General features: G+C 36.6%; 8 protein-coding genes and 4 long non-coding RNA genes across 34 annotated transcripts; 3 read left to right on the top strand and 9 right to left on the bottom strand.

The window, feature by feature from the left end:
* Positions 12,602-123,383, bottom strand: MANBA (mannosidase beta). The gene is given in 18 exon segments (XM_003129294.6): positions 12,602-13,267; positions 16,449-16,703; positions 17,979-18,121; positions 31,413-31,557; positions 46,600-46,764; positions 49,426-49,644; positions 56,877-57,044; positions 60,405-60,491; positions 61,162-61,279; positions 63,286-63,437; positions 89,579-89,689; positions 90,865-91,040; positions 102,758-102,881; positions 108,696-108,866; positions 109,693-109,798; positions 112,818-112,842; positions 112,845-112,911; positions 123,085-123,383. Coding segments are annotated over 18 exon segments (2,634 nt in total). The 5' UTR covers positions 123,262-123,383; the 3' UTR covers positions 12,602-13,042.
* UBE2D3 (ubiquitin-conjugating enzyme E2D 2) lies at positions 145,503-156,281 on the bottom strand (the record flags this gene model as incomplete). Its single annotated transcript, NM_001078673.1, is given in 6 exon segments — positions 145,503-145,548; positions 147,686-147,779; positions 149,861-149,966; positions 151,329-151,406; positions 156,110-156,141; positions 156,227-156,281. Coding segments are annotated over 6 exon segments (411 nt in total), but the record flags the coding sequence as incomplete, so codon positions are not given.
* LOC102160517 lies at positions 171,279-176,459 on the top strand. The gene is made up of 2 exons (XR_298956.3): positions 171,279-171,874; positions 173,665-176,459. It is a non-coding gene; the product is annotated as an uncharacterized LOC102160517 (long non-coding RNA).
* Positions 175,435-186,135, bottom strand: LOC110261989. The gene is made up of 2 exons (XR_002346469.1): positions 185,175-186,135; positions 175,435-185,037 (listed from the first exon to the last, which is right to left on the bottom strand). It is a non-coding gene; the product is annotated as an uncharacterized LOC110261989 (long non-coding RNA).
* LOC106504757 lies at positions 190,952-209,711 on the bottom strand. Its single transcript, XR_002346468.1, has 2 exons — positions 209,541-209,711; positions 190,952-191,328 (listed from the first exon to the last, which is right to left on the bottom strand). It is a non-coding gene; the product is annotated as an uncharacterized LOC106504757 (long non-coding RNA).
* Positions 209,810-221,925, top strand: CISD2 (CDGSH iron sulfur domain 2). The gene is made up of 3 exons (XM_013989389.2): positions 209,810-210,027; positions 219,092-219,306; positions 220,945-221,925. The coding sequence occupies exons 1-3, from the start codon at positions 209,925-209,927 to the stop codon at positions 221,032-221,034; spliced, it is 408 nt and encodes a 135-aa protein (XP_013844843.1). The 5' UTR covers positions 209,810-209,924; the 3' UTR covers positions 221,035-221,925.
* Positions 239,820-322,414, bottom strand: SLC9B1 (solute carrier family 9 member B1). 2 transcript variants are annotated; one of them, XM_013989374.2, is made up of 13 exons: positions 321,872-322,414; positions 306,273-306,342; positions 295,311-295,427; positions 292,502-292,640; positions 273,145-273,315; positions 271,624-271,766; positions 269,830-269,957; positions 259,904-260,079; positions 255,511-255,617; positions 254,497-254,646; positions 250,058-250,166; positions 249,092-249,228; positions 245,524-246,560 (listed from the first exon to the last, which is right to left on the bottom strand). In XM_013989374.2, exons 3-13 carry the CDS (start codon positions 295,377-295,379, stop codon positions 246,351-246,353), a joined length of 1,539 nt encoding a protein of 512 aa, XP_013844828.2. In that variant the 5' UTR covers positions 295,380-295,427; positions 306,273-306,342; positions 321,872-322,414; the 3' UTR covers positions 245,524-246,350. The 2 variants fall into 2 exon arrangements, with proteins under 2 accessions (XP_020956391.1, XP_013844828.2); XM_021100732.1 differs by lacking the exons at positions 245,524-246,560; positions 306,273-306,342; positions 321,872-322,414 and adding an exon at positions 239,820-240,612.
* SLC9B2 (solute carrier family 9 member B2) lies at positions 325,075-377,728 on the bottom strand. 8 transcript variants are annotated; one of them, XM_013989367.2, is made up of 14 exons: positions 377,225-377,725; positions 374,934-375,058; positions 367,541-367,666; positions 363,679-363,814; positions 362,596-362,776; positions 355,783-355,953; positions 350,645-350,787; positions 349,637-349,764; positions 347,844-348,019; positions 343,272-343,378; positions 340,804-340,953; positions 337,295-337,403; positions 333,749-333,885; positions 325,075-329,822 (listed from the first exon to the last, which is right to left on the bottom strand). In XM_013989367.2, exons 4-14 carry the CDS (start codon positions 363,766-363,768, stop codon positions 329,601-329,603), a joined length of 1,614 nt encoding a protein of 537 aa, XP_013844821.2. In that variant the 5' UTR covers positions 363,769-363,814; positions 367,541-367,666; positions 374,934-375,058; positions 377,225-377,725; the 3' UTR covers positions 325,075-329,600. The 8 variants fall into 8 exon arrangements, with proteins under 8 accessions (XP_013844821.2, XP_020956387.1, XP_020956386.1 ...); XM_021100728.1 differs by lacking the exon at positions 374,934-375,058 and having other exon boundaries at positions 363,679-363,809; positions 377,225-377,726; XM_021100727.1 differs by lacking the exon at positions 374,934-375,058.
* Positions 379,286-404,592, bottom strand: BDH2 (3-hydroxybutyrate dehydrogenase 2). Of its 3 annotated transcripts, XM_003357058.4 has the most exons (11): positions 404,455-404,590; positions 402,753-402,913; positions 401,105-401,184; positions 400,531-400,609; positions 397,856-397,952; positions 395,583-395,691; positions 392,331-392,391; positions 389,791-389,904; positions 384,363-384,421; positions 383,420-383,512; positions 380,788-381,156 (listed from the first exon to the last, which is right to left on the bottom strand). In XM_003357058.4, exons 3-11 carry the CDS (start codon positions 401,174-401,176, stop codon positions 381,103-381,105), a joined length of 738 nt encoding a protein of 245 aa, XP_003357106.1. In that variant the 5' UTR covers positions 401,177-401,184; positions 402,753-402,913; positions 404,455-404,590; the 3' UTR covers positions 380,788-381,102. The 3 variants fall into 3 exon arrangements, with proteins under 3 accessions (XP_003129333.2, XP_003357106.1, XP_013844819.1); XM_003129285.5 differs by lacking the exon at positions 402,753-402,913 and having other exon boundaries at positions 379,286-381,156; positions 404,455-404,592; XM_013989365.2 differs by lacking the exon at positions 402,753-402,913 and having other exon boundaries at positions 404,394-404,499.
* Positions 409,180-485,537, bottom strand: CENPE (centromere protein E). 11 transcript variants are annotated; one of them, XM_021100714.1, is made up of 50 exons: positions 485,379-485,537; positions 483,598-483,689; positions 481,176-481,265; positions 480,943-481,061; positions 479,731-479,850; positions 479,218-479,299; positions 478,991-479,058; positions 478,849-478,914; positions 474,343-474,394; positions 472,056-472,143; positions 471,616-471,745; positions 470,615-470,734; positions 469,577-469,735; positions 465,809-465,953; positions 464,785-464,864; positions 462,321-462,488; positions 457,682-457,756; positions 457,052-457,171; positions 455,047-455,169; positions 454,802-454,967; positions 453,832-453,986; positions 452,625-452,936; positions 452,241-452,513; positions 451,931-452,086; positions 450,982-451,131; positions 449,093-449,251; positions 446,773-447,063; positions 446,498-446,656; positions 444,944-445,234; positions 443,196-443,486; positions 442,882-443,040; positions 442,395-442,682; positions 442,142-442,294; positions 441,409-441,693; positions 440,663-440,821; positions 440,223-440,504; positions 439,198-439,356; positions 438,015-438,305; positions 436,377-436,535; positions 433,175-433,282; positions 430,799-431,017; positions 429,141-429,338; positions 428,258-428,461; positions 426,193-426,411; positions 423,807-423,992; positions 417,416-417,528; positions 415,735-415,832; positions 413,667-413,850; positions 412,005-412,291; positions 409,180-409,734 (listed from the first exon to the last, which is right to left on the bottom strand). In XM_021100714.1, the coding sequence occupies exons 1-50, from the start codon at positions 485,432-485,434 to the stop codon at positions 409,640-409,642; spliced, it is 8,202 nt and encodes a 2,733-aa protein (XP_020956373.1). In that variant the 5' UTR covers positions 485,435-485,537; the 3' UTR covers positions 409,180-409,639. The 11 variants fall into 11 exon arrangements, with proteins under 11 accessions (XP_020956373.1, XP_020956375.1, XP_020956374.1 ...); XM_021100716.1 differs by having other exon boundaries at positions 409,180-409,731; positions 485,379-485,535; XM_021100715.1 differs by having other exon boundaries at positions 433,175-433,279; positions 485,379-485,535.
* LOC106507803 lies at positions 485,575-1,103,212 on the top strand. Of its 3 annotated transcripts, XR_002346466.1 has the most exons (6): positions 485,575-485,731; positions 489,269-489,343; positions 675,979-676,038; positions 967,873-967,950; positions 1,091,786-1,091,890; positions 1,100,511-1,103,212. It is a non-coding gene; the product is annotated as an uncharacterized LOC106507803 (long non-coding RNA). The 3 variants fall into 3 exon arrangements; XR_002346465.1 differs by lacking the exon at positions 1,100,511-1,103,212 and having other exon boundaries at positions 1,091,786-1,095,686; XR_002346467.1 differs by lacking the exons at positions 1,091,786-1,091,890; positions 1,100,511-1,103,212 and adding an exon at positions 1,006,783-1,007,649.
* TACR3 (tachykinin receptor 3) lies at positions 656,188-712,383 on the bottom strand. The gene is given in 6 exon segments (XM_003482466.4): positions 656,188-657,039; positions 658,925-659,121; positions 685,812-685,962; positions 687,891-688,079; positions 711,840-712,266; positions 712,269-712,383. Coding segments are annotated over 6 exon segments (1,392 nt in total). The 3' UTR covers positions 656,188-656,726.

Below are 1,134,654 nucleotides of genomic sequence, written 5' to 3'. Positions count from 1 at the left end.
TTTCTTAGTTATCCGAGGTTGGATTTGTAGCCCAGGATATGATCAATCTTAGAGAATGTTCCATGTGCACTTGAGAAGAAAGTGTATTCTGTTGCTTTTGGATGAAATGTCCTATAAATATCTATTAAGTCCATCTGGTATAATGCATCATTCAAAGCTTGTGTTTCCTTATTGATTTTCTGTCTGGTTGATCTGGCCATTGCTGTAAGTGGGGTGTTGAAGTCCCCCACTATGATTGTGTTACCACTGATTTCTCCTTTTACGGTGTTAGCAGTTGCCTCATATATTGTGGTGAACCTATGTTGGGTGTGTAGATATTTAAAATTGTTATATCATCTTCTTGGATTGATCCTTTGATCATTATGTAGTGACTTTCTTTGTCCCTTAAAATATTCATTTTAAAGTGTATTTTGTCTGTTATGAGTATTGCTACTCCAGCTTTCTTTTGATTCCTGTTCACATGAAATATTTTCTTCCATATTTTCTTCCTCTCACTTTCAATTTGTATGTGTCCCTAGAAGTGAAGTGGGTCTCTTGAAGACAGCATATACATGGATCTTGTTTTTGTATCCACTCAGCCAGTCTATGTCTTTTGGTTGGGGCGTTTAGTCCATTAACATTTAAGGTAATTATTGATATGTATGTTCTTATTGCCATTTTATTAATTGCTTTGGATTTGTTTTTGCTGCTCTTTTTTCTTTCCTTCTTCACTTGTTCTTTTCTGCCTATAGAAGTTCTTTTAGTATTTGTTGTAAGGCTGGTTTAGTGTTGCTGAATTCTCTCAACTTTTGCTTATCTGTGAAGGTTTTGATTTCTCCTTCAAATCTGAATGAGAGCCTTGCTGGGTAGAGTAATCTTGGTTGGAGGTTTTTCCCTTTCATCATGTTAAGTATATCATGACACTCCCTTCTGGCCTGCAGAGTTTCTGTTGAGAAATCTGCCGATAATCTTCTTGGGGTTCCCTTGTATGTTGTTTCTTTTCCCTAGCTGCTTTCAAGATTTTCTCTTTGTCTTTAATTTTGGTCAGTTTGATTAGTATGTGTCTCAGGGTGTTCCTCCTTGGGTTTATTTTATATGGTACTCGTTGTGCTTCCTGGATTTGAGTGAGTGATTCCTTCCCCATGTTAGGGAAGTTTTCAGCTATTATCACTTGGAATATTTTTTCTGTCTCCTTCTCTCACTCTTTTCCTTCTGGCACCCATATAATATGGATGTTGGTGCGTTTAACATTGTTCCAGAGTTCTCTGAGACGCTCTTCATTTGTTTTCAATCTTTTTTCTCTTTTCTGTTCCACATCCGTAATTTCCACTAATCTGTCCTCCACCTCGCTTATTCATTCTTCTGCCTCCTGTATTCTGCCATTGGCTGCTTCTAGTGAATTTTTTATTCCAGTTATTGTATTTTGCATCTCTTCTTGTTCATGTCTCGTATCTCTTTGTCAGTGTTTCCTGTAAGTTATCCATCTTTGCCTCCAGTTTATTTCCAATGTCTTGCATCATCTTCAGCATCAACAATCTAAAGTCTTTTTCCTGGAGGCTAAGAATCTCCTCCTCGCTTAGCTGTTTTTCTGGTTTTTTTTTTTCTCCCTCATCTGAGTTATAGTTCTCTGTCTTTTCATTTTTATAGGTTTTTGGTGTGGTGACCTTCTTACAGATAATAGAGTTGTAGCCTCTCTTACTTCTGATGTCTGCCCCCCTGTGGTGGAAGTCAGTATGGGGGCTTGCTGTAGGCTTCCTGATGGGAGGGGCTGATGCCTGCCCCCTGGTAGGTAGAGCCGATTCTAATCCCTCCAGTGGGTGGGGCTTAGTCTCTGGATGGGATTAGAGGCAGCTGTGTGCCTGAGGGGTCTTTAGGTAGCCTGTTCACTGAGGGGAGGGGCTGTGATCCCACCTGGGTTGTTGTTTGCCCTGGAGCTTCTCAGCAGCTGACTGAAGGGTGGGTCCAGATTTTCCCAAAATAGCCACCTCCAGAGAAAGGAAGGGCTGCTCAATATTCCTGAGAGCTTTGCTTTCAATGTCCTTCCCTCACAACAAGCCACATTCATCCCTGTTTTCCCAGGAGGTCCTCCAAGAACTGCAGTCAGGTTTGACCCAGATTCCCTTGGAGACATTGCTTTGCCCTGGGACCCAGTGCACTTCAATGTCTGTGTGTGCCTTTTAAGAATGGGGTCTCCATTTCCCCCAGTCCCGTGGAGCTCCTGCACACAAGTCCCACTGACCTTCAATGCCAAATGCTCTGGGGCTCTTTCTCCCTGAGCTAGATCCCCACACTTGAGAGTTTGATGTGGTGCTCATGACTCTCACTCCTGTAGGTGAATCTCTGTGAACCAGTTAGTTTCTAGTCTGTGGAGCTTCCCACCCAGGAGGTATAGGGTTGTTTACATCACGAAATCACCCCTCCTACCTCTTGATGTGTCCTCCTCTTTTTCTTCTGGAGTAGGATATCTTTTTTAAGGTTTCCAGTCCATTTGGGTGAAGAGTGCTCAGTCTTTAGTTGTGAATTTTGTTGTTTTTAGGAGAGAAGTTGAGCTCCAGTCCTTCTATTCTGCCGTCTTAATCCCATCTCCTCGTCCCATGCGCTTTAAAAAAAAAATTTTTTTAAGACATTTGCCTGAGGAGCCAGATCAAGATGGCTGAGTATGAGAACATGGAACTCACCTCCCCCTACGGTTACATCTACAGGTGGAACAATTTTCACGGAAAACTAGCTGGGAGCTGGCAGAAGAAGTCCTATACCACCATAGCTGCATCATCTCCACATAACTGGGTAGCACAGGAGAAAAACACATCAGGCCAGGACCTGTGCTCCTGGGAGGGATCTGTAAGGAAAAGAAGGGCCACACAGGCAGACGCACCCTGGGACGTGAGCAGGTCAACTCACAGTCTGGGCACTCAGACTGTGGATGCAATAGAGGAGACATGCCCCTGTGCCTACAGACAGAAGGAATGGAGAACTTAGACTTTACTCACAAGGAGTGTGCACGTGTACAGGCTTACTAACAGTCAGGGCGAAGAGAGCCTTAACCTAGTGGCTGCCACCTCCTGTATTTCCCAACCTGAAAGGTCAAAACAGCCAGGCCCTGTTCACTCCACACACAGCCTGGGCAATGACACAGTCTAGCACCTGAGGTGTGATACAGGTAGAGCCATGGGGACCACTGTCAGCATGCACACTGGGGTGGCCAGTCCAGCCACAGCAGACACGGTGGTGCCACAAGGGTGCACAGTGGCTAAGGTTTGAAGATTGGACAGATATGCCCTGGGCAGGAGTACACAGCAGCTGTTTCCCTGCAAGAGCACCCTGGCTCCACCCACTTAACACTGTAGCTTAACTTTGGATCTGGGGCAGATAGGTCCTGGGAGAAATCTGCCACAAAGGCAGTCCAGACCTCAGGCAGCAGAATGTCCACCTCAATTCCTGCAACTACAATGCCTTGATCCCCAGCCTACTTCACACCACAGCCTAGCACTAGATCTGGGACAAACACAAAAGAGAAAAGGATGTGACTTTGGGCTGCTTTTAAGGGGATCCATGGATGCCTATACAGGCAGCAGTTAGGTCTCCTGTGATGGCATGGGCCTCGCTTTAGCAATCACTTTTGGAGTAGAGAACACACTCAAGGGCAATGCAACCTGATCAAACCTAACCCTCAGGGCTTCTACTCCAACATCTGGAGAGCAGACCCTACCCACAACAGGATGATGACAGCCACAGAGCAAAGAGGAAGCCCCATCTCACATCCAACACAGGCTTTAGACACTACAATACCAACCACATCCCTTAGTAAGGGGATAACACCAACAGCCAGCACACTCTGAGGAAACTCATGGTTGGCATCCATACCAAAACCACTGAACACCCAGTCTACACAGGGATGCTCCCACATAAAAACATTAAAAACACCCCTTTAACAACTAAGTAGATAACTATAGCTCCTAAATTCAGAGACAGAGAAAGTTGAGTAAAATGAAAAGGCAGAGGAATTACTCCCAATTAAAAGAACAGGAGAAATCCCCCGAAAGAACAAAATATGAAACAGACCTCACCAGTCTATTTGACCTTGATAGACCAAAAAGGAGGTTAAAGAAAAAATCTAAAAGAATTCAGAAACATTGATAGAAATGCAGATCACTGTTAACAAGGAAATAGAAACCGCAAGATTAACTAATTAAAAATAAACAATCCGTGGAGTTCCTGTCGTGGCTCAGTGGTTAACAAACCGACTAGTATCTATGAGGATGCAGCTTTGATCCCTGGCCTTGCTCATGGGTTAAGGATCTGGCGTTGCTGTGAGCTGTGGTGTAGGTCACAGACATGGCTCAGATCTGGCATTGCTGTGGCTGTGGTGTTGGCTGGCAGCTATAGCTCCAATGTAACCCCTAGCCCAGGAACCTCCATATGCCGCAGGTGTGGCCCTAAAAAGTCAAAAGACCAAAAAAAAAAAAAAAAAAAAGACAATTCAATTGCAATTGCCAAGATAGAAACCAATCTAGAAGCAATGAATAGCAAACTAAATGACACAGAAGAATGAGTATGTGATCTGGAAGACAGAATAATGGAAACCCCATCAGAAGAGCAGGCAGAAAGACAAATGGGAGGGAAAAGTGAAAGCAAACACATGCAATCTATAGGATAAAATAAAGTGTGCCAACTTAAACATAATAGGGGTTCCAGAAGGAAGAGAGGGAGAAGGGAATCAAAAATGTATTTGAATAAATTATGGCTGAAAACTTCCACAAACCTAAAAAAGGAAACATATCTAGGTACGAGAAAGACAGAGGGCCCCCAAAATATGAACTCAAACAGACCTATACCAAGACATATCATAATTCAAATGGCAAAAGTTAAAGGTGAAGAGAGGATTCTAAAGGCAGCAAGAAAAAAATGAGTCAGTTACAAGGGAATGCCCATAAGGCTACAGCTGATTCCTCTGCAGAAACTTTGTAGGATAGAAAGGATTGGCATGATATGTTCAAAGTCCTGAAAGGGAAAAACCTGCAACCTAGGATACTCTACCCAGCTAGATTTTCATTTAGGATAGAAAGAGAAAGAAAAAATTCCTCAGAAAAGCAAGAACTAAAAGAATATAGCAATGCTAAACCTACACTGAGAGACATATTGAAATATCTTCTCTAAACAGAAAAGAAGCAAGAATCTATAGCAAAGGAAAAATCATAAAAGGAAATGCAGATACATAAAAGGATTGAAGATCACTTAAATAAGCCAGTACATAGATTAAAAAAATTGTAAAACAATTATAACTACAATTAACAGTAAAAACATAAGCATGAAAATGTAAAATAGGACATCAAAATCACAGAATGCAGGGGAAGGGGATATAAAAATGTAATTGTTTTAGAATGCATCTGAACTCATATGACTATCAAATTAAAACAAGTAGATGTAGATATGGGTCAACATACTTGAAGTTCGTGGTAACCATGAGTCAAAAACATACAACAGGAAGCTCCGATCATGGCTTAGGGGCAACAAGCCCAACTAGCATCCATGAAGACACAGGTTCGATCCCTGGCCTTGCTCAGTGGGTTAAGGACCCAGCATCGCCATGAGCTTTAGTGCGTCACAGATGCAGCTCAGATACTACATTGCTGTGGCCGTGGTGTAGGCCAGCAGCTATAGCCCCTACCCCGGGAACTTCCATACACTTCAGGTGCAGCCCTAAAAAGACAGAAAAACACAAAACAAAAAACAAACAAACAAAAGACTCACAAAAAACAGAAAGAAAGTCACTTGAGCATACTATGAAAGATAGTAGTCAAATCACAAAAGGAAAAACAAAAAAATAACTACAAAAACTGGAAAACATGGATTAAAATGGCAATAAGGACATAATTAATTTCTTTAAATTCCAATAGTCTAAATGCTCCAACCAAAAGACACAAGAGTGGCAAATAGGATAAAAAATAAGAACCTACAATATACTGCCTACAAAAAACTCACTTCAGGGTGAAAGACATACATACTCAGATTGAGGAGATTAAAAAAGATATTTCATGCAAGTGGAAATAATAATAAAGTAGGGTAGCAATACTCATATTAGACAAAATAGATTTTAAAAGAAAGACTATCAAGACAGGAGTTCCCGTCATGGTGCAGTGGAAACGAATCCAACTAGGAACCGTGAAGTTGCAGGTTCAATCCCTGGCCTTGCTCAGGGGTTAAGGATCTGGCATTGCCATGAACTGTGGTGTAGGTCAAAGATGAGGCTCGGATCCTGCGTTGCTGTGACAGTGGTGTAGGCCTGCAGCTGTAGCTCCGATTTGACCCCTAGCCTGGGAACCTCCATATGCCACAGGTGCAGCCCTAAAAAAGCAAAAAATAAATAAATAAATAAAAATAAAAAGACAAAGAAGGACATTACATAGTGATAAAGGGGTCAATACAATAAGAAGAGAGTACACTCCTCAACATATATGCACTCAATACAGGAGCACCTAAATACAGGAAGCAAATATTCACAGACATAAAGGGAGAAGTGGACAACAGTACAATACTATTATTTAAAATAACAGAAATAAACTTAAGGAAGTAACAGACCTATACCCCAAAAACTCTAAAACATTTATAGAGAAAACTGTCAGTGATTCAAAGAAATGGAAAGATATCCCACACTCCTGGACTGGGAGAATTATTAACACTGTTAAAATGACCATATTACTCAAAGCAATCTACAAATGTAATACAGTCCCTATCAAAATACCCATGACATATTTCACAGAACTAGAACAAATAACCCTAAAATTTACACGGAATCATGAGAGACCCTGAACTGCCAAAGCAATCCTGAATAAAAAGAACAAAACTGGAGACATAACCTGACCACAGGCTTCAGACTACAAAACTACATTAATCAAAACCTCATGGATTTGACAGAAGCAGATATGTAGATCAATGGAACAGAACAGAGAACCCAGAAATAAACTCACACACCTACAGTCAACCAATACACAACAAAGAGAGCAAGGGTGGACAATGGAGAAAAGACAATCTCTTCAGAAATGGTTTTGCAGAGCTGGACAGCTACATGCAAATCAAGTTAGAACACTCCCTCGCACCAAATACAAAATAAATTCAAAATGATTTAAAGACCTAAATGTAAGACGTAACACCATAAAACTCCTAGAAAAAAATAGGTAAAATATTCTCTGCCATAAATTGTAGCAGTATTTCCTTGGATCAGTTTCCCAAGGCAAAAGAAATAAAAGCAAAAACAAACCAATGGAACCTAATCAAACGTACAAGTTTTTTGCACAGCAAAGGACATTATAAACAAAATGAAAAGGCAACCTACAGAATGGGAGAAATTATTTGCAAATGATATAACCAATAAGCAGTTAATATACAAAAAATATAAACAGCTCATAGAACTTAATATTAAATAAATAAATAAATGAGCAGTAGACCTACACAGACCTTTCTGCAAAAAAGACATACAGAGGCCAATAAGCATATGAAAAGATGGTCCACATCACTAATTATTAGTGAAATGCAAATCAAAACTGCAATGAAGTATCACTTCACATAGGTCAGAATGGCAGTCATTAAAAAGTCTACAAATAGGAGTTCCCCGTGTGGCTCAGCGGAAATGAATCTGACTAGTATCCATGAGGATATATGGGTTTTATCCCTGGCCTTGCTCAGTGGGTTGGGGATCTGAAGTTTCCATGGGCTGTGGAGTAGGTTGCAGATGTGGCTTGGATCCTACGTTGCTATGGCTGTGGTGTACGCTGGCAGCTGTAGCTCTGATTCTATCCCTAGCCCGGGAACTTCCATAAGCCTCTGGTGCAGCCCTAAAAAGAAAAAAAAAAAAGTCTACAAATAATAAATGAGGGAGAATGGAGAAGGTATGGAGAAAAAGAAACCCTCTTACACTATTGGTAGGAAAGTAAACAGGTGCAGACAATATAGAGATCAGCATGGAGCTGTCTTTAAAAACTGAAAATATGGAGTTCCCATTGTAGCCCAGTGGTAATGAGCCCAATTAGTATCCATGAGGATGCAGGTTCCATCTCTGGCCCCACTCAAGGGGTTAAGGATCTGGCATTGCTGTGAACTGTGGTGTAGGTCACAGACGTGGCTTGGATCCCATGTTGCTATGGTTGTGGCACAGGCCAGCAGATGTAGCTCTGATTCAGTTCCTAGCCTGGGAACCTCCATGTGCTGTGCGTGTGGCCCTAAAAACAAAACAAAACAAAACCTGAGACAATATAACTACCATACAATCATGCAATCATCCATCTCTTAGGCATATATATCCAGAGAAAGCTAATTTCAAAAGCTATATGCACACCAATGTTCATAGCAGAACTATTTACAATAGCCAAGACATGGAAGCAACCATGTCTAATGACAGATGAATGGATAAAGATTATATACAAGCACAGATATATATATACACATACATATAGAGAGCATTAAACAGCTACATATGTATACATATATGAATATATATACTATAGTGTTAAACAGCTTTCTATGTGTATAATGGAATATTACTGGGTCAATAAAAAGAATGAAATAATGTCATTTGCAGCAACATGAACAGACAGAGATTATCGTACTAAGTGAAGTCAGAAAAAGACAAATATCATATGATATCACTTATCTGTGGAATCTTAAAAAATGATACAATAAACTCATTTCCGAAACAGAAAGACGCTCACATAGAAAACAAACATGAGGAGTTCCCGTTGTGGCTCAGTGGTTAACGAAACCAACTGGCATCCATGAGGACATGGGTTTAATCCCTGGCTTCATTCAGTGGGTTAAGGATCCAGTGTTGCCATGAGCTGTAGAGTAAGTCACAGACGCAGCTCAGATCCTGAGTTGCTGTTGCTGCAACTGTGACGTAAGCTGGCAGCTACAGCTCTGATTGGACCCTAGCCTGGGAACCTCCATATGCCTTGGGTGCAGCACCAAAAAGACAAAAAAAAAACAACAAACAAACAAACAAACAAATATGATTACCAAAAGGGAAAGGGAGGGATAGGACAAATTAGGAGCATGGGATTAATAGATATATACTACTATACATAAAATAGAGAAACAACAAGGATTTACTGTATAGCACAGGGAATTGTGATCAGTATCTTGTAATAACCTATAATGGAAAATAATCTGGAAAAAAAATCTAACAAATCACCTTGCAGAACACCTGAAACTAAGATAATATTGTATTAACTATACTTCAATTTAAAAGAATGAAAGAAAAAAAAAGACATTTGCTTTTACTTGCTTCATTTTTCTTCTTGCCTCATGTACTAATTGGGTGATTATGATGTTTTAAAAGTACTACTACCATCTACTTGGCATTTATTTTATTCCAGACCCTATTTGTTTAAACTTTACAACTACCTTTGAGGGTTAGAGATTGTTATCTCCGTTTTACAGATAGAAAACTAAAATCTAGATGGTCAAATGGTTGTCCAAGGTCACACAGCCAATGAGCCTCAGAACTTGGATTCCAACTCAGGTCAGTGTGGCTGGGAGCCCGCCCACTCCAGAACGAGAGGATGACACCCTTGGAGGGTGTCTCCATTTACAGAGACTTCACTAACTGCCAGTAATAGGCTGAGCACTTGAGCTAAATTTCTTATTTATTTTTCAAAACATACTTACAAAGTGAGTGTAATTATTCCAATTTAACCACAAGAAAATTGAACATAAAGAAAACCCTAAGGACTCAACCCAAAAACTACTTGAACTGATCAACGAATTCAGCAAAGTAGCAGGATATAAGATTAACATTCAGAAATCAGTCACATTTCTGTATACCAACAATAAAATATTAGAAAAGGAATACGAAAATACAATACCTTTTAAAATTGCACCTCACAAAATCAAATACCTGGGAATACACCTGATGAAGGAGGTCAAAGACTTAACATGCTGAGAACTATAAAACATTAATCAAAGAAATTAAAGAAGATGTAAAGAAATGGAAAGATATTCCATGTTCCTGGATTGGAAAAATTAATACTGTAAAAATGGCCATACTACCCAAAGCAATCTACAGAGTCAATGCAATCCCTATCAAATTACCCATGACATTTTTCACAGAACTGGAACAAACTATCCAAAAATTTATATGGAACCACAAAAGACCCAGAATTGCGAAAGCAATTCTGAGGAACAATAACCAAGCAGGAGGCATAACTCTCACAGACTACAGGCAATATTACAAAGCCATAGTAATCAAGACAGTGTGGTACTGGTACCAAAACAGACATACAGACCAATGGAACAGAATAGAGAACCCAGAAATAAACCCAGACACCTACGGTCAATTAATCTTTGACAAAGGAGGAAAGAATATAAAATGGGAAAGTTAGTCTTTTCAGCAAGTGATTCTGGGAAAACTGGACAGCTTCACGTAAATCAGTGAAACTGGAACACACCCTCACACCATGCACAAAAATAAACTCAAAATGGCTTAAAGACAAGACACCATCAAACTCCTGGAAGAGAACACAGGCAAAACATTCTCTGACATCAACCTTACAAATGTTTTCTCAGCTCAGTCTCCCAAAGCAACAGAAATAAAAGCAAAAATAAACCAACGGGACCTAATCAAACTGACAAACTTTTGCACAGCAAAGGAAACCAAAAAGAAAACAAAAAGACCACTTACAGAATGGGAGAAAATCATTTCAAATGATGCAAATGACAAGGGCTTAATCTCTAAAATATACAAACAACTTATACAACTCAGCAAAAAAGCCAACAACCCAATGGAAAAATGGACAAAAGACATGAATAGACATTTCTCCAAAGAAGATATACAGATGGCCAACAAGCACATGAAAACAATGCTCAACATCACTAATTATTAGAGAAATGCAAATCAAAACTACCACGAGATACCACCTCACACCAGTCAGAATGGCCATCATTATATAAGTCCACAAATAACAAATGCTGGAGGGGGTGTGGAGAAAAGAGAACCCTTCCGCACTGTTGGTTGGAATGTAAGCTGGTACAACCACTATGGAGACATATTTCACAGAACTATAAGTACCTTAGAAAACCACACATAGAACTACCATATGACCCAGCAATCCCACTCTTGGGCATATATCCGGACAAAACTTTCCTTGAAAAAGACACAGGCATCCACATGTTCACTGCAGCACTATTCACAATAGCCAAGACATGGAAACAACCCAAATGTCTATCAACGGATGGTTGGATTTAGGAAGATGTAGTACATGTATGTAATGGAATATGACTCAGCCATAAAAAAGAACAAAATAATGCCATTTGCAGCAACATTGATGGAACTAGAGACTCTCATCCTGAGTGAAGTCAGAAAGAGAAAGACAAATACCATATGATATCACTTATATCTGGAGTCTCATATATGGCACAAATGAACCTTTCTACAGAAAAGAAAATCATGGACTTGGAGGATAGACCTGTGGTCACCCAAGGGGGAGGAGGAGGGAGTGGGATGGATTGGGAACTTGGGATTAATAGATGCAGACTATTGCCCTAGGAATGGATAAGCAATGAGATCCTGCTGTGTAGCACTGGGAACCATGTCTAGTCACTTGTGATGGAGCATGATAATGAGAGAAAAAAGAATGTATCCATGTATGTGTGACTGGATCACCATGCTATATGGTAGACTATTGACAGAACACTGTAAACAAGCCATAATGGAGAAAAATAAAAATCATTATATATTAAAAAAATAAGTTAAATACCTTAAGTTTACATCTCTAGTAAAGGCAGAATGCAACATAAATTAGGGCCCATCAACTTCAAAGCCCACCTCACAGGGCACCTGGCACAGAAAAGGGTCTAGTTTAATGGAGAGGAGTGTTCTCCCTGTCGCCCAGCAACAATATGATAATCGGATGTTCGACAATGACAAGAAAATGACAGAGGAGTTATCAAGAAATGACCTTCTGAGTTACATCCCTAAGACCCAGGCTTTCATAGGCTTTTACACAGATTTTAAAATAACACATAAAATGAGGGAACTCTTAGCTATGGAAGGAGAGACCTGGATTATCTGCGTGTATTTTCTCTTTGGTCTCTGCACCATGGCCAAAATCCTGTTTTAAAACCAAAACTAGGAGTTCCCTTCGTGGCTCAACGGTTAAGGAACCCAGCTAGGATCCATGAGGATGCGGGTTCGATCCCTGCCTCACTCAGGGGTTAAGGATGGGGCGTTGTAGTGAGCTGTGGTGTAGGTCACGGGCACGATTTGGATCCCACATTGTTGTGGCTGTGGCGTAGGTCGGCAGCTGTAGCTCTGATTCAACCCCCTAGCCTGGGAACTTCCATCTGCCTCGGGTGCAGTCCTAAAAAGGAAAAAATAAAAAATAAAACCAAAACTATTACCTAAATAGTCTTGATTCTAAAACCAAACTCTCGTTGCCAGTCCATTCTGTAACCAATTACTTGATTCTTCTTAGAGAAGACCCTTCAATGCCCTGGTTTAGAGTGTTCTAACTCTCCCTGTTTATCAAGTAGACTGAAACCCTGACCACAGCTAAATGGAAATTAATGCCCAGCCTGGTACAGGGTACAACTGAGTGTTCATGGAATGAGGAAATAAGCCACAGAGGAAACATCCAAGTTGTCAATGTCATTTATATAGTTAAACATTTTTATATATATCTTACAGAAAAGTTGCAAAAGCAGTACAAAAAAAAAAATCCTCAACACCTTTACCCAAACTGGCTACTCATTAACATTTTGCCCCCTCTTGCTTTTTTATCATTGTAATTTTATAAACATGATAATGCACAAAAACTGATTTCATCGCAAGTATAATGAATCAGTATTTTAAAAAAATCGTTCAAATTCAAGTTAAAGGGAACCCCACTATGCTGCCATGCACAGCTTTGTTGAGAACAACTCCTGAGTATACAGCCTTCCCTGCAAGAACAGTGTCCCAAGTCTTCACCAAGTGCTTAATCTGACACGTGACCGAACATGTGCAGACACATCTCCTGGCTCCTTCCACTTGTCTCTGGTGCCTTTAGCTCCTGAAAACACAACCTGTATTCCCTCAGTAGATACTGGTCAGCGAAGTCACATGAAAAGATTGCTCCAATTTCCTCTTGCTGGTGGGTTTCCAAGGGTAAAATAACACAGTCCGTGTCTTCTCAGTCATGAGGAAACCATTGTCACTGAATCGCCCTGGGATCCCTCCGACATCCAACCAAACGAAGGGAGCGACTGCTGAGGTTTCCAGCGCAAAAGCAAAAGCGTCCCCTTGCTGAGAGATGATGGCCTGAAAGAAAAAGACAAATGAAGTGGAGGAGGAGGGCAGAGCTCTCCGTTCTCCAGACAACGCCGAAAAGAACACTGACGGCTCACAAGGAGTGCGTTTCCACCAGCTTTGGTTGTGCAACTGCTCAATTCTTTCATTCCCTGCACTGTGTCAGATCCTAAAAAAACACAGGAAATTTATTGAGGGCTGTGGAAAATCACCCAACTGTAATCTCAAACCACGGGCGGAAATATGTGGTCTCCAATGATTAAGGAGAATATTTCACAAGAAGCTCAAAGCCTCTATCTTTTGCTCAGGGTCTCACCGAGCGAGGCACATTTTTGCAGGAGGGCTGGATGGTTTAAATGCCTTTCTCAGGATGTGTCTGGAGCCGGCTGCAGAGCACAGCCATGGAGCTCACCTTCTAGTCCTCTGAGGAGCTCCCACAATCTAGACAGCAGCCAGCCAGGCATCTCCAAAGGCTCTTCAGCTAGAGCATTCCCTCTTTTATCCGTGAATCACATCATGAGCACTTTGAACATGCATGAGTATCAGCGAGGAGAATGTAGTTTAGGTCTTATCGTTCATGGGCACAGGCAGAGAGAGAGAGAAGGAGGGAGAGGGAGGCAGAGCTGAGCCCTGAAGGGTGGGGGTTTGAGAGCCTCGCTCACTGTGAATACACAGTAAAGTGGGACCTGATATTTAAAGCTGTGCCTTTGTCATCAAACATGTCTCTTCAACATACGCACATGTCACACCACAGATTTACTATTATAGGTGATGTGTGACATAGAGAATTTCCAAGGGCAATTTTTCCTACATTTAATTTAGCCTTATACACCATGCGGGTTCTGAGTTATAATCAAGAAAACCTACCTTGATAGAAACAGAAAAAAAAAAAAAAAAACCTAATAAAGTGTATTAGGTAGCTCTCAGAGGGTCAGAGATGCAGGCTCGAAGCTAGACGTCAAATTCCCAAAGCATGCTGCCCACCTATTCCAATGAAGACTCTAAAGCAGTTGCAGGCACACAGCGCACATGGCTGGCCTGCCTGGCCACCAAGGCTTCAGGGAGGCCTCAACTACGCTGTCCCAAGGCCAAGGCCAGAAGGTACATGGGCATCTGCTCTCTCATGTGGTTGTCTTCTTCTGATTAGAAATCTCATCTCTGTATATCTGACTGCAGAGCCCGGGGCTCAACTTTGCACCCTGGCTTCAGGGAAACCAGGAAATAACACAAGTTCCCAGCATCCCCTTGGGAATAGCAGCTCCAAGTGTCTGGCCCATGGTCAGCCTGCAATAATTTGAACTATCATTACTATTTTCATCCCTATCGTTATTACATCCCTTTAGGAAAGGCAAAGTCTCATTGAAATCCAAATGACAAGGAAAGAACTTCCCTCCTACCCACAGGTGGCTCAAGGTAATGGAGGCCTAAATAAGGAAAGAGAAAAAGATTTCAAAATCCTGGCATCCTCCTCGCGGTGTAGGCCGGTGGCTACAGCTCCGATTGGACCCCTAGCCTGGGAACTTCCATATGCCGCAGGAGCGGCCCAAGAAATGGCAAAAAGACAAAAAAAAAAAAAAAAAATTCAAAATCCTAAGTCTAGAGGCCACAAATTTGTCCACTACATCATTTGGTGCTTTTTTTTCTGGAAAGAAGCTATGTAAATGTATGTCATTTCCTTCATATCTGCTCATATCTGAACCCACTGAGCAAGGCCAGGGATCGAACCCACAACCTTATGGTTCCTAGTCGGATTTGTTAACCACTGCGCCACGACGGGAACTCCACCTATGATCATTTCTAAGGCAAATATTAAACAAACCCTCTCACTCAAATTTTTCAACGAAGTCTAAAACAAAATTGATTAAAAATAGCAATTTCTTTGTGGAGCAGCACATTAAGGATATGGCATCACAGCAGAGGTGTGGGTCACTGCTCTGGCACAGGTTTGATCCCTGGCCTAAAAAAAAAAAAATTGATTAAAAATTAAAATAAAACTTTCTGGAGAAATATCTTCAACTACTATGTGGAGGAAGAAAGGGAAGGGAAGTTTTTTGATCAATTAGGCAGATTCCAAGCTCTCCAGCTACACGATTTTTTTTTTTTTTTTAGCACCACACCTGCGGCATATGGAAGTTCCCGGGCTAGGGTGGAATCAGAGCCTCCAGCCTATACCACAGACACAACAACACTGTGATCTGAGCCACAACTATGACCTACGCTGTAGCTTGTGGCAATGCCATATCGTTAACCCACTGAATGAGGCCAGGGATCAAACCCACATCTTCACAAACACTATGGTGAGTTCTTAACCTGCTGAGCCACAATGGGAACTCTTGCACAATTTTTATAACCACACCTTCTATCCTGATCATTCCTTTTTTTTTTTTTTTTTTTTTTGGTGGTCAATGATAAAGAGATCCAGTGATTAAGTTAACTTTGAAGCAATAAATCGGAGAGTAGAGTGAACATTTTTAAAATTAACAGACTCTCTTTAAAAATGCAAAATTAAGAGTGCTTCAGAGTTCCTGTCGTGGCTCAGTGGTTAACAAATCTGACTAGGAACCATGAGGTTGCAGGTTCCATCCCTGGCCTTGCTCGGTGGGTTAAGGATCTGGCGTTGCCGTGAGCTGTGGTGTAGGTCGCAGACGCGGCTCGGATCCCGTGTTGCTGTGGCTCTGGCGTAGGCCGGTGGCTACAGCTCCGATTTGACCCCTAGCCTGGTGACCTTCATATGCCACAGGAGCGGCCCTAGAAAAGGCAAAAAAACAAAAAAAAAAAAAAAATAGAGTGCTTCTACTGGGTTCTGCTGCTTACTGACTATGGACTTTGAACATGTTACTCAGCCCCTCCAAACAGGTTTGCTCACATGTAAACACAGATGATGGTACTTCAGGGTTAATGCAGTAAATCCCCAGGACAGAGCCTGGAACCTAGCCAAGGAGCCATCAGTGGTGACCTGCTGCCTCTCCCTCCACTGCACCAGCCTCACCCGAGAGGAGTGATGGGACAGCAGGCCTGGCAGGAACCTTAAACATTGACACATGTTAAATTAGGAATAAAAATCATTTGGCCTTTGCTTCTAGTGGGAAGGGGCCAATCTTCCCCAGGTCACAGGGAAACTCAGGGCCAAGGGGAAATTTTGCACAAGGCGGATGCAGCATGCATGCCCCAGAAGCAGAACACCAGTACTTACAGTGATATTTGCCTTCTGGAGCCCCTTGGCGTCCTTCAGGGAGGACAGGAAGTGATAGTTGGTTGGGCTCAAGAGTTGGCTGCCAGTTGACAGGTAAAAGGTAATGACACAGCTTTGCCGTGTACATTTTGTACAATTTAGCAATTCAGGCACAGGCTTCTTATAGAGGAGAGCGGATTCCCCTGCTTTCATCACAAAAAGCTTAGTCGTCTCAGAGCACACAGGTTTCAGGGAACTCCACGTGTGGACTCTCACCTGTGGAGAAATAAAACAGGAAAAAACAAAACAAAACAAAAAAAAAACACTTTAGTTACTAATTTTTTTTTTTTTTAGAGAATAATAAAGTCAGAAGAGCAGAATGGGTTAAGAGACTGTGCTGAATGGATAAGCAATGAGGTCCTACTATATAGCACAAGGAACTATATTCAGTCTCTTAGGATAGACCATGACTGGTCACTTTGCTATACAGCAGAAATTGGGACAATATTGTGAATCAACTATACTTTAATAAAAAGAAAAAGAAACTATGACGCCTAGATTTAACCTCAGCCCCAGCAAGTACTAGTTATTTAACTAAGAAGTTAACTTCTCAGGAGTTCCCATCGTGGCTCAGCAGTAACAAACCTGGCTAGTATCTGAGAACACAGGTTCAATCTCTGGCCTCACTCAGTGGGTTAAGGATCCAGCATTGCTGTGACCTGCGGTGTAGGTTGCAGGTGCGGCTCGGATCCCACATTGCTGTAGCTGTGGTGTAGGCTAGGAGCTACAGCTCCAATTCAATTCCTAGCCTGTGAACTTCCATGTGCTGCAAGTGCAACCCTAACAAGACAAAAAAAAAAAAAAAAAGAGGTTAACTTCTCAAAATATCCATTTCTTCATATGTAAAATGAGAATAATAATAGCACTAACTTCACAGGCTGTTTTGAGAATTAAGTAAAATAATCTATGGAAGGCACAGGACCTGGTGCATTGTAATTAATCCATAACCTTGACCTATTCTCAATGTCCTCCCAAATGTAGTCACCCGAGACTTGAGTTTCTATCCTCTGTTTTTACCTAACATTGTTGTATACACAAGTTCATTTTCCCACCTAGGTATTCTAATCATTTTTACTGACTTCCACTTTAACATACTGTTTTAAGTGATTTCTTTTTATAAAGTTTAGGTGATTTCCAGCTTCTCATGATTATAAATAACCTTAGATTTAGGTGGTAGTTTACAGTTTATATTCACAGTCATCTAATTATTTTACTCACTATCCATAGAAATCCTTTAAGGCTGCAGGCTGGTAACATTTTACAAATGAGGAAACTGAACCAGGGTATTCAGGTCATAGAATAAATAGCTGATTCTTGCCTTGAATATAAGTTTTCCAGTTCCAAGGTCAACCCATCTTCTGCTACAGGTAGTAGAAACATTTTGATAAAAATTTTCTTCTTTTCAAAAAAAAAAAAAAAAAGAACTAAGTAACTAAAAAAATCTCAAATCTCCCTCTACCATAGAGAGAAAAAAAAATCCAAGGAACTTACAGTAAGCATCGCCGTACAGTCTGAGTGAAGGTCTGACACACCGTAGATGAAAAACACATCTTCATCCTCAAAACCCACAGGCAACAGTGGAGCGAAGAAATTCCGAGCAAAGTAATGAAGCATTTTCCACTTTCCTCCATACTCTAAAGAGAGTTGGGTTAGGAGATGAGCAAGGTCAAGCAGTCAGGGTCACGGTGTGGCCCAGCTGTAAGACTGGTTATAATTCTGGGCTCTGAGCATAGGAGGGACAGCCTGTGGAGGCAGCCCATGTTGGTTGAGGGCAAGAAGCATTGTGGACATTACTCACAGCCTCAAATCTGAGTGAGGGAGGTGTTTTTCAAATGAGGAAATGGAAGCTCAAGCAGTTAAGTCAAACATGCCACCGGCAATGTTCTGAGCCCAGGACTGCCTCTCAGCTAATACATTCTCATATGCAGTTCTGCTTCCAGGAGTTCAATGCACCAACATTCCTTCTTTCTTTTTTGCTGCATACACATGAAGAAGGGAATCAGGAGCACTGGCAATGAATGTCTGTTACAAATCTTCATTTGTAAGAGTTACTTAGGGAAAAACCCTATTATAAAGCCTGGCCAAGATGGTGGGGTAGGAACACCCTGAACTCACCCTGTGTCATGAGGACACCAGAATTACAACTATTTACAGAGCAACCATTTACAAGAAAGACCAAAACCTAGCAGAAAAGATCTTCTACAACCAAAGGTATAAAGAAGGAACCACAACAAGATGAGTAGGAGGGGCAGAGTCACATATAGTCAAAACCCATACCCCAGGGGTGGGCAACCCACAAACATAAGAATAATTACAACTGCAGAGGTTCTCTTTAAGGGGCAAGGGGTCTAAGCCCTGTACTGGGCTCCTCAGCCCAGGGATTCTGCACAGGGAAGCGAGCCCCCAAAATATTTGGCTTTGAAGGCCTGCCTGGCTTAGCTTCAGGAGTCACAGATGGCAGAGGGAAATAGAGACTTTTTTTTTTTTTTTGGCTTTTTAGGGCCACACCCATGGCACATGGAGGTTCCCAGGCTCAGGGTCAAATCGGAACTACAGCTGACGACCTACACCACAACCACAGCAATATGGGATCTGAGCCATATTTGTGACCTAGAGCTCACGGCAATGCCAGATTCTTAGCCCACTGAGAGAGGCCAAGGATCAAACTGGAATCCTCATGGATACCATGGTTCATAACCTGCTGAGCCGCAATGGGAGCTCCTAGAGACTCCATTCTTAAAGGGCCACACAGAATCTCACACACTCTGGGACTCAGGACAGAAGCAGTAATTTGAAAGGAGCCTAGGTCAGACTCACATGTTGACCTTGAAGAGTCTCCCAAAGAGGCAGGAGCTTATCCTGGGGAAACAGATACTGATGAATGCCATTTTAAAATCCCAGCTCTACCCACCAATAGGTCAGCACTAGCCCAGTTTCACCCACTGGCACTGGGATCCCCTGGGCACCAACCCCACCCACCAATGGGCAGCCCTAGGATCACTGAAGCCTTGAACCCTGCCTTATTATGACACAGCCAATAAACCAGCACACTGGCACCAGCCCCAGAGCTCCCACACCCTGGCCCCAACCACCAGGAGACTAACACCACTCCAAGAAACTGGACACTCAGCCAGCTGCCCTGGGATCAAGTCCCACTCATCAATGGGCCAGCACAGCTTTCAGATACCCTAAGAACCTGCATCTAGCCATATGAGGACTGGCTCCACCCACCAGAATGCAACACCAAACCTGGGAACCCCAACCATGTAACCATCCATCCTAGAACCCATCTCTGCCCACTACTGAGCCAACAGTAGCCCCAGGACCTCCCAAGATTCTGCAGTAAGCAGCATCATGACCCAGCCCCACCAACCAGTAGCCAGCAGGCTCTGCACAAGGCAGAGGCCAGCAACCAATTGAGTCATAGGCCAGCCAGGACTACCAGAACACAAAAAGTAGGCATCCCACCATAAGAAGGACCCATGCAACTCACATACGTGGCATCCCGAGAGCATATAGCTCTGGTGACCAGAAGGCAGTGAGCTATGCAGACAAACAGTATGTCTCATACAAAAGGCTACCTATCCAAGGTCAGCAAACATAACCAACCTACCAGATACATAGAAATAAAAAGAGCAAATCAGGCAAAATGAGGTGACAGAGAAATATCATTCACATTTGGTGGCAAGAGCAAAAGATTCATAGCAAGCAAAAGCTAAAAGATATGGGCACCACCAAACCAGCCTTACAAGAAATGGTCAAGGAACTTCTCTAAAAAAGAGAAAGGCAACAAAAAAAGAAAAGGCTGAAAAATAAAAGGCTACAAACAGAAACATGAAAATTATGAAAGGAAAAAATCATTGGAAAAGGCAAATATAAAGTAGTAAATCAATCATGTAGAAAGCTAGCAAGAAGGTTAAAAGACAAAAGTATTAAAATCATCTATATCCACAATAATCAGTTAAGTGACACAAAATATAATGATGTAAAATACAGTATCAAAAGCAATAATCATGGTAAGGACAGGAGAGTAAAAAGGCAGGGTTGTTAAAATGCATTGAAACTGGCAACTTAAAGAACAAAAAAGACCTAAAGTCAGCAGAAGGAAGGAAATTATAAAGATCAAAGAAGAAATCAATAAAACAGAGATTCAAAAAAAATAGAGAAAATTAATAAAACCAAGAGCTGGTTCTTTGAAAAGGTAAACAAAATTGGCAAACCCCTGGCCAGACTCACTAAAAAGAGGAGAGAAAGAACCCAAATAAACAAAATTATAAATGAAAAAGGAGAAATCACAATGGATACAGCAGAAATACAAAAAACCATAAGAGAATACTATGAACAACTATATGCCAACAAATTTGACAATCTGAAAGAAATGGACAATTTTCTAGAATCTTACAGCCTGCCAAAACTGAATCAAGCAGAAACAGACCAACTGAACAGACCAATCACTAGAAATGAAATTGAAGATGTCATAAAAACACTCCCTACAAATATGAGTCCAGGACCAGATGGCTTCACAGGCGAATTCTATCAAACATATAAAGAGGAATTGGTGCCCATCCTCCTTAAACTCTTTCAAAAGGTTGAAGAAGAAGGAATACTCCCAAGACATTCTATGATGTCACCATCACCCTAATTCCAAAACCAGACAGAGATACCACCAAAAAAGAAAACTATCGCCTAATATCATTGATGAATATAGATGCAAAAATTCTCAACAAAATCTTAGCCAACCGAATCCAACAACATATCAAAAAAATTATACACCATGACCAGGTTGGGTTCATCCCAGGTTCACAAGGATGGTTCAACATACACAAATCAATCAGCATCATACACCACATTAACAAAAAAAAAAAAGTCAAAAATCATATGATCATCTCAATAGATGCAGAAAAGCATTTGACAAAGTCCAACATCCATTCATGATCAAGACCCTCGCCAAAGTGGGTATAGAGGGAACATTCCTGAATATAATCAAAGCCATTTATGATAAACCCACAGCAAATATAATCCTCAATGGGGAAAAACTGAAAGCCTTCTCACTCAAATCTGGAACAAGACAGGGATGCCCACTCTCACCACTGCTCTTCAACATCGTTTTGGAAGTCCTAGCCACAGCAATTAGACAAACAAAAGAAACAAAATGCATCCATATAGGAAGAGAAGAGATCAAACTGTCACTGTATGCAGATGACATGATACTATACATAGAAAACCCTAAGGACTCAACCCCAAAACTGCTTGAACTGATTAATAAATTCAGCAAAGTAGCAGGATATAAGATTAACATTCAGAAGTCAGTCGCACTTCTGTATACCAGCAATGAAATATTAGAAAAGGAATACAAAAATACAATACCTTTTAAAATTGCACCTCACAAAATCAAATACCTCAGAATACACCTGACCAAAGAGGTAAAGGACCTATATGCCGAGAACTATAAAACTTTAATCAAAGAAATCAAAGAAGATTAAAGAAATGGAAAGATATTCCATGTTCCTGGATTGGGAAAATCAATATTGTAAAAATGGCCATACTACACAAAGCAATCTATAGATTCAGTGCAATCCCTATCAAATTACCCAGGACATTTTTCACAGAACTACAACAAACAATCCAAACATTTATATGGAAAAACAAAAGACCCAGAATCGCCAAAGCAATCCTGAGAAACAAAAACCAAGCAGGAGGCATAACTCTCCCAGATTTCAAGAAATACTACAAAGCCACAGTCATCAAACGTGTGGTACTGGTATCAAAACAGACAGACAGACCAATGGAACAGAATAGAGAACCCGGAAATAAACCCTGACACCTATGGTCAATTAATCTTTGACAAGGGAGGCAAGAACATCAAATGGGAAAAAGAAAGTCTATTCAGCAAGCATTGCTGGGAAACCTGTACAGTTGCATGCAAAGCAATGAAACTAGAACACACCCTCACACCATGCACAAAAATAAACTCAAAACGGCTGAAAGACTTAATTATACGACAGGACACCATCAAACTCCTAGAAGAGAACATAGGCAAAACACTCTCTGACGTCAACATCATGAATATTTTCTCAGGTCAGTCTCCCAAAGCAACAGAAACTAGAGCAAAAATAAACCCATGGGACCTCATCAAACTGAAAAGCTTTTGCACAGCAAAGAAAACACAAAAGAAAACAAAAAGACAACTTTCAGAATGGGAGAAAATAGTTTCAAATGATGCAACGGACAAGGGCTTAATCTCTAGAATATATAAGCAACTTATACAACCCAACAGCAAAAAAGCCAATCAATCAATGGAAAATGGGCAAAAGACCTGAATAGACATTTCTCCAAGGAAGATATACAGATGGCCCACAAACACATGAAAAAATGCTCAACATCGTTGATTATAAGAGAAATGCAAATCAAAACTACCATGAGATACCACCTCACACCACTCAGAATGGCCATCATTAATAAGTCCACAAATAACAAGTGCTGGAGGGGCTGTGGAGAAAAGGGAATCCTCCTGCACTGTTGGTGGGACTGTAAACTGGTACAGCCACTATGGAGAACAGTTTGGAGATACCTTAGAAATCTATACATAGAACTTCCATATGACCCCGCAATCCCACACTTGGGCATCTATCCGGACAAAACTCTACTTAAAAGAGACACATGCACCCGCATGTTCATTGCAGCCCTATTCACAATAGCCAGGACATGGAAACAACCCAAATGTCCATCAACAGATGATTGGATTTGGAAGAGGTGGTATATATATACACAATGGAATACTACTCAGCCATAAAAAGAATGACATAATGCCATTTGCAGCAACATGGATGGAACTAGAGAATCTCATCCTGAGTGAAATGAGCCAGAAAGACAAAGACAAATACCATATGACATCACTTATAACTGGAATCTAATATCCAGCACAAATGAACATCTCCTCAGAAAAGAAAATCATGGACTTGGAGAAAAGACTTGTGGATGCCTGATGGGAGGGGGAGGGAGTGGGAGGGATTGGGAGCTTGGGCTTATAAGACACAACTTAGAATAGATTTACAAGGAGATCCTGCTGAATAGCATTGAGAATTTGTCTAGATACTCATGTTGCAACAGAAGAAAGGGTGGGGGAAAAAATGTAATTGTAATGTATACATGTAAGGATAACTTGATCCCCTTGCTGTACAGTGGGAAAATAAAATATAAAAAAAAGAAACTGGCAACTTAATCATTTATATTATATTATATGTAGATTATTATATAATGTTTTATGTAGGTCACTATATATAAACCTTATATTAACCACAAACCAAATATCCGTAATAGATAAACACCAAAAAAAGAGAAAGGAATCTGAACATAACACTAAAGATAGCCATCAAATCAAAATGGAAGTGAACTAAAGAAGAGAGCAACAAAAAAGAACTACAAAAACAATCTAAAGACAATTAACAAAATGGAAGCACATACCTATCAATAATTACTTTAAGTGTAAATGAACTAAATACTGCAATCAAAAGAGTCAGAGTGGTTGAATGGATACAAAAACAAGACCCATAAATATGCTATCTATAAGAGACTCACATCAGATCTAAAGACACACTGAGACTGAAAGTGGAGGTATGGAAAAAGGTATTTCACGCAAATGGACATCAAAAGCTGGGGTAGCAAAATTTACATCAGAAAAAATAGACTTCAAAAAAAGATTCTTATGAAAGGCAAAGAAAGACATTATATAATGACCAAGGGACCAACTCAAGAATGTATAAAAATTGTAGATAGATATACACCCAATATTAGAAGCGCTACATACATAAAGAAATATTTACAGACATAAAGAGAGAAATTGACAGTACCACAATAAGAGTAGGGGCATTTTATACTCCATATACATCAATGCACAGCTTATCCAGACAAAAATCAATAATGAAACACTGGAATTAATATATTAGACCAAATTAACTTAATGATATATAGAACATTCCATCCAAAAGTAGCAGAATACATATGTGTTTCACATATCTATGGAATATTTTCTAGGAAAGATCACATAGTAGGCCACAAAACAAGACTCAATAAATTTTAAAAAATTGAAATACTATCAAGCATCTTTTCCAGCCACAACTCTATGAGACGAGAAATCAATCACAAAAAAAAAAACAACCGCAAAAACCCACAAACACATAGAGTTTAAATAATATGTTACTAAACAATCCATGGGTCTCTGAAGAAATCAAAGAAGAATAAAAAATACTTGGAAACAAAGGAAAACACAATGATCCAAAGTCTATGGATGCAGTAAAGACAGTTCTAAGAGAGAAGATCATAATGATACAAGCTTACCTCAGGAAACAAGAAAAAAATAACAAACAACCTCACCCTACACCTAAAGGAAATAGAAAAATATCAACAAACAAAACCCAAAGTTGTAGAAGGAAGGAAATAACAAAGAGCAAAAATCAATGCAATAGGGTTTTTTTAAATAGATAAGATCGATAAAACCAAGAACTGGTTCTTTAAAAAGATAAAAAAAACTACAGCCAGACTTATCAAGAAAAAGAAAGCCCAAATCAATAAAATCAGAAATGAAAGAGGAGACACTACAACTAATACCAAAGAAGTACAAAGAATTATGTGACTACTATGAACTATATAGCAACAAACTGGACAAATTAGAAGAAGTGAATAAATTCCTATTAACATATAACCTACCAAGACTGAATCATGGAGATATAAAACATACGAAAAGACTGCTGAATTATGAACAGACTGCTGAATTACCACTAAGGAGACTGAATCAGAAATCGGAAATCTCCCACCAAACAAAAGTCCACAGCCAAATGGCTTCACTGGTGAAGTCTCCCAAACATTCAAAGAAAAGTTAATACCAAACTTTATTAAATTTTTCAAAAAATGTAAGAGGAAGGAATGGTTCCAAACTCATTCTATGAGGCCAGAATCAACCCGATAACCAAACCAGACAAGACAAAGACACTATACAAAAAAAGAAAATTATAGGCCAATATCCCTGATGAATATAAATGCAAAAATCCTCAACAAATAAGCAAACCAAATTCAACAATAAATTAAAAGGATCATACATTATGATTAAGTGGAATTTATCCCAGGAATACAAGCATAGTTCAAATATCCACAAATTAATCAGTGTGATATACCACATCAACAAGTTAAGAAAAACTGTATGATTATCCCAATGGATTCTGAAAAAGCTTTTGACAAAATTCAACATCCATTTATGATAAAAAAAAAAAATCTCCACATGGTGGGTATAAAGGGAAAGGGCCTCAACATAGTAAGGGCCACATATTCAATGCTGAAAAGCTGAAAGTATTTCCTCTAAGACCAGGTATAAAACAAGGATGCCCACTCTCTCACTTTTAGTCAACATAGTATTTGAAGTCCTATATACAGCAATCAGAAATAAAAAGAATCCAGATTGGAAAGGAAAAAGTAATACTGTCACTGTTTGAACATGACATGATACAATGCTGAGAAAAATCCTAAAGGCACCACCAAAACCTACTAGAGCTCATCAATGAACCTGATAATGTTGAAGGATACAAAATTAACATACAGAAATTTGTTGCATTTCCATAACTAACAACAAACCATAAGAAAGAAATTAAGGATAAAACCCCATTTACCATCACATCAAAAAGAATAAAATACCTAGGAATAAATCTAACTAAAGAGTTAAAAAACCTGTACATGCAAAACTATAACACACTGATGAAGGAAATTGAAGATGACAAAAACATATGGAAAAAGATACTGTGTTCATAGATGATAATTAATATTGTTAGAATGACTATACCACCAAAGGCCATCTATAGGTTCACTGCAATCCATATCAAAATACTATGGCATGTTTCACAGAACTAAAACAAATCATTCAAAAAATTTTATGGAAACACAAAAGACCCTGAATAGCCAAAACAATCTTGATAGCAGACCATACTACAAAACCACAGTCATCAAAACACTGTGGTACTAGCACAAAAACAGACACATAGATCAATGGAACAGAAGAGAGCCTAGAATAAATTCATGGTCAATTAATCATGAAAAGGAGGCAAGAACACAATGGAGAAAAGATAGTCCCTTCGATTAGCAATACTGGGAAAACTGTACAGCTACATGTAAAAGAATGAAATTAGAACATTTTCTCACATCATTTACAAAAATAAACTCAAATTAAAGACCTAAATGTAAGACCAGAAACCATAAAATTGGAGGAAAACATAGGCAGAACACAGACATAAATTTGTAACAATATTTTTTTGATCTGTCTCCTAAGGCAAAGGAAACAAAAACAAAAATAAACAAATGGGACCTAATTAAACTTAAAAGCTTTTGCACAGCAAAGCAAACCATAAACAAAACGAAAAGACAGTCTATTGAATGTTAGAAAGTATTTGCAAATGATATGACCAGTAAGGTCAAACAAAATGTGTATACAAAATATATAAACAGCCCATACAACTCAATAAAGAAAAAAATTTGATCAAAAATATTGGGCAGGAGACTTGAATAGACATTTTTCCAAAGAAGGCATACAGATGGCCAAAAGGCATATGAAATGATGCTCAACATTCCTAATTCTTAGAGATAACAAATGAAAACCATGATGAGGTATCACTTCACACCTGTCAGAATGGCTATCATCAAAAAGACCACAAATTTATAAATGTTGGCAAGGATGTGGATAAAAAAGGAACCCTTGGATACTTCTGGTGAGAATGTAAATTGATGTAGACATTATGGAAAACTGGAGAGAGATTCCTCAAAAAAACTAAAAATACAACTATCATATGATCCAGCAATTCCACTCCAGAGTATATAGCTAAAGAAAATGAAAACACTAATTCAAAAAGATACATGCACCCCCAATACTCCCAGTAGCATTATTTACAACAGCAAAGCTAAGGAAGTAACCTAAGTGCCAATCAATAGATAAATAGATACATATATATAATGGAATGTTGACCATAAAAAGTATGAAATTTTGCCATTTGCAACAACATGGATGGACCAGGGGGTATTATGCTTAGTGAAACAAGTCATAAAAAGACAAATATTTTATGCTATCACATACATGTGTAGTGTAAAAAATAACAAGACAAAAACAGACTCACAGATATAGAGACTAAACCAGTGGTTATCAGTGGGGAAAGGGAAGGGTTGGGAGGGGCAAGATGGGGTAGGGGATTAAGAGGTACAAACAACTACGTATGTAACAAATAAACTACACAAGGGTATATTGTAGAGAACAGGAAATATAGCCAACATATTAAATAAATTTCAAAGAAGTATAATCTATAAAATATTGAATCACTGTATTGAACAACTGAAACCAATATTCTAAACCAATAAAAAATTGATGAATAAATTAAACGGAATAATTTTTTTTTAAATAAAGTTACTTAGAAAGCAAAGTCTCCTCTCCCATAGGTGCAAAATCCTCTGAGTGAAACAAAACAACCACTACCACAATAACGGCTGTCAAGTTCAGACTGGAAGGGAACAACCAAATCCATCACAATTAATGACAGTTCCTCAAACACATCTAGAAGCTGTCCAGAACCTGCAGAATCCCGTGCTCTGCTTACATGTCCAGTGTGCTAAACCCACAAACTAAAAAATATCACAACATGCCTCTATTTCACAAAGAAGATCCTTCTCCACAAAACACTGCATCATGAAACAACTTGAGGAGGGGATGGAAGGGGGGAGACAGAATGAAGGTGGAGGGTGGGAGGTGCCTCCAGAATTCACCAGTATAAGCTGGTGAATCTGAGGAAGAGGAACGTGGCTTTAACATTCAGCTAGAACAAATTTCTTTAGGTTTTGCAAAATTTCAACTCTCCAGCACTTCAACTCCAACTCTTGGTATTTCCCCTTAGAAATGAGAATGAGAGGGCTTTCCAATTAGATCTGTGAAATAAACCAGAACTTAAATGGAAGGTGGCTCAGACCTGAGGTGACTTACACATTCTCACGTGTGACATCTATTACAGGGAGAAAGACTTCAAATGCATGGTTCCCCAGTGATCAAGGCCACAAACAGAACCCTCAGGAGAACAGCAACTGAAGCAAAACATCTCAGTGATATACACACCTTAGTTCCTTTTTTTTTTTTTTTTTTTTTTTTTTTTTGCTTTTTAGGGCCATACCCACAGCATATGGAAGTTCCCAGGCTAGGGGTCTAATCGGAGCTACAGCTGCCAGCCTACACCACAGCCAGATTCGAGCTGAGTCTTCGATATACACCACAGCCCACGGCACTGCTGGATCCTTAACCCACTGAGCCAGGCCAGGGATTAAACCTGCGTCCTCACGGATCCTAGACGAGTTAGCTCACCACTGGGTCACAAAGTGAACTCTCTAAATTTTTTTTTAGGGCCACACCCATGGCATATGAAGGTTCCCAGGCTAGGGGTCCAATAGGTAGCCATTGTCCTATGCCAGAGCCACAGTAATGTCAGATCTGAGCCATATCTGTGACCTACACCACAGTGCACGGCAACACCGGATCCTTAACCCAGTGAGCGAGGTCAGGGATTGAACCCGAAACCTCGTGGTTCCTAGTCGGATTTGTTTCTGCTGTGCCAGGACAGGAACTCCTTACACCTTAGTTCCTAAAGCGTGACAGTTTGGATGCCAACAAAATAGTCTGCATCACCAGTTAAAAATGCTATGTGATTTCTGGCTTTGCTATTAGCTCTGTATCTGCCCAAGTTTATGGGCCAAGCAAAATGTCCAGGCGAATTTCTGTATTCACAAAATTATAATAATGAATGAGACTCATTTTTTTTTAAGAAATATATAAGAATCTATAGGGAGTTCCCATTGTGGCACAACAGGATGGGCGGTGTCTCTGGAGCACTGGGACACAGGTTTGATCCCCGGCCTGGCACAGTGGGTGAAGGATCCTACATTGCCCCAGCTGTGGTTTAGGTCAAAACTGCAGCTCAGATCTGATCCCTGGCCCAGAAGCTCCGTATGTGAAGGGTGGCCAAAAAAAGGAGGAAAAAAAGAATTCATAGATTCGAAGTAGCTACTGATCCCTTTAAAGTGACACTAATTCTGGTAATAGGAGGTAACACATTACCTACTCCCAGCCCCATCTGCACATACTACAAGCACTGGATTTCTTGAGCCAATTAAGTAGAATTAAACAGGGGCTACGGGGCTTCCCAGAGCAGAAGCAGATAATAGAGCACAACTTGCCACAGCTTTTCCCTGGCACTTGTTTTTCCTAACAGGTCCAGGAGAGGCTGACCCTCCCCTCAAACGCACTGTCCTTTCCGAGTATGCAAAGCAGACTAATTCTTACTGGTCCATCACTTCTTGAATCCCTTCTGGAAAACATGGGGTCATTTAAGGGAAGACTAACAGAGACGGGGCTCTCCCATTCTTGAATTGAACTCAGCTCCAGAAGTGCACCTCTTCCTCCACAGACAGGAAGCAGGGTGAGGCTCTCAGGGTCTCTGAACAGTATCTCCTTGTCCAGCACCCCAAAAAAGCTCTTCCCCCAGAGTCCACCCCTGACTCTCACGTAATACCTTTTTATCTGCTTGCTGAAGAGTTTGATCAGGGAAACCTGAAGACTGCAGTTCCCCGCAGGAGATGAGGAGCGCTCATCAAACAAAGCATGTGGGGAAGGAACTCCACCAACCTGCGTTTACAGCTAAAGAGCCTCACCCAGCAAAAAGGCCTTCTGACTGGACAGCCTTGCCTCACTTTCAACCCAAAACTTTTGTTTATATTATTAATTGAACTTTGCTTAAACTCACCCATAACAAAGGCCAATGATTCACGATTCCTCCTTCATTTTTTTTTTTCTTTCTTTTTTTCTTTTTTTGCCACCCCACAGCATATGGAGTTTCCAAGCCAGGGATCAGATCTGAGCCACAGTTGCATCCTATGCCACAGCTGCAGCAATGCTAGATCCTTTAACCCACAGTGCCAGGCTGGGGATCAAACCTGAGTCCCCACACTGCAGAGACACTGATCCAGTTGTGCCACAGTGGAACTCTTCCTCCTTAATTTTTTTTAAAAAAAGTACCAAAATAGATGGAATAATTCAAACTGCAAGTACCACGCCAGCCATTTCACCTACTGCTTGTTGAACAGGTTCAACTGAATCCCTCTTGGATTCCTGACTCTACTACCTTGCCTCCAAGAGATAAACAGTGTAAAATTAAGATGACTTTATAGAATTGAAGGGGAGTCAGCAAAGGGAATTTTTTTGGCCTTTTTAGGGCTGCACCCACGGCATATGCAAGTTCCTAATCCAGGGGTCAAATCAGAGCTGTAGCTGCCAGCCTATGCCACAGTCACAGCCACACAGGATCCGAGCCACTGTCTGTGACCTACACCACAGTTCATGCCACCGCCATATCCTTAAACCACTGAACGAGGCCGGGGATCAAACTGAATCCTCATGGATACTAGTTGGGTTGGTTACCACGGAGCCAGGACCAAACTCTCCAAGGGGACATTTTAACACTTAACTGAGTCAACTCTTCCCATGGTTTAACTCTCCTAAACAGAAGAAGGGGTGCTTACAGAAATCTCTTTTTGCCCTGGCAAGTCCTCTTAGATTCAAAATTCTAAGCAACAATCAGAGACACATGGCTGAGATCATCATGCATGACTCTAGCCCTTTATTCGCCGGCTTCTGTGACCGCCCAGCACGGAATGCATCGTGAGGCTGCCTCTAAGGCTGCGGGAAACACCGAGAAGGTGGGTGGGTAACAGGCAGAGACCGGCAGCTGGATAGAGCCTCCTCCGGCTGGAAGCCTCCTCCTGCGGTGCATCTGACCCCTCCAGCTCTGAGCCCTCTCCGTGCCTCTCCCCACAGGTCTGGCTGTCTCTCCCTCACACAAAGGATGCTGAAACACTTACCGAGAGAAGACCAGGACGGAGCCTGCCAGATGTCATTCAGTTGCCAATAAAGGGCGCCCATGGTCTGCCCCTTTCCATCCACTATCTCGCTGCGGCTGCGGCGGTAGAATTCCGTCTCTGTTTTGACACACTGGGCCTGCATCACCTGATTCCAGGGAAAATATTAAAACACAAGTGTGTTTCTTTGAGGTAGGCTGTCTAGAGCTGAGCAAATGACAGGCTTGAGTTAAGTTCAGGAATTTCATGAGCGTTCTATATACCGTTATTATACTAGCTCTAGACCGAACCTCTTGGCATGTGAAGCTGTTGTCTCTAACAGCTGGGTTTGTGGGGAGAGGCTCGGTGTTTGGTTTATTATAACAATGGGTAATTGTGGACACAGGATGGTGTAAAAGGCTCTTTGCCAATGATAGTGAAGGCAGGGACAGAAATCAAAGACTATGAGACCAATGTAGTCAGACACTACCTTTTGAGCAGTGATGGGTTTTATTAACACATTCTTTAGGTATCAAGTCAATGATTTATTAGAAAAATTCTGTAGAAAAAAAATTTGTTATGACCGATAGTATCAAATCCCAACCCCTTCTTTCCTAGTCAGGCAATTGTTTTTGTATCATGCCCTTCGATAGTGTCAAACTTTTTCTTTTTATGGCTACACCTGCAGCATATCAAAGTTCCCAGGATAGGGCTCTACCTGGACCTGCAGCTGAGGCCTACGTCTCAGCAACACCAGATCTGAGCCACATCTGTGATCTATGCCACAGTTTGAGGCCATGAGGGATTCTTAACCCACTGAGGGAGGCTAGAGATTAAACCCACATCCTCACAGACACTAGGTCAGGTTCTTAACCCGCTGAGCCACAATGGGAACTCCATGTAAAACTTCTTATTAATGTAATTCCTTCGTTATAGCAGAACAGATGGTAAATTGCAGCAAAGAGACAAGTACATTTAGTTCTTGTTTAAGAAGCAGGAAAACATCATACAGGACCCTTAATTACTGTCATCATTAATGAAAAATCAGTCTGCTTTTTGGCTGCTATTGCTGACAACTCTGAGCGGGTTTCACATGCTCAGAGCTGTAGTTAAGAAAGGGCCATGAATAAGGCCAGTGGGCTCATTAGGAGAGGTTACCAAGGAGAACCTGGCAAGGTAGTCAGAGCCGCAAGGATTCCCAAGTTAGAGAAAAGGATGGCCTTAGAGTAGGGCCTGGATTCTCACATAGGAGGAAAAAGAGGAATGCACATGTGGCTACTTATAGACTAAGCCCCGATGCCTTCCTATGAAGCTAGAAAAGCTCTGCTGAAGATAGAACCTTCAGGCAGAGGAGGGCTGGCTGGTGAGGAAGTCTCAGGTGAAGTTATAACTTACAAAGAGGCAGAGCCCTAAGACTCCAGAAGGGGAAAGCAACAAAAATCACGGCTATTCGATAATATTTAATAAGTACCTACAGCACATGTTGCATGCTGGTAATGGTAAGCCCCTCTCCCTGCAAAAAAGACAGACAGCCCGCTCTCATGATGCTTAATAGCTCGTGTAGAAGACAGGCCTTCACCAAAGAACCACACAAATCCACGTAAACCTTAAATAGTGAGAAATGCTAAGAAGGAAAGGTGCTCAATGTTAGGAGCCTGGATAGAAGAGGAAATGGGTCTAGCTGAGGGGTAGGGACTGGCCTCAAAATAGAGGAAAGAGAAAAAGAGAAGGCAAAACCATGCAGCCAGAGAGGATGGCATATAGTGAGAAGAGGATGCATAGCAAAGAGCTAAAAGAAGGTCAAGGTGGCCTGAGGCCAAAGCTGGGAACAATGGAAGCAAGGCTGGTGAGATGCAGAAGCCAGAACTAGGCAAGTTGGGGATGCATCCTCAAGGCAACTGCAAGTCACAGAGAGCTTTTAAGCTCAAGGATGAAGTGACCAGATTTGTATTTCCAACAGGAAACTCTCACCCCTGAAAGGAATCATGGGTTATAATGGATTTAAGGAGTCCATTTAGAAAGCAGATACAATCTCCCAAACAAGAGATGATTTTAGCTGTGAGTGGATAGTAAATGCCCTTCCCATTCAGGAACCAGACAATTAGAACCACAGCAAGCATAAGAGACAAATAACTCTCTAAAGAAAGTAAGAATCTCACAAACAGAGCAGCAAGGGTGCCAACTCTAAACAATCACAAGCTACTATCTGAATATACAGCCTAACACTAAGTCAGCGAGAATGAAATGAAAAAGTAAGCCTAAGAACCATACTCTATGACAGTCAAGGTAATTTGCAATTATGAGATAGGCTGAGACCTGGGACCATCTACCAGAGAGCTTCCACCTGACCCAAGAGTCTCCTCGAGCAACGAAATACAAAGAAACTATAAGGAACTAAAAATAACTGCACACATGCCAGCTGGGGCAAATTATGAACAAAAAGATGCAAAAAGGGCACAAACCAACTGCCGTTTCTCAGGCGTCAGGAGCAAAAGCAGGGTACCGTGCCTGATGCCTGCACAGGGTACCACCATGATGTGAGCAAACCACCAAAACCACGCCCCATCCCAAGCCACCAATCCCCCTCCACCCTCAGCCCATTTAAGGAGCCAGGGAACCAAGTGGCACCTGTTTCTTGTTTTCACTCCTGCTGCAGCACAAGTCCCAATAAAACCTGTCCTGAAATTCTCTTCTGACCTCTTATCAATCTCTATTGATTAAAAGTCCAAGGACCCAAGTTGATAACAATTAGACTCAGGGTCTCTAATCAAGTTTCTTATAAAAATATTAATCTTGTCTGAACTAAAGAAGAAGTAGATTGATCTACTTCTAGCCTGGATTAATCAAGTTCCTTGATTAAGCGTTCACATGTTTGCAGAGTTATACGAAATCAGTGTTGTGGAGCAAATTCTAGAAAGTTCAGTAAAGATAAAGCAGCCAAATGAAATCTCAGTAGAAGCAGACCTGAGGACAGCACCAATTATCAATTCATGCCCACTGGAGACTTCACCCCTCACCTGCATGGAAAGTAACCTTTACATATGTTTAAAATTTTTGATAATATCTGAACTTAAATCAGTCACCAGAGCCTCCAAAGGATGCTCCCATCAATCAAGTTAAAATCAGTCCGTGAGCACAAAATCAAGCCAGCCACAGTCCCTGCCCTGCAGCAACACACAGCTGAGGCTCTGAATGGGAAGTCTCTGTCCTCGGACCAAGATTCCTGGCAAATCAGCTTTGTGGACTTTGAAGGGATCACAGGAGGAGAAGATGGGGAAGCCCTCGTGACACCCATGAGTAACAACCCGGGAGAGGCATTCTGGCCACCATTCATTCCAGAACTGGCCCCACCCTGACAGGCCAAGCCGGGCATTGAATGGCCACCACCATGGGTTCTCCAGTGTGGGTATCGGTCCACAGTTCTGGAGTTTCGGGACCTAAAGTCTCTCCAAAGTCTGGGCCATTCCTGACACACCAAAGAAGAACATTCTGGAGCATTCTGCTGTGGAACTTGGTCCAGCGTGGACTCATGAGTGGAACGGTGGCGGGGGGGGGGTGGTCACTCCGGAAGGTTAGGGCTAGAACCATTCTCCTTGCATCCAGATTTATAAAGTAGAGCGAATAGGAAGAAAGTAAAAAGCAAGAATTTTGAGGTGAGGACCAAAGTAACCAGAGGAAATTAAGTCATCTCTTCCAGGCAAAAATAAAAACTTCTAAGACAAAGCCATACCCATTGAAACAGTCATGCTCATGCTGAGTTGGAGCTAATCCAAAGGACAACTAGTTGTTTTACCAATGGCCTTGGTAGACGTGACCTGCATTTTCTTCATGGTGAATTTAAACTTTTTTTCAGGGGGTATGATGAGTGGCAAATTTTTTACATCCCTCCAGATTCTTTCCTGATCTGTGTTAACATATATTGTAACTCATACACATTTGTAATTTTGTATTCTACTCTCAATTTTCACCTATGTACATTTCCGGCAGGCACAATGCACTGGTATTTTCTATAGACCTCTACACACGGTGCACTGGTATTTTCTTTTTTTTTTTTTTTTTTTTTTTTTTTTTTTTTTTTTTTTGCTATTTCTTGGGCCGCTCCCACGGCATATGGAGGTTCCCAGGCTAGGGGTCCAATTGGAGCTGTAGCCACTGGCCTATGCCAGAGCCACAGCAACGCGGGATCCGAGCCGTATCTGCAACCTCCACCACAGCTCACGGCAACGCCAGATCGTTAACCCACTGAGCAAGGGCAGGGATCGAACCCGCAACCTCATGGTTCCTAGTCGGATTCGTTAACCACTGCGCCACGATGGGAACTCCTGCACTGGTATTTTCTATGTACCTCTGTGCTTTAGATGATTATATCATTATTTCATGAATCATTCTCCAGTAATTAATAGGCATTTGAATGGTTTCTAGTTTTTTTCTTTAAATACAAGAGCTATAAACATTTTACATTCAAATTAATTTCTTTGCCTCTTGTGTTGTGTCTTTCGGTAATAACATATAACAAAATTTAAAGTCCTTACTTCATGTTGCTACATTATGTTCTAGTCAAGAGGTTGCCATAAACTGGTCCCCAGGCAAAACTCAGTCCCACACAGGTTTCAATGGGCTTACAAAATTTAAAGTCCTTACTTCATGTTGCTACATTATGTTCTAGTCAAGAGGTTGCCATAAACTGGTCCCCAGGCAAAACTCAGTCCCACACAGGTTTCAATGGGCTTACAGTGTTTGTTTCTTGTTGTTGCTGTTGTGGTTGTTTAAAGTCAGGACCTGTATGCTCCATTTTGCCACAATCCCCAATAGTCAAATTCTCAGGCACTTATTATCTGCCTGGCCCCTGCAAATATTTGAGTTTTCAGTCCCTAAACTATTCCAATTCTCAGAACTACCTGCCAAATATATCTATATATCCATTCTAACACTTTCCTTGCTATAATTTACCTTTGCTGGTTTAATAGGTAAACATTAGCAATCCTTCAGAATTTAAAACAAAAATTTTTTTAATACAAGCAGGACTCCTAACCTTTGCCAGGAATGAAAGAAAAAGAGCACTACGCAAGCTATAACTAGTAGCCTATCACACCTGAGCTTAGTGTGATTGAACTAACCAAAGCTCTTCAGTGCTCCTGGCTTCTGGCTTGCTCACCATGCAGTACCCTCCATGGACAGAGGGTGCCATGCCTATAATATGGCTTTGGGTTTACCCAAACCAGTGGGTGCCAGTTAGGGCTAATGAACGACACCCTTGTTCATTAAGGGGAAGAAGGTCATAGCCCACTATCTGTCTTAAAGGGAAAATGTGAAACCCCTGGGAAAAAAATCTCTGAAACAGGTTCTTTCCCTTTTAAAAATTGTACTTATATTTCTACACACATATTCCTAAAGAGGGCAATCTTTACCTATAAGAAGTCTAAATGCTGCGTCATTTCCTAGGTTACTCGGGCCCCACTGTAAGCAGACAAATCTTATTTTAGTTTCAAAAATATGCCTATTTTAGCAGCTTGTTGATTATACTTATGGAATCAGTCTTCCTAGAGAAACAGATGGTAGGGGGAAAAGAAATGAGACAGAACATCAAGACCTAGGTTCCAGCTGCTGCTCTGCCGCTGTGATGAAGGTTGCTAGCTGTAGCAGAAACCCATCCTCCCCTTCCTCCAGAGTGACAGGGTTGCAGCTAGGCTGCAGGCTCAGAACCATATCCTCTACCCTTGGAACTAGGAATAGCCCTGTGATCAGCTCTCCTGATACAATGGTATTTATATACTTTATTGACTTAAAATGATCCTGACAATTAGAATCTTCTGATAAAGCCCCCCCCCTTTTTTTTTTCTTTTTTGGCATGGCATGCAGTAGCTTGATATGGGATCTCAGCTCCCAGACCAGAGATTGAACCTGGGCCATAGCAGTGAAAGCACTAAATCCTAACCACTAGACCACCAGGGAACTCCCTAGAGCCATTTTTTTTCAAACTGGATATAATTCACAGCATCCAATTCACCCTTTTACAGTTTACGAGTCATTGGTTTTTCAGTATAGTCACAGGTTGTGCAACTCTCACCACTACCTAATTCCAGAATATTTTCATCATCCCCCCCAAAACTCTGTGCCAGTTCACAGTCCCTCCTCATTCTCCCCTCTCCTCTGCTTCTAGAAACTACTCATCTACTTTCTGTCTCTATGGATTTGCCTATTCTGGACATTTCATATAGGAGGAATCATACAATATGTGGCCTTCTGTGTTAGCATCAAGTTTGCCATGTTGTAGCGGGCACCACTATTTCAAACCTTTTTATTGTGGAATAATATTTCATTGTATGGATATGCCACATTTTATCTGTTCATTGGCACATACACATTTGGGTTGTTTTCACTTTTTGGCTATTATAAACAGTTGTGCACAAGTTTTTGTGTGGTATGTTTTCAATTTTCTTGGATCTATACCTAAGGGTAGAATTTCTGTGTCCTATGGTAACTCTGTTTAACTTTTTGAGAAACTGACAAACTTTTCCACAGCGGGTGTACCATTTTTGATTTCCACCAGTAATACTTGAGGATTCTGTTCTCTACATCCTGACTGTGAGGGTTAATGTGTGAAACTGACTGGGTTAAGGGATGTCTAAACAGCTAGCGAACACTGTTTCTGGGTGTGTCTGTGAGGATGGTTTTGGTGATGCCATAGACTGAGTACAGAAGGTCCATCCTCACCAGTGGGTACCATTCAATCTGTTGAGGGCCTGAACAGGACAAAAGAGCAGAGAAAGGGAGAATTCTCTCTCCCTTCTTGAGCTGGGACACATCTTTTCCTGCTCTTGGACACTGGAGCTCCTGGTTCTTGGCCTTGGAACTCCAGGACTTTCGGTTCTCAGGTCACAAGACTCAAAATGAATCACACCACCAGCTTTCCTGGTTTTCCTTCTTGCAGATGGTAGACTGTAGGACTTCTCAGCCTCTGTAACCATGAGCCACTTCCTATAATAAATCTCTTTTTTTATATATCTATATCTATCACATTGGTTCTGTTTCTCTGGAGAACCCTAATCAATATACTTACAATACTTGTTATTTTCTTTTTTAATTGTTGGTATCCCAGGGGATATGAATGGTGTCTCATGTTTTGATTTGCATTTATGTGCATCTTTTCTTTTCTTTTTTTTGGGGGGGGTCTTTTAAGGGCCGTACCTATGGCATATAGGGGTCAAATTGGAGGTGTAGCCACTAGTCTACACCACAGCCACAGCAAGGTGGGATCGGAGCCATGTCTGCCACCTACACCACATCTCAAGGCAATGCCAGATCCTTAACCCACTGAGCGAGGCCAGGGATCGAACCTGCATCCTCATGGATGCTAGTTGGGTTTGTTAACCGCTGACCCACAATGAGAACTCCATCTTTTCATATACCAATTGGTCATTTTCTTTGGAAAAATGTCTATTCAAATCTTTTACCCATTTGTAAATTAGGTTGTCTTCTTCATTATTGAGGTGTAAGAGTTTTTAATATATTCTGGATATTAGATCCTTATTAGATATATGTCCTGCAAATTCTTGCTCCCATTCTGTGAATTATCCCTTTTGTGATAGTATCCTTTGACACACCAAAGTTTTTAATTTTGATGAAGTCCAATTTATTTTTTTCTTTGGTTGCTTGTGCTTTGGTCTCATATCTAAGAAACTGTTACCTCATCAAAATTCACAAAGATTTACACCTATATTTTCCTCTAAGAGTTTCAAAGTTTTAGCTCTTACATTTGGATATTTGATCCATTTTAAGTTAATTTTTGTATATGGTGTGAGGTAGAGGTACAGATTCATTCTTTGACATGTGGATATCCAGATATTCTGGAACCATTCATTCAAAACACTATTGTTTCTCCATTTTATTGTCTTGGCACTCTTGTAGAAAATCAACTAGATGTGTGTGCTTATTTCAGGACTCTGGATTCTATTTAATCAATCTGTATGCCTGTCCTTTTGTCAGTACCACACTGCCTTGATTACTGCAGCTTTGCAGTGAGTTTTAAAAGTGAGTCTTCCAAATTTGAATCTTTTTTTCCAAGACTGTTTTGACCATTCTGGGTGCTTTTCCATTTCCATATAAATTTAGGATCATTTTGCACATTTTCTCAAAGATGGTAGTAAGAATTTTGATAGGAATTGTGTTGAATCTGTAGATCAATTTGGGGAAGTCTGCCATCTTAACAATATTAAGTCTTCCAATTTGTGATCACAGAATGTCTTTCCATTTCCTTAATTTCCATCCACAATGTTTTGTAGTTTTCAGTGTGAAATTCATATATCTCTTTAGTTAAATATATTCCAAAGGGGAGTTCCTGTTGTAGCACAGTGGAAATGAATCTGACTAATGCCCATGAGGATACAGGTTCAATCCCTGGCCTCACTCAGTTTGTTAAGGATCTGGCATTATCATGATCTGTGGTGTAGATGGCAGATGCAGCTCGGATCCCATGCTGCTGTGGCTGTAATGTAGGCCAACAGTTGTAGCTCCAATTCTACCCCCAGCTGGAAACTTCCATATGCTGCAAATGTAGCCCTAAAAAGCAAAATATATATATACATATATATATATATATATATGTATATATATATATGTATATATATTCATTCCAAAGTATTTTATTCTTTATGATACTATTATAAATGGTATTATTTTCTTAATTTCATTTTCAAATTGTTTATTGCTTAAAATACAACTGATATTTATATATTGATCTTATATCCTGTAAAGTTGCTAAAATAATTTATTAGTTCTAATAGGTTTTTAGGTGGATTTTTTTAATGGTTTTCTATATATAAGATCATGCATCTGCAGATAAGAAATAGTTTTCTTTCTTTTCTATTTGGATGCCTTTTATTTCATTTTCTTGCCTAATTGTGCTGGCTAGAATCTCCAGAACAATGTTAAGAAGGACTGCTAAGAGCAGGTATGCTTATCTTGCTCCTGATCTTAGGGGAAAAGCTTTTTTCATTATTAAATACATCAGTTATTGGTTGGTTCTTCATAAATGCTCTATAAAGCATTTATAGATTGAGGAGGCTCCTTTTTATTCCTATTTTGTTGAAAGTTTTTATCATGAAAAGGTGTTGGATTTTGTCTAGTGCTTTCTTCATCTATTGAGATGATCATGTGGTTATTTTCACATTATTCTATTAATATAGTGTATTGATTGACCTCTGTATGTTAAACCATACATCCTGAGATAAATCCCACTTGATTATGGTGTATAAACCTTTTATAGCTGCTGGATTTGGATTACTAGTATTTTGTTGATGACTTTTCTGTTTATATTCATAGGGGATATTGGTCTGTCATTTGCTTTTCTTGATACATCTTTGTCCAGTTTTGGTATCAGGATAACAATTATCTTCACAGAACAAATTAGGAGGTAATTTCCCATCCCCTATTCTCTAGATGAGTTTGTGGAGGATTGTGTTCATTTTTTCTTAAATGTTTTTTAGAATTCACTAGTGAAACCACCTTCGTAGAGAGAAGTTTTTGATTACTAATTCAATCTCTTTTGTTGTTAAAGATCCACTCAAACTTTCTATTTCTTCTTGAGTCAGCTTTTATAGTTTGTTTCTAGGAATTTAGCCATTTTATCTAGGATATGTGACTTGCTGCCATACAACTGTTTATAGTATTCCCTTACCACCCTTTTCTCTTTTCTTTCTTCCTTTCTTTCTTTCTTTCTTTCTTTCTTTCTTTCTTTCTTTCTTTCTTTCTTCCTTTCTTCCTTCCTTCCTTCCTTCCTTCCTTCCTTCCTATCCTCCCTCCCTTTCTTTCTTTCTTCTTTCTTTGTCTTTCTTTTTTGTGTTTTTTAGGGCTACATATGTGATATAAGGAGGTTCCCAGGCTAGAAGCTGAATCAAAGCTGTAGCCACTGACCTACGCCACAGCCACAGCAACGTGGGATCTGTGCCCCATCTGCAACCTACACCACAGCAATGCCGGGTCCTCAACCCACTGAGGAAGGCCAGGGATTGAACCCACATCCTCGTGGATACTACTTGGGTTCATTAATTGCTGAGCAATGACAGGAACTCCCCTTATCACCCTTTTTATTTCTGTAAGGTTGATAGTAATGTTCCTTCTTTCATTTCTCTACTGTTCCAATAAGGCCTTTTTTAATGTGACAAATTTCTGATTATCTGCTTTATTTAACTGCTCAAAGTTGATGTTATAATTCAACTGAACATCTCAGTAGTTAGAGAATGTCCCTTATCTCAATTGTGAAGAGATATAATATTTAGAATTTAAGAAGCAGTAACCTGCTCCATTCATTGCCCTGAGAATTTGGGGGAAATACTTAACCTTTCTGAACCTCTATTTCCTCACAAATTAAATAATAATAGGGATGTCTGAGGATGTTGTTCGAATGAGAAAGTACATAAAGCGCCTCGTGCCCCAGAGCCAGATGTTCTAGTAGACACGCAAAGAATGCTGATTGTCTGTTGACTTGACTGTTCAATGACATGATGCATATAAATATAATATACTATGTTAGTAATCTCACCTTTATTCCCTTCTTTTACACACCCAACCCCCCAACTTAAAACCCTAGCATGGCCTGGATCTTCCACCATGTGTCCGTGCTGCTTACCAAGCAAGAAACTGTCCCAATGTAGCAAATGTCATCAACATCTGAGCCTATAGCATAGTCTAGTTTTTTCCTTAGTTCTTGTGATCAAATTACTTGCAACACGGATAGATAAAATGGATCCCTAAAGAATCTGGGTCTCTCAAAGTCATCTTCAAACATCTAGCCCTCATTACATGCTCAATAAATATGTGAAGAACAAAGGAAGGCACTAGAGGGGGCTATAAGCTAAGAGGTTAGTAAAGACTCTCCCCATAGCCGGGCTTCCTCTCTAGTTGGCTACCAAAAGGCCATGCTGGCCAGGAAAATCAGTTCGTTTAGATTTGTTAGTGTAGACAACAGTCATCAAACTAGGCAGTGAGGTCTGTGTGACACAGCTTAAGAGAGTGTACCTAGGGATGTAGGTTATTGGAATACAATATAACAGGATAAAGTAGGAGAATGAAAGGTAGGGCAAGATTATTTTGGAATGTTAGAAGAATTAAAGAAGAGCCTAAGCCACCTTTGTGGACCTAAGATAACAAGAATATAGGGAAGGATTTGAATGTCAAGAAATTTACTATCCAGCTTTCTTGGCCAAGATTTTTCTGAAAGTTGTACACACACACACACAAATGTTTCACAGAATGTCTTAAAAAGCGGTATACAGGCAAGTACCCTGTTCTTCAGAACAGGATGAAAGACTATGAGAAAAAAAAAAAACAGGGGGCGGGAATGGGAACAGAGAAAATGGACCAAAGAAAGGTTTTACTTCTTACATACATGTTAAAGGTGATTGTTCTAATATCAAAGTAGTAAGGGGAAAAAACTTGCTCCTCTAACTTTTCCTGGTTGTACTCAGTCAAGAAAGCCCAACACTGAAAACAAAACAAAAAATCATAATTCTGATTTCTTTCATTTCATATCCCATCTAGTATATCAGAAAGTCCCAAGGGAGAACTAACAGAGACAAAACCAGTTACCAGCCAATGCCTATAAAGGTTACTTGTGTTAAAGTGTCTGACAAAAGCCGTCACCAACAAAATCACCAACAAATAATCCCACTTGTACACCAGCGCCTAACTATGTAAGTCTAATGCTCATGAGTTCAGAAAGAACAATTATTTCTGTTAGGTCTTTGAATGAAGGTTGAGAAAATAGAATAAAGTAACAATAAAAAAAAAAAAAACTGGGAGGAGGAAAGCCAGCATGAAAAACAACAGCTGACAAGGTTCACACACACACAAAGATGCACAAGTAAGGAGCATCCTATTCCACATATCAAAACGGAGACACTCTTATAGAATATTGGCTATGAAACGCTAATACAGATGAACTGCAGCACTTTATATGATACAGAGATCAACAGCATCTTTAAACTTGTGTTCTATAAGTTTATAAATTACACATAACACTGGTAAAACTTCCCAAACTGATGAAATTAGAGTTGAAACATTAAAATTCTCTTCATTAGTTTATCACCTTCCCCCCAAAAAGTATTCTCTCAGCTGCCAGTTTTCTGCTTCAACTTCTACCCAAGGTTTTGTGTTTTCACACAGGAGAAAACTGATGAGCGTGAACATGAGGTTGGATAAAAACTGGTAAATTCTTAGATGCTAAGACACAAAAATTAAAATGTGACGTTTAACAAAAACTTCTGATCTATTTCAGATCAACTCATACAATTAAGATCATTACCTTCTCTTTCAGAATTTGAAACAAGTATAGCAAAAATACCAGATAAGTAAGAAGTGACTTTTAAATAGTCTTACATGTGGAGTCACAGGATCATGAAATAAAACAGGCAAATAAAAATGAAAAATGTAAATATCAAGATGAAAATATTATCCAAAATTCAGGTTGGTATTTTCTTTAAAGGTGAAACAAATTTACCGCATACTCAGCAATTTCACTCATACATTTCTACTCAAAAGAAATTTTGAAAAAGGTACAATGATTTGTACACCTACATTCAGAGTAGTATTAATTATAACAGTCAAAAATTGGAAATAATCCAAATGCCCATCGACTGATGAATGGATAAGCAAAACATGGTCCATCCATACAACAGAAGACCATTTAGCAGAAAAGAGGAATGAAGTACAGGTATATGCTATACCATAGAAGAACTTCGAAAATATCACGCCCGGTAAAAGAAGCTACATACCAAAGATCACATATTGTACGATTCTAGGTATGTATGTTGAGAAGAGTAAAATCTATAGAGACAGAAAGCAAATTAATATTTGCCTGGGGCTGAAGGTGAGAAAGGAGATTGCAGATGGGCAAGCGAGATTTTTTTTTTTTTGGAGCATCAGAAATTCTCTAATATTTGATTATGATGATGGTTGCCTAACTCAATAAATCTACTAAAAATCACTTCGTTGTACTCTTAAAGTGAGGGAAGTTTATGGTATGTCAATTATGTATCAATAGACCTGTTTAAAAACAGTCCAAGGAGTTCTTGTCGTGGCGCAGCGGAAATGAATCCCACTAGGAACCATGAGGTTGTGGGTTCGATCCCTGGCCTCACTCAGCGGGCTGAGGATCTGACATTGTTGTGAGCTATGGTGCAGGCTGCAGATGCAGCTCAGATCTGGCGTTGCTGTGGCTGTGGTGTAGGCTGGCAGCTGTAGCTCTGATTAGACCCCTAGCCTGGGACCCTCCATTTGCAGCCCGTGGGGGCCTAAAAAGACAAAACAAAACAAAACAGTCCAATAAGGTACATAATGTAACATGTACAGATCCTAGGTGCAGAAAAACTCAGTGAAAGATCCTAGGTGCAGAAAAACTCAGTGAAAGATCCTAGGTGCAGAAAAACTCAGTGAATTTTAACATATGTATACACCCATGTAACTAGTATCCAGATCAAGATACAAAATTTTCTAGCGCTCCCGGAAGTTTCCTTGTATGCTTTCCTAATCATAATGCATCCTCTTCCTCCACAAGTGCAATTGTCACTAATTTGCTGTATGTCATCTTGGTTCATTTTGTCTACAGCGGAAACTTCAATGTCTCTTTTGCTCAATCTGTCTGTGAGACTCATCCAAGTGGATGCTAATCCGTAGCTCATTCTTTTTTATTGCTGAGGGGTATTCCATTGTATAAATATTTCACAATTTGTTTGTAAATTCTCCTGTCAAAGAACATTTAGATTGTTTCTAGTTTGGGGCTGTTGTGAATAAAGCTGCAATCACATTATCTCAGATGTCTGTTGGCAGACACATGCACTTATTTTTCTTGGGTACATGGGTCAGGGTAGAAACGATGATTCAAGGAGGAGGCACGCATTTAGCTTGGGTAGAAACTGCCATAAAGTTTTCCAAAGTGTTTAAACAAATTTCCACTCCTGCTAACAATATCTAAAAGTTACAGCTGTTCCACCTCCTCACCAACAGTTGGTATTGCCAGTCTTTCTAATTTTAGCCATGGTGCTAAAATTACATTGTGTACATAGTGTGTAGGTGTATCATGGCATGGCTCTAATTTGCATTTCCTAGATTAAGAACGAAATTAAGCATATTTTCATATACTTCCTGGCCATCTGGTTATCTTCTCGGATGATGTGACTGTTCAAGGTTTTTGTCCATTTTTTTGGCAGGCTGTCTTTTTCTTATTGCTTTATAGAAGTTCTTTACTCTAAATACAAATCTTTTATCAGATATGTGTATTACAAACATTTTCCCCATTCTGTGGCTTGCATGCTCTCTCTCTTAGTGGTGCCCCTGATATACAAAAGTCCATACATTTAATGAAGTCCATTTATTATTATTTTCTCTCACAGTGTTTTTCATGTCCTGGTTAAGAAGTCGTTCGCCTATGCCAAGGTCATGAAGATATTCTCCTGTGTTTTCTCCAAGAAGCTTTATTGTAGTACCTTTCATAGTTGTGTGTTTGATCACTGATCAAATTAATTTTTGTATATGGAGCCACAGTTCATTTATTTCCCATAAAGATACCCACATGATGCATTTCTGTTTATTGATAAGATTATCTTTTCCCACAGGATTGCAGTGGCTCTTGGCCATAAATCAGGTGACCATATTATACATGAGTCTGCTTCTGGGCTCTGCTGTATGCCACTGTCCCATTTTATCCTTGGCAAGTGCTACCAACTTAATTACTGAACCTTGATAGTAATCTTGAGCAAGGGAATATTTTAATGCACAATTTGTAGTAGAACTTTGAGAGCTGTTTTTGTAAGAGAGACAAATGCTAAAAATTAACTAGTTCAAGTCTTACACATCATCATAAATGTATTTTAAAGAAGATAATTTTTTTTTAATTTTATGGCCATACCCATAGCATATGGAAGTTCCCTGGACAGCAAGTGAATCTGAGCTGCAGCCTTGACTTACACTGCAGGTGCAGCAATGCTGGATCCTTTAACCCACCACACAGGGCTAGGGGTTGAACCTGCACCTCTGCTGAAGTCAGATTTTGAACTCACTGTGTCACAGCAGGAACTCCAAAAGGAGATGATTTTTGTAATCAGCAAAATAAAAACCTAAATATTTTTTTTACCACAACAGGCTAACAAAATCTACAGGATCTCTTATGTTAGCTGCAGGTGGCCGTTGAATCACAGAATAAAAATGAAAATCTTACCTGGGTAAGATAAAGTGTGTCTTTGAATGTACGTAATGGATCTGCACTTTGGGGGAGTCTGAAGTGACGCGCAGCTTGCTGAAGCATCTCAAAGTTACCATTTTCATGATGTTGTCGATGAAGTGAAAATTTGCTCTCATAAGACCAGTCCTCTCCAGATGAAACCTTTCGAGTAAAGAATAAGAGGTCCAAATTGGAAGCTATCAGTGAAACTACTTTTCTCCATATTCCCAACAAACTTGAAAAGTACTACCCACTGGAAAAGAACTCAAGGTTTGTTCTGTGACTCTCACTTCACGTATATTTTTGCCATCATACTTGATATTGGTGAAAGACTAGCCTTATTCAAACCTAGAAAGTTACACTTTGGTATTTCTATCAAAAATCTTGTCTCATCATGATGTTTTTCTTGTTTTTATGAACATTCATTATATGCATTTTTAAAATGTCATTTTATCTAAGTAAATGAAACTGTCAAAACTGAATAATGAACCGAGCTCAACATTCTTTTAAAATATTCAATTCTTTAACACGAGCAAAATATCACTAGTAAGATTATAAACACTTTAGCACTTGTTCATTTATTTCTCAGTGATTATTAAATATATTTAACATTATGATTATTTTTGATAAAGTTGAAGATACAAACCAAACAATGATACTCTTTACCCCTAACAATACATCTTTTTTTTAACTTATAGAATCTCTTTTCCTTTCAGAAGCTGTCATTGGATCAAGTAAAAAACAAAAATAAATACCACACATGTTAGTAGTATGCCTTTTATAAAAAAAAAAAAAACATATTTCTGGCTCCTAGGCCTACAATTTAATGCATCATTTGACAAAGGTATAAGACAACTGCTGACTACATCTGAAAAATATCAGTTTTAAATATTTTTGCTTCTTTCATTCCCTCTTTCCCATTCTCAACACTTGTTCCTACCTGAGTCAGGATACTTAACTCCATCCTCTTTCACTTTGAAACAATAGTATTCCCAAAAGATTGGCCCCATAATATGTGTATAATAGAAATAGTATGTTTTTTATAAATTCTTACAAGAAACTCTTACAACTTGATAATAAAAAGACAACCCAATTAAAAAGTAGGCAAAGGATCTGAATAGATGGTTCTCCAGGAAGATATATCAAGAGCCTACAGGCACCTAAAAAGATGTTCAACATGATTAGCCATCAAAGAAATGCAAATTTCCTATAATTTTTCCAGGGAAATGCAAAAAAAAAAATGGCAATGGGAAATAAAAGTGTTGGCGAGGATGTGGAGAAATTGGAACCCTCATAAATTGCTAGTGAGAATGCAAAATGGTGCAGCCACCATGGAAAAGAGTTGGGCAGTTCCTTGGAATATCAGAGTCACTATATGACTCAGCAATTCCACTCCCTGATATGCGCTCAATAGAACTGAAAACATATATTCACACAAAAACATGTACACAAATGTTAATAGCAGCATTATTTATAATAGCCCAAAAGGGGAAATAACACAAATATATAACAACTGAAGAATGGATAAACAAAATGTGCTTTCTCCATACAATGGAATATCATTCAGCAAGCAAAAAGAATGATGTACTAATACATGATACAGCATGATGAACCTTGAAAAATTTATGGCTGAGTGAAGAGAACAAGTCTCGAAAGATCATATATGTTATGATCTCAATTATATAAAATGTACAGAACAAGCAGATATAAAGACACACAAAGCAGATTAGTGGTGCCTACTGCTGGGGTGAGAGGGGCAGAGAGAGAGAGAGAAAAGTGACTGCTAATTCAGAAGGTATAGAGTTTCTTTGAGGTGATGAAAATACCCTAAAATTAGATCATGGTGATGGCTGCACAACTCTGTGACTATACTGAAAACCATTAAACTGCACACATTCGGTGGGGACCTTGTCTGGTTTGTGAATTATGTTCCAACAAAACTGTGAAAAAAAGAACACAAGTCTGAAACAGAATCCATCTACAAAACTGAATCTTTAGGAATAGAGAAATTGAAATGCCCTATTAAAAATCAAATACACCAACATGAAGGGGAACAAAGAGGAGGAGGAAATAGAAGGTGAGGAGGAGGAAGAGGAAAGAAAATAAAATGAATGATATGACAGGATAACATCAAAGGTTCATTTATCACAGTTACTTCTCTTGCTATAAAAAACTACTCAGTTCTGAACACCAGTAAACGATAAAAAGTCATAGGACACGTAGAAAGTAGCAAGTGAGAATAATTTTCCTGTAAATTTCCTCAAGCAGGCTTAAGCAACCACTGGCTTCCATTTAATTTTTGCTTGTTTATTTATTTATTTATTTATTGCCCCCCCCCCTTTTTGTAAGCACCGCACCAGCAGCATATGGAAGTTCCCAGGCTAGGGGCTGAATCAGAGCTATAGCTGCCAACCTATATGTACCAGAGCCACAGCAACACAGGATCCAAGCCACATCTGTGCCCTACACCACAGCTCACAGCAACACTGGATCCTTAACCCAATGAGCAAAGCCAGGGATTGAATCTGCATCCACATGGACTCTAGCTGGGTTCATTGCCACTGAGCTACGACAGAAACTCCCCATTTAATTTTTAAATGCTCTTGAAGGAACATAATTATAAGCAATATAGAAAAGTTATAATCCCCAAAATGATGACTACAAGAGCTCAGCACGCCAAAGGTTAAAGAAAAAGTTCTTTTCTGTTATCTTCTTCCGAAACTTTCATTTCAATGAGAAGTAGATTTCACTTGACTTTCCAAACCACTGTTGAGGAAGTGACATACACCCAAAGGCTACCATTCTGAATCGAGGATGGCTCACCTTTTCTAATGTACTGAAGGAAGGCCAGGATTGATATCCATATTCAGATACAAATCGTGCTTTGGGGAAAATTTTCCAATTCCAGCAATCATTCCAATAGTTATAGAAATGTACGTCTCCAAAATTGGTGTCATATGGGTTTTCAGAGACCCAGCCTTCTGCAATGGATTTGGCCCCATTGGTAGGACTGGATGTGATAAAAGGACGCGTGGGGTCTTCCTGAGTTCAGAAATAAAATGGTTTAAAAGACAATATTTTCATCCAGTAATGAACAGATCACTTACTTCTTTAAAAACATGATCAAGTCCCAGAAATGTCAAGGAGCTGATGGAAAAATAATAGAGCCACTTACCTTCTTCTGCATTTGACAATCACCAGCACCTTTCTGCTATTTGCCAATCCTTAATGTCCTTTCATAATGAACCTTGGCACTAGTGCTATTTGGGGTCACGGGAGGTCCTCCTCTTTCTAAGGTGTTTAGCAGCATACCTGGCCTCTTCACACTAGATCAGGTAATTTCTACCCTCCTTCCCTGCAAAAAATGTCCTCAGATATTGCCAAATGCCCCTTCATACCTTAGGAACAAAACTGCTTCCTCTTGACAAACAAAGGTCTAATGGTTAAGAACTGACTCTAATGGAGTTCCCATTGTGGCTCAGTGATAATGAACCAGACTAGTATTCACGGGGACACGGGTTTGATCCCTGGCCTGGCTCAGTGGGTCAAGGATCCGGCATTGCCGCGAGCTATGGTGTAGGTCACAGACACGGCTCAGATCCCATGTTGCTATGGCTGTGGTGTAGGCCGTGGCTACAGCTCTGATACGACCCCTAGCCTGGGAATGTCCATATGCTGTGGATAAAGCCAAAATAAACAAACAAACAAACAAAAAACAGAGGCTACTGAGTCAGATGGATGTGAATTTAAATCCCCAATTAGAACCTTATTATCTGGGAACAGGTCTAAGTCTGAGTCGTCTTATCCGTTAAATGAGGTAATAATAGTACCTCCTTCGTAAGACTATTGCAAATGCCTTATTAAAAAAAAGTGTGGAAGAGATGGCCAACTATCCACCAGAATGCATGTTCCCATGTCTGTAATATACAGCTGTCCCTAGGAAATGGCTTCCTCACCTTAGTTGCATCTCTGTGGGATCACATTCTCATTCTCTTGCCCTGTTTGCTGGCAAAGGCCTTGGAGATGGTAGAGGTGGAAGTCAGGAGGGGCCTGGGTCTCTCAAAGGAGGTGAGCTGCCTGCCCCTCAGGAGCAGCTATTTTGCAGTGTTACAGAGTAAGAAAGAAATTTTTATATGTAAACCACTGAAACTCTGTGGGTTTTTGTTACAGCAGGCAGCGTGTAACTACTTAATGCAAAGTCTTACACAGGGAGAACTCAAGATGTTTTAATTACCATCCTCTCAATCAATGAACTCACTTCCCAGTTCAATGAAAAGAATCATTCATTTAGCAAGTTATCTGTCACCTGTTTGTTGTATGCCAGACATTTTTCAGCAGCGATGAGAGAGAGAAAAAAAAAAATCTATGGCATTGTCAAATATTAACACATCAGTTCCCTTCTGAGCATTTATTTAGTGCCAAGCATGTAGTTTTTTCTGCAGATGAAGGTTCACTGTGGAACAAGACAGATATGCTGACTGACCTCTTAAAGGAGTGGACTGAAGCCAGTGGTGAAATCAGATGCTGAGCAAGTAATTATAAGCATGATGAATGTTTTGAAGAAAAATCAGGGTTCTTTGGAAATATAAAACATATCATAGAATGCCAGTAAAGCCTCTCTGAGAAGTAGATTTTCAGTAAATAATTTTCTCAACTTTTCTCCATTAGGTCTCACTTTTTCTTGGTATCTCCGACAATTTTTTTCTTTTCTTATTTCCTCCTGTCATGAGGTGGGGGGAGTCTTATTCTTTTTTTTTTTTTTTTCTTTTTTTTTTTTTTGCTATTTCTTTGGGCCGCTCCCACGGCATATGGAGGTTCCCAGGCTAGGGGTCGAATCAGAGCTGTAGCCACCGGCCTACGCCAGAGCCACAGCAACACGGGATCCGAGCCGCGTCTGCAACCTACACCACAGCTCACGGCAACGCCGGATCGTTAACCCACTGAGCAAGGGCAGGGACCGAACCCGCAACCTCATGGTTCCTAGTCGGATTCGTTAACCACTGCGCCACTACAGGAACTCCGGGAGTCTTATTCTTTTCCTTCACTAGCTTCTTTCTTCTGGTCATCTTTTGATTTTACTTTGTAACTAAAGCCAATAAATTATCATTTACTCTTTAAAAAAATCTTTCTACACACTGCCCCTTTCCCTCACCTTAAGGACTCCCCACATCCTAATTTAAAAAAAAAAAATCCCTCAATCTCCTAGAGCCCATCATATTTCTTTGCCACCCATCCCCTCCTCAGCCCCTCACACTTGGTTCCTGAACATTCCACTCTACTTAACTTGTTTTTGTGGTTGGTTTTGGTTTTGGTTTTTCAAAAACTATCCATGGACTTCTACTTCCTAAATAAAGCAAGAATCCCCACAACCCTCCCTCTCTGGGATACAATAAATGACCTATTTACTACCCATTATTTCTGAGGATCTACCCATCCCTGACTGCTTGTTCACCACTCTTTCATATTCTGGTTTCTCCAGCTATTTCTGATTCTTCTTCTCCAGCTCCCATTCCATTCTTAGATGGACATTGCTTTCTTCAGCCTCTCCTGTTCTATAACTTCTCTCAAGACAGCCCCTCTCATCAATGTTCTGATTACTCCCAGACTAGCTCACCCCCACATTTCCATTTCCAATAACCACCTCCACATTTCCACCTGGCTTGTCCTGCCCACATTCCACCTTTCAAAGCAGAATTCCGTGTTTGTTCATCCCAAACTTCCTTTTTTTTTTTTTCCTTTTTTTTTTTTTTGGTTGCACCCACAGAATGCAGAAGGAGAAACTAATGGTAGGAGACTTTAACACCCCACTCACATCAATGGACAGATCCTTGCAAGAGAAAATCAATAAGGCAACAGAGATCCTAAATGACACAATAGAAAATTTAGACTTAATTGACATTTTCAGGACATTACAGCCAAAAACTCAGAATACACATTCTTTTCATGTGCACATGGAATATTCTCCAGGATTGACCACATACTGGGGAACAAAACTAACCTCAACAAATTTAACAGTATAGAAATTCTTTCAAGTATCTTCTCTGACCACAATGGCATGAAACTAGAAATCAACCACAGGAAAAGAAATGAGAAAAAATGAAGACTAAACAACATGCTACTAAAAAGCCAATGGGTCAACAAGGAAATCAAAATGAAATTTAAAAATACCTTGAAACAAAAGATAATGAAAACATAACCATTCAAAATCTATGGGATGCCACAAAAGCAGTTCTTAAAAGGAAGTTCATAGTGATACAGGCCTTTCTCAGAAAATAAGAAAAATCTCAAATCAACAACTTAACCTACCACTTAAAAAAGGATTAGAAAAAGAAGAACAAACAAAACCTAAAGTCAGCAGAAGGAAGGAAATTATAAAGATTAGATAGCAAATCAATAAAATAAAAATTGAAAAAACAATAGGAAAAAAAATCACTAAAACCAAGAGCTGGTTCTTTAAAAGGGTAAAATTGACAAACCTCTGGCCAGACTCACCAAGAATAGGAGAGAAAGAACTCAAATAAGCCAAATAAGACATAAAAAAGGAGACATCACAATGGATACTGCAGAAATACAAAAAACCATAAAATAATACTATGAACAATTATACATCAACAAATTTGACAACCTAGAAGAAATGGACAACTTTCTAGAGACACACAGCCAGCCAAAACTGAATCAAGAAGAAATAGATCAACTGAACAGACCAGTCACTAGAAATGAAACTGAATATGTAATAATGAACACTCCCTATAAACAAAAATCTAGGACCAGATTTGGCTTGGATCTGGCATTGCTGTGGCTCTGTCATAGGCCAGCAGCTGTAGCTCTGACTGGACCCCTAATCTGGGAACCTCCATATGCTACAGGTGCAGCCCTAAAAAGACAAATAAATAAATAAATAAAATAAAATAGCACCCCCCAAAATTAAATACCTAGGAATAAAACTGACCAAGGAGGTGAAAGACTTACATGCTGAGAACTATAAAACATTAATCAAGGAAATTAAAGAGGATTCAAAGAAATGGAAAGATATTCCATGCTTCTGGGTTGGAAAATTAATATCATTAAAATGGCCATACTACCCAAAGCAATTTACAGACTCAATGCAATCCCTATCAAATTACCCATGACATTACCCATCACAGAACTAGAACAAACAATCCAAAAATTTATATGGAACCATAAAAGATCCTGAATTGCCAAAGCCATCCTGAGGAACAAAAACCAAGCAGGAGGCATATCTCTCCAGACTTAAGACAATATTACAAGGCCACAGTAATCAAGACAGTGTGGTACTGGTACCAAAACAGACATACAGACCAATGGAACAGAACAGAGAACCCAGATATAAACCCAGACACCTATGGGCAATTAATCTTTGACAAAGGAGGAAAGAACATAAAATGGGAAAGACAGTCTTCTCAGCAAGTGATTCTAGGAAAACTGGACAGCTGCATGTAAATCAGTGAAACTGGGACACACCTTCACACCATGCACAAAAATAAATGGCTTAAAGACTTAAAAATAAGACAAAACACCATAAAATTCCTAGAAGAGAACACAGGCAAAACATTCTCTGACATCAACCAAACAAATGTTTTCTTAGGTCGGTGTCCTAGGTACTAACTATTGCACTTGGAGTGAATAAACAATGAGATCCTGCTATAGAGCACAGGGAACTATATCTAGTCATTTGTGATGGAACATGATGGAGGATAATGTGAGAAAAAGAAGGTATAAATATATATGTATGACTGGATAACTTTGCTGTAGAGCAGAAATTGATAGAACATTGTAAATCAACTATAATAGAAAAAATAAATTTTTTTAAAAAAATAAAAACAAATATAAACCAATGGCACCTAATCAAACTGATGAGCTTTTACACAGCAAAGGAAACCATTTTTTAAAAAAATGAAAAGACAACCTATGGAATTGGATAAAATAGTTTCAAATGCAACCAACAAGGGTTTAATCTCTAAAATATACAAACAACTTATACAACTCAAGAGCAAAAAAACCAACAACCCAATTGAAAAATGGGCAGAAGACCTAAATAGACATTTCTCCAAAGAAAATACAGAGATAACCAGTAGACACAGGAAAAAATGCTCTATATCACTAATTATTAGAGAAATGCAAATCAAAACTACAACGAGGTACCATCTCATGCTAGTCAGAATAGCCATCATTAAAAAGTCAACAAATAATAAATGCTGGAGAGGATGTGGAGAAAAGAGTACCATCCTTCACTGTTGGTGGGAATGTAAATTGGTACAACCATTATGGAAAACAGTATGGAGGTACCTCAGAAAACTAAATATAGAACTACCATATGACACAGCAATCCTATTCTTGGGCATATATATGGACAAAACTTTCATTGAAAAAGATACATGCATCCGTATGTTCATTGCAGCAATATTCACAATAATCAAGACATGGAAACAACCTAAATGTCCCTCGACAGATGAATAAATTAAGAAGACGTGGTACAATGGAATACTACTTGGTCATGAAAAAGAACAAAATAATGCCATCTGCAGCAACATGGATGGAACTAGAGACTCTCAAATTAAGTGAAGTAAGTCAGAAAGAGATAAATACCATATGATGTCATTTATATCTGATATGGCACAAATGAACCTATTTGCAGAAAAGAAATAAATTCATGGACTTGGAGAATAGACTTATGGTTACCAAGGGGGTGGGGGAGGGAGTGAGATGGACTGGGAGTTTGGGGTTAGTAGATGCAAACTATTGCATTTGGAGTGAATAAGCAATGAGACCTTGATGTATAGCCCAGGGACCTATATCTAGTCACTTGTGATGGAACATGATGGAGGATAATGTGAGAAAAAAATGTATACATATATATACACTTAAATATATATACAAAAATGTGTGTGTGTGTATAACTGGGTCATTTTGCTCTAAAGCAGAAACTGACAGAACATTGCAAATCAACTATAATTTAAAAAAATGTTTTAATTTCCAAAAAAGCACATACAGATGGCCAAAAGGCACATGGAAAGGTGTTCAGCATCACTGATCATCAGAAAAACGCAAATCAAAAGCACAATGAGCTATTACCTCACACCTATTAGGTGGTTATTATCAAAAATACAAGTGATAGATGATGGCAAGGATGTGGAAAAACCCATGTGTGCTATTGATGAGAAAGTAAATTGACGCAACCGCTATGGGCAACTGCATGGAGGATCCTCAAAAAAATTTAGAACTACCGTATGATCCAGCAATTCCACTTCTTGGTATTTATCTCCAGAAGATGAAAACACAAACTCAAAAAGCTAAGTACATCCCATATTCACTGCAGCAGTATTTACAATAGCCAAGATACAGAAAAAAATCTAAATCCAGTGATAGGACAAATGGATAAAGAAAATGGTTGTGTATATATACAATGGAATTTTATTCAGCCATTTAAAAAATCAAATATTGCCATCTGTAACAACCTAAGTGGACTGTGAAGGTATCATGATAAGCAAAAATGTTACAGAGAAAGACAAATACCATATGATCTCACTTACAGGTGGAATTGGTGGTTGCCAGAGGTTGTAGGTGAAGGGTGGGTAAAATGGGGAAAGGAAAAAATGAAAAGAAAGAAAGGAAGGAAGGAAGGAAGGAAGGAAGGAAGGAAGGAAGGAAGGAAGGAAAGGGAAAAGAGGGAGGAAGAGTTTAGAGGATTGACTACAATTTTGAAAGAAGTTCTACTGTGGATAAAACACTATCAAACAGCATAGCATGCTACAGAGAAATGGTTCCTGAAAGGAAGAGTCAATTTTTTTTTTTTTTTTTTTTTTTTTGCCCTTTTTAGGGCCGCTCCTGGGGCATATGGAGGTTCCCAGGCTAGGTGTCTAATCGGAGCTGTAGCCTCCAGCCTACGCCAGAGCCACAGCAACGCCAGATCCCAGCCTTGTCTGTCACCTTCACCACAGCTCACGGCAACGCCGGATCCTTAACCCGCTGAGCAAGGGCAGGGATCAAACCCGTAATCTCATGGTTCCTAGTCAGATTCGTTAACCATTGAGCCATGACAGGAACTCCTAAAGTATTTTTCAATTAAGGTATGTACATTGTTTTTTTAAGACACAATGCTATTATGCACTTAATAGATTACAGTATAGTGTAAACATAATTTTTATATGCACTGGAAAACCAAAAATTCAGGTGACTCGCTTTTTCGTGATAGTTGTTTTATTGTGGTATCTGGAATCAAACACACAGTATCTCCAAAGTATATCTGAACTTACTGCTAAGACGATCTTTCGGATGTTTTTCACATACAGTGTCACGTAATCATTAATGTAGGTAGGCAGGTCGCTGGGCTGTACATTATACCAATTCATCATGAGTGCTGCTTCATTTTCATTATTTCCACTCCACGTGATGATGGAGGGATGTGATTTCAGTCTCCTAATCTAAAATTGAAGAAATCATAAAATAATTTTCAAATACGCAACATAAAAAAGCTCAGAGCTATAATTATTCATAGAATTATAGCCACCGCATTTTTGCACATGTGTTTTTATGTGCCAGAAAACTCATTAGAAAATTAGTAATGTCACATGTGGGAATACATTTTGAGAAATCTCTGAGATTCTTTTTATCTAGATTTTATAAACATTGAGAAAATAGGGCTCCTTTTCTCTACTGTATAAAACTGAGGCAAATATCATCCTTTTTATTAAAAGAGAAAAACAAATCAACCTCAGCATTATCTGACTGGCCACAAAAAGATTCTAAGAAATACAAAAAGGCAGGAGACATTATATTACAGGAATTAGTTTCTCAACAGCAAGTTGGAGTTTTTCGTGAATAAACAAGGCAGAACAAACACAACTGCTGACAAAGAAACTGAAGTTCCCATACAGTCTCCACCAAGATCAGAAAGCCGTCAGGACAGTTAGAGAGGGTTTTACAAAGCAAGTGAGTTCCAGAGACACTATGGAAGTTAAAGACAAATACATGGAATAGTCTAAAGGAAACAAGATTAGGGTATCAAGAGGCTGTTTCCTGAAATAACCATCCATGTCACTCACAGCTTAAGAAATCAACCAAGGTTAAGTACAGAAGAAGAAATTAGTGACTGCGGAAGTCCTGCTGCCTTAAGTGCTCAGGTCTAAGTGAACTGGGCTCACTGCCCGCCAGCTCTACGAAAAGGTGATAGGATCCAGTTCTTCTGACACATTGGAAGATGTATCCCAGCCAAAGAGGGCAATGAAATCTCTTTGAGAACAATAGAGTGAGTCAAGAGGAAGTCTTTTGGTACAGGTTTTAGCAATATGACCTCACTGGTATTTACAGCTTCTCTTAAACTGTAATGGATGATGATGTGATGTGATGGATCCCAGCTGACGTTCTCGCTGTGGGCTCCATCCCAGATGCTAAGAAACTCACACAGGAAAGAGAGCTGCATGAAGGGTATATAAAGGGATACATCTCTTTTAAAAAAATCAAAGTCTTCTGTTTTTCTCAATCAGCCTTATCAACAGTATTGCCTTATTTGCCTCTGATTGTGCCCAGGTTAAGTGAGGGCTGTTTCCAGCTATGACAGGCAAGTTTATGGTACTGATGAAAACACAAATATAAATACTGAAGAGACAAAAAGTTTCAGTGATTCTGCCACACCCACTCTTCAAACTGACCTAGAAGGTTATGGTAACCCTTACTTTAAAATTTTAACAAACTGCATTAAAAATTTTCCCCTCTAATAATACATAAAAGAATCAAAGGCACATAGATATCATATTTTCATCTGTGAAAAAAATTAAAACTGAAATGTTTGCAACCTACATAACTATAATTAATATTTTAAGTTATGCATTTGTCCATCCATCTATACATCTCATGAGTAATACAGCCAGGTCATGGGGCTATACAGAGGTGAACACACGCTGGCCTCAGGGAGATTACAATCTTGCTAGAGTGACAAAACGTTGACCAAGTGTGACGTTTGTCACAAAGGGAAAACAACCTAATCTAGACTTGCAGACACTGGTTTTTCCCAGTCATGCCAAGGTAAAATGGGCCAGAAAAAAAAAAAGAGTGAGTTTGTCCACAGGGGAGAGAGAGTACAGAGGAGATGGTGCTGGATGAGGCTGCAGAGGCAGGCGGACTCAGCCTGGTGCATGGAGAGGATCTTCAACTTTGAGCAAGGGATGATTCAGTGTTCATTTCTAAACTTAAAAGCATAGATAGAGTTCCCATCGTGGACCATCAGAAACAAATCTGAGTAGCATCCATGAGAATGCAGGTTCAATCCCTGGCCTCACTCAGTGTGTTAAGGATCTGGCGTTGCCGTGAGCAGTGGTGTAGGTCACAGACGCAGCTCGGATCAGGCGTTGCTGTGGCTGTGGCACAGGGCAGCAGTTACAGCTCCGATTCAAGCCCTAGCCAGGGAACCACCATGTGCCATGGGTGTGGCCCTCAAAAGACCAAAAGCAAAAACAAACAAAAAACCCACACAGATACAGGAAACAAATTATGACATAGTGAATTATTATAAAGCAAATCACACTTGCTAAGACCATCCAGCCTAAGAAAGAAAACTTAACCAACCACCCTGGAAGCTCTCAGGTGTCCCTTACTAATCATAGTCCCTCCTTCCTTCCAAAAGTAAGCGCTTTAATAACCTTTTTTTCATATCTTTTGGTTTTTCACAGAAATATACACTCAAAGAAACTCTAATTATGAACTCCTGGATTTTAACACACTTGATGGACTTCAATCCACTGACATTCTTACACTTTTTGAATCTCAAAGTATCCCACTTTTGGGCAAAATCTCATCAAAGTCCTTTTAACATGTCTTTGATAGCTTCTTGATTATTTATATGTCAGATGGTTTAAGGATTGTGTGGTACGTTTCCTGTCCCAGACCTAGAATCAGCCGCTTTTCTCTCAGAAGCCCTTCTCTTAACAGGAAAGATTATTTCAATATAAGGATGCTCAATACAACGAGGTTGTTCAGAGTTTCTAGGCCTTTTCAGTGGATAGAGCCAGGGTATAATCATTCCTTTGCATTTATAGATCTATGAACATAGAAGTGTTTATATGTGGAATGTAAAAGAAATCAAGGAATCAAGAATCATTTAAAATTTTTGACCTGAGAAATTCAAAGACTAGCTGCCATTTATTGAGGTGGGAAAAACTACAAGAAAAGCAAGGCTTGGGAAGGTAATTTAAGTTTGGTTTGGACATGTTACATCGGAGATGCCTATTAAACCTCCAAGTGGGAGTTCCCATCGTGGCTCAGTGGTTAACCAACCTGACTAGTATCCATGAGGATGTGGGTTCGATCCCTGGCCTTGCTCAGTGGATTAAGGATCCCACGTTGCTGTAAGCTGTGGTGTAGGTCACAGATGAGACTCGGGTCCCGAGTTACTGTGGCTGTGGCATAGGCCAGCAGCTATAGCTCCCATTTGACCCTTAGCCTGGGAGCCTCCCCACGCTTCGGGTGTGGCCCTAAAAAAAGAAAAAGACAAAAGACACACAAAAAAATAATAACCCTCCAAGTGGAGGTACCAAGTAGGCAGCTGAATAACAGGAACCAGGAATTCAGGAGAGAAGGCAGGGCCAGGAATACACCTGAAAGTCATCAGCCAATAGGTGGCGTTAAGGTCTTGAGACTGGGTAGATTCACCTCAGGAGTCAATTACCTGACTGATATCTTCACGTGATTTAGTAAAGAGAACAACAAAAAGAAACAAGGAGAGGTTTAACGAAAAGGCAAAACTAAAATGTAAGCCCTTCCCTCTTCTTGGAATGGTAATCACGTACCTGGTAAGTAACTTCTGCTCTCACTGAATTCAGGAAGTCCCCATCAGTTGGGTAAAGGGCACAAGCAAACATAAAATCCTGCCATACCTATCACATAAAAAAAATGAAATAAAAAAGCAATATAGTAGTTGCAGGTTTTATTGCACAGAAAGAAATTCTTCATTCTGAACGTGAGGGATTGTCTTCCATGCAAATGAAACATGAACTGGCCTGATGAGAACAGTCATTAGAGGACCACAAGGCATGAGGCACTGGGAAAGGCACTCTGACCCCAGACTCTCCAGAACTGCACAAAACCATAGGGAAACCTGAAGAGAGAAAATGTTAGGCAGGCAGAAAAGAAAAAGAAGAAAGGGGAATTCAAAGGTTACAGGGAATACTAAAATCACTAAGAAGCTTCCCCCAAGCCCCTCCTCACTCCTAATTCACTCTAATTTTCACCAGGAATCGAGTTTGGGATTCGTGGATACACACTACTGTATATAAAATAGATAAACACCAAGATTCTGTGGTATAGCACAGGGAACTACATTCGACATCCTGTAAGACACCGTAATGGAAAAGAATATGTATATATGTACGCATATCTGAATCATTTTGTTCTACACCAGAAACTAGCACAACATTGTAAATTAACGACACTTCAAGGGAAAAAAAGGAAAGGAATGGGCGGTATCTCCCACTCAGAACACTGGAGGTCAAACTGAGGCTACAGTAACATATCAATAAGTACAATGGTGAATGGTCAGCTACTCACCATTATTCCTAGTTCATCACAGAGTTCATAGAATTCATCCTGCTCATAAATTCCTCCTCCCCAAACCCGGAGAGTATTCATGTTAGCATCCACAACAGACCGCAAAAGGAGCCGTAACCTACAGGAGACATTTTTTAAACAAATGCTAACTGAAACTCTGGGGATGTTTTAAAAAGATTTTTTAAAAATATTGTGGTTGATAAACACATTTCAAATCTCTGTTAGAACACGTTTTTAACTTATCATGGTTCAGATACAATGCCAAATGAAGAAAGGGAGACAAAATTATATACGCATTAACTTTAACCCCATATAAGAAACAAACCTAGAAAACTTACGGGTGATAATTTTTCTCCGTCTTCTAAATTTTCAGGCATGCTATGATCCTATTATTAAAACTAAAATTTTGTCTTCAAGTTATTTCTGTAGAAAAATAATGTAAACCTTGGAAAGTATGTGCTTATTTTATATAACCATTTAAAACTATAAGACAAAAATCAAAGTTTGACTATTAGTAAGCTCATCACATTTTTTGCAAGTCCTCCAGTCCAGTGTTCCATTATCTAGTAAATTTCCTTTCTGCTTTTTCCAATTCCTATTCATATCACCCTCAGGTAAATTTCAAATTTACAGCCACCTTGAGAGTATGTGGGCGCCCCCACCTCCAGAATGGCGCCCAGAAAGGAAGGAAAAAGCCCAATAACAGGATGACCAGGGACCCAGAGCCAGCAAAGGCTCCTCTGAGCAGGTTACCAATTTGCCCAGCTGTGCTGTACAGCTGCCGCCGAACCAGCCAGGAGTGGAGCAGAGCATTTGAAAAGAGTAAGAGACAGTAAATTATCTGTGCTCTGCCTGGAGAATAACTTCACTTTCATAGGCAATTCGAAACATCATTCAGATTTTTTTTTTTTGTCTCTTTGTCTTTTTAGGGCTGCACTCAAGGCATATGGAGGTTCCCAGGCTAGGGGTTCAATCAGAGCTGTAGCCACCAGCCTACACCACAGCCACAGCAACACCAGATCCTTAACCCACTGAGCTCGGCCAGGGATCAAACCTTCGTCCTCATGGATGCTAGTCGGGTTTGTTAACCACTGAGCCACAATGGGAACTCCCATACACATTTTGAAGTATAAAGATATTACCACAACTTTTGGCAAAATTAGAGTTTAAGTACCAACCACATCTACCCTTCTACACATAATATCTATCAATGCCTATTTGTACATTTAAATGAGTTAAATGGGTTTATTTTCACTTCACAGAGCTTATCTTCACTATTACAAAGGTAGTAGTTTATATATCCAATCAGGAAATATTTTCTTGTAAAGTTCTATTCTCAAAGCTTCGGAAAAATATTTTGAATTTTGAAATTTATTTCATTCTTCTTATTAAGGTAAAAGTAAAAGAATACGCAAATATTTTAGCATGAAGAGGTAAACAGGTGTTCCCTTTTTTTTTTTTTTTTTTTTTTTTTTTTATCTTTTCTAGGGTAACACCCACGGCATAGACAGGTTCCCAGGCTAGGGGTCTAATCGGAGCTGCAGCTGCCAGCCTATACCACAGCCACAGCAACGCCAGATCCGAGCCTCGTCTTTGACCTACACCACAGCTCATGGCAACGCCAAATCCTCAACCCACTGAGCAAGGCCAGGGATTGAACCCACAACCTCATGGTTCCTAGTCAGATTCATTAGCCACTGTGCTGTGACGGGAACTCCATGTGTTCCCATTTTTTAAAGCATACAGAAAAAATAAAATAAAATAAACAAGGTATTCTTCCAAAAAAAAAAATTAGGACAAATTTAATCTTTTTTTTTCAGAGGCTAATCAGCCAAAATGTATATTAATCATTTTTTTATTTTCTCTATAGAAAATATAAAATAGTTTTATAAATATTGTATGGTTTCAGCAGTCTCGAATAGTATAGCTACAAGACTACCTGTAGCTTCATGAGAATGAAATAAATGATTTTAAAATCCTTTCCAGTCTACAATATCCATCACCCTGGAGTTATTTAATTACCTCTTGGTTCCTTCTACTGGAAATAAAGTAAAAATGAGTAGCTCTTAGACTCTGTGGAAATGTTAATAAGAAGAGGAACAGGAAAAAAAGATCATAACTTACAAGACAGGGGTTACTTGATCCTGGAAAGAATCTGCAGGGATCCAATTTGAGCCTTTCAGAAATATGGGCAATCCATTAATTTTAAAGTAGAAACTCAGACCAGGAGACTTTTCTATGGGCTCTTCAATAAGTTCCACTGTCCTAAAATAAACCTATTATTAACAGAATAATGAATATCAAATGTAAAACATAAGCATATGCCAAAAACAAACAGTACTGTTTACTATAGACAAAAAAATAAGCGAGATTTTTTTTAAAAAAGCAAACTTTTGAGCAATTTACATGAGCATAATTTAGTGTTAGTTTCCTATCTGCTCTAAAAGCACTTAATGTGGAAGTATACATTTTAGAAAATACATATATAGATAAATTACTGCCAGATTCTGTTACTTATCTTGAAAAGAAAAACACAGAAACCATTAATGAATGAAATATATTGTGGTTTCTCCATGTAGTAGACAGAATTTCAAATGTCTACTACATGGAGAAAACCACAATATAATTCTGTCAAAAGGACTGTATTTGAGATAACATTTCAGAATTAAAAAACTGACACTATTTCCCAAAAATGGGGGGGAAATGGTGCCAGTTAAACTGATTGCCTTTGATTGAAAAATGCATTCTTGGAGTTCCCGTCTGGCTCAGTGGTTAATGAATCCCACTAGGAACCATGAGGTTGCGGTTCGATCCCTGGTCTTGCTCAGTGGGTTAAGGATCCAGCGTTGCCGTGAGCTGTAGTATAAGTCGCAGATGTGGCTTGGATCTGGCATTGCTGTTGCTCTGGCGTGGGTCAGCAGCCACAGCTCCGATTAGACCCCTAGCCTGGGAACCTCCATATGCCTAGAGCGACCCTAGAAAAGGCAAAAAGACAAAAAAAAAAAAAAAGAAAGAAAAAAAGAAAAACACATTCTCATTTCAGAGTTGCTAAAATGTGCCGAAATGTGTATCTTGGAATCAAAGCAATACAGCACAAGGCATTTCATAATTTAACAACTTTGCAACCCTAATAGCACATTATTATAAAATCACTTTGTTTAATGGGCAATTTAATCCTAATTAATTGCCATATCAAACTCAGTGTTTGAGAGAACTCTGGTCTGGAGCCCGGAGATATAGGTGGTGTTCCCAGGGGAAGAAGGCAGAGAAGCACACACTCCAGGGTTATCTTTGCTACATGAATGGAAGCTGAGACCTTTGTCCCTGTGACAGCCCAGCCAGGTTCCCCACAGTTAAGCATGAGCAGCAAGAGCCTAGACAGAAAAGGTTGACATTCTTATCCAAATCTTTAATCTTTCCAGCCTTAAACTGGATCAAGGAATGAGGACATAGCTCTATACCAATATAACCTCATCTTGAAACCAAGACTATGTATTTCTTCTCTAATTAAAATTAATTATTCAACTTATTTCAGGAAATAAAAGTACCCACCATTCTTCCACTTTCTTACCTTTGCCCTAATTAATACGACCTGACAAAAGATAGGGTTAACTTTATGAGGACACAGAACAAGATCTGAATGAGGAGAATTACCACACCTGTTTTAGGATGCAGAATGTAAAAGAAAAAAATGGATGAATTCTTTTCAGAGGACTTTTAAAACACCTTGATGGTGGATTCAGACATCTAGAACAGCAGTTAAATGCGGCCAGGGGACCACATGGGATTCCTGGGAACATTTCAAGAGAGTCACTGAGTTGAAAATTATTTTCACAATAAAGCTAAAACATGATTTGCCTTTTTCATTCTCTTTTTTTTTGGGGGGGGGTCTTTTTGCCATTTCTAGGGCTGTTCCTGCGGCATATGGAGGTTCCCAGGCTAGGGGTCTAATCGGAGCTGTAGCCACCGGCCTACACCACAGCCACAGCAATGTGGGATTCGAGCCGTGTCTGCGACCTACACCACAGCTCACGGCAACACCAAATCCTTAACCCACTGAGCAAGGCCAGGGATCAAACCTGCCACCTCATGGTTACTAGTCGGGTTGGTTAACCACTGAGCCAGGACGGGAACTCCTTCATTCTCTCTTTTGAGTGTACAGTGGAATTTCCCAGAAGCTACATGATATGTGATGACATCATCATTCTGACAACTCATGGAATGTGTGCTTGTGTATTCTGGTGTGTTCTGCTTCTATAGTGGAGATTGAGGGCATGAAGAGGTGTGTTTTCAGAGATTAACTCAATTTGTTCTCAGTACTACTGTGCCCTTACTAGCTGCCTCTGGTTAGTCCTGCTGTAATCTCTGTAACCTCATTACTGTTCAATAAATTCTTATTTTGAATCCCAAAGTTTTCCTTGCAACCTACATAGAAACAAAAAAGGATGAGGCTTGTTAACTTCTTTCATGTAATATATACATTTTTTTTTTTTCATTTTTGTCCGCCCCTTGGCATATGAAGCTCCAAGGCCAGGGATCAGATTTGAGGTACAGTTGCAACCGAAGCTGCAGCTGCAGCAATGCTGGATCCTTAACCCCCTGTGCCTGGCCAGGGATCAAACCTGCATCCCAGCACTCCCAAGATGCCACTGATCCCATCACGCCACAGCAGGAGCTCCATCATGTAACATTTTTGAGTTTTCAAATAAAAAGAAGTTTAATTTTAATTGAGACTCCTTTTACAGTTTAACAATATTTTATCTCATCCTAAAAAAAAATTTACTTATAATGTAGTTTTCCTAATTTTTAGTTTAAATCGGCTATCTTAGGTGTTCCCACCGTGGTGCAGCAGAAATGAATCCAACTAAGAACCATGAGGTTTCAGGTTCAATTCCTGGCCTAGCTCAGTGGGTTAAGGATCCAGTATTGCTGTGAGCTGTGGTGTAGATCACAGATGTGACTCGGATTCCAAGTTGCTGTGGCTGTGGTGTAGGCCGGCAGCTATAACTCCAATTCGACCCCTAGCCTGGGAACCTCGATATGCCACAGGTGTAGCTTTGAAAAGACAAAAGACAAATAAATAAATAAATAAATAAATAAATAAATAAATAAATAAAATAAGCTATCTTAAAATGGGATTAAAATACTAAGATTTTGAACCTACAACCTCACTGTCTATATCTAAAAATGCTGAAAAAAATAGAATTGCCACATCAAAGAGTCTTCTGATTCAAGGACGGGAGGAATCAAAAAAAAACTGAGTGCAATTATAAATAAGAAATGAGCTTATGATGAAAGCTGTATTTCCCTCATCTTTAGAGGGTTATAATTTCTCTTACTGTGTCTTACACAATGGAACATTTTTAAAATATTCTTTATGGTGCCAGTTACACTGTAATGTCATTTTGAGACGAATCATTCTAGGTATAACGAAAAAGGAATTGAATATTTTAAACTTAGATGCAATAAGGTCTTTAAAAGGCCAACATTGTTTACTCTGTTGTAATACATGCTTTATATTACATTATAGGGTTTTTCAAACCACAAATGAAAAAGCCACTAGAGTATATCAGAGGACTGGCTGAAGAAGCACACATTAGCTGAGAGGGTTTTACAGTTGACCTTGCCAAATGCCTACTGCACGAAAAGTCAAAAAAAGAAATCACAGCACTTTTCCCTCTGCAATAACACAGTAACTCATCTAATTAAAGATTTAGTTGCGACGAAGTCAATGAGGCTGAACTGATATTTCATTCTGAAGAATCCTACTTTTGCCTTACAAATGGGTAAGTCTCCAGGATGATGCAGCTGCTGTTTTGATTGCTTTTGTCTGTTAATCAGCACAATAAATAATCAACGACCGCTTTTATGTGAATCTTTGGTAACAAAATACAAGAGATGCTAAAATATTCAAAGTATTGAATAACTTTTTTGCATCTCAAGATTACCCTGCCACAACTGTTAACATTTGTGCTGACAAAAGCACAAATTAAATGTGTTAACATTTAATGTGTTAAAATGTGCTAACATTTGTGCTGTACCAAAGCAGTGGTGGGTAACACTGCTGGTGCCTTAGTAGAAATCAAGGCAGTGCCTCCAAACTGTGCCAGTGTCTCTCTATCCTTTGCCTTCACTCTCTAGTTGGGGGGAAAGCCAGTTTCACTTGAGAATGTCCTTGACAGAGCAATAAAAAGTTATTCTATTAAACCCCAACCTTTAGTACACATCATTGTAGTAGTTTGGGTGAAAAAATGATGAAATGGGAACTATGAATAAAGCACCATCCACAATGGATGTCTTGAGGAAAGGCATCTGGGCCATAGTTTGAGTGGTAAACTGAATTAGCCGTCTGGTTCATACAACTTTATTTTAACTTGAAAGAACTGCCAGACAAACGATGATTATTCAGACTTGGCAGCTTGATCGACATTTTCCTGGAAATTTTTTTTTTTTGCATTTATTTATTTATTTTTTTTATTTTTATTTTTTGAGTGAGACTAGTCACTTCAAGGAAAATAAATAACAGCATTGTGGCCAATGATAAAACTCAAGCAAGCTTACAGGTAAAATTTAGGATTTAGGAAAAACATGTACCCACCACCAGGAGCTTGAGGACTTCCCAATCCTTAAAAATGTTTCAGAAGTCATCAACGGTGATATGAACCACTGTGAGTGTAATTTTATATAATGAAATAATTTAACATGTGGAAACATTTAAAAATCTCCAGACACCAACATTTTTCAAATAACCAATGCATGATATTACTATATCATACATGGAGAAAAAAATCATTACAAGTGCAAAATACACCAATAAATTTTAACGTAATAGTTTAAAAAATGGTTTCAGATTTCACATTGCAGCTAACCTCAAAGAAACTACGACTCCTCAAGTTCTGGTGCAGTACCAGAAAATATCCGCAATAACCTGAAAAGGCTGTCAGAATAGTTCTCTATTTTCCAGGGTTCTGGTTGTGGCTCAGTGGGTTAAGAACCCGACATAGTGTCCCTGAGGATTTGGGTCCAATCCCTGACCGCACTCAGTGGGTTAAGGATCCAGCATTGCCACAAGCTGTGGTGGGGGTTGCAGATGCAGCTCGGATTCCACATTGCTGTGGCTGTGGTGTAGGCCGGCAGATGCAGCTCCTATTAGACCCCTAGCCTGGGAACTTCCATATGCCGCAGGTGTGGCCCTAAAAAGAAAAAAAAAAAAGAAAAATACGTCTTTCTTTTCCAACTGTGTATCTGTGTGAAGTCATAATCTCTTCATGCCTTTCAACAAAAACAATACATTGCAAATTGATTGAAAGCAAAAAAAGTGAGAATACAGCTGTCTACTATTAAGAAACACTAGAGATTTGCAAACATGTAAAACAATGTCATTCTCACTTAATTTTTTATTTCATAAATGCACTTATTTTTCATAAAATAATTCATATATTAATCTGTCATTGGTGTGTTGTTGTGACTTGAGTAAATATTTAATCCTCAGTTTTAACATTTACCCATAAAGAAAAAGCACTGTGGGGTCCTCAGTAATTTTCACAACTGTCAAGTTGTAAGTTCACAACTGAACCCAAAAAATTTTGAGTCACTAATCTAGAAAATAGAATACACTTATTTCTTTATATCTATTATTCCTACAAATAGTATTAACAATAAAACACATCTTCTAATATAATTTTTCTTTTCTGTGCAAATTTTTTCATAGAAAAAACAACTATCCCTATGGCTCAACTCCTACAATGACTTTTTTTTTTTTTTTTTTTTTTTTTTGCTTTTTAGGGCCACAGGTGCAGCATATGGAGGTTCCCAGGCTAGGGGTCCGATCAGAGCTACACCTGCCGGCCTAGGCCACAGCCACAGCAATGCCAGATCCTTAACCCACTGAGCGAGGCCAGGGATCGAACCTGCATCCTTGTGGATCCTAGCTGGGTTTGTTACTGTGAGCCACGATGGGAAATCCTACAATGATAGTTTTATGACCCCAATGAAAGTAAACCCTATATCACCTGACAGTGCCTCTGAGGTGAAGTGGTGAATTCCAGGCCCCCTTCCCTCTCTGCACATCCTTTGACTGCCAGGTCTATGATTAGTGCCTTGTCTTCTGGCAGTCTTGACAGATAACATAAAAGCCTTCTTTTTACAGCAGGTATTTTACCTCAGAGAAAAGAATGGGCTCTGAGAAAGGCTTTTTTGACAAAGACCCAAGGAACACATTTACATCCAGAGTGACTATGCTGTCTCGGCGCAAAATCAAAAATATTTTAAACAGCTCAGCAACGTAAATTACCATCTAAAAGCAGAAAAAGGTGTAATTAGCTAAAAACCTAAATGTGTAAGTCAAGCAGTAGGAATTTAAAAATGCTTAATTTCCAAACTTTTTAATCTAATGTTGAAGACGCTAGTTGCAACTCACAGGTGTTTTAATTAGCTTCACGATTTCATTTTTAAAACAGAAAGACCAACTTAACAAGTACAGGATAGCTGAATGCATTTTTTAGAGAAGAGTTAGGAATATCTTAACTAAAGGGCTTAAGAGGTTTGTGACTGATAAGTAAATACCACACTTGTCAAATTTCTTTCTCTGGCAGACCAAATGGAGGATGAGGTGACGAAGCATTGATTCATATACCGAGCATTATTTCTCAGCTGTTTGTAATCAAATACTTTAAAAACTGTCATAGTATCACTAGATTTTTCACAAGAATCATTTTCTCCTTTTCAAAAAAAGAAAAACTTATTTGTAAACATTGCCAAATGTTACCAGCGATATTTTTCAAAGAATTGTCATGCACGTCCAAAACGCACCTTAAATAATTTCACGTCCGCTCTCATGCATTTTTAGAGACACGCAAACCCCCCATGCTTCTGTCTGCTCTGAAAGTGCTCAAACATGCAGAAATATGGAGAAAACAAGTGCTGGATCCCCACAAAGAGCTCTCCTCAAATAGAACTGCACAGGAAGATACAGGAGAGGCTCTCCTTGTTGTGACCTACAAGTGTGCAGACAGCTGCACAACCAGAAGTTAACAGACTAAAGTTTACATCAGCATACTGACCTCATATCTTTGTAGCCAGGTGTACATTTCATGTACTTGACACTAGAGAGGAACACTTTTTTTTTTTTTTTTTTTTTTTTGCTTTTTAGGGCTGCATCCACAGCCTATGGAAGTTCCCAGGCTAGGGGTTGAATCAGAGCTGTAGCCGCAGGCCTATGCCACAGCCACAGCAACACAGGGTCTGAGCCGCATCTTTGACCTATCCCACAGCTCTTGGCAACTCAAGATCTTTAACCCACTGAGCAAGGCCAGGGATCAAACCCATACCCTCATGGCCGCTAGTGGGGTACATTACCGCTGAGCCACTATGGGAACTCCAGGATCACTTTTTGACCTACCTGTCTTCTATATTCTTGAGACATGTTTCTCTTTGCTTCTATGCTGAAAACTCCATCTTGTCCTGCTTTACTTTACCCCATATTCCTGCTTGAAAAACAGTTGCAGTGCTGGTAAATGACTTAAGCTTAAGAACAAAGACCTAAAGGCATAAGTTATTCATAGGGTCAGCTGAATGAGGACATAATGTGTTGGTCTAGGCACGAGGGACCTGTGCAGATTGGCATGCCATTTGCACAAGCATGATATGTCTTCTAAAAAATAAGAGGAAGATGAGCCTCATGGCCCCAAGGGGTTTATGAGGTTAGCAGGATATGCATTAGCAAGGAGAACTGAGGAGCAAACCTAGGTAATTGGGGTTGCTGCAGATAGGCATGCCCTCTGCAGAAGCACAATGGTGATTCTCTAGAATGCTATGCATACATAGCTGAGCTTCCTCAATGCTAACGATTGTTAAAGGTCAGGAAAAAAAGCTTAATCAGCAACCAGCTATGTGACTTTTAAAATAACTTAAAAAAACCTATATCCTGCACCTACAACTCCCTCCTCACTTGAAGTCATCCTCAAGAGCACAATCAAAGCAGTGTGGTTTCTTGAGGCTGTGCTCTTGGTCCCTGAGACCTTGAGTCCCCCGGTTCCCACCTTTACTTAAGATAAATGTCTCTGTATCTTGTTTTATGTTAACTTTCTTCCTTAAGTTAAACAGCACCCGTTCTTCAGCCCCAACCTGCTGAGCTGGTTTCGGCACTATATGACAAAATTATTTTCAGTAATCATAATGAATAAAGATAATGGCCAGAAAAATGCAGACACTGAAAGTTCTCTTTCACTCAACTCCATATGAATAATCATGAAGTGATATTAGAGTAAGAAAAATGAGAATACATGAATTCATGTATTGGATTATATTAATTTTCTAAAAAAGGAACTAATGTACCTACATATTGGTTTGTTACAGTGATAGATAATCATATTTGCTTCTTTGAGCCTTAACTTCTAAGAATGTCAGGAACTTTGCTGAAAGTGATCTTCACATATATATGTTCTATAAAGAATACAGCCAGATTTGTCAATCTATCCCTGCATAGTTGATGGAAAAACATCTTTTATTAATTTCAATTTAGAAATGTTCTTTCAAACAAAGCCAAAGACATACAAATATCTTGGGAAAGTAGTAGACATAAAAGATAAATTTGTCAGAGAGTCATTAAAAAATCCCACTTCACACTAAATTTAAAAAAAATCCAATTGTACCCATGGCTTTGTTTCCTTGAAATCCATTCAAACTGTTCAAAAATGCTCCTGGGTTCAAAAAATATCCAGTTCTTGGAGTTCCCATCGTGGCTCAGCGGAAACGAATCTGACTACCATCTACGAGGACGCAGGTTCAATCCCTGGCCTCACTCAGTGGGTTAAGTATCCGGCGTTGCTGTGAGCTGTGTGTAGGTTGCAGATGAGGCTCAGTTCTGGCATTGCTGTGGCTGTGGTGTAGGCCAGCAGGTGTAGCTCTGATTTGACCCCTAGCCTGTGAACTTCCATATGCTACAGCCCTAAAAAGACAAAAAAAAAAAAAAAAAAAAAATTCAGTTCTCAAGTATTCTCAAGTATTTCTTCTCAAGTATTTCTTCTGCCAAATCAGAGAAAACGGCTGTATGATAGTGAACACAGACATTTGATCCATTACTTTAGAACAAGTGCCCAGTTCTTGGTAAAAATGACTGGCATATTCAACACGGCTGTTTTGATTTCTTCAGGCAATGTAAGATCAACATCTTCTGTAGTTTCTCCTGGCACTCTTCTTTAAATTTTCATTCTTTTTTTCCTATGTAAATGTCCATCTTCTTACATGTTGTTTTTGCAAAATAAATAGCCTTCACCAAAATTTCTGTGCACTTATCCTCAAAGAAGTGTTTCAAAGCTTGGCATTTCACTGTACATGATCCAAAGTATATATGTTTATGCCTGATCAACTGCATCCAAAATTCTATGCCGGGGGCAGGGGGATGTAATTCAGAAGAGAAAAGCTACAGAGAACAAAAGCTAAGCTAGTTCACATGTGTCTACATTTTCTTTGGCTCACACAGGACTTCAAAGTTGAGATTAACTTTTCAAAATTTGCTTTATTGGGCCCTAACTTCATAATGAGCATTCCTGGCCTAGGAAAGTTTTTCTGCAGCTTTTTCCAATGAAAAGGTGAGATTAAAAGGAATGAATAAAATTTTTCCAAATTTCCAGGAAACATCGCACATGAAGAAATGTTCCCAAAGGAGCAAATTCCACAAGGTTCAAAGAACGACTTCCAAGAGGCAGAAATAGAATTTGGGATTAATCTCTTTGATTTCCGTATGAACTCCACTGTGAATGTTGGCCACATACGCAGCACTGTGATAGAGCCGACCACAACAGAGGTTTATGAAGCAATGGTCCAGTTCTTTCAAGCTATCTTGAGTCCAAAAGCAGTCTTTCCAGAAAGAGAAGAAGGACTTCTTTATTTCAACTCTAGTACCTTCTCTATGCACATATCTGATTAACGCACATATTTGATCTGTGCAGGAAGCATCTGGCATGCTATCAAAAAGAATTCCACAGTATTCTGGTTTTTTTAAATATCTGCCACTACTAAAGCATATCACTGATGTCATGTTTTACTTTGATTCTTTAGCTTCAAAACACTTATCACATGACAAAAAGAATAAATTTCCATTCTGAAGGTATTAAAATTAGTAAAATATTTCATATTTGAATTCAACTATGCACTTATCAAATAAAACACTACCTATCCATCACAGTTCACACTTTTAGTTTCTTTTTTCTAAAATAAAGACATATATATATATATATATAATTTTTTTTTTTTTTGTCTTTTTAGGGCTGTAGCATATGGATATTCCCAGGCTAGGGGTCCAATGGGAGCTATAGCTGCCAGCCTACACCACAGCCACAGCAATGCCAGATCTGAGCCTCATCTGCAACCTACACACAGCTCACAGCAACGCCGGATCCTTAACCCACTGAGCAAGGCCAGGGATAGAACCCACCACCTCATGGTTCCTACTCAGATTCATTTCCACTGCACCACGATGGGAACTCCAAGACTCTATTTTTAGAGCCACTTAAAGGTCACAGCAAAACTGAGGTTAAATACAAAGGTTCCCCCAACTCTCACACATATATATCTTCCCCACTGTCAACATCCCCCACCACAGCAGTACATTTGTTACAGTCGATGAACCTATACTGACACCCTAATCACCCAAAGTTCACCTTAGGGTTCATTCATGGTGTTGTACATTCTATGAGTTTGGACAAATGCATGACACGTTGTCATCATTATGATACGATACAGAGTAGTTTCACTGCCCGAAAATCTTCTGTGCTCTGCCTATTCATCCCTCCCTCATCCCCCAAGCCCTGGCAACCACTGATCTTTTCACTGTCTCCCCAGTATTGTCTTTTCCAGAATAACACACACTTGGAATTATTTCCAGATTGGCCCCTTTCACTTGGTAATATGCATTTAAGATTCCTCCATGTCTGTCCATGACTTGATAGCTTACTTCTTTTCAGTGCTGAATAATATTCCACTGTCTGGGTGAAGCCGTTTTTTATTACTTCATCTACTGAAGGACACCTTGGTTGCTTCCAGGTTTTGGCAGTTAGGTAGAAAGTTGATCTAAACATTCACATGTTTTCAACTTCTCTGGGTAAATACCGAGCAGCTCAATGGCTGGATCATGTTTAATTTTGTGAGAAACTGCCGAACTATCTTCCAAAGTGATGGAGGTACCATTGTACATTCCCAGAAGCAATGAATGAGAGTTCCTGTTGGTCCAAGTCCTCACTAGCATTTGGAATTGTCAGGTTGCAAAGTCTGTCCATTCTTACAGATGGTGGTGCTATCTCATTGTTGTGTTATTTTAATTTGTATTTCCCTGGTGACACATAATGTGGAGTGTCTTTTCATATGCTTACCCTCCATCTATATCTCTTCTTGGGTGAGGTTTTTGTTAAATGTTTGGCCCATTTTTTAACTGGATTGTCCATTTTCTTATTGTTGAGTTTTAAGAGTTCTTTGTTTATTTTATTTAACTTGATGGGTCTTTTGCAAAAGTTTTCTCCCATCTGTGACATGTCTTTTCATTCTCTTGACATTGTCTTTGGCAGAGGGTAAGTTTTCCTTTTAATGAAGTCCAGCTTATCAATTTTTTTTTTTTTGGTCTTTTCGCCATTTCTTGGGCCGCTCCTATGGCATATGGAGGTTCCTGGGCTAGGGGTCGAATCGGAGCTGTAGCTGCCAGCCTACACCAGAGCCACAGCAACGCAGGATCAGAGCCTCGTCCACAACCTACACCACAGCTCACGGTAATGCCAGATCGTTAACCCACTGAGCAAGGGCAGGAACCGAACCCGCAACCTCATGGTTCCTAGTCGGATTCGTTAACCACTGCGCCACGACAGGAACGCCATCCATTATTTCTTTATATTAAAATTTTAAACATAGAGACAAAAACTCCAAGAGATTACAATGAAGTAACTCATGTTGAGTTCCTCCTTCTTTATATTTATTGTGCTATCATTTCTAATCTACTTTTAAATGCAAGAATATGTAATAAAACAGGAACTGGGGTCATGAACTATGCCCAAAACAAGTGTAAACAACTTCAAACTGTTATGAGCACATGTTCAAAATGACTGTATGAAGCTGAATCTCCGAGAGCCTGGGGACGACTCCAAATTCACCTCTGTCTAGACTATGACACTTATCAAAGGGTTAATAATAAAAATGTGCTACACTGAAGTCTACACAGATGTTATTAAAACTCAAGTACAATCATACACATAGTTAAAACAAACAAAAGATTTGGGGGTGGGGAGAGGAATATTTTATCACGGACACTGCACAGAATTGCCAGAAATGACTACTAATAAAAAATAAGCCACCTGTAGTGTACACACAATGCATCCACTTACCACCTGAACCCAATGCTAACTGCTCCCACAGTCCACACTGGGTAAGGCACTGCCTATAACCATTTTGGAAATACTTAACTTCAACAGGGATAAGGATAAAAGAAAGTTGTCCTGAATTGAACAGTGTTCCCTCAAAATACATGTCACTCAGAATGTGACCTTATATGGAAATATGGTCTTTGCAGATGTAATTAGTTAAGTTAAAATGAGGTCTTACTATATGATGGGTCCTAACCCAGGGGCTGGGGTCCTTATAAGAAAAGCAGAGACACCCATGGGGAGAAGCCATGTGATGACAGAAGCAGAGAATGGAATGATACAGCCACAAGCCAAGGGTTACCAACAACCACCAGAAGCTGGAGGAGGCAAGGAAGGATGCTTCCCTGAAGCCTTCAGAAGGAACATGGCCCTGCCAAAGCCTTGATTTTGGACTTCCAGCCTTCAAACTGTGAGAAAAATTATTTTTGTTTTAAGCTACTCCATTTGTCATGGCTGGCCTAGGAAACCTAGGAAATAGAGAAGGAGATACACTTCACAGTCTCTGTGAACCCTCAATATTGCTCAAAAGTACAGAAGTGGTCAGAAATACCCCTTGATGGGGAGTTCCCATTGCGGCTCAGCAGGTCAAGAACCCGACTAGTACCCATAATGATGTGGGGTCGATCCCTGGCCTCGCTCACTGAGTTAAGGATCTGGCATTGATGCAAGCTGCAGTGTAGGTCACAGATGCAGCTTGGATCCAGTGTTGCTGTGGTTGTGGCATATGCCTGCAGCTGCAGCTCCAACTCAACCCTTAGCCTGGGAACTTCCATATGCTGTAGGTGCGGCCACAAAAAGAAGAAGAAAAGAAATAGACCTTGATTATTCTGAATTCCATATTTTTTGGCTATGTGCTTTTAAGGTCTTTAGAGAGCCAAGCGTTAGCTCTGGCATTGTGACTTCTTTCTGCTCTGTGGATATTGCAGAGATGAAACTGGGAACTCAAGAAACAAAGAACAAAGTGAAAATTTAAAAAGAAGGAGAAGAAGAAGAAGAAGACGAAGAACAAGGGGAAGAAGAAAGAAAAAGAAGAAGAATAAGAAGAGGAGGAGGAAGAAGAAAAAGAAATCTCCATTATTTTTCTAATTGTAGCTAAGGGCAATCTTTTACCTCCTCTGACTTGGGAACTGTGCAATATAATTTCTAATTGTGGAATACATATGATTACACTATTTTTTCTTCCCCTACTATAGTTTAATTGGAGAATCTTGATGCCAGATCAAATATAAACAGTTACTACCTTCTCTTGCTTTTAGCAAAAAGATTTACCTTATGTAGAGAATACTTGGAAAAGTCTTAGAAAATAAGTTATGCTAAAGATAAACAGCAACTAAATGATCACCTATTTTTCCAGAAAGGTAAACCATGATAATCATTCCAAAATATTTTTCATGCTTTTAACACATATTAGCTAGGCAATTCAATATAATCAATTAGTAGGATAAAAGTATTTAAGTAACCTGGGTGGAAAATGGCAAAAAGAGTCATTGGGAAGTTTTTTCATTCCATGTACCCAGGGCAGCTTCTCCTATTACCATTTATACACAAAGCTTTCTTTTTGTTAGAAAAAAGACTGAAAAGTCAAGATACTCCTCCCTGTTCAGAAGAAATGCAGTCAACACTTTACCTTCCCCACAGCACCTGCATTCTTTTTATGACACGGTACATCTGTGCTGCATAAGCTGCAGCCAAATTTGTAACTTCCCCAACTTCCATCTGAGTCAACTGTATTGCTTCTTGTGACAGATCCAGTAAACAAAAAAAATAAGATGCATATATATATGTCTAATGTCAATGGAAGAGATGCAAGAAAGATATAAACCTAGCATTATGGGTTTCAATGAGATACTTTAGAAATAGAAATATTTTGTGTAAAGTGAGCCCAGGATAACAAGGAAACCATGAGCACTAGAGAGGAGATTTAAAAAAGGCCGGTGATAAGGGGGCAAAAAAGTCTCCTCCAACACAGTACGGAGCATCAGTGAGTAGGTAAGCATGTGAAGTAAAGGTGGAATACAAATGTTTTGGAGAACAGGTAAGCATTCTCCCTGAAAGCTGAGCCCATGCACACCCTATGATCCAGCAACCTCACTCCCAGCAAGAACACTGTTGGGGGCATATAAGCTCTGACTGCCGTATGATTATGTTCATAGCAGCATTACCTAGGAGAGCCCAAACTGGAAACCACCCAGTTTGAAGAGCAGAATGTGTAATGCAATGAACTATTACATAGCAATGTAAGTAAACCAACTACAACTATACACAATATCTCTAAATGTCGCAAACATAACATGAAGCCAAATAACCCGGTCACGAAAGAAGACAAACTATGTGGTTCCATGTACATTAAGTTTAAAAACAGCAAAAGTAGACTAGACTGTTAGCAGCAAGGACAGTGGATCTTTGGGAAGGAGAGAGGGGTAGTGACTGGGGAAGCTCACCGAGGGGGCAGCTTCCAAAGTGCTAGTAATACTCTTGTTTCCTGATCAAGATGATGGTTACATGAGTTCTCATTTTCTGATCATTCATTAAGAGTTTCACTTATGTTCTGTCTTTTTTTTCTTTTACATGTCATACTCTATAATAAATAAAAAAATTTTTAAAAATCCAAGCCTGACACATTTCCACCCAATAAAGGCTGTAAAGGAATCAGACTAAGAGACTTCTGCCAAGGAGATAGATAATGAAGGCAAGTAGTACTCAGAATTTCTTGCTTGCTGAAACACTAGTAGGTCTGAAACATTAAGAAACTTAGGGCTGGCAAGAAACTGAATTCCCCAGAAGAAAAAGGTGGGGAAAAAAAAAGGTGAATGAGGTGTTAGTTCTCTTACCAAATTTGGCAATAATCTACACCTTTTATCTAAATTTCAAAAGCAAACACTGATTCCTAAAACTTGCATAAGAATTCAGATTTTTACTTTATTCAGTTTCCTCTCTACAATCATGGAATTGTAGGGGGGCACAAGAGACCATTCCATCCAACCTCTACCATCCCACTCATGCAAACAAATGGACATACACTCTCTTTATTATTTATTTACTTATTTATTTGCTTTTTAGGGCTGCACCCATGGCATATGGAAGTTCCCAGGCTAGGGGTTGAACTGGAGCTGCAGCTGCTGGCCTACACCACAGCAACAGCAACGCAGGATCTGAGCCACATCTGCAACCTACACCACAGCCCATAGCAACACTGGATCCCTGACCCACCGAGTGAGGCCAGGGATCAAACCCGCATCCTCACCAATACCAGTCAGGTTCATAACCCACCGTGCCACAACAGGAACTCCTAAACCCTCTTTAAAATTCCCACCAAATGAATTCTGAGAGGTTCCTCAGTTACCCAAACTAGTATAAACAGCATAGACTATGGCACCACCTCCCCTGTGAGTAAGCTCAATCTCATATGCTCTACTTCACATCACATCCTCCCCCATTATTCTTACTACATGTGAATAAAAAAATACCCTAAATAATACAAAATTAATACACAGAAATCTGTTGCATTTCTATATAATAACAGCAAAAGATCAGAAAGAGAAATTAAGGAAAAAATCCCACTTATCACTATATCAAAAAGAATAAAATACCTAAGGAGGCAAAAGACCCATACTCTGAAAACTATATAAGGTGCTGATGCAAGAAATAGAATATGACAAACAGATGGAAGAATTGATTGGAAGAATCAATAGTGTCAGGATGACAATCTACAGATTCCTATCAAAATACCAATCTACAGATTCCTATCAAAATACCAATGGCATTTTTCGTAGAACTAGAACAAAAATTTTTTAAATTTGTATGGAAATGCAAAAGACCCTGAATAGCCAAAACAATACTGAGAAAGAAGAACAGAGCTGCAAGAATCAGGCTCCCTAAATTCAGATTATACTACAAAACTATAGTCATTAAAATAGTATGGTACTGGCATAAAAAGACAAAGACACATAGATCAATGGAACAGGACAGAAAGCCCAGAAATAAACCCATGCACCTATGGTCAACTAATCTACAGAAAAGGAGGTGAGAATATACAATGGAGAAAAGGCATTCTCTTCTATAAGCAGTGCTAGGAAAACTGGAAAGCTACATGGAAAAGAATGAAATTAGAACCTTCTCTAATACCACACACAAAATTAAACTCAAAATGGATTAAAAATCTATATGAATGGATACTATAAAACTCCATAAATCACAGCAATATCTTTTTGGGATCCATCTCCTAGTGTAATGGAAATAAAAGCTAAACAAATGGGACCTAATAAAACTTAAAAGCTTTTCCACAGCAAACAACCACTATGGAGGATAGTGTGGAGGTTCCTTAAAAAACTAAACATAGAACTACCGATCTGATCCAGCAATACCACTCCTGGGCATATTCCAGAGAAAACCATAATTCAAAAAGATACATGTGGAATTACCATCATGGCTCAGTGGCAAGGAACCCAACTAGTATCCACCAGGATGTGGGTTTGATCCCTGGCCTTGCTCAGTGGGTTGAAGATCCAGCATTGTCATGAGCTATGGTGTAGGTTGCAGACATGGCTTGGATCTGGTGTTGCTGTAGCTGTGGTATTTTGTGCTGGCAGCTAAAGCTCTGAGTCAAACCCTGGCCTGGGAACTTCCATATGCCACAGGTATGGCCCTAAAAAAGCAAAAAAAAAAAAAAAAAAAAAAAAAAAAAGAGAGAGAGAGAGAAAAAGAGATACATGCACCCCAGTATTCAGTGCAGCACTATTTACAACAGCCAAGACATGGAAGCAACCTAAATGTCCACTGACAGAGGAATAGATAAAGAAGATGTAGTGTGTGTATATATATATATATATATGCAATGGCATATTACTCAGCCATAAAAAAGAATGAAGTAATGCCATGTGCTGAATAGATTTAGAGATTATCAAACTAAATGAAGTAAGTCAGAGAGAGAAAGAAAAATATCATGTGATATAACTTATACGGGGGATCTAAAAAATGATGCAAAGGAAATTATTTCCAAAACTGAAAAATACTCATAGACATAGAAAACAAACTTATGGTAACCAAAGAAGAAAGGGGAGAGGTATAAATTAGGAGTCTGGGATTAACACATACATACTACTAGGTACAAAATAACAAAGATCTACTGAATAGCACAGAGAACTATATTCAATATTTTATAATAGCACATAGGGAAAGAATAACTGAACAGCTATGCTGTACACCTCAAAGTAACACAATATTGGAAATCAGCTATACTTCAATTTTAAAAATATTCATAACTATACCTAAAGAATCCTAAAGACTCTACCAGAAAACTGTTAGAGCTCATCCACGATTTTGGCAAAGTCACAGGATACAAAATCAATACACAGAAATCAACAGCATTTCTATACACTAGCAATGAAAGAGCAGAAAAAGAAATTAGGGGCGCAATCCCATTTACCATCACATCCAGAAGAATAAAATACCTAGGGGTAAACCTACCTAAAGAGACAAAAGACCTGTACTCTGAAAACTATAAGCCACTGATGAAAGAAATCAAAGATGACACAAATAGATGGAAAGATAGACCACGCTCGTGCATTGGAAGAGTCAATATTATCAAAATGACTCTACTACCCAAGGCAATCTACAGATTCAATGCAATCCCTATCAAACTACCAAGGACATTCTTCACAGAACTCAAACAAAATATTTTAAAGTTTGTTTGGAAGCACAAAAGACCCAGAATAGCCAAAGACATCCTGAACAAGAAAAATGGAGCTGGAGGAATCAGGCTCCCGGACTTTAGACTATACTACAAAGCAGCAGTCCTCAAAACCGCATGGTACTGGCACAAAGACAGACATATAGGTCAGGGAAACAGGACAGAAAGCCCAGAATTAAACCCACGCACCTAGAGCCAACTGATCTATGACAAAGGAGGCAAGAATATACAATGGAGAAAGGACAGCTTGTTCAATAAGTGGTGCCGGGAAAACTGGACAGCCACATGGAAAAGAATGAAATGAGAACACTCCCTAACACCATACACAAAAATCAACTCCAAATGGATTCAAGACCTAGATAGAAGACCAGACACTCTAAAACTCTTAGAGGAAAACATAGGCCAAACACCCTCTGACATAAACGACAGCAACATCTTCTCAGATCCACCTCTCAGAGTATTGACAACAAAAACAAAAATAAACAAATGGGACCTACTCAACTTCAAAGTTTCTGCACAGCAAAGGAAACCCTAAACAACACAAAAAGACAACCCACAGAATGGGAGAAAATCTTTGCAAGTCAATCGACTGACAAGGGATTCATCTCCAAAATTTATAAACACCTTCTGAACCTCCATACCAAAAAAACAAACAACCCCATCCAAAAATGGGCAAAGATCTAAACAGACAGTTCTCCAAAGAAGACATACAGATGGCAGAGAAACACATGAAAGGATGTTCGACATCACTCATTATTAGAGAGATGCAAATCAAAACCACTCCGAGGTACCACCTTACACCAGCCAGAATGGCCATCATCCAAAAGTCTACAAACAGTAAGTGCTAGAGAGGGTTTGGAGAAAAAGGAACACTAGTGCACTGTTGGTGGGATTGTAAATTGGTGCAACCACTGTGGAAAGCAGTATGGAGATGCCTCAGAAAAGTAAACATAGAACTACCATTTGATCCAGTAATCCCACTCCTGGGCATCTATCCAGAGAAAACCACCACTCACAAAGACACATGTTCTCCAATGTTCATTGCAGCATTATTTACAATAGCCAAAACATGGAAACAACCTAAATGTCCATGGACAGAGGAGTGGATCAAGAAGATGTAGTACATATACACAATGGAATATTACTCAGCCATTAAAAAGAACGAAATACCAGCATTTTTTGCAACATGGATGGACCTAGAAACTATCATGCTAAGTGAAGTCAGCCCTACAATGAGACACTAACATCCAATGCTTTCATTGACATGTGGAATCTGATAAAAGAACAGACTGAACTTCTTTGCAGAACAGATGCTGACTCACAGACATTGGAAAACTTATGGTCTCCGGAGGAGACAGTTTGGGGGGTGGAGGGAATGTGCTTGGGCTGTGGGATGGAAATCCTGTGAAATCAAATTGTTATGATCATTATACAACTACAGATGTGATAAATTCATTTGAGTAATAAAAAATAAATAAATAAATAAATAAAAATTTCATAAACAAAAAATTTATAAATTTGTTTATAAATGTATGTTGATGAGCATAAATTATCAGCTCTCCTTCAAGCTAAATTATCTTATTCCTCTATCCTTTATTCCTTTAATCACTTTCACAGCTCTCTTCTGAATCTTTTAATTAGAAAATACAAACCGGAAAGGTTACAGTTAAATTTTAGCAGGTTAAATAAAATAGTACATTAAGGCTCCTACATGATATGAAATTATCATTTCCATACCATCTTAGAAATAAAAAGATGATTCCAAAGCCCATAGCAGAGAAAGATACCTATTTCAGACCTAAGCCTCACCTCAAATTTTAAAGTATGTCTCATATATGAGGGATTTAATTAGCATGGCAGAAGCAGGGCAGGCAGAAGGCTCAGAGGACAATTTCAAACCTACCATACATTTACAAAAGCTTGAAGAACACCATCAAACCAGCCAAAAATGTCACAATCAGAAATCAGTAGTTCTTGGAGTTCCCGTGATGGCTCAGTGGTTAACGAATCTGACTAGGAACCATGAGGTTGCAGGTTCAATCCCTGGCCTTGCTCAGTGGGTTAAGGATCCGGCATTGCCATAAGCTGTGGTGTAGGTCGAAGACACGGCTCGGATCCTGAGTTGCTGTGGCTCTTGCATAGGCTGGCGGCTACAGCTCCTATTCGACCCCTAGCCTGGGAACTTCCATATGCCACGGGAGCAGCCCTAGAAAAGACAAAAAAAAAGAAATCAGTAGTTCTTTCAAAGTGAAGGTCTTCTGACTCTCAAATAAAAGATGAACAGTTTTCAAGCTCAGCAGGGCCCTCACTGCTGCCTCAAAGTCCTACCAAGTGGCCACTGCCCTTTCCAGCCCTTTCTCACATTTTCTCATTTTCCTCAAATGTCTAACTTGGCGCCTATCACTCCAAGCAGACAACATTCTATCCTAGTTCCCAGGAGAGAAGAGCTGTCTGACCAGAATTCCCTACACTTCCTTTCTCAGGTTCACTTTTCCTCTTTAAACTCCACTGAAAGAGAGTTTGCCAATTGCCTCAGAAACAAAATATACCCCAAGTGGTCCTAAAAAATCTTGAAAAACTACTTCCATCCCCAAGCTCCATTTTTCCTTCTGCATATGTTTTTTTATCTTTTACCCCTCTGATGACAAAAAAGAGCCCAGTGCCCAAGCGGATCCACCAGGTAGCATGGTGTTGCCTCCCTCCCCTTCCTTATCACACATCTCACTTTCTCAATTATCTTGTTTTGAACTCTTTCCAGTCCTTCCCTGTCTATTGGCCCCTTCCTATCATGATTTTGTTGCTTTTCATTCCCTTAATGGTGAAATGCTGAAACAATTTCAAACTTACAGAAAAATAGCAAAGAACTCCTAAATACCTTCCACCCAGAGACCTCATTCAAGTTTTGCCAATTTCCCCGATGACATTGCTTACAGCAAAAAAAAGATCAGGTATTGCACCCAGATGTTACTTTTCTCTAGTCTCTTTCACTATTGAAGAGGTCTTCAGTCTTTTTGAAGATTGAAGATTTGCAGATTGAAGTAGATTTGAAGATTGGCACTAACAGAGCTCAGTGTGGAGTGTCCAGTGCTTTCTCGTGATTAGATCCTGGTTATCTGCTTTGACAGGACTATCAAGGAAGTGATGCTCTAGTCTTCTTACAGCTTGTTAGGTCGGCACCATCACTTAACCATAAGTGACGTGGCCTCCCATGACTACAATTATCTGTTTCCTCTTGACTTACCCTCCGTATCTTTGACCCACGTCGAATACTTAAGCTCCAGACTCATATACTGAAATGCTCATCAAATATTATTTTCAAGTAACTCTCAATCAGTCTACACAAAACAGCTCTAAAAAGAAATAATTTTCACCCTATCTCATCCCCAGACCTGCTCCCCCTTCTGCATACTTAAAGAACAGAACTGCCAAACGGGCAACTTAAGAAACAGTCACAGCTCACTCTTCTCTCCTGTTCCTACATCATCAAGCCTGGCGGTTTTACCTCCTAAATCCCTCTCAGATCTACCTCCTCAGCAATTTCACAGGCCATGCAATCATCGTCTTGTGCCTGAATGAGCCATAGTCTGTGCCATAGTCTTCTGAAGAGCCTCCCACTCTTGGCATTCTTGCAATCTGATCCATGCAATCTTTGTAAACAAGCATGATCATTGCTCTCTCCTTAAAACCCTTCAAAGCATTCTCACTGTCAGGACAGTTTGATTCCTTCACATGGCTTCCTAGGTCCTGTGGGATCCTCCCTAGCCTACCTTTACATCATCCCTGATCTACTTCAAACTCAAACACAGCCACACTGAAATTTTTTTCACCTCCACAAACACACAAGAGTCCTTCAGTGCCTGGGCCCTGACATACTCTTCTGTCTCTTTGCTACATTGGGTGGTCGAATTCCACTGCTTCCCTTGGACACAGAATTCAGCTTCTCTGGGAATCTCCCCAGGATGCCCTGCTCTGTGATTGCACAGGACTCTGTATTTCTCCAGAGTGCTTACCACACTTTACTGATTGCTTGTTTAATTATTGCTTGTTTAATTATTTAATTATTGTTTTACTAAGATCTCAGAAAGAAATAGAAATGGTATCTTATTCACTGCTCTATCACCAGAGCCTAGCAAAGTGGCTGAAACACAGTGGATGCTCCCTAAGTATTTAGTGAATGAATAAGCCTCAAAAATAACTCTACAGTAGCCACAGGCAAAGGGCACATTTCACAGACATACATTAATACAAGGCATGAGGCAAGACATTCTTCCTTTACTCCTGTTGCTGAGAGTCGCATCTTTATATGTAATAAATAATGATGCAACCATATTAGCCTGAATTGAAAAAGAATTTATTTCCCACAAACAAAATAACACAGAAGCTCCTCTTCTTTCTCTGTGGTAAGCTGGAATGATTCTTTTTTTTCACACTTTCGTGAGGATGACACAGAACAAACTCAACATTGTGACCGAGCACACACCTTACGTCCAGAGAGTTAGAATGAAGGGAAAGTCCAGGCTCTTTAAACAGCTCTAAGACATTCTCCCAGTGGAGACACACACACACACTCACAATGCCTCAGAAAACACAGAGCATAATTAACCAAAGGAAAAGTAAGAAACGCACTCCTGAAGGGTACAGCTCCAAACTGAGTGTGGTGTCTGGCCCACAGGAGAGGTAATTCCAAATGTGAGCGGTGACACCAGAGTACAACCCTAGGCAGGTGCAAACACCAAAGGTTGATGTCAGGGAAGGAGGAAATCTATGAAGATGATTAATATCACTATTGCTTATCGTACACTATTATAAGCCAGAGTCAAGTTACCTCATCTTTACTGTGCCAATACGCATATAAGGAAATGGCATTTGAAGGACTAGATAAGGAGCCTATGGCTAATAAATACCAAAGGCCAGTTCTTTCAGATCTTTAGTGCTCTACGCGAAACTGGACAGGAACTAGCCATTTCTTCAGACTAAAATCAGATTGTGCCCTTTAAGACCCTCTAACTGGGGCTACCTTAAGGCTTATTCATAGATTCATAGGCAAAACAGATGGGTATGTCTTCAGGGGGACACATTTTTATTGTGTTTTATTTTAAATATCAGTTCCTAGTAGATTCAGGGGGGGAGGATTGGTCCTTCTCTAGAGCTATTTTGAAAGCATTCCTTTAAAGGACAGAGGCTGTTTTTCCCCACTGTCATCTCTAGATAGCTCCAGTTCCAATCCTGGCTCCACTTTAGTATGTTTAAAGTAACATGAAGAAGCAGTTTTTTGTGTAGTTTTAATCCCAAAAGCAGAACTTCAGTATGTTGTTTTGGAGAAGGGAACCTGAAGCTCATGAAGCATTATTTTCAGAATCAGAAAGGCTTGAGGATACAAAATCTACTGTGAGGGGGAACAGATGAAACTTCTTGATGGTCAGACCTTTAATTCCTTTCTGCCAATAGACTCCCTGACAAGAGAATGGAGAATGTCATCACTGACAAAGCTAAACACACACACACACACACACACACACACACACACACACACACACACACAAGATTACAGCTACAGAAATAGATCTGAATTAAGGCTCATACAGGGTTTCTCATCTGCATTTTTGCACCTTAATCTTGAGAATGAATTGACACCAAGGATCACTAGACATTCCAGGAACGTTTCCACTGGGAAAGACACAGATAAAATACATAAATAGAATAAAGGAATGCAGAAAACAAAAATAATGCAAAGGAGTTCCCGCAATGCATAAAGGATCCAGTGTTGCCGCAGCTGTGGAGTAGGTCACAGCTATGGCTCAGATTCGATCCCTGGCCAGGAACTTCCGTATGCCTAGGGTGTGGCCAGAAACGGGAAAGAAAAAGCAATGCAAAGAAAACTTCAAAACTACTTATAATAATAATTACAAGTCTAAGAGAAATGAGAAGATATTATAACTATAAAATACAAATAGGATGCAATTTTTAAACAGAAATTTTTTTAACAAAAATATTTTAGAAATGTCTTGGAGTTCCCGTCGTGGTGCAGTGGTTAACGAATCCGACTAGGAACCATGAGGTCGCGGGTTCGGTCCCTGCCCTTGCTCAGTGGGTTAACAATCCGGCGTTGCCGTGAGCTGTGGTGTAGGTTGCAGACGCGGCTCGGATCCCGAGTTGCTGTGGCTCTGGCGTAGGCCGGTGGCTACAGCTCCAATTCAACCCCTAGCCTGGGAACCTCCATATGCCGCGGGAGCGGCCCAAGAGATAGAAACAACAACAACAACAAAAAGACGAAAAAAAAAAAAAAAAGAAATGTCTTAAGCGATAACAAAAATTACTCAGCTAATTGAAAACGTTAAGATAGGAGTTCCCATCATAGCTCAGTGGAGACAAATTCAACTAGTACCCATAAGGATGCAGATTTAATCCCTAGCCTTGCTTAGTGGGTCAGGGATCTGGCATTGCTGTGAGCTGTGGTGTAGGTCACAGTTGCAACTCGGATCCCAAGTTGCTGTGCTGTGGTGTAGGCTGGCAGCTGTAGCTCCAATTCAACCCCTAGCCTAGGAACTTCCATATGCCATGGGTGTGACTCTAAAAAGCAAAAACAAACAAACAAAAAAATGTAAGACAAAATCCAGTAAGTCTCCCAGAACATTGAATAACAAGACAAGATGGGATATGGAAGGGGAAATCTAAGACTATTGCTCAGTCTAGGAGGTCCAATATCTGATTAATAGTAGTACCAGAAAATAGAACAAAGATAATGAACAAAAAAATGATAAAAGATATAATACAAGAAAATTTCCACATTGAGTTTCTAGGTTGAGAGAGCTCACAAAATGACTAGCAAAACAACAGCCACAATGGGGAGTTCCCATCTTGGCACAGTGGAAACGAATCCAACCAGGAACCATGAGGTTGTGGGTTCAAACCTTGGCCTCGCTCAGAGGGTTAAGGATCCAGCGTTGCCATGAGCTACAGTGTAGTTTGCAGATGTGGCTTGGATCCCATGTTGCTGTGGATGTAGCTCAGATTGGACCCCTAGCCTGGGAATCTCCATATGCCGCAGGTGCAGCCCTAAAAAGACCAAAAAAAAAAAAAAGTAAACACAAATAATTCTATACAAGAAAATAGAAATTAGAATGTAATTATATTTTATCTACAATGCATTCGCAGGAATCTACTGGACAAAGTGTTTCACCAAGAGTGAGGAGTCAAAAAAAGAGAGAGAGACATGGCTCCAAACAAAGAGGATTCCTTGTTTAATCTAGGTGAAAGATGAAGGAAATACCTAGAACTCCTAGAAAACAGATGAAGGGAATTCCTAGAATGATAAAAGTGCATTCCAAGCTAACAGTTAAGTAGAAGGTCTGGAGAGTAACCAAGAAAGATCAGGGAGATGAGCAAATTGCTCCAGGAGAGAGAGTTTCATAAAATAACAAAAATTAAAAGAAAAATAATAGTAATAATACACAATGGATAGATTACCTAGTGAGTGTGACTAAACTTAAAAGGTCTGCTAGAGAGTTTGTATATGATTTAGAGAAAGGGAAAGGGGAAGACCAAGGGACCAGACACATGAGACAATTGTTAACTCTAAGGAAAACAGAAAATTGCACAAGAAAGAAAATATACTTTTAGGACACCACGTGGTTCAGCTTTGAATAGTATTTTTGTAATATATCAATATAAACAGTGAATATCAAGTTAACATAAAATGGCCATAAGGCTACATTGGGAGGGCAGAGGGAGGCAAAATGTGTACATAGGGGCCAAGCAGGGGTCCCCAGAGAGAATCACAGAGCAGAGTGACACCCTCATCCTCAGGGTGTGAAGTCTGCAGATAATATTAAACTGAAAAATTAGGAAACACTAGCAGAAGCATGTTACTTGGGCAAATGAAGATAATCAGCAGACTGGAGAGGTAAAGATTAAAAATTATTGACTCTATGGAGTAGGATAGTAATAGAAAGGGTTGGACAAGGGATTCATTCTATTTTTCACACGAACCTTGTATGAACCTTCATATGAACTTTCATAAGAACAAAATAATACCTGAGGTTTAAATTATATATGTGTGTTACTTTGAATAAAGTACAATTAAAAACACAGTAGAAAAATATTTATAAATGAAATACTGTGCAAAGTCCGATCCATTAAAAAAATATAAATACACATATACCAGAAGCTTTGGAATGCATGTAACTGTTACCAGTAATTATCTCTGAATGGTAGGGTTACAGGAGTTTTGCTGGTTTTTTCTTTTCCTACCAAGACCTCTATTGCTATTTTAACAAGAAATACACTTTTGTTCACAAAATATCTTGAAGTATTTGCTTACCTTAGCTGATCTTTCAAAACTTAAGCCTCCATCCAGCTTAAAAAGTACTGTCATGTTGTACCCAGTCTGGTTTCCATGTCCATGAGGCCACCAAGTTTTTACAGTAATATTCTTTAAGAAATAATATGTTATTCTGAGTACTCTGTGGCATATTTTCAGCAAAACAATACAGTAATTCTGAGCATCACATCAATTTCTCATGGTCAAGCACACTGCAATATTAATCTCTCTCACTGTATATTATGCCAAATTATATCAATCCACAGATAATACTTAAAAATCAACATGCTAAGAGTTTAGCATTAATTAAAGCATCAAAAGGGAAAGGAAAGAACAGAATAACATGGGCATTCAGAAAAACAACTGTTTCCATTCCAACACTCACGTGGCATTTATTCTACATTATTAACTCAGAACTGGACTTTGAAGTTGATTCTTCTTTCAAATCCAGAACTCAGAAAATTGTTTTGAGTTCCTACTTTATCTGAAGAGTTACTGAATGCAGTTTTGTTTTGTTTGTCTTTTTCTCTTTTTCTAGGGTCTAGGGCCACACCCAAGGCATGTGGAGGTTCCCAGGCTAGGGGTCTAATGAGAGCTGTAGCTGCCAGCCTACGCCAGGGCCACAGCAATGCCAGATCCGAGCCACGTCTGCAACCTGCACCACAGCTCATGGCAAAATTGGATCCTTAACCCACTGAGGGAGGCCAGGGATCGAACCCGCAACCTCATGGTTCCTAGTAGGATTCGTTAACCACTGAGCCATGAGGGGAACTCCACTGAATGCTGATTTGCTCCATCCTTTTCAGCCAACAATTGTTCATTAGAGAAATTAAATAGGGAAAAAGAAAAGGTAAAATCCAGTCCACTTCTACTCATGAAAAATCATAAGTTTAGAATTAGAATTCTGTATGTAGAATAAGCATCAATAATTAAAATAGTTTACAAGTACTAAAAATAATCACAGCATTTAATATAATGCTTAGAATGTATTTTGGATTTTGGATACTGCAAATACTGCAGAAAAATTAAAATATAACACACCTGACTTTTTGAGAGGAAAGGGTGCCAAATTAATCACATAACCTCCATTTTCTTAATCTTAAAATTTGGGAAAACCATTCCTTACACAAAATACATGACAGGTTAAGAGTAAAAGAAAAAATGGGAAAAGTACATTTTTCTTTAATACTCAGTCCCTTCCTTCTAAGCATTTCTTTCAAAAAGTATTGCTTTTCAAAATACTGTTCAATGCTCTGTAGTGCTTCTGAGGAAGAACTATCATTTACCTTGTTAATTTTCACAAAGAGCTTAACAATTCTCTTCCCATGCTTAAGTTCAATGCTGTATGTCCGCTGTGTTTGCAATTCAGGAATGACTACAATCGCTTGACCAAAAACTGGCTTTGAACTGACAACATGAAAAGAAGAATCTATTTCAAGATTCCACTCCTGGATATTGTTATCTAAGGTATAAAGAGAAAAAGAAAAAGAAAAATGTATATATATATAATACACTGGAAAAAAAGAACAAAGCAACTTCTAAACTATAAGTGCTCCACAAATGCCATCATGATAAAAATTTCAGCAAAAATTCTCTTTTAATGTTAGAGTTTAATCCTTCATTCTGAAGAAGAATAACCAAAATTATATATTCTATATATACCCTTACTCTAAAAATGTTACAATTATAAGTCACAGAAACTTTATAAAAAGGGCACAAATAGAAAATTACAAATAGAAAGATAACATAAAGCTTTCAAGATGGGAGTCCCTACTGCGTCTCAGTGGCTAACGAACCCGACTAGTATCCATGAGGATGCAGGTTTGATCCCTGGCCTCGCTCAGTGGGTTAAGGATCCAGCATTGCTATGAGCTGTGGTGTAGATTGCAGACACGGTTCAGATACCGCATTGCTGTGGCTGTGGTGTAGACCAGCAGCTACAGCTCCAATTCGACCCCTAGCCTAGGAACCTCCATATGCCACCAGTGCCACCCTAAAAAGACAAAAAAGACACACACACACAAAAAATCTTCCAAGAATGGTACACACTTGCTTGTTTCTTTTTACAAAGTAAAAATACTGAGGGTCTTTAAGTCATATAATAAGGCATAAACTTAGATGTAGTAGAATTAATCAAATGTGAAAAAAATAAAAATACATTTTAAATGTAGACTCTTTTATCCAAGAAATATTTACTGAGAACCATCAATGTGCCATGTACTTTGCTAAATGATGAGCTGTCAATAGTGACCCGGGTAAATAAACACAGCCCCTGCCCTCATAGGCTAAGAGTCTAATGGGATATGGCCAAGTACAGAAGTGTGAAAATACTAAGATGGGAGAATTAAAAGATTGTTTTTAAAAGCATAGGAAGGAGCAGAGGGTTAAGGATCTGACATTGTCACTGCAGCAGCTTGGGTCGCTGGGGTGGCCTGGGTTCAATTTCTGGCCCAAGAACTTCCATATGCCAGGAGTGCAGCCAAAAAAAAAAAAAAAAAAAAAAAAAAGGAGAGAAGCATAGGAAGAAAGGACGCCTGCCTTACATAGGGTGAGGGAATGGTTTTATGCAATAGCAGCATCTAGCTAAGCCTAGAAGATGCTGTAGCTAAGTTCAGAGGAGGACAAGTATTCCAGACAAGAGAGAAAGGCAAATGTGAAGAGCCGCAATTGAGAGGGCAATGCCATAACGAGGACTTGAGCAATGATGAAACTGGTGGAGGTCAGCATGACTAAGGAGTAAGCAGGGTCCAGCTCAAGGTCCAGCTCAAGTTGGGTCATGGGAGGAGTTTGGCAATCTCATTCCAGATCAATGAGCAGCCATTCAAGATTTTTTATCCAAAAGAATAGCAAGATCAGATTTGCATTTAAAAAAAAAAAAATCTGGAGTTTCCGTCATGGCACAGTGGATACAAATCTGACTCAGAACCATGAGGTTGCAGGGTCAATCCTTGGCCTCGCTCAGTGGGTTAAGGATCCGGTGTTGCCGTGTGCTATGGTGTAGGTCGAAGACACAGCCTGGGTCTGGCGTTGCTGTGGCTGTGGCGTCGGCCTGCAGCTGTAGCTCTGACTAGACCCCTAGCCTGGGAACCTCCATATGCCGTGGGTGTGGCCCTAAAAAAAAAAAAAAATCACTGAGGAGTTCCCTTGGGGGTGCATCAGGTTAATGATCTGCCATCATCACTGCTGTAGTGTAGGTCACTCCTGTGGCATGGGTTCATCCCTAGTCCCAGGAACTTTTGCATGCCACAGAGGAGGCCAAGAAAAAAAAAAAATCACTGGGGACCTCAGCATAATGATATACCATATTGTAAATGGAAGAAGTACTAAGACATGAAATCTGTGCAAAAAGGGAAAGAAAGTGCCACTTGGAAAATCTAGGGGTGGAGAGGAGGAAAAGAAAAAGAAGAGGGAGGAGTTCCTGTTGTAACTCAGTGGAAACAAATCTGACTGGCATCCATCAGGATGCGGGTTTGATCCCTGGCCTTGCTCAGTGGGCTAAGGATCTGGCGTTGCCGTGAGCTAGGGTGTAGGTCACAGATGCGGCTCGCATCCCAAGTTGCTGTGGTATAGATTGCAGATGTGGCTCAGATCCTGCATTGCTGTGGCTGTGGTGTAGGCCTTTGGCTACAGCTCCAATTCAACCCTTAGCCTGGGAACTTCCATATGCCATGGGTGCAGCACTAAAAAGAAAAAAAAGATTAAATAAAATAAAAAAGAAAAGAAAAAGGAGAGGGAGGGAGGCTAAAGAGGACAGATATGGGAGAAAAGAAAGATGAGACAGATACCTAAGGAAAAGGGGTGGGGAGAAGGTTTCAAGAGGGTTTTGAAGTAGTATTTTATATAATGTGCAATACAGCCCCTTCCTCTATCAACCATTAAATTAACATTGTTTGATATCTCCAGAATTGGGATTGTGTTTTGGTTTTGGTTTTTTAAAAAGACAGTATGTCAAAGTAGGCTTTGGGCAAGAACAGGGTGGAAAAGCAAACCCATATTTTTTAGGTTACACAGGAGAAACCAGGAGTGAAATATCCAAAAAGGCTAGATGGGCAGGTGTCAGAGCTACAACAAGAAGAACAGTGACTGTACAGAGCACTTAAATTTGTATGATTCATGGCAAGAAACTGAAGTTCTTGTTTAGTGGCTTCTGTTTTTCTCTCTGAAGAAGGGACAGGAAAAGGTTAGCAGCTGAGAAATACCTTAGGGACCCTTCTACAAATAAGGAGAGGATTGTTGATCATGGCTTTACCGCAAAAGAAATAAAAGTTTGTATGCTGATCAATGACTGAAGACTTTATAACTGGGATCCCTTATGAATGTAGAACCACACCGGACTTGTTCTCATCACGATCACAACACATCTCATCATTTCCATCTCATATTAGCCAAAACTATAGATGGATTTGATGCACACTGAAGTAAAACTAATCCTGGACTTTCTACTTTTATTTATTGAATGATTTATTCTTTAGAACACTGGTCACTAAGCCTGAAGTAGGTTTGTCCTTATCTGGTCAATTTTGCAATTTACCCACACAGAACCTCCAAGTTTTTCCAAGATGTAGTAAAATATATCAAAACAACCATATTTTTTTAAAGAAAGGCACTTTTCTCCTTCCAAGTATATATTACATCATTCAGTTTTCCTTTTACTACGTTACTGTTGTTTTTAAAAGAAGCACACACTCCAATATAATCCAAAGCTCTTTATTGTCTAAAATACCCCTAGATGTTTGAGAGCTACCTGATCTTAGCTCCCATTCACATTCCCTTGGCTTTTCTTACTATCTCTTATTTCAAGAACTAATAATAGATAACATTTACCAAGACCTTACTGTGAGCTAGGCATTGTCTTATGCCCTCAACATGTATTAACTTATTTAAGCATCACAGGATTGCTCTCAGGTAAATTCCATTACTAACATCATTCTGTAAATGAGAAAACTGAAACAGAGAAGTTAAGTAACTTGCCCAAGGTCACATAGCAAGTAAATGGCAAGACTAAGATGTAAACCAAGACAGTCTGAAACTAGAGACTATATACACTTAACCTCTAAGGTGTGTCAATCTCACCCAAGTAATTTCCCCCAAACTATGTCTTTGTGGTGCTCGGGATCTTTACGGGGGGTGGGGAGCGGGCTTATTATTAGGGGAACATTTGTTTTAATGATGTCAAGCTATGATAGACATCAAATGTGTCTTTTGGCTGAGCCTTTAACCACAACAACACAGAGTCACAAAAATTTTGACCAAGAAATATGCTAATAGATCTCCAAGTCTACTTTCTGATGATTGTTTAATCTCCTCTAAAGTATGAGCTAACAAACCATGGTCCTTGGGCCAAATCTGGACCACCTCCTGTTTTATAAATAAAATTGTATTGGAACACAGCCGCTATGGATGGGATTATATCATTCCCCCCAAATTTATACATTGAAGCCCTAACCCCAATCTTTTAGGAAGTAATTAAATGAGTTCATAAGGGTGGGGTCCTATTCTGATAGGATGGTAGCTGTAAAGGAAGAGGAAGAGACGAATCAATCAATCGATCTCTCTCTCTCTCTGCACCATATGAAAACACAAGTGGAAAGGCGGCCTCTACACACCAGGAAACGGGCCTCACCACAAACCAAATCAGCCAGAACCTTCATCTTGGACTTCCCAGCTTCCAGAACTGTAAGAAGTCAACCTCTGTGGCTGAAGCCACCCAGTCTTTGGTATTTTATCACAGCACCTCAGAGAGCCAGACAGCATCCATGCTCATTGTTTATACATTACCTTTGGTTGCTTTCATACTACAATTGCACAAAGGCCATATGGCCCCAAAAGCTAAAATATTTACTACCTGATCCTTCAGAGAATAAGTACACTGATGTCTATTTCCCACAAAAGCCCATTCTAACCTTTCTTTACTATCTGTAATGACAAAAAAACTCTGCCTCCCTCTTCGCTAACCTTGACCTTCGGAAAGTCCTTCTCTACACTGATTTGAAATTCACTTTAATTTCCACTTGAAGGTTTTCCTTCAGCCTTCTGGGATTCTACTACCAACCAATAACCACCAAGTTCAAGCAAGTACCTATGCTGTTTCCTGCCGCTTCCTCTTCAGCAGAGAATCAGCAGTTTGTAAGGGCCTCCAGCAGGAAGATAAACAGTGTCATTCCTAAAGGTTATTGGCAAAATTCCCCAGTTTCTACTACTTCTAACATGGAAAGTTCTAAAGGAAATTGGCACCCCTCTGGAGCTCATCCTGTGAACTCCCTTGGATGCCACTAAATTTAAAAATTAAGGGTGAGGGATTAAAAACCCCTATGAAGATTTATAAGCTATCATGTCATTACCAAATGCAATATACCAACATATTTAGCCCTCTCTTCTTCTTCCACATGGAGTATTACCCTTCCTTCCAGAAACCATGGAGAATTTCAGTAGTTTCGGTTCACAAAGCACATTTAGATTCTTAAATAATAATTTTCCTGGTATCACCTGGTCACTTCTTTTCACTTGCTAATTTTAAGACACACAATCCTATTTTTAGTTAAGGAGAGCTCCCTCTTCTAAATTAAGACTCATTTCTAGAATATAGCCTTTCCTAAAGAATACCTATCACCCTCAGCTTGCCTAAAGTGGAATGCAAGATCATTTCAAAAATGGACAAAATGGAGTTCCCACTGTGGCTCAGCAGTAAGGAACCGAGGATGAGGGTTTGATCCCTGGCCTCACTCAGCAGATTAAGGATCCAGCGTTATGTGAGCTGTGGTGTAAGTCACAGACGCAGCTCAGATCCTGCACTGCTGTGGCTGTGGTATAGGCCAGCAGTTGCAGCTCCAATTCGACCCCTAACCTGGGAACTTCCATATGCCTCACATGTGGCCCTAAAAAAGCAAAAAAGAAAGGATGGGATAGGAGAGAAGAAAGATTACTAAACGACCCAAAAGTCCCTCCCAGGTCTCCCTCCATATTACATCAAGTTTTGCATCCTTCCTCACCCTGACTAATCAACTCTGGGCTCAAACAGGACAGGAGCTCAGTATCAAAACGGGGTGAGCAGGCAAGGTCAACCGGCTCTCCCTACAACTTGAAGCCTTCCCAGCTTGGAGACTCAGCCATGTCCAGCTGATGTCCTGCTCGCTGCAGAAGACACTACTACAGTCTACAGTTTGGTCCATATAACCTCAACCAGGCAGGCAACCCAGGGGATGGCAAAGGATGTGGTTTGGCCACCAGTTCATCTTCAGATTCTTCCAAAGCCAGTTCAGTGAGGTTTCTTTAAAAACAAACCAACCAGGAGTTCCTGTCGTGGCTCAGTGGAAAACAAATCTGACTAGTATCCATGAGGACGAAGGTTCAATCCCTGGCCTCACTCAGCAGATTAAGGATCCAGCGTTGCCGAGAGTTGAGGTGTAGGTTGCAGACACGGCTCGGATCTGGTGTTGCTTTGGCTGGGTTGTAGGCGGGCACCTGCAGCTCTGATTCAGCCCCTAGCCTGGGAATCTCCATATGCCTCAGGTGTGGCCCTAAAAAGACAAAAAAAAGTTTTGATTAAAAAAAAAAAAAACCAAACCAACCAACCCCATGAGTCTGACTTAGATGGGAATTTGTAAAAAGGATAACCAGCTACACAGCTCAGATGAATGTGTGTTGCTTCTTCATGCAAACAATCTTCAGGTCAACTCCAATATGTATACATTAAATTTTAAAACCCACTAAAATATGCAAGCTCCTTTTATATTCATATTCAGTCCACTTTTTTGCCAAGATGTGGACAGGAAATAAAAGGAAACAGCATTATTCAGTTGTCTAAGAGGGAAAAAAGTATAAGAAGATATGGAAGTAGAAAAATAAGAAGATGGCTGAGTTACATTAATTGAAGCATATCCATCATTACCAGAAAGACTCTCAAACCACACCTTAAGCCTTGCTTTAACCAACTGTAATTACATTTAGTCACATATTGAGCTTCTAGAAAGACTGGGTTCTTCCAAACTTACACCCTCACTAGGTTGCATAATAATGACTGCTATAATTTACAAACACGAGGAAAGAACCACGGAATAATGGAGCCAAGAGAAATTTGTTGATCTTCTACACTTTGTAGATGAGGTTTCTGAGGTTCTGACTGCAGAACCCAGCTCAAAGCTGCCCAGCCAAGTGGGCAGGACAAAGGTCCAGGTTCCCTGACTCCAGGACTCTTGGTCTTCCATGCATGTCTCACAGGGGTGCCTATCAAAAAGAAAGACACTAACAGGCACACATTGATTGAAATTTATATATGAACAATGAGGAAGACCAAAAGCAAAAGTGCTTTTTGCCCTTCCAAGTCCTAAGTCCAAATATAATGTAATGTGAGACAAAGCATTTCAAAGGACTCTAACAATAAAACATTAGCCTCTTATTATGAGGGTCTTTGTAAAAAAAGAAAGAAAAAAAAACCTGAAATCTACAAACCTAAAGAATGTATCTGATTCTCCATTAATTACATAATTACTTGGTGCCACAGTTCCTCCATGTGTCAAAATACCATCTTTGTAACCTAAACAACCTGACAAGGGCATGACAACAGTTATATGAGCATTTCTGCCAAACAGTGGAAATATATTTCTTGAATAATTACTATCTGTGAATCTTGACAGGCCCTATAAATTATACTCCCACCCCAAAGACCAAAGATGTTAAATCTACTTAAAGAAACAAAATACACCCAAAGGTTACAGTTAAAAATACAGGATGGCTGGAGTTCTCCCTGTGGTGCAGCAGGTTAAGGATCCAGCGTTGTCTCTGCATAGGCACAGGTTCAATCCCTGGCCCTGGGAACTTCCATATGCCATGGGGACAGACAGAAAAAAAGAGCACAGCATGGCATTGGGGGGCAGGGGAGAACGAGCAGGGACAGGGAAGATACTCAGGTCAGCGTAGAACAGACATGCACATGTTGGTAGATCACTTATATAAGATGGAAAAGCTGCTCCATCTCACTGGGTGGGGAAGCTATTCCGAGACAGCTGCCTTGATTAGCTTCACCCTGCTGAGCTCCTCCCAAGTCCTCCTTCTGTCTGCCTGCTTCTTCTTGCATCTTTCATAGCAGATGCAAGACTGCAATGAAGAGGTAATCTTGGGTATTCAAAGGAACAGTAAGGACAACAAGCTGAAATGACCAAGCCACAGAAGGTTTACATTTAAACGGAGGATATTTTCCAGGGCTCCTGTGAGAATTAGAGGACAGACTTCAGTAGCTGCTTTTCAAAGAGCTAACAGCTTGCATTAGCCAGGAACAGGCACACAGTTAGTTACAACAGCTGTCTTCTCCTTTACCAAGCGGCAAGATCTCCTTGCCTACTCTGCAGGACAAAAGTCCTCAAAGATGAAATCAAGAAAAGACAGACACAAGGCAAAATCCCCCAAAACAAGGATAAATTGGTAAGTTCTAGAGAAAAAAAATCAATTTATACAACAAGACAGATAGTCAGAGTAGATTATTCAAGCAACCTACCTATCTATAAATATATTTTCAAGGGTGAATACTGCCATTTTACAGTAACATAATTTGAAGATGAATGAAAAAGTGATCAAAAATGAATGCAAAGGGAGTTCCCGTCGTGGTGCAGTGGTTAACGAATCTGACTAGGAACCATGAGGTTGCGGGTTCGGTCCCTGCCCTTGCTCAGTGGGTTAACTATCCGGCGTTGCTGTGAGCTGTGGTGTAGGTTGCAGATGCGGCTCGGATCCCGCGTTGCTGTGGCTCTGGCGTAGGCCGGTGGCTACAGCTCCGATTCAACCCCTAGCCTGGGAACCTCCATATGCCGCGGGAGCGGCCCAAGAAATAGCAACAACAACAACAACAACAAAAGACAAAAAGACAAAAAAAAAAAAGAATGCAAAAAAATGAATAATTGTTTGCATTAAAATATGAATGCACATAGAGAACAGACTTGTGGTTGCTAAGGGGACAGGGCAGGGATGCAGTGGGAGTTTAGGTTAGCAGATGCAAACTATTATATATAGAGTGGGTAAACAATAAGGTCCTACTGAATGGCACAGGGAACTATATTCAGTATCCTGTGATAAAGCATAATGGAAAAGAATATGAAAAAGAATGTATACGTATGTATAGGTGAATCACTTTGCTGTACAGCAGAAATCGTACATTGTAAATCGACTATACTTTAATAAAAAACAAACTAAAACAAACAAAAAAATACTCATCTAACAAGGCTCTAAGCAAGACTGGTGAAGCTTTCTTACATTGGAGTATTATATTCTCTGCATTAAGCTATTAGCAAAGGGCAGCAATGGCCTTCAATACAGGCCTCTGTTGGGCAGGCCAGCTCCTAGATAGACCCCCTCCTCCAACTCAGAAAATGAGGGGGGGGGTGCTTTAGGCTGTGGCAGCAAATAAATTTGGATAAGGGCTGGGAAAGGCAGCATCTCTGAGGATTGGAAGTGGCCCAACAGAGGTCAAAGATCCATAGCTCACCTCAGCTCAAGAGGAAGATTTACAGGTTGAAAAACATCTCTATACTATTTCTTACTAACTGTGGTACCAGAAGATCACACAATGCAGTGTTTCATCACAACAGACTTATTATATATTTGGACCGAATATGTTTACATAGGCATAAAAAAGAATGAAATAATGGCATTTGCGACAACATGGACAGACCTAAAAAGTATCATACTAAGTGAAGTTAGACAGTGAGAGACAAACATTGCACTGCTATGTGGAATCTAAAAAAAAGATACAAATGAACTTAGCTGCAGAACAGAAACAGACTGAAAAACTTATGGTTACCAAAGGGGACAGGTGGGGGGAGGGGAGGGATGGACTGGGGATCTGGGACTGGCCTATGCACACTGAGGTGTATGGAATGACTGGCCAACAGGGACCTGCCGTATAGCACAGAGACCTCTACCCAATATTGCCTGATGATCTATGTGGGAAAAGAATCTGAACGCAAATGGATATGTGCACATGTATAGCTTAATCACTTTGCTGTACAGCAGAAATTATCACAACCCTGTAAATTAACTACACTTTAATAAAACTTTAAAAAAAAATAAAAACTAAATAAATTTTAAGCATCACTTAAATGGATTTAATTGAAATAAAATTCAACTAGTCACTAATGGCTAATAAAATGAACCCTAATGACTCATATCCTGGAAGAAATGTTTAGTTTCATATTCAAAATTTTAAATTAAACTAGGGCAGTGTTATTCAAATTTTGTCAGATAGCAGGATACCTGGGACACATAGCACTTTTTTGCTAACCACCTAAAACACTGATTAAACCTCAAAACTTCAGACCCTTTCTTACAGTAGATTTTACTACATATACCTGAGAAAAACTGCAAATGGGGATGGGAGAGAGTGAGCCATTATTTGATTTTAATAGCAAAGCGCAGCCCGAGTTGAGACTCTGAAGAACAGTTTGAGAGGCACTAAATCAGAAAATTCTAAACAGCCACATTTTTATATGCAATTTACCGTATATCTTCCAATGGCTTTTTAACATTTAAACCTCCGCCTCTGATGTGCTTTTTCACAGCATATGGAGGTTCCCAGGCTAGGGGTCAAATCAGAGCTGTAGCCACCGGCCTACGCCAGAGCCACAGCAACACAGGATTCAAGCCAGTCTGTGACCTACACCACAGCTCACTGCAATGCCAGATCCTTAACCCACTGAGCAAGGCCAGGGATCAGAACCCACACCCTCATGGATACTAGTCGGATTCGTAACTGCTGAGCCACAACAGGAACTCCCTGATTTGCTTTTGTCTTCTGCCTTAGAAAACATAGATTTGGCTCCACCTAACAGCAAGCTAGGGTCACCAAGGCCCTAAAGATAACAGGACTTTTGTGCAGACACACCACATACTTGATTAGAGATTTCCTCTTGTTTGGCTGCAGGTAACTGGACTGAGCTACCATTTAAAATCCCACTTGCCTCCCCTTCACCCTGATTTCCCTAACTGCTCAAACCTTTTGATCTTTGATATTCTGAACTACTGGAGCTCCCACCCCAAAGACTATGACAATCCGGTTTGGTTTGGTAATTTTTTATACCTCCCCTCCCCACCCCAACCCACGTGCAAGGATGAGTAAACGCATTCTATTTCTTTTCTATGCCAAACACACGCAGTGCTGGGCAAAGACCACAACAAACATTTGACCCACTTTTAACTAATCCATTGACATCTGTGAAATGTTGAAGTTTTCTTCCATGCCCCTTTCACCTGAAGAAGTAGTACTCTTTACCTTATGAGAGTTTCTTTAATGCTTTGTTTTGCCTTCCAGTTGATGTTCAACTCTTTTTTTTTTTTTTTTTTTTTTTTTTGGCTGCACCTGCAGTGTGTGGAAGTTCCCAGGCCAGAGGTGGAACCCACAGGGCATCTGAGACCTACACCACAACTGTGCCACCATCAGATCCTTAACCCACTGTGCCGCAAGGAAACGTCTTATTTTCAACTCTTAACAAGGCTGGTGTGTCACAGCCTTCAGAGGAGAAAATGTGCAGTGACAGAGAGTCAGCCCAGTGACTTGAGCAAACCAAGGACTCAGCACCATGAAGTTCTGAAAGTGACTATTACAGAGACAGAAAAAGGAATATAAGCCATCAGCCCCAATTCTTTTAAGAAAGAATACCTAACTTGGGAAAACTCAGAGGTGCTAGTTTCCTTCCTTCCTTCCTTCCTCCCTCATTCCCTCTTTCTTTCTTTCTCTCATTTTTTCACTTTCTAGAATACATTAAAAAGTAGCTACCTACCTACTTACCTGCTTTATATAGTAAATTTTCATGACAAATCAGTGTGTATATATTTTTCACATTTGTCAATTTAATGTGCCATAAACTTCTTTACAATAAATATCTGAAAAGTATAATTAGTATCCACAGGGGATTGGCTTCAGGACCGCTGGGGTTACCAAAATCCACCCACCCTCAGGTCCCATAGTCAGCCCTCCATATCTGCAGTTTCAAATCCTAGGATTCAACAGACCTTGGATCTCATAACGCTGTAGTGTTGATTGAAAAAGTTCTGTGTATAAGTGAACCCATGCAGTTCAAACCATGCTGTTCAGGGGCCAACTATGTATCTATGCATTCAAATGATCAACCCAGGTTTTCTAACACAGAGGAGGCTCAAAAAATGAAAAACAAGCACTCACATCTCTTAGCTTACCATATACAGGGGAAAACGTGAAGTAGTCCAGATGACATATATTGTAGGCTTCAATTCTAACATCTTTCCAGATGCCCTGGGTAGGAAAGGAAGGCCCCCAGTCCCAACTAAAGGAACACTGCTCCTGCAATTTCAAGGGGAAAAAAAAGAAGATAGATTTTGATTAACATGAAGCTAAATATTATGAAAAACCTTTTCTTTTAAAATAATATATATGTGTATATTAGTTTGCTAGGGATGCTATAACAAAATAGCAAAAGCTGGGGGGGCTTAAACAGTACAAATTAATTTTCTCAGTTCTGGAGGCTGTGAAGTCCAAGATCAAGGTGTTGGCAGGTTTGGTTTCCTGAGCTTGCAGATGGCTGCTCTCTCGCTGTGTCCTCCCATAGCACTTTCTGAGCACACACGCGCATCCCTAGCGTCTCCCTCTGTGGTCCAAATACCCTCTTCTTACAAAGACATCGGTCACATTGGATGCAGACCAACCCCAATGGTCTCATTCAACTTCATTACCTCTCTAAAGACCTCATCTCCAAATGGGGTGGCATTTTGACGAAACAGAGGGTCAGGACACATGCGAGGGGTGCATGATGAAGTCTATAAGAGTGGGTGTGTGTGTCCCATACACAGCATCTAAAACGACCCATAATCTCTGCCTGATATTCACGCTCTTGTGTAATCGCCTTCCCTGGAGCATGGATTGGACCCAGTGAAGCACTTCTGGCCAGTAGAATAAGGCAGCATTGAGAGCACTTCCAAAATTAGAAGTGCTGCACCTTCTGCTTGGGGGGCTCTCTCAACTCCCGACTGGCCAAGGGGGAAGCTGTCTTGGCAGATGAGATGCAATGAGGCAGCTCTGTGGAGAGGCCCACATGAGGCCTGCCAATAATCACAGGGGTGAGGCTTCACTCAGCCTTAAGATGACCACAGCCTGGTCCACAGCTTGACAGTAACTTCATGAGTGACCTTGAGCCAGAGGTTCCCAGCTAAGCCACACCTGCATTCCTGATGGACAGAAACTGTAATAATAAATGTTATTTTAAGCTGATAGGTTTGGGCATAATTGTTACACAGCAATAGACAGCTAAGACAATAACTCGTCTACCAACCTAGGCAAGGTCGTCAAATTTGGCATAAGTGCTCTAAGACTATAAAATCTAGTTATATACATTTATTCTTCAAAAGCATATTACACTGAAGCAACACAATATTTACTTTTTAAACTTCGCCAAAATATCTCTGAACCTACCATTAAATTTTAATAACTATGAAGAAAGAGGAAACCTATTGAAAGATAAAGATATTTATAATCAAGTTTAAGACTTGCCAACTCCTATTTCCTCCAGTATGAATTCAGAAGCCCTGGTTTCTGAACTTACAGCCCAAAAACAATCAGTTCAAAATTCAGACACCGACTCAGGTGGCCAGGGCAGACACCCTACCCGATCTTATTCAGCCTGATTACCTGTCTCTCCTTTCAGACACTCAATTTCTATATTAATTTACAAAGGTTCAAATTCAAAAGTAGGAAATGGTTCCCTAAAAATAAATCCCTTTCAAGCAGAATTTTTCTAATTTCTACTTCTTAAAAGAAAAAAAATATTTTCAAAACACAATTAATTTTATAATTAACTTTATACCTTAAAATGTATAAGGCTTATAAGTTTAACTTTTAGAAAAGAACAAACACCAGAGGAAGATCTTCATAGAGTTTCCACTGGGGTTCAGTGAGTTAAGAATCCAACTGCAGTGGCTTGGGTCTCTGCAGAAGCACAGGTTCTATCCCCAGCCCCGACACAGTAGGTTAAAAGGATCCAGCATTGCTGAAACTGCTGTGTAGATTGCAAGGGTGGCTCGGATGCAGTTTCTGGCCCTGGAACTTCCATGTGCCATGGATGTGGCCATTAAAACAAAAACAAAAACAAAAAAAGATCTTTGTGAATAGAGCTTATGTAGAATAGAGCCTGAGGATTTAGCCAAACTGTTCTCATTTATTATTTCCTAGGCTTTCTAAGTGTCTAAAACAGAGATAACTTAGTTTCCACTACAGAGAAAAAGAAAGAATTAAAATCACTTCAGAGTATCCACATCTGTATAAATTCACCACTTAAAAACCAGATTCTCATGTTCAGAATGAAAACCAACGTGGGGGTATTTATGAAGAGTATTTATTTTTTATTTTTATTTTTATTTTTATTTTTTTGGCCACACTTGTAGCATATGGAAGTTCCCAGGCTAGGAGTCGAATCAGAGCTGTGGCTTAGGCCTACACCGCAGCCTCAGCAACACCAAATGTGACCCACATCTGTGACCTACACCACAGCTTTTGGCAACACCGGCTCCTTAACCCACTGAGTGAGGCCAGGGGTCAAACTACATCCTCACAGATGCTATGTCAGGTTCTTAACCCATTGAGCCACAAGGGGAACTCCTGAAGAGTTTAAAATTCAGATATATGGAGTTCCCGTCGTGGCACAGTGGTTAACGAATCCGATTAGGAGCCATGAGGTTGCGGGTTCGGTCCCTGGCCTTGCTTGGTGGTTTAAGGATCCAGCGTTGCCGTGAGCTATGGTGTAGGTAGCGGAGCTGTGGTGTAGGTCGCAGACCCAGCTCAGATCCCGCGTTGCTGTGGCTCTGGTGTAGGCCAGTGGCTACAGCTTGGATTTGACACCTAGACTGGGAACCTCCATATGCCGCGGGAGTGGCTCAAGAAAAGGCAAAAAGACAAAATAAATAAATAAATAAAATAAAATTCAGATAAATAATTCCTTTATTAAGGATAGGGAGAATGAGGAAGGCAAAATAGTCAACATTTTATAAAGCTGATTTTTTTCTCCCCAGCAAGGGCTACAAGTCACTCTCATTTACACAGCCTCTCCAAATAAAAGCTTTTACTTATTTAAAAATATCTGTGAAGTGCTTTCTATTTTTCCTGTTGGGAGTATATCAATGCACAAGACAGAAACAGTTCTTCTGCTTAAAGTGCTCACAGCATGGCAAGAAATTCAGATACTGAAAAAACAGTCACAAATTCAAAGCACACAGACAGGGAACATATAATGGGGGGGAGAAGGGGTGTCAAAACAGGTTTCCCTGAATAACAGTGAGTTATAGGGAGATTTGAAAGGTGAGTAACACTTGTCCAGTGGGGTTAGAGGACAGGGAAGTGAAAGCACCCTGTCAGAAGGTTATGTACAAAGTTATCAAGGTGCAAGAGAATATGATGCATTCCAGGAAATGAAGAGAGAACAATGGGAAAAGATGGGTGGAAAACTGAAGCAGTAGGCATGGGCAGGGCTGAGCTAAGAACTTTGGACTTCACCCTAAAAGCAATGAGAGGGGTTCCTGTCGTGGTGCAGCAGAAACGTATTCGACTAGGAACCATGAGGTTGTGGGTTTGATCCCTAGCCTCACTCAGTGGTTTAAGGATCCAGTGTTGCTGTGACCTGTGGTGTAGGTGGCAGGTGAGGCTCAGATCTGGCATTGCTGTGGCTGTGGCGCAGGCTAGCAGCTGTAGCTCCAATTACACTCCTAGCCTGGGAACCTCCACATGCCTTGGGTGCAGCCCTAAAAAGCAAAAATAAAATAAAATAAAAATAAAGGCAATGAGAAACTATTGAAGAGTTTTAAGGAGGGGGTGCTGTGATGATTTTTTTGTCTAAAAGGAACATTCTGGCTGCTTCTTGGCAAATTAATTGGAGGAAGGCAAATGAGGCCGTAGGGTACCAGTTAGGTGGCCAGGGCAATATCTGATGCAAGAAATGATGATAGAAGTTCTCGTCATGGCTCAGTAGAAATGAACTTGGCTAGTATCCATGAGGATGCAAGTTTAATCCCTGGCCTCGCTCAGTGGGTTAAGGATCTGATGTTGCCATGAGCTGTGGTGTAGGTCGCAGGTGCAGCTTGGATCCCATGTTGCTGTGGCTGTGATGTAGGCCAGGCGCTACAGCTCCAATTCGACTTCTAGTCCGGGAACCTCCATGTGCTGCAGGTGTGGACCTAAAAAGACAAGGAAGGAAGGAAGGAGAGAGAGAGAGAAAGAAAGAAAGAAAGGATGACAGATTGAAGCCAAGAATGGTAGTAGAAAAGGGGCATGAGTAGATTCAGGAACTACTGAAAGGGTAACACCCACATCATCTAAAGGAGTTTAGGATCTTATTAAAAAGAGAGAGAGACCGAGGAATCAAAAATAACTGAGATTTCTGGCTTGAACAACTGTGGTGGATGGTATTCCATTCAGCGAGACATGGAGCTAGGATCAGGGTTAGATCCCAAGTGCAGTACTGGACATACTCAGCTTTAGGGGCCTGTGGTGTGCCCATAAAATGGAATATTATCCAGCCTTACAAAAGAAGGAAATTCTGACGTGTTACAACATGGATGAACCTTGAGTACATTATACTAAGTGAACTAAAAGACAAGTACTGTATGATTCTACTCCTATGAGTATCTAAAGGAGTCAAATTCAAAGAAACAGAAAAAAAATGGCCGTTGCCCGGGGCTGAGAGTCAGGAAATGTGGGGAGTTGCTTTTTAATGGGTATAGAGTTTCAGTTTTGTAAGAAGAAAAAGTTCTGCAGACTGGGTTCACAACAATGTGACTACATTTAATACTACTGACCTGTACGTTTAAAATAGTTAAAAGATGATAAATTGTGTTTTGTGTATTTTACCACAATTAAAATTTTTTAAATTAAAATAAAATAAAAAACTAAGTGTCACATAATATATTAATTCAGCCATGCATTAGAATAAATCCAAGTCATCTAGACTGAGATCAGACTCAAAGAAAAATATCAGTTGTGGGTTTTGCTATCTTTCATCAGATTTTATGAGAACCGGAGGAGGGAGTGGGATGGACTGGGAGTCTGGGGTTAATAGATGCAAACTATTGCATTTGGAGTGAATAAGCAATGAGATCCTGCTGTACAGCACAGGGAACTATATCTAGTGACTTGTGATGGAGCATGATGGAGGCTAATGTGAGAAAAAGAATGTATATATATGTATGTGTGTGTGTGTGTGACTGGGTCACTTTGCTGTAGAGTAGAAAACTGATAGAACACTATAAACCAACTATAATGGAAAAAATAAAAATCATTTTTAAAAATCCTGAAATAAAAATTTTTATGAGAACCTCGCAATAAAATATCACCTATATCAGCAGATATATTAATGGTTGCAGAAGGCTTCCTAATAAAAAGAATTACTCATAAATATGGGAGTTCCCATGGTGGCGCAGCAGAAATGAATCCAACTAGGAACCATGAGGTTGTGGGTTCGATCTCTGGCCTTGCTCAGTGGATTAAGGATCCAGCATTGCCATGAGCTGTGCTGTAGGTCTCAGATGCAGCTCAGATCTGGCGTTGCTGTGACTGTGGTGTAGGCCAGCAACTGTAGCTCTGATTTGACCCCTAGCCTGGGAACTTCCATATGCCACCAGTACAGCCCTAAAAAGAGGGGAAAAAAATTACTCATAAATATGGACTTTACAGTCTGGTGAAAAGTTTGATAAACCTAAGTGCCACTTTAAAAAAAAATGTAAAGGTATATTATCAGTCACCTATTTTTCTTCTTCTTCCAATGTTACCTGAGTTCTGAAGCACGTCTCAAGAAGGAAACCTAGAAGGATAGATTCTCCACAAAAATTCACACAACTTTTGGTTTTCGTTTCCAGTTTTTTTGGCTACACCTGTGTCATGAGCAAGTTCCCAGGCCAGGGATCCAACTCACAAACCAGCTGTAACCGGAGCCACAGCAGTGACAGTGCCACATCCTTAATCTTCTGAGCCACAGGGAACTCCCAATTTTTAAATCCCACTAAGACGTCAGGAAAGAGATGCCCAACTTCTGAAATACAGTTGGAGTCTTCAAACAAGCATTTCACATACCATCATCCCACCCCCAAGGCCAAACCCCTCCACTGTGAGACAGTTTACCTTGCGAATGAAGTTGACATGGCATTCGCCCTTCTGCACAGGTGGAGGGCATTTGGGGGGCACCTCATAGCAAGTGTGAGCTTCACTCCTGTTTCTCGCGTATAACACCGCTGACTGGAAATGCAGCTCAATGAAGTTCACGGCTTTGATCACGTGTGTAATATCAAAGCTCTGAATTAAACGGAAAGAACAAATGTAGACGTCGCCTCATGTGTAAAGGTTTGGATATACGCAGAATGTATGAAAGATGCATAAAACAACTGCAGTCTTTACGTTTAGCCTTTTTGCAGGAAAAAGCACTTCTCCAAAATAGTATAACTTAGTTGCCGATGTTTAGTTATACCTGAGCACAATCTCCTACTGAACCGTAGATTTCTAGGTTTTCTGCTTCTATTTTTACTGACAGATGATGGTCATAGGCAAAAAGAGCAAGCGGAGACTATCTTTAGTCATGGAATGTCTGTTCTGGCTACTTACATATGGCTCTGAGTTGCCAAGGATTTCCTAGACACTTCGTGATAACCTGACCTTCTGGTAGGCATAGCATGTATTTCTAAGTCATAAGTTATTTTTGTTTTCAAAAGTCTACCCTTGAAAGGAAAGAGAGATCAGAATACAGTCTCAAGTTAATAACGGTTCCAGAAAGGAAGGAACATTTTTAAAATGGTTTGTCAACTGTCATTTCCCATGAAACTCTGGATTACCCAATAACAGAGAAAGGAACAGTATCTGCCAAACAGTTCCCACGTGCCAAAAACAATACCAATCATTTTATATAATTAGCTCATTAAATCTTCACAATAACTCCATAGAGTTGGAGTGTCTTCATCATTCTACAAACGTGGCAACTGACAAATAAAGTAACTTACCCAGCATATCAAAAGGCTTCTACCTGCCTACATGGGCAATTATGTAATTACCTTTCTCTACTCATGATAATGATGAACATAAACACATATAAATGATTCTTTTCAACCTAATGTCGCTGTGTACTTACATATCTCCTGAACATGTTGTCCATTTTGCCAACAGAAACATTATTGAGCAGGACATTTGCAACTGTATCAATACCCTCAAAAACCAAATTGACTTGTTGCCATTTGCTAAAAAAAAAAAAAAAAAAAAAAAAAAAAAAGAAGAAAAATTTAAAAGATGCATAAAACATTAACCCAGATAACCAGTCTTTTTTTTTTTTTTTTTTTTTAGTTAAGAATGAAAGAAATAAATATTTCACAGAAAACATAACACTCTTTTTTTTTTTTTTTCCAGTGGCCCCACCTGCAGCATGTAAAAGTTCCCGGGCTAGGGGCTGAATCAGAGCTGCGGCTGCCAGCCTACATCACAGCCACAGCAACACCGGATCTGAGCCACATCTGAGACCTACACCACAGCTTGCAGCAATGCAGGATCCTTAACCCACTGAGTGAGGCCAGGGATCAAACCTGCATCCTCATGAACACTGTCAGGTTCTTACCTCACAGAGCCACAGCAGGAACTCCAAAACATACATTCTTAAAAAAGCAGTTTTCAATGAAATTTTTGAAAGTATTGGCTTAATACATTTTTACGTTGAGTGATCCAATTTATCTTTCTTCACAATATTTCAGTCACTATAAAATCATGAGCATGACTTCTAATTTCCATACATTGACTTTTTTCTAGAACGTCACAAAGTTCTTATAAAAACCACATTAGGAGGTCCCATTGTGGTGCAGTGGTTAACAAACCCAACTAGGAACCATGAGGTTGCGGGTTCGACCCCTGGCCTCGCTCAGTGGGTTAAGGATCTGGCGTTGCCATGAACTGTGGTATAGGTCACAGACATGGCTTGCATCTCACGTTGCTGTGGCTGTGGTGTAGGCCAGTGGCTACAGCTCCGATTAGACCCCTAGCCTGGGAACCTCCACATGCCGTGGGAAGTGGCCCTAGAAAAGGCAAAAAGACAAAAAAAAAAAAAAAAAATTAAATAACAGACACGAAATGCTTTCACAAATTATTACATTTATTTGACACTGAGAAACACATTAACCAACTAACAAGTACCTATGAGTAAATATGTGCCCAGTACTCTTTTCAGCCTTACAGGGAACTAAAATAGTCTCTGAATTTTAGAAATCTGCAATCTGGTTAGCACTCAAACCAAAACCACAGGAAACAAAGAGAAAGCTTTCCATCACTTCTACTTTGTAGTATAGTCTCATCAGACAGACTACAAGTGCTATCAGAATTTAAGTCATAAGGAAAGACTTAAAGAAGGAAAAAAGTTTTAAAAAGAACAAACTAAATAAAATGTGGCATATCCATACAATAAAATGCATTCAGCAACGACAACAACAACAAAAAAGAAGTACTGGTGAACATGACAACACGGACAACCTAAAAACATTACGCTAAGTGAAAGAAGCCAGTCCTTTTTTTTTTTTTAATTCCTTTTTTGGCCACATCTGCAGCATGCAGAAGTTCCAGGCCAGGGATCAAACCCAAGCCACAGCAGTGACCTGAGCTGCTGCAGTGACAACGCCAGATCCTTAACCTGCTGCGCCACAAGAGAACTCCCTAATTCCATTTCTTTGAGATTTCCAGAAGAATCAAATCCACAGAGATACAAAATAAATGAGTGGTTGCCTGGGGCTGGTAGAGCAGTGGGGGGAAAGGGATGCAGGAAGTAGCACATGATTGGCAACAGTAAGCAGCATTTTCACAGGCAAGCAAAGCAGATGAAACTCGATTTGCCAATCAAAAGGAAGACACCATCATTCTTGAATAAGAACATCATGGTAAAATCAAAATTTGGGCAAGATAAATCTAATGTTTCTCTATATGAGAGACCAGAGAATAAAAAGATGAAGCAAGAAATCTAATTAGGCAGCAGAGGCCTATTTCAGATACTCACTAGTAAAGGCCTAGGCAAAGGTAGAAACTTGGAAATGAGGAGAAAGGGGCTGAATCAAGAGAAATGATAGGCAGGAGTTCCCGTCGTGGCTCAGTAATAACGAACCCAACTAGTATCCATGGAGACACAGGTTCAACCCCAACCTCACTCAGTGGGTTAAGGATCTGGCGTTGCTGTGAGCTGTGGTGTAGGTTGCAGAAGCGGCTCAGATCTTGAGTTGCTGTGGCTGTGGCATAGGCAGGCAGCTGCATCCCTGATTCAACCCCTAGCCTGAGAACTTCCATGTGCTGCAGGTGCAGCCCTAAAAAAAGACAAAAAAAAAAAAAAGAGAGAGAGAGAGAGAGAGAGAAAAGATAGGCAAAAATTAACAAGACCCAGAAACAGACTGAATATAGGGAGATGAAGAAAAGATATGATGGGCCAAAAACCCATCAGGCATGGGAGACTGAGAAGATGGCATTACATTAAGAGAAATGATGAGGCTGTTAGACTATAAAGTAGGTTTTAAGTGGGAAAGTCAATTGATTAAATTTAGGATAGGCTGAGTTCAAGGTGAAAGAGGACTCTCCTATTGGAGATATTTTAAGTTACTCTCTGAAAATAAGAGCCTAGAACACAGTAACTCCATGATATTGAGCACTATATTCTGGCTGTATTTCCATTTAAGAAGCTAGTAAATAATTACCCCAAACAAGTCATATTAAAGGGACAGATGGATTTTTTTAATTTAGTATTAATGGTGATAGATATAATTGGATTACATTCTGATACACAGAACATTACTGAAAACTATATGATGTTTTCCTCATGGCCTCATAAAACCAATACCATAGTTTCAGTGGTTGGTTAACATCATACCAAACAAATGACACATCTCTGCTCCTACGTGGTAATGTATTAAATATATACACTCTATGGATTACTGGGAGGGCAGGAGAAGGAAGTGAAGAGAACTGACTAGATCTAGGTGACTCCATTATAATCCATGGAAGTGGAATAATGACTGAATAGGCATAATTTCATGACTGATGATCAGTGGCACCATCTTCATATACAAATCAAAACATAAATCACATATTCACTTTATAGTATGGCTTTAGTCTAACGAGATTCTGATATGCAACCTAAACACAAGATTACTGCAGACAGAAAAAAAAAAAGTTCAAATAATAATAATAAATGAATAGATAGATATAAATAGAAATACAGATATATACACCCATACGCACCTAATGTCAAAAGGTATTTCAAATTTTTGCTATAGGTCCAGTTATCCAAGGTGATCCATCTGTACTTAAGGTCATTAAATCTGTAGTAAGGATCCTGTTGATAAAAAATACAGATGACTAAATATGTCAAAATAAATAAATATGAAATAAATTATTAATGATAGCTATTACCTAAAAATTAATGAAATCTTGGCTTAGGAGTGCAAGCATTTCATATGCCAGCACATCCCAGCCTTAAGGCTAATGCTCCATCTGTTTAAGAGACTGTTATCTTTCAAAGTTAACATGGCATTCACACACTGAAAACACTAAAAATACGTTTAAATGGGAAAAAAAAAAAAAAAAAAAGCCCAACACAACAGCTGAAAGGAAAGTGCCCTGAGAAATAACTATTAGGTGCATTATCAAAGAGCATGTGTGGAAATGAAGATTGGTTTCCCCTGTGAAAACCAAACACAGAATCTGAACGCTATCAGCAGAAAATGGAAGAACTTCTGAGGGCCTACAGCCCTGTCTCACGGCCCTATGGTTCTTGCTTTGTGTTTCCCGCCACTATCCCAACTGGCCTCTGGGGGAAGGCTGCTTCTCTACTGCCCAAAGGTCAGCAAAACTCCCACTCCTTGGACTTCTGAGCATTAATAAGGTCATTTTTCACTCAGCTTTACTAAGTGAGCACAAAAGGGATCTCAGCACAGATACTTTGTCAAACTTAACAACTTCGGGTTTCCTATATTATCCTAGACCAGGTTGGCATAGTACAACCCACAGGCCTAGTGTACTCACTACCTGTTTCTGTATGGCCAGTAAGCTAAGGATGGACATGGGTCAATAAAAAAAGTTTTGTGGGAACACAGCCACGTCCCTTCCTTTACAAATTAAATATGGCAGCCTTCACGTTACAAGAGCAGAGCCGAGTAGACCCGACAGAGAGCAAATGACCATGAAAGCGAAAATAACATCCGGCCCTCTACCAACCTCTGCCTGGATGACTGGCCTGAGGGCTCACTGATCCTGTTCCATCTGAGCGTCCAGACCCAAGTCCTCCCTTCCATAATCCTTACGTCTTTCTTCTCCTGACCTTTTTCTACCCTTTACCTCCCAGATGAGGGCTCCGGGGCAGAAGGCAGAACAGAAATTGGTAAGTGAAGCTTGCAGTTCATCTGTGAACACCACCACAGCTCCAAAGAGGGGCATAGTGCAGGCTCAGAGGGCTTCTTCCCTCCAACTGGGGCGGGGTAAGGCTGATTTCCCCAGGAATCCAGGTGGAGAGGGGAAAGTCAACTTTGTCCAAATCCAAAAAGGTAAGGGCTGACCAAGCTAGGTTGCCCAGAAACAAATCTGTAAGAGGCCTTACAACATGCCTGGGTATGTATCAAGATGGAAAGAAAAGTATCAGCCAGAAACTGCTCCTTACAAAGAAATATTTTGGTAAGATATCAAGGGTGGGGTGGTCGATGATATTCAATAATAACCAATTATCACCAACTGACTTTTAAGGTCTGGTTAATGGTGAGGTTTTATTCTGCTAAATGAGATGCCCCAGGTCCACCTCACTTGCTTCCTTCCCTTCTCTTCCCCCACACACGAGACTCGGCCTCCGCAATGAACTAGCATGGAGTAAATATTTAAGGACACAGCTTTGAAGACGCACCTAATTATTGGCTGCTCATGTGTCCCCACCCAGCCCTATTTATAACTCTACACTATGGACTTACTCCAGTACAGTTAAAAATATCATGAGACGAAAGGTGTGAAGGCGAACACAGTTGCAACATGTCAACCTGGTAAGCCTCAGGGCTGGCAGATGATCTGGCTTGTGGGGCATGAGCCTCCTTCTATCTCCTGGCTCCTTACAGCATGCTGCATATCGAGCTCCAGAGAATAATCTTCTCAGATAAATTTTTTTCTAGACAAATGCAATTTAGAAGTTAAGTATTTCTGGGAGTCCCATCGTGGCTCAGTGGTTAACAAACCCGACTAGGATCCATGAGGACACCTCGGGTTTGATCCCTGGCCCTGCTCAGTGGGTTAAGGATCTGGCGTTGCCGTGAGCTGCGATGTGTGTAGGTCGCAGATGTGGCTCAGATCCCTCGTTGCTGTGGCTGTGGTGTAGGCCAGCAGTTATAGCTCAGATTCAACCCCTAGCCTGGGAACCTCCATAGGCTGTGGGTGCGGCCCTAAAAATAAAGACCAAAAAAAAAAAAAAGTTAAATATTTCTTCTTACTTGAAAAAAGCCAATCTGAAAAGGCTACATACTATATGATTCCAACTATGTCTAGAAAAGGCAAAAATGGAGACGGTAAAAGGATCAGTGGTTGCCAGGGATTAAGGAGGAGAGAAGGGTGAATAGGAAAGGACAGAGGAGTTTAGGGCAGTGAAACTACTCTGAATGGTACTATAATGATGCATATCATTGTATGTTATTTGTCAAAATCCGCAGAATGCACAACACCAAGAGTGAACCGTTACGTATACTATCGACTTTGGGTGATAAAGATGTGTCCTTGCACGGTTCACTAATGGTAACAAATACACTATTCTGGTGTGAGGGGGGTGTTAATAGTGGGGCAGCTGTGTTTGGGTAGGGATGTATGGGAACTGTCTGTTTTGTCTGTTTTTTCTATTTGATTTTTCAGTGAACCTAAACCTGCTCCCCCAAAATAAAGTCTATCTTTTAAAATTGCTCTAAAGGAAAATACCTTACCCTCCCTAAAATAAAAGTTGCAGAGACTCAGCTTACATTTATAATAACTATTGGAAATATTAAGCAACCAACGTAATTTGGCTCCAGAGTGGTCTGATCCCCTTTGCTCATATTAAAATCCGGAGTCCTATTTCAAGCAGCTCAGCATTACATCTGATGACTAAGGACCCAAGTAAGTGACTGAGTTGGTAAAGCAAACCTAGGAGCCTTAAAGACAGTAACAGTATCCCTTTGACTATATATTTTATATCAGCCTCCAGGATAGGCACTCATTCATTCTTATCTTCATAACAAACATGTACAGTCAGTATCATTTTTGAGAGGAAGAAATTAAAACTCCAAAAGGTGAAGTGACTTTCCTGAGGTCAAACAACAAAGCAAAAGCACATCCAGGAATGAAACGAACTCAGTCGGACACCAAAGCCCACATTTTTTCAGCTGTACTGCAGTGCCTCACGCCACATTTATCCACACTTTTATACCAGATGACCCGCCGCAACAATGAAAATAACAACAGCTGACTGTGACCCCCATGGGGTCGGGATCATCATCATTACCATGCCCTATCCAGAATCCAAGGTTCAAAGTCAAATGGCTACTAAGTGGTGGAGTACTGATTCAGACCCAGGAAATCTGACTCCTGAGTCCCTATGCCTACTCAGTACCTAGTACTTCCATCAATGTCATGAATGCCATCAGTCATTAAAACATCAGTGCTACCTGCCCAGTGCAAACCAAGAGATAAACATGCTCCGTGGGCCTGAACTAGTTATTTATAATTGATGCTTATCATACGTACTGTACATCAACAAGCTATGTGTCATCAGACCATGTAAATCACATTTCAGTCTCATTTTCTCTGTAAGTTTCTGAACTTCATCAATTACTTCTACTTATAAATATACAGACTCCTCAACCAGCTATGCTCTTCCATTGCCCCTATTCCTCTTCAGTCCAATGGCTGATTCTATCCCAGATACAATTACTTCGAATGGAGTGGAATGGAGAAAAGGAAGTCTCTGTCCCTCTTTGATTTACAGATCATGTTTTCTTGGACACTTAGACAAAAATAAAGTTTAAGAAAACATTTATTCGGCGTTTCCGTTGTGGCGCAGTGGAAACGAATCCAACTAGGAACCATGAAGTTGTAGGTTCGACCCCTGGCCTCGTTCAGGGAGTTAAGGATCCAGCCTTGCCACAAGCTGTGGTGTAGGTTGTGGATGCGCCTCAGATTTGGCGTTGCTGTGGCTGTGGCGTAGGACGGCAGCTGTAGCTCTGATCAGAGCCCCTAGCCTGGGAACCTCCATATTCTGCAGGTGTGGCCCTATTAAAAAAATTATTCTAAAAGAGGCAAAACTAAATAATACATTAATTAAGATATACAGATATTTGGTAAAAACTTAACTTGCAAAAAGCAAGAGAATGATAGTTCAGGGTAGAGGTTACCTTAGAGGGAGGCTGGCCATGTGATGGGGATAGATGGGCAAGGTAACTTCAGGTTCATAAACTGAACAGCAGGTGCATGGGCATTCTTTTAGTTATTAGACTTTAAAATTCAGAAATGCACACGTGCCCATAACTTTCTATATACTGAGAACTATAAGAAGGAAAAAAATTTTCATGGGAAGCTAAGCTACTCTCCCTGCACAGGAGTATTTATGTATTGCATCCTGAAGACGCTGTGATCTCCAAACCTCAGTCTTTCCACTGTCAGGTATGAGCTTCAGCTCTGATTCTCCTTTCAGAGGGTGCAGAGGTATGGGTGATCCCAAGCTCATGAGTAAGTCAAAACATTCTGGTTGACCTTAAACATCATTTTTTCCCTAATCTTTAAACTAGCAAATCTTGCTTCCCATCTAACACAGCTCTAGGTGAAAAGGGACTGCAGTTTAAGGAAACTCCTTATTTGACCAAAGAGTAAGATTTAAAAGAGGAATATCAGGAGTTCCCTGGTGGTTCAGTGGGTTAAGCTTCCAGCATTGTCACTGATGTGGCTTGGGTTACTGCTGTGGCAAGGGTTTCGACCCCTGGCCTGGGAACTTCCACAGGCTGCAGGCATGGCCCAAAAAGCTAAATTTAATTTAAAAATAAAAAATAGGGAGTTCCTATTGTGGCTCAGTGGAAATGAATCTGATTAGTATCCATGAGGACACAAGTTTGATCCCTGGCTTCGCTCAGTGGGTTAAGGATCTGGCATTGCCGTGAGCTGTGGTGTAGGTCACAGATGCGGCTTGGATCCCGCTGTTGCTGTGGCTCTGGCGTAGGCTGGCAGCTACAGCTCCGATTAGACCCCCTAGCCTGGGAACCTCCATATGTCGTGGGTGCGACCCTAAAACGACAAAATAATTAATGAATTAATATATATATATATAAAGTATTTAATCTCACTATAAAGTAAATTGCTTCTATTTTTGTTTTTTAAGATAAATATACAAATCTAGCACATCAAATAAGCACTGGGACAAAATCGCGATGGGCGTGTAACACTGGTCTGACGTTCATGAAGAACAACTTAGACGTATTTAGCAAAAGACTAAAAACTGCATGCTCTTCCCTTTGTTTAATGAAAATACAGCTGTGCCAATTTCTTCTGTACAGCAAAGTCACCCAGTCACACATATACATGCATTCCTTTTCTTGTATCTATCTATCTTCCATCATAGTCTATTCCCAGAGATTGGGTATAGTTCTCTGTGCTATACTGCACACTCCTTTGAATCAGCAATTCCACTTCTAAAAATTTATCTAAGAAAATAAGGATGTACACTAGCTAAAATTTAGCTAAAAAGAGTTTCATCAAAGGATAGAAAAAAGCAGCATCAGAGAGGGTTTGGGATGGAAATGCTATAAAATTTGGTTGTGATGATCTCTGTACAATTATAAATGTAATAAAATTCACTGAACAATTTTTTAAAAAGTAGAATCAGAAATGATCCAACAATGTGATTGATTATAAAGGATGGCAAATGCATACAATGGAATAAAAAAAGAGCCATTAAACATGGTTTGTAGAAATATATTTACCCACATAAAACTGTCACAAAACACTTAGCCTAAAAAAGTTGTTAAACTGTGTGTAAAATACTTACTGTGAATGTGTATACATAGAAACGTTCTGAATGGAAATGGTATATTTTAAATTTTTAATAGCAGTTACCTCTGGAAGTCAGATTTCCACATTTTTGTCTCACTTACCTCTGTTTTCTAATTTTACCACACAGAGAATATCTTTTTTTAACAAAAGCTCTTCAAACTCACACCCCTGAGGAACTGCACAGGACAGCTGAGAACTTTCCTCACAGTGTCCTCTTATCTAAGCACTTTGGATACTGTATAGTTACTAATTAGGTTTTCTACCTCACTGGAATGTGACTACCCACAAATAGAAACTGAGTGTTACTCCTTTTTTTCTTTTTTTTTTTTTTTTTTTTTTTTTTTTTGTCTTTTGCTTTTTTGAGGCTGTACCTGCAGCACATGGAGGTTCCCAGTCTAGCGGTCGAATCTGAGCTGTAGCTGCCGGCCTACACCACAGTCACAGCAACGCCAGATCTTAGCCACGTCTGTGACCTACAGCACAGCTTATAGCAATGCCAGTTCCTCAACCCACTGAGCAAGGCCAGGGATCGAACCTGCGTCCTCATGGATGCTAGTCAGATTCGTTCCCGCTGAGCCATGAAAGGAACTGCCTTACTCATTTCTTTTTTTTACTGATTTTTTTTCTTTTTTTTTTTTTTTTTTTTTTTTGTCTTTTTGCCATTTCTTGGGCTGCTCCCGTGGCATATGGAGGTTCCCAGGCTAGGGGTCCAATTGGAGCTGTAGCCACCAGCCTATGCCAGGGCCACAGCAATGCAGGATCCGAGCTGAGTCTGCAACCCACACCACTGAGCAAGGCCAGAGATCGAACCCACAACCTCATGGTTCCTAGTTGGATTCGTTAACCACTGCGCCACGAGGGAACTCCTTTTTTTTTTTTTTTTTTTTTTTTTTTACTGAATTTTTTTTTTTTCTCATTTCTTTTTAATTCCTGTTGCCTGTTTCACCGCATGGTATAATACTAGGCTGAATGAATGCATGAATCTTTAGCAGGGAGCCCAAAAGGCTCTCCAGGCACCTAAGGTTTAGATTCTATACAGCAACCAGTTACCCATGAAACACTCAAGGCTGGCCACAGAGCCTCTGAGTTAATATGAATTCTATTTAACCAACTGCTCAGACCAAATAATCCTAAAAGTTTTCCTTAAATCCTCTTTCTCTCACAGCACACACTCGATCCATTAACAAATTCAACTGTACAAATCCCGTTAGTTCTCCATTTCAAATGTGTTCTCAACCTCTCTCACAATGTCACTGTTGCCACCTTGGTCCTGCCACCCTGGTCCAAGTCAGAAATCATCTCTTGCCTGCCAAGATTCCCTACTTGGTCTCGATGCTGCTACTCTGATGCACTGTAGTCTTCACGTGACAGCTAGTATGACCCTCTGAAAAGATACAGCTAATCATGTAACTCCAAGCTCAAAACCCATCATTGCCAAATAAAATCCAAAGTGTTTTGGAGTTCCTGCTGTGGCTCAATGGGATCGATGGCATCTTGGGAGCACTCTGGGATGCAGGTTCGATGCCCGGCCTGACTCCGAGGATAAAGAATCCAGTTAGGTCAAGACTGTGGCTCAGATCTGATCCCTGCTCTGGGAATTCCATATGCTGCAGGGCGACCAAAAAAAAAAAAAAAAATCCAAAGTGTTTCCCTGTGGCCTAAAAACCATGATTGATTTGCCCTAGATGCCTACTTTGAAGTCATCACCAGTCCACAGCCACAGATCACAGGCCACCACCACACTGTCCTGCGCACTATTCCTGGAATTCTAGCTCAAGCCTCTCCCTTACCCTTCCCTCCCCACTGCTTTCTCTTTTTCTTTTTTCTAGAAATGCACTTCTCCTTAAAACTGAACTTACCAAAAGATCTTTATGTAACTGGCTATCTTTGCCCAGCTTTTTAAAAGCAGAATCTTTCCCAAACAGCCTTCACTCTCTCTTGCTTTAACTTGCTTTATTCTTCTTCTGTCACCATGTTGTCTATTAATGTGTTTACTGTCTATTTCTTCCACTAGAATGTCTACGGGGACAAAGACTTTATTTTCTTCACCACTTGATTCCAAGCACCGAGAATAAGACCCACCACATTGGAGGTACTGACTAAATATTTATGAGATAATTAGGTGAATGAATACCTAAATGAATGGCTTTGGCAAGATAGGTTTCAAGTTCTCATGTAAACACGGTATCTGGGCCAGTGTCTGCTCTAAACTGTTGAATTTCCTGAGGTCAACACCAAAAGGAGATGTTATAATAAAGCAGGTAGAATAATAACATCAAATTACTCAATAACGATATGGATGATTATCGTCAAGAGGCCTAGAGTTTCCCAGTCCTCAAAAGCCTCCTCTCTCTCATCCCACTACCTTTTAAGGCTTTTATCTACCTTACTGAAACCGAAACTGTTCCTAGAATTTTGTAACAGATTTAATAGACATTGTAAATTATTCCCATGAGGAAAAGTCAGTTATTTCATACTAGTAACACCTCATTCACTAATTAACTAGTAATCAAAACATTATTTCTTTTGTTTCTTTCTTTTGTTTCTTTCTTTCTTTCTTTCTTTCTTTCTTTCCTTCTTTCTTTCTTTCCTTCTTTCTTTCTCTATCTTTCTATCTTTCTTTCTTTCCTTCTTGGCCATACTCACAGCATAAGGAAGTACCTGGGGCCAGAGATGGAATCCCAGCTGCAGCTGAGACCTACACCACAGCTGCAGCAATGCCAGATCCTTAACACCCTGCACCCAGCCAGGGATCAAACCCACACTACCAGAGAGACAATTCGGGATCCTTAACCTGCTGTGCTACAGTGAGATCTCCCCAACCATGTTTCTTGATATGCAGCCCTATAGCATGAGACAATAATCTGATTTGCTACAGCCACTAATGATTTCCCACTGCTTTAATTCACTCAGGAAAATGAGGGAAGGAGAGACCATGTAAAATAAACACATGCATTTTCAAAGTATGTGTAAGTGAAGTCTTACTAAGGTCTATGTCATCAGTAATTTGTTAATTAAAACCAGTTCAAGTACTTCAGTTTAATAATCACTCAAAAAAAAAAAACTGGGCCATGGGCAGTGTAATTGACATTTGCTTCCTTTCTGACATACATTCCTGGAAAAAAAAAAAAAAAAACTAATGGTACCAGATCAGAAATTTTGTATAACCCTGACTGACTGTCATGGTGTCATTTAAGTAAACCTTGAATTATATTCTTGACAGTCAACAGCAGTGCTTCAAAAACACAGGATTATTCAAACCACCAAGGTTAAGTGTAGTACAGTACAGAAGGTTTCAGAGTCAAACCAGGCTGGCTTAGAATTCCATTTCTGCCACTTAGAACTTTTCTGGGCTCCATAACGCCACATCATCCATAAAATGCAGCTAAGACCTACTCCACAGAGCTGTTATAAGGATTGGGATGATGCATGCAAAATTACTTATCAAGCACACTTTGTCCAGGCAAAGCCGTAACAGATGCGCAACAGATTTAAAAAAAAAAAAGTGCAACATCTGGAACCAAAAAACAGTGGAAGGTGGCAGTCTGTTTGCAAACCTCTGCCCACAGGCAGCCAAACAGGAAAACAACCTCAACAAGAAGAACATAAACTGAAGAATGTTGGGACACACACATCATACCACATGCCCTGAGAGGAAACAGCATCTTTCTCCACATCTCAACCAGCCTTAAAAATTACTTAGCCTTGGGAGTTCCCGTTGGGGTGCAGCGGAAACGAATCCGACTAGGAACCATGAGGTTGCGGGTTCGATCCCTGGCCTTGCTGTTAGATGTGGTGTGGGTCGCAGACGCTGCTCGGATCCTGCGTCGCTGTGGCTGTGGTGTAGGCCTGCAGTTGTGGCTCCGATTGGACCCCTGGCCTGGGAACCTCCACGTGCCGCGGGTGAGGCCCTAACAAGCTAAATAAATAAATTACTTAGCCTTTACTTTAGCACTGACGACCCTAACCTTACACTTGTAGGTCTCATTTTTCCTCAACCTACGTGCCACTGCGTCAATTCCAAATCTGTCTCCCTGGCGTCTAACAGCAAAAGTGAAAAACTGAGACGTTGCTGAATATAGTCCCCTGCAGTGTTCAGGTAGTTGAAACAATAATCCCCCGCCTTAGGCTTTGTCGGTATAGCCTTTCTATCCGCCCTTCAGCAGATAACTATGGCAATAACACCCTGGTTAGAGCTGTTTACCCGGGCTAAACCTCCGCTTTCCTGAGTTACTGCTGTACAGACAGGTTAGTTTCTAATCAGCCCGGACCCCAGCTGTGCTCTTCAACTGTAGATACACTTGCCTCTTCGGCGTTTCCCCCTGCAAACCACACGATGCAAACGGGAAGTTAGTGCCAAACCGAGGAGAAGAGTCCCGTACTCAGGACTGCCAGGCCATTTCTGGGCCCTTCTCAGCACTAAGGGGGACGCGAGCGCAGGCTCCCAACCAGGCGACGCAGATAGTACCTGGATGAGCCTCCGCTGAAACAGGGCGCTATGCACGCAACCGGGAACCTTCCCGGGCAGCTCCAGGGAGCCGTTCCCGCTGCGGATCCTCCAGCTTCCCCGCAAACTGAGGGTGAGCGCTGCGGCAGCGGGGCCCGCACTGCACAGTGCCAGCAGCAGGAGCAGGCGGAGGCACATGCCAGTGGCTGGCACCGCAGACACCCGCAGGGCAAGAACCCCCGCGCGGTCGAGGGCTGCGGAAGCCACGGTGCCTTCAGAAGGGCCCAGCTTCGAGGTCTCCCCGCCCTCGGCCCCGGCCACGCCCCCGGCTCTCGGCCCCGCCTCCAGGTCAGCTGAGCTGTGGGGACCGAAGCTGCTCCCCTGGATCCTCTGGCTAGTGGAGGATGCGGAAATCGCGCAGACTGGCGAGGCCGAGCATCGCGGGGGCCAGAGCCGCTGCCATCGTGCGCAGCTCCGGACTCGGACCGCTGCAGTCTGCGCCCTCAACACTGATTCCACCTGCTCTGGGGTCTGAATGGGAAGCGAGAACCGTACACGGTAATTGAGACACACAAATCTCAGGGCGCAAAGTGGCACACAGCTTTGGGGAGCTCAGAGACAGTGGTGTGCAGAGACTACAGGTAGAGAGGCTCCTCACTGCTTCAGAGGACCCAAAACCAAGACACTCCACCACTTTTCTCTCAAATTTCCCCAGACTCCCATCTGTGCTGCAGGGATCTGCCTGGCAAAGGTAACGCCCAAATCAAATCCTTCAGCTCCACGGGTTGGTCTCAGAGCAGAGGCTGTCCTTCAAAGAGTAAACGACTAGAGTTCTCTTGTGGCGCAGCGGTAAAGGATCCGGCATTGTCATTGCAGCAGCTTGGGCCGCTGCTTGGGTCACTGCTGTGGCCTGGGTTCGATCCCTGGCCCGGGAGCATACACATGCCGCAGGCTTGGCCAAACAAAAACAAAGTGTAAACAATTACTGGAGTTCCCTGGTGGCCTAGTGGTTAAGGGTCCAATGTTGTCATTCTTGCGACCTGATGTTACAGGTTTGATCCCTGGCCCGGGAACTAGCTTCTACATGCCAAAGGTGTAGCAGGAAAAAAAAGTAAGCAATTATTAAAAGTACCTAATTTGCACGGTTTTGGTGAAGGCTGAGAAAATTCATGTATAGCATGCAACATAGGGCCCAGCCCAGAGAAAGCACAGCATGCTTGCCTCATGTTAGTGGACTACAACCTCCTGATTTATAAAGCTCCATAGAAGAGGTTCCTGAGGTTCCAGAAACCTGTACTTAATGCACAGGCAAATTTAAAATCCCACTCTGGCGATATGGGATCCTTGGCCTCCTGGGAGCGCTGGGTCGCAGGTTCCATTTCTGGCCAAGCAGGCACAGGAGACGGTGTTGCCACAGCTGTGGCTTAGGTTGAAACTACGGCTGGGATCTGATACCTGGCCGGGGAACTCCATATGCCCCAGGCCAGCCAAAAATAGGTGGAAGAAAAAAAAATCCTCTGCCAATCACTAACTGTGGGACTTAGGCAAGCCACAAAATCTCTTACACCTCCATTCCCTGAACTCAAAAATAGAGACAGTACTCTTTTTTCTTTTTGTTATAAGCATAAAATTAATTAACACACTTGGGTGTTTCCTAATAATGCCAAGGTACCCAAGAAACACCACACATTTTTTTCAAGTCTCCTAGTGGCACTTGAGTGCCATTTTTGCCTTAAGATGTAACTGTGATTTGGGAAGTTAAGAGGGAATTTCATACTGCATAAAATAGACCTATTTCTTTGTTGATGTTATTTGCCTTATTTCCATGTTTGAATGGAAATCTGTGGAGTAGCTCTCATCTCAACAAATCCAAGCCTTGCTTTGCCTTGTAAATGCCTGAAATTGCCTGAATCTGTAGACACAGGACAATATTTTACCTTCACGGAGTCAGCATTTTTCACAAGCCTAGCATGTTGGTTCTAAATTTAGATTATCCAGCCCAAGCCTCCGGCTTTACACCTGAGGGGTCAGGTGACTTGACTGTCATACAGTAGCAGACAGTACCCAAACTCTCCTTGCCTGGCTCTTAGTCTCCTTGCAGCAGAGCCCACTGATATTAAGGGGGAAAGACTCTGGCTATCTCAGAGGCTTCCTCACTCTATAAGCATTTATTTATGCATTTATTTATTTATTTAAGGGCCGCACCCATGGCATATGGAGGTTCCCAGGCTAGGGGTCGAATTGGAGCTGTTGCCGCAGGCCTACGCCAGAGCCACAGCAACGCCAGATCCTCAACCCACTGAGCAAGGCCAGGGATCGAACCCGAAACCTCATGGTTCTAGTTGGATTCATTTTCACTGTGCCATGATGGGAACTCTGAGCATTTATTCTTTTGATAGGAATGGAGCTCTCGATTCACATAATATTCCCTAATTCATGGCACTAAATGGCCTGCCCTTGTCTGTTCAAAACTGTTAACAAGACTTATAGCGGCAAGAGTGACAAGGAGGTTGCAGGTTCGATCCCTGACCTTGCTCAGTGGGTTAAGGATCCAGCATTGCCGTGAGCTGTGGTGTGGGTTGCAGATGCGGCTCAGATCTGGCATGGCTGTGTTTGTGGCGCAGGCCGGAGGCTACAGCTCTGATTAGACCCCTAGCCTGAGAACCTCCATATGCTGTGAGAGCGGCTCAAGAAAAGGGAAAAAGACAAAAAAAAAAAAAAAAAAAAAAAAAAGAAATATTTTAAGGAACCTTTTTTTTTTTTTTTTTTTCTCTTTTTTGGCCACCCCATAACATATGGAGTTCCCAGGCCAGGGATCAGATCTAAACCACAGTTGTGGCCTGTGCTGCAGCTACAGCAATGCTTTAACCCACCTGGCCAACTGGGATCAAACCTGTGTCCTGATGCATGCAGAGAGGCCACCAGTCCCATTTCGCCACAGTAGGAACTCCTCAGGAATCTGCTTTTTTTAAAAAAAAAAAAATAGACACTTACCATTTCTCCTTATATTCCAGGACACAAGTATGACATCATTTGAATTACTTCACTTTGAAAACATAATTTGTTCAACTTCATAGAACATGCACCACCACGAGTGAACTGTAATGTAAGCTATAGACTTTGAGTGATAATGACCTGTCAAGATAGGTTCATCGATGATAACAAATGTACCATTCTAGTGGGGGCTCTTGATAGGGAGGCTGTGCATGTGTGGGAGCAAGAAGTATATGGGACTTCTGTATTTTCTCTTTAATTTTGTTATTCTAAAATTGCTCTTGGAGTTCCCCTGTGGTGCAGTGGGTTAAGGATCCAGCATTGTCACTGCAGTGGCTGGGGTGGCTCCTGTGGTGCTGGTTCGATCTCTGGCCCGGGAACTTCCACATGCTGTGGGCATGGCCAAAGAAAAACATAAAATACAAAAAATAAAGTTAAATTGCTCCAAAAAATAAAGTGTATATATTAAATACATATATATAACATCTATACATATATAAACATGTGTATGTCTACACATATGTATTGGAATGTGTGTGTGTGTGTGCATGTATAAAAATGTATATCACCAAGGGTCAAAGAAACAAAAGACTTTCAGTTACTGTTTTGTCATGTGAGGAACTTGGAAATCATTACCTCACCCTAAAAACAAGTAAAAAGCTAAACAAACTGAAAGTCAACAGCTTTTGTTAGATTTGTTAGAGAACTGAGGAGAGAGGGCAAAATGCTGCCTCCAAAATTCTAAGGACAGGTGGATACAGAGAATCACACCTTACCAAAGCAGAAACCCATGAGCAGAAAGCTCTGCAGAAACCACTGCCAGGGAAGGAAAATTGAAACTCTAATTGCTAAGTTACTGGAGGCTAGGTTTGGACAAATCTGAGAGCTAAAAACTATACGGGAACTCAGTTTTAATGGGTTACCCACAGTTTTGTGTTCTGTTTCCATGAGATCTACCAGTTCTCACACTGAAAATTGGAGAACCATTCCCTCATACTTCCAGCAGGGGGACAAGAAAAGAACCGTATTGAAATACATGATAGCATTCTGAAGGACTGCATTCAAGAACTTTTTTTTTCCCTTTTTGCCTCCCACCCTCCCCACTCCACAGTCTATGGAATTCCTGAGCCAGAGATTAGATCCGAGCCACAGATGTGTCCTAAGCTGCACATGTGGCAACGCCAGATCTTTAACCCACTGTGCCGTGCCAGGGATAAAACCTGCGTCCCAGTGCTCCCAAGAGGCTGCCAATCCCATTGTGCCACAGTGGGAACTCCAAGAGGAACTTTTTTTTTTTTTTTTTTTTTTTTTGCTTTTTTTAGGGCCTATGGGCATATGGAGTGTCCCAGGCTAGGGGTTAAATCGGAGCTACGGCTGCCAGCCTACATCACAGCCACAGCAACGCCAGACCTGTGCTGCTGTCTGCTACATACATAGCAGCTCACAGCCACCCGGGATCCTTAACCCACTGAGCAAGGCCAGGGATAGAACCTGCAACCTCATGGTTCCTAGTCAGATTTGTTTCTGCTGCACCACAATGGGAACTTCAAGAGGAACTATTTTATCAGAGCCTTACCTCCTGGAGTTTTATCAGAGCCTAACCCGGGAGAAGGGAAATACCCTCTTGTCTTCCTGCCCTACCTAAGAGGGTGAAAAAAATTGGAAGCACTTATGAAATTCACAGTCCCGGGTGCAAGCTCACTAAAAGATTAAGCCCTAATCATAGGTCTCTAGAAAGCTTTCCCTCTCCTCACACACTCCCACTATATCACTAAAGGCCCCCTTGCCACTGTTCTTTCACCCTATATGTCATGTATGACTTTCAACAAAAAATTACAAGGCAAAAATAGATAGAGCAAGCCCTTGAACCAGACTTAGATCTGGCAGAGATCTTGGATTTTCAGGACAAGAATTTAAAATATTAGGCTAGTACTGACCTACTACCACTATCAAACAAAGACATTACAGTAAACTAGAACTGCAGACCAGTATCTCTCCTGAACATAAATGGAAAAATCTCTAACAAAACATTAGCAAATTGAATCCAACAGTATATTAAAAGAATTATGCACCATAACCAAGTGGGATTTATTCCAGGTATGCAAGGCTGGTTCAACATTCAAAAAATCAATTAATGTAATTTATCACAATGGGTTAAAAAATAAAAATCACATTATCACATCAATAGATACAGAAAAAAAATTTGACAAATTCCAACATCCATTCATGAATTAAAAAAAAAAAAACTTTACACACTAGGAATAGAGGGAACTTCCTCACCTTGATAAAAAACATCCACACTGGAGTTCCCATTGTGGCTCAGTGGTTAACAATCCGACTAGGAACCATGAGGTTGCGGGTTCGATCCCTAGCCTTGCTCAGTGGGTTAAGGATCCAGCATTGCTGTGGCTCTGGCGTAGGCCGGCGGCTACAGCTCTGATTCGACCCCTAGCCAGGGAACCTCCATATGCCACAGGAGGGGCCCTCAAAAGGCAAAAAGACCAAAAAAAAAAAAAAATTCCACAAAAAAATCCACACATAACATCGTACTAAATAGTGAGAAATGAGATATTTTTCTCCTAAGATCAGGAATAAGGCAAGGATGTCTCCTCTTACTATTCCTTTTCAACATCATACTGGAAGTCCTAGTAGTAAGAGAAGGAAATAAATAGCATACATATTAGGAAGAAAGATATAAAACTATCTTTGTTTGCAGATGACATGTTTGCTTATGTGGAAAAACCAAAAGAATCAACAAAAAAAATGGGAATAAGCAGTTTATATATAGCAATTTTATAGGCTACTAGGTTAATATACAGACACTATCATTTTCCTATATACCAGCAATGAACAGTTGGAATTTGAAATAAAAAACACAACACCATTTATATTAACACTCCCAAAATAAGTATAAATATAATTTTTTAAATGTTTAAATCTATACGAGGGAAACTACAAAACTCTGGCAAAAGTAATCAAAGAAGAACTAAATAAATGGAGAGACACTCCTTATTCATGAATAGGAAGACTCAATATCATCAAGATGTCAGTTCTTCTCAATTTGACCTATAGATTCAGTGAAATCCCAATCAAAATCCCAGCCAGTTATTTTGTGGATTTTGACAAACTGATTCTAAAGTTTATATGAAAGGAGTCCCATTGTGGCTCAGCAGGTTAAGAACCTGACATAGTGTCTGTGAGAGTGTGGGCTCGAACCCTGAAACCTCACTCAGTGGGTTAAGAATCCAGCATTGCCGCAAGCTGTGGTATAGTTCGCAGATCCAGCTCTGATTTGACCCCCTAGCCTAGGAACTTCCATATGCCATGGGTGCAGCCGTATTAAAAATAAATAAACAAAAAATAAATTTTTAAAAAATAAAGTTTGTATGAGAGGCCAAAGACCCAGAATAACCAATACAATATTGAAGAATTGGATAAAGGACAAAGTTGGAGAATTGATGCTACCTATCGGGAGCTCAGCTAAACTGAAAGAAAGACCTGAGCTGCAAGGCATCAGAGCAGCCAAGTGAAGCAACAAGGCACCAAACCGAAAGTAACAGAAACCAAGCCTTTAAACACTTGCAGTGATGGTATAAAGCCAGAGGCTAAACTGGAGAAGACGCCAACTCCCCCATTTCATTCCCCTGTGAAATGGCACACGACCAGTCAGGGGTCAGGTGGATCAGCACAGATGTGGGGGTTGCCTCACATAGAGGGAAGCCTGAACAAAAGGCTCTGGATATTTCCTTAGGCCCTGAGGTAGGGAGAGAATGAAGAGGAAGGGATAGAAATGGAAAATTGCTGGGTACTGAGGCTGCGTAGGAATAAATATATTCAAGGTTTCCTACATTTCCTCCCCAATAAGGAGATCTCAGCAGAGTCACCTGAAGAAGACCTCTGGCCAAGGCCTCAGAAAAAGAGAACTAGGGATAAAGGCACTAGAACTAGGAATGTAAATATGTGAAGAGCATGAACAGTAGGAGGGCAATAATAATAGGTCCTTTACTCCAACTCCCTTTAGTGATTGTAACACTCAACTATGTACCAAGTCTGGTTGGGGAGGACAGCTTTCCTTCACCAAGCCTGTTGGAAAAAGCCTTTGAAATTGCTATGGTCTGTCCTGAAAAAGTCACGTGATCCAACAGATTTGATGGTGCTGGAGATATTCACGGAGGATATATGGAATTTGGGGCAAGCTCTAAGGGAAGAGTCACAGTGAAGACACTTATATTGTAGAGCAAGGCTTTGCACTACACCATAGAGAGCTACTCTGCTTGAAAAATTGTCATAGTGCACTTACTGTGTCTCAGTAGAGACCAAGCATCTGACCATGATTCACCAAGTGATTCACCTCAGTCTGACCCGAGGATATTCTTTCTTCATTCCTTCCTCCCTCCCTTCCTCCCTCCCTTCCTTTATATTGCCACACCTTCAGCTTATGGATGTTCTCAGGCTAGGGGTAGAATCGGAGCTGCAAGCCCATGCCACAGCTACGACAACACCTGATCCAAGCCACATCTTCAACCTATACTGCCGTTCACAGCAACACTGAATCCTTAATCCACTGAGCAAGGCCAGGGATTGAACCCGCAGCCTCATGAGTACTATGTGGGGTTCTTAACTCACTGAGCACGATGGGAACTTCTGAACTAAGGATTTTCAAATCAACTAAGTCATGAAGTAGGGCAGGGGAAGCAGTATTCCACTGTATGTAGGAGGAGATACATTCAGACTAAAACAGAATTCCAAGAAAATTACATGAATTGCTGGGCTAGCCTTCCATGTCACTCATCTCTGCTGCATTAATGACGAGGACATTGATGACCTCATGAGGAGTTTCTTATGCCTGACTGACAGACAGAGGCCTGACTCATACCTGGGCTGGTGCAATGTGTATTGAAACTGACCATAAAAGGACTTCTGCCACATTACAGCCTTATGCAGGAGTGACCCTGAATGACATTGGTAAAGAGAAATCTTCCCGGTGCACTGACTTGTGAGATTTATGTTTGCTTTTCACTTCATGCAAAAGGAAAGGTGACCTGAGTTACAGTTATATATTGATGCATGGGCAGAGCCACAAGTCTTGTTTGGCTGATTAGGGCCTTAAAAGAAATAAAACTGGAAGACAGGTGACACGAAGGTCTGGGTAGATAATATGTGGATGGACACTAGGCATAGGCATTGCCGTTTCTTTGTATCTCACATTAATGCTCACAAGCAGACATGTCAAGAGGCTCTTGACAACCAAGTACACAGAAAAGCGATCCTATGGAATTTAGCTGGCCCCTCTATGTACCATTCAAGTACTTGATGTTGGGCACGTGAAGAAAGGGGCCATGGTAGCAGGGATGAAGGCCATGCATGGACCCAACACCATGGGCTTTCTCTCACCAAGGATATCTTACTGCCTCTGCTGAGGCCCAACCACTCAGCAGCAGAGACTGATGCTAAGCCCTAGATGAAGGTGCCATTCCTCTGGAAGACCAGCCCATTGGCCCATTGACTACATTGGACCCCTTCCTCCTTGATTAGGAATCAGATTGATTTACTGGAATTAATATAGATTCTGAATATGTTCTGCCTTCCATGACTGCAATGTCTCTACTAGCACCATCTGAGAGTTTACAGGATTCTTTATCTCTTAAGTTGGTATCCCAAACCACATTGCCTTAGAAAACAGACCCACCTGATGTAAAAGGAAATGTGCAAATGGACTCATGACTTTGAAAATCAGGTATTTTACCAAGCACCCTATTACAGGAGCAGCCAGCTTCCACTCCAAACAAACAAGCAAAACCCAGTGGAATGGTCAGTGCATATCTCAGCCTAAGGACAGAGCACTTTCCTTCAGGATGTGGTATACACACTGAACTATGGTCAGTATTTGGTGCTGTGTCTCCCCAAACTAGAATACACAGGTATAAAAACCAGAATATAGAAGCAAGAGTAGCCTCTCTCACAATCCTCAGTGACTCACTAATAGAATTTGTTTTCTGTTCCTGAAACTGTTGACTGTTAGGTCAGAAGTCTTGTTCCAGGGTTAGGGAAGGTACAAGTTTCCACCCTTTTGGAAGTTGTGACTAATACTGTGAAGTCACTTTGGGTTTTTTATTCTAGTGGACAAGCAGGTAAAGAATGATCTAATATACTGACTGGGGCAATGAACTCTAATTACCAAGTTAGGCTGGAGTTGCTACAACTCAGTGAAAGCAGAGAGGATTAAGTTTGGAATACAGGGGAGTCAGTGGAACATCTCTTCTTACTTTCGAGCTCAGTGTTAACTGTCAATGGGGAATGACATAACCTAAGAGAGACAAGAAACCCTCAAGGCAAAATCCTCAGTAGCCCCAGCACTCAGTCTTAAACCACTTGGCCCATGGTGATTCTGGATTCTGTCATCACTTCTAATCTCAGATGAGGCACCATGCCACAGAACACAGCATCATGCTTCCCCAGCAACTGCACAAAGGTGCCTTCTCACTTCCTTTGTCCTACTTCCTTTTTCCTACACTCTCACTATTCTGGGATTTTTACCACACACACACACACACACACACACACACACACACACACGCACTTAGCAATTAAGCTTTGCCTTAGTCACTGTTTGCTAGGGGACTCAGGCAAAGACAGTACTCTCTCTCAATTTCTATGCATTAGGCTACTCAATCATTCTAGGATTGTCCAAAAAAATTAGACACCCAGAGCAGTTCAATAGAAATATAATATAAGACTCATAAGTAATTTTAAAATTTCTAGTAGTCACATTTTAAAAAGCAAAAAGAAACAGGTGAAATTCATTTTAATATATTTTATTTAAACCAATAAATTCAAAATATCATTTTAACATGTATCAATATAATTATTGAGATTTTTACATTCTTTTTTTCATACTAAATCTTCAAAATCTATTGCAAATTTTGTACTTAGTTCAATCTCAATTTGCATGATACCTTTTGATATGTATTCAGTTTCATAAATTTTGCAGTAAAGAAATTCATATACCCAATTTATTCTGAAATATTGGGAGACAATTCTCTGATATTTCTGAACATCTTGTGAGCAAAGGCACTGGATTCTTTTGTTCCAGATTATCTTTTAAAGGATGCTTGTATATCAAACAGCTTTGAAAGAACACCCAAGTTCAAATTTGTGTAATGAGGCAGAGAGCAAATTATTTCTTCCTTTGCATTTTTGTTCTTTTTTAGGCCTTCAATGGATTGGGTGATGCTGCTGACTCACATTAGAGAGGACAATTTGATTCACTTAGTTTACAGATTCAAATGCTGATCTCCTTTGAAAAGACCCTCACCAACACACCCAGAAATAATGTTTCAACAGTTATCTGAGCATCCTTTGGCCCAGTCAAGTTAATACATAAAATCAACCATCAGAGTGCACAGTTCAGTGAGTTTTGGCAAATACATACTTGTGTAATCATACCCCTGTTAAGACAGAGAACATTTCATCCTAGAAACTTCCCTTGTGTGCTTCTCTATAATCAGATTGCTTCCATTCCAGGTAATCACTGTTCTGGTTTCTAGCATCATAGTGTAATTTTGTCTCTTCTTGGATGTCATGCAAATAGAATCATAGAATCACGCACTATGGTTTTTTTTTTACTTCTTTTGTTCAATATCATGTTTTTCAAAGTTGTTCATGTCATTCATCCTTATTCTTGAAAGATATTTTCCTTAGTATAGAATTATAGCTATTTCTTCTCAGTGTATTGAAGTTAATATTCCACTATCTTCTTTCCTCTGTTGTTGAGAAAGTTTTCATTCCTGCTCTTCAGTCAATCGACCTTTTGTTTTTGTGCAGGAAATCTGTCTTATTTGCAGAGGAACTGGCAGTCCTGTGTGGACCTCTGGACTACAGATGAGCTGCACATAGGCTGTTCAGATGTGTAACCCTCCAGGCCACAAGAAGCTGTGTGCAGGCCATGTAGGAAATTTGGTTTCCATGTCAAAGGGGCTGCAAAAAGATTATCGCCTGACCAAGGCTGCAAGGTCACAGATGAATTGTGTTCCAGGCTTGTGGAAATTTATTAGATGTCTTCATAGCCACACCATCCACAAGCCCTAGGCCACACCAGGAACAGCTGGAGAACCTCTTTCTTCCTGCAATATCCCTCCAATGCCCTCTACTGAGAAAGCCTAACATTGCGTTCATTTTAAAGGGAAATCTTAAAGAAATTCAGTTGTTTATCACAGAGAATAGATTAATCGAAAGGTACATTTAGAGCCTAGAGGCAATAAATTGAATTCGTTCCCTTTATATATGTTTTAGACTGACTCACATGGGTATGTGTCTTAGATGCTTTACGTCTCTCTGTACTACATTCAGAACTTCTTCATAGCTTCCACTGCTCTAATTCTTCATTCAGTCGTATTTGCTGGGCTATTAAACCTGGCTGTGATCATATAGTGGTTAGTACTCTACGTTGTGTCTTCCGAGTTTAAAATTCAGTTATTCTTTTTTTTTTTTTAATTTCTGGAAGTACTGTTTTTGATTATATTTCAAATCTTATTTGTCATTTTCAGTTTTTCTTTTTTTGTTTGTGCCCATGACACATGGAAGTTCCTGGGCCAGGGATCAAACCCATGACACAGCAGTGATAATGCCGGATCCTTAACTGCTAGGCCAACTCCCGATTTGTTGTTTTTATAATCTCTTGCTCTTTATTCATATTTGACACTTCTTTTATTTCTGGAATAATGGTTAAGAGGTAAGAATCTGGAATTTCATTACCTGGATTTAAATTCCAACCTCTGCCATTAACTGAATAACTTTGGGCAAGTCATTTGTCCTCTTTGTTCCTCAATTTCCTCATCTGTAAAACAGGGATAATCACATATGTTTGTTAATAAGTATGTGTTTGTTGATAATGTACATATATAAGTAATATGTTTGTTATGAGAATTGAGTTAATATAAGTAAAGAATTTAGAACAGAGCTTGATACCTAAAATTATTGTATAATTGTTGGCTACTGCTTTTTGTGGCTGATGTTTTTTTAAGTAAAATTCATATAACATGAAATTAACCATCTAAGAATATATAATTCAGTGGCATTTAGTATGTTCACAATGTTGTACAACCACCACCTCTATCTAGTTCCAAAGTATTTTTTCACTCACAAGGGAGATATCATACCCATTAAGCAGTCAACCCCTCTTTCTCTTTTCCTCCCTGTTCCTGCCACACCTCAATCTGCTTTAGATTTAAGTATTCTGTATATTTGTATAAATGGAATCATACAATATGTAACGTTTTATTTTGGGCTTCTTTCACTTAGAAAAATGTTTTCAAGATTCATCTACATTGTAGTATATAGAAGCACCACATTCTGGAGTTCCCATCATGGCTTAGCAGAAACAAATCTGAGTACCATCCATGAGGATACAGGTTCGATCCCTGGCCTTGTTCAGTGGGTTAAGGATCCTGCATTGCTGTGAGCTGTGGTGTAGGTTGCAGATGCGGCTTTGTTCCAGCATTGCTGTGGCTGTGGCTGTGGCCAGCAGCTACGGCTCTGATTTGACCCCTAGCCTGGGAACCTCCATATGCTGCAAGAGCAGCCCTAAAAAACAAAAAAAAAAAAAAAAAAAAAGAAAGAAAGAAAGTACCATATTCCTTTTTATGGCTGAATAATATTCCATGATGTAGATATATCACATTTTTTTAATTCATTCACCCATTGTTCACGTACAAATATTTGTTTGAATATCTGTTTTTAATTATTTTGGTATCACACCAAAAAAATTAAATACCCAGGAGTAAACCTAAGGAGGTGAAGGACTTATATGCTGAGAACAATAAAACAATAATCAAGGACATTAGAGAGGATTTAAAGAAACGGAAAGACAACCCATGCTCCTGGATTGAAAGAATTAGTATCATTAAAATGGCCATACTACCCAAAGCAATATAGAGATATAATGCTATCCCTATCAAATTACCTATGAAATTTTTCACAGAACTAGAACAAACAATCTAAAAATTGTATAGAATCATAAATGACTCAGAATTGCCAAAGCAACCCTGAGGGAAGTAAAACAAGCAGGAGGCATAATTCTTCCAGACTTCAGACAATTTTACAAAGTTACAGTCATCAAGATAGTGTGGTAGTGGTACAAAAACAGACATACAGACCAATGGAACAGAATAGAGAGCCCAGAAATAAACCCAGGCACCTATGGTCAGTTAATCTTCAACAAGGAGGCAAGAATATAAAATGGGAAAAAGAGAGTCTCTTCAAGCAAGTATTACTGGCAAAACTGGACTGCTGCATGTAAATCAATGAAAGTAGAACACATCCTCACACCATGCACAAAATTAACTCAAAATGGCTTAAAGACTTAAATGTAAGACAAGACACCATCAAACTCCTAGAACACAGGCAAAACATTCTCTGACATCAACCATAAAAATATTTTCTTAGGTCAGTCTCCCAAGGTAGTAGAAATAAAAACAAAAATAAACCAATGAGACCTAATCAAACCTATGAGCTTTTGCACAGCAAAGGAAACCATAAAAAAAAAAAAAAAAAGACAACCTATGGAATGGGAGAAAATAGTTGCAAATGATGCAATTGAAAATAGTTGCAAATGATGCAAGGGCAAAATATACAAACAACTCATACAACAACAACAAAAAACCCAATTGAAAAATGGGCAGAAGACCTGAATAGACATTTCTCCACAGAAGACATATGGATGGCCAGACGGCACATGAAAGAATGTTCAGCATCACCAATTATTAGAGAAATGTAAATCACAACTACAGTGAGGTACCACCTCACACCAGTCAGAATGGCTATCACTAATAAGTTTACAAATAACAAATGCTGGACAGAGTGTGGAGAAAAGGGAGCCCTCTTTTAGAGGGAATGTAAATTGTTGATGGGAATGTAAATTGGTACAACCACTATGGAAAACAGTATGGAGGTTCCTCAGAAAACTAAACTACCATATGATCCAGCAATCCCACTCCTGGGCATATATTAGGACAAAACTATAATTCAAAAAGACACATGCAGAGTTCCTGTTGTTGCTCAGTGGTAACGAACCTGACTAATATGCATGAGGATGTGGGTTCAATCCCTGGCCTCATTCAGTGGGTTAAGGATCCAGCATTGCCATGAGCTGTGCTATAGATCACAGACATGGCTGGGATTCTGGCCTTGCTATGGCTTGCTATAGGCCAGCAGATGCAGCTCTGATTCAACTCCTAGCCTGGGATCTTCCATTTGCCATGAGTGTGGCCCTATAAAGACAAAACAATGTAAAACAAACAAACAAAAAGGCACATGTGCCCATATGTTTATAGCAGCCCTCTTCACAATAGCAAAGACACTGAAACAACCTAAATGTCCACTGACAGATGAATGGATTAAGATGTGGTACATATACACAATGGAATACTTACTACTCAGACACAAAAAGAACAAAATAATGCCATTTGCAGCAACATGAATATAACTAGAGTCTTATACTAAGTGAAATAAGTCAGAAAGAGAAAGACAAATACCTTATGATGTCACTTATACATGGAAGGGAAGATAGGGCGCAAATGAATCTATCAACAGAACAGAAACAAACTCACAAACATGGAGAACAGATTTGTGGTTGCCAAGGGGGAGGGAGTGAGATGGACAGGGAGTTTGGGGTTGGTAGAATGCAAGCTATTACATTTAGAATGGATAAGGAATAAAGTCCTACTGTATATAACACAGGGAATTATATCAAATGTGATAAAACATGATGGGAGATAATGTAAGAAAAGGAATATATATATATATATATATATGTCACTTTGCTATACTGCAGAAATTGACACATTGTAAATCCACATACATTAATAAAAAACATTTAAAAAATTACCTTGGGTATGTATCTAGGAATGAAATTGCTGGGTCATATGGTAATTTTATGTTTAATTTTGTGAGAATAACCAAAGTGCTTTCCAAAGAAGCTGCATCATTTTACAATCCCACCAGCAATGTACAATGCTCCAGATTCTCCAAATCTTTACAAATACTTAGTTCCCATTTTAAAAAATTATAGCTATCCTAGTGAGAGTGAGGTGGTGTCTTATTGTGGTTTTGATTTGCATTCCTCTAATAAATAATGATGTTGAACATTTTTCATATGCTTGCTGGCATGTGTACATTTTTTTGAGAAATATTTATTCAAATATTTTGCCCATTTTTAAATTGGGTTACTTATCTTTCATTGAGTGTTATGGGTTCTTTATATATGCTGGATACTAGACCCTTACCAGAAATGTGATTTGCAAATATCTTCTCCTATTCTTAAGTTGTTTTTTCACTTTGATAGTGTCCTTTGATATACAGAAGTATACAATTTTTAAGGGAGTCCAATTTATCTTTCATTTCTTGTGCTTTTGGCATCATAAGAATTTATTGCCAAATCCAAAGTCACAAAAATCTACTCCTCTTCTAAGAGTTTTATAGTTTTAGATCTTACATTAAGGGCTTTTATACATTTTGAGTTAATTTTTGTATATAATGTGAGGTAGGGGCCCAAATTCATTTTTTTGCATGTTAATATCCAGTTGTCTCAGCACCATTTGTTGAAGAAACTATTCATGCCCTGTTGAGTGGTCTTGACACCCTGTTGACCACAAGATGTATATGAGTTCATTTCTGGACTCTCAACTACATTCCATTGGTCTATAAGTTTATCTTTAGGCTAGTACCACACTGATTTTTTTTTTCTTTTGCCACACCAGCAGCAAGTGAAAGTTCCCAAGCTGGGGATTGAACAGCAGCAATGTGAACCACTGATCCTTAACCTGCCAATCCAACAGATGACTCCCAGTACTATACTGTTTTGATTACTGCAGTTTTGCAGTAAATTTTGAAATCAGGAAGTAGCAATTCTCTAACTTTGTTTTGCAAGATTGTCTAGCTCTTTGTGCTCCTTTGCAATTCATATGAATTTTTAAATCTTCCATTTCTGCAAAATCACTGGAATTTTGATATGGATTGCACTGAATCTGTAGATTGATTTTATTGCCATTTTAATAAATCTTCGAATCTATGAACACAGAATGTCTTTATTTAAGACTTATTTTCAGTATACAAATTTTACCACTTTTTTATTCTTATTCTAAATGGAATTTCTTAATTTCATTTTTAGGATGGTTAAACACTACTTACAGAAATACAACTGATTTTTGTATCCTGCAACTTCACTAAATTATTAGCTGTAGTAATTACTAAGATTTCCTGTATCATGTCACCTGCAGATAGTTTTACTTCTTTTCGGGTTGGATGAGCTGATGTTTTTAATGTCTGAAGTTTTCATAAATCCATCCCTACTGATGGTACAATGTTCCTTGGCACATTTTTTCTTTTTGGTTTTTAACAATGAGGTATTATTGAGTTCCTGCAGAGTATTTGTTTGCTTCTGCCAGCACCAGGTTGCTCTGATTTGGAACTTTAAAAAATAAATCTTGGAGTTCCCATCGTGGCGCGGTGGTTAACGAATCCGACTAGGAACCATGAGGTTGCGGGTTCGGTCCCTGCCCTTGCTCAGTGGGTTAACGATCCGGCGTTGCCATGAGCTGTGGTGTAGGTTGCAGATGTGGCTCGGATCTCGCGTTGCTGTGGCTCTGGCGTAGGCCGGTGGCTACAGTTCCGACTCGACCCCTAGCCTGGGAACCTCCATATGCCGCGGGAGCGGCCCAAAGAAATAGCAAAAAGACCAAAAAAAAAAAAAAAAAAATCTATTAATCATAAAGTGTATATTTGTTTAAAAGGTTTTTATATTTATCATACTTATTTTCAGTTTTTGTCATTTTGTGTTTTTAACCTGTAATTTATTATTTAAGTTTTAATTAATGTCTGTATTGAAACGTAAAGAGTGTCAGATGCTTTTCTCTTGATGGTCATTGTCTTTCTTTTTTTTCTTCCCACCACTACCACGGCATATGGAAGTTCCCAGGCCTGGGATAAAACTGAACCAGAGCTGCAACCCACACAACAGCTGAAGCAATGCTGGATCCTTAACCCACTGCTTGGGACCAGGGATGGAACTGGTGTCTTCACCCCCTTTTGGGGGTCCTAGTTTCAACTTGGTTTTGGCATAAGAATACTTTCTTTCTTGGCAAATTAACAGTAAGTTTTTAAATGTTTTTTTCCCAGCACTAAACTAAAAGCAGTTTAGTTGCTCTTTTCACAGAATTCGTCAGTATAATTGTCTACAGCAATAGAAACCGGACTGTCTATCCACTCACTGAGGTATTTCAGTCACGAAAGTTCAATTATTTTTCTATACCATTTTTTTTTTTTGCATTTTTGGAGTTAAAAATAAAGCAAAGAATACTTTTGGCAAATCCTACCATTTAGCTTATAGTCATCTAAACATTTTACCACCTAACAATGTGCCAGGCAGTCATCTAGTCATTAAGGAAATGTGCACAAAAATCCTTGTTCTTACAGAGCTTACATTCTGGGGTGAGGTTTGAGATAAAAATACATGTAAGGTAGACATTACTGATTATGTTATGGTACTCTTTTTAGTGCTGTGTTGGTATTTTATATAGAATGGTTTAGAAAAACCACTTTTAACATTTGAAAAGTAGCCATACTCTGAGGTAAGATCTAATTCCAGGGAGGAATAAGGGCAAACATCCTGAGCCTAAAAAAACAAACAAACAAAAGCCATAGCAGAGGCCTATGCGAATGAGCTGAGGTAGCTGGTAGGGGCAAACAAGGGTGATTAGGAATGAGTAGAGGTGGTGGGAAAAAGGCATTCCAGCCTGTAAATTGCTTTTAGAATTCTGGCTTTTGCTCTGAATGAAACAAGAAAAGATTAGGTTTGGAATAAAGAAATGACATGATCTGACACAGTTTAAAAGTAGTATGCTGAGTGTTGTGTGTGGGATAGATTGCTGCAAAGTAAAAAGCAGGGAAACCACTCAGGTTATTGCAGTAATCCAAGAGACAATGGAAATTCAGACCATTGTGGCAGCAGTGAATATGGTGAACAGATAAATTCTGAGGGAAAAAAAATATTAGGTAGGGGTGTATGTCTGTGTGTAGAAACTGGCTGTCATCCTTTAAGTGGCCAGTGAATAATGAATAGGAGGCTACACAAAAAACTCATGAAAGATGGCTGGTAGGTCACAATGCCAATGGCTGTGTTCTTAAGCAACTAGGGCATGAAATGTACTTCATTGCTCCGCCTTACCTGACAATATTCAAAAGTGATAAACAAGGAATTAGGGTTACATAGAGGCTCAGACAATAGTAAGAATGAAAAGTAGTTATTTGATAAAACCATTTTCTACAATACAGAAATAAATCGAGGGCTCAAATTTTTTTAAATACATAATTTCATCCAGAAATTGTACAACTTGGGATGAGATAATTGACAACGGATGTTAACTAAAATAGCATATTCCATGTAAAAACGCAACTATCAGAAACAACACCGTGTACCAGAGTTAGTCATAAAAAAAATTATTCAAAATGAGGAAAGGAACTAGTAGTTAACTGGGTAGAAAAGTAAAGCAGTGGTTATTTACTGGGGACCTCAACAAAACACTCAGCTAAACTTCAGCCTTTCTAGAACTTTTTGACCTTTAACATATTTCCTCCCTGACACTTTGCAGCAGGGGTGCTGTCAAGTTGTAAAATCCTGGTCCAAGTACCTTTACCACTAATTTTTTCATTACATTAGATTTAACATGTTAAATTCAGGGAACATACCCTTAACATGACATCCTGTTTTCAACTCCCCCCACACCCCTAAAAAGTTGCTTAGGCCACAGAATGATACCAGAGCAAAAATCTTTGTTCAGCTATCTAACCAGCACCTAGCAGGAAACCTTTGGACCTCATTACACTTTCTAACTACTACTTGGCCACTGGCTGAATTATATACCCAAAATAAAGTTAGAGCTTAGCTACTATAAATTTGAACATCACTGCGCTAGACTGTTATTCAAATGTTAATTATGTTAATGTATCTTAGGTAAACATACAAATCAATCTAGAGTATAATTCAAAATACTATGAATTTGTTAGATGTTAGCTATGTGATACTTGGGCATATATTCTCTCACAAACAGCAGCAAGAATCAGAGTCAAAGCATTACTGCTGTCATCTATTACAAGGGAGAGCTACAAACAGACTTCAGATTCACCTGGATGGCTGAATTGGTAGGCCTGGAGTGAGGTCTGAGCTTTTCCAATTTAAACAACTTCCCAAATGATACTGATATTGCTTGTCATAGCGTCACATTTTGAATCACTGTTCTAAATTCTTTATAGACCAATTTTTGTTGAAATTGCTATTTTAAGAAGTTCAAAACAGAACTTACACATGGTATTAAACTGTGGATTTATGTTAGCTGGAATTACTGAGTAAGACCAGAGTGTCTTTAAACACAGACTTTTAATGATTACAATTCTTTAAGCTCAATTAACCTTAACTATTACAAGTGTTATGCAGATGTCACTATTAGACAATAGTGACTTGCATTGGGTTCCTCATAAAATAGAAGACAAACTCACTTAAAAGTGAATCAACAATCATTTAACAGTTTTGTTATGCCAACACAAAACACAGCTAACTTGAATCACTTCCAAAATCACTAACACAGCATGATCAGTGTCGGAAGCATGTTAACTACGCCATTTAAAAAAAAAAAAAAAAAAGTGAGTGTTTTCACTACCCCTGAGACCACTAGTTAACTGTGGTTCATACTTTAAAAAATCGTGAGTACACCCACACAAGAAAGCAAACTAGTAAGTTGTTCTTTTAAATCTGATTATCACATTGCAAACCTGCCCCGGAATAAGTCACTTAAAATATAATTTACCATTGACAGGTCAACTTTACTATTAATTCTCGTGAGTTAGAAGAAACTTCAAGTACTTAAAATTTGAGTTATGCATTTAAAGACAGAGGAAACAGAACCAAAATCTGTTTTTAATCTATTATTTACTTCAGTCCTATACATGGCACTAGTAATATATATGGGGGAAAAAGAACAAATTCTTTAATTCTTTAGGTTTCATTGCAGATGGTATCAAGTCCAGTGTCCATACATTCAAAAATGGTGGTTTTCCAGGTACTTTACTGTTGTCTTAAACCTGGAGAAGCCGTTATGGCTTATTCCCTTAGCAGTGATAGAAGAAATATAGAAAGCATCAAGGATACATAAAACTGGACACATCCACTAACCACTATGACAATAGTTTAAGGAAGTCATCTCTTTAAATACTTAAAGGTTGTCTATGGCTAAAAAGTTCAATTTGAAAGCCAAGTTAGGAAACCAGAAGCTCTACAGGTGTTTTTACTTGTGGCTGGCTTTCAAGAAATGAAGTGACTACTAAAGCTGTTGTTTTGAGGGAGTACAGGAATCTCAGAATTATTCTAAAAACAGAGCCAAAAGTTTCTTACCTTGTGGAGAGGTACGCTAATTTCTCATTTGTACTTTGAAACCAACATAGTTTTAATAGTACATCTACTCGAATTATTTTTAAAGCAAAAGATAAAATGAAAAATTCACTCATTGGAAAAGTGTATAACTGGATTGATATTTCTCAATGAAATGCTTATTACAGAATTAACAAAGCCAAAACATCTTCAGAAGGCATGCATTTCACTTTCAGCTTAAGTCAATAAATCATGTCCAAACTACATATTAAAATGTTTATAAAAATCAAGCTTTAACATTTATTTTATATCTAGCTTTCCACATCCGTGTGCAGACAAGGAAAAAGATTGCACATAAGTGTAAGCAGTGCAAAAATGTGGAAGTGGAGAAAAATCACAGATGTACTAGAAACTGAATTATAGGACTGTTTAAGAAAGCAAAGGACAAACCAAAATAAGTAAGAAAACAGTAATAAAACTATACGGTCAGAATTAGAAAGGGTTGAAGAATGATAATGCCCTTGTTACTACAGAAGTTAGTAAGTGGCACAGATAGCACTTGTCAAACAAAAAACAATCCAATAGCATTGACTTTTATTCATTCATGTTAAGTCACCTGAAATGATATCTGTTGCATTTAAATGCTCATTAATGTAAATGGCTGAACAAATCCATTTCAATGGATACTCAATCCATTAAAAAACTCAATATCCCACATAGTTAAGTCACTTCAACACAGCCTCATGACAACTCCCACACCAAAACAGTACTTTATTTTGTAAATTTTGACCCATTATTACTCCCATATTATGGTCTTTTCAACTGTCAAGTGTACAAGGTGAAGAAAAAATTTAGTTAGATGGGGGTTGCACCTGGAAAATAAATTTCTTAAACTCCATATACATGTTTCAAAACTGCTGGGTCCCAAGTCCACCTATGAACTCCCAGGCTGCCAATATCTTGTGCAGCATACTAAAGCTACACTATCTGAATAGCTTATTAATTCTGCATAAATCAGGTCAATCAATGTGTCAACCTGTAACAGACTGTGCACTTTTAACTGAACATGGCAAAATATTCACTCTTTTGAACTTTACATCATCATTTGATGTCAAACAATGAGGCAAATCCCAACAGTATATACAAAAAACAGCTTTGCATTTACAAAAGATTGTTTCCCATACTGATTAATCCAGGCAGCTAACTCATTGGTTTATGCAACTTTATTGAAGAAAAATAAATCAATTACTAGCAGAGCTATTAGTTGATCACTCATCCATTGACAACTTGCATCATTTATTCAGTGCTATATTAAACAGTGTATTGGAAGATAGATTAACTAATAGCTCCAAGCCTCCTAACAATTTAAATGAAAATTACAAAATGTTTTGAGACCCTATTTTGGAATACAAAGGGTGTTTGACTTCCAATTTCCATTCTCTGTAGAACAAGAACAGGTCATTCCTTTATTGACATGCATAAAATACATCACATTTTCTGTTCTGCTGATGCTATAAATTCAATACCAATTCTCCAGCCACATCAGTTATGAGCATAAAGTATATCATGTAACCTCAAATCTCTAACAGTGGAAGGTTTAAACAAGAATGGATGCTGCTAGAATAATGCTGCTTCCTTTGATGTGACAACTGAGCATCCATCTCCCTCCCCCTCAGATGATTCTTCAGCATGTTAGAGCAGTGAGGAATGGTTTTAGTCTCATAACCAAGTTAGAATGAAGACATTGGCCACATAATACACATGCTCCATTTTTTAAAAAATTCTGAATCTTGGGCAACTGTTCTCTTGTAACTACTTTACAGTTTCTAAAAGCAGTTATTGTCCAAAGCTGGAAGAACTTAAGTCTTCTCAGATGAGCATGTGAATGAATGGAGGGAGGTAAACAAAAAATAAAATTAAAAAAGATGAGGTCTGATAGGGGAGCAGCCGGATAAGAAAATCAAAAAAGGAACAGTAATTTAAAGTTTATTCCAGCTATAATGCAGGTTATTCTGACTTTAAGGTAGCATCACATGGCATACTTCTGAGTCCATTCCCGAGATATTCTGTTGTACCTGTAAATAAAAAAAGATGTTATTTAAAAAGTTAAAGCAAGTAATTCCTAATACTTAAAAAGAAAGGAAAGAATCTATTTTACTTCTAGACCTAACATGGAGTCGTCTTTAATGGCTGTGATTAGAATAAAGCCAACAAGGAAGAAAAGGCACTGGTACTCAAAACAATGTAGGAAATGACAACTTTTTAAAGACAATGTTCTACTACAATTTTTATAAACATACGAAGTACTGAGAATGGGGAAGCTAACAAAAATCAAAGACCTTCCTGATGTACAGCGCAGGAAACTCTATCTGATCGCTTGTGATGGAACATGATGGAAGATAATGTGAGGAAAATGTGTATGTATATATAATTGGGTCACTTTGCTGTATAGCAGAAATTGACAGACACTGTAAATCTACTATAATAAAAAAATTAAGACCTTTTTTCTCCCCTGCCACTGAGCTCATGTTCTATTAGAAACTGTGCAATTAGTATCCATTCCATAAAACTTTAACATTTAAAAAATTATCACAATTACTACAATTCATCACAGACCTTTATCAGTACAGCGCACACACTGTATACATTTATAGAAATTTTCATTAAAACCAGTCCAAACAGTGAAATGAACATTTTTATCTGAATCCTAGACTTTGAGATGTTATTTGACCCTGGATACTACCAGAAGAGAAAATGCCTTAGAAACTTTGGCACAGGTAGATTAAGAGGTGGGAGCAGTAGTTTTCAAGTGGGTTTGACTGATGTGTTAATTAAAACCACGTGTTACTTTTAAAGTGTGGTGATTAGCAGTAACAAGCCCCAGTTGAGACCTGATGAATGGAACTCTGTACAACTGGAGGCATCTTTAAAAGAGCAACAGGTAATTCACACACAAGTAAGGTTATTTATTACTGAGGAAAATCATCAATATTGATAAATTCTATCAATTTCTCCATGTATTACAATCGTGCCATAGGATACTTACCCGCAAAAAAAAATACAGTAAATAACCTTAAGAAATGAATATATATCAAAAGGCATAGGGGAACTTTTTGATTTATATTGACAATTTGAGCTCTATAAAATACTAACTTCATTTCAAACTGAAAACTAAACAGTCCAACCACTTTTCTAAACTTTAACATAAAGAAATTCTTCCTACCAATTCATGTTTACCTCATTTAAGTATACATCTCATAAAGCCAGCACTTTAAAACAAAGGTTTCATTTAGCATACAGGGAGCCACAAAGTACAGCTGACACTAATGCATGCTTGTCAGTAATGAACATTTAGTTTAGATGCTTAGGTTTAAAAGTGTTTCTCCTTTACATTATTATCTCTTGGCAAAATCTAAGTCACCACATTCCATATAGTATTGAGGTTTAAAATATACCAATTTTAAAGTTAAAATTTAAATACTACAGTAGTTTGAAAAAGATACTAAAATTTCCATTCTTTCTAGTGCTATATAACTGCTTTGCCATGCAAAAGTACTCTCAAGCAATAATGACTACTGGGTATACTTCACGCTAAACAGACACCAAGCACTACAGTTTTCAAAAAACTGCCACACCTGTTACCTTTTGTTAGTTAATACAGTGTCTTAACGCATGCAGCACTCAAGTGCTGGCAGTACCATGAATAAGCGCACCATAGAGTGCAGATCCTCTTACCCTACAACATAGCGTATTTCTCTGTCCACTCTCTTGCTAACCTATTGTACCTAATTGAACAAGTATACTTAGCATTATTACATACGTAAGTTATAATGGTAAAGTTGTACATAAGAATTCAATATATGAAAATTTTAGACCAAATCTTTACAACATTACCAATTATTTTTTTCTAAAAACATAATTGGGATGAAGAAAAAATAGCCTTCTTCCCCAAAACTTAAAGTGACAAAGTGTTGAACATATTAGAAAAACAAAACATTTTAGAGGGGCTATTTATTTACTGCCACATAAACCAAAAACCTAGTTATTTTTAAAAACATTCACATTTCAATAACCAGCTTTTTGCACATTTCAACAATCTTACCAGAAATAAGCAGTCTTCCTGGCACTGCCACAATTTACAGCAGAGTATAAGCCTAACTTATTAAGAAAAGCCACTTTTTACACTGTTTCTTTAAATGACCACATACTTACTTATCTCTGTCTGTTTTATAGATCCGTGCAATCTCTGGCACTAGGGGGTCATCTGGGTTTGGATCACATAGCAGTGAACAAATGGATAAAAGAACTGGAAGAAAACAAATGTCTGTTACTCATCATAGGGAATCTGGATAAAAAAAGTATTAAAAAACTTGTATTATAAACCTCAATCAAAGATTTCATTAGTTTACATCTTAATCTCCACAGGAAAAAGCTTTACAAGGATTCTGCTTCAAAGGAGACAAGTTCCCGGTAAATAAATACTAAAAATAGTAAACTTTGTTGGCATCAAGTTTACTGTCTATAAAAATCTTCCAAATTCAGTTCTGATAGTCAAATGATGCCATATTATTTTATACCTCCTTTTAAAAGTTAAATGACATAAGAATTTGAGAAAGTAGAGTTTCTCAGTACTGGGGGGGAGGGACAGGCTTGAATAAGAATACCCGAGGAACATCCGCACAATATTATTAGCTGTTTGTCATGATTTAAAAAAAAAAAAAAAAAAAAAAAAAATCTGTTTTCTGTCCTGCTGTTGGAGAGTTTCACAAAAACTTCCAAATGCCCCACTTACTACGTTTTGTCTCCTTGAATTTAATGTAGAGACCATATCCCCAAGAGTACTGGTTAAATTAATGCCAAGATCTATTACCAAGTGAGTCTTCACCTCTAGCTGTTACCCTGATCTGTTCAAAATATCAACTTCAGGATGCCAATCATCATGGAACATTTATCTAATTCATTCTGAATGCCTGTATGTAGCCAGACACTGTGCAAGATTTTATAAAAGTTTAAGATATAAGAGCTTCAAGTGGTTATGACAACCCTTGAAGATAAAAGGCAATACCATAAAAAAGACAACATTAATGTACTATTATTACAGCAAATATAATTTTAAACCCAAGTGTGTGTGTGTGGGGGGGTTGATATAAACCTCAACCCACATTTACAGAAACAGTGTTCAGTATTCCAATGCATTCCCAATGATGGTTAAAAAAAACAAAACAAAAAAACTTGGAACCTAGTATTAAGGCATTCTTAATACCAGGTATCAGGTGTTAAGAGAGCCTGATCTGAAAAGAAACTGGAATACACCCATAAGGGTGAAAAACAGGTCTAAAATCATAGTGTACTTCCAAAGAATTCACTCAAATTATTTTTTTCTCTCACCAAAGTTGTTTCCAATCAAATGAAATTTTGAACATAGATTCAAATGCACTGTACAAGCATATCTTTATGAAGACCTGCCTTAAGAAATGAATCCGTTTCGCTTTGCATTTATCATACTCATAAAAATAAAACTTACTAAAACACTATTTCAAGAAACAATCTGAGGAATGCTGCACCAAGTATTCAGCAGATTGCTTTAAGTTCTCTGCTATCCTCAAATAGCCAAAACATTATCATAATTAGTAGCATTAAAAACTAATTTTGCACACTTAAGGAATGTGAAGCCAAAATACCAAAAACTGAAAATTACTAAAAGGCAGCCTTCTTTCCCATTAAGTTGTTTTGTGGTAGGTGCTTTTACTTGTGGGTTAGAAGTGACCAGAGTCATTCAAGAGAGATGGAGAGATACTCCATCTCCATCTGGGATTTTGACCTGGAGACTGGACAATCTATAGACATGTCCCACAATGGATGTCTGTTAAAGCACAAGAGCAGAAATGATCTAGAGACTTTTAACATGATAAATTTTAGGCAATTACTACTGAGAAACAACCTACCATGTTCATACAACAACTAAGTAAAGGTTTTAAAAGGTTTTTTATCTAAAAAGTAATAAACAGAGGGAAGCAAAATGAGAATTTTCCTGCAAGAAATCTCGTATACCATATTTTAGTTAAAAGGCAGTTAAGTGAGAGATGTGCAACTGGCCTTGCGATTCAAAAATACTTAATATAGAATTCTATTAAAATAAATTGTTATTTGCCAATTATGAATGCCTCCCACACTTAACTGAATGTTAATTTCTTCCCATGAAATTTCTTTTATCAATACTGCTAAAAGAGCAAAACTGATATAACTTCTCACTCCTTTCCCCACCACCTTTATAAAAAAAAAAAGCTGGCATAAAAATACTCAGACAAGTAGGCTCAAAACTGAAACTCCTTTAACTATTGCACAATCAGAGCAGTTCAAAAGACTACTTCTTTACAAGGAATTTACCTTTAGAAATAGTTAAAGCAGGAGACCACTGTGATCTTAGAATATCGAGACAAATGCTGCCATTACTGTTAATATTTGGATGATAAATTCTTGTTGTAAATGCAACCTAAAATAAATTATCAAAAACAACTTTAAGTATTATTCCCAAATAAAAACAAGCATCCTAAGTTTTAGCAGAAGACTTCAGTCACAAACTAAAAAGAATCAAATGGCTAAAATCTAACTTATGCACATAAAATGACCAAATATTACAGAAATATTATATCTGACCAAGATCCCTCAGGGGCTGCCTCTTTTTGGAGCAAAAAATTTATTATCAATGATACAGTAGGAACAACCTATCATGTTCATACAACAACTAAAGAATTTTTTTAAAGGTTTTTTTAATCTAAAAAATAAACACAGGGAAGCAAAATCTTTGCTTCCCTGTGTTTACTTTGGCCCTACCATGCATGAGTATCAAAGAGCAATCTGAAGGGTATTTATTAATCACTAAAAAATAAGGAACTTCCCAACATAAACCAAAATATACAGACCAGCTCATTTAAAGTATTGAGTTACAAAGGCACGTATTTGAGTCTCCATTTCCACTGTACACAAAACACAAATCTGAACATCACAAATCTATCTCATTTAAAGTTAACTCTCATATTGCACCTATAATTGTGAAGATAGTAGTTAAGTGCCAATGTTCTCTCTATAAATTATTTTCATAGTTACTCCCATAGGTTGAGCTTATCTTAATGGCTCTGAAAAGTTAAGGACAACATGGTTTTAATACCTATAAACCAGTCACCCCAGTGCATTTTGATAAATTTCTTTCATTTATGCGTGCAAACTCAAAGCCCCAAGTATTATAGTCTGTCTAAACCCAAATACAAATATGGCATTATTTGCAGCCACATGTGAAAATGCATACTCAAGTTGAATATTTGGAAGCCTAATAATATAAGACACTAGGATTAACAGACCAAACCTATGTAAGCACAACAAAGGAAAAAAAGCTTCACGTGATGTATTTGAGCTTTGCAACATTAAGGATAAGGGAATTCTTATCTCCATTCACAAAGTTCAAATTCAGGCTTGCCTACTCCTTCAATTAAAGGTTAAAAGTCAGCATCCAGCCGTGAGCTGTGGTGTAGGTTGCAGACATGGCTCGGATCCCGAGCTGCTGTGGCTCTGGTGTAGGCCGGTGGCTATGGCTCCGATTCGACCCCTAGCCTGGGAACCTCCATATGCCGCAGGGGCGGCCCAAGAAATAGCAAAAAAAAAAAAAAAAAAAAAAAAAGTCAGCATCCAATTATCAGCAGCTCAATTCAATACATACAATCAGACTTGATTATTCTTACCACCCATGCACAACAATTTAGTCCTAATTTAAGCAGAACTCTAAATCCTAAGCATGTTCTATTTCTCTGAAATAAAACACAAGTTTATATTAACAGATTTTGGGGGAAAACACACTTGCCTTAGGTGGTTTGAAGGGGTAGTCTGTAGGAAAATGAATTGTCAAAAAGAATACACCACCTTGATATGGGCTGTCATTCTGTGGAGAAAAAAAAAAAAGGTTAATTATGCTATTTACAATACTATTGCTAAATAATTCACATGTTTCTGATTTCTAAGCATTTTTCTAATATGAACCAAAATTACCTATTTACACTGCAATAGTCAAAATTATCCCACAATGAAGTTCCCATTAATGAAAAGACACAATATTTACTATAGATAATGAAATAAAGGATTCTATTTAGATCCTATTTCACACAAGTCACCAGTTTTAGAGAAAATGATTCAGAAACCCAAGGTTCCAGATCCTGACTCTTACACAGTATACTTGGCAATAAAGTCTACATATAGTATGGTGTAGCAAACTACAATTTGAAAAAAATCTTACACTTGTAGAATATTTCTCCTACTCATACCAAATATACCCAAATGGCTTTTTACTTCAACAGGCTATTCTGGCCACTGGCGAACCAAAAAGTTACCTCTTACAGGCAACATAACTCCCTTCAAAAGAAGTAGAACAAAAACAAAATATGTTTTTAAAGAAAGTTTAGTTCCCAAATGGCTCCTCCAAATTCTCATTTAAAACCATCAAAGTTTTTTCTTCAAAAGCATACTACCAAATTCTGTACAGCAAATCAACACAGGGGATTACTAGATTTGGAAAAATATGGGATGTTTTGGGGGTTTTTTGGTCCATTTTAACAGAAAATATAGAAATTTCAAGCTCGAGCAGGACAGTACATTTTCTCCTTAACTGTTTTGCTCATAATTTTGAGTATGAAGATCTCCTTAGAAATAAATATAATACAATGTTAGTATGAAGTAACATTTGGGAGCAACTTGCTAGGATTTTACATTTAATTTAACTAGTACCAGGAAAAAGATAATCACTTTTACCAGTGAGTAAAATGGGACTTTAACTTAGTCAAGTATGCAACTGGGATATGACAGAACAAAGATTCAAACCCAGGTCTTAGCAAGACCACTGAAATGACTGACCACAGAATGCTGACAGAAGATGTCAGTGACCTAGTCAAGGATTTTAAGGTCAAAGTTTCCTGTTTTAAAATGGAGTTCCCTTGTGATTCTGTGGGTTAAGGATCCAGCATGGTCACTGCTGTGGCTCTGATGGAGGTCTGACCCCTGGCCTGGAGAACTTTCATAGGCTCTGGGTGCTACCAAAAAAAATATGTGGAGTTGCCCAATTGCCTCTGGATATGCAAAGAGCCAACGTTTAGATGTATCTGAAAATGTGCAGTAATCTGCACCTATTCCTCTCCATTAGAGGGACCGTGTATACAGTGCTAACAGGAGCCTTCACTATGCCCACTGTGGATGTCAGGCAAATAACCACAACCTGACACTTTAATATAGTTCATTTAATCCTTACCCAATTACTATAAATTGATAGCAAAAAAAAAAAATTCATCAAGAAAAAAAATAATACTTAACCAGCAAATTGACCCAAATCTTAGAAATCCAGAATTCGATCTCTTCTTTAGAAACCATCTACCCTGGTTTACCTCCAATCAGTCAAAACTGCTCCTCTCTCAGCGTCTGTACTCTTTTCCTAAGGCAACCATAATATACTGGTATTTCTACAGATCCATCTTCTGCTTCTGTCTCCTGTCCTGCACTTATTTTGGTAACTCTGGAATCTGCCTCTATTAATCATTCCAAGACATATACTCAAATGCCTATTGAATATTTCGACTTAGATGTCTCATGTGAACACAAACCACAAGAGTAAAGCTACAAACCAGGATCTCATCACTGATTCTTACCCAACTCTTCAAAGTAGTTACCAAATCCCAAAGAGCCATTAAGTCTCCTGACTCCTTCTTTATGCCCACTGCCAAAGTTCAAGGATCTTATTATCTTTTGTCCATATTATGGCCATGGCTTACTACTGCTATTCCTGGCATCACTGGCTTTTCCCTCCAATTTATGCCTCCCCCTAATGCTCAAGTGGTCTTCCATTTCTTGGAATATTCTTTTATCTGCAGGACCCTACTTATTCCGTAGGGTCCATCGTATGCTTAAATATCTTACAATTCAGACTTCCCTGTGGTTCAAACTGCTGGCTGCCCCTTTTCACCACCTTATTCTGTACACAATTACTATTGCCCAACATGACTGGAACTTATTTAATTGTATTTCCTTCTTACACTAGACTATAAAGCTCTGTAAAGAGAATGGTACTGAAGAGGAGTTTTTATCTTTGTATGAAAAACACAATATACTTAATATAAACTGAAAAGTTAACCCTTATGGACCAATAAAACAATACCTATATATAGAGCAATTATTTTACTTCAGATGATTTTTGTAGTTGATTCTGCTCAGGCTGTTGAAAGTTATTATTACTCACAGATATACTACTTCTACATTAACACAGATTAGGCAGAACTGAGCGTGGTCCTCAAAATTCTGCCCGTTCCATTCCCATTAAAAAACTCAAGAACGTACATGTATGTACCAGAAACGATAGGTAAGGAAGTTAGTTTCTCCTCACTGCATCAAATCTTCATGGAAATTTCTCTTAAAAAACCAGCCAAAGTTTAAAAAGCACATAACTAGCAACGCACTGCCAATTCTTTCAAAGGTTAATTTTTGCAGTATTTGTGCTTCCGAAGTATCTTACCTTCAGAAATAAGCTAGCACATAGGTTTTAAGAAACAAGCATTTTTGCTCAATGATCAAGAACATACCCTGACCATAACCCACCAAAATCCAATAGTAACCTGACTGAAATCTAAAGTAGATGCTCCACTCCTTAGAAAGCCAGAAATCTTTAGTTCTGTGATATTGTCTTCACTTTGACCTAAGAAATACTCCAAAGCAAAAAAGTATAATTTGGTAACATCTGTGGTCCCAGCTAATCTGCAGTTTATGGATTGTTATGTCACCACCAGCCCTACTGTTTGGGTCACATTTGCATGACACTTAGGGTAAAAGTAGGCATACTAACGAAATTCCATCCAAACTGTGATGGTGTGTCAAAAGTGCAGTCAAAAGCCAAAATAAAATTGCTGTTTCACTGATACATTTCATAGGTAAGGATAGCTGTTAACTATTTATAAGCTGGCATCTAAACTTAGGTGCTTATTTATGAAGAGTACAATTAAAATTTGCATTTTCAATGAGTTTTTATAATGTCTGACTCATTCCTGAAATCCAGTGAGAATTAACCTCCGAGAAAACAAGTGTATTTCAGAGAAAATGTCACTAAAGCAAAACTATGCAGTTATGGTATAAACATATTTTTTGCTTTGTTAATAACAGAATATTTAAAAACCAAAATCAAGATTTTTTTTTAAGGGCCACACCCATGGTATAATGTCACACTACCTTATATTATCCTCTGAATTAAAAATTAAGCTTTACTTGGTAGATATGGTAAGGCATTTTAGTGAATTCTTTTCCTTTGAAACTTGGTGATCTATAATGGGAAAATTCTAGAAATTGCAAATACCAGTGTCTAAGGGGATTTAGTAGCAACTGTGGCAGATACACACCCCATGTGAAAAAGGGAGACAGCTGCTACCACATCCCAAGCCATCACTGCTTGTGGAATGAGGGCCTAAGTCAGAGTTTTATGCAGACTGTCAACTTTTAGAATATTCGTGTTGGCAAACAGGGTAAGTCATGAGTTAAACTATGTGCATGTAAAGGAAAAATAAATAAATAAATAAAATCACAATTTTTTCACAGAATGAGACAAAACCAAGCACTTAAAACATTAAAATTGACCGAGATAACTGGGAACTTACAGGTTTCATTAAGTTGGTCATTAATTGAATTCTGTAGGTTTCATTAAGATAATCAGACATATCTCAAATTATTAAACTAAATTCCCACCCCCCCAAATTTGATTTATAATCAGAACTGCTAAATAATCTTCTCCTGATCCAACCCACCCACTGGTTAACTTTTTTTCCCAAGAGCATTTCCTCTTTTAGAATCCTAAGTACCTACTTACTGATCATTATTCTCACCTAGTACATTACTGATATTTATACTGAGATTAGAATAGCAAAAAAGGGGAAGAAAACAGAAAATTCAGTAACACACAATAACGTAGAATAGAAATCCTTAAGCACCTTCCAAGTCAAAAAAAAAAAAAAAAAAAAAAAAAGTTTAAGTATTGTGCAAGATACAGTCTTACCCCAGGATGTTTTACTGCGCTCTAATTCTGTGAAATTCTTAGATGGTATCCATAATTCTGAATATTCAATTATCCAGCATATACAGTTTCTTATCTACCCAGGATAGAAAGGAATTTTGCTGTATTCAAAATATCACTTTCTACCTAAAAATATTCAAATTTTGTGTGATGCTAAAGCTCTATAAAAATCAAATATCAAATAATACACTTAAGCTAGATTTTTGGTCAGCTACACAAAGCCAAGGTCTTCTAGCAACACCATGGTATAGACAGAAAATTAACAGGCTCTATAAATCAGAAGCTCTGCGACAATGCTTTACATTGCTATGAAAGAATATTAGACAAGAAGAGATATTTAATATGCCATAGAAATGCTGTACTTTAGAACCCAGACATAGGGACAAACACAGTGTATTCAACAAATGACTGATTGTTTCTTTCAAAAGCCATAACTATGTTTAAACCCAAAATATAATTACAATGCAATAAAATAAAACTAAGTAGTAATCTCTAACTAGATCAATGCTGGATTTTTAATTAAAAACAAGAACATAATTTTCAGTACTTACAGGTCCCATAATTGTGGCTTGCCAATGAAACACTAGAAAAAGAAAACACTCGTTATTATCTATAAATGCACAAACTTTTTTGAAACTAGCCACAAAAATCATTTGAAAATTACTTACTATCATCCCCAACTGGACCTGCAGAACATTGTGCTGGAGGGTCACGGGCCAAATCACTAAGTTCCTACACCAAGATAGAAAATGCTGGGTCATGTAACCATAACAGAAAACACTAGCCGAGTTGAGAGTCATTCTTTAAGGGACATATAATCACAATTTACAGTAACAATACATTCTATTAGGAAAGAAAACATAAGTAGCCTACCCCATCCACTTCCTGGGACATACTAAGTATAGCAATTTACGAACATACACTGGGGCTAGGTGGTCATAAAAGCATACACATCAATATGAATTTTTATCACAGGCATACCTTGCTTTATTGTCCTTCACCGACACTGCATGGGGGAGTAGTTTTTATTTATATCTAACAAATTGAGGGTTTGTGGCAACCCTGCTAGACGCTCGTCTATTGATGCCATTTTTCCAACAGCATTTGCTCACTTTGTCTATTTTAATAATTCCTACAGTATTTCAAACCCTCCACCAGCAAAAAATTTAAGCTTGCTGAAGGTTCAGATTAGCCTTTTTTAAGCAATATAGTATTTTTAAAGTATGCAAATTTTTTAGACATGTTATTGCACATCTAATAGATTACAGTATAGTGTAAAATAACTTTTATATGCATTGGGAAACAAAGTGACTACTTGCTCTATGTGGTGGTCTGGAACCAAACTCTCAGTATATTCAAGGTATGCCTGTACATAAACAAAAGCTATTCTCTTACAAAATGGAAAGTTGTAATCAGATACTTTTTAGCTTAAGAATTTTGGGCAGTTCTCAACATTCATGTTACTGCTGAATTTTTGAAACTATCCCAGAGGCCCTTGTTTCTACTGTTTTAAATACTCTTTCTAAACCACACTACCCCATTTTCCACTTAAAAAATCTCTCATTGGGTTAGTTAAGTACTCGTCTTGGTTTGATCTCCTTATTCCCTCAACTCAGTCTTGTCTTTTACTCAGTGTTAAATAAAACTCTGGAAAAATCTACCTCTTTAGGTAGAAAAAAGTTTGCTCTTAGCAGAACATGCCGTTTTCCTCAATTCCATTTGACCTTTGACCATTTCCAACAAGTATGTATTTAGCCTTTCCATAACCTGTGCATAACCCATATGGATAATACAGTAAGAAAACTAAAGTTTCTTCTTACTCAATACAACTCTATCTATAGATACTGATACAGAAACTTTGACAATACAGTGATTCATAGACCCTTAATAGTGGACTTACTAAGAAAAAGGCAGAGAGTACACATTGCAGGAAGGTAACTAGAGCAAATATTTGCTTTTACAACATAGTCAACAAAATGGACTTCAAAAAAATAGCCAATTGTTCAGAAATGATCAGTCTAGACTCTCTGCACAAAGAAAATAAAAAATAAGAAATAAAAAAATCCAGCGTTCCTGCTGTGGTATGGTGGGCTAATTAAGAAGCCAATTGTAGTGGCTCGGGTACCATCTCCAGTCTGGCACAGTACGTTAAAGGATCCCACACTGCCACAGCTGCAGCCAGTCCCTGGCCTGGGAAACTTCCATATGCCATGGGTGCAGCCATAAAATTAAAAATAAAAACCAATACAGAAGAATTGTCCTTGGGGTAATAATTTTGTAATATACACATACCAAATAATTATGTTGTACATCTATTACACCATATATCAGTTGTATCTCAAAAATAAAACTGGGACAAAACACTGCCTTTGCCAATTTGCTTCTGAAACTCAAACTTCAACTGCTTATATGGTTACCAAGGTAGCCAAAGATACCAGGATTCAGTCTTAATTAAGTTGATGGAAATCAGATCAGACTTTTATGGCTGTCTATGTAAATATACCCTCATATGTTCAACATGTATCATTCCAAACACTTTGGATTCTGATCAGTAGGAATCTTAAAAAAAAAAAAAAAAAAAAAACAAAAACCCATAGAAGTATTTCAGAACTGAATCAGTTTTTTTGAGTTGAAAGAAAAAAAAAAGAAATGCAAGTTCCCTCTGTGGCAAAGTGAGTTAAGAATCTGAATGCAGCAGCTGGGGTTCAATCCCCTGCCTGGTGCAGTGAGTTAAAAGGATCCATCTTTGCCATAGGCATAGGTCACAGCTGCAGCTGAGATTCAATCCCTGGCCTGGGGACTTCCATATGCCACAGGTTTGGCCATTATAAAAAAAAAAGAAAAAGAAATACACTGGCACCTCAAACTAATCACTATCCACATGACCTTTTCGTAAAGCACTTATTTACATTCCATGATCAGCCACTTTATAATAGCAAGCTACTTTTAACACCTTCTCAACGTGTATGTACTTTATTGTAGATAAAAATCAAGCAGTCTCTGATGTTAAGTTTTTCCACGTTCAAAGACCATATAAATTTTTGTTCTGTTGTTTAATTGGCCCACCAAAAAAAGATAAACCAGAAGCTAACACACACAGTCTAATTTCCTCTTAAGGAACATAAGAGTCCAAGAAAGGTTATTTTAAGGTTAAAAACTTACCTGTTCCAAACCACCCTCCCCAGCTTTCCTACAAAACAATGAAGATCTGACTTTTCAAGATGGCTATTAAAACCCAACCACAAACTAACACATGCAATTCAAACACTCAAATATGGCATCATGAAATAATTAAGGACACTGAATAGGCACCTCCCTCAATTTAATCAGGTTGGAGTCTCATTTTTAATCCAACTTGGACCTACTATTTCCTAGGCTTCTTTCCTCTCCTCTAAAATAGGAAATCCTATTTTTTACAGAAGTTTTGAAAGGATGAATGAGACAAAATACGCAGGCACACTACCTGGCCTACAATCTATTAGGTACTCAAAGCGAGCAGACTACCCATCTTGAATGCAAGATTTCCTGGATAAGCACTCCTACCATTTGTTTATTAAACAAAAGCAAAACAGCTTTAGAAACAAGCTACATATTTTAGCCTTAGCTCATTTAAATCTTTTGCCTGTGTGATGAAATTTTATGCTTAGTTGTCTATAACATGTTCATTTAAGCAAATGAAAGCCCACACTATATTATACATTAATAACACAAGGTCAGCAACTCATGGAGTATTTATGATGAGGTTTTCAAGAAACCATGTTACTAGGTTGAGTCATATGAAATTACTAACACTTGGCCATTTTTGAACTATAGAAACTGCAATTTCATGTGGTTCTACCTAAAAATGCCTAATACACACCTGAGTTCTAGTATTACTAAAATGAATTTCTTACACTGATCTATCCCAAACTGTGTACTTAAACACACTGTTCTAAATGTGATAATCTGGTAGAACGGCTTAAAAATACCTAGCAGTTATTATTATTATTCTGGCCACAGTATGTAGCAGCTTGACGTGGGATCTCAGTTCCCAGACCAGGGATTGAACCCTGGCCGCAGTGGTAAAAGAGTGCCAAATCCTAACCACTAGACCACTAGGGAACTCCTGCTTGATCAGTTATTTTAAAATAAAAAGCAATTTAATGATGGTTAGTCAGAACAACTTCTTAACAAATAAAAGTTCAGGTATTCATAAAGATCTACAATGCATCAACATCTTAGTTGAAAGTTGCACGTTTTGAGTAAAATCTAAGAAAATACTTTTTAATGAGTTTTCCTGCACACTGGTATCTATGAATCACTAAGCCATCATATGCTGACACTTTTAACTCCTTTAGAGTAAATGCCTAATTTCAGTTACCACTGAATTTCAGCTCTTCACACTCATAGTTCAGGTTTTTAGTCCTTTCATATAATTTCCTAATGCCTTATTTTCCAAGTTTTCCATGACTAACCCATCTCTGAAGTAACACTAAAAGATCTAAATAACTTACATACCAAAACTTACTTTAAAGTCAACATCAAAAAACGGCCTAAAAGTGGAGTTCCTGTTGTGGCTCAGCTGGTTAAACACCAGACTAGTATCCATGAGGATGCAGGTTTGATTGCTGGCCTTGCTCAGTGGGTTAAGAATCCAGTGTTACTGTGAACTGTGGTGTGCCTTGGATCCTGAATTGCTGTAGCTGTGGTGTTGGCTGGCAGCTGTAGCTCTGATTCAACCCCTAACGTGGGAACTCCCAATAAGCTGCAGGTGCAGCCCTTAAAAAAAAAAACCTAAAAAAACTTGAAAAGAAGCATAAGTCACCTCAGATGCTCTTATATACAGCATTTTGTCTGCTTAAACCATCTTCCCTACTTTCTTGGAAATGCTTTCCTCTTACTCCAATGGTAGAATTATAGTGTTGGGTAGTTGTCAGCTACCATTAACCAATTACCCAGAGAGGGCTAATCATAGAATCAGGGAATTTTGTGCTTTCAGCTTCAGTAATTAGCTCTAAAAAGAGTTGAAAAGTGGAGTTCCCATCGTGGCTCAGTGGTTAACCAACCCGACTAGTAACCATGAGGTTGTGGGTTCGATCCCTGGCCTTGCTCTGGTTAAAAATCTCCTGGTTAAAGATCCGGCGTTGCCGTAAGCTGTCGTGTAGGTTGCAGACATGGCTTGGATCCTGCTTGGCTGTGGCATACGCCAGCAGCTACAGTTCTGATTAGACCCTTAGCCTGGGAACCTCCATATGCCACAGGTATTATGGCCCTAAAAAGACAAAAGACAAAAAAAAATAAAAAAAGTTGAAAGGTAACTTAAGCTGGAACCTGACCCTATCGATCTGTTCATCCATCCCTACCCCAAAATTTTCAAATTGAAGCTGGAAGGCATACTTCCGTCTCCAATCAGGAGCTCTTAGGAGGAGACCCAGAGCTGCTGGCAGGCATATTTCCTAAAATTGAATGAAAATGAAATTGGTCAATCTGAAGAAAAAGAGCCCACACTGGGCAGTAGAGATAAAGAACATGGCATACAAACAGTTTTTGAGGTTGTAGCTTCTACAGTTACTGCTTTGATTGTTAACTAATCTAGTTTTCTTCTAATAAATCCGGGGTGGGGTAGGTGGGCAAAAAGTGAGGTGAGATCCATTCTAAACAGAATGCTACCTGGGCCCCGTTACCAATTATACACATTTTACCCCATGAAAACACAATGTATTGCCTGAGTCTTGCTGAAAAACATCTAAGAAATATAAATGAAGCAAAGTCTCAAGATGAAACTAGAGGAAGGAGGGGGAAATCACGCATAAACTATAACAGAAACTAAAGATTAATTTAAATCCTTTTCTGAAATAAAAAGTATAATAATAGCTCAAGTGTCACCACCAAAACATTTATTCATTTATATGAAGACTGCCTTTTTGGTGCTTAGCATGTTAGGTCCAAAAATACCAAAACAGAACATGAAGTGCCTCCCCGAACAGACTGAGCTAATACAAAATAGATACAGTACAAAAACAACAAATTATATTTCAACAACTTAAGTGCTTAGGATAAAGACATTCAAATGCTTCGTGAATCCTGAAAAGGTTATCACTAAGCATGCCTGGGTTTAAAACAGTGACATTTGAGCTGGGTCTTGAAAGATAACCAGTTCTAAGTAGAAAAACTAATCCAAAACTGGGGGAATGAAAGAAAACAGGTTGTAAAAACTCGTTTGTAGTTTGGTATACCAGAGTCACAATCAGATACAGGTAAGGGAGTAGCAGATGTGGCTAGAAAGTTAATCAGGACTGGATCTTTTGAGAACCCTGAATGTTATGTTAAAGACTATGCCACAAGTAATGTGAAGTCACTGATAGTTTTTAAGCATGAACATGACCTATCAGATTTGGATTTTTTTTAATGTACCATCAGTAGTACTAGTGATTACCTTTTGCGGGGCTGTGTCTGCAACGTGCAGAATTTCCTAGGCCAGGGATTGAACCTGAGCCCCAACAGAGACAAGCTGGATCCTTAACAACTAGACCACCAGAGAACTCTGTGATTAACTTTTTAAAGTAAGCAACCAAGTATCTGTGTACCTAGCTTGATAGTTAAGCTTGACATCTTTATGATACCTCCTTCAGATTTTAAGCATTGCAGATGTAACTATCTCTCTTGTACTTCCCAGACGTCCTATCCTTTTCCTGAAGAGGTTAACAGTCTAAATTTGGTTTCAGCATCTCCCCATTTGTTAATACATTACTAGACATGTATACTGCATTGTTTTGAAGGTTTTAAAACTTTTAAATGGTTTAAAATGATACACATCATTCAGAACATTGGTTCTTAGCACTATTTGTGACAAAGACAACAAGGACTTCTAAGAATCTATGAATTACTGACCCTCTATCCCCCAAACACACACACTCACACAAAACTTTACTTCATTTATGGGGTGTCACACAGACCCTCTTCATCCTCCATATTGTACAATCCCTACTAAAAAGGACAGATGAGTAGGTAACCGCATTAATAAGCTAGAGCAATAATTCAAGTGAGAGAAGAATTAATGCAGGTAAGGTGTCAGTAGGGATGAAAAACGATCTTAAACTGATCATTTTACCTTTACAATCACCTTATGGAAATAGGTCTTGGTCTTATCTCCATTTTTACATTAGTGCCCCCTTAAAGGGAGAAAGGAAAGATTGAGCTCAAATATAGGACCTGATGAGCTTTAGGATGGATAGGAGAGCAGTTTATCTACTAGACAACCTGAACAATCAGTCTAGGGATAGGTTTAAGACTGCTTGCTCAAGACTGTCAAAGACGTAATTAAGTTAAACAATTTGATGCAGTATTTGGCAAAATGGAGAAAACAATTTCAATCACACCAACCCAGCTCTCCATTCTATTCAAGGAACCAATGCCACAGATTAAACAAGATATGGAAAACTGACATTTCCTTATTTCTCCGTGACTATTCACTGTTAGTTTCCATCTCATTTCACTCATCTGTAGCACTGCAAGAGGGAACTGTATTTATTGGACTTGAGATCCATTTCCAACATAGCACCTCCTCAAAAGAATTTTCAAAAGCAATTTTGCCTTTGGTTTTCACCTCATGACTTTAAAGGCTGTAAGTTTCATAGACTTTAGAGACAAAAACAACTTATAAAATTATATGAAGAACTGAAATTGTCAGCTCTCTGCTTCTTAGTACAGTAGTTAGAACAGTGGCAAGGATCAGAAAAAACAGTTCACATACGGTACCGCTAATCTTCATACTGTTGACCATACCTCCCCGCCAAGGAGAAAAGCGTAACTCAGGTTCTTTGCCAACTATTAAGCCCACTGAAATAAGCAAATAGTGGGCAGGGGAGGCTGGCAAATGGTGGGAATTCCTAAAGAGTCCACTCATCTTGAAAGGACACTGAGATGGATCAAGGACATAGATCTAGGGTATAAGCTAAAAAACCATAAACCATACGGTCCATTAAAAAAAAAAAAACTCAGACATTTCTTTGCCGTGGAATGCTCTTTTGGGAAATTTTTCTCTTTTAGGATTATCTTCCTCTGAATTGCTTCCCCTGAAACCTATTGCACACCTGGCTAGTGTGTGAATCCAGGCCTTATTCCACTGGGATATGTTTCTCCCTCCCCTTTAAAAACCGAAATAAACTCACAGGAAAAGACGACTAATTTCTCTAGAAGGCAACAATAGGCATAGCTTAAGCCGGTGAGTGTTCTCATCTGGAGGTACATGATTAAACAGTAATGAGTTTCTTTACGTGGGACTCAAAAGAGAAAGCCTAGTTTGAGGGAGATCTTTGCTTCGATCATTATGGGACATAGAATCTTTGACAATTAACTGCTGAAAACATGACAAGGCTGAGACATTGGCCAAGAACAGACATCTAAATATACCGCTAAATATTTGTTCTTGCTTCTCTATTCTAATTTCCTCATTCGATGAAGTGAAATGACTGACCACCCAGTACAAAGAACAGGAAACAAAGGTATTAAACATATTTAAGGCCTGGATGGATGAGTGGGAAGTATAAGAAATGATCCTTGCCTCCAAAGAGCTTATGAACCACAAATAAAACAACTATTTCTGAATAATGAAACTACAGAGCAGCCATATTAGATGAGCCTTTTGTAAGATTTAAGACCTCTGGTCACTACTATTTAAGCATTATGCTAAATTTAACTCAGATGATTATTGTGGTAAAATAAAGCCAAAGTATGATAATTACCACCATGTTCCACAATTATTTGCTATCTCAATCCCTGCCATTCATCTTGCATCATCAGTCATAACACAGTATGTTTTCTATCACGTACTGCGAAAAAAGTTCATTCCATTACCATTATAAATTAATTTCTTACATTTTATTCACGAGTCCATTTCAAAACCTTTACTTGATGACTTCAAAGAATTGTTATGACCATGGAAATCAGTACTATAAAGACAGCCCTTGCCTCTTACACCTATACTGAAAATGCAACTTTGGGATCAGGATGAGATGAGGGCATAAGGTAGGAAGCAAGATTAAGTGCCTTTTAAGAAATTCTGAGTAAGAATCACCTTCAGAAAACCTTTATGACCTGGCAAAACATAATTTTAGGGGTCAAAACATAATTTTAACTGTCCAAGTAGGCAGCCAAAAACTGCTCCAGTTGTTCTTATAACAACCAAATTTACTATGAAGTAAATAAAAAATTTTAGCTTCAATATTATACCGTATGTATATACAAATTTAAAGGAAGGAAACAATTATCTGAGAAATGCATTTTTACCGGAAGTCGTTTCAAAAGAAGGAAGCTCAGCAAAGCTTGGAATCTGAACAACTGTGTATGTGGACTTAAGAATGGGAAGGAATAGTCTAAAAAATCATTTTAGTTTGGAATTTGTCATTTCTTCTAAGTAATCCTCAAAGTTTCTTTTATCCTAAGGATTAAGAGGTAGGTGCTGCACACTGTATCTCATTACATCACTGACAAAATAGTAACTTCCTGTTTAGTAATTATGTGAGAAATGCATGCCTGTTCATTCAGACAAGGTACAAAGAATGGCTTGAATGAATAATCCTGCAATTTTCTTTCTTTAGATCACCATTAAAAATAAGTCACTTAAGATTACTCAAAACTGCTCTTTTGTAAGCACTATCTCTAAATTGGCAAAAACAGAGCCAATTTCATTTCTAAGCTTTGATCCATGAAAGCAAACGAGGTATTTTAGATATGAAAAACAAAGAGCAGTCCCGTGATTGAAAACATTCAATTATACACTACCCATGAAATTATAACTAGGCTACTAGGATTCATCTAAGTATTCCATCCTAAAAATGAAGAAGAAACCAAGAATTGGTGAATTACAATTAAGACCTAAAAGGTTAAATAAAACAAATTCAACAAACAGGCCAAGGGTATGGTTTTGAGACTAGATCTTCTATCTAACAGATTATCTAATAAGATACTAAATTATTCATTCTTACACTATATAATTTTGAAATAAGATCATTGTTATGGTAGCAAAACCAGATCAAAAGCAAATTTCCAGTGAAATAAAAATAATTTAATTTTTGTTTATACTAGTTTTTCTTGGCAAGAGAACTAGAGTGCAGGTATAAAAGAAAACCCAGTTTTAACAGTGACAAAATACAGTGCAGAAAAAAAACTTATCTTTAATAACAATGAATAAATCTGATACATGAATAATATAATTTATTTAAAATATTCCCCTTACTTTACCTCTAATTATTTTGAAAAGTTGTACAGGGTGACAAATACCTATTTATGTGTTTATATGCTTGTTTCCTACGCTCAAAGCAGAAATTCTCATGGGTAATAACAGCCTTCCCTATTCCCTATTTTTTTTTATCCCCTGCGACTAGACTACTGTGCCAAACAGTAAGACTTCCTAAGTATCGACTAAATGATTATCCCTTGTCTGAGGTTCTTAGCCAGAGGGAGGCTTTAGAATCACCTAGGGGACGTTTTAAAATTATGCCTCTTCACAGAGAAATGATTCACTAAGTCTGGTAAGATCCTGTGTACCTATATTCTTTAAAAACTCTATTAAATAAACATTCTTGTATATAAATGTAACCCAAGTCAAAACTCACACACACATTATCTAATAGAATGCAAAAGCTAATCTAGGATTTGAAAATTTAATCTGAAACACTTTTTAATCTCAGTACTAGGAACTTGGTGTCTTTTTTAATAAAGAGATTATAATGAAATGCTTTGAAAAATCCTCAACAGACAATATAGAGATATCAAGTGATAGTTTTTTCTCCAATGTTAACAAGAATATTCAACTTTCCACTTGTACAAACAACTACTAGAATTAACCCTGCAGAGAATTCTGATGAAAGCCAAGTATACAGTGCCTAAGACACCCCTACTCAAATAAATTAAAAACTGAGGTCATTATATGATTGGCATTTCTCAGTCAACAACAATGCTACAAACTAAGTTAGCTAGCTAAAGATAAGCCTTGAGGCTCTTAAAAGAAACGTGTAAGACATAGTGCATACAGCAGAAACAAGCATACTTTAGGATGCCCCTAGTTATTAGCTGGCACACTATAGTTCTCAGTCTTTGAAGACAAACCAAAAAGAAATTCATTCCTACTTTCAAAATTTACTTTAGCTAAAATCTAAACTCACAAACTAACTATAACCTAAGAATAAAGTTAGATCCCGATTACTCAAACGTGAGGTGGGAGAGGAAAGAAAAGCTTATTTTAGGAAGCAAGATTAAATTTAGGAATTGAAATGGTTCGAAATAGCAGTGCAGCATGGAGTTTAAGAGCTTGAGCTCTTCAGGTAGACCAACCGATATGAATCTTAGTCCCTTACTAGCCATCTAACCAAACACAAATAACTTACTCTTTGCCCATTTCCTTATATGTAAAATGGAATAGTGAGAACATACATTTCATACGCTTGTTGTGAAGATTAAACGAGGTGATACAAAGGGCTTAGAAAGTGTTTGGTACACAGTAGAAGTTAAGTCCTATCTATGGTTAGTAAATGATAACATGCAAAAGAAAACTTTTTTTGAATACCAAAACCCTAAAAAGATGACATGACAATGTAGTGGTTAAGAGCACACAATGTGGAGCTCGACTGCCTAGATTTTAATACCAATTCTGCCATATCACAGGTTTTTTAAACCTGTGCCTCAGGTTCCTAATCTCAAGAATGGAGGAGTAATTGGACCTACACTTCCGTGGATTGTTATAAGATTAATTAATACAAGTCTTTCAAACTGTTCTGAAACAATGCAAACACTCAAAGCACGAGCTGTTCTTTTAGGCCTGGTTATATAAAATATAAAGCGAAAGTTCTCTCTAAACTTCCCCAAAAATACATGACCTGTGGCCATTTTGTTTAATCAGAGTAGTAAAATTGCCTATGGCCCCCTAACACCACCAACCAAATTGGGAGTTCCCATTTTTTAATTCTTGTTTAAAAGATGAAAGCTTTTCCAAATAAAAAAACAGAGGGAGAAAAACAAAACAAAACAAACCATAGGGTTGTTTGATAAGGCTGTTTGGTCTAAGAAACATTCAGAAAAAAAAATCATAAGAATATAAGCTTTAGAAAAAAAACAAATTGAAAGGTTTAATAAAATGAACTACTATTGGTTAAAATATTCCAATAATAATAAACATTTCAATAAAATACCCCTGAACAATAGATGTATATCTTAACAGAATGTGGGGGGCTGCAGGTAAGAATTCAAAATAAATACATACACGACACAAGAAATACTATACTAACATCAATACCTACTTGACCTCATATTTGTAGAAGAGAGGTGGCCTAGAATGAAGACCACCCTAATTGCCCATTTGCTAAAATTGCTTGGAGACTTAACCACATGACAATGAAACTTTTCTATAGGTTGAATTAATAATATACCACATAAACTTTTTTTTTTTTAGCAGTTTGGAAAGTGTTCTGTCAAGTTTCTGTATTTACAGATCTTCAACATATTTACAAAAAGAGACAATCTGGTATTAATGAAGAGTACTAAATGAGTAAAGTTCTTTACTCAAAGTTTCAGAAAATTAAAAATAGTAGTATTAAAGTTGCAGAAGTAATTTAAGTGCCATGTGCTAGGGATCCTGTTCAAAGACACGTATTAACTTATTTAATTTTAAAATTTGTTTTGCTCAAGGCTGCATCCCTAGGGTGTAGAATAGTGCCTGATACATAATAAGCACTCAATTATTTACAGCTCATACATAACAAATACTCATTTTATAAAGGCACACAGATAAACTCGCCTAATCCTAGAATTCTAACTGAAGCCTTTTTGCTCCAAAGTTCTCACTCTTAACTATTACACTGCCTCTCTAGAGCTTTTAAATCATTAAAGTGGTGTCACAGCAGCTGGGTACCACCTGTAAAAGAAAAAAAATCAATGAGACCTTCCTTTAAAGTCCAATGGCATAAAAAGCTATGGATTTGAAATTATTCCACACCTAGGGGCCTGAATTAATTTCCACAGATAAAAGGTTTTGATTTGTGCTGAACGTCATGTTCCTTGTATTAACTATCCCTGAAAAACATGTTTCTCCAATGTGCTGCTTGCTTTCAAAGTGGTCACAGAAAGAGATGTTTAATAATCCATTTTACTTTAGTTCCTAAACTCCTCCATCTCCAAACTATAAAGACCTAAGTTTCTATTTTACACAACCCACAAAGACAATACAACAATGGCCTAAAACAAAATTTGCAATTTCAGCACCATTATGAAGATCTATACCTTTAGTTTTTGCTAAGACACCGGTTCTGCCAAATAAATCCCGAAGTCACACTTAATAAAATTAAGGATTTAGAAAAGCCAATTCCTTGCCATTCCTTCCATATGAACTCTTTTTAAAAAGTAACCCACAAAACCAAAGTTTGCAACCCCACCAAACTCTGTCTCCTAGTTTTAGTAAGGCTGAATTTATTCTGTGGCATTTTTTTCAAGTTAGCTGTAAATACTCCACCCTCCTCGATTGTGCAAGAACCAAACACATCACACACACAAGTTACAAAAAAGGGAAATAAGGCCTGAGCGTTTGAATATAGGTTAAGTCTTGAGCAGGAGATCTCAGAGCAGTGTACAACCTGACGTAAAAATGAACACTGAACAAATATTATTATTTCACATAATTATGAAAGGAGATGCCGGAAAGAGCCTGAACCAGTTAAAGCAGGCGCCATCTTAAAATGCGGGACAGAAGTTAGAGCAAGAAAATGAGACTAAACCACCGGAGGTAGAGGTTCCGCTCACCCCCAGAGACTTGAAAAATTCTATTTTTTTCAACCTGGATCCACAGTTTAGCATCAAACCTCATTTTAAATAGCGAAACAATTTTCCCGGAGAGTGTTATTAGATGGAAAAATAGGTACACCTAGCCTTCTCTTGCGGCCACCACACTCCTTATTCCCACCACCAGCCAAAGAAAAAGGGAGCTTCCAGAAGTAAATTACATCAGTTCCCGGTGTGCCTCTGATAAACAGCTTCGGGTGAAAAGCCCCAATTACAAAAACACAGGAAGTGGCAACATTGTGTCAGGCCGTCTCCTCCCAACCCCAAGCTGCCCCGAGTCGATGAACAGTTTCGGCCTAGACTCATTCACTGCTCCTCAGCAGGCAAGCCTTACTTCTAACCCGACCCCTAACAAAGTTCGGGACCCGCTGGACTTCGAAGATCTCCCCTCTTCGTTTCCCCCGTTTCTTCCTCTACAAGGCCCAGAGCCTTGGTCTTGCAACTAAGGGAAGTTTAAGCACCGAGAATAGAAAACGCCATGACATCTGCTGGAGCGTCTCTCAGCAATTCTGACTCCAAATAGGACTAACCCCTCTGATAAAAGCAGAAACGAGGCGCCTGCAATCACTCTCCCCATCCTTAATTTGCACCGATTCCATGGAAACCTCTTTTCCCACAAATGTTCTGTTCCCCATTTTAAACCGCATTTCTTCATAAAGTATACCTGCGTTCTCCATTCCCCAAAAGAAGTCACCCCAAGAAAAAATATTTTCCTAAATACACCACCCCCATCCCAACGCTCTCCGGCGGGCTGAGCCTTCCTTTCGCCTCACGACTCCATTCTCTTCAGCCCCTCGGGTTACCTTATTAATCCGTTTCAGCGCCATAGTCTGTGCTTTTCGTCTGGCTCCTCACTATCTCGGTGTGTGCTCAAAGGTCCGGCCAAAACTCTTGATTATCCGGGCAGCTGGGAAGGATTGTCTCTTCGTCTCACACCGGTTCTGCCAGACACAGGCGCCTTTTGCAAAAACGGAGCAGATCAGCACTCGCACAGGCCCCGCAGAGACCCTGATGAATCCAAGTCCCTCAAAAACGGTCGCGGATCCGGGGTGGGTGGGGTGGCAAAGCCACCGACAGCCTCTATGCCGCGCTTCGGCCCAAACAGGGGACGAGGGTGACGGGAAAAGCGGGGGGTGGGGGTGGGGGTGGCTTCAAGTTTGACTTCCCGGCCTCTCAAAAGGAAGAGACCCGGGTGGGAGAGGAAGAGGCGTAGGAGAAAGGGGTGGGTGCGGGGCAGGGTCCGGGGCCCGGCAGAGGAGGAGCCGGGGCCTAGTCGGCGCTACGCCGGCGTCACTAGGGCAAAGAAAGGCAAGGGGGGAGGGGGAACAGGAGACTCCGGACCGTCGCCGGGCTTCTTTCGCTTTCTGCTCAAAGGTGCGGCCGGGGAGAGGAAGAAAATAAAAGAGAGGCTTGATGTGGGCTGCTGTCCCCGCAGCTACAGCTAGTCTCCGGATCGCCCCTGACGCCACCGTACACACTCCGCCTTCCAGCGCGCTCCCGCGCGCGCCCGCCCAGCCACCGCCACCACGCGCCCGAGCTGCCCCTGAGGCTCCGGCTTAGACGCGAGGACGCGCCCATTCCCCCTCCCCCTAAGCAGAAGAGGCCCCGGCTTCTCCAGCCTTCTCACCCCACCCCACCCAACAGGCTGGTCACTCAAGCCACCCAGAGCCTGTATTCCCCCTCTTACCCGGCCGGCCAGAGGGCCGGCCTCCCTTCCCTTCCCCTAGCCGTTCACACCCACGCGTACAGAGGGGCCGGGGCCTCCCTCAAGCTGCGGCCTCGGCCTCCTCCCCGCGCGGCAGCTGGTGCCTCCCCGGCCCTACGGGGCTCACGCGCACGATACAGCCACAAGATGTCCGCTCTGACGGAACTACTGCCAGCTGCCACGCTCCGCCCCTCCCCCCTCCTCCTGCCTCTTCACCGCCGCGTATCAGTCCGCCAACGCTGCCGTCGCGAGCACGGGACGAATCTAAGGGTAAAAGGAGGCGGTTTGCTCCCCACGTTCAGAGCCGAGCCTATCTGTGCCAACACCCTTTTCCTTCTTTTCGGAACAGCACCTTCTTACTAAACAGATCGGAGGTTGGACTGAGAGGGCGGGGGCCGGAGGCGGGTCATGGGCTGGGGGGAAGGGTAGACGAGCGGCGGAAACCCTTAGACTCAGAGAAGCATCGAGAACCGGAAGGAGACCATGGGAGGAAGGTAATGGAAGCGGCAGCTGCGCGGTCGAGCCCCACGCCCCTCCCGAAAGCGTCCCCCAATTTCCTCACTTGGTATTGAGGAGGCGGATCTCGCGAGAGTCTCGTGGCTGGCCAGCCGGAGCTGTAGCGCTGCAATGACTTAAGGGCAGTTTTGTGCACTCTTCCTGATGGGGGCCCGCCCCCAATCGACAAATTCTCGCGAGATGCAATGGGGCACCGGCTCGAGCTGGGGCGGGACGTCGTCGAGGAAGCACCGCCCCTGAATGCTTCTGCAGGTGGGAGGGAGAGGAAATGGAATTCCCCTGTCTGGTAAGGGCGCGCGCCGACACATCCGTCTTTCACGCGCCAATCAGGAATGTGCGGTGGGAGGTACCATGGGTTAATTACTAGATACCTTTAGTCTAGTTTGACTCCGGCTTTTGAAGTTTCCGGTGGAGCAGGTGAGCGATATTAACTCGCCTGCTGGTCTGGGCTAGTCAACCAGTGGGAGGAGGCGCCTTTCAAAATGGGAACATTCATTTTAAGTAGAACCGGGCGGACCGCTGATCAACGCTCCCACGTGCGGAAACCTAGTGCTGTACGGACCCTGGAGGCCTAGAGGGTCAACCCTAAGAAAAGAGAGCCCATTGACCAGCCCTCAGAGTTAGAGCATCCTAGAGATCTAGCTCGGCTGTGGATTGATTAGGGTGGAGGATAGGGAGATTGGGGCGGGCTGTTTTTCTGCCTCTAATCAACAGTCACCATCCGTCAAGGTTTATGTATAGGAATCGGCTTCATACCTTTTTCTTCCTGTTGAAAGTCCCTAGAGCCAGAAAGTTGCAAAACTGAAGAAATCCAATTTGGGGGTCAGAAAAACTCAGTGTTTACTTAAGTAAATATAAGGATAGGATTGCCTGTTTTAATCTCCTAGGGAAGAGAATGGAGAAGTGATTTTGCTTTCTAGTATATCTTTCACGTAAAGGGTAGTAAGGCATTAATTTTTTAAAGGAATTGAAAGGTAAGCACTGACCTGCTTAAAGTATTCTAATGTTCCTTAATTACCCCCCTTAATTACTCCACTTAAGACAGTGGAGATCTTTAAGAATTAAATGGAAATATAAATGTTCTTTGAAATATACTTAACTTTTAAATAAGGAAAGCAGCAGTTATAAGAAAGTATTACCTAATACATATTTTTTAGGCCTATGAAAAATAGGCGTTGTTCAATTAATGACCATAATGGAATCACTAGAGCGATTAGTGAACTAATGCTTCTTAAACTAGCACCTTCAAATCACCTAGGGATTTGTTCAAAATGCTGATTTTTGATTTACTGGGCCATGGCTGGAGCCTGAGAGTCTATAATTCTGACAAGCTCCCAGGTGATGCAGATTACTGAAAGGACCACTCTCTGGGTACCCCAGCGCGGAAGTGCTCGCCTCGTGGCCTACTGGACACCTCTGCCCACTCCCCCATCCCCCATCCGCTTTCTTTTGTTCTCTTTTAACCAGTCTACTCTAGGAGAAACAGGATTAGGCAGTTGGAGTGGAGGAAGAAATCCAGGTTTGAGTTTTTGCTCCATTTCTTCCCATTTGTGTGGTATTGGTGTGGTTACTTATCTCCTTAGTTTCTTCAAACACTAAAGTAGGTGTAATAATAGCTGACCTTTCTCACAGGATTATTATGTGGTTTAACTGTCATAATGTATGTGAAAGGGCACTGTAGACTATAATGCTGTATAAATGTGAGTTATTAAAGCAACCAAACATTAATTGGCCATAGTGTGAAACAAAGCTATAAGAATAATAATAAATATAAGTGGTATTTATGGAACGTTATAGTGTACCAGATACAGTGCTTATTAACTTCCTTTTACAAATAAAGAAACTGATGCACAGAGAGATTAAGTTACCATCCCAAGGTCACAGAGCTGATAAATAGCAGACGTAGAATTTGAGCCTATACGTGCAGTTGACGTCAGAGTATTTACTGAATGGAATATTTATTGTCTCAATTTAGAAAGTAGGAGAGTAGAATGTTTTATATTTCTACTTTCAATGCTGAAAGTATAAACTATTTTACTTGACTGACTTCTACCTCTATTTGCTTTTCTCTTTCAGAAGCCAAGGTAGCAAACATTTTTACTTACTCAAAGGGAATTCACAATATCCAGGAGGTCCATGAAGAAAAGTCCCAGAGAAGCTGATTTGTACTCCCCTAATCTAAACAAGCTTCAGTATGAAAGTGTAATGGACCATGTTAATGCTCTGAATTAACAGGGCACAGAGGACTGGGACAAATTTGAGGTCAGAGTTCTTAACGTTTTGTGCCACAGACCACATTAGCAGTCTGTTGAAGCCTTGGACTCTTCTCAGAATTATACTTTTAAATGTTTGAAATAAAATTCATAGCATTACAAAAGAAAAAAATTTGAAATAGAATTTCAAAATATTAAAGGCAAATTTTTGATATAGGAATATATGTGCTTTATTAACATAGTAAAATCTAGTATGGGCCTAATAAAGACCAAATTTTTGAAATAGTGATGAATATATAATTTACAGAGTTTGCAACAGTTGTAATGTGATATAAAGTAATCTGTGATTCTCCCAGGAGATACAGATAGAAGTGCAGCTGTTTGTTGCTTTCCATTCAGAACTGAAGGAAATGTTAATTTTCAGGTAGAGATTAGTAAAAATAGAGATGTAATTTATCTCCCATTCAAGTTGACACAACACTCGAATCCTGTCCATGGACTTAATGTTAAAAAATCTTGGGTGAGGAGTTCCCTAGTGGCTTCATGGTTAGGGATCTGACATTGTCACTGCTGTGGTATGGGTTTGATCCCTGGCCCAGGAGCTTCTGCAGGCCATAGGTATAGCCAAATAATTAAGTTAAAAATAAAACCATTAAAAAATTTGGGGTGGAATGAAGTAGGCATATTCCTGTTGGTAAGCCTTGAAGGGATTGTGAAATTTTGACATAGAAATATAATTGGTATTCATAATAATAGTGATGTATTAAAAAGTTTACCACCAATATAGTCTTATTAAGAAGGCATGGAAGTGAGTAATAGGTTTAGAAAATAAATTTATCCCATTTGTTGATTTCTTTCCTTTTTTTGAGGTACCTATGAAGGTACCCTATAGAAAATTTACCTACCCAGAATGATTCATTTCACAAGCATTCTGAATAACTTAGGTTTTATGGTATCACTCTTACTTATTACACAGCTTTACAATGGTGGAAGAGTTGCGAACTGAAAATTATAATAAAAAATGAAAGAAATTAAAATACTGTATATTTTAAATTCTTAATAACAAGTAGTAATTATCATCTGTGTGTGCTGGGCCCTTTAAATTTTTTTTTTTTTTTCTTTTTGGGGTCGCACCCACAGCATATGGAAGTTCTCAGGCTCGAATCGGAGCTATAGGTGCTGGTCACATCCACAGCAGCATGGTATCAAAGCCATATCTCACAGCAACTCTGGATCCCAGACCCACTCACTGAGGGAGACTAGGGATCAAACCCACATCTTCATGGATACTAGTCGGGTTCATAATCTGCTGTGCCACAACGGGAACTCCCGGCCCTTTGATTTCTCTCAACAAATCCCCATTACACAGATTAAACATTCAAGGTCATACAGTCACTGAGTAGGTTGCCAGAATTTAAATCTAGGTAATGTGATCTCAAAGCTGTCTTTTTTTAAAAATTAAGATATAGTTGAAAAGCTCTGACTTTTAACTACTAAGATGTTTTTTTACCCTTCAACTATTAGTCAACATTAATTTGCCCACTAGTATAACAAATACATATTTGCTGACTCAAAATATTCCTACCCAGTATTAAAAAGGAATTTTCTGAATTCTTCCTTTGCTGTGGTATTGTTTATATCCAACACTGCCTTTAAAATAAGTGGGCTACCTGTTGGGAATGGAAAATAGTTTGTTTTACAGAAATTTTTGTTGTAGTAGAGTTTTGCTTAGAAGATGAAGAAATCCACTCATGCCTTTCCTTGCCCTACAAATATATTTTCATATCTGAAATTAAATCTTTGTGTTATAATGGTGCAATTTTTTATATTGGCCACTATCAAAGTCATGTGCAAGAAATTACTGCATGTAAAATCCTAATATATGAAGTTCTGGATTATCCACACTTAATGGAAGCACATTCATTTTTATTTGGCACTGAAGTGAATTTACTGGTTGATACACTTTCTGTTTGTTTGTATTTACACTGACAAACTTACATTTCTACTCAGTTTTCCTAAGATTAAAATTAAAAGGACCATGGCCTGAAGTATTTTGATGTTTTAGATAGCGGTTTAGAATTATCTCAAACTTTAAAACACTATTCACATATCTGGTAGTATAGAGAACCCACTTTACAGTTGCAATTGACCTGTTTGAATTATGATGATAGAAATGTCTCCATCTGAAAAAAAGGTAGGAAAATAATCATTTTAAATATTGAAGTGTGCAATATGTTGAAGTTATGGTTTTATATATTGAAACATTTACATTCAGAAATTAAAGATAACAAAAATGTTGAAGATAGGAGCTAAAACGAATCCATTCCTTATTGAATAGAAGTCTATAATTATCGTAGATCAGTTTTTCTTGCATAAATTGACATAAAACATGAGAAAAATATAAAGAATGAAAAAATTAGCATAAAAGTAACAATGGAATAATTAATCCAAATTATGAAGTCCTAATGTTATATGAATGCATCAGTGAAGCTACATTATTGTAATATTGTGAGTAGAGGGGTTAATTAAAATGTACTTGTGAATAAATGTAGTTAACATACATCAGTACATATATTGTTAATATTGCATCTGTATTTTTAAATCTTTCTAACGTTGTCACAGCATTTTTTTTTCCTTACTAAAGAATAATCGATTTACCATCTTGTGTTCGTTTCTTTTTCCTTTTTAAAATTTTTGGCCACACCTGCAGCACAGGGAATTCCCAGGCCAGGGATCAAATTTGCACCACAGCAGTGACCCAAGCCACTGTCGTGAAAATTCCAGATACTTACTTAACTCGCTGAGCCACATGGGAACTCCACAATGTTGTATTAGTTTCTAGTGATTCACTTATACATATGTATACATATTCTTTTCCATCATGGTTTATTACAGGCTATCGAATATAGTTCCCTGTGCTATCCCAAACTCCTTATTTATCCCTCTCCCAACCCCTCTCTCCTTTGGTAACCATAACACTTACAATTCAAATTAAATCCAGATTTAATATAAAATTATGAGTTCACAGAATGTGTGTTTACAATTTCTGCTTGGAATAGGTAATACGGAGCCCAGCTCAACCAAATGTTATTTCCTATTGTTTACATAAAATCAAATTAGTCTCTGTACCTTATCAGTTTAGAATCTCATTTTTTATGAGAAGTCAGTGTGGTTTAGGAAACTACTTTATTTCATGCTAGGAACATAATTTTGACTTTAAATTACGATGATTTTTGGCACATAATAAACCATGCACAAATGATGAAGCTAAAAATAAATTTGAGCATTTCCCACATAAAAACTTGTATACATGAATGTTCAGTGTAGTATTATTCATAATAGCCAAAAAGTGGAAACGACCCAAATGTCCATCAGCTAATAAATGGCTAAATAAAGTGTGAGGTATCTATGATGGAATGGTATTAGCTAATAAGAACCAAACACTGATATTGCTACAACATGTATCTTGAAGCTTGAAAATATTCTTCTAGGTGAAAAAAGCCAGACACAAAGGCCATGTATTGTATGATTTCATTTGTATGAAATGACTAGTAGATTACTGGTTGGCAGGGGGAATGCATTGTGGACTACTAATGGGTATGGGGTCTTTTGAGGAGGAGGTGATGAAATATTCTAAAGTTAGATAATAGTAATGATTACATAATTCAGTGAATATATTAAAACCCATTTAATTGTATTTAATTAAAAGTGAATATTATGGTATGTGAATTATCTCAATGTAGATTTTTTTTTTTTTTTTTTGGTCTTCTTTTTGCTATTTCTTTGGGCCGCTCCTGCGGCATATGGAAGTTCCCAGGCTAGGGGTCTAATCGGAGCTTGTAGCCACTGGCCTACGCCAGAGCCACAGTAACGCGGGATCCAAGCTGCATCTGCAACCTACACCACAGCTCACGGCAACGCAGGATCCTTAACCCACTGAGCAAGGGCAGGGACCGAACCCGCAACCTCATGGTTCCTAGTCGGATTTGTTAACCACTGCGCCACGATGGGAACTCCTCAATGTAGATTTTTTTTAAAACCAACGAATTAGAACCAGTATGTGAGATCAGTCTGGAACTTTATTGCTAAATATCTTCAAATGTCTCATACTTTCCAGGTTACTGATGATAAATGAGATATGGTATTTACATTATAGAATTAAAAGAAGCCAGCAAGAGGGTTTTCCTTCAATACAAACAACAGTTTAATTTAGATTGTTTTAATATAATGATAAGAATGTGCTGTCAGTGTTAAATTTGGAGGTATTTTCATCAATATTATTTGCTTTATAAAACTGATTAAAAATTAATTTTAATAGCATTGTATTCTATTGAAAATTGAAGTTCATAATTATATCAGAAATAGAAAACATGATTTTGATGTTCTAAATGTAGAATAATTTCTTTAAAATCTCAAAAATTCAAGTAGTTTGAAAATTGGAGGAGTTCCTGCTGCAGCATGGTTGGTTAAGAATCCACTGTGGAGGCGTGGGTTTGATTCAGTCCCTGGCCCAGAAACGAATGCCACAGATGTAGCCATTAAGAAAAAAAGAAAAGAGGAGTTCCTGTTGTGGCTCAGCAGTAACGAACCCAACCAGTATCCATGAGGATGTGGGTTAGAGCCCTGCCCTCACTCAGTGGGTCAGAGATCCAGCATTGCTGTGAGCTGTGGTGTAGGCTGGCAGCTGAGCTCAGATTTGACCCCTAGCCTGGGAACCTCCATATGCCACAGGTGTGGCCTTTAAAAAAAAAAAGAAAGAAAATTGTAGGTAGATCATCTAGGTAAGAAATTTGAGGATTAGGTGCTGTCAAATGACAACACTGAAACCATTTAGTAATGAGTTTGATGTCCATTATTCAAGGGTAAACAATCTATAGATTGAGGGTGTAAAGTGTCTTCATAAGCAGCGGACCTCCCTTTCCCTTCCTGAAGGATTTTGAGAAAGAGTGAGTTTTATAGAGTGCTCTAGAAGCTGTAACGATGTACTAGGGCATGATTGCCTAAGAGGTCAAGGATTTCCTTGCGAGGCAGCAGGTCCTGTTTTCTAGAGGCAGGTGAGCTAGCTAAGCTAACTTAGAAGATTGTGATTGGTATATATTAGGTTCCTTGACAGATGTTTCATATAAGTGTAGGCTGACGTAGATTTAGACTTGTGGGGTGGGCTGGGTCCCAGTAGACAAATTAACTTTAAAAGTACCTAATAAAAGTAAGGAATTCAAATTAAAATTACTTCCCAACAATAATGCTGATCTTTCTTGTTTCAATAATAGTCTAATAAATCTAAAGTAAACAAGAGATACAAAGTGATTTATACCAGAAATGATCAGTTTTACCCATATTGAGTTTGATTACTTAAATATATGTGAGAAATCTTTAGTAAAATAGTGATGATAAATGTAAAATTCTATGAAAGAACATTAAGTTAGTGATTATGGGAATGTTGTACATACAAAGTGATTCTAAAGAGTCAGATCTATATAGTATCTAAGTGGCTTAATGGAGCCGCTCACGTGAGGCTTTTTTTTTTTAATGGCCACATCGGAGGGATATGGAAATTTCCAGGCCAGGATATGAATCTGAGCCTCAGTGACATCACAGCACATTTTTCTCTAAAAGCATGAATGATTTTACCATTAGAAAATGTTTGTACAATTAGAAATTAATATTTTTTCATGTGAATATCCAGTTTACCCAGCACCATTTATTGAATGGACTGTAGTTTCCTAATGTCCTAAATCAGATGAAGCTTTGTGTGTGTGTGTGTGTGTGTGTTTCTCTATTCTCTCCGCCGACCCTTTTTAAAAAAAATTTTATGGCTGCATCCATGGCATACGGAAGTTCCCGGGCCAGGGATTGAATCCAAGCCACCACTGCAACCTCTGCTGCAGCTGCAGCAATGCTGGATCATTTAACCGACTGCACCAGACTGGGGATCAAGCCTGCATCTCTGCAGTGACCTGAGCTCAGTCAGATTCTTAACCCACTGCACCACAGCAGGAGCTCTGGCTTTTTAAAGCTAACTATATGGTACTTGTTGATTTTTTCACATTGCAAGGAAACAGTGATTTAACACATGGCACCATAAAAAAAAAATGAAACTTATTAAGAAACATTCCATTACATCTAAAAAAACCAAAGAACTTGGCTTATTTGGTGTTGAAGAAGTATGGCAGTTTCAGAGATTCCATCATCAAAGTGTGTTAAATCTCAAAGTTAATGATTAAGTGATAATGTGAATGGGCTTTATCATATATACCCAGTAAGAAAAGTATGATACAGATTCCCCAGCTTACAAAAAGATCCATACAGGAGTTCCCATCAAGGCCCAGCAGAAACGAATCTGACTAGCATCCATGAGGACGTGGGTTCAATCCCTGGCCTCGCTCAGTGGTTTAAGGATCTGGCGTTGAGGTGAACTGTTGCGTAAGTTAACGATGTGATTTGGATCTGGTTGCTGTGGCTGTGGTGTAGGCTGGCGGCTACAGCTCCAATTCAACCCCTAGTCTCGGAACCTCCATGTGCCACGGGTGTAGCCCCCCCCCCAAAAAAAGAAAGACCCATACAAAAAAGAATCCTGGGTGCTACAATGCCTACCCCTACCCCTGGCTTGGATAGGGCTCTAATTAGGAAGAAAAGGCACTGGAGACTAGATGGAGACATGTGCAGAGAGAAGCGGGAAGGAACATGTGAAAGGTAGACTGTCCTTGGGGTAACTGGAAGTGAAGAGAAAACGTTTTTTTTTCCTTCCTCTTTACTCGAGGCACTACAAGGTCTTCTACTCTAAAGAAGAGAATTCAGGCCACCACTATTATGGTAGTTGAGTTTTATAGAACTTAATTGCCCTTTTTGTACTTGCTAGCTTGAGATCTAGTCACTGAAACATTGATCATATATAATAGTGCATTTTGCCCTTTGAAAAACTTGTTTACAAACATTTTTTAAAAATACAGACTTATAATATGGGACTGCTTTTGATGTAAGAAGACACCGAGAGAGTGTTATACAGTGTATCAGTCAACAGTATTTAGGTCTCACTAAGCTAAGCGTGGTCTTCAGGTTTAGGCCGAAGAATGTAACATAATAGAGATCTGTTGATAGAATCACTTCCACCTTCCTAAGTGTTCATTTTCTAAAAATACTGAATGCCTGTTACCTGCTAGGCCTTGAGCTAGATGCTGAAGATACATAAATGAAAGCCAAATGTCACCTTTAGGAAAAATTTTTAACTGGGGAGACCATTAAGTATCAGACCATCACCATACGGTGTGTTCAATGACAGAAATGCATGCACAGAGTAATATTAATGTACCCTGTTAAGCTGGGGGCTGTCAGGGAAAGTTTCTCTGCAGAAGAGAAACAAATGAGGGAAAAAAGGCAGCATATGAGGAAAAAAGGAGGAATGCTCTTAGGCATAAGGAACAGTGTACAAAGTCTTTGCGTACTTGACCAGGTAAGTTTTAGAAATTATAAGGTTCCAAACCTTACTTTGGAAAGGAAGTTTCCAAGGTACTTTGGTACTTCAGGAAATACTTTGGCTGCAGTAGTGTGTGTGTGTGTGTGTGTGTGTGTGTGTGTGTGTGTGTGTGTAGTAGAGGGAATGAATGAGAAAAGATGAAAAGAGCCAAGTGTGTGTGTGTGTGTGTGTGTGTGTGTGTGTGTGTGTAGTAGGGGGAATGAATGAGAAAAGATGAAAAGAGCCAAACATTGAAAGTCAAGGCTGGATATCTAAAAGGCCTTAATATACCATGTTAATGAGTTCAGATTTTATTCTGAAGGGTAAGGGATGTGGGAATTGAATTTTAAGCATGAAAAAGTCATCAGATTTTAATCATGAGAGATAGCAATGTGGAAGATGTAACAAAAGTGTATGTTATGGTAAAGATTAGAGGTAAAAAGACCTCTTGAGATACTATTGAAATAATCTAGAGGAGTTGGGATTATGAGAAAGACCTAAAATAGTTGCAGAAATTGCATGAAGGACCCTAAATTGCATGAAATTGCAAGAAATTGCATGTACAGGAGGTAAATTTAGTGTATTTATTGAGTAGAGCTGACCTTAAGAAAAAAATTTTTGAGGTTCCTCCTCCAGTTATTTCTTATTAGAATTTTATAATAAAATCATACACATATACATATTCCCGTATGACATGACAATAAAGTATAACATTGTAATAAAAGTAACTTAAAACAATATTTGGTATTAACTCCTTCTGATTTTAACTCTTGAAGAACTATAAAATGCAAGTTTATATATTAGATGTAGAAAAATATAAATAAAATTAATATCGATGTGCTACTTGATTTTTATTTTTTACAAATTAAATTGCCCCTTAAAACATACAGAACAGACTGCTACAGTTTAGGTTCTTCTAACTCTGGCATGTCTACACTAACTGCTATGTTCCACATATAATGACCAGTTTTCTCTACTAGAACTTTGAGGAGACCTTTGTTCATTCTTTCACTGGTATCATTTGGCTTTCACATGGCCAAAAATGAGCAATTATTATCTATTTCTGTTGTCATTTGCCTAAGACAGGGTTCTGTATTACATGGTGCCAACAAGATCATAAACCTAAACACAGCAGAGGCTTTGGAATCGCATGGCAGTATATAGAATCAGGACTATACTTATATTGATTATATAGATTAATGAAATAAATCACAACATGAGGAAAATACCTGGTGAAGGATTAAAAGATTCTAGTTTGAGAAAGACTGATGTAGAGGTTATAAAAATCCTTTTGTCACATACCTGAAGTTGAATTTGTTGAGCCTGACCTTCTGTTTCCTCCATTGATTCCCACTTTATTCAAACAAAAAAATTTTGACCACCTACTCAAAATATCAGCTGTTAAATGATATAGAAAGTTCAAATATATTAGGGATTAGAAATTTGTCAACTAAGTTTTATCACTGAGTCATCTGTCACTGAGTGAAGTGGTCTTGGCATAGTTTAAATAGGTTTGGGAGTGAATGGAAAGAGAAAAGACAGAGCTTGGCTATGATAAGAAGCTAGAAGATAGGGTATTATCTTAGAAGAACTTGGGTCAAAGGAGGATTTTTTTTTTTTTTCACAATGGGAGATTTGAGAATGTTTATAATCTAACAGAAGGCATGAGAGAAATGAGATACAGAATAGAGGGCTTAATGGATGGAGCCAGTTTCTTCACAAGATGTGACTGTTGGTCAAAAAAGCACTGAATTTTAGGAGTTCCATCGTGGCCTAGCAGGTTAAGGATCTGACGTCACTGCTGTGACTCAGTTCCCTCCTGTGGTGTTGGTTTGATCCCTGGCCTGGGAACCTGTGCATACCATGGGCATGGCCAAAAAAAAAAAAGAAACCAAAAAAGAAAACAAAACCCCAAAACCCAGTATTTGATTTTCTACAAGGGGTAAGCCTACTGGGGATTAGTGGGAAGAAGATTAGAAAGGGTAAAAATGGAGATAAACTTTAGATGGAAGGAAGCAGGAGACTGACCATTAATTCTTAGAGTTCTCAGCTTTCTTAGTAATAGGATGGAAAGCTGTGTGATGACAGTGAGTTGGGCATGAGAAATGGAGGTAAGTGTGGAGTCACTGAAGAGGGAAACTGAAGGAAAAAAAGGCCTTGTTAAGGGCCTAAGGTATAGAAGATCATGAATTTGTAGGGGTATTTTTCCATGTAGTTGTATAATTGTTTTCCCTCAGTCTTTAGAACCTTTACATGTGTGTTTAATAGAGACTTGCATTGCTAACCAATGTGTGAATATGTATGTAAAAATCAGTGCTTTTAAAAAATGGTACACTTCAGGAGTTCTCTTGTGGCACAGTGGGTTAAGGATCCAGCATTATCATTGCAGAGGTTCGAATTGCTGCTGTGGTATGCTTCCATCCCTGGCCCAGGAACTTCCACATGACACAAGTGTGGCAAAAGAAAAGAAAAGAAAAAAGTACACTTTAGTACACTGGTCAATTTTTTTAGTGTAAAATCAATAGCTCTTCTAAAAATTGCATGTTCCCATCTCAAGAAACTCAAATAACAGAATAAAAGTTTTAGTACCAAATGAGAAAGAGAGGGAGTGCAGGAAGAAATGAGAGGCACTTTATATATAATCAGGATTCATTTAGCAGATATTTATTGAGCACCTGCTATGCATCAAGCTCTGAGTTTGGCTTGTAGATAAAATTTACATGGTTTTCATACTTTGTTTTTCCCCCAGGAGTCCCTAAGTCTTTAAAACTAAGAAGCTGCTTGGGTTGGAAGCTGAAGCCTTGCCCATTCAGATTCTTTATCACTTTCCTTCCATCTTCAATCCCTACTTCCACTCAGGATACTCAGATGGTTCTGTGGGTATCCCTAGTGTTCATTAAACAGTCTGAAAAACCAAAGGTCTACTGAGTATTAAGACTGAATCCTCATTATAAGAATACTAGTGAAATAAATAACATGTAAAATAAATAATATGAACTATATTAAGGATAAATGTAAAGACAGGCACTCAGATGAAGAAAATCTGGCTGAAGAGTAGACATGTGATAAAGACAACAGGGTTTCAGTGTCCTGACATCTCAGCCCAAAGAACCTCTACAGTTTTACCCTGAAAGATATAACTGAGTTGTCCACAACAAAGCAGATGCTTTTTACTTTTCTCTGCTGGTCATACCACAGTAGATTTTTTTAACAGCTTGACTGAAATATAATTGACACACAAGCTGCACATGAAGTATACAAATAGACTGTCACCAAAATCAAGATTATGAATGTATCCATCACCACAAGTATCCTTGTTCTCCTTTGTAAACTCTTTCTGGTTCCTCCTATCCCTCTCTCCCCGCATTCATAGGAAACTGATCTGTTTTCTGCTACTACAGATTAGTTTGTATTGTCTAGAATTTTATTTATATAGGATCATACAGTAAGCCCTATTTTCTTGGCTGGCTTTTTGCAGCATAATTGTTTTGAGATTTATATATGTCTCTCAATAGTTCATTTTCTTTTATTTGCTGAGTAGTATTCCATTTTATGGATATGCCACAACTTTTTTTATCCATTCACCTGTCAGTGGACATTTGGATTCTTTCCACTTTTTGTCTTACTACAAATACAGCTGCTGTGAACATTCCTGTACAAGTCCTTATATGGACATATGCCTTCATTTCTCTTGAGTAAATAGCTAGAAGTGGAATTGCTGGATCATAGGCATATGTTTAACTTTTTAAGAAACTGCCAAACTCTTTTCCCATGTAGTTGTACCTTTTTACATTCCTACCAGCTGTATATGAGAACTCCAGTTCCTCCTGATTTGTTATGATTAGTCTTTTCAGTCTTACCTATTCTAATAGATATATGGTAGTATCTCATTGTGCTTACTTGCATTTTCCTGATTGTACCTTTTTACATTCCTACCAGCTGTATATGAGAACTCCAGTTCCTCCTGATTTGTTATGATTAGTCTTTTCAGTCTTACCTATTCTAATAGATATATGGTAGTATCTCATTGTGCTTACTTGCATTTTCCTGATGACTAATGATGTTGAGCATCCTTCCACGTGCTTTGCCATCCATATACCTTCTTTGAAGAAATGTCTATATTTCTTTCCCACATTGCTTGTTGGGTTCCTTTTGTCAGTATTTATTTACAGGCAACATATTAAACATATACAGCAGCCTTAAAAGATTTTAAAAAGTAACAACGTCATAAGAAGGTAACATATACATTGAGGAATATGAAAAAGGCATGAAGGATTTTACTTTATGAGATGGTGGAATTTAAGGGTTGACTATGTAAACCTGAGTATTAAATTTGTTTTTGTTTTTGTTTATCATTAACCACCTCAACTCATATTGGCTAGTCCCTAAGTTACTTCCAAAACCAAAAGAGTAGTCAGTAGTATGCTAGAGCTGGCTTATGCTGCCTTGCAAGTGCCAATTTTAAAATTTTTAGGAATTTTATAGGCTTATTGTTAAACATGGCTATTACTAGAAATTAATTATATAAACAGGTGTAATAAAATCCAATGTGTGACTGCATATTAAATACTCAAAACTCATTTCCTAGTCATCTTACTACATTTTATTATCTCTGTTTTTATGGTTACGTCTATTGTGTCCACATTGTAGAAATATTATAATTTGATAGTATACACCTCTTTCCAATTCTGTTCTGTTCCATCCTCTGGTGGAAGCTTAAAGTGAGTCACAATGGGAGTATTGAACCCAGAGATATTTGCAAACATCACAATCAGTTGTTTTTTCTTTTTTTTGTGTGTGTGTGTCTTTTTACAGCTGCACCCATGGCATATAGGTTCCCAGGCCAGGGGTTGAATTGGAGCTGTAGCCACCAGCCTACACCACAGCCACAGCAATGTGGGATCCAAGCCACATCTGTGACCTACACCACAGGTCACAGCAATGCTGGATCCTTAACCCAGTGAGTGAGGTCAGGGATGGAACCCACGTCCTCATGGATACTAGTTGGGTTCGTTACTGCTGAGCCACAGGAACTCCACAGCCAGTTTTTTTTGGGGTTCCCCCCTCCTTCTGGAGAGCCTAGTTGTTAAACTTACCAGCACACCAGTAAAGACAAACCTCTTCAGGACTTCCTTGGTGGCTCAGAGGGTTGAGGATCTGGCATCATCACTGCTGTGGCTCAGGTCACAGCTATGGCATGGGTTCAACCCCTGGTCCTGGAATTTATGCATGCTGTGGGCATGGCCAAAGAGAGAATTAAAGAAAAAAGAAAGAGCTTTTCAAACTACACCAACTTATTGTCCATAGTGAGTAATTGAAGCTTCAGTTACATGGAGAATTCATCTTTGTGAAACACCTAATTCCTCAAGAACAGATCAATATTTTTTGCTAAAGCTTACAACACATTTTCCTTGCTGCTCAGTTTTTTTTTTTTTTTTTTTCTTGCTTCCAAGTTTCCTAAAGTTGGGACAAACTGGGGGAGACACATTCTTAGTACAAAAGAACTTGTATGCTTTGGTTGCGTGTCCATCAAATTTTATTTTTTTTAAGTACTAGAAGAAACTAAGGATTTCAGAAGGAATAGAAACCATCTTAAGTTTCATGAATTAAAGGGAAGGCATATACATTTAAAACACAAAAGGAACAAACACAGGCCTATAACTTTCAATAAGACTTTTTTTATATCTCATATGGAACTCAAATAGAGGCTGATGGAAATGTCTGGTATATTTATAAGGTACTAGGACATTAAGGTACTAGTGACAACTTTTTAGGATGGTGCTCATAAAGAGTAACAGTTTGGTATTAAATTGGAGGAACCAAATAAATAATCCTTAATCCAGTCAATGCCCTATATAATCACTACCAATAAATCGACAAAATAAGTTAAGCTTTATCAAATTAATTAGTAAGTACAGCTTTTTTTTTTTTTAAGTTAAAAGTGAGGAGGGAATACAATTCCCAAGGAGATAACTTCTTTCTCTCTCTAGGAACTTAAAATTTTATGAAGGAGATTGAATGATCACATGAAAAATACCTAATAATATATGAAACTAATACAGAGAACCACCTGTTTATTCCAAAATTAAAATTAAATAAATCACTACTTTCTCCCTAACTCTTGTCCTGATTTCCAAAATCAGCTCCTCTTCTGACTGACCTGTCTAGGTGAATATATTTTCTTGTCACCAAGATTCAATACTAGAGTAGATTTTTCCTTTCACCTTTGTCAGTCTCAACTTTAGGCCTTCAAATGCATATTTAGATCTTACATTTTATAAATATACATTTTAAAATATTTTCATCATTATGTTTGTGTAACCACTCTGAGTTAAGCAGCAGTTATTAACATTTCATTCTGTTGAAGGCCTACAAGGTGACTGGCATGTAAATAGGAAGCAGAATAAGACAGGTTAAATGACTTGCCCAAGTTGACAGGATGAGTAATTACAATTCTTGTGATTCTAATGTCAACATTCTTTTCTTTACACTATGATGTCTCTAATCAACTCATATTTGGTCCATTACTATAGATTCCTAGTGGGTTTCTCTGCCTTTACTCATACTTTTGTCGTGCATGTCACTATTAGATTAAGCAAGCTTTTATTAAAAGGTTCCTCAAGAATTTTCAGTGGTTTCCTATTATGTAGATAATAAAAATCAGAATTTTACCTCTGCTTTAAAAATAAAATCTCTAATCATACTGGGCTCCTCATGTTCCTTTGAACATACTTTTAACTTTCCTGAGACTGCCTTTGCTAAAGCGTTGTTTCCCTTCTTTGACTTATAGATCGCTGAGTAACAGTTATTGCAGGTGACCTGGACATTTATTATTTATTTATATAATACATAAATATATTATTTACTATATTTATTATTTATAGTTTATTTACAGACTAAACATATGTACAATTACTACCTTATGTGTTTTGATGGAGAAGGGGCAGGGAGCATCCTGTAAAATTTTTGACATTAAAAAAATGTGTCTTCACAACCTACATGTCCATCAACAGATGAACAGATAAAGAAGGTGTGGTATATATACACATTGGAATACTACTCAGCCATAAAAAATGAAATTTTACCATTTGTAACAATAAGGTTGGACTTAGAGGAAGGACATCATGCTAAGTGAAATAAGCCAGATGGACAAAGAAAAATACTGCATGATTTCACTTATATGCGGAATCTAAAAAATAAACTAGTAGTTACCAGTGGAAAGAGGGATGGGAGGAGAGACAAGATAGGAGTAGGGAATTAAGAGGTACCAACTATTATGTATAAAATAAATAAGCTATAAGGACATATTTTTATATGACACTGCAAATGTCAATATTTATAATAACCATAAATTGAATATAACCTTTGGAAATTGTGAATCACTATATTGTATACCTGAAAGTGATGTATTGTACATTAGTTATACCTCAAATTAGAAAACAGAGTCCCCTGCAGTTCTACTTCTGTTAAAAAAATAAAAAAAAGAAAAAATGGTTTTGACCTTGCTTCTGCTGAGAACAACTAGAAAAGCTGAGCCAACAAAAAGTACATCTGTTTAAAGGTATTGGGAAGCTACCAAAACTGAGGATTGCAGGGCCAAGATCTAACAGAGGGAGACAGATTGGAGAGATACTTGCAGCATCTCTGCTGAAGGCATCTGTCTCTTCCAGAAGTATCTAAGAGGGTGAACAGAGCTTTCTCCAAGCTTACAGGCCTAGGTGGGGATAGAAAGGTAGAAAAACTGAAGTTGAGGTTGCCAAGGAAGAGTTAAACACTTCAGTCTTTCAGTTGAGATTCTAATGTGCTGTATCCTAGAAGTCTAAAGTGAAACTGTACCAGAACTGGCAGGGACTGAATCACCTCAGGCCCTAACTGGATAGTAGTGATCTGAATCTGCTAATGGCCCTAACAGAAGTAAAAGAAAGCATCCCTCAAACAAAGTAATGCTATCCAAAGCCTCAAAATACCTCTACAATGATTTTACATACACAAAACAATAATCAGTTTTTGAGGCATATGACCAGACAGAGAAGCAACCACAGAAACAGGACTGCAGGAATTATGACACAAAGCCTTCAACATACTACGATGAACATGTTCAGGAACTTAAAATATAAGAGTAGGAATGTCCGTAATACAACCAAGTGGAATTCTGTTATTGAAAAAGAACAAACTAAAAACCCAGTGGATGGATTTAATACCCAGTTATACAAAGCTAAAGACAAAATTAGGGAATTAGAAGAAAATTCAGAAGAAAATATGCAGACAGATTAACAAAGAGACAAAAGGATGAAAAATGGGAAAACTTTAAAAAGTGGAAGAGATAAAGAGTAAAGACAAAAAGTCTAATATAGGTATAATTAAGACCCAGAAGGAAAAGAGTGAGAGGTCATAACAAAAGTGACACTGGAAGAGATGTCTCAAACAAAAAGCATCATGCCTCAGATTCAAGAAGCACTATAAACTTTCGGGAAAAGGCAAAGGAAGTAACACCTAAGCACATCATATAAAAACTGCTGAAAACCAAAGAGAGGAAAATGTTAAGCTTCCATAATTAAAAAATCACTCTATCGAATGATGGTAAGATAGTTGTTTTGCAGCCAAATGGTGCTGTCCTCAGAGTACTAAAAAATACTTGTCAAATTAGAATTCACATTCAGATAATGTAACTTTCAAAAATTAAGGCAATATGAAGATTATTTTCAAGCTAACAGAAACAGAATCTCTGCCTTAAAGGGAAGAGTAGCCTTTGAGTGGAGAGAAGTGATTTTAGAAGTTCTCAGATTCTGGAAGGGATGAAGAACAATGAAAAAGAAAAATATATGGGCAAATCTCAGTAATATTAATTTTACAAAACAAAGCTACTATATCATGGTCTTAAAAACATACAGATTTAAAACATTAACAACCCATTGTGGCTCAGGGGGTTAAGAACCCGACAGTATCCATGAGAATGTGGGTTCTACCCTTGGCCTTGCTCAGTGGGTTAAGGATCTGGTGTTGCCACAAGGTTCGTCATAGATCACAGATGTGGCTCGGATCTGGTGTTGCTATGGCTGTGGTGTAGGGTGGCAGCTGCAGCTCTTATTCAACCCCTAACCTGGGAACTTCCATATACTGCAGATATGGCCCTAAAGGAAAAAAAAAAACAAAAAAACCAAACATTCACGACGCATAAGAGGGTAAAGTGGTCTAAGGTGTCTGCATTGTCTAGGAAGTACTAATATATACTGGGCTTTTAGATGTCAAGGATACACATTCTAATTTCTAGAGTAATCAATTGAAGAATAGTAAAAGAACATATAACTAAAAAGCCAATCAAAAGAAAAAGATGGAATTTAAAAACCTTATATATCCCAAAGAAAGTCAAGGGGAAAAAGTAAAGAACAGGTGAGACAAGAAAACAGTAGGATGGCAGCTTTAAAGCCGCCTATATCAGTAATTACATTAAATGTAAATTGATTACCCTAACTGAAAGATCAAGCCTGTCACCTTGGATTTAAAAAATACACCTTTAACCTGTTTTCAAGAGACAAATCTTAAATTTTAGAATGCAGAAAAGTTTAAAGTGAAAGATATACAAAAACTAACAGTGTGGCTATGTCAATATCCATGTAGATATTAGCCAAGAAACAATATAAGAAAGAAAAAGCAGTGTGTCAAGGGTCCTTACAGGAAGCGAATGACACACTCAGGATCACTTAAGGAAGGTTTATTTACAGAACTAATTACAAATGTGTGTATAGGGTATTAGAGAATTACAAGGTTAGTTCTGTGACCCAGAGCTAACAAGGGGGGAACTGTACCTCCCTTAAGCTCCAAGAGACAGAAGAAGGTAACCGAGATCTTGAGGGAGAGAGAACTCTTGAGAATTCACCTTGAGCGAGGCAATGACTTCTGAGGTAAGGGTATGTACACTGGTTCACTGTCAAGGCACATGTCCAGTTCAAGGCAATCTCTGATGGAGGGGGCCGGGGAACATAAACTCTTAGCTCACTCTTTTCCACCATACAGTCTCCTTCCGTCAGCTGTAAAGTCCTTCGTGGGGTGGTGTCAACTCAGTCATACTCTCATCTGAAATCAAAAACATAATCCACCCCCGAATTCTTCATATATGGCAGGGGAAGAAAAGAAACACACAACAAAACATAATCATAGTTTTATAAGGCCTGTGTTTTAGCCAGTCATGAGGACGAGGTTCACAAGCGAAGCTGCTTTCTTCCACCATCCATTCTGGGTTTCTCTCTCTTTGCTTGCCACCTAAGCTGAATGGAATTCTTTACCAGGTAGGGTGACCCAAGCATTCATTCTTGTACGATGAATCCCAGTGGAGGTCCTTTTTGGGTTACTCTATTTTATTTACTTTTTTTTTTTTTTTTTTTTTTAACTGGACTACTAGCCAAGAGAATAATAAGAAGCACCATGGTGAATGTCATACAATCCATATATATTCCACATTTCACTTATTCCATTGTGTAGCAGCAATTCAATTTCCCTCTGTTAAAAGGGATCTTTTACCCCTGTCAGTAGCAATCCCCTCTCTCTGTTGGTTAGTGACAGAAAAAGCCCAACATTCCAGCAAGCAGTGTCCACTTCCAATTCATTGAAACCATGTTTTCTAGGAAGCATTCATCCCTCGAATACTAAAACCTCCAAAACCACTAAGTCCAAAGTTTCAAGGAAAAAATTCCTCAAGTGGGTCATTAGGCATAATAAGAACCCAACACAAATGCATACGTATGTACACAGCAACTCTCCTCATAATAGCCAAAAAAAACGGAAACATCTCCAATGTCTATCGACAGTAGAATGGATACATAAATGTGGTCTATTCATAAAGTAGAATAGTATATAGCAATGAGAATGAAATGAACAACTAACTGCTCCAGGTAATAACATGGATGAATTTTGCAATGTTAAAAAAGGAAGCCAGACATGAAAGAATATATTAGGTATTCAATTTATATAAAGCTTAGCCACTGTTGTCTCCTGGTGGTCTAGCAGGTTGAGGATTCGGCATTGTTACTGCTGTGGCGAGGGTATGATCCTTGGCCCAGGATGGAACTTCTGCATGGAGTGGGTGCAGCCAAAAACAGATAGATAGCTAGCTAGATAGACAGATGAGAGATAAATAGGAGTTCCTGTTGTGGTTCAGCAGAAATGAATCCAACCAGTCTCCATGAGGATGTAGGTTCAATCCCTGGCCTTGCTCAGTGGGTCGGGGATCCTGTGTTGCTGTTGTGTGGGTCGGCAGCTGTAGCTCCAATTCAACCCCTAGCCTGGGAATTTCCACATTCCGTGGGTGTGCCCCTAAAAAGCAAAAAAAAAAAAAAAAAAAAAAAAAAAATAAATGTTAACCACTGTCAAACCTAATTTTTTGCTGTTAGAATTCAGGACGGTCAACTTTGGGAAGGAAGAAGAGTAATGACTGAAAAGGGACATAGTTATTGATGTGGATGGAAATTACATAGTTATCTTCACTTATATTTATGTGTTTTTATATATGTATGCTATGCTTCTATTAAAAAGCTTATTTTTGAAAAAACTCATATAATTGCCCTCTTGTGTACAATGTATAATTTTTCTGGATGCTTTTAAGTTGTTTTTCTTAGTTTTATCAGTTTAACAATAATGTGCTTAGCTGTGACTTTTTTTTTTTTTTTTTTTTTTTTAGGGCCGTACCCAAAGCACATGGAAGTTCCCAGGCTAGGAGTCAAATCAGAGCTACAGCTGCTGGCCTACACCACAAGCACAGCAATCTGGATCCAAGCCCCATCTGTGACCTATACCATAGCTCGCAGCAACGCCAGATCCTTAACCCACTGAGCGAGGTCAGGGATTGAACCTTTGTCCTCCTGGATGTTAGTCAGATTTGTTTCTGCTGAGTCATGATGGGAACTCCCTATGTGTGATTCATTGTAATTTCCTGCTTGTGATTTATTGAGCTTTAGGGATTTGTAGTTTTATGCTTTTTACCAAATTTGGAAAAATGCCACTAGTATTTTTTCTTACAAAATTAGTCACATAGAAAATTGAGGGAGTACTTTCACCTCTACTTTGCATAACTTTTGGGGAAGATGGCACTATATATTAAGTACTGATTTTAGGCGTATACTTCATTCTTTACATCAGAATTCCCAATTCGCAGGTTATTGTATCCTGGATGGCCTCATAAATGGAACCAGTGTTCCAATGTGTTCTCTCCAAGTTCTTGTCTAGCCTGTCAACTCATAAGGCTCTGACAATGAACCAGTGTATACCCTTACCTTGGGCCATGTCTCCTAAAGTTCTTCCCCATGGAAGGATTTCCTTTTACTATTACATGTCAAGGCCACTAATGAGTGTTGTTGTGTGGTGACCACTCATATCCAGCTATTGCCAGCTTACTACAGGTCCTTTCATGAATGAAGAGGACACACACTGTTTTCTCTCCCATTAATTGTTCTGAGGAACTCATCACGAAGCCAGTTTATCTGGGTTGGGGGAGAAGTGATGCAGGAGTAGGAGCAAGGACTACAGGGGTCTGAGTCATCTGCTCATTTAGTTTAGTTGTGGCCGTGCTTCCAGTCTCATGGGGAGTGGACTGCTGCTGTGCTCATTCTGATGTATGGTTTGATGAATCTGATAATACCAGCTCATGACGGACAGTTTTACTGTTCACATGGCCAACTGATGTCCTGTGATCAGTGTTCCATCTCTACCATGTAGCAGCAACAAATCAGGAGCTGCTTTTCAAAGAAACAAAACAAAACGTTGTTGGCTGAGGAAGATGCATCCTTACTCCAACTGAAGGGTCTGTGTTGTAATTCTCCTACTGGAACTAACCCAAGGCTTCATGTAACATCGCTACTGTATGACCTATCAATACCATTGGAAGTATGATTGGGCAGCCAATTATAAGGCCCAACCTGCAAGATAGTTTTCTTTGGGTCCCACTCAAAACTATTAGCCTTACAGTTACCCAGAAAACAGGTTTGAGCCGGCCACTCAAATGTACTTTATTTGGTTGTCTCCAGAACTCAATGAGGACTGCTACATGGTTTCCCTTTTTCTTTGTTGTAGTGGTAGAAAACACAACTAGTCATCACTTACTTGAATGGATATCCTAATATGTCTCAGACCACTGCACCCCTAGAAAGTTGTGACAGGTGCTGGAAGTTTTGTAAGATTTATCTGCATCTTCTGGCAAGCATATGTCTTGCCAAAGCGTGTATGCTGCTTGCTACTCCCTGCTCATTAGGTTCATTATTAACATAATTTAATTGCCATAATAGACCAGTGTGATAGCACGTGGCACAGTGATATCATCCGGATCCCTTCACACCATAGAGACAACAGGAAAGTTGACACAGCCCTGAGACAAAACAGTTAGGGTTTACTATTGTCCCTGCCATTTAAATGCAATCTGCTTCTGACTTTCTTTGGAATGGGGTGGGGGCAGGGCGCATTTCCAGCTCAATACCTGTGTATCATGTCAAAGTCTATGTTAATTTCCTCCAATGAAGACATCACATCTGGAACAACTGCAGTTGGTACCCTACATGATTAAGCTTTGCAATAATCCCCCGTCATTCTTCACTACCCATATGGTTTTAAACTGTCATCCATATGACCCATCTGGTGACCACACGGGGAATTAAAAATGGGAATATGGTATGAATCACCATGCTGTCATGGTGGCACTAACTTCTGTACTGCTTTTCTTTTACTGTCTTGAGAAGGTGTGGTAGCAAGTAGTTCTTAACTTCTATGTAGTTCTTTCCAACAATAATAACACTCACGCCATTGGTCAGGAAACCAAAATGAAGACTGCTTCAGTTATTAAAATATACTCTCACTACACATCCAGGACTAGAGAAATAACCATAGCATGGGTCTCTCTGGGCATACTGTTGGCCAGACTCAGGCCAGGTCACTTGACTTTCTTTGGCCCCCTATTCTAACTGATAAATGGCCACTGGAGAAGGATGAGGGCAGATTCCCTAATTTGCTCACTGAAATTAGCTGGGGAGCTTAAAAATTCAAATGTCTGGGTCTCACTCCCATAAATTATCTGTTAACTGGCCTGGGGAATATCCTTGGCTTTAGAATTCTAAGGTGCTCTTATGACAGACAAGTTTGGGGACTACTGGATTAGGGGAAGATTCATGGTTATAACACTGTGGCTGCATTGCTGGGTTCTTCCTCAAAGGGACCAAAGCTCTCCCTATCATCAAGAAGAACCAAGTCTAAACTGGATGAAATACTTCAAATTTAGCTACAATAACACTAGTTAGTTTACGTCTGAGATTTTTTTTCCACCTGTATGTCAAGGAGCACATTAATAAGTTAGTCTATTTCATTTCCAGGGATCTCCTTATCATTTAGCCATCCATTACTACTTTTCCCTGTAGGTCAAAACAGTTTTTTTGCTTATTATAATTCTGCCCACCTTCTCTCCGATAGTTAAATGTCATCATGTGGTTTATACCACTTTGGAATTCTATTATTCCCACTCTCAGGAAACTCATTCTGCCACAGCATTCATCACCAGTGCAGTTCTCAGTGACTTGGTGAAGGCTGAGGATGCCTAGGAGCCTTTGTACCCCTTCCTCGTGGTATGCCAGGGAATTTCTGATATTTTGAAATTGCTATTTCAAATACTTTCTCTAGGCCATTTATTTTTAGGGCCACTTATTACTTGTAGGCAATTACTGAATCAAAGCCTCATCCTAGCTAACTATTGATGGCAGCATATTAAATCTCAGTTCTCAGGTGAGTGCATCTATGCCAATAAATTTGCCTTGATCAAACCTATATCTGTTCTGCCTTGGTGTAACACCCTTAGAACACACTTCCAAATACACTCCCCAGGTTCCTACTGGTCAAAACAGCAAGGTCTTTAACTCCTCTGTAGGTTATCTAGTGCCAGAGCAGGCTGCATACGTCTCTGATGGGAAGGCTCTGTTGACTTTTAACTGGAGGAACTGGGAGGTGGTGAGGGTAAATTCTGAGGACAATAGGAATCAGCTTATGAGAAAGATACAGCCACTGAGAGCCTCTATGCAGAGGAGGTTGGTTTCCTCAGCAAAGGAAGCTCAGGGGAATGTCGGGGTTCAGAGTTCTCAGCCTCAATCTTGTCTGCCCAAATGTCCCCGGTCTAAGTCTTAGGGCCCCACTCCTTCCACACCAATACTAACCTTAGTTCAAGAAAACTGGAAAAACTGAACATTTAATTGAGCTATGAATCAGCCTTACCTGCCCCGTGTTTATAGAAGATGAGATTCCAAAGCTACAGTGGAGGAGTTCTGATCTCCTGCAACATTCTGAATTGTATATTTATAGTTTTATGTTTGTAAGAGAAGCCTGGTGGATTCACGATCTTTCTAATTGCTATGGTTACCATGATGACATTGCCCTCCCCCTTCATTCCATCCCGTGGTAACCCTAACAGTACTGCAAGCCATGGATTACTACCTGTGGTGCCTTTCCCTATGGCAACAAGGTTATCCTTGTAATTGATTTTACATGTGTGTATGTGTATACATAATCCAATCCCAGAATCCCATTTTGAGAGTCCATTTCCTGTGACAACTCCTAGTACCAATTATTCTATCAGTAAAAAGAAATAGAAGGCATACTCGAAATAAGAAAGGAAAAAAATTGGTAAAATACATATATTAAAATTAATGATTTTTTCCAAAAGACACCATTAAGAAAATGAAAAGACAAACCATGTTATGGGTGCACCTCTATTTGAACAAGAACTCATATCCAGAGTAAAGTCCTAAAATTCAATAATAAAAAGATTCATAACTCAACAGAAATGAGTAAGTGACCTGAACAAGCACTTCAAAAAAGAGAACCTCCAAATAGCAAATAACTTAAGAAGGTGCTCCGCCCCAAGAGTCACAGGGAAAATGTAAATGAATGCCAAATGAGACACCACTACACACCCATCAGAATGGCTCAAGTTAAACAGACCACCAAGTGCAGAACAAGACACTTTCATATACTGCTGGTGAGAACATAAATAACAAACCTTGGAAAACTGTCATTCTTTACAAAATTTCAATCTACCTCAATGACAAGGAATTTTAATCCTAAGTATTTTCGCATTTGAAATGTCTGCTCATGTACCCTAAGCAACATATGAAAGAATGCTTGTGGTACTATTATTGGTTAGTAGCCCCAGAGCAGAACAATTCAAATAGCCACAACAGAATGGATAAATATAGTTAGTTTATCCATAGGATGTAATATAGCAATGAATATGAACAGACTACTTCTACAAACAACACAGATGAATCTCACAAATAATAATGGTGAAATACACAATCTTATTCATGTAAGACTCAAACCCAAGCAAAAATAGTCAATGTTTAGAAGTTAGTAGGAGGATCACACTTGAGGAGGAGGGATAGGATAGTTATTGCGAGGTCACATATGAGGTTTCCATATAACTGGTAATATTCTAGTTCCTGGGTGGTGGATATAGTGGTATTTTTACTTTATGACAGATACTTCATTCATTTCTCATATGCTGTATTTCAGTTTTTTAAAAAGATGGTCCTAATAAGACTGGGAACTACTGGATGGGCCTCCTTGCGCCTTTCCATCAATGCAAATACTTATTCCTTCAAGGTCCAGCTCAGATTCACAGCCTACTTGAAGCCCAACCACATGAGCTAGAAATGATTTCTCTCTCTGCTTGGTTTTTATTACATTTCTTGTGAGATAGTAAAATAGTAGAAATGATACAGGCTAAGGGGCTTGGGCTTTAATTTGTAAGGCAAAATAAGCAAGTGAGTGACATGGTCATATTTGTATCTGCTCACTGAGAATCTGTTTAGCTAATTTTACTTATTATATTTATTTGAATATGCAAGAAAATATAAAAATTATATATACACATGTAAATATAGTATGTTAGACTGTTATAATACTTCCTCCCTATGAATCATGCCGCCTTTGCTTATGCCTCTTTGCAATGTGCCTTTGCCACTTTAACTATCAAAAGGCAGTTTATTTCCCAACTCTTAAATCTATACTAGCCTTGTGACTTGTTTTGACCACTGAATGCATTAGATGTGACTCTGTGCAACTTCTTTAGATGAAGTTTAAAGAGGTTTGCAGCTTCCTTTTTCACCTTCTGGAACACTGCCCTGGGCCACTATGCTATGAATAAGTCTGGGATGAGAGGCCATATGAAGGAAGCCATGTGAATAAGTCAACAGAAACACAACAGAAAAACTTTCTGGCCAAAACACAGCATGGTGAGAAATAATACAGCATTATTGTCTTAAGCCATTAGATTCTGTGGTGGATCTGTAGTGCAGGAATAGATCATCTAGTCTGTTGAGGCAGAGACTGCTATTGTCTCTCAATGTCCTTTCTTTGCTTCTTCCTTCCCAGGTTTTGGCCCACTGCTACATGGCAAGGACTATATTTCCTACCATCCCATAGACATGGGGCCATGTGACTACATTTTGGCCCATGGGCTATAAGTGGAAATGATGGCTGCAATTTTGGTGATATGGCCTTAAAAGAAAAAGTATACTGTTTTTCCATTTCCCATTCCCAGATATCATGGCAGGAGCTCGAATAATTATCTTAGGCCATGAAATAGAAGCCACATATTGGGTATAGCAGATCAACAAGCTAGAAGGGGCCTGGGTCCCTAATACCTGAGGTTGCTGTACCAATCTTGAACTGATTATCCCTGGACTGTTACAGAAGAGAAAAAATTAACTTCATTTTTTTTTTTTAATTTTGGTCTTAAAGCAACCAAACCTATATCCCAAGTAATATGTATTTCCCATTATTTTCCCCTTATAGTTATATACAAATACACAGGCATACATATACATCTATGAGTATAAATATTTTGAGTGTAAACATGCACACACAAATATGCAAACACTTATGTGTGCTGCTGCTGATGTTTCAAAGACTGGGATCATGCTATACACACTTCTTCATCTTGTTTTTTGTCATTTAGCAATAATATCTTGTAGAATCACGATTCATTACTTTTCTTTTGATAGGATGCATAAACTAAATCATTCAACCATTTTCCTATTAATGAGTTTTCACTTTGTTACTTGTTTTTTTGCTACTATGGATGATGCTACAATGAATATTCTTATAGGTAGATCCTTATGTATTTTATTTCTACAGGACAGATTCCCAAGAATGATATAGCTAGGACAAAAGATATTTGTAGTTTAAAAAAATTTAACACATGTTGCCAGACTATTTTGAAATAGGTTGAAAAAGCTCACAATTATACCAGCAATGTGTAAAAAGACCCTTTTACTTGGATCCCTGCTGGCAATAGGTGCTACTGGTCATTACACATTTTGCCCAGTCTGAAAAGATGTCTTCCTTCACTCATAAAAGGAGAAATGCACGATTTTAAAAAAGTATATGAAGATTAGACATTTTGACTTATCACTCCCAAATCCAAAAGTTTGATAACATACTTTAATGAGAGTGCTATGGGGACACTCTTACTTGTTTATATAACACTTATAGGGGGAAATTTGGCAAAATCTACCAAAATCACACACACATACATATATACCCTTTGATCCAGCAATCTAATTTCTGTGAAATATGGAACATGTGAGACAAAATTACATACAGCATTATTCATTACCACAGCGTTTTTAAAAGCAAAAGACTGAAATCAATGCAAATGTCCATCATAAGTGCTGGTAAAATAAATTCTGGCATTCTTTGAAATACTAGGCAGCAATAAAGGATAAGGACTCTCACTACGGAGCTACTTAAATAACTTGAGTTGTGAAACATACTGCATTTTATGATAACCTATGTTTTGTTTTGTTTTGTTTGTTTGTCTTTTCTAGGGCCACTTTCCACAGCATATGGAGGTTCCCAGGCTAGGGGTCAAATCGGAGCTATAGCCACCAGGGCTTACACCACAGTCACAGCAACGCCAGACCTGAGCTGCGTCTGTGACCTACACCACAGCTCACGGCAACGTGGGATCCTTAACCCACTGAGCAAGGGCAGGGACCGAACCGCAACCTCATGGTTCCTACTCGGATTCGTTAACCACTGCACCATGACGGGAACTCCAATAACCTTTGTTTTTTTAAAAAAAACAGCCTTAAAAAAATGAGAATAAAATAAACTCATATTTGTATTCAAAAGCTCTGGGAAAATACATGAGAACAAATAAAAGTAGTTTTGAGATGTGTGGCACTGCCATGGGAAATGGGCGGACGGGAAATCTGTGGAGGAAACTTCAACTCAAAACATAAATATCTATCTATCTAGATACACACTGCACACCATTTGAATGAATTACTCCTCAAAAAGAGAAGAAAAAGGAAAAACACTTCCAGCAGAGTGAATTCCACAGTTTCCCTTATTTGATTGCCCTCAAGTGAATTTACCTATCTGATCCACTCTTTCCTCAACTATATAATAGGGATAAGATCTGCTTCCCAATGCTTTGGCAAGCACCAAATTAGAAGTGTGCCCAGCCCAGTGCCTGTTACACAACAGGCACTTAATGTTAGTTGAATAATGATAATAATAAAAGTGGTTTGCCAGTCTGTTAGGTAGGCCTAATTGGCATCTCATTATTTTAATTTGTATTTTTCCTGTTTCTTCAGATTTTGAGCATCTTTTCCGATCTGGATTTACTCTTTGCTGAGTTCATACTCTTTGCGGAGTTCATACTCTTTGCCCACCCATTTTTCTGTAAAATTGCTTGTTTCTTTGATGTAAATTTCTAAGCGCTCTTTTAATATTATAGATGTTAAACTTCATTGTAAATATTTTTCTAAACTTACTGTACATCTGTTAACTATGTGTATATTTTTGCATACAAGTTATTTTTTATACTGAGAAATGTCTTTTTTGAGAATATGTATTCTACTGTTGTTGGATGAAGTATTCTATACATGTCAATTAGGTTCAGTTGACCGATGGTATTGTAGAGTTCAGCTCTGTCCTCACTGACTTTCTGCCTTCAGATGCTGAAAGAGGGGTGATGAAGGGTCCAGCTATAAGAGTGAATTTGTCTATTTCTCCTTGCAGTTCTATCAGTTTTTCCCTTAGTACCTTAATGCTCTGTCATTAGACATACACACATTAAAAGGTTCTTAAATCTTTTTGGAGAATTGACCCCTTCATCATTATGCTCCTTTCTATCTCTGGTAATTCTCCTTGTTCTGAAAAATGTTTTTGTCTGAATATAGCAACTATGGTTTTCTTTTGATCAGTATTAGCATAGCAGATCTTTCTCCATCTTTTTACCATTAACCCAGCTCTGTCTTTATATATAAAGTCGGTTTTTTGGTTTTTTTTTTTTTGTCTTTTGTCTTTTTAGAGCTCTACTTAAGGCATATGGAGGTTCCCAGGCTAGGGGTCTAATTGGAGCTGCAGACGCCGGCCTATGCCACAACCACGCCAGATCTGAGCCTCATCTGTGACCTACACTACAGCTCACGGCAACGCCGGATCCTTAACCCACTGAGCGAGGCCAGGGATTGAACGTGCATCCTCATGATTCCTAGTCGGATTTGTTTCCACTGCACCACGAAGGGAACTCCTAAAGTGGGTTTCTTCTGTATGGCTCCTGAGAACATGGAGATCTAGTAAGGGATGTTGGCTTCCTCTCTCCAGATTAACCCTGGGTAAGTGTGGAAAGGAAGCAAGGGCTTGAGGAGTAAGATCAGAAACTGTGAGGAAACCCTACTTTAGGGTCAAAAGGAAGTTTTTAAGTACGATTCTTGCCGCTATACTCCACTTATCATGCCAATGTAGGAAGATCAGTGCCAAACATCTGATTACTATAGAAATCATCGGTAACAGATCAGGTTTCCCAGGGTACAATGATACAAAGAGCCTGTTAGAGTGTGGGCTGCACAGATATTTTAGAAAAGGGAACATTCACTCCTCCACTCTCTCCCCAAACCTCCAGGGTTTTGATGGATTGTTACAGCCTTCTGCTGCTGGATTATGAGTCTCAAGGCAAATCTTTACCAGAGGTGTTGTCCAGGGAAATAGAAACCAACAGAGATAGAGCATTAAAGCACTTCTATGGTGCCTGGAGTTCTGTGTTCTCTGTTCCTTAAACTTGTGGGAAGGGATAAAGCTAGGGGTCTGTCCTTTTGCTCATCCTCCACATCCATTAATCAGAAAGAGCAGTAGAGAACATGAATTTAAAGACCAAAATATGTAGACACAACAAATTAAATGACATATACCAACAGAAGTAGAATTATAGGAAGAGATACTTAATTTAAAAAAATTTAAATAGAATAATTTTAAAAACAATTCAATTATTCATTCAACAAATTTCCATGAGTACCTATCAAGTGTCAGACACTGAGGATTCATCAGTGAACAAGACAGACAAAAAATTGTGTGTATTTTCTAGTGGTGGGAAATGGTCTAAGGGACAGAGACAAAAACATACAAACAACTAAACAACTAACTAACCAATAAACTATTTTGAAAAGTAATACTTGTTTACAAAAATAAGGCAGTGTAAAGCAGACTGAAACTGCTGATAAGGGTCACAATTTTAAAATGAAACTGATCCTAAAATAGGAGCCAAGAAGATGCTGAGTGGGAGGCTACTAAGTATGAAGAAGGAACAAGAAATCATAAAAGAATCACAGGAGACTATTAGGTATAAAACTGCAAGTTTAAAGATCACAGATGGATAAATAGCAGGGTAGAGCAGAGTTTATGTTGCTTTGGAGGTACAGAATTTTAATGTTTTTATGAAGTTAAAATTTCTAGGAGTTCTGTTGTGGAATATTTTCCTTTGAGGTGGGTTCCTAGTGCTTTGATGTTTGAGAAAACCTTCATTCAGAGATCTTTTAGGTTTATAATTAAAATATTTTAAATTATAATATTGTACATGGTAAGAAATTCAAATAAAAGGAAAGTAAAAGACCTCACCAACTCTTTCCCATTCTCCTTTCCACAGAAGTAATGATTTTTTGGTGTGTCTCTTTCCAGAAATTTCCTATGCATAATCAAATGCATGTGCATAGTTTTAAAAATTAATAAGTACAATATTATATATTTTCTGAAAATTGCTTTTTTCACATATATGGACCTACTCTAGAGATTGAGGTTTTAAAGGACAGAAAACCAGGCCAGACTCAAGGTAAATCTGTGACCTACACTGCAGCTGGCTGGTGATTGAACCTGCATCCTCATGGATCCTTAACCCACAACGGGAACTCCAAGTGTCTATTTACTTTTTAACTATAATCTTTTTTTAGTCAGTGACTGCAAAAGTGGCATCTCTAAGCACACTCATAGAATTATAGGCGTGAAAGGTCTTTTCCAAGTTTACCACGTGCCTACCTGGTATCACGTATCTTTAGGAATTTTCTATTAGGGTCTATATACTTCTTGTTTTCAACACCAGAAAGTATTATGGAAGGTGATTTTTAAACAGTTTTACCGTTTGTTATTAATTTACAGATACCAGTTTTGTTTCGCTTGTTTATTTCCAGTTTGCTGCATTTCCTCTTAATACTGTGGGTAAGGCAGAGTAGTTAAAATGTAGTTCCTCTTAAATAAAGGGGAAGTATGAGAACACCAAACACCAAAATCAAAATCCTATTTTTAGAGAAAGTTTTGTTTATCCCTTTAAAAATGTTTGAATAGATAAGCCAACAGTTAATAAAAATCCTTTCAAAAATTTGTTTAGTTTCCTATGTAATAATCACTAATTTAACACCAAACTTAAATCATTAATTTGAGACCAGGAGAGAAAGTCTCCTCTCAATTTGTTTAAAGATAGTAGATGGTCCATTAATTTCATCTTACAGTTCCAGTCTATCAGTGTACAATTCCTTATACATCTCTCTTACTTTGGATTTCTTATTTCCTTGATAACATGTCCTACTTCTTGGTCTAATCCTGCTTTAGGTGGTGTATATATCTTCCATTAGCTTCTTGAGAAAGGATGCATGAACTCTATATTTGAGACCTTTTAGGTCTGAAAATAACTTTATTCTAGCTTTATACTTGATTGAAAGTTTGGCTTGTACAGAATTCTAAATTAGAAGTAATTTTCCTGGGAGTTTCTGTCGTGGCTCAGTGGTTAACGAACCCGACTAGTATCCATGAGGACGAGGGTTCGATCCCTGGCTTCACTCAGTGGGTTAAGGATCCAGTGTTGTTGTGAGCTTTGGTGTGGGTGGCAGACGGGGCTTGGATCCTGCACTGCTGTGGCTGTGGTGTAGGCCAGCAGCTACAGCTCCAATTAGTCCCCTAGCCTGGGAACCTCCGCAGGTGTAGCTCTAAAAAGACAAAAGACAAAAAAATAAAGAAGTAATTGTCCTTCAGAATTCTCCCTTATCCTTTTGCTCTCAGAGTTATTATCAAAAAACCCAAAACATTCACCTCTGTATGCCTCATATGAAACCTGTTTTTTTCTCTCTATAACTTGTACAATCTCCTCTTTGTCTTTCTACTCATTATCTTTTTATACAAAGAATGGGGAGACAGGAGATACAGAAAAAAGAGCTCCAGAAATCAGCATGGGGTCCCCTTAAGCATTTTATACTTACAGCAATTTTAATTAGGTCCCCAAGAGCCACCTGTGATTAGCGCTGACACATGGCTCTATCATACAGGCTGTGCAGGCCTAGAACAACCATTGTGCAAAACAAAACGAGGTACAGCTATAATAAAAAAAGATGTTGACAGTGATCCAAAAATAATAATTATAACAAAGATAATCGCTGTACATTTTTATCTGCTAGTACTGTTTCAATTACTTCATATGTATTAATTGATTGAATTAGTATATACAATACAGCCTTAAAAAGGTAGGTATTATCTACATTCTTATGGGTTATATAATTTACCCTGGCAGAGCCAGATTTCTAGTCCAAACTACCTAGCTCCAGAGTCTTGTGGTCTTAAGATTATGCTATGTACACTACCTTCCAGTAGGAGGCAGTAATCATTTTTTGTTGTTTTGTTGCTTTTAGGTATCTTTTCTTGACAAAATAAAGAGTTGGCAAACCTATGTTGACTTTCTCCATTAAAAAATTTATTGGTTGGTGAAATGTGAAAGCCTGGAAATCATCAGTTTATAGGGCCAGGAGAGAACAAGGAAATGAAAATTTGAGAGAGGATAACTAATGGAGCAAAGGAGGATGCTCTAATATTTGAAGGATGAGTTCTAAAACACGGAGCAGTTAGACTTTGAAGGACAGGGCAGACGCTAAGTACAGGAGGAATTATAGCCACATTTGGAGATGATGGTGAGGAAAGAGTCTCTGGTACTAAAAATCAAGGTTATGTGAGCCCCAAATAAGCCTGGTAGTATCAGTTAGAAGGCTTAATAAGTAAGTAATATAGAATGGTGAAGATATAGAACCACTTTTGTGAGGAATGGGAAAAATTAAATCTAGGAATAGACTGACAGACCAGAAAACAGAGATGGTGTCAACACTAAGTATCTTGAAGAACTCTAAGAATGGTGGGAGGAAGGCAGTGGTGATATAAACAAATACATGAAGTTGTGGTCAGAAGGTAGGGGTTCTGAATTTAAGATCTCAAAGGCAGAGTAAATATTCATTGATGATGATGAAGATGATACTGATGATAACAACAATTCATTTAGCACACTGAAGAAAATTAGTTATGGAGTCTCTGCTGTGGCACAGTGGGTTAAGAATCCAACTGCAGCATCTCATGTGGGTAAGATCCCCTGCCCAGTGCAGTGGGTTAAAGGATCTGATGTTGCCTCAGCTGTAGTGCAGGTCACAGCTGTGGCTTGGATTCAGTCCCTGACCTGGGAACTTCTATATGCTGAAGGTGCGGCCATAAAAAATTAATTAGATCTAGTTATATCAATCATTACCATCAGCATATTACAGATGAGAAACTGAGGCCCTAAAGAATTTTCAAAAACATGCTTACGTTTTTCCTAGAACTAGTCAAGATGACTCTGAAAATCATCTGGAGTAGGAAAAGGCCTGGCATTTCTCAAGAAACTTTTGAAGCAAATAGTGGATCTTAACTATTGTTAATATCTTGCTGGGTGTTAACAATTGTTATAAAGTTGTAGCGTTATGATAGTGTGGTAATGTCATTGAGGTCGTACAGATTGACCAATGGAAAAGAATAAATGATCCATGGATATGTAGAAATCTGATTTGAGATTGATGACATTACAAACCGTAAGAGTTAAACTGTTCAATAAATGCTGCCAGAACAACTAATTGTTCATATATAAAATAAATAAAATTAGATCTCTGCCTTAGGCACAAAAATAGTAGGTTGATTAAAAAAAATAAAGAAGGAGTTCCTGCTCTGGCACAGTGGGTTAAAGATCCAGCACTGATGCAGCTGTGGTGTAGGTTGCAGCTGCAGCCTGGATTTGATCCCTGGCCCAGAAATTTCCATATGCCATGGGAATGGCCAAAAAAAAAAAAAAAAAGAAAGAAAAAGAAGAATAAAGTATAAAAAATATGAAGAATAAAAGCTTAAAACCTTTAGCAAAAAGATAGATGAATATCTTTGTGATTTTGAGGTAGGAAAGTATTTCTTTTTTTTTTTAGGAAGGATTTCTTAAGCCAGACTCCAAAAGCACAAAATATAAAGGAAAAGATGAATAAATCTGACAACATTCAAACTAAATTTGAGTATAAGAAAAATCACCAAAAACCAAGTCAAATAAAAGACATGGACTGGAAGATGAAAGGCAACCACTACAGGCAATGGTTTACTACTATGCAGAAAACATCAATCAATGAAAAAGATGAGCAAAGCAATAGAAAAATGGGCAAAGATGTCCAGAGATGTCCTGGAGACATTTGGGATTAGAAACATCTGGGTTGGAAAAGAGATTTGGGCTATAACAATTACTGATCATACTTGAATTCATAGGACTAGGTGAGTTGATAGAAGGAAAGAATGTAAAGAAATGAAAGATCTGGGCCTGGCTAGGACATAAGGCAAGCAGAAGATTATCAATCCTCACTCAAGCTCTGAACACTACATAATAACTCCTTTAACCTTATTCACATATTGCTTATTTTGTTTGGCCTTTCTGGTCATAACTTTAGAGATGGAGTCTAAATACAAGAAATAATCACTAATAAAGCCAGATACTGTTGGACACTACATCAGAAAGTGGTCAGATAAGTCCGTGTCAGTTCTATAGAACAATTGTTCCTTTAGTTCACTTCTAGTTTAGGAACCATGTTTCCTTTAGCCTCTCTGTTTCATGTGCAGCCCAAAAAAAAAAAAAAAAAAAAAAAAAAAAAAAAAAAAAAAAAAAAAAAAAAAAAAAAAAAACCTTGTATGAATGCCAAAAAGGCAGGGGTTGTAGAAATGAAATGCAAATTAAAAATACGAATGAAGCATAATTTAAATTTTTAAATAAAGGGAATCTAAGAAAATATTCCTTATAATGCACAATAAGAATTTAACGGCCAGGGTTAGGAACTATATCCCTTTATATGCATGTAACGCATTAGAAATAACTAATGCATGGTGTTCCTCTGTGGCTCAGTGGGTTAAGGACCTGGCGTTGCCACTGCTGCACCTTGGGTCACTGCTGTTGGTGTGGGTTTGATCCCTGGCCCAGGAACATCCACATGCCAAGGGAGTGGCCAAAAAAAAAAAAAAAAGGTGGGGGAGATGGAATATACATTTTAAAATTTTAAGCCCCTCCAAAAAAGTGTTTCATCCTTATAGACTTCCACTCACTACATTTCTTCTACTTGGAAATGGCAAGCCAGCTGTCCACTGCTCAAGGGAAGCCAATCACAGAAAAACTACATAGAGTATAATTCTTTTTATATGATGTTCAAGAACACGCAAAGCAAGACAGAACAGTGGCGGCGGTGATAGTTAGTAGGTACATAAAGAAGTTCTATGGGGTGTTTGATATATTCCGTATATTTGGATTTGGGTGTTGATCACATCGAATTGTACAGCATCTTACTATGTTATATCTCTTAATTGAGGTATACATTTTTTATTCCTTTAAAGAAAAACTTCTTAGAGGACTTAAGAATCTCACTTAACACAGCTTGTTTTGTTCTTGTCAAGACAACAAAGACTCTAGTTAAGAAACAAACTTTTAGTGACCCCCAAGCTTTTCTTACACCTTATGGCCCCTTGACCAACACATGCCTGACTCAGCCATCTCCCCAACAAAACAGGCTCAAAGACTAGGATGTCTGAGATCATTTTCAGGATAAACCCATCAAACCAAAAGTAAGCTCCCAAGAGGAAACTGAAAATAAATCCTAATGTAAACGCCAACCTTTAAATCATTACTTTGTATACCATCTTCTACACTGCTCTAGCTCATGAACATGAACTTGTATCTAAACACCTTCATAGAAATTTTCATTGTCATTTTACTGTGACAGTTTGGATCGAAGTAAAATGATAGAAAATCAGTTTATCTAGGTTTAAACTAACTCTCTTACTGATAATTTTTTTTTAGTGAAGGACGACCACAAATATTAAACAGTCCAAGGAATGAAAAGTTGCTTTAAAAATAATTTCTTCACTTTCACACTTTAGGATGAAAATACTAATGGAAAAATGAAAAATAAAACCTGTATAATCACAACTGGCTGTTACATTAAATCATACAAGATGAAATATTGCACATTGCACAGTTTGTTATTGTATGTTGTTAGTCAAGTGGGGCTGAGCACTGTAAAGTGGCAGTGTATTGAGATACACAACATGCAATCAGCAAGTGCGTTACTTTGGATATTTTACTTCAACAAAAACAAGAAACAAAGGCATGTCAAGGAAGGTGCTTCAAGAGACTGAAGCTGTCTCCTTTCACCCTTTAATTATTTTTTTCAGGTGCTAATAAAAATAAATAAAAATTGAACATCTCCACCGACACTTGCGATTGTAGCAGAAGCCTTGCAACATAAAATGAAGGGAACCATCAACCTTTAATACCCTTTTACACTTTCGTAGTTTTAGCCAACCTAAACAAGAACTGATCTGCAGAAGGAGCTGAAATTATCCAAAGAAAGACTCTCACGGGTCTCGACTGAGAGTGGCAAGGAGCCTCAGAGCAGCGTTGCACTAAACAAACAAGGGGCAGAGCTGGAAGCAGTTCCTAGTTTAGGTAAAGTAATTTTAACTTCTTTCTTAAAGCCCGGCCTGAAGGAATGACAGAGCGAAATAAGGCACCGCGAGTGTAGAGGGGAAAGATGCGCTTAGGTGAATACAATCCTGGGGTCGCGGCTGGGAAGAGGCCGAGATGAGAGGAGTCGAAGTAAAAAAAGATGCCAGGAGAAACTCACTTTTGAAAGGCACCATCCAGTTACAAAGCACTCTCACGTGCTTTATCTCATCGGACACAATATCCTTTCTGCGGGCCTCCAGCGTCCGCAGATGTTAAAGGCCCACTGTGAGGGCCCTCTGCAAAACCGAGACTCCAAGGCCGGCCTCGCTACCCGTCAGTTCCCGCGGCCGCCCGTGCCCCCGCGGCACCCGCCGGGCGCGCACGTCACTCGCCCACTGCCAATCGGCACTCGGCAGGTCACCTCGGCTTGCGGGCCCGGAGCCCCGCCCCAGCAGGGTCCAGGCCGCGAGCGCCGGCGGGCCGCTTCCGCTCTCGGCGCAGGCGCGGCAGGTCGGCCCGAGCGCGGCTGGGGTCGGGGAAAGAGAGGACGCCGCGGGTCAGGATGGTGCTGGAGTGCGTGGCCCGGATCGTGAAGGTGCAGCTCCCCGCGTATCTTAAGCGGCTCCCAATCCCGGAGAGCATTACCGGGTTCGCCCGGCTCACAGGTAATGCCAGCCTTCAGCCAGTCCCCATCCTTGCAAGTTTCCAAGGCGGAGGGTGGGGGCGGGAATCTAAAAATCTACGGGCTGAGGGGCGGGGCGGAGCTTGGCGGCGGGCGCGTGACCCAGTGATCCCGCGCTCCGAGGGAGGTGGGCGCGCGCAGATACAGCTGCCTGGGATCTTGCGTGAGGCCACTTCTCGGTACCTGGCGACATCGGGTGCTAATCCTGGTGGCAGTCTCCTTTGTCTTCTGTGGTGAGAGCCGGCTATTTGCAGAGAAGGTGCTGAGTTGGGAACAGTCCCATCTCTTTCATCTCTCTCGTTCCCTGCTTGTTTATTTTAGAACACGATGAGTCTTCGTTATCCAAGGCGCTGTGTGCCAGGCCGTCCCAGCTCTCATCTGTGGGTTTTACCCACAGCGTGGGGGTGTGAGTGGGAGGGAGAGAAACGTAGACAGACGTGTAATAGGTATTTGGAAGTTTTATTTAGTAACCAAGTTAAAAAAGAAACTCCTTTCCCGTAGGGGAGCGTTAACCTACCTTGGGGGCATTTGAAGTCAACTCTACTGCTATGGGCCTGGAGGCAGTTTAGGTAACTGGAGTTGGAGGAAAGATATCTTGGCTAGTATGATGGACCAGAAATAAAGGTTTTGTTGGCTTCTGAGCACTACAGCTTAAGCGGGGTATTTGTAAACCAGTCTCAGGGACCGACTAGGTTGACGAGGGGACAAAACGTATTGATAAAGCAAACACTGTCCTATCAGGGAATGTAAGCATGAATTAAGACAGTTTTGAGGTAAATAGGGTTGCTTATCGTGGAGCAGTCTGGAGACCTATGATACCTGACTTAAAATATAGTATTTGGGTTTTTTTGTTTTTTTGGCTTTTCAGGATTGCACCAGCGGCATATGGAGGTTCCCAGGCTCGGGGTCCAGTCGTAGCTGTAGCTGCTGGCCTATGCCACAGCCACGCGGGATCCAAGCTGTGTCTGCAACCTCCACCATTAGCGAGGCCAGGGATCGAACCCACCACCTCATGGTTTCTAGTTGGATTCGTTTCTGCTGCACCAGGACGGGAACTCCAAAATATAGTATTTGGAACGCTGATGGAAGAAAAATAAAATTTATTCTGTGCATTCCAAAAGACAGAACTAGAGTCAAATTATTGAAAGTTATTTGAAGAGGGATTTCAGATCCAATACAAGGGATCATTAATTTTTTTAAATTAGAGAATACTTTACCCAAACATAGGTACTTTGAGAGCTATGCCCTCTCAGAGGTTTAAAAAAATAAAGGCAGTGTCTGGTGGTGGGTAGGTTTAGGGGTAAACTAGATGACTCTTCCAAATCTAGAGAATCTTTGAATTATGGTTAGAGACATTTACTCTGTTGACAAATGGATTTTGAGATTTTAACACTTTTACATATTAAGTTTAGTAGAAAGCATGATTTTGAATAAAAAGTGTGGTAACAATAATAAACATTATAAAGAAACATCTAAACATAGGAAGCAACATAAAAGTAACATAAAATGAAAAAACTATTTCAAATCAATTGATTGTAACACCAAAGTCTTCTTTTGATTCTACTAGTTTATTCTGATTGTGGCAATTATGTAAAATTTTTTACCCTATCATTTCTTTTACTGAAGTACTTTATGTATTTTAATGTATTCCTCATCTTGTTCTAACAACTGTATATATACTCTTATTTTAGATTAACCTCATAGTAGGCCTAGCCATTCTCCTGCAGTTGGAAATTTGGAATGTTTTTGTGTATATATTTTATTCATATTGTTTAGTGGTAAGTTGCTCCATACCAATTGTTATTTTTTCTCCTTTGAATTACACCTTTGAATGTATTCGCTAAAGGGTAATACTGAGTCAAAAGGATACAGGATAATTGTGTGACATTTGTTCCCAGTTGCCAACTTAATAATTTGCATAAATTTACTCCTGAGTTTTTAACTGTCAAGAAGAAAAAAGTCCCCTTACTCCCACCCCAATCCAGTTTAACCTGAATTATGTATTTTGATTCTGGTTGTGGCTGGTTTTATATTAGTTTCAGTTTTTTGTACAGTGTAGTTGAAGCAGATTGGAAGTATGATTTAGTGACTAGAAGATATTTGGACCTTTTTTTTCCCTTCAAAGATTCCTTCTGTCAACAAATATTTAATTCTATTAAAGGCATTAAGGAAACTCAACCTAAACCTTTGTCTCTTGAATCAATAATTTATAGTAGCTTCCTCTTTAAAGTGTTAAATATTTAATGTGAAGATGATTCTCAGAAATAATGACATTTTGATATCTAAATAGTACATATATTGGTCCCATTGCAATGTGTATACAATTTAGTTCACATTGTAAATTGCCTTTTTATTTAGGAAACATTAACATTTGTAATAACTACTTTATGGAAAAAAGAAGAGTCTCTTTTGGACAATGATGTAAAAACAGTGCAGGATCTATTTTGGAGCAGCGCTATGGAGGAAAAACTTCAGTGACCAATTTCCATTCCCAAGTCTCCCTTTCTGATTAGACGGTAACAGCTCATGACATTTGCCTGTCTTGAATGAGCCACTTATAGAATCCATCTTAGACTTTTATTGAAACAAAAAACTGGAACATAATTTTTCAACATAATTGTTTAAACTGTCTATCAGACAAAAAGTTATTTTCATTTTCTGTGATAATTAGAGCAAAAAACCATTACAGTTTACATTATTGTTGCCTGTTTTTCCTTCCTTACTTAGATCCAGCGGGGTTTTTTTTTTTTTTTTTTTAAGCAATTGACTCTCTCATGATGACTGTGCATTATCCGTCAACACTTGGAGATCCTTAATTACCGTATCTATTAGAAACAACTTATCTATCTTTGTTTAGGTCGTATTTTTAAGAGTGAGGCTTTTAAGGTAAATTAATTTAATTTAGTATAAATTAGATTAGTTAATATAGTATATTCAAATACTTTGACCTTTAAAAAAGCTTTCCCTCCCATATAAACTTTTAAAATAGAATAAAAAAAATTTCCCCTTGAAAAGTCAGAAAACAGTTTACTTCTAGATTTAAAAGCTAGCTATGAAACTTTGCATAGTTTTTCCCTGCTTGCACTAGTTAGCTTCTTTGAAACTTTGTTTTACTCATAAAGAAAAAGTAGGCAAAGTAATGACTCCTAATGCTATAATGGTATTTTCCACAGACCAGCACAAACATGTCAGACCTGACACTTTCAAGGGCATTAGCTCCAGAAAGGGCCAATTTTGAACAAAGAATTTAGAAGTGGAACAGAGTTGAAAACATGTATCCACAAAAAGACTTACACAGGTACATTCATATAGCCTTATTTTTAATAATCCCAAACAGGAAGCAGCCTAAGTACCTACCAACAGAAGAGTGGATAAACAAATTATGGTATATTCATAGAGTGGAATACCGATTAGTAATAAAAAGAAAAAAATTGATCTTCTGGATGAATTTTGAAAACTTTATAGTAAGTGAAAAAACCTTTGGTTATAGGAATCAGTGGTGGGGGCATAGACTAAAAAGGAGCAGAATATTTTCTGGGTTGATGAAAATATTTTACATATTTTTACACATTTTTAGTGGAGGCCCCAGGGATGTATTTAATTGTCACAACTCAGAGCTAAAACCCTAACATCTGTTTATTTTATTGTATGTAAACTTACCTGTTTTTTTTTTTTTTTGAAGAAATGGAACAAAAGGTGAGTTTTCTAAAAAGTGTAATAAATTATTAAGTTCAAACTAGAGTTACATTTATTAACATGTAAATAATAAATGTTATTTACCATTGAATTATTTTAGAAAACTTTTCAAGAATTTAGGAAAATACTTAGTTACTATAAGTTGTGAAAGTTTTTTCCCCTTTTTCTAGCTAGACCATCATATTTAAAAGTCAGTGTAATTAAAGATTACATTAGCCTTTGTAGAGAACAATTTTTTTTTTTTTTTGTCTTTTCTAGGGTCGAACCCGCAGCATATGGCTAGGGGTCTAATTGAAGCTGTAGCCACCGGCCTACTGCCTACGCCAGAGCCACGGCAACACAGGATCCAAGCCACATCTGCGATCTACACCACAGCTCATGGCAACGCCGGATCCTTAACCCACTGAACAAGGCCAGGGATGGAACCCAAAACCTCATGGTTCCTAGTCGGATTCATTAACCACTGAGCCACGACGGGAACTCCAGGAGAACAATTTTGATGTCATTTAAACGTTTTCTAGAGTTCCCATTGTGGCACAGCAGAAACTAACCTAACTGGTATCTGTGAGGATGGGGGTTCAATCCCTGGCCTTGCTCAGTGGGTCAAGGATCTGCATTGCCTTGAGCTGTGCTGTAGGTCACAGATGAGGCTCAGATTCTGTGTTGCTGTGGCTGTGGCACAGGCCAGCAGCTGCAGCTCTGATTCAACCCCCAGCCTGCGAACTTCCATATGCTGTAGGTGCAGCCCTAAAAAAAAAAAAAAAAAAAAAAAAAAGGGCACAAAAAGCAAAACCAAAAAATACCGTTTTCTTCTGTGTAACTACTTTGAATTCTTCAAGTCATCAAGTATTTATTGAGCACTTACTATAGCCAGGAAGTGTTCTAGATACTGGAACACTGTTCTATTTTTAGCAGTGAGTAGAAAAAAGATTTTAAAATTGATTATTCATTTCATTTTGTTGGCCTTTTGGCCCTGAATAGTCTCTGTTAGGTTTTAAGTGGTAATACTAAAGCCATCCATTGAAAATATTTTATATTCATCTTTCTGTAGTTCAGAAATGAAGTTATTTATGTGTTCTGCCCATAAATGATACCTAAGAAAACGTTGTTAGCAGCAACCAAGTTGCTAGTATTATTTTTACGGTATTATTATATGCAACCTTTTGAAGAGGAAGAAAATACAACAAAGTGGAAACAAAACAAAATGTTACCAACTCCTGACTGGTAGGATTAAAAGTTATTTTATTTTTTATACTTTTCTAAATTTCGTAAAATAAGTGCTATTTCTGATAATCCTAAAACAATTTAAAAATATACTGTAAAAAATTACATTATACCTAACAATTAGTAGGTAGTAGATTTCCCTTCACACTATCTAATATATCTGTAATGGCTCAGCATATATCAAACAGGTTCAAAAGAAATAGCCAGTTTTTAAAGTTTTTTAATTTCTTGATTTTTGTATTTCATATTTCTGAAGAAAATCAGCCTTAATAAATTCTTTAAATTATTTCATTGAGTTTTATAGGCTGTATTGTTTCCTTTATAAATCTTTTCTGTAAATTGAAGTTTGTCATCTTTAAGACATAGATTTTACTAAATAAGATGGTTGTATAAACTTTGTTGTAGGAATAATAGTACCTTCTATCACTATATTACTATAGAGTAATGTGTTACCAAGAAATTAAGAAAAAAACTAGATTGAAGTAGATTTTAAAACAGTATTAACACCATTTAGTCCCTGAGATTTGTGGGTCAAGTTGGAAAATGTTAAATTTAAGAATCTTAAGTTATGGTTTCACCTTGACATTCTCATTCATTTACTTTCTCAATTTGAATTACGTAACCTATTGCGACCTTTTAATTTTACAGTATACAGAGTAACATACTTAATGTTATTCTACATTCAACAGACATTTATTAAATAGCTACTGGATGTTGAGGCCAATAACTGTCTAAGATATTTATTGTCTGATCTAGAAGTGTAAATAATTACAATACAATATGGTGAGTGAGAAAGGGACTGGTATTTGTGTTCTACATTCATTCATTCATTAAGTCACTCATTAAACACTTATGCCGTATCTCCTTTGTGCTAGGAAGAATAGTACACAGCTCTTCTTCCTGTAGGCTTATGGAAGAGTCAACTTTATAAACAGATAACCATAGCATGATAAAAGAAACTGAGGAAAGGGGGCTTGGAAACAAAGGAGGGAGTGATTAATTTTCCTTTGTGAAATCAGAAGAGACTTTTGGAGGAGGCAATGTTTGACCCTTGTTTTAAAGGGTCCACATAAATGAGTCAGTCAGAACAGTTACAAAGGCATGGCGGACAAGGAGTTCCTTACGCAAGCAGCACAGGAAGCCTGCCACTAGGTAATAAGTAGCTTTGGCTGTCTTCAAGTTCAGGAGGGATGGGATATTTGTGGGAGTTGAAGCTGTCAGAGTAGCCTTGCCCTGTCATAGAGATGATACTTTATAGAAACCATGGTATGTAGCAGCACCATCCAGAAACCTTTCTGTAATGATGGAAATGTTCTCAGTGCTGTCAGATATGGTAGCCACTAGCCACATGTGGCTCTTGAGCTGCCAAAATGTGACTAGTGAGTCTAAGGAACTGAATTTTGAATTTTATTTAATTTTAATTTATTTAAATAGCCACATGTGTATTTATTCATCACTTTTTAATTTTCTGTACATTACAGTGCTTGAACATCTTGGGGGCTTTGCTGGCCAAGGAGAACCTGCCTCCTCCCAGGACAGGCTAATGCCTAGAAATCATAAACTTCTTGTCTGTGAGCACACTTGCATATGCAAATCAAACAATCCAAAGCCTACAACGCTACCACCTCCTTTATCTAGCTTCCCCTTACCAAGCCAGTAGTTCCCCTGCCCTAAGTTATCCAGGATGAGATATAAGACAACTAGGAACCACCTGTATAGTCCAGAGCCCACTAAAATTATTCGAGCCGGCCAATCCTAAACTGTTTACTCTGCCCTACCTTTCCTTTTCCATAGAAACCACAATAAAGGCTTGTGCCCTTTTCTCTCACCTTCCTCCTGGCCAACCCTGTACTTCCCCATGTGGTCCTGCGTGGCATGGCATGCCCCCTCCTCTTGGGAATTGTAAGGAAACTTTTCTTTTAAGGCAGTTGTCTCCATGTCTCTCATCATACTGAACCTGATTAAAACAAAATCTTAGGTACAAATCATACTATGTGGACAGTGGCTACTGTATTGGACAGAACACATCTATAGATAGACTGGGTTCCCCAAGAAACAGTTCCTTGTCATTTCTAGAACTTTAATTCAAAGGGTTTATGTGGAGTGTTTCCACTTTGGTTATGAGAATACAATAGCCAGCCTGACAGGCAAGATCTTATCCTTACAGTTTCATTCTATTGACTAAAAGATTATATGCCCAAAGATTTCTACCATTTAGCATAGTCAGGTTGAGTTGGCAAAATGTTTTTTTTTCCAGAGAAGGTACTACCAATCTCCATAATCTCTTAATAAAAGCTACCATTTATTGTCTTCTTCACCTATAACACTTTTATAGGTGTTATACATAGGTAAATTGGTTTTTTTGTTTAGAGCTTGTAACAAACCTTTTGCATGGTGTTGTATCAAAAATAGTTTCAGGGAGTTCCCTTCATGGCTCAGTGGTTAACAAACCAGACTGGAACCATGAGAATGTGGGTTCGATCCCTGGCCTCGATCAGCGGGTTAAGGATCCAGCATTATTGTGGGCTGTGGTGTAGGTCGCAGACTTGGATCCTTTGTTGCTGTGGCTGTGATGTAGTCTGTCAGCTGCAACTCCAATTAGGCCCCTAGCCTGGGAACCTCCATTTGCCACGGGTACGGTCTGAAAAGCAAAAAGAAAAAAAATTTTCATTTTGAAAGAGTAAGTATTAAGCCAGTCTTTTTTCAATAGTTAAATACTAAGAACAGTAATCTCTGGAGAGTAGTTTTACTAAGAGAACAGATAAACTTTTAGATCTGCTGAATTTGATTCATGGTCATTGAAAAGAGATTTGGACTTACTGTCGCGAACTAAACCTGCTCAAGCTACAGTTTACCCATAAGAAAAATAGGATTAATATTGGTGCCTACCAAATACGGTTAAGCTAACACAGTGTTAATGAGGTAATACAGTTGCACTCTTAGCCTAGACAGTTCACTTATCATTAATTAGCATGCCGTAGCACATGACCTTCAGTTTTTCTTTTTCTCCACTAAGCTTTTTCTACACAGTGCTTATTAGCAAGATATTAGGTTGACAGGGAAGAATGTCAAGTGATGGCTTCCTGGTGTGAGTGTCTCCACAGGCATAGGGACCATTTTCATTTCATAAGGATATCACTTATATCCTCTGTCCCCCTACCACAGTGTTAAGTACTACAGAAGGCTTTAATGAACTTGTGAAATAAGATGTAATACTGAGAACATTCAGTATGTGAAAATTTCACTTAGCTCTTTAAAATAGTAGCTATCCTCATGCTGCAACAGAAGAAAGGGTGGGGGAAAAAACTGTAATTGCAATGTATACATCTAAGGATAACCTGACCCCCTTGCTGTACAGTGGGAAAATAAAATAAAATAAAATAGTAGCTATCACTCAGCCTTACAAAAAATGTAAATTAGGAGTTCCTGTCATGGCTCAGTGGAAACGAATCTGATTAGTATCCATAAGGACACAGTTTCGGTCCCTGGCCTTGCTCAGTGGGTTAAGGAAGGATCTGGTGTTGTGAGCTATGGTGTAGGTCGCAGACACGGCTCTGATCTGGCATTGCTGTGGCTATGGTGTAGGCAGCAGCTACAGCTCCTATTTGACCCCTAGCCTGGGAACCTCCGTATGCCACGGGTGTGGCCCTAAAAATAAAAATGTAAACTAAAGCATTGAAGACATGTTCTGTCTGAAATTATAAATTAATGGTGAACTATTTACAGATATTCTATTGTGTGACTTTAGACATGGTAGCAATGTTTTCTAAACCCATAAAATAAATCACACAATGAATTTTGTTCATTAATTATGGTGGTCATAATTCCTGAAATAAAAAAAACACAAATATATTTAGTGAAGATAATGAGATAGGATATTTGAATGAGGACCTAATATGAAAAACTTTGTTTTCCAGTTTCAAAAGTCTCAAGTCCGGCCACAAATTAAATAAGGTAGCCCTAGGTATAGGTGTCTTGATTGTGTTGTTTATTCACAGTATTACAAATAAATTAAATAATTAAGAAATTCAAATGAGAAGTAAAGAATAGATAAAGAATAAGGTGACACATGCTCTTAAGTTCCATTACAAGAGCATGCAGATGCTAACAAATCCGTACATATTTAGTTTCAGAATGGCTTCGGTTATTGCCTTTCCTTGGGGTACTTGCACTACTCGGCTACCTTGCGGTTCGTCCATTCCTCCCGAAGAAAAAGCAACAGAAGGATAGCTTGATTAATCTTAAAATACAAAAGGAAAATCCCAAAGTGGTGAATGAAATAAACATTGAAGATCTGTGTCTTACTAAAGCAGCTTACTGTAGGTGTTGGCGTTCTAAGACGGTAAGATATCCGTTTATATGTACACTAAAATCTTGTGCAGTTAAATGGTTTTGCTTCTTAAATCCCCAGTTTGGAGGTTCTGTGAGGTGAGAGGTTTTTCCATAGTATTCAGTAGTGCAAGTCTATTCCTAAAATAAAGTTCGCCTTTTATGATCAATATACTTCCTACATTAGAGAAGTTAGAGCCACATGGAAGGATAGAAGTCTCTTTTCACCATATTGAGCAGTTAGTTGGAGTAACATGTAATTTAAAGTACACTTATGTTTTGAGAGAACATAAGGTTTAATGGAAGAGAGCTTAAGCTTTGGAGTTAGAATAAACTATTCAAATCTGATGTCTGCCACCTAACAGTATGACTTTAGGCAGGTTGCTTAATCATTTGGGCTTTTTAAAACCTGATAAGTCAGTATCACAGACATTTTTGAGGATTTAGTGAGATGATGTATGTGCCTTATATGTAGTATGAGCTAGTAAATGGCAGCTATAGTTATAGATGATTTTTAATGTGGAAATTAAAAAGGAAGTGTTCGGAGTGATAAGTATTATGAGTAGTTAATGAAATCTGTTTTTTTCCTACTATTTTGATCATAGACTATTTGAGGTTTTAAATACAATAATGTTAATTTACTTTGTAATAACATTTTAGAAACAATCTAGGTATCTTAATACAAATACAAATGGTATAATACAAATGGTGGGATATTAGGAAACCATGAAAAAAATCATGTTTTTTAAAGTATTTAATAACATGGGAGTATGATGTAGTTTAAGCAAAAATAACATAGTACGAATCCAATTTTGCTTTAAAAAGTGAATACACATAGTAAATTCAGAGGAAAAATATAACAAAATGTTAAATTTTGTTACCTATGAGTAACTTTAAAAAAAAAATCTATCTAAAAATTTTTAAATGTTGCATAATACATGAGTTTTATTTTAAAAAACATTATGAAATGATTTTGAATTTAAATTACATCTTTATTTTTACTTTTTTTTTCTTGGCTTTTTAGGGCCACACCCACAGTATATGGAAATTCCCAGGCTAGGGGTCGAATTGGAACCATAGCTGCCCACCTATACCACAGCCATATAGCAATGCAGGACCTGAGCCATGTCTACGACCCATACTACAGCTCACATCAACACTGGATCCCCGACTCAACTGAGCGAGACCATGGATAGAACCTGCATCCTCATGGATACTAGTCAGATTTGTTTCCACTGTGCCACAACGGGAACTCCTTAAATTACATTTTTAAATTTAAAATAAGTAAAGAGGTGAGCTCAAATTTAAAGCTACATAGAGAATAAAAACTTATTTTGATCCCCCTTTAATTCTTTTAGGGAATCATCCAAAACTTTTTATTTAAAATCTTGCAAATAATAAATTAACTAAACTTGTTAGATTTGCTGTAGTACTGGAATGTAGTTAGATGTAGACTATATCTCAGGAAATAATATATATATTCAGGAAAGATGTAGAATATACTCAGGTGTAGAATATACTTAGGAAAGCTATCTGATGGGGGTGGGGTTTGCCCTAAAGTAGTGCACTTTCTTTCTAAGAGCATTTCACAAATATTTCTACTTATTGAATTATTTTTAAAATAACACTTGTAATTTTTTTTCCTTTCTAGTTTCCTGCCTGTGATGGGTCACATAATAAACACAATGAATTGACAGGTGACAATGTGGGTCCACTAATACTGAAGAAGAAAGAAGTATAATAGTAATAAATTAGGATGAATTCAATTGTATGCTGTAAAATCTTATAACTATTTTTTCATTCTTTGTGTATAAAAGATCTTTCAAATGGTGTTTTAATTATTGCTACTGGTTGAATAATTATTTCTGCCAATTTATTTTCTTGCTACACTACTGTTTATATTTGATACTTTGTATATTCAGTCATTTACACAGAAATTAAATTGTGCAACTTTTTCATTCTGACATCAAGGAATTAGTGTATCTCTACAATAAAATCAACACTTGATTTCAATTAATTGAGAAAAATCTAAGTTTTTGGCAGTGAGTCCAAAGCTATTTCTTTGAATATCAGTATTTTCAACAGAATCTATACTTTAAAATTTTCTCCTTACACTATTTTAAATATATAATTTTTTAGTGTTCCACTGTTTTGATCATTTGAAGTGATTTTTCCCCCTTTGACCTTCATATTCCATTCTTTTTAGATCAGTAAGAAAAATAATACTCTTAAGAACTCCTTGAGCTTTCAAAGGAAAACTCTTTTATTTATAAATATTGTTTTCTATAAATACGACTCTCCCACTTTCAGAAAAGATTGGGACTGGATATAAGAACAATTACTTATAAAAGATTTGTTTACTTTTCAAGGCTTATTTGTGTCTGTTTACATGTGTTGTGTGTATGTATCTTGAGCCGTCGAACTCAGTGACAAAGTGGGGTGAGTTGTCAAGAACTCTTAAAGCTAAACTCATGGGCTGCTGCAATTTGAAGTTCATTAGAAATAAAATATATAAAAATTTATATTAAAATGATAGTATTTCAGTGTTTAAAATTGCGTCAATATGAACATTTTTTTCTCCTTATTACAGTGTAAAGCAATAAAACAAAATACAAAAGGTTTGCCAAAAAAACTTGCTGGAGAATCTTTGAAACTGTTGTAATTTTTCGTTCAAGAGTCTCACATTAATAGCAATCCTCAAGCCTGCCTTTTAAAGCTACAATCCAGTCAGTTTACTATGCCTTCTTTATATGTGAGGAAGATTCGAGAGGCATACATATTTGATTCTTCTTCCAATAATCATCAAACGTGATAGTTAACTGTGCACTTATATGTAACAGGCACTGCACTAAGCATGGTACCGGGATTTTTAATTTATTACATGTAATGTCAGTAGCTTCTGTTTTACAATCTTGATTTTTCTCGTAAACAACTGCAGGAATTTTAAAGTTAGGGTGAGAAATATAGCTGTGGTTTTGAGAAGTTTTACAAGATGTGTGTCTAAAATTGTTATTGCTCTTTCCTTCCGACCCGTAAGTAGAGAGAAATATATCATTGCCTTCACTTTGGCTCTGGGTATTTTTCTCCTGAGAAAACTAAAGTGAAGTTATCAATGTTAAAACTTAAGTAAGAACATTTAAAAAACTGAAAACTGTTTCATAAAATGTGATTTTAACACCTCCCAAAATAGTTACACTCTTATAAAAAAGGTTTTCCTCATATTTTCAAATATTAAAATTTGTTAAACTTGTGCCCAAATATTTTCATACCTGTGCAAATTTTTTGGAAGCCTAGGGCTTGTAGCAAGCTGTTAATTTAATAACTCCTTTACATATGCATTATTACCTGTTGGAGTCACTTCCTTTTGTAAATTCACGGATTTCTATCTTTGTCTGCCTTAAAAAACTGACATCTAATAGAAATCTAACTGCATCTGAATTGATACAACAGGAAGTAACTTAGCTCTTGCAATACCTAGAGCTAGAACCTTCAAGAAATAGCCCCATTGTTACTGTGTCACATGACTGTTTTGAGGCCTGCTTCTCCTTATCTAGCATTGTCTTACTCAGCAAATGGGCACCGCCATTGCATAAACAGGTATCCAAACTGTTGAGTAGGCTTGAGGTCTTAGTGATTCATTCCTATGAGCAATTACGTGTATTATGAAAAGCACATTACAACTCAGCTTTGAGTTCAATGCCTCATATGATGACTCATTAAATTGCTTTTGTGTTTTGTAACCTAATTTGTTAATAAGTTTATGGGAAGCTAATTAAGCTAGCTGCTGATCTATATAGTTCTGCCTTCCTTACTGAGTCCTATAGTCTTCCATTAGAAGTGTGGTACTAGACTCTTCCTCTGCTAAGAGAGTTTCAAAATTTTTAACAGCGTTCTTAAATATGGTGGATATTTTATTTACTACTTACCAAAAACATCTAGCTACAGTTTATCTGTTTAGAATTCAGTTGTGACAGCATCACCAGCCTGGAGAAGACCAGGAGAGATGTTACTAATACTCATGTACTTCAGAAGTGAGTATGCTCAGAACCCCATCTTCATCTACCTTATTCTAACAGGTCTGATTATCTGATTTCTGCTCCTAAACAAATCGCAAGTATTCACAGGGTCCTGCTAGAGACAGGTAAACAATAAAATGTGACAGCCAACAGCAGGGGAGAGAACCGAAAAATAAATACAATGTGAACATTAAAAGCACAGCTGCCTGAGACAGTTTAATGTGGGATCCTGCACACCTTAGTGCCTGAGAGTATCACTGTGATCAAAATATACAAGCAGGCTGTTTAATGATGAATTTGAATCAAGATAAGTGGTATATGGTATTTAAGAAGGCAGGACATGTGCTGCATTTGGTGCTACCGATTTCTACTTCACATAGTTAAAAGCTGAGTGCTTGAAGTGGTATATCCAGATGGAAAGTTTATGCAGAAAATCCCTTGATGCATTCTTTGATATTTGGAGGGTTATCATAGGAAGTTTTTCACTCAGTTGAAACATTTTTCAACTTAATGAGTGTGATTCACTACATAATTTAATTTGTTAAAGTATGAGGAAAACTAAATGAACAGTGACTTAAACCACATAAATCAAGTTAGATGACCTCCTCCACATTAAGGAGGATTACAAATCTCGTTTAAAAACCATTCAGCTTGCAGTTCCATGACTGCCTTTCTGCCTTGCGCCAGAGGTGAGATTGTGAAAGACTCTCAGAACTGTTGTTTTGTATTAGCTATGCTGCGTCATCTGAGGTTATGCTTCAGATTGCCATAATAATCTTTTACTGGAAACTCACTTTACCATGTTCAGAGTCAACTATTATCTTTTGCAGAAATCCAGTTTAATAACGTCATGTTGCAAGCAGCATTTTAAAAAGTAAATAGTTCATATTCATTAGCAATTGTATTGTGCAATTTTATATTAGTTACGGTCTTGAAGGACATTGAAAATCTGTTCAGAGAGATATCTGTGTCATTCAGTCAGAAATCTCATCACGTTCTAACTTTAAATGATTTTTGCTTACACAAAGTCTGTGACACCAATCTCTTAGAAAATTGTTGTCAAATAGGTCAGCTACAATACTTACAAATTACTGATGTCCATTATAAGGTTGTAATTTTCTAAAATAATATAGAAAGGGGAAAAGGGTAGTAAATTGCATAATTACAGAGATGAATCCTGTAATAATGAGAAAATAAAAATGTCAACAAACAATTCACTAAATTTTAAGATCTCCCATAATTTTACATTAGTATCCATCACATATTCCTCTGCATTATCATACTAAATAAATGAGTCACTAACATCCATTCAATAAATTTAAGACAGAAGTAGTCTTCAACTATGTTTAAAGCTGCCAAGAAAAGAAATAAGATGAGGATAGATGTTCATTTTAAAATTCTGCATACAGCTGTGTAGCAACACGCTGGACAACCTAGAGGAAATGGATAATTTCCTAAAAAAACAAATGATCAAAAGTGACCCAAGACAAAATTGTTAATAGGTAAGAAAGGAAAACATTTTTCTTTTTACAGCCATACCTGCTGCATTTGGAAGTTTCCTGGCCAGGAATGCTGGCTGCAGCTGGGCCTATGCCACAGCTCACAGCAATGTCCCATCCTTAACCCACTGAGCCGGGCCAGGGATCAAACCCATATCTTCACAGAGACAATGTTGGGTCCTCAACCTGCTGAGCAAAAATGGGAACTCCCTAAGTATTTTTTTAAGAGGAAAAACTCCCACTAATTCCATATAGCTAGTATAACGCTAATATAAAAGCATGATGGGGAGTTCCCTTTGTGGCACAGCAGAAACAAATCCGACTAGTATCCATGAGGATGTAGGTTCAATCCCTGGCCTTGTTTAGTGGGTTAAGGATCCGGCATTGCCACAAGCTGTGGTATAGGTCGAAGATGTGGCTCAGATCTGGCATTACTGTGACTATGGCTGTGGTGTAGGCCAGCAGCTACAGCTGGTATTAGACCCCTAGCCTGGAAACTTCCATATGCCGTGGTGCAGCCCTTAAAAAAAAAAAAGTGATAAATACAAGACACACATACACAAAAACTAACAAAATACCCATAGATCAATCTCAGGTATACATATGACTGAAAGTTCTAAATTAAAAAATATAGCACTGTTTAAAAAAAAAAGGTTAATCACTTACGGTGGCAAAGAGGACTGTTCTCCAGGAATTCAAGAGTGTTTTGATTTCAACAAATCTATTAACACAGTCAATTATACAAATTAATTAAAGAAAACATGATCATATCAATTAGATGCTAAAATGGCTATTGCTGTTTCAGTAGCCATTTCTAATGATTCTTGAGTAAAACAGAAATTGAAGGAAACTAAACACAATGAAGAGTATTTATGGAAAGCCTATCAGTTTTTAAAATCATTAACTGTTTCAGTTAAAATCAGGAAACGGCAGGAATGGCCACTGTCTTTTTTTTTTTTTTTTTTTTTAGGCCGCACCCACGGCATATGGAGATTCCCAGGCTAGTGGTCTAATTGGAACTGTAGCCGCCAGCCTACATCATAGCCACAGCAACGCAGGATCGGGAGCTGCATCTGCAACCACAGCTCATGGCAATGGCAGATCCTTAACCCACTGAGTGACGCCAGGGATCAGGAACCCGAAACCTCTTGTTCCTAGTGGGATTGGCTAACCACTGCGCCAGGATGGGAACTCTGGCTATTGTCATTATTATTAAAGATTATCCTGGAAGATCCAGAGACTGCTGATATGATTATATGCCTAGAGAACCACAGAGACTGGGAAAAACAAGATTAAAGCATTTTAGTAAGGTATTTGGAAACAAGATGAATATACAGGAGTTCCCGTCATGGCACAGTGGTTAACGAAAAGGACTAGGAACCATGAGGTTGTAGGTTTGATCCCTGGCCTCGCTCAGCGGGTTAAGGATCCAGCGTTGCAGACAGAGCTCAATCCCTCATTGCTGTGGCTCTGGTGGAGGCCGGCAGCTACAGCTCCAATTAGACCCCTAGCCTGGGGATCTTCATATTCCACATGGGAGCGGCCCTAGAAAAAGGCAAAGAGACAAAAAAAAAAAAAAAAGAAAGTGAATATACAAAATTTAATAGCACCTTGAAATGCTGGTGTGAGAAATATTTCATTCATAATAGTAAAAAAAAGGTAAAATAAATTTATCAAGAAAGATATAAGACCTATTTTTAAAACCTACTGTTACTAAAAGGAATTGAACAAGATTTAAATATATGAAAACACTATTATAAAAAATAAATCTCCTGGAGTTCCCGTCGTGGCTCAGTGGTTAATGAATCCGACTAGGAACCATGAGGTTTCGGGTTCGATCCCTGGCCTTGCTCAGTGGGTTAAGGATTTGGTGTTGCCGTGAGCTGTGGTGCAGGTTGCAGATGCAGCCCGGATCCCACGTTGCTGTGGCTCTGGCGTAGGCTGGCGGCTACCGCTCCGATTAGACCCCTGGCCTGGGAACCTCCATATGCTGCAAGAGCGGCCCAAGAAATGGCAAAAAGACAAAATAAATAAATAAATAAAAATTAAAATAAATAAATAAATCTCTTAAAGTTAATAAATTCAATAAAATACATTAGAATAAAATTGGATTATCTTAAGATTTATTTAGAAAAGTCAGAAAATTATACAAAAACAAGCATAAATGATAACTTTACTCACCAGATATCAGCACATACTATAGAGCCATTGGAATTAAGTGAATTAGTGTGATTAAAAAACTGCATTAAATAAGAATAAAGAATTGAGATGAAAATTTAATACAGGATGAATGTGATGTTTTAATTCAAAGAGAAAACAATTGAATTTCCAATTTTCACTAAAGGCTTTGATATGACAAAATTATTTTTAAAATTTTAAAAAAAGTATTTTAGAAAGAGTTGGGAGAGGGGGAAAGGAAAAGAAAGTAGACTAAAGACACTGAAAACCTATGATGCAAAAATTAATAATTTTTTGTAACAAAAGTGATAAAGTCTCTATGTAATATGTAATAAATGAGGAAATTGCCATGTGGGTTACAGACAAGAGTTAATATCTATAAAACTATGCACTGTGTATCACAAATGGGCAAGAAAAAGGCAAACAAAAACATGGGGAAAATAATACAAAGACATAACCATAGAAGAGTAAATCCAAAATGAATAAAATTATGCTTAAACTCATTAGTAATCAGGGAAATACAAACAAAGCTCTAGAAGACTGTCACTTTATAACCCATTGTATTGCCACATATTAAGAAGAGCAATACCTATCACTGGTGGGAATTTTGGAGGAGGGAACCAAATAGTCTCATATGTTGGTAGTAATAAATATAGACTATTACAATCTTTTTCTAAAACAATTTGGTAACTTTTGGAGTAAAATATTCTTTATCACAGTAATTCTACAGAAATAAAAATCGATATAATTGTACACAAATATACATATATATATATATACACACACACATTTTTATTGCAACACTGATCTTAATGGAAAATACACATTAGAGCCCTGTTGGTTGATTCAGTGTATTTTTTTTTTTTTTTCTTTTTAGGACCACACCTGCAGCATATGGAAGTTCCTGGGCTAAGGGTTGAATTGGAGCTACAGCTGCTGGCCTGGCCACAGCCACAGCAACACCAGATCTGAGCCACATCTGTGACCTACACCATCACATCATTGAGACAAACCTGGGTCCTTAACCCATTAAGCGAGGCCAGGGATGGAACATGAATCCTCATGGACACAGTCTGGTTCTTAATCTGCTGAGCCACAACAGTAACTCCCTGATTCAGCATTTCTATGCAGTAGGGAAAAAAGCAAGATGCAGTATGGCATGTTTAATCCCCTCTTTTCATATATATATATATATATATATATATAATGCATTCTTATTTTGGGCACTGTGTATATATATATGTATGTACGTATGTATGTATAAATGTCGACTTTATGAACCTGAGAAAAAATGGGATGATACATCATAATGAGAGTGACATCATTTGTCTGGAGAGGGTAAGTAAAGATGGGAATTTGGGTAGGAGGGAGAAGACAGAGTAAAGAGTAAACAAACAAAAAAATACTACATTCCATGTATGATATTCCATTTCAAATTATATAAATTAAACATGTATATACACAATAAGAAAGTTTAAAACATTAATTGGATTTGATATCATGAAGGTCATTGATGACCTTACCCAGAGCAGTTATAGTTAACTGGAAGCAAATAATAAAGTAACATTCTTATTAGAGCAGTTTGAATTACAAATAAATAGTAAGACAGTTGACTACTATAAACTGAAACTTTATACAATAATACTAATAAAAAAGTAAAATATAATAAACAATGATGAGCAAAAGAGGGGATAAAGAAAGTCATTATATGTTATATACATGAGCCTCTGCGTACTGGCTCATGGGTTGCTTATTTCTTCACAGCAGACTGAGAACCATTAGCTCAAAAGCCCACTGGCACCAAACCAAAAGTTTACCCATCCACTTGTTTTAAACATAGTCCAAACAATGGAGGTTCCCTTGTGGCACAGTGGGTTATGGATCCAGCACTGCCACAGCTGCAGCTTGGGTTCAATCCCTGGCCCAAGAACTTCCACATGCTATGGGTGCAGCCAAACAAACAAACAAAAACAAGAAACAATAAGCATAATCCACACAAACAGATTTTTAGCCATTTAGAGCTTGCCTGCTTTACCTACTCTGTGAAACCGTCCAAAATCTGTTTGCCACAGATAAAATAAGCCTTGGGCTATAAAGACTTTAAGCAGCTGTTGTGCTTTGTAATTCTCTAACCCAGAGACTCCTGCCATGCTGCTAAATGACATCATACATAAGCACCCTAGACATAAAACCCCCATCTGATGCCCTCCCCCAGTACCCTTGTCCTCCTCCCTTTTGGGATGGTGGCCCCATGCCTTAAGCTCAAGCTTAAGGTTCGTCTCATGCTGCTAGGTCTTTTCCCAACATACAAACCCGTCAAAGTAACACTAAAATAAAGCTTGTGTGTGCTACTGCCACCTCATGGCCATATCTTTCTTCAATCAGCCCCAAAATGCTCAAACTCACCCCCCTCCCCTCACACTGCATAATAACAAAAGTAAAAATTCACCAGGAAGATATACCAATTCTAAAACTGCAAATCCATAATATATCCTCAAAATAAATAAAGCCAAATTTGATAGAATTACAAAGGGTAAATGACAAATCCACAAATACAGTGTGAGATTTTAACATCATTTTCAGTAACTGACTCAATGGACATAAAATTTGTAAGGCTATATAGATTACATAGAACTATAATCAACAATTAAAGAATCCCTATTTTTTTCTAGCACATTTGAAATATTTATAAAAATTGACCAAATCTTAGGCCTAAAGGTATCAAACCTTTAAAATGATATATAGACTACAAAGCACTACTATTAGAAATCAAAAACAAAAGGTTATCCAAAAGAGATCTTTAAATTTTAGAAGTTAAAAACATACTTCCAAATAATCAATGGAACCAAGAAGTAAATATAATAAAAATTAAAACATTTAAAAATGGATGAAGATGAAAAGATTACAGATCAATAGATATGTAATAGCTGAAGCAGTACTTGGAAATTTACCAGAAGAAATTTGCATTCATGGGAAGGACAACAGCCTACATTTAGAAAAAAAAAGATTTTAGGGGGTCCAGTAGTCTGGGATAGGTTTAAAATAAAGGGCAAATTATTGCATGTCCCATTCCCACCATGAAGGAAATACAATGCCTCACAGGCCTCTATGGGTTTTGGAGGCAGCATATTCTATAGTTGGGAATACTGTTCTGACACATACACTGAGTGACACAGAGGCTGCCAGCTCCTACAGGAGCTTGAAACAGGAAAACACTCTGTAGCAGGTTCAGGCTACAGCACAAGCAGCCCTATCATTTGGGCCATACAGTCCAGCAACTCTCCTATATTGGAAATGTCGGCAGTGAGAAAAATTACCATGTTGAGTTTACGGCAAATCACAATATGAAAATTACAACATAGCCCTATGACATTCTCTAGCAAGGCCATTGCTGTCTGCTGATATTATATACCATATAATCATATGGAATAATTATATACTTTAATATGTTCATGCATGCTACTGGATCCACCTAACAATGGACATTAAGTGACCATGTGGCTAGAACTTCCTATCATGAGCTTGGCTCTCTTAGATCTGCTAAGGCATAAAGACAAGCTGGCCTAGTAGCAATCCATCGTAAGATGGAAGTAGCACATCAAGGATTGGGCACGAAAAGGACTACAGGGCACAAGTATAAGCAAGTGGCCCAGGACCCCACATCATCAACAACTGTTACATATTTTCTATCCATCAACTTGCAATTATGATTGTGTAGGCATTCCCAAGTTGGTTAAGGAGGTCCACTGAAAGGTCATCTCAAGATGTGAATGCAGGCCAAAAATGGTTGGTGGCTTACTTAGCTCTGGAAAAGACAGCAATAAGAAAAAATTCTCCCAGTAGCCATAACTGTGGACTCCTTACCTTGTCATTCATTTTGCATGGAAAGGTAAGTAGCCCAAGGTAAGAATATATTCAGAATCATGGTCAAATGGCTTGGTTGGTAGGTCAGAGGTTGGAAGGAGAAAGTTTGGAAGACTGGAGACAAAGACATCTGGGAAGAAGCAGAGGGAAGGACCTATGGGAACAGACAAAAAATACAAAGATTTTATACCACACGTTAACTCCCACAGAAGTTAATTACCAAAACCAAGTAGATGAAGTGATTCAGCCAGCTGATGTGAGCCAACCTCTTCCATTGGTCGCTTTAGTACTGGCACAATGGATGCATAATAACAGGGATGGAGGCCATGCAGAGGCCCAAAGAGCCGAAATTCCCACTTAACAAAGCTGATCTAGTCATGCTGCTGCTGAATGTTCAACCTGCCAGCAACAAAAAACAACACTGATGCCTCAATATGGCACCATCCTTCAAGGAGACCATATAGTCACACACTGGCAAATTGAATACATCAGATTCCTTCCATACAGGAAGGAGAACAATTAATCTTGACCAGAATCAGTGCTCATTCTGAGTATGGGTTTGTCTTTCCTTCTCACATGATCTCAACTGGCAATTGTTTGCTCCACCGATGTGGAATCCTGCACATCACTGCACTGGATTAAGGAAAACTCTTAATAGCACAGCAGTTGGAGCAGTGAACGTGTAACAATGTGATTCACTGATCCCATCATAAATCATAAAATCAAAACAACCAGAAGCTGATAGTGATGAAAAAGCCTTTAGTAGCCCTTCAAGGATACTAGGGTGAGTCACAAGCATACAGTCTAGATCAGTGATAATACAATCCCCTATCTCCAGCAGAAAAAGAATCAATGGTGGAAGAATCAGTGCACATTTACCATCAGTTCCAGTGATCTTGGGAATTTCTGCTTATCTCTACACTTCAACTCTGTTACAAAATGGAAGCAACGAAGAATGTGTTTGATATTCAAGTGATTCACTGTGGGATCTCTAGCTAGAATCATGTTCCATTTTAATGGCTCAGTTTAAGTATACAAGTGTAGTAGCCATGGCTGAGTATGACATTCTAGATTTGATTGAAGAGAAATGGAGAGACATGGGCTTAGACCACTCAGGGTTTATGATCTAGGTCACCAGCCAGAATTCTAGGAGGAACTTTTCCTAGATGGAGTGAAATTACATAAAGCAATAGATTTAAATGGCATAAGGGGTAGACAGTAATGTGCTCTGTGGTGTGTATCCAATATTTCTCTTTCAGGACTGAGGTACTCAATAAATACCCTACCTGCTCTGAGTGTTTTCAGTTGAGAGTTAATAACCAAAGCACTCTGTAGGGAATGCCCTCAGACAAAAGAAACTACATACCCAAATTATACTCTCTCCCTGAAGGCAGTATTTATCCAATGACTACTTGATTGGAATTCATATTAATTGTTGCCAACACAGTTTTAAATAATATGCTGTTAATGAAAGAAAAGGAAAACTTGAGATGACCTGGTAGAGAGTGGAGGCCATCGCTTAGAGGAAAGGAAATCATGATGATATGGTCAGTGAGGTTCAATGAAGTTCAGAGGGTTATTTGAGCAACAGAGAGAAATGGTTTTGAGGCCCAGACTGGGGCACTGGGCAGTAACAACATATCTGGGGTTCAGTTTTCTCTTCTAGAAGAGGAAGGAGGTTAGATTAAATGATCACAAAGTGTCTTCCAGCTCTTGTAGTCTGTTATTCTAAAGTCCTCTGAAGAACATACAAATGGCACTGAGGCACAATACTTTAAATCTGTGACTGCCTTATTTATGGAAGATTATTCTTTAATACAATGATACATATGGTTATCCATGACCCAGAGATTCCTACATAGTGAATAATTCTTATGTGTAAATTTGAACTGGCAATAACTCATATGAAGAAGCATAGCAGAAATATTCAGTTTTTATTAAAACAGAAGGTAGCATTAACAACAGTGCTCTTACCAATGTAGTATAATGTATCAATTAATGTTCTGGCAACAGTCTTAGATGCAACAGTCATTCCTTCCCTGAGACAAATGAAGGTCACTTAGTGTATTCATTCTTTTATGAAAAACATTTATGTTCCCTGATCCATACAGTCCTTCCATATGTCTTGCCTTGTCCAAGTTGGATTGAATACTTATTGCACACTGCTATATTGTTCTCAAGATGCAAGCAGAATAATATGCCAGAGTTATGTTCTGGATCTAAAGAGTTCATCTTGAAAATAAAAAAATAAAGAAAAAATTTAATCTTCAGTGATGAAAAAAGAAAGAGTTCATCTCAAAGTTCATAAGAAAATAAACAACCAAGTGGAGTCCTAGGGAAAAATAGCACTGGGAGTAGTAACTATCTCCACCCCATATTAAAATGTACTACACAAACCGAACCCAATAATATATTCAAAGGATCATACACTATGATCAAGTGGGATTTATTCCAAGAATGCAAGGATGGTTTAATATTCACAAATCAATCAGTGTGATACACCACATTAACAAATTGAAGAATAAAAGCCATATGTTATCTCAATGGATGTAGAAAAAAGTTTTGACAAAATTCCATATTCATTATGATAGAAACTCTCTGGAAAGTGGGTATACAGCAAATATACCTCAACATAATAAAGGCCATATATGATAAGTCCACAGTTAACATCATATTTACAGTGAAAAGCTGAAAGCATTTTTTCTAAGATCAGGAACAAGAAAAGGATGCCACTCTTGCCACTTTTAGAAGTCCTAGTCACAGAAATCAGAGAAGAAAAAGAAATAAAGGTATCCAAATGTAAAGAGGTAAAACTGTCACTGTTTGCAGATGACATGATACTCTACATAGAAAATCCCAAAAATGCCACCAAAAAACTACTAGAACTCATCAGTAAAATTGGTAAAGTTGCAGGATACAAAATTAATATAAAGAAATCTGTTGCATTTCGATACACTAACAACAAACCATTGGAAAGAGAAACTAAGGGAACAATCCCATTTACAAACACATCAAAAAAGAATAAAATAATAAAATATTAGGAATAAACCTCCTGAAGGAAGTAAAAGACCTGTACTTGGAAAACTGTAAGACACTGATGAAGAAAAGAAGATGATAAATTGAAGATGACATAAACAGATGGAAATATATGACATGTTCATGGGTTAGAAGAATCAATATTGTTAAAATGACCATACTCCTCAAGGTAATCTACAGATTCAATGCAATCCCTGTCAAAATACCGATGGCAGTTTTTACAAAATTTAAACAATTTTAAAATGCGTACAGAAATACAAAAGATCCTGAATAATCAAAACGATCTTCAGAAAGAAGAACAGAGCTGGAGGTATCATGCTCCCTGACTTCAGACTACACTACAAAGCTAAAGGCATCAAAATGATACCATATTGGCACAAAAAGAGACACATGATCAACGGAAGACAATAGAGAGCCCAGAAGTAAACCCATGCAATTATGGCCAATTAATCTATGACAAAGAAGGCAAGACCATTTAATGGAGAAAAGACAGTCTCTTCAAGAAGTGGTGCTGGTTATGGAGAACAGTATGGAAGTTCCTTAAAAGAGTAAAAATAGAGTTACCATATGACCCAGCAATAACATTTCTGGGAACATATACAGAGAAAACTATAATTCAGAAAGATACATGCACCCCAGTATTCACTACAGCACTATTTATAATATTCAAAACACGGAAGCAAACTAAACGTCCATTGACAGGAGAATGGATAAGAAGATGAGGTAATACATACAATAGAATATTACTCAGCCATTAAGAGGAATGAAATAATGCCATTTGTAGCAACACGGACTGACCTAGAGATTATCATATTAAGTGAAGTAAGTCAAAGAAAGAAAAATATGTTATATCACTTACATGGGAGAATCTAAAAAATGGTACAAATGAACCTATTTCCAAAATAGAAAGAGACTCACAAACATAGAAAAAAACCTTAAGGTTACCAAAGGGGAAAGGAGGAAGGAGGAATAAATTAGGAGTTTGTGATTAACACACACATACTACTGTATGTAAAATAGATAAACAACAAAGACCTAATATATAGCACAGGGAACTATACTCAATATTTTGTAATAACCTATAATGGAAAAGAATATGAAAAAGAATTTATATGCATATATGTGTAACAAATCACTTTGTTGTACCCTTGAAATTAACACACCACTATAAATCAACTATACTTGAATCTAAAAAAGTCGGAGTTCCTGTCGTGGCTCAGTGGTTAACAAATCCGACTAGGAACCATGAGATTGCAGGTTCGATCCCTGGCCTCGCTCAGTGGGTTAAGGATCCGGCGTTGCCGTGAGCTGTGGTGTAGGTCTCAGGCGTAGCTCGGATCCCACGTTGCTGTGGCTCTGGCATAGGTCGGCAGCTACAGCATTGATGATTAGACCCCTAGCCTGGGAACCTCCATATGCTGTGGGAAGTGGCCCTAGAAAAGACAAAAAAATAAATAAATAAATAAATAATTAAAAAAAATAAAGTGATGCTTAGGAAAACTAGACAGTTACATGTAAAATAATAAAATTTTAACATTTTCTCATAACACATACAAAAATGATAGATTAAAAACCCAAGTGTAAGACCAGAACCTACAACTCCTGGAAGAAAACACAGGCAGAACACTCTATGACATAAATCATAGCAATATATTTTTGGGATCTGTCTCCTAAGCCAAAGGAAACCAAAGCAAAAATAAATAAATGGGACTTAAATTTAATAGCTTTTGTAAAGAAAAGGAAACCACTGACAAAACGAAAAAACCTATTGAAAGGAAGAAAGTATTTGCAAATGATATGAATGATAAGGGGTTAATGTTCAAAATATATAAACAGCCCATGAAACTCAATTCCACAAAAACAAACAACCCAATTAAAAAATAGGCAGGCGATCTGGATAGATACTTTTCCAAAGAAGATATACAGATGGCCAACAGACACAGGGAAAGATGCTCAGCATCACTAATCATAAGAGAAATGTGAATCAAAACCACTATGAGATACTACCTCACACTGTAAGAATAGCTATCATCAAAAAGATCACAAATAAAGAGTTCCTGCTGTAGTGCAGTGGGTTAATGATCTTGTTGCAATGATCTGTGGTGTAGGTTTGATACCCAGCCCAGGAACTTCCATATACTGTGAGGGCAGCTGAAAAAGAAGAAAAAAAAGGCCACAAATAACAAATGTTGACTAAGATGTGGAGAAAAGGGAATACATGTATACCATTTGTGGGAATGTAAATTGGTGCTGCCACTGTGGAAAATGCAATGGAGGTTCCTCAAAAAACTAACAAGAGAACTACCATATGATCCAGCAATTCCACTCCTAGGTACATATCTGAAGAAAATGAAAACATTAATTTTAAAAGATACACATACCCCAATGTTCATAGCAGCATTATTTACAATTGCCAAGACATGGAAGCCATCTTAAGTGTCCGTCAACAGATGAATGGATAAAGAAGATGTGGTATATATCATAAGTGTGGTGTGTATATATATATGTATGTAAAATCTAAAAAAAAACCCCAAACTAGTGAATATAACAAAAAATAACAGACCCACAGACACAGAGCTCAAATCAGTGGCTACTAGTAGAGAGAGGGAAGGGGATGGGGAGCAAGATAGGAATATAGGATTAAGGGGTACAAACTAAAAATTTTTTTAAAAACTTAAAAAAGAGGTACAAACTATTAATAAAAAATAAGTTACAAAGATATGTTGTACAGCACAGGGACTATAACCAGTATTTTATAATAATTATAATTAGAGTATAATCTATAAAATTTTGACCCAATATGTTGCATACCTGAAACTGATGTAATATGGCAAGTCAACAATACTTCGAAAAAAGTAAGAAATTCTGGAAAACTTATTATTTAAAAAAAAAAACCCCACAAAAATGCCTGCTAAAAACTCAATTTTTGTCCCATTTCTTTAAGACATTAACGCTAACACCCTGTCTAAGGGTTGTGTGTAGGAATTTAGGGCAGCTACCCTTGGCAGAATGGTGGGAGAATATCTTAGACAGCTATCAGGATGTCAGGGGTAGGGGAAAAGCAGCTTTTAGGGTCAAGGAGGAAAGAATGCTTCATGCAAGGTTAGAATTCACTTGGTGTTCTAGGCAGTCCAGGTCGAGAACTGCAGCGACTATGACAAGACACTGCTTTAGCATCTGAGAGCTGTTTGACAAGGAACCATTTCCCCCACAAGCCTGCATATGAGTAGGAACAGCCATTTCTTTTGCCTTAGAGCCTTGCCCAGCAGGTACCCAGCCATTATATTAGTGGGAATCTGCATGGCCAGTGCTCTGAACCTTCACATGTCTGTCTGGCCTCTAGGAAAGATGCTTTCATGTCCCAGGTCCCGGTGTGCCCTAAAGAGATCACCAAACACCAGGGAGATTAGCAGATAGAATACCCCTGCACTGGAACTTTGAGATTTGAGGCTGGACTGGGGCATTCGACAGTATTTTGAACTGGGACAGAGGGAAGCGGACATCCTTGTTACAACAAAGCCATATTGTGATATCCAAGGCCCTCATTACTCCAGGGAAATAGGGTTTAAAAAGTTAGGAAGTGAATTTTTTTTTTTTTTTTTTTTTTTTTTTTTAAGGGCTGCACCTGCAGCATGTGGAATTTCCCAGGCTAGGAGTCAAATCAGAGCTGCAGCTGCCGGCCTACACCACAGCCATAGCAAGGCAGGATCTGAGCTGCATCTGTGACTGACACCACAGCTTGGAGCAATGCTGGATCCTTAATGCACTGAGCAAGGCGGGGATCAAATCCGTATCTTCATGGATACTAGTCAGGTTCTTAACCTGCTGGGCCACAAGAGCAACTCCAGAAAATGAATCCATTTAAAAAGATGGAAAGAAATGAATGTCTGTGACTTTATATTTTAAAATAAATGTCAAATTATGAAAGAGTTTGTTTTCATTTACATTTAGAGTAGGCTGTGAATGTAACTTTTTTTAAAACAAAGAATAAATCTAATGTTGACTTGCAGGCATAATTTTTCTGAATAAATTGTCTGACAGTGTAATACAATATACTTGATTTTACTTTTGTCTTTCATAGCACAATCATAAAAAGGACATTTTTTTTGCAAAAAATACTATAAAGCTACTAAAATTAAAATATTCTGGTATTCATAGATAAACAGATATATCAGTAGAATAGAATAAAACTTCAAGAAATAGACAAAAAAGAATATGTGAAAATTTAATATATGATAGAAAAACACATCAAAGCACAGGGAGAAAAGGCTATTTTAACAAATGTTACTTATTATGGTTGAATTGTTTCTTCTAAAAGATATGTTTACTCCTAACCCTCAGCATCTCAGAATGTGGCCTTATTTGGAAATAGGGTTACTGTAGACGTAATTAGTGAAGGAGAGGCCATACTGCAGTAGGCTGAGCCCCTGATCCAATATGACAGGCATCCTGATAAAAAGAGGAAATTTGGACAGAGACACAGAGGGAGGATGATACAGAGACACACAGGGAGAATGCCATGTGAAGACAGAGGCAGAGACTGGAGTGATGCACCGATAAACCGAGGAACGTCTGGGGCTACAAGCTAGAAGAGCCACGGAAGGATCCTCCCCAGGAGACTTTTGACTCCCTCTGTTGACACCTCAATTTTGGACTTGTAGCCTCCAGAATTGTGAAAGAATGAGTTTCTGTTGTTGCAAATCACCCATTTTTGGCAGCTCTGCCAAGCTAATACAATACCAGATAACTGGATAAATATTTGCAAACATTCAACATTGAATTCATACCTCACTTCATCTATCAGGATAAATTAGAAATGCATCATAGAAATAAAAGCAAAAAATAAAACAGTACAAGTACTAGAGAGCAACATGAGTGAACTTCTTTGAACTTCGAACCAATGAACTATGAATCAATATCTAGACACATGTAGGAAAAATTCATATAGTTAACTACATAAAAAGAAAACTCTTTTGCTTAACAAAAAGAAACACTGCTAGCAAAATAAAAGACAAAAGAAAAACTGGAGAAAATATTTGTAATTTATATCACAGACTACTGGCTATTCTCTCCTATGTAAAGATATTCTTAAAATAGAAAAGAGAAATACTCCACATTAGATGAATAAACATAGGACATGAATAGAAAGTTTACAGAAAAAGGAGAAGCAAACAGCCTTTAAAGCTATGAAAAGATGCCCACTTATAACTAGAGAAACTTAAAATTACACTGAAATTGCATCTCTCATTATCAGATTGGCAAAAGTTTCGAAGTTCAGCAATGAATGCTCTTGGTGTGACCCTAGAAAAGCCTGCTCAAGTGTGTGTGGGCACATATGCAAGGGCATGCATGCACCTACATACACAAACACACACGCATGCACACACACATCCACACACACCCACAAGCACTTGTAGTCATTCATTGTGGGGTTATTTATAATGGCAAGAGACTGGAAGGAACTTTTATCAATAGAGACCTGCTTAAACTAAATACGACAGAGCCACAACAACATACTTTTCAGTGGTAAACAAATGAAGACAATTTCTACCTACTGACAGGAGGGAAAAATCTATATAGTATGTTGCCATCTGTGTAATTAGAGGTGGATACATTTTTAAAAAATACCTTTTTGTTTATATTTGTTGAAGGAAATACTAGAAGAAGAACCCAAAAACTAAATAAAAGAGGTGAGGTGGAATTCTTAAGGGACAGAAAAAGAAGCAAGAGGTCTCCAAAGATACCCTTTTATACAGTTTTGGCTTTTAAACCATATAAATATTTTACATATTTCAAAATTATACACAAATCTTGTTTAAAAGGAAATTTTAGAATTGAAAGCAAATGGAAATAAACAAATCTAACTGCATATAAAGCATATATGTATACATACACACAAATACATATTTTTGTTTTAGTAATTACACAAAGAATTACTTGAAATAATTTCATTTATTTATGTTTTATAGAAGTATAGTAAATGTAAAAGGCTGTGATAATGTCTGCTGCTGAACAACAAAGTGACCCAGTCATAGTGAAATGATTTTAGAATTTGGTACTCTTACTGGATATCTTTGATGAGATATATAGTCTAAGAACAAAATGAACTGCAAAGATCTTAAACTTAATTCAGTTGTTATTTTGAAAATTTTTAATACTGTAAGATAAAGCTAATCAATATTATGTTGATATCATTAGGAATCAAGATATTCAGTGTAAAAGAAAAAAAGATAAAAGAAGTTAGGCAAAAGCCCTATAAGATAGATTCAAATTAGAAATATCAACTTGACCTCATGTCTTTTATGGCTTTATTTTTTTAACTACTAAGGCAACTATTCAACATATCTAGTTATCTTATGGAGTGTAAGGCCAAAAATTGCATTGTTTTTATTTAACATTCACTTTTTCTCCTCATTAATCAGCACTGAAGGCATTTTGACTAAATATAATCAGTGCTGTGAATTATATTCTAAAATTATCAATAATACTAAAAACAACACTGTTTTCATTTCACAGTTCATACTGAAAGTGTATATTCCTTAGCAATGTTTACTGAAGAGGTCTAGATTCCAGTGATACTTCAGTAACAGCAAATATCTTTGGACTCCAGATTTTGGTTTCAACATACCCATTCCTCATAGAAAGGTACCAGTGTCTTTTGGAGACTAGCTGATTCCAGCTCTGGTGTAGGGAAAATGCAATATGAATCTGGAGAGCTTGTTATGCCTGAAAGGAAGAAAGCATTCAAACATTATGGCACCATGTCCAAAGAGTACAGAAACAAGTGTAAAGGGACCCAAGGGCAATATTTGGGACAATTTGAAAACCAAAGATGAATAATGATGGGCTGAATAATATCACATGCTTTTAAAATCATGAGTTAACATGAAAAGAATACAGGGGACTTCTGGCTGTGGTGATGATGATAAGCAGCTAAGTATCAAACAATCACCAGCCACAAACAACCATAAAACCTGAACACACATCCTTCAGTTACTTCATGGCAGCTGACTCAAAACCATATTCTACTAGCTTCAAATTGCTCAACTAAAACCAAGTCTAGACTCTCAGGGTGCCAGAGCCCATCCATTCCAAAATATGCCTGGTTCTAGCTGTCCAGTTGCTCCCAGACAACCATTTAGAATTATGAGTATAGCTTCTTCATAGGTCCCACAAGTCATGTCAACATAGTGCTGCGAACACCTCAACACAGACAATGGGTCCACAACTGCAGCAGCTGCTATTGTAGCTATTCTTGCTATCCATACTCTTCCAAAGTATAAATGCACTGTGAGAGTTTGCAATCCTCAACATCGTAACACACAGCCACAAGTTACTATGCAGCAGCCTGCTGTTCAGGCACAAGGTCAACAGCTTTGACTGCTGCCATGTTGGCATTTGCCTCTCCCCAAATACAAAAGCAAATTTAAGTGAACTCGTCTTTCCTCTCTCTCTTTTCCTTTTTTTTTTTTTTTCCACACTTGCAGCATGTGGGAGTTCTGAAGGCCAGGAATTGAACCTGCGCCACAGCTGCAGCAATACAGGATCTTTAACCTGCTGGGCCACAGGGGAACTTCTCACCTTTCCTCTTAATGAAGACATGCTCCCTAGTATTGCTGGTAAAAATCACTGGGATATTGCTGGAGGTTGATAATTCAGAACTGCTTCATACACTTGAATCTTCAGTCTTTCTCTCTTCTAAGGTTGATGAATCTGTCATTGTACCACAAGCTCGCCAAGTTAAAGAGGCTGTCCAGGAAGCAGTCCAGAACCCACTGGGGTTCCAACTGTTTAAAACTGATCAGGGACCATGAAAAGAAACCTGCGCTTCACCACATAAAAATGTCTAAACATCAAAAAATTAAATAATATAGAAAATTGCAAAATATAAAATAAATTTAAAAAGGGAAGAAAACATTGAACTTCATGTACTGAGCAAATGCCAGGTCTAGCAAACATAATGCTAATCCTAGATTACTTACTAGTTTAAAAATACACACAGGGAGTTCCTGTTGCAGCTCAGTGGGTTAAGAAACCGACTAGTATCCATGAGGATGCAGGTGTGATCCCTGGCCTCGCTCAGAGGGTAAAAGGATCCAGCATTACTGTAAGCTGCAGCATAAGTCACAGATGCAGCTCAGATCTGGTGTTGGCTGTGGCTGTAATGTAGGCCTACAGATGCAGGTGCAGTTCTGATTCAACCCCTAACCCAGGAACTTCCATGTGGCAGGTGCTGCCCAAAAAAAAAAAAAAAAAAGGAAGAAAGAAAAAGAAACGAAAAGAAAAGGAAAAATATGTACACAAAAAAGCAAAGGGAAGTAGCAAAATACAAACCCTGGGGAAAATTTTCAGCAAAGTACAAAATTTAAGCATTCCTTTAACCATAATTCTTACTGTGAAATAACCCAGAATGTCATTTGTGTTTTAAATAACAGAATTGAAAATAGAGCAAGGAAATGTAATTTGGATTATAAAATTCCTCCTTTAATAAAAATTTCTTAAAAAGCAGAGTTCCCATCATGGTGCAGTGGTTAACGAATCCGACTAGGAACCATGAGGTTGCGGGTTCGGTCCCTGCCCTTGCTCAATGGGTTAACGATCCGGCGTTGCTGTGAGCTGTGGTATAGGTTGCAGACACGGCTCGGATCCCGCGTTGCTGTGGCTCTGGCGTAGGCTGGTGGCTACAGCTCCGATTCAACCCCTAGCCTGGGAACCTCCATATGCCGCAGGAGCGGCCCAAGAAATAGCAACAACAACAACAACAAAAGACAAAAGACAAAAGACAAAAGTCAAAAGACAAAAAAAAAAAAAAAAAAAAAATTCTTAAAAAGCAAAAAAATTAATGAATAAACAAAGATACACTTGATAAACTCATAAGGAACAATATTCTTGCATTTATTTGTTTAAATACTATGAACACTTGAATAATGTATTCATAGTTAATTGGTTGCAGTTTTTGAATATTAATAGAGTTAACTTTTATAAATAGTTTTTCTAGCTACAAAATTTTAAAATTCAAATTAAGTATGGACACCTGCAAGACAACCTTAAAAAGTAGAATGCTTTGGTCTAATGAACATATAAAACAAATTTAACACATTAAATTTATAGAAAAATCAGGAGTTCCTGTTGTGGTGCAGTGGAAACAAATCTGACTACTATCCAAGAGGATGTGGGTTTGATCAATGGTCTTGCTCAGTGGGTTGGGGATCTGGTATTGCTGTGAGCTGTGGTGTAGGTTGCAGACGTGGCTTGGATACTACATTGCTTTGGCTGTGGCATAGAGTGGCAGCTGTAGCGCTGATTTGACCCCTAGCCTGGGAACTTCCATATGCTGTGGGTGTGGCCCTTAAAAGCAAAAGCCAAAAAAAAAAAAAAAAAAAAAAGTATATAAAAATCATAAATAACAAAAATGAGTTTTCCCCTTAAAAACATGTGTCCTAACTCTGAAAATGATTTACTGTATCTTTCTTTTATTAAGATTTACTTTCTATTTAAAAATTTTTAAGATTAATTTTCCTGTAAATGTAAAATAGTATTTTCTTTTTTTCTTTTTTCTTTTCTTTCTCTTTTTTTTTTTTTTTTTTTTTTTTTTTGCTTTTTAGGGCACAGATGTGGTATATGGACAGTCCCAGGCTAGAGGTCAAATCAGAGCTATAGCTGCCAGCCTAAACCACGGTCACAGCAATGACAGAACCGAGCTGCATTTGCAAGCTACACCATAGCTCATGGCAACAGTGGATCCTTTAACCCACTGAGTAAGACCAGGGTTTGAACTGGTGTCCTCATGGATACTAGTGAGGTTTGTTACCACTGAACCACAATAGGAAATCCTGTAAAATACTATCTTATGAATGTAAATATATTTTTGTTTTCTTATTAGTAAAAATAATTAGCTCTTATGATTTTGGGGGCGGGGGTGGGGGCCACATCTGCAGTGTGTGGAAGTTCTCTGGCCAGGGATCCAATCCACGCCACAGCAGTGACCTCAGATGCTACAGTGACAAGGTTGGATCCTTAACCCACTGTGCCACAAGAGAACTCCCTTAAACAAAAGTCAAAACACTGGTGCAGTTTAAACTTTTAAAACTTTAGCACTAGAATAGTTGAAAATGAGGCATAGGTGTCATAAATGTGCAAAGTTGTAAATGTACAGACAATACTACTACAATAGCTAATTTATCTCCTTTCAAAATTATCTGGGTGTGTTTCAACTTTTGGCAGTTTTCCTTCTTTCTTTTTTTTCTTTTTATGGCTGCACCTGCATCATATGTAAGTTCCTGAGCAAAGGGTTGAATCAGAGCCACAGCTGCAGGTCTATGCCACAGCCACAGCAACACTGGATCCAAGCAGTGTCTGCAACCTATCCCTCAGCTTGTGGAAATGCTGGGTTCTTAACCCACTGAGTGAGGCCAAGTATCAAGCTTGCATCCTCATGGAGACTATGTCAGGTTCTTAACCCACTGAGCCACAATGGGAACTCCACCTTTTGACAGTTTTAGTGATACATTTTGTGAAAGGTCTCAGTCTTAGTAGGAATAGATACATACTTTTGGTTGCCTTAAATTACATTTATGTGTAAATTTCATATTCTGGAGTTCCCCTTGTGGCTCAGTGGTTAAGAACCTGACTAGTATCCATTAGGATGCAGGTTTGATCCCTGGCCTTGCTCAGTGGGTTAAGGATCCAGCATTGCCATGAGCTGTGTTGTAGGTCACAGACATGGCTTAGCTCCCGCATTGCTGTAGGCTGGCAGCTGCAGCTCCAATTGGATCCCTAGCTGGAACCTCGATATGCCCTGAATGAGGCCCTAAAAAGACAATAAAATAAAATAAATTTAAAAATTCATATTCCGTGTTATTTTAATAGCTTGCTTATATAGAAAAGGGAGGAGAGAAACCAAAGTAATGTTTAGTCCCTATATTTGGCTTTTGCCAAAGAAATCCTAACACTTTCTAAGAGGCCATTCATTAAGACTATTTGAGAATATTTCATATGACCCTTCTAACTTTACTTTTATTTTATTTTATTATTATTATTATTGTCTTTTTGCCTTTTCTAGGGCCGCTCCGTGGCATATGGAGATTCCCAGGTTTAATCCCAGGTTTAATCGGAGCTGTAGCCGCTGGCCTATGCCAGAGCCACAGCAACTAGGGATCCGAGCTGCATCTGGGACCTACACCACAACTCATGGCAACACCAGATCCTTAACTCAGTGAGCAAGGCCAGGGATCGAAGCCGCCACCTCATGGTTCCTAGTCGGATTCATTAACCACTGAGCCACGACGGGAACTCCCCTTCTAACTTTAAAGAAACTTGAAAAACAACTGAAACTTCATTTTGCTTGTGATGGATTTATATACACAGACTTCATCAGCCAGAATTGAACAGTGATTCTATATTACCAAGTAAAAGAAAATCTCATGTGGACAAGAGTCTACCAATCCTTTTTGCAGGCTGACTTGAATTCTTACACTGTTTTATACTAGTTGAAAAAACTCCTGCTGTATAGCACTGGGAACTATATCTGGGCACTTATGATGAGGCATGATAATGTGAGAAAAAAGAATGTATACATTTATGTGTGACTGGGTCACCTTGCTGTACAGCAGAAAACTGACAGAACCCTGTCAATCAGCTATAATGGAAAAAATAAAAATCTTTATAAAAAAAGAAAAATCACAGTTTATCTCCATTTGTGATTTAATTTTATATCTGTAAATAAAAATTACAGGTAATGTTTCATTTAAAAACTATTAAACCAGACTGTCATTTTAAGGGTACTGCAGAAGATGTATGTCTTAACTGTCGTTCTTTTATTTAACATATTATTAATTCAGATAGCCACTAAACCCAGAATTTAAAACGCATTTACTTGACCCATTTAAAGTTGGTATGTTTTATTCTCGTTATTATTTTTAAATTTTTTCTGGTGATTTTTTTTTTTTTTTTTTTTGCCATACCCCATGGAATGCGGAAGTTCCCAGGTCAGGGATTGAACCAGCACCACGGCAACAAACCAAGCTGCTGTAGTGACAACAATGGATCCTTAAACTGATGCCCCACAAGGGAACTCTTTCTGGTAATCTTTTTAACTGAATTACTAACCTATTTAGAGACTTATTCTATCTTATCTCTCTGTCATTAGGTTCATTTAATTTTTTATTATACTTAGTTTGAATTATGACAATAAATCCAACTTGATGGATTTCTTTAAACTTTCCTAGGGTACTTATAAATTTACTTTGTTCTTGAATACACAAATACTAAGAAGGCATTATTTTTATATTATTTTTATTAAATTAACTTTGGGATTAAAAAGCCATAAGAAAGCTCTGTGGTGAAATCATATATTTATTAAATCCTTGGTTCTAGGTACAGGCTCCATATATTTGTACCTTTTAATTTTTCTCTCATGTAAGATAATTCATTAGAAGCAGGCAAGGTGATGGCAAGTCAACATTTTAATGTAATTCTAATCCTGCCAATTCCACTGTTCTGCTTGAAACATGGCGAGTGAGCATTTTAGGTCCCAGAATGCCAATAATTAGAGCACCATTTGGAGCTGTGATCAAGATGGATAGAAAAGCTACTGTCATCACATCCCTCGAATATGGTTCCAAATGGGGTGCGCTGATTCTTGCTTTTTCTAGAGCCAGAGGACCTAATACAGCCTACATTTAGAGGGAAAAAAAGATGAGGCATAGAGAAAAATGTTAAAAGGAGTTAACATATAATAAAAGTAAATAGCTCTGTTAAAACAGATAAAACCTAGTACTAGACCATGAGAAAAGAGACAGAACTTAAAAGTGCTGAGGAATTTTCATAAGTTACTCATCAATTCTATGTTCTTTCTAGTATATCTGGAAGGAAAGTGAAATAGTGACAAACCACTATGCAGACACTGGGGGGCAGATTTTGTGTTGTCATCTCAGCTTTCCCCTGTTTGAATATCTTTTTTTTTTTTTTTTTTTTCATTTTTGGCTGCCCCATGGCATATTTTTTCGAATGCTCAAATTACTTTAAGAACCTTATGAGTTCTAAGTGAAGTTACCAGGTTTTGCTTGCTTGTCTTTACCATGTACCACTAGGTTCCTGGCTGCAAGAAGACAACACATACTGAGGAAGTAAGTCAGAAAGAGAAAGACAAATACCATATGATATCACTCATATCTGGTATCTAATATACAGCACAAATGAACCTTTCCACAGAAAAGAAAATCATGGACTTGGAGAATAGACTTGCGGTTGCCCGGGAGAGGGGGGGGAGTGGGATGGATTGGGAGTTTGGGGTTAATGGATGCAAACTATTGCTTTTGGAATGGATTAACAGTGAGATCCTGCTGTGTAGCACTGAGAACTATGTCTAGATACAAAAGAGCATGACAATGGGAGAAAAAAAGTATGTATACATGTATGTGTAACTGGGTCCCCATGCTATACAGTGGGAAAAAAAATGTGTTGGGGAAATAACAATTAAAAAAAAAAAAAAGAAGAAGACTGCTAAGGTTTCTCATGGTTCCCTAGGATTTTTGTTCATATTCTTCTTGTTCTTCCTACCAAGAGGCAGTGTGATACAATAACTGGCAAAAGGTTTGGAATGTACACACTGGGCTCTGAGAGATTACAAATTTAACTTGCAAGTAACATGGTATTCAAAACAGGCAGTCTTGGCCCACCTTAGGACCTGCTTTTTTAATCATGACATATAAAGATTTTTTGTTGCATTGAAACCTACAAACTTCTGTTTTAGAAAAACAATGGAGAAAAGAATCTAAGGAAATCAAGATATTACATTGCTAGGTTAAACAGTCTGACGATAAGTATCAATACCTTATCACTGAATCAGAGAGGACAATTACAAGGTCTCTTTTTTCTTTCTTCCTTCCTTTTTTCCTTCTTTCCTTCCTCCCTTCCTCCCTTTCATTCATCATTCATTCTTATAGGCACGCAATGCTTATTTACTGTGTACCTCTTGCATGCTAAGCACTGTGTTAAATGCTAGGAGAAAAAAATAACCCAAAAAACAGACACTGCTCCTATCCTTCCTATATAGTCTAGTTGGGAGAGTAAGTCATTAATCAAGTAGTCATACAAATTAAATACATAATAAAAAATAATATATGTGGGAGTTTCCATTGCAGCTCAGCAGATTAAAAACCTGACATAGTGTCCTTGAGGATGTGGGTTCGATTCCTGGCCTCGCTCAGGGGTTTAAGAATCCTGAGTTGCTGCAAGCTGCACTGTAGGTCACAGATGTGGCTTGGATCTAGTGTTGCCATGGCTGTGGGGTAGGACTCAGCTGCAGCTCCAGTTTGATCCCTAGTCCAGGAACTTCCATGTGCTGTAGATGTGGCCATAAAAAGAAATATATATATATATATATATATATATATATATATATATGTATGCATTCATGTATGGTAGAATGGGTGGCAGGGATAGGAAAGATATATTTTAAAAAGAATCAATGAGTCTCTAAAGTCATAACATTTAGCTCTATGATATTCAACAGAATGTAAAAGTTCCACTTTTCAGATATATTCATTTTATATTCATTTCATATTTTGGGAAAACAGAAAATGTTTTCATAAGTTTAAGAAGTATTTGTCATTAAAAGCATACTTTATAATTTCAGAAAAACTTTTAAAACTGAATTTTTAAGATTAATTTTCATGAGTAGTTATGATTTATTTTTGGCCATGCCTATGGAAGTTCTTAGGCCAGAGATTGAACCCATACCATGGCAGTGACCTGAGCCACAGCAGTAAAAATACCAGATCCTTAACCAGTAGGCCACTAGGGAACTCACAATCAAGCATTTTAAAAGTAAGGCTAATAAGCCCACATTTTTTAACCAGAGTAACATTTTTCATTGAGAATTAAAAAAAAAAAAATCAGGAGTTCCCATCATGGCTCAGTGGTTAACAAATCCGAATAGGAACCATGAGGCTGCAGGTTCGAGCCCTGGCCTTGCTCAGTGGGTTAAGGATCCGGCGTTGCTGTGAGCTGTGGTATAGGTTGCAGACGCAGCTTGGATCCCACGTTGCTGTGGCTCTGGCATAGGCCGGTGGCTACAGCTCCAATTACACCCCTAGCCTGGGAACCTCCATATGCTGCGGGAGCGGCCCAAGAAATGGCAAAAAGACCCCCCCCCAAAAAAAATCAACACTAAAATTATTAGAATGATTTAATAGGTTCTTACCTGGACTGTAGCTTTGGGCATCCATGAAAAAGCAATAAATATTTTTTCCTTAAAATTAAAACCAGCGAAAGACATCAACACAAATGTAGAAGAAATTCGAATTAATAATGCCAAACTCATGTTAGTAACACAAATGCCTACAACAGATAAAAGCAAACATAAATAACACAGTATTTGGGAAGAAGTGGTTCTTTATGCCTAGAGATATGATTTGTAAAAGGGATGAAAGCATTTTAAGGCTATTGCCTCTTTACATCTTCATTTTTAAATAAAAATAATAATTGTAAAAATTACAAATGATTGAGGCTTCTATATAAAGTATTAGTGATTGGAGTTCCCATCGTGGCGCAGTGGTTAACGAATCCGACTAGGAACCATGAGGTTGCGGGTTCGATCCCTGCCCTTGCTCAGTGGGTTAAGGATCCCACGTTGCCGTGAGCTGTGGTGTAGGTTGCAGACGCGGCTCGGATCCCACATTGCTGTGGCTCTGGCATAGGCCAGTGGCTACAGCTCCTATTCGACCGACCCCTAGCCTGGGAACCTCCATACGCCACAAGAGCGGCCCAAAGAAATAGCAAAAAAACAAAAAACAAACAAACAAACAAACAAAAAAGTATTAGTGATAATCCAATGGTGGAGGTATGATGAAAAATTAGATAAAAAGATACATTTATTTAATCTGACTTTGAATGTTTACTACAAATGAAAAGTATTCAAAAGGTGCTGATGGTATCTAACATTTTGCCCTCAGAATAAAATTGTCATCTTTATTCCTCAGATCACTCAGGGAAGATTTTCAGGGTTGCTTTGGTTACAAAGAGTATACATGGTAAAGAAAGAATAAATGTATATCATAACATGAACTTCTGAAGAAGGTCCTTGCAGCATTCAAAGACATAAATAAAATTATTCAGTTTTCTTAAATATTTTCCAATCTTGTATTTTTGTGTCTCTAATCATTCTTACCAATAGCATTTGATTTAAGAGATGCAACAGATACTTCTGCTCCAACCAAACCAAAAAGAAGAGGTTGAAAAATATTCCATGTAGCTGCAATAATTTTTTGAACTTTAATCTATAGAAAAGAGTAATACAGTTTCAGTTACCGTGACACATAAAAGTATCTGCATTTTAAGTTTAAAGGCTCTCTTAATACTTAATAAACTTAAGATATTTTACTAGTATAAAAAATGTTAAAGCAATAAAAACTGAGTAGGTTAATTCTTTGTTTTACACAAATACTAAGGTAGAATTTGATTAAAAGAAATCTAAGAAGCAATAAAACAAAACTATTATTTGATAATTTTATCATTGAACAGGTTAGGTCTTTGGAGTTCCATACATGTTCTGATGGAGTAGTAAGAGTCTAGATTTTGGGGTTCTCTGGTGGCTTATTGGGTTAAGGGGCTTTGTCACCAATATGGCGCAGGTTTGCTCCTTGGCCTGGTAACTTCCAAATGTGGCAGAAAAAAGAGAGTTCTGGCTGTTGTTTATAAAGCAACTCAACAGATATAGGAAGATATCACGCCTGATGAGAACATACTCAAGATCATTTAAATATTTCAGAGTTGGGAAGACCTATACTAACTGTTATCCTGGGACCCAAATCCTGATATGTCTCAAACTACCAGGAAAAAAATTCTGGGAGTTCTTATTGTGGTTCAGCAGGTTAAGAACTCAACATAGTGTCCATGAGGATGCAAGTTCGATCTCTGGCCTTGCTCAATGAGTTCAGGATCTGGCATTGCCACAAGCTGCAGCATAGGTTGCAAATGCAGATGCAACTCGTATCCTCCACTGTTGCTGTGGTTGTGGTGTAGGCCTACAGCTGTGGCTCTGATTTGATCTCTAGCCCAGGAACTTCCATATGCTGTAGGTGTGGCTGTAAAAAGAAAGAAAAAAGAATTCTGATAAGCTGTTATACCTGCTTCCAAAGGACCCATATTGAAAACTTCAAAGTTATTTTCTCCTTAAAAATCAAACCAAGCCGTATAATACATTCTCTCTCTCTCTTTTTTTTTTTTTTTTTTTTCTTTTTAGGGCTGCACCCATGATATATGGAAGTTCCCAGGTTAGGGGTAGAATCGGAGCTATAGCTGCTGATCTTTGCCACAGCCACAGCAATGTGGGATCAGAGCCACGTCTGTGACCTATACCACAGCTCAAAGCAACGCCAGATCCTTAACCCAGGGATCAAACCTGCATCCTCATGGGTCCTAGTAGGATTTGTTAACTGCTGAGCCACAAAAGGAACTCCCATATATAATAGATTTGTATTTGGCTTGCCTGTCTGGCTTCCCTTCCTGGGAATGAATCCCTCCCAGTGCTACTTACAAATTATGTGGTTGATGGAAATACCTCTAATGACATAAGAGTATTCTGGCTCTTTTCCAGGCATTTGGATGAAGAGATTTTAATCTCAGTCTGGGTTTATCTTTTTGCATAGGTGGAGATATATAAAACTTTGATATCCTTTTTTTTTTTTTTTTTTTCAGGGTTGCTCTAGCTCCATATGGAGGTTCCCAGACTAGAGGTTGAATTGGAGCTGCAGCTGCTGGGCTACACCACAGCCACAGCAATGCCAGATGCTTAACCTGCTGAGTGAGGCCAGGGATTGAACATGAGTCCTCATGGATACCAGACTTGTTTCCACTGAGCCAGGAAGGGAACACTGACATCCTTTGTTAATGGCATAAACTTTCTTCATAACTATTTCTCTTATGACTGGGTTTTCTGGTTGCTATTTATAAAATACATATTAAAAATAAAAAATATATTTATAAAGTTTAGGAGTTCCCATTGTGTCTCAGTGGATTATGAATCCGAGTAGTAATCATGAGGATCTCTGGCCACGTCTGCGACCTACACCACAGCTCACAGAGGATCCTTAACCCACTGAGCAAAGCCAGGGATCGAACCCGATCCTCATGGATGCTAGTTGGGTTCACTAACCGCTGAGAGGCATCCTCATGGATGCTAGTTGGGTTCACTAACCGCTGAGCCACGATGGCAACTCCCCAAGAAATATTTAAAAATATGTACAATAAGAGGGAATCTTCTATATTAGATTTTGAGACATAAAACTACAGTGACTTAGGAGTTCCCGTCGTGGCGCAGTGGTTAACGAATCCGACTAGGAACCATGAGGTTGCGGGTTTGATCCCTGCCCTTGCTCAGTGGGTCAAGGTTCCGGCGTTGCCGTGAGCTGTGGTGTAGGGCGCAGACGCGGCTCGGATCCTGCGTTGCTGTGGCTCTGGCGTAGGCTGGCGGCTACAGCTCTGATTCGACCCCTAGCCCGGGAACCTCCACATGCCTCAGGAGCGGCCCAAGAAATGGCAAAAAGACAATAAATAAATAAATAAATAAATAAATAAATAAATAATTAAAAAAATCTTAAGAGCATGAAAAAAAAAAAAACTACAGTGACTTAAAGAGTGATAGTAAAAATAAACAAAGAAAATAGAGTGGTATTAGCATAGGAATAGATAAGTTTAAATAGATTCCAAAAGTAAGTTTATATGTATATATACATATATATGACTTAGAACATGTTAAAAGAGGCATTTAAAATCACTTAATAATTAATAGATCAAAAAATAATTTGGCAAAAACTGACATCCAATTCATATGCATATATATATATATATTTTTTTTTTCCTTTGGTCTTTTTAGAGCAGCACCCACAGCATATGGAGGTTCCCAGGCTAGGGGTCAAACTGGAGCTGTAGCTTCCAGCCTAATGCCACAGCCACAGTAACACCACGTCTGAGCTGCATTTGTGACCTACACCACAGCTCATGGCAATGCCAGATTCTTAACCCACTGAACAAGCCTAGGGATTGAACCTGCGTCCTCACGGATGCTAGTCAGATTCGTTTCTGCTGAGTCACAATGCGAACTCCCATATGCATGCATATACATATATATCTATGTCTATGAATACATATATATATACACACACGTACAGTCTTACAACATTCACAAAAATAAACTCCAGAGGGATTAAAGAACTAAATGCAAAACAAACTACCAAAGTATTAAATTATAATATGTAAGATGTTGTAATGTTTATAATGCAATCTTGGGTGAAAAAAATCCTTCTTATACTTAAGATACAGAATTTAAAACCAAAAAGGAAAAACTGACAGGTCTGACTTACTGCCATACAAAAGACATCATAAACAAAGTTGAAGATAAGCAAAAATTATATGCAATATGCAGATAACAAAGGGTGAGTAGCCCTAACATATAAAGAAACTCTATACATTAGGAATAAAAAGGCAAATAAACCAATTAAAAAATGAGCAAAGAATATGAATAGGTAGTTATAAAAGAATATATGGAGAAGCTTACTCCACTACCAATCAGAGAAATATAAAGAATAACAATGTTGTATGGTTTCTTACCCATGAGATTGCAAAAAAAAGAACAATTGATAATATCTAAGATTGTTGATGGGTTTAGGTATTATGGACTCTCCTACACTGTTGGTAGTAAGCAGTGTTAAATAAAATATTTTTAAGGAATAACTTGCAGTACACATCAAAATAGAAATACACCAGTTCTAAATTCAGCTATTCCATTTCTGGAAATCTATCCATATAGAAGTACTCATACATTTGCAAAACCACACATGAACAGGACTGTTTAGGACAGTGCTGTTTGTAATAACAAAAAATGGAAGTGGCTCAGCGGTTAATGAGCCCAACTAGGATCCATGAGGATGCAGGTTTGATCCTGGCCTTACTGGCCTCGCTGAGTGGGTTAAGGATCCAGCATTGCTTTGAGCTGTGGTGTAGGTCACAGATGTGGCTCGGATCCTGTTTTGCTATGGTTGTGGTGTAGCCCAGGAGCTGTAGCTCCCATTCGACCCCTAGCCTGGGAACTTCCATATGCCACAAATGTGGCCCTGAAAAAAAGCAAAAAAAAAAAAAAAAAAAAAAAGGAAGCGATCTAAATGTCTCCAAATAAAGGCGTGATTAGAGGAAATGATCTGGGGAGGGGCTTTGATATTTGGGAATGGTAGGGGAAAGGAGTGTTTTATATTGTATTCCATATGTGGACCTTCTTACTGTCTTAATATTTTATGAGCATATTTTCATGTATTAATTGCATAACTAAAATTTTAATAAATAAAATAATTAAATCAGTAAAAGTTACATAATCATATTACATAAAACTTCAGAAAAAGAAAGAGGCCTGAAGTGACAACTCAACTTCTGATTGCATTTTTGTGTATTTCCAGGTCCTTTCCTGAATATGTCCTTGATTGATTAATTCATTTTTCTTGAAGATAGAAACTTCTGGAACATCTTCCAACTAGAATGAGATTTCCTAAATGCAATTATAGATGTAAAAAAGTGGCTATTTTATCTTTTTTGAAAATGGTGCATAAAAATATTCACCTTTTCTTTGGCCCAACCTGTCCCTGCAACAAAACTTAATGCTAGCGTGCATAATCCTCCAGCTGCATGTGAACCAATGTGATGGCCGCCTAAAACAGCAGTTATACACATACTCAAAATAAGAAATGCTCTCTTCAGTGGAAGTTTTCCCTAGAATTAGACAGATATTTGAAAGTTAATTTACATTAAATATATGATATTTATATTATCTATCATTTATTACTGACGCTTTGATGTCATGTCTTTATATGTTTTATCGAATAATGTCAAAAATTGTGACTTTCTTTCCCACCACATATTTTAACAGACCTGGTATCAACTGACAAAATTTGCAATTATTAAGTTTCATTTTCTGCCACATCTCTGATACTCATGTCAATAAAATGGTTAAAATACTTCAACTTAAGAGAAAAGGGAAAGAAAAGACATGCATAGAACCTGTGGTTCCATATAACATATCCATAAGAAATATTATGTCTGAATATTTCTTTAGCTCAGACAATAGCTATAGGGAAATTAAGACGGAAATTATAGAACTCCAAGAGTCATGGCATATCCTTTAGGGCAGGAAAGGGTTTAGTCTGATAGGGTAGTATTAGTCAAAGAGAGTAGGAGTGAAAATAAGTCAAAAAATATGCACAAATAAATGGGAATATATTTTCCCCAAATCGTTCAATGGAAAGTTTGAGGGAAAAAGATTAGGAAAAGCGGTGTCAATAGGCAATTTAGTGAAGAAAGGGGTGGGACAGAATGAAGAGGGTACTTAGAGTACATATACATACGTTATGTACATTTCCCTGATATTCCTTATTTGCCAAATCAGGAAGCAGGGACTTCAGTTAGGGCCACAATAACAACTGTGCTCAGTTTTAAACAGAGTAGGCAGTGGAGGCTACTTTTGGAGAAAGAGAACTAAATATTAAATTTATTATTTCATGGATCTTCCACAAGTTCAATTTTGGGAAAGAAATGCTGAATATTGTACTTCCAAAAACTAGATTATTTTTTATTTACCTGATCTCTACTTGGAAAATACCGAGCAAATATTCCCAAAACAACTCCTGACACCACACCAATAACGACATCCCGAAACGAGGTCAGGATGTTACTAAGTTCACTACCTGTAAGGGCATACAAAAGAAAACCATTTCATAGAGAAGTATTTTCATATCCTAACACATCAGAAAATCGTAAAGAAAGGTATGTATTTTACTGAATAAATATACAAAAACGGACCTTTATTGTTTAAACACGTGAAAACATATGCAGATCTATTTGATAGATTAAATATGTACTCTCAAATGATTTAATACACACATACAATTCAGAAAGGTTTACTGAATAAATAGGCCAGAAAACAAAGAAGAAATAAGCCACAATGTGCTCCCCTTACACCCCCAACCTAAAAGACCAGGTGAGGTAGAAAAATGCCCAGAGACTGGCAAAGGAGTACCCCTGACACCTAACACATGGCTGGCAATGTTCTTCTCTGATACACCATTATGAAAAACAAATGATTTAAACATAAAAAGAACAATTTGTATGTATGTATGAATGTATGAATTTATTTATTTTTATAGTCATACCTGCAGCATATGGAAGTTCCTGCACTAGGGGGTCTAATTGGAGCTGCAGCTGCCGGCCTATGCAGCCACAGCAATGTGGGATATAGGGCGGCTATAGCCACAGCTGCATCTGTAATCTATGCAGCAGCTTGCTGCAAAGCCAGATCCTTAACCCACCAATAAGTAAAGGCAGGGATTGAAACCACATCCTCACATAGAAAACATGGGGTCCTTAACCTGCTGAGCCACAATGGGAACTCTGAAAGGATAATTTAATAACAACGACATTAAAAAAAAGAAAAAAGATTTATCCCAGGGTCAATCCTAGGAACATTCAAAGGATCAACTACTTTTCCAATATATTTTATGTCTCATGGATACACGTAGTTTATTGTAATACACTTTAAAAAATAATCCTGAGTCACACAAAAAAGTTCAGTTATACTCTGTGTATTCAGCTCAATAAACTATGCAAATATACATATTTTAGAAATATTTCCTCATGAAAAATAATAGAAATGGAGGGTGACAAGAGCAAGTGGTAGAACTGGAATCCCAGAATCCTGATTCCTCACAGAGACACCAATTTAACAAGAATATACAGCCCAAAAGGCTTTATGAAATTCCACAAACCAATTAAAAAATTATAGCAAGAGAAAAGCAACTCATGATGTACATGAGTGCTCCCATAAAATTATCAGAGGATTATATAGCAGAAACCTCACAGGTCAGAAGAAAGTAGAATGATTTATTCAAGGTGTCAAAGTGTTGAAAGAAAAGAAATGCCAACCAAGAATGCCATCCCACAAAACTGTCCTTCAAAGTGCAGGTGAAATTAAGACTTCCCTGGATAAACAAAGGCTGATGGAGTTCATCACCAATGGACCTGCCTAACAAGAAATGTTACAGGGAATCTTTCAAGTGGAAATAAAATAACATTAGCCAGCGACACAAAAGCATGTAAACATAAACCTTCAGCAAAGGTAAATAGATTAATTCAGAATCTTACAATACCTTAATGGTGGTGAGTAAATTACTTTTAATTACGTAATTTAAGATAAAAGCATAAAAATATATATAATTATAAAATTATGCTACCGGATACACAATATAAAAAGTATAATTTGTGATATTGATAACACAAAGTGAGGCGGGTGAGAGGTAAAGGAGCAGAGGAGCAGAGTTTTGCATGCAACTGAAGTTAAGCTGTTATCATTTCTTTTTTTTTTTTTTTCATTTTTGGCTGTCCTGTGGCATATGGAATTCCCAGGCCAGAGATCAGATTTGAGTCACATCTGCGACCCACATCATAGGTTGTGGCGATGCCTGATCCTTAACCCACTGTGCGGGGCAGGGATCCAAACTGCACCCAGTGCCCCGAAGATGCCCCTGATCCCTTTGTGCCACAGCAGGAACTCCAAGTTGTTATCATTTTAAAATAGACTGTTGTCACTTTGAGGATGGGAAAAGATATTTTATGTAAATGGTACCCGAAAGAGAGCTTCAGGGGTGATCATACTTAGATAAAATAGACTTTAAGTCAAATACTGTCACAAGAGATAAAGAAGGCCTACATAATGCTAAAAGGGCCAATTGACCTGGAAGGTAAAGTTAGATCTCAATATCTACCATACTCCAAAATACAGATATTTTGAAGATCTAAAATAAAACTTCAAAAGTCCTTAAAATTTTAAGAGAGTTTACATAGGTAGTAGTAGAAGATTTTTTTAAGGATGTACCCATTTGGTTTTCACTTTTATAGTCCTCCTTAAATAAGGTTTGGTCTCCCATAGCATCTTGTACTCTGTAATACTTACCACATTTGTAATTACTTGTCTAATATAAACTCCTGGAGAACATGGGCCATATGGTCTTCTCTGCCAGCTGTGTTGGAAGGCAGTATAGAATAATACTTAAGAATGTGGATTTGGGGTCAAACTGCCAGATTTGGCTCCCCTATGTACTGGATCTGTAACTTTGAGCAAGCTACTTAACCTCTGTCCTTTAGTTTCCTTATCTGTAAAATGAGTATGGCACTACTGTGACCATTAAATGAGTGGAAACATCTATAAAACTTACAGCAAGTACCAAGCAATTACTCTATAAAAACTAATACTGTTCTTCACTGTTCATCCTCAGTGTTTGACATAGTAGCTGGCACAATGGATGAGGAGCACAAAAATATTTTTTGAAAGAATGATTGATACCAGTCATGAAGGAAAAGACAGCCAGATCTGACAAAAAATTTATGACTTCTGAAGGGTAAAAAAGTGACAAAGTTAAAAGTCAAGTTATAAAAACAATAGAATATAAAGCAAATGCTTATTCTTCATTTTATGCAAAATCTTGACAAATCAAAAGGAACAAAAGATTAACACACTTATAGGACACAGGCAAAATATTTCAAGAAAAGCAATCTATAAAACATTCAACTGTAACTGCAATGTATACATCTAAGGATGACCTGACCCCCTTGCTGTACAGTGGGAAAATAATAAAAAAAAAAAAAAAAAAAAAATTCCAAAAGGCTAATGGCCAATAAACACAAACATTTGTTTAACATCAATAGTATTCAAATTTCTTCATTTAAAGTGGCCTCACTCTTTAGCTATCAAATTAGCAAAGGTAAAAGGATTAGTAATACCTAATTTTGAAGAAGGTGAAGAGAAGGTGGCACGCTTGTGCACCCTGGTAGGACACGACATTGTGGCCATACATTAAAAAATCTTATGTTATATACTTTTTAACTCAATAATTCCTCTTTTAAAATTAAGAAAATATTAAGATTAGATACAACTATTTAGTTGTATAAGATGTTCAATCAAGCATTATTTTAGTAGTAAATACTGGTGCCAACTTCAATTTTTAGCATGTTAAGTAATCATGATATAGCCAATCAAATGCTATCCATCCATTAAAAATGTCTTAGAAATATATTTACTGAAAAGAAACATGTTTGTAATACACAGTTAAGTACAAAACTCAGGTTATAAGAAAGCATGGTTAATGTTCAATAATTTTATAAGAATATTGGGAGGGAGAGAGAAATGGAAAGAGTGCTAGATACTGACAGAGATGGATAGAGAAGGAGAAATCTGGGTGAATATATACCAAAAGATTCAGAATTTTTATTCCTGGGGATAAGACTATGATAGATTTTAAAAAATATTTTCCCTTCTTATTTCTTTATATCTTATGATTTTAAGAGAAACTGTATACACAACATTTCAACTTAAAAATGTTTTGGTGCTTTAATAATATAGAAGATTGAACTTTGAACATTGTCAAATAAAGAATTATTAAATGTGGAATGTTTATTTTCACAATTTCTACAGAGTGACATTCAAGACTATATATCATCTTGGGATTTGGAATTGGTGCAGGATCTTATCCCACCACTACCAAAAAGACACAGTTGTCCAAACTCTATATATTAAGTTGTCTTAACAAAGAACAACTGGTTATTTATAATGATGATAAGAAAGATACCTCTCCAAAATATCTATTAGATATATTAGTAGTACTGATAATACTGTTGCCTACATTTTTTTATGGAAAATTGTGATAAAATTCCAAAGTAACATGAGCAGATAAATGGTAATACTATGGGTTACCAAATTAATTGAAATATTTGGTTGTTAAAAGGAAATAATTTGTGTTAAGTAGTGGTATCTTAACCCACTGAAATTCCTTCTTTGGTCTAAAATGAACTTTCTATGAAGGATAAAAAGATACTAAATTGAAAAGTCTTCATTAATAAATGTAGAAGCAAAGCCAGAAACCTTTTCTAAAGAACAAAAAAATAATGAGTTATACGGTAGCTGTTGTAGATTTTTATTTACCTGAGGAGAAGACTATGCTATAGCATGTGTTGTATCCAGTGATAGCTACAATGTCATCCAAACTGCTGGCAGCTATTAATAAGGTTGGAATGCCTTTCTCAACACCATATCCCTTTTCTTGCAAACGTAACATGGAAGGGACAATAACAGCAGGAGAGACTGCACCTACTACGAAACTGAGAGAAAAATATTTGAAAACCAGTTAAAAACATCCTTTTAACCAAAAGTGTTTTATGGTAAATTGTACAACAAATGTATCAACCCTTATGACAACTTCGAATGTAAAAATACTGCTTTTGAGTGAATGTCATTTAATGCTGGTAAAAACGACATTTAACGGTGGTAAAAATCAGCACATTCTTTAGTGCCGATTAAAATTTTAAAGAAATTTCATTCAAGATGTTGGATCAAGGAGTTCTCTTGTGGCACAGTGGGTTAAGGATTCATGTTGTCACTGCAGTAATTTGGGTGGTTGTGGTAGCACAGATTTGAACCCTAGCTCAGGAACTTCCACATGCCATGGGCATGGCTTAAAAAAAAAAAAATGGTTGGACCACAAATTGCAACCTCTGCCTCCAGCTCTAAATAATGTGAAATGAAGATGTGAAAATAATAGGAAACCGTACTGTATAACACATGGAACTATAACCAATCTCTCGTGATAGAATATGATAGAAGATAACATGAGAAAAAGAATGTATATGTGACTAGGTGACATTGCTGTACAGCAGAAATTGGCACAACGTTGTAAATCAACAATACTTTAATTAAAAAAATAAAGTAAAATTCACAATCTAGCTAGAAAACAAAAGGGGAATCCTCAATGGGCAACAAACTAGGTGCATTCTTGCTAGAAAAGAGGCAGACAGGTTAGGACTAAAAAAGGAAACCATAAGCCAAAATGCATACAAGTAACAATTGCTACAAAAGATATGCTGTACTTGTAAAAATGCCCCAAGCCCAAAAATCGCAGATGCTAGGAGTAGGAGGGACTTCTGAGGAAATTAGTTATTTAGAGTACCACTGTAAGAATGGTCAGTCAGATGTAGTCTCCACACCATTCCTATCTCAGTGAGGAAGAGAGTATATCTGCCCCAAAGAAGGAACAATGAGTGTGAGCATCTAAGCTACAAAGGCACATGAAAAAAACTTCTGGGGTGGTCGATGACACCTATGAGGAATGGGGAAGCTCCTGCTCAGAATACCTTCTTTTGGTATATCCCATTCGGAAACTTGCCTCATCTCTTCCATATTCACCTTTTTCTTTTCTTTTTTGGTACCCCGTGGTATATGGAATTCCGGGTCCAGGGATAAGATTCAAGCTGGAGATTTGACCTCCATCAATGCTAGATCCCCAACCCACTGTGCTGAACCAGGGATCAAACCAAGTCCCAGCATTCCAGAGATGCCACTGTGCTACAGCAGGAACTCCCATATTCACTTTCTAAAAGCTGCACTGTACCATGTGTAGCGGTGCTCTCAGTGCCCCACGAGAACCCATTTGCCAGGCCCAGCTGCTGTTGTTGGCTGTGACACCTGTGACCTGTGGCTTTCTGGGAGCCTTGCCCTGATAACAAGAACTTACCTACAGCAGCTCAGGAGGTTCACCACTTCCCCCTTCCAGACAGCTTGTGCCAATGACTGACTGATGTGAGGGTCTAAGAGGGTCCTCTGTCTCTGGCTGTACAACCTCTGTGGTGCAGTTTATGTTCAAGATTTCCCTAGGAACTCAAGAAGAACCTAGAATCCTCTGAAAACACATATTTGCCTCATTTACTGCACATTGGAACTAATTGATATACTATTTATATGTTGTTGCTTAACAAATCATGCCCAAACTTAGACGTTTAAAACTACAAACATTTGGGAGTTCCCCTATGCTGCAGCGGGTTAAGAATCTGGCACTGTCACTGTAGCAGCTTAGGTTGCTGCCGTGATGTGAGTTTGATCCCTGGCCAGGCAACTTCCATGTGCTATGGGAATGGCCAAACAAAACAAAATATTTATTTTCTCACAACTTCTGTGGGTCAGGAATCTGCGTGTGCCTTAGCTGTAGGCTTCTTCCTATTCAAGTTTTCTCATGAAGTGGGTGGGGAAAGATCTGCTTACAAGTTTACCCACATGGCTAGAAGCAGGTCTTCAGTCTCTTGACATTGGGGCTTTTCCACAGGACTGCTTGGAACATGGTAGCTGACTTCCCCCAAGACAAGTGGTTAAAGAGAGTGCAAGAGAGAACCAGGAAGATAGAAATCATGTTGTTCTTATGACCTAGTCTTAGAAGTGACAGCCTATCACTTCTGCTGTATTCTGTTAGAAGAAAGTCAGTAAGTCCAGCCCACATTAAAGAGGAAGGTATTACACAAAGTTTTAAATATCAGAAAGCAGCTATTACTGAGAGTGATCTTACCACGTACTTGGGGATTTATAAAAAATACTCATGCCTGGATCATATTCTAAGACATTCTGGTCTGATTTAGGATGGAGTTTGATCTGGATACTGGGATACTGTAAATATTTTTTAAATTGTTGTAAAAAAATACACAATACAAAATTAACCTATTTTTAAATATATAGTTCAGTAGTGCTAACTATATCCACATTGTTGTGTAACACAGAATTTTTTAATCTTGCAAAACTGAAACTCTATACTCTCCATGCCCCTGACAACATTCTACTTTATGTTAACATGATTTTTTTTTTTTTTTTTGTCTTTTTGTCCTTTAGGGCCACCCTCACAGCATGCGGAGGTTCCCAGGCTAGGGGTCCAATCAGAGCTGTAGCTGCCAGCCTACGCCAGAGCCACAGCAATGCCAGATCTGAGTCTTATCTGCAACCTACACCACAGGTCATGGCAACACCAGATCCTTAACCCACTGAGCGAGGCCAGGGATCGAACCTGGACCTCATGGTTCCTAGTCAGATTCATCTCTACTGTGCCACGACAAGAACTCCTTAACATGATTTTGACTACTCTAGTTATATCAGTGGAATCATATGGTATTTGTCCTAGCTTATTTTACTCAATATAATGCCCTCAAGGTTTATTGGTGCTGTAGAATATAACAGGATTTCCGTCTTCTTCTTCTTCTTCTTTTTGTCTTTTTAGGGCCGCACCTGTGGCATATGGACCTTCCAAGGCTAGGGCTCAAAACAGTTGGAGCTGCAGATGCAGCCTAACCACAGCCACAGCAACACTGGATCCGAGTTGCATCTGTGACCTACAGTGCAGCCTGCAGCAACGCCAGATCCTTAATCCACTAAGTGAAACCCATCCTTATGGAGACTATGTCGGGTTCTTAACCCACTGAGCCACAATGGCAACTCCAATTTCCTTTTTGTTTTAACGGCTGCATAATATTCCTGTGTGTGTGTGTGTGTGTGTGTGTGTGTGTGTGTGTGTGTGTGGTGTGTGTGTGTGTGTGTGTGTGTGTGTGTGTGCGCACGCGCGCCACATTTCCTTTTATCTATTCATCCGTCCATGGATATCTGGGCTGCCTCTACCTCTTGGCTATTGTGAACAATGTTGCAATGAATTGTGCAGGCAAATATCTCTTTGATATCCAACTTTCAGTTCTTTTGGATATATACCCAGAAATAACATTACTGGATTAAATGGTAATTTTGGTTTTTTGAGGAACCTCTAAACCCTTTTCCATGGCAGCTTTTCATTTTACATTCCCAAAGACAGTTTATTAATGTTCCAATTTCTCCATGTCTGTGTCAACACTTATTTTCTAGTTTTTTAAATAGTAACCTTCTTAGTGAGTATGAGCTGTTATCTCTTTGTGGTTTTGATTTACATTTCTTTAACAATTATAAATGCTGAGCACTTTCATATGCTTGTTGGCCATCTGTGCATCTTCTTTGTAGAAATGTCTCTAAGTTCTTCGGCCATTATTTAGTCAGGTTTTTTGTTGTTGTTGAGTTATCAGAGTTCTTTACATATTCTGAATATTGATCTCTTTTCAGAATTATGGTTTGCAACTATTTTCTCCCATTCTGTGTGTTTTCATTTTGTTGTTTCCTTTGCAGGGGATTTTAAGTTTTATGCAGTCTCATCCATTTTTGCTTTTGTTACCTGTGATTTTAGTGTCATAGCTAAGAAATTATTGTCAAATTCAATGTTATGAGTTTTTACATGTGGTTTGCTAGATAGAGTATTCTCTGATGACTGTTTTTGTTTATTTTTTTCCTTTCAGCATGTTGGATATATCATCCCATTCCCTTCTGGCATGCAAGGTTTTCACTGAGAAATCCAACTATTATCTTATGGGAGCTCTTGTTTTTCTCTTGTTTTTAAGATTCTCCCTTTCTACAACTTTTTTTTTTTTCTGTCTTTTTAGGCCCACACCTGCAGCATATGGAGGTTCCCAGGCTAGGGGTCGAATTGGAGCTGTAGCCACTGGCCTACACCAGAGCCACAGCAACGCGGGATCCGAGCTGAGTCTGCAACCTATACCACAGCTCACGGCAACACTGGATCCTTAACCCACTGAGCGAGGCCAGGGATCGAACCCGCAACCTCATGGTTCCTAGTCGGATTCGTTAACCACTGAGCCACGATGGGAACTCCAAGTTTTTTTTTTGTTTTGTTTTTTGTTTTTTTTTTTTAAGGCTGTACCTGTGGCACATGGAAGTTCCTGGGCTAGGAATCAAATTGGAGCTGCAGCTGCTGGCACACACCATAGCCACAGCAACACCAGACCTGAGCTGCATCTGCAATCTAGAATGCAGTTTGCAGCAATGAGGCCAGGGATCAAACCCCCAATGTCATGGACACTATGTCGGGTTCTTAACCTGCTGAACCTCAACGGGAACCCCTAAGGGGAGTTTTTTTGATCATCTTGAATTTATATGTCAGTTTCCTTTCACAGTTTTGGGCCATTATTTTTTCATATAGGCTTTCTGGCCATTTATTTATCTCTTCTCTTTGTCCAACTCCCATAATGCATAGATTGGTTCGTTAAATGACATCCCACAAGTCCCTTAGGGTAACTCCATTTTCCTTCATATATCTTTTTGCTCCTCTGATCCTGTACTTTCAAATGACCTATCTTCAAGTTCACTGGTTCTTCCAACCTGTCCACTCTGCTGTGGATCCCCTTTAGTCAATTTATCAATGTACTGTATTTCTACAGCTCCAGAATGTATTTTTGGTTCTTTTTTTATACGTTTATGTATCTTTGTTAGAATTCTTACTTTATTCATGCTTCATTTTCTTGGTTCCATTTTCTTGACATCTTTGAGCTCACTGAACATATTTACGGTGGTTATTTTGAATTATTTGTTGAATAATTTATACACTTTTATTTGTATAGGGTTGGTTTCTGTAGTTTTATTTTGTTCCTTTCATTGAGCCCTGATTCCCTGTTTCTTTGTATGCCTTGTTATCTTTTGTTGAATTTTGGATGTATGAAAAAACAGCCACCTCTCCTGGTCTTTTCAGACTTCTTCCTAGGGAAAGACCTTCACCAATCAGCCTAAATAGAGATTCTGGGAGTCTCTCAAACCTCTCTGGAATGTGCCTTCTCTGGACTTTGGTACAGTAGCTCCAGCAGAACTTTAGCCTTTTTCTACTCCAGGGTGCTCCCAAGTGTCTATCAGCAGTCCTGCAATATATTTGGAGTGCAGCAATGCACAGGACTCACCTTTGTTCCTGGTGGACCTCAGGCATCTAAAATGTGTCACTCTCTTTTCCATCAGCGCTCCAAGTTAGATGAGGCAGAAACCAGTCCTTTGAGCAGCCTCTTAAAAATACAGAATATAAGACACATGTTCTAGCTTTTTCTTTTCCTCCTGAAGGAGAAGCCAAAAGTTGGGAGTTTCCTCTTGATTTCCCTTTGCTGTGCAGGAGGATCATGGGGCATGGTGGGTAAGTGCAATGCAATGTTCTAATTATTCCAATGTGCCTCTTTTTGGCCTTGTGCTTGTATGGAATGCTGTAACCTATCAAGTGGTTTCTGGAGTTACCATAAAGGTAATCTGGTCCTTATATTGCTATGTCAGTGCCTCCATAGGGGAAAGTGAGCCTAGAGTTCCTTTTCCACCATCTTGTTGACATCACTCCTCTAATTTCTGGGATTTTTCAAAAGCTCCAGAGTGATTTTAATGGGTGGCAAGTTTTTGGAACCACTGACTTTTACCACAGTCTTATCTTTCTTCACTAAGAGATATCTACTGAGACTTCCCTTAATAAATCATTTACATAAGAATCTTAATCTCAGCCTGAGCATCTAAGGAAACTTGATTGGTAGCATGACTGGCCTATTCCCTGAAAGAAGGCAATAGCAAACAGATAAAATAATCGCAAGTCAAGATGATGTTTCAAATTAAAAAATGAGTACCTACTAAAGCATCAACAAATATCTAGGGAAAGCCAACACTTTGAATTGAGGTACCATGGTCATTAAATGGAAAAATATATAGGAGTTCCCGTCGTGGCTCAGTGGTTAACGAATCCGATTAGGAACCATGAGCTTGCAGGTTTGATCCCTGGCCTTGCTCAGTGGGTTAAGGATCCAGTGTTGCCGTGAGCTGTGGTGTCAGTTGCAGGCGTGGCTCAGATCTGGCATCGCTCTGGCTCTGGCGTAGGCCGGCAGCAATAGCTTTGATTAGACCCCAACCCTGGGAACCCCCATATGCTGCCAGTGCAGCCCTATAAAGACAAAAAGACAAAAAAAAAAAAAGAAAAAAAAGAAAAAAAAATTTATACCTGAGAAAAGAGATATACTAAAAAGAGAACAACAAGAAAATGGCTTCAGAATAACTATAAACAGCCTCAGAATCATGAAAGTACACTGTATCTGTTCAGTATTTAACTACAGTTCTTAGAAAAGAACAATTGCCAAAATTAAAGAAATAAATAGGTGATACGGACATAACTGCAGAGTGAGTTAATGAGCTAGAAAACTGAGCAGAGAAATTTTCTGATGTGTATTGTAAAGGCAAGCAGATGGAAGGTATAAATAAAAACTTAAGGAGATCCTGCTGCAGTGCAGTGGCTTAGGGATCTTGCACTGTCTCTATGGTGATTTGGGTCACTGCTGAGGTGCAGGTACAATACCTGGCCCGGCACAGTGGTTTAAAGGATCCAATGCTGCTGTATCTGCAGTGTAGGTCACAGCTGTGGCTTGGATTCAATCCCTGGTCCAGGAACTTCCATATGCCTCCCCTTCTCCCCCCACCAAAAGCCAAAAAACTTAATAGGTATGGAGGAAGGAGTTACTAAAGGATATAATCAAAGAGAACTGAGGAGAGATAAAAGATATTCTCATGACCTGGGCAAAAAAGATACAAAATCCTTTCATGATTGAAAGATTCCACCAAATATTGAGTAGATCAAAATTTAAAAAGACTCACCCAAGGGTATTAAGAAATTGTTAATTTATTTAGAAAATACTCTTACCTTTTAGAAGTAAGTGCATACTGCAGGATATAGGGGTGAAGTACCATCGTATCTGTAATTTACTTTGAGATTCATCAGGGGCTATTAAGTGTAGGTTAACAGTACTAGGATGTTCAATATATTATCCTCTCTACTCTTCATGTTTGAAAAATTTCATGAAGGAAAAAGACCTAAGACTCTTCTTTTAAACTTTAATATGCGGGAGTTCCATCATGGCACAGTGGAAACAAATCCAACTAGGAACCATGAGATTGTGGGTTTGATCCCTGGCCTCGCTCAGGGGGTTAAGCATCTGGTGTTGCTGTGATCTGTGGTGCAGGCCAGTAGCTGTAGCTCCAATTCAGCCCTTAGCCTAGGAACTTCCATATGCCACGGGTGTGGCCCTAAAATTACAAAAGACAAAAATAAATAAATAAACTTTAATATGCAAACAGATTACATGAGGATTTCATTAAAATGCAGATTCTGTTTCAAAGGATCTGGGGTGGGCCCGAAATTCTGCATTTCTACCAAGATTTTAAGTGATACTAATGTCACTTTCCAAGGAACATATTTAGTGTAGCAATAAGTTTTTTATTGCAAAAATTAAGTAAACCAAGCTTCCAAAAAGAAAAAATAGATTACCTAAAAAAAGAAACTAAAAATAAATTTGATTGTAAATATGCATATGTAAATATATATATCTTAAAAGCAGCCACATTTGCCTCTCTTTCCCTTTTCCTTTTGATTTTTAAGATCAAGTGAATGCTTTTGCGTATTGGCCCTTTTATCTGTTGGAAATAATAAAATACCATTTTTAGATTAATAAAGTCACCATAAGCAAAATTAAACATTTGGTTTTTATTTTTTGTAAGAGCCGTACCCTGTGGCACATGGAAGTTCCGGGGCTAGAGGTCCAATCAGAGCTGCAGTTGCCAGCCTACACCACAACCACAGCAACCTACACCACAGCTAATGGCAATGCCAGATCCTTAACCAACTGAGCAAGGCCAGGGATCAAACCTGCATCCTCATGGATACTGGTCGGTTTGTAATCCACTGAGTCACAATGGGAACTCCTCAAAATTAAACATTTAGTGATGTGTGGTACAAGACATTTGTAATACCTTTAACAGATAAAACACTGATATAATCAATAAGAAAGAGAAAAATAGCTCAATAGAAAAATGGGCAAAGGCTATGAACAGGCTAGTCACAGATAAAGAAATATGATTTATATAAAAATGTACAAAAATATCTACATAGGAAAGAATATTATTTTGTGTATTTTTATATAAATCATACCTATGCATAGTTTGTATAAGTATGATAACTGTATTACTATATATGTTATACATCATGTATATCTTTTTTAGAAGATTAGAATATTATTTTTAAAAGTCTAGAATGATAATATAAAACTAGAGGAATTGTCACTTTTTTTCTTTTTTAAATTTTGTGGCCACGCCCATGGCACATGGAAGTTCCCCAGCCAGGGACTGAATCCAAGCCACAGCTATGGCAATGCCAGATCCTTTAATTCTGCTGTATCAGGCCTGGGATTGAATCCGCACCTCTGCAGAAACCCAGACCAGTGCAGTCAGATTTTTAGCCCACTGTGCCACAGCAGGAACTCTAAGAGTTGTTACTTTTGTATAGGGATATAGGCCCTAGAATTTGAAGGCATGGTCAGATGGCTTTTTACCTTCATCTATAAAATTTTAATTTTTCAAAATAAAAACGCATTTGGGAATTACTTTAATAATAAAAATTAATTTTACGGAGTTCCCTGGTGGCTCACCGCGTTAAAGATCAGACATTGTCACTATTGTGGCGTAGGTTACTGTTGTGGTATGAGTTCAATCCCTGGCCTGAGAACTTTCACACCTTGCAGGTGTAGCCAAAAAAAAAACTAATTTTTAAAATTCTGTGGATTGGCAATAAGTATGTAATGAGTAAACTTTGCTAAAAATTTCATTGGAATAGATAAGTGGAGGCAAAAGTTAAATGGATTGAAAAATGAAAAGAAATTAAGGATATAAAGATAGTGATTATAGACTATTCTGAGGAATTTGGACATGAAGGAATGGATGGTGGATAATAATGGATGGAACATTGGATCTAGGAGAATAGTGTTTGCTTGTTGTTTGTTATAATATCCATATCTATACAAAATATCTTTCATATTACAATACATATATTTACATATAACATATTGTATGTTGTACATATAGTGTATAAAGAAGAGACCATTAGATAGATCAAAAATAGAACTAGATTATAATTTAAGAGAGAAAGAATAAATTGATGTAGTAAATTATCTTGGCATTAAGCATTTAAGGACTATGATATTTGTCAAGGAGATGGCAGATTTAGGACATGGCTCTGTTTCTGACAAACTAATTTCCAAGATTTTCTACCATTGTGAAAAGAACTTTAATGATAAATTTAGACAAACTTATACAAAATTCTGAATGTTTAAATATTTAAACCAAGCATTTCAACTGAATATTTTCATAGAAAAAAAATGAGGAAAAGTTACCCTAATAGAAATGCCCATTGCCAGGGAAATTTCATAAGGTAGTGGGAAATAACAGCAGCTGAACATGCCTCCATGAGGCATGGACCCATAGACAATCTTAAACAAACTCTTTTCAAACGCTTCAAAGCCTGAAATACACAAACATAGTCACATTTGGACAAACTTATACTGGCCAATAAGAAAATTATTTTAAACAAATATTGGAATAGATAGTTTTTTTGAGTACTAAACTTGTACTAAACTAAATCTCCCAGATGTCCCACTGGGCTTGAAATACTAATATAGATCGTTTTATATGTCATTGTATACTGAACTATAAACTTTTCACATTTTATAAAACACTATTGTATTTTAATTATTAAAAGATCTATTTCTCCATTATTAAATAACTATTTCTACCTTTCTTAATCTTCCTAGTAAATGGTATAATAAAAGTATGCTATAGTTTATTTCCATCAGTTAACTTTTAGGGATGAACTGTTTGATTAGCGTAATAATTATAACATGCCAAAAGAGAAAGTCACTTAAAAACTGCATATTAACTCAAAGGGAAAACTTTAAAATTGTCTCACTGGTTTAAATTTTCTACTGGATAATATAATAAACCATCACTGTTTGTAATCATTTATACTCTTGAGATACTTCCCACCAATCGTACATACTTGCCACATTTGTTATATTCTTAACAGCTGTTATGTCATGACTATCCATCTTTAAAAACTCAAATAGACTTAGGAACCCTAGAGTTGTGCATTTAAAATAAAATTGCTGGAGTTCCCGCTGTGGCTCAGCCATAAAGAATCTGACTAGTATCCATGAAGACGTGGATTTGATCCATGGCCTCAATCAGTGGGTTAAGGATCCAGTGTTGCCAGAAGCTGTGGTATAGCTCGCAGACTCAGCTTGGATCCTTCACTGCTGTGCCTGTGGTGTAGGCTGGCAGCTGCAGCTCTGATTCAATCCCTAGCCTGGGAACTTCCATATGCCATGGGTATAGCCCTAAAAAAAGACAAAAAAAAAAAAAAAAAAAAAAAAAAGAAAAAAAAAAAAATATGTTAAAAGATTAACTTTTATGGAGCTCCCTTCGTGGCTCAGCAGTTAACGAACCCAACTAGGATCCATGAGGGTGCAGGTTCAATCCCTGGCCTCACTCAGTGGGTTAAGGATCTGCCATTGCTGAGAGCTGTGGTGTAGGCTGCAGACTTGGCTTAGATCTGGCGTTGCTGTGGCTGTGGTGTAGGCCAGCAGCTGTAGCTTCGATTTGACCCCTAGCCTGGGAACTTCTATATGCCATAGGTGTGGCCCTAAATAAAGCAAAAAAAAAAAAAAAAAAGATTAGCTTTTACAATAATGCAGAGATAATCAGAGGCATAGTTGTGGGAAAAATTCATGAAACAATAATATTATTGAAATACTTAATCACCCTGCCGAAACAAAACAAAAGCAAAAAGCTTTTATGGGATGACCCTATCATTTGTTAACTGAAAAGTAAATAGTTTGCCACAGAAAAGCCACAACTCCCAAATAATACAAATGTTGCATAAGGACATTTATCTCTATGTAAATAATCAAAGACTACCTCTAATAGAGATCTTACGTCACAGTAACTTCTATTTTTAACAGTAATATGACCAGAAGGAGAATTTACGGCACCAATATTTCTGTAAAATCTTTGTTCTTTATCTTAGCTGAGCTCTACCTGGAAAAGCTATAAGAAAAATTCTGCCTCTTTTTCTTTTCCAACGGCTTCTCATATTTAAAATAACCATACTCCAGGTATAATTGGAGATCTACCTGTGGATCAAGTCCAAGCCCAGCTCGCACTAGAACAATGGTAAGGGCAGTACTTCTTAAAGTTGAAGACACAGTGTTACTAATCCAGACACGATCACTGAGGTATGGAACATTCCTAATGGTAAAACCAGCCAGTAACATACCTTAGAATAAAGAAAAATAAGTCATGTTTGATTCAGTTCAGTTTTCCTGGAGAGAAAACTCAAATGTTTAATTTCCCTTCTTCAAATACACTATGTCTCTCACTACTTCAGTGAAGGGCAGGTTATGTACAAGTAAAGGAGACAGAATAAAAAAAGGAATGGAGATGTGAAATAATATATCTCACTGGGGTGCAGCAAGTAAGGCAGTATTGCTGAAACAGAAAGGACTAGGATGGGAGTGGAAGAATGGGCAAGGAGGGACCAGGTCATGGAAAGCTACCCCTACCTCCTACCCTCCCCTCCTTTGTCAGGGTAAGGCACCATGGGAATGTTTTAGGCAGAAATGAGATAGTAAGTCTTGCGTTTTCTATGTGATGGTCTTGGTATATTAGACAGACATAAAACTGAAGGAGAGGCCAGTTAGAAGGTTCAGCCATAGTCCATGGAATAGTTAGTTAGAAACAAACAGCCTGAGCTAGGACATGAGCAGAAATTTTGGAAAGGAGGAAAAAAGATTCAATGAATACTTGGAAGATGATGAAAGGGTGTATGAACACAGAAAAGATGTTAAAGATAAGAGGGAGTGATTACCTCTATTGACAGTGTGCTAAACATTTGAATGTATCGAATATTTAGAAGATATAAGACACTGCTAATAGAAGTTCTTTCACTAATTCTCCTCTGTCTACCTGGAGAGTAATACAATCACGGTGATGAAGAAATGGGATATAATGTTGTTTAAGTAGATGATGCACCCATGAATATAAGACGCTCAAACATGGAGATGCCCCAAAACTATAAAACCTTTTGGTAACTTCATCACTATAGTATTTGAATCTTTTTTTTTTTTTTTAATGGGCACACCCACAGTATATGGAAGTTCCTGGGGCCAGGGACTGAATCTGAGCTGCAGCTGCATCAATGCCAGATCCCACTGTGTTGGGCTGGGGATTGAACTTGTGCCTCCACAGCAACCTGAGCTGCTGTAGTTGTATTCTTAGCCCACTGTGCCACAATGGGAACTCCAAGTATTTGAATCATATTACTGTATTTGAGTTATGTTATCTACAGAAAAACTCAGGCTTTATCAAATTTGTCCTTTTCTATAATACATTTAAAGTTAAGTTAAAAAGTCCCATTAAATGATAAAGCAACAAGAATCATGTATTCAATATATTTAAATTATTTAAAAATACATTTCAGGCAAAGTCTGCGTGTAGGTACAGAGAATAAATATTTCTATAAAGTACACATATAAAAAAGCTACAAAGATCATATTACATTGAAATAGTTCTAAATTGTATCAACTATGACTAGAATAGAGTCATAATTTACATGTAGTCAATGACAAAGAAGTCAGAGCTAATTATTCACTTACCAAGAAGAGGAGGAAGTTGAGGTACTGAAGGTATTCTAATGATTTCCACAAGCTTCCCCCCAATAATGGAACTATAAAAGATAGTTAACACTCCAAATAAACTTCCACCAGGAAAAACTGAAGAGCCTGAGAATGACCAGGTTACACACCATATCATAAAAAGCATAACTCCTGAAATATAAAAAAAGCACATATATATAAGTACCTAGACAAAGATATATACACATAAAAGAGGAATTTGATTTCACCAAAAATATTTGTAGCCAATCCAATATCATGATAAATAATGAAGACTAATATTGCCTGCTAGTATGGATAAAAAAAAATACCTGTTTAATATATATTCCAAAGTCCTTGTCAATTTTTAAAAAGTATTTTTATTAAAAAATATTTTTAAACTATATGTGAATTCTTTAAAGTGTTAAACTTTTCCTTTTCTTTTTTGTCTTTTTAGGGGCACAGCCAGCCACAGCATATGGAGGTTCCTAGGCTAGGGGTAGAATCAGAGCTGTGGCCGCCAGCCTACACCACAGCTATGCCAGATCTCAGCTGTGTCTGCAACCTACACCACAGCTCAGCTCATGGCAATGCTGGGGGCCACCGAGCGAGGCCAGGGATAGAACCTGCGTCCTCATGGATACTTAGATTCGTTTCCACTGAGCCATGATGGGAACTCCTAAACTTTTCTCATAATATATGACATTTTTAAAATGTTACAGCAATATGATGAGATTTACTTTATTTGCTACTTTAAAATAGCTCTTTCACCAGGAATAAGATGATTGGTTGTAATGAGAATTCTTGAATGTGTTGAAGATCACAGGGGCAGTATGCCACATTTTTTTAGTGGCAGCAGACTAAATATTTGTATTGAAGGATAACTCAGTTGATGTTTGGTACAAACTGTTAAAGGGGATAGAGGCTGAAAAAAAAGAAAACCTGGTCTTTGGGAGAATATAAAGTATCTTAGATTATGTATAGGAAGGAGAGGTGGACAGGATGAGTAATGATAAGGTAGTAGACACTCGTTTCTAGCAATTAGGTAATAATTCCTATCACAGGAGGAATTCATAGATTTCTGTAAAGGACAGAAGGTTATATTGAAAATTGCCATCTGCAAATTAAATAGGTACTTTCATTTAGTATAAGTCATAATTTCTAGTGTTTTTTCAGGTCCTTAAAATAGCTTGAGTACATTCCTTAGCTGCGACCTTTTTGGTGGTAATGAACTGCCCAGGGCAAAAGAGGAGGATCTTGACAAACTCAAAGCAGGAAGTTAGAAATGAGATTCCTGTTCCTTTCTGTCTGACTATTACCACTCCACAAAATGGAACACTTAAAGGGCTAAACTCTTACTAAAGAATGGACTAGTAGATGCAGACGATTGCATTTGGAGTGGACAGGCAATAAGGTCCTGCTGTATAGCACAGGGAACTATATCCAATCACTTATGAGAGAACATGGTAGAAGACATTATGAGAAAAACAATGTATATATATATATGGGTCACTTTGTTGTATAGCAGAAATTGACAACATTATAAATCAACTATAATGAAAAATGGACTAGAAATATTATTCTACTGACAAAGGGAGAAGTGAGGGCAGATTGTTTTAGCTGGTCTCTGGTGGCAGAATCACTACTGAGAATTCATATAGGCCTCAACTAACTTATGCTGTGGGCTTAAATGTACATGATTTACATGGTTTAGGAACCTCCAAATCCAAAACTTGGCATTGTAAAGTATCTTTCCATGGAGCTATCCCTAGGGCACTTGGTAGATGCTAATTCAAAATATCCCTAATAGACACTCCTGATTCCAGACCGCATAAGTTCTCAAAGACAAAGCCACTGAATCTGAATTTATAACAAAAACTCACAAAACAAGAAATAATCACCTATGAGCAAAAATTGATAGATACAACACAGAATGAGATTAGACCCAAAAAATTCAGCTAAAAGAACCACTAGATAGATAATATAAAATATGTACTTTCAAAGAAACTCAAGGTAATTAAAAAATACATAAGACATAAGAAAAAATGTCTGGAAGCACTATAAAATGACCAAATAGAACATTTAGAAAGAAACTAGAAATAAGTGCTGAAGTCTAAAAAGAACACTAAATTCCTTAAATAATAGGCTATATACAACTGAAAAGAGAAATACAGTAAATTGGTAGATATAAGGAAATTACCTCGAGTGCAGTATAAAAAGAAAAATGAGATGGAAAATATGAGATATTTAGATTTTTGAAAGGATATAAAATATATCTAACAGTAGTTTCAGAAACATATCAAAAGAGAGAAAAAGACAATATTTGCGAGGATAACTAGCTAACAAATTTAGAGACTTGATTAAAACCATAATCAATTCTGTATTGATCTGGACATAGGATGTAAAATAAATTCTCACCAGGATTAAATAAAAATAAATAGATATTTAGATACAATGTTGAGAAACTATAGACTGCCAAAACCAAAAACAGGCCTTAAAAAATCTAGAGGGAAAAGGACAGATTAATCATAAAAAAATAAAGTTTAGAGCAGATTCTCAATTCTCAACAGCAACAACAGAAGCTGGAAAATAATGAAATAAGGTCTTCAAAGTGCAGAAATAAAAGTATCCAATATTGAATTCTGTAGCAAATTAAACTATCATTCAAGAAAAGGACAAACTGAAGATACCATCAAGCAAATATATCTAAGAATATATTCCATTTTTATTGGGGGGAGGACTATTAGAAGATATGCTTTAGGAGTGAGGACATAAGACTGAAAAAGAAGGAATAATGAACAAAATTTTTAAACATCTAGGTTAGCCTAAACAAGTATTTGATGTATAACAAATAACTAATCAAAACTGCTCCAAAACTGCTAAGTCAAAGGATACAAAAACAAGTTGTATATGGGATTTCTAACAATAACAGGAGCAGTTGGAAATTTATTTCAATAAAGCCTACATATGGAACTGCAAAATAATAAAAATGATTTCAGGACCCTGAAAACTGCCCAAAGGCAGTTATTAAATTGAGAAGCATTTATTCTTGGGAAAAGAAATGCAAGAGTTTTGCGTACAATCAGTGAGAGTGAGACCTTCCTGCCTGGATTTCTACCATTCCTCTGATCCTTCTCCCCTGCTCCAGCTCAGGTGGGAATTCAGTCAATATTAAACTGAAGTTGACCATAAAAAGTTGAAAATGATTACAGTAATCCCCAGAGAAATCATTAACACTAAAATCTCTAAAATGCAGATAAAATATCAACAGAGAAATGGAAATAATACACTAAAAAACTTTGTTAACACAATAGAAGCAGTAGAGTAAGAACAGAAAACAAAAAGACATGATAAATAACAAATGACAAATGGTAGACATAGTCTAATCATATCAGTAATTATATTAAATGTGAATGAACTAAAATCAAAAGGCAAAGATGTCATAGTGGATTAAAAAAGCAGGATCCAACTATGGAGTATAAGAAATACACTTCAGATAAAGTAAATAGGCTAAAAATAAAAGGATGTAAAATATATATCATGCGAATGGTAATCATGAGCCAAAGAAATGAAGAGAAGGGGATTACAATGTCTTAAGTGAATAAGAATGGAAACAGAAGCTATCAATATTAAAGGAATGTGATAATATGTGGAGGGAAATTTATAGGTTTGTAGGTTTAAAAATGCATCCCTGCTGTGGCACAGTGGGTTAAGAATCTGACTGCAGGGACTTGGGTTGCTGTAGAGGTGTGGGTTCATTTCCCAGGCTGATGAGTGGGTTAAAGGATCTGGTGTTGCTGCAGCTGTGGCTCGGGTTGCAGCTGCACCTCAGATTCCGTTCCTGGCCTGGAAACTTTCACGTGGCACAGGTGCAGCCATAAAATGAAACAAATAAACATATTAGGAGCTCCTTGTGGCACAGTGGGTTAAGGATCTGACACTGTCACGGCAGTGGCTCAGGGTTTGATCCCTGGCCCAGGTACTTGCACATGCCACTGGTGCATCCAAAACAAAACAAAACAAACAAACCAAAACAAAAAATGTTAGGAATAAAGAATCTAAAGCTGACAATCAAAATTTCTCTCTTAAGAAGTCAGAAAAAGACAAGTAAGCCAAATCAAAAGGAAGTAGGATGTATGAAATAAAAAAGACTGGAGTAGAAAAGAATACAATAGAAAACAGAACATCATTCAAGAAAATCTGTGAAATAAAAAATTGCTTCAAAAGATCAGCAAAATAGATAAATCTTTAGCTAGAGTGACCAAGAAAAAAAGAGGTAAGATACAAACCACCAAAATCAGAAATAAAAGAAGAAACATCACTATAGACCCTATAGACATTAAAAGGTTGTTAAGGAAATACTACAGACAACTTCAAGCCAAAAAAAATTAGAAAATTTAGATGAAATAGATAAATTCCTAGAAAGACATAAATTACCAAAACTGATTCAAGAAGAAAGGAAAAATAGATCAATAACAAATATTTGCTATTTAAAAAATGAGAGTATATGGAACAAGTTTAGTTACTATGGAATTTGGTTGATTTAAGATCCAAAGATTCTTCAATCTAATGGTTTCTGGATCATATGTAAGGTGATAGAAAAATTGGAGCTCTAAGGTTACTCATAATATTACAGCTCAATTCTTGAAAGAAGAAATAAAGAGGAGGAATGGTAGAGGAATGATGATCTTCTAGGAGAGGGGTCATTTTTTTTCCAGTAAAGAACCAGATACTACATTTTTTTTTGTATTGTGACTCATCTGGCCTCTGTTACAACTACCCAACTTTGCCATTTTAGCACAATAGAACTTTATAAAACAAGTAGGAGACTGGATTTGGTCCATGGGTTGTATTTTCCCAGTTCCCATTTCAGCAGCTGAAATAAAAGGTTATACCTGGATGTAAGTGAAGAGGAGACTGCTTCAGGCAGAAAATTACTGTAAGGGCCCATAGTAAGAGGAGTTCCCTGATGGCTCAGTGGGTTAAGGATCTGGCATTGTCACCCTGTGGCTCAGGTCACTGCAGTGGTGTAGGTTTGATTCCTGGGCCAGGAACTTCTGCATGCTACAGGTAGGGCAAAAAAAAAAAAAAAAACCCACACAAAACTCTGACAATGAGGTAACACCTCACACCTGTATAAAAAAGACAAGAAATAACAAGTGTAGGTGAGGATGTAGAGAAAAAGGAAAGCTTGTGCACTATTTGTGGAAATGTACATTGATGTAGCCATTATGGAAAACAGAATGGAGGTTCCTCAAAAAATTAAAAATAGAACTACCATATAGTAATTCCCTTTTGAGTATTTTCCTAAAGAAAATAAAAGCTCCAATTCAAAAATATGTATGCATCTCCATGTTCATAGCAGTATTATTTACAAAGGCCAAGATACAAAAAAATACTTAAATGTTCAAGAGATGGATTTAAAAAATGGTAGATACATATATACCATTAGTAGTATATATATATAGTTTATAAGCGCATATATATTATTCAGCCACAAAAGAATTTGTCTGAATTCATTGAGCTGTACACTTCAGATCTGCGCACTTCGTGGTAGGTTGATTATAATTCAACAAAATACTATTAACCAAAAAAGTTTATGAGATGATGTAAAGTTTGGAAAAAATAACAGGAGTATGATACTGACAAATAGGGTAAGGGTTAGCACCCTCCAAAAATTTGGCAGTTATGAACAAGGCTGCTATAAACATCAGCATGTAGGGGTTTGTGGGCATACATTTTCAGCTTGTGTCAATGATACCAAGGAGAGTGATTGTTGGATCATATGGTTAAGAGTATATTTAGTTTTGTTGGGAAACTGTCAAACTGTCCTCTGAATTGGCTGTACTAGTTTGTATTCTTAGCAGCATGAATTAGAGTGTCTGCTGCTCCACATCAGCACCAGCATTTGGTGTCAGTGATTTGGATTTTGGCCATTTTAATGGGTGTCTAGCGGTATTTTATTGTTTTAATTTGCAATTCCCTGATGACATATGATGTTGAGAATACTTTGATATGCTTATATGCCATCTGCATATTTTCTTCAGTGAGGTGCCTCTTAAGGTCTTTTGCTCATTTAAAATAAGGTAGTCTGTTTTCTTACTGCTGAATTTTAAAAGTTCTCTGTATATTTTGGATAGTTCTTTATCAGATGTGCCTTTTGTAAACATATTCTCCCAATTAGTGGCTTGTGTGCTCATTCCCTTGACATTGTCTTTTACAGAGTGGAAGTTTTTAATGCTAAAGAAGTTCAGTATGTCAATTATATATTTCATGAACTGTGTCTTTGCTGTTTTATTTAAAAAGTAATCACCATAACCAATGTTATGTAGATTTTCCCCTATGTCACCTTCTGTGAGTTTCACAATTTTGCATTTTACATTTAGGTATATGACCACAAAATAACTTTGTGTTAATTTTTATGAAGGGCATAAGTTCTAGATTGTTTGCATGCATACGTCCAGTAGATTCAGTACCATTTGTTGAAAGACTGTCTACTACCTTTCTTCCACTGGGTTGCCTTTCCTCCTTTGTCAAAGATCAGTTGACTATTTCTGAGCTCTCTATTACTGTTCCACTAATATATCTGCCTCCTGTTCACCAAATTACACTGTCTTGATTACTATAAGTTTACAGTAAGTCTTCCAGTTAAGTAGCGTCAATTCTCCAATTTTTAATTTTTCTCTTTCAATATTCTGTTGCCTGTTCTTGGTCTTTTGCATCTCTATATAAACTTTCAGATGAATTTTCTGCCATCCATAAAACAGCATGTGAGGATTTTAATTGGAGTTGCATTGAATCTATAGATCAAGTTGAGATGAACTAACATCTTGACAATATTGTCTTTCCTGAATTTGGAAAATCAGTACATTTCTTTAGTTCTTTTTTGATTTCTTTTGAGTTTTACAGTTTTCTTCATGTAGATATTGTACATATTTTGTTAGATTTATATGAAGGCATTTAATTTGGGGAGTACTAATGTAAATGATGTATTTTTTTCATTTCAAATTCCATTTGTTGATTGTTGGTAAACAGGACAAAAAATTGGCTTCTGTACATTAACCTTGTATCCTGCAACCTTTTTATACTCACTTTTTAGTTGCTGCAGTTTCTTCCTTGATTCTTTGGATTTTCTATATAGACAATCATGTCGTCTGAGAACAAAGGCAGTTTTATTTCTTCCTTCCCAGTCTGTATGTCTTTTATACCCTTTTCTTGTCCTACTGTATTAGCTAGGACTTCCAGTACAATATTGGGAAGAAGTGGTGAGAGAAGGCATCCTTGTCTTGTTCCTGATCTTACAGGGAAAGCTTCTATTTTATCACCATTAAGTATGATTGCAGATTGCAGCTATTGTTTTTTGTTTTGTTTTGCTTTTTAAAAGGGGGCTGCACCTGTGCATAGGGAAGGTCCCAGGCTAGGGGTCAAATTGGAGCTGCAGCTACCTGCCACGGCCACAGCGATGCAGGATCTGCACCAGGTCTGCGACCTACACGACACCTCATGTCAACACCAGATCCTTAACCCACTGAGTGAGGCCACAGATCAAACCCGCATCCTTGCAGATACTAGTCAGGCTCAGAACCCATTGTGCCACAATGGAAACTCCCAGATTTTTAACTGATGTTCTTTATCAAGTTGAGAAAGTTCCTCTCTATTTATAATTTACTGAAAGTCTTTATTATGAAATAAGTATTGGATTTTTGTCAAGTGATTTTCCTATATCTATTGATAGGATCATGTGGTTTTTCCTCATTAATTTGTTGATATGATGGATTACATTAATTCATTTTCAAATGTCAACCAACTTTTCACACCTAGGATAAATCCCATACAGTTTTTAAGTATAATTCTGTTTATATGTTGTTGAGTTTTATTTACTAATATTCAGAATTACCATAAATTGAGGATTTCCTGCAAACACATTCATCAGAGACATTGATCTAAAGTTTTTTTTCCTTGTGATATGTTTAGTTTTGGTATGAGGGTAACACTAGCCTCACGAAATGAATTGGCAGGGTTCCCTATGCTTCTGTCTTCTAGAAGAGACTGTAGAAAATTAGGATAATTTCTTCCTGAACCGTTTGGTAGAATTCATCAGTGCAATCGCCTGAGTCTGATACTTTCAGTTTGAGGAGTTTATTAATTGTTGATTCAGTTTCTTTAAGCGATATACTCTTATTCAGATTATTTATTTCTTCTTGTATGCATTTTGGTAGATTGTATTTTTCAAAGAACTAGCTCACTTCTAAATTATCAGATTTGTGGGCATAGAGTTGTTTATAGTATCCCTTTATTATCCTTTTAATCACATTAAAAGTGATGAGTTCTCTCTCATTTCTGACATTACTGACCTGTGCCTTTTTTCTTAGCCTAGATAGAGGCAAAGAATTATACTGATCTTTTCAAAGAACAAGCTTTTAGTTTCAAATTTTTCTCTATTTCTTATTTTCAATTTTATTGATTATCTGCTCTAATTGTTATTTTTTTTTCTTTTCCTTCCTTTGGATTTACTTTCCTTTTTTTAAACTTTTAAAAAATTACTTAATGAGTTTTATTACGTTTATAGGTGTACAACAATCATCACAACCAAATTTTATAGCATTTCCATCCCAAACCCTCAGAGCATCCCCCCTCCCCCAATCTGTCTCATTTGGAAACCATAAGTTTTTCAAAGTCTGTGAGTCAGTATCTGTTCTGCAAAGAAGTTCACTGAGTCCTTATTTTAGATTCCACATGTCAGTGATAGCATTTGATGTTGGTGTCTCACTGTCTGACTGACTTCAATTAGCATGATAATTTCTAGGTCCATCCATGTTGCTGCAAATGCTGTTATTTCGTTCCTTTTAATGGCTGAATAATATTCCATTGTGTATATGTACCACACCTTCCTTATTCACTCCTCTGTCGATGAACACTTAGGTTGTTTCCATGTCTTGGTTATTGTATATAGTGTTGCAACGAACATTGGAGTACATGTGTCTTTTCAAGTCATGGTTTTCTCTGGATAGATGCCCAGAATTGGGATTGCTGGATCAAATGATAATTCTATTTTCAGTTTTCTGAGGAATCTCCATACTGTTTTCCACAATGGTTTCACCAGTTTACATTCCCACCAACAGTGTAATAGGGTTCCTTTTTTCTCCACACCCTCTCCAGCATTTATTGTTTGTAGACTTTTTGATGATGGCCATTCTGGCTGGTGTAAGGTGGTACCCAGAGTGGTTTTGATTTGCATTTCTCTAATAATGAGTGATGTTGAACATCTTTGCATGTTTTTTTTTTTTTTTTTTTTTTTTTTGGCCAACCATATGTCTTCTTTGGAGAACTATCTGTTTATATCTTTGGCTCATTTTTTGATGGGGTTGTTTGTTTCTTTGGTATTGAGCTGCAGAAGGTGTTTATAAATTTTGGAGATTAATCCCTTGTCAGTTGATTCATTTGCAGATTTTCTCTCATTCTGTGGGTTGTCTTTTCATTTTGTTTAGGGTTTTCTTTGCTGTGCAGAAACTTTTTAAGTTTAATTAGGTCCCATTTGTTTATTTTTGTTTTTACTGTCATTACTCTAAGAAGTGGATCTGAGAAGATGTTACTGTTGTTTACGTCAGAGAGCACTTGGCCTATGTTTTCCTCTAAGAGTTTTATAGTGTCTGGTCTTATACCTAGGTCTTTAATCCATTTGGAGTTGATTTTTGTGTATGGTGTTAGGAAGCATTCTGATTTCATTCTTTTCCTTGTGTGGCTGTCCAGTTTTCCCAGCACCATTATTGAACAGGCTGTCTTTTCTCCACTGTATATTCTTGCCTCCTTTGTCATAGATCAGTTGGCTATAGGTGCGTGGGTTTAATTCTGGGCTTTCTATCCTGTTCCACTGATCTATATTTGTCTTTGTGCCAGTACCACATGGTTTTGATGACTGTTGCTTTGTAGTATAGTCTAAAGTCCGGGAGCCTGATTCCTGCAGCTCCATTTTCCTTGTTCAGGATGTCTCTGGCTATTCTGGGTCTTTTGTGCTTCCAAACAAACTTTAAAATATTTTGTTTGAGTTCTGTGAAAAATGTCCTTGGTAATTTGATAGGGATTGCATTGAATCTGTAGATTGCCCTGGGTAGTACAGTCATTTTGATAATATTGACTCTTCCAATCCAAGAGCATGGTATGTCTTTCCATCTATTTGTGTCATCTTTCATTTCTTTCATAAGCATCTTATAGTTTTCAGAGTACAGGTCTTTTGTCTCTTTAGGTAGGTTTATTCCTAAGTATTTTATTATTTTTTGATGTGATGGTAAATGGGATAGCTTCCCTAATTTCTTTTTCTGCTCTTTCATTGTTAGTGTATAGAAATGCCATCGATTTCTGTGTACTAATTTTGTATCCTGTGACTTTGCCAAATTCATTGAAGAGCTCTAACAGTTTTTGGTAGAGTCTCTATGATTCTCTAGGTATAGTATCATGTCATCTGCAAATAGTGATAGTTTTACTTCTTCCTTTCCAATTTGGATTCCTTTTATCTCTTTTACTTCTCTGACTGCTGTGGCTAGGACTTCCAAAACTATGTTGATCTCAATGGGAATTCTTTCAGCTTTTCATCACTGAGAATGACGTTAGCTATGGGTTTGTCATATATGGGCTTTTTATGTTGAGGTAGGTTCCCTCTATGCCCACTTTCTGAAGGGTTTTTTTTTTATCAGAAATGGGTGTTGGATTTTGTCAAAGGCTTTTTCTGCATCTATTGAGAGGACCATATGGTTTTTATTCTTCAGTTTGTTAATGTGGTATATCACACTGATTGATTTGTGGATATTGACAAATCCTTGCATCCCTGGGATAAAACCCACTTGATCATGATGTACAATCCTTTTAATGTATTGAAAGTGAGAGGATGGAAGAAAATATTCCATGCAAATGGGAATCAAAAGAAAGCTGGAGGGGCAATACTCATAACAGACAAAACAGAGTTTAAAATGAAGAATATTTTAAGAAACAAGGATGGACACTACATAATGATCAAAGGATCATTCAAAGAGAAGATATAACAATTTTAAGTATCTATGCACCCAACACAGGATCACCACTATATATAAGGCAACTGCTAACAACCTTAAAAGGAGAAATCAATGATAACACAATCATAGTGGGGGACTTTAACACCCCACTTACAGCAATGGACAGATCATCCAGACAGAAAATCAATAAGGAAACACAGGGCTTGAATGAAGCATTATACCAGATGGACTTAATAGACATTTATAGGACATTCCATCCAAAAGAAACAGAATACGCATTCTTCTCAAGTGCACACGGAACATTCTCTAAGATTGATCACATCCTGGGCTACAAATAAAGCCTCGGTAACTTTATGAAGACTGAAATCATACCAAGCATCTTTTCTGACCACAACACTATACGACTGGAAATCAACAACAAGAAAAAAATCTGCAAAAAACACAAACACATGGAGACTAAACAATATCCTATTAAACAACCATTGGATAACTAAAGAAATCAAAGAGGAAATTAAAAAATACCTAGAAGCAAATGAAACAAAGGTACAACACTCCAAATCCTATGGGATGCAGCAAAAGCTGTTCTAAGAGGAAAGTTTATAGCAATACAAGCCTACCTCAGGAAACAAGAAAAAGCTCAAATAAACAATCTGTTTATGTCTAAAGCAGAGCTAGAGAGAGAAGAGACAAGACCTAAAGTTAGTAAAAGGAAAAAAATCATAAAGATCAGAGAAGAAATCAATGAAATAGAAATGAAGAAAACCATAGAAAAGATAAATGAAATGAAAAGCTGGTTCTTTGAAAAGATCAACAAAATTGATAAACCCTTAGCCAGACTTATCAAGAAAAAAAGAGAGAGGACTCAATTCAATAAAATTAGAAATGAAAAAGGAGAAATAACAATGGACATCACAGAAATACAAAGGATCATAAGAGACTACTACATGCCAGTAAAATGGAAAACCTAGAAGAAATGGACAAATTCTTAGAAAAGTACAATCTTCCAAGACTAAACAAAGATGAAATAGAAAAGATGAATGGACCAATCACAAGTACTGAAATTGAAACTGTGATTTAAAAACTTCCAACAAACAAAAGTCCAGGTCCAGATGGCTTCACAGGTAAATTCTATCAAACATTTAAAGAAGAGCTAACACCTATCCTTCTGAAACTATCCCAAAAAATTGCAGAGGAAGGGACACTCCCAAACTCACTCCATGAGGCCACCATCACCCTGACACCAAAACCAGACAAAGATACCACAAAAAAAAAAAAAAAAAAAATCACAGGCCAATTTCACTGATGAGCATGGATGCAAAAACCCTTAACAAAATCCTAGCAAACCACATCCAACAATACATTAAAATGATTGTATATCATGGATTTACTTTTCAAGTTTCCTTCTAGTTGTAGTTTCTTTTCTAGTTTCCTAAGGTGGAAGCTTAGATGACTGATTTTAGATCTTTCTTCTAACATATGCATTCAAATGCTACAATTTTCCCTCTAGGCACTGCTTTCACAGAATCCCACAAATTTTTTAAGGTTTTTTGTTTGTTTATTTATTTATTTGTTTTAGGGCTACACCTGTAGTTGTAAGCATATTTTGCAAACTATAGGGCCAAAAAAAAAAAAGGAAGTATGATTAATATGCTAAGAAAGAAGAGAAAAGGGAAGTATATAAAATGATTAGTTAAAACCAAAACAGGCAAAAATGAATGGAAGGCAAAATTAGAAACAAAGAACAAGGGCAGTGAATATCAAACAGTTAACAAACATGGAAGATATTCCAGATACACCAATAATAACTTTAAATGTCAGTGGTCTAAATAAACTAGTTAAAAGAGATTGTCAGAGTGTACCAAAAAGTTTTAGTATAATACGCCTAAACATAGCTTTTTGTTTTGTTTTGTTTGTTTTTTAGGACCACACCTAGGCATATGGAAGTTCCCAGGCTAGGGGTCGATTGGAGGTGCAGCTACCAGCCTATGCCACAGCCACAACAATGCAGATCCACGCTAAGTCTGTGACCTACACCACAGCTCACGGCAATGCTGTATCCTTAACCCACTGAGCAAGGGCAGGGATCAAACCTTCATCCTCATGGATGCTAGTCGATTTATTTCCACTGAGCCACAATGGAAACTCCTAAACACAGCTTTTTTTTTTTTTTTTTTAAAGTTTATTCTGTTTCACATTCTCTGAGCTTCCTGGATCTGAGGTTTGCTAGTGTGAATTTGGGGGAAATTCTCAGTTATGATTATTTCAAATATTTCTTCTGTTCCTTTCTGTCTTTCTTCTCCCTCTGGTATTCCTATTACATATATGTTACAACTTTTGTAGTTGTGCCACCATTCTTGGCTATTTCTTCCTTTTCTTTTCAATCCTCTTTTTCTTTGCTTATCAGTTTCGGAGGTTTCTATTGACAAATCCCCAAGCTCAGAGACTCTTTACTCAGCTGTGTATAGTCTCCTAATGAACCCATAGAAGCCATTTGTTTGTTATAATGTTCTCACTTTCTAGCATTTCTTTTTGATTCTTAGAATTTCCATCTCTCTGCTTATATTACCCATCTGTTCTTACATGTTGTTTACCTTTCCATTGCAGCCCTTAGTATGTTAGTCATAAGGGTTCTAAATTTATGGTCTGATAATTTCAACATCCTTGCCATATCTGGTTCTAATACTTTCTCTGTCTTTTCAAACTTTTTTTTTAAACCATAACTATATCCTATATATCTTTGTTTAAAGGTGAACACGATGTCCTGGGTAAAAGGACCTGTGGTAATGTGGTGCTAAGTTGTAGGGGAGAAGAAAACTTCTATAGTCCTATGATTGGGCTTCAGTCTTTCAGTGAGCCTGTGACCCCCTGGGCTGGAAACTTCACAAGTGCTTCTCAGGATTTTGTTTTTGTTTTTTTCTTTTTTCACCCTCTTAGGTTGTATGGGATGGCCAGAGAAAGCTGGAGTTGGGTATTTTCTCTTCTTTGGGGTTGATTAGGCTAATAAAAATCCCTACAGGTTATACTCTGATAAAATTGTTTCTCTTGAGGGCAGGTCTTGTTAAGAACAGAATGCTCTGGTGTATTTCATAGTGGTTACTTTTTCTCTCCCCCTGCCAGATGGCCTTGGAGGTAAAGGTCACAAAGGCATGTCCCCCAGCACCCTGACTGGGCTCCCCCTGGAGCCTCCACCTAATTTGTCAATTACAGTTTGGGTTTTCCTACCCTCCATACTGCTTCCCCCTGAGGTTGCTGTTATGATTCTCTGTATCAACCTGTCTCTAATTTGGGGGAGGGGGCAATAATTTGCCCTGTGACCTCACTTCTTTGATGAAATTAAGAAGAGTTGTTGATTTTTCACTTTGTTCAGCTCTTTGTTGTTAGGATGGAGTGATAATGCTGGACCAGAAATTAGAAATGTCTGGGATATTCTTCCAGAAACTGGAAGTGTCTGGGATTTTTGAGTCCTAAATGTCTAAGACTGCTTACTTTATAAAACTAACGATAAGAGATTTTTATGGAGAAATTTGGCCCCAAGATTATTTGAAAATCATAGATGGATGTTTGATAAAGCTATCCTTTCATTTATTTAAAGGAAAAATAATTTCATTGAAATAAGTTAGTTGTTTGTTTGTTTTAGGGCTGCACCTGTGGCATATGGAAATTCCCAGGCTAGGGGTCAAAATGGAGTTACAGCTGCAGGCCTGTGCCACAGCCATGGCAATGTGGTATCCGAGCTGTATCTGGGAACTATGCTACAGCTTGTGGCAACACTGAATCCTTAACCCACCAAGTGAGGACAAGGACCCAACTTTCTTCCTCACAGATTCTAGTCAGGTTCTTAATCTGTTGAGCCACGATGAGAACTCTGAAATAAGTTATGCTTTTATTCAAAGTAAACTAAAAAGAAACAAAAAAGGAGTAATAGCATAAAACTTAAACCTATTGCCCTAGAATATCCATTTCTTTGCAATTAGGCAAGTCACCTTTCAAAGAAGAGATATGAACAATATGATTAAAAGTGATGGAACTAGTGAGTTCCCGTTGTGGCTCAGCGGTAAAGAACCTGACTAGTATCCATGAGGACGTGGGTTTGATCCCTGGCCTCACTCAGTGGGTTAAGGATCCGGCATTGCTGTGAGCTGTGGTGTGGGTTTCAGACGAGGATTGGATCTGCATTGTTGTGGCTTTGGTGTAGGCTGGCAGCTGCAACTCCAATTCAACCCCTAGCCTGGGAACTTCTATATGCCATGGGTGCAGCCCTAAAAAGACAAAAATAAACAAATAAATAAAAATTAAAAAATAAAAGTGATGAAACTGATTTCTCTATGTGGTTGAGAGTTTGGTTTCTTATTTAGATTTCTTATTTAACTTAACTTGTTTACACTGTGGGATTGGTGAATTAAACATGATTTGTAGAGAAACTGCATCTCTATTTCTATTATCCAGAGTAGATGCTTTTTTAAGAGTTTGTTTAGTGTGAACACAGGGTGTGTGAGAGAGACAGAAAAAGCATGCGAGAATAAAGACCTGAAGATAAAAACATTAAGCCCCTTTCCTACGAATTTCTCTAAATTTGCAAAATCAAAAATGAAAGAAAACAAAGGATGAAACCAGTTATAGGTATAAGTATTGAAGTTTGTAATTATTAAACTCCTGAATTAATATTCCTGAGCAAACCACAATCCTCAACCTCTTTGGATAATCTTTGGTGACCAATTCATTTCCTTCTCTTCCACAGACCCACACCGTACTCCTGTCAACTGCCGTACAGAAACTGCCCTCCTAAATAGGGTCATGGGAACATGCATGTGAGACTCATGTACAGGGGTTATATTTACAAAGGAATCCAATCACTTACATTGGCAGATGTTCAAGTTTACTTTAGATTCAGGTCCTTAAAAATACTGATTTTAATTAAAAAGTAACTTTACTAAATCAGTTCATACAGTTTCAAAGTTTAAGGTTAGCACGTAGCAAAGAAAAAAATTTAAACTTCAATTACTAATCGTTCTTCATATTTTAATCTAATTTTGTTCTCTAGAAGATCTATACTTCTAGGTAAAAATCAAATCAATCTCAAGTTTAATCATATAGAAATCTAGAAAAAAATAAAATATTTTATAAATATTTGGTGAGATGCTTTAAAATTTTAATGGGAAATCAAGTTTTATATAACTTTTTTTTTTTTTGTCTTTTTAGGGCTGCACTCACAGCATATGGAAGTTCTCAGACTAGGGGTTAAATTAGAGCTGTGGCTGCTGGCCACAGCCACAGCCAGAACAATGCCAGATCTGAGCTGCATCTGCGATTTAAACCACATCTCACTGTAACGCGGGATCCTTAACCCACTGAGCGAGGTCAGGGATTGAACCCACGTCCTCATGGATACTATTTGGATTCATTACCATGGAGACAAAATGGAAACTCCATAAGGCAGCATCTCCTTTAAAATTTGGGGCTTAAGTTTATTAAGAGCCTTAATATTGCCAGAAGTATAATGTTCCTTCTAGCTAACTTAAAAAAAACTAAATGTGGGTATAGAGGGAACCTATCTTGACACAATAAAAAGAATATATGAAAACCCCACAGCTAACATCATTCTCAATGGTGAAAAACTGAAAACATTTTCACAAGGATGTCTACTTTCACCACTATTATTCAACCTTGGAAGTCCTAGCCACAGCAATCAGAAGAAAAAGAAATAAAAGGAATCCAAATTGGAAAAGAAGTAAAACTATCACCGTTTGCAGATGACATGATACTATACCTAGAAAACCCTAAAGATAACACCAGAAAACTGTTAGAACTCATCAATGAATTTGGCATAGTTGCAGGCTACAAAATTAATCCACAGAAATCAATTGCATTTCTATATACTAAAAATGAAAGATCAGAAAGAGAAATCAGAGAAACCATCCCATTTACCATCAGATCAAAAAGAATAAAATACCTAGGAATAAACCTACCTAAAGAGACAAAAGACCTATACTATGAAAACTATAATATGATGATGAAAGAAATCAAAGAGATGCAGATATACCATGCTCTTGGATTGGAAGAACCAATACTGTCAAAACCACTTTACAACCCAAGTCAATCTACGAATTCAATGCAATCCCTATCAAATCACCAAGGACATTCTTCCAAGAACTAGAACAGAATATTTGAAAATTTGTATGGAAGCACAAGAGATCCCAAATAACCAAACGATACTGAAAAAGAAAAAAAAAAAAAAAAAAAAAAAATGGAGGAATCAGCCTCCTGACTTCAGACAATACTACAAAGCTACAGTTATCAAAAGAATATGGTACTGGCACAAAAACAGAAATATAGATCAGTGGACAGGATAGAAAGCCCAGAAATAAACCCAAGCACCAATGTCAACTAATCTATGAAAAAAGAGGCAAGAACATACAGTGAAAGAAAGATAGTCTCTTCAATAAGCGGTACTAGGAAAACTGGAAAGCTACATGTAAAAGAATGAAAACACATCACTATCTAAAACTCTACACAAAAATAAAATGGATTAAAGACCTAAATATAAGGCCAGATACTATAAAACTCCTAGAGAAAAACATAAGCAGAATGCTCTTTGACATAAATCACAGCAACATCTTGTTTGACCCACCTCCTACAATAAGGACAATAAGGACACAAATAAACCAATGGGACCAGATTAAACTCAAAATCTTTTACACAGCAAAGGAAACTATTAAAAAAATGAACAGACAACTCACAGAATGGGAGAAAATCTTTGCAAATGAAACAACAGACAAGGGCCTAATATCCAAAATATACAAACAAATCAACAACAACAAAAAAACAAACAACCCAACAGAAAAATGGGCAGCAGACCTAAATAGGAAATTCTCCAAAGACATATGGATGGCCAATAGGCACATGAAAAAAATGCTCAACATCACTAATTATTAGAGAAATACAAAGAAAAACTACAATGAGGTACCACCTCATACCAGTCAGAATGGCCATCATTAACAAGTCAACAAATAACAAATACTGGACAGGGTGTGGAGAAAAGGATACCATCCTTCACTATTGGCGGGAATGTAAATTGGTACAACTACTATGGAAAACAGTGTGGAAGTACCTCAGAAAACTAAATATGGAACTACCATATGATCCAGCAATCCCACTCCTGGGCATACATCCAGACAAAACTTTCATTGAAAAAGACACATGCACCCCTATATTCATCGCAGTGCTATTCACAATAGCCAAGACATGGAAACAACCTAAATGTCCACTGACAGAAGAATGAATTAAGAAGATATGGTACATATGTACTTTTGGAATACTACTCAGCCATAAAAAGATAAACTAATGCCATTTGCAGCAACATGGGTAGAACTAGAGATACTCATACTAAGTAAGGTAAGCCAGAAGGAAAATGACAAATAACCATACGATATCACTTATTTGTTGAATCTAAAATATTGCACAGGAGTTCCTGTGGTGGCACAGTGGAAACGAATCCGACCAGGAACCATGAGGTTGCAGATTTGATCCCTGGCCTCGCTCAGAGGGTTAAGGATCCAGCGTTGCCCTGAGCTGTGGTGTAGGTCGCAGACGTGGCTCAGATCCTGTGTTGCTGTGGCTGTGGCTGTGGCTGGCAGCTGTAGCTCCAATTAGACCCCTGGCCTGGGAACCTCTATATGCTGCGAGTGTGGCCCTAAAAAGACAAAAAGACAAAATAAAATAAAATAAAATATGGCAGAGATGATCCTATCTACAAAACAAAACAGATCATGGCCAAGGAGAGCAGAGTTTGGTTCCCAGTGAGGAAGGGAGAGGGGGGAGGGAATGGGAAGGATGGGCAGTATGGAGTTTTTGGGTCCAAACTGTTTTATTTAGAATGGGTGGGCAATGGGGCCCTACTATTCAGCATAGGGAACTGTGTGTGATTGGGTCACTTTGCTGTACAACAGAAATTGAAGAAACATTGTCAATCAACTATAATAAGAAACAGAGATTGTCAAAGTGAATAAAAAAATCAAGAAAATAAAAATTTTAAAAAACATTAATAAGTATAAACAAAAAAACCACTAAATGTCAAAAGTAGATTTAAAACATAAATCTCTATATCAATTCTGTTTGTAATTTCCAAAATTTAGCATAAAAGTCATGAAAAACATTAAAATATAGATCTGCCAAGCAATTACTACTTTTAGCAGATTCAAGGAACTATTTCCTCTTTGTTCACATATTGCTTATAAACAGGGCTGTTAACTGATCTGGAGTATAAAGATTAATCAGTGGCTTTGTTGGCTTATGTTTCAATTTTTGTCAAATAAATTTGTCATTTTCTATCCATTCACATTTCTTATTTCACATACCATTTGTAATTGCTTTATTCAGTGTTCCTTGTGGAGGACAAGAACCCTCCTTTTCCATCTCTGGTTTTGTTTCCTCTGTTTCTGACAAGATAGGTTCCTTATTTTCTTCATGTTCATCAGCATCTCCAGCTTTGAGGATCTGAAGTAAACAAGAAAGTCTTTGAATAAATGTACTTTCATACAATTTTATGAATGTAAGAAACACTAAACATAATTAAATTCATATTATTATTGTTAACATGGAAAATTATACAGGAAAATACTCATACTCCGTATCAACAGGGGAGGCAATGGCAGTTTATTTCGTAGAGCGCCTTGATTTAGTTTTTTGTAGACTTAAGTTCCTGCCATATTCATTTGTGATTTATGTATACTGAGTAAGTATATCTATAGTACGGGCAGAATAATTGGAACTGTCCTGCTTCAGTCTAAATCCCAATGAATACTCAGCAAAACTTTTGTAGAATTAAAATACAACTAAATTGGAAAGGAGGTGAAAGATCATTTTACTTGGATTCATTTCATTTGAAAAATTATATATCTGGAAGAAAAATGAAAAAAAGGGATCAAGCTTTCAGAAATCCAAGGTTCATGCTTCTTCCACTACTATTTATAGATAACATATTTAGATGGTTTAAGGGTATACCTCAGTCTTCCACGATTTAACGGTAGTCAGTCTAATTATCAAACTGCTGATTTAGAGAAAAAAAAGATATCATCGGTTTGTGAGAATACTGAAAGGCTTCTCCCAAGGTAAAAACCAAACCAAAACAAAAAAGAACAGTTAACCTTGGAATAGAGATCTTCAAATTTCCTTGCTGTTATCATGGTGTGTGTGTGCGCGTGCGTGCGTGTGTGTGTGTGTGGTGTGTGTGTGTGTATGGACTCACAGGTCAGTACTTTGAGTGTACTAATATTTTCAGTATAATGGAGAGAGAACTCCACACTGTCACAAGAAATGGTAACAAAGGCTAGAGAGCATGTACAGACTAACGAAGGGGAAAGGAAGCCTTTAATGACTAGGGTGACAGAGGCACCACAGCAGCTGATATAAACAAATTATGCAGCGTGTTAAAATCTAAGTTTTTTAAACGTGGTCATTATTAATCTGTTGGAGTTGGGATGCAGAGCCCTTTTTTTTTGAAGGTCTGTCACTATTCAAAAGGTCCAGGGTAAAAACACAAAAGTGAGTTCTGATTAGGGTAGGTGAAAGATCATATACAATAAAACTATATTATTTTATTATTTCAGAATGTATAATAAATTTACAAAGAACAGGGCAAAATCTTTACAGATTTATTAGAATCAATGGTGAGTATTTTAAATATTTTTTAAAAAGGACTTTTTGGTCTTTAAGAACTACAGACTTCGAAAACAAACTTATGGTTACCGAAGGGAACAAGCGTAGACGGGGAAGGATAGACTTGGGGTTTGGGATTGACATATGCACACCGTGCTACATGGAATGACTCTCCAACAGGGAACTTCCTATAGCACAGGAAACTCTATCCAATATTCTGTGAAGATCTATATGGAAAAGAATCTGAGAAAGAACGGACGTGCGTACATGTGTAACTGAAACACTCTGTTGTACAGCAGAAAAAATCAAAACATTGGAAATCGACCGTGCCTCAATAAAACTTAAAAAATAAAAATAAACAATCTGGAGTTTTCCTCTGGTACAATGGGTTAAGGATCCAGCATTGTCACTGCAGCAGCTTGGGCCACTGCTATGGTGCAGGTTTGATCCCTGGCCTGGGAACTTACATATGCTGTGTGTATGGCCAAAAAATATTGAACAATTTATCATTCTAATTATGAGCAGCTATTACTGAATAAAACTATACCAACAAAGGGTCTAACGATGCACTCTATACACCTGCGAAAATAAAAACCTGGTCTCTTTTAACATATTTTAATTATTTTAGATTTTTCCTCACCTCTTGTACTCTAAATTACTGAACGAATCCTGGACATGGCAAGAAATAAGCCAAGTTTGCATTATTCCTAAAATGCGCCTTTTTAGCTCCAAAATAATTGTCACTTGTTTCCATGTTTTCATGCCTTTTGCCCATTTCTTAGGACTTATTAAAACTAGCTATTTTTAAATGACCACTTCCCACTTTTTTTTTTTTTTTTTTTTTTTTTTTTTTTTGTCTTTTTGCTATTTTTTGGGCCACTCCCATGGCATATAGAGGTTCCCAGGCTAGGGGTCTAATCAGAGCTGTAGCTGCCAAGCCAACACTGGGGCCACAGCAATGCCGGATCCGAGCCGAGTCTGCAATCTACACCACAGCTCACGGCAACGCCAAATCGTCAACCCACTGAGCAAGGGCAGGGACCGAACCGCAACCTCATGGTTTCTAATCGGATTCATTAACCACTGCGCCACGACGGGAACTCCCACTTCTCACTTTTAAAACAAACAGGAAAAAACCCATAAGTAAACTTTAAAAACAAATTTTAAGTTGTTCCCATTGTGGCTCAGCGGTTAACGAACCTGACGAGGATCCATGAGGATGTGGGTTCCATCCCTGGCCTTGCTCAGTGGGTTAAGGATCCGGAATTGTCATGAGCTGTGGTTACACGCCACAGACGCGGCTCAGATCTGGCATTGCTGTGGCTGTGGTGTAGGCTGGCAGCTATAGCTCCAATTCAACCCCTAGTTTGGGAACTTCCATATGCCCTGGTATGGCCCTAAAAAGCGAAAAAAAAAAAAAAAAAAAAAAAAAAACCCAAAAAACAAAAATTATTTTAATATCAGACTAGCTTTTATGTCATATGTTACAACATACTTTGAAGTTTTTACCTGAGGAGCTGTAGATGACTGGACATTTTCATCCTCTAGATGTTCATTTTCTGGTTCTGTGGTGTACATGTTAATTATTAAAAGTAATTTGAAGGAAGAAAAGGACTATAAATCCACCTGAAAAAAAATGTTAAGTGAGATTAATTTTAATTTTTATTTATTTATTTTTTGTCTCTTTGCCTTTTCTAGGCGCTCCGGCGGCATATGGAGGTTCCCAGGCTAGTCAGAGCTGTAGCCACTGGCCTACGTCAGAGCCACAGCAATGCAGGATCCAAGCTGCATCTGTGACCTACACCACAGCTCACAGCAACGCTGGATCCTTAACCCACTGAGCAAGGCCAGGGATCTAACCTGCAACCTCATGGTTCCTTGTAGGATTCATTAACCACTGCGCCACGATGGGAACTCCAAGATTAATTTTTAAATAATTTTATCATAAAATTTACCAGTCATCTTTTATAGTCAAAAGAGTCCAAATATTCATTTTAAAGTTATTAACCAAAGTCGTGTGCTTCAGTTTTAAAAACTATTATCACAAAGAAGTTTATTTAATATTTCTCAGTAGTTCGTAATCCTGGGCCATATCTTAAAAGCATGTATCAGAAAACTTAGTTCTTTATTTCATGCACTGAACTAGTATGTTTGGGAAAATTTTCATAGTTGATTTACGCTATCTTCAGTCAACTCCTGCATAAGAGACTCCCCCCAAAGTTTTAAATGAAATACGATCAACTACATTAAAACCTACATCTATAAGTTACTGACGCATGCTGTCTTTATACATGCTCCATTAGGAAAGTCTACAGGTCCAACATTCAAGCAAAATAAAACGAGTTTTATTTTGCGTAAGAATGAACTAGGAAAACAAAGTGGACTAGAACTACATCAAGAGATGAATTAGTTCTGAAATTTTATTTTAAAATATCTGTTGTTTCTACCTTCTCTCTGATCTTTGTTGCCTTTGTATGTAGGGAGAGTAGCTTTGTCTTAAAAGTATTTTTCAATTCTTGAGTTACTGTTGAGGACACAATCAAAAATTTCAAGTTTTAATTTTTAAGTACTTGATAAGAACATGTTTTACATGTCTATACTTTTTTTTTTTTTTCTTAAAAGCAAGCAATTTTTGGAGTTCTCTTGTGGCACCAGGGGTTAAGGATCTGACATTGTCATTGCAGCGGCTTGGGTTACTGCTGTGGTGTGGGCTGGATCCCTAGCCCAGGAACTTCCACATGCTGGGGCACAGTCAAAAAAATTAACAAATAAATAAGTGAGCAAGCAATCTTAATAACGAAAAATTTTAATGAAAAGGAATATTACCATTCGAGTACCTACCATATGCTGGGTGTATATACACACACACACATATAAATAATATATATATATATATATAGGCTCACTTTAATGAAGTAAAATATTAGTGTATAAAATCCTACAAGGAATCATAACTAAATTTATGACATTAAAACAGAAAATAACATTTATTTTTTAAATTTGATGAAAAAAATTAAATCTTTAAGTCCCTTTAAAGTAAAACTCCATTTCAGTTAAGGGGAATATCAAAATTATTAGAATGGGAGTTCCCGTCGTGGCGCAGTGGTTAACGATCCGACTAGGAACATGAGGTTGCGGTTCGGTCCTGCCTTGCTCAGTGGGTTAACGATCGCATTGCGTGAGCTGTGGTGTAGGTTGCAGACACGGTTCGGATCCTGCGTTGCTGTGGCTCTGGCGTAGGCGGTGGCTATAGCTCGATGACCTAGCCTGGAACTCATATGCGGGAGCGCCCAAGAAATAGCAACAACAACAACAATAACAACAACAACAACAAAAAAGACAAAAAAAAAAAATTATTAGAATGACCACCTGTAATTAGCTATTAGACCAAAAGCTAAGTGTTAGTGAGCTCTATGAACAAGGGATGTGGGTGAATCCCCTAAGCTGTGTCAGGTTCTGAAGGTACAGGCTAAGGGTTAGAACCACTAAAAAAATCTGAGCTACACATGAGTCATTAGGTCAGGGTACAAAGTTTATCCACATAATAATTTCTGAATGCCTACTCTTCCAGACTCTGAAGATAAAAGCAGCAAACAGAACAAGAATATAGGCTTCTGCTCCCATGGAGCTTATATTCTTGTATGGGGGAAGGGAAAGACAATAAACAATATTTCTAGATTGCAATTAAATACTGAAGAAGATGAACCCGCATGATGTTACAGTGATCAAGGGGACATTTCAACAGTGACCTAAATGAGGAGAAACTGTGAGTCTTAACTAGGTAGATGAATTAGAAACACCCAAACACAACATAGAGACTCATACAAGCAGAGATATAAACAAATCAGGCAGCATATTTTAACACCTGCAACTATGTCATGATTAGGATAGCAGGATTTAGGATCCAGGGGAGCAAACTGTGCATTAGAGCTTCAAAACCCAGGGAAGGGGTCTGCATAGTAAATGTACGGGTTAGCAGCTATAAGAGAAGGTTGATACTATGTCAAGCAATATTTGTGCCTGGCAATTACTCATCTCTTTACGTATTTGCCAAAAGTGGAATTGGTAGATGGTATGCATAGTAACTAAAAGCAAGAACTTTGGAGCTAGGATGGAAATGTATTTCACTATCCTCTTTATCTTTAAATAACTATGTTAAGTGACTTATCTCCCTAGGCCTCAATTTCCTTATCTGTAAAATAATGATATAATATTGCCTACTTCATTGGTTACTGTGAGGATTAAATGATATAATAACAGCTGACACAAGTCGTACTATATTAAACACTTAACCTGAATCATCTCATTTGATTCTCACAACTCTGTCAATAATTTACTATTATTATCCTTGTTTTGCAGATGCTGAAACTGAGACCCAGGAAGGTTAAGAGATTTTTCCAAAGTCACACAGTCAGCAACCGGCATAGGTGAAATTTGAAGCAAATACTCTTTAATATTATTTAAGCCCCTGTTACCCTTGGTATCATCTGTCTTTTTCCTTTAGTTATTCTGGTGATACTGCGTTATGGATTCAAGTTGCATTTTTCTTGGTGACTAATATATTTCATATATTTATTGGCCATTTAAATACCTTCAACTGTTTAACTCTCTTGCCCATTTAAAAAAATGTGTTAGCTGACTTTTTCTTACTGATTTGTTGGGAGTTGTTTATGTAGTCTAGAATGGATCTTTTCTTGGATATAATAACAGCCAATATCATCTCCTACTCTGTGGCTTTCATTTTCACTCTAATGATGTCTTTGAATAAACAGAAGTTTTAATTTAGTCCAATTTATTTCCTTCCCTTATGGTTAGAGCTTTTGTTTTAGAAATCTCTGTCAACTCTCAGATCATAAAGGTATTCTCTTACATATTCTTCTGGAAGCATTAGTGTTTTGCCTTTTATTTTTAGGTCTATGAACCATCTGGAACTGATGTTTATGTATAGTGTGAGGAAGAGATAAAAATTTATTTTTTCCCCATGTGATATCTAATTTACTCAGTACCTTTCATTTAAAAAGACCATCCTTTACCCATTACATTGCAGGGCCCACTTTGTAAATCAGGTGATCACATATTTACGAATTTATTTTTGGATTCTATTTTGGTTCACAAACCTATTTCTCTATCCTTATGCCAACATTACATTAGTACTTGTATAACAGGTATTGACAGAGTTGGACTGACTCTTAGGGTCTGTGTACTTCTATATAAATTTTAGAATCAAGTTGTTAATTTACACAGTTACACAGACACACAGACACACAGACACACAGTGTTGGAATTTTGTCTTAAATTGCACTGAATCTACAGATCAGTTTGGGGAGGACTGACATCTTAGCAGAATCTAGTCTTCCAATCCTTGAACACTGCATATCCCTCCATTTATTTAGATTTTCTTTATTTTAATAACATTTTGTGGTTTTTAGTTTAGAGATCCTGCACATCTTTCATTAGGCTTATTTCTAGGTATTGACACTTTTTTGCATGTTACCAAAATAATATTTAAAAAATTAATTATTTGTTTTTGCTGATATACAGAAATACAAGTAATTTTTGTTAATTTATTTTGCATGCAGGCCTTAACAAATTCACTTTATTCTAATAGTCTGCAGATTCTTTTGAATTTCCTAACTATACAAGTATGTGGCAAATATAAGTTTTAATTATGCACTTAATCTTTTTTTCCTTCTTTATAGCATTGGTTATAACTGTCCTAGTTGCTTGATATCCTTGTTGACCTTAGTTTGGTCTATTTTCAGTATTTCTTTTAAAATAGATATTACCCTATCAAATTACCAAGAACATTTTCCATAGAACTCGAACAAAATATTTTAAAGTTTGTTTGGAAGCACAAAAGACCCAGAATAGCCAAAGCCATCCTGAGAAGGAAAAGTAGAGCTGGAGGAATCAGGCTCCCTGACTTCAGACTATGCTACAAAGCAACAATCATCAAAACCATGTGGCACTGGCACAAAGACAGATATAGATCAGTGGAACAGGATAGAAAATCCAGAATTAAAACCACACACCTACAGTCTACAATCGATGACAAAGGAGGTAAGAATATACAATGGAGAAAAGACAGCCCCTTCAATCAATAAGTGGTGCTGAGAAAACTGGACAGCCACATGTAAAATAATGAAATCAGAACACTCCCTAACACCATACACAAAAATAAACTCGAAATGGATTAAAGACCTAAATAAAGATTGGATATTATAAATCTCTTAGAGGAAAACATAGGCCAAACAATCTCTGACAAAACTGCAGTGGTATCTTCTCAGATCCACCTCCTAGGGTAATGACAATAAAAACAAAAATAAACAAATGGGACTTAACTAAATGTAGAAGTTTCTGCACAGCAAAGGAAACCATAAACAAAACAAAAAGACAACCCACAGAATGGGAGAAAATCTTTGCAAATGAATCGACTGACAAGGGATTAATCTCCAAAATTTATAAACACCACCTATAGCTCAATACCAAAAAAAAAAAAAAAAAAAAAAAAAACAACAAACAACCCCATCAAAAAATGGGCAGAAGATCTAAACAGACAATTCTCCAAAGAAGACATAGAGATGCCCAAAAAACACATGAAAAGATGTTCAACATCACTCATTATTAGAGAAATGCAAATGGTGTAAGCCATGGTGTAAGGCTGTCATCAAAAAGTCTACAAACAATAAGTGTTGGAGAGGGTGTGGAGAAAAAAGGAACCCTATTACACTGTTGGTGGGAATGTAAACTGGTGCAACCACTATGGAAAACAGTATGGAGATTCCTCAGAAAACTGAAAATAGAATTATCATTTGATCCAGCAATCCCACTCCTGGGCATCTATCCAGAGAAAACCATGACTTGAAAAGACACATGTACTCCAATGTTCGTGGCAGCACTATATACAATAACCAAGACATGGAAACAACCTATATGTCCATGGACAGAGGAGTGGATCAAGAAGATGAGGTACATATACACAATGGAATATTATTCAGCCATTAAAAGGAAAGAAAGAACAGCATTTGCAACAACATGAGTGGACCTAGAAACTATCATGCTAAGGGAAGTCAGCCATACAATGAGACACCAACATCAAACGCTTTCATTGACATGTGGAATCTAAAAAACGGACTCAATAAACTTCTTTGCAGAACAAATACTGACTTGCAGAACAAATACTGACTCACAGACTTTGAAAAACTTATGGTTTCCAAATGAGATTGGGGGATGGGGATGCTCTGAGGGTTTGGGATGGAAATGCTATAAAATTTAGTTGTGAGGATTGTTGTACAACTATAAATCTAATAAAATTCATTGAGTAATTAAAAAAATAAAAAAATTAAAATAGATCTGTTGGCAATAAGTCCTTTTATTAATTATTTGTCTGAAATGTATTTATTTTACCTTCACTTTTGAAGGGGATTCTCACTGGAGACAGAATTCTAGCCTAGAAGTTATTTTCTGCAAGCATCAAAAAAATGCTCCACTGTATTCTGGCTCCCATAATTTCTGTTGAGAATTTAACTATCATTCTTACCATGGCTCCTTTGAAGATAATATATTTCCCCTCCATCTGATATTAACCATAGTTACTAAAAAAAACTAAAAAAACATGCGATAAAATATACATGACATAAAATTTACCACTTTAAAGTGTTCATTTCAGTGGTATTAAGTACATTAATGTTGTTAAGCAACCATTACTACTCTCTACTTTCAGAACTTTTTTCATCACCCCAGATTGAAACTCGGTATCCACTAGATAAGAACTCCCTATTCTCCCCTCCCCCAAACCCCAGTAACCAACACTCTGCTTTCTGTCTCTATGGATTTGACTAGCTAGGTACCTCATGTAAGCGGAATCAGAATATTTGTCCTTTTGTATCCGGCTTATTTCACTTAATATAATGACTTCAAAATTTATCCATGTATAACATGGATCAGAATCTCCTTCCTTTATAAGCCTGAATAATACTCCATTTTATGTATAAACCACATTGTCTATCCTCTCATTTGTCAATGGGTTGTTTCACCTTTTTGGCTATTGTGAATAATGCACTGTAAACACGGATGTTCACGTCTCCGGTTTCAAGTCTCTTGGGTATGTACACAGGAGAACTGCTGGATCATGTGGCAATGCTGTGTTTAATTTTTGAGGAACTTCCATAGTGACCATACCATTTTATATTCACACCAGAGATGCCCAAGCATTCCAATTTCTCTACATACTTGTTAACATCTGTTTATTTTGGTATTTTTTGATTAATAGCCATAGTAATGACTATGAAATGCTATCTCATTGTGTTTTCTTGATTTTGTTTTGTCAGGTTTGATTTTTGGGGGGTCATGGTGTGCAGCAGCTTGATAAGGAATATCAGTTCCCAGAACAGGGAATGAACCCAGGCCGCAGTAGTGAAAGCGCCAAGTCCTAACCACTAGATTACCAGGGAACTCCATCATGGTGGTTTTGATTTGAATTTCCCTAATGATATTTTTGTGTGTTTATGGCCATTTTTATATATCCTTTGGAGAAATTTCTATTCAAGTCCTCTGCCCATTTAAAAATTAAGTTTTTTGTTGTTGTTGAGTTGTAAGGGTTCTTTAAATATTCTGGATATTAACCATGTATCTGATATCTGGGTTGTAAATATTTTATTCCATTCTGTGGGTTGCCTTTCCATTCTGCTGATAGTGTCCTTCAATGTGCAAAAGTTTTAAATTTTAATCATGTCCAATTTACCTATTCTTTCTTTTGGCCTGTACTTTCTTTTTTTTTTTTTTTTTTTTCCTTTTCTAGGGCCACACCCGAGGCATATTGAGGTTCCCAGGCTAGGGGTTGAATCGGAGCTGTAGCCACCGGGCTACACCAGAGCCACAGCAACTCGGGATTCGAGCCACGTCTGCAACCTACACCACAGCTCACAGCAACGTCGGATCCTTAACCCACTGAGCAAGACCAGGGATCGAATCCACAACCTCATGGTTCCTAGTCGGATTCGTTAACCACTGAGCCATGACAGGAACTCTAGGCCTATACTTTCTAATATTCAAGAAATTACTACAAAATCCATAGTCATGAAGCTTTACCTCTATATTTTCTTCTAAGACTTTTATAGCTTTAGTTCTTATATTTTAACATCTTTGTCTCCTAACTCAAAAATCTGGATCACCTTTGAGTCTATTTCTGTCTTGGTTTGTGGTCATACAGTACCATTTAATAGCTAACTAGCATGGCTAATAATTTTTATTGAAAACTTGATGTTGTGTATGAAAAACTATACAGTTTCCAAATGATATCATCCTCCAGAGAAAAATGTGTGGAGTGGGGAAGTGCTAATAATCACTTTAAGTAAATCAGAGACTGAGCTCAGTTGAGATGGATTTGTAAATACTCAGTTCTACTCAGTTTGTTCTGGTTCCCAGGGAATCATTTACTAGAAACTTTGCCTTAGATGATGCCCCCAACAAATTACAGTAACCTTACTTGTTTTTTCCACTCAGAGATATGTTTCCATTTCCCCTTGGTTCACTCCTATTGTCTATGCTTTCCTGTCCTGGAATAAATGAATTAAATTTTCCAAGTCACACAGTTATAAATAAAGGAGCTACGGCCAAAATCAGGCAGTTTGGCTCCAGAGCCCACACTCTTAAAACTAAAGGGCCTATATCAGACACTGTACCAGACATAGACTAAAGCTCTCACAGGTTTAGATTCTAACATTTAGAAAAGGCCATTATAACTTAATGTTAAAAAAAGAAAAAAATCTGCCATAAACATCTAACTTTTTGGCTTTTCTGTTTTAGAAAAAGTAGTATTAAAAATAAGGGCCTGGAGTTCCCATCGTGGCGCAGTGGTTAGCGAATCCGACTGGGAACCATGAGGTTGCGGGTTCGGTCCCTGCCCTTGCTCAGTGGGTTGACGATCCGGCGTTGCTGTGAGCTGTGGTGTAGGTTGCAGACGTGGCTCGGATCCCGCTTTGATGTGGCTCTGGCATAGGCCGGTGGCTGCAGCTCCGATTCGACCCCTAGCCTGGGAACATCCATATGCTGCGGGAGCGGCCCAAAGAAATAGCAAAAAGACAAAAAAAAAAAAAAAAAAAAAAAAAAAAAGGGCCTTAGGAGTTCCTGCTGTGGCCCAAGGGATCTGCAGCATCTTGGGAGTACTGGGATGCAGGTTCGATCACCAGCCAGGCACAAGGGGTTAAGGATCTGGCATTGTCACAGCTGTACCTTAGGTTGCAACTGTGGCTCAGATCTGATCCCTGCCCCAAGAACTACATATGCCATGGGGTGGCCGAAAAAGAAAAAGAAGAAAAAAAAAAAAAGAACTTATCTAGGAAAAACTTTAGAGTGTAAATAATGAATAAATCATAGAAGGCTAAAGTTATTTAGAAATAGTTCATTGGAAATCAATTATAAAGGTGTTAAGACCCCTGGCCCTCATTTCATTGCCTCTGTGTCATTGTCTCTGAGATCCTGCCCCCTACATTCCCCTTACCTTTAAACCCTTTCACTGAGCATTCTGGAACTTCTGCTAGAAATATCAAACTCTCAACCTTTTATATTCTCAACCTTTTTTCAGAGCATTCTTTCAGATTCTGTGTCATATCTGAAACCGAGCCCTCCCCTTAAGGATACTACTTCCCCTGAAGCCCTCTTCTGTAACAGCTGTTTATTTGTTTACAGTCCTTCTGACACCTACTATTTCTAAACATTAAAAAAAAAAATTTATGGCCACACCTCCGGCATGTGGAAGTTCCTAGGCCAGGAACTGAATCTGAGCCACAGCCGTGACCAATACTGTTGTAGCAATGCCAATCCTTTAACCCACTGCACCAGGCCTAGGATTGAACCCAGACAGAACCGCAGCGACCCAAACCACTGGTCAGATTCTTAACCCAAGTGCCATGTAGGAACTCCTAATCAATATTTTTAAAAACCTTGCCTCTTTGAAGCTTGTTTAGTTTGACAATACAACTTTCTCCCTCTTCCAGTCAGTCATTTACTGACCTTATCTTGGTCCCTTGGTCACCAAAGATGTCAGCAGCTGACCTCCAAATCTGTAATCATTCTGAGACTTAAATATACACTTGGATAATTCACTTACTATCTTGGTTCCTCACTTCTTCACTTTCTTTCCAATAAAGGAAAGGCCCTTCCATCATCTGAAATGTTCTGCTATTAATAATCACTAGTTCAAATACATTACTTCATGAACATTACTTCATCTCCTTTCAGTTTGCTTTTTCAATTACATTCACCACATCTCCTCCACATACTTTTTTTCTGCTTTTTTGGGCCACACTTGCGGGATATGGAAGTTCCCAGGCCACGGGTGGAATCAGAGCTGCAGCTGTCCACCATGGCCACAGCCACAGCAATGCCAGATCCAAGTCGTGTCTGTGACCAACACCACAGCTCATGGCAATGCTGGATCCTTAACCCACTGAGCAAGGCCAGGGATGAAACCCACGTCCTCATGGATACTAGTTGAGTTCATTAGCACTGAGCCACAATGGGAACCCCTCCTCTACATATTCTTAAACCTCATCAGGATATTCAGAATAATGATACCTTGAGCTCAATCCTCAAGCCCTTTCTCTGTTACTTCCTTTCATATCCAATATTTGTGATCCATAACTCCTAAAACATTACCAATATCCTAAACTCTCTTAAAATATGTTTATTGCTGTATCGTTGCACTTTGTGAGAAAAACCTACACCAACCCTATTATCCCAATTCTCCATTCACTTACCTGAGCAACTGAATATGCTCTAGAAAGCTACATTAGAGTAACCTGGCATCACTATAAATTCATAATTACCAGCCTCAGTGGGTCTTTGAAAGGTACTGATCCTAACATGTACATTCTCAATTCACTTTCCCCAACAACCATTCCGAAGCTTGTCTACTGTTCTCAAACCCCTGATGCTCCACATATTCCTTCTCAGTAGATAACCTTACTTCCACTTCCCTTCCACCTATCTCTCTCTCCCTCTTATATTAAAGGAAATGTCCTTCCTCCAATCTAAGGCACTTGTATTTTATATTATAATCCTTCTGCATTCTCAAGAATCATATGCTGTCAATAATTCTTCTCTGTTTTTATCAACTATCCTCGGGTCCCAATTCCTTTCAATTAGATCCTTCCCAATGACTTTTAAACGAGCTCATCTTAATAAAAGTTTCCTAGAAACCCACATCCCCACTCAGTTGCTCCTTCCCTTTCCCAACTCTTCCCTTTGCAGAGTTGACAGTTCTCACCACAGCCTTGTTTTCCTCACAAACTATTCATTCATCAATATCTGCCACTTGAGGTTCTACTCCTTTCACTCCACAAAATAATTCTATCTAATCCCCAAGTGACCATAAGATATGACAAAACCTTCTTTTTGCTCTTACTAAATCACCTTCTTACCACCCCCTCATTTTTCTTATTACCTTCTGTGTCTTCTTTGCACACTCACCTTCTAATCAACTGCTAAAAGTTGGGTATCCTGAAGGTTCTGTCCCTCAATCCTTACTTCAGTTCACTGGCTTTAGGAGAAAGACAAAAATATTAAAACTGACTGTCTTAGTTCAAACTACTATGATAAAGTACCATAGAATAGGTGACTTTTATTCCTCACAATTCTGGAAACTGGCATGGTTGGTGAAGGCCCTCTTTTGGGTTGCAGACTGGTGACTTCTCGGTGTGTACTCATATGGCAAAAAGAACTACACAGCTCTCTGGGGTCTCTTATAAAGGTACTGACCCCTTTATAAGGACTCTACCCTCATAACCTAATTACTCCCAAAGGTCCCAACTCCTAATATTATCATACTGGGGATTAAAATATCAACCTAAGAATTTAGGGTGGACACAAACATCCAGTTCATTGCAATGACCTATATAATTCTGTATAATGTCGTCCACGGGTCCCTCTCAAGCCTAATATCATAACCATTCCCCATGCATTTTTTCCACTCCTAGCCACACTGATGTTCTTGCAGTTCCCTGAAATTCCTTGTGCAGAGCCTTAATACTTGCTTTCCCCTCCAAATGAAACACTCTGCCACAAATCTTCCCTTCACTTAATTTCTTTCTATCCCTCAGCTCAAGGACCATATCCTCAGAGAACTATTTATGATACCACCTCTGCCCTTAGGCTAAGTCAAGTCCAGTTTTTATATGTTCCCATCGAACTTTGATCATTTTTTCAGAGCATTTATCTCAGTTTGTAATTATGTATTCATTAGTGTGTTTGTCTCATTAGGCTGTGAATTCTATAATAGTATCCCACAGGTCCTTGAGGCTCTGTTAACTTTTCAATCTTTTTCTCACTCTTTATATGGAGCAATTTCTAAGTTCACTAATTGTTTCCTCATTCATTTCCATTCTGCTATTGGGTCCATCAAGTGAATGTTTTCAGATAATGTACTTTTTAGTTCAAAAATTTTTACTTACTTTTTTATTGTTTCTATTTTTCTACTGTGAATGAATACCCATTTATTAGAACTATGCTTATCTTTACCACATGAAACATAACTGCTTCAACACCTTTGTCTGATAATTCTTTTTCTTTTTCTTTTTTTTTTACTGGGTCGTACTCGCGGCATATGGAGGTTCCCAAGCTAGAGGTCTAGCAGCCATAGCAACACCGGATCCTTAACCCACTGAGAGAGGCCAGGGATTGAGCCCTCAACCCCATGGTTCCTAGCTGGATTCGTTTCCGCTATGCCACGATGGGAACTCCCTGATAATTCTAATATCTGTGTTAGTTTGGGTTGGCATCTGTTGATTTTCTTTTCCCTTTAAGACAATCCCTTTAAGACAATCCTGGTTCTTTATATTCAGACTCTGGGTCCTACTAAAATCCTCTGAGTAATATTTATTTTTTCTTTACTTCAGTAGGCAATCAACTGGAGTTGGTATAGATTGTAAGGTCTCTTTTACTTTCTGTGGGCAATGGTTCCAATCCCAGTTGTTTCCAAAGGCTCTGCTATGCTGCCTTTGATTTGTCTCATGAAGCCAGTGACTTTTGCAGTGTTGTTTTGTTTTTGTTTTTAAACCATACTTCAGATTTTAAAGCCACTGCTATGTTGCTCTGGACCTGTCTCATGTATATACAGCTGGAGGTGACCCAAGACTCTTGGTTGGGTTCATACATAGAACTAAGGAACTCCATTCCCCGGTTTTCTCCTGAGTCCACACTTCCCCAAAATCTATTTCTCTTAAGGTCTCTTTTCCTGTTTTTTCTGGCCAGAAGATGGGGTTCTTCTCTGTTTTAGCTGTCCATAATTCCATAAATAGTGCCCACCATTGGGGAAAAACTGGAGAAGAAAAACAGCAGCAATAACGATTCCTCATACTCACTCTGGACTACAGGATTCTTTTCCCCAGATCTTCAGATCATAAAAATAGGTTTTCTTTTTTTTCTCTTTTCTTTCTTTCTTTTTTTTTTTTTTTTTTTTTTTTTTGTCTTTTGCCATTTCTAGGGCCGCTCCCACGGCATATGGAGGTTCCCAGGCTAGGGGTTGAATTGGAGCTGTAACCACCGGCCTACGCCACAGCCACAGCAATGCGGGATGTGATCCACATCTGCGACCTACACCACAGCTCACGGCAATGCCGGATCCTTAACCCACTGAGCAAGGCCAGGGATCGAACCCGCAGCCTCATGGTTCCCAGTCAGATTTGTTAACCACTGAGCCACAACAGGAACTCCATAAAAATAGGTTTTCTGTTGTAGTTTGGGCCTCATGTATGGCCCTTACACAGCTGCATGACTGAAGCCTGCCTTTAGGTCAAAGCCTCAAGGACAAGAGAAACTTAGTTTTGACTCTCCTTCAAAATCCACCTGCTTTTCTTTACTGATCTGAGTCCTTGGGTAGTTGCTCTTTGCATTTTATCTAGAGTTTTGGGTTGTGATCAGTGAAAGAGAGGATGTAAGGGGCCTGATCCATCCTGGATGGAATTGAAATCTGTGTACTTCAGGATGGCAGGGACTATACCTGGTTTTTTTAACTTTGATCTACATAGTACCTAGCAAATAGCAGGAACTCAATAAATATTTGTAGAATAAAATAAGAATAAAAAACAAGAGCTACTCAAGATGACAACAAAAACGATCTTCATAGTTAAGAAGAAAGGCATCTTTGATAGAAGAGTAAGTGTCTAACATCCAGAGCAGGTGTTTCAAATACATTTAAAAATGGGAAAAAAATTATAAAATGAGTAAGATCCTTAATGATTATGCTATAAAGACAGATAAGAAATTAAAAGGACAACCCAAGGAAAAGGTTCTGCTCCTATAGAACAAAAACTTAGAATGGAGGTTTTGAAGAACTAGGACTCTGGCTAGGATAGATTTTTGTTGGTGTTACATTTATGGGGGAAATTGAAAAGGAAAAACTAGATACATAAGCAATGTAGGGACCAGGAAGAGATACATAGAATACATGGGCCTCAGCTCTCTCCCCACTGCCTTTCCTCCCTCTTTTTAAATATTGTGCCTGTTTGCTTTATTCTTTGCTCTAAATATATCCCTATCTCTATTTTCCTTTGGACTTTTTTCCCTAGATACCTCTTTCTCTCTTAATCAACCAATTATTAAAATGCCTATTTCCTTAATATAATACAAATTTTATGATTTGAAATGTAGATAATTAAACTAATAAATTTTATCTTTGTCTTAATAATTGTGTTATTTTGGGGGGAGACAATTTCTTGATAGAAAAACATCTTGTTAACAGCTCTGTGCGGTTATTTGAAATAAATTCATTATAAGCAAAAGCCTACCTGTGTAATTCAGAAGTAACTGTGGTAATCCAAGTGTCTAAAGGTGACAGGGAATGTATTCTGTTAGGAGTAAAATGAAGCAGGATGCTACAGTGCCTTCCCAGGGACAGCCCACTCAGTACTAAGTCCCCCACCTCTTCTTTGTAGAAAAGCTGTAGCCGCCTAGGCCTTCCCCAAGTTCCAAAGAACATATTTAATCAGAAAAGTGAGAAAATGCAGAAGCACAGGGAAACAGTCAAGCAAGACAAAATCATAACTGTTTAGCCATAAAAAAAACGTCAAGGACCTGTAGCTCCTCCTCAGAACTATAGGTAATATTCTGAGTCATATCCTTGAGTTGTTTTGATACTACCCCTCTACCCTTGGAAGAAGTTAACTACAGGCTGCCCACTAGAACACAGACCCTGGACCAGGTGGAACCAGAAGGAGGATGATGTTGATTTCTAAAATACCTGTTACCTCACCATCAACCAATCACAAGGATGTATATGAGCTGATTACGTACCCATTGACCCTCTCACTGACCTTGCCTTTAAAAACCCTTCCTGGAGCTTCTGCTGTGGCACAACAGGATCAGCAGGGTCTTGGGAGCAAGGGGACCCAGGTTCGATACCTGGCCTGGCACAATGATTAAGGATCTGACTTCAGCCGCAACTGTGGCTCGGACTTGATCCCTGGCCTGGGAACTCCATATGCTGCAGGGTAGCCAAAAAAGAAAAAAATGGAAAACAAACAAAACAAAACAAACCCTTCCTCAAAAGCCATCAAGGAGTTTGGGTCTCCTGAGCATTAACTGCCTGTTCTCCTTGCTTGATGCCTTGCAATAAACCCTGCATTTTCTTTCACCACAATGCTGTGTCTGGTTGAAGAGACCTAAGTTTAGTTTGGTAATAGGAGTCCTCTCATTTTATGTCTGGATAGCTGGCATAATGGAAAGAATGAGGAATTTGAAATCAGAAATATACTAGTTGTATGATCTTGGGTAAACTGCAATCTCCTGTCATCTTTTAGTGGGCATAGTACTATCTACTTTTTAACTTTGTGCTCACAGCTAGAGAAAGCAGAATTAAATGAGAACAGTCATCAAAATTTGACTTTATTAGACAGACATCGTGTCATGCTTTTTGTATACTAAGATTTCATTGTGATTTTTACTCCAGTAACTTACATTTATGATCATCTCAGTATTTGAAAAAATTTTATGCTCTATTTCAATGAGCTTCTTAAAATCCTTTTTGGAATGAGGCACAGTATAAATACATACATACTACATATTTTGCTATCAGGGGATAAGATTTGTACAGTTCACAGCAAAAGGTATAGTATTCAATTGATAATTTTTATTAGAAGTATGCACTACCACCATATTGCTAAGCTTTGCTTTTTTTTTTTTTTTTTTTTTTTTTTTTTTTTTTTTTTGTCTTTTTGCCTTTTCTAGGGCCGCTCCCGCAGCATATGGAGGTTCCCAGGCTAGGGGTCTAATCAGAACTACAGCTGCTGACCTACACCAGAGCCACAGCAACACGGGATCCGAGCCAAGTCTGCAACCCACACCACAGCTCACAGCAACGCCGGATCCTTAACCCACTGAGCGAGGCCAGGGATCGAACCTGCAACCTCATGGTTCCTAGGCAGATTGGTTAACCACTGTGCCACAACACTAACTCCAGCTTTGCTTTTAAAGTTGTGGAAATTTTGGATTGATTTAGACACTTTATTTTCATCTGTTTTTATTAGGATGTCTATTCAACTGTACCTATTGATAATGGACATAGCTTGGCATTATAAAAGAGTTGGGCAATCTCAGCTCTCTTTTAGTCTGTTACTAACACTGAGTAAATTTATTGACACTTCATCTCCCTGTACCTCAATTCTAAATCTAAAAATGGGGTAGGGAGGGAGGGTATTAGATGATCTAACGCCTTTATCAGTTTTAAGTCTATGCTTCCGTTCCCTTATGGACCCACTGTAAAAAAAAAAAAAAAAAAAAAAAAAAAAAAGACAGGGTGAGAGAACACGAGAATACTGATATATGTTGTTTGAGAACATCACATCTTGTATAAGTGTGTGTGTGTGTGTGTGTGTGTGTGTGTGTGTGTGTGTGTAAAATACATAATATCACTTAGTAGAAACAGCTTCTGGTCTTTTCCCTGTTGTGTGTTCTTGTAGTGTTGTGTATGCTGTACTTTGGGCTTATCCTTTTGGAACAATATTCAACAACAGTGACATCTAGTGACTACATGCTATATATGATTCAGCAAAAACTTAAATGGCCAATTCTTAGTCTTCTAAATGTGAATGACTCACTTTGTGACTTAGCTAAATACTTGAAATCATTATTTATCTCTCCCCCATATAGAATTAAGAAATATCAATTAAATTTGACAGTTGCATTAGTAATTGGATACATAACTTAGATTTTCTTCAAAAAATCATACTGCATACAGAGTTAAATATTAACTATTCTACATGAAACTGCAATTTTTTCCCATCCATTGAGAGTGGCAGAACTGGGAGTTGAGTTCAGGTGTGTTTCAATACATAGTCCATGCCCTTAGCCACTATACATCACTGCCTCATAATAGCTATTTAACATATATTTTTTACGTGAATGTTAGGTAAAGCATATGGGTAAATGTCTGGGTTTGTATATATCGCTTTAGAATCTTTGGAACTATTGCTGCCTTCAGCCTAAAGTCTTTTTGGGTCTACATCAAAGATCATCAAATAGGAAGTTCCTGTGTGGCACAGTGGATTAAGGACTGGTGTTGCTGCAGCTGTAGCTCAGTTCACAACTGAGGCATGGGTTTGATCCCTGGCTCAGGAACTTCCACGTGTCTCAGGTACAGCCAAAAAAAAAAAAAAAAATCATCACATAAAAACAACTATGTATGCATCTACAGTCAGCTAAATCTATGACAAAGGAGGCAAGAATATACAATGGAGAAAAGAGAGTCCCTTCAATAAGTGATGCTGGGGAAACTGGACAGCTACATGTAAAAGAATGAAAGAATGAAATTAGAACATTCTCTAATACCATACACAAAAATAAACTCGAAAAGGATTAAAGCCCTAAATATATGATTGGATACTATAAATCTCTTAGAGGAAAACATATTATAAAACCCTTAGAGGAAAACATAGGCCAAACAATCCCTGACAAAACTGCAGTGGTATCTTCTCAGATCCATCTTCTAGGGTAATGACAATAAAAACAAAAGTAAACAAATGAGACCTAATTAAACTTAAAAAGTTTCTGCACAGCAAAGGAAACCATAAACAAAACAAAGAGACAACCCACAGAATGGGAGAAAATATTTGTGAATGAAGCAACTGACACGGAATTAATCTCCAAAATATATAAACAACTCCTGAAGCTCAATATCAAAAAAAAAACAAACAACCCCATCAAAAAATGGGCAGAAGATCTAAACAGACCATTCCCCGAAGAAGACCTACAGATGGCCGAAAACCACATGAAAAGATGTTCAACATCAATTATTAGAGAAATGCAAATCAAAACTACTATGGTATGGTGTACCACCTTACACCAGCCAGAATGGCCATCATCAAAGTCTACAAACAATAAATGCTGATGAGGCTATGGAGAAAAGGGAACCCTATTACACTGTTGGTGGGAATGTACATTGGTACAACCACTGTGGAAAATTAAAAATAGAATTACCATATGATCCAGCAATCCCACTCCTGGGCATCTATCCAGAGAAAACCATAACTTGTAAAGATACATGTACCCCAGTGTTCACTGAAGCACTATATACAATAGCCAAGACATGGAAGCAACCTAAAAATGTCCATCTAAGAGAAGTGGATAAAGAAGATGTAGTACGTATACACAATGGAATATTAGCTGTAAAAACAAATGAAATAATGGCATGTGCAGCAACATGAATGAACCTAGAAATCATCATGCTAAGTGAAGTTAGACAGTGAGACACAAACATCATATGTTATCACTTATATGTGGAATCTAAATAAAGGATACAATGAACTTCTTTGAGGAACAGATACTGACTCACAGACTTTGAAAAACTTATGGTTTCCAAAGGAGAGAGGTTGAGGGGGGAGGTATGGCTGGGGTATGGGATAAAAATGCTGTAAAATTGGGTTGTGATGATCATTGTACAACTATAAATACAGTAAAATTCATTGAGTTTAAAGCCAAAAATAACAACAACAATAGTGTAAGTCTTTCTGAAAAAGTTGATTTGAGAGCTAAATCCACTAAGAATACTCTTTACAAAGAGTATTCAATCTGTATCATTTTTTTTTTCAAGATAATGACTAGGCGTCATTACTCTTTAATCAGAACAATGTAAATCTGGACAATACTACTCCAATTCAAATGGACTCGCCACTATTAAAATTCCTGTTAATTTAGTGTTTGTTCTAATTAATCAGATATTGTCTTGAATTTTTACCTCTTTTTAGGTGCCTAGATCTTGTTTCCACAGTAAAATGCTAAGGTATTCCAGGGTTCAGAGCATGTTTGATACTCTTGTCTTTTTCTTAGCACCAATCACAATGGCTTTTCTCACCCAAAGAATAAGTTACTTTGAAACTTAAGTTACTTAACAACTTATCCAGGTTTTCCGACAACATGGCATCAAACCATCTTGTCAGCTTTCTCGGTAGGTCTCTTGATGCTACTATTTCAGTCAAATTAAAATGTTAATTGTTCTCCCATGCATTATTTGTTTTCTTTAGCTAACTGGAATAACTTCCTACTCCACCTCTTCTTTGCAAATTCTATGTGTTGCTTAAGGGTTATTCCAGGAAAAGCTTACCGCAAGGTATAACCAAAACTGGAAGTCATCTTCCCTTTTGAATTCTGACATCATTTTATCTCTTGCTCTCCTCCTTATACCTCTCCAGTTGTCTATGCTTGGCCTGCTTTACAAGCTTCCTTTACTCTATGTGTCCCTTAAATGTTGAACTTCCTCAGGTTTCTCTTTTATGCCTTTTATCACTCTGTTTCTTAAGCAATATTATTTTCTTCCCAATGGCTCCAATTATGACCACTAAGGGATAAGCCGGGCCTAGAGAAGCCTTCTTGAGATTCTAACTAGCATATTTACCTAATGCTGAATATCTCGACTTGATCACCTTTACAGGCATCTTAAGCTCAATATATGCCCAACTGATCTCAAGACCTTTCCCCACCAATTTATTCCTTCTTCAGAGAATTTCCTGTTTCTTATAACTAGGCTTCTACCATCTACCTAGTTGCTCAAATTAGAAACCGAGGAGTCATTTCTTCTTCCCCCTTCTTTCTTCCTGCCAACATCCAATGAGTTACTAAGTCATGAAAATACAAGCTCCTAAATACTTAAAGATTTTGTTCCCTTCTCTCCATATAAATTGCCACTATCCTAGTCTAGGCCATAATGGCCTTTCCCTTTCAACACTGTAATGGCCTTTTCAACTGTTTTCCCCACTTCCAGCCTTGGTCCTCCCACTGCAATTTCCATAACGTAGAGCAATCTTCTAAAATGTAGGTGATTATGGCAAGCTCCTGCTTAATATTCTTCAATGGCTTCCCACAGAAGAAAAACGTCCCAACTCCTCAAACCCAGCTTTACAGAGCAGTCTGTTATAAAGGCTAACATCTTTGCATATGTCCTCATTCTTCACTTGTATTCCAAACTTCACCTGTACTAAACTGTAGTTCCTCATACTTGCCATGCCTCCCATATCCAAGACTTTATTTATTATGTATGCTGGCTCCCAACCCCACATCCCTGCATTTTGCCTAGCTAGTTCTACACAGTTTAAGAAGTCATTCTGGTAGAAGCTCCTTTCAGTTTGCAGTCTTATTGTGGCATCCACCTCAGCATTTTAATTGCTCGTTTAACTATCGTCATTCTTTTATTTGAGAATATTCATTGAGACTCCACTATGGAACTGGCACTGTAACCTTCTCCATACAGAATTTAGTGTATAGAATGTTGTGGAAGCGCATATGGTATGTGGGAGAGGGTCCAAGGAATGCATCTCAATGACTCACATTTCTGCTTATTTTTCTGGTAGCAAATCAGTGCTGACTTCATTTATGGGTTCTTTGAATTACCTAACACAATAGATGGTAGATAAATTTCTAATCCCATTAACTGTTGGGTTTTAAACACATACAGAAAGTTTTCATATTATAAAAGGACTCCAGCCAGCCATTACTTTCTCTTTAGAAGAGTTTTTCTTTGCTGTCAAATAAATGGATACAATGGAGTGTTAAAAGGAAAGAGGCAAACTACCACAGTGAAAGATAAGGGACTTTTTGTCAGAACGCTGTGGTTAATAATTCTGCCATGTACTAGATATGTGTCCTTGGTCAAGACCCTTACCCTCTCTGAGGCTCAGTTTTCTCATTTGAAAAGGTAGTTACAAAATCAAATAAGATAAGAGAAAATAAAAGCATAACACAAAATGTAAAGGCGTATCCAAACACTATTATTATTGTTGTTAGACTACAGATCTGATCTCCCTGTTACTGGTCATCTCAGCTCTATAGGCAACAGAATTTCCAAATCTCACCCTGCATTTTTCCTTTACCATAAAAAGTAGACTTCTGTACTTTAATAAACACACATTGGTGGAAATGTTAAAAAACAAAACCAAATAATGTATGATTTCCCTTATATGTGTAATCTAAAAAATAAAAATTAGGGAATATAACAAAAAGAAACAGGCTCACAGACATAGCGAATAAACTAGTGGTTACCAGTGGTGAAAGGGAATGGGATGAAGGGCAAAACAGGTGTGGGAGATTAAGAGGTACAAGCTACCATGCATAAAATAAATAAACTACAAAGATATATTGTACAGCACAGGGAATATAGACAATATTTTATAACAGCTATAAATAGAATATAATCTTTAAAATTTTTAAATCACTATGCCATACACCTGGAACTTACATAGTATTGTACATCAACTACATTTCACTTTATTTTTTTCTTTTTTGGGGGCCCCCCACACATGAGGCATATGGAAGTTCCCAGGCAAGGGGTCGAATTGAAGCTATAGCTGCCAGCCTACCTACCCCACAGCCACAGAAACACCAGCTCCAAGCCTTGTTTGTGATCTACACCACAGCTCACAGCAATGCCAGATCCTTAATCTACTGAGCAAGGCTAGGGATCAAACCCACATCCTCACAGATAACTACTCGGGTTGGTAACCTGCTGAGCCACAACAGGAACTCCTATACCCCACTTAATAGAAAAGTCAGATAACAACAAATGTTGACAAGGATTTAGAGAAATGGGATGCTCATCACTTGGTGATAATGTAAAATGGTACAGCCATTTGGAAAATAGTCTGGCAGTTACTCAAATGATTAAACAGTTACCATATGACCCAGTCATTCTACTTTTAGGTATATGCTAAGAGAGCATATGTCCACACAGAAACTTGTACATGAATATTTATAGAAGCATTATTCACAATAGCCAAGAAGACATAAACAACACAAATATTCATCAATGGATGAATGGATAAGTAAAAGTGGTATATAATCGAGTATTATTCAGCCAGAAAAAGAATAAAGTATGATACACATTATGATGAACCTTGAAAACATAATGCTAAGTGAAAGAAGCCAATCACAAAAAAATCACATAAAATATGATTCCATTTATATTAAAGTACAGAATAGAGAAATGGAGACAGAAAGATTAGTGTTGCTTAGGGTAGGGGTGGGGTTTTAGCTAAAAGATATGCTATTCCATCAGTCTTCTTGGAGTGATGAAATTGTTTTACAACTGTAGTGATGGTTATACATATCTGTGGATATAAAAAAAATTTCAATGTATACATTAAATAGATGAATTTGTTATGCATGGTATGATATGTGAATTGTGGCTTAAAAATGGATTTAAACAAAAACAAAATACACACACACACAAACACACACACATGGATAATCAAGCCAAAAATTTTAACAAATAAATATTAAAGGGACAAGAGAGAGAGAAACATCAACATCAAAAATTTTAACAAATAAATATTAAAGGGACAAGAGAGAGAGAAAGTCCAGAATTTAGATAAGTGAAGCAAAAAAAAATTCAAGCCACAATTTTTTAAAAAAAATGTTAACTGGAAGGGGAGATGGCGTAAAAAAGTAACAATCTGAACCATTTCTCAGTAAAATGGTAACCCACTGAACTGGAAGAGTTAGGATCTCTGAGTTCAAGGACTAGTTTAGCTACTAACTTAAGCACTAATACCCAGGTTGTCTACCTACCCACCATGTCAGTCTTTCACTTCCTTGATTTCCCTGGCTCCTATGATCTTTTTCCCATCCAATCTCAGCCACCCTGTCACAAATATATGGCCACTCACTTCTGGCTAGCTATGCCACTGTGCTTCTCTAGTATAGCAATACTAGAATGTTTGTATCTCCTCAAAATGTATATGTTCAAATCCTAACCTCAATGTGATGGATTAGGAGACGGGCATTTTGTAGGTGATTAGCCCAGGAAGGCAGGGTACTCATGAATGGGAGTGGTGCCCTTATCAAAGAGACCTGGAGGGCTCCCCTGCCTCTTTCAGCCATCTATGAACCAGGATTTCGACTCACAGATGCTGACTCTGCTGACACCTTGATTTTGGACTTCCTAGCCTCAAGAACTGTGAGGAAAAAAAAAAATTCTGTTGTTTACAAAACACCCAAACTATGGTATTTTTTTGTTATAGCAGCCTGAACAAAGACAAATATGACTGCCTATGTTCAAAATGACTATTCTATATCTTCTCTTCACCTCTTAAACCTCTTATCCAAAGATTCTTCTTCTCTTTTATTGATCTTGCCTCATACTATTGTTACACTCATTAAAAAAAAAAAAGAGTATGAGGCAGAAACTCATCTTCTGATCACCAAATCTACCCATGTATCTGCATCTCTATACCTATACTGGCCACCTTTCTTCTCATTCCTATACATTTTATGTTCATGTTTCTAAGCCAACATTTCTACATATTTCCTGGACCTTATCCCCTCATTTTCTCAAAGACAACACTCCTAAAATATACATTTTATCTCAAATACTGTATTTCCTCCCTCTATACTGGATCATTCTCCCATTAGCCTAAAAACATACTTAAGCACCCTCATCTTTAAGAATTGTACTTTGACCTCACATGTTTTTCTATTAAGTCCATTTCTCAGTTGAAGTGAAACATCTTGAGATGTCTGCTGTGCTATATTCACTTCTTCACATCACATTTATTCTTCACTGTGCTTGTCAAGGCACATAATTACCATCTGTTGCTAAAATCTGATGATAAGATTTATTTCACCTCACCTCTCAGTATGTTTCAGTACCAGTGGCCATGCTTTGTGTCTTGGTTTTTGTTTTTTCTTTTTATGGCTGCATCTGCAGCATATGTAAGTTCCCAGGCTCAGGGTCAAATTGGAGCTGCAGCTGCCAACCTATGCCACAGCCACAGTAACACCAGATCCCAGCCACATCTGCGGCCCACACTGCAGCTTGTGACAACACCAGATCCTTAACCCACTGAGTGAGGCCAGGGATCGAACTCATTCTTCACAGTGTGAGGCCCTCAACCCAAAGTTGGATCTTTAACTGGCCAAGCCAAAACAGAAACTCCTGCTGTCTTGGCTTTTTAAGTCACCATACTTTTCCTGTTTTCTTCCTACTTCACTAGCTACTCCTCTGTCTCCTCTGCTTGCTTCTTCACCTCTGATCATTGAAATGTGCTCTATGAACATACTTTCCCCAGGTAGTTTTTTCTACGTGCTGATGCCTCTCAACTTTGAATCTTTGGTCCTGCATACAGAACTAAAGACTCAGAACTTATTTTAGATTTTATTTTATTTTAATTAATTTATTTATTTGGTCTTCTTAGGGCAGCGCCTGCAGCATATGGAGGTTCCCAGGCTTTGGGTCGAATTCCGAGCTGTAGCCACTGGCCTACGCCACAGTCACAGCAACACGGGATCCGAGCAGCGTCTTGAGACCTACACCACAGGTCATGGCAATGACAGATCCTTAACCCTCTGAGCAAGGCCCGGGATCGAACCCGCAACCCTATGGCTCCTAGTCAGATTCGTTAACCACTGAGCCACGATGGGGTACTCCTATTGTAGATTTTAATAAGCATATCAAACTTAAGGTGAACAAAAAAAAAAATACTCCCCCCTCTATACATTTCTTATCTAGTCTTTTCCATTCAGTAAATGGCACAACCATCCACTAAAGCTAAGACAAAAACCTAGGAGCTTCTCTCTTTTTCTCACCCCTATATTTAAAACATCTCCAAGTTGCTAGGGCCTGCCACCAAATATATATCACATCCATCCATGTTTACATCACTGCAGCCAAAATTGTGGTCATTCTTTCCTGGATTCCTCCAAGTGTCTTCTGCTACTAATCTTGCTTTCCACCCCTTTTAACCCATTCACCACATAACACGTGGAATGAACCTTTTTACAATAAATCAAATTATATTACTCCCTTCCAAAACACTTCCTACTGGCTTCTCATCACACTTTAAATAAATTCCAAACTTATCCCATGGGTAGATCTCCACAGTAGATTCAAAGCCCAACATGCTTTGGCCCCTACCTATCTCTCCAAACTCATCTTATACCACTTTCTCTGCATTCCAGTGATGGTGTTTTTGATGGTCTTTTAAAAAATCAAGTTCTTTCCTCTCTTGGGCTTTTACAACAGAAGTTTCCTTTACCTGCAATGCTTTGATCCCAAATATTTCCATGGTTGGCTTTTTTATATCACTGGGGTCTCAGCAGAAATGTCAGCTCTTCGGAGAGGCATTCCCTAATCAATCTAAAGTAACCCCTCCCTCAGTTCCTCTCACTTCATACTGTTTTACGTCTTCACTGCACTCACCACTATCCAAAATCTCCTTGTTCATATATCGTTTACCTGTTTATTTTCTGTCTTTGCTACAACTTAAGCTCCATGAGAACAGGGATTTTGCCCGTCTATTTTAACCACTGCATTCACAATGCCTGGCAAAACAGCAGATTCCCTAAAAATACTTGATGAGTTCCTGTCCCTGACCAAGCCACTCACCGTCTCCAACTCACAGCTGTGGGCTTACTATTGCTCGACTTAGTTCTGAGTATAGACAATACAAAAGCGAATAAGGCATGGCTCCTTAAATTCTCATCCATTTATTCTTTCAATAAATATTTTCTGAACTTATATTGTACTATCTTCCAGCCACTGCTCAATATCAGTGTTTAGTTCCCTCGTCAGTAAAATGGTGTTCTGTTAACCAACTCGATCTTACAGGGTGTATAAACAAGACGATATGAAAATATACAAAATGGGAAGTGCTATAAAAATGTTACTTTATAAATTGCTATTACTGCTCCTGCCTCTTTCCTTTTGTCTGGTACTGGGCAGGAGCTTAAGAGAGTCAACTGACAAAAGTCAACAGTATAATAAATTCTAGTACTCAAGGGAGGTAATAAATAGGAATACCCTTTCTGTAGTCACATGGTGACTAAAAAGTCGGGTGCACGAATTCTTTATCTGTGATAGTAATAGGTGTTAATTTCCCACACCTCCGTTGCACAAATAACAATACCACTGATCCCTATTAACGTTAGGGAGTGGGGTGTGACCTCTTTTGGTGCCACCCAAGCCAATCATCCCCCTCCAATACCCCATCTGATTTTTCATCGACTATAGGACACACACCGAGCGGCGTCAGTGACCAGGTTTGGGCCTGTACAACTCTTATAAGGGCTCCTGAATGATAAGCCTGACACATGGTACCTGTACAACTGTCCTCGACCCTTCGAAAGCACCAATCTAAAGCGCTTGTCCACCGTGATAAAGCTGAAAGAAATAGGCGAGGCGAGAGCCCTGTGAGGAGGCAGGTGAGCCTTCCCAGGATCAATCCTGGAACCCATCTCCAACCACCGGAGCTCACGAAGTTTCATGTGTAGATATTTACCGGTTAATATCGGCACCGGTGAATGTCTGCGGTTAATAAAACTAACTTTTCACTCAGTCTTTTCTGACCTCTTCCTTCTTCCTTGCGAATGCCGGGAAAATGAGAGAAAGAAACGGAGGAGGAAGGGAGAGACTAAAGAAGAGAGATGTGGGGTGAGGGAGGAGAGAACCCAGTCAGGGAGAGGGAGAAAAAGATCTGTGGCTGGTTCCCCAGCGCCGGGTAAAGGGGCAGATGGACGCGCCTCTGAACTAACGGAGGAAAAGGCTGCGGGACTTGGGCCCAAGGTGAGAGTACAGAAAACTGGGCCATACCTACCACTCCTTCGGCATCCTCCACGACCCCGGGCGCGGCCCTTACGCCCAGCAACCGCCGCGAAAATCTCGAGCAGCTCTGGAGCAAACGCCGCCGGACCTCGGAGCGCGCGGTGGGCAGCTCGGACGCCGGCGTCTGGGCGGGGCCGGGAGAGGGGCGTGGCCGGGCGAGGGGCGGGGCTAATAGCAACGGGGCGGAGCTGGAGGGGCGGGGCTGACGCGTTTAATTGGTCGTGGTCCGCCCCCATCTGGGAAGCTAGAGGGCACTATGGTTCACTGGGTCCGCCTGGTGTTGTTTTCAGTCTCTTCAGCCCTTTTCTTTCCGTATCTCTTCTGAATATTGATCAACTGTAGACCAATATTGTTGTAGGAGTCCAGGGATACAGTCGACCCCTGTAACGTCAAAACTCACGTCATGTTGCTCCTTAAATCGTCTTAAATTTAGTGCAGTCTTGGGAATTCCCAGGTGTGGCTCAGCAGGTTACCAACAGGGCTAGTATCCATGGGGATGCTGGTTGGATCCCTGGCCTCCCATAGTGGGTTAACATCTGGTGTTGCTGTGAGCTGTGGTGTAGGTCGCAGACGTGGCTTTCGGGGTCCATGGTGCTGTGGCTGTGGCATAGGCCTGCTGATTCAAGCCCTAGCCTGGGAACTTCCATATGCCACAGGTGTGGCCCTAATAAGCAAAAAGACAAATCAAAACAAAATTAATGCAGTCTTAACAGAGCTTGGCGTTTGGGGTCACGACTGAGTTAAAGTTTAGCACTGCCACTTTATAGCTATGGGACCACATAATCTACCCAAGCTTCGGTTTTCTTATCTGTAAAGGATGTGGTGGTGTTGTGAGACTAAAAGAACTGATGCGTGGCAAGTGTCTGGAACAGGACTTGATACAAAGTAAACACTCAATATCCTGTTATCACTATAAACCTTTTTTTTTTTTTCCCTCGCACGAAATCTTAGGTGGAACCTTTCATATGAAACAAAGGAAAGCAGAGTTGCTCTTTTAAAGATGGTCCCAGAAGCTTTGGGTTCTCATTCCCATAGGTGGTCTTCAAGTTTCCTCTAATGGAATCCCCAAGCTTGCTAAAACAGATGAAAACAACTGTTATTGGAGAAAGTCCAAACTTAGAAAGTCAAACTGACCTTTTCTATTTTTTTCTCCTGATACTCCAAACAACCTCTTCTCCTGCACACACTGTATTCCTCCTTGCCTTCATGTTTTTTCTAAAGTCATTCTATCGGGAGCGGGAGTGCTCCTTTTCTCCTTATTTATCATTTAAGATATGACTCAAATTACAACTCTTTCTTGGGTGACTGAATAAGAGATTCTTTTTTTTAATTTAATTTAATTTAATTTTATTTATTATTATTTTTTTTGGTCTTTTTTTTTTTTGCTATTTCCTTGGGGCGCTCCCGCGGCATATAGAGGTTCCCAGGCTAGGGGTCAAATTGGAGCTGTAGCCACTGGCCTACGCCAGAGCCACAGCAACACAGGATCCGAGCCGCGTCTGCGACCTACACCACAGCTCACAGCAATGCCGGATCGTTAACCCATTGAGCAAGGGCAGGGACCGAACCCGCAACCTCATGGTTCCTAGTCGGATTCATTAACCACTGCGCCACGAAGGGAACTCCAAGAGATTCTTTTTTACTGTAACCTCCTCCTACCTTCAGCATGGTGTAGACAGCTCAGAAAGGACTGAGTCATTTTCTCTCTTGTTTTAGGAAAGCTCACAGTTTTTTGTGATTACAGGGTTAAGGAAATGCTTTGTTCTCATGGTAGGTAAGGAAAAAACAAGTAGATCCCCAAGGATACTGGGAAGAAGGACCTTTGAGAGGAGTCTGACGGCCTCCAGGGCTCTGCTCTGTGCCCCATATGCAATACAGTGCTGGAGGTCAAATCCTTTCCTTTTAAGGAAAATGGAGGGCACATTAACAAACATGAGTTTTGGAATTCTGACCAGGTCAGAGGGCTTGGGCCATATTTAATTTAGAGTAGTCAACTGAAACATGTGCTATTACTTGCTCCCAAAATGGCATGAAGCAATTTCCATTTGTTAAACAGGACTAAATTATTCATATAGAACATTCATACAGAAATATGGTGTTCTGAAACATTTAAAAATAATGTCCACTGATTTAAAGACAATATGGTGCAAATGTAATAATAATCACTTGAAAAACATCTAGAGAAACATCCAAAGCCTCTTTTCTGGTAAAAAAAAAATAAAAAATAAGTTAAAATAATTAAATTGGTAATATTTGTAAATGCCATTAAAAGCAAAAACTTTTGAGGAGCAAAGAGAACCTTTTCATGAGAGCAGTTTTCACCAAGTGATATGAAAGTAGATTCAAAAATATTTTCTTTTTCTTTTTTTTTTTTTTAATCTTTTTTAGCTATTTCTTGGGCCACTCCTACGCCATGTGGAGATTCCCAGGCTAGGGGTCGAATCGGAGCTGTAGCTGCCAGCCTATGCCAGAGCCACAGCAACGCGGGATCCGAGCCGCATCTGCAACCTACACCACAGCTCACGGCAACGCCGGATCCTTAACCCACTGAGCGAGGCCAGGGACCAAACCCGCAACCTCATGGTTCCTAGTCGTATTCGTTAACCACTGTGCCACGACGGGAACTCCCCCCAAAATATTTTCTATATAAATGGTTCTGTACTTCTGAAATAATTTCAATAAAAGTAGAACTTTGGCCAGTGATCTATTTGGTATGATTTAAGTGCCAACTTTAACAGTCCAACCTATCACTAATTCTCTTTATCAACTTTAAATGCCAGGCTTTACTGTACTCCATGCTTCATTTTCAAACTTTGCTAATATGCCAGCCCTCCATCTAGCTGTTCCCTTCTTCACCTCCCTAATATCGACTCAACAATCCAAATCATATCCACTCTTCAAGTCTCACTTCCTTCAAGAAGTTCTCACTGACAACAGTTTTGAATCATGTATTTAGATTACAGATATTTGTACATATTTTATTTCCTTGTAAGGTTCTTGAAAGCAAGTATCATGTCTTATTCATATTTGTATTCCCATCAGTCCCTCTCCCACTAGAATTCAAGTTCCACCAAACAGAATCTCTGAATATCTTTTTCATCACTGTACTTCCCAGCACCCAGCATAACTGGCACATAGTAGGCAAGTTACAAGTATATTTAGAGTGAGTGAATGAATGGATTTTAGAACATAAGCTCCATAAAGGCAGATATTTGTCTGTTTTATTCATTGCAAAATGAATATTTGAGTGTTTACAGAAGAATAAATCATATTTTGGAAGACTAAGCATTCATTATATACAATAAAAATTATTCAATCTATTTATCTTCACAGAAGTCAAATATAAAGTATTTATGTTGCCTTTCACCCAACTAATTCAGTGGATGATATATCTTTCTGAAAATAAGCTGTCTCCCAGAACTGCAAGAGTAAAATTTAAAAGAATCAAATAAAATGGATGTTTACATTAAAAGCAATTTGTTTTCTTTCTTGTACTTTTGTGTTCTAAATTTTCTGCAATGAAAATGTATTTTTTTGTAATCAGACAAAAATAATCAATACTATCTTTAAAGAAACTATGAGATCATTTGCAAACATAACTGAGGACATTTTAGCGATACTCAAATCCAATCAAGTTATATGGAGTTAATACCCGAGAGAAAAACACTGGAATGTGAAACGAAAGAGTTGAAACCTAATCAGTCTGCCTAAAAACAAACTCCTCAGTGGGGAGATGGATGGCACTGACTCTAGGAAAAAAAGGGTATTGAAGAACATGAATTGACACTGTTTAGCCCTGTCCTTGGAAGTATGACACGCTTGCTGTGAACTAAATTGTGTCCTACCTGCGCTCACCGCCAATTTCATAGGTTGAAGCCAAAACTCCCAACGTGATGATATTTGGAAATTTACCTTTGAGAGGTAATTAGATTAGATGAGGTCATGAAGCTACCCTCACGGTGGACTGGTAATTTTTTTTTTTAAGGGCCACACAAGCATATGAAGTTTCCAGGCTAGGGGTTGAGTCGGGAGTTGTTGCCAGCCTACACCACAGCTACAGCAATGCCAGATCCGAGCCAGCTTGTGGCCACGTGGGATCTTTAACCCACTGAGTGAGGCCAGGGATTGAACCTGCATCCTCACGGACACTGTGTTGGCTTCTTAACCTGCTGGGCCACAACGGGAACTCTGGATTGGTAATGTTTTAAGAAAAGACACCAGAGAGCTTGCATATGTTCCTCCATCCCCATTTCCTCCCCCACTTTGTGAGGACAGAGTGCGAAGGAGGCTACCAGCACACTAGAAAGACAGCCCTCATCAGCGCCCAATCATGCTGGCAACCCTCATGCCTGACTTCCAGCCTCCAGAACTATGAGAAGGTGAATATCTGTTGTTTAAGCCACTCAATCTATGGTACATTGTGGTAGGAGCCCGAGGAGACCAAGATAGATTAAACTGACCAAGATCTAAACTGTTGTGGGACAGGTAGTTTTCTGACACTGGAAGAGAATCTCCTCACTGTTTCAGTGGATAAACATTTATTAAGTGTCCACGGTGCTCCATGCCCTGCGCATAGTGCTAAGGATTCAAAGGTAACTAAGATATGGCTCCCACTCCTCAGGGGTTAATTTAATAGGAGACAAACATACAAACAAACTGAAAAAGGCACTGTAAGTATCTGACAGACGTATGTATAAGGTACTACATCCTTCTTTCAGGCACCTGGAGGTTAGGGTAGTGGATTCTATCGCTGGTTGGGGTGGGCTAAGTTTGGTTGGCCTGTCATCCCTCCGCATCGTTAACTCTGAGATTACCAACCAAGACAACAGCTGTGACTTACAATGTGGTGACAAACGTGAGACTTCACAGGGAGCCCTGCAGAGACCACAACTGGACAGAGAGCCATAGAGATTTGGTCGGTGGCTGCCCACCGAGGAGAGGTAGGAAGGAAGTCACCACATGCTCTGAAAAATGGAACAGGCTCTTGGCAGTGGCTTACGGGGCTCCTCGATGATTTCCACGGAATTTCCACTTCTAATTCTTCTTTGGGGCCTTGAATGTTTATAACAACATTCTCATTTCCTTACAAATACTGACTATGTTTTGCATTAGTTAATAAGTATTCAAAGCCTATTACATGGAGAAAATCTACCGGCGAACGTGGGAACCAGCACTAACTGTACCACCCTTCAGCCTCACGTGCCTTTTGCTAATCATCCCCCAAGTCCTGGTCAAGATCTTACTTTCTCTAGAGGCTCTGCCTAAACCGCACCTCCCCTGGATTGATGGGTGCTCCTGCTATGAGCTCCCTGGCAACCCCACACTTCCTGCATCCTAGCACTTATCATACTGTTCTTCAATCTCTTGTTTAATGGTCTCTTTCCTCGATCAGACTGTCAGATCCTTAAAGATGGTAATAATATTAGTCTCCATGATGTGCTGGCTCACTGAAGGCTTTTGGTGATGTTTGTTGAATGAATCTAGTTTCAGAGCCTGGGAAAGTAGAGACCAGAGGAGCATTGTTTATGGTGCTACCATAAGCTAAGGAAGTTCATCCATCTGACTTTGGTAGAAGTTAATCCAGTCCAAACAGAATATAAACAGTAAGGGAATACAGTGAGCCAGAGTCAGGCTGACATAAAAATGAAGATTGTTAACGGTTTCATATAATGATACCTTCATGAAAATTAAGCTAGGTTTGGACAGAGGTGAAAGTCATGGTGGAAGGGACTGGAAAAGCAGTCTAATGACAAGATGTTTATTCCAACATGACATGCTAGTCCAATATCCAAAAGCGTGTTTATACTCTATATTCACTTCTGTCAGAGCACTTATAACCCTTTTCTCAGTTGGTTTACATGTGTGTCTCCTTTTAAATCAGGCCCTTAGGTAGTCTAATGCCCTGCTTACTTAAACATGATTATTCTAACAACTAGGCAGGAATTGGCCTAAAGTAGAGGAACTTATGGGTGATATGTAAAAGCAGAGATGGGCTGCTGATTAAGGGGGATAAAATGTGACCTATGCAGGTAAGCCTTTCTTCTCATCTTCTCTGCTAGCAGGTCACAACGCCTGAAATTCCTGCTACAGAAGTCACTCTTTTGGTTAAAGGTACTTTCTTTATTTTTTTAATTTTAATTTTTTAAATTTTATAAACTTTTACTTTATTCATTTATATACATACATGTATTTGAAATCATATATAAAACAATTAGAATTTTCTTTGAAGTTTATTTAATCGTAATCTTTGATTCTTAATCCTTGGTTCATACAAGGACTAGTTTTACGTATTTAGAAGGTGATTTAATTTTTTATGTGTAATGTAAAAATCATCTGAAAATTTATCCCCAAAACAAAAGCTTTGAGGAATGCTTATTTGCATGGACTTCTTTTTGGAAAAGATTGTAATTCAGCTTCTTCATGAGTATCTGACAATGTCTTCTTGATCTCTGGTCACTTAAAAGATACTGTCTTTAAATAGCCCTGTTAATCCTGTAAGAATATGCTACTAGGTGATGGTAACACCCAACACAATGGTACTCTTGGCTCTCAAATCTGATCTTTCCCTTTCCTAGGAATGTGAATGCTTAGTGAGGGACAGCACCGCTCAGCCTCTTCACACCTGGGCATGGTCATCATCAACAGACTCTAAGAGGAGAGGTGCGTCCAACTTCCAACCACTTCCTTGAAAATAAATCGTTTGCCTTGGGCTTTCTTTCTTCCTTCCTCCTGAGGACTAGAAGGGGGACATGGGAGAAATCCATCTTTGACCTTTGTGGGCATGGCAGAGCCTCAGGACAGAAGGACATGGGTCTCTGAGTAGACCTCAGAGTAACCTTGTCATTATCAACCTGTCAGCTGGTTTTACAGGAGGGAAATACATTAAATACGGTACTTTTTGTTTCTCCATTACAGCAACTTACCTTACCCTAATTAAGATGATATTCATGAGGCTGGCATAGATTTGAAAACTAGCTATCTCTCACCTGGAGAAAAAGATTAGCATCAAGATGTTGGCCACAAGAAACAAATAAGAAAGGGCTGGATCGGGGCACTCCTTAGGTGGAAGCAAACTCAGATGGGCCACTGAAATAGGGGACTCTGTGTACCTGGCTAGGGAATAGGACAAAGTCTCTGACATCTAGACAGGCTTAAGAAGAAAAACCAATGATAACACCACATGTACTTCAAAATTTTGGGGACCAATCAGTTATACTAAGTCACAGAAAGTTGTTCAGAGAGGTAGAAATGGAAAAGAGGCAGATTAGCAGGGAAGCAAAAATTGACCAATGAGTAAAACAAAACAACAAAAAGAAGACGAGCCCCAAACAATTCAAGGCATGAAAGGCTAGGTGACCATGAATCATGAAACTGTGATGGTAAGAGCAAGTCAGAGCAAGCCGTGGGCTAGCAGAACAGGATACTGAAATTGTGGCAGTACAATGAAGTGTACATGTCACTATACAAATTAAGATATATGATGAATGGATGTTTGAAAAAAAAAAAGGAAGGTAGAGTTGAGGTTGGAGATGTAGAACATTACCCTCAAAGCCCCATAGGGAAAGGGCAATGGCTAAAACTGCTGCTTAAAGAAACTGGCACACATTTGGTTCTATTACATTTTAAGCTTAAACACTACATATGTCAATATCCATCTGGATAAGAGTAGCCGCTGCTGGCATCTTTCGAATAATTATATTCAGCATTCTCTCTTTTCACCTTTAAGCTTGTATAGAAGTCTCTCCTTGATCTTCTTCATCTTTATTTTTCTGTTCAGCTTTTTCGAGAAGCCTGGGGCCTAGCAAACCAATAAGTAGACCTCCAATTGGGGCCGTGATGAGGATGGCCAAAAATGCCACTGTCAACACATCCATTCCATATCCTTCTAACTCTTTCTCTCCATGTGACCTTGCTGTGTCCAAAGCCACAGATCCTATGGCAGCCTATAAAAGTTTAAAGGAAAAGTTGGCAGCATGAGAAGACAAGCACACAGAAAAAAGGTGAATTATTTTATCATTTGCAAAAACAAAATTTTTCTTATCTTCAACAGAAAGTTTGATAGTCTCTTTTAAAATGTACTGCAGTTGGTTTTTCTTTCTTTCTTTCTTTTTCTTTCTTTTTTTTTTTTTTTGGCCACACCCCCAGCACACGGAAGTTTGGAGACCAGGGATCAAACCTGAGCCATAGCAGTGGCAATGCTTGATCCTTAACCTACTGAGCCACCAGGGAACTCTTGCAGTTGGTTTTGATGATCTCTGAAAGCTCTCCCTGCTCTTGCATAGGAAAAGAATGATGGTTCACATGTCCCTATTTCCACAAGGTAAACTTACAAAAATATCCGGCAAATATATTTCAAAATACAAGGCAAACACAAACTTAGGATATTAATTAACTATAACATGATTTTATATACTAAATTCCCTTTGAGTAAAGACGAAAGTTACTAGTTATATCAATTTTTTAGTGTTAGGAATTTGGAATTAGGAAAGACCAAGATAAAAAATGCAGTGATACTTACTGTAAGATGGTGAAGGTTTTCTTTCTTTGGGTTTTTTTTTTTTTTTTTTTTTTGGTGAAGTTTTAAATGAAAAGCTTAAGAATATTTACTGCTTTAGAGCCTAAACTGCTTTAGAGCCTAATTATTAAACATCAAGAAACTTGAAAGTGGCAGGCATCTTCGAAATGTGAAGCTAATCTTGTTAGGTATGTGGCTCACTCTCTGCCTTAAGAGTTGGTGAAATGTTTTATTCAGAATCTATCTACTAGGAAGTATTATGAAAACTTATTTTCTTCTAGAGGGAAAATGCAATATATTTTTTTTGTCTTTTTTTTTTTTTTTGCCATTTCTTGGGCCGCTTCCGCGGCATATGGAGGTTCCCAGGCTAGGGGTTGAATCGGAGCTGTAGCTGCCAGCCTATGCCAGAGCCACAGCCACGCGGGATCCGAGCTGAGTCTGCAACCTACACCACAGCTCACGGCAACACCAGATCCTTAACCCACTGAGCAAGGGCAGGGATCGAATCCACAACCTCATGGTTCCTAGTTGGATTCGTTAACCACTGCGCCACGATGGGAACTCTGGAAAATGCAATATTATCAGCACAGATGGGAAAAAAGATATTAGTCAATCCAGTTATCCCCTTATTCTAGAATATAGCAATGCTGATCTCTAGGACAATGAAACAGAAAAGAAAAGATTGGTGTGGATGAGACACAAGAGCAAGATTATTAATTGGCCACAAATATCTGAATGCCCCTTTTGCTTCTATAACAGAATCTCTGAGTTTTAGCTGATCACACTGCTGTTCAAATAGAGATTTCTTTTCCAGTCTTCTTCGCAACTAGTTGAAGCTATATACCAATTGTAGCTTATTCTTTCTCCCCTTCCTATTAGATGAGAAATGGTGAAAAAGTGGACCCATGGACAGAAGGTGCATGCTGAGAACAGCAATCACCCTGCAAGCTCCGGAATGTCCACACTGGACTGTTGGTTACAGAGAAATAAAAATCTATCTCATTTAGCTTCTGTGTTAGAGGGCTCTTTGTGACTGCAGATCACCTTTTCCCATAGCTAATTCAACATTTCTCAGCAAGAACTGCACTCGCTACAATGTATTTTTCTCTTTAAGTTCTCTCTTGAGTGTATAAATGTGTATGTATTTGTATATTTTGGGGTTTGTATGCTTTCTGAGTTTTCATTTAAAATATATTTCTTGAAGTTCCCATTGTGGCATAGTGGAAACGAATCGACTAATAACTATGAGGTTGTGGGTTCGATCCCTGGCCTCACTCAGTGGATTAAGGATCCAGCGTTGCTGTGAGGTGTGGTGTAGGTCACAGAGGTGGTTCAGATTTGGCGTTTCTGTGGCTGTGGTGTAGGCCTTCAGCTGTAGCTCTGATTCAGCTCCTAGCCTGGGAACCTCTATGCCATGGGTGAGGCCCTAAAGAGCAAAACAAACAAACAAATAAACAAAAAAACCCCAAAAAACCCAGCTCTCTATATTTATTTCTTATATATCATAGATAAAAAGTTTGAAAAACACTAATATGGAAAAATATATACAAAAGTCTTATTTCTTGTGCAGTGGCAAAAGAAGAAAAATAAAATTTTATACAATACTTGTTTCATGAATATGCATGATTCAACAAATAATTTCTCCTTACTTTAAAATTTGGAGTTCCCTAGTGGCCTAATGGTTATGAATTCAGTGTTGTCACTTCTGTGGCTGGGGTTTGATCCCTGGCCCATAAACTTCTACATGCTGAGGGCAAGGCCAAGAAAAATTATTTTCATAGTGTGAAAGTTCCATCTTTCAAATTCTAACATTTGGAAACAAATCCTTCATACCAAAGCCACTAGAGTGATTCTTTTATTTATTTATTTATTTATTTGTCATTCTATCTTTTAGGGCCGCAGCAGTGGCATATGTAGGTTCCCAGGCTAGGGGTCAAATCAGAGCTTTAGCTGCCGGTCTATGCCACAGCCACAGTAATGTGGGATCTGAGCCTTTCTGTGACCTACAGCTCATGGCAACGCCAGATCCTTAACCCACTGAGAGAGCCAGGGATTGAACCCGTGTCCTCATGGATGCTAGTCGGGTTCATTAACCACTGAGCCACAACGGGAAGTCCTAGAATGATTATTTTCATATTCACCTACTAAGGTTACCAGAAGTAGTGTGGAAGGTGGAGACACTGAGGGAGAAATTATTCCACTTACTGTCCTATATTAACCTCACAGCATTCTTAGCCAGTTCAGATGCTTTTGAAAGTCTGATGGAAAGAAAAGCTTCTCCTGAATAATGCTCAACTCCATAACCACACCAAACCTGGCATATGGTTACAGAGCATACACATCCTTCAAAGCTTCCTAAATTAAGACATCTGATTTTCACTTCATGAAACAGATTTTTTTCTTTCTTTCTTTTTTTTTTTTTTTTTTTTTTTTGGCCACGCCTGCAGCATGTGGAAGTTCGCAGGCCAGCAATGGAACTCATGCCACAGCAGCGATCCAGGCTGCTGAAGTGACAACACCAGATCCTTAACCCACTGAGCCACAAGAGAACTCCTGAAACAGATATTTAATAACTGCAAAATAACCAAGGATGAAACAGTTAATCTCATTTGCTATAATTAGTCAGAGAATATACAATGCAAACAGGGATATATAACATTTGCAACAAATGATAATCTATACAGTTCTAATTTAATTAACAACTATAGGTAGCTACCAAATACCCGGTCACTCCACCCAAGCATTTACCTGTTAGTGCCTCGTTCAGTAGAGTGCATACATTTTGGGTCATGGGATTGAGACCTTTGGCAGGTGGTTCAATTGGACTGAAAAATTTAATGTCAACTAATAATCTAGGAAATAAAGCATTTCCTGAGTTGTTTCTCATTAATCTTTCTCCATTATACAGAAAGACTGTGGTCGAGCATAACTGATCATCAATTACATTGACACTGAAGTATTTCCAAATACTAAGATGGGCTATGCTATTTCTTTTTCACACTCTTCTTAGAAGATACTGAAATGAAAAGAGTTTAATAACTATCTCTGGGTGATTTAGAGAGCTCTGACTGGTGAAACTCTTTCCAAACTCTTTCTTCCTGCTTCTACTGCTTTCTAGTAGCATGGGTATTTACTGGATATTCAGTTGTACTGTAGCAATCTAAAGAAATTTAAACAGGCAGTCATATTTAAGGAATCACTACACCAAAAATAAAACTGTTAAAGAAGAGATGAGCATAAATTCTTTCCATAAATCAAACTTTAATTACTTATTTTCACCAAATTTGAACAAGGCCTCTTATTCAAAATTTCAAAGTGTCATACAGAAATAGGAGTTAAAGAATCCATCATTACCTGTACTGTGGCCTTTGGAAGCCATGCAAAAGAAATAAATATCTTTTCCTTAATGTTAAAACCAGCAAAGCACACCATCAAATATGTGGTCAAAATCCGTATCAATACTGCAATGCCCAGGGTGGCAACACAAAGGCCTGTAAGACATACTCGATTTTTAGACATAAGGAAATACTGAGGGGAAAAACTAAATCTCATGGTTATTACTTCAAAATTCTCTCAACAGATATTAAAAACATGAAAAAATTTAAAAGACAAAAATGGCTAGGCATAATTTATCAAAACATCAATATTAAGGATCAATAAGACCATTTGTTTAAAAGAAGATATTTCCCCTAGATTTGTCTTATTTTTTAGTAAAAGGCAAAAGATTTATTTGATCTGAAGAGAAACCAGAATACTACTCTAAATTAAAAACAGAAATTAATTAAACATTTGAATTTCTACAAAGGAAATGTGAATGTCTTTTTATGCTTTCTTCCATGTGTTTATTTAAGAAGAATTTATTAATGACAGGTTATGTATGGCAGGATTTGGACTAGACACTAATATAAAGAATGTATAGTGTGCAGATTTGCCTCTTCATAGACAGAGGAAGACAGCAACATAAACAACTAGTTAATATACTATGAGGTAAGTGCAGTATAAAACACTGGTAAGAGACCATAAAAGAGGAAAAAAATTAATATTTTCATCAACATGGTTGAGAATTCATTACAGAGTACAGAATCAGAAGTAATAGCCAAAATATTTATGAGCCAATCAGAACAGAGCTGGCTGCGCACTGACCAATCAAAATAAGACACTGGCACTACACATCTGTTTCATCATACTGATGTGTACACTCACAGCCCCTCAGTCCTGGTTGTCATATACATCAACTTCATTCAGTCAGCATTTAGAATCCTTTGCTGATAAAGGTAAATTTATTTTGATGTACAAAATAAAGGATTGTGGCTTGGCCTCTCCAGGCTACTGGACCTGAAAAAGGCATAGCTAAAGTGACTCGGGATCCGAACCGAATCTGCAGCCTATACCACAGCTCATGGCAATGCTGGATCCTTAACCCACTGAGCAAGGCCAGGGATAGAATCCTCATGGATTCTAGTCAGGTTCCTTACCACTGAGCCACAATAGGAACTCCAGGATACACAGATTTATAGATAAAGATTTTGGAATTATATAGTTTATAATCAAAGTCCCTGAATGTAGATGAGCTCAGGAAAGTGAAGAAGAGCGAGAAGCATAGAAAGCTTTGGAAATAACTGGGAGGAGGAAAAACATTTACGCCATATGTAGCATAAAACTCAAAAGACACTGGAAAATAGGAAGTTTCACACCTCAATGTTTAAGTCATTTTTTTTTTCTTTTTCGGGTCACACCTGTGACATAAGGAAGTTCCCAAGCTAGAGGTTAAATCAGAGGTGCAGCCACAGGCTTACGCCACAGCCATGGCAACACTGGATCCAAGCCTCAAATGTGACCTATACCTCAGCTTGAGGTGACAGCAGATCCTTAACCCACTGAGCAAGGCCAGGGATCCAATGCACATCCTCATAGAGACAATATCAGGTTCTCAACTCTCTGAACCATAGTGGGAACTCCTGAAAGTGTTTTTAAAGAGGCTAATAGCATCAAATGCCACTGGGATAGTAAGGAAAAAAGAAAGACTGATAAGTGTTCAGTGAATTCAGTAATACAACCTTGGTAAGAGCAGGGTTGCTTGTGTGATGGGGCAGAAGCTGAACTGAAATACTGAGGAAGGGAGAGAGCATTGAAACAAAAAAGGGGAATATAGGTACTGTTTTAGAAAAGACTGAAAAGAGGAATAGAGAGACAGAGTAGTAGGCGAGGGGGAAATGAAATAGAAAAAGGATGTGTGTGTGTGTGTGTGTGTGTGTGTGTGTGTGTGTGTGTAAATTTTGATCATGAAAAATACACATAAAATTTTTACCAGTTGATTCATTTTTAAATGTGCAGTGCAGTAAACACACAGTTAAGCATTGATATTTTCTGCAACAAATATCCAGAACATTTTCATCTTGTAAAACTGACACTCTGTACCCATTAGACAACAAATCCCCACATGCCCTTTTCCCAATTCCCTGGCAACCACCATTCTACTTTCTGTTTCTATGAATTTGACTACTCTGGTTACATCATATAAGTACAATCATACAGTATTTTTCTTTTTGTGACTGTTATTTTTTCTTAGTGTAATGTCTTAGGTTCATCCATGAAATAGCATGTATCAGAATGGAAGGATATTATCTTAAGATAGGTGAGATTAAAGTCTGTTTAACTTCCAAGGAGGAGAAAACTGTGACAAGGATGTTTGAAGATGCATGAGAAAAAGGGAAGAATCTATGTGTGTGATCCAGAAGGAGGTAGCAGGGGATGGAGCCCCTAGTAAGGATGGAAGACTACTGTGATGCAAGGAAAGGAGGAAATAATGAGTGTATGTGTGTAAAATAATTTTTAAGTGAAATGCTATGAATTAAGAGAGTTTAAAAAAATTTTTATTATAGTGGATTTATAATGTTCTTTCAATTTCTGCTATACAGCAATGTGACCCAGTGATACACACACACCACACACACACACATTCTTTTCCTCATATTATCTCCCATCATATTCCATCACAAGTGATTAGAAGTAGTTCCCTGTGCTATACAGCAGGACCTTATTGCTTAAAGAGAGTTTTAACATGATGGCTTTCAAATGTTTGAACAAATAAAAGAATGAATGCATAAACATTTCTATTCCATAGGCCCATATTACAAGAGTCACTATTGAAAATTCTGGCCTTTGATTAGGATAAGGCTAGATGGAGTTCCCTTGTGGTTCAGTGGGTTAAGGATCTGGCATTGTCACTGCAGTATCTTGGGTTGATGCTGTGGTATGGGGTTTGATCCCTGGATCTGGAACTTCATATGCTGCAGGTGCAGCCAAGAAAGGATAAGGCTAGATGAATAGTCTAATCCTTGGGAAAAAAAGTTTTAAGGCCTGCATTTTCTTCTTTCATTGCTGCAGTGAAAACACCAGATCCTTAACCTACTGGAACATGAGAGACTCCGTGGGCTTGCATTTTCTTTTATTTTTTTTTTTTTTTTTTTTTTTTTTTTTTTTTTTTTTTTTTTTATTTTTTTTTTTTGTTGTTGTTGCTATTTCTTGGCCGCTCCACGGCATATGAGGTTCCAGGCTAGGGTTGAATCGGAGCTGTAGCACCGCCTACGCAGAGCCACAGCAACGTGGGATCCGAGCCGCGTCTGCACCTACACACAGCTCACGCACGGATCGTTACCCCAGCAGCAACCCCCGACCTCATTCCTATCATCGAACCACTGCCCACGACAACTCCGCTTGCATTTTCTTGATGGTAGTCAGCAGTATTACTTTTCTTTATAAGGAACCGTATTAAAGGTATAAAATTTACTGTCTTAGATTGATAGTTATTATATAATTCTGACAATGGGAACTACTAAATATATTTCAACTGAATTTAAAGAGTTGATTTTAGCAAAAGTGTAACTTTGAAATTCTTACCTACAGTTTCTGGTCTGAGAGATGCAATGGAAACCTCCGCTCCAATCAGTCCAAAAAGAAGGGGCTGAAAAATGCTCCAGGCAACTGCTATAATTTTTTCAACATCTACCTAAAAGAAGTGCACACACACACACACACACACACACACAAAACACACAGATTTTTACTATATGAATTTAGAAGTTCTAAGAGTTTACTAATTTGAAATTTGACCTGAGATAGACTCCATCTCTGTGGCACCTATAAATAAGAATTTAGCTAGCATGGAGCAAAAAATTACACAAAGATATTTCTAACACAGTTAAGGTATGAGGTGTTTATTATTGGTTTGAAAATAAATGTTAATTATAAAGAATCTTACCAAGTAATCTCAGGCGTACTTCAGCTTCTGAATACACAATCTATGCATATATATTATAAATAGTATATTATTTCATAGTTTAAATTTTTGTTAATTTTCATCCAACAATATGATTTAAAGAACTTACGTTAGTGTATATATTTAGATATGCGCCTCATAATTGCTGCACAGTAACCTGTGGAATAATACCAGATGGAAGTACCATACTATGCAATAATTTCTTTATTGATAGGCTTTTGTTTCCAATTTATTTTATCTTTATAAAAATACTGTTTATGGTTATCTCAAATCATGCACAAAAATAAAATCCAGGTATAACAAAGTACTGTGACAGTGGTTCATTTATTGCCTCTTTGCTCAAAATCCTCCTTTCTTTGATGCCCTGCAGAAAATGGAGCTGGGCCCTTTAAATATTTCTCCATTGCCAGCTTGCACTATATTAAATTTTGTCAGCAGAAGAGGCTGAAAGATATTTCAAGAGAAGTCACTCTTCCTGGTTTCTGTGGCTTCTCCCAACAGGGTCCTTCAACATTAGGCTCCTGCAGTCCAGGTGGTTTCACTAGTACCAGGCTCCTACAGTACCCATGGTGGCCAGCAGCTCCCCCCATGCCCTCTCCTGGGGTGATTTCATAACCAATTCCCTTGGGCAGTACACCTCCCTATGTACCCTAGAATGCTAGGGGGTGGATGTCCTACAAGTTCGGAGAGTAGATATCCAGCAAATTCTGTAGACAGGGTGCCACAGTGATTTCTCTGTCACCCAGTGAACCAAGGATCTAACAAGGTCTAAATATTCTCGGTCCAGGGGGACGGGACTAGTGAGGGGGAAGGGAGGTGGAAGGATATGCTTTGTCTCAGCCCTAGGGATTTAGAGCTGCTATTCGTATGTTATTTAGGGGTCTCTTTACATCTTACAAGCCAGTCCCTTGTTGCCTGATCCCCAGGATGGTTAATAATAAATTTCCTACTACAGTTACTATGTTACTATGTGATGTCTATCTCTACAGGGATTCACATAATTGACTATGATTATATACCTAATCTCAAGATTTATAATCTTCACATGCTTCCATATGGCATTATATTAAGCTTAATTATTTTGAGCAGTTGTCTCAATGTTTTCCAGAATGATGTATCTGCATTTAGTTTAGGTCACATGCACTCAGTTTCTTCATTAAACAGAATAGTATATGATTCTGTCAAGTTCAAATCCACAAAAATGTACCTTGAAATTAAAAAAATTAAATGGGAGTTCCCATTGTGGCTCAGAGGATTAAGAATCCGACTAACATCCATGAGGATTCAGGTTTGATCCCTGGCCTTGCTCAGTGGGTTAGGGATCCAGTATTGCCATGAGCTGCGGTGTAGGTTGCACGTGTGTAGGTTGTAGGCGAGGCTTGGATCTGGCTTTGCCATGCCTGTGGTGTTGGCCAGCAGCTGTGGCTCCAATTTGACCCCTGGCCTGGGAGCTTCCATATGCCACAGGTGCAGCGCTAAAAAGAAAAAAATAATAAAATTATTTAATGAAGGAAAATCAGCTAGCTTCCATCATACATTTTAAGAAAATGAGTAATCTTCTTTTTTGGTCGTGCATATGGCATGTGAAAGTTCCTAGGTCAGAAATCAAATCTGAACCATAGCAGCGACCCAAGCCACTACAGTGCAATGCCAGATCCTTAACCTCTGTGCCACAGAGAACTCCAAGAAAATGAATAATCTTAATGATCCTGAAAATTGCTAAGAAAAGCCAAAACAATCTTATAAAAATGGGCACATTGAACAAATTAGCCAGTAAGCATATGAAAAGATGATTAGCTTTATTAAAAAAGAAATGAGATCAGATCATCAATGAGATACATTTTTCACCCATCAGGTCAGCAAAATAGCTAAAGACTGAAAGTGTTAGCTAATTTTCTCCGGAAAAGCAGATCCTGGAGTTCCCGTCATGGCTCAGCAAAACAAATCTGGTCAGCATCCATGAGGATGCAGATTCGATCCCTGGCCTTGCTCAGTAGGTTAAGGATCCGGCATTGCCGTGAGCTGTGGTGTAGGTTGCAGACATGGCTCCGATGGATCCTGAGCTGCTGTGGCTATGGTGTAGGCCAGCAGCTACAGTTCTGATTCGACCTCTAGACTGGGAACTTCCATATGACATGGGTGTGGCCCTAAAAATCCAAAAAAAAGAAAAGCAGATCCTCACACACTGTTGGTGAGAATATTCATTGGTACAGCCTTTTAAAAGGGCAAATTGACATTATCAAAAATATTGTGCACTTTCATAGAGCAATCCTATTTCTAGAAATATATCCTATACATAACCTCAATAATATGCTTTACTTCGTTAACTTTTTTCACATTTTAATGTTTCAGAAATTAAATTATGTCACAGTTTAATTGGCAGCATTCTTTTTCTTTTTTGGTGGCATGTAAAATAATGATGCTTCTTAGACTGGGTAGTATCTTAGAGTTTATGGATTATAGTATAAGAAAGGGCATTTTACTGAAGCATTTTCTGTCTTAGCTGAAAACTAGAAACAATCCAATGTCTGTTAGTAGGAGACTGATTAAACAGAGTAGAGCAACAGCTATACCATGGATGCTCTACAGCCCTTACAAAGAATAAGGAAGGCAGCATGCAAATAGGACCATGATATATTTTAAGATGTTAAGTTATAGATTGGAATGTGGGGGGGAAAGGATGTAGGTGTGTGCACTTGGGCATACATCTACACATGCATAGAAAATCGTTTGTTGTTTTTTGGTTGTTTTTGTTGTTGCTGTTGTTTTTGTCTTTTGTCTTTTTAGGGCCACACCATATGGAAGTTCCCAGGCTAGGGGTCCAATCGGAGCTACAGCTGCCGGCCTGTGCCATAGCCACAGCAACACCAGATCCAAGCCACACCTTCGACCTACACCACATCTCACGGCAACGCTGGATGCTTAACCCACTGAGCAAGGCCAGGGATCAAACCCGCAAGTTTATGGTTCCTAGTCGGATTTGTTTCTGCTGCACCACAATGGGAACTCCAGAAAATCGTTTTTAATGATTCAATAATTTCATTAATTTGATGTTAGGAAATTTCCTGGAAAGAAAACATGAATCTGTTCAGAAAGTAATCACAAGCAGAGGAACGTAAAACGAATTCACCTTTGTGCTGGCCCATCCCTTGCCCGCGAGGAAAGCCATGACCAACGTGCAGAGTCCTCCAGACCCAGGAAAACCAAAATACGTGCTGCTAAACACAGCCAGCACTGCCAGCCCCAGGACCAGGTACGCTCTCTTCCATACGAGCTTGTCCTTGAGGAGAAAAGGGGCTGGTTAGTGCAATTATTTCAGACAACTGATTTCTATTTATTGATTTCTCCATATTCAGGACTTGGTAGGAAATAAAAATGTCCTTTGTCTGTGCACATGAATGCATGATATAACATTTACTTTCTTTTCCTTAGTAAAAATAGAATTAGCCCACGTACAAATGTAGGTTCCTCTCCAGGGATGCCAGTTATTTTTCTCTGTAGTTATCAAAGCAGAATTTTACAGCGCTAAATGGAAGAGCAGGAAGAAGCATATGGGCTTTGGAGTCAGACAGACCAGGGTTAAAATTCTCTCTTTTACACCATGGGCGTATGCAGTTGGCCACATTACTTCCAAGCTTCCGTTCCTTCTTCCTGAAAGCAGTTACATCACAGGGATTCTGTCAAGGCTAAAAATATATCTCTACTATTTTGAGGCGCTTTCTGTTCACTCTTTAATGTGGTGCTCTCCTGGTTTTTCTTTCTAAATCCTTGAGTACCAAGAAGCTTTAATAGCCTCTAGACTGATAGTAGTGTTTTGTTATTGTTGATTTTTGAAGTCTAAGAAATGCGGACTTTTTTATTTTTACTTTTCCCTGTTCAGCCTTTTAAACTTCTTGATCACTTTAGAAGGAAGGCAGGACTTAAGAAATCGTGACTTGGAGGCATGCAGGCTCTGGCCTGGGTTACCTGAGTTCATTCCCAGGTGCACTGCTTTCCAGCTATATGACCTTGTTTAACTCACTTCTGCCCAAGCCTCATTTTCCTCATCAGTAAAAATGGTCATATTAATAGTATGCTCTTCAAGTGCTATGGTGTGGGTTGCACTAGATCAGCACTTTCCAACAGAACATTCCGTGACGACGGGAATTTCTGTATTGGCACTGTCTATGGAAATGTCCTTTATCTGCAACGGCCACAGGCAGCTAGTGGCTGCTATACTGAATGAGAGCACGTTATTGTACTTACAACATACTTTATACACAGTAAACACTAATACGTAAGCTACTATTTTTCTCTTTCTTTTGCTGTTTAATTAGAAAATTTTATAATTTTCTTTTATGCATCTATAAAATCTTCTATAGACAATCTCACGTGGAGCTTTTTGGAGCACATTAAAATTCAAACCAACATACATTCTGATAATGTTAGTTCTACTTTAGTTAATTTCTTTCTGTGTGTGTGTGTGTGTGTGTGTGTGTGTGTGTGTGAGATTTTGCCTTTTCTAGGGCCGTACCTGTGGCATATGGAGGTCCCCAGGCTAGGGGTCTAATCCGAGCTGTAGTTGCTGGCCTATGCCAGAGCCACAGCAACTTGGGATCTGAGCTGCATCTTCGACCTTCCCCATAGCTCATGGCAATGCCAGATCCTTAACCCACTGAGCGAGGCCAGGGATGGAACCTGCAACTTCATGGTTCCTAGTCTGATTCGTTAACCACTGAGCCATGATGGGAAATCCTACTTTAGTTAATTTCTAACTACATTCAAAATGCTCTGAAATCTCAAAATAATGCCAGTTCTCACAGGAAAAAAAGACTTTCATGTGATAATTCTGAGAGACTTAAGTGGGTAAAGGAGAATAAAACCTTTTTTTTTAATTAAGATATCATTGGGTATAGTGAAAAACTTTGATATCTTTGGTGAGAAATATTGGACTATATTACAACGACATGTTAAGGTCTATCTATTTGATAGTATTAGAATCTAAGGTATTTTGATACTGTAGAAGAATTTAAGGTATTTGGATACTTAAAAAGGTGGGGGGCCCAAAAGCCATTTTATATTCTGATTTAGTTGAGTACTACGAATAATAATAAAAACAAATAAAATTTTAAAAGACACGTATTAGTTTAGAATTGATATTATCTGTTTCACAGTGAAATTTGAAGTATACAGAATACAGAGAAAAAAATTCCAGGACTGCATTAAAATCTTATGTATCCAGCCCTTTTCATAAACCCTATGGACAGCACCGATATTGCAATTAGCAGTATTAAATTGGGGGCCCATTCTTCTAAATCACATACTTCACATCAGCTTTCAGGGGTGTTCTAGAATGCTTCCCCAATGACATTTTTTTATTTTTTCATTTTTTGGCCGCCCCACGGCATATAAAGTTCCCAGGCCAGGGACCAGATTCAAGCCATAGTTTCAACCTAAGCCACAGCTGTGGCAAGGCTGGATCCTAAACCCAATGTGCTGGGTTAGGGATTGAACCTGCGACCCAGCACTCCCAAGATGCCTCCTATCCCACTGTGACACAGTGGAAACTCCTCCAATGACATTTTAGAGCATGACTTTTCCACAGATTATTTATTTTACCTGGTCACTGCTTGGAAAATACTGAATAAAAAATCCAAGAAGGAATCCAGCTGCCATCCCAATTACAACCTCCAAAACTCCCTTGAGGACATTAAAAACTGTGGAACCTTAAAAATACATAAGAAGAAAAACTTCAGACAGAATTCTAAATCCATAAATACACAGCCTTTAATCAACAACATAAAGCGTCTGATTTACATAGAAGGAAAAGTTCATAGATATTTCCTGCTCTCCACATTCTTAACTATATGTGAGTTAGAATGTCTCACATATAAAATGGGCTTATATTGAGAAAGATATGTATATTGTATCTGTATATTGGAGATAAATTTCAAAACTAGCATAAGCTATGATTTGTGTATCTTTTCCTTGTTTACTTCAGTATGTATCTACTTTATTACTAAAAAATATGAAAGATTGGCACAACACTGTAAATCAACTATAATAAAAATAAAATTTCATTATTGTAGAAAAAAGAAAATATGAAAGATAAAATTCATGAATCAGAGCTAATATGTTCTAATACATTATATGCATAGGCTAGGTAAATAGATCTAATATTCAAATTACCATTTAAGAGCTTGATTTTTTTTTTTTTTTTTGTCTTTTCTTGTCTTTTTGCCATTTCTTGGGCCGCTCCTGCGGCATATGGAGGTTCCCAGGTTAGGGGTCGAATTGGAGCTGTAGCCACCAGCCTACGCCAGAGCCACAGCAATGAGGGATCTGAGCCGCGTCTGCGACCTACACCACAGCTCACGGCAACGCTGGATCCACAGCTCGAACCTGCAACTTCATGGTTCCTAGTCGAATTTGTTAACCACTGCACCACAACGGGAACTCCGAGAGCTTGATTTTTTAATAATAAATGCACATTGATCTTAGTACCTCTAAAAATGTCTAGAATGTAGTAACTTAAGAATTCGGTAATTAAAGTCAAGACTACAATGAAGGTAGGGGACTTACCCCTTCTCAATGTTATTTCTAAGAGTAAATCTGAAAACAAATTATTTTTTTAATTTCTTTAAAGTATTGTTGATTTACAATATTGTGCCAATTTCTGTAATACAGCAAATTAACTCAGTTACACACACACACACACACATATATATACATTCTTTTTTTTAAATGTTATTTTCCATCATAATCTATCCCAGGAGATTGGATATAGTTCCCTGTGCTATATCCTATAATAATAAGTAGGACTTTATTGTCTATTCATTATAAATGTAATAGTTTGCTTCTATTAATCCCGAACTCCTCGTCTATCTCCCTCCCCTCCCCCCTCCCTGAAAACAAATTATTTTTGAAATTGCTCTTGGAATAATCTTTATTTGTTGCTTAGCTTCTTTGAAATGTAATATAGAGGTAAGTAAACTATTCCCCCATGCTGCCCCATCATAGCAAACAGAATATCAGAAATTTTAATTTCAAAAAATCTTTGTTAGCACTTTGTGCAGAAAATTATACTGAAATTGTCCAACATAAAAAACCTTTGCTCACACACCGGTCTAAGAAAATATTACTAACGACTCATGTTGTTTCTTGTTACTGTAGTTTTAGGTACAGAATTTGCCACAACAAAGTATGCCACTTTGGCATAAGGATTATTTTGAGCTGAAGGCAACTGGGAAAAAAACAGATAAAGATAAGCTCTCTGCCTTCTGCCTATTTGCTTTTAAAAGCAGGACCTGAATATCAGGAAGGACAGAAGTCAACCACAGACGGAGCGGAACCCTAATCAGCCCAGGGACGGCATCAGAGGAATGTACTTATATAACCACCTTCTAAAACCAGCTCTACCTTATCTAACAGTAGTTTGCTCATATATTTGCCTCTCCACAATTTGTTGCCTCTCAAAGCTCAAAGTCCTTTTCCTTTGTCCAGCACTGCTCTGTAAAAGTATCGTTCTTTGCTAAAATGCTATACATAACCCCCAATTCTAACCACCCCTCTGAGTTACTCATCACGAGTACTCCTGTGTATAAATGTGCGCACATGCTAATAAACCTTTTCTCTTGTTAATTTGTCTGCTCAGCCTGATTTACAGGAACCCAGCCAATGAACCTGAGAAGGGTAGAGGGGAAACAGTTTTTTCCTCCCCTACAGTTTCAGTCATCTCTTATTTAAAAAAATAATCACCTCTGCAGTAATTTTGCTTAGCTAGGAGAGCTCTCTGTTAGGTAATGGTGTGAGGGTCAAAAGCATCTAGCTGTGGTAGCGGCCTATGTCTCGAGTAAATAATTTTTATAAATGTGCAGGAGTTCCCGTCGTGGTGCAGGGGAAACGAATCTGACTAGGAACCATGAGGTTGCAGGTTTGATCCCTAGCCTTGCTCAGTGGGTTAAGGATCCAGCGTTGCTGTGGCTGTGGTGTAGGCCTGCAGCTATAGCTCTGATTAGGCCTCTAGCCTGGGAACCTCCATATGCCACAGGTGCGGCCCTAAAAAGACAAGAGACCAACAATAACAACAACAAAATGTGTAGAAAGGAGCTAATTAGTTTCAGTCTCTGACATAGTAAAATTGTTTAGAAAAAAAAAAAAGATTTCTTGGGCCCTACTTCTGAACTTCCTAATTCAATAAATCTAACAGGGCTTGGAATCTATATTTATTTTCTTTATTGGCAACCTGAGCTGCTGCATTGACAATGCCTGATCCTTAACCTGCTGTGCCACACGGGAACTCACTAGGGAATCTACGTTTTAAAGAGACACCTGGGAGTTCCTGGTAACAAACCTGACTAGCATCCAGGTTACTAGCATCAGGACGTGGGTTTGATCACTGGTCTCAGTCTGTGGGTTAAGCATCTGGCGTTGCCTCAAGCTATGGTGTAGGTGGCAGATGTGGCTTGGATCTGGCGTTGCTGTGGCTGTGGTGTTGGCCAGGAGCTACAACTCCGATTAGACCCCTAGCCTGGGAACTTACATGTGCTGTGGGTGCGGCCCTAAAAAGAAAAAAGAAAGATAGATAGATAGATAGACAGACAGACAGACAGATAGATGAAAGAAAGGAAAAAAAGAAAGAAAGAAAGAAAGAAAAAAAGAAAGAAGAAAGAAAGAGAAAGAAAAAGAAAGAAAGAAAGAAAGAAAGAAAGAAAGAAAGAAAGAAAGAAAGAAAGAAAGAAAGAAGAAGGAAGGAAGGAAGGAAGGAAGGAAGGAAGGAAGGAAGGAAGGAAGGAAGGAAGGAAGGAAGGAAGGAAGGATGGAAGGCAGGCAGGCAGGCAGGCAGGCAGGCAGGCAGGCAGGCAGGCAGACAGACAGACTCCAGGTGATTCCCATCCAAAGACCTGAGAGCCACATTTAGTGGGGCAGGGCAGAGGGTATACAGCATTGGTGACAGGGAAGCTTCTCCAAGGGATCCACGGCCCACACCCTCCCCACGCAGACTCTCCCAACTGTGCTGCACTTCTCCATCTTCTGTGATTCTAACACGCAAACGGTTGCTCCAAAGCCATGGTTTCCATTCCCAGAGGTTGTAATTTAATTGGACGAAGGCAGTGCCTACTTGAGTACTTTTAAGTAAAAACTCCCCAGGTAATTCTAGTGTGCAACTGAGGCTTGAAAGCCAGGGTTTTAAAGGTATGTAACAGTAAAACGGTGGGAACGTAAGTTTGGACACGTATAGCCGAGTTAGAAGAGGCAAAAGTGTAGATGTGACTTAATAGGGAATAGGCAATCCTCAATGGTTCTCAAATAAGAAATTAATATTATGACAGCCATGTTTTGATAAGATTGATTTACCAGTGACATATGGCAGGGTCTGAGTGTCAGGCAAGTTGAAGGCAATGGGGAGAGAGAAAGTTCTAGGTGATCAGCAGAAATCACATATAATCCAAAAATGGGAAGACACCTTCAGCAGGGTGAGGAGACTGAAATTCGTGATATTCTGAGAAGGTGCCTTCTCACTAAATTATCTGAGGCTAAACTTAAGCTTCAGTTACATTTTGTCATTAATATGAAACTGCAAATCTCTCTCTCAATCTTGCACGTGGATTAAAAAATGAACTTAAGTTTATGCTGCGCCAAAGGAGAGTAAAGATACTGAATAATAGCGAGAGAAAAAAAAATGCCTTGAGTTCTTTTTTTATGACTACTAAAAACATAATTAATCCATTTCAAACACTTAGTATGTATTAAAAAGATACCCATTAAAATCATTGCTGCCATTACCTGTAAAATGCTGAAACTCTTGCTATTTTAGAAGAGTGCTGCTCCTTCCACTTGGCCTGATGTCTTTGCACTCATTGAAAACCTACTCATCCCTCGTGTGGTGTCTCCAAAATTAAATGTTCCCAGAGGCTTCGGCAGAAGCTATTTTAGCCCTTCTTTAAACTTTGCCTCTTTGAATCTCCGCTTACTGCACTTACCAGACTGAGCAGTGTGTGTCTAGGGGTGAAGCGAGTAAACACAGGAGGCTACGGGTCCCTTCTTAGGTATGGAACTAACTCTGGGGAGGTGCTTTCTCTATTTTAATTTCCCTTAATCAGTTATCAAGCAAATACGCCATGCTTGTAACATTATAATCTCCGTCTCTCAAGTGCAAGGGAACAACACATTGTGAATGGATCAGTGTACCTGTGGAAAAGGCCATGCCCAGGCAGGTGTTGAAGCCAGTGATGGCCAGAATGTCATCGAAGCTGCCAGCAGCCATGAGTAAGGTTGGGACGCCTTTTTCAACACCATAGCCTCCTTCTTGCAAAAGGAGCATGGACGGTACCACGACAGCTGGGGATACAGCGCCTACAACAAAACTAAGCAGGCAGTGCTTTGAGCATTTATGACAGTATCTTACTCATTATCATATTGTTGTAGTTCAAATAATCATAACCTCCACTCTTTCAGAGGTTACACTTTTTTTTCTTTTTATGGCTGCACCCATGGCACATGGAAGTTCCCAGACTTCAGGGTGACTTCGTGCTACAGCTGCCAGGCTACACCACAGCCACAGCAATGCCTGATCAGAGCAACGCCAGATCCTTAACCCAATGAGCAAGGCTAGGGATTGAACCTGCGTCCTCATGGATACTAGTTGGGTTCGTTACCTCTGAGCCACAACGAACCTCCAAGAGGTTATACTTGAGACAACTAGTCTTTCAGATGGCAGCAAAACACCAAACCAGAAACACATACACATAGGCCAGTTCCACAGAATGCTTTTTCAGAGTGTGGCCATGGATGACCTGTGTTAGAACTACTTAGTCGGCCTTAAAGTGTGTATTTATGAGTGGTATAGAAGGCCTAATGGGGCTAGGTCTTGGGAATCTGCCTTTTTTTCAAAAAACAAAATATTCATGGTATGAGGTTTGAAAGGGACTTTGGGGATGGGAACCCAGTGATGTCAGGCCTTCTATCAGGATGTGACATGTAAAATAAAACAACAGGGTAGAACGAGAAGGCCATAATGACACTGGCAGCGATGCTCGTCCTGGCAGCAGCAGTTAACAGCAAGAGAGCATTTCACAGTGCTTACTATGTGAAGCACTTCACATACAGTGACTAATTTAATCCTCACAACAACCCCATGAATTGGCTATCATCATTATCTTCATTCTGCATATGAGTAAACTGAGGCACAGGGAGATTAAATAACTTGCCAAAGACTGCATACCAAAAAGTTACAGAGCTGGACTTGGAATGCAAGCAGTATGTATAGTTTCAGGGTCTTGGCCATGAGAAGTAAGACGTTCTTATTTCTTGCCTACTTATTAGTACTAAACTCTTACTGGGTGTTTTCATATTTACTTACTTCTCCGCCTCTTTAACCATTAGACAGCAGGGCCACCTAATCAAATCTGTCTGGTGATAAAAGGAGGAAAACAGTGCTGGGTGTTGATCACTGTTGATGCATTTATTATCCTTTCAACAGACGCTAGGTGAGATTGGGCGTCTCCCTGGCCAGCACAGAATCACGTACAGGTAGAAGATGATTATGTCTTCAAGAGTTTATTATAATCACTGCAAAAGCTAGACATAAACTATATACTTATACTCTAATTTGAAGTTATAATATTTATTTTATTTTATTTTTTATGGCTGTGCCCATAGCATATGGAAGTTCTTCGGCCAGGGATTGAATTTGAGCCGCAGCTATGATCTGAGCCACAGCTGCTCCAATGCTGGATGCTTTAACCCACTGTGCTGGGCGGGGCCTGAACCTGCACCTCCACTGCAACCTGAGCCTATGCGGTCGGATTCTTAACCCACCGCACCACGGCAGGAACTCCAGAAGTTATAATATTTCGATTATGCTGGAATAACAATACTGTATTTTCTGATGTCCTCGAGAAAATGCTATTATGCTTTCTCTTGCATGGAATCAGCGAAAGCCCTAAATGTGCATGTTGTCACACAACAAAGAAAACCATTACCCCAGCATAAATCCCCACTGCCATGGTAAACCCATGAGGAAATGGGCAAGAAGAGCAGATGAACACGCCTCCACGAGACAAGGACCCATGGATAATCTTACGCAAACACCCTTCAACTTCTTCAGGGCCTGAAATATAAAAACAGACATCCTAAAATAATTCTCTAAGGATATGCAGAGATTGTGATATCAAGTGCTTTCGCTTCAGTCTTCAGACCATGTCTGGATCACCATACATTTTCCAGGTATGTTCCACTTAGAACATCCAGTGTTTTCAGTGTTTTAGAGAGAGCTTGTTTAGTCCTCATAGCAGCCCTATGGTACAGGTAATATTATTATGCCTGTTTCATAGATTGTGCATCTAAAGAGGCACAAGTAAAAGCAATTTGCTTAACGACCATGAAATGAATGACTCGTGGAGCTAGGTTTGCACCCAGGCAGGCTGCTTCCAGAGGCTGTGCTCAAAATACCCACACTGGCTGTTTTAATCCTCGCAGTTTTAGCTTGACTTATCATTTGTGGCCCCCAAATGAGGCTTGGATGAAAACCTCCATCCCCAAGAACATTTGTTCCTACATTCAGAACATACAGGGGAAAAAAGCACTAAAAAACCTTGTACTTGAGATTCATTCTCTATACTAGGCAGGTTCCCGAGCCAGTAATTAGCCCTAAGCTATAGGGCTTTCACACAAAAAAATACAGTGTGTTCTTTCTCATGACCATTATTTGTAACTATGGCCCATACCCCTGTCAGAGAAAGCAGCGGGGGTGGGGGGGGGCAGGGGGAGCCCTGTGTTTGGTGCTGTGCCCACGCAGTAACCCCGCCTTTCTCCAAGAAAGAGCATGGGAACATCTGGGGAGCGTCCTGCATGAAATAGGTTCTCTTCTCTTCTTGAGAAAGTAATGCACAGTGTTCACCTCCATTTCCCAAAGCTCAGTGATTGGAAATACTGGCAATAGTGAAGGAACAAAATTCTTAGTTGACAATGAGAAATGTGTTACTTTGTACATTTGAATCAAGCCCAAGGCCAGCGCGGACTAATATGACAGAGAGGGCAATGCTTCTCAAAGCCGAAGACCACTTGTGCTTGATCTGTATGTTATCACTGATGACAGGGATATTTCTGATGAGAAACCCAGCAAGCAGCATGCCTGGAATGAAGAAGTCAAACAACTCTTTATTAGTTTTCAAATACAGAAAGCAGGTTTTGGCACTTTAGCTGTAAAAGAGATTCCCTATAATCCCAGGAACCACCTCATTTTTTCACTCAGTCCTTAGGTGAAATTAAACTTTCAATTAAAAAATATAAAATACAAATTAATTAAAGTATGATAAATTAGAGAAGCTAATACAAGGCTTTAATATACAGATAAGAACAATAGATTAGGAGCTCCTGTTGTGGGCTCAGTGGGTTAAGAACCCAACTAGTATCCATGAGGATTTGGCTTCGATCCCTGGCCTCACTCAGTGGGTTAAGGATCCGGTGTTGCTGTGAGCTGTGGTGTAGGTCACAGATGAGGCTGGGATCCCACCTTGCTGTGGCCGTGGTGTAGGCCAGCAGCTGCAGCCCTGATTCAACCCCTAGCCTGGGAACTTTCATATGCTGCAGGTGAGGCCCTGACCAAAATAATAATAATAATAATAATAATAATAATAATAATAATAATAATAAATGCTTATGGTAAAATTAAAAATTACTGTAAAAATTAGTGTAAAGTATCAAGTACATGCCCTCTACCGACTGCAACTTTTGACCTTCATTCTTCAAAAGTTCCACTGTTAAGGATTTTCTATGCCCTTCCAGAAAGTTTCTATACCTATTTAAGCATGCCTCTGTGTATGTGCATTTGCGCTCATGCATTCTTCTGTGCTAGACACAAATGGGAGCACATTTATATATTTTTGTGTAATAGTTCCTCATTTATATATCATAAATATATCCTCCATACATCCTAATCTATATCCAATGAAGCACATATATATTTATGTCTTATTTTTTAATAGTTGTGGAGTTCCCACTGTGGTACAGTGAGTTAATGATCCAGCTTGTCTCTCTAGCATTGCCGGTTCAAGCCCCAGCCTGGTACAGTGGGTTAAGGATCCGGCATTGTCACACCTGTGATAGAGGAGATGTGGCTTGGATTTGATCCCTGGCCCAGGGAACTTCCATATCCCATGGGCGTGGCCGAAAAAGGAAAAAAAAAAGTTGCAACGGTATCTGATTGTTTGGAAGCATCATAATTTTGGAACAAATTAATGGACTTTAAGATTTTTTCATTACAGGAGTTCCTGCTGTGGCACAACAGGATTGGTGAGATCTCCGCAGCACCAGGACACAGGGTGATCCCTGGCCTGGCATAGTGGGTCAAAGGATCTGGCGCCGCTCCAGCCGCAGTATTGGCTGTAGCTGTGACTAGGATCTGATCCATGGCCCGGGAACTCCAAAAAGGAAAAAACATTTTTTTCATTACAAACAGTGCTCAAATGAGCATAGTTCATATATCAAGTGTTTACTAAGTGCCTACAATGTGCCAGATCCTTCCGATACCCTGCTAATACAGAGGTGAGCTGGACCAGCATGATATCTATACATATGGAGCTTACCTATTTGTAGGTTTATCCAAGTATACCCACAAGACAATTCTTAAAATGGAAATATTAGGTCATAGGGTATAGGCATATTTCATTTTCATAGATACTGATGAATTACCAAGTTCCAAATGCTGCACTAACCCTATATTTCATTAAGACGTCAACGATTCCTTACTGAAACTTAAAATGTGGATTTAAACTAGTCCTAAATTAATTGTAGCATATACCTACTTGAAATCAAAATATGTTAAGAGTTTCTTTTGGAGTTTTGGGGGGGAAGGGAGCATTTTCCTGTTCCCCGAATGAATGTGAAAACAATTTCCCCAGGACCCAGTTTCCTTTGCCGATGGTCTGGGCTGATGAGGCCGCTTGACATCACTTTGACAGGTGTCCCCTTCTTGCTTCTGTGCCCATGTGCACCTTGCCCGTGGTTGTGAGGGAAAGAGCATCTTTGATAGAGGAGTATTCTTCTTGATTTGTATTATGGAAATTTTTTCAATAATAATCTGCTTCAAAAAAATTTAGGAGTAGACGAAATAAAATTGACCAAGTACTGATAACTTTTGCATATTTAAAAAGGTTTCCACAACACAGACTAAGAAGAAATGGATAATGCTCCTCTATTAAGGACCATGTTCTTTTCCCCATGATCAAGGGAGGCTCTCATGGGCTCAGAAGTAAGAAGGGAACATCCAAATCAAAATCACGTGGCCACATCAGCCCAGATCATTGGCAAAGGAAACTGTTCCTGGGAAATTGTTTTCATGTTCATTTGGGGAATAAAAAACTCTCCTTCATCCTCCACTACCAGCAATTATTTCAATGAACTCTTGAAAATATAGAACAGGCAATCAGCACACACACTCAGCCTTAGCAAGTCTTTATGGATTCGGATGTTTTGGTTTTGGATACTGGTCCTAATATAAGAACTGCTAAACTTTTTCCTCTGTCACAAGTGCGATACTACAAAAAGGGCTGGAAAGATACATCACCATGTGAGCTTTCAGAATAATTTCTGTTACCCCAGGAGAATTCATGTGATCTCAAAGCCCAAGCCTGTACCACTTGGCAGTATGGTATATTTTGTTTGTTGTAATAATAGGCATGGAATGGAAAAAAGGAAGAGATATAAAGGGCATTCTCATGGACTCTAGAATAGCAGTCTCAGCTTAGGTTGCACTTTGGAATCACCTGCGGAGCTCTGAAAAATTCTGATGCCCAGGGTACATCCCACATCAATTCATTCAGAATCTCTGGGCATCAGCTTTTTTAAAACTTTCCAAGGTGCTTCCTATACATGCAGCCATGTTTCAAAACTTAAGATCTTGACATGGAGAGGATGGTCTTTGAGCTTATTAGAAATGAAGAATCTCAGGCTCCACCCCCATATCTCCTTAATTAGAATCGGCATTTTAACAAAGTGGCAAGGTCATTTTTCTGCACGGTGAAGTTTGAGAAGCATTGATTTAGATGCAGGAGTCAGCAACTATTTTCTGTCAAGGGTTATATAAGAGACACTTTAGGGGCCACAGAGTCTCTTTTACAACTTCTCAATGATGGCACTGAGGTGTGAAAGCAGCCAGAGATAACATGTGAATGAGTGAGCAAGGGTGTGTTCCAATAACGTCTTATTTACAAAGAGAGGTAGATGGCCAGCCCTTTATCACAGCATACAGACATATTTAGGAACGACTCATTTTAACAATCATTCAATTTATAACTTTAGAGGACAAAAAGCGCTCGATAAATAATATGAATTAAGCCAAATAACTTTATAGTTTTACCTAAAATTGAAAACTATAATTGAGAAAGAGTGCATGGTAAGATATAAATAACTATTTCTTTTTATATTTAGTTACAACTGATGACCATAAATTTAAAAGCAAGTTAACTGTGGTTGATGTTAGCCAATATCGATGGTCCTCACTAATATGAAATAACAGGAAAAAATTTTTACTCAGGAAATGTGTGTAAATATATATATGCAGGTGTAAAAGATATTTAACTTTTAAATAAAATGTAATGATTTATAAATCTGTGAGAAATGGACAAAGAATGCCTTCTGTGGTATAATGAAAATGGTAATTCTTTGAAGAAACATTAAAGATACAATGCCCAGTTTTAAGACTAATTTTCATGTGTATCATGTTTGGGCAGTTCTCATGGCCTGTGGAAGAAAATTTCTGGCTAAATTTTTTTAAATAAGCATAATAACACAATACATCCAATGGTGTGCTGGTAAATGCTTAACAAGTGGCTTTCCAAAAAAAGTGTGTGTCTATTTATATTTACATATTTATTATAAAATTTACTGATATAAAGGGATGTGTAGAATACAGTTTACAGATATACGACAACCATCACTGTATCCGGCGTTGCTGTGAGCTCTGGTGTAGGTTGCAGATGTGGCTCAGATCCCGTGTTGCTGTGGCTGTGGTGTAGGCCAGTGGCTATAGCTCCAATGTGACCCCTAGCCTGGGAACTTCCATAGGCTACAGGTGCAGCCCTAAAACCCTCAAAAGCAAAAGGCAAAAAAACCCCAAACCCAAAAAACCAACCATCAATGTAAATTCTATACAGCCAACTGATTCTCACAGAAAGCTTTCATGGTTTTTCATTGCTGATCCTGTATCCATAACTATGGTTGAGTTTAACAATGAATTGACAAAATCGGACTACAAATAAATGCTTGACTACTATTTGGTTTAGCAAAGTCACATCACTGACGACTGAGGATAGTGTCACCATGAATGTTGGTTGATATTTTGTTTATATTAATGAATTGCAAGGTGAAAATGAAACAATGAAAATCCGTGATGGAACTTCACTTGTTTGTCAGCAATACGAATGACTAACAACATATTAACTCCTGATTTGTAGCATCTGCTGATTTCTGTCTTATGGATACTTCCGCTGAGAGTTTCCAACACAGTGTCACTGAATGTGGATTTAGGAAGAGAAAGCCAGAGGCATACCATTACATGGTATTTCCACAATCTCAAGAGCACAGATAAGGAGGAAATAAAGTAAAATAATTAGGAAGTGATCGGTTTTGCATGCTTAATGGCTCTTGTTTTTAATGAAAGTTTTTTTTATATTTTAAGTATATATAATTTAATTAAAAAAAACTGCTGTGCATAACAACTGGCTCACTGGACTTAAAATTTTACAATTAGCTTTTAGTTCTAGGACAGCAAATACAGAATTTTTTTTTTTTTTGCCTTTTTTTTTTCTTTTTAGAGCTGCACCCATGGCATATGGAAGTTTCGGGGCTAGGGCTAGGGGTTGAATTGGAGCTGCAGCTGCCCGCCTACACCACAGCCACAGCAATGCCAGATCCGACCTGTGTCTGTGACCTACACCCCAGCTCATGGCAATGCCGGATCCTTACCCCATTGAGTGAGGCCAGGAATGGAACCCGCATCCTCATGGATACTAGTCAGGTTCGTTACCGCTGAGCCATGATGGGAACTCCAGAAATATTTTATACATACTCCCCAAAGCTTTCTAAACTACTATTTTAAAAAAGAAAACAGGAAGTGTTCAGCACTCACCCAGAAGAGGAGGCAGTGGAGGTAATGTAGGCAACTTAATGAGCCCAAAAAGTTTACCTCCAGTGACGGCACAATAGAATAGAATTATAATCCCAAACAGGTTTCCTCCAGGAAGACATTCACTGCCAGTAATTGACCAAACGACAGCCCACAGAAGAACCACCATGGTAACTGAAATAAACCAAGAGAACTAGTTTCGACCAACAAATGTCATATGCAGGTCATAATATAACCTAAACATTAAAAATACACTGAATATTTATGTATGGTAAAAATACAATATTTATAACCATGTGTAAGTTTGAAAGAACATCAATAATATGAACAACTGTGTAGTCACCAACCACCTTAAGAAATAGGATCTCACCTGTACTTTTGAATCTACCAATGTGCCCCCTCCTAATCCCATCACCCACCTCCTTTCATACTGTCAGAAGGAACCAGCACCTTGAATTTCTTTTTACCACTCCCTATTTTTCTTTATAATTTTACCATAGATAAAATTCACTAGTTAAGAAAAAGCATAATAGTCGCCGTCTTTATCCTCCTCAGAGGAACACAAGCATATTGAACAATCACAGTCTAGGATTTTAGTGCTGCATTGAATTAAACCTCATTGTTTAATTTATTGGTTAAGCCTTGTTTCTTTTCTAGAGTTAATGCTTGTTTAAAATTACTCACATACTTACCTTTTTGGGGGATCATCATCCATATGGCATCTCAAACCTTTCATCTGGGAAAATTATGTTGTTGTCTGAAGTATTTCCTTTAGGAGAGGCATTGCTGTCAGAATGTGCAATCTGTTTTTCTGTCTGAAAACCTTGTGTTCTACAAAAATTGTACACTGAAAATAGAAAGGCTCACGGAAGAAACAAGGCAGGCCACACACAACTCAAAACTTGTGACCAAAGCACTAAGAACAGCAACAACAATCCTAATAAATGTACTGGCACAGTTAAGTCTACCACCATTTGTATCTCCCACAGTCAGCCTCGTCTTTGCAGCCTTAAGCTCTGGGACCACTCTTCCTATTTCAAGACAGAGAATCTTAAAAGCATTCCATAAAAATCTGATCCAGCTTGTAGCCTTCTCCATCAAACAAGTAATTTGTTGTTCTTTATTTTTTTTAACTAAGGGAAAAGCATCGGCAGCTTCTTTATCCACCTGTGGTTTCATTAGACAGCTTGATGTTGTGGAAAGTTAGCTTTTGAAGCCTCTGGGAAAACAACTAACCGCCTGAAAAGAAGGCACTTCCACAGAGTGCTCAGTTTTTCAAAAGGTTGTATCTTTCAAATTAGTTAAGTCTTTAATTGTAATAAAGTATAATATTGATCTTCTGGAGTTTTTTGCTTTGTTTTTCAATTTGCTTTGTACTTAACTGCTATTGCTTGATGTTAAATGTTAATGTCCAGGGAAAAATTATGTACAAAAATGCAAACTTCATCTTAGACACAATTCCCTATTTACCATCGCATATGAACAAATTCATGGTATAGAAACACCCTGTAGCAGAGCATGCTATATTTCTCATGAGGATCTGTTAGTAGCAAATTCTTAGTTTTACTTATCTGGAATTATCTTTATTCTTATTCTTAAAAGATAGCTTTTCTAGGAGTTCCCATCGTGGCTCAGCAGAAACGAATCTGATTAGGAACCATGAGGTTGCGGGTTCAATCCCTGGTCTCGCTCAGTGGGTTAAGGATCCATGAGCTGTGGTGTAGGTGGAAGATGTGGCTAGGATCTGGCATTGCTGTGGCTGTGGCTGTTGTGTAGGCCAGCAGCTGTAGCTCCAATTAGACCCCTAGCCTGGGAATCTCCATATGCCACTGGTGTGGCCCTAAAAAGAAAAAAAAAAAAAAAAAAAAAAAAAGCTTTTCTAGGAGTTCTCCTGTGGCTCAGTGAGTTAAGGATTCAGCATTGTCACCACTGCGGCTTTGGTCACTGCTGGAGCATTCATTTGATCCCTGGCCCAGGAACTTCTGCGTGCCTCAGGTGAGGCCAAAAACAAAACAAAACAAACAAACAAAACCAAAACAGATAGCTTTTCTAAGTATACAATTCTAAGTTGAGGGTTACTTCTCTGGAGTTCCTTGAAAATATTATTCCTTGATTTCTGTCTTTCTTATTGTTTTTAGGTCTAATTTCAGCTCTTTGAGGGAACAGTTTTTCTTTGGTTGTTTTTAAGATCTTTCCTTCTCTTCAGTTTTCTGCAATTTCAGTGTATATTCAGGAATGGCTTCCTTTTGTTTTGCTTTAGGTTTTATTTTATTTTTTTATCATCTCTGGAAATTTCTGAATTTTTTCAATTATTTCATTTTCCCCATTCTTCCTATTCTCTTTTTTTCTGGAACTATGATTAAATAGTCACATTCTTGTCTCCTTGCTAACTCTAGCTTCACATTTCCCACCTTTTCTTTGCATACTGCACTGTAGATAATCTCTTCAGATCGATTTGCTAGTTGACCAATTTTCCTTTAACATACTCTGCTGTTTAATTTATCCACTGAGGTTTAAATTTCAATTACTGTCCTTTATTTTTCATTCTAGAATTTCAATTTCTTATTAAACTCTATTCATTTTTATAAAGTTATTAGTTTTGTATTCATATTTGCTATTTTCACTTTAATTTCTTTATAGATACTGAAAATATTTTATATTCTATTTTCTGATAATAAAAAATTTTGAAATGTTTCTTTGTGCATTTCTTTGTGATTTTTTTGGCTTGCTTTCCTGCAAGAGCAGGAAACTTCATCTTTGGGAACTGCTGGAGCTTTAGGTTGAACGTGAGTTTTCCTAGTTAGAGCTGACTTTGCTTCTACCATGTGTTTAGATGCTTACCATCTGGGACCACTTTTAGATATACTTTCTGTTTGAGTCTTTTTCTGCAAATCTGGAGAAATTCAAATCAGAATGGAGTTACCCATTTTTCAACGGAGACTCTCCCTTCTCCCAGCCAGCACCACAGTTTAGACAGAGAGGCTTAGTTACTGGTCCCCAAAGGGCAGGTTTACCTCAAATCCACCATCACACTGGGTCCAACTTTGTGTGGCCGAGGGAGAATCATTTCTCCTATGATACTTCTCCCCAGCAGGACAGGCTCTAACATAGCCTCCTATACGCTCATGGTTCTCAAATCTCAAGTGCATTGGTGTTTTTCAGAAGCTAATGCAGTGAAAGACAGCTTGAGAGTTTATTTATCTCTCCTACTTAACACTTTGTTTTTTGTGTCTGATGACCTCCTATTTTCTTGACAGATAAAAGGTATATTTAAAAAGACTTAAAATACTGTTTTCAGACATTTGCATTGGCCTAAGTGAGAAAACTCTTCCTTGAGTCTCATCTACATATTGCTAGAGATCAAGTCCAATATTCCATTTTTAAAATCCTCACAGAATTGTTTAAGATTTTCTAGGCTTATGGGGCTATTACAATGAAGCAGAAAGGGCTTTCAGTATTTTACAATTGGCTCTAGGGGCTGAAATTTCTAACAGTTCTGTTTGTATAATGGGAAAGCAGAAATTGCCAGCTACTAAATTTTATCACAGCATAAACTTAATTTTATACTAAATTCAGAAAGGCAGAATTAAGAGTTTTCCACTTCAGTACTACTCTAAAAAAAAACAAACAACAACTCTAACTTTTCTTTTCCTTTCTCATATTCAAAATGCAGTTCTAAATACATAGTAAATGTTCATTTATAAGGTTTCTCTAAATCATGTTGAATTCAGTTAATAATTTACTTCTTATCTACAATATTGGAAAATAGTATTTTCACATGTAAGATTTACTTCTTTTTTTGGTGGGGGGGGCCCCACACCCGTAGCATGCAGAAGTTCCCAGGCCAGGGATTGAACCTGGGCCATAGCAATGACAATACGGGATCCTTAATCTTCTGAGCCAGCAGGGAACTTCTAAGACGTATTTTTAAGAAGTATACTTTGTATACTGAATGAGCACAGGAAGGAGTATAGGAAAAAAAAAAAAAAAAAAAAAAGCAATCTTGTAAGCCTTGGGAACAGAAATACAAGAAAACAAGTGAAAGAAATTTATGTATTGTGAGTTCCCATTTCGCAGGTAGCTTTATGGACAATGATTACAGAATTACAAAATTAGTCTCCAAATCACATCACTCATTTACACCCTTTCCTTAGTGCAGTCTATTATCTGCTATACTGTAAATGTTTTAACTAGAAGTGTGCCATAATTTGAATGGTAAAAGTTTAAAAAAATAATGAAAAGAACAGAATAGGTATTACATTTTCTGTTCCCATCTCAACTAGTGTATATTTTGGAACCAGGTTTTCTCTACATGTTTATTAAGGTTTGAGATTTTTTATCATGCAGTTCAGAAACTTACCTAATTTCATTAAAAACATATCTACAGCCTGAAGTATAACATATTATACTTGGCTTCCTTTGTCCCAGTTGAGAATGATAACCATGTTTTTCAGCGCTCATTAGTGAAATAAGAGTATAAAGGTGTGAGTCTGACTTTGCATAAACATAACTTCTAGATTAAATGTATCATATTCTTCAATATATTTACATGGGGAGGCCATATACTTACTATAATGACGCTGTCATTCCTTAACACAAGTTTTGAAATAGGCGTTATAGAAAAGTTTTGACTTTTTTCTCCCTTTTCCTGCTCTATTACACATCCTCCAATATACATACACAGCTCAAAAACAAATATAGATCAAAGGAACAGGATAGAAAGCCTAGAAATAAACCCAAGCACCTATGGTCAATTAATCTATGACGGAGGCAAGAATATACAGTGGATAAAAGACAGTCTCTTCAACGAGTGGTGCTGGGGAAACCGGACAGCTCCATGTAAAAGAATGAAATTAGAATGTTCTCTAACACCACATTCAAAAATAAACTCAAAATGGATTAAAGGGAGTTCCCATCGTGGCGCAGTGGTTAACGAATCCGACTAGGAACCATGAGGTTGCGGGTTCGGTCCCTGCCCTTGCTCAGTGGGTTGGCGTTGCCGTGAGCTGTGGTGTAGGTTGCAGACGTGGCTCGGATCCTGTGTTGCTGTGGCTCTGGCGTAGGCCGGTGGCTACAGCTCCGATTCGACCCCTAGCCTGGGAATCTCCACATGCTGTGGGAGCGGCCCAAAGAAATAGCAAAAAGACAAAAAAAAAAAAAAAAAAAAAAAAAAAGGATTAAAGCCCTAAATGTAAGACTGGATGCTATAAAACTCTTAGAGGAAAAGTAGGCCAAACACTCTCTGACATAAACTGCAGCAATATCTCCTCAGATCCACTTCCTAGAGTAATGAAGATAAAGGCAAAAATAAACAAATGGGACCTAATTAAACTTAAAAGGTTTTGCACAACAAAGGAAACCATAAACAAAAAGACAAGCCACAGAATGGGAGAAAATCTGAGAATGAAGCAACTGACAAGGAATTAATCTCCAAAATATACAAACACCTCCTGTAGCTCAATACCAAAAAAACAAACAACCCCACCAAAAAATGGCCAGAGATTATAAATAGACATTTTTCCAAAGAAGACATATGGATGGCCAAAAACACATGAAAAGATACTCAACGTCACTAATTATCAGAGAAATGCAAATCAAAACTACTATGAGATACCACCTTACACCGGCCAGAATGGCCATCATCAAAATGTCCACCAATAATAAATGCTAGAGAGAGTGTGGAGGAAAGGGAACCTTCTTACACTGCTGGTGGGAATGTACATTGGTGCAACCACTATGGAAAACAGTATGAAGGTTCCTCAAAAAACTAAAAATAGAACTACCATACGATTCAGCAATCCCACTCCTGGGCATCTATCCAGAGAAAACCATAATTCAAACAAAAAGATGCAGGCATCCCAATGTTCATTGCAGCACTATATAAAATAGGCAAGACACGGAGCAACCTAATTGCCCATCAACAGAGGAATGGATAAAGAAGATGTGATACATATATACAATAGAATATTACTAAGCCATAAAAAGAAAGAAATAATACCATTTGCAGCAACATGGATAGACCTAGAAACTATCATACTAAGTGAGGTTAGTCAGTCAGTGAAAGACAAACATCATAGGACATTACCTATGTGTGGAATCAATAAACATACATACACACACTTCCTTTACGAACAAAAATAGCATTATTGAATCTGATCACCTATTTATTCATCAAATTGCTATCAAAATATGTTGGGCTGCCTCCAAAAAACAAATCCATTCCTAAAAGACAACTATATCCCAACCCTAACAACACTCAAAATAGTGCTAAGATAAATTCCCCCTTCCTACTCCTCAAATTTTAAGTATTTGCAGTTCTACAGCAATAAGTGGAACTGAAAATCAGGATCCTGATGGATTCATCTGGAAGTGTAAATTGAGCTGTATTTGCTCAAACATTAGTGGCGTTATCTAATAGTCTTAACAACCAACATTTATGTTAGTGCTTTTCTGCTGACAAGTGATTTCTCAATCATTTTTCTCACTGGAGCCATAACATAACCCTGTGAAATTACTCATATACAGAAAAGGAAAGTGACCTTGGCTCTGCTCTTTCCCTCTTCCTGCTGGCTGCACTGGTGGTGACAACAGCATTCTTGGAAGCCCTATGTTGAAGATGGTGGCACCCTGTTGGCCTGGACCCCGAATGGCTCTAGAGCAGGGCCACCTACCGTTATAAACTGTTCATCTTGCAGTTTTGAAGTGACAGAGAAGTAAACCTTTTTGTCCTTTAAACTATATTATTTTAGAATCTCTTATCATAACAACTTCCTCTTTTATCCTCTTGGTCTGAATTCATCCTTCCCGTGTACATACCATTTGTTACTATGCTGTCCAGTAAGCCATGTGGTGGGCAAGCAAATGTCTGTCTTATTCTTTGCAAATGATTTGGTTCAGGTGTTGCTTCCTGTTGCATTTTTTCACCGCTATTCAGTAGGTTACTTCCTTCTGTTGGTTCATTTCCATCTATACCTTTGGGGTTCATAATTGTTTCCTCCTGTGTGCAAAGCAATTTAAAAAATTCTTAAATTGCTATACATTTTTATGTTTGCAGTTACTGAATCATCACATCACAAATCAAATTTGCATTGCTAGAATCAAGGCTAACACTTTACAGGGAATCCGCACAGCTTTGTTACTAATTAGTGAATGCTCAGAATGAGAACTATGTGAGGTGTATTTATCACTGAGTCACAATTTGTTGCATTATAAATGCTTGAGTCACACAAAATTTCATTATATTGTTCAATACTGGGTTTAAAAATTAGCCTATTTAACATAGGATTCAAGGCACCAGTTGGTAAATGTATCGAAGTGATTCAGAGAGACATAGTTATCTGCGGTGAAAATGAATTCACACTCATTCATCTACCCGAATTTAAGCAATAAAGACAGAGAAGGAAGAAACCAGAATCATTCTAGGGGTTAGGCTGGAAACATAAAGCATCTCACAGGCTCTTTATGTAGGGCCAGCTGGGGACGACCGGGTAGCTGGGAAAGCTGGTGGTTACACGTCTATACCAGTTTGGGGATTAAGAATGGGGAGAGTGGAGTTCCCGTTGTGGCTCAGCAGAAACGAATCTAACTAGTCTCCATGAGGATGCAGGTTCGATCCCTGGCCTCGCTCATGGATTAGGGATGCAGCGTTGCCATGAACTGTGGTATAGGTGGCAGAAGCTGCCTGGATCTGGCATTGCTGTGGCTGTGGCCTAGGCCAGCAGCTACGGCTCTGATTCACCCCCTACCCTGGGAGCCTCCATGTGCCTTGGGTGCAGCCCCCCCACCCCCCAAAAAATGGGGAGAGTTGTTAATTGAGTGATAGGGAATGAAAAAGCAATTCTATCACAGACTAGTTCCCTCCTTAAGGAAACGGTTGGGATATCCTACATCTGATCATACCTGTGCTTCTTGATACGTGGACACTGTGTTTTTCACCCCCGTGGATGGTTCCGAATCTTCGTGTTCAATTGTTTTATCTTTGTTCTCCATGGTTTATAATTAAGAATGAGATGACAGAAAAGGAACTAGATCTGTTCTGAAGGAGAAACAGTATGGATAAAGCAAAGCAATTTGAGATTTAAGTGATTTAAACAGCAACCTGAGCAATTTAAATGAATGAACTGTACTTATTTTTCCCCTTAGAACTCTGAACAACTAAAATATTTTAAATCAGATTACTCTTAACTTTCAATTGCTAATCTTGTCTTTGATTACAATATATTGTCTTAATTCTTGGCTACCTTTTCACCTTTCCTGAAAAAGACCTCGTTGATCATCATATTTTTATGATTGACTTTCCACCCTGTTTTTTGAGTTATATTTCAAATATTCTAGCAATATGACTGTTAAATTGTTCTCCCTAATGGGCCAAATTGAAGCAGGAAAGCTCCAAGTAATTGTCCAATGTTGACGTGGAAATGAGGCATCAAAGAGAAATCTGCAGATTCTATCATGTTCAAGAGAAACTACAGTCACTCATTCCTGCCTAATTCGTATTCCAAGATTAAAGTTAAAAAATAATACAACAACCTTGACTGAGTAACCACAGTGTCTTGAACCCTGTGATATGTTCTATGATAGTCTCTTGGTAGTCACTGTGGGTAAATCAAAGATTACCAAAGCACAACCTTTGTTCTCTACACACTTACAATATACCAAGAAAAAAAAAAAAAAAAAAAAAAAAACTTGGATGAAGTAACTAAAAAACCCATAGGGCAGACATACAGATTGGTTTCATAAACACCCACATCAAGCTCTTCTCCCTTGGCTTCCCATGCTATAGAGACTGAAAAGTCAAATATTCCAATTCCGAGCTATTTCTGCAGTGAGAGGTGGCCATGTGCCACATTCTATGGAGTGAGAAATAGGTGGGAGTCCCTGAGGAGGGCTTTCATTCTCAAACAATGAAGCCAGGCCTTTCAAGGATAAAAGTTTACCTTTGCCCTCTAACATCATCTCCTTCTCCTTCCTAGACTGTAGCTGTACTACCTGGAGAGCCAACAGCCATCTTTCAACCATGAGAATAAAGATCCCTATACCAAGGACAGCAGACAAGAACAGAGGAGATGGCTGAGTTGCTGCATCAGGCGTGGACTGCCCAGCTTTCAAGTAACTGAAAACTATGAGTCGTGTTTTCTTTTCACTAGTAACCAAACATATTCTTAATGTAAGAGTATGATGAAGATTATAATAGATGTACAAACTACAAGCTTTGGCAGAACCAAATTATGTGAGAGAAGGAAAAAATCTAATTCAATACACCTTTGAGTGCCTAATATGTGCCAGGCACTGTACCAGATCATAAAGACAGGGATTACTTAGATAAGAACCCTGCCTGGAGGAATCATTTTCCATTTAACAACATGCCAAGATATTTGCATTTAAAATTTCAAAGGAAATTACATCCTTTCCATCACCATAACCACCATCATTTTTCTTTCTTGCCAAACAAGACGCCACCTCTGCTGGCCAGAGTGGCATCTCAAAAAACCTTCAGTTTGATTTTTATTATCTACAATAAATACATTAAATAAAATGATACATATGTGCACATTTACTTCAAAAGTCAGACTTACAATGAGAAAGAATGGCATTCTGAGAGGAAAATGTTGGGTTCAGAGAATCTTTGTCTTAAAAGCATAGAGACATGAAAGCCAGGGGCTCCAGGGTGTATAGAGGAAAACTCTGTTGGAGCACATGGTGGGAGGCTGTGATTAATGGGAGATGAGGATGGAGAATTAGGACACCGTATCCCAAACCACGGCACTTGGTCTTCGTCATCTGTAGAGAACGACCCTCTAACATAGTAGGTGACAAAGTCTGTTGGGTCTGGATTCAGACAAACCTGGGTCTGAAGTCCAGCTTCATCATAGTCCAAATTTCTTAGCCTCTTTATAAGTAATTCCCTATCTATAAAATGGAGACAAGAGTAGTTCCAGCCATGCACATAGCAGGCATTCAAAGCGTTGGCTATTAGCCACTCACGCTCCTCCTCCCTAATGATCATAAATCTCTAAGATTCCTTTTGCTTTCCCTATTAAAGCAGGACCAGGTCTCTCCAATCTTGAAGAATTTATTGCATAATTCCACTGATTTCTTTGATCATATTTTGTATCTCTTTCTTTCTTGATTGGGGATGTAACACTCACCAGTGCCGTTTCTTCACCTTTCTCATTGGTAGAATTTCATCGCAACTCCTGAGCAGTGTTACGAGAATCACCACCTTTATCAGATTCTCTAAATCAGCCAATTTTCCCACTTCTGAAGAATATTTTTATTTTTAAATTAATTATTTAGCTGCACCAGCAGCATGTGGAAGTTCCTGGGGCAGGGATTGAACCCACAAGGCAGTTGGGGTCTGTGCCACAGCTGGGGCAATGCTGCATTCTTAACCTGCTGCGCCACAAGGGAACTTACTGACAAATATTTTCAAAGAGCCAATAGTACAAGTGCTTGTTTTTAGTAGACATAAACTATTGGTTAAAATGAGTTTGAGAGTTCATTTTTAAAATTCTGGTTGTTTTTTTAACATAAACAAGGAAAAGTGGGCAAGTTGTATAGTGTATGAGATTTTTGAGAATCCATATAGCTTTGTGTTTAAAAAAAAAAAAAAAGCCCCGATTCTCCTATCATCTCCACCATGGATGCCAAAGTACTTATTTGAGATCAGAGAGGTACTGCAGAGAGAAAAGGTAAAATAAAATACCAGTATTTTAATAAATCCTGGTCAGCTCTGTTTATACTCTGCTATGTTTCTATTTTCAAAAGAGCACTTAAACCACCTATCTCATTTCAGAAACTCACTTACAGTTAGGAAAAATCACAAACATTTAACCTTGACTTAAAGCAACTATATTCATGGCATTTATTGTTCATAATCAATAGGTCTTGAAATTACAATAGTATCTCCCCATTAAGAAAGCAGTTTGGACAAAGAAATCAGAAAATATGCAAAAATAACCTTTGACGGGCCATAAGAAATACTGTGAAATCCATTAAAAAGTAGAAAGTTTATACTACTTGCTCATGGAGAGGGTCTCAAGTCCTCACTCAGAGCCTATTAACTCTTACTTAGAAAACAGTTCTAATGATCTTGCTTATCTGGTTTCCAAATCCTCAGATGATGTTATACACTAAAATGCAGGAAGAGATTGTGATAGAAGCAGACTGACAGCAGCGTGACTGACAGCTAACAGTGAAAGAGATGGAAAAAAATAGCAATCTAGAGCTACAAAATGTGGGGATAAATATAATTTCCATAGGGGATATTTATAGTCCTTCCAAGCATTTTTCTCCCCCCTTTTCTGTAACAGCAAATTTATTTTCTTTTGTAGAATCCACACCTCCTCTACTCCCTATCTATTGCAGTTCATGTAAGGCTGTTACTATTCCTCCTTCCCCATCCCTATGCTTGGCCAATACTCCAGAGGTCCTCGCCAATGAGGGAACTTCTTCGTGGTCACCTGGACTGTTTTAGTTACGAGCATGTGACCCATACCTGGCCAATGAGAGTCGGATTTAGGGTGTTTACTGGAAGCATTCAGAAAGAGCTTTTCTTTCTGTTGGGGTTGCTAAACCCAGACTTGCTCTTGACAATCCTTGTACCATACAAGAAAAACCTTCCAAAGAATGAAGTCACTGACCATAGAGCAAAGCGGAGTCTTACCATGGAACGATGGAAAGTTAAAGCTCTAAATTAATAATCACATTGTTGGTACACCTGGAAGCAGCTCCTTTTCAGTTAGTGCAATAAATTTCTTACCAGTTGGAGTTGGTTTCTGCCACTTGCCACCAAGTCAGTCCTTAGTGAGAATTTTCACACCCAAATTGGCCCTGAAGGATTCAGGACCCTGTGCAATAACAGATGTTTAGAAGAGTGATTCTACATCTTCAAGAAAATGAAAAGAAAAAAATTATGTGCAAATATCTTCTATTTTAGAAGGCATTAAAATATACAATACAGTTTAGAGCTTTTCATTACAGAAAATGTAATGAAAAATTTTCTATTCAAAAAAAATTCAAAAATTTTCTAGTCAATAAAATAGGTGTCAGTTACCCAGAAAATTAAGTGAAACACTTTGTTTTTCAACAATGCTAGTTAACTGAAATATACAGTTAGTGGACCCCAATTATAATTATAATTTTTATTGTGCTCATGAAGTCTTTGGGCCCACTGAAGTTTCAACAGAGCTGATGAGAATCACCCTGAGATGCTGGGTGTCTGAAATGGAAAAATTAAAAAGTGAAGAAATATGGAGAAACTAGATGGCTTCTACGTACCTAAAAATCACTCACAGTTTAATGGAATAATAAAAATTAGAAAGACCTTTAGAAAGTGCCTTGTCCAATCTCTTTCATATTTAAACAAGAAAATTAAAACCTAGAAAAGCTAAATAAATTTTCTCAGTGAATACAGCCAATATCAGCCAAGCTCCATGGTAAAACTATAAAAATTTGAGATAGTTCATTAATCTATATTTTAGACTTCATGTCATTTCTACCAAATCGATGATTATATTTTTACAATTTTGTTATATTTTGTTTAAAACTTTACTCATATATACCCACAGCTTATTATTATAAGTTTGAAAACGCGTTCCATAAACAAATATAAATATTAAATTTTCTATCTTATGTTCGGTTTTACTTTTTTTTTTTAGGGCCGCACTCGTGGCATATGGAGGTTCTCAGGCTAGGGGTCCAAATGGAGCTACAGCTACCAGCCACAGCCACAGCCACAGCAATGCCAGATCTGAGCCAAGTCTGTGACCTATACCACAGCTCATGGGAATGCCAGATCCTTAACCCACTGAGTGAGGCCAGGGATTAAACTCGAAACCTCATGGTTCCTAGTCGGATTCGTTTCCACTGTGCCACGATGGGAACTCCCAGCTTTAGTTTTCTCCATTGTTATAAATGTTATAATTACAAACAAAAATTTTCACTAATCCATTTAAGCTGCACAACATTGGTAACAAAATGAATGAAATAACTTTTATTCTATGATTTAAGATTCTAAGAATTAAGGAGGTTTTCATTTAACAAATCCAGTTAAACTGAGATGCTTTGAGAAATTTTTGCATATCTGAAGATTATACCAAGAACTAGGAATGCAAGGCACATTTTAGATAAACATTAAAAGGGCCCATATGCAGAAGCAAGTTTTTTTTTACTGCTTCTCAATCAAGATATTGCTTTATTTAGACTGATACACAACTTGTAAACCATATTAGAAGAATGTATCTTTTGTAAAATGGAGAAATTTTATAGATTTCATAAATTTAATAAAAAATGTGAGTTTAACCAAGGTTCTCTGACTCAAATACAGGTTTCCATAGAAGAATGAGGCTTGACCTAAGCCCAGGGACATGGCTGTTATGACTGTTGTGATTGCCCACTTGCTTATAAGTTAGTAGGTCAAGTATTTTCAAAAATCACATGCAAAGGCTCACGCCTCTCTTTAGCATTCCCAGTATGTGGAATTTCCTACAGGACAGATGCACATGCTTAGAAACTACCTTGGTTTAATTTGGCTTTATTTTCCGGTATTAGGCACATATGTCACCAAAATCATCGAGATGTGGACCTCAAAGAACAGTCTCTTTAGCCTTTCCTTCAAACTTGGGAGAAAATTGCAGATCAAGAATACTAGATGAAGAATATGAGCAGTTCTATATATGTATGTGCGTGTACATATATATATAGTCTGTTAAAAGTAGTTGCCTTTAGGGAAGGAAATGAAATGGAGGTGCTAGAATTTCATTTTTATTCTCCATGTTTCTTTATTGTCAGGATTTTTTGCAATAAGATTTTGAAATACAATTTAAAATACATGAGAACACAACTCAGGCAATTCTTAGGGCTTTAAAGAAAATGATACAGCTTTCCTTGGTAATAATATTTTTCATAGACAGAATCTGGTGATTGGATTTTAGGTAATTTAATTCTACCTGCCACAATTTAAAGTCATTTTTGCTTTTTGTAGTTTTCAAAGAAGATAGGAACTGCCTAGAATCTTCCACAGCAGTTTTCAAATATTTTTTGAAATAAGCCAGAGATCTTTCATCAAATGAAAACTTACCCTGAAATACAACAAATGGGACAGAGAAAGGTGAAGCTGCAGGAGCCCTGTCCCCTCTTTCCCCCACCTGCCTTGCTCCTGACAAGTGAGGCACACTTTGAAAACCACTCTAGAAATATGCTTTCACAAACAGAAAGAGGTGTGTTAAATCAGTCTTCTCTTTTTCAAGTGACCTTATCAATCTAAGTGCTTTCTGCAATATTCCAGAGGAAATAAAGGAACTACCAACCTGCAAATGTCCATAAGCTCTTTGATTAAGTAAAATACACTTAACTGCTCTCAACTGTATTACTGCTAAAAGACCATTACATGGGTAAAGGCTGGTTGTTCTTGTTCTTTTCTGTCTGTGGTATAGACATGCTGACATTTAATAGGGTGATTGTACTGGGAATTTACATGTATTGCTGGAGTACTCTATATGCATTTGAAAAAGCATTTCCTTGACTGTGAAGTACTCCATGATAATAAAAATCTTATATCTTTGGTTTCATTTATTTATGTGTTAAAAGCATAGGGTCTGTTTCATACAGTATTTCTATGTAGAACATACTGAAACTTTCCAATTTCTGGATTCTGCTAATCAACTCTGATCTAATGTTCATTTTCCAAAAGGATCTCTATCATCAGTGAGGAGTTCAGATCAAGTGAAGAGTAGAATTTTTTTGACAACTAATTACTGAAATAACTAGCAATGTCTCCTTGAATGAAAACTACCTTATCTGAACTTATAAGCATGCCAATGAGACCAAGTTACCAAAGGAAAACAACCACTATTCTGTTTGGTTAACTGACACAGTGATTTATTTGGCTGAATCATCACAAAGTAAAATGCTATGTAATGAGATAAGAATAAAAGGAAATCATCCTTAGGCAGAAAGGGACCCACGACTTGCTTCTCCTTAAAAAAAAAAAAAAAAAAAAAAAAAAAAAAAAAAAAAAAACTCTCTCCCTAGCCAAGGGCAAAAGTATTTAACTGAAAGTTTAAAATACTACTTCAGCGGAGTTCCCCTTGTGGCTCAGCGGTAACAAACGCGAGTAGTATCCATGAGGATGTGGGCTCAGCCCTGGCCTTGCTCAGTCAGTTAAGGATCTGGCGTTGCTGTGAGCTGTGGTGTAGGTTATAGGGCTTGGATCTGGTGTTGGTGCTGTGGCTGTGGTGTAGGTTGGCAGCTACAGCTCTGATTTGATCCCCAGCCTGGGAACTTCCATATGCCTCGGATGGGGCCCTAAAAAGACAAAAAAAAAAAAAAATTTAAAAAATACTACTTCTAGGCTTACTAAAATCAGAATCTCCAGAGACTGAATCTCCTCAAGTGTGGAGCATGACTTATTAACTATCTAAGACTCACCAGCAGTGGGGCCCTTCCCAACTCCTAGGAAGAAACCACTACTGGTCTAAACCAATCTCTGTAATACTATCCTTCTTTGCCAGTTGCTGTTTTAAGACTGAACATGGTTCATTTCTTACCAATGAAATCTGTGGGCAAGGCCATTGGGGACCACTGGGTAAGATTTTCCTTCCTAACATAAAGACAAGGAGGCATGAGGAGAATCTTTTTCTCTTTTTGTCTTTTTTTTTTGGCTGTACCTGAGGCCTCAGCCAGGGATCAAGCCTGCACCACAGCAGTACCCAAGCCACTGCAGTGACAACACTAGATCCTTAACCCAGTGAGCTGCACTGGAACTCCTTCTTTGTCTTAAAAAAGAGTTATTGGAATATGGCTGATTTACAATGCTGTGGGGTTTTTCTGTCTTTAAATTGTGTGTGTGTATGTGTGTGTGTGTGTGGTGTGTGCACGCGTGTGTGTGTGTGTGTGTGTGTGTGTGTGTTGGGGAGGAAGGATGAAGCTGTGGATGTGGGTGTTTCTTGGAATTCTAGCAGCAATCATTTACAGGTTGAAGAAAAAGTCAAGATTAGCTCAGAGAAAGCAACCTAGACTCCTATCAATGGGCTACTGAACAAACCCTGGATCTACTTACCTTCAGATATCTTGTTGTATGAAAACGGTAAACTTGTATTTTTGAACGCAGTTTTGGCTGAATATCCATCCTTATTACTTACAGCCAAAATCAGCCTAACCAATGTAACAGGTGATTTTGATGCAGAGCCAGCCCTGAGAAGCTCTGATGATGAGCAAGGATGAGGAACCTTTGGCTTACAGGTATCTCCCTAACTTCTTGACATGGTACAAAAGCTTCATAGAGGAAGAACAAATAGGACACTGCCTTTTTATTGATATATCTCAAAAATGTCCAGAAAATAATATTTCAGCAGCTAAAAGTCAGTGCCAAGGTTTTTAACATCATTCTTTTAGTCAATAGAGATTGCACAGGTTGTAAGGTTATATACTTTTTCTGTGCTATCCCTGAAGTTCAGCTGTAATATTTGAATATTAAACTTTTAAAAGTTGTGCTTACAAATATTTGATTGTTTTGTAAATTTCTACTCATGAAACAAATAAAGCATTAACAAGAAATACCACTACCATCACTGCCTGGGGTTTCATGTTTCACTTTCTCTACTAGGTAAAGTTCTACTACTCATTCAAGATCTAACTCAAATGTCACTTTTTCAGTTAGTATTTTCTAACTCCATGTAGACTAACCCCGTGCCTCTTTTTTTTCTCCCGGTGGACTCATTCATTCATTCATTCATTCATTCAACAAACATCTTACCATGTTCTAGCCCTTGTGTTAGGGATTGGACTGTGAATAGAATGCCATTGTTCCTATACTCAAAGGTTGCAACCTGGTCAGAGAATGTCAGAACATTCCTTAGGCAACCATAATGAAGTGTGTAGTAAGTTTCTATTTTAGGCACATGAGGTAGCAACCCCATCTTTTCACAATCAGTGAAGTGCATCAGACTTTTCCTGGGTTTCTACGGTGTGCAGAGCCCAAAAGACAGAAAGACGACTGAGACGCAGTCTCTACTTTTTAAGAAAGGGACAGAGACAGATAAGTGTTCACCAAACCAGTTTCCTCTGCTGCCCCAGCACACAGGTCATCGACATTTCCCAGCCTCCCTTGCAGGTCAACGCGGCAAGTCCCAGAGTCAGGCAATTGGGCATAGGTGACGGATTGTACCTCCACTGCCTTAAGAAACCCTCCCACATAATTCTCCATATGCTCTCTTTTCCTGTCCATTGACTGGAAACCAGGGACTCCAAGGTCTTACAGGATGCAAAGCCATAATATAAAAAGAGCTTCTTGAATCACTGAGTAGAAGGCCACCAGCTGGAGACCTGACTGGACTTTACATGGGTGAGAAATAAGCTTCCACTGGGTTAAGTTACTTAGAGTTTAGAGATCACGTGTCACAGCAGCTAGTGCCACCATAAGTAAGGTAATTTAACTATAATGTCAAGTGCAGGCACAGAGTTAAACAGGGGAGAGAAGGTATTGTCCTGCTTGGCTTATACTGAATTAAGGCTGCAAAGATGACTTAGTCTTGTAAACAAATTAAAGACCATTAATAGGCAGAGAAACAGCATGATTAATGGATAAGGAGAGAGCATGTGGGGGAATTTTATGCACATCCATGTCAATTAGAGCATAATGAACATAAAATGCAAGATAGGGAGTGGTGGAGTTCCCGTTGCAGTTCAATGGTAACAAACCCAACTAGGATCCATGAGGACATGGGTTTGATCCTTGGCTTTGCTCAGTGGATTAAGGATCCATGAGCTGTGGTGTAGGTTGTATATGCGGCTTGGGCCTGGCTTTGCTATGGCTGTGGCTGTGGCGGGCAGCTGCAGTTCTGATTCAACCCCTAGCCCAGGAACTTCCACATGCCACTTCCGTGTGGCCCTCAAAGACAAAAAGAAAAAGCAAAAAGATGTGGAGTGGTCAGAGGGAAACGAGATGAAAACCCTGAGTGTACATCCTGGTGTCACTGCTTCCTAATTGGGCCATTTGGGGCACATTACTTAGCCAGCCTACATGATTTTCTTTATCTGTAGAATGACGATAATGCCAAGGCACAGCAAACCTTACACCAGTACGTGATACATCATGGAGTCCCAGTAAAGTCCCCCCAGTACTTTATCTTCCTCTTATGTAATTTTCCTTGAGAAAAAAACATATGTGTACTGAAGAGCACAGGTAAGGGAAACTGGTAAAGCAAACCTTTCAGTCCTTACGAACCACAGAAATGTAAACAGAAATAAAAGCAAAGTGCTTTTATTATATTGACAAAATATTACTTAATAGCTTTAGAAGACTGTTAAAAACTCTTTAGAACTTATCACAATTGCACTTTCTTTAACACGTACGACTCATGCCTACAAAGAATGCTCCCTCATTACCCAAGTGCATGGCAGCTCTGTCTCCCCACATACCATGTTCCTGGGCTTTGTATGAACATGGTGTAAATTCTTTTCCCACAGAGGAAAAATGCGTTCTATCATTGGGGTTTGTGCGCCAACCAAGAGTCAGCAGCCTACCAATTATGAATTGGTAGGGAACGGTTAGTCATGAACCAGATTGTCAACAATCGCTTATTATAGAACATAGTCTGAAATTTTAATTTTTTCCATGTTTGGCTGCCCTGCAGCATATGGAGTTCCCAGGGCAGAGATCAGATCCGAGCCACAGTTGCAATCTATGCCACAGCTGTGGCAACGCCAGATCTGCAGGTGTTCACTGTGCCGGGTCAGGGATCAAACCTATGTCCCAGTGCTCCAGAGATGTGGCCGATCCTGTTGTTTCACAGTGTGAACTCCTGAAAACTTTATTTTTTTTTTTTAGGGTCCTACCGGAGGCACATGGAAGTTCCCAGGTTAGGGGTTGAATCAGAACTGCAGCTGCTGGCCTACACCACAGCCACAGCAATGTGGCATCTGAGCCACATCTGCAACCTACACCACAGCTCAGGGCAATGCCAGATCCTTAACCCACGGAGTGAGGCCAGGGATCAAACCTGTGTCCTCAAGGACCCTGGTCGGGTTTGTTAATTGCTGAGCCACGAGGGGGACTCCCTGAAAACGTTTTAAATGAAGAAATTTTTTGTATTATACTTGCAGAACAAGAGATTTCTGAGATGATCTAGTCTATGCATAATAAACTCAAATACCTTCAGGGACCAGCTCAAATGTGGCAGTTTGTAGCAAGCAGAGAGGGCAGAGCCCAACTGAAGACATTCAAATTGCTCCCAGCCCCTGGATTCATCTTATGGTTTTATTTCCCACCTAAAAAAAACTGAAGAGATTAGGTTTAGGTGACTTTTTGGGGGGAGGCTGCACCCCCAGCATGTGGAATTTCCCAGGCCAGGGATGAAACCTATGCCACAGCAGTGGCAATGCCAGATGTTCAACCCACTAGCCACCAGGAAACTCCTAGGTGACTTTCAGAAGCTACATTACAAACATATTATTCAGAGTCTGTGCAGAAAACAGAAACCATGCCAAGTATTTTAAACAGAAAGATGTAATATAGAGAATTAAGTGAATTGTTGACAGGCTAGAGATTGTTGAAAGGCCTACAAGTGTTGCCTCTTGGCTAGGCCTCCAGGAGTGACTTCTAGAACACTAGTAAATGAACCACCATGGAATATACTATTTTTTTTTTTTTTTGTCTTTTTTGTCTTTTGTTGTTGTTGTTGTTGTTGTTGCTATTTCTTGGGCCGCTCCCGTGGCATATGGAGGTTCCCAGGCTAGGGGTTGAATCGGAGCTGTAGCCACCGGCCTACGCCAGAGCCACAGCAACGCGGGATCCGAGCCGCGTCTGCAACCTACACCACAGCTCACGGCAACGCCGGATCGTTAACCCACTGAGCAAGGGCAGGGACCGAACCCGCAACCTCATGGTTCCTACTCGGATTCGTTAACCACTGCGCCACGACGGGAACTCCGGAATATACTATTTTTGCCACAATCAGGAAACTCAGAGGGACTGTGGAGTTCAAGAACACATTGACGCTGTAACCCTGAGAAGCTGGGCTCTGGAAGCTGTCTGGACCGGGAATTCAGAATGTGCTCGTGCCCTCCCTCAACTACTCCTCACAAGCTAGGAAGCTGGTAATTCAACACGGCACGCTGAGTCTGGCTGCTGGACATCCCAGCCAATATCCACAACACTGTAGACTGGACACTGATATCTTGTGTACCTTCTCTGCCAACAGAAAACAGCTGAAAATAGCAAGGAGTGTACTGAAGAGCACGGCTAATGGACGCTGGTAAAGAGACACTTGCCTCACCTCTGCCTTTGAAATCACAGGCAAGTCATCTACTTGCTGGACCCTACCTACACAGCCAGAACTCTGGAAGAGCGTCTGGGAAATATTCTTTGCTTTCCGGTTTCTCCTACACCAGAAGGCACAGGTAGGCAGGAGTGTGAAGTGCCAAACTTCCATATCCAGCTCAGCAACTCTCAGTGTTGACCCCGACTCAGGCCTACGTCACTGACGTTTCCCCCCTTATTCTATCATGCCTTCTATGGACATTCTAAAAAGGCAAAAATCTAGTCAGTAAGATTGTAACTCTAAAGGTTTTAATATGCTAGAAAATATACAAATCAGCCACTCTGCTCACATCATTAGCATAGGGTAAATCACACTACCTCGTTACTTGTTAGGTATATTCTGACCCATTGAATTTTGAGCTCCTGAATGGCAGAAAGTGCATTAAATTCCTATTTGCATCTCCTGTTCCCATGCCTGCTTGGCCCAGAGGAGATGCACAGGTATTTGCAAAATTAAAAACTTTCATTCTTGACTTAGAAGCAGTAAACCAGAACTTCATGAGATACTGTACAGCAGCAGTAAAATCTGGTGGAGGCCGCATGACAGAGGAGTGGGGAAAGGGGGTTTTAGTCTCTCAGAGAAAACAGAGGTAGACCTGGCTAAGGAAGCTACCTGCTCTGTCTCTAGCCATTGGTGTCCTGGATTTCTTGATGGGAGGCTAAAGTCAATGATGCCTTCCTGCTATGAATCTTTTAGGGCAACAAAACATACCGGGATTCTATGGTGAGGTAACAAGGATGTGATAACAAGCTGATGCCTGGTAAGTCACATAAAGCCTCAGACGCAGTGTGCGCTTAAGAGCAGGAGGTTATTTATATTCCCCAATCAGTAGGATCTGATTAGTCGTAGCACATCAGGGGTGCTAACCCTAGGCCACAGTAGCAACAACTTCTAGTGGATTTGAGAACTAAAACAAAAACAAATAATAAGAACCTACTCCAGTAACTACCTACAGTAGACAGACACACAGCCAGCCAGCCAGCCAGCCAGCCACCCCTTTGCGCACAACCAGAAGGCGCTGGGCGCTCGGCTCCCGGTTTCTGGCCCACAAGGCCTACATGTTGCCGCCGCGGGTGCGGGTTTAATTTACCCCCCAGTGCTCTCGGGGGTGAGGGGGTACTCACCTCGCGCTCCGGGGCCCAGGCACCCGGGTCGGCCCCAAGGGTGAGCAAAGTGGCTCACAAGTCCTCTGGGGAGCCGGGTCGAACCTTGCGCGCTAGGTTTCCGGGTCGCGCATCGCCCCAGGCAGCGCCGGAGGCTGCAATTATTGCAAATACCGGGGCGCCGGTTGCCCGCAGCCCCGCCTTCTTCGCTCGGCGTAGGCGGTCCGGTGACGGAGACCCGCCGGGTGGTCCCTGCAGGGAGCCCGGGCGGGTCGGGGCCCAGCAGTAACTGGCCCCACGCGCTTTCCGCAGGTTTGGGGCTGCAGGGCGCGGACTCAGGCTCTGCGTGGGGCTAGGGGACCCGGAGGACAGCTGGCTCACTTCTCGGGACCTACGGGCGGCGCCGCCAGCCCCCGGGGACCGGACGAGCGCGCCTCCCTGGGAAGCTACGAGGATGGTGGCCCAGCGCGCGCCGACCCTGGCGTCGTCTCGCCCGGCGAGGACGAGCTCCTGGGCGAGGACGCGCAGCGCTGGCTCTTGAGCATCCAGGAGTGCGGCCCGGGCAGCGAATTGCTGGCTTTGTCGTCCCCCTCTACATTCTGAGTTTTAACCCCCGTCTTTAGAAGTGTCTTCTCCAGTGGGGCGGGAAGACGAGATTCTCTCTACTAGTGAACGACTAAGTGGGATAAAAGACTTGTTTGTCCTTCTCCCTTTTTTTTTTTTTAATTTTTTTTTTTTTTTGTCTTTTTTAGGGCTCCTCCCGCGGCATATGGAGCTTCCCAGGCTAGGGGTCCAATCGGAGCTGTGGCCTCAGCCTACACCACAGCCACAGCCACAGCCACACGGGTCTGCAACCTACACCACAGCTCAGGGCAACACGGATCCTTAACCCACTGAGCAAGGCCAGGGATCGAACCTGTCACCTCATGGTTCCTAGTCGGACCACTGAGCCACGATGGGAACTCCCTTTTATCGCTTCTTTAGCACTTGCCCTTCTTGCTGTATGGGTTTAGGTTTTCACCTGTTCATCAGCAGTTTGATTCTTTTGCATTTCGTTCTCCTTTCCATTACCTTGTCTTCCGTTCCTTTATAATCCTTCCTCCCCCCTTTAACTAAATGTGTGTATATGCGCGTGCGCCCTTTCGGGGGTAATTTTCATTTCCTTTAAGAAATAAAAATTGTCTTACCTGTTTTTCACCCTTTAACCAAGTGCCAATTTTAATCACCGTTTTTCAGGCAAGACGGACAATGTCACATAAATGTTTCCACTAGACAAAACCCACTCCTTCTCTCTCAGGTCCTCCTTTAGGAGAGAATGGATGAACTTCTTCAGAGCGCCTAAAATGATTATTTTTCTAAACAGAACACTTCCTCTCCTAAAGCTTGTAGAAGTTTCTAGTGACATCCAGCTTCCTCTTCCCGCAGGAATGAACTGTATTTTTCCTTATCTTTCAGTCATATGATCTTCATGATACATCACCCGATTTGATTAACACAACTTTGGAGAACAAGGAACTTTTGGCTAGCTTTACTTTGCTTTTATCATTTATAATGTTTTATAGTTTAGAGTTCTCTCTGAAAGAACTAACTCTGAGGAAACATTTGCTATTGTTAGAATCCATTTTGCAGTATCCATCACATGCTTATTTAGAATTCATTTTTTCATCGTTCACATATGCATGTAAGTACTTCATAAAATACTTAAAAGCTTCAGTGTTGTATTACTTCACTTGATAAGAAGTTATAGCATGTTGATTGATACATCAAAAGAAACCCAATCATTTGGCCCAGTTCCCTAATTTCACAAAGCAAAAAACTAAAATCCAAGACAAAGTGGATGATGTGGAGTCTAGGTAAAAAACCAAACTATAGGTGATCCAGTAGTGGAATATCTGGTCCAGAACCCTAAAGCAAATCATAATCAATGAACTCTTTAGGAATGCTAGTCAAAATGTCCTTTGCTTTCAGTTTTGACTCGTCTTCATCAAATGCATGTTCTTCCTCATACATAAAATGTTAGCCTTTCACTGTCCATTTCAAAATCTTCCTTGTTAATATTAAATACAGTTTGAAAACAAAAGATTGAGGAACTGCTCATTTATTATCTATATGTGCATTAAGTCACTTGGTCTTTTGAGGTAACAACAAAGAAAAAGCAAACATAAAACCCTAAAACAAAAAGAAAAACCTTCTCCCTAGTAATCTGTTATAGATAATTTTCTGATTCTGAGTCTAGAATTATCATCTATGAATTTAAAGTTTTTATTGAAACTCTTGTTTCTTGTTATATAATTCATTTCTGTTTACTTATCCAGAGATTATTTCTAAATTTCATGTTCTCTTGCCTGTTATCTTGGAATTTGATGAAGAAATCTATACTTAGTCTGTAAAGTATCTCTCAAACTGACAATACTGCAGTTTAGTTAACTATGTTTATTATGCCCATGTCAAATATTGCTTATTTTAATACAGATTTTTTAGACTAACAAAATAGTACTTGGTTATAAGTGATGACATACATTAAGTATAAACATCTGATGATTATATTTCTTTTATATAACAGATCAACAATAGTTCTGAATCTAAATTCCTTTTAATGTAAGTTATTGAAACCAAGCACCTTCCTGCCTTGGGTGTTCATTTTTTAAAAAAGTTATTATTATTCGAATGTCTTTTTTAGGGCTGCACCAAAAGCATATGGAAGTTCCCAAGCTAGGGGTCCAATCTCAGCTTCAGCCACCAGCCTATACCACAGCCACAGCAATGTCAGATCTGAGCTGCATCCTTGACCTACATGGCAACACTGGATTCTTAACCCATTGAGCGAGGCCAGGGATTAAATCTGAATTGTCATGGATACTAGTTGAGTTCTTGACCCCCTGAGCCATAATGGGAACTCCTATTTTTATTATTATTATTATTTTTTTTTATGACCACACCCATGACATATGGAAGTTTCTGGGCCAGGGATTGAATCCAAACCACAGCTGTGACCTATGCTGCAGCAAGGTTACATCCTTAACCCACTGGGCCAGGCTGAAGACTGAACCCACACTGTCACAGAGACAATGTGGGATCCTTAACCTGCTGCACAGTGGGAACTCCTGGTGTTCATTTATAGTGGTGTAAAATTTAAAAATTAGTATCCACATACATACCAATGCAAAATTGTACAAAAATATTTGAGTATTGGAAACTAGCTGGAATGTAATATACCGCACAAATGAACCTTCCCACAGAAAAGAAACTCATGGAGTTGGAGAACAGACTTGTGGTTGCTGAGGGGGAGGAGGAGGGAGTGGGATGCACTGAGAGTCTGGGGTTAAAAGATGCAAACTATTGCATTTAGAGTGGATAAGCAATGAGATCCTGCTGTATAGCACAGGGAACTATATCTAGGTACTTATGATGGAACATGATGGAGGATAATGTGAGAAAAAGAATGTATATATATATATATACATATATATGTGTGTGTGTGTGTGTGTGTGTGTGCGACTGGGTCACTTTGCTGTACAGTAGAAAACTGATAGAACACTGTAAACAAACTACAATGGAAAAAATAAAAATCACTAAAAAAAGAATACTTTAAAAAATTCCTTTTTTCTTCATATTCACATCTTAATTGTATATGCTTACAAATTGAAATTTATTTTTAAAATATTCTTTTTGCAGTAAGTTCATTATCCCACCTAGATTGTAGATACAATGATTTCCGAAGAGATTAGAAAGAGAGTAATATATTTAAAGAATCAGAATTCTCTGAGCAACGACATCCTCAAAAAGGTCTTGTTTTCATTAATATGCCATTGATAGCAGAGAGGATGGGTGACTGTTCTTCATAACCGGTTCACTGTGGACAGGAAGTGACTGCCTTCCCAGGCAAGGAGATCCTGAAATCACAAGCTCCAGCCTCCATCAATGACAACAGGATTACCTGTTACGTAGGCAGACTGCAGTGATAAACACAAAAAGAAAGAACGATTAACCAGATGTGTGTTCCTTCAGTCTTCCTGACTGAGATAGCTCATCAATTTATTTTCATAGTACCAGGAAAATGCACTTAACAAAGAGAAATCAGGAAAATATAATTAGATTTCCGATGAGTTAAAAGTGCTGATTTTTCTCGGGATCTGGTGCTAACTGGTCTCTGGCTAGTGGCTGAACACATGTCACATTCTGAGGGTGTTTAGACTCAGAATCAGAAAATTAAGAAATCTTATGATATATTGCCGTTCCCCAAACTTGGATAAAGTATAGGCTAAAATAGTACGTTTTTGTTTTGAAACTCAAAAGTATTGTAAGCTAGTTGAGTTGTGTGCCAGTAATAACTTTTGGCATAATCAAGCGTGCGAAAGTGGTCACAACAATTACCAAACAGAATTAAAAAAAAATGTACATTTAGTTAATCAATAAACATGGGTAATTCCAGGAACTTATTAAGCACATTAAATGTGTTTTTAAAGTTTAAAGGAATAGGAGTTCCCATCGTGGCACAGCAGAAACGAATCCGACTAGGAACCATGAGGTTGCGGGTTCGATTCCTGGCCTCGATCAGTGGGTTAAGGATCCGGTGTTGCCGTGAGTTTAGGTCGCAGACATGGCTTGGATCGGCGTGGCTGTGGCTGTGCTGCAGGCCGGCATTTGTAGCTCCGATTCAACCCCTATCCTGGGAAACTACATATGCCGTGGATGTGGCCCTAAAAAGAAAAAAAAAAAAAGTTTGTATGAATAATAATTATAATAATCTACTAACCAAAAAATATTCTATACTAGTTTCAGACATCCAAATCTGTACAAAACTAAAGGAGTTAAAAAATAAGGTTTTTTTTTTTTTTTCCATAGAAGCTGAAGTGATTCTTGTGGTAGAGAATTAAAAATGTTTTAATTTAAATATGGATAATGAGGACTCAAATTGATGTTCTTAGTTTTAAATTCACCTGATGTCTGAAACAATGGCAGAGGCAGGAAGGAAAGACATCATATAGGAGTAAAGAGTGTTTTAAAGTTCATTATATGACAGCTGATCATCTAAAGTAGGTAAACAAGGTTAGTTACTCTACCAAGCAACCACTCCGAATCCCCCAAGTTTTTTTTAAAAGGCAAGCTTTCTGTTTTACATATGGACTCTTCTGGACCTTTCTAAAAGGACAAAGGTCCTTTTGTTGCATATTCCAAGCTAGAACATGCCCAAATACTTGGCAACCTAAGCTCTGGCAAAACAAGGGCAACTTAGCTTATCAGCAGTACCCACAAAGCAAAAGAGCTCTTCGGAAGATACAGATTCAGAGACATCAAAACGTCAAGGTACTCTCTTCATCATAATCTATCTAGCAATTTTCTCAGCTGTGGACAACTGTTGCTAAGAGTTCTCAGAAGTAACTGTTCTGTTATTAGCATATTGCAACCTCTGTATTTGTCCCCGTCACCAACCACCTGCTGTGCTCCAAGTCACAGTAAAGAGCTGACTGACTGATCAATAATACACCTCCGCACTCACCCCGACTCCCCTTTCCTCTGTCTTTTCTCTCATAGTTCCCTGGTCACGTACTATTCAAAAGCATAAAACAGGGGATGTCCTTGTACTCCATACCTTATAGCTTCTGTTTTCACAGCCCTATGCCATTTAAAAATACACAGCAGCCATTAAACAAAAACTGATTACTAAATAGATGCAAAGTGGAAAGAGAATGAAGAACTTCCATATAGGATGATAAACAGGTAGGAATTTGTAGGAAAAAAAAAAAAGAGGTAGTGGGATTCTTCTAAATAAGTCACCAGTAAAAATGAAAACATCAGATGCTAATTCTGTGTCTCCTGGACACAATTACACCTCTGCCTTCATTTCACAATTAACCCTGCCTTCATTTCACCTGAAGCTCTCATCATTTGGGAAGATCACTTGATTTATATTGCATTATGCTTTCCCAAACTGTAATTTTGGAAAGCAGTTATAAAATCAAGCAATTTAATTTTTTTCCATCCTCTACCACTTCATTTGCTATCAGATTTAGTGACACAGGAAGCTGAATGAGAAAGAGTTGCTGGCTCAGATCAAAGTGGCTTTTCTTTGAGCAAATTAAATCAGAATTTATCCCTGCAGTATAAACACACCATCCCAGCATCCATATGCCCTAAAATCACATTATTTTGATGAGCACATTGTGGTCAAATGTGATTGAGGATAATGAACTCCCTGGGAAGAACAGTGCTTACTTCATCAGAGGCCAAGTACACGCAGAGCAGGGCTACTTCTTCTGCGGTTGCAAATCTTCCTGTTTTCTGTCTCTTTAGAAAATCGCTCAGTGCCTGTAACCAGAAACCATACCAGACATCAGTGATGTGAACTGAGGTATGAACTCACCTGCAACTCCTTCGGGAGGTCAAAGGCAAGAGGAATCTACAAAGGTACCATTGGCTTGCTGCCCTGGTTAATCATAAATGATATAGGACACAGGAGAGTATCGTTAAAAACATTAATTGTGGACCAAGTACGACTCTGGTGACTTCCTAGCTATTCAAACTATTTCTGTTTTTCTAAACATTACAGACACTGTGACAGATCAGAAAGCTAATATTAAAGAAGAGGGCATTTTTCGGAGTTCCTGTTATGGCTCAGCAGAAACAAACCCGACTAGTATCCACGAGGATGCAGATTTGATCCCTGGCCTCGCTCAGTGGGTTAAGGATCTGGCGTTGCTGTGAGCTGTGGTGTAGATTATAGATGTGGATCTGCTGGTGGTGTGGCTGTGGTGTAGGCTGGCAGCTGTAGCTCCAATTCGACGCCTAGCCTGGGAACTTCCATATGCCACAGGTGCAGTCCTAAAAAAAAAAAAAAAAAAAAAAAAAAAAAAAAAAGAGGGAATTTTTATATTTTTTGAAAATGTGATAAATACATACATAACAAAATTTACCATCCTGACTATTTTTAAGTGTCCAGTTCAGTAGTGTTAAGTATATTCACACTATTATGCAACAAATCTCCAGAGCTCTTTCCATCTTGCAAAACAGAAACTCTTTACCCATTAAATAATAACTCCCATCTCCTCTCCCCCAGCCTCTGGCAACCACCCTTCCACTTTCTGTCTCTACCAATCTGTCTACTCTGGGTCAGGAAAGGGCAGGTCTTTAAAGTAGAAGATTAAAATAGTAGACATACCTCTTCAGGATTTGGTCTAGCTTGTATTCTTTCTTGCAGAGAGGGGGTATCAACGGTACCTAAATCAAAGGGAAGCATTCAGCTTGGTAACTTAGACTGAAAAAGAAATGGACTATTACACTTTAAACTTTCAATTCAATACAAGACAATAATCAGTGAAATCCTTCTCCATCACTTAGAAGGACAATTTCATCTCTACCTGTCTGCCCTTTTATTTAATAGGCTTATAACTTCTTTAGTAACATCCATGATTTTTAAAAACACATTCTCCAATTCTTTGTGGCACCAGTCCGGGACTCTGGGCGAAGCAGCCAGCATTTCCAAGAACACAGTTTAGTCACATTACACTGACATGATACTGTATGGATCTTAAGCACTTTTATAGGTATTACCTGTTGATCTTCATAACAACCCCGAGATGTGGCTAAAATCATGGATGTTCTTTACCAGTACAAGCACCCAGACCAGACGGGTTTAAGGCTCTCAAAACCACTCTTCCCTGTCAAGTTCCCTCTGGGGGTCTTCAGGGACAACTCACTGCCTGTCACAGTCCTCAATAATTTAGGTGGCTCTAAATTTTCCTCATTATCTTACCTATTTTCATTGGTTTCAAATTTAATTGTTTCATGTTTCTTATCAAAAGATATAACTTAAAATTATTTTACTTTAGAAAAGGAAAAATAAGAACGACACTAAATTTTTTAAAATCCCACCTAGTTCACCTTCCTATAGAGCAAATGGCCAGACATTTTTGTTCACTTAGGTCATCTGTAAGCTCTCTTTAGAGGGCCCTTCTTCTGGCTGACAGTACTCCAGGAGACCACACGATCTTTTCCAAGGTCATAACAAATGATTTCACAGTCACACCCTCAGCTCCATCCTTAGACCTTGCTCTTGGGTGTGCCATAGATTTGCTGTTTGCTCAGAAACCATTTAATTTTATTTTTAGCCTTTTAAAAAAAAAATTTTTTTAGGGCCACATGTGCAGCATATGAAAGTTCCCAAGCTAGGGGTCCAGTCATAGCTGCAGCTGACGGCCTAGCCCACAGCTGCAGCAACACGGGATCCAAGCCACATCTGCAAACTACACCACAGCCACAGCAACGCTGGATCCTTAACCCACTGATTGAGGCTAGGGATCGAACCCGAATCTTCATGGTTACTAGCTGGGTTTGTTACCACTGAGCCACAATGAGAACTCTCTCTTATTATCATTTGCCATTTCTCTAGAGAGGCTGGGAATCTTCAAAATCTGCAAATCTTGGCCCCTTTTTGTTGAAAAGCCTTTTCCTTAACTTGTGTCTTTGCTCTCATGTTTCACTGTAAGTGGGCGGCACTATCAACACCCTGGTGGCAGTTGCCTTGGCTATGTCCCCAGCTTCATCAGGAACATTTTGTACCCTCCATGGTACTGCAGGCAATAGTCTTGATGAAGTTTCTTTTTCTGTTGTTGTTGATAAAATTTCTTAAACCACATAACAAAAATTCCTTTGTATCTGGTTTCCCATGATATTTTCCTACTTCCCTCATTAGTAGCCTCCTAAAGTCCGCAATTCTACCAAGGGCATGGATGGCCAAAAAACACATGAAAAGATGCTCAATGTCACTAATAACTAGAAAAACACAAACCAAAACTACTACGGAGTATCACCTGACACCAGCCAGAATGGCCATCGTCAAAAAGTCTATAAACAACAAATGCTGGAGAAGGTGAGGAGAAAAGGGAACCTTCTTACACTGCTGGTGGGAAGGTACATTGGTGCAACCACTATGGAAAACAGTATGAAGGTTTCTCAAAAAACTAAAAACAGAACTACCATATGATCCAACAATCCTACTCCTGGGCATGCATCTACCTGGAGAAAACCATAATTCAAAAAGATACACACCCCCCAATGTTCACTGCAGCACTATTTGCAATAGCCAAGACGTGGAAGTAACCTAAAGTCCATCGGCAGCAGAGTGGACAAGGAAGATGTGGTGCATATATACAATGGAACAATCCTCTGCGATAAAAGGAATGAAATGATGCCATTTGCAGCAACATGAATGGACCTAGAAATTGTCATACTAGGTGAAGTTAGACAGTGAAAGACAAACATCAAGTATCATTTATATGTGGAATCTAAAAAAAGGATACAAATGAACTTATTTGGAGTAGAAACAGACACACCGACTCCGCAAAACTTATAGTTACCAAAAGGGACAGGTGGGCATGGATGGATGGACTGGGGGTTTGGGACTGGCAATATGCACACGGAGGTATATGGAATGATTGGCCAACGGGGGCTTACTGTATAGCACAGAAAACTCTACTCAATATTCTGTGATCATCTATGGAACGTGCGTATATGTATAACTGATCACTTTGTTGTATAGCAGAAATTATCACAACCTTGTAAATTAACTATACTTCAATAAACTTAAAAAAAAAAAAAGGGTGTGCTCAAGTCACCTAAGCTTTCACTTTACGTTCTCCTCAAAAATCCTTAAATCTTTGGAGTTTCCTTTGTGGATCAGCGGTAATGAACCTGGCTAACATCCACGAGGACAAGGGTTTGATCCCTGGCCTCGCTCAGTGGGTTAAGGATCTGGTGTAACTGTGAGCTGTGGTGTAGGTTGCGGACGAGGCTCGGATCCCATGTTGCTGCAACTGTGAAGTAGGTTAGCAGCTGCACCTTGGATTCAACCCCTAGCCTGGGAACTTCCATATGCCGCAAATGTGGCCCTAAAAAGCAAAGAAAAAAAAAATCCTTAAATCTTTAACAGATTCCTCCCACTGAGTCAAATGCACAGCACATCTTACCTACAGCCAGTATTACATGAACACTGTAGAGAAAGCCTGTGCCTCCCACTTAATTCCTCTGTCATCTGACTCTGCTGTGACAAGGCATAGACTAACACACCGTGTCACTGTCCATACCAGTCTGGAGTTGAAGGGTTGTGACCATACCATCAGCACCACCCCTGACATACTCATCCCTTGTCACATTTTCTTCTGTGACTAGCTTAGTGAGTCACAGCTGGTTCCTTGTTCCAGAGAGTGTGATTATATACTTTCCAATCTTCTGAAAAGTCCAGTTTTAAAACAACCACATTTTCCAAATCATCGTGCCATTTATTCCACTGGATAAATGGCCCCAAGAATAGCTTTGACTCAGGCATCACTGGTGTGTATGTTAAAACCCGATGCAACTGTCCCTCCTGTATCTCCTTCTTTCTTAGTGTTACCTTTGTTTACCTTTCCAGTCCAAGAAAAATTAAGTGGAACACCTCAATCAAGGAAATTCTGTAGCTTGAAGGTTATTCAGTAGTTCCCCCCTTTTAACCAATAAGTCAGGGTTTTCACCTGAGAAGAGACTATGATGGATTACATCAGAATCTCCAAGCTACACACAGTGTTTGTCCCCCAGCAGCTTCTTCTCCCAATTCTGGGATGCCCCTCAGGTTTGAAAGGGTCCCACGGGTAACGGTGAAATGCTTCCCCTCACCGACCCCCTACCCCCCAATACCAGTTGTGAACTACTAAGAGAAACCATGATTCTGGAGATGCAATACTGAATTTCTTTTAAGAGAGGAAGTTGAAAATTCTTCCTAGGCACCCTGTACAGGCAGACTTTGTTTTACTGTGTTACACAGATCCTGTATATATATATATTTTTTTTACAAATTGAAGGTTTGAAGCAACCCTGTGTTGAGCAAATCTATCAGTACCATTTCTCCAATAGCATTTGCTCCCTTTGTGTCTCTGTGTCACATTTGGTAATTCTTGCAATATTTTGAACTTGTTCATTATATTTGTTATGATGATCTGTGAAAGCGATTTTTGATGTTACTGCTGCAAAAAGATTATGACTTACTGAAGGCTCAGGTGATGGTTGGCATTTTTCAGCAATAAAGTATGTTTAAGTTAAGGTATGCACATTGTTTTTTTTAGACATAATGCTACTGCACACTAATATGTGTTTTTTTAGACATAATGCTACTGCATGCTAATGCTATTGCAACATAATTTTGCATGGGGAAACCAAAAAATTCATGTATGCAACATAGTATGCATGGGGAAACCAAAAAATTCATGTGAGTATAGCTTTATTACAGTATTTGCTTTGCTGTGGTGGTCTGTAACCCAGCTGGAAGTATCTCCAAGGCATGCCTGTGTTCATTTTGGATTGGTTGAAACAGGTGAAAGGGCATATCTATTTAATAGACACCCTACAGGTATTAAGAAAATGAGACATTATTCCTAAGAAATAAGTTATTGAATACTTCTGTTTGGATAAATTGAATGTCCTTTCTACTAATATAAATTCAGCTATTCTCTTTTCCTTTATAAGAGGGGCCAGCATGCTTTTTGGTTGAAAGCAAGAATGGAAATGTTTTCAGCTTTGAGAACCATTTGGACTGCAGCAGGAAAGCAGACTTAGCCAATACAAAAGCAAGCTGCATATGCTCCAGTAAAACTGTGTTTACAAAACAGGAAGTGGGCCAGATCTGGAAGGCAGGCCATAGTTTGTGGACCCCCTTTTATAGCACAAGGGAAGGTGTTAATCTCTCCTTTTTATTTATAGGGGCTCCAGGTGATTTACATGACTCGGTGGCTCCCTATGTTCCAGAGCCCCCTCTTTCTTCCTACTGTCCCGTGAGAACGGTCTCCTTTTCATCTTTCCCCTGACAAGGTCATCCCAGGCCTGCTTCCAAAACACCAAGCCCTGGCCAGTTAGGCCTCTTAACCACAGGGTTTGGAATTGCCCCAAACACCCAAGTAGCATTTAAACCTTTTGCGTCTGTTAAACCAAAATGGCATCATTTGTGCTGAAGCCCATGCTGTCACACCCGGATTTAGTGCCTAACGTAACTGCAGAATCGACCTTCACCAGAAAAGGAATCACCCAGTCTGGAACTTTCTGGTCAGCACCAATGAGGTAATGGGGCCCTTGGCTCCTTCTCTATCCCCCTAGAGGAGGAAGAAGCAGCAATATGTATGGTAAAACTGGCACAGTCCCCTCCCCATAAAAAAGATGTCCTGTCCCAGAATAACCTGTTATTTTCTTTTGCAAACGCCCTCCTTTTGCCTGCCCTGCCCTCCTTTCTCGAAACACCTTCCATTGTGTTACCTCTTCTTGGAGCATCCATGGTGCTAGGTGGGATGCTGCCTGACTCATGAATTGTTGAATAAAGCCAACTAAAGCTTCAGATTTACTCCGTTGGAAAAAAAAATTTTTTTAAAACACATCTGCAAGTTATTCCTCATTTCTTAGGATCTCTTTTCCAACTTACCCTTGGATGGTTATAAGCCAGACTATTTTTCTTTTGAACTTTTCCCCGTGACAATACAGGTGGTAAACAAGCTCATATAGACACCTTTTACAGTGGCAGCTGGGATGTCAGAAAGGACAATTTCACAGCCCGGCAGTGATGAACTCACCTGGACACACACAGTTGCACCGAATGCCTTGCTGGATGAAGTCTGCAGCCACGGACTTTGTGAGGCCAATTACAGCTGCCTTGGTTGCACTGTACACACACCTGTTCACAACTCCTGAGAATGAAGGGAAAGTTCAACAGTTGAAGGAGTAAAAAACATAGTCTCCTTTAGGAAGGCAACACAAATGATTATCCCGTGGAGTTCCCTGGTGGCTCAGTAGGCTAAGGACCTGGCATTGTCACTGCTGTGGCTTGGGTTGCTGCTATGGTACAGGTTTGATCCCTGGCCTGGACACTTCCACATGTCATGGGTGCAGCCAAAAAAAAAAAAGGAAAGGAGGAGTTCCCGTCATGGTGCAGCAGAAATGAATCCGACTAGGAACCAGCAGGTTGTAGGTTCAATCCCTGGCCTCGCTCAGTGGGTCAAGAATCTGGTGTGCCGTGAGCTGTGGTGTAGGTCGAAGATGTGGCTTGGATCCTGTGTTGCTGTGGCGTAGGTTGGTGGCTACAGCTCCCGATTCAAACCCTAGCCTGGGAACCTCCATATGCTGTGGGTGCAGCCCTAAAAAGCAAAAAAAAACCAAAAAACAAAAAAACAAAAAAACAAAAAGCCAACCCCCCCCAAAAAAACCACAAACCAAAAAACAAAAAAAAAAATAAAGGAAAGAAAAAGCATCCTGAGTAACTACTGTCATGCTTCCTCATACTCCATCGTTTTTAAACATTGATTTCAGGATTTCATTGCCCTTAATAAGACTAATTTCTGAACCCGGGAAAATAATGTCATTATTGACACAATTAAGTTGAGACTTCAGGTTTGAGATGCTGCGTTTATTTTTAATTTTTAATTTTTTTTTTTTTTTTTGTCTTTTTGCCTTTTCTAGGGCTGCTCCCAAGGCATATGGAGTTCCCAGGCTAGAAGTCTAATTGGAGCTGTAGCTGCCAGCCTACACCAGAGTCACAGCAATGCGGGATCTGAGCTGCGTCTGCAACCTATACCACAGCTCATGGCAACACCGCATCCTTAGCCCATTGAGCAAGGCCAGAGATCGAACCCGCAACCTCATGGTTCCTAGTTGGATTCATTAACCACTGCACCATGACGGGAACTCCTGAGATGCTGCATTTAAGTGACAGGAGTGAACTTAGTTTTTCATCGCCAGTGGGTAGAACCCTTAGCATATTCCAAAAGAAAATTACGGTAAAGCAGGGCAAAACAAAACACAACCCAAACAAACCCAGAGGCATAGGCATCTCTTTGCATTCTTCTCCAGGGTGGACTTACCACGGGTACCCTTGCTAAGAGAAGGGATGTTATCTCAGCAGTAGCTACTTCATTTCAAACTCAAAAACCCATCTGTTCCAAACTGCCACCATCCACCATCTCCATTTCTGCACTGCCATCTGGCCCTTCAACTTGACTTCTTACATAGGACTGGATCAAATGTATTTGTGAAGCACTCTCCAATTCACAGGCAAACAAACAAAAAAAATCCAAAAAAAGGTGAGTTCCCGTTGTGGCTCACTGGGTTAAGAATCTGACTAATATCCATGAGCGTGTGAGTTCAATCTCTGGCCAGCTTAGTGGGTTAAGAATCTGGCTACTGGGAGTTTCTGTCATGGCGCAGTGGTTAACAAATCCGACTAGGAACCACAGGTTGCAGGTTCGATCCCTGCCTTGCTCAGTGGGTTAACGATCCGGTGTTGCCCTGAGCTGTGGTGTAGTTTGCAGACGCAGCTCCGATCCCGCGTTGCTGTGGCTCTGGCGTAGGCCGGTGGCTACAGCTCTGATTCGACCCCTAGCCTGGGAGCTCCCATATGCCACAGGTAAGGTCCTAAAACAAACAAACAAACAAACAAATCCAATCCACAGGCAGAGTTACAACATTGCAGGTACTGCGGCAGCACTTCGCACGAAGCTGTTCTCATCCTGTCACAGTGTAGGTGTGCATTTGCCTGACCCTCCCTCTTTTGGTCCTCAATTCTTTGGGGTCAGGGACACCTAATGGGTGTTCAATACATCTTTTTTGATTAAGTCAATGGATAAGTGTTTTCTTCTCTACTTTGGTCTTCATTTCTGTATCTATCAGAAGGAATAAAAGCAGGGCAAAGCAAATAACTTCTATTTAACTTTATAACCCTTTTGCTCTAAGGCAAAAGGTTGGTAGTTAAAGAACTTAACGCCAATTTTTATTTTTTTGTCTTTTTTTTACAGGGCTGCATCCGCAGCATATGGAAGTTCCCAGGCTAGGGGTCAAATCAAAGCTGCCGCTGCTGGCCTACACCACAGCCGCAGCAACGTGAGATCTGAGCCGCGTCTGCAACCTCTACCGCAGGGCTCAAACCCGCGACCATCCTCATGGATACTAGTTGGGTTCGTTACTGCTGAGTCATGACGGGAACTCCATTACCAATTTTTAAAAAGCAGTTTTGAAGTTATGAGTGGGTTACATGATGTCGGCTATGCCTGTTTTCCAAACCCCCAGCTCCCGAAGGAGTGTGAGTACGTACAGCATAATTCCCAGAGGAACAGAGACCTACCTTTGATGCTGGAAGCCACAGAGGACATGTTGATAATGTTGCCAGATTTCTGAGCAAGCATCTGTCAAAACAAAACAAACACACACACACGAGGATGTTATTTGGCAGGCTAAAGACACTACCTCTTCAAAAGATGTGCATTTACTTACGGTTTGCAGAAACATTTTATTAGCTATTAACATGAAACACTGTTAAGCAGTCTGAACCGTCTCACCCAGTCACTGCTGGGAATTGATGGCTTGTGCACATCCCTGGGGGTCACCGCCTTTCTGTGGCACAAGAGCATCAGAAAGACCAAAGAAGGAGCTCTGAGCTAAACGAAATGCTAATCAATGTTAACATCACTGATGCTGGAAAATTCTTACTTCAGTCAACACGTATTTGTTGAATGACTCCTGTGGTCAGGTACAGTGCTAGGTTCAGGAGATTCAAAGATAAACAACTCAGTCTCTGACATATAGAGTTGCCAGTCTGATTGGAGTGGCTGATATAACCTGCATCCAGCAACAGCGCAGACTGTTACAGAGAAGCGGGGGGAGAGGCTGGGTTTTCTTGGCCACGCACACAGCATGTGGAGGTGTCTGGGTCAGGGATGGAACCCGCACCACAGCAGTAGCTCAAGCCACAGAAGTGACCTCCAGCTGGACTGACAACTTAGATTCATTTATTCATCCAACAAATGTTTGCTAAGCACCTCTATGTGCAAGAGACTCTTTAAGATAACAGCAAAGGAGGAAAACGCCCCCAAGTAGCCAAGACCTCCCTAAATCCTTGTTGTAACTAATTTCTTCTGGTGGACGTTGGATTCTGCATTTTCCTCTTTTCACAGTACCTTTAAATTTGTTCTTTGCCTTTTGACTGCTTTTCCAGTCTTGGGATGGTTTTCTGTATGCTCATCCATGAAAAAAATTTCCTAAAAGTGTTCCTCAGTTTTGACCACCTGACCTTTCCAATGTGCCTAGTTTCCAAATCCTGGCTTCCCCTGGAAAGTTCTAACCTGGTATATGTGTGTCATGGTTTGTGAACATAGCCAGAGCTGGAAGGGATTGTGTCATCTATCACCCTAATTTTGAATAGAAGCAATGAATGCTGAGAAAGCACAAGTGCCATCTCCCAGGTCATGGGGTGAATAGGGGCAGAGCTGGGGCTGCGCCAAAGGCCCTCTGCTGCCAGATTCCAAAATCCGAGGTCAGGTTGGTTACGGTCACTTTAGCAAGTGTGGCACTGACTCCTTTTGATTCCCTGTTCCAGTCATTAATATCTCTTGGGATTTTTTTTTTTTTTTTTTTTTTTTTTAACAAATGAGTGTCATTGGCTTACATGGATTACTGTTACGGTGCTTTAAATCATAGGCAAACTCACTAATTTGCAAGCTAGTGTTTGATATTTTAAAAGTTAACACTTAACAAGTTTAAATTTCAGCTCCACAATACCCCATAACTACTTCCTTACCTGATCCTTGTCAAGCATTCAGTTTTACATATATCTCATGCACAGGCAACAGTCTTACCCATCTGACCTAAGCTTTCCTCTTTTACTGCTCTTCCTCATATCCCACGCTAAAGGTTAGTCTTAAAAAAATACATTTACGTTCCGAACAACAGATTTCATGAACTCCAAATAGGAAAAAAAAAAGGGGGGGACAATTTATCTTTTTAAAGAATTTGCCAGCTCAACATTCAATAGGCCAATTCAAAAATTCCTTCTAGGTGCTAAACAAGCAGACTGAGAAATGCCTTTGTTACTAAGTCAATTCTCTAATTTTCCTTTCAACATTCATCTGCACCCTCTGACATCAGGCTGAAGGTCCAGAGCAAAGTATCAGCCCTGCTTTGCCATCAAACAGCTCTTCTCCTGCCCCAGGTTGGGCAGCATTCAGTATCATCGGTCGGTCACCTAATCCAGCTGGGAAGGAAGAGTCAGATGGCTCTTCTGCATTTCATTAGAGTGCAGCTTACAACCTTGAACTGACCTGGTTCTCTACAAAAGTCAGTCTTGTTCATTGTCTGCTACGACTGGCTTATAAGCTCATTTGAAGTCAATGCTTTTCATATTTAATTTTTTTTTTTTAATGGCTGCACCTGTGGCATATGGAAATTCCCAGGCTATGGGTTGGATCAAAGCTGCAGCTGCAGTCTACACCAGAGCCATGAGAACACTGGATCCGAGCCACATCTATGACCTATACCAAAGCTTGAGGCAATGCTTGATCCTTTCACTGACTGGTCGAGGCCAGGGATTGAACCCACATTCTCACAGAGACTACATTGGGTCCTTAACCCACGGAGCCACAACGGGCACTCCAATGTTTTTCATACTTATATCCCCCTCCTCCAGAACACGTAGCATGGTGCTTTCTATCAAGAGGCACTTAATACTTATTTGTAAAATGAAATGAAAAATGACAAATTGTGTGAAGGCTGGCAAATTTAAGGGTAGCAGATTCACAAGGAACACTCTTTCCTTAGCATATGATATCTCACCTCTCTGGTACCTCTGTGGCTGAGCTGGAAATAGGAGTGCAAGGAGAATACTCAGGGTACAGAAAAGCAATGGGGTACATTCACCTTGAGAGTGTGTGCCAAGACACTGAAATCAAGAAGGAGCCCAGCTTCCAGGGTTCAAATCCTGGCTCCAGCTAGTTGCTAGCTACACGACCTCAGGCAAGTTACCTAACTTCCTAGTTTCATCCTTCTGCACAGTGGCTGCGATAAAGTAGTACCTTCCTCATTGGATTTCTTTGGTCCCACATGCCTTCTTACTGTCCCAATCCCTGGAACCCTCTTTCCAGATACCTGAATGCTCAGCTCCCTCGCTTCACTGGGATCCCTGTGAAAATTTCACCTGATCAGTGAGGAGTTCCTGGACCTCACTGATATCTGAGCTTCTTTTTAATTCACAATGCCTATAACCATACCACACACTCTGTTTATTTGATTATGTATTATCCTATTCCACCCTCTCAAACATAGGACCTCCCTTATCCCTTATGGAAAGGACATCTGCCCAGTTCTGTGATGTGCCTCCTGCGCCTGGAATGCAGCCTGGCGCATGGTGCTCAACACTCCTGGGATGAATAAAGGGGAAAAGTAAATGAGTTAATTTCTATTAAATGCCTTGGTATAAATGTTCAATACAGGTTCGTCATGTTAGCTCTTATCACCCTTCAGCACACGTGGGGATGCTCCCTAGATGTCTGCCACGCAGACCTACTTCTCCAGTGCTGCATATCCAGCGGGGCGGTCCTCTTACTTTAGGAAGAAATGCCTTGATCATCAGGTACATGCTGCGGACGTTGAGATTCATTGAGAAGTCCCAGTCTTTCTCCTCACAGTCCAGGATGGTTCCGTGATGGACGAAACTGGAAGAATGATTAGACAATGGGGAAAACAATCATTTAAAAACATTTCTACTCTATTCCTTTATCCTTTTTATTATCATTTATTGGCTTAGACTGTAGCCCCTTCCCTTACCAAGATTGTTAATTTAAGCATAATATCACTTAGTACATTAGATGAGGAAGTATCCCAACAACATACTTTAGTTTATTTGAAGACAACATCTTTATTTTATTTTACTTATTTTCTTTACTTAACTTTTTTACTTTATTTTATTCATTTTAATTTTCCTTTTATGGCCATACCTGTGGCTTATGCAAATTCCCAGGCTGGGGAACAAAGTGGCAATGCCACAGAGACAAGTCAGACCATCAACCCATTGCACCACAGTGGGAACTCCAACATCCTTCTTTTTTAATTTTTTTTTTTCTTTTGCCATTTCTCGAGCCGCTCCTGCGGATATGGAGTCCCAGGCTAGGGGTCGAATCAGAGCTGTAGCCACCAGCCTACGCCAGAGCCACAGCAACACGGGATCTGAGACGCGTCTGCAACCTACACCAGAGCTCAAGGCAACACCAGATCCTTAACCCACTGAGCAAGGCCAGGGATTGAACCCGCAACCTCATGGTTCCTAGTCGGATTCATTAACCACTGAGCCATGATGGGAACTCCCAACATACTTCTTTTAAAAGAAGCAGGAGTTTGGAGTCACCAAATATAAGAAAATCTACACCAACTGCATAGGAAACATCAATACCATTAAACATGCACAAATGAGAACAGGAACTGTCTTGACTCCTATTTCAAGAGCAACAGTGCCCTCAGGTGGCACAGATTTAACATTCTCAAGGGAAATGAAAACTGCAAGGAAAACAAGTGTCTCAAAATCTCAGGATAGCAAAGTAATACCCATACTGAACATTTCTAGCATACTGAGTAAACAAAGCAGAACAAAGCAAAACCTTTAAAATAAGCTTCACTCTTTTTTTAAGTCACATTTCCTAAAGCTTTCTAAACATTGGAGTCCTAATTGAGTTCACTGACCCTGGATCAAAGGTTTATAATTTATTATAAAATATTGTTGGTTGCAATAGCAAAATACACCATGCGCCAGTGCATTTCCAGTTCAACTGAATGACAGAAAGAACCACATATTATAACTCTGAATCTCTCATGCTGCTGAAAATATAATAGATGCTCCAAAACTAATTTTGCTAGTTGATTTTTTCACAGCTTTGGGTATATTCCCCTAAAAGGGATGAGCAGGTTACTTATAAAATAGATCAACATAAATTGTTGCTTTAATTTAATTTCCATACTTTGCAATATATGATAAATGATAGACAGACTAAGTTTTTTTTTTTTTTTTTTTTTTGACTCTGAGTCATGATTGGGAAGAATCACAAAAATATTATTAGGAGGCTGGGGATTTTTCTATGCAGCATTGTAAATGGAACACTATATAAGAAAAGTGGAGTTTGAAGGGTATCTGCTGCGTTCCTATGTACTCACAGCAACGGTTGTGCCTGAGAAGGGACATTGGGTACTAGCACTTCCTGTATCTACATGTAATGACTCCAGTTTCAGGCTTTCATCATTTATGCATGATTCAGCAAGCTTGGTACCACCCTAATAAGTTCAATTAAGGCATTTTCTTTGGTGCTGTGTATAAAGGTACAACATGAAACTTCTTTTGCTGGGATTGACTGTCCCAATCGGAAACACTTGAGTTGGGAGGTATAAAGAACTTGATAGAATGTGCCAAAAAATTGGGAACATTTCCATTTCCCTAAGCGGAGTACTTGGCTTCTGGTAAATATACTCTGGTTAAGTGGTATTTTAAAGACACTTACTGGAAAAGTTTGCCACATTATTTTCTAAGTCCTGGTGGAGCATCAATGACCAGGCCATTGGCAGGAGCCTGTTCCCAGCCTTGAGAAGAGCACTAGCTGCTCATTAGTACTGGCTGCCTGAGTGACCTTAACTGCTTCAAGCTTATGTCAATGTCTATGACTGTCCTACTTGCTGAATCTTACTTGTAATAAAAATTCTGTTTAAAATCTAGCTATTTCCCAAGGACTATATAATGGTTCACAATGAGTAATTTTGCCATATTCTCAAATTCTTTTGATAAAAGTTATGGGAAACTTTCTGTAAGGAGAATGAAATTAAAAAGTTATGAATTACCCAGCAACATTAAAGAGAACATCAAGCCTCTCAATGTCATTGGCGAACTCATCAATTTGTTTCTTCTTTGTGACATCAAGGACCCGAGTTTGAATACCTGAAGAATAAAACAAAGAACACAATTTGCCTATACCTATAAAGAATGTTTAACCTTGAAGATTTGGCTGTTTCGAGGTGTGAAGATGGCAATATCCGTCCAGTTAGGCTTTGCAGGATTGCTGATCATTAGCAGGTTTCCAGAATATTAAGACTCTCAGGAAAAATCTTGAAGTCCATCTTATTTTGACCTCCTCATTCTCCCTCCCTTTGTCTCCATTCTTTAAAATGAATGATAAAGGCCTTTTCTGAGTAAGGACTTCATAGTGAGGTATGAATGATCTATACCAGATGCTTCTCAGTAAGCAAGCCGTAATAGCTGAGAGCTGGCTCACTTTAGCCCATTCTTTCCCCCAGAGGTCAAGTCAGTGCTACAGCAATGGTGAACCATCTATGTGAAGGGGAAGGGCAGGAATGGAGAATAAGGGATTGTTTCAATTTGTGAACTTGACCTTAATGTTAATTCTGTAATTTTTTAGGGAGTTCTCATCATGCCTCAGCAGTAACAAATTTGACTGGTATCCATGAGGATGCCGGTTTGATCCCTGGCCTCTCTCAGTGGGTCAAGGATCTGGTGTGCTATGAGCTGTGGTGTAGGTCACAGATGTGGCTCAGAAGTGGCGTTGCTGTGGCTGTGGCTGTGGCTGTGGCCAGCAACTGTAGCTCTGATTCAACCCCTAACCTGGGAACTTCCATATGCTGCAGGTGCAGCCCTAAAAATACAAAAAAAAAAAAAAAAAAAAAGAAAAAAAAAAGAAAAAAAAATTCTATGATTTTTTTTTTTTGAAATGACTCTGTTGGCCAAGGGTATTATCCCTTATTTCTGGACTAAACTGCAAGAAGGAGATATAAAAAGGCAGAAGAAGGGGTGAAACACTTGAAAGCCAGACATGAGAGATCTACCATAGGGTCTGAGAGAGACACACCATGCTAGCTGCTAAAAAACACCTGGACATTCTTTAATGAAACAGCAGTCATTATTTTAATGTTTTTTAAAATATATATATATATATGGTTTATTTTATTATTCTTTTAGATATAGAAAGAAAAGTTCGTGAAAAGATTATAAATAAAGGGAAGACTGAAATTGAATTTCAGAAAGACTCGTTTTCCTTTGTGCTTTTCTAGTCTAACAACTTTATACTGATTTGTTGGAATTAAAATTCAGTATAGCCTAATATAGATAACTAGGTCAGTGAACTAATTTGTGTTTGATCACAGAAACGTCTATTTTGTCGAAACAGTCAACTTCCAGATGAATTCTCTGTTTTGATTTCTTTCAGAGTAAATTGCCTTTGATATTGGATTTAGGTTTAGTGTGGTGTGGTAAGGGGTAATACACACCAAAATAATTTGCGTTGTTTCTTTGGGTTTCTGGTTATGATATAGAATGTTAAGGCTGAGCTGTTTCCAATATGGTAGCCACCAGCCACACGTGGCTATTAAGCACTTGAAATGCAGCTGGTCTGAGTTGAAACAAGTAGTGAAATGTAAAATACACATGGATTTTGAAGATTTAGTATAAAAAGTGTAAAATATCCCATTAATAATTTTATAGGGAGTACATTACACTTATAATAGTTCAAATATATTGAGTTAAATAAAATATATTTTTAGATTTAATTTTCACCTGCTTCTGTTTACTTATTTGTTTATTTTTGGTTGAGCCTGTGGCATGCAGAAATTCCTATACCACGAATCAAACCCATATCATAGCAGTGACAATGCCAGATCTTAACCTGCTGAGCCACCAGGGAACACTCTTGGTTTATTTATTGACTGATTTATTTTGCTACACCTGAGCATGTGGAAGTTCCCTGACTAGGAACTGAACCCTGTCCAAGTTGCGACCTGAGCCGTAGCTGCAGCAATGATGGATCCTTAACCCGCTGTACCACATGGGAACTTTCCTCTGTTCACTTTTTAAATGAAAAATTTAAGTGTAAATTTTACTAGTAAATTTAAAATTATGCCTGTGGCTTACATCATGTTTCTCTTGGACAGGGCTGCCCTGAACGGGGGTGCAAGACACAGAGGTGAAAAGTTGTCATCAAAAGTTAACATAAAGACTGTTAAATAGGAATTCACATTGTGGCTCAGCAGGTTAAGAACACAACTAGTATCCATGAGGGTGCAGGGTACGATCCCTGGCCATGATGGGTTAAGGATGGGTTAAGGATCTGGCATTGCTGCAAGCTGTACCATAGGTCGCAAATTCAACTCGGACATTGCATTGCTGTGGCTATGACTTAGGTCGGCAGCTACAGCTCCAATTCAGCCCCTAGCCTGGGAACGTCCATATACCTCAGGTGTAGCCCTAAAAAAAGACTGAAATATTCACAGAGGATTTTGTAATTAGCTACTGAACCCTTCAACATGTTGGATAAATAAAAATTTTAAGTATATATCTTGAAAATTTTGTTTATACATTGCATTATACAGACTTGTCTGTAGGTTTGTAGAATCGGGCCAGTAGAATTGAACAGCTAAGGAATTTTTTTTCAACATGTCAGTACTACTAACACTTTATAATCCCTTGTAGACTCTGAATCGCAGGTTCAAGCTGTTGAGTTGCTTACCTGGGTAGTTTTCCAGTTCCTGAAGTTTGGACTCATTGATATCTGTGGCTATGACTTTGGCACCTTCTCTTGCAAAAGCCTGGTAGACACAATGCACAAATAAATCCTTTGTTTACTTGGTTAAACCACTCTCATGACTGAAAGTCATTTAGCCTTTCCCTCTTATCTTATTTTCATTGCCGTTTCCTTATAAAATACGTGGAATCTCAAATTTTCAAGTAAATTGATAGTCTCATAACTCTGGAGTTCTATATCTGAATGGACATAATTTCAGAAAGCTGTGCACTCCTGTAGGACCCCTGCAGTAAATGTATTATGGTGCAGAGAAACTGAGGCAGAGAGGTAAGTTTCTCAGAGTCCAAGTTGATTAGTGATGTCGCCTAATAAGCATGTCAAGTATATTCATTCCTTCATCTATGTGGGGTCAGGAGTCGCTACCTTCTTTTTTCAACTTAAGACAACAGACGCACAAAAGAAAAAAAAAAAAAAAAAGAGCGGATTAAATGACCATGGAATCTGTCCACACAATTCAATACCTCAAAAGTTAGCAAGAAAATAACAGGAGATAACTTACCAAGGCAGCTGCCCGGCCGATCCCCTGAGCAGCGGCTGTCAGGATGATGACCTTCCCATCAAGTCGACCCATAATTGAACCTGTGGTTTAACACGAAGGTGTGTTATTAATGGCTTTTACTGTAGGCATGGCCGTGTGCAGTAACATCTAGAAGGACGAGTTCAATGCCCTCCTTTAAGAACCCAAAGACAGTACTGCTGTACAAATATTTCCACCACTTGAGAATATTCCCATCATTCTCCGAGAATGCCTTCTTTCAGTGCTAGCTTTGCTATGAAAAACCCACTGTAGGGCTAACTGGTGACAGACAGACATCAGCCTCTAATCCCCTGTTAGACTCCTTCAGTTCCCCAAGAGGACAGCCTCTGGTGCCGAGAGAGCAGGAGTGGAGTCCTTCCTTCCGCCCTAGAGGGACTCCATTCCTGCACACACTGATACACGGTCGTGCCCCGATGTGTCCTGACTGTCTGGGGCTGCTGCTTCCGTCTTCTCTTGGAAACTTTGTTGGGGTTTGCACTATTAATTGTCTGTGTTTTTTCATAACCCTTGGGAAGATTTCACAGTTGTCCTCAGAAAATCATTAAAAAAAAAAAAAAAGAGTTGGAAAGTCAGACCATGTCCAATGCCCCCATTTTACAGATGAGAGAACTGATGTGAATTGCCCACGGTACAGGACTGGTCAACCAGCCGAGCCAGAAACTAAACTCAGGCCTCCTGACTCTTGCTGTGTGAACATTCCACTCGCCAACACTGTTGATCTTCTTTAAAGTTGAAGCATTCGGTAGGAACACTTCAACAGACACAATCAGTAATTTTTAAAGCGAGGACTGAGAAATTCTGACATGGGGGAAATGTGATGTGCAGGAGATATTTGGCCAGCATTTGGATTGTAGATTCAGGGTGAGAGGAATGGCTAGTGACGAGGAAAAGTGAAGAGTCAAATGATGGTCAAATGAGGCTGTCTGCAAGGAACCAGGTCCCTTCTCTCACCCTTTGGTTCTTAGTGTGTCTCTGACCACACACCAGGCAGAAAATGGCTGCTATGTCCAATCAGATCTGTGTTCCAGGCAAAAAGAAGGAAAGGAGCAAAGGCCAAAAGTCTTGCGGAGGCCTCGCCTTTCTATTGAAGAAGGAAGCCCTTCTTAGAAATTCCAGCCTATGTTCATTGGTCAGCTCTGGCAGCAGAGGCTAAGAGTAGGAGTTTTGTTCATGTACAAAATAACCTCCACAGTCTGCTCAGTTACCTGCCTGATAAAGTACAGGTAGCTAGCAGCCTTGCCTGGATGGCTCTTGTGATTCAGTCACATCTTTTGAACTTATCTCTCTGCTCTCTTTGGCCAAACTTGACTTTGCCCTACCCAGTGTGCTCTGGCTTTCAAGCTCTCCAGGCTGAGAGCTAGTTACTCCTCTGTGCAATGGGCACGAAAGGATTTATGGAAAGAGCATGACACGATCAGGTGTACATTCTAGAAAGCTCACGTGGAGAACAGTCTAGGGACGGAGCCAGCAGGTGTGAGCAGGGAGGTTTCCTTCCAAGCTCTGGGCTTCAGTAGCGCAGAGATTGGTGGAGAAACAGCAAGTATGGAGAGCAGGGGTGGAGGGGGACTGTTTAAGAGATGACACAGGGCTTGGTCACCAGCGCACTAACCTCAAAGAGATAATGTGTTTTGCCCAGAGTTTCACGGCTGTGAATTCATACTGAGGCCTCTTGATTGTGGGTTCGAGCGAGAAGACCTGCGGTCCTGGTGTTCCTCTTGCGGTCCTCGCACACCCAGCGGAACTCTCTAAACCCCACGCGGCACCAGGAGCCTGTAGAACAGGGACCCGGTAACCGACCAGGAGGCCGGCGCTGCGCTCTCAAACCCATCGCTGAGTTTGTGCCGAGGCTACTTCCCCCTGGTCATTTCCAGTTGGTGTCGGAGAGCGGCCTCAATACTAAGCCAGACCTATTTCTGGGACACACCGAGTCCCTCCCGCCGGCCTCATGGACCCTCCCAGAAACTGCAGGACCCCGCAGGATGCGCCCATCAGCCCAGCCCGGCGTCCCACGCTCCTTCCTTTGCCGGCCCACTGCCCTCGTGGTTCATCGGCGCTCCGAGCCTTATCTGGTTCCCTCATTTTCTCTCACCCCACATTTCCCCTAATAAAACCCAGGCGTGTTTAACTCTGTCTTGGAGTCAGCTTCTCAGAGGGCCCCGGACTAACAATGCGTCCCAGAACTGACTCCAGCGACGAGTTTACGACTTCACCGATGTTCTTGTGTTGACGGGGAAGCTGGTCTTTCACAGTGCCTGACCTACTCTGATGAAATGAATTTTTACTTTTTTTTTTTCCCATATACGAGTATATATTTTCACTTAAAACAGGGTAAGCATTGAGAAATGTATTCAATAACTTAGGAAGTAAGAGACCCCCCCCCATTAATCTTCCCTCCCCCAATCTTGAGTATGTTGTATTAAAAAGTTATTTTACGCTACTGTTATTAGTGACTTTTGGCCCATGGCACTGTGGAGGCAAATGCCAAAGGTTTCCCTGGGAATCTTTGACACCCTGAGAAGCACTTACTAAACAACTGCTGAAGCAAAGAGCAGTCCTTTTACTCACTCTGAAAACCTCCCCCTAGCTGTCCTCTCTGTCTTTCTGGGACCAGATTTTGGAGCCAAAGCCTTACTACTAGATAAAACTGCAGAATCACACTAAAATGGATTTACTTGAAAAAACGAGTGCAATCATTTGGTGAGATGAGGAAACTTTCAGTAAATACAATGTGAAAACCAGACAAGATAGACTTCTTACTCTAAATTTTGGAATCAAAGTGTTATTTTTTTATTTTTTTTTTTGCTTTTTTAGGGCCGCACCTGTGACATATGGAGGTTCCAGGCTAGGGGATGAATCAGAGCTACAGCCGCCAGCCTATACCACAGCCACAGCAATCCCAGATCCAAACTGAGTCTGCTACCTACACCACAGCTCATAGCAATGCCGGATCCTTAACCCACTGATTGAGGCCAGGGATCGAACCTGCAACCTCATGGTTCTTAGTCGGATTCGTTTCTGTTGCACCTTGACCGTAACTCCCAAGGTGTTAATTTTTGATTAGCAGAGACACAAACAGAGTTTTCAGAAACTCTATCTTCATTAGCCAGGAAAAAAACCCCCATTTACAGACACTATAAAATCCTCTCTTCTTTGGCAACTCTGAGTTTCAAACCTGTTAAAAACCCATCCCTATCCTGATTCTTACTAAAATTATCTTGAAAAGTAATGCGCAGAACAAAGTAATAGATATCTGACAATTAAACCTCTTCTTTTCCCAGTTCCAAGTTTCACTTAAAACATAAATATCTTACTTTAGAGCGGCAAAGTGATGGCGTCCTCCAAATCACACTGCACTGCGCACAACAAACTTAAGACCTTTGTGCAGAAGGAAGTCATGTACCCAATAATGCATCCTGGGATTTGTAGTTAAGACTGCTCCAGTTTTTAGAAAAGGGCACGCACATGCACATACTTTATATGTTATATGCTGCCATCTAGTGGGGCTAAGGTAGAACTGTTAACTCCAAGTACTTAGTGAAAAGTGGAAAAGCATCTTATTGCTCTCTTAGAATGTGGAAATCATTTTCTTCACCAAATTTACCTAAACCCTTCTCTTTTATTTGCAATGACTATATGCAGCTCTGGGGACATTCACGATTGGACGAGCCAGACATTTCATGTGGAAGTTAGCAACAAAACAGAAAGAATCTGGGTCATCGAAGGTACTGGAGCTTTTCTTCCTGGCCCTTGACCTGGATTGTTTTGAGGGACGGAAACAAAAATCCTCGTGTGTTTTTAAGATATGGTTATTTTGTCATACACAGTCTGACACTAATACATATTTAGTGGCAGAATGCAGGCATCCTGGGTGTACCATGTGGGGTATATCTAGGAAACTTCAAAGTACCTGTTGAGTAAGGGCAAAAAAATCAAGTTTGACTCTAAGAGAACAAGAAATATCAGAATGAAAAGGACGAACTGGATCATGTGAACCTTCTCTATGAGGCTTAGTAACTCATACTTCATCAAGTGTGTAATTGAGCCCAGTGATTGTTCAGGCTCTTTTGTGCATGTGCTATTTAAGTAGGCCCACTCAGCACCCACCCACCTCTCTCTACCCTGCCTTTTATTTTGTAAAGCCTGGGAAAAAAACTCTCAAATTCCTAGCCTTCTTTGCTGCTAGAGCTGGCCAATGAAATGTGGGCTGAAATCTCAGAGGGCTTCTCTCTTGGATAGAAAGGTAAGGCTTCTCTGAAAGGCTTTTGACTTTGACCTTACCTTCTTTTCCTGTGTAAGGCAATACAAGGCCTAGGGACATGGCAGCCGTGTTGTGACTTTGGTGTGAGGTCAGAAGCATACATTAAAGACAACAGGGTGAGAGAAAGCACAGGGTTCCTTGAAGACAGCTCCAAGATAACAGCCTTAGGCTAACTCCTCTGGACTTCTTATATGTGAAAAACAAACTTTAGATCATATTTTTGTTCTTGGAGCTAAGAGTATTTATAATGATCACAGTGGCTCAGAACAAAGACTGTGGAGTCAAAACTGTGCTACTTTCCCTCACTAGCTAAGTAAATCACTTAACTCTACAAACCTCAGTTTTCTCATCTGTAAAATAATTACAGCACCTACCTCAGGGATATTGTGAGGAGGAAGGACTTGGCATGTTAAACCATCAGCACAATGTTACTTGTACTTAGTAAATGTTAATTGTGATTAACAAACATTAAAAATCAATTATAATAGATGGCAAATATCACCCTTAATTTTTTAAAACTCTAACCTAGTTTCTGCATATTTCTTTGGTAATTGAACCTCCTTTTCTCACTGTAGTTTCTAGTGTTGAGTCTAATTATCTGTAACCACATAACCTCCTTGCTTTATTATCAATGCCTTTTCTTTGACTTTTGAGGGTTTTTGGAATAGATATTTTATGAACACAAGAGTTCTCTTATCAAGGCCAACTCTGATTCTTTTTTTTTTTTTTGTCTTTTGTTGTTGTTGTTGCTATTTTTTGGGCCGCTCCCGCGGCATATGGCGGTTCCCAGGCTAGGGGTTGAATCGGAGCTGTAGCCACCGGCCTAGCCAGGGCAGCAACGCGGGATCCGAGCCACGTCTGCAACCTACACAACAGCTCACGGCAACGCCGGATCGTTAACCGACTGAGCAAGGGCAGGGACCGAACCCGCAACCTCATGGTTCCTAGTCGGATTCGTTAACCACTGTGCCATGACGGGAACTCCTGATTCTTTTTTCTTGATGCAACTTTCTCCAGCCTCCCTTCATTCACTGATCTTCTAATGCTTATTCTATAACAGATGCCTAAGTCACAAGGTATTACAAATATTTACTTAACCATCTGTATTGTCAGTGGGCTAAATTTTCTCAAGGCTATGGACTGTTTTCATCCTTATGTTGTGATCAGCTCACATTAAAAGTACATGAGCTATCATTCCTTCACAACCAGGCATCACAATATTGAAACTCAGGTTGTAAGAGTTAGGCAACATCCCCAGGGGGATGTCAATGAGGTGGAGGACTAGGAAGTGCCCTGACAGAGACACTGACTTAACAAGTGTAGGAGTTCCCACTGTGGCACAGTGGGTTAAGAATCTGACTGCAGTGGCTTGGGTCACTAGGGAGGCACGGGTTCGACCCCCTGGCCTGGCACAGTGGGTTAAAGGATCTGGCACTGCTGCAATTACAGCACAAATCACAGCTCCTGGGACTTCCATATGCCAGGGGTGGGCCATAATAAGAACAAACAGAAAAAACAACTAATATATGGACCACAACACTTTTGTGAGTACTTTAGAAGCAAATTAAGAAGTTTCAGCACCCTGGGCAAAGCTGAGAACAGTCATGCCCCTCCCCTGGGCTAGCAGAGCTTTGTCCCTAGCTCAGTTTCCCCATCATGAAGAGTAGGAGGAAAGAGAATGGAAAATTCTCCCAGGTTCCAACTTTTTGAGAGCTGCCCGAGTGACTGGTTCCTCTTTGCCGGATTTGGAGTGCTGATGGAACTGGCATTGGTTTGGCACCCGAGGGTCTGCAGTGCCCCAGACATAGGCTGGTGTGGCTCTGCACAATCAGGGGAAGGTGCCCAACTTGAAGCTTCATCCTTGGGAGGGAGGAAGAAGTGTGTGCATCTGGTGTTCCAGCTTTCTGGATGGCTGCCCAAATGACTGGTTTGTGTCTTGCCTGACTTGGCCTGTTGATGTACTTTGGGTGCCTGGGGGACAATGAGAAAAAAGGACAGTGGGGTGGCTTCCTCCTCTAGCACCAAAGAACCTGCAGTACTGCAGATGGACACCAGAGGGAGAAAGAGATCATGAGTGCCTGAAAAAGAAAATGGCAACCCTCTCTAGCAAATCACACACACAAGCCCAGAGTTGTGTCCCTCCAGAAAAGTTCCAGAGGCCCCCAGAATCTATAAATGGGCTGATCGGTGCAGGTCTTCCCTTGTCAAAGCTAGAGGAGGTGGCTGTTTTTTCAAATGCATAGAACTCAGCCAAAAATCAGAAGGCACACAGAGAAGCATGGCCCATTCAATGGAATGAAATTAATTTCCAGAAACCAACTCCAAGGAAGTGATCTAAGAATAACCCGACAAATAATTCAAAATAATGGTTTCAAAGAAGCTCAATGATCTATAAGAGAATGCAGACAGCTAAATGAAATCAGGAAAATGATGCATGAACAAAATGAGAATATGAACAAAGAGAGAAATTATTAACAACAACAACAACAACAACAAAAAGCCAAATTCTGGCATTGAAGAATACAATAATTGAGCTAAAAAACTCACTCAAGGGATTCAACAGCAGGTTTGATCAAGCAGAAGAATCAACAAAGAGGAAGTTAGGCCATTTGAAATTATCCAGTCAGAGAAGCGAAAGGAAAAGGTGAAGAGAGCCTAAGGTACTTATGGGACTTGAACAAGCAGACCAATATATGCATCATGGAACTTCCAGAAGAGAGATGGGGACAATGTTTGTTTTGAGAAAATAATGGCCCAAACTTCCCAAATCTGAAGAAGGAAACACACATCCAAATTCAAGAGTTAAGCAACATTCTACTAGACTAGAAAACTGATGATTATATTTTTAATGGCCTTTAAAGCAGTTTTATTATTCAGGTGAACTGACCGACTACTTTGAGGGAGAAGCCAACACTGTAAAGAATCAAACCTGTGGTGCTGTTATAATGTCTTATTTGTGTAAGGATGGAAAGGAGAAACAGGTCCAGGGGGAGGATTATAGAAGGGGACACTTTCCTCTCAGCCCTGCCATTTCTATGGGAAAATATCCAATCCACAGACTTTAAAATGAAGTTTATGATGTAATTCATAAGCTCTTCCTTTGAATAAATTTTCTTACCAAAGAACCAAGACTTGAAATCATTCACTCTGTTCTAAACCTTATGCATCTTGCTTATATTTTACGTGGTTTTTAAAAGTCGTATGCTATAAAGTATCACATACTCATCAAAACTGTAGACCCCTCTGGGAATATGATAAAAGAGAGCATGGACCCTAGTATCCTCGAAAAATGCATCCACATACCCAAGTTAACATTAAATTTCAGAGGTTTTATAGACTGCATGAAGTACACCTTGGATGCCTTATGTATCTGTGGGGACCCCAGTTTTAAAAACTTTGCTTTGATGGAGACCCTGGTGCTGTTTCCCCATGTCCAAAGGGAAAGGGCAGAATAAATGATCCATGCAGTTCTTCCAGCTGGGGGTGAAGTACAATCAAGTACAAAGTCTAATACAAACCAACTAATTTAGAGTGCTTGTGTAGGCTGGGAGTAGGGTGGGTGGAAACTGAAAAGAAACCACCTTTGTAGTTATTACAGCTAGAGGAAGATTAGACTAGAAAATGAAAAGGTCATACCACTTGCTATCTCTCAACAACCTAAGTCAGGAATGCATGTGTATATTTTTCAGCAAAATTCTCAAAGTCAACAAAGAGAGGAGAGCCAAATATACCCCGAGTATCCCACCAAGAAACCACCTGCTAATATTACACGGTGCTGTGAATCAGGGCAACTAATCAAACATTTATTAAATGAACAGGGTACTAAAAATAAGGAGTCTGTAATTTCGTTAAGTGATGCTTTATGTTAACTTCTGAATTATGCTTTGGAACTCTCTAGGTCATATGTGGTTAACTTTAATAAAAATGTATACATTTTATGTATACATGGGAAAATTGGAAATTTCCTTCAATAACTTTATTCTTTACAAAAGTTATAAATAAATAAAATGATTTAACTTCTAAAGAATGATTATATTGAAGAAGAAGGCATTGCTATCACCATTCTAAATTATGGGAATGCACCCTATTCCTTCACCTTCCAATTCTAGCGGCAAAGTGAAAACTGAGCTGAAATTAAGCTGAACTATGACATCGCTGCCTGGGATAGACACATATGGTAATAAGCACAGGCATTTCCAAACATGGAACGCTGGGCCCCCGGGGTGAGAGAGAGGGGTCTACTGAATCTTGCACTCGGGCACGTCTTCTTCCGAGGAGGCATGCCAAAGGCCTGGCTGGGGAGCCACAGTCTCTGCTTCCGAGGTTTGTTCTTCTGAGGGGAAAAAAAAAAGAAGCAACAACAAAATAACCTTTGTAAAAGCACACACAAAATCCAGATACAAGTGAAGTGGAAAGGATAGTAGAATTGAGACAGTAGAAATACATGTAGAATGAAACATGACACTTAAACATGGTCATTAAATTCTTCGTTAAAAAGGTTTATGTGGGAGTTACCATCGTGGTTCAGTGGCTAATGAATCTGACTAGCACCTTTGAGGGTGCAGGTCTGATCCGGGGCCTTGCTCAGTTGGGTTAAGGATCCAGTGTTGCCGTGACCTGTGGTGTAGGTCACAGACGTGGCTCAGATCCTGTGTAGCTGTGGCTGTGGTGTAGGCCAGCAGCTACAGCTCCAATTTGACCTCCAGCTTGGGACCCTCCACATGCCTCGGGTGCGGCCCTAAAAAGAAAAGAAAAAAAGGTTTATTTTACTTCATCAGGGCTAGAGAAGTTTATTCCCTATTTTCTCATAAAATGAATCATAAGAAAAACCATATTGCACATAAAGCAAAGAATTAAAAAAGTCATATTAGGAATTCATCAAAGTCAAAATAGGAGATTCAAAGTGAATCAAATACAGATTAACTAAGTTTGATTTTCTTGTGTCTTATTTTTATCTTATTTTTTTTGCTTTTTAGAGCCGCTCCTGCAGCATGTGGAGGTTCTCAGGCTAGGAGTCTAATTGGTACTACAGCTGCCGGGCTATGCCCAGCCATAGCAACGCAGGATCCGAGCCGCGTCTGCCACTTACACCACAGCTCATGGCAATGATGGATCCTGACCCACTGACCGAGGCCAGGGATGGAACCCACAACCTCGTGGTTCCTAGTTGGATTTGTTTCCTCTGTGCCAAGACGGGACTCCTTGCGTCTTATTTTTACAAAAAAATAAAATAAAAAATGGTGTGCTAAACAAATACTATATATTTTAGAGAATCTTTGGCCCTCTTTCGAAACTAAATCTAGCATAACTGATCTTGGCAATTATCTTAAGTGTTGAAATCATGTAAATTTCCTTTTATAATTAAAATTAAAAACTGACATTAAATTTTCTTAGACATATTTCACTAAGTCAAGCTGAGATTATGTTCCTTAATTCTAAATTGGTCAGTTTCTGATTTATGTATCCCTCCAACCTACGCTTTTATTGATTTCACTTAAAAAATTGTACCAGAGATCCATATATTGATAAAAAATTTAATCTTTTTTTGAGGTTGGATTAATCCATATTATGTATGTACCTTTGGCACTTCAGATAAGATCAAAAGGTGATTGTAAGACTTCATCAGTTTCTCAAAAGACTCTTCTAAAATGTGTTTGTGTGTGTTTACAGCAAAAGTTCCATGAAGTGCTAGCTAGTGGAAGGTCCTTAAATGTTTGTTAAATACTGTTCAATGACATGAATAGTTAAATTTTTTGTCCAAATTGCTTTGTTCCTTACTATATCCCTAAGAGCACTGTCAGACTGCTGACTTGATCTGGTTTTGATGTGTAGTTGGTAAGAATGAAGTGATTCCTTCTTGGTCACAAAGCAGTGCTTTCATAAACCCTGGCAATCTTTGCTCAGAGCTTTCAATGATCTGGCAGCTGCCTCTTTTGGTGTAGATTACTGCTTTAGATTTCTACAAATAGGGTATTTCTGAGAGGGAGATAATGCTGTCACAAAGGTCCATGTACACTTGGGCATGTGATAAATGCTGTGTGGCGAGAAAGACTGAGAAAAACCCTATTTCAGAATTTCTCCTGACAAGTTCTCACCTCTGTGTACAGCACCCCCACAGAGTGGGGATGTTCTTGACGCCACCTCACCCATCCAAACAGGCATCTAGCACTGCTGATTTTACCCCCAAGTCTCTCCCATCTGCCCGTGTTCATGCTGTCACACCCTTGCTCTTGCAACTGTCAAACTCTTGGTCTTATGATTTGCTGGTTACCTTATAGCTGAGGTAATGTTTTCAAAATTTACAAGTCATGTTCCTCTGCTATTGTCTAAAGTCTTTCAAAGGCTTCCTAAATATGCTTTCACGATCAAGTTTAAATTCCTTCATACCATCCACAAAGTCTCGCCGCACATCTGGCCCGCCCTTCTCTCTGACTGCATCCACAGAAGCCTACGTTCCTTGTGCTCTGGCTGCATTGTATTTGTTTCACCCTTTCCCCGGCTGTGGTCCCTCCTGCCCTGGGCCCTGGCTGGGACTGCTACTCTTCCATCTGCCCGAAATGCTTTCTCTCCCCTCTTTTTCAAGTAACCTGTATATTTACATACCTGGGCAAAGGCCTAAACCTGAGTTATCAAAATAGCGAACTGGAGGAGGTATTGGCAAAGTCTTGGATCGTCTATCAAAAAACCAAGATTTCGGCGATTCCTTTGGCCCAGGATCTTGTAAATTCTGTTCCTTGCAGTGAGAAGGCATATGCTGTCTCTTTTTAGAGGCTGTTCCAGTCACTATAGGAGACTTTGGAGAATTCTCGCAAGCTACTTCTTTATGAGCCTCTCTTTTAAGAGTTTTCTCCTTCCATGTTTTAACTTCATTGGAAAGATGATGATTATTGCTGAAATGTGGGGGGGAGAAAGGAGACTGTGATTCCTGCAATACATTCACATTTAAATTAAAAAAATTGTTTTAAATTGTAGTAAAATATATATAACATGTAATTTATTGTTTTATCAGATTTATATTTTATTTTAACCTAATGCTTCCTGTTTGGATTGTTTCCAGTTCAGAAAATGAAATGCGGTCAGTATAAATTGTAGTAAATCTTCATAATCATAGAGTTTTGAAAAGAAAACTCAGAGCATGTCATTGGCTTTATACATGAATCAATGATATCATCCAGGGTTTATTTACTGATAATTTGTGGCCATCATTTGATAAATTAGCCTTCTGGGTAGATGACTCTAATGTACCTGCTGTTTTAAAATAAATAATTCATGGTGCTTTTCTGGATTAGCTATGGTCTTGCTTCTATAGGCAATGCCGCCAGCCTTTATTCAGTTTCTCCAGAGGAAAACCTGGCCAACAATCCTAGGGACCTTTCTCTCCTTTATTTTATGTCAGCCAAGTCTGTTGATATAACCTCATACTTATTTCTCCAATTCACCTCCTTATTTTTATCTGCATTGGTGCCATTCTAGTCCATGCCAAAATTGTCTTTTTCTTGGACAACAGATGCCTAAATCAGAGCCTTTTTACACTGAGGTGCTATCTATCTCATCAGGCCATGCCTTAAAATTCTCCACCGGAGGTAACCTTCCCTTACATTTAGGATACCATCCCAACATCCTCAGATTGACCTCTAAGGGCCTGTGGAGTCTGGACTAGTTAACTCTGGCATCTCATCTTGCACTTCACTCTGTCTCTTCTTTATGCCTTGGCCACACTGGATGTCTCTCAGTTCTACCAACTGTTTACTCTTCCTGATTCAAAGCCTGTGCAGATGCTGTTTCCTCAGCCCAGAAGGCTTACCTGCCTCTCCCTTCACCTGGCCTAATTTCTACTCATTTTTCACATCTATTCTTATAGTTTGTTGATCACCACCCTTCTCCATACCTAGATAAGGTTTGAGTTCTTTGTTACATACCCTTTCATAATGTACTATTTTTTTTGTTGTTGTTTGCTTAATAGCACACACTACAAATATTTAGTTATTTGTAATCTTTGCCCCCTCAAAGATCTTTTTTCACTTCCTAGTTCTTGGCTTAGTTATTAAAAATAGGTCAGTTGATAAACAGCAAACACCTGAAATGGTACTACCATATTCTTATTCCTTTAAAAAAAGACGTACCACATTAACTTTAAACATTACTTTCCCTATATGTGTGAAGCACTGCCAACTGCAAAAAAATATTTACTGATGTGTCTATATCATCCTCCTCCACATGTAACAGCCGTGAGTATAATTTTTGTATCATGTAAGCAGCTCTTACCTTAACAGTTCATTCTTTTGCTTTATTAGCTGTTCATTTTGCTGCTTTAACTTAGAAACTTCCTTTTCTAGCCGCACATATTCATTTTTCAGAATAAGAACTTTTGTGCTTTGTACAATACCACTGCCTCCCCCACAGGTTAAGGGTTTATTTGAAGGCTGAGAATCAGTGTGTTCTGATACCACTGTGAGAGGCAAAAACAGAGGTGATACTTTTAATAGTTCCAAAGTTCAAAATAAAGAAAACATCACGAAGGGCAGTAAGTCACTATAAAACCCCAAGTATCTCAACCACCATCTCCCTGACTTCTTCCTTCTCCCTTACTTCACATGCATATTTGGTCATCAGTTCTAAATAGCTCTGGAATCCTCCAGCTACTCTCCATCCACCAGTTCCATGACCATAATCCTGCTGACTGTTCACCATGACTGCAGCAGTGACACTCCTCCCCGAAAGAGCTGTCCTCCACTCTTCTACCTTCCACAGCAGTGGAATCACCTGGACGGCTTCTTCCTACAGTGTGCGTGGGGTTCACCCCCGTCACTCAGTGCATTACAAGTACTTAACACATATTTGTTCACTAAATAATCCTTAGGCTGCTACTGAAGCACATATTAACTATTCTATAGGATGTGTGTAAAGTAATGTAAAGAACTGTTTTGTAAAGTTTAGATAAAATTGCATAAAAATGCGAGGAGCTTATGAAGCAGAATTATCCACTGGGTCACTGACAATTTACAAAGGGGGAAGTAAAGTGTATGGGGAAGATACTCAATGTCCACTTCCTTGTGAATTATTTGAATTCAGGGATAATATATACCTGAAAGTCACTTACGAATCAAGAGTATTTATCCTGATCTTTCTGTAACAACAAGGAATCCTCAGTTCTATTTTTATCAGTTGAAGCTTTCCAGGTAGGAGCTGTGATCATCTTTAACACAATCTCTGATTCTTTTTTTAAATGAGTGAACAATAATACACAAAAATATTATCTTATGCTTGCTTTACCTTTAGAATTTTCAGTGTGTTTGCACACAGAACTTTTAGTTTGATCCTTACAACAATTATATATGTAAGCCAGGATTGTCCAACCAATCTTAGTGTTGTCCCCAGGATTTCAGAGCCGTTAAGGAGGGCAATCACTTCAGAGCCTTATCCCTGACTGCTAGTTTAATGCTTGTTTTACTATACAAAGCTGCCCCAAGTACTGTTGAGCATTTTCTTTCAAATGAAACATAAGAGAGAGAAATATGGAAAAAGGCATATAGTTTGAGGATGCACTGTAGAAATTTGATCATTAGACTTGAAGACTGTACCTGAGATAAATACCAAAGAGTTTGTAAGTGTGCATCAACTCTGTATTTTTAGTATTAAGAACAAGTAGGATAATATTTAGTTCTTTTTACTGTGAAATGATAATATTTTTACTGTGCATGTGGTTATAATCCATTAAGACATGTGCTTGTATTTTTACTGGGAAGTGTACTTCCACCCTGGTAATCAAGTCATTCCTTTATAGGACTGAGGTATTTTCACTAGTAAGATCTGATAATGCAAAAGTAAAATTCATATTTTCTAAGAATCTATAATGGATAGTTAAGATATGGTAAACTAAAGAGATTTCATAGGGTAAATATGAGCACAATGACTTCATTTAAAAAACAGCTCTTTCTTCACAGAGAGAACAGACTTGTGGTTGCCAAGGAGGAAGTGGGATGGACTGGGAGCCTGGAGTTAGTAAATGCAAACTATTACATTCTATCCATTTAGAATGGATGAACAACAAGACCCTACTGTATAGCACAGGGAGATGTATCCAATCTCCGGGGATAGACTATGATGGAAAAGGATATAAAAAAGAGTGTATATAAATTTATAACAGTCATTTTGGTGTACAGTGGAAACTGGCACAACAGTGTAAATCGCCCATACTTTAAAATAGTCCTCCTAAATCAGTGATTAATTAGGTTTATTCTTGACAGTCATATTTATAATAGTAGTCTTCAAAATGTATAAGCACACTGAAGTAAAATGGAAAAATTGGGAAATATCAGCATTTTCTACTTACTTGAGGTATCTTGGGCCTGTTGATTTCTTCTAAGATTTTCTCGCAATAGCCTTATAACTTCTTTTTGATATTCTACAGTAGCTTTTGTAGAAGCAATTCTATTAAGAACAACAATAGGAATATGTAAAAGGCCAGAAACTAATGTTTAATGAAGGAGTAAACAACTGCTATCACGAATATTCTAATAAGATCTATCACATCAACACAACATCCATAGGTAGCAGTAGATAAGACCTCAGGATGCCCTCTTCTCATCATGCACCTCACAGGTGTAACACCATCAAATGGAAATATTCTGTTTGCTTGCAGGGACGATTTTTTCTTTTTTTAACACTGGGAAACCAGTTCTTTTTGAATTTCAGGAAGCCCAACAGCTATTAATTGATACTGAGTAACATTTCATTTGGGGTCACCATAAAACAAATAATTGGTCTGTTACCACGAGGGCCTAGAATACTTTCAAGGTACAACAATCACCAGAGCATGAAAGCAAAAAGCAGCTTCCTTTCTAGATTGTCAGGAAGGCAAACCCTGGCTGCAGCTCTGGTCTAAGGTGATACAGTCAAAGGTCAAATTCTGCTCATTGTTTCCTGGTAGAAAGAGATATTTTATGAATTGTTTGCTTAAGCGTTAATTAATGATGATAAATTATGAGATACTTTGACTTTCTTAGAAATTTACAGCACTTGCTGTAAATAAAATTGTTTTTTATAATGAAGATCTTAATTGGTATAAGTTTCTCCAGGATAAATGAAAATTTAGTGTCACATTTTAGGCAAAATTAGACATCATCATTAAAATATGTGTGTGTGTGTATTTATTTATTTTTGGCGCACCTGCGGCATGTGCAAGTTCCAGGGCCAGGGACTGAACTTGCACCACAGCAGTGACCCAAACCACTGCAGAGACAATGCTGGATCCTTAACACACTGTGCCACAAGAGAACTCCAAGATATCATCTAAACGTTTATTAAAGATTTATAGGAAGAATAAAGAATGTAGGAGCCAGAAGGAATCGAAATCCTTTAATAAAAACCTACCCTTTTATAGATTATGAATGTGAGGCTCAGAGAGATTAAACAGCTTGTGGAAGGTGATGTATTCATTAGTGATAACACACTTATAATTTAGGTTCCTGGCACTATTTAATGTTCTTTTAATTATGCTATACCACAAAGAACTTTAAGCATGCTGTTATATATAGTACTATATAGAAATCAATAAAAAGAAGATATGCTTTTGGGCACTAGGTGCGATTTAAAAGAAAATACAACTTTTACACAAAAACACAATAGGAAGAAAAAATAAAATTAAGAGAATAAACAGAAACCCCAGTTAAACTGCTAAATATACCTACACACACCTGCAGGTTCTTAACATTCACTTTTAAGCATAAAAAAGCTATTTTAAAACCATTTGTATCTGATTGAGCAAGAAGCATCCAAAGACATAATGTGTTAGTAATTAATTAGAGCTGTGCTTATTTTAAAAGCCTTTGCATCTGGAATGAAATTTTAATAAATTTAAAAATCTGTGCATGTTTCAATTATTTTTTGAAAAAAGCAATAACAATATTTTCTAATACTTAAAGTTTTAACTAATGCAAAGAAATTTATATAAATTTCCTTTTAAAAGGAAATTTAAGCTATTAAAGTCATGTTTAATTAAGGCAAAACCATACTCCTTTTCAAACTCCTTGGCATTCTTCATTTTCTCTAGGTCTATTTTCACCAGCTTCATTTTGAGGTCTTCAATTTCTTCTTTATAGGGCTTAGCTCCTAAAGTAACTTGGTCCTAAATTTTTTACAGAAAAGAAAAATAATTTTAGAGCAGTTTCAGAATTGTTAACTGCCTTGAACTGATAGGAACACTTGAAAATAGCATTTTCAGATATATGAAAAGCAGAGAAGATACAAATTTTAACCCTAAAATGAGTAATAAATGGATATTTGATGTAAAGTATATTTGAAGCTATTGGAAGCTAATATGTACCTAGAGAACATGATTTTTGTTTCTGAAAACAAATTTTGTTCCCTACTTAAAAACAATCTACCTAAACAAACGAAACAAAGGTTGAAAACAATGAAACATGTAGAGAAAGGCGAATCAGGAAAATGAAACAAAAAGTGGTCAGAATAGCAATATAAATATCAAACTAGAACTGAATTAAAGGCACAAAGTATTATGCAGCACTTTTTTTTTTTTTTTTTAAATGGCCACGCTGGCAGCCTATGGAAGTTCCTGGGCCAGGGATGGAACCTGCACCTATGCGCTGACCCAAGCCACTGCGGTGGAATTCTTAACCAATTGCACCACAGCAGGAACTCCTATGTAGCATTGTTAAGGATATTTTTTAGCCAAAGATGGTTCAATCCATTAATAAAAATATATCTACCTACTACTCAAAGAAAATACCCATATAGAAATCTTTCTTTAATGCATAGATTTCAATTTTAGAGTATTTAGGCTTACAGAAAAATTGAGCAGAGTACAGAATTCCCAGGAACTGTGCCCTCCCAACCCTAACTTTCCCATTATTAACATTTTACATTAGCGTGGTGTATTTGTTACAAATGATGAGCCAATATTGATACATTATTAACTAAAGTTCATAGTTTACACCAGCATTTATTGTTTGTATTGTATATTTGATGGGTTTTGATAACAGTATAATGATCTATTCATCATTACTGTATCATACGGAATAGTTTCACTGGCCTAAATTTCCCCTGCATTCCACCTATCCATCTTTCCCTCCCTACCACCCCCCTTGAACTGCTGGCAACTATTGATCTTATCATTGTTTCTCTAGTTTTGCTTTTTCCAATCATGTGGTTGGAATCACACAATATGTAGCCTTTTCAGATTGACCTCTTTTATTTATTTTTATTTTTTGTCTTTTTAGGGCCGCACCACGGCATGTGGAAGCTTCCAGGCTAGGGGTCGAATGGGAGCTGTAGCCACTGCCTACACCACAGCCACAGCAACACCGGATCCAAGCCACATCTGTGACCTACACCACAGCTCATGGCAATGCCGGATCCTTAACCCACTGAGTGATGCCAGGGATCGAACCCAGGTCCTCACAGATACTAGTTGGGTTCGTTACCACTGAGCCACGACAGGAACTCCCCTAGATGACTTCTTTTAATTAACAATATGCATTTAAGGTTCCTCCATGTCTTTTTGTGGCTTGATAGCTAACTTTTTATTATTGCTGAATAAAATGCTCTTTTTTATCATTGTATGACAGCCACACAATGAAATACTATTAGGTATTGAATAAAAAAAATAAACCAAACTAAATAGGGCCCTAGAAAGCTCTCTCTACTCCTCTATGCTTTTCTATCTCTATAAAAACATATCATATGCACACACACAATAATTAGCAAAGACTGAAAAGATGCTAAGCTTCTAAAAATGACAGATGCTTGGTGTACAGAGATTGTTGACTGGGTCAGATGAACTCTATTTGCTCAGTCATAGTAATGGTTCAATACAGAGGCATTCTGGACCAGACACTGGTAGCATGGACTCCTTGAGCATGTGATTGACTAAAGTAGTATCAGTTTTGTAAGAAACTGCCATACTATCTTCCAAAGCAGCTGTGTTATATGCAGTCCCACCACAATGAATGAGTGTTCCTGTTGTTCCACATCCTCGCCAGCATTAGTGTTTTAAGTGATTGAATTTCGGCTGTTGTGGTATTTTGAGATACCATATGTATAGCATTATTCTTATCGTTTTGATTTTCAATAGTCTAATAACATGATGTTGAGCATTTTTTCATATGCTTATTTGCCATGTGCCTATCTTCTTTGGTGGTGTGTCTATACAGATCTGTTGCCTATTTTTTAATCCAGTTTTCTGTTTTCTTACTGAGTTTAAGAGTTCTTTGCATATTTTTGGATAATAGTCCTTTATCTGATATGTTTTGCAAAGATTTTTTTTTCCAGTCTCTGGCTTGTCTTTCAGAGAATAAATACTTTTAATTTAAATGAAGTCCAATTTACCAATTTTATCTTTCACGGATTGTGCTCTTGGTGTTGTAACTAAAAAACCACTGCCAAACCCAAGTTCACTTAGCTTTTCTCCAAAAGTTTACAATCAGTTGAGTTCACTGATGTGAAAGGGGTAAGGTCTGTGTTAAGATTTTTTTTTTTGCTTGTGGATGTGCAATTGGTCCAGCACCATTAGTTGAGAAGATTATCCTTTCCATTAAACCAATGAATTGCCTTTGCTCTTTTGTCAAAGATCAGTTGACTGTATTTGTGTGGGTCTATTTCTGAGTCCTGTATTCTATTATTCTATTTGTTTATATACTGTTCTAAATGTTGAAAGAGCTTGAAATGTTCAAAGAGCATTTATGACATAAAAAATTTTAATATATTCTAAAAGTGTAGAAATTACTGTCTCTTTAACACAACATAAGGAGATAAATTTTTTAGTTAATGATCTGTTTATCACCTATATTTTATTTTATTATTTATTACTTTTTAGTTTTAAAAAATTTTATGGCTACACCTGTGTCATATGGAAGGTCCTAGACCAGGGATTGAATCCAAGCCAGAGCTGCGGCAACACTGGATTGTTTAACCCACTGTGCTGGGCTGGGGATCAAGCCCTCACTTCTGCAGTGACCCGAGCCACTGCAGTTGGATTCATTCCTGACTACTGCGCCATGGCAAGGACTCCATCACCTATATTTGAGATGGATTCTGTCAAGAAACTTTCCTTGTTCTACCAGAAAAGAATTCCTTTGAGAGTTTGAACTGAATTACATTAAATTTTGAAATTAATTTGAGAAAAACTGATGGATGTATAGTAAGTTTCTTACTTTAAACCACATAACAGGAAATGGTAAGTTTATTATTTTAAACCACATGTTTTCCTGTGTTTCTTTTTAAAGTTTTGTTGTTCTTTTCATATATGTTGCCCTCATCTTTTGTTTAGTCTTTCAAGTATTTTATTTTAGATTCTGTGGCCATTTTAAGATTTTTTCATAACGTATAGCATGCCATAAAGTTCTAGTGCAGTTTAAATTTTTAATGAATACACTGCTCCTTGACATAAAGAATTTGTAAAGATACAACAGAGGAAAAATACAAAAATACAAAGATTTAAACAAAACTGTTAATGATTCCTTTGTTCAAATTACTTTCTTCTATATTCAATTAATAAACCTATATTGTATGGACAGGTATTTTGAAATAGTGGTAAATGTATTTTTATTGTGCCAAGTCTTGAGTTAAATACAGTCTGTTGCATTTTATAGAATATTTATATTATACACAGAAACAAAACTTTCAAAAGTCAAATGTATGAAGATTTTATGGATACCCTGTATTTTGCTTTCTTTCTCCACTGGTGCTATACAACACCAGACCCCACTGTATTATCTAAATGGTTACTTCTGGTACATAGGAGAGATATTTCTCTCTATAACACAAGTATCAATCTATACTGAATGTGAAGCAGTTCACTGCTCGCTCTCTCTTTTTTGAAGTACTTTCTTCACTTAGGTGAAGAAACTGGAACCACTCCCTCTTGCCCCCGCTTTCTCTTTTACGCAGGCCTGCTCCTTCTCTGTATTTTCCGGCTACTCCACATCTCTTCTCCGCTATGCTCATGCCTCAATGAATCTCATGACTTTTACATGCTGACAATTTCTCAAGCTTATTTCTCAAGTTTAGACCTCTTTTTCTCAGACTAGTATATCCAGCTGCCTAAGTCATATCTCAACTTGGGTGCCTCAACAGGCACTTCAAACTCCACATGTTCAAAACCTAACTCTGAATCTGCTCCCATGGTTTCAAAACCTGCTCTTCTGGCAGTCTTTTCTGTCTCCATAAATGGCAAGTCTGGTCTTCCAGTTGCTCAGGTCATCTCTGACTCCAAGAAATATGAGAGGAAGAGTGGGTGCCACTTCTGGGCCAGAGCCTTTTTTTTTCTTTTTCTTTTTTTGCCATTTCTTGGGCCATTCCTGCATCATGTGGAGGTTCCCAGGCTAGGGGTCTAATCGGAGCTGTAGCCGCCGGACTTGACGCCAGAGCCATGGCAACTCGGGATGTGAGCCACGTCTGCAACCTACACCATAACTCATGGCAACGCCAGATCCTAAACCCACTGAGCAAGGCCAGGGATCGCACCCTCAACCTCATGGTTCCTAATGGATTCGTTAATCACTGAGCCACGATGTGAACTCTGGCCAGAGTAGAGATTTTAAGGTAATTTTTAGTTTGTCCATCTTGTCCCTTTCCTATGAGCCTGAGCATGGACAGCTTACAACTTGTCTCACGGGAAGAGGAAAACAGCGCCCAAGGGCATGGTGGAGAAACAAGACAGGAGAAATGTGGGCCTCTGAATGATCACGTGAGATGAAGCCACCTGCCAACCTGGAACTGAGGCTTTTATGTGAAACAGAGAAATAAGCTTCTGTCTTGCTTGAGCTACTGTCTTTTTGGTTCCCTTTGTCATGGTAGCTGGCTTGTGAAACACTAACAAACAAACTTGGAGTCTATCTTTGAAGGGCATTTTTTAAAAAAATAAGTTAGGCCAGGAAAAAAAAAATCATTAAAAAAAAAAAAGAATGTATATATGTATGTGTGACTGGGTCACCTTGCTGTACAGAAGAAAACTGACAGAACACTGTAAACCAGCTATAATGGGAAAAAACAAAGATCATTAAAAAATAAGTAAGACCATAATATCCTTTAGCCAACATCCTCTGATGATTTCCCATCTCATCCAGAATGAAAACCAAAGTAACCTGCAGGACATTTACGATTTGGCTCCCTGCTACTTCTCACCTTACTTCCTACCTCTGTCCTCTAGCTCACTCTGCTCAGGAGACAATCTTTCTTAAATATGTCTGGACTGTTTCTGCATTGGGGCCTTTGTGTTTGCTATTTCCTTTGTGTAGAAAGCCTTCTCCCATCACTTGGCTCACCCCATCACTTCATGTCACCATGACTCGCCCCATCACTTCATCTTACCTTAAAGGTGTGGCTCTTCTCAGTTCCCCTTTATAAAGTCACATCTCCTACCCTTATACCACCACTTTCATGCAGTATCCATGTACCCCCTTGTCTGCTTAATTTTTTTCCATTTCACTTTTCACCATTTGACACACACCCATACTTTACTTTCTGTCTTCATGAATGAGAACATAAAAACTCCTTGAAGGAAGGGAGAAACTTATTTTTTTTCCCACTGCTATACACATGGCATCTAGAACAATGACCAACACACAGAAGGTACCCAACGATTTTTGTTGCGCGAATAAAAATGTGGTCATTTAATAATTTGAAATACTAAAAAATTACTCTCAGAAATTCTAAAGCTTCACAGTTAATTTTCTTGATTTTTAGTTATACCAAAAATTGTCAAAAAACAAAACATTATTTCCTCTTGCTTCTCTGTTTCATGTCTCACTGACTGGATTAGAATTTTTAGAACAATGTTAAATAACGGAAAGAACAGACATCCTTGATTTGTTCCTAATTTTAACTGGGGATGAAGAGACACTGGAGCAGGAACAGCAACAAATGCCTGTCCAGGTAGGACTCAAGTAGCAAATGTGAGAAGTGGCAGGGCTAAAACAGAAGGGAGTGGTAAGGATGCGATGAACGAGGGTGCAACTTGTGCAACGGCATTCATGGTCAAAACATTTATACTACTGTTCTTTATAGAAATAAGAGGTCAGATTCAGCTGACAGGCTAGCAAGTAGGGTTAAGGAGAAGAAAAGAGAATTTTAAAATGTACTTATCTAATAAAGAAGGTTAAATATTTAGATAGGGAGCTTTTCTGAAAGAAAAAATATATGTTTTAAACTATAAAGAATACTTTTTATATGTCTTTTAAAATAATTTTTCTAGGGAGATAAAAATGAAAATATATTCCTACATTTCATTTCTAAGTTGTTACTTGCTTTTTTAAAGCTTGAATATTGAACCTCGCTATTCATAGAAAATAGGAAGTTAAAGATGGGTCCCAAATTATCTGCCAAATTCAACTGTGAAAAAAACAAAACAAAACACCTTTTATTTATGAAACAAGTTTGTTAAATTACCTGAAGTACTTGGATCATTTCTTTTGTTTTTTCAAGGCATTCATTGGATTCATTAACTTCCCCTTGAAGTTTTGCTACTACATCATTAGTCATCTCAAGTTCTCTCTGCAACTTTATGATTTTGCCCTCCTTACGCACAGCACTTTCTTTAGCTTCATGGAGTGATGTTTCTAGCTCCTGAATTTTCTATTAGAAAAAGCATACGTGTAAAGTCTGCCATGTAGACCAATTCACAGTATATAAGACAAAGATAATAATATATAGATACTAATTTCTACAGATTGCACTAACAAGGGATAGGAAAGAAGAGAAGCCAAATGTCACTCAATTTACACATGCATTATTTTTTCATTTAGAAGCTAACGCTTTTTGGATTAAAAAATGCCTAAGTTTTACATTATAAGGTGAGTGTGGTACTAGTTAGCATGGTGCCAAGCTTATTAAATAGGTACTTACATTTTAGTTTTTAATGTTGAAATTTATTAGTATTTTTTCTCTTTTTTGGCCGCCCCGTGGCATATGGAGTTCCTGGGTCAGGGATCAGATCTGAGCTGCAGTTGTGACCTATGCGACAGCTGTAGCAACACTGGATCCTTCAACCCACTGTGCTGGCTGGGTATGGAACCTGCGTCCTGACGCTGCAGAGACGCTGCAGATCCATTGTGCCACAGCAGGAGCTCTGGCGCTTACATTTTAAATGAACACTAAAGTACATTTGATAATTAGCTCTTTAATATATGTCTTTTCCTTTATTTTTATTACCTAGTTTTTAACATGAATAACAAGTATGTGGAAAAATTCAAAGGCATTTGATGAAGAGTAAGTTTTCTACCTCAGAACCCCAGGTGACCCTGAAGCAATGACTAAACGCTTTCAGGTGTATCCTTCCAGAAATTTTCTATGTGTAAATAAGTATAAATAAATATTCAGTTCATAAACATGACTGGTTATACAAATAGTAGGACTAGCTAAATATATAATTCTGCTTTTTAAATAAAAGTTTGATGATATAGTGTTCAGATCTTTGCTTTATCAATATACATAGATCTCTTACATTTTTGTTTTCAAATATAAAACAATGTGTATTTTAATACACATATATTCTGTTTCATGGAGATCAACTACTATTGAACCTGAGATTATTTCCAGTTTCTCCAAGTATACAAATACCTGAATTTGTTCATATTTATAAGATTATTCACATATACATATATGCACGTTTTCCTAGAAAATGTGTTTTTGTCCTATTCATAATTTATTTTTGTGAATGAGGTAGAAATCCAGATTTTTTTTTCCAGAGAGCTCACTGGTCATTCTGAATCAAATGTTAAGTAACTCATTTTTTCCTGAGTTGACTGTTAGCATTATCATATACTAAATTCTCAGGCTTAGTTGAGTATATTGCCATGTTCTAATGCTCTATTTATATATTTTTGCATCATTACCAAACTATTCTACTTATTTACTCCTGTATCACTACCAAACTCCCAAACTCATAGTACATTATTTCTTAACTGATAAGACACCTCCTGGGTCACTGAAGATAGAATTTCCCTCTGCTTCTTCATCTTATTGCTTTAGTAGATGGGTCTCAAATTTCTGCTATTTTCTCTCTGCCAGATGACTGCGGTCTGTTGTAATCAGCAAATAAACTGTATACTAGTAAACTTCTAATTTCTACTGGTAATTATTAAACTAGTGGTTGATGTTTTATTATAAGTTTTGTTTTGGTAAAAATGATAAATTATACTTTACTCTTGAGTTCCCCACTAAGTCATTTTGTGTGCTAACAAAATAAAATAGCATGTTTGCTTTATAGATCTCCAAGTAAGGATGATAAAGCAATTGGTTATTCAAATAATATACTGATTCTGGCTATAGGTTAATCTGCTTAAGAAATCTGTTATATTTTTTGCTTCTTTCATTTTCATTAAAATCATAACAATAACCACTATTTAAAGACATTGATGATAATTAGAGAGAAGCTAAATTGCTCTTTTCCTCTAAGCTAGTTCTGTAAATAGACACAGATATAGTTCAACAGGAAATCATATGATTTAGGAAACTTACACTGTATGGTAATAGTACTGTAAGTGGTATATGTATCTATTAATCAAATTAAGCTATGAGTTACTTCTGTATTATGATGCAAAGGGAAGCTCTTATATAAGTTAGCTTTAGAATTAGCTGAGTGATAGCTACAATAGAACTATATTTAAAAAATAAGGCCATCACACAAAGATAGTGTGTGTTCCTTAACACATTCAATACTATAATTTTGCTCTGAAATGTTATATGTGCTATATATAAATATTATGTAAGATGTTAAATGCATATTTAACTCTGTGATGAAGCTATAAATTGAAAAACATAAGAAAGTACATACCTCTATGGCTTGATGTGTAGCTCTTGACGTAACATGAAGATTCTTATTGTCTTGTGTGGTAGCATTAACAATGGCACCAGAGGTCAGGGAGATCTTCAAAGTTTGGTAGTCTTTAAATAGTTTTTCATTGTCTTCTTTCATGGATTTCAGATTATGTTCCCATTCTTTGGCTACAGCAGCATTTTTTTCTTCAAACTCTGTTGACTCATTCATTAAAGCCTATTGGATAGTAAAGACCACTACTGCTTTAAAATGAATTACATATTTAAATAAAAACACTATGAAAATACTAGAATTCCAAGACAAAGTATATGCTGAAATTCATAATTCAGAACATTTTGGAGTGGCTTTGAAAGAAAGTGAACATTCTTTGTGATTTGCATCAGTTCCTGAAATTGCAAATGCTATTGCTATTGATAATGAGAATAAAAAACTAAGGACTGGAGAAGATTCATATTGATTTGCAAGATGATAATCTCACTTTATGAGATCAGTACTAACATATGAAGAAGAATCTGAAGAATTGTGCAGGCTAAAGTTATTATGTATGTTATGACATAAATCATGCCATATATAAACATTAACTGACATGTAATAGTTGAACATACCACCCCTAGTAAACTTAAGAGCCATCTATTTTCATTCCAAACCTTGGTGTTTACCAGGAAAATAATTCACTGTCTTCCGGTAATTAATCTGAAAACCTTGTACTTTTGTGCAAGGAATAAGAGTCAACTAATACCTTCTTTACATCAAAGCCCAACTCAAATTACTCATAACTTCTTACTTCCTAATTCCTACAGGATGTACTTTGTTCTCATCACTGATGCCTTATTGGTCTTACCTATAATTTTTTGTGTGTGGCTTTATGGCATTCCATCAGACTTGAATCCTAAATTAGTTGTGTCCTTCCTGGCACCTTGGCCCCTCTGTGGCTCCAGACTACTGACCCCCCACTATACAGAATTATCAGTTCCTTCTCTCATAGCGCTGGAAGAAGCCACATATCCATGCTGATCCACACAGAAGGATCCCCTACTTTCTAATCACAACTGGACCCTCAATATTACAAGAAAAACACTGAATTAAATGGAGATTATCTTATCCAAACATTGGTTATGCTGTTCTCTACTGATTATGGACTATTTTTTTTTTTTTTTTTTTGGAGACAACTCATTTACTATTTTGCTAGCTCGGGGCATTCAACAAATGGGGTGAATTATCTAACCACGGGAAAAAATTAAAAAAAATTATCTATATTTCCATGTGATTTAAGTATAGTTTCTAGATGAAGCTAAAGTTTCTGTCAGTAAAGAACTACCCAAGCGTATGAAATATAAAAGCAATTTTAGAAGCTGTAATATTAATCTAGGTCCCTTTGCTCCAGTTGCAAATATAACAAGCAACTTTCTGATTATTGCATATTTCACCAGGTATATGAAGTAGGGATTAATCAGAAAGCAGAATGAATACTGTGATCGGTGAAAAGAAAAACAAATTAATAAACTATTTGTAAGCAATGCTGGTTCTATGATTCTGTCCATTAAAATTGATCACCTCGGGAACAGCGATTACTAATCTCATTTTTCAACTTCAGAACTAAGGATCATGGCATGTGACAGAGATACCACTGGAATGAAAAGCATACAAGGCTTTACTAAAGCAGGTGGCCAGGCTTGCCTAGGGCTTTCCCATAGTTGCTGCCTGTAGCCCTGACATGGGCTCAGCCTGGAGGAAAGGCTTAATTCCTACATAAGCAGTGAGAAGTGAGAAATGAAAGAGGTGAATGGCAAGAAGATTCCAGATTCCACAAGTGGAAAGTGACAGTTACACACCAAGATTTTTGTTATCCTCTTCACAAGTACAAATATATATTTAATTATCCCAAGGAAACATAATACATTAGAGAAAGTAAATGCTTTGCAGCGTCAATTTTTTTTGCAAAGCATATACAAGTATATTTAAAAAAATACTTAAAATTAAGTTGCTCTGTCTTTTTATAAATGAGCTAGAAAAATTAAAGCAGACAACCAAAAGAATGAGGTGTCACAAGAAAATTACTTACTATTACTTTGTTATTATAGAAGTTGTTTACTTGGCAAATACTATCATTTTCTTTCTGGATGCCATTTTTAAGCTTTTCTATATCAAAATGAGCATTCAACCACTCTTCCAAAAACTGGGTCATTTCTTTCCTATTACTTAGTACTTGTTGGAATTCAGTCTTTATGCTATGGAAATCACTTTCTGAGAAATCTTTGAGAATTTCCTGTGGAAAATAAGCATTAAATTGTCTGAACATTAGAAAAGTTTTTATCTAATATCATACAAATATCATAAAAAGAAGAACACTCTTTCCTGAATTCTCATGCTTATTATTTAGAAGTAAACATAGTTCTAATTCAAAATGTCAGTAATTTGAATCATAAAATTCTGGCAATATAGGCTATGTAACAGAGGCACATTTACAAATTCTGCCTTTAGAATTAAAAACCATCAAAATTATAAATCTGTGACTGATAATCACAATATATGATTTTCTTCTGGATGTAGCTTTCTGTGCATAGAGCAGGCCTTACATTGTATTGGGAGTTGGGGGCCAGCCTCATACTGCTGGGTGAGAGCAGGTCACTTCATGTAGAGCTGACGCTATAAAAAAGTTGCTGACACCCCAGTCACAGATCTGGAAGTTTTAGAAGGCATTAGGAAACTTATGCTAGGGTTCCATGAATTCCCACTTGCTGATACTACATCTATTTTCTGTATCTTTGGGGTTCTGAAAGGAGGCTAGACTATTCCTTGGCATTCTTTACAACTGGCCAACTGTTATGCTGCAACCACTTTTTAATTTCTGGTAAATGAAAATAACTCTAACCATACGAAAAGGTACCTTTCTACTTGATGAAAAGCCTTAAAATCTAATTAAACTCATTTTAAACACATTGTACCTCAATATGTAGATCCAAATTCTGGCTCAATTTGACGTCCCTTAATTCTCTGGGTGGTACCGCATAATCTTGTTGAAGGCGCTGTATTTTAATTAGTAGGTCATTTTGCTTTTCCACTTCATCAATAAAAGCCATTTCAAATTTATTGATGGAGTCATGTTGTTCTTCCTTTGTCTTTGTAATATGGCTTAGCACATACTTGCAGAAAAACATTAATCAAATCACAAAATGAAACTTTTATCACATTAGATGAAGCTGTAAATCCCTAAGACTATGAAGCAGGATGGTATCTCTTGTTATTCACTGGTAAATGACTAAGAAGCAAAGAGCCCTTCTCTCTCCCAATTTTCTTCTCTCAGCAACTTGGGAGAATTTATGGAATGGTGGCCTCTTTCTTAACCACTCAACAAAAACTGCTCTGATAGACGTCATCAGTGAGCTCTATTACCAACAAATTGAGGAGAGCTCTTCATTTCTCATTATGACTGTCTGAAGCATCTGCCACTCTTGACCATTTCATCTTTTAAATACTGTCCACTGACTGGAGTGATAGCACTTCCGCTTGGTTCTCTTCTAACTTTTTTTTTTTTTAACTTTTCCAACCTTGAACTCATGTGTTGCTCTCTTTTCTCTACTAACTCTTTAAGAGTGATCTTTTCTGGAGTTCTTACCTTATCTCCAAATTCTTATTCTTCTATTATGCTTTCTGGGTGACCTCACTCAGACATGTTGTGCAGTCTATCACATATATGAATCCCACATCTTTGCCTTTAGTCCTGACTTTTCTCCTGACAAACCTCAGACTCTCTACTAAATGCCTACTTGGTCTCACTTCTTGGATGTTCATCAGAATTATAGGTATTTCTACCTCAACACATCTCAAACCAAACACCTGATCTCCCTTCTTTATCTCAGTTAATGGTACCACTATCCACAAGTTCAAATCCAGGGACTCAAACTACACGACTCTCTCCCTCCACCACCAATTACATGGACTACAATTTTAAGCTAAATGTTTCTTTATTCTGTCCTCTCCATCCCTATCAATCCTTCCCCAGTAGTACAGTCATCCATAATCTCATCTGGATCATTTTAACCGCCTCTTATCTCTTTTCTCTGCCATGAGGCTTAACCCCTACAAATATATGTCTTCTTTGTCTGTAGGAAATTATCCAAAATGATAATCTAATAATCTAAAAGGTAAAATGATCATGTTAATGTTACTGCCACAACCTTAAAACAGGCATACAATGGCTTTGTCCCATCTACAAAATGAACTCCAAGCTTTATTGCTTGAGTCTGTCTCATCTTCTCTAACTTTTTATCTGGTACGTTATATAATCTGTACCTCCTTCTACTGCTACAATAATTACCTGTTTATACACTGAGATCCTTGAGATGTTATTCGTACCTATCTCCTGAACACCTGGACAGTGTCTAGGCCCATAGGCAAAGTCCATGTTTAGCTGAATACACAGGTTTTACATGCACTGAGGATCTTGTACATACTGTGCTTGGACCCATGTAATCTTTAATTTAGTAGTAAATATGCTAAATAGCAAATACGCCAACTCCCAAAGCAGAATTTAAACATAGTAAAGTCTGTAATAGAAACTTATAGTAATATTTACAATGATGTTACTAAAAAAAGACAATACCTCAAGTTTCTTCACGACCCTATGAAATTCCATGGAGTATCTTTGGTTTGCAGTTAGAAATTTCTGAATTTGTTTGGTTTCTGGATATGGAAGTGAGAGGTTTGCTTTTACTCTAACTGAAAGCTCTTTTTGAGTTTCAATTTCCTTCTTCAAGTCGAGAGACAATCTATTTAAGCACTCATAGTCATTATCCATTTCTGAATATTTCTTAAGAAGCTCCTAAAGAAAATTAGAATTTATTCAATTTAATAATTCATTCTAACTTAATAAATAGTTCTAGCCCTAAAATTATAACAAAGCTTAATGCTTTAATACTTTTTATAGGAAAGAAATAAAAGACCTTTGTACTTAAAACACAAAAAGCAAACTCTTATTGTTGATTTTGGATTATAGAAATATAATTATATAAGTTTTAAAAATTTAAACAAATATAACAAAGAAAACCTAAAACAACAATTGTTATCACTTTGACGCATTTTCTTTTGGTCTTTTAAACTTCTATGATTTGAAGGAGCATTTACAAAGTCTGAATGGAAATTTTAGTAAATTCAATCTAGTAGGTATTGTAGTTCAAGGCTGAATGCTGACATATTTATAGTAGGCAATATGAGTGAGAAGATAAAACAAATGACTAAGATCAAGCCAGTTAGTTATCTGTCAACTTGCTGAAGCCTCTTTATGCATTTCTATCACCTGCCTAAGGTCCAAGCTTTCCAACTTTTTTTTTCTTTTTATGGCTGCACATATGGCAATGGAAGTCTCTGGGCCAGGGGTCAAATGGCAGTTGTATCTAAGGCCTATACCACAGCCATGGCAACACCGTATCCTTAACCCCCTGAGCCAACCAACCAGGGATCAAAGCTGCATCCTCACAGAGACAATGTCATGTCCTTAACCTGCTGACCACAAGGGAACTCCTGACTTTTATCAGTCTGAACTCAGCTTCTAGCTCTGTCACTTGCAGACTGGGGAAATACTGAGTCATTTTCACAACTACAAAATGAAAACTATAATAAATGCTGCAAAGTTTTCTAGGGGATAAATATTAAATACTTTAACAATGTAATCTGTAAAGTATATAGGCATTTCAGTTTAAAGGAAATAAAAATTATATTTGTAAAAATGCTCTATACACCAGTTTAAAACTTTGTCAGACTTGGTTTCAAATCCTTATTTTACCAACTTACTAGCTATGTGACCTTGGGAAACCACTAAATTTCCTCTTTGAGCCTCAGTTTCATTTTATAAATGGAGTAATAAAACCCATCTCATGAGGTAAAGCACCCAGTACAGTGCCTGCAAGTGGTAGATGCTCAGTGAGCCTGGGCCCATAAACTCAAATGACTGCAGATGGGAAGGTGACCCCTTGGTCAGGGTAATAGGTGGAGGAACACAAAAAGCTTAAGTTGCTCCATCATGTAATAAAGAACATATTTAGTTCAGGCTGTTAAATTACAGAAGAAGGGGCTTCTGATAACAATAAGCTCTCTTTTTAATAATTTAAGGAAAAGCTAGATGGATATCCATTAATCTGGGATGCTGGAGAGGGGATTTTACCTTTGGTCTCAGAATGAATCACATTATGGCAGGAGCAGCATTGTATAGTCACTCATTTGTACTTTTAATAAATACATACTTGATTTTTGTCAGGAATTGTGCTGACACAGCCATAAACAATTGAAAAAAGTCTTCAGTGACTTTACATTCTAACAGAGGTGACAGTAAATCCTGTTGCTTTTACCTCCAATATATATCTAGAATCTAAATACTTCTCACTACTTCCACTGCTATCTCTTTAGGCTAAACTACCATCACTGTTGCCTGCAGCACTGAAATTAAGTCTTTCAAATGGTCCTCCTGTTTCCACTCATTTTCAACAAAACAATCAAATACATTCCTTTAAAATTTAAGTCAGACCATGTCTCTATTTTGTCGAAATTCTCCAAGGGATCTCCATCTTACTCAGAGTAAAAACCAAAGTTCTCCTAAGGCCTCTTCCCCATTAATTCCTGATCACATTTCTGAATTAGGTGTCTTCCTTTCTTGATGTTTCTGGAACCCATCAGGCAGGCTTTTGCCTCAAAAGCTTTGTAGTTGCTGTTCCTCCAGCTTATTCTGCTTTTGCTAGACACCTGTGTGGCTTGATCCTTTACCTCTTTCAGGTACTTACTCAAAGATCACCTTTCCAGTGAGGCCTTAACATCACAAACGCCTCTGTTTTGTGTGTGTAGTATATACATGTATATGTGTGTACATATTCATATTTGTACTAGATTATTAAGTTTAGAAAAACACTCAGCTTTTTCTATTCACTCCACATTTGGCCTTTGGAAAGGTACAAATATTCATTTGTAATTTTAATAGGAGAGCACTTACTTTTATCCTAAAGCACTTTTCTCTCAGGCTTTTTATAAGGTGTTGGTTTCCATCACATAGTAACTCTTTTCCGTATTTTACTACCTCCTTATTGTTCTGTTGATCCTGCTTTGATACAAAGAGATAAAAAAGGCTTTAGCTGTAACTATATTCACAAATAATGAATAATCAGATACTTTTTGATTACATCTTTATAGTCTTTTGATAATGGAATTAAACATCACATGTAACTAAAAGCAATGCTAAAAATGCTCAGAAAATGAGTATCAGTACCTCTAAGTCTTGGAGTGAGTAACCTCAAATTGTTGGAAAAAGAAATGGGAAAACTACATATTTTTTAAAGATAAGATTTGTTCCTTTACCATTTATAGTTGCAAACTGGACTAATCTCTGGTTTCTACTCTTCTAAATCTCTGTCTTAGAATCACTGCTGCCAACTCAATACACTAGCAAAGCCCAGCATTCTAACTATGGTGTTACAAGCCCTGTTCATATATTCTTTCCAGCATCTTGGAACAGAAAATTCATATCCTGTTTATATATTGCACTTCTTTCTTTCTCTTTTTTTTTTTTTTTCCCTTGTCTTTTTAGGGCTGAACCCATGGCATATGGAAGTCCTCAGGCTAAGGGTTGAATTGGAGCCGTAACTGCTGGCCTACATTACAGCCACAGCAACACCAGATCCCAGCTGCATCCATGACCTATGCTGCAGCTGGCAACAATGAAGGATCCTTAACCCACTGAGTAGGCCAGGGATCCAATCTGCATCCTCATGGATACTAGTCAGGTTCTTAACCTGCTGAGCCAGAAAGGGAACTCCTACATTTTGTACTTCTGATTAAAACTGCAAAACGAAACATTGTTCAATAAATATTTGTTGAATGAATTAAGTCTCTTTACAAATTTAGTTAGGGCCTATTTAAGATGATTCCTAAGTGTCTGACATTTTCACTAAGATTACAATGATACTGCTTTCCACTCTATTGTTATTTTTTTTTACTATGAGATAATGATGAACATTAGAATGAAATATGAGAATAAAAAAGATTTTAATAGATTTCATATTTCTTATTTGTTTGAATTTTACAGAGGGATTCAATTAGATTTTAAAAGATACATGATTCTGAATATCTATAGTCATAGTGATAGAATTTCTTTCATATTCATCTTGCCTTTTTTCCTTCTAACTTCACTAACAAGAGCTTATGTTTAAAACTTTTTCACGTAGAGGTAGAAAAATGAGATATTTAATCTTTTAAAAATCTAATCTTTCAGATATTTCTCCATTGAGAATAATGCTATTTCTTGGTTTAAAAAACTCTTCTAAAAATTACATTAAAAAAACCAGTCTGCCTTTTTTTTTTTTTTCCCTTTGTCTTTTTAGGGCTGCACCTGTGGCATATGGAGGTTTCTAGGCTAGGGTCAAATTGGAGCTACTGCTGCCAGCCTACACCACAGCCACAGGAATGTGGGACCCGAGCCATGTCTGAAACCTACACCACAGCTCACAGCAATGCCGTATCCTTAACCCACTGAATGAGGCCAGGGATTGAATCCATGTCCTCATGGATACTAATCAGGTTCATTAACCACTGAGCCACGACGGGAACTCCAAAACAGTGCTTTAACAAATCTTTTCTTAAAACTAAAGAATTAAAAGGTACTTTCTAAAAAAAACACAAAATCCTAATTTGAAAAGATACACGCACCCCAATGTTCACAGTAGTATTGTTTACAATTGCCAAGACATAGAAGCAATCTTTTAAATGTCCATCCACAGATAAATTGACAAAGATGTGGTATGTACACATAAACACCATGGACTACTCAGCCATAAAACAATAATGAAATTTTGCCATCTGTAGCAACATGGATGGACTTGGAGGGCATTATGCTTAGTGAAATAAATCAGGGCAGAGAAAGGCAGGTATTGGGTGGTACCACTCATATGCGGCATCTAAAAAATAAAACTAGTCAAAGTAAGAAGAAAAGAAGCAGACTCACAGATGTAGAGAACAAACTAGTGGAATTAAGAAGAAAAGAAGCAGACTCACAGATGTAGAGAACAAACTAGTGGTTACCAGTAGGGAGAGGGAAGGGGAAAGGGACAATATAGGGGTAGAGAATTAAGAGGTAGAAACTATTTTGTATAACATAAGCTACAAGGATATATTGCACAGTATAAGGAATATAGCCAATATTTTAGAGGTGTAGATGGAGTATAACCTTTAAAAATTGCACATCATTATACTGTTCATCTGTAACTTAGATAATACGGTACAACTGTATTTCAATCGAAAAAAAAGTCCTTATCAAAAAAAGCATTTTCTGAAAATATTTTGGCTTTTATAACTGTATTTATATTTTCTTTCTTTTCTTCTTTTTTTTTTTTCTTTTGTGGCTGCACCCCACAGCATACGGAAGTTCCTGGGCCAGGGATTGAAATCTGAGCCACAGCTGTAGCAATGCCGGATCTTTAATTCACTGCACTGGGCCAGGGATCAAACCTGTGCCTCTGCAGTGACCTGAGCTGTTACAGTCAGATTCTTAACTCACTGTGCCACAGCAGAAACTGATAAATACTATATCTTATATTCCTGTGAAAAATTATAATGAATAGTTTTCCCCATTATCCTTTACTATTTGTAGAGATTTATAGGAAACACAAAACATTGTTACTCTTTCCAAAAAAGCTTGATTCTTATAAATAGTTACTGGATAGGGGAAGATTCCAAACTCATTCTAGCTATCATTTCTCTTAAGGTTTCTCTGAATTGGTCACTTCCCATTTTGAAAGACTCTTTCATCCTCCTTAGCTAATTAATCTCTTTCCTTAGCCACAATTTTTATTTCTTCAAGGCTTAGTCATGTGTAAATTATCCATTTCCACACTTTGCACAGATAAATTCTGGGCCTCCAATTACTTCAATTGTTCCATTTCATTCATTTTTTAATAAGCTGTACTGACAGCTTTCATTTTAAGAAACTTAGGCTCTTTTTTCCTGAAGTTCTTGAATCTTGACATAATTATAACACAAGTTAGAATGCAAACAGAATTCCTTCAGTAAAGGAAAATGTTGTCTACAGTATATGTACATGTCTATAACTACATCTATTACTGACATATCTGTATCTATGTCCTTTCTCATTCCTAAGTAATTCTGGGCATAGTTACTCCCCAAAAGAACAAAGCAACACATACCTTTTTTTGTAATCCATCTTTTGATTTCTTTAAATTCTTTGGAGTATTTGAAATCTGAGATATCTTTTCTGAAACTCTCTCTCTGAACTTATCAATAGTGTCTTGGTGTTCTTTCAAATGCATACGAGCAATTTTTAGTTGCTCTTGTGTTTCCAGATCCTTTATTATTAGAAAAAAATTGAGAAATATGATATAAAGGCACATTACCTTTTCTTAACAATGAACTAATTAAACAAAATCTTTTTTTTTTTTGTCTTTTGTCTTTTGTTGTTGTTGCTATTTCTTGGGCCGCTCCCGCGGCATATGGAGGTTCCCAGGCTAGGGGTCTAATCGGAGCTGGAGCCACTGGCCTACGCCAGAGCCACAGCAAAGCGGGATCCGAGCCACGTCTGCAACCTACACCACAGCTCACGGCAACGCCGGATCGTTGACCCACTGAGCAAGGGCAGGGACCGAACCCGCAACCTCATGGTTCCTAGTCGGATTCGTTAACCACTGCGCCACGACGGGAATTCCTAATTAAACAAAATCTTAAAAAAAAATACATGTTCATAGCTAAAAACAACCACCATGCCACCCTCCATGGAACTAGAGACTCTCACAATAAGTACGTCAAAAAGAGAAAGAAAAATACTGTATGATATCACTTATACCTGGAATCTAATATATGGTACAAATAAATCTATCTATAGAAAAGAAACAAACTTGTGGACTTGAAGAGGAGACTTGTGGTTGCTGAGGGGGAGGGGGTCACTTTGACTGTATAGCAGAACTTGGAGAACAGATTTGCGGTTGCCAAGGGCTGGGGGTGGGGGGTGTCTCTTTGCTGTGCAGGAGAAATTGACAGAATTTTGTGTCAACTATAGAAAAAATAAAAATCTTAAAACATTAAAAAAGTCCCTGTCCCTAGCCTCACCCATCCCAGTTCTGTCTCATGTTGAACTCTGCTGCTTATTTTTCCCATTTCATACCATTTGGACATCTTTCTAAATAAGTTATCACCTAAAGAGGTCCCATTCTTTTGTTTTTTTTTTTTTTTTTTTTTTTTTTAAGGGACACACTTGTGGCATATGGAGGTTCCCAGGCTAGCGGTTGAATTGGAGCTGTAGCCGCCGGCCTATACCACAGCCATAGCAACGCTGGGTTTGAGCCATGTCTCTGACCCACACCACAGCTCATGGCAACGCTGGATCCTTAACCCACTGAGCAAGGCCAGGGCTTGAACCCACATCCTCATGGATACTAGTTGGGTTCGTTACCTCTGAGCCAAGACAGGAACTCCAAGAGTGTCACATTCTTCTGCTTAGTACTCCACTATAGAGATGAACCCCACTCAGCCAGGGCCTTATTTATCGGTAGATACCTGGATTAATTCTGATTTTGTTCATTACAAACAATGTTGCAGTGAACGCTGTTATATTTCAGTGCAAATATGTGAATATACCAGTAGGATAAATTCCTACAAGTGGAATTGCTGTTGCAAATGTATATGCCAATAAATTTTTAAAACAATACTGTCAAACCATCTCCCTAAAAGGTTATAACATTCAAAATTTAGCCAATAGTATCACTTGTTTTCAAGCCTCTTGTATTAAAGACATGTTACTTGACAAGAAGAAAGAAAAGAGCACAACTCACTCGAGCTCTGGTTTCTTGCAGGTCTTCCTTGAGGAGGTCTCTCTCCAGTTTGAGAGTTTCCTCTGCTCTCCTCAGGTTATCCCTTTCTTTCACTACAGATTTCATTTCCTCAAGGTTTTCATGAAGTTTCTGAGCCAAATTTAAGTTCTCCATTTCTATTTTATCCAGAGTTAAACTTTGGGCCTTGAATTCTTTTTTCAGTCGTTCCATGTCACACAATTTTTTCTGTGTCACGATGATCTCTTCTTTTAACTTAAAAAGTTGATGTTCATTTGCTTTAAGTTCTTGCATCTTAAGATAATCATAAAATATGTTAGGATATAGATGGTTTCTTAGGGAAGGATAAAGAATAATTTCTAAATTGATTAAGCGATAGTTTTCCCAGACTCCACACAGGATTTACTTTCCTTTGCAGTACAATGTACATAACTACACACTAATCTTACATGTATACAGCTCAACTATTGTTGACATATGCATACAGCTATGTAACTACGACTGATTAAAATACAGAACATTTATTTCCCTTGCCATAAGTTTCCTTCCTGCCCCTTCCTAGAGCAAACCACTATTCTGACCTTCATCTCAGATCAATTTGCCTGCTTTTTTTGTCTTTTTAGTGCTGTACACAGGGTATATAGAAGTTCCCAGGCTAGGGGTCGAATTGGATCTGCAGCTGCCAGCCTACACCACAGCCCTATCAACTAGGGAGCTGAGCTGCATCTGTGACCTACACCACAACTCACGGCAACGTCAGATCCTTAACTCACTGAGCAAGGCCAGGGATCAAAATCATGTCCTCTCCAACACTAAGCAGGTTTGTTAACGCTGAGCCACCATGGGAACTCCTGCCTTTATAAATTTATAAATCACAATATATTTATCCCTTCTCCTGTTGATAAGCATTTGGGTTGTTTTCAGTTTTTGCAATTATGACTGCAGTTGTTATGAACATGTACGCACACCTCTGTGTGGAAGCGAGCACTCTTTTCTCTTAGGTACATATCCCGGGGTGGAAATGCCGGGCCACAGACAGGTGTATAGTTCAGTGCTAATAAAACCCACCAAGCTGTTTTCTAACATGGCTAGACCATTTTACATCCCCAAAGGATTGTAGGCATTGCTATTTATTCTAGGAATAAATCAGGCATCCAAACAAATAACCCCCTGACCCACTCAATACCTTTTCTTGTAATTTAGCATTTGAATCGTCTAAATCCATTTGTATAACTGATATTTCATCTGTTTTCTCAGAAACAAGCCCTCTGAGTTTATCAATAATTTCCTGGTCCTCTTTCAGATGTATGTGAGCAATTCTTAGTTCTTCTTGTTTTTTTAGGTCCTTTGTTATTAGAAAAAATTAAAAAAACAATGACACATCTTAATGTTAACTAGCACTTTCTTTTTAATGAAAGTGATACGTTTTCTTAGTAAAAATAATAAATCTTTTACTTCTTACTCTGCATTTTTGATGTTGTTAGAAAGTTATAGGCTTTTGCTTCCTCTGTCCTTACCTCCCACGACATACTTGTATTTTTCAGAGGCAAACATGTTCTACACACACTGTTCTACAACTTGCTTTTTTCCTCTAAGAGTTACTTTGGGCTTCCAAATTAGGACATTCAAATCTATTTCATTTTCTTAAGGGTTGCACAGTATTGGTATATGGCTCTCATCTATTCAGTTGCCTTGTGATGGACATTTAGGCTATCTCCTATTTTTAATCATAAACTATTACAATGAACAACCTTATGGCTTGTGTATGTTTGCGTTGTGAATATATATATATATATATATACACACACACACATACACATATATCCCCTCCCTTATCTCCCCCCCCCCCTTTTTTTTTGCTGTGCCTGTGGAAGTTCCCGGACCAGGGATCAAATCTATGTCAGAGCTGTAACCTAGGCCGCTGCAGTGACATGAAAATGCTGGCTCCCTACCCTGCTGTGCCACAAGAGAACTCCCATTTTTCCTTTACCTTAAATGAGTAAGTCTACATGAAAGATAAAGTCCATAAAGAAAATGCTGGTTATAGAATTTAAAAATTTAAAAAACAGTAACAAATTTCTTGCCTAAAAGCTTGTATCAGTTAACTCTCACCAATTCCAAAGAAGGGCAGCACTCACTTCAAAGAACAGTTCACTGATTTAAGGAAAACATCACATTTAGTTGCTGGGAAGAGGAGTGAGTATAACTTACTTTAGCTTCCGTTTCTCGGAGGCTTTCCCTGAGCTGGTCTTGCTCCATTTTGAGGGTTCCCTCCATTCTTCTTAGGTCATCTCTTTCCTTAGTAACAGATTTTATTTCTTCAAGGTTTTCATGAAGTTTCTGAGTCAACCTTAACTTCTCTGATTCTATACTTTCCAGGGTTGAATCCTGGGCCTCTAATTGCTTCTTCAATTGTTCTGTTTGATACATATTTTCCCTGAGATCATTTTTTAACTTAAGAAGTTGATGTTCTTTCTCTTGAAGTTCCTGGGCCTTGATATAATCATACAAAAATAACTTAGGATATAGATAGACAGACAGTTAAAAAGTTATAAAAATAGTTTCTAAATTGAGTAGGGTTAATTTATATTGTTTCATTACCCAAAAGACCAGATTCAAACTCTCACTTTCTTAGATATTAGAAGAAATACCTGTGCTTTTAAGGCAGTATTTGTGTTTTCTAAATCCATTTGGGTATTCGATATTTCATCTGTCTTCTCTGAAACAATTCCTCTGAGTTTACAGATAGTTTCTTGGTGCTCTTTCAGGTTCATGTGGGCAATTCTTAGTTCCTCTTGTTTTTCCAGGTCCTTTATTATTAGAGGGAAAAAAAATACATTCAGAATAATACAATTCAATAGAGTGTAGAAAGGTACAAGGTAAGAAGTAAAAATTCCCCTCCCTCCTTAGGGCTCCCAGGTCTCATCCTCCGAGTGACTTTCTAATGTCAGTATATTCTAGATACACTACTCTGTAATGCAATCCTTTTCCCTATCAGGACACTTCCAAATCAGCTTTACATCATTTTTTACCTGTGGGTTGATATTCTGTCATCTGAATGTGCTGTATTTATTCAACCAGTCCCTACTAGAGGACAGTCAGAATTTTTCCTATTTTTGGGGTGTGCTTTACTTTGTTATTGCAACTTGTTGCAATGAATATCTGGCTACAAATATCTTTGCACAACTGTGCTAATGTGTGCAGGATAAACAGCGATAACTGGATTTTTTGGGTCAGTTCATACTCTTATTGAAAAGTTTGGAAGATATTCTCATATACCCACCCCTGCAGCCTTCTTCAAGGTTGGACCAATTTTACATGACCACAAACTCTATCAACCATGGTTCTTTTAGGACACAATGTCATATTTACTAGTCAGAGAAAGATGCTAACTCACTCTAATCATGGTTTCTCTTAGGTTTTCCTTGAGCTGGTCTCTCTCTACTTTGAGAGTCTCCTCCACACTCCTAAGATCATCTCTTTCTTTTGTAACAGATGTTATTTCTTCAAGATTTTCATGGAGTCTCTGAGTTAACCTTATGTTCTCCATTTCTGTGTTTTCCAGAGTTGACTTTTGGGCCTCAAGTTGCTTCTTCAGGTTTTCAATTTCACGTAATTTTTCCTGAGTCTCACTGACATCTTTCATCTTCAGTTGATGTTCTTCTTCCTGAAGTTCTTGAATCTGAGAAAACATAAGACAAGTCAAGATACAGGCAGAAAATTTTAAGAAAAAAACAAACAAACCTGTTTTTAAATTAAGGCAGCCATTTCTCTCTCTCTCTACATATTTATTTCAGGGCTGCACTCGTGGCATGTGGAAGTTCCCAGGCTAGGGCTTGAATTGGAGCTGTAGCTGCAGGCCTACACCACAGCCACAGCAACATTGGATCCGAGCCGCATCTGTGACCTACATCACAGATTACAGCAACGTTGGATCCTTAACCTACTGAATGAGGCCAGGGACTAAATCCATATCCCCATGGATACTAGTTGGGTTTGTTACTGCTGAGCCATGACGGGAACTCCCCATCTTTATATTTTAGTCTAATGTATGTACTGTTTTCTTCCATAAGTGATAAGAGGAGCAAAACAATCAGATGTCATTTTATAACTTAACAAACAAGACCTACCTTTCCCTGTAATTCAGCATCTGAATTTTCTAAATCTCTTTGAATATCTGTTCCTTGATCTATCCTCTCTGAACTATTCCTTGCATTGATGGTTTCCTGGTACTCCTTCAGAAGAATGTTGGTAGTTCTTAGCTCCTCTTTGATTTTCTGTCCCTTAATGTTTGGAGGAAAATTAATACAAGTTAACAGTGAACATTATCACTATCATCTTAACACTATTTTTATTCAAAAACATTACAAGAAGCAAACTTACCTCAGCCACAAGTTCTTTAATATTTTCTCTGAGTTGGTCTCTCTCCTTTTGGAGGGCCTCCTGCGCCCTCTGCAGTTCATTTCTTTCTTTAATTATGGTTTTTACTTCTTCTTGACTTGTCTGAAGTTTCTCAGCCAAACTGAGCCTCTCGCTTTCTGTTCTTTGTAGTGATGCATCTTTGGCTTTGAGATGTTCCTTCAACTCTTCTAGTTCACTCATTTTTTCCTGAGTCTCACTGATTTCTTTAATGCTGATAAGTTGTTCCTGTTTTTCACGAAGCTCTTGGGTCTTAAAATAATAAGAAAATAATTTAATAGCCAAATATATACATAATATGGGTGATTATATATGTGTATGCATAGTTTTTTAAAGGAAAAAAATACAGGATGCTTTCCAAAACAGTTTAGTAGGTAAATAGTAGTCTTTGAAATCCAATTAGCTACCTCCCTTCAAGTTTCCTCCCACTGTTCCTTTACCCTCAGTTTACCTTTTTCTGTAATTCAACATTTGTCATTTCTAATTCCTGCTGAATGCTTGATAGTTCAGTTGCCTTCTCTGAAAGATCCGCTGTCAGTTTACTAATAGTTTCCTCCTTTTCTTTCAGGTGACCACGAACAACTTTAAGCTCTTCTTCGGTTTCTATGTGCTTTATTATTAAAAAAGGAAATTGCAAGAAATTTATGAAAACATTGTAACAGTTACACTATACCTAGCCCCCTTTCCCCAAAGGTTTAGTTTTTACCAAGATACCTGCTTAAGAATATTAACACCCCCCCCATGTGAGCAAAGGAAGAAACCTACTTTAGCTCCCATTTCTCTTATGTTTTCTTGGAGTTGGTTTCTTTCAGATTGAAGAACTTCCTGTAGCCTCTTTAAGTCATCTTTCTCCTTAGTTATAGATTTCACTTCATCATGACTTTCTTGAAGTCTCTCAGACAACTTGAGCTTTTCCATTTCTAGTCTTAGTAGTGCTGAATCTTTGGCTTTGAACTGCTCTTTCAATTGTTCCATCTCACTCATTATTTTCTTAGTCTCATTGTCCTTTTCTTTCATACTGAAGGACTGTTCTTGTTTGTCTTGAGATGCCTGAATCTTAAGAGAATCATAAAACAATACAGTTGATATCCAGAGATAATTTATTTTATTTTAGGAGAAAAGAAATAGGATACGTTCTACAACAATTAAGTCAGGGATTCAATGGTTCATTTACAGAGCAATCTTTGCACTCACCCACTCTTCCATTATTCAGATATTTAACACTTATTGAGCACTCACTGTGCTGTCATTATCAGAGGTTGGAGATGAAACAGTAAATAAGGCTTTACATGATTTGCCTTTTTGAGACTTATACACATTAGGGGGAAAGATAGATATACCAAATCTTATCAAACAGAGGTGCTAGGTTCTTTCAGGACATGACTGGCAAACTTAACCTACTGTGAGTGGTTAGGAAAGGCTTCTTGGGGGTTGAAAGCTTCAGTTGAGATCTGAAGCGTGAAAGTACGAGTAAGGCAAAGAGGGGTATGGAAATACGACAGGAAGGGAGACCAAACCATCTGAAAGTCATGAGATGAGGAAGAGCAATAGACTAGAGTTTTTGGAGACAAATGAGCTGGACAAGTGAGATAAAATAGGGCTAGAAGCCAGCAAGGACGGACTGGGACCCAGGATCTCACAGGCCACATTAAAGAATCTAGCCTTTACTGCAAGAGCAACAATAAGCTATTAAAAGGTTTTAAGAAGAAAAGATTGCTTGGGCTCAGAATGAGGAATGAATTAGAGAAGTATGGAATGAATGGGGAGACCAAGTAGGAGGCTACTGAAGAAAGCTGGGGAAAGGAATAATTGTGGCTTGGATTAGGGTTCGGTGAGTTGGAGAATTTCTCTCTCTCTCTCTCTCCCTCTCACAGACACACCTTAAAATCAACAAGGTTTGGTGCTTGAATAAAAGGGTGAATGGAGAGGAAGGGATAGTAGTAGGGGTGGGTGATTCCAAGATTTCTGACTGGATCAGTGAGAAAGATGGTAATGCCTTGTGGGATGCTAGAGAAATAGTTTTAAAGAAGAAAAGAATAGTATTTTTTTTTCTTTTTTGACTGCCCTGCGGTATATGGAGTTCCCAGTCCAGAGATCAGATCCAAGCCACAGTTGTGACCTACACCCCAGCTGTGGCAATGCTGGATCCTTTAACCCAGTGTGCTGGGTTGGGGACAGAACCTGTGTCCTGACACTGCAGAGATGCCGCTGATCCCACTGCACCACAGCAGGAACTCCAAAAGAGTATTTTTCGCTTTATCTTTTCCTGTAATTTAGCACTGTCTTTTCTAAATCATTTTGAGTATTTATTAGCTGTCTTCCCTGAAACACTTTCTCTCATTTTGAATAGTTTAAAATTTATGAGAAATTTTTAGTTGTTACGTTTCTAATCACTTCACAATTAAGAGGTACTTAAAAAATTGTTAGTAACATTATAATTATAAATGCCCTCTTTCCCAAAGACTGGATATTTATACAACACTTATTAAATGGGAGGAAAGAATGAAACTTACTTTAGCCAAAGTTTCTCTAATTTCTTCTTTCAACTGGTCACACTCAATTTGAAGTGCTTCTTTTGTCACTTTAAGATCATCTCTTTCTTTAGTTATGGTTTTTATTTCTTCGTGACTTTCTTGAAGTTTTTCAGTCAATCTATGCTTTTCCATTTCTATGCTTGCTAGTATTGCTGAATCCTTGGTTTTGGATTGTTTTTCCAATAGCTCCAGTTCATCCATTGTTTCCTGAATATCACTGACTTCTTTCACATTGGGAAGTAACTCCTGTTCCTCATGAAGCACTGGGATCTTGTGATATTCATAAAATACCAAGGTTACTACCTGGTCAGTGTTGTCATAATATTTTTCTTTTTAAAATTTCCTTTTCTTTTCACAGCCACACCTATGGTATATGGAAGTTCCTGGGATAGGGATTGAATCGGAGCTGTAGCTACCGGCTTATGCCACAGCCACAGCAACATGGGATCCAAGCCTCAGCTGTGACTATTCTATAGCTTGTGGCAATGCTGGGTCCTTAACCCACTGAGTGAAGCCAGGGATTGAACCTGCAGCCTCATGGACACTATGTTGGGTTCCTAACCCACTGAGCTACAAAGGGAATGCCCATAATTTTTTAAAAGGGAAAAGATGAACATACTTTTTGTAGTAATGAAAGTGATCTTGAACCCTCATGGTCTATTATGGATCGCATACTCATATTTATTCATTTTCACTTGATTCCTACTAAAGCTATTCATGAGTTTTCTGCTAGCTATATTGCAACATAATTTTCTTTTTCCTCTAGCTTACACCCAAAGTGAACCAATTCTTACATATTATTAATGAGTCTAGTCAGTTGTACATTTCATTTCTATACTAGTTTCCAAATGCAGTAGAAAAATTAGTTGACAAAGAACTAAGAAGAAACATTTCTGAGAAGGCAGCTCAAGTAATAAATATTCATAACTTAGAAAAATCCAGTACTGAGTTACAAGAAAAGGTTTGTCTTCCTTCCTTCCTTGTCCCATCAGTTCTCAATAAATGAACAGCTTCAGGTGAATTCTAATTCTAATTCTAATGCTACTTTACAATCTTTTTATGTGTACAGTTTGATACCCACATCCCATGACCACTGGTGGTATAAGTTTACATATCATATTTCTGCATATATCATGGTGGAATTGAGGAATTTTTTACATGCCTACGCTGGGGAAAAAGAACAATGTCTTATTCATATCCGTAGTCTCAATGCCTGGCATATACTAGGCTTTTAACATAGGTTGATCCAGTTACCCCAATATTTCATTTTCTCCATAGCATTTGCCATTATCTCAAATTACTTTGTTTATTCGATTACTTATTACTTCTTTTCACTACAAAGTTTTCTATGGTCAGAGATTTTGTCCACCTTCTACCATTTTATTTCTATAACCCAGGACTGTACTGTCATATGAGACATTCAACAAATACTACCCAATAAATGAATGAACCATAACTCAGTCATTATTTACTGCTTATCTTTCTCAAAGGAGAAAAGAAGGAAGACAGGGCAAGGAAGGAAGGAAGACAAACCTTTTCTTGTAACTCAATACTGGATTTTTCTAAGTTCTTCTGAATATTTGTTACTTGAGCTGCCTTCTGAGAAATGTTTCTTCTTAGTTCTTCAATAGTTTCTTGGTGCTCTCTTAGATGTATGTGAGCCATTTTTAGTTCTTCTTTTGTTTCTAGACCCTTTATTAGCAAGAGAAATTTTGAATAATTATAACATCATTCCAACACTGTCTCCCCCTTTCCAATTGATTCAGTTTTTAAGAAAAAAATTAAGAGAAGAAAAGCATATGACTTACTGTAGCTTCAATTTCTTTTATGTATCCTTTAAGCTTATTTCTCTCTGTTTCAAATGACTCCTGTAATTCCTTTAGATCATTTCTTTCTTTGATTATGAATTTCATTTCCTCATAATTTTCATGAAGTTTCTGAGCCAACTCTAGCTTCTCAATTTTTAGATGTTCCAGTGTTAATTCTTGGGTCTTTAATTCATTCTTTAAATTTTCCATTTCATTCATCTTTTTCTGCATCGTTCTCATCTCTTCTTGTACACTAAGAAGTTGTTGCTGTTTTTCTTGGAGTTGTTGGCTCTTAAGAAATACAGTTTTTATTATTATCATTTTGTCTATTCTCTCTTAAAATTCTCATGTAACATAACTTTGCAAGACTGAAATAATCATTATCATAGCCCTGACTGCTATCCAATATAAAAAGACAAGTAGCATTAAAAGTAAAGTAACTTTCTAGGCATAATGTTTATAGTGGGTAAATAGTGTCTCACTCGAAATTCAAGTCTACCCTGACCCTCTGAAAGTGATCTTCTTTGAAAATAGGGTTTTTGCAGATGTAATTAGTTAAGGACTGAGAAAAAATCCTCCTGGATTAAGGTAGGCCATAAATCCAATGACAATTTCCTTATAAGAGACAGAAAAGGACACACGGAGGCAACAGAAGGTTATATCAAGATGCGGGGGGTGAGATCGGAAAGATGAGGCTACAAGCCAAGGAACCCCAAGGGTAGCTGCGAGTTAAGGACAGCAAGAGGCAGGAAAAATTCTTCTCTAGAGCCATCAGAAGGAGCCTGGTCCTGCCAACATCTTGATTGTTACCTTCTAGGATCCAGAACTGTGAAAGAATAAATTTCTGTTGTTTAAGCCATTAAGTGTATGGTAATTCAATACAGAAGCCCTAAGAAACTAAGATAGTGCCACTAGGTTAATTCAGGAGGTAAAGTAAACATGAGAAAAAGTAAAAAAGAGACATTAAATATGCATTTATAACTTCTAAATAACTAAATTGCTCTCCTCTCCAAAACTTTGATAATTTACTTTCTTTTTCAATGAAGTCTATATGGGGTTGCCCAAACAAAAAGGCATTAAATTTTTACATAAGCGTACTGATTTCATGTCTTTAGGAGGAATATGAAATAGACATAAGATTTTAATATATTCAGTTAAGTTATAGTAAAAAAGATGAAAATTAAAAGAATACATATTAGGGAAAAAGCTCTCCAGAAGCACAATGGAAGTCACAATATATTATCTACAATGCATATGGCACTGCTTCTGGAATATACAGAAAGATCTCACTGAGTGCACTTCAGAACTAGGCACATTATTGCAAATACTAAGAGATGGTAATACAGTCATCCCTAGGTATCCACATGGGATTGGTTCCAGGATCCCCTGTGGATATCAAATTTGTGGATGTCCAAGTTTCTTATACAAAATGACAATATTTTCATATAATACAAGCACATCCTCCTATATACTTTAACTCCTCTCTAGAGCACTTATAATACCAAATACAATGTGAATGTAATGTAAATAGTTGTCATTATGGGGTGAATTCAAGTTTCACTTTTTTGGAGTTCCCGTCGTGGCGCAGTGCTTAACGAATCCGACTAAGAACCATGAGGTTGCGGGTTCGATCCCTGCCCTTGCTCAGTGGGTTAAGGATCCGGCGTTGCCATGAGCTGTGGTGTAGGTTGCAGACGCGGCTCGGATCCCGCGTTGCTGTGGCTCTGGCGTAGGCTGGCAGCTACAGCTCCGATTGGACCCCTAGCCTGGGAACCTCCATATGCCGCAGGAGCGGCCCAAGAAATAGCAAAAAAAAAAAAAAAAAAAAAGACAAAGAAAAAAGTTTCACTTTTTGGAACTTTCTGGAATTTTTTCCCCTGAATATTTCCGATCCATATTTGATTGAATCCAGGGAGGCAGAACCTGCGGATGTGGAGGGCTGATTGTAGTGATAAATCTTATATTTTAAAGAATGACTAATATAGTTTTATCAGGGCAGAATCTTGTTTTGTTGACTAATACATCTCAAGAGCACAGAATAGTGCCTGGCCTATGGTAGGCTCAATAAATATTTAATGAATGAATATATCAAATGATTAGTTTGGATGAATGAAGGCCCTCTCTCTTATTTTATAATTCTCACAAAGGATGTTAGTTAACTTCTCAGTAGGAGTTGAAATTTCCCCAAATATTAGCATTAAGATCTGTTCATTTGAGATTTATGTGTTATTTCTAGAATTTAGGTCCACTGGAATCAAATTTATTACCAAAAAAAATTTAGTTAGGAAAAATGACCAGGAAGATAACTTTGAAAAGTCACCTTTTCCTTTAGCTTTTCTTCAACTTCTATCAGTTTCTCACAGGTCCTAGAAAGCTCTTCTTCTTTCTTTATGGTATGGTTCTTTTCTTGTGCGACTATCTCTTGTTGCCTTTTAAGTTCATCTCCAAGAACTCTTAATTCTTGTTGGTTTTCAATGGTCTAGAATTTTTAAAAAGTGGAGATTAAAATAATACTAGCTTACCTTTATGAAATCAGGTAAAAACCAGCATTTACCTCGGCCTAGTGAAGGTTCTAAATGGAGAAATCATGGTAAACTATAACTGAAAAGACTAGTGAAAAACAAGCCTTTAATTTAACGCTTCAAATGCCAAGAGTCTGTTTTCAATGCTATTTTTTCATTGCTCACCTTATGATCTATGAGAAGTTTGCTCATTATCTACCCTTAAGCCAAAAGACTTTCTAAGTTTTTGTTGACTATAGTTGAGATATATAACCTCATATATATGGTTTTGGGCTTTTCACATACTAGAATGGCTTTGGTTTTGCACACTGCTTAATGGCAAGCTCAAAATGGCAGCATCCTTTGCTAGCGTGAGGTGAGCTAATCCTAGTTATTACACTTAAACAGTAACATTCTCAGTTATTAAGATCAGAGACTGAAAAAAATATCATTGTTTGTATTCTAATTTGCATTCACCAGTTCATACTGAACAATCTCAAGAAATATGGAAAATTACACAAAAGGTCAGGTTCTACTGTGATCCATAGCAAACTTCTCAAAATATTAATTTCAATCTATGCATATTAAATTGTCCCTAAATTTAGAAACAAAAACTAAAGTAGGTCTGAAAATGTTAGCAAACACAACAAACAATTAAAAATGAAATTTAAAAAATTACAACAGCATAAATCAAACAAAAACATCTAGGAACAAATTTAACAAAATATGGAAAAGACCTGAACACTGAAATCTGTAACAAATCACTAAGAAAACAGATAATTTATGGAAAGATACACAATGGCCAATAAGCCATTTTATGTTAAAAAGCATAAAAAGATGCTCAATATCTTTAGTCATTAGGGAAAGGCAAAGGAAAACAATGACGTATGCATCCAACAGAAAAGCTAAAATTAAAAACACCCATAATATGGAATGTTGGTGGAGATGTGGAGCCATCAGAATTGTCTTAATTTGCTGATGGGAATGTAAAATGGCACAACTACTTTGGAGATTAGCATAGCAATTTCTCATCAAGTTAAATATACTCCCCTAGGATTCAGCTATTCCCTTTAGAAATTTACCCTAAAGGAAAAAAATATGTTCATAAAAAGACTTATATGGAGTTTCCATTGTGGCTCAGCAGGTTATGAACCTGACTAGTATCCATGAGGATGCTGGTTCGATCCCTGGCCTTGATCAGTGGGTTAGGGATCCAGCACTGCCACAAGCTGTGGTGTAGTTTGCAGCTGTGGCTTGGATCCTGCGTTGCTATGGCTGTGGTATAGGCCGGCAGCTGCAGCTCCAATTCTCCCGCTGGCCTGGGAACTTCCATATCCTGTAGGTGTGGCCCTAAAAAGCATAAAACAAAAAACAAAAAACAAAAAACTTAATGTGTACCGCATCCTTATTCAAAACACCCAAATAGTGGAGATAACAAATTTCCATCAATAGCACAAAGTCCAAACAAATTGTTGCCCATTCGTACAATGGAATACTACCCAGCAATAAGCAAGAGAGTAGCAAGCAGACACTAAAGAGTATATGCTGTGTGATTCTATCTGTATAAAGTTTCAGAAAAAACAAAAGTCAAACTGTACACTTGCACCGGATATATTTACTGCACGTAAACTGTACCTCAATAAAACTGTAAAAATCTGACGCTTACAAAGACAAAATGTAATGTTAAGTATACAGTGCTAAATCCTACCATTTCAATGTTTTCCCTTAAGTCAGTCTTCAGTTGTTCCTTTTCTGCTGTAATATTCTCTAACATTTGTTGTAGTTCATTTTTCTCCTGTGTTAAAGAAAGTATCTTTCTCTGTTGCTCCATTAGCTCATTATCTTCAACAGCTGCAACCTATGGAATGGGAGAAAATACTTCCAAATCATACAACTGTTAAAGGGTTAATACCCAGAAATATATAAAGAAATCTTACAAGTCAACAACAACAACAAAAAAACCCCAATTTAAAATAGGCAAAAACCTGAATGGACATTTCTGCAAAGAAGATATACAAACAGCTTACAAGTCTGTGATGTTTCATTATGGCTGCCCTAGCAGACTACTACACCTCTCTTAAAAAAAGAAATCGCCATTAGCATCCTAGCTTTTCTTGTATATAATTAAATAACCAGTCAAGCAGTTATTTTCCTAAAGTTTCAGGACAAAATGAACCATATTATCTAAAATGAATTATTAGGGTAAAATTTAAGCACTTAGTGGTAAAATTATGGCCCAAACCCTGGAAATAGACACAAATACAATAAACACATTGATTTTATAGCAAACTTGTATACAAAATCTGACACAAAACAGATATTTTAGCCATAATCAATAATAAACACTCAAAAATCTTTCCTCTATTCTTAGAATTCAGAGGGGATTTTAGATGTGTAAATCATATCAGGCCTCAGAAAAACATTAGCTCCAAGTCTGAACTAGTATTTTGCCTTTTCCTTTTCAAATTGATTGATTATAAATTGTTATATTTGAAGGTATTTCAAAGACATTAGGGTAAAGCTTGTAAATTATTCTGAGTTATTACCACCATGAATAATAAATAAGACTGAGATTACCGTGATGGATTAAGTGCTTGAGGTTAAGGAGAAAGCTCACATACAAGTATACGAAAACTTCAAACAGAAACTTCCCTTACCTTTTCCTGAAACGCATTCTTAGTGTCTAAGCTTTCCTCTATGTGCAAATTCTTTGAAGTTTCCTCAGAAATTTTCATTTTTAGTGTGTTAATTGTTTCTTGGTGTTGTTTCAAAGACTCAAGAGCATTTCGTAGTTGTTCCTGGGTGTCTATGTTCTTTTTCGGAGAAAGAGAAAATAATTTTCATTAGAATGTGAGACAATGAAAATAATTTTATAATTATTGCTTGATCATAAATAATACATGATGGTTCCTTTAATGTTTTTAAAGAGGCTCTGAGATTTCAAAGTTTCATGAGTCAAAACCTTACCATGTTTATAGTATCCTGAATGTCACTTTTGAGTTGGTCCCTTTCGATTTGCAGGCTCTCTTGGAGTTGTTTTTGGTCATCCTTTTCTTGGGTTAAGGTTTTTACTTCTACTAAGGTTTGTTGAAGTTTCTCAGTAATCAGTGTTTTCTCCTTTTCTACAGTGTGCAGCTTAGATTCCCTATTTTCTAATTGTTCCTTTAGCTCTTCCACTTCTTTTAACCTTTCTTCATTCTCAGCTGTTTTTTGCTGAAGTTCTTGGGTTTTGTGAGAGAGCTTTGAGACAAGAAAAAGTAAATGTGAAAAGCAGAGCATTCTATGTCATATACATGGAAGCCAAACACTGGAAGACTAACAATTACCTCCCTAGAGGGTATTTGTACCAACCTCTGTCTTCAAAGCATCCAAATGTAAACCAAGTTCTTCAGCTTCTTTAGAGAGATTTCCTATTTCCTGATTCAATCTTGTATTCTCCTCAAGGATCGTTTTATACTTTTGCTCAAATTCATCATGATGATTTTGATCTTGGAATTCTTGATCAGCGCTTTCATAATTTGACTGGGAAGTTGCTAGGTCAACTTTAGTTTTCCCAATTTCTTCAAGTAAACCTTGAATTCTACTTTCTTTATGAACCACTTCAGAAAACAATTTGTCTTTTTCTGATGTTATTATATAGAGCTCTTCAGATTTATCATTTACCTATGCAAAAGAAAGAAAACTTATCTATGTTAGCAATATACGATCCACCTAAGCAGTTTAGAAAAAAGCTTTCTTTGCCCCCCCCCCCCCCCACCCTGGAAAAGACATTGAAATTAAGCAAAGATTTGACCGAGGAAAGGCAATTTTTTTTTTTTTTTTTTTTTTTTGGTCTTTTTGCTGTTTCTTGGGCCGCTCCAGCGGCATATGGAGGTTCCCAGGCTAGGGGTCGAATAGGAGCTGTAGCCACCGGCCTACGCCAGAGCCACAGCAACGCAGGATCCAAGCCGCGTCTGCAACCTACACCACAGGTCACGGCAATGCCGGATCCTTAACCCACTGAGCAAGCGCAGGGACCAAACCCGCAACCTCATGGGTCCTAGTCGGATTCGTTAACCACTGCGCCATGACGGGAACTCTGGAAAGGCAATATTTTTATTGTCACATCTCTTTAACAATACACATGCCATAAAAAAGAATGAAATAATGCTATATACAGCAACTAGATGGACTCAGAAATTATTACATGAAGACAGTGATAGACAAACATCCTGTGATATCACTTATATGTGGAATCTAAAAAAAGGATACAAATAAACTTATCTGCAGAACAGAAACAGACTCACAGACTTTGGAAAACTTATTGTTTCCAAAGGGGACAGGTGGGGCTGGGGGAGGGAAAGACTGGGGGTTTGGGACTGGCATACACACACTGTGGTATATGGAATGATTGGCCATAGGGACCTGCTGTATAGCATCGAGAATTCATTATATATGTTTTCTTTTCCATATTCTTTTCCATTATGGTTTATCATAGGATACTGAGTATAGTTCCCTGTGCTATACAGCAGGGGTTTTTACTTCAAAATAAGAGTTGTTTACTTAAAAATGTGTTTACCTCTTTCTTTAGCATTTCTACTTCTGAAGGTAAAGATTTCAATTCTGAGAGCAAATTCACTTCTTTACGCAACGCTTCATTTTCTTCAACTTCTTTACTGAGTTCTTTTTGGAGATAGGTAATTTTTCTCTCCAATTCCAAATTAGAGAGCAAATCTAAGAATGTTAATACTAAGTTAAATAAAACAGCTTGCAGTTATAGAGTCATTCTAATTATAAACAGATTACTTAATCAGATTATAGAAAATGTATTACAGAAAGAAACAGTTGGTAAATAGCTAATCTATCTAATTGTTAATCACCTTGTCCAAGACTGGGTTCAATTTATTTGAAAAATAATTTTTAAACCTTTATGATTTGAGGTTTATGAAAACATTTGTAACTACTGATAAAAAATGAGTAAAAAACTTAACATTAAGCTTTTAAAAACATCAGAGAATCTTTATCTCTTTTTATCTCCCTTTCTTCCTTCTTTCCTACCTCTCTCCCCCCTTCCTCTTTCTCCCCTCATTTTATTTTTGGCTGTGCCTGCATCACAGCAGTGCAATGCCAGATCCTTAACTCACTGAACAACCAGGGAACTCCAATAATAAATTTTTACTTATTTTTTTTAATTTAATTTTTGTTTTTTTAGGGCTGCACCCCGTGGCACATGGAAATTCCCATGTCATGGTCGAATTGGAGCTGAAGCTGATGGCCTACACCACAGCCACAGCAAAGTGGGATCTGAGCCCCATCTGCGACCTGTATCACAGCTCACAGCAATGCCAATTCTTGACCCATTGAGCTAGGCCAGGGATTGAACCTATTACCTCATAGATACTAGTGAGGTACTTTACTGCTGCGCGGTGACGGGAAGGCCCTCCAATAATGAATTTTTAATCACTGGAATACACAGTTGCAAAACTCTTTAGGTCCATTTCTATACAAAGTCAGATTTGCAAAGACATGAATCTGAAATGATAAAATACCTTTTGGAACTTTGCCATCTATAAGAGAGGTGAGTTTTGTTATTTCATTAAAAGAGGACTGTAATTCTTTCTCCAGATCAACTTGCATTTTCTTCTTCACTTCCAAGTGGCTTTGATATAGCTGAATATCATTTTCCATTTGCTTGCACATACTTGTAAGTTCTTTCTATTTAGAGAAACATTAAAAATTCACAGAAATATACTAATCATTAAACTGTTATTACAAATATTACAAAATTACTTACCATTTTCTCTTTCAGGTTTAGATTTTCACTTCTAAGAAAGGCTGATTCTCTCTTGGCATCAAGAGCCACAGTTTCAGCATCAAGCAGAGTCTGTTTCATTTGTTTTAGGTCTTCAGTGTTTTCCTATACACATGACAAAAAGGACTGAGTGAAATCTACTTTTCTTAGAGTTAGAAAATACTTAATATGCACATATGTTATTCCCAACAAATAAAAAATGATTAAAAGATGCTAATTGCCAAATATATTTTTAGCATAGATAATAAAAACAAATGGTGTTTTCCATAATAAAAAATTTTAAAAATTATGGCTGTATTTTTCTAAATTATAAAAGTACCATATGGAAGTATCAGAATTGTTGTTTAAAAAGGTTAACACACAGGAGTTCCCATCATGGCTCGGTGGAAGTGAATCCGACTAGGAACCATGAGGTTGTGGGTTCAAGCCCTGGCCTTGCTCAGAGGGTTTAAGGATCCACATTGTTGTGAGCTGTGGTGTAGGGTGCAGATGCGGCTTGGATCCTGTGTCGCTGTGGCTATGGTGTAGGCCAGCAGCTACAGCTCCAATTGGCCCCTGGGAACCTTCATATGCCACAAATGTGGCCCTGGAAAATTAAAAAAAAAAAAAAAAAAAAAAAAGGTTAACACAATAGTTGTTCACCTAGGCTATTAAACTTTTCTAGGTATTTTTAAGTTATTTTCTTCAACACATGATAAGTGAGTAGTTAATAGTTAAAATTATGGATATTAAATCACAAATTAAAAAGAAAAAGATAAATAATCCAATAGAAAAACAGGGAAAAGATATGAACAGGCAATTCACAGAAGAGAAATGCAAATGAGTGATAAATACATGAAAAAAATCCGGTCTCATTTTTAGAAAGAAGTTGCATTTTCCCCCCTTTTTAGGGCTGCACCTGCGGCATATGGAAGCTTCCGGGCTAGGGGTCGAATAGGAGCTACAGCTGCTGGCCACAGCCACAACAGATCCGAGACGTGTGTGACCTACACCGCAGCTTGCAGCAACACTGGATCCTTAATCCACTGAGCCATAATGGCAACTTCAGAAGTGGCATTTTAATATGACCTGAACTTACATGAATTCAACCGTTATGTCCTTGGTAAAATATTAATGCAAGTATGCATAAATGAATGAGTGAATAAACTGGATGAATAGAAAGAAATAAATATTTTAAAAAATGGGCAATTCTATTTGCCATTCTATCAACAGATTCTCCAGGATTATATGAAAGTGCCTTCCTTCCCAGAGCTTCAGAACAATGAAAACACTTTTAAAAAGAATCATTTGTCGTTAACAGAAGGTAATAAAAGAGTACTAATAGAACGTAGTAAAAAGTACTATGAAAAACTCAAAATGAAAACAAAAGAACAACAGAAAGTAATATTTTAAAAATTCTACCTAGAAACTGTTGCCTTTAAAAAAAAAAGTATTGAAAACTAGAATCCAATGGCTATTTTCCTGAAGTAATCAGGTGGATAGAAAGCAAACAGGAAAAAAAAGTTAATTTCATCATGAGAGTATATGCCAACTAAAACCATTTAGAGCTAGTTTTTGAAAAATACCAAACTCCTAAATGGTTACTTAATTATAATGAGAATGTATTAATATCTGTTAAATAAAATTAAAATTTATGAAGTCATACTCAATTACATGTACACTTTATATTTACTTATCTATACCAATATTAAGTGCTCATCTGGAGATGTTGATTATACATTTCTGCATGCATTTGTATAAAACAATTTGACTTTTTTTTAATGAAAGCTCATTTCTAATTTATTTACATCCAGCCAATGGATAATATCATCAACTCTCTAGCCATAAAATAGCTACTGATAGGATCAAATAAAATGCTACCCATAAAACAACTAGAACAATGCCTGGCATGTAGTTGGCTCACTATAAGCATTTGCTATGATGATGATGATGATAGCATACTGTAAATGTCAAAATGATTACACAATAAAATAAACCTGATTTTTACCAAGGAGTATGACAAGTCCATTTTCACACTTTCTGACTTCTGAGAGTCTATGTATTTCCGTAGCTTCTTAATCTGGTCTTCCTTTTCTTTCAGCAGCTCTACTTTTGAACTTAGTTCATTCTAAAACAAAGGAGAATGAAATAAAATTTAACTGGGCCTGAAATCTGAAGAATTAAAAAGAAATTACATTTAACAGTTTAAACTGGTAGATAATAACATTCAAAAAGTTGATATTTTAAAAAATGTAATTCTGGAGTTCCTGTTGTGGCGCAGCAGAAATGAAGCCAACGAGTATCCATGAGGACCTGGGTTTGATCCCTGGCCTCGCTCACTGGGTCAAGGATCCAGGGTTGCTGTGAGCTGTCACAAAGATCGCAGATGCAGCTCGGACCCTGCGTTGCTGTGACTGTGGGATAGTGGCAGCTGTAGCTCTGACTCAACCCCTAGCCTGGGAACTTCCATATGCTGCTGGTACGGCCCTAAAATATATATGTGTATATATAAATATATGTTTATTTATATACATATATAAAAATTCCTTCTACTTTCTGAAATGATGTTTAATTACATATGATGTATGTTTAATAGCTTTAGTTCCTTATCAGCAGGAATACCAACATAAATGCTCACCTCAAGATCTTGATTATATACTTCTGCATTCTTAACTAAATTCTTTAAGGTGGAAATTTCATGAATTAGTTGCATCTGTAAGAGCATGTGAACAGGCAACAGAGCAAACCAATAGTTAATAAAGCAAAAAAAAAAAAAAAAAAAACAAAAAAAAACCCCAAAAAAATAAAACCAAAACAAAAAAGAGCATTCAAATACTGCATTCATTCACCACTTTAGAATCACCCAAAACAGTAAGGACTGGGAGATCAAGCTACTGCAACAAAGAACCTCACTATTTAAAAATAAATGAATAACTAGATAAATAAAGCCAACCAAACAAAAAAACCCCAATTCCACAAAACAAGCAAATAAGGGAAAAAAACCACAATATGACCCAAGAAACAGTTATGTCATCTGTTAATAAAGCTATAGTAACATCAAAAGCAAATTAGTATGCACCACTTATAGCAGATAAAGTAGTAATCAAACTTTTAAAAAACATATGTTTAATAGATTTTTGTTTTGAGTAAGTTAAGTGCAGAAATGTGTTTATTCTCTAAGATTTTTTTCCTCTTCCATTAAATTATTCACCTAGTTTTGTACTGGCGTACTTTTTAATGAGCTATGACTTGGAATTTAGGTTTGGGTTATGACAGTTTCATGTGGTGCCTTTATAATATTATTACTGTTCACCAAAGCTACAGAGATATATATGGGATTATCAACTATTACCTTGTTGGTTTATTCTATAGCAAATATTGGAAAGATAATGTTATTGCTTTATACTGTGTGTCAAAGTATTAAAAATACTTAAAAATACAAGTATTTCTATTAAAATTTCCTTCTTATTGAAATATTGGTAGCATTAAATATTTAAGTACCAGAAACTTTTGTGTTCAAAATAAACTACAGTTTAACAAAGACAAACATATTTTCCCTTAGAATTATTTAATCTTCATAATCAGATAAATCCTTAAAGCGTAAAAGCAAATTTTAGTCGAATGTAACGGACTTACAAAAAAAGCAGCTTGTTTAAATACTATTTTCTAGATATGAAATTCAGTCCTAACTAGTTTTAGATTTCAGACTATGCTAGTTTGACATTCCTATTTTAGGTCAGCACCAGTAAATTGAAATATAATGTGAGCCAAATTTATAATTAAAATTTTTCCAGTAGCCATCTTTAAAAAAAGAACAGGCAAAGATTCCCATTGTGGCTCAGCAGAAGTGAATCTGGCTACTATCCATGAGGGTGTGGGTTCGATCCTTGGCCTCACTCAGTGGGTTGGGGATCTGGTGTTGCCGTGAGCTGCAGTGCCGGGGATCTGGTGTTCCTGTGGCTGCTGAGTAGGTCAGCAGCTATAGCTCCGATTAGACCCCTGGCCTGGGAACCTCCATATGCCATGGGTGTGGCCCTAAAAAGACAAAAAATAAATAAAAAAAGAACAGACAAAATTAATTTTAATATATGTACTTCATCTAACCTACTACATCCAAAATACCATTTCTTCATGTAATCAATATTAAAAAATTAATGCAATATTTCATATTCCTTTTTTCATACATAAGTCAATTGAGACTGGCCCTATTTCAAGTAACTGAATGCCATATATGATTTAGTGGTTACCTCATTGTTCAGCAAAGTTTAACATCTGAATTGGTTATGAATTAAGTTGGCTCTTTTGCCTTTTCTTCTGTTTCTAACTTTTGTGCAAGGAAAACCAACTTTGTAATTTTTGTACAAGAAAATCACATTTACCAGAAATGAAGAACTAAATAATCAATCTCAATTTTTGAGAACATTAAGAAAGAAAAGTTCTCCTACTTATTTGAAATAGCTCTTCATTTTAAGTACTGGTTCACCTAAATAGAAAGATTGTAAAGATCTGAGTATATTCTCCCAATGATGTAATGTTTAAGATGAAGAACATAAACATACAATATCATCAAAAGTTAATCCATCGTGGAGTTCCCGTCGTGGCTCAGCAGAAATGAATCCGACTAGGAACCATGAGGTTGCGGGTTCGTTCCCTGGCCTTGCTCCGTGCGTTAAGGATCTGGTGTTGCCCGTGAGCTGTGGAGGTCACAGACTCGGCTCAGATCTGGGATTGCTGTGGCTCTGGCAAAGGCTGGCAGCAACAGCTCCGATTAGACCCATAGCCTGGGAACCTCCATATGCCGTGGGTGCAGCCCTAAAAGGACAAAAAGACCAAAAAAAAAAAAAAGAAAAAGTTAATCCATTGTTATGGATTGTAAGTTGCTACAAAAAACATTGTATATTTCAACTGTAATTTTCAGCAGGTGAAGTGAAATATTTAATTAACTTAAGACAAAAATCTCCAAGTTGTGGAATTATAAAATTAAATCAAATTAAAATAGGCAGGAATGAAATTTCTCTTATTCCCTAATAATATTTGACCTTGTCTATTCCTTTCTCTAAAATTACTATTTAGATATCTTATATTATTGTATCCCCACTTGAAAATTATTCACGGCTTTGGTGATTTTTGACAAAACGCTTAGGCAAACCAGGGCAACGGTCACATGTCTTAAGGCCATAATTTGACTTTTACTTCTTTTTTGGTTAAGCCTTTACCCTAAATCTAGGTTTTAGAATATATTTCATGGCATACACATAGACTTGTATTTCTAGTTTAACATGGAATGGATATTGCAAAACTATCTCTGAACGAATTAATTTTTTTTTGCTTTTTAGGGCTGCACCCACAGCACATGAAGTTCCCAGGCTAGGGGTCGAATTGGAGCTACAGCTGCCGGCTTATGCTGTGGCCACAGCAACGTGGGATCCGAGCTGCATCTGCGATCTACACCACAGCTCACAGCAATGCTGGATCCTTAACCCACTGAGCCAGGCCAGGATTGTACGTGCATCCTCACGGATACTAATCAGATTCGTTTCCACTGTGCCACAGTGGGAACTCCCCAGAGTAAGTTTTAATTATTTAATCTTTTAGGTTACTTCACAGAACCCAGAATTTCAATTTGTGCCCAGGTAAAAATAGGATTGTTTCCCCCCTTAACTATAAAAAGGAAAAAAAAATTGAGATGTGAGATTCTAGGCATATATTCTGTGTTATTTCATAAACTTTTTGTGTGTGAGTCAATTCAGTGAGCTACACTGAATATATGTGATGTAAGAAAAATTAGAGAATTATTGCTACACATACACCCGAAGTTAATTTTACGTCACATCATTTGTAAGATATATACAAAAAATCAGATGAAATTTTGGAGTTAGAAGGGGACTTGGCAATCCCCTAATCTTACTCCAAGGGGGAAGAGATGCAGAAAGGAAGCCTTGAGAGATTTGATGACTTGCTCAAGTCCTGCCAATAATTCACGCCAGGCTCCAATCTGCAGTAAGCTGGTAGACAGCAAAACTGGGGCTTCATTCCAGGTAGTTTGCTCCAGAGACAATGCTCTTAATCATAACATTAGCGTACCTCTCTAAATAAAACCAGTTTATTGTGGGTGTATGGCATCCTTTTCATGGCATTTTACATTTTGTGAACACACACATTTTAAAACAAATTAAATCAAACTCTGTGAAGAACTTACAGACTTTTGCTTCCCAAGATACAATATCTATGAAAGGCAGGAGTAAATTTAATTTGTAGGTAAAACAGAAATAATAGTTTTGGTACAGAATTCTTTTTTCTTTTTAAAAAAGAAAAATGGGTGAGAAACTAAACAAGAATACTGAGGTAAAGGATTATGTCTCTTTGGGCTATCCATACAGAAATCTGAGAAGTAGCTGCCAATTAGCTCATACTTTAACTACACCAAAACATTGGCTCTTATTTTTGAGAGGATTCATGGGTCACGACACAAGTCTGATCACAGCTATGGGTTCTTTCTTCCAGAAAATTAAATATGCACTCTAAATTATATGACATATTACAGTGTTTATGAACTCTAGGTTAAAGACTCTCTACACTAAGAAATCTCTTGACTCTTTGGATAGCTTCCAGGTCCCCAAAGTCTGATGATTTCTGAATTAGGTTCTCTTAACATGTAGCCTAACACTATATAGTTAAAAAATATATGTGATCCATTTCATTTCTAAAAATTCCATTAAAACTCTTTAGTATTAGTTATTCTAATTTTCACAGTAACTTTCTTATGTGAAAAAAAATGCAAATTTAACTTCCCCAGCTATTTTAATAATGGTCTGGCTATTTAGGGATTTACTTCCTAAAGAAAATAAAATCCATTAATAGGTAGTATCCATATGTAAAAACATTCATCTAGATATTAAAAATCATGTTGATCTCCATAGGAAATGGCAGTGCACTGGGCAACATTTCTGATATGATCAACAAATTAAATATTGTTAATATACAATTACAGGAAATCATTTCTTCAAGACAAATCCATCAGTAAGCAGATTCACCAAACCTTCCTAAAGATGTTTTTAATTACTTCTTGTGCATAAACACAAGTGAAACAAATATAACTAGTTTTAAAACATTATAAACGAATTAATTATTTCTCAAAGTCTCTAAATTGTGTATATGTACGGAAAATGGTTGGATCCTCAATATCTCAACCTTAGAAGTAAGTATCTTTAGTAGGAGAATGATACGTCTTTTAAACATGTAGTTTCAGTTTAGTTCCACATTTCCACATCTTTTACCTCTTGATCTTTTTCTGCTTTTCTTTCTAGAGCCTCAAATTCATCCAAATCATTCTTTTCTTTTAATTTCAACTCCATTTCTTCATTTTCTCTTCTTAGTTGTTCATAGTCTAATACCAGATTATCGTAGTTAGCACGAAGTGAACTCAACTCACTTTCTAAGTTTTCCTGTTGTAAAGAAAACCAAATTTTCAAGTCAGAAAAAATTCAAATCATGTATTCTTTGTTTCCTTAACTAAAATTTGCATTAGTCAAATAATTAATTTAACCTTGAATCATTTGTCAGTTTAAATAAGCCATTTTCTTCCTCAGTATCTTTTTAATGGTCTAGATTGATCTAGACTAAAATAAAGGGTCTGCATTTTGGTAAACTAACTTAGAAGACTATTTTGAAAGGGGTATAATTTAAAAAAACAATCCTATAACCAAGTGTTCTGCCTATGCCTGATTGGAAAAGCTGAGTCAGAAATAAGAAGTAGGGCTCATAACAGAATACAGACCCTTAAGCTCCCTAGGAATAAAGCTGGTAATTTAATTCTCCACCTGTTTGACTACTATGTTATTTCTCACATAGCTCTGAATTTTAAAAATGAAACTGAAGAATTTTTTACTGACCTTTAAAACTCTAGTGGCTGCTAGGTTTTACTATACTCAAAAGAGGCCTATTTCTGCTTTCTATACTATTATGTGAAACAGTTAAACCATGAGTTAAAAACAGAAACTAATACCAGAGGTTTTCAAAAAAACAACAAACTTCTAGAATATGTTTTAGGGACACAAAAGCACTTTATCTAAATACTTAACTAATCATAACTAATTACAATGGTTAGCTAATGATAATAATTCCTAAGAATCACAATTTTATTCCAAAAAACATAAAGTTTTCTTTAACAAATATATTTGTAAAACTATATTATATTTCTTTGCACATTAACAGCCTAGAAAGTTGCCGGAGGCCAGCTCCGGCGGCCAGGGAGTGTACACTTTCCCGAAGAAGACGGACGGCATCGGTGAATGTACAAATATGGAGACAGCCTCTTTGTCCCTTCTTTCAGGGAGCTGGACTGCTCAAACTTTATTGGCAACAGTGGTTGATTACATAGACAGTTTTTCACTACAGATGACATCACAGTGTTAAAAGTACATTGGTATTACATGGTATAGCAGCTATACACCATGTTTTAAGATCTCTATCTTAACTAAACTTAGTGAGTACTTTGAAGAGGCCATAGACACAAGAATTTGGCATTCACAAACCTTGTTTGTAGACTGGTGCTTATCTTCAAAGCTTAATGGTAGGGAGATAGTGTAAGTAAATATAAACCAACTTAACTAAGCTAGCTATCACTTAAAAGCTTTTAAAATCAAGGACAAAACTCACAGCTAGGTTTCTTAGATAATATATGTCTAACTTCTGTGAACCTCATTAAAATCCTAACTCCGAAATTTACTATATAACTAGTTAGTACATAAACACTATATATTAATTAAGTTTGATTTGAATAGGCGAAAGTCCTTCAGGATGAAATTTTTATTATATTATTGTTGTAACTTTGTTAAATCACAAATCACCACAGGAAAATAAGAATGGAAAATAAGAATAATAAGTAAATAATCAGGAAAGACTGAGGAAAACTGAATAGCAAGTGCAACAGCAGGAAAGACTAGGTCACCAGAGAAACAATCCATGCTCTCCAGCGCAAACATGGAAATTGTTTTCCCAGGAAAGCCCCAATTCTTCCCCATCAACATCAAAATGAGAGCTGTGTAATCTGAGGCCTGCCCTTGGCTAGTACCATGCAGGCAGGCTTTCATCCCGACTAGAGGTCTACCTTCGGCATGCACCATTCAGGCAGGCTTTTTATCCTGACCAGAAGCCCACCTTTGGCTTGTACCCTTCAGGTGAGATTTTATCCTGTCCAGAGGCCCACCTTCGGCATGTACTGTTCAGGTGAGCTCCCTTCCTTGGTTAGGAACTTGCCTTCAGGTTTTTCTGCCATCAGGCAAGGTCCGTTTTTTCAGTCCTTGCATCTCCTCGGCTTCCCGCAGAAAGTAAACATGGGATTTAAACTTACTAATGTACTGACTAATTATTCCTTACTAATGTATTCCTTATTTCTTAAGGTTGTGGTAATATAATATACATTTACTTTTATTTTTCAGAATTATTCGCTAATCTTACCCCTCTCAAATGTGTATCATTCTTCTAATATATGCCTGAGAATTTTGACACTAAAATTAGCCCTTTTTACCCCAGTGGACTGCCCAAGTCAAAACAGAAACTTAAAAAAAACAAAAAACAAAAAAACCCCCTAGATACCAAGATCTGTTGGCAAAGAACTAGAAGACTTAATTAGAGCCAACATTGTTACTGAAATTAAGTCAGACAACAACAATAAATACCAATAACAAACGAACTTAAAAGAGTAAAAGGATAATGTCCTGTAAGATTCATTGAAGTTACCTGACTTAGTAGCTTTGTTGCTGGATTCCACTCTATCTCAGTTAATGTGTTACTGAAAACATCAGACTCTGAACAGAGAGCTACAATTAGAGGGAAAAGAAATTTATCCATAGACATGTTATTAAGTTCATTAAAACTCAAAGGACTAAAAAATTCTGATCAGAGGTAATAAACTCAAATTAGCTAATATGTGGTGACAGTATGAATACCAAGAATATAATAACAGATGTGATCATTTATATTACTGTGTAAATTAAGATCACTGGTTAAAATGAATGATAAAATATAGGTATCCTTAACACAATATAGACAGAAGGGATAAATTCTAAATCTGAGGTTTATGTCATGTAGATTTAAAAATGCCCCTAAAAGAACTTGTAACAATATTGGAGACATAATTTTGAAACAGCTTCCTATGTAAATACCACTCTTTCAAGATTAGCAAAGTTTAAGGCTGATGTTAGATGGAAACTAATTGGATTATGATTAGAACAACAACATACAATAAAATTAACTGTCTCCTATGTTTCAGCTATAGTGCACCATTCTTAAGAGATACGGAAAAATAAAAGTTCCCATCATGGCTCAGCAGAAATGAATCTGACTAGTAACCATGAGGATGCAGGTGTGATCCCTGGCTTTGCTCAGTGGGTTAGGGATCCAGCGTTGCCGTGAGCTGTGGTGTACATAGCAGACGCGGCTCTGATCTGGTGTTGCTGTGGCTATTGTGTGGGCCAGCAGCTACAGCTCCAATTCAACACCTAGCCTGGGAACTCCATATTCCACATTTGCAGCCCTAAAAAGACAAAAAAGAAAAAAAAAAAAAAGAAAAAGAAAAGACATCTGGAAATAATAAAGAACTTCATGAATGTTCACCTTCTTAAAATTATTTATTTTTATCATTTCCATTGTAATTACATCTAAAATACATTTTATTTAAACATGTTTATCACATTAACTAAGTTACAAATAAAATCTCTATAGGGATGCTTTTATAATTAAAAGTAATTGAAAAAGTACTCACATTCATCAATCTCTCCTAAACTTACAGCAGCCTTATGGGCTCTTGTTGTTATATTCATTGGCATATTAAATTCATTCACATATTTTGAGTCCTTCATTTTGTTAATTTTGCCAAGGCACCAAGTGACTCTTCGTTTTTTTTTAGCCTAAAGAGAAAGAAATCAAAATTACCTCACAGAGATCTTGGCTCAAACATTATAAAAACAGGGAACTATTTTCCATTTAAAAACAAAACAAAACACTGACTTGGTAGAATTTTTATTAAGCCTAGTTTAATATCTTATCAGTTTAAGGATATCCTGAGATAAGAAAACCTACTCAAACTTTTCAAATCAGTGTTTAACTCCAAAATAAATTTGACGAAACATTTAAATTTTACATTTTTTTATTTGAAGGTTTACTTATAAAGCTTTTCTGGAATGTAACTGAAAGAAATCAGCTGAGCCACAACCCTTCAAGTAATCTGGTGTGACACAGAAGGGATAGCTGTTGCTGCCATGACCATAACTACCCAAACCATCTTTGGGTACTCAGTTCAGCTCCCTCAGTTATCTGCTCATCTGTCATCTTCCCTAGCTCCTTGCTCCCAGCTCCTCAAGCCTACTTATTTGCTTCCTCTATTACTACACCTATTTTATAGATGAGCTGAGTGTCCAAAGAGTTGGAAGAAGTTGAGAGCGGTGGCTGAGCCTATGTCTGTAACCTCAGAGCCTAAACACCAATCATTCTACCTCAGTGACTCTCAAATTATCTGCTGTCCCCTGAATATACTGCATGCTTTCATGCCTCTACCACATACTACCCTTCTGCTTGAAATGGCCAGCCCTTTCCACAGCCTGCTCTTCAAAAACCCAATTGTATATAAATTCCTGACTCCAATGACCTGAGGCTCAACTCCATGTGCTCCCAAAGCCACTCTGGACCTTTTCATGATCTCGAACTCATAAATCCAGACCTTCTGTTCTTACTAAATTGCTATTCTTCTACTTCCTTGATCCAGTTAATCCCATTACAGCTATTTAGCTTAAGAGGTACCTTATTTTCTTCCTAAGAAAGAAAGATGCTTGTCACATCCCATCATCTTAAATTCCATAGGCTGTCACTTTAGTCATATTTTTGGGTCAAACACCTCAATTATTTGACCGAGTCTCTGTTTCCCATACCTATCTCAACACAGTACACTTGGGTGAATTATACTGCTTTCTGAGGCTTTATCAGCCTCCTGAATACTGCCAGGGCCACAAAGTTGGAGGACAGGCTGCCACCATCACCGAGGTCCTTAATGCTGCCCGGAAGGACTCCTCTCCCCTTTTCTGGCCTTCTTTTCCATTCCCTGTAAAGCTACACTATTTCAAACTCTTAGCATGTCTACAAACTTGTGTCTCCACCATCTTCTGCCATCATAGCAGAAAAATTAAATCTTCATTTTACTAAGAAAATAGTAAGCTTAAACTTACAAAAGTATTACTTGCACTGATGCCTATCTTTTCCTCTGTTCATGTTATAATGAAGAGGTGTTCATCATTCTAAAGCCAGACGCTTCCACTCGTATTCAAGGTCCCATCCCTTCACGCCATCTCAGTCCACTTGCAAAGTGCCTTTCACTACTGATACCAAGTCAAACTGCTTTTGCAAATGAGCTTCTTGGTTCCAACGCCTAAGCATTTTTGTCTATGTGTACCTTATTTAACTTTTCAGCAGAGTATGACACTGCTGACAACTACCTCTCTGAAATACTCTCCCCTGCTTAGTTACCACATTCAAGTGGTTTCCTTCTAAACTCTAGAGCTAAATGTGGGCTCCCTTAGGGATTCTCTTCTTCTGTCTTTACCTAAAAAGTTATTTCTCGGGGTTTTGTGTTTGATCCTCTGATCTTTCCATTCTCAACATGCTGAGAACAAGCTCAACCATTCCTAGACTTCAAACTGGATCTGCCCAAATTGTTATCTCCATCTCAGACCTTTCACATTTTCAACTGCCTGACATCTTAAGATGGAGATGCCCTGAACCAAAAACTGAGCAGCTCCACTGCTCAACTCGGTGAATACGCTACTGTCACCCAGCAAGCCTAGTAATGCAAGTCATTCTGGATACCTCTTTTTCTCTGCTTTCCCTGCCCCCACATCTAACCAACTGTAAAGTCCTGTTGAGTCTACCCCCCAAATAGCTCTCCAATTTAGCCAACCTTTTCCATCTCCAGAGCCACACTGCTTGCAGAGGCCCAATCAATCGATACACACAGCAGCCACACCTTTACAAAATTCAATTCTGATTATGTTCCATATAAGGCTTTTCCTTGTCCTTAGCATAATACAACATTCAAATTCTTCAATGTGGTTTAAAATGCCCCTCCACCCAAAAAGTCCAAGAAACATACTATTTTTCCACAACTTCAAGCTTTGGTACATGTAAATGTCTTCCTGAAACATTATTCCCTATACCTTCCACTGGGCTATTTCCTACTCATCATTCAGTCAACAAACAGATTTTGAGTGTCTTCTATAGACTCAGTGTAGTGATCTGAACACAGTATTTATTAATAATAATCTTAATAGCATATATTTACTGAGGGTTTGCTGAATGGCAAGTATAATGTGAAGCACACACTGTATGTTACTTCACTTAATCCTCACAACAGTCCTATGAGGTGGGGATTAAGCTATATATCACGGATAGGGAAATTGCAGCAGCAAAGTGTACTGAGAAATTGCTCAAGGTCAAGTGTTAGGAACTGGGATTCAAACCCAAACAATTCAACTCTAGACGCTATCCTCTTTAAAAAATATCTGATGGATATATAAATTCATAAAACTAGTAAAAGCAAAAAACCATCAATTATAGGCTGGAATATTGACCACTATGAATTACATTCTAGATCAAACTCCTGATATTAATGTTTTTGTTTTTTAAATAGAAAATATTCCCACATACTCTAGACCTATGATTTCTAACCACCTTAGGATTTCTTAAGAAGCATATTGCAAATAGATGCTTTGATAACACTCTAGACTCTAAACCACAAGATTCCAAATAGCCAAAGCAATCTTGAGAAAGAAGAGCAAGCTGGAGGCATTACATGTCCTGATCTCAAACTACATTACAAAACTATCGTAATCAAAACAATATGTATGGTATTATTATAAAAACAGATATATAGACCAATGGAATAGAATAGAGAGTCCAGAAATAAATCCTACACACATATGATTGATTAATTTACAACAAAGGAACCAGGAATATACATTCGGGAAAGGACAGGATCTCCAGTAAATGATGCTGGGAAAACTGGACAGCCATTTGCAAAAGAACGAAACTGGACCACTCTTTCATACCATACACAAAAATTTACTCAAACTGTATTAAAGACTTTAATACCTGAAACCATAACACTCCTAGGTGGTAAGCTTGAATACTTGAATTAGGATCTCTACATCAGGGATTGGTGTTTTTTTTTTTGGCTGTGCCTGCAGCATGTGGAATGCCAGGCCAGGGATGCAACCTATGCCATAGCAGCGACCCAAGCTGCAACAGTGACAACACTGGATCCTTAACCTGCTGTGCCACAAGAGAACTCCAGGGACTGGAATTTTTAATGAACATCTTCTCTTAGCGGTTTTGTTGCTATACAGACAAACACAAAAAAAAGTTCTGGGTTTCTTGCATATACTGTATCAAACAATAAGAAAGGCAAAACTATATAGTAAACATATAGGACTATCTACTCCATTTTCTGTTTACCAAGTTTAAGTTGTCATCTTTTAAATTTTACCTTTAATTCCTGTTGTGATGTGAGGGAGGAAGAGGTTACCAGCATTCTTGTTAAGTTCTGAATTTTCTCAATCTGCACTTTTTGAAGGAGATCTTTTTCTTCTAAAAGTTGGGCCAATTGGTCTTTTTCCATTGCCTGGGCCCGAGTCTCTAAGGAAACCTAGAGAATGTAATATTCAGTTATGTTACTAATATATGCAGCTAGGTTTTAAAGACCTTGAAAATAGCTTAAAAGAACAGGATAGAAATTTTTATGTGAACTATGAGAATTTTAATTTTATTGAATTAAAACATACCCTACCTATAGAACATCAATAAGCAGTTACCGTAATAAGTAATTTCTTAAACTACAAATAAAATATACATTTCTTCTCATGGCACTATTCTACATGCCACTTATAAGATTATAGCAATCTATTTATAATATGCTAAAGCAATTATATTAATTGCCTAAATTAATATAAGCAGAAGTCATAAAAGCAGAGACTTGAATACCTACGGCAAAGTAAGGGGTGTTCTCATATGACTATCAATTGATATTTTAGTTCATTTAAAAAAAGATCACTAAAATGCAAGATTTATACCAAATGGGGACCGTAACAGTTAAAAAAAAAATTACAATGACAAGTGATTATGCTGTCTTATTAGATTGCTATCTTAGGGTTAGAAGAAAAAGTCAAGGTAACTATAGAAAGTGGTTTTAAGTAACTATACATGCTCTCTCTTTTTAAAACTAACTCCCTAGGTATTTGTGAAAATTAAAAAACAACAACACAAAACCATCTCTATCTGGCCCATTTGAAAATATCAAATTGTGTCCCTTGAAGATGAAAAAAATCTCAATTTCAAGAAATCAGTCTTTCAGTTTATAGTGAATTAAACTAAAATTTTTATGACTGATTTCTTTTTTAGTTGAAACTGTTTTAAACTTATGTTGCCGAACTCAGATATTGATGACTTAAGAATCTCTAGGCATTTAGGCAGATCTCAATTCTAAATCTGTCCCTACTCTTTACTGAAATACATGGTTCACACATACCTCCTCTAATTGCTTTTTAAGATCCATTATTTCTTTTCTGTATCTTTTCAGGAGAGCTTCGTCACTTGATACCTCATTAACATAAGGAGTATTCTTCATATATTTAGCAGTGCTGGCAAACTGAGAAAAAATATGAGTGTTACACGCAAAAATTAATATTTGAGTTTCTTGTAATTAAGTTTTGTAAAGAAATATCAGTACTCTTCCTAGATGGCTTAATACTTTTGAGTACAGAGGACATTCTATGTCCCTGCAACAATGCCTGTGATATTCTAGTCAGAAGTCTCCCTCCTTCCATTGAACCCTATCCTACTCATTAGCAATTTAAGTATTAATCCAAGGCAATCATGTTGGAAGACAGGTCTTATCTTCCCTGTAAGACCATAAATTCTGTGAAGCCAGGGACTCTATTTTCTATCTTTGTTTCTCTAACAGCACTTTGACCCAGTGCCCAACAGCCACTAAGGCAATGTTTGTTAGAGTATAAGAAGTAACTTCAAGTGTCTATATAAAGTTGTTTATTAGTATAACATTGAGCCCTTCATTGAGATAGCTATTCTATTAACAATTCACAATCTCCCATCATGCTCCCTCTTTTTTTTTTAAATAAAATGCAGACCTTAGGCTCAGTGCAAAGGCAGGCACAATTAGCTGGCAGGAATTTAAAAATTATTTTGTTATAAATGCATACAAATATTTTTTGGGTCACTTTGTTGCAAGTGATACTAGTTTTTCCATTTATGAGACTGATATAAAGTTTCCTTTCATAATTAAGTAATAAAAGTGGGTTTTTAAAAAAAAAATCAGGTCAATTTCAGTATAATAGTGAAGGTGGGATATGAATGATCGAATTTTGGGAAAATTATGGAATGCTATTTAGTAGACAACACATCAATTTTAACAAGTATGTTATGTCAATTTAAAAAACTATACCTATTTTTAGTAGGTAATTTTTCCTTCTTAAAGACATCCCCTCATATTAAGATAAAAGTCAAACTCACCTGGAGAGTAGTAAGGGTTTCATCAAATGACACTGGAGTAATTGTGCAGATAATACGTGTTTTTGCATTTCCTCCCAAGGAATTCTGGAGAATTCGTGTTAATTTGCTATCTCGATAATTTATGAAACCACTTAGTGAGAAATGAGTTTGGAAAGAAAAAGAGTAAAACTTTTAATTAACAAAAGTGGTTCTTTTAATGTAGAACCTTAAAATAGTGACACTTATAAAAATTAATCCTTCATGGGTTACATAGACAGATCAAAACTACTAACAAAATTAAAAGAGAAAGTAAATTTAGTAGGGCATAATCATATGTATAAGAAGCCACTTATAGAATCATGAAAGCTTTCAAATATACAAAAGAAATATGTATATTTAATGTCACTAAAATATTATCATTTTCAGCAGTAATAGGTAAATGTACAGTGGGACAAACTTACCCAACTTGTCCATCACTAAGTTTCTTGATCACTTGTCCCAAAATAAATAAGCTTCGATTTATATTACAGCCTTCCTTGAGTCGCAAACCTGCATTTATTAAACAAATATAAAAACTAAAATTGAACCCTCTACTGGATGATGAATGTATCAGTATATTATGACAGAAAGCAGAACGTGAACAGATGTTAAAGTCTATGCTTTGTATTAGATATGAGCCCATCTTTAATATCACTGATTAAGCAGTTCTCTCCCTTAAGCCTCCCATCCATTAGGTGAGTTAGAAAGCTTATCACCTGAAAGAAAAGAAGAGGGAGGAAAAGCCCATTTCCTGAAAGAGCCCCTCTAACTCCTCCTTTCCAATCTCTTTTTTCCAAACCTCTGAATATAGGCAACTGGAGACTTACAACCAAATTAGTTCCCAGAGGCTCACAACCAAAAAGTTCTCACTTAAAAATTGTTAATATGCTCACATGACTCTAACCTTAGAAAAAAAAGTACCCTGAAAAAGCTCTCTCCTACTTTTATGCCCCATTCAACCAGTTCCTGTCCCCTTTATTGGGAAACCGTATTTATTACCTATTCTTTTAGAGATTTTTAAAAATACAAGTTCACATATACTCATTTTTCCTTTGTTTTTTAGACAAATAGTAGCATACTATACACGTGATTTTGCACTTTTTTTTCCCACTTGGCAATATATTACATATAAATTTGTAAACACTGGTCTTTGTCATAGCACAGAATTCCACTGTATAAATGTATTAGAATTTATTTATATATCAACTCTGTTGAGGGATTTTATGTAGTAGGTTTTCAATCTACCATGTATACAAAAAATACTGCAACAAATAACTCTGTATAGCTGGTATTTCACAGGTGCATTATTCAGCTATTGCTACAATACTGCTGCTTAACAAGTCAGCTTAAAACAACAACCACTTATTTCCTGTTCATAGGTCTCAAGATTCACTGGTTTGGTGGATCTAGGCCATACTCAGCTGCACAAAATGCAGCTTATGTCAGGCTGCAGGAAATTAACAGAGAGAGAGGCTTAACTTCTTTATGATTTTGTACCTTCCAATTTAAGTATGCATTTCCATTTAAGTATTTGGTTATGTCCTTCAAGTCTGTTTTAAAGTTTTCTTTATTTTGGCCCCAATTTTTGCTGAGTTTCTTCCTAGGTATTACATCTTTTAAGTCATTATCATAAATTGAGTGTTTTTGTACACTAAATATTCTGTTTTTGTTTTTGTTTTCCAAGGGGATTTGACTTTCTGTATTTTCACACTCTGTGATATGGGAACATTCAATGATACACACACTACAGGGTTCATCATCGGTTGTAGCCTCTTTGTGTATGGAACTACACAGGATCTCACGCAGGACATCACACTAAGTATAATTTACAACTAACTCCAGTGTACAGTTTTGATCATTCCCACAAATGCATACACATGCCTCAAGAGATTACATGCAAGTAGGAAGCTATTTGCAAGATAAAATACCTTCAATATTACTTATATTAAGTTTATAGGAACATTAGACAAAACAGAACCAAAAATATTTTGGATATGGTCAAATGCCACTCAGTTTTCTTTGTTACTATATCTAGAGTATCCTTTTTGTCTTGCATAGGCTGAAGAGTTTTATTTTTTTCAGATTTATTGGATCACTTTTTTTCCCTGTCTCTACTATTTATTTATTTTTATCATTTGTTTATACATACATATTTTTCTACTGTACAGCATGGTGACCCAGTTAAACTTACATGTATACATTCTTTTTTCTCACATTACATGTTCCATCATAAGGGACTAGACAGAGTTCCCAGTGCTACACTGCAGGATCCCATTGCTAATCCATCCCGAAGGCAACATTCTGCATCTATTTACCCCAAGCTCCCAGTCCCTCCCACACCCTTCCCTTTCCCCTTGGCAACTTTTAAATCTAAATTTTCATAAATAGAACTGAACAAATGTAAATTAAAAAAAAATCTAAATTTTCATAATCCGTAAGAAAATTCAGAAAGGTAGTAGCGTATAAAATTGATACACAAACATTAATAATTCTGATAATAAAAAACAGATTTTTATTTTAACCCACTGAGCCAAGACAGGGATCAAACCACATCCTCTTGGATACTAGCTGGGCTTGTTACTGCTGAACCACAATGGGAACTCCTATCACAAAATTATTATCATTACTTTATTAGTTTCTAAAATGCATGAGCACTTTTATTCTGTGAAGTCACTCACTCAGACTAACATATTTCATGGTTGTCATTACCTTCAGCACCTGTTTGAGCAGCTCTTTCACTGCCTGCAAGATCAACCAAATTCTGTAAGACAGATGAAAATAAACCTTTAGAAAGGGTAACTTGAGATAAAATCCAAACTACTAAAAGAACATTTTAAACAGAATTTTCTTGAACATCCCATCTGTATTGTCATCTCTTACTCCAGTGTTTAGGTCTTCCCTTGTCAAACTGATACAGAAATCTTGTTCCTCCTTTGTACTGTATCCTCCAAAATGCTTCTGGAAGAGTGCTCTATATCCTACACAAAGTTCAAAACCTTATCGTGGTAAATGTGATTCTTTGCAATGTGGCACTTGTGTTGTTCCAGCCTTAGGTCTACTCACTACTTACTTCTAACTCTAGCTGAACTATTCACTACATCCTAAACACCTCCTGTACTCCTACACTTCCAAGCACTACCTTCTGCCATTTTTTCTTACTTGTAATGTTCTAGTCCGACCCTACTCTTTATTTAGGTCCAAAGGTGAAGGTTATCTGCTCAATGTAGCTTTGCCGATTTTATCCCTCCTCTTCCCATACCTTGAAAGAACTGCTCTTTCAACTGTATACCCAGAGGTCATTACAGATATGACTCTTACAGCTCCACTCATTGTATGGAGCTAGTCATTTGTCTCTGATTATACTGTAGCATCTTTAAAAGCATGGGCCTCTCTTTCATTTCACAAATATTGTTGAAAAAAAGTGCCTGTTCTGCTTTAGGCAGTAAGTTAGTTTCTGGGGATAAGGCGGTGAACTAGACAAATAAGGCCCCCTGCCCTCACAGACCTTATAGTCTATATGAAGTGGGATGAGGAGAGGAAGAAGTTGTTGAGAAGGCATAAAGAGATAACCAAATAAGAAACATATCATGCTAAGTGTAATATAGATAATTTAAACGAGCCCTAGGAGAGGGAAGAAGAAGGGACAGAGTAGGTCCTCTGGATTGGGTGCTAGGGGAAGGCTTCCCATTAAGCTAAAATCTGGAATGACAGAAGAGAGAGGCAGCCATACAAGACCAAGAGAAGTAGTCCAGATTAAAAGAACAGCCAGTATGGCCAGTCACAAACCAGAAATGAGCTTAATATGTTCAAAAACCAGAAAGAGCAGCATGGTAGAGTTGGTGAAGTGAAGGTGGGACAACACAGTGTGAGAAGAGGAAGTGGGAGTTAGATTATGCAGAGCTTTGTCAGCAAGGGTAAATAAAGGGTAAGAACTCTGGATTTTCTAAATGCAATGGGAAGCTGATGGAGGGCTTTAAGCAAGAGTGACTTTTTTTTTTTTTGGCTTTTAGGGCTGCACTGGTGGCATATGGAGGTTCCCAGGCTAGGGGTTGAATTGGAGCTGTAGCCGCTCGCCTACGCCAGAGCCACAGCAACATGGGATCTGAGTCGCATCTGTGACCTACACCACAGCTCATGGCAACGCCAAATCCTTAACCCACTGAGCAAGACCAGGGATCGAACCCGTGTCCTCATGGATTCTAGTCGGGTTGGTTAACCACAAGAACTCCCAAGAGTGACATATCTGGATTTAACTTTCTGAAGGATCAACTATGGCCCACAAATTGGGAATGAATTGGAGAGAGGCAAGAGTGGCAGCAGGGAGCCCAGTTAGGAGACTAGTGCAGGAATCAAAATGACAGATGATGGTGGCTTGGGCTAGGGAGGTCACAGTGGAGATAGTAAGTAGCAGAGGGATGTCTGCTTTATTTTTTTCAGTCTGAGAGCCAAGTAATTGTTCTCTTTTTAACCCCCCTTTTTAGGGCCTCACCTGCAGCATATGGAAGTTCCCAGACCAGTGGTCAAAGTGGAGCTGAAGCTGAGGCCTATGCCACAGCCATGGCAACACTGGATCTGACCCACATCTGCAACTGGCGGCAATGCCAGATCCATGACCCACTGAGCGAGGCCTGCACCCTCACAGACACTATGTTGGGTTCTTAACCCACTAAGCCACAAAGGGAACTCTCCAGTAATTATTCTTAATGCAATAAAAGTCAGAGATTTAAATCACCTCTCTCTTTGAGGGGTAGGCAGGTAATTATGTACTTCTGCTTTACAGTTTTGTCTCAGATCCTGCTTTCTCTAAAATATTCAAAGAAAAAGAACTCTAGTCTTTGTTATATAGTATCTACTACAAAGGACCTGAATACATAATAAAAGGGGTAAAGTGGTGATGAAAGCAGCATGAATTATGGTGTAAAGATGGGTACAAGCATTAGTATTCAAAGGCCCTAAGATGCTCAACCTGTTTATAAGAGAGGAGCTCATGCAGAACAGAAGGAAGTAAAGTTAGATTGGTTAAATGTGGAGTTCCTGTGGTGGCTCAGCGGAAACGAATTTGACCAGCATCCATAACAACGCAGATTTGATCCCTGGCCTCGCTCAGGTTAAGGATCTGGCATTGCCGTGAGCTGTGGTAGGTCACAGACGTGGCTCGGATCTGGCATTGCTGTTGCTGTGGCATAGGCCAGTGGCTACAGCTCCGATTCGACCCATAGCCTAGAAACCTCCATATGCTGTGGGTGCAGCTCTTAAAAAAAAAAGGAAAGATCGGTTAAGTGCAACCCGATCTTGACCAGGGAAGTGCCACAACAAAAGCAGTGCTTAGCAACTTTAGAAATCTGCAAAACAGACTGAAGAGAGGAAGACCAGAGTCCCAGCGACCAGGTTCAGGAGAATGACAGAATAACTCAAGAGAGATGAGAACCTAAATGACACCCACAGGAATGATGAAAGACGGAATCAGGAAGAAATGGTGATGAATGGACAAAAAAGAAAGCAGGAAAAAATGAGCCAAAATTCACTTGGGTTTCTCGCCTAGGTGACCAGGATAAGATTGATACTATTAGAAAAAGGGATATTGACTATGATAGGAAGAAATTAATTTGGTTTTGGAGCCACTGAAGTTTGAGATAACAGTGGAACACACAATTATAATAATCTCTAGAAAGACATGAATTAGAACTTAGAGACTTTATTTTTTGTCTCTTTAGGGCTGCATGCACAACATTAGACCCCTAGGCTATGGGTCTAATTGGAGCTATAGCCCCCGGCCAACACCAGAGCCACAGCAATGCCAGATCTGAGCTGCTTCTGTGACCTACACCACAGCTCATGGTAATGCTGGATCTTTGACTGGCTGAGCGAGGCCAGGGATCAAACCTGCAACCTCAAGGTTCCTAGTCAGATTCATTTCCACTGCGCCACAATGGGAACTCCAGAACGCAGAGATTTTAGAAACAGCAAATACTTGGCTGTCATCAACACAGAAATGGCAACAATGTCTGACAGCAAACAAGGGAAGAAAGACCACAAAATATTCCTGTGTTTTGATTATGAGGGCAGGAGGAAAGAAGGCACAGAAGGGAAAAGAGAAGGAGTGGAGCTAAGAGCATTTGGATATTAGGTGGGGCCAGGACACACTCAAAAAAAGAAAACCTCCAAAGAGCCAGAATATGACTCTTTGGGGAAGACTTCTTTTCAAGAAGATACTTAGAGTAAATGGGAAGGCTGAAGGGGTGGACCAGATGGCATCTGTGGTCCCTAGATGATAGAGCATCAAAGAATATGATCTGGATCATATCATATGGATTACTGAATATGTCAAGAATATTAAAGCTCAATTATTAAGAGAGAAGCTAAAACTGTAATGCTACATTACAGGCCAGGTCTAGAAGACAGAAGAAAAGTTAGGTTTTATGTTTCTTGTTATTAAAGTAAGAATAATCTACTAAAATAAATTTTAATACTTTTACAGTAAAACTGAGGTGAACTGGAATTAGATGTTTAATTATGACTGATTTTTCAAATTCTGAGAGTAAAAAAATTTATTATAGATTTATTACTTTTCTCCCTAAAGTTTTTCAAGTCAATAGAGTAATCTTAAATCATATCCCACATCAAGCTAAAGAATTTAGGAAGAAAGCATAAAAAAAGGAAAGGATATAGTTCCTATGAGAAGGAACGTTTGCATAATGCTTATATTTACTTATTAACAAACAGGTACTGAAAATAAACTAAGTACAATGGTTGGAGCCACAAAGATGGAGATATCACTCTTCCCTTCAAGGGACTTCCAGTCTAAAACACTCTTGAATAATGTGATATTTTTTAACTATCTTATGCAGGATTTTGTTCATCTCACAGGCTTCAATTCTATTGTCTGAGACCAAAAAAACCCCTCATGACACAAGCACCCAAAAAACCATCCCAAATTCGAAGATTAACTAACTCCTCCTCCATTACTGGTTAGGAAAAGCCTCAATTTCTAGAGTTCTAACATTTAACGTTTAGGAGATGGCAGCTATAATATAATAGGAAGAAATATCCTCTGATCTCTTCCTAGATTTCAGCTAGTAATCTCATGTCACTGACCAATTTATAAGTGCTTTTGCCAATTAGTTAATAGTTCTTATAAAACCAAACATTCAGCGGCTACATTAAATTTTACTTTTTGTCCCATATAGTACATTATCACAATTCATCAACACTCACCAAGTGGGACACCTTGACAGATCCTTCACAATTAGAAGGTTCACCTTTCTCTCTACTTTCCAAAATCTAGAAAGAAAAGGCAACTTGTAGAAAATTAGTGCATTCTTAATTGGAAAGACCAAATATAGAGAGAATTACCTACCATCCTAAAAATGGTATGAGAACGACTACTTCTTTGGTTCATTTTTGTAATTCCATAATGCCTGTTCTCTGTTAAAAAAAAAAAAAAGTCACATTGGGTGTATATTAAAACCCAAAGGAAAATACTTCTATTTTAACTTAAAAGTAAAAAGTGTGGTTTAAAGCCTACATACATTCAATCAAATAGCTTTTACAAGTGTTTTGGAGAAATACAGTATAAAGTCTTACTTTCTCCCTTTGTGATCCATTTCAAAGCCATTTCTGATGTATAAACAACTTCTTCTGTGAGATCAGCCACATACACATTCCTCTGAAACAAATTTAATTATGAGAAAAGTAGGGAAATATAAGTCACTCAGAAGTTTGCATTTCAAAAAGAAGTGCAAACTATTATAGAATTCAATTGTAGAAGTTAAGAGTAGAAAACGGGGACTATTACTCTGTAGGAAAATAACAAGTAAACCTATGATATTTATATTTTATTTCCTGCACCAAAGCACACCAAATTCTAACCTGATACTTCCGTCTTTTTAGGCACTTACACCAAAATATTATAGCTGTCAATATTTTAAAACTATACACATTACTTAAAAGATGACCTCTATAAATGTTTAAGAAAATAAAAAATCATAGTAATAGGAGACACTTTAAATACATAGCAATTAAAGGCAAATGTTCAAGAAAAATATTCCTAATAAGTAAGTCTAATTTTTGAGCAACCCTGTTAACTCTGTTACTCACATTGAAATCTTCCCGAATTACTAAAGGCTTCATTTTTTGAGTGTCGCAGAGCAAGTCTGTAATGGTTTCATTGTATATCTCCATGTAAGACACACGTAAGAGAAACTCCCTATCAGGAAACTAGGAGGCAAAAATATGTGAAAACATCAGAGACCATCCAATTACGAAAAACTAAATACTGAATGCTTATATGCTCAAATTAAATATTAAAATATTCCTTGAGAAATTATTTAAAAATATTTATTTTTTAGTTGCTTTATAGTTACCTATCCCACTATGTTGGTTCCTAGAGCACAACACAGTGATTCAGTATTTCTATATATTTCAAAATGATTACCATTGTAAGTTTAGTTACTGTCACAATACAAACCTTTTACAATATTATTGACTATATTCCCTATGCTGCACATTTCATCCCTGTGACTCACTTATTTTCTAACTGGAAGTTTCTACCCCTTATTCCCCTTTACCTACTTCTCTTATTCCTCCCCATCTCCCCTGTTTGTTCTCTGTATCTATAAGTCCGTTTCTATTTTATGTGTTCATTTGTTTTGTTTTTTATAATTCCACACTTAAGTGAAGTCATGCATTATTTGTCTTTCAAGAAATTATCTTTGAAAAAGAAACGAGAAATAGAACAAAATACCTCTGTGATTCTACGTTGACAATAAACAAGAACAAAAACTAAAAGAATTCTTTCAGAATGAAAAATATAGTATCACAGAATTATAAAAGGAGAGTACCCAGTCCAACTCTAATCTCAAAATAAAACTCATATTTATTTAAGATGATTAAAAATAAATCATTAAAACAGTGATTAAAAAACTAATTTAAAGCCAACTCTTAACTAATTAAGTTGCCTATTCTGGCCTTCTGCTTCCCTTATCTTTTATCTAGTCTACTTTTCATTGCTCCTTAATAATTACTGGTAGCTACACAAAGGCAATGAGGACCTAACCATTCTGATAAGATTTTCCTGTTCCTTACTGCCCCCTTTCTGGTTGGAGTACTGTTACCGGATTCAAGGAAAAGAATGAAAGAAATTTAAGCTTGTAGGTAGGTCAGTCTGTGGGTTTAAAAAAAAAAATCTATGCCTTCCTTCTTTCCCCAAGGATAATCCACTTCCCTTCATTATCAAAAGAGAACACTACGGCTGCAATTCTGTTATCACCACTATGTTTTCCTGCAAGTACTAGAAATTTAATTATTTACCTTCTTAATTTTTTGGAAAATGTCATGAATTGCCCTGGGTATTACTCCCAAATAATCTTGTGAGCCCATCATAGTATATGTTTTTCCTGATGCAGTCTGCCCATAGGCAAATATAGTACCTGTAAAAATAAAACACACCTGCAAAGATTAAAAATGAATCTCTAGTATGTAAAACTATCAATATTTGCTGGACACCCACCCAAGGCTGAAATATTTCTGCAGTGAATACACACCATTATAGCCTTGTATGGCAGAATCAATGATTGGTACTGCTATTTCTTCATACACATTTTTAGTAGTTTCATTACTATGAAAGACACGATCTGAAAAAAACAAAAACAAATATATAAGTTAGACCAAACAAATAAACTGTGTTTTCATTCTGAATTAGTTTCCCAAAGAAATAAAATTGTCAGGATATATATGAAAAAATACTTGACAATGTTTTTTAACTTACTGGTGCTCTGAAAATACTCTTCTCTTTAAGGTAAAATGTGTTGGTTCTCACACAGAAAAAATACAAGTCGGCTATCCTATTTGTTTTCAATAGGCAGGAGGGCATGGTGGCTGAATATGGAGATTTAGACTCAGACTGTCTGTAAATTTTGGTTCTCCTACTTACAAACCGTGTGATTTTGGCCCAAGTGGTTGATGTCTCTGTGCCTCACTTCCCTAATCTATAAAATGGATATATATTATCTTCCTCATAGTTATTGTGAACATATGGTTAATACTTAGGAAATGTGGACATTACTATTCATTGAGAAATTTTTATGTTTCTAATACCTAGCAAGAGGGCCTACCTCAAACTAAACCAAGAAATGCAGATGTTTGGAAGAAAAGCACTGACCAAAGCTGAAGTATTATAGGGAATGACCTGTTAGCTGGCTGCTAAAAGCTGGGTTTAGGGTAGCATTTGCACTGAGGAATTCACTACTTCAAGATGTGGTTTTCTGCTTTTGCTGGCACATTTAAAATAGACCGCTCTTTCAGTGTGGCCTCACATTAAAAAGCTCACAAGAAATGGATTTGCAAGTCAGGAAGGAAAAGCATTCACTTGTGATGAGAAACATAGTGATCACATCTCTTGCACCATGACTACACATCTGCCCTGTAGGCAGAATGATATGGAAAACCAAAGTGCCATCTGAAGGCTACTTATGGTTCATGATTTCAGAGCAAGGACAAATTGCAGGATGATTCAAATCTTAATTTTATCTGTTTCAGATAGATGGATGAGTCTAAATCCTTTACGGGCACAGATGGCTACTGAGAATCTGCTTGTGTTGCTAGGTTTTATAATCTGTGGCACATATTATTCTTTAAAAATTATGTTAATACCATCAAACACTCCTTGACCAGGAATCATTTTCTACACATCCTTGTGGCTTTCTAGTTTAACACTAATTTGACAACCTAATCACTCTGACTCCTGAGGTTGTTGAGAGGATGTCACAGTGGCTCTGTGGTGCCTAAGTGGCAGCACTGTAGTGTGGATGGAACACAGTGGAACACAGATCTGGAGCCTGACTCTTCCATTTGCTGGCTATGTGAGTCCAGGCCTCTCTGTTTCAGTTCCTTGTTAAAATGGGAAGGTACCATAGGCTTGTTAGGAGGATTAAATGAGTTAATATATAAGAAGTGCTTAGAACAGTGCCTGGCACAATATCAGCACTAAGACAATACACAAATCAGCCCAGTTAACCTCTAGGGTCTCCAAGTCTCTTTGTCTTTGTCTCACTCATCCTGCAGTGTAAATGGTACCATTTCAGACACCTAGATAATTTAGATCCCCGCTTTCAACTCCCACAAAACTTATGTCATTGTAAGTCTAACTACTTGTTTAAAGACTTTCTTTCCACCATATGATAAGCTCCACAAAACCACAGGCAGGACCATTCTGTATTCTAGCAGACAAAGAAGGAATGTCTTCACTATTTAAAGAGTTTTCTTGAAATAATTGAAAAAAACATACCAAACTGTAAGATCTTAAAGATGACTTGACATTAAGCAACATATTTTGGGCTTACAGTTTTAGGTCACAAGTATGCTAATGAACAAGTGGAAAAATGTTAGTTTCAGTCATAAGGCACTAATGTATATACATATTTTTTTGTCTTTTCTAGGGCTGTACCCATGGCATATGGAGTTTCCCAGGCTAGGGGTCTAATTGGAGCTGTAGCCGCTGGCCTACACCACAGCCACAGCAACGCAGGATCCGAGCCTCGTTTACGACCCACACCACAGGGCACAGTAACGCTGTATCCTTAACCCACTGAGCTAGGTCAGGGATTGAACCCACAACCTCATGGTTCCTAGTCAGATTGGTTAACCACTGAGCCACGACGGGAACTCCCATAAGGCACTAAGACTCGAAGTGTGTTTTATTTTTTATTTACTTCTTTTTTTTCCAAATGTAGTTTAAGTATCAATTTACTATTTTTCTTATCATACATGATGGATGAACAATTTTTCAAAGTTTCCACTGAAGAAGTTTACTGAAGGCTTGGTCTGATCTTTCACAGCAGTGACCTAAGCCACGGCAGTACCATTGCTGGATCTTTAACCTGCTGCACCACCAGGGAACTCCAAGCCTTTTGTACACTTAATAGAAAAAGGATACCAGGTTAACTTTTTATGCTATTATAAACTTACCAAAATTGAAGGATTTACTCCCATCAACTTGATAAATAGTATTGTTGTCAGTTTTCCAGTAAACTTGAGTATCGTTTCCAAGCGCTTCTTCTCTAAAAGAAAAACTCTGCATTTTAGTAAAACTGGTAATAGAAGTTGTGTTATATGAAAGGTAATTAAAAAGATTTTACCTTCTGATGATATTCTAAAAGATGGTAATGAATTATACAATAAATTACCATGGAAAATCCACCATGGTGGACATTTTAAAATGGAGCTTCAGTGACCTCCTACACTTTCATGGGAGTTTCCTTATGAAGCTCTTCACTTCCACCTTCCTACCCAGTACTGGCAGGTGAAAAGATACACTCAAAACAACTCTGATTATTCTCTTCTTGTGTAAAACCTTTAAAAACCATCTGAAATCCTTGATTTGACAATGAGACCTGTATCACCGTTATTTCTCTCTTCAATCTTCCTCTAAATTCCTGTATACACCCTAGCTTCATACACATCAACTACCTGAAGGTTGCCCCCAAATAACAAATTTAACCTCTCTCTACCTGGAATACCCTAATCTACTTTTCCATAAAGTAATTTAGCTGTTTTTTCGTTCATGAAAAGTGTCAGGAATTTCTTAACACTAGCCCTGTCCTTCCTCTAAACTGTCATCTCATTAAGGACTATTGGCTCCTCTGGCAAATATTCTCCACCTGCCTATTGTAACACCTATCATGATTATTTTAATGGTTACTTTAAAAAAAGCTGTCTTTTTTTCATTTAGGGCCACAAGTGTGGCATATGGAAATTCTCAGGGTAGGGCTGAATCAGAGCTGGCACCACAGCCACAGCAATGCTGCAGCTCACAGCAACGCTGGATCCTTACCCCACTGAGGTGGGGCTAGGGACTGAACCCGCACCCTTATGGATACTAGTTGGGTCTGTCACCTGCTGAACCACAAAGGGAACTCCTATGTAGCTGTCTTCTAACGCATTAATGACCTTCTTAAAAATAGAAAATTCCTCATCTTGATATTCTCATTTATTGAACATCCAGTATTGTTTAATAAATGTTTCTCAAACACATAATGAGTTATCATTCTGGGGTGTGGGCCTGAGACTGGAGAAGCAAACAGACTTAATTTTATTTTAATTTCTTCCTCTTCCTGCTTTTTCTCTTTCTATAGTATTTATTACCCCAGTATCGTCACTTAACATTCTACATTCATTTTTAATTTTCTGTGTACCCCTTGAGAATGTAAGATCCACAGGGTAATGTATGTTTAGTACAGTGCACAGTACTAAAAAAAAAAAAAATCAATATTGATGAGTATTAGTCATTCAACATTCTGAATGTGGAATTCAGACACTGAATTGAGTGCCTAATGAATACAATGCAACCAGACCGTTTAGTTCTTGCTCTCAAGGAGTACACAGGAAGACGGGAGAAACAGTCAGTTGTATGTAAAATGACTGGGGTAAGTGCCAGTAAGGATCTTTGAAACGAATTTCTTAGGGGAGGGGTGGGGCACGCAGATGAAGGTGCTGCAGTGCAACACAGGGATTAAGGTCTTTGTAACTGGCGAACACTAGTTATAAATTTATGTCAATCTCACAGCTGCAAGTATCTTCTAGATTCATCAATCCTAGCTCGGCAACTGACAGATAGGAAAACCGAGGCACAAAGCGGATAAGTGTTGGAGTTTCCAAGCTGCGCAGCCGGAAGGAGCGGCGAGAACGCTCCCGCTTAGGCCCACGCCGGGGGCCGCTCTGCGGACCTGGGCTCGGTCAGGCCCACTTACCTGCTGTTGAGCGGCCGGACTCGCACACAGACCGCGACAGCTCCTTCCTCCGCCATCCTGACCGGCGGGTTAATCAAAAAACCGACCAAGACCCTCCGCGCCCCGCGCTTCTGAGCGCACTGGCAACCCCGCCTTTAAATTTGAAATTTCCGGAACTGCCGTCCGATTGAGTCGCGGTCTCGTGACGTCACGGGCCGTTCCACCCACTTCCTGGCGCGGGGGGCGCTAGGCCGCCGCGCGTCCACGGATTAGGGGTCGAGGGGCAGTTTAAAGGGTCTGGAGGAGAACGAGGTTTGAGGGTCGCAGAGAAGGGGTCCGAGAAGAGCCTGGCAGCCTGGCGAGCGGGTCTCCAGGTAATAGCAGAGATAACTGTTATTTGCTAAACGCCGTTGAAGTGCAGGCAGCCAATTACAAACGCCGTCCTCCACCTTTCTGTGTTTCAGAGTTTGCAATCAGCAGGAAAAACAAAGCCGGGAATTTTTTTCTTCACTGTCAAAGAGAATTAGGACCTTTAAAGTATTACATTAACAGTTGTTGTTCTTGTATTAAATTAAAACAAAAGCAAAACAAAACACTGCAGATGGCAAAAGTTGAAAGTCACTGCCCACTCCACAAAGAGAAGAATCTTTTGCTCCTTGGAAACTCTGAGTTTTTGGTTTTCCCTTTTCCTTCCCCCCCCCCCCCCCCCCCGCCATTGGCTGTGCGTTCCTAAGAGGTTGACTTAGGGCAAAAATTTTGGAGACTGGAAAAATTGTTAATGAGGTGAAACATTAACAGAAATGCGAAGGTGATTATAAATTATTCTTTCTCAGACATAGGGCCTGGTTTCCTTTGCTTTAAATGTATCTTAGTAAAGTATTAGTGTTTTCTGTAGGAGTGATTTTGATCTCAGAGAGACAGCAGTGGGTGATGGCTTGAAGTGAGATCTTAATTCTCTGCTCAGGAATTGAAACTGGGCAGCCCGAGTGAACCTAGCCACTGGACCAGCTAGAAGCAGAATTGCCCTGATTTTTGTCCCCCGTTGCAAGCAGGAATGTTTAAGGAGACAAAAACTGCAAAAACAGGAACGTTTATTGTTAGAGTCACAGTACAACATGTGGGAGAGCCCACAGAGAAGTAGTTAATTTAAGTCAGAAGCAAAGAGGAAGGTGGGTGCGGTTGTTCCCTTCTGAATGAGAAGCCCCGCCATATAGGTGACTTATATCAATTGTGTAGGATAGTTCTTCCAGGTCTTTAAGTTGGCCAGTTATCTTGTTTTATTTCACACCTGACTTGACATGGGGTCCTCCCGCATATGCGTGGGCATTTTTGGTCAAGATGGATTCCAGAGCAGAGGGTTCTGAGACAGTATCAGGACTTATTTTGGCGCCCCCTCCCTTTTTGACTCCTGGGAGTCTTACTACCCATGTGTAACTGGGGAGATCTCCTTGACCCCAGGAGTGACTGATGAAATCATCTTATCCTCCTACTCCAACACAACTCAATTCCTGCAGTTAACTTTCTCCTTGAGGTGTAGAAGAGAAGCAAGACCCAATTTACTCAGCCTAACGAGTCCCAGCTGCTCTCAGCTCAGGGGCCCATCTACCTTCTACCTCGATTTCAGTGCTTTTTTTCAGTTGATTTTAGTAAGATCAAGAATTATCCCCCTTTTCCCTCACCAAACCTGCAGATGCTAATAAATCTTCACTATTTAGAGGAGTAGAAGGCTACTGAGTTAATAAAACTATTTTGGAAGATAACTTAGAAATATCAATAAAAAACTGAGGTACATATGTCCTTTATGCCGACAATTCTGTTTTTAAGAATTACGTTATTACTAATGGATATTGAGGGACTGCACAAGAATGTATATAGCTATTAGTTGCAGCATTGTATACAATAGCAAATGACAGGAAACACATTAAATGCAAATAAATAGGAGACTATTTAAATGGATGGTATTTTAGCGCTGCAATAAAACATTATGTGGCCTGTAAAAAGAATGATATAGTTCTTTCTGTGTACTTTCGAAAGCCGTCCAAGATGTTTCATTAGCTGAAAGAAACCTAAGGTGCATAATTGTGTACACACTATGGTCCTATTTGATATTTTCAAAGTGTATTTATACGTCTGGATTTTCATACATAATTTCTGGAAAGATACACAATATATCTCATTTCCTTGGAGAAGGAGGACTGAGTAAGATAAAATATCTTTCTTTGTATATTGTTTTATAACTATTAATTTTTTAAGCATGCCAATATTAAAGTTTTGTTCAACTTAGAGAAACCAGATGATAGGAAAAAAACAGTAAATAAAAATGAGTTCATTTGAGATTTGTTTTGGTTAACTAATTATGAGGTAGTATAGACTATTCTTTGTGGTAAATGGTAAAAATACTTAACTATATTTAATAAGATACTACATAATTAAGGAAAGTACATTTTAACTGATTTTTAAAAAATGATGGGTGAATATTGTACATTTGTAGCTGGAGGGAAGGAGGCTGTGAAGAGGAGGAAGGGACATAGAATTAATGAAAGAAAATCTCGGACAACAAAAGGGGCTTTGGTTTATGGGCACAGAGGAGGATTAGCCTTTCTTGGTTTGCTTATGATTGATGCCATGGTTGTCTTTGTCATCATCACAACAGTGGACATTTATTGAAGATTTACGTTGTTCCAGGCACTCTGTTATGTGCTCTATATGTATTTTTCATTTAATTTGTTAAATATTAGGTAATTTTCATTGAGCACCGACTATGTGCCAGTCATGGTTCTAGGCCTAGGAAACACAGAGTAAATGGACTAGAAAAGCACCTGCTTTCCTAGAGCTATTATTCCCTCAGGGGAGATGGATAATTCACAAATCTATATCTATATTTATCAAGTGATGATAAAGATGAGAAGAAAAGTGAAGCCAAATCAGGGGAGAGAGCATGATAAGGTGGAGCTGGGATGTCAGTTTCTTATGAAACACATTCTTATGGGAGCAAGCAGACAATGCAGAATAAACATGTAAGTAAAATAACTTTTGAGAAGAGTAGGGGCCTCTGTAGATGGGATACTTAAGAAAGGCCTTTTGTGATGAGAATTAGCCAGACTCTAGAGGGTAAGAGAGAGGGCTTACCAGATGGAGGGCAAGTATATCAAAGGACCCAAAGCTTGTACATATTTGTCATATGTCTGACATAGGAGAGCCCCTGTGGCTGGAGAATTTGGGGCAGTGAAGGGAGGTGCTGTGGGACCTTGCTGTGGTAAAATATTATTCCGATGGTGCATGGAAGCCTATGGAAGGTTTTAAGGAAGGGAGTGAAAAAGAATTCACTGATTCCTTCAAATAAGATTTTCTTTTCCATCTCATTATGAAAGCAGAAGCAGCCAGAAGAAACTGCACTGATTCCTGCCCACCCGTCTAACCACCTAATGCCTGTGACCGTTACCTCTTCTTCCAGATTTTACTAGATGAATAACTGTCCTCTGCTCTGAACATCCCTCCATCTGTGCACTAGATATTTATTATAAGATCAACAGAGGCATGTTAAAGATTTTAAGAATTTATTTAGAAGAAATTGATTGAATCAGGCAGCATCAAATCCAACAGAAAGGCTCTCCAAGGAACTGTATAAAATGAAAGACTTTTATAGGCAGAAGGATGTGGGGACAAGGAAGTTATACTAGGGAAAAAGAGCAGATTGGTAATTGCAAAGGTTGGTAATCTCTAGGGAATGGCAGTGATCTAATCTCATCTAGTTAGGTTATCCAACTAGTGCTACTGATTAGGCGACTCCTGATTGATTAGCTTAAGATTCCATTTCTGGATGGAACTGTAATTAAAATAAATCTTGTTTTTGCTGATATGAGGTTTAGCATAAGTGACTCCATTTTGGGCATGTTTTGTTTTTTTAACAGATTAGAAATGTTGTCTGAAGCTATGGAACTTCAGAGAGAGGCTTAAAATTTGGATGCATGCCATTTTTCTAAAAGGTAATTACATTTTTTGATTAACTTTTTTCTTACCTGAGATTAATACATGCATGTGTTGAAAACTTTAAATAGTATCAGAAGAGTCACAGTGAAAACAAATTTCCCTTTAAATGATCCCCAGGGTACCAGTTTTTCTGCCCTAAGAAAACTGCTATATCCTAAAGTGTTATCCTCAAAGTAATCTGTAGATACACACATTTATATATCTTTTTCCATTTTGCATACTTTTTACACAAATAGGTTTACCTGCTGTACATTCTATAGTCTTTGCTTAAAACGTGATCTTTACATACATATTTTCATTTAATTCAATAAGATAAACTGACTTTCTGAAGCATGTTAATTGCTTACACTTTCATGTTGATATTTAAATTACTGGATTTTTTTTTTTTTGTTTTTTTGTTTTTTGTTTGTTTTCTACTGAAGCTGCAGAGGGCACTGTAATCCTTCTAAAAGCATGGCCTAGCCTTGGATAGTGCTTTGCAGTTCCAGAATGTCACACAAATTTTAGGATTTGGAGAAACTTCTTGGTTTTATAAGTATACATAAATTCAAATTACTTGTGTTCAATTCTTTTATGCATTTCACTGAAATTAATTTCAATGTATTTATATCATGCCATCATCTTCAATAGGTGTAATTTTTGTTTAATAGATACAATCTTTAATTTCCAAAGTGTTGCCAAAATATGGCCTCTGTCCACAGTACATCAGTGCCGAATTAAAGCACAAGTCTTGGGAGTTCCCATCATGGCTTAGTGATAATGAGCCAAATAGTATCCCTGAGGGTGCAAATTCAATCCCTGGCCCGGCTCAGTGGGTTAAGGAACTGGCTGCCTTGAGCTGTTGTGTAGGTCATAGACACTGCTCGGATCTGGCGTTGCTGTGGTGTGGCTGTGGTGTAGATTGGCAGCTGCAGCCCCACTTAAACCTCTAACCTGGGAATTTCCATAAGCTGTAGGTGGGGCCCTAAAAAAAAAGAAAGTACAAGTCTTGCCTTAAAATGTGACAACTGTTTATAATGACTGCAGACATAGTATCCCTTTCCTTTTAATCATTGTTACATAAGATTAGAAGATTTATGAGACATTATGGAAACTGCGCAGACCCAGGTCAGTTCAACTCCACCATTTATAAGCTATGCCATGTTAGAAAATCATTTATTTCTGTGATTCACCATTTTCTTATCCACAAAATGAGGAAATTGGCGTTTCTGAGGCTCCTTTCAGCTTTAATAAGTCTATAATGTCTTCATAAAAAAAGAAACCTGCTATATCCTAAAGTGTTATCCTCAAAGTAAAATTGAGTACGGATAAATGTAAATATGGATGTGTGAGGGTGGGAAACATCATCTAATTTACAGACAAAATCTCAGGTACTCACAGTGACACAGAGATCAATGGCAGTCCACCCAAAACCCATTCTCCTCTTTCTGATCAGAAAGCAAGACTGTACTCCTAATCTCTCTTATCCTTAGGCTGCTACTTTTAGGACTAAATTCCAGATACTTCACAGGTGCACTTTTCCGCCCTTGTCTTTGGTGAATATCCTTCCTCTTTCCTTCATTGACTATTCCAAACCTAGACCACGCTTTTCAACCCTGGGTCCCTCCTTATCCTTACTGAGAAACCGGGGCTATAAGGCAAACCACGTCTTACCAGCCAGCTCTCCCACCCCTACAACCTGCATACCAACTGCAATTTACATCTTCACCAATTCCTGCCTCTTTTCTTGCACATCCTTAGAATGAGGTGCCTGCCATTTCTGGGGTGGATTCCTCCATTTATACCCTCGATTCCTTCCTCTTAGTCTCCTCCAGGGGTCTGCTCCAGCGATTAATTCTCTGTTTCATAAAAATGCTAGAAAACAACAAAGAAAAGAATCATCTATAATTCTACTACTATGACATGATTATCTAGGATCGTCAAGTGAATGTTCCTTTACTACTCACCCATCAAATTTCATCTTCCCTAAAGTGACTTATGTTAAGTGTCTTCCCAATCTTTTCGTGAATAGATGCAAGAAATCTATATGGGGAAGCAACCACACTTACATTTTCAAGAATGGATTTATTCTGTACTTATTGTTGTGCAAATTGCTTTTTACATTAACAAATCAACATGTAGACTTATTTTTAATCATCTGCCTAATAATCAGTTATATGATTACATTGTATTTTAGCCATTCTTTTATGGATTTTAGATTATTGCCAATTTTCAATATAGCTTATAATACAAAAGCCATCTATACATCTCTATACTATCATGCTTTTATTTTCATGAAATAGATTGCTAGAAGTGAAAATGTTGGCTGAAATGATATGCTTGCTTTGAATTCTAATAAGTACTACCAAGGTGCTTCCTAACTGATTTGTACCAATTATTGCTATAACCAAGAGTATGTGAATGGGAGTTCCCGTCGTGGCTCAGTGGTTAATGAATCCGACTAGGAACCATGAGGTTGCGGGTTTGATCCCTGGCCTTGCTCAGTGGGTTAAGGATCTGGCGTTGCCATGAGCTGTGGTGTAGGTTGCAGACGCCGCTCAGATCCTGTGTTGCTGTGGCTCTGGCGTAGGCCTGCTGCTACAGCTCCAATTAGACCCCTAGCCTAGGAACTTCCATATGCCGTAGGAGCGGCCCTAGAAAATGCAAAAAAAAAAAAAAAAAAAAAAAAGAATATGTGAATGTTCATTTCCCCATTCCTTCACCATCACTCTACATTATCAATATTTCTATTTTTTTCTCTTTTATATGGAAAAGGGATATTTTATTGTTTCAATTTGCAGTTTCCTGACTGCAGATAGGATTGACTGTCCTTTCACTGCTTATTAGTAATATTTACATCTTGTTTTTCTCTTGTCCATTTGAATTAAATATTTCTTTGATCCTATGACCATTTTTTCATGTGAATTGTTTATTTGTTCAAATATTTTGGTCCCTTTTAAAAAGTTGGTTGTTTTCTTAGTTTTGAGTCCTAAGAGTTCTTTATATATCCTAGATACAAGTCCTTTACCAGATATTATTTACATATATACGCTCCCAGTTTATGATTGGTTTTAACGATGTCTTTCATGAAGCAAATGTTTGTAATTTTTATGAAGTCCAGTGTATCATTTTTTTTCTGTTGTGGATTGTACTTTTGGTGTCATATCTAAGAATTATTAGCCTAACCCAGGGTCACAAAGTTTTTCTCCTATGCATACTTTTAAAGTTTTGTAGGTTTAGAGTTTAAATTATATCTATGGTCTATTTGAATTAATTTTTATGTACGGTATGAGGTATGAGTTTATGTTCATTTTTGGCATATGCATAGTCGTTTGTGCCAGCACCATTCATTGAAAAAATTATCTTTACTACATTGGAGTGCCTTTGTACCTTTGTAAAAAAGTTATTTGGGAGTTCCCGTCGTGGCACAGTGGTTAACGAATCCGACTAGGAACCATGAGGTTGCGGTTCGGTCCCTGCCCTTGCTCAGTGGGTTAACGATCCGGCGTTGCCGTGAGCTGTGGTGTAGGTTGCAGACGCGGCTCGGATCCCGCGTTGCTGTGGCTCTGGCGTAGGCCGGTGGCTACAGCTCCGATTCAACCCCTAGCCTGGGAACCTCCATATGCCGCGGGAGCGGCCCAAGAAATAGCAACAACAATAACAAAAGACCAAAAAAAAAAAAAAAGTTATTTGATCTTTTTGTTTGTGTGTGTTTCTAAACTCTGTTTCATTTCATTGATGTATGCGTCTAATTACTGTTGTTTTAACCTACAAAATTTTGGGGCAGTTTGTTATACTGCAGTATATAATTGTCAGTCGCTGTTGAGAACTGTGAAAGATCTTAGATTTTATCCTTCTTCTAAGGTAACAAGTTAACATGCCACAATTTCACTGATGCTGGTAGAAGACCTAAGACTTTGGGTCAGGGATGAAAAGTTTATTATTTATAAAAACAAAAGTTTATTACTTATTTCTATAATAACAGTAGCCAGAGTATCAGCATTTTTGCATTGGTCTCCTAAACCCCAGTTCCTTCCTACAAGGCAGGGCAAAGAGGGTCAAGTGATGCCTGTACACCTAGTGGATTAAATTACAAAAGAGGAACCCTGAGCTTAAGAAATCTATATCTTTTATAATAAGCAGTAAGTAAGTGTGCCTTCTCTTTGCTCCACAATGAGACATTATCTTCATTTTCCAAGGCTGTTCCTTCTAGAAATATCCTTGAAAAGATGTGTTGGAATAAAGGGCACTCCGTGCTTTACTTACAGGATCTAGAGAAAAATGAGACCTATGGAGAATTGTCTACCAAGAGTAACGATTACTTCTTTCCTGAAATACTCTATGCCTAATAGAAATAAACCATGATACCTATTACCACTTCCAAAAATAAGTGAAATTAACTTTAATAACTTTTTAGTTAACCAAGTGTGTCCAAAATATTATCATTTCAACATGTAATCAATGTACAAAAACTTTTTTTTTTTTTTTACTTTATCATCATGATTTTTTTTTTATTATTTTCCCACTGTACAGCAAGGGGGTCAGGTTATCCTTACATGTATACATTGCAGTTACAGTTTTTACCCCCACCCTTTCTTCTGTTGCGACATGAGTATCTAGACATAGTTCTCAATGCTATTCAGCAGGATCTCCTTATAAATCTATTCTAGGTTGTGTCTGATAAGCCCAAGCTCCCGATCCCTCCCACTCCCTCCCCCTCCCATCAGGCAACCACAAGTCTCTTCTCCAAGTCCAAATGAACATCTCCTCAGAAATGTACAAAAACTTTAATGAAATATTGTACAGTCTTCTCTTCATACAAAAATCTTCAAAATCAGGGGTGTATTTTGTGTTCACTATATGTCACAATTCTGGTGTTAAATTTTGATTAGAAATACTTGATCTTGTTGATATTTTATGACATTTACATTGAAAAAGTAGATTCATATAACTCAAGTTGTCTTCAACACATTTAAAAGTTTTCCAAAAATGGAATCCATGATCAGTTTTTAAACTAAAATAAAATAGTTAATTCCTCAGGTGCACTATTCAAATCCCCAGTAGCCACATGGGGCTGGTGGATGATGTACTGGATGTATAGCTCTGATCCCTTCCATTCTAATATGCACTCCTTCCCTGACTCCCTTGTTTTTGGCCAGTGCTCTTTGGTCTCCTTACCAAAGCTCCTTATTCTTAGATGTTGTGGTTCCTGGTGAATTCATTCAAAGTCCTCTGCTTTTTTTATTCTCTGTCTCCTATCATTGTTTTAGTTACCATTTGTAGGCTGATAACTCCCAATTCTATATCTCTAAACCAAAGTATTTTCTAAGATTTAGAAATATTAATTTGATTCTTTATTGGACATCACATGAACATACCACAGAAATATCAAAATTTTCCCAACTATCCTTGTATTTTTCATTAATTAGCTCTGTCTCCTTTATTGTAATTTTCAGTTAGTTCAACAACAACCCAATTATCTAAGAGAAAAAAATTGGAAGTTGTTTTTAACTCCTGTTCTTGCTCAGAGCCTACAACCAACAAATCAGCCATCCTTATGTTTTTTCCCCCTAAATATTTTTTGAATACTTTGTCTTCTTGTGCATCACTAATACCATTGATATATTTCAGCCTCTCCTTCCTTTTGTGACTAACTCCTATTTTTTTCCCCCAGAATCAGTTCAAACACCATTTTCTAAGAAGCCTCTGCTTCTTTATCCTCTGTGTTCCTATAAAACCATAGGCAGTGCTTATAACTTGGTGCATCATATGACTTCCCAAGTAGGCAGTAAACTCTTTGAGAACAGGACTCTGTTTCATTTTCCTGATATCCTAGTTATAAATTATTTAAAAATACCTGACCCAGCAATTGCACTTTTGGCATTTATCGCAAGGAAGTGAAAACAGGCTCATAAAAAATCCTGTACGTGAATGTTCTTAGCCCCTTTACTTGCAATAGCCAAAAGCTGGAAATAATTCTAAGGTCCTTCAACAGGTGAGTGGATAAACAAACTATGATACATTCATACCATTCAGTGTGACCTAGTAATAAAAATGAACCAGTGATCCATTCAATCACTTGGATGAATCTCAAAGTAATTATGCTGAGTGAAAAAAAAAAGCTAATCTCGAAAGGTTACATACCTTATAACTACATTTATGTATAATTCCATTTATATTGCAATAAAATTATGGAGACAGAAGACAGATTGGTGGTTGCCAGTTGTTAAGAATGGGAGGTGGGAATAGAGTGGGTGTGCCATACAGAGGCTGGCGAGCCTTGTGGCGATGGAACAGTTCTGCTTCTTGTTGGTGGCAGTCACACAAGTTTACACACGTGATAAAATTGCATAGAACTCCATACATACAAGTACATATAAACCTGGGGAAATCAGTGTGAGCTCTGTAGGTTGTGATATGTAATTTTCCTGGTTTGGGCACTGTACTATGGCAATGAAAGATGTAATCACTGGGAAAAACTCGATGAAGTGAACATGGGACAATACTTTCCCCTCCCCCCAATTTCAGGCGACTCTGTAATTATTTTAAAATTAAAACATTAAAAGGTAAAAAAGCAATGTACTCTATGTTTAGGAGTTTCACAGAGATTATCCTAGTCTTTGTGTTAAAAAATTTGAAAGTAGCCCTGAATCAATATTTAATAAGTTTGTATAAATGTGAAAGGTGGACTTTTCCTGTTCCAGGTAACACAGTCGTAAATGATTTTGTTAGGGAGAGGTATTTTTTTGCTTGTTTAAAGACACGTAACTTTAAGAAAAATAATTTATTTAATTTTTATAGATTGCCAGTTATTTAAGCCTTCAAGGTAGGATTGTATCTTATTCATCCTTGTGTGCTTCCATAGCCTGTAACGAACAAAACACATTAATCATTTTAGACACTCCACACGTTTTCTGCTTCCTAATTTCGCTGCCCTATTCTGTACTATATTCCTCCAAATGTATAATAGCTCCCTTTTCCTTTGATATTCATGAAGAAAACAATTTGATAAATTTGCTAACAAAGGCATTTGTGTGGGCAGCTGATTTTTCAGGGGGGAATAAATGAAGGTGGTTTATATGATACAATGCATGCAACTTAATATTGAATGTTTAGCATTTCTCTTCTTAAGAGTTCTTGGGTGACTTTTCTTATAAAAAGTGCAGAGGCATTTCTTGGTTTCATTGTCTCTCTCCAACCTATACTTCCAGAGTCTCACCTTTCATTCCTAACAAAGTCAATTCCTTCTTAACTGGAGCTTGGGTACTGCCTATTAATACTTCCAACCTGACTATTATAATTTTTAAAATGATCTTTTGTACTTTTTTAGGATATAAGTAAACAGATGAGACAAAGTTATGTTATGTCACATATAAATGCATACATATATGTATCAAAAAAGACATAAAAATGTTCATTGCAGCAGTATTTGCAATGGCCAAAAAAGTGGAAACAAGCAAATGCTTATCAACAGTGGAATGAGTAAATAAATTATGGTATTTTCATATAATGAAATGCAGAGTAAAATAAATGATGTACTGTTACATACAGTGATGTGGGTACATAACACAAATTTGACATTGAACACAAAAATTTGGACACAAAAATGATACATACTGTTTGATCTGTTTTAAATAAAATTCAGAAACAGATGAAACATATCAATTGTGTTAGAAATCAGAATAGTTGTTTCTTTCAGGGAAGAAGAGCATTTGGAGGGGGACTTCCAGGGTGCTGGTAATATTCTTTTTCTTGATATTTGTGAATATTGAAAAAGTGTGTTTACTTTGTGTACAATTGAGTTTATATATTATGTATATTATACAAAATATACATAGTTTATATATTATGTATATTATGATTCAACTACATGGTTTATTTTTTAAAAGGCGAGCAAAATATTCTTACTTCTGTTTAACAGTTGGGCAAAGCTATACTTAAAAGACTGAATTATTTGCCCCTGAACCAGAAGTGGAATGCAGGTCCAGTGCTCCTGTACCATTAGTACTGCTTTCAGAAAGGGTTTACTTAGCATCCATGTACATGACTAAACTTTTTCTGACACTCTTCACCCTTTACTTTTTCTCTAAAAGACCATTTTAGGCTTTTGAGCCACATGATCTCTTAGCAATGATCAACTCTGCCATCATAATGTAACTATAGGCAATTTTTAAATGAATAATGAGGTGGTATTCTAATAAAGCTTTATTTGTAAACAAAGAAACATAAATTTAATTTTTACATATCAAAATATTGCTCCTCTTTTGTTTTTTGTTTTTAACCATTGAAAATGTAAAAACCATTCTTAGTTCTTGGGCTATACAAAAATGGGTTACGTGCTGGATTTGGCCCTTGGGTTTCAGTTTGACAACCCCTGTTTTTGGAGGTCTATTTGCAGTGTTGATAGGAATTGCACTTTATGTTTGTAATTTATGTATTTCCTTATGTACATGGGCATACTACATTGTGAGACTCTTTAAATTGTAAAATTTCCAGCTTATTTAGCACAATCACTAATTTCATGGCTCATAGGTTAAGCTAGAAAGTTTTGTGAAGAACAGTTTTATTCATGATCTTTCTCTTGTGTTTTCTTTCATTTCTTTCCTTTGCATTTATTGAGAATAAACAAATGTTCCGGGATAAGAACAAAAGGATTTATCAAATGTCAACAGCTGTTGAACCATCTGTTATTGAAAAAGTATTTGATTAGCACCCTGGGGCAATCAAGCCATTTTAGCTCTGGATGTACTAGGAGAGAGGGGAAATCAGGAAGGCATAGCTAACCAATGGTGGGTATTACTATTGGCAGCATCTCATTTGGAAAAAGATTTAGATAACAGAAGAAATAGTAACTTGAATACTCCTGATAAATTATTATTCTTATGAATTTTTTTACTCATTTTGGTGAAAATTTGAAAGGGAATCAAGGCATGTGAAAAGAAAGAGCTGAGAAAGTTATTTGTAAATTTGTAAAAACAAAATTTGATGGTCTGTGTGTCATTGATTCACAGTTGGTTTCCTGAGGCTTATGTACCACAAATCTCTTACAAACATGGTCCTAGATTTTGCACATTGAGTTTTATTTACAACTGAGAATAGAAACTATTTTATTAAATGTCTGACAGACTGAACCCATAATTGTGTCATAAGATGTGGTGAGAAGTGGGGCACATCTCCCTGCAAGGAACATATGAGAGGTGGTATGTGTATCATCAAATTGGCAGCAAGGACATGCTTCTGTTGACTGGCACAAATGAGGATTGGCCTGGTGAGTTTATGGGATAGAACTCAAGTCAGTCAACACTTCAATTCAAACAGCAAGATAGTGCTGGACATCATTTAAGGGCATATAGTAATAATAGGTGAGTACAATTGTACTCCTTTGCATATACAGCCAAATATTCTAGTATCCAAAGTTGCTGTGAACACAATCGTGGTTTAAACATGTGTTACTTAACATGGCTGCTATCAGGGACTTAGGGAAGAATAATTTTTTTGCTCTAAAAATAACCTCATGTGCTCTGCAGTATGTTTATTATCTCTAGCCCCACCCCATAAATGACAGCAGGATCCTCTAGTTATTGGGACAACCGCAACACCTTCAAATTCTTCCAAATGTGCTATGGTACCACTTTCCTGACGTGGACCATTTGCTTAAAGGATGTGATTCTTCAGTGTCACCAATTTTACTCACAGTGAATTTTTGCCAGACTATTGGATAGATGGCTTATGCATAACCAGGCTTCGCAACAATAGACATATTGGCAATAACATGTAAAAATATGAAATATTTCTTTCACCCTTCAGATGAACGAAGCAAAAAAAAGACACGTTAAATAAAAGATGTGCTATTACCCTCCCCCAATTAAAGTGCATTGTTCTTTATTCTTTAAATACAAGGCTTGTACAGTAGAAGCCTTTCTTTCTTTTTCTTTCTTTCTCTTTCTTTCTTTCTTTCTTTCTTTCTTTCTTTCTTTCTTTCTTTCTTTCTTTCTCTCTCTCTCTCTCTCTCTTTCTCTCTTTCTCTCTTTCTTTCTTTCTTTTCCTTGCTGCACCTGCAACATGTGGAAGTTCCTGGCTCAGGGATTGAAACTGAGCTGCAGTTGTGACCTGTACCACATCTGTGGCAACACTGGATCCTTAACCCATTGTGCTGCAAAGGAACTTCCTGTGTATGGCTATTTCTAATAAGCACAGCCTTTCACTAATTTCGGTGCATTGATCGTATTCTTCTTTTGTGTGTGATACATATTCTATTTATATTCTTTCACATGTCAGCCCTTGAGACGTGAAATATTCAATTACGGATTCCACAGGTAAAACACTGTAAGTTTTTAGTTCATGTAAACTAATGTCTTATGTAAAGTAGTTTCCGTATACTTCATGTCCTTGTTTTCCTCTTGACACACTGTTATTTGTCAATATTCTTCCTAAGTTCTGGTGCTCAGAATTAAACCAATTAATAGGGCTGGTTACTGTCAGTTTACAGTGAGTATTGAGTACTATGATCTGTATGGTGACTTCCTGTCAGTACAAATGAAGAATTGTGTTTTAGATACCATGACTTATTATTTCTTAATGTTGTATTTTTGGTCGTTTAAAACCTCTTTGGTGGTTTTTACGGGAATTATGGTTACTCTTTTTCATCTTGTGCCTAAGTTATCAAGGATTTATTCTTATGTTTCAGAGTTTCTATTTTACTTTCACCTTTTTTCATGTTGATTTTAGCTTACTTAAACTTATGAGGAATAGTTTGGATCTTCATTATGTCACTACGTTAACAATTGCTCTTATATTTGTGTCAAACACAATTTTGAGAATACTTTTTATGTGTTTATTCAAATCATCAATAAAAATGTTGAAAAGGGTGGAGCCAATAATAGAGTTCTACAGCAAATTACTAGAGGACACTCTCCAGGTTGACACTTAGTAATCAGCAATCTAGTTATTATTCTCAGTAAGCAAAATGTTAACAGTGATTTCCTCTGAAGAGACTAGGCTTGAGGAGGAGCGGAACATTTTAACTGTCTATATTTGTTGGTTTGATGTTTTTGAGTGGATGTTTATTTATTTAGAATAAAAAAAACAAGAAATTAGAAAAGAACCTAGACACTCTTTCCTTTTAACAGCTTATGAGGTAAAATTTATATTCAGTGACATGCGAAAATATTAAGTGCACAATTCCATGAATTTGACAAATGCATGTTGCTGCATAAACACAGATCTGTCAAGACAGAGCATTTCCTTCAGAAAACTGGCCTTCCTAGGTATTCTTTTGCTAACTCCTTTTTCTGACAGGGCTTCTATTCTTTCTTTATGATGCTTATTTTTCTCTTCTGATTCTGTGTTTCCCTAGGCCACATCCACCTAACCTAAAAATAGGAATTCTCAAACATAATAAAACAGTGTTTCTTTAGACTTCTTCCAGCCACTATAAGGGGAAACTAGACCAACTCAGACTCATTTGATATTTAGTAAAATAATAGGTTATCTAATCAATGGGAAAAATCAGTTAGCATTCATATTTATACATAATGAATGTATAATTTGAATCACATTCAAAGAATGTGATTCTTTGAATAATACACCTATTAGAAGGTGTAATAGGAAAGGAGGATCCTGTTTATTATGAAAAATGGAGTGAATTGAAATTGAACATCTAGGCATTAACTTAACAAGAAATATTCAAACTTGTAAGAGGAAAAATATTAGACATCACCAAAATGCACAAAATTACATTTGAACAAATGGAAAGACATATCATATTCTTGTCTAGAAAGACTGAATATCATATATGACAACTTTTCTTAAGTTAATTTATACATTTAATATTATCCAGATGAAAAGTGGAACCATATCATAGATTAAATTTTTTATTTGGAAGATCACCAAGCAAGAATAGCCAGGAAAACCCTAAAAAAGGAGAGAAATGACTGAATGCTGGTCCTGGCATATATCATTGCTGTAAGAATTAGACTAACGTAATAGACAAACTAGTGTAATTAAACAGGGTAATATACAATTTTAAAAATCAAGGAATAGTTCCAGATGCGTATAGAATTTGATGTAGGATAAAATAACATATCTAAACACTGCTGAGAAGATGGATATTATAACAAATGATGTAGATGTATTGGCATAACTGAATAGTTATACGGAAAGTGATGAAATTTGATTCTTCTTTGAATCATACACACCATACGGGATGAATTTCAAATCTGTTAGAAAAACCATGTTAAAATATGGAGGCATTTAAAAAAAAAAAAACAAAAAACAAAAGTTCCCTTCATGGTGCAGTGGAAATTAATCTGACTAGGAACCATGAGGTTGCAGATTTGATCCCTGGCCTCATTCAGGGCTTTAAGGATCTGGCATTGCTGTGAGCTGTGGTATAGGTCACAGACTCGACTTGGATCTGGTGTTGCTGTGGCTGTGGTATAGTCTGGCGGCAATGGCTCCGATTTGACCCCGAGCCTGGGAACCTCCATATGCAATGGGTGTGGCCCTAAAAAGCAAAAAATCAAAAAACAAAACAAACAAACAAAAAAACAGTTCCTAAAAATTGAGAGCAAAATAAAACAAATTGAGTTGGTAGGTTAACTACACAGACAATAAATATTTCAAGTGATGTAAAACATAATGTCTGTAGTGTAGGCACCATAAATAGAAAAAGAACTGCAAAGAAATATTAAAAATTTGTTGGCAATCGATGTTAGCAATAGTATTGATATTATTGTTCAAAAGTAGTTATTAAGTAATTATGTTAATGCTATTAGGAACCAATATTTTTAGCAAAAGAGAAGAGATGTATAAAAGTACAAACAAAAAATTATGTGAAAACATCTTAAATTTAGGTTGGAAAACCAGCTATAATGGAAGAAAAAATCATTATATTAAAATAAACTTAAAAATATTTAGGTAGGAGATACTGACATGAACTCATGATATATTTTCTCTTAAAACAAGTGTTTCCTAACCCTGTCTGTTGAAAAAGTCCTGTGATATTACTTTATAATATCCAAGATGTGGTCTTTAAATAATTCTTTCCCCATGAAAAGAAACCAGATTTCCTGGGGAAATGAGTGTTTCCAGGTCCAGGGCAGAAAAATGTGCAAAAGGAGTCTGAAAGATTTTATCATATCAGAAACCAAGGGAACTATAAAATTCCACTATGACTTATGACAAAAATGACATAGAAGTAAAATTAAAGAGGTTTTCCCAGACAAGGACTAATAACTGTGTTAGATTAGAGCACAACAGATATGTTAAGCTTCATGACTTCATGATACTTAAATAAAAAAGCCTCATTCGTTACTTTTGGAGAATATTAAAGAACCAACTCATTATTCTGAAACTTGGCAAATAAAGGGAGAGTTTCCAACATGTATCTGTCTTTCCTGTAAGAAGAACCCTAGGGTAGCCACACAGGTAATACATAAATAATTTTCTTTATTGAAGCATTCCAGATAATACATAAAGAAAAAGCAAATAATTAGAATATTCTCATTTTCTAATTTCTAATGAGAAATAATAGATCTAGGCAAAACCACCAATTGCTCCTAAAAATGTTTTAATGAAATAATCAGCCCAGCAACACAAAACTCATAAAGGAATTAAAGCCAAATATTATATAGATTGTGCACAACATCAACTATGAAGTTTTCTTGATGACATATCAATCTGAATCTGAACAGACTTCTCTACCCATTTACAGGAAATATAGGAGATAATAATATGATAACTGACAGCATGGAGATACATAAAATCAGCAAAATCTAGAATGTGGAGAACTCTATAGGAATAACAGTCTTGCTTCTTCAAAAAAGAATTGCAAAGAATTAGAGAACCCAGAAATAAACCCTTTCCTTTAAGATCAGGAGCAAGATAAGAAAGCCCGCTTTCCCACTTTTATTCAACATAGTATGGGAAGTCTTAGCCACAGAAAGAAATTAACGTAGTACTGGAAATCCTAGCCAGATAAGGAGAAATTAAGAAAAGTCTTTTTAATGATGGTATCAAAAAATAAAATACCCAGGAATAACTCTAAGGAAGTAAAAGACCTGTACTCAGAAAGCTGTAAGATACTGATTAAAAGAAATTAAACATGAAAAAAATAGATGGCAAGATATACTATTCTCATGGATTGGAAGTGTTAATATATATATATATTTTGTCTTTTTCTTTAGGGCCACACCCACGGCATATGGAGGTTCTTGGACTAGGGGTCAAATTGGAGCTACAGCTGCCGGTCTACACCACAGCTCATGGCAATGCCAGATCCTTAACCCACTGAGTGAGGCCAGGGATCAAACCTGAAACCTCATGGTTCCTAGTTGGATTCATTTCTGCTGCGCCATGACGGGAACTCCGCATTGATATTGTTAAAATGACTATACTACCAAAGGCAATTGACAGATTCAGTGCATTCCCTATCAAAATACTAAAGGCATTTTTCACAGAACTAGAAAAATAATTTTAGAATTGGCCTATAAACACAAAAGACCCTGAATAGCCAGTGCAATCCTGTGAAAAAAGAACAGAGCTTGGAGGTATTATGCTCCCTGATTTCAAACTATACTACAAAGCTACAGTAATCAAAACAGTATGACACCAGCACAAAAACAGACATGTAGATCACTGGAACAGAATACGGAGCCCAGAAATGAACCCATACTTATATAGGCAATTAATCTATGACAAAAGAAGCAAGAATACACAGTGGGGAAAAGGCAGTATCTTCAATAAATGATGTTTGGAAACTGGATAGCCACATGTGAAAGAGTCAAACTGGACTACTTTCTCATGCCACATGTGAAAATAAACTCAAAATGGATTAAAGACTTAGGTATAAGACCTGAAACCATAACAATTCTAGAAGAAAACAGGCAGTTTTTACTTTTACATCAGTTTTAGCAGTAGTTTTTTGGATATGTCTCCTAGGCTAAGGGAAACAAAACCAAAAATAAACAAATGGGACTACATCAAACTAAAGAGCTTTTGCACAGCAAAGGAAATTACCAACAAAGCAAAAAGGTTACCTAGTGAATGAAAGAAGATACTTGCAAACATATGTCCAATAAGGGGTTAAAATCCAAAGAAATCATACAATTCAACATCAAGACCCCCCCCCCAAACAAACAAACAAACAAACCCAAAAAAACCTGATTAAAAAAGGGCAAATGCGCTGAATTGACATTCTTCTAAAGAAGACATACAGGTGGCAACATGGAAAGATGCTCAGTATCACAAGTCATCAGGGAAATGCAAACCATAGCACAATGATACATAACCTCACACCTGTTAGAATGACTGCTATCAAAAAGCCAAAAAAGTAAGTGTTGGCAAAAATGTGCAGAAAAGGTGTAATACTTATAGATTGTTGGTGGGAATGCAAATTGGTCCGGTCACTATGGAATACTGTATGGAAATTCCTCAAAAATTTAAAAATAGAACTACCACATAGTCCAGAAATTTCAGAGAAAGTGAAAATGCTCATTACAAAATAAATGTGCACCCCGATGTTTATATTATTTGTAATAGTAACAATAAACCATTATTTACAATAGCCAAGATATGGGGGCTAAGTATTCATGGATAGATAAATGGATAAAGAAGATGTGAGATACATGGATGAAAGGAATTAAGGAGTATAGTCCTCCAGTTATAAGACAAATAAGCCATGGGACTGTAATGCAATGCAAGTGGAATATGGTTAATAATATTGTAATGGTTTTGTTGGGGATGATGGTTACTAGATTTATAGTGGTGCTTATTTCATAATATATGCCAATGTCATATTAGTATTCAGCACATTATTTTTAATTTTACTACCTTTTATTTTTGTTATTATGATTGATTTACAATGTTCTCTCAATTTCTGTTGTACAGCAAAGTGACCCAGTCGTACATACATATATAGCTCTGTGGTAGAATCTGAAGTCAGGGAGCCTGATTCCTCCAGTTCCATTTTTTCTTTTCAATATTGCTTTGGCTATTTGAGGTTTTTTTGTGTTTCCATACAAATTTTAAAATATATTTTTCTGGTTCTGTAAAGAATGTCGTTGCTAATTTGATAGGGATTGCATTGAATATGTTGATTGCCTTAGGTAGTATTGTCATTTTGACTGTATTGAGTCTTCCAATCCAAGAGCATGGTATATTTTTCCATCTATTTGTGTCTTTGATTTCTTTCATCAGTGTCTTATAGTTTTCAGAGTACAGGTCTTTTGTTTCTTTAGGTAGGTTTATTCCTAGGTATTGTATTCTTTTAATGCAGTGGTAAATGGGATTGTTTCCCCAATTTCTCTTTCTGATCTTTCACTGTTAGTATATAGAGTGCAACTGATTTCTATATATTAATTTTGCATCCTCTGACTTTACCAAATTCATTGATGAGCTCTAATAGTTTTCTGGTAGTGTCTTTAGGATTTTCTGGGTATAGAACCATGTCATCTGCAAACAGTGATAGTTTTACTTCTTCCTGTCCAATTTGGATTCCTTTTATTTCTTTTTCTTCTCTGATTACCATGGTTAGGACTTCCAAGACTATGTTGAATAACACTGATGAAAGAGGACATCCTTGTCTCGTTCCTGATCTTAGTGGAAATGCTTTCAGTTTTTCACCACTGAGAATGATGTTAGCTGTGGGTTCATCATAAATGGCGTTTATTCTATTGAGGTAGTTCCCTTCTATGCCCACTCTCTGGGGAATTTTTATTAGGAATGGGTGTTTAATTTTGTCAAAAGCTTTTTCTGTATCTACTGATATTATCATATGGTTTTTATTTTGCAGTTTGTTGATGTGGTATATCACATAGATTTGTGGATATTGAAGAATACTTGCATTCCTGGTATGAATCCTACTTGATCATTGTGTATGATCTTTTTAATGTATATTTGTATGTGGTTTGCTAATATTTTGTTGAGGATTTTTGCATCTATGTTCATCAGTGATATTGGCCTATAATTTTCTTTTTTGGTGGTATCTTTGGTTTTTGGTACCAGGGTAACGGCTGCTTCATAGAATGAGTTTGGGAGTGTTCCTTCCTTTGCAATTTTCTGGAAAAGTTTCAGAAAAAGAGGTGTTAACTCTTCTCTGAATGTTTCATAGAATCCAGTTGTGAAGCCATCAGGTCCTGGACTTTTGTTTTTTTGGAAGTTTTTAAATCACATTTTCAATTTCAGTACTCGTGATTGGTCTATTCATAGTTTCTCTTTCTTCCTGGTTCAGTCTTGGTAGGTTGTACCTTTGTAAGAATCTGTTTGCTTTTTCTAGGTTGTCCATTTTATTGGCATATGGTTGCTCATAGTAGTCTCTCATGATCCTTTGTATTTTTGCAGTGTCAGTTGTTACTTCTCCTTTTTCATCTCTGATTTTATTGATTTGAACCATCTCCCTTTTTTTCTTGATGAGTCTGGATAATGGTTTATCAATTTTGTTGATCTTTTCAAAGAACCAACTTTTGGTTTCATTGATCTTCTCAAATGTTTTCTTTGTCTCTATGTTATTAATTTCTGCTCTAATCTTTATGATTTCTTTCATTCTACTAATTTTGGGCTTTGTCTGTTCTTCCTTCTCTAGATGTTTAAGGTGGGAGGTTAGGTTGTTTATTTGCATTTTTTATTATTTCCTGAGATAAGATTTTATTGCTTTAAACTTCCCTCTCCGAACTGCTTTTGCTGTGTCCCATAGGTTGTGGATTGTTGTATCTTTATTTTATTTTGTTTTATTATTATTTTTTTACTTAGTATGGTGATTTTTATTTTTTTTCCCATTATAGCTGATTTACAGTGTTCTGTCAGTTTTCTGATATACAGCATGGTGACCCAGTTACTCATACATATATACGTCCTTGTTGTATCTTGTGGTTATTTGTCTCTGTGTATCTTTTAATTTCCTCTTTGATTTCTTCATTGATCCATTGATTGCTTAGTAGCATATTGTTTAGCTTCCAAGAGGTTGTATTTTCTGCTATTTTTTTTCTTATAGTTTATTTCTAGTCCATAGCATTGTAGTTTATTTCTAGTCCATAGCATTGTGATTGGAGAAAAACCAAGCCAAACATAACAGTAAACGTGGTTAGCAAATTGCAGGATAAGACAAAAGAAAGAGGAAGGGAAGAAAAAGGACCCAAAACAGCAATCCAAAAAATTTTTTTAAGTAAATGACAATGAATAGTACTTATCCATAACTACCTTGAATGTGAATGTATTAAATGCTCCAACTAAAAGAAAAAGACTAGCTGAATGGGTTCAAAAGCCAGACCCATATATATGCTGTTTGCAGGAGACCCGCTTTAGATCTAAGGACACATACAGACTTAAAATGAGGGGATGGAATAAAATATTACATGCAAATGGAAATTATAGAAAAGCAGGAATAGCAATACTCATGTCAGACAAAATGGATTTGAGAATGAAAAAGGTCACAAGACACAAAGAAGGACATTACATAACAATCAAAGTATCAATACAAGAAAAAAATAACAATTTTAAATATATATGCACCCAATATAGATGCAGCACAATATCTAAGGCAACTAACAGCCATAAAATGGGAAATTGACAACAACACAATAATAGTGGGAGACTTTAACACCCCACTTAGAGCAATAGACAGATCATCCAGACAGAAAGTCAGCAAGGGAACACAGGCCTTAAATGATACACTAGACCAAATAGACTTAACTGATATGTATAGAACTTTTCACCCCAAAAGCAGTAGAATATACTTTCCTTTCAAGTGCATGCAGAACATTCTCCATGATAGATAACACCTTGGGCCACAGGTCAAGCCTTGATAAATTAAAAATAATTGAAATTATATCAAGTATATTCAGTACATTTAAAACTAGCATAACATTGTATATAAACTATATTTGAATAAAATCCCCAAGCCCAGATATGCTTGAAACCATTGAATAATAGAAAGTCTGGAAAAAAATTTGAAGTTCCTAGCAAAGAAATAGAAGATATAAAGAAGAACCAAATGGAAATTTAGAACTAAAAAGACCAATAAACACAATTAAAAAAGCCTTAAGTGGTAGGTTAAACAGAAGAATGGAGAAGACAGAGGAGAACAAACATAGTGAACTTGAACATAGAACAATAGTAGTTATCCAACTTGAAGAACAAAGAGAAGAATAGATGAAAAAAATAAATAGAGCCACAGGGAAGTATGGGACTGCAACAATTCCAGTCACCGTAATTCCACAAAGAGATAGGAGAGTGATGGCTATTATTTAGAAATACGATTGATTTTTGTATGTTAATCTTGTATCCTGCTGTCTTGCTTAACTCAGTTCTAGTTTTTTTTTTTTTTTTTTTTTTTTAATAGATTCCTTGGAGTTTTCTATGTAGATGTAGGGATAGTTTTATTTCTTTTTTTCTAATCTGTATATCTCTTATTTCCCTTTCTTGCTTATTGCACTGTCTAAAATTTCCCATACTATGTTGAATAGCATTGGAAAGAGTGGACATCCTTGCCCTTCACCCCGCATTAGGGGAGGCGGTTCAGTCTTTCACCATTAAGTCCCATGTTAGCTATGGGTTTTTTTGGTAGTTGCTTTTTAAAGTTGAGGAAATTTCCCACTGTTCCTAGTTTTCTGAGACTTGTTATCATAAATGTTGAGGCTGAAATAAATACAATGCCATTTAAAATCATTCAAAGAAATACTTAGGTATAAATTTAGCAAAATATCTCTAGGACCTTATTCTGAAAACTACACAATTTTGATGAAAGAAATTTAAGAAGGTCTAAATAAATGAGGAAACATGTCAAGTTCATGGATTAGAAGAATCAACATAAAGATGTCAGTTCTTCTGTAATTGATATACAAGTATTCAAAATCCAACAAGTTTTTTTTAGTAGAGATACACAAGATTTTTCTCGAGTTTATGTAGAAAGGTAGAGGAACTAGTACAGTTAAAACAATTTTGAGAAAAAATAAAGTGGGAGAAATCAGTCAACCTGATTATTTATTCTTAATATATTCATTTATTTCATAAATGCATCTTTCCATTAAGTCTGCCTGATTTTAGGACTTATTATCTAGCTATGGTAATACTGACTATGTGGTATTGGCAGAGAGGTAGACACGTAGATCAGTGGAATAGAACAGAGAACCAAGAAATAAACTCACACAAGTTTGACCTGCTGACTTTTGACAAAGGTGCAAAAGCAATTCAATGCAGGAAGGATAATCTTTTGAGCATATACCTCTGCCCCAAAAAAACCCAAACCACACCTCAAAATTTCAAACTAAATCTCACACCTTGTGCAAAAATTAAGCTGAAATGCACCATGAATTTAAATGTGGAACATAAAATATACAACTTTTAGAAGGTAGCATTGAAGTAAACTCTTTGGGATCTAGGGCTTAGTGAAAAGTTCTTAAACATGACCCAAAAAGCACAATCCATGAAAGCCAAAAATCAATAAACTGGACATCATTAAAATTAAACACTTTTTTCTGTGAAGGTTTTTATTAAGATGAAACAATTATCTACAAACTGCGAGAAAATATTTGCAAACCGCATATCTAACAAAGGACTCACTTTTGAATATATAAAGAACTTGAAAACTCATACTAAAACCAAACATTGTGAATAGAAAACAGGCAAAAGACATGAAATGGTATTTCAGTGAAGAGGATATCTGGATGATAAATAAGCACACGAAAAGATGTTCAACATCACTAGCCATTAGGGCAATGCAGATCAAGCCTACAGTTATACATCACTACATACCTATAAGAATAGCTACATTTCAAAATATGACAATAACAAATACTAGCAAGGATGCTAAGATACTAGAGCTCTCATAAAGTGCTTTTGGGAATGTAAAATGATGTAGCCAATTTAGAAAATAGATAGTTTCTTTAAAAAATCTAAGCTTTCCCTTACCCTATGACACAGAAGTTGTACTCTAGGGCTTTTATCACAGAGAAGTGAAAACTACATCTGTACAAGCTACTATGGAAAACCCTATAGAGGTTCCTCAAAAAAATAAAAATAGAACTATATGATCCAGCAGTTGCACTGCTGGGTATATCTGAAAAAAACAAAAACACTAATTTGAAAAGAAACATGCTCTCCAATGTTCATAGCAGCATTATTTATAGTACCGGAGATATGGAAGCAACCTAAATGTTCCTCAACAAGTGAATGGACAGATAATATGTGAAAGGTATATATTAGCCATAAAAATACAATAGAATGTTAGCAATAAAAATGAATAGAATTTTGCCTTTTGCAGCAATGTGGATGGACCTAGAGAGTATTATGCTTAGTGAAATAAGTCAGATAGAGAATGACTAATACTGTACATTATCACTTATATGTGGAATCTAAAAAATAAAACTAGTGAAGAAACAGACTAAAAGATATAGAGAACAAACTAGTGCTTACTGAGGGGAGAGGGAAAGGGGCAGAAGCAAGATGGGGGTATGGACTTAAGAGATACAACCTAACACATATAAAATAAATAAGCAACAAGGATATATTATATAACAGAAATATAGCCATTATTTCATAGTAGCTTTAAATGGAATATAATCTATACATTATTGAATCAATATGTTGTATACTTGAAGCTAACATAATATTGAAATCAATTATACTTCAATAAAAACAAACTAAAACTTTATGTCTGCGCAAAAATTTGTATGTGATTGTTTATAACAGGTTTATTTACAATAGCCAATACTAGAAATAATTCAAATATCCTTCAGGAGGTGAGTGATTAAGCCAACTCAGGTATATCTGTACCATGAAATGTTATCCAGCAAAGAACCAAAACTAAAACAACAATAGTAACAACAAAAATGAATGACTCTTGAAGTTCAGATGAGCATTACTCTAAGTGAAAAAAGTTAATCTTAAAGGATTACATATTGTATGATCCCATTTAATATCATTCTTGAAATGTCAGAATTATAAAGATCAAAACAGATTAGTGGTTGCTAGGGGTTAGAGATGTTGGGGTGAGGGTATAAAGAGGTGGATTTGACACTGGAGGGGGAGCAAGGGAGAGATCTTTGTGGTGATGGAATAGTTTTATATCTTGTGTTGGTAGTTGCACAGATCTACACAGACCATAAAATGACACAGGACTACACTCACATATTGTATCAGTGTCAGATATCTAGTTCTAACATGGAACTATAATTATGTAAGATGCAACCATTGGGGGAAGTTGAGTGAAAAGTGCAGATCTCTCTGTACTATATTTGCAAATATATGTTATGAATCTATAGCTATTCCAGAATAAGATGCTAAAAATTTAACTGTTAGAAGGAGCCATATGTTCATGCAGTTTCTATTCTGGTGGGAGAGATGGAAATCAAGTAAGTACATGTGTATGTACATATGTACATAAATATATAAAGACGTACTCTCACCTTTTCCTTGGAATGGATAACCAAGGTACATGATTCATAAAGCAGTGCTTTTCCTCTAAAAATATCCGTTAAAATAAAAGTACTTTAGGAGTTCCCTTTGTGGCTCAGTGTGTTAAAGATCAGGTGTTGCTGCAAGCTGTGGTGTTGGTTGCAGTTGCAGCTTGGATCCCCCGTTGCTGTGTCTGTATCTGTAGCTGTGGCCAGCAGCTGCAACTCTGATTTGACCCCTAGCCTGGGAACTTCGATATGCTGCAGGTGTGGCCCTAAAAAGCAAAAACAAACAAACAAACAAAAAACAACTAGAGAAACTTTCAAGTCCCTTCCACTTTTAAGGTGATATAAATAAAAGCTAAAATTTACACACTAGTTCCCTTGAGTGAGAAATTTTTTAAATGGCAAGAATTCCTTTTCAAAGAGAAATTATGTTAGCTAAAATCACATAGAGAAGGTGCCATAAATGATTAATATTGTACCCCTTATTAATGAATTCATTTGTTTATTAATTTGGCAGATAATTTTTGAAATCCTACTATGTTCTAGGCATGGGTCTAGGCTCAAGTGTAGAGGATCTAGGCTAAATCAAGTCTCTGTTTTCATGGGGCTAATATTGTAATGGGGGTGGGAAGAAAAATATGTAGACATAGAATAAGGTATGTGGTAATTAGTGCATAGAGAAGCATAAATCAGTATAAAGGGAATGGGAAGTCCTGGGGTGACTTGCAATTATTTATAGAATGCCTGTAAAGGCAGCCTGCTTGATCAGTTGATATTTTAATCTAGACTTAAGGGAAATGAGGGTAAATGAGCCATGGCAGTATCTGGGGAAATTAAATTGTAGGTAGGGACAGCAGCTGCTAAAATGCTCTTACGTAGTGTGATGGTTAGTTTTATGTGTCAACTTGTGTGGACTAACAAGTGCCCAGATAGTTAGTTAAACATTATCTCTGGGTGTGCCTGTGAAGATATTTCTGGAAGATACTGGCATATGAACCAACAGGCTGAGCAAAGAAGTTTGCCCTCACCAATGCCAGTGGGCATCATCCAATTTGTTGAGGTTCTGAATAGGTCAGAGAAACAGAGGAAGGGCAAATTGGTTCTCTTTGGTTGAGGCTGGATGTCTGTCTTTTCCTGCTCTTGGACATCAGTGCTTCTGGTTCTCAGACCTTCAGACTCTGACAGGAATTTACATTATTGACTCCCCTTCTCAGGCCTTTGGACTTGGACTGAACTACACCACCAACTTGCCTGGTTCTCCATGCAGACAGCAAGTCGTGGGACTTCACGACTTTCATGATCACATGAGCCAATTACTATAATAAATCTCCCCTTTTATATATCTCTGTATATCCTATTGGTTCTATTATCTGGAGAGTCCTGACTAATACAGGTAGGAAAGAGTTTGATATGTTGGAGGAAAAGCACGAAAGCCATTGTGGCTGCAGTGGAGTAAGAAAGTAATACAATTTTGGGAAAGTAGTGGTAGAGCAGAAAGTGGAAGAATTATGTAGGACATTGTAGATCATAATAAGTCTTATGGCTTATACTAGAATGGGAAACTGTTAAAGTTATGAGCAGAAAGTGGCATCATCTTTCCTATGTTTAAAAGAATTGTTCTGTTGAGAACAGATTGTAGGGTGTAAGAGTAGAAGCAAAGAGTATTTAGGAAGGAGGTTATTGCAATAATCGAGATGAGATGGGTAATGATTCAGGTAGGAAGTGGATTCGGTATATAATTTGAAAGTAGAGACTAGAGTTTTTTACTAGTGAATTGGATGTGGAGCTGAGAAAAAGAGATAAATTAAAGATAGAGTCCTGAGTAATTGTAAGATCATAACATTATATTTAATAAATTAACATTATCAAATGGTTCAGAGGTGTTGAAGAATGTCTTTGTGTTCATTGAGCCACCGCATATGGCTGTTGCTGCTCTTTGACTCAGATTTGTAGATTTGAGGAAAATATTTACCTTTTCCTTCCTGCCAGTTGTGCCTGGGTTTCCCCATGATTTATGGAGGGTGATTATTAGCCACAGCTTGCACAAGTCATACCAGTGACATGAATTTAAATATTATAAGTGCAATACAAAACACATAGGCAGGATAATTTAGAATGCCTGTCATTTTGTAATTGGGTTTTATATCATTATGCAAAAAATTTTATATGACTGCCTAACTGGGCCCATTATTCTTTGTGTTCCCCATTTTGTCTCTGATTGTCACGTTCCTGCCTACCTCTACCTCCAAGGCTAACCTAGGTTATCAAAGGTTTTTTTTTTTCTTAAAATATATCTTTCAAACCAACAGAAAAAGGTCGAAGGCGTCCTTTTAGAACAGCTAGTATATGTCATCTTTCAACACATCCAATAAAATGTTATTGTCTGTGATGAATGGCAGTATCAATTTTTTACCTAGAAGGACTTTAGCTGTTTTCTCTGAATGATAGTTTCGGGTTTCTCAGGGGCACATTCTGAGTATTCCAGATATTTTTATTTTAATTTGCACAAAAATTTATCAGTTTTTTTTTCATTCTTGTTTATATGGGTTAATTCTACTAGAAAATCTGTGTAAAAAAAAATACTTGCTCCTTAATCTCGTAATAATTGGAGTATAATATGAGACTTTGCTTTAGGACGCACTGAGACAGAATATGAGTATAGGTCCAGGGGAATAAGAGAAAAAAAGAACCCAGAAATATTTAGAAGGAATCAAATTAAACATACAGCTGTATATCAAGACCATAATAATCCATAAATATTGTGTTGGAATATATTTTTAGATTGTCCTCACTGGGAATAGGGTTGAAAGCAGAAATCCAAGATAGAAATATATGTAAAAGTTTCAGTGGATGAATGAAATAAGATCAAAATATGAACTTTGAACAGGCGCTGTCAAGAATCAGGATCCTGAGTAAAATTAGCAGATGCGGTCAAGCAGCAGTGGGAAGAAAGAGCTCATTGTCACAGAATGATGTTGTGTATACTGATGTGCGGGCAGTGAGCAGGGCACTGAGAACTTCCCTGTTATCACACGATAGTAGAGGTGTCTTTCCTTAACTTTGTAATGGCATCACCATAAGCCACCAAGGAAAAATGGGCAGGACAGTCTCTGGGGTATATGGAATGGTAGTGGTGGCCTGAGCACCCTGCTTCGAAGAGCCCAGAGTAGCTCAGTGAATAGTACTTGAGGAAGAGTGAACAATTCAGATCCTTGATCCGAGAGAATGGGAACCTCATTCTTTAAAATTATTCCCTTTCTTTTATATATATCTTTAGGCTTCATATTGCTTATTCATAACTACTTTCTTCACATCCATGCTACTCTTTATTGTTACTTTATCCCAAATTTACCTGGCCTGTGCAGACCTGGCTGTGACCAAAGAGACTCACATTTGAGTTTGCTTTTGAGAAGAGGGTAAAATAGGAGGGAAGAATAGAGACACTTGGGAAAAGATATGGCCTTAGCTGTGTGCTTTAAAGAAGATGTTTGATGCATATTCCTCATGTGACTTGTCTCAGTTTGAACACAATTGCACTCGTCTGTAAAGTACTGTTTGAGATTTGCAGTCCTGATTTTTCAGTTTACTGATAAAGTCTTCCCTGGGCCTCAAAAAACAAACAAACAAACCTCTGTAGGTGGCCTGGATTCTTATGTCCTGAAAACAAAAACAAAACAAAACAAACCCAAGAACAGGGCGAATTAAGCAGAACATCAGAGTGGGCATGTGCTTTGGAATTAGATTTTCTGAGACAGAATTCCAGCTTTATTACTTAATTTTGTGTGTAATCCTGGGCAAATTGCTTCATTTCTCTGTGCTCCAGTTCTCTCATAAATAAAATGAAGTTTCTAGTAGTGTCTACTTTATAGGGTTGTTGTGAAGAATAAATGTGATAATGCACATTATCTGGCCCAATAAATGTTAGCTCATATTACGAGGTCAATTAATTGGCCTGCTAACAAATATCTTCCTCCTTCTAGAAAATAATGAAGAGAAAAACCATCTCTGTGGCATTTAGTAGGCCCTGATAGGTAGTATTTCCAAATTTCCTTTTTAAAACAAAAATAACAGTTCTCTCATTGCTAGTGGTTAAGGATCTGGCATTGTCACTGCTGCGGCTTGGGTTGCTATTGTGAGGTGGGTTTGATCCCTGTCCTGCGAATTTCCACATGCTGCAGGCATGGCCAAAACAAAACAAAACAAAACACCCCTGCTTTTTAATGTGGGAATTTTTGTAGCAGTAAAAACTTAATAATTTTTGGTCTAAAAATATTCAAATCATTATTGGAACTTGGATTTTTATGGGGAAAATTTCATTTTCTTTATGGAGGATATCATCTATTAACAGTTTACAGTGTATGTGCTAAAAACACTCTAGCTATCTTTCAAGATGAAGCTTAAAACTAAAAATGAGCAGTAAATATTTCTTACAAAATAGAAAAAACCAGAAACAACCCGTCTTGTGGCATTAGAGGTCTCTTCTGTCACAGTCATGGATGTGGAAATACAAGCCCTGGCTGATGGCTAGCCAAGGAGCAGGTATAGCTATTTCCTTTCCCTCCTTTCAGATTTGATGCAGGTTTGTTTGTTTTAATTTATTTATTTTCTTTTTTTTTAAGGCCCTACCCATGGCATATGGAAGTTCCTCGGCTAGGGGTAGAATCAGAGTTGGAGTTGAGACCTACACCACAGCCACAGCAACACGGGATCTGAGCTGCATCTGTGTTCGACGCCGCAGCTTGTCATGACGCTGGATCCTTAACCCACTAAGTGAGGCCAGGGATCAGACTTGCATCCTTATGGATACTAGTTGGGTTCTTAACCTGCTGAGCCACAATGGAACCTCCTGATGGAGGTTTTTAGTTACTCTCCTGGCTGAGTGGTGCTGGAAGGCAGCAGGTTTGTTGTCTGTTGGCATCTCCCATAAGCTTAAATTGATTATGTTGCTCTTTCACCTGTGTGGTCATCTGGCTGACAAAGGAAAGGTGCTCGGGGAACTCAGAAATTCATGTACGAAAGGCAGCATTTTTCTTGGAATTACTTTATGAGTTTGTTCTTTTATGACACAGTACACTCCTCAGTTTATTTTGTATCTATCATTACCCTTGCTGGTGAAGTGTAGGTGTTAAAGGGCATATAGTTCAGCTTCCTACTCGGCACCAGAAACTCTTCTCCTACCCCTGTCAACTGATTATCTAGCCCCTGCTCCAATACTTTTGGCCTTGAGTCATCTTACCTCACAACATATCTTTTAGGAGGCAGGTTTCTTCCTTTTTATTCAGCTAATCTACGCTATTGACATAAATCATATAGTATTTTATTTATTTTTATTTTTATTTTTATTTTTTTGTCTTTTTGCCTTTTCTAGGGCTGCTCCCATGGCATATGGAGGTTCCCAGGCTAGGAGTTGAATCGGAGCTGTAGCCACCAGCCTATGCCAGAGCCACAGCAACGCAGGATCTGAGCCGCGTCTGCAACCTACACCACAGCTCACGGCCACGCCGGATCGTTTACCCGCTGAGCAAGGGCAAGGATCGAACCCGCAACCTCATGGTTCCTAGTCGGATTCGTTAACCACTGCGCCACGACGGGAACTCCATAATATTTTAATTAAAAAGAATAATTTTTATTCTAATTCATTTCATTTCTGCATGGATTTTTTCCCTTTTCTTTTTTAGTCTTGATAATAATTATCAAAGTTTTTTTGAGTATTAGAGAAATATTTAAACATTCAATTTGCTCATTAATGTATTCTTTTACTAGTTTTTCACAATTCTTTTACTCTAATTTAGAATCAAGTTTATATTTAAGATTTGTTTCCATGGTCTCTCTTTTCTTTGTGGAGTTTTGTAATGCTATGTAATTAGTCATTTAATTAATGCATCATTTATTATTAAGTGGCAAATGTAATGATAATACCTCTTATGCAAATCACTGGAGATTTGAGTAAATCACTCATAGATCTCCCAGTACTAGTGTAGCAAATTTTTCATGCATATTCTCTGAGGGTACTTGATACTAAGCGCAGGGAAACTTAACTGTGGGTCTGGGATTAAAAGAGTGCATGAATCTCCTGAAATTATATGCAAACATTGCATTTTGCACTTACAAACAGGGAATTCCTGCTGTGGTGCAGTGGAAACGAATCCAACTAGTATCCATGAGAACGTGGGTTCAATTCCTGGCCTTACTCAGTGGGTTAAGGATCCAGCATTGCCGTGAGCTGTGGTTTAGGTTGCAGATGTGGCTTGGATCCCACGTTGTTGTGACATAGGCCTGCAGATACAGCTCCAATTTGACCCCTGGCCTGGGAACTTCCACATGCCATGGGTGCAGCCCTAAAAAAAAAAAAAAAAAAAAAAAAAAATGTACTTATAAACAGCTTTTAGGGAAAGAGATTCCAGAGACTTTTGTCAGGCTTTTAGAGAGGTCTGTAAATTCCCCTTTCCTGAATGATATGAACTTTGTTACTAGAAGGTTATGGGAGTGTGTATGAGTTTTCCAGGGTAGACATAACAAATACCATAGATTTGGTGGCTTATTCAACAAAAATTTATTTTTCAAGGTCTCAGCAGGGTTGACTTTTTTCTCCTTGGCTTGTAGATGACTGTCTTCTCCCTGTGTCCGTCTTCACATGGAGTCCCTCTCTACCTGTCTGTGTCCCAGTCTCTTTTCCTTATAAGGACACCAGTCATATTGGATTAGAGTTCTTGCTAATGACCTCATATTAACTTAATTACCTCTTTAAAGACTCTATCTCCAAATACAATCACATTCTGAAATATTGTGGGTTAGGATTTCTAAATATAAATTTTGATGGGGAGGACACAATTCAGCTCGTAATAGAGCACTCGTTTGAAAATTAAAAATCAAAAAGTGAAAACTGCATTCAGTTTGTTCTACAACAAGTTTTCAGAATCTGCTTGGACAGTTCTTGTTAGCCTGATACTCCAACAATTTCTTCTTAAAACTAGTGGCTTCTTTGTGAGCTCTCTGGAGCACTGGAGCCTGAATCAGTCAGCAGTGTTTATCCAGTACCCACTGTGTGCAGAAAGCTATACCAAGAGCTATAGAGTCTATGGTATTGATTATGCCTGCCAGCCAGGGTCAGGTTATATTGTGAAATAACTCTGGCATTTGCTTTGTGCTGTGAAAGGGAGCAGAAGTATGGAGGTATGAAGGAATGAATTGGGTATTTTAAGAGCTGAAGTCTTTTTTTGTGTTTTTTTTTTTTTTTTTCCCCTTTATAGGGCCACATCTGTTGCCTATGGAGTTCCTGGGCTAGGGGTCACACTGGAGCTACAGCTGAGGACTACGTCACAGTCACTGCAAAGCCTGATTACCAAGATGAGGCCTGCTGGAGGAGAGTGAAATATAGATTGCTAAACTGCTCTGGCTATGAAAGAAAAGAAACTTGTTCAGAGCTGAGTAATCCAGGGAGGAGAGAGCAGTGGAGAAAAATGGGAGGAAAGTGGAGAATCTGCAGAATGATTGGGAGCTTGGAGCCTGGGAAGACACGAACATTGAAAACGCCTCTGAGGTGGAAGTGGCAGAAGGGAGGTCTAATCTTTAATTGTAAATAATTGGCAGTGTGTGCAGTGCTGTGAGCTTGATGTACTTTCTCCAAATTTCTGTGAAGTTTCCTGCAGTTACAACTTTGAGTCTTTGGTTGCCAAGAGACAAAGGGTCAGGCCAGATGGTATGAGAAAAAGGAAAGAAATATAATAAGAAAATAAACACATGAATCTACCTAAACTAAGGAGTAGTATTACCAATAATGTTGAAGTTGCCTTTGCAACATTTTACTAAATCAAGCAGCAGATTCTCCCAAATTGAGAAGCCAACTTTATGTCACTTTTATTACCTGAAGCCTAAACATTTGTTTGGTCTCTGGGGGCTTCCTCTGGGACAACAGAAGGGAGCCAGCAGAGTATGTGGTGGGGGCAGCAGCAATGGCAGGTGTAAAAGGGTCATCCTTAGGCATGGGTGAGTGAGGATTCCTAATTTGTCCTTAGCTTGGCCCAGGAGTGCAAAGTTAGGGGCTGTTTATCTTATTGAGCTGGTCATTTTCATCTATCTTTCTGATGCTGAATATGTATACACGAAGTTATTAATGATATGGGAAAGGACAAGACCTTGTGCTTACTTCTCTGGATTCTCCTAAAAGTCCCTATGTAGGCAGATTGGGGTCTTGGATCTTTAATATCTCATTCTTCATAGGCAGAGACTCATATTTCAAGGTTTGATAAGGTCTTCAGCTTAGCAATATGAATGGCAGCCCAAAGTGGACTGTATGTGCCAGGGTCTTTCTAGAAAAGGGATGACAAACTCATACTGGTTGTCTCACCAGAGTTGAATAAAAGGACAGTTTACAATGGTGTAGCCAGGGCTTAATGAAGACTGTGAGGGGTAGCGTAGCTCCTCAGGGCTAGTATCAGCTGGGAGTTTTTGCTCTTCTGAGCTGAAAGGAAAAAGAGGAAAGAGTGATCCCTGAAACTGGTGAGACAGCTGTGTGGAGATGGCCCCATGACAGGAGCTGGCAGTCATAGGGAGATGGACATAGATAAGTTGGATGGTCAGCAAGGAGGAAGTTGGAGCAAGAAAGACTCTGACTTCTCTTCCTGCCTTCAGTTCTCCTGCTGAGCCTCAGGTTGACTGAACCCAATTGGAAGCTTGCTTCAATCCACACAGGCCAGTCTCCCAGGGAAAAGACCAGGGTGGGGAAGGGTAGGAGAGGATCTGGAGAGAAAATAGAAGACATTAACCCATAGCCACATTATTTTTCTGTGTTTTGAGTGTTCAAGCATTGTTCAAGGAGTAGGTGCTCTCATATCCAAGGAAAGCCTGGGTTTCTAACCTTAGTCCTAAGTGTCATTTTCTCCAAGAAGACTTCCTCTTAGGAGGAGGCTTAGGCCCAGGCAGAAGGAGGCTTGCTGTCTTTTGAACATCTCTAGTACTGTGCATGTCCTAGTCATTAACCACAACAGATACTGCTTTGGATTCAATGTGCACGAAAACCTCTCTATTAAATTTTTAGCTCCTAAGGCAGAGTTGGTATCTTGCTCATATTTGTTTCCTCTAAAATGCCTTGTACAATGTATTGTCTCAACTTTTTCCATTAAAAGTTTGTTTTGTTTTTGAAGAGACCAACCCCACAGCAGCAGGGAAAAAAATTACTCATGCCTCCTTAAATATGACCAGCGTTTGCCTCCTGTTTCCACTGTCCCTAAAAGGCTTCAGCCTTTACTTGGATGGAAATGATAGCATTTTTTTTTAGCATAATTCATGCCACCATCCTTCCATGCAATTTCTAAGATACAGAGTAGCAAGAGGAATCATAAACTTGAAAAGGTATTGGGATGATTGTCTCCTTAAATGGTATTGACATGATTGTTTCCCTTGTTCTGAAGTTTGTGGCTGTTTACCTGCTTCCTGCCTTAGCAGTTACTCCCAGACTGTTCTCATCAGTCCCTTCCTTCAGTCAGACTCCGTTCCTTATTACTCATTACCTCAGGCTTTTTGCTATAGTTTGGCAAAGTTGCTTGCTGGCTTCTCAGCATGAAGGGCATAATTTGCTTCTTGTTCTTCACATGCATCTTGTTAAAAGTCTGGAGCACTTTCTTTTTGCTTTCCTGGGCAGAAGGAAATTGGTGTTGCCCTGAGGTTGTGGGCAAGAATTGCATCAGAATTCGGGAAAACTACTTAATTAAGGCACATTTCCCTAAGTTTGTGCCTGTGTTCTTGAATTCGGAATCTGTAGGTAGTATTTAAGATTTTTCCTCAAAAATTAAAAAAGTCATCCTAACAGATTTATTAGTATAGGCTGTTGAATAATTTGGATCTTGATTGTGCTCTCAAACATATTAATTACTTCTCTAATTTCTATTTGTAAATTTTATAGGAAGATGGTCAAATTTTCCATCCAAATGTTGTGTGTTGGTGAAAGCATCAGATAGACAATTTAATATAGATTAAATTTCATCTATTAACTAACATTCTTTATCATTTTTTTGTCTAGCTACTAATTCACTTACTTTTAATATTATCCATATCCATTTTCCATTGAATTAGGAAGTATATCATTAAAAGTTTCTGGCTATTAGGAAAGCAAATTAGGTTAACTTGCATGAGTTATTCTTCATAAAGCCAGGTTGCCTCTTAGTTGTTAACACTTATAAATGTTCATACACCCTATTAACTATTTGTTCAAGTTTAATTTTGGGGGGCCAGTAGTTGAAATAAACCTTACAAGTCTGCAGCTTCCAGAAACTATATTTGGAAAATGGAATGTTGGCCTTCTAATCTTCAGTCTTTTGCCATTCTCTTTTATCCACTCCAGTGTCTCAAATGATGATGTTTATCTTGCATTGCACTTGCAAATTCTTTTATTATTCAGGGATAAAATTCATCCTGGTTAGATCCACTTGAACTTAAAGTAAGCAAAATAACCAGCACCTGATGGGAGCTCTTCAGTTCTCATGCCACTAATTTTTGATTTCAAAACAATTAATTTAATCATGTAAGCATCTCACTCGCTCTTTGTTAGACTCAACAGTAGTCTGTAAGTTAAGGTGAAAAATTGAATGCTATCTAACATCCACAGTGAGGGAAGAGTAGCTTGGTAATTCAGGCACTATATTTAAGTCTAGCTCTGAGTTTGGAATTCTAATTATTTAAAGACCCTTTTACTTATAAGGATACTGAAAATGTAGAAATGAATTTGTACCTAACAGGGGCTCCTTATTAAAACCCACACTTCTATGAAATGATGCCTTAGATTTATTGAAGTGCTAAAGGAGCTTCGTGACGACCTGCTCTTTCTCTCATCTTAGGAAAGAGGGGAGGTGCCAGTCTAAATCCCATCTGACACATACTCACTGTCTTTGCTACAGTATGCTTGTGACCTTATGTGAGGAATTAATAAGTGGACATAAATAATAGCAAGCTAATTATCACCTATCTACTATACTCCTCAGACAGGTTTGAACTAGAATTTGGAACTTCGGTATTTTTATTATTTAAAAAGTAATTTACTTATTTTACCTTTTGACCCCCCCCCACACATTTTTGCCACCCGTATCTCCCACCTCTGGCATCCACTAATCTGATCCTTCTATGATGGTTTTAAAAATGACTTTATACATAGGATTTTTCTTTCTCTGTATATCTTATTTCACTTACCATAATGCCCTCAAGGTCCCTCTAGATTGTTGCAAATGGCAAGACTTCATTCTTTATTTATGGATGAATAATATATACATATATATATATATATACACACACACACACAAAATATAACACATATTTATCTATTCACCTGTTGAATAGATAAATATTACTAGAACATAGATTACTTCTGTACCTTAGCTATGTGCAGTATTCTGCAAATGAACATAAAGGTGTGTATGTTTTTCAGTTAGTGTTCTTATTTTCTTCATATAAATATCCATAAGTGGAATTGGTAGATCATTTGACAGTTCTATTTGTAATTTTCGGAGGATCCTCCATACTGTTTTCTGCAGTGGCTATAGAAATTTACATTCCTACCAAATATGGAAACTGAAAGTGTTCTCTTTTCTCCACATCTCACCAATACTTGTTATTTTTTGTGTTTTTAATAATTCTAACAAATGTGACTGAACAGTTCATTATGTTTTGATTTACATTTTTCTGATGATTAATGATATTGAGAAATTTTCCATGTACCTGTTGGTCATCTGTATGTCTTCTCTGGAAAAATGTCTATTCAGATCCTGTGCCTATTTTTTAATTGGATTTTGTTTTTGTTTTTGTTTTTGCTATTGAGTTGTGTGAGTTCTTTGTGTATTTTGGATATTAACTCCTTATCAGATATATGATTTTCACCCACTCAGTAGGTTCCTTTCTATTTTGTTAGTAGCTTCCTTTGGTGTGCAGAAGCTTTTTAGTTTGAAGTAGTACCACTTGCTTATTTTTGCTTTTGTTGTCTTTGCTTTTGGTGTGAGAGCCAAAAAAATCTTTATCAAAACTTATTTCAAGGAGGTTACCACCTATATTTTCTTCTAGGGGATTTATTAGTATTAGGTCATACATTCAAGTTTTTTTATCTGTTTTGAGTTAATTTTTGTTACTGATGTAAAGTAATAGTCCAGTTTCATTCTTTTACATGTGGCTGTCCAGTTTTCTCACCACTAATTATTAAAGAGATCATTCTTTCCCTATTTGTATATTCTTGGCTCCTTTGTTATAATTGACCATATTTGTGTGGGTTTATTTCTGGGCTCTCTCTTCCATTCCATTGATCTATATGTCTTTTTCTATGCCAAGAGCATACTGTTTTCATTACTATAGCTTTGTAATAAAGTTCGAAATCAGGGAGTATGATGCTTCTAGCTTCCTTCTGTCTCAAAATTACTTTATCTATTTGGGGACTTTGCATGTTTTCAAAAATTTATTCTCTTCCTTTTTTATTTGAAGATTATTCTCCTTAAAGCAAAGATAAAAGCAAAACAGGAGACCTAATTCTGTTATTTGTTGGTAATATATTGTAGTGTAATAGATGGTCCTAAGTAGTGGGCTTTTGCTTTTTTGTTCTGTTGTGACTATATTGTTTATTACTTCTTCACTCCCAAACAACCTTAAGCCACAAATCCATATAATAAACCAAGTCAAAATAAAAATTAATAAACAAAACCAAATTAAAAACAGTCTCCTTAAACTGGAAGGTCTGGTCCTGGATGGTGAAGGCCCAGGGAGCAAGGCTACTTCTAACCCGACTTCTGGGGTTTCCAAGGCATTCAGCTATTTTTGTTGTGTTTATTCTACTCTTTTTATGTTTGCGCACCTTTAAAATGTATGTAGATGCCTTTTAAGTGTACCAATAATATTCTTCTTCGTGGATTAAGAATAAAGCTGTGGTTCTCCCAAGAGCCTGAACCTGAAGTGATAATAGCAAGCATTAACAGAGAGTTGTTCTCTTGGTTCTGTTTACCCAATATCAGTTTGATTTGATAATCTCACCATAGTATCATTTAGAGGTCATAAAATTAGCTACTTCCTTTTTAATGTTACTTCTCAACGTTTGACTCTGTTGCTTTCCTCTCAGCTCAACACAATAAAATTCCAAGTCTTATTTTTAAAGAGTCTTTCAACTATAACACCTAAGGAATTTAGTGTAAAGAAAAACAATATATGCCCAGAAAAGTTATATTATGCTATGCTCCTTCATTGTTTGTGTGTGTTCTAAGTTTGGATCTTTGAAATGATTAGTTGATTTTTGTAAACAATGTTCTTGATATGGTAAGCCAGCAGGGTTATGCATTCGTTAGAGATACTAAAACACAGCTGCTGAATAGGGGTACTTGGTTTTCCTCAGTGATTCCACCTCATGATATACAATTACCAGAACTACATTTTTTCTTATCACAATGAACACTGAGAACAATTTAATAATCTTTTATCAACTGTAAAAAAATCTTTTAAGCAGATCATGGTGTTTTTTGTTCATTTTCTGCTGAAGAGAGATAAAAATAATTGATATTGATACATAAAGGATTAAAATATGTTTTAAGGACAAATTCTCAACCATGTGTGTTATTAAATACCAAAATGATATTGTAAAGAAACTCTCACTGCTTTTGGGGAAGTTAGGTAAGGAGAGAGAAGGTAGAAGTGGGGTCATTGAGAAATGGTATTTGAGGTGATAAATTTTATCCTGTAATTTTTAGAGGGGCTTTACCAATAGGATATGTTGAAAGAAATTTAGATTCTACTCTTTCTGGGAATTCACGGATGATATTGGAGAAAGACTGGAAAACAAACAGCATTTTAAGATCTGGGTTAATATTATGATTCTATGATTAATCCATTTACGATTTAGTTGCAAGTGTGTTTTATAGACATCTCATTTTCTGTTAGACCAAAGCATAACAGGTATTGAGCACAGTTATGCAGAAAGCTCTTTTGGATTATGCAGAAGGCTGTTTTGGGTTTGTATAGTGCTAAACTCAGACATTGCTATTTAACAAATAAAACTGGTTTGGTTTTGATTTTCCAAGGTCAAAGGTTGATTCAACCTTTTCTTTTGCTTTTCATATTTAGTGTATCTGTTTTCTATGTAAACTCCATAGATGGCTAGTGGTAAAGATGAGTACTCTGGGTAGTCAGAGTAGTTTACATGACTCATGGAACTTCTTCCATCCCACCGAAACTCCCAACTTCCTTCTGCCTCATTTTATGGAAATTAAGATTACTCCATGGGAGCTAGTCTCCACCTCTCTAAGGCAGTCTCACATAAGCAGCTATTATATGTCAATCATGTACTATCTGAAATTATCCAGATTATTTAGTAATCTCTGGTACCACCCTTACACAGGCAAGAGGGGCCCCTTCTTTGGGCATTCTGTGGGCCGAATTGTGTTCCCCCACTCCCAAATTCATGAGTTGAAGTGTTGATCGTTAGGACCACAGAATGTGACTGTATTTGGGCACAGGGCCTTAAAGGAGGTAGATAAGGTAAAATGGGATTAAGGGAGGCCCTAGACTATTTTGACTGATGTTCTCACAAGAAGAGATTAGACACAGAGAATATATATAGAAGATATTGAAAATGTGTCCATCTGCAAGCCAAGGAGAGAGAACTCAAAATAAACCAACCCTGTGACACCTTGATTTTGAATTCCTAGCTTTTAGAATTGTAAAAAAATAAATTTCTGTTATTTAATACCAAGTCTGTGGTATTTTTTTATGGTAGCCTCAGAAAACTAAAATCAGTATGATGATTCAGAGTGCCCCATTCTGGTCCTCCTCCTGTTATTTATCTTGGTCAGGGACTAGAGGTCTCCAGGACCAAGGGGACATTCCTACTTGAATAAGACCATCTGGTACTTATGCCTGCCTTCTAAACTATGCTCTTTGAACCTAGACCCTGAAATTCTGTAACTGAATGGCCTGGGTCCACTTTCAGGGCTTGAGTGGGGCTCCTACCATTGTCTCTCATTGTGAAGGCAGATTTGTCTACCAGAGGTTATCCTCTTAAACCTAGGCTATATCTGTATGCAGTGTGGGAGAATGTGGGGGAGCTTGGACAAATGGTCTGGGAACCCATACAAATGTGTAAGATCCTCTATTCCAAATGTGTAAGAATGGTCTGGGGATGGAAAAACAAGTGGGGTGGGGGAAGCCATGAGTGGGACGGAGGCAGAGAAAATGGAGCTATTCTCTCAGTGCCTCTATGTTCTCATAGAGGACTTTGGGTAATATGAGCGTTACAAATCTGAACCTATATTTCCAGGTTTTTATAAAGGATATTTTTCCAGGTATCAGGGTAAGACATATTTAATTTAGGGGTTTGTAAGCTCCGTGTATAATTTTTAAATATTTTGTGTATGTTTTGTGGATCTCTGTTTGAATGCTTATCCAGGCTTCACAATGTGTTGGGGTGGGTGTGGCATCACCAATTCTTCTATTGCAGTTTTCTTCTGTCCATGTTAAAAACAGTACAAGGAAGCTGGATTTGTGGTTGGCATCAACAGATGAATCAAACAATTTATTCAATCTTAGTTTCTTCCAAATTTGAGGAGAAATGTGAAGACTCTGTTGCTGAAATCAGAGATAGGGGCAGAAGAAATCCAGAGTGTTGGCACCTGGGGAAAAGAGACACTGTTTATATGTCCAGATCTCTGGGTTCAGATTACCTTCGATAAATTTTAACATCAGCATTTTTGAACTGTGCTTGTGCCATCTAAGGTTTTCTAGGAAATGCAGGCTAAAATGAAGTTAGAAGTATAAGATATTTATTGGAGAAATAGCCTGAGGAAGAAAAGGGGCAGAGTAAACAGTAGTGGGTGGGGAAATCTTTCAGAAGATGCTACTGCTCTGAGACCATGAAGGGAGAATGGGAGGAAATCGGTGAGGGTAGAAAGAGCTTCAAATTACAGTGCAGTTCTGAAAAATCTCAGCTAGTCCTATGGGGTACTTCAGTGCAATAGAACTTGAGAAGGAGTCCTGAATTGGGAAGAAAGGGCCAGGCTCTAGTACCCCCATGAGGCTCAGTTATTGGCTGGGGATGGCATTGCTTCAGCTCAAATACTGTAATGATTCCTGAAGGTGTTATAGCTATTATCAGCAGAATGCACTCCTCATGATAGGTCCTTACTTGGAACAGGATCTGAGGGATACATTAGCTGGCTATGACATTTATTATTTTTTTCCGATTGCCCGTATAATTTCATGTTTATCATGAAAACTTTTTAAAACTAAAAGAAAACCCAAAAAACTTCTGAGAAAGTAAAAATGACCCATAATCCCTTCCTTCATGGATAACTATGAACATTTTGGTAAATGTACTAGTCAGTGTTTGTCAGAGAAACAGAAACAACAGTTTACGTGTGTGTGTGTGTGTCTTCATGTGCACATACATGCTATATGCATGTTTATTATGAGGAATTGGCTCATATGATTGTGGGGGCTGAGAAGTCCCATGGACTATCTTCTGCAAGGAAACCTGGGGAAGCTGGTGGTACAGTTCCAGTCCACATCTGAAGGCCTGAGAGCCAGGGGAGCCAATGGTGCAATCTCAGTCCAAAACTGAGAAGAAGAATAATGCTGTATCTCAAGCATTCAGGCAGAGAGAGAATTCCCTTTTCCTCCACTTTTTTTTTGGTTCTCTTTGGGCCTTCAACGGATCAGCACCCACCCATGTTGGAGAGGGGCCAATCTACTTTACTCAGTCCACTGATTAAAATATTAATGGCATCCAAAAACACTCTCACAGATACATCCATATCCCAGTCATATGGCACACCTGGGACATATGGAAGTTCTCAGGCCGGGGATTAACTCTGAGCCACAACTCTGACTTATGCCATAGCAGTGGCAACACCAGATCCTCTATCCCACTGGACTGGGCAGGGGCCCAAACCTCACCTCCATAGCAACCCAAGATACTGCAGTCATATTCTTAACCCACTGAATCATGGCTGGAACTTCTAAATATCTTTAATTATAAAGATGCTTAAACATTTAAATTCATATTGTAAATATTATTTGGAGATCAAAAATTTTCATCTGGGCATTCTGTATTTTACACTTTCCACATGTCATTAAATACTCTTTTCCAGCACAGTTTACTGATAGCACAGTAAGGCATTTTATGACTATGCCATATTTGTTAATCAATTTACTTCTTATTTTTGAACATTTAGTTTTCCTTTTACTATTAATATTTATTATAAATAATATTACTAAATTGTAATAGTATTTCTCATATTGTTCAAAATAACAGGATGAGCATTCTAGTCCATAAGTAATAATCTTAAAATGATTTGTGAAAATAGGATTTCTTGGTCAAAGGCAATTTCATGTTTAAGGACTTCTGCTAAGTGTTGTAGGAATGCCCTCCGGAAAGGATGCAGCCATTCATACTTCTCTCTGAATCATGTGCGAGTACCTGTTGCCACTCATCATATTAGCTCACCTGTGGTATTTTCTAATATTTTAATCCAGAAAACTTAAAAACCCCCATTTGGAAATTCACCAAGGCCTCTTTCTGTGCTGCTTGACACTTCCCATGCCCTTTATATGGTTAAGCCATTTGCCTTCAGAGAGGATAATCATGTTAGTGACTGTTTAACCCCAAACAACAATATTAGGCTGAGAACAAGTAAGTAGACTGGAGCCCAGAGGAATGAAATGATTTGCTCAAGGTCACCCAGCTTCTTGGTGATAGCCTGGGTACCAGACCCAGGTTTTTCAATTCTTTCGTCAGTGTGTTTACTCTGTACTGGAAACTAATGGAAGAGCTTCAAGGAAATTTTTGAACGTAGGTTTTACTTATTGAACACAGTTTTACACAGAGTTTCCTATGTATCAGACCCCACTCTAAGTGCCTTAGAATAATTTGACTCATTCATACCTTATAACGACCCTGTGAGGTGTATTATTAAGGATTCCACTTTGTAGATGAGAAAACAGGCAAATAGGTTCAGTAATTGCCCAGGATCACACAAGTAAATAGTAGATCAGGACTCTGAACCCAGGCAGTGTGGCTTCAGAGATAATGTTCTATTTTTTAAATTATAGCATATAGAAAACAGAGCTAACTTACTAGTATGTTTTATCTTTTATATGAAAATGTATGTTTTAAGACTGTTCCACGTGTAATGTTATACAGAACGATTTCTCTTAGACTTGTTGGAGGGGACTAATGGTATTTACACTCTACTTGAACACTGCCTGGTATTTCTTTGTTTATTGTGGATCTGCCCCATCCTCATCAGAAAGGGAGCTAGTCTGTCTTATTCACTGTTGAGTCCCAGGTACCTGGCCTTAAGTATCTGGAACGGGTCATAACAGATGCCCCAAAACTCTTATGATTGAATGTTCAGGGAAATCTCTCTGATGAGGCTTTGAGGGAGGCCTAAATGTGGAAAGGAACCAGACATACAACTATCTCAGGACAGAGCTAGCTGGAAGAAGAAGGAGCAGGTGTGAATACCCTGGGCAGGAACATACTAGACACACTTGTGTGGTGGACATAAAGAACGGCTGCTGCAGAGGGAGTGGTGTGAGATGAATTCAGAGCAGCAGCGGGGGTGACTTGTGGGCTGGCGCCATTAGAACGTTAGCTGTGTGTTATGAGGAGATTGGGAAACCTCTGAGTGGTTCTGAGCAGGAGGACGGGACCATCTGACTTGGTTATCTGATAATTTCACTGGCTGTCGTGCAGGGAAAGGATTTCCTTCGAGGGTAGCAAAGGGACATTTCTAATTCACTTTAGTTCATTAATGTTAAGTATAAGTCTGCTGTCTAATGGTGTTATGATGTTTTATTTACTTAAAATTGAGTTCAGAATTACCTCTAAACTTATTTTCGAAGTGCTGCAGTTTCCCTAAGAAATTACCCCCAATTCCTCCATCTTCTTAGAAATGCAGTTGTTTATGAAAGCTTTACCGAGATTAGCAAATGATTTTAAGATTCAATTTCAGTCTTTATTTTTTCCAAGTATACTAAAATAAACTGTTTTATTTGCTTCCCCAATACTCTTTTAGTGTTATTTTATTGGAAACATTAGCATTAGTTACTGTGTTTTTGTAAATGTCTAAAGTCTAGTGTGTAGAACTCCCTTAATTTTCTGTAGGTGGCATGTCCATTTAAAATATATTGGGAAATTTGTTAATACAGTTGAATGGTTCTGAATTGAATGTATAGAGTACGAATACATTTAATAAACAGATTTGTTGCTTTAAGTATAAAGATATATGCTAAGGACTTTTTCATTTTGGGAAAGAGATTTACTTAATAAAGAAATATGTGTTCATAATCATCACCTCAGAATTCAATGTTCCTTGTTAAAGTAAGATAAACTAATTTGGTTTGGTCCTGTTTTTTGTCATATTGTTTTACTTTCTTTTTCTATTTTTTCCCTTGGTTTACGAACCACTGTTACATTTTTACCTCCATTTTCCTAAGCAGCACTTTGATATAAAGTGCCAATAGCATTCTTATTTAGCAAGGTATCTCCATATAATTATAGTGTTAATTGTGTGATCGAAAACACAACACAATAAATTGACCTATATCATGTTACACACACACACATACACACACACACCCTCCTTTGTTTTACTTTATGTTTGTAATTATTTTTTGGCCACAACCAGGGCATGTGGAAGTTCCTAGGCCAGGGATCAAACCTGTGCCATAGCAGTAACCAGGCCATAGCAGTGATCTTTAACCTGCTGAGCCACCAGGGGATTCCATATGTTTTACTTTAAATTGGATAATTCCTGGTTTTGGTGTTGAACTTACTTTTAAAGGTCAATACAAGAAATTGTTCTTCCCTGAGTTGCAACTTGAGGGATATTTTTGACACTTTGACAACAATGCTTTTATAGAGGAAGTAATGTAAAAATCAAGATGAAATAACATTTATCAACAAATTACGTGAATTTGTGGCATTGAGAAATCTATTTGGGGATTAGAACATGCTTTGAAAACAAAACAGGCTACCATACATTTAGGTGATACAAGTGAGTGAAATAGAAAAATCAATCTGAGTCTTCCGTTATCAAGTTGATACACTGTGTCTAATTGTTTTTTAATTGATTCGTTTTTTTTCCCCTGAAAGAAATACTGTTCAGATTTTTTGGAAGGATATCTGAGAAAGATTCTCTTTTGTTTTTATTTGCTGTGAGTTTAGAATAGCTGGAAGTGGCAAAATGACCAGAGTGCCTTAGGATTTACACAGAATTTAATAGCTGTTTTACTCATAAGTCCAGGCTGCAATAGATCCATGTCTACTGTAGAATGTAACACTATTTGAGCTTTCTAGTGTACATTACACAGAACTATTTCTTTTCTTATGCTTTCCCTAGCTGGGGGAGTGCACACAGAAAGAATTGTAATTTCCACTTTTCTGGTGGGGGTATCAAGATTTAGAGAGGTGGAAATGATTTGCTAGGGATCACAAATATCATATGCATTTATGCCTGGACTATTACCCATTTCTAACTATACTGAGTATGAAAATGCCTTGTCAAAAAAAATCACTGTAAAATGATTACATGATGTAAGAAGTCAACCTATGTATAAATGTAAAGCATGTCATTAATCTACCTAGCAAATATTTATTGGATGCTTCCTAATTTTAGGCATTGTTCTGGTGTCGTATATACATCAGTGAACACAACTGCCCACAATTCCTATCTTTGTAAGCTTACATTGTAATTGGAGAAGGTAGGTAATAAACCATAAAATAGTTAACAGATAAATTATGTAATATTTTTTGGAATGATAACTGCTTTGGGAAAAATAGAGCAAACTAGGGGGACTGGTAATCAAATGCAGGTTGGTCAGATGTCACCCCACTGATGGAGTGACATGTGAGAAGAGGTGTGAGGATGAGTCATGTGGCTGTCAGGGTGAAGAACAGAGATAACAGCTAGTACAAATCATGTGAGGAGGGAGATGTTGGTGGGAAATGCAAGAGGAGTGAATGAGAAAAGGGAATGGAAGATAAAATAGAGGGGTGACAGCAAAAATGAGAGAGAAGGGTGCTGAACAGCATTGAGGATTCTACAGTGACCAAGACCTTTTACTCTGAGAGAAACATGGAGCCACTGGAGGGTTTGCGCAGATATGTGATGTGTTCTGACTTAAGTGTTAAAATGAGTGTTCTGGTTGCTTACATTGAGAAGAGAGCATAGGAAACACAAGTGGAAGCAGAAAGAGTGTTTGGAATATTACTGCTAAAATCCAGGTGAGAGATGCTTGTGGCGAGAACCAGGGTGATAACAGTGAAGGTGCTGAGTGTCTGGTTTTGGAGTATATCAGCGTTTTGAAGAGATAGCCAGCAGTATTTCTGGATAGGTTAGATGTAAGATGTGAGACAAAGTGAGGTTTCAAACATGACCCTAACATTTTTGGCCTGAACTGCTGGAAGTATGGAGCTGCCATTAACTGCAAAGGGGAAGATGCACGTCAAATCGGTTCTAGGGGGATCAGAAATTTCAGCTTGACATGCTCATGAGGTATCCAGATGGAGACAGTGAATATTGCTTAAATATAGGTGTCCCACACTGGAGAGATAAACTTGCCATTGTATTTAAAGCCGTGACATTTGCTAAGATGACCTGAGGAATAAGTAGATAGGACAAAGAACTGAGCCATGAGCATTCCAGTCTTTGGAAGTGGATTGGAAAAATTGATGAGGAGGAATGAGCAAAGGAGACTGAGAAGGAGTTGGCCAATGAGGGCGAAGAAGACCTAGGGTAGTGTCTTGAAAGTTAAGTGAAAAAGTGTTGCCAGGAGGAGAAAGTGGTCTAAGACAAATGCTCTCGACGGGTCAGGTCACAGGTCAGACTGAACACTGACCACTGTATTTAGTAATGTGGAGGTCATTTGTAACTCCACAAAAACAGTTTTCATGGAGTGGTGTGGGCAACAGCCCGATTGTATTGGATTTAATAGAGTGTAGAAAGAGATTCAATGGAAATGGTAAGTATTGTCAACTTCAAAGAGATTTGCTAAAGGAATATAGAGAAATACATAGTTGCTGAAGGGATAAAAGGCACACAATTTTTTTTAAGCTTTTTTTCTGACTGGGCCTGTGGCATGCAGAAGTTCCTGGGCCAGGGATAGAACCTGTGTCATAGCAGTGACCCAAGCTGCTGCAGTGACAACTCTGAATCCTTAACCCGCTTATGCCATAAGACAACTACCTAATGTTTAAGATAAGAGAAATAACAGCATTTTGTATGTTGATAAGAATGATCCAAGATATAGAAAAACTAGTGATATAAAAGAAGGGAATTTTTATATGTTCTAATGACTGAGAGGGTATGGGATCTGGTGCTCAAGTAGTGGGATTGCTGATGGAAGGAGTTCAGATGGTTCATCTACATTACCAGGAAGAAAGGCAGATTTAAGCATGCAGGTGCTCATAGGATGTAGTGGCAAAAGGAAAAGCCCTCAGAGCCCATGCTCCAAAATCCTACTCCCGCAACGTATTTGGTAGGTATTTTTTTTTTTTCTTTTTAGGATTGTACCTGTGGCATATGGAAGTACCCATGCTAGGAGTCAAATTGGAGTGCAGCTGCCCGCCTGCGCCACAGCCACAGTAATGTGTGGGATCCAAGCCACATCTGTGACTTATACCACAGCTCATGGCAACACCGGATCATTAACCCACTGACTGAGGCCAGGGACCAAACCTGTATCCTTATGGGTACTAGTCACATTCATAACCCACTGAGCCACAATAGGAACTCTCTGGTATGTATTCTTCAAGATTCTTCTGGAAGGGGATTCATATCTTCACACTAGAACTCAGATGTGCAAAAAAATGAAAAGTACTTTGAAATTAATCTTCATGAGCCTCCATCAGGCTGGAAGTGGGAATAATGACACAAGCACAGCCTCTATCTGTGGTTTTGTGTTCCTGTGGTCTACACTAGGTAGTCTTTTTGTATCAACCCCCAATTTTTCTCTTTTCTCCATTCCTGCTTCATTGTCAGTACCACTGCATCCTGACAGTGTTACATGGGAACTTCTGGTTCCCCATATATGCTGGGTGCAGACAACTGAGTTTGTGAAGCTCAGACTTCGGGCACAGTCTGGTGTCCTGATTAGTTTGTGTCATGAGAATGCGCTGCTGAACTGACTTCAGGACTTTTCCTAGCAGGGTGGTTGTGAATGTCCAGTAGAATTGCATAATTTAGAGTGAATTGTCAAGCGATACTGCTCAGATGCTATGGGTAGATCACTGATATTCTAAAAATCTCTTTAGGCATCTAAAGTGTGACCAGAATCAAGGAACACAGTCTTTAAAATCTGCAGAGTCTCTAAGGCTTAGCCCAAAAACAGCTTCTTAATTTCTGCTGCTTTTATGATCATCTACTGCTATATGTTTCTATGCATCCTATTCCAAAGTGTGACCCCAAGGGCGTATGAGAACAGAGGGACAAGCAACTGACCTTGTTTTCTCATTGCCTGGGCTGGGAGGGGCAGAGTTTTCACTTACTCTTTATGGAGAGTATCCTGTTTAGATCATATTTGTGATTTGGACGCACAAAGCTTCAGAGTTCACCTATAATAACAGAAGAACTAACCCTACCACACTGAGGATCTAAGTGTCTTCTGTGTGCATGCACACACACTCAGGCCTTATTCACAAAGAGCCAGAAATCTGGATTTTATGCTTTATTATTTTAAAACTAATTAAAAATAAAATATTACATGGGCCAAACAGAGCAAGTATGTGGGTCGTGTTTGGTGTTTATAATTTCCGTGCAAGGAAATCTTTAGGCTCAGACTTATATTTCATGCCAATTTGAATTCTCCTTATTGTATATAGCAATTCAAATCTCACTACCACTCTTTAAAGATATTGTGTCATACATAGAGACAGCTATATTCCATGTTCTATTAGGAAAGGGACTGGGACATTTGGCTTATTACTGTGTCTGGTCCTATTATAGTCAGCACTCAATGAAAATTTTTTGACTGTATTAATGCCAGGTAGAAAATTGGATTTCTTTTTTTTTTCTTTTTTTTATTTTCCCACTGTACAGCAAGGGGGTCAGGTTATCCTTACATGTATACATTACAATTACATTTTTTCCCCCACCCTTTGTTCTGTTGCAACATGAGTATCTAGACATAGTTCTCAATGCTATTCAGCAGGATCTCCTTGTAAATCTATTCTACGTTGTGTCTGATTTCTAAACTGGGTAAATACTTAGATGGGTAGCAATCATAATGTCTGGTAGCAGTGCATTACAAAATACAAAATCTTCTCCCAAAAGTTGATACTGTTTTTCCATTTTATGCCCTATTTGAATTTCTTCATTTCATCTTATTCCTTAGTATTTTACTTTGCTTGTGTTTATTTCTTTTAGTTTTTGTAGAAGACAAAAAATATTAGATAAAGGTTGCTTAGAACCTTTCAGAACAAGATTTTTTTTTTTTTTTTTGTCTTTTGTCTTTTTAGGGCCACACCTGCGGCATATGCATGTTTCCAGGCTAGGGGTCCAACTGGAGCTGTGGCTGTTGGCCTACGCCACAGCAGCATAGGATCCAAGCCGCGTCTGCAACCTACACCACAGCTCAAGGCAACGCCGGATCCTCAACCCACTGAGCGAGACCAGGGATTGAACCCATATCCTCATGGATACTAGTCGGGTTCGTTAACCACTGAGCCACGATAGGAATTCCAAGAAATTTTTTTAAAAATATTTTTTATGCTCATGAAATATAGATTTCTTAAAAAAAGTCACGTCAGATGTTCTCCATTTATTATAAACTACCTAAATGTCTTGGCAATTTTAATATGTTAGTACCCAGGCTCTTCTTGCTCTCATAAATCATCCAAAAGAAATCTTTAGTCAGAATATCCTCAATCTAAAAAAAAAAAAAAAAAAAAAAAGAATATCCTCAATCTAACAAAAAAAAAAAAAAAAAAAAAGGAGTTCCTGTGGTGGCGCAGTGGTTAACGAATCCGACTAGAAACCATGAGGTTGCGGGTTCGGTCCCTGCCCTTGCTCAGTGGGTTGGCGATCCGGCGTTGTGGTGAGCTGTGGTGTAGGTTGCAGACGCGGCTCGGATCCCGCGTTGCTGTGGCTCTGGCGTAGGCCGGTGGCTGCCGGTGGCTACAGCTCCGACTCGACCCCTAGCCTGGGAACCTCCATATGCCGTGGGAGCGGCCCAAGAAATAGCAACAACAACAACAACAACAACAACAAAAAGAATATCCTCAATCTTGGTTCTGAAAATGTGGCTGCATTTGTTTTCCTGCCAAATCATGCCCTCTTCATGCTGTCTTATTTTCCTTTCTTAAAATCCAATTTAATTTTTTGTTTGAAGGCATTCATTACCATTCATTATTATTACCTTTTCTGGAAAGTGGCTCTCCAAGAGTGGTCTACAGATGCCCAAAAGTTCTTGAGTCCAAATTCAGGAGGTCTGTGAGATTAAATTTTTTCCCATAATAACCGTAGCCTTTTTTATCTTTTTAATTGTGTTAACATTTATACCAAATAGTACAGAAGCAAGAGGAGCTGAAACTGTTGAGGTTTAGCAGGAAATAAGGCACCACACACTCACAGTAGGAATTCAAGACAACACTAAAATAAAAACGAGCACAATTAGAGTGTCCATCTACCGCATATCAAAGTACAAGGGCTGTCTGAAGCAAAACACTTATTTTGTTTCAAGGAAAAACTTTTTTTTTTTTTTTTTTTTTTTTTACTCACAAACTGAGACCTTCCAAAGTGATTTGGAATTGCCTTTTGCTTAGGGCAGGAAAGGGAGTTCACTAGAGAAGCAGTAGAATGGATTACCAAAGATTAGAGTTTAGTGCAAGAAAAATAATGTGCATTTCAATTATTTTTAGTAAATTTATAGAGTTGTGTAGACATCACCACAGTCTATTTTCAGAACATTTCCATTACTTCCCAAATTTCCCTTAATCTTGCTCACAGTTAAGCCCAATTCCAATCCTCTCAGTCATAGGCAGTCACTGATCTTTTCTTTTGCTTCTTTGCATTTTTCTCAGAATATTTCATAAAGATGGAATCATATAACATGCAGTCTTTTGTATCTAACTTCTATTACCTATCATGTTTCTGAAATTTTTCTGTATTGTAGCATGTATTATTATTTGAATCCTTATTGTGAAATAATAGTCCTTTGTATATATCACATTTTGTTAATCCATTCATCCATTTATGGATATTTGGATTAGTTACAGATTTTGGTTCTTATGAGTGAGAGTGCTGTAAATATTCACAAAGTACTATTTTAATTCCTCTGCTGATTTTCAGTTATTATACTTGTATTTCCAGAGTATCCATTTAATTTCCAGTTCTGTATAATTTCTAGGTCTTTGTTGAGATTCTTTATACATTGCAATCCTCAAACTATCCTGAAGTGGGGTCAAGATATAGGGCCTCTTTGAAAGGAAACACCATTGCGTAATAGACAGAAAAAATTAACTGTTACTTTTTAGCTAACTTCTGATCTCCTCATACCCTCTGTCCAAAGATTCTATATGTAGTTGGGAGTGGGGTGTTTTTATAATCTCTGTTCTTTCAAAAATTTGTTACTGTAGCATAAATGTTATGCCCTGAATCCATCACAGTTTTGGATTTGGATTTTGATATCCTAAAGTTTCAGTTTTTGAAGCTTAAAATTCTTTGCCGTCAAAACTGTTTTTTTCTTTGAGTTTCAGAAAGTTATTTCAAAACCCCACAGCTGTGATTCCATTTCTTTTTATTGTTTTCTGCAATGAAATACTTGCCTTGAAGTAACAGGAATTCTGCTTGAGTGAGGAGAAAGAACATAGGGTAACCAGGACAGAAAATACATCAATTAATATAGGAAAACATTATTTCACCATATATACTTTCCAAAACTCCAGAGAGGTCATTGTTGAAAAATATGAGGGTCTTCTGTTTTGTAACATGGAGCATGAATGACAGTAAAAATTATGAAGAACTTAAAATATTTAACTATAAGAGTAGTTGTTCTTTACCCTACGCACTGCCTTATAACTCCTTTTATCCAATTTTGGGTAACAAACCTACTTCTCCCCACTTGTCCAGCACACCAGGTAGACTGACTTGTCTCATACTTATTATTTTCTTTTTTTTAAATTGATGAACCTATACTTATGCATCATAATTACACAAAATTTATGGTTTACATTATAATTCACTCTTAGTGTTGTACATTCTGTGAATTTGGACAACTGTATTATGGTATGTATCCATCATTTTAATATAATACATAGAATTTTCTCTGCTCTAAAAATCCTCTGTGCTCTGCTGTTCATCCATTCTCCCCTCACCCTCCACCCCTGGTAACTATGCATCTTTTCACTGTCTCCATAGTTCTGCCTTTTCCAGAATGTTATATGGTTGGAATCATACACTATATAGCATTTTTAGATTGGCTTCTTTCACTTAGAAATATGCAATTAAAGTTCTTTCGTGTCACTTCATGGCTTGATAGTTCATTTCTTCTTAGTGCTGAATAACATTCCATTGTCTGGATGGATCATAGTCTATTAATACATTGCCTATTTAAGGATATTTCAGTTGGTTCCAAATTTTTGCAATTATGAATAAAACCAGTATAAACCATGTAGACCTAAGTTTTCATCTCATTTGGGTAAATACTGGGGAGTGCAATTGCTGGGATCAGATGAGAAGAGTATACTTAGTTTTATAAGAAACTGCCAGCCTGCCTTCCAAAGTGGCTGTACCATTTTGCATTCCCGCCAGTGTTGAATATGAGGGCCTGTTGTCCACAACCTCACCAGTATTTGGTATTGTCAGTGTTCTGGATTTTTGGCCATTCTATTAGGTGTGTTGTGGTATCTCATTGCTGTTTGGTGAGGTACCTGTTAAGACCTATGGCCCATTTTTATTCTATTTTATATTTAAAATTTTATTGGAGTATAGTTGATTTACAACATTGTGTTAGTATCAGGTATACAGCAAAGTGAATCAGTTATACATATACATATATCCATTCTTTTTCAGATTCTTTTCCTATATAGGCTATTACAGAATATTAAATAGAGTTTCCTGCGCTATACAGTTAAGTCCTTGTTAGTTATCTATTTTATATATAGTAGAGTGTATATGTTAATCCGAAATTCCTAATTTATCTCTCCCTACATGGTTTCCCTTTGGTTAAAAAATGATACAAATGAACTTATTTATAAAGCAGAAACAGACTCACACATCTCAAAATCAAACTTATGGTTACCTATAACTCATTTTAAAAATCAGGTTGTTTCCTTATTGTTGAATTTTAAGTTCTTTGCATACTTTGGATAACAGTCCTTTATCAGATGTGTTTTTTGCAAATATTTTCTTCCAATCTGTGGCTTGCCTTCTCATTGTCTGGACTCTGTCTTTCACAGAACACAAGTTTCTAATTTTAATTAAGTCCAGTCTATGAATTATTTCTTTTATGGATCATACCTATAACATTACAACAAAAAAGTCATACCTAAGATCATCAGTGTATACCCCTATTTTATCTTCCAGGAGTTTTAGCTCTGCATGCTACATTTAAGTCCGCGATTCATTTTTTTGAGTTAATTTTTCTGGAGGGTGTAGTATCTGTGTCTAGATTTATTATTTTGCATGCGGATGTTCAGCTATTCAGCACCATTTGTTAAAAAGACTGTTCCATTGCATTGACTTTCCCCTTTATTGAAGATTGGCTGGCTGTATTTGTTTGAGTCTGTTTCTGGGCCCTCTATTCTGTTTCATTGATCTTTTTGTCTGGTCTTTTGCTGATACCATACTATCGTGATTACTGTAGTTTTACAGTAATTCTTGAAGTTGGGTAGCATAAGTTCTCCAACTTTGTTCTTCTCCTTCAAGAGTGTATTGATTACTCTGGGTCTTTTGCCTATCCACACAAACTTTAGAATCAGTTTGTCAATATGGACAAATTAATTTTATGGGATTTCAATTGGGATTGCTTTGAATCTATAAAGTTGATAAAACTGACATCTTGACAATATTGAGTCTTCCTATCCATGAACATGAAATATTTCATCATTTATTTAATTCTTTGATTTTGTTTATCAGTGTTTTACAGTTTCTCATTTAGATTTTTGCACATTTTGTTAGATTTTTACCTAAGTATTTTTTTTATTTTTGAGTGTGATATAAATAATATTGTTTTTAATTTCAAATTCCACTTGTTTATTGCTTGTATATAGGGAAGTGATTAACTTTTGCATATTATTCTTTCAAACTTTGCTATACTTGCTATTAGTTTCAGGAGTTTTTTGGTCAGTTGCTTTAGATTTTCAATAGAGAAATCATATCTTCTATGAATAAATACAGTTTTATTAATTCTTTTTCAATATGTATACATTTTATTTCCTTTTCTTGCCATATTGCATTAACAAGGGCTAAGATACAGTGAGAGGGGACATCCTTATCTTATACCAGATCTTAGAAAATTTAGTGGAAACATTTTACACCATTGAGTATGATGTTAACTGTAGGGTATTTTTTTTTTTTTTTTTTTTTTGTTTTTTCAAATGAATCAAGCTGAGAAAGTTCTCTCTTCCTAGTTTACTGAGAGTTTTTATCATGAATGGGTGCCGGATTTTGTCAGATGCTTTTTCTGCATCTACTGATATGGTTGTGTGATTTTTTCTTTTTTAGTCTTGATGAGATAGATTACAATTAATTGATGATTAATAGGTGGTGAACCACTCTTGCATACTTAGGATAAATTTCACTTTGTCATGGTATATAATTCCTTTTATATGGATTTCATTTGGTGATTTTTTTGTTGTTGTTGTTGTTGTCGAGAATTTTTACATTTATATTCATTAGAGATACTGAGCTATAGCTTTCTTCTCATGCAGTGTTTTTCTCTGGCTTTAGTATTAGGGTAATGATGGTTTGAGTTAGGAAGTATTCCCTATGCTTCTGTCCTCTCAAAGAGATTGTAGAGAATTGGTACATTATATTTTAAGCCTTCATTTTTCTTCTTTTTGTTTTTAATTTCCAAGGTATCAAAGAGAAGTTCATGCTAGTTAATGAAAGTTGGTAATTAAAAGTGTGCTGTATGTCTATCTCTTCCCAGATAATTTGTACAAATTACAAAAGCTTTTTGTATATATTTCTGACATAAAAATGAGAATTTCATTCCAGACTTGGGGTTAAAAGGGATCAGAAAGAGAGGAGGGAAAATTATGGCAGCCAGCATGAGAAGTTTTGTGTAGGACTTCTTTTGTGATATCACTCACATTCTATCCCACCATATTGCTTGACATATTCTCCTGGTTTGGGGCCTACTTTATGTGTAATTCTGAATACTTTTGCATCTGTTATGTTCTGAATATGCTTTTATTTTATTTAAATTTTTTTATTAAAGTATAGTTGATTTACAGTGTTGTATCAGTTTCTGCTGTATAGCAAATTGACCCAGTCATATATACATATACATTCTCTTTCTCATATTTTCTTCCATCATGTTCTATCACAAGAGATTGGATGTGGTTCCCTGTGCTATACAGTAGGACCTCATTTCTTATCCATTCTAAATGTAATAGTTTGCATCTACTAACCCCAAACTCCCTGTTCATTCCACTTCCTCCCCCATTCCCCTTGACAACCACAAATCTGTTCTCTATGTCTGTAAGTCTGTTTTTGTTTTATAGATAGGTTCACTTGTGCCGTATTTTAGATTCCACATATAATTGATAATATAGGGTATTTGTCTTTTTCTTTCTGACTTTTTCACTTAGTATGAAAATCTCTAGTTGCATCCATGTTGCTGCACATGGCATTATTTCATTCTTTTTTATGTCTGAGTACCATTCCATTGTGTATGTGTACCACATCTTCTTAATCCATTCATCTGTCAGTGGACATTTAGGTTGTTTCCATGTCTTGCTATTGTGAATAGTGCTACAGTGGACATAGGGGTGCATGTATCTTTTTGAATTATAGTTTCATCTGGATAGATATCCAGGAGTGGAATTGCTGGATGATGTGGTAGTTCTATAGTTAGTTTTCTGAGGTACCTCCATACTGTTTGCCGTAGTGGTTGTACCAATTTACATTCCCATCAACAGTGAAGGAGAGTTCACTTTTCTCTACACCCTCTCCAGCATTTGTTATTTGTAGACTTGTTAATGATAGCCATTCTGACGAGTGTAAGGTGGTACCTCATTGTAGTTTTGATTTGCATTTCTCTAGTAATTAGTGATGTTGGGCGTTTTTCTATGTGCCTGTTGGCCATCTGCTTGTCTTCTTTGGAGAATTGTCTGTTTAGGTCTTCTGCCCATTTTTTGATTGGTGTTTCAAAGATATTTATTTATTTTTTTCTTTCTTTACAAACATCATTCAAAATATTGGTGGTATCCTCTTTTGCTGTTTTAGCCTATAATCAAGCCTATCAGTGGGAGAGATGGAAAAGCTCTGTCAACCCAAAAGTCACAATTTTCGTTTATAGAAACAGAGCTAATTTTTGCTCATTCCTTTGTGGAAGTAAATGGAGTTCTCTTTGAAGCTTATTCATACTTTACATCAAAAATGCAAAAAATTAAAACCTCTATTAATCTGAAGGAATGACAGCCAGTAGCAAATACTTACATTTAATACTAGAAAGATAATTAGCCCAATATAGAATAATCTGTATATTATGTATTACTTACAATCTTGTTGTGTATTTCCAGCAGGGCATGGTATTTTTATTTTTCTTTTTGGCAACTCCCATGGCCTATGGAAGTTCCCAGGCCAGAGATCAAACCTGTGTCACAGCAGTGACCTGAGCTGCTGCACTGACAATGCCAGATCCTTAACCTGCTGCACCACATGAGCACTCCAAGGACATGGTGTTTTAGATTCATTAACTGCATCCATTGTTAGAAATTTCCTAGATAAAAATACAAAAATATACCTGAAGTATTTCATTTATTTTTATTAAAATTTTTTTTTTTTTTATTATTTAGGGCTGCACCACAGCATATGGTAGTTCCCAGGCTAGGGGTCAAATTGGAAGGAGCTACAGCTGCCGGCCTGTGCTATGGCCACAGCAATGTGGGATCTAAGCTGCGTCTGTGACCTACACCTCAGCTCACGGTGATGCCGGATCCCTGACCTACTGAGCAAGGCCAGGGATTGAACTCGCATCCTCATGGATACTAGTTGGATTCATTTCTGCTGCACCACAGTGGGAACTCCATATCTGACATATTTTATGAAATACAGTGAATAATACAATTTTTAATTCATATAAATTTAATAACCTAGTTATTTTGTACATGATTTTACAAAGAATCCAATTTGTTTAGATATTATTTCTATAGAAATACCTGCAATTATTTTTTTAGCTTTCAGGGCAAAAAATTTTTCAAAAAATAAAATAAATTATTTTCAATACCCTGTAAAATATAATAGTGACTGCAAGGAAACAGTCTTGTTTCCTCTCTTCTTTGGGGTATTTTTTTTTTATTATTTCTTAATACATTATTTCTTTCAGGATGAATTATATACCATTAGCCTAATTTAGATCTTTTCAAACTTAACTTCTGTATATGCTAGTTGATTGAAATAAAGACTTCCCTTATCACTTTATCAACTTCATCCTATTTTATATGATATAATGTCTCACGTGGAGCAAGTATTCAATAAACATTTGCTGAATTAATGAATGAATACCTATACTTTCCACATGTTTACAGAGTAGAGAGGATAAGTTAATCTGAATGTTGTTACTTTCATTGAATGAAGTCTCTCTTCAGAACCTGTGGTTCAATGTTTTCTTTGATTTAGGAGAGAAATTAAAGAATAACATTTTAGAAGTCTTTGGATTAGAGCCCCCCCCAGTGCAAGATTTAGAAGGTCAGCCCCACATGTATTTTACCTCTTGTGGAGCAGCTCTGTTCTGTGAGGTGGCCCAGGGATGTAAGTACCCCTCTCTTGTTGCCTCACCATCCCTTAGAGCAGTGCTTATTAAACTTCCTGTGTATATTAACCACCAAAAAATCTTATTAAAATGCAAATTCTGTTATTTATTAACTAACTATAGGCCTAGTATTCTTTGTTTTGTCAGGTATGCTTTGTCTTAATGCAGAGTGAGAGCCTGCTGAAGCTTATTTCAATTCATTTACTTAAAATATGAATAATCAATAAAGCATAAATGGTTACATTTATTTCCTTCTGAGGCACAGTTCAATCCTTGGGTTGATAATGAAGCAGTAAATTGTTTTGTTTGGATGCTGTGGGAATAATTGAATGCCATTAATGATTAGTGAAACTCATCTGTGTGCTGTCCTTCAGGGCCTGTTAGCATAGGCTTGTATACTAGTTCAAATCTCTCTTTGTGACTTATTTATTAAGCTGAACTGTATTCTCCCACAGTTCAAGGCCTTGGTATTTTGTGAATATCTTTGCTTCCATAATAATCTTCTTCCATACTCTGAGCTGACTGCTACATTCATTGGTATTTCATTTCCGCTGACTTTAAACTGTTGATGTCTGCCAAATTTTATAACTTCCCACAGAAGAAAGGGAAATTAAACATGAACCATAGTGCACTTGAATAAAATACATGCTACTGTTAGAGGTTGAGTGAATAAATATGTACTGAAGAGCCTCTAGGTATGGTCTCTTATTAAGGGTCTTTGGTTTATTTGATTCCACATATTCTAGTTTTAGCATTTCATATTCTTTGGAAAGGTGGAATTTTTACTATCACAGGCATTTTTACCCAGATGAGTATGTTAGTAGAAAGGGACCACTTGCACAGAAAGTTTAGCAGTTGGCTGTGCAGATAATCGGATGACAAATACTTTTAGTTAAATAATTGACTGTAATGCAGTCAGTTTATGCTTGTATCAACATACTGGGCATATACATATTATACAGACATATGTGAATATATTACATATATATTACATATACAGCATATTCACATATATACATAATACAATATGTTTATGTTATATATTCACATATGTCTGTATAATATGTATATGCCCAGTATATTGATAAAAGCATAACTTAAAGGAGTGGAATCACAATGAAATTTTATTTTTGTTTCCTTCAGCTCCTTTAAAATTGATTTCATGAAGAAAAATTTTCTCCCAAATTTCCCATATCAAGGCCAAGTCTCATGCAACATTGAATCACCTGGCTTTAGCATCAGATCAGTCAGTCTTAGCACCCTCTACATTTCCCCAGGGAAATGTCAGACTCCAGCCCACCACACCCCCACTTTGAGGCCATATATTAAACTCTCCCGCTATTTCTATTGAAGCCAATGTTTCCTTCTTGATCATTGAACTTTAGGTGTGGGATGGGCACTCCTGATGCTTCCCCCTTGGGTGTCAGTGGGACACCCAACATTTCAATAGATCTCTTCCTAAGTCTCTTGAAAGTCTTTTTCTCTCCTGTTTGGGTTTCATTTTTCATCACTGATGTGGTTAAAATTCTAAGAGCCCTAGAATAATCCTCTCCCTTCCACTTTTTAAAAATGATAAATTATACATTTGAATCTGGCCTTTCTCTCTGGTATGCAAGATCAGTCATGTTTTACTCTTGACTGAAATTCCACTTCAGCAAACATAACACAAAAACAGAAGGATACGCCTCGAAATACTAATGTTGGCTGTGAAGGGGTAGTGAGGTTGTGGGTATTTTCCTTTGAATTTGTGTTTTACTTTACCACTTCCCTGTGACATATCCTGTGACATATCACTTTTATAACTTAAAGTATATTATTAAAAAGCATAATATTTTACTTTTTAGCTTTTTAAATCTGGCAGTAAATCCGTTGTTTTCATAACTAGTTTTGTTCTTATTTCTTGATTCAGTCTCAAAATGCTATCCTAGTTTATGCCACAGTTAGGAAAATATGTATAAATGTCATGTTTTTAAAAAACCAGTTTAATATTTGAAGGAGACAGTGAGAAGCTTAGAATATTATACTGCATATGTATAAAAATAACTCTTCTTGTTGAAGGCAAATGTTGCCTGATTTAATGAAATTTCTAAAAACTCTACATAACCCTAGGTTTTCTCTCTGTCTATGGTTACCTTGTCTTTTTGTGTACCGCCTCCTTCAGTTTGTAAAACTGTAAAAGAAATAGTGCTTTTTTCCCCTATTTAATAGCAACATACAACAGTTAGGGGCCATGATGGGGAACAGGACTAGATGGAGTGTTTATACAGAATGAATAAATGAGTGAATGATGTTAACTTAGCTGACAGGTAGAGCATAGTTTGGCAATCTGGAAGTAGGTGACACTTGGAAATACAGGCAAGGAGACATCAATCTTGAAACTCATTTGATACCGTGTATTTGGTAGCATGTTTGAATGCCTGGGTTAGAGGTCAGGATCAGAACTCTAGTCCATGGGTAGGGCCTTAGAAAGATATAGTACTCAGGGTCCTGGCTTTAGAAATGCTGTTGTTCTGGGTATTTTATAGAATCAAGAATTTTAATTCACTTAATATATAGACCTTTGAACAAGGAGAGTCTCTTGAGTATTTAATACTAGTGAAAAGACTGGTGTGAAGCAGTTATAGGGACAAAAATGAGAATAGAAGAACACTCTAGTTATTTGACTTCACATGCAAGATCAGGGCTGGACCAAAAGTGAGGATGATAGATACCAAGTCCTAAAGATTCTATTAGTTTTCTTTAGATTCTACCTGCAGGTTAGATTTAGTTTTAAAATTTTCTGCATGGGGTTAGAATAATGGTAAGAGGTTTGAACTTACAGGAAGGAGGAGGTGTGAAGTTAGATGCTGGGGCTTAATGCCCTTTAGGTTTGTGTTTCTCTGTATAATCTTGAAATTACTTGCATTCGAATCATTTTGAAGGATAACTGAATGTGAATTTTCAGACTCTTTGAACTAGGTATCAGAGTTTATGTCAAGGAAACCTGAATGCCTATGAAGCAAGCCAAGTGTGATTCTTGTGCACTCTGGAGGCCAAGAACTATTAAAACAGGGCATGGCATTCACCTCAAGATGAGTCTTTGGCTTGGAGTATTCTTTTGCTTTCAGCTGTACTGATACTCCCAGCATTCAATATTCAGCACAAATATTATCTTTTATAGATCTAGCCTCAATTTTTAATAGATGAAATAAATTACATACAAAGCCTTGATGCTTTCATGGCCCTTTCCCTTATTGTGTTTGGGTAAATATCTTATAGTTTTTTGGATGTGTATCCACCTCTCTTGGGAAAGGGCAGTATGCATTGTGTCAAGAGTGAGTCAGCTTGGATTTAAGACTCACCTCCACCTCTCAATTTTAGTATTTGTATTTAAAAGTAAGTATTGTATTTAAAAGTAAGTATTTTGCTTACTTTTAAAAATACTTCACTTTCCTTCTTTGTAAAATGGAGGTAGTTGTGAGAATTAAATGAGTTAATGTAAGTAAAGCACTTAATAGTGTGTGACATTCCCTGTATGCTCAAGGAATTTTTGCTGTTATTTGCTGGGGAAGATAGCATGTCATATTAATCTCTGTCAAGCACTCAGTGCAGAAGCAGACTCTCAAGAAAATTGTTGAAATTGAATTGAATTCATCTCACAAAGAAGTTATAAATCCAGACAGGACAACATCCAAGTGAGGAAGACTCACTTGGTTCTCTGGAAAAAATACCTGAAAACATGTAATGCAATATTTATGCCTTTGAATTTGAGAGCATAAAGGGATTTAATTAAAGATACCACAAAGAGAAAGCAGGGCAAAAGAATTGTCAGAATTTTCAAAACTAACTCTGAAGTGTGTTCAGTATGCTTGTAGTGTGTGTGTCTTGCAGAATGCCACTTCTGCTTGCTTAATGATCTTTGCCTTTCCTGATTTTTCAAAAGAGGAATGCTTATTTAGAAATGTACTACATAAATGAATTGAGAACTGTCAAGCAATGCCCTGTTTCCCATTTAACTTCTAGAATAGTTGTGTATAGGATCTCAGTTTTTAAGTAACAGACATTAACTGAATAGTAATAAAAATGCAAAAATTTTATAAGATGTGTAAGCTATGCCTGATAATCAGATCTATGAGTATACAAACACCAAAAGTTTTTTATTTTATTTTCAATTCATTTACTTACTTATATTCCTGCCTTTTTCCACAAAGGATTTGTGATCATTAAATAGGTATTTTGGTAAAAGGCTGTCTTTTCCAAGAGCCTAAAATTCAGCTTCAGAAAAACACTGTTTTTTTTTTTTTTTTTTTTTGTCTTTTTGCTATTTCTTGGGCCACTCCCACGGCATATGGAGGTTCCCAGGCTAGGGGTCCAATCGGAGCTGTAGCCACCAGCCTATGCCATAGCCACAGCAACGCGGGATCCGAGCGGCATCTGCAACCTATACCACAGCTCACGGCAACGCCAGATCCTTAACCCACTGACCCACTGAGTAAGGGCAGGGACCGAACCAGCAACCTCATCGTTCCCAGTTGGATTCGTTAACCACTGTGCCACGACGGGAACTCCCAGAAAAACACTCTTATGTGACTCCATTTATATTTTCTACAACCCAGGTTCTCAAAGCTTAATGTGTAAAATTCTTTGCTTTTCAGGTTTATGTTTATTGTGACCCATTAACAAATTGGATAGGAATTTATTCTCAGGTAATTCTATGTGTAATTATAAAAAATATAAATATATTCTTAAAGATGGAGGCTATTAATTTCAACAATAAAAATACTTACGGCTTTTTCATTCAAGAATCATTGAGTGATCAGACAAGGAGAACAGACTTGTGGTTGCTAAGGGGGAGAAGTTTGGGGAAAGGATGCAGTGGGAGGGTGAGTTTGTATAAGCTATTTTACATGGAGAGAATAAACAACAGGGTCCTACTGTATAGCATGAGAACTGTATTCAGTGTCCTATGGTAAGCCATAATGGAAAAGAATATACATATTAAAAAAGAGTATATATGTGTATAACTGAATCACTTTGGTATACAGCAGAAATTAACAGAACATTGCAAATTAACTATGCTTCAATTAAAAAAAAGAATTATTGAGTGATCAGTTTCAGGGAATCAGTGGCTAATTTTGTTTGTTGATATGTGATTTAGTTGGCAGTAACTGTTCATTTCAAAATTTGTAAAAATTTTATATCAATTAAAATATTTTCTTTGTGCCATGGATAATATACATTGCTTGACAATCATTGTGAGTGAAAGCACTTGAATTCTTACAATAAAATATTCTTTTCAGATTAAATTTTAAGACTTTGGGACACAAATCTAGTAAAATGTACTAGTGAAACAGTATTAAAGTTTTAGCCTGTGCTGCAGTATGTAGGCATATGTGATTCTGGCTTATAGCATAGGATTTACCTTCTGAGGATTGTTCTTTTTTATACAACAATCCCAAAAGATAATTGATTCTCTCCTGAAAGATATTAAAATCATTGCTTCTAGCTTCCAGTCATAATGGAGTAACATGGACCAGATTTACTCTCCTGCTTCAATTTTAAAAAGTGGACAGAAAATATAGAACAACAGTTTTTCACATTGGTCAATAGGCAGAAAGAGATTAATCTTTGAAGGAAGGAAAAAAATTAGGTGAGCCTTTGATTCCCCATATTATTGCCTGGAGATAGTTTATAGAGCAGTAAAGGAAACCTCAAACAGCCTGGAAATGTCATTGAGTTGAGGAAACAGGGTTGAGAAATTGCAGGATATCAACACAGCTAGAATTAACATGATGGAATACCAGGAAAGAGAGATTTACTTTGCTATATATTCTAGAGGTTTATTCTCTAGAGGATTTATTCTTGGTATTCAGCTGAGTACTGAGTATTGCAAATGTGTGAGGAAATTACCAACTATGGAAATGGAGCTAGTAGAATAATCTTTGGAGATCCAGAGATATGGGATAGTTTGTGTTCCCACCTGCCAGAATAGAAAAATATGTGGGCATTAGTTAGAATACTCAGAAGGATAATGCCTCAGTAGTGGGGCAAAATTAGCCTTGGACTGAAGGCTGTATTGTTCCTACTTGATAAAGCCTAAAATCAAGCCTCAAAGAGATAACTTTTTCCAAATAGCTTTTCATAGAATAAAGCATAAGAATATTTAACGAATATCCAGTACTCAACAAGGTAAAAGTCATACTGTCTGGCTTGCATAAGAGGCAGAAAAATATGACACATAATGAAGAGAAATATCAATCAATAGAAACCAACCTGAGTTACTATATGATCCTACAATTCCACTCCTGGGCATATATCCAGAGAAAACTCTAATTCAAAAAGATACATGCAGATGTGTTCATACCAGCATTATTTATAGTTGCCAAGATATGGAAGCAGCCAAACTGTCCATTAGCAGATGAATCAATAAAGAAGATGTGGTAAATATATATTTCTTAGCCATAAAAAAGAATAGAATAATGCCATTTGAGCAATATGGATGGACCTAGAGATTATCCTAGTAAGTGAAGCAAGACAGAAAAAGACAAATATAATATGATAACACTTATTTGAGGAATCTAAAATATTACAGAAACTTATTTACAAAACAGAAACAGACTCAAAGATATAGAAAACAAATTTATGATTACCAAAATGGATAATGGGGGGTTGGTGTTTAGGATTAACATATTTGCACTATGATGTATAAAATAGGTAAGTAACAAAGATCTACTGTATAGCATATGAAACTATACTCAATAATTTGTAATAACCTATAATGAAAAAAATCTGAAAAAGAATACATATGTATATATATTCATATATGTGTATATATAACAATCACTTTGCTGTACACTTGAAACTAACATAACATTGTTAATTAACTATATGTAAATTAAAAATTAAATAAGATAGAAACAGACCTAGAAATGACTCATAAAATTAATAGATAGGAACATGAAAACTATGTTACAACTCCTCTATATGTTCAAGAAAGTAGAAAAGTAGGTGAGAATGAGATGTCAAGAAAATAGAAATTATATGTAAAAAATGCCTCAATAGAACTTCTAGAGATGAAAAATACATGGTTTGATAGGTATACGTTGGGTGGGATTGGTAGTAGAGTAGACACTACAGAAGAAAAAGTGATGAACCTGAAGATATTGCAATAAAAACCATTCCACCCATTCCACATTAAATACATATAGAAATAAGCCATAAAAAGTGGACAGAGTATTAATGAACTGCAAAACAACTTAAGGTGGTCTATTACATGGGAAATTAGGATCCTAAAAAGAAAGAAGAGCAAGAGGCCAGGATAAGAAAAAAAATTGTAGAAATAATTGCTGAAAGTTTTATCAAATTTGACAAAAACTACAGATCCAAGAATTTTAACAAGCCCTAAACATAAGAAACATGAAGGAAACTAGCTTTGATTACATCATAATCAAAATGTTTAAAAGTAGTGATAGAGTTAAAGTCAGAAAAGTAGCCAGAGGGGCTGAGAGAAAACACATGTACAGAGAAATGAAGTAAAGAATGATAGTGACTTTTCGTCAGAAATCATGCCAGGTAGAAGACAGTGGAGTGACATCTTTAAAGTGCTGAAAGAAAAAACCTATCAAACTAGATTTATCTACTCAGCAAAAATATCTTTTAAAAACAAAGGAAAGGGAGTTCCCATTGTGACACAACTGAAACGAATCTCAATGGTATCCATGAGGATGCAGGTTCAATCCCTAGTCTTGTTCAGTGGGTTGAGGAGCCGGCATTGCTGTGAGCTGTGGTGTAGCTCACAGACATGGCTCAGATCCCACATTGCTGTGGCTGTGGTGTAGCTCACAGACATGGCTCAGATCCCGCATTGCTGTGGCTGTGGTATGGGCCAGCAGCTGTAGCTCCAGTTCAACTCCTAGCCTAGGAACTTCCATATGCTGTGGGTGTGGCCCTAAAAAGCCCCAAAATTAAAAAAAAAATGAAAACAAAAGAAAAATAAAGACATCTTCAGATAAAAACCGATAAATTTAACATCGTCAGAATTGCCCTGTAAGAAATGTTAAAATGTTGTGCTTCACAGGCAGAAGGGAAGAGATACCAGAAGGAACTCTGTATCTATCTACACAGAGATATGATGTGTATATTCAAAATGTCAAATATGTGGAGATATATAATAGATGCAAAGGGACTCTCAAATACTTTTGTTAGAAGTTTAGACTTTTATTCACTAATTTGTTGTATTTTTTAGATTCTACACATAAGTGACATCATACAGTATTTGTTTTTCTCTGACTTTTTACCTACTAGCATAGTGCCCTCCAAGTCCATCCATGTTGGTGCGAATGGAAAAATTTCATTCTTTTTACAGCTGAGTAGTATTCCATTATATATATATATATTGCATTCCATATATATACTAGATCTTTATCTGTTCATCTGTTGATGGACACTTAGGTTGCTTCCCTACCTTGGCAACTGTAAATAGTGCTGCTGTGAATGTTGGGGGGATGTAATTTTTTGAATTAGTTTTTTTTTTTTTTTCCCTCATATGTACCTAGGAGTGGAAAAGAAGCAGATTCACAGAAATAGACAATGATCTTGTGGTTACCATTGGGGAAAGGAAGGGGGGAGGGGCATAAATAAGGGTTGGAGGAAGGATTCTTGATGTGGTGCAACAGAACTGGCGGTCTTTGGAGCACTGGGATGCAGGTTTGACCCCTGGCCTGGGACAGTGGGTTGAGGATTCAGCATTGCAGTAGCTGTGGCTTAGGTCACAATTGTGGCCTGGATCTGATCTCTGTTCTGGGAACTCCACACACCCGAGGGTGGCAAAAAAAAGGGGTGGGGGTCGGAAGAAAAAAAGATTATTATGAGGTTACCTGAAATTGTATGTGAAATTTTTGAAAATTATAAAGCACTATAGAATTTAAAGAATCTTTCCATTCAATAACCCCTCAAAAATTTTAAAAAAGAAATATAAATTGATATAGTAACTGTGGTAAACAGCTTGACAGTTCTTTTTTAAAGTTATATGTCACTTATTATTTGAATGAGTCATTCTATTCCTAGGTATTTATCCAAAAAAAAAAAGTATCCTAGGAATTTTTTTTTCAAATAACTGAAACCTGGAAACAACCCATATATATATGAAGTAATAAACAAATTGTGATGTATCCATATAGTAAATTTCAATAATAGTAAAATATTAGCATTAATAATTATAAAATAGTACTATAGTAATAAATAGGAATTAATTATTGATAAATGTAAAAATGTCTCGAATCTTGCAATTTAAAAAATGTGTAATTATTATTATTATTATTATTTTTTTTTTGCTTTTCTAGTGTCACACCTGCAGCATATTGAGTTCCCAGGCTAGGGGTTGAATCAGAGCTACAGTTGCTGCCTACACTAGGGTCCGAGCCACATCTGTAAACTATACCATAGCTCACACCAATGCTGGATCCTTAACCCACTGAGTGAGGCCGGAGATCAAACCCGCATCCTCATGGATACTAGTCAGATTCGTTTCCATTGTGCCACAATGGGAACTCCATGTGCAGTTTTTTAGTAGGAAGTCAGACAACATACTCTCTAAAGTGGGTTTTATTTCAAAACCTATGCAGATAGAATGTAAAAATTACTTATTTATTAAATAGGTATTTATTACAGCAAGGTGATTGTGAGATTAAGATACAGTACCTATTAGAGTAAAACATTTAAATGTTTACCATTTTTTCAACTGTAGAGAAAATACAAATAGAATATTTCAAGCAATAAGTGAAATAGATTCAAATAAATATTTAAAGAAATTCTATGACTCTTCTTTGTAAGAAAATTTTTATTGTAGAGTAATTCATATTTGTTATAAACAAATCCGAACATTACAAATATTAAGAGTATAAGTATAAATCCTCCTATTATTCTAATCTCTAAAGATAGCTTTTTTAATAGAATTTTTTCTATATAAGTAATAAAATGTATCAGTAGAGGAAGCTTTCTGCTGTAATTGAATACCAGACCAGCAGTGATTTATTCATTTAAGATTTTGAATTATTTCACATAATCAACCTGAAGAAAAGTGATTCTAGGATTGGTGGAATAGCTCAAGGATGTAGGCACCTAGCCTCCTTCCTCCTGCTTTTTATTGACTTGATATCTTTTCCACAGAGGCTTCTTGGTTCATGGTTATAAGGTGACTGCTATAAGTGTCTCATCTTCATTCAAGGGCATTACTAGTGGTAGGAAAAGGCTGAGTGGAGAAAGGGGACTTATTTCCATCAGAGAGAAAAATAGTTCTGTAAATTTCTCCTATTCTCATGGTCAGAACTAGATATTTGCCCCATTTGTTATAAAGAAGGCAGAGAAAATGATTTTCTGGCAGAGGGTCATGGAATTGATATGACTATATTTACCCAATTAATGATTTTTCTTGGGTCTAGGAAATTTTTTTCTAGAAGGAAATTATAATTTTTTTTTTTTTAAGAAACAAAGGGAGAAGTGGTACTGAAGAGGTAACTAGCCTCAGCTTCTAAACACATTGTATCAATGTTTGTGTATAGGATTTGGTTTGCCTGTAAGTCGTGCAGGCCCTGAATGACTCTGATTTAAACAAGAGGGAAATTTACTTTTCTCCTATAAAATTTCAGAGCAGGTGGTATAAAGGAGTTAGATTCCTTTCAGATTCTACCTTGCCATCCTAGAGAATGGGCCTCATTCCCATGGTTCAAAACATTGATTATATTCCAAGCAGTGGGATGGAAAGGGGATAAAGTCAAAAGGAGCCGAAAGGGCATACACTGGCTGTCATTAAAGTAAGATTCCTTGAGGCTGTCTGAAACTATTGGCTTCTATTGCATTGTCTTATTCTTCATCATTGGGCCATGCTCAGATGTTAGAGAGCCTGAGAAATGTACCTTTTATGATGGGTGGCTATGTGTTTAGGTAAAATTTTATGCCTATTAAAAGAGAAGCCTTAAAGAAAGAGTGATAAGGATATAGGAGACTACTGGTAGCCTCTGCCATGTATAGGCATAAAAGAGTATTCAATATTATCGTTGTTATAAAAAATAGCTTCATTCTGAACATACTTATTAGTATTTCTTTTTATTTAAAGGAATTGTTTTAGGATAAAGCATGTGAAAGCTATGAAAAATCATACCTTTTATTTGTTTAATTTATGCCTAGTCTTTTTTTGCAATTTAGTATTTTGGTCAGGACTAAAGAAAACAGTTCTGAAAGACAGTGAGTTTTCCTGTTGCAGACATTTAAAGAAAATATTTGGAACTTATATTTTGGGCATGGCTTGAAATCTTGACCATTTGTAAAAAAGTTATGGAGAGAAGGGATGAAAGATTTCTCAAGGTTCTTAACACTATTCACGTGTTTTAATCTATTAAAGCTGTGTGTGAAATCCTGTCAGCACAGTGTAATCTGTTGGATGGAGAAATTCTTTTTTAAACTTTTCTTTCTTTATTCTTTCTGAATGATTACTATACTCCCAAGTATTAAGATTTTATTGAATAGCTTTGTGTGTACTAAGAAAAGCCATGGTAATCTCTCTTATGCATTTTAAAAAAAAATTGCTTCTGGCTAGGTTAAATTTTATATCCAAGCTTAGAGGTAAAAAGCAAGCTAGTCATGTAATTCTTCTTTGTCTAGCCTGGTCACAGCCTAGTGCAAAAAAAAAAAAAAGCTTATTCAAATATGGATATTTTAACATTTCTGGCAAAAAATGAAATCTTTCTCTCTTGTTCACACAAATAATACTATGCAAGCAAATCTTTATTAATCCTGGCTTTCTGAAATGAACTTTTAAAATCTACCAAGTATTCTCTAATTCAAAGAATTGCTTTAAGAGAAAGAGATAACTGTTTTATTACTCATGGTATACACATTGTGTAAAGACCATGTGTCTATATACAGTCTGTTTTCAATCTGTCATTGCTTCACTGGTGGAATGCCTGCTTTCAAAGATAAATGAGTTCAATTTTATAACATCTGTCTACCAGGCATTCCTCTGAATGATGCTGGTGACTAGCTAGCATTCTGAGAATCTATTACTGAGGGTTGGCTTCTGCATGGCACATGAGGGTTGGCTTCTGCATGGCACATGGCATGGCACATGATATCTTCTTCCTAATCTTGTGTAAGTCCATAGTATTCTTTTTGGAGTCCCTTAATCGCTTCATTATAATCGTTACTTCACGTATTTTGCATTACAGTTAAATAGGCCTAGACTTGTGATATCACAGGTGGTGTGGTATAACTAAGAAGGGCCCATGGTTTGTGGTAAAATTTGGACTCTGTTTTCAAATAGGACTTTTGAAGCCCCTCTCAGTGACATTGTTTGATGTGTTTGTTTGCTATTTTTTCCTGAAACTCTGTTATGTATTAAAATATTTACCATTAATGTTCTACTATGTGCAGTACATTGTTCTGGGTACCTTGAGAGATACCACAGAACAATGAGTTAGCATTTTTCTCCCATTCATTCATCCTAATTCATGCAATAATTGTGTGGGATATAGTAGACATTTCCACTTTTTTGCACCAGTGCCACTTCCTCGTGGTACTTGAAGCTTCTCATGAGAAGCTTCTCCCACCAGAGAATCTCCCTTTCCAGCCTCCCTTGCATATGTCCCAGCTCTGACAAGCAGGCACATCCCCAGAAGTAAGAGTAATCACTGAGAAAGAATTCTGGTGAGGTGAGGCAGTGGCCACCAGAGCATCGACTCTCCAAAAGCAACTGACAACAGTGATTGGGGCAGGGGAATAATAGCTAGTACCTGATGGCTAGTACTACTGAGGCTGGTGGAATTACCTAACATGTCTGCATCCATGGATGGTAGCTATGATGTCTTCAATGAGACCAATTTTATGATATAAATTTGGGCATTTCCTTGGTTGGGACCTCTCTATGTGAGTTGCTGGTCTCTTTCATATTCTGTGAGTTTCTCAAAATATTTAATATAGTGAGAATCACTTTCTATTCCTTGTAACTAAGGACATTGATTGATAAAAGAAGCTAAAAATGATCACACTTTTAATGAATAACCAAAGTAGAAAATCCAAAATTCTGGGTTGACGTATTAATGTAATATGATGCAGATGAACAGAGCTGAAAAAAATAGGACAGTTTCACAGAAGAGGTAGATATTGAGTTCTGGAGTCTAAATCCATTCAACAAATACTGGGAGCTGTTGATATATACCAGATGTGGTACCAAGTGCTTGGAATAAAAAAGTAAGTAAACATGACACAGTTCCTGCCTTCAAAAAGCTTGCTGTCCTTTGAAAAAGAAATCATCATTACAACAGCTCTGGCAACAGCTCTATTGGGAGAGTGAGAGGATACAACATGAACTTTTATCAGGAACAGTCAGGTGAGGCTTCCCAAAGGAATGTCTTTGAGATACAACCTAAACAATGTGTAAACTAAACTGAAATGATGGAGGCGCTTTGGGTAATGGGTGTCCATTTAAAGACATCAGCATTTATAAAGATTGATAGTGAGAGACAGTATGGACACTTGAAAAACTGAGAAATTTTCTATGAAGCTGAAATACAGTATATGGGAGATCCCTTGTGGCACAGTAGGTTAAGAATCCTGCATTGTCACTGCAGCGGCTTGGGTTGCTGCTATGGCATGGGTTTGATCCCTAGTTCAGAAACTTCTACATGCTGTGGGCACCTCCCTACCCCCCAAAAAACAGAACTATAGAATATGGAAATGAAAGTGGTGTAGATAATCGGAGAAGAACCAAATATTTTTCTTCTGTATTTAACTGTGATGATTGTAGAGAGTTTACTGAGATTAGTGCTTACAAAAGATAAGACTGAGCCTGAGAATAATATATGATGTTACAATATTAGTATTATTCTTAACAAATAATGATGATTACTCTGTTGGTTCTTCAAAACACCCCATTAAGTCATAATATTCTTTATAAAGTTGAAATATAGCTTTCTATGGGTGAAGTAAGTCAGAGAAAGACAAATATCACATGAAATCACTAATATGTGGAATCTAATAAAAATGATACAAAAGAACTTATATACAAAACAGAAACAGACACAGACTTCAAAACTAAGCTTATTTGAAAACATTGCAGGAAGGGATGGATTGGGAGGTTGGTATTGGCATATACACACTAGTATATACAAAATCAGTCAATACCAATGACCTACCAAATAGCTTGGGGAAACCTATTCAGTACTCTGTGATAGCCTATATGGGGAGAAAGTCTGAAAAAGAATGGATATATATGCATATGTATAGCTGATTCATTCTGCTGTACACCTGAAACTAACACAACATTGTAAGTCACCTATATTCCAATAAAATTCTTAAAAAAAATAGATGGAGGACTGACTAGCAAAGTCTGGGGATGATGATTGTCTTATCTTAAAATAGTTGCGTGTCTGTACAATTTGTGTGATGGTATACTGGACCAGAATTCAGTATACTGCTACCATGGCCAGTAGTAGTATTCTAATGGATGAAGAAAGACAGACATATTTAAGATATATTTAGGAGGATTTGGTCATTAATTATAGTGATAAATAGAGCGAAGAAGGGAATGCAATCAAGATATGGCTCCTTCATTTGAAAGGCATAGATTCCGGTTGCTGAACAATTTTTCTGTCTACCTGTGATTGATTACCCAGTTGGTATTAAATAAATCTCAAAGTGTTTATGTTTAAACATAATATAGTTTAATTTTAAAAGTTCAGCTATCTGTAAAAACATACTATTAATATATCTGAATCTGTTCCTTTTCTGCCTTGTCAAGGAAGACTTTAGGAAAAGAACTAAGAGGTATCTATTTTACTGGAGAGGCTGTGGCAAAAATAGGCATTTGCTTTCGATGATACTGGATATGAATAACATTTTCATATGTATTTGAAGAGTTGTATGTGATTTATTCATGGTTTATAACTATGAAAAAAATAATAATTTGCACTGATATAGCACTTTGTTTTTCTTTTCAAAGATCTTCTCCCTTCATTATTTAACCTTATACTCACCTAAACTATGTGAAAGTCAAAATTATTCCCATTATGCAGATGAGAGCACACTAACTTGTAAAGATTTCATAACTAAGTTCATGCAGGCTACAGGCAGCAGACTTAGACAGAAGCTTAGCTTTTTAGGTCTTCAGAGACAAGAAGAAGAGTTAAGCATTATTTTTACATGGTGATAGCTTTCAAGAAGTCTGGGAGACATACTGCATAAGTGGAGATTCCAGGATTTAGTAAGGACAGAAGCCCTATGAACTGCTAACTAGGTCTCAAATCACTTAGTTATAATTTGTAGGTCTTGCTAATTTTCCTTAATGTATGTTTAAGCTATTGAAGCAAAGTGAAATAGAAGGTTCATCAGTTGTCTCCCAAATGTTATTAGGTAAGGGACCATTAAGGTCATCCAGGCAGTATTCCATGTCTTCTTTTTTGTTCTACTTTTTATTTGAATCCACATTTCTTCTTTGGGCTAGAGTTATTCTCTAAGCTTGAAGGTGAAGACATTGCTTTCAACTATTTTGCATTTGCCTAAAGAGCTTGTATAATACCTAGCTGACTGCACTCAAAATTATGAGAAGCCTAGGAGCTCAAAAATGCAAATGCATGAAAAATGCCTTTCAAAACCCAGCTTAGCTTTAGAATATAACTTGTTGAGAAAATGCTTGTAGCAATGGGATCACATTATTCAACTCTGTGAGGTGCTTGGTGGAAAGCTGCAATGTCATTGCTTGAAGGACTGTGTTTATTTATAGATGGACAATTACAAGTAGCTCTGAGGGCTGAAATTTTATGAAAACATCCACTTATGTAGGACTCCTGGTTGGCCTACTTGTGTATGTACAAACAGAAAGGCCGGAGGACTGGTGAGAAACAAAATTGTGACTGTTAGATAAGATATACAATTACTAATGACCACAGTTGGCTTTTGTCAGGTTTAATCAGCTAGACAAATAAGTTAGTGGTGCTTTGAAAAATCTTATGAAATGTAATTTCTTATACAAAAGCCAACTAGTTTTTATTTTCTAAAGAACAAAGTTAAATGATAGCTAATCAAATACAGAATTTAACTATTATGGTAAAAAAGAAACTAAAAAAAACCAGCCACACACACACACACATAGCATCAATGTGTATATGTTTATTATACAGTATCTAAATGATCTCTAGGAAGCCAGAGCCTGTTCTACATATGTGATCAAGATAAGAACCCTAACTTGACAGGTGGGAATATCTGTAAATTTGAAAATGGAGTTAGAAGAATGTGATGATGGGAAGAAAAATGAAGTGCTAGATCTGGGTGTGGAAGAACATGTTGCTACAGTATTTAATTAGATTAGAATGTTGAAGGCTTTGAGAGACTTTATTTAGGGGAAACAAGTCTTATTTTCCTGAATAGGAAATTTTAGAGACAGCATGTGTTAGGACTGTGTTAATAAAAAGTGTCATATTAAGTACTGTAGACTTTCTTGTGTCACTGAGATTCAAGGAAAAATTCCATAACTAGTGAGTCAGAAAGCTTGGCTTTTACTGAAAAATGATTAAATGAAAGGGAGAAGACTGCCAGCTAATTAGCTGGCTGGACTTACATGGACAGTATCTTGAAAGGCCATGTTAGGAAACCTGAACTACATGGTCAGACCTTAGAACTGCTTTGATCCAAAACTAATTTCCTTGAGTGAATAGTAAGAAATTGCTTTCTTGTAACAATTTCAAAAGGAATGAAGTAGAGGAAAGAAGTGGATTCATCAAATGAAGGGAAAATGGTCTGATTTAAAAAAAAAAAGCCACACACATGAAGACATTATTATTCTTTCCATAGAGGGTAGGAGATTGTGGCAAAAGAATAAGAAAAAAAGCATTAGTGATCTTCATTTTGTCTTTTCAATATTTATTTCTAAATTACCCCAGAAAATATTTCAGTAGAGTAAATTGCCATTTAGTGGTATATGAGCTATTTTAAAAACATTATAGAATAACCACCAACAAAGACATAATTTGGAGACTTCTGTCATTTCTGAGGTGTTTTCTTCCTAATAAAAATTTTTGGTGCTTCTTCGGTTCATTCAAGAAGCTCTGATATGATTGTGCCAGCCATGCTAAGATTTAAAAAATGCTTTTTAAAGGCAATAGAAATGAGATCTTGCTATGTAGCACTGGGAACTATGCCTGGTCACTTATGATGGAGTGTGATAATGTGAGAAAAAAGAATGTATACATGTATGTGTAACTGGGTCACCATGCTGTACAATAGAAAATTGACAGAACACTGTAAACCAGCTGTCATGGAAAAAAGTAAAAATCATTATATATAAAAAATAAATTAAAAAATGCTTTTTAACTGCATATTTATTGAACAACACGATGAAACTAAAAAAGGAATTACAATGCCAAGATTCATTTGCAATGATAACAATTATTGCTACTTAGAGCCTTTGTTGAGAAGAGGAAGCTGTCATCCTTCTTTGAGAGAAAACTAAGTTTAAATGCCCTCCAAATATTCTGTAGAGCCTCTTGTTTCTGTCCTATTTCCTTACTCTATTCCCTCTAGTGATGACAGCTGTATTGAAATTCAGGGCCCAGAATTTCAATTGCTTTATCCAGATTCTTGAATCATCTCTTAATTGCCTTCTCTGCCTGAGTACTCTGCCACAATACAGGAGGGCAACATCAGGCTGGGAGAGGATGTTTTCCTATGGATTTGGCTTTAGCTTATCCAAGTTCATGAGCTCTTAGGCTTGCTTCTTTTGTGACTGCTTTCCTTAGGAGGCTTCCTAGCAGCACAGTCATGAAATTATCAGATCAGAATAAAGATGACATTTCATCATAAAAATGACTTTATGAAAATAGACACTTGTCTATGTGAGATAGTATCTCAAGATCTTATTAAAAGTAAAAGGTGGTGTAAACCCTCTTTCTTTTAATATGTGGTACTTTTCTATTGAATCTGAAACTAAAATTTTCATCTCGGAATATTCTAAATATGGAAGGTAAATATGAAAGATACTAGGTATAGAAGATACTTTTATTATTCTTCCCTTAGACAAAATTTTTTACCTTTAAAAATGTTAATGAAGTAATGTATGAAGATATGGTTAAGTCATCTTTCTAATGTGTGAGTTTGGATGATGACAAGGAAATAATATGATTTCCATTTGCTAAGGAACTCTGGATGCTGCGTATTTACTGTTAGCGAAAGTGAGGTGTATAGAAATTGTTCCTGTAGGCGTTAGAGGCTTGGTGAAAGACCTAAAACAAGAACCCTGATTCTGGTCTTAGGCTCCAAGGAAGCAGAGGACTTAGAGGATTTATTTTCCATCTGGACTGTATTCCATGTTGAGAAAGGTGGTTCCTTCTATAGATAGATTTGAAACCTCTTAGGCTAAAGAAAACAGTTCTACTTCCATTCAGGCCAGACACTCTAATCTGCATCTAAGCAAAAGATGCTCATCTAGTGAGCGTCTGACAAAAGCCTTTATTAGCATAATACATCTGGCTCTGGCTGATACTTCTAAATTTGCTTTGCACGCATTTCATTGAATCTAAGACACCAGTGGTTCTAAGATTATGCTTTATTTAATGTATATGATAGAAAAGACATAATGCTAAGACCCAAGAGCCCTAAGACTCTACATTTTATTTCTATTTCAGAGTTGTACATCTTAGAATAGAAAAAATACAGTATGCAACCCCTTCTGTACCTGAATCCAAGTCTTTCCTAGGTGGAGAGGCATAAAGCTCAATGAAGCATCCATGAGTTATAAACTTGTTATAAATGTAGTCATTCTGGAAAGGTAGAATTTCTGGAATATTTAACAGAAAAAATATTTCAGGAGGCATGGAGGTTATAAGTAGCATAAGCACATGCAGATTTAAGGGAGAAATATTTCGTTGCTTGAATTTTACAAACTGAATTCATCGTCTTGTGCTTTACATTAGATATTGTAGAGATCATATCTCTCCACCCAAGCCTGTAGAAATCAGGTAGTATAGGAGGCTATAATGTAATGGGGACCTCAGCTTCCCGTGTGTGGGCAGATCATGGCATTTTTCCCCCCTTAGATACTTCATCTGATTATAAAATTGTCTTTTTAGTAAGGTATAATTGAGCAGTTCTTTCCTTAGCTCCTCTCTAAGAGTTCGCCATGGGAGAGAGCACCTAGTTTCCTAGGTTTTTGACTTGGCATCTGTATTAGGTTGTAGACTTCCTTGATGGCATCTTTTGTTTATGAACAGTTGATAGAAAACTTCCACCTTGCTTCTGACCAATATCATTCATTCATTTGACAATTGTGTTTCGAGCGCCTTCTATGTTCTAGGCACTATTATATTGTGGAACATAGTATGGAGAACATTAATTACTACTGTATATGAGAAGAATCAATTATATTTGAGCAAAGACTTAAAGTGTCAGAGTGAGCTGTGTGAGTAGTTGATGGAAGAATGTCTCTAGGGCACAGGCCTTGCAACAGGAACAAGCACAGTGTCTTTGAGGAATAAACCAGTGAGGAGCAGCTGGTGTGGCTGGAGTATAGTGAACGGGAAGAGATTAGAATAAAACAAAGAAATTGAGGAGAGGGTATGTCAGAATAAGAGACTTTGGTTTTTTACCATTAGTGAGATAAAAAGCTACTGAAGGAATTTGTACAAGAGTAGCATACACTGTCTTTATTTTGTTTATATTTATTTATTTATTTGCTTTTTAGGGCTGCACCCAAGGCATATGGAGGTTCCCAGGCTAGGGGTCTTAGGAGCTGCAGCTGCTGGCCTATACCACAGCCACAGCAACATCGGATCCCAGCCATGTCTGCAACCTGTATCACAGTTCAGGGCAACATGGGATCCTTAACCCACTAAGCGAGGCCAGGGATTGAACTCTCAACCTCATGGTTCCTAATTGGATTTGTTTCCATAGTGCCGTGATGTGAACTCCCTGGCTTTATTTTAAAGAGATCTCTTAATTCAATGTCCAGAAAAGACTGTCTTTTTCCCATTTTATGTTTTTGCCTCCTTTGTCAAAGATTAATTGACCATGGGTGTCTGGTTTATTTCTGGGTTGTCTATTCTGTTACATTGGTCTATCTGTTTTGGTAACAGTACCACACTGTCTTGTTTTACTTCTTTTCCAATTTTTATTCCTTTTATTTCTTTTGCTTCTGATTGCTGTGGCTAGGACTTTCAAAACTATGCTGATTAATAGTGGTGAAAGTGGACATCCTTGTCTTGTTCCTGATTTTTTTTTATGTTTAAAACATTTATTATTTTCCCCAGTATTTCTTTTTTTATTTTGTAATAATTCTCATTTTTTCCATTATAGCTGGTTTACAGTGTTCTGTCAATTTTCTACTGTATAGCAAGGTGACCCAGTTACACATACATGTGTACATCCCTTTTTCCCACATTATCATGCTCCATCATAAGTGACTGGATATAGCTCCCAGTGCTATACAGCAGGATCTCATTGCTTATCGATTCCAAAGGCAATAGTTTGCATCTATGAACCCCAGATTCCCAATCCATCCCACTCCCTTCCCATCCTCCTTGGCAACCACAAGTCTGTTCTCCATGTCCACGATTTTCTTTTCTGTGAAAAGGTTCATTTGTGCTGTATATTAGAATGCAGATATATGATATCATATGATATTTATATTTCTTTTTCTGACTTACTTCCCTTACTATGAGAGTCTCTAGTTCCATCCATGTCGCTACAAGTGGCATTATTTTGTTCTTTTTCATGGTTGAGTATAGTATTCCATTGTATATATATAAAACACATCTTCCTAATCCAATCATCTGTCAATGGACATTTAAGTTGTTTCCATGTCTTGGCTATTGTGACTAGTGCTGCAGTGAACATGTGGGTGCATGGGTCTTTTTCAAGGAAAGTTTTCTCCGGGTATATGCCCAAGAGTGGGATTGCTGGGTCATGTGATATTTCTATATATACTTTTCTAAGGTACCTCCATACTATTTTCCATAGTGGTCGTACCAACTTACATTCCCACCAACAGTGCAGGAGGGTTCCCTTTCTCCACACCACCTCCAGAATTTGTTATTTGCGGATTTATTAATGATGGCCATTCTGACTGGTGTGAAGTGGTACCTCACGGTAGTTTTGATTTGCATTTCTCTAATAATCAGTGATGTTGAGCATTTTTTTTTCATGTGCTTTTTGGCCGTCTGCATTATCTTCTTTGGAGAAATGTCTGTTCAGGTCTTTTGCCCATTTTTCCATTGGGTTGTTGGCTATTTTGCTGTTGAATTGTATAAGTTACTTGTATATTCTAGAGATTAATTCCTTGTCAGTTGCATCATTTGGAATTATTTTCTCCTATTCTGAAAGTTGTCTTTTTGTTTTCTTTTTGGTTTCCTTTGCTGTGCAAAAGCTTGTCAGTTTGATTAGGTCCCATTGGTTTATTTTTGCTTTTATTTCTGTTACTTTGGGAGACTGACCTGAGAAGACATTTGTAAGCTTGATGTCAGAGAATGTTTTGCTTATGTTCTCTTCCAGGAGTTTGATGGTGTCTTTTCTTATATTTAAATCTTTAAGCCATTTTGAGTTTATTTTTGTGCATGGTGTGAGGGTGTGTTGTAGTTTCATTGATTTGCACGTGGCTGTCCCTGTTTCCCAGCAATGCTTGCTGAAAAGACTGTCTTTTTCCCATTTTATGTTTTTGCCTCCTTTGTCAAAGATTAATTGACCATAGGTGTCTGGGTTTATTTCTGGGTTGTCTATTCTGTTACATTGGCCTGTCTATCTGTTTTGGTACCAGTACCACACTGTCTTGATGACTGTGGCTTTGTAGTATTGTGTGAGGTCTGGGAGAGTTACTCTTCCTGCTTGGCTTTTGTTCCTCAGGATTGCTTTGGTGGGTTAAGTTGATTTGAGATTTTTCTTCTTTTTTGAGGAAGGCCTGAATTGCTATGAATTTCCCTCTGAGCACTGCATTTGTGGCATCCCATAGATTTTGAGTAGTTGTGTGTTCATTATCATTTATCTCAAGGTATTTTTTAATTTCCTTCTTGATTTCCTCATTGAGCCATTGGTTTTCTAGTATCATGTTGTTTAGTCCATGTAGTAAGTTTTTTTTTTTTTCTCATTTCTTTTCCTGTGGTTGATCTAGTTTCATGCCATTGTGGTCAGAGATGATACTTGAAATAGTTTCTATACTCTTAAATTTGTTGAGGTTAGCTTTGTGCTCCAGTATGTGATCAATCCTTGAGAATGTTCCATGTGCACTTGAGAAGAATGTATATTCTGATTTTTTTGGATGTAATGTCCTGAAAATGTCAGTTAAGTCTAATTTTTCTATTGTTTCTTTTAGGCTCTCTGTTGCCTTACTGATTTTCTGTCTAGAGGATCTGTCCTTTAATGTAAGTGGGGTGTTAACGTCTCTTACTATGATTGTATTCCCATCAGTTTCTCCTTTTATGTCTTTTAGTATTTGTTGTAGATATCTGGGTGCTCCTATATTAGGGGCATATATATTGATGATTGAATATCCTCTTCTTGAATGGATCCTATAATCACTAAATCATGTCCTTCTTTGTCTTCCTTTATGGCTTTCATTTTAAAGTCTATTTTGAGTCTGATATGAGTATTGCAACTCCTGCTTTGCTCTCTTATTCTTTGGCTTGAAATATCTTTTCTCATTCCCCTCACTTTCAATCTATATGTGTCCTTTGCCCTAAGGTCAGTCTCTTGTAGACAGCAGATTATAGGTTTTTGCTTTTTTATCCAATCTTCCCTTCTGTGTCTTTTGATTGGAGCATTCAGTCCACTGACATTTAAGGTGATTTTTGATAGATATGTATTGATTGCCATTTTAAACCTTTTTTCCCAGTTGATTATATGTTTCTCTTCCTTTCTTTTTCTTTTTTTTTTTTTTTGATTGGATGGTTTCCATTTATTTTATGCTTGAATACTTTTCTTTTCGGTTTTTGTGAATGTGATGTTTGGTTTTGATTTGTGGTTGCCCTGATTTTTAAGTATGTTAACCCTGCCGATATCTGCTTGCTTTAGCCTGATGGGCATATAGGTTCAAACACATCATTAAAATAAAAAAAAATCTATATTTTCTTATTTTTCTTCCCCACATTGTATGATTTTTATGTCTTTTTTTTTCTTTCTTTTAACATCTTCATGTTTAGATCAGTATGCTGGCTTATTTAAGTGATTGCTTTCCAATTGTGGTTTCCTCCATTCTATTTCTTCTTTCTTCTTTTTTTATTTTTTATTTAGAGAAGCCCTTTCAGTATTTCTTTTAGAATGGGTTTGGTATTGCTATACTCTTTTAACTTTTGTTTGTTGGAGAAATTCTTGTTCCTGATCTTAATGGAAATGTTTACAATTTTTCACCATTGAGAATGATGTTAGCTGTGGGTTTTTCATATATAGTTTTTATTATGTTGAGGTAGGTTCCCTCTGTTCCCACTCTCTAGAGATTTTTTTTTATCTGAAACAGGAAACAGGTGTTGAATTTTGTCAAAAACTAGAACAGAATATTTTAAAATTTGTATGGAAACACAAGAGACCTTGAATAGCTAAAGCAATATTGAAAAAGAAATGAAAATGGAGGACTCAAGCTTCATGACTTCAGACAATACTACAAAGCTGCAGTTATGAAAACAATATGGTACTGGCACAAGAGCAGAAATATCGATCCATGCAACAGGATAGAAAGCACAGAAATAAACTCAAGCATGTATGGTCAACTAACCTGTGACAAAGGAGGAAAGACCCTACAGTGGAAAAAGATAATCTCTTCAAAAATGGTGTGAGAAAACTGGACAGCTACAGATAAAAGAATGAAATTAGAACACTATCTAACACCATACACAAAAATAAACTCAGAATGAATTAAAGACCTAAATGTAAGGCCATATACTGCACAATGCTCTTTGACATAAATCACAGCAACATCTCGTTTGATCCATCTCCTAGAATAATGACAGTAAAAACACACATAAGTCAGTGGCACCTAATTAAACTCAAAAGCTTCTGCACAGCAAAGGAAACCATGGTCAAGGAGAACAGACTTGTGGTTCCCAGGGGGAGGGAGTGGAATGAATGGGCAGTTTGGGGTTTTTGGATGCAAACTGTTACATTTGATTGGATGAGCAGTGGGGTCCTACTGTACAACACAGGGAACTGTGTGTGATTGGGTCACTTTGCTGTACAACAAAAATTGAGGAAACACTGTAAATCAACTACAATTAAGAAAAAACACTATGGTTTGGAAATTCCTGCCTGTGTTGTGCAACGGAGCCACATATTTGATCCATGGCCTGGGAATTTCCACATTGTGTGGGTAGGGCTAGAAAACAACAACAACACAAACCCATTATGGATTCAAAGAATGGTACTCTTCTCCATCCCTTGGTTCTGTTTCTATTGGTGTGTTGGCTTCCTACAATAAACAGGGTTTCTCTATTTGGCATAGCCCCAGAGAATTTCAAAATTATGTCATTCTAGTTTAGTGACTCATGACTGAGAAAAGAGATAGCACCCATATATACACTTTCTCAGAATGATTCTGATTGGTCTGGGTTATGTCACCTGCTAATTTTCAGATCAATTATATGGTCAAGGTGATGGGACACTTTATCAGACGAGGCTTTCAACATGTATTACTATGGTTGGGAATCGTCTTAGTAATTTTGGGCTATTGTAACAAAAGTATCATAGACTGGGTGGCCTATAAACAACAGAAATTTACTTTTCACACTTCTGGAGCCTGAAAATCTAAGATTAGGGTGCCAGTAAGGACAGGTTCTGGTGAGGGCCCTCTTCTGGGTTATAGATTACCAACTTTTCTGCGTACACATGGTAGAGAGCAGAGAGTAAAAGCATGCTCTATGGTGACTCTCATAAAAACATTAATCCCTTTCATGGAGGCTTCACCCTCATGGTCTCATTTAATCCTAACTACCTCTCAAAGTCCCCACCTTTTAATACTATCACATTGAGGGATAGGGTTTCAACATTTGAATTTTGGCAGGATACAAACATTCGGTTCATAAAAGGGTTTAGTGGAATGTCATGGCTGGAAATATGAAGTCACAGAATAATGTAAAATTGAGTCAGCCATATTGAGATTCAACATATAAAAGTGTTAGTTGATAACTTCTCACTAATGATATTAAACATTATGTTGAACTTTGTAGAAATTCTCAAAGTATTGAAAATGAACTTTCCAAATGCATGTTTAAATAACTCTGCTATTTTTTGGTGTGTGACGGGGAGACTCTGAGCTAAAATCATTCTGCTTCCTTTAGCAAGAGATGACTTTTGGAAGTCTTCCTTCCGAAACATTTAAAAACATTGCTGTTACAAGTGGATTAACTATGACATTTGGAAATGTCAGAGGCAGTTTTGGCTATGGCAATACTGGCCAAAGCATCTCACCTATACAAAATATAATTTTGAGGGCCTGGGTGCTCATGACACTGCTGGACATATCTTTGTCTGCCCTGTTTTAGCCAATAGATTTTAGCGCTGAAGCAGTCCACTCCTTACAAATAATTATCATTAGAAAATGTCACTGCATAAATTGTAGGATAGAAGAGGCAGAGAGATCTGATTAGTGGTTGATTTGGAAGAGAAGAACTCATCCTTATAGACCAAAGTTCCGGGAATCAAGAACTCATATCCTGTTTTTCACTTTTGTTGAACTACCCTTGTTAGAGGGGTTGTTGAAAAATGGAGTGGTTGATAGAATTTTCCCAAATTCCAAAGATACTCAATAGGAAGAAAAATACTTATAACATTTGCTTTAAAACAATTATAGTGGGGAGTTCCCATCATGGCTCAGCAGTAGCAAACCCAGCTAGTATCCATGAGGACAAGGGTTTGATCCCTGGCCTTGCTCAGTGGGTTAAGCATCCAGGTTGTCATGAGCTGTGGTATAGGTCGCAGATGTGGCTTGGATCCCGCACTGCTATGGCTGCGGCATAGGCTGGCAACTGCAGCTCCAACTTGACCCCTAGCCTGGGAACTTCCATATGCCACAGGTATGGCCCTAAAAAGCAAAAAACAAAACAAAACCAAAAGCAAAGTTACAACCCCCCCAACAAAAAAGCAATAATAGCTGGTATGATTTGTTTTATGTAATTGATGCATTCCAGAGCAAAGATGTTTATTGAATTAGCTAGTAACTAATATTTATTGACTACTTCTAAAGATCAGACTCTGTGCTAAGTCCTTTATAAAGCTGGTATTATTAAATCCTCATAGAATGGTGATATATTCTCATTGTGCAAATGTGGAATCTGAGGCAAGTTTGTAAGTTTTCCAAACTGACTCCACTAAAGTGGAAATGAGATTCATGTTCAGATCTATTTGACTCTGTTAGGTATTAGGCAAGTTTGCTAAATTTTATATATGCCTACACTGGATTCTTTTGTAAAGAAGTCACATCATTATTCTTGCACAGGTTTGATACTCAATAAAATTGCATTGAAACCAATTGTTGACATAGATCATACCCGTAAATTTTGTCAATATATGTGTTTATGTAGATCAGAATACATCTACTACAAGGGAGCTAACTGTTCTCTACCTATATGAAGAGTCATTTTCTTTTTTCAACAACAAATAAGAATAATTTCAAAGAAAATGGATGGAAAGAAGATATTTTCATTTTAGCTGGTCATTGTGTACTATTGTAAATAAATTAACAGTATCAGTTTAGTAGATTAGTGCTATAATGTAGCAAGTGATGAATGAGGAATTGTGAGTTCTCTCTCTAGGTCTGTTTTAGTTTAACACTCAAAAGATATTTATCATCTCTGGATATTTGTTTCTTCATTTATAGGAATAAGGAGGTTGTTCTCTAATATTTTTGAGATACCGTTTCTATTCTGAATGTGTATCGTCTTATATATTATCACCTCATGCTTTTTTTTTTTTAACCTGAACTGTGGTTCCTGTTGGCTTTTTGAATTATTTTTATACTTAGTTAATTATGAATTGTTACATAAGTATCCAGATGGAAGATGTATAGAGTGAAGGAAGATGCCTAAAGCATTAGTATATTTTGCTTATTAATATCCCCCTTATGTCTTTTTGTGTAAGAATGATGCCATTAACCCTCCAATGTAGGGCATATACTTTGACATATTTAGGGACTGGTTTAAGCTGAGTACTTATTGGGCCCTAGTGAGTTTCTTTTACATGGAATTCAGTGACCATGGACTAGAATGAAAGTACCTTACTGCTTTGCAGAGATTTATTGTAGAAGGACTTCTTGGGTGGGAACAAACTCAATATCCATTCTTCTCTTCTACATTGATGGATCTCTAATTGTATTTGAAGCTGCAGAGAATCCAATTAAAACTCAACATTTCTCAGGCTGTTTGCAGCTAGAAGTGGCCATATGATTGAATTTTAGCTAATGAAATATATTTATAAATGTTATATGAGATTTCTCAGAAGTCTTAACAGGAAGATGCATACTTTTCTTTCCTCTCACCGTCCTGCCTGCTACCTATAATGTGACTGGAGCTTAAGTTATCACCTTGAATAAAAATAGCCAGCTAAGAGTATTATAGGAGCAATAGAAAACCAAACCAAACTCAAACCAAACATGGATCCTTGTGTTAGTTATCTATATGTTTAATTTATGTGAAATAGAAGCAAATCTCTGTATTTTTAAGCCATTTTGGGTTTTTTGCCAAATGTGCCTGAATCTAAATCTTAACCATTACTGTGGGAAATTTAGCACCAGATTCCATCATGTTTTCTTTTTATATTTCTTAACTCTTCCCTTTTTTCTCTCTTCTCTACTTTCATATGCTTCGTCACCATCACTCCTAGCACCATCCTTAGCCTGCCACTTTTATTCATCACCTGGATTGTTTCAGTGGTTTCATAACTAGTCTACACAATCCAAACTGTATCTCTCCAAACTGCTTTCCATACTGTGGCCTAATCAGTATTTTCAGAAAATAAATTGGGTCAGATTACTATTCACCCCTCTTCTAGATAAAATTCTTCAGAGACATTATGGTCTAAATTTTGTCTCCCCACAAATTGCATATGATGAAATTCTGACCCCTAAGGTGAAGGTATTAGGAGGTGGGTCCTTTGGGGGTGATTAGATTATGAGGGGAGAGTGCTGTAGGTCTGTTTTAGTTCAGTACTCAAAAGGCATATATCTTCCCTGGATAAAAATGAGATTAGAGCCATAAAAATGAGATTGCTGTCCTTGTGAACCTGGTACATAGAAGATTGCCATCCAGGAAGTAGGCCCTCACCAGACACTGACTCTGCTGGCACCATGATCTTGAATTTCCCAGTCTCCAGAACTGTGAGAAATAAATGTTTGTTGTTTATAAGCCACCTAGTTTGTGGTGGTTTTATTATATTGTAGCAGCATGAATGGCCTAAGATAAAACACTTTCTAATTACAATTAGTATAGAGACCAAAATCCTTAACATGGTTGTTTTAGGTTTCTAGGGCTGCCACGACAAAGCACCCCAGACTAGGTGGCTTAAACAGTAGAAATATATTTTCTCGCAGTTCTGGAGGCTAGAATTCTGAGATTGAAGTTTAGCAGAGTTCATTTTTCTAAGGCCTCTGTCCTTGGTTTATAGGTGGCTGTCTTCTTCCTGTGTCACCACTTGGTTTTCCTACTGTGTTTGTTTGTATCCAAATCTTCTCTTCATGTAAGGAGAGGAGATTAAGGCCCACCCACATCATGTCATTTTAACTTAACTATCCCTTTGAAGACCCTGTCTTCAAATACTGTTACCTTCTGAGGTAGTAGGGGTTAGGACTTCAACACATGAAGTTTAGAAGACACAATTCAGCCCAACAATGCCCTGTAATGTCTGGATACTGCTTGTATGCTTTTGAGGCCTGCATGCAAAGAACACCAGGAAAACTTTTTTATCCTACAAACTTTCTGGGTAAATTTCTCAAAAGGGAAAAGTTTGAAAAGAGTGCTTTTAACGTGGTCTGGCAAGAGTTGGTTAATAAACTTGTAAACTGGACAAGTAGCTGGAACAAAAAGTGTTTCTTTTTGTTACAACACAGGGGTCCATTGTGAGTTTGTGTCAAAAGTGTTAAAGCATTTGAGCTTATATTGTTATGCTGCACATCATGTAGGTACAGGTTAACTGTTTTGATAGTTATAGTCAAGTTTTTACTATCTGTGGTTTCCATGTTTTTCTGTTTTAATTCTCAGTGCCTGCTTTACTTCTGGTCATTCCTTTGCCTAAACTGAAGAAAAAGTCATTGCTTTCTGGACATGGGATTGATACAGATATATATTGCAATTCAGTGGGTTGTGGGTCATTTGAATATCTTCTAGTGTCAGAATTTCTTGCTCTTTTTGGTGTAGTGATCATCTGGCATGATAGTGTTGGCACTAGCTCATTACAACACACACACACAAAACACCAAGACAAAGAATCCTATTAGAGTTTTCAAAGCTAGGATTATAGACTCACAAATATAGGACATGAAAACATCCCCCATAATTTATTTGGATCTTCCTCATGTAAGCTAATAGCGTTCCCCTTTACTTTAGATGTTGGTTTTTCAACTTTACCAGAGTTTAAAGATTTAGTCCCAAATCTGGTTTTTGCCAAGGATAAAGTTCTTGGGAGTGGCGTGACTAAAGGATGAGGTGGATTACTGGCCTTTTAGAATCTTGAAATAACAGAGAGGGAAGAAACTAGTAAAGGGGATAGGTCTGAGATTTTCAGGAATCTGTAGAATGTTTTGTGAAAATCATTCTATCTCCAAAGCCAGTATTACTGGTATTAGTTAACAAGATGCTGAGTGGAGTCATCTATTCTTAAATTGCTATTCATGCCCAAAGTGAGGATATGCAGCATTAAGTATCCCACATTCCAATAAAAGCTGCCCCTAAGTCACTAAAAATTGGGAACAGGTACCATGTCTCTAGAGTTTATCAGGGAAAATGCCTTATTAGAGTTAGTCACCCTGCACTCATCCTATAGTCAGCCCCAAAACACTTAAGGAAAAGACTGTGGAGGAGAAAGAGACGATGCCAAAATATGCACGCCAGTAGGGAGTGCAGTATTTGTGGCGAGAGGGTGTTCCTTTCCACTTCGGAAGCAAAGAGAATGGGCTAAGGGTCCAAAAGATTACTGATTGTGATTGGGGATGCAAGAAAAAGAAAGAAAAGAAAAAGAATCTGATGGATCATCTCCTCACTGTGATTTATCTGCTTAAGGAGTGTTCTGGTTCATCTGCCTTTATATCTAGCTGCTCAGGAGAAAGGAGTATTGAAAAGAGAAGAGAAGAGGAAGAACTAAATTGGCAAAAATGTGTGCATTTCTCATAAATCTAATGATTGGTACAGATAATAGGCTTAAGGCCTCTTACCAGAAGTTCACCAAAAAGGGCAGGGTACCAGGCTATGATGGATGGACAGCTGGGAGCAGAACTGAGACTTGATAAGGAAGGGGATCCAGAATCAAATCTTATTTCAGAGAATTCTGCACTGGAGAGTCCTTGCAGGGCTCTGTTGAAGTATTGACATGCAACCCATGTGAGTCATAGTATGGACAATTGTCATACAGGGAGGAGAAATAACAAGTGTCAGCACCAGACTAGGACATCAGTGACCTGTAGGCAGAATCATATGATCTCCTCCGGGTAAGTACAGGACTTTGGTGATTTCCCAGGATTCTTCTGCCTGTCTCAGCGATGTCTTCATTCACACTTGGAATCCAAGAGGAGGGTGAGAAATAGATTAGATCATCCCCTCCTTTCTATACAGCTCACGTGACCATAGACCTATCCTTTTGGAGGAATGGGAGTTTGGAATTGCATATGATTTTGGAGTTTTAAAATGGCCTAGACTAAGGCTGGATAACCAAAAGTGCCTGGAGAGAAATGAAATATTTAAAATATAAGTAATGAAAAGGCAAGAGGGGTTTGTCAATGGATTTTTAGTTAGAAATAGGAAAAAAAGTTCCTTCATTTTTATACCTCTAAGAGTTAAGAGTCAACATGCTAGTTGCATAAGCCCCTTCTTGCCTTGGTTTGTGGAAGTCCATATATCCTTCCTTATCTCAGAACTCTGCACTGCAGACCCTCTTCACAGTAAAAGCTGACATTTGAATGATGTGTCTTTTTGCACTTCATGCTGCCAGGTCATGGTACAGATTTTAGCTGTACTATTTCCGATTGAGCTTAGGAATAATATTTTAGCTCTACTTTGTCTGACTTTTTTTTCAGAAACCTATCTTAACACTATCTTTCCCAGAAGAGTAATGAGAAAAAGTAGCAGATATGTTTTATCTAACAACTGTGAAGGATTTATCATTGTATTCTGCATTTCGCTCTATGCTTTGTCTTGCAACCACAATAAATCCTGTTTCTTCTCAGACACGCATAGGAACATTACATGCTAAAGTAAGAGAAAGATTTCCCAAAGTTTTCTCAAAGTCCTGAAACGTAATTTGCCTACAGAAGCCTGGCACTTATTTTAGGGAGCTAAATGCTTTCTTGCACTTTTTCCCTTGGACTTTGATTTCTGAATGCTAGCAGGTTTTATATCCTCAGCTTTGTTATCTTTCTTAATTGCAGAGAAAAAAGGATAAAGCTGAGATGTGTTCAGCTGACACTGTTTGTCCTCAGAGCAGATCTTTTCTTCCCTTGTTCTTTTGCTATTTCTGAGCACTTTAAAAAGCTTTTATTTTTGTAGCCTTGAACTGTCTTCCCAATCAGCTCATTATGGCTTTAGCCTTTCTGTGACAACTTTTATAGAATGATACCATACTTTAATATTTATCCTTTGATATGTACCCTATTTATTTTTATTCTTTGGTGTTTTGAAGGTGTTAGAATGCTTCTAGTATAACTACATTGCTTTTGCTTTTCTCATATGCCTAATAAACCATTTTATAGTTCAGATTTCTCACTTAGATACCTAGTCCTCTTAGCTTGTATTTTTTTTTTTTCCTCCAGTCTCAGATAGTGACCAAATTTGTCTCCTTATCTATCATGAGCCTTAAGATGTTACTATGCTCTCTGGCAAATTAGGACCACTTATTGAAAAAGGCTGATTTAGGGAGTTTCCATCATGGCCCAGTGGTAAGGAACCCGATTAGTATCCATGAGGATGTAGCTTCCATCCCTGGCCTTGCTCAGGGAGTTAAGGATCCGGCATTGTCCTGAGCTGTGTTGAAGGTTGCCAATGCAGGTTGGATACCAAGTTGCTGTGTAGGCTGGCAGCTGCAGCTCTGATTCAACCCATAGACTGGGAACTTCCATATGCTGCGAGTGCGGCCCTAAAAAGCAAAAAAAAAAAAAAAAAAAAAAAAAAAGAAACAGGCTGATTTCGAGTATGGATTTTAACAAATAAGCATAAGTGATGCAGTTTTGCAAAAATAGTTGAAACTCATTAGATTTGTAAAAATGTATCACTGCCTTCTGTTTCTGGGTCTTCTGGTTTTCATCTCATATTCTTTGCTTCTTTTGGCTAAGAAGACACCATACACACCTCTTTGGATAGCATGGCTGATAGAAGCAAATCTATGCAAGAGACAAAGAAAGCTGTTAAAATTCAGGGATAGCGAATGAATAACAGACACATAAGTGGGAAAGTAATTTTTGAGCAAGTTTATGTGAGTGGTTTAGAACATGATGAACTGCAAGTGGGAACTGGAAAGGCAGTAGAGGCAGAATAACCACCTGGGAGAGGCTATGACAGCCAGAGGTGTGTGGTGTGAAGGAGCCGCCTCTGGTGGAGGGGAGGACTGAGGAAAAGGAGAAAGAAGGACAATTCCAGGCAGCGGCAGAGTGGCAGGGAAGGGGCAATTGAATGTAGGAGACACAGAGAAAGAAAAGTAAATGTAATTCCAGAGTCTGGAGAGAGAGAAGGCATGTTTGTTTAAAGTAAATGAAGAGATAAATAGAAATATTTAGTTTCACAGGCAAATAAGACATGTTTCTGATGTATTTGTTAGTATATACGTCACTCAAAGACAAGTAATTTTTATTCCAATCCCTCCTTTTTATTTATCCTGCTTCTGACATTCAGAAACATGATCTGTTAGAGCACTTCATCCATTACGATGTCACATGGAGAAAAGTTTCCTTTGGCATTTTTTTAAATGATGTGAAATGCTTTCCAATCATACATAAATATTTTTATTCTCAATGATAGAACACATATCATGCCACATAAAATAAATGAAAAGGGAAAAGAAAAATTTAAAAAAGGAAGCAAAAGTGAAATTATTTATCCCCCCAAATTCTACCTCTTGGAAGAAGATCAAAGAGGGTTTAAGAAGAATGTGATCAATCCATTGCTGTAATGTCAATTTAATTTCTAGGTAAATGTGAATTTTGAATGACTCATAAAATTTTATGTGAAATAGTCCATATATAAATGAATGCTGAAGAGATATTAATTATTATTTTTATTGAATGATTACAATTAGAGATTTTGCTTTTAATGATTGAATGATTATGATGGAAATTTTCTTTTGATAAGGTCAATTTAATATAACTTACAAAAAATATCAATTACTACAAATATAATAAATATAAAAGAACACATAAAATTTCTAACTTCTGTCAGAACTTGTATTATAGTTGACATCTTTGAATAATACCAGAGTATGATCATAGAAACTCTGTAAAAACATCATTACAGCAAAGAAAAACATATAACCACTTCATACTTTTTACTACTATATTATACTTTCATTTATTCAGAACTGTGTATAGAAATTCTATGTCCCTTTTCATCAGCAAGTCCTATATTAAGTGATTCAGATCCCCCCCTGGACAAAAAGAACAAAAGATGGTCCCTGCCTTTCAGGACAGTTGTTTGAATTCTGTTTCATTGATTCTGACTCCACAGTTTCCTGGAATGCTTATTAAATAAGCAGATGACTGGATGCTACCCACATCCACTGATTTAAAATTTGGAGGTTAAGTCTAGGAATCTGTATCTTTAATAACTGCTTTAGACAGTTCTCATGTTTGAGAACTCTCTTTATGTTTGAGAACCTTTGTTCCAGAAAGCCATAGTATCCAGTGTGAGCAATGATTAACATACATGAAGAGGAGATAAAATAGTCAGTAAAATCATTTCTAGAAATAAATCTTTTTTTATTACATTCATAGCTTAGCCCATTAGTGAACTCATAATAGATACTTAACACTTGTGAGTGATAAATTAGTTTATGTGTTAGAATGCTGAATCACCATGTCAGTCTAAGTATTTGCAGTTTTAAATCAATAGCTTGAACTGTTTTTATTACAATGAAAAGAGCTGCTTTTTACTTTTTAGTTTTGACCTAAACAGTTTTCTTTTTCTGATTTTAAAACAATGAAAAGTAAAGCATTGAAAGGTCTTGTGGGAGAATAAATACATATAGCTCTTAAAATACACTTAAGATTGACTTTTTAAAAAAATTAAGGAAGTCCATCATCTACCCAAAGTTCATTCTATGTTCCCTGACATTATCTGTAATCTTAAAAAGTGCTTTACCCACTGGAAAAGGCAGGGCAGTAGATGTATTAAACAATCCATTAATCATTTAGTTGAAACTCCTAAAATCCAACTGAGGCTGTTTTACTCTGACAAAATGAAATAAAGGTTAATCTAATTTGTTAAGGCCTTCTTTCTATTAGGAATATATTCAGTTATATTAATAAAATATAATTTATTTTTCTCACATAACGATTCTTTAAGTGGGTAAGGGCTGTTATTGTGTCACCCTCTCCACAGCAGTGATATCTTCTCTCTCTCTTGCACCATCTCAGCATCCTTTTTTTAACATCACTAATGTGGCTGCTATAATTCCTGGCTTTATGTCAGTATTCAAGGTAGGAAGAATGGAGGGATGGGTGGTATTATCTATTGTTTTTTTTTTTAAGTCAGAAAATAAAATCTTTCCCAGAAACTCTTAGATTTCTCTTTTTGTTTCATGGCTTTTTGACCAGAACTCTGTCACTTAACAACCTGTTGTGAGTCTGGGATAATAAGTATCTAGCTTTTGGATTCACTAATAGACAGCAATGGAAAGGCAGTTGGGAAATGACTTTTGAGTTGGCCAAAGAACAATATCTGGCATGTTGTCTTCTCATTTCTGGTGTCACTGAGACTGGACACTTTTTAAGAATAAGATTACTAGGAACTTAATTACTGAAAGGGCAGCTTACCTACTGTGTAGGGCTTCCTGAAATTCTTTCAGAATCTTCAGAATCTTGCTTTTGTATCACTTGCTGTCCATTTTTTGGCCCTGCACATGCTGTTTTCTAAACTATTTCTTATTCCATCTCCTTTTTTGACAATGTAGGGTAGTAGTGGGGAGTGCAGCCTCTGGAGGCAGATGGCCTGGATTTAAATCCCAGCTGGGCTACTTTTTAGCTTGTAATCTTGAACTGGTTATTTAACTCTTGTGGGACTTCCTATTTTCATCTCTCTAGTGTGAATAATAATGGTACCTAGGCCACAGAATTGCTGTAAAAATTGAATGACATAATGTCATGCTAAGCATTTGCTAAATGCTTGATAAATGTTAATTTTTATTGTTAATTTGTTATTGTTTTGATTTATCTCCGGATCTTACCAATGTATGTAATCATAATACTTAACATATAGACAAAGTTCAGCTCAGAATTCCCTTCCAGTTTGCTTCTTTGTACATAAATGACACATTTTAAGTGTGATGGTATGTGTGTGTATTATGTTTGTGTGATTCGTGGAGGTGGGGTGCAGCTGGAATCATTTTAGGGAAATGTCCTAGCCCCCAGGATTTCTGCCTCTTTGAAAAAACTTACTTAAACGAACTGTATTTACAAAGAAGAATTTCTTTAAAAAACCCCAAATTTATAAAAATAAATTTCTAACATTTTTAGTGAAAATGTCTGCTTCAGCAGAAAATGATGAAACATCTGCATGCCATCAAGAGGTAGTGGGATAAGCTAACAGAGGGGAACGACACACCTCATCTCAACACTAGAGCAGGGAGGAGCCTAGGCCCTGTGTGGAGCAGCTGCTGATGGCTGCAGGCTGATTTTCATGTTCTCTCTTCTCTACTGGGAAGTTATTTACTGAAAACCTCTTTATGGAAGTGTCTATAAGGAAAAGATTGCCCCATCCTAAATTTTTTTTTTTTTTTTTTTTTTTTACCTGGTGTTTCTTCTTGTGACATATAGTATACAGGGACATTGGAATTGAGAGCAGGTTGTAGCAGACACTGTTATTTGGCCAATTCAAAAGTCATTTCCCAACTATTCTTTCCATTGCTGCCTACTGTAGAATAAAAACACTGGCTACTCTTTTCCCAGATTCACATTATTTTTCCTGACAAATTACATAATACTCTCCATTATTTGTTTTTAGTGCTTTTTTTTAGTTGTTTATTTTTATGGAGTAGATATTGATAGATGATGAAACAGTACCCTAAGAATATTTTTTCAAGAACAAAATACTGAGAGAAGAATAATCTGGCTGAGGAATGGTTGGTAGGGCACTTGAAGGTGAATGTGCCTCAGTGGAGGGGAAGATGCTGATTAGGAATGTGGAGGCAATTCTGAGGCAAACTGTTAACTTCTTTATAATTTTACTCCTGTTCAGCTCTGGTTTCATCTTTTGATTAAGATATACTCACTTTATGATTTATAGAGTATTCTATCTTGCATTTGGTATTTAAGTAATTGAAGTTAATCTCTTTAAAGGAGATCTCAGTTGAATTGATGTAAGATTGAAAAAATCATTAAGAGAAAATTATTGAGAAAACACTTTAGGGTGAGTAACACAGATATTACAGTCTTAGTCCCTGAAATCTGACCCAGTAGACAAAATAAGCTCTAGCAAAGCAGGGAATATGAGCCAAATGTTCAGCTCATCTCATTAAAAAACAGGATTATGCAACAGTATAGATTTTGCAAGGCTATTGTTGTAAGAAGGAATTAAGCAGAGCTTGTTTATCTACCTTATTATCATACCAGAAATCCATTCTGGACGACTCAGCCTCTAGATGTCTTCTGAAGAAAGAAATAGCCCTGTTTGTTATAAAAGCTTAGCCAGAGATTGGAGTCTGAAAGAGGGAGAGAAGAAAAGAAAAAGAGGAGGAATGATTCTGGGAGAAAAGTAAAGCTATGGGGGTTTTTTGCATCTCGGTTTCCCATCTTCAGTTTTTGGTTTAAAAAGGGATGATGCAAGGCTCAGGGACCTTAGATAAGTGAGTGGGAGAGAAAGAGCAGGGCTTTTTACCTGCTCTTCTATTTCTAGGTTGACAATGCAATTTATTGTCCAGAGTGCAACATTTTTTTTAGAGTGAAAGAAGTTATACTGAGACAATTGTCAAAATCCAAGATTTTTTTTTGACAATTGGTATACATAGTTAATCTACTCAGTACCAAGAGGTTATGCTTTACTAATTTACTTTAGAGGACATGGCACAGCATGGTAGAGTGAGTGCCCAGGTGGCCCACCTCTTTGTCATGCATTCTGAAAGGAGAGGCAGCCAGCCTGTCTCCAGGAATCTAACAGTAAGATTAGGTGACCCCACAGCAGAGACGGGTGAAAACTCCAGGCCAGGAGACTGGATGGAGTAAATTGTATTCCCCAAGGGTCAGTGGTCTATAAAGACAGTGTGAGTTAAAGAGCTTACCATGATCCAGGGGTAGCTTGGATTATCAGAGGCCATTAGACTATAGTGACCAGTAGATAAAGGCCATTGCTCCAGGAAACATAGTCTCCATGAAATGAGGGCTGTCCTTTCTTGCTGTGCTACAAGGACACATCAGCCATATTCCTTCCCTCATATCCCTGGAGGTCAATTAAGGGAGGAAAACAGGGCAGGGGTAGCTATATGGGGGGTTAAATATTTTTATTAATAAAAACATTAATAGAGAGATGTGTGGCCTTTTAAGTTATAGGGTTGGAGTAAATTTAAACTAAATACAAATTTACTTGTTTCCATTTTGAAGACAGATTAGTTATAAACAAAATAAGGGAGCTGTATCTCTGCAAATATAAAATCATACTGAATCATGTAACGCTCCTTGCTGTTACTGTTGGAAGCCAGAGATCTCTCTCTGCATTGCTTCTAAAAAACTTTACTAATGTTATCACTGTATTTGAATCGTTGCCTGGGAGCAGTACTTCATATGAACCATCTAATCTATTTAGTCTAAGAAACAGACATTATTATACTATTTTACAGTTAAGTTAGTCAAGGTTAAAAGAAATGGAAGGATTTGATCACCTTTTCTAGTTCATAAGTGATAGGCCTTGGATTTAGACCAAGCGAAAACATTTCCATGGCTTACGTAATTACATTTCGTTCTAAGCTACCTTATTTTATCACAAACATATTACAATCAATGCATTGGACCTTTGACTTCTTTCTTTTTTTTTTCTTTTTTTTCTTTTTGTATTTTTTGTCTTTTTAGGGCTGCACCTGTGGCATATGGAGGTTCCCAGGCTATGGATCTAATCAGAGCTGCAACTGCTGGCCTATGCCAGAGCTACAGCAACGCCAGATCTGAGCCACGTCTGCGACCTACACCACAGCTCATGGCAATGCTGGATCCTTAACCCCCTGAGCGAGGCCAGGGATCGAACCCTCAACCTCATGGTTCCTAGTTGGATTTGTTTCCTCTGTGCCAAGATGGGAACTCCCTGGACCTTTGACTTCTAATCTCTCTTCTGTGTATTTTAAAACTTCTATTTAAATTTGATTAGTTACTGAACTTTTCACAAGCTAATAATACATTTTCTCAGGTAGATTTAAAAATATTTAGTATTTCCTTCTTGATTATCCAATGTCTATTTTTTTGCATAGGTGTCATCTTTAGAATTATCCATTCATTCAGTAAATATTTATTGAAAACATTATATTCCAGGAACTATTTCAAGTTTGGGATATATGACTAAATAAAACTGATAATGACCCTTATCCCTTTGGAACTTTATTTTGTTGGTGGAGACAATGAGTGAGGAAATTTTAAGATATAGGAGAAGGTGATAATTGCAATGCACAATAATGCAAATCTGGTATATGGAATTGGCAATAGACAAGGTTTGCTATTTTAGGGAAGATGATAAGAAAAGGTTCATTGCAAAAATTCCACCTGAGAAAAGCCTGAGGGCCTTGCACATATCCAGAGTAAGAACAGTTTATGTGGAGGGAAATAGGCAGTGCAAGGGCCCCAAGGTTTATGTGGCCAGAGGACAATAAGTAAGATAAAGTCAGAGAGAGAACAGTGGGGATATTGTGTGACCAGCTTCTAGGAACTTGAAACGTCATTGCAAGACATTTGACAAGATTGCAATAAGATTTCTAAATGATTTTATATTCCTTCTTAATATCCAAGAGGGCTATAAGCACATACTTCTCTTTATTGGCAGACAACGACTTTACTCTCTAAAGTTCTGTTGACTAAAAAAAAAAATACAACCTGAAAGTTGAGAGTTAAGCTTTATTTGGGGTGAAATTAGGACTTAAGCCCTGGAGACAGCATCTCAGGTAGCCCTGAGAAACCACTCCAGGAAGGCTAGGAGGGGAACTAGGATATATGCTGTTTTTTTGCAACAAAGGGGAGGTAGTAGGAACAAAAGATTTACGTATAGCCAGATTTACATAAAACCAGTTTCTATGGAAAAACAAGGGTCTGGGCTTACTGGAATCACTCCTTTGATATGCTTTCCTGAGTTTCTTCAGGGCTCACTGGCCCACCCTTGGGGGTGGCTGTTCTCACAGCTGACACCTTTTGTCCGCTAACTGCAGCCCAGGAGACAGTATTTCAGAAGTAGCTAGCTGAAATACTGCCTAGCTAGCTCTGAAATACTGCCCCAAGGAGAGAAGGGGAAATATGTATCATAAAGACATAAAGGTGAAGGGTGAGGTTCGTGCAGCCATGCACACATTTTACAGAAGTTTGCTGCTGGTCTCATGAAGGTGACTACTAGTCACAGACATCAGTCATCACTGATGGATTTTAGTGTTTTTCTAGATATGAGGAGATGTAAGAATTGGGCTCGTGAAAATTTTCTAAAAATTTCTAACTATCTGAAGACCCGTTCTTGCAGTTTTCCCAGAGCACAGAGTGCCTCACTCCTGGTCTCTACCCTGAGCTTCAGTCAGGGGGTGCTGCGGGTCAGCAGCTACTTTACTGCGTGTGGCTCATGTTTTACTCCATGTGGAGGCTGATGGCAAGTGCCAAACTTCAGTTCACAGTTCTTTACTGGCAGGTGGCGAGATCCAGACACATCATGTTTACATTTTTGTTGATGGATAGTAATCTCCCATAGATTTATATTAGAAGGTTGGTAGTTTGTCTAGTGATTTTTAGTTCTTAGACTACTAGATTTGCAGAGTTCTCTCTACTATCTTTGACAAATCTGTGTGCATTAACTATTTTTTTTAACCACCATAAATCTCTAGATCAGGTAACACCATGGACACAGGATTTCAAGAGTCGTTTTTTTCTTGTGTTTCTTTCTACTCTTAAAATTTTGTCTGGTGATTGGGAGGAAGGAGTTAAAGGCAGCTTTACTCTCTTTATCAACTAGATCTCAGAATAAAATGGCTTTGGTAGGAGAAAAAGCCTTATCTTGACAATGCCATCCAAGTGATGTCCAGGCTAAGCATACCTAGCAAATAAAACTAGGATTAGCAGTTTGAAACCCTGGAGGATGTCTCTTAAACTAAGGAATCTCTGGAACATAACATGGAGATGTTTTATGACTGGATGCTCCCACTGTGTGAAGATACTGTGAACTTTTCTTAGAAACCTCATTTATTCTTGGTCAGTAGGATGGGTCTGATCCAGCAAGGAACGATCTGGGGAACCACCCTTGATGCCCAAGATCTTTCTCTCTTGGATCCTTTTAATTAAAATTATTTGCTAGAATGTAAAACTTGTTAAAATCTCTGATTCATGTTAATCTGGTCTGACCACTTAAGCCTGTTAGTTCAGTGATAGGGAATCTTCAAAAATTATTACTTATAAGAAAGGACCAAATTTACCACAGTTTCATTAACTGTTTGTTTTTTAAAATCAGGGGAGGAAGTATCTTCTGAATGACATTATTTTGGGGAAACTGGGCTATAAATATCTTGAGTGGAATCTACAGATAAGTGGAATGTCACTAAGAGGCAAGAAAACAAATTTTAAGCAAACATAGAGTAAAAAGCATACGTGTTCTTTCAGATTTGATAATTGGGAACTCTTAGCTCATTCAAGAAATTCTGCCATTGTTTGATACTTCTAAAATTCCTTTTCTAAGAATTTGTCTTGGGAAATGTATCTTTTAAAATATTTTTGAAAGTGGCACATCTCTATTATTTGGTGGTGTATCTCATTTTTAGAAAAACGTAGAAGCTACTTAGAAATGAGTGCTATGAATAAAGTAGATATTTGAGGATTTAAAAAATGTGTAAATATATGGTAATATGACTTGCTTTCTTGAATGGTTTATAAACTAAATGTTTAGATAATTCCCCAAGTGAAGTACAAAACTATCTGATCAAAACAGCTTCATTGTAATAAATTATATTTTCCCAAGATGACTGCTTTGTAGGAAAAAGGATTGGTTGTTTTTCTCCTGACCTCTTGCTTTGATCATCCTTAAATAGGTATTTATATCAGTCTTTATTCAGTGGATATTTTCCCCTATGCTATTGTTAATAATTGCTATTTATGAGGAACAAAACTGTCTTAATATGTATCTTAGTGTTCTCCTAACAACAATGGGGATGGCTCGGAGCAAAAGAGTGTAATTTTCCCAATATACATCTGTGGGAATAATTTTTTTTAAATTAGCAGCCTAATGAAAATCTATTGTGTTGTGTTTATCTACAAAAATGCCACATTTTACAAATAATGATTACAAGAAATAACACTTTGCAGACTTTCTCCCGTGTAACGAAAAGAATTTGCTTACTATGATCTCTTTATATCTAAACACTATGATTTAGTTTTTGTTGAAAAGACATGATTTCTTTCCTAACAAAAAAGGTAATAAATTTAGGAGTAACTCATATAAAAATTAAGATGAGCTAAATAGTTCCAAAAACTTAAAAGTACTCATTCTGCTTCATACCATGCATGAAATTATTATATATATTTGCATATTTGTCTGTGTATCTGTGTGTATATATGGATATTACACACACATTATTTTTTAACTCAAATATTATAAGATAAAAAATATTGGGTGTGTGTGTGTGTTTGTGAGTTGGAATCCTCTGAAGAGAAGACACTGAGAGAGACAAAGGGAGGAGGAGACAGATTTGACAGCAGCAAAAGAAAGGGGGAATGGAACAGGATTGGGTAGGGAAGCTTAGACTGTGACGCAGATGTGACAGAGCCTTGCCCAAAACACAGGGAGGTCTAAATCAGAGATGCCTAATAGAGGAGTCTGATGTTAGGCAGAAATGACCAGGTCCTAGTATCATATCATGCTCAGTTGTTGGCTGGGGGCTGCTGGGGAAGAGAGTGACGATCGCACAAAAGCTGAGGTAGATACTGAAAGCACAAATTGTTGGGAGCTGTCAGTAACTGTTCTTTGCCATGGAGTGACAAGTTTTTCTTCAAGATGGATTCATGGCTGTCACAGCATGTGTGTATTTGTGTGTGTGTGTGTGTGTTCACACTATTATGGTCAAGTTAAGTAGACACAAGAAAGTCTCTACTGCTTATTTTGTAAGATAGTCTGATGTCACAACCCATATAAACAGGTTTTATAAACTTGCCTGTCTTATAAAAGCAAAAATAAACCAATGGGACCTAATCAAACTGACAAGGGTTGCACAGAAAAGGAAACCATAAAAAACAAAAAACAAAAAGACAACCTATGAAATGGGAGGAAATAGTTTTAAACAATGCAATTGACAAGGGCTTAATCTCTAAAATATATAAACAGCTTACACATCTCAACAACAGAAAAACAAACAACTCAATTGAAAAATGGGCAAAAGGCCTGAATAGATATTTCTCCAAAGAAGATATACAGATGGTCAACAAGCACATGAAAAAATGCTCAATATCACTAATTATTAGAGAAATGCAATTAAAAACTACAATGAGGCACCACCTCACACCTGTCAGAATGGCCATTATTAACAAGTCAACAAATAACAAATGCTGGAGAGGGTGTGGAGAAAAGGGCACCATCCTACACTGTTGGTGGGAATGTAAATTGGTACAACCACTATGGCAAACAGTATAGAGGTAGCTCAGAAAACTAAATGTAGAACTACAATATGATCCGGCATTCTCACTCTTGGGCATATATCCAGACAAAACTTTCTTTGAAAAAATACATGAACCTGTATGTTTATTGCAGTACTATTCACAATAGCCAAGACATGAAAACAACCTAAGCGTCAATTGATAGTGAATGGATTAAGAAGATGTGGTATATATACAAAATGGAATACTACTCAGCCATAGAAATGATAAAATAATGCCATTTGCAGCAATGTGGATGGAACTAGAGACGCTCATGCCAAGTGAAGTAAGTCAGAAAGGGAAGCCAAATACCATATGATATCATATCTGGAATCTAATATGCGGCACAAGTGAACCTTTCCACAGAAAAGAAACTCGTGGATTTGGAGAACAGATTTGTGGTTGCCAATGGGGAGGCAGAGGGAGTGGGATGTACTGGGAGTCTGGAGTTAATAGATGCAAACTATTGCATTTAGAATGGATAAGCAATGAGATCCTGCTGTAGAGCACAGGGAAGTATATCCAGTCACTTGTGATGGGACATGGTGAAGGATAATGTGAGAAAAAGATATATATGATTCAGTCACTTTGCTGTACAGTAGAAATAGAACAATGTAAATCAACTATAAGGGAAAAAATAAAAATCTTAAAAAACATTAAAAATAACTTTAAAAATCAAAATCATAAAATAAAAAACATTTAAAAATAACTTGCTTTCTTTCCATGGATAAACTATATATAGTTGCCTTGATTTGGGCCCTTTTAAAGAAATTTACTTTTTCTTTCTTCCTTCCTTCCTACCTTCCTTCCTTCCTTCCTTCCTTCCTTCCTTCCTTTCTGCACCTGTGCCATATGGAAGTTCCTGGTCTGGGGTTCGAATTGGAGCTACAGCTACCAGCCACAGCAATGCAGGATCTGTATTGTGTCTGCAACCTGCACCACAGCTCATGGCAACGCTGGATCCTTAACACAGTAAACGAGGCTAGGAATCAAACCCACATTCTCATGGATACTAGTCAGGTTCTTAACCCACTGAGCCATGACAGGAACTCTGAAATTTACTTTACTCTAGTATCCTATCCTGCTGATGAGTCACAACAATTCTTACTGTCAGGACTGGGTAGACTTGAAGACTGTAAGAGGCCTGGATATGGGCATCCTGGAATCAGACATACTCTACAGAGCAAGTACAGTCATGCCCACTGCATTCATTGTCTTTTTCGTATTTGGAGTAGAAGACATGAAGAAGGGAAAATGAAAGAGGGTTAGAACCCATACAGTGGGCTCTATGGAGTTGATAGTTTATCCTTGTTCAGAGGTAGGAAAATAAAAAGAAAGCCTCAGAAGGAAGAAGTGGATTGTGATCTTTATTTCTCTGGTCATTAACTTACCCACAACAGGTATGTGTCTCTAACACATTAAATGGAATCAGTTCTAAAAGACACACTCTTTAGCATATATTACAAATTTTATTTTATTAACATTTAAGTTCTTTTTATTTTATCAATATTTTATGAAAGATGTAGCATGTCAAAGACTCTGTAGTACAAGAATAGTGTAAAGTATGGGTCAACATGACAAGAAGGCAGATGTACAGCTTGCAGAAAGTTTTTTAAGTCAAACTATTTTTAGTTGATTTTAACTCTTCTGCTGATTTTTTGTGCCTGTGGAGAAAGTAAAAATCATATATAACACATTTTGGTACAAAATCCAGAAATATGTTGGCTTTGCAAATTTTTTTTCCCTTAAGAAAAAAATTTTATTCTCATCCCAGTGTTGTTCAAGTCATTGTATATGTCATTTTTGAAATGCATAGCCAGTACACAATGAAATAGGTATTTTACATGTTCTAAAGTGGTTTATGAGCCTATGATGTTCAGAACATCTTCTCATTTAATCAGCAGATAGTTATAACTCAGACTTTGGAATAACATTGTATAGCATATACAAGATAAATAAGATATAGCCTTTAACCATTATGAACTTCTATAGTACTTGCAGATATAAGAAAAATATACAAAATACAAGGAGATTCTGACACAAGGTAATATATTTTCAAGGGTGTTACTTCATAGTTTCATCCACAGTGATGGCTTAAAGATGGATGAGTTGGGTGGGGTTGGTTATCGAAAACATATGGAGAGAGTTGAATTTAAGCTGGACATTGGAAAATGGTATGTTTTGAATAGACAAAGGAGAAACAAAAGAAATAGCCTAAACATGATTGGAAGCATCTATTGGCATCCTTGTATTATACAGATATTTAGAGAGACTGATACGATTTGGATGAGTGATTTGTGCCACAACGTGGAAGTAATGTGCAATAATTTGACTCTGGAGCCCAGATTATGAAGACTCTGGGGTTAGATATGGCATAAAAGGCAATAAGGAATTATCGTAATAATAAAATATAATCAGAGTAGGTCTCAGCATTAGCCCAGGCATAATTGATGATGTTTCCCCTTCTAATCCACCACTTCTTTGTGGATTTAACTTCTTGCTTAAAGCTTATGAATGTTCTAGACTGTTGAAAAGGTTACTTCACGAGGGAGAATTTGGATAGGACATCTTTAAATGCACCAGCATTTGCATTATAGGGGTGCCAGAAGGCGAAGAGAAGAGAAAGGGCCAGAGAAAATATTTGAAGAGGTAATAGCTGAAAAATTTCCTAACATGGGAAATGAATCACTCACTCAAATCCAGGAAGCACAACAGACACTATATAAAATAAACCCAAGGAGGAACACCCTGAAACACATATTAATCAAACTGACCAAAATTAAAGACAAAGAGAAAATATCAAAAGCAGCCAGGAAAAAGCAACAGTTAATACACAAGGAACCCCAATTAGGTTATAGGCAGATTTTTCAGCAGAAAGTCTGTAGGCTAGAAGGCAGTGGCATGATATATTTAAAGTGATGAAAGGAAAAAACCTCTGACCAAGATTAATCTGCATAGCTAGACTCTCATTCATGTTTGAAGGAGAAATTAAAAACTTTATAGACAAGCAAAGGCTAAGAGAATTCACCACCACTAAACTAGATTTACAGTAAATACTAAAGGAACGTCTTTAGGTGAAAAAGAAAGGGCCACAACTAGAAAGACGAAAATTACAAATGAGAAGGCTCACCAATAAAAGCAAACTTAGATTAGAGGTAGGAAATCACCCACATACATATATGATACCCAAACCAGCAATCATGAGAAGAGGAGGGGACAAACATGGGATACTGGAGATGCATTTGCAATTAAGAGACCAACAACTTAAAACAATCGTGTGTGTGTGTGTGTGTGTGTGTGTGTGTGTGTGTATATATTCCTATATCAAAACTTCACAGTAACCACAAACCAAGAATCTACAATAGATGCACACACACAAATAAGAAAGAGCAATCCAAACACAATACTAAAGATAGTCATCAAACCACAACAGAAGAGAAAAAGAGAAGAAATGAAGAAAAAAGACCAGCAAAACCAATCGAACACAATGAACAAAATGGCAATAACAACATACATATCGATAATTACCTTAAATGTCAATAGACTAAATGCTCTTACCAAAAGACACAGACTAGTTGAATGGACACAAAATCAAGACCCAAATATATGCTTTCTCCAAGAGATCCACTTCAGTTCTAGGGACATATACAAACTGAAAGAGAGAGGATGGAAGACAATATTCCATGAAAATTGAAATCAAATAAAGCTGGAGTAGTGCTACTCATATCAGACAAAATAGACTTTGAAATAAAGAATGTTACAAGAGACAAAGAAGGAGATTACATAAGGCTCAAAGGATAAATCTAAGAAGATAGAACAATTGTAAATCTGTATGCACCCAACATAAGAGCATATATATATATATATGCTTTTTTAGGGCTACACTCATGGCATATAGAAGTTCCCAGGCTAGGGGTTAAATTGGAGCTACAGCTGCCAGCCTACGCTACAGTCCCAGCAGCAGGTGATCTGAGCCATGTCTGCAACCTGCACCACAGCTCACTGCAACACTAGATTGCTGATCCACTGAGCAAGGCCAGGGATCAAACCCACATCCTCATGGATACTAGTCGGATTCATTTCCAGTACACCACAAGAGGACTCCCTAATAGTGGGGAACTTTAACTCCCTATTTACAGCAATGGACACATCATCCAGACAGAAAATCAACAAGGAAACACAGGCCTTAAATTATGCATTAGAACAGATGCAAAAAAGAGGGAAATTACAGGCCAATATCATTGATGAAGATAGATGCAGAAATCCTCTACAAAATATTAGCAATCTGAATCCAGCAATACACTGAAAGGATTGTACACCATGACCAAGTGGGATTTATCCCAGGGATGCATGGATTTTTCAATATCTGAAAGTCAATCAGTGTGATACACTACATTAACAAATTGAAGAATAAAAACCATACAGTCATTTCAATAGATGCAGAAAAAGCTTTTGACAAAGTCCAATACCCATTTCTGGTGAAACCTTTGAGAAAGTGGTCATGGAGGGAACCTACCCCAACACAGTAAAGGCCATGTATGACACACCCACAGCTAACGTCATTCTCAATGGTGAAAAGTTGAAAGAATACTTGCTAAGATCAGGAATAAGACAAGTATATCTGCTCTCACCACTTTTCTTCAACATAGTATTGGAAGTTCCAGCCATGATAATCAGAGAAGGAAAAGAAATAAAAGGAATCTAAATTGTAAAGGAAGAAGTAAAACTCTAACTGTTTGCAGATAACATGATACTATACCTAGAAAATTCTAAAGATGCTAGCAGAAAACTGTTCGAACTTATCAATAAATTTGGTAAAGTTGAAGTATACAAAATTAATACATATAAATCAAATGCATTTCTATATATTAAGAATGAAATATCAGAAAAAGAAACTAGAGAAACTATGCCATTTACCATCTCGTCAAAAATAATAAAATACCAAGGAATAAACCTACCTAAAGAGACAAAAGACCTGTACTCTTGAAACTATAAGATGCTGATGAAAGAAATCAAAGTTTATACCAACAGTTGGAAAGATATACCATGATCTGGGATTGGAAGAATCAATATTTTCAAAACAACTATACTGCCAAAGGCATTCTACAAATTCAACACAATCCCTATCAAATTACCAATGGAATTTTTCACAAAACTAGAACAAAAAATTTTTAAATTTGTATGGGAGAACAAAAGACCCCTAATAGCCACAACAATCCTGAAAAAGAAAAATGGGGCTAGAGGAATCAGGCTCCCTTACTTCAGATTATACTACAAAGCTATAGTCATCAAAACAGTATGGTATTTCCATAAAAAAAGTAGAAATATGGATCAGTGGAACAGGATGGAAAGCCCAGAATTAAATCCACGTACCTATGATCCACTAACCTGTGATAAAGGAGGCAAGAATGTACAACAGAAAAAGTCTCTTAAATAAGTGGTGCTGGGAAAACTGGACAGCTACATGTAAAAGAATTAAATTAGAATACTCTCTGATACCATGTACAAAAAAAAAACAAACTCAAATTGGTTTAAAGACTTAAATGTAAGACTGGATACTATAAAATTCTTAGAGAAAACATAGGCTGAACATTCTGACATAAACCTGAGCACTATCTTCTTAGATTCACCTCCTAGAGTAATGAAAATAAAAATAAAAATAAATGGGACCTAATTAAACTTAAAAAATTTTTGCACAGCTAAGGAACCCCTGAACAAAATGAGAAGACAACCCACAGAATGGGAGAAAATATTTGCAAATTAAATGACTGTCAGGGAATTAATTTCCAAAATAAACAAACACCTTCTGCAGCTTAATATTTAAAAAAACCAAAAAACAATCCAATCAAAAAATTGGCAGATTTACATTCCAACCAACAGTGTAAGAGGGTTTTCTGTGTGTCCTCTTCGGTATTACCTGTTTGTAGGCTTTTTGATGATGGCCATTCTGGGAGAGTCATTGGACTGGGGGTTTGGAATTGGCTTATGCACACTGAGGTATATGGAGTAATTGGCCAAAGGGGCCCTGCTGTACAGCTTAGAGAACTCTACTTAATATTCTGTGATAACTTATGTGGTAAAAGAATCTGAAAGAGAATGGATATGCATATATGTATGTCTGACTTTGTTGTACAGCAGAAATGCTGACAACCTTGTAAATCAACTACAAAAAAATAAACAAAAAAATTAAATTATTACTTTCTTTTCCATTCCCTATGCCCCTGCTCAGGTCACATTATTGGTTCACATTTTATTATCTTGGACATTTGTCATGCCTCCTAATACATCTGTCTACCTTTATTACTTTTCCTTTCTAAGACCACTTTCATGCCACCAGTGGAGTTATTTATTTAAAACTGATCTATTTTAGCATCATGGAAATGTGTGCTTTGGACTCTGTGATAGGAACCTCTCTTTGGTCCTTCACTGCTTGATATGCAAATCATTTAAGTAAGTTTCCTTACCTTTAAAAAATATATATATATGAGTTCCCATTGTGGCCCAGTATGACCTGACATCTCTGTGAGGATGTGGGTTTGATTCCTGGCCCCACCTCAGTGTGTTAAAGATCTCGTGTTGCTGCAAGCTGAGGCATAGGTTGCAGATGCAGCTTGGATCTGGCATTGTTCTGGCTGTTGCATAGGCCTCAAGCTGCAGCACCAATTTGATCCCTAGCCTGGGAACTTCCATATGCTCTGGGTATGGCCCTAAAAACAAAACAAAACAAAACAAAAACTCAGTACTTTGAGTGCAAGAGAATTTAAAAATAGATAATCCTTTTGTATGTGGTATTACAATCTTGTTTTTCTACTGAACTTTAAATAGGAACATTTTCTCCTCAGCATACATAGTTTGATGCTGTTTAAGACACTAAAGCATAGGCAGTGACCTTAGTTGCCATGCAACTGTATATGTTAATAATGTTAGAAAAGATCTTGAATATTCTTTTAGTATATCCCTTTGTTGAGAGTTGGAGATGGAGGTCATTTGGTTATCTTACTTTATATTGTCACTAAAGGTTTTACATAGTTAACTATAGTAAAATAACTTTGAGCCTTGCCTTTAAACATTACCTGTGCACTTCAATTAGAAACATACTCTATGACTTCATAACCATCGCACCTCCAATCTAAGTCTAAATTGATGTGATTTTTATATCCTTACCTGACATCTTATTTAGAGTACACAGGGAAGATAGGATTGACTCACTGTGCTTCTCATAAAGTTTTCTCTTAGGCTTTTCTCCCCGTATGTAAAGCAGGGAAAAATAAAGTAAACAGAGAATAAGATTCAGCACTTAAAGGTGTAATTGACATACAGCATTGTGTAAGTTTAAGGTTACGGCATAATGATTTTACTTACACACATCATCAGATTATTTTTACAATAAGTTTAGAGAACATCCATCATCTTGTATAGATACACAAAGAAATAAAACATTTTTTCCTCATGATGAGAACTCTGCATACTCTTCTAACAACTTTCATATATAATGAACAGTAGTGTTAATAATATTTATCATGTTGTACATTACTTCCCTAGTACTTTCTTGTCTTAAAACAAGAAGTTTGTATTTTTTTGGAGTTCCCATTGTGGTTCAGTGGTAATGAACCCATGAGGATACAGATTTGATCCCTGGCCTTGCACAGTGGATTAAGGATCCAGTGTTGCCATGAGCTGTGGTATAGGTCACAGACATAGCTTGGATCTGGTGTTGCTGTAGCTGTGGTGTAGGCTGACAGCTGCAGCTCCAGTTCAACCTCTAGCCTGGGAACTTTCATATTTAGCAGGTACAGTGCTAAAAAGAAAAAAAAAAAAGAAAAAAATTTGTGTTTTTTGACTATTTTCTATACCTGTGACTCATTTATTTTGTAACTGAAAGTCTGTACCTCTCAATGTCCCTCACCTATTTCTGTCTTTCCTTGCACTCCTTTCCATTCGGGCAGTGACCTATTATCTATATTTATGACTGTTTTTGTTTAGTTGTATTTGTTCAGTTGTTTTGTTTCTTAGAACTCACTTGTAAGTGAACCTATACAGTAATTATCTGACTTATTTCACTTGGATAGTACCCTTTAGTTCATCCATGTTGTCACAAATTGGCAAGGTTTCACTCTTTTTCATGGCTGAGTAATATCCATTGTAAATATATACCATATCTTCTTTATCCATTCATCGTTGCTGGGCACTTAGATTGCTTCCATATCTTGGCTATTATAAATATGCTACAGTGAACATAGGTGTGCATATATTTTTTTGATTTAGACTTTTGGTTTTCTTTAGATTAATGCCCAGGAGTAGAATTACTAGGTCATATGGGAGTTCTGTTTTATGACTTTTGAGGAGTCCCTATGCTTTTTTCCATTGTGGCTGTATCAGTTTACAGTACACGTTGATACCCTTATATTCAGATCCTTGCCAACACTTTTTATGTCTTGTCTTTTTGATAAGATCCATTCTGACAGGTTTGAGGTGGTATCTCATTGTAGTTTTGATCTGCATTTCCCTGATGATTAGTGATGTTGAGCATCTTTTTGTGTTTATGTTGGCCATTTGTATGTCTTCTTTGGAAAAATATATATTCAAGTCCTCTGCCCATTTTTTAATCAAATTGTTTGCTGTCTTGGTATTGAGTTGTCTCTCTTATGTACCAAATCAGCAAATTAAATATATATAAAATTATTTCATCTATGCTTGACTTTTTTTAATAATGAAAATAGTAGCATACAGTTTAAAACTAACCTTCATCACTTTCCCCTTCCTCTTTCTCACCAGATGACAATTAATTTGAATGTTTTTAAAGCCTTATCCTTTTGTTATGGAAGAAATGAAAACAGCAAAGTATCCATAATCCCATCAAGTTTTCCTTTGGTCATATTATAAGAAAATGCAGACAGTTTTCTTCTTGTCCATCCAACTTAATGGATTCACTCTGCCATCTTAATTTCAAGCCTGCTTCTACCATAAAAGTGGCTTCCTTGCAGTCCTCTAAACATCATTGGCATTGTCTCCACAGTTTTACTCCTAAGATGTGACTGTATGAATGTGTCATCACACAGTGCTAAGAGATTGGATTTGGGTTTAGATAAATCTGTGTTTTCATCCTACTTCAGTTACATTCTCTTTATGAACTTCAGTAATATTACTTCGCCCTTTGGATCTTAGAATCCAGACTATACAATAGGATTAGCATTCTGAAGTCTCGATAAAATGATGTAATGAAATACCCAACATAGTGTTTGACACATGGTATGAGTACAATAAAATATGCCCCTGCATCTATAGATTCAAGCTCTCATTTTTAATTATCTCACTCATATTGTCTTCATCTCAATGTGTTCTCTGTCAGGCCACTCTCTTCGCTCTCTGAACTCCTATAGAATTTATTTTCTCCTTGGTATATTTTCTGTCTTGAACAATTATGATACCAGTTATGCTGATATATTCATATGTTTGCTGATTCTGTCATTTAGGGTATTATAAAATGATCACTGCCTTTGATTTAAAGACTCTGCATACTTTAACACATAAATTATTTTTCAACCTTAAGTTCTTCAGGTTGAAAATTTTTAGCTCACATAATCTTTCACAAGATGCAGAATTTCCAAACCTGTATTATTTTTATAGCTCTCCTATAACTTTCTTTATAACTTTTTCTCATTTTTAGTGTGAAGTTCATTATATTTTAAAGCAGGGTTATTACATTCATTGTATGTTTTAGTTCATTGTTTATAATGATTGTTTTAATTATCTGTACATCTGAGTTTTTAATTTGTAATTATTTTGATTTATTATGACCTTTTGATGGTTGAATTATACTATCTTGCTGAAGAAGTGTTAAGTAAATATTAGGCTGTGTTTTAAAGTGTATTTTCAAAGTGTTGCTGGTATGATGCTTTCTTGATAACTCTGGAATACTGAAGATGCTTTCAGCCAAACATAAATAGATTTATAGAAAGCTAAACTCTGAGCTGTGCAAGAAAACACACTAGATCATTCAGAATAGTGATCCACTTCTTTCAGAAGTAGCTTTTCTTGTCAGGTAAATACTGTCAAGTAAACAATTTATCAGTAGCCTCAAGTATGTATTTCCTGTGTGAAAGACTAAAACTTCGGAAGTCTGAGGACATAGAGTAGATTTGTCAGCCTCTTCCTTTTTGGTGTGATTCCTTTTTATTTTTTCTCTACACTTCCTATTCATAATCCATAGCATTTCATGATAGATATTAAAATACTCAATATTTTTTGAATAAATGAATCAATGAATAAATGCATAATGTCCTCCTGACAGTTTCTTCATTTCTATCTCAATTCTGTCTACTTCCATTTTAGATGTCAAGGTTATTGTATTTTTCTAAGTGAATACATACTGTAATTCTTTAGTCTATTGAGATGATTAAAAAATATGGCTTTTCTGGTCTAGACTTTTGTGAAAAATGTGTATTAGCTGGATCCCTTAAAATATAGCATATTTTGAAGGGTGTACAGAAAGGAAGAAATGCTTCAAATCCCCAAAGCATAATGTGAGTACTGTCCTTAACTTGTAATTTATTGGCAGAGGAAAGCTGAGGGAACAGCAGCATGACATACAGAAATAGAAATGGAGTGGATTGTTTTCATACAGAAAAGAGCAATGGAGTGGACCAGCAAAATCTAGGAAAGTCTGGATATCAAACTGATCAAGTGGATGGATTTAGAGAGTAATTTAAGAGCACCAGATTTGAAATCAGAATGCCTGAATTCGTATTCTCTTTTCCACTTGCAAGCAATATACTAGCTATGTGCAAATGTCTCCTGTTTTAATTTCTTGATTAAAAGTAGGAATAATAGTACTCATCTCGTACAGTTGTTGTAAGAATTAAGAAGGCGCTTTATAAAGTACCTAATAAAGGGAGTTCCCATTGTGGTGCAGCAGAAAGGAATCTGACTAGGAACCATGAGGTTGCCGGTTTGATCCCTGGCCTTGCTCAGTGGGTTAGGGATCCAGCGTTGCTGTGAGCTGTGGTGTAGGTTGCAGATGCAGCTCAGATCCCGCATTGCTGTGGCTCTGGCGTAGGCTGGCAGCAACAGCTCTGATTTGACCCCTAGCCTGGAAACCTCCATATGCCATGGTGTGGCCCTGAAAAGACAAAAGACAAAGAGACAAAAGAAAATACTTAATAGAATACTTAGCACAAACTAAAAATTGTTACTTTTATGGAAGCTATAAAGAGAGCAGAGGATGCTCATGTTTGAGATTTGTAAGTCTTTGGTGAACTCACAAATATGAAACAAGATACTTGAAAGCATCTTTGCATATAATTTTTTGAAATGGATATATTTTTGACTATAGTCTTCAAGATCACATAGCTATTAAGCCTTAACTAATTATTCTTACCTTCTCTCCTTTCTCCACCCTCCATATCTCTCTCCTCCCACCCTCTCCTCCCTTCCTGCCTTCTTTTCTTCTTCCTATCTTTTTTTCCTACCTTCCTCCTTCCTTTTTCCTTATCTTCCTTTCTCTCTCCCTCCCTCCTATCAGCATTTACTAATTAACAAATATGTTCCAGATTATTCTAGGTACTGAGAACACTTGCTTTCTATCATTCATCTATCTTCTACCTATCTCTCATCTATCTAAATGTGTTTATGAAAGATGACCGGCTAATTCTAATTAAGTCATTAAAAGGCTTCATAAAAAATAATGCTTAAATTAAGACTTGATTTTGTGTTCTCCAGGTGGTTGAATAGACTGAGAAGTGGAATAGGTAAAGAAGAAAGGGGTAGAAAGTGCAGACTTATAAGGGATACAGGCATGAAATAACAGTGATATTTAGTGGTATGGTTAGAAAAAAACGACCTCATTGAAGATTTTGGACATTATCGTGATGATCATAGTGTTTTCAGTGTGAGAGTGACCTTATCAGGTTTATCTTCTGGCAGCAATGTAGAAGATACATGAGAAACAGCAGAAATATATAAGGATATTACTGTAATAGTTCCAATGAAATAATTTCTAGGCAGAAGTAGTCAGAATGAAGAGAGTAAATAGATACTAGAAAGGGAGAAAAAGCAGGATTTGATAACCAGTTAAACCTACAATTATATACAACTTCCCAGACTGTGTTTCCCTGTGGGAAACCAAGGGCTGATTCCCAAGTACTTGACTCTTCTTGACTTGGAGGTGACTCAGTTTCTGCCTCAACCTGGTACCATGCATCTTCATTCCCACATTGTTGTTATAATCAGTATCACCAGTGTTGCTGGGGTCTCATTTCTAGCTTTAGTTGCTCTTGCCCCTTCCCTTCATCTCATTTTTTTGGCTCTTTCTCCTGGGTCTAGTCCAACGCTATTATCATTGCTGCTTTTTCTGGCCCCACAGCCACCATGGCCATGGGTAGTCCCAAGATTTTCCAGGACTGCTGCACCATTCAGCTTTGAAGGCTCCAGCTCATCCGCAGTAGCTATTGTAGCTTGCCCTGATCTTGTTTTACTATGAAGATGGAATCTAGAAAAAAATAATGAGCTTTTCAACCAATAAAATTGAGATTTTAATTCTTAACTGTGCCACTTGCTAATTTTGTGACACTTTGGGTAAGTTATTCAAACTCTGAGTCTTAGTTTCTGATCCTTAAAATTAGGTTAATACTACCTATCACCTAGGGTTATTCTGAGACTTCAGTGACTTCTTATAATTGAAATTCCTAACATACTGTTTACATACAGTGTGTCATAGAGTACCTACTTTTTGTTACTGTCTTAATACCTGTCATGGACCTACTTGAGTTCCATTGCCACTTTCACTTTTCTCTGTCTACCAAAGCTGCCTGCAGCTTTGTTTCCCCAGAGCTCTTGCTTCCCCAAAGGTCTTCTTATGGATAACAGTTTAAAGAGATCATTTGCATAACTCCAACTAGAACAATGTCTGCACTATATGGTTGCTTGATACATGTTAATTTCTCTCCCATTCCTATGGTAGCACACTCGCATGGATTTGTTTGCCCTTAGGACCAGTTTTCACAGATTCTGTCCTTCCATGCTGTAGTCCATCTATTTTCTTGTAGAAGTCTGACTCTCAGAGTACAAATTCACCCTGTCATGTAACTCAAATGATCAAGTAGTCATGGATAATAGTTGATTGTAGTTAGTTATAGAAAGGAACAGGCTGGAAGTCATACTGAGTAGAACTATGGTTGGAGAAATTAAATGAGTTTTATTTACCAACAGAACCTTGAGGCAGCTGAAGGTTTTTTCAATACTTTATCCAAAGAGAGTGGCAAAGTTATCTGGGGTCTGGACATTTGTTCTAAGCTAGAAACTTAATGCTAACTCTTTTTCTTTTATTCTTTTTTTTTTTGGCCGCCACATGGGCAGTGGGCTACCATAAGCAGTTGTATTGCTGCTTCTTTGTTTTTAATGCATGCATGATTCGTTATACCTGTAAATACATATAAATTTCTTTTCACATTGTCTTTTCATTTTTGATGTCTGGTGTTAATAATATATTTAACATCTATAGTGCTATGTGTTATATGAGACAATATTGATGTAGGTACTGACAGGAAGATCATTCATCTTGTAAACAGACAATGTAAACTTATGGTATTGGTAAATACAACACAGTACTGTAAATATATTTTCTCCTCATTATTTTCTTAATAATAGTTTCTTTTCTCTAGCTTACTTTATTGTAGAATAAAGTATATAATACATATAACATACAAAATATATGTGAATCAACTGTTTATAAGTAAGGCCAACAGTACAGCTGTTAGTAATAAGTAAGGTCAACAGTGGGCTATTAGTAGTTAAGTTTTGGTGGAGTCAAAACTTAAGGAGTTTAAGGAGTTAAAACTTAAGTTGGTGCTCCAGACCTTCCTGCTGCTCAGTGGTCAATTGTACTCAAGACTGGCTGAGGAGCAGGGTGGATTTGATTGTGCAGATAGAACCCCAGTGATCCCTCCAGGAGAGGCTAGAGGACAGGAGTTTATACTCTGCAACATTCTTGCTACCATACTGCAGACCCTTCCAGTGAACCAAGGAAAACACATGTTCTTTTCCATTATGGTTTATAACAGAATATTGAAAATAGTTCTCTGTGCTACACAGTAGGACCTTGTCAACTATATATTTTATGTATAGTAGTTTGCATCTGCTAATCCCAAACTCCTAGTATATCCATACCTTTTCCCTTTGTAACCATAAATATGTTTTCTGTATCTGCGAGTCTGTTTCTGTTTTGTAAATCAGTTCATTTTTATCTGAGGAAACACTTTTGCATGTCCATCCTGTGACCCTAAATCACACATAATTTTATGCAACCTTCTTTAGTTGTTCTGCAGGGTTAATCTACTCCTTTGGATTATTGTAAGCCTAAATATGACTACTTTAAAAGGAGAGCAAACATTCACTCATATGGATTCATAATATTTTGTTTCTTGGGATATTTTTGTATTTAACAACAACTAAGCTTTATATTTCCCATAAACGGGTAATGCTAAATGGTCTAAATTAGGTAGTGCTAGGTAAACAGCTTTAGTACAGTCTCAATACAGAAATAATATGTAAATTCCAAAAAGGTTTTATTATTGCGAATATATTTGAGATTCTAGTGTTTATGAACCACCATTGATGATATCATTAAGGTACAGTGTTGCTTTCTCAGGTGGTTTGACTATAAAAAGTGTTTAAGGGAGTTCCTGTCCTGGTTCTGCGGAAACAAATCCATGAGTATGCAGGTTTGATCCCTGGGCTCGCTCAGTGGTTTAAGGATCCAGCATTGACGTGAGCTGAGGTGTAGGTCACAGGTGCACCTTGGATCCCTGTGTTGCTGTGGTTGTGGCATAGGCTGGCCTGTGTGCAGCTCTGATTTGACCCCTAGCTAGGAACTTCCATGTGCCGTGGGTGAGGCCCTAAAAAGACAAAAAGGAAAAAAAAAAAGTGTTTAAGTTAGGTTATAACTTGGCAAATGTTATCATACACATTGTTAAAATTTTTTATATTTTCAAATGTCCCAGGAGAACCCGAAACTCTAATATCAAGCATTACATATTTAAGATTTAATTTTATAGTTCTTTGTAACATTTACCTTGCTAATCTTTGAGATTAATCTTTTTTGATTTGATTTTATTCGGGTAAAAATTTTAAAAATCTTCTATTTTGTATAAAAAAATCTAAGTTTGCCTTTGAAACACAGAATTTCTATTTTTCTTTCCCTGTCGTATATGTATATTTTCAAACCAGAACTATTAATTGTGCCCCACTCTTCTTCAAGCAATCTTCCACATCTCAATAAATGATACTGCCATCTACTTAGATATGAAAATCCCAAACTTAGAAGTCATCAATAATTTCTCCATTATTTTCTCAACCCCCCTCAAAGAATCTCTCAGCATGTTCAGTTCCTATCTCTACTACCACTACCTTGGATGAAGCAACGATATATCTTGCCAAGACACTTGCAGTAGTAGTACTGTCTTTGCTTTCTTTCCTGATTCATGCCCACGTAGTTGCCAGATTAATTTTTATTAACATATGCATTAGATCACGCTATCTCCTTGCTTAAAGCCCTTCAGTTTTTTCCTGTGTTATTTGGAATAAAGGCCAGGGTCTTTGCTGCCAAAGCTTTGAATGATTTCACCCTAGGACATCTCTTTGAGATTGTTTTTTTACCTTCTTCCCTCTAGCTTATTCCATTGCAGCCACACCGTCCTCCTTTCTGTTCCTTGAGTTCCTTTTGTGCCTCAGAACATTTTCATTTGATAGTCACAACATTTGGAATATTCTTTCTTCAGCTTTTTGCATCATAGTTTATTTTTCTTGACTTTTAGCTTAAATATCATATCCTCAGAGAAGCCTTTTTTATCCTTTATTCAAAATAGCATGCTAGTCTCATGGGGAGCTGTATGACAAACACTCACTAGGGCCAAATAAAATTAATAATGTCGGTATATTACAGTGCTTTTTTTGAATTTATATGATGCACAGTAGTATATTATAGCTTCATTCATTCATATATTATTTCATTCAGCTAATATTTATTGAGCATCTCTGTGTCAAAGAATTATTCTAAGTGTTTGAGATATATCAAAAAGTAAAACAGATATAACTCCCTAATTTATGATGGGTAAGACAAATAGATAATAAACAATAAACAAAAGTAAATTATATAGTGTAAAGAAGGGCATATGTTCTATAGAAAAAAAGGAGAGCAGTGAAAGGAGTATTGAAAGAGCTGTGAAGGTGGGGTGCTATGAGAATTGTGCTATAAAGAAACCAGAATATCCTCAATTTATTTGACCATAGATCATTGTTAAGAGCTTATGTAAGTAATCTTTCAAGGAATACGCTTTACATACTTTCTGTCTTTTCCATCCTGCCTATAAGGCGCACACATCATTTCATGGAGTGGAAACCCATGTTCTAGAGATGCTGTCTAATTTTTCTTAAGTCATTTTTCTTAGAATTTAAATATATGATCTATGTGTTACAAAGTTGATTATGAGGATTATGATAGTAGAAATAAATTGCTTACCTAGCATATTTGACACTTGGACACAGCTTGTTTATAAGACAAAATTACTTCCAGTAATAATCATGAAAGGAGTTCCCGACGTGGCTCAGTGGTTAACGAATCCGACTAGGGACCATGGGGTTGTGGGTTCGATCCCTGGCCTTGCTCAGTGGGTTGAGGATCCGGCGTTGCCATGAGCTGTGGTGTAGGTTGTAGATGCGGCTTGGATCCCGCGTTGCTGTGGCTCTGGCGTAGGCCAGTGGCTACAGCTCCAATTAGGCCCCTAGCCTGGGAACCTCCATATGCTGTGGGAGCGGCCCAAAAGACAAAAAAAAAAAATAGTCATGAAATAAAACAAAAATAATGGTTAGAAAAAAAGGGACATCACGAAAATTTTTTTCATATTTTCTGCATATGTTAATCATATCAATAAAATACATTAATAAATAAAATCAATATTACAATATAAGAAAAAAGTGGTGTATTAATATTTTTAAATTTCATTAATGTATTTTTTAAAAAAGAAAAATAAATGGTCTCTTATATATGCTGATTGTCATGGATTGAATGTTTGTGTATCCCCAAATTCATATGTTGAAACCCTCACTCCCAGCATGGCTGTATCTGGGGTGTTAAAGTTAAATGAGGCCATAACGGTGGGACTCTGAGGCAGTAAGCCTAGTGACATTATGAGATGAGACTTCAGAGAGCTCACTCTCTCTTTTTCTATGAGCACACACTAAGGAGAGGCCATCTGCAAGCTAGGAGGAGAGTCCGGAAACTGAATCAGCCAGAACCTTGATCTTAGATTTCTACTTTCCAAAACCGTGAGAAAATGAATTTCTGTTACTTAAGGCAGTCAGTCTCTGGTATTTTGTTATGGCAGTCTGAGCAGACTAAAACACCAATACATTGGTCTGTTATAATAATGAATATATAGTATTATAGTTTTGTTATCAAACCTTAACTTTTACATATTTGTTAATACCTTTATGAAAGTTGATTTTCTTTATATAGTCTTATTTAATAGATTATGTAGCCAGAGTTGTCAATCTGTGCTTGCTCATAATCACTCAAGAACATTATTTATTCACTTTAAAAGTTTTGTCATAAAAAGCAACAAATGTTAAAACCAGAAAAACACCCTGTCCAAGATTTTCTTTTTGGTCTAGAGGACTCGGGGCTGATTGTCCAATTCCTTTAAAAACATTAGCTTAGCCACTTGAGTTGAGATCGTATGTGATGGATGGGAAGAACACCAGGGGGTAAAGGGAAGTCTTTTTAGCTTATTACTCTCTATTTATTTAAATCACGAGATTGTGAAGCTCCATTTCACTCTCTTCATAATGGTTTGCCTCAGTGTTGGTTGATAGCATCAAAATATATAATGCTGGTAAAACTAATCATGTTGTTTTTCCATATTCTATAAGTTATTATGGAAGCATGTTCACTGTATACCTTTGTTTCTTTACAGTAATCATTTTGGAGAATTTTTCTACTGTGAATATGATAATAAAATTTATTTTACTTCTTATACAGATACTAGAGATGTATCTAGATTCTAGATATTAGAATTGTTTCCATTTTTCCTTTTCCAACCTTATTTTTGTTATGAAAAGATAGACATTTATACTTTTTTCTTTATTTTATGCCATTTTATTTGTTAAATATATAACCTTGGTAAACAGTTGGTAATTCTGTTGTTTCCCATATCATATTACTCAAAGAAATCCTGCCTGCGTGTATGCAGGAAAACCAGTATCAGCCCATATTTCTCCAGCTGATTAACTTGTCTGCTCTACTCATCCTCCTCTGTCCTACAGGGCCCCATCTGCAGTTTAACAATATTGATGATTAATTCTGCAAAGCATGGTTTAAACTGCAAAGCAGGCCCCGGAACTAAGCCAGAGAGTGGCCATATGCTCTGAGACATCTCTACAGCCTAGAAAAGAATGTTTTCCAAAGAACATTTCTATTATCTTGCTGAAAGATAGTCTAAAAGCTCCTGCTCTAAGTGGTTGGAGAGGGCCATAGTAATAAGTTAGATGATTGTAAACTTGCAATAAAAATGAACCAGTTAGGCCCTCACAGTGACTGCATGTTAGATTTCAGGAAAGTGGAGTATTTCTCACACTCAGAAAAAGATCATTTTGCTTTTCATATAATTCGCTAAAATTTTCATCCGGAATTCCTTTTTCCCCTAACTTTTGCTGTTACTATATCATTGTGCATGGCAATAAAAAACAGCACTAGACTTGAAATTATTATTTCTGCCTATAATGAATCATGTGATCTAGGAAATAGGTTATTTTTAGACATTTTAGTTTCTTCTTTTATAAAATTCTACTTCTCAGGATGGTTTTAGAGGTTCAACAAGAGAATGCATGTGAAAGTATCTGGCACAAAGTATCAGATCAGTGTGGAATTGGAAAGGCAATGTTGGTCCTAAGTCTAGAGAATATCTATATTCATAGATGTCTGATGTATTCTTCTTCTTCTTTTTGCTTCTTAGTGCCACACATGCAGCATATAGAAATTCCCAGGCTATGGGTCGAATCAGAGCAGCAGCTGCTGGCCTACACCACAGCCACAGTAACATGGGATCCAAGCCGCGTCTGTAATGTATAGCTCACAGCAACACTGGATCCCTAACCCACTGAGCGAGGCCAGAGATTGAACCTGCATCCTCATTGCTACTAGTTGGGTTTGTAACCCACTGAGCTACAATGAGAACTCCATGATGTGTTATTCTTGAATTATTTGGAATTTAAAAGTCAAAGGGTAAAAAAATTACATCTTTGATAAAATAAGGAGAAGCATGCATATTTTGACAAATTTAATTAAATTAACTAAAACAAGGTAATTATAATTTAGGTGTGTCTTAACAAGGACATCGTTATTTCTTTAGTGTTAAATTTATTGAAGACATTACAGATAACTTGTCTCAATGACAATTTTCATAGCTAATGAATTACTTATAAAATATAGGAGAAAAGAGAGGCTTGATTTTATTATATAGAATAATTATAAATAGGATATAATATCAGCATTGGTTATTATGTTCTTAATGCTCCCCCAAATAACTCTCTCTTACCTGAAAGCATAGTTATTTTACTCTTGGTTTTATTTATTTTCTTTTGTCATAGATTATGAATTGTGGAAATAAAGAGGATATTACCCACCCCCTCAATACAATAATATGGTTTTTATATTGTTTTAATTAAAGTATTTGTAAAATTATAATAGTTACTGGTGTGTGATTATAAAATAGTTAATAAAATAGTTTTAATTCAATGGGATTAAGAAGTCCTTTTACTAGTTTTACAATGGGAATAAGAGAAAATTTGCCAATATTCCCAAAACACAATCATTAAGCACGCATTTTTGTTTATTGTGCTTTTTAGACATTTCTAAAGTCTAATTCCACTGCCACATCATTATTTGGTCTTCTCATCGGTCCTTTACTTTGACTATATAAATCATAACTTTACTCTTCTGTCTTTCTACAGTCTTTTTCTATCCCAGTTCATATTCCGTAATAATAACCAGTCTTTTAAAAAATGAGATCGTACATTCTTTCTTTATATAGTTTCTAAAATCTAGAAGAAAAAGCCTAAACTTCCTAGCACTGTGTAAAAAAAGCCTTTATAATCCACAATTTTCATTTTTTTTTTTTTTTTTTTTTGCTTTTTAGGTCCACACCTGCAGCATATGGAGGTTCCCAGGATAGCGGTCGCATTGGAGCTACAGCTGCTGGCCTACACCACAGCCACAGCAATGCTGGATTTGAGCTGCATCTGCAATCCACACCACAGCTCACAGCAATGTGGGATCCTTGAACAGGCACCACCTGTGGCCCCTGTCACCTCAGGGGTCATCACAGAGGAGGACACTGCAACTGTCACCTGTGGTTGCCCTCACTCCCCTGGGAATACACATGTCCTGCTATTGCCAAAGGCTCTGTGCACTGCCTACACCTACCTGAGGGTCACTGCCACTTCCCAGGGCCCTGCAACCAGGAGCAGCCTGTTCCACCTCTCCATGGGTCCTTGCTTCTGTAAAGAGCCTGCCAACTAGGTACTGGCTATAGGCCCTGCCCATTGCTTCCATTTCCCTAGAAGCACATTTCCATTTCCCTATACATCAGCCATCACCTATCAAGCGTATAACAGACTGCACACACTGAGGAAGGACACAGCAAGATCCATACCAAAAGCAGCACTCACACACACACACAAATAAAATAGTAAGCCCTCACAAGCTACTCAGCAGCACTCTCACATATAAGTAGCCCTCCAAGACTATGGTAGTTGTTTTCCCTAAACTCACAGAATAAGAAAAATATAAGCAAAATGAAGAAGCTCAGGAACCATTCCCAGTTAAAAGAACAAGAGAATTCTCCTGAAGGAGCAAACAATGAAACAGACCTCTGTAGTCTTAACAGACAACAACAAAACAGGAATAGTGAAAATTCTGAAAGAATTAAGAGTGGATATGAAGGAATTACAAGTGGATATGAACAGCAATGCAGATTACTTTAGAAAGGAACTAGAAAATTTAAGGAGGAGCCAAGAAAACTTTGAAAATTCATATGCAGAGATGCAAGCTGAGTTAAAGGCATTGAAGAGCAGAATGAATAATGCAGAGGAACAAATAAGTGATGTGGAAGATAGAATAATGGAAATCACCCAGAACAGCAGAAAACAAAAGAAAGAACATGAACGTAATGTAAGAGATCTATCTATGGGATAATATAAAGCAGGCCAATCGACCTGTAATAGGGATTCCACAAGGAGAAGAAAAAGAAAAGGGAATTGAAAATATATTTGAAGAAATTATGGCTGAATTCAAATTCTAATGAAAGGAAGCCTCATGATGCTGTGTAAGGACTTAAACATGGAAGTGGACATCAGCACATGCCCAATTTTTGTACAATTATTTTTCTTTAGTATGTTAAGTGTCAAGAGGATGTTGGAGGTTTCAGAACTATTTCAAAGTAATTTTCTTTCTACATATTCCTTTCATTTTTCTTCACACTCCTTTTTGGAAATCGATATTTGTTAAAAGGTACCCAAAGTAGATAGAATTGGCACCTTAATCGGTAGACTAATGATTGGTTCCATTGTTTAAAAAAACATTTATTTGTAGTCAATTTCAATAACACACAGCACACTTCACAGAGAGTTGGATTTTTTTTTTGAGGAATCTGTACTTAATCTATCATTAAAGCTCCAGATTGTTGTAATTCCTCCTGATGTTGAGACAGTAATCTTAACAAATAAATATCACTTTATATCATGATCGATCCCTAACATTATATTTCCAGATAACTACTGTACACATTAGATTGCTCAACTATTACTTTAAGATTTCTACACTAAAATCACAGTTGTAGCCACCCTACATCTTCTTTACCTCAGCCTGACTAGTTCTAGATACAGAAGCTAATTTTTCTGGGTGACTTCAGTCATTTTACAAATGCTTTACAATGCACTCATGATTTGCCTCTCTTCTTATCTATCCTGGCTTGGGTCTTATCAGTCACAAGAATACTATACTCTGATTATTTGATTGCCATTGAGCTTTTATGAAAAACTCAATATAAAATTATTTCTAAAGTTTATGCCTTTTTAGTGTTATTTATTTTTAGATCCTCCTATTACTTTCTGGCACTATATGCTAAAACTTATTTAGAAATTTTTATTAAAAGAGAAAAAAAATCAGAAATTGCATTCTACATTTCCCGTGATAGAATAGATACTTATGAACACAATACGTAAAATCAAATATTTGGGCTTCCCTATATAAAAATTTAATAGTAAAACATTAAATTTGAAGAAATACAAATTGAAGCATTCTATTGTTTACATAATTTAATATGCTATCAAAATTTTCTCTCATGAATAAAAACATTTTTAGTGAGGACAGTGATATATTTAGCAAGAAAGTTTTATGTTAAATATTCACTGACAAGAAAACAAAATATATGGGAATGGACATTGCTTTAGTATATAAACCATTTCCAAGTATAATATTCCATAATATTCAAAGATGAAATAGAATGAATTAAAGTTTTCATTTATTTTTTATTTGCATACAGTTTCTTTATTACAGTACATTTTGAGTTTTCAAAAATATCCCAGACCTCTGGACATTAGAAAGTTAACTAACATTAGATTAATTTACTGTTCATACAGGTAACAAGAGAGCTGTCTATAATTAGTGCTTAATGGTTTAGTAGAAAATGATGGTAGGATATCCTGGAAGAGAGATCTGTTTACAGTTTTCAACTGGCTATGGATTAGTTTTTCACAAAAGCAGTCAAGTTTCAGTTATAAAATATAATGCTCAGTTATAAAACATTATTTCACTTTGACTTATTAACCATGTCTCTTCTGCCAAAGAGAAATAGAAATTGTTTGCAGTTATTTGACAAATTTCTGTTAACACATAAGGTACTGGAGGCATCCGGTAATGAAAACTGATAGAGCACATCTGTGTAACTGTGTTCAGTGACATTGTATTCATAACTAAGGTCAACCATAGTGGGAATATTTATACCACAGAAACTGGAAAATGCTACAAGTCATGTTTTTTTGTTTGTTTGTTTAATTAACTAGAAAGCTGTTCATTAACCATTACCAGTATACCACTGATATTAATCCATATTTCATATCATTTAATGTTCCTAGTAAGCTAACAGCGTAGGCCGCTATTACCATTTTGTACAAGAGGAAATTGGTATTCAGAGATACTAAATAATTTTCTGAGGATTTTTATGCACAGTAGAATTAGAATTCAAACCCAAATCTATCTGATCCCATGGACATTAATTTGTAAACTTTACTTGTTTCCTTTTTGAGATGGATGTTTAGGACATATCTTAATATCACTCAAGTCCTACTTTGAAGTAGTTACTTATTCAATAATATTGTGAGCTGACTTTGTACTGGATATTAAAATTTTTAGGGTAGGCTTGAAGAAAAGAGGATACTAGAAGAGGAATACAGAATAAAGTTTATTTTAATAAATCTATGTAGAGAAAAAGATGAGTGAAGATCTGAACAGGGAAAGCATAGATCACACCTACACTGTGAATACCTGATTGCTTGGAACATCATTCTTGATCCTGTGCATTGTATGAATGACCTAGCAATCCTATATGAAATAAATCAATATTAGTATTAGTCTTGTGCAAAAATCTATCGTAAATACTTACGTAATTATCATTGCTATTACTACTTCTCTCATTTTTTGAGCGCTTCTTATGGCCCAAGCTTTGTGCAAAATATTGTAAAGAACAATGTCGTATTTGAATCAATCATTCAATATTTATTTAACACCTGGTTTGTATAAGGCATTGTTAAAGTCTCAAAACTTTATGAAGATTTGCTATGGATTGAATGTTTATGTCTTCCCCAAATTCTTAAGTCTCGATTCCTGATGTCCAGTGTGATAATGTTAGGAGATAGGGCCTTTGGAAGGTGATTAGATCATGAGGGTGGAGCCACCTGAATGGAACGGGTGACCCTGCAAAAGAGACCACAGAGATCTTTCTCTTCCCTTCCACCATGTGAAGACACAGTCAGAGGATGGCTGTCCATCAATCAGGAAGGGTGCCCTCACCAAACATGGAATCTGCTCGCAACATGATATTGGACTCGCCAGCCTCCAGAACTGTGAGAAACAAATATTTATTGTTTAAGCCACCTAGTTTACAACATTTTGGTTATTGCACCCCAAATGACTAAAATAGCATGCATTATTGTATTATAAAATGGGGATCCATCATAAAAGTGAGAAAAACTAGCTTTAGAGAATCTTCCCAATTTATCTCATATTGAAATGTCTAGACTCTTTTGTAATCTTACCTTGTAAGTGTGCATGAGTGGCTAAACTTCTGAAATTCCCAGGCAGTTTTTGCTAAGAAAATACATCTGTGTGTGACTATTATGAAATATTGACCTGGAATGGCCTTAGTGTGATACTGGGGAGTATCGTCAAACCTACGGTTAACTTTTGAGAGGAGGATTTGAGGACTTGTGAATCCATATGAAGCTGACCGAAGAGTGACCTATAATAATACAAAACCTTCTCCTTTGGCTTTGTGAAGCCAGGATGTAAATAAAAATTCACATTGACAAAATCCACATCTTTTTAATCTCTTTGTTTCTATAGAGAATGAAAGGGACCCCAGACACTTGGAGAGGATGGCAAGGGATCAACACAGGGGAAATGATTAAACAGCTGCTGAATAGTTCTAATTATTCTAAATGCTGTGATGAAAATCAGTAACTTACACATTGAGAGGTCCAGTAGGCATTTTCATTTCTAATTTTTTTTTTTTTTTTTTTTTTTGCTTTTTAGGGCCATACCTGTGGCATATGGATTCCCAGGCTAGGGGTGGAATTAGAGCTGTAGCTGCTGGCCTATGCCACAGCCACAGCAATGCAGGATCTGAGCCGCATCTGCAACCTACACCACAGCTTACAGCAACGCCAGATCCTTAACCCACTGTGCAGGGCCAGGGATGGAACCTGCGTCCTCGTGGATGCTAGTCAAATTTGTTAACTGACAAGTCACAACAGGAACTCCCATTTCTAAATCTGATGGGATTTTGAATTGGAATCTTGACTCCTTAAATTTCCTTTGTCTAACACTATGGAAAAATGCATTTCGTTCAATGAAATTACTTAAGATATTAGATTTTATTATTTTTCATTTGATTACTCATAATAAAAATGCCATGTTTATTTCATTGTTACTTCTACCAATACACACTAAATATAAGGTTTTTGAGCAAAATGATGATGACAAACAAGGCAGTTTAATGGTCTCATGATTCAGACTTGAAGCAGCCCAGAACGAACATTATATAGTACCGCATCCTCAAGCTAAAGAAGACCATAATTAAATTGTCAGTTCCAGGTATATTTTCTTTCTCTAGGTATATATCTCAGAGAATAATTGCAATTTTGACTTTCATAGGAGATTCTATCACTCTATATCTGTTGGAAAGCATGTAATTCTTCAGCTTTTCACAGCTCCATTAGAGATAAAGGGGCGAATGCAAGGCAGTGATTTGAGAACAATATACAAGACTGGGATGGAGCCAGTGGCAAGATGTATTTACAATTTACAGTATAAAAGACATCATAGAGATCACCAAGTCTATCCCCCTTCTTTTGAAGCTCTTCCTAATGCTTCTAACAGAACTGCAGAAGCAAACTACAATAAACTAAAAGAAAAAAAGAAAATGATCATTTAAAATATTCTTTCTTTGTTATTAGCCCAAAATATTAGGGCATGTAAAATCAAAATTATGTCTTGAGTGCTTCTAAGTTTTCAAGTGTTACTTCAATTAATGATTAATGATGATAATTAGCATGTGTTGAGTGATCATTATTTTCAGATACTGTTTTAAATACTCTATGCAGATTTTTTCATTTGAAATTTCTGTTGTTATTCGTAGAAGCTTCCACACATATTTCTGTAAGAATACTGTTATGATCAAATGGGTAACATCTGAATTGCCCCACAAAATAGATATTTTTAATAATGATTTATTATTTATATAGGATATCTTGTTTAAATTCTAGGTAAATAGGAGAGACTATCCTTATGTTCCATATATTCTAGAAGGTAAGGCAAGAAATAAGTAAGTATATAATAATACAGGTAGGAATAATAGTTACTAAAGAGAGTGCAATGGAATGATGGGATAGTGAGTGATGGGAATGTCATTTTAGATAAGTTAGTGAAAAGGTTTTTTTTTTTTTTTTTCTGAGAGGCGCCTTTTGAGTAGAGATTTAGATGTAGGAAAAGATCTTTAAGGTGAGAGTGCTCAGGGAAGAAGGCACAGTGACTTCAGAGACTCAGCAATGGGAATGTACAAGGAGGCCGAGATGGCTGGAGGGGAATGGGCAGGGAGAAAGCGGTAGGAAGTGAGGTCAGAGAGGCAACCCAGGGTTAGTTGATCAGAAGCCTTGTAGGTCAGGATTGCACAAACACATGCACTTTCAACTGTCTTGCCCTTCTTTTGTTTCTTTTTAACGGGTTTGGGAAAATTATATTCTAGTTAAATGCAAAACTCTATTTCAAGCCTGAATTGTTTTAGCTAAAATTTGGAGAAAACCAGAAACATTATTCTGATTAATCTCATTTTAAATCCATGGTCTCCAGCTTTAGGTGAGTGGGATCAAGAATTTTGACATGTTGCTTATTATCATTTAAGGTGGAAGTGTAGAAGTGGATAAAAAGTGAGGAGTATGAGGTGGGGCATGTAAGATGATGGTAGAAATTTGGCAGTTATCTCTGCGCAAGTGAGATGTAAAGAAATTAAACATGGCTAGAAAATAGTCTAAAAACTGAGTCCCTGGGGACACCAAAATTTAGAATGTAAATAGAAGATGCAGCAAAGGAGACTAACAGAGTAATGAGCTGAGTAGGAAGCAAATCAGGGGTTTGTGGCATCCTAGAAGTCAAGCGAAAACTGTGTTTCGAGTAAAATGAATGATCATCTATGTCAAATACTGCAGGGAGAGTTGACTAAGAAGGAATTAATCATTAGATTTGGCAATGTGGACTTTTTTTGAGGGGTAAGTTTAATTGGGACAGGTTTAAAAGGATATGGAAAGTGGAGAGGTGGAGTAACAAAGGGGATCAAAAATAGAGTGGTAGTTAGAACACCACATAGAATCTAGGGGAGGGAATTTTTTTTTTTTTTTTAAAGGATCACTTCTTTTTTTTTTTTTTTGTCTTTTTGCTATTTCTTGGGCCGCTCCCACGGCATATGGAGGTTCCCAGGCTAGGGGTCTAATCGGAGCTGTAGCCACAGGCCTACGCCAGAGCCACAGCAACGCGGGATCCGAGCTGTGTCTGCAACCTACACCACAGCTCACGGATCGTTAACCCACTGAGCAAGGGCAGGGACCGAACCCGCGACCTCATGGTTCCTAGTCGGATTCGCTAACCACTGCGCCACGACGGGAACTCCAAGGGAGGGATGTTTTTAATGGGAAATATTGCATGTTTGAATGATGATTGTAATAAGCCAGTGTAGAGTATGAAAAAGATGATGATGAGAAAGAAGATATAATTTCAGAAGCAGGTTCTTCGGGGAGGTGACAGGGGTTGGGATTCAGAAGTCCAAGTGGAGAAGCTGGCCTTAGACAGGATCCCAGAGAGTCTGCCTTTGCAATTGGAAAGTAGAATACAAATGAATACAGATGAGACCAGACAGTTAGATGAGGCAGTAGAAGTTTGAGGAAGTTCTCCTCTAGTGCTTCTTTTTTCTCTGCTATATAAAAAGGAAGATCAGTAGTAAAGATTAAGGAGAAGGGAGGCTCTGCTGGAAGTTTGAGGAGGAAGAAGGTGGGAGTAATTTCCTGGCTCCTGGCATGGTAGGAAAATGAATAAAAAATAAATATAGTTTGCCAGAATTTTTTGAAGTTATGTTCATAAGTTTAAAATCAAGTTGTGGAAGAATTGTCTATGTGGGGATTTGATATAAGGCTTTTACCAGGAAGAATGGTTCAGATGAAAACAACCAGCCAGGTACTTCATAGTTGGTGTCATTTTAGGGAAGGTAAAAGGTATGGAAGTGGTGATAGGAAACAAGAAGCTTATCTTCATTACCTCCAGTACCAGTATTGTATGGGTGTGGTTTAAGAGATAATACAGCCAATATGTGAAAGGGCTGCAGAAGAAAAAATGAAAGTAATATGTATAGTAAGGATCAAGAAAATCAGTTAGGCTGAACAAATTTAGGAATCTAGTTTAAAGGGTATTCTCTCATCTTCCAGGGTTGGAGTATATTTTGTATAAATATCTAAAAATGTAAACATCTGGCTATCCCAAGTTAGAATATCCCTATTTAAAACAAAGTAAAAATTTTAGATACATATTAAAATTTATACTAACAGCAAATAGCTTGGTTTTAAAATCTTCATCCCGTAATCCCATCACTCTCATTAAGATAATAACTTTCTTTTCTTTTTTAAATTACTTAATGAATTTTATTACATTTATTGTTGTACAACAATCATTACAACCAAATTTTACAGCATGTCCATCCCAAACCCTCAGGGCATCCCCCCACTCCCCCAACCTGTCTCATTTGAAACCATAAGTTTTTCAAAGTCTGAGTCAGTATCTGTTCTGCAAAGAAGTTCATTGTGTTATTTTTTTTAGCTTCCACATGTAAGTGATAGCATTTGATGTTGTTGTCTCATTGTCTGATTGACTTTACTTAGCCTGATAAGTTCTAGGTCCATCCATGTTGCTGCAAATGCCTTTATTCCTTTCTTTTTAATGGCTGAGTAATAGTCCATAGTGTATAGGTACCACATCTTCTTTATACACTCCTCTGTCTATGGATATTTAGGTTGTTTCCATGTCTTGGCTAGTGTATGTAGTGCTGCAATGAACATTGGGGTACATGTGTCTTTTCAAGTCATGGCTTTCTCTGGGTAGATGCCCAGAATTGGGATTGCTGGATCAAATGGTAGTTCTATTTTTAGTTTTCTGAGGAATCTCCATACTGTTTTCCACAGTGGTTGCACCAATTTACATTCCCACCAACAGTGTAATAGGGTTCCTTTTTCTCCATACCCTCTCCAGCACTTATTGTTTGTAGACTTTTTGATGATGGCCATTTTGGCTGGTGTAAGGTAGTACCTCATAGTGGTTTTGATTTGCATTTCTCTAATAATGAGTGATGTTGAACATCTTTTCATGTATTTTTTGGCCATATGTATGTCTTCTTTGGAGAACTGTCTGTTTAGATCTTTTGCCCATTTTTTGATGAGGTTGTTTGTTTTTTTGGTATTGAGCTGTATGTGTTTATAAATTTTGGAGATTAATCCCTTGTCAGTCGATTCATTTGCAAATATTTTCTCCCATTCTGTGGGTTGTCTTTTCGTTTTGTTTAGGGTTTCCTTTGCTGTGCAGAAACTTTGAAGTTTTAGTAGGTCCCATTTGTTTATTTTTGATTTTATTGTCATTACTCTAAGAGGTACATCTGAGAAGATGTTGCTGTTGTTTATGTCGGAGAGTGTTTGGCCTGTGTTTTCCTCTAAGAGTTTTATAGTGTCTGGTCTTATATCTAGGTCTTTAATCCATTTTGAGTTTATTTTTATGTATAGTGTTAGGAAGTGTTCTAATTTCATTCTTTTACATGTGGTTGTCCAGTTTTCCCAGCACCATTTATTGAACAAGCTGTCTTTTCTCCATTGTATATTCTTGCCTCCTTTGTCATAGATTAGTTAACTGTAGGTGTGAGGGTTTAATTCTGGGCTTTCTATCCTATTTCCCTGATCTATATTTCTGTCTTTGTGCCAGTACCATACGGTTTTGATGACTGTAGCTTTGTAGTATAGTCTGATGTCCGGGAGCCTGATTCCTCCAGCTCCATTTCTCTTTCTCAGGATGTCTTTGGCTATTCTGGGTCTTTTGTGCTTCCAAACAAACTTTAAAATATTTTGTTTGAGTTCTGTGAAAAATGTTCTTGGTAATTTGATAGGGATTGCATTGAATCTGTAGATTGCCCTGGGTAGTATAGTCATTTTGATAATATTAACTCTTCCAATCCAAGAGCATGGTATATCTTTCCATCTGTTTATGTCTTCTTTGATTTCTTTCATAAGCATCTTATAGTTTTCAGAGTACAGGTCTTTTGTTTCTTTAGGTAAGTTTATTCCTAAGCATTTTATTCTTTGGGATGTGATTGTAAAGGGATTGCTTTCCTAATTTCTCTTTCTGATCTTTCATTGTTAGGATATAGACATGCTGTCAATTTCTGTGTATTAATTTTGTATCCCACGACTTTGCCAAATTCATGGATGAGCTCTAACAGTTTTCTGGTAGAGTCTTTAGGATTCTCTAGGTATAGTATCATGTCATCTGCAGATAGTGATAGTTTTACTTCTTCCTTTCCAATTTGGATTCCTTTTATTTCTTTTTCTTCTCTGATTGCTGAGGCTGGGACTTCCAAAACTATGTTGAATAGTAGTGCTGAGAGTGAACATCCTTGTCTTGTTCTTGATCTCAGCATAATCCCATCACTCTAAGTTAACAGCTTTATTTTCTCTAGTTGATCTATTTTGCTGTCCAAGAGGAGTATGTGTTTTATATTACTTGATTCTAAGGTTTTATTCATTGAATTTTTCTTTATGTCTCTTGGTGTATAGAAAATTCTATAATAGGATTTTATTGCCTTGTATGCTCTTTGTTTCATTTTTAATGCTCAGTGCAAACTCTATGAGGGCCAGGACCACTTCTGACATGGTCCCTACCTCATTCTTTTTATATGCCATAATATTTGGCTGATTGGAAGCACTACCATTTGTTAAATGAATCAGTGAGGATCAAGCTTTGTATCATTATTATTTCATGTTCTTTCTCTAATAGGATTTTAACTTCTTCAAGGAGAAAGATGGAGATAGATATAGATATAGGTATCTCCCTAATGACTAAATTAAATACACAAATTGAGTTGTTCAGTCATTTTACATCTCAATATTAACATAAAATAAAAACATTATAATACTCCTAATCCATGTATTGTTTTTCTTCATTTTGGCATCACCAATTCCTCTTTTTTATGTAGGAATTAAATATTTGTGGTTGTTGCTAAAGCTTTAAAAATAATTAATAGGAAAATAAACAAAATCTTGCCTTCATATGCTCCTTTCTTTAGCCATCACTGTAGTTCCTCTCTTTACTAACAAACTTGTTGAAAGAGCAAACTGTGGATTGTCTCTTTTATCAACATTGCTTCATTCCTCACTGCCTAGCAGTCCATATCATTCCTTCCTACTCTAATTAAATTCTTCTTTCTGAAAACACTAATATCTTCATACTTAATACATAAATTTGAAGTTTTGTCTTCAATTTTATTAGGTTTTAGTTCTCATCAGTCTACACAGAGACCACTTCCTAAAGACCTCTCTTTTCCTTTGAGATCAGCATATATCCTGGATCTTATTCACCTTTAACAGCTTTTGAGCTCTGGGCATTTCATTGACTCCTTCTCTGTTTGTTTTCAGTCTACTCATCTAATTGTAGGTGGCTTTCTGATTGAATTAATCCACTTTCATATTTTCAGTTGCCACTTTGGGGCCTGAAGATTCACGATTCTGCATTTCTACCTCCATATTTCCAAATGTTGCTATTGAGTGACTTCACTAGGTACACTCTGTGAACCTTCAATTTAGCGTGTTAAAAAGGGAAGTTACTATCATCCCATAAACAACTAATCTCATTTCAAATATCTATCTTGACCATTGGAGTGGCATTTATTCAGTTTACCAATCTAGAAACCTTCCCTCTCTCACATCCCATAAGTAATGTGCTGCCTGGTGATCATGATTTTACCTTGTAAGTATCTGTAACCTCATGCTCCCTTTTTCCACCTTGTAGAGGGTAAGATCATCTTTTGAAATAACCTTTAAAATGATCTTTAGCCCACCAGTGTCTGCCCACTGCAGTTCACCCTTCATCCTGTTACTAGAATTATAATGTCAATAACCAAGGCAGAGTGTGTTGCTTTCTTAGTTAAAACATTGGTTGATCCCCATTATCTATAAAATATCAACAAGATCATTCTGGATTACTAAGCCTTTTAAGAATATGTTTTCAAGATGTTCTTTTAGTCTCATATCTTATTATTTCTGACTGTCTTCCAAATATCTAAGTGCCATCTGCAATAAAAATCTACTGTTCCTCATATTTGTTAGGATTTTTTCAAGATTCTAAAATTTTTCATGCTTCCTCTCCTTCCCCCTCACTCCATGTAGGCATATCCTATTCCTCATTTGTTCATTGTTTGATCCCACAAATATTATTGGATAACACTATGTGATAACCACTGTAAAACATCCTTGGAATATCATGGTAGGAAAAAGTAAGTATGCTTCTTCTTGATTTTAAAACACAGTGGGAGAGGGGAGACAGATATTAAATAATCTAACTAGTGCAGAATTTAAAAACAGGATAAATATTCTGAAGGAAAAGATATAGTTTCAAGAGAATGTCTGAAAAAAGTTTCTGATTTATCTTTAGGAGGAGATAGTAAAGATTGAAATATAGGAAATAAATGGAAATTGCTGGGTAAAAGATAGAGGAGTGGACATTCCTGATAAGGGGAATAGCATGAGCAAAGACTTTTTGTAGTGGGAATGGATGCGATCTGTTTGAGAAATTTAGAAAAGAGCTATGTGTTAGGAACAGAAAGAAAGGGGGGAAATGGTGGCACTGAACTTGGACTGGTATGTGGGGGACAGGCCTTACAGGATCCAGGTGTCTAGGTTGAATATGTTGGCCTTAATCCTAACCTCAGTGGAAGCCATCAAAAGAGATTAACTATGGCAGGAGTATGTTGTGGCATGATCATATTTGGATTTATTCTGGAAAACAGATTGGAAGCAGAGAAGTGAATGAATGAATGAGAAAAGTGGTGTGCTGTTGCACTGGTTTGGGTGAAAGATAATGGTAACCTGAGAGAATGAAGGTGGTGAAAAGTGGAATAATCCCAATATATATAGGAGGTAAAAATCAAGACATTAATGGATTGGATGTAGAAAATGATGGAGAAGAAAGAAAATTCCTTCTTTAGATCAAACTGCTTCTTACTTTTAAAACTTAATTCAGAGGAGTTCTCGTCGTGGCTCAGTGGTTAATGAATCCTGCTAGGAATCATGAAGTTGCGGGTTCGATCCCTGGCCTTACTCAGTGGGTTAAGGATCCGGCATTGCTGTGAACTGTGGTGTAGGTCGCAGATACGGCTCGGATCCCGTGTTGCTGTGGCTCTGGCGTAGGCAGGCAGCTACAGCTCCGATTAGACCCCTAGCCTGGGAACCTCCATATGCCGCAGGTACGGCCCAAGAAATGACAAAAAGACAAAAAAACAAAAACAAAAACAAAAAACAAAAAACTTAATTCAAATATAATCCATTAAGATTAGCATTTTCTAACTATTCCAGTAGCCTTAAAAAGAGGCTCCTGTCTTTCATCTTCTTTTGGTACAACATTCAAATTCTTTTATGGCACTTAATTTTTCTGCTTAAGTAACTGTATCATCAGTTAACATTGGGCTTCCTAAAAAAGCAATGACCACACTTCATTCTTTGTATTCCAACATGTATATCATATCTTTCAAATAGTAAATGATTATTGGGTTTGCTTGTTGACTAACAGAATAAATTAATATATCGGAGATAAAGTGAAAACTTACTAAGCAAGCAGAGAGATAGGCTTGTTCCTCTGAAGGAGTCAGGAGATCGTTAAATCTTAATCTTAGAAAAAAATTTTAGTAGTATGTATCCCCTTTTGATAACTAATGAAGACTCAGCAAACTCACAATTTTCAGTTTTCATTCATTAGCGCATAGTTTTTTCAGTTCTCTTCAAAGAACTTTTTGGTTAAATGCACAAACAAGATATCAGCAAATATACTGAAACAAACTTTGGGGGAGAAATGTATTAATAGTGTTTATTCCACTGAAAAGTGATGTATTTCAGAGTTTTAGTTGAACTGTATCTTAAAATGCTTTCGGGATTCTCTTAAAACAATGAAAATGGAATATATGAATGACCTTGTAATGATGCTTAATTTTTCCAATATTCATATTCTACTTGTTTTTCATATAAATTAATTATATTTTATTTAAGTAGTAATTTTTTATATTTAGAATTTTTGTGAGGAATTCGCATAATTCTATTTCTCCCATGCTAGATATTTTCTTGTTATTTGATATTTGTTATTATGGACATAGATTAATACAGTATGTTGATTGCCTGTTGTGTTTAAGGTGCTATTTTAGTACTAATGTTTCAAAAGCATAGAGTCTTCAGGGGTAGGAAGGAGGGTCTTCCCATTCGAAGGTCAGGTATGAGAGCAAAGCATAAAGAAAGTGCTGTGGGAATATGGAGGAGGGGCTGGCTGACGGACTTTTTCTGGGAAAGTCAGAGCAACTGTCACAAAGAGGTGACTCTTTAAATGTCATGGAGGAACAGAGGGTTGGAGCTGGAAGGCATAAAATGGTCAGAGGCCTGGGTTGTGAACTATGTATGATCAAGTAATTAGGAAATGTTAAGTATGATAAGAGCAAAATGTTCATATGGCTTAATGTCAGAAGGTGAGGCTGTGTATTATTTTGGTCTCTTCAGTAAAATGATCAACATACAAAAGAAAAATACTACTTATTATTTAATGAAATAAGATTAGTCCTTATTATTCAAAAAATTAACAATAAAGGCAGTCTCAACTCCAAACCACTGACCATCAGCAGAACACTACAAAAAGAATTAAGATGTTATTGGTAATATACGCCAACATTCATTAAATATCACTCTTATTTTTGGTCCTAGAGATTGTGGGATGTAAAGAGGAGGGAGCATGTCTCCAACATACCATTTCTACTATCTTTAATGTAGCCTTCCATTGAGGAAGGGTAAGCAGCATCACTAGATTCGTCATGAGGAGACAATGATTTAAGGAGCTTCTCTGAGTTTGATCTCCTAAATTTTGAAAAACAAGGTGAATCATACCCCTAGGAAGAGGGCAAAAGAAGTTTGGTAGTAGGACATTTCTGACAACAAAACTGCAAAAAGAAACGTATTTGGGAAGTTTTCCAGGCAGCTCACTCTTCCTGGACCAATCCCACATTTGTGGAAATAGCCAAACGGATGTCTAGAAGGAGCAAGCCCTATTCAAAGACAGAAAGATGAAAAACAAACAAGAGAGAACCACTTTGGACCTATAAAAACAAAAAGGAAGGTAAAATGAAGAAAGAAACATAAGCAGAGGCATATTGAAATTTAAAGGTGGAAATTTTATTGTCTGGGTTTTAAAAGTGATATACTGCATATAATCAGGTCTCATTAACAGAACTTTGGAGTTGAGATTAGACTTTGGGGTTGGAGCACATTTTTTTGCTAGTTCTCAGATATTAATGAGTAGTCCTTTTTATATATTAAAAAGACAAGTCCTATCTAAATTGGAACCTCAATCTCTCTTCCATCTCAAATCCCCTCTGTGTCCGCACCTCAGCTCATAAAAGAATATTCATTTATGGCAAAGCTATTCTTCTGGGTCCCAAATTCTTCCTTCATTTCTTGAAAAAACGATTTTCTTTGTGCCTAGTGAAAATGAATTGAAGCTCCCTGGGCAGAATTCCACTGCATTCTCCTTTCTTTTCTGATAGTGTTCTTGCAGTCCAGGGGAGAAAGAGGATGTGATTCGTCCTTTTCCTCTTTTCCCTCCTGTTCTTCTCACCTCACTCCTCACCACGCTGCATGCTTTCACCTCTAGCATCAGGGCAGGGAGGGGCCTAAGAGCAAATGGTACTGTTGTTATTGTTTTGTTTAAGCCCTCTGTCTGCCAGATGCATAAAATGTAGCTTTTTTTCATGGGTTCTCACAGAACTCTAACCACACAGCTTGGATCTTTGATACTGTAGTTACTGATGCATTGGCCTCCATCTGCTTCTCATGGCTCTTGCTCAGCAGCTGTTGAAGTGGCATATGCCATGCTGCTTCTTTCTGCAGGTTACTCTCTGCAGCAGGTTATTACTCCTAGAAAGGAGTCCTTAAAAAATGATGGAACATGGCTAAGTTCCAGAGTATCCATTTTGGTTTGTGGAAATTATGCATATCTGTGCTCCTCTATCAAGCTCTAGAAGTTAAAGCCTCTCCCCTATATAAGGGAATATTTGTTGGAGAGGAAATTATTAGGTGTGGGACCTTGAGAATTGCAATGTATTAAAGTTATAATATCTATTATATTTCATAATTGTGCCTCTTTTTATGAATCAAGAATTATTTTCTCTCTGTGAGTCATATGATTAGCCCATTCAAAAGCATCCATTATGGAAAGTAAATAACTTCAAATGAGGGCGATACTAAGGAACAAAGTCCCTTTCTCACACCCAATGGGAGAAGAGAATGCAATTCAGGAACAGATATGTAAGGTTCCAATTCTTATTAAAACTAAATTCTAATATGTACCAAACTGCAGAGAAGAGGATATAAAAAGCAAAATAGGAAAACATTTTCTGTCAGTGTACCCAGCAAAACTAAAGGAGAAAGAATTTGATGAAAAAGAGAAGAAAACATCTTGATCTATAGGAGTGCGTATTGGGTCACATATGTTAATTATCCATCCAACAAATATGCCGATAAGTGGCAGTCCCAATCTATGATCCACTTAGGAACAATTAATGATAAAGAGAGAGAATTAACTGAACTACATGTTTCTATAATTACAGGCTTAATTCTCTGTTATATCTGTGGGGATATGTGCTTGCAGCAGGCTTTGCATTTTTTGGAAGGCAATTAAAGGGTGCCAGAAAGGCGTCTCCAAAGTATCTCTAACACTTAGATTCTATAATGCCGAGAATTTCATTATTGTGTAGTTGCTCTTTTGGGGTTGAAGGCTTGCTCTCCAGGGAGAGGCAACAGAACTCTTTAAGAAAATATTACATTATACTATGTTTGGATGGATTTTAGCATAGTGGAGACTTTTTTCACGGGGACTAGCTATAGCAAAATAAAACTGTGAATTTACAAGGGAAGGACCTCTGCTAGGGGAGATGCTATAAAAAGGAAACCAAGAAATTATTTACAACTTTACCTTCTTTCTTACAAGTGGGGGGCACAGCGCCCTGCTCTCCTATCCTTAGAGCTACAAGTAAAACTCCATGGAGTGTAGAATCTAACAGTCTCCATGTTCTTTACTAAAACTAGAAAAGGACTGGGATATGGGGCATTGTACTGGACTGGAAAATATCTGCAAATACTGGCTGAAACAAGTAGGGAATATGAATAGAGATGGGAAATTTATAGTATGAAGTTCATTTTTCCACCTATTTAAAACATGAATGCATATGGACAAGGATAAGGTCACAATATGGAGAAAAAGAAAGGTATTAAGATAGTGGTCGTAATTTTATTTTACTATTTTAAAAAATTTTACTATAGTTGATTTATAGCGTTCTGTCAATTTCTGCTATAAGGCAAAGTGACCCAGTTATGCATATGTATATACATTCTTTTTCTCACATTATCCTCCATCATGTTCCTTCATAGGACTAGATATAGTTCCCTGTGCTCTACAGCAGATCTCATTGCTTATCCGCTTTCCAAATGCAATAGTTTGCATCTGCTAACCCCAAACTGCCAGTCCATCCCCCTCCCTCCCCCTCCCCCTTGGCAACCATAAGTCTGTTCTCCATGTCCATGAATTTGTTTCTATTCTGTAGATAGATGCATTTGTGTCATATTTTAGATTCCAGATATAAGTGATATCATATGCTATTTGTCTTTCTCTTTCTGACTTACTGAGAATCTCTAGTTGAATCCAGATTGCTGCAAATGGCATTATTTTGTTCTTTTTTTGTGGCTTAGTAGTAATTCATTGTGTATATGTACCACATCTTCTTAATCCATTCATCTGTTAATGGACATTTGGATTGTTTCCATGTCTTCGCTATTGTGAATAGTGCTGTGATGAACATAGGGGTGTATGTATCTTTTTCAATGAAAGTTTTGTCTAGATATATGCCCAAAAGTAGGATTGCTAAATCATGTGGTAGTTCTATATTTAGTTGTTGAGGTACCTCCATTGTGTTTTCCATAGTGGTTGTACCAATTTACATTCCCATCCACAATGAAGGAGGGTTCCCTTTTCTCCACACCCTATCATTTTTTATTTGTAGACTTATTAATGATAGCTATTCTGACCAGTGTGAGATGATACCTCATTGTAGTTTTGATTTGCATTTCTCTAATAATTAGTGATGTTGGGCATTTTTTCATGTGCCTGTTGGGCATCCATATGTCTTCTTTGGAGAAGTGTCTATTTATGCCCATTTTTCTATTGGGTGTTTTGTTTTTGTTTTTGTTTTTGCTGTCGAGTTGTATGAGTTGTTTGTAAATTTGGGGCATTAAGCCATGAAGCCCTTGTCTATTGCATTGTTTGCAACTATTTTCTCCCATTCCCTAGGTTGTCTTTCTGTTTTTATTTTTTTTTTAGTATATTTTCCTTTGCTGTGCAAAAGCTTGTAAATTTGACTAGGTCCCATTGGTTTATTATTGTTTTTATTTCTATTGCTTTGGGAGACTGAGCCAAGGAAACATTTTACAGCTGATGTCAGAGAATGTTTTGCCTGTGTTCTCTTCTAGACGTCTATGGTGTCTTGTCTTATGTTTAATTTTTTAAGCCATTTTGAGTTTATTTTTGTGCATGGTGGAGGGATAGAGGTAATAATTTTACGGTTCAAAATAGTTTACTTTTAATTTTTTTACAATAAGACAGGAAAAATATATGGGAATGCATAAGGAAAACTGAATTTCTCAACAAACTCAGTTTTCAGAGCAAAAACATCATCTATATTAAATTTACTTGTATAGAAGAAAAGGCAAAGGGACAACTAAAAGCTTCTCAATAAAATTTGACTCTTTCCTGGACTATAGGAGCATAATTACGAAAAATCAAAAAGAACAGATCATGATTTCAGAGCAGATCATAATTTCTAATGGAAATCCTTAGAAAAAATACATTTTGGGATATTTGCTTTTTTACGTTGTAGTATTGTTCCAACTCAGATATATTAAAGTATATAAAAATTTAAATTCTGAGGAGTTCCCATTGTGGTGCAGCGGAAACAAATCCAACTAGGAATCATGAGGTTTTGGGTTCAATCCCTGGCCTCGCTCGATGGTTTAAGGATCTGGTGTTGCTGTGAGCTGTGGTGTAGGTCACAGATGTGGCTTGGATCTGGCATTGCTGTGGCTCTGGCAGAGGCCGGTAGCTGTAACTCTGATTTGACCCCTAGCCTGGTACCTACCTATGCTGTGGGTGCAGCCCTGAAAAGACAAAAGTCAAAAAAAAAAAATTTAAATTCTGACTTTAAATATATGAGTTGCTATGGTAAAATGTAAGAAAGTATCTTAACAACAATCTGCATAGGAGAAGTGAATTCAGATTTTCTTCTAAAACATGTAAGCCTTTCCTCGAACAATGAACAAGAGTCTTGTTGCTCTTCATCTTCACCATCAATTGTCAGTTTTGGAGGTCATAGCCATTTTAATAGATGTGCATAGTTGTATTCCATTGTTTTCATTTTGCAGTTCAGTGAACATCGTTTCATGTTTGCTTGTTATATGTATATCTTCTTTGGTGAGGTGTCTGCTTGGATCATTTGCATACTTTAAAATTAGGTTGTTTCTGATTTTTTTTTTTTTGTATTTTGGATACAAGAATTCTTTATAATTTTGGATATAAGTCTTTATCAGATATGCGTTTTGCGAATATTTTCTTCTAGTGTGTGGCTTGTCATCCCATACTCTTTACAGTGTCTTTTGTAGAGCCAACCTTTAAACTTGATAATGGCTAATGTCATTTTTTTTCTTTCATGGATCATGTTTTTGGTGTATGAAGAATTCATTAGCAAACCCAAGGTCCTGTAGATTTTCTCCTATTTTTTTTCTCTAGAGGTTTTATAGCTGTGCATTTAACATTTAAATGTAACTTTGATTTGGGGTAAACTTTTGCATACTGAGTAGACTTGTAAGTTTTTGACTTGAGCAACTAGGGGCATAATGTTAAGATTTACTAAGATGGGGAAGACTGAGAGGAAAATCACTTTGGGGGTTGGGGGTCAGAATCAAGAAGCTCATGTAAGGACAGGTTATTAAAAGTATGGTTATGTCAAGCAGGGAATTGAATAGAGAAGTGTCTATCTAATTCTAAGATTTCCATGTTCCAGTAAGAGCAGGACATTCAGGAATCTGCTTAATACCTTAACCAACACCCTGAACTCCGTTCTTCCTCTCTTCCTTCTTAATGTATATTAGGACAGGATTCCAATTTACTGTTTTCAAAATTTAGTTACTTATATAAGTATGCATAAGTTAGAGTCTCTCCCATCTAATTTAGTGCTTACTATGTGATAGACAAGCATTGGCTGGTTGATGAAATTTGACCTTGGTGAGACCTATTCACACTATGAGATAAGAACAAAGCTTCCAGGTACTGGGATATGTAAAATCTTTGAAGTTTTGCTGTTCTATCTACTCGTGATCGGAGAAAAGTGGGAAGATGCCCAGTCAAACTGGCCAGGTGCTTTTAGATTAAAATTCTTTCAACCCCAGTGAGATTTGCTCTGAGGAATTAAGAGGTAACATGTGTAAAACTCATAGTAAGCACTCGCTAAATGGTTGATTCTTTCTCCTTTCATATATATGCAACAAGGCGTACTCAACATCCAAAGACTAGTTGTTCAAGTGGAAAAGAGTGGCATAATATATTTCAGATTGATTTTATGAGGACAGTGCAAAATATGTTCTGATAGTTTAGCTGCAAATATACAATGAAAAAAGTTTGCTGTTGTCAGCAACTGAATACGTGAGTAAAATATTGTGGTACAATTGTGGGATTCCTGCAGCTCTATTATGAGTTAGAAATAAAGTATAATTTACGTTGCCATTTTTGTTTTTTGTCTTTTGTCCTTTTTAGGGCCACACTTGTGGCATATGGAGGTTCCTAGGCTAGGGGTTGAATCGGAGCTACAGCTACTGGCCTACACCACAGCCATAGCAAGCAGATCCCAGCCATGTCTGTGACCTACACAGCAAATCACGGCAATGCCGGATCCTTAACCCAGTGAGCGAGGCCAGGGATTGAACCTGCAACCCCATGGTTCCAAGTTGGAATCGTTTCCACTGCGCCATGATGGGAACTCCTTGTGTTGCCATTTATATAGTAAAGTAGAAAGGCAGTATGCTGAATAAAATTGTAATACATATTTATGGTCGTAATAATGGCTTAATCACCACTTCTATATATGACCGGTTATTAGAACAATATGGGTACTTTAACTACAACTTATATTGCTCCAAAGAAACCGATTAGTAGAAATGATTTGAGCATGAAAAGATACATTTCTATTCACCACTCAGTGAAACAGCATTTTACTGTAAGATCTCATGTATCCCTGTGCCATTGATTTTCTTCTGTATCTGTAACACTCGAATTTTTATTCAAGCTGAAATCTCTTTTCTGAGCTCCATACCTGTATAGCCATGTACCCACTAAACATCTCCACTTGAAAATTTGCTCCACAGTCTCTCCTATTTTAGCAAATTGCATGACTATTTCCATTCAGTCACTGCAACTGGAAACTTATATCGCTGACGTTTCCTTCTTCTTTACATCTGTCAGCTGCTTTCAATTCTTATTATGGCCTACAAGTCTCTGCATAAAATATCCCTTTCTCTATTTTCCAGTTAGACTAAACCACTATAACATGTAGACCCTTGCCTGCCCCTCCAAGTATGGTTCTAACAGTGGAAATTTATTTCTCAATCATGTAACAGTCCAGGATTTGTATTCTAGGTATATAGGTCTTCTGCTCCACACTGGAACCCAGGCTGATAAACTCAGCAGTCTCTAATACTTGACTTCCAAGTTTGTTTTATTTTTTTCTAAATTATTTATTTATTTAGGCTACGGCATGTGGAAGTTGCCAGGCCAGGGATTGAACCCAAACCACAGCAGCAACCCAAGCCACTGTGGTGACATAACTGGATACTTAACCTGCTGACCCACACAGAAACTCCAGAGAAGCTTTGATTTGTACTCAGATCTATAGGGCTGAGACTTACAAAGCAGGCTGGCAGAGGTGTGACTGTCACAGCAAATTAACAACAGTGCTGTGAGGATGTCCTTGAAGTGATGGTTCCTAGGGTCAGTTTGAACAAAGAAAGTATAAGGTCTCATGGGTGTCTAGTGGGAAGAGAGTGGTAGAAATGTAAATATAGGTTGCAAATTATATTTTCAAATCTCAGATCAGAAAATGAATTGGGGAAAATGACAAGGCCTGAAATATAGACCTTCATAGTGTTCTGTCAAAGGGGAGTAAAAGTAAAGTTTGTTAGATGACTGTCCACATGGACATTGTCTTGAGACCATTTAGACCAGATATGGTGGAATAAAATAATATAATCACTATACCAAAATCCTCATTAAAGTTGGCATAAGAACGTGCAGTCTAGTTGATGGCAGTGATGAAGATGTAAAACACAGGGAATAGTTGAAATTTTAGGGCCTGGAATGAGGAGAGATTTTTGTGTGGATATTAAATATAATAAAATCGTAGTGAATAAACAGGGGACAGATGAACATATCTTCTCACTATTAATATAGGAAGAATTAACAGATTCTTTTAGAACCTGTATATTATTAGAGGAGAGCCAGGTTATAGCTGGCCAAGAGGTGGAGAGAATTATCAAGATTTTGTGTTGTAGAGAAGTTTCTTTGAAATACGATGGGATTCGATGTAGTTCCAGTAAAAAGAACTAGAAGTAGAGTCAGCAAGATAATGGTAACTCTGGGAGGGAGATGATATAAATTAGATGGAGGGGTTTGCAGTGTGGATTGTAGATAAAGGGCACTAGAAAGGCAAGGAATACAGGGGAAGATAGGATATACTTGAAAGTAACAAACTGGCATCAGGGTTCCAAATGGGGCTTTGATGGCAAATTGTTTGTTGTTGCTGCAAATTCGGATCCAAGCATTCTAGGAGAGATAGAGAACAAGAGGAGAATTGCAAAATAATATTAGGGGCTACTAGAGAGAAGAAATTTGGATAAAAAGAGAAATTAAATTTATCTAAGTGGAATACATTTTAAAAGGGTGTTGCAATTAGAGGGAAAATCTAGCAAAAATAACACAACCTCCTTATTTTATAAATTTATCTTTTGTGTTACTCATTGACTTTTTAGTGACAAGACAGTCTTAATATTCTCTTTAGCTTGACTATTTTTAGATAGGTTTCTCTTTTTTTCTTTATTTCTTTTAAAAATTAAAGTATAGTTGACTTAGAATGTTGTGCCAATTTCTGTTGTACAGCAGAGCGACTTAGTCATACACACTCACACACACACACACACACACACACTCTTTTTAAATATTGTTTTCCATCATGATCTATCCCAGGAGATTGGATATAATTCCCTGTTCTATAGAATAGGACCTCATTACTTATTCATTCTAAATGTAATTGTTTGCAGCCACTAATCCCACACTCCTAGTCCATCCCACTCCCTCATGCTTGTAGACAAGAGTCTTTCCATCTCTAGGCCCCTCATCCCAGGCATTTAGCGTATCTTCCTGGAAACAAACCCCAGAGGTCTTCCCCTCTTTCCTTAGAACATTTAGTTTAGAACACTTGTAGTTGTAAATTCTTACTCTGCTCTATTGAGATGTAAATTCTGTTAAATAACTCTTTCCAGTTTTGGCAGTTTCAAGAACTCTCTTTTTCCAACAACGTGAGAACTATCTCTTTCAAATATGATCATGGCAGAGTATAGTGCCCCTATTTTTGGGAGGGTAGGGGCCTAATTTCAGTTGCTCCAAGTTATAGGGCTATATCCTGTCATGAAGATAAAGAGAAAGTTTGCTTTTTCTGTGGGTGAGACCAATTAACAGACACAGATGGCCACTGTTCTCTCTGTCACCCCAGTGATGAAAATGGTCTCATTCTTTATTTCAGGAAATGGAGCACAGATTGACTTCTGTTCTCTCTTCCCTATTGAGATAGGCTTGAATAAAGGCTTCCTTACTGTTTAACCTTACTGCAGTTTTTTTTGTTGTTGTTGTTTTGACAGTAGCTTAGATGTATTTTCTGTCATTTCTTTAAAGACCAAGTTTTCAAAGGTAGACTGTTTTCCTAACCAACGGCAGGGGAATAACAACTTGAAATAGCTTAGGAGATTTGATTATTCAGCGAAAAGTTTTGAAGACTGCTAAAATTTCTGGAGACAGTTTTCACAGAAAAGTCAGGGAAGTGTTCTTTTCCTGGGCGTATAACAATGCCACAGAATACTTACAAAGTCAAGAGGAATAGACGATTGCCTTTGGATTACTACTTTTGACCCATTTTTCAGTGCGTCATCCAATGGGACCCTTAGAACTTTCCCCATGTGGATCTCTTGAGAGCTTCTGTTGTATTTGCCAAAAAGCACTCCTGACCATGCATTATTTCCTCTGTGAATCACCATTTCCTTTGTGCTTTGCCATAAATGGCAAAGCAGGCATTTAACCAATGCCTGATTGTGACAGTCTTTACCTTGTTTATAAAAGCAAATGTTAGGGTAATGTATGTTAGAAAACTTATTAACAGTGTGCCCAGTGAGACTGGAGGTTGTCATTAGGAAGCTTTCGTTTGGAATCCTTCTTTTGAAAGTGTGACTTCCATATTTTATAGACTGTAACTGCTACTAAGATAGTCTTTTTCATCAGACATTAATTCCCTTTCCAACTATTTTCTTCTGTTGAGAGAATGAATATATGCACTAGGTATTAGTTGGAGAAAATTTAGGCATCAAATGTTTATGAACATGTGAGTAGATACTATTATACTGATAGGAGCTCTGTCCTTAAAGGAATAATAACAGCAGCAACAACAACAGTAATACCTATAGAAGAATAACTGTGCATTATCTTTTGCTGTGTTTAATATATTATTTAATTTGTTCAACAACCAGATATTTAAATTATATGTATATTGTAATATATTCATATTTTGCAAATGAGTAAGCTGAAACTTAAAGAAGTCTTAATAATCACCTAAGTTTACCGAAACAGTAAGGGAAGGATGGAAATACCAGTGTGTTTGATGAGAAAGTCTGGGTTCTAATTCATTATATAGTGCTGCCTCCCTGGCAGCACATTTGAGATACAAAGAACATATAGACACATATAAATTATTATGTTTCTAATTCAGAATTGCTTGCTTTGGGTTTTTCAAAGGGTTGGGTCCAGCTTTGGAGCATTAATGCTCTAACACTCAACTGCTACACCATGATTTGCTGGCACTGAGCAGGAGCCTTAGAGGTTAGGGTGCTTGGGCTAAGAGTATCATTCACCCAGTTTCCATGCTTTCACTGGTAAGAATGAAGAGGAGACCTGATAAATCTGCATAATTTTTTTGACATGCTGGTACTTGGTTTATTGGCTCATCCAATGCCAAAGGTCCTTTGGGCACCCTTTTCCATTGCAGGCAATTGCATGAGTTCCAGAGAATTTCAAGAGTTCTCTTTTACCTCCTCCAAAACAGCTTGAGTGGTGAAGACATCCCTTCTACTCTCCCTCAGGAGGGGAATCACCATAATGCTCTCTACTTGTATGGAATTCCTTCATTTTTATCTCATTCTAGTTTGTCAAAGGACCCATTTGGGTAACTCTTATTAAGTTCAATGTGCTTCTCATAATGTATTTCCCATTTCCTCTAGTGTTGAGACATTAGTTAACATTTTGAGATAGCAGGAAAAGATCTATTCTATATTCTTTAATTGCAAATTTGATTATCAATCTTTTCCTCCTTATCTTCTAAATATACAAGCATGCTTAATTTTCATTTAAGTGTAAATAATTCACAAAGGAAAAAATTAGAAAAGATAAAAGAGAGATTAGAAGATAAACTCACATTAAAGCAAAACCAAATTTAAAACAGTCTTTCACTCTGCATGAATAAAATGTCACAGAAACTGGATAAATGACTAAGAATCAAGGATTAGGTTATGTAATCTCTAAAAGTCATTCAGTTATTATTTTAATTATCTTTAAATCCTTTCGACTTTGCTCTACAAGGGTTGAATTTCAAAGAATTTGCCTACAAACTAGAGAGATTAATGTACTCCAAGAGGCTGAAAAATCAAATTCTGGGTATGATCTCCCTAGGAAGCCATTTGGAACAAGCTAATGTCTGTTCTACCCCAAATGAGAGTTTGCTTTGCAGGGTAACACCTCACTAGGGTAAATTTCTAAAGCAAATCTGATTTACAGCCTATTTGAGAACATTATCTGCTTTTTGAGTCTCTTAAGGCTCAAACAACTAGAAACTCTTAAGACTTCACTGCCAATAAGCTTATGATATTTCTATTCTGATCTTTCCAGTGTTCTGCGAGCATGACCATACTGAGCAAAGGACCCCAATCATGAGACTGATATCTTCATCTATCTAGGATGAGATTTTGACGTGTGCGTGTGTATGTGTGTGTGTGTGTGTGTGAGTGTGTGTACATTAGTTTATTTCTTTCAAATAAATAGTCAGGAGTGGGATTTTTGAGTCATATAGGAAATGTGTTTTAACTTTATAAGAAACTGCCAACTATTTTACTGAGTGACCATGTCCCAAGCATATTCTCCTTTACTTGGAATTTTTTCTCTATACCAACCATATGCTGATAAAGAGGACCTCACAAAAGTAAGAGAATTATGATAATGACAACTGTGCTGGCTGTGGGATAGGAATAGAAAGAAAAGCAGCTTTACAGAGGTGGGTTCCTTAAGTTGCAAGCACTATAGCCATGGAAAATATATGCTTCTGATTTCCAGTATAGTTCAGACTTCAAGCATGAACACAGCCACTGATTTTGGCCTCCAAAAGAATGCTGCTAAATTTTGTTTTATAATAATAAGTAGTATAAGAATTATTATCAAGTTTTGTATATTGGATTTTTTGTTGTGGAGAAGTATATTATTTTTTAATTTAATATCTTGAGACCCAGTTTAAGATCCTATAATAACACTTAGCTATAATGAGGGTTTATTCTGGGACTTGTTAACTCAAAATACTAAAAATTCATAATAATGTAAGTATGCTTTATCTATACTACAGTTTCATTGCATGGAGTTCCTGTAACTCGAATTAATGAACATTTGTATAATGCCTAAAAGTTTATCCTTGAAAACAGATATTTTGTTATTATCCTTTCTGTTAAGAAAAGTACAATTTTAGCTCAAGGTAACTTCTGCTTGTGAAGTCTTTAGCTGCAGGGATCAAAGGAAGGCCAAAAGGAGGCTTTGACAATGAGAAATAAGGTTATCAATTGTTCATGTTGTGCTCTCATTTGATCTTTAAGGGAAAAAGGATGATAATGATTTCTGCTAGATGCAATCAAGGTCACCCCATGTAAGACCTCAGTTTAGGGTTTAAGGTACAAAATCAAGACCATCTTTATCCTTAAACCCTTTACTCAGAGAAAACATGCTTTTACTTCAGTTTTTTCCAAATTCTCCTAGTTGAGTGTTCAAATCACCTTGTTCTTGCTGCAGTGCTTCCTTCCCCTCTCTTTCTGGATAATTCCTTTTTCACATGTTTGAGGAGGAGCCCAAATTAAACTTCACAATGAAGCCTTAGCTTCTTTGCAGCCTGACCATGAGCTGATTCATATTGTGATCTAACTTTGATTTCAACTTGCTGAGATTAAGATACTATGTAGTATTGAGTGCATAAGAGCTAGCCATTACATGCATATAGAACTCAAGAAAAAAATACCATTTCCAAGACTGAGATGAGGTGATTGCTAGGGAAAAGAGTTTTTTTTTTTTTTGTCTTTTCTAGGGCCACTTCTGTGGCATATGGAGACTCCCAGGTTAGGGGTCTAATCGGAGCTATAGCCACCAGCCTACGCCAGAGCCACAACAACGTGGGATCTGAGCCATGTCTGCGACCTACACCACAGCTCACGGCAATGCTGGGTCAACCCACTGAGCAAGGCCAGGGACTGAACCACAACCTCATGGTTCCTAGTCAGATTCGTTAACCACTGAGCCACGATGGGAACTCAGAAAAGAGCTTTTTGTCATTTTTAACTTACTATAAATCTATAGAGATTGAGGGGAAGATTTAGTTTACTAACAGTCTTTTGGAGAGAGGAAAAACTAGGCAGCCAAGATGCCACAGTAAACTTGAAGTTGGAATAAAGATTCAAATACGATACCATTTTCAATCCTTCTTCCTTTTCTAAATAGTAGCAACTTTAAGTTGCAAAAAAAAAAAAATGTGGGGACAGGGTCTATGTCAGTCCTACTTTAAAGCTTTGGTGAATGATATGGATATTTAATTTTAATGGCTTTCTATAGTTTGACTCATTATACTTCATAAATATCCCTATTTTGTTCTTTTTATGGCTGAGTAGTATTCCGTTATGTATACATATCACATCTTCATAATCCAATCATCTGTCAGTGGACATTTGGGTTGTTTCCATGTCTTGGTTATTGTGCATGCTGTACAGTAGAAAATTGTCAGAACACTGTGAACAAGCTATAATGTAAAAAAAATAAAAATCATTATATAAGGAAAATAAAAATAGATATCCCTATTGTGTCCGTGAATATCTATGATTAATTTAGAAAAGCTACTGAATAGAAATGAGATCGTGTTTGAATCTTTATTCCAACTTTAGGTTTACTATGGCATCTTGGCTGCCTAGTTTTTCCTCTCTCCGAAAGACTGTTAGTAAACTAAATCTTCCCCTAAGTCTCTTTAGATTTATAGTAAGTTAAAAATGACAAAAAGCTCTTTTCCCTAACAATTATCTCATCTCAAAATTACATCTTTTGCAAGTTAAGTTACCTAGGAAAGCACATGGTAATGCATATCAGCTCAGATCAATGTGTAGGCTTATAAGTAACTTGCCTAAACATTTTAATTTCCTCAATTAAAGTAATGACTTTTAACTATGAAAAAAATAATTATTCAGTGATTTTGATTAAATACAAAAAAGTAATTGTGTGTGTTTGCAGTTACTAAATTTTAAATTTTAAATGTTAATCTCCATGTAGTAAAACTGTAATTGACCAGATCTGCTTAAGAGGCTGTCATATAATTGTTTTAGTAGAAATTGCTTTCGTGTCTATTTAGTATAACACTGATCCTAGTGAAATGCAATAAATTAATTTGCAAAGATCATAAAGTCTTAATTCACTTTCTTCCTTACTTACTGCTTATTTATAGCTTACTTATTTTGCTGTAATTTGAAGAATGGATTTTGACCAGCAGCAAAGAAGTTGTACAGTTTCTATTCCATCTTCCTTAAAAAACTGTCTAGCAATTGAGTAATCTGAGTGAACTGGAATTTTGTAATTCTGGTCTTACTTTCTTCTTCTATGTATTGTCTCAAGATTTATTAGAAGCTAACTGAAGCAGACCATGTATGTTTAACAATGATTTTTATTGTTATGTAGGTACTGCATTTTAGGAATTGTTTAGAAACATAAAACTACTGATATCTAATTTATTTCTCAAGAAACTCCTTTGAAACAGTGATTATTCCCGTACTACAGAAGAAAACTGAGATTCAAAAAGATCACACATCTAGTGGGACTGGAACAATGACCTGTGTTAATCCAAATTTTATGCTTTAACAACTGTATTCCTTTGCTTCATTCACTTGTTCTTTTAACCATTATACATTAATTTCCCATTATGTGTCAGGCATAGCCCTGGATACTGAGATTCTTTTGGTGAATTAGCCCATCACTGTACTTGCTCTAATCAGCTTCCATTCTGGAAGGGAAGACAGATAGCAAGTAAATGATCAAATAAATAAACAATAAAGATATCAGATAGTAGTACAAATTTGAAGAAAATTAAAAGAGGGTGATATGATAGAGACTGAGAGATCAGGGACTATATCTAAGAAGAGATAGTCATTTTACCTGAGATTTGATTGACAATAATTAACCAGCCATGACAAGATCAGAAGGAAGCTCTTTTCAGGTAGAAGGAATGACTAATTAAAAGCCCTAGACAAGGCTTTCTAGGGACAAGAATTTTAGGGACAGAGAAAGAATTTAGTTATGTGGTCGAAACAGTGTAGGTGATGTGAAGCATAAAGGCAAGATGAATCAAGGAGGCCGGCAGAATCAAATCACTTAAGACTTTGTAAGCCAGGAAAATAATTCATATTTTGTTTTAAGTGTGACGGAAAACTACAGGAGTTTTAGAAACTGTCTATCGTGTGAATAATGAATTTTTTGTAGTAAAAGTAAAGGCTGAGAGTCCAGTTAAGTGACCATTGTGCTGGTATAGGCGAGAGATAATGTTAACTGAATATGGGAGGTAATACAGATGGAAATAAATAGTTTTGAGGCAGTGTTGACAGGACTTTCAAACTGATTAGATGTGGGTAAGAGGCACTTAAAAGAGTAAAAGCTTGTTTGCTTGAGCAACTTGTTGGATGGTAGAATTATGTAAGTGTGGATCAGAAAAAGAGCTCGTTTAGGGAGTGTTATGACCATCTCCTATGTATACCATGGATGAAGGAGAGATCCTATGCCATAAATCATAGGAGATGGTCAGACATACAACCTGATACTGTCACATTATATTTGAGATGCTTGTATGAAGATACCATCCAAGTAGAGATGCCGAATTGGATATACACATCTAAAACCATGAGAGGTCAAAGTTGGAGCTAATGATTTATGAGATACAGATTATATAAAGTGATGGGCCTAGATGGAAGTGTATATTGATAGAGAAGAGAAACAGGTCCAGGACTTAGCTTTGTATGCATTTCCATATTGAGAGGAGTGTCAAGTAGAGTAGGAAGAGTAGCTGGTGAGATAGGAAGAAAACCAAGAGGCTGAAGTATCTTGATTGAAGAGAAGCATTCCAAGAAGGAAGTGATCATCTGTGAAAAATCCTCCTGAGTTGTGTTGAAGATAAGTAATCATTGGATTTATAACATGATAACCATGACAAGAGAGTCCTGTGGAGTTGTGGGAAATGGTGAGAGCATTTATCATTCTTTCTTGGTACCCATTTAAAGGTTATTACTAACACTGACCATTAGTGTAATTGTTCTCTAGCCTCTAGTTATTGTTTAATGTTGACAACAACAAAAAATCCCCTGTGGAATCTAAGGCACATAGATACAGTAAATAAGCATGGAGTCTCCTTCCATAGGAAGTTAGACTCATCTCTTTTTCAGAGGTCAATGAAAGAAGTATGGAAAGAATTATTCCTTGGTACTAATTAAATACATATCCATATAATTATTTGAATACTATCTCCTTCCTTGACTATAAGTTCCATGAAGGGTCTCCATTTTGTTCTTAGTATTTCAAGTGATTGGCACACATGCTGGTATAATGTGAGTGAACAATAAACATTTTGATTATTCTCTCTCAATCATAAATGAAAGTGGAAGCAATTCATTCAACAGTAAAGATAGGACAAAACCCATTCCAATTTTTTTTTTTCATTTTAGCTTATGTCTAGGATAGCATATTGGAATAATTTTGTTCAAATTAGCATGTATTGCTGAACTACTTCTGTTGGGCTTCACCTTTAAAAAATCTATTTAGGGTTTGAGGAGTTCCTATTGTGGCTCAGTGGAAATGAATCCAACTAGGTACCATGAGGGTGCGGGATCAATCCCTGGCTTCGCTCGTGCGTTAAGGATCTAGTGTTGCCGTGAGCTATGGTGTAGGTTGCAGATGTGGCTTAGATTCCATGTCGCTGTGGCTGTGGTGTAGGCCTTCAGACAAAGCTTGGATTGGACCCCTAAATAAAAGCAAAAAAAACCCCCAACAACAACAAAAACAAATCTATTTAGGGTTTGAACTGTAATTTTTTGTTGTTGTTGTTGTTGTTGTTGTTGTTGTTGCTGTTGTTGTTGCTATTTCTTGGGCCGCTCCTGCGGCATATGGAGGTTCCCAGGCTAGGGGTTGAATTGGAGCTGTAGCCGCCAGCCTACGCCAGAGCCACAGCAACGCGGGATCCGATCCGCGTCTGCAACCTACACCACAGCTCACGGCAACGCCGGATCGTTAACCCACTGAGCAAGGGCAGGGACTGAACCCGCAACCTCATGGTTCCTAGTCGGATTCGTTAACCACTGTGCCACGACGGGAACTCCTAATTTTTTTTTTAAGGGCCACACCCGTGGTATATGGAGGTTCCCTGGCTAGGAGCCTAATCAGAGCTGTAGCTGCTGCCTACATCACAGCAACACAGGATCCGAGCCACATCTGCAACCTACACCACAGCTCAAGGCAACACGGAATCCTTAACTCATTAAGTGAGACCAGGAATCGAACCCGCAACCTCATGGTTCCTAGTCGGATTTGATTCCACCACACCCTGACGGGAACTCCCAAACTGTAATATTGATTTAAATATAACGATTCCAAGGAGGACAACTCTGGTTAATATACTGTTCTGTATAAAAGTTATTTTTGCTATCAGTCATCTCTCTCTATCTCTGTATGAGCTATCACTTATCTTTGTAGTTATTTTTATACTATATTTATATGCTAAATATTACAAATGACAAATATGGGAAAATTTTATTGGTGATGGAATAGTGCCTCAGAGTTATTTTTCTGTTATTCCATGAACGTGAGTATTAGTAATCTACTCATGAGCAGTAGGGAATCTTCTGAGGCAGGGTATTTTGACATGAGTCCATTATCTTTATTCCATACGTAATCCTCATTCCAACTTTAATGCACGCTGAACTTGATGTCATTCCATTCTTGAGCTCTATACTTTTATTCCCTCCATTCATACTTGATCCTTAGCTTTTCCTTCATTTCATCTCTGACCTTAATAAGTTAGCCTCAAACATGGAGTAAACACATCTGTTTTAAACATTAAATGATAATAAAACAAAGTTGAATATTTTGTATTAAAGTCTTCCTGAAATAAAAATGATTGCATTAATGTTTCTGGGTCAAAATAAAATATTTTGTACCCAGTAGCTCCAACTGCTGGTACAAAGAGTGTAAAATAATTAAAAAATTTTTTCTGTTGATTATTAGTGATTCAGGAAAAACACTGAGTTTGATCTGAAATATTACAGGCAGGAAAGGCCTTGATCATTTGTAGTCAGATTAGTGCCCATTCTTATGACCTTGATGCACGGCTGAAGGAACCTAAGGAGAATGTAAGGAGGGTGTGAGCACTTCTTTGTTTTTGTGAATTTAAATTAATATTATAAATGGTTACTGGCTCTGTCTGGTGGAAGTAATTTATTATTTGGCATTGCCAAACCTCAGAATAATTTTAGTGCTGTGTAATGAGGTACCATTAGCTTTCTTTACTTTTAACTTAGAAAATAATTTAGAAATTAGTGGAAAAAATTATGGATCATTTATTTCTCCTTGGCCTTATACACTCTGTTCTCTATGCTTGATGTTTTCTTCTCTTTGGATAATTCCTATTCATCCTGCAGGATTAAGCTCAAGCATCGTCTCTTCTGGGAAAATTATTCTCTGTTCCTCTCTTCTTTCCTCTTCGTTTTCCCAGGTAGACAGATGTGCTCTCCTCAGTCTGTTCCCAAGACACCTTATACATATATTTTATTGTTTATTATAGTGAAATTACATGTTTAACAAATGCCCCTGGGTCTTAGCATTTCAAGGATTCAATAGGATAGATTCAAAAGATAGGTGCTATATTAATCAACAATGTCTTAGCCATAGGTAAGAATTATCCAAGGGAAACTAGAGAAAATTAGTAGAAGAAATTGACTAATTATAATCTTTGTTCTGATTCTGTGGTCATCAATTTCTTGAATAATTGATTTTCCATGTAGGAAGCTGATAGGCTAGTTAGCCAATAAATATTCTGACATTTTCTCCAGTTTCCTATGAGCTTTGCTACTTAACTATTCTGATTTGGAGTCAATCCTGGGCCCCTTCAGGCTTAAAGAAACAGGATTGACATTTATTCATTAGGATAACTTCATAAAAATGTCTTATCACCTAACTAATCAGGATCTTCTCTGAAAGTACTACATGTTTTGAAATGTTTGGAGATACTTCAAAACTACCAAATGAAATGTGTAATCTCAACACTTTAAAGATTAAAATATCAGACTGTGTCAGGATTGTTTGTTTCCCAAGATGATGATCAGAGTCAGAGGTAGCCTGTCCTTCACCAAGTTCAGGTGGCTGGATCTCACAAACTATTGAATGCATAGGTAGCTTCTGGAGTCAAACTTCCTGGATTCAAACCTTACTTTAACCAGTAGCAAGCTGTGTAATTTGATCACGAGCCTTAAAACATCTGTGTTTTAACTTCTGTATTAAATTAATTTCTCTATGAAATTAATAAATAAATACAGGATAATGTTCTGCTTCATAAGTTTGTATAAAGGTGTACATGACTTTAAAAATATAGACCCTGTGTTTACATTGGTGGTAGGAAGACAGTGGCTGACTGAAGGTGATGATGAGTTTTACTTCCTAAAATAAATGTAACAAAACTTTTCTTACTGAAATAGGCATGGTTTTCTCTTGCCTTCACAGGAATGTTTTCTTTTGAAAATAGACAAAATAAGAGGGATACATTTAGCATTCTCTAAATCTACATGGAAAGGAAATCCTGTGTCCTTGGTATAATATCATGGACTATTGTGAGTGATCTGTGACCTAATATACACACTCAATTTCCTGGGGATGGTGAAACGTTATAGTTGGCTCAACTCCATTCTGAGAAATGAAATTTCATGCAATCACTGAGGAGTATTAGCAAAGCAATTAAATAATTTTTCTCAATGACCACGCCTGTGGCTTATGGAAGTTCCTGGGCCAGGGGTTGAATTGGAACTTCAGCTGTGAACTATACCCCAGCTGTGGCAATGCAGGATCCTTTAACCCACTGCACTGGGCCTGGGGATGGAAACCATACCTCCTTAGTGACCTGAGCTGCTGCAGTTAGATTCTTAACCCACTGCACTGTGGCGGGAACTCCTAAATAATATTTTAATATGTTTTAGCTGCTTTCACCCTTGTCCATAAAGGGCTGTCTTTAATAGTCTACTCTTCCGTTATCATACAAGATAGGTGGACTACATTTTATACTTGACCATATTTTCATGGACTCTGATTGGCATAAAAGGGAAATGGCTGATTCATGCTTGTTGAAGGCACAGTCTGTATTTCTCTTGCTGCCTTGCATTTAAATGGTACCTTGTGTCTAGCTGTTGCCCGTGGAATATAATTAAGAATCAGACATAGCCAAACTTATTTCCCTCATGCTTTGATTCAAGGTAACACACTCATATGGGAATCTGGGTTTTGAAGGTATCAGTGCCACAGAGAGGAGAGAGCTCAGTTCATTGACTCAGCTTGGGAGGAGAACCACATCTTCTAAGGCAGGATTCTATCTTTGAACTTCATGTAAAAAGTTAACTGTTTAAGATATTATACATTTTGTGGATCATACATTTAAGTGATCATTATTTAAACTAATGCAAATATGGGTTTGGTAGTTAAAAGTCACATTCTTAAAAGAAATATATCATTTAACTTTCATTTTTTTGGTGACTGAATTGACTCTGTGTGAAGACTAATTTTAATTTTTGTCTTTAAATGAGTGACATCTGATTTTTAAACTATTGTGTTTATTTTTTTAATCATTTATTTATGTATAGATTACAGCATGGTGATCCACTTACACATACATGTATACATTCTTTTTTCTCACATTAAGTGTTCCGTTGTATTGTTTGTTTTTTAATTGAGGTAGTTATATTGCCAACTTTAGTTATACTGACAAATTCAGTAAATTCATTTCAGACCTATGTTTACCATACTGTCACCTTGTTTTTTAAATTTTAGAGGACTAAGAAACCATTTGCCCTTCATGCTCTTTCTAAAGCTTTTGAGTTTGCAGACAACTGTCTTTTTGCCATTCCTTCTATTAGTATGGCAGACTCCACCTTAGGATAGTGTAAAGGTGGGATAAAATCAGGGCACTGATTTGGCCAGGGGTGATACTGGATGGCTGGGTGGATGAGATGCAACATGAAAGGATGAAGTGGGATGAGATGGAATTCCTCTGTAGCAGCAGGGTCTGCTTTGGTGCATAGGGAGGTAAAGTCCACAAGTTTTCAGAGCACATTAGCCTGAAGGACTGTTCTTAAGAAACAGTATTATTCAGACCTGTACTTGCAAGGCCTTGAAATGAAGGGGGAAAGAGTGTGACTGGGGAATTTATGTCCTTTTTCTCATGCCTTTATTGTGATGCAAAAAAAGGTTCATTTTAGTCAATTTTTTTTCATTCTTTAGTGATTAGCCATATTTTTAAAGATTTGGGTTTTAACATCAATCTTTGAAAATATAAACTATTTTTCTTTTCTGTGGAAAGGTTCATTTTGTGGTTGCCAAGGAGGGGAGGGAGTGGGATGGATAGGGTGCTTGGGGTTAATAGATGCAGACTGTTGCCTTTGGAAAGGATTAGCAATGAGATCCTGCTGTGTAGCACTGGGAACTATGTCTGGTCACTTATGATGGAGCATTATAGTGTGAGAAAAAAGAATTTATACATGTATGTGTAACTGCGTCACCTTGCTGTACAGTAGAAAACTGACAGAACACTATAAAACCAGCTATAATAAAAAAATCATTATATAAAAAAAGAAAATATAAACTATTTTTAATTATGCAAAATTCTTTGGTATGCCTGGATTCTTTCCCTAATACCCAAAATTTTTGAGTCAGTTTCTCTTGCTTAAAATCCTCATACGACTCTTCACTGATCCATAGTCCCCACTGGACCCCCACTAGGTCTGTTGAATTTTATTTCAACTTACCTAATTCACGTTCTCAGTGGCTGCTTGGGTGCTAAGAATTTGTTGCTGTCATCAGTGCATATTTTGAGATAAATTCATTAACTTGTGTGTGATTTCAGACTACAGGTGTACTTCGTATCTAAGTCTTGATGCTCTGCTAAATGAAAGGTCATGTACTTTGGGGAGCTGCCTTTTACGAACACAATACAGAGGCTTTATGGGTTTTCTTTACGCTGGTACATAAACACATGCTCAGAGATGGAAGTCATTTAAAATGCATTTGTTCTTTCAGGCTAACTAGGACTGCCCACACAGATCCACTCTTAGGGTATTTGGAGATGGGAGGAAGTGGGAACCCAACAATTGAGACCTCTGGTACAGATGACAATTCTGATTAAAACATAGAACAGTATTCTGATGCCTTTTGATTCATACACTAGAATCCTTTTCAATACATTTTAGAATGAACAGTGGGCATCTTATTATACCAGAAAAGAACCTTTCATTGGTAATAAAATATAAAGTTAATTAAAAGAAATCTTCACCTTGCCTTCCTGAAATCTCAGACCAGGCAGAGGTTCAAGTTCTTTAGGGGGAGACTGGGCCATTCATCACTACTTGTTTGGCTTGTCAGAGTCACAGGAGTTCCTTTTTAATTTATACAGTGCCTTTATGAATGTGACATTATATCCAGACAGTAATTATGTTAATTTTTCCTAATTGTAATATCTTCTGCCTATCAATAGCTGAACAGTCTAACCTTTAAAAACCCATAGCAACTGTTTTTCAAGTTTGCAAGGCGTGGTAATGGAACTGACAGCATTAACAGCCTGAACCTAGCCAGAACACAGATTGGCACTTGAACCCACAGTGCTGGGATTCGAACCCGGCCTAAACCCAGATTGGGACTTGAACCCACGTGCCTGGACTTGAACCTGACCTAAGCTCAGATTGGGATTTGAACCCACGTGCCGGGACTCAAACCCAGCCTAAACCCAGATTGGGACTTGAGTCCAAGGTTTTAAATTAGAATCACCCACCCTGTGTCTGGACTCACTGAGGTTCAGGCTCTTCATGTCTTCACACAGAAGGAATTCAGCAAGAGACAAGGTGATAGGCCAGAAATAGATTTATTAGGATGGGATGCTTGTTAGAGATGCAAGTGGGCAGGCATGGAAGCTCTGCCCCATGGATCCTGTGGGCTACAGTTTTTATCATCCAAAGGGAGTGGGGGTTGGAAAAGCCCGCCTCTTCCTTTCTGGGAGTAGTAGCTCCTCTGTAGTATCTGGTAAGGTGTATTCAAATCCACAGAAGGGTGGTCCTCAAACTCTTGCCCTTGGTCTGAATATGAATGTAGGCCTCATCCCTTCCCCTACCCAATGACCTGAGGCAATTTTTGAGGCTCCATTAATGAAGCAAACCTGCCTTGTTCTGATGGCTTTTTTGAGCAATTTATTTACTTACAGAGATCTCCCAATGTCCTCTAAGTTTCCCTCTTTAAATATGGTCCTTTATTGGGACTTCTCCATCTACCTGTGTCTACTCCATCCCTATCAGTAACAATAACTGAAACAATGGAGACATTTCCTGTGAATTCAGTTAAAATAGAAAGTTTTGCTCTTTTCCTTGATAAAAATAATACTCTTAAAATTTTTATTACTTATGCAGTACATGCTTATTAAGGCAAATATGGTTAACACAGAAAAATAAAAGGAAAATTGTAAACTGTGCCTTTAGTAACGAAGAACATCTATATCATCATCTAGATATATTTTCCTTGCTCAACACACTTATAACAGACATCTGCTATCCTTATTGAACACCTATCTGTGTTTGGGAATTTCTACTTTATGAAGCAGATCCTATTGCCTATTTTAGAAGTGTTCATTTTCAGCTGGCCTTGGAGCTATGGGCAAGCAAATAGCTTAGGCTATACCGCTCTGATGCCACCACTGCAGGCTTTGGATTGAAAGCTATTGAGGCAAAGCAGCAGAAATAAGGAGTACCTATTTCAATGAGGGTGGTGCCTCAGTGGCACCAGCATCTAATTTCCAGACAACACCAAGAAATTCTCAGACACCAGTAGTGTGACTGATAAATGAACTTAATTCAATGCCATTCAGATGCCATCTCCTCATAGATAACATCAGATTCCACAGGTAAAGGGCTCAGTCCTACAAGACTGATCCTACTTGCCTCCTTGGCCTTGGCACACACACACTTCAGTTGCCAGTTGCAAGCTCAGAATGTTGCCTATGCTTCTGACCCTCTGGCTACAGACTGGAGGTTCCAGCGACCCCCGCCAACTCAGGCTGCCAATCACAAGTCCACATTGCTACCTGTCCTTCTAACTGATTAGCTGTAAATAAGATGTTTCCTTGACCTCCTCCACTGGGTTTGATTAAAATGCTGCAGCAGAACTCAGAGAAACATTTTATTTACTAGGTTCCCAGTTCATTATAAAAGGAGGTAACTCAAGAACAGCTAGATGGAAGAGATGCATAGGGAATGTATGGAGAAAGGGCATGGATCGCCTGTGTTTTCTCCAGGTACCACTCTCACACCCGCTACATGTGTTCACTGACACAGAAGCTCCTTTTAAGTTTTTATGGAGAATTCATTACCTATGCATGATTGATTAAATCATTGGCTTTTGGCAATTGATTCAGGCTCCAGCCCTTTCCACTCCTAGGTCAGAAGGTGACTAAAAGTTCCCACTCTTTAAGTACCTGGTTGATTTCTCTTGGCAACCAACTCCTATCCTTAGATAAAGTCCAAAAGACACGTGGTTAACATAATAAAAGAATTTTTTGTTGCTCTCATCACCTTGGAAATTCCAAGGGTTTTAAGAGTTCTGTGTCAGAAATAGGAATGAAGACCAGATATAAATTTATTGTAAATTACAATATCACAGAGTTATGTCCATAATAAGGCAAACATTTAAAAAAATCAGTTGCATTTGTAAAAGAGGAACTAGTCCTTCCACTGTTTTGTAAGTTCCCTATTAAGATTTGTTTAATCAGCTGTTTTTTTGCTGATTTGATGGGTTTTTTAAAGGACGCTTAGTGATATAGGTTATTGATTTTCCCATTACATTTTTGGTCCATGGGATCTCTATCCTTTAAAAAAACACCATTTTATTCGTGTATAATTTAAACCTATTTAAATTATACAATCCAGTGAGTTTTGGTACATTTACAGAGTTGTGTGGTCAACACAATAATTTAATTTAATTTAATTTAATTTATTTATTTATTTATTTTTGTCTTTTTGCTATTCCTTGGGCCGCTCCCACTGCATATGGAGGTTCCCAGGCTAGGGGTTGAATTGGAGCTGTAGCCACCGGCCTACGCCAGAGCCACAGCAACGCGGGATCCGAGCCGTGTCTGCAACCTACACCACAGCTCACGGCAACGCTGGATCATTAACCCACTGAGCAAGGGCAGGGACCGAACTCGCAACCTCATGGTTCCTAGTCGGATTCGTTAACCACTGCACCGTGACGGGAACTCCCAATAATTTAATTTTAGAACATTCTCATCATTCCCCAAAGAAGCCTTGTACCCATTAGCAATCACTACCCCTTTGTACTCCTTCTTCTCTTATGAAATACTAGGTAACAGACAACAGAAAATCTGTTTTCTTTCTCTATAGGTTTATCTATTTTATTTCCTATAACTGGAATCATATAAATATGTGGTCTTTTGTGACTGGGTTCTTTCACTTAGCCTAATGGTTTTGAGGTTCACCCATGTCTATAACATAAATAAGTTATTTCCTTTCAGTTTATAGATTACCAAATATGACTTGGCTTCATTGAAATACCACATTTTGTTTATTTATTAATCAGTCAAGGGCATCTGAGTTGTTTCTGCTTTTTGACTACTATGAATAATGTTGCTGGGACTATCTTTTTACAGGTTTTGTGGGAACTTATGTTTTCATATCTCTTAGGTAGATACCTTGGTGTGGAATGGCTGTGTAACTCTATAGTTAACATTTTGAAGAATTGTCAAACTGTTTTCCACTGTAGTTGCACTGTTTTACTCTTCAATTTCAATTTAACTACATTAAATTCAATCTGTCCCATGTTGTCTGTCTTTTTTATTGTTTATGTTGATGAAAGAACTTTTCACATATTGAGGTATGGGGGAATCAGTCTGGTTCATACATGACATGGCTTAAACTTTATGCTAACTAGGACAGCCTGACTTAACAGCCTATCAAACATGTATTATACATCTGCTTTAATTATTAAAGAAAAGAATGCATTTAAAAATCACAATGGGAGGTTCTCATTGTGGCTCAGTGGATTAAGAACCCAACCAGTATCGATGAGGATGTGGGTTTGATCCCTGGCCTTGCTCAGCGCATTGGGGATCTGGCATTGCTCTTCAGTGTAGGTTGCAGATGTGGTTCAGATCCCCTGTTGCTGTGTCTGTGGTGTGGCCAGCAGCTGTAGCTCTGTTTTGACCCCTAGCCCAGGAACTCCCATATTTCACAAGTGTGGCCCTAAAAAAATAAAAAATGAAAAAATGGCATAAGACATTTAAATGGTTCAGGCATTCTAAATGGAGTTGGGTGGCCATTGTGCACATGATTTTGACACATTCGTGCATCACTAAGAACTTGAATTTTCTGAACTGTATCAAACTCAGGGACACCATCAGCCATTTTCAAAAAAATATTTGCTAGCAGCTGCCAGCGGCAATATTATGGTCTCAAGCTTTCCCCCTGTAACCATGTAACCATTTGGACTACAACCAATCTCTGCTTAACAACCACCTTTACTTCCTGCCAGTTCCAATCCTTAATTCTTAACAACTTATGTGGAATCTAAAAAATAAAATGATATAAATGAACTTATTTACAAAACAAAAATAGACCCATATGCATAGAAACCAAACTTATGGTTACCAAAAGGGAAAGGTGGGAGGAGGGATAAATTAGGAGGTTGGGATGAATGTGCACATACATGTATAAGATAGATAACCAACAAGGACCTACAATATAGTGCAGGGAAATATACTCATTATTTTGTAATAACCTAGAAGGGAAGAGACTCTGAAGGAGAATATATCTATATCTATCTATCTACAGATACATATATATATGTATATATATATATATCTGAATTGCTGTTCTTACACCTGAAACTAACACGATATTATAAATCAACTATTTTTCAATAAAAATATAGCTTTTTTCAAGTTCTCTATTTCTTTATTGATTATATGTCTAGATAGATTATTATTGAAAGTGGGGCATTGAGGTGTCCAACTATTACTATAGAACTGTTTATTTCTCCCTATATTTCTGATGGTTTTTAATTCATATATTTTTATACTCTGTTGTTAGGTGCCTATATGTTTATAACTGTTATGTCTTCTTGATGAGTTGAGCCTTGTATCAATATATAAAATCCTTTATCTCTTGTAACAGTTTTTACCATAAGGTCCATTTTGGTTATCATATAAAGGAAAGATACTTTTTCATTTTGAGTCATTTCCTGTTGCTTTCGAAACATTTTATCTTTGGCTTTCAATATTTTAATTTTGAGGTATCTGGATGTAGGTTTTCCTTTTTATACTACTTAAGTTCACTGATGTTTAATTTATTTTTCAATAAATTTGGGAGGTTTTAAATGAGTATTTATTAAAAAATATTTTTGTACTGATTGATTTCTTTTCTCTCCTTCTGGTACTCCCATTATGTGTATTTAGGTGTGCTTCATGTTATCTCACCTTTTTCTGAGGCTCTTTTTTTCTTCACTTTTTTGTCTCTATGTTCTTCAAGTTGCTTAATTTCTATTGCTCTCATTAAATTCATTAATTATGTCTTCTGGTAGTTCAAACCTACTGATGACACTTCTAGTTAATTGTTTATTTCATTTATTATACTTTTTTACTGTTGAATTTCTATTTGTTTCATAATTTTTATGTCTTTATTGATTTTATCTATCTGTAATCTTCCTTTCATAATAATCATTACTCACTCAATATATCATAATCTCAGAATACTTGGTATTTTGTCTTTTGTTAGTGCACATTATTTTTAGCAAAAGGCCACAGGTCCTTTGGGGAAAGGCTTGGAGGAATACTTAGTGTATTTTTGTGGTTATCTTGCAAGGTTCTTCCTCAGAGGGAATTGTCTTCCTCTTTAGTCAATGAACTATGAATATAACCTTGTAATTCTGCAACCCACATAGTTAAATTTTTTTAAATATAATGATTTTTATTTTTTTCCATTATAACTGGTTTACAGTGTGCTGTCAATTTTCTACTATACTGCATGGTGACCCAGTTGCACATACATGTATACATTCTTTTTCCTCACATTATCAGGCTCCATCATAAGTGAGTAGACATAGTTCCCAGTGCTACACAGCAGGATCTCAACATAGTTAAATTTTAGGAGAATTTTGAGTCACATATGCTCTATGGTTACCTAAAATAAGACATTATTTTAGGGCCCTCTAATAAGCCTGGGTGTTCTTCCAGATATTACTTGTGTTAAAAGTTTAAAGCCCTAAGCTTGTTATTTTCATTCTGTATGTTTTCTAGTGTAGATATTATTAGAAATACTACTACTTCCCCTCCTCAGTCATTGTAATTAATAATCCCACAATAAGTAAGTGTAGCTGCCATTCAACTACCCAAAGTATTGACTTTAGTAGGCCTTTCATCCCAAGTAACCATAGGTGATAAGTTAACTACTCATGATGACACTACATGCCATTGATTGATTATTAGTGCACAATTTTCCATTGATTGGGTATACAGATGGTATTTGAGATCAAGGACATAATTAAACTAAATGAGAATCCTTTGTGACCATTCCTGGTATTAAGTACTGTATTAGTCAAGAGATTCAGTAAGGAAAATGTATTTTACATGAGGTGTTTTAAGCAGAGATTTTGGTTCCATATATGTTAGAAGTCCGAAAGAGCAAAAAAGCAGGTATTGATGTAATGCAGAAATTAATATTTGCTAAAGAATCCTGGGATGTAAAAAAAAGGAAGAGAAGATTTTGCTAGATCTGAGAACTCAAAAAAAGGACCTCAGTGAGCTGATTCTCAGGATTCTTTGAAGGTATCATAGGCCTTCAGTGAGGGACTGTGGCGTGATTGGTATATTATTGTTAAAGGGGCCCAGCACGGTGCCACTGTCATCTTAGAGAGTGCATGGAAAGCTAGTACCGGGATGTTAAAAGAAGTTAGAGGTAGGTATCATCTGCTGCTGGAAGATCATTGACCGGAATTTCTTTCCTTGTACACTCTGATTGCCTTCTTGTATCTCCCGTTACAGAACCTAACAGAAAATCTGGCAACAAGGGAGTCTGAAGAGTGTTTTTACAAAATCCTAGCCCTGGTATCACAGTGAGAATATACAAAGGGGGCTTGGTTGTGAGAGACAGTTGAAAAATGTCATCTGACGTACTCTGACATTGAGAAATGATGGATATACAGAGAATTTCAACTCCACTATACTGTGCATTAAAAATTCTTATTCATTTATTTAATAAGTATTTAATGATCCCATTCCCTAATAGAGCTTATATACCAATTCAGAGGGATAGATAATAAATATAATAAATGAGTAAATTTTATGGTATTCTGAAAAATTATAAGTGCTATGAAAAAATAAAGAGCAAGATGAAGAATTAGGAGGAAAAGTTTGGTGTAGGGGTGAGAATTAGCTCTTTTAAATGAAGTAATCAGGATTAGCCTCCTTGAGCAAAGATTTAAAGAAAATGATGGGGTTTGTCATGCAGTTATCTTGGCGGACAACACTCTAGACAACAGGAATAGCCAGTTCTAGAATCCTGAGGTTGTAGCATACTTGGCACATGCTAGGAAATAAGTCAATGTAGATGGATCCATGGATCCTTGTTGAGCATGGGAGAGAAAAGCAGAAAAACTAAGAAGGGCCACATCATGAAGGTCTGTCTATGCCATTGTAAGAATTTTGACTTTTATTATGAGTGAAATGGGAAACCATGAGCAGGTTTTAAGCAAAGTTGTTAGATGGTTTGATACAGTTTTAAAAGAACCACTCTGCTTGCTTTATTGAGAGTCACCTTTAAGGAGGGCATGGGGTGGAGGCACAGTAAGTGGTAAGATAGGACCTTTCATAATATATGCTTTGATAGCCAGTGGGAAAATATTAGGGCTGCTTTTACTTTTAATATTATTTTTAATGTTTTTAAAGAAAAAAAAGAAATCAAATCTGTTACATATATCCATGTATACAAATAGTAATGAATGCATTAAACCTACTCGGTATAAATTACCACAACTTGAAAATGCTTTAGTCATTGGCTACAAACTGTATATACATTTATTTCTTATGTACACAGGATTTTTGCAAAGCTGTTTTACAACACACAGTTACTGACCTTGTTCAGATCTATTGGACCTGAGTCTCCATTCCTGGTTGGCCCAAAAGGAAATTGTTACAAGCTGGCTAGTATCATGCTTGAATATTCGTAACTTTTGGCACACCATCAACAAGTGGGAACTCATATTGTTAGTGGTGAAAGTGGGAGAGATTGTTGTAATTCTCCTGCCTTTGTATTTGATGAAATAATTTACTAGATGCTAACTAGAAGTTTTCTGATGAAATTCTGCATTAACAGAAATCAGATTCAAATTCTGAGCTGGCCAGCATCGATTTTTCACATTTATTTTGTGCTTCTGAGGTTTGATACTAAGTTTCTTGGCATTCTTCTGTGTCCTTTGTAAGGGTGGATTTCACTTTGAAGTGAATTGGACTTATGTTTATAAGAAATTTTCAGTATCTGAAAAAGAATATGAATTTGGCTTCTGGGTCAGAAATGTTATCATTGTGAAGTTGGGAGATGGAATTATGCAGCAGCATACTGAAGTTGCTAAAAAAATAAAAGATGTTAGATTGGATTCTATATTTAATTTTTTTCCCATGCAAGTAATTTCAAAACACTCCGTCCAGATGCTAAACAATGAAAATGCAAATTTTACTATTTTTGTCTTTTAAAAACAGTATTTAAACTGATGTAAGGTTTTTTTTTTTTTTTTTAAATCATCTTTCAGAGTTCTCTGAAAAAGAAGATTTTTTTCTGCTGCTGATCTAAGTCCAAAAAAGCCTAAGATGTTTTGACCAGCTGCCTGGTATTTCTAGCCAGTGTTTGCCTGCAAACAATGAGTAAGATTCACAGTGAACTTGAACATCAGAGGGTGGAGTGAATTGTGCAGGCACATTCTTCCAAACCCTGAGAAAAATGAAAATACTGGCATGACTTTATTTAAAAATAACTCCTACTAAACCTGATTTCCATGTGTATTATTCTACAATTCTCAGTGTTAAAATTTAAGACAAAAGGACTAAAATCTTACCTATTTCATTCTGACATATTGTATTCATTAATTTTATTATTATTACTTTTCAAATTTTTGAAGTTAAAATATTCTGTTTTGTAAGGTCTTGGTTTCGGAGTCATGAGATTTGAGAAATAAGAGAAATTGTCCCTCAAATGTATTAAAAGATACTGTCTGGACCTTAAGAATTTCTATCATATCAGAAGGGTACTTGACAAGCAGAGAAACAACCACCACCACAACAAAAAGAAAATAAACAGAACAGCAGATTGGAACAGTATTTTTCCTTAGATGTCCTAGTGAATTGTACTGAATTTCACTAATGTGTTTGAAGGCCAGGAGTTCTGTTTTTCAACTGTATTAGTGTATTTTGGCGATGGCTTACTACTTTGATTTTGAAGCCCAGACTTCACATTTCTATTTTACAGCTGAATATGGTCCCACATATCTAGAACATTCATTAGTGCTAGTCCCACAATCATTTATAAATTTAAGAAGTAATGTTTGCTTCAAAATAGTAGGCTTTTTCTTGACACTTTCACATTCTATGATAAGCATTTACATTTTTTGAAATGAACACTTAAAAACATATTCAACGATTGGATAGTAAATAATGATACATTTGCTTATCTAAAGCATGCATAAAAGCTTCACAGACTTTATAAGCTGTGGCAACTCTAATTGCTGCTGACTATTTCAGCATTCAGTTTTGAATTTAATTCTTTGAAGTTCTTAGATACATTAAACTGATTGTATGTGTCTGCACAGTTATATGTGTATGTATGTATGTGTGTCTGTTTATTGGTGTCATCAGAAGAAATTCAACTTAAACATATATGACGGGGGATTTTTTAGACTCTTAACACTTTGGAACAATTAGATACTTCTGGCTTTAGGTCCAAAATAGGGGGTAGGATTGGAAAATTTAATGTTGTGGCAGCAATAGACCATGATATTTCTCTTGAAATAATTGCTTTTATCTTGATCTTCAAAAAAATAGTCTGTTCTGAATTGGTGGAGGCATTACAATCCGGTATAAAGTGTTACAAGTAATTATTTTAGCTGGATAGCTTAAAAAAACTAACTAAATATTTTAAGGGAGAAGTGTGTACTATTGATCCACATTCTCTAAGGTTTCTGCTTTCTTGCACAGGACTGATGATATCTCTAGTTCAAGAAAAGATGATTTATAACCGCTGAGGTCTGGAAGATAAATTCCGCACTTAATGGTGTACCTTTTTTTGTTGTGGTTCTCCGAAATGTGTTAGTGTATTTCTTTTTATGGTAAAACAGATAGTTTTTTAGGACCCACAGCTCATTTATTTCTGGAGGAACTTTTGAATTAACTAAGCTGACAAAAGGAAAGCTCTTTCTGTGGAAAGGGGTGTATTATATTCTTGTTTTCCTGATATTAGTTTACATGTATCCAAATGTTGTCCAGCTTTCTAGTCTGACAGTTGATTCAGCTTTCCCCATCTTACTTGATTTACACATATGTATATTAGTACATACAGGTAGTACATAGCAATTTTTTTCCTACTGTTTTGCATTTGAATATATTTTTTCATACCTTCCCCATGTCCTTACTTTATTTTTCTTACGGGAAGATAAGAAAATAAGAGTGCTGTACAGTTGCTAATTTGATATCCACCTTAAGCTTTTTACTTGGGTTATGGAGGAGAAACACATTTTCCTTGGAGGTAGTTCCTGCTCTTCTCTGCCATAATAGCTATGAATTACTGTATTTAATTCTTGCCTAAAAATTGGTAGTCAGTTTCAGAGCTAAATGGGATGCTTCTCTTCTTCATTATAGAGCATGTTTAGTGTTTTATAACATACTTATTTTTTAAAAAAAATTAAAAATATTTGTGAAAAATAAAATAAGGAAGATCTATGGATTTGTCTTGTCATTTTATGGTCTTAACATTGACTCTTTCTTAGTTTGGTACTTTAAAATATGTAATGGTCAAAAAGTAAATGATTGTTTTTTTTCCTTTGAAGCCAGAAAAAATAATAAAGAGAATAACATGTACAGCTGCATAATAATTTAACTAGATTTCTTTTCAGTTATATTTCATAGAAGAAACCTTTAAATCTTAAAAACACATTATTCTATAGAATCAGTTCTCTTGAGTAAACATTTTCATTTATTCTTACTCTTGGAGGTTGATTTTCCATCATTCTGGTAGTAAAATTTTACCAGAGTCATCTAACTTTTACCAAAGTCATATAGCTTTTTTCGGTTTTATAGCTATAGATGAAAAAGTTTCCTTTTATACTGGTTTTGTTTTTATTCACTTACATCGTATTTTAAAGCTGTTTTAATCTTTTGGGAAATTCATGTGTTACTTTAGTGTCACAAATATATACTGCAGTTTTTAAATGAGAAAAATGGAACACTTTATGTTTTGCAGATACACTTTTCTGTTACATAATTCAGTTTTCAGTAATAAATTTAAAGCCCATTTCATTTTTGATGGGGCAAATATCTTTGTGTCTTTTTTACACTTATATGCTACCTTGTTCATTTGAAACATAGCTGCCTAAAAATTGCCCTTCTGTTTCCAGAGAATATGTAGTACAGGGCTGATAAATAATCAGGAGTATGGGGGCCTATGGTGGCACCATGATGGCCACACCCTACTCTTTCAGCTCAGGAAATGGATTTAGGAATATTCATCCACAGAGGTGTAGGGTGAGCTTATGAAACTTGATGTGGTGGAGGCAGATTTGGAATTCCTGCGGGAGCAGCCGTTGAAGTTTGGCTCTCTTGGAGGTACTCTCTTCTTCCGACTGGATTTGGCGTTGTCCACATCATTGGGGTCAAACACCACTGTCATGGACTCCATCCTGGTCACAGTGTACAGGCTGCTTTGCCGAGTCGGGTGAAACCTGGTGGTCTTGAGCTCCAGCTCATCATAGCTAGAAACTTCGATGAAAGGACACCAGCGAAATGCTCTTTTGAAGCCAGCTCGAAATCTGGAGAAGGAGGACACAGGAAGAAAAGTCATGTTTTCAAGTGGAAATTTCCTTCAACTGCCACAGAAAGCCCTACTTTATGCAGTTAAACCAACTCAGTTTTTGAATTTCAGTTTCTATTCAAATTCTTAGAAGTTATGCCATAGTACTGGTACTAGTCTTCTCAGTCCCAGTTTGAATTGAATCTTAATTTTCCATCAGTGAGAAGCAAGCCATCCAAGAGTAAAAGCACAGCATTAGTAATCAATATGCCAAAGAGACATTGTACATCTCTTCAATAATTTTATACATTTGCATAAGTGTAATTGAATTAGACTTTCTGGTTAAAGCACTTCAAATGACATATTTCGTAATAGTTTCTTACAGAAATAATTACATACTTATAAATTAGTCTCATTAAATATTGAAATTAATTGTTAATCTAGATGGTTTTTATCTAATCATATATGAAAGCGCAAAATCCTTGGTTTTGTAAACCGTTAAATGAAGTTGATTAAAAACAGATGTACTGCTTATGAGGTGTCTTAAATTGATATATGGCTTATGCATTAATGAAAAAGAGTAAGAATTAAGTCATTTTAAGCAGACTTAAGGAACAGTGTGGTAGAGGCCCAACTGGAAAGAGAACTTAGGGTTTAAGTCATGTAGTTACTTCTGTTTCTACATATGCTAAACCACATTGGTTTATTGAAGAAATTATTAACCCTATGATATTTAACCTGATTCCTTCATGTGCTCATATTACAACTAGAGTGTTTTTTATCTGGAAGCCACAGTTTACCTTTTTTTTTTTTCCAGTCGTAAATTTGTGAATATTTTTTCACAACTTCACTTTAAAGATGGCTTCCCCCTTGCCACCACCTCAAATTCCTCTTAGCCCATTCCCTGGAAGTTGCATCCTCACTTACTAATTGACCTCACTACGGAGGAAGGAGGACTGGGATTCTTCCCCTTACCATTGCTTCTGTTACTCTCACAACACCTTCTGTTTTGAAGTCTGTTCACAAAATATCCTTTTTAATAGAGTCCACTCATATATGCCATCATCTCTCAGTCTGTGCATTTCTACGAAACATCTTCATTTATTTGGGGACTTGAGCACATTTTCAACTTACCTCCTTCAATAATAGGGTATTTCTTTTCTTTGGAAAGTAAAATCCTGAAGGGTTTGGAAGGAGATTTTGGCCTGTATAAAAGTTGTCCAGTTAGAACCTCTAAGAGCATTGTTTTGAGGACAATAATTGTTAAGGTGAGTATTTCATTAACTATGAAGAGTCTACAAAAATATCTAGCTCTGTGCGCCTTTCAGTGAATTTTTCAATTTTCCATTCCTTTGGAATTTTTTTCAAGCATATATCAGGGTGTTTATTTTTTTTTTATTTAAAATTTTTTATTATACCTGATTTAGAATGTTCTGTCAATTTCTGCTGTATAGCAAAGTGACCCAGTTATACGTATATCTACATTCTTTTTATCACATTATCCACCATCATTTTCCATCACAAATGTTTAGATAGAGTTCCCTGTGGTATACAGTGGAATCTCATTGCTTATCCACTCCAAATGCAATAGTTTGCATCTACTAACCCCAAACTCCCAGTCCATTCCACAACCTCCCCTCCCCTTTGGCAATCACAAGTCTATTCTCCATGTCCATGAGAGTTTGTTTCTTTTCTATAGATAGGTTCATTTGTGCTATATATTAGTTTCCAGATATAAGTGATATCATATGGTATTTGTCTTTCTCTTTCTGACTTACTTCACTTAGTATAAGAGTTGATAGTTCCTATGGAATTTTAAATGTGCATCAAGAGGCTGGAACATTGTATGCTTTCAACAAAGCCAGGAGTGACAAGGAAGTTGCATTTGGTAATCTTATTTTTACCTCTTGTTCAGACAGCAGTAGATGATGGGATTGTACATGGTTGAACTCATTGCCAGCCAAAAGCTAGCCAGGTAGACCTGTTGAATATATTTCCATCTATTTAGTTGTTGATAGATCGCAGTGAGGATGAAGTAAATATGATAGGGCAGCCAGCAGACGGCAAATGTCACCACAACAATAATCATCATTTTTACAACCTAGAAAGAGAAAGAAAGAAAGAAAGAAAGAAAGAAAGAAAGACAGACAGACAGACAGACAGACAAGAGGTAATTTTTGGCAAATGTAAAAGTCCTTTTATATATAGTAGTTCTAATAGCTTACTGCAAATCATATTTTTCTGCCAATACATTAAATACATAGCATGCCTAAAGAATAGACAATATGTTAAAAAATGGCTAGGTAATACGGGGGCACTTACCTAAGGTAAATTTCATGAAAGTGTTCTTGTATCACCTAGTGAATGGGTGGCATCAACTCAAACAGAAACAAATATATTTTAAATTGGCTTGAAGAAGGTAAGTGTTTATTAAAAAACCCCAAAGATCCTGAGGGAGAAAGAAGCAAGAGCTAGGATTTTGCTGTGCTAGGCTGGTCTGTAAAATAGTGGACATTATATCTAGAGAAACTGACTATTGAGTCACAGTGGGGGTATATCGGTCCATAAGGGCTGAGCAAGTTCCTCAGTATTTATTATAGTCAGAGTATAGCTTATGACTACTCAGATTCTTTATGCTAATATTATGCTTACTAGGCAATCTTCTGAATATTAACTTGGTTTCTTTTATAAACTGATATTAGGAAAGCTTTCTTTTGGTGATGATTAAGAATGTTTACATGAGTCTGAGGAAATATCACTAACTCAAAATTTGTAAATAGGCAGTCGGCTTATACAACTGGTTTCTATATTAGCTTCTATTAATTTGGTAAACATGGATTATTTCCTCTGTTTCCACACTTTTGAACTATAGTATCCTGGAAAGCCTTAACCAAAGAAGAGTTTCAATTTCTATTTCTCTTCCACAAGCCTTTAAATTTCTAGACGGCATAGAGGATTTCCTAATTATTGTAATACCCCCAGCATCTGCACAGTCTCTAGTACATTGCTGGAGATAGATAATTAGATATAAAATAAATGAATAGTGAATGACAAAGTACAATTTGTAACAAGAGGTTGAATGGGAGAATGTTTTGTATGTCTCTAAATAAGATAAAATCCATTTCCTTGTGTCTATAAGAAAAGTAGACTCAAAGTTTTTGAACATAGCATCTTGATTTTCTTTATGAAAAAATAATCACATTCTAGGATAAGCTCATATGATATTTCTCATAGCAATCTTTTGAGTAAATTTGTTCATACTTCTTTTGAGAATTTGGAAATAGTAAAAACTTTAGAATAAAATATATTAGACAAAATAAACTTGAGGCTTACCCATAGTCTACTATAACACAAATCAGAGAAAATCCTGATATAAATGGCCATGTGGTATCTTAGAATATAAAAATACTTCAAGTACTGGACTCATCATTTGTAAGTTGGGATTCAGATGGAGGTTGACAAGCTTAAAAATCATGAGAGACATGATTCTGGGAATAGACAAAGCATGAAATGGATCAATGTGGAGGGCAAAACTTTCCTGAGGGCCTAATCATGGTACCATCCAGGTATCTAGTATTAGCTGATGGAAAGTGGCCCATCAGAGCTGAAAATTCAGGTCAGTAGCTTACAGGATGTCATCATAAAGTGTTTTGATTTTCTCAGTGTTCTTTCCTTTATACTTTTTTTCTGAAAAACTGTGTTAAGAACCCTGCATTTTATCTCTTCTATTTTTTATTCATATATTTATAGAATACAAGGGGCATATTTTATTATAATTTGCATTTATACAATGTTTCACACATCTGACAACTTATTAATTGGTTTTCAATTGCACTTTAGGAAGCTGAGGCAAAAAGCAGAAGATTTGAACACTGTGATTCATGGAATCTAAGTTAGTGGGGGTTTTTGGTTTTGTTTTTTGTGGCTCCAATCGTGGCACAAGGAAGTTTCTGAGACAGGTATTGAACATGTGCCACAGCAGTGACGGCATCAGATCCTTAACCCACTGAGCCACCAGGGAACTCCAAGTTAAGAATTTTTGAAACTCAGAGTATTAAGTCTGTTTTTCCTGGTTGTAATTAATACTATTTATTGAATGTCTATTGGGTCCAGAAAACATAATAGAGAAAAATAGTGAATAGAGAACCAATTACTTATCCTAAAGAAGATTATAATTATAATGAAAAGGTGAAAAATGTTAATTAAAAATGCATAGAAATGTGATACAAAAGTGTAAATAAGTCTGAAAATAATATTTGTTAGTTGTAAGTTGAACCTAAACTTATAGTTTATTATAAGTAGGAATGACTTAAATGCATGTTAGCTGTAGGCTCAGGGAATATTAGACTGAATGACATGGATTTAGCTGTTTTTTTCATTCATGAATATGTGATGATCATACTATTACTTGAATGTGTATACAAGCTCTCTCCAAGATTATTTTCCCTGGCTCCTCTCTCCCCCTCTTACCCAACCATTCTCACTGGCCAACAGCCTTATCTCCCTAAAGCCTTTTTGCATAATTGTCACCTTTTTCTATGAATCCCCATTTAAAATTATAATCTGTCCTTCCAGCACTCTCCAGACCTCTTAGATATGTTCTTTATTTTCAGTTTATTTATGTTTATACTTTAGTTTGTGTCTCTTTATGCTAGAATTCAAAAAAGCAAGAATTTTATGCTTATTTTGTTTACTTATGTGTTTTAGACAGGTAGACTTGACCTAACATGTAGTTGGTGTTCAAAGTTTTGAAAATAAATAAATGAAAGTGAATATGAAAAGAAAGAAACTAAAAGACATGTAGTCAGTTCATGATTTTACCCTGTCCTTAATTACTAGTATCATTTGTCCTACATCTTTACAATGAGCATGTGTATATATAAAATGAGGTCTTTCCCTTTTCTTGGCAAACAAATTCGGGTAAAAAGTATGACTGCACAAACAGTATAACCAATGTATTATTTTGATTCATGAAGCATTGTAATTCATTCTGCATAAATGTTAAGGGCAAGGGCAATAGATACTTTTCTATATATGACATTGTGAACATGGTAGAGGCTACCATGTTAAATACAATATCAGAAAATGTATATAAAAGCTTATTTAAATGCTTTTCTACAGACTTACCACAACTCCCTTTGCATTAAATTGTTTTTCAACAATAGCTAAAGAGCTATAAAGGCTATCAGAATCTTAAATTGACTTCCAACACTTGGTGTGGAAAAAGTCCAGAATTTGGGGAAATTAAAGTGCATGTGTAGAGACAGAAGTATCAGATAACTTATATTCACATATATATGGCTGTGAGGACCCTGTTGCAAAACATTTAGAAACTTATTTGAAGATTTTTAAGGAAAAAGCTAAAAGAACCTTAAAGAAAGGCTCTTTTACAGTGAAAGCAACAACATTTTAACTATTACCTTGGGTCTATGCTCACAAAAATATTGTGAAGTGATTTCAGATATCAAACTGTCAGGTCCCCAGATTTGATGTAAATGCAAAATCAGGCTCTTGGGTGGACAAAATTGCCTTGCTCTGTGAAATGATGAAATCATGAAATTGTAATTATCTTCCTCATAAAAAGGCAAGGGAAAGAGCACTTTGAAGCACAAACCTTGAGTAATGCTAGCTGTACAACTTCTCAGTTCCTCTGTGTCTCATTGCCAGACAGTGGCACTAGCAGAGACAGGGTATAAATGCCAAGCAGGAATGTTGGTAGACTTCCTGAAACTCCTGACATTTTTTTTTTTTCAGGAAAGATAAGGGACTAGGATAGAGATGATTCAAATCTTTCACCATGTATTAACAAATTTTATTGTAAGTTGATATAAAGATTGATTGATGATGTGTATTTCTTGAAGCTGAAAAACGTATCCAGCTTCTGAGGCAATGGGATTTACTTTCCTTGGCAACATGGACAGTTATGGCCACCCATTGTCCTTGGCACAGAAACCTACTAGCAGGAGGAAGAAGGGAGGTGAGACAAGTGAGGCAGCTCTTACAGCAATGTTGCTCCTTTTGAATGGTTTAGGATCCATTTCATTCAAATAGGCAGGATTGAAAGCATTTCATAAGTTAGTGAGAACAAGCTTGGGCACCTTTTCTTCATGTATCAAAGGGAAAATAATCTTTGATTTTTGTGTCCTATACAGGTTAGATTTGAGTGCCTGCAGCTGTTTTTATCTATCATATTAAGTTAATGCAGGATGGATGATTTTGAGGTTTTAAGTTATAAGAGAAAAAATAATCAGTCTATGAAATTAAATGAAATATTGCTCACCTTAAAGAAATCTAGGAATTATACTCTTCAGGCCATAATTTATTCTTTTTAAGTATCTGAATTGGAAATGCTCAACCCTATGTGAGAAGAAACTTCTTGAAATGCTGAGGATAGTATGTGGCTTCATCCAAGCAAAGTAGGAGGGAAAATACTTTGCAAGTTCCCAGTGAAAATGGAGATTTCCAGATAGCTTTTGATTGCCTGAGAACTGCTTTCAGGGAATAAAGGTTTAGACCAAGATCTCTATTTCATGAGTTGAGCATCTCTTAGGTTATATATGGTCTTCCTCACAAGCCACTGTTTTCCAAGATAATTCCTTTGCAGCAGAAATGACAAGCACGTAGAAAGCTTATTTGCTGGATGAGCTGATAGATTCTTTGTGGTTGTTATACAAGTCAAAAATCCAATTGAATCTGTCACTTGAGTTTAGGCTGAAGAGTGGTTCCTTTGATTAAGGCAAAAGGCTTCTTTGTTACCATACTTGGGTATTATTTCTGAAGGAGAAGAGCTGGCTTGTTAGTATTTATAGAAAGATAATTAAAATAGGAAATAGCCAGAAAAAAACTTTGGTGGCTTATAAAACAGTTTTATCTACCAGTATTTCAGGTATTCAAATAAACAAGACCAATTTCAACAAGAATTAATAAAAAAGAAATTGTCATATATTATGCCTATTGGGACTAAGACATGTTTTGGAGACTTCTGTTATAGAAGAATGGTGAAGAATGTCAAGATATGGTTTTAAAATGTGGTTTACTTTAAAGGTATACATCTAGCAAATAACACAAAAAATGTTATAAAATTACATTATTCACAACATAAGGACAAAATATATAAAAGTACATTCATAATGTACTACCAGATGGTCATTTGGTAATAGGACTGGAATCTGAAATTTTTTGATCAGTATCTTCTCTTACTTTTGGAGGTGGGCTGGGTTGTTATATTGTAACTGAACAGAAATAGGGATCCCATTCCTGATTCTACATTTTCAATTTATCTCTCATAAATTCTAGAAGGCATAGCAGTGTTTTCAAATTTTCATTCTATATTCTGCTTAAAGAATTTCTCATCCTATTGTTTAAAACTTTTATTTCCTCGTATTTCCCTTTACTGCCTTCCTGTGTCAGGTTCTGCGCTACAGAAAGAAATGCTCAGCTTACTGGAGTTATGCACTCAGCCAGGTAATCCTAATGGTCATTTTGAGAATCATCAAAGGAAAATCAAGCTGATAGTTACACTTCCTTTGAGAGAGGCAAGGCCAGGGGGTACATTTGAAGGAAGCAGTGGTAGATGATTCAATGGAGTTGTGCCTATTTTTGATTTTAGTAAAAGGCTTAGTGGGTTTTATATTAATTTTTAAAAACTTTCAAATGTGTGAATTTATTTAGTTTCCATAACAAACCTTTGACCATGTATTTTTTTCATTTTGTGGATGAGAGGCTTAAAACCAATGAGGTAGAGTGATGTCTCAAGATCCCAAACGCAAGTTCAGAGTTAGGATTACTGGGCCTCTTCATTCTTCATTAGCTAGGGATAATTTTGTATACATTCTGCTTCTCAAGACCATGAAAAATAGTCCTTCTTTTCTCATGTAACATGTCAGGGGATGCTTAAGTGGGGGTTAGCCAAAGAATCTTATTCCACCCAGGAATGGCCCATTGAGATTTATGTGAATGAGATATTTCTGAAGCTAGAAGGTGAAAGAGTGAGAAAAGTTAGAATGGTAGAGTGGGCTTGGAGACTTAAAGTTGGAATTTTGCCTACCTAATACCATGTGAGTAAGGACAGATTTATCTGCACTAAAAACTATGAAATAGGGACTCATATGTGCTCATAGGGTGTCATTTACTTCCTCATTATTCATGCCAAACACATTGAAAGAAAAATGGAAAAAGTATAAACCCTTGGCAATCTCATATATTCATTATACCTCAAAACCATAAAGTAGGTCTGCTGAAAGGACTGTTTTAGTCCCAAATAGTTACTGTTAGGGTTTAGGATCTTTTGACACTCACAGAAAGGATGAAAGTCAAAATTTCTGCCTCAATGACCTTTCTGGGGAAGAGGATGTAAAAGAAGAAAGAGTTGCAATAAATTGCAATTCAAGTTTTTCATCCTTCTCTGTTCCAGGAGTTACAAAGAGAGAACTGGTATTTTGAGAGTGTGCTTGGCCAGGTGAGAAGAGCTAAACTGACATCGTTGGCCAGAACAACAGATTTTATGTCTTGCTGTATGTTGGCATAACTGGTCCTTTTGAAAACACAGTATTATTAATATGTTGTGGTCTGAAATGTGATCCAGAATGTCTTTTGCATCTGGCTTTTTATCGTGAAGGTGTACATACTTTGTTTTTTGAAACAGCATAATCTAGAATATTTAAGATTACTCTTTTATCTATTTCTGTAGAAAATAAGGTCAGTCAGTGAAAACTAATATTTTCCTCTATGGTATATGACAAACTAAGAAAGCATTATTTATAAATAATGTCCTTATTTGTGGTTATCGTGAAAGGAATCTGTGTAAATTGCACATGCTTACCCCTGGAATGCCCTGATCCATTTTCTTTCCTTGTAAAATTTTCTATCCATCCTTTGGGAGGCTACCTCAAGTTCGCCTCTCCAAGTAGATTCCCTCATTTCGTCATAAACGTGGTGTTAGGTACTTCCTAATCAGGCTTAGCATATTATACTTATATCCTATAACACAGATACATGTTATAGTCAAGCATGTTTCTGTTTCCTTCTCTTTGGATGTGGGCATATGCATTAGTCATCTTTGTGTCTTCAGAACTTACCATAGTTCTTGTAATATTTGATTTTACCACTCATTTTATGAATACTTTAATTGAAAGAAATATCATTTACCATTGTCTTACCAGTGTTTTGCCATATTATGAACATAATAGGAATTTAAAAATATTACTTAAGTGAATAAAACAAAAATACTTTTAAATATTTTAAACCTAGGAGTTCCCATTGTGGCTCCGCATCTGAATAGTATTCATGAGGGTGCGGGTTCAATCCCTGGCCTTGGTCAGTGGATTAAAGGATCTGGTGTGGCTGCAAGTTGTGGTGTCTGTTGCAGACATAGCTTGGTCCCGCGCCTTGCTGTGGCTGTGGTGTAGGGGGCAGCTGCAGCTCTGATTCGAGCTCTAGCCTGGGAACTTCCACATGCCACAAGTGTGGCCCTAAAAAAAAACAAACACATAAATAAATAAATATTTTAAACTTAATTGAAAATCATTATTATTGCCCTTGGCTCTTGTGTTTAGCCAGATGTTTAGAAAGAATAGCTATTTGAACCATGTTGAAGGTACAGCCTTAATGAAAGAAGTTCAATTATATTTGCTTACTTAATATCTTATACCCTTAGATTTCAGTTGTTTTACAATAATGCATTTTTATAAAGAAACCAAAGTTATAGATTCTAGAGATATAGTGCCACTTTAAAAAAGAAACAAATATTGTCTATTTTCACAGCACTTATGTTCTATTGAAGAGATAGTTATTAAATAATCAATACACAAACACATATGAAATTACAAATTATGATGAATTCTATCAAGAAAAAAAATTAAATCCAGGTTTGTAAAATCCAATAGAAGTTTTATTTGAGGAAGTAATATTTAAGCTGAAAACTAGAAGATGTACAGAGAGAATTAAGGGCACATTGTTCTGTGTCCTGGTATTAGTGCAAGTGAAGACCGAGACGTGGGAAAAAGTCTGATGTGCTCAAACAACTGAGAGCAGTTGCTGCTTCACTCTGGAGAATGAAGTGGCAGATGAGAAGACAGAAGTCAGGTCTCCATCTTCTCCAGATAGGTGATCTATCTGGATCTCAATTCATCTCAAAATTTTATGTATTTAAAAAAGCTCCTTCCGGGGACTTCCCGTCGTGGCTCAGTGGTTAATGAATCCGACTGGGAACCATGAGATTGTGGGTTCGATCCCTGACCTTGATCAGTGGGTTAAGGATCCGGCGTTGCTGTGAGCTGTGGTGTAGGTTGCAGACACAGCTTGGATCTGGTGTTGCTGTGGCTCTGGCGTAGGCCGGCGGCTATAGCTCCCATTAGACCTCTAGCCTTGGAACCTCCATATGCCATAGGTGTGGCCCTAGAAAAAGGCAAAAAAAAAAAGCTCCTTCCATTCTCTATTCCTCCCACCCCCCAGACCCCAAAGCTGTTGTTTCAGTGAACGTCCCTATCCCAGTAAGTGGCACCACAGCACATCTAGTATCTGAAGACAGATGCTTAGAGATCATGCTTGTTTCTTTGCATTCCCTGATTTTCTCTGTCCCATTCAATACCTAGGCAAATCCTGTTGGCCAGGTCACCAAAATATGTCTAATTTTTTTTTGTCGTGTCATCTCTATTGCTATAATTTCTGAGAAAGCATCCTTATATTAATCTTGGACTAAAATAACAACTACCTAGTTGGACTTTGCTGCCAAATAACAGCTAGAGTGACTTTAAAAAAAAAAAAAAAAAGGAAAATAAATTAACTCTTTAAATGGTTTCCTCATTGCATCTAGAATAAAACCCAATTTTACTGTTGCTCAAACTTCCTCTGTAGTTTGCTTCTTCTGCCCTTTCTCCACTCTCACCCATTACATATCCCCTTGGTTCTTTGTAGTCCAGCACGCTTACTTTCTCATCCTTAAACACATCAATTCTTTCCTGTTCCAGGCATTGTTCATGTTGTCTTTCCTGCCTGGACTAGCTCAGCTCTTTGTGTGCCTGACTAGTTCTCACTGATAAGAGCTCAGCGAGTCATCTTCTTCAAAAGGCATTTCCTACCAGCTCACTTAAAGATGACCCTCATTTTGGTTATTTTTCCATATTACTTTGTTTATCTCCTTCAGAATTCCTGGAACCATTTGTCCTTACTTTGTTTATCTAGGGAATCTCTCTGCCCTACTTGAGTACAAATCCTATGAGGGCCTTGGAAATTTGTTTATCCTCACATCTCCAGAGTTTAGAATAATACAGCTCATGATAACCCCCCTTTGAATAAGTGAATACCTTGAATATGCAAATTAGACAGTTACGGCTAATTAAAAATGGAATGATCGGCATTCTTATACGCGGTCTTAGTTGTGATATTCTGGATAAAATACACCTTTAACCTCATAGAGGCTACTGAGAGAGCATTATAAATTTTCTCTTTAGATTCTCTCTATATTCAAAAACTAATTAATAACATATGGATAATTTTGCTCTTTGCAAAAAATGGCCTGTATCATTCAGTCACATTTTTAGTAGTCATAGGTAGTGCTGATGACAGTGAGTCTTCATATAGGCAAGTGTTTATTGTTTAACATCATAACGTAGATGGTGTGATAAAAAAATGGATTTGGAATCTGGAAATGAAATTCTAGTCACAGCTCTGCTAGCCAATTGTTTGTTTGTTTGTTTAGTCTTTTCTAAGCCTTCGTTTTCTCATACATAAAATGAAACTAATCTTGAAGGACTATAATGAAGACTATTTAAAATAATATTTCAAGTATCATTTGGGGAATACTGTTAAAACTTTTTATATTTTAATATCTAATAATAAAATAATAACTGTCTTAATTAGCTTGTGTTGCTATAGCAAAATACCGTAGACTGGGTGGCTTCAATAACAGACATTTATTCTTACACAGTTCTGGACACTGGAAGACTGATCTCAGGGCACCAGCCGAGTTGGTTTCTTGTGCAGTTCTGCTTCCTGGTTTGTAGGCAGCCACCGCGTACAAACCAGACACCAGAGAGCTTACTCTGGTGAACTCTCTGGTGTCTCTTCTTACAAGGACAGTAATCCTGTCGGATCAGGGCCCATCATTATGACCACATTTAACCCATGATTATTTCCTTATAGACCTTATCTTCAAATATAATCTCATTAGAGGTTAGAGCTTAAGAACGAATTTGGGGGAAATCACAATTCAGTTCTTAGAAGTACTAAATGTAAAATATTATAATTTCAAACTCTCATTGTGAATGTGTTTTAAATCTAGTTAGTTTCATTATTTTCTAGACTTTCCTTTTGAGTTGGTAATTACCTATTGATATTTTCCAGAAAGTAATGTTTTTTTTTTGATATTAGTTTTGACGTTTATATTAAATATATGCTATAATTCATTATTTGGTCTGGGAAGAATAATTCCCCAATTTGGAAACACACACACAACTCATTTAGAGACCTGCTGAGAGGAATTCTTTCTCTGACATTTTGCAGTATGGGTTTTTAACTTGATTCTATTTAGTATTGAGGCAAAGAATTTAAATGGTTCATCAAGTGGCTGATTAGTGGTGTATAAGCCACTTGATAAGCCATTTAAATCTTTATGGAATAGGTAGAAGCAAACTTTGAAGTCTTCATTGCACAGTGGTGTACAGCAGGGTCAAGAGCATGAGATCCAAAGACTGATTTAAATGTAGGCCCTGTTTATAAATAGCTATGTAACATTGGATAAGTTACTTAAGTTTTTCTGAACATCAATAGTCTTATTAGTAAAGAAGTGGTAAGAATACTCATCACATAGGGGATTGTGAGGATTAAATGGAAGTGAGAATGCCAGGCTCATTGAATGTTCAGGGCATACTGAGATATTCATTTTTACTTTATTCCCACAATGCGACTAACTTATAAGCATATTTAAAGTAGTGGTACTATGGCCTAGATTGGTTATGAATGTGCTTTTGTAAAGGCAAAGGAAAGGCTACAGTGGTGTGCTGAGGGATAATGGGCAAGATAAAGATTGAGTGCTGGAAAGCCAAGGTCTTCGGCAAATTTTAGAAGGTGTGCAGACAATAGAAGTTTAAAATATCTCTTTAAAAAAAAGAACATCTCTCTTAAAAAGCATAGTCCCTGCTACATATATGTGTTTGTGTATGTGTGATTGTGAATGATAGAAATAGAGATAGAGAGATGGTATGTTTCCCATTATAGCTTAAAAATAACAAGCCTAATCATTTTATAGTCACAATGGCTTTGTCACTTCTCCAGTGTAGCATATTACTATAAAATAACAAGATAATAGGTATTCCTTGAAAAGCTTCCTCATAGAAAAAAATTTTAAGCGGATTACAGGGGAAAAGAGGATAATAAATATTCTGTTCTTATACAACTTTTAGTTTCATAACTGGAAAATTAATAACTTTAACCTTATTTAATAAAATATTAATTGATAATAAAAAGATCATAAGTTTTAAAAAGTTAAAAATACTTATACTCTAATAGCAACTATAATATGTAGAGCATAAAGTTAATCCATGGCATATAATCTCAGTATATTTTTTATTGGTATTTAGGATTTCAGTTGGTTTACAAAATGCATCTGAGAAAAATAAAAATAACCTGTCTATATATTTACTCCTTTAGATGCATGAATAATTTCTAGGAAAGTGAAATATCCTCTACTCTAACAATTCTAGAAATATATTTTAAAACATGAAATATAAGTCTTCCTCATTGTATGTTGGGCAAATCACTGGCATTCCAGAAAATTAAATTTTATGGATTCAGTTCAATCAGTAATGTCAAATATTAGTGACTTGGGCTAGAGGAAACTCCTGAACATGATATTGGTGAAAACTCAATTATAAGTGAAACATTAGTATGTGTTTGTGGGTTACTACACAGTGGGAAAGGTACAATCAGAGAAAAAGGACAGGACTTATTACAAAGATCTTTCTAGTATCAGAAACGTCAACTTATATAATTTGTAGTATATAGAGAGTACATATTATATATAGTATATATATATCCTTCTAAATCCTAGTATATATAGGATATATAGAGTACATATATATAGAGTATATATGGAGTACATATTGTATATAGTGTGTGTGTGTGTGTGTGTGTGTATATATATATATATATATATATATATACTTCTAAATCCTTGGTTGCCCCTGTACCACACATGCTCAAGACAAGTATATTGGAGGTGAACAATGGTTAAAAGCCTATATGAGTGAAGGGATTTTAGCAGATACTAAGGGAGACAGGGCTTAGAGTTGGAATCTCATCAAGCTAGAGTTTCAGTAAACAATTTTGATTTTCACAGAAGGTCTAGGACTCAGGAGTAAGCCCAGGATTAAGATATTAACCTTAAAACTAAGGAGAAAACTAAAATAGAGTCACCCTAATGAAGTGCAAACCAAACCTCTGCAAATTTGAATGATTCATCAGTAATTTAATTACCTGCTAATAAAAATATATAGCATTTTTCATTTGAAGATAATGGCATCTACAGTCCTAACATAATATCTCTCAATATCCAGTACACAATCAAAAACTATCATACATGCAAAATAATATAAAAATGTGATCCATAATCAAGAAAAAATAATGGGTTTTTCAATTAATAGGTGAGGAATTTAAATAACTTTGATAAATAAGAAAGGATATACAGAAACGGATGTAATAAGTTAAAAGGTCTAAAATTTTAGGAGATATTTGGAAAGTGTAAAACCAAAAATTTCCTCTGGAAATCTTAAAACAATCTTGAAATCAGTATAAAGCACTAGATGTTCTGGCTATGTAAACACTTGATATTAAGTACTTGATAATATTTGATACATTTTGTCAGTGTCTCATCGCTTTCCAAAATTACGGACTTCCAATAAGACATTTCTTTTGTTTCTGTTTCTACTAGAAGAGAAAAATATTTTTTTAGAACCATTAAATTTACAAAATTATTGAAGTTTTGAGTTCACATTAATTGCTGCTATTTCTGGCCAGAGTCTATTCTTGCTAGCAACTCATAAAACAAGAATTGGTGTACAATGTCTTATCAGAAATGAAAACCAGATTTGGAGAGCCCAAACGAGTTGTGTCTTTTAATATTTTATTTGAGCGTAAATATTAGAAAATCATGAATCATTTAAATCGTAGTTTAATAAGACATAAGCAAAGAAACAAACTTTTATTCACTTTGAAATAATTTACCTATAAATAAGTGTAAACTTTCATACATAATAATAATTATTTTTAAAGTAAAGGCTCACTTGAATAGAGGAATGAAGAATTTAATTAGCATCTATCCTCACTTTGAAAATAACTGTATTCATCAGGCATCTAGGAGAAATGGCAATTAAGAGAGAATATATATACCTCAAAATGCCATGGGGCTTGTAGGTAGAGAAAAAAAATGAATGAAAAAAAATGAAATATACTGAAAATTCAGTGTCTATGAATTTAGTTAAATCGAATTTACACTGATTTTAAGTCTTCTTTCAAGGGCATTTGGTAACCAGAAAGAAAAATCTAAGAAAACAGATTCATTCCTTCATTTTATAAGCATTATATAGTTCCTGAGTTACACTAGATATTCTGTAAATTATTGAATATTTAAAGATGAATATGACATGAACCCTGCCCTTTAGCTTTGTAAAGTTTGTTGGAAGAGATAGTTAAGCAAAGGGAAATTTCCTCTATAGTGTAAATTGCATGCTAGAGTTTGCCATGCAACATCATGGGAGCACATGGACAAACACTGAAAGTAGACTGGAGGTAGAGGTTTCAAAAAGGTTTTCTAGAGGAAGAAGTGCCTGTCATACTACTTGAGAGACAAATAGGAACTACCCAGGTGAGAGGAACAGAAAGAGGATGGGGGAGTGGGGAGAGAAGTCACAGAGGGAGTGGGGAGAGAAGTCACAGAAATAAAATATGCAAAGTTCACCCCTTATGCTAGTACTACAAATAGTTTGACTGACTTGGATATAGCAGGTAACATATGATATACTGATAAAGAAATTGAGAGAAATAGATGGAGGTGAGATTAGAGAGGGCCAGAGAAGCCAGTGAAGGATTTTTAAGGAGAGTATTAATAAATTCAGATTTTAGAGCGATAACTTTGAAGGCAGTGTAGAATTGATCTGAATCACATTTTATGGAGGCAGGAGGATCTTTAGTTGACAAGTATATTAATCTAGGCAAGAAATTATGTAGGTCTAACAAAAGTAGAGCAGGAGCTTGGGAAAGAAAAATATGTATTTGAGTGTTCTTAGAGTTAATTTGAAGGACTTTGACTGAATTTCAGTTAAGGAAAGAGAGATGTTATAGATCATTTCTAATATCTTTTTGTCTGGCCACTCTATGGATATTAGTAACATTCTATGAAACAGGAAGAAGACTTTCAAAGAATCAACAAAGATGATTATTTCATTTTGATGAGCTTATTTTGAAATGTCTTTTAAACATAGGGCTGGGGCTAGAGATGGTCATAGAATTTTATCTGGAGCTCAGAACAGAAGTCTAAATATTGGAATAATGTTAATGTCAATTTGGAAGTAATTTTCTTTTTTTTTTTTTTGCTATTTCTTGGGCCGCTCCCACGGCATATGGAGGTTCCCAGGCTAGGGGTCGAATCGGAGCTGTACCCACCGGCCTACGCCAGAGCCACAGCAACATGGGATCCAAGCCGTGTCTGTGACCTACACCACAGCTCATGGCAACGCTGGATTGTCAACCCACTGAGCAAGGGCAAGGACTGAACCCGCAACCTCATGGTTCCTAGTCGGATTCGTTAACCACTGCGCCATGAAGGGAACTCCTTGGAAGTAATTTTCAAAGATGTTGATGTCCTGGGAGTGGATGAAATATCCAAAGAAGACTCTATATGAAAGCTATAAAACATGAAGAATGGGCTTCTGAGGTGAAGAGTGGCATTTAAGTGGTTGAGGAAAGAAAGTCAGAAAAGGATACTGAAGAAGGGTGGGTGGCCTGAGGAGAGAAAGAAGGCAAATTTCATACATAGAAGGAGAGACTTCTCAAGTGGGAGTCATCAAAAGGTATCTATTGTGTCAGTCAGGTCAGGGATTGAATATATCCAGTGAATTTAGCAACAAAGAAGGAAAAGGTAACTTTGGCAAGAGTAGTTCCTGCAGAATGGTGTGTTGGAAGCCACCAAACATTAGCCAGAGGAGTAAAAGATTGCTAAGCAAGAGAAGAGACCAGATGTAAAAACACAAGACAGAAGAGATGTGAGTGGTTATATTCTGAGGGAGAATCATAGTGAGTGAAATCATGGCTCAGAAGAGAGATGGTTTAACTCATGGATGACTACTCTAGAGAAGGTAGTGCCCAGGATCTAGAACACAGGTAAGGTGCGGATAAAGAATACGAGAAGCCAGTGACCAAAGGAGGGTGGCGGCAGCTTGATAAGCATGCAGACAGTGAGCCTAGTCAGCAATCTGTGGCCACTTGAACTCCCAGTCCCACACTGAAGTGAATGCAAACGTAATACTGCAGAAGAACTGTGTTGCTGTGAAGATGTGGAGCTCAGTTATAAGGAGCAATCAGAAGAGGCCAATGTCAAGGTGATTAGGGAAGGGTATTCAGCAGCTTTAAGAATCACACTTCCAAAAATAAAGTGCATATAAGCTTTTTAATCAAAATGAATTGTAGGGCAAAATAATCGATGGGAATGTTGTGAGCTCATTTGCTAGATCTATCTGCTCTCAAATTGAAGTATAACTGCAACTCTCTTGGATAAAAGATTCAAAATGAATAGATTCATTCTTTCTCCTGATACTTAAAATTAATATAAATAAAGCTATAAGCTTTTCCCAGCTCTACTATTATAACATGTTACTTTAATTGGATGAAAAAGATGGTTGTGTGCAAAGCAACCCGTTTCAGAGAAATGAGAATCTGATCTGTCTTGTTAAATCACCCAAAGACAGAGATTCTGACTTTTCTCTACAATTTTTAAAAAACCGTGAACAAATTTATGTGCTGGAAAACAGTCCTTTTGGCTTATGACTTTTTTTTTGTTTTTTTTTTAGCATAGAATGCAACAGAGCAGCCATTGATATGCCTTATCTGTATTAAGAAATAAGATCATTATAACAAAATGCTCCTGAACTATGGCTCCCATCTCAGCTATGAGACTTGAGGAAAGTATGGGTGAACACTTTACCTTTGAGTCATTTGCTCAAACTGCCTAAATTCTCAAATGTCTTATAGGAAGAAGCTAAGAAAGCAATAGTAAAGGAATGGTAAGGTATCGGGTCTCCCATTCATTGTATTACAGGTGATCCTTAAGTAAATGTTGACTTATTTATTGCCTCAGGCACTGGAGTTTGTGCTTACTGTTCTGAATTCCTTTTACTCCTCCACGTAGTAAAAATACGTGGCCTGGTAATGAAATATTCCAGGAGATGCTTCATGAAATCTTATGTCTAGAAGATAAACTGTAATGTTCCGGGTATTGTAATGATGGAGACCTGGCTTGTTTTTTCAGTCAAGTGATGAAAAAGTATCTTCTAGTTCTCCATGAAGCCTTATCTAAGCTAAAACACTCTCTGTTGTTCAGGCTGGATTAATTATAGTAAACAAGCCTGTGGTCATCATTCATTAGTTTTCAGTCTCCAGTGAGGTCCTGTGTATGAAGGGAACTATCACCTAGTACTTGATCTTCTGCTTTTTCATCTGCATGAGTAGCATTTGAAGTGCTTGTTGTTTATTGTAATTAATACTGGAGTTTCCCTTTGGTGTGTAACGAGTATTCTCTCCATCGTTTTCAGTTCTTTTAGGATGCTCTTTTCCTTTACAGTTTTAATATGTGAAACATGTTTATGTTCCTTTGAAGTGTCAGTGGAAATCATTCTCATCTGGGCTTAGATGGCTGTGGCAAAATGCTTTAAAATCCCTATTTCAGAGATTTGTATAATTTGTATTTCAGATCATGTTGGAGAAAAAATGAGGAAGGAATTATCTGAAGATAATACCTGAGAATCCAAAGGTAAGAAGTATTCAAAATGTAATTTCACCTGTTCTAAGTATTTCCAAATAAAAGATAGATTTGGGAGAAATACAGATGATTTGAAAAATCCTTGTGTTTGGGAATATGCTGAGTGAAGTACAGAGAATCATACTCTTTTTGGGATCTACTACTTAAACAAAGTAGTAGAGGAAAGTCTCTGAAATCTTTTTAGAAATGAAATAAAAATGAAAACAGTAGCAGAAAGACATCTGAAAAAGATTGGAGCAAGCAATTAGAATCACATGCAGAACGGGTTCACATGCAAGCTGGTGTGGCAGAAATAGAAAACGACATGAGTTTTCTCTTTATAATCTTCTCCTGACTTGAAGGAGGGTGAAGTTGAGTATCTGGGGAGTATTTTGTTTGCTGAGAAGGGTAATGGATATAGATAGGGTTGCAAGTTTGGAATTATTTGAATCATAGGAACTGTGATTCAGTAGTTTGCATTGTAAGAACAGTGCTAAATTTGTCTTGAAAAATTATGGCTGAATGGTCTGAGGCAGAGAAACTGGTTAAGTAGAGTTCGCAAGAAGGAAAGATGCAGGGGAGAAGGAAAGGGAGAAGGGGATGAAGAGGAAGAGACACATGTAATTACCTGGGAGCTGACTTGAGAAGAAATGCTAAGGGGTTTTATGTTCTGAGAGTCAAATTCTCCCTTTGGACTAGTGTACAAAATCCTCAGTAAAGTTTACATTTGTCATTCAGAACACATGAAAAAAAAGGCAATATACATGAAGTTAGTTCAAATATGGGTATATGAAATAAATAATGGTAAAGGAAAAGAGGAGGTTACCAGGAACTAGCTATTATTCCAAAATCAAAGGAGTAAGAATCACTTATGTAGCACTATGTGGAGGTTAGACACAGAGAGGTGTCATTCTAGGCACTTTAAAAGACTGCATGGTTTCTTATTGCAATGATTATGTAAAGATGGAATGGAAAAATAATTTGAAAAGGAACTGTCTCCTCTAAGGAAGGAATGAAGAAAAAATAGTAGAGGAGAAAAAGCAAATAGAAGGGCTGTCAAAAGCAAAATGCCTTAATATGTATATGTATTACTGATTCATTTTGCTGTTCACCTGAAATTAACACAATTTCATAAGTCAACTATATCCTAATAATTTTTTTTAAAAAAGAAAACTGCCAACTGGGGATGAGATAAAGGAATAAATTCTTCAAGTCAAACAAACAGAAAAACGGCTTCATCAATTACTTTCTGCTTAAGGATAAGCTTGCTAGAAATGGAGAAGAGTGCTACTCTAATTCCTCATTAAAGAGAATTCTCTCTTGCCAAGGAAGCGGTATCTTCATAGCACAGCAGAAATCTTCCTTAGTGCCAGAAAGCCCTTGACTATAGCAAACTTCATGTCCTAGCTGCTGTCAACCAAAGGAACACTAAGAAAAAAATGTATTTCATGTATTCTTTGGGTTTCAGAAAGGATTTTTGTTTTTAAGAATAGATTTATAGCTGTTGTTACCAGCTGAGGGCCTGGAGCAGAACAGAAGGCTCATGGAAATAATTGCTAGGCTAGTAAATCTGTTAGGGAGATGTGCATCACGTAAGCCTACGAGTATATCCCCTGCCGTCCACCATTCTATTAACTGAATCTCTGTATTCCAAAGGTCCATGGTAGCTCACTTAACTATGAATTTAAATGAAATTATTTCTTCCTTCAGTTGAATCATTAAAAAAATTACCAGGTGGCTTCTTGAGATCATTGTCTTACACTTTAGGTTAATTGTATTTATTCTGTTTTTTGGAACACAGATTTTCATAAGTTGGTTCTTTTTCCAACAAATTAGGTCTTTTGAAATAGAAACTAGAGAAAATCTGAAAATATGAGTCAGTATCCATCAGTGTATCACTATGCAAATCAAAACCACAGTGAAATTTCACCTCACACACGTCTGAATGGCTATTACCAAAAAGTCAATCAATCTATCACTATGCTGAATAAACAAGTGTAAAGCCATCTCTTGCTAGCAAAGAAGCTAAAAGACTATATATTAATATTAACACAAGCTGTGTGAAGATGATGCAAAATGATGCAAAGATAGAAGACAAGTCGTATTTACTTTCTTTTCTTTTTCTTTTTTTTTTTTCCTACTTTTCAGAGTCACACCTGCTGCATATGTAAGTTCCCAGGCTAGGGGTCGAATCGCAGCTATAGCTGTCGGCTACAGCCATGGCAATGCGGATCCAAGCCATGTCTGTGACCTACACCACAGCTCACAGAAATTCTGGATCCACTGAGCAAGGCAGGGATCGAACCCACATCCTCATGGATACTAGTTGGTTTCATAACCTGCTAGCCACAACAGGAACTCCTACTTTCTTACTTTTGAGAGCACAAAATTACCTGTGGCAACCATCAGTTAGCAACTTGTCTTTTTCAAATGATATTTTATTAATCTGTTATTAACTATTATCTTCTAATAAAGAGGAACAATGTTATCAATGAATTTTTCAGTGTTATTTGAGAATATTTTCTTTTAACTAAATTAGAAATAGTAAAAGGTAGAAATAGTGAAATAAATATAAATAGAAACTGGCACATCTGGCAAAAAGATTTTTCTCTACTCCTTGACTTGTGCTTCAGGAGGTTGAGGGTATGGAGATTGGGAAGAAAAAGCTGGAGAAATGAGGAGGAATTTGTGCTCACCTGTATTCCCAGTATGTGGTGTACCAGTATTCACAATTATTGCATCATTCAGAGGGTGTGAAATAATGTTCTTATGAAAATTTCTAATTAGGGCACAAATACCCTGTGCTCATAGGTTAAAGAATATGAACTTGTGCTCATGGATTACAGAAATATGAAACATTTCCTGCAGTAATAACAACAGTTGTCATCATCATCAGAATAAGTGTTCCGGAGTTCCCGTCGTGGCGCAGTGGTGAACGAGTCCGACTAGGAACCATGAGGTTGCGGGTTCAGTCCCTGCCCTTGCTCAGTGGGTTAAGGATCCGGCATTGCCGTGAGCTGCGGTGTAGGTTGCAGACGCGGCTCGGATCCCGCGTTGCTGTGGCTCTGGTGTTGGCCAGCGGCTACAGCTCGGATTCGACCCCTAGCCTGGGAACCTCCATATGCTGCGGGAGCGGCCCAAAGAAATAGCAAAAAGACAAAAAAAAAAAAAAAAAAGAATAAGTGCTCCCTCTGCTGGAACATACCTCCAGCTGCACACAGAGAGAGTATTCCACCTTGCTGTGTTTTCCTTAAGAGAATTTATCTTTTTCATCCAAAATTGCTGTATTTTCTCACAGACTCCACATTTCTTGTCAATAATGTCCTAATTCCCTCTGCACTTAAGTCTCTTAGATAGAATTTTTCTATTTCCTTTCCCTCAGTCTTTTTTTGTGTGTGTTTATGATTTTTATTTTTTCCATTATAGTTGACTTATTTTTTTATTATTTTATGATTTTTATTTTTTTCAGTTTAGCTGGTTTACAGTGTTCTGTCAGTTTTCTACTGTAGAGCATGGTGGCGACTCCACGTTGCTTCCCTCAGTCTTTGTGTCACCAAACTCTGGTGATTATTTTTAAAAGTTTTCACATTGATCCCTTTCTATTACACCATTACCTTCTCTAGCTTCAACTTTTCCACTTATGTATCTCTAAAGTAAGAAAAAACTGTTCCTATTTATCCCAGACCATTATTGTGAAGTAAAATAAAATAATGTTTAGGCTGTGTGCTATAAAAGTTTATAGAATTGGAGTGCCCATGTGGCTAAGAATCTGACTTCAGTGGCTCATGTTGCTTTAGAGGTGGGGGTTTGATCCCTGGCCTGGCACAGGGGCTTAAAATATCCAGTGTTGCTGCAGCTGTGTTGGTCGCAGCTGTGGCTTAGATTCAATCCCTGGTCCGGGAACTTCCATATATTGTGGGTGTGGCCATTAAATTTAGAAAAAAAGTGGTTATAGAATTGGGAAAAGTTTTCCTTATGGTTTCTGAGCTAGTTTTGGACTCCATTTTTGCACCCTTGCCTTGTCATCTGGTGCACGTATAAAATATATTATGCATATTTACTATGCATATATATAAAAATATTTATATACATAACGGACATGGAAGTATTATGTGAAAACAACATGACATTGCACTGTAAATGGATACTCTATGTATTAATGCTTCCTGTGATTTTCCTTCCTGTTTTCTGGCCCTCTAGTACTCCTTTGAAAAACTTACCTAGGCATAGATGAAAGCATGTATTTTTTCTTTCCTCCAATTAAATAGAGTTAGGGTAGGACAAGAAGGAGATGGATGGGTGGCTGAACCTGGAGAGAAAAATGCTTAGAGACCAAAGTCTTATAAATTAGAAGAAGAATAATTTTATTTTCGAATGGAGGGGGCTCCATGCTGAACTGACCTTAAATTTAAATGTGGGTCTTCCAATTCCAGTCCCTGGACAATAAATTACTTGCAGACAACAGTATAGTACAACCAGTAGGTGACTGGTTACTTGCATGGGGTCAAAGGTATGAGGGTAAACTTTGGCTCTATCAAAATCAGCTGCACAGAACCCATTAGAAAATTTCTTATGAGCTTGGCCCACTAATATTTTTGGCCTGAAATATCCTCGTTCATAGCATTTTAAAAATTTTAAATAAAATCACTTGTGCACAATGCCTGGTCTACATTAGATGTTAAATAAATAATCGATGAATCTTCAGTCTTGGATTTTTACAGTTGGAGGAGAACTCAGAGGTAATCTAGTTCAGTCTTCTCATTTTAAAATAAGATATGAGCCCAGAGAAAAGTGATGATTCAAACAAAATAGTACTGAAATATAACACCAGGTTTGGCAACCAGTTCTCCTTCCATGGAATTACAAAGCCTGGCATTTCTTTTGTTTTGTATCGTATCTATCACTCTCCATCCTAGTTCTCTCACTCTCTCTTCTCTCTCTGGCACACAAAAAAACATTGTGCTCATTTAGCTTTACAAACCTAGATTTTCTCCAAATATAAGAAACAATTACGGGAGTTCCCACTGTGGCTCAGCGGGTTAAGGACCCGATATTGTCTTTGTGAGGATGAGGGTCCGATCCCTGGCCTTGATCAATGGGTTAATGATCCATCATTGCCACAAGCCATGGCACAAGTTGCAGATGTGGCTTGGATCTGGTATTGCTATGGCTGTGGCATAGGCCACAGGTGCAGCTCCAATTCAACCCCATTCCTGAGAACTTCCATATGCTTCAGGTGCAGCCATTGAAAGACAAAAAAAAAAAAAAAAAAAAAAAAGGAAAAACAATTGCATTTGTATCTGTCTACTGATATTTGGTAGTGGCAGTGTAATTACTGTGGAGTTTGTTGTAGTTGCAGCAAGACCATTAATATCAATATTCCTTAGGGTGTTACAGGAGAATTTGTTAAGGGAGATTTAGAGTGTTAAAAACTCATCTGAACTAAAAACAAAAACCACAATATATTGAGCTGAATTATAATTTTTAACAATCAAAAACAGATTTTAGTGTGAATCTTTGCTTATGTAAAAATAGATGCCTCCTCACTTTAGTACTTGCATGCAGTCCCAGTTTACTGTTAAAATGTTTTCTAAGAATTAATTTTTATGTTGACTGGTGGTACTAAAAATAAATTTTAAGTTGACTACTGGTACTGGAAAATAACTTTTCCTTAAAAAAAAATGTTATATATTTTGGTTAGTTTAACCCACATATTCTTTTAACTCGGAATATGTCAACAAATATTGCAATAATATTATTAAATTGTACTACTGGTTATTAAACAAATAGAAAACTAGGGAAAGAATTATTTTATCTTATTTACGACCACTGCACCTTGAGCAAAGCATGGAAATGATCAGTAAAATATAGAAAGTAAGAATATACTCTCTAGAATTAGGTTTTCTGGGTTCAAATCCTGACTATCATTCAATAGACTAGGCAGTTACTTAACCCATCTAATGACTGTTTCTTCATCTGCCAAAGGAAAACTAACAATAGTGCCTTTATCATGTGGTTGTCAGCATTCAAATGGCTAATCTATTTAAAGTACCTAAATCAAGTGCCTGGCATGTAACAAGCACAATAAATGCTAGTTGCTTTTATAGAGCTATTGCAAGTGTTATTCATTTTACCAGTGATCATGATTAGGTTTATTTTTGACTTAAGAATAGAAGAAAGTAAGTGCAGATTAGAATTGCATATTTATGAGCATTAGGTACCAGATACTTTAATACATACATTATCTTTATTTGCCCTTATCAAAAAAATCCGTAAAAAATAATATTTTAATATTTTATAAATGAGAAAATGGGCAGAAGATTGGCTAAGGGTGGCTGACAGTTCTTTTCAGTTCAATGTAATGGAAAGAATGGCCGTTTTGCATTCTACAGGCCTGAATGGACGCCACTTGCCCTATTACCAGAAATATGTGTTTAGACACCTTTCACCTTCTCAGAGCTTCAGTTTCCTGATTTATTAAAATGGAAGAATTAATAGCCCTACCTCCTGGGCATATTCTGAAGGTTCACACAGTCAGTGTATGAGAATGCATATTGTGTAATACAAATAATATTCAGATATAAAGTACCATTCTGAAAGCTGGCCCTTTGAGCTAATTCTCTCAAAGGACTCAACTATAAAAACTTTTGTCCAGGGTTCAAGTCCAAGTTCTGTCACTTAGTAATTTTGTACATTTGAGACTCAGTTTCATTTTTCTGTAAAATGGAAAAATTCTAGAAGTTATTTACAAACTGTGACTCACTATAAAATGTTGGTCCATATTATGTTTAAAAAGAAAAAAGGCCTATTTTATATTCTACCTCTTTACTTTTCTACCACATGGCGCTTTCCGATCTCCACAACACTAGCAAATATATTCACAGTATGGTGCCTAAAGTACCGTTTACTGAGTACCGTTCTATTTGCCAGGTACATTTTAAAGTATTTAGCATGTACTGAAACCAAATGATTTTATGGAATTTTATATATAAAAATAAACAAGTAAGAATAGCTAAGAAAATCCTGGGAAAAAAAGGAATAGGAGTTCCCTGGTGGCTCAATGGGTTAAGTTCTAACATTGTCACTCCTGTTTCTCTGGTTATGGTTATGGCACTGGTTCAGTCCCTGGCCTGGAACTTTGGCATGCCATGGGCTTGGCCAAAAAAAAAAAAAAAAGAAGAAGAAATATGGATGGCAAGCTTCCCTGTCAGATATTAAACTACATTCTAAAGCTTGGTGAATTAACCATTGTGGTGATAATGCATGAACAGCCAGATAGAACAGCATGTAAACTAAGTCTCAAACACATTGGAGAATTTAGAATATGATAATTGTGACATTTTAAGTTAATGTTGAAAAAGAGGAATTACTCATTAAATGGTCATAGGTACAGTAGGAAATCACCAAGAAAATAAAACTGGGATCTCATCCCACAACTTATAAAAATAAACTTCAGGTAGGTCTAAGTTGTAAATAGAAAACACATTATGAAACTACTGGAAGAGCTTGATTCAATCTAATCTATCCACATAAAGAGTGATTTTTAAAATTGACAATTGATACTATTCTCACATGCAAGCCCATGTTCTGAAGTATTGAGAATTGTAAGATAGTGGTCTATTTTCATTCTTTTGCATGTAGTTATCCAGTTTTTCCCAATACTATTTATTGGAGATACTGTCCTTTGTATATTCTTGGCTCTTTTGCTGTAAATTAGTTGGCCATTTATGTGTGGGTTTATTTCTGGGCTCGCTATTCTGTTTCATTGATCAATGTATTTGTTTTTATGCCAATACCATACTATAATTATGTCAATTATATTATAGCTTCATAACAACAATTTAAAATTGAGAAGTGTGGTTCCTTCAGCATTGTTTTACTTTTCTCAAGAGTTCTTTGGCTATTTAGGGTTTTTTGTGATTTCATATAAATTTTGGGATTATTTGCTTATCTCTGTGAAAAATGCTATTAGAATATTGATAGGAATTGCACTGAATCATAGATTGCTTTGGGTAGTAAAAACATTTTAACAATATTAATTCTTCCAGTACATGAGCACAAAACATCTTTCTGTTTGTGTCTTTTTCAGTTTCTTTCATCATGGTATTATAGTTTTCAGTGGAGAGGTCTTTCACCTCCTTGGTTAAGTTTATTCCTAGATATTTAATTCTTTTTGATGCAATTGTAAATGGTATTCTTTCCTAATTTCTCTTTCTAATAGTTAGCTATTAGTGTATAGAAATGGGATAGATTTTGTGTGTTGTGTTGTAATACCTGTTATAGATTTTATATGCAAAGTTTAATTTTCCTTTTAGAAATCCATGATGCATAAACCTGATTGCAGTCTTCCCTGCACCCACAATTACTGAATGAGAAATATTAGTGGATAATCCATCTAGAAATCTTTTCAAGTGATTACCAAGCACTCAAGGGCTGCATATATTTCCTCCTAAAGTGCTATCCTTTCTTATCTTTTTCAAAGGGGGGGAAAAAAAAAACTTCCACTTTTTAAGTACTACTAGCAAAACAGAAAGGAACATACAGAAGCTTTTCTAGTATTTTTGAAATAATTCCTATCCACTGCCACTGATAAAGAGCAGGGAGAAAATTTAATCAAAGCAAATAGGATTTTCAGTCAATGCAAACTCAGGTATAGGAGGTATTCCTGACTGCAGGTTGTATCCCAGGTAGAATAGAAATTAGAGAGTGGGACCAAAGAAATTAGTTGTCTTTACATGTCACTGTTTCAGTTAGAGATATTTTATGGGAGTTCCCATTATGGTCAGAAATTAAGCCTTGCCTTGCTCAGTGGGTTAAGGATCCAGCCTTGCTGTGAGCTGTGGTGTAGGTTGCAGACATGGCTCAGATCCAGTGTTGCTGTGGTGTGGTGTAGGCCTGAAGCTACAGCTCCAATTTGACCCCTAGCCTGGGAATCTCCATATGCCATGGGTGTGGCCCTAAAAAAAATTTCATCTGTATCTGTCATAAATTTTAGGTGTTTTTTTAACTTTGATTTTAGTTCCTTTCCTTTAAGACAACGAGGCTTTAAAATGCCCAACTGGATAGATATTTATCATGTCCTGATGGGTTAAAATATTTATATAATTTCATAATAAAAAAAGCAGATATGTTCTAATGATGTCCATCAGCCAAAATACAAATTTTTCTGAAAATATCTGTACGAAAATACTTTAGGCCATTCTGGAAACTGATTTTATCCTTAATGTAACTTACCTTAAGTATAAATCTTGATAAAATCTTATAGCTATCTTAAATACAGATTCTTGATTAATTAAAATAAGTAAAATGAGAATCAGAATTAAATGATCTGGAAATGAGTTCTACATTGAGTTTTAAACTGCATTTGATTTTAATCAGATTTTTTAAAAGAAAGAATAATATTTATTTGCAATATAAACAAAATCCTGTTTCTGGTTCAGGATGTATATCTATATCTAATCAAATCTATCTGTCTGTCTGTCTGTCTGTCTGCTTATCTATCTATCTATCTATCTATCTATCTATCTATCTACTATCTATCTATCTGATGTAGGGTCACAAATTTTCCTTCATAAGATAATAAAGCAAAAATAAAAAGTCTTTCTGTAAGGAAGTGACTGTGCTTTAAAATTGTTGAAGTGTTTTTTAAGGGAAGTGTCCATGTAGTTGAAAGAACTACTCCAACTATGTAGAACTACTTCCAACTACAGTGGTTGGAAGCTTAGAGAAGATGAAAAACGTGCCATAATTTACACAAGTGCTGAGTAAATTACATGAAACAGTACCTTTCTTTTAGCCTTTAGCTGCTCATGGTACTTGTCACAGGTGTCCCCTGGGATCTCCGCTCCCCACAGAGTGATTCCAACGATGGTGTATGTGATACCCATGACAAGCAATGGGAAACAGTACACCAGTATAATAACAATAATATGGTAACTGTAAGAAGTAAGAAAAACAAATACTGAAGAGCATATTAGAATGAAATAGTAAGACTTTGAATATGTTCTATTTTAAATTATAATTGAATACATGCCAAAGATTATTTCCACATTTTCTCCAAGTCTTCATTTTACAAAGCCATCAAAATATTGTACTATTGTCACCTATAACCATCCAGATGCTACCAGGTGATCTTTGTCAATCTATGTTTCAAATGAAATATATATGAAAATTATAGCTGAACTGCAGTGCTCTTTTAAACTACACATGTTTCCTCTGACCTAGAAGTTGTTCAAGTCAAATGCCTTTCCTCTGCTTGGTAACTGCTGAGCTAACCTAATTAAATATATAATTAAGAGGAAAAGAGATAGGAGAGAATAAACTGATCAACTGACATATTTTCTCCTGTGTAAAACTATTCTGTATTTCTTGCAACATCAGTCATGTTTGAAATAAATTGTTTCTCATATTTGAAATAAGTTATTTTGCATTCATTGAAAAAATGTAAACAGATACTCTGAGTCACATTGGATCAACAAGCTATTTGACTGTGATTTTGGAAATCAGGTAAAGACATTTGCAGGTGTTCTCATGTTGTTCAGTTGGTTAAAGATCCTGCATTGTCCCTACAGTGGCTCAGGTTGCTGCTGTTGCAGAGGTTCAATCCCTGCCCTGGGAAGTTCTATATGAACATTTACATGAATTTTTCGAAAATCATGTGACATTTGATTGCATCATTATTGGTAAATAACATATGGATGTATTAGTCATACCAAAATCATGATACTATAAATTATCAACTTTAATTCTGGAATTTCATAGCTTTCAATCAAAATTATAAGGATGTGATTAGGGAGGAATAAGAAGGGCAACCAATAACATAATAGCCAAATTAGAGTTTGTATTAACTTGTGTGGCTTCCACTGTCTTAGGAACGCTTTAAAGTAATTAAAGAGTTTGCTATGCTGTCTTCTCAATCTCTGTGTTTTTTTGTAAAGTGAATCTTAAAACTCTTTGCTATCTTATACCTGGTAGCTTTTAAAGTATTAATTTAAAGTTAGTGGGAAATTGAGTCAGTGAACAAATAATTTTATTATGATTAATTTTATTTTGTTATTATACAACTAAGATGCATTAATAATATGTAATGGATAGCATGTAGTCCTCAGTTTAATACCTGCTGCCTGCTTTTCCTTCAGTAAATACTTACTAATGTTTTTCCTTAAAAATCTGGACTCTCAGTAGGGCCGTTTCATTAAATGGCTCTTTCAAAGATGACTGTTACAGTATCATAATTTATTATTTTTAAAGGAAAAAACATATCACTAAATATAATCTTATTGAAATAAAATTTAAATAGAATAAAAATTGCAAACAATTGCACAATTACGTTTAATTTTTTTTCATTTGCTTTTCTTAAGGTAGGTCTGAACAGTGAAATACCAAGTTCTATCATATATCATTCCCATTTCCTTTCAAATCTAGTGCTTAAGTTTCTTTAATGCTAAAACAAAGGAACACAACCAAGAACCCACCAAGACTTCCCTCCCTTCAGCTGGACTTCTTAAAAGAGCAGTCCACAGTTTTGGGTTTCAGTTCCTCCCTTCTCATTCATTTCTCAATTGATACAGCTTCACTTTGCTTTGCATTTTCATTTCCGGTGATCTTATCACCTACTCCAGACACTCTCCAGATCCACCCTATATATAGGTCATCACATTTTTCCAATTAAAACCTTTTTAACTTATACAAACTAATTGACCATATCATATTGTGGTATTTTTAATATGTCTCCTCTTCCCAAGTTATGTGTGAGCCCTTGAGAGAAATGTGTATGTCTTATCTGCTTAATTGTTGCTTCCAACTTATAGTTCCTTAAGTGTTCAATACATTTAATTGATAAGTGTAATAGAGAATTAACTTACGTGAAGTGTTGTTTGGGACCTTCTGGCCATTGCACATAGCAAAGAGTACGGCCTGGCATGACTTTGATTTTGGAGTAAAGACACTGAGGGAAGGCAAGTAGAAATGCTAGAATCCAGATACCTCCAATGACAATCTTGGTTGCTGTGGCAGAGAGTCTGGGTTTCAAGGGATCAATAATGGCCATATACCTGTATGAAAACAAACAAAACCGTTTTGTTGGCTCTCTTGTTAGTAGAGTTTAAAATGAATTTCAAAGGAGTTTCAAGGGCCAAGTTTATCACTCTTCTGGTAAGCAAATTGATAAAAATTTTGCTTGTATAGAGGCAGCATTGAATAATTATGGCATAATCTTAGGAATAAGATCAAGATTCAAGTCCTATTCTGTCACTTATTTAGCCTTTTTGAACCTCATCTTCATTATTTTTGAAGTAGAAATAAGAACAGGCCTATCTTAGTGGTGAAGTCAAGATCAATAGGAGTAATATAAGTGAAAGATATTGATTGTTTGATGCTGTGCCTGACATTATGAGAACTCTTAAATATCTGCTGAATGGAATTGGAAAGGTGTGTAGTAAGTGCTTAAAAATATGAATTCTATACCCTAAATCTCTACTTTTCTTCTGTGTGTTTAACTTTTTTAGAAGAAAATTCTAGAGAACTAGTATGGATAATATCTACATGATTGACAAAGATAAGGAGTCCCCAGGAAGGATATTGTCAATATATCCATTCAGAAGAATCCAGAGATAAGTTCAGGATTTAGATAAGGATGAATAAATAGAGTTTGATTGAGGCTATGCTTTCTTAGTACCTCCAAAATTGAATTCATACACATAAATATTCATAGTGTATATCTTATAACTATGTATAATAGAATTGTTATAGTAAAATATATTTAATGTTCTAAAAATATATTTACATATGATTTTAGAGTTCAACTTTTTGAGAAATTAGAAACTCTTGAATATGATAACAGAAGTCAGGCTTTATTCACTTGGGAATTAGAAACAGTATGCCTGGAAGAATCAAGTTCCAGTTTTAAATTGGATAATATGGCTAATTACAAAATTATGGCTAATATTCAGATTAGAAAATAACATTAAATGAATTATTTATATTTTGGCATATCTGTTAATAAAATACATGATTTAAATTATATTATTTTTACTGTTAGCCATTTTGTTTTTCTCAAATATGTTTTTATTTGGAATTTTCAAAGGCAACACTTTCATCAAAGAATGAGTATTGGGAGTTCCCGTCGTAGCGCAGTGGTTAACGAATCCGACTAGGAACCATGAGGTTGCGGGTTCAATCCCTGCCCTTGCTCAGTGGGTTAACGATCCGGCGTTGCCGTGAGCTGTGGTGTAGGCTGCAGACGCGGCTCGGATCCTGCGTTGCTGTGGCTCTGGCGTAGGCGGTGGCTACAGCTCCGATTCAACCCTAGCCTGGAACTCATATGCCGCGGAGCGGCCAAGAAATAGCAAAAAAAACAACAACAACAAAAAAAAAAAAAAAAGACAAAAAAAAAAAAAATGAGTATTATGTAAGCCAAAAACATTTAATCTTATGAATAGGTATTTCAAAATAAGGATAATTCATGAATTTGTTTACTGCTCTTCACTTTTGTAAGTGTTAGGCAGAATTAGATCTTCAGTAGATATATTGGAATTTATATACTATTCATAATATTAACTTTAGTTATAATTTATTTAAAGGAAGCATTATTGTTATTATGTATGACAGCTAATAGGCAAAAGTGAATGCTAGCTATGAAAAAATAATTCTAAAATAGTACCTTGATTTAGGGAAATAAAGTGAAACAAACAAAAAATAAAATGCACATGTGTGAAACTGAAAACTGTTTAAGGTTCACCTTTCATGCTTTTGTTGGTAAAGTTAGTATTAGCAACATATATTGATTGCTAAATATGACCAGACAATTTATTACACACAATACATATATAGATATATATACTTAATATCCAGAAAACTTGAATAACAAATAATAATATTACCTCTAATTTATAGAAAAGAAAACTGAGGCTCAAAGTTTAAGTAAATTGTTTAAAGTGTCCCATATAGTTAGAACTGGAATTCTAAGCCAATTCTTCCAATCCTCAGACTCTTTATAGGTACAGATTATAGCTTTGAATATAACTATTCATGTATGGAATTACTGAAGATAAAGAAAAATATGTATAAAGTAGATGCCTACCAAGGAATCAGAGGTTGCATTTTTGTCTCTAAATCCAAAAGCATTTATGTGCAAAAGCAAAGATGAAAGTCAAACATATAAAGGCAATAATTGTGGTTGGTCATTTCTGTCTACTGATGTGGAATATAAGTCACCATAGCATTTCTCTTATTATATTGAACTGTTGCTTTATGGTATTTCCAGAGTTAGACACAGTACTTAGTACAATAAATTTTGTTGTACTAAACTGTGTATTTCTTCTATCATAATCTTTTGCTTGCCCTGGAAATTTGTAATTGTAATTTCAATGTTTAGATAGTTGACTTTTTTGAGACTAAAGTCAGAAACTGAGTAACATGAGTAAGTTTAGAGTCCTATACAGCTACGACAGCACAGAAAATTGAAAATAAACTGCAAATTTTATATTGATTTTTTTTCTGCTAATTATTTCAATGTTAGAGAAATTATTTCCTGACAGGTAGAATATTGCTTTATTTGAACTGTATGGCAACAATAAATTTATGTTCTCATTGACTAGCACTTTATTGGAAGGGTGGGCCCTAATTAAGTATAAGATATACAGAAGAAATGTAGAAACAGAGAAACATACAGAGCATGGCACTTGGGAATGGATGCCAGAGTCTGCCCCAATCCACCAGAAGCTAAGAAGAGGCAAGGCAGAATTTATTCACCGGTTTCAAATGGTGCATGGCCCTTGCCAACACCTTAAATTCAGACTTTAGCTTCCAGAAAAGTGCGACATACATTTCTGTTAAGCCCCTCAGTTGTGCTACATTTTTACAGTAGCCCTAGGAAACCAATTTGATGCGTAAGGATGGGAGCAACATCGTGCACTTGAGGAACTAAAGGCTAATGTAATTGAAACGTTGGAAATGAAGAGGGAAAGCCAGTTGAGACAAAGTTGTAGTGCAGGTCCTAGAATTCCTCTGGAAAGTAATTGAGGCGATTCAGTCAGGAGAGAGAGTAATTAGATTTTAGTCTGGAAAATGGATTGAAGGAGGGAAAGAAGGGAAGCAGGAACTTAAGTTACCTCATTTTTGTTTTCGTTTTGGTGAGAGATGATTACTGCTTGGAATTGAGCATTACCACTGGGAACTGAATTATGTTAATGATTGAGGAAAATAAATGTTGAAATTGGAGTTTGCTTGTGGTGCAACACGGGTTAAGGATCCAGCATTGTCACTGTAGCAGCTCAGGTTGCTGCTGTGGCATAGCTTTGATCCCTGGCCCAGGAACTTCCATGTGCTTTGGGTGCAGGAAAAAAAAAAAAAAAAATTGACATAGAAAGGGAAACCTAGTAGAATTTCCACACACTGCTGAAGCCCAATTTGAAACTGGTAATTGGGAATTCACTGTTGCATTAATATTTCCTATTCTGTGACTCTCTCCAGGAATAATAATTTGCCCAACAATAAGTATGAAGAAAATGAATCCTCAGGGTAATGCATATAAACACCCTTTGGACTTTGAGAAGAAATGATCCAATCCAAGATATAATCTCACTCCTTTAAAGAAATATATATCTTTGATATGATCACATTAGATTTTCCTAGGTATTTGAGCTTCTCTCTACCATTCTCCACACACCAACAGAATAGATAGTAGATCTGCACTGAAAATGGAAATTATCCAGGTCAGATAATAAGTTCATGTTTTCCACATGCTGGTTTCCTTGCTGGAATGATTTTTCTATTGTCTGTATGCTATTTTATGACTGAAAAACTTCCACCCATCCTTTAATTTTCACTCAGGTTATAGAGCAATCCCTATAGATTCTTTCCCTCTCTCTGTCTAGAATTTTTACATCTTCAGTGCTGCAACAGCATTGTGCTCATATTTTGGTTTTAGCTCACTGTAGCTGTGATTTATTCTCTGTGTTCTGTAGCATCTAACAAGGTATTATAGTAGTCAACATGACTGTTGAATAGTGATTGCAAATGGTTGTTGAATATTTGGACAGATGGATGAGTGAATAATTGTTTACAAATGGAAACTTCAGTGTGTACACAATTTTTAAAAAAGAATAGTTTTTTAACTTTTTAAAATAGAAATAATAAACATAACATAGAGTATGATTATGAGGTAAAAATGACATTAAATAACACACTGTTTATCTAAGGGAGACTTAGATAAAATCAGGCATAGTAGACATTCAACCTTAATCACTTTAAACTATGTTGAATAAAATGAAATTAACATGAGACCAAAAAAACTTTTGTGGTGAGCTTGAGACAAAAACAAATAAAAATAACTATTTAATCTGGTTCTTAGCTAGAGTGGAACGAAAAATAAGTTCATGTCAAAACTCTGATGTAAGTATTAAAAAAAACACTTTGATATTGTCCTAGCTCTTCAACAGAAACTCTTCCATCAAGGTAGTGCAGTATAGGTTATTTCTCTTTCAAATCTCTCCTTTTAGAACAATTTCCTGTATGAAGAGTAGTAAGGTCTTCTGTGCAACACCAGTTGGAGCAATTAGTGGTCTATGCTTCAGTGATTAAACAGAAATGTCCAGTGTTATCCTTGGAGACTCTGTAAGTTCTTTGGGTGCACTAGGAGTTAAATTTCCTTCACTTTCATTTTAATATGAACCTGAACCATATTAAACTTCTTTCTGAGGTGGCCTGTGGCAATTCCACTCTATTGTCCTTAAAGTCAGAGAAATGATGGTGTCCATCAAGCAGAGGCATTCCAAAAGTTTGGCTATTTAAGTTGCGATGATGTAAATGCTTACTTGACTGTTCAAATGGAAGAAATAATGTAATAGATGACCTCCAAAGTAGGACGATAATATACTCTTGAATATATACTTGGATAATAAATATATTCATAGCATCTAGGATAGTGATAGCATATATTTGGCACCCAATACATATTTATTGTATGACTAAATTAGTGAGTGAATGGAGGCACTTTAAAAAATTTGTTTTCCTATCATTTTCTATCACTAAATAATTTGTGCTCAAATTACCTTAATAGGATATCATTAAAATGTAACTAAAGAGAAAAATCAGATATTAAAAAGATGAGCAATAGCAACAATAACAACTATAAAAGAAGAAAGAAAAATACGAAGCATTCAAATTGAACAGAAATACTGTCTTTATTACTTACAGAAGTAATACTGTTTTTATTAGAAGAAGAAATGATTTTCCATGTTGAAAATCCTAAGGTATCTGAAATACCCAAAACCCATTAGAATTCTTAAATAAGTTCAGCAAGGTCACAGGATACAAGTTCAATCAACTCTATTTCTAAATACTAGTTATGAACAAATTTGACAATGAACTTCATTATTTATTTATTTGTGTATTTATTTACTTATTATTGTTATTTTCCCCGACACACTTTTTCCCCCCACTGTACAGCATGGGGACCCAGTTACATATACATGTATACGTACTTTTTCCTCCCATTGTCATGCTCCGTTGTAAGTTTGTAGACATAGTTCTCAGTGCTACACAGCAGAATCTCACTGTTAATCCATTCCTAAAGCAATAGTTTGCATCTGTTAACCCCAAGCTCCCAATCCCTCCCACTCCCTCCCTTCTTTCATAAACTCTATTCAGCAGCATCAAAAAGAATAACATTTGGAGTTCCCATCGTGGCTCAGTGGTTAACGAATCTGACTAGGAACCATGGGGTTGCGGGTTTGATCCCTGGCCTTGCTCAGTGGGTTAAGAATCCGGCGTTGCCATGAGCTGTGGTGTAGGTTGCAGACGCGGCTCAGATCCTGCATTGCTGTGGCGGTGACGTAGGCCGACAGCTACAGCTCTGATTAGACCCCTAGCCTGGGAATCTCCACATGCCGTGGGAGCGGCCCAAGAAATGGCACTAAGACAAAAAAAAAAAATTAATAAAATGTAACAAATATAGGAATAAATTTATAAAAGAATTGAGCGTATACATTTAAAATTACAAAGCATTTTTGAAAGAAATTAAAGAAAACCTCAATAAATAAAGAGAGAGTCTATGTCCATGGATTGGAAGACTCAATATTGTTACGCTGACAGTGCTTTATAAATTGATTGTTAAGATTCAGCACAATCCTTATAAAATTCCTATTCTAATTCCAGAATTTAAAAACGATCCTAAAAATAATTTGGAAGTGCAAATGGTCTAGAATGGTCAAAACTTTTTTAAAATTAAAATAAAGTTGAAGAACTTATACTTCAATATTTCAAAATTTATCACAGTGCTACAGTAATCAAGATAGTGTAATACTGGCATAAAAATAGACATATAGATCAATGAAATAAAAATATCAAGAGTCCAGAAATACTTATATTTATGTTCAATTGATTTATGATGAATGTGCCAAGGCAATTCAGGGGGAGTAAATTGTAGTCTTTTCAATAACAGTGATATGATAATTAGCTATCCACACACAAAAAGATGAATTATACTGTTATCTCACATTACATACAAAGATAACTTCCAAATAGGTCACATATAAATATGAGATCTGAAACTGTAAAAATATCAGAAAAAAATAAGAACTGAATCTTCACACTACAAAGGCACAGACAATAAAGAATAAAATGATATTGTAGTCCTTCAAAATTAAAAATTTTTGCTTTTCAAATATACCATGAAGAAAGTAAAAAGACAAACCACAAAGAGAAAATATTTGCAAATAATATGTCTAATAAATGACTTGCAATAAAAAACCCCACAACTCTCACAATTTAATGTCATATAAGCCAATTAAACAAAGAAAACAATTTGAAATCTCTGCAAAAGACTACATATGATTTAGATGATTCCATTTATATCAATCTCTAGGAAAGTCAAATCTACAGCAGGAGAAAATACCTTAGTGATTATTTAGGGCTATGTGTGGAACAGAGAGTGACTACAAAATTGGAAGTGCTATTTCTTTTTAAGGGAATGGAAATGTTCTAAAATTAAATTATGTTGTTGGTTATATCACCAAAACCTTACTAAGAATCATTAAATTGTATACTTAAAATGAGTATATTTTATGGTAAAAAATTTTTAACAATACGGCTGTTAAAAATAAAATCTTAATAGTAAGAAAACAATCCAATTTAAAAATTGGCAAATGGCTTGCATAGACACTTCATGAAAGAATATATATTAATGACAAATAAGCACATGAAAATTGTCTAACATAAATATCCATCAGTGAAATATGAATTAAAACCACATCAAGATATAGCTATACACATTAAAGTGGCTAAAATTAAAACAAAAATTCTGACAATATCAATTGATAATGAGGATCTGGAACAAGTAGAACTCTCACATACTGCTGGTATGAATACAACATGGTATAGCCACTGCAGAAAACAGTTTCACGATTTCTTACAAAGTTATGCATACATTTGCCATACAACCCAACAATCCCATTCCTACTTATTTACCCTAGAAGAGATGAAAACTTGTGTTCACACAAAAATCTTTCCATGGATGTTTATGATCTATGAATAGAGTAGATCATAACTGTGCAAAATCAGGAACAACCCAAATATCCTGCAAAGAGTAGATGAGCCAACAAACTTTGCTGCCTCCATACAATGGAATACCTTCAGCAATTAAAAAAAAAGTGAAGCAAACTTTTGATACACTCAGCAACTTGGATGTCAGAGATGTTATGCTGAGTGAAAATAACCCATCAAAGTTTTCATATTGTATGATTATATTAATATGACATTTTTACCCCAAAGACTAGACTATAGTGGTAAAAGATCAATCAGTGCTCTCCAAGTTTTAGGGCAAAGAGAGGGTGTGAATTCAAAGGTATAGGATTAGGCAGTTTGTGGTGATGAAATTGTTTTGGGTCCTGATAGTGGTGACTGCCTCATGAATCTATTCATGCATTAAAAATCCTAGATCTTGGAGTTCCCACTGTGGGAATCCAACTGCAGAAGCTCAGAATACTGTGGAGATGTGAGTCTGATCCCCAGCTTGTTGCAGTGGGTTAAAGGATCTGGCATTACCATGGCTGTGGCATAGATCACAGCTGTGGCTCAGATTTAATCCCCGGCTCAGGAACTTCCATATGCCATGTGTACAGCCATTAAAAAAAAAAAAAATCCTAGGTCTGTACATCAATTAAAATTAATTTTACTATATGTTAATTTAAAACTAAGGTAAAAATTGTGTAACTGGAATTTACATCTCCACACATGATGTAATCAAATTTATGATTTCTAATCATATTAGACATTCTTGGTGTTAAAATGTTTGCGTGAAGGGGATTACCATGTAAACACTAAGCAAAAGAAAAGACTATATAAATATCATAAAAATTAAACTTTAAGGCGTAAGATGTTACTAAGTGTAAAGAGGGACATTCCATAATTATAAAAAGGACGAACTCATAGGAAAGTGTAATAGTCTTAGACTAGTATAAGCATTGCTTCAAAATATTCAAAGCAAAATAGAACTAAAACAAGAAATATATTCCCATAGTTGGACTATCACACTTTTTTCAATAACCGATAGAATAAGAAGACAAAACCACAATAACTAGTAAAGATAAAAAGATTTGAACAAACAAATGTGATGTAATTGCAGAGGAGGGTTCATTATGTCAACAATTCTTTATATATGTTGCTTGTAGGATTGTTTTTTTACTGAAACTTTTAGAATGTTTTCCCCTAAAGATTAGCAAATTAAAAATTAACAAATTAAAAATATCCAAATAGAGAAGAACAGAAATTACTATGCAAAGGATTGTTAGGTATCCTCTGTAACTGCAGAACCTCATAGGAATAGGTATATGTAATAAAACCTAGGATATATTCTATGGAACAAGTTATAGCAAAGGCAGAACTACTGTCCAGGTTTCTACAAGTAAATCAACAACAGAATAACAGAGAAATGAGGAAGCATATGAATATTTAGGTCTTTCTACAAAGTAAAATTGTGGAAGAATAATTTTGTCTTGCTCTATATAGAATATTACATTTTCCCTTCATATTATTGATACACATTTTTGAAATATTGTAGGGAGCTCTGACAGTATTGTGAGAGTTACTTCCAGAAACTCGACCATGATCCGATAATGAATATCAGAGAAACACACCCTTAGGCTTCTGGCAGGAAGAAGGGGGAAAAGGAACTATTTTGAAACACACCAAAGACTGTTCTTAATAAGGCCTACACTCAGAGGAAGCTAGTTGGCCATGGTTTAATCTGCTGGAGTATTATCAGAGTCTAGCTGTCCTGGTGGCGAGGGAGGTGGGGGTGGGGGTATACTTGAGCCCAGCCCCATCTAGCCTTCCATGTGGGAGAAGAGAAATAGCCAACTCTAGCCCATTCTAGCCATCCTGTCTCATTTAAAGGGAGAGAAAAAAATAAACACGTGTGAAGTTCACAGAACAGAGGAATAGGCTCACTAAATTAGGTTACTGAGACCTAATCATAGGATTCTAGAATGCTCCCCTTCCCCACACCTCACTACCACATTCCTAAAGGTGTATTTATAGGAGTTCCTTTTACCTAGAACAACATATACAACTATTAAGAAAAATTACAATGAATACCAAAAGGCAAAAAGAAATTTTAAAGAGATGAAGCAAGCATCAGAACCAGGCGTAGAAGGGATGTAGGAATTGTACTAGGAATTTAAAACAACTGGCTTAATACCCTAAGGGCTGTAATGGATAAAGTAGACAGCATGTAATAGATGGACAGTGTAAGCAAAAGGAATGGAAATCCTAAGAAAGAGAGAACCAAAAAGAAATTCTAGAGTTCAAAAACACTCTAACAGAAATAAAGGATGCCTTTGATGGGTCTATTGGTAGACTGAGCATTGCTGAAGAAAGAATTTCTTCGCTAGAGGTATATAAGGAGAATCCATAAAAACTGAAAAGCAAAGAAAACAAAGACTGAAATAAACATAACAGAATATCCAAGGACTGTGAGAAATTATAAAAGATGTAACGTATGTATAGGATTACAGACACCTCACCAAAGAAGATAAACAGATGGCAAATAAGCATACCAATAGATGCCCAATATCATACATTAACAGGTAAATGCAAATTAAAAGAACAATGAGATAAACTATGCACTGATTAGAAGGGTGAAAATATACAATATCAAATGCTGGAAAGGATGTGAAGCAACAGAAGCAACGTTGCTAATAGGGCAAAATGATACAGTCACTTTGGAAGACCACTTTAAGAACTTTGGCCACTTCTTCAAAAACTAAACACACTCTTACTGTAATATCCAGCAGTTTTGCTCCCTGGTATTTACCAAATGGAGCTGAAGACTTTTGTACACACACACACACACACACACACACACACACCAAAAAACAACCCTGAACATGTATGTTTATAGCAGCTTTATTGGCAACTGCCAAAATTTGGAAGCAACCAAGATGTCCTTCACTAGATGAATGAATAAATAAACTATGATATATCACATAATGAAATATTATTCATTGTTAAAAGTAAACCTGGTATCAAGCCATGGAAAAAAATGAAGAAATCTTAAATCCAAATTACTAAGTGAAAGAAGTCATTTTGAAATGGCTACATACTGTTTGATTCCAACTATATGATTGTGGAAGAGGCAAAACTCTGGGCATAAAAAAAAAAAGATCAGTGTTTGCTAAGGGTTGAGGGGAATAAGGTTGAGTAGGCAAAGCACAGAGAATCTTTAGGGCAGTGAGAATACGCTGGAGGAGACCATGATGGTAGAGATGTGTCATTATATAATTGCCCAAATGCATAGAATGTACAACACCAAGAATAAAGCCTAATGTAAACTATGGACTTTGGGTGGTTATGATGAGCCAGTTTAGGTTTGTTAATAGTGACAAATGTACCTCTTTGATGGGAGATGTTGATGATAAGGGGAGGCTATGCATATATAGGGGCAAGGGATATATAGAAATCTCTGTGCCTTTCCCTAAATTTTGCTATTACACAAAAATTGCTCTAAAGATAAACTCTTTCAAAAATATAAAGATACCATGAATAGTTTAAGTAGTGTTTACCTTCTTCTTTCATATAACTTATATAGAGCCAACATTTTTTCTATGCCTTGGAAGAGTGTTATACTCCTTTGTAAGTTGAATCAGCTTCCAACATTTTATCCTTGAACTTTGAAAGTGGTGAAATATCTCTGAGGTTTTTTTTTTTAATATGAAGATTTTTTTTTACCAATTACACTGTCTCTGGGACATCTTCACCATTTGTCACTTTCATTTTCCTCATCGATGTTGAGAAATTCATCTTTACTTATTTCCTCTGGCTGCATATTTAGAATCTTGAAAAATGACTGTTGACATTCCCTTGATCATCTATTCTTTATCTCCACCTATGCTGGATTGAATTTCACTTTCAGTGTTATCACTTTTTGTTTCATCATGACATTTTCATCTTTATTGACAAGTCCATCTTTTGATCAGACAATTTTCTAAGATGTCATTTGAGTTTATCACTGAAAGACAGTGAGGAAGTGCAACTATGTGCTTTGCTGTCTGTGCATGAACTGGTAATGGATTTTGAAAAATAATATTGGTCACTGATTATGAAATACATCTGTTCTTTGTAGAGTGATTCATGGACTAAAGAACTAGTAGCTAAATTTTTTACTTTATTCAAGTACTCACAGTTAATATGACGTGGTAGCAAAAATTTAAGCTGTGCTGTTGAGGGGACTGGTGTTATGTAACTTAATAATCTTGGTAACTGAAACTTGTGCAAAGCAAGAAGTGCATGTGTAAAATTATGCATGTATAGAATTGGTTGTGTGTGTGTGTGTATTCTTTGGCTTATGTGTTCTCTTCTTGAGCTGGTAAAACTTTAAAATGGTGTCCTTTTATATGTTTCTAAGGAGACCTTTTCTTTCCTGTTCCTTAAGATAGTCGCATCAGTGGTTTTGTGACTGGTGAATAGGGATTACCAGTAATTTCTTACATAGGAAAGATTTTTAATCTATTATTTTAAAATATCATTACACTATTTCTTTTTGATTCGGAAACACCATAGCCTTCAATGTAAAATTTAGATTATGTAAATCTTTGTTGAAGGATACTGAAAATATTTTTATTTCAACAATTTATTGGTGTCACTGAATGTTAGCTTCTTGTGACAATGGCTCTGCAGTAGAAGGAAATTAAAGATTGCTCAGCCAACTAAAAGTAATAGAAGTGAGGCAGCCTGAAGTTCTCTGCATTATGGGGTGTGGGGAGGCGGCTTTTGGGAAAGAACCCCCCAGGGTAGACTGTGTGGCAACCACCCGCTTAAAACATTTTAAGCTTGAAAACATTATATAAGTTTAAGAGTTTAGAATTTATTTTACACCATGCAGTTAACTTATTGGGAAAAAAAAATCCTTCATAATTTGAAGCATATAAATCAATACACATGGTATATGACATCTTTTAAATTCATTAAGCCTCTACATCTAGGAATTCTGAATTGTGATTCATAATACTTATTAAACATAAACACTCAATTTGTGAGTATTTTAACTTCTTCTGAATTGTTCCTGTGCTCATTTGAAAATCTTGTAATCTTTTTCTTTACAGATGATTCAGTTTAATATGATAATCACATATTAGGTTGTGTGCTTAAAATGTTTTGTTTTTATTTAAATAGTAACTACTCATAGCCAATTTATTAGGAGATAATTTCTATTCTTTTGTAAAATAAAGAACTTAAAAAATGCTTCTACATTATTATGTAATTCTGCTCTAACACTGTAAATGTGCTTTTCCTGCTATGTGTTCTCATAGTTACCATAGACTACATATTATTCATTTGCTCAGTTGAGACACAGATCTAGCCTTGTCCTAGTGGAACTTACAGTCCAGTAGGGAACACGTAAAAACAGTAAACATTACAGATGAGCTAATGATAGGGTATTTTATAAGGTGATACATGTGATAAAAAATTAAAGCAATTTAAATAGAGTAGTCAGGGTCCACATAGTACAAGTAATGAACAGTGTGGCTATCTGGAGGAACAGTGTTTCACACAGAGTGTAAGATCCTGAGGTGGAAACATGCTCAATATATGGATGTAACAGAAGAGACCAGTGATGATGGAACAGAGTGGTGGACTGATGAGTAGTAGGAGATAAGTTTGGAGAGTAATAAAGGATCAGTTATTATAAATTCTTATAGATCATAGTAAGAACTTTGACTTCTGCTCTAAGTTAACTGGCAAGCCATTGTAGGATTTATAGAGAGGATATATGATCTGACTTATTATAGGATCACTCTGTTGCACTGGAACAAACTAAAGGGGAATAAGATCAGAGGTAGGGGAACCAGTTAGGTGAGATATGATATTAACTTGGACTAGACAGGCAATAATAGACATCTTAAGAAGTGATTAGATTCTATATATATTTTGAAAGTAGAAGTGATTAGATTTGCTGACTGGGTGTAGAGTATGAAAGAAATCATTATGCTGTACACTTTAAACTTACACAGTGCTGTGTATCAATTATATCCTAGTAAAACTGGGAGAAAGACTTTAGAATAAGTAAATGGTAAGCATCAGCTATAAAAATAAATGTGTACCATTAACTGTTTAATGAAAATAAATAAAATTAATGCTTGCATGATAAAAAAAAAAAAAGGAAAGAAGCCAAGAATACTTCCAAAAGTTCTGACTGGAGGAGGTTCAAAGTATTTTGACCTCAGAAGATTATAGGAAGAGTATGTTTTAGAGGAGTATCAGGAACTGTCTGGAACATGTAAATTCTGAGATGCTTATTATGCATTCAAATAGTGAGATCCAATAGGTTATTGATTTAGAACTCTGAAATATAGCTGAGGGGTTCAAATTGAGAATTAAGTACAGTTTCATTAGGGTAAGGGACATGTCTATCTTGTTTATTCCAGAGTGCCCCATATCTGTAAAATGTTTAGAAGATACTAAAGAAATAGCTGATGAATGAGTAATTACAAATATAGTGATTTGTGTGCTGGTAAAGGTGTAGCCGCAAGTACTCTAAGAAGAAAAAAAAAAAAAAACAGAAACAAAACAAAACTGATTTTTTTTTGGCGTTTGCAGATTTCTGTGGTGTAAATACTCCTACCATGATTTCAACTACCAAAGTAACATCACTGAATACAGAGTTGAGAAGAAATATGCACAACTGATTCCCTATAACAGAATAAACCAGCTCCAGAACACAGTTGAGCCTTTTGTTGCTTAGTACTATAATCAGATACATGTTTTCCTTATTGACAGGTGTATGTAAAGAAGAATTTAAATAACCTTGATACTTGGGCAAATTTAAAGGAGAAAAATTTTATAGATGATAATATAAGCTCAAAATAGGGCACTTAAGTGAATATTTAAAAACCTTTGTCATATACCAGACTAAATAATAGAAACACTGAGCTAAGTCTTCTAAATTACCTCACACAGTGTGAATTTTTATATAATCCTGGAAAAAATATTTCTCAGTTTAAAAAATAATCTACTTTAATGTTAACAGCACTCTTTTTGCAAGAGATGTCTTCATAATTTTAATTAGCCTACAAAGTGTGTTAAAAATATTGCTATAAAACATCTATCACAAAAATATCTATACAAAGTTCAATCAGGTCATTCTTTGGGAATCCAAACTCTTTAGCAAATATCTCAGAGTAATTATTAGATATTTGAACAGTTTTATCTAATTAATTAATATTTTATTTTATTTTATTTTTAGGGCCACACATTTATCTAATTAATATTTTATTTTATTTGCTTTTTATTGGCACATGGAAACTCCCAGGCTAGGGGTCAAATCGAGCTATAGCTGCCAGTCACAGCAACCTAGATCCAAACCGCGTATGTGACCTACACCACAACTCACGGCAAAGCCGGATCCTTAACCCAATGAGTGGGGGCCAGGGGATCAACCCACATCTTCATGGACACCAGTTGGGTTCATTTTTGCTAAGCCACAATGGGAACTACTAATTAATTAATATTTTAATTTAAAAACTGTATTGTGGTAAAATATACCAAACATAAAATTTACCCTTGTAACTATTTTAAAGCGTACAGTTTAGTAGTACATTCACATTGTTGTGCAACCATGCAACCATCACCACACCCATCTCCAGAATATTAATTAATTAATAATGTATTTTGTTTCATGTAAAATAAGTGAATTTTTATGGATAATTAGGAAATGAAAATTACCCAGTCTCAACATTCAGAGCAAATCAAATCTATATCTACCTTCTTGCACATATAGAATTACATCAGACTGTTGTCTGTGGTTTAAAAATTCCTCAGATGTTAGATAAACTGCTGAGTCTAAAATGAGATTCAGACTCTGCTTTGTGTAATGAAGTGGTGGGGCTGCAAACCCCAGTTGTCTACTTTGCAGCATTTTTAATGTACCAGTGAGCAAACCTCAATAAAAATGATTTAAGCGATGAGGCATGGGGAAAAAGAACTGGGCCAGTTCCTCATCCTGGAGATATGATTTAGAGGTGAGCCTCAGGGAGAGAGAGTTGCAAGTAGAAAATGAAGGAACACTGGTCATTAAGAAATTGTTAATGGAACAAAGGTTAGGGACAAGATCATTCTTCCAGTCTGTTTGGAACACAAATAGACATCACAGAAACCTCAGGCAGAGGGCAAAGTTTCTACTTTATGACTTGCAAATCTGGATGCAATAGGCCATCAACAGCCATCGGGAGAAGGACATGACTTCTTCCACTGAAACTGTCATGCTTGATACCGAAGTGGTTTGCTTTTTCTTCTCTCTTCTTCCTCAGTCAGTCTCTCTTATCTCTCTCTCTGGCTACAAAAAGGTGGGAAGAAAGGAAGTGCTAAAGAGGACTACTGATGAACTCTTATCAGACCTTCCTAGGAACTCTTTGAAATAATTGAAGACTAGCAAGAAATGGTTTATAAGCAAAGGTTATGCACTAAAAAATTTTGGATATGCATGTTAATGTCAGCACATTTATATACATGGGCCTAGAGACTTGGGAGCATGATGTTATATTCAAATGTGATTTAAAATTTTCCATATAGAATTTTATTTTTAGATGACCTATCATTTATTTGCTCATTTTGTTTTGTTGGAATTTTTAGTTATTTTTCAGTTCTTTGAATTTTGATTTGAAAAATATCCTTGAACATGTTAGCCAATTGCACTCTTGAAAGATTTTTTTGACAGTATATACCCAGCTGTTAGGTTAAACCATATGAAATATTCATTGACATTTTAAACTATAAAAATTGGCAATTTCATGTGGTCAGTCTAGAAGCATGTGTAAAAATGCCATCTACTACATACTTAGCAATCTGCTGATTTTAATAGAAAAAAGTTCTATCTCATCACTTCAAGTTTTATTTATGAATTTTATGATTCATTTATTTAGCAATTCAGATTGTGTGCTTACCATGTGCAAACCAGTATGATAGGCACTCAACTGAACTTGTCTTTATGATGTTTACAAGTTTATTAGAGGAAATTGTTAATCAAATTTAAGTATAAATATGAAATTTAATATATATAAATGCTATGACTAACATGCTAAGAGGAGCTATAGAGACATTTAATTTAAGTTTGGAGGCTTATGGAAGGTTTCCTTGTGAAAGTGACATTTGAGCTATTATCTAAATGAGGAGTACCTTCAACTAATTAGAAATGACAGAAGAGAATTTGAGACAGAAGGAAAATTGGGTTCAAAGGTTTTATGGCAAAAAGACAGCATCATATATTTAGGGACTTTAAAGAGGATCAGAGTGGCTAGAAAAAGATTAGGACAGTTGAGTTTTGGTATGAGTTGACATTGGACAGATCAAGGGATCAGGCTATACAAGGCTTTATTGTCTGGACTAAGAACCTTCTCATAGGAACAATGAGAAAACATTGTAGCATTCTAAGTAGGGGTGCAGAAACATGTCCTTATATATGCTGGGGTGGACTAAGACTGGATGTAAGGGCACCAAGATTTTTTAGTAGGTCAGGAAAGATATAACCATAGCGTGGGCTAGGGAAGTAGGGGTAGAGACAGAAAGAAGGTAATAGATTTGGGAGATATTTCAACAACTGGATGGATGCTTATACTGTTTACTGAAATGGGAACACTGGAAGAGGACAAGGTTTGGAGGTAAGATAATGGGTTTGGTGGAGTTTAAGTAGCTTTTCAGATATCCAAGTAGAAACACCAAGTACATGACCAGAGCTCAGAGAGGTTTAGAGGATTTAAATGTGATCCATTTACTTTTTGAGTTTTAAACCAAGTATGTGTATTATTTTTATCTTATCTTTTAATTTAAACAATTAAAATAAAAATGCTATAGAGCAAGATAAACATCTATAGCTTCATGTAATGCCAAGATTAATAATTTGTCTAATAAATATTTAATAACCCTGTATGAAATTAAACATGACATAATGTGACACTAATTAAGTAATTAAAATATATTGTTTTAAATGCATGTATATATTGTACTGTGCATGAGTTGTGTGTATGTATACATAATACATATATCTCAAAAATGAGGGGAGAGTTGAAATGTAAATGTGAAGATCATAAAGGTGAAGGCTGTATTTTGGGTGTAGAACAATTATGAGTAAATTTAACTTTCTAATATTTATATTTTTAATTTTTTTCACTGTTCATGTACAATCCTTTTAATAAATAAGGGAAAATACATTTAAATAAAAGACTGGTGTAGAGAATGGATCAGGGTCAGAAATTGGGGAATGGAATGAGAATCGTTTTAGAGCTTTTGCCATATGTTACAGGTTTGAATTATCTGCCTCTCAAGCTATATCCAAAGTTCAGGTGAGAAAAATACTTTTGGAGGAAATAAGTTTAATCCTTTCTTGCAGTTTTTTCATTGCAGCAAACCAGACCATCTAGAAACTAGGTTCAGATAGAGGTTTTACCCTGAGAACTTCATTCACTGAGTTTGCTTTGGCATATGCCTTTGGCCTACTCAGAGGAATACTAAACAAACACCTATTAGAAATTTTCTTTTCCATTTATGGCATTGTGGTTGAAGACACAATTAAGTGTCCTCTTAATTGCTTACACAAAGAATTTCTTGAAACTCAAATGTCAGAAATTTCTCAGCTTTAAGGAATGTGTATATATGTTTTTATGGACGGTGCAAACCAGTTTACTAATTGTATTTCCCTTTTCGTGTGTTTATTAAGAGCCTCAGAGACGTATTTGAAGTTTAGCTTTCATAAATGATTAGTACTCTTTGACCTGAATGTGCATGGTACAATGTCACCCTTATTTATTATTTTCTCTATTTTTTTCCAGACAATTTTTCATTCATTTATATTTGTCTGCTTTATTGTATGGATTGTCATGCATCTTCTGTATTTCAGGAAAAAAACAATTAGTTAATGTAAAAAATAGAAACTTAATTCAAAAGTGAAAATGAAGACACAGGTTTGAATGAGATCACTTGGGGAGAAAGAATAAAGTAAGGACAAAACCAGGCCCAGGATTTAGCACCGAGAAACTTATTTAATCACTATGTAGAAGCAGAGAGTCAGAAATACAGCCATGGAAGAGAGGCAGAGGGAGAAAAGGTGATCAGGAAAGTTGGAAACCAAGAGGCAGTGGCCACCTGTGAGGAAAAGTCAAGAAAGTCAAGGATTGAAATGCTCACTGGATTTCTCAGTAAGCCTTGTTGAGAGTGTTGGGGAAAGAGTTTAGATGTGAATAGTTTGAAAATAGCAGAAAATAGTCCCAAATAGCTGGGGAGGAAAGGGAGATTCAAATTATAAGCAACCCATAATATAATGTTTTTTAGACACCTTTATTTTCTTTTGTAAATTCTCTGTTGATTACTTTTGTTCTTTTTATATTAGAGTTCTATATTTTTATTAGTGTGTAAGAATACATTATATATTCAGGGTTTCTTGTTTTATATACTGAGTCTGTTAAATAGGATATAAACTCTTCTCCCCCTGCCCCCTGTCATTAATGTAACTTTGATATCAACTGAAATTTTGCTAGTTATATAGAAGCCACTTCTGATTACATCTTATTTTGTTTCACCAATTAATATGCATTTATTGCTTTTGCTATGTATTCGTTTAATTTTGTAAGAATTTGCACTGTAATTTTATAGAACTTTCGCAGCTCACTATAGCAGTAATTTCAGAGAATGCAAAAGGGATATTTAAAAAACTTAAATAAGAATTATTAAAAAATAGAAAAAGCTAAAGATTCACAATAAATTTCCTAAAGTAATGTTTTCCAAAGCATAGTTTAATTACTATTTTGCAAAGAATGCAAACATAAAGCAGTTTATCCTAAGCTAAAATCATGGAGTTTATTATCTGGGCTGAATAATGAGTTAAGTTTTACTGTAATAAAGAATATTAACTGCATGGGCAGTGGCTCTCCCTAAAGTAGAATGGAATGAGAAATTTGCTTAAGCACTAGAATTAAAGACTGATAAAGGCATTTAAAAAATTTATCAAAATATTTATATCCATAATATTTAAAGCAATGGGAAATTTACCACAGTACATTTAGATAATTTGTTACCAGATTGAAGTTTCATGATTTTTTATGTCTGTTTATTTTTCCATCCATAATGAATTTCAAAAGACAGAGGTTCTGTGAATACTTTGCATAAAATTTAACCTTATGAAAAAGAAATTTAAGAAGTGTGGCATATAAGATAAATTTTTATCTATTTGGCTAAAAATATAATGATTATATTAAATATATTTATTTTAATAATTATTTATGTCAGTGTCCCTGGGTTTGAAGAATATAAAGTATTTTTGCTGTGTTTTTTAATGCTTTTGAACTATTAAATAAAACATATTCAATTACCTTAGGGTGTCTATGTAAAAACAGTGACTGTCAATTTAAAATTCTTGAAATTTTAAAATCAATACTGGAACCTATGTCCTGAAATTGTTCTTTACTATATTTTAATGAACCATTCTAGAGTTTCTAACTTACCCTCAAAAATGTGCTTAGAAAATGGAAAAAAAATTCCAATTTTTTAATATCTCTATATGTCAAGTGATATAGGCCATAAAATTTAAAAGACAGTATTTCTATTATATTAACTGTTCTATTAATATTTTTAACATTTTCATTCTCAAAACATAGGTAATATATATGTAAGATATGTTACATATACATGCACGGTATATAGTAAAAACAAGTGCTAACTTCTAATTTAAAAGAAGGTAATATATATGTAAGATATGTTACATATACATGCACGGTATATAGTAAAAACAAGTGCTAACTTCTAATTTAAATGAAGGTAATAACGTCCAATTGAACCGTGCAGTCATTGAAACTCCTTAGGAACCATAAGAGAGGATAGAGATTAAGGGCAGCACAGGTGCTGGAGTGAGTGGACTGCAGTGGCTTGAATCTTGGTTCTACTTTATGATCTTGGGAAAGCTGAGCTTCTTTCAGATAAATGTTGTGTTAATTGTTACGTATCAAAATGGCATACTTGTGAAGGATGGTGGAGAGAAATTTTGGCAAATAATTCTACCGTGTGTGTGTGTGTGTGTGTGTGTGTGTGTGTGGTGTGCACGCGTGGAGGGACAATGAAGTCTTCCAGGCAAAAAGGAACTTTGAAAAACTTAAAAATGATTTCTGGGCCAATGAAAACAGTTTTGCAAGACTTTATAACAGGATAGGATGTTTGAGGATAAGATCAGAACCTCTGAACTCACATTCACATCTTTGGTAGAGTTACCAACATTGCATTAAAAAATGTGGAATTAGAAATGAAATAAGTAACATTTGGAATAGATGGGCAATGGGTTCCTATTGTACAGCACAGGGAACTGTGTGTGATTGGGTCACTTTGCTGTACAACAGAAATTGAAGAAACGTTGTAAATCAACCATACTTAAAAAAAAATAATCAGACAATTCTTCCAGTGTAGAATAAGTGCAAAACACATCAAGGAAAACTCAAATGCTCTTTACTCAACAAAATGTGTGACTATTGGCTTGAGGTTCTCCACTTATAAAATACAAGTATTCCTTAAGAGAATATCTGCAATCCTTTTCAGGTCTAAGATTTCTGAGGTGATAGGAGGCTGCAAGCATTTTGCCGTGGCAAAAGGAAAGCCATAAGTGCCCGAGTCAAAGCTGAAACAGTTTTAAAGTTCAAAAAATCTTTTGTATTTTAGGCTGAAGGACAGAATAATTCAGTACATTTTCCATTTTAGTTTGGGAGGATACAATTCAGTTTATGTTAAATGGGGATAGAAAACACAATTCAGTAAGCCAAGTGTTAACACTGCAATCTAAATGATATATTCCTTTATCATTTAAGACCTAACTAGGGCTTATATAATTTCACAGGTAGTTCAATAAAGCAGTAATTATAGAAGAAAATATAATTTCTGTGAGCATATGCTGTTAGCTATGTGCTGTATGAGGCAGGGAGTCCAGGCAAACATAACCAAAGGCACCAGTGACTCACCTGAACATTTTGAATCAATAAAATAATGCAGATACCACAGAACTAGTATTTTCAGTTCACATTTGATAAGATACCAATGAAGAAAGTTTCTGTGGACTAGTAACTATTGAAAATTCTAATAACTGTTACATTTGTATAGCCTTTGATTTTAAAATTTATCTCTATTTTTGTGATTCTTTTTTTATCAATTGGCTGCTCAAATAAAAGGGTTTTTCTAAATAACTTTTCATTTTGAATCACAATATAGTTGATTTACAGTGTCATGTCAATTTCTGTTGTACAGCATAGCATAGTGACCCAATCATACACATACATATGTGTATATACATTCTTCCATCATGTTCTATCCTAAGAGACTGGTTACAGTTCCCTGTGCTGTACAATAGGACCTCAGTGCTTATCCATTCTAAATGTAATAGCGTGAATCTACCAAAACAAATAGTGCCATTTGCAGCAACATGGATGCAACTAGAGATTCTCATACTAAGTGAAGTAAGTCAGAAAGAGAAAGACAAGTACCATATGATATCACTTATATGTGGAATCTAAAAGAATAGTTTTAAAAAGATTTTCAATATCTGAACTGAATTTGCTTCAGATTTTGTTTCAGTTCCTATGATACTAAATTTTGAATAATTTTGCTAATTAATAATATTTTCTAGTAAAGAAATTAAGAATAAGTAGTGAAGTATTCATTGACTTCAAGACAGTGATTGTGATGAAATAGCATTACCATTATCAATTTAAAAACTCCAAGACCATTTCAGATTTTGTATAAATATTGGCATAAAGTAATTCTGAAAAAATGACCTTTTTTCCTCTTGTAAACTTGAAATACCTACTTCACACCCTAATTTTTCATTACATTTCACAGTGTACCATTAACATTTCAGGAACATTGTGTGAATTTCATAACATGATATGCTAATGACTCTCCTCCAGATCAGAACAAAGAAAAATAAATCGAACCAAAACAAAAAAGAAAGAAGCTCAAGCCAAAGAAACTTCCTATCTTGGTGGAGCAGGATTAGAGGCAATGTCACTTATTCAAACTGGGGCTGATTTTGTTATTGCTTTCTACTCACTTCTGTCCCTACAAAAATGAAGGGGTGGATACTTGTGGAAAACTAGAGAAAAAGGGGAAAGGATGATTGGCAGTTTCAGAGGTTTAAAAAGTGTGGCTTGTGCTTATTTATCCTAGTTAGTGGCAACTACCTCCTGCTCCTACAATTTAACCCCCTGGGCCTGGTATTTGAAAATTATTTCTAAAACTTTATGTCATCAATACATTTGTGTTCACTGTTTTGAAATAGTAAACAGAGGATGGGCTTAAGAAAAAAAAGTATTTTTTTGTTCTTATTTTCCTCATAATGGTGGCTTAATGTGGTGAGAATTAACAGTAAGCCTCATTTTATTTTGAAACAAGTTTGTTAATGGTAGAAGAGATGAGAACATTGAGACTTGAAGTTAAAGTGACATCAATCTCCTGCCACCAGGATCCCGCCAATCACAAAGTGGGGACTGAATCCACTGGTGTGGTTCATTTAAGCATAATATTGAATTAAAATTAACCATTCAGCAATAGGTAGAGAATTATTTATCTTGACACTGGGATGCACATTTGCTAATGTTCAATATGAGCCAGAAAGTATACACAGAAATTTTAAAAACTTAAAATATGAAAACAAATACTGGAGGTCTATCAATTTCTTGTAATTGCTTAAAAATCTCATAATCCCCATTGTAGAAGGGGGAACAGTTCCAAAAAAATGATCTTAAACAGCTATAAAGTGTGTGTCTCATTTGTTAACCATTTATTATTATTATTTGGGCTTTTTCTTGCCTATCATCTGAAAGATTTGGATGCCATCTTCCAGGCACAGGATTTACTCAGCTCGTGTACTCCACAGACTCCTGGGAAGTGAAATCAGATAAGGAAGGCCAAAAAAGTACATTTTACAGATAATGCAATTTTTGTGGCAATTGTTTGAAGCCATTTGAGAAAATATGCTAGTATTAAGCGTTTCTAGCTGAGTTTGTCCTACTTGGAATGACAGATTTTTTTCCCATCTCTTTGCCTTCTTCAGTCCCTCTACATGCCCTTAGTGGGGATGAGGGCATTAGGGTGGGAGTTGGGGAGGCCATAGAAACAGAAACTGTTTCAGCCATTGGAGAACTACAAATAAGTTAGTGACCCCCTTTCTTCAAGGACTTTTTTCTTAGTCCTTTTCCTTTTATCAGACCCATTTCGTCACCATTTCCTTTGAAATCTTATCCCACTGCCAAGCTCCTCTCTGTGCCTCCCCTCCTTCCCCTCAGTCTTCAACTCACCTGTCCACCGCAATGGCCGTCATAGAGTAGATGCTGGCGAACACCGCTGTGATGGGAAAGAAGTTCTGGAAGCGACAGTAGTTGGCGCCGAAGTACCACTCGCTGTGAAGCGCATAAATGAAGTTGACCAAGGTGTTGAAGGCTGCCATAGAGGCATCGGAGAAAGCCAAGTTCACGAGGAAGTAGTTGGTGACGGTCCTCATGCGCTTGTGGGCCAGGATGATCCAGATGACAATGAGATTCCCAAAGACCGCCACGGCCACCACCACGCCATACGCTAAGGACCAGAGCGCGATGCGCCAGGATGGCTGCACGAACTGGTTGGTGAGGTTGGCCCGGGGCTGCGAAGGCTCCGGGGAAGCCGCGGCCAGTCCCAGCGTGGAGGAAGCAGAGAGATTGCCAGCTTGGACCAGCAGTTGCAGCCACTCAGCTCAGCCGCCCCCGCGGCTGCCCCAGGCTGGAGCGCTACGCTCAGATTCCCAGAGTCCGCACCCGCTGTTCCCGCACTGGTGGTCCAGTTCGTGGCTGCGGGGAGCGAGGCCATCGCGGTAGGTCTGCAGCCCCGGGTCCCCTCACTCACCCACCGCCAGCACGGACCGACTCCTCCTAAGTTCTCTGCCTCCCGGTCCCTTTGCTCCTGAGCAGACCTCAGCCCTGGCGTGGAAGCGAGATAGAGAAGGTACCACAGCCCTGGCTGGTTAAGAGATACTTTGAGCTCGCAGCTGATGGGGAAAAGGGCGGCAGTTTGTCCGAGGAGTTTGCGAATCAAGCAGGCAGGACGAATGAGATAGTCGGAAAAAGAGATGTTCGGTACTGTTGCCAGCGGAGCACTCCCGGGTCCCCTCCTGCGCGGGTTCCCGGGCACCAGCTGGAGCACTGAGGCTCAGGAGCTGCTGCGAGCTTTATAGTTCCTTATAGGCCCCTGCTTCGATGACGTTGTGGGGGGTTCGGAGCTGACGAGCCCTTTCTTGGGCTACGATTGCGCTCCTTTGCTCCACCCCGCCCTTTGGGTTTCATTCATAGGCTACTCGTTGGAGCCTGGAGAACTGATAACACTCAAGGAAGGGTTGCACGTTTTATACATAATTAAAGTCTGTACAAGATTGTTTTTCCTCTTTTAGTTTCAAGATATTTTGCTAAGGTCCCTGCTCTCAGACATTTATTGTGGGCAATTTTTTCCCCCTAAATCAATTAAACCATTCACCCTTCAGGCAAGGGCACGATTCCAGGAGATTTTTCCGCAAGAGAGTGTGTGGATGCAGTCTGGGTTGGGCTCTGGGCAAGGCAAGCTATGCTCTTTGTTATGGTGTCTGACTTTTGGAATTTCACTCAATTTTCCTCTCGTGTGTTTCTGTTCTCCCTTCTCAGAGCCCATTTCCTCTTGCTCCCCCTTTCCAAATTCACTCGTTTCCCTTCTTTCTCTAATCTCTATCACCAGAAATCGCCCCCCTCCAACTTCCCTTCCCTCCAGGCAGAGAGAGTCTGTTTTTTCCTGGAAGATTTTGATCAGGTTGGAATGCCATAACACACTGAGAGTAAATCAGAAATCCCAAAATGTAGATTTTCTTGAGACACAAAGACAAGACTTGAATTCCTCATTTCTCTGGAATGAGCATATCCTGTGAGCAATGTAAATACATACACATGGCTGTACATTTTGGACATATGGCACTTTGGTTTTCGGGACCTGACCACAAGCATTCTGTGAAGTGCACGCTGGAGGAAGTAGTCAGTGCCTACGTGGATCTCACCCGCAGTGTATTAGGTTGGGTTTTTCTACAGCCGGGCCTCTCTTTTATTAGTCTCTTGGGGACAGATGAGAAGAGGTTTAGGGCTACAAATATTTTAGCAATCCCCCCAAACTCTTGAACTCTTTTCTTCCCCACTTGAACTCTTTGAGCCTTGATTTCCTCACCTGAAAAGGAAGATTTTGTAAAAATCTAATTTTCAGAGTTTTTAAGGGGATGAGTAGTTTCAACAGCCTTTCAACAACACCAAGCAAGAGGGAGGTCTCAGTAAATGTTATTGCTCTTTGATCTTGCTACAATGTGCGTTTCATCTAAACATTTTCAGGTAACATGTATTGGAGCAGCACGTTTTATCTGCTTCAAAAGAAGGTAGCTTATGATTTGTGAACACTGTATTCTTTAGTTTCCCACTTAAATACCTTGTCTTCAAAAACCCTGATTATTGCGCAAATGGATTTAAGGTGACTGGTAATGAATAGTATTTTCCTTCATACAGTTTTTGTGACAAAAATGTACTGTACAGAAATAAGTTTGAGACCAACCTGTTAATAATTCTATTGACACAACACCACCTCAAAATAAATGCATGCTGAAAATGATAATTATCAAAGGTATTATTTTCTATTTCTTCTCAGACAGACCTGCAAAAGTGTGTGATAAATCATAGGTGAGGTTAATAGATTCACACTTACAACTCACTAATTCTATATTAAATCATTTTCTTTTGAAAGGCACATTACTTCTTTCTGTCAATTCACCATCTTGAAATTACTTGAGTTACAAATGAAAGCTTCCTTCTTCTCTAATGAAATCATGCAGATTTTGATCATATATTTAAAGCTGTAAAATTACTTCGTTGGGTAGAAATCTATTCAGTTCACACTGTTGTTTTACTTACCCATACAGAGCTTCATAAGTCTGTGATTTTGTCCTCATCGTCTCACACATGAGTAGAGGTGATATGACAAATAAATGAATGATGTTGGAGTTAGAAGTTATGGATGCAAAGAATTTAAAGTGTTTTTTCTTTCAGAGGAAGAGACGGATCCAGGCCATGGCCTTCCTTTTAGATCTGCCTTACTTACATGACAGACTGTCATAGCAGAGTAGTTATTGTTCCTTAATTGCTTTAGTCAGTCGTTCAATGTGTATTGAGTGTACTTCCTTCCAGGAGCTGTACTGGGGATGTAGCAGTGAAACAACCAGATGTGAACCCTGTCCTCATGGAACCTGATGTCTAGTATTATTTTCTGACATTAACGCAAGTATTATGGGTAGAAGAATAGGAAGGTACAGAAAGAAATGAGAGTATTTAAGGAGAAGGATGTGCTCACTGGATTCTGTTAACTTAAAATATTTCTTGGAGTTCCTGTCGTGGCTCAGTGGTTAAAGAACCCGACTAGGAACCATGAGGTTGCGGGTTCGATCCCTGGCCTTGCTCAGTGGGTTAAGATCCGGCGTTGCCATGAGCTGTGGTGTAGGTTGCAGATGCGGCTTGGATCCCGCATTGCTGTGGCTCTGGTGTAGGCCGGCGGCTACAGCTCTGATTCGACCCTTAGCCTGGGAACCTCCATGTGCCATGGGAGCAGCCCAAGAAATGGCAAAAAAAGACAAAAAAAAAAAAATTCTTTATACGGATAAAATGAAGTCCCCAAAAGAAAGATTGACTTAGCTGAAGCTTATGCCTTGAGAAATGGGAAGGTTTAGGAGATAATGGTTAAGGAGGAAATTTCCCAACAAAGAGAATTTGGTGAATAATTTGGCTATTGTAACTCCAGAATCTGAATCTGCTCTTAGCTGAGCCCACTCTGCTGGTTTCCTAATTTTCTCATCCTCTTTCTCTTACCATAAGAACTCCACAAGCCTTAGCTTTGGACCACTTAGGAAAGAAGCAGAGAAGATGAGAAGATGGTAACACACTAGAAGGTGACTTAGAGAATCCCGTTCCCTCACATTTAAAACCTGGAGTCTGTATGAGTGGGCATCTGTGCAGTATGAGGATACTGAGAAATAAGCCAAGGGTGGTATCCTAGGAGACATTAATAGGTTTTAGCTAATGGTATGTAAAACTTGGTTTGACTGAATAAACTTAATACAAATTGTGATCATTTATGTGAGTGCTTGCAGTTTATTCCTAATGGCCAGGAGATGTATGCCAATTTTAGTGTGTATAATAGATTATATTTCTTCCAAATTTATTTAACCTCCATATTTTTGCTTAGAATACATACAGCTGATATACCCCTGTAGTTTTGCTAACAATTTATCTTAATAGAAGGGGTGCTGGTCATTTATTATTTTTTTCCTCTCTTACAACTCAAGGAAACAATATGGCATGTTTCATATTGTATTCTTATTTTAACAGGCCTTCTAAAAATAGACATAATGGGGTAGAATTTCAGGTAGTATTGCTGGCTAGTGGAGGAGTTATTTTTGGAAAGAGAAGTTTGTCAAATTTCCAGATTTTATCTCTGAAAATAACCTTCAGTTTGACAGTTCTCCCTCACTTTTTGTTTCATTATGTTCATTTTTTCCCACTATGTTGAGATTTTCTTTTTCTTTCTTTCTTTCTTTCTTTTTTTTTTTTTTTAATATCGGATCCTGATAGTCCACTCTTTGACTCTTGCTTTTTTCCCCACTTTATTATTTCATTGTATTTGCTTTGCCGTCACACAGGTTATTTCCACCCTCTGAGTTTTGGGCTCCTGCAGTCAGGCTGCCAATTATTGTTGGCAACCAATCAATTAATGAACAATTGATTATCTCCACTTAATTGTGTAGACGGCTACTCTTTGTCAATTCTTGGTGTCTACCACACACCTTTTCATGTGCATCTGTGATAGGTTCTCAACTAGTCCTCAATTCTCTTTCTTCTCCATCTTCCTGTTTAGGCTCATCAGATTATGGTATTTCCAATTTATCTGATGAAATTAAGACCATAAGCCAAGAATTACATTTCTGTGCATTTCATCCATCTTTTAGTTATTTATTATTGTCTCTGTAAAAGTGATATCTCTGCTTTCATCTGTACTACATGTTCTTTCAACAATTCCTTTCCTTTCTCTCTCTCCAACAACTCTTTTTTTTTTCTTTTTCTTTAGGATTGAGATATGTCCAAGAATCAATGTTAGATGGCCCTTTCCTGACCGCATTCTGATTTACCACTTTTATGTATTTCCTTCTATTCAAGACGAGTTTCTTTAACAAAATATCTGTTTACTCCTATTCTACTATTTCTACTTCCTCACTCACATTATCTTTAGATGTTAAAATACTTAATATTATTTTGTCAGTGCTGTGTCTTATTAGTTACCTTCATGTTAAACAAAATTTCACTTTCCATCCTTAATTTTCTTGATCTCTCTGTAGCATTAGCATTTGCATTTGCGTTAGTTTCCTAGGGCTGTTATAACACATTAACACAAACTGAATGGCTTAAGGCAATAAATGTGAATTTATTCTTTCACATTTGGGAAGGTTAGGAATCTGAAATCAGGATGTGACCAAGACTGTTTCTTCTGGAAGCTCTAAAAGAGAATCTATTTCATGCCTCTCTCCCAGTATCTGTTTGTTGCTGACAATCTTCAGTGTTCCTGGGCTTATAGATGCATTACTCCAATCTCTGCCTATCATAATATGATATTTTTCTTGTATGTCTTTACATAACCTCCCTGTGTGTATTTTTCTCTATCAAATTACCCTTTTCTCATAGACATCAGTATTAAGGCTAACTACCAACCAGTATCCCTCATCTTATCTTGCTTACATCTGCAAGACCCCATTTCCAAATAATGTCACATTCACAGGTAGCAGTGGTTAAGACTTGAACATGTTTTTGGGAGGGACACAGTTTCACTTACAACAGTCTGCCCTATGGTACCCAAAAATTTATGTTCATCACCTATATAAAATATGTTCACTTTATCCCAATATGCCCCAACACTTTAACTATTCCAATATCAACTCTAAGCCCAAAAATCTTATTTAAATATTAACTCAAAACCCCTCAAACCTTATTGTCTAAATCAGGTATGCATAAGACTCTGGGTATAATCCATCCTGCAGCAAAATTCCTCTCCATCCCTGGATCTTTGAAACTAGAAAACAAGTTATTTGTTTCCAAAATACAGTGATGGCAGAGACTTAGGATAGGCATTCCCATTCAAAAAGAAGATAATGGGAAAAAAGGAATCAATAGTGTAAAGAAAGTTCACAGTTAAGCAAGATAAAATCCATTAGATGTAAGGTGTGAGAATTATCCTGTGTCCTGATGCTCTGCCATCTGGGTCAGTGGAGGGTCCATCAGTCCCTGCCTCAGGCCACCATAGCCCTATTGGTTCCTACCTCTGGGCTCTTTGTGGTGGTCCTGCCATCTTAGCTTGAGGTGATCCCATCCTGTTGTCCCAAGGAGGTGGTAGCCCTATTCTCTAGAAATGAGGAGATGTCCTTCCTGCTGGCCTCTCATGCATCTTTGGAGTTCTTCCCTTTTCTTGAAAGACAGCACACATCTTCAGCCTAGTATCTCTAGCAGTCCATTTCCTGTTTCCTACCTGCAGAATTCTAGAAGTCTGGCAGCCCTTCATCATTTCCTCCTGTCTCTTTCTGCTTCAGTCCAGGATGGTAGTGCTTTTGCTAAGATGGTTGTTTGGATCCATCACTTGGCTCATCTATCCAGTGAAAGTTTGTCCAGTTACACTTTTTGTGTCATCTCCAGAGCAGAGTATTCTCATCTTTTGCCATATGGACAGGCTGAGAATTTTACAAACCTTTTCAAGTTTTCAAGTTCCTTTTTGGTTAGCAGTGCCTTCCTCAAGTATATCACTCTCCTCTTGGATTTTATTTTATTTTACTTTTTGTCTTTTGTCTTTTCGGGGCCGCTCATGTGGCTTATGGATGTTCCCAAGCTAGGGGTCAAATTGAGCTGTAGCCACTGGCCTACACTACAGCCACAGCAGCTCAGGATCCAAGCTGAGTCTGCAACCCATACCACAGCTCAAATCAACGCTGGATCTTTAACCCACTGAGCAAGGCCAGGGATCAAATCTGCATCCTCATGGTTGCTAGTTGGGTTTGTAAACCACTAAGACACAATGGAACTCCTCTCCTCTTGGATTTTATTATAAGCAGCAAGGAGAAACCAAGCCTTACCTTCCATGCTTCGCTTGGAAGGCTCCTCAGGTAGATATTCAAGTTCATCATCAATTACAAATTCTACTTTCTACCCAGAAGCAAAATGAGAAATTTATGACAAAGGCAACCTTTCTTCCAGTTTCCAATACCCTATTCCTTATTTTCTTCTGAGTCTTCTCCAGAATCCCTTTTAACAAACATATTTCAAACAGTCTCTTCAAGGTAGTTTAGGTTTTACTACCTTATTTTCTTCTGAGATCATAACAACCATATTTCTAACAGTCTATTCAAGGCAATTTAGGTTTTTTACTACCATGTACCTCAAAATTCTTTCAACCTCTACATATTAGCCAATTTCAAAGTCAATTTCACAATTTTAAAGTATGTTTTTTACAGCCACACCCTTCTTCCTAATAGTTTACTCCACATTATTATTCATTTCCTCATTCTTAGTGTCTTTCCCTCCGTGAGGCTGTGGAACAACTATCTGCTGATTTCTCCTTCCTCCCTACATCCAAACAATATATTTTGAGGCTTTACTTCCTATGATTCCCATTTATTTTTGGCATTTCTAAATTTACTGTGTTGTTCCTTTGCTTTTATTACTCTATATGCGCGCCCTGAAATATCTACCTTAGACAGATACAAGTCTTTGATATCGTTAGTCACGCTGTCTACGGAATCTAGCTCTCCATGCTCATGTACTCAACTATTACTGGACATTTCCTTCAGATGTTCAGCAGTCACTTCAGATTCTGTAGTACCCCAACTGAACTCACCTTCAAGGTCTTAAATCTATTCTTTCCATTTTCCCTATGGAAAAGGATAAGGGAATGAATTTGGTTGAATTTAATTCTCCAAACTAGACACTGGGCAATTATTCTAGTTTTCATTGCATTTCTCTTTCTTCACTTATTCCACAAATCCAATCACTTACCAATACCAGTAAAATAGATTCAGCATTCTTAGAGGGTCTTACAGGGTTCTTACAGGGTTCAGCATTCTTAGAGGGTGATAGAGATTTAAAGTAGGAAAGTATTCGCTGGTGGATTCCTACTTTAAATCTCTATTACTTCTGTGGAATCTGTGACAGACTCGTAATAGATCACTCTGATGAATAGATCACTGCTAATTTCAGTCAGCAGTGCTTCTCTCAACTCTTCTTTACAATAGTTTAAAAGAGAGTTCTTTCTAAACATAAATTTTATCAGTCATTTCCCTGCCAAAAGCCTTTCAATGGGAAACACCAAGGCCCTTTATCATTAGGTCCCCACTTACTTCCTTAATTTCATTTTACTTCTCCCTTGCATGACTCTTCTCTTTAACCATCTAAAACTACTAGCAGTTCTTTGAACATATTCTTTAATACATAATGTTTACACAATCTCTTCCTCTTCCTGGAATACCTTTTCCCTTCCTGTAATTTCTTGTCTGTTCTTTAGATTTCATTTTTATTCTTTATTTTTTGGAGAAGCTTCCTCTGATGGGCAGTCAATCAAAGTACCCATTTATGTCATTTGCTTGGATCTCTTCACACTCTAGTGTAATTATTAAGTTACCTATATGTCTTCCCAACTATACTGTAAGACATTTAATTTAAGAGCCAAATATGAACTTTATTCAACTGGCTAGCTTAGAACCTGTAATTACTGGAATTACTAAATGCTTAACAGATTAGTTCTTCTTTCTATGTATAATATGAAATTAACAACCCTAAATTGGATGTATAATATGAAATTAACAACCCTATTTTGGACACAATTATTATTTTTTTAGTCATATAGATAGAATTTTGTAAAGTTTCTGTTGAGTTTCTATTTTGTACTAAGTGCTATTCTAGGCACAGAAATTATACAATACTTCTGCTTTGATGTAGCTTGACTATAGAGTTTTTCTGAATATATTGTACCTTTTTCTTGGGGACAGATACTATGAAAATATATTATCAGCTACCTTTTGAACTTTGATTTTACATTTAATTTAATTAAAATAACTATTATTTATGGAGCATTTATTCTCCAAGGCACTGTGCTGACATAGATCTTAATTCACCCTTAAACCCTAGTACAGTGAGTGAGGTACTTACGTTAGATGAGAAAACATACTTCAAGAGGTTAATTTTTCCAAGACCACAGAGCTAGTAAGTAGAGGGAGAAACTTTACAGTATCAGGAAATGGACTCACTTGCAATGTTTGAGCAAATTCAATGTTGAAGGGAATATTTAAGAAGGGTTTTAAATTGAAGAATGACGACTCATATATTGTATATAGATATTACAAACCAAGCACTGGGAGGAAAGCAATAAAAGAACCCCCACAAATCCCTCTCCCCTTCAAAATAGCAAGCACTCTTAAAATAATAGCTCTCACTGCTGGCATTTAAATTATTAAGGAAATAGAAATTGGTACCCTATAAAACAATATATATCAGGAATCTTAATAATAATCTCACTCTTTGAGTCCAGTAGTTTCGCTCCTAATGATTTGATCTAAGGAAGTAATCAGACATTCAGATAAAAATATGTATAAGAATGTATATTGAAGAGAATGTATTTATGAGATCAGAGTGTAAAAGTTATGCATGTAAAATAATTTTGGCATCTTCAAAAATTAATCCTGGTATCTTCAGGTATGGGCTTTTATCCTGTCATTTGACGGGATGGGTCATATTTTAATGTTCCAAAATTAGATAGAAATGATGGTGGCACAACATTGTAAATGTACCCAGTGCCACTGAACTGTACAGTATAAAATGGTTAAAATGTTGGATTTTATGTTTTGTGAATTTTGCCTAAAAAAGGAAATGGCTCCTAAAAAAAAAAAAAGAAAAGAAGTAAAAAAATTCATCATGTCACAGTCAAAACTCATACAAAGGAATCAATTCAAGCCATATTCAAATGGAGTTACTAGACCACTGGATTTCTAGATAAGGAAATAATACTGTATGTAACAGGTACAAAGATATCTATAAATTTAATAAATCATTCTGGTTTCAAAATTTTATATGATAACAATACCTATTGTAATAGAGCTGAGGAATTCCTAAAAATGCTTAGGGAAGTAAAAGTGTGTTAAAAAATTATCCCATTGATTAAATTATTTTTTCAAAGATGAAAATAACAGAAAGACATTTTCAGAGATGCATGGTCTCAGGTATTATAGCACTGATGAATGTTTTGTAGAAGACAGACAAAACTCCAATAAATCAACAAACAAGCAAACATATAATCTCTTTGGAATTCAAACTGAACCAACAAAGGCAGACTGGAATAACCATGCTTTCAAGACTGGGACTGTGGGCTAGAACCATAGCGATGATTCAGAAGTGATTGATAGCCTCACTACCAATGTTTTTAAACATACTCATGCACAGCATAGTTACAGATTATATAGAAATTATCTACTGCAATCTGGAGAGAAACTCACATTATCAAAGTCAGCCTTGAGAACCTACTTTATCACCTGTAAAATATATGTGCATACCCATATTTTCTAAGGAATGACATAGCTATTCAAACTGGATATATTGCTGCTTCTTTAGTTTAGCACAAGATAAAGTATTAGATTGTGTTCAGAGTTCAGATGGTTTAAAATGCATATTTATATGGTATTTGTCTTTGTCTTTCTGGCTCATTTCACTCAGTATGAGATTCTCTAGTTCCATCCATGTTGCTGCAAATGGCATTATGTCATTCTTTTTTATGGCTGAGTAGTATTCCATTGTGTATATATACTACATCTTCCGAATCCAATCATCTGTCGATGGACATTTGGGTTGTTTCCATGTCCTGGCTATTGTGAATAGTGCTGCAATGAACAAGCGGGTGCATGTGTCTCTTTTAAGTAGAGCTTTGTCCGGATAGATGCCCAAGAGTGGGATTGCAGGGTCATATGGAAGTTCTATGTATAGATTTCTAAGGTATCTCTTAGATATGATATCACTTATAACTGGAATCTAATATCCAGCACAAATGAACATCTCCTCAGAAAAGAAAATCATGGACTTGGAGAAGAGACTTGTGGCTGCCTGATGGGAGGGGGAGGGAGTGGGAGGGATCGGGAGCTTGGGCTTATCAGACACAACTTAGAATAGATTTACAAGGAGATCCTGCTGAATAGCATTGAGAACTTTGTCTAGATACTCATGTTGCAACAGAAGAAAGGGTGGGGGAAAAATGTAATTGTAATGTATACATGTAAGGATAACCTGACCCCCTTGCTGTACAGTGGGAAAATTAAAAAAAAATTATAAAAAAATAAATAAAATGCATATTTAAACATGAGAATCATGCTTATTTATATAAACTCTTTTCAAAGAGAGTTGAGAGTGACCGAATTGAATATTCATACCGTGACCGAATTGAATATTCATGCCTCTCATCTCTTCTTCATGGGATTATGCTAAATGAAGGAAATGAGAAATGTATTACTGAGCAATGTAAATCACTTCTCTCCCTTCTTTTTTTCCCTACCTTTCATTGCCTTTTTTACCTTCTTTATATTCCAAGTATATTTATTGGAATATATGATGTTATTTCATAGAATTATACAGTGATGATAATTTTGCCACTTACATTTTTACCCTCAAGTATTTTGGAAACAATTTCCAAAGAAACAAAAGCCTATTCATACAGGTTAATTAAAAAATAATTCTAGTAGCATTAGGATTTTTTTTCCTTTTTTGTATAATAGAAGGAAGGATTCTATTCAAGTAAATATAGAGTGGAAGGTCAGACATCTGTTGATTATCTGCAGATCCTGGGATTTGCTATATTGATTCAAGAGATATAGGTGACATAATTCAGAGCAAACATTAGTCTTTCAAAACTTATTAAAGTATCTACTACTTTAAATTTAAGAACTGCTAAATTTGAGGCAGGGGTGGGGAAGTTGGATATTTCAGCTTCATTTTAGTCCTCAAAATAAGAACTCCTTGGAGAGCTCCATCTGTTAATTGAATCAGAGTTAATCAGTACAATTATAGGATTGCATGATTGGTATATAATTTCTGTGCCACACAACCTTTAATATAATTTAAAGGAGAATCAGAACTTATTTTGTTCAGGAGGTGCTGATATCTTTATTTACATATGCTTCATTTATGGTTGGCATAATTTTTCATTTGAAATCTGATCTCTGCATAAGCTCTACAAATGTGGAAGTATATTAAAGAGAAAATGGGTCAAGTTTGCTCATAGCAGTGCACAAAATTTTTTAGATACACATTTATTCCCAAATGTTCTTAATGGTCTAAGAAGATTTCTAAGAACATAATCCATAATCAAATCACCATTTGACATGGTTTAATCTGAACATAGTTTAGATTAAAAATTCAAATATAACTAACTCTTTAGGTACAAATTGCATTCTAATCTTTGTATGCTAGTATATGCTGACTAGTGTAGTATTCTACAAGTTTTTGCTCAAGAGCTAAAAAGAAAGCATATACTGTCAGTTATGTATCTTTATTTATTTACAAATAATATATGTATTGCATGATTGCACTAATGTATTATATACATTTAAAATATTCAAACGTAAAAAAGTAAGATGAGGCCATTGACAATAGTTTTAAAAACATACAGGATATTATGATATAAGATGTTATATAATAAGCTGTAGAATCTTATTATGTAATCTCTATTTACAAAGAATAGCTTTTGTTATGAATATTAAAATTCTTACTTCCATAATTAATTAAAAAGTATATTTAATAATGCTGCATAGGCATTTCCCATATGACTTCTACAAACTAGTTTTTTGAAATCTTGCTACTTCCATGGCTGTCTATAGAGTTGGGAGTCAGCAAGTGCATGCAGAAATGGCCGTCCTGACTTTTATAGTATTGATAGACTTTCTTTCTTTTTTTTTCTTTTTACATCTGCACCTGTGACATATGGAAGTTCCTAGATCAGTGGCTGAAGAAGCTGCAGCTGCATGTCTATGCCACAGCTCCAACAACACCAGATCTGAGCCACATCTGCTGCCTCTGCCATAGCTCGTGGCAATGCTGGATCCTTAACCCACTGGACAAAGCCAGGGATTGAACCCTCATCCTCATGAACACTATATTGGGTTCTTAACCTGCTGAGCTGCAACGAGAACTCCTGATAGGCTTTCTGATTGATTGGAACATATTTTCCCTTTTTATTCCCATAAAATCCTGTCTTCTTCCCTGAGAATCTTTGGAATTCCTCAATATTTCAATATATAAAGATATGACACTTGATACTGAAGTATCTGTAGGTGCTAGTTCACATATGATTGGCAAATGAGGGGAATGATAACTCTATATTGGGAAATTGGTACATTTTAAATATTTGCTGAGGCTAACTCCAGTCATGCTGAGTAACCTGTCAGTAGTCCACAGAGTATCTCTGTCAGTACTGATTGTAAATTCAGTGGTTACAATCATGCGGTTTGTAGCTGCGTCTGCGAACTACACCACAGCTCACAGCAATGCTGGATCCTTAATCCACTGAGTGAGGCCAGGGATCAAACCTGTGTCCTCATGGATACCAGTCAGATTTGATTCTGCCGAGCCATGGCAGGGAACTCCTAATAGTTTTTTTAAACTTAGGCAATTATGCTTATCATTTCTTTTCTACCTGGCAGACCTTTCATCCAAGCCTGATGTCTTGCATTCTATTCAGCAAGTATTAATCCTTTATCCAGATATTTAAAATTATTTCTCTAGAAATACTAGACTAACAGACCTACTGAATTTTTTCAGCTTATTCTGTTAGGATAGATTAAGTGTAAATGAAAAGGAAAAATCTGAGTAAATCCCTCTTAAAATGGGAAAATTCTGGTCTTAGCACTCGTTTTTGGGTGCTACAGTTTGGTTATTTGACAATAAAAATATTATCTGCTGAACTGTAAATCTCTGTTTCTGAAACCTTAGGGAGTAAACTTATTAAAAGATATAGTATATTTATAGAATTAACTCTTCAGACAAGAGTTTAAAAATTCAATTGTTTTCCCTAGTCCTAAAAGAAACTGATTGCTTCACCTACATAAACAATTTCCTTGGATGGCTGAAGAAGTAAAATCAAGGGAAAGAAAAATTAACTGAAAGTATTCAGAGGTCTTTTATTTTAGAGGGACTATAGAGATCACTTAATCCAAATCCCTTAGAGAACTCAGTCACCAAGAGTTGAGGAGTCATTTGTGTTTATATAGATGAAATGGCTTGGGGGAGTGAAGAAACTTTATTAGTATTGCTGGACACTGGTGCTCAATTTACTGTCTTAGCTAGTTAGTAATTGGTAACTACTTCTTTGGCTTTAATTAAAACTGCTTCTATTGTTGAATAACGTGCAGTTATTTTAAGATCTGAAATACCTATTGTGACCTGTATTAAAGCAGATCATCCCAACAATGCAGGAAGTGCACAGAGGATTTCCCCGGTAAGCAGAAATGGTATCTTCAGAAACATGCAACAGGGAAAACCACTGAGGATGCCAACCACATAAATTGCTGTTATTCTTTGGATCCTATTTTAAATCTTCCTGAGGAACTGTCTAACAACCCAGCTAAATGGCCCTCTCCCAATAATGAGTTATTTGAAGATGCTAAAAATGCAACATGGTTATCTCAAGAGTGGAGGATTGACAATCTGGAAAGCATCTGTGCAGTGGCTGGTGAATAATAAAATAGTTTAGATTTTTAACGTTTAGAAGGAAACAGCCAATGAACCAGCTATATATCTAGAAATTGAGCCTTAGATAACTGACAGGTAAAAGAATCTCAGTCACGCTGTTATAGAAAATGTGGATTCAGAAGGAGAAAACTTGCTTATTCATGCATCTGTGATCATTATTCCATGACAGTCAAACTGGGCTGATAGATGTGACTCAATCTCTTCCTCTTCACTATCTCCTATTTGCTCCCCTCTTCAACATTGCTCCAACTTCTTTGGTGAGATAGTTTAGTAATTTTTATATTTAATTTTTTTTTTTTTTTTTTGCTTTTTAGGCTGCACCTGTGGCACATGAAGAGTCCAGGCTAGGGGTCAAATCAGAGCTAAACCTGCTGGCCTACACCACAGCTCACAGCAACGCTGGATCCTTAACCCACTGAGGCCAGGGATCGAACCCCCAACCTCATGGTTCCGAGTCGGATTTGTTTCTGCTGAGTCATGACGGGAACTCCTGATAATTAATTTTGTTTCAATATCCCCTAAAGTATGACTCTCTGTTTCAAGAAAACTATTGATTTTAGCACATATTATTTCCCTATCTGAATTTTGTCTAGTTTTATATAAATATATATGTATATATATACACACACACATATATACATACATATATATTTCTATAAATATATATTGCAAAATATATTTCTCATTACTATTTTTTCTTAGCCTTCTTCTATCTTTAGGTTCATGGGTTGCATTTCACTTATTCAGTTACTTTTGTTCTCAGAATCCCTCTACTTCAATAGAGCCATCATAAATTAAATGTAAATATAAATTCAAGAATATTCCAATAATCTTCCTGAGGGCAGAGTATGAACTTTATACCTTTGAAAAATCTTGTTGAGCCCATTTTTCAATTGGGTTGTTGGCTTTTTTGCTGTTGAATTGTATAAGTTACTTGTATATTCTAGAGATTAAGCCTTGTCAGTTGTATCATTTGAAACTATATTCTCCCATTCCATAAATTGTCTTTTTGTTTTCTTTTTGGTTTCCTTTGCTGTGCGAAAGCTTGTCAGTTTGATTAGGTCCCATTGGTTTATTTTTGATTTTATTTCTGTTACTTTGGGAGACTGACCTGAGAAAATATTCATAAGGTTGATGTCCAAGAATGTTTTGCCTATGTTCTCTTCCAGGAGTTTGATGATGTCTTTTCTTATATTTAAATCTTTAAGCCATTTTGAGTTTATTTTTGTGCATGGTATGAGGGTGTGTTGTAGTTTCATTGATTTGCATGCAGCTGTCCACGTTTCCCAGCAATACTTGCTAAAAAGACTGTCTTTTTCCCATTTTATATTCTTGCCTCCTTTGTCAAAGATTACTTGACCATAGGTGTCTGGGTTTATTTCTGGGTTCTCTATTCTGTTCCATTGTTCTGTCTGTATGTTTTGGTACCAGTACCACACTGTCTTGATGACTGTGGCTTTGTAATATTGCCTGAAGTCTGGGAGAGTTATGCCTCCTGCTTGGTTTTTGTTCCTCAGGATTGCTTTGGCAATTCTGGGTCTTTTGAGGTTCCATATAAATTTTTGGATTGTTTGTTCTAGTTCTGTGAAAAATGTCCTGGGTAATTTGATATGAATTGCATTGAATCTGTAGATTGCTTTGGATAGTATGGCCATTTTTACAATATTAATTTTTCCAACCCAGGATTGGGAGCTTGGGTTTAATAGATGCAAACTATTGCCTTTGGAATGGATTAGCAATGAGATCCTGCTGTGTAGCACTGGGAACTATGTCTAGTCACTTATGATGGAACATAATAATATGAGAAAGTTGTACATGTATGTGTAACTGGGTCACCATGCTGTACAGTAGAAAAAAAAATGTATTGGGGAAATAACAATTAAAAAAATCTTCAGGATAGGAGTGTAGAGAGACATAGTGCACAATGTAAGAGCTAAACAAATATTTAATTGATTGCAAAGGCCAGCATTTCAAAGTGGTACACATGAACATTATTCTGTATTTTATAACTTTTAAAGAAATTGTTGTCTTGCTACTTGAACATGAAACAAATTTTTTCCTCATATGAATCCCTTTAACTTTTGCTTTTCTTTTCTGTGAAAGGTTAATAACTTCAAAGAAATCCATATGTTCAAACAACTGTTTATATGTAGAGTTGTTTATTCTGATTTTTACTTCAAAGCACAAGAGAAAAACACATGAAAAAAATTAAATTTTAAATGTATTTTGTATGTTTAAATTCATACCACAATGTGAAAAAGGAAATAGTCCTCCATATTTTTTGAAAAATGTACTGAATGTATTAAAATCTTTTACTAATTTGAATGATTTTTTAGAAATCTGATATTTCTTACAGCTTTTTTGATCCATGGTATTGGAACTAAATAGTATTTTGAATAAAATAACATTTTTCACTCTCTTACTAGATATCTCTGCTGAAGGGAGTCATATAGTGAAGAAAAGAAATAGCAATAAATGCTCTAAAAGCTGAAGTTTATGGTCTCAGAGTACATGTTATCTTTGGCATTAGTTATAGCCAACTTTACCGCTCCACTTTGTACAGTATTTTTAAAAATATTTTTGTGGGATGGCTCCTGTTCTAGTTGGTGCTCACCAAAGAGTCTGAATATAGCTCACTTATAGGAGAGATATTTTCTCAGTTTTCAGAAACACACCACAGAAAAGCAATATATCAAGAACTATACCACAAAAAGCAAGCTAGCAAGTCGAAAGAAACAGTCGTAATGCTGTGTGAACCTGCTCTATTTATATGAATTCTCAGAGTTTCAGTATAAATTTTTGTGGAAACATAACCAAATGATATTTAAGTATAGCTCTACAGATTATACTTACATTTAATTGGTGATGATCTGATTTTAGATAGTATATGTAGTTACAACTGCTATTGGAGTATTTGGAGTAAAGATTTTCTCTTTGTGTATGTGAATTTCTAAGTTTGAAGAGGTAGGAGAGAAAACCCAATTCTGATTTGAGTGTGATTATATTTTAGTTGCTCTAAACTATTTGCTTCCTCACTGTGTTTTTCACTGTCATAGGGATGCCATAGAGAATTTCTCTGAATCCTCGGGGGCGGGGTGGGGGGGATAAGAAAAGGAGATTGAGGTCTTATTTTCTCTTTTCAATAAAATTAGATTTTATCTTTAAATATTTTATTTAAAGAGAAAAAACCCATCATAAAATTTTAAAAATACTGCTCAGGAGGGCCTGGTAATCTCAAATGAGAAAGGTCATGATGACCAATTCCTGTAAGAGACTGTCCAGATTGAGTTGAGTAAGTAACAAAACCCACGGGACCAGGAGTACACATTCATTGCTTTGACTATATTAGAAAGCTAAATGTGACAATGCTATTGTCTTCTGCTGCACTTATTTCTTTAAAAAGGGAGGCTCCTCAAACAGAGCTGTAATTTATACAACAGAGTGAAACTTTAGACATTTTATAGAACAAATGGTTATGTTCACATAAGTAATGTAGTCATTAATCAGTTAGGTTTGAGTCCCTTGTGTACTCTATAAACTCATTAAATTTTTAAATATGTGCACCAGTAAACAAGCTATCAGAGCATAAAGTTATTAAAACATTGAAAGCTATAGTTTGTTCTTTTAATTACTGTTTTAGTGAAAGAAACCCTAGTCCATTTTGATGGACATTACATTTGGCGGATCAACAATTTTAAAAATTATGCAGGTATTTTTATTATATTTATAAATACAAATCATTTATTTTAAAGAGGTGCAATGAGTGAGGAAGGGCTGATTATGGGCCATTATGAGTCAGGATGACCCTGATCTCAAGAAATGGCAGTAGATAGAGAGTCTTGGAGTTAGTGTAGGGAACAGATTGAAAAAATATTGAGAAGACAGAGATAATAAGCAGGAAGTTTTTCCAAATAGTTTAGATGTGGAAAGTCTGATATAACCTTCCTCAGATACATTTTGATATTCTTATTTATTTGTTGTATACTTCTGGGTAAATCACATAATTTCTTTTTGTATTTCTTAATCTCTATAAGAGAGATATTAGTATTACCTGCTCTTTAGAATTGACTTTAGAGGACAAACCACATTTAGATCACATAGGCCTTGTCTTTAACAAGTTTTTATTCTGACCTAATATAGGGTTAAGCTATAAGAAAGTGTCAAGGCAAAAAAAAAAAAAAAAAAAAAAGCAATTTGTTCTAGATTAAATCTTAGGTTTGGGCACATTTCTCTTTCTCTCAGTCATTTTGTTGTACAGCAGAAATTATTGTAACATTATAAATCAACTATACTTCACTAAAACTTTAAAACAAACAAACAAAAAATTGATTTCTATCTTTCCTTCTGTTCCATTTCTCTCTCATGGATTTCTAGCGGTTCTTTTTCACTTTCTTGTTATAATGTAATATTAGCTCATAAGACATGAAAGATAGCAGAATCCAGAAGATTCTACTCTCTTATAGCTTAAAACTCAATGATTTATCTCCATTCTTTCTCTTAAGTGTATAATCAATTCATGATTGTAATCATTTTAAAAATAAGTTTTTCCAGGCAGAATAGATGCAAAAATAATATAGAGATTTCACATGTACCTCATAACCATGCCTAATTGTTAAAATATTTTATTAGATGATACATTTGTTAAAATACCTCAACTATATTAATACATTATTATAAACTAAAGTACATATTTTATTCAGGTTTCCTTAATTTTTACCTAAATGGTCATTTTTCTGTCCAGAATACCATCCAGGCTACCTCAATACATTGATTTTTCATATCCTTACGACTCCTCTTGACTATGAGGGTCTCAGACTTTGCTTTATTTTGATGATCTTAACTGTTTTGAGAACCTTTGGGCAGATATTTCATAAAATGCTTATTATTGTGGGTTTAATAGATGCTCCTTTCATGATTACATGGCTTGGGGAAGAAGACTGCAGAGATAAAGTGCCATTCTCATTTTATGATATCAAGTGTATATGCTATTAATATGACTTATCATTATTGCTCTTGGCCTTGATCTCTTGACTGTGGTAGGTGTCAAGTTTAACTACTTTACATTTCTTCATATTTTTCTCCCTTTCCATATTGTATTCTTAGGTGATAATCACTATGTACATCCCACACTTAAGTGGAGTTACTTTTCCCTCTTTGAGGGAAGAGTAACTGCATAAATAGACACCTAAAGAAATAAAAATTTCAGGAGTTCCCATTGTGGCGCAATGGAAATGAATCCGACTGGTATCCAAGAAGATGCAGGTTTGGTTGGGGATCTGGTGTTGCTGTGAGCTGTGGCTGTGGCATAGGCTGGAAGCTTTAACTCTGATTCAACCCCCAGCCTGAGAACTTCCATATGCCACAGGTGTGGGCCTAAAAAGCAAAAATAAATATAAATATTAATAAATAACAAAAAAATATTTATTTAAAAAAAAAAAAAATAAATATAAATATTTATTAAAAATAAATAACAAAAATAAAATAAAAATAAAAATTTAGGAGTTCTCTTGTACAGTGGGTTAAGGATCTGAAATTGTCATTGCAGCAGCTTGGGTTGCTCCTGTGGCATGGGATTGATCCCTGGCCAAGGAACTTCCATATGCCATGGGCTCTAAGAAAAAGAAAATTTGAAAGTACATATAAAAATGTTTGAAGATAATTTTCAAAATAATTGCATTAATATACTACATTTTCATAATAAAATCCAGAGTGCACAATTATATATTTTTGATAGTGTGATATATTGGCTTTATTTACTTCATTTTAAAGGCTCTATATATGTAAAAGATTTTTAAAAATTCAAAAAAATTAAAAGATATTGTTTTTAAATGCCCACCAGAGATATAATAATGAAGATACTGGTTGTCAACATTTGTGAAGTTTCAACAAGAACATTTGCCTAAGTAACCAATTTTAAATTGTTTTCTCTGCTCCCATTTTATCTAGAACTCATAATAGGCTATTTTTTGGACTTTAAATTCAGGGTAAGGGGTGAGACAGAAATGATTGCTCCCCTTGGTATGCAGGTGAGAATTGTCTTATTTTAATGTGGGAAGCTTTATTCCACCTTGATTGGGAAGTTGGAACAGACAGCTCTTTCCCATCAGCGTTCTCCAAGCTTTTCCCTTCCAACTGCAGCTTTACTGTATTTCCTTAATGCTTTCTAAACTATAACTTTCTTTCCATTAGCATTATTCTTGTGAATTTTCTCTTCTGTTTATTCACTCCACTTGTCCTCATTATGTACAATATTATCTTTTAAAATAACTTATTATAATAAAACGATTCAAGTATTACTTTATAAATACTACTATAAAAGGGGAGAAAATAATTATTCTTTAGTACTGAATATGAAGAAATAGCATGAACATAAACGATTACTATTAATCCTTAGTGATAGATGGTGAGGAAGAAAAAAGAGCTCAGGGCACTGAAAGGATTTTGAGTTGTAAATTGAATTTGGACCTCTGGCATAACACAGTATTGGTCTATTGATAATAGTGAATAAGCAAAATAGTAATTTGGTGTAATTATAATAATAATTTAAAGAACTTAAAAATCTCATGAACTCCAGCTAATGCTTTATTCAGTGCTAGTAAATTAGGAACTTTTTATCCTCTCCAATTAATGTGAAATTATTGGCATAATTACTCTTTTTTTACAGATGCTGGATACAATTTAAATAACTACAATGTTAGTAGTAGCTCTTCAAATAATTTTGAGCTGCCTTTTTGATTGTCAAAACAGAGAGCAAGTTTTTCTTGTTCTAAGAATAGTTAAAATTTTCTAAAGGTAATGATAAATCTACTTAGAAGATTGAAATCAAGAAGTATATGCGGTCAATGTTCTTTAATATAAAAAAAAGATATGCTTTCATTTTTTTCCAGTTTCCTGTGTTAGCTACTTGGAGAGGGCAGTATTGTCTTTGTTAAATCTTTGGTCTAGATTGCTTCTGACTGGGACAATAAGTAGTAGTCAAGATTCTTAGATACAAATAAAAAACCTGGAAAATTGTGTTTTCTAGGTTTTTGAAGTCTTCACAGGTCACATCAACTAACAGAACTCTTTACCTTCAGAAATCTTACTAGATATATTATTTATAATAAATTCTCATTTATTTAACAAAGTTATCAAGGTCATATTAGGTACTGGAAAGAGTTTGTGATGATATTATATGGTCTCATTCCTTGAAGAACTCAGATTGTAATGGATGGAATGAACGCCAAAGACTTTGTTGTGTGAGAGGTGTCATGTTTGGGATGGATATGAAGACAATTCTCCGGAAACATTAAGGAAGGGAATTTCATTCAAGCTTGCAAAAGGAAATTCTTTCTAAAGAATTTGACATTAGGAAGATCAGTAGTACTAACTTGGGAATGAGTTAGTGGGAAAAATATTCAGGGCAAAAAAAATATGAAGTCATGGACCCATGAAATGGGATGGTTTCTCTCCCTTAGAGAGAAGGCTGCTGTGGACAGTCAAAGCCAGAAAATGTAGGAGTAAATGAGATCATCATGTATTTTATGTGCTAGAGTAAGGAAGGTGTTCAGGGTAATAGAGCATCATGGAGGATTTTAAGAAACAAAGCATAATGATTAAAACTCTAGTGGCTGAATGAACAATAATTGGAGAAGAGTGAACCCAAAGACGGGGCCATTTATGCTTAACACACTAATGCAATGTCTCATGTGGGAAGCCTTAATGAACAAAATTGAAGCCCCGAGCTCTTAACTTTTGGGGGTCATGAACTCCTTAGAGAATCCGATGAGTGCTGTGCACTCTGGCATTGCATATTAACATATATTTGCAATAAGATGAAAAATACCATTCTACAGATTGCAGAGGTTGCTCTTATTAAAAAAAAATTAGTAATGGAGACCAAAAAGCACATCTCTGGAGATGTTAGGCTTCTGAGTTATGTGTATAATGCAGTGTGTGGAAAGCTTATTGGTACTAAAAGTATGCGAATGGCATGACCAAAAGGGACTATTTAGAGAATGAAGTTATTTCTATTGAAATATATTCAATAAACTATGCCCTAATAAAAATAAATTTAATTTTGAAAAGATACATTTAAGAATTGAAGTCAATAGAAGATATGTCAGAGGATTTAAAATTTCTAAACTTTATCTTAGAGAATAAAATAAATAAATGGACCAATTACCAGTGACTTTAGAAAAACTTTAAATGTTAGGAAAATTGTCAAATAAGTATCTACTCTTCTCTCATCCCAGAATAAGCATGCCCAGAAAGCTTCACAGGGGGATTTTATAAAACTGAAAAATTGATAACTAAAGTATGAATAAAATACCTATAGAGCATGGAATAAGAAGAAAAAATTTTCACATTGTTTCCACATAGGAAGCATAATATTCATATAAAAAGCTGACAAAGGTAGTTCAAAATAGAAAGTTACAGATGAGTCTCATTATGAATACAGAAATCTTAAAAATATATCTTAGCAACATAATCCAGTGTAAAATAACTTGAACAAATGCTATTTTTAATTTTTTGTTAAAGCATAGTTGATTTACAATGTTGTTCCAGTTTCTGCTGTATATCAAACTGACCAAGCACCCTCCCCACACACATTCTTTTTCTCATATGATCTTCCATCATCATCTCTCCCAAGAGACTGGATGTAGTTCCCTGTGTTGCACAGTAGGACTCATTGCTTATCCATTCTAAGGGGAATAGTTTGCATCTATGAACCACAAACTCCCAATCTACTCCTCCTTTTCTTGGCAACTACAAGTCTTGAACAAATGGCATTTGTTCCAGAAATGGAAAGGCAATTCCACAATTCATAACATAAATATACCTAAAGAGAAAAATCATAATCTCATACGTCATGTCTACATATACCAATAAGGCTTTTGATTGGACATTCATTTTTAATGAATTCTTTCAGTAAAATATTTCCTTTAATATATAAAATACATACACATCTCATCCTAAAGGCCAACATTATGCTTAACGTGAAAAATATACATCATATTAAAGTTAGAAGACAAATGTGTTTTAGATTTTTATTAATCATTTTAGTTTCCAACACTTCTAATATTTTTAACAGCTTGTGATTGATATATAAAGAAAATAAGGCTCAGGAATTAATACTCCCCGAGGAAGGATGCTTATTTACTTATTTATTATTTATTTTATTCTGAGCATATACCTTCCCTAGCTTGTAAAAATTAAAATAGCGAGCATTTACATAGTGCTTAGTGTATCAGGCATTTCCGCAAGCACTTAATATGTATGAACTCATTTAATATTTACAACAATCTTGAGTTAGGCAAAACTCACATATAGAGGAGTGGAGTAAATCGCCACAAATCACATAAGTAGCAAGTTGCAGAAACAGGATTCAGCATGGTCTTTATCACTATACACTGGCTCCCTATAGTAGTAGATTTATTTCCTTCCAATACAATTAGTCACCTGGTCTTGAAATCAAGCTATTAATCCTATTCACTTTTCTCTCCAGTGGATACAACTTCCTCTGGAACTCCCTTCAAAATTACATGTTCATTTGTCTTGATCTCTAAATGTTGGCTTTTAAAAACACTTTCAAGATGAAGTAATCCTTGATATAGCTATATGAGATATTATTTTTCTTTGGAATTGGAAAAAAATAGCTTTCTTCATGGGTTGAATTCCTACCTGAAATTCTTACCTGAGTGCTTAACTTTCTTTCCTAGTGAAAACATACTTTTAAATAGAAATTCAACAAAGACATAATAATCAAAATTATTGTGGTGTTCCTGTCATGGCTCAGTGGTTAAAGAATCCGACTAGGAACCATGAGGTTGCAGGTTCAATCCCTGGCTTGCTCAGTGGATTAAGGGTCTGGCCTTGCTGTGAGCTGTGGTGTAGGTTGCAGACGTGGCTCGGATCCCGCATTGCTGTGGCTGTAGCTTAGGCCTGTGGCTACAGTTCCGTTTAGACCCTTAGCCTGGGAACCTCCACATGCGTGGGTCTGGCCCTAGAAAAGACCAAAAAAAGACAAATCAAAATTATTGTGACTGTTAAATGAGTTAATATACATATCATATATGTGATAGTGTACATATACATACTAGTACATCTGTAATATTTAACATTACATTTTTAATACTATTATATACACATATATAATGTATACATATCTGTATTATTATACATACCAACATTGATATATTGCCGGAGGCCAGCTCCAGCAGCCCGGGAGTGTACACTTTTCCTGAAGGAGATGAATGGCATCGGCGTGAGAAATGGAGACAGCCTCTTTGTTCCTTCTTTCAAGGAGCCAGACTGCTCAAACTTTATTGGCATAAGTGGTTGATTATATAGACAGTTTTTTACTACAGATTACATCATAGTGTTAAAAGTACATTGGTTAACTATTAGGCTTTGTTTTTTGATCACATGGTACAGTGGCAATATGTCATGTTCTAAAATCTTCAGTTTAACTAAATTTAATGAGTACAATTCAAGGACAAACAGGCACAACATATGATGTGGGAAAAGGAGACGCAGCACAAACCATCTCATGGCCAGCCAATTTTTACAAGCTGAAGAAGTTACAGACACAAAATCTTGTCTTCAGACTAGTGTCTATCTTCAAAGTGTCCTTGGCAGGGAAACAGTAGGAGAAAATACAAATCAACTTAGCCAGCTATCACTAAAAGCTTCTAAAATCAAGGACAAAACTCACAGCTAGGTTTCTTTTGATCATGAATAATATATGTCTAATTTCTGTGGACCTCATTAAAATCCTAACTCTATAAAGTTTACTGTATAACTAGTTAGTAGATAAACACTATGTTTTAATTAAGTTGGATTTAAGTAGGCAAAAGTCCTTTAGAATGAAATTCTTATTATATTATTGTTGTAATTTTGTTAAATCACAAATCACCACAGGAAAATAAGAATGGGAAATAAGAATAATAAGCAAATAATCATGAGGAAAAAACTGAATAGCGAGTGAATAACAGAAAAGACTAAGTCATCCATGGAACAATCCCCACTCAGCAATGCAAAATGGAAATTGTCTCCTGGAAAATTCAGTTCCCCACCAAAGTCAGTGGGCAAGCCTTATTGTCTTCTGGGGCCTGTCCTTGGAATTGCGCCGTGCAGGCAGGCATCCCCTTGTTTAGGAACCTGCCCTCGGAATTGTACTGTTCAGACAGGCCCCTTTTCCTGATTAGGAGCTTCCCCTCGGAACTGCACTGTTCAGGCAGGTCCCTTTTTCTGATTAGGAGCCTGCCCTCAGAATTGCACCGTTCAGGCAAGCTCCCTTCCTTGGCTCCTTTTATCTTCTCAGCTCCCTGCAACATATATTATGTATTTAATTTATATATGATATATATAATGTATTTATGTATAAACAGCGCATCATATATATATAATAGCACACTTAAAATTTGTGTTAATTGTACATGTACATAATATATATTACGTATATAATTGTAGTTACTATGATGACATATGTAAGAGTGTATATATATTACTTATACATATATGCAATAGCATAGTATATATTATTGATCCAAAAATCCTAAAAGAAGTGTGTAATAGCATATATATACATATATAAATTTATAAATATGTTTATATACATATATACATATGGGACTGTGGGACTTCAGTTCAGACCTACGGAATCAATATTTCCTGGATGAAGCTCAGGTGTGTATGTTTTTATAAAGACCCAGAGATATTCAGGCCTATAAAGAAGAATGAGTTCATCCAGTGTGGTGGCAAAGAGTATACCCCTCAGAACAACATAGCTCTGGGTCCTGGGACAAGGCTTCTGCACTTCGCCAAGTAAAGGCTCTCTAGTTTTTAATTATAAAGCCATTATGATACCTTTATAATAATCATAGTCTAGTAAGATAAAATTCATGTGTTGATTTAACAAATGCAACTCATTATGTGTAAGGCACTATTCTAGGTACTTTGGGTACAGTGTCTTAAAACAGGCAAACGGAAATGGACAAGTCTCTGTTCCAGTGGGTGAAAAAAATTAAAAATCAAAAAAGGTAAAGTCAGTTTATAAGGTATTCAGTAAAGAAAATGAATGCAGGGTTCGGTGATAGAGGCTTCTCTTTCTGAGAAGATGATGTTTACCTGATGTTTACCAAAAACCAAAGGAAGAGAAATTCAGTGAACCATGGAAATATTTAGAGGAAAAGCATTCTAGTTTGAAGGAATTCCCAAAGGCCCTGAGGCAGGGAAATGTTTAAAGAATCTCATGGTGGCCAGTTTGGCTGAAGTTGAGTGAAATGTTAATGGTGGTAATTGATTTTGGAGATACGGTCAGATGCCAGGTAACAAAGACTGCGTAGGTCTTCTTTTGCTTTTATTTTAAGGCAATTTTAAGTAATTGGATGCATTTCAGCAGTAAGTGATATGTTCTGAATTTAATGTCATTTCCATTTTATTAGGATTATAAGATTCACAGTGAACATAAGTAGACAATAACTATGATGATAGTCTAGGCAGGAATTGTTGATGGCTTGGACTACGGTAGTGGAAGTAAAAATACTGAAAGATACATCAGATTTCAGATATATATATGTGTGTGTGTGTGTGTGTGTGTGTGTTTGTCTTTTTGCCATTTCTTGGGCCGCTCCCATGGCATATGGAGGTTCCCAGGCTAGGGGTCCAATCAGAGCTGTAGCCACCAGCCTACACCAGAGCCACAGCAACATGGGATCTGAGCCGCATCCTCAACCTACACAACAGCTCACGGCAATGCCGGATCGTTAACCCACTGAGCAAGGCCAGGGATCGAACCCGCAACCTCATGGTTCCTAGTCGGATTCGTTAACCACTGTGCCACGATGGGAACTCCCAGATGTATTTTTAAAAATAATGGCAGCAACACAAAATAGGTATGAAAGTTCATTGAAATCTTCCTGTATAGTTTCCTTTTTGCATTTCCTTTCCACTGTTCTTTTAACATTTTATATACTTGATAAAAAAAATCATAGCTTTCCCTGCCAGCCCTACCCTCAAACAGTTTAAGAAATAAAAAACTGTTCAGTATTTAGTAAGCTTTCTGAACTTCAAATTAAATTAAATAACAGAACTTAATAAGACATTTTAAAATTCAGAACATTAAACATCATTAAAATAGAAACATCAGTCTATTTGGCAAAAATATACTATATATTTTTTTGTCACAGTTAAACACCAGAAGTTTTCAAACACTAGACTATGAAACTTAGGAAATCTAGCTTCTTATTTTCTTTATTCACCATGGCAAAACCACTACTTCTGCTAAGTTGTTAACATAAGAGGAAAATTAAAACAATTTTTAAATTATAGTTTATTTACAATGTTCTGCCAATTTCTGCTATATAGCAAAATGACCCAGACATACATATATTCATTCTTTTTCTCATATTATCTTCATTATGGTCTATCCCAAGAGACATGATATAGTTTCCTGTGCTATACATTAGGACCTCATTACTTATTCATACTAAATGGAAATAGTTTGCCTCTACTAACCCCAAATTCCCAGTCCATTCCACTCCCTCCTCCTCTTCTTTGGCAACTACAGTCTATTTTCTAGGTCTGTGAGTCTGTTTCTGTTTTGTAGATAGTTCTTTTGTGCCACATTTTAGATTCCACATATAAGTTGTATTCTATTGTATTTTCTTTCTACTTCTGACTTACTTCACTTAGTATGCTAATCACTAGTTGCATACATGTTGCTGCAAATGGCATTTTTTTTTCCTTTCTATGGCCAAGTAGTATTCCATTGTATACATATACCACATCTTCTTAATACATTCATCAGTTGATATACATTTAGGTTGTTTCCATGTCTTGGCTATTGTGAATAGTGTGCCTGTGAACATATGGGTGCATGTATGTTTTTGAATTGTAGTTTTGTCTGGATATATGTACAGGAGTGTGATTACTGGATCATTTAGTAGTTCTATATTTAGCTTTCTGAGGAGTCTCCATACTGTTTTCCATAGTTCACAGGAAGAAAAATTTAAGGTATTGAGTCTACAATGGATGAGAATAAGGAAACAAAACCAACATCAGTAATTTCACTATAAGCAAAAGAAATTATAATATATTATAAGCTTACAGTTGTCAAGTTTTACTACAAAGAATTTCCTAGAATATTTGTTCTGGTATAATTCTCCACTTTAAGATTTTTTTGGTTGTCTTATTTAAAAATTTTTTTAACATTACAAATTACAATAATATTTTCTTACATGTCCATATACATATACCATAAGTTTGTGTTTAACCTTCTCTAGCTTTGTCCCTTGCATTGTTTTATTCTCTTCATAATTTATTTAGCTCATCAAACAAGTTGAATACTTGTTTTTCAACTATTTAATATTCATATCTTTAAGTATTACATATTATATTAAGATGAACATATTTGTACATGGATCTTAATTATTTTTTCTGTTTTTACCTTAGTCTTATTTATTTTTTACAGAATTGTGAGTCAAAATTTAAACACCTCTAAGGATCCTTATATATATTATTACATTGCTTTTTAGAAAAGTTAAATGAATTTATGTATTTGCCAGCCATGTGTGAGACTGTTTGCTTCACTTCATTCTCAATTATAAAATTCATTAAATGTAAGTCACTCTTCTGTCCCCAGGACCTCATGAGACTGCTAAAATTTTACATAAAATATCAAATGTTTTTTATCAGCTCTGTGCAAATATGCCAGGGACATAGTAGAAAGCAGTAAAAATTCATGTACAAATTCATATTGACAGTCTTATTCTCCCATACTTGATAAATTTGGAGTTAATGTCAATGTGATAGGATAAATCAAACTTATAGTATTCTAATATATAATGAATTAAGCAGGTGTTTACTAGTGAGAATGATTAATTTAAGAATTAATATTTAGGAGAGATCAAGATGGCAGAGTAGGATTACACTGGGCTTACCTCCCTACACTAAAAAATCAAAACTATAACTAGTTTTAGAGAGACTATATATAGAGGACTCTCACTGAAATTGATTGAGGACTAGTAGAACAGCTCTTCTACCTCCAAGGCTGTAAAGAAAGATCAACATGGATACTGGTAGGAAGGGAGGAAAAGCAATCTTGTTTGTACTTACACCTCTAGAGGAGGACACAGAAGAGGAAAGGGATATCAAAAGCTAGAGGATCCTAGAGAGAGCAAGGGGAGAGCAAGGGTTTAGGCACGCTAGCCTGGGGTCTGACTCTGGGAAGATGAGCCCCTTTAGCTGATTTGAAAAATAGTGGGGCCTAAGGGTTGTAAGAAAGAAAGACCTTTCTCTTTAAAAGTGCACATACAAATCTGCTTACTCTCACTCACAGAGCATAGGGAACATATTGAAAAATGTTTAGGACTCTGCTGTCTTGCTAGGACTGCCTCAGTGCAAACCCCCAGCCTGCACTAGTTCCTGCTTGAGTCCCTCTTGCTGTGTTACTACTCTGCACTAAGGCAGAGGCTGTCATTGCTAATGAGAATGTGCACACTTAAAGTGAATGGAGCTAGCTTGGGCCCTAGCCTTACCTCTGAACAAGGTGGAAGTAGCCATGGCCAGCTCACATGACCCTGCACACACTCTCTAGGAGTAAATCTAGTTTCCGGATGTAGATGGCCTTTCCAGAGCCAGCATCCCTGTGCAAAATGAGAAGAGGTGGGGCCAGCTCAGTGGGGTTACACCAACCCCTCAAGCCTGACCCAGCCTCTAATTAAGTCATACACAATAGGGAAAAAGTGAAACAGAGAAATGCAGCCCAAGCCATCAGGCCTTCACCATGCCACAAACCAAAGCAAAGACTTCCTTCACACCTGAAGAAATCCAGCTACCTCTGAACTCCCTGCTCCACCCTTTGAGCTCCCCCTGAGCTCCCAATAGGACAGTGATGGCCATTGAGTTTAGGAGAAACCTGGACTTACAACTGACTCTGTCTCTAGCCCCTCAACCTTTGCCTTGCCTCTTAATATGGCAGTGACTTCCAGCACACCCTGGGGGAAGACAGCCCATGCTCACTTCAGATCCAGCTCTCACCAGAGGCACACAGAGACTGCATATGGACACTCCCTAACAAGGACAAACCTTCAAGACTGGTATAGTTAACTGTTTCACTTAATTTCATAAAAACAGAGAAAATGAAACAAAATAAGAAGACAGACAAATATGTTTCAAATAGAAGAACAAGGAAAAAACCCAGAGGGAAAGCCTCCATGAATCAGAGATAAGTAATTTACTTGATATATAGTTCAAAGCAATAGTAATAAGAACGCTAACTGAACTGGGGAAAAGAATAGGTGGACACAATGTGAAATTTAACAAAAATATACAAAAAAAAATCAGTTACAGCTAAAGAATAAAATAACTGAAAGAAAATAATAAAGGAAATTAATAGCAGATGAGGTGATATAGAAGAATGCATAAGTGATTTGGAAGATACAATAATGGAAATCCCCACATCAGAATAGGGAGGAGAAAATCACATTTTAAAAAATTAGGATAATTTAAGGGACCTCTGAGATAACATTAAGCACACTAACGTTTGCATTATAGGGGTACTAAAAGGAAAAGACTATTAAAATTACTATTTAGGGGGTAAAAATGTATTTGGTGAAATTATGCCTGAAAACTGTCCAGGTACAGGAAGCAAAGAATTTCAATCAAGATGAACCCAAAGATACTACATCGAGACATATTATAACTAAAACAGCAAAAGTTAAAAATAAAGAGAGAATTCTAAAGTCAACAAGAGAAAAAAGAAAAGTCATATACCAGGGGATCCCATAAGACTGATTTTTCAGCATAAATTTTGCAGGCCAGTAGGGAATGGCATAGTATATTTAAAGGCTGAGAAGAAAAAAACCTGCAAACTGGGGTACTTCTCCTGGTATAATTATCATTCAGAATCAAAAGAGAGATAAATAGATTCACAGACAAGCAAAAATTGTTATTACTTTTTTCTTTTTGCCATTTCTTGGGCCACTCCCATGGCATAGGGAGGTTCTCAGGCTAGGGGTCCAATCGGGCTGTAGCCACAGCCTACACCAGAGCCACATCAACTCGGGATCCGAGCTGCGTCTGCGACCCACACCACAGGTCACGGCAACGCCGATCCTTAACACCCTGAGCAAGGGTAGGGATCAAACGCGCAACCTATGGTTCCCAGTTGGATTCGTTAACCTTGCGCCATGACGGGAACTCCACAAAAATTAATATTAAATCAATATTAAACCAACCTTACAAATGTGTTAAAGAGTCTTTAAATGAAAAAGAAAAGGCTACAAGATATAAGAAATTATAGGAAGGGAAAAAATCCCACTGGTAAGGGCAAATATATAGTAACGGTCAAATATATAATGTGGATCAGCTACTTCAATAAGCTAGTATGAAAGTTAAAAATTATAAATTTAACTATAACTACAATAAAATTTAAGAGATAGGCATGAAGTTGTAAATTATGACATCAAAAATGCATAACATGGGGACATTAAAAAATGTAAAGCTTTTAGGTTGTGTTTGAGATTAAATGACCATCAGTTTAAAACAAGTAGATATAGTTTAAGTCAACATGTGAAGTCAATGGTAACGACAGATCAAAAACCTACAATAGATATACAAAAACCAGAGAGAAGGGAACATAACTATAACACTAAAAAAGCCATCTGACCACAAGGGAAGAGACTAAAAGAAGAAAACAGAGAAGAACTACAAAACAACTAGAAAACAAGTAACAAAATGGCAATAAATACACATATATCAATAATCACTTTAAATGTCAATGAATTAAATACTTCAATCAAAAGACATAGGATGGCTGATTGGATTAAAATATAAAACCTATCTATATGCTACCTACAAGAGACTGCAGAACTAAAGACATACATAGACTGAAAGTGAGAGAATGGAAAAAGATATGCCTTGCAGTGGAAATGATAAGAAAGCTGTGTACAATACTCATATTGACAAAGTAGACTGTAAAGCAAAGTCTATATAAAAGACAAAAAGGGCATTATGTAATTGTAAAGGGATCAATACAAGAAGAGGGTTATAACATCTGTAAACATAGATGCACCTAATATAAGAGTACCTAAATATATAAAACAATTATCAACAGACATAAAGGGGGAAACGGACAATAATAAAATAATAGTAGGGGACTTTAATGCCTACTTCATCAATGTACAGATTATCCAGACTGAAAATTATTAGGGCAATAGCAATCTAAATGACATATTAGACCATTTGGACTTAATAGAGGACATTCCATCCAAAAATTACAGAATACCTATTCTTTTCAAGTCCACATGGAACATTCTCCAGGACAGATTACATTCTATGCCACAAAACAAGTCTCAACAAATTTGAGGTGAGAGATTATATCCAGCATCTTTTCCAACCACAACAGTGTGAGGAAATCAATTACAGAAAGAAAAAATGAGGAAAACACAAGTATATGAAGACTAAACAAAGTGCTATTAAAAAACCAATGGGTCAACAAAGAAATCCAAGAGTAAGTCAGGAAGTACCTTGAGACAAAAGAATATAAAAACACAACTTTCCAAAATCTTTGGGATGCAGTAGTAGAAGCTGTTCTAAGAGGAAAGTTTATGGAGCTACAGACCTACCACAAGAAACAAGAAAAATCTCATATAAGCACCCTAAACTACTTTCTAAAGGAATTAGAAAAACCAGCAAAGAAAGCTCAAAGTCAGCAAATGGAAGGAAATAATAAATATGAGAAAGGAAATAGAGACCAAAAAAGAAAAAAAAGTAGAAAAGACCAATAAAATCAAGAACTGTTTCTTTGAAATGATAAAATTAATAAGCCTCTGGCCAGGATCATTAAGAGAAAAAGAGAGAGGACCATATAAACAAAATAAGAAATGAAGAAGAGAAATTACAACTGATGTCACAGAAATACAATCGTAAGATAATAATGTGGACAGTTATATGCCAATAAATTGGATAACCTAGAAGAAATAGATAAATTCCTGGAAATATGCAATTTCTAAGATTGAATCAGGAAGAAATAGATAATCCGAATAGACCGATTACTTGTGTGGAAGTTGAATCAGTAATTTAAAAACTCCCAAAAAACAAAATTTCAGGACTGAACAACTTCACAGGGGAATTCTACCAAATGTATAAAGGAGAGTTAATATTTATCCTTCTCAAACTATCCCCAAAAATTGAAGAGGAGGGAATTCTCAAGTTCATTCTGCAAGTCACCATTTAATAAAAAGATAAAAACACTCAAAAAAAAAAAAAAGAATATCACAGGCTGATATCTCTGATGAATATAGATGCGAAAACCCTCAACAAAATATTAGCAAATTGAATTCAACAGTAAATTAAAAGGATCAGAATTCCTATTGTGGCACAGCAGAAACTAATCTGACTGGTATCCATGAGGATTTGGGTTTGATCCTTGGCCTCACTCAGTGGGTCCGGGATCTGGTATTGCCGTGAGCTGTGGTGTAGGTTGCACACATGACTTTGATCCCATGTTACTGTGGCTGTGGAATAGGCCAGCAGCTGTAGCTCGGATTCAGCCTCTATCCTGGGAGCTTCCATATACCACAAGTGAGGCCCTAAAAAGCAAAAAAAAAAAAAAAAAAAAAAAATACACCATGATCGAGATCAAGTTGGATTTATTCCAGGGATGCAAGGATAGTTAAATATCATCACATCAGTTGGTGTGATACACCACATTAATACAATGAAAAACAAAAATCAATGGTCATCTTAATAGATTCATAAAAATCATTTGATTAAATTCAACACCTACATGACAGAAAACTCTCAACAAAGTTGATATAAAGGGAAGATATCTCAACAAAATAAAGTCCATTTATTTTAAACTCACAAATAATAAATAAAATACTCAGTGGCGAAAAGCTGAAAGCCTTTCCTCTAAAATCAGAAACAAGACAAGGCTGCCCACTCTTGCCACTTCTATTTAATGTAGTATTTGAAGTCCAAGCCACAGTATTCAGACAAAGACATAGAAATAAAGGCACCCAGATTGGAAGGGAAGAAATAAAACTGTCACTCTTTGTAGATGACATGATAGTATACATAGAAAATCCTAAAAAATGCTATCAAAAAATTAGTAGAGCTCACAATTAATTCAGTAAATTTGCAGGATACAAAATTAATACACAGGAATCTTTTGCATTTCTGTATGTTAATAATGAAAGATCAGAAAGAGAAATTAAAGAAACCCATTTACTATGGCAACAAAAAGAATAAAATATCTAGGAATAAATTTACCTACGGAGGCAAAAGACCTGTATTCTGAAAACTATAAGACACTGATGAAAGAAATTGAATGAACCAAACAGATTGAGAGATTTATCATGTTCTTGGATTGGAAGACTCAGTACTGTCAAAATGACTACACTACCCAAGGCAATCTTCAGTGAAATCCCTATCAAAATACCAGTGGCATTTTTTTCGTAGAACTAAAACAAAATTTTAAAAATTAGTATTGTTAAAACATCTGTACTATCCAAAGCAATCTGCTGAATTAATGCAATCTCTATCAAAATACCCATGACATATTTTTTTTTACAAATCATTCTATAATTTGTATCAAACCACACACACACACACAAACCCCCAGATGACCAACACAATCTTGAGAAAGAATAACAGAGCTGGAGGTGTCATACTCACTGTCTTTATACTACAAAGCTACAATAATCAAATAGTATGATACTGGTACAAAAACAGACATAGAGAGTCAATGGTACAGAAAAGAGAGACCAGAAATACACTAATCTATGACAAAGGAAGCAAAAGTATATGATGGGGAAAAGACAGTGTTTTCAATAAGTGATTTGGGGAATACTGGAAAGCTTCATTTAAAGGAATGAAATTAGAACATTCTCTCACATCATATACAAAAATATACTCAAAGTGGGAGTTCCCATTGTGGCTTAGTGGGTTATGAACCTGACTAGTATTCATGAGGATGCAGGTTTGATCCTTGGCCTTGCTCATTGGGTTATGGATCCAGCATTGCTGTGAGTTGTGGTCTGGGTTGCAGACACGGCTCAGATCCCATGTTGCTGTGACTGTGGTGGGGGCCAGAAGCTGTTGCTCCAATTCGACCCTTAGCCTGGGAACTTCCATATGCCACAGATGTGGCCCTAAAATACACACACACACACACACACACACACACACACTCAAAGTTGATTAAAGATTTAAATGTAAGACTAGGAAACAAAACTCCTGAATGAAAACATAGACAGTATACTTTTCCTCATAGTCTTAGTAATATATTTTGGATCTGTATCCTCAAGCAATGAAAACAAAAATAAATAAATGTGACCTAATTAAACATAAAAGCTTTTGCACAGTGAAGGAAACCATCAACAAAACAAAAAGGCAACCAACTGAATGGGAGAAGATATTTGCAAACCACATACTCAATAAATGGTTAATACCCAAAATATAAACCTTACCAACTCAATCATAATAATAAAAAAAACCCTCATTTAAAAATGGGCAGAAGACCTGAACAGACATTTTCCAAAGAAGTCATACAGATGCCCAAATAGGCACAGGAAGAAATGTTCAACATTGCTAATTATTAGAGAAATGCAAATCAAAACCACAATGAGATTTCACTTCACACCTGTTAAAATGGGTATTGTCAAAAGGCCACAAATAGCAAATGTTGATAAAGGTATGGAGAAAAGGGAACTCTTGTACACTGTTGGTGAGAATGTAAATTGGTGAAACCAATGCAAAAACATGGTGCTTCCTCAAAAAACTAAAAATAGAACTACCATATGATCCAGCAATCCCATTCCTGGGTATAAACCCAAAGAAATGAAAACATTAATTCAAAAATATACACATGTACCCCAATGTTCATAGCTGCATTATTTAAAATAGCCAAGATATGGAAGCAATCTGTGTCCATCAATAGATGAACCAATAAAGAACACGTGGTATTGCACACCTATAGACAAGAATGAAAGTTTGTGCTTTGCAACATCGTGATGGACCGGGAAAGTGTTAAGCTTAGTAAAATAAGTCAAAGACAAATACCACATATTTTACTTATATGTGGAATATAAAAAATAAAACAAATGGGTGCATATGGCAAAACAGAAACAGACTCAGAGACACAGATCAAACTAGTAGCAGTGGGGGTAGGGAGAGAGAGAAGGCAAGATAGGGTAAGGAAATTAAAAGGTAAACCTACCAGGCATAAAATAAAGATAGGATGTGATGTACAGACAGGGATTATAAGCAATACTTATAATAAAATATAGTATAATCTAAAAATATTGTATCACTGTTATACACCCCCCAAAATACAATATTATAAATCAACTATACTTCAATTTTAAAAAGAATTAATATTTAGGAAATAGAATTGTCAGTTTATTTTTCTACTGTTACTACTGGGTAAAAATACTGGCAATGATTTCTAATAAACTGAAAAAAAAAGTAAAATGTGGAAAATGTTTAATGAAAAATTAACATATCAGTAAACAGAGAATGATGGCATAAGGAGTTAATGTAGCTTTTGTTTAAATGTCTCATTGTGAGGGTTTTTTTTTGTTTTTTGTTCTCACCCACTGCATGTGGAAGTTCCCAGGCTAGGGACGGAACCCAAGTCACAGCAGCAATCCAAGCCTCTGTAGTAACAAAGCCATATCCTTAATCAGCTGCATCATAGGAGAACTCCTCACTGTGGTTTTATAGTAGAAAATAAACTGGATGGAGCAAAATTGCCAGTGTCCATGATTTATGCCAAAGAGTGTTGTGCCTATGTTTTCTTCTATGAGTTTTATGGTTTCCAGTCTTACATTTATGTCTTTAATCCCATTCTGAGTTTATTTTTGTGTATAGTGTAACAGAATGTTCTAATTTCGTTCTTTTACATGTATCTGTCCAGTTTTCCCTGCACCACTAATGGAAGAGACTTTTTTTCTATGGCGTATTTTTGCCTCCTTTGTTGTAGAATAATTGACCATAGGTGGGTGGGTATGTTTCTGGTTTTCTATACTGTTTGATCTGTATTCATTTTCAAGTTCCATGAGGAGTCCTTTGAGATTTTGTTTAGGATTACTTTTTAAAAAAATTATAGTTGATTTACAGTGTTGTGCCAATTTCTGCTGTACAGCAAAGTGACCCAGTCATACATATGGATCATGTGGTAGTTCTATATTAGTTTTCTGAGGAACCTCCATCCTGTTTTTCATAGTGGTTGTACCAACTTACATTCCCACCAACAATGAAAGAGGGTTCCCTTTTCTCCACGACTTCTCCAGCATTTGTTATTTTTAGATTTGTTAATGATAACCATTCTGACCTGTGTGATGTGCTATGTCATTGTAGCTTTGATTGGCATTTCTCTAATAATTAGTGATGTTCAACATCTTTTCATGTGCCTACTGGCTATCGGTATGTCTTCTTTGGAGAAATGCCTTTTAGGTTTTCTGTCCATTTTTAGATTGTGTTATTTTTGTTTTCCTTTTTGAGCTGTATGAATTCTTTGTATGTTTTGGAGATTAAGCCCTTGTCCATTGCATCATTTGCAACTATTTTCTCCCATCCCATAAATTGTCTTTGTGGGTTTTTTATTGGTTTCCTTTGCAGTGCAAAAGCTTGTAAATTTGATTAGGTACATTTTTTATTTTTGTTTTTATTTTTATTGCCTTGGGAGACTCACCTACAGAAAAGAGTTTTATTATTAATGTTAGAGAATGTTTTGCCTATGTTCTCTTCTAGGAGGTTCATGGTGTCTTGTCTTATGTTTAAGTCTTTAAACCCATTTTGAGTTTATTTTTGTGCATGGTATGAGGATTAGTTCTAGTTTCATTGATTTACATGCAGCTGTCTAGTTTTCCCAACACCACTTGCTGAAGAAACATTTTCCTATTTATATTTTTGCCTCCTTCGTTGAAGATTAATTGACCGTATATGTCTGGGTTTATTTCTGGGCTCTCTATTCTGTTTGTTTGAATTACTTTGAATTCATAGCTTGTTTAGAGGAAATAATGTATTTAGTAATCAAATTTGTCCAAAAAGATACATGAGAAAACTCTATATCTATTTGTGACTTATTTTATATCTTTAAATAAAAATTCATAGTTTGTTTTTTGGGAGATTTTATTTGACCCTAACATGTTTAGTAAGTTTACTACTTGCCTTTCTGTAACATCATTGTGGATGAAGAAAGACAAAAGGAAAACTTTCCTTTTTAGTTAACCAGCTTGAATTAGAAAGTCTATTAGATTTCTTTATCTGTTGAAAAATGGAATAAAAAAATTCACGTTGACGTTTTTTTTTAATGATTAAGTGATATATGAAAACATTTTACCTACATGAAGGATTAGGTAAATGTAAGGTGATTTTACTATGAAAGTTTGAAGGACCAGGACTTGGCCTTAGGAGTATGGAAATGTCATGCACTTGGTAGTATATATAATAATATGTACTCTAGTATATGTGATATATGTTAACTATATATCTCTTTAACTTTGTCTGAATTTCTCTGCATTTGGACAGGTTCTATCTATTAATTATCTCTCTCTTCATTTGCCATATTAAAGATAATAACTAGGAGTCCAAAAATTCTAAATATTATGTTAACCCCAAAAATAAATAATACGTTTTAATTTATGCTATTTGCTTGTCAGGAAAGTGAATTTTACTAGTTAGAAATATGGCCTGGACTAATTGAAAGACACAAACAATAAAAATTCCTGTCTTATTTTTCCCACATGAAAAACATTTAGATGTGGGTGCTTGCTAAGGTTGATCTCTGTGCTAGACAATTGTATGAGAAGACCTAGATCATCTCCATCTTTACATTCCGCCGATCTTACTCGATGATCTCTACTCACTACCATGGGAATTGCTAGATCTACAGACTTGGTGTTCTCATTTAAGGCAAAAAATGCATCACTCCTTACCCTAAATAAATTAAGCAGCATCTATACATATTTATCAGGAAAGTAACAGCTTTCTCACTGGAATCCTTCCTGTCCAAAGCTATGGCACATAGACAACCCTAGGTTTGAAAGAAGACTAAGAAATGAGATTTAGCTTTACTAGCATTATGGTAGACAAAGACAAGGATAAAGATGTTTTAAAGGGTTTCATAATGTGTTTTGGATCAACCACGCTAAATTTACAGCCAAATAGATTTCAGAGGAAATGAGCTATAAAAATAAGATGTTCATTGACTTATGATTTATTATTATAAATGATATTTATTTTCATTATTTTAAATTTACCCTATTTTAAGTAGGTCAAATGACTGCACCCAGAGAGCTTTATGACCTTTTTCCAGAGTCATAGATAAATAAAAATTTTTAAAAATGTAAAGGCAACAATGGTTCATCATGAATCACATATTAGTACACAATTTCCATAATTTGTTCTTCTCTCAGGTATGACTCATCATTGAAGCTGGGAAATATTTTGATCTATTAAGAGTAAACTGAATTATATAAAGGATGAAAGAAAAAGCACACACTTAAATAGTTTTTAATGGATAGTTGCGAGAGTATTCTGAGTAATAACCCAAACAAGGGAAACTGGAACGGATACTGAGTGTTTAGTATTTGACAGGCAGTATCCTAGGCACAGCAGATAAACTCTTTGTCAGTATATATATGATGCCTGCTCTTCTACAGTTTACTATTCAATAGGACAAATAGGAAAGTAGCTGTTTTAGAAATTTACATGCATGATAAATAATCAAGGCCAAATGTAATGAAGACATTATTTTTCCCTCTCTTTTTTTAAGTTAAAAAAATGAGGCTTAGGATTAAAAGTGACTTAGAAAATGACATAGACTTTGGAAAGGATCAAATATTAGTCAAATAAACCTGGACACAAATTTACTTCATTCCTATGTACTACCATCCTGTACTAAGTTTATATTGCACTAAAATTTATTTATGTTTTATCCCCTTTCAAGTGTTTTCATTATTGACTCCACCAATAACAGTAGAACACATATTCTTTTCAAGTGTGTACATAATCTTTTTAAGATAAACTGTATTTGAAGGCATAAAACAAGTTTCAAGGATTTCTCTGGTGGTGTAGCAGGTTAAGGATCCAGTGACGTCATTGCAGGGACTTGGGTCATTGCTCTGATGCAGGTTCAGTCCCTCACATGGGAACTTCCACATGCTGTCAGCAAGAGTGCATGTACACACACGAAAATCTAAGAGCTGTTCTCTGATCAAAATGGGATTAAGATAGAAATGAAAAACTGAAGGATAGCTGAAAAATCCTAAAATATTTAGAAATTAAATGACTTCTAAATAATTTCATGATTCCATGAAGGAAATCAAACAAAAAACTAGAAAATATTTTTAACTAAATAAAAATGAAGATACAGCATATGAAATTATTTGGGATACAGCTAAAATAATAAATATAGAGAAATTTATATCAGAAAATGTCATTACTACAAAATAAGTTCCCAAATACATGAACTCAGCTACCACCACAAAAAAACTTTTAACAGAACAACAATAGCAAAAACCTCAAATTAAGCATAAGAAATATTAGTGAAAAAAATCAGTGAAATTAAAAAAAGCTAGCAGAAAAAATCAAAATAACCAAAATCTCGTTCTTTGGTAATATCAGTGAAACTGCTAAACCTCCAGTCTGACCAATTGGGAAATAAGTGATTAAGACAAAAGTTATCATGTCAGGAATTAGAGAGATATCATTGGTACAATATCTACAGATATTAAAAAAGAAAATAAGTGAATATTATAGACAACCTTATGCCAAAAAATTCTACAACCTAGATGAGGTGGACAAATCCTTGAAAAGCACAAACTGCTAAAGCTCACTCAACATGAAACAGATTATCAGAATTGTAGTATTTAAATAAATTGGATTTCCACAAAGAAAACTCCAGGTCCAAATAGCTTTACTGATGAATTCAACTAAACATTAAGGAATAAATATTACCAATTTTATGCAAATTATTTCTGAGTATTGAAGGAAAATTAATACACTCCAGTTTATTTTATGAGGCCTGCATTACCCTGAAAACATGCAATAACAAGAAAATAAACTATAGTCCAGTAACATTCAAGGAAACAAGAAAAGTATTTTCTAGCAAAATTTGAGCAAATGAAATCCAACAGTATATCAAAAGACTAAAACATTAATGGCCAAATTGGAGTTATGAGAGTTCAAGTTTGGTTTAACATTCAAAAATTGTAATCAATCATGTTAACCAACTAAAGAAGAAAAACCATATGATCATTTTAATAGATGCATAAAAAGCATTTGACCACACCCTATACCCACTTGGAACTTAGCTATTCCTCATATAAAGAAGCATATTAACTACTTCCCCAATTTGATAAAGGGCATAAACCAAAAATATATAGATTATACCATATTTAATGGTGAAAAACCAAACACTGTTCTTTTAAGATCAGAATCAAGGCACATATATCTACTCTTATTGCTTCTATTTGATGTTGTGCTGGATGCTCTGGCCTGTATCCAATGCAAGAAAAAAATACAGTGCATTGAGATTGGAAAGAAAAAGACATGATGGCCTATACAGGAAATACAGTGGAATATATTTTTTAAAAGCTACTAAGATTGAACAAGTTTTGCAAGGAAACAATATACAAGATAAATAAATAAAACAATTACATATTTTTATTATAGTAATAAATCAGAAACCAAAATTAAAAATATTAAAATAGCATCAAGTATAGAAGCACTTCCAGAATATCAAAGTAAGGACTTTTTAAAAAATCTGCTCTTCAAAAAAGCAGTGATAATTGGCAAATTTGTTAAAATCAACTTTTTAAGAGCTCTGAAAATTAACCAAAGCCTTGAAAAAATGCAAGTACCATTTATTCAAGAAAAATGACTGAATTTCATAAAGAACCTTCCTATCTGCTTTGAGAATAGCAGGGAGGGTGAAGGGGATGTTAGAACATTTTATGTTGCTATGGATGCTGGGAATGCAGAATAAGTAATAGGAGCATTGAAAAATGAGTGGAAGAGTGCCTTTTATTACTACACTAAATTATGTATAATAGAAAGCCTTCCTAAAAGATGATTTCAGATTTTAGCTTTATCTTTTATGGGGTATAACTATACAATCTCAAATGTAAGGTATTTTTAGTAAGGCTAAATTATATTTACATAGATGATAAAACAATTGTTTAAAAATTTTAAATTATCAACTAGATCAATAGTTTTGTTTATATAAAGCTATGACTCATATTTGTGATATAATAATTGTTTTAGGTAGCTAAGATATTTAAACATCAGGTTATTATTTCACCTGTAATAACCACATAGATAGCTATTTTGTCCTCCAGCAAGGTAAATATTTGCTAAAGGATAATATATTTTATAGAACAAATAGATATCTGAGATATTGCATTTTTACCATTAAAAATGTTTTTAACCCCAAGCTCTAGATGAAAAAGAAGTCAGTAATAAATTATTCGTTCCTACAAAAAAAATGTTTTTTAAAATTCTATGGTTATTCTAGCTAGATGCTAAAAATTCAGCCAAATTGTTTGATATTGTAAAAAGCAGCCTGATTTAGAGACACTGAACCAACAATTTTTATTATTTTTATTTTAAAATAGCTTCCTACAGTTTTATAATTTAGATCAGTTATTTGAATAACATAAGCAGAATCATCTTAATTGTGTTTGTTCTCTGAAGTTCTTATTACTAAAATCTAAAAATCTGGAGAGGGGTGGTCTCAAGATACTGAATTTGTAACACATTTCATTCTAAAAGTTCTGCACTTGGAATTAAAACTCAACTTGACATTTCTAAACTTTATTAAATTTACTATCAGTCAGAACATTCTTAGAACAGAACATTTTCATTGAGGCAAACTATTTTGGCTTGACATTTAGGACTCAATTATTTTGGAAGGCCACTTGCGCATTAACTGATGCATTCATATTCTGTGGCCAAAGATAACCAAAGCTTTTAAAAAAAAGAACTCCATTCTCACTCCTTATTGTTTGTTAAGTGATCTTTATCATTAAACTTATATTTCTGAAACAAGAACTTCCTTTGAGATTACTTTTACTCTAGAAATACAGCAAATACTAATGTACTTAAGTTAGTGATGTGAGAACTCCGTTTTAAGGCCCACTAAGACTTATGCAGTATTCAAGCATCTTTAGTGAAATAACTAGGTCTTTGGTTCCATGTACTCTATCAATAATTAGATTAGTTATTTTGCGATCTCCATGGCAAGAGTTTGAACTAAGAAAAACAAGGATTGGAAAGGCTGACATAGTAAATGCCTAGGGAATATGTAGTTAAGAATTTGTTTTCTTCACCTCAGATCTTTTGAACAAATTACTGCCCATCTGAGCATTGCAATACTTTACTTCCAATTTTCTTTGAAAGCAGTCCAAAATTTTTATGACTCTTCTTCAGAATAAAATAACACCATCACATAAACCAGTCTTTAGAAGAAATATAATTGATATCTAAACGGACAAGCAAAAATAAATTTTTCTCTTTCCTGTGATGTGCATCCAATCCTATTTTCCACAAAACTCTTAATAGTTCAATCTAACCTGCCACCTGTTGAAATAATCTCTTATCTTTGTCACTGTCATACAAAAATCTCTGCACTGGTTCCTTAGGGCCCTACAAATCAGATATGACTCTCCTCTTTTGGTTTTTACCTCCTTGGTAGCACTTTATATTTTCACTATATTTCACATTATTATTATAGAAGGAAATTTTTAAATGTATTATCAAGAAAATAATCTTTCACCACATTTACTTATTGTATATGAGATTGTTAAACTTTTCTTATAATATAGACCTCTTTAAAAATCTAGAAACCTTGGAGTTCCTGTTGTGGTGCAGTGGAAACGAATCTGACTAGGAACCATGAGGTTGCAGTTTTAATCCCTAGCCTTGATCGGTGGGTTAAGGATCTGGCATTGCCATGAGATGTGATATAGGTTTCAGATGTGGCTCAGATCTGGCATTGCTGTGGCTCTGGCGTAGGCCGGTGGCTACAGCTCCAATTAGACCCCTAGCCTGGAAACCTCCATATGCCCTGGGTGTGGCCCTACAAAAGACAAAGAGACAAAAAAAAAAAAAAAAAAAGAAAAGAAAAAAGAAAATCTGGAAACCTGTATCCTCCCTGAGAATATATACTTTTTGAATTAAGACTTTTTTTTTTTTTTTAAGAGCAGTTTTAGGTTCACAGTAAAATTGAAATTTCCTGTATATTCTCTACCTCCACCATTATCCATAGCCACCACCAGAGTGGTGCATTTTTTACATCTGATGAACCTGCAATGACACATCTAATTACCCAAAGTCTGTAATTTACATTAGGGCATACTCTTGGTGTATATTCCATGGATTTGGACACAGGGACATAAATACATAATGACATGTATCCATAGTGATGGCATCATTCAGAGTAACTTCATTGCTCTAAAAGTCCTCTGTGAAATACCTATTCATTCCTTTTCCACACCCCAGCCCCTGACAACCACTGATCTTTTTACTCTGTCCATATTTGGCTTTTTCCAAATATCATATATTTGGAATCAGATAGGATGTAGTCTTTCCAAATTGGATTATTTCACTTAGTAATACACATTTAAGGTTAGTCCATGTCTTTGGATAGCTCATTTCTTTTTAACACTGAATGATATTCTATTGTCTTGATAAACCATAATTTATTAATCCAGTCACCCACTGAAGGACATCTTGGTTGCTTCTAAGTTTTGGCAATTGATGAATAAATCTTCTATAAACATTTGAGTGTAGTGTAGACATAAGTTTTGAATTCTTTTGGGGAAATACCATGGAGTACAATTTCTGGAACATACGTAGGAGTATGTTTAGTCAAACTGTCTTCCCATGTTCTGTACCGTTTGATTCCCACCAGCAATGTATGAGACTTTTTGTTGCTCCACTTTATCACCAACATTCAGTTCAGTTGTTAGTGTTACAGAGTTTGACCATTCTTATAGTTGTGTAGTATCTCATTGCTGTTTTAATTTGCATTTCCCTGATGACATATGATATGACACATCTTTTAATATGCTTATTTGCAATTTGTACATCTTATTTAGAGAGGTATCTGTTAATATTTTGGACGATTTTTAACTGAGTTTTTTATTATTTTTGATTTTTAATTTTCTCTCTGTATTTTGGATAACAGTTCTTTATCACATCTGACTTTTTCAGACATTTTCTCACAGTCTCTGGTTTGTCTTTTTCTTTCTTTCTTTCTTTCTTTCTTTCTTTCTTTCTTTCTTTCTTTCTTTCTTTCCTTCCTTCCTTCCTTCTTTCCTTCCTTCTTTCCTTCCTTCCTTCCTTCCTTCCTTCCTTCCTTCCTTCCTTCCTTCCTTCCTTTTGCTTTTTAGGGCTGTACCCATGGCATATGGAGATGCCCAGGCTAGGGGTCAAATCAGAGCTGTAGCTGCAGGCCTACGTAACAGCCACAGCAATGCAAGATCCAAGCTGCATCTGTGACCTACATCTGGTTTGTCTTCTAATTCTTTTGATATTATTTCTACGTATTCTGCTATTGTTGAATGAAGTAGGCTATAGATGTCAATTAAGTCCAGTTGATTGATGATGTTATTCAGTTATGTTTTTACTAATTTTATACCTGCTGGATCTATTTCTTAGAGAGAGAAGTGTTGAAGTCTCCAACTATGATAGTGGATATGTCTCTTTCTCTGTATTTTTATTAGTTTTTGCCTCACATGTTTTGATACACTTTTAGGTGTGTAAATGTTAAAACTGTTAGGTTTTTTGGAGAAATGCCCCATTTATCATTTATCATTATGTAATGCCTGTCTCTTTCCTGATATCTTTCCTTATATTGAAGTCTATTCTATTTGAAATTAATATTGCTCCCTCTACTTTTTTTTTTTTTTTTTTTTTTTTTTTTTGCTTTTTAGGGCCACACCTGCAGCACATGGAAGTTCTTGGGCTAGGGGTTGAATTGGAGCTATAGCTGCTGGCCTACACCAAAGCCACAGCAATGCCAGATCCAAGCTGCATCAGTTACCTGCACCACAGCTCATGGCAATGCTGGATTCCCCAACCCACTGAGTGAGACCAGGTATTGAATCTGCATTCTCACAGATCTAGTAGGCTTCGTTTCCTCTGCATCACAATAGGAACTCCATACTTTGTTCTGATTAGTCCTTCACCCATTTACTTGCAATCTATGTGTGTTTATATATTTAAAATGAATTACTTGTAGTTGGTTCTTGATTTTTTTTTCACTTTGACAATCTCTTTTTTATTAAAATATAGTTGATTTACAATATTTTTTTTTTTTTTTTTTTTTTTTTTTTTTTTTTTTTTTTTTAGTCTTTTTGCCATTTCTTGGGCCACTCTGCAGCATATGGATGTCCCCAGGCTAGGGGTCGAATTGGAGCTGTAGCCACCGGCCTAAGCCAGAGCCACAGCAACGCGGGATCCCAGCCGCATCTGCAACCTACACCACAGCTCACGGCAACGCCGGATCCTTAACCTGCTGAGCAAGGCCAGGGATCAAACCCACAACCTCATGGTTCCTAATCGGATTCGTTAACCACTGAGCCACGATGGGAACGCCCTACAATATTTCTTCAATTTCTGTTGTACAGTAAAGTGACCCAATCACACAGTTCCCTGTGCTGTACAGTAGGGCCCCATTGCCCATCCATTCCACATATAACAGTTTACATCCCAAAACCCCAAACTGCCCATCCATCCCACTCCCTCTTCTCCCCCCCACCAGGAAACACAATTCTGCTCTCCTTGGCCATGATCTGTTTCTGTTTTGTAGATAGGATCATCTGCACCATATTTTAGATTCCACAAATAATTGATATCGTATGGTATTTTTTTTTTCTGGCTTATGTCTTTCTGGCTTAATAAACCTAAGAGACAAAAGATCTATGCTCTGAAAACTATAAGATGCTCATGAAAGAAATCAAAGACAACACAAACAGATGGAATGATATACCATGCATTTGGATTGGAAGAATCAATATTGTCAAAATGACTATACTGCCCAAGGCAATCTACAGATTGAATGCAATCCCTATCAAATTACCAAGGACATTCTTCACAGAATTAGAACAGAATATTTTAAAATTTGCTGGGAAATACAAGAAATCCCAAATAGCAAAGCAATATTGGAAAAAAAAAAAAAAAAGAAATGGAGGAATCAAGCTTCCTGACTTCAGACAACACTACGAAAGCTACAATTATAAAAACAATATGGTGCCAGCACAAAAACAGAAATATAAATCAATGGAACAGGATAGAAAGCCTAGAAATTAATCCAAGCACCTATGGTCAATTAACCTATGACAAAATAGGCAGGGCAGGAACATACAGTGGAAGAAAGATAGTCTCTTCAATAAATGGTCCTGGGAAAATGAGAAAGCTACGTGTAAAAGAATGAAAATAGAACATTAACACCATACAGAAAAATGAACTCAAAATGGATTAAAGACCTAAATATAAGGCTGGATATTATAAAACTCCTAGAGGAAAATGTAGGTAGAACACTCTTTGACATAAATTACAACACTTTGTCTTTTAATTGGTATACTTAGATGATTGCTGTTCAGTATAATTATCCATATATTTGGATTAATATCTACTATATTTTTTTCTGCTTTCTATTTGTTGCCCTTATTCTTTGGTATTTTTTTTTTTTTTTTTTGCCTTTTTAGGGCTGCACCTGAGGCATATGGAGGTTCCCAGGCTAGGGATCCAATTGGAGCTACAGCTGCTGGTCACCACCACAGCCACAGCAATGCAGGATCCTTAACCCATGAGCAAGGCCAGGGATCCTACCCGTGTTCTAGTGGATACTAGTCAGGTTTGTTAACCACTGAGCCACGATGGGAACTCCTCTTTGGTACTATTTTTGATATCCACTTTTTTCTGCCTTTTGTGGTTTTAATTAAGCATTCTATGGGAGTGTCTGTTGTGGCACAGTGGAAACAAATCCAACTAGTGTCCGTGAGGATGCAGGTTCAATCCCCGGCCTTGCTGAGTAGGTTAGGGATCCAGCATTGCCATAAGCTGTGGTGTAGGTCGAAGACGTGGCTCAGATCCTGCATTGCTGTGGGTGTGGAATAGGCCAGCATTTACGGCTCTGATTTGACCCCTACCCTGGGAACCTCCATGTGCCCATGTGCCACAGGTGTGGCCCTAAAAAGAAAATCATTTATTATTTTATTTATTTTAATTTAAATTTATAAGTAATTTTTCTCCCTCTAGTTTCCTTTAGGATTATTTTTTGCATTCAATTTTCTGTATTTTAAAAATTATATGCCTAGTTGTAGTTTTGGCATTTATCTGCTTGGTACTATTCTCTGAGCTTCCTGGATCTGTGGTGTCCGACACAAATTTGGGGAAACTTTCAGTCATTATTATTTTAAATAATTATATTACTTTCTTCTCCTTTTAGTGTTCTATACTTTTATATAACACATTTTGTAATTGTTTCACAGCCCCTAGATATTCTGCTCTGGTTTTTTTCAATATTTGTTCTCTTTGCTTTTCAGCTTTTTAGGAGTCTATTGATATATCTTCCAGCTCAGAAATTCTTTCCTTAGCTGTGTGCAGTTTATTAATAAACCCATCAAAGTAATTTCTGTTACAGTATTTTGCATCTCTATCATTTATTTTTGGTTCTTTTTAAGGATTTCTATCTCTCTGTTTACACTGCCCATCTGTTCTTGCATGGTGTCTATTTATCCATCAGAGGCCTTCCATATTAATCATAGTTGTTCTAAATTCTTAATCTTATGTTTTCAACATATCTTCCATGTGTGATTCTTATGTCTCTTCTGCCCCTTCAAAATGTGTTTTTTGCCTTCGGTATGCCTTTGAATTTTTCTTGATAGCCAGGCATGATAAAATGAGTAAACCAAACTGCTGTTTTATGGTAGTAAGGTTTTAAGGAGGGGAAGCTTTCTAATTTCTATGATTAGGTCTCAGTCCTTTACTGAGCCTTGCCTCTGGACTATGAACTTCACAAGAGTTTCTCAAGTTTTTTCTTCTCCCACTTAAGTTGGACAGGCGGGCTAGAATGAGCTGGAGTTGAGTGTGTTCCTTCTCTCATGTGGAAGGCTAAGAGTAGCTAGAGTTGGGTATTTTTCCTCCCCTAGGTTAATTAGGTTAATTAGATTTCACAGTTTTTAAAGCATTTGGGCCAAAGATACAACAGTATTTTAATTTGCTTATGGAATCAAATCAAGGCTTTTTATTTTTATTTTTTTGCTTTTAGGGCCACACCTGCAGCACATGGAAGTTCCCGTGCTAGGGCTTGAATCAGAGCTACAGCTGCTGGTATATGCCACAGCCACAGCAACGCAGGATCTGAGCCAAGCCTGTGACCTACACCACAGCTCGTGGCAACATGGGATCCTTAAAAACCACTCTGGGGGGCCAGGGATTGAATCCGAGTTCTATGGATACTAGTTGGGTTTGTTGCTACTAACCCACAATGGTAACTCCAAGTCAAGTCTTTTTAAAACCTCTTGTCCACAAAGTTAATTTCACATCTACTTCGCCATGACTTAATCCCCTGGTTTACCTGAGAAGACTGACTTTGCCTTACTTGAACTCTTTTTATTTGAGAAGACAGCTAAGTCTTCTCAAAGGTGGATCTTTTAGGTTCTCAAAGATGTCAGTGACTTGGGTTTAGATACTTTAGAGAAATTGCTAATCCTCTAAATTTGTTTCCTTTATATAAAATGAGATTAAAATATATCTTACCTTATAGGATTGGTGTCAGTATTCGTTGAGAAAGGCTTCTGAAGTGCTTGACCCAAATTAGGTACAGAGTACAGTTCTTACTAAATGTTGGATAACAGCACGTTATGTTTTCAGTAATCATAATGATGCAAGGAGTGTGATAACCTCCTTCCAATTCTTTCAACACAACACTTTTAGATTAATTTTCCTGATGTATATATGTTCTTTCACCCATTCAGTGATTCACAAATGTCTTCATCTTACAGGTACTTCATATGAATCAGTGCTCTAGATGCTGGGAACACAGATGTGAATAAGATAGAGTTCTTCTATTGAGTGCCTCACAATCTATCCCTCATTTTAAGAAACATTCACTAAACTCTAATTGCCTTTGGAACTGATTCTAAAGGTCTCATATTTAAGGCTATCCACTTTATGCCTCTTAACACTCAATCTGACCTCATCATCTGCCATTTCTCCTCTGAGACAATCAAATTGAATTACTTATTGTACCTCAAATGATCTTAAAGCTTTCCCATTTTAAAGTACATGATTTTCACGTCCTCTTTCATCTTTACCTTAAGATCTACAACCATTCTTCAAGTATTATTTTATCTTTTGTTGAATCCTATAACTCATTGAAAATTTTGGTTTCTCTGAAACCATCCTCCAGCATCCTTGCACATTTCTGATGGTATTTCAATTATTTAGCCTTCTGACTTAATTATATAAATACTAGTATTTTTTATCTGCCTTCTAGTCCATATCAAGCATTATTATAAATTCTTTGAGAGCTGTAACTCTTATATTTTTGTGATCCTTTTAGTGCCTAGAAAAATGTTTGTACATGTAATAGAGTATACATTTTCATTTGAACAAAAATAAATACATTCAGTTACTTCACTAACATCATATTAAAAGCAAATATTTATTTTTTATATGAGCCTTTTTCTTCTTTTTCTTCCTCTTCTTCTTCTTCTTCTTCTCCTTCTCCTCCTCCTTCTTCATTTTCTTTTTTGGCTGCCCCAAGGCATATGGACTTCTGGGACAGGGATGGAATTTGACTTGCTGCTGCAACCTATACCAAATCTGTGGCAACACTGGATCCCTAACCTACTGTGCCAGGTCAGGGATTGAACCCATGCCTTCAGCAGCCACCTGAGCCTTTAGCAGTGACCCAAGCTGCTGCAGAGATGCCATATCTTTAACCTGTTGTACCACAGCAGGAACTCCTGAAGTGTCCTATTCTTGATGGATGGTAAAGACCACTACTTGCCCACTAATATCCATTTTCTCCTTTTTTCCACAATAGTGTAATTTCCAGCTGTGTATATGACTGCCCAACTAAAGGCTAGGTTTCTCAGTTTCTCTTGGTGCTAGGTGTGCTGATATAACTTCATTCAAGTTAATGAGGTGTGGAAAAAAAGTGATATGTATGACTTCCAGGCTGTGTTTTTAAAGAGAGGGTAGACACACCCTCCCTTTTCCCTGCTCCTTTTTCATTGGCTGAAATGTGGTTGTGGTAAAGCCCCCTGGGAGCATATAGATGAGAGTAATGAAATAGAATTCATATTTTAAGCCAAGACAAGAAAAATTTAACATAAAATTTTCCTCTGCGTGCTTGGGCTTCCTCCCTCCCCTCTAGTGTTCATTGTGTATCTGCATTATATGTTAACCAGACTTCCTCAATGGCAGCAATACATGCTTAACAATAAAGATCACTTTTTTTCTTCCTCTGGTGCCAGCCATGTAACTCCTTAGAAGACAACATTCCTATTTCAATCCTGTAAGGGTCACAGTGACCCACCCGTTGCCTCGTATGTGCAGATAACTTTGGTTAACTTTATGCACAATGCCAATATATCATTTCTCTTAAAGATAGCAAGTGGTACAGAACAGACTGGGCCAGAAAAACAGGGAATATCCTGGGCCACACCTGATGAAAATTCTTAGTTTAAATTCTTTCTTATGAGCTTATTAATGTTACTAGGTGAACTACTTGTACTATGTAAAGATTATTGTTTCTTGTATTACCAAATGTGTGACTGAGCATCCTATAAAAATAATAGTGACTAGGCAACTTGATATGTTGACCAAATATATATATATATATGATCAATGGTTTTAACAATATAAAACTCTAGCTATGGCAAGAAGCAACAAGAGAGAATCAGTTTCTGGGCCATAACAGACTAGTAAAACAGGCAGAACAAAGGCTTTTGGCTACTCCTGTTAACAGGGCCTACTCCATTTATAGCATATTGAGTGGCCTATCAATGAAATCCTTAGCTGAATCGGGAATGACAATACAAATGCCTCCCAAATCTTGGTTAAAAATTAAGACTGAAAGGTAAGGGATTATGGAATAAAGAAGTTGCCTACCATCCAGTTCTACAAGAACTAAGCCATTAGCCACTGCAGTCACTGACCTACAATACCACCCTGAACGGAATTCAGGATGAAGATCAAGATGAGATACTTTGTGCTCTGGGAAAACTGGCAGAACTGATTCATTATTTTCAGGAAAAACATTTATGATTCAGTTTCTTGCATCTTCCCATATTTAGAAAAAACCCTGAAAGCATTAACTAAGATATTTCCCCTTGATAATAGCACAAACCTTCCACCAAAGGTGTGCTTGATTGCAGGTATCCCTTTGCCAAAATCCATACATACTAGCTTCTCCCCCTTATCTCTTCAGAATAGTCCTCAGAACGTTTATGAAAGACTGGATTCTGGGTTATAATTCTTAGGTTGGCTCAATCAAATTTCCTATTTCTTTCTTAGATTGACTACTGATTACTTTTTTCATCAATAGGAGTAATACCGAAGGTTAATGTGAACAAGATAGAAAGAGCCCGAGTGTTTTATCTCAGGCAGTGAGCAAACCAGCCTGGACTTCTTATGGCCAAACTGTTAGGTAAAAGCGAAGTGAGATCCCGCTTTGAAGAATTTTCTGTCATCGTGATTGTTGTTAAAAAGCCTAGCCTTATCATAAATAAAAGGCCTTATTAATAACCTTATTTTTAAATCCTATATTGTTTGAAGAGTAGAGGTAGCTTTAGATAAATATACCAGAATCCTAATATAAAAATTTGAGATTAAATGAGCAAGACGTTTTCACTATGTATTAAAAAAAGAACATGTTGGAGTTCCCCGTGTGCACAGTGGGTTGAGGATCCAGTGTTGCTGCAGCCATATGGCATAGATTGCAGCTGTGGCTCAGATTCAGTCCTTTGCCTGGGCACTTCCATATGCCACAGCTGTGGCCAAAAAGAAATATTTTAATACAGGAAAGTCAGAACAAAAGTAGAAAACATTATGAGAAAAACTTTTCTCTTAACCTTAATGAAAATATGTTAACATGTTCAAGATGTCCAAGGTAGGTATTACATTTCCTAGTATCTGAGGAGGACACTGTGGCACACAAGCCTTTCGTGTCCCCTATTTTTATTTTTAGAGAATAAGCTTCAGCCTCCATGACCTTCTCTGAGTTCAAAGAGCAGGTTCAAACAGTGCTAATCAGGAAAGAGAGGGAAGCAAAGACAAGGAGAACAGTCAGGAAACAGTTAGCCATGGGCCCTGATCCTGTTCCTCTTCAAGGAATATACATAGCAACATCTTTGAGTTCTTCTCAGGACTAAAACCCCCAACAAATGAAAACAAGAGAGAAGGACCACCAGAACAAGTTTGGGGCCACTAAAGACAACTTTGAAAAAAGAAAGAAAGTTTGCATCTACTCTGATCCTTATCTGTGCCCCATTTTCTACTTCCCAACTATGAAACCACTTTCCAGTTTCTCCCACAGGTGGGCACAGTCTTTGGCGCATTAGCCTTCTGTGCCTCCTTTGCCTGGCAAAGCAGTAAAGCTATTTTTTTCTCCTTCACCCAAAACTCTCTCTGTGTGTTTCTATTGGCACTGATGGACAGAAGCCAAGTTTAGCAATAAGACCAAGATTGGATTAGCATAACAAAACTAAACACATTCTTCTTTATTAACAACTTTAGAGTAAAAGTGCTTTGCATTCTACTAGGAAATTTTCAATTCAGTATAAGAGGCTTTACACTTCAGCATGATCTCTCATAGTTCTAACAGTTTTCCTCTGCTTGGAATAATTTGAATTATAAATAGGGCTGGAAGAAATTTCTAAAAATGTTTTGTGGATTACTCAGTGATTTTCTATATGCAAGCAAATGTATATTTACTTAGCACATACTGTTATGGTCATTGCATGTGGGTCAGAAAAGAAGAATTTTCTGGATCAAGCGAAGTGAGAAAAGTTTTATGAGCGGACACTGTAAACAGTGGGCTGCTTCTGATACAAGGAGAGCTGACCCCGAGTGTGTGGCATATCGTTTTATAACCCAGGGAGGGGAGAGGTCCACAAACACTCCTGACCTGCCGATTGGTTGGGAAAAGAGGATCTAATGATACAGATGTATGTTAGGGCATATAATGCCCCTGTGGTGAGGAGTGAGACACATACCTTCCTAGTAGGGGCGGGGAAAGAAGGGCGAGTTTGCTCAAGGTAGGGGAAGGGAGCATTACAATGAGAGGGTGCAGTGATGATAAGTGGTCTGGAATTCTTATCCGGCCAGAGGCTTGAGTTCAATGTCCTTGAAGAGGCCTTGGACCATACTATGGCCAACCAGCTACCTTGCAGCTCTGTTAACACAAATTATTTTGTACGAAAGCACATGTTTAAACCAGGAGTGCACTGGGGCATGCTAAATTCATTTTTGTCATGGGGAGTACACTAATTTCCCTTTTATCCTTCTAGATTCTTAGTTGAACACCTCCCAGTAATAAAAAGACAGATTAACAAGAGAAAAACAATACAATTTTAAAAAATGTGTACTTCCTGTCTCCAGAGAGACCCTAAGAAAACTGAGAAATCCCCAAAATGGCCCAAGCCACCACCTTAAATATTACTCTGGCTAAAGACAAAAAAGATGTGGTAAGAGAAGGAAGCCAGTTAGAGAGGTTATCAGGCAAAGCATGGTAAACAAGTAAGATGATTTACGATTTAAACAGTTGCTGTTCCACTGATAGAATTTCTAGATTTTAGTCATTCCTCTTTTGTACAGAAGGGGCACCTTACAAATGGGTTTCCCTTATAATAAATGTAAATGTCCCTTACAAAATACTTCTCTTCATTTTTCAGAGCTTCTTCTGCGTCTGCTTTTTCTTAGGTTCCTCTGTGTCAGCTCAAGACAGACCTTATGCAAAAGGCATAATTTAGAGGGGGAATTTGTTCACTTCAGTGTCTTGCCTCAAATTAGAGTTTTTTCCTTTCTGCCACTAAAGGCATAGAGATGTTTAAAAGCCACTTACTTCCATCACTAGTCTTACATTAGCAGTGTCTTACTAACAGGTTGAGTTTTTTGTGTTGTTAGAAGTTTTCCCCTCCTTGGGCAGTTTTTCCTTCCTACTATAAAATTAATAAGCAGAAACTCTGATTAAAAGGAGTCGAAAGTAGACTGTAAAGCAAAGTCTATAATAAAAGACAAAAAGGGCATTATATAATTTGTAAAGAATCAATACAAGAAGAGGTTATAACATCTGTAAACATAGATGCCACCTAATATAAGTATACTAAATATATAAAAACAATTATCAACAGACATAAAGGGGAAACGGACAAAAACAAATAATATAGGGACTTAATGCCTCCCATCAATACAGATTATCCAGACTGAAAATTATTAGTTGCAAATTAGCAATCTAAATGAACATATTAGACCATTTGCGATCTTAATAGAGGACATTCCATCCCAAAAATTACAGAATACCTATCTTTTCAAGTCCACATGAACATTCTCCAGACAGATACATTCTATGCCACAAAACAAGTCTCAACAAATTTGACGGTGAGAGATTATATCAGCATCTTTTCCAACCACAACAGTGTGAAACTGGAAAATCAATACAGAAAGAAAAAATGACGAAAAACACAAGTATATGAAGCTAAACAAAGTGCTAATTAAAAACCAATGGTCAACAAAGAAATCCAAGAGTAAGTCAGGAATTACCTTGAGACAAAAAGTAAATTATAAAAACACAAACTTTCCAAAATCTTTGGATGCAGTAGTAGAAAGCTTTCTAAGAGAAAGTTTATGAGCTACAGGCCTACCACAAGAAACAAGAAAATCCTTTTTTTTCCCATATAAGCACCCTAAAACTTACTTTTCTAAAGGAATTAGGAAAAAAAACCAAGCAAAGAAAGAAAGCTTCAATCAGCAAATGGAAGAATTAATAAATATCGAGAAAGGAATAGAGACCAACAAAAGAAAAAAAAGTAGAAAAAAGACCAATAAAATCCGAAGAACTGTTCTTTGAAATGATAAAATTAATAAGCCTCTGCCAGACATAAAGAGAAAAAAGAGAAGAGGGACCATATTTAAAAACAAAATAAAGAAATGAAAAGAAAATTACCAACTGATGTCACAGAAATACCAATCTTAAATAATAATGTGGACATTATATGCCAATAATTGTCAAACCTAGGAAGAAATAGATAAATTCTGGAAAATATGCAATTTCTAAGATTGAATCAGCAGAAATAGAGAATCCAATAGACCGATTACTTGTGTGGAAGTTGAATCAGTAATTTAAAAACTCCCAAAAAAACAAAATTCATGATAACAACTTCACAGGCGGAATTCTACCAAATGTTAACAAGGAGATTAATATTTATCCTTCTCAAACTTATCCCCAAAAAATTGAAGAGAGGAATTCTCAATTCATTCTGCAAGTCCACCATTCTAATAAAAAGATAAAAAAACACTCAAAAAAAAAAAAAAAGAATATCACAGCTTATATCTCTGATTGAATATAGATGCGAGAAAACCCTCAACAAGTAATATGAGCAAAAATTGAATTCAACAGTAAATTAAAAGGATTCAGAATTTCCTATTGTGCACAGCAGAAACAATCCTGAACTTGGATCATGAGGATTTGGTTTTGATCCTTGCCTCACTCAGTGGTCCAGGATCTTGTATTTGCCTGACTTGTGGTGGTTGCACACAACTTTGATCCATGTACTGGCTGATGGAATAGCGCCAGCAGCTGTAGCTCGGATTCAGCCTCTATCCGGGAGCTTCCATATACCACAATGAGGCCCTAAAAAAGCACAAAAAAAAAAAAAAAATACACCGATGATCGAGATCAAGTTGATTTATTCAGGATGCAAGATAGTTTAAATATCATCACATCAGTTTGGTGTGATACACCACAAATTAAATACCAATGAAAAAAACAAAAAATCAATTCATCTAATAGATCATAAAAATCATTTGATTAAATTCATACACCTACATGACAGGAAAAAACCTCTCAACAAAGTTGATATAAAGGGAAGATATCTCAACAAAATAAAGTCCAATTATATTTTAAACTCACAAATAATAAATAAAATACTCAGTGGCGAAAAGCTGAAACCATTTCTCTGAAAGATCAGAAACAAGACAAAGGCTGCCCACTCTTGCCACTTCTATTAATGTAGTATTTGAAAGTCCAAGCCAAGTATTCAGACAAAGAGACATAGAAATAAAGGCACCCAGATTGGAAGGAAGAAATAAACTCACTCTTTGTAGATACATGATAGTATACATAGAAAATTCCTAAAAAATGCTATCAAAAAATTAGTAAGAGCTCACATTAATTCACGAAATTGGCAGGCAGAATACAAAAATTAATAACCAGAAATCTTTTGCATTTCTTATGTGATAATAAAGTATCAGAAGGAAAAAAGGGAAAATTAAAGAAACCCATTTACTATGGCAACAAAAAGAAATAAAATATCTAGGAATAAATTTACCTACGGAGGCCAAAAGACCTGTAACTTCTGAAAACTAGAAACACTGATGAAGAAATTGAATGAACCAAACAGATTGAGAGATTTATCATGTTCTTGGATTGAAGACTCATACCTGTCAAAATGACTACACTAACCCAAGCAATCTCAGTGAAATCCCTATCAAATACCAGTGGCATTTTTCGTAGGAACTAAAACAAAATTTTAAAAAATTAAGTATTGTTAAAACATTCTACTATCCAAAAGCAATCTGCTGAATTAATGCAATCTCTATAAAAAACCCATACATATTTTTTTTACAAAATCATTCTATAATTTATCAACCACGACACACACACACAAACCCCCAGATGACCAACACAAGCTTGAGAAGAAAGAATAACAAGCTGATGTGTCATACTCACTGTCTTTATACTACTAAAGCTACAAAAATCAAATAGTGATGATACTGTAACAAAAACAGACATAGAGAGTCAATGTACAGAAAAGAGAAGACCAGAAATACACTATCTATGACAAAGAAGCACAAGATATGATGGGAACAAGGACAGTGTTCAAATAAGTGATTTGGGAATACTGGAAAACTTCATTTAAAGGAATGAAATTAGAACATCTCTCACATCATATACAAAAAATACTCAAAGTGGAGTTCCCATGTGCTTAGTGTTATGAACCTACTAGTATTCATGAGGATCTAGTTGATCCTTGCGCCCTGCTCATTGGTTATGGATCCAGCATTGCTGTGGAGTTTGGTTGGGTTGCAGACACGCTCAGATCCCATGTTGCTGTGACTGTGTGGGCCAGAAGCTGTTGCTTCCCAATTCGACCCTTAGCCTGAACTCCATATGCCACAATGTGGCCCTAAAATACACAGCCACCACACACCACACACAACAACACAACCAAAGTTGATTAAAGATTTAAAATGTAAACTAGGAAACAAAACTCGCTGAATGAAAACATATAAGTATACTTTTCTCTATTAAGTCTTCATAATATATTTTGATCTGTGACTCAAGCAATAAAACAAAAATAAATAAATTGACCAATTAAACATAAAAGCTTTTGCCACAGTGAAGGAAAACCATCAACAAAAACAAAAAGCGCAACCAACTGAAATGCGAGAAGTATTTGCAAACCACATACTCAATAAAATGGTTAATACCCAGAAATTAAACCTTACCAACTCAATCATAATAATAAAAAAAAAATCCTCAATTTAAAAAGGGCAGAACCCTGAACAGACATTTTCCAAAGAAGTTCATACAGATGCCAAATAGCACAGAAAAATGTTCAACATTGCTAATTTATTAAGAGAATGCAAATCAAAACCACAATGAAGATTTCCACTTCACACCTGTAAAAAATGGTATCTGTCAAAAGCCACAATTAGCAAATGTTGAGAAGGTATGGAGAAAAGGGAAACTCTGTTTACACTGTTGGTGAGAATGTTAAATTGGTGAAACCAATGCAAAACCATGCGTGCTTCCTCAAAAACTAAAAAATAAACTACCATATGATCCAGCAAATCCCATTCCTGGCGTATAAACCCATAAAGAAATGAAAACAATTATTCAAAATAACACAGTTACCCCAATGTTCATAGTGCATTATTTAAAATAGCCAAGATATGAAAGCCATCTTGGCCATCAAATAGATGAAACAATAAAGAACACGTTCGTATTGCACACCTATAGACAAAATGAAAGTTTGTGCCTTGTGCAACATCGTGAGGACCGGAAAGTGTTAAGCTAGTAAAATAAGTCAAAGGACAAATAACCACATATGTTTACTTATATGTGGAATATAAAAAAAAATAAAACCAAATCGTGCATATTGGCAAACAGAAACAGACTCAAAGACACAGATCAAAACTAGTAGCCAGTGGGCGGTAGGGAGAAGATAGGCAAGTAGGGTAAGAAATTAAAAGGTAAACCTACCAGCAAAAAATAAAGATAGGATTGATGTACAGACAGGGATTATAAGCAATACTTATAATAAAATATATATAATCTAAAAATATTGTATCACTGTTATACACCCCCAAAATACAATATTATAATCAACTATACTTCAATTTTAAAAAGAATTTAATATTAGGAAATTAGAATGTAGTTTATTTTCTACTGTTACTTACGTGGGTTAAAAATACTGCATGATTCTAAAATTTAATAAACTGAAAAAAAAGAGTAAAAATGTGGGAAAATGTTTAATGAAAAAATTAAACATATCAGTAAACAGAGAATGATGGCATAAGATTAATGTAGCTTTTTCTTTAAATGTTCATTGTAGGTTTTTTTTTTGTTTTTTGTTTTCACCCCACGCATGTGGAAGTTCCCAGTATGACGGAACCCAGTCAAGCAAGCAAATCCAAGCCCTCTGTAGTAACAAAGCCCATATCCTTAATCAGCTGCATCATTAGGAGAACCCTCCACTGTGTTTTATAAGTTAGAAAATAACTGGATGAAGCAAAATTGCCATGTCCATGATTTATGCCAAAGAGTGTTGCCTATGTTTTCTTCTATATTTTATGTTTCCAGTCTTACATTTATGTCTTTATTCCCATCTGATGTTTATTTTGTTATTGTGTAACAAAATGTTCTAATTTCGTTCTTTACATGTATCTGTCCAGGTTTCCCTTGCACCACTAATGGAAGAGACTTTTTTTTTCATATGCTATTTTTGCCTCCTTTGTTGTAGAATAATGACCATAGGGCGTGGGTATGTTTCTGGTTTCTATACTGTTTGATCGTATTCATTTCAAGTTCCAGAGAGCTTTGAGATTTGTTTAGGAATACTTTTTAAAAAATTATTAGGTGATTTACATGTTTGTGCCAATTTCTGCTGTACAGCAAAGTGACCAGTCATACATATGGGATCATGTGTAGTTCTATTATTAGTTTTCTGAGAACCTCCATCCTGTTTCATAGTGTTGTACCAATACATGTCCCACCAACAATGAAAGAGGTTCCTTCTCCACGATTCTCCAGCATTTGTTATTTTAGATTTTTTAATATAACCATTCTACCTGATGCTATGTCATTTAGCTGTTGATTGCATTTCCTAATAATTAGTGATGTTCAAACATTCTTTTCATTCCTACTGGCTTATCGTATTCTTCTTTGGAAAATGCCTTTTAGTTTTTCTGTCCAATTTTTAGATTGTGTATTTTTGTTTTCCTTTTGACTGTATGAATTCTTGTGAATTTTGGAGATTAAGCCCTTGTCCATTGCCATCAATTTGCAAAACTATTCTTCCCATCCCTAAATTGTCTTTGTTGGGTTTTTTATGGTTTCCTTGCAGTGCCAAAAGCTTGTAAATTTATTAGTATCAATTTTTATTTTTGTTTTTATTTTAGTGCCTTGGGAACTCACCCTACAGAAAGAGTTTTATTATTAATGTTAGAGAATGTTTTGCCTATGTTCTCTTCTTAGAGTTCATGTGTCTTGTCTTTGTTAAGTCTTAAACCCATTTTAGTTTATTTTTGTGCATGGTATGAGATTAGTTCTAGTTCATTGATTTACATGCAGCTGTTCTAGGTTTCCAAACACCACTTGCTGAAGAAACATTTTCCTATTATATTTTTGCCTCCTTCGTTGAAGATTAATTGACGTATATGTGTGGGTTTATTTCTGGCTCTCTATTCTGTTGTTGAATTACTTTGAATCATAGCTTGTTTAATGAAATAATGTATTTATTAATCAAATTTGTCCAAAAAGATACATGAAAAACTCTATATCTATTTGTTGACTTATTTTATATTTTAAAATAAAATCATAGTTTGTTTTTGAGGAAGATTTTATTTGACGCCTAAAATGTTAGTAAGTTTACTACTTTGCCTTTCTGTAACATCATTGTGGATGAAGAAAGACAAAAAGGAAAACTTCCTATTTAGTAACCAGCTTGAATTAGAAAGTCTATTAATTTCTTTATCTGTTGAAAAATGAATAAAAAAAATTTCACGTTACGTTTTTTTTAATTATTAAGTGATAATGAAAAAACATTTTACCTACATGAAGGATTAGGTAAATTAAGTGATTTTTACTATGAAAGTTGAAGGACCCAGGACTTGGCCTAGGAGTATGGAAATGACATGCACTTTGGATAGTATATATAATAATATGTACCTAGTAATATTGATATATTGTTAACTATATATCTCTTTTAACTTTGTCTTGAATTTCTCTGCATTTGGACAGATTCTATCTATTAATTATCTCTCTCTTCATTTCATATTAAAGATAATAACTAGGAGTCCAAAAATTCTAAAATTATTATGTTAACCCCAAAAAAATAAATAATACGTTTTTAAGTTTATGCTATTTGCTTGTCAGGAAAGTGATTTACTAGTTAGAATATGCCGTACTAATTGAAAGACACCAAACAATAAAAATTCCTGTCTATTTTCCCACATGAAAAACATTTAAGTGGGTGCTTGCTAAGGTTGATCTCTTGCTAGACAATTTATGAGGAAGACCGAGATCATCTCCATCTTTACATTTCCGCCGATCTTACTCATGATCTCTACTCACTACCATGGAATTGCTAGATCTACAGACTTGGTTCTCATTTAAGCAAAAAAATGCATCACTCCTTCCCTAAATAAATTAAGCAAGCATCGTATACATATTTTCAGGAAATAACAGCTTTCTCACTGGAATCCTCCTGTCCAAAAGCTATGGCACATAGACAACCCTAGTTGAAAGAGACTAAAGAAATGAAATTTAGCTTTACTAGCATTATGTAGACAAAAACAAGATAAATATGTTTTAAAGGTTTCATAAATGTGTTTTGGAATCACACCACTGCTAACAATTTACAGCCAAATAATTCAGAGAATGAAGCTATAAAATAAGATGTTCATTGACTTATGATTTATTATTATAAGATGATATTTATTTTCATTATTTTAAAAATTTACCCTATTTTAGTAAGGTCAAATGACTGCCCAGCCCAAAGCTTTATGACCTTTTTTCCAGAGTCATTAGATAAATAAAAATTTTTAATGTTTAAAGGCAACCAATGCGTTCATCATTGAATCACATATTTAGCTACACAATTGTCCATATTTGTCTTCTCTCAGGTATGACTCATCATAAGCTGGGAAAATATTTGATTCTATTAAAGAGTAAACTGAATTATATAAAGGATGAAAAGAAAAAGCAACACACTTAAAAGTTTTGAATGGATATTGCGAATATATTCTGAGGTAAATAACCCAAACAAGGAAACTGGAACGGATTACTGAGTGTTTAGTATTGACAGCAGTATCCTAGGCCACAGCAGATAAACTCTTTGTCAGTTAATATATGATGCCTGCTACTTCTACAGTTTACTATCCATAGGGACAAATAGGAAAGTAGCTGTTTAGAATGTTAACAGGCATGATAAATAATCAAAGCCAAATGTAATGAAGACATTATTTTCCCCTCTCTTTTTTTAAGTAAAAAAATGAGGCTTGGATTAAAAAGTGACTTAGAAAATGACATATAGACTTTGTAAAAGGATTCAAATATTATCAAATAAACCTGACAACAAATTTACTTCATTCCTATGTACTACCATCCTGTACTAAGTTATATGCACTAAAATTTATTTATGTTTTATCCCTTTCAAGGTTTTCATTATGACTCCACCAATAACAGTAGAACACTATCTTTCAAGTTTACATATCTTTTTAAATAAACTGTATTTGAAGGCATAAAACAAGTTTCAAGGATTTCTCTTGCGTGTAGCAGGTTAAGATCCTAGTACGTCATTGCAGACTTGGGTCACTTGCTCTTATGCACAGGTCAGTCCCTCACATGGAACTTCCACATGCTTGTCAGCAAGAGTGCATGTATCACACACGAAAATCTAAGAGCTGTTCTCTGATCAAATGGATTAAAGATAGAAAATGAAAAACTGAAGGAATAGCTGAAAAATCCTAAAATATTTAGAAATTAAATGACTTCTAAATAATTTCATGATTCCATGAAGGAAATCAAACAAAAAGTTAGAAAATATTTTTAACTAAATAAAAATGAAGATACAGCATATAAAAATATTTGATACAGCTAAAAAATAAATATAGAGAAATTTATAGTCAGAAAAAATTTCATTACATCAAAATAATGTTCCGCAAATACATAACTCAGCTTACCACCACAAAAAAACTTTTTAACAGAACAACAATAGCAAAAACCTCAAAAGAGATAAAGAAATATTAGTGAAAAAAATCAGGAAAATTAAAAAAACTAGCAGAAAAAAAATCAAATAACCAAAAATTCTCGTAAAAATTGGTAATATCAGTGAAACTCTAAACCTCAAGTCTGACAATGGGAAATAAGTGATTAAACAAAAGTATCATTCAGAATTAGAGCAGATATCATTGGTACAATATTCTACAGATATAAAAAAGAAAAAATGTAATATTATAGAACCTTATGCCAAAAAATTCTACACCTAGATGGAGTGGACAAATCCTTGAAAAGCACAAACGCTAAAGCTCACTCAACATGAAAACAGATTATCAGAATTGTAGTATTTAAATAAAATTGATTTCCACAAAGAATAAACTCCATGTTCCAAATAGCTTACTGATGAATTCAAACTAAACATTAAGAATAAATATTACCAATTTTATGCAAATATTTCTGGTATTGAAGGAAAATAATACACTCCAGTTTATTTTATGATGCCTGCAATTTACCTGAAAACATGCAATAACAAGAAAATTTTAAACTAAGTCATAACATCAAGGAAACAAGAAAAGATTTCTAGCAAAACAATTTGAGGCAAATGAAATCCAACAGTAATATCAAAAAAGACTAAAACATTAATGTCCAAATTGACGTTTGATGAGTTTCAAGTTTGTTTACATTCAGAAAATTGTTAATCAAATGTTAACCAACTAAAGAAGAAAACATATGATCATTTTAAATAGAATGCATAAAAGCAATTGAGCCACACCTATACCCACTTAACTTAGCCTATTCCTCATAAAAGAAGCATTTAATTAACTACTTCCCCAATTGATAAAGCATAAACAAAATATATAGATTATACCATATTTAATGTGAAAAAACCAAACACTGTTCTTTAAGATCAGAATCAAGGGCAAACATATAATCTACTCTTATTCTCTATTTGATGTTGTTGATGCTCTGCCTGTATCCAATGCAAGAAAAAAATACAGCATGAGTTGGATAGAAAAAGACATGATGGCCTAACAGAAATACAGTGAATATATTTTTTAAAAGCTACTAAGATGAACAAGTTTTTTGCAGAAAACAATATAACAAGATAAATAAATAAAACAATTACATATTTTATTATAGTAATAATATCAGAAACCCAAAATAAAATATTAAAATAGCATTCAAGTATAAAGCACTTCCAGAATATCAAATAAGGAACTTTTTTAAAAAATCTGCTCTTCAAAAAAAGCAGTGATTAATTGCAAATTTGTTAAAATCAACTTTTAAAAGCTCTGAAAATTAACCAAAAGCCTTGAAAAATCAAGTACCATTTATTCCAAGAAAGAAATGACTGAATTTCATAAAAGAACCTTCCTATCTGCTTGAGGAATTACAGGAGGGTGCAAGGGATGTTAGACATTTTATGTTCTAATGGATGCTGGAATGGCAGAATAATAATAGGAGCATGAAAAATGAGTGGAAGAGTCCTTTTAATTACTACACTAAATTCAGTATAAATAGAAAAAGCCCTTCCTAAAGATGATTTCAGATTTTAGCTTATCTTTTAATGGGTATAACTATACAATCTCAAAATGTAAGTATTTTTTAGTAAGCTAAATTATATTTACATAGATGATAAAACAATTGTTAAAAATTTTAAATTCAACTAGATCCAATATTTTTGTTTAATAAAGCTATACTCATATTTTATATAATAATTGTTTGGTAGCTAAAATATTTAAAACATCAGGTTATTATTTCACCTGTAATAACCACTAGATAGCTATTTTGTCCTCCAGCAAGGTAAATATTGCGAAAGGATAAATAATATTTATAGAACAATAATATTCTGAAATTGCATTTTACCATTTAAAATGTTTTTAACCCAAGCTCTAGATGAAAAAGAAGTAGTATAATTATTCTTCCTACAAAAAAAATGTTTTTAAAATTCTATGTTATTCTAGCTAGATGCTAAAAATTTCAGCCAAATTGTTTTGATATTGTAAAAAGGCAGCCTGATTTAGAGACACTGAACCAACATTTTTATTATTTTATTTTAAAAATAGCTTCCTTACAGTTTATATTTAATCAGTTATTTAATAACATAAGCAAATCATCTTAATTGTGTTTTGTTCCGAAGTTCTTTATTACTAAAATCTAAAAATCTGGAGAGGGTGTCCAAATACTGAATTTGTAACACATTTCGATTCTAAAAGTTCTGCACTTGGAATTAAAACTCAACTTGACATTTCTAAAACTTTATTAAAATTTACTATCAGTCAGAAACATCTTAGAACAGAACCATTGTCATTTGATGCAAAACTATTTTGGCTGACATTTTAGACTCAATTATTTGGAAAGGCCACTTGCGCATTAACTGATGCATTCATATTCGTTGCCAAAGATAACCAAAGCTTTTAAAAAAAAAGAACTCCATTCCACCCTTATTGTTGTAAGTGATCTTTATCATTAAATTATATGTCTGAAACAAGAACTCCTTTGAGGATTACTTTTACTCTAGAAACAGCAAATTACTAACTGTACTAAGTAGTGAGTGAGGAACTCCGTTTAAGCCCCTAAACTTAATGCAGATTCAAGCATCTTTAGTGAATAACTAGGTGCCTTGGTCCATGTACTCTATCAATAATTAGATTAGTTATTTTCGGATCTCCATGCAAAAGAGTTTGAAACTAAGAAAAAGACAAGGAATTGGAAAGCTACATTAGTAAATGCTAGGGAATATGTAGTTAAGACATTTTTTTCTTCACCTCAGAATCTTTATTTGAACAAAATTACTGCCCATCTGAGCAATTGCAATACTTTTACTTTCCCAAATTTCTTTGAAAGCAGTCCAAAATTTTTAGTGACTCTTCTTCAGAATAAAAAACACCATCACATAAACCAGTCTTTAGAAGAAATAATTGATATTAAACGGACAAGCAAAAATAAATTTTTCTCTTTCCTGTGATTGCATCCAATCCTATTTTCCCACAAAACTCTTAAATAGTCAATCTAACCTGCCACCTGTTGAAATAATTCTTATCTTGTCACTGTCATACAAAAAAATCTCTGCACTGGTGCCTTAGGCCCTACAAATCAGATGATGACTCTCCTCTTTTCGTTTTACCTCTTGGTAAGACTTTATATTTTCACTATATTTCACATTATTATTATAGAAGAAATTTTTAAAATTATTATCAACGAAAATAATCTTTCACCACATTACTTTATTGTATATGAGATGTTAAACTTTTCTTATAATATAGACCTCTTTAAAAATCTAGGAAAACCTTGGAGTTCCTGTGTGTGCAGTGGAACCACGGAATCTACTAGCAAACCATATGATTGCAGTTTTAATCACCTAGCTTGATCGTATTGGTTAAGATCTGCATTCCATGATATGCTGATATAGGTTCAGATGTGGCTCAGATCTGGCCAATTGCTGTCCTGGGTAGCGCCTGCTACAGCTCCAATTAGACCCTAGCCTGGAAAACCTCCATATGCCCTGAGGTGGTTTAGACATTATTTAGTTATTGTGTCTTGATAATTAAGTACAAATCCTACCGTCATTTTGTGTAGTGCCCTACAAAACAAAGAGACAAAAAAAAAAAAAAAAAAAGAAAAAGAAAAAAAGAAAAGCTGGAAACCTGTTCCTCCCTGGAATAGATACTTTTAAATTAAGACTTTTTTTTTTTTTTTTAAGAAAGCAGTTTTTGGTTCACAGTAAATTGAAAATTTCCTGTATATTCTCTACCTCCCACCATTATCCATAGCACCACCAGAGTGTTGCATTTTTTACAATCTGATGAACTGCAATGACACAATCTAATTACCCAAAAGTCTGTAATTTACATCTAGGCATACTCTTGTGTAAATATTCCATGGATTTGACACAGACATAAATACATAATGACATGTCATCCATAGTGATGATCATTCAGAGTAACTTCATTGCTCTAAAATCCCTCTGTGGAATACCTATTCATTCCTTTTCCACACCCCACCCCTGACAACCTATCTTTTTACTCTTGTCCATATTTGGCTTTTTCCAAAATCAATATTTGGAATCAGATAGGATGTAGTCTTTCCAAATTGATTATTTCACTAGTAATACCACATTAAGGTTAGTCCACTGTCTTTTGGTAGCTCATTTCTTTTTAACACGAAATGATATTCTATGTCTTGATAAAACATAAATTTATTAATCCAGTCACCCACTGAAGGACAATCTTGGTGCTTCTAATTTGGCAATTGATGAATAAATCTTCTATAAAACATTTTGATGTATGTAGACATAAGTTTTTAATTCTTTTGGGGAATACCATGAAGTACAATTCGTGAACATACGTAGAGTTATTTTAGTCAAACTGTCTTCCATTTCCTGTACCGTTGATTCCCACCAAGGCAAGTATGAGACTTTTTGTTGCTCCACTTTAATCAACCAACATTCAGTTCAGTTTAGTGTTTACAGAGTTGACCATTCTTATATTGTGTAGTAATCTCATTGCTGATTTTAATTTGATTTCCCTGATGACAGATATAACACATCTTTTTATATGCTTTATTTGCAATTTCGTACATCGTATTAGAGAGGATCTGTTAATATTGACGATTTTTAACTGAGTTTTTTATATTTGATTTTTATTTTTCTCTCTGTATTTGCCGATAAAAAACAGTTCTTTATTCACATCTGACTTTTTCAGACATTTTCTCAACGTCTCTGTTTGTCTTTTTCTTTCTTTCTTCTTTCTTCTTTCTTTCTTTCTTTCTTTCTTTCTTTCTTTCCTTCCTTCCTTCCTCTTCCTCCTTCTTTCCTCCTTCCTTCCTGTCCTTCCTCTCCCTTTCCTTCCTTCCGTCCTTCCTCCTCCTTTTGCTTTTTAGGCGTGTACCCATGGCGCATATGAGATGCCCCAGGGCTAGGTGTCAAATCAGAGCTGTAGCTGCAGCCCTACACGTAACAGCCACCAGCAATGCAAGATCAAAGCTGCATCTGTGACCTACATCTGTTTGTCTCTCTAATTCTTTTGATATTAGTTCTACGTATTCGCTATTGTTGAATGAAGTAGGCTATAGGATGTCAATTAAGTCCAGTAGATTGATGATGTTATTCAGTTATGTTATTTACTATTTTGATATCCTGCTGACTCATTTTCTTAGAGAGAGAAGTTGAAGTCTCAACTATGAATAGCGTTGTAAATTATGCTCTACTTTCTCTGCATATCCTTCATCTAAGTATCTTTTGCCTCACATTTTGATACACTTTTAGTGGTAAAAGTTAAAACTGTTAGTCTTTTGGAGAAATGCCCCATTTATCATTTATCATTATGTAATGCCTGTCTCTTTCCTGATATCTTCCTTATATTGAATCTATTCTATTTGAAAGTTAATATTGCTCCCTCTACTTTTTTTTTTTTTTTTTTTTTTTTTTTTTTCTTTTTAGGGCCACACTGCAGCACATGGAAGTTTCTTGGCTAGGTTTGAATTGGGAGCTATATCTGCTGGCCTTACACCAAAAAGCCACCAAGCAAGCCAGATCCAAGCTGCATCAGTTACCTTGCACCACAGCTCATGGCAATGCTGAGTCCCAACCCACTGAGTGAGACCAGGTATGAATCTGCATTCTCACAGATTCTAGTAGCTGTCAGTTTCCTCTTCATTGCACCACAAAGGAACTCTCGCATTACTTTGTTCTATTAGTCCTTCACCCAATTACTATGCAAATCTCATGTGTGTCATATAGATATATTAATAAATTCGATATCTAACTTCGTAGTCAGTATCTTGATTTTTTTTTCACTTTACAATCTCTTTTTTATAACTAATATAGTGTTTGATTTTACAATATTTTTTTTTTTTTTTTTTTATTTTTTTTTTTTTTTTTTTTGTTTAGTCTTTTTGGCCATTTCTCATGGAGCGCACTCTGCCACCAACTCATGTGTGATGTCCCCGCAGGCCTCAGGGATCGAATTGGTAGCGTAGCCACGGCCTAAGCCAAACCAACAGCAAACGCTGCGACATCCCAGCCGCATCTGCAACCTCCTACAACGCCTACAGCTCACGAGGCTAAACGTCCGGATCCTGTAACTCCCCTGCTCGTAGAAGCCAACAGGGCAAGTGTGATCAAACCCTACAACCTCATCGGTTCCTAACGGATTCGTTAATCCAATCTGACTATACGCGCCCACGCATGGAGAACGCCTATCCTACAATATCATATCTTCACACTTTTCCTGACCATTCGTACAGTGTCTAAAATCGACACACAATCAACAAACAATCCCGCCTGTGCTTACCAGATAGGCCCCCATTGCCCATCCAATGTCCACAATATAACAGCTTTACAATCGCGATACTCTATAAACCGCCAAAACTGACCCAATCCTACTCCCAACTCCCTTCTACTCTCCCCCCCACCCCACCAGGAAACACAATTTCTGCTCTCCTTGGCCATGAATCTGTTTCTGTTTTGTAGATAGATCATCTGCACCATATTTTAGATTCCACAAAATAATTGATATCGCGTGATGGTATTATCATATTTTTCTGCGCTTATGTCTCTATCTGCTTAAATAAACCTAAGAGACAAAAGATCTATGCCCTTCTGTATAAACTATAAAATGCGCCTCAATGTAAACACACATCAAAACAACACAACACAAAATCAGATGGAATTAGAACACCCATCGATATATCATGTCATTGGACATAGTGTCGCACAAGAGACAAATATTCGTTCAACAATGACTAATTAACTGCCCAGCCCCAAGGTCAAATCTACAATGAATGCCAAATCCCTATCAACTAAATGTACCAAGGACATTCTTCACAGAATCCTAGAACCAGAAATACTCTTTTAAATTTAGCTGGCGCAAGATATACAAGAAATCCACAGTTAAATAGCCAAAACGACATCATTGGAAAAAAAAAAAAAAAAGCAAATAGTGAGGAAATCAAAGCTTCCTGACTTCAAACAACACTTATACGAAAGCTACAATTAGAAAAAACAATTATACGATCGGTGCCAGCAACAACAAATCAAAATATAAATCAATGCTAAAGATAGATCAGAAAGCCTAAGAAACTATCCCAAGCACCTATTCCCAATTAACCTTATGACAAAAATAGCACCCGCAGAACACTACAGTGAACGAAAGATAAGTCTCTTCAATAAATGGTCCTGGGAAAATGAGAAAGCATAACCGTGTCTAAAACCGAAATGAATTAATAGCAACTATTAACCAAAACCATACAGAAAAATAACTCAAAATGATTAAAGAACCTAAATATAAGGCTTGGATATTATAAAACTCCTAGAGGAAAATGTAGTAGAACACTCTTTGACATATTACAAACACTTTGTCTTTTAATTGGTATACTTTAAGATTGATTGCTGCTTCAGTATAATTATCCATATATTTTGGATTAATATCTACTATATTTTTTTCTGACTTTCTATTTGTTGCCCTTTATTCTTGTATTTTTTTTTTTGTTTGCCTTTTAGTGGCTGCACCTGAGCATATAGGTTCCCGGCTAGTGATCCAATTGGAGCTACAGCTCTGGTCACCACCACAGCCAACAGCATGCAGGATCCTTTAAAAACCCATGAGCAAGGCCAGGTATTCCTACCGTGTTCTAGTGGAATATAGTCAGTTTGTTAACGCCACTGAGCCACGATGGAACTCTCTTTGGGTACTATTTTTGATATCCACTTTTTCTGCCTTTTGTGCGTTTTAAATTAAGCATTCATATGGAGTGTCTGTTGTGGCACAGTGGAACAAATCCAACTTAGTGTCCGTGAGGATGCAGTTTCAATCCCCGGCCTTGCTGAAGTAGGTTAGGATCCAGCATTGCCATAAGCTGTTGTAGGTCGAAGACGTGGCTCAAATCCGCCATTGCTGGTTGTGAATAGGCAGCTTTACGGCTCCTATTTGACCCCTACCCTGGTAACCTCCATGTGCCCATGTGCCACAGGTGCCCTAAAAGAAAATTCATTATTATTTTATTATTTTAATTTTAAATTTATTAAGTAATTTTCTCCCTCTAGTTTCCTTAGATTATTTTTGATTTCAATTTTCGTATTTTTAAAAAATTATTATGCCTAGTTTGTGTTGGCATTATCTGCTTGTACTATTCTCTGAGCTTCCTGCGATCTGTGTTCCGACCACAAATTTGGGGAAACTTCATCATTATTATTTTAAATAGGATATATTACTTTCTTCTCCTTTTAGTGTTCTATACTTTATATAACACATTTTGTAATTGTTTCACCAGCCCTAGATATCTGTCTAGGTTTTTTTCAATAATTTGTTCTCTTTGCTTTTCAGCTTTTAGGAGTCTATTGATATATCTTCCAGCTCAAGGAAATTCTTTCCTTAGCTGTGTGCAGTTTATTAATAAACCCATCAAAGTAATTTTCTGTTACAGTATTTTGCATCTCTATCATTTATTTTTGGTTCTTTTTAAGGGATTTTCTATCTCTCTGTTTACACTGCCCATCTGTTTCTTGGCATGTGTCTATTTATCCATCAAGAGGAACCTTCATATTAATCATAGTGTTCTAAATTCTAAATCTTATGTTTTCAACAAATCTTCCGATGTGTGATTTTCTTATGTCTCTTCTGCCCCTTCAAAAATGTGTTTTTCCTTCGGTTATGCCTTTGAATTTTTCTTATAGCCAGGCATGATGAAAAATGATAAACCAAAACTTGCTTTTATGTAGAAGGTTTTAAGGAGGGAAGCTTTCTATTTCATATTAAGGTCTCAGTCCTTACTGACCTTGCCTCTGACTATGAACTTCACAAAGAGTTTCTCAAGTTTTTTCTTCTCCCACTTAAGTTGGACAGCGGCTAGAATAGCCTGGAGTTGAGTGTTCCTTCTTCTCTGTGGCGAAGGCTAAGACTAGCTAGAGTTGGGATTTTCCTCCCCTAGGTTATTAGGTTAATTAGATTTCACAGTTTTTAAAGCTTTGGGCAATATATACAACAGTATTTTTAATTTGCTTATGAATCAAATCAAGGCTTTTTATTTCATTTTTGCTTTTTAGCCCACACCTGCAGCACATTGAAGTTTTCCCGTCTAGGGCTTTGAATCAGAGCTACAGCTCTTGGTAATGCCACAGCCACAGCAACGCAGATCGGACCAAGCCTGTGACCTACACCACAGCTCGTGCAACATGGATCCTTAAAAACCACTCTGGGGGCATCCAGGATTGAATCCGAGTTCTATGGATACTAGTATGGTTTGTTGCTACTAAACCCACAATTAACTCCAAGTTCAATCTTTTTTAAACCTGTTGTCCACAAATTAATTCGACATCTACTTCCCATGACTTAATCCCCTGGTTTACCTGAGGTAAGACTGACTTTGCCCTTACTTGAACTCTTTTTATTTGAGAAGACAGCTAATCTGCTTCAAAGGTGGATCTTTAGTTCTCAAAGATGTCATGACTTGGGTTAGATACTTAGAAAATTGCTAATCCTCTAAATTTGTTTCCTTATTATAATGAGATTAAAATATATCTTAACCTTATTAGGATTGTGTCAGTAGTCGTTGAGAAAGGCTTCTGAAGTGCTTGACCCAAATTAGGTACAGAGTACAGATTCTACTAAATGTTGGATAACAGCACGTTATGTTTTCAGTAATCATAATGATCAAGGAGTGTGAAACCTCCTTCCAATTTCTTTCAACACAAACACTTTTAGATTAATTTTCCTGATGTATATATGTTCATTACCCATTCAGTGATTTCACAAATGTCTTCTCTTAACAGGTACTTCATTATGAAATCAGTGCTCTAGATCTGGGAACACGAGATGTGAATAAGATAGAGTTCTTCTATTGAGTTTGCTCACAATCTATCCCGTCATTTAGAAACATTCACTAACCTCTAATGCCTTTGGAAACTGATTCTAAAGGTCTCATATTAAGGCTATCCATATGCCTCTTAAACACTCAAATCTGACCTCATCATCTGCCATTTCTCCTCGAGACAAATCAAATTGAATTACTTATTGCTACCTCAATGATCTTAAAGCTTTCCCATTTTAAAGTACATGATTTTCACTCCTCTTTCATCTTTACCTTAAGATCTACAACCATTCTTCAAGTATTATTTATGCTTTTGTTGAATCTATAACTCATTAAAATTTTTGTTTCTCCTGAAAACCCATCCTCCAGCATCCTTGCACATTTCTGATGTATTTCAATTATTTAGCCTTCTGACTTAATTATATAAATACTAGTATTTTTTATCTGCTTCTAGCCATATCAAGCATTATTATAATTCTTGTGCAGCAGCTGTAAACTCTTATTTTTTGTGATCCTTTATGCCTAGAAAAATGTTATTTTACATGTAATAGAGTATACATTTCAGTTGAACAAAAATAAAATACTATTCAGTACGTCACTAACATCATATTAAAAGCAAATATTTATTTTTTATATGAGCCTTTTTCTTCTTTTTCTTCCTCTTCTTTCTTCTTCCTTCTTCTCCTCTTCCTCCTCCTTCTTCATTTTCTTGTTGCTGCCCCAAGGCATATGACTTCTGGGACAGATGGGAATTTGACTTGCTGCATGAACCTATACAATCTGTGCAACAACTGATCCCTAAACTACTGGTCCAGGTCAGGATTGAACCCATGCCGTCAGCAGCCACCTGACCTTTAGCAGTGACCCAAGTGCTGGCAAGAGATGCCATATAACCTTTACCTTTGTACCACAGCAGAACTTCCTGAAGGTCCTTATTCTTGATGGATGTAAAGACCACTACTTGCCCACTAATATCCATTTTCTCCTTTTTCCACATAGCGTGTAATTTCAAGCTGTGTATATGACTGGCCCAACTAAGGCTAGTTTCTCAGTTTCTTTTGTGCTAGGTTGCTATATAACTTCATTCAAGTTAAATGAAGGTGAAAAAAAGTATATTATGACTTCCAGCTGTTGTTTTTTAAAGAGAGGTAGACACACCCTCCCTTTCCCTGCTCCTTTTTCATTGGCTGAAATGGTGGTTGTGTAAAGCCCCCTGGAGCATATAGATGAGAGTAATGAAATAAATTCATAGTTAGCCAATACAAGGAAAATTTTACATAAAAATTTTCCTCTGCGTGCTTGGGGCTTCCTCCTCCTCTAGTGTTTTCATTGTGTATCTGTCATTATATTTAACAACTTCCTCAATGCAGCAATACATGCCTTAACAATAAAGATCACACTTTTTTCTCCTCTCTGCCAGCCATGTAACCCTTAGAAGACAACATTTCCTATTTCAATCTGTAAGGGGTCACAGTGACCCACCCGTGCCTGTATTGCAGATAACTTTGGTTAACTTATGCACAATCCAAATATATCATGCTCTTAAAAGATAGCAAAGGTGGTACAAAAGGACTGGCCAGAAAAAACAGGGGAATATCCTGGCCACAACCTGATGAAAATTCTTAGTTAAATTCTTTCGTATGAGCTTATTAATGATTACTAGTGTGAACTACTTGTACTATGTAAAGATTATTGTTTCTTGTTATTACCCAAATGTGTGACTGAGCATCCTATAAAAATAATATGACTATGTCAACTTGATATGTTTGACCAAATATATACTTAATATATCATCAATGTTTTAACAATATAAAACTCTAGCTATCAAGAAAGCAAACAGAGAGAATCAGTTCTGGCCATAACAGACTAGTAAAACAGGCAGAACAAAGGCTTTTGCTACTCTGTTAACAGGGCCCTACTCCATTATACATATGAGCCTATCAATGAAAATCCTTTAGCTAACGGGAAGACAATACAAATGCCTCCCAAATCTTGGTAAAATTAGACTGAAAGTAAGGGATATGGAATAAAGAATGTGCCTACCATCCAGTTCTACAAGAACTAAATAGCCATTAGCCACTCAGTCACTACCTACAATACACCCTGAACCGGAATTCAGATGAAGATCAAGATTGAGATACTTTTGCTCTGGGAAAACTGGCAGAACTGATTCATTATTTTCAGAGGAAAAACATTTATGAATTCAGTTTCTTGCATTCTTCCCATATTTAGAAAAACCCTGAAAGCATTAACTAAGATATTTCCCTGATAATAGCACAAACCTTCCACCAAAAAATGGTGCTTATTGCAGGTATTCCCTTTGCCAAAAATCCATACAATACTAGCTGCCCCCCTTATCTCTTCAGAGATAGTTCCTTCATAACATTTAATGAAAGACTGGATTCTGGTTATAATTCTTAGTTGGCTCAATCAAATTCCTTATTTTCTTTCTTAATTGACTACTGAAATTACTTTTTTTCATCAATAGAGTATACGAAGGTAATGTGAACAAGAGTAGAAAGAGCCCGAACAGTGTTTATCTCAGCAGTGAGCAAAAACCAGCCTGGACTTCTTATGCCCAAACTTTAGTAAAACGAAGTAGATTCCCGCTTTGAAGAATTTTCTGTCATCGTGTCCCTCTTGCTGTGTTACTACTCTGCACTAAGGCAGAGGCTGTCATTGCTAATGAGAATGTGCACACTTAAAGTGAATGGAGCTAGCTTGGGCCCTAGCCTTACCTCTGAACAAGGTGGAAGTAGCCATGGCCAGCTCACATGACCCTGCACACACCTCTAGGAGTAAATCTAGTTTCCGGATGTAGATGGCCTTTCCAGAGCCAGCATCCCTGTGCAAAACTTGAGAAGAGGTGGGGCCAGCTCAGTGGGGTTACACCAACACCTCAAGCCTGACCCAGCCTCTAATTAAGTCATACACAATAGGGAAAAAGTGAAACAGAGAAATGCAGCCCAAGCCATCAGGCCTTCACCATGCCACAAACCAAAGCAAAGACTTCCTTCACACCTGAAGAAATCCAGCTACCTCTGAACTCCCTGCTCCACCCTTTGAGCTCCCCCTGAGCTCCCAATAGGACAGTGATGGCCATTGAGTTTAGGAGAAACCTGGACTTACACTGACTCGTCTCAGCCCCTCAACTTTGGCCTTGCCTCTTAATAGGCATAACTTCCGCATCACCCTGGGAGACAGCCCTTGCTCACTTCAGATCCACTCTCACCAGAGGCACACAGAGACTGCATATGGACACTCCCCTACAAGGACCAACCTTCAAGACTGGTATAGTTAATGTTTCACTTAATTCATAAAAACAGAGAAAATGAAACAAAATAGAAGACAGACAAATAGTTTCAAATAGAAGAACAAGGAAAAAACCCAGAGGGGAAAGCCTCCATGAATCAGAGATAAGTAATTTACTTGATATATAGTTCAAAGCAATAGTAATTAAGAATGCTAACTGAACTGGGCAAAAGAATAGGTGGACACAATGTGAAAATTTAACCAAAAATATACAAAAAAAATCCAGTTACAGCTAAAGGAATAAAATAACTGAAAGAAAATAATAAAGGAAATTAAATAGCAGATGAGGTGAATATAGAAGAATGCATAGTGATCTGGAAGATACAATAATGGAATCCCCACATTCAGAATAGGAGGAGAAAATCACATTTTAAAAAAATTAGATAATTTAAGGACCTCTAGATAACATTAAGCACACTAACGTTGCATTATAGGGGTACTAAAAGGAAAAGACTATTAAAATTACTATTTAGGGGGTAAAAATGTATTTGATGAAATTATGCCTGAAACTGTCCAGGTACAGGAAGCAAAGAATTTCAATCAAGATGAACCCAAAGATACTACATCGAGACATATTATAACTAAAACAGCAAAAAGTTAAAAATAAAGAGAGAATTCTAAAGTCAGCAAGAGAAAAAAGAAAAGTCATATACCAGGGGAATCCCATAAGACTGATTTTTCAGCATAAATTTGCAGGCCAGTAGGGAATGGCATAGTATATTTAAAGGCTGAGAAGAAAAAAAACCTGGCAAACTGGGGTACTTCTCCCAGTATAATTATCATTCAGAATCAAAAGAGAGATAAATAGATTCAAGACAAGAAAAATTGTATTACTTTTTCTTTTTCCATTTCTTGGGCCGCTCCGGCATAGGAGTTCTCAGGCTAGGGTCCAATGGGCTTAGCACAGCCTACACCAGACCACACAACTCGGGATCGAGTGCGTCTGCGACCCACACACAGTCACGGCACGCCAGATCCTAACCCCGAGCAAGGTAGGATCAAACCGCAACCTATGGTTCCTAGTTGGATTCGTTAACCTTGCGCCATGACGGAACTCCGCAAAATTATATTAAATCAATATTAAACCAACATTACAAATGTGTTAAAGAGTCTCTTTAAATGAAAAAGAAAAGGCTACAAGATATAAGAAATTATAGGAAGGGAAAAAATCCCACTGTAAGGGCACATATATAGTAACGGTCAAATATATAATGTGGATCAGCTACTTCAATAAGCTAGTATGAAAGTTAAAAATTATAAATTTAACTATAACTACAATAAAATTTAAGAGATAGGCATGAAGTTGTAAATTATGACATCAAAAATGCATAACATGGGGGACATTAAAAAATGTAAAGCTTTTAGGTCGTGTTTGAGATTAAATGACTATCAGTTTAAAACAATAGATATAGTTTAGTCAACATGTGAAGTCAATGGTAACGACAGATCAAAACCTACAATAGATATACAAAAACTAGAGAGAAGGGAACATAACTATAACACTAAAAAAGCCATCTGACCACAAGGGAAGAGACTAAAAGAAGAAAACAGAGAAGAACTACAAAACAACTAGAAAATAAGTAACAAAATGGTAATAAATACATATATATCAATAATCACTTTAAATGTCAATGAATTAAATACTTCAATCAAAAGACCTAGGATGGCTGATTGGATAAAAATATAAAACCTATCTATATGCTACCTACAAGAGACTTCAGAACTAAAGACATACATAGACTGAAAGTGAGAGAATGGAAAAAGATATGCCTTGCAGTGGAAATGATAAGAAGCTAGTGTACAATACTCATATTACAAAGTAGACTGTAAAGCAAAGTCTATGATAAAAGACAAAAAGGGCATTATGTAATTATAAAGGGATCAATACAAGAAGAGGGTTATAACATCTGTAAACATAGATGCACCTAATATAAGAGCACCTAAATATATAAAACAATTATCAACAGACATAAAGGGGGAAACGGACAATAATAAAATAATAGTAGGGGATTTTAATGCCTACTTACATCAATGTACAGATTATCCAGACTGAAAATTATTAGGCAATAGCAATCTAAATGACATATTAGACCATTTGGACTTAATAGAGGACATTCCATCCAAAAATTACAGAATACCTATCTTTTCAAGTCCACATGAACATTCTCCAGACAGATTACATTCTATGCCACAAAACAAGTCTCAACAAATTTGAGGTGAGAGATTATATCCAGCATCTTTTCCAACCACAACAGTGTGAGGAAATCAATTACAGAAAGAAAAAGTGGGGAAAACACAAGTATATGAAGACTAAACAAAGTGCTATTAAAAACCAATGGGTCAACAAAGAAATCCAAGAGTAAGTCAGAAGTACCTTGAGACAAAAGAATATAAAAACACAACTTTCCAAAAATCTTTGGGATGCAGTAGTAGAAGCTGTTCTAAGAGGAAAGTTTATGGAGATACAGACCTACCACAAGAAACAAGAAAATCCTCATATAAGCACCCTAAACTACTTTCTAAAGGAATTAGAAAAACCAGCAAAGGAAAGCTCAAAGTCAACAAATGAAGAAATAATAAATATGAGAAAGGAAATAAATAGAGACCAAAAAAGAAAAAAAAGTAGAAAAGACCAATAAAATCAAGAACTGTTTCTTTGAAATGATAAAATTAATACGCCTCTGGCCAGGATCATTAAGAGAAAAAGAGAGAGGACCATATAAACAAAATAAGAAATGAAGAAGAGAAATTACAACTGATGTCACAGAAATACAATCGTAAGGTAATAATGTGGACAGTTATATGCCAATAAATTGGATAACCTAGAAGAAATAGATAAATTCCTGGAAATATGCAATTTCTAAGATTGAATCAGGAAGAAATAGATAATCCGAATAAACTGATTACTTGTGTGGAAGTTGAATCAGTAATTTAGAAACTCCCCAAAAACAAAATTTCAGGACTGAACAACTTCACAGGGGAATTCTACCAAATATATAAAGGAGAGTTAATATTTATCCTTCTCAAACTATCCCCAAAAATTGAAGAGGAGGGAATTCTCAAGTTCATTCTGCAAGGTCACCATTTTAATAAAAAGATAAAAACACTCAAAAAAAAAAAAAAGAATATCACAGGCTGATATCTCTGATGAATATAGATGCAAAAACTCACAAATATTAGCAAATTGAATTCAACAGTAATTAAAAGGATCAGAATTCCTATTGTGCACAGCAGAAACTATCTGACTGGTATCCATGAGGTTTGGGTTGATGCTTGCCCACTCAGTGGTCCGGAATCTGTATTGCCTGAGCTATGTGTAGGTTGCACACATGACTCGATCCATATTACTGTGGCTGTGGAATAGGCCAGCAGCTGTAGCTCGGATTCAGCTCTATCCTGGGAGCTTCCATATACCACAAGTGAGGCCCTAAAAAGCAAAAAAAAAAAAAAAAAAAAAAAAAAAAAAAAAAATACACCATGATGAAGATCAAGTTGGATTTATTCCAGGGATGCAAGGATAGTTAAATATCATCACATCAGTTGGTGTGATATACCACATTAATACAATGAAAAACAAAAATCAATGGTCTTCTTAATAGATTCATAAAAAGCATTTGATTAAATTCAACACCTACATGACAGAAAACTCTCAGCAAAGTTGATATAAAGGGAAGATATCTCAACAAAATAAAGTCCATTTATTTTAAACTCACAAATAATAAATAAAATACTCAGTGGCGAAAAGCTGAAAGCCTTTCCTCTAAAATCAGAAACAAGACAAGGCTGCCTACTCTTGCCACTTCTATTTAATGTAGTATTTGAAGTCCAAGCCACAGTATTCAGACAAAGACATAGAAATAAAGGCACCCAGATTGGAAGGGAAGAAATAAAACTGTCAGTCTTTGTAGATGACATGATAGTATACATAGAAAATCCTAAAAAATGCTATCAAAAAATTAGTAGAGCTCACTATTAATTCAGTAAATTTGCAGGATGCAAAATTAATACACAGGAATCTTTTGCATTTCTGTATGTTAACAATGAAAGATCAGAAAAAGAAATTAGAGAAACCCATTTACTATGGCAACAAAAAGAATAAAATATCTAGGAATAAATTTACCTACGGAGGCAAAAGACCTGTGTTCTGAAAACTATAAGACATTGATGAAAGAAATTGAATGAACCAAACAGATTGAGAGATTTACCATGTTCTTGGATTGGAAGACTCAGTACTGTCAAAATGACTACACTACCCAAGGCAATCTTCAGTGAAATCCCTATCAAAATACCAGTGGCATTTTTTTCATAGAACTAAAACAAAATTTTAAAAATTAGTATTGTTAAAACATCTGTACTATCCAAAGCAATCTGCTGAATTAATGTGATCTCTATCAAAATACCCATGACATATTTTTTTTTACAAATCATTCTATAATTTGTATCAAACCACACACACACACACACACACACACACACACACACACACACACACACAAACCCCCAAATGACCAACACAATCTTAAGAAAGAATAACAGAGCTGGAGGTGTCATACTCACTGTCTTTATACTACAAAGCTACAATAATCAAATAGTATGATACTGGTACAAAAACAGACATAGAGAGTCAGTCAAATGGTACAGAAAAGAGAGACCAGAAATAAACTAATCTATGACAAAGGAAGCAAAAGTATATGATGGGGAAAGACAGTGTTTTCAATAAGTGATTTGGGGAATACTGGAAAGCTTCATTTAAAGGAATGAAATTAGAACATTCTCTCACATCATATACAAAACTATACTCAAAGTGGGAGTTCCCATTGTGGCTTAGTGGGTTATGAACCTGGCTAGTATTCATGAGGATGCAGGTTTGATCCTTGGCCTTGCTCATTGGGTTACGGATCCAGCATTGCTGTGAGTTGTGGTCTGGGTTGCAGACATGGCTCAGATCCCATGTTGCTGTGACTGGTGGGGGCCAGAAGCTGTTGCTCCAATTCAGCCCTTAGCCTGGGAACTTCCATATGCCACAGATGTGGCCCTAAAACACACACACACACACACACACACACACACACACACACACACTCAAAGTTGATTAAAGATTTAAATGTAAGACTAGGAAACGAAACTCCTGAATGAAAACATAGACAGTATACTTTTCCTCATAGTCTTAGTAATATATTTTGGATCTGTATCCTCAAGCAATGAAAACAAAAATAAAAATAAATAAATGTGACCTAATTAAACATAAAAGCTTTTGCACAGTGAAGGAAACCATCAACAAAACAAAAAGGCAACCTACTGAATGGGAGAAGATATTTGCAAACCACATACTCAATAAATGGTTAATACCCAAAATATAAACCTTACCAACTCAATCATAATAATAAAAAAACCCTCATTTAAAAATGGGCAGAAGACCTGAACAGACATTTTCCAAAGAAGTCATACAGATGCCCAAATAGGCACATGAAGAAATGTTCAATATTGCTAATTATTAGAGAAATGCAAATCAAAACCACAATGAGATTGCACTTCACACCTGTTAAAATGGCTATTGTCAAAAGGCCACAAATAACAAATGTTGATAAAGGTATGGAGAAAAGGGAGCCCTTGTACACTGTTGGTGAGAATGTAAATTGGTGAAACCACTGCAGAAAACATATGGTGCTTCCTCAAAAAACTAAAAATAGAACTACCATATGATCCAGCAATCCCATTCCTGGGTATAAACCCAAAGAAATGAAAACATTAATTCAAAAAGATACACATGTACCCCAATGTTCATAGCTGCATTATTTAAAATAGCCAAGATGTGGAAGCAATCTGTGTCCATCAATAGATGAACCAATAAAGAACACGTGGTATTGCACACCTATAGACAAGAATGCAAGTTTGTGCTTTGCAACATCATGATGGACCGGGAAAGTGTTAAGCTTAGTAAAATATGTCAAAGACAAATACCACATATTTTACTTATATGTGGAATATAAAAAATAAAACAAATGGGTACATATAGCAAAACAGAAACAGACTCAGAGACACGGATCAAACTAGTAGCAGTGGGGGTAGGGACAGAGAGAAGGCAAGATAGGGTAAGGAAATTAAAAGGTAAACCTACCAGGTATAAAATAAAGATAGGATGTGATGTACATACAGGGATTATAAGCAATATTTATAATAAAATATAGTATAATCTAAAAAATATTGTATCACTGTTATACACCCCCCAAAATACAACATTATAAATCAACTATACTTAAATTTTAAAAAGAATTAATATTTAGGAAATAGAATTGTCAGTTTTTTTTCTACTGTTACTACTGGGTAAAAATATTGGCAATGATTTCTAATAAACTGAAAAAAAAGAGTAAAATGTGGAAAATGTTTAATGAAAAATTAACATATCAGTAAACAGAATGATGGCATAAGGAGTTAATGTAGCTTTTGTTTAAATGTCTCATTGTGAGGGTTTTTTTGTTTTTTGTTCTCACCCACTGCATGTGGAATTTCCCAGGCTAGGGACTGAACCCAAGTCACAGCAGCAATCCAAGCCTCTGTAGTAACAAAGCCAGATCCTTAATCAGCTGCATCATAAGAGAACTCCTCACTGTGGTTTTGTAGTAGAAAATAAACTGGATGGACCAAAATTGCCAGTGTCCATGATTTATGCCAAAGAGTGTTGTGCCTATGTTTTCTTCTATGAGTTTTATGGTTTCCAATCTTATATTTAGGTCTTTAATCCCATTCTGAGTTTATTTTTGTGTATAGTGTAACAGAATGTTCTAATTTCGTTCTTTTACATGTATCTGTCCAGTTTTCCCTGCACCACTAATGGAAGAGACTTTTTTTCTATGGTGTATTTTTGCCTCCTTTGTTGTAGATTAATTGACCATAGGTGGGTGGGTATGTTTCTGGTTTTCTATACTGTTTGATCTGTATTCATTTTCAAGTTCCATGAGGAGTCCTTTGAGATTTTGTTTAGGATTACTTTTTAAAAAAATTATAGTTGATTTACAGTGTTGTGCCAATTTCTGCTGTACAGCAAAGTGACCCAGTCATACATATGGATCATGTGGTAGTTGTATATTAGTTTTCTGAGGAACCTCCATCCTGTTTTTCATAGTGGTTGTACCAACCTACATTCCCACCAACAATGAAAGAGGGTTCCCTTTTCTCCACAACTTCTCCAGCATTTGTCATTTTTAGATTTGTTAATGATAACCATTCTGACCTGTGTGATGTGCTACGTCGTTGTAGCTTTGATTTGCATTTCTCTAATAATTAGTGATGTTCAGCATCTTTTCATGTGCCTACTGGCTTTCGGTATGTCTTCTTTGGAGAAATGTCTTTTAGGTTTTCTGTCCATTTTTAGATTGTGTTATTTTTGTTTTCCTTTTTGAGCTGTATGAATTCTTTGTATGTTTTGGAGATTAAGCCCTTGTCCATTGCATCATTTGCAACTATTTTCTCCCATCCCATAAATTGTCTTTGTGGGTTTTTTATTGGTTTCCTTTGCAGTGCAAAAGCTTGTAAATTTGATTAGGTACATTTTTTATTTTTGTTTTTATTTTTATTGCCTTGGGAGACTCACCTACAGAAAAGAGTTTTATTATTAATGTCAGAGAATGTTTTGCCTATGTTCTCTTCTAGGAGGTTCATGGTGTCTTGTCTTATGTTTAAGTCTTTAAACCCATTTTGAGTTTATTTTTGTGCATGGTATGAGGATTAGTTCTAGTTTCATTGATTTACATGAAGCTGTCTAGTTTTCCCAACACCACTTGCTGAAGAAACATTTTCCTATTTATATTTTTGCCTCCTTCGTTGAAGATTAATTGACCGTATATGTCTGGGCTTATTTCTGGGCTCTCTATTCTGTTTGTTTGAATTACTTTGAATTCATAGCTTGTTTAGAGGAAATAATGTATTTAGTAATCAAATTTGTCCAAAAAGATACATGAGAAAACTCTATATCTATTTGTGACTTATTTTATATCTTTAAATAAAAATTCATAGTTTGTTTTTTGGGAGATTTTATTTGACCCTAACATGTTTAGTAAGTTTACTACTTGCCTTTCTGTAACATCATTGTGGATGAAGAAAGACAAAAGGAAAACTTTCCTTTTTAGTTAACCAGCTTGAATTAGAAAGTCTATTAGATTTCTTTATCTGTTGAAAAATGGAATAAAAAAAATTCACCTTGACGTTTTTTTTTAATGATTAAGTGATATATGAAAACATTTTACCTACATGAAGGATTAGGTAAGTGTAAGGTGATTTTACTATGAAAGTTTGAAGGACCAAGACTTGGCCTTAGGAGTATGGAAATGTCATGCACTTGGTAGTATATATAATAATATGTACTCTAGTATATGTGATATATGTTAACTATATATCTCTTTAACTTTGTCTGAATTTCTCTGCATTTGGACAGGTTCTATCTATTAATTATCTCTCTCTTCATTTGCCATATTAAAGATAATAACTAGGAGTCCAAAAATTCTAAATATTATGTTAACCCCAAAAATAAATAATACGTTTTAATTTATGCTATTTGCTTGTCAGGAAAGTGAATTTTACTAGTTAGAAATATGGCCTGGACTAATTGAAAGACACAAACAATAAAAATTCCTGTCTTATTTTTCCCACATGAAAAACATTTAGATGTGGGTGCTTGCTAAGGTTGATCTCTGTGCTAGACAATTGTATGAGAAGACCTAGATCATCTCCATCTTTACACTCCGCCGTTCTTACTCGATGATCTCTACTCACTACCATGGGAATTGCTAGATCTACAGACTTGGTGTTCTCATTTAAGGCAAAAAATGCATCACTCCTCACCCTAAATAAATTAAGCAGCATCTATACATATTTATCAGGAAAGTAACAGCCTTCTCACTGGAATCCTTCCTGTCCAAAGCTATGGCGCATAGACAACCCTAGGTTTGAAAGAAGACTAAGAAATGAGATTTAGCTTTACTAGCATTATGGTAGACAAAGACAAGGATAAAGATGTTTTAAAGGGTTTCATAATGTGTTTTGGATCAACCACGCTAAATTTACAGCCAAATAGATTTCAGAGGAAATGAGCTATAAAAATAAGATGTTCATTGACTTATGATTTATTATTATAAATGATATTTATTTTCATTATTTTAAATTTACCCTATTTTCAGTAGGTCAAATGACTGCACCCAGAGAGCTTTATGACCTTTTTCCAGAGTCATAGATAAATAAAAATTTTTAAAAATGTAAAGGCAACAATGGTTCATCATGAATCACATATTAGTACACAATTTCCATAATTTGTTCTTCTCTCAGGTATGACTCATCATTGAAGCTGGGAAATATTTTGATCTATTAAGAGTAAACTGAATTATATAAAGGATGAAAGAAAAAGCACACACTTAAATAGTTTTTAATGGATAGTTGCGAGAGTATTCTGAGTAATAACCCAAACAAGGGAAACTGGAACGGATACTGAGTGTTTAGTATTTGACAGGCAGTATCCTAGGCACAGCAGATAAACTCTTTGTCAGTATATATATGATGCCTGCTCTTCTACAGTTTACTATTCAATAGGACAAATAGGAAAGTAGCTGTTTTAGAAATTTACATGCATGATAAATAATCAAGGCCAAATGTAATGAAGACATTATTTTTCCCTCTCTTTTTTTAAGTTAAAAAAATGAGGCTTAGGATTAAAAGTGACTTAGAAAATGACATAGACTTTGGAAAGGATCAAATATTAGTCAAATAAACCTGGACACAAATTTACTTCATTCCTATGTACTACCATCCTGTACTAAGTTTATATTGCACTAAAATTTATTTATGTTTTATCCCCTTTCAAGTGTTTTCATTATTGACTCCACCAATAACAGTAGAACACATATTCTTTTCAAGTGTGTACATAATCTTTTTAAGATAAACTGTATTTGAAGGCATAAAACAAGTTTCAAGGATTTCTCTGGTGGTGTAGCAGGTTAAGGATCCAGTGACGTCATTGCAGGGACTTGGGTCATTGCTCTGATGCAGGTTCAGTCCCTCACATGGGAACTTCCACATGCTGTCAGCAAGAGTGCATGTACATACACGAAAATCTAAGAGCTGTTCTCTGATCAAAATGGGATTAAGATAGAAATGAAAAACTGAAGGATAGCTGAAAAATCCTAAAATATTTAGAAATTAAATGACTTCTAAATAATTCATGATTCCATGAAGGAAATCAAACAAAAAACTAGAAAATATTTTTAACTAAATAAAAATGAAGATACAGCATATGAAATTATTTGGGATACAGCTAAAATAATAAATATAGAGAAATTTATATCAGAAAATGTCATTACTACAAAATAAGTTCCCAAATACATGAACTCAGCTACCACCACAAAAAAACTTTTAACAGAACAACAATAGCAAAAACCTCAAATTAAGCATAAGAAATATTAGTGAAAAAAAATCAGTGAAATTAAAAAAAGCTAGCAGAAAAAATCAAAATAACCAAAATCTCGTTCTTTGGTAATATCAGTGAAACTGCTAAACCTCCAGTCTGACCAATTTGGAAATAAGTGATTAAGACAAAAGTTATCATGTCAGGAATTAGAGAGATATCATTGGTACAATATCTACAGATATTAAAAAAGAAAATAAGTGAATATTATAGACAACCTTATGCCAAAAAATTCTACAACCTAGATGAGGTGGACAAATCCTTGAAAAGCACAAACTGCTAAAGCTCACTCAACATGAAACAGATTATCAGAATTGTAGTATTTAAATAAATTGGATTTCCACAAAGAAAACTCCAGGTCCAAATAGCTTTACTGATGAATTCAACTAAACATTAAGGAATAAATATTACCAATTTTATGCAAATTATTTCTGAGTATTGAAGGAAAATTAATACACTCCAGTTTATTTTATGAGGCCTGCATTACCCTGAAAACATGCAATAACAAGAAAATAAACTATAGTCCAGTAACATTCAAGGAAACAAGAAAAGTATTTTCTAGCAAAATTTGAGCAAATGAAATCCAACAGTATATCAAAAGACTAAAACATTAATGGCCAAATTGGAGTTATGAGAGTTCAAGTTTGGTTTAACATTCAAAAATTGTAATCAATCATGTTAACCAACTAAAGAAGAAAAACCATATGATCATTTTAATAGATGCATAAAAAGCATTTGACCACACCCTATACTCACTTGGAACTTAGCTATTCCTCATATAAAGAAGCATATTAACTACTTCCCCAATTTGATAAAGGGCATAAACCAAAAATATATAGATTATACCATATTTAATGGTGAAAAACCAAACACTGTTCTTTTAAGATCAGAATCAAGGCACATACATCTACTCTTATTGCTTCTATTTGATGTTGTGCTGGATGCTCTGGCCTGTATCCAATGCAAGAAAAAAATACAGTGCATTGAGATTGGAAAGAAAAAGACATGATGGCCTATACAGGAAATACAGTGGAATATATTTTTTAAAAGCTACTAAGATTGAACAAGTTTTGCAAGGAAACAATATACAAGATAAATAAATAAAACAATTACATATTTTTATTATAGTAATAAATCAGAAACCAAAATTAAAAATATTAAAATAGCATCAAGTATAGAAGCACTTCCAGAATATCAAAGTAAGGACTTTTTAAAAAATCTGCTCTTCAAAAAAGCAGTGATAATTGGCAAATTTGTTAAAATCAACTTTTTAAGAGCTCTGAAAATTAACCAAAGCCTTGAAAAAATGCAAGTACCATTTATTCAAGAAAAATGACTGAATTTCATAAAGAACCTTCCTATCTGCTTTGAGAATAGCAGGGAGGGTGAAGGGGATGTTAGAACATTTTATGTTGCTATGGATGCTGGGATTGCAGAATAAGTAATAGGAGCATTGAAAAATGAGTGGAAGAGTGCCTTTTATTACTACACTAAATTATGTATAATAGAAAGCCTTCCTAAAAGATGATTTCAGATTTTAGCTTTATCTTTTATGGGGTATAACTATACAATCTCAAATGTAAGGTATTTTTAGTAAGGCTAAATTATATTTACATAGATGATAAAACAATTGTTTAAAAATTTTAAATTATCAACTAGATCAATAGTTTTGTTTATATAAAGCTATGACTCATATTTGTGATATAATAATTGTTTTAGGTAGCTAAGATATTTAAACATCAGGTTATTATTTCACCTGTAATAACCACATAGATAGCTATTTTGTCCTCCAGCAAGGTAAATATTTGCTAAAGGATAATATATTTTATAGAACAAATAGATATCTGAGATATTGCATTTTTACCATTAAAAATGTTTTTAACCCCAAGCTCTAGATGAAAAAGAAGTCAGTAATAAATTATTCGTTCCTACAAAAAAAATGTTTTTTAAAATTCTATGGTTATTCTAGCTAGATGCTAAAAATTCAGCCAAATTGTTTGATATTGTAAAAAGCAGCCTGATTTAGAGACACTGAACCAACAATTTTTATTATTTTTATTTTAAAATAGCTTCCTACAGTTTTGTAATTTAGATCAGTTATTTGGATAACATAAGCAGAATCATCTTAATTTTGTTTGTTCTCTGAAGTTCTTATTACTAAAATCTAAAAATCTGGAGAGGGGTGGTCTCAAGATACTGAATTTGTAACACATTTCATTCTAAAAGTTCTGCACTTGGAATTAAAACTCAACTTGACATTTCTAAACTTTATTAAATTTACTATCAGTCAGAACATTCTTAGAACAGAACATTTTCATTGAGGCAAACTATTTTGGCTTGACATTTAGGACTCAATTATTTTGGAAGGCCACTTGCGCATTAACTGATGCATTCATATTCTGTGGCCAAAGATAACCAAAGCTTTTAAAAAAAAGAACTCCATTCTCACTCCTTATTGTTTGTTAAGTGATCTTTATCATTAAACTTATATTTCTGAAACAAGAACTTCCTTTGAGATTACTTTTACTCTAGAAATACAGCAAATACTAATGTACTTAAGTTAGTGATGTGAGAACTCCGTTTTAAGGCCCACTAAGACTTATGCAGTATTCAAGCATCTTTAGTGAAATAACTAGGTCTTTGGTTCCATGTACTCTATCAATAATTAGATTAGTTATTTTGCGATCTCCATGGCAAGAGTTTGAACTAAGAAAAACAAGGATTGGAAAGGCTGACATAGTAAATGCCTAGGGAATATGTAGTTAAGAATTTGTTTTCTTCACCTCAGATCTTTTGAACAAATTACTGCCCATCTGAGCATTGCAATACTTTACTTCCAATTTTCTTTGAAAGCAGTCCAAAATTTTTATGACTCTTCTTCAGAATAAAATAACACCATCACATAAACCAGTCTTTAGAAGAAATATAATTTATATCTAAACGGACAAGCAAAAATAAATTTTTCTCTTTCCTGTGATGTGCATCCAATCCTATTTTCCACAAAACTCTTAATAGTTCAATCTAACCTGCCACCTGTTGAAATAATCTCTTATCTTTGTCACTGTCATACAAAAATCTCTGCACTGGTTCCTTAGGGCCCTACAAATCAGATATGACTCTCCTCTTTTGGTTTTTACCTCCTTGGTAGCACTTTATATTTTCACTATATTTCACATTATTATTATAGAAGGAAATTTTTAAATGTATTATCAAGAAAATAATCTTTCACCACATTTACTTATTGTATATGAGATTGTTAAACTTTTCTTATAATATAGACCTCTTTAAAAATCTAGAAACCTTGGAGTTCCTGTTGTGGTGCAGTGGAAACGAATCTGACTAGGAACCATGAGGTTGCAGTTTTAATCCCTAGCCTTGATCGGTGGGTTAAGGATCTGGCATTGCCATGAGATGTGATATAGGTTTCAGATGTGGCTCAGATCTGGCATTGCTGTGGCTCTGGTGTAGGCCGGTGGCTACAGCTCCAATTAGACCCCTAGCCTGGGAACCTCCATATGCCCTGGGTGTGGCCCTACAAAAGACAAAGAGACAAAAAAAAAAAAAAAAAAAAGAAAAGAAAAAAGAAAATCTGGAAACCTGTATCCTCCCTGAGAATATATACTTTTTGAATTAAGACTTTTTTTTTTTTTTAAGAGCAGTTTTAGGTTCACAGTAAAATTGAGATTTCCTGTATATTCTCTACCTCCACCATTATCCATAGCCACCACCAGAGTGGTGCATTTTTTACATCTGATGAACCTGCAATGACACATCTAATTACCCAAAGTCTGTAATTTACATTAGGGCATACTCTTGGTGTATATTCCATGGATTTGGACACAGGGACATAAATACATAATGACATGTATCCATAGTGATGGCATCATTCAGAGTAACTTCATTGCTCTAAAAGTCCTCTGTGAAATACCTATTCATTCCTTTTCCACACCCCAGCCCCTGACAACCACTGATCTTTTTACTCTGTCCATATTTGGCTTTTTCCAAATATCATATATTTGGAATCAGATAGGATGTAGTCTTTCCAAATTGGATTATTTCACTTAGTAATACACATTTAAGGTTAGTCCATGTCTTTGGATAGCTCATTTCTTTTTAACACTGAATGATATTCTATTGTCTTGATAAACCATAATTTATTAATCCAGTCACCCACTGAAGGACATCTTGGTTGCTTCTAAGTTTTGGCAATTGATGAATAAATCTTCTATAAACATTTGAGTGTAGTGTAGACATAAGTTTTGAATTCTTTTGGGGAAATACCATGGAGTACAATTTCTGGAACATACGTAGGAGTATGTTTAGTCAAACTGTCTTCCCATGTTCTGTACCGTTTGATTCCCACCAGCAATGTATGAGACTTTTTGTTGCTCCACTTTATCACCAACATTCAGTTCAGTTGTTAGTGTTACAGAGTTTGACCATTCTTATAGTTGTGTAGTATCTCATTGCTGTTTTAATTTGCATTTCCCGGATGACATATGATATGACACATCTTTTAATATGCTTATTTGCCATTTGTACATCTTATTTAGAGAGGTATCTGTTAATATTTTGGACGATTTTTAACTGAGTTTTTTATTATTTTTGATTTTTAATTTTCTCTCTGTATTTTGGATAACAGTTCTTTATCACATCTGACTTTTTCAGACATTTTCTCACAGTCTCTGGTTTGTCTTTTTCTTTCTTTCTTTCTTTCTTTCTTTCTTTCTTTCTTTCTTTCTTTCTTTCTTTCTTTCTTTCTTTCTTTCTTTCTTTCTTTCTTTCCTTCCTTCCTTCCTTCCTTCCTTCCTTCCTTCCTTCCTTCCTTTTGCTTTTTAGGGCTGTACCCATGGCATATGGAGATGCCCAGGCTAGGGGTCAAATCAGAGCTGTAGCTGCAGGCCTACGTAACAGCCACAGCAATGCAAGATCCAAGCTGCATCTGTGACCTACATCTGGTTTGTCTTCTAATTCTTTTGATATTATTTCTACGTATTCTGCTATTGTTGAATGAAGTAGGCTATAGATGTCAATTAAGTCCAGTTGATTGATGATGTTATTCAGTTATGTTTTTACTAATTTTATACCTGCTGGATCTATTTCTTAGAGAGAGAAGTGTTGAAGTCTCCAACTATGATAGTGGATATGTCTCTTTCTCTGTATTTTTATTAGTTTTTGCCTCACATGTTTTGATACACTTTTAGGTGTGTAAATGTTAAAACTGTTAGGTTTTTTGGAGAAATGCCCCATTTATCATTTATCATTATATAATGCCTGTCTCTTTCCTGATATCTTTCCTTATATTGAAGTCTATTCTATTTGAAATTAATATTGCTCCCTCTACTTTTTTTTTTTTTTTTTTTTTTTTTTTGCTTTTTAGGGCCACACCTGCAGCACATGGAAGTTCTTGGGCTAGGGGTTGAATTGGAGCTATAGCTGCTGGCCTACACCAAAGCCACAGCAATGCCAGATCCAAGCTGCATCAGTGACCTGCACCACAGCTCATGGCAATGCTGGATTCCCCAACCCACTGAGTGAGACCAGGTATTGAATCTGCATTCTCACAGATCTAGTAGGATTCGTTTCCTCTGCATCACAATAGGAACTCCATACTTTGTTCTGATTAGTCCTTCACCCATTTACTTGCAATCTATGTGTGTTTATATATTTAAAATGAATTACTTGTAGTTGGTTCTTGATTTTTTTTTCACTTTGACAATCTCTTTTTTATTAAAATATAGTTGATTTACAATATTTCTTTTTTTTTTTTTTTTTTTTTTTTTGGTCTTTTTGCCATTTCTTGGGCCACTCTGCAGCATATGGATGTTCCCAGGCTAGGGGTCGAATCGGAGCTGTAGCCACCGGCCTAAGCCAGAGCCACAGCAATGAGGGATCCGAGCCGCATCTGCAACCTACACCACAGCTCACGGCAACGCCGGATCCTTAACCTGCTGAGCAAGGCCAGGGATCGAACCCACAACATCATGGTTCCTAATCGGATTCGTTAACCACTGAGCCACGATGGGAACGCCCTACAATATTCCTTCAATTTCTGTTATACAGTAAAGTGACCCAATCACACAGTTCCCTGTGCTGTACAGTAGGGCCCCATTGCCCATCCATTCCACATATAACAGTTTACATCCCAAAACCCCAAACTGCCCATCCATCCCACTCCCTCTTCTCCCCCCCACCAGGAAACACAATTCTGCTCTCCTTGGCCATGATCTGTTTCTGTTTTGTAGATAGGATCATCTGCACCATATTTTAGATTCCACAAATAATTGATATCGTATGGTATTTTTTTTTTCTGGCTTATGTCTTTCTGGCTTAATAAACCTAAGAGACAAAAGATCTATGCTCTGAAAACTATAAGATGCTCATGAAAGAAATCAAAGACAACACAAACAGATGGAATGATATACCATGCATTTGGATTGGAAGAATCAATATTGTCAAAATGACTATACTGCCCAAGGCAATCTACAGATTGAATGCAATCCCTATCAAATTACCAAGGACATTCTTCACAGAATTAGAACAGAATATTTTAAAATTTGCTGGGAAATACAAGAAATCCCGAATAGCAAAGCAATATTGGAAAAAAAAAAAAAAAAAGAAAATGGAGGAATCAAGCTTCCTGACTTCAGACAACACTACAAAAGCTACAATTATAAAAACAATATGGTGCCAGCACAAAAACAGAAATATAAATCAATGGAACAGGATAGAAAGCCTAGAAATTAATCCAAGCACCTATGGTCAATTAACCTATGACAAAATAGGCAGGGCAGGAACATACAGTGGAAGAAAGATAGTCTCTTCAATAAATGGTCCTGGGAAAATGAGAAAGCTACGTGTAAAAGAATGAAAATAGAACATTAACACCATACAGAAAAATGAACTCAAAATGGATTAAAGACCTAAATATAAGGCTGGATATTATAAAACTCCTAGAGGAAAATGTAGGTAGAACACTCTTTGACATAAATTACAACACTTTGTCTTTTAATTGGTATACTTAGATGATTGCTGTTCAGTATAATTATCCATATATTTGGATTAATATCTACTATATTTTTTTCTGCTTTCTATTTGTTGCCCTTATTCTTTGGTATTTTTTTTTTTTTTTGCCTTTTTAGGGCTGCACCTGAGGCATATGGAGGTTCCCAGGCTAGGGATCCAATTGGAGCTACAGCTGCTGGTCACCACCACAGCCACAGCAATGCAGGATCCTTAACCCATGAGCAAGGCCAGGGATCATACCCGTGTTCTAGTGGATACTAGTCAGGTTTGTTAACCACTGAGCCACGATGGGAACTCCTCTTTGGTACTATTTTTGATATCCACTTTTTTCTGCCTTTTGTGGTTTTAATTAAGCATTCTATGGGAGTGTCTGTTGTGGCACAGTGGAAACAAATCCAACTAGTGTCCGTGAGGATGCAGGTTCAATCCCCGGCCTTGCTGAGTAGGTTAGGGATCCAGCATTGCCATAAGCTGTGGTGTAGGTCGCAGACGTGGCTCAGATCCTGCATTGCTGTGGGTGTGGAATAGGCCAGCATTTACGGCTCTGATTTGACCCCTACCCTGGGAACCTCCATGTGCCCATGTGCCACAGGTGTGGCCCTAAAAAGAAAATCATTTATTATTTTATTTATTTTAATTTAAATTTATAAGTAATTTTTCTCCCTCTAGTTTCCTTTAGGATTATTTTTTGCATTCAATTTTCTGTATTTTAAAAATTATATGCCTAGTTGTAGTTTTGGCATTTATCTGCTTGGTACTATTCTCTGAGCTTCCTGGATCTGTGGTGTCCGACACAAATTTGGGGAAACTTTCAGTCATTATTATTTTAAATAATTATATTACTTTCTTCTCCTTTTAGTGTTCTATACTTTTATATAACACATTTTGTAATTGTTTCACAGCCCCTAGATATTCTGCTCTGGTTTTTTTCAATATTTGTTCTCTTTGCTTTTCAGCTTTTTAGGAGTCTATTGATATATCTTCCAGCTCAGAAATTCTTTCCTTAGCTGTGTGCAGTTTATTAATAAACCCATCAAAGTAATTTCTGTTACAGTATTTTGCATCTCTATCATTTATTTTTGGTTCTTTTTAAGGATTTCTATCTCTCTGTTTACACTGCCCATCTGTTCTTGCATGGTGTCTATTTATCCATCAGAGGCTTTCCATATTAATCATAGTTGTTCTAAATTCTTAATCTTATGTTTTCAACATATCTTCCATGTGTGATTCTTATGTCTCTTCTGCCCCTTCAAAATGTGTTTTTTGCCTTCGGTATGCCTTTGAATTTTTCTTGATAGCCAGGCATGATAAAATGAGTAAACCAAACTGCTGTTTTATGGTAGTAAGGTTTTAAGGAGGGGAAGCTTTCTAATTTCTATGATTAGGTCTCAGTCCTTTACTGAGCCTTGCCTCTGGACTATGAACTTCACAAGAGTTTCTCAAGTTTTTTCTTCTCCCACTTAAGTTGGACAGGCGGGCTAGAATGAGCTGGAGTTGAGTGTGTTCCTTCTCTCATGTGGAAGGCTAAGAGTAGCTAGAGTTGGGTATTTTTCCTCCCCTAGGTTAATTAGGTTAATTAGATTTCACAGTTTTTAAAGCATTTGGGCCAAAGATAAAACAGTATTTTAATTTGCTTATGGAATCAAATCAAGGCTTTTTATTTTTATTTTTTTGCTTTTTAGGGCCACACCTGCAGCACATGGAAGTTCCCGTGCTAGGGCTTGAATCAGAGCTACAGCTGCTGGTATATGCCACAGCCACAGCAACGCAGGATCTGAGCCAAGCCTGTGACCTACACCACAGCTCGTGGCAACATGGGATCCTTAAAAACCACTCTGGGGGGCCAGGGATTGAATCCGAGTTCTATGGATACTAGTTGGGTTTGTTGCTACTAACCCACAATGGTAACTCCAAGTCAAGTCTTTTTAAAACCTCTTGTCCACAAAGTTAATTTCACATCTACTTCGCCATGACTTAATCCCCTGGTTTACCTGAGAAGACTGACTTTGCCTTACTTGAACTCTTTTTATTTGAGAAGACAGCTAAGTCTTCTCAAAGGTGGATCTTTTAGGTTCTCAAAGATGTCAGTGACTTGGGTTTAGATACTTTAGAGAAATTGCTAATCCTCTAAATTTGTTTCCTTTATATAAAATGAGATTAAAATATATCTTACCTTATAGGATTGGTGTCAGTATTCGTTGAGAAAGGCTTCTGAAGTGCTTGACCCAAATTAGGTACAGAGTACAGTTCTTACTAAATGTTGGATAACAGCACGTTATGTTTTCAGTAATCATAATGATGCAAGGAGTGTGATAACCTCCTTCCAATTCTTTCAACACAACACTTTTAGATTAATTTTCCTGATGTATATATGTTCTTTCACCCATTCAGTGATTCACAAATGTCTTCATCTTACAGGTACTTCATATGAATCAGTGCTCTAGAAGCTGGGAACACAGATGTGAATAAGATAGAGTTCTTCTATTGAGTGCCTCACAATCTATCCCTCATTTTAAGAAACATTCACTAAACTCTAATTGCCTTTGGAACTGATTCTAAAGGTCTCATATTTAAGGCTATCCACTTTATGCCTCTTAACACTCAATCTGACCTCATCATCTGCCATTTCTCCTCTGAGACAATCAAATTGAATTACTTATTGTACCTCAAATGATCTTAAAGCTTTCCCATTTTAAAGTACATGATTTTCATGTCCTCTTTCATCTTTACCTTAAGATCTACAACCATTCTTCAAGTATTATTTTATCTTTTGTTGAATCCTATAACTCATTGAAAATTTTGGTTTCTCTGAAACCATCCTCCAGCATCCCTGCACATTTCTGATGGTATTTCAATTATTTAGCCTTCTGACTTAATTATATAAATACTAGTATTTTTTATCTGCCTTCTAGTCCATATCAAGCATTATTATAAATTCTTTGAGAGCTGTAACTCTTATATTTTTGTGATCCTTTTAGTGCCTAGAAAAATGTTTGTACATGTAATAGAGTATACATTTTCATTTGAACAAAAATAAATACATTCAGTTACTTCACTAACATCATATTAAAAGCAAATATTTATTTTTTATATGAGCCTTTTTCTTCTTTTTCTTCCTCTTCTTCTTCTTCTTCTTCTTCTCCTTCTCCTCCTCCTTCTTCATTTTCTTTTTTGGCTGCCCCAAGGCATATGGACTTCTGGGACAGGGATGGAATTTGACTTGCTGCTGCAACCTATACCAAATCTGTGGCAACACTGGATCCCTAACCTACTGTGCCAGGTCAGGGATTGAACCCATGCCTTCAGCAGCCACCTGAGCCTTTAGCAGTGACCCAAGCTGCTGCAGAGATGCCATATCTTTAACCTGCTGTACCACAGCAGGAACTCCTGAAGTGTCCTATTCTTGATGGATGGTAAAGACCACTACTTGCCCACTAATATCCATTTTCTCCTTTTTTCCACAATAGTGTAATTTCCAGCTGTGTATATGACTGCCCAACTAAAGGCTAGGTTTCTCAGTTTCTCTTGGTGCTAGGTGTGCTGATATAACTTCATTCAAGTTAATGAGGTGTGGAAAAAAAGTGATATGTATGACTTCCAGGCTGTGTTTTTAAAGAGAGGGTAGACACACCCTCCCTTTTCCCTGCTCCTTTTTCATTGGCTGAAATGTGGTTGTGGTAAAGCCCCCTGGGAGCATATAGATGAGAGTAATGAAATAGAATTCATATTTTAAGCCAAGACAAGAAAAATTTTAACATAAAATTTTCCTCTGCGTGCTTGGGCTTCCTCCCTCCCCTCTAGTGTTCATTGTGTATCTGCATTATATGTTAACCAGACTTCCTCAATGGCAGCAATACATGCTTAACAATAAAGATCACTTTTTTCTTCCTCTGGTGCCAGCCATGTAACTCCTTAGAAGACAACATTCCTATTTCAATCCTGTAAGGGGTCACAGTGACCCACCCGTTGCCTCGTATGTGCAGATAACTTTGGTTAACTTTATGCACAATGCCAATATATCATTTCTCTTAAAGATAGCAAGTGGTACAGAACAGACTGGGCCAGAAAAACAGGGAATATCCTGGGCCACACCTGATGAAAATTCTTAGTTTAAATTCTTTCTTATGAGCTTATTAATGTTACTAGGTGAACTACTTGTACTATGTAAAGATTATTGTTTCTTGTATTACCAAATGTGTGACTGAGCATCCTATAAAAATAATAGTGACTAGGCAACTTGATATGTTTGACCAAAATATATATATATATATGATCAATGGTTTTAACAATATAAAACTCTAGCTATGGCAAGAAGCAACAAGAGAGAATCAGTTTCTGGGCCATAACAGACTAGTAAAACAGGCAGAACAAAGGCTTTTGGCTACTCCTGTTAACAGGGCCTACTCCATTTATAGCATATTGAGTGGCCTATCAATGAAATCCTTAGCTGAATCGGGAATGACAATACAAATGCCTCCCAAATCTTGGTTAAAATTAAGACTGAAAGGTAAGGGATTATGGAATAAAGAATGTTGCCTACCATCCAGTTCTACAAGAACTAAGCCATTAGCCACTGCAGTCACTGACCTACAATACACCCTGAACGGAATTCAGGATGAAGATCAAGATGAGATACTTTGTGCTCTGGGAAAACTGGCAGAACTGATTCATTATTTTCAGGAAAAACATTTATGAATTCAGTTTCTTGCATCTTCCCATATTTAGAAAAACCCTGAAAGCATTAACTAAGATATTTTCCCCTTGATAATAGCACAAACCTTCCACCAAAGTGTGTGCTTGATTGCAGGTATCCCTTTGCCAAAATCCATACATACTAGCTTCTCCCCCTTATCTCTTCAGAATAGTCCTCAGAACGTTTATGAAAGACTGGATTCTGGGTTATAATTCTTAGGTTGGCTCAATCAAATTTCCTATTTCTTTCTTAGATTGACTACTGATTACTTTTTTCATCAATAGGAGTAATACCGAAGGTTAATGTGAACAAGATAGAAAGAGCCCGAGTGTTTTATCTCAGGCAGTGAGCAAACCAGCCTGGACTTCTTATGGCCAAACTGTTAGGTAAAAGCGAAGTGAGATCCCGCTTTGAAGAATTTTCTGTCATCGTGATTGTTTGTTAAAAAGCCTAGCCTTTATCATAAATAAAAGGCCTTATTAATAACCTTATTTTTAATCCTATATTGTTTTGAAGAGTAGAGGTAGCTTTAGATAAATATACCAGAATCCTAATATAAAAATTTGAGATTAAATGAGCAAGACGTTTTCACTATGTATTAAAAAAAGAACATGTTGGAGTTCCCCGTGTGGCACAGTGGGTTGAGGATCCAGTGTTGCTGCAGCCATATGGCATAGATTGCAGCTGTGGCTCAGATTCAGTCCTTTGCCTGGGCACTTCCATATGCCACAGCTGTGGCCAAAAAGAAATATTTTTAATACAGGAAAGTCAGAACAAAAGTAGAAAACATTATGAGAAAAACTTTTCTCTTAACCTTAAGTGAAAATATGTTAACATGTTCAAGATGTCCAAGGTAGGTATTACATTTCCTAGTATCTGAGGAGGACACTGTGGCACACAAGCCTTTCTGTGTCCCCTATTTTTTATTTTTAGAGAATAAGCTTCAGCCTCCATGACCTTCTCTGAGTTCCAAAGAGCAGGTTCAAACAGTTGCTAATCAGGAAAGAGAGGGGAAGCAAAGACAAGGAGGAACAGTCAGGAAACAGTATAGCCATGGGCCCTGATCCTGGTTCCTCTTCAAGGAATATGCATAGCAACATCTTTGAGTTCTTCTCAGGACTAAAACCCCCAACAAATGAAAACAAGAGAGAAGGACCACCAGAACAAGTTTTGGGGCCACTAAAGACCAACTTTGAAAAAGAAAGAAAGTTTGCATCTACTCTGATCCTTATCTGTGGCCCCATTTTCTACTTCCCAACTATGAAACCACTTTCCAGTTTCTCCCACAGGTGGGCACAGTCTTTGGCGCATTAGCCTTCTGTGGCCTCCTTTGCCTGGCAAAGCAGTAAAGCTATTTTTTTTCTCCTTCACCCAAAACTCTCTCTGTGTGTTTCTATTTGGCACTGATGGACAGAAGCCAAGTTTTAGCAATAAGACCAAGATTGGATTAGCATAACAAAACTAAACACATTCTTCTTTATTAACAACTTTAGAGTAAAAGTGCTTTGCATTCTACTAGTGAAATTTTCAATTCAGTATAAGAGGCTTTACAACTTCAGCATGATCTCTCATAGTTCTTAACAGTTTTCCTCTGCTTTGGAATAATTTGAATTATAAATAGGGCTTGGAAGAAATTTCTAAAATGTTTTGTGGATTACTCAGTGATTTTCTATATGCAAGCAAATGTATATTTACTTAGCACATACTGTTATGGTCATTGCATGTGGGTCAGAAAGAAGAATTTTCTGGATCCAAAGCGAAGTGAAGAAAAGTCATGTTTATTGAGACAAGGGACACTGTTAACACAGTGGGCTGACTTCCTGATAATCAAGGAGAGCTGACCCCGAGTGTGTGGTCATATCTGTTTTTATAACCCAGGGAGGGGAGAGGTCTCACAATACACTCCTTGACCTGCCGATTGGTTGGGAAAAGAGGAATCTAATGATACACTTGATGGTATGTTAGGGCATATAATGCCCCTGTGGTGAGGAGTGAGACACATACCTTTCCTAGTAGGGGGCGGGGAAGAGAAGGCGAGTTTGCTCAAGGTAGGGGAAGGAGCATTACAATGAGATGGGTGCAGTGATGATAAGTGTCTGGTAATTCTTATCCCGGCCAGAGGCTTTGAGTTCAATGTCCTTGAAGAGGCCTTGAAGCCCAACACATACTATGGCCAACCAGCTACCTGGCAGCGTCAACTTTAACAAATTATTTTGTACTGAAAAGCACATTGTTAAACCAGGAGTGCACTGGGGCATGCTAACATTTCATTTCTTGTCATGGAGGAGTAACACTAATTTTCCCTTTATCCTTCTAGATTCTTAGTTGACACACCTCCCAGTAATAAAAAGACAGATTAACAAGAGAAAAACAAACAATTTTAATAACATGTGTACTTCCTGTCTCCATGAGAGAGCCCTAAGAAAACTGAGTAACTCCCCAAAATGGCCCAAGCCACCACCTTAAATATTATCTCTGGCTAAAGACAAAAAAAGATGTTGGTAAGAGAAGGAAGCCAGTTAGAGGAGGTTATCAGGCAAAGCATGGTAAACAAGGGTAAGATTGATTTACAGATTTAAATCAGTTGCTGTCTCCACTGATATGAATTTCTAGATGTTTAGTCATCCTCTTCTTGTACAGAGAGGAAGGCACCTTACAAATGGAGATTTCCCTTATAAATAAATGTAAATGTCCCTTACAAAAAGTAACTTCTCTTCAGTTTTCAGAGCTTCTTCTGCGTCTGCTTTTTCTTAGGTTCCTCTGTGTCAGCTCAAGACAGACCTTATGCAAAGAGGCATAATTTAGAGGGTGCAATTTTGTTCCACTTCAGTGTCTATAGCCTCAAATTAGGAGTTTTTTTCCTTTCTGCCCCACTAAAGGCATAGGAGATGTTTAAAAAGCCATCTTACTTCCATTTTCACTAGTCTTACTAATTAAGCAGTGTCTTACTAACAGGTTGGTAGTTTTTTGTGGTTGTTGTTAGAAGTTTTCCCCTCCTTGGGCAGTTTTTCCTTCCTACTATAAAAAATTAATAAGCAGAAACTCTGATTAAAAGGAGTCGGGAGACCAGAAGGGGGAGCTGCCATGCCCTGCTGTGATAGTAGAGCCCAAGAGGAAGAAGAAGAACTCTTCTTTCTGGGCAGTGGCCCAGCCAATGAAAAGCCCTGGACTCCATATACTATAGCCTTTATACTTCCTTTTCCTCTCAGTGAATGTTTTCCTTTCCTTGCCATTAGGAGGGACTTGCAGGTGGCTCACCATGATTGCAGACCTTGAATTGCAATTTTCTGCTGATCCCAAATAACTTCATCTTTGCTGGAAAAGTATCTGGCAGTCTGTTTATTTCAGGTTAACACTAGAATGGGGAACAAAGACTAAGAAGAAATTGAAAAAAATTGCTATCTCAAATCTTCTTAGTTTATGTAGCAAGCTATGTTTTATCTATAGACTCAGGGAAATTGCTTGTTTCAAAGCTTATTTAATCCTTAGAGCTGGAAATAGATCAATTTTTGTCCATTTTTTCTCAGAGCCTAGTCATTTGCAAAATGTGTTCCACTTTTTTTTTTTCTGAAGAGGTTCTGACCTTCAACTAGCATTTAAGTCATACATGATTATTACAACTTAAGTTCAAGTAAAGATCAGAAAGCACAGGCCAGCAGAAAAAGATCTAATGCACTAAAGTGTGTCACATGTAAGAGAGGTGGAAAAAAAGAACCTATTAAACAAACACAGGACTTTAACTTGAAGTAAATTATTAGGTAGAGGAGGAGGACAGACTGTCCTTAAAGGCATGGGTTGTATACTTTGTAGTATCATCTGTGCTGACCAAGAAGAAAAGAGCCTGAATCACATATCTGCCAACACTGTACCTGACACTGCAAGTTCAAATAGAGGAAAGTAATTGAATATGGTTGAACTAATGCCAGGAGTCCAAAGAAGAGGCTAGACTTGATAAGTTGAAATGCCACCCCAGAAGGCAGTGAATGGTCTCATTTTCTCAAAGTCCTTCCCTCTGGTTTATACTATTATCATTCATCTTACTAAGTGAGAAATTAAAAAAAACCAGAGCAAAGCAATTGTTTTTCCTGTTGAAAAACAAAATTAAACTGAGTAAAACTAAAGATCTACTTGACTTTATTCAACATTTCCTGGATCAGGCAGCATCCCATCTAGCAAGTAGAAGGGCGTTCCCAGGAGCTGTGCAGAATGGAAGACTTTATAGGTAAGAAGGTGAGACAAGGAAATTAAAAATGTGATTATTTCAGGCAAGGTCACTTTCCTTTAGGGGAGGGCAGTGGGTTTTATAAGGTAAGTTACCTCACTGTTTGTTGATGAAGAAATTCCAAACTGATTGGTCTAAAATTCCACTCCTGGTAAAAAGACTGAAACTATAGTTAGTTTAGATATTAAGTTTTGGTAGGGATTTATACAAGTGACTCCATTTTGGGTTTGCTCCTTTTTAATATTCCTAATGTTTGTTAGGTTAATGGAGATAATCTATTATCATTTATTGCTAAAAATGGACACATTTTATTTTAGAGAAGTAAAATCGAGGATTTCATTATCTCATTTTTTCTTTCTTTTTTTTTTTTTTTTTGGTCTTTCAAGAGCTGCACCGATGGCATATGGAGGTTCCCAGGCTAGGGGTCAAATCATAGCTGTAGCTGCTGGCCTACACCACAGTCATAGCAATGCCAGATCCAAGCCGCACCTGCGACCTACACCACAGCTCACGGCAACACTGGATCCTTAACCCAGTGAGCAAGGCTGGGGATCGAACCCGCAACTTCATGGTTCTTAGTTGGATTCGTTTCCTCTGCACCACAATGGGAACTCTGTATTGTCTGATTTCTTAAGTAGGCTAAAATTCATGCTAAATATATTTTCAAGTAACATTTTAAAAATGGATTTAGGGACTCTGTGTTCCAAGGAATTATTGTTTTTTTTTTTTTTTTTTTGTCCTCCCAAACTTAGGTTTTTAAGGTTTTTAAAACTTAGGTTTTTAATTTACTATAGTATGAATTTACTAATTAATACATTTAATTTTCTAACAAACTAGTACAGAGGAAGTTGATAACACTCAACTTTTATCTGATACCTTGGCTTCAGAAATTTTTAATATTGAAACTGTTAAAGGGAAAATCCCAAGAAACCAAACCTAGATTTAATACCTAACTTAATTGCAGTTTAAACTTTTCCAGAAAAGTAATCTTAACTGGCTACTCTGGAATTTTCTATTCAGTATCAATTAGATAATCTGTCACATGGGCCCTCTCCAGCTCCCAGAAAAAGAAGAGGTAATATCTACTGCAATTCCTTTCCCCCAAAAGAGATGGCCTGGCCTGAAACAATTCTTGTTTTTTTCTGCTAATAACTCATTGCGTCTTCTATAAAAACCCTCCATTTAATCAACTCCTCAGACCATCTTTCTATTATTAGATAGATGCTGCCTAATTCATGAACTGCTGAAGAAAGCCAATTAGATTTTTACTCAGTTGAATTTTTTAAACAAAACAAAATATTAGTATAGAAATTCTGAAGACAAAACTTTAGTTGACTTATAGAAAAGAAGAGGGGAGAGATCAAAAGAGTGGAATAGAAGAAGCTGAGCTCCCCTCCTCACCCATGAACCCATCAAAAATACATCTGCTTGTAGAGCAGTTCTCTTGAAAACAAACTGGAGACTGGCAGAAAAACTCTTCTACAACCAAGGCTGTAAAGAAAGATCCACACAGATCTGTGTAAGAAGGGAAGAGAAGCAATCAGGTTGGGACCCAATACCCCAGCAAGGAACAGTATAGAGGGAGGGGTACATTATGGTCTTGGAGATCCTCCATGGAGAATGAAGCACTACTCAGGCACCCCAGCCCTGGGGTCTGACACTAGGAGATAAAAATCAATGAGTTACAGGAGGGCTATAAGAAAACCAAGACTTTGCTTATGAAAAACATACACGTGCTTGCTTACTCCCTGGAATGAAGTGGAAAAGCAGATTGAAACTACCCGGGGCTCTGGTCAGTTTTCTGTAGTGCTCCAGGCTCTCTTGCTTCAGCACATCTACCTGCTGGTGTGAAGGCTGCCATTACTGAGGAGAGTATGCACTTGGGGGGATGGAAACCACACTGAATCTGAATGAAGAAAAGGTGGGCATTGCTGGTACATGCAGAGGAGGAGGATTAAGAGGTATCTTGAGCTCTGACTGACTTGTGGGGACATCCCAACCTGCTTCAGGCCTGCACCAGGTGCTACCCATTCTGGAATCAGCTCAGACATGAACTTCAGGGCTTCTGATCCAGAACCTTGGTACCAGACCCCTCCCCCGATAGGGCGGTAACAGCCACCAAGCAGAAAGGGAAGCCCTAGCACACACCTGGCTCTGACTCCAGCCCCTCAATCTCTAGCCTCACCTCCCATTAAGGTGATGGCTGCCAGTACACTCTGGGGAAGAAAGACATCAGCCATGCTCATTTCAGATCCAGCTCTTTAAACAAAACACAGGTAAACCACACAGGGAGCTCCCAAATAAGAACATAACTCCAAGATGGGAATAGGTAAGGGGTTCCCTTATGACACAGTGGGTTAAGGATCTGGTGTTGTCATTGCTTCAGCTTAGGTCACTGCTGTGGTACAGGTTTGATCCCTGGTTTTGGAACTTCCACATGCCATGGGGCACTCCCCCCCCCCAAAAAAAGCTGGGATAAAGTCAGAGAAAGTTAAACAGAATAAGACAGAAGAATGTTTGAAATGAAATAACAAAGAAAAATCCCTGAAAAATCAACTAATGAAACAAATAAATAATTTACCAGAGGAAGTATTCAAAACATTAGTAATAGAAATGCTAACTGAACTTGGGAAAAGAATGGATAAACACTGAGAATTTTAACAAAGAACTAGAAAATATAACAAAGAACCAATGAAAGCTGAAGAATACAATAACTGAAATGAAAAGCATATTAGAAGGAATTAACACCAGACCAGGTTATACAGAAGAACACGTAAGTGATCTGGAAGACAGAATAATGGAAATTGCCCAATGAGAACAACAACCAAAAAAAAATTAAAAAAAAAAAAAAACAAGGACAGGAGTTCCTATTGTGGCTCAGTGGGTTAAGAAACAGACTAAGATCCATAAGGATGTGGGTTTGATCCCAGGCTTTGCTCAGTGTGTTAAGGATCCAGCATTGCTTCAAGCTGCAGTGTAGGTTGCAGATGCTGCTTGGATCTGGCATTGCTGTGGATGCAGTATAGGCTCACCGCTGCAGCTTGGATTTAACCTGTAGCCTGGGAACTTCCTTATGCCTCAGGTGTGCCCTATCCCTAAAAAAAAAAAAAAAATGACAATTTAAGGGACCTGTGAGACAACATCAAGTACCTTAATATTCACATTATAGGGGTCCCAGAAGGAGAAGGAAGAGTGAAAAGGTAAAAAGTGAATTTCATAAAATTATGGCTGAAACTTTTCCCAAAGCTAAAGAAAGAAAAAGATTCCCAAGGAACAGGGAGCACAGACTTTGGCAGGCTATACTGTCTAAGCCTCAGTGTTCTTATGTTGCCCACCCAAGGAGATGGTAAAATGATTGAAAGAGAATGCATGTAAAGCTCCAAGAATCATCACATTTTATACAGTAAATAGTGGTTGATATTGTTGTTAGCTGTGATGATGTTTTTAGTGTAGGAATTTACATTTACTCTCAATGTATTCCTTTTTAATCTTTTTTTTTTCTAAAGGGCTGCTAGTATGGTATATGGAGGTTCCCAGGTTAGAGGTTTAATCAGCTGCCAGCCTACATGGCAGCCACAGCAATGCCAGATCCAAACCATGACTGTGACCTACACCAAAGCTCACAGCAACACCAGATCTTTAACCCATTGAGCAAGGCCAGGGAACAAACCTGAATCTTCATGGATACTAGTCGGGTTTGTTTCCACTGAGCCACACTGGGAACTCCTCATTTTTAGTCTTTATAGAGTCCTGAGACAACAATTTCTATGTGTATTATTATTGCGTGTACACACGCACACACACACACACACACACACACACACACCCCACTGTTTTTTGCAGATGGTATTCGAGTATTACAATTAATATTCCTGGGTGAACAATACTAGATATTTTTTTCTCTCTACACACTGTCTTTTTTTGCTCTCCTAATGAGATTTATTTCTCCCTGAATGTGATCTGTATTTAGTCTATACAATGTGTGTGATTTACCAAAAGAAAAAAAAGTTGGCATGTTTCTATTCTTTCACCCTTGTTTTCATTTCTTTGCAATTAAATTTAACAGGTACAGCAGTCAGGTTACATTTTACTTCTTACTTCCACACACCCATATTTTCCTGCTATGCAGTTTTACCTAGAAGAATATAATCAATAATATAGAAGTTATATTGAGGAGAGAGAAGTTGGAGAAAAAAGATCATTTTGATTTAACAACAGAGACAGACCCATCTACTGCGATGGGAAACTTCTCCTGAAAAGAATTTCAATACTTCTTAAAATATTAATCAGAGAAGTTATAATATTATCATAGTAAACTAGATCAAAAATGTTATTCAGTATTCCCCTACACTTGTCTTAAATTATTAAATAAATTATATCTTCAAATAAATGTTATAACCATCAGAAATCATCAATCAGGATTAATGGAGAGGAGAAACTGAGACAAAAATGAAAGTCAGATTAATAGCTATTAAAGCAATTAAGCTTTTAAAGTAGTTTGTTGAGACCTTTCTGTGTTGCTGCAGCTCTTCATGATCTCACTGTATCTTTGTCCCTATGTATGTGTGTATTTGTTTGCACGTAATCTTCAGTACAACACTGTAAATTTTGTACTATTTTACTTTTAAAGAGACAGAAGTACAGAGAGTTTAAGTAGTATACCAGGACCAAACAGTGTCTAAGTGTTACAGGATAAACTTAAAACCAACTCTGACTCCAACACCATAGTCTGAAGCACTGCCTGAATAATTATGTGTTTTGGAACACAATCTATCATGTGAAAATATCTATTATGAAAGAATATTATAAAATTTCACATGAGAGATTAATAAGTGGGAAAGTGCTGATATGAGGACATTAGTGTAAATGAAAAACAGGAACCTTAGTAAAATTTCTTTTTATAATTGCCAACACAACTTGGCCAAATGTACAATACACTAGATTCTCATCCCAGGAATAGCATCATTAGCATCTAAAGCCAGTCAACCATATTTTATGAATAGACACATTAGAGTGATTTAATTGGTATTTTAACCATGAATATTACAGTGTACAGTTGCCAGATAAAAAGTTTTGACCTAATTGACTGACTAGTTAATGAGCTAAACAGTCTATTTAATGACTTCATTAAATTGGTTATCTGTGTGTCAAATCTATTAAAAAAAACTTTATTACATACGTCCTTAAAAACATATCTTATCTTTTATAAATATAAGTGCATGATAGTTTTTATTTCACATGTTTCATGAATTTGTAGACTGTTCTCCCAGTCCTTAATTATCACTTGTATAAAATTGATGTTTAGTCTCACTAATTCTAAAATAATCTGTAGCTTGTATATGTTCCTTCAGTTTGCCCATACTCTCCTTAAAATAAATGCCAGAAAGAGTGATACCTAGGTTAGATGAAATTTAGACTTTATTGTTTAATATTAAATGGATTAAAGAATACTGATTACTTTGGAATGGACTAAAATCAGTATGTGCATCTTTTCTAGCAGTCTTCCCCTTGACAGTGTTTTCAAAAATCAACCAAATCATTATGTGTTTTAGGTAGTTTTCAATTTATATGATTACCCCTCTACCATTTTTAATACCTTCTGAACAATTTTCCATAGTTTTTTCTAGTTTCTCTGAGAAACTGTTATGAATAAACCTAGATCTTTAGACAAAATTAAAACTTAATGGTAGATAGTAGTGATACTGGACATTTTCCAATGCGTTTTCACCTTTCAATAGGCTTTCACAAACCATCCCATTGTTAATCTCCAGAAAGCAGGCCATTTCTTAAGTCTGGGGATAAAAGTGGGCATTTCTGCCATGAAAAGAAAATCCAAGAGCTTTGAAGCCCCCTGATGTCTAGGATAAAAGCACTGAGGCTAAAAATCGAGACAGTGAGGACCACGCTTTCTTTATTTATAAATATATGCAGTTTCTATGTTCCCAGCATGCATTTGATGGCACATAAATTACCTTTTTTATTTCATAATGTTTTCTTCCTTATATATACCTGTTTATGTTGTTTCTGTGTATTTACTGTCAAATGTATTTCATACTTTGTGGCAGGTTGTATTTTCCAAAAATGTGCACCTTATTGTTCTTCCCACATGACCTTCTTGAGTTTTTACTATGACATTTCTTCCATGGAGAGGTTGGGCGTATGCTCCCTCCCCTTGAATCTGGATGGACCAGTGACTATTGTGATGTGTCACACTGTGACTTTGGGTGTTAGGTCAGAAGGGGTGATATAACTTCCAGTGGTTTAGGATGTTTGCTCTGTGGACCCAATCACTATGCTTTGGGGAAATCTAAGTAGCTGCATGGAAAGGCCATGTGCGGAGTCCCTCTGATAGAAAGCCTCGATCACATGTCATACAGGTAGAAAAGGCATTAGCTGTTAGGCCTTCAAGACTTTTCAGCTGAAGCCCCAAGTATGGACCAGAGATAGCCATCCAGACTTAGCTCTTTTCAAAACATGACCCATAGTATCTTTAAGCACTATGAGTGGTTATTTTTATGCCATTAAGATTCAAGCGGCTTATTTCACGGGAGTAGATAACTTGAAAAAAAAAATCTCCAAATTGTGTAGTTTCTTTAAGATGCCTTTATCTGCTTCTTCAAATGTTTAAGAAAAACATCAAGCCAGACTTTGTAACACAGACTGAATCCTCCTCTTTTTCACTAACTATCTTCAAAAACTTGCCTTTTTTGTTTGTTTTTTTGTTTGTTTTTCTTTTGGGTTTTTAGGGCTGTACCTTTGACATATGGAAGTTCCCAGGCTAGGAGTGGAATCAGAGCTACAGCTGCTGGCCTACACCATGGTCGCAGCAATGGAGGATCCAACCCTTGTCTGTGACCTAATGCTGGATCCTTAAGCCACTTATCAAGGCCAGGGATCGAACCCAATCCTCATGGATGCTAATTGGGTTCGTTACCACTGAGCCACGATGGTAACTCCTTTGGGGACTTGTTTTTCATCGGTTTTTCAGGGATAGTCATGGCTGTTTATACTGGAAAGAGAAATTAAAGTTTGCAAGTGACTACATATTTTGACATTATGTTACAAATTTACTTTATATAACCCAAATTGGGCCAAAACTAAGTCAGTATTTTGTATCTACGATATAATAATTTTTTATAATGATTTTTATTTTTTTCTTTATAGCTGGTTTATACTGTTCTGTCAATTTTCTACTGTACAGCATGGTAACCTCTTTACACGTACATGTATAGATTCTTTTTTCTCACATTATCATGCTGCATCATAAGTGACTAGATATAGTTCTAGTCTATACAGCAGGATCTCACTGTTTATCCATTCCAAAGGCAATAGTCTGCATCTATTAACCCCAAGTTCCCAATCCATCCCTCTCCCTCTCCCTCCCCCTTGGCAACCATAAGTCTATTCTTCAAGTTCATGATTTTCTTTTCTGTGGAGAGGTTCAAATGTGCTGTTATATCTAGAATATAATATATGATATAATGATTCTAAAGGTCTGATAAGAGCAACTCTAACTGCTTAGAGTCTTATATATAAGCAGATAAATAGCTGCACATTTTTTTATACCTTGCTAGGTATGCCAAGAAGATTTATCATATTTAAAATGTTCTTTACCATGCTTACGCACTCTTCCAAAGCAAGAGTACATGCCACTTAATACATTTCTGGGCTCACTCACTTTAATTCATGGGTCCTGGGGTAGCTTTCATAATATGACTCTTTTGTTAGGTAGAAATTTTGGTGTTTGCCTTCTGAGATAGAAGTCACCTTCAATTGGGTCTTGTATCTGAAGCTATACGTACTGTTTACCCTAATTGCTTTCATAATTATTAACTGGACTTTGATTTTTGTCTCTGCTTACTCCACTAATCCTGAAATTTCTGACCACTGGCTCCTTCATGATCCCCAACTTATGGCAATTCCAATTCTTAAGCTTTTCAACCCCAGGACCATTATTTGTTTCCTGATTTAGATTGAGTCTCTTGCCATATAGCACTAACATAACTAGACAGGAAGTCTAGTCAGGGACAAAGCAAGAAAATTAAATGCCGTCATTGTAAACATATCACCTTAATCATTTTTTAAAAGACAAGTTAAAAGCGGTAGTTTGTTTGTTTTTTCTCCAGTATCCCAGATTTCTAATTCATGTTGTTTGGAAATAAACACAAAATGAAAATAAAAGACTAACAAGGCAATAAAAATAAATCCAAGTGGCTGCTTTACACAGTCTAGCACATGAAATCTAAATTTGCCATTATTAGAAAATCCCAGATGCCAGACAGCAGTGATTGTGATCCCTGCCCTAGCATCACTGTAGCCTTTCTATCATTACCTTCCTGCTCTCCAGTGGTTGTTTTGTCTTTCTTAAATTGAGAATGGACAACAACCTCCATGCAATAAATCACTGACGTTTAAAAATAGGAATATATTATAATAAAACAGGACTGGAATGTAACTTTGTGATGTTACCACCAAGGCCTCATCTGTGAAATGGACATAATAAAAGTTTCCTACCTCATAAGGTGTTTATAAGGATTCAATCATAAAACTCAAACAAAATGCTCAGAGCTGTCCCTAACATGTTGGTAAATTCTCCATAATTTTGACATCTGTTATTGCTGTGCAGTAAAACAAAGCACTTCAAATATGAACCATTTGATCAGTAGTGTATCATCTCTTTTTCCCACTGTGAGCACAGTGCCACACCAAGGAAGGGCTATTGGCTGTTTCATTGACTCCACTTACTGGAAATGAAAATCAACGTCACTGAAGTCCAAGTGCTCAAGAAAATAAAGGTGCTGGTAAAGTGTTTTGAAACAATTGATCATGAAAGTGCAGTGGAAACAATGTATGGGATGATGCAAAATACACTGTAGAGCTACTAATCTAGCAGCATCCTTCTGCACTGAAAATTCATGTGATGGTATTTGGAGGAAAAGGTGGATTATTATTAATACAAACAAATTTTATTAGAATTTTAGTTATTTTCTGGGTCCATTTCTTTAAATCAGAAGTCATAGTCCTAATAATTCTTCATTCTCTCCATCCTCCTTATTTTTCCATTAGTACCCTGGAAAGCCTTTTTAGTTCTTGGCAGCCAGTGATGGCTGGCTTCTCAAGAAAAGAAGGAGAAGGTGAACATCTTGTTTCACTCAAGTTACAGTCAAGTATAGTGAGGATAGAAGATAAAGAACAAAATCTTTTCAAAGTCATGCTTGCCAATATTGCCTAATACCAAAATTTGAAAAATAAAACTCCTGATCAAATATTCTAAAATACATTATTCTAATACACCTGTAATCTAATGATTATATTTTAAGGACAGCATTATTAAATTATTAAAGTTTAACACAAGATGTGTTTTGCCCTGCTATTCATAACCTAACTCTCACTCTGAGTGTCTTATATTAAAAACAGAAATATTTTGGCGTTCTCTTGTGGAGCAGTGGGTTAAAAATGTGATGTCACTGTAGTGGCTTAGCTGCATGTGGGCACAGCCCAAACAAACAAACAAACAAACAAAAACCTGAAAAATTTTTGGACTATGTTTTTCAAATAAAAATGTCCTCCCTTTCAGTAGTTTGGGCTCACCTCTCCTGTCACAAAATCTCTAACTGTGTAGATACATTTTTATCATGATTACTTATCCTTATTGGCATCTTCCTTGTTCTGAAATCAAAGCACAGATAAAATTTGATTAAACTGGAAAGTTAGATACAGTCACATAAACATTTTTTTCATCTGTAGGTCAGTACTTTTAAATTCATGAATTGGAGTTCCCGTCGTGGCGCAGTGGTTAACGAATCCGACTAGGAACCATGAGGTTGCGGGTTCGGTCCCTGCCCTTGCTCAGTGGGTTAACGATCTGGCGTTGCCGTGAGCTGTGGTGTAGGTTGCAGACGCGGCTCAGATCCCGCGTTGCTGTGGCTCTGGCGTAGGCCGGTGGCTACAGCTCCGATTCAACCCCTAGCCTGGGAACCTCCATATGCCGTGGGAGCGGCCCAAGAAATAGCAACAATAACAACAACAACAACAACAACAACAAAATTCATGAATTGCTGTCAGAAAGAACTTTCCAGAGAAAGGAGGAGAAATAGATGTGGGCATAGGAGGGTGAGGAAAGTGATGGTCACTCAGAGTTACTGCGGTATTAAACTGAAAATCAGCTAAAATTATAATAAACACTTGAAATATTTTGTTTATTCTTGCTAATGTCTGCTTTGACCCACTCACAACCCACTCACATTCCTTGAATGCTAAGTAGATTTTGCTTCATTTTGTAATCTAAATGCATAAACCACTCACTCCTTTTATACCCAGACCGACTACTATTAGAAGGTGAATTTCTATCACATAATTTTCTGTACTCAGCACTGGAAATAGATTCTTTAGTCTCCCCTCCTCCCCAGCATCATAATCGTGATCATCACCATCATCAATTTCACTATGATCATTACACAAGAATTTTATTAATGTCATTTAATTTCTTGCACCCTTCTCTATCTTTACTGGAATGTAACATTCTTTCTGCAAAAGTCAATTTATTGAGGTGGGAATACAGTTTAATTTGAAATTCTGTCAACTTTTCTATTTAAAAAGGATATCTATTTATCTAACATAAACTGGATCAGAGCCACGATCAGCATAATAAATTTGCCTTACATATTTTCTGTGCTTTGTAAGGTGTGTGGAACATTTTTAGATTTGTTATTTTTAACTACAAAGTCTTGTGAGATAATGAACTATGTAATTTTCATTATTTCCTAAAATGAGGAAACTGAATTTATAAAGAAAAACTAACACACAGCTAGTATAGAAACAAAATTTTCATTGAGAGGGTTGAGTGAAAAGCCAGAATTAGGCTGGACCTTTAATAATGCCATTTAGTTGCTGAACCAACCCTGGAACCACCAGCTCCTAAACTTGTTATTTGAGAAAAAAGAAGTAACAAAACAAATAAAAATATCTAGAAAGAGTTTAAAAATTCATTACTATAATAGATTTTGAAATGCATGAATGATCCATTTTAGCAGTTTCATACTCTTGTGTAGCACTTCTGCCCCCTCCCCCATTTTGCCCTTGAGTTTGGCTTTAGGAATACAAATCTTTTTTTATTGAAGTATAGTTGCTATAAAATATTATATAACTTACAGGTGTATAATATTGCTATTCACAAATTTAAAAGTTATATTCCACTTATAGTTATTATAAAATACTGGCTGTGTTCCCCGTGTTGTACAGTATATTTTTGTATCTTATTTTATAGCTAATAGCTTGTACCTCTTAATCCTCTACCCCTATATTGCCTCATTCCCATCCCTTTTCCCGCTTTGTTTGTTCCCTATATCAGTGAGCCTGCGTCTTTATTGTTAAATTCACTAATTTGTTGTATTTATTTAGATTTCCTATATAGAGTCATACAGTATTTGTATTTCTCTCTCTGCATTATTTCACCTAGCATAATGCCCTCTAAGTCCATCCATGTTGCTGTAAATGAAAAAAAAAATATTCTTTTTTATAGCTGAGTGAATTCCATTCTATTTTATATGCCACATCTTTTTTATCCGTTCAGGTGTTGATGGACACTTAGGTTGTTTCCCTGTTTTGGTGATTGCAAATAATGCTGCTATGAATATTGGGGTACATGTTTCTTTTCAAATTAGGTTTTTTTTTCTTCAATATATACCTAGGAGTAGAATTGCTAGGTCATATGGTAGTTCTATTTTAGGTTTTTGAGAAACTTCCATACTATTTTCCATAGTGGCTGAACCAGTTTACATCCTCACCAACAGTGTACAAGGGTTCCCTTTTTTCTACACCCTCTCCAGCATTTGATATTTGTAAACTTTTTAGTGATGGCCATTCTGACTGGTATGAGTTAATATGTCATTGTGTTTTTTATTGGTATTTCTCTAATGATTAGCATATCTAGCATCTTTTCATGTGCCCGATTGCCATTTGTGTCTCTTCTTTGGAAAAATATCTATTCAGTCCTTCTGCCCATTTTTAATCAAGTTCTTTATTTTTTTGATGTTGAATTATATGAGCTCTTTACATAGTTGGGTATTAACCCCTCAACAATCACATCATTTGAAAATATTTTCTTGGAGTTCCCATCGTGGCGCAGTGGTTAACGAATCCAACTAGGACTAGAGGTTGTGGGTTTTGTCCCTGCCCTTGCTCAGTGGGTTAAGGATCTGGCGTTGCCATGAGCTGTGGTGTAGGTTGCAGACGTGGCTCGGATCCTGCATTGCTGTGGCTCTGGCGTAGGCCAGTGGCTACAGCTCTGATTCGACTCCTAGCCTGGGAACCTCCATATGCCGTGGGAGCAGCCCAAAGAAATGGCAAAAAAACAAAAAAACAAACAAACAAAAAAAGAAAATATTTTCTCCCACTCAGTAATTGCTTTTTGTTTGTTGATGGTTTCCTTTGCTGTGCAAAAACTTTTAAATTTAATTAGGCCTCATTTGCTTATTTTTGCTTTTATTTCCTTTGCTTTAGGAGATGGATCCAAAAAATATTGCTGTAATTTATGTCAGGGAGTGTTCTGCTTGTATTTTCCTCTAGGAGTTTCATAGTATCCAGTCTTACATTTAGGTCTTTAATCACTTTGCGTTTATTTTTGGCTATGGTGTTAGGGAATGTTCTAATTTAGTTTTTTTGCATATAACTGTCCAGTTTTCTCAGTACCACATATTGAAGAGACTGTCTTTTCTCTCTTATATATTTTGTCTCCTTTGTCATAGATTAACTGACCATAGGTGCTTGGGTTTATTTCTGGGCTCTCTATTCTGTTCTGTTGATCTGTGTGACTGTTTTTGTGCCAGTACCATACTGTTTTGATTACTGTAGCTTTGTAGTATGGCATGAAGTCAGGGGATGTGATTCCTCTAGCTCTGTTCGGCTTCCTCAAGATTTTTCTGTTGGCTTTTTGGGGTCTTTGTGTTTTCATACAAATTTAAAATTTTTTGTTCTAGTTATGTGAAAAATGCCATTGGTATTTTGATAGGGATTGCACTGAATCTGTATATTGCCTTAGTTGATGTGGTTATTTCAACAATATTAATTCTTCCAATCATGGAAGAGCATGATATATTAGTTATCACTTCATTTAGTCTTCTGTATTTGTATCCAAAATAAGATAGCTCTCTATTGTGCAGAGTTGTGCATAAAGGAATATTGCTAAAGATAAATAGAGGTTATTCTGTCTTCATTGGTGATTGATAATTTTATAAGCACAACTTTAATTTTTAAAGTTTTTCTTACTATAAAGCTTAAAAATATTTATTCAATGAGAACTAGGCAGAAGCATTAGATATTTTTTTCAATGGTGACAGAGATCCAACAAAATAGCTGAAGGGAAAGATAGATTTTTTCATATAAGTAGGAAGCAGCAAAATTGTACCAGCTTCAAATATAGTTGGATATAAGAATTCAGTGTTATTGGCACTTCCACCACCTCTTTCCCCCTTTCTATATTATTGGCTTATGTTGGTTTAATTCTCAGGTTGCCTTTTTACTATATGATAGAAAAGATGCTCAGTGACCTGTCCAAATTTAGTGGACTTTAATTCATAATTTCAGAGAACCCATCTTTCCAAGTGTACATTTTAAAAGTCCCAAGGGAAACTCTGATCAACTTTAAATCATATGCTCACCAATGAACTTAATTGTCTGTCTATAGTAATGGAGAATTCTGATTGACCAAACCTAGGTCACATGTCCCATTAACAAGCAGAAAGTATGTGTATGTGTACGGGGGGAGGCTGAGATGGTATGCTGGGGAGCAGGGGAGCTCATCCAAACCATATTGAATTAGTTCCTTATAGAGAAACTGTAATACAAGAAGAAAGAGAAGGAAGGTTTCTAAGTAGACCAAAAATAAATGTCCCCAAAATCCCACTTCTAGTAATATAAGTAGTGAATGGAAACAATAAGAAAACAGAGTTGTAGCAGAGATCAGATATCTGCTGCTAGCGCACATGAAAGACCTGATTCATTGCTCCAAACTTATCTGGGAGAATTCATCTATCAATGTAAAGACCCAGATGAGCTATTGTTGGTCCCTAAAGGGACTATTCCATTCCATTCCTCACCCTACTCAGAGAATCCCAGTGACCACATTGTAAGTGAATTCTTTGTTGGAACAGTTTGGGGAATGGCAGGTGGTGTGTTCACTGGAAATGTCCTATATTATCAACAATGATGCAGTAAATGTCTAACATATAGATAGCTAGTGCTGGGATAAGCCCACTGTGGGTTGGGGAATTTGGAGAGGAAGTTCCTGCTATTTACTCCTGGGGCAGTTATAGTAACCTGATGGTTATCAGCTCTGTGAGTGAATGCCTAATAGGACATTCTGGAGAAACCTGAAGCTTCAGTCTTGAGGTCAGAGGGAAGTAAGATAACAATTATTTTTAAAAATATAATCTAGCGTTTGATAGAATCTGAATGAAATTGAGGAAGTTCTTGATTTCCTGTAACTTGTTGCTAGTGATGCTCAAGAGGGCCTTTACTGACTCACTGTCAGAACCAACAGCTCAATTCACATCATATCAGGGAAACCCCACACAGGGCCATTCATCCACTGACCTAAGGATTTGCAGAGTAGAAACCTCACTTTAAAAGGATAATCTGTATCTCACCAAATAAAAAAAAAATAGTTTTTTTCTTGGTGGGAGAGAGAAACTATTTTACAGGGTATGTGTAAAAGAAAATTGGAGCACTCAAATACAGTGCTGAACACTACATGGAAATTTAAAAATAAATAAAACATCTCTTTTGAGTTTAAAAGTAATATCCCCTAGATTTATGATTCCAGTTACTCATATGACAATACTGTTTGCCAACGACCACTTGAACTGCAATTCTGACATAATAACATTCAAACTTCTAAGTTAATTTTTTCTCTATGTGGATGCTAACAGGGCTCCAGTTACAGTTTAATTTTAAAGAGTAGGATTTTTAACTTACCTAAATTTTGATATTTCATTTAATAATAATATTAAATTATTTTCAGCATTAAACTAATAATAGAGATTAAGAATAATTAATTGTTCTTCCACCTTTATTGAGGTGTAATTGACAAACAATACTAATATATTTAAAGTATACAATGGGATGATTTGATATCTTTATACATTGTGAAATGATTGCAACAATTAAGTAAATTAACATATTCATCATCTCATATGGTCATAATTTTTCTTTTTGGTGAGTATGCTTAAAATCTATTCTCTTAGTAAATTTCAGGTATACATTGTGGTATCGTTAACTCTAGTCATCCTGTTGTGCATTAGATCCTCAGAGTTTATTCATCTTAGAAAGTTTGTCCTCTTTGACCAACATCTCTCCATTGTCCCCCTCTCGCCTTTTCTTAGAGTTAAAAATATAACATCTTAGGACTGGGTAAAACCCTAAGAACCATCTAATCCAGATAGTCAGTGATATTCCTCAGAACATTTGGTTCTGGGAGTTTTATTATGGGCAAAGATGAATGAATGGGAGCAGTAAGGGAACCTGAGATAATGAGTCATGAAGTGAATCGGGCTCTTGACTTCAGTTATTGTAATATGTGCTTTTTTTTCCTGTTTTATATATTGGTATATTTTTGCCTTTGGTAAAATTATTCTACTATTCAGAAAATTTTGAAAATCATATTTTTTTTCTAACTCTCTCACTAAGGAATCTAGACCCAAGAGAATAAGCACCTTGCCCACAACACACATTTATTTAATAACAAAGATATGGTAAGAATGTTTATTTTCTTGATAAAATTCCAATATATTAGATGAATGCTCTCATTTCAGTTGATGGAAAAGTTGAAGCCTAACTGAACTTTCCTTAAAATACATTTGTTTGGATTACCTTAAGGGAGTCTGATGTGTGCATTTTACTGTTCCCAAATAAATAGTGTTCACTTATCAAAAATGGTGGTGGCTTCTTACTAAGTTATAATCATCACCTTTCTATTGAAATTACACATATTACTTTAGCTGATTTTGTACTGTCTTATATAAAGGATTAAGGACAATTTATAAAAAATAAGCAAATAAAATATGTTATAGAACAAGTACATACAAAGGGACTATCAATATCTGCCTCTAGATAATTTCTCAAGCCCCAATTATTAACACAAAGTTATTCATAAAAGAAATTTATTTCTGAATCCTATTTTGGTAGAAAGCCAAATATTTCTTATGTATTCTCAAACTCAAAGTTGGAGTTTCTAATTTTAGCGAAATGCTGTCTCTGACACGTCACTGATCATTTTATATGTAGTAGGGTGGGATTCAGATGAAGTTTTGTTTTGCGTTCTGTTGTTTACTATGATTAATTTTTTTCTCAATAAAATTAGATATTTATATATGTAAGGAAACATCATTATTCTTGTTACAATTAGTCCAGACCATTAGTGTTGATGGCACAGATATCCATGATTACCATAACCTTCTTAGCAGATATAAATTGCTCTCCCCAGTGCCTCTTTCTTGTCCTGGGAACAAAATCATCCTCTTTTCAAGATTCACTTTTCTCCAGTCCTGTCCACCATTCCTGCTATTTTCTTTTTTTTAATTGAAAAATATTTGATTTATAATATTATATTAATTTGGGGCATACAGCATAATGATTCAGTATTCAAAAATGCAGATTATTGTCCATCAGTGGCTTTTATTATGTTAAGATATGTTCCCTGTATACCCACTTTGGTAAGAGTTTTTATCATAATTGGATGCTGGACTTTGTCAAATGCTTTTTCTGCATCTATTGAGATGATCATGTGGTTTTTGACTTTTCTTTTGTTAATGTGATGTATCACATTGATTGATTTGTGTATGTTGAACCATCCTTGTGAACCTGGGATAAATCCTGCCTGGTTGTGATGTATTCTTCTTTATATGTTTTTGCATTCAGTTGGCTAAAATTTTGTTGATAATTTTTGCATCTATTTTCATCAAAGATATTGGCCTATAGCTTTCTTTTTTTGGTGCTGTCTTTGTCTAGTTTTGGAAATAGGGTTATGGTGGAGTCATAGAATGTCTTTGGGAGTGTTCCTTCTTCAACCTTTTGAAAAAGTTTAAGGAGGATAGGGATAAGTCCCTTTTTGTATGATTGGTGGAATTCACCTGTGAAGCCATTTTGTCCTTTCACACTTTAAATATATCTTTCCACTCCCTTCTGGCCTGTAGTGTTTCTGTAGAGAAATCAGCTGATAGCCTTATGGGGGTTCCTTTATAATTAGCACTTTGCTTTTCTCTGCTGCCTTTAGAATCCTCTCTTTATCTTAACCTTTGCCATTTTTATTATAATATCTCTTGGTGTGGGCCTATTTGGGTTCAACTTGTTTGGGGCCTTCTGTGCTTCTGTATCTTGATATCAGTTTCCTTTAGATTTGGAAAGTTTTCAGCCATATTTTCTTCAAATATATTTTCAATCCCCTTTTATTTTTCTTCTCCTTCTGGAATTCCTATTATGCACAGATTGCCCCACTTTATATTATCCCATGGGTCTCTTATATTGCTTTCATGTGTTTTCATTTGGTTTTCTGTCTGCTGTCCTGATTGGGGGATTTCCATTATTCTATCTTCCAAGTCACTAATTTGTTCCTCTGTATTATTCATTCTGCTCTTTTTTTTTTGCCTTTAGCTCAGTTTGCATCTCTACAAATGAATTTTCTAATTTTTCTATGTTCCTCTTTATATTTTAGGAATCTGCATTATTGTTCACATCCTCTCTTAATTCCTTGATATTCAGCTTTAATTCCTTCAGTATTTTCACTATCTCCCTTTTGAACTCAATGTTTGTCAGACTGCAGAGGTCTGTTTCATTGTTGACTGCTTTAGGTGACTTCTCCTGTTCCTTTAACTGGGAATGGTTTCTGAGTTTCTTAATCTTGCTTATGTTTTTCTTTTTCTGTGAGTTTAGGAGCCAAACTCTAGTCTTGTAAGGTTACTTCTATGCAAGAGCACCCATTTGTATTTTTGTGGGGTTTACTGTTTATTTTTGGTGTGGGAGTTTGAATATTTGCTGTCTCTTTCTTCAGTGTGTGCAGGCTGTTATCCCCAGGATGCTCAGAGTGTTTTCAGGGAGAAGAGGCAATGGGAAGGGCCAGTAGGCAGTGCCTGGTTGTTGGGCTCTCAACAGCAGCAAGGACCTGCAGGAAGGTGGCACAGAATACTCCTAGTTGCAAGGCCCTGGGAAGTGGTAATGAGCTCTAGACATATCTACAATGTGACCAAACCTTTAGCAGTAGCAGCAGCAGGGTGTGTGAGTTCCCAGGGAAGGGAGAGGTAGTGTTTGATTGCAGTGCCCTCCTCTGAGGTGATTGGAACCACAGGTGGTGCCTGTTCAGGGAGCCCTAGTGGTAGTGGGCCATGCCCACCTCTGGAGTCAGTGATAACTGTGGTGGTTTGCCTCCACCAACTGTATACCATGCATGAAGCACACCATCTCATTTAGCCCAAAAGGAGGTGCTGCACAGGCTGCTCCCAGTTGCAGGATCCTGGAAAGTGACAGAGGTCAGGCTTGTGGATACTGCCCGGAGCATTCAGCAGTAGCAACAGCAGGGCCAGTGTGTTTCCAGGGTGCGAGAGTACCAACAGGTGGTGTTCAGTCACAATGCCCTCCCCTGTGGTGCCCTAGAGGTGACTGGGGCTGCAAGTGGTGCCTGTTCACAGACCCCTAGTGGTAGCACTCCCACCTCTGGAGCCAGAGATAACTGCGGTGGTTTGCCCCCATGCAAGAAGCACCTCATTCTGCTTAGCCCCCACAGGAGGTGCTGCACAAGCTGCTCCTAGTTTCAGGTTCCTGGGAATAGGCAGTGATCAAGTGTCTGGGCACTGCCCAGAGTGTTTGGCAGTGGTAACAGCAGGGCAGGTGTGCTCCCAGGGAGCGAAAGCAACAACAGGTGGTGTTCTGTCTTAGTGTCCTTCTCTGTAGTGCCCTCTGAGGTGGTTGGGGCCGCAAGTGATTTTTTTTCAGGTATCCCCAGTGGTACTGGGCCATGCCCACCTCTGGAGTCAGAGAGAACTGCAGTGGTTTGCCCCTGCCACCTACAGACCATGCAATAAGCACCCTGTCCCACTTAGCCCATGCAGAGTTGCTGCACTAGCTGCTCCTAATGGTAGGGTCTTGGGAGGGACAGTGACCAAGTGCCTGGGCATTGCCCAGAATATTTGGCAGTGGCAGCTGCAGGGTGGGTGTGTTCCCTGGGGAGTGAGAGCAATAGCATATGGTGCTTGGTTGCAGTGCCCTCTTTTTTTTTTTTTCCCCAACCCCTGAGGTGGCTGGGGCTGCAGGTGGAGCCCACTCACTGGCCCCCAGCAGTGGCATGCCACACCTCCCTCTGGCCTCTGAGACTCCTGCCACGGTCTGTCTCTGCTGCCTTTAGACCATGCAAGAGGCACCACGCCACATTTAACCCCCTAATGCCCTTAGCCTACACAAGAGGTGCCTGGCTACTGGTAGCCTGCACAAGAAGTGCCCAGTCTCCTGTAAAGGAGCAAGAGGCTTCTTGCTGCCCAGATCCTGCGCCAGAGTCTTCCCCCCCTCTGAAAGCCCACAGGGGCACACACACAAGCTCTGGCACAGGCAGTTTCGTATGGTGCCTGCCCCTCCTTTCACCCTCCCCAACAACAGCACCTTGCCTCTCCTATGGGCCCAGACCTTCTCCTGGGTTCCCTCTGCCATGGCATTCCACTACCCAGCCTGTAGCACACCACTCTCCTGCCTGTGGCACACTTCTCTTTAGCCCCTCAGGCTGTCTGCACACAGCCAGCCACAGTCCTCTCCCGGGGACTGACCTCCTGAGCCTAAGTCTCAGCTCCCAGCCCCCGCCGGAGCGTCTCAGGATGTGGTGTCCAGGCCAGTGGTTCAGATGATCTGTGGCTCTCACTCTGCTTTGCCCTCCTCAGTCCAGCTACTGCGCTTTTCTTGGTGACTTTGAGGTCTTGCCAACTCAGCTGATCTTTCTGTCAGTTAGATTGCTTCCCAGGATGTGTGTTCCTTTTCTCCTTCACAGCTCCCTCTCAGGAATGCTAGTCCCATCCTGATTCCTTTTCTCTCTCTCTCTCTTGTTTTTTCTTTTATCCTCCCAGGTATGTCAAGAGTTTCTTGCCCTTTTTGAAGGTTTAGATTCTTCTGCCAGGATCCAGTTGCTGTTCTGTGTGCGGCGTTTTACATGTAGATGGGTTTTTTGATGGGTTTGTGGGAGAAGGTGAGCGAGATGTCTACTCCTCCGCCATATTGCTCTGCCCCTTAGACAGGTTATTTTTAAAGGCTACATTTCAAAATGTAATTGATGGATCAGTGCCTTTGTGATTTTTTTAATAGGTTAAAATGATTAATCTTGGTAATAACTTTTATAACCCTATTAAATCACAAAGATGAGATACTTGGTTGTACTTAATAAACATTTCAACATCATATGTTATTTGTACCATTCAAGCCTAGTTATATTTGTGAGAAATATGCAAAATATTTATGATATAAAAAATTAAATAAGTATGGTGTAAACTCAAATATCCAAACACATGTCTAGAGAAGGATGATGGTTGGCAAAGCATGTCTAACAACTAAAAATTAAGATATGAATTTTTGTAAAAGATCTCCTCTTTGTAGAAATTTCAAAAAATTTATTCATATATTATTATTCTCATTCATGTTTCTTAAGGGAGAGAAAAAGAGTTGAACTAGAGCTAGCGCAATCAGAAAATGTTCATAAACAACATAATCAAATCCAGAGTCAATGATGACATCTGAATCTAGGAGAATGATATTAAGGATTGGAAACAAGGGCTCTTTGGTTTCTACCATCTGTTTAAATGTCATTAGTCTTCATCTTACTACTCTTCTACAAAATTCTCTGCATGTGACTTATAACTGCAAAAAACACTATTACTTCGCCCTCAGGCTTATATATCCAGCTGTCCAAAAAGAAAATATTGGGACAAAATTTTTCTATTTGGACCATTAGACAGTTGGATATATGCACCCAAACCCAACCTTATTCCAAAACCTTGCACATTATATTCCAGAGGAAATCTGTGCTTTTGTTCCTGATTTTAGTTGATGGTACTTCTATCTATAGTCGTCCAAACCAGAAACATATGGGTGGTCTCCCTCACTTGCTCTACATCCAACAATATACCCCTCCTTGGCTGATACTTTCACCATGGCCTGCCCTAAAGTGACAGGTACATAGTTCTGATTGCCAAAGGAAACTTGAAGGACCCAAAGTGGCAATGCTGACAAATCTCCGGCTTATAGCAGGAAAGAGGTACAGTACAGTTGCAGCATTAACATAAGGATATGCATCACAGCAAAAGGAATCTCACAACAAAGTACCTGGTGAGGCCAGGAGTGAGCCACCAGCTGTCCTTCCTCTGTAAGGGCCATCCTGTGACACTGTTTCTTTCTTGAACCAGAACCCACCAGTGTGTGAATGGAATCCCTCAGAATTATGGGAACCCAAAATTTAGTTTCATTTGGGGCTCCTTATATCCTACCAGTGATGGAGGCATATTCTTGATACATAATGCAGGGGTCTTACCAAGACTAGGGGCATATCATGAATTTCATTGTTCAGAAGTTGGTACAAATTGCCCTGAAACTTCAAAGACCTATGGCTGTTAAGCAACACTGTTAATCAATATGTCATTTGTTGAGTAAGAGTCAGTGCCAGGTACATTTATAATTTTTACTGAAATAAGAATAAATTCAGGCCTGCTGGAATTAATCCTCAGAACAAGAACCCATCTCCTATCAAATAAAGCTTAAGTTTCTTAATAGGTCATCAAGATCCGCTAAGCCTGGTCTCTATCAGTTTCATACATTCAGTCTTATAATCTGTGCTCTGTCAACATTGAATTGCCTGCTGCTCTCTATGTGGCAGTGCTTTAGTATGAGCCCTGACAATTTTTTATTTTTTGTGATACAGTTTCCTAACTTAAGCTTTGAGTGCCTAGGCATCCACTTCAAAAATGGCTGTCTTCAATAAACAGTACTGCCAGCCACACAACTAGATAAAGTACCAGGCCACTCACCCTGCCTCCAACCCCTGGCACCTTTATTTTAGAGATGTAGGTTGGTTTTGATAACTGACCATTCGGATTATTTTTTTTCTTCTCTCTCTTTAGATTCCTGCTTTTATATTTTAAATTCATCAGTGCAGAGTGAGCCCAAGAAATTCCAGGTCCCTACCCTCAACCTTAATAAAAGCAGAACCCCAGGCCCATTTTCTCTCTGGCCCTACTACCCCCACCCCCACCATGTCCTTGCTGTGTGGTCCCAGGTGTACCATGTAATTTCTGGGATTTATAAGTAATGCATTTTCTCCCCAAAGTTTCCTGATTATTGCTGAAGGAGTCTTGCAGTCATAATGAGAACTACAAGGGCCAGTCCAGCCACAATAGTGGAGGTTGACAGGCTAAAACTGGCACTCAACAAATGATATTTCATAAATCCAGTCTCAGAGTCTCTCCTACTATCCAGCAAAAGAAGGAATAATCATCTTGTGCCATTTGTCACTCTGTTTTTTGTATCTCCAAGGCAATGCATGCTACATTTGGCTTTGCTGCTCCAGAGCATTTACTATGTAACTCAGAACTTCCAGCTATGATGTGACTCATCTTTTGGTATATGCTACAAGTTAAGCAGCCTGTTATTTGGATTTAATATCATATCACTTGCTGTGCTATGCCAGGATATTGCAAAAAGTCTGTGGCAAGCCCTGCTTGGAGATAGGAGACACATTATAGATTTTTAGGTTGTGGGGGAAAAATTCTTGTGTACTTTTTTAACATAGTACTTTTCCTTGGAGAAATTGCTTCTGGCTAGATAATAAACTTTGAAAAAGACTGAACCTGATCTTAAAACACCAGGTAGTAGTAAATGTGCAACTCAAACCACCCAATAGCAGTTGGATATGATTTCATCCTCCTAGATAAAATGTTAGGCAAATGGGTCAGCACCTTGTGATGATGTTGTATTCAGACCCGACCTGCACAGGCCGTGGGATCACAGGTAAATTGCATGAGATGCTCGATGACAATCCCTGCTTCGTCCTATTCACTGTTATCCCTCCTTCAACCAACATGTATAACCCCATGGATGATCTCTAAGCTTATCCGAATGTGGAGAAAAATTACAGTCTGATTTTTAGATGGTTCTGTGTGATAAGATGTTTATAGTGAGAAATAAAGCAATTCTCCCAAAAAGAAGACCATTCTCTTTTACACTTTGCATGAGATTTTGGACAAAGGTAAAGCTCTCCCAGACTCATAGGTGCAGGCATTAAAATCAAAACTTGCAATGTTCAAAGAAGGGAATATTTTTTACAAAGTCTGGTAAAGAGGTGTGTGGGAGAAACATTTGGAATAACCCCAGAGCATGAAAATTATTGTGTTCAATGTGAATGCTTATCAACAGGATGATATAGAAGAATGGAAAGAATAACTCTTTTGTTAAATAAATCAGCCTACTGTTTGGATATTGCCCATTGTTAAATGGAATCTCTTCTCATCCCCTTCAATATTTTTTTCTTTATCACAAGAATTAGAAAGACAAAATTTACATTTTTTTTATAATGTGTAAAACTTATGATTATGAATGAAAGTTTGGTTCTTCCAGGGAGAGACAGATCTTTGATATTTGAAAGATGTGAGTTAGAAGCCATTTTCTATTGGCTATGGTGGTTGACAAGAAACTTTTCACAGGCAGGCAATTTTTGGTGGTGAAGCTCCATGTTGTTAGTCAACAACTACAGGAAGGTTTGGAAGTTGTATTGGAAGTACAGAGGTAGAGAGAGTAGCAATTCCAGATTTTAGGCATACAGATGATAATCTTGAATCTAGAAGCCCAGTTAATGCCTCTGACTTCCAGGCCTCTGGTTCTTTCAGTGATTTTATAAGCATCTATTTTCCTGTTTTAGATCCTTTTCTCCTTGAGATATCTAGAGTTGTTTTCTTTTCCAGCATAGATTAGATTACTCACACATGCACATTTTTCCTGCCATGTCAGGACTTGTTTAATATTGCCCTTATGAAGCAGGTAGCCACATTTTCAGGGATAGAGATTAAATATATTCTCGATATTGTGTCTCCTTCCTTTCACTAAGGTTTCTACAGCTCTCTCCACTAATGAGAGCTCTGTGTCAGTGGTAATAGCTTACCTTTAGAACCTGAACAGTCCCCTTATGTAAAGCAGTTAGCCACCTGGCAGCATTATATTCTTTTCTTATGGATGGCCAAAATTCATCTTTACATGGGGACAAAACTAATTCTTAATGTGACTTCCTTTCCTGCCCCTTATGTTCTTCCTGTATCATAATGCCATTTCCTCCCTTACTTTCATCAAACACTAGAAAATCTTCAGAGATTTAATTATTCAAACTATTGTAATTTTTTTGTTGGTATATTACTGTTTACTTGTTCACCAATATTCATTACATTATTCATAGTTTCTAAGTGGATAAGCTTTTTGGATTTGTGTGTGCATGTGTGTTGTGAGTGTATGTGAGACAGAGAGTCAGAAGTACGATGGGGACAAACCATTTAAACAGAGTTAAAAACACACAGAATATGATTCTTTCAAATAATTTATGGACTAATGGAACCGGAAAACATATACACACACTTGTGCACACTATGCCCACCAAAAAGCAATCATTCACTGAATGAGTATTAGTTGTACTGTGAATAAATGAAGAAAGTAAAAAATAAAATGAATAAAGAGTAAAAATTATAATCTAATTTGGGTAATCAATTTTTATAGAGTTTTTTTTTCCCATTTAAAGGAGATAAGGGAAAAATTGACATAGGTGCATATATTCAGGGACATTAACTTCTGAACTCTAAACTCTCTCCTAATATTCAAATTTCCTCACACTTTTAGTATAAAAGAGAACCGCAGATAAAAGACAATTTCAGTCAAAAACTTTGTAATCCCAATTCATTATAATGCTATTTACCTCAATAACAACACAAATGAACCAGAAAATACAACTCATCTGCTTTGGTATTATTTTCTTGTGAGTTAGTTGTTTTAGTAGAGTATAATTATGGTAATCAAAATCCAGAATGAAATTATAGTGATTTAAAATTTCTGCCAAGATAGACATTTATATAATCTTGGCAATCTGGGAATGCATAGCATTGTTTCTAATTAAATGAGCTATAATTAGTGCTATTTTTATAAAAAAAAATGGCTGGTGGGGCCTATAAAATGGCTGATTGAGCCTTTGTACACCCTGATAAATTAATTTGTCATTCTAGCTTCAGCTTTTGCTCTATAATTTTTATTAATTTAACTTGTCTCTATGATAATAAAATTAATCTTTTTTAAAACATCTATAAAATATTTGGTAAGGAATTAAATATACATAATTCTCTTAGAGGAATAAGAACGCTTTTGTGAAAACTTTTTCAGGTATTGTACAAAATCTCCTTCTAGGTAAAATGGCAGAAAGATTATCTTTCAGGTACAGTAAAGATAATACTGCTCTCGTGCACTTTGTTGAGCCAGAGAATGGCTTGAATCATTTTAAGCAATGTCATGTCAAAAAGAGTCTTGTGTTATTTTAATGGAAAAAGATAGCATATTCAGTGGGTAGCTTTGGACAAATTTCTTTAAAAAAATAAAGGGAAAGAAAGAAAGTACAGTTCATTGAATGCTCTGTACATGTCACATTGGATGCCTAGACTTCCCTTTCCTTTGTGTGCTAAAACTATATCCAGAGCTGGACTCCAAAAACATGATCCATCTCCTTTTGTGGAGCAGATATAAGAGTATAATTTGAACCATTAATGAGTAAACTGAATTTGTATTTAGGACATTTTAAATCTGGGAATAGTTGTAACTAACAATTAAAATTTTTTTCAATAAATTTAATAAATTGTTTTGTTGTTGTTGTTGCAAGTTGATCCAAAACTTTTTAGACTAAAGAACTTAAAGTGAATTCAATAAATAAAAAATAAATGAATATCTATGATGCAGTCCAAATTGTGGTTAAGTACAGTAGGGCCTTGTGGAGCAATGCATTTCTTTCTTTAGTTTTCTTTTTTATTTTTTGGTTGCACTCATGGCATATGGAAGTTTCTGGGCCAGGGATCAAATCTGAGCTGCAGCCATGACCTACACCACAGCTGTGACAATACTGAATAATTATTCCACTCTGCTGGGCCAGAGATTGAAACCACAACACCACAGAGACAATGTGAGATCCTTAACTCACTGTGCCTCAGTGGGAGCTGTTCATTTTTTTTAATTGAATAAGTTTAATGTGTAACATTATAAGTTTAAGGTGTACAACATGTTACTTTGATACATTTATATATTGTAATATGATTGCCAATATGGAGAAAATCATCACATTACATAATTATATATTATCTATCATTGTCTATTATTGTGCATTAGATCTCCATGGCTTATTTACTACTAATTACAGTTTTACATCCATAAACGCATCAGTCTTACCCCTTCCACTTCCTTTTTCTACATTCCCATTAAAAACACATTAAGTAAGCCCTTTTTCTGTCTCTCTGGCTTTATTTACTTATCTCTCGTTTGATAATTCAGATGCTCTTTTTCCCAAATCAAGCACAAGTTATCTCTCTGGAGTGGGGATTACCCCAATAACATTAACCCATCAAATTTTCCAAAATCTTAAATTTTTGTTTTGATTTCCCACAAGTTAACAAAATTATGCTACTTATTGTTTTTCTAATTGTTTTATTTTACTTTATTTTTGATATGTTCAACTCACATGATGAAAAGTGATCATTGAATATTTATTTTTATTACACAGTCATGACTTATCTTTACCACAAGGAAGTAGTGGCCTTAAATAAAACATTAAACAGATTGACTTAATAGACAAATGCAGAACATCCATTAAAATGCAGAAGAATAGATAATCTTCTCAACTACATGTGGAACTTTCTCAAGGATAGACCACAGTTTGGGACACAAAACAAATCAACAAATTTACAAAGATTTAAATCATATCAAGTGTTTGTTCTGATCAGAATGATGTGAAACTAGAAATCAAGTACAGGAAGAAAGTTGGAAAAATTGCAAGTACAAGGAGACTAAGCAATATACCTCTGGATAACTATTGGATCAATAAAGAAATCAAAGAAGAAATAAAAATACATGAAGATAAATGAAAATATGACACATCAAAATCTATGGGATATAGCAAAGTGGTGCTGAAATGGAAGTTTATAACAATACAGATCTACCACAAGGAAGAAGAAAAATGACAAATAAGCAATCTAAACTTACACCTAAAGGAACTAGGAAAGACAGAACAAATGAAGATCGAAGTCTGTAGGAAATAATAAAAATCAGAGTGGAAATACATAGAGACTAAAAAGAAAGTTGAAAATATCAGTGAAACTCAGCTAGTTCTTTGAAAAGACACACAAATTTGATAACCTTTACCTAGGTTCACTAAGAAAAGAAAAAAAGTAATAAGAAATGACTCAATATGGAAGGGATACCTCTTGAAGTAGTACCTAGAGTATCAGTACTGAGAATGAATTAATTTTTAAACAATTATATTTAACATGAGGTGCAAAGCCAAATATACATGTTTCTAAGAATAAACACTTGAAGACATAATGTGATTAAAGAGAAAAAATGTCAAATTAATTTCAAATTTAATTTTTTAAACCTAGGAGAAAATTATGCATTCACTTTGCTGAGAACAGGGCTCTTATATTATGGAGAGATATGTTTGTCAAATAAATGTAGGATGACCAGCTGTCCCAATTTTCCTGGGCTTAATCCTAGTTTTAGGCACTGAAAACCCAGAAAGTCCCAGGAAAACTGGGATTGTGTTTAAGTCCCCTGGGAGAGAACTTGAGTATCAGAGCTAATTCAAGTGTCAAGTTTTGCAATCAATAAAGTCATCAAGATGCTGTACATTCTTTAAAAGAAGATCAAATACATAGTAGTAACTAGGCAAATATTATCTTGCATAAAATAGCAATATATTTTGTATGTTTAATTCTATAGCCAGTTCTGTTTTATTTTTCCCATTATAAAGTTATAAAGTATAAGAATGAGAGATTCAAAGAAGGAAAATTTTGTTAATAGTTATGTGATAAAAGTCATGTTGGATAGAGGGAATATCATTTAAATTTATATATCATGTTATTAGCAAGGTAGTTAGGTATAATATCTTTAAAGAATAGCTCAACTCTTTGTGGCTCAATTTCTTCATATGTAAAATTGGAATATAATAGTACCACTCAACATTCTTGTGAGACGAGTTAATAGGCATGCAGTGCTTACAATAGTACCAGCACATAAGAATGTGATGTTAGCTAGAATGCCTTATGCTATGAGACACCTAGTCATTCAACAACATTTACCATGTGTCTGTCTATGGCAGATGGCTACGAATGCTGGCACTAGTGATGCACGGAGAAATCAGAACTGTTTTTCTCTTGATGATCTCACAGCTTAGTGGAGCAGAAAAATTCATGAATTCAAATGTGTGGGACAGTGTGATAAGTGTTAATAACAGATATGTGCAAAGTGCTAAGGAAACAGTGGCAGAATCTTAAGAAGCAGGGGAAGGTTTCATAGCAGCGCTTTTAAATGAGCAAAATATTCATAGATAAGTGTTACAAATAAGCCTAATTCTTGAGAATTAAGAGACAAATTGAAACAGGAAACTTTGGACCAAACAAAGGGAACATTTCTTTATGTAGCTGGTAGAAAATATCAATACACATTAGAAATGATACAGGTAAAAATTCAGTAAAAATTGAAAAACCTAGTAGTAAAATCAGCATTTAAAAGAAATCAGAATATATTGCTCACCACGTGTAGTTTTTAATGAATTTATTTTTCTAGTATAGTTGGTTTATATTGTTCTGTCAGTTTTCTACTGTACAGCAAAGTGACCCAGTCACACATATATGTACATTTTTTCCACATTATCCTCCATCATGTTCCATTACAAGTGCCTAGATATAGTTCCCTGTTCTATACAGCAGGATCTCATTGTTTATCCACTCCAAATGCAATAGTTTACATCTATTAACCCCAAGTTCCCTGTCCATCCCACTCCGTCCCTCTAACCCTTGGCAACCACAAGTCTGTTCTCCAAGTACATGCATTTCTTTTCTGTGGAAAGGTCCATTTGTGCCATATATTAGATTCTAGATACCATAAGTGATATCGTATGGTATTTGTCTTTCTCTTTCTGACTTCATTCAGTATGAGAGTCTCTAGTTCCATCCATGTTGCTGCAGATGGCATTATATTGTTCTTTTTTATGGCTAAATAGCATTCCATTCTGTATATATACCACTTCTTCTTAATCTATTCATCTGTCAATGGACATTTAGGTTGTTTCCATGTCTTGCTATTGTGAATAGTACTGCAGTGGACATACGGGTGCCCGTATCTTTTTCAGTGAAAGTTTTGTCTGGATATATGCCCAAGAGTGGTTTTGTTGGGTCATATGGTAGTTCTATATTTAGTTTTTTGAGGTACCTCCATACTGTTTTCCATAGTGGTTGTTACCAATTTACATTCCCACCAACAGTGTAGGAGGGTTCCCTTTTCTCCACACCCTCTCCAGCATTTGTTATTTGTTGACTTGTTAATGATGGCCATTCTGACAGGTGTGAGGTGGTACCTCTCAGTAGTTTTGATTTGCATTTCTCTAATAATTAGTGATGTTGAGCATTTTTTCATGTGCTTGTTGGCCATCTGTATATCTTTGGAGAAATGTCTATTTAGGTCTTTTGCACATTTTTCATTTGGGTTGTTGCTTTTTTGCTGTTGAGTTGTATAAGTTGTTTGTATATTTTAGAGTTTAAGTCCTTATCAGTTGCATCATTTGAAACTGTTTTCTCCTATTCTGTAAGTTACCTTTTTTTTTTTATAGTTTCCTTTGCTGTGCCAAACTTATCAGTTTGATTAAGTCCCATAAATAGTTTATTCTTGTTTTTATTTCTGTTGCCTTGGGAGACTGACCTAAGAAAACATTTGTTGGTTGATGTCAGAGAATGTTTTGCCTATGTTCTCTTCTAGGAGTTTGATGGTGTTTTGTCTTAGTAGTTTAAGTCTTTAAGCCATTTTGAGGTTATTTTTATGCATGGTGTGAGGGTGTGTTCTAGTTTCATTGATTTACATGTGGCTGTCCAGGTTTCCCAGCAATACTTGCTGAAAAGACTGTATTTTTCCCATTTTATATTCTTGCCTCCTTTGTCGAAGATTAATTGACCGTAAATGTCTAGGTTTATTTCTGGGTTCTCTATTCTGTTCCATTGGTCTAGTACCACACTGTCTTGATGATTGTGGCTTTGTAATTTTGCCTGAAGTCTGGGAGAGTGATGCCTCCTGCTTGGTTTTTGTTCCTCAGAATTGCTTTGGCAATTCTGGGTCTTTTGCGGTTCCATATACATTTTTGGAATGTTTGTTCTAGTTCTGTGATCAGTGTCGTGGGTAATTTGATAGGGATTACACTGAGTCTATAGATTGCTTTGAGTTGTATGGCCATTTTTATGGTATTAATTTTTCCAGCCCAGGAGCCTGAAATATCTTTCCATTTCTTTGAATCCTCTTTAATTTCCTTGATTAATGTTTTATAGTTCTCAGCATGTAAGACTTTCACCTCTTTGGTCAGGTTTATTCCTAGGTATTTGATTTTTTGGGTTACAATTTTAAAAGGTATTATACTTTCTTATTCGTTTTCTAATATTTCATCATTAGCATACAGAAATGCGACTGATTTCTGAATGTTAATCCTATATCCTGCTACTTTGCTGAATTTGTCGGTCAGTTAAAGTAGGTTTTTTTTGTGGAGTCCTTAGGGGTTTCTATATCATATCACATGCATACAGTGACAATTTTATCTCTTCTCTTCCAATCTGGATACCTTTTATTTCTGTTTTTGTCTGATATCTGTGGGTAGGACTTCCAATATTATGTTGAATAAAAGTGGTGAGAGTGGGCATCATTGTCTTGTTCCAGATTTTAGTGGGTAGACTTTCTGCTTTTCTCCACTGGCTATTATGTTTGCTGTGAGTTTGTCATAAATGGCTTTTATTATGGTAAGGTATGTTTCCTCTATACCCACTTTGGTAAGAGTTTTTATCATGACCACATACGTGTATTTTACACATTAAATCATAGGGGTTCATAATTAAGACGCTGGGGAAAAAAGTGCTTGTGAAAAAATATATGTGACTTCTGAAGAAGTACATGTTTTGGTTATATTTCTAAAATATTGAGGATTATGTATTTACTCTAAAATATTGCTTTCAAGAATATAAATGAGGTGAAATAAACCAATTCAAGGAATTAAGGAACACTAATATTAATTTAATCCAGAGAGTTAAGATATCCCAAATAGTATTTTATCAATCATGTTTCTTTAAGGCAGTAGGCAATTGAAATTATTGCAGGTATTGTTTTTGTAAGATTTTCCTATGACTTTATATTTGAAGAAGAAAAAAAAAACTTCCCAAGCTACATTCTTTAATTAATAATTATCGGCACTAATTATTATATATTAAAGTGAAAATAATACTTTCTTTTTGAATCAAGATGTTGAATAAAGGGTAGCTTTTGATTTTTATCATATTGAGGAATTTCCAAAGTTTTTAAAAATCAGAAACAAACTTATCAATAACTTCACAGCCATTTATCTTATCTAGAACTCCAGAAAGTCCATCATAATGAAATGTACACTGAACCAAAGCATACCGTGTGTCACCTTGATGCTCACATTCTTTGAATCCAGAATTATCTACCTGTGAGGTTAGGTTAAGGAAAATATTACATTTAAACTTGGAGAAGAAAGTGATTTCTAAAAAGACGCATGAATACCTCATATGGGAAAAGTAAGTGAGACAAGTGAACATTATTTTCAACATTCATGGACACATACATTGAAAAAAATTTACTGTGCAACTGCTTTATGCTACGAGTTCTAGATAGGAAGATGAATACAGTATCAGCTTCCAGAATCTAAATGAAAATATAATTGCTGAATATTTACTCTTATGGGAAAAAAGACGTAGATTTTATTTACATAAAAACTATTCTAATTAAATGGTATATCAAGATATTTTTTATTAAATTAAAAAAATTGATTTACAGGGTTTAAAGTCTTCTGGGTCATTGCAGTTATTTACCTTTTGTTCCTATGTCCTTATGGCTAACCTTCGCTTTTCCTAAGTGTTTGTTCAAATGGTACCTACTTAATGAGACCCATCCTGATGACTCCACTTAAGAGCATAACCAGCCCCACACCCACCCTTCAACATAATTTATTCTCCCTTACCTTGATACAGTTTTATTTTTTTCATGATATTTGTCATGACATAAAATGCTATTCAATTTACTTACATTTGCATATATTCTCTCTCCTCCATAAGGATATAAGGTTGCAGCTCTTTAAAATTTTATTCAGTTGTTACTATTGTTTCACCAGTATATCCAGGCCACTTGGAATAGCAATCCTTAAAAATTTATTATGTAGATTTTTTTTTGAATGAACAATAAGAATGACAAAAGCAATACTCAAAAGTTAGAATTGTTTGGAGTTCATTACATGTAATCTCATGGCAATGCAATAATTCAAATATGGTTTGTTACCTTGGTAGGGCAATAGATTTAACTTTGAAGCTTTATGAATAGCACATATTTCCAGTATGTACAATGTAGTGGAGGTAGACAACTGACACCACCTTTCAAAAAATACACATGCATAGATGCTGCTTTACTGTATGATGAGTGAAGAGCAATTACTGTGGAAAATATATGGAGAGAAACAAGGACCATATTTTAGAGGTTCTTGTATGCACAAGCTAAGAAAGAGAAAAAAATAGTTGTTCCATAGGTTTTCTGTAATATTTTTCTCAGTTTATTTTTGTGAGTATATTACAGTCTTCATTTAAAAATCAAATTTCTATTTATCATTTAATCATTTGCTTTCTTAATATAACTGTATTACCTGAAAAACATATGACCAAACATCATAGATATTTGGTGCTTGCCATTATAATTAAAGATTAATTATGTATAAATCAGGCTCTCATGTAAAAATGTGTGTTCCAAAGTTTTGGCTGCATTTTCCAATCAAACAAGGTCAGATATTACACCAAACCCTCTAATAAAGTGTTTAGCCATTTAAGATATTGCAAGAGTAGAAATGCAGGTGATGTACTATCCATTTCTCATATTTTGTCAAAAGCAACTCACTGTTCATATATGTGGAATACTCTTATTCCACAGTTCTATATATGGATCATATCTATATTGGAAGAATAGCATTTATGTTATCTAATATTGTCTTTTTCCAATAAAGTAGCCATACTTGTAAAATACTTAGATTGGGACCTGGCATGTCATTAATGTTCAACATGTTACTTAAAAAGAAGAATACTTTCTACCATATCTTAAACAAATTTTGGAAAAGACCGTGAGAAAAAGAGTTAAAGAAATCAATGTATAAGAACCAAGCAAGTATTGGGCTTTTTATTTCAGTCTGTCAAAGAGTTATTTTTAAAGATTATACTTCATTATATGTTATTACAAGGTAATGGTTATGATTCCCCATGCTACTAATATAATATTGTAAATCAACTATACATAAATAAAAACAAAGCATAATAGAAGAGATAAATGAAAATAAAATTAAAAAGTTATATTAGTAGTTTTGCTTTCATATTTTTTAATGGCAAAATTCAAATTAGTATCTCTAAATGTGACAGGCAGCCTTTCTTGTGAGTGAGAGAGATGTATCTTGAAAAGCAAGCCATTTACTACCCCTCTTGTAAACAGGCTGTGGGTCAGTCAGCTGGATGGGGAAACTCTGAGTGTGGTAAATTAGAGTATAACACAGAGTGTTAATAATATAATGTGAATGAGCTCACTTCCTCAGAGGGATGTACAGCCTGTGAAATAAATGGTCGTCTTTCATGAGTAGCCTCTCTCCTAAGCTGTCTAACCCAGTGACAGTTGAATGAATGAGATAACCATTTAAAAAAAAAAAAATTTCGCATGTGGCCAAACATAATTGTCACTAAGAATATTTTAAAGTAAAAGTAATTTACCAAATATTCTAATCTCTTAGGATATGTTATTGGTTGAACTGTGTGCCCTCAAATTGATAAATTGAAGTCCTAATCTCTGATGCCTCAGAATGTAACTATGTTTGGAGATAGGTCGCTAAAGAGGTAACTAAGTTAGAAGGGGGTCATTAGGCAATATGACTGATTTCCCTAGAAGAAGAAGAAATTTGGGCATAGGAAAACACAGAGTAAAAACATGTAAAAACACAGGGAGAAGCTGCCACTTATGAGCCAAAGCGAGGAGCCTCTGAAGAAACCAACCGAGCTAACGCCTTGACCTAGAATTTATATCCTCCAGAACTGTGAGAAAACATAAATTTCTGTTGCTTTAAGCCATCCAGTCTCTAGTATTTTGTTATAGCAGTCCTAGACAACTAATTCAGGAAACTTTTCTTGAACTGGTTTATTTTATATTACCTGTCATAGCATTTCAAATTCTATGTGATGAAATTCAAGTGAGGGAGGCTAATCATTTTTTATGCCTCAAAGGCATGTCTTGTGGTATTAGACATGTAGTTTATTTGTCTGCTTTTCTGAAAATAAACATGGGTATTCTTTGATACTAGGTGTTTAATCAAATTTTATCCAGTGCTGGAAATTCATTTGCTTCAGGTAGTCTGAGGAATCAATACAGTATCCGAGTTGGAATTTCACTAAATTCTGTCTAATAAATAACCTTATCATAAAAATGGTCAATGTCAAATTTATTTATCCAAGGCAGGTACTGTGGTAATTAAATAAAATGACAGTGAAAATAACATTTTAAAGATCATTGCTATCTGTAGTGTTGCTAGCTGGCTCTTTTTTTTATTCACTAAAAGAAATAAACTAGTTGTGACAATAGGAAATTAGCTTATATATCTAATCACTGACCTCTGGACAACTATATCAAAATAAAACAGTCCCCTAAGGTGAGGTAAAATTCTTAGGAGAGGTGGTTGAGTAAACAAAGGCATCTGCTTATAATGAAAAGATAGAAAAGAGTAGAATAGATAACAGAGAAACAGAAAAGAAAAATTGGGGGTCAGAATACTGTTATTCATAGAGTGTAAATGACACTTTGAACCCAAATCTAATTACCTGGCTTCCCTGTGAGAAAAATCATCTAACATCTGAGAAACAGAAATAGTCAGTTCCTAAGAGGTGCTACTAATATCACATCCATTATCATCCAAAGCTACCTCAGTAGTTAATGCCTCATGATAATGAGCATTCTTGGTCCCTTTTTGTCTTGGGACTAAGAATAATAAAATAGAGGTAAAGCTTATATTTATTAATCCTATATTTATCCATTGAGTCTGCATATTAAAACATGCATAATAAGTGTGGTCACTGCTTGAGGATGGATTGGAAAATACTGGAGTGGGTTCTCTCCTTTGCCCTCAGTACTTCTAGATAATTCAGGGGCCAAGTGGAACAGTATCCATTATAGATGACACGGTTTTATAAACAGGCATTTCAAATGCCACAGACATTTGAATTAACATTTTCTTCCATTCCATAATTACTTAATTACTATCAATTAAGAGTGTGGCATGAGCATATGGTGGCTTCCCATCTGCTCATTTCTTCCTCTCAATTTGTTATTACCATTAATTTAGTTGATGGTGACAGTGTTTAACCAAATCAAACTAATTAATAACAGTTCACTAGATCAAGGCCTTTCTCTTTGCATCTCATGCTCATTCATCAGTAGCTGCCTTCTATAATATTGTCAGATTGGAGTAGAATAAAATACTTTGGAGACAAACTTTTTAATGAAAACATTTTGAACATTCCTAAATTTAGGTCACTCCTAATTCCTGCATAAGATTACTAAAGTAATATTTATTTCTAGTCTGCTAAACATTCCAAATAGTCTTTCCCTTGAGGTTTTTCAGATTTTATTTTATGGAAATAAAAAAATATAAGTTCCTAGAGTTCCCATTTTGTTTCAGTGATAACAAACCTGACTAATATCCATGAGGATACGGGTTCGATCCTTGCGCAGTGGGTTAAGGATCTGGTGATGCCACAAGCTGTGGTATAGTTTGCAGACGTGGTTGGGAGCTGGCGTTACTATGGTTGTGGTGTAGGCTGGCAGCTGCAGCTCTGATTCACCCCTAGCCTGGGAACTTCCATATGCCCTGGGTGTAGCAGTCCCCCTACTCCCCCCCAAAAAGGCACATATATATATATTCCTCTGTGTAATATGTATATATGTGTGTATACATACATACATACATACACACACACACACACACACACACATATATTTTTTGGTCTTCAAAAACACATATATGTCCCTTGGGGTGCAGTACAGAATTGGGAAGAAACATCAGCCTTGAGTACTGTCTCCCCACTAGTGAAAATTATTGCTGGATTTTTATCTGATAATGTACTACCTTCCATTCTGGTGAAGACAAGCTATTGCATTACTTGCTATGCATCCATTATCAGATTCAGTGTCAAGAGAGGTAGGTGGGTGCACCTACTGGAAAAAATACATTTTAAAATATTTTAGAAAGGCTCAATAAAAGTAATCATGAAAAGTAAAATGCTAACACTAGTTCTGTCTATACACAAAATCACTATTAAGAACAAAACCTTGAAATCAGAAAACTAAACTCTAATGGGGTGTATGGATTACTGAATCAAGCAGCTCCAAGCATGTCTCTTGAGTTTTCTCTTTTCTCAAGGCTCTCATGCCAAACATTACTGCCAAACTCTTACCACAGACAAGACTTTCAGAACTCTAGCTTTGTCATAAACAACACACTTCCCATGGAACTCATTTACACAGCTAAAGTTTTACCTAGTTTTATAAAGGAGGAAAAATAGCAAAAAAAAAAAATACAAATTACAAGCGTGAAGCAGTTTGGCTTATTGAAGGCAAAACCTAGTTGGGGTTCATGGATCTCATTTCAAGTCTTGGACAGCATACACAGTAGTCCAGTTTTCATATTTTTTGGTTTCTAGAACTTTCATCTTCTTAATCATTATTGAGGGCACCATCAACTTTTGCTTTGTGGACTAAACTATCAATGATTACTGTATTTGAAACTAAACACATAATTTGAAAACAAGGGAGTAGCTGTGTTCCATATGCTGACAGAAATAATATTTTTATGAAAAGTTAGTATATTTTCTAAAATAAAGAAATACAGTGAGAAAAGTGGCAGTTGTTTTACTTTTTATATGCCCTTTAACCTCTGACTTAGTGACATAGAAATGAAGTCTTATAGCCATTTCTGCATTCCAGCTTCTTGCATTGTTTTGGGTTGGTTTGAAATATATAAAGGAAACCCAACCGCATACATTTTTTTAAAATTGAAGTATAATTGATTTACAGTGTTGTGTTAGTTTCAGATATACGGTAGAGTGATTCAGTTTTATATATATTTTTCTCTTACACTCTCCATTATGAATTATTAAATATTTTAAGTATAGTTCTCTATGCTGTATAGCAGGTCCTTATTTATCTGTTTTACATATAGCAGTGTATATCTGTTAATCCCAACCTCCTAATTTATCTTTCCCTCTCCTCCTTTTTCCTTTTGGTAACCATGAGTTTGTTTTCTATGTCTGTAAGTCTATTTTGTAATTCATTTGTATAATTTTTTTAGATTTCACATATAAGTGATATCATACAATATTTGTCTGACTTAATTTAGTTAATATGATAATCTCTAGGTCCACTCATGTTGCTCTAAATGGTATTTAATTTTTTATCTTTATCCATTCATCTGTAGGTTGGCTTCCATGTATTGGCTATTGTAAATAGTACTGCAATGAATATTGGGGTCCATGTATCTTTTTGAATTAGTTTTTGTCTTTTCCAGATATATGCTCAGGAATAGGATTGCTGGATCATATGGTAGTTCTATATTTAGTTTTTTTAAGGAGCCTCTATACTATTTCCCATGGTGGCTATACCAATTTATATTCCCACCAACAGTGTAGGATGGTTCCCTTTTCTCCACACCCTCTCCAGCATTTATTATTTGTAGAATTTGTATTGATTGCCATTCTGACTGGTATGAGGTGGTACCTCACTGTAGTTTTGATTTGCATGTCTCTAATAATTAGTGATGTTGAGCATCTTTTCATGTGCCTGCATTTCCTCTTTGGAAAAAAAAATGTCTATTCAGTTTTTCTACCCATTTTTTTTTTTTTTTTGTCTTTGTCTTTTTAGGGCCGCACTCAGGACATATGGAGATTCCCAGGCTAGGGGTCTAATCAGAGCTACAGCTGCTGGCCACACCACAGCCCACGCAATGCAAAATCCTTAACTGACTGAGCAAAGCCAGGGATCAGACCCGCAACCTCATTGTTCCTAGTAGGATTCATTTCTGCTGTGCCACTATGGGAACTCCAATTTTTCTGCCCATTTTTAAATCCAGTTGTTTGGCTTTTGATAATGATTGTATGAACTGTTTATATATTTTGGATATTAATCCCTTATCAGTCATATCATTTGCAAGTATCTTCTCCCTTTCAGTAGTTTGTCTTTCTGTTTTATCAGTGGTTTCCATCATAGTCCAAATGCCAAGTCCAAAGATAAAAGCTCTCTCATTCTTTCTGATTTTGACTCAAAAAAAATCTTAAGAAGGTTGTGACTTGAGTAGCAGATATAAATACATTTTCTAATCATTAATAAATTTTTTCTGTATTCTACTTTAATATAATGGGCTTTGTAGTTTTAGAACCCTTTACTAATTAGCCTTTTGTTGTACTAACTTTTCATTTTAGTTTTACTATAGACTTTATGCGTGCAATTTATTATTCCAGTTTTCAGGCTTCTAATCCATTCACCTAAGTAACTATTTTATGTAGTTTTGACACACCCTTTATCTAAAAAAAAAATTCTTCAGTAAAAAATCTAAACTTTGTTGAGAAGGAAATGTTGAGAATATTTATATCAACACAACTTAGTAAAAAGCAATTGAAATTCTATTCCAGATTTTGGCAAAGACTGTTGCCCTTATTTTAGTAGGTGTATTTGTTCACTTATAGAAAAGACATCTGATGCTATTGGGATATATACTCTTTGACTTGTAAATATTTATTTTCTTCCTATTTATAAGATTCCAAAATGAATAAATACTAATGCGGCTCCATCTTATTAAAACAGAACGTATTTTAAAAGTTAACTCTGGAGTTCCCGTCGTGGCGCAGTGGTTAACGAATCCAACTAGGAACCATGAGGTTGAGGGATCCGTCCCTGCCCTTGCTCAGTGGGTTAACGATCCGGCGTTGCCGGGAGCTGTGGTGTAGGTTGCAGACGCGGCTCGGATCCCGCGTTGCTGTGGCTCTGGCGTAGGCAGGTGGCTACAGCTCCGATTCGACCCCTAGCCTGGGAGCCTCCATATGCCGCGGAAGCGGCCCAAAGAAATAGCAAAAAAAAGACAAAAAAAAAAAAAGTTAACTCTAACTCAGTAAATTGGATTAATTAAATAAAATTGTTTAATTCTAAGTTTCAGATCCAAATATTTCCACCACCATTTTATATATATATACGCGTATATATATATATATATATATATGTATGCATGCGTGTATATATATATGCATATATATATATATAATAGTGTTTTTGCAGCATGGTTTACTGTGGTTCATGATGCTTTTAATGATATTTTGTAAAAATGCAGAGTTCTTTTCAAATACTCACTGCATTTTCTTCTTGCCATTAATAGTGCCAATAATAATGCAGTCAGACTTTATTTGAGGATACATTTTTACCCTTCATGTGTGAACTCTCTGTTTGGATTCATAGAACTGTCACCCACTTTACCCTGATTTGACAGAACTATGCTGAAATGCCACCAAGTGATTTGGGGCTGCAGCACTTTCCTTCTGAAATCTAATTTGCTCATTATCTTATGAATATAATCAGAAATTTGGATTGAATTAAGGTGTGAACTAGCTTGTAAGCCATTCTGAAGCCTTTAAAATGCCAGAGTAATTGTAAATGATTGAATTTGAAAAATTGCCATATTGCTGTTTCTGAATGCATTCTTGTCTCTTACAGAACACATCTGTGGAATACATTCTTGTTTATTTAAAGATATATTTCTAATGGTAGTAATAAATATCTGAAATATTTTGCATGTGTACTATGTTGACGATGTAGCAAAATGTTGACTTACAATTAATTTTAATTTAGATGATACTTATTCTCTTTCTTAATGTTGTCTGGGGGGCATCTTGCCACTATATTTTGCTTTGTGGTAGTAATATAGTAATTATTTAACAAATTTTATATTGATTGTGTCATTATATGATTATATAGTAATCATTCTGAGTATTTTGTTCCTCAGTGATTTTTTAATAATTCCACAAGGCATTGAGGCATTAAAACAGCTATAAAATCATTGCCCACAAATAGGTATTACCCAAGTCTTTGAAAAAAATAGTTTAAAGTACAATTAACTTTAAGTTGACTTTAATTTCTTTTATAGTTGTATATGAAGTTAGCTTTTTAAAAAGTTGTGTACCTAATATTCAGTCTAGGAATATAAAAACATATCTCAAAGATCAAAAAAAATAAATGAAAGACAATTTGGAATGCATGCTTTCGCAAGAATGAAATATTAATCAGTGTTCCTGGTCTTTTGAAACTGTAACCTAAAATGAAGGCATTTGTAACATAACATAACTAGGCATTTGTAATGTTTAACTCCACCAGTAGCAAATACTGGTTTTGATTTAGAGTAACCATCACTCATTTTCTTTTTTTTTTTTTTTCAGGGTGAAGGTTAATGATTATCTAATGGGAAAATATTAGATTGCTGTATATTACTTCCCTGTGAATTAGTAATTTAGTATGAGTCAGTGAGCCTGACACAATGGTCCACTCTTTTTAAACAGTTTTTGCTTGGGGTTAATAGATGCAAGCTATTGCTCTTGGAATGAATTAACCATGAGAACAATGTCTAGTCATTTATGATGGAGCATGATAATGGGAGAAAAAAGAAGGTAGACATGTATGTGTAACAGGTTCACCATGCTGAACAGTAAAAAAAAAATTGTATTGGGGAAATAACAATAATTTTTTTTTATAGCCACACCTGCGGCATATTGACCCTAGGCTAGGGGTCTAATTGGAGCTACAACTGCTGGCTACACCACAGCCACAGCAATGCCAGATCAGAGCTGCAGCTGTGACCTACACTGCAGCTTCTGGCAATGCTGGATCCTTAATCCTCTGAGCAAGGCCACGGATCAATCCTGCATCCTCATGGACACTGTGTTGGGTTCTTAACCCAGTGAGCCAAAACAGGAACTCCACAATGATACACTCTTAGTAAACTGAATTACCATCATGTGGTTCAACACATTTTTATAAGTCACATATTTTGATCGTTATGCTGATAAAGATTTATAGATTTTCCCGTTATTGTCTTTCCCACTCACCCCACTGTTGCTCCTTATCATCACTGAGAATATAAAGAACTCTTATAACCCATCAAGAGATTTTTTTTTCACCACAGCATTGTTTCTGGTAGCAGAACTCTAGATTCAAGGTCTGAGTCCATCATGCAGGTAATGGATAAATATTATTAAGTGGTCAGTAATAATGAACTAGATATATATACAGTAAGAGGAACAGATATTTTAAAAGATTATTGAGTGGAAATAGAAAGAGATTACTACAAATATACATATAATTTGTCATTAGTATTGCATAAACTCATGAATGACCCCAAAATAATATTATATATTATTTGCCAAAGGTAAATATCTACTTAAAGAAATTTATTAAACCTACTATCATAGATGTGTATATAGGAAAAGGAATGGTGGTTTGAATGAAGAATGAAGAGGTAGAAATACTAAAATAGGAGTTCCCGTCGTGGCGCAGTGGTTAACGAATCCGACTAAGAACCATGAGGTTGAGGGTTCGGTCCCTGCCCTTGCTCAGTGGGTTAACGATCCGGCGTTGCCGGGAGCTGTGGTGTAGGTTGCAGACGCGGCTCGGATCCCGCGTTGCTGTGGCTCTGGCGTAGGCCGGTGGCTACAGCTCTGATTCAACCCCTAGCCTGGGAACCTCCATATGCCGTGGGAGCGGCCCAAGAAATAGCAACAACAACAACAACAACAAAGACAAAAGACAAAAAAAAAAAAAAAAAAAAAAAAAAGAAATACTAAAATAAAATTAATCAATAGTATCATCTAGACATTTTTATAATGATTGATTGTCTGCTGTGAATTAAAGAACAAATGTAATTCAATACTGAAGTCTGAGTTAAAAGACAACATGTAATAACTAGAATATAATGGAATGGATGATCTAAAGGTTGACTCAAGACCCTATCTTCCTTATTATAACCTCTTGGGAAGACTTAACTACTTAATAACCTGGAAAGAATCTCAAGTGAATCGAAAGCCAAGATATTCAGAGAGAAGAGAATATAGAGTGATTATAGGGCAATAGTGTTTTCAAATGGAGAAAGAAAAAGGGAAAGAAAATAAAGGTTCAATGACAGAAGATTGCTTATTATTGGTTTCTATGGAAATACATACACATTCTTTCTTGTCCTAGAAGAACTAGTCAGATCAACCAAATTGAGTCTTTCGGCACAATGAGAATGGCCTGCCTAGAATCCCTTGTTCAGTATGTATCCAAAGGTGGTACCCATCTCTGGAGAAGAGACTGAAATAATGGATTGAAATGATGTCATTCAATGTGTCTAGGAAAGGATTACCTCCTTCTGCTTATATCTAGAGGAAAAATAAGCTTCTTCTACTGAATCACAGGGGGAAGTTCTTTTCATCTTTTGCCACAGACCAACTGAGACATGTTTTATGCCTTGTATTCTTCCACTAAAAAGTTTAATCTATACAGGATATGCCATTATCATGAATGAGTTTCTGAAGAATCATATCCATTGTCATGAAGAGTTCAAGAAAAAATATAATCCATTTTGGAAGACTCAGTAATTTCCTACATCTAAACCAACTAAAATAGTAAGAATAGTTGAAACAGATCAAATAGAAGAACATAGGAAAGAATTATAATTGTAAAAGTAATTAAGCATTTTAAGGAAAAAAGTTTAATATAAAAATACCTTTTTGGAGTTCAGAAGTTTAATACAAAAAGACAAATGAATACAGAAGTTTAACACAAAAATAATTTTTGGAGTTCAGAAGCACAGAAACTACAATTCACAATGGAGAAATTTTGAAATATGTTGCCACTAAAAACCAATGTTCTAATGTATTTATTTGGAAAAAATATAACAACATACAAATACAACAAATATAAAAAATTTAAGCAAAATAAAATATCTGTGCAAAATATGAGCAATAGTAAAAGAAAGAAAAAAGGAGAAAGTTTGAGAAAGAGGGAGAGCTCTCTAAGCTGAGAATAATGTATTTGAAAGATCTCATAGATCTTTTTAAGAAAGTTTCTAGTGAAATTTCTGAACCTCAGTAATAGAAACAGAAGAAATAAGTTACCTACTCTGATAAGAGGATCAAACTGATATTGAACTTGACATCTGGAAACCTGCAAGGTAGAAAATAATGAAAACAGTTTTGCAGTGTTTTAAAATAAAAGGACTGTGATTCAAGAATCTAATACCACCAATAGAGTTCCCTCTGTGGTACAGTGGGTTAAGGATCTGACCTTACCACAGCTGTAGCATAGGTCCCAGTTGCAGCTTGGATTTGATCCCTGGTCTAGGAACTTACATATGCTCAGTAATTTCCTACTGGCCCCCCAGAAAAAAAAGACATAGGAAAGCATGAAGAAAAATATTCTTTCTTGTAGTATTGCTCATATTTAAATTGGTATCATTCAAAAAGAAAATTAGACATTTCAATTCAAAATGAAAATTGAGAAATGAAAGAAAACACAAAAATAAAAATTATTTAGATGGCATGAAAATAAGAATCATAGTTTTATTCAATAAAAAGGAAAGTAACAAAAATGAATTACACACAAAAGCTTTTTCTTTGGAAAGATGGATAAATGATCATGACTGATACTTTTTGGTAATTTAATATTCATTCATCTTTATTAATTTTATCCTAAATGTGCACACAAGGTGTTCAGGATCAAACTAATTATTAATTACTTATAGTAAATAATTTACATTCAATTCCCTTACCTCAAATGTTACCTCTGGGGCACTACAATGAAAGCCAAATGGAAAAATCACCTGCATTCTATGAAGTAGTGACCAGACACTCCATAGGTAAGTGATAGAGAAAAATGGATTGTCTCTATTTATAGTCAGGAGGAGAAACAACTATATCCCCTCTTCGTAAATGAAGAAAAAATCAACTGTAGCTCCTTTGAGACAGGTTGGAGAAGATTTGTCTTCTTATGGTAATATTTTGGGATATGAATGGGCCTGATGATCCTGGGTGTTTCTAATTTTTTTCAACTAAGAGATGACTCCAAGTCTGAGCTTCCTACCTTTTGAAATGTGAATGTACATATGGGGAGATAGGCTTCAGTTCCCCCCACCTGAGCCTTAACCTCAGGACCCCATCTGGGGTGTAACCACTTTGCCCAGAACAGAACAATTAACTAGAAAAGGCTACAGATAATTCTCATGGTAAGTGAAAAATGAAATGCTTCTAGGGAAGTGAAAGCAAACATTCCTTATCATATACAGTCAGACCTCATTTTATTGTGCTTCATTTTATTGTACTTCATAGATACTACTTTTTTTTTTTTTTTTTTACAAATTGAGAATTCAGTGGAGGAAGACTAGATGTGATGGAAATAGCAAGAGAACTAGAATTAGAAGTGGAGACTGAAGGTGTGGCTGAATTGCTGCAATCTCATAATAAAACTTAAATGGATGAGGAGTTACTTCTAATGGATGAACAAAGAAAGTGGTTTCTAGACATGAAATCTACTGCTGGTGAAGATGCCGTGATGATCGTTGAAATGACAATAAATGATTTAGAATATTACACAAACTTAGCTGATAAAGCAGTAGCAGAGTTTAAGATCGACTCCAATTTTGAAAGAAGTTCTGCTGTGAGTTAAATGCTATCAAACAGTATTGCTTGCTAGGTAGACATTTTTCAATTGATATGGCAAACTTTATTGTAGTCTTATTTTAAGAAATTGTCACAGCCACCCAAATCTTCAGCAGCCACCATCCTGATCAGTCAACAGCCATCACCTTTGAGGCAAAAGCCTTCACCAGCAAAAAGATTACAACTTGCTTAAGGCTCAGATGATGGTTAGCATATTTTAGCAATAAAGTATTTTAAAATTAAGATACATACATTGTTTTTTACATGATGCTTTTGCACACTTAATAGACTACAGCATAGTGTCAACATAACTTTTACATATGCACTGAAAAACCAAAAATTCATGTGACTCTTTTTATTGTGATACCCACTTGATTGTGGTGGCCTGAAACTGAATCCACAGTATTTCTGAGGTGTGCCTGTGCAAGTTCTATGTCTCATGAGTCCAAGTCTTATAGGAGCACTGAGAAAATAAGATATTATTTTCCTTCTGCTGAAAATTAAGGAACAATAAAAAGAAATTCTTGACAGCAGCCAGAGGAAAAAGACATTACATACAGAGAAGCAAAGGCAGGAATTACAGAAGTATAAAAACACGTTGTGAAATGTCTAAGTATTGAAAGAAAAATCTCTCATACTATTGTTATACTAAAAAAATAAAGGCAAAATACAATTTAGGGTTAAAAATATGAGAGAATTCATAACTAGTATGTCTGAATCATAAGGAATGTACAAAGAGATTCTTCAAGTTGGAGGAACGTGATCGAGTCAGAAACTTTGGGAAACTAGTAATTTCTTGTAAAGTCAAAAATCTAAATATTGGGAGTTCCTGTTGTGGCACAGCGGAAACAAATCTGACTAGGAACCATAAGGTTGTGGGTTCGATCCCTAGCCTCGCTCAGTGGGTTAAGCATCCGGCTTTGCTGTGAGCTGTGGTGTAGGTCGAAGTTGCGGCTCAGATCCTGCATTGCTGTGGCTGTGGCATAGACCGGCTTCTACAGCTCCAATTAGACCCCTATCCTGGGAACCTCCATATGCCAAAGGTGCGGCCCTAAAAGGACAAAAGACAAAACAAACAAACAAACAAACAAAACTTCTGTATAAGCCATCGGCAGTGGTTTAAATAGCAATTCAGTGCTCCCAGGTTTTGCTCTGCTGGGTTATATTTGTCCAAAGGATATATGGTCAGGGATTAGATTGAAACTGGTTAGTTCAAGTTCCAATTCAGTTCAGAGGCTTTCTTAGGCTTGTCCACACATACATGATGTAGGGATTAGGCTGAGACATGCATGAGTGCAAATACAGACAGACCTCATTTTACTCCACTTTGCTTTGTTGTACTTCCCAAAGACTGTGTTTTTTACAAATTGAGGGTTTAGAGCAACTCTGCATCAAGCAAGTCTGTTGGTGCCATTTTTCCAACAGCATTTGCTCACGTCTCTGTGTCATACTTTAGTACTTCTGACAATATTTCAAACTTTTTCATTATTACTGTATTTGTTAGGGCGATCTGTGCTTAGTAACCTTTGATATTACTGGTACAAACTTACCAAAGGCTCAGATGATGGTTAGAAATTTTTGGCAGTAAAGTATTTTAAAGTATGAGCATTTTATTTTTTTAGACAATGTTATTGTGCACTTCATGAACTACATCCTAGTGTACACATAGTTTTATATGCACTGGGAAAAACAAAAAATTTGTGTGACTCACTTTGTTGCACTTTCAGGGGGAATCTGGAACTGAACTTACTCTATGTCCAGGATATGCCTATGAAAAGAATTAGGGGATCCCCTTTTCTGTCTCTCTCCCCTCTGGCATTTCCTGCTTACAGTCCCAATCTCCTGAGACCCTTTCAATGTTTTCCTTTGATCATAAACAGAGAGGTTAGAATATCACTGTTATGGTTGCTGACACCACTGGGACTGGAGCCCAAGCCAGACGTTAAGCCATGAGAAGGAAAAAACAAAAGCAATAAATATAAAACTCACTCTGTGAGAGTTGCTTCTTAATGTTTGATTCCAAACCAAAATTCACCTGCTGTAATTTTTAGATTCTTCAGATAGCTTGATTTTTTTATTTCTTATCTGCATGTATGTATGTATGTATGTATGTATGTATTTGTCTAATTTTAGTGGTAGTAAGGGGGAGAGATGCATGCTGGAGACCTTACACTGCCTTACTGAAACCAAAACTCCTCTTGTATACCTAGTTTTAAATTTGGGTTACTTTATACTTCTGCTAATGAATTTTTATATTTAGAAATACAAATAGTTTTTAAAATCTTCACGACTTTCCATAATTTTGCCTTTCAAAAGTTTTCAAAATTTTTCTTTTATTGCTATATGTAGTTGTTATAGTTTTATGTTTTCAATGATCTATGTCCATTTGTGCCTGTATGTTTCCACCTATTTGTCTCTCCTGGCTGTCGTTTCTGTTTATTCTCAGGCATTGTTCTTGTTTTCTGCTGCACCTTGTACCTTTGACCTTGTGTTGACCATTTCAAAATCTATTTGTGTCGAGTTTGCCTGACCACTTCGGCCGTGCTCCTAAAGGCCTAAGAGTCTAGGGCTACATTAAAATAATTTGATGGCTTATGCTTCTTTGACCTTCCAGAACTTGCAAACACAAGCTGTGAATTTGCATGGTGGATGACTTAATTCTAGTTCTTTGCTTCCACTGTAGGTGTATTACTTTGGATTATTACTTCATTTTGTGATGAGCTGAATTTCCAGAATGGCCTCTGGGTTTTGACATTTGTTCCTTTTATTTGGGGGAAGTAATCAGAACCAGAATCCCAATTTAGAGAGATTTGATAATAATGCCTCCTAGGGAAAAAAAAAAAAAAAAGTCGTGTTCCATTTCCTGTCCAGTTTTGACCCTAGTATGTTTTGACCTCAGTATGTATTTCGTACATTTTGTGCTAAGATTAAAAAAGAAATTAGCCAGCATATTTATTTTTAGCACTAAGGAGGATCTTAAGACAACTATCAGCAGAAATTAGGAGACTACAATTTTTTTTTTTATTTTTTTTAAAATTTTCCCACTGTACAGCAAGGGGGTCAGGTTATCCTTACATGTATACATTACAATTACATTTTTCCCCCACCCTTTCTTCTGTTGCAACATGAGTATCTAGACAAAGTTCTCAATGCTCTTCAGCAGGATCTCCTTGTAAATCTATTCTAAGTTGTGTCTGATAAGCCCAAGCTCCCGATCCCTCCCACTCCCTCCCCCTCCCATCAGGCAGCCACAAGTCTCTTCTCCAAGTCCATGATTTTCTTTTCTGAGGAGATGTTCATTTGTGCTGGATATTAGATTCCAGTTATAAGTGATATCATATGGTATTTGTCTTTGTCTTTCTGGCTCATTTCACTCAGTATGAGATTCTCTAGCTCCATCCATGTTGCTGCAAATGGCATGATGTCATTCTTTTTTATGGCTGAGTAGTATTCCATTGTGTATATATACCACTTCTTCTGAATCCAATCATCTGTCGATGGACATTTGGGTTGTTTCCATGTCCTGGCTATTGTGAATAGTGCTGCAATGAACATGTGGGTGCATGTGAGAAATTAGGAGACTACAATTTTAACCTTAAAGTTACAACTCTTCTGGGATTTACTTCTGCTGGTATTATAAAGTATGTTTACACTATTTTCCTAAAATGATAGCCAGTTATCTCAACATTACCTCATGTTGAGGTAACAACTGTCCACTATCTTTCTATTATATGACATGTATTACTTATTACATAAAATATATCTATATATGAAATGGTCTTTTTCTAAAATTTCTGTTCTTTTAACTTGCTTTATTTTTAAATTTCTGTATTCTGTTCTCTTTAAATTACTATAATTTTATGGTATTTTAATATATATTAAGTCAAGATCCTCTCATATTCTTGTCATGTACTCATGCACTAATTCTTCCCAATAAATTTTAGAAATAGCTTTTAGAATTTCATCAATATATAATTGAATTTAAATTAAGATTTTTAGATTAATTTTTTTAGAAATACTATCTCTGTAATATTGAGTATTCCAAAATAATTTAGTTTTATTTAGTTGGTTTTTGTGTAGTTGTTGTCTCATGTTTAATATTTTTAAATATCCTAGTTTGGCACTATTAATGATAATACCCACCCACTATGGGCAATTTTGTTATGTCTTTTGGAAAACATGTCTGTGAATTTCCTTGTGTATAAATAGACATAGGCTTGCTGAATTGTTTGATTTATGTAAAATGTTAGTAGATACCACAAAATTATTTTCCAAGGTGGGTAAATAAATGCATACCACATCAGCATTTTATGCATTTCAGGTGTTTTTGATTTCATGAACATTGTCATTGTCTGTCTTTTTCATGGTAGCTGTTCTGGTTGTTGGGTATGTAATGGTTTGTGTTTTAACTTGTATCTCTATGATGAAAAATTAAGTTGAGCACCTTCTTGTATGCTTGTCATTTAAATATCATTTTGTGCGAAGTGACTACTGAAGAATTTATCACTGGGGGACATTTACATCTTCATATGCATAACTTTTTATGCATTTGGAATAAAATTCTTCTGTCAGAGTTATGTATCCCACTATTGGGTTTTTTTTTCACCATGTTGATAGCATCCTTTTTATTATGAGAAGTTATTAATGTATCTTTATGAATATTTTTTATACGATGATTTTAATTTTTTTCCATTATAGCTGGTTTACAGTGTTCTGTCAATTTTCTACTGTACAGCATGGTGACCCAGTTACACATACATGTATAGATTCTTTTTTCTCCCATTATCATGCTCCATCATAAGTGACTAGACATAGTTTCCAGTGCTACACAGGAGGATCTCATTGCTAATCTATTCCAAAGGCAATGTCTGCATCTATTAACCCCAAGAACCCCATCCATCCCAATCCCTCCCCTCCTCCCCTTGGCAACCACAAGTCTATTCTCCAAGTCCATGTTTTTCTTTTCTGTGGAAAGGTTCATTTGTACCATATATTAGATTCCAGATATAAGTGATACCATATGGTATTTGTCTTTCTCTTTATGACTTAAATCACCCAGAATGAGTGTTTCTAGTTCCGTCCGTGTTGCTGTTGCTTTGGGAGGCTGACCTGAGAAAGTATTCATAAGATTGATGTCAGAGAATGTTTTGCTTATATTCTCTTCCAGGAGTTTGATGGTTTCTTTTCTTATATTTAAATCTTTAAGCCATTTTGAATTTATTTTTGTGCATGCTATGAGGGTGTGTTCTAGTTTCACTGATTTGCCTGCAGCTGTCCACGTTTCCCAGCAATACTTGCTAAAAAGACAGTCTTTCCCCCTTTTTATGTTCTTGCTTCCTTTGTCAAAGATTAATTGACCATAGGTGTCTGGGTTTATTTTGGGTTCTCTCTTCTGTTCCATTGGTCTGTCTGTCTGTTTTGGTACCAGTACCACACTGTCTTGATGACTGTGGCTTTGTAATATTGCCTGAAGTCTGGGAGAGTTATGCCTCTGCTTGGTTTTTGTTCCTCAGAATTGCTTTGGCAATTCTGGGTCTTTTGTGGTTGCATTATTAACATTAATGTTTCATTTTTACCTTTATAAATGTTCAAGAAATTTTCTCCTACCTCAATGTCATCGTTACACATTTTTCTCTAAAAGCATTGTTGATTTTACCATTAGAAATAGTATGTACAATTAGAAATTAATATTTTTCTTTGTGAATATCAAATCTATCCAGCACCATTTATTGAATAGAATATAGTTTCCCATTGTTCTAAATCAGATGAAGGTTTGTGTGTGTGTGTGTGTGTGTGTGTTTCTTTACTCTCCATTCTTTTCTGTTGGTCTAATTGTCTAGTACCGTGCCTTATTTTTTCTTGATTATTTGTATTTTATATAAATTCCAAGTTGGGTTTTACACACACACACACACACACACACACACAAGCATGTACACACACACTTATAACATGCCAGAAATTTCTGTGAGAGCAGATTGAATTTACCAACTTGAGAAAATTATCCTCTTTACAATACCGTGTCTTTCTAGCCACTTTAAATTTATTTAGCTCTTTAATTTCACCAAATATTTTATAGATTTTAGTGTAGAAATCTTGCAAAATTTATGTCAGATTTATCCTTAACATTTTTATGTTTAACACAAATGTTCTGTGGCGCAGTTGGTTAAGAATCTGACTACAGTGGCTTTGGTCACTGAGGAGGGGGTGCGTTCTATCCTTGGCCTGGTGCAGTGGGTTAAAGAATCCAGTACTGCCGCAGCTGCAGTGTAGGTCTCAGCTTCGGCTCAGATTCAGCCCCTGGTCTGGGAACTTCCCATGTGTCATGGGTGTAGCCTTAAAAAAAGAGACAAATGCTATTTTATTTCTCTACTTATTGTATTTCTCTAAGAAGAAAGTCTCTTTCTGTTTTGTGCTTATGGATAGAAGCATAATTGATTTTTTCTTTACATCAAGAGAAGTGGATAATTTACTTATTAACTCTCTAATTACCTTACCATATGATTTGTAAATTCTGTTGGACTTTTCTGCAGATATAATAATTCCATCTACAGTAATGACAACTTCATTGCTCCCTTTCAAATACTCTGTCTATCCATTCATTCATTCATTTATTCATTTATACATTCATTCTTCATTTTTGGCTTTCTTGCACTGACTATAATATCTGCTATAATGCAGCACAAAAGTGGGCATTTTTAAGTATTGTTTTCTTATTCTTCATCTCTGAGTAAGTTAATTCAATGTCACTATCAAATTGATGTTGATTAAAGATAGAACAGATGCTTTTTATCATATAGTGTGTTATAGTTATGAGTTTTTATTGTGACTGTATGTTGAATATTAGCAAGTACTTCTTTATCTCTCAAGATGAGAATGGCTTATCTTTTTTCATATATATATGAAATATATATGTGAAATATATATGCAAAACATATGTATGCGAAACATATGTATGCAAAACATATATATGCAAAACACACACACACACACACACACACATATTTGTCTTTTGTCCTTTTTAGGGCCACACCCACAGCATATGGAGGTTCCCAGGCTAGGGGTCTAATTAGAGCTATAGCCACCAGCCTACACCAGAGCCACAGCAGTGCCAGATCTGAGCAGTGTCTGTGCCATCACAGCTCATGGCAACGCCGGATCCTTAACCCACTGAGCGAGGCCAGGGATCGAACCTGCGACTTCATGGTTCCTAGTCAGATTTGTTTCCGCTGCGCCACAATGGGAACACTCTTTTACCATATATATGATAACAGTTCAGTTTTTCTAATTTTAAAATCAACTTACATTTCCATGATAAAAGAATATAATGAAGATGTATTAAAGTTTGACCCAGTTGTAATAAATAAATATATAAAGTATACAAATTTATGTTTTGTCACAATTATCTTCCTGTGAAAACATCAGCACAATCAAACTAAGGAACATAATCATCACCTTCCAAAATTCCTTGTATCCTTTAGTAACTCCTTTTCCCATGCCTCCAGCCACACCCTGCTCCAGACAACCACTAATATACATTTTTGTCACTCTTTACTCTCTATAATTGTATGTAAATGATATTATATGCTATTTAATTTTTGTTCATCAGGCTTTTTGTTTCACTAATGGTATTATTTTAAGTTTCATTTATGCTATTGCAGTATAGAAGAATGAAGTATTCATTCTTCTTGTTACTAAGTAGTATAAATATGTCACAAAATGATTATTGCTTAGGGTTATCAATTCATAGCAAGAAAAATTTCAAGTGAATTTGGTGAATTCATTGTTGCTTATAAATAACTGAAAATTAAATCTAGTAATATTTTCCAAAAACAGTCTTGCTTAGAAATTAATAGCTGATATCCTAGAGCTGGCCATGTAGGCTGGTAGGTTGGCATAATTCCAAATATGAGCCTCTAACTGTGCATTTACTGAGACTCTACTATGCCTCAAAATAGTCTATATTTGAATAATATACTGGTGCTAAGTGTTAAAAGGAAGAATTTATTACATACATAGTATAAAAAAAGTAGGAAATAGTCTGAAATATTTTGGAAGCTGTTGCTGTTTAAAAAGAGTTGTTTTCATGAAAAAATGCTCAACATCGCTGATTATAAGAGAAATGCAAATCAAAACTACCATGAGATACCACCTCACACCAGTCAGAATGGCCATCATTAATAAATCCACAAATAACAAGTGCTGGAGGGGCTGTGGAGAAAACGGAGCCCTCCTGCACTGTTGGTGGGAATGTCAACTGGTACAGCCACTATGGAGAACAGTTTGGAGATACCTTAGAAATCTATACATAGAACTTCCATATGACCCCTCAATCCCACTCTTGGGCATCTATCCGGACAAAACTCTACTTAAAAGAGACATGTGCACCCTCATGTTCATTGCAGCACTATTCACAATAGCCAGGACATGGAAACAACCCAAATGTCCATCGACAGATGATTGGATTCGGAAGAAGTGGGATATATACACAATGGAATACTACTCAGCCATAAAAAAGAATGACATCATGCCATTTGCAGCAACATGGATGGAGCTAGAGAATCTCATACTGAGTGAAATGAGCCAGAAAGACAAAGACAAATACCATATGATATCACTTATAACTGGAATCTAATATCCAGCACAAATGAACATCTCCTCAGAAAAGAAAATCATGGACTTGGAGAAGAGACTTGTGGCTGCCTGATGGGAGGGGGAGGGAGTGGGAGGGATCGGGAGCTTGGGCTTATCAGACACAACTAGAATAGATTTACAAGGAGATCCTGCTGAATAGCATTGAGAACTTTGTCTAGATACTCATGTTGCAACAGAAGAAAGGGTGGGGGAAAAAATGTAATTGTAATGTAATGTATACATGTAAGGATAACCTGACCCCCTTGCTGTACAGTGGGAAAATTAAAAAAATTATAAAAAAAGAGTAAAACATATGTTTTAGCTGTGGTAATTTGTAAGCTATTGGCTAATATTAAATAATAGTGGTGATTTAAAAAAAAAAAGAGTTGTTTTATTTATTTATTTGTGTGTGTGTTGGGAATACTCTAAGGTACTATCTTCCAAAACTAAAAAGTTTGGCTTATGACAAATAAAGGTTATGGAAATTTTATAACTAATTCTTCAATCCCTGTAGCTTTCTTTAGGGTCTTGTGAATGTCAATCAATCAGATTGTATTGTGCCTATGTTTTCATTAATTATCACCTTCATTAGCTATTTAGCAGACGGTGATTGCAACAACTCTGATAGGAACATTATTCAATGTAGTAAGGTAAATGGCATTAAGCATTATATTTTTAAAGACTAAAAATAAACTCAAAAACAATTGGTTTTGAATCTGTTTTCTCCTAAATTCTTGGTTCCCTAGAAATTATTATTGTCCTAGGGAAAACAGCTTGAAAGAAGCAATGAATCAGAGAAAAGCAGGAGGAATATTTAGATATTTTTAAAAATACAGATATACCTTTCAAATTTGTAAATTTAGAGTTATTTTTTCACTGCTTAATTTAAAAAAGATGAGATACTCAGGGAAAAATTTTTAATTTCAAAAATCTAAGATATTCATAAAGTTTATTATTTTTAAGTCCATCTTTAGTGTTTCCACAAACTTTCTGTTTAAATATAGAGCTGTCAGTTATCTATATCTGGCACAATTCTTTCTCCCACTGGTACTGTTATTATGTTGTTTCATATGTAATAAAATCATCTTAATTATATAGGACACCATGTGCAATTTCCAATGCCTCATTTTATATTATTCCTGATTGACTGGTATGCAGTAGATTCAGAAGCCAGAAGTGATATGTACCTTCTGGTGGGCAGGAGATAGCAAAAACCAAAAACTGTTTTTAAAAAGGTGAAGTAATTGATGATTAAGGCTACAAATAATTATATTCTCAAAAAATTTATACTGAGAGATTGGTTTGCCATATTCACATCTTTCCTAGGAGAGATGTTATAAGAATTAAATAGAAGAATTATAATCCAAATTTCCTAGGCCTTTTAGGCTTTAAATATTGTCATGTCAACAGTAGACATTTTCTCTTTTTTAATTACCTTTTGCCTAGTGTTCTCTATAAACTTACTTGCAAGTATTTCTGAGATCCTGAGGGCTATTCATGTCTGATCCTGCTAGGTGTGTCCAGAGTGATTTTCCCATTTCCCAGTGGGATTCACGATTCCTCCCAATAATGTTTTGACCCCACCAGGCAGCATAACTGATGTACAAGACTTCCCAATGCTGTCAGAACTTTAGTAAAAGTGCAAGGAGTGCAAATCTCCATACTGCGTGTCAGACTTTATCACTAAGGAGCTTTAAGGGACTATTTGAACCCTTACCTAACACAACCCTGATGCTTCTGACTACTGGCTTTCTTTCCATTGGGGTCCTTTGACAGGGCTTACTAGAGACCAATATATTATTTCCGTGGCTATCCATCTCTGTTCTCTTCCCCAAACCAGACATGTAGGAATTGAATTTTCTCTTGTATCTCAAAGCAAATGGATCATGAAAATAACTCTCACGGAAGTACTTAATGTTGTAGGTACATTTGAATTGGTTTGGACAAAGAGAAGGATTCCCCTGATAACAACGTGTGTAAAGCATCTACCCCACTGTATAGAAAAGTAGTGCTAGTTCCCTCTGTATTAGTTTCCGATGGCTGTCATAACAAATGCCACAAATATTTATTTATATGAGTATGAGATTATATTGATTATATGAGTATTTATTTATACTTTGGGTTCTAATTCAACACTGTTTTCTTGCTCAAACTGTTCTAGTTTTGGTTATTAGAAACTCTCAGTTGGTTCCTACATTCCTATGACATACCCCCCTTAGTTGTGAATTTTTTTAATATTTAATATCTTGCATTATAAGAGGCTACAGGCTCACCTTGTCTATTTTTTGCTCAGTCCTTGAATTAACCATTTGTCCAAGAATCCCTGGTTCCTTTTATTGGAGAATAGTATGAGCATCCATAGTCTGTGCTGTAGATGGGCTTGATGCTACTGAAGGGTAGTTGACTCTGGACTTGTCTGATTTTTTTCCTGCTAAAGAAATCTCAAATTCTTAGGACAAATCTTAGAAGGAAATGGTGTATTATCCCTTTTATGTATCATTAGATTTGATTTGATAATATTTTATTTGGAATATTTGTGTCTATGTTCATGAGAGAGAGTGATCTGCAGTTTACTTTTTTCCCCAGTTTTATCAGTTTTATTGAGATACAATTAACATGTAGTACCATATAAGTTTAAGGTGTACAGTGTATTAATTTGGCTTGTATATACCATGAAATGATTATCACAAGTTTAATTAACATTCATCATCTTAGACAGATACAAACTTAAAGAAATTAAAAAAATGTTTTCCTTGTGAAGAAAACTCTTTGAATGTATTCTCTTAACAACTTTCATATATAACATATAGCATAGTTAATTATATTATCATGTTGTGCATTGCATCTCTAGTACTTATCTTGTAACAGGAAGTTTGTACCTTTTGACTACCTTCATCCAGTTTCCTCTCCCCTACCCTCCACATCTGGTAATCACAAATTTACCTCTTTTATACAATTTTGTTTGTTTATTTTTGCAATATTATTGGCCTACAACACCATGTTAGTTCCTGTTACACAAGAGTGATTTGATATTTCTATACATTTCATAAACGAACACTACCATAAACATAGTTCACTTTCGGTGTGATGTCTTTCGTTTGCTTCAAGATGTTGCTCATAGAAGTTAGGAAGTATTCCTTTCGCTTAAATTTTTTGGTAAACTTTGCTTGGAATTGGTATTATTTCTTCTGAAAATATTTGGTAGAATTCACCAGTGAAACTTTGGACCTAGGAAGGATTTATCTCTAACTTCAGTGTCCTTAGTGTAGGATGTTGCAAATCAGATTGTCTATTTCTTCTTGCAAGGACTTTGATATTTTGTCATACAAGCAATTTGTCCATTTCATATGAGTTGTCAAATTCTTAGGCAAAGGTCCTTCTTAATATTTCTTCACTTTCTTTTTAATAGCGATGGAATCTGTAGTGATATCTCCTTTCTCAGCCTAATTGTGTCACTCCTCTTTGGAGTTATTTACCTTGGTAGAGGTATTCCAAATTTATTTCAAAGGATTGGTTTTGGCTCTTTAAAATTTCTCTGTCATTTTGTATATTTTTATTTCACTGATTTCTTCTTTGATTTTTATGATTTCTTCTCCTTACTTTATATTTGCTCTTCTGTTTCTAGTTTCTTTCTTTCTTTTCGTCTTTTTAGGGCTGCACCCAGAGCATATGGAAGTTCCCAGGCTAGGCATCAAATCAGAGCTGCAGCTGCTGGCCTACACCAGAGCCACAGTAATGTGGGATTCTTAACCCACTGAGCAATGCCAGGGATCAAACCTGTGTCCTCATGGATGCAGGTCAGGTTTGTTACTGCTGAACCACAATGGGAATTCCATGTTGCTAGTTTCTTAAAGTGAAAGCTGAGTTATGTTATTTGAGTCTCTTAATGATAACAAATTTTTTGAGCTATAAATTTCCTCTGTGTACTCTTTTATATATTCCATGTTTTCTTATTTGTCATGTTTCTATATTCATTCTATTCTACTCAGCCATAAAAAAGGAAATTTTGCCATTTGCAGCAACATCTATGGACTTGGAGGGCATTATGCTAAGTGAAATAAATCAGATGGAGAAAGACAATTATGGTATGATAACACTTAAATGTGGACTCTAAAAAATACAACAAACTAGTAAATATAACAAAAAAGAAGCAGACACACAGATATAGAGAACAAAGTAATGGTTACCACTGGAGAGGGGGCAATATAGAGGTGAGGAAGTGGGAGATACAGAATTTTGTGGGAAGGTATAAGATAGGTTTTTGTGTGAAGGTATAAATGGGAGGTATAAGGTAGACTAAGGAATGTATTGTACAACACGATGAATATAGCCAATATTTTGTCATAACTATAAATGAGACGTAAGCTTTAAAAGTTGTAAGAAAATTTAAAAATTAGAAAATAAAAAGATTTTTAAATTAATCATACTTATTTTATTATCCAAAATATGATCAATCTTGATAATAGTTTATCTGCAAGTGAATAGCAGTGTATTCTCTTTTGGCTGGAGTGTGCTGTAGATACCAACTAGGACAAGTTGGTTGATTGCATTTTCATATCTACTCTCAGGAAAGTTATTTCATAGATCTACACAGCCCTATATGTTTTTCTCCCTTACATGTCTCACCTCAACTCTTTAATTTCTCTTCTTGCCCATTTATCTCAAAGTGCAAGCCACCTTGGCCATTATTCCAAGCACACAAATCTCCTTGTTGTTGTTTGAACAGGCCAAGGAAGTTCCACTCCTAGACCTTAGCATTTGTCATTTCTTCAACTGAGGTGTTCTTGGCCTGCTTCAGGATCTCCTCAGATATAATATTAAAAGAAAACTCTCCTCAGTAAATCTCTATAAATATGAGCCACATCAGTGTTACTTTTTCAGTTTACCCTGATTTATTTTTCTATAGTTTATGTGTTATATTTTTGTTTGTTTATTTTTAGTGTTTGCCTTCAGCCACTGAAATATAACTTCCATTAAAACAGAAAATTTGTTTGTTTCATTGTTCCATTTTTTTATTCCCAGCACCCAAACAGGGCCTAGGGTATGGTATAGAGTTTCACACATCTTAAAATACAGGTGTCCAATTATAAGTTTAAAATCTTCCTGCCCTAAACAGTTTGATTACCTTTTTATAAGTGTTGAATCATACTGTTTTCCTAAACTCTATAAACAGGAGACAGAACACAAAAGTGAAATTAAAATGTTGGAAGAAAACTTGCTACGTGTTTCTAAAGCCAAGTTCCCATTACTTCCCTGCCCCTCCCTCCCTTTTTAATTTCCTTCTAAAAACCTGCCTTGTTTTTGCCTGCACACTTGACCCTAGGATACATTTGTGGTTTTGTCTGAAAGTACACTTTCTTCCTACAATTTTTTTCTCTTCTGTATTTCTAGACAGCTCTTGCTCTTTCCCCATTCACAGGTCTGATCTCATACTATATTTCATGGAAATAGATATGACTCCTCAGGCAATTGCAAACTCCATTTCATGATTACATTTGTTTTAATCATTACATTCTTCAACTTGGGAATCAAAAGAAAGGACAGCACTCACTTTGGAAGCACATATAGCAAAATTGAAGATTAATATGTCCTCTGTGCAGAGATGACATGTAAATTTGTGATACCTTTCATATTTTTTAATAAGCATATGAGAGGATGCTCAACATCATACATCATTAGGGAATTTCAAATTAAAAGATAATGAGATTGTTTCTACTACACATACATTAGAATGACTAAAATCTCAAACATTGGCAACATTGAATGCTGGCAAGCATGTGGAGCAGCAGAGAAAATACAACGTCATGCTGGTAAGAATGAAAATTGTACAACCACCTTGGAAGACTGTTTGGCCATTTCTTATAAAAATAAACATATTCCTACCATAATATCCAGCAATCACATTCCTTAGTATTGACCTAAATGAGCGGAAATCTTATGTCCACACAGAAACCTGCACATGAATATTTATAGTAGGTCTATTTATAATTGTCAAAATTTGGAAGCAATTTCAGTAGGTGAATGGATAAAATGTGGTCCATCTGGACAATGCAGTATTACTCAGGGAGCTATCAAGCTATGACAAAACAAAACAGAGGAATTTTAAATGCATATTACTAAGTGAAAGAAGCCAATGTGAAAAAGCTACATACTGTATGATTGCAGCCATAAGACATTCTAGAAAAGGCAAAATTATGGAGAGAGTAAAAAAAAGATCAGTGGTTGTCAGTGACTAGAGTGAGCCCTAATGTAAACTGTGGGACTTGAGTGACAGGTACTGTTCTATTCATTGGGCCTACAGCAGTGACATAACAGATTGAGTCCTCATGGAGTTTTGATCCTAATGGAAGGAGAGAGTCAATAAGAAACGTATAAAAATTAAGTGAAGTAGCTAATTTATATTTTATTTTCCCTTCTTCCTGCAAATGAACTTTTCTTATTCTCTTTCTGTTTCACTTACACAAATTCATACACAGAAACACACGTGAACACAAACACACACACACCACACCCATACATGTACTCACAGACCTGGTTGTTGGACTTCAGAAAAACAATGATACCTAGGGATACAGTCTCTGCTTCTTTATGCCATGGCTAATTACCTTCTCAGTGACTTATTTTCCCTTGAGATTCTTTGAAATGTATTGAAACATGTTAGAAATTTTGAAAAATAATTGCAAAAATCTCATAATTAGAGCTGGTCTACAAGAAAATGTTTTTTTGGTCTGTGTTGATACTGTGATCTTCCAAGGTGGACTAGTGAGGTATTAAGCCCACCAGCCTCCGAGTGAGCTGAGGGAAGCACTATGAAAGGTGGCAATAAGGGACCAAACGCTCTATTTCTTTCTCTACTTTCCTCTCCACCAAAGATGGTACCCATGAGCTGAGAAATGTCTGCCATTTCCACTCTGGAGGGACCTCGCTGGCTTGAGCAGAATTATCATGAGATGCTCCCTGTTCTTCTACTAGAGAACCAGCTTTACACATGCCAGATTCAATTTCCTTGAGGGTTAGGGCCGAGGCTATTCGACTGGCTACTTCATTTTAAGTAAAGATAAATTGACCTCATAAACAATTTTTTTAAAAGCATAGGTAAGACTGAAAAAGCTTCTTAATTCCAGTTTTCTTTTTTTGTGTGTGTGCATGCCATTTCTTAGGCCACTCCCGCAGCATATGGAGGTTCCCAGGCTAGGGGGCGAATTGGAGCTGTAGCCGCCAGCCTATGCCACAGCCACAGCAACGCAGGATCCGAGCTGCCTCTGCGATCTACACTACAGCTCATGGCAACGCTGGATCCTTAACTCACTGAGCAAGGCTAGGGATCAAACCCACAACCTCATGGTTACTAGTCGGACCTGTTAACCACTGAGCCACGACGGGAACTCCTAATTCCAGTTTTATTTCTACCTTTTCCCCAAACCACCTTTTGATCACCAGTCCTGTGGTCATCCTATTTATATTTTTAAATTATTCTTGGAATACAATGGTAATATACATAAAATCCTATCATTCCTGGTAAAACAAATATTACCATACATTGGCTGTTTCTTTTTTACCCTCCCACAAAAACATGAGAAAATTGCATCGTATAAATAACTATTAAAAAAACACTAAAATGTAGTACCAAAATAAAAGTAATACCAACATTACTAATTTCCCAAGTGAATTAGGTGGAAGCATTACTAGAAAATAAGATGGAGTTAGATTGGATGCTTAATTTTCATCCAGTTCTCAGCTAATTGTCCCTTTTTCTGCTACCACGCTCTTTATAATCAACAGCACTTTCTGCTAGCTGTGGTTCAGAGTGGAGGAGGAAATCAATTTTTCTTTTTAACAAGAAGGGCACTGAAAGATTTAAAATACATTCAACCAGTTTAACAGCTTCTCTTCTACTTGCTGAAAAAGCAGTTGGAGACCACTTGGCTGTTCCTCAAAGCACCAATAAGTCAACGTGTTCCAGGGAGAACAGATTTGAATATCCCGATTTAAACCAAACATCCAAACATTTTCTCACCCAGTAAATGGACCTGAGGATTGATTGTTTCTTTGTTTCCTGGGGTCGTCTTAATACATGTCCACCAACTGGGTGGCATAGAACAATAGCAATGTCTTCCATCCCAGTTCTGGGGGTAGAAGTTTGAAGCTAAGATGCCATCAGGGTGACACTCCTCCTGCAAACTGTAGGGAAGAAAGCTTTTGACCTCTTCCTGGCTCCTGATGGTTGCTGGCAATTGTTGGTGTTCCTTGGCTGTAGCTGCACCACTTAATCTCTGCCTCTGTCTTCACATGGCCTTCTTCCCATGGGACTCTGCGCATTCCTCTGCTCTTCTTACAGAGACACCAGTCATTGGATTTAGGGCTGCACCTATCTAGCATGACCTCACCGTAACTTAAATAACTATATATGTAAAGATGCCATTTGCAAATAAGGTTACATTCTGAGGTTATGAATTGTGGAGGGACACTATTCAACCCACTACAGTTGTCAAGGGAAGTCCAAAATAAGTAAGTCTGGTTGCCAAGGACCTCAGAGTAACAAGCAAATTTTTCATCCCCCACGTGGGAAAAAATCCCCACCAATTGGGAATAATTTGGTAGTAATTTCAACTTCAAAGGGAAAATGAGCCTCACTGTAAAAGCCACAGAAAGTGTTCACTTGTGCCTGAAAGCATAGCAGGATGATTTTATTCCATTAACATTTTATGGCAATTAATATTAAAATATATTGATTTAAATTAATAATATATAAGAAATGGTTGGTATCTACATATACCTCATTCATCTCTGAAAAACATAGTAGTTTGGATGCCCATTATCCTTAGATAGATTTCCTTTAGTCCTACTGTTTGTCTAACTATTTTAGGTGTAACCCTGTTGCTAATAAGATTATGGTCATTCTAGTTTATACAGAGGCATACAAAGGAAAGCACACAGTAAACAGCAACCCTTACTCTTCATAGAATGTAATAATATTCAGCTTAGGATCATCCAAAATAAGAAAGGCAAGGAAATCCTGCCTCCAGAAATTCTATAGCCTTTTGTTAAAGTGATACAGACTTAGATAATGTCAAGAAGCTATGACTCTCGAAATTATATAAATCAAAATCTTCCCTTGTGTGGTATTGCAGCAAGAAAGACGTTGTGACATCTACTGGCAGATGTGAACTTTGCTCCACGTTTCTGGAAGATAACAACTTCCAAAAAATACTAACTTGCTTTATTTTTCTATAATAAAATCACATTCCTAGTTCCTGTCAGTTTGGTATGTATAGAAAAGTACATTTTCCCTCTTCTTATTTTCTTCCCACCCAAAATATGTGCAGTGGATCATAGAGTACAGAAGATACTGAGAAGTTATTTTGAGTTTTGGCACAACCCCTACTTGCTGACATGCTCATGTCCAATCAAGAAGTCCTTTGTTAAATTCCACATATTAGTGACCTCATATGATATTTGTCTTAAGAACTTATTTGCAAAACAGAAACAGATTCAAAGATTTTGAAACCAAACTGACAGTTACTGAAGGGGAAATGTTGGGAGGAGAGGGATAAAAAAGGAGGTTGGATTAACATGTACCCATACTGTATAAAAAATAGATAAGTAGCAAGTACCTACTGTATATACAGGGAACTGTACTCAGTACTCTGTATTAACCTATATGGGAAAAGAATCGGAAAACAAAATGAATGTATGTATATTTATAACTGATTCACTTTGCTGTACACCTGAAACTAACACAATATTGTAAGTCAACTATACTCCAATAAAATAATGATAATGATAATGATAATAACAGAATGATCCTTTGGAAGTTTTTGCTGTTCTTCTCTATTCCCTACTTAGGCTCAGGAATCTTCTCAGAACCTCAGTCCTGTGCCTTTTCCTGAGGTTCCTGATGGGCATCAGGATATCATTCTTTTCTGAGCTCTGGTCTCCCCATTGAAGGAGGGGTGGTCTAGTCTGGAAAGTGCTCTCATCTTTATAACACATCCTCTCCCTAATTTATAATGATTTCGTTCTCTGTTCCATAGGAACTGCCCTGTCCACGACTTTCTCTTCAATTCTGCTTTCATCTTTTCCTTCTCTGAGATGTTCCTTGTTATTTTCTACATAGTGTGAATTTCTCTTGCCCAAGAGAGAGGGTTCTGGAAAGAAATACCCAGACCAGTTAGTTAATTTTTTTATTTGTAAATAATCTTTTAAAAATTTTCAGATACTCGTAGATTTGTATGCATTTCTAAGAAATAATTCAGAGAGAACCTGAGTATCCCTTACCTGGGTTCACCTGGGGGGGGTAACATCTTGCAGAGCTGAGTACAGCATCACAGGACATTTCCATCACCACAGTATATGTTGCCCTTTTATAGTCATATCCACTTTCCTCATCTCCTGGTCCCCTTGTTAGCCCCTGGCAACCAGGAATCTTTCCTCATTTCTATAACTTGTTATTTCAAGAATGTTATATAAATGAAAAATACTGTATTTAACCTTTTGTGAATGGTTTTTTTTCCACAGAGCATATTCCTTGGAGATTCATCCAGGTTGTTGCATGTATTGATATTTTGTTTCTTTTTGTTGCTTAGCAGTATTCTAAAGCCATGAGTTTATTGAAACACCTACTGAAGGACATCTGAATTGTTTCCACTTTTTGGCTATTAGTGATATAGTTGCAATAGACATTTGTGTACAGGTTGTTACATGTATATAAGCATTCAGTCCTCTGTGATAAATGCCCAGGAGTGCAATTACTGGGTCATATATGTGATAGCTGCATTCTTAGTTTCTAAGAAAGCACCAAATTGACTTCCAGAGTAGCTGTACCATCTTGCATTCCCACCAGCAGCATGAGAGAGCCACTTGCTCTACATCCCTGTTAGTAATCGGTGTTGTAACTATATTTTATTTTAGCCATTTAGTAGGTATATAGTGATTTCCCATTGTGTTTTTAATTTGCATTTCTAGCTAGGACTACTTACTGTCTGTCATAAGAAACAAAGGGCTATTTTGTGTGGTCTTTTGATTTCAAACCAGAAAGCAACATGTCTGTGTTCCATACAACTTCTCTCTTCAGATCAGCACTTGTATACAGAAGATAGCTGATGTATCTGTGTTATTCCATTTTATCTCAAGATAAGATTATCATAGAAAAGACAGTCTCCACATTCAGTTTCCATGTGTTAACACTCCTTGAGGAGTTAAGTCAGTCATTTTTGTACCCTCAAATCCCAGCAATATGGTACATATTTGATGAATTAGTTAATTGACCTAGTAAGCATAGGACTATAAAGATAGGGCTTTACATTTAAAAATTAACACACCTAATAGCTGTTTAGCACTTCAGATGTCACCATGTGTTTCAATTTAGATGACTTAAGTTGTGTTTATAGAAAATCTAAGAGGTAGGTATTCCTAGCTCTAGTGTTAGGAAAACTTGTTCTGCTGCTTACAAGCATGGTGATCTCAAATAAGCCGAAGCCTAGTGCCTCATGTTTCTTAACTACCTAAGTGTTTAAAAGTACATCTTTAGCATTAATTTCAGCTGTAAATTGGAAGTAATTGTATGGTTCATATCATAAGATTAAGTTCAAGATCACCTTATACTTGACAGTGCTAGTAATAAGGAAAATGTGTAAATATTAGCTAAATAGAATGGTCAAAAAATACAAATGCTAATATTAAATAAGTATTATTACTAGTAATTATCAAGAATGAATTCCAACATGAAAATGCATTTTAAGAAGTGTCAAATATTACTTTGTTTTTGTTTTAGTCCTCATTGTTAAAATCATTTATAGGCATACCAATTTCCTAGCAGTAAATAAATGATGAACTTAGAAAACATAGGTTTTGGGTGAAAGAAATAGAAAATGATATGATCAAGGCAGGATTTGTGGCACAATCACAGGAGGTCCCAAGTGGTTTGTGAGTAAGTAATATAAAGGCTCACTGTTGCATAAACTCTGGAGAAGGAGGATTGTCCCCATTCATATGTATACAAGAAAACCTCAAAGTATAGGGCTGGTGGTAGGATTCTGAGGCACTGTTTCTTGATTAAACTTAACTGAATGTCAAAGGCAAGGAGTGCTATAACAACAGCTTTTGGGAAGAGAAATAAGCTGCTTAAACAAAATATACCTGCTTAGTGACCTAATAGGAGTGTCATGAGGACCACATCTTTGCACCACTGGATGCTGTGGATGTCGAAAAACTCACACACACACACACACACACACACACACAGAAAATTAAGTAAGTTCAGAGATGAAACTCAAGTTGTTTACTGACAAGACAACTCTATGTTTTCTGTTGGTAAATAACTTTTCCCATCTGCAAGGAATTGTATGGTTACCTTTCTTTGATTCCCTGCCAAATACTGCCCTCTCGTGGCAATACTGCTCTTTAGCGCTGTAAATAAAGCAAACATGGGAGATGACCCATCTCACCTCCCATTTCATCCCCAACCCCTACAAAAATCCCACAAAATTTATTTTAATTTTCTCTTAGGTAGAAAATATATGTAAATTTTGTAGCTATCTATGATTTTCACATTGTATGCATTTGTATCTATTAGGAATGAGATATTTCATTCTATTTCTATAATATTGGGAAGCTATTGAGAATGAAAACTGACAGGTATTAGAAATATAAACAAAGATTTTTACCAATTTTAAAGCAATTTAATACTAAATGTAATTTTCATTTAAAATATTTAATTTTGCTCATCTAAGTGATTTATATAGCTTAGTTATTCTACTTCCTGATAAATACTTAATCAAAACAAGATATAAATATTACTTTTTTCATTTAATCATCATTTAAAAAATCTCACCCTTTAGTATCCAGAGAAGAAAAATGATTCTTAAATTTTCCTGTGAGTTTATTCAGCAAGAGAAAGAAAGAGCTCTTTCCTTCCCAAGAATGTGGGATTTTTTTTTTTTTTTTTTTTTTTTTTTTTTCGCTTTTGGCTGCCCTGAGGTATATCGAGCTCCCTAGCCAGGGGCTAGGAATGAGATCCAAGCTACAGTTGCAACCTAAGCCATAGCCACAGCAACACTGGATCCTTAACCCACTGTGTGGGGCTGGGGGTTGAACCCGTGTCCCTGCTCTCCCAAAAGGTCGAGGATCCCGTTGTACCACAGAGGGTGCTCCAAGAATGTGGGGTCTTTATGCAGCTTCCAAAACAGAGCTTGAGTTGATGTCAAAGTCCAGGTTTCCTAGTGGTAGAACCAGCTGTTGAGAAAACTTAATACTTGTCTCTAATTCTGTCATTAAACAACCTCCAGGAGACTCCCAATATGGCTCAGTGGTAACGAACCTAACTAGTATCCATAAGGCTGTGGGTTCAATCCCTGGTGGATCTGGCATTGCCGTGAGCTGTGGTGTAGGTTGCAGATGTGGCTCAGATCCTGCATTGCTATAGCTGTGGCACAGGCCTGCAGCTGCAGCTCTGATTTAACCCTTAGTCTGGGAGCCTCCATATGCCAGATGTGCAGCCTTAAAAAGCAAAAGCAAAACAAAACAAAGCAACTTCCAGGTACTCATGAGAATGTCATTGTTAACAGCATAATGATCCCGTTATATTTTTCAAAAAATATTTTGATTGTTTAAAGAATTGACACAGGCAAGATAGCACATATGTGTGAGAGTTAAATTGTAGCATATGATGGATCAAGTTAGAGAGAGAGAGAGAGAGATGCAGTATATAAATATATACAGATATATATACATGGAGAGAGAGAAAGCACTGACAAGTAAGGGGAGGATACAAAACTTTACAGAGAAGTTAACATACATTTTAAAAATTCAAAGAAATTTGCTGTTATTATAATATTTGTGCCAATTAGTAAAGAGGCCTTTTTAAATGAAATGAATTAAAACACATACACATACAAAGAATAGAGTTGATGGGGAGTTGGTGTTGATGGTGATGGTGCTATTTTCTCGAGTTCTTTCCTCGTGTTTTCCAAGAGTAAGGATATATTGTAATGTTGACGCAAATATCCACTCTCATTATATACCTAACTATATATTTCTCCAGTGCGTATGGAGGAATCGGACTGTCAGACTTTTTTTTTTTTTTTTTTTTTGGTCTTTTTAAGGTTGCACCCGCAGCATATGGAAGTTCGCAGGCTAGGGGTCAAGTTGGAGCTGCAGCTGTGGGCCTACGCCACAGCCACAGCAAAACCAGATCTGGGATGCATCTATGACCTACACCATAGCTCATGCCAGATGCTAAACCCACTGAGAGAGGCCAGGGATCAAACCCTCATCCTCATGGATACTAGTTGGGTTCATTACTACTGAGCCACGATGGGAACTCCCCAGACTATCAGACTTTAAGGTAACTAAACATTAACATCACATTACTTATTAGGCCAAATCTCTTTGTCTTATCTAATTATCTTGAACAGAGCTTCGGTGAGCATGTGGGTGCATGTGTCTTTTTTAAGGAAAGTTTTGTACGGATATATGCCCAAGGGTTGGATTGTTGAATCATATAATAGTTCTATGAATAGGTTTCTAAGGTACCTCCACACTGTTCTCCATAGTGGTTGTACCTGCTTACATTCCCACCAACGGTGCAGGAGGCTTCCCTTTTCTCCACACCCCCTGGATCGAGAGCTTGGGGTTAATGGATGCAAACTATTGCTTTTGGAATGGATTAACAATGAGCTCCTGCTGTGTAGCACTGAGAACTATGTCTAGATACTTACAGTGGAGCACAACAATGGGAGAAAAAATGATATACATGTATGTGTAACTGGGTCCCCATGCTGTATAGTGGAAAAAAAAATTTTGTGTGGGGGAAATAACAATAAAAAATAAATTTAAAAAAGTAATTTAATTATCTGACTTTTCATAGCTTTTCTTAAATAAGAAGCTCAAAATGGCTCTGCTGATGAAAATCTTACTCACTTGACAGTTGTGTTTCTCCCTGTACCTTAATAAATTCAGATTCTGATAAATATATATAACTCTTTTAGGTTTAACTAGGTTCATTCAACATTCATGAGAGGATCAAGCCAGTGTATCTGTCCTCAAAGATTGAGAGCCCAAACGTAGGCCAAGGAAACTTTATTTATGAAATAAACTCTATGAAGTTAGTTTGTGGGCAGTTAGTAGTCTCTATTGTGGTGACGGCTGGTATTCACTAGGCACCAGTCCCATCATTCCGCCCTCCAAAAATCTATTTAATTACTAAAAGCTTTGTGTGTACAGCTTGTATTTATTTCCACTTGACAATTTAGAGCAAAATTAGGTAAGTGCACTCTGTTTTAGGTAAAGGAAAGTCTACTCAAGGGTTTAAAGAACTAGTTATAACAAAATGATGAATCTGAATACTAAATAAAATAAATCCCCCAGAAAGTAATCAGAAGAAATTTTTTTAATGAACTTGGGTTCTTGCATCTTCTCCTCCTTGGGAAGCTCTAAAATCATTAACTGGGATCTCTGTTCCTCATGACTGTCAGTAACCTTCTACAGAGCTGTCTACTTGAGTGCATGTACTCCTTCCCCAAAATCGTGCACACACTGATTCCTCTCCCCTCTTCGGAGCAGTTCCTCAGAGCCATCTGAGAGGCTGTCTCCTGGGCTAGAGGCCTCAAAGAAACTGAAACTCACAGCTCTTACATTGTGCATTTTTATTATAGTCGACAATGTTTATTCAGGTATCTCTTCTTGAGGACCCCAATTAAGGAAAGGCTGTGATTAGTTTAATTAATATCTCTATGATGTGTTTTCATCATGCTTGAGATATTCTGAAATTTCTAGTGGAATTATTCCCAGAAAAATGTAAAAATGAAAATATACTTAAAATAATGAGTTCAAATAGACTTCATAAGAAAGTGTGAAAACTGAAAGAGGAAAAGGTGGGGCTGACGCTGGGAGGTGGACACAGAAAAATTGTCTCATTATTCGCAAGAATAGTCCAGAGAATCCAGAGGAAAAAAGAAACAAAATAAATGAGGAATTTGGGATTAATGTATGAACGTTATTATATATAAACTGGTAAACAACAAGGACCTACTGTATAGCACAGGGAATTCCACTGAATGTCTTACAATAATTGGTAATGGAAAATAATCTAAAAAAGTTATATACACATTTATATGTATAATTGAATCACTTTGCTCTACCCAAAATGAACCCAACATTGTAAATTAACTGTATGTCAACTAAAACAAAAGGGAATTCAAAGTTTATCTGCAGTTCTGGAGTCAGATGGAACATAAATGTTTTTTAAAAAAGAGAGTCATTCTGAGATGTTTTAGCATCATAAATAGAAACTGTGAAAAAATTGTTGAGGAAAAGAAAAATAATTAAGATTAAAAAAATAATAATTAGTGTGGCTTCTTCACTGAATGAGGATTCCTCAAAAGCACAAGGACAGACTTATTTGAAGATTGGATTAGCTCATTGGAAAGATTTAAAAGCTCAAAATTCTAGAATTGCACCTCAAATGAGTGCAAAGATATACAAAAATGATTGAAGATTAAGAAAAAAGATACAAAGCAAATGGTAATAGGAAGGAAATGAGCCATAAATCCTTCAAATGCCTGTCTGCAAGTACCAGGCGGAGAGAAATGTGGTTGTTGTGATGCCACTGGGAGAAAATGGTGATTTAGGACAATGTTAGAGACAAAATATGGTGTATTACAATTTATTCAGCCAAATGTTAATATTGGTGGGTATACTTGTTATCACTGATAAAATATAAGACCAGGTGGAACTATATATCAGAACTTTAAAGTAAACAATCTAAGACATCTGCATCGCCTGAAGCATCAATAATCATGCTTCTAGGAAGACTATTAGTATAAATTCTATGGCTGCCCTCAAGTCATGGAAATTCTTTTTATTTCAGATGATAGGCAGATTTATAGCTCACTATTCAAAGAGCTTATCAGCACAAGCCTAATTACTATTTCTTTGACTTCTTTGGCACATTAGGACATATGATATAAAAGAATGAGGGTGAAATGGCAGAGGCATTTTTTGAAAGTGACCCTAAAAATCCCTAGTGGTTAAGAGCAAGAAAACATGTAAACATTAAAAAAATATACCTGTAAGATATGTAAAAATTGTTAATATAGAGTAGATGAAAGTTGGAAAACTGACTTCACATTCTGTAATGACTAAGAAGAGCGTCCTTTTGTCCTTAGAGAAATTTAATTACTGAGTATCTCCCGAGGAACAGTCTTTTGTCCTCTCCATGAGCTTTAACACTTAAACTTCTTTTACTTTTTCCGAACATGTGTGTATTAACATATGTTTCTGTATGCGTGCATCCTGCCTTCATATATAAAACCCATTGTTGGCTTTTATATTGAACTTACAGAACTAAGAAATGTGAAGAGCTTTTCTTGAGACTAAATTTGTTTAGGTATTCCCCTAGCCAGTGAAAATAGCAATGAAACTACCTAGATTTTATAGCCCTAGATTTTTGATGGCAACCGAGCTACCTATAATTTTATGGTTCAGATTCATCGTGATGTTCCTATAAAGGAAGTTTATTAAATACATAACCCAGTGGGGTTTAAAATACCTGTACATTCATACATCATTCTAAAGGTTTTCTTGCTGGGATTGCAGGTGGTCAAACCCTGGATGGAGGCTTAGTTCTTTTATAAAGTCTCAGCTCCCAGATGTCTAGAAATATAAGTGGTCTGTCCATGAAGTTGATTTTATAAATTGATCCTCCGAAAAAAATAAAACATTTGATTATTTGTTCAACATCACAGTCATTGCAGACCAAAATAATGTAGATGCCCCTTTGAAAAGATATGTTTAACATTGCTTTGCAAATCGTATCAAGATTAATTTTATATCTAATCGTGAGCCGTGTAATGATTCAGTGAATAGCTTTTAAGTGTTATATATGAGACAGGCCCTCTTCCAGATGTTGTTGGTTCAAATGATGCAGAAGACATCATTCTTACTGTAGGGAGCTCATCATTGAACTGAAATACGTGTATAAACAATCATCGCAGTCCCCTCTGGTGCCTGCTGCAGTGAAGGAATCTGAAGAATGCCAGAGAGCACATGGTTGAATGTATTCTGTGTGGCATGAGGGGTGAGAACATGTGAGAGTGTATCACAGAAAAGGAATACTTCAACTAGATGGATAAAGGAGGGAGCTTAACAGAGAATCAGAGGATGAGGGAGGGCTTCAGGGACCAAATGAGCCACATATTCATTATGGCGCTTGGCTATCACATGGAAGGTGTGAGAGACCCAAATGTATTTTGTGATTCACTGATTTTGCAGGAGTGTGAGATTGCAGATCCATTCAGGGGCTGGATTCCCACGGACCTTCCATACCGTTTTAAAGGATTTGGACCCATTAGATTTGGGGATGAGGGCACAGTGTTTTAGGTACGTGAGTGTTAGGAGGAGATTCAAGGGTTTTAGCACAAGTGTGACCAGTCATAGTTACATTTTTGAAGTAACTTTCCAGCAACAATTTGGAGGACTAACTAGAAGGTTTGAATTGTAGGCAAGAAGACAAATTAGGAGACAGTTAGGATAATCGAAGCAGTTTGAGCCAAGGCTCTGAGAGTGGAAGGTAAATCCAAGAGGATAAAACCAGGACATGTTTAAGGGAGTCTGTGAATCTTGGTCCCTCAATTAAAGTGAAAATCAAGGGCCTTGAGTATTTCCACCCTCTCTTTCTTCTATAAAAACAATTAAGAGGCCCAGGATTTTAACATGTAGACTGAGAAGGTGGAGGTCCACCAGCCAGAACAGAGAAATAGGAGAAAGAACATTTGATGGCATTTTGGGTATTTTGCAGTTGAGATGCCCATGGTATATTTAAAGATCCAGTGGCAGTTTCATTTATAGTCCAGTATTTGAGGAGGATGGCAGAGCAGATAAACACTTGCAGGAACCTTGCACATGCTGCAGCTGGCTGTGCGGAAGTGTGTTATCTTCAACGTGTTTATAGCTCCCTCATCGTACCCTCTTCTTGTGTTTTCTACCGAACACTGTCTAAATTAGTCTTTTTTATTTACCTTCCGAACACTTCTCAAATTAAGCCTTTAGTGTCTGGCTCTACTACCAAAGTCTTTGTTCAGGCTCTTCAACCATCTAGGTTTAAATTTTATGATGATCTAATTATAGTAGTTCAGCAGAAATAAGGTTTTATGCTCCAATTTGTCATCCATGACTATTGACTACATGATAGGGGCAGCAAATAATAAGAGAATTTGACAAAGGTGACTGAGAAGAATAAGTAAGAAATATGTGAGTTACTAAAAACTCGACAAAGTGAGAATAATAATAGCTGTCTTATATACTTCATGAAAGTTAGAAAATTGATGCATTTTACAAGTGCGTAAAATACACTGCATGAATAAATTATTATTGGTACATTTGCAAAATGAATATCATGGTTAATGCTCCTCCTGGGCATGAAAGTTAGGTTGACTTCCTGCCTTCATTCTGAAGCTTTCTTCTGTTGGGATTTCACTTAGCCAGAGGGCTAGTGGCACAGACCTGACACGCAGGGGCTTGATGGTCTATCCTGGAGGAATCTGTGCCCATCCCCAGCCTCTTTGGTACTGCCCAGAGCGTTAATTTCATGAGCTTTAGGCCTTGTGGAACAATGTGATTTTAACTGGGTTAAGATGCCCAACAAAATGCACGTAAATTATATTTTTTATGTTTACATATACACAAGGGCATATTTATTTCATAATCCCAATGTCAGCATTTTATATTACTCCACAGGGCAGCAAAGCCACAATAGTTACGGTCATGGGGGTAAGGATTATACTAGGTCTAAGGTACAAATGAAAATAAAGCATCTTCAAATTAAAAAGGGCAAGTTACAAATTAAGACCATTATGTTTTATTAGGTTAAAACCCTAATTTATAGAGAAAATATTGATATTTTAATCTCGATTTAATACAATTTTCTCAGCTTTATTTTTGTTAGTAAGGTTAAAGAAAAGGTCATTTTACTCTAAAAATTTTAATAGGAGTTCCAGTTGTGGCTCAGTAGGTTATGAACCTGACTAGTATCAATGAGTATGTGGGTTCGGTCCCTGGCCTTGCTCAGTGGGTTAAGGATCTGGTGTTACTGTGAGCTGTGGCGTAGACTGGCAGCTGCAGCTCTGATTCGACCCTTAGCCTGGGAGCTTCCATATGCTGCAGCTGTGGCCCTAAAAAGAAAAAAAAATTAATTAAAAAAGTTTCAATAAAGTTTATGGTTTTAATATTTATAGTGTGATATTCTCCAATAGCATAGGTAGTCATTATCTTGCAAAATGATTTTGAGGTGATGAGATTGTATCTCAACATGAGAAAATTAATCCTGTCTTAGAAAGTATGTTACACTGAATTTTAAGTAAAAATATGGACAGAGTAGTTAGCAATATGTTTATAATTGTAGTTATAATCTTTAAACCAACTGTCCTATTGCTAATGATTTACACTGAGGAAAAAGATCCAATGTCTAAGAATATTTATTATTGTTGATTATTTTCATTATAGTAAAATATGAAAACAATGAAATGTTCATCATTAGGGATAATCATTAAGGTTAATTCACATAATGAAATCCTGCCATTCACACTGAGCCAGGTGTAGGAAATAGGAGTGGCTGCATTTATATTTGTCCTTACAGAAGTACTGCAGATACACATGTATCTCCAGATCTCTAAGCAGGATAAGAATGGTTTCTGTACCTCAGTCCTTTTATGTGTTTATTTTGGGGCAGTCATTCTAGCTAAGATTTTATAGAAATTCAGATATTTGTAGTGTGTGATGAGGGTGGTGAGACCTAAGTCATCTAGTCATTTACTTGCATGAGTGGATTCACCAGGGAACTAGAGCTTGGTGAAGACATACCTGCATTCAGTACCTGGAATTTATAAAAACAAAAAACCGAAAACATACCCCTGAGAGCATGGTACCATTGTCTACCCAGTTCTACTGGCTAGCATGAAGTCCTGCAGAGAAAAAAGCTATGCAGGTTTTCATGATAGGAGATGGAGGCTTCAGGGTGTGGGATATCCCAGAATTTGAGTGACAAGTTTTGCTTTCAGGGTACAAGTGACAGTATGGTACAAAGACGGGGAAGAAAGACGTCTCCCCATTTCTGTGCAATGATGAATGCCATTTAATTTGGCACCTTACACACTAGCAGCTTTGAGAACCACTTGGAAGCAACACCTGGGCAAAAAATCCACACTCTTATTCAGCACATTGTTACCAGATGGCTAAAGCAGAAGAACCGAGATAAGTCATGGTAAAATGACTGAGACACACTGAACTTCCTGAACACATCTGAGAGAGGTCTAGAGATCTGGCAGAACACAAAAGCAGATTGAAATAGAGGGATCTGACATATTCCAGTTACTATGACCCCACTTGCACCATGGATAACAGGATTGGGAAACATCAGCTCATATTTATCTGACTTCCTTGACTTTAATGAAAATTATTTCGTGCACCATTCCCACCATGTAATACCTGTTTCACAAATGTTCACTGAGTTTGATTGTGATCTTTGGCACATTGAAGGTCAAGTTTGTTGTAACTTGGAAACTATATTTGGATCACTGTAGGTGTGGAAGAGTTGGAGCTCATGAGGTGGGGAAAATAACAGGGCCTTTTTTTTTTTTTTATCCAAGGTTATTCCTTGTCCTTTTTATTCTTTCTATTGCCTTTCATTCCCCTCTTCTTCCTTCTTTCTGTTCTTTTTTACTTGCTGAAAAATACTTCCCTTACTTAGCCATTCTACCTATTGCCTATTGTGTCTTTCTTTTGGAAGACATGTCTTTGACTAGGTTATGAGAGCTCTTATAAAGTCAGTTCCTAGGAAGTCAGATGAGAGGTAGAGATTGTGACTTCAAGTGTAAAGGCAAACTCTTGGTTTGTATAATCTTTGCCAAGGCTGGGTCGCCTGTGCCAGTCAGGATGGCACGTAGGTAAAGGCTATTCTAAGACTTTCTTTTAGGACAGCAGGCATTTTTGTTAGGTGTTTCCCAAACTGCAGAATGTTGTTTCAAAGTTTGGTCAAAGGAAATTCCAGTGCTATTGTGAGATATCAGACCACAGATTCCAAATTTTGCTAAAATCTACAGGAGAGAGGAAACTTGTGGCTAGTAAAAATCTTGGAGTCCCTCATACCTAATTCCTTAATGCTTACAATGTTCAGGTTTTCCTTTAACACAGACACAACCAAAGAATCTCTTTGAAATCACCTCAGTGTCAGCTAGGGAAGAAAGGTGCAGTGACACTCAGGTGGAGAGAGATTTTAGGATACTTAGAGCAGGAGGGATGGCACTCTGTAGCTGTAGCTGGCAAACTTCTGAAGAATATTTGCAAAGAGTCTTAATAAAATATATTTGAAAAAGATCAAAGCGTCTGTTGAGTTTAACATCACAAACCTTTTAATGTGCTGCATCTTTTTGTTTCTCAAGTTATGAAATGTGGTTCTGTTTCATTATAGAAGGATTGATTTCTTTGCCAGTACTCAAATAAGTTTTAATTGTTAAACTAGCTTTTTAAATGTAGTGTCCTTAGTATTTTTTTTTTTTTTTTTTTTTTTGTCTTTTTGCCTTTTTCTAGGGCCGCTTCCTGCGGCATATGGAGGCTCCCAGTCTAGGAGTCTAATCGGAGCTGTAGCCACCGGCCTATGCCAGAGCCACAGCAACGCCAGATCTAAGACGCATCTGCAACCTACACCACAGCTTAAGGCAATGCTGGATCGTTAACCCACTGAGCAAGGCCAGGGATCAAACCCGCAACCTCATGGTTCCTAGTTGGATTCGTTAACCACTGCACCACGACGGGAACGCCTGTCCTTAGTATTTTTGCTCCTTAAGAAAGTTGCATTTAGCAATTTTATTAAAACATTGGATACTTTTAAAGGAAATACCTACAAATATATCCTAGGACTATCGTTTTGCAAAATTCTAGGACTAATGGTTAAGGAAATGTAGATTTAGGGAGACTTTAGTTTTAACACTTTACAGTTGACCCTTGAACAGTAGGGGTTTGAACTGGGTCAATTCATGGTTGTTTGAATCCATGTATGTGGAACCACTTACATGGCGAGCCAACTATTTCATATGTGGATTTGCAGATTTTTAACATTGGAACCACACATTGTTCAAGGACCAACTGTAATTTCTTTGAACCTAAGGGAATATGCTGATGGAAGTAATTTTCCAGACTTTTATAAATTGTCTTTATGTGGAATCTGTGTTGCGGGTAGATACCAGTGAGATTTGGCAAAGAAGTTGTGGACTGAGCACAGAACACCATGGTAATAACCCCCAAATGTGACTCGTTTCACGTAGTATTTATTTGTTTCTCCCTTATCAAGCGCATTTCAAGTGAAAAGCCCTGGTCATTATAGCCATTTAGGGACTCAGGCTGGGGGAGCTGCTCTCATCTGAAGCCTCCTTGGTAACTGTTTCAGAAGGAAGTCAGGTAGCTCTTGAAGGTACCAACTTGATAACTAAATACTCAGGCCAGAGGAACCAATATCCCTTCCATTTTCAGTTCATAGGTTAGAATGAGACTTAGAACGCCCCCTAACTGCTAGGAGCCAGGAAGAGCAATCATTTTATTGTGTCCAGGAAATAAATAGGAATATTTGTTATGTTAGAACTAGTAATTGCCACAGTCGGTGATACTTAATTATAATGAAATGTAAAGGATATAAAGGAGCAAAAGCAATCTTGAAAAAGAAGACAAATTTGGAGAAAGCACACTATCAGTATTGGATGTTTAGCATAATGGTATAACAATCAAGCTGATAAAGGATAGGCATAGAGTTCAGTGGAATAAGAAAGAGGGGTCAGAAATAGATTTACATCTAAATGGCAGTTGATTGCTATGGTAGATACCCTAGAAATTCAACAGAGTTTTGAAAGTCTTTTGCAACAAATGTTGCTAAAGTGACTATACAAATAAAGAGAAAATATTAAATACCTGTTTTCCTACTACACACAAAATCAAATCGAGTCCTAAATTTACATGTAAGAGTTAGGACAGTAATACTTCCAAAATAAAAAGTAAGATAATATCTTGATTGCAAGGATTTTTCGATCAATACATAAAAGGTATAAACCATAAAAAGTGATAAAATGGAATTTAGAACTAAAATCAGAACTAAAATATCTACTCATTAAAGACACCGTGTTAAGAAACGTAAAAGGGAGAAAATATTGCAGTTACTGCATATGACAAAGCCCTTGTATTTGGCATAGGTATTGAACTTTCAAAAATCAATAATACAAAGAAAAAAAATTCTGTTAAAAGGGGGGAAAGGCTTGAGCTGACACTTTAATGAGAATAACAAGTGGCTTAGAAAGAATGTGAAAAGATGCTGAACATTATTAATCATAGGGAAATTCAAATTCATACCACAATGGCATGTATTTTCATACTCCTGAGAATGATTAAAATGAAAAATACTGGAGTTCCCGTCGTGGCGCAGTGTTAACGAATCTGACTAGGAACCATGAGGTTGCGGGTTCGATCCCTGGCCTTGATCAGTGGGTTGATGATCCGGTGTTGCCGTGAGCTGTGGTGCAGGTTGCAGATGCGGCTTGGATCCCGCGTTGCTGTGACTCTGGCATAGGCTGGCAGCTACAGCTCTGATTCGACCCCTAGCCTGGGAACCTCCCTATGCCGCGGGAGCAGCCCAAGAAATAGCAAAAAGACAAAAAAAAAAAAAAAAAAGAAAAGAGAAAAAGAAAAATACTGACAAAACCAAATATTGGCAAGGATTTGGAGCACCTAGAACTCATACATTGACAATGGAAGTCTAAAGTGACACCGACCCATTTGGAAAAACTGTTTTGCAGTTTCGTATAAAGTTAGACATCTATTTAGGACACAACAACTCTACTCCCAGGTACTTAATAAAAGAATGGAAGCATCTGTCCACCCAATGACCTGTGCAAGATCATTTGCAGCACCTTATTCATAATCCCCAAATCAGGGAGAACCCAAATGAGTATACACAAGTGACTGGAGAATGTATACAACGTATGAATAGAACACTACTGAGCAATGCAATAAAGGAACTGCTGATGTATATAACATCATGGATGAATCTCAAATCATTATGCCAAGCAAAAAGATATCCAGATCCCAAGAAAAAAAAGAGCATATATTTTATGTCTCTATTTAAATAACATCCTGTAATAAGTAACAGTAATCTATGATGACAGAATATTTTTTATGTGCTGCTTCAGCGGATGCAGATTGTTGGGAAGGAAGTAGGGAGGAACTTTCTGCGGTAATGGATATGTTCTGTATCTTGACTGAAATGATAATTATGCAGGCATGTATGTTTATCAGAACTTGTAGAATTACATACTTAAGAACTGTAAATTTTATATCATTTAAAATACAAATATACATGTGTGTACACACAATGTGATACCACTGCATTCATCTGAGTAGCTAAAATTAAAAAAAAATCAGACAGTATTAAATGTGATGATGAGGTGGCATCGTTGGAGCTCAGTGATGTTTGGGATGTTATTTGCTTCAGTCACATTGGGCACCTTCATACACTGAATCTGAATATTTGCATACTTAATGATCAAAATTATATTTCTATATATAACACAGCTTTCAAACATCCATATTAAAGATATGAGTAAGAAAGTTCCTAGTGGCACTGTTTATGGTAGCTAAAGTTGGGAAAATGTAGATTTTCATTGGAAATGGAATAGATAAATCAATAATCAATTGCAGGTATTTGTGCATAAAAACATTTTATACTGTAATAAAAGAATGAATACACCATAACTATATGAAAATAAATGGATGCACCTTACAGCAAAAGTTGATTGGAAGGAACTAAACCAAAAAGAACCTCTACTATTTCATCCCACTTTTATTAAATTCAAAGACAAGCAAAACTGATTCATGTGGTTTCTATCAAGAAGTCAACTTAGTGGTTATTTCAAATGACATGAACAGACTGAGCTATGATAAAGGCTCCATTGGTCAATATGGTTCCATTGCTTGATCTCTGTGTTAATTTTGTGAAAATTCATTGTTATATTTTTATTTGTATATTATTGTTGAAAAAGTTTACTTAAAAACCCTCGTAAACTATAGTATTTTCAAAGATGTGTCCTTTTTTGACCCTTCCCCTGCTATTTGCAGAACGTGTCCCAAATCTCCTACAGTTGGCTTCAGAAGTCTGTGAGATTATTAACACACAAGATATGAAGGAAATAAAAATGTTGTTTATATGGATTATGGCCCATTCAGTTGAAGCTTTGATAGCCATTTCTTCTATAAGCTTATTGAAATAATGAATACATTCTAAAAAAGAATAAGACAAAACACTGCAGCCAGGCTCAGATAACACACGAACATTTCTGTGAACCAAAACTAAATAGAAACAGAATTGCAGGTGGGTCCTGAACCTACAGGCCTGCTGATATCTGCATTTAGAAGCAAATAATGAGCTGCCACATTTTAGTTGTTGTGTGTTAAAATGAACCAATTTTACCTGTCTGATTTTGGGAAATAGAGCCATATGTACTGTTTTAATTCAAAGGGTAAGGTGCAGCTTTCTCCATACATGCAAAGAATATGAAAGAATAAATTTGACCACTAGCAAGGGCTCTACCTTTATCAAAAGCTGTGAACTCTCCAAAGACACCAGGTTACCAGGAAGAGGGTCAATCACCTACTGGTTCTATAACTGGATCTGCCATATGCCCTGGGACCTTAACACCAGGCATAACTATTAGAGCTGGTTCTAACTCAGGAAACTGGTGTGCTGAAAAGAGATAATCACAAAACATTTGGACAGTTAAAGCTGGCCATTAGGAAGGGAGTGACAAAAAACAAAACAAAACCAAACCTCCCTGACTCATGTTCTCCGCCAGGTGCCATTGTGGTTCCCTCCCTTAAAGAGATAGTGTCCATTTTCACAATTGCTTGATTCTTTGCTTAGCTTTGGTCATTACAATATGATTGGGTTAGCTTGCTGGTTCCAGAAAGAGGAAAATATACATGTCAATCAGATGCTTCATCTAAGCAGAACCTCAGCTGTACATTATATAAATATCTATCAATCTGTTTATCCATTCATTAGTTGATAGACATTTGGGTACAAAATGCCCTATGCCTAACCCCTAGTAATGAAGCACTTTTTCACTCTTTTGACTTAGAGTCCTTGAGCTTTTGTGTATGTGTTTCTGTGTGGATATATTTTCCAAAGTATCTCATTTGGGTTTTAATTATCATTTCCCTGATGGCTTAGCATATTGAGCAGTTTTGTGTATTTTTTGTGAAGTGTGTACAAATATTTTGCTGATTTTTATTGGGTTGCTTGGCTTCTTATTAGATAGTTGCAAACTTTCTTTAAAAAGCTTCTGTAAGATATACAGATTCTGAATATTTTCTTATAGTCTTTCATTTGCTTTTAAGTTGTCTTAATGCTTTCTTTCAAAGAATAACAAATATTAGTTTTCATAAAGTATACAAATTATTTTCTTTTATAGTTTTTGCTTTTTTGTGTACTCCTGAGAAAGTGTGGCTTCTACAAAGCTTGTGATTTTATTGTCTGTTTTCTTCTAAAAAGTTCATAATTTTACCTGCTACAGTTAGGTCTAAACATGTTCTGTTTGGGTTGTCTTTCCCTGTGTCTCCACTCAAGGTTACTTCCAAATAAAGAACTGAAGCTACTGCAGAGCTCATAGTATTTGTTTCACTTTTCTCAGGGATCACAGACCTGTGCTGGTTCTTGTCTGAGGTCCATAAACACATTCATCAAATGTTCTGAATTTTTATTTTATTTTATTTTTTGTCTTTTTAGGGCTGCACATGAAGCATATGGAAGTTCCCAGGCTCGAGGTAGAATCAGAGCTGCAGTTGCCAGCTTACACCACAGCCACAGCCACAGCAATGCTGGATCCTAGCCACATCTGTGACCTACACTGTAGCTCATGGCATCGTCGCATCCTTAACCCACTGAGCGGGGCCAGGGATCAAACCCGTGTCCGCATGGATACTAGTCAGGTTTGTTACCATTGAGCCACAATGGGAACTCCCTGAATTTTTTTGAGAGATGTTAATTCTTAATCTTATTACTCATCATGCTTAGAAGTGGAAATCTCTGCATATTTTTTAAGGTATCTTTCTCACTTGTCTCTGCTTAGTAATTGTCTAATTCTTTTAATACTCTCTTTCCCCACTGTGAAATATCATCATGAGAATGATTTATTCATCTTAATAACACAGAAAGGCCAATAATTTGTTCTCATTGGTTTTTTTTTTTTTTTTTTTTTTTTTTTTGCAGCATTCAGTGATACCTCAAATAGTAAAATCAGTATTTCTTTGGGACACACGTATGCATTTTTAAGAATATATGTTGATACTCCATGGAGCAAAGTTGTTCTGTAAGACCCTCTATAACTTAGTCTCATCTAATTTTTTTCTCTGAGTATACTGTGTGTAACCAGTTGCCACTAGAATTTCTCCTTGATTCTATTCCTCTAATAATAACATTAGCTCAAGTTATTTGTCTTTGGATTGAAGTTGGATAAAATAGCACTTGGCATTTTAACTCAAGTCGAAATCATCCTGGTTTATTAGCAGGTTACACCCCATTTTAACTGTCTACCAATGGCATTTAAATTAAACCTCACACACATAAAAATCCTGTAAGGTACATTATAATGACTACTGTGCAAACGAAGAAAAAGACGTTTAGAAGTTAAGCGACTTGCTCAAGTTCACAAAGTTATTCAATAACTGAGGTAGGATTTATACAAAGGATTCTAAGTCATCACTCATAATAATTAAAGGGTTCTTTTATATCAGAGAGACCTAATTTAAAAAAAAAAAGTCTCCTTTGCCCCTCAGTAGACACGTGACCCTGAACAAAATAGATGACATATTTAAGTCACAGTTTCCACTTCTTCAAAAAAGACCATGCTATTTTTATTTCCCCATACTTTATTTATTTTTTTACTGTACAGCATGGTAACCCAGCTACACATACATGTATAGATTCTTTTTTCTCATATTATCATGCTCCATCATAAGTGGATAGACATTGTTCCCCATGCTACACAGAGTTGTTTTTAAGGATTCAATAAAATAACATTAATGAAAGTGCATATCAATTTTTCTGGCAACTGTAGACACTTGATAAAAACAGTTGTGTGGAAATCTTCTATTTGTCTTTCAAGTCTACTTTCTCCTCTTTTACTCAACTCTGGAAGCCTAATGTCTCTTAAAGAAGCCAAACCAAAACCAAAGCAACCAACCAAACAAAGCAGAAAAAGCCAGTGCTTGAGTTAAGGATGTTATAAATCTCAAGGAAATTGGCGGGAGACAGGCAAGTGAGCCTGGGCATTTATTCCATTCCCTCATTTGTCTTCCTGGAGCTATCAGTGTCCCTCAGAGTAGCTTCTTATGGACTTTCTCCTCTGTTACAGGGACCTCTTAGCAGTTTCTTGGTGTCCAAAATTCCTGCACTGTCCCCATAGGTTTCCATTCAGATTATTCACTCATTTGTAATTAGACCCTTTGTAAATAAACCTTTTTGAGTTGTTCTGATTTGAGAGTTCCACCTGTTTCCTATTGGGCTCATAACTGACATTTTTCTTTTCTGTTTATTATATTTCTTTCATGTTTCGAAGTTTTGAATAACTTTAGGTCATGACAATTAATTTAATATTCAGACTCCTTGTACAATTAGGAGTGTTAAAGTTCTAGTTATAAGAATTTTTGTGAAGACCCAAAGATAATTCATGTGAAATATATGTTTTCATAGCTAAAATATTAAACTAATTTTAATCTTTTTAGTAAGTATAACACATTGTCTTATGATTTATAATTTTGAACATCTATGTATATGTGTGCATGTGTATATACACATGCTTACACATCAGTGTATATATATATACAAACACAGACATATATTTATACACACATATGTCTATATATACCTATCTAATAAGAGAGAAAGATAGAGAGGAAGAAAGCGAATTCCTTGGAGAATGTCCTAAAAACCATCTTTAGTCAAATTGCTTATTGTGGTAGTTAACTTGGAAATTATTCATGGCTTTTCTTTTATTCTTAGTAAGATAAAAACAAACACAAGGAAATCATATAATTTCTATATTTTATTTCAATATGAAACCATGGAGAAAGCTAATGATTTGTTTTAAAAAAATTAGCTTAATGTCTTCACCTGCCACTAAAGTAATACAAATTATTTATACATCTTTTGGTTATTTGATTATTAAATATTATCAGCTCATTATTTATCATTAAAATATGTCAGAGAACTCTATTATTATTATACATCAGAAGTCCCTTGACTCACTTGAATTGATGAAATAGATCAGGAGCCATTTGCTTAAAGTATGCTGTCATTTGTAGGAGAGGAGCGCCCTCTGCCGGTCATTTAATAAAACTGTTGATCAAATTATGCGACCTCCAGATGATATTTTCCCTTTAATTTCTGATTCGTTTCCCTTTGCAGTCACAGATATTTAAGGAAAGGTTGTGCACTTTGCTCTGTTTTATCCTTTGCCACAGAAGCATAATAGATAGCCACTACTTCTAAACAATTTACGCTTCTTTTTTTTTTTGTCTTTTTGCCTTTTCCAGGGCCACTCCTGTGGCATATGGAAGTTCCCAGGCTAGGGGTTGAATCAGAGCTGTAGCCGCCGGCCTATGCCAGAGCCACAGCAACGCGGGATTCGAGCCGCGTCTGCAACCTACACTACAGCTTAAGGCAAGGCCGGATCCTTAACCCACTGAGCAAGGCCAGGGACCGAAGCGCAACTTCATGGTTCCTAGTGGATTCGTTAACCACTGCGCCACGAGGGGAACTCCAATTTCCACTTCTTATTCTTAATCTTATTAATCTTTGTCTAGGGGTGAGTGTAAAAGGTTGTCTCTTTAATGCTTTTATTCCTTGGGTTAGGAGGACATGTTTCAAGTATCAGATTCTGAGCAAGACTCTAACATTTTATTTCAACTAGTTTGAAAGATAAAAAAAAAAAAAAAAAAAAAAAAAAAGGATGGCAAAGGAAGGAATGTTGCTAAATTTAGCAGCTCAGGGTAGTTTTAATTATGTGGATGATATAATAGGAGGATGCTAAGACCATGGCTTCTCTTCATCTCTGTCTCTCTCCCATCTCCCCCCCCCACAACATTCACATACACACCCCAACTCGAGCATAAAAATACTTAATAATTTTTTTTTCCTTTTTTAAAAAATTTATAGTTGATTTACAATGTTGTGTCAATTTCTTCTGTATAGCAAAGTATGACCCAGTCATACACATATATACATTCCCTTTTTTTAAAAAAAATGATTTTTATTTTTTCCATCATAGTTGGTTTGCAGTGTTCTGTCACTTTTCCACTTAATAATTTTTGATCACTGATTTGTTCACCTACTTAACTCTGTATATTCTTGAGTGCACATCCTTTGTTGACACTTAAGGAAAAATGAAAAAAAAAAAAAAACGCAAACAAAGAGCAAAGAAAGAAAAATATAGCTATAGGCTGAGAGAATAATATCTTTGAAAATAAGGAAGTGTTTTACTTCTCTTGTCATTTTTAGAGTAGCCATGGATTCCTCAGTCTTTGTAGGTGATCCACAGTCAGGAATCACTGCCAAATTTGGCATGATTGGAATATTCTGTCAAAACACTGCTAAGTAGAAGTCAAGAATTACAACTTCAGCCAGATATCTTTTGAACACATGCATTCCACATGGGAGACTCATTTATTTTAATGTTTAAGTAGCAGATCAAGCCAGAAAGTAAATGGAATTTCCACCTTTTGCTCTTATAACCTAGAATTTAGATTGTTAAAGCAGTGATGTTTTGTATCTATGCAAGTAAAATAATCTCACAGTTCAGCATAGAAAACATTATCATTACCAATTCTGCCCAACAGAATTATCATCTACAGCAATTAAAAGCATCAGATAGTTTCTCATTTCTCCTTTTCAGGTTGCTTATAAAACAAAATACTAGTGCTAGCAGAATTTGTATAGGCATGATGGGAGTGAGGATTTATCGCAACAAGATGGTAGACAATATTGGATTAAAATTCAATTTTTAATTGAAAAATAAGAAACTACAACGTGGTATTTTTCCCACACCAATATTCTTAGGTACCTGGGTAGAGCCAACATTTGTGAAATCATTAATTCTTCATCATTGATTCTTTCAGATTAGAGAATTGGGATAATCCTCCTGATAACTCAGATCTCAAAGGGGGGCTTTTCAGAAACAAAGTGGAACTGGGATTACTTTGTCTTAGTTCCAATATAAACCAAGATTGCAAATGGGTATTGTTTCCTTCATTTTATTTAGCTGAAAACCATTGCTAAAAGTCCCTTCATATGAAATGAAAATGAAACTTAAGTATTTTAATGAACGTTTTAAGATTAAAAAGTCCTGAATTTCTTAGGCTTTAGTGAGATTGGCTATGAAAGTCAGAAATAAGAGTGGCAATAGATGGCACTAGAAGATCATACGTCTCAGAGGCAAGTCCCGTGATTTTCATTTTCTCCTTCAATCCCCATAGCACGTTTGAGGGAAGGCTGTCGGGGCAGAGCTGGGTGGTGGGGTTCGATGATGGGAGAATCAGGCTTGTTGCGGTGGTTGATACTAATTCCTTTGCTTACTTCTCCTGGAAGGAATCCTGGAATGCGTTGATGGGGAGTGCGGGGAAGCAAATGGCCAGTTACTACAAAGAATCTGCTAAGGCACAACAGGAACTGTCCCATTTAGTTCCAAGCAAAAATAGAGAAAAGAAGTTCCACTCTGACTTTTATCAGGCTTTCCCCTGTTTCCTTTGCGGCTAATTGAGGGCTTGGTGTTTAGACAAAGTCCAGTGAATGTGTTTGTCATTAAAATAGGTATTACCTTTTTCTCATAGATCACCCACAATCACTTCAAATACACATTTTTCTATTTTTTCTCAACAAAGCTGACAGCATCCCCCACTCCCCCTTTAAACCTGAAATGGAGTCTAATCTACAGCTATGGATTTATTGTATTCGTTTTTTAATTTTGTCAGCCCTTCAAGGCTGAGCCCTGCCTGCACAAAATTTGCTTTGCCCCAGCTTGAGGAGCCCCATAGCCATGACTCATCTTTAACAGTTGCAGCTTTTGAGGCACATTCCTGCCCTGCTTTTTCCCACAGCTCTCCTAATCCCCTTCACACGATCATGAGACAGCCTTTAAATCCAACAGAAGATGTTTCTGACCTTTTTTTCAAGGCTATAAAACCACTTCTAGGTCTAGGAGTGGGGAATGAAATGTGGATGTTTGGAGAAATTCAGTGCTTATCATTTCTCCTCCCAAGAAGGCTGTTAACAGCACAAATCTCAACATTCTGCACAAATCTCAACATTCTGAACAAATATATCCAAAGAAGTATTGTGCTTTCAATACTGTATTCTCAATGTAAGAACATTTTAAAAATCATCAATTTCTGAGATAAATTTTTATTAAATCTGGGATCAGAGAATCTGTTTTAAAATGTTTAGTGGCTCAGAGAAATAGTATACAATATTTGAGCTTTATTTTCTAACTAATAAGACTTATCTGTTTTATTTTGTTTTATTTATTTTTTTCTCTTCCTTTATCAATGACCAAGAACAGAACTGACTTAAAGTATTATGTTGGGTCACATCTATGACACATGCGATGTTAAAGAATTTGTGTTACCAGGAATCAGCATGGGTCATTATCACCAAAATCATAGATGTGAACCTGAAGCATCTTTCTCTTTTTCTTTCCTTCCTTCCTTCCTTTCCCTTCTTTTCATTCTCATATACAGGCCATAAGCATTTTGAATTCTTACTCAGTTCTTGAAGATTTTCCTATGCCTTGTTTCTTCTAAATTTTCCTAATTGTATCTATATATAGAGAAAATATTCCACATTTGAGATAAACAAGGAAATTAGACTGTTTTCTGTGTATTTTTCAAGTTGGTCTGTTCAGGAACCAGTGTGTAAAGATAACATTTTATAAGACATCATAACTCAGGTGGTTTCTTCTTAGCACATTGAATGAAATTAATAATGCATCAATCTGTGAAGAAACTGAGCGAAACTAAAAACAGATTTATCATTCCTGTGTTGATTTTAGTAGGCTGGAATTTTACTGTGTACAGCAATATTACCCAAGATTTTCTCCACAGGCAGATGCAGGAGCCAGATTTCCTGTTGGTCATTTTTTTCCAGCTTAATGACTACAGAATTTAAAGTATTAAATCTCAGTTTTTCATGTAATAGCATTATGTGGACAGAAGGTTAGGTAAGGTTTAAACTAGTAGCTGTAGAGAAAGTGAGCTGTCCAAAAGAGATGTAGAGACATTTGGCTACTTTTGAAGGAACAGAGAGAGGATAATATGATAATCCCTTTCCTTGTCTATAATAAAATTCTGACATTTTTTTCCTCCCACGTTACTCCAGGAAAACCATGTTTTTTTAACAGCAGTGGCCAGAGGCTTCTTAGTTTCACTTGGTAAATCCTGAGGACAACTTTTCCTTGTATTCAATTAGATTTTCCCTTAAAATATCTTATGTCTTAGAAGAGATTTTTAAAATATTAACTCATCTATTTAAAGGTATTCGATTCTTAAGAAGATTTACTGGCTCAGATTCAGAAAATTTTATGAATGCTTTAGTAACTGTCTATCCCAGGGTGGAATTACAGGTGTACATCAGTCATTGTCAAGATTTTTACTTTTTATTCGCATACTTTTTTTTAAGGTGGTCCCATGCGCTATATCTTACTTATCCTAGTAAACATATTAAGAAGCAAATGTAATTATTGACAGCTTCCTGTCACTAAGAGAAATTAACTATTAATCAATACAAAGTATCAAACCTCAATTCTAATCCTTCCCTTCTCTATCCATGAAACGCATTCTTTATTGTATCTTACTCTGAAAAACAAAAACAGAGGCAAAAATATTCACCTAGTTTTGAGTATGAATGCTTGTATTGGAAAGGAACGGGCATGGATAATGGACGACGAAGAAGCAATAAGAACCACCACCAGATATCATCACTTACAGATGCAAAAATACAGCAGGTTTTTGTATTACGGCCAGTAGAAAAAATGCAAAGCAACTAATTGGGGGGTATTGATAATTGACATGTGGACGGACTAGAAGGCAAGAGATGGATTATGAAGGTCCTCAGGGAGCATGCTTAGGATTTTTATATTTATGTAAAAACTGCTGAGCCTCTGCTCATCAGTGGATTTTAAGCTTGGCATTGGAATGATGAGGTGGAATTTTAATTTTTAAAATTGGAATATGGAGTAGTAATTGGAAGCAAGCAGGGTAATTTTATGGAGGGCATTTGGAAGGATACCACAGAAATCCAGATGAAAGTTTTTCTCAGCTATTCCCCAAATGGTTAAAAATCCAGGAAAATATAATTTGATGCCATGATAGATATTTTATAACCTATTGTTACAAAAACAATACTTTGTAGTACTTTGTGGACATGCAGAGCTAGTAGTTTGGAAATGACCTTGTCATACTTCATTTTGAAAATGTCACTTAGGTTATTGCACATATTTATATACAGTGAAATATGAGAGGGCATTGTTGGTGCATTTATATATGTTTCTATATTTATACTTTTTATTGGGAGACATTCTTTCCATGGATACCTCACGGTTTCGGACATCTGTGCCTCTATTTTCAAGGCTATTTCTATAAATACAGTATAGGGCAGGGTTTGTTGTCCTTTCAGTATAATAAAAATAACATCTCCCTTTGGACAACTATTGGGCAGATTTCCTTGCTGCCCATTAAAAAGATTGAGGTTTCTTTCATAAATTCAGAATTTCTCAGCTATGACACAAATCTGCTGAGTGCACGAGATCACTTTCAGTTGATTATTGGCAAGATTAAAAGTGCATACACATTTTGGAAGTTATGTCTTCCTGATTTAATGGCCTTTTTATCATTATGAAAGTTCTCTCATGTCTTTGAGGTTCTGTAAGACTGTCCTATAGTACGTAGTTCATCTGGCATTAATGCAGTCACTTCAGTTTAGGGTTAGTGTTTGCACTGCACATCACTTGCCATATTTTGAAGTTAAATACAAGTCTTATAAATAGCAAAGTATTATAATTCCTATCTTAAAAAATAAAAGTTGGGAAATCTCTCTCTATAATTTGGAATGAACTGTTCATTCAATTTTGATATGATTTAACTCTATACCTACCATTTCATGACTTTTTTCTATTTATTTTTATTTTCCCTCCATTTTCCTCTTCTTGTCCTCTTTGATAAAAAATATTGCATTATTATTATATTTATATAGCCAGTTGCATATTTTAAACTACCAAATAAAAGATAAAAACTTTATCCACAAATTTCCATTTTTACTACTCTATTTCCTTTTGGGAAATTCCTGTTTTATTCCTTTTGGTTTTCATAGGATATAATTTTTCTTTAGCCTGAAGAGCATCCTTTAATGTTTCTTGAAGTGCAGATCTTCAGGAATGCATTATATCAGGTTTGTTTATGTGAAAATGTATAAATATTGCATTCCTATGTGAAGGATATTTTCATTGAATGTAGAAATTCTTTACTGACATTTTTCTTTTAGCAGTTTATGTATATATATCTTATTTTATCTCATTTGAATTGTCTCTTAGGAGAAGTCAGTGGTTCTTCTTATCATTTTCTCCTATATATGTGTCATTTTTCTTCATATTCTTTTAATATTATTTCCTCCAGCTTTGGTTTTTAGCAATTTAGCTATATTTGTTTGTATTTAACTTTCTGTCTAGTGAACATTAGTTAACTAGATGTCTGATTTGATGTTTTTCAAACTCTTTGGAAAATTCTCAGCCATTTTCAAATATTATTATTTTATTCCACCTACCTTTGAGACCAAATACACACACACACACACACACACACACACACACACGAAATAGGACACCCCATTTAGAGAAGTTGCCTTTACCACTTACCAGCTACGTACATTTGATCAAGCTATTTGATTATATTTATCTCAGTTTCCTCATCTGCAAGGTGAGTGAAATACCAGAACTTACTTAAAATTACTTTAAATTGAAATTCTATTGAACATACTCGGTCAGGTATATGCATAGTTTAAGGAGTGTTCGAAGTTCATTACAACTATTAACTCATTTACTCTTCATAACAACCCTACAAAGTAAATATTGCTATTATTAATCCCATTTAGTAAATGAGGTAAATTATCCAAGCCCACACTGGTTATCAAGTGGCAGACTTATGATTTGAACTCAGGCATTCTGGCTTTGGAAGTCAGGCTCTTAATTACTATGCTGTACTGCCTGGTGAATGAGGTAAGCATGCTAAACGCTTAGAACACTGCCAGCCACATTGTCAGTATGAAATAATTTTGTCAGCTTTGATTAAAATGTGTGTATTTTTAATTGACTATTGGATTCACTGTATTTATGAGAAGGCTATCTAAAATTTAGAGAGGATTGGAGTGAACAGAATCTGAATGATTTTAGTGAAAGAATCTTTTGTAATCTAGCAAAATATTTCCTCAGTGCCTTGTGGGTCATCAGGCTGTAAGAGGGGCAAGCATGAAGCGCCTCTCAGATTTTTGCCTTGTCCAAGGCCAGCTGGGTATGTGATTTGTCTGATCGATAGCTTTTGAGAGTCAGTGCACTGCTGTATTTAGTAAAAGAAATGTAGTTCTAGAATAGGGTTTCAAGAGATCTGCAGAAAGTCAGGAACTCAGCATTAGGATATTTTAAAGTAAAAACTGATTCTTCCTGAGCCAAGTGCCATAGCAAGACAAAAATATTTCAAAAGTATGTAAAAAATCTTTTAAAAGTATTTCATCAGATAGAAATACATTTGGATTAAATTGAAACAAATAAACAACTTTAGTACAAAGTATTTGTGGAGAAAAGAAAACCATGTTAAGGCGATATATGATTATTGAAAATGATTACAGTGTCCCCAACTCTAAAGATTTCTGTCCTTTTTTTCTTTTTCTTTTGTCTTTTTAGGGCTGCACCTGTGGCATGTGGAGGTTCCCAGGCTAGGGGTCTAATCAGAGCTGTGGCTGCCAGCCTATGCAACAGCCACAGCAATGCCAGATCTGAGCTGTGTCTGCAACCTACACCTTAGCTCATGGCCACGCCAGATCCTTAATCCACTTAGTGAGGCCATGGATAGAACCCACAACTTCAGGGTTCCTAGTCGGATTCATTTCCACTGTGCCATTGTGGGAACTCCCTCTCTCCTTTTTTCTTGTTCTTTTTTTCTTATCTAGAGAGGTGGGGATCTGCATTTTGGGGATTTATAATAAACATGTGAACCTCTTTCAACTTGTTTGCATGATGATCTTTCACTTATGTTGAGCCTCCTCACAATCTATGTGCTTTAGATTTATGCTTTGCTTGTCCCTACAAAGGCTTATGTACTTCAAGGATATTATACTTTTCATAAAGAAGGCTTTGTATTTTGCTTGCAAGCAGAGCAAAGCTCAGAATCACCCAGCCCATCAGTGTGGGTGTGCTGTGGTAAGTGGTCCTCGCATTTATTTGGGATTTTGAAATGTTAATTTCTAAATTTGGCTTCCTGAATGACTCTGGGATAATTACACTTTTACATGTTTGCCTTGGGCTTCTTAGGTGTCATGTGTCTTCATTTACAGAAAACTTTCAGTTCCTTCACTTGTAAAATAAGATAATCATGATTATAATACAATCTTTAGGTTCTCTTTTAGTGAAGTGGTTCTACTTCAGGTCTACCTTGCTTTGCCATCTACATTATTATACTACTGAGGTTAAATATTGTATTTTCTGCATCTTCTTCTTTAATCATCTATATATGAGCCATGACAGATAGTTGTTTGCATCATCAGTAGTTATTTTAGCACATGACCTTGTTTGGAAAACCTTATGGAATAATATGATGAGACCTTTAGATTCTATCATGCTTACTATTCTAGTAAATGGTACCACTCACCTCATTGATATACCACTCACCTTAAAGATACTCAAGTTTAAAGAATTATCAGAGAGATCATAAGCTTAAACCATGATGGTTTGTGCAGGGTGGTGGTGGGGAATTCAGAAGTATTTCTCACACAAAATTTTAATGCTCATCATGTTTCCTTTTTATGTGTTATTTAAAGGAATAAAGAAATTCAAACAATAATCTGAAAAGTAATGTATTAGAAGAAATAAAAGGGCAGTTTTCACACATTCAAGTCAGATTTTATTTTAATTTTTGGCTTTCTGCTAAAATTTCCAAAATTACAAGCCTAAAAATGATATTATCCTTTTTTTAAAAAAAATCTGGAGTTCCCGTCGTGGCACAGTGGTTAATGAATCCGACTAGGAACCATGAGGTTGCGGGTTCGGTCCCTGCCCTTGCTCAGTGGGTCAACAATCCAGCGTTGCCGTGAGCTGTGGTGTAGGTTGCAGACACGGCTCGGATCCCGCGTTGCTGTGGCTGTGGTGTAGGCCGGTGGCTACAGCTCTGATTCAACCCCTAGCCTGGGAACCTCCATATGCCGCGGGAGCGGCCCAAGAAATAACAACAACAAAAAGACAAAAGACAAAAAAATAAATAAATAAAAAAAATCTGCATAGTAATAAAACTCCTTAAGAGGTTTTCATTCAAATAGTTAAACTAGAAAATTTTGAGTTTCTAAACTTCAATGAAGCATTGCTCTCTGCTAATACTCTTTTAACCAACTTTAATTCTTATTTATTTTATTCATTAATTAATCCATTCGTTTTTCAAGATATATCTACCAATTGTAGAACAGTTATTAACAGACCATTTTTGTGTAAAATTTTTGCCCTTTTGAGTCTTTACAAGAGTCTTGAATATGCTGAAAATTGGGGCATGTCCGGTTTACGTCTGCTGAGGGGGTGGAGTTAATACAATTTGCCCATCCGCCCCCCAGTTCTTCCTCTGTAATGGACTTTTTCCTTGACCTCAAAGGAAAGCTATGATTAAGACTAAACCAAGAATATCTCATCTGTCTTTGAATGATTCAAGAATAGTTGCATGATCAAGCCAGTCTTATATGAGTCATTCTTTACATCATTTATAATGAGAATTGGTGGGGAATAGCCTCTTTCTCTTGGTTATGGAGACATGGTATAAACCCAAAGGCTTTTTATGGCCAGGTTCCCTGCTATGTGAAAAACTTGGTACCCAGTAAAAGCCCATAGTCAAATATGAAGTGTGAGTGGACAGAGGCTATATGGCCATTGAGTCTCTGGTTCTCATTTTGGAAGATCATTCTTCTCTCAGTTCTTCATGATTTCAGTCAACAACTCATCAACTGATTTACTTAAATTAAATCAATTTAGGATTCTGTCACTTGCTATCCAAAAGTTATGACTAATTAAAGCAAATACATACATGACTATATTCCAAGAAAAATAAAAACACATCCTGTGTTCTCCAGCACAGCTCTATATGTGTGTTAGGAATAAAAAAACGAAGGTTTCTTTTTTTCTCATTAAAGACATTTTTTAAATTCTCCCTAGTTCAATGACTTATACCTTAACACCTCTGTTGATTTACTAATTCAAACAGGACATAAAGGTAAAATTTAGTATCAATAATTAATATTACATTGTAGTTGATATTTTTGTGCATTTTTCAGAACTTTAGGAATTATACCTTGATGTTTGTATTTTCTTTTACTACATACTTTCTGATTTTCTTTAGCTCTTCACTTATTAATATTTTCCCCAAAGGGTAGGTATGACACTGAAAACTGATTCAAGTCTGCTTTTGTCCCTTTGTCACTTACTGTAAGCTCCAATAAAAGATTTGGAGCCTGAGGGCATTGGACCCAAGGAATGTTTTTGAATAACTGTGTATTTCTCCTCATCATGTATTTGACTACAATGGGAAATTGAAGGAAGGCAGATATTTGGTGTCGTGGGTAATAAAGGGAGATTTTTCTACCCCAAGGTATTCAGTAACATCATAGTAGAATGCACTAATTTGCTGGGACTGCTGTAATAAAATACCATAGACTGGGAGGTTTAACCAGTAGAAATCTATTTACTCACAGTTCTGGAGGCTAGATGTCTGAGAGAAAGGTATCCTTGGGGTTGCTTCTTCGGGAGCCTCTCTCCTTGGCTGGTAGAGGGCTGACTTCTTGCTGTGTCCTCACATGGTCTTTGCTCTGTGCATGCTTGTGTCCTCAGCTCCTCTTATAAGGGCACAAGGCATATTGGATTAGGGCTCCCTAATGATTTCATTTAACCCTAATTACCTCTTTAAAGACCTTATCTCCAGATACAGCCACATTCTGAGGTAATGAGGTTAGGACTTCACTGTCTGAATTTTGGGGAATACAGTTCAGCCCATAGCATAGCACAACACAGATACAGGTCTCAGATCAAATGCCACCTCCTAAGAAAGGCACCTTCATTTGATTTTCTGTTAGAGCACCCTGTTTTAGTTTCCTCACAGCACTGAAATTATCTTGCATATTTATCTGATTGCTTATTTATTCTGTCTCTTTTATAAGAGTACGGAAGACCCATGGGGCTAGTCTTCTGCTGAATGCCCAGGATCTAGATCAATGATGGGATATAGTAGGCATTTAATAAATAGCTCAAAATAAATTCCATTATAATAATACAAGAATTCAAAATAATTTTACTTCAGGAATGATATTTTGACAAAATAATTTCTGTTTCAACCTTCAATAAATTGTGTATATATAATATAAATTAAAAACCAAAAATTTTCAAATGTTTATATGAGTTTATGAAAGTCTTCAAAATGTTCTTTGCAAATTTGGAAATAAAGACAGGAAGAAAACCATGCCTTAAATGTAGTAAAAAAAAGTACTAATTCTGTTATTTTTAAGTATATGTGGATTAGTAAATGACTGCAATAAGAAGTTTGCATTAGGCTTCATAACAGATCATAAGGCTTAACTGAAATTTATGATACATTTTTAGTAATCATACAAAGAAAATTTAATCATTACTCAATCCTTATTTAAAAATTACATTCATAAGTATAGCATGAATTTTACTCACATGAATTTTAGAACCACGTGGAAAAAGATGAACTTTCTGAAAATGGACACCCAAAAAAGAATTGCTGAGGCGTTCTTATCATGGCTCAGCAGAAATAAATCTGACTAGTATCCATGAAGACTCAGGTTCCATCCCTGGCCTTGCTTCTGTGGTGTAGGTCACAGAAGTGTCTTGGATGATCTGGTGTTGCTGTGGCTGTGGTGTAGGCTGGCAGCTGTAGCTCTGATTCGACCCCTAGCCTGGGAAGTTCCATATGCTGCTGGTGTGGCCTAAAAGAAAAAAAAAAAAAAAAAAAAGAATTGCTGAGGAGCTGACAGAAGGTGTGAGTTTCTGAACTATTGTGCCTTTGATTGGTCGCTCTGTTCCTAATATTTTGAATTTGAAAAGTCAAGGAGCGAAAGTTCAAGAGGGTAGCTCACAGTAACCTAAACACCAGGGGTAGCTTTAGAGGTGATACCCAGATTGAAGCTGTAATTACTCAATCCTGTCGTAGCTCACGTACTCCTGTGCCCATGAATATTGAATGCTGCTATGTGGGCAGCACTCTGAACTAAGAGACTAGGAAATAGTATCATGAATGTCACCAAATATTTTGATCAAGGTACTGTTTCTAGAATTCAAATTCTGTGTTGTTTGGGGGCTGGAGATAGAGCGAGTAGCTTCACTTCACTCTTGTCTTTCTTTGTGCTTTTTTCTCTCTGGTTCCATCTACCCCTTAAATACACTTAGGAGGCCTGTTTTTTCCAGGAATCTTTTGGGTGCACGTGGCAGAAACCCAACCCAAAGTGGCTAAAGCAAAAGGGAATATAGTTTGATTACCTACCTGGAAGATTTAAGAATGACTAAAACTAGCTGCTCAAATGATATAATTAGGATCTTCTCTCTCTCTCTCTCAACTCCCCTTCTTTCTTTGTGGTAAACATTCCAAGGCTCTAACTGGTGACTCCCAGAAGTTCCAGATTTCTGTCATCACACTGCTTTTACTTTTAATGAGAAGAAAGAGCCTACAATCCAGAACCACAGAGATACAATTTCACACGTGGTTTGTATCTCCTTGGTTCTGGATTGTAGCCTGACATTCCTGGCACCAATCATTCTCTAACACATGACCCAGCCCTACAAGAATGCATGGACTGAGAGTAGGGCCAGGTAGGTTCCAAGTGGAAAAACATAGTGCTGTCACCATAAATAGCAGAAAAGTAAGTCTAGCAGTTCATACCCACAGGTGTTCATAAAGGTTTTTTTTTTTTTTTTTTTTTTTTTTTTTTTTTTACCATTGAGTGTATAGTGAACCTGATATGAAATTTTAAAATAAGCTGTACTTCAACACAAATCTTTTTGGAACTATGTGGCCCATTAATTTCCATGTTTTGTCTCTATATTATCCATTCCCTTTCATCAGAGATGTTTGTAAACTTTGCTTTCTATATTATGAGCATCTTAAAGGCAGTAACTATACCTTCTTTACCACGACTATCCTTCCAGTGTCTAGCAGGCATCACTAAAATTCAATACATATTTAATAACTGCTAAGCTAATAACTTTTTAAATAAATAATTTATATTATTCTGGAAATAGAGAAAAAATGACATACACTAGAAATGGCAAAAAGACAAAAAAAAATGACATACAGTATTAAGTTCAAGCCAATCAATTCCCACGTTGTTAATAAGCAATGTTGCCTACTATTTGGATCAGCTCCTCCTCTTTGAAAGATTTCTTTAAAATAAATGATGAAAATACATACCTATGGCCCTGCTCTCTCTCCTTGGGATATTCTAAAGAAACATTGTGGGTTATGTAGTGCATATTTTAGGGAAAATAACATATAATAGACAGAAATATCTGAAATTACTTGATCCTTGAATTTAGAGAATGGCCTCTGTATAAAGAATGCAATCCTTCTTTTTTTGAAACTGAATAAATTAATAATATACATCACTTGCTCCTCTTTTTTGTTCTTGCCTCAAAAGACTTCATTAAACCACCCTGATTTAATAAGAAATCTGATAGTTACAAGTTATTTGGGTGAGCTTCTCTTAAAATTTGTCCTGTTATTAATATTAATATCCTGGGCTATCTCAGTTTTTTAAAAAACAATAGGTTACACTTAAGGTTGTTATACTTCAGCTTATGAGTTCTCCCATCATCGTCTACTCTGCAGTTAGAACTGCTTGTTGAGAGTTCGTCTTGTCATTTGACATTGTGCTGAACAAGGAAGAGTACTGAAGAAAACTCTAGTAATATCAAATATGCCTATTACTTAACTTATTTGTTAAAATATTTATTAAGTGCCTACTGTCCATGGCCCTGGAAACACCAGCAGAAATATGATATAGCCACTGTGGTCTAGGACTGTGAGCCTGCGTTAGAGTGAGAGACATGTACAAACATAGTGCTGCATTACAGGTCCTTTTCATAGCATCATTCCAAATCCAGCATACTAACTGATAAAATGTTGTACCAGACATTAGGAGATGGTAAAGCTATCTGGAGACAGAAGTTTCTTTCAAGGCAGAGAAAGGAAGAGAAGAACAAAGAACGTGGCAAAGTCACTGGTTCAGTCATCACTCATTTGCCACTACTGTTGATGAAAAATTGATCCCAACAGGAGAGTTGAAAAGTGCCATGTTCAGCCTTATGTATATAGTTTATCATAACCGGGTCACACCTTTCCTTTGCACTAGCAATATATCAAGGAACCAGTGGCAGAGAAGAACCATTCTAGATCTCAAGGGTTGAGGGACACTTCTGTAGCTTTCACCCTCTCCTGACTCCCTCCTGCTGTAGAAGGTAACACATTTTCTGTCAGTATGTTTCAAGGCGAGAGATTATAGACAATAAAGATGAATTGCTTAACTTCCCATCTTGGCATTGGTTCACATTCCTAAACTATGTGACAAGGGAATTATACAGGATAAAAGAACATTTGAGCTAACTTGGCTTCTCCTTATAGGGAACTGGATGTTTGTGCCTTTTATCCTATCAAGATTACCTATTTTTCCGGATACAGCACATCTAATTTTCTCTGGACATTTTTCCATTCTCCATTGGATGTAGTCCTCATGGAACTTTTCATCAAAGACTTGAATCTTTTCCTTGGTGAAAAGGTGGTGGTCACCTGACCCAATGTAGGCCAGTCATTAACAACTTCTACCATTTTAGACTGTGTTACAAGTTATTCAAGGTCTGAATATAGTCAAAGCTAATACATTTTGATGACAACACTTTGAGAAAAGAAAACTATTTATTATTTCTTGGTATTTATATGTTAGAATATGCTCTGCCCCCTGTACTTTCAGAAGCTTTATGTTTCAACTTCTTTGGGCCATCACATTTCAATCATATAAAAAATTATCCGGAGATAGTTTCTGTTGACTGCAACCTTTTCATCATTCTGCTTATGCCTTTCTTTCCTTACCTCATACTTTAAGGATTTAGTGCAAATGATGGCCTCTATGAAAACTTCTTAACACTGGTTTTTCCCAGAATATATCGGTCCCCAAACCTCCAGCTCTTGCGTCATTTATTGATAGTCCTGTCTTGTAGTTTCCATGCTATATAATTGTGTCTAGTTGAGTATATGAGTATTGCTGAATAGTCAGTTCTTTTGGGGGTAGATTTCTGTAACCTCTGTATATCTTACAGAGCTGTGACTACAGTGAAACACATCAATATTTTATATGTAAAATATATACAAAATGTTATATATGTGTGTGTTATTAAATGAATATGTGAATAGTGTGTCTCTAGTGACAGGTGGCTATTTTCTCATACTGTTCCTTAAGCTGAAATCAGAAACCAATCTGAAGTGAACATATCTTGACTTTCTCACCATTATCAGCAACATTTCATTTTGCATTTGAAAAGCTATGTGGATTACCTGAATATACACAACTATACAGTCTGAAAAATAAGTAAGCATTGGCTCAGGAAAGTGTGGAAGATGTTTAGAATATGTAGTTTCCAGTGTGGGTAGCTCGTATTTTTCAGATGCCAAAGAATAAAGGGTATGAGGCTTCAGCTGGCCTCATTCTATCTTGTGATAGCTTATTTATAATTTATACCCTGCCTACTTCCAGAATATGAATTTTGAGATTCCTTAAAATAAAAATATATCAAATAGAATTGAATAAAGCTAAAAAAAGAAAACCACAAATCATTAAACCTGGGAATGTATTTTTTCTAATAATTTAAGTTTGAACTTCTTACACCAACAAAAATGGAAATGTGATTGTCAAGTTTCATCTTCTTCAAGAAAGTATACAGTTAATTAATTTATGACTATTTGGCCCTAAATTCTTTGTATTTGGTTATATGTGTATACTTATTGAATGAATACATTAAAAGCAAATTATGATTAGGTTAACTACATGGTCGTTAATGTTTACATAGAAATGCTTCTTTAAATTCGATATAGGGAATTCCCATCATAGCAAGCGGAAACGAATCTGATTAGGATCCATGAGGATGCAGGTTCAATCCCTGGCCTTGCTCAGTGATTTAAGGATCCGGTGTTGCCCAGAGCTCTAGTGTAGGTCGCAGATGCAGTTTGGATCCTGCGTTGCTGTGGCTGTGGCATAGTCCAGCAGCTGTAGTTCTGATTCGACCCCTAGGCAGAGAACTTCCATGTGCCATGGGTGCAGCCCTAAACAGTCAAAAATATAAAAAAACAAATAAATTTGATATTGTACATTGGATTTTGGCCGTAGTTGTTTTGGGATGCTTAGCCCAGACTCCTTTCACTGGATACACACACAACCCCCAGGTGCCGTGAGTGTGCTTCAAAGGGCTTCCATCTCCAGAGAAATGCCTTTGGCCTGGATATGCTTGAGAGGGTTCCACCACATCCCCACCCGCCGCAGGACCAGTGTCTGACTGTGTGGGGTGCGATGGATAGAAAAGCTCATCACCTTTTCCTCAAGGAAGGGCAGTTCTGCTGAGTAAACAGTGGTGCATCCTTCAGAGCTCCTGCTCTGCCGCGTGGACCAGGCCAAGTCTAGGCTTTGTGTGAAAGGCGTCCTTGCTCAGCCCTCTCCCTCTCCCTATGTAATCCTTTAAAATGTTATTCCTCCTGAGTATGTCCCCAATGTATTACCTGTGCCTGAGTCCTTGTCTCAGGCTCTGCCTCTAGAGAACCTGATTTAGGACTATTGAGGATAATATGCTACATTATATGTTTTTATGTTGAGTCTCAAAGTACAAATTTTCACAACCAGTGAGGCAGTCACAATACTTTTGCAGTCCAAGTAGGCCAAAAGCAGAAAATTCCATCAGGCTTGGTATCCGGTATGTACTAAGTGCTGTGTTACAGTCTCTTAGAATCAAAGGCACTTTCTGTGAAGTCATAAACATCATATTTAAGGGTATAATTTTTCACCCGCTCTGTATCAAGTGTTTCTTTTTTTAATAAAATGCAAATTGACTCCTTCAATTTGAAAGCCATTTTAAAAAAAAACCCATATACTTTATGAGAAAATGACATATAATATTTGCCAGACTCCTAACTAGCACTCAGTATAACTCACATGCATAGCAAGTTAAGTACTATCTAATTGCAAATAGCTTTTCACCCAGATTTAGTAAAACATTCTAGTCATGGATATTTAGAAACTTAGCCTAGATACTTATTTTTTTCTCTCTCTGTGACACTAATGCCTTCCAGGGGAAATGTGTGTACAAAAATATTTTTCAAGTCCTGATTCCAATGTTTTATATATTCTGACTAAAATATTTTTATAGTAAATATTGATTTTAGTTTTGCAATTTCAGACATTGCTTTGTTGCTGCCATCCCCTGCTCACACATTCTAGAATCTTTATGTTCTGCACTCACCGAACTGCAAGAATTTGTCTGGTCCTACTTGCAGAACCAAACTTTGTCTTAGCCTCCTGTGCTCCCTTCTAGGGCTATGCACAGGGTTTGCTTCTTCGAACTGTCCAATAGCTGGCCACCTGCTTGAAGTATCCCTGTCTCTTAATGGACTTCACCTTAGAAACACAGTCACTGAGTCAAAGATTCTTTCACTCTCATTAGCCTTTGCTGTCTACCCTGTTTACATTGACCACCAGCCTCAAGGTCAGTGTTAACCACCCCAACCATGATGGCTCTTCAGTCTCTCTGTCGCTTAGCCCTCCATAATCCCTCTCTGTATACTGGAAAAGGCTAATGATTCTGCTTTCACAAGAGTACTTTTGGGAAAACTATGTAGCTGCCAGCTATAAGCATCCTTCTTCAAGATCTTCTCTTGTCTTTTTATTCCCACAACTGAACAAAAAGGAGAGAAAGAGTAAAATTGAGGCTCATATTCAAACTTTGAGTGAGTTACTAGAACATGTATTTTTAATATGTATGTAGTTATCAGTTACTATGGTAGAAATAGTAATAGCGCTAAGCCCTAGGGGAGGCACAGGGATATAAGGATATACGTAAAAATATTTTGACCCTTGAAGAGTTTAGTTTAAATGAGAAGGTTTATATTAACTATAAACATTTATAAAATAACACTTAATGTTATTATATGATACATATATAATATTAATATATATGTATTAATATAGATAATATACTATACAGGTAGGAAGGGCTACATAGAAAAGGGCATTCTACTGCTGATTGAGAATCAGAGATAGCTTCACAGAGAAAGTGACAGGAACTGGGTCTTGAAAGACAAGAATTTTTTTTTTAATCAAAGAGATAAACAAATGGGGATAAGAAATTCAAAGCGGGAAATGACATTGTCAAAGGCACATAAGAATAGAACACAGACTTGGTAAAATCTAGGGGACTGTACTAGATGAGCATGTAGTAAGATATGGAGAGAGTGACCTGTTAAGATGAACTAGAGAAACAGGTTAACTTGCAATTATCTTGTATGACCCGCTAATGCATTTGGGCCTGTTTTTATGGATGAGTGGCAGGCAACTTTCGTGCAAGTCAGAAAAACCATCAAAACATTTATGAGCTGTATTTCTTTTTCAATGCAAACTGAAAATAACTTTGAGTCTTATGGGGGGCCTTGTGTGTACGTATTTGTGCATTATATGAATATATATATATATATATATATATATATATATATATCCTTACAAGTGATGTTATTTATTTTGTTGAAGAGAAGAATATCAATACAATAATTAGTATTCTATTTTAGTTACTAAAACAGTCATGTGTGGATACATTAGTAGTACAAAACAGCTTCCCAACATTTGATACTTTACATTTGTGTAATGCTTGAAGAGGCACAAAATATATTCAGAGTTATAACTTCACCTTATTCTCAGAACCACTCCAAGATAGGTATTATCATCACCTCTAGCTAACAGAAAAAGTGAGGCTTACTGAGGTGAAATGTTTTACCCAAACTCACAAGATGGTTTAATGGAAGAATGTATGCATGTCAAGAAGAGTGCAAAGCCTTAGGAAATATGTAAGATACAGAACATTGCTCTCGACCAATCTGGCTCCTCATATTTTAGTCTCAAAGCCAATAAAAGTCACAGTCTAACCATGACAACTCTTCAGTTGGCAACCCAGAACAGCAGCATTGTTACTGGTTCCTGGAACACAGGCACTCCTGGTCCTCTGTGCTCCAAGGCGTTAAACTGGACAGATTCCGGCATTACTGCTGAGAGGCTCTGCGCTAGTTGTTTTGAAGTGGAGTTGTGTTCTTCCCATGAGGCAGCTTCTCTATCATTCCCCGCTATAGCCAGATGCTTTTCCCTTGGAGTGAGATTTTTTTAAAGGCTTCTTTTTGCATCCTGGCTGTTTGCCATGAAGACTTGCTCTACCTATTCCCACACCTGCCCAGTTAGAAGGACAGGCTGGATGTAGGCAGACTTCAGCAGAAGGTTGTAGGCATTCTTATAGACAATGTAGGGACATCGGAAGGCCTGAATTTCTGTTTTAGGAAGATAAGTCTGGTGGCTGTTATCTTTTCTGCCTCAGTAGCTCATTCACTAAAAATAAAAACCCCATAGGTTTAATTTTTTAATTTCAAGGCACCATCCAGGACATACTTGAAGTTGTCTCCTCTTAGGAAACATTTCTCTTTAAATATGTAAATGTCATTAGAGGGACAAATTCTCTTGGGGGATCCTATCTCCTTCTTCCCCTCCTCTCAGTGGGCATGTTGTGGTGGCTACAAAAGCCCAGACAGTCGAGCCCATTGCAATCAAACAATAAAGATTTTCGGTGAGTTTATTGCCTTTTAAATGAATGAATAAAGGAGATTTATTAACTTATATGGCTGAAACGTGAATTGCTTGTGAATGAAATTTATAGAAAAATAGGAGCTAGGGTGTAAAGAACCCCATGAAAAAGATGTTGACAGCAACAAAATAAAACTGTTTCAGAATTGATATTAACTGGGTGATTTGAGTATTAATTAGGCAATTTGGGTATTAATTAGATAATTTGTTTCTGCTGCAGAACCCTATGAACTAGAAATGAACCTATAAGGGCGGTTGTATGTGTGTGCGCCTGTGTGTGTTTGTATGTATGTGAGTGAGAGAGAGAGAGAGTGTGTGTGTGTGTGTGTGTGTGCTTATAATACTGGGAAAGGTGCCAAACTGAAGTCCCCAGACAACTAAAGTCCTCAATTTACCTGGAGATCAGGTTCTGCTGTATTAGAGGATGCTTTAGCAGTAACATCAATGAATTATATTCAGATGACCTAATGCAGACATCCTCATGGAATGTCCTGTCCTGTCCTTCACATTGAAAGGAGAGTTAATCACTACTGCTTCAAGGAAAGTCTACTTAAAATATCTAGTTACAGGGATATATAGTTTCAATGGATTGCTACAAATTCAGAAGATCACTGGAATTTGAATCAGATTTACAAGGGCCAAAAATGCTCAGAAGTGAAATTTAGCATATATTCAATTTGGTTGACATTAGCTGACAGATTAAGTTAGTGTTTTCTGGAACAAAGATTCAAGAATCCTTGTCTTTCTATCTAGAAAACAAATTGAAATCCTGCAGCATCTACTATAAACTATGGAACACTCTAGCTTGATTTATTTGTTCTTTAGGGGAAATAATTTTTATTAAGATTTTACTAGTTAATACCTCCCCATCTGGGAATATTTGTTCTGTGAGAGTAAGCAAGTTGCCATGTACATTGCTGCATTCCCTGATTGTTTAAAACACTTCCTTCTACATGACAGGCCATCAATAAATTTAGTTTAAAACATAAATTATGTAAGCTGTAGAGTTGCATTCCTGTTGTAGCTCCTTACCTCAATTAGAAAGGTTTAAAGTTGTGGAATTCCTCTTGTGGCTCAGCAGGTTAAGAACTCAACATAGTGTCCATGAGGATGTGGGTTCGATTCCTGGCCTCTCTCAGCAGGTTAAGGATCTGGTGTTGCTGCAAGCTAGTGTAGATGGCAGATGCATCTGGCTTTGCTGTGGATGTGGCGTAGGGCTCAGCTGCAGCTCTGATTCGACCACTTGCCAAGGAACTTCCACATGCTGCAGGTGCAGCCCTAAAAAGGAAAAAAGAAAAGAAAAGAAAGGTTTAAAGTTATGAATTTAAATTACTGGGACTGAAAAGATTTAAAATGAAAGATTACCAATTAATGTGGATAAAGAAAAAAGAAGAGCAGGACCCTCAATCAACTCCTTGAGAGCCTGAAGTACTGCTGAGGTGACTAGTAGAGTTGCATGACAAAGGTTGCCTATTTGCCGCTTGCCAGCAGATGGCCTAATTGGTCCATTGTTGAAACTATTGAAACTTCTCTGTAAAGAAAAGCAGTTGATGAGGACTAACTTCTCCCTTGATATTTTTTAAAATAGAAATAATGGTTTAGTGTATTTTTCATTATTTTTTGCTGGATTAAACAGTTGATTAGAGATGCTGATTTTAACACAGCTCAGTCTAATCAATAATGAAAAGTGTATACTATTCTTTACATAGGCCAAATCACCTAGGAAGATCTATAGAGCTGACATACTAATATCATCGCCTCGGGATAAATTGATTCATCAGCATCCATGAGTAAACGAGGCTCTTTATTTTTCTCTAGACAGTCTTTATAAGTCATTTAAAATATGGTGTATTTTGATGACTTTGCAAACTTTTCTGAAAACCATTGTAAAAGAACTGTTGATATTCAAACTCAGTTTACCTGTAAAAAACCTCCTCAGAGTTCTGATATTACTTAAAGATTATATATGTTGTTTCTAGGGAAAAGTGCTATTTCATCTAAAGGTATTAAATTTGAATAAAAAGATACTATGTTTGAACAGAAAGAGAGCAAGAGGTGGAAGGGGGAATTATTAATTAATATAATACTGTTTGATATTTTACTTTATTAACTCCACCAATACAAAAATATATCATTCCATTATTTTAAATCTTATCTATCTCTTCTGTAGTTAAAGTATTCAGTTGCTTTTCCCTCCTTGAACGTAAGCACTGTGAGGATAAGGACTTTACCTGTCTCATTTATTATTGTTTATATACCGACAACCCACAACAGTGTCTGGCATAGGGCAATAATTAATTTTAACATTTATGAACTGAAGAAATTTGATTCTGAGCACGTATTTCAGGGTAAACCTATAGAAAAAAAAAAGAAATTTGGCATAGCAATTAGGAGTCTCAATCTTGGGCCGCTCAGAAATGTAAAATAACCTCACAAATTATTTTTCAAATACTTGCGCCTTCTTATCTGCTTGTATGTCACAACATGTAGCTCATTCTTTTGAGGTATTACTTGTTGGATCAGTTATTCAAGAAAAAAAAAAGAGATTCTTATTGCAGAAAACCAATTATCTGCCCCTAATACTAAGATGTCATTGCAAAAATGAATCAGTCAATCCATAAATAAATAAATCAAAGGAAAGAGAAAGGAATAACACAAATAGCACTGAAATCAGGAATCAAAGTCATGGTGTTTTTTTTTTTGTTATTTTACTTTATGAATATCTTAAATCCATTTAGACATTATATATGAAAAACACTGAAATAAAATCAAAAGGAGATAAAGAGATGAGTTCATCATTTTTATCCATATTTCCCTTCCTTGGTTGGCTTCACCCGGATTTGGGATTTATGCTGGTTGAGCATAAATGAGGTATTTAAAACATAGGATTATGTCATTTTTATCCATATTTTTGAAATAAAAACTCTCTCATGGAAAGAGTATGTCATCACTGAATATATACAAATACTAATCTCACCGATATAAATGTACATTTTAATTAATAATGAGAAATTTAAGAACGATTTAAAAAACTCAGACCTCTCAATAGAAAGTTCGCAAATCCTAGAAGATTTTTTTTTTGCACACGCAGCATGCGGAAATTCCTGGGCCTGCGATCAAACTGAGCCATGAAGCTGCTGCAGTTAACAACGCCAGATCCTTGACCCACTGCACCACAAGGGAACTTCAAAAAATCTCAGAAGATTTTGGAAAGATGTTTGATGTTGTCAAGCTGATTTTTTTTTAACAACATAAAATCTATGATCAACTTTAGGGTTGTATCTCCCTTAATTAGTCCTTTGAGTGTATAATCAAGAAGGTGTCTGCAGTTTTGTTTACTTAAAAAAGTTTTCTTCTTAGTAAGGTTTTCAAATGTGCCCTAGAGGTTTTGGACGTTAGTACCAGTAAACAAAAAAGTTAGCACTTTTATATTTTTAGTATTTGAATGCTTGTTGCTTTTGAGATTTCATATCTATGCTCTATTCACTTACCATAAACAAAGAACAATTGATTTAGGTACTTTACATTAGATCTTATTATTTTATCCAATTTAAAAAATTTTTAAAATAATTTAAAAATAATGACAAAATATTGTTTACATGATGTTTTTATATAAAAAAGGTGTTTAGATTGTGAATCCCATGTTGTACCTCTTTAATTATTCATTGATTATTTATGACTGAGTACATGTAATAGTCTATATATTCTCTGTGTGTGTGTATGTATGTATATGCAGATATGCACACATCAATTAAAATAAGGAAGAAATAAAACATGAGATTATATATATTCTCTATTATATATAGTGAACATATTACATATATAATATAGAATATATATTTGTATATATATTTTATTTGTATATATACACACATATAATAGACCCATCTATCCCTTCCGTCTCTTCATACAAGGAAAAGCACAGGTGTGGCTGGGGTAGTGGCCAGCTTGCCCACAGGAGGCCTCTCTGGTGGCCAGCTGTACCTGACTGGTGGTGGGGTCTCCACAGGATGGTCATCCCATGATGCTTTGCTCTACTGCACAATGACTTCTCTTCTTGCACCAGTCACACTTAACTATACCTTCCTGGAGGGGAGGATTGTGCCTGGCGCTGGCTTTGTCAGGCCTGTGAGACACAGTGAAGTCACAGAAAACAAAGCCATATCCCAGCTGGCCACTGGTGCCCCTTTTTTTTTTTTTTTTCAAAAGTGACTTTTGGAACTTTAGCATATTTGAGGCTGCCTGGTCACCTCTTAATTCATTGTCTTTTTTGAGAGGGTAGGTTAAAGAAAACTAAAATAAACATATTTAAATGTTTTTTATATTATATTTTATATTTATATATAATATTTATATTATATTAAAAACATTTAAATAAGTTTTTTTTAATGTTGAAAACTGTGTTATGTTTATTTGAACTTAGCCCAATACATAAATAATGAACTATAAGACTGGTCAAGCCGTGAAAGGGCTACTGTATATGGAAGGAAAAGTCAAATGTCCAGGAAAGATTCATAGCATGGCATTTGAGGCAGATCTTGAGAGATAGAAAGCACTGGTGTCTTACACTTGGAGCTTACATAATTTACGTACTTATTTTATGAGGCATTTGTGTGTGTGTGTATACATATGTGTGGGAGGCAGACAGACAGACAGAAACAGACAAGTTACTGGAGGCCAAGTATTTGTTCTAGACACAACAGTGAACAGAAGAGATTACATTATATGACCTACATTCTACTGGAGGGGGAGTGCAAATAAAAAAAACATAAATAATGCTACAAAATGCTAAACAAGAAGGTAAAGTAAAAATTATCTGGCTCTATTGTTACTAGCTAGGTGACATTGGTCAAAGAACCTATTCTCTCTAATGCTCATTTTCTGCATTAGAAATGGGCCTAATGCTTGCTACAAATGAATGTCATCAAAATAAAATGAGATGATGACTGTAAAGTGGTTATCTAAGTTCTTGGTGTATAGTCACACTTATATTAAAGTTGCAATAATAATTTTAATTATCAATATCTCAAAAATTCTGTTTAATTGGGGAGGTGGCATATAAGTCTCCAAAACAGTGCTTGATGACTAAACTGCTGAAAGAGAAGAACAAGTAAAGATTGATTTCCTTTAGAGAATTTGTATATGTTGTGGGTTTTAAACTGATGTTAAGTTTTTTGAGAAGGACATTTGAAAAATCATAGGTGAGAGGGCATTATACAAATGAAAAAGAGAAGGACAGGTTGGCAACATCCACTTCTAGGCATTAGACCATCCCTTGATTCTTTTGTTGATTAAAGGAAGGCACATCCACAGGCAAGTGTGTCATCCAAAGAGATGTTAAAATACAAATTGATAACCAAGATTGACTAATTCTGGAGAAAGAAAAATGAAGGACAGATAAAGCCTGAGTCAAAGTAACGACTGTATGTCTGCTCTATCTGTGAAGAGAAAAGAATATGATGATGGCCAGGGAAAGCTAAGTTTGTGAGCCCAGTGCGATGGCAGGTGCTCTGTCAGTGAGAAGCTCTACTCTGGTCAGCAGGCTGTGGGAAGTTACTACTCTCCAATCTCTGTGAGCAGATCCATAAGGCAAATATGAGCTTCTGGCTGTGGAAGGTGACTATGATGTCCAGTAAGTCACCAAATCATGGCCAGTCACGTATTTTTTAAAATGGTAAACATGGTGTACAGAAGCAAAATTTTACGAAGTAATGCATGGTGAGTGGCAGGTGAATAAAGAGAAGGGCAGAATGAGGCAAAGATGGAGATTGAGAAATAAAAGCAAGAATTTATTTTTCTTTATTGAGTTCTTGGTTTGCTTTGGAGTGTCGGAGGATTATTTAGGGGGGAATTTGACCTCTTTTCCTAGAATTATTCTCAGGAGTCTCAGCCATTACCTTGGGAGCCAGTGGTTTTCACTGTGAGGAGGAAGAAAGAAGAGGCAGAGAGCAATAGTGAACAAAAGCTCTCAGATGAAAAGTGAACAAGCAGAGTATGGATCCATTATCAGGCACATTTGATATATGAAGGTAACCACCTCAGACAATACAGTGCTAAAGGCAATGCCTGAGTGAATGAGATGATCTTTATATTTTAATCCCTACTTTATTCTCTACAAATATAAAAGAGAACAATGACCAAACCATAGACCATCTTTGTCATAGGTCTCCTAGAGCCGCAAATGCCTGTCTGCCTCCCATCTTCAGAGGGCTTCCTTTGGGCGGCATGAGAGACACATGGAAAAAAAATATAAATTTGGCCTTAAGACCAACATATATTTTCTTTTTTAAAAATTGATCCTTTTTAAAAAAGGATAGTCGATTTACAATGCTTCTTCAGTTTCTGTTGCATAGCAAGTGATCCAGTCACACACAGTTCCCTGCGCTATACAATAGGGCTCCATGGTCCATCCATTCCAAATATAACAGTTTGCATCCAAACTGCCCATTCATCCCACTCCCTCCTCCCTCCCCCTTGGGAATCCCAAGTCTGCTCTCCTTGGCTGTGATCTGTTTCTGTTTCGTAGATAGGGTCATCTGTGCCGTATTTTAGAGTCCACAAATAAGGGCTATCATATGGTATTTGTCTTTTTGTTGTTGTTGTTGTTGTTGTTGTTTTTAGGACCACACCCGCAGCATATGGAGACTTCCAGGCTGGGGGTCAAATCAGAGCTGCAGCCGCTGGCCTACACCACAGCCTCACCAATGCCAGATCTGAGCCTCATCTGCAACCTACACCACAGCTCACGACAATGTCGGATCTCCAACCCACTGAGAGAGGCCAGGGACTGAACCTGAGGCCTCATGGATGTTAGTCAGGTTCGTTTCCACTGAGCCATAACAAGAACTTCCTTAGTATTTGTCTTTTTCTTTCTGGCTTACTTCACTTAGCATGAGAACCTCTAGTTCCATTCATGTTGCTACAAATTTATCTTTTTTATGGCTGAGTCATAATTCCATTGTGTACTTGTACCACATCATCATAATCCATTCATCTGTTGATGGACATTGAGGTAATTGCATTCTAAAATGCCAAGTTTCTTTAAATATAAGGGAGAGAATATTAAAAGACTAGGTGTTTTAGACAGTATTTTTCTAATGATATCAGTGTTTGGAGGACATTAATATCTGTATTTATGATAACTGAACATTAAGCCAGTTTATTCTTGCCAGAGCCACCATTTTATTCCTTCTCTTTGATGTGTATACTAATACTTGTAACGAGTCAAAGTATAAAGCAATTTAAGCATTCATGCAGTGATCAAATTTGTCTAAATCTAGAAATTTAAAAATACATAGTAAATAAACATAGTTTCAATCAACTATCAAGTATTTGTTGGAAATTACTTTTGACAGCCGCTAGTAAAAAGTGCTAGAAATTAAAATTAAATAAGGTTTGCTCTTTATCCTTGGATATCTTATAGGTTCTCAAGGGAAAAAACGTGTCTTGGACAGATGCGTGCACAGGTACACAAATGTAAATGGAAGACAGTATATTATTTAATGCTGCAGGTGTTTAAAAGAAGTGAATGATGACTCTACACAGGAAAGAAGTAGTTGTTAAACATGAAATATCATATAAACACATATATAAATGCCCTTTGATGCTGATAGTTAACCTCACAATCCTGAAACTAAGAGCAACAGACATGATGGAGTGACTGACATCAGAGGACACAGGAAGAGACGAGCGACGTCCCTGAATTATACAAACAAAAATAGAAAATAGAGAATACCCGCTGCTTAGACATTTAGTGAATGTCTAAGTACTTAGACATTACATGTGCAGTTAAAAGCACCCATACATTACGTTATTGCACTCTGTAAACACAAACACTCACATTGTACATACAGTGCACACATACATGCAATATGTGGTGTAGCTATTCTAGCACTCAAGTTAAACTAGTATCTATTCCATTTGATATTTATGTTTATTAAACTTGAAAATGCTCTGCATAATTTCTAAATTGTACCTATAATGTTATGCAGAACTTAAATTATAAATCTATTAAATTATATACAAAATTTATATAAATTACACATATGCTTATTATGCTACATGGAGCTACGTACAAGCATTTGTCTATGAAAAGTAAAATTCCATTCGTTGCCCAAAGTATTTGGTTAGCGTTCTGAAAGATACCCTCTCCCCCACACACACATTCTCGAAAGTTTTTTTTTTGCTTATTAAACCTCAGCCATTTGCCCTAGTCTCTCACATTCACTAGGCCTCAACAAAGGCATTAAGTGCTTTCCAGAACATAGATTTAAATGAGGCCCCTGCCCAGTGGGCTTACAACCTAATTAGACAGAGACAGTTGACCAACATATGCCCACAGACTCCAGTTGGCCACTTATTTATTCTCTAATTAACATAAAGCAGCAGGGCAACAGCTCCGCCTGTGCTCAGTGAGCAGGAGCGCGGCCCTGTGCTGTAGTACTCTGTGGGAAATGAGACGGCTTCTTTCTGCGGGGGCCTCCAGCATGCTCATTCTCTTGCTTCTCGCTTGTCTCCATAATTAATATTCCTGTGCATAGCTCGCTGGGACTGTATGTCCAAGCAAACATACCCTCACGGCACAGCAGAACCGTTTAGTTCAGCTGTCTTGGTGATCAATACAGGTCACAGGAGGGTCGACTTGACCATTGCACAGGCATCTCTATTGAGAAGGTGGGCCAGGGTAAGCCACGGTGGTTACCCCATGCTCTGATTTAGCCAAACAAGGAAGTTTTTCACCTGAAAGCATTAGATCATCAAGGTCCAGTGGCATTTTTCTGTAATTCCCACTACCCTTTATAAGCCTTACTGCAGGCTCTTTGATTTTTGAAATTTCTCCCTCCCTCTGGGGTGCTCCACGAGATTCTAAAAAAGAAAACATTTGAAATGACATAAAACACATATAGTGCCATCTTATTTTTTAAAAAATATGTATACTACAATTTAATGTGATGAGAGAAGGATAAGCACCAGAACAATAAGATAAAGTTTGAAAATAAGTTGACATCTGGAATGCATGTCAAGCACTCACAAGTGTTTGCTAGATAAAAGCTTTGGGGAAGGTTGTGGATGCTTTTACTATATATTAATTGTTTATCCAGAGAAAAAAATGCAAGCAAAAGAATCATATTTTATTTTCCTAACTCTGAGGATATATTCGATAGCGGAAAAGGCAAGCTACTTTGTTTTTTTAGGTTATAGACAAAAAGTATTGCCAGTTACCATCCCTCTGATGCTCTCTTTAAAATTCTGTGTAATGCTCTTGACCTAATATTCATCCTTATTTATATCTTCTAAGAATAAAAACCTCCACAGCTGCACAGCCGTGAATTTTTCACCCTGTGGTTTTCAATCTGCTATTAGAAAGCTGATATTCTTCTTTTGTGGGGGTGGGGTTGGGGTTGTTTTTTTCCCTATTTTAATTTATTTTGAAAAAATAATATAGACATTGGAGAATGTGATTTCCTATATTATTCTCTCCTTGTTTAACATTCTAATATGTTTAACTTCACACAAGACTGCCACTGGATAGTTAATATCATTGTTTTAAAATGTCTCTCAAATGAACTTGAAAATAATATAGTAGATATTTGAACTAGTAGGAATGTAATACTTATAATAAACACATATTTTCCTATAAATTGTGAATCTGTGGACCTGATGCTATGTTGCTGAAATAAAGAAAATAGGCAATTCCATTCAAAATATATATATTTTTAATTAGTCAATGCATTCAAAATATTTAAAAGAAACTTTCAGACCTAATGACATTACAAAAGGGCTTAATCTTCACAAGTAAAATGAAGAACAGAAGGCCTGAGTCAAAATATAACAAAGATCTAAGTTCTAGATTTTTAAAATTATATAACCATTACTTATAATTGCATCTAAACAGAGTCCCAGAAATACCAATGTTATTATTTTTGCATTTAAATTGAATTGGTACAATCAGACTTGTCACATTTTAGAATTTAGGAATTCTTTTGATAAATGTCCTTGCTTTCGAACATCTTGTTCTTTAGAAGTAAATGGTCATTTTAGTCTCTGAATCAGATTGTGCTTCGATTCTTTCTTTTTTTGTAATGCATGTGTGAACATGCTCTCCATAGTAAAAAAATTCAAATTGAAAGGGATATCTAAAGTTAATGTGTTTTTACTTAGGTCTACTTAAAACTCTACCTCTGGAATTTGAAACTGTGCAATTTTTGTGAGTTTTTTTTAAATTTTATTTTTATTCCTTTTTTCCTCTCTCTTCTTCTATCTTCGTTTTCATCATGGAAATTTCATGCAGCAGAAAAGGAAATTCCATCCAAGTTGATCTAACCTGAGGGCCTCCTCCAAGCATGCTGGAGAATCAGTGCTCTGTCACCTCTGAGAGTAGAATTCATTTTGGATTCTTGTATTACCTGCCTCTGGTACTTGGGCACTTATTTGTTGACTGACTGAGTTATTTTAACTTTGGTATTATGTAAATACTCTTTATTGCACAATTTCCAGTTTAGCATTTTTAAAATCAAGACTAAATTGAAACAGTTAAAGGTGTAGTGCCTTCTCCCATATAATAAGTACTTACGTACAAATGTCCAAGCAAAATGAATAAATCAAAGCTAGGAAGAAGAAATTATAATGTTGTGATTCTTGAAATTCAAGTTATAAAATATTTTCATTCCTCCAAATACATTTCCTTAAGAAAAACAGTTATTTGCAAATGGTTGCAACCATCAGCAGATCAGCACTCAAAAAATGTAATAGTTATGTCAGAATTTGTAAGACTTAGTTGTTTTGATGGTTCTTAATAGGTGGAACTAGCATTTCTGGGCTCTTGCCAGTTGACCATCTGTCTAGGTGGTCCATGGAGAATCAGAACAACTGAACTTTTGGCACATCCAATTATACTGAGCAACTACCATCCCTGTTTTGGGTTACAGAGAGGAGAGCATTACCAAAAGATTAGGTTAATTGATTTAATGCTGAGAATTTTGGGAATCTGGTGATATTCATAGGAGCATCTCAATGAGCCATAGTTAAGTAGAACCCATTAAAATGTAAAATAATTAGATGAAGGTCCTCACTCTTAAAGGTGCTTCATTACACTTTGAGGAATTCTGTCATAACATTATTCTTGCCTTTTGCATACAAAATAATATATGAAATAAGATTTGCACTGTACATATCGCTAAAGGAAGGCAGCTAGTAATTTTTAAAAATTGATATTTTTGTTGTTGGAGTACTGGGAGGGAAAAACTACTTTTAAGTGGAGATCAGGAAGTAGACTATTGCAAGTGTTGTCTCAAATATAGACATGCTTTTGAGAAATGAAATTAGAGTGGAAGGTTTTACCAGGCTGAGGGGCCTTTTAACTAAAAACAGAGGAGTGAGTTAGGGAATTGGAGAAGACTAAAACTAACAGAGTCTTTTTTATTTTATTTTATTTTATTTTATTTTATTTTATTTTAATTTTTTTATTTTCCCACTGTACAGCAAGGGGGTCAGGTTATCCTTCTTACATGTATACATTACAATTACTTTTTTTTTTTTCCCCCACCCTTTGTTCTGTTGCAAATGGAGTCTTTAGTGTCATCTTTAGAAATCTAGATTTGGTCATAGAGAGCCAGTAAGGAATTTTGAGCAATGGAATCATAACACTTTGACAATACATAATATGCAGGGAAAAGTGTAGTTAGAAAAATCTGGGAGGAAACCCCTATAATTATAAAATATAGAAGAAATAGTGCTTTCACTAGGGCAAATGAAGAAGGAAATAAAAGGAGGACTGAGTTAAGAGATGAAGCTAAGATAGATATGAACTAAATCATTTGGGTTTATGTACAGGTAAAAAGAAGAAATCAAGATGATACTAAGATTTTGAAAAGGAATGACTCTTTTTTGTCTTTTTTTGTTGTTGTTGCTATTTCTTGGGCCGCTCCCACAGCATATGGAGGTTCCCAGGCTAGGAGTTGAATCGGAGCTGTAGCCACCGGCCTACGCCAGAGCCACAGCAACGCGGTATCCGAGCCGCGTCTGCAACCTACACCACAGCAACCTACACCACAGTCTGCAACCTACACCACAGCAACCTACACCACAGCTCACGACAACGCCGGATCGTGTAACCCACTGAGCAAAGGCAGGGACCGAACCGGCAACCTCATGGTTCCTAGTCGGATTTGTTAACCACCGCGCCACGACGGGAACTCCTGAAAAGGAATGACTCTTGAGGTGTTATACAGTTAAGTGAGATAAGAGAATTCAGCAAATGGTGCAAGTTTGGAGGTATACATGTGATCATTAAGACCATGTCAGTACCTGGAAGAATGAGTAGAATTTTGGAAAGTGTCACATTGCGGAGAAAGAAGAATGACAGAGAGGAGCCAAGGAAAGATAAAGATGAAAGGGAATTATAGGCAAACAGTGAGATAAAAAATATTCATAAGCCAGTGGTCATCAAGGGGAATCACCTTAGAGAAATTAGAGAGAAGGAGACCGTAAATGATCTCACTGGATTGAGATTACAGGTCATATAGGAAATTCAGGGGAATAATTGTAGTTAGGTAGATGAGTGTGAAAGTCACATTATATTCACTTTATTTCTAAAAGTGGTGGGTTTGCTAGTGAAGAGAGATTGAGATAAAAGAAGCATTAGAGGGATAGACTAGATAGATAGATAATTATGATTTAAGAGTAGCTTTTTTTAAATGGGTAGTCAGTGAAGGCAAGATGAACACTAACATTCTATAAAGTAACATAAAATAAAGGGGCTGTTTACAGAGGTTTAAGTAAGAGTAAAGAAACCAACAAAGAATGTTTACCATCTTCCCAGCCCTAGATCTGAAGAGGAAAGGGAAGGAAATAGAGGACACCAGTGGGCATGGAGGTTACCCAGAAATCAGCCACTGCGAGAAACATGGCCCGCAGCAGAGAGAGAAAGTCGAGGGAAGCTCTGCTTCTCTCCTCAGAGCCTCCTGTCTCCTATTCTTGCCTTTCATTAGCAGAATGAAATATAAACCTGACCAGCATCAAGCCCTGACCTTGGGAGTCTAGTCCTTGGGAATATGTCTCTTGGAGCACAAGTCAAGGCAGAACAGAGTAAGCGAGTAAGAGAAAGACCAGGATGAGCATATTCTAAAAGTGAAAGATGTCCCAGAAGTTAGAGAGGAAATGTGTATGAAAGATGAGATAATAAGTGGAAACAATTCAGGATAAGATGAATGGATACATAGAAAATTTAAAAAGTGTAAAAGAGGAAAAGAGATGCAAAGCACTTTTGAAGTGGAGAAGTAAACATGGGTCTCATGTTAGGAGCGGTTGTCTAGAATGGTTATACAGTTTGCCTTTGCCAGGCTAAATCACACATATTACCAGAATTTAACCTTGATGATTTTTGTAACACCTAACTTACTAATACCTTAAAATTATTACCAAATAGTTACTAAATGTATTTACTATTGAATTTTAAAGTATTTGTAAAAATAAGCTCAGTTGAGAAGTTCTGTGGCAGAGCAGGTTAAGGCTTTGGTGTTGTCATTGCAATGGCTTGGGTCGCTGCTATGGTGAGCGTTTGATCCCTGAATTTCTGCATGCCACAGGCACAGCCAAAAAAAAAAAGTTCACTTAATATCATAGTGTTAAATACATATATGTGCATGTACATATATTTTATATATATGGAAAATAATGTTATAGTGATTACAATGATCAAATGTTCTGTGGAATAGTCTAAGCAAGAATAGTTTGGAGTTCCTATTGTGGCTCAGTGGAAACAAATCTGACTGGTATCCATGAGGATGCAGTTTTGATCCCTGGCCTCACTCAGTGGGTCAAGGATCTGGCATTGCTGTGAGCTGTGGTGTAGGTCACAGACATGGCTCGGCTCTGGTGTTGCCGTGGCTGTGGCATAGGCCGGTGGCTATGGCTCTGATTAGACCCCTAGCTGGGAACCTCCATATGCCACAGATGCAGCCCTAAAAAAAAAAAAAAAAAGTTTTTACAATAGTGTTGGAAGTTCTGAACAATCTTCTTAACTTCTGCATGGGGCTGAGCTCTTCTTTTTAAGCTCTGTGCTCATTTATTAGAGCATACATAGTTTTATGTTGCACTCTTCTCAGGAATCTGTGAAACTGTTATGGGGAAGGCAATAGGAACAGTTCTCTGAAGCTATTATGTAACCCTTGTCCTTATGGTTTGATATGCTTTTGAGCTTCAGGCATCAAATCCATGTTGGCGACAGTGAGATGGGAAAGGGGAACAAAAGGCTGTGCCTCTTCACTTTGAGGAAGGTTTCTTAAAAGCCCCCACCGCACATCTATCTGTATATCCTTGAGGTTCCCTTAGACGCATGGGGATGTCTACTTGACAGAGGATGGGAAATAGAGTATTTTAGCTGAGAGGTGATGTTCCATCAGGAAATTAGTGCTCTGATCATTTGAAGGAAAAGGAAAGCCCAGATTTTGTAGGCATCTACAATTTCTGCCTTTCTTTGTTAAACTGAAAAATGCTCAGGAGCGTGTTGTTGTTGCTTATGAAGAATGAGACCGACATGTGACTATTAGAGAAATGAGGTCCTGCCTTGGAACACCACGCTAGGGGAATAAGCACTTGGACCTCCAAGGGAACCACGTGAAGCAGGGAAAAATGTATATCTGAGATAAAAATATAGGATTCAAGAGTATCAAAAGTGATGTAGGAGAGCATTTTCTTAGAGTTAGCTCTCATTGGAACTGTAAAGTCATTCTGAAAGCCATACACAAGAGAATATATTTTAAATTAAATATCTTGAGATGAGATCCTTTTACTTTTTTAAAAGAATTCTTTTTGGAAAGCATGAAAATAGTACCTTGATTTATAGCAAATTTTGATCGGTAATGCATAGTACCATAATTATCGAAAGTAATGATAAGGATCTAATTCATTAACCAATATATACAATGGTGTTAGACTGTGTACTGAGAAGAGGATTTATAGAATCAACTAGTCAGAAAGGTAGTTCCCTGGAGCCACAGGAAGCTTTTATAGAAAAACGTACAATGGCACACTCAGTCTAACTTGAGTTTCCTAACATGATGCCCTATTTCAAACTTTGGTCTAATTTTAGACACCAGTGGTATTCTTAGAATAGAAATTTTTCAGAGTTTTTCAGTTCCTACTTGAAAATTTCTGTACCAGCCAGGAAGGAGTCGTGAAGTTATCACAGTATTTTGAGGTATGTGCACTGGTTCACATTTCCTTGCTTTACTAAGACAAAAAATTTGCAACTTAGAATATGTATTGAAAAATATTACCATATAGAAAATACTCATGTCATAAACTCTAAATAATATTATAAAAGTGGCAAGAAAAACAAAATTCTAGAATCCACATTATCATATTTCTGCATGTTTTTTAAACATCAATTTATGCAGAAGATATTAATTTATAATGACTTGAATAAGATGTGAGGGCAAAACCATATGTTTCTTGGACAAATATAATCAGTCTTTGTGATTCTATTAAACTATATAATAAGACATATTTCATGGTTTAATTTTTCAGTTCTGCATCATCTTACTGGAAATGTATTACCATATGAATCAAATATGTATCCCCTGCCTAATTTTTAGTCTCAATTATCTCAAAAATTATTTCATGTTTGTATATCTCAAAGTTTCAAGTTATCCTTCAGTAACATTTTTCTTTCATTAGGTATGTATTGTAGGCATCATATTATAATAATCACTGTCCTTTCAGAACACAAATGATTTCTGAGGAGACAGTGGATTGGTGAATAATTTTACCCTAATATTAGGGAAATGGTTTCTTGTAAATAGAGAAACTGCAAGTGATTCAAGTGCAAGCAAATGCTACACAGATATAGAAAAAGTATGGCTAGAGAATTGTAGGAGATTTTCTTAAAAACAGTCATACGTACTTCATAAAAAAAACAAAATTTGAACAGTTAAGACTGTACACCTATATGAGACCAGGAAATTATTAGTGAAGGCAATAACAGGTAAAAATGTAGAATATAATCTTTATACTCTCAATGATACATGGCTTCCAAATGTATCTCATGATACAAGGTTTCAGATAGCAGAGATGCTTTTTAATTGGACTGTTCACCCATTGATACATTAGTTTTGCAGTAAGTGCGTGTAGCACTCAAAGTATTGTTTGGAAAACAAAAGGTATTGATTATGGTTCTGAATTTTATTACATACACATTATTTCATTTGATATTTGCAACAATCATAAATATAGGGATATTAGAATATCAATTTAGGGTGGTGAGTCTTGTCTATTTTTTTAAGATACTGAAAGACAGGAAATTATCAAAGAAATAATAAAAGAACATTTTCCTAACTTAAAATGTGAGTGTTCACATAGAAAGTGAAATGTCCCATATTACAAAAGGTAAACTTCAAGTGTTAAATCACATCGTTGTGAATTTTTTAACTTTAGGGATAAAACGAAAGACTTCTGAATAAGAGCACTACTTGTCTCAGGTAAAGGTTCAAGAATTAAAACCAAGTAAGAATCCTTAACTCCACTAGAAGGCAGAGTGTAGAGCTATACTCGTCTATTCTGCAATAAAAATGTTTTAAAATCTTGAATTCTACACTGAGACAAACTCATTATTAATTGTGAAGTACAACAAAATTAAGTTAAAATATCTTCTTCAAAGTATACTCCATTCAGGCAAAGGAACAGAATCAAAATTAGGAACCGAGAAAACAGATACCCAAGCCATGAAAGTGTTGAAGGGAGTTCCTAGGTTGATGGCTTTGGGACAGCATAGAATTCAGATTGCAAAAGGAATACATGTTCCAGAAAAAAAATGTTTAGTAGGGGAAATGGAACCGATTCATTCAAAAGAATAAAAGTTTCATTAAAAATCTGATATGGATAAGGAAGTTGTAGAACTGATAAATATGAAGCATTTGGAAATATTTCATATTTGAAATCAGATATTTTAAAAATCTAGTGGAGTACCTGGGAAGAGAACAGCAATCACAACATACACAAACAAGTAGATGAAACACAAGCAACTAGTAGCTTCTGGATGTTATGTTCACTGTATGTGTTCACACATGAAACATAACAAAACTACTGGATTTAATGGTGAACGATGTTTGCATTTTATATTACATATTATATTTAAAATCTGAATTAATTAAAAATTGTGAATAGGTGACAGTATAGAGGGAAGGGGAAGGGAGACAATGTTGCAAAAGAGCTTAGTCCTTCTCTGCCTTAACAGGAAGTCAACTGATGCATTAATAAATAGTAGTATAAATGTGCTAGTCTAAAAAGGGCTAAAAATACCAAAGTGAAAACTGAGAGCTGCAAGTGTTGGTCTCTGAAAAGCAGAAATATGGAGAGAAATGGGTGGTACTAAAACTATCAATATCCTCTGTTGCTGCATTTAAATTATGCACTGTGTGACAACTAGAGAATAAGCCAAGGAGTTCATCTTTTATTATGTCTTTGTTCCGAAATTCATTCTAGCAGATGAATTTCAATAATTTTGCCATGACGTGTATATTATGGTCTTAATAAAAGCTAACTAGTTAGATAATATCGAGGGTTTAATCTTTTCTGTGAAATTTCAGTAGCATAAACTGCATCATTTAGTACCATAGAGAGATTTTAGTACCATGGTAACACACACACACACACACAATTTATCGTGTCATTTGCTATCATGCATTTTATGCATCTATAGGATGCTTGATTTCGGAAATAGAATGTCATTTTAACCTACGTGATGCATAAGATATGGTTAAGAATAACTGAAGTAACTTTTTCTAGTCTAAATATTGTATTAAATTGCTTTTAAATTTCCCAGTGAATTTTTCTGTTTCACTTCTAACTCAAGTGAATAGTGTTAATGACCTTTAATGACCTATGTCTGTAATGTACAATATCATGTTTTATAGTTATTAATCTTTGTAATAGATCAAATCATCAATCATTCCTACTACACTTTAATTTGGACAAATTATACTTCGTTTGCAACTTTAGGTGTGTATGGGTGTTGTTGCTATAAGGTTTGTGTGAAAGTCTTGAATATTAAATGTATTCATTTAGTCAGATTGCCATCACTGCTCACACACACACACATATTAACTATATTGACCTCAGTAACTTCTTTGGCTTCCTTTTAATTGTTATAAAGCTTATCCTGCTCACCTGCTGTCAGCATAGAGTTTTTCTAATCTCTCCTTTGCATTAAATCTATAGCATTTTGACTTTTAATGGCAAGGAAACCTTACACATCAGAAATCATTCTTCCATGTGCACTGTGTAAAATCTTATTCATACCAAATTTTATTTGCCCTTCACGAGTCATGTTTTGTGTATATATTGAAAGCTGATGAAACTCAGGGTGATGTACAGATCATTACAGTATCCTACAAAGATACTGGCATGTTTGTCTGTAATTTGATTACGTCCTTCCACCACTACTGCCACCAGCATCCTAGCCAAATCTGCCATCCCTCCTTGGCCCAAGCAATAGCTTTATAATTGTTTTATGGGAACCTACAAACAGTTTCTGTGATTGCTGTTCCCTGTGCTGAGAAATTCTTTTCTTTTCCACCTGGTCAGGTCTGACTCACTCTTCTCATCTCAAGGGTCATTTTCTGGTCTCCTTGATTTGGTAAAATGCCTCTACTACAGAGAGGATTTTTTATTGATTGCCTCTTTTGCAATTTGCTGTCCCAAAAATGTTTTGTCAATTTTAATAAAGGTCTGTAAACTTCATTTGTGCAGGGTTTAGTTTGTGTTTACTCACCACATAAAGTTAATATGTATTTACTGAATCAATGAATGATAATTTTGCTTAATATTCAACTTATAATTAATAATATGTGTCTTGGTTCTTAAATTATGGTGTTGCTTTAAATTTCTTACTATTATAAGCAACTACATTTAGTTGTTTTTATAATATCCACACAAAATAAGCATCTATTACAAACTTGGACCTTATGGATTTCCTTTCTTTTTTGTCATTCCCTTCTCCCCAGTTTCCTACACTGTATGGTATTCATGAAAACCAGCCTTTCTATTTAAAATGTAAGCATCCTGAAAACATAACTGGAATACATCAGTTTTATTTTCAAAGAGGACAAAGCTGTGACCCTGACAACCATTCAAAGCACTAGCTCCTCTAGATCTGAACACACTGTAATCAAGGAGCTAGCTAGGTTTTATATAATGGGTAAGAAATAAATGGCTGATTGAATTATTGCCATTCAGCAATTAGCAACTGAGCACTCCAGTATGTTCTATGGGGATAAAGAAATGTATCCAAATAGATATCTTCTCCTCATGAAAATTACAGCTTTGCAGAAGAAATGAGAGAGATTCATAAAAATTAGAATATACATTAGTAAATGATATACATGTCCTATTATCTGAGAATTAAGTGTTACTCTTTTTACTTCCTATTTCTGGACATTTTCTTTTAGCAAAATTTATTTCTAATTTCTGAAATTTGGGGACTCTTCCAAGCTAAAAATAAGATACTAATATATGCCTCCCCTAAAGCTTGTCCCACCTCCTGCATTCTGGAGTACTGTCAATCTTCTCTGTGTCTGTGAATCCCCTGTATCTTAAATTGAAATTGATTGCTTTTGAGAAATGGTGTCTTCCCACTGTTTTACATTAATAAGTGATTGATCTATTCTTTTAATTGTGTTTGTCGATGTGAATTTTATAAAACACGCTCTCTCCTCCTCTTCATAATCTTTTTTTTTTTTTTTTGGTATGTTTTCAGGGTAAATGCTGGAGGGAATCCAATTTTGAAGTGTTAAATTATCAAGTGAAATCATAAGAGCAATTTATAAAAGAGATAGCTGGAAATTAAAATACAAAAACTGCTCAAGGTAAAATTCGTGGGGGAACTCTCTTGTCATCGCCCTGAGACCCTGTAAAACAGATGGAACTGACTCTCCAGCTTCTGCTGGGTACCTGCTGTTTAATTACACCCTAATTAATTAAAGGAAAGACTCCTGTGTGGATTCACTAGTAGTGAGCAGGAGGGCAGTCAGAAAGAAGCACTTGATTTCAAGACTTCAAAATTAAAACTAATAAGCGCAAGAAAGCAATTATTTACTCTTTGTGGTCATTTTCCAAAAGTAATTATTACAACAAAAAAATTTACTCCCTCACCCCCTTACCCCAAATATATGGTATATCCACTTTTCAGTAACTAAGTATCATGAATATCTTACTGGTGTTTTAAGGATCACTATTAAATACTTAGAAAATATGAGAAGACTTTTAGTACCATAGCAGCATGCATAGTTAAACTTCAATGTGCATTTCTTTCTTTTTTTTTTTTAGATCTTTATTTTTCTATTATAGTTGATTTACATAGTTTAGTCAGTTCCTGCCGTACAGTGAAGTCACCCAGTCATTCTTTTTCTCACATTATCTTCCATCATGTTCCATCACAAGTGACTAGATATAGATCGCTGTGCTACACAGCAGGATCTCATTGCTTATCCACTCCATATGCACTAGTTTGCATCTGTTAACCCCAGACTCCCAGTCCATCCCACTCCCTCTCCCTCCCCCTTGGCAACCACAAGTATGTTCTCCAAGTCCATGAGTTTGTTTATTTTCTGTAGAAAGGTTCATTTGTGCTGTATATTAGATTCCAGATATAAGTGATAAAATGCAGTATTTGTTTCTCTTTCTCACTTAACTTCACTTAGTATAAGAATCTGTCTTTCCATCCAAGTTGCTGCAAATGGCATTACTCTGTTCTTTTTATGTCTGAGTAGTATTTCATTGTGTATATATACCACATCTCCTTAATCTGTTCCTCTGTTGAAGGACATTTAGGTTGTTTCCATGTCTTGGCTATTGTGAATAATGCTGCAATGAACATGGGGGTGCATGTATCTTTTTCAATGAAAGTTTTGTCCAGATAGATACCCAGGAGTGGGATTTCCGGGTCTTATGGTAATTCTGTGTTTTGTTGTTTGAGGTATCTCCATACTGTTTTCCATAGTGGTTGTACCAATTTACATTTCCACCAACAGTGTAGGACGGTTCTGTTTTCTCCACACCCTTTCCAGCATTTGTTATTTGTTGACTTGTTAATGGTGGCCGTTCGGACCAGTGTGAGGTTGTACCTCATTGTAGTTTTGATTTGAATTTCTGTACTAATTAGTGATGTTGACCATTTTTCATGTGCCTGTTGGCCATCTGTTTATCTTCTTTGGAGAAATGTCTGTTCAGGTCTTCTGCCCATTTTCCAATTGGGTTGTTGGTTTTTTTGTTGTTGAGTTGTGTAAGTTGTTTTTATATTTTAGAGATTAAGCCCTTGTCAGTTCCATCATTTGAAACTATTTTCTGCCATTCTGTAAGTTGTATTTTTTTTTTTATAGTTTACTTTGCTGTGCAAAAGCTTGTCAGTTTGATTAGGTCCCATTGGTATATTTTTACTTTTATTTCTGTTGCTTTGGGAGACTGACCTGAGAAAACATTTGTAAGGTTGATATCAGAGAATGTTTTGCCTATATTCTCTTCTAGGAGTTTGATGGTGTCTTGTCTTATGTCTGTCTTTAAGCCATTTTGAGTTTATTTTTGTGCATGGTGTGAGGGTGTGTTCTAGTTTCATTGATTTACATGTGGCTGTCCAGTTTTCCCATCAATTCCTGCTGAAAAGACTGTATTTTTCCCATTTTATATTCTTGCCTCCTTTGTCAAAGAGTCATTGACTGTAGGTGTCTGAGTTTATTTCTGGTTCTCTGTTCTGTTCCATTGGTCTGTATGTCTGTTTTGGTACCAGTGCCACACTATTTTGATTACTGTAGCCTTGTAATGGGTGTTTCTTTAGTGGTTATTTCTTTTTTAAAAAATGGTTACAATCTTTGCTTTGAGAAAGTGTTTCAGAAAAATTCCAATCTCAAGGTTCAGAAAATACTTCCAATCTCGAGACAGTTCTCAGCTAACTGCCACTGAAAAGCGAGTAAATATAAGTGTAACATACCCAGATGAATGGGATGGTATTGCAGCATCATCTTACTAATTAAGTGTTCAGTAAAAATTCCTGGCCTTGTCACTCACATTTCTGTCCCTCTGTGTTTACATATATATGCACACTTGTTTTTCTGGCTCTCTGCTTTTTCTTTCTTTAACACAGTTGTCATTGAAGTGTTGTGAACCTTTTGGCTAGCTGTATGAAGAATAGAACAACAATTGGCAGACAGGTAAAAAGAGCACTTTGTAGTATGCATGAGATAGGGCTGTATAAATTTTTTTGCATCTGTTTTGCATTTGTATGATAGCAATCCATAAGCCTGAGAGACTAACATGAGTCTTGTATCCATCAACTGTCTTTTACAGGTGGCTTTGGAACCTTAAATAATATGTGTATTTATTTTATTGTTTCCTTATTTGTTGAGGAGACTTCATAAAGTAGTAAGAAATCCAGTCCCGCACAGCTTCCAACTCAGCTGTAGGGTCTAAGTCAATATAGGAAGCCAATAGAAACACTTATACCAAATCTGGATCTACAGTAAGATTGCATGCAGTAGATTTGAGTTTTCTCTATTATTTATAGGTTTATATTTAGGCCTTATAAAAGATATAATTATTGAAATTGAAATACAGTTTTCCCCTTGGAAGATCATTTGAAATCACTCATTAACATTAATATGTTATTGGTACTATTAGTGATTTAGGTAGATGGAGCCTCAAGAGTTCTCTTCTGCTGCATATACAAAGCTGGAAGGAAGTTAAGCTTTTACATTAATGTGAATCTGAAATGTTCAATATACAATCTGTCATTATAAGAAATATTAATCAAGAGATACTTTCCCCCATGAATATATTGCACATTGATTATTAAAGTCACAGGATAATATTTCACAATTCAATTATATTCATGTTGGACACAATCTTGGCTGACCACTTATGATACACATATTTACAGAAAGAAATCACCAGGTGAGTTGCTTGACTATTAGCATTTTGATTAATTCTTTAAAAAAATACACCTTTTTGGAATTCCCGTCACGGCTCAGTGGAAACGAATCTGACTAGTATCCATAAGGACGCAGGTTTGATCCCTGGCCTTACTCAGTGGATTAAGGATCCAGCGTTTCTGTGAGCTGTGATGTAGGTAGCAGATGCAGCTCGGATCTGGCATTGCCGTGGCTGTGGCACAGGCCAGCGGCAACAGCTCTGATTTGATCCCTAGCCTGGGAATCTCCATGTGGCATTGGTGCAGCCCTTAAAAAAAAAAAAATACATCTCTTGAAAATAACATTATCCAGATGTAATTGGTATATAAAAACCTGCATGTCTTTAATGTATACAGTGTGCATAATTTAATGTTACAGCTACTGAGTAACAGCTCCTCATTTCTCCTCCTTCCCTTAGTCCCTGGCCACCACCATTCTATCCTCTGCTTCTATATATTTGACTATTTTAGATACTCCATGTAGTTGGAATCATGCAGTATTTGTCCTTCAGTGAGTGGCTTGTTTCTAGTATAATGTCTTCTAGGGTCATCCAGGTTGTCACAAATGGCAGGATTTCCTTCTGTTTTTAAAGCTGAATAATATTACATGGCATAATATTCAGCCCCTAGCCTGGGAACTTCCATATACCACACTTATGGCCCTAAAAAGAAAAAAAAAAAAAGTGAAAATGAGAAACAGCATATGTTGGAGGAAGTCACAAATGACAATCAATAGAAAATAGTATACAATGAAGTGCTAATCTACTTATTAAGGTATTGATATGAATATGTCCAGGTAATTGATCACCTCATTCTTTGTCTCATAGAATGCTATCAGCGATTTTTTTTTTTATTATCTGTTTTGTTCTCATTAATGGAATTCCAAGCAAGAACTGTATTGTGGCCTAGACAGACTTCTGGTTGACATCTATTAGGATAACTACATTGGTAATACAAAAATGATACTTGCGTGGAGAGAAAAAAATTGAACAATTTTATTTTATCCCCTCTTCCAGGCAAGATCCAAAATTATATGTTTTTGAGGACACACGTAATAATAATTTCAACATTAAAATATTTATACATTCTAATTATTTGTTTTAGAGTTCTGATAATTTTAATATCTTACTGAGCTATCTAGATACCGACCCAGTCTCAGGGCCTGAAGGAGATTATTTTGCCTTATTTCTAAATGACAGCTTCGTACCAACTAAAACTGCCAATCATGCTTTTTTAGAGCTAGACTGCTTCGTGCAAAACCTATGATGGCTTTGTAAGGCAAAGATTCCAGAGGAAAAATAGTCAAGATTTTTGTGTAGTTTTCTCCTTGTACAGATACCTCTTTGGCTGGTGGTTCATTTCTCTTTGAAAAAAAGGACTCCTTTTTAGAGGAAGTCCCATAACTCTACGTGCTGAAATATATACAAGGAGGCTTTTTAAGTTATAGAATTTGCAGCTTCAAACTAAACTTGTGTACTAGTTAACCTGATTTCTCTGCAAAATCTGTATAACTACTAACCTCTAGATAATGTTCCCCAAATCAGGTATTCTCCCCTATCTGGAAGACAGTGATTTAAGAACTCTGGTTGTAGGAGAAAGAGAGAAATAGTGGGAGGAAGTGAGGGAAAGAGGAGGGAGAGAAAGAAACAACCCAGAAAACAACAAAGAGAAACAAATAAAGAATAAATTACCTTTACACTTCCCCAAATCCTGTTCCTAATGTCTCTTTTCTTATATCTGCTGCTCTTAACCAAAGTCAGATTATCTTAAATACCTCTCATATCAGCTCAGCTCGGGCTGCTCCTCCATGGTTTGAAATGTCATATGCTTTCTGAGCATAAACTGAGCTCTTCTTTACCTGGGAGTTTGGCTTCACTGCATTTTTCATTTAATTTTTTCTTTAGAAGACCATCCAGAGCTTCCCGTTACAACATAAGGGAGGCCAAATTGGAGACTGGTTGTCAATAGCTTTCTTTCCCAATTCCATTTTAAAAATACATCGTTATAATACTCAAGTCTCTCAGATCCAATCAAGGTGCTTCTTCTTTGTAGTGGTGAGATAAACTATTAATTATCATGAAAACCATGCAAATTTATGTGGGAACTGCTTGGCTATGTGAGAAAAGCTTCAAGATTAAAAGCACTTTTTATTATATCCTAATGCGATGTCCTCTACCCTTTCAAATTTATCTTTTTTTCCACCTCATTTAACTTTCCAGAGGGCTCCCTTTTGAATTGTGTCACCCAGTTGATTTCAGCTAGTGGGAAGTACTGCCAAGAGACTGGAGGGTGGAAGGAGAAAGGTTTGGAGATTTCTTGCACCTTTCAGACTTCAGAGCATCACTTCTGGCCCCACGTGCATGCTTTCATGACCGCAGATCACCTGTTTTCCGAGTCAAGCCCTTGCTGTGTTCCAGGAACACATTTTCTCCCCCTGCCCCATCTAGACTAGAGGCAGCATTTCTCCATGTTTCTAATCTCTGCTTGCTCTAGCAGCTCCTGTTGGCTTCCAGAATCCTGCCCAAATCTCTGTAAACTGGCCTTATGGTTGAATATGTTTTCCACTGGATGCTTGATGGATGATAATACAATAATATTAATACTAATATCTAGAATTTTCAGAATGCTTACCACATGTTGGACATTATGCTGTTTTATACATGGTATTTAATTGAATCATTTCAATATTCTTCTGGGATATGTATTGCTTCTATTTATAAAGATCAAATTGAGATTTAAAAGGGCATTCTTGCCCGAGGTCTCCCCAGCTAGTTAGGGAATGTCAAGACTCTAAACCTAGTCTGTTCAAGTCTGGAGCCCTTTCTTTTCATCATTCTGTGGTGCTGCCTCAAACATGAGACTTTAGAGATTGTGCTCGTGGTTTAGGAACAGTAAATTGATATCTTTGGATGGTGGTCAGTAACCAGGTAAATTAACAAAATAGAAGTAGTATCTAGTTCAATTCCACAAATATTTACTTAAGTCATTACTATATGATCAGCATTATTCTAGGACTTGAGAATGTAGAGAGAAAAATGTTCTTGCAGATATATTTTTTTTTTTTACTTGAGTGGAGCATCAGACCTCATAAACTCATAAATTAAATAATATTTTATTTTTTTATTTTTTTGTCTTTTTGCTATTTCTTGGGCCGCTCCCACGGCATATGGAGGTTCTCAGGCTAGGGGTCGAATTGGAGCTGTAGTCACCGGCCTACGCCAGAGCCACAGCAACGTGGGATCCGAGCCGCATCTGCAACCTACACCACAGCTCACGGCAACACCGGATCCTTAATCCACTGAGCAAGGGCAGGGACCGAACCCGCAACCTCATGGTTCCTAGTCGGATTCGTTAACCACTGCGCCACTACAGGAACTCCTAAATAATATTTTACATGAGAAAATGTAAATATTTACAAGCTATAAAAGAATATTAGAGCAGCACCTTGTGAGTCTATTTGGGATTTCATGTTCATTTAGTGGAAACATATGTCCTGAAGTTGGAGTTTCAATGCTCTGAGCCAAACTGGATTTAACCTTTGCATTCGAGGCGTTTCACATTCTTTTGTTGGAAGCAACATCCAGATAATTACCTTCACCAACAAAAATGTGCATTTCTTCTCTCTTCTGCCAACACCTTTATAAAGTTCTATGAGGACTAGCCCATTAGAATTTATAGAATTACACGATTTCAGTGGCTTACCTCCCAATGATACTCAGAGATAATAGACGAAAGAATATCAGATAAAAGTATATATTTTCTTCTGAATCCTTTATTTTCTTTTGCTGATGTTAAAATACTGAGCTTAGTAGATTACAAGTATCAAATTGTCTAACATAAAACTCATAGATTATAAGGTGCACCAGCATTTTTATTTATCTTTTAAAAAGACTTTGCCATTAATCTGTAACGTAGTGTGTTCTCACTTGAACTTATATTTTATATTTATTGAAATAGTTAATTAATTAAATTAATTATTTCCTATTGGCTGCACCTGTGGCATATGGAAATTCCCAGGCCAGGGGTCATATCGGAGCCACAGCTGAGACCTGTGCCACAGCTGCAGCAAAGCTGGATCTTTAACCCACTGTGGCACAGCGGGAACTCCAAACAAGTTGTTTTATAATTAAATGTTTTGACACAATTAACAGTCCTGGAAATACATAAAATAAAATAATTTGGCTAAGGTTATTTCTAATTTCTTTCCATTAAGAGATCAATTTTTGAATTACTTTTTAACTTAGTTATCACTGTATTTAGCCACACAGATTTTGGAGTTGGGGAATTATTTTTCTATCTCTCAAAAATGACAATAATAGTTCTTCTCTCATGGGGTTATTGCAAGTCTTGAATGAAATAAGACAGCCAAAGTGGTTAGCATGGTGGCTGGTACATAATAAAAACTCAATAAAATCAGTTATTAATTTTGTTATTGTTATATTCCTTTTAAGCCTCATTTGGTACATGGACCAGGAGCAGTGGAAACAAAAATCTGTTAATAGACAGAAAGTCATTTTGTCTCACTATTCCCCACCTGACTCCTCTAGACTGTGAACTATTTTGTGATGACAGCCACAACTAAGGCCAGACTAACTGTTTGACTGGTTTAGCCAATAACTGCCCTCAGTCTAAAATTGCTCCTCTGTAAGGAATGAAGATCATAATCACTCATCCCATATCTACACTGTAGAGCCAAGAGGAAGATGACAAAAGAAATGTGAACACAGTTTATGACCTTTGAACCAGGATACAATTATTATGAATATGAATATGAATATGAATATTATGAATATTAATTTCATAAATACTGGTTGACTGATATGCCTATTTTGAAAGAGAGGAAGACAGAATATTTCATTCATTTTCCAGAAAACTCAGAAATGAAAATAACAGGATTTTTTTCCTTCAGCACCCTCTAGTTAAGTACCAAATCTTGGCATGTTCAAAGTCATTTTTTCTTGTGTAACCTCTGTAATCATGGGGCAGTGCCTGTGGCAGAAAGCACACTCTAAATTAAGATGCAAATCAGAAGGTTCTCAGCAATAGGGAGCAATATTTAGAGCTTCCTTTCCATTGCAGCTCACAGTGCAGAGGATCTGAGGATAGCAGCTGTGTCTCCTGATGCTGTCAGTCACCTTCAGGTGTGAAGGCCATGTTCAGCCCCCATGCACTCTGACCAGTGATGAGTGTGCACGTATCATTTTGTACATCTCACATGTTGAATTTGCCTGAATAAAGGAGGTTGCCGTGTGCATGCTCTGTAAGGATGTTTTTCATGTTTAGGCTATTGAAAATTATCTTTTCAGGAAAAACTGTCTCAATTCCTCCAATTCTCTCTTCAATAATTCATTAGGCTTTTATCTTTTTTCCTATTGTTTTTTCCTCCTTTGATTGCTTTAAGATAGAAGTGGTGAGATGTTACTTAAAAATTACTGCAAAATTAAAGAAGCCAACTCATCCCTCCCCATTTTACCCATCCTATTTCTCCCATTTCTATTATTTTTAGGCAAACAATTAAATGAATACATAAATAAAAATCCTCTACCCAGCTAATATAGTTACTTCACGAATATTTCACCAAGAAAATTTTCATTTTAAAATGAATACATAAATAGATAAGTGATGTGTATATATTCATTTTAGCCTCATCTGATTTGCTAAACTTAGAATATACTAATTCCTTTTAGGCCTCAGGCCATAAAAAATAGTATTTCCTACCATGAATAGTGTATTATCTTGCCTTGGAATGGGCACCTAAAAATACCCCTTTCTCATAATGGATGGTTATTTGCAGAAATAACCCAAGGTATTTAAAGGGTTACTGGCAGAAATGAAGTGAATGCTTGTTGAAACCTCACATAGTAGCACCTAAACATTTGCCTGAATCTCTTCACAGTGAAATAAAAAATTTCAAGGAAATCTCAGGTGATTTCAGAGGTGCTGTAGGAGATTTTTTTTTGGCCTTTTATTCTCTATATATCAATATAAAATTCTCTCCATTGAACTTTTCTGCTTTTGAAGTGAGCAACATCACTGTATTTCCATTGAGGATAAAAAGAACTTTAAAAATTTTAGTGCGTCTTGCTTTGGAGTTTACATTCTACTATAAACTCACAAAAAGAATTATAAAACTTATCTATATTAACTTATGGGGAACTTTTGAGTTAAGAAATGTAACATTAATCTTTTAATATCAGCAATTGCTGCTTGTAAGCATTATTCACAAATAAGTTACATTTTATAAAAGTATTAGGGTTCGTAAAAAGAAGGAACAAAGAAACTGGAAACTAAAATTTTAGGAATAACTGATATTTTCAAATCAATCAGATATAGTTATAAAGCTTTGCGCATAAAATAATGTTTGATATTGAGACTGATTTACAAAAATATTCTACCTCTTGTAAAAGGATATCACTAGCTGAATTATACAAATAAATAACTCACACCTATAATTCTCAGATAAAAACCACTTATCAGATACATACAGCTTATCTACTAAAGTTACTATACATTCTCTGTTCTTCTGTCTTTGATATTTTTTATTCCATAATATCCCCATACTTTTTGTTCTTTTACACTGATATTATATATATATATATATATAATTTTTTGTTTATCTGGTTGCTAGGTTAGTAGTGTCTTTAAACTGGTAATTATATCTAGAAGTTTTATTAAATTTAGGATCAATTTAGGGAAGCGATACTTCTTTAAAAGTGGTTTACTTGGGCTTCCATATAACATGGGTTCATGAGATACATACTCCTGGTTATAAATTCATGAGATACATACTCCTGGTTATAAATTAATTATTATCTTTTCCATTGTAAATTTCCCCATCAGCATTTTACTGTAATATTTTTAGCAAAATAGTTTTTTTTAAAAAAAAATCATTTCATTAGAGTCTACAAATGGTGATTTTTTTTTTTTTTTTTTTTTTTTTGGCTGTACCCACAGCATGCAAAGTTCCTGGGCTAGGGATCTAACTTATGCCACAGCAGTGACCCAAGCCACTGCAGTGACAATGCCAGATCCCTAACCAGATTCGCCACAAGGGAATTCCAAAATGTGATTTTTTCAATTCCCATGTTTCCCCCTCTATTTATTAGCTACAATTCTCTTTCAAAAAACATTTAATCAACTATTTGCTTAGCTTTTATTAGAGTTTATGTAGAAAATAATGATAAATATGTATTCTTTTACTTATTAATCAATTTTAGAATGATATTTTGGTGCCCTAGGAAACTTCATTGCTGACCAGGGAGAGTATTTTTTGTTATTATAAGTCCTTAGACTTTTACATATTTGCTATGGTTCTATCCTTATTACCTTAGTCACTTACTAGAAGGAAACTCAAATACAGTCTGGAGGAAAAAATAACTAAGACTCAAATTATTTTTACATTTTAAGATATTCAATGGAAGATGCCTAATCAAAATAACCAGGCACGTTAAAATTTTAGATAACATAATAACTATTTAAAACAAATAAAACATACAGTAACAACAAATCCATAGGGTATTCAGATAATAAATACAGTTAAAGTCTAAGACTAAAATAAATATACTATATATGTTAAACACAATATGAAATATTGAGAAATTGTGCCGAGAACTAGAAGCATGAAGAATAGCCAATAGAAAATTTTGTCATGTATGTAAATATGATTTTAAAAATCAAATGCAAAATTGAGTAAAGGCTTTACAGAAGGTAAATATGAGTGAAGAAAGGATTACTAAACTACACGTGTAACTTTTCTTTCTGACTTCTGGCCAACCAACCTACAGTGACCTCCAGTCTACCACCGGATGAGAGGCAACAACTTCCCGTAAACTTCTTTACCAAGAACTACAAATGTGGAATATTTATAGTCTTTATAACACATCTTACTCCATTGATTATATTGTGGTTTTGATCCCTGATAAAACCGTGACATTGAAATTGATACTGAAGTAGTTCTAGAGAAATAAAAACTTAAGGATACTTTCTGAGACATCTGGAATTGATTTTCTAATCTAATTAAGTTTAACTGCATTAATAACCTTGTTGTAGGTGGTAAAAGTGACACTGGTTGTTCATGCCATGCAATAGCAAAGCAATTAGTTAAATGATTACGAGGACACCTAAAATCACATCATTATAAAACATAATACTTTAAGTCGAGCAGTGCTGGTTTGAAAATAAAGCAGTGTGAAAATAAAGACCATAAAGGAATTTGTTGGTTACTTGAGAGTACACTGGAGAACTCGAAGAAAGAAAGTGGGGAACTCAGTGGTTTAATTTTCCACCTTAAGTTCTGGATAAGAAAGCAGAATTTTAGGACTTTGCCCTAAATAAAGGCCCTTAGCTCTTCCAGGCATGGGGCCAAAGTTTCTGAAAACCAAACCTCAAAGTCTAAACATGAGAGTGCTGCATTATAATACAAAGTTAATTCATAAAATCACAAGGTTGCATGTGTTAAATGTAGAGCAATGATGGGGGAGATTACCCCCAAATGGGGAGGATGTACCAGTTCTTACTGCTTGTAGACGTATAACCAGGTTCAAGTTCTGGCATGGACAAGAAGGTCCCAGGAGGCAGATGCAAAATATCCTGAGATTTACTATTCCAGATATGGAGGTAGATTCTAAAGCTACCGGGACAGGATGGAAGAAATGTAATTTTGGATCAGATTGAATTTGTTGATAAGCATAGATTCAATAGGTTAGCTCTGGTGACTGGAAATAACAGTTTTCTTGGACTAGCCACTAAACGCTCAATTCACATATGACCTACACTAAATGAAGTTGAAGTGTCGTAATTTCCTTGGTACACTGTAGAGGAAGGCATCCAAAAGCTAAAGAAATTCAGAATTCTAGAATGAATTTATCATGAAAGCATCTCTCAATTTATTAAATTCTTTGTACTGTGCAGAGAAGATTATTTCCTTCACAAAAGCTGTAAAGCAGATATCCAGAAAGGAATTCTAGTTTTCTTCAAGATCTTCGTGTTGTTTATTCTCTATAGGCAAGAATGACAGTGGGAACTGTCTACCACTGAGTTAGGATCCTTCATTCAATATGGATGATGTGTCCCAGCTTGGCAGAGGCCAAGGTGTGCATTTTATTTCCAAAGGCAATCATGGTTATGAGTATTGTTACTATAAATGGTTACTGGACAGAGGCAAAACAGTTGCTAGAATGGCTTGAAGTTCAGAGATTGATGCTCTGGCTAATTGTACATGGTGTTCTCAAAACTAAAATAAACGAGTAGCCTATTAAACTGTCACTTGATAGGCATAAGTGGAAAAGCTCTAGGTCTGGTGAACAGAATCCTTACTTGAATTACCACAGTAAATGGTTGCAACCTCTCAAACAGTTCTCAGACTTGAGCCCTTTCATAAATTCAGAGTATCTTGCATAAAGGAAAGACTGAATCTCTACACTGCATAAGTGTATCTAAAAAGCATTTATGGATATAATTGGACACTGGCTCCAAACTGCCACTATGCTTTGGAGACCCAAACCACCAGTGTAGGTCACCAATCTGGGTAAGAGCATATAGAGGTTAGGTGGTTTGTAAACACCTAGTTAAGGTCCATCTCATAGTGGGCTCAGTGGTTTCCTGAACTAACCCTGTGGCTATTTATTTAGTTCCAAAATCATATTAGGGGCGTTCCCATTGGGGCTCAGTGGTATCAAACCTGACCAGTATCCCTAGGATGGAGGTTTGATCCCTGGCTCTGCTCAGTGGGTTAAGGATCCCACATTGCTATGGCTGTGGCGTAGGCCAACAGCTGCAGCTCCAATTCTATCTCTAGCCTGGGAACTTCCATATGCTGTGGGTGTGGCACTAAAAAGAAAGAAAGAAAAAATAATCACATTGGAATAGACATCCTTAGCAACTGGCAGAATCCCAACATTTACCATTTCTTTTTTTTATCATATATCTTCCTCTTGGAATTATTTTATTTCTTCTCAAAGGAGTTTGGAAGCTATTATGTCAGGAAAGCCTATATAGAAAGCATTAGAATTGCCTCTGCCTACCAAATAGAAGTTGCATCCTGGGAGTTTTGCAGAGATTATTGCCGTTTTCGCAGATCTGAAAGAAGTGTGGTATGATGAATCTTACCATATCCCCATTCAACTCACCTATGTGGCCTACACAGAAAAGAGCTGGTTCTTGCAGAGTGACAGCAAATTATCATAAACAACCAGATGGTGATTTCACTTGTGGCCACCATTTCAGATGTGATTTTGATGCTTGAGCAAATGGATATGATCTCCAGCACCTGGAATGCATAAATTAATGTAACAAATGCTTTACCTTGATTTTTATGTCCTATCTGTTTATTGGGAGCTGCTTGCTCTCACCTGGAAGGGTCAGAAGTACACCTTCACTGTCCTCTACTAAGGCCCTATCAACTTGCTAGTCCAATGTCATTACCTTGTCAATAGATACTTTGATGCCTCTCCATTCCAGAATGTCAAGAAGTCATTCAATTAATGATAGAATTCATTAATGATAGAATGATAGAATTCTTCCTTCTCATGCTGAGAAGGAAGGAATATTTTCTTTAGACACATCGATAGTGTCCATGTGTATCAGAAGGATGGAGATAAATGCCACCAAAATTCAATAGTTTGCTGCTCCAGTGAAATTTTTAGAGTCCAAGTATCTGGAACACATTAAGACATGACTTTTAGGGTGAAGGAAAAGTTGATGTGTCTGGAAATGGTTCATGCTTGTGGAGTTTGTTGATTCCCATGGTCATCATCTCCCTAAAGCAGCTAGCGTGACAAAAGGGTGAAAAAGCTTTTAGGAGATTGATACTGGGCCAGATGGGCACATCAACTTCTGGCGTTAGAATAATGTCTCCCAGAATGTAATCTATGTTGTAAATCTATGACCAACTTAGTTCTGTTTATCCCACAGCATACATTCATAACTCAGGAAACAAGGGATAAAATTTGGGGGTGATTCTTTTACCCTTACCCCTAGTGAGTAAACTACTTGTGAAAGCTTTACTTCCTGCCCTCATGTCTTTGGGCTCTGCTGCTTGATACGTCTTAGTTCCCAAGGAATGAATACTCCCACCAGAGTACACAATTGCCTTATTAAACTAGCAGTATAGACTGCCATTTGGCCACTTTAGAATTCTCATGACAATGAATCTGCTGGCAAAGGAGGGGATTACTATACTTTCTGAAACAATTGATCCTGACTCTTCAGGGAAAATCAGTTTGCTACTATGGGGGAAGAAGACATATGCCTGGAATGAAGTAGATACCTTGGGTACCCTCTTAGTGCCCCATGTTTTATGATAAAGGAAATTGGAAACTACAAGTACTTAATACAGAACGGGCAGGACTGCTAAAGCCCAAAACTTCCATCAATACAGGTTTGCATCATCCTCTTAGGCAAGGAATTGTGATCTATAGAGGAGCTCACTGGGGGCAAAGGAAATAAAGAAATGCCAAATTATAATTATCAGCTACACACTAAAACTTATGAGGATCTCTTCCTTATTTTTATATGAATATCTGTGCATGAACTCATCAATTCCTTTTTTTAAAAATTCCATAACCTCTATAATTTAACATAAGTGTGTTAATACTACTTAACCTTATTTAGCATTTAAAATGTGCCTTAGCTTCTTTAGGTAAAAAAAAAAAAAAAGATAGAAAGTGACATGGAGGCGTTTATCCTTTTTTTGGAGAGATGGTTAGTGGGTTTTGGTTTTGATTTTTTTTTTTTTTTTATTTTGGTTGTATGAACTTCATGTACACCATGTTAGTGGAAGCATGAGGTTTTTTTTGTTTTTGTTTTTTTTTGTTTTTGTTTTTTTCCAATCTTTCTTTGGGGGATAAGTAAGGTTAATACATCCTTACCTGTATCTCAAGTTGAAAAAGGTAAAGTGAGTTGTTTTCCTATTGTGTCAACTTAGCTAAACTAAACATTTTCTAGAATTCCTTTCTATTTATGGTTTCAGGTTAGATTCTATTGAGAGTTTAGCTAAACTACTTGGTAATACTGCTGACATGGTATCCCTTTTGTGTAGCCAAGTGGACTACTGAGGGGGTCGTGGGCGGGGCTTGAGCTTAGCCCCACCCTCAGCCCCCTGGCATATGCCCTAGAAAAAAGCCCAGAGTCATAAGTAAACCAGATATCCTGATATGACTCCATAATGCTCTTGTGATAAGCACTCTTCCCTGCCTCCCAGCGGCTTCCTGTTGTGCCCCCTTAGACAGGATACTACCCAACCCCAGAAGGTTTACCAAAACTTCATCTTTTTTTGATTCGAATTGATCAATCCAGCCTTAGCCTGATAATCCTGAAGCACTCTACTTGCAGACCCTAATAAAAGCATGTATCCCAAGTCCTGCCTCACTCTCTTTCTCTGCCTTCTGCCTTGATGTCCCCACATGACCCCTGCAGGCAACATACTGCCTCCAGGCCCTGTGAGACCTAGGGACATCTCTATTTCTATTACCTGTGGTCTTTTGTTGAACCCTGGCATACTATCAAAACCCAGGGTGCCACTTAACACAATAAAAATTAATTAAAAAATTTGTAACAGGTTGGCCACAAGAGAATATTTGTGAGATTTGTAAAGTAGGAGTAAAAAGCAGTCAATACACTCTGAAGGTTAAAGTTTGGCATCAGGCAGTGGTGGCAGTTTTAACATGTAGTTAGTGATATCTTGTTGGAGGAGAGCCTACAGTCCTTTGAGTTACCAAAAGTCTCCAGCTTCTTTCGGGGGTCAAGTGATTGTGCAGTTTGGTGACAACGGGCATCAACTAAAAGCTTAAATTAAAAATATTTCATAAGCACTGAAAGGCTTATGGTGGCCTTCTTCTCCATATGTCATTCAAAATAAATATCAATAACGATCTGTAAAATAAACATAACGTATACAACTAAATTCTAATTATTTCTAAAATGATTATTTCAATAAATGAAAACAATATATTAAATACCAAATGCTTTCTTATCTCTATCTCCATCCCCCTCTTTTTGATGTTTCTGTTTTTCTAGAACACTAAGTACATGCTTGGTCTAGCTTGGAAATTGTAGCAGATTGACTGCAAAAATAATTCTGTTTTTTTCTCTCCATTTATTTACTACTTTTGCAACGTGACACTGTAGCTCCTTTCACAAAGAAGTGGGGTATTTTTCCCATTCTTTGATTCTGTGCTGGACTGTTAATAAGCTTTGGCCAAGAAACTAGAGTCCAATGGCATGGCACCCATCCTGAACTCTGGCTTCTATTGTTCTTATGCTGCTTCTCTCTCTTAGTGGTCTGTGCAAACCTGAGCTAGCCTGCTTGGAGATGAAGATCACATGGAAGAGAAGCCAGTTGCCTCAGTTGAAGCTTTCTAAACCTCTTTAGCACATGTAAGGGAGCTCAGCCAACATCACCAGAATCTCTGACCTGACTCACAGCTGTCCAAGGATGTCCAAGCCTAGCTGAGACTAGAAAATGATACCACAAATGGACTCATGAGTCATAAAATTGGTTTATGTTTTAACCTACTGGATATTGGAGTGTTTTGTTATACTCCAATGGCTAACTAATAGAGAAATCCAGCTCTGGAAATTGTCAAGCAGGAACATATATAGAGGAGGGTGATTAACCTATGAAGAGGTCTGAAAATCAAGCTGTATGTGAATGGATTAGAAGAAGTAGGATATATAACATAGAGAGGAAGAATTTTAGGAAGGACATAGTGGCTACCTCCAAATAATTGATGAGCTGTTATATAAAAGGGGGTTATGTTTACCCACTATAAATTCAGAAGACAAAATGGTAAACATTGGCAGATATTAGATGATGAGAGACATTGTAATAGATTTTAATAAATTGTAGAATGAGCTCAGATTCATCTGGTGGGGACAATGCCTTACAACGCAGTTAGTTTTTCTCATTAGGTATATTCATACAGAGTAAATGACCTTTTCACAGATTTGTTTCAAAAGGCAATTTCCTCTTTGGCTTGGAGTTTGACTAGGTGCCATATAAGATTAGTTTTAATGTCAAAATTGTATGTATGGTGAGATTTTATGTTTCCTTTAATATACTTTTTATAATGATTAGTATTCAAAAATTCATATTGTTTAAATATAATAATCTACTTTGGTTTTCCATTCACTTTGATTTGAATTGATTATACTGTAGCCACACTCTGAGTAGAGTCAACTAAAAAGCTATCTACCACCTTGCTATAGCTATAGAGCTGTTTGTTAAAAATGTGTTCTGGATTCCAAAGAATTTACTTTAAAAGAAACAGTTGGATAAAAACCAATTTTGAAATCTAAGCTAAAAATTTCTATAGGGATAAGAAAAGAAATTTATTTATATTCCCCTACTGAACAAATACCTATTGATTTCCTATTTGCTTGGCATTGATCTAAGCACTGGGGATATGTTAGCAAATAAGTGAAGCTTTACCCTAAGGAAGCTTATCCTCTAGAAGGGAAGAAAAACAATAAACAAACATGAATTCTGTATAGAGTGAGGTAGTGATAGCACTGAGAAGAAAAATAAGGCAGGGCAAGAGACATAAATTAATGGGGGAGTCAGGAGTTCCCTTTGCGGCTCAGCAGGAGTTCCCTTTGCGACTAACATCCATGAGGATGTGCGTGCTGTCCCTGGCCTCGGCTCAGTGGTGTAAGGATCCAGCGTTGCCGTTAGCTGTGGTGTAGGTCGTAGATGCGGCTCGGATACTGCCTTGCTGTGGCTGTGGCTTAGCCTAGTGGCTGCAGCTCCGATTAGATCCCTAGCCTGGGAACCTCCATATGTTGCAGGTGCAGCCCTAAAAAGGCAAACAAACAAACAAAAAAACAATAATGGGGGAGTCAATCTTGTAAATGAGTGGTTTCTGGGGAAGGGATATTTGAGCACAGTCCCGACCAGACCTAGGAAAAAAACTTAGTAAACAAGGGAAACCATTTACCAAACAGATGGCTAGGCTCTTGGGGAAGAAGATTTGCTAGGCATATTCAAAGAAATGCAAGAAAGGCTATGTGCTAAAATGAGATGAGGAAAAGGAAAGCATTAGGAAGAAATTAGAATGGTAGAGAGTGGCTAGGTTACATGAGGGATTATAGGTCATATTAAGAACTTTGTATTTTATTTAGAGCATGATGTAGCCATTGGAAGTTGGGACACTTGGGTTGATATATATTCTTTTCATGCAGTTCACTCTTGCTTTTGAGGACAATAAGCTGTAAGTAGGGTGGAGAGAGGGGTCAGAGCTGATGGTTCCTTGGCCCAATTGCTTTCATATGCATCCTTTCCTTTCTCATGTTCTGTTCCATGTCATTGGAGGATGGGATGGACCCTTTGTACTGTATTTTCTAGGCCTCCTTATGAAGTAGCTGAGTGAGACACTAGCAGATGGAGGAAACAGAGAAGCCAGATCTTTTTTTAAATCTTCTCTCTCTGCCTCATCACTGATTATGATCTGAGTGAATTACCATGGTTCTACATCAGCAGTGAAGATACTTTTGGGCTCTGGTTATGCCTCCTCTTTTTGAACCTCAGCCTTTGGATGGAAAATTCTCTATTATGATTTGTTTATCTAGTTAGACTTTGATTGAAACAAGGGGCAAAGGGGAAGCAGGAATACTGTCAGACTAATCGAATCATCTAGGCAAGAAAAGAACCAGTTGAACAAGTTTCTATAACAGCCATGGACAAAGTAAAATGGTGAGATTTGGGATCTCCTTTGAACTAACAGGGCATGTGAAAGGATTGATCACTGGGGCAGTAAAAGAAAAGAAATTTTTAAAGTCTTTAAGATTTAGTTTGAAAAACTGAATAAAGACAATATCATTGGTAGATCTGGGGAAGACTGAGGAAGGAAGAGATTAGAAGAGAGGGTATATCAATCAAGAGTTCTGTTTGGTAAAAGTTGACATTGAAATGGCCACTTGATATCTAAATGGGAGTTCAAGTTGCAAGTTAAGAAAATAAATCCAGGGCTCAGGAAAGCACTTGAGTTTAGATATATATTAGGTGGATGGGTTGGATTATTGGTATAATAAAGTCATGAAGAGAGATTCTGGGAATTGGCAAAACAGAGAAAAATCAATAGCTGAGGTCTAGGCCCAATTTTTACAAATTAGAGTAATAAAAAGAAACCTTCACAGGAGAATGAAAAGGCACAAGTAGGGAAGCAAGCAGGAGGAAAAAGGAAAGAGTGATATTCCTGGAAGTCAAGTGGAGAAAGCTTTTGTCGGTGTGATATCCATTTGATAAAATGTTTTTGTGCCATTTATATCCTTCTTCCCTTTCTCTCTCTCGATCTCCATATCAATCTCTCTCTCTCAATCTCTCTCCTTTCTTTTTCTTCCTTATTTCTTTCATTGCTCTATTCAGTTACTTAACCAATGTAAACTGAGAGCTTGCCAGGTACACTATGCTAGTTAATTCAGAACTCAGATATAGGAGGCCTTGACTAAGAATTGTTAACAGCAGTCTCTTGGACAGCAGTCAGTTTTCCCAGACTGTCCTTTTAAATGAAGAATGATACAGTTTATTTTTAGAAAACAAAGCATAGCTTAACCTGGAAAACAAACCCATTATCCTACATTTTAGGAAAACAATGAGATTTAAACCTTGCTTCAAACTTTATTTGCATATACCCATACAAAAATATGCGTATATACATAAATATTTTATACTCAACTCTACCATATTTACTCATAACATCTTGCAATGAAAATTTAAAAAAAGTTTTCTCATTCTATAACTTTGTTTTTCTGCTTGGAAATGGAAAATGCAATAGAATATTCTCTAGAGCTCTTTATTTCTTAGTGACAATCCAAGGGTTAAATTAAAGGAGAAATCAACTCCTTATCCTTGGCTCAGAGAAAAGCTAAATGTAGCCTCCGTTTATTTCCATCACATTCTGTTTTGCTCTTTCCTCTTTTAGGACTGAGCATGTAGCCTTCATTTTTCTTATCCACAGCCAAAATGCACCTCAATAGAGGAGATATCCAGAATATGGATTGGATCTAATTCTTAAAATCAAAGATAGGTAAGCTCCAAGGTTAAAATTGGAAAGCTGTGGAAATCCTAAGTGCAAACACCACCTTTCAATCAACTGCAAATCATTTCCTGCTCCCTTGTCTCTGAAATGCAGGATTGCAGCCTCACTGCAATTTTCCTTTCTAAATTAAGAAGCACATTTCAGGTATCTAAGAAGCAGCTGAGTGAAGCAAGGGATTTTAGAACTGGATTCCATTCAACTTTGCTACTAGTTTATTTTATCATTACATTTTCACAAGTAGGGTTCAGAATTTTAGAATTTAATGAAGGTCATTAAAGGGAGAAAAATGGCAGCAAAATGGAACTTGGTGTTTTAGAGTAAAAAAAATGGGAAAAATTGAGAAAGCATAATATGCTATTAAAATTTTACACTTTTAATTTATTTTCCCCAGCATAGTATGAATTGCATGTGCCAAATAAGGTACATTAAAGAGACTGAGCCTGTAAAATAGTTGTATTTAACTATAGAACTTAACTATACAACTTTTTGTATACCCCTTTATTCAAGCTTGTGTTTAAACATTGACAGTCTTAGAACTGGGATTTAAATGCAGGAGAAAGAACCAGTCCCAGTGTTAACCAACTGTTAGCTTATGGGAACAGCCAAGTCTCCTGAATAAAATGCAAATTACACATTTTAGCCTTTTAATAATAATAGATTCTGTTGTGGCTAAATTTATTTCTGAAGTATGTATACCCAGAGTATGCATAATGAAATTTAGGTTTTAGTGACCTCAGACAAAAATGGCTATATTTAGCTAGGTTAAAAAATCAGACAAAGGAATAATCTTTTCCTCCTTAATTCCTTTCATTAGAAGCTATACCTAGCAGAGGCTAAGACCTTTAGTAACACTTTCCATCTGCCCAGTTTGTCTGTATAGTAATGATGTTTGGGACATGATCCCCAATGAAGATCAAAGAGTAAAGAATCAAAAGTAAGATATAATTGAGGGAAGGCAAAGGGGGAAAAAAAGAAACAAACAAACAAAAAATCTAAACGTTTTTTAGATACCTGGAAAAATTAGATAAAGACGTGAATCTTTTTATTATATACATTAGGGAGTTAATGCCATTCTGAGATCACATGGATAAGCCCCATTTAGTCCACCTTGAGCTTTGAAACCAAACTGTATAGTATTAGAGTTATTTGTTCACTACCCTTGGGTTCCACTGGTTTTCATTCATTCATGGTGCCCAAGCACTGGAGAAGAAAATGGACTGTTTTCGGGTGTCTAAGAGGAAAAGGAAATATGTCTGTTAGCACTGAGGGTCATAAGTAGATACAGGCTCTGGAAGACAGACTCTACAAAGGCCCCAAACGATCCCTGAATCCTCATTCACAAATCCTTATGTAATCCTTTGTTTTAAGTTAGGCTGGGTTTGGTTACTGGCTTCTAATGAATTGAATGTAACAGAAGTGATGGGATGCCAATTCAAAGATGACATTTAAAAAGACTGTAGCTCCTGTCTTGGGATCATTCTCTCAGAATCTGTACTCCAGGAGAAACTAGCTGCCATGATGTAGAGAAGGCCACATGGCAAGAAGCTGATAGTTCCAGACTTTAGCTAGCAAAGACCTGAGACCCATAAACATCCATCTGAGTGGACTTCATTGTAGATTCCCCTTCACTTGAGACTGAGATAACTGCAGCCCCAGGTAACACCTTGATTGTAGACTTCTCAGAGATTAAGCCATAAACACCTATCTAAACCACAGCAAGATTCTTGACTCATAGAAATAATAATTTTTGTTTGAATTTGTTAAGCTTGGGGATAATTTGGGGTAAGTTTGGGGTAAATTTTGGAGTGATCTACAGTCAGCAATAGATAATTTAGGTAGTGTCTTTTGGAGTCTCTGCTTAGTTTTCCATCCTACCTTTATTTGATAAAATATGGGATCTATCTTCATTAATCCAAATTTTAAAGATAATTTTTATAATAAAATAAAGATACAGACATTGGTTACCATATAGAGTAGCTCATTAATTTCTTTGGTAGTAATTTTTCAAAATATCTAAGACCACTGTGAAAATAAGAATTTATTTCTGAATTCTGGGTCCTATTTTCTTCCCTCTACATCCATTTAATCCCGCATAGAGAAGTAACTGAATTTAACATATATTTATTTTTAAAAGGATTTGAAATCTATTCATCAGTTTTCTTTATTAACACTTGGAGTTCATGACAAACATATTTTTCCATTAAACTAAGGCAACAATGTGAAATGGGATAGAATGATCTCAAGTAATGATATTAGGATATCTTTAAATAAAATTAACCTCAGTAAATATAGTTATCCTTTCTTTATTTTTCCTTATCTATGCTATTATTTATTCTTAACTTGTGTTGTATGATTTGTCTTAGAGACATTTTTTTACATACTTAAGATGAATATCCTGGTGACTAAAAATCTTAAAATGATAAGAAATAAGAATAATTTTCTAACTTCTCAACTACGTAGATGTAAAATCTTTCCAATGGAAGAGAAGAATTACTCATTAGAGTGGCAAATAATTTTATGTGAAAACAAAGTATTTTATCAGCAGACAAACTAGCCTTTGGCATAATCCTTTGACCACAGGGCACTCTGAATGGGAGGGGAGGGGCACACTACATCAGAATTTGACATCCAGTTGTATAAAGGCTGGATGTTTCCTTCTTATTATTTTTAACTATATAAAATCTTTAGCTAGATTTTATAAGACAAATCTTTAGCTAGACCAACAAAGAGAGAACACTCAAATAAATAATATAAATGTTGAGAAAAGAAGAAAGAAGAGATATTACAACTAGTGCCACAGAGATAAAAAGAATCATAAGAAGCTACTGTAAACAATTATATGCCAACAAACTGGATAACCTAGAAGAAATGGATACATTCCTTGAAATATACAAGCTACCATGGCTGAATCATAAAAAAAGTAGAAAGTCTGAAGAGACCAATTACAAATAAGGAGACTGATTTAGTAATCAAAAATCTCTTAACAAAGATCACAGGACCAGATGGTTTACTGGTGAATTGTACCAAACATTTAAAGAATAATGTATACCGATATTTCTCAAATGCTTCCAAAAAATCGAAGAGGAGGGAACCCTTCCTTACAACCCATTTATGAGGACAGAATTACCCCGACAGAAAAGACAGACAGAGACACCATAGGAAGTAACCCTGATGAATACAGGCATAAAAATTCTCCACAAAATACTATCAAATCTAATTCGACACTATATTAAAAGTATTGTACACCAATACCAAGTGGGATTTGTCCCTGGGATGCAAAGGTGGTTCAACATATGAAAATCAATTAATATTGTACCCCACATTAATAGAATAAAGAATGAAAATCACATGGTCATCTCAATAAATGCAGAAAAAAGTGTTTGATAAGTTTCACCCCTTCATGATAAAATCTCCAAACAAACTAGAAATAGAAAAGTACATCAACATAGTAAAAACCATGTATGATAAGCCCACAGCTAATATAATTCTAAGCAATAAAAAGATAAAAGCTTTTTCTCTAACATAAGGACAGAGGCAAGGATGCCGACTCTTGACACTTCTTTTCCATGTAATACTGGAAATCCTAGCCAGAGAAATTAGGCAAGGAAAAAAATTTAAATTATGCAAATTAGAAAGGAAGAATTAAAATTGTCCCTTTTAGCAGAAGACATGATCTTATATATAGAAAATCCCAGGAGTTCCCATTGTGGTGCAGCGGAAACGAATCCAACTAGGAACCATGAGGTTTGTGGGTTTGATTCCTGGCCTCCTGGCTCAGTGGGTTAAGGATCTGGCATTGCTGTGAGCTGTGGTTTTGGTCGCACACACGGCTCGGATCTGGCATTACTGTGCCTATGGTGTCGGTCAGCAGCTAAAGCTCCAGTTCGACCCCTAGCCTGGCAACCTCCATATGCTGCAGGTGTGGCCCTAAAAAAAAAAAAAAAAAAAAAAAAAAAAAAAAAAAAAAAAGAAAAAAAAAAAGAAAAAGAAAAAAGAAAATCCTAATGATTCCATTAAAAAACCCATTAGAACTAGGAGTTCCCATTATGGCTCACCAGTAACAAACCGGACTAGTATCCATGAGGATTGTGGGTTCGATCCCTGGCTCTGCACAGTGGGTTAAGGATCTGGCAATGCCATGAGCTGTGGTGTAGGATGCAGACATGACTTGGATCCTGCATTGCTGTGACTGTGGCTTAGGCTGGCAGCTGCAGCTCGGATTTGACCTCTAGCCTGGGAATTTTCATATGCTGAGATGCAGCCCTAAAAAGAGGAAAAAAAAAAAACCCTATTAGAACTAATAAACTAATTTAGTGAAATTGCAGGAAGGAAACAAAATCAACACACTAAATTCGCTTGTATATCTGTATACTAAAGACAAATTATCTGAAAAGGAAGTTACAAAAACAACCTCATTTACAGTAGCATCAAAAATAATAAAATACTTAGAAATAAACTAAACAAAGGAAGTAAAAGATTTGTATACTGAACATTAAAAATGTTGATGAAAAAATATAAGAAGAAACAAATAAATAGAAAGGTATTCATGTTTATGGATTGAAAGATTTAATATTGTTAAAATTTCTAAACCACTCAAAGCAATCCATAGATTCAATGCTATTCCCATCAAAATCCCAGTGGGAATTTTTTTGCAGGGAAAAAAAAAAACTCTGTAATTTTTATGGAACTGCAAAAGACCACAAATAGTCAAATTATTTCTGAGATAGAAGAACAAAGCTGGAGGCATCATGCTTATTGCTTTCAAAATATGCTAAAGCTATAGTAATCAAAACTGTATGGTACTGGTCTTAAGATAGACATAGATGAATGGAATAGATTAGCCAGCCCAGCAGCATATCCACAATATGCAGCCAACTGATCTTCAACAAGGATGCCAAGAATACATAATGGGGGAATGATGGTATTTTCAATAAACAGTATTGGGAACATGGATATCCACATGCAAGGAATAAAATTGGACCCTTATTTTAACACTATATGAAATCAACTCAAAATAGATTAAAGATTTAAACATAAGACCTGAAACTGTAAAACTTCTAGAAGGAAACATAGGGGAAAATCTTCATGACCGTAGGTGGAATACTTTATCAGTTATTCAATGTTGTTGTTACTATCAATGGCATTTGTCATATGTTCTGATGTACTAGCTTAGCCATTAGGTTAGATGTGCCTGGATTTGCATTGTCTTTTCTTCCCGATTGATTGTATGATATTGAATAATATAGTTAACCTTTCTAATCCTCTATTTTCTCACCTGTAAAACATAGGGTTATTGTGAGGATTAAAACCAAATTACTACACCTATTTTCTCCATTTTTTTTCATAGTATTTGCCTAAATCACTGTATACTTTTCTTTTTGAGTATTTATTGTCCTCATTTTTCATAAGAATAGTTATTTGTTATTTGTTCATCACTGTTATTACAGAGTCTATAGTATAGGTATAGGTCTGTGACTAGCCTATAGAAGAAACATAATAAGGGGTTATAAATGAATAGATAAATAAGATATAATTAGTATGGTTTTAATACATAAATGTAGGGTATTATTATTAGCATAGAGATTATTAAAAATCCTCTCTAGACCTTGTAAAGAGGTTAACATTATTATTCCCACATTAATGACAAGGAAACAGGCTCAAAGAGGTCACACAGCAATACTTGGTGGAATCAGGACTCAATCTATTCCTAAGTTCATAACCCACACCATATCTAAGGTTCTTTTTTTAAAATTTCATAAGTAAACATCGTTAAAGAATGCCTTAGATCCACTTCCTGAGAGACACAGCCTGAGTCAAGTAATTTGATGCAAGCACTCCTAGAGTGGACTCATAAGAAGCCCATAAGGATATAAATAGAAGCAGGATATGGCACAGCAAGAAGCTAAGTAAAACTGTGTGTTTTCACTGAAGTCTAGATTAAGCCTATCCCACTGGGCACTCTGGAGTGTGAATAGTACCACAGAGTTGTCATGTCTTGTAGTAAGTGTCTTGGGTGCTGCAACTTTAAACCCCATATCAGCTAGTCTGGTTATTTTATGTCCTTCTCTTTAGGGGGGTGCGGAAGTTCTCAGGCATCTTCTAGTGAGATAGGCTCTGCCAGCTAAAGACAATTCTCTGGAGAAGGCTGCCTTTGTACCTCATAATAGTCCACACTCAGCTGACAGGTGATAAATTCATTGGCCAAGTAAAGGGAATATGGGCAAAGCACCAGCAGCCTCTCTTAAAAGGGAGTTGATAAGCCTGAGTCAAATCTTGATTTTTCTACTGTTGCTTATGCATTCATTTCACTCCAGCAGCTTATATCCACATTTCTAGAGCCTTATCAACCTAAGAGAAACCTATATATTAGATTTTCATTTTGGGTAATGGTTAAAATTACTCAATAATAAAGAAACACTGAGAAATTAAGGAAGCTCTGTATCAGTACCACTTCATCCTCAACAGGAGTATTCTGTGGTTGATCCTACTTTTACTTGATGTCACAGTTGCCAGTCTCTGGGCTTATGCATTTCCACTATTATTTTCTGATATATGGCATCCAGAATTTTACCATGTTCTGTACTTTCTTTGCCTCTAATCCATTTTGCTATGAATGTCCACTCATGTCATGGTTCTTCGCTTAATGTTTACCCTGCCATTTTGGATTCTGCTTAGAACTTACCTATTCGTGCTTACATCTTTTTTGGACTGTTTCCTCTGTTAGGAGTTCATATTTCCCTTGTACAATTAAGTAATACATTTACTCTGAGACATTATTCAGTCCTTTGGAGCCTCTTGAACTCTACGCCTGTATTCCTCAAATCCTACAACTAGTAGCTCCCAGTGATGACAGTATTTTTTGTTTCAGAAGTCCAATTATGGTGTCCTCCTTGTGCATAGCACACTAATTTATCATTGTAAATAGCCATAAAATATTTTGAAATGCAGAGCATTTAATTATGCAGAGAAGGGTGATTCTCCAATTTTAACCCCCTTGAAGACTCTTTAGTTGTCCATTGCAACCCCCATAAACATCAATAAGACCACAATCTGAAAATTAGGAAGTGAGAAACCACCTCTTGAGACAGCTGAGGTCTAGGTGAACCACAAGGAAATGCCTTTACCTGAAAGCCATGGTGAAAGGGCAAGGAACTCTGGTGAGCATGATTCTAGTTCATCACGAGCTAGGAGACTATGGATGTCATAAAAATACATCTTTTACTTCCTAATAGCCTCTGAGTGCATTGGTATCACTTATGTTTTAAAAAATTCATGTGTAAACCTGTATTTGGATTTCCTGGTAGAGAATAGTAGCAATAACAATCACAACAAAATATAATGATAATAATGATGATAAAAAAGAAGAAGAAAAAGAAGTAGCAGCAACAGATGTGAATCTTCTCTTAGAATACTTGACCAAAAAAATAAAGAACAAGTAACAAAAGCAACAACAACAATAAATAGTAAATCAACAAAAGACCTATTGTATAGTACAGGGAGCTATATGCAATATTTTGTAATAACCTACAGGGGAAAGTAGTCTGAAAAAATAATATATGATATATTATTATATAATATTATAAGGTATAATAGTTTGAAAAAAGATATGTATTTATGTGTAACTGAATCACTTTGCCGTTCACCTGAAATGAACACAGTACTGTAATTACAGTACTGTAAATCAACTATACTTCAGTATAGAAGTTCCCTAGTGCCCCAGTGGTTAAATGATCCACCATTGTCGCTGCTGTGGTGTGCGTTTGATCCCTGCCCCTGGAACTTCCGTGTGCCAGGGGTGCAACTTAAAAAAAAAGGAAAAAATAAAGAAACTCCAGCATAAAATAAAATTAAAACAATGAATAGTAATAGTAATTGTAATAATAATAAGAAAAAGTAAAAGGAGAAATAATACTAAACAGTAAATCCCACTAAACAGTTTAGTAAATAATACTAAACAGCATAAAATAAAATTAAAACAATGAATAGTAGTAGTAATTGTAATAAGAAGAAGAAGAAGAAGTAAAAGGAGAAGTAATACTAAGCAGTAAATCCCATCCTGACTTTTCTATTGAAATCTTTTAGCCTGAATTGCTAGTGTAATTCTATATGGGAAGAGCTTATTATATGTCAGACTTGTGCTACAAACTGGAGACACATACAAAAAAATTCATGAGACATTTTTCTTGTAATTATCGGGCATAGAGTTTAGTAAGCGGAGGTGAAATGTAAAAATTGCTTGCTAAAAATTGTTACTTTTGATATACTATTTCCCCACAGAGGAACAAGACAAGAAGTATGAAGACAAGAATTCTACATGTGCTGAGTGAAGAAAGTTTTCAGAGTAGGCAATTCAAGGTAAATCTTAAGAAACTTCTTTCTCCCTGTCTCAGTTTTGAATATGCAAAGTAATTAAGGATCATTACTCTTATCCTTCTCTGTTGACTTGAGGGAGAGGACATAGAAATAAATTCTAGAGATGAAGAAAAAGAAGGTAAGGTATATATAGCACTGGGGCCATATGGAGGTGGTGGTGATGTTTGAGGAGATGAACTCAAATATAGAGGCTTGGAACAAAGAGAGAAAATATCATATATTAGAGAAGGTTCCAGAATGATCTCCTTTACTGAAATGTCAGGATTACTACCTGAAAGCAGATAAGTGATGCCTAAAGTTATTATTCCTGAAAACAGAAGGACAGTTAGCACCAAAAATCACAAAATTGTGAATTATTTTTCCTTTTGAAGTTGTCATAAAAATGTATTATTTTGCCTACTGCATATATGAAACCAACCCATTACTGCTTCAGAATAGTATGGGCTTTTTGTAAAGTTGAATGAACATTTTCATTAGACAGATAAAACCCATCATGGAATTTATTATCTGGTGAGGGAGACAATTCAAAATTATACAATACACACTCACACTGATTCATATGTATATGAGTTGTCTTTTGACATATGACTTATGCTTTAACTCATTCAGAATATCTTACTGGAGATACTGCCTTATGCTGGAACTGCTAGATTCTGTGAGGAGTATAAGAATGAATCAGTAGATTCCACTCTGTGGGAAATGTCAGTCCAATTGGAGCAAATAGGGCATATAACTAATGATAATTCAAAATGTAGAAAAGGTAAGTGTCATAAGAATACAGATTATATTATAGGATTCCCAAGGAGAAAGAGATTACATTTTAGTGGGAGAAAGAAATACATTCTTTTGGAGAAATTGACCAACTATCTAAGTCTTGAATGGAGTTCATAGTTTGAATATGTGCACAGGAGTAGGCAGAGTGGAAAGTATGAATAAGGCTGTGTTAATAGTTTGCTAGCACTTCTGGAGCGAAGTACCACAGACCAAGGGGCTTAAACAATAACAGTTTATTTTCTCATAGTTCTGAAGGCTGGAATTCTGAGATAAAAGTGTCAGCAGGTTTGGTTCCTTCTGAGGACCGTGAAGGAAGATAAGATCTGTTCCAGGGCACTGTCCTTGGTTGTAGATGGTTGTCTTCCCTCTGTATATGTCTATGTCTAAATTTTTTCTTCTGTATAAGCTCACAGTCATATTGGATAAGAGTGCACCCTAATGACCTCACTTGATCTTAATTATCTCTGTAGTAACTCTATCTCTAAATATAGTCTCATTTTTAGGTAATGAGTCTAGGACTTCAACATTTATTTTTTGTGAAAAAACATAATACTGCCCATAACAGGCATTGAAGCAAAGAATTGTGGGATATATATAGTGATGGACTTTAGCTTGATTAAAATATAGTTTCATATTGGAGTTCTCCTTGTGGTGAAGTGGGTTAAGCATCTGCAGTGGTTCAATTTGTTGTGGAGGTGTTGGTTAGATCCCCAGAACAGAGGGTTAAAAGATCTGGCATTGCTGCACCTGTGGCATAGGTTGCAGCTGTGGCTTGGATTCAATCCCTGGCCTGGGAACTTAGATATGCAGGCAGCACAGCCATAAAATGTGTGCATATGTATATATATCTATGCATAAACCAACGTAGAAATTAAGTTTGACAAAAAACTAAAGCCAGATTGAATAGATCTTGAATATCAACATAGAAATTTTTAGCTTGATTCTTCAAGCATTAGGGAACCAGAAATGAATCTGATCAGGGAAGTAATATAATAATTACAAAATTATTGAACATTTACAGTGTCCAGACACCATGCTAAGTGTTTTACCTTATCAACTCTGTTATCATCTTGTTTAAATCTTTGCATCAGTACCTTTAACCTGGTTTTATTAATTTTGTTTTACAGAGTGGTAAACTAAGATTAAATAGGTTATAGTTTATGAATATGAGAGCAGGAAAACTTCAAAATCTGGCAACACATCCAGTGTATTTTTAATCTTAGACATTGTATTTTTCATCTCTAAAATTCCAATTTGTGTGTTTTTTTAATGTATCATCAATTTCTCTGGTTCAATTCTGAACATATGGGATAGAGTTATAAGAATTTTTTAATGTCCTCGTCTTTCAATTCTTATATCTGTCAGTTGTGAGTCTGTTTCAAGTGGTTGATTTACCTCTTTATCATGGCTCATACTTTCCCGCTTCTTTGCATGTCTGGTAATCTTTGATTGGATACTAGACATTATAAATTTTACCTTGTGGTGTTCTGGATATATTTTTACAAATATTCTTGATGTTTGCTCTGAGATGCAGTCAAATTACTCAGAAATGGCTTAATTCTTTTTTTGTGTCTTGCTTTTAAAATTTGTTAAGTGAGAGGGGAGCAAGGCTCAGATAGGTGAACTTATTCCCCATTTCTGAGGCAAGACCCTCTCTCCACTTTACTCTTTGCTCCATATATCTTGATATTTTCCAATCTGACTCATAGCAACCAGCACTCTTCTTGCCTGTTATGAACTGGACACCATTACTCTAATCCTTTCCAATGATTCTTTTCCTGGCCTCAGGTAGTTTTCTCAAATATATGTATTGATCAGTGCACTGCTGACTACTCAGGGTACTATCTGCAGAGTTCTGGGTTTCTCTCTATGTATATATCTCTCCTCTCTAGCATCTGTCCTGACAATTCTAGGGACTTTGATCTACTTTAACTCTCAAGTCCATCTCCTCAACTCTGGTTATGCTCTGGGCTCCACCTCAGTGCCTCCTTCTTATGTCATTGCCTGGAAACTATCCAAGACATTAAGGTGGGACATGTAGATCTTACTTCATTTACTTCTAATTTCTCAGAAATCATCACCCTTTATTTTCTGATGCTCACTGTCTTATAAATTGTTGTTTAAATATTTTGCATGGATTTTGTCTTTTCAGGTAGAAAGGTAAATTTGATCATTTCATTAAATCTTGATCTGAAGCAAATATCAACCTAGGTGTTTTAATTCTAAAATAGTGTTTTCCACATAAATTTTAGGATATAGGGTATAAAAGTAGAGTGGAAAATGGAGTTATAAAATTAAAACGTATGTAAGGAAATTGCCAAGGTAAATATGTGTTAGTGTGACAAAGGGTGGAGCAAATAAGGGAGACAGACTTAAATGGTCTCTTCTAGGAGGAATAGGATGAATAGGGCTGTTTCACTACTATTATTGCTAAATAGCATGACTTCTAGGACATTTGGAGTCCCATACTGATCTAAAATTAGTTTTTCAAGGAGGAACCCTTCTTTCCTTCCTTTTTTCTTCATTTTCCTCCCTACCTAAGCACAGGTTGATCTTGTAGCCATGCCATCCTCATCTTCTTTCTTTTCCTTGTAGTGAAAACACCACTGTAATGGGTAGGGGACCTGATATTATTTCAGTTGCCATTTAATGATAATTTCATATCATCACCTTCCTGTTGCTAATGTGCTGAAATGAAGTTAATTATCCCTTCCATATTTACTAGAAGCTCATTTGTGAATATGGTCCCAATTAAGAGTGATATCATAGAAATTTGGTGAGATTTTGTGGAAGAAAGGACTTCATGGACACAGTCCATTCTTGAGGATTGTGTCCATGAAAGAGAATGGAGACACGTACATGTATGACTGAATCACTTTGTTGTACAGCAGAAATTATCACAGCCTTCCCTAAATCAACTGTATTTCAGTAAAACTTTAAAAAAATTAAATTATATTTTACATATGTCAGGGAATCTTGGTTTTTAAAATACAAATTCAGATCTTTATTTTTTTCATTTTTTAAAGTTTACTGAAATATAGTTGATTTACAAGGTCATGATCATTTCTGCTGTACAACAAAGTGATTCATTTATATGTACACACATCCATTCTTTTTCAGATAATTTCCCATGTATGTTATCACAGAATACAGGGAACTCTACCCAAAGTTTGATTTTAGTCATTCTATCTGAATTATCACTTTGAGGAAATACAGTAGTCTCTTAATATCTGTGGGGGATTGGTTCCAGGACCCCTTGTGAATACAAAATTCTCAGATACTCAAGTCCCTTATATAAAATGGCATAGAGTTTGTGTATAATCTACACACACCCTCTCATGTAATTTAAATTTAAATAATCTTTAGATTACTTATAATACCTAATACAATGTTAGCACTATACAAATAGTTGTAAATGCAATGTAAATGCTATGTGAATAATTGCTAGCCCGGGGCAATTTCAAATTTTGCTTTTTGGAAATATTTGGGAAAATGTTTGGAATATTTTCAATTTGTCGTTGGTTGAATCTGTAGATGTGGAACCTGCAGATACAGAGGGCTTGCTATGTGGTAATTTGTATTCTAGTATTTCTGATCTCAATATAAATCTACCCTCAAATCAGCATGTCTACTATATTTCTTATTAGTAATATTTATGATTAAGGTTAGAGACATCTACACAAACCATGGAATGGATTAGCAATGATATCCTGCTGTATAGCACTGGGAACTATGTCTAGTCAGTTATGATGCAGCATGATAATGTGAGAAAAAAAAATGTATACATGTATGTGTAACTGGGTCACCATGCTGTATAGTAGAAAAATAATGTATTGGGGAAATAAAAAAAAAGAAAATAAACGAACAAAAAAAGAAAATATACAACTCAAATCTTACACAAATGATACCGAGAGCTAAGAAATGATCTCTTTCCTGTAGCTTATATATACTAAAATTTCTGGAGGCTAGGTTAATCATGATATGTTGACAAAATATAAGTATCAATATCTAATTTTTTAATTATCAGATTTTAAATATAATATCACAGATAAAGGGGTGCTGTAAGAAAGTCATCCCATATGTACATTTCTAAACAGAAAATAAAGCAAATATACTCTGCTTATGTTTTTACTCCTCTGCTGGTGTTTTCTGTCCTTCTTGAAAATGAATGATTGAATAGAATGGCCTAGACGTAGGGTCCATTTCTCTTTGTGCCTTGGTTAATGTGAAGATCCTACAGCCTGAAGCAATATCTTCTTTAGAAAATAGGGAATTATTTAGAGAGTGCATTCCTCTTGTGATTGCAAGGGAGGATTCCAGGGTTTTGTAAAGGCAAAAATAATGCTTTCAAATCCACACAGATGTCATTCAAAGCCCAATGCTAAGTAGAAAAAAAATTAAGCAGCCACAATTATTAGATCCTAGGCCAAAAGATGCTCTATAAGCTGAAATTTGCATTTTCATTACCTAGTTAATAGTAATTCAAACTAATAAAACACACCACTTAGAAGGATAAAAAAGATAAAAATGATTTTTAAACTTGCTAAATAATAGCTGAGACAGAAGAAAACTGTTAAAATGTTAATATTTTTGTAAAGTTACAATATTGTTAATTCATACTAATTTTGTGAATTAAAAATATTGATTTTATCAACAAACTTTTCAGCCCACAGTTTCATTTCACTTAATCAGATTTTTGAAATGTTCTAACCAACTTGCAAATTTTGATGTGGCTTTGGTGGTTTATACTGTTTCTTTAAAATAATTGCAAGGTTTCCTAGGACCTAAATGTATTGACAAGAACAACGCCAATTTGGCAGATTTGTTTCAAATGGTGAATGTGCTATGGATTTGGGGATTGGGTGTATGCGAAATACATGTTATAGCATTCAGTTACAGATTTGGTGTAGCTGGTCTGCTCACTTCCTTGGTCCTGAAGAAAACCAGGCCAGGTCAGGCAAGAGCAAGGAGCTTTGGCGAAGAATTAGTGGGCACTCTAGCTAGCTCTCTAAGGGGAAAAAAAAAATTGAAGTGAGAAAAGAGGAGTGCTGGGGGATGGGTAGAAGAGAAAAAATCATGTATGAAGGGGAAAATAACTCTCTTCAAAGAAATCATTCTGAAGATTACTAATTTCTCTAAATATTGATGCTTGTGAAAATGAAAGTGCATAATAAATGATTTAAAGGACGTCTGAACTCTCAGGCGCACATTTTTAATATCAGGTGGGAAAAAAAGGTAGACTCTTGAGTGTGAAAAATATTTTTATTAAAAAAATATGATTTGTCCACGAGGCAGGTCTCTTTAAGCTCTCAGAGTTCACTGCACATCCTCAGCAATTTAGTGGGCTATGCTGCAGAATCATCATAAATCAATGAGAGGATGTCTTGAGCCATGGGGAATTAGCTGGCTCACTTATGCATGAGGCGATCCACAACACTTCCACTCGGAAGTCTGGAAACCTTTTATGAGATCATATGTTTGCTTGTTTGAGACACACCTATGTCTATGCAGGGGTAGCTTTGGCTAGATTATGTTGGTTTTCCCTGTATTTTTTCTGCCTGACTGAAGGAAATTCTTTCTAGCCAAATCCTCTCCTGTTTGGGCAGCAACCTCTAAATTAATTCCTAGTTGCCTGTTCCAGGCCCAGTGCTATAGATTACAATTAATATAATCAGCACCAGAACACGTAAGAATTCAAATTCGAGGAAGAGAAGGGAGTGGAGGCGGTCTATTTTTCAAATAATAATCAGAAATTCTCTGATGGAATCCACCAGGGGGCAGCTCCCTTGTGATTTGCTCACAGTATTTGCCTCAGAGCCTGTCGCAACTGTTCCCAAAGACTACATCTGTCTCTATCACATTTCAGTCTAACCCATCAGAAAATCCTGCCTCCATGTACCAGTGGAGGTTCTAAAAAGAAAGTAGATGGGATCTTAGAAGAATGTTAGTATCAAGAAACTGGAAGAATGTTCTTTAAAACCACAGAAATGCTAAGCTATTGCATAAAAGCATAGAACCTCTTTTGCTGGATAATATTTATTACTTTATTATTATTATTATTATTATTATTGTTATTGTTATTGCTATTGTTATTTCCTTAATGGAGCCAAATCATCCTTAGGTGAAGAGCTTCAAAGGAAAGGAAATTACAATTCAAATAAAGAAAGCTTGGGAAAGGAGACTTCTGAGAGGAAGATTATCAAAAAGAAAGCACTGATTGTTTTAATGGCATGAAATATCATTCAACAGTGCCTAACATTTAACAAAATTTACTGGAATAAATACACTGAAAATGAAAGAGAGCAGTGAAAAGAATTGTAGACCATACCATTATAAGAAATTAGGAATTCAAAGTGGAAGCAAAGTAAAGTACATTAACAATACCTTCTATACACTGTGGTTTACTTTATGGTAATAAAGCACTTTACAATGTTCCATCCCAGTGTTGTGTCCACATCTGAGTAGAACGACAATGGATAAAACTTGCTTTTCCATTAAGAAGCTTATGCATCCTGTTAAGGCCTTTATGGTACTCTATTAGTCAAGCCTATAACACCTGTGCTGTCAAAAGTTCTTCTTTTCTAAATGGATAAATGCATGATAAAAACTCCCAGCAGGCTGTTGAGAGGGATCTAGAGGGGGATGGGGTGGAGGAATACCTTCGATTTTCTTCAAATTAACAAAATTTTACATAGCACTGCCTATTGTAATCAACAGATGGCAAACATGTCTGGACAAGCATAAAAAAATCATTATTGTCACCATGTAGTTTTTATTGTACTAAATAATAATTGCAGTTAGTATATATCTAAATTAACAGAAATGTTGCCTGGAACCAACTATTGGTATTCCTAATTCCGAAATCCTGTTGACTCTTAATTGGCTGTTATGGAGAAACATGCTCAAATGTCTTGGCAACTTTGTAAGAGGTCACATTCTCCATCTAATTAAAACATGTAGAAGTTCTTAATGTTTTCAAGAGCACCTTCCTCAAAAGTTGTATATGGATACAGGCTATGCAATGGTGACAAGGTATTCTAAAGTACTGTGGCTTAAACAAAGTGAACATGAATTTCTCTATGATAGAACTCTTCAGGCAGGTGATATAAGCTTGGAAAGATACTCAGAGGTGTCAGGGACACAAAACTCATTTCTTTGGCTTTCTAGGCTATTACCTCATCAACTTGGTTGGAATTAGTCACAATGCCTACCTGATAATCCATAGGAGTGGTGAAAGAAGGCTTTTATTTTAAGGGTATGATTCAGAGGCTGCACACTTCAATTCTGCTTATATACTATTGGCCAAAATTGGTTATGTGACCATATCTGGAAAGATATAAGACTGAATATGTCATAGTTGGGTGGCCCACATACTCAATCACAATGCCTATTTATATAGATAGAAAAGGGAATAAATATTGGCCAAGGGCAATTGGCAGTCTCTGAAACAATGGTGTTCACCAATTGAAGGTAGAGAAATATGAATCAGATAGACGTAAGTGCCTTTATTTTAAAAATTCAAAATGCCTCATAAGATTTTACACAGGCTCAAGCTTTATATAACTAATAGTTGCTCTTGTGAGAGAAGTGACTATGTTTTCTGGATTCCAAACCAAATGAAGCCTCATTGGAGAGTTTTCAGTCACCCTACTTGATGTATCTATAAAGATTTCTCTTTATCTCTTTGAATCTTTCTAATTTCACTTGTGGATTTATGTTTTTTTATTTTTAATTTGTTTTCCAGCGATTATAGCAACTCAATTTTTTATAATATCGAAAATGTGAAACCACTTTAATGACCAAATACCAGATAATTATCACCAACTCTATTCCCAATTATGATGATACTGAAGTAGATATACATCATCAAATGTATTTCCAAGACCAGACAGTTTTTGAGTTAGTTCCTTAAAATCAATAAGGAAAAAATAATTTTTATGCTCTATAAACTATTACAAAGCAGAGAAAAAGAAGGAAAACTCAAAATGATGCTAGGTTCATTTTAGAACAGAAATTCCTCATACAAGTCCTGTTCCTTTTAGTATAGGAAGACATTGCCTTAACCATGGTGGACACTCAATAAAAGCTTAAAGATCTGAAAGTCATTGACCATGTGATGTTTTTTTTTTCATAAATTTTAAAATAATTTCAAACTCCGAAGGGATGTGGCTTTTGTTTATTAAGGATTATGATGGCCACGAATTTTTAATCGTTAGTCGGGGGGAACACTGTCTATCAGGGCTTGTTCAACGGTTTGTTTAAGCTATGACTTAGGGTGTAACTCTCCTGATAACTGGGAAACCACTCGAACTTAGTGATTTAGAATTAGACAACTACTTACCGTCCAAAAAGTTACCAAACAAGTGTTATATAATCAATTATTTCCAAGAGTATAAAGATGCCTATCATTTATCAATCACAAACTTAGGGTTAATTAATTAAACATACTAAAACCAAAGCACAAAAGAAAACATAGAGTAGAAATAGACTGTTTCTTCTTGTAAGATTTGTGTTTATTTTTTTACACAAAGTACCGCTGAGACCTCCATGTTGAGACCTCCTACTTATTATTCTGCTAAGAGCCATGAGGTCCTGAAAGGCCTGGTTTGTCCTATCCTGATTACCAGAACACCCTTTCCACTTTATCAAAAACCATCTGGTTAGGCCATTCTTCAGAAAAAAACAAACAAACCTTCTTTCCATTATTTTCCTAGTCAATCTGCCTTCTTTCAGCATTTTAGGACAAGATTCTTCTGTTTGGTAACCTTAAGTAACTATCTTCCCATGTAAGTTCAAACAACTCTCCCATTTGTCTTTGACTTTTTGGGGATCCTCTTCTATCTGGAATTGTGTGTCAGCAGTTTACCTTAGCAAATGTTATATCTTTTATAGTTGATTAGAAGTCTCAAAATTCTTTTTTAAATAAATAAAATGAATAAATGATTAACTCACAAAGCAAAAATACTTTATTATTCAAGTTGAGAATCCATTCAAAATTAATGTATATATATTTCATATTTCTTCTAACTTTCAAAAGTGCTTTTCATGATTTATATCATTATTTTCGCAACAGTAGCAACATAAGAAAGCATGCAAAGAAGATATTTATTATCCCTGCTTTGGAGATGAAGCATTCGGGGCACAAAAAATTCAATAATGGGGCCAAGATTACTGAATAAATCAAGGCCATGATGGTACTAGGACTTAGGTCTTCTTATTATGACCTCATAGATCATTCCACTAGACTAATAATCTCCAATTTTTTATGCCTTTATAAGTAAAAATCTAATTCAGTTTTTATCCCCAAATATGCCTACTTATTTATTTATAAGTTACATGCAGGTGCTATTACATTAATTCAGTATGTACATTTTATTTTAAAAACAAAAGAAATGCAAAAAATAAATAAATAAAAATGGAAGAAAATAAAACTTTCAAGATTTCTTTACGTATCCTAGTGGATCATAAACTCTCCCTCTATGTAAACTCCATTAACCTCATTTGAGTCCTATCCACTGTCTCTTGCTGAGTTAAGACTTTCGAGTTCTAAATTACACACATAATATACTGAAATCTGAAAGTACCAGATAAGAAAATGGGTATCTATTATTATGAAAATATGTTCTCTCCTTTGTTTGCATCTCTCTTTTGCATCTCTTCATTTATGCCTGCACTTTTTATCATTATGAAACAGTCATATTTTTCCATAGGCACTGAGCACAAGAAATATTAAAGGATTAGTTGGAAAATGTGTTCTTACGGCCCATTTTCTAAGGTCTTTTCCAAATCACCTTATTCTGAAAGATCTTATTGGTCTTTCTGGTTCTCTGAAATCAAAAAAGCAGTGCTTGTCTTTGACCAGAAGAAACCAAGTGGGAAGTTCATGTAATGATAAGCTAACACCCTTGACACAGCAGAAAGACAACTGAGCATTAGGCAGCTGCTGTTGCTCTGTACAGCCTCCTCACTTTCAAGCAGAAAGTGCTTACATGAACAACTGTCCAAAGTGCTGGATGAGGCCATTAGCGGCTAGCTGTGTAGTGCAAAATGAATGTATTTCACTCCATTTGAGCTAAAAAAGGTTTGGAGCTTCAGTGACGTAAATTGGGCTCCATTATCACTTAGCAGCTCTTCTGGAATTCCATATCCAGTGAGTAGTCTTTTAGTTTGGACTGGAGAGAGAGCATTTCATAATAGCCTGTGCCATTTCAAGAGATAATAAGAGTACTAATGACTATATGTTTACCTTAGGAAAGCCCTACTTTCCACATTTGTTATTTGTTTAGCTAATATAAGAGTTTTAAAGATATGTAATATCCATGTTACATTTAAAACTTATTGTTTAGCTGATATTATCTACAAATCAGTCTTGATGTAATTACAGGCCTAAGCATTTTCCCCCCCAGATTTCTCAGTAATCTTTTCTAAGTCTGTCAATCCTTTGTATCCATGTCTTCAGTGAATAGTGTGTTTCAAATAATATAGAATATATTTTACAAATATTTATTATGTTGCTTCAAATGTTAATATAACATTTCAGTTTTCTAATCATCTCTGTGTATTACAGTACAATAAAAGCCGTATTGTTTGATTTCCTTATATTTATATTCAAGTATAGTTAAACATGAACTTTCTTTCACTTTGATTTGTGTTACTTCAGGACCTCTAGGTACATTTCCAAATATTTTGTCATAAAATTTCTTTAATTATTATGCATATTTATGTTTATTCTTGTTGAGAAATTTTTAAAAAGTTATACATTAGTTTATCTCAGCCAGTCTCTTAAAAATACAGGAAACACGACGTTCTCCTTTTTTCTCATTAATTCAAGTCCTCTTCTGAACACTTTATGAATTTATATATGTTTCAACATTGCTGCTGTCTTAGAGTCTTTGGGGTCAATGCCATTTATTCTTCTTAGGTAGCATTAGATTTAACATTGATTCCTAAATCCTTTCTTTTTATCCTTTCTCAGTGATTGTCAACTCTCTCTAAAAGTCTTTCATTATGGCATAGATTCAAATATGGCTGTATATGCTTTTAACAATATTTTTTCTTAGAAAAATGCTGTCATTACTTTTCAAAACATGTATACTCACTATTACTAGTGGCTTGTTGAGTATAATTTCCCCATCTCATTTTTCGTTGCCCTTTAGTTCCCATTTCCTGTAAAGTCTCAGTGATCTTTATAACACCTTTGTGTTCTAATGCGTAAAATTCTGTTTTTATGAGTATAGACAATCTTCAACATTTTCTTGCACAAAAGTTACCTTGATTCAATTTTTAATCTTTAGCTTTAATCCTTAACTTCTCCCTATTTTTCACAATATTCCTTTCATATATCAATTTGTCTTTTTCCATTTTGTCGTGATTCAACAAAATTCACATTTACACAATATTTTTTATAAGATAGGCATCTAGAATTTAAAGTTCATTTAATGGTTGACATGTTAAACAACAAAAATGCACTATACTGTAAAAATAATTCTATTGCTTTTCACAACTGCTCACCTTCCTCAATTAAAGTGTATTTGGATTAGTTTTTGTTTTTGTTCATTTTGTTGCAAAATGTAGACAAATTTAAAAAGTCAAGACCTCTTACTATAACTCCGGAGAATGGGCAAGTCTTTTCTCAAAAAGCAACCAGATATTGTCACAAATTGACAAAAGCTATTATTTCAGTGCTTTGAGAATTAGCCAGAGGTATAGACATGGTGAAGTGTTTATGCTTGAACAATTACCAAACTTTGGAGAAGAGCTGGAAGAGCGTGCCATTCCCTCAGCTCAGCGTGGCGTTTATGTTAGGACTGAAAAGCTGTGAGGCTCAACAACCTTTCCATTTGGAATGTTGGGTCATATCCACACCCATCGGCATTATTAGTGGAAGTGACTTCCTGAAAGCAAGCAAACAGGTGAGAGCCAATGGCTTGGTTCTACTACCTGAGATTATGGATGTGGCCCAGCCATGCATGTTACTGGCTGAAGCTGTGCATATATCCAGGTGACACTAGAGTAGGCTCAAGCTATTTACATATTCCTGGTCAACCCTCTGATTGCATGCATGTGTATAGAGAAGTCTTGAAAAGGAATACAGAGAAAAGTAAAATTTGGGTAACTTGAAAATCATACACACAGGTCCATTTGCAGAGGACAGAAACCTTACTTGCTCAAACTATTTGAGCACAACCTCTGGCAATCATTGGGTGGTAAGTTACACAGACACAGGAGCATCTACTAGAAAGTCAAGTTTAAAAAAAAAAAAGAATAAAAAGATCTGAGCAGAGATATGAATGGGTGCACACTATGATGGAGACATATAGCACAGATTATGTCCAGGCAAGTTCCAAAAAAAAAAAGAATAAAGAAATACACAACAAAAAACTGACAATTGACATTGGAGAGTTGCTATTATAAAATTATATAACTATAATTTTATATAAAATATAATATATATAATTTATATAATAATTAAATATAATATATATAATTTATATAATAATTATATATAATATATATAATTTATATATATAATTTTATAAATAATATATAGACATTATTTGTGAATAATAATATATATAAGTATATATAAAATACATAGACAATACCTGTGAATAATTGGTATATTATACTAGTTTTTCACAAAATTTATGATAGATGCAAAAAAACCAGGAAATTGTGACATGTTGTGAAAAGTGAACACATTGGCTCTCACCTGTTTGCTTGCTTTCAGGAAATCACTTCCACTAATAATGCCGATGGGTGTGGATTTGACCCAACATTCCAGATGGAAAGGTTGTTGAGCCTCACAGCTTTTCAGTCCTAACATAAACGCCATACCGAGCTGAGGGAATGGCACACTCTTCCCGCTCTTCTCCAAAGAAATGTAAAAAGTCAGTGTGAACTATTACTGAATATCGAACAATAATGTTAGAGTTAGCAGAAGAAGACTTAAAATGTGCTATTTAAAATATGTTCAAAGAAATGAAAGAAACCATGGTAAAAATTAAAAGAAATTATGACAACGAGTTGACAAATAAAAATTTCAACAAGGGTATTGAACTTATGAAAATAGTCAACTAACAATTCTGGAGTGGAAGAGTACAAAAACTGAAAGGAAAAAACAGTGCAAAAACTGAAAAGACAGAATGAAATGAGGCATGTTTCAGATAGTAGAAGAAAGAATCAGTGAAAAAATAATGGCCAAAAATATTTCAAATTTGATGAAAAATATTAATCAGCAAATCTTAATATGACAAGTACAAAATAGCCACACCTAGGTACATTTATAGCATAAAGAGAAAATCTTGAATTCTTGAAAGAAGCAAGAAAAAATGACATATAGGAGAGTGTCAATGCAATCAATGGCTGATTCACTATCAAAATCAAAAAGAATCTAGAAGGAATTGGAATGATATTAAAAGTGCCAAAAGAGAAAACAAAATAAATAATAAAAACAAACTTTTAACAAAGAATTCTATATTCAGTAGATTTGTTCTTCCAATATAATGCAAAATAAAGACATTCCGTGAAATACTTGGGTCAGAGAAATTGACCAGAAATGTTTGAATAGCTTGGGCCTGCTAGTATCAGCTGCATATAAGCACAACATACTGGAGGAAGTCCTTCAGCCTGAAAGAAAATGATCTAGAATCCTTTGAAGAAATGAAAAATCATAAATGGTAACTGTGGGTTATTATATAAAACATGTACAAATGCATTTTTATCATTTTTTTGTAATTGAAAAAAATCAGATAGTATAAAACCATTATAATAGTACTGTGTTGTCATGTTAGAACAAATATAGGCCTAATAAATTACAATAATGGTCCAAAGGAGGAAATGCAGCTATATTGAAGTAAAGTTATTATATTTTATCAAGAATAAGTTAGTATTAGTCTAAAATAGATTGCAGTAAATTAGCAGAATACTATAATCTGTAAAGCAACTAAGGAAAAAACTCAAAAAAAGAAAGAATTAAAATAATACATGAAATATTTATTTAGCACTAAGGAAATTAGAGAGAAACATGGAACAGCACCACAACAAGGAGACATAAAAAATCATAGTAAAGTGGTAAATGAAATGCAACCACATAAAATTGCATTAAATATAAATATTTTAAACACTCTAATCAAAAGGCAGAGATTATAGACTGGATATAAAAGCAAAAATCCAATGATATATTGTTTTAAAAAAGATTTATCAGACAAAAACCATACAAAACTGGAGTGCCTATATTAGTATCAGACAAAATGAACATTCTGACAGTAAATTTTACTAGAGACAAAGAGATATATTACATGTAATAAATAGTACATCAGAAAGATGTATTATACATGTTTTGTTTCTGTTTTATAAATGCCTTTATAATAAACTATGTACTAATTTGAAAAAGCATTTTCCTATTTATAAAAATGTTTATATGTTGTTCAAATATCAATTTTAAATTTTCATATTTTGTCTTAATTTTTAGTTATAGGACTGTGATATATATCTATTCTATTTAAACATAACAACTTTCTGCTTTCTGTTGCATGAAATTTGTCTTAAATATATAAATCTGTCTTTGGGGTTAACAAAACTATAAAAAAAAAGATAATGAAAAATAACAAAAAGTATAAAATTTTTTTCTTGACCTTATATGTACAGTACCCAACTTACACATACTTAGTCAGCAGCTGCATAATACCTAATTTAATTCCTGTATGCCTTACTTAAGTACATTTTCTTTTCATTTTATGTGAAAGAGAAGAGTTTGGGAAGAGTTTTTGTATCACAGAACAACTTTTTATCACCTACCTTTTCCTTACATATTGTCATATGTCCATGGGTGAAACAATTCCTTTTGAAGACTTTTTTCTTTTTAGGGCCACACTGATGGTATGTGGAAGTTCCTGGGCTAGGGATTGAGTCAGAACTGCAGATGCTGGCCGAATGAGGATCCCAGCCCTTGGCAGCTTGTGGCAACGCCAGATACTTAACCCACTGGGCAAGGCCAGGAATAGAATCTACATCCTCATGGATACTAGTTGGGTTCTTAATCTGCTGAACCACAGTAGGAACTACATGAAGACTTTTTAATTTTGCACTTTTCCACCCATTTTTCTTTTATCATTATTATTCATTAAATTAAAATAAAATTAAATTAGTTTTTGCTGTGATTACTGTCAAAAGTGAAAAAAGATATAATTATTATAGATGTAATTCAAGAATGTATACAGCCATCTTAAGAGTATACATATATTTAGGAATTAGAGGAGAAGTGGTTTTCTGTTGTTATTTTTTTAAATTACTTTTGGATTTTTGTTTAGGTACCTGATTTGAAATCAGGAAGATGTGAGTATATCTCAGTTCTACAACTTACTGTCTAAATGTCCAGTTTTTCAATTACTCAACTTTGTCTTTTGTTTTGCTATTTGTAAAATGGAAATAATGACACTGCCAATGTTATTTTGGTTTTATACACAGACATACACAATTTTCTACTATAGTGTCTGGTAATTGGTAGGAGCTTAATAAACTCCCTTCTTTTCTTCCTTTCAAGGGTAATTCATTGTTTTAAAAAGCTGAGTTTTAGCAGTGAGGAGATGAGAGAAATCTATAGCTTTTCTCTTATTGCTCAACAGTTTCAGCTCTGAACACTACATGAATAAGAATATGCAATATGTCTTGAGTTTATTTTTTAATTCAGTATTTTTAAATCCAGAATGTATTTCCTCTAGTGCTAAAGAAAATCCTTCCTAAAAAAGGAAAAGAAAAAAAAATTATAAAAGTACTTTTCTAATCAAATATTCTTTAGGAATTTCATTTTAAAGATCTAAATTTAGATTCTTTGTGAAATTTTCCTGAAAACATAGCAGCTTTTCATATAAACGCATCTTCTTACAGTTAGGATGTGAGTATAAAAAAAAAGTTGAGCTATCTTAAAGATAACTGCTGTTTTAGATTTTTGTATTTATTCATCTGAAAGTTATGTCCTTGTTGATCATTTTTTAAAGGTTGTTTCACTGTTATTTTTTCCTCTATCAGCCAAAAATATAAAGAGAATCTCTAAAAGCTAAACTTAACATTTATTTGAAGCCTAATACATAGTGAGATGATATTTCTTTAAGATCCATCCTCTGAAGATTTTTTTCCCCCTTTACATCCCATTCCCATCTGCAAAAAAAGGTAAGGTTGCTTGGCGAAATAATGCTGTCTAGACAGCATCAAATGGACCATGTGTTTCTTCGCTACTAGTCTAATACAATCACTCAACTTAAGAGAGGCAAATATAGGGTAAGAACTGTACCCTGGGAAAAGTCATTACTTTGGATTTCAAGTGGCAAACAGTAGAGAGAGCAAAAGGCAAATTATACAGTTTGATTAATTTTCAGGGTTATAGGTAGCAAGATGTAGAGGAAGATAATACTACCTCATCCCAAGTTTACTTTCCTCCAATTTCAATTTATAAGGAATAGATGAAATTAATGATAAGGAGAGGTGCAGGAATCTGTACCAAGAAAATGCTCATAGTGAGTCTACTTTCCTAAAAGATCTGAAATTTCTTCCAGTGCAAAAAAATATATAGTTTTGGGAGTTTCCATTGCAGCTCAGAGGGTCGAGTACCCAATGTTGTCCTTTGAGGATGCGGGTTTCATCCCTGGCCTCTCTCAGTGGATTAAGGATCTTGTGCTGTCAAGCTGTGGAATAGGTCACAAATGTGGCTCAGATGCAGTGTTGCTGTGGCTGTGGTGTAGACCTGCACCTGCAGCTTTGATTCGATCCATGGCCTGGGAAATTCCATATGCCACAGGTGCAGCCGTAAAAAGAAAAAATACATTTTTAATTCTTAAAGACCCTGTAATGGACTGCATGGCATATTGAGAGTGACATGGCCAGAGAAATCAACAGAATGAATCCAAATCTCAACCTTACTTCCTCTCTTCATCCCTTCCTTTCTCCTTCCTTCCTTAGTTCTTTCCTTCCTTTGTTCATCCCTTCTTTTTTCTTTACTTCTTGGTCATAAGATAGTTCTTTCTTTCTGTTCACTAATGGATTTTTTACTCCAGCCTCATCTCATTCCAGAATACATTGTAGTACACACACACACACACACACACACACACACACACACACACACACACAGGGGTACTATGTAACAACCAAATACAGCTTAAGAGAAGTTGCTTTTACTAAGAATATCCAAAGGAAATGTGTATTTTAAACATTGATGGCATTAAAAAAGCAATATCTGCCTCAGGACCTTAACATTGGTACGTAAAAAATGATTCTAACACGAATAACACAAAGAGATGGAATAAGATGGTTCAAAATGCCACTAAGCAGAGATGTCTACCGACATGAATAAAGATCCACTGGTTACAGTGATTAAAAGACTTGGTTCTTTCCATGTGAAATTAATAGTGAGAAAAATGTTTTGCTGTTATGGTAGTGGTGTTACTTTATCATTGTTGACTAGGACAATCAGGAACAGATTCTTTTAGAAGTGTCATTAAAAATCAGTTCTTAAAAAAGAGAGAAGACGTTTTAGAGTGTACCAAAAAAATCAGAACCACATATATTAAAGGGACACCATATGTATAAATATGAAAAGTACATAATTATTAGTTATAAGAAATTATATAAGAACTACTATATTTAAGAAGATAATACAGAAGTTCTCATTGTGGCTTGGTGGTAACAAACACAACTAGTATTCATGAGTGGGCAGGTTCAGTCCTGGCCTTGCTCAGTGGGTTAAGGATCCAGCATTGCTGTGGGCTGTGGTGTAGGTCACAGATGCGGCTCGTATCCCATGTTGTGGTTGTGGTGTAGGCCTGTGGCTAAGGCTCTGATTCGACCCCTAGCCTAGGAATCTCCATATGCTGTGAGTGTTGCCCTAAAAAGACAAAAAAAAGAAAAAAAGATAATTTAAAGGTCAGACTGAAATATCCCTTGAGAAAGGATTTTTTTTTTAAAAAAAGCCTATTACATTCCTGAAAAAGAGAAAAAATATTAAAAGGCATAAAATTATACAACTACTGGTCATAATTTTTAATTTTATAGATAAAGAAAAACAGCTAAATATCCAAAGCTGAAAACAAATTACTTCAAAAAAAAGGCTTCTGCTAGTCTTCATCTATAAAAGTGGATTTTATATAAAATCACTTTTATAAAGGCTCAAGGAAGGACTGTGAATGTAAAATTCTATTCCCAGCCAAATTGTGATTCACGACTACACAAAATGTATGGAAAAGTATTTACAAATATTATAAAGAATATGTATTTATGTGTCACTTTATCTGAATAAAAGAGAATATCCTCTAGCCAACCATTGATCAATAAAAATTAAGGGGCCGAGAGAACAAGAGCTCTGTAGACTAAATGCTATTGGAGAGTACTAATACTAATTAACTGTTTAGATATAAATCCAAATAATTGCTGCAAATATGGCTATTAAATTAAATGTCAGAGGCCTGTAGTAAGATTTAAATAAATATTTTAGATTATACATAATCATACTAACATATACTTATATAACATACAATTATAACAATAATTAAATTTACTTTTCTAGAAAGATTAAGAAAACCCAAGAATTTGAAAAAAACAGGGAATACTAATTCTTCCTCTTTCATAGTAGAAAATAAATTATTATTTATTTCTGGATTTTGATCATCTGGAAAATTCAGCTCAATTTTTAAAGAAAGGTTAAAGTCACTTTCTAAAATACAAGACAAAATTAACAAATAAAACATAACAAAATACAAGTGAAAGGCAACATTAAAGAAACATAAGAGTAAAAAAGAATAAAATAGAGGTAGAAGTAATACAACATAATTTTGGTATTTTTGGTAATTAATTATGCTAATATTTATTCAATCACTGTAATGGAGTAAAACATTTTAAGAGTTTTTTTTTTTGAAAAAGAGAAAAAAATGCCCTACTGTCTTGTAGCTTTAATTCGAGAGACTGGAAAGTTGAATATAAATAAGTTATATGATTAATTTTATTAAAGAGAATAGCCTCATATTAGGACCTAAAGCAAAATTATCACCATAATGATTATAAAAAAAAAAATCATTGTATTGACCCAATATATTCCTGCTAACTTTCTACACTAACTCTGTGTTTCACTGGCACTTTTGCTCTTTGGTTAAAACATGCCACACTTATTGTTCTAGATTGGATATTGCCCTTCACTCCAAACATATGTCTACTTGAAACTGGATATTATCTTACTTGGAAATATGAGCCTTTACAGCGGGAATCAAGATAAAATAAGGTCATACAAAGAAGGATGGGCCTTAAATCCAATATTAACTTCATGCCTTTAAAAGGAGAGGGAAATTCGGACATGGACACACATATACACACACCCATACACAGGAGGCTGTGTGAAGTAAAGGCAGACATTGGAGTGATAAAGCTGAAGCCAAGGGACTCGTGGTATTGCTGGAAGTCACCAGAGGCTAAGAGAGGGCAGGGAATACTTTCTTCCCAATAACTTCAGACAGGGCACAGTCCTACCATCACTGTGATTTAAGATTTCTAGCCTCTAGAACTGTGAAAGAATACATTTCTATAGTTTTAAGCTATTCAGGTTGTAATACTTTGTTATAGCAGCCCAATAAAACAAATAACTTATGTAATTTAAAATGAGACAACACTGTAGTGAATAAGAAAATATGTGACTATTCAATGAAATTCTGATTCTTCTCATAAGAACTATTATATGCTTCTAAGAACTATTAGAAGCATTGAATACCTTCCAAGTACTTTTTAAATGCTTTTTTTAAAACTAATTTCCTAAGCTTGTGTTTAGTCTATTAGGTAAACTATAATCCTATATGATAAGTAATTCCTAAGAAGATATAGCTTAATTTCTTCTGCACAAAAAAACCATTTTTGAAATGAGTATCTTATTATACTTTTCCCCCAGTCTTCCTCTCATTGTTTTACCAAGGCATATCCCAGTTTCTTAGAAATTTATTAGTTCAAGATGCCATAGTCACATCATAGAACACCTATCTCAAGAATAACACAAAATAGGTACTCAGTATATATTTTTAAAATAAATATAGATCCAGAAAAAAAATTTGAAGAGATGCTTTGATTTACACATAGTCAAATATACATATTTACTAGCTAGACTAAAACTGTAACTGATGACTCAAACTCCCTATTTTAGTAGTCATTCTGGCATAGCATCTAACTTAAAATTCCAACTAGAAACACTGCCTTGAGTCCAACAAGAAAATTGACTGTCCTTATCTTCTGATGGCCATCACTGACATAGAAGAAGAAAGTTCTGTGAGTCTCCATAAACTTCTGCAGAATCTGTAAGAGTTGTAAGCATAGAGCTGTGCTCTGAAGCAAAGAAAACTGATACTTCAGCAAATTTAGACACGGCAAGGGCCTCTGGCAAAAGTAAGCCCAGAGTGCCAGGTGATGTCACAGGCTCAGCGTACTTAAGAAGAGGCCTGGAGTAGTAGCCACTACAAATGGGCAGGAATTAAAAGAAGGCAATGCAAGGAAGAAGTTGGTATATTCATAGTATTGCCTACAGACAGCTTTAGGTGGATTAGAGAGAGAAATATCCTTTTCATGTTAAAAATAAATAAATACTGCAAGAAAACCTAGAAGGCAAATGATGATTTCTATCCTAAGGAAGGAAATTGTCTAAAACTGTGTTTTCCAAAATATATTCCTGTGAATATTAGTACAATAGACATTTACGTTAAATTAAAGAAGATGATACTGAGATTTTGCTTGGGAATATATGTCATTACATAAACCCCTTGAGATTATCAGAGTGAATTTTAGCACTTTCAAGACTCTGAGAAGTCATTGGTTTTCCTTTCTGTTTCTCAGCCCTCTTGATCGACTAAATTCCTCCTCTGCTTCCTTCTCCCAGCTCCCCACCCCTGCAACACCCCCCCTCCCAAAGTAACTGTTATCCAGGATAAGGAGCACACTTTGGGTAATGCAGTCCAGGAGTATGAACAATTTTAGCTATCAGAGCCCTTTTATCATCAGCAGTCTATGTATTAAAAAAAAAATCTAACAATGCAAGCTGTATGGTTTAGTTACTTAGATAATATCTAGGTAGCAAGGCTGAACTAAGCTATCGAAAAATGTAGTCAAGATCAGTGAGTTAATTTGAATTTTTTAAGTTACTTTGGATGTAAAAAATTTCCAAATGCTACCAAGTGAAAATTACCTTGAAAATATTCATCCTAAAACCCCTGACAATGAAACCTGTTAAAGGGGATGCTTCTCTCTCAAGAATGGCCAAAAATTTATTAAAAGATTAACATAAATAAAATTGCTAGAAATGCTAGAAGCCACAGTAAAGAGCTTTCTTTTCCAAAATATGTGGCTAGAATCATAAAGCTCTACAAAATTGCATAGAGCTTCTCTCACCATATTGACAAAAAAAAAAAAAAAAAAAAAAAAAGAGAGAGAGAGAGAGACAGAGAGGAAAAAAGAAAACCAACAATTGTGGTGCATAGTAATGGCAAGGAGATGGAAAAAAATTAGGATAATTGCAAAAGGCTATCTAGCTCATGATTACAAGGTTTCTGTTGGAAAGGGCTCCGAGTTACAACACCTACAAAATCCAGAATAATCCTAGTAAAACTAGAAAAAATTATACGAAGATAGAACTCAGAAGGGCCATTTCTAACTAAATAGATTCTATAACTTATTCTGTTAATGTTACAGGTATGAGTAGCCCTGCCTTGGTATCAATACCACAGACTTCGTACTCTCTTAATGATATAAATCTTTGTGGTTTCTCTATACCGCAAATGTGATAGTGAGAATTTCAGCGAGCATTCTGGTCATATTTAAAAATTGTTCACAATCATGAGAAGCTGAATTTAATCTCAGAAACATGTGACTTCAGAGTTTGAGAGACTAGAGCAATTGCCTAATTCATTTTTTTGAGAAATGCTGGTAGGAGAAAAGGGCAAATCACATCACGAAAGGGTTGGAGATAGGGCTGAAGATGTGACGATTTACTGGTACATAGACATCCATGTGCAAACATACAAAGTACAATTTCTCATGAAGAAATGACTCTATGTTTTGGATGGTGTACTTCTAAAGGTCATGACCGAGAGCAGGATAGTGTTCGGCTAGTGTGATCTTTAGGGTCTGTGAGTTCTGTTTTAAGATGTACCAGCAGGTTACAAAAAATATTGGCGAGGTCACTTCCTGGAATCTCTCACTAGTGAGCAGCTTTCCTACCTATTTTTTATTGATTTAAATACAATTTTAAAACACACAAAATATTTCCAAGAGGCTTTAGCCTTGAGGAGGGAAAACAGAGTTCCTATTGACAAACTCTAATACTAATTGCTAAAATCTATTTTTAAGACTTCTTAATACGAAATCTTTCTTTTTATATTTCATAAAAGTCAAGAAAGAAACAGGCCAATATAATATATGTGAAAAAGGTGAATTTCCTAGAAGTTAATTACTGCTTTTGTTCTATCAGTTCTGTTGCATGTTTGAAGATGTCCATTAGGAAAAGCCACTTCTTTACCTCCTGGAAAAAAAAAATTAACCCCCATATATTTTATTCTTTGGAGAAAACTTTCCTCTGTGACAGGATGCATGGGTATTCACTGAAGATACCAGGTACCTTCAGTTCTCTCTGGCATTATTACATAGAAAGGCAATATGCAGGTCCATTAGGGTTTTGGTCAGCCTGAATTAAGGTTTTATTTCTACTGGATCATCCATTTAATGAATCTCAAACATTTAAATATCTTTTGGAAATCAGTTCTCAGATCCATGCCATCTGTTGCATTTCAAATCTCTACAGTCAACGTGTGTTCACACATAAATAATACTTTGTCTTAAATTATGATAGTCCATCTTTTTTCAGTCTATATTTTCTTCCTAAGGGCTTTAATTTGGATGGCTTCATCTCAACTCATTTCTCACTGTCACTACCACATAGTACATATGTCCAGTTTTCCAACTTTCAGGATCATCTCTTCCTTTTCAAAAATGTTTCACCCCACTATTTTTTTCTTTCTTGAGAGTTGAAAACCTAGATTACTCCTTACCATCAGTCTCTATCTTTCCAAATGGAATGCAACATTGTTCCTAGATTTGCAATAATGTTTTCATTTTTTTTCCTTTAAGGAAAATTGATTTTAAACAGTCACCTTCCCCAGTAAAAATCATGTCTGTGATAGTTGAGAAGAATGTTTGGTTATTAAGCCAACTCTCACAGTCGTGACATAAACACAGACATTCTAAACACTTCCTTAAAAATCATATTTTTTATGATACCAGTGAGCAAGAAGATGTTTGTGTGTCCATGCCATCTCCAGCTGCTGCAAAGAACTATCACACTTTCTTTGCTATTTCTCTCTTCAAACTGTCAAACATATGACAGAAAAGTATATTGCCCTCATTTCTTTAGACCATATGTCTTAGCATCAGGCTTACCATTTATATGCTGTCACTTACTGCAACTTTTGCAGTTGTATTCCCTCTTGGGCACCTTCAATAGGGGAAATGCTAGGACACCAAGAAAATGTTCTAATTTTCCATTTGCAAAAATTGGTTCTCTTAGTCTTAATCTTTTTTCTATGAAGAAAAATGACGCTTGTTTCTCCTGTGCTTTCAGTGAGTCATAAGGAATTTTGCTTTGATTATTTTTGTCTCTGTTGAATAGTAGAAGGATACTAGAATGGAAATAATGAAACATAAATTCAAAGTTTGATTATTAAAAGCTAACTTTAAAAAAACTTAAAAAATATATCCTTTACTTTTTTTTCCCCAAAATTGAAGGGAGAAGTTGGATTATGCATCTTTCTTGTATATGAATCTATTCTTCATGTTCTCTCTCACAAAGGTACAATTCTGAATATCTTATATTTAATTCATATGATCACAGCTTTTAAAATGTCTCCTCATGTGTCTCAATTCATGAATTCAGATTGTCACAACCCTGTTAAGAAAATATTTTATTCCATTTTGGTCTCTATCTGAGCACCAAGTTAATTAGATTTATCTCAAAAAATTGTTTTGGAATAAAACAGGGTAACAAATTAGTAAATAGAAAAAATGATGAGCTGATTAGCAGGGATATAAACTATACTTTTACAGATGATAACTTTGAACATAAATGTACTCATGTCAAAAAATAGAGTATTGTACGTACTGGGATAGATATGAGAATATACTACACATTTGGTTGTGCATCTCAAATACCCTTCATCTCCTCTGTTGGATATTCATTTCCTAATTGTATAGATAGTTCCTCAAAATTGATAAATTTGAAACGGTCATCTCATAAGAAATTTCATTCTTTTTTCTAGTTAGTAGCATAAGATTTGCCTCTATAATGACATGTGTTCCCTCTTTGTGGCAGCAGACAGAAAAGCCATGGTTGTGATGAGTTTTAGATTAATGCATCCAAAACTCTGAGAGATATTACATATGAAAGAAAAGATTCCAAAGCTCCCTTTCAAAATCAAAGCAAAGTTTCACTTTAATACGCAACAAGACTTCACCAGCTGGCTGCATTGCATGTACTTGGCATTCTGATTGCTAAGTTTATTAGATATTTTATAGCCTGGAAACTAAAGATAATGGAACTGGTTTCCACACGCTGCATCAACAAGAATTGGGAGTCAGTCTAGCCACAGATATAAATGAAGGAGTGAGTAAACCAGGATACTCAGGCAAAAATGAATCATTTTAAAGCTGTTAAAGAGACATTGTCAAGTATTTATAATGTTTAGATTTTAATCCTTGTCTGTTATCCACTGGTGGCAATGCCTTTTTGAATGATTTGCAAAAGAAATGTTTCCCTTTGGATTATTTTCCTTTTCCAACTGGTCAAAACTCTTATTTTCCTCCATCTATCCCCACTCACTTCCACTTTAACACTTAAATGAAAGGACACAGATTTTGCCATTATTTTGTTCCCAAAGATTTTTACTATGTCATCTAAGTCTTAGATTAAACAATATTAACTTATAATTTTTAGGTCAAAAACTATTCAGTGATTTCATAAGGTCCAACTTACTCTTAGGACACCCCAGGAAATAGTGTGTATCTAAAAATCGACTACAATATGTATGATAATTTCCTACAATACATAGCAATCCAAGAGGTTTTTGTAGTATCAAGAATATGTATTTATAAAAAGAGGCACTTTCTTTTCAAGATGGTAATCCATAAGCATGAATATTATCTAGTACATTATCAATATAGCTGCCCCTAAACACTTAGAGCATTTGGACTACCCCCAAATATATAGCAATGTTGACTGACCGAGCCCGGAACCTATCTATGCCTATAACCAGTTTGGCCACTGCATAGAATCGATTTGGGGCAAATTTCTTGTCTTCTCCACATCATATTTCTTTGTCTGTAAGACTGGGTGATTGGAGGACAGATACCTGAGCCCTAATACTTAAAAAAATCTTTTATAGTATAAGCATCATTCAAACTGCAGTATATTAATACCTTGAATATTTGAGGATGCAGAGTTACAAAAGTAATAGAAAGGAAGTTGAAAGCATTAAAACCATCTTAATGTTTTCAGATTGGATTCTTTGGGGCCTGTTTGTACCACTAGGCATGAAAAAATGACTTAGTTTGGCATGTGGGGTGAGGGGAAAAAGCATCCAAGAAGCGAAATTGGATAAATTTAGATGTTTTGTGATTGTAGCTACTGAACATGTTTTATACTGGCAGAATATGCTCTCTGATATTGGAATACCATCAAAATCCATTTAAAATATGCCAGAGAAATGTAAAATGGTGATGAGAGGGCTGGAATTTAAGCTGATAATAGTAGTAAAGACCTACTCACACTGGCAAATTTGATGAGGGAATCTGACCAGCAGATCACTCAAGGAATGGAAACGTCTTCACATGACAGCTTTATCCTGGAATTCACAAGGGGGTGACATTTTGGCAAGAAGCTCTTCCCACTCCCAACCCCAGCTCCTGCTGGAACATTTGAGGTTTTACAGTCAAGTCACATCCAAAGGAAGAACCAATCTAATTTATAATCTGTGAGAAACATGAAGATAATAGTATAAATTTGTATAACTACTAACTGAAATGTCAACTTATGTATGTAAGTGAAGAATTTTTTTCTTTAAAAAAGGTATGAGAAATTAACTTGCCAGAAGTAAATCGTTCTCCCCTACCACCTTTTTTTTTTTTTTTTTTTTGTAAACTTAATGAAGAGAAACAGAAAGAGGAAAGAAGAAAGAAAGAAAAAAGAAGAGGGGAAGAGAGAAAAAGTCATGAACTCGGACATAATAGAAATGGAGGAGAGCAAGCAAGGGCAGAAAGAGGAAAAGAAAACCGAAGGAATCTCCTCTCCCCCCCAAATAAAAGGAAAAGATAGAAGAAAGGAAGTAGCCAATGAAAGTGAAAGACAAGAAGTCAAGGTAGCCAAGTGGGTGGGCCTCATCCCATCAGGTGAAGGACTGAATAGAACAAAAGCCTGACCCTCCCCTAAATGAAGGAAAATTCTCTTGCCTGACAGCCTTGAAACTGGAAGATCAGTGCTTCCTGATTACTACAACGCAACCTACAACAGCGTGCCAGCCCTCAGACTTGAACTGGGATGTCAATTCTACAAATTTGGACTTGCCAGCCTCATAATTATGTGATCCAATTCCTTATTATAAAACTTTTCCATGTTAATAACCTCCTATTGGTATATTTCTATGGAGAACGTTGACTAGTATCAGACCCTTAACACTTTCAATAGATTTAAAACTAAGCCTAATATGGGCAAATGATTTGTGGCTTCATCTTTTGCCAACAAAAGTTGTCCTGACTGCAGAGCATGAATTGTAGTATACAGGGTGTCTAAAGAAGCAGTTAGTGTTTGTGCACACGTGGTTTACAAAAGCAGGGATCCAAGAGCTTTCTGTGAAATATTCTTCATGGCATTTGTCTGGAAATGAAGCCCTGCTGTTTATTCTGTGATCATAAAGGGTGAACTCAAGAACACAGGAAAAATCCTTGTGCTACGGTGTTCACATTAAAGGCTGAAGTGTACCTACTGCTGAGTACTATTAATAAAGACCCTGCATATCAATTAATAACCAAAGCAAGACTTTCCATTTCATGGGCTATTCCTTCAAAGATTTCAAATTAGAACATTTGGGGAGAATCTGCGTTTCTAACAATAACTTCGAGGTGACTTCAATACACACTAAAGTTTAAGAACAATTGACCCAAGGGTGAAAAGCTAAAACCTAGAATAAGGAACTGATCCCAAAGACAAACAAACATGGGGAGAAGGGAAGAAAGGTAGGTAAATATCCCACAGGGTTATAACTAAGTGTGGGTAATTGTTTTGGTGCTACTGTGTATACTGATAGCCTGTAACAGCTGGTGTAGGAATTAATCATTAACTTAAAGCAGGCTAAAATAAGTTAAAAGCTGAGAAGAAGAACCTCGGCATGAACTTGTAGTCAGGAAAAAGGCCGAAGCCTGAAAAGGCACTGCCATATTTTAAAATATTTTTTAAGAATTAAAAATGTGGATGAATAAGCACTAGAATTGCTCCATGGGAAAGTCCATACAATGTAAACCCATAACAAATATGAACAAGATTAATTAATTGCTAGCTTGTTTCCTTTCTTTCACAAAGGAAAAAAAAAAAAAAAAACACCATACTGCAAAATGATAAAAAGTGACTCCATGAAAATGAAGCCCCTGATAGGACAAAAGGTAATTAGAGTTCACATCTTCAAAATCACTGAAGTGCCTGATTCTTTCTCCATAACACACATGCACTTGTGCTGACAGTACTACGCAACTACAAGGCTTAAAGTCTGCCATGTGCCCTCACATTTCCATGACCAGCCAGAAAGCCAAGGCCATCTTCTTATCAAGAACCAGCCCTTTCGTTTGGCCAAATACAGTTTTTCCTTCAAGCATTTTGTCCAAGCATCTCTATCTCCAAGAAATTTTTCATACTATGTTGTTCTAATTCCTGGCAGTTCCTTATATAATTCCGATGTTATGTATAAACCCTTTTGGTAATTTTTGTTTTATTAATATAGTCCTCTCTCAATTCTTACATTCTGAGAAGTTAAGAAATAGTGTTTATTTATTTTTTAACTAATACTGCATTGCAAGGAACAGAACATAGTTAAATATATATAGATACACGCATGTATGTGCACACACACACTGTATTAGTTTCCTAGGGCTACCATAGCAAATGTACCATAGACTGGGTGGCTGAAGCAAGAGAATATTGTTTTATCACAGTTTCTGAGGTAGAAATTTCCAAGATCTGGTTTGGTTTCTTCTGAAACCTGGGTCCTGCACTCACAGATGGCTTTCTTGCTGTGTACTCCATCATCTTTCTTCCTGTGTATGCCCATCCCTGGTGTCTTTGTGTGTTGCAATATCCTCTTATTTTAAAGACATTAGTAAGATTGGATTAAATTCCAACCTAAAGGCTTCATTTTAACCTTTTATTTCTTTGTTTGTTTGTCTTTTGCCTTTTCTAGGGCCACTCCCATGGCACATAGAGGTGCCCAGGCTAGGGGCCAAACAGGAGCTGTAGCCACTGGCCTACACCACAGCCACAGCAACAGGGGATCCGAGGCACGTCTTCAACCCACACCACAGCTCACAGCAATGCTGGATCCCCAACCCATTGAGCAAGGCCAGGGATTGAACCTGCAACCTCATGGTTCCTAGTCGGATTCATTAACCACTGAACCACAATGGGAACTCCAATTTTAACTTAATTGCCCTTTTTGAGTTACTGGGGATTAGAGCTTCGGTATATGAATTTTGGGGACACAATTCAGCCATAGATATATAATAAATGAATAAACAAATGAAAATAAATTAATGGATTATATGGAAATATATTGAATTTGTGACTGTTATCACAAGTCAACCTTTAATACAACTAAAATCAATTGGAATTTGAAAATATGCTTATGACATGGAAATGTGCAAATCTTGCTGGAGTCCTCAAAGGTGGGGCAAGGAAAGTTGGTTGCAACAGTTATAGGTGGAAGAGGTACAGTAGTTTGCATGGTGCTTCATGTTGGGCCGGTTCACAATTCCAGCCTCTTCCTTTCTCCACTTATACTCTCTTCACCCCAGGTACAGTGAACCTACTCATTCTGATAATTGCCCATATTTTCTTTTGCTTCTATTTTTGTAAATGTATTTCCTTTGTGCGAAACACTCTTCCTCAGTGAGGCTAAATTTTATCTATCTTCAATCTTGGCTTAAATACTCAATTTTTACTTTCTATAGAAAATATTCACTAACTGTTCCTCCTTCTCACACACGCAGTCTGAGTTATATGTTATCATACATTTGATCCACAATTGAAATACTACATTGTGGAGTTCCTGTCATGGTTCAGTATAAACAAATCTGACTAGCATCCATGAGGACGCAGGTTCGATCCCTGGCCTCATACAGTGGGTTAAGGATCCAGCAATGCTGTGAGCTGTGGTGTAGGTCACAGATGAGGCTTGGATCTGGTGTGGCTGTGGCTATGGCATAGGCTGCCAGCTACAGCTCCAATTCGACCCCTAACCTAGGAACCTCCATATGCCGCGGGTGAGGCTCTAAAAAGAGACAAAAGACAAAGAAAAAAAAGAGAAATACTACATCGTATTATCTTCTTGCCCATAAACCCTTACTAGACTCACAACTCCAGAACCCATGTTTTTCTTGTCCACACATGTTTTCCCATTGTATCACTTATTAAAATACATAAAATGTAGTGGTTATTCAATGAAGATATGTTAAACAAAGGAATATATATATATATATATTATATATACGTGTGTAATATGTATAGAAACAGAAACATCAACACTAGGAACCAATAAGGGTTCGCTGAGAGCAAGCCATGCAGAAGTAACTTCCTGTTTTGTAGGGATACTTGAATGGAATGTAAAGAATGACTTCAGTGATTTATAAGGCAAAGTATCTAGTTATCTATACTTCTGTAAATGGTACAGAAATACTGGGTAATAGCGCAATTACCTGAATTCATAACAAGTTTTTAAAAATTATTGTGAAGGGAGAAATTAATGGAGTTATAACAATCTAAGATGAGTTCTTGGGTGACAAGTCACAGAGTTTCTTTCATTATTTCTGTCCTATTGAATGTTTTTATCAGTTAAGGAAATCTCATTATAGATTTGCTTATTAGAGTGGTTAATCTATCAGATGGTAGGTTCAGTGTTAATAATGATTTCAGGAGATTTAAAACATTGTAATTTGAGAAATGTAGTTGAATTTAAAAACTGGAATGCTAAGGATTGAATTTGGTTAATAACATTAGTTATATAAACAAAATATGAAAAACATCTATTTTTATTTACCTGGATATTCAACATAAGAAAGCAGTATAATATAGCTACACATTTTAATCAAATCTAGAATTAATTTCCTTTAGAAGCTATTAATAATCATAGTCTATGGTTTTTGAATATGTTTATCTATCAGTACTGTGTTAGATATGTTATATATATTATATGGGTTAATTTGCTCAATAACCCTAAAATGTAAGTTCTATAATTTTTCCTGCTTTAGCATTGAGAGAGCTATGATTTAAACTCTAATTTACTCATTCAGACTCACACAGGTAGTATGTTCTGAAAAGAATGTTGAGCCTATGTCTTTATGTTTCCTAACTCCATAGTTTTAAAGTGCAGTCGAATTTAGTTAAAATTCAGAGCTATAGAGCTTAGTGTACAACTCTGGAATTCAAGGCAACATTCTGCTATAAGAATCATCAACTTTTCTCTTTTGGAATTTGGGGTGCCATCATTTGAAGAAGTATTTTTATATATCTTCCCTCATTTCACAGCTTATTTCTGAAATATTTTAACACATTTGGAAACATCACCTTCATTTTGAAAGGACATTTTTTTTCAAAGACTAGGGTAGAGGTGGGGAGTCACATAAGCACTTCCAAAGTTTGAACACCACAAGTGGCAACTGGTTTGTGTTTTTTAAAGCAGACTAAAAGGCCCTCATCCTGCTGCCTTTTTGCTGTTGTTCACTTTCATTTTGTTTTTATTTTATCTAAAACACTTAACCAGCTGCACCCTCATTGAGCCTGGAAGATACAGTCTCATACATAACACCATTCCTAACATATGTTTTTAAGAATAAATTATTCCAATTTTAAGAATAATGGCTTTACTTGGTTTCGAGGCCCTTACAATTTTATAAAATTTATAATTTTATAAAATATTTTACAAAATATTTAAATAAATATTTTTATATTGCTTTTATATGTTACAGTTCATCGGTTCTTTATAGTTAGATTCTAGTGTTTCACCAAAGCGGGAAATTTCTCTGATCCAATTTCTCAAATCCAGTAAAACTAAAAACAGCATAAAACTCTAAGTAAAAATAGATATCTGAATAAATTCAACTCATAATTAAATTTTCCCTAACCCACTGGAATCCTCTAACTATGCAAACTGGCTACAAACACCAGGGACCGCCTACATTTCTCGTCTTCCTTTTTTCTTTATTCCTTTTTATTTATTTTTATTTTTTTATTTTCTTTGGTGGTTCTAGGTTCAGTCCTGAGGGCTTCTAAGGCCTTCAGAGAGTTAACTGAATTTTTTTAATCTAAGATGGATTCATCAATACTCACCTGGTGTTTCTGAAGTGATTATCATTGACCTAATACATCACCTTAATTGAGTCATTTATTCACTAAACTCACTGCTCCAGAAACAACCAAAAATCTAATAAGTAAATGAAAAAGGTAAAAAAAGTTCAAAGAAGGCAAAAGTAATCGTCCTAATATTTTTTGTAATCTTTGGACTAAAGGCTATATGTTTTTCCAGAGAAATGCAATTTATTCTTTCCTCGAAACCTACTCACTTTTTTTGGATCTTATATTTTGAAATTGATTTTAATAATTATCCATTTAAACTCATTTTTCCTCAATGATATATTTAATCCTGTTCAACCAATTTACTGGCAAGCATCCCACCATGCAGATGCATAGTTCTGTTTGCACACATCAGTCACAACAACAAAAGAGTTTGCATCTTTATTTTATTGATTTAATTAACATTTACACTAGTTGTTGAAATAATTGGCCTTTGGTGTACCAAGGCTTCTAAAATGGGAGTACATCATGCTATATATCTTAAAACAGAATATAGATTTTAGACTTCTAGGTCAATATAAACCTAGTCAGTTTTCACAATAACAGAATTTATTACATTAGCTACTTATGGGGGAAAAGTGTCACTCACATTATTTGCATATATTGAGGGCATGACATTCTGCATTTCCCCTTGCAATGACCCCTCAGTAAAGCCACCGAATCAACCTGGTCCTTTAAATTTTAAACTTTGTTGTGTTATGTCAACACAAAATTTCTGTTAATTTTGTGAATCTCACTTTTCAGATTGCATTGATGTTTTTCTAACCTATTAATTTCAAAGAGGCTTTAGCATAGAAGAAACCTGTAACTAGGCTTTGATATATGCATTTAAAAGCTTTTTCTCTGACTTAATAATGGAATATTGTCTACGTTCAGAATACATCATGGTACAAAAGAGATTTTTTTGGTATAATTTTTTAATTATATAATATAAATTCGGGATTCTATGTATGGGTTTTATTGTTTTTATTTTGTTTTGTTTTGCCCACCCCATGGCATATGGCGTTCCCAGGCCATGGATCAGATCTAAATTGGGGTAATGCTGGATCCTTAACCCATTAAGCCGGGATCAAGCCTGCTCCCCAAAGCTCCAGAGATGCCCTGATTCCATTGTGCCATGGTGGGAACTCTTATGTTTTATATTATGTATTTTCTGATGTGATATGGTGGGACAACCTTCTTGCCTTCAAGAAACTTACAGAAGATATTTTAAAAGACATAATAAAATATATCCATTTTGCTTGAAAACATCTTTAAATTTATTTCTGTCAAGACTTCATACCATTCCAATTGGGATATGAGATTTCTCTCATCTATCTTGTTGCTATAAAGGCTCTCTAGTCTTTGGAGCAAATTGTAGTTATATCTTAATAATGCAATTACGTAATTTAAAATATTTTATTTTATTAAAATTGATACTTTCATTAGCTCAAAAGTGATTTGTCAGCCAATGCTAGAAAAACTCCATGAAAATTAATTAATTAATTTTCAGAGAATTATAAATGTGGTGTATATATAAAGGTAGCAACAATACCTCTAGTCAATAACCAACATTACCTTGCTATGCTCAGGAAATCGCCAGAGTCTCTTGGAGTAAGGCAAGATGTGTTTGTTTACAGTTGGTAGTCATGAATACCTTGCTATGGCTGATTACCACTCCGACTACTAGAAAATGGAACTGTTAGACACAACAGCATCTGCTGCACTGGAATACTGCAGTGCCCAAATTGCCTATTACAGAATTCCAGAGACTATTTGCCAGCAATAGACTTCATTTTGCCAATGGGTAATTTGCAGTTTGCTGTGTCATCAGAATCTGAGCTTGTCACATCTTCTCCTCATCACAGCCAATCCAATGGCAAAGTGCTACTGAAACAGCTGTCAAGAATGCAAAAAAAAAAAAAAAAAAAAAAACTACAGAGAAAGCACAAAGTGACAGCAGATGCTATGCAAATCAGTAGTGGACACAGAATATGCATTCGCAGAAACAATAACGTACAGACCTGTGTAGATCCTGCCATTATTTAATGTGAGGACAATGCTGTTCTGCCTCAGATGAAATATCACAGGTGGTTAAATTGAAGACCCTTTGGAGAATGAGGAAGCGATTGTAAAGAGAAATGGTTAAGTGCTAGATTATCTTCTAAAGTTCTACCTGGATACTGGATAGAAGTCACAAAACACACTCTTGGTAATTATTTCAGGAATATATGAAAATATATATTCCCACATTTAAAATTTATAATTGTTCATCATAAGAAAGTTATATTAATTAGATTTTATCAATGCTATTAAATCTTATTTGAAATATCCTTGTAATTTCTGCATAATTCTAACCTAAAACAAATTCTTTATTTTAAAAATGATACATGAAATATATTTGTACTCTATAAAATTCTGTCTCTGGTTTGCCTTAATTTTTCATACAAATTATCAAAATATTTTATTTTGAATACCACCCAGCATCACTGCTAAATTACAAAATTTTTGTATTGTAAGAAGTTTAAGAATATATATTTCTGCATGAATCAACTCCTCATGGAAAGCCCCTTTATAAATCCTTAGTCATTTATTATGATTTTATTTGTATTATTTATTAGTATATTACATTTGAGTGGTGGAGATCTTACTCCCTCTTAAAGGTACCTGTCACTCTTTTAATGCCACTCATAATTAGCCAACATAATAAATTAAGCCAAAATTTGCTGTCTTGTGACTTATTTTCTGGTCACTGAAATAGAAAATCTCTTCCTTCTTACTTTTCCCCCAGATTTAGTCACCATTCTGTCACTATCAGTCCTATCTCCAGTGATGACCTTTGTATATGTGTTCCCTCCCTAACTGTACACTTCTCAACTCAGTCAAAATTAATGGGATAGATTCCTGAGTGGCTTTCCTACTTTAGCTTACTGGCTCTACTGTTTTCACTAAAATCAGAACCAGCTTACCTCTACAACACTGTTTGAGTTCTCCTAGAAAATTCAGTGAACTATGAGAATAAAGTCAAAATTGCTTTCATTATTAGGTAAGATTGCACTGGCTATTACACACACACACACACACACACACACACACACACACACACACACACATATGCAGGTTTCAATGGTCAATAGGAAGATAAGCGTCTTTCATTTCATCATCATCTTTGGGCACCCTCATCTTCTAGGACTTCAGGTTTCTTCCTTGCCAGGCTAAGAACTGGGAAAGAGATGGCAGAGGAAGCACATCTGTAATTAGCCCTGCTGGACTTGAAAGTGACACATATCACTGCCACTCAGATTCTGTTGTTAAGATTTAGTCATGTGGCCCCATTTAGATGCAATTGGGCAAAAATATAGTCTCTCCCTTGGTAGCAGATTACCCAAATCAACCAGTCTAAATTATATCTGAAATACAGAATGGGACTGCACATCTTTGGTGAACAATGGGTGTATATATATATTTTTTACCACACCTAACAAAATTCCAAGGTAGGACACTCAAAGCAAGGTCTTCTCAATCTCATATTTCAGCTTTGACATCTACATTTGCTATTCATAACCCTTAAACTCTATTCACCACATTACTTTTTTTTTTTCCCAGAAGTACCATTCACTGAGATGTTGCTAAATCTGTAACCCTGTTTTGTTTTGGAAAGCTTCTGTCATTGCCTTCTCTACCACTTACATAAACCATTGAAATTATATTAAAATTTCAAGCATCAGCTCAAATTATGTTCTTCTCTAAAAACTTCCCTAATATTCCCACTGTAATTAACTCCTTCCAGATCATTTCCCGGAACTTCTTTTCTTTTGGCAGTGCTATTTATATGCCTACCTTTCCAATATTTTGTGCATCCTCTTAAAAGTTTTACCTTTAATTTCTTTCTGTTGCTTTACCCAGTTAACAAACAATGACATGTCATAGCAGCTGTCACTTACTGAATCTACTTTCTATCAAACATTATTCTAAGTTTTTATAAAATGTAGATTATCTTACACATTCCCTGTAACAACCCAATGAGTTAGGCACTAAATTTTCTTGATATCATAAGAAATAAACCAAGACACAAAATGGCAGTGCCCTTGTACAGGGTCACACAGTAATAAGTGGTGAGTTGGAATATGAATCCAGCCTGATCACAGAAGACACATTCTCAATTACTATACTATGGTATATTATTGTTCAAATATTGTTAAATGTATTTTGGCAATAGTAATTTATCTTTTCTTCATAATATTAGTTGAATTACCATACATCATTTTTATTTTTTTATGATAGTTTCTATTACAACAGTTAGTAAATATTTGCTATTTACAAAGAGAAGCATTCACTGAAACTGCAATTCCTTTAGCTTTCAGTTATGAAACCAAGTTAAAATAACTGATACTCTTCCATGTTTTATTACATAGACTCTGTGTCCTCAGGGTCAATACAAAATGGCCTTCCAAATTTAAGGAACTAAAAAGTATAAACCAATTGTTAAATTGATTTTCTTGATACTAATTTTTTTATCTTGTGAAATTGTAATTTCTCTAACAATCATTCTATGGATTTGAAAATAAATTGCTTAGTAATTCTGTAATATTTTTATGGTTTATTTTTTCCTATCTTGCTGCCTGCAAGCAAACAATGTAAAAGAGGATAAATTTTGCTTGGTGAATAAGTCTATCTTTAAATGCAGAAAATCCTTAAGATCTCTATATCTGCATGCAAAAATATGTTCCTCCAGGTTGGCATCACTAGTTCTTTTCCATTTAGTCATATTTACTTTTTTTTTTAGCCACACCATGGCATGTGGAAGTTCAGGGATTGAACCTGTGCTACAGCAGTGACAACATTGGATCCTTAACCTGCTGAGCTACATGGGGATTCCACTCACATTACTTTTATCTCTTTTCTGCATCTTTGTCTGGTGACTTGTTTTCACATAAAGAGCAATATAGAATGTCCAAGTGTAAAAGCAAACATCTTGCCTTTGTGTGTGAGAGAGAGGGATATAGAAGGAAAGTGTGTTCACAGTCATGAATTTGTGAGCAAGGTAAATAATCACCAGGATAAAAATTTAAACAGCAATCATAGTAACTTCCTAGCACTTACTCCTCTGTTGTTTCCAGGATTGCAGTTCTTATACACTGTTGTCGGAGGTCAGCAAGAGGAGGTGACCACTGGGGTTGACTCATGAGCTAGGCCTGTTCTTGGACTGTTCGTTCTACCCACAGTTCCCATTGCTGGAGCTGTGTCAAGGAAACAGCCTTGATAGAGCAATGCATTGTGGGAGACCATCTGAACGGTGTATGTGACAGATCTCAGTTAAGGCTGTTATATAAACTTTTAAGATTCCAGCAGGTAGTTGCAGATTCCTACTCATCTTAAGGCCACTAAGGACAAGCCTCATAAGTAACCCTTGTTTACTAAACCTACCACCTACAAATCTGTAGTCACTGCTTCTTTTTGGTCTCTCCTTGCTCTCCATGTATGGGGGTCAATTTGTGACCAACATAAATCTTTTTTTTTTGAATGTGGAAATTATGTGTGTATATATATACACATACACACATACACACACTGTATACGTATATATGCACAATGTTTTTTTATTCAAACAATAAACAATTCAAATCAGAAAACAAACATGTTATGCACTGAATTAACATTTATTTCTATTTTAATCACCGAATATGCAGATCAGCAGATTAGAAAGGGTTTTCTCTGGGGATATGCTTACTGTGTAATGTTTCTTGAAGGCATACTCAAAACTTTTAAGGATAATGTTAGAACTAAATCTGAATATGTATGTAGTCTATGCTGGACACAAGGAGATGGAGCTCTTTATATACATCTTACCCCATAGCAAAAGAAATACGATTGCTTATTTTATTTCACTTTTGAGTTTCAAATTGTGTATTTGTGTGTGTGTGTGTGTGTGTGTGTGTGTGCGTGCACATGCGTGGTAGGGGATTATTTGATATAGTTGAAAAGATGTTACTACTTCCAAAATGCCTTTGTTCTATTCTATTGTATCATGTACACTTTAAACAAAGTGTGTATTTATGAAGGAAAATTTGAGACAGCTATTTATAAAATGTTCCATAGAGAATGCTTACATTTTTATTTTCTACTGTATTTTTATGGCATACAGTTTTTGTGATCAGTTAATTAGCAATTGGTTAGTCAGCAAATATATATTTAACAATTTACTATGTTCCCAAGCACTATGGGATGTAAAAAAAGATCTTAGGCATCTTTTCTCCTCAATATATGATTAATATGGGAAAATAGATGACAAAATAAAACTGAGACTAATTTCCCAGTTTAAAGCATTACCACCTAAAAATTCCGCACCAATTTGTTCTCTAGTAGCATATGTTTTTTCTGTCCTATAGAAACAAGAAACTGATAATCATCAACAAAATCTTGGCAAACAAACTTCCTTCATAATAAGGTAAATATATAAAAATAAAAAAGTTAAAAATTAGAATTATAACCACAGAAGAAATTGTTTTTCTCAAAACCTTGGAAGTAGAATCCTGTATTCTAATTATAGACTTTAGTTTCCAAAGGAGGAATAAATCAAAGATGTTCACTTGGGTTCATTATCAGTTTAACAGTTGCATTTTTAATTGAGATTTTAACTGAAATAATTGTAGGTTCACATATACTCATAAGAACTATTTAGAGATATTCCATGAATGTATACACTTACCCAGCTCTTCCAGTGTTAACATTTTGAAAAACTGTAGTATAACAACCAGGGTATTGACATTGGTACAATCTGATTCAGATTTTCCCAATTTATTTGTTCCTGTGTGTATGTGTGTATGTATAGTTTTGTGCAATTTTATCCCATCTAGGTTTGTGTATCCACTAAGGTAGTCAAGATACTGTACAATTTCATTGTCATAAGGATCCCTTGGATTTCATTTTTCTAACCACATCTACTTCCCAGCCCTTCCTAGCCTCTGGTAACCATTAATCTGTCTTCCATTTTTTTAAATTTAGTCATTTTGAAAATGGTGCATATACTGAATCAGATAGTATGTAACCTTAAATTATTTTTTTAACTCAAAAAATTCCCTGAAGATGTGTCCAAATTGCAACATGTATCAACAGTTCATTTGTTTTTACTGATAGTAAGTATTCCATGCTACGTATGCACGAAAGTTTGTTTAACCTTTATCTGTTGAAGGAAATCTGGGTTGAGTATAGCTTTTGCTGTTACAAATAATGGTGCTGGAGTTCCCGTCGTGGCGCAGTGGTCAACGAATCCGACTAGGAACCATGAGGTTGCGGGTTCGGTCCCTGCCCTTGCTCAGTGGGTTAACGATCCGGCGTTGCCGTGAGCTGTGGTGTAGGTTGCAGACGCGGCTCGGATCCCGCGTTGCTGTGGCTCTGGTGTAGGCTGGTGGCTACAGCTCCGATTCGATCCCTAGCCTGGGAACCTCCATATGCGGCGGGAGCGGCCCAAAGAAATAGCAAAAAAAGACAAAAAAAAAAAATGGTGCTACAAACATTCACATACAGATGTATATAAGTTTTTATTTCTCTGGGATAAATGCTCAAGGGTGTAACTGTTGTAATCATTTGGTAACTGAATGTTTATTTCTTTAAGAAACTGCTAAAAGTTTTCTAGAGTGGAAGTTTTACATTCCTATCAGTGATGTATGAGTGACCCATTTTCTATTCATGCTTGCTTGCATTTAGTGTTATAACATTTTTATGAGCCATTTCAGTAAGTATATAATAATATCATTCTTTTATTAATTTACATTTCCCTGATGCCTAATGATGTTGATTGTCTTTCCATGTGCTTATTTGACACTTTCTCCCCTTCAGTGAAATGTTTCTTCATATGCTTTGACTTTTCTAATTGGGTTATTTTTACTATTGAGTTTTGAGATTTCTTTATATAGTCTACTTACTCTTGCAGGGGGCAGGGGAGGTTCTCAGGTACATGGTGTATTAGCTTCCTATTGCTGCTGTGCCAAATTACCACAAACTTAGTGACTTTAAAACAATACAAATATATCATCCCACATTTTGGAAGGTCAGAAATCCAAAATGAGTCCTATGAGGCTAAATCCAAGATGTCAGAAAGATGGTTCTTTCTGGAGTCTATGGGGAAAAAACCCATTCCTTATCTCCTCATTTAGGCCACCTTCATTTTTGCATTGTGACTGCTTCTCTCCAGTCTCTACTTCCATTATCATGTTGTCTTCCCCCTGTCTGGTCCTCCTATGTCCCTCTTATAACAACTCTTGATTGTAATGCTCCCCAAACCCCCCTCCCCACAATGCAAGATAATCTTTCCTTCACTTCTGCAAAGTCCCTTTTGTCATATAAGGTGGCAGCCACAGGTCAAGGGATTAGGTTGCAGATATCTTTGCAAGGGAGATTATTCATCTATCCCACCTTTTGTGTAAGTATTTTCTTCAAGTCTGAAACTTGTCTTTTCATACTTTTCACAGGGACCTTCAAAGTGCAAAAGTTTGACTTTTGATGAAGTCCAATTTGTCAGTGTTTCATTTTGTGGATAAAGTCTTTAATATTAAATCTAAGACTGCTTTGCCAAGTCCTAGGTAGTGAATATTTTCTTTTATTTTTTAAAATATTTTATAGTTTTACATTTTACATTTAAGTCCATGATTCATTATGAATTAAATTTATGTAAGATATAATGTTGATTTGAGGGTTTTTTTTTATGCCTATGTATGTACAATGATTCCAGTATCACTTGGTGAAAGATTTATCATAAACATTGTACCACTGAATTGCTTTAGTACCTTCATCAAAAATCAGTTAAACATATCTATGTGGTGTTATCTCTGGATATTTTATTCTGCTCCATTGATCCATGGTCTATCCTTCTTCCAATAATACAAAGTCTTTATTTCCATAGCTATACAATACACTTTATTATTGATCAAATGATTCTTCTCACTTTATTCTTCTTTGGCAGATTGTTTTAGCTATTTTAAGGGCTTGTGCCTTTCCACTGTAGAGCAAAGTGGTCTAAGTTTACTAAAAAACAAAACCTTATTGTGATTTAGATTGGAATTGCATTAAACATATACATCAATTTTGGGAGAACTGATATCTTTACTAAGTTGAGTATTCCAATTTGACACAGTATGCTTGTTTATTTAGGTTTTCTTTGATTTCCTTCATCAGGATTTAGTAATTTCCAGAACAAAGTTTCTATACATGATTTGTGAAGTGTATATGCAATCATTTCATCTTCCTTGGAGCAATTGTAAATGGTCAGAATAGTATTTTACATTTTGATTTCCAAATGTTCATTGTTAGATATGCAATTGATTTCACCAGTTGATCTTATATCCTTTCATATTGATGAACTCTCTTGTCAGTTTTAGAAGTTTTGGATATTTTTATGTAGGTTCCTTAGAATTTCTATGTAGACAACCATGTCATCTGCAAATAGCAGTGATTTTATTTTTCATTATCAATCTATGTGCTTTTCTATCTTTTTTCCCTGCGTTATTGCACTGGCAAGTATATCCTGCACTATATTTCATAAGAGTGGTGAAGAGTGGACATCTTTGCCTTGTTCCCAACCCTAGGGAAATGTTTTCAGTCTTTTAACATTTAGTGTGAATTTAGTTTTGGGGTATGTTAAATAAATTAAGCTGATGTTGTTCCCTTCTATTTCTCACTAGTTGAGCATTTTTATCATAAATACATGCTGGATTTTTGTCAAGTACTTGTTGTGCATCATTGGTTATGATCATTTGATTTTTCATCATTAGTTTGTGAATCACATAGATTGGCTTTTGAATGTTGGATAACTAGGAAAAATCTTACTAGATTAGAGTGCATAATTGTTTTAATTTCAAATTCCACTTGTTCATTGCTAGTATATAGGAAAGGAATGGACTTTGTATGTTACTGTATCCTTTAGACTTGCCATATATAATTAGTTATTACTTCCAGGAGGGTTTTTGATGTTTGATCAGTTCTTTCATATTTTCTAAATAGATGATCATGCCATCTGTGAACAAAGACAGTTTTATGTTTGTTTGTTTGTTTTCCATGTCTACTTACCTTTCATTTCTTTTTCTTGCTTTATCGCATTAACTAGAACTTCTGAGATGATGTTGAGAAAAAAGCAGCAAATAGAGACAATCTCTCTGTAGCTGATCTTAGTGAGAAAGTTTCTCACCATTAAGTATGATGTTAGTGGTAGATTTTTTGTAGATATTCCTTAACAAGTTGAGGAAGTTCCCCTCTGAGTTATCTGAGAGTTTTTTTTTTTTTTTTTTTTTTCATGAATGGGTATTGGATTTTGTTTAATGCTTTTTCAGCATTTATTATTAAGATCAAGTGATTTATATTATTTAACCTTTTATGTGATGGATTACATTAACTGATTTTTAAATGTTTAACCAGCGCTCCATGTGTGGGATAAATCTCATTTGGTCATGGTGTATAATTCCTTTTATAAACTGTTGGATTCAATTTGCTAACATTTTACTTGAGATTTTTAAGCCTATGTTCATGAAAGCTATTTGTTTATAGTTTTCTTTTCTTGTAATCTCTTTGTCTAGTTTTGGCATTAGGATAATTCTAGCCTCATAGAATTAGATAGAATGCATTCAATTTGCTTTTACCCTCTAAAAGAAATTGTAGAGAATTGGTATAATTCCTTCCTTAAATATATGGTAGTAGAGCCATCCGAGCCTGGTGCTTTCTGTTTTGGAGGGTTATTAGCTATTTATTCAGACTTGATAGATATGGGCATATTCAGATTGTCTAGTTCTTGAATAAGTTTTAGCAGGTTGTATCTTTTAAGGCATTGGTCCATTTAGGTTATCCAATTCGAGGCATAGATTGTTCAGTGTGACTTTATTATCCTTTTAATATCCAAGGATCTGTAATGATATATACTCTTAATTTCTGAATTTGTGCTCTCCTTCTCCTTGGTTAGCCTGGCTAGAGGCTTATAAATTTTAATGCTCTTTTCAAAGAGCCAGTTTTGGGTTTCATCGATATTATCTATTGATTTCCTCTTTTTTATTTTAATTGATTTCTATTCTAATTCTTATTATTTGATTTTTTCTGCTTCCTTTCAAGTTTAATTTGCTCTTCTTTTTCTTGTGCCCTTAGAAACTTAGATTACTAAGATCTGTCTTTTCTAATATATGTATTCATTCAATGTTACAAATTTTTCTCTAAGCTTTGCTTCTACTGAATCCTGCAAATTTGCATAAATTGTGTTTCATTTTCATTTGGTTCAAAATATTTTAAGTTTTTTCTTGAGACTTACTCTTTATGTCTTATTTGGAAGTGTGTAGCTTAATCTCCATGTATTTAGGACTTCTCCAGTTACCTTTCTGTTAATGATTACTGGTTTAATTCCATTATGGTCTGAGAGTAGTCATTGTATAACCTCTATTTTTTAAATTTAAGTTGTATTTTTTTTAATGTTCTAGAATGTGGTCTCAGTGAATGTTCAATGTGAGCTTGTTAAGAACATACATTCTTCTATTGTTGGATGAAGTAATTAGTATATATCCATTGTATCCAGTTGATTGTATTGCTGAGTTCAACTATGTCATCATGGATTTTCTGCCTTCTGAATCTCTGTTTCTGATAGGATGGTGGTGAAGTCTCCAGTTCTGATAGTGGATTCATCTATTTTTCTTTCAACTCTGTTTTTTTCTCACATAGTTTGACACTTTGTTAGGTGAGTAGGTGTTAATAATTGTGTGTTCTTGGAGAAATGATCCATTTATCATTGTGGGATGCCCTTCTTTATCCCTGATGGCCTTCCTTGCTTTGAATTCTGCTCTGTCTAAAATTAATTTAACTAGTCCTGCTTTCTTTTGATTATTTTAGCATGGTCTATTTTCCTCCATTCCTTTACTTTTCATCTATATTTGTCTCTATATGTAAAGTGGATTTCTTTTAGACAGCATATGTTTGGACGGTGTTTTTTTATCCACTCTGAGAATCTGTCTTTTAAACAGTGCATTTAGATGATTGACATTCAAAGTGATTATTGATGTAGTTGGATTATTATTCTTCCTTCCATCCCTTATATGATAGCTGTAATTTATTTCACCTATATATAAACATATGCACACAGATATATATATACTATACATAATTAAATTCATTGTTCCCATTATTATTTTAAAGAATTTGTTATCTGTTAGATATATTACAAATAAGAAAAATGTTTTTATTTTACCTTCACTTCTTTTAGGCTTTTTATTTATTATGTAGATCCAGTTTTCTGATTTATATTATTTTTATTTTCTCTAAAGGATTTTAAAAAAAATTTGGTAAAGCAGGTCTACTGGCAAGAATTTCCTCAATTTTTGTATGAGAAAGTCTTTATTTCTTCTTTACATTTGAGTGATAATTTCACAGGGTACAAAATTCTAGATTGGTGGGGTTTTTTTTTTCTCTCAACATCTTAAATTTTTCATTCCACTCCCTTCTTGCTTGCATGAAGTTAAATGTAATTCTTATCATTGTTCTATAGGTGGGCACTTTCACCTTCCAGCTCCCCTGACTTCTTTCAGGATTGCCAGTATTGTTTCTTTATTTTTGATTTTCTGTTTTCAAAATGATATGTTGACAATAGTGGTTTTTTGGCTTTTATTCTGCTAAGTGTACTGTGAGCTTCCTGGATCTGTGGAGCAGTGTCTGACATAACTTGAGTAAATTCTCAGTCATTATTGTTTGTCTCTATCTTTCCTCTGGTATTCCTATTATGCATATATTATAACTTCTGTAGTTGTTCCACAATCCTTAGATATTCTGTTCTGTGTTCTTTGTTATCTTTGATATTTGAGGAGTCTATCTATATATCTTCTAGCTCAGAGATTATTTTCTCATCCATGTCCAGCTCACTAATAAAAAGACTACAAGTCTACCAAGAAAACAAAGGCATGTTTGTTTCTGTTATAGTGTTTTTTATTTCTAGCATTTCTTTCGGGCTCTTTCCTAGGATTTCCATCTCTCTGCTTACATTGCCCATCTATTCTTGCATGTCTTCTACTTTATGTGTTATCTGAGCTGTTAGCATATTAATCATAGTTGTTTTACATCACCAGCCTGATAACTCCAACATCCTTGCCATGACACCTTCTGATGCTTGTTCTATCCTTTTGAATTAATGGTTTTTGAATTTTAGTATGCCTAGTGATTTTTCGTTTATATCCAGACAGATTTTATTGGTTAAAAGGAACTACTTCACAGAGAGTTTTAGTAACGTGATGTGAGGTGTGAGGGAAGAAGCATTTAGTCCTATGATTAGGTTAGGTCTTTGTCTTTTTAGTGAACCTATGTGTCCAAACTATGAACTTCACCTGTGTTTCTTTGTTTTTATTCCCATTTAGAGAGGACAGAATGGCTGGAGTGAGTGGAGTTGGGTGTTTCTTTTATCCTGGGTCAGTTTGGCTTTGATAATACCCCAGCATTCTAGGCTATGGTTAACAGTTTCCCCTGAGGGCAGGTCTTGTTAGGAAAAAATTCTCTGGCATATCTTAAAGTGATTTGTTTTCTTCCCTGCTGGAAGCCCAAGAGGATTTTTTTTTTCCAGTATTTACTTTCAAAATCTGGTTGAGCTTCTGGATATAAATCTTACATGTATTATGGGGACCTCATTATGACTAGGTTCCCCTGAAGTTTTTAACTTTGAGACCTTTCCACACATTTCCTTTAGCAATTCATCAATTACAGTTCAGGTTTCCCTGGCTCTGGTTCCCTTGGTGGTTTTCCCTAGTGAGTCTCTGCTCTGGTAAGCTATGACTCTCTGCCTTTCTCTCTAGGGCAGCAGTTTGCCTTGTGTCCTTCCTTTTCTGTGGGATCAAGCAGAGATGGTTTTTCAATCTGTTCATCTTTTCAGTTTTTTAGGATGAAGTGTTGACTTTCAAGCTCCTCACATGTGAAACTGGCCAATTCTTTTTACATATTGTTGCATTAAGTTTACTAATATGTCGAGCATTTTGCATCTAAGTTCATAGAATATAATACTTTGTAGTTTTTTTAAAATTTTACTTTTGTTTTTGTTCTGGTACTGGAGACTTATGAGGATATTACAGAATAAGCAAAAACAGATAAGTCAGCTGAATTGGAATGTATGTTATAATCTCAAATTTCTAAATATATAAGTATATCTAAACATGCACAGAAAGAAGGGAAATATAACACAATTATTAAGACTATTTATTTTTAGATAGAGGATAATGGATAATTTTTATTTTCCTCCTATATTTTTCTAAAACTTCCAAATTTCCTGCAGTGTGTATACTGCACATGATTGTATTCTTATCTGAAAGCAACTAGAAAACAAGATGATGGAAAGAATTTTTTTTGTTGTTAGAGAAGAGGTGGAATATGTATTAGGAAGCATGGCCAGTGCTATTATGAATGCATTATACAAAATCTGTTTTCAGATATTACCTTTCCAAAAGGAGGATCCAGGATAAATGTATTCATATAACTATTCCCTCCCTTGTAGTGGCAGGATAACTTGAAGTAGCTGAAACTATAAAAAAGAGACACACAAAATTTTTAAAAATAAGAAAAGAGAAAAAGAGCACAGCTGGGAAAATATTATGTCATCCCAGGGGAAACTTAGCTTTTGCCCTTGGAAGTTTCTGTCTCAAATGCAAGCATAAGACACCATTGATGAAACAGATATAAAGGCCTTAAGACAATTACCCTTCAGAAAATTTTCTCATGTCCTACATTCTTTTTCTGTCTCCTCCCCTACATCCCATACGTAAAAATGGTTACATCTAAAAAATATAAATAGTTATATACCAATCATAGACTGGTAATAAGTAAGACTAACCCACAATAGTTCAGGACATGGCTATTGCAATCTCAGGATCAATTTATTCAATATCTCATACCTCAATATCATGAGCAGCACCAGAAACAGAAATATGTCTTGTTGTCCTGCGTGTATCAGACGCAGGACAACAATTTGAGTTGGATTAAAAGTGAAGAGCAACTTAATGGAAGTGGAAGAATGCAGGTATAATCACAGAGTTCACAGAACAAGTGAAAAATTAAAGCTTAGTAGGGACTAAAAATAGAGAAATGTTAGTGATATCAACAGAAGGAATAAATAAAATATCTCTAGTCCTCTAACATTCACTTTACTAAAAAAAACTCTTGTTTCTTGTCTCTTAAAATCTTGGGGTGGAAGGAGATGTACAGAGGGGTGGCAGAGAGGGAGAAATTTAATTGTGCCAATTCATGTGAGATATACACTTTTTGTCAAATAAAAACCATGATATATTTTGGAGGGTAAGTTGGACAGTTATGATTACTAACAGTACTTGTCATCTCTTAGTTATTCAGTTTACATACACTTCTCTTATACATCAAAAACTTCCTCTACCTGACATATATCCATTGTCACACATACTACTCTAAATGCACTCGTAATCTCCCAGATGGAGATAATCTGAAGTCACATGCAGCCTCTACATTTAAAGAACATTCCATGCAAAAGCAGAAGAATACACATTTCTCAAAAATATAGGAATATTTTCCAGGATAGATCATATATCAGGCTGCTAAACATTTAAGAATTCCTAGTACATTTAAGAAGGCTGAAATCATATCAAGAATCTCTTTGACCACAATGGTATGAAGCTAGAAATCAATTATAAGAAGAAAATTAGAAATTTTTCAAATGTATAGAGATTAGGCAACATGCTCCTGAGAATCCAGTGGGCCAAAGAAGAAATCAAAAGGGAAATAAGGAAAATATATTGAGATAAACAAAAATAGAGCTACAATATACTAAAATTTATGAATGCAGCAAAAGCAGTTCTAAGAGGAAAACTTACAGTGATAAACTCCTATGTTAGAAAAAAAAAAAAAAACCCGCAAAGATATTTGAAAAACAACTTGAATTTACACTTAGATAAATGAGAAAAATGAAAACAAAATTAGAAGAGGGAAGTTAGCATAAGGAAACAAAATGCCAAATATCAGAGCAGAAATAAAATAGAGACTAAAAAGACAGTAGAATTCATCTGGGCCTGGACTTTTTCCCCCTGGGAGGTTTTTGATTACTGATTCAATCTCCTTACTAATAATCCATCTGTTCAAATTTTTCATTTCTTCATGATTCAGTCATAATATGTTGTATGTTTCTAGGAATTTATCCACTTCTTTTAGGTTGTCCATTTTGTCGTCATGTAGTTGTTCATAATAATTTTGTATGATCCCATATTTCTGTTGTATCTTTCATTTCTGATTTTATTTGTTTGAATTCTACTTTTTTCTTGATGAGTGTGCCTAAAGGCTTGTCAATTTTGTATATCTTTTCAAAAACCAGCTCTTAATTTTGATATTTTTTTACTGTCTTTTTAGTCTCTATTTCATTTAATTCCACCTTGATCTTTATTTCCTTCCTTCTATTTCACTTGATTGTGAATTTTCAAATATGAAACTGCATTCACAGAAAAATAATTTCTCAGCTATAGACTTGAGATAATATATCATTCTTTCTCCCTTATCCTTCCATCCCCCTAGAGCCTAAACAAAGCAGCTCAAGCCTACCTGGCAAATAGTGTGTTAATCAGGCTGCTCAGATCATATCCAGAATATATCAACATAATTAAAATAGTTTTATCATTAAATTAAAGATCATAAATATATGCTCTTAAGAATGAACCCACTGATACTGATATTGAGAAGGCCATATTAATATTACTAGCTCAACGTATTTAAATGTATCCATTTTGATTGGCAATTTCTTTTGCAGTTTGGAGTTTGAGTCTCAGGGCTACAGTTTTGGATATAAAACCCAAAGAAACTTCACCCTGTCTTCTTAAATATTCCCACTGGATCAGGGAAATTACAATTTTTAGGCAACTTGGAAAAAAACAATAATCTATTTTAGGGTTGTCAAATGAACATATCTTTATTGATAGTAAACTAATAAAGCCCAAAATATCTTAATCATATGAACAAGTTATAAGAACTTAAGAAATAAGGCAATAAAGGAGTTCCCATTGTGGCGCAGTGGAAGCGAATCCCTTAGGAAACATGAGGTTGCAAGTTCGATCCCTGGCCTCACTCACTGGGTTAGGGATCCAGAGTTGCTGTGATCTATGGTGTAGGTTGCAGACGCGGCTCAGATCTGGCGTTGCTGTGGCTGTGGTGTAGGCCAGCATCTGCAGCTCTGATTTGTCCCCTAGCCTGGGAACGTCCATATGCTATGGGTATGGCTCTAAAAAGCAAAAAAGAAAAAAGAAAAAAGGAAAGCAAGCAAGCAGGCAGGCAGGCAATAAAAATTAATCCATAGCACATAATCAAAATATCCCATACACATGCCACAAATATCAAGAACATCGCAAAGGAGAAAATGTCACATAGTACCAAAAAAACACAGCCTATCACGTCCTAAATTTACTCAATAGCCTCCTAACTAGTTTCCCTATATCTGCACTTACACTGCTGAAGTATTTCATGCAGTATAATTGAGTGATTTTTTTTTAAAGTATAAACCCGAGCATATCACTTCCTACTTCAGTAAGGTCAGGAAGTGCATTTTCAAATTGAAAGTAAATAATAAACTTAAAAAAAAAAGATTACCTATGAATGTAGAAGGGTAAAGTGGATTATAACAGACTTGAATATACTTTGTATTTTTAACTTTCAGACCATGTAAATACTTCACATATTAATCAGGCAAATTTTACATTTAATATTCCTCCAAATCAAATGGAAAAACAAACTTATAAACCTAACCATATAATTCACAGAATAGCCATACAAGGAAGAATTATTCAAATTGAATAATTGTATTTTAAAGTAGTTATTTGATTTTACGTTACTAACGGGATATATGCTACAGACAAAAGAACTTAGTAAAGGTCTTATACTGTTTTAGCAATTATATTGTTAGTTGTAGTGTTAATATGGTTACTATGAAATTGTTTAGGGTATGTTCTAGAACAAATAAAGAGAGGGACTGTATTGGTATCATTAAGAAATATTTCATCATGGTTGAAAGAAGGTAAGAATGAGAGTCAACATAATTTGTGTAGTGCTGAATTTGCCTTGAAAGAATAAACTCAAGATGTACTTTATCCTAACCCTCCCCTCTAGGACAGTAGCTAAAGAAAGATCTATAAACAATGATCAATCCAGTGGAAATGAGTAACTCTTAAGTGTTGACAGTAGTTTCCTTATAAAAACCATTAGCTCTCTTTGGAAAAATGGTTAGTTTCAGACCTCAGCGTAAACTATATAGGATGAGTCTGAAACATCAGATTATACATGATTTATACTGTTAAATCATGGCAGAAAGACTCAGAAGCCAAACCCCTGGCAAAAGATGGAACTGCCTGAATATCCATAATAATTATAATTACAGTGAACTCATTCATAAAATACATTTAAATCCATGAGTTCCTAAGTATATTCAAAAATACTTTGGCTATTTTTGGAAGATGTCAGGAATCAACTTACCAGCTGAAAACTGTTAAGATAAAGGAAAGAATTAAACATTCATCTTATTGTTTCTGTGCAAACTGTATCTTTTAAGTTAGTATCTTATGATACTTAAAAAGAGAATTTTATCTTTGTGGAAATATTCTATCTCATTAATGAAGAAATGATTGGATTGGATTTATATATTTTACGGCTCTATTAAATTAATGGATGTTAAGTAGTAATTATTATTAGCTGGTAATATTTTTAAAAAGGGATCAGCAACATTATGTGATCCTTGAATAAAGTTCACACAGCACAACTATGAAAGAAAAAGGGAGGGGAGGAAGAGGAAAAGAGGGAGAAGCAAGGAGAGGAGGAGGAGGAGGGGGAAGAGAGGAGAAGGAGGGCCACAGAGGCAGTAGCAGGAGTAGCAGAAGCAGCAGCAGAAGAATCTGATTAAGTTTATGAGTCTAAAGCAATTTATAGGTAGCACAATAAAAATGTAAACATTTAATGTACTTTAATGTATCCCATGGCAATATAATCTGCAAACTCTAGACTGTGGCAAGTTCTATAGGATTATATATTTTATTCAACAACAACAGAAAGAAAGAAATATGAGAAGAAAAGTGAGGAGAGGAGAGGGAGGCCAGGAGAGGGAATATAGATGAAAAGAGTCTTTAAGAGATATGTCAATAAATTATGACCTACTGTTGTCTGAATTCTGTTTTAAGTAAACTATAAAACTTTTAAAAAAACATTGACAATCAGGAAAATATGACTGCAAGGTGGATAGTTAATCACACTAAGAAATAATTATTCATTTTTAAAATAATTGATAATAGTTATTTGGAAAGTGTATTTCTTTTGAATTGACATATGGTAAAGTACATGCAGAAGAAATTATGTGGGATTTGCTTCACAATAATTCAGGCTGGGGAAATGGGTGGGGTATTGATAAAACAGGATTGACTGTGTTATTAATTGTTGAAGCTGGAAATGGATATTAGGGTTTATTCTAGTACTCTCTCCACTTTTGTATACCTCTGAAAATTGTCATAATAAGAAATGTAATGAGTCTTAAAACAACGAAACACACAAACAGAAAATGTAAAAGGTTGGTGTCACTGAAGCTTCTGTAATTAATAGACTATTAATGTGTGGCAAACGTTTGAAACTTTCCAATCTTGTGTGTGTGTGTGTGTCTATATATGTGTGTATATATATATATATATAGATACATATATGTATATATATATTTTAAAATACATATTTGCCATTAACAAATATACATATATTTGTTACATATGTATATTTGTTAATGGTAAAGTGTGTCATTAAAAAATGGGTGTCTGCACTGTAGTTTATGGTAAGGATATTCTACATCAAAATATATCATACAAGAGAGTTGTGGAAAAAATTTTCATCAACATTTAATGACCTAGCATCTTCTACTAGCCATCTCTATGAAAGAATACATCACCTCAGGAAAGGTCCCAGGAGAACAAAGCAAGGAAAGCATCATTAAAAAATAGAGGAGGCAGCAACTTATATTAATTAGGCAACAAACTCATAGGGAGGTTTTGTGACTTTATCTATCTATCTATCTATCTATCTATCTATCTATCTATCATCTATCATCTATCTCTGTAAATGCTTATCTATGTCTGTCTGTTTTAAAATTTACATCAGAATATAGATGGCAGCCAAATGATGCATATTAATTATTTGAATTGGAAACAAAATTAGACTCTGATGGAACATAAATCTCATTGGTAATTGTACTTAAGAATTGACTTTGCTAATCAATTTGTATCCTATAATTTGAGATAGTTCAAGGTTTTGATGGAAATATGTTTAAAGCAAAAGGTAAGATAAATGCAGTTTGTTTAAAACTGCATTGGCAAAGGATAATAAAATTTGTAATTTTTCCAGTGCATTCTGATTGTACTGAGATAAATAAGGTGCCCTAACTGAAAAAGTGGCAAGTATCATCAGTAATTATTGATGAACCTTTTGAAAGGATTTTCAGAAGCTGACAAAGTAAATGAAATGGTGACTAGCAATTCATTTTGCCATTTAGGCAGCTTTTAATTCTTTGCTTTCAATAAACCTGAAGGAACTTTTAGATCAAAGAATGTTTTTTATGATAGACCACTATATGATTTTAAGTATATAAATAAGGGACATAAAAACGATGTATTTAATAAATAAACTCTTCCATTACTGTCTACCATTATAACAAAAAGTTTTTGTAAATCTCATACCCATTAAAAAAAGCAATATAGAACTCATGATGAACACTGCTTTCTTCTAACTAAAGTATTCATTAGTGTGTAAAGAAAATAATTTTTAAGTCCAGCTTACTATACTACCAGATACTTTTCCAATATATTTTATCTTTAATAATTAATTATCAAAACTGATCATGTACTTTAAATCAATTGCTTAAGAAAATCATTATGATTTTAATCCTATAAACCTTTTCACATTTTTTCAAAATTCAGAGACCTAGAAACACATAGACACAGATAACCTATTTAAGTTGCAGAAATGTGTGATCTGTTATTAATGTTTTTCAAGATTAAAAATATATTACATCTGGAGTTCTCTTGTATCACAGTGGGCTAAGGATCTGGTATTATCACTGCAACAGCTTGGGTCACTTCTGAGGTGTAGTTTGATCCCTGGCTTCGGAACTTCCTCATGCCATAGGTGTGGCCAAAAATATATCTGTATATTACATTAAAATAAAATTATGCTGTAAAAATGAAATAGGAATACATAAATATGAAAAATATAATGTAATTTTTGACTATAACATAATCTTTTACTAGAATGTAATTTTAATAGACTGAGGTATAAATCAGATGCTATGATATTTATATTCAGTTGTACACATTTAAAAAGTAGATGTTTAAAGGGAGTGGGGTTTCTCTTTAGGTGGTGATGGTCAAAAATGTGGTAGTTATGTGTATCTGTGATTATTCTAAAAGCCATTGAACTGTACACTTTAACATAGATAAATAAGTAAATAAATAAGAAGTAGCATAGGAGTTCCCATTGTGGCTCAGTGGGTTAAGGACCCGATGTCTCTGTGAGGATGTGAGTTCAACCCCTGGGCTTGGTCCATGGGTTTGGATCCCATGTTGCTATGGTGTAGATTGCACATGTGGCTTAGATCAGTTGTTGCTGTGGCTGTGGGGCAGGCTGCAGCTAAAACTCCAATTCGATCCCTAGTCCAGGAACTTCTATATGCTGCATAAAAAGAATAAACTAGTATAACAGTGTGAATTTAAAGTGTCAATATTCATAATACACATGAATTATATCACTCACTTCAACTGTTATGAAAAACTTTTAGATGTTAAAAATTTGCAAGGTTTATGTAATTTTTCAAATGTTATTATATGGGTCTCAGACTAAAAAAACCTTGAAAACTGCTACTAAATAACCCAAACTCATATGAGTGAGTAGATTAAATAAAGTTCTTCAGTGTTGCCAAATTACAGAGAGATTTCAACTAAGTTCACCAAAGATGGCCCTATCAGGGCCTCCCTCTGTTACATAATTTCTACCCCCTCCTCTGTGGCTTTTTCTTGCAGTAAAGCCTTGTTGCATATATGACTAGTAATTTCCTGCCACTGGAGGGAAACTTCTACTGTACTGATGGTTGCTTCCCTATGCGACAGAGATTTCCCACCTTTCTCTCTCTGCGAATCTCAATTAGGTTTCACGCTATGGTGATAATCAGGCTTGCTCTTACTTACTCACTTGAGGCTATAAAATCTACCATGAGTGAGGATTTCTCTATTTTTTTCTTTGAAAAGTCTAATTTAAACAAATTATTGAAGTGTAGTTGATTTACAATATTGTGTTAATTTATGCTGTACAGCACAGTGATTCCATCATACACACACACATATCCATTCCCATATAGGTTATCACAGAATATTGAGTAGATTTCCCTGTGCTATACAGCAGGTCCCTGTTGACAATATATCTCTTATTTTTTTTTTTTTTGTACGGTTTCCTGAACTACCTTGGTCCCACTCTAATAACTGGATTTAGATTCATCGAGGTCATAGTTAGCCCAATCATCTAAAAGCCCAAATCCCTGAGCTTTGTAGGGTGCCATAGCAAGACCCAGGGAATTCGTAATTAGAGCAAGAAATTTTAATTTTCTCTTGAAAGCCTTTATCTTATATGAATCCACTCGTATTCTCATCAAACTGTACTTACTCTGTCTTTATCTTTATTGCGTTATCTACGATATATTCAAACAATACCTATGTTTTATTATTCAACAAAGGATGGTCCAATCAGAGTCAGATCAGAGACGATGATTTATGGTAGAGAGGAAAGCAAATAAAAGTTTCCTAACGGAAGGATCTGCAAAGTTGCTGGCAACGCAGCCAGGCAGTATGTGAGCAAAATGTTCAAGGATATATTTTATTTTTATTTATGTTGGCTGTGAAATAAATATTGCATAGTTGAATCAGTGGATTTTATGTGTCAGGCACTATTTCCTGCTGCACCCAATCACTGCAGAGCTGTCAAAAGCAAAGTGTGCATTTGAAGAGGGCTACCCTCTCTGAACGGAAGGAGAAGGAAAAAAGCCAGGAGGACTGACAAAATGCATCCTGATGAGTACCTCTCCATCTCTTTTTAAAGCTTTTTGATTTTATTCCAATATTCACAAATGGGAAGTCTGAATGAAAAGTAATTGAAGATAATAGTTTCAAAAGGATGCAGAGAGGGAAGTCTTGCATTTTCTAAGCAGATGACATGACCACAGCTTCATTGCAGATTGGAAAACTCCACCCCCACCCCTACTCAGTAGCAAAATACATAGAATGTGATGAGATGAGCATTTTATTATTTATTTTTTAATTTTTTTGTCTTTTTGCCTTTCCTGGGGCTGCTCCAGAGGCATATGGAGGTTCCCAGGCTAGGGGTCGAATTGGAGCTGTAGCTGCTGGCCTATGCCAGGGCCACGGCAATGCAGCATCCGAGCCGCATCTGCAACCTCCACCACAGCTCACAGCAACACCGGATCCTTAACCCACTGAGTGAGGCCTGGGATTGAACCGGCAACCTCATGGTTCCTAGTCAGATTCGTTAACTACTGAGCCACGATGGGAACTCCGAGATGAGCATTTTATATGGTGGGTGTCTGGTCACCGACCTGAATGTTACAGCCACATCAGTGTAGATGAGCATCAAGAAGAGGCAAACGAGAGTGCCCAGGAAACAGCAAATGTCAAGAGAGTACAGGCACGGAAGCAACAATAATTCAGCACATGCCCCTGCCCAGAATTTGATTGGAATTACACGGCAGAGGATGGCTTATGATAAGGCCAGGGAAGATCCAACACACATATGTGAGATTTAGACTTAAGCTTTTAAAACCGCTTTTCTGGGCAGGCCACTCTGTGTTCTCAGTTTCCTCTGCCTCATTCCTGAGAGACAGAGCTCTAGAGACTTAGACATTGGCTTTCGGCTGTTTATTAATTGCTGTATATGTTTGCTGCTGTTACATGACTCAAGAGCCTTAAGGTATAAATAATTAAAATCTTGGCTCTCCGTGGGCACAAACTATGGTATAATAATACCAGTCCCTTCAGAGTATCCCTTAATACTGTACAGATACTGGAATTACTCCCACCTCCTCACACAGGTATGTACCCACATTCTCACCAAAGGATTCAACTCTGTCAAACTGAATGCTTTAAAAAAGTTATCACTGATTTCTGTGGTCTAAAAAATTCCCCTTTTACAATGTAATGAAATAGCTTGGGATGATATACTAAGTGATTAAACCGGTATTACTTCAGCACCTTTGATAATGTCATAGTAACGGAAATAGTATTTGACCTAAGAGATATCTACTCTAAATGGGCTAACCAAACAATTTTGAGAGCTGAAAGTCTTCACAAGGTGGCAATGATGTTTTCCTTTGTCCAACATTCATTCAGGCACCTCAGAGATTCCCATGTCTGAGCATGCGTCCATGTGTTTGCCTCTGCTGTGCCTCTGCTCACTCTCAGCCTTAGCTGGTTGAAAGGAGTGAATTTCGAATGGTGAAATTATAGGCATTTTGACAGGCCAGTGGAGAAATATTCTGAGGGTGGTAAGCTTCCCAGCATCCCTCAAATTTAAATGACAACAAACAGTAGGGTTTAATTTCTTCAGTCCAGATTTTAGCAGGATTCTTGTCAGTCAAAGACATTCACAGAACACCTGCCCTATATAAAATATTTCTCTTCACATACTAATTCCCTGCCTGACACTTGACAGTTTTTATAAAGAAAGATGGGAAGCTGAGTATTTGCTCTGTAGGATGGAAATTTGATTCATGGCAATTTACTTATTTAGAATGAAATTCCACTGTGATAAAAACCATTCATACCTATGGTATTCATTGCAGAGGAATCTTGCCTGTACCTCAATTTGTGCTGGTTTCTTAATTTTCATAAAGGAGGGTATTTGCTGTTCAGTCTTTTAAGTGTATTTGAGTAGGCTTTTCACATAAGTCCAAGAGTAAAGACTATTGTTGAAAACAGCTTAACTGATTCTTTCCGTCTTTGTATAGAAAAGTGGGGAAGACAAGAAGCTAAAAAACTGTGATTATATCGCTTACATTATATACAGCCTATATCCTAGCAAAATGTAAAGCCCATATGTCTCTTTTATCTCTTGAGTGTACTTTGAGGTGGGAATTTTTTTTCCCAGTTTACATCAGGTATTGTTTTTCTTTCATAAAATGGTTCTTGCTACTGGGAAATCTGTGAATTGGCTACATTCTCCCAAAGTAAGCTCCTTACTACACTTCATATGGATCTTCTGGTTGCCAAATTAGAAACAGCCCAATACAGAAATTGGCGTAAGAACCTTTATGATCCTATTGAGCAACACTTTCACTTATGTGCTGGGTCGTATCTTATTATAAAAAATAAATCTGACCTCATATACTAGAAAGAATAAAAGTAAAATAATACTCTTAATTCTTAGAATAAAAGATCTGAGATAATCTTATGAACATAGTTTTTCTAATTGTGCCTCTATGCTTCAGTTTCTGTCACTTGTAAAGACAGGAATTCAAAATACTTGTTTGAGAGAGAAGACTGCATTGTGTGTAGCATAATAATCGAAAAGAAAAGACATTGTAAAGGTACACAGTCATCCCTTGGGATACACGGGAGGTTGGTTTCAGGACTCCCAAGGATATCAAAATCCTCAGATGCTCAAGTCCCTCAAGCCCCTTAAATAAAATGGTGTAGTATTTGCACATCTTCCTGTATACTTTGAATCATCTCTAGATTACTTGTAATACCTAATACAAAGTAAGTGCTCTGTAAATAGTTGCAAATACAATGTAAATATTATGTAAATAGTTGCCAGCATGTGGAAAATTCAGTTTTGCTTTTTTTAAATTTTCTGAATTAAAAAAATTATTTTTTCTATCCATGGTTGGTCGAATTTGCCGATGTGGAACCTGAGAATATGATAGACCAACTCTAATTGACATACAAAATACTATATATTAAAAGCGTACAATTCGATAGGCTGTGTATATATCTGTGCAAGCATTATTACAGTCAACATACTGAACATGTCCATCACCTCCAAGATTTGTCTGAGAGTCCTACTCCCTGCTCCCACCCCATCCTTCAGACAGCTTATGTGCTTTATGTCACTATATTTTTGTGTACATTTTCTAGATTCCACACCAAATGAAATTATTCAGAATGTAGTTTTTTTGTTTTGTTTTGTTTTGTTTTGTTTTGTTTTTTAGGGGAGGGAAGGTGCCTTGCTTCTTTCACCTAGCATAATTATTTGAATTTTTTATTCATTTTGTATCAATAGTCCATATATTTTTATTGTTGCATAGTATAGATATGTCATGGTTTGTTTATCCATTCACCTATAGATGGAAATTGTATTGTTTCCATTTTAGGCTCTAGCAAATACAGATATTATGAGCATTTGCGTGCTGGTCTTTAAATAGATGTGTGTTTTCTAATACCTTTTTCCTAGGTATTAGTTAAGTACCTAGAATTAGAATAGCTGTATTCTTAATATTTAAACAGAAAAACCTAACTCAATGTTTTCCATAGTGTTGTCATTTTACATTCCCACCAGAAATGAATTCTAGTGGCTCCATGTCCTCACAAACATTTGGTATAAGTCTTTTTAAATTATAGCCATTCCAATAGCTATGTAGTGCCTCTCATTGTGCTTTTAGTCTGCTGATTTAATTTTTCTATGCTTATTTGTCAAGAAGATGAACTTTGGGGTGATGAGTGAAAAGAAGTAAAACCATTTAGTTTCTCAGACCTCCCAGCACCACAGGGAACTCAGAAAACCTGGAAGAATGAATGTTCTTTTTATTCTGTCTACAAGTTAATTGCATTTATTTATTATTCACTATTACAGTGATTATACGATGTTCAGAAAAGTTATATAAAGAGAAAAAAATATTAATGATTTTTTTCACCTTGTCATCTTTACTGCTCACATTTTGGTCTATTTCATTCATTTTCTCAATCATAATAAAATTACTAACATTTATGTAAAACTCATGGTATGGCCCAGGATTAAGATATATAGTCATATATCTTATACAATTCTTTCAACAATCTTGTAAATAGATATTATTTTCCTCATTATATAAATTTTAAAAAACAAACTTGACTTAGAAAAGGCTTGTATCATTGGGCCATTAACTAGCATAGCCCAGATTTAATTCAGTGTATTTCTGACTCCAAAAGGTACATTTTCAACCTCTTTAAAATAGTCTTTTGAGTAGTCAGGTTTCTTAAAATGTCCAATTAAAAAAAGAAAAAGATAACTGAGTTTTAATTGCATTGAAAGAAATTCTTTGTTAGAGGTCAGGAAGCTAAGACTAATTAGACTGATCAGACTGATTAAACTGATCTTTCTAATAAGAGTGATTAGAAAGATGGAATAAACAGACTTGGAATAATAGATACGGCTTAGTGCACTAATATTGTGGAGCTATGGTCCTTGTACCAAGCCTGCTACAGAATAGCTATGAAACTTTGTTCAAATTATGTCATTTCCCTGACTTCATTTAACATTTCTCAGATGAGACTGTGTTAGAAAAACTCTAAGATAAATTACATTTCTGAAATATTTTACTGTGTTTTGGATGGAGAAGTAATGAAGTGACTTCCCAATTCTCAGCTCTCAGGCAGTGTCATTCAAAGCTAACAGAGCTAATCAGAGGAAGTTATAAGAAGATTGCTGACTGGTCAAAATATTGCAGAGGCACATCTACAAGGGTAAAGTAACACATTTAGGAAAAAGAAACAATTCTACTAAAATGACTGACTATGAAGTCTTACTCAATTCAGATGAAGAATTTTCAGTTCATTGAAACTGGTTGTTAAAGATATTAGTTCAAATGCCAAGTTATTAAGAGAAGCAAAATATATATCCATAAATCAAACTAAGGTTCACCACACCTGCAGATTTTCTCTTCATTCATTGTAGCCGTAGACATTGAAATGAAGCTAGATGTCTTAGAAAAAGTTAACCAAGATGTTAGAGATTATGTATTAAAAGATAAAAACTATTAGTGAATGTAAAAAATAAAAACTGAGAGGTTCTATATTTGACATTTAAAATTAAATAAACGTATAATTAAGGGAAATAAAACTTGCTCATGAGATCCATGGACTGTAGAACATAATGCTAGTTTTAAGGACAAATGAAAATAACTTCTTTTTTCTGCTCTAGATTACAATGTAAGAAGCTCATTAAAACCTTATGTGGTACAGAGTAGGTGAAACAGACTAAATTTGATCGAGATGATTCTGGAGAAATAATTGGATATTTGAGTCATAATTGGATATTGAATGAATCTAAGGATTACTTACAAACGTTTCCTTTATTTTGCAGTTGATGTTGAAAAATAGCTTGGGTTTTCTTCAGAATCATTGATGTTAGCAATGGAAAGAACTTTATGGTACTATTAGTTCAATTTTCTTATTTTATACTTGAAGAAATTGAGCCTCAGAAATGTATAAAAAGTTGATCACATCATAAAAGACAGCATTTCAACAGAAGAGTCTTTAGAGTTACTCTCAAGCAGAGAATGATTTGTGGGACCTTAGACATGGTACTTAGACTCTCTAAGACACTTTTTTTTCATATGAAAGCTGAAAGTATCAATGTTATAACTAAATTTTGAGAAATAATTTAAATAAATTACATTTCACTGAATCTAGAACGTTATTCTAATGGTCGCCTTTATTTAGTATCCTTTTATTTAGTATCACTAAACAAGGAAAAGACCTAAAATTCTTTGTTTCATTTATAATTTTCTATTTGCTACATATATAAAGAAATTTTTAAGATTTTTTTGAATATTAAAGTTAAATATAAGAAAAATACATTAGGTATTTCTAAAACTTATTATATTCACAAACTTACTATTTTTCAGTCACCTTGAAACTTAAGTTGGTCAATGTCCATATTGTTGCTCTTTTGTGTTTTCATTTTAAATGATTTTTATTTTTTCCATTATAGCTGGTTTACAGTGTTCTGCAATTTTCTACTGTACAGCAAGATGACCCAGCCACACATACATATATACATTCTTTTTCTCACATCCTCCATTATGTTGCATTGTAAGTGACTAGATATAGTTCCCAGTGCTATACTGCAGGATCTCATTGCTTATCCATTTCATAGGCAATAGTTTGCATCTATTAACCCTAAATTCCCAGTCCATCCCACTCTCTCCCCCTCCCCCTTGGCAACCACTAGTCTGTTCTCCAAGCCCATGATTTTCTTTTCTGTGGAAATATTCATTTGTGCTGTATGTTAGATTCCAGATATAAGTGATAGCATATGGTATTTGTCTTTCTCTTCCTGACTTATTTCACTTAGTATGATAGTCTCTAGTTCCATCCATGTTGCTGCAAATAGCATTATTTTGTTCTTTTTTATGGCTGAGTAGTATTCCATCATGTACATGTTTTTTGTTTAATTAAATCATAGTATGGTTCTCTGTGCCTTCAAAAGTATTGATATTGAGCATTTCTTAAGAAAGTGATACACTGTTATCTTTGGTATTTTCCCCGACATTTTTAACACTCGTTCTGGAACTGTCGATGCTGGCATTTTACTATTTATCTATTTACTATTTTTTAAAGTTTTATTTAACTATAGTTGATTTATAATGTTGTGATAAGTTCTGCTGTACAACAGAGTGATTCAGTTACACATGTACACACATCTATTCTTTTTCAGATTCTTTTCCCACATAAATAATCACAGAATATTGGGTAAAGTTCTCCATGCATGTCCCAATTGGCCAATCATTCCATATACTAGTGTGCATATGCCAGCCCCAACCCCCAATTTATCACTTCCCTGCACCTGTCCCTTTTGGTAACCTAAGTTTGTTTTCAAAGTCTATGAGTCCCTTTCTGCTCTGCAAATAAGTTAACTTGTATCCATTTTTTTTTTTTTTTAGATTCCACATATAAGTGGTATCATATGATGTTTGTCTTTCTCTGACTTTACTCAATATGATAATCTGTAGATCCATCCGTGTTGTTGCAAATGTCATTATCCTATTTATTGTTTGTGGCTGAATAGAATTCATATATATGAATATATATATATATATATATATATGTATATGTATCACCTCTTCTTTATGCAGTCCTCTGTTAATGGACATTTAGGTTGCTTCCATGTCTTGGCAACTATAAATAGTGCTGCAGTGAACACTGGGGTATATGTATCTTTTCAAATTATGGTTTTCTCCAGATAGATGCACAGGAATGGGATTGCTGGATCATACAGTAGTTTATTTATTTATTTATTTATTTACAGATGCATAGTTTTTTCATTTTTAAATTTTTATTGAAGTGTAGTTGATTTACAATGTTGTAATAATTTGCTGTACAACAAAGTGATTGAACTGTACATGTACATACATACATTCTTTCAGGTTCTTTTCCCACATAGATTATATTTCTATTAAACATAAAATTTTCACTTTTCCTTGCATTTTTAATCACAGAATGTTGGAAATGTGAGCAACTTTTGTTCAAAGTTGATAGAAAGATTCTGAAAAACTGATATTTAAAATGGGGTTTATTCCTTGTGGATAACCCAACTATATCTGCCCTTGGTTTCTTTGAAGTTTCTCTCATATGTCTTGAGGGATCTAGCAGTATTCCTACTTTTTAGTTATAACAACTTGTTTATGATAGACAGTCCTTTCTTGCATAGTTGAGAAATAATACATAATAGAGATTATTGCATCTATGTGTATCTTCCTTTTTTAGATCCTGAAAGCATTTTGTTGGGGCTTTTCAAGAAATAATAAATAGTGCTCATTCCTCTGATGAGTTTTCATTCAAAAATATCACCTTTAGAGTTCATTTCCATGTTTATCTGCATACACTATTTCTTATCTATGCTCCTTTGCATGCATGATCCTTTTCAATACCTTTATCTAGTATGATATTTTAAAACCCATTTAAAATAACAATTAAGCTTAACATGTGTGGTAGAACCCAGTGGACTGAAAGAAGAACAACTGGGGCAGCAATGACCAAGTTTGTACATGTGCTGACAATGTCAAGTAGGCAATTGTTGTTTTGCATATGAAGATTTTAGGAAATCACCTATTTTAAGAAAAGTGTATTTCAAATGGTATTAAAATATGAAAAATAGCTGGCACAAAATTAAATATAGTATAGTTAACATTTAAGAACATCTGCTTATAAAAGTTCAGTACATGGTAGCCATTGTTGTTATTATTGTTATAACATTGTCTAATGGGGCATTTTGAGAGTCTTTGTTAGTTTTCAGACAGGACAACACCTTACTCCTAAGACAGTGACTTCCTTGGGAAGTTTAGACATCCAGCCTTTTCCTGCCTTGATAAATCATATTTTGATTATTCTCAGAATTGTAGTTTCACCATAGCTTTTTTTGGGGGGGGGGCTTTTGTCCTTTTGGGGCCACACCTGTGGCATTTGGAGGTTTCCAGACTAGGGGTCTAATCAGAGCTACAGCTGCTGGCCTATGCCAGAGCCACAGCAATGCTAGATCTGCAACCTACACCACAGGTCATGGCAATGCCAGATCCTTAACCTACTGAGCGAGGCCAGGGATCAAACCCACAACCTTATGGTTCCTAGTTGGATTTGTTTCCACTGCACCACAACAGGAACTTCTCACCATTGTTCTTACACAAAACAGTAATTCACTGCTCCCTCAGGATATTTGTAGAACTCAATGTTTATATTATTTGGTCACAGAATCGTTTATAAACACAGTTTTAAAATGAAGAATATATTCATTTTGACCTGGTGGTTAAAGAATTTTTTATCCATTTGTGAGTTTTGAAATATTAACGAGGGTAAAGCTTCTTATTGCTTAATCAATTTTAGATCCTGTGACTTTAATGGTCTTGTATGTTTTCAAAATACTTGGAACAGTAAAGCAGTTTCAATACCCATATCTGATGTAGTTATTTAACATGAACCCCTTTCTGTCTCATATTTCTTCTCTGCTAATTTCCACCTATTTTAGCAGACAAAATATTAATGTGGAGTGCTATATAATAGACAGTTAAAGCACATAAAACTATGAAATATTTACTTATTGTCTATATAGGCAAGAAGTGGAGAAAATGTTATTAAAATGCATAGGCCTCAAAACTCTAATAATAAACTTAGAAAACAATAGGCTCTATAACATCTGAAGACAAAGCCTACCTGTTTTGCTAACAATGATCACATAGGTAGCATTTACTCAGTGAATCTGGGAATTCTTCTTCAAGAATGTGGCCTTGTTAATTTGCTACACAAACCAGGGAGTAGCATTTCTGCAAAAATAAATAAATAGCGGGAGTCCCTGTTGTGGCTCAGTGGTTTATGAACATGACATAGTGACCGCAAGGATGTGGGTTCAATCCCTGGCCTCGCTCAGTGGGTTAAGGATCCAGCATTGTCATTGCTGTGGCATAGGGCACAGCTGCAGCTCTGATTCGACCCCCTAGCCCAGGAACTTCCATATGCTGCAGTTGTGGCTGTAAAAAGAAAAATAAATAAAAAAGTAGATACACTGATAGATCTTTTCTGAAATATTTAGATCTTTAACATACTAAATCTACAGATCAGATGTTTCCATTTTCACCATTACTCTATTTTTTACCTGTTTTGCCCACTGAGAAAGCTATTTTCTATCTTTTTAACAAGACGTAAGATTATATATTATCCCATTATTCTTTGTACTTTGTTAGAGAGTTTTGGGCTTATTTTTTTCCAAAGGAACTCCAGATATTTTTGATCACTTCCAAGCTAGAGGATGAGTAGAATAAGTAGTGATAAGCATAGACTCTGGGGTCAGAGACTTAAAAGAACCACTTTTCCTTGTAAAAAGATATTTAACCTTAAGCATGTCACTATATCTCTAATAGATTTCAATTGTTAGAATGATTAGATAAAGAACATACATGCAAGCATCTAGCACATGGTAAGTGTTCAGTTTGTTTTTCTTCAGTTTTATTTTATGGTTCAATTAGTTTTAATTCTTTAAATATTTATATTTTTACATTAAATCCTATTTTCGTTCAATATGCTATGTGGCTGATTGTATTATTGGCTCCAAGCTTTCACTCTGAACCTAGGCCTTTAAGGCTGTTACTTTTCAGTTTCTCTATTAAAGCAATGGAGTATTCCTACTCCTAACGCTAGGCTCAGTCATGTGAGTTTTTTGAACAATAGAAACTAGGTAAAAATGAATGCGTGCCTTAAAGGTTCTTGCATGTTTTTAATTACTCTGCTATTAAAATTGTCAGGTTTATTTTAAGAATGCATAAGAACATACCACTGCTATTTATGAAATGTATCCATATGGCTTTATTCTTTGCTTTTTTCTGCAATTCAAATTTAACTGTAATCCTGTATTTTATTTGGTAATCTTAATTCTTATGCTCTATCATTTCCATAGGAAGATACCCGATAGCACTTCAGTCCTAGGAAGGAAAATACAGCTGCTCTAGCTGAAGTACAGCATGAAATAGAGATACCAAAACAAGCAAACAAACACAAATGCCTGTCATTATTCAATTACGCATGCATAGATGACATGATTTTATACTAAGAAAATCAAAGAGAATCTAATAACTATTTGAATAAATACATGATTTTAGTAAAGTTTCTAGGTAAAATTAAATGTATGAAAGCAAATATATTTCTATATTTAGAAATGTACAGTTAGAACATAAAAAATAAAACATGGTACCATTTTCAATAAAATTAAAAAACACCAATTACTTTGGAATATATAAAATATTCAGAACTCTATATGGAGAAGCAAAACATTTTTGAGAACTTTAAAAAGACAAATTGAGAGATATACAGTATTTCTGGATTAGAAAGTGTCACATGTTAAAAACGTCAGATCTGGAGTTCCCATCATGGTGCAGCGGAAACGAATCTGACTAGGAACCATGAGGTTGTGGGTTAGATTCCTGGCCTTGCTCGGTGGGTTAAGGATCTGGCATTGCCGTGAGCTGTGGTGTAGATCGCAGACACAGCTTGGCTCTGGTGTTGCTGTGGCTGTGGTGTAGGCCGGCAGCTACAGCTCTGATTCAACCCCTAACCTGGAAACCTCCATATGCTGCGGGTGTGGCCCTAAAAAAGACAAAAATCCAAAAAAAAAAAAAAAGATCTTCCAGAATTAATCTTTAGATACAAAATTATCTTTACAAAAATCCCATAAGTTTTATTTATCTGCAGAACTGGCAAATTAGTTCTAAAATTTATTTAAAAGATGTAGAAGTCTGAAAACAGCAAAGGCAATCTTCAAAAAAGAAAAAAAATCAGAAGACCTCACAATACCAGATAAAAAGATTCGTTATTGGAGTTCCCATCGGGGCGCAGTGGTTATCGAATCCGACTAGGAACCATGAGGTTGCGGGTTCAATCCCTGGCCTTGCTCAGTGGGTTAAGGATCCGGCGTTGCTGTGAGCTGTGGTGTAGGTCACAGACACGGCTGGATCCATCATTGCTGTGGCTCTGGCGTAGGCCGGTGGCTACAGCTCTGATTAGACCCCTAGCCTGGGAATCTCCATATGCAGCGGAAGTGGCCCTTGAAAAGGCAAAAAGACAAAAAAAAAAAAAAAAAAAAAAAAAGACTCGTTATTTGGTTATGTAATTAAGGATGTAAAAACTTATCAATGGACAGAACAGAGACTCCAAAAAAAGACCATCTAAATAGAATCACCTTATATACAAGAAACACAACATGGTAATGCAGTGAGAATAATCTGGTTTCCCTAATAAATGAAGGTAGGTCGATTAGACATTTATTTAGGGAAAAATACATCTTGACTTCTGTTTTACATATCACAAAGATAAAATCATTTAAAATTACAAATGTAAATGTGAAAAGTACAACAATAAAGATTTAAGAAAAAATAGAAACAGTTTTATGATATAGGACAATTAAAGGTTTTAGAAGACCTTTTAAAGATGTCCTTTCTTCTTAAAATGTAAGACATTATATCGCTAACAAGACATTCAACTACCAAGACAAGACTCAGGAATGTATGGGACCCTAAGCAAAGTGAGCACTTAGACTCTTTTGGTAACTTTCCAGGTAAGAGGTTAAAATTCAGAGTCTGGTGGCCCATGAAATATGAATATCCTGGCTAACATACTTGCTTTGTGCTAGGAGCCTGAAGCAGCTCTGGATAGCAACTCTGGGTGGTAGTAATTCAAACGTACCTCTGGGCTCTGCCCTCCCCCTTCCCCTGCCCCAAGCTGGGGCTTGTTATTGTTACTTGATTGTTTATTTTTTAATGACTGGCTGCATTAGTTTAGTGAAGTCTATTTCTCCTTCATAGTGTTAAGCCTCTTATATTGTTCCTCAGAGAAGTGCAGTCTTCAGTTTGTCCACAGTCACCCTGGGATGACAGTGATCTGACAGGGCTCGTTAGCTGTTTCTTTCTTTGACCACGCCCAGCTGGGAAACTTGACCTGTTGCTGACTGACTGCTCTGCCATGTTTTAGCTCTGTCCTGAAGCATAAATTTCTCTACAAATGAATCCAGTCAAATCTGGGCTCCTTAGAAGGAAGAGTCCCTGAGATCAGCGGAAAAAAAACTTAACTAAGCTTTATGTAATTTTCCCAAGGAGCTAATATAACCAAATAGCTGGTTATTTTCAACATATGGTAACTTTAATGGATTGAAGGTTTTCCAGACTGAACTTCTGGCATCCATGTCTTACCTTGGATTTTGTTCATTTATTCAACTACATAAGTGTGTAGGGTATTTGTCTCAGCAAAGACTTTAAAGAGTATTAAAATAATTAAGAGATAAACCAACCATCATTGGGAACAGATTCTAACAGGAGACATATGACAGAACTTGTACATAATTACTACAATATAGAGAATTATTGTGAAGTGTCCTGTGACTAGCAGAAAGAGCCCCGAGGAACCTGGAACAATCAATGCCATGTTAAAGGAAAAGCCAGCATTTGAGCTGGATGCCAAGAGTGGAATGGGATTTCATAGGATGACAGTAAATTATTATTACAGCTAAAATTGCATTGTTTTAATATGTGCCATGCACTAGTCTATGCTCATTACATATATTAAATTATTTAATTTTCACTAACCTTTATTTAATATGCCTAGATGTTACTATTACACTCAATTTATAGATGAGAAAAATGAGGCACAAAACTGTTCTCCCTTTTAAGAGAAGATATAGATATAAACTTCTAGAAGAAAGAAAATATATGATGAGAAGTTTGCAGCATAGTTATATATATTAATCAAGTGAATTGTGATGTGCTGATTTAAATTAATTAAATAATATAGGAAGCAGGGACTTCCCATTGTGGCGCAGCAGAAATGAATCAGACCAGCAACATGAGGTTGCAGGTTCAATCCCTGGCCTTGTTCAGTACATTAAGGATCTGGCGTTGCAGTGAGCTGTAGCATAGGTCACAGACATGGCTCAGATCCCACGTTGCTGTGGCCAGCAGCTGTAGCCCCGATTAGACCCCTAGCCTAGGAGCCTCCATATGCTGTGGGTGTGTCCCTAAAAAGCAAAAAAAAAAAAAGGAAACCACAAATGCAAAATGTTTTTACAAGTTAAAGTTCCACTTTTGGAAAGGTTCGTAGCATTCATTTTCTATTGGTAATATTTAATACTAATTAAATAAATCATAATAAATTGTTCATCTGTTGTATTTAAATATTACCTTCGAAATAATGACATAGGAATAAATAAATCTATCAAATGTGGTAAAAAACTAAATGTGGATTCTGCAAAGATAGAGAAGGCAAGTGGTTCACCACATAGTAGAGACTAACATGGTTAAGACTTAAGAAATTAAGAGAATGGCAAATTCCTTGTATTTATTACCCTAAAAATGTTCATGAACAGTACAGAGCATAGCAAAAGTTATCACTGCTGAGAGATCAACAGTGTCCATTTCCCTATTTCTTACTAGTAAAGAAAACTCTCTCATTACAAGTTTAGGTCCTTGCCCCACATCTCACACCAGAATGGTTATTGTCCTCAAATGAAATGTAAGATTCTTTATTCCCTGCAGCCAGTTCACTAGTGAGATGGTGTTTAGCCCCAGGGATTCAGTCTCTTGCAAATCAGATGAGTATGAAATGCCCACTGAATTCAGAAACAGCTCCACAGCTGGAGCACCATAATGGATCATGAAATATGATGAAAAACCTAGGAGTCCCTCACCCACCAAGGTGATTATTACACTGGCATTTAAAAAGTAATGGGTTATTTTCTCCTTTGTGGCATTGTCTCATTTTTTCTCTCTGATCTTTACACCTTGTTTTACAATATTCTGCGTGACAAAATAAATGAATAATAATCACATATTAAGTACATATTAGTAAAACCATATTATAAAGGATTCCCCTTCAAGGGATGTAAACATAACACTACAATGTCATTTACCTTTAGCATCTGCCCTGTGTTCAAGTGTGTGGCCAGTTACAGTTAGCAGAGTTGCCCAAATATTAAAAATATGTACTTATTCACTTTGCACTTCTCTCAGAATTAATAGAGTTAGAGTCCCCAATGCTAATCTCTGTATTCTCTCTGAAATGAGAGGAGCTTCTGCTCACATAAGGCAAGGTATACAGTACAGTAGGCCTTCTGGTGATGACAAAGTACCTCCTCAAAAAGAAGAGAAGAATCTTTGGGAACACTAAACTGAAGTGACAGAGGAAACTATAGTGAAAAGAAGCTCATGAAAATGGAGAGGAAACCCTGGAAGCTGTATATGGACCAAACATAAAATGAGAATTAACATTTATCAAAGACCTAATGTGTGGCAGGTGCATTACATCTATTATCTTTAAGCTACACCATGTGTGATAGTGGACAGATATGGAAAATGGGCTTCAAAGAAGGTGACTGCGTGAAGGAACTCCCCCCTGCAGTGGTGGTTTCCGAATTCCCTATGGGAAGCCTCATTTTTATAACTCTCTGGATAATATTAAAACATGAGCAAAGGGCAAATGCAATTATCTGAAGGGTGAAGCTAAAGACGCTCTGTGTCGCCTCTTGACGCTGCTGACACAGCTGGGCACAGCAGCGCTGGGATCCATACACACTGTCTGACCATCTGACCAGTACTGTGTTTGTTGTTCACCACTTTGCACTGCCTCCTAAACTATTAGAATCAACATCCCATGAGAGTTTAACACTGGGTAACTTCTAAAAGGTAAAACTAAGTTATAAAAATCCTCTCTCCTAAAAAAGGAAGATGGATATCAAATTGTTTCATTCGTCTGGAAACTCTCTAGTGCTCTCTCCAAAGTTAAAGGTTATCATCTGGCTCCTAGACCTGCCCATAGCTCTGAGATGCTGGGCATACAGAGCCCATAGCACACCAGGAAGTGCACGCGCAGTGTGGCTGCCTCGCCTCCTACTGTGTATCTGACCCAATCTTCCCATCGGTCTCCTCCCACGGAATTCTCAAAGCTGTTCATTCAAGAACTCTTTCATTGTCAGAGTGACAGTAATATGATGTCTTCTGCTCCACTTCATCACAGATGTGATAAGCCGCCTGAATAAACCACAAAAAGGGAAAAAATTCTTTTATGTGCCCTATTGACAGATTTGGGGTCATCCGCTTGTGAGCGTTGTCCAATAAAATACAGAAGGCCTAGTTAAATTTGAATTTCAGATGAGCAATGCATAATTTTTAATGAGTATAAATATATAAATGGTAGTACAAATATGAATATTACTCAAAATATATAATTTGTGTCCATGAAATATTTGATTTAAACTTATATTAAAGGTTAGTATTTATCTGAGCTTCAAATTTAACTGGGCATCTAATATTTGACTTGTTAAATTTGGAGACTCTACCTGTGTGCCAGGCATGAGACCTGGTCCCAGGACTCATGGGGCTTAGTCTGGGGAGTCAGATATGCAAAACTCAATTTTAAAAAAGTGATAGGTTCTTCTTTAACATATTACAAAGTGCTTTGGGAGCCCAGACAAGGAAGAGCCTAACTGAGAATGAAAAGGAAGCAATGACTTCCTGTTTTACAGCTGAAATGAAGTCAGAAGATAAATTCCTGCGTGCAAGGTCTAAGGAACTTGCTATAGAGTTAGAGAAATAGGCCATAAATACAGGCAAAAGGAGCAAACTATGCAAAATAGCAATACTGGAAATACCATTAGGGAACCCATAATGAGCTGCTAAATAGTTTGTATACTAGTGTTCTGTAAGAGGGTCTCACTTGTTGCTTTGTACACTGCTCACTGAAAATGGATTTGATTTCTACAATCAGAGGAAACTTTCTCTGAGCCCTGGATAGAATCAAGTATTCACTAGTGTCCCCCAAAGCATTTTATATGTACTCTTATTACTGTACTTCTCAAATATCTCGTTAATATTTCTGTTCTTCTTTTAGGCTATGAATTCCTCACAGGCAGGGTCTTTTTTAATCATCTTCTTTATATTCTTCTTATATTCTAAGCCCCTAATTAACACGTGATGCAGTGTAGGTGCTCAGCAAATATTGAACTAACTTTGTTGGAATTAATGTGGAAGAAAATGTCCCTTCTAGGAAATAAAAGTGCTGAAAATTGAAGTGAAAACCACACATGCCTGTGTGTGGGAGCTTTTTATGTGTTAACATGCATGCTTTTTGACAGTGTGTGATGACCAACAACATGCCACAGAGGCCGGTAGCTACAGAAGCATTAATATAGCAGTAGTAACAATAATGAGAACAAAGAAAACTTGGGTAATAGGAATGAAAAATATGAGAGCAGAGAAGAGTTTTCACGTGTTACCCTATTTTTTCATAAAATCTGCTTTTATCATTTTTTTTTTGGTCTTTTTTTGCTATTTCTTGGGCCGCTCCCGCGGCATATGGAGGTTCCCAGGCTAGGGGTCCAATCGCAGCTGTAGCCACTGGCCTACACCAGAGCCACAGCAACGCAGGATCCAAGCCGCGTCTGCAACCTACACCACAGCTCACAGCAACGCCGGATCCTTAACCCACTGAGCAAGGGCAGGGACCGAACCCACAACCTCATGGTTCCTAGTCGGATTCGTTAACCACTGCGCCACGACGGGAACTCCTGCTTTTATCATTTTAATCCAAGTTTTATCCCTCCAATCAATCTCATACCTGTTACCTAAACTACTGAATAAATGATCACCTTTCAAACTTGATATTTTAAATTTCTTTTTTTCTTTCTATATTACTCTTTTTTCCAACACAAAATCAAATTATATATATATATAAAACATATATATAAAATATATACAAAATATATATAAAATATATATAATATATATAATATATATATATATAAATAAAAAAAAAAAAATATAAAAATATATAATAATATATATATAAAATATATATATATAAAATATATATATATATATATATCCTAAATGAAAAGCCCCATGAGAGCTAGGAAAATAAATTAATATTAATTGATTATAGTTACTTGAAGAGAAACAGATTTGTTTTCTCTCTCATTACTTTCCAGTTTCAGCAGCTTGCTCTATTGGTTATCCTCAGGTCTAATTACCTTCATTTTTACCATTTTTTTTTGTCATAATCCTTATTAAAGCAAAAATGTGTGCATGTGTGTGTGTGTGTGTGTGTGTGTGTGTGCATTGGGGGTTAAGCATTTAGCATATATATAAGTATATAACATGGGATGATAGTTTTAAAATGTAGACTTTGTATGCATGTACAAATATAAAATGCATATTGTGCATGTATATACATATATATATGTATATATATATATATATGAAGGGCTTAGGCATATAGCATGAATGAGACTTTTAAAAGAGCTCTGTGAGTGCACATAATTTTACTTGAAACTGAAGTTGAATATTAAGAAAGGGTGGATTCATCCATGTTTTATAGAATACCAGGTACACTGTGGGTGCTTAATAAATGTTAAATAATAGTAATCTGCTTCTATCCATTTATCCTCTCTCTGCAATTAAGCACTGGGGTGCCAAATTATGTATCAGGCAGTTTTTATTAGGTTATATTTTTCCAGGCAGCAGGTGGAGGATTTACGACGTGTTATGCATTATAGATCTTCCTCAAAACATCTTACCATGCAGTTTAAATAGATAAAATTCTGACCCACACCCTGCAGTGAGATTGTCAAGGCTAAATGCAGCAGTTAGCCTGTCTGCCTTTGCTTTCTTTCTCTTTCTCTACCTCAGTATTATTTCTTGTGAAAAAATAAGGCTTCTGCTTTTCTGAACAAATTATTCTTACCCTTATATAATTTGTGTTTCTGAGAAAATTTTTCATACACTTATAATGTAAAAATTCCCATGCCAGTTTCAGGTTTTGATACCAGTAACTCTTTTGTGAGTTTCTTTTCTATTTGTATCTCAGCTGTATTTTGCTGATAGTTTGAGAGCTTTTAAAATTTGGACTCAGATATACACTATGTTTTAATGGTCACAAATGAAAGATAGACCATTTCTTTTTTTAAATGATTTTTATATTTTCCATTATAGCTGGTTTAACCATTTCTAATGCAGAGTGATAAAAGGAGAATAGTTATTTTGTTTGAGATGGAAGGAAAATGAGGCATTGATACAAATCAATTATAAAATCTTAGAATGTATCTTAAATGCCATCTAGTCCAACTCTTTATTTGAAAAATCCTTCTCTACTTTATCCCTGTCATGAAGTCTGAGGAATCTGCAGAAATAAATATCATGATGAGAAAGTCACCATCTCAGGAGTCAATTTATTCTATACTGGTGTTTTAAAAGATAAACAAGACAGACAAACCTGTAGCTAGACTCATTCAGCAAAAAAGACTCATCCAATAAATAAAATCAAAAATGAAAGAGAAGACAATTGATACCACAGAAATACAAATGATCATAAGCAAATTTATTTCTAGATAAATTCATCCATTTGGATAAATTTCTGGAAACATAAAACCTACCAAGAATGAATCATAAAGAAATAGAAAATCAGAATAGAGATATAACAAATAAGGAGATTGAATCAACAATTTATAACCTCCTGACAAAACCTGAAGATCAGATAGTTTCACTGATGAGTTCTACCAAATGTTTAAAGAAGAATTAATACCAATTATTCTCAAATTCTTCCAAAATTTTAAGACAAGAGAATACTCCAATTCATTTTTGCAGGCCAGTATTACCTTGATTGCAAAGTCAGGTAAGGGCACTACAAGAAAGAAAACCATAGGTGAATATGCCTGATAAATATAGAGGCAAAAATTCTCACAAAATACTAGTAAGCCAATGCAATGGTACATTAAAAGGGTCATACACCATAATCACATGTGATTTATCCCTGAAAAGCAAGGTTGCCATAACATATGCAAACCAATAAATGTGACACAGTAATGGCATTAATTAGAGGGGAAGAGAATATCATATGATCATTTTGATTGATGCAGAAAAGACATTTGATGTAATTCACCTTCATTCACCAAAATTTCATAGCAACTCACCAAATTAGATATACAAAGTACATATCTCAACATAAGAAAGACCATATATGACAAGTAACAAAATTTTAAAAAATAAAGACCAAATGAAGAAAATAAGATATACAAATGATACACATAAAGATTTTCAACTTCATTAGTCATTAGGGAAATAAAAACTAAAAGCACAATATGATACTACTTCACATTTACTCACTTAAATTTTAAAACTCTAGGTTTTTGAGGGAATACTAAGCCCTTTGAGGCCAGGGACCAGGTCTTATACCTGGTACATAGGTAGAGTCTCCCACAGTAAATAAGGGTTGTAGAAATGAGAGGAATAATTCATTTTAGGGAAACTATAAAATGCTTAACAGAGGATTTAAGTATTTTACAAAGAAACCGAATTAAACTTAGTTTTCTGCTGTCATTTCTGTTTCAAACTGAATATTTAATTAATGTCTATCCACTCAATAATTCAAACATCCATGAAGGGATAACTGTAATCTTTCGTGTTTACTGCTATAACCTCAGGACTCAACCCCCTGGAGTCATCAGAATGCCCCAAACCAAATAGTCCCTCAGTAAATATTCATTAATTGAGTAAATGAATGAATTAATTAATGCTATTGTCACTTGGATTCCAGAAAAGGAGGTATTCATAAAACTCACATTACCAGAACAGCTAGCTACCAGATCCCTTCACAGCAGCACTCATATTGATTTTAGATTGAATAACTGGGGAAGATGTCTATGTGCTGCTCCAAAATGGCAATTGCTTCCTTTGTAGCCCACTCGAACATGAAACATTTGTAGCCTCCCTGACCTGAAAAGGGAATTCTGGGAAGTGTGGTTCAACCCAGGCAAGCTGACACATCACAAATCCAATACATTCGTGCATGATAGATTTATATTCAGGAAATCCAGTAGAAAAGTTCTGGGAACATCACATGGCAACATTCATGCTTTTAACCAATATTCTAACTACTTATTTCCACCCAAATTGTCCTCTACAAACTTGAACAAAATTGGATTATGGGATTATATTTTGTAATCTATGCTAAATTGTTTTCTTCAGGTCAGAATTTCTCAAACTAAAGTTTCTTACTAAGGGGATTTGTACTTTAGCATGTCCAATCCCAAAATTGGTGCTCCTAGCTACTGCTTCTTCTTCTTCTTTTTTTTTTTAGAAGACTAACTAATTATAAAAGCTAATTATATCCTTTGAGCAATCTTATTCAAGTTCCAGGTAGACAGGATCTCACAGGTGGTTCTGGGGCCTTAATTATGACAGCATTATTTTTCTCCTGGGGCTTAGCACCATTACACCAGCAGCTTTTAGTCATTTTCTTTTCACTAATTCCCTTGCTTGCATTTGGACTCAACATTAGATCTAAATCAGATCTATGTTGGATTTATGTTGCTATTTTAGAAAGGGAGGAATATTTTTTGTTTTGGGTTTTTTGTTTTTTTTTTAATAGCCCATAGCTTATTTTATTTATGTGGCCACATTTCTGAGTTGTAAATTTGAGCAGAGGCAACAATAAAGAAAGGAAACAAGCCATTGAATAGACTGGGTGGTAATTCTCAAAAGGGGTCTGCTTCATAGGGGGTTTGTTTGTCATCGTTATTGGAGAGCAGCACTATCGAAGTTGAGTGGACAGAGGCCTGGTGTTGTGGTCGTTCTCCCACGTGTGGGCAGCCTGCACCATGAAGAACTGTGTCCCATTCCTTATGTCCTTTAAATGCCCCCACAGGACATATCTGTGAATGAAATACCTGTTCATAATTATCTGAGCCTAGAAGTAAATTTGAGCCAAGAACTTAAAAGATATTTTACAAATAAACTCAGCATTTCTTTGGCATGAATTTAACATTATGAAATTATCACAGAAGTGATACTGCCTTATAAATCAAAGGAAATCATAATTTTTTGAGGAATATCACTAACAGTTATTTAACATTTTGAAAAAACACAGCGCTATTAAGAAAATTCTTCCTCTTGTCAGTGGTTCTCCTACTGTTAGACTCAACAGTATATCTTCATAACCAGCATTTTGTAACAATTCCACTATGAAATAAAATTAATAGATAATATACTTAACACATACCTAATATATCTAACCCAGCACCACACGTACACACAAAGGCTTTGAATTTAAACAAGTGTGTTTGAAATTTTAAAAAGCTGGTGTTGCTGAACAATAATACAAAAAGATAGAAGTGTGTGTGTGTGTGTGTGTGTGTGGAGAGAGAGAGGGAGAATGATTTTGGAAAAGTAAACAGGTATTAGATCATTTAGAACTTTCTGCAGCGTAATTGGGAGTTTGCTGATTTTATTTTGAAAATAATATAAAGCTATTGGAAGCTTATAAGTAAGAGTCAATATTCATTTACTTGAAAAAAGGTTAAATAACAACCCATATGCCATACTTAGATCTGGCAGGGAAAAAAAGAAAGACCTCTTCATTAAGCTTACATATTCAGATAAAGATAGTCAAAAATCATGCCTTTCTCTGCTAGAATGCAAGCCTCGAGAGGGAAGCCATTTTCTTCTTTTTAAAATAAGGATGTGCATTTGTTAGGCAACTCCTTGTCCTGCTCATCTACTCATGCTCTACATAAAAACCATTTCATTACTGACACTTGAGGTGATGGCTAGTTGAGATCTCCAAGGGAAAAATAGCGCTTGTGACAAGAAGGTCTCTATCACGGCAACCGGTCCTGAGGCCGGATTGATACTCATCACCCCCGCTCCCACCATGTGGTCAAGCCCTCAGCCAGCTCTTCCACTGGTCTAGGTTGCTTCCATGATGGGGTGGTGAGCCAGATTTCACCCCTGAACCTCTGAACTTTGGGATTGCCTTGACCTTACCAGGCCACACTGGCTGTAACAGTCCTTCCTATGATAAGCACACAAGCAAAAAGAGAGGCTCCTGTGAATTCCCACAGGCACAGAGACACCTCCTCTTTGTCATCATTCAATAGCAGCAACCCTAGCTTCACATAACAGTAAGATCACGCGCTTTCCCTGAGTAGTCTCAGTGACCAGGCAATATGTGGAGTCTTCAAGTTCAGCGGAATTCCGTCATGACTCCTGTGATCATTGATTTGGTGAATGCACCCTTTCTATTCCCATTAAAAGAAAAACAGGCCACATTTATGTGGGACAGACAATGGTATATATACATTCAGTATCCCTCTGACCAGTTCTATGTTAGTACCTCATTTCCCTCCAAAAACCAACAGAGCTTTGAGGGAAAATTATCCTAAATACAAAATATGTCTTGATCTTTACCTCTAAGTCTTTTGCGTGAAACAATTTTAATTCTCATAAACAATAAAACTCTATAGGAGTTTACATGGCTTTACGAGTATTTTATTGCATCTGTTAAGTATTGCTTGAATAATATAAGCTGTTGACTACAGCTCTACTAAAAGGATCTCATTATTAGTGTATATTACAGTATTTTTTGTATGTTCTTTATAGATATTAATATAAAGGTCTGTTAATATCCATTTGCAGAGAGTAATTTTGTTGCTTATCAACATTAATCTAAACTTCTAATTAAGTTTTATTCTTATTAGTGTCCTTAAATATGTAAAAAGCAAAAAATTAGTTCATTTTACACTGATTAGAATAATACTATACATATCAAACTCACAAATATTATTCACTCTTTTTTTTCTAACATATGTACATTCATCACACTCTGTATTAGTTGTAAACTAGGTGCTGGTAATATAAACACAAATTAAACATAAAATATGATGAAGATACTCTTCTGTAAATTTCCAATGATAGAATGTATAAAATTTAGAAGATAAGTATTTTTTTAAATCAGAAGACACCACGTTATGTCAGAATAGACATCTTGCAGCATGAAATGAGTAAAGATTGGAGCCACATGAAGTTTTGGTAATGAGTGCTAAAAACTGGCTCATTTCCATTTTATTAGGAACCTGAATCTAGCTTATATTCACTTAGAAGTTCATTACCTTTCCAGGCAAATCTAATCTACATTTTTTAGGTCATTCTCCACCCTCTCCATTCACTCTCACAAAGACCAGCTAATGGATATCAGCTTAGGAAAAGGCCATTTTCCTTTTCTCATGCAATTAACATCCTTGATTGAGCATATAGGTTATGGGCTTAAAGGCTTTAAAAGAGATAGAAGGAAATATTGGGTTCGTAATTTTACTTTCCACTGATGTCTGGGTAGGAGATTTAAAGTTTGAGGAAAATAGGTGTCTGTAATATTTAGAACTTTGTCAAAGAAACAATAAAAAATGAGGAAACAAAAAAATCTAGTTAATTCATCAGTTCAACAGAGATACATAAGAGAAGGTCTTTCTCTTAAGGAGTTTTACAGCCTAGAATTTATAACAAGATATTGTATAATTCCCATTGTTCACACTCTACAGTTTTTGAGAGAAGCTAGTCAGTAACTACAAACATCAAAACCTTTCACATTGCCCCTAACAGCCCATTATGTTCAATATCGTGCCTGGGCCTCCTCCCTGTTTGACTAGTTCCAGGACCTCAGGACCTTACAGAATAAGAATTCATAAAACTCTGTTCCTGACCTATTAACTGTGTGAAAAAAAACTCCTGTTTAATGTATACTTTAAGGCCAATTTCAGTGTTCATCTTTGCCAAGCAAAACAATGTTTTAAATCTTAATATAAGGCAGAATTTCCCTCGAATTACTTTATTTTTTTGAAAGGGGAAATCTGCTACTAAAATCTTTATGAAGACTTGGGTATTATAGGATTTTACTCTCATTTTTATTTAATTTTGAAAATAAAGTCTTATTTATTGAAGACAACTTAACTTGAAAATTGTTCAGTCAGTAACAGTGTTGATGTTCATTGAGTCTCCATGATGGTATTTTGGGTAAAGAAAGGGGCTGAGGGATGAAGAAAGACAGGGAGGAGGAAAAGATGAAGAAGAAGAAGAAGAAGAGGAAGAGGAGCAGGACGGGGAGGAGGAAAGGGAGGAGAGGGAGGAGGAAGAAAGAAAGGAAGGAAATTTAATGTGAATTTAGTTGTTATTCATTTTATTCTTGAGATATGACCTAAAATCATAAGAATTTGATTTTAAAAGGTGAAACAAATGATACAATGAATGGTCAAGTTGCAGGAATCACAAATATATACTTATAGGGCAAACACACAGCCAATTCTAATGAACTATGAGAATGAATACCTGTGGGCTAAAATTTCCAGCAAAGTACAGACAAACCTGAAGAATATACAAGTGAAACAGAGGCGAGGCAAAGTGCTCTGGACTATGTATCACCAAGTGTGCCTTTGGTGATAAAAAAAATATGCTTATATCAACGATAATTTGTGAAGTGGTGAATAAGCTTGTTTCATAAAATACAAATAAGGAAAAAAGTGATATTTGTCTATAAAGATACAATTTTTAATAATTTGTAAATCTTAAAATCTCTATGTAGCCCTTTTTAAAAAGATGATAAACTTAAGTTTTACCTCAAAAAATTGCGTTTGGATTTTCGCAGTGGTGAATTGTGAAGTGAGGGAGGACCCTGGTAAGTGTGCCTACATGATAGCAAACACTGCTGTTTATATGCATGTTAATAATTGACTGATATATATATATGTTTACAATAATTACTATTTGCATACATTATTAACAATATGCAAATATTATTATTTGTGAACATGCTAGCAAATGTTTGAGATTTGTCCTTATTGTCAACAAATGCTATCTGAACAAGGAACTCTATACTGTGTATGATGTCATCTATGCACCAGGGAATTGACTGGAGAGGTAGAGGTTAATCTCCCTCTTGAGGGTCAAAATTCATTGGTTTATTATAAGTCTATAACTCTCTTTACTTCTAATGAGTATTAAGAGAATTATAGTTGACTATATATATTCTCCTATCTTCCCAAGAGTATGAATTTCTATAAAGCAGAGGCCATCTTTGATATATCAGCACATAACATATTGCCTGACACATAGGTGACATAAAAAAGTGTTCCCTGAATGAAACACTAGTAATATTCAAGCTATTTCAAAAAATATATAATTCAAATAAGTAAGGCCCCATTAAAAATGTACCATTAGGAGTTCCTGCTCTGGCACAGTGGGTTGAGAACTGATTGCTGTGGCTTGGGTTGCTGTGGAGGCGCAGGTTTGATCCCCCCTGCGCAGTGGGTTACAGGATCCAGCGTTGCAGCAGGTCACAGCTGCAGCTGTAATTCTATCCCTAGCCCAGGAATTTCCATATGCCATGCGTGGGACCATTTAAAAAAAAAGTATCATTAATAACCTAGAATCTGGGACAATGAATGTTAGACTTTGAAAAAGAAAAGTATTTTATAAGATTTGACCATGGCGAGTAGTTCTAAGTAAACAGTGCCCTAGAACAATATTAGATTAAAATTCAGAACCTGTAGTCCAGTTTTAGATGGCATTCTTAGGATTTCCAGGTCCAGAAAGGAAACTTTTGCTGCTGCCTTCCAGTAACCATCTATCATCTTTTTTCTCAGTGATAATAAAAAGTTCTGGTTAAAGATGATACAATGTTTAACCTGTCAAATTAGAAAAGATTCAAAATCATATTATATAATCCTGGCAAGAGTACTCTTTATGATTGGCATTTTCTTTCCTAAGAGGAGCTGTATAAATTTTCATAGAGTTTTGGAAAGCAATTTGGCAGTATATGCTAACTTTTTAAATCTTTCATCTATTTTGACTCACAAATTTCAATTTTAGGAAAAACATACTAAATTAGTATTTAAAGATAAAGTACAAACTGGCTATACATTTGTATTATTCCTATAATTGCAAGACTTGATTTCATGTCCAAATATAGAAGAATATGTAAACACAGTTTGGTAAATCTATTTGAATATTGTACAGATATTAAAAATATATTTTTAGAGAATATTTAAACATGTAAATTTTTCATTGCATAACCTTAAATGAAAATAACTAGGGTATAAACCTAAGAATGATATGAATGCTGAAAATTTTTACTACAAACACTAGTTCAAAAAAGAGCTTAGGAATAATTTAAGTAGTTTGGTGATGTCATCTTTGCTAGATCTCACTCCAGTTTTCAAAGAAGAGTTCATAATTTTTATTCAACCTGTCCCTTAAATGCGATGGCAACAGGCCACAAATTTAACTCACACAGCTACTCAGATGTTCACAGAAAATGTAACTGTGTTATTTTTTGTCAATAACTAATCTAATCTTCCTTCCAAGCCCCCATATCACTGGTTTGCAGGGAGATAATTAAATTAAATGTCTACTCTCTAGCCAGTGATTTAAACAAGCCTCAGATGGATAGATGTCTTTTGGCCACTTCTGACTCTGAAAGGTATGTAGGTGATTGGAAGGAGAGAAAAACTTATGTGGGTTTGTGGTACAAAGCATATGAATCCTCTTCCCAGAGAAGGGGATCTTCATGCTGTCTCTGGTACAGGTTGGCTGGTGTCTACTCTTCTCAGGGACAATGGCTCCTGCTCAGTGGGATCAGTCTGCCTACTGCCATTTGTGGTTGAACTCTGTGGCTCTACAACCTACGTTTTGGTTTCTCTTGGCTTGAATGATATTTTTGTTCATCCTCCTTAGTTCATTGAACTTTCTGTTGGCTCCGGTAGCGCTATAGTTCCCCTGGGGTCAAGCATCGCTCCCATTTTTCCTTGGCTTTGGCAGTCCTTTCAGTAGCCTTTTGCAAAGATATGCTTTACTCCATTATCCTACATTTGACAAACCAGCCAGACTCTGAGCTATTTCTAGATCCTGTATATGACATATAGTCATATATTGCAGTAGATTAGGAGGGCTAACTTAAGTGCTTTTCCCTCCTTGACCTCATTCAGGTACCAAGTTTATTTAAATATGCTAAATCCCAGGTCAGTATTGCTCCTGGACCATCCAAGTGGTAGATGGGCTTTTCTTTTACTTCTCTCCAGTTTATCTTTTTTATTCCTGACTCAATCTTGCCTTAATGGCCTTTAAATCCATCTTGTTGCTGATATGCTAGTGAGGATGCTAAAAGGAACTGTAAAGCAATTGTGATAAAAATCAGAATAGCAGTTGCTTCTGACTGCGATAGTGTTTGCAAATTTTCAGAAAGGAATTTTTAATAGAAATTTTAATATGAATATGACATAGTTTGGGTGATAGTTACATATGTTTGTCAAAACTGAGCAAACTGCTCATATAAATGTTATACCATAATAAAATATGTATAAAAGAAAAAGAGAATTAAAAATTCTAAGGAAAGCATTACCTCTCCTTATGGTATTTTCTTGCTAAATAATTCTAGCTTGCTTGTTGGAAGCTAAACTCTCTCTCATGGTCTTTTTGAAAATTAAAAAAATTTTCTTGTGGTAAAATGTAAAACACAAAATTTGCTATTTTAACCATTTTAAGTATACAATATGATGGCATTAATTATACCCACAATGTTGTGCAGCCATCCTCATTGCCTATTTTCAAAACTTTTCCATCACTCCCAAGAGAAACTCTGTACGCATTAAACAGTAATTTCCCATTCCCTCTCCTCTGTCCCTGACAAATTCTAATCTACTTTGTGTCACTACAAATTTGCTTATTCTATATATTTCATCTAAGTGGAGTCATATAATATTTGTCCTTTGTGTCTATTTTTATTCCCTTATTATAATGTTTTCAGGGTTCACTCATGTTGCAGCAAATAGTAGAAATTCATTTCTCCTTTTTTTTTTAACAGACCTTATTTTTTAGAGTAGTTTTAGGTTCTCAGCAAAATTGTATGGAAGGTACAGAAATTCATCACGTACCTGCTGCCTGTTCACATGCATAGCCTCCCCCATTAACAACATCCCACACCAAACCGATACATTTGTTTACAATGGATTAACCCATGTTAACACCTCATTATCACCCAAAGCCTGTAGTTTACATTATGGTTCACTCTTGGTGGTATACATTTTTGGGGTTTGGACAAATGTAAAATAACATATATGCACCATTATGATACTGTTGACCTAAAACAAATAGCAAGATGGGTTTATTGGGGATTGGCAAAGGATTTCAATTCAGGGTCTGCAAGCATGGTGCAAGTTCCCTGATGGCAAGTCAAGAATGCTTTATAGAGGGGAAAAGGAAGTCATAAGGGCTATAGTAAACAGAGTCATGGCTTTTCATTGGCAGCCCCTACCAGAGAAGTGTCTTTCTTCTTCCCGTTGGGCTCTCATTCCGGTCTCTTGACTCTATTTAATTGACTTTTCTGTTAATTAAGTTTTTTACAATATCAGACAGAATAGTTTCACTTCAATAAAAATCTTGTGTCCAAATATCCATCACTCCCTCCTCCCTGAACACTTACAATGACTGAACTTTTCACTATCTGTAGTTTTTGCCTTTCCCAGAATGTTGTATAGTTGAAATCATAGTTTGTAGCATTTTCAGATCAACTTCTTTTACCTAGTAGCATGCATTTAATTTTTCTCCATGTGTTTTGGGGGCTTGATAACTTGTTTCTTTTTAGCATTGAATAGTATTCCAATATATGCATGTACAACAGTTATATACCAAAAAAAGTGTACAATAGTTATGTACAATAAATATATCTATTTGATATTACTGGAGGACATATTGTTTGCTTCCAAGATTTGACAATTATGAATAAAACTGCTGTAAACATCCATCTGCTAGTTTTTGTGTGAACATAAGTTTTCAGTTTACTTGGGTAATACTAAGGATAGTGATGGCTGGATTATATAGTAAGAATGTTCAGTTTCATAAGAAATTGTCAAACTATCTTCTAATGTGGTTGTATCATTTTGCATTCCTACTTATAATTAATGATAGTTCCTATTGCTCCACATCCTTACCAAAATTCATCAGTGTCAGTGTTTTGGATTGTGTCCATTCTAATAGATGTGTAGCAGTATCTCATCATTTTAATATGTAATTCTGTAATGACATAAGATGTTCACTACCTTTTCATATTCTTATTTGCCATCTATATATGTTCTTGGTGAGATATATGTTCAGGTCTTTTGTCCACATTTTAATTAGATTGTTTTCTTATTGTTGCGTTTTAAGAGTTCTTTGTATGTTTTGTATAAGAGTCTCAGATTTGCCTTTTGCAAATATTTTCCCCCAGTCTTACTACATGTTTATGGAAAAAGAGGAGGATTAAAATACTAAGAATGGTAAAAATTGGTGATGGGATGGTGATTCTTATTTATTTTTTACTTATCTCATTCCTAAAATTTCTATAGTAAGCCTATAATACTTATATAAATAAGGAAAATAAAACTAATAACATTTAAGTCTGCCAAATGCAATTTCATCTAACTTTCACCTAAAAGGGCAAGGATAGAAAAAAAAGTTTAAAAAACACACCATCTTGGAGACTAGAAATAATAGCCAGCCTTTTGTTAGTCTGGGAGAAATTTCATTTTGCAGTAACTGCAAGACAAATGGGATTAGAATTAAAATTGGCTCTCCCAGTTTATAGGGCCCAAATCAGAGAAAACTATAACTTAAAAAATTTCCTGCCACCTCATGTAGTTATATCATGAGTGATAAATGAAGCAAAGTTTGTTCTGCCTCTGTGTACTCTGTGCTACTCCAGTTCCTTCCACAGTACTTCCAAATTATGAGCTGAATATTCAGAAAGTATCACACATTTCCTCAGGATTAAATCCATGCATACTGGAGAGTAGATACTGCCCCTACTTTCTGTGGCTGCCCTGAATCTGATGTTGTCTCTGGGTAGGTAGTGTCAGAATTGAGTTGAATCTGTAGACACCTAGCTGATGTCTGAAAATTGCTTGAAATTGTGTGGAAAGCTCCATCTACCCCTCCTCCCACACTTCAGAATTGTTTCCAGGAGCTCAAAAGAGATATGATAGTAGCTTTCATTAGAAGGAGAAAGTAGGGATAAAAAGAACTAGAAGGGTTCAGAGAATTCTGAAAAATATTTGGAGAAAGATTGGACAGGATATCGTTGCTGAATATGTGATTAGAAGAGCGGAGAATCAAGAGAAGTGCCACATTTTTGGCTTAGATCTAGCAGAGGGATCAGAAAGCAGAGCTAATGCCATTAACAGATTTCTCAGAATTCCAGAAAAGTTCTTTTCATTTTTATTTTCAGGCTTTACTTTCTTATACTGTAAAAACATTTGATTCAAGAGGCTAGAAAAATTGATTCAAGTAACAGGTATGCTATACTTGAAATATTTTCTCACCTTCTTTTCCTCCTCTCCTGCCCCTTCTGCCCTGAAGAAAAATTTTAATGGGAATTTTGTAAGAAGATATGCCAGGGGTTTTCTTTGTTACACCACCAGTGCCTCAGTTATTCCTAGGAGTGGAAACAGCTTGGATTATTTCCAACATCCTTTTTTGGCTCCCATACAAACAGACTTTCTTTGGTTTCAATACTTTTAAAACAATCATGGATTTACAAAAAAACCTTGGAAGTGAAATTCAAAAGCCTTTTCCCCCAAGCTATTTGAGAATATGTTGCTGATCTGATGCCGTAGCACTCAAAATTTCTTAAGGGTTTATTCTCATAATGATATTTCTTACATAATCAACATAAATCCATCAAAACAAGAACAGTGTCTTAAATTTCTTGCACAATAAAATGCTCTAGACTTATCTTTCACATCTCTGCCCAAAACCTGAAATTAATCATCTCCATGTATTTTTGATTCCTTTTAATGAAGAATGCTATCTCAAAGCCAATCATGTATGCTCCTAAGCCCTTGGAGCAGACAGAAGTTGGGAAACAAATATGAATTGGTAAAAACACGCACATGCACACACATAATCACCTTTGTTCTTTCTATCATCTATCTATCTATCTATCTATCTATCTATCTATCTATCTATCTATCTATCATCTTCTATCTGTCTTCCTAAACCATGAAAATTCCAATACTCCCATTTGCAAGCTAATATCACTGGGCTCACTTTTGTTTTCTCCCTCCAGATATTTGTTCATCTTCCATTGATAGTAAAACAGCTATTCCCATTTATATTTACTTATTCGGTCGATTTTCCTGTAGGTAACTTATCTCCCATGTTGGTCTCTGACTCCTTCCCCATGTGGATGCCTTCCTCACACTGCTTGGGATCTGATGCTGTTCTCTCTTTTTATGGGATGCCTGGAACATAATAAGTAGTCAATATTTATTATTAATATTAAAGTATAGTTGATTTACAATGCTTCTTCAAGTTCTGTTGTACAGAAAAGTAACCCAATCACATACAGTTCCCTTTGCTGTACAGTAGGGCCCCATTGCACATCCATGCCAAATATAACAGTTTACATCCAACTCCCCCCACAAATGCCCACCCATCCCTCTCCCTTCCCTTTCAGCCTGGGAACCTCAAGTCTGCTCTCCTTGGCCATGATCTGTTTCTCTTTTTTTAAGTAAGATCATCTGTTCCATATTTTAGATTCCACAAATAAGTGATATCATACGGTATTTATGTTTTTCTTTCTGGCTTATTTCACTTAGTATGAGAATCTCTAGTTCTATCCATGTTGTTGCAAATGGCATTAGTTCATCTTTTTTATGGCTGAGTAATATTTCATTGTATATATGTACAATATCTTCTTAATCCATTCATTAAGTATTAAGTTTGTTACACTAAGATATGTAGGTGGTTCCCCTGTCTTGGTTATTGTGAATAGTGCTGCAGTGAACATAGGGGTGCCTGTGTCTTTTTCAATGAAAGTTTTGTCCAGATTTATGCCCAGCAGTGGAATTGCTGCATCATATGGTAGTTCTACATTTAGTTTTCTAAGGTACCTCCATACTGATGCTCTTTTCTTGGTTACTGTGCTTCCTCCTTCCCATTCCTACCTCATCTTGTTCTGTCCCCTTTAATGGCTTTAAGACTAAATTGTTTAGAGAGCAAAGGGAATGGAAGAAGAGAAGAAGAATAGACTTGGAGCAAGAGAAAGCTTTCCTGTGAGCCATTCTGGCAAATTAATCAAATCCAAGGAAGAGATTGTGGGAAACTTTGATCTATAGCCCGTAGGTCACAAGTATAGGTAAAACCTCGACTTTGTGACTAGAATCTGAAATCCAAGGTCAGCGTGTGTGTGGGGGTGTAGGGGGGGCATTGTTGGAACCTCCAATCTATAGTCAGTTGGTCAAAAGCACCTGTGATAATCTAGGATGGTGACTGTTGTCTGAAGTGCGGTGAGGGCAGTCTTGCAGGAATGAACCTTTAATCAGTGGAATCTGAAAAAAGGCAAAGGAAGGGGAACAAATATACTTTAGTTAATCTTTTACCATCAGTTTGCTGCTAGACATACACAGCAATGGTGAAAATCAATTGGTGGATAGTATCAATCTGTGGTTCAGAGTGAAATCTCCATTATCTAAATTTTTGGTGTTAAAGCAATTGTAAAAACCTTTAGTTTGTAACTATATGCTCCTAATTCAGAATTCTAACTAGCAAAAGTCATGACCATAGTTCCCTTACTACGTGAGGCCTGAGATATTGAAGAACTAGCAGTGATAATTCTCTCTACTTCCCATTCTCACCCTTAAATTAGAGATATTTTGACATATAATCAGATATTTCCATTCCTAGAAACAAATGAGGAAATAGTAAAGAGATGCTAGTAGGGTGGTGGGGTGGTAGTGTGTGTGTGTGTGTGTGTGTGTGAGAGAGAGAGAGAGAGAAAGAGAGAGAGAAGCAGGGGATGGAGGGAGAGAGAGAAATCTATTGGGCCCATTAGATTCTGAGAAATAGTGTTCTGTATGTAATGTACCAAGAGTAAGTGTATGAGCACTAACCCCTTCCAGTAAAAGCACCTGGTTTCCCTTGGGACCAAAAGTAGTTCATTCTTTTGAGTCTAAGAATTTTGATGTAGCTTACTTTAAGTGCATGTATTTCCAGCCATTTGAAGCACTGCATCTCCTTGCCATAGTAATTGTTTCAGAGATGGTACAAAATCTAAACCAGAGCAATCAGAGCCTGTGCCTTAATTCTTAGACATTTGCTGGAGTTATCAGCGAAGAAGTGTTCTTTTTATTTTACTGAGAACGATGAGAAATAGAATATAAGGATGGAGCTGATGGCAACTATTTTGTCATCATGAAAAAGAGTCTGCTTCAGAATAGAGCCACCACATAAAAAAGCAAAGCCAAGAGACTGTGCTAGTAAAAAGACTTGATGACGTAATTTAAACCTTTGGATCTCTCTCTCTATGTAGGTTTATAGAAACAAATTTCTTTAGTTTTTTTTTTCTTTTTTTTTGCATATGGAAATTGGCTAGGGATTGAATCAGAGCTATAGCCACCGACCTACACTGCTGCTCACAGTAACACGGGATCCTTAATCCACTGAGCAAGGCCACGATTGAACCCGCGTCCTCAGAAATGCTAGTCAGATCCACTACTGCTGAGCCACCACAGGAACTTCTCTTTAGCATATTTAACATGTTCCCTAAATGTTCACTTTTATTTTATAAGCAGAAAAAAATGTGCTTTACTGAAAATAGATCCGCCTGAATTCATATAACAGTGTCAGTGGTAAAACAACGCCTCATCTCAGCTTGACAATGATTAGAAGCTCATTTTATGGAAATTTAACAAAGAAAATGATCCATAGATATATTACTTTACACCATGGCTTTATGCCTCTAAAGAGTCTCCAGAAACCAATATTTTCTACATGTGGCAATCAAAAGATTTTGATTTCAAGAACAATAAAAATAAAACTTTTAATAGTATTTTCCCTAGAACATTGTTATCATTAATGAACTATCTCAATATAGGAGTTTCTGTGTGATTAGAAATAGAAAAATTACAAGTCAGTGAGAAATTACACCAAGCTACCTTGGAGCTACATACAGTAATTCTATTCACTCATTTATTCGCGTGACCCAACCCCTCTTCCTTCATGTCTCCACTCAAATATTAGCTATAAGGTGGTCTTTCCTCACACATTTCCACATCCATCCCTCTACCTCCGTTTTGTTTTGTATCTTAGTCTTTATCATCATCTAGAATAATAAGTAATTATTTTTAATTGTTTGTTTCTTCCCAAGAGAGAGTAAATTTTATAAAATCAGAAGATTTTGTTCTTGTTTTATTTTCTTTATTCCTAGTACTTGGAAAATGCCAGGCATATTGTAGATGAACAATGACTATTTGTTGAGTGAATGAATAAACAAATATTGGGGTTAGTAGAGAGAAAGAAACTTCCCAGACCTCCTCAGCTGCTCCAGGACACTCTAAACTTATCTGTAACTCTGGAGTATTTCCCTCTAGATATCATCTTCATCTGCTCATTGTTTTGTTGACATCCTATGTGATGCATACATACATGACTATGTTGTCCTTTGAGGGCTGTGCCCCCTGGAGACACTATCAGAGAATCAACCATTTGGCTGCCTATAAGAACATGGATTAGATTTGAGTCAAAAATTTTCAGCCATCTCCTATGCCCATATCTGGCTGGCTACACATTTGTGTCCATTGACCCCTTCATTGTTTCTTCAGCCTTAAGAATAAACTATCCAGTTATTAAAGTCCTTATAATATAGCTTATGCCAAATATAAGCTCTTCTCTTTGGTCTAGGAAAGTGGTTCTTAGGTGTCCTCAGCAATATGATAATAAAATATGTGGTCACAAGCATTCATATGCTACTATCTCTTTGAGTCCTAGATGTAACATTTAGATATATCAACCTATAACATCAGGTTATACATTATATACATATAACCTGGGTATAACAGGTCTCTTTACTGTTTTCTCTGCCCTTTGTTTCTAATGTGTTATAGTGGGTGAAAGGAGAATTGTGAGACCAGGCTGATGCTCATTCCAAGGACCATCTTCACCAAAGATGGTTACCATAGCAATCGTAAGTGATTGTCTTGTTTAGAAAAAGGAACTCTTTTTTTTCTTTTTTTTTTTTTTTTGAGTGAGTAGAAGAAACGACAACCTTTTTCCAGATTACATGGACTCTTATACCCAATGAAGATTTAAGGAGGAGACTCAGAATATATTTCAGCAAATACTGTATTTATTAAATAATAAATATATTATATGACAGTTATGGGCTGGGGATAATCAAAACTCAAATGATTCAATAGTAAATAATATCTATATGAGGTTATATTATAGAATGACTCACAAGGTGGTGGTGAGTGTTAAAATGAAAAATAAAGAGGTTAAGAAAAAAACAACTAAAGACAGTAAAGGGACAGAGAGTGATGGGATTGGGGTAGCATTCTTTTTTAGATAGCATGATCCAGGACAATCTCTCTAACAATCTGGTGACAATTTGGTGGAGATATGAAGGTAGTGAGGAGATAACCAAAGAAATATGTAGGGGAAGATTATTTCAGGCAGAAGTTACAGAAAGCATGGAGGAGTGTGTTTGATGAACATAGAGAATGTCAGTGTGGCTGGAAAAATTGAGTGGGGCAGAGTAGAGAAAGACAGGATCAGAGGGTTAGAATGGGACAGTCAATGGAGAGCTTTGTTCATGTTACTAATTTTTAGAGGATTTTTTTAATAAGATAAAACTTGTTAAAGGTTTAAGCAAAGGAGTCCCATGATGTGACTTACACTTTCAAGGATCACATGGATTGCTCTACTGAGAACAGAAGAAAAGGAGTTGATAGTAAAACCACTGAGGCTAATTAAAGCTACTTCAATTGTCTGACCTGAACCAGAATGATGGCAGTGGGTTTAGAAATAAAGACATAATAAAGATATAATTTGAATAAAGATATAATTTGAAAGATGTAATAAAGATATAGTTTTATAATACATAAAGATATAATATATTACTAAAGATATATATTATGTCTTTATTATATCTTTAGTAATAAAGATACAATTTGAAGATAGAATTTGAACTGACCAAATTTGCTGATGGATTAAGCATTGCATCAATGAGAAAAAGAGAAGGTAAGGATTTTTACAAGTGTAAAAGCCTGAACTGCTGGAAGGATGGACTTTCTAATTACTGCGATATGGAAGATTATAGGAGAACTAGTTTTGTTTGAAGGTAGAAATTAAGAGCTCAGGTTTGGACGATAACCATTTAAGATGCTTTTCCAAATGGAATGGTATGAATAAGTTCTCTTAGGCCCTTTTACTTTCTGTCTATGTGACTTTAGTAAAACATTTGAATATTTCCGTGCCTTTATTTTCTCTTCTATGATGCTGATGATAAAGGTACTTCATAGGTTTGCTGTGAGAATTAAATGAGGCAATTCATGTAAGAAAACACTTAAATAAAAGCCTGGCTCACATAGGATTAAAAAAAAATCTGTTATTATTATTTGCAAGGTGATGGTAAATGGTGACAAGAGGTTAAGTTTAGGATACATCTCAGAAATTGTCAATAAGATTGTTTAACAGATGGGAAGAAGGGTGTGAAAAAAGTGGATGAGCCAAAAGTAACTCCAAGCACTTTTTCTTGAGCATCCAAAAATTCGAGTTACAATTTAATGATATGGTTGGAACTAGGACAGAAACAATTTTAAATAAGTAAGGAGAGAATAAAAATTTCAACTATAGACAAATCAAGCTGGAGATACCCATTTGACATCCTTGAGGAGCTGAAAAATTATCATGTGCACACACAAGTCTAGAGTTTTGATCAGAATTCCAAGCTGAAAATATAAATTCAGGAGCCCTCATAACACACAGGGAATTTCAAATCATTGGAGTGGATGAGACCACCAAAACAATGAGTATTATTTGGAAAGGGGAGAGACCATAGATCTGGGGCATTCCAATGTTTAGAGGTCTGATAGATATGAATAAGCAGTGAAAAGAGGCTGAAAAGAGTGGCCAGTAACGTAAGAAGAAAACCAAAAGTGACTTAAGCATAAACCAAATGTAGAAAGTATTTCAAGAAGGTGAAATTAATTGTGTCAAGTTTGGATTATTGTTTACACATAAAGAGGGGTGAAATTTGACCATTAGGCTTGGCATTGTGGAGGTCATCGACTCTGGTAAGAACATTTTTCAGAAGTTATAGAGGTAGAAGCTTGAGTTAGAGTAGGTTCAAGAGAGAATTAAAGAAGAGGAATTGAGGACTGACTACAACTATTAACATTTCTCATAAGAATTTTCTTCGAAGGGGCACCGTAGCTGAAATGACATGTAAGGTTGCGGAGCTTCGTTTTGTTTTGTTTAATATGGTAAATATATATACACACACACACATACATATATACATATGTACTTATATATAATTTTAGGTAAATATACAAATGTATACATATATATAAAACCTGAAAAGACTTATCTGTATAGCACAGGGAACTCTATCCAATATTCTGTGATAATCTGTATGGGAAAAGAATCTGAATAAGAATGGATATGTGTATACACATGACTGAATAACTTTGTTGTAAAGCAGAAATTATCACAACATTGTAAATCAACTATATGTCCATGAAACTTTAAAAAATGAAAAAAAGACATGAGAATAGAAAAAAATGATGATTCAGGATGGAGAGAATCAGGATACATACAGAAGTAAAATCCTTAAATATGTGAAAAGGACTCTAGTGCTCAAAAGAGAATGTGGCCTTACATATAAGCATAGACAGTTCACCTAGAAAAACTGACAGGAATTTAAGTATATGCATTCAGATGAAGATTGGTGTTACACTTGAAAAATGGAGAATATGAAATTTCTCACAATCATTTCAGAGCAATCAGAAGACTAAGATGCAATGTCCTTAACTGAAAAAGAGGAATAGGAAGTGGTGTTGGGAATTTAGGGAAAGAGGAGAGGTTTAAAACACTAGGAGAGTGAGAGACTTTCATTTTCTAGAGAATTATCGTGGGATGGTCCAGAAGTACCTTGGACTCCCTTGAAGTTCCTGGTATTGAATTTAACATGAAACTAGTCAGCGTGGGTGAGTGTTTTTACTAAATCAAATTTAGATATTCAGATGTTTTCTATTGGACACTGCTAATCTCAGCCACGGCTTCTTTACCAGCATGGACTCTAGTCACACTGCACTCATTCTTTTCCCTTCTCCCACTGAAAAAGAAGTATTCACTAGAGGGAAACACTTAACACAGAGGAAAGAAAAATAAATATATTTTAAGAAGCTCTAATTAAAATATCCTGACAACACCAAATGTTGGCAAAGACATGGAGCCACAGGAACTCTCATTCATTGCTGATGGAAGTGTAAAATGGCACAGCCACTTTGAAAGACAGTTTGGCATTTTTTTTGCAAAACTAAACATACTTTTACCATATAATCCAGCAATCATGCTCTGTGGTATTTACCCAAATGAGTTGAAACTTCATGTTCACACGGAGACCTGCACATGGATATTTATAACAGTTTCACTTGTAATTACTAAGACATGGAAGCAATCAAGATGACCCTCCGTAGGTGAATGGATGAATAAACTGGTACATCCGTAGATCGGAATTCTGTGCCAAAATGAAGTAAGTTATCCAACCACAAAAAGACGTGGAGGAACCTTCAATACGTATTACTGAGTAAAAGAAGCTTGTCTGAATGGGTTACTAATTGTATGATTCCAACTATGAGACATTCTGGGGAAAAAAAAAGTGAAACAATGAATATGGTAAAATATTTGCCAGGGGCTAGTGGGAGAGGGAGGGAAGAACAGGCAGAACACAGAGGAGTTTTAAGGCAGTGAAGTTATTCTGCATGATACTATAATAATGATGGATAGATGTCATTATATATTTGTTAGCACACATAGAATGTACACCAAGCGTGAACCATAATGTAACTCTGGGCTATGGGCAATAATGTTGCATTAATGTAGGTTTATCAATTACAACAAATGTCCCACTCTGGTGGGGGTTGTGATAGCGGGGTAGGCTGTGCATGTGTGGCAGTAGAGGTATGTGGGGATTCTCTGTATTTTCCTTCAAATTTGCTGTAAACCTAAAACCGCTCTAAAAATTAACGTCCATTTAAAAAGATACATATCCCTTCCATGAAAGTATCTTCCTACTTGGCCTTCTACATTATTTGCAAATAAATATTATTTATCAAAGTTAAAGCATAGCTATTACAGAACCTCTCCAATGAAAGAAAATAACCATAGCAAGGTAAAAATATATGTAATACAATAATAAGCAGAAAATTTTATGTGGCTAAGATTACATATATTGATAGTCACACAGGAAATGTTTCAACACTCCTCCTTTTTTTAATCTATTTAAGTTGCTTGAATTCTTCAATTCCTCATACCCTACTTAGGTTTTTGTCCACTGTGGCTAGATAATATAATGCCCTTTATCTACCAGCCTCTCCCAGGTTCACATTTTTTTTTAAACACTTTTTTCCTTCTTCCTAAAAGATTGGAAGGGCCCAGAAGGCATTTTGAGTGGGAATCCAAACTTCACACTGTACTAACTTACAAGCAGCTCAAAAAAACCATTTTCCCCCATGGCTTTATTATTTTTTTCATTCACAACAAAATTACCGTTCCCCTGACCACTGCATGAGTATTTCCTATTGATTTTTTTTTAAGTCACAAGGATGGTGCAGGGTACAAAATGAGAAAAGCTTGTCTTACTGACTTGAAAGGCTATGCCTATGAAAGGTAACCTACCCCTTCAAGAAAACCAAATAGATCTACATTTTTTTTTTAACCCAAGAAACAAAGAAGAGAGAAATTTCTCTTTGGAAAATGTCTTATTTTTATCCTTTTTTAGATTTCCTCTGTACTTAAGAAGCAGATAAAAAAAGCAACAGAATAAAAGAAGGAAGGCAGTCCTCTAAAGAGAATAAACGTGAGTTTAAAAAAAATGATGCTCACAGAAAAAAATAATTAGTAAGGGCATCCAGGAGACATATAGAACAGCAAAGCTATAACAGGTTACCATCAGCAAAGGATATAAAGGAAGCATGTCACAGATTAGAGGTGATTACAAAGTCGAAGCATGAGGTGGGAAGGGTGGGCTCACTACTTCTCAGGGATGGAGGAAAAGCAGAATGTGTCAAGGTGAGGGCTGAATTTCTTAATAGCTACTTTACCTCAGTCATTGACAACAGTAACAGGAACAGGATGCTCAGGGCAATAAGAGTTAATGAGAAAAACATGTAACTGGGCAAAATTTGAATCATATTTAGTTTTAAAAATATCTAAGTAACTTGGAATATATTCAAATCTGCAGAGTATATGCTCTCCACTGTAGAATACTAATTTTTAAAGAAGGTAAATCTAGCCATAGAACCATTTCAACACATACTAGAAAACTATGATTTTTTTTTAACTTTTCTTTTTTCCTTTTTAATTAAAAACTGTTACACGAGCCTTGTCAAAGTCTAGTGAAAAGTAAAAACTCTCCTTCCTTATCCAGCTTTTCCAGGTTGTTTCATTCCCTGAACAATTCCACTGTCTCGGCCTCAGGTAACCACTATTGACAATTTAGTCAGCGTATTTCTAGACTTCTTTTGAAGTCTTAGACACAGACCACGAGAACGCACATATATCAGATATAAATCTCCATTCACAAACTCGTGTAAAAAATAAGTTTTATTTTCATGATTGGACTAAAATTGTATAAATTGCCCCATTAGAAACCTAATCTCCATTTGTTTTAAATTCCTTACCCCTCTGTCTGGGGTTGTGTCTTGTGCCTAAGGGACCTGTGTATCAAGATATCAAGAACAGACCTTGGGGAGATTTCCTGCTGTGGCGTCATGGGATCTGCATCTTGGGAGGGCTGGTATGCAGTTTTGATCCCCGGCAGGGCACAGTGGATTAAGGATGGAATCCCACATTACTATGGCTGTGGTGTAGACCACAGCTGCAGCTCCAGTTTGACCTTTAGTGGGGAACTTCCATTTGCCGCAGGTGCAGCCATAAAAATAAAGAGGGGGGAAAAAAACCCAGAAAACAAACAATCAAAAAACAGACCTGAGTACTATCATCTGAATATGTCTGCATCTGCAAAGGAATCCTAATTCCCATCCAATCTTTGACCTTCATTTGCCTTGCCTTCCCTCATTTTCATTTCCAAGCTCTCTCCACTTCTACTTGTTTTCTATGTCATATCCCCCCATGGTGGGGGCACATAGCTCACCTAAATAAAGGCAATGATCTCTTAGCCATTCTCCTGCTAACTTCTTTTCCCTACAGTCTGCTTTAAACATCAGTTAGAATGATTGTTAAAGCAGGAATCAAATCATGGGACTCTCTGCTTAAACCCTTCCGAGGGATTCCTCCTCTCACCCATGGTGCAGCTTACTTTCTTACCGTGATCTCCAAGGCCCTTTGATCTGGTCTCTTTACCCACATGACTCATCCTCTTCTGCACTTGTTCACTTTGCTCCCGACACACTAGCCTCTTCCTGAGTTACATGAACCTGCCGGTATGCTTCCACTTTAAGGCCTTACTTGCATTGTCTCTTTCCTTTTTCTGCACCCAGTGCTCCTCACATAGATATCCTTAAAGCATTCATTCGAAAATCACTTTTTCATTGAAATGCTCCACAGCTTCCCTATCCAAAAATTTGTTCTTTTACAGTTAATACTTCATATATCCCTTAGAAATTTTCACTAATATGTTGTATTTTCTACTGTTTACTCTATGTTTCCAACTCTATAATATAAACTCCATGAAGGCAACTAATCTTATTCATGACTATTCATTACTGGGTCTCTGGTAATAAGTCTGGCATATGGAAGCCCTTCAATAAATATCCTTTAAATGAATGAATAAATGATGACTTACTACTGTTGCTACCCTCTACTGAGGTCTTAGAAAATGTTTCAATTCTGTTTTTCTATTTGTTTCTTTGTTTTTTACTAGATAGGTATTTTTATTTATTTTAATACTCTGTTGAGTAGAAGTCAGTTAAGATCTTGTTTCTTTTGGGAACTTCCCTGGAAGTGACTAAAGATACTTTTTATCCTAAGACTTGTTAAACATGTCTGGTAATTATACCATTTCGAAAAAGATGGAATCATATAGCCCTAATTCAGGAAAATTTTACCATCCAGATTCTCCTAACTTTCAGTCCTTTCCCAATTGCCAAAATATTTTCGTAGAAGGAGGATGATGAAAGCCTGAGTTCTTTTGCTCATGAGGGGGTAGGGACTCTGGCTTTTTAAGTTCAAAAGCCAAGACTCACTCTTCTATTTAGAAAAATGTTATGTTAAACATTTTGAATGAATAAAGAAACAGAGAAGTTCTTAGCCACTATTGAGGAAAGAATCATAGTATAACATAAAATAACAGAAACAACAAAACCTACAATAAGTATATCAAAACATATTTACCTAGTTAGATATGAATATATAATACTTAAACATGACTGGAATTAAGCCAATCCTAACTTCCTTTTTTCCCCATTAAGAATATACCTTGGAAAGTGTTCTTTAATAGAATTAAATGGTTTTTGCTTATTCTTTTGAATAGTTACATGGGTACTTAATATGAGTATATTAAATATTTATTATGGATGCAATATGAAAAAATGACAATAAAATTATGATAATTTGAGAAGGGTTTAATAAAGGGTCTGTTTACAAGATTGTCACTAACGTATAAAGAAACCAGAAAAGACAATACCAAAATCTGAAGGGGAGAGGGAGCAGCTTACTCTCTTTGTAAAACTCAGGGAGCCTAAGATGAGGAAGAAACCAGGAAATACACCTCTTGAATTCACTGTCTTTCATTTCTTGGATCCCTAATCAGGATTCCCTTTGATCAAACTCAATAAGAAGCCAAAGTACAAGGAAGTTCATTGATTTAATTTATTCTGACCAGTCTCCAAGGGCAGAGGGAAGGATGAAAGGAAGAAAAAATAGCAGACTATGATAGACCCTTCCAGGAAAATCATAGTGAAACATTCCATATATGTATATACACACACACACACACACATACATACACACACACACACATATATACACACACACCTATACACATACTTACATATACATACTTCTACATATTTTCATACTTATGTATTTATACATCATGATTTGTTTTATATGTAGCAATCTATCTTTCTTTCTTGCTTTCTTGCTTTCTTTCTTTTTGCTTTTTAGGGCCTCACCCACGGTATATGGAAGTTCCCAAGCTAGGGGTCGAATCAGAGCTACAGCTGCCTTCCTAGGCCACAGCCACAGAAATGTGGGCTCTGAGCTATGTCTGCAACCTACACCACAGCCCATGGCAATGCCAGATCCTTAACCCACTGAGCAAGGCCAGGGATCGAACCTGCATTCTCATGGATCCTAGTCGGGTTTGTTAACTGCTGAGCCACAAAGGGAACTCCCTCTAGCAATCTTTCTATATCAGCACAGATAAGCTTCTTTCTAATATCAACCTTAACATGTCATACCATGAAATATTCAACATAACTCATCTGTAGATATTTTATATTGCCTCCATTATAAACAAAATGCTGCAATATTTGTACATACATTTTCCACTGTCTGCAGGCTAAATTACTAGACGTAATTTATTTCATTCAATGTAAAAATACTTTAGTTTTTAAAAAATATTTTGGTATAAAATATGCACATGTGAAATGTGTATAACAGGTATGTACGATTCTAAATTAACATTCATTTAACTAATATTCACATCAAGAAAGAGGAAATTGCTAGAAATCAAGAAGCATCCCTTTGCCCTTCTTCCATTCCCATAAAAGCTAATTGCTATCTTGATTTTTGTGATAATTATTTACTTACAGTTATTGATAATTACATGCGTTTAACTTCATATAAATGTAACCATAGTATTGTTTTCCTTGTAATCTTCTGTTTTACTCAACTTGTGGGTGAAATTTCTTCCATGTTGTAGCATTTAGTTATGACTCACTTTTGTTGTATAGCATTCTCTATGCTATAGTTGATTTAGTCATCCTACTGTTGGTGGATATGTGGGCTCTTTACAGCTTTCACTTTTCTCTCCTAAAACATGTTAATGTGAATAATCTTGTATATATATCCAGAAGAACAGGGACAGAATTTTTTTTCTGAATCATATCTATGAGAGAATTGCCTAGGCATAGAATCTGCAGAGTTTTAATTAACGACTTCTATAATTTATGTTTTTTCCATCAATATCGAAGTATTTCTGTTGCTCTATTCTCAATGATGCTCCATAATATTAGGCGTTGGCTCATTGAGAGTTTAGCTAATTTACTCCATAACATCGGTGCTTTGGGCATACTATTTGTGTGGAAGTTAGCTTCCTCTGTAAGTGAAAGATGCCCACAGAAATGGCGTTGCAGTGCACCAACATGCCAAAACACTGGTACCATGCTCTCCCAGTCCAGCAACCAGCCTTAACGATCCTGCCATCATTGTACTAGTGGAGGCTGCTTCCAATCCCTGTGGGGTCGATTGGAACATTGCCTACAATTCCATCCACAGGGATGTCCACCCCAGATTTTTCCAGTAACAGTTCTTAAGGTCAAATAAGTGGGGGATTATAGAGACTTAGAAACTGAAATTCAAAACTTTAGATGTCTCCAGAATCAAGATTTTTTAAAGACTTTATGTAACAGAAAAGAAACATGTTGACTGGCTCTTGGGATGTTTAATATTAACTGTGAGCTACTACTCACCACCAGAGAAAGAAGGCAACTTGCTGGCATTTTCAAGGACCCCAAAATGCATAACATTTTAAAATACCCCCAGAGCACTTCCCTAGGTATTCACAGCTTTCTGAAACTGGTCCCACCTCCCGAGGACAAGTGCCGTTTATGATTCTGGTGGTTCGCTGGCTCCAAAGCAATAACCAGAATTCTGCCTCTCTTAAACACAAGAGCCCAAGTCATGGGAATTCCAGGTAACTCTCTCAATTCCCCAAGGGAACCTCATAAAGCCTACATGGCACAACTGATAAAAATTTAAAGAGAATACAAATTCAACTAGATGTGTCTATTGGCACCATGTGTCTAAAGCTTAACTGGGCCAGTAAAATCTGTATAATCATAGTTTCTAAGCTATTTGGCAAGGGTTTGTCCCCTTAGGCACTCAAAAGGGAAGGTCCTGAAAAGGTCCTATAGTACAATCTATTCTTAGTCAAGTTACAAGTATGTGGGACGTGGGATACCTTTCAAAAATTAAAATGGTAAGGGGAGCATTTATCTGGTGAGCAGTTATGAACGATGGCCTCTCTAAGGTCAAAGGAGTGGGGATTCCCTGTAGACTCCAGTACTAACAGGGGGTCTTGTTGGAGAAGATTTCTAGTTGGTGTGTGGGGCTTGGAACTCTGAGGACCAGGAATTAAGAAGTATTACAGACTGGGGTAAAACTTCTGTTCATACGGGAGACCTCCTATTGTTTAGAAGTTGAATAGCATGTCTTTGAGTAGGCCATCATACCTCTCTATAAACTAGACAGCTTGGGGCTAGTAAGCCAGATGGAAATTCCGCATGATTCATGTTCTAGAGCCCAGGATTGAACAGCTTGGGAGGTGAAATAGGTGCCTTGATTTTAATCTATAATGGCTGGTGGGCCAAAAGGGATGAGCACATAGTTAAGAAAAAGATTACATGACAGGAAGCAATGTTTCTGGAGGGATGGACCAGCAGAAGTCCAGGGAAAATATCCATGATGGTGGTTGCATACCTATTAGCTCCAGCAGAGGGCAACAGTGGCTGGATAAAATGAATTTGCCATCCCTAATAAGGTTTCTCTGGGACACATGTCCCTACCTGGGAACCTTCCAGAATTCTGTTTGGGAATAAAGGGGGTAATTATTTACTACCCCAATGACAAAGCTGGGATGAGGGGATACCACATCTCTGTGCCCAGTGACTGAGTGTTGTCTACCCTCTATGGCCTGATGTAAGATGAGTCCACTCTGCTAGTGGGTAAGGCAGATATCCAGATTGCCACTCCTCCCCGCGTCTTACTCATAACCCACATGGTACACCATGACCTGCTTCACTCTCTCTGAGGTCCCTGACTTGGTCCAAGGGGCAATACCTGAGAACGGGATTGCAAAGGGTAGAGTCTAGTCTCTAATGCGATTGAGTACTTACCTTCTCATATGTTTACTAAGTATTTAAAACTCTTTGTCTGCCCAATTTTTCAAGTTGTCTTTTTTCAAAGACTTGTAGATGCTAGTCTTGTATGTGGTTCAACTATTTTCTAGTTGTAACTTGCCTTTTATCTCTCATTATGGTAGGTTTTGAAGAAAATAATCTTAATTTGAAACTTTTTGCATGTTCATATTTTTAATTAAACATTCCAGGGCAGAGGTCATTAAGATATTATCCCTTGTTATTTTCTAAAAGTTAAGAGTTTTTGCTTTCATATTAGGACTGTAATTCACCTGGACTTGCCTTTTATGTATGGTACAATGCAAGATTTCCCTCTCATTATTTTGTATACAGATATCCGATTTTGTCAGCAGTATTTACTGAAAAGTTCCCTCTTTCTGACTGATCTTGCAATAAGGTCTCTGTCATAAATGAAGTTTCCATACACATGTAAGAGGGTTTTACAGTCAATATTTAATTTCATGGACGTAGTTCCAAATACTATACTGTCTTCATAACTATAGCTCACATTATGCCCTGTATTGATACCTGCTAAGATATCTTTCATCTTTTATTTCTTCAACAATAATTTAGCCTTTGAACTTCTACATATACTTTAGAAATCTCAATATGAATTTGAGGAAAGCTGATATCTTTATAATATTGAATGCTTCGATCTGTGATTAAGGAATATATTTTCATTTATTTAGTTTTTCTTAGGTTTCATTCAATAAAAGTTGATTTAATAACAAATCTAAAAATGATGGAGTAACCTAAAGAGTTCAGTGCCCTCATTGAGAACAATTTAAAAAGTAGTTGAAATGAATTTAAAAAACTTTTGGAGACATTGGAGTACTCCTAAGGAAACCAGGGATTAAGGGAACAAATTTTGAAAAGGAAGAACTATGATAGTGAGGTGAGCCAGTGTTTTCTGAGAAATCCAGGAAGACAGTTAATTAAAAAAAAGACAAAGAAATGAGCAGTGGATAGTAAGTCCCATGGGACCAGAAGCAGTGGTGGGGGTGAGCAAACACAAGAGATTAGAAGTTGGAAAACTGATTCCACTTACTGTGCAAGTTTATCTTAATACGTTTATTATTTCCAGATGCTTAGCGTGGAAGGTAGATAAGATGCTAATCCAACCACTTCTGAAACTCATAGTAGTACAGTGGGGTTTTGTTTTTGTTTTTGCACTATTATACAGGTATTGGCTTAAATATTAGAGTTCTTCAGCACTTTACAGATACTATTCCACTGATTTCTGGCCTTTGCAAATCTAATGAGAACCTTTCAGTTATCGGAATCATTGTCTCCCTAAATGCAGTGTGTCATTTTTCTCTGAATGCTTTCAAGTGCATTCTTTATTATTGGTGATCTGTAGTTTGAAATGATGTGCTTAGGCAATATTAAATTTGAGTTTATATTGTTTGGAGTTCACTGAGTCTCTTGAACTCATAAATTTCAGTTGATAACCAAATTTTGGAATTTTTGTTTTGTTTTGTTTTGCCATCACTTCTTCAAATATTAATTCATTCTTTCTTATTTTGTCTTTTCTCTCTTTCTGTGGCTCCAAGTTTACAACTTTTTATTAAGATTATCTATCAGTCCCTGGAGGTCATGTTAATTTTTTTTTTCTTTTTCATACTGAACCATGTCTTTAGACCTATCATCAACTTCGCTGACTTTTTCGTAATTTTCATTCTTGTGTTAGCTTTATCCACTGGATTTTAAATTTCAGATACTGTATTTTTCTGGTCTAAAATTTTCATTTAAAAATATTTTAAAATTTTCTACCAGGACACATTATATGTATAACAGATTCATTTGGCTATAAACCTGAAACCAATACAATATTGTAAATCAGCCATACCACAATAACATTTTTTTTTAAAAAAAGAGATGTTCAATAAAAATGTATTTCTATATGGAGTTCCCTGGTGGCTCAGTGTGTTAAGGATTGTCACTGCTGTGGCTCAAGTCGCTTCTGTGGCAAGAGTTCAATGCCTGGCCCAGGAACTTCCATATGCCACAGGCATAGCCAAAAAATAAATAAAAGTTTAAAAATATATTTCTATTTCTCTGCTGATATGTCCTATCTTTGTATGCATCATGGGCCTATTATCTTTACTTTCACTGAGTGCAGTTTTATTAGCAGCTTTAAAGTCCCTTAATGGTAATGCCAATATTTGGGTGACCTTGGGTTGGTATCTTTTGATTATATTTTCCTATAAGAATGGTTCATGTTTTCCTGACTCTGAATGTTGGATAACTTTGTATTGACTGTATGAATATTAAATTGCACAAACTCTGAATTTTATAATATTCTTTCAATAAATGTTTGTAGTTTTATTTCAGCAGGCATTTAACTGGTCTAGGCTTAAACTTCATGCCACACTTCGCTTGGTGGTAGTTCATATCTCGGGAATGCTTTCAGTCTGTCCCACTCTTGCATGTTCTGGGAGTCAGTCTGAGACGTGAACATTGCTTTACACGGAATTTGGGCTTCCTTGTTTTGGCTTCCTCCTCATTTCCAGTGTTCCCCACTATCTGGTATTTTCCCATAGATCTTCCGCACAGAAATACAGTGAACCTTCTATTGGAATTTTTACTTCCCTCTGTCCTCATCACAATTGCAGCTACTGTCTGGGAAGAGCCACAGAAACAGATAACTCACTATGTGTACTTTTCACTTACTCCATTTTCAACTCTTTTCTGAAGTCTACATGCTTGGGTCATGTTCTGGAGTCTTCTGCTAATTGACTTTTGTATTTTGCCAGAAGTTATAGTTGTTATCTATGGAAGGGTCAGTTTTATTTAAAGGAAATCATTGTCCTAAGATAGGAGAAGGAGTGTCTTTCTCCACCTCTTACCATGATTTCTATTTACCTGCTGAAATTCCTCATCTATTCAAACAGAATACCTAATTTTCCACTGGATCCTTTAATATATGTGTCTTAGTCATAGTAAAGTCCTTGTCAATTTATCCCAATACCTGCCAATTTCTGGGTCTCTTTCCATTAATTCCTTCTTCTCTCTTAAGTATATGCCATATATTCTTACTCTTTGAATCATGTATTATAACTTGATATTATGATAGATAGTATATGTAAAAAAAAAAAGTGGAGGCTGAAGAAAATAATATACACTCCAGAAAAGGGCATGACCCTTTTCCTGAAGGACTGCTAGTACCACAGGCTGAGTTAATCTAAGCTGCTATTGAGCTGGGTCTGAGATTTATTACAGCTTTAGTTGGCTTCACCTCTCCATATGATTCAAATATTCTGAGGGTAGGATCAGGATTTTATGTTCAGTGGAGCTTTGATTGTCAGTGCTTGTAAGAGTTTGCATATCTCTTTATACATTACAGCTTAGAGCCATCATTCAAACTTGTAGGAGACCTTTCTCTGCATTACAGCCCAGCCACCAGCTTTTTTTTTTTTTTTTTTTTTTTTTTTCTCTCTCTCTCTCTACTGGAGAATTATCTTTGCTCCTTCGACCTCCCCTGGGCTTCTTTTGATTTAGAACTCTTCACCCCGCTGCTCTGTCCCTAGCCTTTGGAGGGCCATTTTTATGGCCCTGGTGAAGGCTTGGTGGCCCCACAGGGATTTCTCTCAGCTCTCCTGATGGTCCCCAACCTTCAGAGGTAGGTTACACTGTACTCAGTGCTGTGCACACCAGAGAGACAGCCTTCATCTCTTGACCTGGTCCCTGCATGGACATGGGGAAATACACTTCAGGGCAGGAATTTATTTCAACTCTCTTGCCTTTTCACAGGCTTAAATTCACTAAACTTTCTTCATGCAGTGAAGACCTGTGGGAAGTTAGAGATGCTGACATTGTTACTTAGGTTCCTCTAGAGGCTAATTCTTCAAGCCAGGCTATATAGCCGTTGACATTAAGTTCTGGACACAACTGCTAAAAGCGTGGCTGGTTTTTCTTTATCCCATTTTTAGGGAATCCTTCCTTATTCTGCCTGAAAACAGTTATGAGTGTCTTTTTCCCTAGGAAAGATAACTTTCTGCCTCTTCTGGAATGTAGTTATTTTTGAGTCTTTGCATGCTCTATTCAGTATGGTACAATGAAACAAAAAGCAAAATGATTTTTGTCTTGTCCAGTTCATTCTCATTGTTAGGATAGAAACAACTGTCCCATTTGATTTTTTTTTCTTTTTTTCTTTTTTAAGGGCCATACCTGTGGCATATGGAAGTTTCCCAGACTAGGAGTTAAAATAGAGCTGGAGCTGCTGGCCTATGCACAGCCACAGCAATGCCAGATCCAAGCCATATCCACAAACTACGCAGCTTGAGGCAATGCATGATCCTTAACCCACTGAGCAAGGCCAGGGGTCGACCCCCATCCTCATGGATACCAGTCGGGTTCTTAAACTGCCGAGCCACAATGGGCACTCCTCCATTTGATTTTTCAAAATATTCTAACTGGGAGCAGAGTTGTGTCAATCAGTGGGTTTTTAGATTTCTTATACAGTTGTTTTTTCTGGTTATATGAGAATTTATAAAGAGATTAATGTAGTCTTGTAACACCACTATATTCCCCAAATTCCTGCTTGTCTTCTATCCTTAATTACAAGAAATACACTGAAAAGGTCAAACTGCTATTTTTTATGTTTATTGCAAATTTTTGGATAAATATCAAACTCTGACTTGAAAAGAACATGAATGTCTCTACTCCCAACATTTCATATGGAAAATTGGTTTCTTGAATTTTACAGTAAATATTATGAAGATTTTAGATAAATTATAGTCAAGATTAATTTGAAAGTATCTGATATCCATTTAGCTCTAATTTGAAATAATTTATGATATGTACTTATTTCAACCCCTTTATATTTAAGAAAACATTTTAAAACATAACAAATCAAGACATGCAGAGAGAAAAAAAATAAGAGAAGATACATAAACTGGAGCTAGAAGTAAGGCAAGTTTAAAACAATCCATACCCCTAAGAACCCACAAAATATTTCATGAATAAAGTTGTCTGAGATTTATAAGCCATATGTAATGTTTCTTAGATGTTTTAAGATTTCTACCTTTCATTATTCTGTTACCTTTTTTATATCTTAAGACATAGCCAGCAGAAAGGGACAGTGGGCATTTAAATGATGTCTCAGTTACCAATCTCTTTTCTCTTAATGCCAAATCCACACTTCATTGTCTTGCTTGTGATTGTGCAACCTTTTTCCCTTAGCAGCTGGCATGGTGTTAAGCATCATCATTAGTAAGCACTCAGATGCATGATATTCTTGGCGGGCTTCCACATCTCCCTGTGAGCAGCTTCCTCTGCCACCCTAGAGGGTGGCTCCCCAATGAATTTTACTCGCAGTGCTACCTTCCCATGGATGGTTTCCCCTGACAACTACTTGGGTGGCTTCACAATGAGTTCTAAAGTGTGACACTTCCCCATGGGTAGCTTTCCAGCAAACTACTGAAGATGCAGCACTTGACTAACTTCTCCACCTTCTTGAAGGCCACAGCTATACCCTCTACAGAGCAGTCTTTATCTCAGTCCTGGTCTCCTGCCTCTTCCAGATATGGTCCTTATTTGGGTGCTCTGCATGGGTTTTCCCATGTTACTGCTACTCCTGTATTCTTTAGAGTATGCTTCATAGCTAGTCCCAAACCCCAATCTCCTGTTCAAATTAAGGTATAAATTCTATCTCCTGATAAGTCCCTGAGTAATTCAAATGGGAGTACTACCAGTGCAGTGAGACTGAGTAATTCAAATGAGAGTGCTACCAGTGAAGCTAGGGAAAAGGTTGTCCGTTAGGGTTTACAGAACTCAGAAGAAAGAACATATCAATAAGCAGCGTGATTAGAATGTTGTGGAAATCTAGGGTGACAATCTTAAGAAGTTTTAAGAATTGAGAGTTGAAATAAACTTGATCTGGAGATAGAGAATCTAAAAGCAGTTTACATTCAGAGACACAAGCAGAAAAATGTTTGAATGGGGATTCGGGATCAAAGAACTGGATTAAATACAGAGCCATTCTCAGTCACTAAGAATAGGCAACACCCCATTCCTAACATGACTGGATAATAGGACTAGTTATCAAGATACATTTAAGCACAAGGAAAATATTTTAGGCACAATCACTAGAATTACAGGCAATTTTTAGTTTCTATCTATACATTTATATATTTTATATAATTAACATGTATTACTGATGTAATTAGGTTATGTGAATTTAAGGAAACTTTTAAACAAATGGCCCAAAGTATAAAAATTTGATTATGCCTCAAAGTATGCCAAAAGTGGGACCATTAGAATTGATATTCATAGCTATTGGGTACCAAAAGCAGGAACGCCTTAATGCTAACAATAATTATGTTAATTTTGATGACTGAAATATTGTCTACCAAAGTTAAGACTGGGATAAGATTAGACTGGTAGGTGGGGATGCAATTGTCTCCAGAGTTGTGGTGGAGGGAAGGACACTGTGGAGACTGAAAAACAGCTGGGTACCACAACTGACAGTTTCCTCCTTATAAGTGTTATAAATATTATTCTTATAACCTTCTTATAAGTGTTATTCTTGTAACACTCTGGTACAGGTAATGAGAAAGAAAATGGCTTTTTTTATATCAGTGATGAATCTAATACTATGGATTCTTATAGTAATAGAAGTCAAGGTTCCTTATAGTACCTAATGTTGAAGAGAATAAAAGCCATTTTTCCAGTTACCAACATGCCATCTGCATTTGGTTCTTTCCCAACTTTTAGAATATTGTCCTAGAAATCCTGGATCTACTTTCTTTGGTACCTAAATATTCTGCACTTACTATATTAGAACAAAAGCATAAATACTTTCTCTGGAAAGCCTGAACCTTTCATTTGGCAATAAAATTTACAAAAGAGATTGCGATGTAATTAATAATCCATTCACCAAACATTTATTTTGTACATCTGTGTGTACTAGAACTTCAACATTGTATCAAGCAAGGAAGACATAGAGCCTGCTGTGGTCTTTTGGAGATTAGTATCAAGTATATGCAATTCATTTGAGACTTAAAACTATCTTTGGGTGGTTAGGAAGAAATTTTAGTATGCTTACTGCATGGAATTTGATTATGTCTTTAAAGCCGTTTCTGTAATTATTATTAATTTTAAAAATTACCATGAAATGAGCAATGGGCATTAGAAGTTCTTTTCTATCATTTAGCCCCTTAGCTCTTTTGAAAACATTTCTGTACACCAATGATGGGGTATGTAAGGAGACTGCCAGGACTCTACCTTCCTAGTCTACAGAGCCCCTAGTCTTCATAAAGCCAAACACTGTCTCATTTTAATTCCAGTGATTCTCCCATAATAAAAAGAAATTCTCCAAAGTAACGTCAAATATCCACTGAACAAATTTTAAATAGCAGTTTCTATTACTAAAACTAAAATAAATCTCTGACTCAATAGATACCCTACAGTTATACAAAATGAATAAGTGCGTGAATGAGAAAAAAGCAGGCAGTTTAGGAAGTCTTTTTAGGTGACATCTATCCAGTCCTTGCAGGAATATCTTGCTCCAGAGAACAACCCATTCTGTTGTGTCAGAGGCTACTGAGTGGATGATAATCTAATTTAACTAACCAATTTATAAATTCAGAAAAATGCCTTGGAAATTGAGAAAAATAACCCATTGTATTGATCTTTTTTTGACCCAGTTGAGTGGTGTGTTGACTAAATTGACCAAATGTCTGATTAGGTTTTTTTTTTCCATCTTATAAAAATATCCAGAATAACATACAGCATAAAATCATGAAGTGATTTTCACAGGGATGAAACTAATGAAATTAAAGTGACAAGGACAAGAATTGCAAGACACATCTGATTTAGAAATTAACACATTTGAATTAACATAAATCAATGATTATCTCCATGTAGGATACATAAAAATGACCCTAGCAATGTCTTAAGAAGCCAGTCATTAAATCGGACAAACTCTAAGCCTTGCTTATTGTCCTTAGATAAGGAAAGGATATTTAGCTATTTTAATTTTCTCTTGAAGCATATATAGAAAAGCCACATTTTGAAATAGCATATTGAACAAAGGAAGATAACATATGACAACCTTGTAATGGTCTGGGGAAGTTTTGTTTCCTAATTATTTTTTTCTTGATACTTCCACTGGTTGGATCCAGCCAAGCTAACATAGATCTTAAATTAATTCTCTCAGAACCTTTGTATTTTAAATGTGGTCTGAGGACAAGCAGCACTATTGTCACCTAGAAACTTGTCATAAAGATGGCACTTTAGGCCCCACCCTAGAGTGGCTCAAGCATCAACTGCACACCCCTGGAAGTTGTGTATACACAACAACTTTAGTAGTATGGAGTTTTCTTTTTATCCCTCATTCTTTAAATAAAAGTAGAGCTTTCTGATGAAAGAGGTGACCGCTGAGCATAAACTACAGAGCACATACTGGACCATAGAGACATGAGCTACATCTTGTTCACTAAAAGCACAGCCTGAAATCTATAGGCAGACTGGACCATGTTCTCCGAAAGGATATTTCGTCTTTTAGTTGTAGCAGAGGTGCTTCATCAAGGTCAACTCGTGAAGTCCTACCAGCTTTTTCAACTGATTCTCTTCAGATAGAATTGAGGAAGTCTTCATGTGAAAGTTGAGTCTTGGCAATCTAATCCTCAAGTCTTTTGAAAAGAATGGAAGGTCACTGCACCTGTGAATCAGGCTTTTGTCACACAAAATAAATTCTGAGAGTCAGGAGACATGGGTTCTGGACCTGAAACCTAACTGACTACCATAAAACATACCTTATATTTGATTTTATAGTTCATAGGCTAAGGTCCTTGACTGGCACTAGTAAGCACACTATTACATTTTTGGTTCAAAATAATAATTATGAATCAGTCTTAAGAGTAGATCTTAAACAATTGATTTAATCTCTCTGGATTTGGGGTTTTATTCAACTTAAAAATAGACTTAATGTTTTTAAGACATCTTCCAGATCTAGCATTCTAGGATTCTGCTATTGTTTGGTATAGTGACATTGGGGACGGAGGGATCACTACTGTATTACATTGTAAATTTTTATGTCTGCATCTAAGTGATGCATAAATAGCCAACCAGAAAAGGAAAGCTTAAAACTATTTCACTTTTTAAAAGTATATATTGATTTTTTTATCTGTTTCCTTGCATGTTTTCTTTTTTGATTCTTTGATCATGTGTAGACAAAGGCAAAAGTAATAAATAGGCTGAAATGAATGAGAATTAAGACCTTAATTTTTTGAGCTTTTTTTTTTTTCTGTTTGTTGCTGATGTTGGGAATAGAGGATAGTTGGACACTGAAGAGAATCCAAATTCGGAGACTCTCATGGATATCTCCACTATGGAACAATACTTCCATAATCGGTGATCTCTTAAAGGGACCAAACAAATGCCAGTGGATTTGCCACTACCTTAATTTATGCATTTATCAGGATCTTGGTGAGATTCTACAGACATACATTAAATTTCTACTAGTTCTACCGAATGGCAGTAAAGTAGTTAATATAAATTGTGCTGTACAGCTAAAAGCTATTATTCTGCTCTTTCCCTGTTGTTTTGGCCGCCAGTGAAATGCTGCATGTAGGTTGTAGCATCACATTTCAAAAGAGACCTAGAATAAAGAGAGTTCAGAAGAGAGCCACAAAAATGATAAAGAGATTGGAAAATAAGACTTATGTGGAAAGGTCTAGGGAAGAAGGCATGTTCTGCCTGGAGAGGAGAAGACTAGGGGGAAACAAAACTGTCTGCAGATTTGTTAAGGGATGTTATAAAGAGGAGAGGGACCAATTCTCATTAGTCAATGAGGACAGAATACAAAGTAATAGACTTCAATTCCACAAGGGAAAATTTAGGTTAAATATAAGTACTAACTTTATAACAATATGAATAGTTGGGAATGGCACTGGCTGCCAGGGGAGGCTGCGGAATCGCCATCATTGGAAAGATTCAAGGCTGAAACCCCATACCCATTGATCAAGAATGACTTAGTAATAATAAAATCAATCCCGCTGTGATTCACAGGGATAGATTAGTGCCCCCGCATAGGTCCTTCCAATTCAAATGATTATATGATTAAGATACCAGCACCCAAGGGGAATCGATCTGTTTATAAGGGAGGGAAGAGAAACTCTTTACAAGCCACAGCTGTAAATCTGAAAATTAAGCAATCCAAGATGTTTAGCTAGGGGAGAAACTGAATCCGTTGAGGGGATATATAGGAAGACTGAATTAAAGAGCCTAGCCTTTACCCTAAAAGATTAATCTAACCTTTGTCAGTGTTCCAAACGGAAAAGCTGAGGACTATGGCATTATTAATTTTCCTGACTAGTATTCAAATCATATGTTGCAGCAGTATTGTATCAATCAGAACTCGGAATTTCCTCATGGTCTGAAAAATAAAATAATTCTTAGAAAAAAAATAGTTTTTCCTATCCATATTTAGGGTCTTTTTTTAAAAAAAGCTTTTAAATGCTATTTTTGCTTCATACACACCTAAGAGTTTTACTTGATGGGCATGCAACTCTAATTAAGATCCATAATCCACATAATTCAATCACAGCATGGGTCAGAAATTACCAATTCAATTTTTTAATCTTAAAATTGATTTCTATGTCTGTGATTCCCAGAGTGAATTTCAGTATTATCCACAGCATTCTATTTCTCCATGCTCTCTGCCTTATCACTCTGCCTCGTGCCGACACTGCAGTGGTTATTTTGAATTTTTGAAAAGGCAGTATTTAATTTTTTAGTTCGCTTCTCTCCTTTCCACCTTTCCCATTTACCTTTAAGAAAAAAAAAAAACACACAGCCTTTTGGTCCCTTGAGTAGACTGTGTTATTACTACCATCCACATCATCTGCTATAGTAGATCATCCCTGTGCTGTCATGGTGATGATATATGATGGAAAAAGCCATCCATCTGAAGATGCGAGGCACAAAGGCGGAGCAATAATGAGGTAGCCCAGCACAGGCCAGCAGTGGACATTCTGCCCCTCCCATACACGTGGACTACTCTGTATACTGAGAATCTTTAGATAGAAAGGAAAAGCCCTGGAATATCTATTTTTTTTTTTTTTTTTTTTTTTTTTTTTTGCTTTGAGACCTTTTATATCTCCCAAAACATTAAAAACTAATGGGTTCCTGAATTAAAAACCTTTCAACGCTTCTCACTGCCATTTTGTTCTTTTATTTTTTTCTGTCTACCAAGTATATTTTTCCCTTTCTTTTCTTCTGCTGCTACCCCAAACTAAGACTCTGAGTATCATTCTCCTGGACTATTGACATCTTCTCTTCAGTCTGTTTTCTTTCTGCTCAGATACACCTTTCTTACCACAGCTAGACTAATCCTGATAAAGGTTATACTCATCCCATCACATCTTCTAATCATGTAAAATCTTCTCCATGTTTTATCACGGTTCACATTCCCTTGCTTGACATTCGAGGCCCTGTCAAATAGAGCCTTAGCTAGTTTTTCTAGCAGTAAGCTCCTCCATACTGCCAAGGAGGACTCCTGGTCTTTCAGAATTTCCTTTCTTATTCATATGCTCTCTTGACATGTAGGACACTTGGTATTTCAGGATATGCTTTGACTTTTTATATCTTTGTTCCTTGCTGGACCCTCCACCTGAGATGCAAAATGCATAATGAGGCAAGCTTTATTGAAAGATATACCTGAGGTCAAATGTACTGGTTATGACCTAGGACAAATTGCTTTGTCTTCTTCCCTCAGTTTCTTCATCAATAAAATGGGGATAACAATGCTATTTCAAAGAATTTTTGTGAGGCATGAATGAGAAAAATGTATGCTAAGCAATTAGTACGTGACAGTCAACAAAGGCAGCTTCTGTTGTAGTATTTTGGTATTATTATTAATATTTCTGTTCATTCTTTAAAGGGATTCAAAAGTCACCTTCTCTGTGAAGTTTCTTTATCTCATTTTTCATTTTAATTAAGCATTCCCTCTTCTGATATAGTATAGCAGTTTTACATGGCATTTGTTGTATCCTACCATCGCAGATTTTTTAAAAACTTTTTGAATGTTTTATTTTTTATTAAAATGTAGCTGATTTACAGTGTTGCACCAATTTCTGCTGTATAGCAAATTGACCTTGTCTCATATGTATATGTATACACATTCCTTTTCTTACGTTTTCTTCCATCATGGTCTATCCCAAGAGACTGAGTATATAGTTCTCTGTGCTGTACAGTAAGACTTCCTTGCTTACCCATTCTAAATGTAAGAGTTTGCATCTACTAACTCTAAACTCCCAGGCCCCTTTCCCTCCCCCTTGTCAACCACACCATCTCCATCTTGTATATTTTACATGTAAGAAATGTGAGTCCTCCCAAAATGTCTTAGGGGTAGAAACTGTCTCTTATTTATCTATACCAACTAGAAGTGGTTAATACATGATAGGTATTCAACATTTTTTGGAATGAATCATTGTTTCTATATTTTCCCTGTCTTAGTGGCAGCTTACAGAGGTTTGGGATTTACTTGGAACAATATCTAACTATAATAGAATAAAAACTCAAGCACATTTTGGTTGGCAGGTCAGATTAGTGCAAATGGCTGTTATGCTTTCAGGATGAAAGTAAAGTTAAAGCTAGTTTGTTGCTAAGACCCACATTCTACCTTCATAATTTAAACATTCTTTAATGGAAAAAATACTAAAATCTTAAAGTCTACTGGTGCATCCTAATTTAAGTAACTGCATTTCTTAAGCTGCTCTGCACTTAGTGGTACTATTTCTAAACCCAAGCAACTGGCATTCTGGTAAGCTTGTCCTCATTTCAGGTTTTAGTCCTTTAACTTTAATCCACTTTGCTGTAAGAAATATATCCACAACTCTACCACTTGAAAAAAGGATCATTTTGAAGGTTTCTTCAAGTACTTTATATAAATTGTTTCCTCCAAATACACAATACACCTAGCAGCTAAGGTATTGTTTTATTTTCCAAGTTCAACACTAGTTTGATTATCAATAAAGTGAAAGAGGGGCTAGGAGAAGAATAAATTTTAACTTATCAACCAATTAATTAATAGTACAAGACATGCTTTCAAGGTCACCGTTGCCAGCAGGGGTCTTTAAGTCAAAGATCAACCCACTTTCTTCTTTTGGTTTACTGGCTACTCCATGTCACTACTGGTGACACTGCCTGCTCAACTGTCTCCTCCACCAGCACTTTCTCCTGTTTTCTGCTTTAGCAGGTTAGTCTCTTCAACTTCCTGCCAGCCTTCCTATCCTTTGCACATGCTCTTCCCACAGACCACACCTTTTCCCCACTCATATACTGATCCACCATAATTTTACATTAAAATTTCTTCCTTAGAAAAGCCTAGTCTAACTTAGATTACACCCTACTCCACTGGTCAGTCTAGATCAGTCTCCACTGGGCTTCTCCTTTATGATATATACTACAGCCAAAATAAAAATAATTGATTTGTGTACACAATTGCCAAGGATATATTTCCCTGAATAAAACCTAAACTCACTAAGTGAAGAGAATATGTCTGCTCTACTCACCTCCATTTCTCCAAGCCATAGCAAATAAAAAGTTCTCAATAAAATTTTCCTGAGTGAATGGAGAAGCTGTTCCATTAAACTGGTCATTTCCCAAGGAAACCTCAGGTAGTGAGACATCCATTCCTCTTATCAGCTGATGGATAAAACGAACAAACCAAAACTTCTACTTTCATCAAAGAAACCTTAACACCTTGCAGACTTTTATTTACTATGCTAAAATGAACAAGAGAAAACACAAAAAGGAAAAATAATCCCTCTAAAAAAGCAAAAACAAACAAACAAAAATCCAAAAATATTTGTTCAGATTCAGAATGGAAGAATGGATCATCACTTAAATGGATCTAACATTTTGTAGGTAATTTAATTTTGAGTCAGAAAATACAGTGAAAACAGACAATTTTTCTTATTTATAGGGCACATTTATATCTATAAAGCTCTTTCTGATTAGCAAGTTTTTAATAGCTCGATCGTCCTAGGAAGATGACATAAGAGTTACCAAATCTTTCAACTAATTTGAACAGTTTGTTTAGTGGCTATAAATTCCATCATCTAAGTAAGAGTTTTCATAATTTCTCAGTACCAGAAAAATGCTGATCTGATCTGTGGACTTCAGACGCCTGCTATGTGGCTTGAATTGTCTGAACCTAACTGTTCTTATTTCTCCCGTGTTAGAGAGGCTGGGAGTTGGGGACCAGATAACCAATGGGGCTGTGCATCCTCAAAGGGGCTCTATTTCAATGGCCAAATTATAAAATTTTTCTACATGGATGTTTTGAATAAACATTTTTACTGTAGGGTCCTCAAACTTGGATGTGAAATAGGGAATATTTGCTTAAGTCACATCTAATAACTAAATCATTCAACTTTACTTAATGGAGAACATTTTCAATAATGAAATTCCATATGGGTTTATTGTTGCCCCTCCTGGCATCCAAACTAAGGGCCATTCTCACTTTTTGTGGAAAGGGATTGTTATGAGTGAGTAATGATAGAAGGAATTAACGAATGTATCTTAGAACATTAGAACCATGCAGTAGCCCTGGCTAAGTTTTACTGTCGTGATAAGTTTTATGCTATTCTCTTCTGGTTGTTTTCCTCCTCTTACTGTGTGTAGGATGCAGTTCACACCCACGAATTACAAATATGGTCTATGCCAGGTTCGATTCTGTGGCTATCTCCTTACAAAAAGATTGGCATTGGAGTTCTCTGATGACCTAATGGTTAAAGATTCTGTGCTGTCACTGCTGTGGTGCAGGTTCCTTTCCTGGTCCGGGAATTCCGCATGCTGTGGGCCTGGCCAAAATTAAATTACATTTAAATTAAATTAAATTAAATTTATATTTGGAATCTAATATATGGCACAAATGAACCTTTCCACAGAAAAGAAAATCATGGACTTGGAGAATAGACTTGTGGTTGCCAAGAGGTAGGCGTGGGGGTGGGATGGATGGGGAGCTTGGGGTTAATAGATGCAGACCATTGCCATTGGAATGGATTCACAATGAGATCCTGCTTTGTAGCACTGGGAACTCTGTCTAGTCATTTATGATAGAGCATGATAATGTGATAAAAAAGAATGTACGTGTAACTGGGTCACCATGCTGTACAGTAGAAATAAAAAAGTCAAAGGTAAAAACTCAAAAAAAGATAATGTAGCAATTTAAAAATTAAATTAAATTAAATTAAAAAGCCAACAACACAGACTTCAGCATTGGGCAGATTACCACTGTGTGCATTGTTTGCCTGATTTGGCCACCAATAATACCCCCTTCACAGAACTAAGTAAGAGATTATCTTACTTGAATCTTACTTGATTATCTTACTTGATTATCTACCTTGAGTCTTTAGCACAGTGCCTTGCATGTATTAAGTATCATAGCCATGATCACTGCATGTGCTGCGGGTTCTAGTTTTATATCCTTGTTACCAAGTCTTGATGCAGTTATCGCTCTTTTTCTCACATTCTTTATTTTAAATACTATTTAAAAAATTCTTTTGGACTTCCCAGCATGGCTCGGTGGTTAGCGAATCTGACTAGGAACCATGAGGTTGTGGGTTCGATCCCTGGCCTTGCTCAGTGGGTTAAGGATCTGGCGTTGCAGTGAGCTGTGGTGTAGGTTGCAAACGCGGCTCGGTGTAGGCCAGCGGCTACAGCTCCAATTCGACCCCTAGCCTGGGAACTTCCATATGCCAGGGGAGCAGCCCAAGAAATGGCAAAAAGACAAAAAAAAAAAAAAAAAAATTCTTTTGCAGTTTCTCTCTCCAGTTGTTTCACCCTTTGAAGCCAGTCCAGGAATTGCTGCTGCTTTTCTTTGCACAAAACGGTCTTTTGGGCATTTCCCATGTCATGGGGTTTCTTCATTACAAACCTACATGCAAGTTCACTATGTTCATTATGATGTTTCTTCCACTGCCATCTCTGGACTGAGGCTGTGTGTTCCATAGCCACTGATGGCCTTCTACAACCCGACTCCCAGAGGCTGCTATCCTGACTCTGCTTGGTTCCCACAACTAACTTTACTGCTCCAAGATCTCTCTCTTGCCCACAATGGGAGGTACTAACATGTTTCCTACAGAAAAATCCCCTGCTTTTGACAGTGCTAGAGGAAAGGTAATTACTCCCCCTGAAAGTACATATATGTATAGATATTAATGAAACTAACCCAGTGACCTTACTTGATCACTGAGTACTTCTTAAGTTCTGATTTAAAGCTTCCCAAGATAATGAGGAGGCAGAATCAAGAAAATGTTTCTTGCTTCATCTCTGCTACTGTTTGAGACCAGACGAGTCTATTTTCATTTGTGTATTATTCATTGCATTTCATGTTTATTAAATATGCAAGATCATATGGCGACAGTCTACCTATCCCCTCAAGTAATCCTAGATATATCAGGACCTATAGAGTTAACACATAAATAGTAATCATCACAGTGCCTGGAACCTAGCATACACTCAAAGAGTACATTATTATCCCTCAACTTTAGCATATAAATCTAGTGAAAATTAACTTTGGCTTTGTGAGAAACATTTTCAAGTTTTTCTTATGTGGTATACATCAGAGAACTGATAGAATATATAATACAGACTTTCAAATAATTCCTTTCCCCTCCCAGATTATCAAGAAACTAGAAATTGGATCCTTAGAGTAGATCTATATTAGATATATTTCAACCAGATTACTTCATATTTTCACCATGGTACCTCATGATCTCTCCGGAAACCCTCTACAGAAGAAAGCAGAAGGTAAATTATAACTATTCTAAGAAATCAAAGGAAATTTCAGGTGGGAGTGATAAAGTGACTTTCACTGTCAATGATACAATCTTATTTAAGGAGAGACAGATATGAATATGACACTCATTTTATTTTTTGCCTCAGGCATTTCAACTCTAAAATAGATAATTCCTCTATGGAATAATTAACATTTACCAAGCAACAATAATTTTCCTCATAGTGAGAATTTGCAAATGTGTATATTGCTGACAGAGAGGAAAAGGACCTCCCATTCTCTCCTCTCATTCTCTTACCAAGCTAGATAATTCAGTTTCTGCCAGAGAAATGGTACCTTTAAAACAGAAATCGACTTTACACATCCAATGTGAACTCAGGTTAAAGTTCCCAAATGAATGTCTCTCAAAGCAAGGAAGTTCCCTGAAAGATGGTGTAAGGAATGCAGTCTTTGCATACCACATTTTGCTGAAGTTCCCAGACCTCTTACTCATAGTCATGCTAAAGGCTAGAACTCTCATGGATCATGTGGGGAAACCTTCACTTATGCTGAAAAACGTAAGTTCCCATTGTGTATTTTTATGATCTGTCTCCTTTTGGCTCCAAGAAATGAGCATGAAATTCACAAAGTACCATAAAATCTGACGTAAAATAATAGAATCCCTATTTATTAATCTAAATATTTATCCATTTCTTGAATAAAATCTAACAATATTTTAAGAAAAAGTCACAATACAATGAAAATGGAATTTAAATCTGCTCAAAGTCCTCCAGTAAATTATGATTTAAAGTCATACATCTTTGTTTATGAAAGAATTTTGAAATAAAACTCATCTTTTAGCGCCAGAGTTAAATACCTATTAAATATTAAAATGTTTAAGAACAAATTCCACCATTTGAAGATGGCTTTTAGAAATGATTAGATTGCTAAATAAGTAAATAAATACAAAAGTAGGTAAGAAGAAAAAGTAGGAGAAAAAAAAAGTAAAAATGAAAGGAAAAAATGGAAGAAAAAAGAAAGAAAGTTATGAACATTCAAAGGGAAGTTTAAAAATACATATTTCACAGGACCTTGAAGCACACCTTAACAAATCTGAAAGACTAGAAATCAAATAATGTATGCTCTTAGACTTGAAAGGAACTAAACTAGCAGTCAATAAGAGGAAGATAGCTGGAAAGTCTTTATGTGAAGATTAAATAATATACTTTTAAATAAAACATAAGTCTAAGCAGAAATCTTAAGAGAAAATAAAAATATTTGAACTAAATGAACGAAAAAGGAAAATAAAATTATTATAATGTGTGGGATGACATGAAAGCAATACTTAGAGGAAAATATTAGCATTGAGTACATATATTATAAAGAAAAAAGATGTAAAATCCATAATCTAAATTTACATCTTATGAATTGAGAAAAAAAATGAAATCCAAAGTAAGCAGAAGAAAGTAAATAATAAAATTAGAGCAGAAATCAATGAAATTAACAGCAGAAAAATCAGAACAAAATAACAAAACCAAGAATGTCCCTATATATCACCAATATCCAAATAGAAAAAAAAGTATAAAAAATATGTTATTCATAATAGATGCAAAAATATAAATTTTCTAATAATAAACTTATAAAAATGTGCATAAACAATATGATCCATCCACATAATTTATGGAATTTTATCAAATAAAATAATAAAATAAATGGAAAGCTATCTTAATCTATGTACTCAAAAATTAACAGGATGAATTTTCGAGCAAAATTAAAATGTTTCATTTAGGTATTAATTCTTTAAAATAAAATTATTTAAAATGTCATCAGAAAATAAGATTAATTCAAATGTTTTAGAAAAAAATAGAAAATATTTTTTACTGTCAAATATTTGAATGTAGTATAAATTTAAATAGTGTGAAATGCAGCAATAAATATTAAAATCAAAATAAACCCCATAAGCTGGTTTAGTTATTGACAGTAATTTGAAACACAATGAAAACATGATTTTTAAATCAGTAGGTGAAAAAAATACTTTATTAATTAACCTGGAAATATTTGTTATTGAAAGAAAAAAGGAGGTTCAGATTACCCTATTATACATAAAACCAGAGCAAATTTAAGATCACTCTTTTAAAAAGTTAAATATGAAAAAATGTAACCATAAAATACTAGAGGAAAGTAGAGGCAAATATTATCAGAATGAATATATTCTTATGAAAAAATGATAAATAAAAATTTATTAAAATGATATCAGAAAAATATAAAACTTCTGCATGTCAAATAAAAAGAGTAAGCAATAAATTGGGAAAAGTATGTAGATAAATTATTAATATCCTTAATAACTATAGGATGTTCAGATAGAAGGGAAAATGTTTAAATATACAAATTTTTAATATAGCAAAGTAACACGAACTGGCAATTCATAAAATAATAACTATAAATGACCAGTAAACTTCTGAACTCTCATTCAAAGTACAAGTCATCAAAGATGTGAAAATTTGGGAGTTCCCATTGTGGCTCAGCAATAACAAATCTGACCAATATCTGTGAAGTTGTGGGTTTGATCCCTGGCCTCACTTAGTGGGTTAAGGATCTGGCATTGCCATGAGGTGTGGTATAGGCTGTAGATATGGCTTGGATCCTGCATTACTCTGTCTGTGGCATAAACCAGCAGCTGCAGCTCTGATTGGACCCCTAACCAGGGAACTTCCATATTTCCTTGGGTATGGCCCTGAAAAGAAAAAAAAAAAAAAAAAAGAAAAGAAAAAAAACAGATATTTAATTATCAGTGCATTCCCACTCTTTTTTCTTACTGTTTTAGTAGTCATACTAGGTTAAAATAGGTTAAAGATATATGGATAGATATATTTTTATCTAAAAGTTAAAAATATATGGATACATATATATAATCCCCAGATTATTCGAGGAAATTACACCCTTATAAACTGATAGTGTGTAAAATGATAAAATTTTCCTGAAAAACAACTTGGCAATATAAAGTAAAGGGCTCAAAAGTAATGTTATTCACTTTGAATCAACATTTAAAAAATAATCACTGATGTATTTACAGTTATGATAGTGAAAAATTATAGACAATTTAAATGTCCAAAGAGAAAGTTGTTAAAATAAATTATGGTATAGGTATATGATATACCCTTTGGAAATATTTTAATTATTCATGAATATTATTACATTTATAGTTGTACAATAATCATCACAACCAAATTTTATAGCATTTCCATTCCAAACCCTAAGTGCATCCTCCCAGCCCCCAACCTGCCTCATTTGGAAACCATAAGTTTTTCAAAGTCTGTGAGTGTCTGTTCTGCAAAGAAGTTAATTGTGTCCTTTGTTAAATTCCACATATAAGTGATAGCATTTGATGTTGGTGTCTCACCATCTGACTGACTTCACTTAGTGTGATAATTTCTAGGTCCATCCATGTTGCTGCAAATGCCATTACTTCTTTCCTTTTAATGGCTGAGTAATATTCCATTGTGTATGTGTATCACATCTTCTTTAGCTGCTCCACTGTTGCTGGGCATTTAGGTTGTTTCCATGTCTTGGCTATTGTATATAGTGTTGCAGTGAACATTCAGAGTACATGAGTCTTTTCGAGTCATGCTTTTCTCTGGATAGATCCCCAGGAGTGGGATTGCTGGATCAAATGGGAGTTCTATGTTTAGTTTTCTGAGGAATCTCCATACTGTTTTCCACAGTGGCTGCACCAATTTACAATGCCACCAAGAGTGTACTAGGGTTCCTTTTTCTCCACACCCTCTCCAGCACTTACTATTTGTAGACTTTTTGATGATGGCCATTCTGGCCAGTGTAAGGTGGTACTCATAGTGGTTTTGATTTGCATTTCTCTAATAATGAGTGATGTTGAACAGCTTTTCATGTGTTTTTTGGCCATCTGTATGTCTTTGGAGAATTGTCTGCTTAGATCTTCTGCCCATTTTTTGATGAGGTTGTTTGGTTTTTTTGGTATTGAGCTGCAGAAGGTGTTTATAAATTTTGGAGATTAATCCCTTGTCAGTCGATGCATTTGCAAAGATTTTCTCCCATTCTGTGGGCTGTCTTTTCGTTTTGTTTAGGGTTTCCTTTGCTGTGCAGAAACTTTTAAGTTTAATGAAGTCCCATCTGTTTATTTTTGTTTTTATCATCGTTACTCTAAGAGATGGATCTGAGAAGATGTGGCTCTGGTTTATGTCGGAGAGTGTTTGGCTGTGTTTTCCTCTAAGAGTTTTATAGTGTCTGGTCTTATATCTAGGTCTTTAATCCATTTTGAGTTTATTTTTGTGTATGGTGTTAGGAAGTGTTCTAATTTTATTCTTTTACATGTAGCTGTCCAGTTTTCCCAGTACCACTTATTGAATGTTCTGTCTTTTCTTCATTCTTGCCTCCTTTGTCATAGATTAGTTAACTGTAGGTGAGTGGGTTTAATTCTGGGCTTTCTATCCTATTCCACTGATCAATATTTCTGTCTTTGTGCTGGTACCACACAGTTTTGATGACTGTAGCTTTGCTAGTTTCATAGTACATTGTTCATGATAAATGGGTAAGTTATAGAATGGTAAAGTTATAAACGGGTAAGTTATAGAATGGTGTGTATAACACTTCCAAATTTTGTATAACTAAAGAAATATATATGTATATATAAATGATTGTGTTTGTATACATATGAATAGTAATAGTTATTTTGAATTTTATAGATGATTTATGTTTTATTTGTCTTTCTGTTAAAATGTTCTGATTTGGAAAAGTTGTTTCAAATAATGAAACTTGAAATTTGACCTCAATTAAATACAAATTAACATGCCTGTGACACAAAGATGAAGTAGTAACATGGAATTAATAGTATTTCTAAAGAGAAAGCCACTTTAAAACGCAATAGCATGTTTAAAAAAATACAGCATATTTAGAATAAAATGTTAAGGGACAGTAACTTCACTAACACCACTTAAAAAAATGGTGTACATAACAGCACCATGAAGTTTCATTTCCCAAAAATGCAATAATTCTAACTTTTGAACTGTTTTAATTTGATAAATTTAAGAATCATGAGAGCAATATTCTAAGGCATCTGCTAAAATCATAAGCCATTGATTACCTTGACCCTAATTATGGAATATGCTACTTCCTGACCAGCTTGCCTTGCTGTTGTGTTGCAGAAGGAGATACTCAGGTGAAGGTGAAAGAACACACAGCCATCTATAAACTTCAGCATAAAAGAGCTGAATAACAACACCAGTGTCCATCATCGTACCTCCCTGAAGGTGGGTGTTTATGAGAAATGTCCAGAGGACAAAAGTAAGGCATGAATTGGACAACCCCCCGTTGGTAACTTACATCCTGAAACAAGAGATTTGATTACCCTTATCATTATCTCTGCTTGCTGAGCAGAGCTCCCAAAGCTATTAGTGGTCATAAAATTACCCAGCTGTTTTTTAAATTCAACCATAGTATTTGACTCAGTGACCTCTTCGGTCAATGAATTTCACAGGTTGACTATACACATTTATAAGGCATTATTTACTTCAATTTGTTCTGAATTTACTGCCCCTTATTTTTATCAAGTGTCTCCTTGTCCTCATCTTATTATGAGACAAGGTTAAAAAAAAAAGGTGTCCTTTGTAATTCTGAATGCTTCAATCAATGACTTTTCTAAAATACACCAGATTTTAGAATCTTTTATTAGGAAAATGAAAAATCTAGCTGTATTCCATCTAGTCTCTATTAATATTTTATTCTCACCATGATTTTTTATTACTTGGCTGTGAATTCAATGCCTGTTATACCTCCTCATTCTATTTCTTTCATGTTACTAACAGCACAAGAATGACAATCATGAATATGTATCTTTTTCCAATAAGAAAATTCAGGTTTGTAATGATCTGAAATGATTAAAATCTAATATGATTTTCTATTAATTGAAATATTTTTCTTGGTAAAGCAAATATATTCCAAATACTTAAATTTCAAGCTAACTGAACTAGAGCTTCAATAAGTTTCCTTCAATAAGGTATTTTTGACATTATCTCCTCTAGAGTAGATTCATTTGTGAGATTGTTCTGCAGTGATTTGGATCCACCAAAATTAGAGGAGTGGATAAGCTGATTATCTAGTCATGTGATTCTATTGCAGTTCATCTGAATAAAGGATTTTGTATTTTACCACAAAGTTGTCCTTCATGGACTGAGCCCCCATGTTTCTCACCACAATATTTAGAGATATTCTAACTCAGAGAAATAATTTCAATGTATGGAATTTATGTATTTTTGCAGTACTGTGTTTTATAGTTATAAATGGTTATGTTGAGCTAAAATTATTTATTTCATGTATACAGTTAGGTGTATAGTTAGTTATGTTTCAAGTATACAGTTAGGTATAATTTTCTTTTACATGGCACTTTCTTCAACGGTTGAAAACACATGCAAACCCTGTTGTATGTCATCATGATCATTCAGGACTCCCTCATTTATGTAATAGATTTTTGGAACTACTTTAGAAATAAAGTGAGAAATGATGCAAGTAAAAAACAATTAAAACACAGGGCAGCAAGAGAGTAGTCTCTCCTTGTTACATAGCTTCTCTTAAGGATAGTACAGAGAACAACTGCTTGATGAAAATACAAGTTTCCGTGTTTCAGCTCCGACCTGCTAAATCAAACTCTTAATATCCTGGGACTAGAGAATCAGCCTTTAAAACTAACTCCTGGAGTTCTCTGGTGGCAGAGTGGGCTAAGCATCTGGCATTGCCACTGCTGTTGCTCAGGTCTCAGCTGTAGTGTGAGTTTGATCCCTGGCCCTGGAACTTCCACATGCAATGGGCACAGCAAAACAATAAAGAGAAAAAAACCTAACTCCTTATCTGTGCTCATCACAACTCTCTTTAGACCCCCGTATCAGTTTTAACTTTTTCCTGGGAACCTCTTCCATACTTGTAACTTCAGCTATATACTTGCTACAGTCTTATCTCCAGCTTGGAGTTCACTTTTGAGTACCAGGTGTCATCTTCTGGTTTGTCTCATCAGAGATATTTCATATTCAAACTGAAGTAATGACTTTCCCCTAAAACTTTGCTTTTGGGCCACTTATTTAAGTGTCCAAACTAGAAAGTATTGATTATCTTTTCCTCTTCCTCTTCCCTTTAATATTTAAGTAGTGAAATCTATTGTCATCCATTATTGGATATCTCCTGGGTTTTATGTTGAGAAAATATATTCATCCCTGAGATCAGATGAACCATATTTCTTATGGAATGATGGAGCATGATTGCTAAATTGTGGATTGGAATTAGAGATTCAGGAGACTGAAAAGTAGCCCCATGGGGGCCAAAGCCCAAGACTGTTTTATAGCAGCAAGCAAAATTCAAATCATAATTAATGTTAACAGAGGTTTAACTGAGTCCTTGTTGAACATAAGAATTGTAATATATTGAAAGGAAACTAAAGAATTGCAGAAGTCTATAAATGTAAAATATGAAAATTAGCTTAGAATTTTATGGTACCTCATCATCTTATAATGGTTAAAACTAAGTATTGGTCAGAGTTTTCAATTTATTCAAATATAGGTTAATAGAGTTTTAATAAAACAATATTTATGTTTATCTTTTTCTTATGATTAAATTAGCATAAAGTTACATTCAGATACATTTTTGCAGAAAATAATTATAAATACTCTAGAGGCCCAAATATGCCATTTTGAAAGCCCTTAATTCACTCTGCTCTTCTGAAACACTGGTAGAAAATGAGGTTCTTGAAACAGTATATCCCATTTTGACATTATCACAAAGATTCTTCGAATTCAAGTTAAACTTTCTTATGAATTTGGCAGTGCTAATTACCAAGATGTCCATTTCAGAAGAAAACATTTAAGGTAGTAATATATTCTGTCATTACCTCCATACAAATTCAAAATTTGATCATTGATACTTGGAGATGAGATTTCCTTTCCAAACAATACAGAACAACAGTTATTTTTATCACCAGTTCAGAAAGAACATATAACAGTTTATGTGTTGTGCGTGTGCAGTAGTTAAGAATTTATTCTGTATCAGATCATTTTATTTTCGTCCTTGTGTGAAGCTTTGATGAATACTCTAAAACAGTGTTTATTATGTAACATTTGATACATACTAATGCAGGTTGCAAAGCAATATAAAAAGACACATAAATTGACCAATCTAGTTATAAAATCATCTATAGTGTGGCCTCAGTGAGTATATGTCTCCTTGACCCCACTCTTTAGCCTTCCCAATATAGGTAGCACCCTCCTGAAATATGTGTTTACCATTTCTTTCCATTTAAAAAACATAGTTTGAGGATAATCACTCATCAGGTTTTTAAAATTCATTCATGTGGTTTCATAAAATTGTAATTTGTTTAGTTTCGCTATAATCTAACATTCCACTGTATGGTTATTCCACATTTTATTTACCCATTCTGGTGATAATTGTTTGGGTTGTCTTAAGTTTTTGCTATTAAGAGGAATAGTATTGTTAATATTCTTGTAAGGTCTTGTGGTACACCTGCATAAATGTTCTCTGTGGTATAGATCTCAAAGTAGAATTGCTGAGTTGTAGGGAAGGAGAATTTTCATACTTAGAAGAAAGTGCCAAATTATTTTCCAAAAGGATCGTACTAATTTACACCCCTGCACATGAAGCATATGAAGATTCTCATTAATCCATATCCTCACCAAAACTTGTATTGCCAATTATAACATTTGTTAATCTGGTGGATCTAACATGGTAGATCATACTAGTACTAATGACTAATTCTGCGATTACTGTGGGAAATAAACATCCTCATATTTTTATTTGCTATTCAGATTTATAAATGTTGCCAATTTATGTAGTTTGTCCACTTAAAAAATTTTTTTATGGCCATACCCACAGCATATGGAAGTTCCCAGCCAGGGATTGATTCCTAGCCAAAGCTGCAGCCTACATGGCAGCTGTGATAATGCCAGGTCCTTTAACTCTCTGTGCCAGGCTGAGAATCAAACCCACACCTCCACAGAGACCCAAGATGCTGCAGTCAGATTCTTAACCTACCACACTATGGTGGGAACTTCCTACAATTGGATTCTTTTTAAAAAAGAATTTATTATTATTGATTTACAAGGTTTTGTCAATTTCTGCTGTACAGCAAAGTGACCCAGTCATACATATATATATTCTTTTTTCACATTATATCATGCTCCATCACAAGTGGTTAGATATCTAGTTCCCTGTGCTATACAGCAGGATCTCATTCCCTGTACACTTCAAATGCAAGAGTTTTCATCTAGTAACTCCAGATCCCAATCCATCCCACTCCCTCTCCTTCCTCGCTGGCAAACACAGGTCTGTCCTCCATGTCCATGATCTTTTCTGTTTTGTAGATAGATCATTTGTGCCATATTTTAGACTCCACATATAAGTAATATCATACGGTGTCTTTCTCTTTCTGACTTATCACTCAGTATGAGTCTCTAGTTCCATCCATGTTACTGCAAATGGCATTATTTTGTCTTTTTTACGGCTGAAATAGTATTCCATTGTATATTTGTACAACATCTTCCTAATCCATTCATCCATTGATGGGCATTTAGGTCGTTTCCATGTCTTGGCTGTTTGGCTCTTGTGAATAGTGCTGCGATGAACATAGGGGTGCATGTATCTTTTTCATGAAAGTTTTGTCTGGATATATGCCCAGGAGTGGGATTGCTAGGTAATATGGTAGTTCTATATTTTGTATTCTGAGGTATTTCCATACTGTTTTCCATAGTGGTTATATCAATTTACATTCCCATCAACAGTGTAGGAGGGTTCCCTTTGCTCTATGTCCTCTCCAGCATTTGTTATTTGTTGACTTGTTAATGTTGGCCACTCTAATTGATGTGAGGTGGTACCTCACTGTAGTTTTGAGTTGCATTTCTCTAATAATTAGTGATGTTGAGCATTTTTTTCATGTGCCTGTGGCCATCTGTATGTCTTCTTTTTGAAATGTCTATTTAGATTTTCTGTCCATTTTTCAATTAGGTTGTTTGTCTTTTTATTGTTGAGTTGTATGAGTTTTTGTACATTTTCTAGATTAAATCTTTGTCAGTTAAGTCATTTGCAAAACTTCTCTCACATTCTGTGGGTTGTCTTCTCATTTTTTAAATGGTTTCCTTTGCTGTGTAGAAGCTTTTGAGTTTAATTAGGTCCCATTGATTTATTTGTGTCTTTATTGTCTTTATTCTAGGAGGTGGATCAAATAAGATGTTGCTGTGATTTATGCCAAAGAGCATTCTGCTTATGTTTTTTTCTAGGAGTTTTATAGTATCTGGCCCTACATTTAGGGCTTTAATCCATTGTGAGTTTATTTTCGTGTATGGTATTAGATAATATTCTAATTTCATCCTCTTACATGAAGTTGTTCAGTTTTTCCAGGACCATTTTTTGAAGAGATTATCTTTCTTCTACATATGTTCTTGCCTCCTGTCATAGATTGCCATTGGATTATTAACCCACTATGCCACAGCAGGAACTCCTGCCCATTTTTATATTGGGCTGTTTATCTTTTTCTTATTGATTTGTAAGAATTATTTATATGTGTTATTAAAGTTCACATAGATAAATGAGTTAAAAAGTATTTCTCTTTTTATTTTGTAGGAAGATTTTTACAAAGTTAGAATGATTTACTCTTTGAAAGTGTAATAGCATTTTTCCTGTAAAACAGTAGAGAATTATATAAGCAGGCATTTCTCAGCCTAGTTTATTTCTCCTTAGTTTGAGGTTTTTTTATTTCAAATGCTATTTTAATTGTTTCATTGTACTTTTTGTTCTGCAGTTTCACTGCACTATTCCTAAGGGTGAAATACATTAGTTTTTGATGTCTTAACATGTTTTTCTTTATCTGTGAATTTATCTTTTTCCATAACTATAACTGAATATTATTTTTCTTCTTTTTTTTCTATGGACTCCTTTAACTCTAATGAACATATGCTAGTTATCTCCATTCTATCCTAGATATATCTTAATCTTTCTTTTGTATGCTCATATTTTGTTTATATTTCATTTTGAAATTTCTCTCTGAATATTTTCTATCTCACAGATTCTCTCTTCAGTTGTCTCTAATCTTTACACTAAGGCATCCAGTCAATTTACAGTTCTTAATTCTAAATTTCTATTTTGTTTTATCCTGAATTTTCCTTTACAAAATTGCTTTTTATACTCATATTTTCCTCTGTCAATTTGTGATTTCATCTTGACATTTCACTCATTTTTGCTTATATTGTATATTATCTAATGATTCCAGTGTCTAATGTCTTTGGATTCTAATCTCTTGATGTTTCTATATGTGTTCTTGACATTTGATTACCAACTGATTTTGCTGATCATAACTGATAAAATTTTAATGGCTATACTACATTCATTCTTCAGAAAACAATTTTTTTAATTTATTCATTCAAAGAATCAAATGATGCTCTCAATTTGGGATCATTTTAGTTCCCTCCAAACACCCATACTTAATGTTAGAGTTTTAGTTCCCCCACTGCTCCAAAAGACCAATGCTTAACAAATACAGTTGTTTGCCTCAAGTCTGCCTGTCTTTAAAGTTTGCATAAGGTGCAAAACTTCCACACATATACCAGCTCAAATATTTCTGATTTACTAAATACTTTGTTTTTTATTTATTTATGAATCTGGAAGATTTCCCAATTTTTATTACCCCAGAAATGCATTAGAAAGTATGTTTTATACAGAATCTGCTTTTCTTTCAGTGGAAGGAGTTTTTCAGAGTTTCTAGTTCTACAGATTTCCTATGAAAAAAAGAGGGTATTTTTTTAAAAAGCTCTCTGTACAGTCTACTAAATCATATAAATTCAACATACACATATAAAAGGGGTCTAAAATTTTAATAAAGATTTAAAAAATAAAAAATAATAGTACCTCTGCAATCTGTATTATCAAAAGTGAGAAAAAAGTCAATTTAAAAACTGTGTGATTTTAGTTAGTATTTTAAAAAATCTTCTGTAATTAAATGTTTAATAAGAGTGAAAAAGGGAGTTCCTGTCGTGGCACAGTGGTTAACGAATCCGACTAGGAACCATGAGGTTGCGGGTTCAGTCCCTGCCCTTGCTCAGTGGGTTAACGATCCGGCATTGCTGTGAGCTGTGGTGTAGGTTGCAGACGCGGCTTGGATCCCGCGTTGCTGTGGCTCTGGTGTAGGCCAGTGGCTACAGCTCCAATTTGACCCCTAGCCTGGGAACCTCCATATGCCGCAGGAGCGGCCCAAAGAAATAGCAAAAAGACAAAAAAAAAAAAAAAGAGTGAAAAAGATACCTCTCATTAATCTTCCCCTCCCAATTGTGAAGATTCTAATAGCAGAATGAATAAAACAAATTAAATATTAAAAAATTTAATGATTGGAATGGAAATTAATTAGTAAATCAAACTTTTTATATTCTGATTTATTAAATATGATATTGGTGATATCCCAGCAGTAGAGAATTACTCTCCCAAATCTAAAATTTAAAATATATAAACTATTTTTTTTTTGGCCTAGAGCTAGCAGGTTTCACTGTATGAAATAGGCAAGAAGAATGGCGTGCATCCAGGAACAGTAGTGTGTGTACCTGTTTGTGTGTGCATGTGACACAGTGGTTCCAATTCAATTTTCAATTCGAAAGTTTGAAGAAATGGTCAGGAGCGATTTTGCGCTAAAGGTTAATGTATATTATACTCGGCTCATGAATAGCTAATGAAATAAGCAAAGTAATAAGGGATGAAATATATACATAAGAAAAAGGGGGATCATGTTGGTGTTGTCTTCCCAGTAGGTGATATCCAATTTATAGTAACTTTGATTTCACACTATTAATGCTACCTAGAATTACACTAAAGTGTTAGATAAAAGAGATTTGTCAATTATTACTTATGTTATTACCATAATTCTAATAAAATACTTTTCAGGATTATAAATCCCAATAAAATCCTTGGGAATGTTAGGATCATAAACAGCAGAGAGTAATATCTTAATTATACTATAATTATATTAATACATTTGGTGGGATAAAAAGCCTATAAAGAAATAGTATACATTTCACATATTAAATATATTATTTCCTTGCAATTATTATACTGTAATATTATCAAAGAATTCATTAATCAATAATCTTAAAATAATTTTTAATTTTAAAACTTACTTTTTCAACATCACTATGAAATTAGCAGATAACAAAGCTAAGGCATGTCAAGTTATTAATTATAGACATTCAGGCTATGTTTATATGATACTTAAACAACAGGTAGAATCTGACATTATTAGAGCTAGTTGCAGAATTCCCGTCATGGCTCAGCAGTTAATGAACCCAACTGGGATCCGTGAGGATGTGGGTTTGATCCCTGGCTTCACTCAGTAGGTTAAGGATCCATTGTTGCTGTGAGCTATGGTGTGGGCCGGCAGCTACAGCTCTGATTGGACCCCTAGCCTGGAAACTTCCATTTGCTGAGGGTGTGGCCCTACACAAAAACAAAAACAAAACAACAACAACATCAAAAAACTAGTTGGCAATCTGAAGAAGAGAGTAATGATTACAAATTATGTAGCAATTGACATACTAAGCCTGAAGATAAGAGGAGAAGAGCAAGATTTGCAGCTCTCTGCTCTCCAAATTAAAGCACCAAAGAAGAAATCACTCAGTTGCTAAATCCTGGCTGTTTAGGAAAAAAAAAAAAGACAAATGTGTCATCATTTTCCAGCCATAATATTAGTAACTGCTTTGAATTTTAAGAACTTAAAATTTTTCATTTTGCCCACAGTATACCCAGAGTTTTACTTTAACATTTTGTGGTGGTCTTTCACTGTAGTATTCTTGTTTTGTTGTCGTTGTTTGTTTGTTTTAATATGCTTGTTTTATCCAGGCAATTTATTTCCAACAACAGTGCTTCTGCAGAAATATTCTTAATACTTTGAGCCCATAAAGATAATTACATATTTGAAAAAAGGTAAGATTTGGGGAGACAAATTATTTGGTTTTTAATGCTCCTTATTTCAAGTCTTTTTCTTCCTCACATCTGCTGTTTCTTTCAGGTCTTTATAAGTCCTTCTTTAGTTATCTTTTTATTTTTCAATTCAAGAGTGGTTTAACAAGTTCTTAGTAAAAACATTTGAATGTAGTGTTATCACAGGGGCAACATTATACAAACAAGAATCAAGCAAAATCATAGACAATTAAATCAGCTTGTCCCAAGTCACATAATACAATTTTTTTTCAGAAGTAACCTTTACCAAAGAAGCATGTTTGAACTCTGTCTTCAAAACCTTCTGAACCATGACTTGGAGTTAGCAAAGTAGGCTGTGGCCATGGGCTTCAGCACAACTAGAAATAGTTGGAGGCTAAACTCCTTAGCATAAATTATGGTTCTTAAGTACCAGTTCTTCTCAATGTCCAATGTTAATTTTACTGGTGATTTCTCTTGGAAATAATATTTAAAGTAGTACTTTTTCACTTACGATAGGATAATAGTTCAGGCCTATGGTCTGTATTATACCATGTACGTAAAAAGAGGAACCTTGTGTGGGGCTGTGTCTCCATTCATACTTCATAGTTAATTTGTGCAACAATGAAATAGTAAAACCAGCAACAGTGACAGGCTCCCTAGAGATGATATGTATCTAACTGCCCCTGTAGAGATGCAGTTGTGAGTTTGTAGGAACCAGAGACAGCTACCCCTTGTTAAACTGCTATATACTAGTGTGTGTGTGTGTGTGTGTGTGTGTGTGTGTGTGTGTGTGTGTGTTATAGCAAGCACTGCAGCCGTATTTGTGAGGATTCTCTACCTGACTCTATAATGCCCTGACTGCTTTAGCGCAGTGACGAGCATCCTGCTGTCCAGAGGACAGTTGGAACTGCCTTACCTCTCAGGAGGCCTTGGCCTCCACTGGAAGAAGTGTATGTTCATGCTCCTAAGCTTGGGTGTGGGGCCGTGTGAACGTCTTTTGTTGATGGATCAAAAGTTCATCTAATCCAGGGGGAGCTCACTGCACACAGGATATTTAAGACTCAGAACAAGAAGTATTTGTGAATGTTGAAAATAGAAATATGGCCTTGGCTTGAGTGAACACAGAAAAGGAAAGTGAAGCCATCTATTTGGTTTTAAATTGTTAAAATTCCTGTCAGAAGAATAAAGTGAGTAGTACAAATCCTTCCTTTGATGCCGGGGACTGGAACAGAGCACTCTTCCTTTGTCGCTGGAAAATGTTTAAATGACAACAATTTGAAAGGCTTCAGAAAACGGACCGAATTGTTTAGTTTCTTGTCCAAAGGAGTTGGAAAAAAAAAAAAAAAAACCAACAGAAGATGGAAAGAGGGTGAAAGAGAAAGAGAAAGACAGAGAGGGAGAATGTCATAGATCATACAGAATGCTTAAAAAATTAAAATGAACCAGTTCTTCCAAAAAATAGAAAAAAGGCATAAGATCTTTGAAAGTTTCTGTTTATTAAATGATCAAATGAACTCCCATTTTGAGAACAAGAAAAAAAAGATATAAATTTATACGTAGGTGTGCAAAAGAAACTAGACTACTAATATATAAACCCTCCTAAATGACATATAATTCATTTAATTGTTGCAAGGTAAATATGTATCAGGTTGGTATGGGAGATATTTCTGAGGTATTAATATTGATATATGTGATTATATGATTATATTGATGCTCTTTTTTGATAAATGAGGCAATATTTTCATATCATCTGGTTTTATGATTTTTTAAATGTGATACTTGACTAGGCACCACCCATTCATCAACAGCATCAAGTTTTTGCTATCAATCCAAGGAAATGTTCTTCCATGGCTAGCAAAGTCATTCCCTAGTTATTTCCTAAAGAATTCAGTATACACAGAGGGATTATTTATTATTTACCTGCTAAGTCTCAGATACTATTTTAAGTGCATTAAAAATATTAACACATTTTATCCTCATAACAATCCTATACTATAGCTCGTGTAATTACATGAAGCACAGTGTGACTCATTGACATGTGTGAATCACCCAGCAGGGGCAAGCCCATGGCTCTGACTCCAGGGTCTTCTGAACTGTAAATCACCACACTAGGCCAGCCAGAGAGAACAGTGAAAAAGAACCTATATTTTCGTTTCCATCCTTATTTCAGTTTTATCTGAACTTGAAAGCAATTACAAACAAATAAAGCACAATAACAAAAAATAGTTGGCTGTCATTGTTAGCAATGTCTGACATCAAGCAGGTGATTTTATAATGCTTAGCCAGGTTTGAATGACCTAAATTTTAAAAAGCATTACAAAACAAGCATAATCTAAGTTAGTGCTGAATTCTATAAAACTAGAGCTGCTACTTTCACAGATTGTAAATGGCCAGAGGGCTCTCAACTTTATGCCACAAAAAGAGATCTGAAGGGATTATATTCATTTTCTGTTACTGATTTTATTGTATTTTGATGTATCAAAGAGATAAATTAAGACCAGTTAATTCTAACTTGGCTCTGGAATTAGCTTACTCCTCTCATATCTTCCATCTTCAAAGAAAAAAATTTTTTCAATGTATATACAGGAGTTCCCATAGTGGTGCAGTGAAAAAAAATCCAACTAGGAACCAGGAGCTTGCGGGTTCGATCCCTGGCCTTGCTCAGTGGGTTAAGGATCTGGTGTTGCTGTGAGCTGTGGTGTAGGTCACAGACGTGCCTCAGATCTGGCATGCTGTGGCTCTGGCGTAGGCCAGAAGCTACAACTCTGATTTGATCTCTAGCCTGGGAACCTACATATGCCACAGGTATGGCCCTAAAAATACAAAAAGACAAAAAAACTGGATATACAATTGATCCTTAAACAACTCAGGGGTTAAGGGCCCCACCCCTCTACACAAAAATCCGTGTATAACTTATAGTTGGCCATCAGCATAAGCTGTTCCTCCATATCCCAAGTTCCTCTGTATCTGTGATTCTTCATCCACAGATTCAACTAACCATGGAACCTGTAGCACTGTAGTATTTACTATTAAAAAAAGAATCCATGTATTAATGGACACTTGCATTTCAAACCTGTGTTGCTCAAGGGTCAACTGGATATACATCTATATGTCTATATCCCTTATAGTATCTCATGTTATTCTAATCCTAAAGATGTCTGGAAACATAAGAAAACAAAGGACATCAAATATAGAGAAAAGAGAGTATTCTATAAAATTTTTCAAACCACTCAGATTAGGATGAAATTAAAGGTCATTTCAGGAAGAAGGCTGGGAATACTTTCCCTATCATCTCAAGACCTAAAATTACATAAGCTATTCCTCTTAGAGCTTGATGTTCAATCATCTTGAAGACCCTCCTATTTATATTCTCAAATACTCTTTAAGTTTTGCAGATCGAAGCCTTGTTGCTTTCTTATCAGAAGCTTCTTTTGATTTCCTATTCAACCTGTGTTTTAAAAAATCTACTCTTTCAGTAAAAGCTTTCTAAAAATAACTTGTTACATCTTTTTATTCTGAATTTGTTTTACAACCCACATTTTATATCCATTTTACTAATATACATTAAATGTTCTGGGAGGTGGATCAGATGCCTGAGGAGTAAGATGTCGTGCTCACCTTCTCCCACAAACACATCAAAAAACACATCTACGTGTAAAACGACTTGCATTGAATATCTACTGAATGCTGGCAGAACTTAAACCTCCAAAAAGGGCAAGAGCCCCTTGACTTAACTGGGTAGAACAAAAGAAAAAGAGAGAGAGAAAAGGAATAAGGAAGGGACTAGCATTCCTGAGAGGGAGCTGTGAAGGAGAAAAGGAACACACATCCTGGGAAGCTGCCTAACCGACCGGGAGATCAGCCTAAATGGAGGGACCTCAAAGTCGCCAAGAAAAGTGCAGCAGCTGGACTGAGGACAAAGTAGAGTGAGAGCTGCACAGATCATCTGCACCACCGCCCTGGACACCACAGCCTGAGATGCTTGGGTGCTGAGATTTAGGCTCTGGAGGTCAGTCCCTAGGAGGGGACTGGGGTTGGCTGTGTGGGGACAGCCTGAGGGGCTAAGGAGCAGTGCACCACGGGCAGGGGAGTGGTGTACTATGGGCCAGGGAGTGGATCTCCACGACAGAGGGAACCTGGGAGAAGATCTGGGCCCACAGGAGAAGCAAGGTACCATTGTTGGGGAGGGTGAGAGGAGGAAGGACAGACTGCCATAGGAATCTCCCTGCACTCGGGCTCTCAGAGGGTGAGGCACCTCTGGTGCAGGCTATGGGTGGCAAGAAGCTACTTGCTCTGGCTACGTGAGAGCCTTCTTGTGCAGGATAAGGGTGGCCAGGAACCTCTTGTGTGGGCGAAGGACAGAGTGGGGCTAAGTGTGACATGGTGCCTCTTGTGTGATCTACAGGCAGTGGCAGGGACAGACCTCAGCAGTCATCTCATAGGCCAGAGGGAGGTGTGGCCTGCAACCACTGGGGGCCTGTGAATGGACTCCACCTATGGCTCCAGTCACCTCAGGAATTGGCAAAAAAAAAAAAAAAGGCACTGCAACCAAGCACCGCATGTTGTTCCTCTCACCCTTCTTGGAACACACCCGTCCTACAGCTGACACTATCAAACACTCTGGGCAGCACCCAGAGGCTTGATCACTGTCCTCTCCCAAGACCCTACCAGTAGGGGCAGCTGGTGCAGCACCTTCTGCATGGGCTAAACAGGATGGGGTGTTTCTTGCATGGTCTTCAAGTGGTAGTGGCAAACCACTGCAGTAATCTCTGACTCCAGAGGTGAGCATGGCCTGCCATCACTAGGGGTCCATGAACAGGCACCACTTTAGGGCCCAGTCACCTCAAGGGTACCACACAGGAGGGCACTGTGACCAAACACTGCCTGTTGTGCTCGCACGCCTGGGAGCATACTGGCCCTGTTGCTGCCACTGCTGAACACTCCAGACAGTGACCATACACTTGATCACTGTCACCTCCCATGTGGGCTAAGTGAGACGGGGTGCTTCTTGAATGGTTTGCAGGTGGCAAGGGCAGACCACCACAGATATCACTGACTCCAGAGGTGGGCATGGCCTGCTACCACTAGGGGTCCCTGAACAGGCATCATTTGCAGCTCCAGTCACCTCAGAGGAGGGCACTGCAATTGAACACAAGCTGGTGTGGCTCTCAATCCCTGGGAACTCACACACCCTACTGTTGCCACTGCCAAATGCTCTGGGCACCTTATAAATCTGCTTAAGCTCATTACCACTTTCCAGGGCCCTGCAACTAGGAGTAGCCTATGCCACCTTCTTTCAGGTCCTTTCTGCTGATAAGACCCCAGCAACAAGGCACTGACTACTAGCTCTACCCATTGCCTCCTTCTCCCTGGAAACACACTTAGAATCCTGGGGATAACAGCCTACTCACACCAAAGAAAGCAGCAAATATCCAAACTCCCAAGCCAAAAATAAATAGTAACCCCCCACAAAATACAAAGGGGGACTCTTGCATAGAAGTAGCCCTCCAAGACTATAGTTTGGCTTCCCTAAACTCACAGAAAAAGAAAAACATAAGCAAAATGAAGAAGCTCAGGAACCATCCCCAGTTAAAAGAACAGAATTCCCATGAAGCAGCAAACAATGAAACAGACCTCTGCAGTCTGACAGACATTGACTTCCAAAGGGAGGTAGTGAAAATACTGAAAATTAAAGCTGAATATCAAGGAATTAAGAGAGGATTTGAACAGTAATGCAGATTCCTTTATAAAGGAACTGGAAAATAAAAAGAGGAACATAGAAAAATTAGAAAAGTCATTTGCAGAGATGCAAATTGAGCTAAAGTCACTAAGTAGCAAAATGAATAATGCAGAGGAACAAAATAGTGACTTGGAAGATAGAATAATGGAAATCACCCAATCAGGACAGCAGACAGAAAACCAAATGAAAACAGATGTAAGCAGTATAAGAGATCTATGGGATAATATAAAGCAGGGCGATCTACACACAATAGGAATACAAGAAGGAGAAAAAAAGAAAAGGGGATTGAAAATATATTTGAAGAAATTATGTCTGAAAACTTTCCAAGTCTAAAGGGAACTAATATCAAGATACAAGAAGCACAGAGGGCCCCAAACAAGTTGAACCCAAAATGGACCACACCAACACCCATTATTATAAAATCAGCAAAATTTAAAGAAAAGATTCTAAAGGTGGCAAGAGAAAAGCAAAGCGTTAATTAGAAGGGAACCCCCATAAGGCTATCAGCTGATTTCTCTACAGAAACACTACAGGCCAGAAGGGAGTGGAAAGATATATCTAAAGTTCTAAAAGGAAAAAATTTGCAACCTAGAATACTCTATCCAGCAAGAATATAATTTAAAATAGAAGTAGAAATAAAGAGTTTTTCCAACAAACAAATGCTAAAAGAGTACAGCAATACTAAATCCATTCTAAAAGAAATACTGAAAGGGCTTCTCTTAAAAAAAAAAAGTAAGAAGAAATAGGATGGCAGAAACCACAATTTGAAAGTAATCACTTAAATAAGTCAGCATATAGATCTAAACATGAAGCAGTTCAAAAAAAAAAAAAAAAGACTTCAAAATCATAGAATGTGGGGAAAGAAAGTAAGAAAATATAGATTTTTTTAAATTTTAATAATGTGTTTAAGCCTACATGACTATCAGGGTAAAACAAGGAGATACAGGAAGGGGTTAACACACTTAAAAAACAGGGAAACCACCAATTAAAACCAAACATTACATTCACAAAAACTGAAAAGAAAAGTACTCAAGCATAAAATAAATGGAAATCATCCAACCAAAACAAGAAAGGAAGAAAAAAGAAACATAGACTCAACTGTAAAACAAGGTTTAAAATGGCAATAACTACATATCTATCAATAATTACCTTAAATGTCAATAGAGTGAATGCTGCAATCAAAAGACAGAGAGTGACAGCTTGGATAAAAAAGCAAAAACCTATAATTTGTTGTCTACAAGAGACTCACCTTAGGGCAAAGAACACATACAGATTGAAACTGAGGGGTTGGGAAAAGATATTTCATGCCAATGGACAAGACAGGAAAGCAGGAGTAGCAATACTTATATCAGACAAGATAGACTTTAAAATCAAGGCCATAAAGAAAGACAAAGACACTACTTATTGGTGAAAGGATCCATTCAAGAAGAGGATATTCAATCAATATATATGCCCCTAATATAGGAGCACCCAGATATCTGCAACAAATACAAACAGACATAAAAGGAGAAATTGATGGGAATACAATCATAGTAGGAGAGTTTAACACTCCACTCACATCAATGGACATATCTTATAGAAAGAAAATCAATAAGGCAACAGAGATCCTAAATGACACAATAGAAAAGTTAGACTTAACATTTTTAGGACATTATATCCAAAAAAATCATAATAAACATACTTCTCAAGTGCATGTGGAACATTCTCAAGGATAGATCACATCCTGGAATACAAAGCTAACCTCAGTAAATTTAAGAGTATAGAAATTATTTCAAGCATCTTCTCTGACTGCAATGGCATGAAACTAGAAATCACCATAGGAAAAGAAATGAGAAAAAACTAACTATATGGAGACTAAACAACATGCTACTAAAAAACCCATGGGTCAATGAGTAAATCAATAAGGAAATTAAAAAATACCTCAAGACAAATGATAATAAAGACATAACCACTCAAAAATCTATGGGATGCTGCACAAGCAGTGCTCAGAGGGAAGTTCATAGCAATAGAGGCCTTCCTCAAAAAAAAGAAAAATCTCAAATCAACAACTTAATGCATCAACTTAAATGAATTAGAAAAAGAAGAACAAACAAAACCTAAAATCTACAGAAGGAAGGAAATCATAAAAATCAAAGAGGAAATCAATAAAATAGAGATTCAAAAAACAATAGAAAGAAATCAATAAAACCAAGAGCTGGTTCTTTGAAAAGTTAAACAAAATTGAAAGCTTTGGCCAGACTCACCAAGAAGAGGAGAAAAAAAACCCAAATAAATGAAATAAGAAATGAAAAAGGAGAAATTACAACAGATGCTGCAGAAATACAAAAAAACCGTAAGAGAATAACTATGCCAACAAATTTGACAACCTAGAAGAAATGGACAACTTTCTAGAGACTTACAGCCTGCCAGAACTGAATCAAGAAGAAATAAATCAACTGAACAGACTGATTACTAGAAATGAAATTGAATATGTCATAAAAACACTCCCTCAAATAAAAGTCCAGGACCAGATGGCTTCATAGGTGAATTCTACCAATCATACAAAAAGGGACTTATCCCCATTCTCCTTAAACTTTTTCAAAAGGTTGAAGAAGGAACACTCCCCAAAGACATTCTATGAGGCCACTGTCACCCTAATTCCAAAACCAAAGATACCACCAAAAAAGAAAGCTATAGGCCAATATAGACACAACAATTCTCAATGAAAGTTTAGCCAAATAAATCCAACAACATGTAAAAAAGATCATAAACCATGACCAATTGGGATTCATCCCAGGTTCACAAGGATGGTTCAACATACGCAAATCAATCAACGTCATACACCACATTAACAAAAGTCGAAAAGCACATGATCATCTCAATAGATGCAGAAAAAACATTTTATAAAATCAAACATCCACTCATGATCAAAACTCTTCCCAAAGTGGGTATAGAGGGAACATACCTTAACATAATCAAAGCCATTTATGACAAACCCACAGCAAATATAATACTCAATGGAGAAAAGCTGAAAGCCTTCCCACTAAAATCTGGAACAAGACAAGGATGTCCAATCTCATAACTTTTATTCAACATAGTACTGGAAGTCTTGGTCACAGCAATCAGACAAAGCACTACTCAGAGGAAATAAAAGAAATAAAGAAATAAGAAATAAAATGTATCCAAATTGGAAGAGAAGAGATAAAATTGTCACTGTATGCAGATGACATGATACTATTTATAGAAAACCCAAGGCCTCAACCCAAAAAGTACTCAAACTGATCAAATTCAGCAAAATAGCAGGATATAAGATTAACATTCAGAAATTAGCCACATTTCTGTATACTAACAATGAAATAGTAGAAAAGGAATACGAAAATACAATACCTTTTAAAATTGGACCCCCCCAAAAATCAAATACCTGGGAATACACCTGAACAAGGAGGTGAAAGACTTATATGTTGAGAACTATAAAACATTTATCAAGGAAATTAAAGAGGATGCAAAGAAATGGAAAGATATTCTATGCTTCTGGGTTGGAAAAATTAATATTGGAAAAAATGGCCACACTACCCAAAGCAATCTACACATTCAATGCAATCCATATCAAATTACCCATGACACTTTTAACAGAACTAGAACAAAAAATCCAAAAATTTATATGGAACCATAAAAGACCCAGAATTGCCAAAGCAATCCTGAGGAACAAAAACCAAGCAGGAGGCATAACTCTCTCAGACTTCAGGCAATATTACAAAGCCACATTAATCAAGACAATGTGGTACTGGTACCAAAACAGACATATAGAACAACAGAACAGAATAGAGAACCAAGAAATAAACCCAGACACCTATGGTCAATTAATCTTTGACAAAGGAGGCAAGAATATAAAATGGGAAAAAGACATTATTTTCAGCAAGTGGGGTGGGAGAACTGGGCCACTGTTTGAAAATCAATGAAATGAGAACACACTCTCACGCCATGCACAAAAATAAGCTGAAAATAGCTTAAAAACTTAAATGTAAGACAATATACCATCAAACTCCTAGAAGACAACAACATAGGCAACATAGGTTGATTCTCTGATATCAACCTTACAAATATTTTCTCAGGTCAGTCTCCTAAAGCAACAGAAATAAAAGCAAAAATAAACCAATGGGACCTAATAAAACTGACAAGCTTTTGCACAGCAAAGGAAACCAGAAAAAAAAAAAAAAAAAAAAAAAAAAAAAGACAACTTTCAGAATGGGAAAATAAGCTCAAATGATGCAACTGACAAGGGCTTAATCTCTAAAATATACAAACAACTTATACAACTCAACATCAAAAAAGCCAATAACCCAATGGAAAAATGGGTGAAAGACCTGAATAGACATTTCTCCAAGGAACATATGCAGATGGCCAACAAGCACATGAAGAAATGCTCAACATCCCCAATTATTAGAGAAATGAAAATCAAAACTACTATGAGGTAACACGTTACACCAGTCAGAATGGCCATAATTAATAAGTCCACAAATAGCAAATGCTGGAGAGGGTATGGAGAAAAGGGAACCCTCCTGCACTGTTGGTGGGAATGTAAATTGGTACAACTACTATGGAAAACAATATGGAGGTACCTTAGAAAACTTTACATAGAACTACCATATGACCCAGCAATCCCACTCTTGGGCATATCCAGACAAAACTTTCCTTGAAAAAGACACATGCACTTGTCTGTTCATTACAGCACTAATCACAATAGCCAAAACATGGGAACAACCTAAATGTCCATGACAGATGAATGGATTAAGAAGATGTGGTATATATACACAATGGAATACTACTTAGCCATAAAAAGAACAAAATAATGGAAGTAAAATAAAGTTTAATCTAAAGAAGAGAAGGGTCAAAAAAGCTGTGTAAATGTTTAGGTCTTCTGTGTGAATGTGAGGGGATATTCACAAGGGAGAATCTCCATTAATGGAAATCACACAGAATATTAAGTGAAGTAAGTCAGATAGAGAAAGACAATTACCATGTCACCTATATCTGGAATCTAAAGTATGGCACAAATGAACCTTTCCACAGAAAAGAAAGTCATGGACATGGAGAACAGACTTGTGGTTGCCAATGGGGAGTGGGAGGGAGTGGGATGGAGTGGGAATTTGGGATTGATAGATGGAAACTATAGCCTTTGGAATGGATAATCAATGAGATCCTGCTGTATAGCACTGGGAACTCTGTCTAGTCACTTATGATGGAGCATGATAATGTGAGAAAAAAGAATGTATACTTGTATGTGTAACTTGGTCACCTTGCTGTATGGTAGAAAATTGAAGAACACTGTAAACCAGCTATAATGGTAAAAATAATGATCATTATAAATGAAAAAAAAAATATTTTCCTGTAGTTTGTCTTAGCTTGTTAATATATTGACCATTTATATTCTATAACACATGCTTGAAAATGTTACCATTTTTTTGCCATAGTTTTCATTAAAAATGTCTATAAATTAATATTAAAAATTTAAAAATCGATATAACTCTATCTCCCTCTCTCTATCACACACACACAAGTATACACAGACATTGTGTAGCTAATTTATGCTTAAATTTTTACTGAACATCCAATTATTTGCTAAGTTTTTTCTCTTTTCCTTTTTTTTTTTTTTTTTGTGAGGCCAGGGATAAAACCCATGTCCTCATAGATACTAGTCAGGTTCATTACTGCTAAGCCACAACAGGAACTCCCTTCATGTTTTTTGTTACTGCTATATTATGAAGTTTATATGTAAAGTTTAGCCTAACACAAAGCATAGTAATCAGTTTAATTTTACTAATTCATCAAATCTCTATTGAGAACTTACCTTATGGCATGCATTTATTTAGACTATGAGAATAGAGTGAAAAACAAAATTAATTAGAGTTTAGGAAAAGTGGTAGCCAATTAGGAAAAATAAGTGAAGCCAGGTCCTTTCTTTGGTTCTAACCCCCACCTCCCATTAGAACTGGTTAAAATTTTAAATGCAAAAAATAAAAGCATAAAGGTGCTAAAGAAAGAACATTTGAAAATCTTTGCAAGTGAATCGACTGACAAGGGATTAATCTTCAAAATTTATAAACAACTTCTGCAGCTCCATACCAAAAAAACAAACAAGCCTATCAAAAAATGGGCAGAAGATCTAAGCAGACAATTCTCCAAAGAAGACATACAGATGGCCAAGAAACACATGAAAAGATGTTCAGTGTCACTCATTATTAGAGAGATGCAAATCAAAACTACTCTGAGGTACCACCTTACACCAGCCAGAATAGCCATCATCAAAAAGTCTACAAACAATAAGTGCTGGAGAGGGTGCGGAGAAAAAGGAACCCTAGTACATTGTTGGTGGGATTGTAAATTGGCGCAACCACTGTGGAAAGCAGTATGGAGATTCCTCAGAAAACTAAACATAGAACTACCATTTGATCCAGCAATCCCACTTCTGGGCATCTATCCAGAGAAAACCATGACTCGCAAAGACACATGTTCTCCAATGTTCATTGCAGCACTCTTTTCAATAGGCAAGACATGGAAACAACCTAAATGTCCATCGATAGAGGAGAGGATCCAGAAGATGTGGTACATATACACAATGGAATATTACTCAGCCATTAAAGGGAACAAAATACCAGCATTTTTAGCAACATGGATGGACCTAGAAATTATCATGCTAAGTGAATTCTGCCATACGATTAGACACCAACATCAAATGCTTTCACTGAGATGTGGAATCTGAATAAAGGACAGACTGAACTTCTTTGCAGAACAGATGCTGACTCACAGACATTGAAAAACTTATGGTCTCTGGAGGAGACAGTTTAGGGGGTGGGAGGATGTGCTTGGATTGTGGGATGGAAATCCTGTGAAATTGGATTGTGATGATCATTATACAAAATAAATAAATAAATAAATAAATAAAAATTAAAAAAAATAATCTCTGAGAGGAAACATCTTTTCAATGAGAACCAAAATGATTATAAATTATATATGTGTATATATATATACATATACATACATATATATATATATATATATGCTAACTTTTTATGGAAAAAAAAGCCTTAGAGATTTCATACCAGTTTATTAGAGGAAAAGAATTTGGAGCAGATATGTTAGACAAAATTATAATGGCTGTAATATACAGAGATATCTTAAAATTATATAAGAAAAAATTCAATTCAGAATAGCACATAGCCAGGAGATACAAAGATGCACACAAAGCAAAGATACATTTTAAAATGATATTGAAGACAAGCAAAAGGAATTTAGACCTCAACAAAATACTAGCAAACCAAACATGTGACATATAAAAAAGATATTCCACAACTAATTGAGATTTATCTACGGAATTCTAGGTTGCTTTAATATTTGCAAATCAATTAATATAATACAGCATATCCATAGAATAAACAATATGCATAATCATCTCAATATATGCAAAATAGCATTTTTAAAAAATACAACACACTGCATGTCAAAAACATTCAGAATCCTAGGACTAGAAAGGAACCTCCTCAATCTAACAAATGGCATCTAAAAAGAAAAACAAAATAAAACCAGCTATCATACTTAATAAGTAAAGACTGAATATTAATCCCTTGAAGTCAGGGTTAAGGTAAAGCTGTCCATTCTAGCCACTTCTATTCAACACTGGAGGTTCTAGGAAGGTTCAATTAGAAAAAAGAAAAAAAAAGAAATGAAGGAAGAAAAGAAGGAAGTAGGGAGGAAAGGAAGGTAAGAAAGAAGGAGAAAAGGGAGAGAAAAGGCATTCAGATTGGAAAGTAAGTAGTTAATGTGATTTTTATCTAGAAAACTGTAGGGATACACAAAAAAATAGGAATTAGAATGAATAAGCAAATTCAGCAATATTTCAGGGTATAAGATCAATATACGAAAAACAAATATATTTCCATATACCATCAATTAAGAGCCTCAAAATGAAATTCAGAAAACAATTCCACTTACAATAGTGTAAAAAGAATTAAATTTAGGAATAAGTTTAACAAAACAAGTGCAAAACTCACACTCTGAAACTATAAAATATTATTGAAAAGAATTAAAGAAGATGCAAATAACTTGAAAGAAATCCAGTGTTTATGGGTTGGAAGACCCATCTATTTTTTAGGTGGAAATACTTCCCAAACTTATTTACACATGAAATGTAATCATTTTCAAATTGTCAGCTGGGCTTTTGCAGAAATTGACAAACTGATTATAAAATTCACATCTGTGGAGGTAGAAGCAAAGAGCCAATACATTCTTTAAAAAGTTGAAAGATGTACACATCTCAATTTCAAAACTCAATACAAAGCTAAAGTAAGCAAGGAAGTCCATTACTAGCAAAAGGATAGCATATGGATCAATGGAATAGAATTGAGAGTTTAGAAATAAACCCTTATATTTATGGTCAATTAACAAGAGTGCCAAGAGAATTCAATGGGAAAAGAATAATCTTTTCACAAATGATACTGAAATGAATGGATAGCCACATGTGAAATAATTAATGTGGACCCCTTCTTAACACCCTACAAAAAATAATTCAAAATGGGAGTTCTCTTGTGTCTCTGTGGGTTAAGGATCCTGAGTGCATAGTTACTGCAGTGGGTCACTGCTGAGGCAGTTTTTTTTGCTTGTTTGTTTTTGTTTTTGTCTTTTTAGGGCCACATTTGTGACATGTGGAGGTTCCCAGGCTAGGGGCAAATCAGACTGTAGCCGCTGGCCTACGTTACAGCCACAGCAATGCCAGATTCGAGCCATGTTTTGTGACCAACACCACAACCACTGAGTGAGGCCAGGGATCAAACCTGCATCCTCATGGATACTAGTCAGATTTGTTTCCCCTGAGCCACGACGGGAGCTCCGTGGCACAGTTTTGATCCCTGTCCCAGGAATGTCCACATACCACTGATGCAGCCAGAAAGGAAAAAAAGGAAAAAACAAAACAAAACAAAACGCAACATGGACCACAAGTCTAAATATAAGTTCCTTGAATATATTGGCTTTTTCTACTTGTACTACTGCAGTAAAACCAACTTGGCTGGCACCAGATGAAATTACGAAACAAACAAATGAACAAACAAGTTTAATGGAAAGATGATTTACTCTCAAGTGAAAATTAAGTTGTACATTAACAGGTGCAAAGTATGCTATATGTAGATAGGTGAGTGTATATATGGGTATAATATTTCTGGAACAATACTCAAGGAAATATTATCACCATTTACCACTTAAAAGTATAGCTATAAGTATATTAATTAGAAGTCATTTTTGAATTACAGTGACAAAAATCTAAGCCAAACTGGGAAATGAAAGAAGTGTGACTCCTTCAATGTAAAAACCTATCAGAAGAAAAGGCAAACGTGGTACTGCCCTGGGGATATTTGAATTCATAGTCTCAAATGAATGCAGAATTTCTTCTGTCTGCCTTTTTTTAAGATCTGAAGCTTTCTTGTATATGCAAATCAACTTTATTCACAAGGTACAGTAAGATTATAACCTAAATCTGGGTTTACTTTCTTATGACTTTATGACCACTGGCTAAAGTCATACATATATGGAGTTTAGGATTATGTGTTCAGCCCCTGATAGTCATTTGGCCAAGGAAACTAAGTACTACGCTTGATTTTGTTTGAGTGATATGCCCATAAACATAGTCATGGAGGAGAGGTCTGCCACCAGGAGATGGAGAGAAGAAATATTGAGCAGATAAAACATTTCTTAAAAATAGAGAAGAATTTAAATTAGCAAGGATAAGATAGGCAGTATTGCAAGAAAAAAATAAACCCTAAAATTTTGGTAGTTTGAAATAAGGAAGACTTTTTCTCTCTTTAATATCATGGTCCAATGTGAGTCATGTGAGTCTATCTTATGGTGATGCAATCTAGAGTATGCTGACTCCCAGTTCACCACAGCAGAGAAAGAGTGATACAGGGGAGGTACATGGAGTTTTAACCACATGTGTAGAAATGACATTCTTACATTCTTCATTTTTTTCGCATTTCCTGTGCCAGAACTAGTGGAGTGGCCCTTATAAAGAAATATAAGAATATCTGATGATTACAAACAATTTTTTCATGTCTTTAACAATAAATTATCTAGAAAAGTCTTTCTAGAAAATTCTAGAAAACAGTTCTGTTTCTTCCCAAGCATTTCTATATTCTTTACAAAAGTTTTTTACAGAATCATTTCTATTTTCAATGTTCCTGTAAAACGGTATTCCCTGCCTAATCATAATCCCATACTCAGTGGTTTCTTTTTTACCTTAGTGCTGGGAATATAGAAATCAAATAAGAAATTGCTACTGACTTCCCCTTCTGCACTGCCTATATTTTCTCTAGAGAGAGTAGTTATGACTAAAGCAATCCTCTCTGGAATCCTGATGCTTTCTATATCATTCCCTTCTCTTTGTGTGTACTCTCAGGAAATCTTCAAGGAATCATCTATAATGTGAGGAAAGACCATGAGACTCGACCTGAGACGTATCCTAAGCATGAGGCTCACTAGATCTGTTAACACTGGATGAATCATTTAATTTCTCTAAGTCTTAATGTTCTTTTCCTTAAAATGAGAATAACTTAATTCAGTAAAGGGGATATCATGAGTTTAAGAAAGGCAATATATATAAAAGTGCTATATAGTCTTTACAACACTGTATAAAAGCAGTACATTGTTGAAATCAACAGTAGTATTAAACACGTATAGTTTAGTTGGCCCATTAAAGACAATATTAAAATCACTGCCCACATACCCAAATTTTGCCACACTGATTTTTTAAGTTTTAAACTGAGATAAAATTTACACATTTTAAAACTAACCCTTTTTTTAAATAGTACAATTTAGTTGTTTTGTTTTTAATATATTCATAGATGATGCAACCATCACCACTATCTAGGTTTAGAACATTTTCATCTTTCCCCAAAGAAATCCCATTCTCATTAATAGTCATTTCCTATTCCCTACTGGCAACAACTAATCTACTTTCTGTCTGTATGGATTTGCCTATTCTGGACATTTCATATAAATGGAATCATACAATATGTGCTCTTTTGAGACTAGCTTCTTTCACTTAGCATTATTGTTGAGAATCTGTCAAATTCACAATTGTTAAGTGGAGCACAGGGTGCCTGATGATGAAGGGACAGACTATAAGAGAAACTGAAATAGAAAAGTTTGTTACTCACAGGTCCTGGAGGAAGTACCAGGCATTTCTCATGGGTCCAGGTAGGAAGGTCAAGCAGGGTGCAGACAGAGAGAAAAACAGGACCTGGGGTACATGTGCATGCTTTTATTAGGGTCCCATGGTAGAGTGTTTTGGAGTTCTCGGCTAAGGTCAAATTGGTCAATTCAAACCAAAAGACCCCACGAAGGTCTTAATTAAGAGGCAAAAAAGGTGGAGGTCCTGGATACAGGGGAGACTTGATCCCTAGGAACGTTGGGGGGGTCATATCAAGAACTAACACTTGCCTGTGACTGCGGGACGCTCTCTGGGGCATGTACTCAGCATGTACTTGCGTGAGGGACAAGAGTCCGTTTATGTCCTGCAGGCTATGTAAAATGGATGTCAAGGCACCAGTATGGTGGAGTAGTTTAGCTCAACTCTGCACAATTATGTTGTCAAGGTTCATCTATGTTCAAGAATATTTGAATAACTAATGGAGGAAACTACCGCAAGTTAGAGTAGATAGGTATGTAAATTAGAGATATAAAATTTCTCTTTAAGCTATAGAGCTTGTTCTGTGTCTTTAAGATCATTCCACTTCTCAGATTTCTTCCATAACACCTTAGCTTCTTAAAGTGATATTTGGATGGAATTGGGAATGGGCCAACTGCTAATTACAGTCTAATCACCAGCAGGGTAGAGTGCAGCTAACACATTCTGACATCTCTCAGGCTGGACTTAGGAAAAAAAGTTCAATTTCTATTCCTCTTTCCAAGATATATCATGTTTAATTATGTGCATTTGAAGTTATTTATTATAAGTTTAGGAGTCATGAGGAGGAAACAAATATCTTCCATCTTATAAACCAAGGAAATAAAGTAATAAATAGTTTTCCAAATAGGAGGTTGAGAGTGTATGAAGAGCCTGAATATTTAAAATTGTCTTTTTCTAAAGCTTAAAAGTAAAATAAAAACCATCATTTTTTTCCTGATATCTTACTAACACTCTCTATTAACTTATAAAGCAGATGAATTTTCATTTGCTAATTCAATTTGATTTACTACCAAAACCTCAGAAATAAACCTGTGGGGTTTAGGCTAAAAAATATGTAGGCTATTTTTTTGGCCACATTGGCAGCATGCAGAATTTACCAGGCCAGGGATTGAAGCCTTGGTGACTAGAGCCACCACAGTGACAGTGCCAGATCTTTAACCCACTGAGCCACCAGGGAATACCTTGCCTGTTTGATTTGGAATTCAGAATCTTTGTAATATTGAATTGATTTTTTTTTTAATTCTTTATTTCTCTCCTTTTTTCCTGTGACTCTCATTTTTAACTTTTGCCATCCTCTTATACAACTCCCTGCTTTTGTTAATTTAGCATATAATATACAATATAATTTAATGTACAATATATATCTTAAGGACTTTAAAATGTGAAATAACTATTTAGTAGGATTTAATATTATATGACCATATGTGAAGAAAAGTTTATTTTAATAAACTTTCACAGATGCAGTTTGGAAGTTTTTGATAGATACAAAAATGGAGGGATGTGTACACTTTGCCTTAATGACATTTTTGTGTATTTGGATGGATACCCCCAGAATCTATGAGATCAGTTACAAATAAAATAAAATGCACATACTTGGAAAATATAGAATCAACTCTTTTCCTTTCGGTAATTATTGAAAAACAATTAGTTCACAGGAATGCTAGCTCCAAATTTGAACTAGATATAACCTTTTCAAACAGTTGGAGAGTTTGTTCCCTCCACTATATACAGGTATAGTCATGCATCTTTGTTTCAGTAAGAAACACAACTGGGAATAATTTGAAACACCATGAGTAAGGCAGTTTCTGAGATATTTATAACTTAAACCCAAACTGGAAGTACTAAAACTCCTATGGGAAAAGTCTGATCCTTTACAATTTTCTCCAAAATAAAATACAGAATTATTTCAATTTACATCATTTGCAAGGTGGGGGATCTATTCTTTCCCTAACTTTCACGTGTAATTTTCATATTTTTAATACCTAAAATAATCAATTGTGGATAAAAGACCTTGCTGTCTAAGCATTTTCTATTTAACATAAGTTCTCAAAGTCTAAGTTCAGCATTCAGTACCTGTAATGTCATTTGACGGTAATGAGGTTAACAGCAGGTTTGAATGGAACTATCTAAATTCATTACAAAATGAACTCACTATTTCTTCTATGGAATGAATACCAAAGAGGAGCAGATAGCATTCACAGAATAATACATCAATAATGAATGCCTTAGAGAATTTGTAGGATCTTGTTTCATTAAGTCAGATTTGGAAGGATTTGTTTGTTTGTAGCAACTAGTAAATACAGCAGCTAGAATAAAGGCTGAATCAATCATTTTAGCATGTTGAGAGCTCAGTTTTGTGTTGCTTCTCCCAAATTATGTCACAAAATACTGCAGAATATCTATTCAACTTATATTCATTAAAAGTTACTAAGTTTGGAGATGGGATTAAGATGGCAGATTAGAAGGACTGGAGCTCAACTTTTCCCATAAAAACAACAAAATTACAACCAAATGCTGAACAACCTTCAACCAAATGGACTGGGAACTTTCAAAAAGATAGCCTACTCCAGAAAACAAAGAGGAGGCCACATCAAGAGGCAGAAGGGGTGATTACAGGATATAAGCAACACCATACCCTCCAGGTGGGAAGCCCACACACTGGAAAGTAACTGAGACTCACCTACAACAGTGAGATTTCTGAGCCCCAGGTCAAGTTCCCATGCATGGGGATCTGGCATTGAGAGAAAGAGCCCTGGGAGTATCTAGCGTTGAAGGCCAGTAGGGATTGTGTGCAGGAGCTCCATGGCACTGGGGGAAATAGAGACCCCATTCTTGAAAGGTGCACAGACTTTCATGTACACTGGGTCCCAGGGAAAAGCAGAGGCTCCATAGGAATCTGGGTCAGACCTAACTGCTGTTCTTGGAGGATCTCCTGGGAAGATGAACTGTAGCTCATTGTGGGGGAAGAACAATGGAGGCAAAGCTCATGGGAATATTCATCAGCATGTGTTCCCCTGGGGGTGGCCATTTTGGGAAAATATGGCCCCAACCATCAGCACTGAGAAGCTCCAGGCCAAACAATAGTCCAGGTGGGATCACAGCCCCAGCCGTCAGTAAACAAGCCACCTAAATACCACTCCCAGGCACACAAGTGCCTCTAATCTCACTCAGAGACAAAGTCCCACCCACCAGCAGGATACCAATCAGCCCCACCTACCAGTGGGCAGTTACTAGCCCCTTCCATCAGGAAGCCTACAGCAAGCCCCCATACCAACTTCAACCACAAGGGGGGCAGACATCAGAAGTAAGAAAGGCTACAACTCTACTCTCTGCAAAAAGGACACCACACCAAAAACCTATGAAAATGAAAAGGCAGAGAACTAAACTCAGATAAAGGAGAAAGAAAAAATCCCAGGAAAACAGCTAAGTGATCTGGAGATTATCAGCCTTCAGGAAAAAGACATTAGACTAATGATGCTGAAGATGATGCAAGACATTGGAAATAAACTGGAGGCAAAGATGGATAATTTACAGGAAACACTGAGCAAAAGAAATACACAATTTAAAACTTAAGCAAGCAGAGATGCAAAATACAATAACTGAACTGAAAATTTCATTAGAAGCAACCAACAGCATAATACAGGAGGAAGAAGAACAAAGAAGCAAGATGGAGCACAGCCTAGTGGAAATCACGGATATGGAATAGAAAAGAGAAAAAGATTGACAACAAATGAAGAGAGTGCTGGGACAACATTAAACACACCAACATCTGTATTATAGGGGTGCCAGAAGAAGAGAGAGAGAGAAAGGGACAGAAAAAATATTTGAAGAGGTAATAGCCAAAAACTTCCCTAACACAGGAAAGGAACCACTCACTCAAATCCAGGAGGCACAATGAGCACCAATAAAATAAACTCAAGGAGGAACACCCCGAGACACATATTAATCAAACTGACCAAAATTAAAGACAAAGAGAAAATATTGAAAGCAGCTAGGGAAAAGCAACAAATAACATACAAGGGAACCCCGATAAGGTTATCAGCAAATTTTTCAGCAGAAACTCTGCAGGCCAGAAGGGAATAGCATGATATACTTAACAACGTGATGAAAGGAACAAACCTCCAACCAAGATTTCTTTACCCAGCAAGACTCTCATTCAGATGTGCAGGGTAAATCAAAAGCTTTACAGATAAGCAAAAGCTAAGAAAATTCAGCAACACTAAACCAGCCTTACAAAAAATACTAGAGGAACTTCTCTAGGCAGAAAAGACAAGGCCACAATTAGAAACAAAAATACCACAAATGACAAGGCTCACCAGTAAAGGTATATATACAATAAAGATAGGAAATCATCCATGCACAATTATGCCACCAAAATGAGAAATCATGAGAAGAGGAGGGTACCAATGCAGGACACTGGTGATGCACTTGCAATTAAGAGACCAGCAACTTAGAACAATCTTGTGTGTATTTATAGACTCCTATGTCAAAACTTCAGGGTAATTGCAAACCAAAAATCTACAATGGATACATGTACAAATAAGAAAAATCAACTCAAATACAACACTAAAGATAGTCATCACACCACAAGAGGACAGAACAAGAGAAGAAGGGAGGAAAAGAGAGCAACAAAAACAAATGCAAAACACTTGATAAAATGGCAATAAGAACATACATATCGATAACTACCTTAAATGTAAATGGACTAAATGCCCCAACCAAAAGACATAGACTGGCTGAATGGATACAAAAACAAGATCCATATATATGCTGTCTTCAAGAGACCCACTTCACTTCTAGGGACACATACAAATTGAAAGAGAGGATGGAAGAAAATATTCCATGCAAACGGGGATCAAAAGAAAGCTGGAGTAGGAACACTCATATCAGACAAAACAGGCCTTAAAATGAAGAATATTTTAAGAGACAAGGAAGGACATTACATAATGATCAAAGGATCAATCCAAGAAGAAGATATAACAATTTTAAATATATATGCACCCAACATAGGATCACCATGATATATAAGGGAACTGCTAACAACCTTAAAAGGAGAAATTGACAATAACACAGTAATAGTGGGGGACTTTAATACCCCACTTACAGCAATGGACAGATCATCCAGACAGAAAATCAATAAAGAAACACAGGCCCTGAATGAAGCATTAAACCAGATGGACTTAATAGATATTTATAGGACATTCCATCTAAAAGCAGCACAATACACATTCTTTTCAAGTGCACATGGAACATTCTCTAGGATAGATCACATTCTGGGCTATAAATCAAGCCTCAGTAACTTTAAGAAAATTGAAATCCACAGAAAATAAAATCATAGACTTGGAGACTAGACTTGTGGCTGCCCCAGGGGAGAAGGAGGGAGTAGCAGGGAATGTGAGCTTGGGGTTGACACATGCAAACTATTGCTCTTGGAATGGATTTACATGAGATCCTGCTGTGTAGCATTGAGAGCTATGTCTAGATACTTAGATCGCAATGGAATAATGGGAGGAAAAAATATGTATACATGTATGTGTAACCTGATCCCCATGCTGTAGAGTGGAAATAAATAAATAAAAATAAAAAATTTAGGAGTTCCCGTAGTGGCACGGTGGTTAACGAATCCGACTAGAAACCATGAGGTTGCGGGTTCAGTCCCTGCCCTTGCTCAGTGGGTTAATGATCCGGTGTTGCCGTGAGCTGTGGTGTAGGTTGCAGACACGGCTCGGATCCCCCGTTGCTGTGGCTCTGGTGTAGGCTGGTGGCTACTGCTCCAATTCAATCCCTAGCCTGGAACCTCCATATGCCGCAGGAGCAGCCCAAGAAATAGCAAAAAGACAAAAAAAAAATAAAAATAAAAAAAGAAGATTGAAATGGTATCAAGTAACTTTTCTTACCACAATGTTATACAACTGGAAATCAACAGCAAGAAAAAAACTGCAAAAACACGTGAAGACTAAACAACATGCTACAAAACAACCAATAGATCACTGAAGAAATCAAAGAGAAAATTAAAAAATACCTAGAAGCAAATGACAACAAAGATACAACACTCCACAACCTATGGGATGCAGCAAAAGCCATTCTAAGAGGAAAGTTTATAGCAATACAAGTCCACCTCAGGAAACAAGAAAAAGCTCAAATAAACAAGCTAACATTACATCTAAAGCAGCTCTGGAGAGAAGAACAGACAAGACCTAAAGTTAGTAGAAGGAAAGAAATCATAAAGATCAGAGCAGAAATCAATGAAATAGAAGCAAAGAAAACCATAGAAAAGATCAATGAAACGAAAAGCTGGTTCTTTGAAGAGATCAACAAAATTGATAAACCCTTAGCCAGACTTAGCAAGAAAAAAGGAGAGAGGACTCAAATCAATAAAATTAGAAATGAAAAAGGAGAAGTAACAATGGACATCACAGAAATACAAAGGATCATAACAGACTACTATATGCAACTATAAGCCAATAAAATGGAAAACCTAGAAGAAATGGACAAATTCTTACAAAAGTACAATCTTCCAAGACGAAACCAAGATGAAATAGAAAACATGAATGGACCAATCACAAGAACTGAAATTGAAACAGTGATTAAAAAACTCAACAAACAAAAGTCCAGGACCAGATGGCTTCCCAGGTGAATTCTATAAAACATTTAGAGAAGAGCTAACACCTATCCTTCTGAAAATATTCCAAAAAATTGCAGAGGAAGGGACACTCCCAAACTCATTCTATGAGGCCACCATCACCCTGATACCAAAACCAGGCAAAGATACCACAAAAAAAGAAAATTGCAGGCCAATTTCACTGATGAACATGGATGCAAAAATCCTCAACAAAATAACTAGCAAACTGAATCCAATAATACATTAAAAGGATTATACATCATGATCAAGTGGGATTTATGCCAGAGATGCAAGCATTCTTCAATATCTGCAAATCCATCAATGTGATATACCACATTAACAAACTGAAGAATAAAAACCATATGATCCTCTCCATAGATGCAGAAAAAGCCTTTGACAAAATCCAACAACCATTTCTGATAAAAACCCTTCAGAAAGTGGGCATAGAGGGAACCTACCTCAACATAATAAAGGCCATAAATGACTAACCCACAGCAAACATCATTCTCAATGGTGAAAAGCTGAAAGAATTCCCTCTGCAATCAGGAATAAAACAAGGATGTCTGCTCTTGCCACTACTATTCAACATAGTTTGAAAGTCCTACCCACAGCAATCAGAGAAGTAAAAGAGATAAAAGGAATCCAAATTGGAAAGGAAGAAGTAAAATATCACTATTTGCAGATGACATGATACTATACCTAAAGAATCCTAAAGATTCTACCAGAAAGCTGTTAGAGCCCATCAATGAATTTGGCAAAGTTGCAGGATACAAAATTAATACACAGAAATCGACTACACTTCGATATACCAACAACGAAAGAGAAGAAATAGAAATAAGGGAAACAATCCCATTTACCATTACATCAAAAAAATAAAATACTTAGGAATAAAGCCACCTAAATAGACAAAATACCTCTACTCTGAAAGCTGTAAGACACTAATGAAAGAAATCAAAGAGGACACAAACAGATGGAAAGACAAACCATGCTCTTGGATCGGAAGAGTCAAGATTATCAAAATGACTATACTACCCAAGGCAATCTACAGATTCAAAGCAACCCCTATCAAATTACCAAGAACATTTTTCACAGAACTCAAACAAAATATTTTAAAGTTTGCCTAGAAGCACAAAAGACCCAGAATAGCCAAAGACATCCTGAAAAAGAAAAAAATGGAGGCTCCCTGACTTCAGACTATACTACAAAGCTACAGTCATCAAAACTGTATGGTACTGGCACAAAGACAGAAATGTAGATCAGTGGAACAAAATGGAAAGCCCAGAATCAAACCCACACACCTACAGTCAACTAATCTATGACAAAGGAGGCAAGAATATACAATAGAGAAAAGACAGCCCATTCAATAAGTGGTACTGGGAAAACTGGACAGCTACATGTAAAAGAATAAAATTAGAACACTTCCTAACACCATACACAAAAATAAACTCAAAATGGATTAAAGACCTAGGTATAAGACCAGACACTATAAAACTCTTAAAGGAAAACACAGGCCAAACACTCTCCGACATAAACCACAGCCACATCTTCTCAGATCCATCTCTTAGAGTATTGACAATAAAAACAAAAATAAACAGATGGGACTTCATTAAACTTAAAAGTTTCTGCACAGCAAAGGAAACCCTAAACAAAACGAAAAGACAGCCCACAGAATGGGAGAAAATCTTTGCAAATGAATCGACTGACAAGGGATTAATCTCCAAAATTTATAAACACCTTCTGCAGCTCAATACCAAAAAACCAAACAACCTCATCAAAAAATGGGCAGAAGATCTAAGCAGACAATTCTCCAAAGACATACAGATGGCCAAAAAACACATGAAAAGCTGTTCAACATCACTCATTATTAGAGAAATGCAAATCAAAACCACTATGAGTACCACCTTACACTGGCCATAATGGCCATCATCAAAAAGTCTACAAATAGTAAGTGCTGGAGAGGGTGTGGAGAAAAAGGAACCCTAGTACACTCTTGGTGGCATTGTAAATTGGTGCAGCCACTGTGGAAAATAGTATGGAGATTCCTCAGAAAACTAAACATAGAACTACCGTTTGATCCAGCAATCCCACTCCTGGGGATCTATCCAGAGAAAACCATGACTCAGAAAGACATATGTATTCCAATGTTCACTGCAACACTATTTATAATAGCCAAGACATGGAAACAACATAAATGCCCACCGACAGAGGAGCGGCTAAAAAAGATGTGATACATATACACAATAGAATATTACTCAGGAAAGAAGTAATGGCATTTGCAGCAACATGGATGGACCTAGAAATTATCACACTAAGTGAAGTCAGTCAGATGGTGAGACATCAACATCAAATGCTCTCACTTACATGTGGTATCTTAAAAAAGGACACAATGAACTTCTTTGCAGAACAGATACTTACTCACAGACTTTGAAAAACTTATAGTTTCCAAAAGAGATAAGTTGGGGGGTGGGGAGATGCACTGGGCATTTGGGATGGAAGGGCTATGCAAGTTGGTTGTGGTGATCATTGTACAACTATAGATGTAATAAAATTCATTAGAAAACAAAAAACAAACAAAAAAGTTACTAAGTTTAAGCACTCTGGAAAAATATTTTCAAGAACTCAGTGAAAAGTAAGGCATGAGATTCTTTCCTATAGTCAATGTAAGGCAATATGATAAACCCCTATACACAGCACATATTCAAAGCAAAAAGATTCCCTATGGCTGGATAGTAGATTTTTCAAAAGACTTCTGGAAGAAGTAAAATATTGACTAAGGCCTTGAATTTCTTTGGCTATTATTTCTACAAATGGAATTGACCAAATAATTGTTTTTAAGGAAAAGATAGAGCACTAACATATGAAAATACAAAGTATGGGTTAAAAAGTGGCATAATAGCCCACTTAAAAAAGGAAATGATTTTAAGGACCATGGGAAAATTTGCAAAGAGCCATTAATAGTTCCTGACAAAGGTTTGGGGAAATTATTTTTAAATATATAGAGAGTTGTAATATAAGAGAAACTACTAAAATTATAATTCTCAGATGTCTGATGCCATCTATCTGTCTTCTCTATGCTTATGACTCCCAAATCTAAACTTATAGATCTGATTCCTCTCCAGAAAGTATCTCAGTTTCTTCTACTTTGTAGGTGCTCAATCAACATTTATTGGGAATTAATGAGTAAATAAACAAATGTCTGGATAGTAAATACATGTACTTAAAGTGGAAAGTAAGTTAAGGTCTGTGTTTTAGGATGAGATGGGAGAAAGTAAAGTAATACATCAAGCATTCACTTTTTGTTATTAGAGTTGTTTTGTTGAGAAAGAAAACACCTAACTATAATTCCTATTCCATTTTGATGCTTCCTTTTTTAGCTAAATTTATTAAAATGATAGCCATGAAATCACGGCCTACATTTCATGGTTTCTGAGTCTAATTTCAGCTCATTTCAGTTGGGTTCTCATTGTCTCCAATTCACTGAGATTTGCCAAGATTCCTGCTTATATCTGTGCTGCTGAATCTAAGGTTTTAAACTCATTTTATAATCCTCTCAAAAGTATCTTGGACCTGTTCTAGAAACATTTGTCCTTTGGTTCTGTTATATCAGGTCACTTTGTCTTCCTCTGTCCCTGACCACTCTTTCTAGGTTCCTCATTTTCTTTTCTTCTCTTTTCCTTTAATTTTTGTGGTGTCCCATTGCTGTGTCACACATCTCTTTTTCTCTTGATGATTGAATTTAGACCTGTGGCTTTCAAGACCATCTCTATACTAAAAACCTGAGCTTTCCCAGAAATTCAGAAATTCACGTATACATCTCATTACTTGACACAACCACAGGGATATAAAATAACATCATGGTCTCAAAACTCATTACCTTATCGAAGATATTTGCATTATTTTTCTCTAGCTCTGTGAGTGTTATCACAATCAGCCCAGTTGTGCAAGGTTAACATTTATGCATTTTCCTTGCATTAATTATTTTTATTTCATTTCCTAATTCCAATTAATGTGCAACTTCTCTCAATTCTAATTTCAAAACTATCCCAAGCCCATTCACTTCTTTTTTAAATCTACCATCAATACGCTTGTCCAACTTATCATCATGACTCTTGTCCAACTTACCATCATTTTCCACTTAAATTACTGCAGTTAACTCATAACTGATTTCCTTGATTTTGTTATTCTTACACCATAATCCACTCTCTATACAATAACCACAGAGATTTAAAATCATAAGCAGTTATTGCAATCCCTTGCTTGCCAACCCCAATACTTCATGAATTAGTTTCTATAGCTGCTGTAATAAATTGTCACCAACTTAGTGGATTAAAATAACACAAATGCACAGTTCTGGCTGAGGAGTCTGAACACAAGTCTCCCTGGACTAAAATCAGAGTAGCATGGCCACTTTCTTCTCTGGAGGTCCTAAATCAGCTTCATTTCTTTACCCTTTCTAGCTTTTAAGGCCACCCACATTCCTTGGTTCATGGTCTCCTGCATCTTCAGAATCATCCGCACTGTGTCTGTGCCTTTTTTCATAGCTGTATCTTCCTCTGACTCTTATCTGTCTTCTGTTTCCTCTCAAGGATGCCTGTAATTATACCAAATGATGCAGGATCATCTCCCTATCTTGGTGTCAGCTGATCAGCAACGTTTCCATCTGCAACCTTAGTTCTCTTTGCCATGTAAGGGTCTGTAACATATTCAGTTCCTACAGATTATGATGTGGACCTCTTCAGGGGTCCATTATTCTGCCTTGCACAGCAATGAATTAAAGTAAAACAAAGTTTTAACTCCAGCTTCTAAAACCCTACTTTATTTAAGATTTTCTTACTACCTCCAGATTACTCCCTTCATACCACTATCCCAGCCACATTCTTCTATTCTTCAGGTAGGACAAATAAAATTGACTATAATTCCTTCACCCTCCACACTTGCTGTTTCTCTGGGTATATGTCATACTCTATTTTCACACAGCTGGTTTCTTCTTTTATTGTTTAAATCTCACTGTAAATTCTGCCTTTTCAGAGATGTTTTACTAAACCAAAACATATATAGAAACTGTCCATTTATTATCACACCATTACATATAAATTCTCTATCAATCTCTGCTATTTTCTGATTTATGAATTTATTTTGTGTTCGTGAAATTCTTGCAATCACACACACACACAAACATAAAACACAGTTCTACACTCTAGTACAAGAGTGGGCAAACTTCTTTGCTTATTCAGAATTCCTCAAAAACACTCTATTGCATAATAAGAGACTCCCAAGAGCCACATAAAAGGAATGATCTGTCCTTTGCCTGCCTCTCCAACATACTTTTTCTTTTCCTCTAAGTTCCAAAAGCACTAATTTGTAATTTCATGCACATATCATCCTTATCTTCCTCCTAAAATACTCACCCTCTTTACCTCTATTCCTTTGCCTGTTAACATCTACTTAATTTAAAATTGAGTTCAGAGGTCATATCTTTTATAAAACCTGTTCTGACTGTGCTAGACTTTAAGGCATATTTCCCATTTATGCCAGCAATACCCTATGCATAATTTTAGTCATCACTTTTCAATTATAGTAAAATTTTCTGATTATAAGATGAATCCCATACTATATGCAAACATATTAAGATCATGGATAGTACCTTATTTATTTTTGTGTCCCTGGCACCTAATCTAATCTAGCTCATAATAGATGTTCAATAAATGTCTTTTGAACAACTGTGGACTTGTTCCCTGAATTGTTTCCTAGGGTCTTCTCTGTAGGGGTTTATCGTGCACTATTGTCACTAGAACAGGAGGCTGTCTCAACAACTCTTTTTAGGTCCTCTTTCACTTTTTAAGTTGTTCTCTTTCAACCTACATGTATAAATAGAAGTGGAAATATAAGAATAATTTGTATAATAAATATGTATCATTTAACTGTCCTCATTGAAGTCACATTCTGACTTTCACTTTATCTGCAACTTCTACCCTCCCACTCCTGGCATCATTATAAGGAACTCCAAGATTCATATAAATATCATAGCATGAGTAGAAAAAGTAGAGCCCTAAGATAAGAATGTGAGTTTAAAGTAACAAGTTAGACAAGAAAGAGAATGGAACCAGTGAGGGGAATGTTTACAAGCTAGCTACCACTGAGCACTGATGCTTAATTCCAGTGGAGGAATTCTGTGAACCAAGGCAAAAACAGACTCAGAATTATACCATCCAAGAGGTGAGGGAACTGATCCCTTGTTGGTTTAGAGCTTTAGGAAGAAGGGAGGACAATAATTCCCCAGCACTTCCATCCTACCTCACAGATAGCAAAGCAGGCTCCAAAAGCTAGGGACGGCCTCGGGCAATAGAAAGGTTCAGAGACTGTCAGTTAGAAGTAAGGCTGGTAATTGGTAATTGGTGTGGGGCAGGACGTGGCAGTGTCCGCTACAGTAGAGAGTAATTATACCATCTTAGCCTCACATTTTCCTGATGTCATGAATTCTGTTTACATTTACTTGCATTTTACATCATCCACCAATGGTAGTAGTTACAATTTTGTCCTTGTCATTGCCCAGAACTTTTCTGCTTTTGCGGTGTAAGTCCCACTATCTTATTTCTGAACATAATGTCTTCTCATTCTGGTATTCTTAATCATTTCCATAAGAACTATTTCTAAATTTATGGTGATCTTCAGTCACAGATGTCCATTTTCACCAGCATTTGTGAAAATTGTAGCTTTGATCCCATTATCATAACACTGTCCATTTATAGGACATCATTTCTATTATCATTTATTGGCAACACCCTCCCTTCTTGTCCTTCATTGCTTTTTGATTTCGCATAGTTTCCAAATACCCAATCATGGCTAACTTTCAATATCTAATTTCTCAGCACCTATACCTTCCTGGTGAATACTGCAAAAAAGAAATATCCTAACAGTGCAGATTGTGCCATTAGCGATTTATGATTTGTTCATAGCTGGACCCTCCATACAATTCTGCAATCTTATTACATATGCTTAATGATCAACACCTCCCATTTTTCTCAAAATACTTGAAACATGTATTTCTGTGACCTCTAAATACTTCCTTTCTGTCTCCGTCTCAGTTATTGGACTTACTATGTTACTCCACAAAGAATAGTCAAGACTATAGATTCTGTGACTATTTCAGCTTCTTATTGGCCCACAATGTATTTCTCTTTACTCCTATTGTTACCTTCTTCTGATGGTTTCAGATGAGGATGTGTATCTCTTGCTCCCTGAGGCCAAATCTGCTCTAATTATTTTCCCCATCCTCTGTCTTTAGGACTTTGTTCATCATTTCTCCCAAGTTTTTTCTTTAATATTCAATTTATTCTTATGTATTGACCCCTTCTAACCATTTAGATATGCATGAAACCTTTGCGTTTCACAGAAACTCAAAAATAAGCAAGAAAAACACCAAAAAAACCATGATATGGCATGCCCAATAGCTCTACAGTGTTTTTTTTTTTTCTTTTTAAGTCACTACAACCTCACCATATTCATTTTCTTACTTCTCATCTACTATTAAACGTATCACTATTTGACTTTTGCCTTTACTGTCTTATGGTGATAATGTGATTCATGACTCAACTCCAAATTCATGAGCACTTTTCAAGGATTAATTTAATTGAATATCTTGGTGGAATTTGCTGCTTGTTCCTTTACTTTTTAAAACTCTTCCCACAGATGACTCTTATGAGAATGTTGTCTTCAGAATTCTTTCTTTCATTTTGGCTATCTCCCTCTGTGTAGAATTTATTTTCATTGTTAGCTCCTTAAAAGTTGATATTTTCCTTACTTTTTTGTCTTTGGTACTCTACTTATGATCTTGGTTCTTTATTCACTCAACCGGCACAAAGCTGAGACTTTAAATACCACTGCTAGGTTATTACTTTCAACGTTTGCATCTCCAACAACACACTAGCTACGTTATGAAAAACTTAATTAGGTACAACATGAAAATGTAAATATTTTTCCCTCTAGACAGTTTTTAAGTGAATGACTAAATCAGTACCCCAGTTCATACCTAAAGGCTTTCAGGGGAGACATTTGACTTTTGGTGACCCATTATTTACTCCTTTTTTGAAATCATTCATTTACTTTCCAATTAATTTTTCATTTTTCTCCCACTCTGTGCTGAGCACCTTCTATATGCTGATGGTCTAGATGATAGCAAAGGCCTTATTCTCTAAGAACAGGGATTGGCAAATAGTACCAATAGGCTAAAATGAACCCACAGCCTGTTTTGGTAATAAAAGCTTATTGAAAAGAGCCACTCATTTGTTTATATATTGTTTGTGCCTGATTTTATACTGCAATGATAGAGTTTAGTAATTGTGACTGATATTGTATGTCCCAAAGCCTAAAATATTTGCTATTCTGTGTGGAGGATATATTGGAGATTTGGTGAAGACTGCTGCAGGAAGAGACATTAAAGGGCTGTTGCTGGAAGTCAGGTAAAAGATTGTGAGAGCTTAGACCCCTGTAGTGGGAAGATAAGTGAAAACTACACATATGCAAGCAGAATTTGCTCAGTTAACAGGACATCATCATTGTTTTGTTATAGAGGTGATGCCAAGAGAGGTAGGAATTAAGTAGACTTCTCAGGTTTCTTATTTTGGGGGAAATCAAGGAAAGCAACCATAGCAAATATAGTCATTTCCAGAAAGGATGAGAATCTGTATAGGGAGGATCTATTGCAGCATCATTTATCCTAGTATTAGTCTTAAGGTCACTGAGAAAACTCCTCCTAAAGGAACTGATGGAGTTTTTGAGTAGATAAAAGTTTCCTTAGTTTTTTAATTAATAAAAGTTTTAGTTATTTAGCATGTCAATCATGCTCACTGAATCATTCTGTATTTCTGCACGTGACAGATCTCAACTAACCCTGTGCAATTGATAGAAATTTACTATGTAATTATAATCATGACAAATAATGAAGAACCACAAAGGTACCATGCAAAAGAAAGGAAAATGGACTTAAATAATAAAATCTAGAGTTAATTTTGACTTTGACACTCATTTGATAAGTGCCCTCTGTCAGTAAAGTGGGTGTCAGTTTCCTTGCATGAAAAGAGGAATTATAATAAAACTACAAGTGGAGAAATAGTGTATGAAAAGTGCTTTGAAAAATCACACACTACTATACGAATGTAAATTATCATTATCTTAACTAGTTTAATTTACACAGAATTATGACTGAAAGATACCGAAACTGTTGACTCTGATAACACATTTACACCTATATATGCAAATATATGTACATGTACAGATGCAAAACTTAAAATGATTTTCCAGCTCCATGAATATATTTGAATTTAGGGTATTTGTGCATGTTTATTTTCATTGTGTCTTCATTTATGCAACAAATAGCTATTATTAACCTCTGTAAATGCACTATTCTTGGTAGAAAAACACTGTTTAGCAGTAAGCTAAACATTTAAAACAATATTTCTCAGTGGAGCTTACATACTTTAAGAAGACAGGTACTGAATAAAATAAAATGTATATTATTAATGTAATTAAATTGTAATGAAGAAAAATTAAACAAGAAAGATAAAGTTCTGGGGGCTGGGAAACCTTGACAGCTTTAAATAGTGTAAAGAGGGCAATCTTCAAAAAGGAAGAAAGCAAAGGAACATTTGAACCAGGAAGTACTCAGATGGACAAAAGAAATAAGTACAAAGTATTTGAGGGATGAAAACAGGATAAATTTTAGGAACACCAAAAGAATCAATATGGCTAGTCTGTAAAGAGCAAGGATGAAATTTCAGGATGTAAGATTAGAGTTTTAAAGGGGTGGGGCTGAGTAATTCATGCAGAGTTTTTAATATAGTTCGTAAGAATGACGGTTATTAGAACTTATTATTGCCAACTTGTTCATTGCGTTCTGGCTGCTTTGTAATTCCCTTTTTCCTTTCTTCCTTATTTTCTGTCTTCCTTTGTGTTTTGATGATCTTCTGTGGTGACATGTTATGATTCTTTTCATTTTACCTATGTGTATCTACTATATGTTTTGTCTTTCTTGTTACCATGAAGCTTACATAAATCATCACTGATGTTTATGAGACCAAAACAATAATATCCTTCCTATCACTCTTAACATCTTGCTGGAAGTCCTAGCTAATGCAATAAGGCAAGATAAAGGAAAAGCAAGTATACAGATAGGAAAGGAAGAAATAAAATTGGCTCTATTCACAGATGACAATTGTCTATGTAGAAAATACAAAGAAATGACAAAAAAGGAGGTGACAAAAAAAGGAAGTAATAAAAACATCCTCCTGGAACTATAGTATAGCAAGGCCGCAGAATAAAAGATTAACGCTCCCAGACTTCAGACAATATTACAAAGCCACAGTCATCAAGACAGTTTGGTGCTAGTACCAAAACAGTCATACAGAACAATGGAACAGAAGAGAGAACCCAGAAATAAACCCAGACACCTATGGTCAATTAATCTTTGACAAAGGAGGCAAGAATATAA

Source organism: Sus scrofa, chromosome 8 (genome assembly GCF_000003025.6).
Source record: "Sus scrofa isolate TJ Tabasco breed Duroc chromosome 8, Sscrofa11.1, whole genome shotgun sequence".
NCBI lineage: Eukaryota > Metazoa > Chordata > Mammalia > Artiodactyla > Suidae > Sus > Sus scrofa.
Note: the sequence above shows the minus strand (reverse complement) of the source record. Positions and strands in the feature narration are given on the sequence as shown.

Excerpts from the sequence above, each read along its gene's own strand:
- CISD2 (XM_013989389.2), top strand. The coding sequence starts at position 209,925 with ATGGTGCTGGAGTGCGTGGCCCGGATCGTGAAGGTGCAGCTCCCCGCG. Across the intron at positions 210,028-219,091 it reads CGGGTTCGCCCGGCTCACAG|TTTCAGAATGGCTTCGGTTA; the intron begins GTAATGCCAGCC and ends GTACATATTTAG. Across the intron at positions 219,307-220,944 it reads GGTGTTGGCGTTCTAAGACG|TTTCCTGCCTGTGATGGGTC; the intron begins GTAAGATATCCG and ends TTTCCTTTCTAG.
- SLC9B1 (XM_013989374.2), bottom strand. The coding sequence starts at position 295,379 with ATGTACACCACAGAACCAGAAAATGAACATCTAGAGGATGAAAATGTC. Across the intron at positions 273,316-292,501 it reads GAATAAAGCAATTACAAATG|GAGTTATGCTTTTTATGATA; the intron begins GTATGTGAAATA and ends TTTATATTTCAG. Across the intron at positions 271,767-273,144 it reads TCAACTTCCTCCTCTTCTTG|GTATGTTACTGGCTGGTTTT; the intron begins GTAAGTGAATAA and ends CTTTATTCTAAG.
- SLC9B2 (XM_021100728.1), bottom strand. The coding sequence starts at position 363,768 with ATGGAGAACAAAGATAAAACAATTGAACACGAAGATTCGGAACCATCC. Across the intron at positions 355,954-362,595 it reads GGACAGCATAGTAACAAATG|TTACCATGGTGGTTCTTCTG; the intron begins GTATGTACACGG and ends GGTTTATTTCAG. Across the intron at positions 349,765-350,644 it reads GCCTTGGGCTTGATTCAAAT|GCCCTGAAGAAGTTGAAGGG; the intron begins GTACAAAGTAAC and ends TTTATATTTCAG.
- BDH2 (XM_003129285.5), bottom strand. The coding sequence starts at position 401,176 with ATGGGTCGACTTGATGGGAAGGTCATCATCCTGACAGCCGCTGCTCAG. Across the intron at positions 400,610-401,104 it reads TCGGCCGGGCAGCTGCCTTG|GCTTTTGCAAGAGAAGGTGC; the intron begins GTAAGTTATCTC and ends TGTGTCTACCAG. Across the intron at positions 383,513-384,362 it reads CTAGACCAAATCCTGAAGAG|GCACTGAGCGATTTTCTAAA; the intron begins GTATGTCTACTA and ends TTCTGGTTACAG.
- CENPE (XM_021100714.1), bottom strand. The coding sequence starts at position 485,434 with ATGGCGGAGGAAGGAGCTGTCGCGGTCTGTGTGCGAGTCCGGCCGCTC. Across the intron at positions 438,306-439,197 it reads ATGCTAAATTACAAGAAAAG|ATGCAAGAACTTAAAGCAAA; the intron begins GTATTGAGTGGG and ends GATTATCTTAAG. Across the intron at positions 413,851-415,734 it reads ACAGGCCCAAGATACCTCAA|TGGTATCAGAACACACTGAT; the intron begins GTAAGTAGAAAA and ends TGCCTCTCACAG.